This window comes from Pleurodeles waltl, chromosome 12, assembly GCF_031143425.1.
Source record: "Pleurodeles waltl isolate 20211129_DDA chromosome 12, aPleWal1.hap1.20221129, whole genome shotgun sequence".
NCBI classification, from domain to species: Eukaryota; Metazoa; Chordata; class Amphibia; order Caudata; family Salamandridae; genus Pleurodeles; species Pleurodeles waltl.
Genome location: NC_090451.1, coordinates 553915966 through 555041654, shown reverse-complemented (window position 1 = coordinate 555041654; position 1125689 = coordinate 553915966). Strand labels below are relative to the sequence as shown.

The window sequence follows — 1125689 nt, the reverse complement described above, 5'->3', positions numbered from 1 at the left end:
CAACAGCCCCCAGTCTTTCAGTACTTTCAGCACTTGCATTATTACAGGGTGGCTGTGCCTCAGAGGTCAAGGTAGAGTCAAAGATCACTCTCACTTTTAGGCTCATATGAATACATCAGGACTTTACCTAAACTGTGTTGTTTTCCACAGTTCCAGATTGTTGGGCATCCGTCTACTCAACAGTGCAAGCAGCCTTGAATGCCCAACCATGAAAGGAGAGTCCTAATGTAGTCTTCTGTTTCAAGAGCCACCAATGCTGTGGAAAAAAAATAAAGTTTTTGCTTCGTAAAGTGCCCCAATACCCATTACATTAAAATAAGGGGCTTCAAGTTATTGGACTTTGAGGTTCATTGACACAGTATTCCAGATTTTTTGCCCCCAGGTCATATGTGCTGAGATGAAACAATTATTGGCAAAGACATGATGTCTGGCTTGCATTTTCAGTTCTAAACCTGACCTATTGGTTTTGCCAGTTCTTGTTAAAATTTGACACTGTGATTGGCTAAGACAGGAAAGCAAGAGTCATGATTGAAGAAGTGAGTTTATTTTTCGCACCATGATAAATGGAACCTAATGTATAACTGATGATGTTAGATGAAGAATCTGTTTTCAGAGCAAAGCACGAGGTAGGAAAGGACCCCATTATGATTATCTGCGCAAGACATTATTAACTGCTACAAATGTGCCTCTTGCCCCATTATACTAGTTTATTGCTTGCAACCCACAGCCTGTTATATTCAGCAAGCGAGCAACGAAAATATTTAACACCCCAACAGGGTGAAAGGATTGGTAAGTCTCACCTACTGTGTTTCAATAAATCATACATTACCAAAATGTAAATGAGACAGGTAGGACCCTTGGAATCATGCCAGTTTGTTGGAACATTTCAAAAACACACACACACTTCTTTGAAAGGAGCACAAACAGTACAGTCACATTCAAAAGACCGACAGCCTCGCTTCTCAGTGGCGGGTGGTAAACTTTGAAGTTGGTGTGGTGAAAGGACCTGCCTCGGTCCTGAGCAAAGTGAGCAAACTCCAGATCGGAGAGTTGTCCTTGCGGGATATGTATTTTAAAAAATTAGACCGAATATGTTAAGAAGCCTGCCATTTTCCCTGGTCACCCACAGATCATAATCGTGCGCTGAAATATCACAGAGACACCCTGCTCAAGGAGCGCTTCGTGTCTCTTCTGGGTTATGAAGTACTACATAAATGTTACACTATAATTAGCAGTTTGGGAGAAAGGTGGAGTAACTTACGCAAGATGACTGGCAAAACGCTAGTGCAGCTGTTCTCCTCGGCACTAAATGTTCTGGTCACTGAGCTCTGACCTTTAACACTTAATAACAATTTTTACCTTTAATGCAGGTCGGAAACTCTTCCACTGACCTGCCACACGGGATCTTTTCCACAGTGTCAAGACAACTGATAACGACGCTGCTGAGGCACCCTTTCTCCCTAAACAAATTATGGGGAGATGTTTGAATGAATCAAACATGTATGATAAAGTAGCATCTCTCAGCTTTACATGTACTGGATAAGAGTACGTTTTTCTGTAAAAGTCAGCCATTTACTGGCGCATGAAGACCCTGGACAGTATTTCTGACAAGGTTACCCGCTGCCATTCTGCCTTCTGCAGGCTCTCAGGCAGTGTGGATGCCATCAGCGTGTTCAAGTCGGTCATGCTTTTCCTCCTACTGGTGGTATTGTGCTGACATGGGTCACCCTAACCTGTCCTCTCAGGATGCTCTTGACATCTGCAAAGGCAGGCTGGGAGTTTGCAGTGTCCCCGTAAGACAAGAGAAACAGCTGTGTGGACAGACTCTTTCTGTGGCAGGTTTAGGGCAGTTTTATTACCTTTGGTGAAAGGCTCCGAGCCTAGGTGTCATCATGTGACACCAGGCACATTGTCGTTGTAGGTGGTTGGCTACCTCGTCACTCATTTAGTTAGACACCACAGGGGTGGAAGCAGAGGGAGCTACGCCGGTAGCCACAGTTCTAAGGGGACCACTATGGAGCAGCAGGAGTGGCAGCAGTGGGACTAGAAAAAGTGACAGCGATGCTAGCAGCTCTGCTGTTAGGGGGCAGCACTGGTGATACTCCTGCTGTTGGTAGCTGGAGCCCAGTACAAATGTTGCAAGGGAGAAGAAGCCCTCATAATCATATTATATCAATGATTCACATGTAAATGCAGATGCTGATTAGTATGTGCCAGGGGTGGCTCCTTCGATATGGTGAAGGAGCGTCGCCTTCCTGGCCAAGAGCCAGGAGATGAAAAGTAAAATGATAGTTGCACTATCGTTTTGTTTTTCATCTGCTGGCTCAGCCAGCAGTACAGGGAAGGGTGGGGCTTGGCCGCAGGAGGTGGGTGGGGGGAGGAGGAGAGTTTGAACCTGAGTGTGCATGTGTGTTTGGCTGGCCGTCTGAGGCCGGCCAAACACACCAACGCACTGGCTGTGTATACAGCCGGGCTGGAGAAGCTGCACAGACCCCAGAGCTGTGTCTGAGTGGTGGTCCAAGCTGCTCAGACCAATCCTGACACTGTTTTCTTGCTAGGTTTTGCATGAAAGCAGCACCAAGATTGCTGGGGAGCCTCTGCTGGTGTCCCAGAAAATGCTGGGACACCACATGGAGGGAAGAGGAGCTGAGGCGGCAGGAGACGGAGGCGGCGGTAAGGTATGTTCTTTTTAAAAATGTTATTATTTTTTTAGAACTATTTCCCCCTCTCCATCTCTGTCCCCTCCCCCTCCTCTTGAGATTTGCTGCTGCCGCCACTGGTATTTGCACACGTATGTACATCCTCCTCATCCCAGGCCACATGGGTTCCTCGGAAATGACCCCGCTTCACTACAGGTTTTACTAGGAACAGAAATGCATCCTGAAAAACTCACTGCATCACTGCACATTCTTACCACCTGCTCAAAGCTGGTGGCATATGTGCACAGTAAAGTGAGCAGCACATCCGTGAACAGCCAGATAATTATTGAACCATCTTATTTCCCCTAATACTGGGTCCAGAAAATTGTAATAGCTTGTTACTGAGAAAGTGGGGATACCAGCTCTTCTCAGTAACTCCACTGTCAGTACCCCCCCCCCCCCTTCCTCCCCCCCCCCTTCAGTTGCCACCATCTCCTAATGGTGACCTTAACACCTATCAAGTTAGATGAGCAGGAAATCCTGCTACTCGTTCATTTTCCAGAGAAACACACGAAAATTCAATATAGGTGCGCAAAGCATTGCATAACCTGCACCCAAATAAACGTTCATGTGTATCATTTCCCCGTTCAACTCAATTTTCAGTATTTTCCCAAATCACTTATGTTGTCTAATACTATTTATTGTTTGCTGCTCTATTTCTGACATAGTCAGAGTGAGTTCTCTATTCTTCTTCTGTAAGACGGAGTCATTCTTTTGTAGAATCCACTGTCATTTATACTGGGCTGTACTGCAGTAAAAATGGGAAAAAGATGAGGAAAAAGTGCGTTCAGGCTTCACACTGTTCCCTTATATGTTCAAAAAGTCCAGAAACAGTGGAGAAAGCTCTGTTTAAAAAAGTGTAGGACTGAAGCAAAAGTTAGGGATAAAATTAGATAAAAATGTGGTTTATTTTCCTGCTTATCGCACCTCACCCCCAACCCTCCATTTATCGCTTCCTCCTTTTGTGGCAGGATATGTGGGGGAAGCAATTTAAAAGCTGCCAGGATTGAGTTGGTGTTTCTCAGAGATTGTGCTTTTATAAATTGTGTTTTATGTATAGAGAAGCATTTTTTTTAAAGTAAACTTGAAACAGTAAACCACTATAAAAGTTTAGACCATCCAAGCTGTTAGACCTGGTGTCATTGGCATAGTCTCCTCAGTCTTTTTTTTGCCTCTTCCTCCTACGTTTTGACTGTATGCTGGATTTTATTTTTGCTGGTTTTGGGACTCTGGGCACTTTACCACTGCTGACCAATGCTTAAGTGCTCCCTGTGTAAATTGCATGTGTAAATGGCTTTTCCATGATTGGCATATTTGATTTACTAGTAAGTCCCTAGTAAAGTGCACTAGAGGTGCTCAGTGCCTGTAAATCAAATGCTACTAGTGGACCTGCAGCACTGATTGTGCCACCCACATGAGTAGCCCTGTTCACATGGCTCAGACCTGCCACTACAGTGTCTGTGTGTGCAGTTTTAAACTGCCAATTCGACCTGGCAAGTTTACCCACTTGCCAGGCCCAAACCTTCCCTTTTCATACATCTAAGGCACCCCTAAGGTAGGCCATAGGTAGCCCCATGGGCTGGGTGCAGTGTATGTTAAAGGTAGGACATTTGCTGGTATGTTTTTACATGGCCTAACAGTGAAATACTGCCAAATTCGGTTTTCACTGTTGCAAGGCCTATCTCTCTCATAGGTTAACATGGGGGCTGCCTTTAAATACCTTTTAAGTGATGTTTCCCTTTGGGAGCTGATGAAGATTTGGAGTTTGGGGTCTCGGAACTCACAATTTAAAAATACAACCTTTGGGAAAGTTGTTTTTTAAATTGTCGGTTTGAAAATGCCACTTTTAGAATGTGGGCATTTTCTTGCTCAAACCATTCTGTGACTCTGCCTGCTTGTGTATTCCCTGCCTGGGTCAAACTGACAGTTGTGCTGTTTGTGAATCTCCACTAGACAGTGACACAAAGGGAGCTGGGGTGTGGCCTGCATATCCTGATGGGCCATCTGGGCCAGAGTAGAGGGAGGAGTGGGCACTTACACCTGAAAGGGCCGTGCCTGCCCTCACACAATGCAGTCTCCAATCCCCTGGTGTGTGCCTGGGGCCAGGCCTGGGCAAGGCAAGATCTTGTAAACAGCAGAGACTTTCCTTTGAAGTTTGACAACTTCAAAGGCAGAAAGGGGTATAAGTAGTGGACCCCAAACCCCAGATTTTCATATTACTTCTGGAACCAAGAGGAACCTCTGCTAAGGAGAAGAGCTGGAGGAGGAGTACTGTCTCTTTGCCTGTGACTGTGCTTTGCTGGGTTGGCCTGCAGTTGCTGCTTCTGCCTGAAAGAGGACAAAGATTGGACTTTGTGGTATATTCCTGCCTGGGACAAACTGACAGTTGTGCTGTTTGTGAATCTCCACTAGACAGTGACACAAAGGGAGCTGGGGTGTAGCCTGCATATCCTGATGGGCCATCTGGGCTACAGTAGAGGGAGGAGTGGTCACTTACACCTGAAAGGGCTGTGCCTGCCCTCACACAATGCAGTCTCCAATCCCCTGGTGTGTGCCTGGGGCCAGGCCTGGGCAAGGCAAGATCTTGTAAACAGCAGAGACTTTCCTTTGAAGTTGGACAACTTCAAAGGCAGAAAGGGGTATAAGTAGTGGACCCAAAACCCCAGATTTTCATATTACTTCTGGAACCAAGAGGAACCTCTGCTAAGGAGAAGAGCTGGAGGAGGAGTACTGTCCTTTTGCCCGTGACTGTGCTTTGCTGGGTTGGCCTGCAGTTGCTGCTTCTGCCTGAAAGAGGACAAAGATTGCACTTTGTGGTATATTCCTGCTTGTGAAGTGTCTCCAAGGGCTTGACTGAGCTTGCCTCCTGTTTTGAAGTCTCAGGGCCATCAAAGACTTCCTCTGCCAGCACCTTGAATCTCTGCTGAGACTCCTACCCTGCCAAGTTGTGCCCTATCCCGTCCCTGGGGCCTTGAAAGGTGAAGCTGGTAGAACCAAGGTGGAAATCCATGCACAGGAGCCGTGCGAGGAAAAGGTTTGACGCACTACCTGCAATACAGCTGTAAAAATGACGTGCCTTGCGGCTGAAATCGATGCACCACCTTCATCGTGGCTGGGAAATCGACGCATCACCTGCATCACGGCTAGAGAAACTACACACACTTGCTTACGGCTGCTAAAATCGACCAAACCCCACGCAGCGCGGGTTCTTGTCCTCTTGCACCCGGATTTCACACGCATCATCACTGGGCGTCAAAATTAACGTGAAACTGTGTGGATCCGAAGTGCCCCGTCCGGAAATCGACACATCGCTCTCTTGCGGGAGAGAAAAACGACGCATCGCCTACCTGATCGGAGAAGAAACGATGCACGGCCTCACTTGGGAGTAAGGAATCGATGCATCGCTGACTTTTCCGACACACGCTCGCCCTTGCGGCTTTATTTTTTACGCAAACCAGGGACTTAGTGTAACAACAACGTTTCAGTTTTTTTCTATGGAGTAAGGTGGTCATTACAACCCTGGCGGACGGTGTTAAAGGTGCGGTAATACCGCAAACAGGCCGGCGGACAAAAAAAGGGAATTATGACCGTGGCGGAAACCGCCAACAAAGACAGCCACTTTAACACTCTGCCCGCCACAGCGGTACAGACAAGCAGCGCGGCGGTCACCACCAACAGACAGGTGGAAGACAATGGCTGCCATCAGTGCTGAGGCCAGAGATTGCAGGGTTCGATGATGGGCAGCCTGACCAGAATGAATGCCCTCCAGGAATGCATTAGTGTGTTGCAACTGCCTTTCTACACCCTGTATGTCATTCACAATGGTAGACTGCCCAACAGTGAGTGACCTGAGGAGGTCAATGGCCTCCTCACTGAGGGCAGCAGGGGTGACAGGGGCAGGGCCTGAGGTGCCTGGGGCAAAGGTGATGCCCACCCTCCAGGGTGAGCGGGCACGGGCGAAGGCTGAGGGGCTGCAGGGAGGGCGGTGCTGGTAGGGGAGGTGGCCACCACAAGGGAGCTCCCATCGGCAGACGAGTCCGTGTCGCTGGTTGGTGATCCGGTGACCGACGTGTAGCTCCCCTCGCCCTCCGTCCCACTGGTGCATTCTAAGTCCGTGGTGTGGCCCTACATGGCCATGTGGGATGCAGCTCTCTCGTAGCCCGGTGCCACTGTACCTCCGCCTGATGATGCTGATGCACAAAAGAACAGGGAGAGCAGAAAAAGGGGTAGGGGACCGCAGAAGAAAGACAGGTTGAGTGCATGGCTTACCGCTACAGTTGGCGGACAATACAGACACAGCAGCCCCCTGCACTACGCCGTGCTCTTGGCCTCTACAGAAGCAAATCCTGGGATCTGGCCTACACGCCTATGGTGGACATCTGCACACATGGATGCCACAGGGGCATCTATACCTGTACTTGGCCCACTACTGAGGTGTGGTGGAGTGCCACATGCCCTGCATTACGGAGGGGCCCAGCCTAGGTACACCCACAGCCCTCCTCCCTCAGCCAGCCCCTCAACTGCGCGCCAAGTACCTACAATGAGGTTGTACTCACCCCCTTGTGTCTGCTGTGATGCCCTCAAGCGCCCATCCAACTCAGGGTAGGCCACCGCCAGGATCCAGAACATCAGGGGGGTCATGGTGCGACGGGCACCCCTCCCACATTGGGAGGCCATCCCCAGCTGAGCTTCCGCCGTGTTCTTGCTCCAGCGGCGAATGTCCTCCCACCTTTTCCGGCAGTGGGTGCCCCGTCTCTGGTGGACCCCCAGGGTCCGGACGTCCTTGGCGATGGCACGCCATATGTCCTTCTTCTGGTGGGCGCTGACCTACATGACATGCACAAGGGAAGAAGAGAAGTCATTACCAACTGCACCGTCGATGTGAGTGTCCCGCCTCCCTACCTTAGCCATGTGGCACATGCATTCACATGCATTCATGTTCCCTGAACTCTGCCCCCTTCCCTCTTACAACCAGCCCTCTCCACCCAGGCCTAGCCCATACAACGTGCTCCCTGTGTACTTACCTGTTGGTCTGGAGGACCGTAGAGTAGCCTGTACTGGGGGAGGACCCCGTCTACTAATTTCTCCAACTCCTGAGCAGTGAAGGCAGGGGCCCTTTCCCCAGACGCAGCAGCCATCGTCGCTTCCAGACCGAGGTCACAGCAGCACTTTCAGTGTAGGTCCTCTCCTGTCGAAGATCAGGTATCGAGTGATTGAACAGATAGAAAATGGCGGTGACGTCCGCGGCGGTGAGTATCATCAACGCCGGCGCACTTCTTCATTGGCTCCTGGGACCCATAGGGTCCAATGTTAACCAATGCAGCATTACGCCGCGGTCTACGACCGCCTACCGCGACGGTGTGCAACGCCAGCGCAGTTACCTCACAATCCCATTGTCCAAGTTTAACATAACATGTGTATTTGTAAAGCGCACGTTCACCCGCAGGCATCTTGGCGCTGAATAACAGATGTTTATTGTTACCCAACTCAATGGTACTCATTTTATCGACCTCAGAATTTTGGATGAAAGGCTGAGTGAACCTGCCGGGATTTGAACCTGTGACCATGAGGTCGAACACAGGCCCCTATAGTGGACGCATTAGTCCACTAAGCCACCAGACCCGGCTGAAGTTTAGAGTCAGGCAGCTGCCATTTCAGGGGCCCACATGGCTTCATTTACTTCTGCGTCTCACATAGCTAGGCCTACACTCAACACACATACAGGAAGGGTTTTGTGTTTGGTGTTGTGTTCTGTGTATCTGTGGGTACATACCTGGAAAATAGTTGACTCTGTGGTCGATGTTGTCCTTCCTAGAAACCGTCAGCTGGGACAATTGAGAAGATGGCGGAATCCTCCGGTGTACCGACCGCTGGTGGACCTGTTGACAATGGAGGAGCGACGTTTAATCGTCACCTACAGGTTTGACCGTGCCACTATCCAGGAACTATGTACCCAGTTTGGAGCCAGACCTGATGTCACCAATCCACCATCCCACTGGAATCCCCCCTGACGTGCAAGTGCCATTTCCTTGCAAGTGGGTCTTTTCAGACAACAGTGGCCATGGCATCAGGGATGTCCCAGCCTATGTTTTCCAACGTGTTGTCCAGAGTGTTGGCTGCCCTGCTGAAACACGTAAGGAGATACATCATTTTCCCAGAGGTGGGAGATTTGGCTACAGTGAAAGGTAACTTCTATGCCCTTGGACATATCCCCAACATCATAGGTGCTATGGATGGCACCCATGTAGCTCTGGTCCCCCCCCCCCCCCCCACAGGAGTGAACAGGTGTACAGGAACCGGAGAGTTATCATTCTATGAATGTACAGATGTTATGTTTGGCAGACCAGTACATCTCTCAGGTAAATGCTATGTTTCCTGGCTCAGTGCATGACGCCTACATCCTGCGGAATAGCAGCATCCCGTATATGATGGGTCAACTCCAGAGGCACCATGTGTGGCTATTAGGGGACTCTGGTTACCCCAACCTGTCATGGCTATTGACCCCAGTGAGGAATCCCAGGACCAGGGCAGAGGAATGCTACAATGAGGCCCATGGGCGGACTAGGAGGGTGATCGAATGCACCTTCGGCCTCCTGAAGGCCAGGTTCAGGTGCCTCCATATGACAGGTGGTTCCCTATTCTACTCACCGAAGAAGGTGTGCCAGATCATCATCGCCTGCTCGATGCTTCACAATCTTGCTTTGCGATGCCAGGTGCCTTTTCTGCAGGAGGATGGTCCAGATGACGGTGTTGTGGCAGCTGTGGAGCCTGTGGACAGTGATGAGGAGGAAGCTGAGGAGGAAGACATCGACAAGAGGGAGTCAGTCATACAGCAATATTTCCAGTGACACACAGGTGAGAACATTTTCATTTTTACCATTACATTCACTGTCACACATCTTCCTCTATCCTGTGTGTAATTTCATAGCATTATTTGGTAACTGAGTTGTACCTTTCCATTCCGGTTTCACAGGTGTGGTTACCAACGTGTGTCATCTGCTTGCATCCTTCAAGGACTTGTGATGTGTGACATAGGTATGTTGGCTTTAATACATTTTACCAAATCACAGACTGACTCCAGATTGTTTTGTGCTTCAAGGGTGTTTATTTAAGTGCTAAAAAATGGAGGGGGGTTGTAATATGGTGATGGGGGACGGTGGAGGAATGTCCATGGCAGAGTCCAGTCCATTGGTCACACAGGTGCACTGCCCATATGGGCAAAGGAAGTGGAGCTGGGGCAGTTAAAGTATGGACAGGGTAACAAAGTGGGACAGTGGGAGGACAATCAGGGTGGTCTCATTTCCTGGCGGGGGTCTTGCCATCTTGCTCTGTCCTGTTCCTGGATCTCAGGGACCACTTGCGTAGTGGTTGTCCGTCTGCAGGGGGTGGGGTGCTGGTGTGGTGGTCCTGTGGCGGGGCGTCCTGTCCACTAGCGCCGGTGGAGGTGGTGGGCAGTTCATCGTCCAGGCTAGTGTCAGGGGCCCCTTGGAGTGCCACGGTGTCCCTCAAGGTCTGCTGTATGTCCTTCAGCACCCCTACGATGGTGCCCAGGGCGGAGCGGTTGGTCCTGAGCTCCTCCCTGAACCCCAAATACTGCCCCTCCTGCAGGCGCTGGGTCTCCTGAAACTTGTCCAGGACCATCGCCATCGTCTCCTGGGAGTGGTGGTATGCTCCCATGATGGAGGATAGGGCCTCGTGGAGAGTGGGTTCCCTTGGCCTGTCCGCCCCCTGTCGCACAGCAGCCCTCCCAGTTCCCCTGTGTTCCTGTGCCTCCGTCCCCTGGACCGTGTGCCCACTACCACTGCCCCCAGGTCCCTGTTTTTGTTGGGGTGGTGGGTTATCCGGGGTTCCCTGTAGTGGTGGACACACCGCTGATTGATCTGTCCTGGGTACGGAGGTATGGGCCCGCTGGCTGGGTGCTGTGCTGGTGTTACCAGAGGGTGGAAGGTCAGTGTTGGGCTGTGCCTGTGCAAGGGGAACCGACTGTCCTGAGGCACACGTTGGGCCGGGCTGGTCATCAGGATCCAGTAGGGCAGAGCTGCTATCGTCACTGTGGGCCTCTTCTGTGGGTGGAGTGGAGTTGTCTGGACCCTCCGGTGTGGTGACGGTACTTTGTGATCCTGCAGGGGCATAAGAGCATGATTATTGCATGTGTGTGTGTCATGGTGTGCAATGGGTGGCTTACCGTGTACACCAGTGCAAGCATTCCTGTGTGGGGGCTTGTGTGATGATGGTTGGGGGGGGTTCTGGGTATGTGCAGTGAGCATGCTTTAGTGAGGGGTGACCATGCTTAGTTGTGTCATGGAGGGCTTGGTGTTGAGATGGGTGGTTTGTGTTATTGGTACATTAGTGAGGAGTTGGAGTGATAGGGGAGGGGGTGAGGGTGGGGGTGTGTGTGATAACATGCAGATAGGGTGGGGTATATGATAGTTAAGATTTGACTTACCAGTGTCCATTCCTCCACCGACTCCTCTGAGGCCCTCTGGATGCATGATGGTCAAGACTTGCTCCTCCCATGTTGTTAGTTGTGGGGGAGGAGGTGGGGGTCTGCCGCCAGTCCGCTGAACCGCGATGTTGTGCCTGGAGACCGCTGAACGCACCTTCCCCCGTAGGTCGTTCCACCTCTTCCTGATGTCCTCCCGATTTCTTGGATGCTGTCCCACAGCGTTGACCCTGACCACTATTCTGCGCCATAGCTCCATCTTCCTGGCTATGGATGTGTGCTGCACCTGTGAGCCAAATAGCTGTGGCTCTACCCGTAGGATTTCCTCCACCATGACCCGGAGCTCCTCCTCGGAAAACCGGGGGTGTCTTTGGCGTGACATGGGGTGGTGTGGGTGATGTGTGGGGCGGTGTCAGTGTTGATGTGTGTGGTGATGTGTAGTGGTGTTTTGTGCGTGGATGTTGTGTGGGTGATGGTGTTGTGTGCCTCTGTGTGGTGGGATTGTCTATTCTGTGCTCTCTCTCTGGCCTTTGTCAATCAGTTTTGGTCGTAGGGGTTTGTGGGTGATGTGGGTGTGTGTTTTATATTGTGTTGGGTGTGTGGGAGTGGTGTTTGTATGTGTATCAGGTGTGTGTATTTCGATTTGTCCAATGTGGCGGTGTTTTGGAGATGTGTGTGTATTTTGAGCGCGGTTGAAAGACCGCCGCGTGGATTCGACGTAATAGCATGGGCGTGTTTCTGATGGCGTGGAGGTTTTGTTTTCGCCAGTTTAACACTGACCTTTGGTGTGGAGTACTTCTGTGGGTGTCTGAATTTCGGCGGATTCCGAGATGTGTGTCATAATAGCTGTGGCGGAGTTCCAATTTATAACTAGACTTTTTTGCCACATAAATTGGCCAAACCTGCCTTATAATTTGGTATTTTCCTGCCCCATAATTTCAGTGGCTCTGTGTACAACTACAGCACTTCCATTTACCTTCTTCCTCAGTGACCGCAATGTATCCTGTCCTCGGACGTGGCAAGATGACAGCCTGCCCTTCATATGGCAACACTTCAATAGCTGTGGCACATATAACAACATCACAGTAGCTGTGCCATATACAGCAACATCACAGCAGCTGCACTCACATGTGGCAACATCATAGTAGCTGTGCCACATATGGCAAAATTGCAGTAGCTGTGCCACATACAGCAACATCTCAGCTGTACCACATACAGCAACATTGCAGCAGTGTGCCACATATGTTAACATCACAGTATCTGTGTTACATACGGCAACCCTTACAGTAGCTATGCCACATACAGCAGCCTTATAGTAACTGTGCTACTTATAGCAACATCATAGTAGCTGTGCCACATACGGCAACTTCATCGTAGCAGAGTCACATACTGCAACATCACAGCTGTGCCACATACAGCAAAATCACACTAGTTGTACCACATAAAGCAACATCACACTAGTTGTGCCACACACAGCAACATCACACAAGTTGTGCCACATACAGCAACATCCCAGTAGCTGTGCCACATATAGCAACATTGCAGTAGCTGTGTTACATACAGCAACATCTTAGTAGCTGTGCCACATACAGCAACATTGCAGCAGCTGTGCCATATATGGCAACTTCACAGTGTCAGTGCTCATATGCGCCAACTTTACGACAGCTTTCCCATCTGTGAATCTCACATTAACGCGCCCTTGCATCATGTAGGAGAGAGGGCTTATTCAAAACGTCCCTGCAAACAAGATCTCTTATGAATACAGTCCCTACTAATAAACGATCGGGGTGAGGGGCTGGGGGCACTCTGGCACATGCAGCTGTTGGCCTTAATGCCAGTATTTATCCTATACTTTTGACAATATGACCCAGCGTTACTATGTAAAGCAATAAATTGTGTGCTTAATCAGAGCACCTTTTGAACTCACTTCATTTGTTGTGAGTTTGTATTATTTGGTGATTATTAACATATCTTTAACTCCTTTAAAGTGAGCAGACACTACAGAGGATGAGTCATCATGTATGTGACACGAAAATAGAATAAAATTACTTTTACTAACATTGGACCTTTGCTAAATTTATACAGTGCACTCGCAAGGACAAAAATAAACATTCTGGAAAGGCGCAAGCCCTTTCGAGAAGGAAATATTTCAGAGCAAATGTATGGTTTGAAATTTAGGCCTTTTTTGGGGGCATCGGTGACAGACTGGCAAAGGATTTTTTTTGTATCTTTTGTGGCCAAAGGGCCTTTGTGCACCGTCTGCTTCTGCTTCAGTTTAGTTAAGAAATGTGCCAGCCCTATGCGAGATTGAAAAAGCCAAGAGTAGTCTGCATTTTATGTATGATTCTGCTCACAGAAGTAATATATGCAACCGTTCTGAAAGCAAGTGCAGCTTGTATTTTTGCTTCAGCGCTAGCCAAACATTTGGTTTGATATATTTTCAGGCATCAGAGAGTTTTGGGCTGCAATCCTTAAAGTAATTAAAGATTTTTTTCCAGAACTTCAAAGTGCGTTTTACTCGTAGACTGTATCAAACATATAGAAACTAAAGAAATGGTGAAACAAAAGGAGGAGTTATTGGAGCTTTCTGAGGCCGGAAAGGGTGACTCACCTAGAAGACATGCAGCCATGGAGCGCGACGTGAAGGGGAGATGGAGTTCGTGCTTCAAACTGCCATGGCCGCGTGAATCGAAGGGGAGACACAAAAGCAAAAGTAGTGCGCCCTCACGAAATCATGTGGGTGATCGTCTAATAAGCCACATAATAGGGTCAGTCTGCAAGGTGGTAACAAACCAGCCTCAAGGCGGAACAAACATAAGGCATTTACCAACATCATCAAGGGATTTTTGAATGACAAGCCCAAGAACGAATGAAGATGATGGGCCTGGTTAAAGCCCACAGAGAGATAACAACACATCAGAAAGCAACGCTTGCACGCTGCTATGCTCAACAAAAAAAAAGCTTACCAAAGCCAATAAAGACACTAGGCTCAGGTAGCAAAGCTAAACGTCAGGGACAAGCTCAAAATATATTTTTCCAAAGGTAAGAAAGAGTCTTTTATGCACATTGAAAAACATAAAAAAGAAAAAAACATATATTAATGATGCACACTTGTGCTTTGTTTAACCAGCGCTGAATATGGAACTTATCCGCAACATCATTGAATTTTTGTAAATCACCAGAAAAACACATCTTTTTGTGATTTTCACTTAAGGGGACAATTGCAGAAAAAAGAACGCAAATGTAGCCAAGTATAAGTAAGGCCCGTAGATGTTTGTTTTCCATCTCTACACTGTAGGCAGGGGTACTACTGCCAAGAGGCCACTGTCATTGGTAATGCATTGACCGAGTTTTGGCTTTTGCCTGCACAACTTTGCATTCTAGGACTTGTAGGAGTGCCTTCAACATAACAAGTAAGATTAAAAAATCCCAGCATGTAAAGGTTTTCAGCAACAAATATATTATTGCCCCTGTGCATGTGTGTCTGTGTGGTTAGAAAAAGCACACTTGAGAAGAGGGTGTGAGAGAATAGTGTGTGTGAAACGGAAGGTACAAAGCCTGGGAAAGACAAAAGAAAAGTGCTTGAATTAGTTAATGAGAAAAAGAGTGAATTGAAGATGGTTTATGTGTGTGAAAAAAGGTACACTATAGTATTCATAGTGATGTGTGTAAGAAAAGCTACACTATAATATCTGATAGAGACTTCTAATTGCAGATTCCTTACCTTAGAATTTACCCAGGCGCCAGACTGGATCCACAGATTTTTCTTTGAGCAGTACCCCTGTGTTCCGTTAGGTGGCGTCAGTCGACTTTGCGACCATCGTTCGCATCATGGTTGCTGTGATGACGTCGCAGTCGTATATAGGTGCCACCCCGGCGCGCTAACGTCAGTTCTTTTCTTTCTGTTCCACCCTACGCACAGATCCAGAGGAGAGATACCCCAGTAATTTTTTTACTAAATGCAATACTTTTGTTCAATCGTTTTTGACAAGTTTTGGATGCATTGAGGGATGTCCTGTAAGACCCGGTTTCAAGCCCTGGGACTCCTGTGACCGAATGATGTCGGTGATGGATAGGCACCTCGTGTGCTTCTGGTGTCTAGAGCACAACCATGACCCGAAGTCATGTTCCAAGTGTCGGGCCATGCACCCGAAGGCTTTGAGGGAGTGGTCCGTAAAGCTCATGGCGGCCCAGCACTCGAAATCTGCGTTGTTCCCAGTCTCATTTGAGAGGAAGGTCAGGAGACCAGTCGCCAGTCATCACCAGTCTTCATTGTCCAAGTCATTCGGACATTCGGGTTACAAGAAGAAGAAGTTGAAGAAGGCCAAACGCTCAGACGACGCGACATGGGAAGAGCGTCGACGCTCTAGGCCTCTGTCTTTGGAGCCTCTGTCTGGGTCCGCTCCGCGCCTCCCTGACTTTCCAGGAATCTGTGCCACCCCTACACAACTCAAGGAATTTTGAGCCCATGGGCCTGATATTTGGGCAGACTGACCCACCCTCGGCACCAGGGGAGTCGGTGAGTGTCCCCTCGGGTTCCAAGTCAACGGCTTCAGCCCCAACTCCGGAGGGCACCTCCGGATTCATTTCCGGATCCGGCCTAACGCCAGTCATCCCAACACGAACTTCCCCGATGTCGAGTCAGACGTCGATGCTCCCGACGTCGGCTGAGCCCACAATCAACGTCAATCCTATACTAATACCCGATGACCCGGAGCCAGAACGGCATCAATCAATGCTGATTCCATTTTCCATGAGCTCTCCTGGGCCCAGGGTTGATCCTGACCCCTGTTATGTGTATGGATATGGGGATAGGGTAGAGGGGTCGCTGGACCCTTTAGAATTCCAGCTTGATGCTGACATGGACTGGGTTCAGGCTTTGGGTGATGCCAGCAGGTTGGACACCCCCCCTGATGCTGACATGCTTTCTCCCCCTATCGTGGCTACGGAGAAGGGAGTGTCATACTCAATGGTGGTGAGACGGCCTGCTTAGGTTTTGGACCTAGAGCTTCCTTTTGTGGAGGTCAAGACTAACCTTCTGACCGAGGTGCTTCAGCCTGGGGCCTCCAACTCAGAACCCCTCCTTTAATGAAGCCCTTGCCGATGTCCTTCTGGTTACTTGGTCCAGACCCAGCACATGGCTCCTGTGAACAGGTTGGTTGCCCGCTGCCATCAGCCTGTACCAACAGACTCAAAATTCCTGACCCAACACCCTATGCCTGAGAGCCTTGTCATCCAGGCTTCGTCATCTCTGGCCTATTCCCTACCTCTCCGCTGGGCAGGGAATCAAAAAGACAGGACAATTTGGGGAAGACAATGTTTTCTTCCGCCAGTTTAGTGATGCGGTCCGTGAACACCGAAAGCCTTTTGGGCTGATGCTCCAATACTCTGGGATACGGTCGTGCAAGTGCTGCCTCGAGTTCCAGAGGAGACCCGGGTCATTCTCTCCCAAGCTGTAATGGACGGGAGAGACGCAGCCAACTTCATGATTTGTTGTGGATTGGATACAACTCACTAGGCAGATCAGTTGCATCAACGGTGGCCTTGAGGCACCACACCTGGTTGAGGACGTCTGACTTTTCAGGGGATGTCCAACAATCCTTGATGGGCATGCCCTTTGATGGCACATGTCTCTTCGGAGACAAGGCACCCTCAGCACTCAAGCACTTTAGGGATTCCAGGGCTATGGCTCGGTCCCGTCTCCCCTCCCCCCCACAGTCCGCCTTACGCTGCTTTTGAGGCTATGGAAGGGGCACCCAACCATGTTCCTTTCCACTTGGCCACCAACCCGCGTATGCTGTACAGCCCCTGTGCAGCCACGGAGCTTGGAATCAGGGAGCCAGTGGGCCGCCCAGTCCACCTCGCCCTCTCCTCTGCCTCGAAACCTTCCTAGTCCATCAAAACATCCAGAACCAATTGGCGGCAACATTCGCCATCACCTACCCCACTGGGAAACTACTACCATGGACTACCTCCCCGTCGAGACATCTCCTCCAGCCATGCCCTCCTCATACGATCATCTTTCGGAGGATCATTGGGCACTTCTCCGTGAGGAGGTCAAGGCTCTCTTGGCCAAGGGAGCCATAGAGAGGGTCCCAGTGCCAGAATTAGGTTGTGGTTGTCATTCCCGCTACTTTCTGGTGCCCAAAAAGGACAAGGGTCTTCGCCCTCTCCTTGATCTCCGGTCCCCCAATCTCTTCCTCAAGAAGGAGACATTCAGAATGCTAACCCTAGCTCAGGTCTTTTCTGCCCTGGACCCTGGTGAGTGGATGGTAGCACTGGACTTGCAGGACACCTATTTTCACATTCCCATCCTGCCGGCCCACAGACGTTACTTGCGATTTCTTGTAGGTCACCAGCAGTTTCAGGTCACCGTGCTCTCCTTTGGCCTTACCAGCATCCCTCAGGTGATCACGAAAGTGATAGTAGTGATTGCAGCTCATCTGCGAAGGGTAGGGGTTCCAGTCTTCCCCTACCTCAATGACTGGCAGTTTCACTAGTGGGGAGAGCCTTGGTTAGATCTGGTCACCTCAGCAGAGAACACTCAATGTCAGCTGTTTTGCGCGTTTGAGTTTCCAAGGCAGCACGTTCTCGTCCACGCTTTTCATCACAAATGGAACTCAGGCCTCCTGTACACCTTCCCACCAATACCACTTCTGCACAGAGTTCTGAAGAAGATCAGACAAGACGGGCCCAAGTAATCCTGGTGGCTCTGGACTGGGCATGAAGAGTCTGGTGTCCCGAGCTATTGAGCATGGCCATCGATCCTCCGATCAGACTGCCCCTTCGGGAGGATCCTCTGTCGCAACAACAGGGAATGGTCATTCACCTGAACCTATCAAGTCTCCGCCTCCTTGTATGGAGATTGAGCGGCGGCAGTTGACGGCTTCCGACATTCTGCCCGAAGTCTGTGATGTTATCTTGGCAGCCAGATGTCCCTCCACCAAAATGATATATACGCCTGTCATTGGAAGAAATTTGTGGCATGGTATATCAACAAGTCTGTTGATCTCTCTCTGCACCTCTCTCAGAGATTCTTCTTTTTATTCTTTCTCTTGCCCATCAGGGCTATGCTCAGGGCACCCTGAAGGGCTATTTGTCTGCCATCTCTGCCTTTTTTTAAGGCTACCGACCAACCTTCTCTGTTCAAATCTCCCTTTGCTGGGAGGTTTCTCAAAGGACTCACACATGTTTCCTCCTGTCCTGTTCATTATGCCCCAGTGGGATTTCAACTTGGTCCTCACATAACTCATGTGTGTGCCTTTCCAGCTGCTCCACAACTGTCATCTACGGCTCTTGACCCTTAAAACTGCCTTCTTGATTGCCATCACCTCTTCTCGTAGAGTGAGTGAGCTTCAGGCTCTTTCTCCGAAGCCACCATTCCTAGCTGTCATCCTGACAAGGTTGTGCTTCGTACCAGGGCTTGCTTCCTTCCCAAAGCTGTGACACCTTTTCACTTAAGCCAATCTTATCACCTTGCCTACTTTTTACACACACCCATATCCCTCTCATGAGGAGGAAAGATTCCACCACCTGGCTGCAAAAATAGCGTTGGTGTTCTACCTAAATCGTACCAAAGATTCCTGGGTGGACAATCAACTCTTGGTGGGTTATGTGGGTGCGAAGAAAGAAAGGGCGGTGCAGAAAAGGACCATCTCGCAATGGGTAGTCCTCTGCATCAAAATGTGCTATGCTTTGGCGAAAAAGCAACCCCCTGAGGGTTTGCACGCTCATTCTACCAGAGCAACTGCTACCCTACTGCATTAGCCCCTGGAGTTCCAGTCCTGGATATCTGCCAGGTGGCAACATGGGCATCTTTGCACACATTTACCAAGCATTACTGCTTGGACAGTCAGGTCCGCAGAGATGGCTTCTTTGGCTGTTCAGTCCTGCAGGACTTTTTGGTATGATCTTAATTTGCAGCCCCCCACCAGGGAGGGTATTGCTCGGGTATCTATTCTAAGGTAAGGAATCTGCAACTAGAAGTCTCTATCAGATGTCAGAGTTACTTACCTCCGGTAACAATATATCTGGTAGAGACATATTCTAGTTGCAGATTCCTTATAGACCCAGCAATTCTCCCTGCACTGCGAACTGATTTCTAGGGACAGGAGCGTCCCTTTAAGGTCCCTAGTTTTGGTGCACCATTTTCAGTGTTCTTCATGGCTCCGCACTGCTGGCGTGGAAAGTCGTGAAACTAAACTGATGTCAGCGCGCTGGGGTGACGCCTATATACGACTGCGATGTCGTCATGGCGACCACAACGCCAACGACGCCCTCTGAGTCGACCGGCGCGCAGGGGAACTGCTCGAAGAAAAATCTCCGAATCCAGTCTGATGCTTGGGCGAAATTCTAAGGTAAGGAATCTTCAACTAGAATATGTTTCTACCAGATATATTGTTACCGAAGTTAAGTAACTTGTACATTAATAGTGATGGTGATCAGTTGCGCTGGAATGCTTATTGCTTACTTTATTTCAACCTCCGTGACCCCAGTTAACAAAGACAATGTCACAACAGGGTCAGATGCATTCTACAAGGAATCTACTATCTGGTAAGTCTTTCTTGGTTCTTTAAATCCACAACCTATCCTCTGAACCGTTCCAGTGAGTGAAGAGGATCAGTAGATGCAGCTTGTGATTTCTTGGTTTCTTAGTGTTAGACCTAACATTCTTAGCATGTTATTCCCCCAAACTTTTTGCCTTCACTCTCTTCTAAACTCTTCTGTTGGCATTAGATCTCTGTTCACCTTTCCCCTGCTAACCAGTGCTAAAATGCTTGTGCTCTCTCCTTAAAACATGATAATTTTGGCCCACACCTAATTGGAACATTTAATTTACTTGTCAACCCCTAGTAAATGATATTGCCTGTATCAAGGGCCTGTAAATTAAATGCTACTAGTGGGCAGCAGCCCTCATTGTGCCACCCACTAAAGTAGCACTATAAAACATGCCTCAGGCCTGCCACTGCAGAGTATAGTGCAGATTTAAATTGCCATTGCGACCTAGTAAAATAAATGTTTTGCCAGGCCTAAAACGTTCTTTTTAATATTTATAAGTCATCCCAGTGTAGGCGCTAAAGGCTCCTAGGGCAGGGTGCATAGTTTTTAAAAAGTAGGACGTGTGCTTAAGTCTTACTAATTCTTGTTGGGTACCGGAGTAGCGTGCTACTCATCGAAAAGCGCTTCGACGCCTCGTCAGGGGTAGTAAGCGCTATATAAATACAATTACAATTACAATTACATTTCCTTGAAAGCAAAAAAATCCTAAATTCGTTTTCACTGTTGTAAGGCCTATCTCTCCCTTAGACTAACACTGGGCTACTTTATTACACCTAATAAGTGCTAACTTCACTTCAGCTTGGGACTGAATAAAGACATGCTGTTTTCACTGTAATTAATTGCAATTTGAAGTTCTCTCTAATGGTAAAGTTGAATTTTAAGTTTTTATTTTGAAAATGCCACTTTTAGAAAGTTGGCATTTTCCTACTCAGACCAACAGTGCCTTTCTATCAGTGTCCTTGGTCGCTTGCCTGTAAATGTCTCTCCTGTTGTGGGTTGTTTATTGCTTCCAGACATGGAGACAAGAGGCCTAGGTGTGAGAGGAGAGAGTCTTCCTGACAGGATGGCTGGAGAGAGTTGTGCCCTGCTATATTTACTCTTCAAAGGGCCCTACTTGCAGCACACACAAAGGAATATGACACCAGGCCTGCCCTTATCTTTGTCACAGTAGACAGTTTGGAGCCAGGATCCGGGGAAGAAATAAAGAGAATCAGTTTTAGGTGTAAGTCAGGGAATTCCCCCACACAAAGATTTGCACCAGGTATAAAAATGGGACCTTCAGAACCTCTCAGCAGAATACTCGTGGACCTGTGGAAGATTTAGAAGAAGGACTGCCCTGCTCTCTGAGGAAGAGTGAGTGCCATGCTGACTTAAGAAGGACATTTGGGCCTGTTTGTCTTGAACTCAGGCTTTCCAGAGTGACTCAAGGGTCAGTTGGCCTGACCTCATGTTTGAGTCCTGATCCCCAAAATGTGGCCCCAGGTCCTGGACCCATGCAAACATGAGTGAGAACTCTTCCTGAGGAAAATGTGATGATATAGAAGTTTTGGACTCCTTCTGCCCACAAAGTGACCGCTTTACAACAAGAATTGATGACCCATGACAACCGCCAGTGCAAAGCTCCAGTGGGACCTGCTCTTAATGCTGAAAGTGACCATCTGCAACAGTTAAAGGCCGATGACATGAGTATGTTTAAATAGATTCCGCTTCAGTAAATTTTGGTTTCTCCAATGAACCCAGTTTTTGATCGCTTACAAAGGAATATACGCATAATTGATGTATGGGAACTAGATTGATTCTGGTTTGGTTAATCTTAACAACATCTTAGGGGTGCTTCTGACACTATCTCTTGGTCCTGATGATGACACATTGGTAGTTTATTTATTGTTGGGGTTGAAACGTCGACAAAATTAAATGTGAACTGTTCGCAAATTCTTAGTTGAGGATTTGTGGCACTCAAGTGATGGATGTCGTACATGAAATCACAAATTCTTTGACAGCCACATGTTGATGAATATATTTGCAGATAACACTGGTGCACTTTAAGTTCACTTATTCACGCAGACTGCGCCATCACTTAGTAGAAGCACCTGATTTTTATAGATTTTTATAGAATTTTTGTGATTTTTAATGTATATTGCTTTACCTTGCAAATCAAGGAATTTCATTTTCATAATAAAAGAAAAATTATCTAAGTAAAGTCAGTCAACAAAACCTTACCTTCTGGGAGGGCGTACTATTGTCGTGGAAGTCGAGGCTTACACTTCCTCCTCACTGACCAATTATCATTTTTTTTTTATACATCTTCAACAGCCAGCAACGCAAGACCTGCACTACATGTCGATAGTCCTCCACAATCACCAATGTGAAGCTCCAGCAACGACCGGCTCTTCGCACCACAGAAACAACCATCCACGAGATTTGACCTCCTCCTCACGCTGACAGCCTCCTCCTAGTAACCCTGCCAACGCGAACAGCACTCTTCGTGCCGGACTTCAGAAGTTGTCTTTTCATTGAGACTAACCTGGTCCCTGTATTCGACCTGTTGTCCATCATAGTAGAACTTAACTTGTGGAATTCGCTGATCTAGCATGAGCGATAACCACTTGCTGTTTTGTGCTTCTTGGGGCTATTTTCACCTAAAACTCTAAAACCCCATATCTCTGGTTCTACTAATTGGATCTTTGACATTTTAGAGTCATATTATTTATTAAACAATACTCTATTTTTCCTAAGTTGGTTTGGGATTTTTCTTGTGTTGTGTTGTCACTTTATTGCTGTCAGAGTGCTGCATAAATACTTTCCTCATTGCCTTTAAGTTAAGTCTGACTGCTTTTGTGCGAAACAACCTGGGGGTTAAGCATACGTTTATTTAGTGCCTTTCGTAGTTCACCATGGCAAGGATTGTGTTTATTATTTGAGTGAGGCTTCCATCCCTCTCAACTAATAATCCAATTTCTTAAACTCCACATCAGTGAATGCCTAACCACCAACAAGACTATTGAGGGAAGTCAGAAGGACACAAAAGGTATCATTCATATAGCACTTACTACCATTCTTGCTGCCATGTGTAGAATGCTATACTGTGTAGGGTGTGTGGTTGGGAGAATGTTGTCTAAGTGTTGAGCCTTTATGGGAAGTGTTTCAATGTTGTGTGATGACCCCCAAGGTGCGCTTATTGGAATTCAGCTCTTAGTGTGGTGAGTGATAAGAGTTTGAGGGATAGATACATGATTTATGTTTTGAGATATGCTCGCAGCATCTGCAGGTCCCTTTTTGATATTTACATTTTTATAACAGAGACTCCAACCATGTTTTTTGTTTTGGCTGCTTTATTAGAGTCGACCATGCTGCTATCTTATGAAACTACACAGGTATGAGGAGGACAAAAGTGAGTATCAAGGATCTGACCGGATGAATTATGATAAAGTCATGGTAGGGAGATAAGTGAAGGCTAGTTTGGGCAGCTAGTGGGACTTGCGGTGTCAGACTAAGGGCCATATTTATGACCCCATTTGCATCACTCTTGCACCATGCAATGTGGTGCAACAGCGAACCAAACCTTAAGTCAGGTTTTTGAAGCCAAGCAAAGCCACTTTGCATGGCTTTGAATTTCTTAAAAAAGCTGGAGTACTGTAACGCTGTGCAAATAGCTGCATAGTATTACTCTGTGCCAGGGAGGTGTGCCATGGGTGTTGACTGGGTGTTCTCACGCAACTCCCATGCTTTTCGATGCACTTCCAGATTTACCAAACCTGGGAATGCACTAAAAAGATGCACCTCCCTTGGTGAGGCATAGCAAGGAGAAATATGTTCATTTTTACCTCATTCTGCAGCATTCATAAAAAGAGGAAAAAGCCCCTCAGGGGCACCTTCCTGTACAAAACAATCCTGCCTACAACACAGGTACCCTTGCACCATGGTGCAAGCGTGCCTGTGTTGGCGCTAGGCTACCAGAATGGCACCAACGCAAGGGAAAAAGACAATATTGCGCCATATTGGATAAATACATCACATTCCTGCCCTTTCCCTGACACGCAGTGCAGCACAGCAAGGTGACTTGCTGCACTTCATGACCTAGCCATAAGTACGGCCCTAGGAGTCTTGTGTTGGGCAACATAGTTTGACAGGTTTTTCTATAGCATGCCTACTTTATAGTCTGCCTGTCAAGGTACTGTAGTATGGTTAGTTGCTGTGGTCTGGGATAGACTCTGGCCCATAGGGCCATTCTGAAATCGTTCCTTCTCATGTCTGTCTGTGATAAAAAGAGACTTGTGTTTGCCCCACTAGGACCTTGAAAATGAGGTTCCATGTGTGTACAAACTAATGATGATGTGTGGGCCACTGCTACTGCTCTGCATTGTAGGTGCTGACTGTGACTCATAAATACACATGCACTGCTGGGTCTGACTGGGCAACACTTGTGTCACACCTGGGGAGGGATGGCAGAGAACAGACCATTGGGGGACTACATCCTGCATGCCATGAGGACCTGGGGGAAGATGTAGCACATGCCAGGAGGGAGTCCGATGCTACATTGTCTCAAGGTGCTACATGTATAAGTTGGAGGTTGTCAAACGGGGACCTGACAATGGATACCAAGAACCACTTAGCCATCGCAAATGACAGGAGTCATGGAAGCACCCAGGGTAAAGTGGGTGGGCCTAATGATATGGGAATCATATGTAGGTACTTGCCACTATTTACAACACTACTACCATGTGGGGTGATGCCTGACCCATATCTTTCAATAACAAATCAACATGTAGCATTATTGAATATGTTGCGCATAATCCATGTATTGTAGGCATGTGAGAATGAATGTATGATCTGGGTAGCATCACTGTGTGGCACTAATCCGTGTACCAGGACCCAAAAGTGGCTAATCAGAGAAGGCATATACAAATGCAATGTGGTGAGCCAGAGTCACATGACCTGTGACACTTTGCAGACAAACAACTCTGAGAGTGATAAAATGAGGGAATGTCAGTGATTGTCATCTACCCAGTAGGACAGCGTCCATCCCCTCAGAGTAGGCTCACAGTCTTGTGAGAACCTTGCAGAGATACTGCCATCTGTAACGGAAATTCTGTGGAAATTTTGCATCAATACACATGCCTAACAGGTGTTCTACACATCACAGTTGACCTGAAAGTGCTACATCTGAAACCATGACCTTTCAACCTGATTACTCATGTTAACATCTAACAAAGATCACCATTAACATTCCTCTGTCTCATTGCAGAGGATGAACCCATACCTCCTGGCCAGCTGACTGTCCTGGACTTTACCATTGATGTGGATGATAAGCTGCAAACCATTAATCTGGACACCTTCCAGCAAATCCTGGGTACGATCCAGACACCATCTCTGGTCGCGGGGAGGCTTGACAGTGTTGCGGGGTCTCCAGATGATCGACCCAACATGCAAAAGGCACCAGGTGCCAGCCCACCCAGGGCCCTGGGCTCCAAAGACCTACAACTAACATTTCAACAGACTATGGTAGGAATCCAGCTGGAGCTGGCGATCAGGTGTGGGCGGGGGTGAAGACCATGACCGACGCCCTAGAGGCAGTCCATAGGTGCTTCAGTCCAAATAAGGACAACTCCTCCGCCATAGAAGGCACCTACTCTCCTCTTCGTGGCCTCTAGAAGTCTCTGGCTGACATCAATGGTGTCATGATGCAGAAGCATGAGCAAATGCCCTGCCAAAGTGGCACTAGCTTGGTTGTCAACTAGCTGGAGGCAATCAAAAACATCTTGGAGTCCATGGAGCGGAGGTAGGAGTCCCTGATTGCCATCATGGATGCCTACCACTGTGACGTCGCTACTGTGTTTAAAAACCAGCAGATCCTCATTGCTACTGTGCTGCCTTATGTGCTGCCACAGATGAAAGCTACCGTGGACATGGGATCCACATCTTCAGCTCCTGATGTGTGTGTGCCTCCCTCTACTTAGACATCTACAACACCCCAGTCACAGGAGGCACTGCATACATCAGGAAGATGTGGATTGTACATCTTTCAACCGAAAAAGTGCCTATTAGCATTTCTCTGTGGCGCATAACCACTTTCTCCTTTGCCCCATGCTTAAGAACATGCCAGTGTCAAATCAACTGGCACTGTTCTCAATTTGACTCCCCCTCTGTTGACCTTTCGCATTTGTGAACTGTTATTGTGGCAAATCTACCCTAATGGCAGCTTGTTCCTCCTCCACATGTCGTACAAAGGGTAACTTGGAAAATGAACATCAACGTGATATGTTAATCGTATCTTCAAGCATCACGTTACACTTTCCATATCCCAAATATATCTCAAAGGTCAAAGTGATCATACATCTATCTAATATCTATCCTCTCCAATATTACTATGTAAGTACCAACACTATGCAAATGTTGTATAATATAAATGCACTGTCTTGAAACACCTAGGCATGACCATGTCAGCTGTGAGTATGCTTAGGAACAATGCTGTTTTGTGAACATGGTATGGTACACACTTCATGTTGAAATGATAATCACTGTCCTTTCTGCATCCTGCAATGCCATTGGTTCCACTGGCATTAGCCAAGGTAAGAAGAGCAAGATCTGAAAATTATATGTATTGTGTCACAAGATTGGGTGCCTGATATGGTATCACATGTAAGACTGGAGGTGGATAGCTCACTCATATCACACACAGATGTATTAAACAACTCCAGTATGAACTGTAAGTACATGGTGGGCAGTGCCCTGACGTTTTACATGCTCCCAGTGTAACTGCATGTGTCCCACTACGCAGCCTATTGCCTGCATATATGTGCCAGATATTCATATCACCTTGCTGCACACAAGCACTCAGCACAACGATTTGGTGGGTGTGTGCATGCATGCCGTACATCTCATCTGCACAGGGATGTTGGGATGTCAATGGCTAATACATTCCAAAGTATGATCCTGTTTGAGGCACATTTTGGAGACTCTCATGGCCAGCACTAGCTGAAGATGGTTTTGGTATGGGCTTGTCATATGACTATGGTGTACAGACATTCTTCTGGTCCAACACACATTGACATATCTATGAAGATGACAGGGAATAGTGATGTTGATCTATCCAACATAGAGTATGGAGCATCACACAACATGAGTGGGCACTTCAAATGCATTACCAAGTGTGGAATGTTGACATCTGTCCTGCTAAACTTCGAGGCTTGATTCACAAGGCCCTCAGTCTTGGAAGAACATCACTTTCCGTGAGGGTCATGGTGCACACACAGCAGGAACACATTTGGCAAATTACATGATGCCCCCCTGCATGGCTTGTTGTAACCCTGTAATTAAGGCACATAGGCCCTCATTATGATATTAGCAGTAGAAAATGCCTACTGCTGCGAAGACACCTACCAAAAGACTATCACCGCAGCTACCAACCGTCTGCCGTATTATGACTACAGCCGGATTTCCGCCACAAGGATGGCGGAAATCCGGCTGTGGCCATGCTGATGGATGTTGGTAAGGTGGCGCTGCTGCCACTAGCAGCGCCACACCAGTAGATCACTGCCAGCCGTATTATGACCCATAATACAGTCCTGGGGTATGCTGCTGGCGTACGCTGCTGGTGGCAGCATCGCCGGTCCCGTTTCCTGTCGGAGGACCCCTTGAACACAGGTAAGTGGGTGCTCTGACAGGGGAGGGGGGTGTTGTGTGTGTGTGTGAATGTTTGTGCCTGTGTGTATGCGGTTGTGTGTTGAATGTGTGTGCATGTATGGAGGTGTGAGTGCATGTATGTTGTGTTCTGTGAATGCGTGTCTGCGTGTATGTATGAAAGTGTGTGCGGATGTGTGTGTGAATGGATGTATGCATGCATGGTTGAATGTGGGAATGGGTGTGTCAATGCGTGTGTGCATGTGTGAAAGGGGCTTGAATGTAGGGGTGGGTTGGAGAGGAAGGGGGGGAGACCTCTATCAGTGACAGGGAAGGGATTCCCTGTCACTGATAGTGCCTACCGCCATGGTCATTGTGGCGGTAAGGGAGCCACGGAAACCATGGGGGTAGGCGGGGTCATTATCCCGCAGGTGGTATACTGATGGCCCCCGGGCTGGAGATTGACATCTCCAGCCCGGAGGCCGTTACCGCCGTGGCGGTCGGTGGGCTACATTGGCTTTAGCCAAACTGCCAACTTCATAATATGGTGGAAAGTACCACCGGCCTGTTGGCAGTATTTTGCACCATATTACCTCCGACCGCCAGGGTCATAATGAGGGCTATAGTCTTACTGTCATTACCATGTTGTGAATCCCCCCCACTTGTGTGGGTTAGCCATACACATCAGACAGATTGCACTGTGAGCAACAACAGCATATCTGTGCATTTGAAATGCATTTTTTAGATGTACCATCCCCTGCAATGTTCACCAATGAATGCACTACCACAAATGTTCACAGATTCTGGCACTGTGGTCATTGCTCTTTTGTCATACCAGTAAACATGTGACCCCGTCCCCCTCCCCCAGTGATAGCAATCATATCCTCATTGACATTGGCCAGAGGCAACTACACAAAACATAACCTCCACCTTCCTGTCCAGATTTGTATGTAACATATGGATTTTGAACTGGAATAGATGCACATTGAACATGGCATTGCACAAAGCAGCCAACATCACATTCAATTCTTGAACTACAAAATATGCATTCAGGATGACACTCACTGGTAGCATCTGGTTCACTGAAGCTCTCAACCTCTCTAGTGGTTTAAGGCTTGGGTCCACCTACAAGACATAGCATGAGACATTGCACTGCGATTGTAGAACACATACACTGTTGCCAAATATTGCACATTACACATGAATTGCAATTGGCTATGTAATCCTCCTGGTTGCAACAACTAAAATGGCTCATTTGACATGCCTCAATAATACACATTGGTAAGGTAGGCTGACATGTACACACATATGATATAATCAATCAATCAGGAATTTGTAAAGCGCACTACTCATCCGTGAGGGTCTCCAGGCGCTGAGGAGGGGGGGAGAAGGGAGGTGGGAAATGCTGCTGCTGCTCGAACAGCCAGGTCTTGAGAAGATTCCTCAAGGTAAGGAGGTCTTTGGTCTTGCGCTGGTGGGTGGGAAAAGTGATCCACGTTTTGGCGGCAAGGTGCGAGAATGATCTACCACTGGTTTTAGTTCTGTGGACGGGTGGGACCGCTGCGAGGGCGAGGTCGGCGGAGCGGAGATGCTGGATCGGGGTGTAGAAAGAGAGCCGTCTGTTGAGGTGTTCTGGTCCGGTGTTGTGCAGTGCTTTGTGAGCGTGGGTGAGGAGTTTGAAGGTGATTCTCTTGTTGACTGGGAGCCAGTGCAGGTTTCTCAGGTGGTCTGTGATGTGGCAGTGGCGGGGGATGTCCAGGATGAGGTGTGCAGAGGCATTCTGGATGCATTGCAGCCTCTTCTGTAGTTTGGCCGTGGTTCCTGCGTAGAGGGCATTGCTGTAGTCCAGTTTGCTTCTTATGAGGGCTGGGGTGACTGTTCTGGTTTCGGTGGGGATCCATTTGTAGATCTTTCGGCGCATGCGCAGGGTGTTGAAGCAGGAGGAGCAGATGGCGTTGACTTGCGGGGTCATGGATAATGCAGAGTCCAAGATGAATCCTAGGTTGCGTGCATGGTCGGTGGGAGTTAGAGCGGCTCCGAGAGTAGCAGGCCACCAAGAGTCATCCCATGCGGAGGGGGTGGAGACAAAGATGAGGACTTCCGTCTTGTAGGAATTGAGTTTGAGGCAGCAGCTTTTCATCCATTCGGCAATGGCCTTCATTCCTTCATGGAGGTTGGTCTTGGCGGAGTTCTTGGTGATGGAGAGGATCAGCTGGGTGTCGTCGGCGTATGAGATGATATTGAGGTTGTGGAATCGGGTGATGTTAGCGAGCGGGGTCATGTAGATGTTGAAGAGGGTTGGGCTGAGGGACGAACCCTGGGGTACGCCGCAGATGATTTTGGTGGCCTCCGAGCGGAATGGGGGGAGGCGGACTCTCTCGGTTCTGCCGGTGAGAAAGGAGGTGACCCAGTTCAGGGCTCTGTCGTGGATTCCTGCATTGCTGAGGTGTGAACGTAGGGTGTGGTGGCAGACGATGTTGAACGCGGCCGAGAGGTCCAGGAGGATGAGGGCTGTGGTTTTGTTGTTGTCCAATATGGTTCTGATGTCGTCAGTGGTGGCGATGAGTGTGGTTTCAGTACTGTGGTTGCTGCAGAATGCGGATTGGGAAGGGTCCAGGGTGCAGTTCTAGAGGAAGCGGGTTAGTTGTCTGTTGACAGCCTTCTCAATTACTTTTGCCGGGATGGTGAGCAGGGAGATAAGCCGGAAGTTCTTGAGGTCATTTGGGTCCACCTTGGGTTTTTTGAGGAGGGCGTTGATCTCAGCGTGTTTCCAGCTCTCCAGCATGGTGGCGGACTCGAAGGAGCTGTTGATGATGTTCCGTAGGTGGGGGTGCGATGACGGGGCTTGCTTTGTTGAGGATCTGATGAGGGCAGGGGTCAGATGGAGAGACAGAGTAGATGGTGTTCATGATTTCGATGGTGTTGTTGTCATTGACGGGGGTCCAGGAGAGCAGGAGGTTGGTTGGAGGTGAATCTGTGTTGTTGGTGGTTGTCGGGGGGTCTGGGTGGTGATGATGTCATGGATGTCTGCAATCTTGTAATGGAAGTAGGAGGCTAGGGAGTTGCAGAGGTCTTGGGATGGCAGGATGTCATTGTCGTTGGCGTTGGAGCTGGGGTTGGAGAGTTCCTTCACACCGTTGAAGAGCTCCTTGTGGCTGTGTGCATTGTTGTTGATTTGGTTTTTGAAAGTGGTTCTCTTGGCGGCTCAGATGAGTTGGTGGTGTCTGCGGATGGCATTTTTGAAGGCTCTTTGGTTGTCCAGATTCTGATCTTGGCGCCACCTTCTTTTGAGTCTTCGGCAGATTTGCTTAGATTCGTGGAGGTCTGCGGTAAACCAGAAGGCCTTTCTGTTGGTGCGTCTGTTGGAGGGATTCTTGATTGGGGCGAGACTATTGGCACAGGTGTCAACCCATTGCCTGAAGTTGCGGGCCGCTGCGTCAGTGTCGGTGGTGTCGATGGGTGGGGTCCGGGAGAGGGTTGTGATAAGTTTGTCTTCGGTGACCTTGTTCCAACTGCAGTGAGGGATCCGTTGTGGATGGTGGTGTGTTGTCGGTTTCTTGAAGGAGAAGTGGATGCAGCGGTGATCTGTCCAGTGGAGTTCAGTGGTGTGGCTGAAGGAGACGTGATTGCTGGCGGAGAAAATAGGGTCGAGTGTGTGTCCTGCGGAGTGGGTCGGTGTCGTGACAAGCTGTTTGAGGCCGAGGTTGTCGAGCAGGGTGGCGGTGTTGTTGTAGTTGGTGTTCTCAAGGTGGAAGTTTAAGTCCCCGAGGAGTATGTAGTCAGTGGATGCGAGAGCATGCATGCTGATGATGTTGGTGATGTAGTCGCTGAACTGCTGTCGGGGACCAAGGGGCCTGTAGACGAGGGTCCCTCGGAGGGTGGTGTGTGGGTCAGTGTGGGTCTGGAAGTACAGGTGTTCAGCAGTGCTGAAGGGTGTCTTCGGTGCTGGTCGTGATCCTGAGGGTGCTCTTGTGGATGATGGTGATGTCTCCTCCTGGTTTGTTGAAGCGGTCCCTGCGGGTGATCTTGTAGCCGTCCGGGATGGCTATGGCGATGTCAGGTGCTGAGGAGGGGTTTATCCAGGTCTCGGTCAGGAAGGTCACGTCTGGGGAGGCTGAGTCGAGTAGATTCCATAGCTCTACTGCGTGCTTGTCGACGGAGCGGGTGTTGAGGAGGATACATCTGAGATGGTTGTGTCCTGCCTTGGTGGGTGGGTCATTGGCGTGGAGGCTGGTGAAGGTGCAGTTCGGGCAGGAGAAGGGTCTGCGGGTGGTCTGCGGGGAGGCTTGAAGGCAGGGGGGAGAGCGGCCGGTGTTGAGGGTGTGGAGGATCGCGTCGTCGTAGTGAAGACGTGCGTGGCGGTGGTGAGAGCCATAGGTTCTGCCGCTGGGCACGGACGGGCGCAGTAGGGCTTGCCTTTGGCGCGGCTGCCATTAAGTAGGGAGGTGGGGGGGGAGAGGACAGCTGGGAGGTGGAAGCGGGGGGGCGAAACACTGCGCGAAAAAGGGGGTGGTCTGCGAAAAAGGGGACGGACCCGCGGGGGCAGCAGGAGTGCAGTGCGATAGAGAGGAGGGGGGCAGGGCCGCAGGGACAGCAGCCGGGGGAGAAAGAGGGTGGGGAGCGAAAGTGAGAGAGAGCGGAGTGAGAAAAACGAGGAAGAGTGTAGTGCGAAGCAAAAGGAGCACAAAGGGACAGAAGTGAAGCAAAACAGAGAGCAAAGCAGAGAAAAGGAGGAGAGAGGCATAAGGTAGCGTAGTAGGAAAGCAGAGCTCTCCCACTGGACACCAGGGATGAGGCGCAGGCAGAAGCATGCGGTGAAGGAGGGCCTAGAACTCCTGATGGGTCAGGAGTTCAGAGGAGCCAGGGAAAGGGCTGTACTTACAAGGTGGAGCCACAGGAGGCAGAGCAGTGCACAATGCATACTTCTGGTGGGCACATTGTCGAACCACTTGAAATGACTCACTACCACAATATTTCACAAGGGTAGCAGACTTTTATGGCTTCCTGCACCTACATTACTCACAGACCACACTCAGCCAGGTATAGCAATTCCTGTGCCTTACTCTTTTCTTCACATGTACATGACTGCGCAATATACGTCACAAATTAGCCATCCTTTTTCCTTCATTTAACAGATATCAGTATCGGTCAGTGCTGCATAGTCAAGAGATTGACTATTGACCATACATGTCCTGTGCCTCCCCAAAGCTCAGTTTTGGAATTCGGACACAAGCATGTGTGAGATATGTTCAGATGTATGACATTCCGCATGTCAGATCTATGTCAGAGTTACATACATCAGGCCTCCATTCACATGAGAAAGGAACAACTGGAGTGTCACAAAATAGGACAGCTTCTGAAAAATCCCATACCCACATAACCTAGGGCAGCACAGGCTAGCAGAAGTCCTTGCGCCAGTCCATGAAATGGAAAGGAGCATGCTTCCTCAGTTAGCGGCCAGCACATCTGTGAACATGTACACCGTAGTACTCAAAGAGAAAATGTTCACCAGGTATGATGGGGCCACAGGTCAATGAGGCATAAGTCACTGTGTGGCATTCTTTGTTTTTGAGAAAAATGTGTTGTGGAGGCATGGCATTTGTGTGCTGACATATATGACCCACTGACACGATGGGCCTCATTTACGAGGCCCTAGCGGCACACTGTGCCACCAGAGCGTCATATTTTTTACGCTCCATGTATCTTGCTGTGGGTGTTGCCACGCAACATCTACGGAATCTGACGCATTCCCAGATTTACAAGGCTGGGAATGCATCAGATTCCTACACCACCTCAGGGGTGGTGTCAACGTGGCACAATGGGAAGAAATTACATTATTTCTCCCCATTTTTTCCTCTTTCTATGTGTGCTCCATTCTACACCACACATAGAAAGAGGAAAATGCCATTAATGTTTGTTTATGTGCAGGAAGGTGTCCCTTCCTGCACATAACCAGTCCTCTCTGCAATGCAGGCACCCTTGCACGATGGCGCAAGGGTGCAAGCGTTGGCGCTAGACAGTAATGTGTGCCCCAGCGCAGGGGAAAAGTACAGGAATGCGCCTTATCTTTAACATACAGCGCATTCTTGGCCTTTTGTTTTGACGCAGGGCGGCTGTTAGAAATTGGGTCTTTGGTTGGCAGTCAGGTTGCCCCTTGTTCAAGCAAGGACGCTCACTCTAGTCAGGGCAAAGGAGAAACACATCCGGTTAACCCCCGCTCAACCCCTTGGTAGCTTGGCACGAGCAGAAAGGCTTAACCCAGAGACAATATGTAAAGTATTTGTACCAACACACACAGTAGTACAGTGAAAACACTAAAAAATGACTCAACACCAGGTTAGAAAAAAAGCCAATATTTATCTGAACAAAACAAGACCAAAACGACAAACATACACAGGCAAAGTTTTGAATTTTTAAAGATTAAACTTCAATATATTGCTTAGAACCACAAATGCTTCGATTAGGTGATATCACGGCATCGTGACGGAGTTGTTCCCTACAGTTCGATGCCAATAGCGCTGGTCATGGAGTCACACGGACCCCCAGGTAAAGCACCTTGTGGAAATGAGGAAACAAGCCGGTGCACGGAGTCAGGCATCTCTGGATCCGAGACGGCGTCTGTTCCGGTGCTGTAGAGCGAAGGAGAGGAGGCATCACACAGAGGCATGGGATCCTTGCTGCGGAGCAGTGGAGGTGAGGCAGCGGTGGTGCAAAGCGCTGGGTCCGTGGACTTCCGACAGGGTCGATATCCGACAGTCACGGCATGGTGTGGTGAAGTCAGGTGTCATGGATGTTAGTGACACTGCACTTCGGGACTCACGGACTTCGGTGGGGCTGCTGCAGCGTCGGGCCTGCCGGGATCATCACACTCCAGCGAGGACCTTCAGGTGCAGGTGGTATCACGGGATCTGGCAGTGGCGTCATTCCGGGGTCTTCCAAAGTCAGTGCACTTGTTTTTTCTTGGTTTTCCACCAGCTTCTCCTTTTAAGGGCCCAGGGACTGGATTAGCCACCACTTGGTAGGGCAGGAGTCTCAGCTGAGAGTCCAGGTCCTGGCAGAGGAAGTCTTTGATGGCCCTTTAGACTTCAGAACAGGGGCAAGCTCAGTCCAAGCCCTTGGAGTATCTTCTCAATCAGGAATATACCACAAAGTCCAGTCTTTGTCCCCTTTCACAGGCAGAAGCAGCAACTGCAGAATAGCCCACAAAGCACAGTCACTGGCAGGGGTAGAACTTCTCCTCAGCTCTTCAGCTCTTCTCCTTGGAAGAGGATCCTCTTGGTTCCAGAAGCACATCTTGAAAAAATCTAAAGTCTGGGGTTTGGGGTCCAATACTTTTACCCCTTTCTGCCTTTGAAGTTGCCCAACGTCAAAGAAAAGTCTCTATTGTTTACAGGATCCTGCCTTTCCCAGGCCAGGCCCCAGACACACACCAGGGAGTTGGAAACTGCATTGTGTGAAGGCAGACACAGCCCATTCAGGTGTAAGTGACAACTCCTCCCACCACTCTAGCCCATATGGCTCATCCGGATATGCAGGCTACACCCCAGCTTCCTTTGTGTCACTGTCTAGAGGAGATTCACAAACATCCCAACTGTTGGTCTGGCCCAGACAGGGAATCCACAAACAGGCAGAGTCACAGAACTGTTAAAGCAAGAAAATGCCTACTTTCTAAAAGTGGCATTTTCAAACTAACAATCTGAAAAACCACTCCATTAAAAGATGTATTTTTAAATTGTGAGTTCAGAGACCCACGCTCCATATCTCTATCTGCTTTCAAAGGGAAACTGCACTTTAAAAATATTTAAAGGCAGCCCCCATGTTAACTTATGAGAGGAATATGCCTTGCAACAGTGAAAAACTAATTTAGCAGTATTTTACTTTTAGGAGATGTAAAACACATCAGCAGATGTCCCACCTTTAACATACACTGCACCCTGCCCATGGGGCTACCTAGGGCCTACCTTAGGGGTGCCTTACTTGTATAAAAAGGGAAGGTTTAAGCCTGGCAAGTAGGTACACACGTCAAGTCGAATTGGCAGTGCAATACTGCACACACAGACACTGCAGTGGCAGGTCTGTGACATGTTTACAGGGCTACTCATGTGGGTGGCACAATCAGTGCTGCAGGCCCACTAGTACCATTTGATTTACAGGCTCTAGGCACCTCTAGTGCACTTTACTAGGGACTTACTAGTAAATCAAATATGACAATCAGGGATGAACCAATCACCAATTCAATTTACACAGAGAGCTTATGCATTTTAGCACTGGTTAACAGTGGTAAAGTGTCCAGAGTCCTAAAGCCGAGAAAAACTGGTCAGAAAAAGTAGGAGGAAGGAGGCAAAATGTTTGGGAGTGACCCTGCAAAAAGGGCCAGGTCAAACAGCGGTGCAGCAAAAAGGCTTGCAGCACTGCCCTGCACCAAAATGTATTAATGAGGCCCTATGGGCACAAAACATCTATGGACAAATGAGATCCCAAAAAATTATCACAAACCATGTGTACTTGCCAACAGTTTCACATACTTCAATTCCGAGGTAGTCGACGATGTCACGTTACTGGTTTATTAAATCTGCCCAAGGATCCTTTAGGGTTGTCTGTTTTACCTCGATCAGCCTCTGCATATGGAAGCGGACCTTCTCCCACTGTAGCTTCCGTGCCTCGGTTTTTTAACCCTGGATGACTCTGCATCTCATGGCCACCATATTGGGAAGGTAGTGGGTTACCAACCACAGGAACCCACCAAAGTCATCGGCATGCATTGTCTTCACCCTTCCCTTCCCTAATATGACCATCCCTAAACACACTCTACACAACCCGAAACCTTAAAAAGCCCAAACTACCCCTAACAACAATAATACCTCAAAGATGTACACCAGACAAAACACAGTACAGTATAAAATACAAAGGACAATGTAGACTTTAGGGACACTACAGGGACAGCAGACAGCACAACAAACTCCAACACCACCACTCCTCTCTCCACCCGCACCACAACACAACCTATCCCAAGCACAGACAAATATACTGTGAGTTAAAGAGAAACTGAAAGTAACTTCACAGTTCCTGGTTTGCAGCATGGCTGATCCATTACATCACTTCCTGGGCGGAAGCATCACATTTTAAGCAGATGCTTAAATTTATTTGACACTTCCAGCCAATGGGTGAACTTCACACAAGGCCTGTCAAAGCACCATGCGCTAATTCAGATGCGTCAAATGTGATGCATCGTATTTAGCTGATGCGATGGCTGAAAAAAAATGCATTGGTCTCATGCATCCTTTTTTTTATGCAATGTTACAAATGTGTGTTTTTTTAAGTACAGTGTGATGTGCAATGCATGTAAACAGTTACAGTTTCTGCTGTGTTGCCTTCGAATAGTTGTGGTTACATGCTTCCTGTCGTGGCATGTGTGCAATGTGTGTGTTGACAGAGTACATATGTGAGAGTACATGCATTACTAGGATCATACTCAAGGAGTGACTGGCATTGTGTGTTTCAACCACTCTATACCGTAAGTGGCATGCAGGTGACAAACTAGATCCCTACATTTGCTATGTATGTGTGGTGGCAATAATGACTATGTTGATATGTGCATACCAACGATTACCATGGATACTTCAGAAACACACACCATGACATGTTGTACCACACAAGCAACAGCTGATAGGGCTTGTGTTTTGGAGCATATGTGTTGCGCATTCACATTGTAATAGCTCCTCCTTACCCACAGGCTTACTCTCAAAATTGTGGATCACAAAGTCAGTTTGTCCAGCCACAACTAGTCAAGTGGAGTCCAATCACATATATGGTTGCCATTGACACCCATCACAGTATGTTTATATTTATATAAAGTATGATTACTTGGATTTGGGTGTATGAGTATGCATTCAGACACAACGTTCACCGGCAGATTTACAGCCACATCAAAACAACATATTTTGCGATGCATCAGTGCCTGGCACTTTGAGTAGATGAACCTTGTTTTTTGTGATTTGCAATGGACAGTTGTTTCATACTCAGAATCCTGGTGTTGTGTCTTCACATTTGCACTAAGACTTTACTCATGAGAGTGAAGCTATTGTTTGTATTCAAGTGCAACACACAAACATAGGCCCATATTTATACGTTTTTTAGTGCCGCATTTGTGTAATTTTTCGAAGCAAAAACGGCGCAAACTTACAAAATATAATTGTATTTTGTAAGTTTACACCACTTTTGCGTCAAAAAATGACGCAAATGCAGCGCTAAAAAAGTATAAATATGGGCCATAGTAGCCTATATCACTGCTGTTTCCATTGGCATTGTGGCCTAGTGGGCCAAATATGGGCACATTGTTACTAGGTAGACACTCTAGCACTGACGAAGTTTATTATTTCGCATTTGTATGTACAATATGAAATCTCCTAATGGATATCATATGTGGTTGCAGATTTGCATGTTGCATAGGGAGACTGTAGGGGTTGGATTGTGTTTCCATGTATATACTATGTCAATCACTTCTAAGTCATCATACTATGATTGAACTCTACTATCCTCCACAAGTATGAGGCCATACAAATGGCTAACTATACAAGAGACACACACACAGTAATTGCACACTATATACGTTAGTACACCATGTTCATTGTGTTTGGCAATGGAGGACCACTTAGTACAGGTTGTTGCCATGCGTACTAATTTAGATGTACAAGATGTACAGTGATGATTGTCACACATGGCTACACATGTTTTCTGTGTGGTAATTAGTAGCAGATGTGATGTGGGTGTTCAGATGTTTGCTGTGACTATGAAGTTGACTTGCTTACACACTGGTAGTGTTTAAATGTTTTTTTCACATAGGTACACCAAATCATTTAATCAGAATTTTGTGACATTCTAAAAGTCATTCAAGCATTTGTGACAAAACATTGTAGTATATGGTTCCTCCGCCGTGTTGTTGCTACTGATGGGACATTTCGTGTTTGTTCCTCATCTACCTTATCCTTATCGTCTGGTACTTCCTGAACCTCATTGTCATTGGGCCATGGGACATTTGTCCGTACACAATGGTTATGCAAAATGCAGCACACTAGTATAATTTTGCAAACCATTGGTGGCGAGTAGTGTAATTGCCCCCCCAGACATATCCTGGCACCTGAAGCAGTACTTGAGGACTCTGAAAGCCTTCCCTACAATGGACAGTGTCCTGCTTAGGGCATGATGAACGCACACTGGGCTTCCATATGGGGGTGTTTGTGAGGATTCCTCACCCAGAGCTGAATACAATATCCTTTGTCAGCTGCACAGAAAGTAGGAGTGAAATGAGTAAATAGTCATGACAGATGATGGCCCAACATTCACATACTTTCTATGTGTCTTGATTGACTCATACATTTTGCTAACAGTATGAGACGTGCTATGACATTGTTTTGCATACAGGCCAGTTGATTTCAGATTTGACTGACTTTGTACTACACATACAGTTTTACTGTCCTCTGTGATACACGTACTATTTGTCATACATGTGAGTGTGAATGCTATGAATGTGGTGATTTGTCACCAGTAAGAAGGATCCGTTTGCCATTGATGAGTCAAATTTCTCACACTGATCTTTTATGTTGATTAATGACTACTATTTTCATACTAAAGCGTCATGTTTGGCCCCAAGCCATCATTATATTTTGGCTCAAGTAACAGGATTATAGAGATGGCGCCACTTTTCATACAAATGCATCACATTTGTACCTAAAGCATCATGTTGACAACTAAATTTGTCGGATTTTATCATGTTTGGACACATATTTGTCTGATATGTGTGTTTTGAATATGACATAATTGTTCAACGGGCGGTGCACACATTACACACAAAACATTTCAAAGATCAGTGCGTTGTGTTTGGCACGTTGAGGATGATGTTGTCGTTCAAACCTAATTGACAACTGTTTTGGTCTACGTATATTTTCAAAGATGTGGGTGAGTTGTTTTCTGGAACTCTGACAGAAACACAAGGACGAATGATGGTTTTGATTATTCATTATGATGTGAAAGCATTGTCACATATGCTTTAGTGAAACATTCACATATGGGAATTAAGTGAAAAAACTTTGGACAATGTGTGTGTATCTGTGCGTGCCTGCAGCAGAGTTGTGGATGTCTCTATTCTCAGCTGCCTCTTCCTCCTCCATGGGGTCTTCCCGTGGTTGATCCCACCCTCCCAGGGGACATTCATGCACATACAGATATTTTACAGTATGGCACACACCACAATCATTTTGCAGTCCAGGGCAGGAGGGGGAAGCAATCTATCCCAGAAACATCCAAGCAGTGGAACCTGGACTTGAGCAGGTCAAATGTCCACTCCACCACATTACATGTCCTTATATCTACCTGGTTATATGCTTTCTCTGGCTCTGTTACCCACTGCTGTATCAGCTGAAATTTTAAAAAGAGACAGTGTGAATGTTTAGGATGACTGCATTGGGTACATTCCTGCCCATGTGTGTTATGTGTGGTGGTATTGTCATGCACTTCTCCAAGATGTGATCACAGGATATGTCACTCATATCAATGTACTGATGTTTATAGAGGACTCCTCCATCAACCTGTGTGATGTCAAATGCAGTGCAGGAGCATTTACCTCTGTTAGACTTGGCATCATTAGCATGGTCTCCCCTAACTTTTTGCCTCTACTTCCCAGGTTGCTTCTGTGTGCTGGACCCTGTTTTTGCTGCTTTGTTTGCTCTGGACACTTTACCACTGCTAAAGTGTAAGTGTTCCCAGTATAAATTATATGGGTACATTGGCTTATCCATGATTGGCATTTTTGATTTACTAGTAAGACCCTAGTAAAGTGCACTAGAGGTGTCCAGGGCCTGTAAATCAAATGCTACTGGTGGGCCTGAAGCACTGGTTGTGCCACCCGCATTAGTAGTCCTGTAAACATGGGTCAGACCTGCCACTGCAGTGTCTGTGAGTACAGTTTTAAAATGGCAATTTGAATTGGCAAGTGTACCCACTTGCCAGGCCTAAACCTTCCCTTTTTATACATGTAAGGCACCCCTAAGGTAGGCCCTAGGTAGCCCCAATGTGCAGGGTGCAGTGTATGTTAAAACCTTGCGGCTGATAAACGACGCGCCGATGGCCTCGCGGCAAACATTGATGCTCCATCTGCATCGCGGATGGGAGATCGACGCAACGCAGCTGGAAAAATGAGGAGCAACACCCACAGCGGCTACTGTTAATGACGCATGCCCCCACGCAGCACGGTTTCTTGACACTATGCAACCGGATTTCAACGCAACATCACTTGGCGCGGAAAATCCACGCAAAGCCTGCCCAGACCTGAGGTGCCCATCCGGGATTGACCATCGCTCTCTTGCGGGAGAGAAGAAACAACGCATGCCGACCCGACCGGAGAAGGAATGGCGCACGGTGTCACTTGTGAGTGAGAAATCGATGCAGCGCTGGCCTTTTTCGATGCACACTCACCTGTGCCGCTTTATTTTGATGCAACACAGGTACGTTTGTGCTGTAACAGCGCTCTCACTGTTTTCTAAGGATTAAGACACTATGGCCCATATTTATACTTTTTGACGCACACCAGCGTTGGCGCTGATTTGCGTCAAAAATATTACGGCCGGCTAACGCCAATCCTATACGCTATGCGGGCGCCTTATTTAAGGAATTACGTTAGCTGGCGCTGCGGACCGGTCAGAGTAAAAAAAATGACTCCAACCTGGCAGTGCCGGCGTAGGGGAAAATGGGGGTTGTTCGTCAAAAAATGGTGCAAGTCAGGTTAGAGGCAAAAATCATGCCTCAAACCGGACTTGCGCCATTTTATGTGGCACAAAACCCACAGGAGTCATGCCCCCTTGCCCAATGGCCATGCCCAGGGGACTTCTGTCCCCTGGGCATGGTCATTGGAACAGTGGCATGTAGGGGGGCCCAAATTAGGCCCCCCTATGCCACTTTAAAAAATACAAAAAATACTTACTTCAACTTACCTGCACTTACCTGGGATGGGTCCCCCCATCCATGGGTGTCCTCCAGGGGTGGGCGAGGGTGGCAGGGGGTGTCCCTGGGGCATGGAAGGGCACCTGTGGGCTGCTTCCATGGTCAGAGACCATGTAAGTGAGCACACAGGTCCCTTAACACCTGCCCTGACCCAGGAGTTAAAACATGACTCTAAACGGGTTTAGAGTAATTTTTTAAGGCCCTCCTCCTCCCGTGCGCCATTTTCACCCAGATGGATAAATATGGCTCATGTGTCTTTGTGTCATTTTTTGGACGGGAACGCCTACCTTGCATCTCATTAGCGCAAGTTAGTTTCCCGCATCCAAAAAATGACTCTAACTCTATAGTTTTGGCGCCAGACGGGTCTAGCACCAAAGTATAAATATGGAGTTAAGTTTGCGCTGGATTTGCGCCAAAAAAATGGCGCAAATCTGGCACAAACAGAGTATAAATATACCCCTTAGTGGGTTATTATGACCCTGGCGGTTGGCGGCAATATGGAGGAAAGTACTGCCAACAGGCTGACGGTACTTTCCTTCATATTATGACATTGGCAGTTAGGCTGAAGCCAAACCGCCAATGTACCACACCGACCGCCACGGCGGTAACGGCTATCGGGCTGGAGACACCAATCTCCAGTCCGGCGGCCGTCACTTGCCCGCCTGCGGGATTATGACACCGCCTACTGCCATGGTTTTCGTGGCTTCTTTACCGCCACGAAAACCATGGCGGTAGGCACTATCAGTGACAGGGAATCTCTTCTGTGTCACTGATAGGGGTCTCCCCCACCCCTTCCCCCTCCACAGGTTCCCCCACCCCCATTCCTTTCCAGACCCCCTTTAATCACACCTTTCCCTTCAAACATGCATACACACACCCATTCCCACATTCATCCACGCATGCATACATCCATTCACACACACCTACATACATACACGCATTCATGCTACTCAACATACATGCACTCACACCCCCAAACATGCACACACATCCAACACGTAACACACACCTGCATACATGCATGCACAGACATACACACACATCCCCACACACACAACACCCCCAGCCCCCTCCCCCCTCACCTGTCAGAGCACCCACTTACCTGTGTCCAGGGGGTCCTCCGGCAGGAGACGGGACGGGCCGCAGTTGCCAGCAGCAACGTCCGCCAGCAGAACACTGCCAGGCCGTATTAATTGTCATACCTTACTGCCATCCACTGCCATGTCCACAGCCAGATTTCTGCCATCCTTCTGGCGGAAATTCGGCTGTGGTAATAATTTGGCGGATGGCTGGTAACCGCAGTGACGGTCTTTTGGCGGCCGTCGCCAGGTCGGTAAGCGTTTTTTACCACCAATGTTATGTTATAACGAAGTCCTTATTCTTTGTAAAATTCATAACTTGGCTTGTGTATGTCGGACTTTTATCATTTTGGTCTTGTTTTGTTTAGATAAATATTTCCTGTTTTTCTAAACCTTTGTTGTGTCATTTTGTAGTGTTTTTCACTGGATTACTGTGTGTGTTGGTACAAATATTTTATACCTTGCTTCTGAAGTTAAGCCTATCTGCTCATGCCAAGCTACCAAGGGGGTGAGCGGGAACGCAGACGCTGGGGTAGGTGCTGTTCGAAGAGCCGGCTGTCACACAAATTCGCTGTGAACCGGGCAACAGGCCTGCGTGATCCCATGAAGCCCTTTTTCTAATGGAGATGGGTGACTGATAGGAAAGGAAAGCCAGTCCGGTTGACCTCCAGTAAGTGACTGATGACGTTCTGACTGTGAGCGCTAGATCGTAGGAGCTTAAATTTGTTTTACCTTTGTTTTCAATTGGAGAATTCCAATGATTAAGTAGGTCCTGAAGTAGCGTCAGGGGATCCTGTTGGACCATAAGAGACGCGAAACATGTCGACCGCATATTGACCATACATTGAGGGATTTCGGATAATCACTGTCTTCCTCTATCCTGATTGTTGTGTGAGTGTCTGAGCATTATCTCTTGTGTCACTCCGCTGTTACTTTTTTAATCTTGGCCATTTCCCAACAGCAAGTAATACATTATTTAGTGAAGGTCTTGAGCCAATTTTACTTTTTCTTCTTGTTTCTCCGTCCTCTTTCTTGGAACCATACTTGGTTCCGCGGCATCATCGTTAACAAAAAAGATCTCCGGCAAAGAGCCCCCCTTCGGGGGGGTGCCTGTCAGGCATTGCAGCGCCGGCCTGACGAGGAGCTGTCCGATGATGAAGCATGACACCAAATGCGGTGTGTGAGGACTCTTGCTCCTGACTATCAGGACTCCTTTTCCTTTTCTTTCTTTTTCCTCCCGTTAGCTTTGGAACAGTGTATTATATTTTATTATCAGGTGAGCGGGGGTTAACTGAAGGTGATTCTCCTTTACCCTGACTAGACTGAGGGTCCTTGCTTGGATAGAGGGTGACCTGACTGCCAACCAAAGACCCCATTTCTAACATTGGTGGCAGCGGTGGGATTGGATTTGTACTTGACATACAGTAATTAAGTGTATACTACTGTTTTCGCTACAGACCATTACATGACCACATGCTACTTGTCTTTGTGATTTTTGCTTTTTTCTCTTTTTTGGATTTTCCCTACTTCCATTTTGTGGTAGTCCTTTATTGGCTTTTGAACTTCATTTGGGAACTCGTTTTTCTGGCTTTGGAACTTGGCACTTTTAGGCCCATATTTATACTTTTTTAGCACCGCATTTGCGCCGCTCTGGCGCAAAAGCGGCGCAAACTTACAAAATACAATTGTACTTTGTAAGTTTGCTCCGCTTTTGCGTAAAAAAATGACGCAAATGCAGTGCTAAAAAAGTATAAATATGGGCTTTAATTCTTCATCATGTCTCAATCTGGAGATCCATCAGCTGGAGCTGCTTTTGATTTAGGGAAACTGAAGGGTTATACAGTTACCCAGTTAAGGCACTTCTCCAAAAACCTTGCTTGTCCCATTAATAGCTCCACCAGGAAGGAGGAGCTGCAGAGGCACTGAGGGCCTGGGTAATAGCCAAGGAAGCTGAGGGGCACACAGAGGGGGAGGAGGAGGTTGAGGAAGAGGAAGAGCAATCCATATACAATGGTGTAGTGGGTGGGCCTGTTATGTTCAGGCAGAAGGTCTCCAGGGCAGGTGGCAGTGTGTCATCCAAGGGTCTGACTCCTGAGAGTTGCAGGACAGACAGGCAGAGAGGGCTCACCAGTTGGAGTTGGAGGAAATGAGGATAACCATAGGAGAGAAAAAGTTATTGTTGGCTCATGAGCGCAGCATGAGGGAGTTGGATCAGAGGGCCAGTCTATTAGGGATGGTGGCAGCACTAACAGTGCAGCTTGAGAGGAGGGTGCACATTCCTAAGGACCTTGTGAAGGATTACAGAAGGGAGGATAACATACTGTTGTGGTTCAAGTGGTATGAGTCTGCTCTCCATATGAATCTGGTCCCTGAAGCTCATTGGGGGCGGGTCTGTGGAAGCACTTCGAGGTAGAGGGGAGGGATACTCTGACATCCTTAGGGGATCCCCAGGGGCTCACCTACCCTATCATGAAGGACGCCCTGATCAAAAGGTATGGTCTCACCCCTGATCAGTATAAGGACAAGTTTAGGTCCTATAAGAAGAAGGAATCCCAAACATGGTTGGAATGTGTTGATTCTTTTTGCAGGTCACTGGATCATTGGGTGACGGGCACTAAGGTAACAACGTATGAGAAGCTTTACAATTTGATTGCTTGGGAGCACTTATATTGTTTATGTTTTCCAGAGCTGCATCAGCACCTAATTGACGGCAAGCTGACTGACCCCAGGAAGCTTGCGCAGGAAGCGGACCATTGGTAGAGCACCAGGGTCCAAAAGAGGTCTGGGGGAGACCATGCCAAGGGTGGGCAGGGTACCCATCAGAAGGAGTGGGGGGTAAGGTGTAGTGTTATTTGAGTATTGACCACTGTTGTCGTGTCACACCACTTTACACCTGGTTTAGCTGCCTAATGTCACTTCAGTGGTCACTGGTTATAGACTCAATTTTGTATTCAGCCTAGACTACATTTTGTGTTCAGCTTAGCTTCACCGCCACGTTAAAGTATTTTTCCGTGCAAACATGTTATGCAATGTGTTTTTCTACTTCTATGTATTTTTCTTGTCACCGAAGATCTAGGACTGGTACACGATATATAGGAGGTGAGCAGTCAGTATGATAAGCTAGTGTTTATCATAGGCAAGAGAACAGTTTGACTTTGGGAGGACTGCCTTAGGAAGGTGGCCAGCTCCCGACGCATTCCTTTTAAGGTTTACCTAAACTAGCCAGCATTTTTGAATATTTCTATTTGAGAGGGGGGGAGTCTTCGAAGAAGGCTATTTCTGTTGTTGTTTAAGCTATAAAAAGGTGGCCCTGCTCAGTAACGAAGAATTCCGAGACCTTGGTCAGGATTGGACGTCAAATGCCTGACATTATTCCTGTGAGGGTGAGGATCTCTTTCTCGCAGTTGAACGGGGTCATCTTCTTGCTGGCATGAGAAAGATGAAGCATCTGGCAGGCCCTACGGGTATTAATTTTTTTAAATTATTTGCTTTGCATTGCACATGAATATATATCTCAATATAAGTGTTTGTATCCTTGCATGTACATTTTTGCTGTTAATAGATTGAAGATTCTTTATACATGGGCTTAAGTTGTTGTTGCACATTTTGTAAGTACACTTTTTACTATTCAAACCTTCCTTCACGAACCTTGCAACAGCTATAATAAATGTCTTATTCAGATTAAGAAGTACATTCCAGAGAATCTTTTCGACTCCTTTTAGTGTCTATATCTTGGCTCAGTCAGAAGTAAAGAAAAACATTTTGGCATGAGTCGGCAAGGGAAGGGTTTCTAGGTCAAAAGTGTACATTTAAAAGTGAAAATTTGTTTGGCAAGAAGACTAAAGCATCTGCTTCTAAAAACGTGTGTGAAAAGAATGTTTTTGAAATTCCTGGATAGTGCTGTGCGCCTTATGATGAGTTAGCTAGTGAATTTTCACATTCAGCTGGTTTGTCAGAAAGCTGGGAAGAATGTTTGAATGAAGCGGAACCAGTTGATGTTCTGTCCTACTTAAGGAAAGTACTGGCTGAAGGGAATGATCCTTCAGTTCTTGGCAGACGAGGGTGGATACTTTTCTCTGCCTACAGAAAAATGCATGATAAATATAAACAGTTAGAAAAGGTAAATGAGCAGCAGGAAACAGCTTGAGGATTCAAAGAATAGTGTTACTATGTTGTCTTGCCATAATAAATGATTACAAGATAAGGCAGACACATATCAAGCCATTGCAGAACAACCTGCAATCAAAATAGCTTAACACAGATAATCGTAAACGTAGAGGAAGGATAAATCAGAAACAGTTTCATTTAGTCATTGCTAATGCTGGTTTGGATTGGTGCCCAGATTAGTCTTGGACGGATAGTGTTTGGACAGGCAGTGAGTTGTCAAACTCTAGTGGAGAGGAGAGTGAAAAAGGTGGGGGACAGGGGAACCTACATGAACACAGTGTGGTGCGTGCGCAACCTACTTTTAGACGAAAACTGCAACACTCACCACAAGATCCAGCAGGAGTTGCATTATATGCTTTAGAACATTACACTCATCAAGAAGTAAATGACATTATGGATCGTTTTAAACAGAGTACTTGCTTGGGTTGTGAGGTTGTTTGAAACTGGTGGTACTGGTGTTATGTTAGATATTGGGGACTCCCGCAAGTTCTGTACTTTAAGTTCTGATCCAGTAATGCAGGAACAGTTCAGGGGTTTTGAAGGAAACCAGCAGACTACTTTGTTACAACTAGTGGTTGATGGATGTAATTTGAAATACCCCACTGATGCAAAGTGGCCTCCTAATGAGAAACCATGGTATACATTACGTGATGCAATGCAGAGAATTAAGGAAGAGGCAATGAAATCTGCTATTTTCCTGGGCACTGGACACCAATTGTTAGAAGGACAGCTTGCTCTGCCAGTCAGAAACAAAATAATTTTCCTTGCTCCACCTGCCTATATGCAAGTTATTATGGCTTTATTAATCAACCCGACAGGGCTGGCTTTGAAAGATGTACTAGAAGCCATCAGAGAGTTAGGTGAATAAGGAATTTGGGATAAACCTGAGAGATCTTCAAGGTCTGAGGGTCACAAAGATAACAACCGAGTGTCCAGAAAAGACATGTTCGCAGCACTACTAAAAGATGGTGTCCAAAAAGAACATATTGATGGGATAGATACCAAAGGCTTGTGGGAATTGTACTGTAAAAGGGGCTTAGATTGAAAGGAAGGCAGCAGAAAGATAAGAAAGCAAGATAACAAGAGTGGAACGCAGAGTCAGTCACAGACATCCATCAAGGAAAGGAAAGGGAGAAAAATATTTCCTCACAAGAGAATGAGGAAAACCTGGACAGTGACTGGTTAACTTCTGAGAACAGAGACGGGGGCGAGCCTGCTCGCAAATATGAAATTATATATCCAGATCTCACTTGGGCAAAAGTTGACAGGTTTAAATCAGACTAGGAAACTGGCCAAGCTCCGGTACAACGTTGGGCTCGTCGAGATAACAGACCACGGCCCTCATTCTGACCTTGGTGGGCGGCGGAGGCCGCCCGCCAAAGTCCCGCCGTCAGGTTACCGTTCCGCGGTCGAAAGACCGCAGCGGTAATTCTGACTTTCCCGCTGGGCTGGCGGGCGGTCGCCTTCAGGCCGCCCGCCAGCCCAGCGGGAAAGAGGCTTCCACGATGAAGCCGGCTCGGAATCGAGCCGGCGGAGTGGAAGCTGTGCGACGGGTGCAGTTGCACCCGTCACGTATTTCACTGTCTGCGCAGCAGACAGTGAAATACATGTAGGGGCCCTCTTACGGGGGCCCCTGCAATGCCCATGCCAGTGGCATGGGCACTGCAGGGGCCCCCAGGGGCCCCGCGACCCCCCCTACCGCCATCCGGATCCCGGCGGTCGGACCGCCGGGATCTGGATGGCGGTAGGGGGGGTCGGAATCCCCTCGGCGGCGCAGCAAGCTGCGCCGCCTTGGAGGATTCAATGGGGCGGCGGTACACTGGCGGGAGCCCGCCAGTGGTGCCGGTCCGACCGCGGCTTTACCGCCGCGGTCGGAATCCCCATTGGAGCACCGCCGGCCTGTCGGCGGTGCTCCCGCGGTCCTCCGCCCTGGCGGTCTTTGACCGCCAGGGTCAGAATGACCGCCATAATGTTGTGTGAAACAGGTGTTGGAGTACAGATTCCCCCAGAGCATTATGGATTGATTGCTCACAGATCTGGGTTGGCCCTTAAAGGTATTCAGGTTTTAGGGTTAGTGACTGATGCCAAGGAGAAATCAAAGTTATTCTGTTAAATAGTGGAGAAGTTGACTTATTCATTCAAATTGGAGACAAACTTGCCCAACTTGTCATAATTCCACTGTGAGGAGGATTGGTAATGAAGGGGACTGCCCCATCCCTTCTTACTATATGTGGGGAGGGAGGCTTCGGTTCCACTGATAAAAACCCTTGTGCTAAAGTGTGGGTTGAATCCAAAAATGGCCCTCCAGAACCCGCAGAAATTATAGCAAAGGGCCTCAATAATGTTCTGTTGATCATGAAACCAGGACAGGAAAAATGGGAACATATTCCAGCTGATAAATGTTATTTGCGAGAATGATCATACTTGTTTCTTTTACAGGTCATACTACAGTTTGTTTTTGCAGCAAGTGTTCTGTGTGGTCTCCTTTTGGCCATGTGTGTGTGGGGTCGGGAGGGACCCAACACCCCCAATCTCAGCTTGATTGATCGACCACGTCGTGCAACACCTTTACTTTATCTGAATAACAACATTTGGATTCATTTGGCACAGACCGTGCTCAACAGATCTGACTTTTGCATGTGCGCCATGCAAAGCACTGTGGATGTTTTCTCAACATGTTTGATCGCCATACCAATGCCAACAAGCATTTTGTTAGAAATTTTGAATGCTACTAACTGTGACAAAGATGTGCAAGAGCATGATGTTGAAACCCACTTCAGTCCCTATGAGTATTGCAGGGACTGTCAGGAGACAACCAATGAAAAGTAGGACAATCTCACTCATATAATCACCTACAGCATTACTCCCGGTGACGTGTGTTACTACATGTCCTGTAATTCTCGTGACATTGGAAAATGCATTCAATTACGCTTAGAAAAGAAAACATCAACGTCTCAAAACCTACAGTGGGAACACAGAGTTTTGTGCTTTTACCGAACGGACAGACATTGCAAAAATATGTCGAATCATATGGTTTGTCGTCATCTAGTGACTGCCGCCAGTCACATTAAACATGTCAAGTTGCCAGTTGGCTGACTGTTTTCGTGTGGAAACCTGACTTTCACCTACATTCCAGAAAACATAATGGGCGGGCCGTGTACTTTTACACGCCTGTGACTCATGATGTTTCCATCTAACTCAATACAAACTCGCTATCCCAGAGATATTATGCAACTATATGAAAATTGTGATTTGGATATTCAACTATTATCCCAATCAGAGTATCTAAGCTTAAGTCTTTACATTGTTGGCGTGCCTGGTTTAACTGTATATAACACCGGGCTAATAAATAAGTTAGTGTGTTTAATAGTTAAAAATATTAACCATGCTTATTTTGCTTTATCTGAATTTTTAATAGATGTGCATGGTACAGGAAAGCTGCATTACAAAACAGAGCTGCTATTGACTATATTTTGCTAAAACATAATCATGGCTGTTCCGAATTTGAAGACATGTGTTGTTTTAATCTTTTTGACCACTCTAAATCTATCCAGGCCCACATTGATACCCTACATACATTAGTGAAAGGGGTAAAGCAGGATATAGATCAGGGAGTGTGGGACTGGTTATTTCAATGGCTACCTGATTTTAGATAATTACACAGTTTTTGGTGGAATTTTTGTAGCATTAGTTCTTATTATATCATTATGTTGCTGTGTACAGTGTATTCCTAATTTGCTTGCAATGTTTAGACCGAAAAAAGTTGACTTTAAACCTATAGGCTACACGACACACTGGTCAAAGGGTGGAATGTAGTGTTATTTGAGTATTGACCACTGATGTCGTGTCACACCGCTTTACACCTGGTTTAACTGCCTATTGTCACTTTAGTGGTCACTGGTTATAGACTCCATTTTGTATTCAGCCTAGACTCCATTTTGTGTTCAGCTTAGCTTCACCGCCATGTTAAAGTATTTTTCCGTGCAAACATGCCATGCAATGTGTTTTTCTACTTCTACGTGTTTTTCTTCTCACTGAAGAGCTAGGACTGGTACAAGATATGTAGGAGGTGAGCAGTCAGTATAATAAGCTAGTTTTGATCATAGGCGAGAGAACGGTTTGACTTTGGGAGGACTGCCTTGGGAAGGTGGCCAACTCCCGAACCATTCCTTTCAAGTTTTACCTAAACTACCCTTCATTTTTTAATATTTCCATTTGAGACAGGGTCTTCTAGAAGGCTCTTTCCATTGTTGTTTAAGATATAAAAAGGTGGCCCTGCTCAGTAACAATGAATTCCGAGACCTCGGTCAGGATTGGACGTCAAATGCCTGACCTGAGGGTGAGGATCTCTTTCTTGCAGTTGAGCAGGGTCATCTTCTTGCTGGCATGAGAAAGATGAAGCATCTGGAAAGCCCTATGGTGATGAATTTTTATTAATTATTTGCTTTGCATTGCATATGGATATATATCTCAATATAAGTGTTTGTATGCTTGCATGTATATATTTGCTGTTGATAGATTGAAGATTCCTTATACATGGTCTTACGTTGTGGTTGCACATTTTGAAAGTACACTTTTTACTATTCAAATCTTCCATCGGGAACCTTGCAAACAGCTATAATAAATGTCTTATTCAGAATAAGAAGTGTATTCCAGAGAATCTTTTCGACTCCTTTCAGTGTGTATATCTTGGCTCAGTCAGAAGTAAAGCAAAACATAAGGATAAACAGGGGGAGTTCTCTAAAGGGCCCCAGCCTAGTTCTCAGGGTAAAGAATCCCAGCCCCCAGTAGAAAAGAAACCATGGGTCTCTACAGGGAAACCTGCAGAGAAGGGTCCCCACAAGTGCTTTGCATGTCATCAGGATGGGCACATGAGGGGGAACCCCAAATGTCCCAAGAGGACACCCGCGCACACTGGTGCACAGTCACAAGGTTTGGCCAGTGTAGCGCTTGGGGAGGAGTTGGTTCCAGGTGGGTGGGAGACAGCTGAGATGACCCTTGTTTCACTAGGGGACAGTGAGATGGTCCAGAGGACCCTCGTGTCTGATAACACTAAGAAATATAGGAGGTGGGTGACCATCAGTGGACAGAGGGTAGAGGCACTGAGAGACACAGGAGCCAGTGTGACTACAGTGAGGAGTCACCTGGTGTCTGAAGAGCAGATAGATCCCTGTGTACTTCACCAAGTAGTTGCAGTGGACAACTCAAAGCGCCTGTGCAGAGTGGTGCAGGTTCCCTTTGAATGAGGGGGTCTCAGGTTCCTTGAAGGTAGCTGTGAGTACAACCATGCCTGTAGATTGTTTGCTTGGCGATGACCTGGAGGATTCCTCTTGGCAGGAGGTGGAACGCAGGTCACACTTGGAAATGTTAAGTCTGCCTGGGTGGGCCTGTGTGCTTACCCAATCTATGGCAGCCCGTCAGGGTGATCAGGAGACCCTTGAGCCTGAAAGAGTGGACCGGGTGTCTGCCACAAGGAGAAAGGGCAAGGGGTGCTGGAAACCTGCCCCAGAAGTTCCCATAGTCCAGGAGGAGGCTTGTCCAGAGGGGGAGGCCCTGAAGCCTACAGAAGGAACAGGTGGCTGAACTGGGTGAGGTCCCTGAGCTGTCACAGTGGCAGCAGGAAGGGAGGTCCACCAGGGAAGCATTCTGTGAGGCACAGAAGACATGCCCTATTCTGGATGGTTTGCGGCAGCAGGCTGCAGACCAGACATCTGGCAAGGAGCCTGGATCACATTTGACTTGATTTACTGTGAGGATGGCCTCCTATATAGCGAGCCTAAGGTTACTGAGTCTGAGTGAGCCCGTGTACTGGTGGTACCCCAGCGCTTCAGAGCCTTCCTACTGGGTCTGTCTGATGATGTGCCTTTAGCTTGATATTTGGGGCAGGACACGACCTTTGAACAGCTTATGCCCACTTTTACTGGCCCCTAATGCTCAGGCACTTGGATACTCATTGTAAGTCTTGCCCAACTTGTCAGGCAAGTGGCAAGAGTGGGGGAAATGCAAGGCCCCCCTGCAACCTTTCCCTGTGGTTAGTACCCCCTTTGAAAGGGTTGGTATTTAAATTGTAGGGCCTCTGGATCCCAAGACAGCCATGGGCAACAGGTTTATCCTGGTTTTGGTGGACCTTGCCACCCAGTACTCAGAAGCCATTCCTTTGAGATCGATCACTGCCGCTGTGGTGGGCCGTGGATTTATAGGGGGGTTTTACCTGCAAGGGGTTCCCCAAGGAGGTGGTATCCAATAGGGGTTCTAACTTCATATCAACTTATATGAAGTCTCTGTGGAAGGTTTGTAGGGTAACCTACAAGTTCACCACACCTTTCCACCCCCAAAGCAATGGTCTGATTGAGAGATTCAACCGCACCTTGAAGGGCATGATAATGGCCTGTCAGAGCCCTTGAGGCGGAAGTGGGACGTCCTCTTGCCATGCCTTCTGTTCGCTTACAGGCAGGTACCTCAAAAAGGGCTTGGCTTTAGTCCTTTTGAGCTGTTGTATGGCCACCCTGTGAGGGGACCTTTGAGTCTGATAAAGGAGGCTTTGGAGAAAGCCCCTAGTAAACCCCCTCAGGATGTATTCCGTTACATGCTGGCTCTGAGAAACCAAACTGCCCGCTTCAGAGCTCTCGCACAAGAGAACCTGGAAGCAAGCCAGGAAGACATGAAACCCTGGTATGACCAGAATGTCACTCTGGTTGAGATTCAACCTGGTCAGAATGTATGGGTGATGGTAACAGTGAAGCCTAGAGCGCTCCAGGACAAGTCGACTGGGCCATTTGAGATGGTGGAGCGCAATGGTTAAGTCACCTACCTGATGGACTTGCTGACTCCCAGGAACCCCTTGAGGGTCCTGTATGTGAACCTGCTCAAGCCACACTTTGAGCGGACTGAATTGTCCATGCTCCTAGCAACAGATAATAGGGTGGAGGAATAGAGTGAGCCTCTTCCTGACCTTCTGTCTGCTAGAGAAAAGGATGGGTATGTGGAGGGAGTGAACCTCTTCCCCCTCCCTGACCACAGAGCAGTAGAGTGACTGTTGCCAGGTGTTGGGTCAGTTTTCCACTCTGTTACCCCTGATCCCAGGGGTCACACACTTGAATACACACAGTGTGGACACTGGGGACAGTCCTCCTGTTAAACACAAAGTTTACAGAGTGACTGACGGGGTGAGGGCTAACATTAAAGATGAAGTTTCTAAAATGTTAGCATTGGGGGTTATTGAGTTTTTCAGCAGCCCTTGGGCCAGCTCTGTGGTTTTGGTCCCAAAGCCTGCTGCTCCTGGTGCCACTCCAGAACTCCAGTTCTATGTGGATTACCGGGGACTCAATGCAGGTACCAAGACTGACACATACCCCATCTGCCAAGCTGATGAGCTCATTGACTGGTTGGAGCTGCCAAGTACCTAAGTACGTTTGATCTTACCTCTGGGTACTGGCAGATCGCCCTGACTGAGGGGGCTAAGGAGAGGTATGCATTCTCCACACCAGATGGGCACTACCAGTTTAGGGTGATGCCCTTTGGGATGCCACCTTTCAGAGGTTGGTCAACCAAGTGTTGGCTGGCCTGGATGTTTTCAGTGCCGCCTACCTGGATGATATTGCTGTCTTTAGTTCTACATAGGAGGAACCCTTTCAACTCCTCTGTAAAGTGTTGGAGGCCTTGCAGAAGTCAGGCATCACTGTTAAGGCAAACACGTGCCAAACAGGGCAGGGTTCTGCGGTGTACTTGGGACAACAGGTGGGGAGTGGCCAGGTGGCACCCCTACAGCCAAAAATTGAAACTATTCTGGCTTGGGAGCCCCCAAGATCCAGACTGAGGTGAGAGCCTTTTTAGGTCTCACTGGATACTATAGGAGGTTTGTCAAGGGTATGGCACCATTGTTGCTCCCTTGACTGAGTTAACTTCCAAAAAGCAGCCCAGAAATGTGATCTGGACTGAGGTGGTCATTATGACATTGGCGGTCAGGTGACGCTGGCAGTGGTGGTAGTACTGCCGCCAGGCTGGCAGTAATGACTGTTAAATTATGACCATGGCGGCGATCCCTCCCAGAGACAGCCAATGCACCACCCTAACCGCCAGTGCGGTACGACCACAGAACATGGCAGTAGCAATCTACAGGAAGGCGGAAGACAAGGATCCACCCACCATATAATGACATAGCACACCCCCCAGGATTTCCGGAGCTGTAGCAATGCCACCAAAAGCCTGGCAGAAACATATCATATAAAAGGAGACACTCACCTCCAGCGACACAGGGAAGTCCACGTCCTGTGGAACCAGAACCATGGAACCAGAACTGGAAGTCTTCCTGATGCTGTACCACGACATGGCTGTCCAGGAGCACCAACGCCGACGAAGATGACGACAGTGAGTACAGCCAGCTAGCACACAAGGGAGGCAGGGGAGAGTGACACACACACACACACGCACAACACACACCACACACCTACAACTATCTGCAGAGTAAATCAACAGCAACAGAACCCAGGAGCAAAGAAAGCTAAGACACATACCTCAGTTCCAACCACTGTAATCCTGTTGGATGAAGAGCTCAAATCCAAATAAATCAAATATACATATTTACAGGCCAGTCCAAAGTCTGAAATGAAAAAGCCCACAGGGCAACGTCCAAGGCCCAACTTGACTCCTGACAACATCGGGCCTCCACTGTGCAGGGGCATCATGTCGGAAATAGGCAGGCACCTCAGGGGTTGGGGGGGCTTCTTTTTTGGAGGGGGGTCCTTGGGCTTGGGTTTGGGAGGGGCGGGTCTTTACCCTTACGTTTTGGGGGCGGAGGAGTGGGCTTGGGGCGGGGGGCCGGAGTGCCACTCTTGTGCCCCTTAGTGGCAACTGAAGTTTTAGGGGGAGGAACAGGGCTCGATTTGGTGCTGGAGGTACTGGGCTGGGGGGGTGGGACTTTTCTCTTATGAGCAAGATGGGGGGAGGGTGAGGGAAGAGGTCAAAGCGGGAAAGGAAAAGCTTCTTAGGACCAATGGGGCAGGCTGTAGGAGGAGGTATGGGAGTGGAGGAAGAGGGAGTGGTTGTAGGATGAGGAGGTGTGCTGGACTTCGGTGCAGGTGCATGGACAGTGTGCCTGTGTGAGCTGGCTAGCTGTTGAGGGTCTGAATGGGACCGTTTGTGTGTCTTTGGAGGGGGGGCAGACAGGGTGCGGGAGATCAAACAGAACATGTGGATGGATGTGGTGGTGTCCGCAAGTGACATGGTTGTGCTGCATGAGGTGGTGGTGGTGACTGTGCATGCGGTATGTAGGGTGCATGTATGGGGGTATGCTGTTGTGGTGACTGTGGGTAAGGCTATGCAGGTGGCAGGATCTGGGACTTTTGATGCTGTGCATGCAGGTGTGAGTGCTGACGTGACTGTGAGGGAGGAGAGGTGGGGAGACAGTGGAGGCAGTGGCTGATGTTGTGTGTGCATCTGTGTGTTGGCTGTGTGTGTGCATGTGGACTGAAGTATGCTGCCTGTGTGTGTCTGTGCGAGTCTTGTCTGTTGTTTTGGGTGCATGCTTGTCAGAATGTGTGCGCGGGATGGGCTTGGGGAGAGGAGACTGGGACTGGGAAGAGGTAGTTGGAGGGGGGACGGAAGAAACGGGGACACTGGCTGCTGTCAGAGAGGAGGCCAGAGCCTGAAACGATCTCTGTAGGGCCGCCAAGCCACCGTGAATGCCCTCCGGGAAGGCATTGCATTGCTGCATCTGGGATGCCCGCCCCTGGATGGCATTCACTATGGGTGACTGCCCTACAGAGATGGATTTCAGGAGGTCAATAGCCTTACTGAGGGCAGCAGCGCTGACTGGGGCAGGGCCTGAGGTGCCTGGGGTGAAGGAGATGCCCACCCTCCTGGGTGCACGGGCACGGGCAACTGGGTGGGGGGCTACTGGGTGGGCGGTGCTGGTACGGGGGTGGCAGAAGATCTTGTAGCTCAGGTGGTCCCAGAGGGGACCGCCAGCACCAGGGAGCTCTCATTGGAGGAGAAATCAGAGTCCATTGTATCAGCTCCTGTCCACCCCAGTAGTGCGCACCTCACCCTCTGGTCCCCTCGGCGTCCGTGGACTCTGCCTCCTGGGCCCCGTGGGCTGCAGCTCCCTCAATCACCAGTGCCCCTGGTCCTTTGCCAGATGATGCTAATGCAAACATGGATAGGATGACAAAAGGAGAGAGGGTGGAAGAAAGAAAGAGAGCACAGGGTCAGTTACAGCACCAACAGCACAGAAGGCATACACATCACTATCACTCACTGGGACTAAGAATGGGCAGTATGGACCACACTGGCATGCCATTAGCTAGGTAATACAGCAGGTGTGACCCAAACACTGTCATCTGCACACCTACTGGGACCAACTAAGCCCTGTCTGCCATGGAAAGCCAGCTACCTAGCAATTAAAAATATGCATAACACCCAAAATAGCTAAGCTGGACCGCGCAGCAATGTCTAAACTGGTATATTGGGGCATCCACTGACTAGAACCCTGCACCCAAATTCCATGCCAGGCAGCAAATGGTGAATGTCACACACACTGAACTCACCCCCCTTGTGGCTGCTGTGCTGCCCTCAAGCACCCATCTAGCTCTGGTTAGGCCACCGCCAGTATGCGGGCCATTAGGGGGGTCAGGTTCTGACAGGCACCCCTCCCTCATTGGTAGCCCATCCCCATCTGGGCCCAGCATCACGGGTCCTCCCACCGTTTCCTGTAGGGTCTGCATGTCATCGGTGATGGCACACCCCAACCCCTTCTTCTGATGGGCGCTGACCTGCAGAGGAAACACAGACAGAGGGACACCATGAACCATACAATCCAGCCTGTCACACATATGGGCTACATACTGCATTTGCCCCTCAGCAAGAACACACGACCCATATCTCTTCATTCACACTGCCTGCAGCCATACCCCCCAAATGGCACACTGCCAGCACACACACATCTCTACATGCAGCAATGTCTCATGCAATGCACACATGATGTATTCACCTGTTGGTCTGGAGGCCCCTACAACTGCCCATACAGGGGTAGGATCCCATCCACGAGCCTCTCCAACTCCTCCGACGTAAAGACTGGGGCCCTTTCCCCTGTAGCGCGGGCCATGGCAGGTACCAGACACAGGTCACAGCAGCACACGCAGTGGAGATGTAGTCCAGTGGAAAGTCAGGAATCAAGTGAAGTAGTAGCAAGAAAATGGCGGTCACATCTGGGGCAGTAAACACCGTCACCGCCGGCGTTGATCATCATTGGTTCCTGTACTCCATAGAGCCCCATGTTAACCAGTGAGGAATTGCATGGCGGTGCAGACTGCCTTCAGCCATGATGCCTAACGCCGGCGGAGTTAGGTCACTTCGACCTGTTCCTGCATACAGGACAGGCGGTTGCCATTTCCTACTGCTAATACACATGCATTGATTTAAAAGTGCGTCATTGGTATCGACTGTACACACCTAGACAATTCTAGTGTCCAGCATACATACATGCTCTGTGTACTCTGATGTTGTGTGTCCATAATTCCTGTTATCACTCCCTTCTTACTTTTGGGTCACTTAGGTACCAACCACTGCGGAGGAATAGGAGGAGGAGGCAAGCACCCATGCATAGACCCCTTGTGGACTTGGCTACACTGGAGGACAGGCACATCATACTCACCTATCATCTGGACAGGGCCACAATCACAGAGCTGTGTGCACGATTGGAGCCTGATCTGCTACCTGCTATCCATTGTACCACAGTAATACCCCCTCTTGTGCAGGTACTATCAGTGCTCCATTTCCTGGCAACAGGCTCTTTCCAGGTGACAGTGGGCTTGGCGGCAGGAATGTCACAGCCAATGTTCTCTATTGTGCTTGCAAGGGTTTTGGCTGCCTTGCTTATGTGCAGCTATATCACATTCCCCCAGGTTGATGATTTTCCCACTGTGAAGGCTGGATTCTATGCAATGTAACACATACTACATGTGATTGGGGCCATTGACAGCACCCATATTGCCTTAGTCCTCCGCAGGGCTAATGAACAGGTGTACAGGAGTAGGAAGAGTTTTCGCTCACTCAATGTCCAGATGGTGTGCCTTGCTGACCAGTACATCTCCCACATCACTGCCAAGTATCCTGGGTCGGTGCATGATGTCTTTGTCCTGAGGAATAGCAACGTCCCACAGCTGATGGCATGACTACAGAGGCACAGGGTGTGGCTAATAGGTGAGCCCCAGTCCCCACCCAACATATGTCAGTATATGCCTACAGAAGTCTTACGCCATGCCATTGTGCGAGGCTAATGTATGTCCCTTACTTCTTCCAGGTGACTCTGGGTACTCAAACCTGTCCTGGCTCTTGAACCCTGTTAGGAATCTGAGAAAAGGGTCTGAGAATAGGTACAATGATGCTCATGGGCGTACCAGGAGGATTATTGAACAGACCTTTGGCCTCCTAAAGGCCAGGTTCAGGTGCCTCCATCTGACAGGTGGATCCCTATGCTGCTCCCCTGAGAAGGTCTGCAAGATTGTTGTTGTGTGCTGCATGCTGCATAATTTGGTCCTCAGACGCCATGTGCTCTATCTGCAGGAGGAGGGGGGTGACACTGCACCTGTGGCAGCAGTGGACACTGAGGACAGTGAAGAGAGGACGGGGAGGAGGATGTGGACAACTAGGACACATACCATACAGCAGTACTTCAAATGACACTCAGGTAAGACTGTTGAACTATACATTTCTCCATTTAAGTGTTGTGCTGTGTGGCTGTAGCATAATGCTAGTCACTACCTTTGTATCCCAACTGACTGTCACCTATGCCTTCCTTTATTGCAGATGTTGGTGTGGTTACAACAGTGTAATGCTGTGATGTGTTCAGACTGCTGAGACACACATGTAGGATGGATCAACACATTACAGGACATTTGCACAGGATCATGCAGTTTCAACACATTGTACAATTCCTTCAGATAAAGCACTATTACTCAAGTTGTGTCTAAGGGTGTTTATTAATAAATTAGGTATACAATGCAAAGTGCAATAGAGTGGGCTGATGGTTGGGAAAAGTCCAGTGTAGTGGCCCAGTCTGTTTCTAGCACAGATCCAGTGTCCAAGGGGCCATGGGAAGAGGAGCAATGGCAGTTCAAAGTGGACATGGTGATGCAGTGGAACACAAGGGAGACATTCTGGAGGGGCTCATTTCCTGGTGGTGGTCTTGGTAACTGCCTCTGGTGTCTGTCTGGGTGGCAGGGAATGTTTGCAGGGTGGTTCTCCTTCTGCAAGGGGAGGGATGCTGGTGGCCTGTGGGTCCTATGGCAGGGCCTCCTGTCCACTAGCTGCAGTAGATGTGGAGGGCTGGTCAGTGCACTGGCTAGTGGTAGGGGCCTGCTGGTGTGCTGTGTACTCCCGCATCGTGTTGGCCATGTCACCCAGTACCCCTGCAATGGAGGCCATGGTGGTATGCAAGGTCTGCAATTGTTGCATGACCTCCTGGTGGTGTTCCTCCTGCAGCCGGTGGTTCTCCTGCATGATGTTGAACACCTGACCCATCCTGTCCTGGGATTATTGGTATACCCCAGGACATTTGTGAGTGCCTCCATGTGCTTGTCCTACCCCTGGTGCACAGCTGTCCTCTGACTGTCCCCGACCACCTGTGCCTGTGTCCCCTGAAGGGTGTGCCCACTGCCACTGACACCAGGACCCTCATTGTCTTGCCTGTATGGTGTGGACCCTAGTCCCTGTATAGGTGGGTACACTTCTGATTGACATATCTTGGAGACAGAGGTCTGGGGCTGCTGTGGTGTTAGATTCTGGGGGGGGGGATCTGTGGTGGACTGGCTGTGGGATTGGGTAGCTGACTGACCAGTGGTCCCTGATGGGCCAGGGAGTTCATCCAGATCCACACCTCCTGAGTTGCTGTAATCACTGGGGGCATCTTCTGGTGGGGTACTGGGTAGCTGTGGCACTTCCTCAACACTGGCATTGTCTGTGACATATTTCGCATTCCTAGCGTTCCCAATGACAAAGTTGTTGTCCTCCCACCTTTTGTAGTGCGTGGTCATGGATTGCGGGATTGTTAGTTCTACATGCTGTGTATACATTGGTGGTGGGTGTGCCTGCAGAGCTGGAAGGAATGTGCATGAAGTGGGTATGGCATGCAGGGCTTGGCATTTAGCTTTGGTAATTGGGGTGGTGCACTGTGTGAGACAGAGTGGGGAGAAGGGATCAAGATGGCATGCAGGTATGGGGGTGATAGGTTGTAAATGGTGACTCACCAGTGTCCAGTCCTCCGGCTCTCCAGTGAGTCCCTTAGGATGCAGTATTGCCAAGACTTGCTCCTCCCAAGCTGTCAGCTGTGGGGGAGGAGGTGGGGGTCCAACACCAATCCTCCTGATGGCGAGCTGGTGCCTTGCCGCCATGGAACGTACATTCCCCCATAGGTCCTTCCACGTTTTCCTTATGTAGCCCTTGGTGCATGGATGTTGTCCCACGGTGTCCACGATTCTCCGCCATAGCTCCATCTTCCTGGCAATGGAGGTCTGCTGTACCTGTGCTCCAAACAGCTGTAGCTCTACCCTGACTATTTCCTCCACCAAGACCCGAAACTCCTCGTCAGTGAACCGGGGGTGCCTTAGTGGGGACATGGGTGTTGTGTGGTGTGTTTGTTGTGCAGAGTGTGATGTGGTGGGGTGTGTGGTGCGTGACAGATGAATGGTTAGTTGGGGTATGTGTGTGCAGTTCTCTCTGGTATTGGCGTGGCAAGATGTAGCGTTCTTCACATGTTTCAAAAGGTGTGGGGGGTGTTTTAGGTGTTTTATAGTGCTGTTGGTGAGTGTGTGTGGTGTGTATATTTGTGTCAGGTGTGGGTTTTTGGCTCTGGCCAATGTTGGCTTGTTTTGTTTTTGGGTGGCCATATCCCCCGTGGCGGTGTGCACCACCAATGGTTTACCGCAGTTGACTGTCCGCTTTGGTGATTTGTGGGTCATTATTTGGAGGACGTTGTTTTGGTGGCGTAACGGTATGGGTGGTAGTTCTGACAGTTTATCACGTTCAGTGAGTCTGGCGGATTTGTGGTTGTGGCTGGTTTCTGTCAGATTTTGTGTGTATGTCTCATAATCTGGCGGACAGATGTTTGCCTCCGCTGCAGTATTCAGTATTTACCGCCAATGTCATAATGAGGTCCTGAGTCCTGCCAGGCAGCGTTTGATGCCCTGAAGGCTGCCATGTGCACAGCACCTGTGCTGAAGGCACCTGCATATTCCAAGGAATTTGTTGTGCAAACAGACGCATCAGAGCATGGTAGTGGAGCAGTACTCACAGCTTAAAGAAGAGGGCCAATGTCAACCTGTAGCCTTCATTAGCAGAAGGTTACTTAACAGGGAACATGGTGGAGTGCAATTGAGCGTGAAGCTTTTGCTGTGGTCTAGGCACTGAAGAAGCTAAGACACTACTTGTTTGGGACTCACTTTCTGGGTTCAGACAGACCACAGGCCCCTCAGATGGTTAATGCAGATGAGGGGTGAGAATCCCAAATTGTTGAGGTGGTCCATCTCCCTACAGGGAATGGACTTTACGGTGGAACACCACCCTGGCACTGACCACGCCAATGCTGATGGTCTGTCCAGATTCTTATGCCTTAGTGATGAGAACTCCCATGAGGTTGGGTAGTTGCTCCCCACTTTCAGCTCGGGGGAACACGTGTTAGACTTGGCATCATTGGCATGGTCTCCCCTAACTTTTTGCCTCTACTTCTCAGGTTGCTTCTGTGTGCTGGACCCTGTTTTTGCTCTTTTGTTTGCTCTGGACACTTTACCACTGCTGACCAGTGCTAAAGTGTAAGTGTTCCCTGCATAAATTATATGTGTACATTGACTTATCCATGCTTGGCATATTTGATTTACTAGTAAGTCCCTAGTTAACTACACTAGAGGTGCCCAGGGCCTGTAAATCAAATGCTATTAGTGGGCCTGCAGCCCTGGTTGTGCCACCTACATTAGTAGCCCTGTAAACATGGGTCAGACCTGCCACTGCAGTGTTTGTGAGTGCAGTTTTAAACTGCCAATTCAACTTGGCAAGTGTACCCACTTGCCAGGCCCAAACCTTTCCTTTTTATACATGTAAGGCACCCCTAAGGTAGGCGCTAGGTAGGCAATGGGCAGGGTGCAGTGTATGTTAAAGGTGGGACATGTACTTATGTGTTTTGCATGTCCTGAGAATAAAATACTGACAACTTCGGTTTTCACTGTTGTAAGGCCTGTCTCTCTCATAGGTTAACATGGGGGCCGCCTTTAAGTAGTATTTAAGCGCAGATTCCCTTTGGGAGCAGCTAGAAATCTGGAGTGTGGGGTCTCTGAGCTCACAATTTAAAAATACTACTTTTAGTGAAGTTGTTTTTTAGATTGTGTGTTTGAAAATGCCACTTTTAGAAAGTAGTAATTTTCTTACTTAAACCAGTCTGTGACTCTTCTTGTTTGTGGAATCCATGTCTGGGTCAGTTTGACAGTTTTCACCTCTCGTCTAGACAGTGACACAAAGGGAGCCGGGGTGTAGCCTGCATATCCTAATGGGCCATCTGGGCTGAGGGGTGGAGTGGTCGCATACACCTGAAAGGGCTGTGCCTGCCCTCACACAATGCAGTCTCCAACCCCCTGGTGTGTGTCTGGGGCCTGGCCTGGGCAAGGCAGGATCTTTACAACAACAAAGACTTCTCTTTGAAGTAGGCCTACTTCAAAGGCAGAAAGGGGTTTAAGAAGAGCACCCAAAACCCATGAAAATCAGATTACTTCTGGAACGAAGAGGAACCTCTGCCGAAGAGAAGAGCTGAAGAATCTGGAGGAAGAGTACTGCCCCTTTGCCTGTGACTGTGCTTTGCTGGGTTGGCCTGCATTAGCTGATTCTACCTGAGAGAGGACGACGACTGACTTTTGTGTGACTTCCCACTGGTGAAGAATCTCCAAGGGCTTGAACTGAGCTTGCCTTCTGTTGTTGAAGCCTCAGGGACTTCTCTCTGCCAGCTCTTGGGCTTTCTGCTGAGAGTCCTGCCTGCCAAGAGGTACCCTAGCCTGTCTCCGGGCCCTTGACAGGTGCAGCTGGTGGAAAAGGACAGAAATCCCAGCAAAGACCGCCATGCAGGGAAGCTTTCAACGCACCACTTGCCATGCGGCTATAAATGATGCGCCGCCGGCCTTGCGGCAAAGATCGACACTCCACCTGCATCGCGGCTGGGAGATCAACGCAACATGGCTAGAGAAACAGTGCGCAACACCCGCAGTGGCTGCTGTTAACAACACAAGACCCCACCGAGCGTGGATTTCAATGCAACATCGCTTTGCACAGAAAATCAACACAAAGCCTGCCCGGACCCAAGGTGCCCATCCGGGATCAACACATCGCTCTCTTGTGGGAGAGCAGAAAGACGCACGGCGACCTGACCAGAGGAGGAACAACACACAGTCTCTCTTGCGAGTGAGAAATTGACGCACGGCTGACCTTTTTCGATGCACACTTGCCCGTGCGGCTTTATTTTGATGCTATCCAGGTACTTTTGTGCAATAACAGCGTTCTCACTGTTTTCTAAGGATTAAGATAGTCATTATGCCAATGGTGGTGACTGTTAAAGTGACGGTAACACTGACAACAGGCTGGCGGTAATTGCCGCCAAATTATGATCATGGTGGTGATAACTCCCATAGACAGCCAATGTGTTTAAGTAAGCCTCAGCAAGGCCTACTAGTGCAAGGGGTTCACCTTTCTCTGCACAAAGTCCTCAGACCATGTAGGAAGAAGTTGGCACAGAAACTGGAATAAAAGACAAAAGTTTATTAACCTCATGAGGTGGTACTACAGTTCAAACAGCACCCTAGGGTAATGTCTGAAGTAGCACACTGAACTGAGAGAGCATGGTCCTTTTATACCCACACAGGGGCTAAAAGGAGATGGTACAATTATGGAAACAAGACTTGTATACATGTAAGGTCATGTGGAAAATGCACAGTCGACAGGTAGGAGGAGCTAACAGTTTCCAAGGACTAACAGCTGCAGACCTTACTGAGCATGTGCGAAAGTAAGAGATGCTAAATATAACTTGTCACTAGGCAGATTTCAAGAGCAGTTAACAGAAAGGTAGGACAGAGCACATGGCAGCATGTAGCAGAGAAAATGGCTGCCATGAATACAAAATGGATTCCGCAAAATGTTCACAATAGTTAATAAATACAAGATGTCTTCTGCTAATGCTTAATCTAATCACTGCTAAATTACAACAGACGACCCTTTCAGCATTAGCTGAAGACATTCGTCTTTCTGGGATAATCTAAATATTCATCCTGTATATTTATGCTCATCATTTCAGCTATTTCCTTATCTAACATATGTTGTGCCTTCATTTCTGTAATATTTCTTTTGGTAGGCATACAAGCAGTAATACACATGGAGCAGAACATTGGACCACACTGAATACAGATACAGCATGTAAAAAATATTGCAATTATTACACACAGGATAGTCAGTAGTTTCCAGCCCCAGGCGGAAACAAGAGCCCAAAACCATCCAGAAAAAGTCCAAGTACCAGTCTCTGTATGGATTTCTGCAGCAATTTTATGCAATTTAGATATTGCATCATATACTGAAGGTGAGTGATCTGGGATAAAAACACAACAACTACTACCGATGATTCGACATGCACCACCTCGATCAGCTAATATCACATCTAGTACCATACGATTTTGGAGTGCTACAATCCTCGCAACTTGGAGCTCCTCAGTAATATTCCCAAGTGCCAGAGCTGCCCGATTGGTAACAGCTTCCACAACCCTAGTCAATTGTCTCACTTTCCTACTGTTTAACGCAACACCTACAAAGGGGAACAATCCTAAATTAAAATCAACATATTGTTGCAGGCTAGTATCCGTTTGGTCTACCTCATTTGTACTTATTTCCCTTTTATATCTATTGTTAATGATGTCATTGAACAGTTTTAAATCTCAGTGATATGATGCAGGAGCCAAAAACACAGGGGGTAATAGAAAAGATACATAACACACACCTGACCACCCAACAGGTAGTTGGTAATATCCATAGTTACCACAAACAAAATATGTATTATGTGAAGCTGTAAAACTACTATTATTTACACTCTCAATAGTTAAAATCAAGGTACAATCGCTTATCCCTACTGGAATTCGTCCAATGCTTCATACACATAAATCTGCTTTAGTTTTTGTAACAGAAATCACAAATTGTTCTTTCTTGTCAGAGTCTCGTATATTTGTGAAGACATATGGGGGTCATTCTGACCCTGGCGGTAAATACCGCCAGGGCGGAGGTTGGCGGTAGCACCGCCAACAGGCTGGCGGTGCTCCGCCGGGCATTCTGACCGCGGCGGTACAGCCGCGGCCAGAAGCGGAAAGCCGGCGGTGTACCGCCGACTTTCCGCTGCCCATGGGAATCCGCCATGGGGATTCTGACACCCCATACCGCCATCCTGTTCCTGGCGGTTCGCCCGCCAGGAACAGGATGGCGGTATGGGGTGTCGTGGGGCCCCCGTAAGAGGGCCCCACAAAGAATTTCAGTGTCTGCTTTGCAGACACTGAAATTCGCGATGGGTGCAACTGCACCCGTCGCACCTTCCCACTCCGCCGGCTCCATTCTGAGCCGGCTTCCTCGTGGGAAGGGTGTTTCCCGCTGGGCTGGCGGGCGGACTTTCGGCGGTCGCCCGCCAGCCCAGTGGGAAACCCAGAATGACCGCCGCGGTCTTTTGACCGCCGCGGTCTTTTGACCGCGGTACGGTCTTCTGGCGGTTTCCGCTTGGCGGCCGGCTACCGCCGCCCGCCAAGCTTAGAATCAGGGCCATGGTATTGAAACATTGTCCGGTTGATACTCTTCCGATTCCCATTTAGTTCCTTTAGCTTGGGGATACCCATCTTTGTCTTGGTAGCACACTTTATTAAGGCGAAAAAGAAGTCCGCCCTCTGTACGTTTTCCAGATGCAAACAAAAGCATGTACCAAGCTTGACAAGAACCATTGTGTGAAAAAGGAAGAGGAATGAAAGGTGTTCCGCCTTTCTTTTGATGCGCAGGTATCATTCCACATACCCAACAGTTAGTAGTATTTGTAGCATTATGAGTATGATGCAACATCTGAATGAAAGTATTATTGAAGTACGATTGACAGTGCTTCTGCTCCTGATAGGGAAGCGTAAAGTAATAGTGATCCTCTGGTACTGGAGTAGTGGCAACAAAAAACTCACGAGCAGGAGACTTCTTTTCAATAAACCAGGTGATTGTTGCTGTAACCACCAAAACAACAACAAACCCCATAATACTAATGATCAATTTGTTATTCATTTTAGCAACAGTGATAATCGACCCTTTCAGAAATGAATTAAAAACAATCGTTGGAGCTCTTATCCCTGGGCAGCCGCTGATTTCTTCACCACGGGCCAAGATGGGTGTCACTACTCTAATGCACGGCTGATCCACCCCCTTGCCACATTGGCTCTCCGTTTCACTAACCCAGGGCGGTAGCGCAACCAGTCTTTTCAAAACAATTTTCAGATTCTTTCCTTGCTCTCAAATTATATTGCGACACTCCAGAAGTCGTATGGTCCAGGAAGACCTCTGCAGATTCGTCAGGTGATATAGCACGGCCTTTCTCCGTAGTCAAAATCTCTCGATGATCGGTCAGCACAGCAGGTTCCACCAAGGTAGGTAGCACTCTCTTGCAGTGAGTACTATGGACCCAATTCTTTCGGTTCGTCACTCGAACTGCTGTCCTTGTCGCAAGGAGCACCTGTTCTGGGCCTCGCCACCTTGGTTCCAAGCTGCTTGATCTTTCAAAAGACTTAATCATCACCTGGTCACCAGGTCGGAGTTCATGGCCTTCACCTCTAGATCTGTCAGGAAGTGCTTCTCGAACCTGTTGATGAATAGAAACCAAATTGTCGGTTAACTGTGCCAAATAATCATTCATCAGGACACAAGGTACATCATATACAGATTTTGGTTTAGGAACTCCCCAAATATTCATTGGTCTCCCAAATACTACTTCATAGGGGAAAATTGAAACAAATTGGCCACAGCACACAGAATATATTGTCCAATCATGTGGTGAAGATAAGGGATCCCTGGTGGTACGTTGAAGGTTATGAAGAAGTATGAGGTAAAGAGAAAATCTTGAGTCTTGTTATTAGATGGTGTCTTTAATTGTGGAAATTAGAAATCATGATGTCATCAAAGATATACAGGCTGTATATCTTTGAAGCTAATGCAACATCCTCTTTAACAAGACAAACTCTTTCCATCACAGGATGATTATCATTTAAAATAACACGCACCCCTTCAGGAGAGCATCGTATTGTAGCCCTGAAATACTTGAGCATATCAAGACCCACAATATTGTCTGGTGTATTTGGAGAAAGCAAAAATGGATATGGAGCAGTAAATTTATCAACATGGAATGCAAGTGGTTGTGACAATGGGCTAGAGGAAGGTGTTCCATCGAAACCTATCGATGTAATGGTTAAGCCAGACAGGGGAGCCCTTGGAATCAATTGTTTAGACAAGGCGCTACGAGTAGCTCCTGTATCAACCAGAAACTGATCAGTAAGACCCAAAACATGTGCTGTAACATAGGGACACCTCTGATCTACTGGAACTTCAACTGATTCCTTACCCCATCCTAGGCAATCCTATGCATAAGCAGAATCTTGGAAATCAGGCTGCACATGATCAGACATCTGGTATTGGTTCCGTCTATCAAAAGTGTTAAACCCATCCTGCCCTCGTGTATTAGCATCAACCCTAGCATGATCATTTGTGCTTCTTCTAGGTCCTGAATATCCTGAGCGATTTCTCATTTGTCCCCGACCACATGAACACTGCTGAACACGTAGTGCTGGACAATCGGCAGCCCAGTGCCCAAATTTCTTACAATACGCACACTGATCATCAGACAAATTCGAACGAGTGTAAGAAGAACCATAAGATCCACGTCCACCTCTATCACTACCTCTAAAAGGCGGACCATAAGCTTGAGCCAACATAACCTTCGTCTTTAATTCTTTAATCTTTTTCTCCTCGCTACCTTTTGCTTCTAATTCCTGTCATTCATAATACTGAGCCATAGTCAAAAGAGAAACCGGAGTAGAGGTAGTCCATGAACTTTCACTAGCTTTTAGATGACTAGCTATTCCTGGTAACAGATTTGCAACATATTTATCGACAAACAAATGTCTGCCCGTATCATCTGACAATGACTGACCGCTAAAATCATGAAATGCTTCTTCAAAGCGTGTAAAGAAATCAGAGACCGATTCATCTGCCTTTTGTTTACAAGACGCTAAAACAGTCCAATCTATCTTTTTAGGGGGAATAATCGTTTTCAACTTAACTAATATGGCTGCAGGAAGATCTAGAATCAACTGATATGGCTTTTTCGCAGGTTCCCTATCCCCGTCCATCTGTTCTATTTCTTTCCATGATGCCCCAAAAACTGTACGATCATCAATTTTACGAACAGTTCTCCACATATCTGGCGGTAATATCAATCCGAAAAATAAATCAATGTCAGTCAAAGTCATAGTACAAGAACTAATTGCTCCCTCAACTTCCTCATAAAAGGCGGCTGGATTTTTCCGCGGGTCAGGTAATGCTGTTTTAAGTGCCATTACATCTGCCCTATTCCAAGGAGTATACACCCAATTATAAATAAAATAACCCTTAGCATCAACAGAAGTTTTATCATCATTTGTACCCAATCCTTTAGGAGGAACATACAAAGGCGCGGCCTCCCGCATTGGTTTCGCGTGAACTATCATAGTCTTATCTGTTTCAAAGATGGAAGCTTGCGCCCCTTCGGTCTGAGATGCTCGTGCAACTGCGTCCACAGCCCTTTCCTCTTCTTTCAAACGGACTGCCACAATACGTAATTTCATTAAACGCCTGATTGCATCAGCCACCTGGGAGAAAACAAAAAGACCATCACGCATTTGCTTATGATCAGCTGCTACATCATCGGGCTCTAACTCATCAGAATATTTCCGATATAGTTCAATAACTTCTGAGCCAAATGCCTCAGTAAAATATAGCTGCTCCTTTTCCGTCCACCCTTTCATGTTGTCTAAAAGTTCAGAAGCAGAAACAACGCTACGAATTGTTTTACGAGCAATAGATCTAAGCTCAGACGCACGGTCAGCAGGCAGCATAGAGCGACTGTCCCGCATCTTCTGTTGCTCCGAACTGGAGACTTTAGGTAACTCATGAGGGGCAGAAGGGACGACATACGGAGGTGGAGGGCGATCTAGTAAGAATAAATCATCATGTGGTTTATTAAGGATAGGATAGAGAGGTTGCCTAACAGTGTATTGGCCAGTTACCTGTAGCTTACGTTCTTTCTCTTCTAGCTCCTTTAAGTCATTTATTTCTTTCTTTCTCATTTCCAATGCTTTCACATATACATTCTTCCGCTGCTCTTTCTCAAGCAAGGCTTGCTCACGCTTCACTCGTCCACGCGCTTCTTTCTCCCACATTCGTACAGTCAAACATATCTTGCCTAGACTTTAGCTTACACATACATTGTTCCACATACTCAATCTTTCGCAAATCAAATGACCCATGCATAGGCCAACGTAACTCAGGATCCGCGCGGGTGTATTTATTCCATAATGTGCTGTACATTATAGAAGAAAGACCATGTTTAACATACATATCTCTATTTGGCGTCCCCTCTGGGGGTGCCGGTTGCGATTCTTCCAATCTCAAATTGGTGCCATTACAAAAGCAACACATCCTACGAAGTGCGCTAAAAACAGGCATGCCAAAAATAGTGCAGAATATGCAATATTATAATCAAAGTAGCACTTAAGGTGCCGTTCAAATCAAAATTAAATTGGAGAAAATTTTCCTCATTACCTGCCTATATAAATTGCAATTTATATATCAAATCCAAAGAATACAAATTGACTAGTCACCCAAATCACGAGAGCCACAGTAAGTAGTGCTAAACTACATTACCAAACACAGGCATCAAAACCCACAGCAAGTGCCGTAAAACGGCTCTTACCAATCACAGGGTGTCCAGGTTCCAACTGCCAAGTTCTAAAATCGACCAAATGGTCACTGCATGACGAATGAACAAAAAGGATCTCAGTCGAGGACCGGCGCCACCTGGATGGTCAAATCAGAAAGAAGGGAAAAACGCCGTGGTTGCCAAGACTCGGGTCTCCTCAGGCATTGATCGTCCGCAGCGAGATTCCAATCCTTCGTCGCGACCAATCCGTTGGGCATCCGAGTCGCCGATGAGTCCCTGTTCGGGTGCCAATTTGTTGAAGTAAGCCTCAGCAAGGCCTACTAGTGCAAGGGGTTCACCTTTCTCTGCACAAAGTCCTCAGACCATGTAGGAAGAAGTTGGCACAGAAACTGGAATAAAAGACAAAAGTTTATTAACCTCATGAGGTGGTACTACAGTTCAAACAGCACCCTAGGGTAATGTCTGAAGTAGCACACTGAACTGAGAGAGCATGGTCCTTTTATACCCACACAGGGGCTAAAAGGAGATGGTACAGTTATGGAAACAAGACTTGTATACATGTAAGGTCATGTGGAAAATGCACAGTCGACAGGTAGGAGGAGCTAACAGTTTCCAAGGACTAACAGTTGCAGACCTTACTGAGCATGTGCGAAAGTAAGAGATGCTAAATATAACTTGTCACTAGGCAGATTTCAAGAGCAGTTAACAGAAAGGTAGGACAGAGCACATGGTGAGCACATGGCAGCATGTAGCAGAGAAAATGGCTGCCATGAATACAAAATTGATTCCGCAAAATGTTCACAATAGTTAATAAATACAAGATGTCTTCTGCTAATGCTTAATCTAATCACTGCTAAATTACAACAAATGTACCACACCAACCGCCAGGGTATTAACACTACTGACCATGGCGGCAGCCATTAACAGCCAACCGGAAGACAAGATACCGCTCACAATATTATTGTAGGAGGCTGGCCTGGTTTGTAGTGGGTACCTTGGGTACTTACACCTTATACCAGGTCCAGTTATCCCTTTTTAGTGAAATGTAGCAGTGTTCTAGCAGCTTAGGCTGATAGAGGTAGCTATAGCAGAGCAGCTTAGTCTGAACTAGGAGACATGCAAAGCTCATGCAATACCACTTATAGTTACACAATACTTATACACAAATAAAGACAATACTCAGTGTTACCAAAAATAAAGGTATTTATTTGGGTGACACAGTACCAAAAATATCTTAGAGACAATACTCCTTCTGGAGGTAAGTATTATACACAATATATACACTAGACACAAAAATTAGACAAGTAAATCGTCATAGAACAATGCAAACAATAGGAAATGCTATGGAATACAATGGGAGAAAATAGGTCTAGGGCCGCAACACAAACCATATACTAAGAAAGTGGAAAGCGAATCACAAATTCCCCCCTAGACAAGTGTAGTGTGTGCAGAATCGCTGGGAAAGTAAGAATACGGTAACAGTAAGTAAATTACCTCACCCAGAGCCCAGAAAGCAGGAGTAAAGTACTGCAAGTTTCCTTAGGACACACTACACCTCGTGAATGGGATTTTGCAGAAACCAACCAAGTCTGCAAAGAACAACTGCTGGATTCCTGGGCCTGAAGACCTGCAAAGGAAGAGGACCAAGTCCAGAAGTCGAAAGAAGTTCCAGGAAGGACAGGAGCCCCTTCCAATCCAAAAGAGGGTGCAAAGAAGAGTCCCCGGTTAGTCAAAAAATGCAGGAATGCACCCTAGGAAGATGCCACTGGGATTCTGCATGATGCAAAGGATGTCCCACGACGTGACGATTGTTGCAGACTTGATTTCGTGTTGGAAGTCGCCAACAAGCCTTGGCTACGACAAAAGTGTGTTTTGCATCAAAATGGCGCTGGATGGACCCAGGAAGGACCTGGGGGACTCAACTCTGTGTGAGGAGGAAGAGGGGTCTCTCAGCACTTTACAGAGTGCTCAGGATGCCAGCCAGCACCCCCAGGAGTCCCAGGACACAGGGACAAAGGAGGTGTAAAACACAGTTGATGCAGCACAACAAAGGAAGGTCCCACACCGCCGGAGAACAACTCAGCGAGTTGTGTCGCAGGATGGAATGCAAGGGACCTGGGTCAGGCTGCGCATGAAGGAATTTTGCAAACAGTGCACAGAGGCCTCAGGAGGTGAAGAAGACGCAGTACACAGGGGTACTGGCCCTCTCTGGGAAGGCAAGGTCTGACCTCCTCCAAATTGCGTCAGCAGGACCTCAGGACAGTTTATGTCGATGACGTCCACCCTCTGTGTCCTTAGGAGCATGCTCGTTGCTGTGAGAGGAGTCCAAGGGTACTGGTCATTGTCTTGGAAGGTGCCTGTGTTATGTTGTCATGGTGCTAGTTCGCTTCGGAATGGAATGTGTGCGAGTGAGCTGGAATGCGTGCGGGTGAGCGGGGTGGAATCGAGGGAGTTGGCAGTTGGATGTGACTGGGAAACAAGGAAGGAGACGCTCTTGTTCAATGGAAATAAATCTTAGGAATTACTTCAAACAATGTGTCAGTCCCGTTACTGCAGCCTGCTTGAGCAGGGCAGTGACTCCGTCAACCCACAGGAGATTTCTTCGGTCCTTCTGGTGCAGTATGAAGACAGGGAGTCCCCAGAGTGTACACACCATGGAAACTGTTGCAGTTGCTGACTTGGAGCTGAGGTTGCAGAAGAAAAGTATCCCTTGTGGATACTTCGTTGCTGTTACAGCAGTTCCTGGAGCAGGCTGCGGTTGATCCGAGGTCAGGGGATGATGAAGTAGTTGCAGAGGATTCCTGAAGGAAACTTGCAAGCAGAATCTGAAGAGAACCCACAGGAGAGCCCCTAAATAGCCCTGAGAGGGGGTTTGGCTACCTTATCAGGTATGGGCCTATCAGGGGGGGTCTCTGATGTCACCTGTTGGCACTGGCCACTCAGAGGCCTCCAGAGTGCCCCCACACCTTGCAAAGCAAGATGGCTGAAGTCTGGGACACACTGGAGGAGCTCTGGGCACCACCCCTAGGGTGGTGATGGACAGGGGAGCGCCAGAGCAGGGGACAAGGGGTCCCTGAACCATTGTAGACTGGCTTATGCAAGGAGGGCACCATCTGTGCCCTTCAAAGCGTTTCCAGAGGCTGGGGGAGGTTACCCCTCCCCAGCCTGTTACACCTACTTCTAAAGGGAGAGGGTGCGACACCCTGCTCTCAGAGGAAATGCTTTGTTCTGCCTTCCTGGGACTGGGCTGCCCAGACACCAGGAGGGCAGAACCCAGTCTGTGAGGTGGCAGCAGCTGTAGCTGCAGTGCAAGCCTCAGAGAGCTGGTTTGGCAGTACTGGGGGTCCATGTTGGAGCCCCCAGGATGCATGGAATTGGCTCCCCAATACCAGATTTGGAATGGGGGGATTATTCCATGATGTTAGACATGTTACATGGCCATATTCGGAGTTACCATTGTGAAGCTACATATAGGTATTGACCTAGATGTAGTGCACACGTGTAATGGCATCCCCGCACTCACAAAGTCCGGGGAAATGGCCCTGAACTATGTGGAGGCACCTTTGCTAGTGCAAGGGTGCCCTCACACTTAGTAACTTTGCACCTAACCTTCAGCAAGTGAAGGTTAGACATATAGGTGATTTACAAGTTACTAAAGTGCAGTACAAATGGCTGTGAAATAACGTGTGCGTTATTTCACGCAGGCTGCAATTGCAGGCCTGTGGAATGGTTTGTCTGAGCTCGCTATGGGTGGCAAAAGAAATGCTGCAGCCCATATGGATCTCCTGGAATCCCAATGCCCTGGGTATACTAGGAACTTATAAGGGGGGTCCAGTGTGCCAATTGAAATTGGTAAATGAAGTCACTAGCCTATAGTGACAAATCTAAAAGCAGAGAGAGCATAAGCACTGAGGTTCTGATTAGCAGAGCCTCAGTGACACAGTCAAGCACTATATAGACACACACATTAGGCCATAAACTATGAGCACTGGGGTCCTGACCAGCAGGATCCCAGTGAGACAGGCAAAAACATACAGACATACAGGTAAAAATGGGGGTAACATGCCAAGGAAGATGGTACTTTCCTACATACCTTCTTTCAGAGCTCCAATTTATTGCAACAATGACAAGGATTTGCCTTCTTGAAGTTGACTACAACATTCCAGTACTAAGGTCAATCGGGACACCTCAACCTCTACCTTGCATCGCAGGAGCTCCCTGTTGATACACTCCTTCAATGGGACCACATTCCCTACAAAAGGCTGAATCTGACCACTTCTCTGAGCAGCTTTCATCTGGGCAATCATCTGTGTCTCTTTCAGTTTCTTCTGTGTCATCTTGATTTCATTACTGCAATATTTTGCATACCTCAAAATCTCACCAACTGATTTATCCTGACAAATCAAGGGCCGTATTTATACTCCGTTTGCGCCGAATTTGCGTCGTTTTTTTAGACGCAAATTCGACGCTAAACTAACGCCAACTAACGCCATATTTATACTATGGCGTTAGAGGCGTATAGCGCCAAAGTTCCCGGAATGTGTGTCATTTTTTAGCGTGAACCCCTTCCTTGCGTTAATGATATGCAAGGGAGGCGTTCCCGTCTAAAAAATGACTCCCAGGCCTTTACGTGGTATTTATACTCCCGGGCAAAAGAGACGCCCGGGAGTGGGCGTGGCTAAAAACGGCGCATTTGCGCCGCTTTTTAACGCCTGGGTCAGGCATGGCGTTAAGGGACAAGTGGGCTCAAAATGAGCCCAGAGTGCCCTCCCCTGCCCCCAGGGACCCCCCCTGCCACCCTTGCCCACCCCAGGAGGACACCCAAGGCTGGAGGGACCCACCCCAGGGACATTCAGGTAAGTATTTTTTTATTTTTTTTTTATAATTTTTTTTGGCATAGGGGGGCCTGATTTGTGCCCCCCTACATGCCACTATGCCCAATGACCATGCCCAGGGGACAGAAGTCCCCTGGGCATGGCCATTGGGCAAGGGGGCATGACTCCTATCTTTACAATGATAGGAGTCATGTTGATGGGGGATGGGCGTCGTTAAAAAATGGCGCAAGTCGGGTTAAGACGATTTTTTTGCCTCAACCTGACTTGCCCCATTTTAAGACGCCCTAACGTCATTTTTGCCCAACGCCGGCGCTGCCTGGTCTACGTGGTTTTTTTCCACGCACACCAGGCAGCGCCGGTCTGCTTGCGCCGGCTAACGCCATTCCATAAATACGGCGCCCGCATGGCGCTTCAGAATGGCGTTAGACGGCGCAAAATTTTTTTACGCTAAACTGCGTTAGCGCAGTTTAGCGTCAAAAAGTATAAATATGGGCCCAAATGCTGCTGGATCATCATGCTAATTTCAGGTCTCGATACTCTCACAAATCTTAACACAAAATGTCCCATATCCTTGAGCTCAAGCATCTCCATTCAACTTTAACCCCTTCGGTGCCGGGCCTTTTCCCCCTCCTGTGCCGAGCCTTTTTTTGGCTATTTGGGGCAGTTTACGCTTAGACCCTCATAACTTTTTGTTCACATAAGCTACCCACGCCAAATTTGCGTCCTTTTTTCCAAAATCCTAGGGATTCTAGAGCTACCCAGACTTTGTGGGTTCCCCAGAAGGAGGCCAGGATATTAGCCAAAATACAGTGAAAATTTCGTTTTTTTTAAAAAATGGGAAAAAGGGGCTGCAGAAGAAGGCTTGTGTTTTTTCCCTGAAAATGGCATCAACAAAGGGTTTGCGGTGTTAAAATCACCAGCTTCCCAGCTTTCAGGAACAGGCAGACTTGAATCAGAAAACCCAATTTTTCAACCCAATTTTGGCATTTTACTGGGACATAACCCATTTTTATGATTTTGTGTGCTTTCAGCCTTCTTCCAGTCAGTGACAGAAATGGGCCTAAAACCAATGCTGGATCCCAGAAACCGAAACATTTCTGAAAAGTAGACAAAATTCTGAATTCAGCAAGGGGTAATTTGTGTAGATCCTACAAGGGTTTCCTACAGAAAATAACAACTGATAAAAAAAAATATTGAAATTGAGGTGAAAAAAACTGCAATTTTTCTCTCCGTTTTACTCTGTAACTTTTTCCTGCAATGTCAGATTTTTTAAAACAATATACCGTTACGTCTGCTGGACTCTTCTGGTTGTGGGGATATGTGGGACTTGTAGGTTCATCAAGAACTCTAGGTACCCAGAGCCAATAAATGAGCTTCACCCTGCAGTGGGTTTTCATTCTATACCGGGTATACAGCAATTCATTTGCTGAAATATAAAGAGTAAAAAGAGTAAAAAATAGCTATCAAGAAAACCTTTGTATTTCTAAAATGGGCACAAGATAAGGTGTTGAGGAGCTGTGGTTATTTGCACATCTCTGAATTCCGGGGTGCCCATACTAGCATGTGAATTACAGGGAATTTCTCAAATAGACGTCTTTTTTACACAATCTCTTATATTTGGAGGGAAAAAATGTAGAGAAAGACAGGGGGCAATAACACTTGTTTTGCTATTCTATGTTCCCCCAAGTCTCCCGATAAAAATGGTACCTCACTTGTGTGGGTAGGCCTAGCCCCCGCGATAGGAAATGCCCCAAATCACAACGTGGACACATCCCATTTTTCCACAGAAAACAGGTGTTTTTTTTGCAAAGTGCCTACCTGTAGATTTTGGCCTCTAGCTCAGACGGCACCTAGCGAAAACTACCAAACCTGTGTATTTTGTGAAAACTAGAGACCTAGGGGAATCCAAGATGGGGTGACTTGTGGGGCTCTGACCAGGTTCTGTTACCCAGAATCCTTTGCAAACCTCAAAATTTGGCTAAAAAAACACATTTTCCTCACATTTCGGTGACAGAAAGTTCTGGAATCTGAGAGGAGCCACAAATTTCCTTCCACCCAGCGTTCTCCCAAGTCTCCCGATAAAAATGATACCTCACTTGTGTGGGTAGGCCTAGCGCCCGTGACAGGAAATGCCCCAAAGCACAACGTGGACACATCCCATTTTTTGACAGAAAACAGGTGTTTTTTGCAAAGTGCCTACCTGTAGATTTTGGCCTCTAGCTCAGCCGGCACCTAGGGACACCTACCAAACCTGTGCATTTTTGAAAATTAGAGACCTAGGGGTATCCAAGATGGGGTGACTTGTGGGGCTCTGAACAGGTTCTGTTACCCAGAATCCTTTGCAAACCTCAAAATTTGGCTAAAAAAACTAATTTTCCTCACATTTCGGTGACAGAAAGTTCTGGAATCTGAGAGGAGACACAAATTTCCTTCTACCCAGCGTTCCCCCAAGTCTCCCGGTAAAAATGATACCTCACTTGTGTGGGTGGACCAGGTGCCTGCAACAGAATAAGGCCCAAAACTTGTAGAGATAGAGGGGATAGCACAGCGAGTTGATAATGACATATTCTTCTTTTATACATCTTTAGGCTGACTCTGCTTTGGGGACCAACACAAGTGACGTGTCATTTTACTTGGGAGACTGAGGGGAACTCTGGGAGTAGGAATTTTGTGCTGGAGCAGTGATCGTACAAACGAAAGTCAGGAAAATATGCTTTTTTAAGCAAATTTTGAGGTTTGCAGAGGAGTCTGGGTAAGAAAATGTTGGGGATCCATGCAAGACACACCTCCCTGGACTCCTTGGGGTGTCTAGTTTTAAAAAATGTCTGGGTTTGGTAGGTTTCCCTAGATGAAGGCCGCACCCAGGACCAAAAACATAGGTGCCCCCTCCCCCCCAAACACAGGTAGTTTTGTAATATATCATTTTGATGTGTCCACATACATCTGTGATGTGCCAAACACTACAATTGTTAAAAGAAATGCACTTAGGTTATGTGAAGAAGACCCCTCACCCACCAACCAAGTTGGTGGCATGCTTCATCATCGGGGTCCCACCCGAGGCACCTAGCGTGCCATAGGTGTGCTGCGACGTCTGATTACAGCGGAGCAGGTTTTGTCATTTTTACCATACATACTGGTTGGATTTGGCACGAGTGTGAGTGATGGTTCAGTGGATCAAATTTTATTAACAAGAGATTTCACAAAAATGAAATGCACTGTTAATAACTGAAAGGCAAAAAACTGAACTAATGACTCACAGCTCGTGAGCTGTAAAGCCGCGACAAGGCACCAACCGCTTTACAGTCCATTCACACACCTTTCATACATGACACACACAAGACCATTCACACCGCCAGCCACGGGCCCAGCACATTACAGTACTCACATCGACAGACAGCACCACTCAAGGGCCCATCACTTACATACGCCCAAATGCCTGATACAACAATCACACCAGCTGATGGCAGTGTGTGGGCTGGTGTTTGGCTGGCAGTGTGTTGCAGCAGCCAACAGCAAGTCAATATGTACACTATGTACACCCTCAGCCAAGCCCCACTCCACACAGAATGGCATCACTTGTTTTGTTTTTTTAACAAAGAAACCCCTAACTAATTAGAAATCATTACAAAACTACAAACACAAAAGCTCTAACTAAGTACATGACAGAAATGCTAACCATGAAACTGAACACATGAAAATACAAAACAGATATGAGTTTACACTCATGGTTGTTCCCAGTAATTCTTCTGGGTGTGGTAATTCTTAAAACAACCACCCACACACAGCCCAGGCTTTCAAGGACAATCTGGGCGGTACATTCGAGTCTCCCTCTGGATACCTCTTCGAAAGCACACTCTACATTTCTTAGCTGGAAAGTCTTTTTTGGGTGTGGGAGGAATGTGCTCAGCAAAGTGGCAATCTTTCAATCTAGCCACATCCTCCACCACTGCTTCTCTAGGAACTCTGGCCTGTTCAACCACAATAAGGCTCTCTATCACTGACTCCTGAAATTTCACAAATGTCATCTTTGACTCTGGAGACCTATCCTTAAACACAATAAAAGCATTAAAAGTTGCTAAGTGGAAGAGGTGAATTGCTAACTTCTTATACCAAATGTAAGACTTACGAATAGCAGTATAAGGTTCCAACCTCTGATAAACTCTATCTACACCTCCCATGTGCTTAATATAATCTAAAATGCACACAGGTTTGCACACTTCAGCAACCTGGCCCCAAACAGTCACGGGGAAGTACTCTCATCATGGATGGTACTTAGCATGTAGACATCCCTCCTGTTTGAAAACTTCAAAGCTAGCAGCTCATCATTCCACAAGGCACTGCACTGTCCCCTCTCAAGTTGTTTACAGACAAGCTCCCTTGGATAGCCTTTCCGGTTACAACGAATTGTGCCACAAGCAACAGTGTCCTCTCTAAACAATTCCTTGAACAACTGCACTCCAGTGTAAAAGTTATCCGCATTCAAATGGTGACCTTTGTTGAACAGTCGTCTACCAAGTTCCCACACAATTTTCTCAGTAACTCCAAAAGTGGGAGGACAACCAGGGGGGTCAATACTGGAATCCCTACCTGGGTAGACACGGAAATTATACACATATCCTGTACTACTTTCAGACAGCATATACAATTTAATTCCACATCGTGCCCTCTTGCTAGGAATGTACTGCCTAAAAACCAAACGACCCTTGAAGAGGACCAAAGACTCGTCCACAGCTATTTCTTTGCCTGGAACATAGACCTCTGAAAACCGATCTACAAAATGATCAAGGACAGGCCTAATCTTAAAAAGACGGTCAGAATCAGGGTGATCTCATGGCAAGGCTAATGCATTGTCAATAAAATGCAGCATCCTAAGAAGAAGCAAATACTGATTACGACTCATTGTTGCAGGAAATATAGCTGTTACCATCAAGGGACTAGTAGACCAATAAGAAGCCAGTGACGACTTCCTTATCAACCCCATCAAAAGAGTCAAACCTAAAAACCTTTTCATCTCCTCCAAATTTGTGGGAATCCACTGGGCAGCTATAGAGTGCGGCCTAAGTCTAGCAGCGTTGTCCCTCAAATACTGCTCCGCATACAAATTAGTCTGCTCAACAATCTCTTCCAAAACACATCATCCACAAATAACTCAAAGAAATTGACAGGCAAAAAGTTCTCAGTATTGACTCTACACCCCGGGAGACCAGTAAAGGCAGGCAACTCTGGCTGCTCCATGTTTGGGGCAACCCAGAGTTCAGGTCTTCTAACGGGAAACCTTTCAGCCCCAGGTTGCTGCACTAATGGCACATCAGTGTCCTCCTCTGAAACAGGCCCTTCATCTGCACTGAGTGTGGCTTCCTCATCAGAAGATTCCTCTCCGGCAGAAACTTCACTGCCAGAATCCCTCACTTCCTCCTCTGCCTCAGATGCAGAGTCCGTCTCATAATCATGATCAGACAATGACTCAAAAAAAGCATACCAACCACCTGCTGAGCGGTCATACTGCGGCTAGCCATGATCTTTCCTACTAAAATTAACTGGACAAATGCACCACCAACAACCAGCACTGTGTAAGATAAGTAATAAAGTGTAGCTTTATTAGTAAGAGTTATAAACTCAAAAACTATACCGCTCACTTGCCTGAAAAAGCTTGAATCACCTGCAACTACTCTGCACAGACACAGCAATCACCAATGATATCCCACTAAAAAGAAAGAAAGAAAAGCAAATTAGAAATAAGACAACACAAATTTCATTGTGCACAAATCTAAGGACAATTTCACACAAACCTGCATTTAGTACACCACCTACAAACATGTCATTCATGCATGGCAACAATACTCCTTTGGAGTAAATTGTTTTTACTTACCTAAAACATGCAACTATGCAAACCGCAGGTCAACCACCGCCAAAACCGTAAGGAGCCACAGCAAAGAAAGCAAAAGCTTTGAACTAGAACAAAAAGGAGGAAACAAATTATCACAAATGCAAATACTTAGTCAGTTGACAAACATCCCACCATCAAGCATTTAGAAATTGGTGTCTAAGTGGATTCTGCCATAGGGGTAGATGGGCCTACTAAACAATAGGCCTATCTGCCCCAAGGAGGGCAGAAAATACCTTTAGTAGTGTGTCCCCAAGGGCCCACCCCCAAACAAAAAACAAACCACACACACACACTATCCCTGGTGCCTACGTGGCTTCTGCCCCCCTTGGGGGCAGATGGGCCTAAAAGAAATAGGCCGATCTGCCCCCAAGGGGGGCAGAAATGGCCAACAGTTCAATGTCCCCTTTGGGGGGGGACACCCCCACATAAATAAACATATTTAAAAAACAAAAACTGGAGTTCTAGTGGTTTCTGCCCCCCTTGGGGGCAGGTCAGCCTAAAAATAATAGGCTGAACTGTCCCTAAAGGGGGCAGAAATGGCCTTGGTACACGTGCCCCCAAAGGGGGGGTGACCCTTGCCCAAGGGGCCGCCCCCCCCACTAACACACACACACTATACCTGGTGTCTAAGAGGCTTCTGCCCCCCTTTGGGGCAGATGGGCCTAAAATAAATAGGCTCATCTGCCCACAAGGGGGCCAGAAATGGCCAACAGTTCAATGCCCCACTTGGGGGGGGGTGCTCCTTGCCTAAGGGGACGCCCCCCCCCCCCCACATAAATAAACATATAAAAAAAATCCCTGGCGTTCTAGTGGTTTCATCTGTCCCCAAGGGGGGCAGAAATGGCCTTGGTACATCTGCCCCCAAAGGGGGGGGACCCTTGCCCAAGGGGTTGCCCCCCCTCCACTATCACACACACACACACTATCCCTGGTGTCTAAGTGGGATCAGCCTAAAAATAATAGGTCTTCCCCTTCCATCCCTGCCTTGGGGGGGTGGGGGGGCTCTGTGCCGAGGACGTAATGGTTACGTCCTCTGCACAGGAGCACTGTGCCGCGGGACGTAACCATTACGTCCGCGGGACAGAAGGGGATAATGTTTGAACCACTGCAACAATCTCTCAAAGTAAGCACAAATCGACTCTTTGGGCTCCTGAATTGTTCTGTCAGTCTTGACCCAATTAATATCTTTGGGTGACACCTTTGATTTCAGAAATGTCATTACCTGCTGATACTTTTTCATTACCAATGGCGACGGCCTTTTGTCACTGACTATTTTATATTCTGCCCAAAATTCACCATGTCCAACAAAGGCCCAAATTTAAGAAAAGGGGTGCTGCATTATATGCAGCTCCACTTTTCTTGCGCCCCTTAGCGACCTCCTAACGCCACCATGTGTGCGCCATATTAAACATACGGTGCACCATTGCGCAGTTTAGGGACAATAACTTCATAATTTTTGACACTATTGCAGTACGATGTTGGATTAGCACCAAAAATGTTAGTGCTAATCCTGCAAGATACATAGGGGCCCATTAAGAATAATGGTGTGCCCCTGTTTAACACCTGCTCTGTGCAGGCCTTAGAAATAGCCTCTAAAAATGGCGCAGTTGAATCTCATAGATTACACTGTGCCATTTTTGCGGTCCCCCTAATGGGGGAATGCCCCCCTTGCATACATTATGCCTGGCAAAGGCATAATGTGGCGCAAGGGGTTCCAAAGTGGTACAATGCATCCATTGCACCTCTGTAAATCTGAAACGTCGAATTTGACCTTGTTGAGCCACATTAGCATCATAATAAATTATGCTAATGTGGCGCAAGAAGATGCTAGGCCTTTTAAAATATGGGCCAAAGTATTTAAATCAACCCACAGAACTTGTGAAATGTTCACAAATCATTTAACCTGCTTATACCATTTTACCGGCTTTTCTCTCAATTCTGGAAAGTCATTAGTGAATGATGCAAGATCACTCCTAATCCAAGGCACATGGGGATAACCTCCACTGGGCACTTCTCTCAGCTGAAAATTTGAAGTACTAGCTTATCCTTCTATAGGAGAGGGTAGTTTCCCTGTCTGTCTCTTTGGTTCTTTCTTTCTCACTTATCTGCTTTCCCATTTATCTAGCTCATTCCATTTCCGAACATTTTGTATTATCTTTTTTTTTATCTGTATCTTCATTCCCGAAGTTCTCATACAGGCAATATCTTCCTCACTGAAACATATGTGGTAGCTGTGTTGCAAACCTTTGGTCTGATTCAGATCCACCTCATATTTTGAGCTAACTCTGATAGTCTATCATAAACTTGTCCTGCACACCTGGTAACATCCTTGCACATGAAAACACATTCTTTTTCTTGATAAAAGTCTAAACAAGCCAATTCAAGATTCCTTCTAATCATCTGATCTAATTCCAATTTCAATTTAGCCACAGCCACCAAATGTGTTCTCACTGGTGACAGAATCACTCCCTGATTCAACTCAGAGCTTCTGCTGTCACTCAAAGGAGCATTAAAAGCTTTTACCCACTCATCTATTCCCTTTGTGCTAAGACTATGTTGCACTAGAGGGTCATCAGGAACATTCCCTTCCCTATGGGTGTTTCTAGTAGCATTTAAAGATGGTTCCCATACAGGTGTATCAGTACTTGACATCCTCTGAGGTGCTCCTGTGGAACAACATTTTGTCTGATTCAAAGTTGAATCAGCACTTGCAGCACACAGAGAACTTGTGCTTGTTGGGATCAGAGGAGCAAATTCCCTTGTATCAGAACTTATAGCAGTATTACCTGAGGCACTTACTGCATTAGAGACAGCTACATTATAAGTTGTTTTTCCTGGTGAATCAGGCGTGTACATAGGAACTACAAGACCAATAGTAACCGGGACAGCAAGGGCATCTGGAGAGTTAATGACTTTAGAGTTAATTGGGGCACAAATTCCTAAACTATTTCCCATCGAATTATAATTCACGCTCACTGAGGCAACCCCTACTGAATCAGAATTTATGTTTACTGGTGCAGTACCTACTCTAAAGGTTTCACCAACACTGGCACTATTTCCTACATCCACTCAGGTCTCACTCTTTGGTGGTGGACGTTCTGACAGCAACACGTCAAAAAGACTCTCACCAGAATCACTATCGTTAATCTCACTCATATTGTCTGACTCCTTCGGTTTTCCCTCTTTCCTTTTCTTTTCCTCCTCCCTCTCAAATGCTTCACTCGTCAAAGCTGGATACAATCTAACTCCTTCTATCGTCAATTCTCACCTTCTTTCATTCATCATCCCATTTAGTGTCCACATAAGTAGGCACTGCCCTTTGGGCTCTTCCCTCATAATTTTCTTTTTCTCTAGCATTAGCTGCATATGCCCAAGCATTGAGTGCATCAAACTGTGCAGTTCTTGGAGGCAGTTTTAACTCGTACAATATTTTCCACAAGTTTTCAATGATTCTCAAATTAAATGTGCCATATTGTTGAAATCTCAAAGAGCCTTCTTTCTCTGTGATTTTGTGCCATTGACCTAGCCAAATGCATGTATGAAGCCTTACATTTATCATCATACAATACTGGGATGTCTTCAGGTGGTGCCTCCTCTGTAGTAGGTATAGTCACATCTCCTCTAATTTGATCTTGTATGACTTTAAATCACTTAATTTTCAATCAAAATATCTATATTCACAGATACAGTTTTGTTCCGTACCACGAAACTCTTTACCTACAGTTCTCGTTTAAAAACAAAAACCAATAAAAGCACGCCACCTTGTGACATAGACAGCCAATACCAGCAGGGCACCACACCAACCAACCAACCAACCAATACCAGTGTGGTACTCTGTGATGTCAATTTCAATCCCTGCACGGGCTCACACTCCTCTACAATCTTCACACACAGACTCTTCTCAACATCAAACATGCATAACAAAGCACAATGCATATAACCTTTGTTCACTAAAGAATTAACAGTAATCAATCATGCAAGAATCAAAGAAACCAGGCAATCAAATGAAACCTTGACCTGCGGGGTATCACTCTGATTGGTACAGATTCTCCCTGCACATTAAGATCCACTATACCAACCACACCTCACACTTTCACAAAGATAAATGTCCCTATGTCAACTGTGAACATCTCATGAAAAGCACCAACAAACTTAGCAGACAATTACAATCTAGCGTCTTCTTCATTTTTTAATACCATCCTTAGGTCATGTGGGACCCGATAAAAACTTCAACTTCTTCATACTAAGCACCACACACACAACGTTAAAAACATCTCCACAGGTGGCTTCGGGCGTCAAGATGGCGGTCGCACTCTGAGAGTGCTCTGGACCCCTCCGTCATCCGCCCGAAGTTAATGCGGTCTACCGAGCTGAGGGCGCTGTACCAACTATCCCTGCGGGCCCGCTGATCCTTGGAAAGCCTGTCGTGGTGAGCGGTGGGGAAAAGTAGATACCGTGCACACGCCGCGGCTCGATCGGCCTAAACATCAAAATGGTGGCCAGAGCCGGGCTGCCTCGGCGGAGCTGATACTGAGCCGGCGGCCCCTCCTGGCGCGACCGCCTTGGACCGGGGATGCCACGAGGGTCCTGGGAGGAGCCGGGGCCGCACTCCGGGGCACGGGCCCCCGTGGACTGAGGGAGCGGCGTGGCCTTGGCGCAGAGAGGGAGGCTCCTGGCGGGCTGCGCCGCCTCTGCACGCCTACCCGGAGGCGACGGCCGCGGAGAGCCGCGGCGACCCGCCACCTTGGAGAGAAGACCCTGGATCGACCCGGGGCAGTGAAGCGGCTGTGGGGAGGACGCTCACCTGCGGCCGCCCCCCAGACGCCCCGATCGAGTTGAGTGGCACGCCAGGGATACACGGTGAGTCGGAAGCTGCGCCGAGGATCGGGCGCAGCGTGTTGGAAGGAACGGCGCGCCCAGGAGAGAGGAGAGGGGAAGAGAGGGGAAAGGAAAGAAAAGAAAAAAAAGAGACCCCCCCTAAAATTGAAAAGAGAGCCTGGTGGATCAGGCTGCCCCTTCGAGCCCCCGACCTGGTGGGGCCAACCGCAGATTACAACAGCGGCTTGGAGCCGGCCGCGATCCGGACTGGTGGAGGGGGGTTCCCCCAGGCTGCCGTCTAAACGTGAAGTCGCAGCACAGACAGTGCGCATCTGCCGACCCCAGCTGTGGAGACCAACGACCTGGCCGGGTGAGACTGGACCTGCCACAGAGCCATCGGGCCCCAGGGGTGAGGAGAGCTGGATCCTAAAACAGAGTGCCTTCCTCCTTCTCTCCCCCTCCCCCTGCACTGAGGGTGTGACGAAGGGACTGTCGGGAGGGGGCCGGCGGGCTGAGCCCCCCGCATGGAGCCGGTGCCCGGGTCGTCCCCCTGGAGCCCAGGGGAGCATGGATGGAGCCGGAGGGAGCTCCTGACTTCGCGGCTCCCTGGCTTTCTTGAACTGGGGGCACCTGACGATTATTGCGCCCCACATAAAGAACCGAGATCACACGGGCGCCCCCCTTGGAACCGCGGTAGTGGAGAGTGCTCTGGGGGCCGAGGCTCGGACTGAAGTACCGCAGGAAGCAACATAACCGACCCCCGTCCCCTGTGCCACGATGGGGAGGGACAAGGCAAGCAAACAACCTCCAGCCTCCCAGCAAAAGATTGACCAGTTCACGACGCCGACGGGCCTGCGGTGAGAAGGGGACGCGGCTAATGGGGGCCCGGCGCCGGACGGAGTGAGTGCCATCCTCCAAGCAATTCAATCATTGCAGTCAGCCGTAAAGACCAAAATCGGAGAAGTACGAGAGGACATAGGCCTTATTAGGCAAGACCTCAGAAACGCAGTGAACCGAATCACCGAGGTGGAAACCTGGGTCTCCCAGACTGAAGACGATCTAGCCGACCTTAGAACCAAAGTGGCCCAGCTGCAGACTCAAACCAGCGAGTTACACCGCCGCGCGGAAGACACAGAAAACCGATCAAGACGCAACAACCTGCGCTTCATCGGATTCCCGGAGGGCATAGAGGAAGACAAGGCCTCCGAATTTCTGGAGAGGTGTATTAAGACCTGGATGCCAGATCAAGCCCTCTCACCCTGGTTCGTGGTTGAATGTGCCCACAGGGCCCTTGCTCCGCGGCCCCCTCCGGGTGGCCCAAAACGCCCAATGATTGCACGCTTCTTTAATTTCAAAGATCGAGACAATATCCTTAAGGAAGCTAGACGCTCTGAAGATCTTCAACGGGAGAATCATAAAATCCTAATCTTCCCAGACTATACCCGTGAAGTTCAGACCTGTCGCCGGTCATATGAGCATGTCAAACAAAAACTTAGAGCAATGCAACTTTCATACATGCTCCTCTTTCCCGCACGGCTCAAGGTTCTTATGGCCGGAAAAGCATACTTTTTTTAAACACCTGAGGAGGTGTGGGACTGGCTGACCGAGGAGGGCTTCGGAGCTCGGAGAGGACCCCTGAGACCAGCGGGGGAGACTTCCCTTGTCGGACCCCCCCCTTTGGGGGGACCCCAGAGGAGCCGGAGGCGTACCAGAACCCGAAAGGGGAGGCAAAAAGACCCAGACATTCCTTCGAACAGTGAGGCGGCCCGAGACTCTGGTTCACAGACGTAGAGAGTCCCTACCGAACCCTTGGGGTCTCTGGTCTCAGGTCTCGGCTAGAGCGACAGATAACAACCGCCTGAGCCAGTCTCTGGTGCTCGGCTGATATGAGGCGTATGGCCCCCATCGATGTGTGTGGGGGGGATCCGGGCCGCCCGGCTCGCACCCGCGGGCCCTGGAGGGAACATTGTTGGTGACGTCATGCCTCTTTAATGCATGCCACCTAAGGCTTGACTTATGACCGTTAATTACAAATGATCCGACTAAAAGGAGGGGTCCACCACTCCACCCCAATGACAGTCTTTCTGGTTGGGTATTTGGGCGACAGATGCTTCCGGTGTGGGAGTATGGGGAGGGGGGCGGTTGGGGGGAGAAGTGTTTGAAACCGGTTTAGATAGTAATGTGTTGGTTAGCCTTTTTTGTTGCCTTAATATTTCACTGTTATGTTTGAAACGGTCGTCCCTAGGTCCACAGACAGACACTCAGCACTGTATAACACCCACGCAACCCACGCCTGGCCCTCACTAACCCAGATCATCTCTTGGAACGTAAACGGCCTGTTAGATAAGATCAAGAGATCCGAGGTATTCAACACTCTCCGCAGATACTCCCCCTCAGTGGTCCTATTAAAAGAAACCCACCTCCTCTGGTCTAGGTGCCCCATGCTTGCATGAGGAGGATAACACAGAGCTTGTCACGCAGGCTTCTCCAGAGGCTCTAGAGGGGTGGCCATTCTACTCCATCGCTCACTACCTATGGTGATTACAGCCACGCAATCCGACCCACAGGGCAGATTTGTAGTAGTCACGGGGATTCTCTAAGGGTCACCGATAAACCTTGTATGTGCCTACGCCCCCCCGGCGGGACTTTATGCCTTCCTACTCTCGCTCCGCCAGGTAGCAGCAGGACTCCCCCAGGGAGCCACCCTGTTGGGAGGAGACTTTAACGCCGTTCTCGACCCCAGCCTAGATGTGTCCGGCGATGTTACCGCTAGTAGATCCAACCGGGCTTCGAATCTTAGCAACTGGGATGGGAGCCTTGGCATATGTGAGGTGTGGAGAACCTGGCACCCCAGGGAACGTCAATACACACACACATCGGCTGCCCACCTGATGCAATACAGAATAGATCTCGTGTTCATGCCTGCTTTAGACATCTCCATCGTCACGGGTGCGGAGATACTGCCTCGGGGGGTCTCGAACCACGCACCAGTACGTGTCCGGCTGGGCGGAGCTGACCCCGCCAGACGCCCGGTGTGGCGCCTGAATGCATGGTACCTACAAGACAACGATTACACCCACGAGGTTAGGAACCATCTCACTCAATATTTTGAACTGAACCTGGGATCGGTCCGATCTCCAGGCACAATATGGGCCGCCTGTAAGGTCACTCTCAGAGGACATGCCAAATATCTTCTTCGTTCCCGTGAACGCGACCAGAACTCTCAAGTGTCCGAGTTGGAGGCCAGGGCCTTAAGACTGGAGCGCCAACAAGTGACCTCAGCGTCGGCCTCTATCCTGAGGCAGCTTACTATGGTTAGAGACAAAATTAACAACTTAGGGGGTCATTACAACATTGCTGTAACCGCCGTGCGGCAGCCAATGCGGCCGCACTCCCGGAGTGCCCATTTGGACATCCCCGCTGGGCCGGCGGGCGGAAACCAAGTTTCCGCCCGCCGGCCCAGCGGGAATGTGGGCCGCAACATGGAGCCGGCTCCAAATGGAGCCGCCGGTGTTGCGGCCGTGTGACGGGTGCAGTTGCACCCGTCGCGCTTTTCACTGTCTGCACAGCAGACAGTGAAAAGCCGCATGGGGCCCTGCCAGTGGCATGGGCAGTGCAGGGGCCCCACGACTCCCCGTACCGCCAGCCTTTTCCTTGCAGTTCAGACCGGCAGAAAAAGGCTGGCGGTCAGGGACTCGTAATCACCTGGGTAGCGCTGCGGTCAAAATACGCCGGGAGGCACCACCAGCCTATTGGCGGTGCTCCCGTCGTTTTGGCCCTGGCGTTGTAATACCGCCAGGGTCATAATGACCACCTTAGTGCTAGAATCAGCAAAACATATTTGGAGGGCCTCAGCAGCCCAAGTATATGGATGGGGGGACAAAAATGGGAAACTTCTGCACTGGTTGGCCACCCGCCCTCTAGCTAACAGGGTTATACCTGAGATTTTGGAGGACTCGGGTTCTCTTTCCAAAACACCTACTGAAATCGCGCAAAGTTTTGCTTCCTACTACACTCGCCTATATGCAAAGCACCCCGGACCCACCATTGAGAGAGAGTCCCCCCTTTTAAACGATATTACTCTTTCTAGGGTTTCCCTGACGACAAGGAACAGGATAGATGAGGCCATTAGCCTCGCGGAAATCACCAATGCGATTTCCAGCCTGGCATCGGGCAAGACCCCAGGCCCAGATGGATTCCCGGCTGAATTATACAGCAAATGCAGCGATATTCTGGGTCCCCACCTGTTTAGTATGTACGAGGAAGCTGAGAGACAGGGCCGTTTCCCCACTGAGATCGACCAAGCCACAATTGTAGTGATCCCCAAGACCCAACCCTGTCGCGACATTGCTCGGCATACCGGCCCATCTCACTTCTAAATACCGAGATCAAAGTGCTGTCCTTGATCCTTGCCTCCAGATTGAAGGAGGTAATGCCCACGCTGGTACATCCCGACCAGTGTGGCTTCATGCCCACCCGTAGTACTAGGCACTGCATTAGATGGTTACATCTGGCCCTGGCACACCACAAGACCCTGTCACATACCCCCTTGGTGTTACTCCTGCTTGACTTTGAAAAAACCTTTGATACGGTAGATTGGTCCTACCTCGAACACGTTCTGCAAAGAAACGGACTCGGGCCCAAATTCCGAGGCCTGGTGAGACTCCTGTACTCTAATCCGACGGCCCGGGTCCAGGTGAACGGGGTGGTCTCTGACCCGTTCCCCATTGGCCGTGGAACCGGGCAGGGATGCCCGCTATCCCCTCTGCTCTTTGCGCTAATAATAGAGCCCTTGGCGATACTGTTGCGAGAGGACCCTCTGATTGAGGGTTGGTCCTGGCCCGCCTGCTCAGAGGACCGTGTGGCGCTATACGTAGACGATGTCCTTTTATACATTTCCAACCCGGCCAAAAGTGGCCCTTGCGTTTTACAAATTCTGGGCCTCTTCGGGGAGCCTCAGGGCTGACTCTAAATCCCAACAAGTCCCTGTTGGTCCCCCTACATCGCTCCCGAGACTGTGTGGACTGGCAACGAAACATCCCAGTGCGAAGAAACAGTTTTAAATACTTGGGAATACATGTCTCACTTCTCCCTGAGTTGACATGGGAACTTAACATTACACCACTAACTAGAAGAATCAAGAATGACCTCCAGCGCTGGAGGACCCTCCCCCTTAACCTGCTCGGCAGAATAGCGCTCGATAAGATGATGATCCTCCCTAGGCTCCTTTATCTATTGCAAAACTTTCCGCACCCCATCCCCAAGAAATGGTTCAGGGAGATGGATTTGTAGGCGCGCCAATTCATATGGAGCGGTACCCGTCCGCGACTGGCGCTCAAAACCTGCCAGAGAGATGTCTACGACGGGGGATTGGGCATGTCCAATATCCAATACTACCACCTCGCGATGCACCTGCTCGTGATTAATGATTGGGTGGGGGGCGGGTGGACAGATCCGGCATACCGACTGGAACTCCAAACGATGGGATACCCACGGATCTTTGACGCCCTCTACGGGGGCCCGATCTCCCGGGATGTCACAGACATGACTAAAGTGATTTTACTGGGATGGTGGGCAGCCCAGAGGTTGTCGAGGTGGTGGGGGCGCCTTACCCAGCAGACCCCGCTGTGGCACGGGAAGCACTTAGCAGAGGTGGCGCGTCTGGAGGGATTTCAGAATTGGGATAACATAGGTATTTCCACACTGGGCGACGTCTGGGGAGGGTCACACCTGCGGTCCTTTGAGGACCTCCAGAAACTCATTTCATTAAACAAGACACAATTCCACAGGTATCTCCAACTCCGTCACGCCCTACTAGTGCATGTCCAGGTAGGGGATATCATACTCGAATATAGCCCCATGGAGGCAAAGGCATTGATGGGGAGCCTGGGTAGGGGAGGTGTTTCCCAGATATACCGCACCCTGATCACCGGCACCGCTGGTCCCCTGGGGGGGCTCCGCCAGAGATGGGAGGGATGGGTGGGTCCTATGGAAGAGATGGACTGGGATGAAGCACTGATGGTCCCACGCACCCTAACAATGGCCACTCGCTTCCGATTAATACAGACCTACTACCTCCACACAGCCTACCTCACACCCACCAAATTACACAGAGCGGGCCTCCGACCCACAGCTGAGTGCCCCCGTTGCATGAACCCCGTAGCCGATTTCTTCCACATGGTATGGACCTGCCCAGTCATGGTGACCTACTGGGAGGCGGTCTTGCAAGAAGTCTCTGGAGTTTTACAGGAAGACATAGGGAGGGCGCCACTGCCCCTTCTACTGGGGATCATGGGAGACACTGGGTTAAGAAGATCGGATCGAATTTTCCTTGGGGTGGCATGCCTGGTGGCTAAGAGGGACATAATGGCGGACTGGAAGGCCAAGGGTGCCCCAGCACTGACTAAATAGAGGCGGGGCGGACTGGTGCGCGCAACGTGGAAAAACTCGTATATGAGGCTAGAGGATGCCCGAACAAATATAATAAGGTATGGGGGAAGTGGGAGGCCGCAGCATGCACCTAGGTGGCGTATAACCTTCATTCATAATGTGTTGCCTGGGACAATGGGTTCAACCGCTGTTAGATGCCCGTTGGCATCTTGTTAAATGTATGTATCATTGTTTTATCTCTTTGCAAAATCAATAAAAAGTCTTTATAAAAAAAAAATCTCCACAAAATACTATGTAATATGTGCATAACACCGCAAGCTAAGCGTAAGCCACTGCAACGTGTGACCCTAATAATACTCACTCGTCTCCTGTTACAACTCTACCGAATCTCCTGAACTCTGACGATCTTCCAAATTGGGTCATGGGCACTAGGGACTGGGCTCTAAAGACTAACTAATCTAGAGTGGAAGGGTCTAGCTCTTCTTACTTCACGACCAAACCACCCTCACTCTGCTACCAGCTGATGCAGCTGGGGCCCTTGGTCTTACCTTTCTTCTTCTGATGGATCTTTTCAGGATGCTTGGGTGGTAAAGGAGAGTTAATTCAATTTCACCAGTGCCCCTTCCTGCACAAAAACAATACTGCCTACAGCGCAGACACCCATGCATAATGGCAAGGCAGGCTTTTGGGCGATGCGGTGTTTAGCAATAACTTCCGAAAATTGCGATTTAAAAGCATCTGCTGAAAAGTTCCCTGTGCGTTTAACCTTCAAGAAACAATTAAAATGACAAGATACCTCTTGTGATTAATGTTCCTGCTAGAGAGAGAGAGATGGGAGTTTTGCCCAGTGGCAGCTTTGACTCAACATAAAGTAGCACAGACGGTTAATATGCCTGCTGCAAAAAACAGAACTATGGGGCATATTTAAGAAAAGTGGCACTCACACAAGTGCCACTTTTCTTGCACCTTGTGGCGCCCCCCTAACGCCACCATGGGTGCGTCATTTTTAAAATACGATGCACCATAGCGATAGTTAGGGGTCTAGCATCAGAATTTTTTACACTAGTCTGGCGTTTTGCAGGATTAGCGTAAAAAATGTTGACGCTAATCTTGCAAAGCACGCAGAGGCCTATTGTAACCAATGCAAGCCTCCTTTTACTGGCTGCTCTGAGCAGTCGTTAAAAGTGCCGGAAAAAAATGATGCAAAAAAATCTGACAGATTTGTTTGCATCATTTTATGGCCCACCTAACGGGGGATGCCCCCTTTGCATACATTATGCCTGGCGCAGGCATAATGTAGCGCAAAGGGTTACAAAGTGGCACCGTGCATGCATTGCGCCTCTTTGTAAATATGGCGCAACATTTTTGGCCTGCTAATGGCACATTAGTGTAAAAAAAAAATTACACTAGTGTGGCGTAAGAATGTCACTAGGGGCTCTTAAATATGCCCCGATGACCGTGCTTAATTTGTGCTTGTTTCTGGTGCGGAGCACCGTCACTTATTTTTGAGGGACGGCGCTTATTTTTCTGCCTCAAGCATTTACTGCGAGAAAAAGACACATATGAGAAAAACAGAGGAACCGAAAAAGGAAAAAGCGCCACAATGGGGAAAAAGCAGAAATCCGCAAGAGTGAGCTGAAGGGTCAGGGACTGCCTGTAAATAGACTGAAGAGGCCCGAGTTGGCTTCAGGAGTACGCTGCCTATGTAGTCTGTGTTCACACATTTAACTGCAGTAGCAGCCGCATGTTTAAGATGAGGGCTTTGGGCACCGGCACCTTTTTATTTATAAATTAAGCACTGCCCTATGGGACATATTTGAAAAAAAATGGCGCTGCACACAGTGCTGCACCACTTTTCTTGTGCCCCCTAGCGCCACCCCCTAACGTTACCATGTGTGCGTCATATTTAAAATACGGCGCACCATGGCAGTAGTTAGGGGACTAACGTCAGAATTTTTTATGCTAGTCCTGCGCTTTGCAGGATTAGCATCAAAAATGTTGACTCTAATCCTGCAAAGCACCCAGAGGCCCATTGTAAACAATGGAAGCCTCCTTTTAATGCCTGTTCTGAGCAGGTGTTAAAAATGCAGGAAACAAATGCTGCAAAGAAATCTGTCAGATCTCTTTGCACCATTTTTTTGCCTCCCCTTCCCCCTACCCCCATGGGGGGATGCCCCCTTTGCATACATTATGCTTGTTAGTCAGGACCCCAGTGCTTATGGTTTGTGGCCTGCTTGTCAGTGTGTTTCACTGTTTTCTAAATTGTCACTGGAGTCCTGCCAATCAGGACCCCAGTGCTCATGCTCTCTCTGGTTCCAAATTTGTCCCTACATACTAGTAACCCGGTATTTCACTCCAAATTGGCATACTGCTCCTCCCTTATAAATCCTGGTATATGGTACCTAGGTACCCAGGGTATTGGGGTTCCAGGGAATCCCAATGGGCTGCAGCATTACTTTTGCCTCCCAAGGGGGCCCGTGCAAAGGCTTCTAAAGGACTGCCATTGCAGCCTATGTAAAATAGTGCATGCACTATTTCATAGCCATTTACACAGCACCAGGTCACTTATAAGTCACCTATATGTCAGGCCTTCAGACCCCGAAGGCTGGGTGCAAAGTACCTGTGTGTGAGGGCACCCCTGCACTAGCAGAGGTGTCCCCACGTCGTCCATGCACCGTGTCTTGCAGTTGCCAAGGCGTGTGTGCAGCCTTCTAAGAAGTTTTTTGTGCACAGCACAGCTTAGGTCCCAACACTCCATCCTGCGACGCACAGCTCCCTGAGTAGTTCTCAGGCGGCATAGGATCCCTATGTGTCGTGCTACATGGGTCTCCATTTGCACCTTCTTTGTCCATGTGCTGTGGGACTCCTGTGCACGCTGTCTATTCTTCTGAGGACTCTCTGAGTTGCTCAAAGCCCCCTCTGCCTCCCTCTTTTGGGTAGAGGCCACCAGGTCCCTCATGGTCCCAGGCAGCGCCATTTTCCACTAACTGCAAGCTTTGCGTGTGCCAAGGCTTGTTGGCGGAATCCAGTGCCGCAAACCAGACTGTATTCATCCATCCGGCCTGGGACATGTTCTGCACTAAGCAGGAACCCCTATCTATCTTCTTTGGTGCATTGTCAACACCAGAGCAGTACGCGCTCTATTGGCGACAAAAATGCAAAAACCCAGCACTCTCAAAACAAAGTAATTTATGCATTGTGCTGATATGTTGTGGTTTAACCTTTTGCATTGCAGAGTTCAATCCTGAAAACTTATTTTTAATATGCTTACAAATACTGTTCCTTTGCAATGTATTGCTGCAGGTTTTCAGGTTTCCAGGGCCTTCCAGAGACTTTCCCTGCAACGTGCCTGGCCGTGGTTCTGGGCTGGGCCAAGACTCTATAAAAGAGAGCCAGCCCAACTCCCAGTGCTCACTATTCAGAGGTCCCGGTGCAGAGCAGCAGCTTCTTCCTGAGCTCCTGTTCTGGCGGCCTATTTGGATTTTCCAGTCTTCTGCCCTCCATCCTTCAGTGGTGATTATTGTTCCAGGCGGTAAGAAGGTGGTTGGACTGACCCGACACCGTTATTGAGAATTTTCATATTCTTGGTTTAATTCTTAAATGAGTAAAAGATTACTTGCGCGCTACCATTTCTTGACATTTATGTGGTAGTTTACAAATAGACAAGACGCGCGATTGGTTTCATAAAGGTTTGACTTTGTTATTCATTGCGTGCTACCATTTCTTGACATTGGCATGGTGGCTTAAGAATCAGCAAGACGCGCAATTCATTTTATGGTGTTTAAACATTGTTGTCCATTGGGCGCTACTATTTCTTGACATTTACATGATGTTTTACTAATTGACAAGACACGCAACTCGTTTCATGAGGATTTAACTTTGTTGTTCTTTGCGCCCTACCATTTCTTGACATTTACAAGGTGGCTTAAGAATTAGCAAAAGAAGTGTGATTCGTTTCATTGTACTTTGATCTTGTTATTTATTGTGAGCTGTTATTTCTTGACATTTACATCGTGTTTTACGAATCGGCAAGACGCGCGATTCGATTAATGATGATTTGACCTTGATATTCATTGCGTGTTACCATTTCTTGGGATTTTACATGGTGACACTCGAATCGGCAAGACGCACGATTCTCTCCTCGAGTTTATTTCATGTTGTTTATTGTATGCCACTATTCTAAGATATTTATTATGTAATATTCGAGTTGACAAGTTATGTGATTTGTTTCTTGAATCCATATTGTGTTATTCATGGGGCACAATCCTTTTATGGTGTTTACTATATATATATATATATCTGCAATATGCGCAATTTGTGTTGAAACATTTTAAGAGTACACAGAAGGCCAGAGTTTCTAGATTCAATATTGTATGGTCCTAGTATACATTCTCAAAACAGGATTTATATGACTGGTTAAAAATTTAGTCAGAATGTTTTTCTGATTCTCATGTAAAGGAAAGTACTTGGATAAGAAAGTTTTCATTTAATTCATCTTGATTCCCCTGCAGGTATCCGGCCATCTTGAAACTTAATCATTTTAAACTTAACTCTTAGATTGTTCATGTTTTCAGAGTGACTAGGCTTAGAATCATAGTCTAGTATTGATTTCAGGAGATATAATTTTCATATTGTGTGTTCTAACCTTTTTCTTACTACAGGTCTCCTTCCCAGCTGTTCCCTTCCTAATACCCTCTTCCCCTCTTGAACTCTCTCAGTCTCTATGATTTATCTATCAGAGTCTTGGAGCTGTTTAGTGGTGGACGTGTTGGGAACGTGCACAGACCCCGAGGATCTGGTGACTCTGACATGCATTACTGACTTTGCCTTCTCACCGGTGGTTCTTCTTTTGTGTACGAGCTATCAAAACCTTTACAAAGAGGTTGACACCTGTGTGCCCGTCTAGAGCATAGAGACTTACACTTGAATAAAAACAGGTCTCAGAGTGACAGCAGCAGCATTATCACTATGCTGATATGGAATATTACCTATGTGAGGATGGTGTCAGAACACGCATATTCACTCACTCACTCACCTATACATTAATTTAAGTGCCTAGTATGAAGTCTTAAGCCCCCGGTCTAGAGACCTCTCCATAAACCAAATCCGACGGCCACTGCAATTATGCGATTGTGCGGCCTCTGCAATTTTCGCATTAATTTGGACTTGCCGCATTTGCCACATAATCCATCATCTGCCGCATTATCTGCAGATTTTAACAACAAAAATTGTTTCTAGCTCAAATAGTTCAAGTAAACATGCAGCAACACGTGTTGCAGCACAGTGGAAGGACCTTTCCAATGTTTGACTGTCCACCTTTATGCATTTTATTGCTATATTTAGGTATTAAGCTGGTACAAATGAGGTACAATAAATGCTCAGACAGTATTATCAAGTCTAAACATGACTAAATAATAAAGTAATACTGATTCAAAATGTACTGCATAATGCTGCAAAATTTGCATTTTCTTGCTGCACAATTCACTCAACCGTGTCATATAATTTCACACTCCCCTGTTGCATATTTCCAGTGGCCCTGGCTATATGTCACTCATGCCTTAACCGTGCATTTTTAATGAGCTGCGAAAGGTTGCATAAGTCTGCAAATGCTGGATCTATTCTAAGGAAATGGAAGATGCACGTGTTGCTTTCTGTGATAGAGGGAAGCTTGCTCTGCTATCGCCATACTGTCCCTTTTCTGCGAGGACCTAAGCTTGCACTGCTGCTGCCCGATTTGTACCTGCTTGTGCTGATGCTACTCTAGCTGTACCTCTCCTCTGAAGGAGGGAAGCATGCACTGTTTTTGCACAAGATGTACCTGTTCTGTAAAGAACAGTGTTTCACTTCTGTTTTCCAATCTTATAAAACACAAAGGATAATTTGAATGCACTTGCATAACATGCCCAGGCTAGTCAAAAGCTTTTGTAGGATCCAGGACAAAACTAGCTGTGGGACCCTGACCCAGGGAACATGGTTTCAATGACAGCTTCCCAGCTTGAGTAAACTATGTGACCCTGGGAAATTATGTTTCCTTCCTCCTTCTTTTCAGTGAGCATCACATTTGGGAGCAACCTGAAATAATTTAGTTCATGGTATGCACTGTATGAAAGCGTCTCTTGTATTTTACTATACCATAATGTTGTTCTGCCCATGACAACATTAAAGGAGTTATATAAAAGGAATAAGAGAACCCACTTGCCTCTAGGGTCACTAATAACATTTTCATCAAAGAAATAATGTGAGATCCATCCATGATCTGAATTGCACAATGTCTAATCAGGGAAAACCTGGTTTCATCCCTAGCTTCCAGGCTTGCCCAGACAACATGACCCTAGCAATTACTTTTCTCCACTGTGCCTCCTTTTCCTTGACCACCACACTTGACAGCACCTTGAAATAGGTAAGGATGCAAACTGTACAACAACCTCTTGTGTATTGTTTAATAGACCAAAATGTTGCTCCATCTGTAAAAATAAAAAGCTTATATAGGAGGAAACGACTACCGACTTGCCTCTTGAATCATTAATAAAATTGTCACAGCAGAAAGGGTGTGGTTTGCTAATTTTAATAAAAACCACCCAGAACAATGATGGATCTAATGTGCTAAAGTAAAACAATCTAAAATACACTTTCATGTAAAAGTTCATACCTCAGCTATCAATAAAGTGGCAGTCAACAACATTTGCAGGAGAATGGTAGGTTAAGACTGAGCCAAGAGCTTTCTCCCTAAGCCTCCACAGCACTGCTTTTCCACAGAGAATGCAACGTAGATGGGGCTGCAGTGAATAATGGGACCCGATGGTCACCGCCTCACTACTATTGCCCTGTTAGTGCTTGCAGTGAGGCAGGAGATGCTTTGGTGTTGGGTGATTAGTTTGCTAATAGCCTATTGCAACGACTGTTCCTCCCCCTTCTGAGGCTGGTGAACAGGCGCTATCAAGCAGGGATTGTCTTGCAGTATTTGATGTGAGATACCTTTATTGCTGGGGAAGACACCAGAGCTAAAGTGGCAATATTCAAGCAGCAAAACGTGTTGATGGATAAGAGAAGTAGGGCCAGGTGCTCGGCCCTCCTGTTTTTAATCATGGTGAGGATCCTCAAGTAAACATTTTAGCTCACCTAAATACAATTTTAATATAGGTCTGATATCTTAACGAGAGTATTTAAAATGTCAACACGAGTGACATAACTTCACCTAAACTAGGGAACCCATAACTGGGAAACTGTACAACCAATGGACATCAGTACTCTTGAATGCTTGCCAGTGCAAGCAATGAAACCCACCAATGAAACATACCACACTGGGTAGGTGAGCATACATTATCCTATAGGAATATATATATATATAGTAATTCTATAACAGATTTGGCAGTTTCTTACAGGAGTTTGTATTTCCTTTATGTTTATGTCTGTTTACGAAAATTATACAACTGTCCTTTAACTCCTCCCTCTCCCTATATTGTGTGTTAGCTACTTGTGTTGCACGTGTCCTATATGTATGAGAGAATGTGTGATGCTCTTTATGCTGCTGCCACCTGCCCTTTACTTATTATTTATGTTAGGGGAGGGTGAGCAGTGGCTGTCCATGTTGTACCTTCATTGTATTATGAAGCTTAGTTCAAAGTTTCCAGTCTGCATAGGAAAAAACAATCCACATTGCCAAAGCTTGTTGTAATGTATGATGTGAACGAAACAGTGAACCCTAACAAAATAAGTGAGCAGAGTTTGCTTTGGCTTTTACGTATGAAACAAACAGTTTATGAAATGGAGGAGGCAACTTTGTAAAATGAGCAGAGAAGTGGCTGTTACACATAACACTTCCAGACAATTTTGGAATTTTAGCCAACAGCCCATTGCATTCTGTGGTTTTGATCCCCTAATAAAACTGTTAAAAGCAAAACTACAAGCTCAACAATGCTACATGCTGTTGGTTGAAAAAATAGACGATGGTATCCTAACTTGTAGTCCCAAAGCGCAGAGTTGTGCAATGTAAAATAAGCTTTAGTTCCTTGCTTTCTGCCTTTTTTCTATAGTCAGCCATTGGTTAAACAGCCCAGTGAGTGAGAGAGGAGAGTTAGCCTTTTAGATGCAAATGTATCTCCTGCTAATGAGTTAACATTAACCCTCCTTGGAAAACCAGCTGTCCAAAAGGACATGTTTACCACTACAACTCGAGCATCAGCAGGCTAGATGTGTCTAGAATACAAAGAAAAGAAAAATAATGACTTTTCAGTCCATCTTCTCCAGTCCATCCTTAAAGGTTTGTTTCATTTAGGTGGTGCGCTTACACCACTATTATAAGGCAACTTGTCTAAAACAAGTCCAGGACAGGTGCTGCCCCACGAGGGCCGCCAGTGGAGCAGCACCTGGGATCTGGACCAGCCCCAATTATAAATGTTGATTTTGTACTCCAAGTAATTTGCTGACACCGGAACCTATTCTGCATTGCCCTCTCTGTGGGGAGATTTTTCAAGAATTTGCCACGTTGCAAAAAATTTTGCTGGAAAGTTCCCCTCTTTGAACTGCGGTCTACTAGATTGCTTCAAATGGCTAATCCATGGATTGTGCTTGGGCATTACATTTTTTTATGCCAACCTAGATTTACAAAGATTGTCAGACTTAGCTTTGTGTCAAAATATAACGCCTCCTTGAGACCGTTTCAGTCAGAAAATGTTTTAATAACTCCTAACATTTCAAGCACTGTTTGAGTAATGACCATACAGCACACATCCAGTGTGCAAAATGTTAAAAACATCGTTGAAGCATAGAATTGTGTACTGGAAGAGCCCCCTTCCAGTAAAAAAAAGGCCATGCTTGAGAGCACACACACACGCACAAAAAAACTGTGTACTATGTTATGTTGATTGTATGACATTACCACACAAGCCTTTAACACGTATGCTTTTAAAAAGAAGCCTTTTGAGTGTGTGGTTAAGATGGCCAACAAGTGAGATGCGCTTTCAGGCCCCTCCGTGCCTACTCTTGATCCTTCCCACATCGAAGGCTGCATATCGGCGTAATCCGGCCCGATCTATGAGCTCCGACTGGTTGAAGATGGGAGGCACCGGGAACTGTGTGTGTGAGGCAAAGCGCGGCTTGTGATGGGAAGGTGGAAATGGAGCCTGGAACCTGCCATGGCTCACACCAAGACCCTATCTCATCACTTCGCAGCAGCACTGCAGCAGCCGAACTGAGGCCCCCTCAAATGGATGTCTTGTGGAGGTGGTGAGTTCTAAGTGCTCCTGCAGCTCGTGACCGGTCCGGCAAGCCCGTACCCATCTGCCGCCTGCCCCCGAGGGCCTTAAACTAGCTGGAGGAATGAACCACCGTCATGTACATGCTGAGCTTACCCCTTGCTGCGGCCAGATCGGGACCTGAGCTGGCCGTTGTGGATGGCCCCTGCCCGGGTCCCTGCAATTACCAGCGGCCGGCATTGGCTTAGATTGAATAAGTGTCAGCCTTCCCGGGATGGAGGCCCATGGGAGGTTCCCGTGGATTGCAACCCAGAGATCTGCAGGCCACTGCACCAGTTTACCACCGACTGCCCTGGGGGGCCCACGTGGGAGCACTGGACTGACATGAGGATCTAAGCGGTCCCTCTCTGAGCTGGCCTTTCCCTTTTACATTGTGGCCCTGTTAAATTGAGCTTCCTGGGCCTGGGGCCTGCTCCATAGGCATCTCATCTGAACTCGGAGGCAAGGGCCTGAACTCTTTGCCAGTCCTCCCCCACCTCATCAAACTCTCAAGGGCCCTGAAGGACTGATCCTGAAGCCAAGGTCACGCATTCAATCCCACCATGCTGCTATATGCCTACCTGTGGAAGGATGGGCTAGGACCAGGCCTTATCCACCACGCCTAACCAAGATTCTACCGTCTGGACCCTCTGTTGGCAACTCTTCCTAGCTGTGCACCTTGACTACCCCCAGAGAACGGCCTACATTAAAAAACAGGGGTGGCACGGGACACAACGAGTCACTTCAAGGTAGCTTTTCACAATGGTGCGGTGCCAAACCCCCATGCCATAGCGACCTGCAGACCCCACAAACCGATGGCTCCACATGTAGCTAATCAGCCACTGAACACCCCACTGGCCATACCAGGCCTGCCTTGTCAGAACAAGCCCTCTGGGACTGAGAGTGCTGGTGGGCCTTCCCCTCCCCATCAATGGCAGGTGCCTCATTGACAACAGAAACAATGGCCTACAGGAGGGGGAAGAAAGAGTGCACAATAGGATAGACGCACCAGTCACCCAGCCCTTTCTGGAGGCCCTCTTCACTACATTCCGGAATGACCTCCAGACCCTCAAAAAAGACCTCTCAAATGCCCTCAAGGAAGTCCACAGAGACCTACATAGCTTAGGTGACAGAGTCTCCTCAATGGAAGACCACAAAATGAGCTGCGATGAAGAGATTGAGCAGATGCAGCAGGAAATCATTTGACTTAGGGACCAACAGCTTAACCTGCTGCCCCATGCTGAAGATTTTGGAAAATCGCTCACGACGGAGCAATACATGTATCAAAGGTGTACCTTTCATGGCCGAGGTAACTGATATGGCCCAGTTAGTCACAGAGCTGTTCTGCTTGATTCTGGATGTGTCATCAGAATTGGATATTAAGCTTGACAGAGCACACAGAGAAGATCCTAGGAGACCGGACACTGCGACTCCTGCGGACATACTGGTGTGTGTCCACTTTTTTCGCCTAAAGGAACGTATCCTCCCGACAGCTCGAGACCGACACTCAATACAGTTCAATGACCAATGCTATATCAAGATCTAGCTGCCTGTACACTCCAGAAGCACAGGGCATTCCGCCCTGTCACTGCCCACCTTAGAAATGAGGCATATCTTACTCCTGGGGATATCCCTGCCAACTGGTCTTCCACCTGCATGGCAAACTCCACCAACTTCGTTCCTTTAAAGGGACCTGGCAGCTAATGGCATCGACAAAACCCCATCTGAAACATCTCAGACCACTCCACGAGGTCGAGGAGCCTGTAGATTCCAACAACAGAGAGGTGCTGGGTCCCGATCAGTGGGGCTCCGTCCTGAGACCATGGCTAAAGAAAGACAGGTTATAATAGAGAAGCTCTCTGGAGACTCAGCGGGTGCATACATGATATGATCCTGGCCGAGACATTCCAGCTCTGTTTATTCAGGTGGGTGGATTGGGTTGAGGGTGGAGGGACAGGGTCTTCGGGCTGCTAAACACTCCTCAACACATCTTTCCCGTTGAGTCCCAGACCCTGGACACTGACTTTATTGGACAATGTTTCATTGGTTATTAAATTTGTTTTTACTTTTTCTTAGTTTATGTTGGCAGTCTTATTTTACCATCACCATGAGCTTGCCTCTTACCATGAATCGTGCCATGCCCTACATATGATGACACATCCACTATGTCATAGTAACACTATGATGAGCTCCTCGTCCCAGCTCTATGCAACACAACTTACCACTACTCACCCTTAGCGTGAAGGGTCTTAATAAACCTGTTAAGCACCGAGCCATACTTTCCTACCTTGAACACTCTGAGGCACACATCTGTCTACTCCAAGAAACACACTTATTGGTCAGTGACTGTCATAGAATGCGTTCTAAGACCTTTCCACACCAATTCTTCTCCTCCAGCTCCTCCAAAACTGCAGGAGTAGCACTTTTGGTGTCCAGTTCCTTCCGAGGCAAGATAGGCCCAAAACAGGCCGACATTAAAGGTAGATTACTAGCTCATTCTGTATACCTGGGCAATTACACTTTTACATTAGGAACTATATACACTCCAAATGAGGGACAGGAACCCTTCTTGCGTTGAGCAGTAACTGAGGTCATGGCTACACAAGATCCTCTGATCCTCCTGTGGGGTGACCTAAATCTGGACTTTAACAACGACCTTGACAGATCTGCCTGGCGCCAAGGCCACACCGTGACTTTCTCTTGAGAGCGTGCGCTCTGGCTAAGGGGACATCTGGCGCACCCTACACTGCGAACGTGCGCCTACACATTTTCCTCCCATTGCCATAAAACATATGCCCTCATAGATTACTCCCTAGGCCCCCCAGACATCCGATCCAAGGTCGCGACCTCTGAATCTGACCCTCGCTCACTGTTGGACCATGCAGGGTGGGATTGATCTTCATAGAGTGGAGTACACTGTGATTCAGCACTCCATCTATGTTGTCAGCAAGTCTCTTGGCAAACAGACTTTGGGTGCAGAGGTAGGCTACGGGTTTTTGGGCTGTATTAGCCAAGGACAGCTCAGAGCATATTTTCGCTATTTCTATAAGGAGCTATACGCTGAGCAGGACTTACCTAAAGACAATTCAGGTCTCTATATCCTGGATGCCCACACCCAGAAACTGATACCAACACAGGCCTCCAGTTTAGATTGCCCCATTTGGGTGGAGGAGTTGATCTCTATCATTGTCAAGCAGAAGTTACTTAAATTGCCTAGCCCCGACTGATTCCCTGTGCTCTTTTAGAAGACTTTCTGATTGACCTTAGCTACCCTCCTCACGTGGCTATTTAACTCTATCGAGGACCCAGCCTCAATCCCATCCTCAGTATTAAAGGCCTTCATTGTTGTCATCTTGAAACCAGGAAAAGATAAGTGCCACTGCCCTTTGTACCAGCCGATATCCCTTTTAAATGTCAACATCAAACTATTAACTGGTATTATGGCGACCCTCTTAGGCCCCCTTCTGCCAAACCTCATCTCCATGGACCAGGAAGGCTTTGTCCTGCATCGCCAATGCAGTGACAATACAAAGCGGATCCTACATTTAATTGACAAGGCCTAATTCTCCAACAGAGATCGAATGCTTTTGGCCGTGGACACCGAAAAGGCATTCGATCTGGTCCATTGGCCGTACCTAGCAGCTACACTTAAACACTTTGGATGAGGCAAGCGCTTCTTTTCATGGGTTATTAGCAACTATGGCCATCCAGCCGCAACTGTTAGAGTGAATGGGCAGACGTCAGCCCCCTTACCTGTTCGCATGAGGGACGCACCAGGGGTGTCCCCTCTCACCCATGCTTTTTGCATTGTACATGGAGCCCTTGGCCCAGAGAATTCAAGACAGCCTAAGGATTAAACGGATCCCTTTTGGCAGGGAAGAGCACACCATTAGTATGTACACTAATGATGTCCTGATGGCTCCAGAGGAGTCTTCCACCTTGCTCCTGGCCATTTTGAATGAGCTCAAGACCTTCGACCTGACGCAGGGATTCCAAGTAATTGTTCACAAATCCTGAACTCTTAATCATTCTCTCACACAGTCGCTATACAACTGTCGCAATCATGCAGTTATCCAATACAGTCTCCTTCTATTCACTACCTGGGTTTACAACTGGCTTCTACAGCTAAGGCGACCGCCCTTCTCAATTATAAGGCGTTTCACCCACAGATTAAAACTGACCTAGCCAAGTGGATACCATTTTGCCTCTCTTGGCAAGGTCGACTGGCTGCCCTGAATATGTCAATCTTTCCTAGAATCTTATTCCTTTTTCAGATTTTGAGAGTTGCACCCCCGCTGGTACTATTCGGGCCCTACAACGCGACCTAAACTGCTTTGTATGGGCTGATGGCTGCCCCACATTAGGAGGGAGCTGAGTAACAGGCCCCAGGGGAGGGTGGCCTGGCATCCAAAATCTATTGCGCTATTACCAGGCAACACAACTTTGGTTGTATATTTGAATGGTCTCAGAAGGAATCAGAAAAACACTGGCTGTTTATGGATAGAGCAGTGGCAGGGCAGCACCTTTGAAAAGTCCCCTTTTTGTATAAGAAGATTCGCCCGAGAAGCCTTTACCTTTCTCCCATTACCAGAGCTTCTCTAGAGGTCTGGGACTGAGTAAGCGAGCGAAGAGGCTTTACCCCATTCCCCTACCCATTGACAGTGATAGTCGGTAATGAGGATTTCACCTCGGGCTTTCTCCCAACAGCATTCCATCATTGCCAACAAGCGGACTGCTGGTCCATTGGCCACTCATTTGATGAGGAGGAACTGCTCCCCATTGAACAACTCCGATCTGACTATGCGCCCCCTAAAACTGAGAGATTGCACTACCTCCAAATTAGACACTGGGTGATGCAGCTTTGCTGTTTGACCTGCAGCACACTGCTCCCTCGCCACTTTTGAAAAATTGCTGATCACCAAGATGTCTGATAGATGCCTAATCACTGAACTCTATAGCCTCTTGCACCCGCCTCCCCACAGGTCAAATCGACCAGCCAGCCACACTGGGAACTGGAGCTTGGCTGCTCATTGACCCAGAAGGAGTGGAGAGAAATATGCTACAGTGCGTGACACAGCCCACAACACGGCCAGTATTGAAACAGCTACAACGAGTGCTGGTGCGGCTGTGGTTCTCCAGGCACCTAACTACACCTATTATGGGAATGCCCGAAACCTACCTCATACTGGACACAATTGTTAGATGTTATAGATAAGCACCTTGACGCCCAGCTTGCTTGGTTTCCTGCCTACACTATTGTGGTACCGCCCAACACCCTCACCTTTCCGTTCAAATCCTGTAGGGGTGACATATTGGGTTGGCTTTGGGAGCAGTCCTACAGATCATCTTGACACATTAGTGTACAGGACAGGTTCCTACCTACCAGGGTTGGCTTCATCAGCTTTGGTACATATTAGGGATGGAAAGGTTGACCCATACCCTATCAGTACAAGGTGCCTCATATTCTGACCTCTTGCGTCCTTTTATTGCCTTACTATCCTCTGAAGTTCGTGAACTAACTTGCCCCAGATACCTCCTCCTTCCGTGGTTAATGGAGCCTTCTGGCGATTCCAACCACAAGAGCACCTATTAGGATGACACATCACTATATACAAGACCACTTTATTCTCTACATTCTCTAGTACTGAAGTTCCCGGGGGGGTGGGAGAGTTTAGGGATTGTTATGTCTATTCATATTTGTACTGTGAATGATATGAGGTCACAGTAGCGCACTGTTTTCTTTGTTGTGAAACCCAATAAAGAGATTCAAACCATAAAACACAGCCTTTACCATGAAGGCCTTTACTATGCAGATGCCATTACCACAAATGCTAAATATATATATAAGGTACGTAAAACACTTATATATAATTGTTAGACCTGGCAGCCTTAGGGTGGTCATCCCCAACTTCGTGCCAGCCTCCCTCCATTTTTCTGACACTGTTTTTGCTGGTTTTAGGGCTCTGCGTACTTTACCATTGCTGACCAGTGCTAAAGTGCATGTGCTCTCTCCCCTAAACAAGGTAACATTGAATTTTACCCAATTGGCATATTTAATTTACTTGTAAGTCCCCAGTAAAGTGCACTATGTGTGCATAGGGCCTGTAAATTAAATGCTACTTGTAGGCCTGCAGCACTGGTTGTGCCACCCACATAAGTAGCCTCTTAACCATGTCTCTGGCCTGCCACTGTATGGCCTGTGTGTGCAGTTTCACTGTCACTTCGACTTGGCATTTAAAAACGAAATGCCAAGCCCTAAACTCCCCTTTTTCTACATATGTCATCCCTAAGGTAGGCCCTAGGTAACCCATAGGGCAGGGGGCTGTGAACGTAAAAGGCAGGACATGCATTTATGTGTTTTACATGTCCTGGTAGTGGAAAACTTACAAATTCATTTTCCACTACTGTGAGGCCTGCTCCTTTCATACACCAGCATTAGAACTGCCCTTATATACTTTTAAGTGGTAGATTCTGATCTGAAAAGAGTAGCCCTGTCATGTTTAGTATGCCAGAATGGTAATAGAAAATACTGCTTACTGGTGAAGTTGGATTTATTGTTATTATTATAGAAATACCACTTTAGAAAGTGGGCATTTCTCTGCATCACTGCCATCTCTCCCTTACAGTCTGTCTCCATTCCAGGTCTGGTCTGTGCTGGTTGACAGCTCCCCTTGTGCATTCCACCCAGATATCCATAAACACAGGACGCTCAGTCACATCTACATTCATCTGCATACTGAATGGGTCTCCCTGGGTAGGAAGGGTGAAGGGGCCCTCCCTTACACTTCAAAGGCCAGTGGCCCGCCCTTACACAAAGGACTGATAACCACCCCCACACAGGGATCCTGGCAGACAGGGCTGGGTTTGAAAGGAGAATTTGTGCACTTCAAAACCACTCTTTGAAGTTTCCCCCATTTCAAAGGCATTTTGGGTTACATATACTGGGTCTCTGACCCCACCATATCAGACACTTCTGGACCTACACCTGGACTTTGTCAGAGGAATTGCCTGGCTGCCCAAAGGACTCACCTGGACTGCTTTTCTGAGGAAAGCCATCCTGCTTATTGCCCTGCTGGCCCCTGACTCCTGGAAGGACTCTGCCTTCCCCACAAATGCTCTCCAAGGGCTTAGAGTGAGCTTGCCTAAGGGCCACAAACACCTCCCCAAAGAGAAGAAAATCATTGGAAAATCAACGCAATTCCTGCAGAAATCTAGGCAGCTCCTTCCTCGCAGCTGATAAATCATGACATTGCCTACCAGATGGATGAAGTGCCTGCTACTTCTTACCAGCACATCAAGGATTTTCAATGCATCGTTCCTGGGCGTCAAAATATCCCTGCATCGCAATGAGAACCCAAGGCTGGCGCTCCTGGAAATCGATGCATCCCCTTGCAGGGTGGAATGAAATGACGCATCACCTGTGCTGCACAGGAAAATCTGACACAGCACCTTATTTTTTCAGCGCATCTCTTCGGAACCAAGGCTGCGCTCCTGGAGATCGATGCATTACCTTGTAGCGTGGAAAGAAACAAAGCATCGTCTGTGCCATGCTGGAAAATCTGACACACCTTATTTTTGGACACATTTCCTCCACTGCGACCCCACGTGTCGTTATTTTTGATGCATCCCAGGTACTGTGTGTTAAAAGGCTACAGCCACTGATTCTTAAGGATTGAAACTCAGGTGAACCTTTAAAAAGTGATATTGACTTGTGCATATTGGATTTTTGTCGTTTTGATCTTATTTTATTCAGATAAATATTATCTATTTTCTTCAACTAGGATGGAGTATTTTTTGTAGTGTTTTCACTGTGTTACTGTATGAGTTATTGCAAAAATACTTTACACATTGACTTCTGAGCTAAGCCTGCCTGATCTGTGCCAACCTACCAGAGGGTGCGCACAGGAGAATTTGGATAGTGTTGTGACTTACCCTGACTAGGATTGTGGTCCTTACTTGGACAAGGGTGTATACCTCTGCCAACTAGAGACCCAATTTCTAACAATATTTATTACCCATATTACCTACTGGTGGTCACCAGTAGGTAGTTATAGTTAGAACTAAGGCCCATGTTTATGGAAGGTTAGCGTTGCCTTAGCGCCACTTATTTTGACACTAAAGCGGTGCTAATTTAGGGCCAGATGTAGCAAAGGGTTTTTCCCATTCTGTGTCAATGGGAAAATGTGTTCGTACATATGGCCCTTAACTCCATATTTATATTTTGATGCTAGACCCGTCTAGCACCAAAAGTTTGGAGTTAGCACCATTTTTAGGAAGCGCCAACCCACCTTGCGTTAATGAGGTGCAAGGTAGGCGTTCCCTTCCTAAAAATGACACTAACCTTGCAGCGCCATATCTAACACCCAATGGTGAAACAACGCGCAAGTGGGAGGTGGACCTAAATAATGGCGCTAGGCCCGCTTTGCGCCATTATTTAATGCCTGGTCAGATCAGGCATTAATGTGCAGTTAGGCTCATTTCCATGGTGAAACACCATGGAATGGGCACAAAGATGCCTACCCCAACCCCCAGCATCACCACCACCCACACCAAAGGAACACTGCAGGGGAAGGGGTCCATCCCAGATAAGTTGGAGGTAAATATATATGTATGTGTGTGGTGTGCCATTGGGGGCCCCTTAAATGGGGCCTCCTGCCTGACACTGGGTATGTAGGGCTTGCCTAGGGGATACTGTTCCCCTGTGGTGGCCATTGGGTTAGTGATAATGACTCCTGTCTATACTTAGACAGGAGTCATTATTTGGCTGCTTGTGCATCAAAAAATGACTTTACGCTGACTAGTGGCAGATATTTTGCAGCTAATCAGCCTAGTGTCATTTGTGACCCTCTGGTGCCATTTCCCTTAGCGCCATCCCTCACCAGATAGTGTCTTTTTTTGAGACGCTAGCCATTCCTAAGTGCAATTGTGGTTCATTTTATAAATATGGCACACAGATGTCATTAGGGAATGGTGTTAACTTGCGTTAAGAAAAATGACGAACAACTGTGTTAGTGCAGTTGTGCGCCATTTTTCATAAATACTGTGTAGTATGTAATTCTTGTTTCTATTTTATGTTTCTATTTTTCTTTTCTATTACTTGTATTTTTACTCTAATATTGTGGTACATTACTCAAGTGTATAATCTGTTTCCCCTCAGGCGCTCTCTCTGTGGTGTGATCTGGAATGCTCCAAGATTCTGGAGCAGTCAGTTGGAGCACAGAGCTGTGTGCAGGTGTGGATGGAGTTTCTCTTCTTCAAGATTCATCTAATAAATTGGATATTTTCCAGTCCTGTTACTGCAGTGTTCTTCATTCCTTGATCAGCAACACTACATTTTTGGTGACGACTTTTGGACCTCGGACCCTGTTGGTCTACTTTGGAAACTTCAACACACCATTGTTCTTTATTGGAGGTACTGTTATTTGGCCTTTTTTAACCTTCCTGGAGCTTAGCACGAATTGTGTTTGACTCGTTTTTACAGTCTTTTACATTTTGTGTTATTGTGATCTATTTTTTTTCTTTTCTTTTCTTGTATACTCATTTGCCCGCGAGTGACTGCTACCTTTTGTTTTCTTAACAGTTGGCTGCATCGCACGGTAACTAGGAGACAGCGTCTGCTGCCTGGAACCGATCGCTCAAGGGTGTGTTTTTTTTCACTCCGCAGCATCACTGAGTATCCAGGAGACGGCCTTTCCTCCTCCGTAAACACACGCTCTCCCTGGCGCGCTCAGTATCCAGGACACGGCGTCTCTCCTGCAGGGAGGGTATTTGCGTAAACACATGCTCTCTTGGAACACCATAAATTCCGTCCCATGTATTTCCGTTCTGCAACATTTGGATAAGAAGCGCTTCAACGTGTATTTGTGCTGTTTATTTCATACACGTTATGGAAGAGTTCGTATGCCTCTCATCGTATTGATTAATGCAATGAGGAAAATATTGTGGGCTTCTACGAGAAAATTGTGACTTCGGCTGTGGATCCCCCTTTTTTTTTGCCATTCTTGGCAATAGTTACCAAAATGTTTTTTTTGGACAGCATGTAACACAAACTTTTTTTCTCCTTCTCTTGTCTATGTGTGTTTTTATAAGTATAAATACATGTACTTCTATTTCTTGTTTAGAAACAGTTCTTCTTTAGGAGTTTTCTTTACAAAAAAATAAATAAGATAAAACATTCTAGACATTACAACTTTTTTAGTGAACCATGCAAAACATTTAGCCACCTTAGTTTTTCTTGCCTGTACCTGGAGATCCTCCTATTCCATGGCACAAATGTAGAAAAGTTTTCTTAACGTACATTCGAGTGTGTGGCAGCAATTTATCTGCAGACAGAAAAGCTTCTGTACTTCAACATTATTTGGGAGCAGATGGTCATGAGGTTTTGGAAAGTCTACCTACCATCAGTTTCTCCGATGGCGCTGAAGGAGACTCTTCCTTGAATGAATTTGATATAATATTGCTCAAGTTGGATAGACATTATTTACCTAAGATTTCCATCATACTTCAACGATTTTATTTTGGCAAATGTAAACAAAATGACACAGAAACAGTTGAGGACTTTGTTACGAATTTATGTAAATTAGCAGCACAGTGCAATTTTGGTGAAAATGTGGATGAACGCATTCACGATCAGTATATGCTGGAGTGTAAGACTGACAAAATTAGGGAAGCTCTATGGTCAAAGGGTGACCCTACTTTACATGAAGTGTTGATGATTGCTAAACAAATTGAACACTCTGAGTCTTGTATTGAAAATGTAAGCAAATCTAAGGGTACTGTGAACATAGTCCAGTCTTAGATACCAAAATCAAAAACAAAGCAAGTGTCAGCATCAAGTCTAAACTGTTGTGTTTTAGGTGTGGTTCACCATCACACTTAGCTAACAGCAAAGAGTGTCCTGCCCTCAATGTTTCTTGTAACAAGTGTGGAAAGAGGGGTTATTTTGCAAAATGTTGTAAATCCGTGGGTAGGGCGAAAATGAGAGTGAATGAAACTGAGTGTGATGTTGATGTTGAGCATGATTTCATTTTGCACATTGTTAATGATGTGAACTGTACTGTATATCGAGCATTCGATGTGATTACCGTTCGGATATGGTGGAACTGAATGGCATCAATATCCATATGATGATGGACTCGGGTGCGAAGTTAACTTTGATATCTCAAGTTGATTATGAAAGGAACTTCCAAGGGAAAGTAACTCTTCAGGATCCTGACGTTACACCATACAGCTATGGTGGAAAACCTATTGAATTAAAAGGGTATTTTGATGGTACTATAGCATTTAAACGTAACAGAATTGTTGGTAAAGTATATGTTCCTGTTGTGGGTGACACTATACTGGGCTGGCCGCATCAAAAGTTGTTAGGAATTATTTTGAATCCCAATTCAGTGCCACAGGTTCAAGTACAGAAGATTAGTAATTTTGGTGAGAAATTAATGTGCGAATTTGCAGAGGTGTTCAACAATAAAGTGGGCTGTATTAAGGGGTACAAACATCACATTGTATTGAAAGAGAATGCCATACCCATTTCTTGTAAAGTTAGGAGCATTCTGTTTGGTTTACAGGATAAAGTAAGAGTAGAACTTCAGAAGTTGCAATCACAAGGTATTTGTCGAGAAAGTAGAAGCTGCTCAATGGGTTGCTCCTATTGTTGTAACTACTAAGAGATCAGGGGACATCAGATTGAAATCTCAACAAAGAAGTAAAAGTGCATATGTTTTCTTTACCTAATATAACTGAGATGGACAGTTTCCTAGGCAAAGCTAAGTACTTTAGCACTTTGGACTTAAGCTCCGCTTACCATCAGTTGCAATTATGTGAAAATCGAAATTGCTTACTTCATTCATTACACCCTTTGGTGTCTACAAATTCAATAGGATGCCATTTGGCCTTTGTTCTGCAGCATCTGTTTTTCAAAGGATTATGAATAACATTCTGGGTGGCATTGAGGGTGTTAAGTTTTTTCAGGATGATGTTCTCATATACACAGACACCCTAGAACAACACAATGAACGAGTCCAGCCATTTTTACAGATATTTCAGGCAAAAGGTATTACCTTAAGAGTTGATAAATGCACGTTTTTCAGGCCAGAAACTACGTACCTGGGTCACACCATATCTAGTGATGGTGTTAAACCTAAACGTGATTTGGTGAAAGCCATAGTGAATATGTCTTCTCCTGATAAAAAAGAGGATGTTCAAGTTTTTTTGGGAATGGCAGAATTCTATGCTAGATTTGTGCCTAACTTTGCGAAGAGATCTTATTCCATTAGAAACTTGCTTAGAAAAGGGACTGATTTTGTTTGGTCTCTTGAGTGTAAAAAAGAGTTTGAGGATTTGAAACAAGCTTTGACGTCAGCTCAGTCCCTCAGCAGCTTCCAACCTGGTGTACCTTGTTGTATTACTACTGATGCATCAGACAAAGGTTTGGGTTGCATCCTACAGCAAGTGCATAACGGTAAAGTCAATGTGATTGCGTTTGCCTCACGTGGCTTACGTGGACCAGAATTTAATTATTCCACGATTGAAAAGGAAGTGCTGGCTATATTTTGGGCTGTCAGGAAATTTAAGCAGTTTCTTTGGGGAATGTGCTTTGAAGTGCAAACTGACCATAAACCCTTACGAGAGGTGCTTGAAAAAAAAGGATTAGACAACATTTCTTCTTGTATATGTAAGTGGGTTGTTGGTCTTCAAGACTTTCATTTTGTTGTTAAGTATGTGCCTGGTTGTGAGAACAGAACGGCTGATTGTTTGTCCAGGATGAGGACGAAGGACCTTGATAAGGATGAAGGTGAAGTGTCCTGGTGGATGGATGAAGATGTTAAAGTTTGCAGCATTACTGATGGCTGTATCTCGGAAAGTGAGTGGTTACAGGAGTTAAGCAATGACGATGAGTTACAGGAGGTCAAAGACTTGTTGAATTCAGGGTAGTGTTTGAGGAACTGTAATGGAGTCAATTTACAGTTTAAGAAAGTTTGGCATGAACTGTCTGTACAGAATGGATTGGTGTTAAGAGTTTGCAGATTAATACCCCCTTGTATTTTACGTGACTGTCTTATTGGTCTTGCACATTCTGGTCATAATGGAATTTGCAAAACAAAAGAAAGAATGAGAAGTGCGTAATGGTTGCCAGGTATGGATTTGGCTTTAGAGAGGAAAGTCAGAGACTGTGTAGAGTGTAAACTGGCTGATAAATCTTTGAAGCTTAGGACGCAACCCATGGTGTTGAAGGAAATTCCGAAAGAGGTATGGGATGAAGTGTTGATTGACATTTTGGGACCTATATTTTGTGGGGCTGTCTCCAAGTATGTAATAGTGGTTATGGATGTTTTATCGCGATGGCCTGAGATTTTGGTTACTTCTGAAATTACTTCCGTGACTGTTGTGAATTTTCTGTCAGATGTGTTTTGACAAGAGGGCAATCTAAAGTATCTCTTGACAGATAATGGAGTTCAATTTACATCTAAGTTGATGAATGAGTTTTTGCTGTCTAGAGTAATTACTCATAAGAAATGTGCTTTGTATCAACCAGAAACCAATGGTATGGTTGAATGTTTTAACAGAACTTTAAAAGAAACTATCCAATTAGCAAAACAGATGGGAGTGAATTAGGAATGGTTGATTGTCTAAAGTAGAGGAGTACAGGTTTACCCCACATTCAAGTACTAGTCAATCCCCATTTGTTATAGAAATGACTTCCTCACACCAAAATGTATCCACCATGGGTTAAGGAATATGTCAAGGAGCAGTTTGATTATGAGAAACTGAAGAATAGTGCACTAGAAAAGGAGCTGAATGTGCAGAACAAGAGGAAACAGGCTTATGATTTTCGCAAGTCTGCTAAAAATACATTTGTGGGGTAGGTGATACAGTCAAGATCAAATTGTCGGGTAAAACTGCAAGTGGTCAATCACATTATAGTAAAGTTTTCAAAGTTATTAAGGTGTTCAAGGGAGCCGTTAAAGTTGATGACGGTCGTATTTGGAATTTGAACAGAATTGTCAAAATTTCATGAATGGTTTGAACTTTATTACGTCTGTTTTTTTTTGTTTTGCTTTGTTTTGTTATTTTGAGGGGGAAGATAGTGTAGTATGTAATCCTTGTTTCTATTTTATGTTTCTATTTCTCTTTTCAGTTACTTGTATTTTTGCTCTAATGTTGTGATACATTACTCAAGTGGTTTAATCTGTTTCCCCTCCTGCGCTCTCTCTGTGGTGTGATCTGGAATGCTCCAAGATTCTGGAGCAGTCAGTTGGAGCAGAGAGCCGTGTGCAGGTGTGGATGGAGTTTCTCTTCTTCAAGATTCATCTAATAAATTGGGTATTTTCCATTCCTGTTGCTCCAGTGTTCTTCATTCCTGGATAAGCAACACTACATACAGGCCCTAGTTTCCATAGACAGAGGGTTTTTTGGCAATAGCTTTTGCTCCGCTTGAGATATCTACTTGAAATTTTCAAAACTTCTACTTTGATCAGTTCATCTGCTCTCTTGGACGTTTCAGGGTGATCTGTCAAGTGGGGGCTAAGGCAAAGAGGGGGGGCCCAAAACACGTTTTCCCCATGCATTTTCCCATAGGGATTTTGAGCACGACTACAGCCCGGACCGCTGGACGGAATTGCACCAAATTTGGCAGAAAGCGGTCTCTTGGTCCAGAAAGCACACTTTTTGTGATTTGGTGTGAATCCGTTCAGTGGCTTTAGAGATATTATATGGCTAAAAATATAGATATCTAGGGATGTGGTTCCTCCGTGGATCCACATGTCCCCGTGCTGATATCTGATTGGCTGCCAACACTTCAACAAGGAAGTGTAGGCAGCCATTTTCGGACTTGGCCGTTTTTACCAGAATATGGTGCATCTCTGTGTTTTATCATGCACAGGCGATAAATCAGCTGCCTAGCGCCAACGCAGCCATCCTTGCACCATGATGCAAGGGTGGGGGGTGATTCTTTATGTGCAGGACGGGACACCTTCCTGCACAAAAACAATCATTAATGGTGATTTGTTCCTTCTATGTGTGCTCCAGAATGCAGTGCACATAGAAAGAGCAAAAAACAAGGAGAAATAAAAGTATTTCTCCTCGTTGCGCCTCCCTAATGCCACGCCTGTGGAGGCATTAGTTTTTGGCTCTGCCTCCTGTTTACATTTCCTTGTAAATCTGGGGCAGTGTCAAAAAGCAATGGGTATTGTGTGAGTATGCCCACAGCAACACCCATTGCACACCCCTGTGCCGCAGAAAACTGCTTCGGGGCAGTCCATATTTACAAGGTTGATTTAAGCCACAAAAATTGGCTTCATGTCTCCTTGTAAAGATAGAGCAGGGCACAGCGCCACCGTGGCATCGCTAAAAGTGATGCTCCGGTGATGCAAGGGGCTTGTAAATGAACCCCTGAGTGTTTGAGATTGGGGAACACCTTGCATTATAAAAAACGTACTAGAGATCCAACACCAGACATTATGGAAGAGATCTAGTTTCTAGTGAATCGGGCTCTAGACAATGACTGGATAACTGAGAAGGAGGCTTCCTTCCTTATTGAAAAAGAGCCTAAGAAACCTTATTTTTACATATTATCTAAGGTGCACAAGAACATACACCCCCCACAAGGATGCCGGATAGTATCAGGAATAGGCTCAGCACTGGAACCCTTGTCAAAATGTGTTGATTTCTTCCTGACACCATTAGTGAACCAAATGCCAGCCTATCTAAAAGACACCAAAGACATACTAAACAAGCTGAAAAATACAAATTTGAGTGTGGTAAAAAAGTTCTACTAACTCTAGATATAGAATATCTGTACACAAATATACCTCAAGTGACTATACTTGAGGTGATTGAGCAGCTCCTGACACCCCAACAGGAAAATAAAATTACACCAGCAGAGTTCATATCAGACTGCGCCCACATGGTTCTAATGAGAAATGTGTTTGAGTACGAAGGGGATTTATTTTTTACAAACGCATGGTATGGCCAATGAGTAGTACCTGTGGTCAAAGCCTAGCCTACTTGTACATACATCAAATCAAATCGTGTTTATAAAGCACAAAGCTACTCACCCATAAGGGTCTCAAGCCGCTGGGGGGTTTGTCCTCTGAGCTTCAGTTCAAGAGACAGGTTTTGAGGTCCTTCCTGAACTGATGCAGCGATGGTGACTGCCTGAGGTGCAGATGCAAGGTGTTCCAGGTCTTTGCCCAGAGGGATGTGAAGGATATTCCACTAGCTGAAGACTTCCATATGCGGGGTTTGGTGGCCAGTGCTTGTTGAGCGGAGCAGAGAGATCTGGTGGGGGAGTAGAAGTTGATGCAGTGGTTGAGGTAGGCGGGTCCTAGGTGGTGGAGGGCCTTGTATGTGTTTATGAGGAGTTTGAAGTTAATCTTTTTCTGGATAGAAAGCCAGTGGAGGTTTCTTATGTGACTGGAGATGTGTTTGTGGCGGGGAATGTCCAGGATGAGTCTGGTAGAGGCATTTTGGATATGTTGCTGTTTCTTCAGGGTCTTCTGTGTAGAGGACTTTGCCATAGTAGAGTCCGCTGGTAACCAGGGTATGGGTCATGGTTCTGCAGCAGTCCTTTGTGATCCATTTATAGATCTTCCAGAGCAGTCGGAGGGTGTGAAAACAGGAGGATGTGACTGAGTTGACTTGGCGGGTCATGGTGAGCAATGAGTCCAGGATGAAGCCGAGATTCCGTGCATGGTCTGTAGGGGTGGGGGAGTGCCGAGGGTTGATGGCCACCAGGAGTCATTCCAGGCTGATATGAAGGGTCCCACGATGAGGATCTCGGTCTTGTCAGAGTTTAGCTTGAGGCAGCTCTCTTTCATCCAGGCGCCGACGGCTTCCATCCCATTGCGGAAATTCTTCCTGGCAGTTGTGGGGTTTTCAGTCAGAGGGATGATCAGCTAGGTGTCATCAGCGTAGGAGACTATGTTCAGTCTGCTAGCGCGCCTTGTCCTTAGTAAGTAAACTTACAAGGGGATGTGTATAGGTCGATGAACCTTTTGGATCGCATAGGGTATCCTAGTCAAGTATTGTGAGTAAGAAAACATTCACACTAATTAATTTATAAATCAACACATAATACCGAAGACCAATCTGAAAGAAAATACCATTACTCATAAGAAGTTAGTTTGTTTTATTCCCTATTAGTTACAACTCTAATCAAAAACCTTTATTCAGCGGAACCATAATTACCAAACTTTGTTAGCAACACAAGCAATGAATTATCAGAATTTTATTAATATGCAACCAACATTAATCAAGCATAGCCATTCATGAACATTGAATAATTCAGCAATATGAGTCAGTCAGTCTTTGTCCAAGTCACCTTTAGTCACCCGCGTCAGCCTACCTGTCTCAAATTAGCATTGGCATGTGGGTCCTCATGTGAAAACAATTTAGTCAAAAATCAATAATTTGGAAAAATCTAACTAAAAGAGAAAAACATTTTTAACACAGCGCAGTTGGTACCTAGAAGTAAAGCACATGTTAGTTGTGTTATGCCTACTTATCCAAGATAGATCAGCAGCAAGTCAGTCTTCGTCTCCAGATTATCAGTCATCAGTTAGGCTCAGGCTCACAAGGAGCAAGCCCAAATTTCAGCACTTCGGGCAGCGTCTCCTGACGGCATCAACATTCGCCTCTCCGTTCTGATTTTTCCTCTCATGTCATGACTTTTTATTAGGGTCTCTCAGTCCGTCCCACAATTTGCCCTTTGGTCAACCTTATCAGGGGTTATGACTCTAACCTATAATTTTTGTTTACCACTTGTCTACGTTATTTTGAGAATCAAGTTCCATTAACATGATTGGTCCTTTAGTCGATGAGGACATCATCCGGATCTTCAGGTAACAAAATTGTTGCCCCCAGCTCTTAGTCTGTAGCTCCATTGTTCAAGTCCTTGGAAAGTACATTTAGCCTACTCTACACATAATTGTATCAATTTGTTCTGATCGTCTCCTGTCCGCTGGTGAGTTTGCAGATTTTTCTAGCAGTGTTCAATGGTGAACTCTGTACTGTTCAAGGTCCTTTTCTCCAGTTCCAGTCTGCGGCAGCTCATTGCGTCTCCATGTTTAAGCAGGCAAGGCCCAGCGCTGACTATGCCTCTGGATAGCTAATTTAAGAATATGTAACTCCATAATTATAAATCTGTATCCTTCATTATAGCATATTATTACAAAATATTAAGCATTTCACATTATTTTAATACTGTTAACACAGATGGTGACCACTCCCCGTGGGCACATTTTGCACAATACATGTTATTTTCAATTACTGTTAATCAAATGTCAAATTTTCTCATTAGTCAATACACGCAACTCATTAGCATATTCTCATATTAGCATATCTGCTGCAACAAGTCCGTAGTTGCTGACGATGGATGCGAGTGGGGCCATGTAGATGTTGGAGAGTGAGGGGCTCAGGGAGGAGCCCTGTGGTTAACCTCAGCTGATCGCCGTTTGATCTGACAGGTAAGGTGGGAGTCTGGCTCTCTGGGTTCTGCCAGACCGGAAGGAACGTATCCATTGTAGGGCCTTTCCACGGACGCCGGCGGCGTGGATAAATATCTTTGAAACCCAGTTTATCTATTCTGATGTAAACCCGTTCATGAACCAGATGAGATCGTGGAAAAGATACCTTGATGACATCCTAGTGATCTGGAAAGGTACTAGAGAGGAAGCAACTGAGTTTAATACCTGGCTTAATAGCCTTGACCCCTTCTTAAGATTCACAATGAACATGATTGATATAGAAATCCCATTTCTGGATTTAAGAATATACCATGAAGGTGGAGCCCTAAAAACCGAGATTTACTATAAACCTACTGACAAGAACAGCCTTTTGCGCTTTGACAGCTCCCCACCCCCATCCATGAGAGAAAGTCTGCCAATAGGACAGTTCCTAAGGCTCAGACTGAACTGTACAGAGGTGGCAAAGTATCAAGAACATGCAAGGAAACTCACTGTCAACCTTGGAGAGAAAAACTACCTGAAAAGAACAATTGAAAAGGCAAGAAAACGAGCAAGGAATAATGATAGAGGTGCCCTGCTGGGGACATCGAAGAAACCGTGGGAACCAAGACTGATATGCGTAACTACCTTTTGCCCTAATTCCAACGCATTCACTAAACTGATAAAAAAACACAGGCATTCTGAATTCAAACAATCTGAGAACAGAACAACTGTTATTTTGTTCTAAGAGAAGTCAGAACCTTCAGGACACCCTTGTACATACACACCCCAAGAAGACAATTACCAAAACCCAAATGACAGTCCGGAATACCCCAACCCTGAGAGGACGCCAACCATGTGGTGGATTGGGGTTTGCCAATTTACAAAGAAATGTAAATCACTGGACCTGGGACTTACCAATACCTGGGTACTAAAACATTTGACAAACAGTAATTCGAGCAATGTCATCTCTATGCTGAAGTGCCAATGCAATCTCCCATACATTGCAATGAGAATGAGGAAAGTACAAATATGTATAACGGAACATAGGCGTACAATAAGATGTAAGAGGGACAACAAGACTTACGAAACACTACATAGAACAAGAACACACACCAGGTGACAAAGAATGGTTTGTGATAGAAAGATTAGAACACAGACATACCAATATGAATAAGGCACTTTTTAAATATGAACAACGCTGGGTGGTTTGTCTTCAGACGGATAAACAGGTATTCAATGACAATATCCATTGGGGGTCTCTGGGCAGTTAATCTTGGCTGCCACTATTATGACCTTTCACAATATGGTTTAAGTCAGTATTTAGGAAGGAGACACTGCAGGGCTCTGCGTGCCGTCCTCCCATAAATGGGATAATTTATTTGGAAACAGTGGGTAGCATTTAAAAGTATAATTTAGAAACATGGTTTAAGTCATTATTCGGAAAGGAGACACTGTAGGGATCTGTGTTTCATCCTCCCATAATATGGGATCATTGTTTGCGAAACACCGAGTAGCAGTTAACAGTATGATGTTTAAACATTGAGACTGCAGCAAGCAGATTCCCTAGGGAGCCCATCTCACTATATTGTAGGAAAGTACCATCTTTCTTGGCATGTTACCCCCATCTTTACCTGTATGTCAGTATGTTTTTGCCTGCCTCACTGGGATAATGCTGGTCAGGACCCCAGTGCTTATAGTTTGTGGCCTAATGTATGTGTTGTGAATAGTGCTTAACTGTGTCTCTGAGGCTCTGCTAATCAGAACCTCAGTGCCCATGCTCTCTCTGCTTTTAAATATGTCACTATAGGCTAGTGACTTCATTTACCAATTTCAATTGGCACACTGGACCCCCCTTATAAGTCCCTTGTATATGGTACCTAGGTACCCAGGGCATTGGGGTTCCAGGAGATCCCTATGGGCTGCGCATTTATTTTGCCACCCATAAGGAGCTCAGACAAACCTTTCCACAGGCCTGCCATTGCAGCCTGCGTGAAATAATGCACACACTATTTCACAGCCATTTTCACTGCACTTAAGTAACTTATAAGTCACCTATACTTCTAACCTTCATTTACTGAAGGATAAGTGTAAAGTTACTAAGTGTGAGGGCACCCTTGCACTAGCAAAGGTACCCCCACATAGTTCAGGGCCAATTCCCGGAACTTTGTGAGTGCAGGGACGCCATTACATGCATGCACTACATATAGGTCAATACCTATATGTAGCTTCACAATGGTAACTCCAAATATGGCCATGTAAGGTGTCTAAGATCATTGAATTTTCCCCCCATTCCAGATCTGGTATTTGGGAGCCAATTCCATGCATCCTGGGGGCTCCATCATGGCCCCCTGTACTGCCAAACCAGCTCTTTCAGGATTCCAATGCAGCTATAGCTGCTGCCACCTCACAGACAGGGTTCTGCCCTCCTGGGGTCTGAACAGCTCAGTCCCAGGAAGGCAGAACAAAGCATTTCCTTTGTGAACAGGGTGTTACACCCTCTCCCTTTGGAAATAGATGTTACAGGCTCGGGAGCAGTAGCCTCCGCCAGCCTCAGGAAATGCTTTGAAGGGCACAGATGGTGCCCTCCTTGCATAAGCCAGTCTACACCGGGTCAGGGACCCACAGTCCCTGCTCTGGCGCGAAACCTGACAAAGGAAAGGGGGAGTGACCACTCCCCTGTCCATCACCACCCTAGGGGTGGTGCCCAGAGTTCCTCCAGTGTGTCCCAAACTTCAGCCATCTTGTTTTCCAAGGTGTGGGGACACTCTGGAGGCCTATGAGTGGCCAGTGCCAGCAGGTGATGTCAGAGACCCCTCCTGATAGATCCATACCTGATAAGGTAGCCAATCCCCCCCACTCAGGGCTATTTAGGGTCTCTCCTGTGGGTTTCTCTTCAGATTCTACTTGCAGGTTTCCAGCAGGAATCCTGTGCAACTACTACTTCCTCCTCTGACCTCGAATCGATAGCGGACTGCTCCAGGAACCGCTGTAACAGCAACAAAGTATCCAGAAGGGCTACTTTTCCTCTGCAACTTCAGCTCCAGCCAGCAACTGCAACAGTTTCCATGGTGTGCATGCTCTGGGGGCTCCCTGTCTTCACCCTGCACCAGAAGGACCGAAGAAATCTCCAGTGGAGTGACAGTCACTTCCCTGCTCAAGCAGGCACCTTCTAAATTGATGACCGGTTCTCTTGGGCTCCTCCACTGGTGTCGAGCGTGCTCCTTGGAACACAGGTGGTAAACCCCTTCGACACAGACTGTCCTGAGGTCCTGCTGTCCCAATTTGGAGGAGGTAAGACCTTGCCTTCCCCGAGAGCGACAGTACCCCTGTGCTCTATGTCTTCTTCACCTCCTGATGCCTCTCTGCACTCTTTGCAAAATTCTTTGTGCACAGCCTGGCCCAGGTCCCCAGCACACTATCCTGTGACGCTCAACTCACTGAGTTGTTCTCCGGTGGCGTGGGACCTTCCTTTGTAGTGCTGCACCAACCATATTTTGCACCTCCTCTGTCCCCGTGTCCTGGGACTCCCGTGGGTGCTATCTTGTGTTGTGAGGGGTCTCTAAAGTGCTGAGAGCCCCCTCTTCCTCCTCACACCAGGTTGAGGCCCCCAGGTCCCTCCTCGTTCCAGATAGCGACATTTTGACGCGAAATGCAACTTTGCTGGAACCAAGGCTTGTGGGAGGAATCCAGTGCCAAAACTTGCCTGCATCCACCTTCTCTCCGTGGGACATCCAGTACATCATGCAGGAACCCGCTGACATCTTCCTTGGGTGCATTTATGCTTTCTTCATCCAACAGGGAACTCTTCTTTTGCACCCTCTTCACGACTTATGGACTTGGGCCCATATTTATACTTTTTGACGCTAAACTGCGCTAACGCAGTTTAGCGTCAAAAAATTTAGCGCCGTCTAACGCCATTCTGAAGCGCCATGCGGGCGCCGTATTTATGGAATGGCGTTAGCCGGCGCAAGCAGACCGGCGCTGCCTGGTGTGCGTGGAAAAAAATCACGTAGACCAGGCAGCGCCGGCGTTGGGAAAAAATGACGTTAGGGCGTCTTAAAATGGGGCAAGACAGGTTGAGGCAAAAAAATCGCCTCAACCCGATTTGCGCCATTATTTTACGACGCCCAGACGCCATTTCATGACTCCTGTCTTAGTAAAGACAGGAGTCATGCCCCCTTGCCCAATGGCCATGCCCAGGGGACTTGTGTCCCCTGGGCATGGTCATTGGGCATAGTGGCATGTAGGGGGGCACAAATAAGGCCCCCCTATGCCACCCAAAAAAAATAAAAAAATATAAAAAATTATACTTACCTGAACTTACCTGAATGTCCCTGGGGTGGGTCCCTCCATCCTTGGGTGTCCTCCTGGGGTGGGCAGGGGTGGCAGGGGGGGTCCCTGGGGGCAGGGGAGGGCACCTGTGGGCTCATTTTGAGCCCACAGGCCCCTTAACGCCTACCCTGACCCAGGCGTTAAATAGTGGCGCAAATGCGGGGTTTTTTGACCCGCCAACTCCCGGGCGTGATTTTTGCCCGGGAGTATAAATACGACGCATTTGCGTCGCCGTCATTTTTTTAGACGGGAACGCCTTCCTTGCATCTCATTAACGCAAGGAAGGCGTTCACGCAAAAAAATGACGCTATTTGCCAATACTTTGGCGCTAGACGCGTCTAACGCCAAAGTATAAATATGGCGTTAGTTTTGCGCCGAATTTGCGTTGAAAAAAACGACGCTAATTCGGCGCAAACGGAGTATAAATACGGGCCTTGGTCTCCTTCCTTTGCAGGTCTTCTGGTCCAGGAATCCACCATTTGTTGTGGGCAGTCTTGCTTGGTTCTTGCAATAACTCTAATCACGACCTGTAGTGTGTCCTAAGGAAACTTGCAGTACATTACACCTGCTTTTCTGGGCTCTGGAGTGGGGTAATTTACTTACCTTTACTGTATTCTTACTCTCCCAGCGATCCTCTACACACTACACTTGTCTAGGAGGGAATTTGTGATTCGCATTTCACTTTCTTAGCATATGGTTTGTGTTGACCCTAGACCTATTTTCTCCCATTGCATTTTATAGCATTTCTATTGTTTGCACTAACCTATGTCTATTTACTTACCTTATTTTGGTGTCTAGTGTATATATTGTGTATAATTCTTACCTCCAGAAGGAGTATTGCCTCTAAGATATTTTTGGCCTTGTGTCACCCAAATAAACTACCTTTATTTTTGGTAACAGTGAGTATTGTCTTTACTCATGTATAAGTACTGTGTAACTATAAGTGGTATTGCAGGAGCTTTGCATGTCTCCTAGTTCAGCCTAAGCTGTTCTGCTATAGCTACCTCTATCAGCCTAAGCTGCTAGAGCACTACTACATTTCACTAATAAGGGATCACTGGACCTGGTGTAAGGTGTAATACCCAAGGTGTCGCGTAGGCTCTCATTAGTCTAATAAGACTACTGGATTTCAAGTGGCAGACTGGCCTGCAGTGTGGGAGACTGAGTCAACCCACTGCCGGTGACACCTGTGGCTCTAATTTGGGTTTTGCCCTGGCTAACTAGCAGTGCCTCATCCCTACCCAAGGGCAGGGATGATTGGGCAGCCTAGCACATGACATAAATGGTTTCTCAGGGAAGCCGTGGTCGCTCAGGTCTCATCCGTTTCTCTTAGTCACAATAGTCTCATATACATAATGACAAACAGGGGCAGTATATTTTTCAATAAGATATTAATGAAGCAACTGCATCTTAGATAACAAAGTGTGAGCTGCAATAATCAGGACGACACAACATAAGATTAAAAATGTGACTAGGAGAGTAAAGCATAGAAATAACGCTACTATGTTGTCATTAGAAACAATTGACTAATCCCTACCCAGGCTATTATAGAGCACAGCGTGTTAAGCTATAATTCTGCCCTTAAGTTTCCACTGGGAAGACATCATCCCCCATTCCTGAGGACAGGCCTGAAGTCTGCATTAGCAGCTGTAGCGAAGCCTTCAGCAATCAGCATACAGTCGTGGTTCTCTGGCTGGAATCTTCCTCTAACGTGTAAGGGACAGGAAAGTGTTTTTATAATAAAACAGCTGATGTTATGAGAAACTGTCCCTACATAAGGATGTGTGTTTTCTAAGAATGTCAGAGACTAACCTTATACCACGTTCATCGAAAACCTATCTTACTGCATCCTTGGAAGAAGCACAGATTGAACAAGAATGTCTTGTTTGAGTGCTGGCCAAGGCAAAAACAGTGATAAATAGAAAATAAAACAAGACCGTAAAAGTGGCTATTATAACAATAATATAGCAAAGCCAAATAAAATATATATAGGTTAAAGTGCACAGTAGCAGGCCTAGTATGCTCAATAACGTGCATGAAGCTATAACTAAAATGGCTACACAACACCCTCCCCTTGTCGATTGACGGTGGTTCAAACCCTGAATATACATTAAAGATACTTAAAAAACCTAAGATATATATGTGAAAATGTCAATGATGACAAGTTAAAAGGACACATGAGCATATAAAATGACAATTTAAAACTGTTAACATGTGGCATAAAAAAGTCCAAATTTCAAGATTCAAAGTTACTTTTAGAATTCCCAATCAATGCTGGGACAATGGAGGACAGGAAATCTTCAACTTCGGCAGGTGTTAAAGTTGGAAAGTCATCGCCGAGAAGGACCAAGGAGCATTCTTGTTCCATAGCCTGAGCCTCAGCCAAGGCGGCATTCCATGGTGTTCCCAATGATTAGTGAAGAGCCACATCCTCCAGGAAGGGCAACTCATAAGTAGCTTCCCGTAGCAAACGCACCCTCAACGCGCATGTCTGGTAATTAACCCTCAGCGAGAACATCAACAGATCAGAGTCCAATGAAAGCAAGCGCTGCGTAGAAACTTCCAGTGCATGTTCAAAAGTGCACCAGAGGCACCGAAACACAGGCTGCACACAATGTAAAACCGGTCTGAATGATAGAGACCAGTCACACTCCAGTTGTGTTGCTCCAAAATACTGCATATTCATTCACGACACAGCTGCGCTGATGAGTCCGCTTTCATTCCTCCTTGTTGCGGCAGGACAGCCATTGCGCATGAGAAATAGCAACAGCAAAACGCCAGCTATTATAGCCAAAGTTATTGGAAATCCCCTGAAAATACTGGAGAAAATTGAGTGAATGGCTGATGGTATTTAAACCAAATATGGAGGAGAAGGTTTGAATGAAACCAGAACCAACAGCCTTAAGGAAATTCACGATTCCAGTAGTACTGGACGAGTTAAATATCCATCCCACGAGTTCACCAAAGTGTCTTGGAAAGTTGGTACTTAAAAGGGACTGTATCTCTGCTGATGAGCTTGCCACCTGAAGTGCGTAGGTCTTGCGTGCAGATGTAAGAGCCATATGTTTTTGAAACAATAAAGCCTTGAGTCTGCTCAACTTGTCAAAATTCACATTAGAAGTAGCAATATGAGGCCAAGTGTCTGCTACCTCTTTTATTTTAGTGCGAGGAAAAAGTACGTTCCCGCAGCATGTAACAATCTTAGAGATCGAAACAACACAAACTATTCCGGCTCGCATCCCACAACAGTCTTCACCATTGAGGACATAGCTGCCATTTGAAAAGCACCTGGAACGTAGGTCTAATCAAGGGGACTGGAACTCCCTTCAGATAACAAGCCAAGTTTGCTGCAGACGCGTTACACGCCCCATGCAAGGACAGCTGTTTACAAACCATCGAATGGCTAACAGAAGTCTCGAATTCACTACCGCTAATAAAGACCTCTTTCATGCCACTGAGACATTTGTACGAGAAGGGTAGCTCCCATACCTCATGGATGTAACTATCTCCCAGCCTTTCATATCTGCCTACCAAAATGTGTTTTAAACAGAAGGTGAATTGTAGTGTGGAAATAGGCAGATTAACGACCCCATTTATTAACCACTCAGCGGATGGTATTTCAGCCACAGTAAAAGGCAACTTTTGTAATTTTTCGATGTTTAGCATGACATAAGTTGCTTCTTTCTTAGCCATTAGTTGTTGTTGTCTCATTAAATTAAAAGAAGAAAATATTTCCCTTGCGCTGACATGTTGCCAGGGAACGTGACCCGCCTTCAGTGTTTGAAGCTTCCAACCCAACTGCATAATGGACCTTAGCTAACTCTGTCCATGATGTAAGGAAGACATATCTATTTGTGTAATGTCTATTGCAGAAGAAACAATGTTTTTTAAAGTGTATATTCGGTCAGACAGGGTATTAATCCCATTATCTACAACAACTAATGCCTTTTTAAAATTTTCATGGTCTATTTGCCTTAACTGGCCAGCAGCTTCTTCTTGTGAAAGCTTCCAAATTTCATTATATACTTCATATAAGAAGCGTTTTCTGTGTTGTTTTCTGGGTCCTAACAGGAAGTCCTATAAGTCGGTGTTATTAGACAGGAGACTGAGGTGTTCTCTAACCGCATCTAGTGAGGAAGTCTTTAACCATTGCTGGCATAGTTTCCCTACATTGTATACCCGCATGTTTGGACGATATATAGCGAGGGTCCGGCCTACTAGTTCTAAAACACCCTGAGGAGTTAATAAAACGTTTGTGATACCCATTGGTATCTATTGGCCACAATAACCACCCACCAGGACGTGTCAGTGAAACAATAAATGTGCCATTCTGGACCCATTCATCGAGCTGATATTCAGTTGCATTTATATATTTTTGCCATTTATAAAATTTAGCAGGGGCAGGTACACTGGGCGTGTTCAATTCCTTAATCTTTGCTAAGGCTAAGCAACTTGTTTGTTGTACAGTTTGATTTAAAAATATAATTTGAACAGGTATCAGGCATGCTCTAAATAAAGCTTCCTTCCCCCGTATTTGCCAATGTCTTGTTCCCCACACACTTTTTAAATCAATCGACTTTATTCAATATTCATAGCCTTCTATAGTCAACCAGGAAACAAAGGATTCAAAATATATACATTTTGTATTTATCAATGATATGTGTATGTTTTTTGTAGGTGGCAATTTTAAATAGTATGACTCAGCATTCTTAACATAATTCCCAGAAAAATATGTAAACATTTCAGCATACCTTATAGAACTCTCTTGGAGTTGGACAATGTTCCCATTGTGTATAATTCAAAACAGTCTTTGGGCTACTTGCTCTGTGTATGAAATGGTGCCCATAATAATTATAGCAAAACATATCACCATAATTCTCTTTAGATTGATAAACATCTTCGTTTTCAAATACAGTATAATACTGCAATTCAGTCATCATAGAATCAACTGTTTTCACATTCCAATCATCAGAAACAATTCCAGGTATTATTATATTGTTCATTGAAAGTTTAAACACACACGATATTTGAATGACCTCCGTAGGGCCGTATATATCGAAAATTACTTTATCCCAAACAATCCGATCAGGTATTGGAATAGCGGAAATGTTCACAAAGGACAAGTCTCTACAGACCTTCTGAGAAGAATAATGTGGTTTTAGGACCTCATCCACCAGTTCAACTGTTGATTTTTCAGGAAGAAAATGACCATGTATTAATAAAAAGAAAGTGATGACAAACCCAATTCAAAGCAGGAAGGCTAGTACAGTCAAAGATAGCCACAGATAGTTCCTTGGCAGAATGAAGTAAGTCACTTTAAGCCAGTTTATCAGCTTACGTGTTTTTGACAGTTATGGTGTTGAAGAGGCAAATGAGTCTGAGACGTCATTATTAATGTCGCCAAAATATCCAGAAGCAGTTCATGCAAAAACTGGAGTCGTGTTGATTGGTGGAGGTGGTGTTTCCTGTGGTGGCACCGAATAAATAGCACCATTCATCTGTGTCGAAGTTGTATCAAATCGATCAATTATTTCTGTATTGTTTGTCGTTAGTGGAACCAATGCAAGATCGTTTTCCACCCTCATCAAACTCGGAGAGGTATCAGTGTTGCTGCTTACAACTTGTAGAGGAACTTCTTGACCAGTAGTGAGAGGGACTCAGGAACTAATGGCTATTCCTTTTGGTCGCAGTGCAGGATCGGCCGCATGGTGTAGTTTGACATTGTCGATGGAGACAAAGCGATTTTCTTTGGCACCTGCAAACAGTGGTAGAATGACAGTTCTGGTACCGTGTATTACCAAGACTGGGACTGGTGCACAATAAGAAGAAACAAATTCCTTTTTCATAGCAACCTTTTCACGCACTAGATCCCCCACTCTAGGAATCCAGACGGTAGGCGTTACAGGTACATCCTTAAATCCTGTGGAGGCAGCACTGGCAGAAGAGTTGTCTTCACTGAACTGTTGTAATCCCTGTAAAATAGTGACACGTTCATTTGTGTCAAAAGGTGTTTCTGCCGCCTCCACGCCATCAAGATCTGGAACATACATTTGAGTTCTGAACAGGCACTCATATGAAGTACGACCCCCCAGGGACCTTCTAGGCAGATTAAGTGCTCTCTGAACTCCATACAGGAGATTAAGCCAACTACGACCCATACCTATGACTCTGGCTGTAATGGATTGCTTTAAATTATGGTTTAATCGCTGACCCCCAACTAAGCCATCGCGTCCCTGAATGCGCTTGAGGCGAAAGAAGGGCCCTGGTCCGAGTGGAAAGCCGCAACTGCATATGTACCGATAAAGACTCACAAATTTTTAATAACAGTCCGAGTGTCAGCCAAGCGTTGTGGCCACACCCATAGAAATCTGGAGCAAAAGTATGCACTGTCCGGTGTTAGGGGACCACAATGGTCTGAGTACACACATTGTAAAGGTTTGTTGGAAATTAGGAGAGGTGTCTGAGGTGGACTTTTAGCAGTGGAAACTTAAATTTGTTGGCAGATGTCACAACAAAGGACATACTGCTTGGCCTCTTTATATAGGCCTGGCCACCAAAAGCGGGCTTGTAACAATGATATTGTAGCCGCCACACCAGCATGGGCCGATGCCGCCCCCTCATGTGCTGCTTTAATCAACTCTGGTCTTATATCTTTATTGGGAATTTCTCGCACCCCTACCCCTGGTATCTTTACTTAAGCGTTTAGGCAGCCTCCCATTCGGTAGGCATATTTAGCAGGAAATGCTTTTGGATAGGGCGTACCATCAGCCATAGCATTCACAGCAGCCCATATGTCTGCGTCTGGTTTCACTCCTGAGCAGGTTACTGCAGCACCAGTGGCCATAGCAACTGCTGACTTTTCCGCTTCATCAGCCAATGTATTCCCAGCCACGTGTATTCCAACGCGTTGGTGTCCAAGTGTATGCACAACATGGACATTTGGTAGCGTTTCCTTCAGATCTGCTACTTTCCCCCACAGAAGTCTGTGTTTGATGGTGTTGCCTTTAGAATCTCTGAACCCATTCTGGCACCAGTAATGCAGGTATTCATTGAAGGACTGGACACAATAGTATGAATCACAAGCAATCAGTGTAAACTGTGCAGGATCTGTATGCACCAGTGCCATCACCAGAGCTTTCAGCTCTGCTAGTTGTGCTATGCAATCCCCTAGGGTTTGTGTAAATATATGTAGGGGACATAATGTATTGTCCTCCATATAGCCGCTTACGACTGCACAAGCAGCAGAGTATTGATGCTTTGTGCCAATTGCAGGTTGTGCAGAGCCATCAGTATACATGACTCTATGATATTGTTCAATAGGCAATGTATTTGCTAGAACCGGGTATTCCAGTTCGTACTACAAAAATTCTTGAGTTTGTAACTTTGGGTCAAAAATGTAATCTACATCAGTGGCTGTCAAAGACGTGGCCCATTGTATCCAACGTGGATGTAATGCTTTTGCATTAGGGATGCTGGCTTTTGTGACAGCCTCTAGGGCTGGGATTGTAGAAACGACAATGATGCATTTGCCCTGGGCTAGAGGTTTTTCTTTAATGACAGCCATCTGAACAGCAGTGAGAATCTTCTCAGTGGGAGCAAAGCGTTTTTCTGCTGCTGAGTACCAATGTTATTTGTATGCAATCGGGATGGTCTCACCCTCATTAAATGTCACATAGGTGAAACCAATGGCACCAGCAATTACTCTGATGACCAAATGTGTTTTGTTGTCCTTTGTGTGTAGATGTTGTGCTGCAAGCATGTCGGTCTGCAGCTCTCTGAGAATGCTTGTATGTTCGATTGTCCAAAATTTGCTTGAAAAGTCTGGACGTATTAAATCGTATAATGGTTTTATACGTGTTGCATAGTCTGGAATGTAAGTTCTGCCCAAATTTAGGAAACCCTATAGAGATTGGAGTTTTTTAATTGTAGTTGGAGGTTGCAATTGTGTGCATTTTTCTAAGACTTGTGGCGGTAGGCTCTTTCCTTTACTTGATACCTCATATCCAAAAACAGGACGCTGAGGAAGGCTATGTTTGGTTTTTTGAAGTTGAATTTGTAACCAAATTCAGCAAATCACGCAACAATGCAGGCTACCCGTCTTAAAAGTTGCAGTAATTCATCATCCGTGAGATAGATATCATCTACATAGGACAATGCTTCAGGGTCAGTGTTGTGCAAAATTGGCGTCACACGAGCCCTGGGCTGTTCTTGTACACCTGGGGTAAACAACATAATTTTTTCTGAGAGTCTAGTGCACTGAAACTTGTTAAGTCTCTACTCTCAGGTGCTATATTCTGGCAGAAGAAGCACTGGAAATACCCAATGTTGTTTTGCATTTTTTGCGCACTATTGCCCATAGTTATACTTTTTGACGCAAACCAGCGCCGGCGATGGTTTGGGTAAAATTTTTTACTGCCGGCTAATGCCATTCCTGCGCACCATGCGGGCGCCTTATTTAAGGAATGACATTAGCCGGCGCTGCGGACTGGTCTGAGTAAAAAAAAAAAATGACTCAAACCAGGCAGCGCCGTCGTAGGGGAAAATGGGGGTTGTGCTTCAAAAAATGGTGCAAGTCAGGTTTGAGGTAAAAATCATGCCTCAAACCGGACTTTTGTTTTGCACACAACCCCCATTGAAATGACTCCTGTCTTAGCAAAGACAGGAGTCATGCCCCCTTGCCCAGTGGCTATGCCCAGGGGACTTCTGTCCCCTGGGCATGGCCATTGGGCGCAGTGGCATGTAAGGGGGGGCCAAATTAGGCCCCACTATGCCACTATAAAAAAATCAAAAACAAATACTTACCTCAACTTACCTGTACTTACCTGGGATTGGTCCCCCTATCCATGGGTGTCCTCCAGGGGGGGGCGAGGGTGGCAGGGGTGTCCCTGGTGGCAGGGAAGGGCACCTCTGGACTCCTTGCATGGTCAGAGACCATGGAAGTGAGCCCACAGGTCCCTTAACACCTGCCCTGACCAAGGCGTTAAAAAACGGCGCACATCAGGCTGTTGCGACGTTTTTTAAGGCGCGTCCCCTCCTGTGCGTCAAAATGACGCAGGAGTATAAATAAGGCGCACAGGCCTTAAAGTCATTTTTTGGACGGGAACGCCTACCTTGCATGTCATTAACGCAAGGCAGTTTCCCGCATCCAAAAAATGACGCACACAGAGGAATTTTGACGTCCACGGGCGTCAAAGTTTAAATATGTTGCAAGGTTTGCGCCGAATGTGCATCAAACTTTTTGACACACATTTGGCGCAAACAGAGTATAAATATGCCCCTATGTTGTAAATCAGTGGTGTGCTATGTGAGTTTGGTGTAGCATATGTGCGTGTATGACTATTTAAGTGTCTATAGTATAAGACTATTCTGTATGAATGGTCCGGTTTAGCTACTGGTAATAAAGGATTATCCATTGGGGAGACACAGGGTTCAATTACACCCTGGGACTCTAGTTGTGTGAGTATTTCTCTCACGGGTGCTTTTGCATCATGTTTTATTGGATATTGAGGTTGAGGTTGAGGTTGGGGTTGATTTTTAATAGGTATTACATGGTAGGGGGATTCTTTATCCCATCCTACATGGTTACGATATAACGCGGGTGCCTGAGCCAATGCCCAATCGATGGCGTAGGATTCAGCGACTTCCTCCGGAACAAGGGGCGAGAAAGGAAGTTTAATAACATCTTCCCCATATGGGCAGGTATGGACAAAATCTGGTGGCCAGTCTTCTTCGGCCAATAAAACATCATATATATTTTCCATGCAATCCCAAAAGATTGTGTCTATTGTGCGTTCAATGTCTCCTTCTAATTGCAGCGTTACTTTATACACCCTATCAGGTGTCGAGACACGCATTTCCGCAGTTTCTACTTGTAGAAAGTCATCAGTTGCTTTCACCTCCAGATGCTCTAGAAGACTCCGGCAAACTATTGTGACCTCTGCCGCGCTGTCTAACAGCGCCAGTGCCCACTTCCTGTTCTTCAAGAGGACCCTCTTCTTGAGTGGCATGTCGAACTGCAACTGCTGCCACCTTTTTCTTTTTAAATTGGGGTTTTTGTTGGGGAGGTTTCTCTTCCTTTTTAACAGAAACCTCCGATGAGCGTTGTGATTCCTGTCTCGGTCTCATGTACTCTGTTCTTCGTTCTAATCGCCCACCTCTCTCACTGCGTTTTTCCGATGAGTCCTGAAAGGAACGAGATTGCCGTGTATCAGTATATCGATATCTATCTTGCGTTTTTATATTATCTCTATTTTGGAGATTATATCTATTCTGTGGGGTCTCCGTACACGGAGATTCTCCCATGTCTTTTTTAGGCGTTTGTTGTTTTTTATCCCATCGTTTCTTGTTACCCTCAGGAGCTTGCTTAGAAAAATCCTTATTTGATTTTCCCTGAAACTGTGGTTTAGTTGGTCTGGCCCCTAAACTATCTCGACCAATACTAGAATAGGTCTCTGCGATGATCTTTGGCAGCCCACATTCTTGATCCTGTTGAGGAACATCCCGGAGCCGCATGCACACTGCTAGCGCGACTGCTTCCCCTTTAAGGTTACTTAAAATGATTGAGGATACCGTGGCAAAATTGCCCATTAATTGCATCCCCAAATCTAGGGCCTGGGCAGCCCCGTATTCATCTTGAATTTGTTTCAACACTTCCGGCAAGTCGGCAAGTGTCCGTGTGCGGTGGTGTAGAGCGTGGCAAATACATTGCCCCATGTATTAAAGTTATCTACTGTGGGACCATCCCAAATGGCAAGCACATCGTTAAAAGTGTATGTTTATCCAGAGGTCCCGTATGGAGAAATACCACTTCCAGTGCATTTTTTTTTGAGCTAGCCAAAATGGAGTTTCCTCTTGTTTGGCGGGTACTTTACCCATGATCGAATGTACAGTTGCAGGATTAATACCTGGCGTCACTGCACGTGGTTGCACTGGAGCAGCACATGCTGGGTTTGTATTCAATGTTTGCATTACAAACTACTAATTGTCTGTATATTGGCATCAGCTCAATATATAAGTGACGGACTTCAGCTATTGCTGAATTTGCTACTTCAGGGTGAGGTGTATAAGTGGCCAATAAAGGCCAGGTAGGACGATCGTTACTTAGAGGAGCTAGCCTAACTGGTAAAATCGTGTGGGGTAAGGCGCCATCAAGCCAATTATTATGTACTTGATAAGATAAAGGTATTTCTAAATATGCATATGCTTTGTATTGTCTAAGTACATTTGCAAGTGTATAGTGATGAAATGTGTTTGTGTTCCCATCAACTGCTGAAAATGTGACCCAAGAATAGAAAAGTTCTGTTCTATAAGCTGAATCTGCATCAACAACAAATGTGACTGGACCTCCTGGGCCATTAGGCCATTCGCCAATAGATGTGCAATAAGGGGAAGTCTCATATTAACTGCAATTGCTACCTGTTGCAGATTCGCCATAGTAGATGGTAAATTTGTTTCGAGAAGGCACACCAAAAGGGAATTTTTCCTTTTAAAGTTCAAGCTTGAAAAACCTCCAGCATCAGATATGTGTTCCCTATTTAGCTGAGGAGGAAATCCTCAATACCATGGATGTCTCCATATATAGTACTGAGGTGTCATTGTAGATAACGAGACAGAGATACTCAGGAGGACCCGAAAATTAGAGTCTGACCAAACATTGGCGGCGCCATGTCGCGTAGGCTCTCATTATTCTAATGAGATTACTGTATTTCGAGTGGCAGAATCACCTGCGGTGAGGGAGACTGAGTCCAACCCACAGCCAGTGACACCTGTCGCTCTAATCTGGGTTTTGCCCCGGCTAACTAGCAGTGCCTCATCTCTACCCAGGGGCAGGGATAATTGGGCAGCCGAGCGCATGACATAAATGGTTTCTCAGGGAAGCTGTGGTCGCTCAGGTCTCATCTGTTTCTCTCAGTTACATTAGTTTCAAATACATAATGACAAACAGAGGCAGTATATGTTTCAATAAGATTTTAATGAAGCGACTGCATCTTAGATAAAGCGTGAGCTTCAATAACCAGGACGACACAACATATTAAGATTAAAATTGTGACTAGAAGAGTAAAGCATAGAAATAACGCTACCATGTTGTCACTAGAATCAATAGACTAATTCCTACCTAGGCTAAAATAGAGTAGGGCGTGTTAAACTCTAATTCTGCCATTCAGGTTCCTGTGGGAAGACATCATCCCCCATACCAGAGCAAAGGCCTGAAGTCTGCATTAGCAGCTGTAGCGACGCCTTCAGCAATCAGCATACAGTCGTGGTTCTCTGGCTGGAATCTCCCTCTAAAGTGTAAGGGACAGGGAAGTGTTTTTATAATAAAACAGCTGATTTTCTGAGAAAATGTCCCTACGTAAGGATGTGTGTTTTCTATGAATGTTAGAGACTAAACTTATACTACGTTCACCGGCAGCCTATCTTGCTGCAGCCGTGGAAGAAGGACAGCATGAGCAAGAATGTCTAGTTTGAGAACAGAGTGCTGGCTTAGGCAAAAACATTGATAAATAGAAAATAAAACTAGACCGTAAAAGTGGCTATTATAACAATAATATAGCAAAGCTGAATAAAATATATCTAGGTTAAAGTGCACAGTAGCAGGCCTAATATGCTAAATAAGGTGCATGAAGCTATAACTAAAATGGATACACAACAAAGGTAACCACTACAAACCAGGCCAGCCTCCTACATCTATCCAATCGTTTGGAGTGTGAAGGGTACATCGTGAAGGGGTACTATATTCCCTATGCAGCCTGGCGCCTGGGAGGCGCACTGATTGGATGTGTTTGCGTCATCAGATACTGCCCCGCTGCTACAGCATGTTTCATCGAAACCGGGATCCGCTCGCAGCGAAGGGCGCGCTCCAGCATGTCTCTCCCTACACTACAACCAATTAGAAAAGACCCACAGGTCATACACTGGTGGAGCATTCACCAGGCACTGAATGCAACTAAGCTAATTCACAGGTGTATCTGTTTACACATTGTACGAGGATAAGCGCCCCTGGCCTTTATAAATGCCCCGATAGTACAGTCAATCATTCTACCAGACGGCAGTTCCACTGGGAGGAGTAGGATCAACAGAGGTGCTTCTCTTTGAGAAAGTAATTAAATGGGAGAAAGGTCATTTTCTGACGCATAGTGCTTCGGCTCAGGGAATTTAGGCCCATATTTATACTTTTCGACGCTAAACTGCGCTAACGCAGTTTAGCGTCAAAAAGTTTTGCGCCGTCTAACGCCATTCTGAAGCGCCAAGCGGGCGCCGTATTTATGGAATGGCGTTAGACGGCGCAATCAGACCGGCGCTGCCTGGTTTGCGTGGGAAAAAACCACGTAGACCAGACAGCGCCGGCGTAGGGGGAAAATGGCGCATGGGCGTCTTAAAATGGGGCAAGTCAGGTTACGTCGAAAAAATCGTCTTAACCCGACTTGCGCCATTTTTTAACGACGCCCATCCCCCATCAACATGACTCCTATCATTGTAAAGATAGGAGTCATGCCCCCTTGCCCAATGGCCATGCCCAGGGGACTTCTGTCCCCTGGGCATGGTCATTGGGCATAGTGGCATGTAGGGGGGCACAAATAAGGCCCCCCTATGCCACCAAAAAAAAATATAAAAAATAAAAAATTATACTTACCTGAACTTACCTGAATGTCCCTGGGGTGGGTCCCTCCATCCTTGGGGGTCCTCCTGGGGTGGGCAAGGGTGGCAGGGGGGGTCCCTGGGGGCATGGGAGGGCACCTGTGGGCTCATTTTGAGCCCACAGGCCCCTTAACGCCTGCCCTGAGCAGGCGTTAAAAAGTGGCGCAAATGCGCCGTTTTTAGCCACGCCAACTCCCGGGCGTCTCTTTTGGCCGGGAGTATAAATACCACGTAAAGTCCTGGGAGTCATTTTTTAGACGGGAACGCCTCCCTTGCATATCATTAACGCAAGGAAGGGGTTCACGCTAAAAAATGACGCACATTCCGGGAACTTTGGCGCTATTCGCCTCTAACGCCATAGTATAAATATGGCGTTAGTTGGCGTTAGTTTTGCGTCGAAATTGCGTCAAAAAAAACGACGCAATTTCGGCGCAAACGGAGTATAAATATGGCCCTTAATAAGCAAAATTTAAGGCATATTAGTGGGTCTCTGTAGCACCACCTGTAATCTGGTCCTTGGATGGAGGATCTACGTGGTGTATTGACTACTAAACGTTACGTATTCCCCACTGTGTAACTACAGGAGACGCCCACCCAGAACAAACCATGAGGCAAAGCGTCCTTTAATCCTAGGTAACTCCTAACCACTAACATAACAACATAAAGAATGTGCATGTATGTCCCTTTCACGTGTGTCTATGTCACATTTCCTCCCATGCACTATATGATTGTATGTGTTTCATCATGTGTGGGTTTATATGTGTATAAATTTATATATATATATATATATATCTGTGTGTGTGTCTTCAGTTGTTTTTAACAAAACTTATAAGCATAATCATATGATCCACGCAAGTCAGGGTTTGTGCAATACGCTAAACATGTAATTCCCCCTCAAAAGTTTTTTTTTTTCCAGCTTTTGTTTCCCACCACCAGGTACTACCACCACAATTTTTATAGGAAGAGAGATAGGTTCCCTCTTCACAACTTTTTCATTCCCTTCCTTAAATTAAGATTAGGGTTATACACACTGGCCCTCATGAACGCCCGAGACCTTAATAGGCTGCCATAAGGGCAGAAACATGTCAGCACTTCAGAGATAATATCCATTGACGTCCTCTGAGAAATACTCTTAATATGTTTTTAGGTATACCTAGGGTACCACAGTAAAAAAGGACACTTTGTGGTTTACCCTAAGGGATTTTTCATAGCGCTAACTGAATCTGAGTACATTATCCAAGAAAAATAATATTTAAGAACTCCCTCAAGATAGCCCAACTTGAGGTCTAGTCCGCCCTGGTAGTATTATCTTACCAGGGTGGGACCAGCTGGCCCTTGATGAAGCTTGTTGCATTACATGAGTGAGCCCACCTCATCCAAATCTCTGTGATTGCCAGTATCTTAAGTAGGAAGTTGAACAGCAGGGGGACAGGATCTCTGGTGAATCATTTGTAGAACACAGATCTCCGGGTGCTTGTAAATAGGTCACCACACCATCTCATGTTTTAAGCTTCTGTTCTGGCCATGATGCTTATTTCACAAAAATTAAACCTCAGCAGGAAGCACTTACAAATATAAATGTAGCAGATGACACAGTTGAAGCTCTGCTTCTGAAAAAGACAAATGATCCTAACTCCTGGGCTTGGTGAAGGCAAAGCAAGTGAGCCTACTCGGCAATTCCATATTGAAAAACAATCTGAAATCCTTTGTGGAGGTGAATGCATCTTTTGTCTATTGGAGCACAGTCAGACACTCCTAAACCCACATAAACACTCTCACACCCAGACAGACACTCTCTCAGCCACTCTCACACCCAGAGACCTACTCTCACACCTATTCTTACACCCAGAGAGACAGGCCCTGCGGCCAACCCAACCATGCATGGCCATAGGCCATACGCATCCGTGGTTGGATTAACATATAGTAATGAAAACTACTTTACTTTTAAAAAAAGCATAGAAATTCACTAAACAATATTAAAGATTACAGGGACGTTATAGTTAGGAAATAAAGCTAAAAAACCCTTAGAAATTAACCAAAGGTTAAAGGGGTGTTATAGTTAGGTTCTGAATTTACTCGCCCAAAACCGGAGAAATTCTGCAGTTATAGTTAGAGTTATTTCAAGTACATATAACTTGTCGCCTTGGGTAACTATAGCTTGCGCCGTCGACATGCACTGCTAATTACCCCAGATATTACAGCACTCATAACAACTTTTATAATGTCAATAAAAATATCAATGAAGCATTAGACGTCAAATTATTGAAGAAAAAACTGTGCATGGTGGGGTTGCGAGTAATAGTTACCTTAGGCTGTGAGTTATAGTTTCTAGAAATAATTCTAACTATAACTGTTGAGTTTCTCCGGTTTTGTGCATGTATAATCTGAACCTAACTATAACGTCCCTGTAACCTTTGATTTAGTGAATTTCTAAGGCATTTTTAATTCTATTTCCTAACTATAAAGCCGCTGTAACCTTAGTTTTTTTCAGTAAATAGCTAGTTTTTTTAAAAATATTAATTAAAATGCCCATCGCAATGCTCATTGGGGGGGTTGGACGCAGGGCCTGGTCTGGCATTGTGCTGCCCCCACTCCGTCTTGCCACTCCTGTTCCACCTCATCCTTGCCATCCATTGTCCAAGTACATGCCCCTGCTCCCTCATTACAGCCCTGTGTGGCCAATGTTCTGTGACTGTCCTTCCCACCTGCCCTAAACAGTTAGCTTGCTGCCCCATCCACCTCCTCCCTACTCTCTGTTGCTCGAGTCCATGGACCAGTGCCCTCCACTCTGCCCTGCATGGTCCGATGTGCTGCCACTGACCTTCTTTTAGCTTGATGTTTCTGCTGCCCTGGGTTGCCAAGTTCTATGCCCCATCATTGCCCTTCTGCTTAGCCTCTGTGCTTAGCTTACTGCCCCTACCCTCCCTCCCCCTGCCCTCTGATGTCTGTGTGCTTGCCCCTTCTCCCTTCTTTTTTCCCCCCATGGGCCTGACACTGCCCCTCCTATCTACTCTGAATGTTCTGTTGAGCTGCCACTGCTTCTCCCACCTACCTAGCATGGTCAGGAGACTACTGCCTGTCCCTGCCACCTCCACCCTGCCTGTCCGAGTTCCATGCCCATATCCACTCCTTCCTGCCCTCCAGGGTCCTTTGTACTCTCACTTCTGTCTGCCCTCTATGCTCTGCTGTGCTGTAGCTGCTCCTCCTGTCTACCCTGCATGGTTTGTTGTGGAGTCACTTCCACTCCCCTCTCTTGTTGATGTCCAGCCCACACCCATCAATTCTGTCCTCCGTGGTCCTTTGTGCACGTCCCTGCCCCGCCCTATTGCCCACCATGGACGTTGTGCTAAAAACTAGCCCTCCACCTTGCTATGCATGGTCGTCTGTGTGTATGCCATTATAGCCTTACAGTTGCCCTCTATGGTGTGTTGTGCTTCCATGCCCATCCTGCCTGCCCTACATAGCTTGTTGCTCCAGCTCTGCCCCTTGCTTTTACAACTAACGCGGACGTCCAGAACAATACAACGTACGACTATTCTTGATGGTGAGTTTATTTGTTATTAGACTCCTGATCCGGCTCCATCCATTTCAACCGCCTCCTTTCTTTCCCAGCCACGTTCTCCCCTGGAATCCCCGTTACCGGGATACCGCCGGGTTCTATTTTATCTTAAAGCCCTATTACCAACTACACTAGAATACAACACATCCCTAATTCTATATAACAAATGAGCAAAGTCTATACTATAAAACATAACAAAAAAAAATCTAAGAACAAAGGGCCAGATGTAGCAAAGGTTTTTACCCATTCTGTGTCTATGGGAAAAAGTGTTCGTACATATGGCCCAAAGTAACTATGTTAATAATACTCATGAATTTCAGGCGTACACCTTTCTATAAATTAACATCCGTACTAACAAAACTCTAATAACACACATAGTCTTACCGTACTAACATCCGTAAAACTCTAATAACACACATAGGCGGTCATTCCTACCCTGGCGGTCCGAGACCGCCAGGGTAGGGTACCGCGGATGCACCGCCAACAGGCTGGCGGTGCATCCAGGGCAATTCTGACCGCGGTGGTACAGCCGTGGTCAGAAACGGGAAACTGGCGGTGTCCCGCCAGTTTCCCTCTGCCCTAGGGAATCCTGCCATGGGGATTCCGACCCCAAGAGGCTGGCGGTAACGGGTGTTGTGGGGCCCCCTAACAGGGCCCCACTTAGATTTTCAGTGTCTGCCAAGCAGACACTGAAAATCGCGACGGGTGCTACTGCACCCGTCGCACGCCTTCAACTCCGCCGGCTCCAGTCGGAGCCGGCTTCCTCGTTGAAGGCGCTTTCCCGCTGGGCTGGCAGGCGGCCTTCTGGTGGTCGCCCGCCAGCCCAGCGTGAAAGCCAGAATCACCGCGGCGGTCTTTTGACCGCGCAGCGGTGTTCTGGCGGGGGTACTTTGGCGGGCGGCCTCCGCCGCCCGCCAAAGTAGGAATCACCCCCATAGTCTTTCAACATCCATGACTTTTCCTTATTCTATCACTGGACCTTTTTATAATACTATTTTCAAACCGTACATCATTCATTTCCTTTGTCCTGAGCCACTCATTATTTTCCACCTCCGTACACTTCACAATCTTCCTCACATTCCACCAGTTACCATCCGACAACTTAACACAGTTTCCCTTGACCTCAATCACGCATTTAGGTTCTGACAATTTAGATTCTCCCTTCCTTACCATGTTGCCCATACTAGCTCTTACCCACATGCCCCTTTCATACACCTCCTGTTTTCTGTTAATCTTATTGTTGTGTCTTGACACATACTGCTGCTGATACTTCTTCACCCTTTGGCAGATCTCCTCAGAATCAACTACAGCTTTCCTATGCTTTACCACCCATGCTGGCCCCGCCACCGTACATGGTACTCTTCCTCTTAGTAACAAAAACGGCGTTTCACCAGTTACACTGTGTGGTGTCGTCCTGTAATTCCACAACATATCTCTAATTTGAGCTTTCCAAGAAGAGTTACTACACATAGCCAACTGGATGTTTTCCCCCAACACACGATTGAATCGTTCAACCATACCGTTTCCCCTGGGATGGTACACCTGAGTTCTGTAATGTTTAATCTCCCATCTCTTGAGAAAATTCTCAAACTCACCAGAAGTAAATTGTGGCCCATTGTCACTGACTATTTCTCCAGGACAACCTTCTCTTCTGAAGATTTCCTCACAGAATGTTATCACATTACACGTTTTCACCTCTCTCATAAACGCCACTTCCGGCCATTTAGAATAATAATCAATCATAACAATTGCAAACCTGTCCGACCATCCCAAACTTTCAAAAGGACCACATATATTAATGGCAACCTTCTCCCAAGCTCTCTCCGGTAATTCGCTTGATTTAATGGTAGATTCTGACAGCACATGTGATTTGTCGCTGCATGCACATGCCACACAATCTCTTACATACCTCTCAACTTGTTTGTCCATTCCTGGCCACCAATAGTCTGCCCAAACTTTTCTCTTCATGGCAGATACACCCCCGTGTCCTTCATGCATCAATCTCAACACTCTTTCTCTTAAGCTATCTGGTACAATCAATTTGTCCCCCCTCCTCAGTATACCATTAATCACTGACAGTTCCTCCCACACATTCTTATATTCAGCCAAATCGATATCCAACTGTCTTTCTTTATCTCTGGTAATTGTTCCACAATCTTATTTAACACTAAGGCGGTCATTCTGACCGCGGCGGGCGGCGGTCGCCGCCCGCCATGCGGTCACCGCTGAATGACCGCACCGCGGTCAAAAGACCGCGGCGGCCATTCTGGCTTTCCCGCTGGGCCAGCGGGCGACCGCCAAAAGCCCGCCTGCCGGCCCAGCAGGAAAGACCCAGCAACGATGAAGCCGGCTCCAAATGGAGCCGGCGGAGTTGCTGGGGTGCGACGGGTGCAGTGGCACCCGTCGTGATTTTCAGTGTCTGCAAAGCAGACACTGAAAATCATTATGGGGCCCCCAGGGGCCCCACGACACCCGTCCCCGCCATCCTGTTCCTGGGGTAAAAACCGCCAGGAACGGGATGGCGGGAAGGGGGTCGGAATCCCCATGGCGGCGCTGCAAGCAGCGCCGCCATGGAGGATTCCCTGGGCCAGGGGAAAACCGGCGGGAAACCACCGGTTCCCCTTTTCTGACCGCGGCTTTACCGCTGCGGTCAGAATGGCCCAGGAAGCACCGCCAGCCTGTTGGCGGTGCTTCCGCGGTCCCCGGCCCTGGCGGTCATGGACCGCCAGGGTCGGAATGACCCCCTAAGTCTTCTTGTATGGCAGCTTCCCACTCCTCTTTATCTATGGCTCCCCCATATCTGATATATCTGCCACCACCCATTCATCTTCTTCAAACTTTTCTCCATCATCTATTGGAAATCTAGACATACAGTCTGCATTTATATTCCTTATACCCGGTACATATTCCATCTTGAACGTGTATTCTTGTAGACTATATAACCATTTCGCAATTCTTGGTGTTGCCCTGCTAGCCCCCTTTGTAGTGAAAATGTCTATCAACGGCTTATGATCGGTCCGTAATTCAAATTCTGTACCCCACACATATGTTCGAAAATGTTGCACACTCCACCAGCATGCTAAAGCCTCCTTTTCGATTGTAGAATACGTTGTTTCAGCACCCTTCAACGTACGTGAGGCAAAAGCTACCACTCTTTCCTTGCCTTCATGTCTCTGCAACAAAGCTGCCCCCAAACCATAATTACTTGCATCCGCCACAATTATGGTTTGATCATCAGGGTCATATGGTTTCAATGTTATTGCTTTCACTATCGCCTTCTTGATCAAATCAAATGCTTACTGACATTCCTTGGACCGCACAAAATGATATCCTTTTTTCATTAGGTCTCTCAGTACATGCACTTTGTCCGCAAAACGATCAACAAATTTTGTGTAATATTCAGCTAATCCCAGGAATGACCTCAATTGTTCCTTGTTTTGAGGGGATGGAGCCTCCGATATGGCATCTATCAATTTAAGTTTTGGTTTTACACCATCCTGGTTCAACGTGTGCCCTCAGTACTCCAACTCTCCCACACAGAACTTACATTTCTTCCTACTAATGGTAAGTCCTGCTTCTTCCAACTTCTTCAGTGCGTCTAACAATACTTTATCATGCTCTTGCTCATCTTCTCCCCAGATCAAGACATCATCCTGAAAAACCAAAGAGTTATTTACGTTGCCCAGAATCTTTTGCATTATCCTCTGGAACACTGCAGAGGCAGATGCCAGTCCAAAAGGCATTCTAATACATCGAAACGCCCCTTCTGTCATGATGAATGAAGTTAAATGCCAAGACTCTTCTGACAACCGCACTTGATGATAGGCGTTTGACAAATCCAAAGTCGTGAAACACCTTCCCTTCCGAACACTCGGCAACATTTTGTTTATCCTTGGCAAGGGGTAGCGATCCACTAATATATTATCATTTAAGTCTCTTAAATCGATATACATTCTAATCCTTCCATCAGGTTTCTTCGCTATGACCACTGGACTCAACCATTCAGATATTTCTATTGGCTCGATCACACCTTCTCCACATAACCCTTGAAGTTCATCCTTCATACTACTTCTTAGTGCCAATGGTACCATCCGTGCCTTGTGTATCTTAGGTACTGCCTCTTTCTTTAAAATGATTTGATGTTCAAAACCCCTGAAGCAACCCAATTTCTTGCCAAACAATTTGGGAAACCTCTGCACCCATTTCTCTTCCCCACCTTCTTCCGTTAGCAACACTTGTTCCGGATGATTGGGATCCAGTATAATTCCCAAAGCTCGTTGTTCCTTCCATCCAAGCAGCGATCTTCCTTGTTGCACCACATATATCTTCCCCTTAGTTCTCCTGTTCTTAAATGCAAGTTCTGCCTCAAAATAGACCAAAATTGGAAGTTTACCACCACAATATCCTTCCGGCACCACGTCTGTTGGACTAAGTTTGTTTTCTTTCAAGTTTTCCCAAACTCGTTCATCTATTAATGTGAATGGTGAGCATGAATCTGCCCACATATGTGATTGCTTCCCATTTATTTCGACGATGCACTTAGGTGGATTGTACTCCTCCTTCTTCATACCCTGTTGGATACACACCATTGCATCTTCTTCTTCCATGGTCATGAATTCCAATTCTTCCTCACTCGTACTATTGTCTCTTATTTTACTGACTATTCCACTTCCCTTTACTGCATTTACAGATTTCTTGAATTTACTGTCACCTATCATCCTACACACCCTTGCAAAATGTCCAACCTTTTTACACTTAAAACACTTGGTATTGACAGCTGGACAACTCTTTGCCTCCGCCAGATGCTTGTTGCTGCCACACCTATAACATTCCTTTTTCTTTCCAAAACCTTCTTCATATTTATTCACATTCTTCCTGACGAACTTCATTTCGCTCACAGCATTCTGCTCCTTACTTCCAGAATCTGTACCATTTAATTCTTTCACATACTGCTGTGTACTCTCCACATGTCTAGCGACCTCAACCGTCTTTTCCAACGTAGGATTTTTTAAACCAAGCAATTTTTCTTGTATCTTCATATCCCTCAGTCTATTTATTAATTGATCACGAATAATTTCATCATTCAGATCCTTGAATTTACAACTTGTAGCTAATCTTCATAAGTTGCTCACATACTGATCTATCGTCTCTCCTTGTTTCTGAGTACATGAGAAAAATCTATGCCTCTCCACCACAATATTCATTTTTTTTCCATAGTTCTCTTCCAATGCCTTCATGGCATTTTCATATACCTCTTCCTCTTGATCAGAATCTTCTCCTTGTACTCCTTGCAAGGGTAAAGTCTTAAAAACGTTTTTTCCCTCCACACCAAGACATTGTTTCAAAATTGCCAATTGTCTCTTCTCTACATACATTTCCCCTCCAATGGCATCCACGTAAGTAATAAACGCATCTTTCCAATCTTCCCAAACCATGCATGGTTCACCTGGATGTTGTAGAAATACTGGTGGTGGGTTTATCAACTGTGATACCATTTTATTATGCACAGGTTAAGTTTGTTCTTCTTTTATTTTATTTTATGATATATGTGTTTTTTTGCTTTTTTTTCCTCTATGATGTACAATATACTGTGTGCATCATGGTGCATTCACATCATCATACACGATGTTCTCTACACTGATGCACATTGATATTCCACTTTGAATGTATAATAATGTTCTCCTTCGTTCTATGAAACGCGCGTGAGCGATGCCTTGCACATACTCGTGTTTATTTTCCTGTCCGCGTCGCGTTGCTAGGCAACCCTATTGCCTATACTATGCTCAGCATGCTAGTTGTCATGCGCGCAACTGCCGTTCCCGCACCCGCCGAAGGTTAAACACTAAAATAGTGTTTAATTGTATTTCCGCTGTCTCCTAGATGTCCTTCGCATCGCCGCCTGCTATCCTTACCGAGGTCAGGGGTCGGGTCGGTTAACCTTCCTACAACTGTTTTGACTTCTGTTCGTCGCTGGGTTCGTCGTTGTCGTCCGCACCAACTCGTCACCACTTTTACAACTAACGCCGACGTCCAGAATAATACAACGTACGACTATTCTTGATGGTGAGTTTATTTGTTATTAGACCCCTGATCTGGCTCTGTCCATTTCAACCGCCTCCGTCCTTTCCCAGCCACGTTCTCCCCTGGAATCCCCGTTACCGGGATACCGCTGGGTTCTATCTTTTCTTAAAGCCCTATTACCAACTACACTAAAATACAACACTTGCCTCCTGCCTTCTGTTTTCCATGTGCAGGCCCCAATCCCCTCCCTTCTTCCTGCCTTCTCTGGTCCATTATCATGCCTCTGCCCCCTCTCTCCTGCCCTTCATGGTCCGTTATGCTGCAACTGTCCTACCTGTCTGTCCGTTATGGTCCGCTTCCTGCCCTTGCCTCTTCCCCTCAGCTCTCTGTTGTCCATGTGCATGGCCATCTCCCCTCCCTATTGCTTTCCATAGTCCGTTGTGCTGCACTGTCATCCCACTTGCCCTGTGTGGTGTGTTGTGCTGCTGCAACCCCTGACACCTGTCCTGTAAGGACAGTTTGGTGCCCCTGCCCATCTGCCTCCTGCCCTCTGTTATCTGAGTCCATGTCCCTACCCCATTCCTCCGGCCCTCAGGGGTCCAATGTACCATACTTGCCAACATTTTGAACTTGGTCAGAGGGAATTTTTGGGGAAAAAAATGGGGAATTGATTTTTCCCTTTGACTTACAATGAAAAAGAGGAGATTTTAGGCAGAAGACAGATAAAATAAAGCCCTTTTTGGCTTTAAAACATTGGGAGTCTCCTGCCTGAATCAGATCTGTGGGCTTGTATGGTTGTACTGCCAATACCTCTTCCTTCTGCCCTCAATGGTCTGGTACATTGCTGCATCCTCTTATGCCTGTCCTGCATGGTTGGATTGTTGCCCCTGCCCCCCTTTCCTGTGCCCTCCATGGCCCATTGTGCTGCCACTGCCCTTCCCGTCTGCCCAGCGTAGTCAACTTATTGCCTGTTGTAGGAGGCTGTCCTGGCTTGTAGTGGGTACCAGAGGTACTTACACCTTGTGCCAGGTCCAGTTATCCCCTATTAGTGTAGAAGAGGTGTTTCTAGCAGCTTAGGCTGATAGAAGGTAGCTATGGCAAAGCAGCTTAGGCTGAACTAGGAGACATGTAAAGCTCCTACTATACCACTGATGTCATATGCACAATATCATAAGAAAACACAATACACTGAAGTACTAAAAATAAAGGTGCTTTATTTTTATGACAATATGCCAAAAGTATCTCAGTGAGTACCCTCAGTATGAGGATAAGATATATACACAAGTTATATGTACACAAACCAAAATTATGCAGGTAATAGCAAGAAAAGTAATGCAAGCAGTGTAAAGTTACAATAGATTGCAATAGGAGCACATAGGTATAGGGGCAACACACACCATATACTCCAAAAGTGGAATGCGAACCACGAATGGACCCCAAACCTGTGAGAGCTTGTATAGGGTCTCTGGGACTGTAAGAAAACAGTGAGGGTTAGAAAAATAGCCCACCCCAAGACCCTGAAAGGTAGGTGTAAAGTGCACCTTCTACCCCCAGAGAGCACAGAAGTCATGATAGGGGGATTCTGCAGGAAGAATAAACACCAGCAATGCAACAACAGTGGATTTCCAGACCTGAGTACCTGTAAGACAAGGGGACCAAGTCCAATAGTCGCGACAGTGTCGAGAGTGGGCAGGAGCCCAGGAAATGCCAGCTGAGGGTGCAAGGAAGATGCCACCTGTTGGAAGAAGCTTGGAGTTCTGCAAGAAAGAAGAGGACTAGGAACTTCCTCTTTGGAGGATGGATGTCCCACGTCGTGAAGAAGCTTGCAGAGGTATTCCCACGCAGAAAGACCGCAAACAAGCCTTGCTAGCTGCAAGGGTTGCGATTAGGGATTTTGGATGCTGCTGTGGCCCAGGAGGGACCAGGATGTCGCCACTTGAATGAGGAGACAGAGGGGGCGCCCAGCAAGTCAGGGAGCCCTCACAGAAGCAGGCAGCACCCATAGAAGTACCGGAACAGGCACTTAGAAGAAAAGTGAACCGGAGTCCACCCTAAGTCACAAAACGGAGTCCCACGACGCCGGAGGACAACTCAGAAGGTTGTGCACTGCAGGTTAGAGTGTCAGGGACCCAGGCTTGGCTGTGCATGAAGGAAATCATGGAAGAGTGCACAGGAGCCGGAGCAGCTGCAAATCATGCGGTACCCAGCAATGCAGTCTAGCGTGGGGAGGCAAGGACTTACCTCCACCAAACTTGGACTGAAGAGTCAATGGACTGTGGGAGTGACTTGGACAGAGTTGCTAATTCCAGGGACCATGCTCGTTGTGCTGAGAGGAGACCCAGAGGACCGGTGATGCAGTCTTTTTTTGCCTGCGGTTGCAGGGGGAAGATCCTGTCGACCCACGGGAGATTTCTTCAGAGCTCCTGGTGCAGAAAGGAGGCAGGCTACCCCCAGAGCATGCACCACCTGGAAACAGTCGAGAAAGCCGGCAGCATGAAGCGATACAAGGTTGCTAGTAGTCGTCTTGCTACTTTGTTGCGGTTTTGCAGGCGTCCTGAGCAGTCAGCGGTCGATCCTTTGGCAGAAGGTGAAGAGGGAGATGCAGAGGAACTCTGGTGAGCTCTTGCATTCGTTATCTGAAGAATTCCCCAAAGCAGAGACCCTAAATAGCCAGAAAAGGAGGTTTGGCTACCTAGGAAGGAGGATTGGCTACCAAGAGAGGTAAGAGCCTTTCAGAAGGAGCCTCTGACGTCACCTGCTGGCACTGGCCACTCAGAGCAGTCCAGTGTGCCACAGACACCTCTGTTTCCAAGATGGCAGAGGTCTGGGACACACTGGAGGAGCTCTGGGCACCTCCCCGGGGAGGTGCAGGTCAGGGGAGTGGTCACTCCCCTTTCCTTTGTCCAGTTTCGCGCCAGAGCAGGGCTGGGGGATCCCTAAACCGGTGTAGACTGGCTTATGCAGAGATGGGAAGCATCTTTGCCCATCAAAGCATTTCCAGAGGCTGGGGGAGGCTACTCCTCCCCAGCCATTCACACCTATTTCCAAAGGGAGAGGGTGTTACACCCTCTCTCAGAGGACATCCTTTGTTCTGCCTTCCTGGGCCAGGGCTGCCTGGACCGCAGGAGGGCAGAAACCTGTCTGAGGGGTTGGCAGCAGCAGCAGCAGCTGTAGTGGAGACCCCGGAAAGGCAGTTTGGCAGTACCCGGGTTCTGTGCTAGAGACCCGGGGGATCATGGAATTGTCACCCCAATGCCAGAAATGGCATAGGGGTGACAATTCCATGATCTTAGACATGTTACATGGGCATGTTCCTGGTAGTGACCTATGTACAGTGCACGCGTGTAATGGTGTCCCCCCACTCCCAAAGTCCGGGGAATTTGCCCTGAACGATGTAGGGGTGCCTTGGCTAGTGCCAGGGTGCCCACACACTAAGTAACTTTGCACCCAAACTTCACCAGGTGAAGGTTAGACATATAGGTGACTTATCTTAAGTGCAGTGGTAAATGGCTGTGAAATAACGTGGACGTTATTTCACTCAGTCTGCACTGGCAGGCCTGTGTAAGAATTGTCAGAGCCCCCTATGGGTGGCAAAAGAAAGGCTGCAGCCCATAGGGATCTCCTGGAACCCCAATACCCTGGGTACCTCAGTACCATATACTAGGGAATTATTTTGGTGTACCAGTATGCCAATGTGAATTGGTAAATTTAGTCACTAGCCTGTTAGTGACATATTTGGAAAGCAGAGAGAGCATAACCACTGAGGTTCTGGTTAGCAGAGCCTCAGTGAGATAGTTAGACATCACACAGGGAACACATAAAGGGCACATACTTATGAGCACTGGGGCCCTGCCTGGCAGGGTCCCAGTGACACATAGACTAAAACAACATATATACAGTGAAATATGGGGGTAACATGGCAGGCAAGTTGGTACTTTCCTACACCTGTGCACCCTCCTCCCTGCCCTCAATTATCCAAGTCCCTGCCCATGACATATGCCTCCGCACAGTATTCTAATGAACAACTAGATTGCTAACATTCTATATTTATTACAAAAGTGTGGCATGCCTGCCGTCTTTTTGATGTAATCAAAACTGTAATACCTAAAGCATTTCCTTTAGAAATTATAACAAGAATTGCAATGCGATGGTTTTGCGTTTGCTCGCGTTAGAGCTATTAGCGTTGTAAATTCCTAACTGAACTTTTCTTGCCACATAAATTGAAAATGAAAATACAACAATTGACATAAGCGAGCCAATTTAAAGCCCATCAGCCGCCATGAGCGCAAAGGAGAGACACAAAAGAAAAAAGAAGTGTGCTTGCAGTCAAACGTATTAGCAAATGTGCAGTTATCCATGGCACAGGGTCATTGGCCAAGGCGGTAAAAAATTGCCCCAAGGAGGGACAAACGTAAAGCTTTTACCAATGATAACAAAGGATTTTCGAAAGGCAAGCCCATGAACGAGTGATAGTGATGGACGTGCGGTGGGCATGGTTAAAAGCTAGATAGATTACAACAGGCCAGAGTTCTTGCGTGCTCTACCTAAAAATGAGAAGGTCTTATTCCCATAGAATTCTGACTTCTCAAAGAGCAGCAAAGCACTTTTAAATTATTTGCTATATTGATTTTTTTTTATCCAGTTGATCACTTGGGGGAGAGAAAGTGGCGTTACGGCCAGAGCTGCAGACTTTGCAACTGGGGAGCCAGGTTTGAGTTGCAGCATCAGTTTGACATCCTCTGATTCTGGGCAAATCACTTAACCTCCCCATGCCTAAAGCCCAAAAAGAATGTGTCCTTATGAAATGTAACTGATGCTCATGTAGATGACTCCAGTACCTTCGGGTCAAGTCTACGCTGTATAAAACTGCAAAAAACGTGTTTTGCACACTTCTGTCATTGGGCTATACTTGGGCTACATTTGGGTGACCTTTGTGGTACATTTGGGCTCTTTTTTCTCTGGTGGCTGTCTTGGGAGGTGTGTTTGTTATAAAGCTCCCTAATCTCATTTACTGCAGTATCCTCAGTAGAAAATGCTTTCAGATTTCCACTTCAATTCCATCAAGATGGTGGTCAGATGTGCCACAGTGTTGGCATGAATGCACTCTAGTTGCTCATTGGAAAACTGTAGTAAACTGCTGATCACCAGGGAGCTAAACGGCAGTCTGCGGCTGGTGTTCAAAGTGCATGTTTCAGTCTACATGTCAGAATGTTTTAATAAAATAGAAGCAGAAGATATTTGAGAACTCACTTTAAACATGTCCTAATTTTTCTTTCTATAGCACTAACCATCATTTCTATGACAAAAGAAAACCCTTCATTTTGTACCTTTCTAAATTAAGGCCCATATTTATGGAAAGTTAGCGTTGCATTAGCGTCATTTATTTTGACGTTAAAGCGGTGCTAACTTCACTCCATATTTATATTTTGACGCTAGACCTGTCTAGCATCAAAATATTGGAGTTCGCGCCATTTCTAGGATGCGCCAACCCACCTTGCGTCAATAAGATGCAAGGTAGGCGTTCCCTTCCTAGAAATGACACTAGCCCCCCCAGTGCCATATTTAAAACCCGATGCAGAAACGACGCGCAACTAGGAGGCGACCTAAATAATGTTGATAATCCCGATTAGCGTCACTATTTAATGCTTGGTCAGACCAGGTGTTAAAGTGCAGGTAGGCCCATTTCCATGGGAAAACACCAAGGAATGGGCACATAGATGCCCACTCCAACCCCCAGCCTCACCACCACCAACACCACAGAGACTCTACAGGAGGAGGGAGACCATCCCAGGTAAGTTGCAGGTAAATGTATGTGTGTGGTGTGCCACTGGGGGCCCCTTACATGGGGCCCCTGCCTGGCACTGGGTATGTTGGGCTTGCCTTGGGGACACTGGTCCCAGTGGTGGGCATTGGGGCAGTAATATTGACTCCTGTCTATACTTAGACAGGAGTCATTTTTTGGCTGCTTGTGCGTCAAACAATTACGCTAGGCTGACTAGCGGCAGAATTTTTTTCACTAATCAGCCTACTGTCATTTTTGACCCACTAGCGCCATTTCTCCTAACGCCGTCCCTCACCTGCCAACGTCTTTTTCTGAGTCGCTAGTGTTAGCGCGTCTGTCCTTATTTGATCTTTTATTCGAGGTAAGAGGTTTGATGGACCTTTTGACTGCGCTTGGAGTGATTCCACCATAAATCTCAAATACAAATTTCACCAACATCATCAATAAACACCATCAAATACCTTTGGAGTCAGAAATCCTAACACACCATGACCCATTTGGTCATGAATAACCACACCTTTATGTAAAGTTAGAATGTTTATTTTCCGTTATTAACAATGCTAATGTCACATAAATTAATCTCAAAACCAACTGGTAGACATACAAGAACAACACTGGTTGACGAAATCTTCTAAAAAATCTCAATTTATCTAGTGCTTTGATTACTAAACATTCGAGTATCACAATGCAAATCAAAAGTAAGAACAATTGTGTAATGGATATAGCATACATCTAGGCTCAGCAACTAAACAACTTAAATCCTTTGTTAATAGCAATTTGTTACCATCTAAGGGCATCAGCAACGGACCATGAAAGGGAATGGTTCAGAAACAGGGACTCTAGGCTATCCGAACCATAAAGAATCAATATGTAAGGGATAAGCATTCAGCATTTAGGTTTGGCAATAAGATTTAAGATATGAATAAATCATTAGGAGCTGTTCAGCTCCTCAGACAGAATAGACTGATCTTCTAAGTAGGAAATCAAAGTAGGAAAAAAAGCAAACTTCTCTCTGTTTAGTCGGGCTAAATCAAAATCACCTAAAGAACTTCCCACGTTGCCATTGGTCAGAAAATCATATGTTTACAATTAGTCCAATAAGGATAAAACTTAAAATCTAAGATATAACTAAACTGTCTTTCACATGTTGATGATTGGCTCCCCTACTCCTGTTCCCATCGTAAGGCTTGTCAGGTAACATTTTTGTATGCATCCGTACCCCAGTCAGCTCCTGGGAACACTGCTGTCTCACGCATCAAACTATACAATGTAACAATTACTAATACAGGATATTCCAGCAGGCAGTTCTCATGAGAAAGTTAAGGACATCTGCTAACGTTTGGTCAACGCAGTGAAAATAATACATGAATTGATTTCTCTAGACATACATTCCCACGATTTTATTAAACAGTGCAGCTTAATGTGCGGCTGTGCAAAACTAGACCCAAACCTCGCTAACTTGAGGCCTATAATTAGTGAAGCAGATACATAATGCAAAATTATTAATATAACACATTGCTACAATAACCTAAACATAAGCACTTCAATTAATATTAGCATGCATTTATTATTGACACTTCGTACTTTAGTGGCGGCCACTCAAATGGGCACATTTGTCCGTGTTGCACATTATTTTCTATGTTAGTCAATTGCTATGCAGATCTGTAATCCAAAATACATGAAAATCATTAGTAATGAATTTAACGTTCACTCTAGTGATTCCTTAGCACCATCGTGGGTTATTTCTTAAATATGGTGCACAGATGGTGTTAGGAAATACCGTTAGCTCATGTAGTAGTGCGCTGTTTTTCATAAATATTTGATTCAATCAAGATGGCTTCAGGTGTGCCACACTTCCGTCATAAATAAGGCTGTTAGCACTCTAATTGTTCTTTAGATCACTCTGGAAGGCTGCAGTAGAACACAGGGAATCAACTGACAGGCTACTCCTATTGGAAGTACAACAGCAAGATATTTGAGAACTAACTTAAAACGTATCCTCATTTTTCTTTCTACAGCACTAACCATAATTTCTATGACAAATTAACTCCCTCATTTTATTCCTTTCTAAATTAAGTTGCATATTTAAGAGTCCCCAGAGCCATTCTAATGCCAGATTAGTGTACTTTTTTACGCTTATGTGGCGTTAGAAGGCCAAAAACATTGCACTATATTTACAAAGTGGCGCAATACATGCATTGCACCACTTTGTAACCCTTTGCGCTACATTATGCCTGTGCCAGGCATAATATATGTAAAGAGGGCGTTCCCCTCGCTAAAGGGGCCAAAAAATGGCACAAAGAAATCTAAAAGATTTCCTTGTGTCATCTTTTTCTGCACTTTTAACGCCTGCTCAGAGCAGGCATCAAAAAGGAGGCTTCCATTGCTTACGATGGGCCTCTGGGTGCTTTGCAGGATTAGCGGCAGAATGTTTGACGCTAATCCTGCAAAGCGCCAAACTAGCTGCAATAATTCTGATGCTAGTCCCCTAACTACCGCCATGGTGCACAGTATTTTAAATAAGGCGCACACCTGGTGGCTTTAGGGGGGCGCTAAGGGATGCAAGAAAAGTGGTGCTGCACATAGTGCAGCACCACTTTTCTTAAATATGCAGCTAAATGTTTTACGTTTTACCAGTTTGATTCAATCAAGATGGCTTCAGGTGTGCCACATTTGTCATAAGTAGGACTGTTAGCACTCTACTTGTTCTTTAGAACACTCTGGGAGTCTGCAGTAGAACACAAGGGAATCAACTGACAGCCTGCAACTGTTGGAAGTACATGTTTTACAGTGAATGTCAGACTTCATTCTCGTATGGCTGAGAAAGATCGTGTGAATTTACAGAAAATATACTCTCATTTTAGCTTGTGGAGCCCTTCCATAACCTATATGGGAAAACCTTGAGAACAAAGTTTTCTCTCAAACATGATTCATGAAATACCAACAGAAGTCTTTTTCACAGGGTGAAATCACCTTAGCAACAGATGATTTATATTGTAACTAAAATCTGTTATCACCTTTTATACGTTCATCCATTTTGTGACCCTCAGAACCTGCCATTGACTACAATGCAGTCTAATGGGTGCTTTCATGTGCATTGGTCCCAAGACGACTGCCACCACTTTCTGGTTGAAGTGCTAACAGCCAATCAGATTTCACTGTGAAATATGTGCTTAGGCTCTGCCCAGATACCTATATTTATTTTTCCTTCAATTTCTCAAAAATTACTGAACAAATTTACACCAAATCACAAAAGTTCACTTTCTGGACCAAGAGCTAGCTGTCTGCCAACTTTGGTGTGATTCCGTGCAGCAGTTCTGGTTGTAGAGATGTTCAAAATCCCTATTGGAATTAACGTGGGAAACACACTTTTTTGATCCCCCCCTTTTTCTCAGCATCGCTTGACGAATCACCCCACAACTTACCATGCACAATCCTGCTCTCTTCTTGTGCACTTGTGGGTGCCTAGCACCAACGCAGACACCCTTGTGCAATGGCACATCGCAGCCAGGACTGTTTGTGCAGGAAAGCACACCTTCCTGCACAAAAGCAATTGTTAGAGGTATTTTACCTCTCTCTACTATTTTGACGCATTCTCAGGTTTAGAAGTCTTGTTAAATCTGGAAATGTGCCAAAATACATGGGTGGATGTGTGGGAACAGCCATGCTCTACCCATGGAACACCTTCCTTGGTGCAGAGTAATGCAAAGCAATGCCTTGGCAGCCTTGCATTACTCCAGATGTACCAGGCATGCAGGGCCAAGCAATGAGCCCTTGTGTGGCTTCGTAAATCTGACTTAAGGAGTTCATGCTTATGCGTCACATTGTGTGGCGCAACACAACCATATGATAAATCTGATTCAAAATTGAAGATTAGTTATAGTTAGGAAAACATAATTTATTATTTCTATACAAAGCCATCTTAATCCTCGCAAACATTAGAAATTCTAAAGTTATAGTTATAACTTTACAGTTATAACTTAACGTTATAATATACTTCCACCGTAAAATTAAAATAAGTAGCCCACCTCCATGCTCAGTTGTGAACTCTCTAGCCAGACTAATTATAATCCTCCCATCATCTTTCCTTTATCAAATGGTGGCAAAGTTATTAATGAGCAAAAATCTGAGAAAGGTCTGTACCTGGGAATCCTAACTATAAATAGAGACGGGTTCCTGTCACTCTGTCATATGTGTGTATGTGTTATTTTCAAATACATTTTACATTGTTTTTTTCTCTTTTTCGAGGCAACCTTTACCAATCTATACCACTATCCACCACTAAAATCTAAAATTACTCTTTACCACCACGCACACCTAAACACTAACATTACCCTTACTATCACTCAGTCCTAAACCCTAAAATTACTCCTATTATCCTATAAAACTTCCCACCAGTAAACCCTATTATGACCACCTCTCCCATTGCCCAATTCTAAACCCTAAAATTACCCTTACCGCCCTGTACTACGTCCCACACTTAAACCCTAAAATTACTCTTACCTCCCATTACTATTGCCCACCTCAAACCACAAAATTACGCTTCCACCCTAGTCCATTACCCACCCTAAGCCTTAAAATTACCTTTACCACCCTTTACCCCTACCCACCCATCCTAAACAATAAAAAATACTCTTGCCATCCTTTACCGCATCCCACTCCTAAACCCTAAAATTACCCATACCACCCAATACCACTACCCAAGCCTAAAAATACCCTTACCATCCTTTACCTCTACTAGTCCAACAACCCTAAAATTACCCTTAATGCACGAGGGGCATGGCTAAGCGGCCTCCAAAGGACCTGACAATTCAGCTGGGTGATAACGGCTGATAAAGGCTAAATTACCCAGACCCTGTGAGGGGAGACCCCTCGTCCGCAATGAACAACAGAGCAGTCAGCGAGAGCCGCTTTGATATGGGAGGTGAGGGCACAGCACCGAATATGGCAGCAGTAGCCTGAAACAGCCAGCAGGCCACAGACTGCATGTTGCAAGTAGACAGCGGGGCCCGGACATCGTACCTGCAGATGCCGTGAGTGGTGCTGGGGGCTTGCAGAGGTGATCCACAGGGCCTGGCGTAACCTATGTGCCCCCCAGCAACTATGAGGTGCGTTGCAGCTGCAAGTACCGGTGAGAGTTGACTGGGGGAGCGGACTCGGGTCAATGTCCGGCGTGCGGAGCCCGGACTGCACTAAAGTGCGGGTCTGGGCACCGCTGAGAGGCCTGCACCTCTGCTATTAGAAATGTGGGGCCCTGGGGAATGCGCTGGAGTGGAGGACATGGGCACCACTAAGAGGCCTGCACCCCTCCTACTGAAAGACTGGGGGTGTGAAACGCGGGGCACTGCAGAAACATGGAGAGATGTAGATGAAATACAGCAGCCCTGAGGCACTGCAGTGAAAAGTTGGCCCTGTGAGGTGACTCTGGGGCCTAACCCAGTGCTGGCATGACAAGTGGTTTGGCCTGAAGGAGCGCGGAGCCATGTAGCCGAGGACCGCAGGAACTGTAGTGCACTGCATGCCTCTGTGAAGAAAGATGCACTGCGCGCCCAAGCCCCAAGGGTCTTTGTTGTCATACAGGCTGTGACACCCTCACAACTGGAGTATGGAACAGCAGAAGCCCCCCCTCCCCCCACAGACAGGGACAGAGTCTGAGAGGCTCCTGACTCAGGGGTCACATACCCATACCACCCTACACCACTACCCAACCGTATAATTACCCTTACCACCCTTTACATCTACTCACCCCAGACCCCTAAAATTATTTACACTCGAAGAGCATGGCTAGCCGGCCAAGATGGCAGATGCTTGTGAGTGCGCTGCTCCTCAATGGCCCGGCAAAGATCCTGACAATTCAGCCGCCCAAGGGCGCCATCGGTCCTGGGTGAGAATAGCTAAATCATCTGGATGCTGCGAGGGGAGACGCCTCAGGTGGCAATAAACAGCAGAGTGGTCCACGAGCGTCACTCTGGTATGGAAGATGAGGGCATGGCACCCAAAATGGCAACGACGACTTGAAACAAAGAGCAGGCCGCATGTTGCAAGCAGACAGCGGGGTCCGGTCATCGTACCAGTGATGCTGGGGGCTAGTGGACGGAGGCCTTTGCCACGATGGGCAAATCCCTGAGATGGAGAGCTGAGCAGGGTGCTTAGAACCCATTTGGCCATTCGTCACCTGTGGGTGGTCCGGTGTCTCCCTTCTTCCCTGCAGTGCTGCAGCTATTGGTAAGTTAAAAACCAGAGTGCCAGGATTACTGACTGCCCAGAACTGAACACACTCTGTGCACCGAGAAGACTGCGGAAGAGCCAGAATCTGTCACATCCTCTACACCTGTAACTAAACAAGATGTTGGAGGCCATTGCGGACACCCTCCAAAGTGACATCGGCAAAATATCTTCATAGTAGGGGTTGCTGCGCGTGGACCACAATAAACTTACTGACAGGATGAAGTGAGTGGAAGCTCACATTGCAGGTGGCACAACGGGCTGACGTGGTGCGCATACATGAACACCTCGCTGAAGACAGAGGGGCACAACCCGTAACATAATATATGTATTGGGGGCCGGACCAAAGGCAGGGAGGAAGGGGATATGGTGTCCTACCTGGAACATTGGCTGAAGACTGAGGTGGCTCGACACAGTTGACCCCTTTCTTTGTCCTGGAATGAGCGCACTGAGTGCTGGCGCTCACACCTTCAGCCGGATTGCCAGCCTAGGCCAGTTGTGGCCAAACTACTGCATTACAAAGGACCAGGATGTACTGCTACAGCAGATGCGAGCGGGGAGCCCTCTCCATGTGAAGAGCAGTATGATGTCCCTTTTCCCAGATTTCACTGCAGTGGTACAGGCCAAGAGAGCTTCATTCCTAGAAATGAAAAGGGCTGTGTGTTAGGAGGGACTGCAATACTCGCTGTTATTTCCGGCACTGCTTAAAATTCTCTTGGATGGTGCTTCCCACTTCTGCACCGAGCCAGCAGAGGCTTGGGACTGTCTGAAGGCCTATAGAAAGGAGGGCCGCCCCTCGGCAGACCAGCCTGTGGATACTGCAAATACATGCGGGCCCAGGAAACACACCTGCCGTGCCTCCCATAGAGGGGTGCTCAAAAATCCACCAGGTCCTAGATGGACAGAGGGACAGTGCTGCAGCACTCCTGGTGGCGGTAGAGACTAACATGCAAAAATCCACTGACTGCCAGCAGTGAATCACTGGAACAACGTTCAGTACTCTCAGACGCTGATGAATCGATACAGGAAGACCGCAGCTTCCTGAAAGTCACGCCACGGACTTCCGAGGACCTCCTATGAGTTAGGAGGCATGTCAATCAAAATGCCCTTTTGGACAGGTGTTAGACCTGGCATCCTGAGGTTGGTATTACCCTAGACTTTTTGCCTTTACCTCCTGTTTTGTTTCTGTATCTTTTTGTTGGCCTTAGGACTCTGAGCACTTCATCACTGCTAATCAGCACTAAAGTGCATGTGCTTCTCCCCTAAGACATGGTAACCTTGGTGTATCCATAATTGGAATATCTTATTTACCTTTAAGTCCCTTGTAGAGTGGTATGCCCCATACCCAGGGCCTGTAAATTAAATGCTACTAGTGGGCCTGCAGCACTGATTGTGCCACCTACTTAAGTAGCCCTGTAAAATGTCTCATGTCTGCCACTGCAGAACCTGTGTGCGCAGTCTCATTGCCACCCGACTTGGCATCTAAAACCTCTTGCTTAGCGCATAACTCACCTATGCTTACATATAAGACACCCTAAGCTAGGCCCTAGGTAGCCCATAGGGCAGGGTGCCATGCAAGCAAAAGGTAGGACATGCACTCACCTTTTAAGTAACCTGGGCCACATACCTTGCACCATAAATAATGGGATTCCAAACGGGAGCTGAATGCCCAGATATACCCATGTGGCAGATGAACACAGGAGACCTCACTGATGCCCCCTGGAGGGATCTCTGCTGATGGCCATTGCTGGTTATTTTGAACTCAATCGCGGCGCAGTGTCTAATTGTATATTCCAGTGGGAAGCCTTCAAGGTGATAATCAGGGGGCACTGTCTGAGCTGGTTGGTGGGCCTGGACACCGCAGGGTGGGCCCGGACACCGCAGAAAATTAAAAGTGCTATTAAGGAAATGGCCACAGGCAAAATGAAGGGTGCTGAAGGACTGCTTGCAGAGTTTTACACTACTTACTCAGAGATGCTAGCTCCTAAGCTGGCAGCAGTGTATAAACCGGGACCTTGTCGGCCTCGACTAGGGTGGTCCTGGTTGTCCCACTTCCCAAGTCCAAAACTCCAGATGCTACACCTGTGGCATTCTGCTCCCTTCCTATGCTACATTTTAGAGTACTTAGCAGGGCATTGGCATCCAGGTTGCTTCAGCACATGCAGGTGCTAATTCACCCAGATCAGAATGGGTTTATACCTGTGCAAAATACCTCTCTTTAACTTAGAGCGGCTGTATCACATCCTGTACCACCCACACCTACAATCTACCCCTGGTGCCATGATCATGTTGGTGTACCTTGAGTAAGTGTTTGACACGGTCAGGTGCGATTTCCTTGAAGAGGTCATGCTCCAAATGGGTCTTGAAGGTACTTGGATTCAATGGGTGCGGCTGCTACATTCCAGACCGGCTGCCAGAGTGTGAACGGGCACCACAGTCTCACAGAAATAAGATTTCCACTGCAGAATGCACAAGAGATGCCGTGGCAACCAAGACATTGGCGGAACGACTCTGGCTGGAGGGTATGGGGAAGGCTGTCACGGTGGAGGACAGCAAACTTATAATCTTATTGTACACCAACAACCTCCTACTCTACCTGGCAAACTGGGCCTTGAACAGTGGCACATAGTACAGCTTCATAAGGAGTTTGGCATCCTTTCAGGTCTACAGATCAACCGGGCTAAAACATGCGTATTCCTGGTTATGCATGATCTCCCACGGCTATCGGCCATTCTGTCAGGGCTTGTCTGAGCTCCTACAGAGTGCCTCGTCCACTCTCAAAAGCCCGCCAAAGATGGCGGGCTTGGAGCCCAAGACTTTGAACTCGATTTCATAGCGGTGCAGCTCTAGTGGATCACCCAGAAGAGCTTGGCCCCATTGGCCTGGAGCCTAACCAGGAGACCTAGCTGGTCAAACTTCTCCAGCCAGCCGTGCGGATTCTGTGTTCATGGCCCCTGCTGGCTGTCTCACTCAACTCCTGGTACAGATGTGTCCGATGTACTGGGGGCACTGCTTTACCCCCCTGCACTGCCGCTTGTAGACTTCCCACATGGTGATCCTTTGTCCTGCTTCATGGCAGTGCAGATGACAGAGTGGACTGAAGTCAGGTTGGTGATGGCAGGGGACTGTTTTCACATGTGAGTGCTGCTATCCCTGAAAGAGATGGAGACACAGAATGCCCTACCTTCCAGCCAGTTCCTTATGTATGAAGTCCTGGCAAGGGCATTCATGGACTTATGAAACAGAGGTGAGGAACACCCGACAAACCTGGTACTCCAGTTGCTGGTGACGCTGGTGTTGGCTCACCACCTGGTGACTTGGCTGTACAGGGTACTGAATGAGATCGTTTGACATCCCCTGGGCGCGCTCAAAGGAAAATTGGAAGCGGTGGTGGGCAAGGTATTCCCAGATCAGGCATGGAATTGAATATTAGAGTACCCCCATAATGTGTCTCGAAATACATGTCTGAAATACATTCAGTTTACCTACTACACGTATGACATATCTGACGCCACACAGAATCAGAACCATTTATGGTGGGGAACCCCAGGGATGTCCTCAGTGTGTGGTTCTTGATGCTGATTTTTGCATATGATGTGGGGCTGCCTCTGCTTGCAGGCTCATTGGAGGGAAGTTCTGAGCCTGCTGAAAAAAGCACCCAACCGCAGTCTGGCATGGAGTGTAGAAGTGGGCCCATTTCAGCCCCAGCCCTGAAAGGTAGGCACCAGGTTTCTGGATCTAGATCTTACTCTGGCTAAAAGGAGTTTAGGAATGGCCTCGAAGTCTAGAGTGGGCCATGAGATGGGGTGTGGGTAAAAGACGCGACCAAGTGGGACGGGCGGTGGAGAATGCTACTGATAGAATAGGCCAGAGGGGTGCGCAGGCACCCCATAGCAGGGATGTGGGCAAAGATGATGGAGGCATGGGAGAACCCTACAGATGAGGAGGAGCAAGGTATTGGAGAACACAGCACACACTGGGTGAGTCTTGAGTCTTAAAACACAGAATCTGTCACTTCAAATATCACCAAAAATGCTAGCGGGTAACTGCCCAGGAGGTCTTGGCCAAAAGCATGATTGAAACTTGTGCAGAATAGACACATAAAACCCATACAAGGTAAAAAAAAAAGCTGTTTATATTAAAGGCTCTCTTTGTTTCTGTGTAAATAAAGTGTGTGTGTTGTATCTGTGTATCTGTGTGTATGTGTGTCTTTTTATGGTTGCAGGTGATGACACTAGGAAAAGCCGGAGTAACTTAAAGTGTGATATTAATTGGGAGGATGTGAATAAAAGTAAGATGGCCACTGAAAAGCATTAAGAAACTGTGGCCCAGATTTATTGATCTTTCACGGAATACAACACAGATAACAACATGGATATATTGCTGCTCTGTGCTGCATGAAAGGAAAGGAGCAGGACTCAGACCTCTGAACAGTAACAATGGTGGGGAGGTTTGGGGTGGGGAGTTCCTATGAGTCCACAACAGAGTAGCCTGCTCAATCCAAGAGAGGATCACCAGCCAGCATACCCTTCAGTACCCAACGGACTAGTGGGCACCAAGGTGGACCTTCCAGTGGACTCGGTTGCACTCTGATGTTTGACAACCTCTAGAGAGACTCGCAAGTCACAATCATATATAGAGCCCTGTGCCAGAAGTAGCTTGGCCCTCTGTCCCTGGAGCTTTAGACATGCAGTCTACTGCATTGGAGTTTGTGGACTTGTGATTCTGTCCATTAAAATACCAAGGAAGATTGCAGAGGTTAACTGAAAACTGACCACACTAGCTCTGCTTTGTCATGTTCAATGTCCGTGAAGAGAGATACAAGTGTATTATGTTAAACAAATTAGCCATTTTAACTGAAGTTGCAAATCTGTGCCCGGGACATGGCCTGAAGCCACATATCATCTCCTAGCTAGCTCACTTGTGGTGGGAGGCGGGGGTGGGGCTGAGGAGGGTTGAAACACAACACCAGGGTCATCAATCATGATTCCTGCAGAATAGTGCCAGGTGGTGACAGCAACCTCTCTAGGCTAGAAACTACCTTCCAGTGAGCAGTAATAGAAGCTGTTGGGGGCAGTAAACTACCAAGAGCAGTAACTTGGAATCATGGTCCATTGTAAAGCATTCAAACAGACTTCCTGAAGAACCAGTCTAGCCTAGATGTTCCTTTTAGTTAGTGTATTCCAGGCACCCATACCTGAATGGGAGTTGCCAAAGTTTGACCTACAGCAGCTAAACTTTGTGGACTCCCCAATTCCATAATCTTCAAAGGAAAGCCTGTTGCACAAGGTAGTTGGTCATGCAAGCATCTTGTTGATCTGTAAGAAGCTTGTGTATACAGAGCAAGGAGTCATACCCAACATTCATGTGACAAATAGAACTATATTCAAAGTGAGGCTTCGACAACATGTACAAGTGGGTGTAAAAAAAGTGCTGAGGCAAACAGAAAACTGCAGCAGACATGCAGGTATCTCACTGTCCCTGCACCTAATATATTGTGTTAAGCTGCATGAAAAATTGCAAGTTGAGAATAGTAATAAATTATTGAACTCTGAAAACAGAACCATCCCAAACTGATATGCTAAAGATTGAGTTGATGTTGCCTTCAATAGCCTTGATTGAAGCTGCTGTTTTTTGTGATTTGAGGAGCACATAATACTAATTGACAGTGGGGAATATGGCCAAACAAAATGCCATTCAGCTTTCCGTTGGTCTCCAAAAAGTTTAGGAAGATGCCCCAAGGTGTTTCAGAACCAAAAGTGACATTCCTGGGATTCATGACATGAACCTTGTCAAAGTTCTACTATATCTCTAGTACATCATTTTCTTTGGAAGCACAAAGGAGGAATACAAGCAAGGCCTCTGAGCGATTTGGACACAGATGGACTCAAGTCTTTGCTTAGGCATTCAGGTTTCTGACCCACAGGCTGCACACTGCACTCGAAATGGCCTTCATAGATTCTAACCAGTTCTTCCTGCTTCTGGCTGATCTCAGGCTGTGGTCCATGCTGTACAAGTGAGTGGTAGAAGACTCCATGCTGAGGCATGTACTAGTCACAGGGTGGCTTTGTCGAGAAGTGTCCAGCCTACAAGCTTAACTTTCCTTTCCCCTAAGTGGCCCATCACCTAGAAGGTAAATGATGGCCTCCATTGTGAGGACTAAAACAAACTCTCTCACGCACAAGGTATCACCAGTCAAGTAGGATGTAAACGTTGATGTAAGCTTGCTGCCTTATCCACACAGATACCTTTGAACCCTAATAGAGACCTGGGAAGGTGAGTATTGATACCAACACTATGGCCCTCATTACGTGTGTGGCGGTCTCAAGACTGCCACACTCACGATGACGATCAGACCTCTGCAGACAGGGCGGTCCGACTGCCCCATTTTGATTGTGGCAGAGCTGCCACGGTCAAACCACTGCACCGCTAGCCCGCAGCCAGTCTGCAGCCAGCCTGCAGCCTGGAGGTCCCAGCGGTTGTAATAGGCCAGGGCAGCGCTACAAGCAGCGCTGCCCTGGGGATTACGAATCCACACCAGCCACCCTTTCCATGGCGATAAACACCGCCATGAGAGAGCTGTCGGAATGAGGGCGTCGGGGGCCCCCATGCACAGCCCCATTGCGCAATTCACTGCCCGAATTACGTACAGTGAAATGCGCGACAGGTGCTATCGCACCCGACGCACCACAACATTGCCGCCGGCTCAATTATGAGCCGTCGTCAATGTTGTGGTGAGTGTTCCGCTGGGCCAGCAGGCGAAAATGCAGAATACGCCTAAATGGTAGGCAAAAGACCTGCAGGACTGGCGGTCTTTTGCCTGCAGCAGCTTCGGCGGGGCTAGAAAAGGACCACTGAAGTCGTAATGAGGCCCTATGTTGTGACACCTATGCCCCAGCGAGCCAGAGCTGTGCTTGTTTGGAATTGTTAGCCGCAGGAGTAAAGGCATTTTGTACAGCTATGGGAAATGAGGCCTATGCATATAGCAGCCAATTAAGTGACCACAGTAGATGCCCTAGTCTTATTTCTGACACCCATCCATCACCATACTGTAATGTTTGCAATATGAGCCTAACACGTTGACCCCACTTAACTAGTGAAGACACCTGCTGTGCCCAACTGACCAATCCCAGCATTTTATCTGATCTTGCAATGAAAGATTCTGTTCCTGGAGATCCACAAACCACCTTTGCCCTCATTCCAAGGCCTGATGCTGCTCCAGACATTCTGAGAGATGGTGCTCAGGTCTTCACATAGCAAAAATGGACAGGACTTTCAAATTAAGCATCATCAGGGCACCCAATTCTATGGATTGAGACTGGCTAGACTTCATGTTATTGGCACACAACCGCAAGAGATTCATAAATTCCCTAGTCACCTTGGATCACTCTGTCAGATATGCTCTAACAATGCCCAGAAAGACCAGAATATATCTGCTGCGTCCAAGGCCAGCTGAGAGAAATTCCTTTATAACTACAGTGGCCAGCCATACTCCATTGCAGCCATGGATGTAACTATGAAACAAAGCCGGATCTGAAAGTGGTCAAGAAGATGAGTCACCTAAATTATCCATGGGTTGATACTTATGTGGAACACTTAACCAGGACACAACTATACATGATGACACTGACTTTAAGGTCTACCAGAGATTCATATTCAACCACTTTGGAGCATACAACTGCATAAATAATGATTCCACTGTGTCCCCTCCCTGCTATCTCTTGTTTCCAGGGAACATCAAAGTACCTGTGCACATCTGCATCAGTATCATTTGAAATGCCAGTTGAGAGAACTATCTTTGACAAAAAACCTTTGAGTTAGCCTCTGATGCTGCTTCCAGGGAAGCATAGCAGAACAAAGTCCACAGTGACATGTACACTACAATAGAGGATTGATGGGTTTCCAACCCCTATATAATGGTCCTAAAGTTGTACGTCATTCAGGTGCACAAGCTTTGCAGGCAGAATTGATGGAGGAGTGGCAAGATTCTTCATCATGTTTATCTCTTTCCTTTGGGAAATCTGTGAACCCTAAGTCACAACCTTACCAATAGGGCCAATGTTCAATCACAATAAACCAAGGGCACCAAGTTTCTTGATGAGACACAGAGCCCCAAATTGGACCTGTTTCTGAATATATTGCAATCTTACTATGTTCTATATTGGTGAGACAGCACCACCATCAACTCAATCTTCAGTATCTTAAGTGGTGGAACAAAGTCCTAGTAATCAAAAGCCATTGTTGCCCCAGAAATGGAAGACAAGAGACTAGTAGTGTGCTTCATGAGATGCTAGGGTCTATTCCTGCCTCGGAGATGCAAGGGCTTGGCATGCTGACAACAGAACCCTCAGCTCTTAGCAGGTAGAGATCCTTACTCATAACACACCTGGGGGCATATTACAGTGAGTACCTCAGCAGCATGGCCCCATGCAAATGAGGATATTCACTTTGCCTCTGCGATCGCGCTGTGTTATTGATGGGGGCACAGAGGCAAACATGTCTTTAGGAGGTGCACTGAAAGTGCACCACAAAGAGGTGGCTAAAGCCCCCTCTGGAGGGGAGAAAGGGTGGTCCCCTGCAGACATCCCCTTTTAGGCGGGTGAAGTTACTCATTGCACCCTCCTGCAAGGGGATCTCTCTCATCTCTTGAAAGTGCAGGCAGCAGGACCCCTGCATGGTGAAACATGGAGTGGCTTTGAACCAGCTGCTCCGTATTTCACATGAATGCGCTGCCCCCAGGGCAGCATGAGTTCCTGGCTGCCCTGGGGTCAGTGCATTCTTGATAATATGGAGCACTTTCCCTGTTTGCGCATGGCTCACCTATTTAAAGGTGTGCTGTGGCGCCAACAGGGAAAGTGTGCCGTACATCTAATACAGCCCAAGGTGATCTATAGATGTCTCTTTGGAAGCAGCACACATGATAGTTACAGTAGTGGAGGAAGTTACCATTTGTCCAGCAGGCTAGAGTAGGAAATTTATATGTAGAGATTTTAGAGATGCTCCCCCGTCTAGATTTGTACAACTATTAGTAATATTTCATGATATTATTAAACATGCTTGCTTTTATAAGCGGACTGTTATTCCACCACTTCATGCTTGAGGGTAAGGATGATTTTGATGAGAGTGAAAGTGCATAGGACTTACAAGGCCTATAACTTTTCTGTGTTATTTTCTTAGTGGTAGGCAGCACCCAGTCTTTGTATCTCCATTTTCTTGCACTTTTCCCAACAGCTCAGCTAGTTGACATCTGCACTCTGGAGAAACAGCAGTTTGCCATCTGCCTGGAGAGTACGACCAGCTTACTTTTTACAATGACAAAGCACTTCTGTCTAGACGAGGTCTGTCATTCCAAATCCTTCACCATTTCATCCTATATGCTCTGGAAAAATGCAATAACCTTTGGAACTGAAAACTGAGCAGCTGCTTTAAGTATTTTTTGTCAGAAATGAACATAGACAGTTGTCAAAGTATTTTACAATACAGAAATGATAATGCAAAACTGTTTGTAGAACATGTATATGTGTAAACATAAACGGATATATCCCTTTAAAAGTGGGAATAATATAACTAAATAGCTGGACAAGTTGGGAAGGGAGAGTGCAAAACAGGGCCAGCATTAGCGCTGGTGGAGCCCTGTGCGATAATGTTTCTTGGCGCCCCCAATGACCACCTCTGTCACGGATTCCCTTACTACCACCCTTTAACAGTGCCCCTCAAGTCTCCTTAACCACTCTTTCTCGTGCATTTAATTAGTTCTATAGAGCCACTCATACCAGTGTAGGTCGTCAGATCACTTTATATCACAGGCACATTACACAGAGACAATCAATCATATGTATGTAAATCAGCGTATAGGAAATGTTGCATAAGGACTACAAGGTGTAGGAGTTGCAGGTCATTCATACTGGTAGGCTGTATAGTTTGAGTGCTTGGTCTGGTGAAGCACAAACTCTGAATTTAAAATGTAACACAATGGTTGGGGGTTCTCTCTAATAAGAATAATTGCTTTCTACCCAAATGAACCATTTTTGCAACATTGGGATAATGAAAGACTCGGGGAAAAATCATAACGCTCTAATCTATACCTTGATCTTTGATGGCAGTTCATCGCTCTCTGTTGTATATTATTATTTTAACATATACATTTTAAGTAACAAAATGACCTCTGACAAAAGCAGGAACCCAATGACCTGTTTGAATTATATGCACTTTGTGATCTGCATAGTACACTTTCTTTTCCATAGGCATATTAACCCTCTCATCTACCCTAAAACTTCCACAGAGAAAACTCCAATCTCTCTCCAGAAAGAACATTAATCACCAGAGTTATCTTGACATATTTATTGTTGCCTAAAAGTTGCTGGAGACATGGAATGCCACAGTAGGTTGTATGACACAGCCACGCATGCCGGAACCACACATGCCTTAACAACGCAGTCGTAACCACGATTGCGTCTTTTCCACACATGCCTTTACCATGCATGCCTTCACAACGAATGTAGTTGTAAAATCATGCTTAGTAAAGGCATATGTGGAAACGGCATGTGTGGTTGTGTCATACAACTACCCTCTTAACCTAAAAAAGTACCCCAACCCCTCTACCCGCCCTGAGGCCCAAAACGACCCACACCCCTTATAAGTAAACTATTAAGACACCCCCCCCCCAACCTGCCCTGAGCCATAAAACCTTCCCCCACCCCTAGTAACTAAACAATCCCGACCACCCAACCAAACCTGACCCCTAAAAAAAAAGAAAAAATACCCCACCCCTGCCCCTAAAAACTAAACTACCCTGACACCCCCCACTTGCCCTGAGCTCTAAAACCTTCCCCCACCCCTAATAACTAAACTACCCTGACCCCCGACCCAAAAAACCCTAAAAAACTGCCCCACCCCACCCCGAAAAAATAAACTACCCCGAAAAGCTCTGAAAAAAAACTACTTCAACCCCCCCACCTGCATCCTTAAAAAATGAACTACCCCGACAACCCCACCCACCCTAAGCATTAAGGGCCAGATGTAGCAAAAAAGCAAATTGCGACTTGCAATTTGCGAGTCCGTGCGACTCGCAAATTGCAAGTCGCAATTTGCTATGCAGAAAGGTGTCTCAGACACCTTCTGCAACTTGCAATGGGGTCGCAAAGACCCATCTCATTAATATTAATGAGGTGGGTCGCAGTTTGCGACCCCATTGCGAGTATGGGCACTCACGGGATGGTGGCCTGCTGGAGACAGCAGACCACCATGTCTGTGTCTGCTTTTTAATAAAGCAGTTTTTTTTCTATCTGCTGCCCGTTTTCCTTAAAGGAAAACGAGCTGCACTTAGAAAAAAAAATGAAACCTTTTGTTTCGGTATTTTTCAGAGCAGGCAGTGGTCCATAGGACCACTACCTGCTCTGAAAAATTATTTTTGTTTCCATTCTCAAAGGGGAAGGGGTCCCAGGGGGACCCCTTCCCATTTGCGACTGGGTTACCATCCACTTTAGTCCGCTGTATTACTATTCCATTATGGACAATGGAGATTGTAATACGGCGGAAGGGGTATCCGTTGTGTTTGTGATGAAGTGACCGGTCCACCAAATTCTAAATAAGTCCCAGTGGCTCTCTGCAACATATTTTCAGTTCAGCCTTTCTCCCACAACCAAAAATGTTGCAGAATTGTGCACAAGAATGTAAATATTAATAAGAGATAACAGGAAAAATTAAATTGTAAGGATACATTAAAGAAAAGTTAAAAGGAAGGGCTGTTGCTTTAAAGAATTTTCAGGGATATAGAAGAAGCTTGCACACAGACTAAGCACCACCTTCAGTGCTTAATTTGTGCTTATTGTTTCCGGAGCTGAGCACCGGCACTTATTTCTGAGGGCCGGGGCTTAGTTTCGTGTCTCAAGCGTTTACTGTGACCAAAAGACACATGGGAAAGACGGAGGAAGAGAAAAAAGAAGCGTCTGAAAGGGGAAAAGCAGGAAGCTGCAAGAGTGAGCTGAAGAGGCAGAGAGTGGCTGTTAATGGATTGAAGAGGACCGAGATGGCTTCAAGATTACGCTGCCTCAGTATTATGTGCTCGCACTTTTAATTGAAGCAGCCGCGTGTTTAAGAGGAGAGCTTTTAGCACCGGCTCCTTTTTATTTACAAATTAAGCATTGAGCACCTTCAGACTTTATGAACAGCTGGTATTAAGGATTCCAGTCTGTGATTTTCTACTGAGACCAGTTCAAATAGTTGGCCTGGTGAACGCACCTGCCTGTTTCAAGCTAACAGTTGTACATACAAGGGAATAGTCAGAAAAATAAAATACCCTGCACTTTCAACCCTGCTCTAAGTGGCACTGAGTAAGTGAGTAAAGCTAGTCAGCTAAGCACTCATTTGGGTGATTCTCTACGCAAATCCTGGAAACAGTACGGCCAAATCGTGCCTTTAGCACCTGTATTCTTAGTGAATTTCCTTATCCTTCCACCTATTCTTCCTTCTCTTTGTCCTTCCTTCTCTTCAGCTATCAGTCCTTCTCTCTGTTCATTCATCCTTTCATCAACCATTCATCCTCCAGCCATCTCACATCATCTTTCTTTCTCACCATTCACCCCTCCACAAATGAGTTCTTACATCTCCATCGATCCATCCTTACTTCTTTCTATTCATCTTTACCTCCCTCCATAAGTCATCATCCTTACTTCTATCCAACCATCATCCTTACTTCAGTCCATCCATCGTTCCATTATTCAGTCCTTCTTTCCATCGTTCCATTTAACCAGCCAGCTCTCATCCACCAATCCATTCCTTCATCTACTCCCTATCCACCAATCCATCATCCAATTCTCCATCCACCCATCAGTCTCTTCATTCATCCCTCCTTTCCTTCTTCCTTTCATTGTTTTTTTTTTAAACACCGCATAGCTCTGCTGGGGTCTCCCAGAAAGTCAGAGTAAATATAACATTTATATGTTATATGTTGACATACTCCTCTGTTGAACCCAACCCCTTACTCATGCTGCTAAGCCGGGGATTAAGCATCTAAGTGCATAGAAGCACGTGGACTCATTAGACTGAAAAGCCCATCTTTGTCTCGCTCATGTTTGAATCATGTGACAGGAAGACATGAATAAAGCAGTCTGATACATTCAGGGCTGGCCTAAGGGCTTGCGGTGCCTGGTACACCAGTCTTTTTTGGTTCCCGTCCCCATTACCCTCTTTCCATAGATTCTCTCACTACCACCCTCCAGCAGGGCTCCTCATCTCTCCATAGTCCCTCTCACATATATTTCATTTGTTTTTGTTTTTAGCACTACGCATACCAGTATAGGGTGTCAGAAACAATGAAACATACGTGTATAAGTCAGTCTATAGGAAATGTTACATAAGATAGGACTATAAGGTGTAGGAATCACATGTCATCCATACTAGTAGGATGTATATTTTAAGAGTGTTTGGTCTAGAGGAGCACAAACTAAGGCCTGAATTTAAGAAAAGCGGTGCTGCATTCAATGTAGCGCCACTTTTCTTGCACCCCTTAGCGTCCCCTATCGCGACAATGTGTGCGCCGTATTCAATATACTCCGCACTGTGGCGCAGGGTATGGGCAATAGCATCAACATTTTTGACACTATTGATGTAATGTGCAGGATTAGCACCAAAATGTTGGCGGTAATCCTGTAGAGTACAGAGGGGCCCATTGAAAACAATGGTATGCCCCCTTTTGACGCCTGCTCTGTGACATGTTTGTGAGGGGGTATTCCCCTCCGCCAAACTCTGAGTCAGGCCCTTGATCTTGGAGGGCTTGTTTAGTGGCAACAATTCCACGTTGTCCTTCATGGGCCACTTCAATTTTCTGTTGTCACAGACTCTCTGGAAGGACAGTTCTCTAACCTCTCAGGACAATTCCTGCTTGTGTCACGGCAGCTCATCTTTGACATGTTAATACTTCTGGTATTCACTGTCAATAGTATGAGGATGAGTATGTTGGTTCCATTACAGATGTGTAATAATGTCTATCAGTTTTAACATGTCACTGTCTTGGCTCATGGCAGTGACAATTTGTTCTAATGAAATAGATGCTGGTGTGTTTGATTTCACAATGAAAGTTATTTAGGCCTCAGCTGTTTTTAATGGGGTACCTTGACACTGTATAGGTACTTCTGAGAAGAAGTCGGCAGGGTTTTGGTCTCTTCCTGGATGATGCGCAATTGTGTAGTTGTACTTTTGTAATTGTAGACCTCAACGTTCAATGCGTAGAGGCATCACAGCTTTTGGATGGCTAAAGATGGTCAGCAATGCTTCATGATCTGTCACAAGTGTAGGAGGCTGGCTCAGATAATGGTGTACACCTATGGTGTGGCACCTTATACTGAGTCCGGGCAACCTTTAGTGATAGTGAATAGGTGCCTAGATAGCAGAAGCTCTCTAGGGGTAACTGAGGCAAGCAGCTAAAGCTTCTCCACGAGGAATGTAAAGCACTTGCAGTACCATGGTAGTCAGACAGTAACTCATTCAGTAACTCAAGAAAGAACCACACGTTGCAAAAATAAAGGATATTTTATTACAGCACTACTACTAGACTAGCATTGGTATATCTCTTTGGAGATATCTATTTACAATATATACACAAACTAACCAGCAGAAATAGCATAGCCATATACAGGGTCCTTTGAGAGGGCCAAACCATATACTAGAAAAGTGTAATGTGAAATAGTGATGCCAACCAAGGTAAGTGTGGTCGTTAGCTGGGGGTATATATTAACACCAAAAGTAAGTACAGTAAATGTCCCTAGCAACCGGGTAGAAGGTAGACAGTAGTGGTTGGAATTTGTGGAATTCAGGACCCTTCCCAGTGGACCCCAAAGGAAACTAGCAGACAAGAGGATGGATGGAGAGTGGTGCCACCCCAGGATACCCAGGAGACGGAGTACCTACACCAGGGAACCCGGATGCAGAGGAGAGAAAGGACTCTCTCTGAAGTCAGTGGATGCCTTGGATTGTCCAGCTGCTGTCACTGCCCGAGGAAACCAGCAGACAAGAGGATGGATGGAGAGTGCTGACACCCCAGGATACCCAGGAGACAGAGTACCTACACCAGGAACCCGGATGCAGAGGAGAGAAGGGACTCTCTCTGAAGTCAGTGGATGCCTTAGATTGTCCAGCTGCTGTCACTGCCCTTGGGCCAGGCCAGTGGAACACAGGGACAGATTACGGACATGGAGAACCTGCAAAGGAAGGGGACAGAGTCCAGCACTCTTGGAGGTGCCTAGGTGATGCAGGTGGCAATTCCTACCCTCCTGAAGGTGAAGTTCCTGCAAGTTGGGGGAAGGAGAAGTCCAGTTGCGGGGTCTAGGAGCTGCAGAAGATCTCAGGAGTTGCCTATGAGCTGTCCCTCAATGGTTGCCGGATTGCAGGAGGGTCAGTGACCAGCCAGGTCACCAACAATCACTGGCAAATGCAAACAAGAGCTGCAGAACTGTTTGCAAAATGTTGGGGACCAGCAGGGTCAAGGAGACTGTACTCAGGAGGGGGAGTCAGGACTGTCCCTCAGCACACAAGAAGGCCAGCTGAATTTGATGGGGCCCTTACGAGTGACCCACAGGTGAAGGGCACATGGAGTCACAAGGAGGCCTTACCAGCACAATAAAAAGAAGGCCCAGAGTGCTGGAGACCGGGGATTCATGGTGCCTGAGAATCTCCTGGAGGAAGAGTCAACAAGCCTTGGCAAGCGCAACAGCCATGGTGCACAGGAGTTCCAGTCCAGTGGCAGGAGCAGGGTCCCACAGTCTCCCAAGTTGGTTAGATGACAAGCATGACCCAGAGGTGGCCACAGACACACCACCTGTGTTGCAGAGTCATTGAATGTCTGTGGGACAGTTGACTCCACCAGCTGGTTGACGTTGTCTTGAGGTGCCTGTGGTTGCAGGGGAGTGATTCCTTCACTCCAAGGGAGATTCCTTTGTGCTTCCTGGTGCAAACAGAGTCATTTGTGACTCTGGAGGATGCACAGCCTTGGAAGTTGCAGAATTATTGCAGGATCCAGAGAAACAATGTTGCAATGGGAGCCTTCCCACCAGAAGCAGACCTGTTTGATTGCAACACAGACTAGCAGCGGTTCCAGAGGCCATGAGCAGAAGATGTCTTGCAGAGAGTTCCTTGGAGAGTCTTGCTTGGCAAATCTAAGGACCCACCCATGAGGAGCCCTTAAGTAACCCTAAAAGGAGGTTGGTCACTCTCTGAAGTCAGGGGGTCAGAAATGTCATCTACCTGGCACACCTTATTTCCAAGATGGAGGAACCAAGCTGCCACCTGGCAGAGCTTTGTGCACCTCTCTAGGGGAGCACCTGGACAGGGGGGGGGTCACTCGCCTGTCATTTGTGTGGTTTCATGCCAGAGCAAAAACCGGGGGTTCCTGGACTGGTGCAAACAGGATTATGCAAGGAGGGCACCTAATGTGCCCTTCAAAGCAGTCTGGTGGCACTCAGAGGCCACCCCACCCCAGCCCTTAAACACCTAATACACAGCGGGAGGTAGTCACACCTCTCTCTTGCAGGTAATCCTTTGTTCTGCTACTCCGGCCTGAGCCTGGCTCACCAGCAGGAGGGCAGAACAGTGTCTGGGGTCAGCAGAAGCGTGGACTGGCAGCTAGATCCCGTAAGGCTGCACAGGAAGACTAGGGGGGGTCCTTGGACCCCCCCTAGTCTTCCTGCTGAAGGTTGCTGAAGGTTAGGTGCAAAGTTACTAAGATACTTGGGCCCTGATTTATACTTTTTGGTGCAAAACTGCACTAACGCAGTTTTGCACCAAGAAGTTTAGCACCGGCTTGCACCATTTCTGTGCACCAGCCGGGCATCATATTTATGGAATGGTGCAAGCCGGTGCAAAGGGTAGGCTAGCGTCAAAAAAATTTACATTAGTCGGGTGGGGCTGGCGGTATGGAAGAATGGTTTTGCACCAAAAAATGACTTTAGGCAGTTTAGAGTTAAAAAAATGACTCTAACCAGAATAGCGTCATTTTATGGCACTAAACCCATCATGCCACATGGCTCCTTCCTTAGAAATACCTAAGCTGCTAGATGACTACTACACTCTACTAATAAGGGATAACTGGACCTGGTATAAGGTGTAAGTACCTGTGACGGGCTGGAACCTGTTCGCCCGCACTCAGACTTTGCTTGTGCTGACACTGCCACTGGTGGGCCCCGGCAGCCCAGTTTACCTTCCCGTGATTGGCTGGACGCTTTGGAGTGGCAGGATGTCAGAAAGTCAAAATCACGGCGTTCGGATTTTGTGAGGAAGGAGTTGAAGGCGAGAGAGGACCCGTGGACCATTTCCCAAAGGAGGAGTGTGGAGGAAAGAGGACGGACGCCGAAAGCAGAGGACAGAGCCAAAGTAATAACCGGAGGCAGTTGAAGCATTCGTATCCTGGAAGAGACGGCTGGAGATGAGCATCGGATGCCCCGAAGCCCAGCAACCGGGAGGACGAGCCGCTGCATCCCGCCACGCTTCTGGAGAAGCGTGGCAGTACAGGTGAGTGGGACCACGACCCTGAAACCGAGTGAAAGAGTGGAGAGAGAGAGAGAGAGAGAGAGAGAGAGAGACAAATAAGGGTTACAAGCACAACACAAGAGAGGGGAAGGTGGGGGAAAGGATCGGGATCGAAGGGGAGGGGGAGGGTCAGAAAACTTACCACTGAACACTGTAGAACACAATAGTAGTATAGGTCACCGAAGACACCGTGCACAGGATAACGAGCACTATAGAAGGGATAAAAACACAGAAAGCATATATGATTAACCATAAGAATCACTCGGAGAACTAGTACCTTGAAAAGAATAGTGGGGTAAGACAGAAACAAAAGAAAGACTGACAGTAAGTGCAAATAGACAAAAGTGCCTAGTCCACTTACCGCTCCTGTTCTCTTCTTTCCACATGTGCCTCCCGGGGAACACCCTACGGAAAAGGAACAGAAGAGAGGAGAGTGAAGACCAGACCACGGAAAACCCCACCACCCTATACCCAGCAGTTAAAGACAAATAAATACGTACCTGCACTTGTTCGCATCTATTACTCAAAATAAAACTTCTTTGTTGTCACAACTGGAACTCTGTCGGAGTGTTTCATCCCCTACCATCCGGTCACAAGTGGTGTCAGAAGTGGGATTATAAGGACAAACCGCCACAATGGAAGAGAAGGCGACAATGGCCGATGTTATTGCCCAGCTGGCTGAGGGGCAACGGCACCTCCAATTGATATGGGAGCAACAAATGAAAGAAGCCAAAGAAGAAAGAGAGGCGTTGCAGACTGCACTAATAAATACGTACCTGCACTTGTTCACATCTATTACTCAAAATAAAACTTCTTTGTTGTCACAACTGGAACTCTGTCGGAGTGTTTCATCCTCTACCATTCGGTCACAGTACCATTGGTATCCACTACAAACCAGGCCAGCCTCCTACATCATGCCAGCCATGTGCAGACCTGGATGTTGTTCTCTTTCAATTGCCTTGTTCGCTCGAGGCATATCCACACAGATGTGGAAAGCTCCTTCCCTTTCCTTTTCGAGCACTACCACTATGGGAGAAACCCATGGCTTCAGACCAGGTGAATGCTCAATGATATACTTAAGTAATGATTTGAGTTACTTTTCAGCAGCTTCATGTAAATGGAATGCAATTCTTCTTTGTCTTTGAGCAAAAGGACGGGCATCATCATTGACATGGTGTTGTACTTTCATAGTTTTAAGTTTTCCTAACCCATGAAGTAACGAATGGAACTGACTTACTATTTTGTGATGAGCACTTATGTTGTACTTCACTGGGATCAGTTCCATATCAGCAACTGTGCTGAAGCAGAGTAAACAGGCTGTTGACACTGTACCTTGAAGTACGTGGATGGGCGCTTGCACTTTTGTTTTCTTGTGTTTTATAGTCACTACAAATTAATCTTTACTTTTCAAGGATGTCGATGCAACACGTGTCTACTTTGGTTTTCAAATGTGTCAGTCGTGGCAATAGAGATAGTTTGTTAGATTTCTCCTAAGGCATAATATTTATCGAGGCACCGATGTTGATGATGAAAGGTATGGGACACCTGTTTCTTTTTAGTCTAATCTTCGGATAGTGTTTGACTGACTTTGGTGTTTTTGTGTCGACTTTGCTTTGACTTGACTGGTATTTTTTTTCACATGTGGCCAGTCCCACATGTGCGCATTTTTCTGAGGTAAACATTGACATGGCACATGGCATCATCTTCTTCAGTTTCACTTAATAAGGATACTGGCAAACATTCAAAAGATGATCTACTTCGTTTGGTGTCGATTTGTCTCAATTGATGTTGTCGCATGGCCTTGTGGGCGCATGTCGAGCGTTGCTTCTGGAACGTTCGTTGAGCCAGTTTGTCTTCTCGCCGTGACGGATTTACTTTTTCCTTCACCTTGCAAACCATTACAAAATGTTTCTCTTTACTACAGTTGTTGCAAATCTGTCCAATGGCAGGACATTTTCCTTTGTTTGGAAACGACAACCCACATCTGAAACAGAACTTATTTTTCCATGGAGACATCACCTTGTGTCCTTCAGCTTTGTGTTTCTGCTTTTTTTCATATTCATGACTGACTCACTTTGGGCACCTCCGGCCTCCATGTCAGCAGATTGTTGATCAGCACAGTTTTCAGCTCTGGCAGCCATGAGAAGTCGCTCAAGACTAAGGCCCAGATTTCAGAAGGCCTAGCGCCTCCTTGCGCAACATTAATGTCATTTTTTATGACACTAATGTGGCTCAATGAGGCCAGATTTGCCATGCCAGTTTACAAAGTGCACAGAGCAGGCGTTAAAAGGGGGCACTACTTTATTCTTAATGGGTCCCTAAGTACCTTGCAGGATTAGCTCCAAACTTTTTGTCTCTAATACTGCAGTGTACTACAATAGCGTCAAAATTGATGATGCTATTATCCCTAACGTGTACCATGATGTGCTGTATGTTTAAAACAACGCACATATGGTGGTGTTAGGGGGGCTCTAAGGAGCTCAAGAAAAGTGGCACTGCATTATATGCAGCACCACTTTTCCTAAATTTGGGTCTAAGAGTTTCTCTCAGCATTCATTGTCTGAATGAATCTGACAGGCATCTGTCAATAACTCTGAGACGTATAGCTTCTTTGCCATTAAATTCATCGAATCTGCAGTGTTTTATGAACGTATCCAGTCTCAACAAATTCACCTATGGTTTCACCAACTCTTTGTCATTCTTGACTGAACATCTTTTGTAATCTACATTCGGCATTGGATTGAACTTGAGATTCAAGGCTTTGTTTATTTGACAGTATGTAACTTCATCAACTTGCAGCATTTTCCTTATGACTTCTTTTACACCATCACCAACAAGATTCTTGAGGTATTTGATAATTTTTTTGTTGTCTGTTTCTTCAAGCGCATATATGAAATCATCAAATGTCTCTAACCAAGTAGTCCATCTATCGCTAATATTTTGCTTTTTGGACTGGAGCTCTTTGACTCCATCAGCCGTTCAACAGGATCTGTTCCATTCATACCATCCGCCAGGCCCTGTGACGTGCTAGCCTCGGGGTCATCGTTTACACCTGTGGGAAATGTGACCTCTTGCTTGGTCTCCATTGGAAGAACTGCCTTCTTCTGGGCCTCTCGCCACTTCTGGTATGGATGGTGTATTGCTACATGCACTACGTGCAAGTGCACTACATGCAAGGTGAACAGTGGTGCAGGGTAAGAACAATGAAATATACTATGGACCATTGGCCTCTGCTTCCATTCTACATTGGTTCACAACTCCATTTTGTCGAGTCTGGTTCTGTGCGTAAAGCACTGTTCTGTGTTTTTCCACAAGCTTCGGCAAGCTGCAGGGTGGGGTGTTTTTCTGCTCAACTTCGCTCCATCTGCCTGATACGAAGGGCGCTATTTACATTCCACGAGCTATCAGTTAGGACAACAGGGTGATGTGCCTGTACTCAAGGAGGAATGCAAGCTTCACCATGGAGCCCTCTTCTGGGAACTTGGCCCGTTCCGAGGAGATGTCTCGAAGGGTGAACAAGGTACAGCCGATTGCACAATTTGTAAAGGAAGGGGTCTTTTTCTAGAAAAGACTCCTGGGCGTTAGTAACCTTTACGTGGTCTTTATAGACCTAAGAGCCGCATTTGACCTGATCCCCAGGAATCTGCTCTGGTCAACATTATTAAACATGGGAGTGCCATTTGGCCTCCTGAAACTCATAGCCCAGTTGCACCAAAATACCTTTGCCCAAATCAGGTGTGGACAAGGGGGCGAGCTGACTGACCCTGTAGCTATCAAAAAAGGAGTTAGACAAGGTTGTGTTTTGGCACCTACTCTTTTTCTGCTCTACATTAATAATTGCATCCACTACCTAGAGAACTGCATAAATGATTCTCCAAAACTAGGTGGGAAAAAAATCCCCTGCCTGCTTTATGCAGATGATACGATCCTACTATCAAAATCGCCAATGGGAATTCAACACCTAATTAACCAGTTCTGTGCTTACTGTAGTGATTATGGTTTAGATGTAAACATTAAGAAAACTAAATTTATGATATTCACTACCTCTAAAAAACGACGGCGTACTAATATTGAGATGAATTCGACCCCATTGGAGAAAGTTGAAGAGTTTGATTATTTGGGTTTCAGATTATCTACATCGGGCAAATGGAAGGCAGCCATTGACAAGGGGGCTCTGATCATAAGCCAAAGAGGTGGGGCCTTAGTCCGCAGATCTAGAAAGGCACCGAGCCCCCCTCTGAACATTCTTGCGGAGATTTATAATGTTCAAATCAGAGCAGCAGCCCTATATGGAGCGGAACTTTGGGGGTCCCATAAAAACCTGGACATTCTGCAAACTAAGGAAAATATCTTCCTTAGGCAGGTGTCCAGGCTAGGTACGGGCACTCCAATGACCCCTTTAAGGCTTGACCTTGGTTTAAATGGCATTAAAACTATAGCGGCCTTAAGACCCCTTTCCTACTGGATTCGTCTATGGAAATCTGCTGAACTAGAACCATATAGGCTGGCTATAAGAGAGCTGATAGCCGCCCCTAAGGCATTGGAGAGAATCCCTTGGCTGAAAGAGATGAAAATTGCCTGGGACAAAATGGGTCTTCCCCATTATTGGAATCACCCGGATCAAATCCCTGACAAGGCTAGGAGATTTGTTACGAACAGATACTGGGAGAAAGTTAACGAAGATTCCCTGCACCAAAAGAGGGCGGGTAGGTTAACTATGGATTTTCTCCAAATTAAGCATGAACCCTGGGCTGAGATTTTCCTGAACCTCCCTATCCCTCCGTATGCCCGTGCTCTATACCTGCAGTTAAGATATGGCACATTGCCTACCAATGGTTTCACGGCCCATTAGCCATCTAACATCGCTACAAATGATAGGTGTATCTTCTGTCAACTTTGCAAAGAAACATCAGAGCATGTATTATTCTTCTGCCCTTTGTACAAGACACCAAGAAAGAGGTGGATTATTCCCCTCTGTAAAAACATGTCATTTCAGGACAGAGTAACAGCCATTAGAATTTGTACGCATGATTCTTCTCCCAGGGTTGCCATTCCAGTTACCAAATATTTATCGGAGGCCTGGTACATCCGTCGCAAGTTCATTGCACCCAAAGGCTCCTGAGCCATTTCTATACTTGTTTTCAGAAGGATTTTAATCTTCTTTTTTTATCCTTTTTGTATTGTTTTTAGTTGGAAATTTCCATTATGAATGTGTTGCCTTCCCTATGACTACCAAGACTGCACAAGCCCATATAGCCTTCTCATATAGTTATCCTGTTGTTTTCCTAGATTGGTACTCTGATAATGTCGTCTTTTAGTCCAATCAGACTATCTTCTGTCTTTTTTGTCTTTTGGTTGTGCATACTGGTCCTCCAGACAAAAAGTCTTATATTTCAGTTTTTAGCTCTGTCCCCTTTTTTACTATATTTATTCATGTTTTATTTTATTGTATTTATATATTTGATGAAATGCTTTGTTTTGTTGTTCTTATTGTTACACTGTTTTGACGTCTATTGGTTTTACATTGCTACCATGTTTTTATTACATCCTTTTTTAAGTATGATTGTTATTATTATTTTAAATGGACTAGATTTCTAGACCGAATGAACTTAATAAATAAAAAATACTATAAAGGTCAGAAGCCTGGATGGACTGGTTTAGGAACTCTCTTCTGGGTTGGACACAACGCCAGGAGGACTGACTGTCCCAAAGGAGACTACCTGTGCCAGACGATTTGGGTTCCCCGGCTCTGTGTGCGGCGGAGGGATGCAGAATCTCTTTTCGGTGAAGCCTTTATAAGCATTGAAGCATATTGTGTGTGCGTGTGTAATATGCACTTTTTCTTGCAGTTATTTTCGTGTTATTCTTCATGATATCACAGAATGTTTATATTCTCACAGTTATTCTCATGTTATTTTTCATGATATATTAGTTTGGTCAGTTTTGCTATATGAGAACTTGCCCCATAAATAAACCTGATTATTCTACCTACTAAGGTGTGCAAGAGTGATTGTTTCACATCGTGCTCTAAACTATCCTGAAGTGCATAGTTCTGTTATTCTGAAGGGTGAAGCAACACAGACGGCTCTGTAAGCAGTATCCCCGGGCAATTTTCTTGGGGCCAATTTCAGCAGCAGTACAGTGACTCTCTTTATTCGGTTCTGGTAAGCAGATGATCTTTCCTTATAGCTGAATTGCTGCGTTTTCTTTTGCACTTTTGGCACCTGGTTGATCTCTGCCTCACACAGTTGCTGATTGCAGCGTTATTGTGTAATCTGCTGTCGCTTTCAATCAATCAATCAGTCATTTGTAGAACGTGCTACTCACCCGCTAGGGTCTCAAGGCGCTGGGGGGGGCGGGGGAGGTGCTATTGTTCGAACAGCAAGGTCTTGAGGCATTTCCTGAAGGTCAGCAGGTCCTGGGTCTGTCATAGGTGGACAGGGAGGGAGTTCCAGGTCTTGGCGGCGAGGTGGGAGAACGGTCTGCCACCGGCTGTAGTTCGGTGGATGCGAGGAACGGTGGTGAGAGCGAGGTTGGCGGAGCGGAGTTGACGGTTGGGAGTGCAGAGGGTGAGTATTTCGTTGAGGTAGGCAGGGCCGGCATTGTGGAGTACTTTGTGAGCGTGGGTGAGGAGCTTGAAGGTGATCCTCTTGTTGACGGGGAGCCAGTGTAGATCTCTCAGGTGGGCTCAGATGTGGTTGCGGCGTGGGATGTCGAGGATGAGGCGTGCGGAGACGTTCTGTATACGTTGCAGTTTTTTCTGGAGCTTGGCCATAGTTCCAGCGTAGAGAGCGTTGTCGTAGTCCAGTGTGCTGCTGACGAGGGCCTGGGTGACCGTCCTTCTGGTTTCGGTGGGGAGCCACCTGAAGATCTTGCGGAGCATGCGGAGGGTGTTGAAGCAGGAACATGAGACGATGTTGACTTGCTGGGTCATGGTGACCGATGAGTCTAGGATGAATCCTAAATTGTGTGCGTGGTTGGTGGGCATCGGTGCGGTTCCTAGGGTGGCCGGCCACCAGGAGTCGTCCCATGCGGAGAGGTTGGAGACGAGGATGAGGATCTCTGTCTTGTCTAGTTCAGTTTCAGGCGGCTGCTCTCCATCCAGTTCCCGATGGCCTTTATTCCGTCGTGGAGGTTGGTTTTGGCGGTGGCGGGGTCCTTGGTGAGTGAGAGGATCAGCTGGGTGTCATTGGCGTAGGAGATGATGTTGAAGTTGTGGGATCGCACGATGTTGGCGAGCGGTGCCATGTAAATGTTAAAAAGGGTTGGGTGAGTGAGGATCCTTGAGGAACGCCGCAGATGATCTTGGTGGCTTCAGAAAGGAAGGGAGGGAGGCGGACTCTTTAGGTTCTGCCGGAGAGGAAGGATGTGATCCAGTCCAGGGCTTCGTGGCAGATCCCTGCGATGTGGAGGCGTGTGCGAAGGGAGTGGTGGCAGACGGTGTTGAAGGCAGCCGAGAGGTCTAGGAGGATAAGGGCCGCAGTTTCGCCTTTGTCGAGCATGGTCCTGATGTCATCGGTTTCGCCGATGAGGGCAGTCTCGGTACTGTGGTTGCTACGGAAGCCAGATTGAGAAGTGTCCAGCGTGTTGTTGTCTTCAAGGAAGCGGGTCAGTTGGCCGTTGCCGATCTTCTTGATGACCTTCGCCGGGAAGGGGAGGAGGGAGATGGGCCGTAGTTCTTGAGATCTCTTGGGTCTGCTTTGGGTTTCTTTAGCAGGGCGTTGACTTCGGCATGCTTCCAGCTTTCCGGGAAGGTGGCGGTCTCGAAGTAGCTGTTGACGATCATACGGAGTTGGGGGATGATGATCGAGCTTGCTTTGTTGAAGACATGGTGGGGGCAGGGGTCGGAGGGTGAGCTGGAGTGGATCGTGCTCATGGTTTTGATGGTATCCTCGTCGTTGATGTTGGCCCAGGAGACCAAGAGGTTTGTGGTGCCAGTGGGGGTCGAGGTGTTGAAGCTGTTGTGGATGTACGTGATCTGGCGGTGAAAGAAGGTGGAGAGGGAGTCGCAGAGGTCTTGCGAAGGTGGGGTGTCGTAGGAGCAGGACTTGGGGTTGGCGAGTTCCTTAATGATGTTGAAGAACTCTTTGCTGTCGTGAGCGTTGTTGTTGATGCGTTCCTTGTAGAAGGATCTCTTGGTGGTACGGATGAGCTGGTGGTGCTTGCGGATGGCGATCTTGAGGGCGGTGTGGTTGCTCTCGGTTTGTTCGTGGTGCCACTTCTTCTCGATTTTGCGGCACTCCCGCTTGGAGGCCTGAAGGACGGCAGTGAACCAGATGGCCACAGTGCGGTGCGGCTCTTGAAGGGTTTCCTGATCAGGGCCAGGGTGTTGGCGCAGTCGTCTATCCATTGTCTGAGGTTGAGGGCGGCTGTGTTGGGGTCGGTGGTGATGGGTAGTGGGGCTTGGACAAGGGTGGAGATCAGTTGGTCTTCAGTGATCTTGCTCTAGCTGCGGCAGGGGATCTGTTGTGGGTGGTGGTGCGTGGCGGGTTTCTGGAAGGTGAAGTGGACGCAAAGGTGGTCAGTCCACTGGAGTTCGTGGTGTGGCTGAAGGTGACATGGCTGTTGGTGGAGAAAACGGGGTTGAGCGTGTGGCCGGCAGAGTGGGTGGGCATCGTGACAAGTTGTTTGAGACCGAGGTAGGCGAGGTTGTCGAGCAGGGAGGTGGAGTTGCTGTCATTGGGGTTCTTGAGGTGAAAGTTCAGGTCACCGAGGAGGATGTAGTCTGTAGAGGCAAGGGCATGGGTGCTGATTATGTTGGCGATGGAGTCACTGAACTGTAGCCGGGGGCCGGGGGCCGGGGAGGTCTGTAGACGAGAGTTCCTCTGAGGGTGGTGTTGGCGTTGATGTGAATCTGGAAATGTAAGTGTTCAGCGGCGTCAAGGGAGTCCTCAGTGTTGGTCGAGATTCTGATGGTGTTCTTGTGGATTATGGCGATCCCTCCTGCCGGTCTGTTGGTGCAGTCTCTGCGGGTGATCTTATAGCTTTCCGGGATGGCAATGGCGATGTCGGGTTCCAAGGAAGGGTTTATTCAGGTTTCGGTTAGGAAGGCTACATCCAGGGCTTTCAAAACCTGGTTGTATCCACCTTCAGCAGTAGTGCTCTGTATACTGTATAACTGTATACTGCGTAGTAGTGCAGAACCTTTCTGTATGGCCTAGCTAGTAGTTTCATGATCAACAATGTGTAGACTTCTCAGTGAAGCTTTCTTTATCTTCATACCCTTCATACCGGCTGGAGTTGCACATTACTCTACATACCCCATATGTCAATTCAATACTTCGATGAAGGCACATGTGGCACGCACTCCAGTCTCCAGTCTCTCTCAAACAGGAACACTGTCACCAAGTTATCCTGACATTTTTATTTTTGCCTGAAAACTGCTGGACAAACAAGAACTCTGAAGCAGGTGCTTTTAAGCACATGGTTTATTTCTAAACACAGTTGTGCACAGTAGTGCAAAGGTGTGTCATGCCTAGAATAAGTTTTGTGCTGGAAGAGTATCCTTTCAGTGCAAAATACTACACCTAGGAAATCTTTAAAAGCTTTCTGCCTTTGGATGTGTCCTGTACAGTGCAGCACACATGCAAAGTCGGAAAGGTTTGAAGAAAGCATTTCTCCAAGGTAATGCTAAACTCAAAGAGGTGTTATTTTTTTGCCACAAAACTTTCTATTGTTGATAGTGGTTAGGGCTTTGCATCAAAACCCATTGCTGGTTGCATGGGATTGCCCATGTAACACCCCTACCCCCTTCAACCTCCTCCACGCAAAGTAATGTAGAGCGCATTACTTTCAAACAATCTTCCACTGCAAAACACTTTTTGCTATGGAAAGTAAGTTTATGTTTATTTTGCGCCTGTTTCTTTAAAGTATTTTTAAGTAGGACAAATATAATATGACTTTTAAATGTTATTACACTGAGCAACATGTCTTTAAATTAGTGTTTAGGAACAGAATTACAAATGGTTTCATATTGAATATGCATGCGTCATATTTCTATAGCTTTGCTTTTAAATTATGTTCTTGGTCCCGGGTTCCATTTACCTTTAAATTGCGCACTGGCTGCTTTCACCTGGTTTAACATTTATCTTTAGAAATAAACTATTTGAACAATGGAAGACAGCTATCAAAACGAAAATATCCATTTTGTGGCTGAGAGCAAACAGATGAAATGAGCATTTGCAATGTAATAGGTCTTGCATTTGCAGGAGTTAGAGCTATTGGCATTGTAAATTTCAATGTCCCTTATTACAACCCTGGCGGTTGGTGATAAAGTGGCGGTAATACCGCCAACAGTCTGGTGGTAACTACTTATTTTGCTTATTTTTAAGAAGGGGAATATGGCTGATTCACAGTGTCACCGGCCAATCTCCCTCTTAGACATTTCTGTTAAGATCTTAGGCCAAATGGTATTAAACAAATTGGAAACCTGGGCCATGGAGACCAATTGTTTATCAAAGGTACAGTTTGGGTTTCGGCCGGGGTTGGGCACAATTGAACCGACTCTCAACCTGACTCTGATAGTACAAAAATACACCATGGCTAAGAAGGGCTGGGTCCATCTAGCCTTCGTGGACCTGTCCTGTGCCTTTGACACAGTTGACATATCCAAATTGTGGACTATTATGTCAGACATGGGCGTGGAAAGAGACCTAGGCCCTCATTACAACCCTGGCAGTCGGTGATAAAGTGGCAGTAATATTGCCAACAGGCTGGCGGTAAATACCGCCAAATTATGACCATAGCGGAAAGATCTCTGAAAGACAGCCAAAGTACCACACTGACCGCCAGGGCGGAAACAACAGTCACCATGGCAGTAGCTGCCTACAGCCAGGCGGAAGTCAAAGTTCCGCCCAACATATTATGACAACACAGTCCGCCACCTTTTCCGGGGTGGTACCAATGCCATCAAAAGCCTGGCGCAAAAACACATTACAGAAGTGAAAGGACTTTCCATTGGAGACACAGGGAAGAACCACGCCACCATGGAACCAGAACTGCAAATATTTCCGATGATATTCTACGTTATGCTCCACCACGAACACCAATGCCGGCGAAGACAACGATGGTGAGTACAGCCGCCTAGCACTCAAGGGTGGGGGGGAAATAAAACGAGATTGACACACACACGCACAACACACACAAAATACACACATAACATACACACAACCAGCTGCAAAGAAAACAATTAATCCCCGTAAATCAGCTGAATAATGCAAGGACAACAGGAATTTACTAAAGTGATTTTAATAAGATCAACACAATATTAATAATAATTTTGCCAATGCAACAGATATTTACAAATGTACAAAAAAGGGACACTTCCCAGTCCTCAGTTCACGTGGGCCACATGGCCACAGGGCAAAGTCCAAGGCCCCACTCGTTACCTGCATCAATACGGAGAGAACACTGCAGGGGCATCAGCTGGCAAATAGGAAGGCACCTCAGGGAGAGGGAGGGGCACCTCAGCCGGATGCAAAAACAAGACCACAGGTTCTGAAAGGGGCAACATGCCCTGTGCTTTGTCCTGGGGAGTGCAAAGCCACAGTCTCTCGAGTGGGTGTCTTCCCCACTGGTTTTGGAGGGGGCAACATGCCCTGTGCTTGGTCCTGGGGAGTGCAAGGCCACAGCCTCTGGAATGGGTGTCTTCTCCACTGGCTCTGGAGGGGGCAACAGGCCCTGTGCTTGGTCCTGTGGAGTGCAAGGCCACAGTCTCGCGAGTGGGTGTCTTCCCCACTGGTTCTAGAGGGGGCAACAAGCCCTGTGCTTGGTCCTGGGGAGTGCAAGGCCACAGTCTCTCGAGTGGGTGTCTTCCCCACTGGTTCTGGAGGGGGCAACATGCCCTGTGCTTGGTCCTGGGGAGTGCAAGGCCACAATCTCCGGAGTGGGTGTCTTCCCCACTGGTTCTGGAGGGGACAGGCCGCACAGCATCTCATGGAGGCTGGATCTCAATGCGTCTACCGGCGGTGACGGCTGCACTTTGGTGGTGGTGGTAGTGGGAGGCTCCGGCTCAGCCCCTGCACCCTGTGATGGCTGCACTGTGGTGGTGGTGGTAGTAGTATGAGGCTCCTCATCCCCTGCACCCTGCGATGGCTGCACTGTGGTGGTGGTAGTGGGAGGCTCCTGCTCAGGCCCTGCACCCTGCGATGGCTGCACTGTGGTAGTAGTGGTGGTGGTAGTAGTGTGAAACTCCTGTTCAGCCCCTGCACCCTACGATGGCTGCACTGTGTTGATAGTGAGGGGCTCCTGCTCAGCCCCTGCACTCACACTGATGGCTGCCCAACAACCGTTGGTGGTGGGCACTCTGCGACAGCTTCTAGTGCAGGCTCCTTCCCCTTCTTGCTTGATGATAAAGGCTCCTTCCCCTTTCTGCTGGCTGATGCAGGCTCCTTCCCTTTCTTGCTTGCTGGTGCAGGCTACTTCCCCTTCTTGCATGCTGGTGCAGGCTCCTTCCCCTTTCTGCTGGCTAATGCAGGCTCCTTCCCCTTTCTGCTGGTGCAGGATCCTTCCCCTGAGGTGCTTGGCTGGGTTCTTGATACCCTAACTATACGTGCAGGAGGTGGGAGGGGTAGGGAAGAGGTCAATGATGGAAAGCAAAAGCTTTTTGGGAACATTGGGCCGGGAAGAGGGAGAAGTAATGGGAGTGGAGGATGAGGGAGTGGTTGTTGGAGGTGTTTGTCTGCTGGATTTGGTGCAGGTGCATGGGTTGTATGCTATTGTGAGGTGGATGGCTGTTGGGTGTCTGAGTGCTTGTGTTTGTGTACCTTAGGAGGGGGGGATACAGACAGTGGGAGAGGACACAGGGGACGTGTGCATGGATGTTGTGGAGGTGTCTGCCAATGAGGTGTGTATTCTGCTTAGTGTGATGATGATGCAGGTAGTGGATGATGATGTAGTGCATGCAGGTGTGAGTGTGGACGTAACTGGGTGGGAGGTGGAGGAGGAGGAATCAAATCAAATCATTAACATTTATAAAGCGCGCTACTCACCCGTGCGGGTCTCAAGGCGCTAGGGGGGAAAGGGGGGGTTATCGCTGCTCGAACAGCCAAGTCTTTAGGAGTCTCCGGAAAGCGGAGTGGTCCTGGGTGGTCCTGAGGCTGGTGGGGAGGGAGTTCCAGGTCTTGGCCGCCAGGAAGGAGAAAGATCTCCCACCCGCCGTGGAGCGGCGGGTGCGAGGGACGGCAGCAAGTGCGAGGCCAGCGGAGCGGAGGGGGCGGGTGGGGACGTAGAAGCTGAGGCGTCTGTTGAGGTATTCCGGTCCCTTGTTGTGGAGGGCTTTGTGTGCGTGGGTGAGAAGACGGAAGGTGATCCTTTTGCTGACTGGGAGCCAATGCAGGTGTCTCAGGTGTGCGGAGATGTGGCTGTTGCGGGGTACGTCGAGGATGAGGCGGGCCGAGGCATTTTGGATGCGTTGCAGGCGGTTTTGGAGTTTGGCGGTGGTCCCGGCGTAGAGGGTGTTGCCGTAGTCCAGGCGACTCGTGACAAGGGCGTGGGTCACGGTTTTTCTGGTGTCAGCGGGGATCCAGCGGAAGATCTTGCGGAGCATGCGGAGAGTGAGGAAGCAGGCGGAGGACACGGCGTTGACTTGCTTGGTCATGGTGAGAAGAGGGTCCAAGATGAAGCCGAGGTTGCGGGCGTGGTCTGCGGGGGTCGGTGCGGTGCCGAGGGCCGTGGGCCACCAGGAGTCGTCCCAGGCGGACGGGGTGTTGCCGAGGATGAGGACTTCCGTTTTTTCAGAGTTCAGCTTTAGGCGGCTGAGCCTCATCCAATCTGCGACGTCCTTCATACCCTCTTGTAGGTTGGTCTTGGCGCTGGCGGGGTCCTTGGTGAGGGAGAGTACAAGTTGGGTGTCGTCGGCGTAGGAGGTGATGATGATGTCGTGCTTGCGTACGATGTCGGCGAGGGGGCTCATGTAGACATTGAAGAGTGTCGGGCTGAGCGATGAGCCTTGAGGTACGCCGCAGATGATCTTGGTGGGTTATGAGCGAAACGGAGGGAGGTAAACTCTTTGGGAGCGGTTAGCGAGGAAGGAGGCGATCCAGTCCAGGGCCTGGCCTTGGATCCCGGTGGAGCGTAGGCGGGTGATTAGGGTGCGGTGACAGACGGTGTCAAAGGCAGCCGAGAGGTCGAGGAGAATGAGGGCGACTGTTTCACCGTTGTCCATCAGGGTTCTGATGTCGTCTGTGACTGAGATGAGGGCGGTTTCCGTGCTGTGGTTGGTTCGGAATCCGGTTTGTGAAGGGTCGAGCAGGTTGTTGTCTTCCAGGAAGGTGGTCAGCTGTTTGTTGACGGTCTTTTCTATTACCTTGGCTGGGAAAGGTAGAAGAGAGATGGGGCGGAAGTTTTTCAGGTCGCTTGGGTCAGCCGTAGGTTTCTTTAGTAGGGCGTTGACTTCAGCGTGCTTCCAGCATTCGGGGAAGGTAGCAGAAGAAAAAGAAGAGTTGATGACGGTCTGGAGGTGCGGGGCGATGATGTCGTCGGCTTTGTTAAAGATGAAGTGCGGGCAGGGGTCCGAAGGGGCGCCGGAGTGGATAGAGTTCATGATGGATTTGGTTTCTTCCGTGTTGATGTGGGTCCAGTTGTTGAGGGTGATGTCCGGGGAAGCGGGTTCAGTGGTGTATGGTTGGGTCTGGTGTCCGAAGCTGTCGTGGAGGTCGCTGATCTTGCGATGGAAGAAAGTGGCGAGGGATTCGCACAAATCCTGTGAGGGCGTGACGGCGTTGGCGCTGGCGCTGGGGTTGGAGAACTCTTTGACGATGCTGAAGAGTTCTCTGCTGTTGTGGCTGTTTTTGTCTAGTCTGTCGGTGAAAAAGTTCCTTTTGGCAGTGCGGATCAGGTGGTGGTGTTCGCGTGTAGCGTTCTTGAGGGCGGTCATGTTGTCAGCGGTGTGGTCCTTGCGCCAGGCCTTCTCAAGGGCACGACAAGTTTTCTTTGATTCTTTGAGGGTGTCAGAGAACCAGAGAGGTTTTTTGGTGTTGGTCTGTCGATGCGTGCGTTTGAGGGGAGCAAGGTTGTCAGCGCAGTTGGAGATCCAGTTTGTGAGGTTGAGAGCTGCGTCATTGGGGTCGGTGGTGAGGGTGGGTTGGTTGGCGGCGAGAGCGGAGAAGAGTTGCTCTTCAGGGATCTTGTTCCACTGTCGACGAGGGATGGGTTGAGTGCGGAGGTGGGAGGTCTCGCGTCGGAATGTGAAGTGGACGCAGCTGTGGTCGGTCCAGTGTAGGGCAGAGGTGTGGCTGAAGAAGACGTGTTTGCTGGCGGAGAAGATAGGGTCGAGCGTGTGTCCGGCGATGTGGGTGGCGGTGTTCACCAGTTGTTTGAGGCCGAGGTTGGCGAGGTTGTCGAGCAGGGTGGTGGTGTTGGGGTCGTTGTTTTGTTCCAGATGGAAGTTGAGGTCGCCTAGGAGGATGTAGTCCGGTGAGGCGAGGGCGTGCGGGGAGATGAAGTCGGCGATGGCGTCGCTGAAAGAGGCGCGAGGTCCGGGAGGACGGTAGACGAGGGATCCTCTGAGGGTGGTCCTTGGGTCGGTGCGAATCTGAAAATGCAGGTGTTCAGCGGCGAGGGGGGGGTCTTCGGTGGAGGTGGTGACGCTGATGGAGTCTTTGAAGATGATGGCGACACCTCCTCCTACTTGGTTGGTGCGGTCTTTTCTGGAGATCTTGTAGCCTTCGGGGATGGCGGTAGCGATGTCTGGAGCAGAGGAGGCGTTCATCCATGTCTCCGTGATGAAGGCGACGTCCGGGGCTGTGGAGTCCAGGAGGTCCCAAAGTTCAACGGCGTGCTTGTGGACGGAACGAGCGTTGACCAGGATGCACTTGAGGTGGTTGATGGCGCGTGGGCTTGTGGTCGTGGTAGTTGCGTGGTGGAAGATGCGTTTGCAGGAGTTGCAGGCGAAGGGTCCATGGGTGCGTTTGGGGTGAGCTAGGAAGCAGGTTTTGGAGCGCCCTGGGTTGAGGGCGTGGAGGGTGGTGGGGTCGTAGCGGATCAGCGGGGCTTGGGGGAGCTGGGGACCAGGGGTCGTGGCGCTGGGCGCGGGCCAGGTGCGGACGGGCGCAGACGGGCTTGCCTCTGGCGCGCCTCCGGCGCGCCAGCGGCGTGCCCGCTGCGCGCGCCCGCTGCGCAGTCGCGCAGCGCCCGCCATAAGAGGTAGGAGGGGGGGGGAGGGGTCAGCTGGGGGCGAATGGGAGCTGGGGGGCGGGGGCGTGCAGGAGGTCGCGGCGGGAAAGCGCGAGGGAGGGGGGGGACAGGTAGAGTGAGAGGAGCTGGGGGAGGGGGTTTAGGGTGGAGGAGGGTGAGTGTTAGGAGGTTTGGAGATTAGGGAGAGAGATAGGAGTAGGGTTGTGAAGATAGGGGAGGGGGGGTTGTAGAGGTGGGTGAGGGAGAGAGGTAGAGTGAGAGGATAGGGAGATAGGTAGTAGAGGGGGTGGCGGGAGGGGGGGAGAGATAGAGAAATAGATAGAGAAAATAGATAGAGAAGTCGATAGATAGGGAAATAGATAGATAGACAGATAGGTAGGTAGGAGGAGGTGGAGAGTGGGGGAGTTAGATAGTGAGATAGGGAGCTAGAGAGATAGGAAGATAGGAGGAGTGAGGGAGGTAGATATCGAACGGGTTAGCTAGGGGTGAGAGAGGGGGAGGCGAGTGAGGGAGGGGGATGAGGAAGGAGCAGGAGGGCAGGCTCGGGGGAAGAAGACGGAGGAGGTAGAAGAGCCGAAGACAGGAGAACAGAGGACAGAAGAACAGAAGACAGAAGAACAGAAGACCGGAAGAGCAGAAGACAGAAGAACAGAAGAACAGAAGACAGAAGCACAGAAGATCGGAAGAGCAGAAGAACAGAGAAGAACACAGAAGAACAGAGAAGAACACAGAAGAACACAGAAGAACACAGAAGAAACGAGAAGAAGAACACAGAAGACCGGAAGAACACAGAAGAACAGAAGGGAAGAACAGAAGAACAGAAGAGAAGAACAGAAGAACACAGAAGAAGATTGCAGAGGGGGAGCGAGGAGGAAGAGACAGAGAGGAGGAAAAGAAGCAGGAGCAGGAGAGAAGGTGAGTGGCGCAGGGCAGGGCGAGGGGCTGGGAGGAGGGGGGTACTTACAGTTAGGTGGGTCTCAGGAACACAGGAACTCGGGAACTTGGAGGAGCTGCAGCGGCAGGGGGAGCGACCTACCCTTGGGTCAAGGGTCGCTACCACTGTCGCGCAGCGGCCGCCATAAGAGGTAGGAGGGGGGGGGAGGGGTCAGCTGGGGGCGAATGGGAGCTGGGGGGCGGGGCGTGCAGGAGGTCGCGGCGGGAAAGCGCGAGGGAGGGGGGGGACAGGTAGAGTGAGAGGAGCTGGGGGAGGGGGTTTAGGGTGGAGGAGGGTGAGTGTTAGGAGGTTTGGAGATTAGGGAGAGAGATAGGAGTAGGGTTGTGAAGATAGGGGAGGGGGGGTTGTAGAGGTGGGTGAGGGAGAGAGGTAGAGTGAGAGGATAGGAAGATAGGTAGTAGAGGGGGTGGCGGGAGGGGGGAGAGATAGAGAAATAGATAGAGAAGTCGATAGATAGGGAAATAGATAGATAGACAGATAGGTAGGTAGGAGGAGGTGGAGAGTGGGGGAGTTAGATAGTGAGATAGGGAGCTAGAGAGATAGGAAGATAGGAGGAGTGAGGGAGGTAGATAGCGAACGGGTTAGCTAGGGGTGAGAGAGGGGGAGGCGAGTGAGGGAGGGGGATGAGGAAGGAGCAGGAGGGCAGGCTCGGGGGAAGAAGACGGAGGAGGTAGAAGAGCCGAAGACAGGAGAACAGAGGACAGAAGAACAGAAGACAGAAGAACAGAAGACCGGAAGAGCAGAAGACAGAAGAACAGAAGAACAGAAGACAGAAGCACAGAAGATCGGAAGAGCAGAAGAACAGAGAAGAACACAGAAGAACAGAGAAGAACACAGAAGAACACAGAAGAACACAGAAGAAACGAGAAGAAGAACACAGAAGACCGGAAGAACACAGAAGAACAGAAGGGAAGAACAGAAGAACAGAAGAGAAGAACAGAAGAACACAGAAGAAGATTGCAGAGGGGGAGCGAGGAGGAAGAGACAGAGAGGAGGAAAAGAAGCAGGAGCAGGAGAGAAGGTGAGTGGCGCAGGGCAGGGCGAGGGGCTGGGAGGAGGGGGGTACTTACAGTTAGGTGGGTCTCAGGAACACAGGAACTCGGGAACTTGGAGGAGCTGCAGCGGCAGGGGGAGCGACCTACCCTTGGGGGAGACAGTGGAAATAGTGGATGTTGTTGTGTCTGCAACTGAATGGTGTTTGTGTGAGTGCCTGTGGGATGAAGTGTGGTGCTTGTGTTTGCCTGTGACACTCTTTGGTGTTGTCCTGTGTGCATGCTCGTCAGGGTGTGTGCTTGGGATGAGTTGGGGTTGAGGAGAATGGGACTGGGAAGTGGAAGTTGGAGGGGGGACAGTAGAAACAGGGACAATGGCTGCCATCAGAGAGGAGGCCAGAGAGCCTGGATCGATCTCTGTTGGGCCGCAATCCAGTGTGAATGCCCTCCAGGAATGCATTAGATTGTTGCATCTGGGTTGCAAGCCCCTGGATGGCATTCACATTGGTTGACTGCCCTACAGAGATGGGTCTCAGGAGGTCAATAGCCTCCTCACTCAGGGCAGCAGGGCTCACTGGGACAGGGCCTGAGGTGCCTGGGGCGAAGGAGATGCCAACCCTCCTGGGTGAGTGGGCACGGGCAACTCGCTTAGTGGCTGCTGGGAGGACGGTGCTGGTACTTGGGTGGCGGCTGTACCTGAAGCTGGGGTGATCACAGAGGTGTCTGCCCCACCAGGGAGCTCCCATTTGAGCAGGTATCAGAGTCTGTATTGTCCCCTCCAGTCTCCGCCGTGGTGCTCCCCTCGCCCTTCGTCCCACTGGTGCCCTCTCCATCGGTAGACTCTGCCTCCAGGGTCCTGTGGGATGCAGCTCCCTCCGTCGCCGGTGCCTTGGCTCCTCCGCCAGATGATGTTAATGCACATAAGGACAGGATGACAAAACAAGAAAGGGGGGGAGAGACAAAGGATACACTGGGTCAATGACTGCACCAACACCACCGTTGGTGTACACGCCACCCTCACACACAGGGAACAAGCCTACGCACTAAGCATTGCACTATCAGTGATATTGCTAGCCACCAAGGCATGAGGAGGGGCACACACCGCCAACTGCAGCTCACCTGGGGCCCATGCAGCCCTGGCTAGCAGTGGATGCTAACAAGCTAGATAGGCATTATTTCCCCTTCAGACCCCTAGCTACCAAAGGACCTACGCTGCTATGTCTGGCCTGGCCTAGGGGCACCCAAGGACACACAACCATCACCCGGATACCACCCCACCAGGCGTAAGTTGTAATGATAGCCACTGTACTCACCCCCTTGTGGCTGCTGTGTTGCCTTCACGTGCCCATCCAGCTCTGGATAGGCCACCGCCAGTATGCGGGCCATCAGGGGGGTCAGGGTTCGACAGCATCCCTTCCTCGTTGGGAGGCCACCCCCAGCTGGGCCTCTGCGGTCTTCCATGCCCAGTGTCTCAGGTCCTCCCACCGTTTGCAACAGTGGGTGCTCCATCTGCCATAGACCCCCAGGGTCCGCATGTCCTTGGCGATGGCATGCCCTATACCCTTATTTTGATGGGTGCTGACATGCAGAGGCAATGCAGACAGGAGAACACTATTAGACAAACAGTCCAACCAGTTACACATATGGCCCACCATGCCCGTTTACAGCACTATTGGCACCACAGCCAGGAGGAGATCCCTCCCCCCTTGCACGATGCCTTCACACACACCTCCATACATGCATGCCACATGCATTGTGCCCACAGTGTACTCACCTGTTGGTCTGGAGGCCCATACAGCAGTCCGTTTTGGGGTAGCACCCAATCCACCAATCTCTCCATCTCCTCCGAAGTGAAGGCTGGGGCCCTTTCCCCGGTCATACGGGCCATGGTAGGTTCCAGACACAGGTCACAGCAGCACATGCAGTGTAGGTCCTCTCCTATGGAAGGTCAGGTAACAAGTGAGAAATCGGATAGAAAATGGCGGTCACGTCCGCGGCGGTGCATGCCGTCACCGCTGGCGTAGATCACCATTGGCCAGTGTACCCCATAGGGCCCAATTTTAACCCATGAGGATTTTCACGGAGGTTAACGAACGCCACCCGCCACAGCGCACAACTTCAGCGGAATTACCTCACTTCCACCTGTCCCTCGACACAGGACAGGCGGACACTATTTCATGGGGGGCAGCCCTATGGAATAATGCTGCATCACAGGAGAAATAGGCACGTACTGGACAAATCACACTGACCCATTACATGTTTGCAAAATGCAAACTACTGTTGTGGCTTCATTATTCAGTTTGTGACAGGCTCCTCACTCTTTTGTCCCATAGATTCCTACCACTGTGGATGAATGGGAGATGGAGCCATACCCCGTGTACAGACCCCTGGTGGACTTACCTACACTGGAGGACAGGCACATAATAATCACCTGTCAACATCAGGGCAGTGCGCGCTCTACGGGTGACTGGAATGCAAAAACCCAGCACTTATGAGATAACGTAATTCATGCATTATGCTGATATGCTGTTGTTTGACCTTTTGCATTGCAGAGTTTAATCCTGAAGACTTATATTCAAGGTGCTTATAAATACTGTTCATTTGCAATGTATTGCTGCAGGCTTTCAGAGTGTGTCAGGGTGTAGTCCCTTTCCAGGGCCTTCTAGAAGCTTTCTCTGCAGCATGACTGGGTGTGGTTTGTGGGCTGGGCCAGACTCTATATAAGGGAGCCAGCCCAGCTCCACGTGCTCACTATTCAGAGGCCCTGGTGCAGAGCAGCAGCAACTTCCTGAGCTCCTGTTCCGGAGGCCTAATTTGATCTTCCAGGCCTTGCCATTCCTTGTATTGGTGATCCTTGATCAGGGCGGTGAGACAGAGGTCGGTCTGGGCCCCCAATCCCGTTTTGGAAGGCATTCGAGTTCTTGGGCCTAATTTTCATGTTGAGAGAATTCACCTTGTGCGTGTGAATGTGCTCTTGATATTTTCTGACATTTACACGGTGGCATTCGTATCAGGAAGACGCGCGATTCATTTCTCGTGTTTAACTCTTGATATTCGTTGTGCGCTACCATTTCTTGGCAGTTACATGGTGGCATTAGAATCAGCAAGACGCCAAATTCATTTCTCATGTTTAACTCTTGATATTCATTGTGCGCTACCATTTCTTGGCAGTTACATGGTGGCATTCAAATCGGCAAGACGTATGATTCATTTTCTCGTGTTTATCCCTTGATATTCATTGTGCGCTACTATTTCATGGCAGTTACATGGTGGCATTCGAATCGGTAAGACGCGCAATTCATTTCTCGTGTTTAACTCTTGATATTCATTGTGCGCTACCATTTCTTGGCAGTTACATGGTGGCATTCGAATCGGCAAGATGCGTGATTCATTTCTCGTGTTTAACTCTTGATATTCATTGTGCGCTACCATTTCTTGGCAGTTACATGGTGGTATTCGAATCGGCAAGATGCGCGATTCATTTCTCGTGTTTAACTCTTGATACTCATTGTGCGCAACCATTTCTTGGCATTTACATAATTTTGTTGAAATCAGCAATGTGGCAATTCATGTTTCTGCATTTAAAACTAAGAGTTAAAATTCTAGATGTTACATTATATGTGCATAATAAGTCCCTTAATACAACTCCTATTGTGTTCCAGAAAACGTTCAGATTATTTTCTTGTCCTCATGCAAAAAGACCATGTTTGATTTTGAAAACATAATTCTAGAGGGTTCTTATGTTCCTAGTCAATGTGTAAGTTTTCATTAAGAGATTAATTTGAGAAGTTGTATTAATCATTCTTGATTCCTTCCCAGGTAACCAGACGTTTTGAGGCCTAGTTATTTAGTCCATGCTTACGATGTCCATGGTTATAGCATGACCATGCTTAGAATCATTGTCTAGTAAAGATTAATGTGTTATTATCTTGATATTGTGTGTGTTTAAGCTTGTGTTTACTACAGGTCTCCTTCCCAGATGTTCCCATCCTAATCCCCTTTTCCCCCGCTTGGACTCTCTCAGCCTCTGTGATTATTCTATCATAGTCTAGGAGCTCTCTGGTGGTGGACATGTTGGGAACGTGCGCAGACCCCGAGGATCTGGTCTCCCTGACATCACCTATATACTGGACAGGGCCACAATCAAAGATCTGTGTGCCCAATTGGAACCTGACCTGGCATCTGCTATCCGTCACCCCACTGGGATCCCCCCTCTTGTGCAAGTGCTATCAGTACTTCATTTCCTGGCAACTGGTTCTTTCCAAGTGACAGTGGGTTTGGCAGCAGGAATGTCACAGCCAATGTTCTCAATAGTGCTGACAAGAGTATTGTCTGCCCTGATAAAACACATGTGCAGCTACATTGCATTCCCACAAGCTGAGGATTTGGCCACTGTGAAGGCCGAGTTTTATGCAATGAGACATATCCCCAATATAACTGGGGCGATTGATGATACACATATTGCATTTGTACCCACCTGCCAGAATGAACAGGTGTTCAGGAATCGTAAGAGTTTCCACTCCATGAATGTGCAGATGGTGTGCTCGGACCAGTACATCTCCCACGTCAATGCTAAGTATCCTGGGTCGGTGCATGATGCCTTTGTCCTGAGGAAAAGCAGCATCCCAAATGTGATGGCCCAACTACAGAGGCACAGGGTGTGGCTAATAGTTGAGCCCTGGTTCACACCCAGTATATGTTGGTATATGGGTATGGTGTGGGCCATATAGGATAGTGTGTGGCTAAATGTTGTCCCTCAATAATTGCAGGTGACTCTGGTTACCCAAACCTATCATGGCTGCTGACCTCTGTGAGGAATGCCAGGACAAGGGCAGAAGAACGTTATAATGAGGCACCTGGGCGAACTAGAAGGATAATTGAGAGAACCTTTGGCCTCCTGAAGGTCAGGTTTTGGTGCCTCCATCTAACAGGTGGATCCCTGTGCTATTCACCCAAGAAGGTCTGCCAGATAGTAGTGGCTTGCTGCATGTTGCACAACCTTGCCCTCAGACACCATGTACCTTTTCTGCAGAAGGAGGAGACTGGAGATGCCCCTGTGGCAGCAGTTGACCCTGTGGACAGTGAGGATGAGGAGGCAGAGGATGAGGATGAGGACAACAGAACATCTGTGATCCGTCAGTACCAATGACACACAGGTAAGAAAGTGTAACTTTACATTTCAACAACTTCGGTTGTATTCTGTGTGGCACTGGAATGCTGGTAATTCCCAATTCAATGCCCACTTGCTGTTCCCTCTGGCTATTCGTTTTGCAGATGTTGGTGTAATGACAAATACTCCTGGTGTGATCACTACAGCCAGCTACAGGTCATTAATCTATGCTCATTCTATGTACAGTTCATTTGCAATGGTTGTACCTGTTTCAAACAATACATATTTGATATACATGACACACTCAAAATTGATTTTTTTCAAAGAGCTTTTATGGAAGTACTAACATATAGGGGGAAAGTGCAATGGAATGGGGTGATGATGGAGGAAAGTCCAGGGTATTGTTCCAGTCTCTTTGTAGCACAGGTGCATTGTCCAAGGGGACATAGGAAGGGGAGCGATGGCAGTTCAAGGTAGACAGGGTGCCTGTGTGGGACACAAGGGGGACAATCAGGGGAGTCTCATTTCCTGGCGGGGGTCTTGGCAAGTGTTTCTGGCTTCTTTCTAGATCACAGGGAACGTTTGCGGGGTGGTTCACCTTATGCACGGGGAGGGGTGCTAGTGGCCTATGAGTCCTGTGGTGGGGCCTTCTGGCCACTAGCGGCAGCGGAAGTGGAAGGCTGTTCAGATGACTGGCCAGTGGCAGGGGCCCGCTGGTGTGAGACTGCCTCCCTCATAATGTTGCCCATGTCTGCCAGCACCCCTGCTATGGAGATCAGGGTGTTGTTGATGGTCCGCAAGTCCTCCCTGATCCCCTGGTACTGTCCCTCCTGCAGCCGCCTTTTATCCTGCACGTTATCCAGGATCTGGCCCTTCGTGTCCTGGGAATGTTGGTAGGCTCCCAGGATATCTGAGAGTGCCTCCTGGAGAGTTGGTTCCCTGGGCCTGTCCTCCCCCTGGTGCACAACAGTCCTCCCAGTGTCCCTGGTGGCCTGTGCCTCTGTCACCTGAACCGTGTGCCCATTGCCACTGACTCCAGGTCCCTGATTGTCTTCGGTATGAGGTGTGGCCTGGGGTCCCTGTACAGGTGGACACACTGCTGATTGACGTGTCCTGGGGACAGAGGTGTGGGTACACTGGGTGGGTGCTGTGGTGGTGGTTCCTGATGGGGGAGGCTCTGTGGTGGTCTGTGACCGGGCTTGGGAAGCCGGCTGTCCAGTGGTCCCTGATGGGCCAGGGAGATCGTCCAGATCTTGAAGACCAGAGTTACTGTCATCACTGTAGGACTCTTCTGTTGGGGGACTGGATAGTGCTGGCACCTCCTCTCCGGTGACATTGGCTGGGGTACCTGTGGGGATGTAAATGATGTGTTATGGTTAATGTGTATGACATATTGTACATCCCTGGGGTCCCCTCTATGGTTGGTGTTGCCCTGCCAGCTTTTACTTGTGTATGTTAGTGTATGGTGGGATTGTTAGTTCTCTGTGCTATGCATGCTTTAGTGAAGAGTGTCCATGCAGGGCTGTGAGGGGTGTCCATGCGTTGGTACAGCATGCAGGGCTTGGCATTGGGATTAGTGAGATGAGTTGGTGGAGTGTGTTGGATGTAGTGAAATGATGGGAGTAAGGGTGAGGGTATGTGATGGCATGCAGGTAGGGCGGTGATAATAGTAGCGAGTTGACTTACCAGAGTCCAGTTCTCCTATGACTCCGGCCAGGCCCTCAGGATGCAGTATTGCCAAGACTTGCTCCTCCCATGCTGTGAGTTGTGGGGGAAGAGGTAGGGGTCCACCGCCAGTACTTTGGAATAGCGAGCTAGAGTCTTGCTGCTATGGAATGTACCTTCCCCCGTAGGTCGTTCCACCTCTTCCTGATTTCGTCCCTTGTTCTGGGGTGCTGTCCCACGGCATTGACCCTGTCCACGATTCTCCCCCATAGCTCCATCTTCCTAGCTGTAGATATTTGCTGCACCTGTGCTCCAAATAGCTGTGGCTCTATCCTGACAATCTCCTCCACCATGACCCTTCATACCTCCTCTGTGAAATGGGGGTGTCTTTGTGGTGCCATGGGTGTTATGTGAGGTGTGTTGGTGAGGGGGTTTGGGGTAATGTTTTGGGGTGTGTGATGTGGAGTGTGTGAGTGGTGTATGGGTGTGAGTGGTGTGTGGCCCTAGTTGGCTAGGTGGTCTTGGTGTCAGTCTTGTGCCAATGACTTGTAATTGTAAAGGGTTGTGGGTAATGTGGGTGTGTGTTTTATAGTGGTGTGGGAGTGTGGGTGTGGTGTGTGCATGAGTGTCAGGTGTGTGTTGTTTGAATTGTCCAATGTGGTGTTGTTTTGTCTGTTAGTGTCCATTGTAAGCGCTGTGGTATGTACCGCCAATGATTTACCGCTATTAAATGTCCGCCGTGGTGATTTTTGGGTCATAATGTGGTGGGTGTTGTTCTATAGGCGTAACGGTGTGGGTTTTGAGACCGCCATTTTATCACTGACCTTTGGTCTGGCATATTTGTGTATGTGGCTGTATTCTATCGGATTGGTGTGTGTGTATCATAATATGGTGAACGGATATCCGCCGCCGCTGTGGTAAGTTGGCAGTCGTCAGCGTAGCGGTAAGCAGGATTTAACACCATTGTCATAATGAGGGCCAATGTCTTTTATCTATGTGTTTTGGTTTGGAGTGTAGTGGATGTATTGTGTGGAGTGGAAATATGTAGGTTGTAATGGAATTTTTAGTTGTTGGAACTGTGTGATGTGGAGTGTATTTGTGTAGTGACATTATGTGGCATGGTGAATAGATAGGAGTGAGAGCTGCATCAAATAGACAGGAAGGAAGATAGAGGGATAGGTAGTTTGTTTAGGAAGTGGTGAATGAACTTGAGACAGAAGAGCAGAAAGAGTGTGTTTAGCCAGAGCTACTGGATTTGCCAATGTCTTTAAGCTATGTTGTAGAGCATTGTGGCTGCATTTTCAAAATATACGTAAAGCTGATATTTGAGTGATAAATCACTTGGCACTAGGGAGACTTTTTACAGATGGTGTTATCTTTGTACCAGAGGCATTGTAGCTGTGGCTGTTGTGTGCTACACACTGAGTCATTCCATATTGACAAAGCCTTTAATAAATTACTGCTGGCAAACATGCCTGTTGCACTGTGGTGATCAGTGTTGATAGTAACCTGGCATATTATGACCACTAATGTAATCTCGTCTGATACAGTCACTATTACAACACTAATAACATGAATAGCTCTTGAAGGGTGGTTTACTAAAGTCCAGGATTTCAGAGAGATTATTGTGGCTTGTAGGGACGTTTCTTGTTTTTCAGCCATTTCCAGGCAAGTTAGCCTTTCTGGGGTTTATTGGAGTTGTATTCGTAAAGACACCCCTGAATACTGGCTCCTACCTCTGATCCCCAAACGTATTGTGCTGATGTGTTACGGTGACCAGATGTGGAATGCCACAAACCGGGACATTTTTCAAAAATAGAAGAAGGACTCAATTCATTATCATCCGAGGAGCATAGAATGACAGTGATCATCAGTACAGAAACACAAACGAGGCATTAAGGGAATACATGAAAAGTCAGTTTTTAACCCCAGGATCATACATGTTATTTAAATAGATTTGTAATTAGATCTGCTAACTAGTACTCTTTGTAGCACTTGAAAACATGCTTGCACTGTTTGCATTCGACACTCACTGAAAACCTGTACCTGACCCAAAATTGTTCAAATCTGCTGGGACAGCTGGTGAAAGTCTGGGACCGTATCGGCAAATCCAGGGCGCCTGGTCGTCCTATGATGTGAATTCCTTTCTGTTCTTATGAGTCTACCGCTTTGAAATACAATGTTATACTTTTATAAAGCTACTGAATGGTAAATATTCTGAAATGTATTTCGGAGTGCCTTTGTCCTTTTGTCTTTTCTACTTGAACGAAATAGCAGTTAGTTTGGTCAGTACTCTTACTGAAGCCACGAGAAGCGCTTATTTCTTGCATTGTGAGAAGAGACAACTCCCCTTTATTTTGGTAAGAAAATAGTGTGTAGCCAAAAAACAAAGATAAGGAAGAACACATGTACTTGCTGCATGGAGTAACAAACACAAGAAAGGAAAGCCTATGGGAGCTAAGCAATTAAATGTTTGCATGTGAGAGTGACAACGAAAACAGAGCAGTAAACAATACGTCTCACAGCGCATGTGCTGTCCAGGCAAGACCTAAAAATGGCATACACGCATTGATAAGCTAAAACATATCCTTTTGATGAATAATGTATGAATAAACTTGAAGCAGAGGTTGTACTGCTAAGTGGAGCAATGACAATAGCAGATGAATTCAAAAGAAGTTAAGATGGCTCCTATATTTTTAAAAGTGAAGTAGACATTCTGATACTGCGTGCAGTATGGCAGATTTAGGCGAGGCCACATGACCATTTTAGAATAACAATGTCTTCTGTCTCTTCCTAAAATAGTCATTAGATTCAATGTGTCTGATGTTCTGTGGACAACCTGCAAACAGTGGGTACGGTCCACTGCCATGCCTTCGTAAATGTACATTATAGAGGCATTGTATTTGACCCTGTATATGGCACACACTACAAACTAAATGGTGTACTGTAGTAGCATACATTTATATGACATAAAGTATTCCTTTTATTGACCTAGAAAATAAAAAAAGTTCCTTTTTCTGGGTTCCAGGTGTACGTGATACAGAAAGAGAAACATGCAGTAGCACTCATATCACTCACCTCCTGTGCTTCGAAATGCAATGTCCTGATGTGCACAAATAGCTTGGGCCCCACTAGACTCTGGTTCTGATGGCTGTTCCTAGCCTGTAAATAGGCTCTGTGATTCTCTTGTCAGTCGTCCCTAAGATGTATCTCTGCATTGTGCCAACAGCAGAGTGGCCTCAGGCAGACTTGTAGAGTGCCCCGCTCAGTGGAGAAGCAGCCTGTACAAGTCTACAGTACTGAAGGCTCTATTAGCCATGCTCCATTCTTGTGTCCCATACAAAGGAAAGCATCACTTCCTTTTGTCCCAGTTGTGGTCTGGCTGGTAGTAGCTGCTACCAGTCGAAGGGAGCCATCGCGTCCTGACCCTGCAGCCTGTTATTGGAAATAGAGATACATTCTGTGTGCCACTTTACATGGGTATGAAGTATTTTTCTTTCTTTTGCTCAATATGTATGCACGTGAGTAAGGTTCTCTTATCTATGAGTGTAATTACATTAAAAATTGATGCTTAGACATGCAAGATAGAAAGTGATTATTTGTGGAAATTAGTAAGTGTCAATCACTGCCTATTTCAGGGTTCCTAATTATATCAAACTTAGATGCACATGAACTGAACCTTCCTTTAAAGCAGGCAAGGCTTGAAATGCAAGCTATGCTGGTTAGGAGCAGATTGTGGATGCCTAACCTCCCGAGATATTTCTCTGTGACTGGAACATGTGACCCGAAGGTTGCATAAGAGTCTCAGTAGCAAACACACCGAGGTATCTTTCATGGATAACAAAATGTGACCTGCAGTTTATACGGTTTGCACTGAACCAGGCAAGTTAACCCTCGTAGCTATTTTACGCTATTAAAACCTGTGACCAGAAATTACACACAGATCTTTGAAGAAAGTTTAACTGCCAGAGTGTTATAATTACGTTATTTTTACCTAAACGTGCTGGGTACATACCACCATCTACAGCAGGTGCCCTAACATTCTAAAGTATCGAGGCCGGACTGGAAATTCAAACGGAGTGAGAGAGAGAGTGAGAGATGTAAGGATAAAGAGAGACATTGAAGTGTGGGATAGAGTAGATGTGGTGTCAACACTTTCACCAGGGTTGCTTTTGATTACTAGTCCAGCCCTGATCCAGAGGAGCTCTGCAGTGCTGAGGGCGGCAAGTGATGGGTACATTCACTCTCACATTGCCTGTATCGAGAGGTAAAGCTCTGATTTTACATCACCTGCATGAAGCATATGGAATTTCCCCCAAGACAGACAAGAGATAAATCTTTGACAATTTGTCGCTCAGAGCTTAGAGGTGTTCATGTCAGCCCTTCTCATCTCTGAGTTACTAATATACACAAATGTCTTGGAATGCAGAAAAGTAGTCAGGAAAATGTAAGACGTTCTCACACCTAGCGCCGGTAGCCACAAAGTGATCACTCATTTCAGCTTCTCTTTGAAGTATGTGCAATTTTCTCTCAGGGGCATTCTTCCACGAGGCTCCACACACACACAGCTCCTTTGCAAGAATCTCGAGTAAAGTTCAAAGTTGCTAGTGAACCCGATGCTCACCCTCCCTCCCAGAACTGTGCAGTGTAATTCAGGCAGAAAGTATGGATTAGGGGTCTGTTTGTGTATGTACGTGTGGTATGTGTATGTCTGTTTTGCTAGTTTTTGCTGCTGCTCGACTGTCTTTAACATGCGGTCATACATACGTGTGCTCTATGTGCTTTTGTGTATGTGTTGTGCGTGTGTGCATGTGTGTGTTTGATTGAGCTGCTGCCTCAACACTAATGAGGGAGTAGCAGGCAGAGGGAGAAGGATGGTGAACGAAATGGTTGCTCAATTAAGTCAGGAACAGTGGAGGGGCAGTAATTAAGTTAACTCAATCAGTGCTTCCTCCCTGCTCCACAGACAGACTGGAAATGACATCAGGCCTGAAGTGAACCAATTACAAGTCTGTGAAGAAGAGTGCCAGGCAAGCCAACAAATGGTGAGCGACAGGCGGGCTCCAAGCCCTTTTCTAACTACAACAGTTGTGTCTCGCAAGCGAAACGCATGTGCTAGCGCATGCTATCGCAGACTCGACCCTTAAAATGTAGAAAGTGAAGGAAAGATCGTAAAATATGCCAGAAAGAGAAAAATAACTTTTTCTTACCAACTCGTAATACATTTATACTTCTTTTCAACATGAGCTTTTACATTCTTCTGTCTTTCAGGCATTGAATGAACTAGCAGCGAAGCATTCCAACTTTAAGGTGTTACAGCTGGGTAGGTGTTGCACGCTCCCCAGTGTTCTCTGTTATCACATTACTGGAACTGTCTGCAGAGGAAAGCAGAAAGAGTTATTCCTTTCTGAAGAAAAATATCCCTTGTCTTGAAAGTATTTTCTAATTCCTGTGTGGGTCTGCCTACTCTCATCTTGAGACTGTATGCAAAGGTACATTTATTGTCTCTGTAATCCTTAATGTATAAACTCTAAAAGCAATTTTATTTCTTGACCTAGATATAAAAAACTCAATAATATTGGTGCCAGTAAACTTGCAAGTACTTTTTGTCAGGTTTGCGTTACGTTTTTGATGCAGACCCTACGCAGACTGTTGGGTTGGTATTCTCTGTCGAGTGCAAATCATGATTTACGCTACATTGTGACTGTGTGTCCGACCTCTTTAGTCTTAAGGCCACAGCATGATGAAGGCCTAATTTACACTGCACCACTGGAGCGTAATTTTTTTAAATGTTCCGTGGCATAGTGTACCATCCCATATTTATAAGGCCACGCAAAGACACCTTGAGTGGCTTTTCTTGACCTTGTAAATATGGACCCCTTCCACACATAACACTGTGTGAAAGCGGCGTTCCATGGGTGTTGCTTGGGGTGTTCCACGCAACACCCATGGAAACTGAAGGAATCTGATGCATTCCCAGATTTGCAAGTCTGAAAATCCGTCAGGTTCTACACCACCTCAGGGGTGGCGTAAGAGTGACGCGAAGGAGAGCAATATCTTAAATTTTTTCCCCATTTCTTTCCTCTATGTGTGCTGCATCCTGCAGCATACATAGAAAGAGAACAACACCTCTTGTGAGGTTTATATGGAGGAAAGTGTCCCTTCTTGGACACAATCACCCCACAACGCAGGCACTCTTGCACCATGGGGCAAGGGTGCCTGCATTGGCGCATATCATCAATTTGTGGACCAGCGCAAGGGGAAAGGACAGAAATGCACTGTATCTTGTAGATACGCCGCATTTCTGCCCTTTCCCAGTGGAGCAGGCCGACGCCCTACGGCACATGAGGCCCTTAGTCATCAAACAATAGATTAAAATTATCCACTTCCTCCTAGGGATTTTATAGGCTAGAAAACAATTGATGCAAAATTGCTTCAACTAATGTGTTGCCCACAGGATAAGCACTAGACTGGTGATCAAGATTCTGTCATCTTGAAGAGATGCCATTTACTAAGAAAGTGCCAAATCTGAATTTCACATAAAGTTGCCTTGCCGTTAGGAGGTCGATATAATCAAAGTAACTTCCATAAAATCGGGTACATTTAATAGTTAGAAAAGCAACGGATAGCCCAAAATCGGGAATTGGTCAGCTCTTTCTCTGTCATGTATTTACAATCTGTTTCTTTTAATGGATCTCTGGTTATTAAATCAGATTCCATCCTATTTCTCCACTGTTTGTTGTAACCAAGTAATGTGAGCATTGAACGTACACTTCTGATCCAGGGGATTTTACTTTGCCTGTCAAGGGAGGTGATCTCTTCCAACTCTATGCGGTACAGCTGTAGTTCGTGTGTCTACCACAACCTTTGTTATTATAACAGGGGTCTCAGATTAGCCTTTGTGGGCAGTGTCCCCATCCCCATATCTAAAAACAGCAGAATGAGTGGTGTGATCTGAGGGAGATTGATCAAAGAGCGCAATAATTTGTTAAAAGGTATGGTCAGATCACCTAGCTACAATGAGCACTACAATTCAGCTTCCTATAGTGCGCTACCCAGAGCTTTGACATTATAAATATGGAGGATGAGTACACTGTTCTGGATGGATCTATGTTGTGTTTTTGTGATTAGATCTTACACTTTTCTGGAATATCTCACTTAGGGAAGTGAATAGGGTTGTGTGCATATTAATCAAGCCGTAAGAGCTCTTGCTGTTAATTGTTAAAGCTGTAAATTGATCAGTGGCTACAGAAAATGTCCTTTGGATTTTATCTGGGCTTCTGGATGTCGCTCTACTTGTGCCCATTTTTAGTTAGTTTGTTGTTTAAAGCTCGTAATGCCTTAGTGAGTACCTGCCTAAACTGTGTCAACCCCAGTGATGTCAATCATGGAGAGGCGTTATGGCAGCTATCCCATCTTCCTACTACCTCCATGTTGATTACATCTCTCAACAACCACAGATCTAGCACTATATAATCAATTCTGCTTGAACAGCTATCCTTTTTAAAGATTTGGTAGCCGTCAGTACCCAGGGGAGTTTGGCCATTGCATTGAATTTGGCATGGCAAGCCCTAAGCTCATATGTCAATGTTAGTGCAGTTATTTTAAGAGCCCGGGGGAGAGGGGGTACACCTTTTGTTTTTCCTTCTCTGTAATAGATCTTTAATTGATGCCTAACGGTTCAAAGGTGCTAGTAATGCCACTTTCAACTATCATATGTCCTTGATCCTGATTCATATCTCTATGGTTTTCAAATAGCTTTCATGTATTGGATTCACCTCTCCCGTGGGCAGAGTGATTGTATATGTTATAAATCCTACATTTGTGCTCCCCCCCTGTGGGATTACAGCTGCTCCTAGGATATCCCAGGAGTTAATATCTGATGTATTTATTTTGCAGTTTAGTGTGGTTTTTATCCATAGTAATAGGCCTCCATATGGACGGACTAAACTTTTGGTTTGTGCCGGGACGCAAAAGCTGGTGTACCTAGATCTAATTATCAGTGAGATATCCCATGTCTCTTGAAAGATACAGATGTAATACTGATCTTTATATGTGCCCTATTCTGATACTGCTATTTTAGATTTCATTCCTGTAAGATTCCACAAAAAATTGTTTAGGGTTTTGGGCTGTGCTTCTCTCTGAGTTCTTGAAGGGCTCAAAGGCCTCCTTAGGTCAGGATCAATTGAATTCAATTAATTTTTGTATTAAATTGGGGCAGATACTTACTATAAATTGGTCTTCAATGCTGGATCGAATAATGATGCCTAAATGTGCTCCAGCCAGTCAGTCAACCAGTGCTAAGGCTGAGTTGTGTGTTAGTTTAGAACTTATGTGTACCCTTGGTGTGATATTGTGATGAATCTTACATGTGGGACCTAATGGACAGGTTGTACGTACTCCAGACTAATGAGGACACTAGACAGTTCCCCTCTCTTGATCCTGAGCTCAATATAATTAAATGGGCCTGCATTTGGGATCAGCTGAGGGTAGCATCTAGCTCACACAACATCTGAGCGTATCACTGAGTACCTCTTTCAAACTGAGCGTATCACGAGAATGCATTTGTTAATCAGAGCTTTTGCATCTTCTCTGCTCTTTTCAGAGTTTTTGAATATGTTAACCATAAATAGAGAGCAGAGTTCACAACTATTGCCATTCTTTTGGCTTTCTCCTTGAGCCCTGTCTGAGCTTATGTGTGTGTTGGAAATGGCTCTTTTTGTGTGGTATTTTCATTGTTTTACTGTTTGTAGGTTTGACCAGATACTTGATACACTGTCTCTAGGTTAAGCCTTACTATTCTGTGCCAAGCTACCAAAGGGTGAGCAAAGGTTAATTTAGGGTTTGCCTGACACTTACGCTGACTAGGATTTTGTTTGCTGCTTGACCAGGGCTCATACCCGACTGAACCAGGATCCCAATTTCTAACAGTATGCCTTTTGAATGTCCCTCCCCTCGTGTTCTCTTTGGGATGTTTTGGGATTGACAATGATCTTGTTCTGAGGACTGGATCTCTAATATCCTCCATCAGATGCTGCAAAGCCAGCATTCTCGTTTGCTGCGTAGGAGCCTTCATATTTGTTCTTGGTGCTGGACTTGTGTGACATGTGTGAGGTTCTGAATGTGGTTGCCATACTGTAGGAAAGTACCATCTTGCCTGGCATGTTACCCCCTTTTTTCACTGTATATATGTTGTTTTAGTTGTATGTGTCACTGGGACCCTGCCAGCCAGGGCCCCATTGCTCATAAGTGTGCCTGACTGTGTTACCTGTGTTATGACTAACTGTCTCACTGAGGCTCTGCTATCCAGAACCTCAGTGGTTATGCTCTCTCATTTCTTTCAAATTGTCACTAACAGGCTAGTGACCAATTTTACCAATTTACATTGGCTTACTGGAACACCCTTATAATTCCCTAGTATATGGTACTATGGTACCCAGGGTATTGGGGTTCCAGAAGATCCCTATGGGCTGCAGCATTTCTTTTGCCACCCATAGGGAGCTCTGACAATTCTTACACAGGCCTGCCACTGCAGCCTGAGTGAAATAACGTCCACGTTATTTCACAGCCATTTACCACTGCACTTAAGTAACTTATAAGTCACCTATATGTCTAACCTTTACCTGGTAAAGGTTAGGTACAAAGTTACTTAGTGTGAGGGCACCCTGGCACTAGCCAAGGTGCCCCCACATTGTTCAGGGCCAATTCCCCGGACTTTGTGAGTGCGGGGACACCATTACACGCGTGCACTACACATAGGTCACTACCTATGTGTAGCTTCACAATGGTAACTCCGAATATGGCCATGTAACATGTCTATGATCATGGAATTGCCCCCTCTATGCCATCCTGGCATAGTTGGAACAATCCCATGATCCCAGTGGTCTGTAGCACAGACCCTGGTACTGCCAAACTGCCTTTTCAGGGGTTTCACTGCAGCTGCTGCTGCCAACCCCTCAGACAGGTTTCTGCCCTCCTGGGGTCCAGCCGGGCCTGGCCCAGGATGGCAGAACAAAGGACTTCCTCTGAGAGAGGGTGTTACACCCTCTCCCTTTGGAAAATGGTGTGAAGGCAGGGGAGGAGTAGCCTCCCCCAGCCTCTGGAAATGCTTTCATGGGCACAGATGGTGCCCATTTCTGCATAAGCCAGTCTACACTGGTTCAGGGACCCCTTAGCCCTGCTCTGGCGCGAAACTGGACAAAGGAAAGGGGAGTGACCACTCCCCTGACCTGCACCTCCCCTGGGAGGTGTCCAGAGCTCCTCCAGTGTGCTCCAGACCTCTGCCATCTTGGAAACAGAGGTGCTGCTGGCACACTGGACTGCTCTGAGTGGCCAGGGCCAGCAAGTGACGTCAGAGACTCCTTCTGATAGGCTCCTTCAGGTGTTGCTAGCCTATCCTCTCTCCTAAGTAGCCAAACCCTCTTTTCTGGCTATTTAGGGTCTCTGCTTTGGGGAATTCCTTAGATAACGAATGCAAGAGCTCAGCAGAGTTCCTCTGCATCTCTCTCTTCACCTTCTGCCAAGGTATCGACTGCTGACCGCGCTGGAAGCCTGCAAAACTGCAACAAAGTAGCAAAGACGACTACTGCAACTCTGTAACGCTGATCCTGCCACCTTCTCGACTGTTTTCCTGGTGGTGCATGCTGTGGGGGTAGTCTGCCTCCTCTCTGCACTAGAAGCTCCGAAGAAATCTCCAGTGGGTCGACGGAATCTGCCCCCTGCTACCGCAGGCACCAAAGAACTGCATCACCGGTCCCCTGGGTCTCCTCTCAGCACGACGAGCGAGGTCCCTTGAATCCAGCAACTGTGTCCAAGTGACTCCCACAGTCCAGTGACTCTTCAGTCCAAGTTTGGTGGAGGTAAGTCCTTACCGCCCCACGCCAGACTGCATTGCTGGGAACTGCGACTTTTGCAGCTACTCCGGCCTCTATGCACTTCCGGCAGAAATCCTTTGTGCACAGCCAAGCCTGGGTCCACGGCACTCTAACCTGCATTGCACGACTTTCTAAGTTGGTCTCCGGCAACGTGGGACTCCTTTGTGCAACTTCGGGTGAGCACCGTTTCACTCTTCTTTGTAGTGCCTGTTCCGGCACTTCTGCAGGTGCTGCTTGCTTCTGAGAGGGCTCCTTGTCTTGCTCGACGCGCCCTTTGTCCCGAGACGCAATTGGCGACATCCTGGTCCCTCCTGGGCCACAGCAGCATCCGAAAACTCTAACCGCACGATTTGCAGCTAGCAAGGCTTGTTGGCGGTCTTTCGCAGGGAAAACACTTTTGCACGACTCTCCACGGCGTGGGGGATCCATCCTCCTAAGGGGAAGTCTCTAGCCCTTGTCGTTCCTGCATAATCCTCAGCTTCTACTGTCCAGTAGCAGCTTTGTTGCACCCACAGCTGCCATTTCCTGGGCATCTGCCCATCTCCGACTTGCTTGTAACTTTTGGACTTGGTCCCCTTGTTCCACAGGTACCCTCGACTGGAAATCCATCCTTGTTGCATTGCTGGTTTGTGTCTTTCCTGCAGAATTCCCCTATCACGACTTCTATGTCCTTTGGGGAACTTTAGTGCACTTTGCACTCACTTTTCAGGGTCTTGGGGTGGGCTATTTTTCTAACACTCACTATTTTCTAATAGTCCCAGCGACCCTCTACAAGGTCACATAGGTTTGGGGTCCATTCGTGGTTCGCATTCCACTTTTGGAGTATATGGTTTGTGTTGCCCCTATCCCTAGGTGTCCCCATTGCATCCTATTGTAACTATACATTGTTTGCACTGTTTTCTAAGACTATACTGCATATTTTTGGTATTGTGTACATATATCTTGTGTATATTTGCTATCCTCATACTGAGGGTACACTCTGAGATACTTTGGCATATTGTCATAAAAATAAAGTACCTTTATTTTTAGTATATCTGTGTATTGTGTTTTCTTATGATATTGTGCAAGTGACACTAGTGGTACTGTAGGAGCTTCACTCATCTCCTAGTTCAGCCTAAGCTGCTCTGCTAAGCTACCATTATCTATCAGCCTATGCTGCTAGACACCCTATACACTAATAAGGGATAACTGGGCCTGGTGCAAGGTGTAAGTACCCCTTGGTACTCACTATAAGCCAGTCCATCCTCCTACATTGGTTGTGCAGCGGTGGGATAAGTGCTTTGAAACTACTTACCACTCTTGTCATTGTACTTTTCATAAGAGAAAAATATACAAAACAAGTTCAGTGTGTGTACACATAGCTAAAAAGTTTTGCATTTCCTCTTTTCACTCTTTTCTAAGTGCTGAAAAGTACTTCCAAACTTTCTAAAAGTTCTTAAAAAGTTTAAAAAGTTTTTTTCTGTCTTTCCAAAAGTTCTGAAAAACTTTTTCTTCACTTTTTCTGTCACTTAAGCTCTTCTAAAATGTCTGGCACAGGCCAAAATGTTGATCTGTCCAAACTTGCATATGATCACCTTAGCTGGAAAGGAGCAAGGAGTCTCTGCATAGAAAGAGGTTTGAGTGTAGGGAAGAATCCTTCTTTGGAATTATTGCTTAACATGATTAAAGAACAAGATAAGGCCAGAAGGGCCCCATCTGTTGAAAAAGTAGCTAATGGTTCCCAATCTGATCCAGGGACTCCCCTAGGAAAAGATTCAGGAAAGAAACTTCCTAGCCTGCCCATTACTAGACAGCCTAGCATAGATGGTACTGATGTAGAGTCACACCACATAGAAAGTGTTGTCTCACATCATAGCAAGAGTATTCCTTCTCACCACAGTAGAAGTGATGTTTCTGTTAACCAAGCTGTTATGGTGCCTTCTGTAAGGGACAGGTCTCCTTCTGTCCATTCTCACCACACTTCTGTTTCAAGGCATGTCCCTCCCACCAACCCTGATGACAGAATGTTAGAAAGGGAGCTCAATAGATTGAGAGTGGAACAAACCAGACTGAAGCTCAAGAAGCAACAGCTGGATTTGGATAGACAGACCTTAGAAGTAGAGAAGGAAAGACAGAAGTTGGGTTTAGAAACCCATGGTGGCAGCAGAAGTATTCCCCATAGTCATCCTGCAAAAGAGCATGATTCCAGGAATCTGCACAAGATAGTTCCCCCTTATAAGGAGGGGGATGACATTAACAAGTGGTTTGCTGCACTTGAGAGGGCCTTTGCTGTACAGGATGTCCCTCAAAGGCAGTGGGCTGCTATCCTATGGCTATAATTTAGTGGAAAAGGTAGGGATAGGCTCCTTACTGTGAAAGAAAATGAAGCCAATGATTACAAAGTTCTTAAGAATTCACTCCTGGATGGTTATGGCTTAACCACTGAACAATACAGGATAAAGTTCAGAGAGACCAAAAAGGAGTCTTCACAAGACTGGGTTGATTTCATTGACCATTCAGTGAAGGCCTTGGAGGGGTGGTTACATGGCAGTAAAGTTACTGATTATGACAGCCTGTATAACTTGATCCTGAGAGAGCATATTCTTAATAATTGTGTGTCTGATTTGTTGCACCAGTACTTGGTGGACTCTGATCTGACCTCTCCCCAAGAATTGGGAAAGAAGGCAGACAAATGGGTCAGAACAAGGGTGAACAGAAAAGTTCATACAGGGGGTGACAAAGATGGCAATAAGAAGAAGGATGGTAAGTCTTCTGACAAGGGTGGGGACACATCTAAAAATGAGTCTTCATCAGGCCCACAAAAACACTCTGGTGGGGGTGGTGGGTCCAAATCCTCTTCAAATCAAAACAAATAAAAGAAACCATGGTGCTATTTATGTAAAATAAAAGGCCATTGGACAACAGATCCCAGTTGTCCAAAGAAAAGCACCAAGCCTCCACCCACTACAACCCCTACTGCTACACCTAGTGTCCCTACTAATAGCAGTGGTGGTGGGAGCAAACCTACTAATAGCCAATCCAAGGGAGTAGCTGGGCTCACCTTTGGTAACTTAGTTGGGGTTGGTCTGATTAGGGAGACCACAGAGGCTGTGTTAGTCTCTGAGGGGGCTATTGATTTAGCCACCTTGGTTGCTTGTCCCCTTAACATGGATAAGTACAAGCAACTACCCCTAATAAATGATGTTGAGGTTCAGGCCTACAGGGACACAGGTGCCAGTGTCACAATGGTGATAGAGAAACTGGTCCACCCTGAACAACACCTACCTGGTCACCAGTACCAAGTAACCGATGCTCACAACAACACCCTTAGCCACCCCATGGCTGTTGTAAATCTCAACTGAGGGGGGGGGGTTACTGGCCCAAAGAAAGTTGTGGTTGCCTCAGATTTACCTGTAGACTGTCTATTAGGAAATGATTTAGAGACATCAGCTTGGGCAGAAGTGGAGTTGGAGGCTCATGCAGCAATGCTGGGCATTCCAGGGCATATTTTTGCTTTGACCAGGGCTCAGGCCAAAAAGCAAAAAGGACAGGGAAACTTGGATCCTGGAACAATGGACCAAGTGCTCCCTAAAGCTAGGGCTAGTAGAAGTAAAGCACTACCTAATATCCCTCCCTCTACAGTGGATTCTACTTCTGAGGAAGAAGAATTTCCACCCTGTGCAGAACCTACACCAGAGGAGCTGGAAGCAGACACTGCTGAGCTTTTGGGTGAAGGGGGGCCTGCCAGGGAGGAGCTGAGTGTGGCACAGCAGACCTGTCCCACACTAGAGGGTCTAAGACAGCAAGCTGTCAAACAAGCAAATGGGGATGTCAGTGACTCTCACAGAGTTTACTGGGAGGACAACCTCTTGTACACTGAAGCAAGGGATCCAAAACCTGGAGCTGCCAGGAGATTGGTGATTCCTCAGGAGTACAGAAAGTTACTCCTAACTCTTGCTCACAACATTCCCCTTGCTGGACATTTGGGGCAAATGAAAACTTGGGACAGGCTTGTTCCCTTGTTCCATTGGCCTAGAATGTCTGAGGACACAAAAGATTTTTGTAAGTCCTGTGAAACCTGTCAAGCCAGTGGTAAGACAGGTGGCACTCCAAAGGCACCCCTTATTCCACTGCCTGTGGTTGGGGTTCCCTTTGAAAGGGTAGGGGTTGACATAGTTGGCCCCCTTGACCCTCCTACTGCTTCAGGCAATAGGTTTATCTTGGTGGTAGTGGACCATGCCACCAGATATCCTGAAGCAATTCCTCTAAGGACCACTACAGCTCCTGCAGTGGCAAAGGCCCTCCTGGGAATCTTTTCCAGGGTGGGCTTCCCAAAAGAGGTAGTTTCAGACAGAGGAAGCAATTTCATGTCTGCTTACTTGAATGCCATGTGGAAGGAGTGTGGGGTGACATACAAGTTCACCACACCCTATCATCCACAAACAAATGGATTGTTGGAGAGATTTAACAAAACTCTCAAAGGCATGATTATGGGTCTCCCTGAAAAACTCTGCAGGAGATGGGATATCCTGTTACCATGCCTCCTTTTTGCTTACAGGGAGGTACCCCAGAAAGGAGTGGGCTTCCGCCCCTTTGAACTCCTCTTTGGACACCCTGTTAGGGGTCCACTAACACTTGTCAAGGAGGGTTGGGAACAACCTTTAAAAGCTCCAAAGCAAGATATTGTGGATTATGTACTTGGCCTCAGATCAAGGATGGCTGAATACATGAAAAAGGCCAGTAAAAACCTTCAGGCCAGCCAAGAGCTCCAGAAGCAATGGCATGACCAGAAGGCTGTTTTGGTTCAGTACCAACCAGGGCAGAAAGTGTGGGTCTTGGAGCCTGTGGCCCCAAGAGCACTCCAAGATAAATGGAGTGGACCCCACACAATTGTTGAAAAGAAGGATGAAGTCACCTATTTAGTTGACTTAGGCACTGCCACGAGTCCCCTTAGGGTGCTCCATGTCAACCGCCTGAAACCCTACTATGGCAGGGCTGATCTCACCCTGCTCATGGCAACTGATGAGGGACAGGAAGAAGACAGTGGTCCTCTACCTGATCTCTTCTCTTCCACAGAACAAGATGCTCTGGTGGAAGGTGTTGTACTGGCAGATTGTCTGACTGCTGAGCAGAAAGACCACTGCATAAATCTCCTGGGTCAGTTTTCTGAACTCTTCTCTACTGTGCCAGGTACCACTTCTTGGTGTGAGCACACTATAGATACTGCAGACAGCTTGCCTGTCAAAAGTAAGATCTATAGGCAGCCTGACCATGTCAGAGACTGCATAAAGCAAGAGGTGCAGAAAATGTTAGAACTGGGAGTGGTTGAGCACTCTGAAAGTCCATGGGCCTCTCCTGTGGTACTTGTACCAAAACCTCATTCCAAGGATGGAAAGAAGGAAATGCGGTTTTGTGTAGACTACAGAGGTCTCAACCAGGTAACCAAAACTGATGCTCACCCTATACCCAGGGCAGATGAGCTCATAGATACACTGGCATCTGCCAAGTATCTAAGCACTTTTGATTTGACTGCAGGGTATTGGCAGATCAAATTATCAGAAGATGCTAAAGCTAAAACTGCATTTTCAACCATTGGAGGCCATTACCAATTCACAGTAATGCCTTTTGGATTGAAAAATGCACCTGCCACTTTTCAAAGGTTGGTGAATACAGTCCTGCAAGGGCTGGAAGCTTTCAGTGCAGTACATTTGGACGATATAGCTGTCTTTAGCTCCAGCTGGGATGATCACCTGGTCCACCTATGGAAAGTTTTGGAGGCCCTGCAAAAGGCAGGCCTCACTATCAAGGCTGCAAAGTGCCAGATAGGGCAGGGGAAGGTGGTTTATCTGGGACACCTGGTTGGTGGAGAACAGATTGCACCACTTCAGGGAAAAATCCAAACAATTATTGATTGGGTTCCCCCTACTACTCAGACTCAGGTGAGAGCCTTTTTAGGCCTCACTGGGTACTACAGGAGGTTCATTAAGAACTATGGCTCCATTGCAGCCCCTCTTAATGACCTCACATCCAAGAAAATGCCTAAAAAGGTATTATGGACAGCAAACTGTCAGAAAGCTTTTGAGGAGCTGAAGCAGGCCATGTGCTCTGCACCTGTCCTGAAAAGCCCTTGTTACTCTAAAACATTCTATGTCCAAACTGATGCATCTGAATTAGGAGTAGGGGCAGTCCTATCACAACTTAATTCTGAGGGCCAGGATCAACCTGTTGCTTTTATTAGTAGGAGGTTGACCCCTAGAGAAAAGTGTTGGTCTGCCATTGAGAGGGAGGCCTTTCCTGTGGTCTGGGCACTGAAGAAGTTGAGGCCATACCTGTTTGGCACTCACTTCATTGTTCAGACAGACCACAAACCTCTACTTTGGCTAAAACAAATGAAAGGTGAAAATCCTAAATTGTTGAGGTGGTCCATATCCCTACAGGGAATGGACTATACAGTGGAACATAGACCTGGGAGTACCCACTCCAATGCAGATGGACTCTCCAGATATTTCCACTTAGACAATGAAGACCCATCAGGGAATGACTAGTCTTATTGTCCTTCGTTTGGGGGGGGGGGGGTTGTGTAGGAAAGTACCATCTTGCCTGGGATGTTACCCCCATTTTCCACTGTATATATGTTGTTTTAGTTGTATGTGTCACTGGGACCCTGCCAGCCAGGACCCCAGTGCTCATAAGTGTGCCTGACTGTGTTACCTGTGTTATGACTAACTGTCTCACTGAGGCTCTGCTATCCAGAACCTCAGTGGTTATGCTCTCTCATTTCTTTCAAATTGTCACTAACAGGCTAGTGACCAATTTTACCAATTTACATTGGCTTACTGGAACACCCTTATAATTCCCTAGTATATGGTACTAAGGTACCCAGGGTATTGGGGTTCCAGGAGATCCCTATGGGCTGCAGCATTTCTTTTGCCACCCATAGGGAGCTCTGACAATTCTTACACAGGCCTGCCACTGCAGCCTGAGTGAAATAACGTCCAACGTTATTTCACAGCCATTTACCACTGCACTTAAGTAACTTATAAGTCACCTATATGTCTAACCTTTACCTGGTAAAGGTTAGGTGCAAAGTTACTTAGTGTGAGGGCACCCTGGCACTAGCCAAGGTGCCCCCACATTGTTCAGGGCCAATTCCCCGGACTTTGTGAGTGCGGGGACACCATTACACGCGTGCACTACACATAGGTCACTACCTATGTGTAGCTTCACAATGGTAACTCCGAATATGGCCATGTAACATGTCTATGATCATGGAATTGCCCCCTCTATGCCATCCTGGCATAGTTGGCACAATCCCATGATCCCAGTGGTCTGTAGCACAGACCCTGGTACTGCCAGACTGCCTTTTCAGGGGTTTCACTGCAGCTGCTGCTGCTGCCAACCCCTCAGACAGGTTTCTGCCCTCCTGGGGTCCAGCCACGCCTGGCCCAGGATGGCAGAACAAAGGACTTCCTCTGAGAGAGGGTGTTACACCCTCTCCCTTTGGAAAATGGTGTGAAGGCAGGGGAGGAGTAGCCTCCCCCAGCCTCTGGAAATGCTTTCATGGGCACAGATGGTGCCCATTTCTGCATAAGCCAGTCTACACCGGTTCAGGGACCCCTTAGCCCTGCTCTGGCGCGAAACTGGACATAGGAAAGGGGAGTGACCACTCCCCTGACCTGCACCTCCCCTGGGAGGTGTCCAGAGCTACTCCAGTGTGCTCCAGACCTCTGCCATCTTGGAAACAGAGGTGCTGCTGGCACACTGGACTGCTCTGAGTGGCCAGGGCCAGCAGATGACGTCAGAGACTCCTTCTGATAGGCTCCTTCAGGTGTTGCTAGCCTATCCTCTCTCCTAAGTAGTCAAACCCTCTTTTCTGGCTATTTAGGGTCTCTGCTTTGGGGAATTCCTTAGATAACGAATGCAAGAGCTCAGCAGAGTTCCTCTGCATCTCTCTCTTCACCTTCTGCCAAGGTATCGACTGCTGACTGCGCTGGAAGCCTGCAAAACTGCAACAAAGTAGCAAAGACGACTACTGCAACTCTGTAACGCTGATCCTGCCGCCTTCTCGACTGTTTTCCTGGTGGTGCATGCTGTGGGGGTAGTCTGCCTCCTCTCTGCACTAGAAGCTCCGAAGAAATCTCCCGTGGGTCGACGGAATCTTCCCCCTGCTACCGCAGGCACCAAAGAACTGCATCACCGGTCCCCTGGGTCTCCTCTCAGCACGACGAGCGAGGTCCCTTGAATCCAGCAACTTGTCCAAGTGACTCCCACAGTCCAGTGACTCTTCAGTCCAAGTTTGGTGGAGGTAAGTCCTTGCCTCCCTACGCCAGACTGCATTGCTGGGAACTGCGACTTTTGCAGCTACTCCGGCCTCTGTGCCCTTCCGGCAAAAATCCTTTGTGCACAGCCAAGCCTGGGTCCACTGCACTCTAACCTGCATTGCATGACTTTCTAAGTTGTTCTCCGGCGACGTGGGACTACTTTGTTCAACTTCGGGTGAGCACCGTTTCACTCTTCTTCGTAGTGCCTCTTCTGGCACTTCTGCGGGTGCTGCCTGCTTCTGAGAGGGATCCTTGTCTTGCTCGACGCCCCCTCTGTCCCCAGACGCAATTGGCGACATCCTGGTCCCTCCTGGGCCACAGCAGCATCCGAAAACCCTAACTGCACAATTTGCAGCTAGCAAGGCTTGTTGGCGGTCTTTCGGCAGGAAAATACTTCTGCACGACTCTACACGGCATGGGGGATCCATCCTCTAAAGGGGAAGTCTCTAGCCCTTGTCGTTCCTGCAGAATCCTCAGCTTCTACTGTCCAGTAGCAGCTTCTTTGCACCCACAGCTGGCATTTCCTGGGCATCTGCCCATCTCCGACTTGCTTGTGACTTTTGGACTTGGTCCCCTTGTTCCACAGGTACCCTCGACTGGAAATCCATCATTGTTGCATTGCTGGTTTGTGTCTTTCCTGCAGAATTCCCCTATCACGACTTCTATGTCCTTTGGGGAACTTTAGTGCACTTTGCATTCACTTTTCAGGGTCTTGGGGTGGGCTATTTTTCTAACCCTCACTATTTTCTAATAGTCCCAGCGAGCCTCTACAAGGTCACATAGGTTTGGGGTCCATTCGTGGTTCGCATTCCACTTTTGGAGTATATGGTTTGTGTTGCCCCTATCCCTATGTGTCCCCATTGCATCCTATTGTAACTATACATTGTTTGCACTGTTTTCTAAGACTATACTGCATATGTTTGGTATTGTGTACATATATCTTGTATATATTTGCTATCCTCATACTGAGGGTACACTCTGAGATACTTTGGCATATTGTCATAAAAATAAAGTACCTTTATTTTGAGTATATCTGTGTATTGTGTTTTCTTATGATATTGTGCAAGTGACACTAGTGGTACTATAGGAGCTTCACTCGTCTCCTAGTTCAGCCTAAGCTGCTCTGCTAAGCTACCATTATCTATCAGCCTATGCTGCTAGACACCCTATACACTAATAAGGGATAACTGGGCCTGGTGCAAGGTGTAAGTACCCCTTGGTAATCACTATAAGCCAGTCCAGCCTCCTACATTGGTTGTGCAGCGGTGGGATAAGTGCTTTGAGACTACTTACCACTCTTGTCATTGTACTTTTCATAAGAGAAAAATATACAAAACAAGTTCAGTGTGTGTACACATAGCTAAAAAGTTTTGCATTTCCTCTTTTCACTCTTTTCTAAGTGCTGAAAAGTACTTCCAAACTTTCTAAAAGTTCTTAAAAAGTTTAAAAAGTTTTTTTCTGTCTTTCCGAAAGTTCTGAAAAACTTTTTCTTCACTTTTTCTGTCACTTAAACTCTTCTAAAATGTCTGGCACAGGCCAAAATGTTGATCTGTCCAAACTTGCATATGATCACCTTGGCTGGAAAGGAGCAAGGAGTCTCTGCATAGAAAGAGGTTTGAGTGTAGGGAAGAATCCTTCTTTGGAATTATTGCTTAACATGATTAAAGAACAGGATAAGGCCAGAAGGGCCCCATCTGTTGAAAAAGTAGCTAATGGTTCCAAACTGATCCAGGGACTCCCCTAGGAAAAGATTCAGGAAAGAAACTTCCTAGCCTGCCCATTACTAGACAGCCTAGCATAGATGGTACTGATGTAGAGTCACACCACACAGAAAGTGTGGTCTCACATCATAGCAAGAGTATTCCTTCTCACCACAGTAGAAGTGATGTTTCTGTTAACCAAGCTGTTAGGGTGCCTTCTGTAAGGGACAGGTCTCCAAGTTCAGAGAGACCAAAAAGGAGTCTTCACAAGACTGGGTTGATTTCATTGACCATTCGGTGAAGGCCTTGGAGGGGTGGTTACATGGCAGTAAAGTTACTGATTATGACAGCCTGTATAACTTGATCCTGAGAGAGCATATTCTTAATAATTGTGTGTCTGATTTGTTGCACCAGCACTTGGTGGACTCTGATCTGACCTCTCCCCAAGAATTGGGAAAGAAGGCAGACAAATGGGTCAGAACAAGGGTGAACAGAAAAGCTCATACAGGGGGTGACAAAGATGGCAATAAGAAGAAGGATGGTAAGTCTTCTGACAAGGGTGGGGACAAATCTAAAAATGAGTCTTCATCAGGCCCACAAAAACACTCTGGTGGGGGTGGTGGGTCCAAATCCTCTTCAAATCAAAAACAAAGAAAAGAAACCATGGTGCTATTTATGTAAAATAAAAGGCCATTGGAGAACAGATCCCAGTTGTCCAAAGAAAAGCACCAAGCCTCCTACCACTACAACCCCTACTGCTACACCTAGTGTCCCTACTAATAGCAGTGGTGGTGGGAGCAAACCTACTAATAGCCAATCTAAGGGAGTAGATGGGCTCGCCTTTGGTAACTTAGTTGGGGTTGGTCTGATTAGGGAGACCACAGAGGCTGTGTTAGTCTCTGAGGGGGCTATTGATTTAGCCACCTTGGTTGCGTGTCCCCTTAACATGGATAAGTACAAGCAACTACCCCTAATAAATGGTGTTGAGGTTCAGGCCTACAGGGACACAGGTGCCAGTGTCACAATGGTGATAGAGAAACTGGTCCACCCTGAACAACACCTACTTGGTCACCAGTACCAATTAACCGATGCTCACAACAACACCCTTAGCCACCCCATGGCTGTTGTAAATCTCAACTGGGGGGGGGGGTTACTGGCCCAAAGAAAGTTGTGGTTGCCTCAGATTTACCTGTAGACTGTCTATTAGGAAATGATTTAGAGACATCAGCTTGGGCAGAAGTGGAGTTGGAGGCTCATGCAGCAATGCTGGGCATTCCAGGGCATATTTTTGCTTTGACCAGGACTCAGGCCAAAAAGCAAAAAGGACAGGGAAACTTGGATCCTGGAACAATGGACCAAGTGCTCCCTAAAGCTAGGGCTAGTAGAAGTAAAGCACTACCTACTATCCCTCCCTCTACAGTGGATTCTACTTCTGAGGAAGAAGAATTTCCACCCTGTGCAGAACCTACACCAGAGGAGCTGGAAGCAGACACTGCTGAGCTTTTGGGTGAAGGGGGGCCTGCTAGGGAGGAGCTGAGTGTGGCACAGCAGACCTGTCCCAAACTAGAGGGTCTAAGACAGCAAGCTGTCAAACAAGCAAATGGGGATGTCAGTGACTCTCACAGAGTTTACTGGGAGGACAACCTCTTGTACACTGAAGCAAGGGATCCAAAACCTGGAGCTGCCAGGAGATTGGTGATTCCTCAGGAGTACAGAAAGTTCCTCCTAACTCTTGCTCACGACATTCCCCTTGCTGGACATTTGGGGCAAATGAAAACTTGGGACAGGCTTGTTCCCTTGTTCCATTGGCCTAGAATGTCTGAGGACACAAAAGATTTTTGTAAGTCCTGTGAAACCTGTCAAGCCTGTGGTAAGACAGGTGGCACTCCAAAGGCACCCCTTATTCCACTGCCTGTGGTTGGGGTTCCCTTTGAAAGAGTAGGGGTTGACATAGTTGGCCCCCTTGACCCTCCTACTGCTTCAGGCAATAGGTTTATCTTGGTGGTAGTGGACCATGCCACCAGATATCCTGAAACAATTCCTCTAAGGACCACTACAGCTCCTGCAGTGGCAAAGGCCCTCCTGGGAATCTTTTCCAGGGTGGGCTTCCCAAAAGAGGTAGTTTCAGACAGAGGAAGCAATTTCATGTCTGCTTACTTGAAGGCCATGTGGAAGGAGTGTGGGGTGACATACAAGTTCACCACACCCTATCATCCACAAACAAATGGACTGGTGGAGAGATTTAACAAAACTCTCAAAGGCATGATTATGGCTCTCCCTGAAAAACTCCGCAGGAGATGGGATATCCTGTTACCATGCCTCCTTTTTACCTACAGGGAGGTACCCCAGAAAGGAGTGGGCTTCAGCCCCTTTGAACTCCTCTTTGGGCACCCTGTTAGGGGTCCACTAACACTTGTCAAGGAGGGTTGGGAACAACCTTTAAAAGCTCCAAAGCAAGATATTGTGGATTATGTACTTGGCCTCAGATCAAGGATGGCTGAATACATGAAAAAGGCCAGTAAAAACCTTCAGGCCAGCCAAGAGCTCCAGAAGCAATGGCATGACCAGAAAGCTGTTTTGGTTCAGTACCAACCAGGGCAGAAAGTGTGGGTCTTGGAGCCTGTGGCCCCAAGAGCACTCCAAGATAAATGGAGTGGACCCCACACAATTGTTGAAAAGAAGGGTGAAGTCACCTATTTAGTTGACTTAGGCACTGCCAGGAGTCCCCTTAGGGTGCTCCATGTCAACCGCCTGAAACCCTACTATGACAGGGCTGATCTCACCCTGCTCATGGCAACTGATGAGGGACAGGAAGAAGACAGTGGTCCTCTACCTGATCTCTTCTCTTCCACAGAACAAGATGCTCTGGTGGAAGGTGTTGTACTGGCAGATTGTCTGACTGCTGAGCAGAAAGACCACTGCATAAATCTCCTGGGTCAGTTTTCTGAACTCTTCTCTACTGTGCCAGGTACCACTTCTTGGTGTGAGGTGTCAGAACCACGATAGCACGTGGGCGCAGTTGTGCTAATGTAATAGAGAAACCACGTACTATATGTGGCACGAGACATTTATTTAATAAATCAGGTCATTGGTGGTATCATTATGCTCAAACAGGGAAAAAGCATTGAACATCACCATCATGGAAGAATCCAGAATATAGAGAGAAAACTCTAAATACCAGACTTCCCTTTAATTCAATTATGTTTGGGCGTGGCCAGGCTATAAATACCTGCCACACCCGTTCATCCGACGCTTTCTATTCCGAGCGTCTAATGCACATCATTCTGGTGAGCAGCTGACAGAGTTCTGTGAAATGCGAGCGGCCGGCTTGCAGCGGTGAGGAATTTCAGTTCAGATTTCTGAACCTAATTACCAGAGATTCGTTTTGTTTGTTTAGCGAGCGGACGGCTCGCAGAGGTAAGGAATTTCCTTTTAGGCTTCCAGAATAACAGCTGATATAATCTTCAGAGTTCTGTTTGTTTATTTAGCGAGCGGTCGGCTCGCGGTGGAGAATAGTTTGCTTTAACACAATTGCACTTTTGAAATTCCGTGTTTAGTCCTGGTTTTAAAACAGAAATGCTGCGCGACTGAGTTTTTGCAACAGTGTGTCATTAGAAGATCGATCTCTCTGGGAAATCTAAGGCAGCCAACATTCTCTGTGGGGGATTTCTTTTGAAAGAAAAGCTAAAGGCTATAATTGTTTTTCCTTTTTAAAAAAAAGGTTCAAAGTATTCTAAAAGGTGTTGGTTTTCATTGTGCCATGTTTTAAAGGTGACATCGTGTTTTTGTTTAAGAGGAAGACAAAGACTGGTCTGCTAAAGGAAAAAGATTAATATTTGTGTAGTTGAGAATAATTGAGGAATTCTTGGTGCTGAGTTTCAAGTCTTGACAAGAACTTATTTTGGAGGAAATAATCCCGCTAAATGTTTACATGTTTAATTCTTGGTACAAGGTGTGCTGCTGATTTTATTTCTAAAAACAAATACTCTCTTAGGAATTAGCGAGATCTTTGTCAGTTAGTAGAATTTTCTAGTTAATGTCAATTTGTATATTTTAAATTAACCCATTCCTTTTCAGATCTCCCTCCTTGCTGTACCTCCCCGATTAACCCTTCCCCCGGCTGGGCCACTCGAAAGTTCAGCGCTATTACAGCATCTGACTTTGGTGTTGCCTGGAAGTGGGACCCTGTTCAGCATCGTGCAGATCCCGAGAATTTGGACCCCCCTGACAGAATAGAAAGCCCACGAGTTTTCTTTTCTCTTGATCTGCAAGATTGCTGAAGAGATGGCTAATTTAGATTCAATAATGCAGGCATTAACACAATTACAGAAAGAGTTGCTGGAATCTCGGAATGACACTGCAGCTTTAGTTAATAAAGTCACTCAATTACAGGCTAAGATAGATGGTCCTGGGGGGACCCCTTTACCACGGTTACCTCCAGCTCCCACCAATGTATCTGTGAATGTCCCGACGCAAATACCGTTGGCTGCTCCTGAAAGATTTTCTGGGGATGTTAACAAGGTTCAAATATTCCTTACTCAAGTGGAGTTACATTTCACTTGTCGTCCAGCTGCGTTCCCAGATCCACAGTCTAGGATTGCCTTTTTGATCTCTTACTTGTCAGGAGATGCAGCTAATTGGGCAGTTCCCCTGGTACGACAGGATAGTCCTCTATTGTACAATTGGCGTCGATTTGTGGACGAATTTGAAAAGGTGTTCGATCGACGGGCAGTTACTATGTCTGCTGATAAGGAGCTATTGGAACTAAAACAAGGAAACAAGGATCTTATTTCCTATCTCTCACAATTTAATCATTTGGTAGTTAAAACAGCTTGGCCCGAAAAAAAGAGAGCTGCACTTTATTATCAAGGTCTTAAGGAAGAATTAAAGGATGTGCTTGCCCAAATCGATCCTCAACCTAAAACATGTACAGATTTAATCAATCTAACTTTAAGACTTGATCATAGACTTTCTGAAAGAAAGGGAGATAGAAAAAGACCAGATCGCAGTACTTGGCGTCAAGACAAATATCGTCCTGTTACTTCCTCTATTTCCTCAGATGTTACTAATGAACCAATGGAAATTGGAACATTAAAACAACCTTTAACGAAAGAAGAAAAAGAACAAAGATGACGTCGAGGTTTGTGTTTATATTGTGGAAAGAAGGGACATTTCGTAAGAGATTGTTTGGCAAAACCTAAAAACAAAATCGATTCCTTTGCTAACATCAAGAGTCAAGTTGCCTCCATAGAAAATATTAAGGAAAACTAAGAAACCCAAGAGATGGAGAAGGGAATCCCTTGGGTATTCTCACAGTCCCTTCTGTACATTCTCGTTCAAGTCAACAGAATAAACATTTCCGTATTTCAATACAGCTTTTGATAAAGGATAAATGGCAAGAAACTTTTGCATTGATAGACTCAGGAGCTACTGGAAATGTTGTGGACCCCCAAACTGCAAATCGTTTACTTCTTGCATGTCAAAGGAAAAAAATACCTGAAAGTGTACAAGCTGTGGATGGCAGTGAACTCGCTGGGGGTCCAATCACTACTCATACCTCTCCAATTCAAATGAGATGTTGCAATTCTAATGGTAAGCACCATTTTGAACAAATACAGTTCGATGTCATCAAAGCTCCACAATATGGTTTTATTTTAGGTATGCCTTGGCTAACGTTACATAACCCTCTTATAGATTGGAAGAAAAACACTATGACATTCTTATCATCTCTCTGTTCAAGAGTTTGTATTTCTACTCAACCTTGTATTCAACAAATTGCTACTGCAGCAGAAAAAAGTATTGAATTACCATCTCGATATGCCACATTCGCAGATGTTTTCAGTGAACAAGCAGCCAGTTCGTTACCACCCCATCGACCGTATGATTGCCAAATTGATTTGTTGCCAGGATCTGCAATCCCAAATTGTAGAATTTATGCTCTTTCCGAAAAAGAAAATCAACATTTACGGGAATACCTTGATCAATGTTTAGCAAATAATTTAATCCGACCCTCACGTTCTCCAGCAGCTTCTCCTCTATTCTTCGTTCCCAAAGCCAATGGAGATTTAAGACCGTGCATCGATTATAGAGCTTTGAACAAGATTACTATCAAAAATAAATATCCTTTGCCTCTAATTCCCGTGTTATTGGATCAAGTCAAAGAAGCTGTCATATATACGAAACTTGACCTTCGAGGGGCTTATCATTTGGTCCGCATACGAGAAGGAGATGAATGGAAGACAGCATTCAAAACTCGCTATGGCTTATTTGAATATCAAGTTATGCCCTTTGGCCTTTGCAATGCTCCTGCTGCATTTCAATATTTTCTTAATGATGTTTTAAGAGAATATCTAGATTTATTTGTCATTGTTTACATAGACGACATTCTAATCTACTCCAGTGCAAAAGAAGACCATGAAGAACATGTGCGGAAGGTACTACAAATTTTGCGAAAACATCATCTCTACTGTAAACTTAGCAAATGTGAGTTTCATACGGAAGAAGTAGAATTTTTGGGTGTTACCTTAACACCTAAAGGTATGCAAATGACCGATCGAAAGATTCAAGCTGTTCGAGATTGGCCCACACCTAAGTCTGTCCGAGATGTTCAATGTTTTCTGGGGTTTGCCAATTTTTATCGGCGTTTTATTGACCATTTTTCCCAGAAAGTGGCTCCCATTACAAGATTACTTCGCAAAAATATCTCCTTTCATTGGTCATCACAAACGGAAGAAGCATTCCAGATGTTAAAACAAGCTTTTACCACGGCCCCTATTCTAGCTCATCCACGAAGTTCAGATCCGTTTATAGTGGAAGCAGATGCTTCTGACGTAGCCATTGGAGCCATTCTTTCACAAAGGCATCCTAATACAGGACAGTTACATCCTGTAGCCTACATGTCTAAAAAACTTAACCCTGCAGAACAAAACTATACTATTGCAGAAAAAGAACTATTGGCAATACGTGCAGCATTCAAAGAATGGAGACACTATCTTTCTGGAACAATCCATCGAATCACAGTCTATACCGATCATCGGAATTTACAATTCATGAGTTCAGCTCGAGTACTGACCCCTAGACAATTACGGTGGATGTTATTTTTTGCTGAATTCGACTTTATTGTTACCTTCAGACCAGGTAGTGATAATAGAAAAGCGGATGCTTTAACTAGACAAGATTCAACTCTAGTACATGAGAAACCTCAACCAATGTCAATCATTAATCCCTCTAAGGTTATATGCTTAATAGCTGCTGATGAATTTCTGGATTCTGTTCGTGCACATTTCAACAGTACGGAATGGTCAATCTGGTTGGGAAAAGGCACTGATTATTCAATACGACAAGGTTTACCATTCTATAAGTCAACCATTTATTTACCCACAAAGGAGTTACAAGACACAGCTTTTCAATGGTTGCATACTCATCCAGTAGCAGGCCATCCAGGACCCCAAAAAACGCTTGAACTTCTGAAAAGATATTTTTGGTGGCCCACTTTGATTAAAGATGTCAAACAAATGATAGAATCATGTGATATTTGTGCCCGTTGTAAAAGTTCTCATGTGAAACCTAAGGGATTATTAATACCTTTGCCAACTCCTAATGCGCCATGGGAACATATTTCAATGGACTTTATTACAGGTCTCCCCGAAGTCAACCAGGTAAACACAATATTAGTAGTTATAGACAGTTTAACTAAATATGCACATTTTATTGCGTGCAAAGGACTTCCCACATCAAGTATCCTGGTTAATCTTACTCTACAAAATATTGTGCGGCTCCATGGTCTCCCAAAGGTTATTCTATCTGACAGAGGCTCGCAGTTTTCAGCTCATTTCTGGTAGAAATGGTGTCAGGCTTTACATATTGATTCCAATATATCTACAAGTTATCATCCACAAACTGACGGCCAAACTGAAAGGTTAAATCAAACATTAAAACAATATCTGCGATGTTACGCAGAAGAAGATTCCTCTTCGTGGCCTTCGCTTCTGTGGCTTGCAGAATTAGCATATAATAATTCTTATCATTCTTCAACAACAAAAAACTCCATTCTATGGTCTTTATGGTCAACATCCTCGTATTCTACCAGTTGATTTTCCTAGTTCTATTGACATAATGCCGGCAGTACAAGGAATGTTATCCCAGTTAAAAAAGATTCATTTACAACTTCAACAAAATCTTCAACAAGCCAAAGTAAAATAGAAACAACAATATGACAAGAGACATCAACCTGGTCCTGAATACAAGATAAAAGATATGGTCTGGTTATCTACAAAGAATTTACCTTTTAAAGACAAGAATGCATTTCATCCAAAATTCATTGGGCCATACGAAATTCTTCAACGTGTTAACCCAGTAACATACAAACTAAAATTACCCCCATCCTTGCGAATTCATCCTGTGTTTCACACCTCCTTGCTTAAACCTGCCACTACCAAGCAAAAAACACATCCACCTCCACTTCTTGTTCAAGATCAGTGGGAATATGAGGTACAAACCATTAGAGATTCTAGATTTCGGGGTAATTCCTTGTGGTATTTGATATCCTGGAGAGGATATGGTTCTGAAGAGGACTCTTGGGAACCTGCTTCAAATATTCATGCTCCACGACTAATACGGCAATTTCATCTCCGTTACCCCAATAAACCAGGTCCTCGCCCACGTTCGGGGGGGGGGTGTACTGTCAGAACCACGATAGCACGTGGGCGCAGTTGTGCTAATGTAATAGAGAAACCACGTACTATATGTGGCATGAGACATTTATTTAATAAATCAGGTCATTGGTGGTATCATTATGCTCAAACAGGGAAAAAGCATTGAACATCACCATCATGGAAGAATCCAGAATATAGAGAGAAAACTCTAAATCCCAGACTTCCCTTTAATTCAATTATGTTTGGGCGTGGCCAGGCTATAAATACCTGCCACACCCGTTCATCCGACGCTTTCTATTCCGAGCGTCTAATGCACATCATTCTGGTGAGCAGCTGACAGAGTTCGGTGAAATGCGAGCGGCCGGCTCGCAGCGGTGAGGAATTTCAGTTCAGATTTCTGAACCTAATTACCAGAGATTCGTTTTGTTTGTTTAGCGAGCGGACGGCTCGCAGCGGTAAGGAATTTCCTTTTAGGCTTCCAGAATAACAGCGGATAAAATCTTCAGAGTTCTGTTTGTTTATTTAGCGAGCGTTCGGCTCGCGGTGGAGAATAGTTTCCTTTAACACAATTGCACTTTTGAAATTCGGTGTTTAGTCCTTGTTTTAAAACAGAAATGCTGCGCGACTGAGTTTTTGCAACAGTGTGTCATTAGAAGATCGATCTCTCTGGGAAATCTAAGGCAGCCAGCATTCTCTGTGGGGGATTTCTTTTGAAAGAAAAGCTAAAGGCTATAATTGTTTTTCCTTTTTAAAAAAAAGGTTCAAAGTATTCTAAAAGGTGTTGGTTTTCATTGTGCCATGTTTTAAAGGTGACATCGTGTTTTTGTTTAAGAGGAAGACAAAGACTGGTCTGCTAAAGGAAAAAGATTAATATTTGTGTAGTTGAGAATAATTGAGGAATTCTTGGTGCTGAGTTTCAAGTCTTGACAAGAACTTATTTTGGAGGAAATAATCCCGCTAAATGTTTACATGTTTAATTCTTGGTACAAGGTGTGCTGCTGATTTTATTTCTAAAAAACAAATACTCTCTTAGGAATTAGCGAGATCTTTGTCAGTTAGTAGAATTTTCTAGTTAATGTCAATTTGTATATTTTAAATTAACCCATTCCTTTTCAGATCTCCCTCCTTGCTGTACCTTCCCGATTAACCCTTCCCCTGGCTGGGCCACTCGAAAGTTCAGCGCTATTACAGAATCTGACTTTGGTGTTGCCTGGAAGTGGGACCCTGTTCAGCATTGTGCAGATCCCGAGAATTTGGACCCCCCTGACAGAGCACACTATAGATACTGGAGACAGCTTGCCTGTCAAAAGTAAGATCTATAGGCAGCCTGACCATGTCAGAGACTGCATAAAGCAAGAGGTGCAGAAAATGTTAGAACTGGGAGTGGTTGAGCACTCTGAAAGTCCATGGGCCTCTCCTGTGGTACTTGTACCAAAACCTCATTCCAAGGATGGAAAGAAGGAAATGCGGTTTTGTGTAGACTACAGAGGTCTCAACCAGGTAACCAAAACTGATGCTCACCCTATACCCAGGGCAGATGAGCTCATAGATACACTGGCATCTGCCAAGTATCTAAGCACTTTTGATTTGACTGCAGGGTATTGGCAGATCAAATTATCAGAAGATGCTAAAGCTAAAACTGCATTTTCAACCATTGGAGGCCATTACCAATTCACAGTAATGCCTTTTGGATTGAAAAATGCACCTGCCACTTTTCAAAGGTTGGTGAATACAGTCCTGCAAGGGCTGGAAGCTTTCAGTGCAGCATATTTGGACGATATAGCTGTCTTTAGCTCCAGCTGGGATGATCACCTGGTCCACCTATGGAAAGTTTTGGAGGCCCTGCAAAAGGCAGGCCTCACTATCAAGGCTTCAAAGTGCCAGATAGGGCAGGGGAAGGTGGTTTATCTGGGACACCTGGTTGGTGGAGAACAGATTGCACCACTTCAGTGAAAAATCCAAACAATTATTGATTGGGTTCCCCCTACTACTCAGACTCAGGTGAGAGCCTTTTTAGGCCTCACTGGGTACTACAGGAGGCTCATTAAGAACTATGGCTCCATTGCAGCCCCTCTTAATGACCTCACATCCAAGAAAATGCCTAAAAAGGTATTATGGACAGCAAACTGTCAGAAAGCTTTTGAGGAGCTGAAGCAGGCCATGTGCTCTGCACCTGTCCTGAAAAGCCCTTGTTACTCTAAAAAATTCTATGTCCAAACTGATGCATCTGAATTAGGAGTAGGGGCAGTCCTATCACAACTTAATTCTGAGGGCCAGGATCAACCTGTTGCTTTTATTAGTAGGAGGTTGACCCCTAGAGAAAAGCGTTGGTCTGCCATTGAGAGAGAGGCCTTTGCTGTGGTCTGGGCACTGAAGAAGTTGAGGCCATACCTGTTTGGCACTCACTTCATTGTTCAGACAGACCACAAACCTCTACTTTGGCTAAAACAAATGAAAGGTGAAAATCCTAAATTGTTGAGGTGTCCATATCCCTACAGGGAATGGACTATACAGTGGAACATAGACCTGGGAGTACCCACTCCAATGCAGATGAACTCTCCAGATATTTCCACTTAGACAATGAAGACCAATCAGGGAATGACTAGTCTTATTGTCCTTCGTTTGGGGGGGGGGGGGTTGTGTAGAAAAGTACCATCTTGTCTGAGATGTTACCCCCATTTTTCACTGTATATATGTTGTTTTAGTTGTATGTGTCACTGGGACCCTGCCAGCCAGGACCCCAGTGCTCATAAGTGTGCCTGACTGTGTTACCTGTGTTATGACTAACTGTCTCACTGAGGCTCTGCTATCCAGAACCTCAGTGGTTATGCTCTCTCATTTCTTTCAAATTGTCACTAACAGGCTAGTGACCAATTTTACCAATTTACATTGGCTTACTGGAATACCCTTATAATTCCCTAGTATATGGTACTAAGGTACCCAGGGTATTGGGGTTCCAGGAGATCCCTATGGGCTGCAGCATTTCTTTTGCCACCCATAGGGAGCTCTGACAATTCTTACACAGGCCTGCCACTGCAGCCTGAGTGAAATAACGTCCACGTTATTTCACAGCCATTTACCACTGCACTTAAGTAACTTATAAGTCACCTATATGTCTAACCTTTACCTGGTAAAGGTTAGGTGCAAAGTTACTTAGTGTGAGGGCACCCTGGCACTAGCCAAGGTGCCCCCACATTGTTCAGGGCCAATTCCCCGGACTTTGTGAGTGCGGGGACACCGTTACACGCGTGCACTACACATAGGTCACTACCTATGTGTAGCTTCACAATGGTAACTCCGAATGAGGCCATGTAACATGTCTATGATCATGGAATTGCCCCATCTATGCCATCCTGGCATAGTTGGCACAATCCCATGATCCCAGTGGTCTGTAGCACAGACCCTGGTACTGCCAAACTGCCTTTTCAGGGGTTTCACTGCAGCTGCTGCTGCTGCCAACCCCTCAGACAGGTTTCTGCCCTCCTGGGGTCCAGCCACGGCTGGCCCAGGATGGCAGAACAAAGGACTTCCTCTGAGAGAGGGTGTTACACCCTCTCCCTTTGGAAAATGGTGTGAAGGCAGGGGAGGAGTAGCCTCCCCCAGCCTCTGGAAATGCTTTCATGGGCACAGATGGTGCCCATTTCTGCATAAGCCAGTCTACACTGGTTCAGGGACCCCTTAGTCCTGCTCTGGCGCGAAACTGGACAAAGGAAAGGGGAGTGACCACTCCCCTGACCTGCACCTCCCCTGGGAGGTGTCCAGAGCTCCTCCAGTGTGCTCCAGACCTCTGCCATCTTGGAAACAGAGGTGCTGCTGGCACACTGGACTGCTCTGAGTGGCCAGGGCCAGCAGATGATGTCAGAGACTCCTTCTGATAGGCTCCTTCAGGTGTTGCTAGCCTATCCTCTCTCCTAAGTAGCCAAACCCTCTTTTCTGGCTATTTAGGGTCTCTGCTTTGGGGAATTCCTTAGATAACGAATGCAAGAGCTCAGCAGAGTTCCTCTGCATCTCTCTCTTCACCTTCTGCCAAGGTATCGACTGCTGACCGCGCTGGAAGCCTGCAAAACTGCAACAAAGTAGCAAAGACGACTACTGCAACTCTGTAACGCTGATCCTGCCGCCTTCTCGACTGTTTTCCTGGTGGTGCATGCTGTGGGGGTAGTCTGCCTCCTCTCTGCACTAGAAGCTCCGAAGAAATCTCCTGTGGGTCGACGGAATCTTCCCCCTGCTACCGCAGGCACCAAAGAACGGCATCACCGGTCCCCTGGGTCTCCTCTCAGCACGACGAGCGAGGTCCCTTGAATCCAGCAACTGTGTCCAAGTGACTCCCACAGTCCAGTGACTCTTCAGTCCAAGTTTGGTGGAGGTAAGTCCTTGCCTCCCCACGCCAGACTGCATTGCTGGGAACTGCGACTTTTGCAGCTACTCCGGCCTCTGTGCCCTTCCGGCGGAAATGCTTTGTGCACAGCCAAGCCTGGGTCCACGGCACTCTAACCTGCATTGCACGACTTTCTAAGTTGGTCTCCGGCGACGTGGGACTACTTTGTTCAACTTCGGGTGAGCACCGTTTCACTCTTCTTTGTAGTGCCTCTTCTGGCACTTCTGCGGGTACTGCCTGCTTCTGAGAGGGATCTTTGTCTTGCTCGACGCCCCCTCTGTCCCCAGACGCAATTGGCGACATCCTGGTCCCTCCTGGGCCACAGCAGCATCCGAAAATCCTAACCGCACGATTTGCAGCTAGCAAGGCTTGTTGGCGGTCTTTCGGCGGGAAAACACTTCTGCATGACTCTCCACGGCGTGGGGGATCCATCCTCCAAAGGGGAAGTCTCTAGCCCTTGTCGTTCCTGCAGAATCCTCAGGTTCTACTGTCCAGTAGCAGCTTTGTTGCACCCACAGCTGGCATTTCCTGGGCATCTGCCCATCTCCGACTTGCTTGTGACTTTTGGACTTGGTCCCCTTGTTCCACAGGTACCCTCGACTGGAAATCCATTGCTGTTGCATTGCTGGTTTATGTCTTTCCTGCAGAATTCCCCTATCACGACTTCTATGTCCTTTGGGGAACTTTAGTGCACTTTGCACTCACTTTTCAGGGTCTTGGGGTGGGCTATTTTTCTAACCCTCACTATTTTCTAATAGTCCCAGCGACCCTCTACAAGGTCACATAGGTTTGGGGTCCATTCGTGGTTCGCATTCCACTTTTGGAGTATATGGTTTGTGTTGCCCCTATCCCTATGTGTCCCCATTGCATCCTATTGTAACTATACATTGTTTGCACTGTTTTCTAAGACTATACTGCATATTTTTGGTATTGTGTACATATATCTTGTGTATATTTGCTATCCTCATACTGAGGGTACACTCTGAGATACTTTGGCATATTGTCATAAAAATAAAGTACCTTTATTTTTAGTATATCTGTGTATTGTGTTTTCTTATGGTATTGTGCAAGTGACACTAGTGGTACTGTAGGAGCTTCACTCGTCTCCTAGTTCAGCCTAAGCTGCTCTGCTAAGCTACCATTATCTATCAGCCTATGCTGCTAGACACCCTATACACTAATAAGGGATAACTGGGCCGGTTGCAAGGTGTAAGTACCCCTTGGTACTCACTATAAGCCAGTCCAGCCTCCTACACATATCCTCCCTCCCTGCATGGTCTATGTGGGCATAAGTCAGCTCTTGATATTGAAGGCTCTATAGCATAAGTTGAACCTGCAGTAGATACAGGGAAATTATTAGATTCACTAGCTCATTAACCTTGTTTGAGAAGGAGGCCACAATCACTTTTAGGTCAGTGGCGTTCTGCTTCAGACATAGCTGAGCCGAATTAGGTACAATTGACTTGGTTGTGTCAGTCTCAGTCACTTTGCTGAAATTGCTTCGCTTGGCGCTAATATCTTTGTCTCCTCCCACCTCTCCTTGTCCTGCTGTAAAGGAGCAGACCTGCTGCTGCATAGATTTATAGGCCCAAGTGGAATTCCTTCAGGCATAGCAGGAGGATGAGGTGTTTTACTAGCAGATGAACTTATTTGTGTTACATTTATGTTGTTATTGGGAGGCACAACATTTACATTTGCTCCAGTGATGATTGCTGTCTTTTTCCTAAATATACATGGTAAACTGGGAGATGGTTTAGGCAGTCTAGCGTCAGGTGCCTTACCTCTATATACCATTGTTTCTACATCCTCTATAAGTGTGTCAATCTCATTTATAGTACAATTTGTCCCTGAGTTTCGTACAGCTCTTTTTTTACTTCCTCTGACCTTGTAAAAATTCACTTGGCTTTCATTCCCCATTTATAGTGGTCACAAACAACCTACAAAGGCGAGAAATAGGGAAGGGACAAAGGGGTAAATTAATAATTGGGCTAAGTTAATCAGCCAGTGAGAGAATAAGTTGAGTCTTATGGCTAATATTTGTACTACTCACAGAGACTCCACCTTGTTGGGTGGCATATTGGAATAAAAAGTCTTATCACCAAACAACAATGCCCACTGTCCTATGTCCCAAAAGACAGGTCCAAGACGGGTGGACTAGCACAGTCTTTTCTGGACAAAGATGGGCAAAGACAGGCCCTCCTTTGGCCCAGGCTCTGCGAGGGAGGAGCATGCGTGTTCTGCACTGCGGGTGATCCGGTGGTGCTATTTAGCATTTTCTGCAGGGTGGCCCACCTCCTTCTCTCTCCTGCCTCTGGGATTTTCTGGGGCCTCTAGACCCCTGCCTCTGTATTGTTGTGTCTGGTGCTGCAACAGATGCAGTGGTGCTGTGTAGTGCTTGGTGCAGGATGGCCCTGCTTCCTCCCCCTCTCCAGTCTCTGGGGTTTTCTGGGGTCTGTAGTACCCTGCCTCCATCCCGTTGTGCCCTGCGCTGCAGGAGATCTGGAGGCACTATGTTGCACTTGGTGCAGGATAGCCCTGCCTCCACCCTGCCCTCTCCTGGCTCTGGGGGTCTCTAGGGCCTGTGGTCTCCTGCTTTAATTTCATTGTGTTCCGCATGCAGGAGATCCAGTGGCGCTGTTTAGCGCTTTGTGCAGGATAGCCCAACTCCTGCTCTCCCTCTCTACTTGTTTTAGGGGTGTGAGAAATTGATTTGCTGGTTGAGGAGAGTGAGAGCTGTTTTCGAGCAAGATCCACAATCCCCATCAGAGTGAACCACAAAGGTCACTAAATTAACCTGTGCTTAACCCTCTGGTATTTTGGCATAAAAGCAATTGGGCATAACTTAAAGACAATGTGTAAAATATTTTTGCGGCACACAAACAGTAATTGAGAGAAAACACAACACAAGAAAATTCCCACACCAATTTAGAAAAGTACAGTAAATGTCAATAAATTATTTGACACCAAAACAACAAAAAACCTAATCAGTAGAACCGGAGATATGCAATTTTGAACACTTAGATACAAATAGTGCTTAAAAAGCACAAAACGCAAACTGTGGTTATCTGGTCGCACTGGACTAAGCCAAAGTCACAAGTTCAGGCTGACCATGAAGGAGCACAGGCCGGATACAGTTACCATGTTAGGTCTGCTGAAAATTGAAATGGTATGTCATTTATGTGGTTCGTTGTTCTGTGCAGCAGCACTTTTGAGGTGTGATCCTAGGTTCTGCAGAGTCCAGGAGGTGTTGTGCTGCATTGGTTCCAACTAGAAGCTACAATACGAGGTCCACTTTGAGATGTGGTGCATTGGTTACAATGATGAGCGGCGAGAGCTGTGATGCGAGTTCCTGCATCATGTTGCGTTGCGCTTCATCGTTTCTGATGGGGATCACAGCTTGCTGGCAGACCACCTTTAGTCCCGCTTTCAAGGGTCCAGGATTGTGGAAGCACCACATGGGGGTGATGACTCACAGTTGGCAGAGTTCAGGTGAAGGGTTCAAGGATGCAGTAGTTTCTTGTGTCCCTATAGCCTCAGAACAGGAGGCCAGCCACCTTGCTCTTTGAGTCGTTCTGGTGGCCTTGGATTCAAGACGCAGATCCAGTCCTTCTTCCTCAGGCAGCAGAGCAGCAGAGCAGTACTTCCTGCAACAGAACAGCAGGGCACCAGAGCAGCTGGGTAGTACTTCTTGCAGCAGAGCAGCAGGACAGCAGAACAGTTCTTCTGAGTCCTTCATAGATCCAAAAGTGATGTCAATGGTGGTTCTGGGGGCCAAATATTAATACCTGGTGTACCCATTGCAGTTGGAGAAGCTTCTGGAGTTTCCTCCTACTGGGTTGTCTGGAATTTCCTGCATCCTTGCCCTAGTTCCACTCTGCGGGCGCAATAGGCTACTGTGTAGTCTTTTGTGTGAGAGTTCAGCCAGTACCTTTGGACTGCAAGTGCGATAAGTGACAGCCATGAACCCCATCAAGTCTTGAATGGCCCATCCTGCCAACACTGTGGTGCCGTGTGAGAGGAATACACAAAGGCAAGCTACCAACAACAAAAAAGTCTGCAGGCACCAAATGATTAGGACAAATAAATGCCAACTTTCTAAAAGCTGCATTTTCAGAATTGTGACTTAAAATCAGATTTTACCCTTAAAGACGATTTTAAATTAAAAATTTATAAGACACCAAACTTGACTTTCCTACCTGCTCCAAATCAAAAGTTATTAGATGTAACCCAATATAATCTTATGGGAGAGGTTGGCCTTACATTAGTGAAAAACACATTTGTGAGTTTTCACTACCAGGACATGGCAGGCCTGAAACATGTTTTAAGGGACTGCTGAAGTGGGTGACACAATATGTGTTCTGGTAAAAGAGGGCTGGGAGTAAGTTTCTGAGAGTGCCCCCCAGGATGTGGTCAGCTACATGCTGGTCATCCGCAACCAGACTGCTCACTTCAGGAAGCTCACCCAAGGGAACTTGAAAGCCAGCTAGGAGGACATGAAATGCTGGTTTGACCAGCTTGCCACTTTGGTGTAGTTTCAGCCTGGCCAAAAAGTTTGGGTCATGGAGCCCTTGGAGCCTCTTGCTCTGCAAGACCACTGTTCTGGGCTCTATGAGGTTAAGGAGCGGAAGAACGACATCATCTACTTGACGAACCTAAAAACTCCTCAAGGGTTCTATATGTGAACCGCCTTAAGCCCCACTATGAGAGGTTTGAAGTGACTATTGTCTTGGTGACTGATGATGGAGTAGAAGAGGAGAGTGAACCTCTCCCTGACCTCCTGTCTACCAAGGAGCAGGATGGGTCAGTGGAGTGTGTCAACCTCTCTCCTACTCTAACCCTCGACCAACAGAAGGTCTGCCTTCAGTTACTGGAGCAGTTCGCCTCACTGTTCTCCCTTACCCCAGGGCTCACTACATGGTGCACCCATGACATAGACACTGCAGACAGTCAACCGGTAAAGAACAACATTTCAAGGTTGTCTGATAAGGTGAGGACTAACATCAAGGAAGAGGTCTCCAAGATGTTAGCACTGGGGGTTATTGAGCACTCAAGCAGCCCTTGGTCCAGCCCAGTGGGGCTGGTGCCCAATGCTGTCCCAGCAGGTGCCACACCTGAACTCCGGTTCTATGTGGACTGCCAAGGGCTCAGTGCAGTCACCAGGACAGATGCACACCCCATCCCAAGAGCTGATGAGCTCATAGATCGGCTTGGGGCTGCCACGTTCCTCAGCACGTTTGACCTAACGTCTGGGTACTGGCAGATTACCTTGATCGATGGGGCAAAAGAGAGGTCCGCATTCTGTACCACCTTCCAGAGGTTGGTAAATCATGTCCTAGCTGGACTGGAGAGCTTCCGTGACGCCTACTTGGATGACATTGCACTCTTCAGTTCCATCTGGGAGGACCACCTGGGCCACCTACGGGAACTGCTTCAGGCTTTGTAGAGGTTAGGCCTGACTATCAAGGCCAGTAAGTGCCAGATAGGGCAGTGTTCTGTGGTCTGCTTGGGACACAAAGTAGAGGGTGGCAAGGCGCGTCCCTGGCAAACCAAGATTGACACCGTTCTGGCTTGGACACCTCCCAAGACCCAGATGGAGGTGAGGGCCTTTCTAGGCCTCACCGGATACTACAGGAGATTTGTCAAGGGGTATGGCACCATTGTTGCCCCTTGACCCAGCTGCGGTCCAAGAAGCAGCCCCATCTGGTGATCTGGACAGACGCCTGTCAAAAAGCCTTCGACACCCTCAAGGAATCCATGTGCACGGCACCTGTGCTGAGGGCCCCAGACTTCTCAAAAGAGTTCATTGTCCAGATGGATGCCTCAGAGCATGGCATAGAGGCCATGCTTTCACAGCTAAATGAAGATGGCCTAGCCAAGCCTGTAGCCTTCATCAGCAGGAGACTACTTCCCAGGGAACAAAGGTGGAGTGCAATTGATAGCAAAGCTTTCCCTGTGGTCTGGGCATTGAAGAAGTTGAGGCCATACCTGTTTGGACTCACGTCCTTGTTCAGACAGACCACAGACCCATCAGATGCTTAATGGAAATGAGGGGTGAAAACACCAAACTATTGAGGTGGTCCATCTCCCACAGGGAATGGAATTTATGGTGGAACACTGCCCTGGAACTGACCACACCAATGCTGATCGTCTCTCCAAGTTCTTCCTTCCTAGTGAAGAGAACTCCCAAGGGTTTGGGTAGCTCTCCCCACTTTCAGCTGGGACAGACACATGTTGGACCTGGCATCATTGTTGTGGCCTCCTCTAACTTTTTGCTGCCTGACTCTTTTTTTATCTATTTTTGCTGGCCTTTAGGTATCTGGGCACTTTACAACTGCTGACCAATGCTAAAGTGTGGGTGCTTTGTCATGGTAACATTGGCTTCTCCCATTTGGTATATTTAATTTACTTGTAAGTCCCTAGTAAAGCATGCTATATGTGCCCAGGGCCTACAAGTTTAAGAGCTTCTAGTAGGACTGCAGCACTGATTGTGCCACCCACATGAGTAGCCTTGTAAACATGTCTCAGACCTGCCACTGCAGTGTCTGTGTGTGCAGTTTTAAAGTGACATTTCGACCTGGCAAGTGCACCCCCTCGCAAAGCCCAAACCTTCCCTTTTAATACATGTAAGTCATCCCTAAGGTAGGCCTTAGTTGATCCCAAGGGCAGGCTGAAGTGCACATAAAAGGTTGGACATGTACGTTTTCACTTTAACATGTCCAAATGGTGAAAAAACTGGTGAACACGCCTCTCGCTATTGCAAGGCCTATCCCTCCCATAGAATAGCATTGTGGTTGACTTAAAACATCTTTTGAGAGTAACGTCCGAATGGGACATGATAGAAATAAGCAATTTGGTGTCCTTGGACTCAAACTTTAAAATCACAACGTATGGTGAAGTTACATTTTAAATTGTAAGTCTGAAATTGCCACTTTTAGAGAGTTGGCAATATTTTACTTTAACCATTCTGTGCCTCTGCTCTTTCCCTGTCTACATGTCTGGGAGAGATGCCAGCTGGGCATTGTGCATTCCCACAAGACAAGCACACAGAAAGGGAGATTGGGTATGGCGTTAGCATATTGATGGCCCATCCCTAGGCTAACGGGTCTTCCTGGATTAAGTGGAAGGGGGGAGCTGACATTTGCCTCCTGATAGGGCTGTGCCTGTCCTCACACAAAGGGCTGCATACCCCTTGCATAGTGCCTGGAGCAAGGGTGTCAAGAAAGGGACCCTGGGTACTTTAAAGGAACGTCAAGAAGTTTCCCTAACCTTTTAGAACCTGGTACCAATGTATAAAAGCTGGACCTTAAACCCCACCAGGTTAGTTCACTTTAGGGTCCTAGGGAGACTCTGTTGCTAAGAGGAGCTAGACTGCCAGGAGGGACTGCCTCTGGACTAGTTGCTGGGCTGGCCTGCTACACACTGTCTACTGTGTTGCCAGGAGGGACTTCCACTCAGCTTCGTCTTTGCTCTGTTGGCCTGCTGCACTGGTGCCTGTCAGGAGGGACTGCCACTAAACTGCTGTTTTGCTGTGCTGGCTTGCTTGCACTCTGACAGTGTACCAGGAGGGACTGCCCTGGGGATTTGCACCATGTGTGTTGGTTTGCTGTCCTTCTCTCCTCCAGGACTGAAGCTGAGCTGACTCTATGAAAGCGCCTTAGTGCTGCTTAAAGAAACCACCCGCGCACCCAGCGACCCATCTGCCTCAATTTGTCACAATGCTGCAGCGCTATACAAAATAAATCACCCCTCACGCAGGGACTGCTGCCTCTCAGGCTGTTGGGTGCCATCTAAGCCAGAGGACACCACCCCAGCCCTTTCCTCTGCTGGGGGATGTAGGAGGCTGGCCTGGTCTGTAGTGGGTACCTAAGGTACTTACACCTTATACAAGGTCCAGTTATCCCTTATTAGTGAAATGTAGTCAGTGCCTAGCAGCTTAGGCTATCTAGTGGTAGCTGTAGCAGAGCAGCCAAGGGTGAACTAGGAGACATGCAAAGCTCTTGCAATAACGCTGTAGTCACACAGTACTTACGCACAAGAAAATACAATACTCAGTGTTATCAAAAATAAGGGTACTTTATTTTAGTGACACAAGGCCAAAAATATCTTAGGGGCTATACTTCCTTAGGAGGTAAGTAATATATATAAAATATACACTAGTAACCAAAGTCAGGTAAGTAAACTATCATAAAATAGTGCAATTAGTGAAACTCACCATCGGCTAGAATGGGCCTAGGGGCATCACAAACCATATACTAATATAGTGGAATGTGAAATTCGGTTTCCCACCTTGGCAAGAGTACTGTGTAGAGGGGCGCTGGGAGTGTAAGAAAAGAGCAAAGGTAAGTAAAGTACCCCACCCCAGAGCCCAGGAAAGCAGGAGTATGGTGCAGCAAGTTTCCTCAGAACACCCTAGAAGTTGTGGTAAAGGATTATGCAAAAACCAAGCAAGACTGAAAGACACCAACAATGGATTTCTGGACCTGAAGACCTGTGGAGAGGGACCAAGTCCTGCTAACCCAGATGAAGTGCAAAAGTGGATTCTCTGGTTGGAGGAAAAAGTCAGAAATCCACCAAAGAAGACAGCTGCGGGTTCCTGCTTAGTGCAAGAGATGTCCCACGTCTAGTCGTTGGATGCAGGCTGGTTTTCGTCATTGGATTCCGCCAACAAGCCTTGGCTCACGCAAATGTTGTGGTTGGCGGGAAAAGACACTACCTGGGCCAAGGAGGGACCTGGGGGACTCAACTCAGAATGAGGAGACAGAGGGGGCTCTCAGCACTTTAGAGAGCCCTGAGAAGATCAGGCAGCACCCACAGGAATCCCAGGATACGGGGACAAAGGAGTTGCAGAACGCAGAACTACACAAAGGGATTCCACGCCGCTGTAGAACAACTCAGGGAGCTGAGTGTCGCAGGATAGAGTGCTTGGGAACCTGGGCTACGCTTTGCACAAAGGATTTCTGGAAGAAGCGCACAGAAGCCCTAGGAGCTGCAAAACACGTGGTGCACAGGGGCTCAGAGAGGCAATCCCTTACCGCCACCAAATTTGGAAAGCTGGACTTTTGGACAGTCAGGATCACTTCGGTCCACCACCTGTGTTCCAGGGATCATGCTCGTTGACAGGAGAGGAGTACCGGTTGTCGCTGCAGAGAGGTGCCTGCTGAAGCAGGGAAGTAACTCCGTCACTCGACAGGAGATTCCTTCGGTCAGAAGCTGGAGTTACAGAGTTGCAGCAGGCTTCTTGGATACTTTGTTGCAGTTGTAGAGTTCTGGAGCAGTTCTGCGGTTGATCCAACGGTAGAAGGTGAAGCAGAGGTTGCAGAGGAGTCCTGCTGGAATCTTGCAAAACCGAAAATGAGGAAACACCCACAGGAGAGACCCTAAATAGCCCTCAGAGGGAGATTGGTCACCTAACCAGGTATGGACCTATTAGGAGGGGTCTCTGACGTCACCTGCTGACGCTCCCAGAGTTCCCGGACCATCCCGAAAACAAGATGGCAGAACCCAGGGACACTCTGGAGGAGCTCTGGGCACCACCCCTGGGGTGGTGATGGACAGGGGAGTGGTAACTCCCCTTTCCTTTGTCCAGTTTCATGCCAGAGCAGGGACTGGGGGTCCCTGAACCGGTGTAGACTGGATTATGCAAGGAGGGCACCCTCTGTGCCCTTCAAAGCACTTTGAGAGGCTCTGGGAGGAAACCCCTCCTATACCTGAAACACCTATTTCCAAAGGGAGAGGGTGTAACACCCCTCTCCTAAAGGAAAATGCATTGTTCTGCCTTCCTGGGATTGAGCTGCTCAAGCCCCAGGAGGGCAACGCCTGTCTGTGAGGTGGCAGAAGCTGGGGCTGCAGTGAAAACCTCAGAAGGCTGCTATGACAGTACTAGGGGTCCGTGGTGGAGCCCCCAGGGTGCATGGAATTGGCCCCCCGATCCCTGAATCAGATTGGTGGTACAATTTTTTAATCCTAGACACCTCACATGCCCATAGTTACCATTGTGAAGCTGTATATATTTATTGACCTATATGTAGTGAACACTTATAATGGCATCCCCGCACTCACGAAGTCTGTGAAATTGGTCCTGAACAACGTGGGGGCACCTCTGCTAGTGCAGGGGTGCCCTCACACACAGTAACTTTGCACCTAGCCTTCAGGAACTGAAGGATAGACATATAGGTGATTAATAAGTTACCTGGTGCAGTGAAAATGGCTGTGAAATAGTGGTTGCACTATTTCACTCAGGCTGCCACGGCAGTCCTGAAGAAGTGTTTGTATGAGCTCCTTCTGGGTGGTTAAAGAAATGCTGCAGCCCTAAGGCTCTCCTGGAACCCCAGTGCCCTGGGTACCTATGTACCATATACTAGGGACTTATAAGGGGGGGCCAGTGTGCCAATTTGGAGTGGACTACTGAGAACCACTATGTAAGTACAAATTTGGAATCAGAGAGAGCATAAGCACTGGAGTTCTGGTTAGCAGGACTCCAGTGACACAGTCAAGCATACTGACAAAACAGTAAAACATACTGACATGTAGGCCACAAACTATGAGCACTGGTATCGTAGCTAGCAGGATCCCAGTGAGACAGTAAAAATACACTGACAAACACAGAAAAACAGGCCAAAAATGGGGCTAACCATGCTAGGAAGAATCATACTTTCTCACATGGAAGCCAACGGAGGACCCACAGCCACGGCATAATCTTAATGACGCTGAGGCTCCTGTCTCCCAAGAACATCCCCCAACCTTCAGGACAGCCACAGGACTCACCAGATTCCCGCCAAACAGGCGGCTGCACCATGATTCCCTCAGGTGGGGGAGTACTTTGGATTGGGGGCAGTCACCGGGTGCCTCAGCAACTAGGAATCTCCCCTTTGTAGCTGGAAGCATAAAGACCCCAAGAGAGGCGCACTCAACATTTACACTCAACTCTGCACACGTTGTTGTGCCATTTTCCCACTAGTGGGAGCGCCCTCAGTTTCTCCCACAACTGCTAGTACCCCAGAGAGGACACACAAAAGAAACCACATGTTCCTCACCCCAAACTGCCTAATTTGGACACCCCAAAACTGTAAGCACCTCGCCAACACCCTCGGGGGGAACTCACATTAATCTTTCATGCAACTTAATTTTTGATAGGACTGTTGATTAACTGACTGAATTTCTTTACTGGGTCTAAATTATCAGATAAGTGTTCTTTATTTTCCTAAACTGGTGAATAAGCATTGTACAAGTACTTTACAGATTGCCTTCTGAGTTAAGCCTGCCTGCTCTGTGCCAAACTACCACGGGGTGCGCACAAGTTAATTTAGACTGTGTATCTGACTTACCCTGACTAGGATTGTGGTCCCTACTTGAACAGGGAACATACCCTGCCAACTAGAGACCCCAATTTCTAACACATGCCAACTAGTAGTATTTAATTTACATTCCCTGGCTATATGGTATATGTGAGAAAGTAGCCTCTTTCTATCCTTGTTGCCCCCACTTTTGGCCTGTTTGTGAGTATGTGTCAGGGTGTTTTCACTGTCTCACTGGGATCCTGCTAGCCAGGGCCCAGTGATCATAGTGAAAACCCTATGTTGTCAGTATGTTTGTTATGTGTCACTGGGACCCTGCTAGCCAGGACCCCATAAGTTTGTGGCCTATATGTATGTGTTCCCTGTGTGGTGCCTAACTGTCTCACTGAGGCTCTGCTGACCAGAACCTCAGTGGTTATGCTCTCTCTGCTTTCCAAATTTGTCACTAACAGGCTAGTGACTAAATTTACAAATTCACATTGGCATACTGGTACACCCATATAATTCCCTAGTATATGGTACTGAGGTACCCAGGGTATTGGGGTTCCAGGAGATCCCTATGGGCTGCAGCATTTCTTTTGCCACCCATAGGGAGCGCTGACAATTCTTACACAGGCCTGCCAGTGCAGCCTGAGTGAAATAACGTCCACGTTATTTCACAGCCATTTACCACTGCACTTAAGTAACTTATAAGTCACCTATATGTCTAACCTTCACCTGGTGAAGGTTGGGTGAAAAGTTACTTAGTGTGTGGGCACCCTGGCACTAGCCAAGGTGCCCCCACATCGTTCAGGGCAAATTCCCCGGACTTTGTGAGTGGGGGGACACCATTTCACGCATGCACTATACATAGGTCACTACCTATGTATAGCGTCACAATGGTAACTCCGAACATGGCCATGTAACGTGTCTAAGATCATGGAATTGTCACCCCAATGCCCTTTGGAAATAGGTGTGAATGCTGGGGAGGAGTAGCCTCCCCTAGCCTCTGGAAATGCTTTGATGGGCACAGATGGTGCCCATCTTTGCATAAGCCAGTCTACACCGGTTCAGGGATCCCCCAGCCCTGCTCTGGCGCGAAACTGGACAATGGAAAGGGGAATGACCACTCTCCTGACCTGCACCTCCCAGGGGAGGTGCCCAGAGCTCCTCCAGTGTGTCCCAGACCTCTGCCATCTTGGAAACAGAGGTGTTTGTGGCACACTGGACTGCTCTGAGTGGCCAGTGCCAGCAGGTGACGTCAGAGGCTCCTTATGATAGGCTCTTACCTCTCTTGGTAGCCAATCCTCCTTCCTAGGTAGCCAAACCAACTTTTCTTGCTATTTAGGGTCTCTGCTTTGGGGATCGCACCAGATACCAAATGCAAGAGCTCATCAGAGTTCCTCTGCATCTCCCTCTTCACCTTCTGCCAAAGGATCGACCGCTGACTGCTCAGGATGCCTGCAAAACCGCAACAAAGTAGCAAAGACCACTACTGCAACCTTGTATCGCTTCATCCTGCTGGCTTTCTCGCCTGTTTCTTGGTGGTGCATGCTCTGGGGGTAGCATGCCTCCTTCTTGCACCAGGAGCTCTGAAGAAATCTCCCGTGGGTCGACAGAATCTTCCCCCTGCAACCACAGGCAACAAAAGACTGCGTTACTGGTCCCCTGGTTCCCCTCTCAGCACGACGAGCGTGGTCCCTGGAACTCAGCAACTCTGTCCAAGTGACTCCCACAGTCCAGTGACTCTTCAGTCCAAGTTTGGTGGAGGTAAGTCCTTGCCTCCCCACGCTAGACTGCATTGCTTGGTACTGCGTGATTTGCAGCTGCTCCGGCTCCTGTGCACTCTTCCAGGATTTCCTTCGTGCACAGCCAAGCCTGTGTCCCCAACACTCTAACCTGCAGTGCACAACCTTCTGAGTTGTCCTCCGGCGTCGTGGGACTCCCTTTTCTGACTTCGGGTGGACTCCGGTTCACTCCTCTTCTAAGTGCCTGTTCTGGTACTTCTGCGGGTGCTGCCTGCTTCTGTGAGGGCTCCCTGACTTGCTGGGCACCCCTTCTGTCTCCTCATCCAAGTGGCGACATCCTGGTCCCTCCTGGGCCACAGCAGCATCCAAAAACCCTAACGCGATCCTTGCAGCTAGCAAGGCTTGTTTGCAGTCTTTCGGCATGGAAACACCTCTGCAAGCTTCTTCACGACGTGGGACATCTATCCTCCAAAGGGGAAGTTCCTAGTCCTCTTCGTTCTTGCAGAACACAAAGCTTCTTCCATCCGGTGGCAGCTTCCTTGCACCCTCAGCTGGCATTTCCTGGGCATCTGCCCACTCTCGACACTGTTGCGACTCTTGGACTTGGTCCCCTTGTCTTACAGGTACTCAGGTCTGGAAATCCACTGTTGTTGCATTGCTGGTGTTGGTCTTCCTTGCAGAATCCCCCTATCACGACTTCTGTGCTCTCTGGGGGTTGTAGGTGCACTTTACACCTACCTTACAGGGTCTTGGGGTGGGCTATTTTTCTAACCCTCACTGTTTTCTTACAGTCCCAGCGACCCTCTACAAGCTCACATAGGTTTGGGGTCCATTCGTGGTTCTCATTCCACTTTTGAAGTATATGGTTTGTGTTGCCCCTATACCTATGTGCTCCTATTGCAATCTACTGTAACTTTACACTGCTTGCATTACTTCCTTTTGCTATTACTGCATATTTTTGGTATTGTGTACATATATCTTGTGTATATTTGGCATCCTCATACTGAGGGTACTCACTAAGATACTTTTGGCATATTGTCATAAAAATAAAGGGACATATTTATACTCTGTTTGCGTCGACTGTGCGTCAAAATTTTTGACACACAATCGGCGCAAACCCTGCCCCATATTTATACTTCGACACCCGACCCCGCGGGCGTCAAAATTCCACCATGTGCGTCATTTTTTGGAAGGGGGAACCAGCCTTGCGTTAATCATATGCAAGGTAGGCGTTCCCTTCCAAAAAATGACGTTAAGGCCTGTGCCCCTTATTTATACTCTGGCGTCATTTTGACGCGCAGGAGGGGGTGGGCCTTAAAAAACGACGCACAGCCTGATGTGCGCTGTTTTTTAACGCCTGGGTCAGGGCAGGCGTTAAGGGAACTGTGGGCTCGGAAGGAGGCCAGAGGTGCCCTCCCCTGCCCCCAGGGACACCCCCTGCCACCCTTGCCCACCCCAGGAGGACACCCAAGGATGGAGGGACCCATCCCAGGGAAGTAAAGGTAAGTTCGGGTAAGTCTTTTTTTCAGATTTTTTTTGTGGCTTAGGGGGGCCTGATTTGGGCCCCCCTACATGCCACTATGCCCAATGACCATGCCCAGGGGACGTAAGTCCCCTGGGCATGGCCATTGGGCAAGGGGGCATGACTCCTGTCTTTGCTAAGACAGGAGTCATGTCAATGGAGGTTGGGCGTCAAAAAAATGGCGCAAATCCGGTTTGAGGCCTGATTTTTGCCTCAGACCTGACTTGCACCATTTTTTGACGCACAACCCCCATTTCCCCATACGCCGGCGCTGCCTGGTGTGAGTCATTTTTTTTAACGCACACCAGTCCGCAGCGCCGGCTAACGTCATTCCATTAATAAGGCGCCCGCATGGCGCGTTGGAATGGCGTTAGCCGGCGGTAAACTTTTTGACGCACTACTGCATTGGTGCAGTTGTGCGTCAAAAAGTATAAATATGGGCCAAAGTACCTTTATTTTTAGTATATCTGTGTATTGTGCTTTCTTATGATATTGTGCATATGACACCAGTGGTATAGTAGGAGCTTTGCATGTCTCCTAGTTCAGCCTAAGCTGCTCTGCTATAGCTACCTTCTATCAGCCTAAGCTGCTAGAAACACCTCTTCTACACTAATAAGGGATAACTGGACCTGGTACAGAGAGTAAGTACCCCTTGGTACCCACTACAAGCCAGGCCAGCCTCCTACAGTATATTACTGTACAAGCGGCTTATGAGAAAATTAACTATGCCAGTCAGGTATAAGCCACTTTTACCATTTTTAAGTGAGTGAGCACAAGCACTGGTTAGTAGTGGTAAATGCACAGAGACCTAAGACCACGAAAAGAAATTCAGCAAAAAATAGGAGGGGTGTACCCAGCCTTCAGGGTTGGAAGACCTGATATATAGCTGACTTATAAGTGATATGGTGTTGTGAAAATGGCTGTGAAATAGTGCATGCACTATTTCACTCACGTTGCAATGGCAGTCCTGTAGAAGCCTTTGCAGAGGCTCCCTATGGGTGGCAAAAGAAATGCTGCAGCCCATAGGGATCTCCTGGAACCCCTGTGTTCTGGGTCTAGGTACCATATACTAGGGACTTATAAGGGGGGATCAGTATGCCAATTTGGAGTGAAATACTGAGTCACTAGTGTGTAGTGACAAATTTAGAAACAGATAGAGCATGAGCACTGGAGTTCTGATCAGCAGGACTCCAGTGACAATTTAGAAAACACTGAAACACACTGACGAGCAGGCCGTAAACCACAAGCACTGGGGTTCTGACTAGCAGGATCCCAGTGACACAGTCAAAAACACAATGACATCAGGCAGAAATTAGGGGTAACATGCCAAAAAGAGGGTCCTTTCCTACAGTGACCGATACGAAGAGTCTGATGGTGGCAGTTTATAAACCTTATCTTGAGACCTGTACTTCCTGTTTAAAAGTAAGTCGATATCTGGGAGCGTAAAATCCTTAACCAATATACTGGATAATTCCCCTTGAAGAGGACTGTCATGAGGCTTGCTGTTGACTTGCTCTCTACACTGGGGTTTACTATTGACGTATCTGGGATTAAACACAATGGTGAGGATGGCTTGTGGTAAAGAATAAAATCTGCACTTGGTGAGCAAGGTACTGCTGACTGGGATGGACTCACATGCAACACTGCTTTTATCTTATCTTCCTCCCCAGACATTACTGTTGGTAGAACCACAGCTGAGCTTAGCACACTAAAGTATTTGAGAAGAGTGGGCCAGTTTTGCCCTGAACTGGGGTTCATATTTTTGTTTAGTTCTTGGGCCGTCTTCTCTTTTCCCCAGAAAGAGAAGAGTTGAGTCTTGCCTTTTAATACAATGCCAGATGGGGCTCTTTTTTGCAGTGGATTGGATATCATTTTAGTGCACGCCCTCCCCATCATCAGGTGTTCAGATCTCAATTTCCTTGCTGTCATTATAGTCTTACTCCACCAGAACACAGATACCATATTATAGTCACACTTCTTGAAGATCAGCGTACAAGTAGCCACCTAAATCACTTTAGCGCAACGCCCCAGACACTACTTAAACTGAGGAACAGCCAACACAGTTGTGCATTGAGTATATGACAATGCACAACACAGCTCCAACATTGGCAGCACTGTGCTGCTACATTTTGACTTTTCAGGAATGCACCATGTGTGACATGTTACTAGGCAACCCTTTGTTGTCCCCTTCGCCGGCGCCTAGTATACAGCCGTGCACCAAGACTACCAAACTTGCACCAGGGCACTTGGCTAGCTGCCCTGTGGAGGTGGATGTATCTATGCAGGAAGGGACATCATCCTATTCATAAACATTTTTGATTCACAATTGACTCTTTCTGTGTGTGCAGCAGTATGCGGCATGCATAGGTGGCACATTCATCTGAGGTCAAATCACAGTCTATTTCCTTAGTGCAACCTGCAAACAGCACCCCTGTAGTGGTGTTTGATGTTGGTACTGCCTCAGGTTTTAGGTGACACCTACATCTGTTTCAGCATCATAATGCTATGTATCTTGTAGTGACAGACCTGCAGCTACACACATTGCAAGCTCCTTCCACACTAGGGGGCATATTTATACTCCGTTTGCGCCGAATGTGCGTCACAAATTTTGACGCACAATCAGCGCAAACGTTGCCCCATATTTAAACACTGACGCCCGAGCCGGCGCAAGGGAAAATTCCGCTATGTGCGTCAGTTTCTGGATGCGGCAACCCGCCCTGCGTTAATGACATGCAGGGTAGGCGTTCCCGTCCAAAAAACGATGCACACAGCCGTGCGTCGTATTTATGCTTCCGGGCAAAAATGACTCCCGGCCGGTAGGCGGAGCAAAAAAATTACGCAAAGCACGAATAGCATCAAAATTTAACGCCTGGGTCAGGGCAGGCGTTAAAATGGGGCAAACACACCTGTATTTAATCAGAACACACAGAACAAACAACAGAGCAGCAGAGCAGCAGAGCAGCAACAGAGAGACATGGAGGTGATTTTCATTCAGCGTGCACGTAGACGCAGAGCCCTGCAGCAACAACAGCAGCTACAACAACAACAGTAGGGACCCCAAAGGCAGCGCAGAAGGCAGGAGAGGATATTCCGCCCCAGAACAACCGTGCATGACCTCAGGGAACGGGACATCATCCAGAGGTACCGGTTGAACTGGCAGGCCATTCAGCAGCTGCTGAGAAATATTGAACAGCAGTTGGCCCCCACTTTAGTGACACCCCGCACTATTCCAACAGAAACAAAGCTGCTTGCCGTACTTCACCTGCTGGCAAGTGGCTCGTTTCAGCGCCATCAGTGGCTTCCCGCACGTCCTTGGTGCAATCGACTGCACACACGTACGCCTTGTGCCGTACGCCTTGTGCCACCTGCTGCGAGTGAACCTCTACCGCATTGGTGAACCTCACCAATGATTGATCAGCAACATTGTGGCTAAACATCCTGGGAGTGTACATGACGCATTCATCTTCCGTCACAGCACCATCAACCAACACTTCCAGGATGGACGGTATGGCAATGGACTACTTGTTGGTAAGTACACAAACCAAACTTATATACACACTGCACAGCAACCCTCTAGGACAAACAACACATACACCACAATAGCAACACCTAGCCAGGAACACACTAAGGTACTCACATCACTAGCGATGTTTCAGAAGTCACCATTGAACCTGTCACACATTTGAATTTACTCTACAGCTTAATGTGAAGACCTTAATGAGTGTGGTTGCCTAAATGTCACCTTGCAAATTGTAAGTCTCACAATAACCTGTACACTAATACATTGCATAAGTTTTAAGGTATGGGATGTCCTGGGTACTTTCACATGAACGTGTTAACTACACTTTCATGTTTCAACTCTGCATGGAACTATCATCTCACCCCCAGTGAAGACACACGGACACCTGTATGACAAGTCACAATGCTAGGGAGGGCACACTGTACAGAAAAAACAAATACATACTGCTGACAAACGGTTAGCCAACAAACACTTGCTCAGCCAAGGAAAAAAACTCAATGCAAAAGTTTTCACCAAAAACTATAGGTTGTCACATTAGTACACAAAAGAGTCACAAACAACTCAAGACAACTGCTGCTATCAAAGATCTGTACAACAGTGCCTCCTACATCTAATTGATCCCATTCTGTGTTTTTCTTTCAGCTGATCAGGGGTATGGCATCCAGCCTTGGATAATGACACCATTTGTGAACCCAAATACTGCTGCAGAGCGGGCATACAATGACGCCCACAAGAGGACACGCAGCATTGTTGAGCGGACCTTTGGGATCCTAAAGTCAAGGTTCCGCTGCCTTGACATAACTGGCGGTAGCCTACTCTATTCCCCAGAGATGGTCTGTAAGATCATACTCAGTTGTGCCATATTGCACAATATTTGTGTAAAAAGGAACATTCCCCTCCTTGAAACGGACCCAGACATGCCTGAGGATGACGAAAAGGAGGATGCTGGCCTGCAACAGGAGGGGGAACAACCTAACACGGCAGCAGGAGTGCGTAGGCGCCAACAGCTTGTCAATAATTCTTTTTCATAATTTCTTATAACAACACTTATTGCACAATTGTAAATAAACACAGATAACAAACACCACATCATGCTTTGGCCTATGCATTTCTGACCACCTTTAGTTTGAAATTGCTGAAGAAGAATGTCGTCTCATTGAGCAAGAATGCTATAACAATCATCACACCAAAAAAAAACATCACAAATGTATGCACAGAGGGTAGGATGTTACATGATACATTACCATCCACAGGGGCCAACAGGAGTACAAATGTGGCAATGACACATGCCTGATCCAGACACCTGAGACAGTCTCTCACCCAGCCCAAAAATGTAGATCATTTGAAAGTCTCATCACACGTGTTCAGAGACAGGGTGGGACCATCCATGTGTACGTGACCATGTCCTCAATGGCTTCTCTCAAGTGTTTGATATGAGCAATACCCAATTGGAACAACATTAGCTGCCACTAACTCATGAGGAGACCTTGAAGTTACAGTGAGAACATACACCCAGACAGGTGATAGTGGATCCACATTCCCACACACATATAAACATATGTCATCCAATCAACCAAATATTTGAAAGCAGCCCATCACAGTAGTGTCCCAGTTTGAACCTAGCAGGAAGAATGTAACATGCCACTAAACCAGGTAATGCAGAAAGGGCCACAGACATCAACAAAATATTTGTCATCAGCACATGAGGAACGCTGAGATTTTGCAAACATAGTCATTGGAAAATGGTATGCCAGATTGCTCCAAATCATCAATAGTGCAAACGTCAAATGGGCTAATGAGATGAATGAATGGTTAACAGTGATTCATACCATATGGCCTTACATTAGCCTGCTGCTGCAGGTTTTGCATAACAGAATAAATAAAAGCCATGGATACATTAGCTAATCTGGATGGGCAAACCCTAGGGTGCTGGGGGCCTAAGTCCACCTCTACCGCCCCCCAAATATACAAGAATCATGTACTTGTGAACTAAACACATGCATAAGGCACATGTGTGGGCTACATGTCAAAAGTAAAAAAAAAATCAGAAACACAAATTCATAATAGGACATGGTTAGCCCCATAAAAACTGTAAGTGACTATTGCACTCCCTGTTTGGACTGTAGATAAAAGCATTACCATCATAATTGTGGACACATTTTTGACAAGGAATAAATCATGGTATCCCATCCATCATTTCAAAATAGCCATCAGCAATTACCCAAAATATGTGTACAAATATGGTTAATACATTATTTAACGTATCATAAATATTACAGTGTGAATGCCTTCTATACATACAATAACGGACATGTGTCATAGCTAACCACAAATGTGTATCACATAACACCGTTTGGCCATGACAAATCTCCTTCCCCAAGTTTAAAAAATGAAGACATAATTTAAAAATTGCTCAAATTTCCACGCATACAGCATGGGCGTCATAATTCTTCCACGTACAGGAGTGCACAGAATGCAGAGTCAAATATAAATTTTCATAAATGTTTCTCATATTTAGCCATGAAATTATAATTTTCATTTCATATTTTTTGACTCTGCATTCTGTGCACTCCTGTACGTGGAAAAAATATGACGCCCATGCTGTATGCGGGATAAATTTGACGTAACATGAACAATATGTTGGACATGTCATGTACCTTATTAATTTATTAATTTTCATATAATTTTTTGACTCTGCATTCTGTGCACTCCTGTACGTAGAAATAATATGACGCCCATGCTGTATGCGTGGTAAATTTGACGCAACATGAACAATATGTTGGACATGTCATGTACCTTATTAATTTATTAATTTTCATATCATATTTTTTGACTCTACATTCTGTGTACTCCTGTACGTGGAAAAAATATGACGCCCATGCTGTATGCGTGGTAAATTTGACGCAACATGAACAATATGTTGGACATGTCATGTACCTTATTAATTTATTAATTTTCATATCATATTTTTTGACTCTGCATTCTGTGCACTCCTGTACGTGGAAAAAATATGACGCCCATGCTGTATGCGTGGTAAATTTTACGCAACATGGACAATATGGTGGACATGTCATGTACCTTATTAATTTATTAATTTTCATATCATATTTTTTGACTCTGCATTCTGTGCACTCCTGTACGTGGAAAAAATATGACGCCCATGCTGTATGCGTGGTAAATTTGACGCAACATGGACAATATGTTGGACATGTCATGTACCTTATTAATTTATTAATTTTCATATCATATTTTTTGACTCTGCATTATGTGCAATGTTATGCGTCCCAAAAAAATGACGCACATTGTGTATGCGTGAAAATATGACGCATAACAGGAACATAAAAACGGCGGCCATTTTATGCAGGAAGTGATGTAATAGGATATCCTGTTTACTAAATCTGTACTGGGAGTTAACTTTCACTTTCACTTTGCAGTCTCAGATTTATCTAGACTGTGTGGTTGTGTGAAAGGTGTTGTCCTGTGTTTAACTGCTTTTGTGTCCTGTGTACCTTGTATTTTGTCTTTTTGTGATCCTAGTCTTGTTGCCTAATATTGTCTCAGTCTGTTTAGTCTAGTTTTGTCCAATCCTGTTTTTGTTTGTATTGTCTGTGGGAGTCTGTTCTGGGTAGTATAACTTTGGGGTTAGTTGGGCTATTTTTCTTATTTTTCTTTTTCCTTCACTACTCTACCTTTCCCCATTTCCCACTTTTACTTGTTTATTTAGTTTTGCTCATTTTATTCTATTAATATGTCAGGTAGGCCTCGCCTTTCCAGGATGGGTGAGGATGAATTGGGGGGATTCATTTGGCTAGTTTGCCATTTCCTCCCACTCATGCTGGAGGCTGGGGGCCGTGTGATACAGGGGTATCACACGGAGGCACAGAAAGTCCGGTGGGGGAAGGTGCGCCATCACCTGGTCCGGGTGTATGGGAGCATGCGGAATGACCATCAATTAAAGCACCGCTGGGCAGATCTGATATCCAGGAAACAGGACCTGCTGGACCACCTGGGAATCAGGATTGGTGGCCATGTTGGTGAGTACAAATCAATTACATGTGAATAATAGAAATCTGTGTGGGGACATGTGATGATTGTTACCCAATCTGCTAGATAAGTAGCTGACTGTGTGTAATGCTAGGGAAACCTAGGCCCATATTTATACATTTCTATCCCCGATTTTGCGCCACATTTTCACGCAAAAACGGCGCCAACTTACGAAATAGAATTGTATTTTGCTAGTTTGCGCCGTCTCTGCATCAAAAAATGATGCAAATGCGGCGCTACAAAAGTATAAATATGGGCCCTAATTTGTATTTGTTGCACAATGTGTAGGAAGACCAATGCTAGTAGTCAGATGGCTCATGTTTTCAACACATACCAGATGCCTGTAGCTGTATGTAATGTAGTGTTGCATTTGTGTCAGACAAGCGACACGTTAATGCCTCTATTTGAACTCTACAGGTCATATTGGCCACTGAGTAAGTAATGTAGAAACAACATACCTACATATGTTGACGCCATAGCTAGACAGAAAATTGGAAACCCATGATGATGCTATAAATGTGTGTTGCCTTCACGTCACATGAAGTTAGATATGTTGTCCACACATATGTCACATGTGTGTCTGGTTGCTGTGTGTTGAACATGTCCACCTAGCCTGTTTGATTGTGAGGGGTCATGCAGTCCTCAAGTAACCAGCTTTTGGATGTCTCTCTGGGATGCACATGCTGAGATGTATGGAAGACATTATTGTTTGGGCATATGTAGTGCTTTCCTCTTATCTAGTTTCTAAGCACTAACATAACACAACAGAAATGCACTTCTGAGGTCAAAGAAGACTTTTATTGTTGTTAATTCTTCCCCAACCACAATATTTATGAATGACGAATTAGTAGCTTTCAAGTCCGCGTTAATCAAACAAAATATATCAGTTTGCAATATACACAGCAGGTTATATTTATAAGATATTGAATGCAAAGCAAAACAAATACTTCACCGTGTGGGAACTATCTACAGCTTCATCTTTCTAAGGTCTGCAAGCTGATGACCCCTGTCAGCCGCGAGAAAGAGAGATTCATCTACCCACACGGGATTGCTGGCAGCTGGCGCCAAGCTCCAGCACGAGGTCCGGCAGAATAGAATCTGACCCTCTGCAGCCTGTTACATTCGTTACAAAGGTGTGCCCCCTCCTCTCAGACCTGGGAAACTGAGCAAGCCCTCTGGAGACTGGCCAGGTCTCCAAGACTACTCCTGTTCCCAAGCTCAAGCGAAGAAAAAACAACACCCATGTACTCTCTCTTATCATGTCTAGTCTACTGTGAGAAAAACATCTTGGTTCTCTGGTGCAAAAACACAGCTTGGAAAAATACAGCTTGGATTCTCAACTGCAATGTCTAACTCCACGTTAAAGGCAATAGGCAGCTAACCTAAATATCAAATGCAATGTCATGTTAAAGGCAATAGGCAGCTAACCTAAATATCAAATGCAATGTCTAGTGTCATGTCAAAGCCAATAAGCATCTAAGCTGAATACAAAATGCAATGTCTTATATCATGTCAAAGCCCATAGGCAGCTGAGCTGAATACAAAATGCAATGTATAATATCATGTCAAAGCCAATAGGCAGCTGAGCTGAATACAAATGCAATGTATAATATCATGTCAAAGCCAATAGGCAGCGGAGCTGAATACAAAATGTAATGTATAATATCATGTCAAAGCCAATAGGCAGTTAAGCTGAATACAAAATGTAATGTATAATATCATGTCAAAGCCAATAGGCAGAATATCTAATAGCATGTCAAAGTCAATAGGCAGCTAAACTGAATACATCATGTCAAAGTCAATAGGCATGCAATGTCAAAGCCAATAGGCGGCTAGACTGGATACAGCATGTCAAAGCCAATAGGTAGAATACAGAATGTAATGGCTAATGCAATGTCAAAGCCCATAGGCGGCTCAACTGAATACAGAAAGTAATGGCTAATGCCATGTCAAAGCCAATAGGCAGAATACAGAATGTAATGACTAATGCAATGTCAAAGCCCATAGGCGGCTAAACTGAACAAAACATACAATGTGCTACTGGTGAACATTGAGCAACTAATATGCGCAGTGGTGAAACACAAAGTCATTGGTCAAAACAAAACTTATCAAATGGCAGTACAGCATACTAATGGAGGGGTATCTTTGACAACACCTGACTGTCCTGGCCACTGCATGTGTGTAGTAGGGTGTGTAACTGTAGCAGGAGACTCATCCAATGTTAATGTTGGATAAAAATTCATCCATGCAGTATGAGCATGTGGGAAAGTGTATCATTACCATGTCATATTCACACAGTGTCATAGTAACTGCAATTATTTGTCAGTGCACCGAGTCTGAGTATATTCTTCCTTTCATGCTTTACAGGTGGACCAGCACCGTACACCGATGGAGAGGTGGCACATTTTGAGGACCCCGATACCTACAGTGAGTGTGGCCTGAGTGCTATTTTAATTGCTTGCCAGTGATGCATGATGGACTACTGTGTGTTCAACAGAATTCATGCTTTGATGCGCTGGCCGTTCATTGGCATTGTTGCTTTAGTGGGATATCAAATAGCACTTCTGTTTCTGTAAACTAATACTTAGCCATCTCTCAGATTTAGGGGCTGTAGGTCATTCCAGTTGGGCCGCAATGCGGAATGGGATGAGTCATGTGGAATACACTGGTTAATGTAAGACTTGCTCTGGGACTTGGCATGAACTGAGTCTGCATATCAGACTGACATTCTCCCATATAGCTTTGGCAAATGGCTTTGATGAAATGTGTATCTTCCTAGTTGAGGATGCACTGTGTACACTGTAGGTTGGATCTTCCGGGGGCATGTACTTCCACAAGGTGAACTAGAAGTGTGTGTGACTAGAGTGCAATGGCCTAGGTGTTCTGTCGACTCATGAGAATGGGTGTTCTTGCTCCTCTGTGTGTGTTGTAAAACATGCCTCACTGATAGCATGTGATGTTGGCCTAAGTCATAGCATTTTGACATGTGTGGACCTTGGATGTGACAATGTTTGGCTGACTCCAACGTGTTGCTAGCCCTTCATAGGTGTTGTGTGTGAAGGCACATACTTGTTGAACTTTCTATACACTCCTGGGTGTGCATTGAACATGGGATTGTTGGTTGTTCTTCCCACACCACCCTCAAAGACTGCCATGTTAATGTGAAACAGGGTACCTAGGACTGTAGCAACCAGTACGTTACACGTACTTATGACCTTTTTCGACTTGATTTTGAACCTAGGGCCAGATGTAGCAAATTGTTTTCAAGTTGCAAATGGCATAAATTGCTCTTTGTGAGTTGCAAACGTCTGTTTGCTATGCAGAAATGTATTTTGTGATTCTGAACATACTTGCAAAATGCATTTCCAACTCGCAAATAGGAAGGGGTTTTCCCGTCCTATTTGCGACTCGCAGTGGTATGCAATTCCATTTGCAACCGAGTACGTGGTCGCAAAGGGAGTCGCAGTTACCATCCACTTGAAGTGGATGGTAACCCACTTGCTAACTGGAAGGGGTCCCCATAGGAACCCTTCCCCTTTGTGAGTGGACCTAAATTTTTTTTACAAAACAGCCAGTGGTCCAAGGGACCACTACCTGCCCTGAAATAATCCAAGATTGAAGATTTTGTTTGTTTTTCTAAGTGCAGCTCGTTTTCCTTTCAGGTAAATGGCCTACACTTGGGAAAAAATAACCAGCTTTATTTAAAAGCAGTCACGGCCATGAAGGTCTGCTGTTCCCAGCAGGCCTCCATCCCCGTGAGTGCCCATAGTCACTAAGGGGGCGCAACTTGGGACCCACCTCATTGATGTTAATGAGGTGGGTCTTAGCGACCCCATAGCGACTCGCAGACGGTGTCGGAGACACCGTTCTGCATAGCAAATTGCAAGTCGTAATTTTCCATCTTCCTACATCTGGCCCCTAGTGTACACATTTGGTTATGGCCCATGGGTTCAATATTAGCACACAACAAATTACAAATGGCATTGAGTGAGGATTGTGATAGTTATCACATAGAGTGACATATGTAGTGAAGTCAGTATGCGGAAGAGGTGCAGCCATAATGTCAGATGCCTTAGGTATAATTTGGATGAGTAGTTTAGGGTGATGTCATCCATCATGTAGAGACATGGATATGCTAGGTGTGATATGCCCTTATGTATGCAGGCTTCACATGTACTTCCTCTGAGCCTTTCAGTGAACTATGTTGTGACAATTGCTGCAACCAATACATTTCTAGTAATGTACAAATAACCCATTGTGCTATTCCACCCAATGCAATTCCAAAGGTAAATATTTGCCTTTTCTCTTCACAGCTGCAAACATGAGTGCCGCAGATCGACACCATTTTGAGAGGCGTGCCATGAGATACAGGCACATCCTGCAGGTGCAGTGTGGGTACCGGAGGATGGCCCGCAAATATCATTCGGATTGGGCCTCCGGGGCGTGGTGGGCCACACCACAGGCTCCGCCTACATTGCCAACAACAGCCACCAACACCACATCCACCAGGTCTCACCAAGTGGCCCCAGCAACGTCGGGAACAATAGACCCTGGCTCTTCCTCCAGACCTGGACCCAGCCGTGTTGTAATACCAGGACAGTCCAGTGGGCAGCCAACTCCTGGCACAACCTTAACCTCGGCCGGCACACAAACAACATCAGCCCCTCCTGTGGACCCAGCCGCATTCCTGGCATTAAGTAGAAAATTGGACAAGCTTGTCAATAAGGTGGACAACCTGAGCCAGGATGTGGCCTATATTAAAAAAAGGGTCAGCTCCATCAGGCGGACCCTACGGAGGGCGAACCTGTAGGACTTTTGCCCTGTTGAACTTTTACCCCTCCCCTCTCTCCTCTTTCCTATTTTCTACTGATAGTTGGGTTTTGGGGATTAGTATTAGGTTAGTATAGGTAATTAGCTTAGTTTGTGTTAGGGAAGAGGGTGGGGGGTCCTTATTCTTTCTATCTTTATTTTTTGTGTGGGTGGGTGGCAATGTTGGGATTCCTGTTTGAAAAAAATAAATATATATATATATAAAAAATATACACAAAATTACAAAAAAATATATGTTTGTTTAGGATAGTATAGTATGTGTGTAGGTTAGTAAGTGTTGTCCTGCATGTGTCCTGTCTCATAATGGTGGGTGGGGGGTTGATGTTTAGATCGTTTCGTTACATGTGTAGAGTAAGTTTAGCTTAGGTTAGTTAGGGACAGTTGTGGGTTAGTAGTAGTCAGGTTAGATTAGTGTAGGTTTACCTTTCCCTTAGTTGCCTCTTGTGTTACTCAATAGAAATAAATATATAGTTAACCCTTTACATGATGCGTTTGGTGCTACTTTATCATGGCCTTGACATCAGTGTAGCTGAATGTTTTAGTATGACATTTGTGTCCTATGCTCGCCATCCCCAGGAAATTGAGGTTTAACATGCCAGCTACCCGTGTGCTAACTTGGTAAGTATCCACCATTTGGGAGAACCACCATTGGTAGTTTGCATTGATCACCAAGGTTTTGTGTTGGTATGTATCCTACTTCACAAAGAGTGCTTCCAGACTTGTTATTGTGGGTAAATTGATAGGTCAGACTGCAGTGTGAAGTTCAGGGAGATCTTTGTAGATGAGGAATTGTTCACACTCTTGTCTTGTTGCTTTCATTGCTGACCTACATCCTGTGTGTACTAATTCTGCATGACTTTCCTTCATGGAAGTATACTCCGAAAGGGTGATTTTACATTTTGCAGCATAATTTCTTGTTTTAGTATAGCATGGTGCCTACATTTCTCAGCCACCATTAGTTGTCTAGAATAGCTATAGATGGTGCATCATTCTGTCCAACACAGCATGATTGTGTGTGGTTAGTCCCTTCATCAGTTATTTTCCTCAGTATGGTAAGGCTATGATGCAATCCTGGCCACTGCACAGATGTTTCAGAATACATGATATCAGGACAGTAGTATTGACAATCTACATGGTTGCCACACAGGCACTTTGGAGTTAGGTACTGCACAGTTGAAGTGTGAAATAACACAGAGACATAATAGGTGTGCAAGTGCTATTTATTTATAGGTGCTGTAGTGCAAAATGTCCATTCACCATGTTTGCTGGGTCCGTTCTGGTGCATTCTTACATGGTGATCCTACAGAAGGGGTGTGGATGATGCTCCTGACATGCTGGGGTGATGTCACAGACAGTGCAGAGGGACAGGAATTGGCAAATAGTAGGAGAGAGACATTCACTGGCAATGGGGACAAGTCATACAGTGGATTGCAGAACAGTCATTGAGTGTAGTTGTAGTGAGACTGGCATTTGACAAAACGTAGGACCTTGGTCAAAGTAGGCCATGGTGCAGGGACTAGTGCTTCCGGGTACTCTTCCGTGAGAATGTTATCTGTTCCATGTCTTCTTCTTCTGATGTGTGTGTTGCCTGGTTTGTCCTTGTTGTTGTTGGTTGTGAAGGGGCAACACACACCTCAGTGTTAGAAGACATGGAGGCAGACATCCTGGGGGCTGCTCCCTGTGGAGTTATTAAGGGCAGTACTGCAGCAAGGAGGGCCTGCTGGTTTTTGAGAATGGCAGCCACATCACGATGGTAGGCAGCCAGGTCGGCCCTGAGGGGTTCTATGTTGCATTCGTGCACACGTTGACAGGATTGCAGTTGTAGGTGTTGTGTCAACTGGATGACAGCTGTGCTGATTTCCTTCTGTGTTTTGGCAAGTTCCTGCAAGAGACATGTTAGGGCTTGCATAGCAGCTGCCTGATCAGCAGAAGACATCATGCACGAACGCACCCCCTCAAGGCTGGCTGCCATAGTTTGCATCCCCACCCGCACCTGCTTGGCCAGCTCCGCTGTACCCCAACGACGGTTCTTTCGAAGCTGGTGCCTGTGTCGTCAGAGTCCTCAGCTGTGTTGGAGCTGGCAGGTCTTACAATTGGGGTGGCGGGTGGTTCCACTGTGGTGGCTGCTTCTTCTGTGCTCCTCCTTGTGACTGAAGGTGGGGTTTGGAGGCTTTCAAGGACCATTTGGATGGTCTCCTGTGGAATGTTTATGGGCTCGTCATCCATGTCATCAGGGAAATCAGGGACAGGCATATTGGCAGGAGATCAATGTGCCTCTGCAATGAAACAGGGTACAATTAGTGTGTCTGTGTTGTGACAATTTTGCACTAAGATACAAGCCTTTGGATGCCTTAACTTTGTGCTCTGTTTTTGTCTTGGTATCTGCTGTCCTTCATATGGGCATTGTTGTAGGCCTATGGCCCACCTGTGTGTCACATGTATGATATAGAGCTATCAGACTTGTCTGCCTAATCGCCTCTAGGTGTTGCTTTGTAAAAATTTAGGAATAGGCATGTTTTTGTCCTACTCCTCCCTCCGTGTTTAAATATTCTTATGGAGGGACATTTTGTTGGGTGGGCTCTCATTATCCTACATGAGATTACTGGCTTTCTAGGCAGCAGGATAGCTAATGGTGTGGGGGACTAAGCCTGACACACTTGTAATTAACTCTGTCACCCTGATTCTTTCTTTTTGCTCTGGCTAACTAGCAGTGCCTCTGGTCTCCCACAGCAAAGGAATGATTAGACATCCGAGCGCATGACATCTTTGGAACTTCTCAGGGAAGTCGTGGTCACTCAGATCCTACACAATTCTCTCTTTTCCAGTATGATCTCATACACAAATGACAAAGACAGTATTTGTTTAATATGATGATTTCATTGTACAACTGACTTGTAGATATTTAGGTGTGAGCCACAATAACCAAACAAAACACACTGTTAGAATTGAAATAGTCAGCAGGAGAGTAAAACATTAGTACAAAGCTATCATGGTGCCTAACTGTTTCTACTATCCCTCTGCTTGTTCTATTTATAGCACAGCATGTTAAGCTTCGAGCTTGCCTGTCTGAATCACTGGGGAGACATCATCCCTCATATCAGAGCAATGGCCTGTGATCTGGTTCTGCATCTGCAGCAAGGTAGGCAGCGTCTAGTTGTGGTTCTCTGTTTGGAAACTCCCTCTTGCGTGTCTTGGGACAAGGAAGTGATTTTATAAGTAATATGTCATCGTGATGACAAAGTGTCCCTACGCAGGAATGCCAAATCTTAACCCCTACCACGTCTATCGGCAATGTACCAGACTGTATCCTTGACTGGGGCACAGAGTGAATATGTTCTGGCAAACTCCAGTGCTGAAGTAGGCAAAACAGTGTGATTTGACTAATAAACAACACCGTAGGACTGGCTATTTGCTAAATTAACTGATAGGAAGCCTAATAAAAAGCATTTAGTGCAAAGTGCTCTGAGGCTCTTAGATGTGAGCAAATGCGTTAAAGTACATTCAGGCAAGGTGCACAAAGGCCTAAAGCCTGAAGCTAATGCGCAAAGTATACGTTACACTTACAACACTACACTTTGACTGACTGTGGGTGTTGTGAATGCCCTGCCAGCACACTTGCCTCTCAGGAACTGCCCCAAACACTTTTTATTCACATTGCCCGAAATGTACATGTGACGTGGCATATCCTATGCATGTCAATGTTAGGATGTGGTATGGATGTAAACATTGTTGATGTTTGAAGATGATGTTGGGTCATGTGTGTTTAATTGGATTGGCCTGTTTATCGTATGAAGGTTCTATTTGGTTGTCAGACTGTGCAGGTGTGTTTCAGTGACCAGTTGCCTGTGTCCCCTCCTCAATGTTGTTGTCTGAGCAGTATGACATTAGTGATGTTGCCTTGTTAGCCAGGCACGTGAGAGACCCTGACGTATGCAGCATGTGTGTGTCCTTAGTGCTGTGTGGCTCATATTGCTGTTTACTTTGGCTTATGTATGTGTCAAGTATGGACATTCGGCATTTGAGTGTACTGGTGCCTTTGTCTTATTTCTATGAATAGTTGCAGATGTCATCCTCACCCCCTAATTTAGGTATGCATGTTCCATGGGGAGGTTCCTGCCATTTGGTACTATAGCTGCACAGAGATGAGAGGTGTTATTGTCAACTGTTGTGGCAGTTACATTGCAGTTGTTGTTTTGGCTACTGCATTACTGATAGGGACTGTCAGGTGCTAGCCGGCGCCTACAGGGCCGATCGGGAGATTGTAGTCATTAGGGACTACACCTCCCATGAAGCCCAGCGCGGTAGAGATCCCGTAAGAGTCAGCACACCCCGGAAAGGGTGTGCGTTATTCTGTGCTAATGAGACAGGTCGGAGCCTCAACGAGGTCGGAGCGGACGGCGTTCCCAAGGGGGAAATCATCGGCGGCCGGAAAAGAGGAATGAGATTCATCAGGGCCCCCTCCTGGAAACTGACATTTTACCGGCAGAAGGAGTTCCTAGCTGCTCCTCCGTTCAAGATCCAAGTACTAAGGAGGTGGTAAGCGGCAAGCTGTGCTACTTGCCGGAGGCTATCGCCTTTCTTTATTTCTGCATTCCTTATGGCCAGGTTGTGAGTGACTGTCATATACTGGAGCACTTTACCTTTTGATATACCATAATAAAGGAACGGCGATCTTATGAGACATAATCTTTTGGCTTTTTTTTGGCGGCAATTCAGAATGAGATTTACTGTTTGCAGGATTCCAAACAGCCGGGACAAATGATTCTTGTCAATATTCAATGAGATATGAACGAGTTACTTCTTCAAATATACGTGACATTAACAAAAGGCTCAGTGTGTTAGCTGAATCATAGGAAGAAGTGCAAAATAGATTTTCTTCACCTTATTCTTTCTCCTCATGTTTGTTTCTTTATACGTACTGTAGTATTGTTTAGGAGGAGGGGCGGTGAGACCCTTAAGTGATTGTTAGTGGCCGTAGTTGGCTTGGGGCATCCATTGGTGATACTGATGGAACATAGTCAGGCTTTGGACTAGTTCTGCCCTTATGAGTTATGGGCAGGCCAGGTCGTTTTGGTTTTAGTGAGACCTTATGAGAATAGACAGACAATGTGATAATTAACACTGTGTATTTTTCTTTACAGTTATCCCGTCCCTGCTGATCCTTCCCCTTCCTTCCCTCGCCTGATTACTCCAATGCACTGTGGTTTTTTATCGGTGACTTGGTGGTGTCAGGAGGTGGACCTTGTTTGCATCACACCGAGTCTGAGGAGTACCTACACCGTGACAGAATAACGCACCCACGAATAATACTCCTCCTGCTCGGTGTAATGCAAAGATGGCATCTATGGATGATGTATTACAGGCGTTAGTGGTAGTGCAGCAAGAGTTGGCAAATTCTAGGGTGGAGGCAGCGGCCCTAAGGGACAAGGTAGAAAGGCTTACTAGGAATCCCTTCGATGCCTCAGCATCTACACCGCAGGTAACCGTGAACGTCTCCCCTCCAATCCCTTTGGCCAGTCCGGAACGGTTTTCAGGGGACCCCAGGAAAGTTCAGGCTTTTTTAACGCAGTTGTCTCTTCAATTCTCTTGTAGACCGGCGTCTTTTCCCTCTAACCTTTCCAGGGTAATGTTCGCTATTTCTTATCTCTCGGGAGATGCAGCTAACTGGGCAGTGCCGTTAGTTAGAAACAATGACCCCTTATTATCGGATTGGAATGCCTTTCGGTCGGCCTTTGAGAAGGTGTTTGATCACAGAACAACCACCTTTAGTGCTGATAGAGAATTGCTGGAGCTGAGACAGGGGAGGTCTGACCTGGTTACTTATCTTACGACCTTCAATAGACTGGTGGCGGAATCAGAGTGGCCAGAGGAGAAGAGAATGTCTCTCTATTATCAAGGATTAAGAGACGACATGAAGGATATCCTAGCCCAAATAGATCCACAGCCTTCCACGTGTACTGAACTTGTGAATCTTACCTTGAGATTGAATCATCGGCTAGCAGAGAGAAGAGGAGAGCGTAGAGCGGGTGATAGGCGGCCGGGCATTCCAGAAAGGGAGGGGCGACCAGTTCCTAATTCCCATGATTTATGCGGGGAACCTATGGAAGTGGGAGCCGTTAGGGCACCTCTGTCAAGGGCCGAAAAAGAGAGTAGGAGGGTACAGGGGCTGTGCATGTATTGCGGCAGGAAGGGTCATTATGTGAGAGAGTGTCCCCAAAAACCAAGAAAAAGGTTCTCCTACTCCCCCACTCAAAAGGCCGCGGTGACGTCAGGGAAGATATCAGAGAAAGAGGATTTGCCCTTTATAGAACCCCTATCGGGGTTCCGGTTGACTTCTTTAACCCTCTTGCCACAAGAAGAAAAGGCGTCACACCTTTTGTTATCCGTAGAGCTGGTGTCCCAAGATCGAACCCATCCTGTGTGGGCAATGATAGACTCAGGAGCCACGGGAAATTTCATAGATGAAGGGGTGGTTAAGAGACTGGGACTTCCGAGAATTCCAAGAAAGAACCCCGAAATAGTGTTGGCAGTTGACGGTACACCACTGAAGTCTGGACCCCTTACTGAACAAACTGAGGATGTGGGGTTGGTTTTCAATGGAGTATCTCCGGCACGCAGAGAAATGATCAGGCTAGATATAATAGAGGCTCCTCAGTATGAAATAATTTTGGGAATGCCCTGGCTAAGAAAAAGCAATCCTGTTATCGATTGGCAAACCAAGACGGTTAGTTTTCAGTCCTTGAGGAGTGAGAAAGTCTGTTTCTTATATGATAACCCCCCCGCGTTAGCGTTGGCTCAAGGGTTACAGTTGGCCACAGTGGTGGAGAAAGCTGTGATATTGCCCTCTGTTTACGCCAAGTTCAAGGATTTGTTCGACGAAGGTCAGGCGGAGACATTGCCACCCCATCGTATATACGATTGCAAGATAGATCTGATTCCGGGAGCACTCCTTCCTTCTTGTAGGGTATATGCTCTATCAGACCCAGAAACCAAACATTTGCGAAGATATCTGGACCGCTTCCTGGAAATCGGGTTCATTAGACCATATTGTTCTCCGGCAGCTTCTCCACTCTTTTTCATAGCTAAAGCGAATAAAGAGTTGAGAACCTGCATCGATTATCGAATGCTGAACAAGAACACGATAAGGAATAGATACCCTCTTCCCCTCATTCCTGTGTTATTGGAACAGGTGAAAGAGGCAACTATCTATACAAGGTTGGATCTGAAGGGGGCTTACCATCTGGTCAGAATCCGTGAAGGGGATGAGTGGAAGACGGCGTTCAAGACCCGTTATGGCCTGTTTGAATACTTGGTAATGCCGTTCGGGTTTTGTAACGCCCCGGCGGCTTTCCAGTACTTTCTGAACGATGTTCTCAAAGAATACGTAGACCACTTTGTGATTGTTTATATAGATGACATATTGGTGTATTCTACCTCCCTAGAGCGGCACATGGAACATGTTTCCCTAGTACTCCAAGCATTGCAACAGCACCATCTTTATTGCAAACTGAGCAAATGCGAGTTCCATGTACAGAAGGTTGAGTTCTTGGGGGTGGATTTAAGCCCGGAAGGGTTCTGCATGTCGACAAGAAAAATACAGGCGGTTCAAGAGTGGCCAGTGCCCACTAGTGTGAGAGACGTGCAATGCTTCCTGGGGTTTTCCAATTACTACAGAAGATTCATCTGTCATTTTTCCCACATTGTGTCACCTATAACAAGGTTGCTAAGAAAGGGTGTGTCTTTTGTTTGGTCAGAGGAGGCAGAGGAGGCCTTCTGCTTCTTAAAACAGGCCTTCTGCTCAGCGCCTATACTTCAGCATCCACAGCCAGAAGTACCTTTTATAGTCGAAGCAGATGCCTCGGATATAGCCATTGGGGCTGTGTTATCCCAAAGAAACAAGACCTCGGGACAGCTTCATCCGGTTGCGTTTTTATCTAAGAAGCTATCTGCTGCGGAACTCAACTATACGGTGGCAGAAAAAGAACTACTAGCCATCAAAAAGGCATTTCAGGAATGGAGACACTATCTCTGGGGGGCCCAACACCCGGTCACGGTATATACTGATCACCGAAACTTGCAGTATATGAAGGAGGCTAGACAGCTTACCCAGCGGCAAATGAGGTGGATGCTGTTCTTTTCAGAATATGAGTTTGTAGTAACCTTCCGTCCTGGGGTCGACAATCGCAAGGCAGATTCACTGTCTAGACAAAGGGACGCGAGGAACATCGCTTCAAGACCTGATGAAGCAATCATCCAACCGGAAAAAGTGCTTTGTGCCCTTCATATCTCTCACTTCCTAGAAAAGGTCTCTAAGCATAAGTCTGCTGCTCAGTGGAAGGAGTGGGCCGAAGTAAGTCAGGACCGTACCCTTAAGCATGGAATACCGTTGCAAGGTAATCGTTTGTATTTACCAACACATGAACTTCGAATGCAAGCCTTCAATTGGTGTCATGATGCGGTAACAGCTGGTCATCCGGGGTACACCAAAACTGCGCAAATAGTTCAACGACATTTCAGGTGGAAAGGTTGGGCTAAGGACGTTGCGACATGGGTGGCTCGCTGTGAGATATGTGCTCGATCCAAGGGAGAAAACGCGAAGAGCCAGGGCAAGCTGATGCCTTTGCCCACTCCGGAAAAACCATGGCAAACCATCAGCGTGGATTTTGTGGTAGGATTGCCAATGGATCAGGGGTACAATGCTATCATGGTGGTAATCGATAGTCTTACCAAGATGGGTCACCTTCTCCCTTGTAGAAACCTACCTACAGCAAGTCAGACCGCCCATCTAATTCTGTCTCAAGTGGTGCGGTTACATGGTTTACCAAGAACCATTATTTCAGACAGAGGCCCCCAGTTCATTGCTAAGTTTTGGTGCATGTGGTGCAAGGTTCTGCGCATTGAATCCGCCCTATCCACCAGTTTCCACCCACAAACCGATGGCCAGACGGAGCGCCTCAACCAAACCCTGAAGAAATATCTGAGGTGCTATGCAAAGGACGCCCAGGAATCGTGGGTGTCATTGCTATGGCTGGCCGAACTATCGTACAACAATGCTTGGCATAGCTCGATAAGGGAGTCTCCTTTTCGTGCTAACACAGGGTTCCACGCGGAGATGTTGCCCATAATCATACCTCGGGATGTCACGGATCAACCTACTGTCCATGCTATGGTTAAGAACCTACAATCCATGCAAAAAAAAATACGACTTAATTTGGATAAAGCCAAGGAACAGTATAAGAAATGGGGTGATGTACATCGGCGTGAGGGGCCGGTGTATCAGCCAGGGGATCGAGTGTGGCTTTCCACCAAGTATATACGCTTTAAGATGCGTAGCATCTTTCATCCTCGTTACATTGGTCCTTATGAGGTGGTACGCAAGATAAACCCTGTGGCTTACCGTCTCAACTTACCTGCTTCCTTAAGAATCCATCCGGTGTTTCATTGCAGCCTTTTGAAGCCAGCTCTGTCAGCGACCCGGCGGGCGGTGCCTCCGGTGGTTAGAGACGGGCAGTTGGAGTATGAGGTGCGCAAAGTGTTGGATTCCAAACTACGGGGGGGTAAGTTATGGTACTTGGTTTCGTGGAAGGGGTATGAGGCCGAGGAGGATTCATGGGAGCCGGAAGGCAATGTCCATGCCCCTAGGGCGGTGCAACGGTTTCATGTTTGTCATCCCACTAAACCTGGCCCTAGGAGGCGCTTTGGAGGTGGGCGTACTGTCAGGTGCTAGCCGGCGCCTACAGGGCCGATCGGGAGATTGTAGTCATTAGGGACTACACCTCCCATGAAGCCCAGCGCGGTAGAGATCGCGTAAGAGTCAGCACACCCCGGAAAGGGTGTGCGTTATTCTGTGCTAATGAGACAGGTCGGAGCCTCAACGAGGTCGGAGCGGACGGCGTTCCCAAGGGGGAAATCATCGGCGGCCGGAAAAGAGGAATGAGATTCATCAGGGCCCCCTCCTGGAAACTGACATTTTACCGGCAGAAGGAGTTCCTAGCTGCTCTTCCGTTCAAGATCCAAGTACTAAGGAGGTGGTAAGCGGCAAGCTGTGCTACTTGCCGGAGGCTATCGCCTTTCTTTATTTCTGCATTCCTTATGGCCAGGTTGTGAGTGACTGTCATATACTGGAGCACTTTACCTTTTGATATACCATAATAAAGGAACGGCGATCTTATGAGACATAATCTTTTGGCTTTTTTTTGGCGGCAATTCAGAATGAGATTTACTATTTGCAGGATTCCAAACAGCCGGGACAAATGATTCTTGTCAATATTCAATGAGATATGAACGAGTTACTTCTTCAAATATACGTGACATTAACAAAAGGCTCAGTGTGTTAGCTGAATCATAGGAAGAAGTGCAAAATAGATTTTCTTCACCTTATTCTTTCTCCTCATGTTTGTTTCTTTATACGTACTGTAGTATTGTTTAGGAGGAGGGGCGGTGAGACCCTTAAGTGATTGTTAGTGGCCGTAGTTGGCTTGGGGCATCCATTGGTGATACTGATGGAACATAGTCAGGCTTTGGACTAGTTCTGCCCTTATGAGTTATGGGCAGGCCAGGTCGTTTTGGTTTTAGTGAGACCTTATGAGAATAGACAGACAATGTGATAATTAACACTGTGTATTTTTCTTTACAGTTATCCCGTCCCTGCTGATCCTTCCCCTTCCTTCCCTCGCCTGATTACTCCAATGCACTGTGGTTTTTTATCGGTGACTTGGTGGTGTCAGGAGGTGGACCTTGTTTGCATCACACCGAGTCTGAGGAGTACCTACACCGTGACAGGGACCTAGTTGATGTAGGATAGATTTTGCAAGACAAGTGCCTGGATGTGAGTTTGACGTAGTGGCCTTCACACCTGTCGCTGCTTTCCCTTGGCTCTATTGTTGTACTTACAGGATGGCCCCATGGGACTGTTGTTGGTGCTGTATTTTGTCGTGCCCCAGATTCAGTCTGTGCTGGGCATGCCCCCCTGCCGTGCCCCTTTAACCATGCCACTTCATATATGTGCTGACTTACATGCATTGTGTAGTAGGTATCCCCCCCCTGCTTACAGTCCCCATTATTGCATTTTAATTCCCCATGCGACTTACCCTGCATGTGCGTTGTGTCGTGGTAGTCTGCGCTGTCCTGTCCTTGAATCCCTGTGACGATCTCCTCAGGGATGACGGCTGCGACCATCTCCTCCATGTGGTCCAGGGCCTCCTGGTGTGCTGGACTCCCCCCTCCAGTCTGCATTGCTGCCTTCCTGTTCCTGGCCATTTTTTCTTTTGTCCTACGTTTGCAGTCATGCCAGCGTTTCTTACACTCGGTGACTGTCTGGCGTTCTTCAGCCACACTGTTGATCTTGTCCACAATTTGTTTCCATATGGCCTCTCTCCTACTGATAGGCAATTTAGAGGTGATGAACAATTGGTGCTGGTGTTCCGTCATCTCTTTCACCAGGATTTCCTGCTCCTCTGCACTGAAGCGACACTTTCTTTTTTTTCTGAAAATGTCCTGGTTCCGGTATGGATCCTCCTGGCTGGTTCCTGGTCTGCTGTCATCTTCCTGGGGTCTGTAGTGGCATCTGAGATCCATTTTGGCTCTCCTCTGCTGAAAGGGCAGTTTTCGCGGGTAAATTTGACGCAATAGCGTAAAAAAAAACAACGCTTTCCGGGTTGCGATGTCGTAAATCGACCCACAGTGAATTGCGTCGCGTTAACGTTGGTTTCCTTTACGACGTGACGCCGCTGTGTGCATCACGAAATAATGACTCCCACCTGTTGGTTGCGCCGCCGCGCGGCAAAGTATAAATTTGACACCCGCACGGTGCTTCGAAATGGCGTTAGCCGGCGCTAATTTTTTTGACGCAAAACTGCGTTAGCGCAGTTTTGCGTCAAAAAGTATAAATATGGCCCTAAGTGCTGCGTGGGAGAGGGGCCGATTTCCAATGTGGCTTCAATTCATAAAAGAGTGGTCATCTGCAAACTTGTACATACAGTGCATGCCATGACAATGGTACTGGGGGCTCTTACATAGACCCCTTAGTGATCGTGAAAGGCAGCTGATGTTTGTGCCAGCACTGAAGACGGATTCCTGGACCTGAAGACCTATAAAGGAAAGGGACCAAGTCCAAGAGTCATGAAAGTGTCCGGGGGGGCAGGAGCCCACTAAACCCCGGATGAAGGTGCAAAATGGATGCCTCTGGGTGGAAGAAGCTGAAGATTCTGCAACAATGGAAGGTGTCAGGAACTTTTCCTTTACACAGAAGATGTCCCACGGTGTGCTGGAAGATGCAGAGTTGTTTATTTGGATAAAGACCGCAAACACGCCTTGCTAGCTGCAAAGGTCGCAGTTGAAGAAAAAGGGTGCTGCCCAGGCCCAGGGAGGACCAGGAGGTCGCCACTTGGAAGAGGAGACAAAGGGGGCCCTCTGCAACAAAGAGAGCCCATGCACAAGACGGCAGCACCCGCAGAAGTACTTGAACACAGGTTCAACAAAACTGAGCACAGCGGTTGTCTCAACACTACAAAGGAGGGTCCCACGAAGCCGGTGGTCAACTCAGCGAGTTGAGAAATGCAAGATGGAGTGCTGGGGACCTGGGCTAGGCTGTGCATGAAGGATTCCTTGCAAAGGTGCACAGAAGCCCTAGCAGCTGCAGTTCACGCAGTACACAGGATTACTGTCTGGCGGGGGAGGCAAGGACTTGCCTCCTCCAAATTTGGGAAGATGGACCACTGGACTGTTGGGGTCATTTTTGATCAACCACCTGTGTTCCAGGGACCACGCTCGTCATGATGAGAGGGGACCCAGAGGACCGGTGAAGCTGAAGTTTGGTGCCTGCGTTAGCAGGGGGAAGACTCAGTCAACCCACAAAAGATTTCTTCTTGGCTTCCAGTGTAGGGTGAAGGCAGACAGCCCCCAGAGCATGCACCACCAGGAAACAGTCAAGAAAGCCGGCAGGGTTAGGCGCTACAATGTCACTGGTAGTCTTCTTGCTACTTTGTTGCAGTTTTGCAGGCATCCTGAAGCAGTCAGCGGTCGATCCTTGGCAGAAGTCGAAGAGGAAGATGCAGACGAACTCTGGTAAATTCTTGCACGTCATTACCTGAGGAAAAGCCCATAGGAGGGACCCTACATAGCCCTCAGAGGAGGATTGGCCACCTAGTCAGGTAAGCACCTATCAGGAGGGGTCTCTGACGTCACCTGCTGGCACTGGCCACTCAGAGGCCTCCATTGTACCCTCACACCTCTGGATTCAAGAAGTCTGGGACACACTGGAGGAGCTCTGAGCACCACCCCTGGGGTGGTGATGGATAGGGGAGTGGTCCCTCCCCTTTCCTTTGTCCAGTTTCACGCCAGAGCAGGGACTGGCTTATGCAATGAGGGCACCATCTGTGCCCTTCAAAGCATTTCCAGAGGCTGGGGGAGGCTACCCCTCCCCAGCCTGTTACACCTATTTCCAAAGGGAGAGGGTGTAACGTCCTCCTCCCAAAGGAAATGCTTTGTTCTGCCTTCTTGGGACTGAGCTGCTCAGACCCCAGGAAGGCAGAACCCTGTCTGTGAGGTGGCAGCAGCTGTAGCTGCAGTGCAAGCCTCAGACAGCTGGTTTGGCAGTACTGGGGTTCCATAGTGGAGCCCCTAGGATGCATGGAATTGGTTCCCCAATACCAGATTTGAAATGGGGGGACAATTCCATGGTCTTAGACAACTTACATGGCCATATTCGGAGTTACCATTGTGAAGCTGCACATAGGTATTGACCTATATTTAGTGCACGCGTGTAATGGCATCCCCGCACTCACAAAGTCCCAGGAAATGGCCCTGAACTATGTGGGGGCACCTTTGCTAGTGCAAGGGTGCCCTCACAATTAGTAACTTTGCACCTAACCTTCAGCAAGTGCAGGTTTGACATATAGGTGACTTATAAGTTACTTAAGTGCAGTGAAAATGGCTGTGAAATAGTGTGTGCACTATTTCACGCAGGCTGCAGTGGCAGTCCTGTGAAAGGGTTTGTCTGCGCTCCTTATGGGTAGGAAAAAAAATGCTGCAGCCCATAAGGTTCTCCTGTAACCCCAATGCCCGAGTACCTACGTATCATATACTAGGGACTGGTTAGCAGAGCCTCAGTGACACAGTCAAGTACTACTGACAACACACACATTAGTCCAAAAACCATGAGCACTGGGGTCCTGGCTAGCAGGATCCCAGTGAGACAGGCAAAACACACTGACTTATAGGTTTTTATCTATGAGCACTGGGGTCCTGACTAGCAGGATCCCAGTGACACAGTAGAAACACACTGACACACACTCACAAACTGGCTAAAAGTGGGGGTAGCCTTGCTAGAAAGAGTCTACTTTCTCAAACTCTCCCATTCACATAATGCAGAACAGTGAACTCCCAAAGCCCGGGATTTGATATTTAATGGTGTGATGTGTACCACCTAATACAAGTAGAGGCTGCAAAAATTAGGTATATAATGGTGCTTTGGTGCCTTTTGCCCTTAAATCAGTACCAAAAGATTTGACATGCTGTACATTAACTGTAGAAAAAAACAATGGTGTGACAATTTCTGAGTGTGACTAACATTGCACGATTGATAATTGTGACCTGAGATCGCTAATTAACAAGGCACTTGTAATAGAGACCACAAAAAAACAGAGCCGCTACCAATTGTGAACCTAGGAACCCACCAATTAAGGAAATGGCTGCCTACATCTGGGATATTGATTGATGCAGCATTTATCCTGTTTGCATTATGACCCTAAATACCCTTTCTGTACCACTGGAATTGTGTATCACAGAGAGCTAATAGTCTCACAACCTGGTAAGAAGTTGATTAGGTCTTTGTTACAAAAAGAGAGGGGTATGGATCTGGTTGATATCACAGAAGGTAGCTATGATGTAGCTAATGTCAGAAAGACAGCTTATGATGTAACTACCTAACAAGTGTGAAGTTTGTGATGTAATTACAGAAAGAAAATAGTGTTACTGCATCACAAATTTAAGATATTAGGGACCAGACCAGTGCCCATTCCCCATATTAGAAATCAGAAGACTGTGGAGGTATACTGAGGCTTATTTGTGTGTACAGTGTGAAAGGGATACTGAATGTTGTCTGCAAACTGAAAAAGACAATGGATGTCTGCTGGACTGGGAAGGAAAGACGATCCCTTGGTGAAAGACCACAATGCTATCAACATCAGTGACACCTTAAGAAACTGATGTGGATTACAGTCCACTATGTGAAATTTCACTAACTAAATCCTGTTCTAATATGAGAGCTGACAATGATTGCTTTACTTCAAGTGAAGGTGAGCAGTGAGTTATTTCGTCCATGTGTGTGCTGAAGTGGTTGATCTGCAGGGCAAAAAGCAGAACAGCGAACCTTGGCTGGCAAGAAATGCCATTTGATAGCTATACCAGTTGAGAGATTGCAGCCTCCATCACTCTGTTCAAGGCGGAACATTTTTAAAGAGATTCTGGCTTTCTTGTTGCTCCAAAGGAAGTCTGCAGAGATTTTGTCAATGGAGGTTAAGAATTGGAAAGGCAGACTGGCAAGAAACTAGAACAAAATATTTTTACTGGGGTAATCATCATCTTCAAGGTTTCAAATCTAGCCTACCAGGAGATATGTTTGGAGGACCAGGAAGTCAATAAAGGGCACATTTAGGGCCAGATTTAAGAACATTGTCACCTCCTAGCACCCCCTAACCCCACCATGTGTGCCCTGTATCTAAGATACGGCACACCATGGCAGTAATTAGGGAACTAGCGTCATCATTTTTTACGTGAAAAATGTTGATTCTAATCCTGCAAAGCTGATTGAGGCCCATTGTAAACAATGGTGTGCCTCCTTTTAATGCCTAATCTGAGCAAGCATTAAAAGTGCCTTAAAAAATAGACAAAGAAATCTCCTAGATTAAGTGAGATTTATGAAGCCACATAAGGCCCTGCATGGCTTCATAACAATTGACAATGATTTATTAAAGTTAGCTCAACTACGCCTTTATTTTAACATTAGAATTATTTTTCTGTGCTCTGCATGTTTCTTCTTTTGCAGGTGCACATTTCTTAATTTCTTAGAGAAAGGGGTATTGTGTATTGGAGATAGAGAGGCCTGAGAAGATAAATATGGCAAGAACGGGATGATTTAAAGAGCAGAAGAAGACTCCTATTCATTGCATATCTCTTACGAAGGTGCTCAAGGTTAACATGCTCATTCGAGCTCTGTGGGATGGGAAAGAGAAAGAGTTGGAGTCTTTGGATGACTTGACCAGAGATCTGAAAGCTCCTGAACTTTCGACTGTAAGATAGTGTTCATAGTGTTAGAATTATGGCAGAATCCTTTGAACCTTGAGAGGTACAGACCTCTCCACTTTCCCTTGCCTTCTGAGTGCATAGCTTTAGGCTAACACCGATTTCCCTTTTTAGAAGACTTCTACTGGAGTCTTCATGATGCTGGCACTTACCTTGCTTCATTCCCGAATCCTTTAATACTTTACTCTATACTTTCCCAATTTAGCTTAGAATCTGAATTAGATGGCCCTAGCAATCTGAATTCCTTTAAGGAATTTAAATTCTTGTTTCTTAGTTTCTGTATTGCAGTGACTGTACTTTTTGTATGATTTGCTATTGAGACTGAATTTATTCCAGAGTTTCAGCTTGCCAATTCTGATTTTATACTTTTATAATTTGATTCTAATATTCATCTATATTGGATTGATTACTAATTTGAAATAAACCTACTAAACTTTCCATAGTGACTCCTGGTCCTCATTGTGTGGCCAAATGGGCTTCACAAAATTTTACATTGTATATTTGTTGTTAACTTTATTACCTCCCAGTCAACTGCAAGGTCCACCGGATGAAGATAACTTTCTACATCTCTGCGCGCTCCTGCAAGAGAATGCTCATTTCCACCAATGTGGAGGTGCACAGCAAATGAGTGAGGGTGTCAGTGAAAGAATTTTCCTGTTCTATGCCGCTGTTTTAATATTGTACACATTAAAAGTTAGAAAGGTCGGGAGGCGCGTGAGCTGCCAGTCAAGATGGCCGCCTGATATCGGAGCTCCACGCATCGTCGGATGCATTTTCTCCGCCGGAGTCGCTTTTTCTTCAATTTTAATGGCGCTTTGCTCATATTAGCTGTTGGATATCTTGGTGAGCATTTTTAACGTTTTAAATTCCCGCCTAGCTTCTTTTCTTGACTTTTAAAATATGTTTTTACATTTCTCCTCCTGAAAGCAGCCATCTTTAATAATTATTGCTCACCAATACGATGTACTTAATTGTTTGTTCTTTGAATCTTTGATGGCTTCGCTTGCAGTTTTTGCGCAAGCCATGTCATTTATTTTTGCTGTCTCATCAACATATATTTGGAGTTTCTGTGTCACTTGTTTCCTTATTGAAGGCTTTTATTGTTATATGGGCAAACTAAAGAAAATAAAATCTCAGTCACATCAGTTCTCCTCACCTGACAAACTTTCGCAGTTTTTACAATTGAATACTTCTGCTGCAGCATCTTCTTCTTCCACGTCAAAGATGTCTTCCTCATTTTCTTCTTCGCCTAAAGTCTCTCAGAATATTTCTACAACTACTCATAAGAGGGTCAAACAAGACCCACCTTCACCAGTAAAATCTCCCTCGCCGATCTCTTTTGAACTTGTGCTTGACGAAATACGTGCATTGCGTCCTTTTATCGAAGAAAGTAATTCTCGGATGCAAAATCTCGATACTAAGTGGTCTCAAATGGAAGTGAGAGTCTCTGTTTTGGAGCAAAGAGTCAGTGACATGCAAGATGAAACACATAAAATTACTAGTTTGGAGAAGGAAGTGGCAACTTTGAAGACACTTGTAGAGGATTTGGAAAACAGAAACAGACACAATAATCTTCGCCTTTATGGATTACCGGAGGGTCTTGAAGGGAGTGACCCAATTTAATATTTTGCTTCATTGTTTACAAAGTTAGTGGATCTATTATCTTCTACAGTATTGAACATCCAAAGGGCACACCGCATTGGTCATCGTCCTCCGCATTCCTCCATATCTAAACAAAGAGGCGTGATTATTTTTTTTCTTGAATTTACCAATCTAATGTCAGAGTCACCAGATCCTCGAGGTCTGTGCACGTTCCCAACACTTCCACCACAAGACAGCTCCAATACTCTGATTAGAATTATTACAGAGTCTGAGAGAGTCCAAGTGGGGAAAAGGGGATTAGGAAGGGAACAGCTAGGAAGGAGACCTGTAGGAAGCAAAAGATTAAAACACACAATATCAAGATTATATCATATGAATCAATACTAGATTATAACTCTAAGCATTGTCGTTCTGAAATCATAGACAACCTATGAATGTACTTAAAACTACTAGGCTTCAATATTACTGGATACCTGAGAGGAAAAGCAAGGAATGGTTAAATGCAATGTTCAGATTCAAACCATTATCTTTTGCATGAGGATCAAGGAAAGAAAAAATCATTAGTATATACACTCTACATCACATCTAGAACTCTATCATTTTGTTCTCTCAAAAAACTGTAGGTAACATGAATTGTGCACATTGGATACTTTCACAAAGATTGTAAAAACCATAGAATGATGGTGCACCATGAATAACATAAGTTAGACTTGAGAAATAAATCACGCGTCTTACTGGCTAGAAAACAACCCCGTAAAATGTCATGAAGAGGTAGCACATTATGAACACCGTGTTATTAAACACAAGAAAAGGATCGCGGTTCCTGCCGATTCAAATGTCACCATGAAAATGCCAGAAAAAGACAGCACACAATGAATAATATGAATTACACATGAGAATGAAATTGCGCGTCTCGCTGATTTGAATACCACCATGTAACTGCCAAGAAATGGTAGCGCACAGTGACCTGCATGAATTACACACGGGAAATGAATCACGCGTCTCACTGATTCGAATGCCACCATGCAAATGCCATGAAATGGTAGCGCACAATGAACTGCATGAATTACACACGGGAAATGAATCCCGCGTCTCGCCGATTCGAATACCACCATGCAAATGCCAAGAAATGGTAGCGTGCAATGAACTGCATGAATTACTCACAGGAAATTAATCGCGCGTCTCGTCGATTCGAATACCACCATGCAAATGTCAAGAAATGGTAGCGCACAATGAACTGCATGAATTACACACGGGAAATGAATCGCGCATCTCGCCGATTCGAATGCCACCATGCAAATGCCAAGAAATGGTAGCGTGCAATGAACTGCATGAATTACACACGAGAAATGAATCACGCGTCTTGCCGATTCGAAGGCCACCATGTAAATGCCAAAAATTGGTAGAGCACAATGAATATCAAGGGTTAAAACATGAGGAAGAGAATCGCGCGTCTTGCCGATTCGAATGTCACCATATGAATCCCTGGAAATGGTAACGCACAATGAATAACATGAATTTAACACGGGTAAAGAATCACGCGTTTAGCCGATTTGAATGTAAGCATGTGAATGCCCAATAAACATCAAGCACACTTTCACACACACAAGAATCAAAAGATTTTATCAAGATAATTAGGCCCAAGAACTCGAACTCCTATCGAGTACGGGGTCGGGGGCCCAGCCCGACCTCCGTCTTACCGCCCTGATCAAGAATCACCAAGCACAATGACAGGGCGAGGTCTGGAAGATCCAAGTAGGCATCCGGAACAGGAGCTCAGGAAGTTGCTGCTGCACTGCACCGGGACCTCTGAATAGTGAGCATGTGGAGCTGGGCTGGCTCCCTTTTATAGAGTCTGTGCCCAGCCCACAAACCACACCCAGGCATGCTGCAGGGAAAGCTTCTAGAAGGCCCTGGAAAAGGACCACACCCTGACACACTCTGAAAGCCTGCAGCAATACATTGCAAATGAACAGTATTTAAATGCATGCTGAACATAAGTCTTCAGGATGAAACTCTGCAATGCAAAAGGTTAAACCACATTATATCAGCACAATGCATGAATTATGTTAGCTTGAAATTCTTAGGTTTTTGCATTCTGGTCGCCCGTAGAGCACAAACTGCCCTGATGTTGACATCTATTGAGAGTTCTTAATGCTGCTAAAGCCAAAAAACAAATCTCTTGGCAAGGAAGTAAAATCTTCATCTCACAGGATGTTGTCCAAAGCTACAGCAAACAGAAGGAAATAATTTTTGAATCTTTGTCTACCACAGCTTTGTGACTTGGGAGCTCGTTTTGGATTATTCCATCCATGTTTGTTCGAAGTGACATATCAAAATAAGACCACTTCATATACCTCTCCTGCAGCTCTTTGCGATTTTCTAAGACTACACTCTACAAACCCTATGGAAACGGCTAGTCCATCTACACGTTGACAATATGTGTTTCTTAATCTATTATGCCCTTGTTCATTACTATTACGATACAGTTGATGGTCCTTCATATGCAGTCTATACATTATTATATTATATTGATGTGACTATAGGTCTTTTTGTTAATGTACTGTTTTCTGTCCACAGGTTCCTGGTGTTCTATAAATCTTTTTTCTTGCTCGTATCATTTGTCCGTTGATGCATTCCATTTCCTTGCTGTGCCGTCTTCAGTCTGTGCTGTCACCACCCCTCTCCCATTGTCCATTCATCTCAGGTATGTTTTTGCAGTAGTCTTTATTTGACATGCACTGTCTCTTCTTTTTTTCTTGAATATTTCTCATCTTTTTTCTTGTTGTTTCCCCTTTACTCTTCTCTCTCTTTGTTTTTCTTGTTTTTCTATCCCCTACATGTATTTTCAATTATTTATGGTACAAGACCTTTCGTGAATATGTATGGTTATGTGATGCAAAAATTCAGAGTTATTTCTTGGAATGTCAAAGGACATATTAACCCAATGAAAAGGCAGAGAATTCAATCCCATTTAGCTAAATATAATCCAGACTTGGCTCTTTTACAAGAAACCCATTTGGGGGTTGGGTGGGCAAAGTTTTTACTTCTCCTACATCAACAAAGAAAAATGGTGTAATTGTGCTCTGCCATAAAAAAATATCAGTTAATGTTATTTCGCAAGACTCAAATTCGATGGTGGATGGCTCTTTGTGAAGCTAAATACTGATGGGATTATAATGACTATTGGTAATATTTATGGTCCTAATCACTCAGATTATCTTTTTTGGCCTAATGTTACTAAACAATGTTTGCATTATAATGATGATTTTTTTCTTCTTGGAGGGGATTGCAATCAAATTATTGATCCTTTTATAGATAGGCAATCTGAAATTAAATTTTCTCCTCATAAAATGCATAAACAATTTAAGGCATTTCTCTCACAATGTAATTTAATTGATTCATGGAGAACCTGTAATCCTGATAGTAGGGATTTCTTGTTATATTCTCCACCACGTGGCTCCTTATCTAGACTTGACCATATTTTTGTTTCAAAATCACTATCCCAAAATCTAAATAATTCCTCCATTGAACCTATGGTAATATCTGATCATGCTCCAGTCATCACAGATTTAGATTTTCTCCTGGTGCATCCCAAATCCAATAGGTGTTTATTTAATAATTCTTTGTTGCTTGAGTCTAAATTTTCCACATCCTTTGTTGCCTTTGTAGAGGAATTTTTCCGATTTAATGATGACTCTTATGTTTCCCCACAATTGCTATGGGATTAGTTTAAGACTGCGGCTCGCGGACATATAATACATTTTGTCTCTAATAAAAAGAAAACTTTTAATGCACATCATCAAACTCTACTTCTCAAAATTAAACGGGTAGAACATCAATATTATTCTTCCTCTTCTAATTTTAAACTACAAGAATTTATTCAAGCAAAATTGCAATTTAACAAAATCTCGATGGATATTGCCTCCTCTTTTCTTCTACGTAGTAGCGCCTGCTATTATGGAGGTCGAAATAGATCGGGGAAACTTCTGGCTAATTATTTAAAAGTACGAAAGCAACGCCACACAGTGAAGTCTATAATTACAGATACTGGTGAGTCCCTTTTTAAAGATGATGATATCTTAGCTGAACTTGTCAGTTATTACCAGACAGTTTATACTCCTGAGTCAGTCCTGACCTCCTTACAGATTGATGATTATTTGAAGAAAATTCCAAACCCTAATAAGACACTAGTTGATGTTTCTTCACTTGAAGTACATATTTCTTCGTCAGAAATTTGTAAAGACCTTCAGTCTCTAAAAAAAGGTAAAACTCCTGGTCCGGATGGATTTACAGTGGAATTTTTTTGAAAATTTTCTGACATTTTACTTCCCAAACTTTTACAGCTTTTTCAATTCTTCATGGGTTCTGGCTGTACAGGGGGAACATTTCAAGAAGCTTCGATTTGTTTAATTCCAAAGAAAGGTAAGGATCATACTTTCTGTAAAAAATATAGGCCAATTTCTCTGCTTAATACAGATTATAAAATCTTTGCTAAATTGTTAGCCTTATGTCTTGATCTCCTCTAACCTGTGCTGATAGGTGAGGAAAAAACTGGTTTTGTCAAAGGTAGACTTGCTTCTGACAACTCTAGAACATTCTTCAATTTACTCAGCAAAGCTCCCGCTCTTTCGTACTCCTTAGCAGCAATTTCCATAGATGCTGAGAAAGCGTTTGATCGGTTAAACTGGTCTTTTCTATTAAAAACTTTAGCCTGGCATGGTGTAGGGTCCTTATTTAATTTCATTTATCTCTTTGCTTCATCAATCCCCAATGGCATCGATATTGGTGAATGGGAAATTGTCCAGATACTTTGTATTAAGTCGAGGTGTTCCTCAAGGGTGTCCACTCTCTCCACTCCTATTTATTCTAGCTCTAGAGCCCTTTCTATCCCGTATTAGAAATAACATTAAAATTGAGGGTTTCCAATATGGTGAGAAACACTTAAAATTAACGGCATATGCAGATGATATTCTTTAATATACCTCAAACCCTGAACTTTCGATTCCATCTCTACTTTGGGAGATTGAAGACTTTTCTTTGATTTCAGGTTAAAACTGAAATCCTTCCTCTAACAAAATTTTGTTTTAGATCATCGTTCGATATTACTGGCTTTCAATGGAATTCTTCCAAGATTAAATATTTAGGTATTTGGTTCACCTCTTCCACTAAAAAGTCCATTGAATTAAATATCTCTGATGCTTTAGAGAAGGTTGATAGATCCCTTTTGTTATGGAATCCCTTATTTTTATCTTGGTTGGGCCGTCTTGACTCTATCAAAATGATGATTTCTCCTAACATTTTATATATCCTATCCATGATTCCAATTCCTCTGCCTTTTAATCAACTGGACTTCAGATTGTCTAAATTCCTTTGGAACAATAAGGAATCTAGAATTTCCCTTAGTCACCTTTGTCATTCTAAACACGAGGGGGGAGCCAATTTTCCTGATTTCAGACTGTATCACAAATCCTTTTGTTTGCGTCAAGCTTCTAGATGGATCTCCTTGTCAAGCTCTATGTTTACTCCCTTATGGTTGGATATTGAATGTTTATTTCTTCTACCTTTTTCTTCTCGTGAGGTGGTATCCTTTTCTTATAATATTTCACTTATCTCCTCTCCGCTTCTTAAACATACTTGTGCTCTTGGTGTTCTCACTAATTATCTCCAACCATCACTTATTCCTCTTTTCTGGATTCCCCTATGTGGCATATTCGTCTCATCATTATCAATAACAAGCGTTTGGAATGCAATGGGTCTCACATTTGAAAGAGCAGGAGCTATTGGCGTTGTAAATTTCAATGTCTTTTACCCATGTGTTTTGGTTTGGACTGGGTGTGTGTGGAGTGGAAATATGTGGGTTGGATTGGAATTATTAGTTGTGGAACTGAGTGGGGTGGAACTGTGTGGTGTGGAGTGGATTTGTTTAGCGGAATTAATTGGCATGATGGATAGATAGGGGTCAGAGCTGCACATAATAGACAGGAAAACAGAGAGGGAAAGGTAGTTTGAACTTTGAACTTTTTGATGCGAGGGAAGAAACATGGAAATGTAAGAGCATGAAAACAGTCTCTTGCTTTTGTTCCTTCCAGAGAGAGGCATTTGCTCACATTCTCTGCGTTCGCCTGGCGTTTATAACTGAAAGTCAACATGTTTGTCCTGACAGAAGAAAAATAACAAGCTCAAATCCATGCACTCTTCATAACTTGGAAAACACTTATACAGAGGGTCAAGTTCAAAACTTCCCCAATTTGCACATACAGACCACTTCTTAAACTTTATAATGCACTAATGGGTGCCACTTCTGTCCCAGATCGACCCGGAGAGTCCCTGTCACTGGCAAAAAATGACAGCAGCTATATAAACACATACGGTCAGCCTGCGCTCAGGGGAAGTAATTTGTTCCACAAGATCTGAGAACCACTGCATATTCAAACTGCCAGTGAGTGGTCAATCCGTGTTGCAATGATGGCGATTTTGCAACCTGGATTACAAAGTGCAGCATCTTTGTTGAGAGTTGAGATGTATTCTTCCAGGTATTTATGATACTGTTACAGCCATGTTGAACCATGCGCTGCATATTATCATGTAACTGGCATGCAAGACTATGGCCCTCATTCTGACCTTGGCGGTCTTTTCGCGAGACCGCCGAGTTACCGCCGCGGTGAAGACTGCCGACCGCGGCGGTATGCCGCTGTGCGCATTCCGACCGCTGGGAGCGTTCCGCCGGGAAACCGCCAGCAGCCACACTGGAGGTCGGCGGAAAAGTGGAGACTGGTCAACCTCCACCGCCACGCCAGCAGAACACCGCCCACAGAATTACGACCCACATATCTGTGTGGCGGTCTTCTGTTGGCGGTGTTCTGTTGGCGGTCACCTCCCCATGGCTCCCGTCGCCTCCCGGAGGACCAACGCACAAGGTAAGTTGACCGTCCGTGAGGGGAGGGGGAGGGGGGGTGTTGTGTGATGTGGGCGTGCATGGGGGTGTGCGTGTGAGTGTGTAGAGGGGGTGTGTGAGTGCGTGTATGCGGGCGGGGGATGCTGCTGTGTCTATGGGTAATGTGTGCTGTTCGGCAGGTGCGCATGTCTGCATGTATGTGTGCGGGTATGTGTCCCCGTTGTGTATGTGTGTGTAGGGGGTGTGTATATGTGCATGTTGGGGGTGTGTGCATGTCGGGGTGCATGTATGTGCATGTCGGGGTGGGGGTGGGGAGGGGGTTCGTACCACCTCTGGGGGGTGGCAGGGGGGTGGAGGGTGTGGGGGGAGGACTCGGGTGGGTAGTGGGGGTTGGGGGAGACCCCTATCAGTGCCAGGGAAGGAATTCCCTGGCCCCGATAGTGCCTACCGCCATGGTTCGCATGGCGGTTCCCGACCGCCAGAAACCGCGGCGGTAGGCAGGGTCATGATACCGTTGGCGGTCTTGGAACGACCGCCGGGCTGGAGTGCGCAAACTCCAGCCCGGCGGTCATGACCGCCGTGGCGGTCGGAGTGGGGAAGTGGTGGTCGATCGCGGCGGTGACCGCCGCGGTCAGAATGCCATATTTCTGACCGCCGGTCTGTTCGCGGTCCGACCGCCGCCTCTCCGCCGACCGCCAAGGTCAGAATGAGGGCCTATGTGCTTTTGCGCTGCGAAACTCTTTCGGCCTGTTTATAAGTGTAAAGGATTTTATTACAAAATCTCTGCACCGGCTCAATATCAAGTGATTCTGCCAAATCACTTAGGGGGTCATTCTGACCTCGGCGGTAAAAGGCGCTTACCGCCGGTCAGAAGACCGCCATAACACCGCCGCGGTCGCGGTAAACCGCCACGGTCATTCTGACCCGCTACGTGAAAACCTCCAAAAACCCGACATCCACAAAAGTCCGCCACACCAAAGGTCAGCGAAAAAATGGCGATGACCAAACCTCCACCGTCACGCCAACAGAAATACGCCCATGCCATTCCGACCCACGAATCCACGCGGCGGTCTTTCAACCGCGGTATTCCATTGGCGGTACACACCGCCACGGTCAAAATACACACACCCTTACAAAACACAACCACATAGGACAATTTGAAATACACACACCTGATACACATACAAACAACACTCCCACACACCCAATTAACTATAAAACACACACCCACATCACCCACAAACCCCTACGACCAAAATTGTGAATCAAGGACAGAGAGAGACAGCACTGCTTAGAGTAGACCATCACACAGAGGCAAATCACAACATCACCCACACAATTACCATGCACAAAACACCATACACCACCACACACACCACACTCTACAACACATACAACATCCCTCACCTCATCCACACCACCCCATGGCACCCCAAAGACACCCGAGGTTCTCTGACGCAGAATTCAGGGTCATGGTGGAGGAAATAGTTTGTGTAGAGCCCCAGCTCTTCGGGGCACAGGTGCAGCACACCAGCATTGCCAGGAAGATGGAGCTATGGCAAAGGATAGTGGACAGGGTCAACGCGGTGGGACAGCATCCATGCAATCGGGATGAAATCAGGAAGCGCTGGAACGACCTACGGGGGAAGGTGCATTCCATGGTATCAAGGCACAACATCGTGGTGCAGAAGACTGGCGGCGGACCCCCACCTACTCCCCCAGAATTTACAGCATGGGAGGAGGAAGTCTTGCACATCCTGCATCCTGACGGCCTCGCAGGAGTATCTGGAGGAATGGACTCTGGTAAGTCAAATCTTAACTACTACTTCCCACCCCCACCCCACCTGCATGCCAGCACATACCCCCACCCTCACCCCCACCCCCATCACACCAACTCCTTGCAAATGGCTCACCATCACAACCCACCCATCCCAACACGAAGCCCTGCATGCGACCACAAAGCATGGACACCCATCACCAAAGCATGCCCACTGCACACACCCATCACCCCCACAAGCCACCGTCACAAAAGCCCCCACAAGGGAATGCCAGCACTGGGGTACACGGCCACCCACCCATTACACGAAATGCCACACACAGACGCTATAACCATACCCTTATACCCCTGCAGGACCCGAACGCCACCACACCGCCACGGAGGGTACAGAGATGTCCATCCCACCCCCAGAAGAGGCCCCCAGCGATGACAGCAGCTCTGTCTCCCTGGACCCAGATGACCAGCCCGGCCCATCGGGGACCTCGGGACAGTCGGTTCCCCACACACAGCCACAGGCTACAGCAGACCTAACCCCCTCTGGGAACACCAGCACAGCTCCCACCCAGCAGGCCCATGCCTCTGTCTCTAGGACACGTCAATCAGCGGTGTGTCCGCCACTACAGGGCACCCAGGTTGACCCACCACCCCAACAACCACAGGGACCTGGGGGCAGTGGTAGTGGGCACACCGTCCAGGGGACAGAGGCCCAGGGAAACAGGGGAACTGGGAGGGCTGCTGTGCGACAGGGGGGGGACAGGCCCAGGGAACCCACTCTCCAAGAGGCCCTCTCCTCCATCATGGGAGCATACCACCACTCCCAGGAGACGATGGCGACGGTACTGGCCAGGTTCCAGGAGATCCAGGCACAGCAGAAGGAACGGTACATGGGGTTCAGAGAGGAACTGAGGAACATTGGTTCCGCAATGGGGACCATCGTCCTGACCCTTAACCAGATAGTCACCACATTGCGGGACCATGTGGCACCCCAAAGGGCCCCAGTCACTAGCCAGGACCAGGAACAGCCTACCACATCCGCCGGCGCTAGTGGACAGGAGGCCCCCACACAACGACAGGCCACCAGAACCCCACCTCCTGCTGAAGAACAACCACCCCGCAGCGGAACCTGAGATCTCACAAGAAGACAGAGTAGGATGCCAAGACCCCCGCCAGCATAAGATACCCCCTGATGTCATCCCACTGTCCCACATTGTCACCCTGTCCAACCTTAAACTGCCCCTGCTCCATACTTCCACAGGCATATGGACAATGCACCTGTCAGACCGAGAACTGGACCCTGCCATGGACATTACTCCACCCCCACCCATCACCATTTTACAATCATGTACCTATATCTAGCACTGGAAATAAATCACTAATTGCACTTAAAATAACAGGAATCTGCTTGTATTTTTCACAAATGTTGTACACAAAACTGTGCAATTATGTTCAGTTACATGGTGATGACAACATACCAGTGTCAATAAGCTTTAGTCCATGGGCAAACAAAGCAGTAGTCACGCAGTCGGTCATACAGCTCTGAAAAGGGAAGGGAAAGTCACAATTCAGTTAAAAGGAACTAGGGGGAAACACAGACAGTAGAGACGCAGGAGGCCTTAAGTAAATGTGAAATGGCGAGGTTGATTTTTGCCTGTGTGCTACTGAAAATATTGTTGTATGACTGTATCCCTGTTGTCCGTGTCGTCCCCGTCGTCTTCCTCCTCTTCACTCTCCACAGGCTCCACAGCTGCTACAACACCACCATCTGGACCATCCTCCTGCACAAAAGGCACCTGGCGTCGCAAAGCAAGATTGTGAAGCATACAGTAGGCCACGATGATATGGCACACCTTCTTTGGTGAGTACATTAGGGATCCACCTGTCATAAGCAGGCACATAAACCTGGCTTTCAGGAGGCCGAAGGTCCTTTCTATGATCCTCCTAGTTCGCCCATGGGCCTCATTGTACCGTTCCTCTGCCCTGGTCCGGGGATTCCTCACTGGGGTCAATAGCCAGGAGAGGTTGGGGTAACCAGAGTCACCCAATAACCACACACGGTGTCTCTGTAGCTGTTCCATCATATAAGGGATGCTGCTATTTCGCATAACATACGCGTCATGCACTGACCCAGGGAACTTGGCATTTACATGGGAGATGTACTGGTCAGCCAAACAGACCACCTGGACATTCATAGAATGATAACTTTTTCTGTTTCTGTACACCTGCTCACTTTCTTTGGGTGGAACCAAAGCCACATGGGTCCCATCAATGGCACCAATGATGTTGGGGATATGGCCAAGGGCATAGAAATCACCCTTCACTGTAGCCAAATCATCCTCCTCAGGGAAAACAATGTAGGTCCGCATGTATTTCATCAGGGCAGACAACACTCTGGACAAAACCTTAGAAAACATAGGCTGAGACATCCCTGATGACATGGCCACTGTTGTCTGAAAAGACCCACTGGCTAAAAAATGGAGTACTGATAGAACCTGCACCAGAGGGGGAATCCCTGTGGGTTGGCGGATGGGGGACATCAGGTCTGGCTCCAGCTGGGCACACAGTTCATGTATAGTGGCTCGGTCAAGTCTGTATCTAAGTATAATATGTCGTTCTTCCATTGTCGACAGGTCCACCAGCGGTCGGTACACGGGAGGATTCATCCTTCTCCTCGCAAGTCCCAGCGGACGGTGCCTAGGAAGGACAACATGGAGCAGAAAGTCAAGCAAACCACAGGTTCGTTCACACAGCTTGCACAGTAAAATAATCGCAATGCATTGAAAGGCTTGTATGAGTGGCAATGCACGGCCTAGGCCTGTGTGACGCAGTTGAAATGATGCCATGTGGGCCCTGGAAATGGCAGCTGCCTGACCTGTGAAGTGTGACAGTGGGATGTGAGGTCAATGCGCTGGCGTGGCACAACGTGGCGGTAGGCGGTCGAAGACCGCGGTGCGAAGCCGCATTGGTTAACATTGAACCCTATGGGTTTCAGGAGCCAATCACGATGTGCGCCGGTGGTCGCGGTACGCACCGCCGCGGTACGCACCGCCGCGGGCGTGACCGCCATTTTCTATCTGATTAATCACTCGAGACCTGATCATCCACAGGAGAGGACCTATACTGCAAGTGCTGCTGTGACCTCGGTCTGGGAGATACTATGGCTGCTGCGACTGGGGAAAGGACCTCTGCCTTTACATCTGAGGAATTGGAGAAACTTGTTGATGGGGTCCTCCCCCAGTATGCGCTACTCTACGGTCCTCCAGACCAACAGGTTAGTACACAGGGTGCACGTTGAATGGGCTATGCCTGTGTTGAGTGGGGTGGATGTAAGGTGGTGGGAAGGGGAGCGAATGAGGAGTGCAACACACGACAGATGATAACATGTGCCACATGGCAAGGTTGGGGAGGGGGGGCCACTGACATCGACCATGCAGAAAAGTGATGATATTTCCTTTCCCACCCTGTACATGTCACATAGGTCAGCGCCCATCAGAAGATCGACATTTGGCGTGCCATCGCCAAGGACGTCCGGGCCCTGGGGGTCCACAACAGATGAGGCACCCACTGCCGAAAGAGGTGGGAGGACATCCGCCGCGGGACCAGAAAGACCGCCGAGTCTCTGCTGGGGATGGCCTCCCAACGTAAGAGGGGTGCCAGCCGCCAATTGACCCCCCTGATGTCCCGGATCCTGGCGGTGGCCTACCCCGATTTGGATGGGCGTGTGAGGACATCACAGCAGACACAAGGGGGTGAGTATCAGCACATTCTGCTATCTTTGCCCGCAGTGGAGGTGTCTGGGTTGGGGAGGAGGGCTGTGGGTAACTCTAGGCCAGGGCGCTTTCTGTAGGCTAGTCCCCTCCGTTAGGCATGGCCCTGTGCCCCCGCCCCCCACCTCTGTAGGGTGCCAAGTACAGCTATCCATGGTCCTGCATCACCCATGTGTGCATTTGTCGTCCATAGACCTGTAGGCCTAGTCACAAGAACTGAGTAGTGTACCCCGATTGCGCGGCGTAGTGCAGGGGGCTTCTGTGTCTGTCCTCTCCGACAACGGTGTTGCCAATGCATGCACTCAACCTGTCTTCATTTCTCCCCCCCACCCATTTTCTTTTTCTTCCTGTGCATGTGTGCATTAGCATCATCAGGCGGAGGAGAATTGGCATCGGCGCACGAGGGAGCTGCATCTCACATGGCCCCGGAGGGCCATGCAACAGACTCCAAGTACACCAGTGAGACGGAGGGCGAGGGGAGCTCCACAACGGGGACCCGTGCAGACGTCAGCGACACCGACACGTCCTTGGAAGGGAGCTCCCTTGCGGTGGCGGCAACATCCGTGCCCACCGCCACAACAGGTACAGCCGCCACCCAGTGCACCAGCCCCGCCCTCCCAGCAGCCCCTCAGCCTTCGCTCCGTGCCCGCTCACCCAGGAAGGTGGGCATCTCCTTCGCCCCAGGCACCTTAGGCCCTGCCCCAGTTACCCCTGCTACCCTCAGTGAGGAGGTCATTGACCTCCTCCAGACCATCATTGTTGGGCAGTCTACCCCTTTGAATGCCATCCAGGGTGTAGAAAGGGAGGTGCATCGGAGCAATGCATACCTGGAGGGCATTCATTCGGGTCAGGCTGCCCATCAGCGATCGTTCAACGCTCTGGCCTCAGCACTGACGGCAGCCATTGTCCCTGTCTCCAGCCTCCCTCTTCTAACTGCCTCCACCCAGTCCCAGTTTCCTGTTCCTCAGCCTATCCCATCCACACCATCAGACCAGCCTGCACACACCTCAACACCCAAGGGCAGCTCATCCAGACATAAGCACCACAGATCCCACAAGCATTCACCCAAGCAACATCCAGATGCAGACATGGCAACAGTCACTACCACCTCTGTGTCCCCCTCCTCCTTGTCTCCCTCCTCCCTCCCTGTGACGTCTCCACTCACACCTGCATGCACACCACCATCAGCCAGTACTTCCATCACCAGCACATCCTCCAGTACAGTCCGCACACGTGCAGTCACCACCCCCACTGCCATTTACACGTCCCCTGTGTCCTTTCCCAGTGTGTCTGTCACCCCCTCTTCCAAACCACACAAACGCAGGCAGCCACCCACCCAACAGCCATCCACCTCACAACAGCCTCCGTCACAGGCACCTGCCCCCAAAGACAGCACACTTGACTCTCCTACAACCACATCCTCTTCCTCCACTCCCATACCCACTGCACCTACCCTTCCCATTGCTCCTAAAAAACTTTTCCTCTCCAAAATTAACCTCTTTGCATCACCTGACCCACCCCCTCCATCTGGTAAGAGTCCAAAGAGCACCTCAGCCACCACCAGCCCTGCATCTAGTATGACCATAGTGCAGGGCTATTGGAGTCCACCAGCTCCTAGGGCAGGAACATCGGCCAGCAGCAAGGGGACAGCCAGCCCACCCCCTGGGAAGAGGAAAAAAAAAAATAAGGGCCGGCGCGAGAAGCCTGAGACGGCTGCCACCAAGAACAGTAGCCTTGCCCCGTCACCTGCCACATCCTCAAAGGGAGGCAAGGGCCATAGAGCTTCAGCAAAGGAGGGCAAGGGCAGCAGGGCGGAGAAGTCATGCAGCAGGCGAGCGGACCAGGAGGGCCCCACCAGTACCATACCGGGTGTGACGGACGACACCCACGGGCCCAAGACTCCATCACAGGAGGGCCCCGCAACTGCAAGGTCGGAGGGCGACTAATCGGGGAGTCTTGGCCAGGTCTGGCTCCCTTGAAAGACAGGACAAGCACCGCTGAACAGGGCCCCGCCAAGACAGGCACCGCTGAACAGGGCCCCGCTGTGAAAATCACCGCTGAACAGGGCCCCGCCAAGACAGGCACCGCTGAACAGGGCCCCGCCGTCTCAAGCACCGCTCCGCTGGGCCCTTCCTGTCAAGCACCGCTCCGCTGGGCCCTTCCTGTCTAGCACCGCTCCGCTGGGCCCCGCCGTCTCAAGCACCGCTCCGCTGGGCCCTTCCTGTCAAGCACCGCTCCGCTGGGCCCTTCCTGTCAAGCACCGCTCCGCTGGGCCCTTCCTGTCAAGCACCACTCCGCTGGGCCCCACCGTCTCAAGCACTGCTCCGCTGGGCCCTTCCTGTCAAGCACCGCTCCGCTGGGCCCTTCCTGTCAAGCACCGCTCCGCTCGGCCCTTCCTGTCAAGCACCGCTCCGCTGGGCCCTTCCTGTCAAGCACCGCTCCGCTGGGCCCTTCCTGTCAAGCACCGCTCCGCTGGGCCCCGCCGTCTCAAGCACCGCTGGCCCATTGACAGTGCCGGTTCTGTGTCGAACAGGTGTTCACGACGCACTCTGGGCACCATGCCTCCTCCAATACCAGTGGAGTCGGTTATCCATCTGATGGACTGTGGCTCTGCACTCCCCAGGATGTAGCAGTGGGCAAGCCACCCACTGTAGAGACTTGAGAGACTGTGGCTTTGCACTCCCCAGGATGGCACAGTGGGCAACCCTCCCACTGTAGAGACTTGAGAGACTGTGGTTTTGCACTCCCCAGGATGGTACAGTGGGCATGGAGGCCCCTCGTGGATCTGGCGTCGTGGACTCATGTGGCTGAGGTGCCCCCCCTTCCCTTCCCCCTGAGGTGCCTGTTGTTTTATCATCTGATGCCCCTGCAGTGTTCTCTCCAATGGTATCCGGTCTCCTGTGTGGGCTTTGCCCATGTGTTTGTACACATTGGCCCACGGACTATGGAAATTTAACTAACTGTGCAGGACTTATTGCCTATGTTTATAATTTTCACTATGTTCATTCTTTATTTTGTATATTTCATATTGCATATTTACCATGACTTCATTGAACCTATTTTATACATAAATTTGAATGATCATTTTAATTATGTCTTTGCATTCTTCTGGGGGGTTTGGGGGTGTCACTCTGACTTGTTGCTCTGCATTGGTGTGTAGATAGTTGGGGGGGGTTGGGGGGTGGGGGGGTGGGTGTGTCGCGTATGTGTGTGGCCGTAACCTTTCCTCCTCCCCCCTCCCCTGTGTCGTAGGTGCAGTACTCACCGTTGTCGTCTGCGCCGGCGTTCGTACTCGTGGTAGATGAGCAGGTAGACAATAGCTGGTAGGATGTTTAATTTGGGTTCCATGCTGTCCTCCGTCCTCGTGGAGTGTGTAGAGGTGAGCGTTTTCCCGTTCGTAGTCTGTTTCCGCCGTGTTTTTATCGGTGGGGCTCCCGCCCCGGAAAAGGAGGCGGATTGGTGAGTTGTGATAGGGTGGGCGGTACATTGTCTGCTGCCTGCCTGTTGGCGGTGACCGCCGCGCTGTTTGTCTGTCCCGCCGTGGCAGTCGGAGTGTTAAAGTGGCGGGCTGTGTTGGCGGTTCCCGCCAGGGTCAGAATTCAATTTTTTTGACCGCCTGCCTGTTGGCGGGTTGGCCGCCGCTTTATCACCGACCGCCAGGGTTGGAATCACCCCCTTAGTCTCCACCTGCCTGTAAACAATGCGTGTGACCATGTGCATTATATCTGGTGCACTGATAAAGCGCTTCGAGACCTTCAGGTCGAGTTTGCTCTATATTTTGTACAATTTTGTAGTAGTTTAAAAGGGGGAGTTTCATGATACTATTTGTGTTTCTTTTGTTAAAGAGAGAGCCTCACGCGTTTCAGCAATTTCAGCAATTTCTGTGGCGCAAAAATGTGTTAGGTCATCGGATGATATTTAATGACTATCCTGTATCAGGGTGAGGATATGTTGTGCCTAATATCTGATAACCCCCGTTAATGTAATTAATGTTATCAACTCCTGTGTGCACATGGGCGAATGCCGTGCAATTACCGGATTACGATGAACATCGCAACCGAAGAAAACTGCATCGTTTTGCTGTGCACAATGCAATTGGACTGCTTATCTGGCACTGTATGACTGCACCGCATAAGGTTTGGCTCTGCCTAATGAGACATGTGATCACTGGGTATTCTGATATCGATTGAATCACTAACTTTGCTACATAACAATGACCTCTTTTCTAGCGCACATCAGACAGTTTGTCTTTTGATATAACCATTCACTATTGGGGTTCGGCTCCTTTACGTATTTGACTTATTTTATGCATTGATACTTGCACAATGGTTGAAGGGTGGAGTCCGGGAAGGTATCCCCCAGATATTACATGCAACTCATACTGAACCTTCTCTGCTGCCACCCATGGTGATACTGTGCAACCCTCGTGCAGCGGAATCCTAAGCAATGGTTTGATTCTTAGTTTGTGACGTGGTTTTAGGTATATTGATAATGTATACAGACGTACAACCAGAGAGCATGATTAGGCAAAGGCAAGTGATTAATCTGAAACTCATGTAATGCGGGCTATGCCCGGCGGCTAACTTCATGCTGTATGGGAATTGGAATCAAAATAAAACCAGCAGTATTTAGAAAGAGGATGTTATGCAACATCCAGAGCTGCCGACTTTGGAACTAGGGAGACGGGTTCGAGTCTCTGCGTTGGTTTTTCGGTGCCTAAAAAATAAACAATTTAAATACATTCCAATTGTTAACAAATAGTGACAAAACTGAAACAAAATGGCAAATGCAAAGGAACTCCCATAGAGTGAACGCATAGAGGAAGTAAAGCGACAATTTGAAAGCAGGGCAAGACAAGCATTTGGAATGCAATAGTCTTGTGTTTGCTCGAGTTAGAGCTCTTAGCGTTGTAAATTACTGACTAGACTTTTCTTGCCACACAGACTGAAAATAACAAGAGGAAGAGAGCTGCTGTTGGTTTATATTTACAGAGGGAGCCGGTGCGGAGGAGGGGCTAATTATACACCCACAGGGTAAGACAAACAGGCCAATACTGAAAGAAAAAGTCCCCTTCAGAAGAGATAAACAGGACATAGCGTAATTATACAGTAGTTTGGGCTGTTCCCAAAGAGAAAAAGGCATGACAAAGAGGCAGAGCTGACCACTAGCAAGCAATGATTTTTGAATGACAGTGGAACCAACAAATGACATCACTGGAACCCCAGTATAAGTATACTTAAAAAGTATACAACACTTCAAACGCTACGCTCGACCTAAAAAAACCTTTATTTTGGAAATCCGAGAGACAAAGAAATATAGCATGGGTCAAAGATTTATTTTCCAATGATACACCACTTTCTTTTTCACAATTCCAAATTCTATTTTATGGTCCCAATTAATTTATGCCTAAATATTCTTTTTATTAATATTATTCTTGATGTACTTTTTTCCTTGCCTTTCCTTCCTTCTTCTTCGGAATTACCCTTTTCTTTGTCCTGCTTTCTTACCTCATTTCCTAAGGCATCAAATATTTATAAACTTTTTCATTCTCCTGTTTTGACACGGCCTAAATCTAAAATTGAATCTCAATCGGAATTGGATTTGGGATGTACCTGGACTGTTCCTTTCTGGAATAAGATATGGCATAGATCTTATAGAATATCTAGATCAGCTTCTACCGCACAGTCACTTTTCTTTCATTACCACAGGCTTTATTTTACCTGTCTACTATAGTTAAATTTTCTGTATCCTCAACTTCAAATTGTTGGTCCTGCGATAGCCCAAGGGAGACCTTATACATATCCTCTTTGAATGTCCTCCCACTGTCTCTTTCTAGAGAAAAGTTTGGCGTCAGCTTACCTCCATTTTTCATTTGCGATCCCAATTATCTCCCTCAGTGCTTTTTCTAGGTAGCTTCTCTGCTAACATTGTTTCAGATAATGATCACTTAAAGCTGTTGGATCTCATGTTAGCTTTAGCCTTTCAGCAAATTACTCTTAATTAGATAAATGCATCCAACATTTCCTATATGGCTTGGTGGTATAATGTTTGCCACTACCATAGAATAGATATTGCTTTTACCTCTTTATGCTGCCCCTCCATAAATAGAGATCTGCATTGGTTACCTTTGACTGATTATTTTAATGCTGTTGCTTGCAATTTTACTAATTGTACATTATCTGAGAATTTTAAGCCACCATGAATTGTTTGTTTTCTCTGTTCTTGATTGAATTTAATTTTAGCTCAACTTTATGCTTTACTGAATATCACTGTTTTTAGCTTTTTAATACCCATTGTATCTTTCTTATCTTCATTGGTCTTGTTCCGTTTTTATTGTTTTCCCCCATTTTACAATTTAAAATGTTAAACAGGTTTTACAATTCCTTTCAAAATTATATCGTTATTATTGTGACAGATATCTTGTGTTGTTATTATGAGACCCATATGTATTTTGATTTTAATAAAGCTGATTTACCTTAAAAAAAAAAAGTCAGAAAGGTCAGAAGGCCATTTTACAAAACGTTTGTAATAGGGAAAAACTGTAGGAAATTAATTTTACATTTTATTCTGGTCAAACTAATACACAACAATAATCAATAAAGACAAAGAAAACTTTGAAATACCCGCTGAGAGAACCGCATTAGTGCCTGGAAGACAGTCAAATAGTCTCTCTTTTTGTGCTTCTGGTTTTGAAGATGTCATTGACTTTGATGCTGTTTTTCTGACTCTTGGCGTCAGACGTTTGAGATTTACAGCCAGCTGGCAGAAGCAACTGTTTAATATTCAGGGCATGGGCCAAATTCAATTCAGTTTGTTTGAGCTGGACACTAGCATTCAGGAGCATTTATTACTCTGGCTGGGATGCAGAACTTTGATCTCACTGCAGCTACCATTGGGTACCTCACTCAAAGACCTTTTAAAATCCAAGCTCTTGCACAGGGTGGTACTTGAAGAAAACTAGGGAGACAAAGCAGCGATTGAGCCTGGCTATCCTACTGAGCAGGTACAGAAACAACCAGAAACTTAATTTCGAAAATGTTAAAGCCTTGGTGCTAAATGTATTATTATTTGATGCAGCACAATTTGCTGTGCTATGTCTAATGGAAAGGGCAGAAATATGCCATATTTACCTAGATATGGCACATTCCTGCTTTCTCACAGCACTGGCGCACTTAGTGCTGCCTAGTGCTAATGCAGGCACCCTTGCACCTTAGTGCAAAGGTGCATGTGTTGCAGGCAGGATTGTTTATTTGAAGGAAGGGACACTATCCTGCACAAAAACGATTCTTTAAGGCATTTCCTCTTTCTAAGTGTGCTCGAGAGTTAAGGCACCCTTAGAAAAGGAAAAAAGTGAGGATAATAAAGATATTTCTCCTCATTGTGCCTCTATCGAGAAGCAGGGGTGTTGCTTGGTCAGTAAGATTGGATGGGTGGGCAAGCTTTATATTTTCCAACAGTCATGCTGGCATATCATGCTAAAACATATTATATGAGGGGCACTCATGAGAGTGACTTAAGGGGCAGTGGAAAGGGAGAGGAGGATGATTGTTAGGGGTACTTAAAACTCATCACTTTGTAAAATAACCAACATGGGTCAAGACCTTCATAACGGAGATGAGGGAGAATGTGTATGTCTGTGCTTTTGTCTATGTTTGTATATACAAAATCCCAGTTGAAATTAACAGACAACTCATTATACCTGACTGAAAGCATCTGTACCCAACAATACATTTCTTAGAGGGGTGTAACACCCCAAACACTCCTCCTGGGGCTACTCCCCTGTCGAGAAGATGTACAATTTTGATACATACCCAGATTTACTTGTGTTGATGAATTTGGCAATGCACCAAAATGCATGGGTGGATGAATGGGGACACCTACGGTCCACCCATGTAATGCCCACCCAGGGCAGAGTAAGGCAAGGCAGTAACTTGTGCTGTCTTGCGGTACTCTAGATTTACCAAGCCACGCAGTGCCCAAGCAATGTGGCTTCACGTGGCTTGGTAAATCTGGCTTAAGGACTGCGTTGCTCTTGTATCACCCTATGCAAGGATAACACAATCCTTTGATAAATCTGGGCCTTATTGTGCTATACATGCGCAACATAAAGCTCAGCAAACTGTAATCACATGAATTCTGAGGTAATTCGATGATGGTCGAAGTTTTGTATGTCTCTAGTTGGAAGTAGTTCGACTCCTATATCTACTTTCCCACATTTGCATGTAATAAAACACGTTTCTGTTACATGTCATAAAACAGGCAGATTCAGGAATAAACCACATTGATCCACGTCTAGTTTAACTATATATAATTTCATATATTGTATGCGATTACATTTGAGGAAATGTAACTGCTAATGGATTAGTGGAAAATGTTAAATCTGGTCTATCGAACCACAAAAATATGTAGTCCTAGAATGACAGAGCAGTATCCCATTGGTGGAGTGTGGTTGTTCCTACGCATCCACCCATGGATAGTGATGCATTTCGAGATTTACCTGGAGTGTTAGACCAGGGAATGTATAAAAATGTTACACCTTCCCAGGGGAGGCACAACAAAAAGAAATATCTTTATTTCTCCTCATTTTTCCTCTTTCTATGTGTGCTGCATTCTGCAGAACACGGAGAAAGAGAAAAAAAGCTCAGAGAATTATTTTTGTACATGAGGGTGTCCCTTCCTTCTCAAAAACAATTCTGCCTGCAGTGCAGGGACATTTTCACCATGACGCAGGGGTACCTTCGTTGGCGCTAGGCAGTCAAAAGTATCCAAGTGCAAGAAGAGTACTGGAATGTGCCATATAATGTTAAATATGGCACATTCCTTCCCTCTCTATTTCATGCAACACAGCAAGGTGTCTTGCTGCGTTGCTTGACATATTGATAAATCTTACCCTTTGTGTTGAGAGAAGAAAGTATAATGCATTGGCAAGCTAACCCTGCAAACCAAATATATTCAAATAATTCAAATCTTCTAAAGCTGCAAAAAAACTTTCTCTGATGCATGCCCTCTGTCTGACACTCACCTGCACTAAGAATCTTCTCCAATTCTCCCAAGGACTAAAATCTCATCTGTTTAAAACCCGCTAGAATGAATTCCGTAGCTCAGTAGCTAAAGGAAAGAGTTTGCTATGGTGGCCGCCCTTTAAGTAACTCCCTTCCATGTAGATGGCACTGCACTTTAATGTGTACAAACTTTCACTTATCTGGTGGGTCCATTTCGATAACATGAGTTCTTGGAAGCACTTAGGCCCATAATGATACTTTTTGATGCAAATCTGCATTAGCTATTGCATCAGCTAGCGCAATTCTGGGACGACAGCCGGGTGCCATATTTCAGGAATGGTGCAAATTGGTGCTAAGGCCCGGTTAGTGTCAAAATACATGACGCTAACCAGGTAGGAGAGACGTAAGGATAAATGGACGTTGTACTTGAAAGAATGGCGCTAGTCAGCTTATAGTCAAAAAAATGACTCTAACCTAACTAGCGTCATTTTTTTGACGCACAACCCTCATGGACATGACTCTTGTCTTAGTAAAGACAGGAGTCATACCACCCAGCCCAATGGCCATGCCCAGGGGAATTATGTCCCCTGGGCATGGCCATTGGGCACAGTGCCATGTAGGGGGGCCCAAGTTAGCCCCCCCCCCCCCCCACGGCACTTTAAAAAAAAAAAATACTTACCTGGACTTACTTGGGATGGGTCCTCCCCCCTTAGGTGTCCTCCAGGTGTGATTGCGGGTGGGTGATGGTGTCCCTGGGGGCAGGGAAGGGCACCTGTGGGCTGTTTCCATGGTCTCTGACCATGGAATATGGCCCACAGGTCCCCTAACACCTACCCTGACCCAGGTGTTAATTAATGGGACTAAGCAGGCTTAACGCCATTATTTAAAGCCCTCCTCCTCCCGTGCGTGATTTTTGCACGGGAGGATAAATAAGGCGCTAGGGCCTATGGGTCATTTTTTTCCCGGGAATGCCTACCTTGCATCTCATTGACGCATGGTAGGTTTTCACTGTTAAAAAATGTCGCTAACTCCATAACTTTGCAGCTAGACGGGTGATGCTAATTTGACGCAAACAGAGTATAAATATTGGCCTTAATGAGTGTATGGGCAAAGCAATGTGAACAGACTGTAGCCTCACTGTTCAAATTTCCTGCTAAAATTGGATCTTTGCCACCTGATGCTATTTTCAAAACATAAAAAGCTAGATCCATATCTGTCGCCACTTGTGCAGAGGTATACGGGTTTACAGATTACTCACAACTCCAGGTCAGGGAAAATTAATTTTTTGCGTTGGCTGCTATCACTTCCCAATATGTCCCAACTCTAATAAGTCATGAGGAATTAAGGCTCCAGGGGCTTTGCATAGGTTTGAATGGCCTTATAACTATGGAGTCAGGCAAGGCAGCTCATGTCGCTGCGTTGCCTTACTCTGAGAGAAGCGTTCCACAGGTGTTACAGTGGGTGTTCCCACGCAACATCCATGGAATTTGATGCTGCCACAGATTTACAAAATCATGTAAACCTGGAGAAGCAACAAAACCTTACTCCTCCCAAGGTGAGGTGTAACAAGGAGAAATATTTGTGTTTCTCCTCGTTTTTTCCTCTTTCCATGTGTGCTGCATTTAGCAGCACACATAGAAAGGGGAAAAGACCTCTCGGACTGTTTTTGTGCAGGAAGGGGGCCCTTCCTGCACAAAAAACATTCTGCATGCAATGGAGGCAACCCTGCACCATGGTGCAAGGGGCCTGCATTGGTGTTTGGCTGCCAAAGTGGCACCAGCGCAGAGGGAGAGGACATGAATGCCCCATATTGCTTAAATACGATGCATTCCCGTCTTTTTCATTTTGGCGTATGGCAGCGTAGCAAGATGGCTTGCTGTGCTTCCCTATGCCAAATCCCCATAAAGATGCTCCCCAATATTTAGGAGACATTATAAGGTTAGCACCAACCATGTTACGGTTTTCAGTCTGGTCTAGGCCTGAAGCTGCCCTTAGCCAAATGGTGATCACTGACGGTTTAAAAATGTCAAGAGCCCACGGTGCATGTAAAATATCTGAGGGCTAGTGGTAGAATGGATTTATACGAAAACCGGAAGAGCATCAGCCGATCTATCAAATCCTCAGTGAAAAATGAAATAATGAATCTAGTAACTGGGAAAAGAAAAGAAATGGAATTGAAGAAGTCAATTGAAGCATATCTTCCGTTGTGCACAACTTCCTGCATGGAATCATACCTAGCCATGTGCCACATCACCAGAGGTTCTATCTGATTAGATTCAGAATATATATGGTTCACTATCTGGTATCTTATTCTTCAGACGTCTGCACCAATAGAGAATTGATAACTCGCCCACACGACTCAATAGCTCCCCAGTCGCAGCTGCATCTGTTGTTTATTTGTACATTATATAAGGACTCGAGATCACATATCCTAAGACCCTTGCTGAGGGATCTCAATATTAGAATGTGTAAAGTGACATTCATGCACCTCAAGTTGCTCCAAACTGATGTGGTCTGCTACCCAATCTACAGATGTATTTCTGTCGCAGTCAAACAGCAAAGATTAGTTTGAAAATAGAGGCGTGCAGCCCTATTTTGTTAATATTTATGTTATGTTTTAGTATTGTTGCACTTAGTTACTTTATGAAATATGATGTAAGCAAGGCCCTTGTACAAGTTTCATATTTCTTTAGAGTAAAATAAGGGATCATGCACGGATTAAATTTGGAATATGCTGATTTTAATGTACAGATTGGTGAAGTGTATGTTATATCTGTGCCTTTACGGTTTCTTTTTAAACCGCATAAGTATTGAAACTAGGAGGCATGTTTACAATGCCCCTGTGCCACAATAATGCCACTGGAACGTCACTTTTCTGATTCTCTGGAGGTGTAGTGTGCCCGCACATTTTTGTGTCAAGCTACATTGTTAGGCTTTTCATTGTAAATATTTGCCCCATTCACGCATAACTCTGCTTGAAAGGGGCGTTCCGTGGGTGTTGCTGTGGGTGTCCCCACACAGCACCCATGGAATCTGGCGCATTGCCAGATTTACAATGTTTCTAAACTGGGAAGTCGCCAGATTCTTACACCATCCTAGAAGGGGTGTAAGCGGTTTGAAAAAAGGAAAAATACCTTTATTTTTCCTTGTTGTTTGCTCTTTCTATGTGTGCTGCATTCTGCAGCACACATAGAAGGAGGAAAACGTCATTAATAATTGTTTATGTGTAGGAAGGAATCCCTTCCTGCACATAAACAATCACCCCTGCAACAATCATCCCTGCAACGCAGGCTCCCTTGCACCTGCAGAATGCAGCACACATGGAAAGAAGAAAAAACGGGTAGAAATGTTATTTCTCCCCTTTGCACCACTTTAAGGCCACCCCTGAAGTGGCGTAGGAATCTGATGCTTTTCCAGCCTTGTTAATCTGGGAATGCATCAGATTCCATCAGGTTCCATGGGTGCTGCGTGGGAACACCCCAAGCAACCCCCAAGGAAAACCCTTTTCACACAGAGTTTTCTGTAAAGGGGGCCATATTTACAAGGCCATGAAAAGCCATGCAAGGTGGCTTTGCGTGGCCTTGTAAACATGGGCCAAAACACTGCGCCACCGGAGCATAAAAAAAAAGTATGTTCCGGTGGTGCAGTGGGCCGCTAGTGCTTTGTAAATGAGGCCCTGATTGTTTTGAAAAATGAACTTAGAAACATTTATTCCTTCCCCCTTCCTGACAACTATGCCAATAGCGAACTAAAAGGCAAGTCAATTGTCATGTGCGCCCTCTGGGTGGCCTTGAATTTTATTCAGTTCGCATCCTGACTGCATTTATTTGTATTAATGGAGAAAAAGGAGGCAAAGGATCACACAATTTGGACAAGTGGGTAAGCCAGCATTGATTCCAGGTTTTCTTATTTCACAGTGTTTAATTCGGCCACTAATGGTTATTTCTAGCTCACTCTCATTTTACCTCAAAAGCTAATGCTTTATCTTTAAATCTTGATGTATGAGCTTAGAGCATGGGTGGCAGACAGAGGCTATATGAAGGATCGGCTTGTATGGATCTCAAGGGTCCAAGAGAACCTCGACATGAGCCATAGACAGGATCTTGACCCAAGCCTTTAGTGGCTCCTCCACCTCCATGACATAATGGCAATTAAGGGTACAGAGGCATAGAAAGGATATGATTTGACTATTAAGAAACAATTTGATAAAGCTGGAGCACCAACACAACAGTGTAGGATTCCTTGTTTCAAGATTCATACCTTTTTCACTATACCATGTTTCACTGAGTGCACTGTTAGGCCCATATTTATACTCGGTTTGCGCTGAATTAGCGTCTTTTTTTACGCTAATACAGCGCAAACCTAACTCCATATTTATACTTTGGCGCTAGACACATCTAGCGCCAAAGTTATGGAGTTTACGTCATTTTCTGGACATGAAAACCTACCTTGTTTCAATTAGATGAAAGGTAGGTGTTCCCATCCAGAAAATGACGATATGGCCTTAGCGCCATATGTATCCCCATGCTAAAATCTAGCATGGGGGGATGGGGGCCTTAAATAATGGCGCTAAGCTTTCTTAGTGACATTATTTACCGCCTGGGTCAGGGCAGGCGTTAGAGGTCCTGTGGGCCTTTTTCCATGGTCCGAGACCATGGAAAGAGCCCACAGGTGCCCTTCCCTGGCCCCAGGGGCAGCCCCACCCACACCAGAGGGACACCACAGGATGGGGGACCTATCCCAGGTCAGTCCCGGTAAATATATATTTTTTTCTCAACCGCTAGGGGGCCCTGACTTGGGATCCCCTGCATGGCGCTGGCCCCAATGGCCATGCCCAGGGGACATTTGTCCACTGGGCATGGCCATAGGGGTATTGGGCATGGCTCCTGTCTTTACTAAGACAGAAGCCATGTCCATGGGGGTTGTGTGCCAAGAAATGGCGTTACACTGCGTAGAGGCATTTTCTTGTCTCTAAACAGTGTAGCACCATTATTTGGCGCACAAGCTCTGGTTTTCCCTACGCCTCCCCCACACGGTTAGCGTCCTTTACAAGGGCGCTAACAGGGCATTAGCGCCGGCTAGCGCCATTCCATAAATATGGCTCCTGGCCGGCGTCCAGGAATGGCGCTAGACAGTGTTAACACAGTTTTGGGTGTTAAAGTATAAATATGCGCTTTAGTCCAGGTGCTCTCTCCCCATGGGTAATTCCAAATGATTTTTGAGTAACAGTCTTGTTTGCTTATAACATACTTACTACCAGTGTTTAGTTTGGTTTACAGTTTTACTATTGCTTTAAAAATGGAGCAGAGAAATAGGTTGAGAAAGTGATTGTCCTAGAGCGCACAATTTATCACAAACGGTTGGCAGAGAATAATAAAAAACATGCCTCTAGGTTCCATAGTTTCCATCTTGCTTTTTACACAACAGCCGGGGTCTGAGTGGTTCTGATGGTGACACTCAGGGACAACTGTCACCATAGAAATACCTCTGTGCTGTGGAACCTACGCAGACTTTAAGTACAGAGGGGCATAATTGGTGCAGGGCAGCACCACAAGTCTTCTTGCTGTGCTGCCTACACAAATTTGAAAGGGCAGAAATGCACCATATTTACAAGATATGGTGCATTTCTGTCTTTCCCCTCTGTGTTGGCGCACTAATTGCTGCCTAGCGCTAAACAGGTACCCTAGCAACAAAGTGCAAGGGTGTCTGCATTGTTGGCGGATTGTTTTTGTGGTAGAAGGGGCATCCTGAGAGGGATTTTCCTCTATTCTGCAGCACACATAGAGAAAACAACGAGGAGAAATAAAGATATTTCGCAAGTGCTGATGCGTCATTTCCACACTTGTTTACAAGTTATACTTAGCTGATTGTTTCCAGCAAATTAGACCTCTCATAGTTTAACAAACTGGTAGAAGATTGGAGCTTTATGCCGCTATTGTCTGAAGTCTTCTTTCTAAGGGCCTGATTTATGAAAACTTAACCCTGCCTTTGCTTCATAATTATATTTTCTAAGTTTGCAAAATGACGCAAAGGCGGCGCTGACTTTTCATAAATCAGGCCCTAGATGCAAACTGTTTTCTGACCCATGCACATCACGAAAAATAAAAAGAATAATAACTTTAAAGAGACAATTAGAGCTACTCTATAGTTATGGTTGGGGCCTCATTTCCTTAAAAATAACTATGTGAAATGGTAAATTTTTTCTAAATGTTTTTTCATCTATCCAAGATCAGTATTGGAAAGTTTTAGTGGGTGAAAGGAGGAGGGGGACATATTGGTTAGTTCCAAAATGTGTATTTACCATTGAAAGTTCTGTAGTAATTTGTGTTCAATTAAACAACAAAAACTACTGGACACATTTAAACCAAACACAGCAAGAAGGATGGGCTCAGTCAACTTAAAATCTTTTTGTGGTCTGTAATCCGTAAAAAGGGTTTGAGCTATTGAGAAAAAGAATATTAGTAAGATATTGTGTCAGTTTATTTTGTAAACTGTTCCGCAATCTAAAATTAGCATCAAAAACAGAATCTGTGTAAGTGAGATGTTTTTCTTCTCTTGTCAGACATGTTGCATTTCCAAAACCAATAGTCCGGGTTTAGGAATGTTTAACTATATTTGATTTTCTTGAGAGTTACAATCTGACCAAGTGACTCATAACAACAAAAATAAATAAAAGAGAGGCTCTAGTAGGGGAAAGTTGCTTGGGTCTCCTACCTGGTCTGGGGGCCAGGACACCAAGCTAATTATCTTCCTCTCCCTCCTACGCTGACGGCACCCAGCTGATTCTCTCCATCCCAGACGAACCCACAGCTGTCAAGACCAACTTCCACAACTGGATGAAGGCAGTCGTCACCTGAATGAAAGACAGCTACCTCAAGCTTAACTCAGACAAGACTGAAGTCCTCATCCTGGCCTCCACCCCCCCTGCCTGGGATGACTACTGGTGGCCCACAGTGCTCGGAAACCCCTCCCCCATACCCATGGACCATGCACAAAACCTCAGCATCATCCTGGAACCTCGCTCTCAATGAACCGCCAAATCAGCGCCATTTTGTCCTCCTATTTCCACACACTCCACCTGCTTTGTAAGATCTTCAAGTGAATCCCCACCGAGTCCAGAAAAACGGTCACCCATGTTCTCGTCAGCAGCAGACTCGACTACAGCAATGCACTCTATGCTGGCACAACCCAGAAACTCCTAAAGAAACTGCAGAACATCCAGAACGCCTCCACCTGACTCATACTGAACATCCCACGCCACAGTCACATCACCGGCCACCTGAGAGACCTTCACTGACTACCTATCAACAAAAGAATTACCTTCAAGTTCCTCACGTACATCCATAAAGCCCTCCACAATGCCGAACCTGCATACCTCAACCATCACGTCTCCTTCTACACTCCCACCAGACATCTCCATTCCTCCCAACTGGCCCTGTCCACCATCCCACAGATCCGCAAGACCACAGCTAGAGGAAGATCCTTATCCTAACTCGTGAAGATCTGGAACTCCCTTCCTCTGCACCTCAGGCAATCACCATCGCTGCTGCAATTAAGGAAGGACCTCAAGACCTGGCTTTTCACTTAAACCTCAGATCCACCCCCACCCCCACCCCCACTCAGTGCCTTGAGACCCTTAGGGGTGAGTAGTCACGCTTTATAAGAATCCTAATTGATTGATTTAGATAGACTCAAAACTCCCTATTAAATATTTTTAAAATCTGGGTTGCTTACTTACCTCGGTGTGGCTTGCACTGGATTCGGGAGGGTGAGGGTTTATCAACATTTCCTGGCCTTGCTCAAAGGTTGGGGAGTGCAATGCATATGGTACGAACCCTCACCACCCTATTAGATCCATGTCTTTGATCATAGATCAGAGAGCAATGTGTGTTGAATATCTCCCTGGAAAATGTGGCTCCTCTCAGCTGCCAAGGTCTTCTTTCACTGCTATTTGTGACAATGAAGGAGGCGGAATGGTGCATCTGACAGCTACCATGGCCTTTCAAACACACCAGGAGGGCAGAATGGCGGTCTGATAACTTGGTTCTCATGCACTAGCACTATTTTCAGCTGAAGGACTGGGCCAGTCGACAGGTACCCTGATCTTCTACAGTTAGACAGGATTTAAAAAAAACTTTTATGTAACTACCCTTCCCCATGGATCAAAAATAACATCTGTTATCTAAAAAGTGGAAATACATGCTTGTTTCTTGTTTTCTGCAGGAATTTGTGTATGTTGAAGGAGGTAATGCTGCTTTTCAAATATAGGGGGTTATTCTAACTTTGGAGGAGGTGTTAATCCGTCCCAAAAGTGACGGAAAAGTGACGGATTTACCACCAGCCGTATTACGAGTCCATTATATCCTATGGAACTCGTAATACGGCTGGTGGTATATCCGTCACTTTACCGTCACTTTTGGGACGGATTAACACTCCTCCAAAGTTAGAATAACCCCCATAGTTTGGCCCAGCTTCATTAAGGATTGCATTACCCTTGCGTCACACAAGCTGATGCAAGGCACATGCACTTAAGTCAGATATACTAAGCCACACAGAGTCACCTTGTGTGCCTTAGTTAATCTGGAGTAACTCAAGACAGCAAAAGTTTCTGCCTTGCTTTACTCTGCGTTGGGAAGGCATTCCATGAGTAGAACATCGGTGTTCCCATGGATCCAATATAGAACAGGAGCCCCCTGAAACTAACTTACAAGTCCTGGTGAAAGGGGGAAGAAAACATATAACATAACACAATACTCCCGCTAGACCATACAATATTTACACTTGGATTTAATCCTAATGATTATTATTACTAGGCCTGAACATCCCTCTAGATGAATCACAACAACCAATACATAAAAAATATATAATTTTTATTTCATGTACATACTGCTCATTCTTCTCATGTGTTCTGGCACCCACTCTTTTTTTGCTATATATCAATAATTGCATCCACTACTTAGAGAACTGTATAAATGATTCACCTAAATTGGTTGGGAAAAAAATCCCGTGTCTGCTATATGCAGATGACACAATTTTGATATCTAAATCGCCAATGGGAATCCAAAACCTGATCAACCAATTCTGTGTTTTTTGTAGTGACTATGGTCTGGACGTAAACATTAAGAAAACAAAACATATGATATATAGTACCTCCAAGAAACGCTCGCGCGTTAGCATAGAAATGAACTCGATTCCATTGGAGAAAGTAGAAGAGTTCGACTACTTGGGTTTCAGACTATCGACCACAGGCAAATGGATGGCAGCCATTGACAAAGGGGCTCTCATTATAAGCCAGAGAGGTGGGGCCCTTGTCCGTAGATCGAGAAAGGCTCCGAGTCCCCCCTTGAACATACTTGCAGAGATCTACAATGTCCAAATCAGAGCAGCGGCCCTCTATGGAGCGGAACTTTGGGGGTCCCACAAAAAACTCGATACTCTGCAAACCAAGGAAAACCATTTCCTCAGACAGATTGCCCGGCTAGGTATGGGCTCACCAATGACCCCTCTAAGGCTAGACCTAGGTCTAAACAGTATCAAAACCACAGCAGCCCTAAGGCCTCTCTCCTATTGGATTCGCTTATGGAAATCTGTTGAACTCGAACCATATAGGCTGGCTATAAGAGAGCTCATAGCCACCCCCCAGGCACTGGAGAAAATCCCATGGCTGAAGGAAATGAAATCTGCCTGGGTCAAAATAGGTTTTCCTTCCTACTGGAAATATCCGGATCAAATCCCCGATAACGTAAAGAAACTTGTCACAAAAAGATATTGGGAGAAAGTTAATGAAGACTCCTTGCACCAAAAAGGGGCGGGCAGGCTAACAATGGAATTTCTCCAACTCAAGCACGAGCCCTGGCCTGAGAACTTCTTGAACCTTCCCATGCCTCCGTACGCCCGTGCTTTATATCTCCAACTAAGATATGGTACACTGCCTATTAATGGTTTTAAGGCTCACTGGTCATCTAACATCGCCTCAAATGATAGATGTATCTCTTGCTAAAATTGTAAAGAAACAATAGAGCACATACTATTTTTCTGCCCTCTGTATAAAAGTCCCAGAGGGAGGTGGATCATTCCCCTCTGCAAAAATATGTCATTACATGATAGAGCAAACGCCACCAGAATCTGTACATACGACTCATCCTCCGTGGTAGCTATTACAGTTACCAGATTTTTAGCGGAGGCCTGGTACATCCGGCGTAGGCTTATTGTTTCAAAGGGCATGTGAGCCATCCTGACATTAGTCGACAGAAGGAGTCTCAACTGTTATTTTTTGCCTCTATATGAGGATTGACGAGGGCCAGGTCTTACGGGAAAACAATTGCACACATTGGTATGTTAGACAGAATTTTATATCCTAGCTTTTATCTTTTTATCCTTAACATTTTAGCCATGTCTTATTTATTGTACTTTTTATCTACAATCAAATACTTAGTCTTGTTGATCTTATTGTTATACTGTCCTGATTATTACTGTTTATATATTGTTATCTTGTTTTTTTAACAAATATTATTTTATCATGTACGATTGTTATCTTTGTTACTCAAAATGGCCTAGATCTCTAGACCGAATGAACTCAAATAAAAACAAAAAATACTGCTCATTCTATTCTATTTAAAAAACAATGGGCCATATTTATACTCTGTTGCGCCGTATTTGTGTCATTTGTTTTACGCAAATCTGATGCAAACCTAACTCCATATTTATACCTTGGCGTTAGACCCATCTAGTGCCAAACATATGGAGTTAGCGTCATTTTTTTTACAGTGAAAACCTACCTTGCATCAATAAGATGCAATGTAGGCATTTGAGGGCAAAAAATGACTCAAAGGCCCTATCGCCTTATTTATCCTTCCGTGCAAAAATGGCGCACAGGAGGAAGGCGGACCTAAATATTGGCGCTAAGCCTGCTTAGCACCATTATTTAACGCCTGGGTCAGGGCAGGCATTAGGGGACCTGTGGGCTCATTTCCATGGTGGAACTCAATGGAGTGAGTTCACAGGTGCCCTCCCCAGGCCACAGGGACACCCACACCAGAGGGACAGCAAAGGATGGGGGACCCCATCCTAGGTAAGTAGAGGTAGTTACTAATGATTATTATTTTATGTGACATGGGTGCCTAGTTTGGGCACCCCTACATGGCACCGTGCCCAGTGGCCATGCCCAGTGGAGATAAGTCCTCTGTCCTGGCCATTGGGCTGGGGGACATGACTCCTGTCTTTAATAAGACAGGAGTCTCCTGTCTTTAATAAGACAGGAGTCTTGTCCATGGGGGTGCTTAAAAAAAATGATGCTAGCCAGGTTAGAGTCATCTTTCTACTCTAACCTGACTAGTGCCATTCTTTGACGCACAACCTCTTGTTTTCCCTACCCCCCTACCCGGTTAGCGCCATTTATTTTGACACCAATCGGGCCTTACCGCCAGCTAGCGTCATTCCTTAAATATGACGCCCAGCTGGCATCCAGGAATGGCACTAGTCGGGGTATACTTTTTGACTCAAACCTGCGCTAACGCAGGCTCGCATCAAAATGTATAAATCAGGGCCAATGTTTTCTTTTCAGCTTAATTGCATATATTCATGTTCACAACAATAGTACATATATATAATCTCAGAAACCTATATAATGGTTCAGCAATCTTATCTTTACACAGAAACCTCATTAAACACACACAAAAATAATTGTTCCCCTTCCACACCACAAAAACTCACTTTATATCCAATCCACTCACACACTCCCACATACATACCCATTGACTTTCATTTACTCATTTTAATCTCCAGTCACATATAGCATGCACATTCCAAAGAACACAACGAAAGGTAATCCCCAGTGTTCTGCTGTTGGTCTGTGTTTTGTGTAAAGGTAAGATTGTTGAAACATAATATATATTTCTGAGATGTATATATATGTATTATTGTTGTGAACATGAATATATGCAATTAAGCTGAATATTGACATAAAAAAGATAACAGTGGGACAGGTTTAAGAGCCTGTACTGCCTCCTTGCACCACATTAGCAACCTTTTTAAAACTTTAATGTGGCCCAACGCAGCCAAAATCACTGCACCAAATTTACAAAGTGACGCAATAAGGCTACACTTTGTAACCCATTGCGCTACATTATGCCTGCGCCATGCAGTATGTATGCATAGGGGGCATTCCCCCATTAGAGGGGCTGAAAAATGGCTCAAAGCAATCTGAGAGATTTCTTTGCATCATTTTTTTCGGCACTATTAATGTCTGCTGAGGCGTTAAAAGGAGCCACACCGTTGTTCACAATGGGCCTCAATGGGCTTTGCAGGATTAGCATCAAACTTTTTGACACTTGTTATGCCTGGCATCCTTGGGGTAGTTTCCTCTGTGTTTTTGCCTCAGCTTCCTGTGTTTTTGGCTGTGCTGGACGTTATTTTTGCTGGTTTTGGTACTCTGGGCACTTTACCACTGCTGACCAGTGCTAAAGTGCAATTGCTCCCTGTGTAAACTGTATGTGTAATTGGCTTTTCCATGATTGGTATATCTGATTTAATAGTAAGTCCCTAGTCAAGTGCACTATAGGTGTCCAGGGCCTGTAAATCAGCCGCATGAGTAGCCCTGCAAACATGGCTCAGACCTGCCACTGCAGTGTCTGTGTGTGCAGTTTTGAACTGCCAATTCGACCTGGTATGTGTACCCACTTGCCAAGCCCAAACCCTCCCTTTTTGTACATGTAAGGCACCCCTAAGGTAGGCCCTAGGCAGCTCCATGGGCAGGGTGCAGTGTAAGTTAAAAGTAGGACATGTACTGGTGTGTTTTGCATTTCTTGACGGTGAAATACTGGCAAATTCTTTTTTCACTGTTGTAAAACCCATCTCTCTCATAGGAAAACACGGGCTGCCTTTAAGTAACTTTTAAGTGCAGTTTACCTTTGGGGGCAGATAGATTAGTAGAGTTTGGTTCTCTTAACACACAATTTTAAAAATTACATATTTTGGCAAAGTTGGGTTTAAGATTGTCAGTTTGAAAATGCTACTTTTAGAAAGTGGCAATTTTCTTGCTTAACCGTTCTGTGCAGCTGCCTGCTTGTGTGTTCCATGTCTGGGTCAGACTGACAGTTGGGCTGTTTGAATCTCCACTAGACAGTGACACATAGGGAGCTTGGGTGTAGCATGCATATCCGGATGAATTTCCTGGGCCACAGTGGGGAGGAAGGAGCTGACACTTACACCTGTACGGGCTGTGCCCACCCTCGCACAGTGCATTCTCCAAGCTCCTGGTGTGTGCCAGGGGTCAGGCCTGGCAAGGCAGGATCTTGTCAATAACAGTGACTTTCCTTTGAAGTTTGCCTACTTCAAAGGCAAAAAGGGTTATAAGTGTGGATCCAAAACCCCAGATTTGTAGATTATTTCTGGACTCAAGAAGAGTCTCTGCCAAGGAAAAAAGCTGAAGAGCTGGAGGAGGAGTACTGCCCCTTTACCTGTGAGTGTGCTTTGCTGGGTTGGCCTGTAGTGGCTGCCTCTGCCTGAAAGAGGACAAAGCCTGGACTTTGTGATATATTCCTACTTGTGAAGTGTCTCCAAAGTCTTGGATTGAGCTTGCCCCCTGTTTTGGAATCTCAGGGCCATCAAAGACTTCCTCTGCCCTCAATTGGACTCTTGCTGAGACTCCTACCCTGCCAAGTGGTGCCCACTCCAGTCCCTGGGACCTTGAAAGGTGTAGCTGGTGGAACTAAGACTGAAATTCCACGCACAGGAGCCATGCAAGGAAAAATTAGATGCACCACCTGCAACCCGGCTGTAAAAACGACGCACCACCTGCATCGTGGCTGAGAAATCAATGCACAACCGGCATCGTGGCTGGGAAATTGACTCATCACCTGCATCGCGGCTGGAGAAACAACGCAACATCTGCTTGCGGATGCTGAAAACGACAAAAGCCACACGAAGCGTGGTTCCTTTCGCATGCACCGTCGCTAGGTGTCAAAATCAACATGAACCTGTCTGGACCTGAGGTTGCCCATCCGGAAATCGACGCATCGCTCTCTTGAGGGAGAGAAAAACAATGCATCGCCTACCTGACCGGAGAAGAAATGACGCACGGCCTCACTTGAGAGTAAGAAATCGACACATCACTGACTTTTCTGCTGCACGCTCACTCTTGCAGCTTTTTTTTTTACACAAACCAGGTACTTTGTGTAACATCAACGGATCCATTGTTTTCTATCTAGTAAGTCTCTTTTTAACTTAAAAATTCATAACCTTGCTTGTGTATGTTGGATTTTTGTCATTTTGGTCTTATATTTCTTTTGCACGCATTTTTCACACAGATTTCATATAGCTAAAAAGAGTAATTAATTATTTCAAATGGACTTCTTCAGTAATGTCGATGGTTATGTGATGTTGTCAGTCATCTCACAAATGATACAATTTACAAAGTATTCAGTGACATTAAGTGAGGACAAAAGCAATGGACAGGGATAAGTTGTGTGAGTGCATGCCACAGTATAGCTAGCAAATTACAGTGTTTTTCAGATTTTGGATCATAAAAATGATGTCCCTTCAACTGAATTTTTTAAGGTAGTAATAGTAACAACATTAATAATAATATTTATTATCATCAGCACAATGTTTGGTTAACTGATGGTTTTCTTGTGTTTGCACAGAATGGAGCCATTTCAACACCTTACAGGATTTTGTATACTTTATGTCAGCCTCCTGAGATCTATTTCAGGTAGGAACCAGTACATCTCTGATTCTTCTTGCAGATCATGAGAGATCATTATACCATTTTCCAAGCGGAACATGAACAGAAGCCAAAATCAGTCCCTGGGATAAAGTATTCCTGAGCAACATCACAAAAGATATTAGTTATATATAGTACAATTTGTGGCTTGTGAGCAGTTTGAGCATGATTACTAATCAATCCCTATCTGTTCTGTCTGTAAAATGCTGATAAAAAATGTGGTTAATCAATGTTGCTAATTTTTCTGACATAGAAGACCCTTGGAAAGATAAAAATAGAATTGGCTTACTGGGGATTGCCCGTTACATTTACAACTTGATGCTGGCAGACATCACAGAATTCCCTTTTGTTCTCTGCTCCTTTTTATGGGGTTATCTCCAAATGCTTTACCTTCCTCCTCCTCCTCCTCCTGGCGGTAGGAAAGCACCCTTTTTGGCATGGTTAGCCCCCACTTTTTGCCTGGTATCTGATGCCATTTTGACTGAAAGTGCATCGGGTTCCTGCTAACCAGGTCTTTTGTGTCAGATCTCTTTCCCCTTAAACTGCACAGTTGTTTCCCACAATTGTCAAAACCTTTAGCACCCTCTGTAAGTCCCTAGTAAATGGAACCCCTGGAACCTAGCGCCTGGGGTACAAAAGAGGGCCCCTAAGGACTGCAGCATGAATTATGTCACCCTAAGGGATACCTCACCAAGCACACGGCAGGCTGCCATTGCATTCTGTGTGTCTTGGTGCAGACAAATACGAAAACCCAACATGGCACACAGCCTGTGTGCCACGTCCCCTAACACGGCATGTTATATATGTAAGTCACCCCTCTAGCAGGCCTTACAGACCTAAGGCAGGGTGCATTATGTAACATGTGAGGGCATATCTGCACAAGCAGATATGCCCCTGCTATGTCTTTGTCGATTCTCAGACCTAGTAAGTGACCAGGGAAGCCATTTTAAAACATGTGCTGGACTCTGGTCACTAGGAGTTCCCGAGCTACATGATGACTTCATTGAAGGTAGCGATGTTTGGTATCAAACATCTCGTATTGATGAACCCACACTGATACCAGTATTGGATTCACCAATACATGCACCCAGAGGGCACCTTAGAGGTGCCCCCTGAAAAACTACCAACTGCTAGTGTGTTAAGTGACTGGTCCTAACCAGTTCAGCCACCGTAGCCATGTTTCTGACCCACTAAGGTGAGAGCCAGCGCTCTTGGGGTCAAGAGACAAAATCCTGCCTGGGATGGGGGTGTTGACACCTCTTCTAGGCAGGATAGACTTTCCAGGGTGGGAAGTTTCAAAGGCCTAGCCGCCTTCATAATACGTCACAGGTCTCTCCAAATGGCAGAGATGCCCAACCCTCCTGTCCTGACCCCACGTTTGGCAGCAAGACAGGTCAGAAAATAAGGCAGCTTAGGAGGTGTACCGACTTCATGCCAGTCCCACCCCTAAGGTGGACGAGCTGAAGTGGACACCACTTTTTAAATTCCTCTTGGTTTGGAAGGAATTAGGCCACAAGGGTCAGGGTTTTGCCCACTTCCCAAAAGAAGTGGTCATAGAAAGAGTGTAGTCACCCTAAAGGTGGTCAACCCATTGGCTGCACCTGGCACCCCCTGTAACACCCCTAAATTGAGTATTTACGTGACACCCATGAACCAAAGAACTCAGACCCTTATGACCCAAGGAAAAAAGGACATAGAAGAGAGGCACCTGCTGAAAAGGAGAAGTAGAAGCAGCTGACCTGGTACCAACACTGCTAGCCTGTCTGCACTCCTCGATGGACTCTGCATCAGAAGACTCCTCATCCTGCATTCGAACCTCCAGAAACCTGGAAGTACTGCCTGCCTTTGAAAAAGACTCAAGTCTCCCATGAGCAACAGACCTGCTCTCCAATAAGCTCTAAGGAAAGGACTCTGCAGCATCCGGAACCGCAAAGACCCGACACCTGAAGTCACCACTGCACCCGTTGTCATCGAACCGGAGTGGGGGTGGACCTCCAGTGCCAGCAGGGTCCCCCAGCTGTCCAGAGTCTGAGTCCATCATGGTTTCACTCCTCCTGGACTTCCTGAAGTGGCCTGCAGCTTCTACATGCAGGCCCCCTCTCCCGCAGCCTCTAAGGTAAGAGAACCCCAACACCTAAAGCAACACTTGCACCCATCGCCACCAGCCCGAGGTGAAGTGGACCCCTGGTGTCAATGATGTCACCCAGCTCTCGTGAGCTAGAGTCCATGGTGGTTTCACCCCTCTTAGACTCCACAAAGATGTCTACAGCCTCAGGCCACAGACCCCACCAACCGCGAGTGCTCCTGGGCAAGGATGCCAAAGACACCTCTGCATCCATCACTCCTGGGCCCTGGTAAAAAGAACCAAAGGTGCACCTATGGCCCGCGCACCACACTTTGCCATTTACCTGTTGGTTGTCCTCGACTGTCCCCCGCCCGGGCGTCTAGCCTAAATCCATGGGGACCAACCCCTATTGAAAAGCATTGGGCACTTGACGCTGTACTGCACCTCTGTACCTGGCAGCACCAGTACTGCCCAGAGTGACCTGTTGATGTGGTCCTGACCCTTGCCCAGTACTCACTTTAAGTCTACAAGACTGGTCCCGTGAGTCATTGTAAAGTGCTTGTTTGCTTAATATGTTTTCCTTCTATAGGCTAACATTGAAGAACTCCGAAGTTGCACTGTGTTGATTTTTGCAAGTGAAAAGTATTGATGCTTAAAAACATGCTTACCTTATAATGAGGTTCTTGGGTTTAAAGTACAAATAACACAATGTTATTTTTCTAAATTTATTCTTTGAGAGTGTGTCTCATTTATGGCCTCTATGAGTACAACAAATGTTTAGCACTACCCTCTGATAAGCCTAACTGCTCACCCACACTACCACAAAATAGAGCATTAGTCCCATCTACTTTTGCCTTTGCACACCAATTGGGGATCCATTGGAATCTCTGTACAGTGTACTTCTTTTTAGTACACCATACAGAAAGCCAGTTTCCTACATTGGTTGCACAGCGATGGAGTCTGCGACTTTGCATTTGCTAATACCACTTGGTCAATAAGTGATTACACAAGTAAATCCAAAAATTGCCTTTAGATAATTTGCATTTTGGAAATGGTTTTTATCTGCAAAACTCTTAAAGTAACTGTTAGGGCCTTGGGTAGGTCCCTGTAGCTCAACAGTTTAAATATCTTTAAAAAAATAACTTTTGTTACGACTGTAAAGTCTGTGTTAGGAGTTTTTGTCTAGCTCAAAAAGGTTCCCCCTTTAGAACAATAATGAGTAGCACAGAGGGTGTGGAAAAGGAGCTCGACCTTACCCCTTACATCCAGCTTACTCATAAGCAGTTAAGAGCCCTCTGCAAAAGGTACAAAATTAAAACAGTCTCAAACCCTACCACTTTAAAACTCCAGGAGCTGTTGGCAGAGCATGAGAAGGCCCATCCTAACGATGGGGTCACTGGCCCTAAGGAGCAGGGTAGATTGAGCCAGGAGGAGGAGCTGGACCCTCCAAAACTTGAAGGAGAGGAACCAGCACCCAACAGATAATCCCAGGTGCCTAGGACACCTCTGTCTAGCAAGGATGGCCCCTGTTCCTCAAGGTCCAGAGAAGAACTCTCTGAAGATGTGATTATTTTAGAGAGATTGGCTTGAAGAATTGCCCTGGAGGATGGGATACTGGCCATAGAAAGGGAAAGAACAGAAATTGGCTCAACACTCATGAATGGTGGCAACAACTTTATAACTAGGCATATCCCTAGTTATAAAGGGCACTCTGACCCTAAAATCCCTAAAGAGATTGTCCCCAAATATGAAGATGGTGATGATGTTTCCAGAGAGCTTAGCAAACAAAAATGGGGCTCTCTCCTTTGGGAAATGGTCTCAGGAAAGTGCTGGGATAGACTCCTGACACTGAATGAGGCAGATGCCAGGTTCTATGACCTCACAAAGGATATACTGATTGAGGGCTTTGGGTTTACTTCTGAAGGGTACAGAATCAAGTTCACGGAGACTAAAAAAAAACAGAGTCAGTCCTGGGTAGATTTTTGTAGGTTTTCCAGTAAAGACACTAGGTGACTGCTTAAAGGTAACAATGTGCATGATTATGAGGGGCTTTTCAAGTTATTGATTAAACAACTGTTGATTAATTGTGTCCAGGAAGAAGTTATATCAGTAGCTGGTAGACCATTTTCTCCTCAAGAGCTGGGGAAGAAGGCAGACCATTGGGTGAAGACAAGAGTGACAAACACAGCCACTGGTGGGGAGACCACAAAAAGGAGGCCAAAAAACCACCCTCACCCCCAAGGGAAAGAGGGTAACTATAACAAAGGTAAAAGCAAAAAGTCTTCTAAAGAGCCCCAAAAACCTTCACAGGAGGGTGGGCACAAGACTCCTCACAATCCAACGGTGAATGCAAAGGGAAACACTGGATTTCCAAAAAGGCTTGGTGTCACGACTGCAAGGCCCTTGGGCACCAAACTGGAAGCCCTGTTTGTCCCCACAAAAAGAATGCCTCTAGTGCACCTGCAGTAAATGCAGTGGTAAGTCTCCAGATGTGATTCCAGGTCGACCTTGACCATGTCAGTGAGCCCACTGAGGCAACTCTAGTTACAGAGGATAGGGTGCTGTAGCTGCCCTTGCTGTCTGGCCCAGTAACTTGGAGAGATACAGAGAATAGCCACATTTTATTGGGATTAGGGTTGAAGCACTGAGAGACACTGGTGCCAGTATCACCATGGTGACTGAGCAACAAGTATCCTCAGATCAATACTTGACTGGTGAGACATATACAGGCCTCAATGTTGATAATCAGGCTAAGGCACATCCCATGGCGATGGTATCGTTAGAATGGGGAGGGGTTACTGGCCAGAAGAAGGTGGTAATATCTCCTGTAATCGCTATACACTGTCTGTCTGCTAGGCAATGATCTGGAGTCCTCTGGGTTGAGATCAAAAGAAAGACCAATGCAGCTATGTTGGGTACACCTGAATGGGTATGCATCGAAACCAGAGCACAAAGCAAAGCCCAGAGTGAAAAAGTAGAGTTGGAGTCTGGAATATGGCCCAACCTACCAAGAGAAAGGGCAAGAAGTCTGGGAAACCAGCTTCCAAACAGATGCCAGATTGGGTCTCCTCACCTCAGGGAGGAATCCTACCAGCCCCAGAAGGAACTGAGCCCCAGGAGCTTGGGCCATACACAGCAGAGATCTCGGGGACCAGGGGGACCCTCTAGGGAGGATCTGTGCCAGGGGCAGAGGACCTGTCCCACTCTTGAAGGCCTGAGACAGCAAGCTGCTGATCAGGAAAAGTAAGATGTCAGTAACTCCCACATAACCTATTGGGAGGAGGGACTCCTTTTAACTAGGCCAGAGACCCCCATTTCTGGTGCCACTAAGAGAGTGGTAGTGCCTCAGCAGTTTAGAGAGTTTCTTCTCACTTTGGCCCATGATATCCCCCTAGCTGGGCATCTAGGCCAGGCTAAAAAATGGAGTAGGTTGGTGGACCACTTCTACTGGCCAGGTATGTCCCCGAAGGTGATGGAGATTTGTAGCTCCTGTGCCACCTGTCAAGCCGGTGGTAAGACAGCTTAATTACACTTCCGGTATCTGGGGTTCCCTTTGAAATGGTATGATTTGACATTGTTGGTCCACTTGACCCACCAACTGCATCAGGAAACAGATTCATATTGGATGCAGTGGATAATGCAAGCAGGTATCCTAAAGCAATTCCCCTGAGGACTATTGCTGCCCCTGCAGTAGCTAGGGCCCTCATTGGTGTTTTTACCAGAGTGGGCTTTCCAAAGGAGATTGTGTCAGACAGAGGTACGAACTTCATGTCTGGCTACCTGAAACACATGTGGGCTCAATGTGGTGTGACCTGTACGTTCACTACCCTCTATCACCCACAAACCAATGGCCTTGTTGAGAGATTCAACAAGACAGTGGTGAACTCCCTGAAAAGGAGATGGGATGTCTTACTTCCATGCCTGCTTTTAGCTTACAGGGAAGTGCCACAGAAAGGTGTAGACTTTCCCCCTTTGAACTTCTGTTTGGTCATCCTGTATGGGAACCACTTTGTCTTGAGACGAAGGGATGGGAGAGACCTCTCAGGGAACCCAAACAGAATATTGTGGACTACGTACTTGGCCTTCACTCCAGAATGGCTGAGTACATGGAGAAAGCATCTAAAAACCTTGAGGCCAGCCAGGAGCTCCAGAAGCTATGCTATGACACTATGGGGCAGATTTATGGCACCCCTTAGAATCCCCTACCGCAACAATGGGTGAGTCACGTTTAAAATACGGCGCACCATGGCGCAGGGTAGGGGGCAATAGCGACATTTTTTGTGACGCTATTGATGTACTCTACAGTAGTGCCAAAATGTTGGCGCCACTCCTGCAGCGTACATAGGGGCACATTCTAAAGAATGGAAACCCCCTTTTAACGCCTGCGCTTGAGCTGGCGTTCAAAGTGCCGTAAAAAATGGCTCAAGGAAATCTCATAGATTTCCTTGCGCCATTTTTTCAGCTCCCCTAACGGGGGAACCCCCCCTTTGCATACATTATGTCTGGCGCAGGCATAATGTAGAAAGAACAGTTGATGGACAGAATGTAGAACAAATCAAACATTTACCCCCAGTCACAGATCTGGGTTTAATCCATCAGTGTTTTTGCTCACCATGCCATTCCAGTTTGGAACCAGTCATATGCAAATCAGTCTTGACCCTGTTCCCCATGGGAACAGTCCAGCCCAAACTGCCAGACCAGGACCTCCCTGGACCAGAAACAAGCATCCTGGAACCGGTTTCAGGCATAATGTAGTGCAAAGGCTTCCAGAGTGGCGCAATGCATGCATTGCGCCACTATGTAAATACGGCGCAGGGATTTCGGCCTCGTTGGGCCACATTAACATTAAAAATAATGACATTAATGTTGCACAAGGTGGCGCTAGGGCATTATAAATATGCCCCTATGAACAAAAGGCTGCACTGGAGGAGTGCCAGGGCAGAAGGTGTGGGTTTTGGGGCTTGTGGTTCCTTTGGCCCCCCCAAGGCAAGTGGACTAGACCATACCCTATCCTAGAGAGAAAAGGGGAAGTCATGTAGCTGGTGGAGCTTGGCTCTTACAGGACCCCCAAAAGGGTGATCCATGTCAATCACCTTAAACCCTATCACAACAGAGCTGAGATGACCATGCTCATGCTCACTGATGAGGGACAGGAAGCTCAGAGTAAACCTCTCCCTGATCTCCTCTCCACCAAACCAAAAGATGATTCAGTGGAAGGAGTGGTCTTTTCAGACACCCTGACTGACCAAAAGCAGGCTGACTGTATGCAAATCTTGCAGGAATATGCAGAGATTTTCTGTTTGACCCCTGGTCAGACTACCTTGTGTACACATGGTGTGGACACTGGGGACAGTTTGCCTGTCAAAAATAAAATCTACAAACAGACTGATGATGTCAAAGAGAGCATCAAAGCTGAAGTCAGCAAGATGCTGGAATTGGGAGTCATTGAGCACTCTGAGGGCCCCTGGGCCAGCCCAGTTGTTTTAGACCCCAAGCCTCATTCCCAGCATGGAAAGAAAGAAATGAGGTTTTGTATGGAGTATTCACGGGCCTCAATTCTGTGACCAAAATAGATGCTCACTTAATTCCTAGGGCTGATTGACAGGCTAAGGGCAGCCAAATATCTCAGTCCTTTTGATTGCACATCAGGGTACTGGTAGATAGATCTGGCCCATGGAGCAAAGGAGAAATCAGCATTCTCCACTCCTGATGGGCATTATCAGCTTACTGTTATGCCCTTTGAATTGAAAAATGAACATGCCACCTTCCAAAGGTTGGTAATGAAAGTCCTTGCTGGGTTTGAAACTTTAGTGCAATATATATTCATGATACTGCTGTCTTTAGCTCTACCTGGCAGAATCACCTGATCCACCTTGGAAAGGTCATTGAGTGCAGGCCTCATTATCAAGGCAAGCAAGTGCCAGATAAGGCAGAGCCAGGTTGTATGCTTGGGTTACCTTGTGGGTAGAGGCCAAGTTCAACCACTAAAACCCAACATCCAGACAATTCTGGACCTGACAGTTCCAACAACCTAGGCCCAAGTCAGGGCATTCCTTGGCTTGACTTGGTACTACAGGAGGTTTGTGAAAGGATATGGTGCCATTGTGACACCTCTCACAGAACTGATCCCCAAAAAGATGCCCAAAAGGATAAACTGGACAGTGAGCTGTCAAAAGGCCTTTGACCCCCTGAAAGAAGCAATGTGCTCGGCACCTGCTCTAAAGCTCCAGATTACACTAATCAGTTCATAGTGCAAACAGATGCCTCTGAACATGGTATAGGAGCAGACCTATCCAAAACCAATGATGATGACCATGACCAGCCTGTTGCTTCCATTAGCAGGAGGCTACTCCCTAGAGAGTAGCATTGGAGTGCCATTGAGAGGGAAGCCTTTGCTGTAGTTTGGCCCCTGGAAGTTGAGGCCATACCTGTTTAGCCCTCACTTCTTAGTTCAAACTGACCAAAAGCCTCTCAGATGGCTAATGCAGATGAAAGCTGAAAACCCTAAATTGCTAAGGTGGTCCCTATCCAAACAGGGAATGGACATTTAAGTGGAACATGGACCTAGGACTGACCATGCTGATGCAGATGGCCTTTCCAGGTTCTTCAATTTAGAAGATTGAAACTCTCTTGGGAAAGGTTAGTTTCATCATCTTTCATTTGTTGGCTGTTATGTAGGAAAGCACCCTTTTTGGCATGGTTAGCCCCCACTTTTTGCCTGGTATCTGATGTAATTTCAACTGAAAGTGCACTGGGTTCCTGCTAACCAGTTCCCCAGAGCCAGATCTCTTTCCCCTAAAACTACACAGTTGTTTTCCCCAATTAACAAAACCTTTAGCACCCTCTGTAAGTCCCTAGTAAATGGAATCCCTAGTACCTAGGGCCTGAGGTACCAAAAAGGGTCCCTAAGGGCTGCAGCACGAATTGCGCCACCCTAAGGGATCCCTCACCAAGCACCTGGGAGGCAGCTATTGCAGGCTTCTTGTGTTGGTGCACAAACCGAATGAAAACACAACATGGCACACAGCCTGTGTGCCACGTCCCCTAAGACTGAAAGTAATATATGTAAGTCACCCACCTAGCAGGCCTTACAGCTCTAGGACAGGATGCATTATATTACACATGAGGGTATATCTGCACAAGCAGAAATGACCCTGATATGTCTTTGTCGATTCTCAGACAAAGTAAGGCCCAGATTTATACTTTTTGTAACCAAAACTGTGTTTGCGCAGTTTTGCATCAAAAAGTATGACGCTGGCTTGCGCTATTCCTGGATGCTAGCCGGGTGCCAAATTTATGGAATGGCACAATCCGGCACAAAGGGTGGGCTAAGGTCATGGAAAATTATGTTAGCCGGGTAGGGGTGGCGGTATGGGAGAATGGTGTTTTGCACCAAAAAATGACATTATGCTGGTTAGAGTAAAAAAAGATGACTCTAACCAGCATAGCGTCCTTTCTTGACGCAAAACCATCCATAACACATGACCCCTGTCTTATAAAAGACAGGAGTCATGCCCACCACCCTAATGGCCAGCATAGGGGACGAGGGTCCCCTGGGCATGGCCATTGCACTCTGCGCATTGTAGGGTGGCCCTTTTCGGGGGCCCCAGTGGCATTTTAAAATGTTATTGAAAATACTTACCTCTACTTACCTGGGATGGTGTCCCCCATCCTGTGGTGCCCCTCTGGTGTGGGTGTTCCTGGGCCTTGGGGAGGGCACCTGTGGGCTCTTTCCATGGTGTTCTACCATGGAAATGGGTCCACAGGTCCCCTAATGCCTGCCCAGACCCAGGCGTTAAATAATGGCACTAAGCAGGCTTAGCACCATTATTTAGGCCTGCCTCCCTCCCATGCACCATTTTTGCACGGGAGGATAAATAAGGCCTAGGGTCTTAGAGTCATTTTTTGGATGGTAACATCCACCTTACATCTCATTGATGCAAGGTGGTTTCACGCATCCCAAAAATTTCTTTAACTCAAATATTTTGGCGCTAGACTAGTCTAGCGTCAAAATATAAATATGGCGTTGAGTATGCGCCGAATTAGCGTTAAAAAATGACACTAATTCAGTGCAAACAGTATAAATCTGGGCCTAAGTGACCAGGAACAACATGTTGGACACTAGTCACTATGAGTTCCCCAGATATAAGATAGCCTCATTGAAAAGAGGGATGTTTATTATCAAACATCTCGCATTAGTGAACCCACACTGATGCCAGTGTTGGATTCACCTATACATACACCCAGAGGGCACTTTAGAGGTGCCCCTTGAAAAGCAACCAACTGCTAGTGTGTTAACCGACAAGTCCTTACCAGTGCAGCCACCTTAGCCTTGTTTCTGACCCCCTAAGGTGGGAGCCAGCACACTTGAGGTCCAGAGACAAAAGCCTGCACTGAGCGGCTGAGTTGAAACCTCCTCCAGGCAGGATGGACATGCCATGTCGGGAAGCTTCAAAGGTGTAGGTGCCTTTGTAATGCGACCAAGGTCTCTCCAGATGGCAGTGATGACTGTTCACTATAATTTTTAAAAAATGTATGTGGATTTTGTTATTAAATATATATATATATATATCTATAAGACAAAATACTTTTTAGCCAAAAAAAGACCTGTCATGCCCAATATACTACAATTTTGTTCTTGCCAGTTTACCATCCAGACCTTAACTTCTCAGTACAGGGAAGAGATGTGGCACTCTTTCTCATGAATCCCAACTTGACACAAGACGAAAAGGCCCAGCAGACTTTGTGATAAGTCTAGGAGGCTGGCCTGGTTTATAGTGGGTACCTATGGTACTTACACCTTATACCAGGTCCAGTTATCCCTTATTAGTGAAATGTAGGCAGTGTCTAGAAGCCAGGCTGTCTAGAGGTAGCTGTAGCTGAGCTGCCAAGGCTTATCTAGGAGACATGCAAAGCTACCACTGTAGTCACACAGTACTCACACACATGAAAGAAAACACTCAGGCCCAGATTTATACTCTGTTTGCGCCAAATTTGCGTTTTTTTTTTTTTAATGCAAGTTCGGCGCAAACCTAATTCCATATTTATATTTTGGCGCTAGACCTGTCTAGTGCCAAAGTTTTGGAGTAAGCATCATTTTTTGTTGCGGGAAACTACCTTGCATCAATGAGATGCAAGGTAGGCGTTCCCGTACAAAAAATGATGATATGGCCTTAGTGCCATATTCATCCCTCTGTGCTAAAATCATGCACAGGGGAAAGGAGGCCTTAAATAATGGCGCTACGGTTGCTTAGCGCAAATTATTTAAAGCCTGGGTCAGGGCAGGCATTAGGGGATCTATGGGCCTATTTCCATGGTCAGAGACCATAGAATGGGCCCACAGGTGCCCTTCCCTAGCCCCAGGGACACCCCCACCCACACCAGAGATGACACCAGAGGATGGGAGGACCCCATCCCAGGTAAGTAAGGTAAATATAGGTGAGTATTTTCAATCTTTTTAAAAAGTGCCATAGGGGGCCCTAACTTGGGTCCCCCTACATGGCACTGGGCCCAGTGGCCATGCCCAGGGGACTTATGTCCCCTGGGCATGGCCATTGGGGTGGTGGGCATGACTCCTATCTTTACTAAGATAGGTGTCATGTCCGTGGGGGTTGTACGTTACAAAATGACCCTAGTCTGGTTAGAGCCATTTTTATGCCTCTAACCAGACTAGTGTCATCCTTTGATGCACAACCTCTTGTTCCCCCTACCCCTCCCCCACCCGGCTAGCGTTCTTTGTTATGACTCTAGCCGCGCCTTACCCCTGGCTACCATCATTCCATAAACATGACGCCCACCGGCATCTTGGAATGGCACTTGCCGGCAGTAAACTTTTTCACGCAAAACTGCATTAGCGCAGTTTTGCGTGAAAAAGTTGAAATCTGGGCCTCTGTGTTACAAAAATAAAGGTACTTTATTTTGGTGACACAAATGCCAAAAATACCATAGAGACTATACTCCCTAAGGAGGTAAGTAATACACAAATTATATACCCTAGTATGCAGATATAGGCATAAAAACAGTTAGAAAACAGTGCAATTAGTGAAAATCACAATAGTTAGAAATGAGCCTGGGGGAACACAAACCATATACTAAGAAAATAGAATGCGAATGTCGGTTTTCCACCTAGGCAGGTGGGGTGTGTAGAGGGTCACTGGGAATACTAGAAAACCCCAAAGGTAAGTACTAGAACCCACCCCAGTGCCCAGGAAAGCAGGAGTAAAACACAATAACTTTCCAGGAACACACATAGAAACGAGAAAGAAGATTATGCAAGAACCAGAGGAGACTGCTAAGACACCAACAGTGGATTCTTGGACCTGAGGACCTGTGGAAGAAGGGGACCAATTCCAGGAAGCACAGAAGGGTCCAGGGAGAACAGGAGCCCCTGCTAACCCGGATGAATTTGCAAAAGAAGAAACACCAGTGAAAAACAGTCAGTATTGTGCCCAGGAAGACAGAGTCGAGTTCCTGGTTGGTGTAAGTGATGTCCCACGCCGGATGGAGGATTGCAGTCTAGTTTGCGTCGCTGGAGTCTGCCAACAAGCCGTGGCACCTGCAAAGCTCACGGTAGCGGGAAATGGCACTGCCCGTGTCCAGGAAAGACCAGGTGGACTCTACTCAGGAGGGGGAGTTAGAGGGGGCTCTCAGCAACTCAGAGAGTCCACAGAAGACTAGGCAGAGCTCACAGGAATCCCACAGCATGGGGACAAAGGAGGTGCAAAAGGAGGCCCATGCAGCACTACGACAAAGGCTCTCACGCTGCTGGAGAACCACTCAGGAGGATGTGCGTTGCAGGTTAGAGTGCTGGGGGCTGGAGCTGCAAGATGCACGAAGAACTTTGTGGAAGGATGCCAACAAGCCTTGCCAGCTGTAAAACACGCGGTGCACAGGGTACTGTCTTTCGTGGGGAGGCAAGCTCCTACCTTCACCAAAGTTGGACCATAGGACGTCAGGACCGTTGGGACCACTTCAGTACACCACCCATGATGCAGGATCCACGCAGCTCAGCACGGCAGGGGATCCACGCAGCCGGTCGTCATTGCAGTAGGTGCCTGCTGAAGCAGGGAAGTGACTCTTTCACCCCAAGGGAGATTCCTTCGCTCTTCTGGTGCAGGCTGAAGACGGGCTGTCCTCAGAGGATGCACGACCGGGAAACAGTTGCAGTTGCTGGCAGGAGCTGAAGATTCAATGTTGCAGAAGGCGTCTTGCTTCTTTGTTGCAGTTTGTAGAGTTCATGGAGGGTCCAGATGCTATTTCCTCTGTGAGAAGTTGAAGTGGAGGATGCAGAGGATTCCTGCTGGAGTCTTGCAATCTGAATGTAAAGAACCACCCAAAGGAGAAACCCTAAATAGCTCTGAAGGGGGACTGGTCACCTAACCAGGTAAGCACCTATCAGGGGAGGGTTCTGACATCACCTGCTGGCACTGGCCACTCAGATACTCCCAGAGTTCCCTGCTAAGTTGGAATCCAAGGTGGCAAAAACCAGGGACCCTCTGGAGGAGCTCTGAGCACCACCCCCGGGGTGGGGATGGACAGGGGAGTGATCACTCCTCTTTCCTTTGTCCAGTTTCACACCAGAGCAGGGACCGGGGGTCCCTGAACCAGGGTAGACTGGATTATGCAAGTAGGGCACCAAATGTCCCCTTCAGTGCATTTCCAATGGCTTGGGATGGCTATCCCTCCCAAACCTGTAACACCTATTTCCAAAGGGAGAGGGTGTAGCACCCCCCTCCCAAAGGAAATCCTTTGTTTTGCCTTTCTGAGCTTGAGTTATACAAGCAACAGGAGGGCACAACCCTGTCTGTGAGGTGGCAGCAGCTGGGGCTGCCTGGAAAACCTCAGAAGGCTGAAATGGCAGTACTGGGGGTCCTCTAAGGAGCCCCCAGAGTGCTAGGAATCATACAACCAATGCTTGCAAAAGCATGGGGGTATGATTCCTACATGTTTGATACCAAACATGCCTATGGTTGGAGTTACCATTATGTAGTTGGACATAGGTAGTGACCTATATCCAGTACAGGTGTAAAATGGCATCCCTGCACTCACGAAGCCTAGGAAAAGGGTCCTTGAGGTCGTGGGGGCACCTCTGCTAGTGCAGGGGTGCCCTCACACACAGGTATTTTGCACCCTGCCCTCAGGGCTGGAGGGCCTACTATGGGGGTGACTTATAAGTGACCTGGTGCAGTGTAAATGGCAGTGAAAGGGTGCATGCACCCTTTCACGCAGGCTGCAATGGCAGTCCTGCAGAAGCCGTTGCATGGGCTCCCTATAGGGGGCAAAAGATATGCTGCAGCCCATAGGGATCCCCTGGTACCTAAGTACCATATACTAGGGACTTATAAGGGTGCACCAGTATGCCAATTGTGGGTGAAATAATGTGTTAACAGTATCCAACAACCAAATTTAAGGGAGAGAGGATAACTACTGGGGTCATTATTAGCAGGATCACAGTAGACACAGTCAAACACACTGACAAACAGGCCAAAAGTGGGGGTAACCAAGCTAGAAATAGGCTACTTCCCTACAATAAGCTACTCTTATAGCATCCAATTTAGGGCCCCATTACAAGGTTCCCTTTAAGTCCAATGAGGCTGTTAGCAGGAGATACTTGCATTATCATAATTACAAGATTCACTGTTAATCTGGTAGAACATACAGGTGAAATATGAGGGAAAATGGGAATTATCAGGGGAATTGGAACCAGCGTTACTAATTCTCCTTGTAAGGGAACAGGGAACATCAGGGTGCCACTTGTAATTACTTTTTACTCCAAGCTCCTCTTCCCAACTGCTCATCCCCATTAGTTATGCTCCTGTTATTTGTAACTATGGGCAGTGTTGTAACAAAGGCCACCGCAGTCCATGCAGTGGGGGGAGGGGGGGAGCTCCAGGGGGCCCCCTCAGCACAGAACCCTGGCCTGAGAGCTACTGAATAAGTTTGTTTGAGGTCCCCTAAAGGAGGCTGGCCTGGTTTGTAGTGGGTAACTTGGGTACTTACACCTTAAAGCAGGTCTGTTTAGCCCTTATTAGTGAAATAGTAGTGTTCTAGCAGCTTAGGAAGCTATAGCAGAGCAGCTTAGGCTGAACTAGAAGACATGCAAAGCTCATGCAATACCACTTATAGTTACACAGTACTTATACACAACTAAAGACAATACTCAGTGTTACCAAAAATAAAGGTATTTATTTGGGTGACACAAGGCCAAAAGTATCTTAGAGACAATACTCCTATTGGAGGTAAGTATTATACACAATATATACACTAGACACCAAAATAAGGTGATTAATTAGACATAGTATAGTGCAAACAATAGGAAATGCTGTGGTATGCAATGGGAGAAAATAGGTCTAGGGGCAACACAAACCATATACTAAGAAAGTGGAATGCAAATCACAAATTCCCCCTAGACAAGTGTAGTGTGTGCAGAATAGCTGGGAGATTAAGAATTCAGTAAAGGTAAATTACCCCACCCCAGATCCCAGAAAAGCAGGAGTAAAGTACTGCAAGTTTACCTAGGACACACTACACCTCGTGATATGGATTATTGCAGTAACCATCCAAGTCTGCAAACAACAACTGCTGGATTCCTGGACCTGAAGACCTGCAAAAGAAGGGGACCAAGTCCAGAAGTCGAAAGAAGTTCCAGGAAGGACAGGAGCCCCTGCCAACCCAGAAGAGGGTGCAAAAGAAGAGTCCCTGGTTGGACAAAGACTGCAGGAATGTACCCTAGGAAGATGGCAGCGGATTGCTGCATATTGCAAAGGATGTCCCACGACGTGAAGATGGATAGAGACTTGATTTTGTGTTGGATGTCGCCAACAAGCCTTGGTTGCAACATAGTTGCGTTTTGCGTCCAAATGGCGCTGGCTGGACTCAGGAGGGACCTGGAGGCCTCAACTCTGTGTGAGGAGGAAGAGGGGGCTCTCAGCACTTACAGAGCCCTCAGGACGCCAGGCAGCACCTACGGGAGGCCCAGGACACAGGGACAAAGGAGGTGTAAAATGCAGTTGGTGCAGCACTACAAAGAAGGGTCCAACGCCGCCGGAGGTCAACTCAGTGAGTTGAGGGTCACAGGATAGAGTGCTGGGGACCTGGGCCAGGCTGTGCATGAACGAATTTTGCAAATAGTGCAAAGAGGCCTCACAAGGTGAAGAAGATGCGGTGGCCAGGGGTACTGTCGCTCTCAGGGAAGGCAAGGTCTTACCTCCTCCAAATTGGGACACCAGGACCTCAGAACAGTCTGTGTCGATGGGGTCCACCCTCTGTGTTTCTAGGAGCACGCTCGTCACTATGAGAGGAGTCCAGGAGTACCGGTCGTCGACTTAGAAGGTGCCTGCGTGAGCAGGGGAGTGACTCCATCACCCCACTGGAGATTTCTTCAGTCCTTCTGGTGCAGGATGAAGACACAGAGTCCTCAGAGCGTGCACACTGTGGAAACTGTTGAGGTTGCTGGCTGGAGCTGAAGTTGCAGAAGAAAAGTATTTCTTGTGGATACTTTGTTGCTGTTACAGTCGTTCCTGGAGGAGACTGGGGTTGATCCAAGGTCAGAGGATGAAGTAGTAGTTGCAGACGATTCCTGCTGGAAACTTTCAAGTAGAATCTGAAGAGAACCCACAGGAGAGACCCTAAATAGCCCTGAGAGGGATATTGCCTACCTTATCAGGTAAGGACCTATCAGGAGGGGTCCCTGACATCACCTGCTGGCACTGGCCACTCAGAGCCCTCCAGAGTGCCCCCACACCTTGCAAAGCAAGATGGCTAAAGTCTGGGACACACTGGAGGAACTCTGGGCACCATCCCTCGGGTGGTGGACAGGGGAGTGGTCACTCCCCTTTCCTTTGTCCAGTTTCATGCCAGAGCAGGGGACAAGGGGTCCCTAAACCGGTGTAGATTGGTTTATTCAAGGAGGGCAACATCTGTGTCCTTCAAAGCATTTCCAGAGGCTGGGGGAGGCTACCCCTCCCCAGCCTGTAACACCTATTTCCAAAGGGAGAGGGTGTAACACCCTGCTCTCAGAGGAAATGCTTTTTCCTGCCTTCCTGGGACTGAGCTGCTCAGACCCCAGGAGGGCAGAACCCTGTCTGTGAGGTGGCAGGATCTGTAGCTGCAGTGCAAGCCTCAGAGAGCTGGTTTGGCAGTACTGGGGATCCATAGTGGAGCCCCCAGGATGTATGGAATTGGCTCTCCAATGCCAGATTGGTAATGGAGGGACAATTCCATGATCTTAGACACCTTACATGGCCATATTCGGAGTTACCATTGTGAAGCTACATATAGGTATTGACCTATATGTAGTGCACGCATGTAATGGTGTCCCCGCACTCACAAAGTCCCGGGAAATGGCCTTAAAATATGTGGGGAACCTTTACTAGTGCAAGGGTGCCCTCACACTTAGTAACTTTGCACCTAACCTTCAGCAAGTGAAGGTTAGACATATAGGTGCCTTATAAGTTACTTAACTGCAGTGAAAATGGCTGTGAAATAGTTTGTGCACTATTTCATGCAGGCTGCAATGGCAGGCCTGTGGAAGGTATTGTCTGAGCTCCTTATGGGTGGCAAATGAAATGCTGCAGCCCATAAGGATCTCCTGGAACCCCAATGCCCTGGGTACCTACGTACCATATACTAGGGACTTATAAGGGGGTCCAGTGTGCCAATTGAATTGGTAAATGAAGTCACTAGCCTACAGTGACACATTTTAAAGCAGAGAGAGTATAAGCACTGAGGTTTTTATTAGCAGAGCCTCAGTGACAGAGGCAAGCATTATACAGACACACACATTAGACCATAAACTATGAGCACTGGGGTCCTGACCAGCAGGATCCAAGTGAGACAGCCAAAAACATACTGACATACAGGTAAATATGCCAAGGAAGATGGTACTTTCCTACATACCCTCCATGTACTTTGAAGGGGGGACCCTAATGTTTCGCTACACCACTCTGGGGGTGGATATAATGGCTAAATAACAGGGTCCTTAAATGGAATTTCTACATATCATCAAAACAGTGACTTATCAAACAGCATTTTTCTTGTTACAAAATCTGAGGTCACTCGCAGTTAAAATAAATGTTTAACAAGGGCAAATGTTTGCTTTTAAAGTGGAACTCAGACCTTCAGAAAGGCAAACAAAACACTACTAGTAAAAGCAGTTTTTCAACCGATTCATTTTAGAATTTTAAGCCATGCAATTTTATTAACTCATAAAAAGACAAACTCTGCGTTCATTTTCACAGGCATGACACAATCTCAGACCAGAATGGATCACAATAAACAGAATAGTTAAAGGTACATTCGTTGGCACACAAGCATGAAGAGTGGATGTTGTATAGACTAAGTGATGGGGCATATTTATACTCCATTTGTGCAGAATTTGCGTCATTTGTTTTGACACAAATTCGGCGTAAAACTAACTCCATATTTATATTTTGCCGTTAGACCCGTCTAACGTCAAAATATTGGAATTTGCACCATTTTTTAGATGCGTGAACCTACCTTGCATCAATGAGATGCAAGGTAGGCGTTCCCATCTAAAAAATGGTGCTGTCCCCATAGCCCCATATTTATCCCTTGTGCTAAAATGACGCACAGGTGTGAGGAGGGGCTTTTTTTGCTTTGCACCATTATTTAATGCCTGGGTCAGACCAGGTGTTAGGGGACCTGTAGACCCATTTCCATTGTCAAACACCATGGAATGGGTCCACAGGTGCCCTCCCCAAGCACTAGGAAGACCCCCACCCCCACCAGAGGGACACCGGAGGATGGGGGATCCCAGGTAATTAGGGTAAGTATTCTTTTTTTAAAAATTAAAGTGCCATCAGGGGCCCGACTTGGGGCCCTCTGCATGGCACAGGGTGCAACGGCCGTTCCCAGGGGACAAGTTCTCCTGGGCTGGCCATTGGGGTGGTGGGCATGACTCCTGTCTTTTCTACTACAGGAGTCATGTTTTTGGTTGTTGTGCACCAGGAAATGTCTAGTCTAGGCATTTTTTATGCCTCAAACCAGGCTAGCGTAATTTCCTGGTACACAACCCCCGCCTTCCCTAACGCCACCCCCAACAGGCTAGCATCTTCTTCTAAAACGCTAGCCCAAGTTTAGTATTGGCTTGCCCCATTCCATAAATACGCCGCCTGGCTGGCGCTGTGGAATGGCGCAAGCCAGCGCTATACTTTTTGCAGGAAAACTGCATTCGCGCAAGAGTCAATGGACATATTGTCTTGGGCACCACTGTTCGATACTGCTGCATGCAGGAGTCTAGGTCCCTGATGGGCCAGATGATTGAAGTGCTTTGACCTCTAAATCACGACCATGGGCACTGTAGATGAGGTGTGCAAGATTGATCTCCTGATCATGGTGCAAGACTTAGCACGCATTGTCAAATCCAGACAGTGACATGTATGTAAGTCTCAAGGTCAGTCTTTTGAAATGTTTTCAACCCAAGAAAAATGTGAATTATGAGCAACAGTTGCTCCATTGCATGAGGCAAGCATCTGAGAAAAGGCACAGCTTTGATTTGTTGTCAGTGTAGAGATATTTGAAAAGGTATTCCCAGTGGCATGCCCGACTATGCCAAGTATTGACAAAGGAAAGATCGGCTGACATGCTACTGTCTTACTTTAAAAAGTTTGAATATGTCTGGGGTCCTCTTGTGAATTTTTTGTCCATTGGCCTCCCACTCACGGCTTGCCCCGGGTGCTTCATTTTTCCCTAACTATAACTCCATACACAATCGCTGACAGGTCTATGTTGACTTGAGGCCTTCACGGGGGAACGGATGGAATAGGCACAAAGATACCCACCCCAAGGCCCAGCAACACCACCACCCACACCACAGGAACACTACAAGAGAGGGGACCCCATCCCAGGTAAGTTTAGGTGAGTATATTTTATATTTTTTTTAAGTGCCATTGGTCTGACACTGGGTATTTTAGGCTTGCCCAGGGTACACTGGTCCCCTGGGGTGGGCATTAGGGTGGTGGGCATGACTTCTGTCTAAACTTAGACAGGAGCAATTTTTTGGCTGCTTGTGCATCAGTAAATGACGCTAGGCTGACTAGAGGCAAAACTTTTCCCGCTAACCAGCCTAACGTCATTTCTGACTCACTAGCCCCATTCCCCCTTACACCATACCCCCCCAGTGTATTTTTTTTTTACGCTAGCCATTCCTTAGCACCATTGTGCGTCATTACATAAATATGGTGCACGGATGACTTTAAGAAATGGCGTTAGTTAGCGTTAAGAAAAATGACGCATAACTGCGTTAAAACAGTTGTGTGCGTTTTTTCATCAATATGCCCCATTGTGTTAAAACAAGTTGACACCACCATGTATACTGTTATTGAAAGTAGACTGTTAAGTGAAACGGAAAGCAAGGCACTTGGGGGCATATTTACAAGCTCCATAGTGCCACTGGAGTGTCACTATTTGTGACGCTCCGGTGGCGCTGTGCATTGCACATATTTACAAGGTGGTGCTAAGCCACTTTTCTGTGACTTAACACTGCCTTGTGAATATGCCCCCATGATGCAGGTTTCTGTGGCAGAGGGGCGTGCAATGGGTGTTGCTGTGCGCGTTCCACCACAACACCCATTGCCTTTGACGCTCACCCAGATTTACAAGAATCTTAAAATCTGTGGCAGTGCCAAAAACGAATGCCACCCCAGGGTTGGTGTTAGCATGGGGCAACAAGGAGAAATGCTTTAATTTCGCCTTGTTTTTGCTTTTCCTGTGTGCTGAAGAGCAAACCCCCCATGAATGACATTTGGTACTTCCATGTGTGCTTCATTATGCAGCACACATAGAAGTGCCAAATCCTCTAAATTTAGTGCCAGCGAAGGGGGAAACCGAGGGGTGCGCTGTATTCTTGTAAATATGGTGCATCCCTTCATTTCAAAACAGGCGCAGCGCTGCTGATTAAGGTGCAGCACCACGCTACACCAGTTTGTTGTAAAACTGGCCCTATGTTTTATTGTCTGTATCCCTGGCTTCCCCAGTCTTAACAAGACACACAGTTATTGATATAGGCTCATGTGCATTTGTAACTATTTGTAACCGTTCAGTTGTCATGTAGGATACTACCTGCCCAGCACTTACACAATGAACATGAGGAGCAAGATTTCTTAAGCCCTTGTGGTGTCCTTGCCTCACACAAGGCGACGCAAGGAAACACAGGGCTATGCAAGGGCTTAAGTGAGATTTACTAAGCCATGCAAAGCCACCTTGCATGGCTTAGTGTGGCTTAGTACGCAAGGTAGTGCAAATTGTGTTTTTGTGTTTGGAAGGTGTTCCAAGGGTGTGGCATGGTCTTCAATGCCATGGTGCAAGAGTGCCTGAGTTACAGCTATTTAGGAAAGTACACTCTTTTTGGCATGTTACCACCAATTTCTGCCTGATGTCTGTGTGTTTTTGACTGTGTCACTGAGATCCTGCTAGTCAGGACCAATGTTTCCTCTAACTCGTTTCATCTGTGTGGGAAAGTGTAACATCTCTGTGCACTGCAACCAAGGCTATGTGCACCAGGAAATGATCATACTCACAAGAGTTATCTGGGGTTCCACTTTAGGCCAAACAGCATGTACTCATGTTTCTTTATTAGCATTTGTTACGCTAAACAGGTTTATAAATCCACATTGTGGGATACTTCTTTTGTGATACAGCTTTTCCCTGGCATTTATGCTGCAAAAGAGGTAGAGCTATGCAAGCCTGGAAAGTCATAGGGAGGGTTTAGCCAGATACGATCCTTTAGAATATCCTGCATGAAACAATACAGCAAGGGGCATGCAAGAAATATGTCCAAGGCTCTTTCAAATTAAAAATGGTTATTTTGTTAATAGTTGCATTTCAGTTTATTTGTGGTACAATAGATGACAGCACAACAAATTGAGAAAGCAGTGTTTGAAACAATAGGAATTTAGCAGCAGACTGCCACAACCCTAAAACATAACATCTGATTTTTCATTACTCTGAATATGCAGCATCAGGTTGTAACCCCAAGGACCATTCTTCAAAATCACACCAGGTTCCTGAGACAATAGAGTATGTGGTGTACAACAAATTTACTTTTCCACCATCAGTATCTAGAAGGAGTGTTTCAACTTGTCTCCCTGACCCTATGTGCATATGCACTGGACTTGAGGTGGACTGTGTAGGAGGCTGGCCTGGTTTGTAGTGGGTACCTTGGGTACTTACACCTTATACCAGGCCCAGTTATCCCTTTTTAGTGAAATAGTAGTGTTCTAGCAACTTAGGCTGATAGAGGCATCTATAGCAGAGCAGTTTAGGCTGACCTAGGAGACATGCAAAGCTCATGCAATACCACTTATTGTTACACAGTACTTATACACAAGTAAAGACAATACTCAGTGTTACCAAAAATTAAGGTATTTATTTGGGTGACACAGTACCAAAAATATCTTAGAGACAATACTCCTTCTGGAGGTAAGTATTATACACAATATATACACTAGACATCAAAATTAGACAAGTAAATAGTCATAGAACAATGCAAACAATAGGACATGCTATAGAATGCAATGGGAGAAAATAGGTCTAGGGGCAACACAAACCATATACTAAGAAAGTGGAATGCGAATCACAAATTCCCCCCTAGACAAGTGTAGTGTGTGCAGAATCACTGGGAGAGTAAGTAAATTACCCCACCCCAGAGCCCGGAAAAGCAGGAGTAAAGTACTGCAAGTTTCCTTAGGACACGCTACACCTCGTGATTGGAATTTTGCAGCAACCAACCAAGTCTGCAAACAACAACTGCTGGATTCCTAGACCTGAAGACCTGCAAAGGAAGGGGACCAAGGGGGTCATTCTGACCCTGGCGGTCATGGACCGCCAGGGCCAACGACTGCGGAAGCACCGCCAACAGGCTGGCGTTGCTTCAGGGGCCATTCTGACCGCGGCGGTAAAGCCGCGGTCAGAAAAGGGAAACCGGCGGTTTCCCGACGGTTTTCCCCTGGCCCAGGGAATCTTCCACGGCGGCGCTGCAAGCAGCGCCGCCATGGGGATTCCGACCCCCTTCCCGCCATCCTGTTTCTGGCGGATTTCACCGCCAGAAACAGGATGGCGGGAACGGGTGTCGTGGGGCCCCTGGCATGGGCACTGCAGGGGCCCCCTAACAGGGCCCCATTAAGATTTTCAGTATCTGCAAAGCAACTGCACCCGTCGCACACCAGCAACTCCGCCGGCTCCATTCGGAGCCGGCTTCATCGTTGCTGGGGCTTTCCCGCTGGGCTGGCGGGCGGTCTTTTGTCGGTCGCCCGCCAGCCCAGCGGGAAAGTCAGAATGACCGCGGCACGGTCTTCTGGCGGTTCCCGCCAGGCGGGCGGCTTCCGCCGCCCGCGGGGGTCAGAATGACCCCCCCAAGTCTAGAAGTCGAAAGAAGTTCCAGGAAGGACAGGAGCCCGTGCAAAACTAGAAGAGGGTGCAAAAGAAGAGTCCCCGGTTCATCGAAGACTGCAGGAATTTACCCTAGGAAGATGCCAGCGGGTTCCTGAATGATGCAAAGGATGTACCACGACGTAAAAATGGTTGCAGATGTGATTTCGTGTTAGAAGTCACCAACAAACCTTGGTTAAGACAAAAGTGCGTTTTGCGTCAAAATGGTGCTGAATGGACCAAGGAGGGACCTGGGGGCCTCACCTCTGTGTGAGGAAGAAGAGGGGCTCTCTGCACTTTAGAGAGCCCTCAAGATGCCAGCCAGCACCCCGGGGAGTCCCAGAACATGGGGTCAAAGGAGGTGCAAAATGTAGTTGATGCAGCACAATAAAGGAAGGTCCCACGCCGCCGGAGAACAACTCAGCGAGTTGAGCATTACAGGATGGAGTGCTGGGGACCTGGGCCAGACTGCATGAAGGAATTTTGCAAAGAGTGCACAGAGGCCTCAGGAGGTGAAGAAGACGCAGTACACAGGGGTACCATCGCTCTCTGGGAAGGCAAGGTCTTACCTCCTCCAAATTGCGTCAGGACCGTCTATTTCAACTGAGTCTACCCTCTGTGTCCTTAGGAGCATGCTCATTGCTTTGGGTGGAGTCCAAGGGTACTGGTCGTCGCCCTGGAAGGTGCCTGCTTGAGCAGGGGAGTGACTCTGTCACCCCACGGGAGATTTCTTTGGTCCTTCTGGTGCAGGATGAAGACAGGGAGTCTCCAGAGCGTGCACACCATGGAAACTGTTGAGGTTGCAGTAGAAATGTATCCTTTGTGGATACTTTGTTGCAGTTACAGCGGTTCCTGGAGCAGGCTGCGGTTGATCCGAGGGCAGAGGATGAAGTAGTAGTTGCAGAGGATTCCTGAAGGAAACTAGCAAGCAGAATATGAAGAGAACCCACAGGAGAGACCCTAAATAGCCCTAAGAGGGGGATTGGCTACCTTATCAGGTATGGACCTATTCGGGGGGGGTCTCTGACGTCACCTACTGGCACTGACCACTCAGAGCCCTCCAGAGTGCCCCCACACCTTGCAAAGCAAGATGGCTGAAGTCTGGGACACACTGGAGGAGCTCTGGGCACCACCCCTGGGGTGGTGATGGACAGGGGAGTGGTCACTCCCCTTTCCTTTGTCCAGTTTTGTGCCAGAGAAGGGGACAAGGGGTCCCTGAACTGGTGTAGACTGGTTTATACAAGGAGGACCCGATCTGTGCCCTTCAAACATTTCCAGAGACTGGGGGAGGCTGCTCCTCCTCAGCCTGTAACACCTATTTCCAAAGGAAGAGAGTGTAATACCCTGCTCTCAGAGGAAATGCTTTGTTCTGCCTTCCTGGGACTGGGCTGCCCAGACCCCAGGAGGGCAGAACACTGCCTGTGAGGTGGCAGCAGCTGTAGCTGCAGTGCAAGCCCCAGAGAGCTGGTTTGGCAGTACTGGGGGTGGCATGGTGGAGCCCCCAGGATGCATAGAATTGGCTCCCCAATACCAGACTTGGAATTGGGGGGACAATTCCATGATCTTAGACATGTTACATGACCATAGTCGGAGTTGCCATTGTGAAGCTACATATAGGTATTGACCTATATGTACTGCACGTGTGTAATGGTGTCCCACACTCACAAATTCCGGGGAAATGGCCCTGAACTATGTGGGGGCACCTTTGCTAGTGCAAGGGTGCCCTCACACTTAGTAACTTTGCACCTAACCTTCAGCAAGTGAAGGTTAGACATATAGGTGACTTATAAGTTACTTAAGTGCAGTGAAAATGGCTGTGAAATAACATGTGCGTTATTTCACGCAGGCTGCAATGGCAGGCCTGTGCAAGGGTTTATCTGAGCTCCCTATGGGTGGCAAAAGAAATGCTGAACCCATATGGATCTCCTGGAACCCCAATGCCCTGGCTACTTGGGTTCCATATACTAGGGACTTATAAGGGGTGTCCAGTGTGCCAATTGAAATTGGTAAATTAAGTCACTATCCTACAGTTCCAAATTTAAAAGCAGAGAGAGCATAAGCACTGAGGTTCTGATTAGCAGAGCCTCAGTGACACAGTCAAGCACGATACTGACACACACATTAGGCCATAGCCTATGAGCACTGGGGTCCTGACCAGTAGGATCCAAGTGAGACAGGCAAAACATATAGGTAAAAATGGGGGTAATATGCCAAGGAAGATGGTACTTTCCTACAGACTGAAACTGGTGAGGAATCTCTAAAAGGGGCCTGGCAAAAGAAGTTTAACTAAGCATCCGTTACAAGAGGTTATGGCTGGAAACATGTGAACCAGAATCCTGGGCTTTACCCTGCAGCAAACTTAACCAGCAATTGGGTGCCTTTGGGATTTTTCTGTTACTACATCCAGGCATAATACAACATTGGACCTGCTCCTAAAACAAGCCAGACCTATTGGCTTTGCCTAAGCATTTTAGCTGTATCACACAAATGAGTAACAATTATTTTATTATGATACTGTGAACTGATAATGTCTGCCCCTCACACCAGTGTTCTCTGCAGTCCTTCACGCTGTTAGACACTTACATCATTTTCTCCCTCTGCTTTCTGAAATCCTCAATATGCATATCTCACATGTCATCTCTTTCCTCTTGTACACCATTTTTTCACTCTTCGCTGAACATACTTCATTTAACCTCCTCTACTTCAACATCCCCCCCCCACACACACACCACTCACCCACTTAACTGCTGAAAGTGCTGCATTTTGTTTCTTTTTGGTGGTCATATTTGGGAAGTTGTGTTACTCTGCCACCCATTTTCCACAGTTAGTTAGCATAGATATAACCATCACTCTCTATAGTTTGCAGAGAGGCCAACATTAGAGGTAGGACTCACTGACAGGCGTGGTGAGAAACTGGCACTGCATCCTGCCTTAACTACATAGCTCTCAATCACATCCCATCATAATCACACATCCATGGTGTGCCGGGCCGATCCTCTGAGATCCGGCCCAGCAGTACCTTGGGGGCATCATCAGGCCTAGAGTTGGTGAGGTGGCGACTGCAGCCAAAGGAGGGGTTTTTAAACCCACCTCGTTCTTCACCAGGAAGTGGACGTTTCCCGGCAGTGACAGCACCAGTGGACGGACCTCATGAAGGAGCGGAGCAGAGGAGAAGACGCCGGAACCAGGGAAAAACCGAAGGCTGCAGCACCGGCGCTGGTTTGCGTCAAAAAGTATAAATATGGGCCTAAATCTCAGAAAGGTAGAGCAAAAGCAACTTTATCAAAAGTATCCTACTAAACCCATCACAACTTCACAGGAACTTCCGAATGCCATTATGTCCATTGCCGGACACTCCCGGCAGGCACCTAGAGAAGACCCAACCCTGAAGAATGCCTGGCAGATAGCCTTATCACCGATACTCATTCTGTAGGTCTGACTTTCCAGCTTACTAATGATTTATTGTATAGGGTCTGTCCCAGCTCCACTAACCGTGACCCTCATTTGGTGATTCCTCAGGATTATCGAGAACAAGTGCTCCACTTGGCTCATGGTGATAATGGTGAAGGACTTCTAGGTCGGGAGAAAACCAAGGAGTCTATAACAAAAAGATTCTATTGGCCAGGTGTATACGGCGATATTAGAAAGCATTGTCAGGCCTGTCCCAAATGCCAATTGATAAACCTCTCCACCAATCCCACAGTTCCCCTCCATCCTCTTCCCACAATAGAAGTCTCCTTCACAAGAGTAGGCATGGACTTGGTGGGTCCCTTAATTCCATCCGTAAAGGGACACCAATACCGCTTAGTCCTAGTGGATTACGCTATCTGGTATCCAGAGGCCATTCCATTAGCCAGTATGACCACAAAGACTATAGCACAAGCTATGATGGAGTTTATTCTAGAGTAGGGTTCCCCAAAGAGATCCTTACGGACTCCATTTATGTCCCGACTGATGTCCAAAGTGTATCAAGCACTAGGGGTAAAACAAATCAGGACATCAGTCTGTCATCCCCAAACTGATGGTCTTGTGGAGCGCTACAATAAAACTATCAAAAACATCCTGCGCAAAATCATTAATGACTCAGGGAAAATAAATTACCTCTAGTTCTATACGCCCTCGGAACCCATGTACAGTCATCCACAGGACACAGACCCTTTGAGCTTCTTTTTAGTAGGCAACCCCACACATTATTAGACATGTTAGCGGAACAATGGGAGGAGACTGAGGAAGAAATCAAAGAGTTTTTAACTTGCACTAAGGACCTAAAAGAAAACGTACACACCGTATGGGAAGAAGCTCATAAGTGTTTGAAAGAAGCCAAGAAAAACAAAAAGCCTATTATGATTCTCACAGCAGACATCGAACAGTAGCAGTAGGTCAAAAAGTGTTAGTGCTGTTACCCACAACAGAGAACAAACTACTCGCCCATTGGCAAGGGCCTTATACTGTCCTTAAACAAGTTAATCCAGTAACCTACAGAATTGAAATCCCAACCGGGTCAGGTAAAGAGCAAATATACCACATCAACCTCTTAAAGATATTGTATGATACAGATAAACCTCTCAGTAATAGGTATATTTCAACCGGGGTGAAGGCGACATACCTTTATATTCCACAGAGACGAAAGAGAATAAAGAGATACTTATGCCCCAGTGATTTTCTCTTTCCCTGACAGCGCACCCAATTATACGAAATAGTGAGGGCTAACTTCGATGTATTTTCAAAGATTCTAGGTAGAACCCACCTAATACAACATCATATCCGAACAATAGGCGATAGAGTTTCCTGACAACGGCTGTACAGGATACCGGAAGCCAGACGGAAAATGGTAGAACAAGAAGTGAGAGAAATGTTACAGGCCGGAGTTATTGAACCTTCTTCCAGTCCTTGGTGCTCCGCCATAGTGTTAATCCTGAAACCAGACGGGACCATCAGATTTTGTATTGACTTTAGACATGTGAATGCCCCTTCCCACTTTGACACCTCTCCAAGGCCTAGAATTGATGATTTACTGGAGCGGTTAGGGAAAGCCAAATGTATGACCACCCTAGACTTAACTAAAGGTATTTGACAGATTCCTCTGAAAGAGGAAGACAAAGAAAAAACTGAATTTGCCACCCCCTCAGGATCCTACCAGTTTACTGTCCTTCCCTTTGGTTTGCATGGGGCACCGGCTACCTTTCCATGACTAATCGATATGGTGCTGCGTCCCTTTCAGGACTATGCAGCTGCTTACTTAGATGACATTGTTATCTATAGTACGACCTCGGATGATCATACCTCACATATAACCACTGTTTTACATGCCCTAAGAGAAGCAGGCTTCACTGCAAACCCCGAAAAGTGTAAAATAGGACACAATAATATTAATTACCTAGGGTATGTGATAGGACATGGAATTGTGAAACCCCAAATAGAAAATGTACACGCCATCACACAAATACTTCTTCTGCGCTGGAAAAAAGATGTCAGGGCTTTTTTAGGGATGGTAGGATATTACAGACGATTCATTCCCCATTTTTCAGAGATAGCAGCCCCGCTCACTGACCTACTGGGGAAAAACAAGCCCAATCAAATCACCCATCTTACAGATATTGAACAGAACAGATTCGAGCAACTGAAACGTCTCCTGACAACGGAACCTGTACTATGTTGCCCTGATTTTCAGAAACCCTTTCAGGTCCAAACAAATGCCTCCGATCAAGGGTTAGGAGCAGTTCTGTTGCAAAAGGATGAGAAAGGATTCTATCATCCCATAGTATACCTGAGTAGAAATCTTTTACCCCGTGAGAAACAGTATCAGGCCCTTGAGAAGGAATGTCTTGCGATCAAATGGGCTATTGAATCCTTCCGATATTACTTATCGGGCTGTCCATTTACATTACTCACCAATCACGCTCCCTTAACATGGTTGGCACGCCATAAGGATACCTACGCACGTGTACTCCGGTGGTTTTTATCACTCCAGTCGTTCTCCTTCCAAGTACAGCATTCGCCAGGCTCCCTTCCATCCAATGCAGATTACCTATCCAGATATCCATCTAGCAAGTGGCTCCAACAGCCACTGTCCAGGATGAGTGAATGTGCCGAACCGACCATCGGAGATCTGGCCCAGCAGTACCCCAGGGGCATCATCGGGCCCGGAGTGGGTGACCCAGATGGAAACCTCACACCAGCCAATGAGGTGACGACTGCAGCCAAAGGAGGGTTTTTTAAACCCACCTCGTTCTTCACCAGGAAGTGGACGGATCCCGGCAGGGGCGGCATCGGTGGGCGGACCTCACAAAGGAGCGGAGCAGAGGAGAAGATGCTGGAACCAGGCAAAACCCGAAGGCAGCAGCCTGACAACCTTCCTGACGCCCTGGTGGACGAGCAGGAGGCAGCGAGGCAAACAGACCTGCCACGCTCTTGTGAGAGCATGGCCTCGTCAGGTACGGTCCTGTAACAGGATGCGGAGGAACACAATCGGGAATGGTAGGAGGAGGGAAACCGACTACTTGTAGACTGTTTTTTTTTTTTAATTTGTTGTTTTGTTTTGTTTTGTTTCTTTTGCTGGGTGAAATGGAGTAAACACCCTAGCTGTACGGTATCCCGTGTACGGATAGGAGAATCATGTTGAGGATTTATTTATTTTGTTTGTTCTTGCTTCTGTTTTTTTGATTTTGATGCATACTTGCTAAGGGGTACCAGGGGAATAGAAAACCAATAACCCTGTAACACACAGTTTCTACTCAGTAAGACACATGGATGTGACTCAGTTCACAATATGCTGTGTACAAGAGTCACATATATTGCATTTAAAACTGTAAATACACAAAATGTGTAAAACCTCATCCTATAAGGTAATGCACAATGGAATTATACCTGAAGCATTCATGCATCAAAGCGTATTTGATTTAAAATGGGGAGTTAGTGGAGTGACTGTTGATGTAAGAATGTGTGTGGTGTATATTTTCAAAACACTTGGATTTATTACAGTATGTACTGTACAGTGATTATTATGAGTGCAACATTTATAAATGCAAACTGTGGATGTAAATAAAACAAACAGAAAACTTTATGTTAGGTTGAAGGGAAGCCAGAAGAGGTAGGAAAACATTTCCTACCTGCTCAGGCAGGGGTGCTGCAGTTACACGTAATGTTATTGTTATCTGTGCAAGGTCCAGAGCAAATTCACTTTTCAGTCCAAAAATACAATCCTCTATCATTGTTAGCAGCAGCACGTAGTTCAGGTTTATGCATATTGTGAAAAGATCAGGTAATAGGAAGTAGCTTAGCAATACCATGATCTTTGGAGCAAGGTAGGAGAGTGGCCCCTTTAACTGTTGTTGGGATAGGAAAATATGGAAGTTTACATTGATTAATGGTCTCTAGTGCCACTGCACCTGCTGCACCAGTGTGTAGCTACTCCCCTGGTTATAACGACAGCTCATGCACACTACATAGACACAGTGAGCTGGTGCCCCTAAAAGAAAATGCTACATTTAGTCTCTCATTACGACCCTGGCGGACAGCGTTATTTTGAAGAAAGGTACTGCCAACAGGCCGGCGGGACCGTTCCCCAAAATATGACATTGGCGGTTTGGCTCAAGCCAAACCACCAATGTACCACCCCGTCCGCCAGGGCGGTAACAGCCGCCGGGCTGGAGACTTTGGTCTCTAGCCAGGTGGCCGTCACAATCCCACCCTTGGAATTATGACCCCACCTACCGCCATGGTTTTCGTGGCAATCTTACCGCCACAAAAACCATGGTGGTAGGCACTATCAGTGCCAGGGAATTCCTTCCATGGCAATGATAGGGGTCTCCCCCGCTCCCCTCTCCCTCTCCAGAGTCCTTACCCACCCTACCCCTGCCCCTCCCGACCCCTCTATCAGATACACACATACACGCACATACAAACACACCCATACTCACATGCATACACACATTGACCCACGCATGCATACATACATACACTCTCACATCCAAACTCAGAAACATACATCCAAGCACACTCGCAAGACACAACACAACATGCACGTACACACACACACACACTTATGCACACATGCATTACACCCGCATGCACGCATTCACTCACAGTCACACACACCCACACACATGCACAGAACACCCCCTCTCCTGTCGGAGACCCCAACTTACCTGCTTGCAGGGGGTCCTCCGGCAGGAGATGGGACGAGGTGCTGCTGCCAGCAGCAGTGTCCACCAGCAAAACACAACCAGGCCATATCATGAAACATGATATGGTAGGCGGTGTTTTGGTGGTGTGGCGTTGCTGCTGGCAGCAGCGCCACCTTACTGCCGTCCGCCGACATGACCGTCGACAGAATTCCACCAGCCTTCTGGCAGAATTCGGGCTACGGTCATAATGGCATGGACGGTCGGTAGCCACGGCGACGGTATGTTGGCGGCCGTCGCTGTGGCGGTAGGCGGCATTTGCCGCCAATCTTGTAATGAGGGCCTTAGTGTTCGGCAGATGCATAGCTTCCATTTATGCAGCAGATGCAGCAACACCAGGGTCCAGGGTTAGAGGTTTCAGCTTGCTAGCCCGCCTGTGCACTGATGCACAAAGAATGATCAGGCTGATCTTTATTCACAAGTGGAATGGCTGGGACAAGAACAGCAGAAGCCCTCCCTGCAGGAGCATCAGCTGTCACTTTAAGCAAAACATTATTACAAGGCCTTAGAGTCATGCCCCTGGATGCCAGCAATGACAATTAGTCCAAAATACATTATTCAGAGACACCACTGCTGCCTGTATGTCCCTGTAGCCGCTCTCATATCACCGAAACTAATGCAGCAAGTGATGTGCATAGAAGCCAGTTGCCGCACACCTTGTGACCCTCTGCAGGCCCCTGCACTTCTCTTCCACAGTGAAATTCTCCTCCACACTAGATTGCATCACTTCTCTCCGTGGTTCTCCAACACACAAGTGACCTTTGTTTTCTTGCCCCTCGCATTTGTGAAAGCAGCCGAAAACTGTATTTTGCAAGATTTGTGAAATGTGCGCGCTTTCCAATCTAGATTGTGCGCTCTGGAAAGTTAAGGTGCGCGGGCGCTCACAAGCGCACCTTAAAGGAAACACTGGTCAGCACCTCAGTGCTTTTGGTTTATGGCTGGCTTGACAGTGTGTTTCACTGTTTTCTAAACTGTCACTGGAGTCCTGCTAATCAGAACTCCAGTGCTCGTTGTCTCCCTCTTTCTAAATTTGTCACTTCAGTCCAGTGACTCCATATTTCACTCCAAATTAGCACATTGGACCCCCATTATAAGTCCCTAGTATATGGTACATAGGTACCCAGGGAATTGGGGTTCCTGGGAATCCTCAAGGGCTGCTGCAGACTTCTGCTGCTGCAGACTTCTTCAGGACTGCCATTGAGGCCTGTGTGAAAGAGTGCATGCACTATTTCACTACCATTTATACTGCACCAGGTCACTTATAAGTCACCTATATGTCTAACCTTCAGACCCTGAAGGCTAAGTGCATAGTACTTGTGCGTGAGGGCACCCCTGCACTAGCAGAGGTGCACCCACATCATCCAGGCCCATTTTCCCTGACTTTGTGAGTGTGGCACGCCTTTATAGGTGTGCACTACATATAGGTCAATACATATATGTAGCTTCACAATGGTAACTCCGAATATGGTGTCTAACAACTGGGAATTGTACCCCAAAACTGATTCCAGTATTGGTTGCACAATCCCATGCACTCCACCATGGCCCCCAGTACTGCCATACCAGCCTTCTGAGGTTTTCACTGCAGCCCCAGCTGCTGCCACCTCACAGACAGGCTTCTGCCCTCCTGGGGCTTGAGCAGCTCAATCCCAGGAAGGTAGAACAATGCATTTCTTTTAGGAGAGGGGTGTTGCACCCTCTCCCTTTGGGAATAGGTGTTACAGGCATTGGAGGGGGATTCTCCCAGAGCCTCTAGAACTGCTTTGAAAGGCACAGATGGTGCCCTCCTTGCATAATCCAGTCTACACCGGTTCAGGGACCCCCAGTCCCTACTCTGGTGTGAAACTGGACAAAGGAAAGGGGAGTGACCACTCCCCTGTTCATCACCACCCCAGGGATGGTGCCTAGAGCTCCTCCAGAGTGTCCCTGGGTTCTACCATCTTATTTTCAGGATGGTCAGGGAACTCTGGGAGCATCTGAGTGGCCAGTGCCAGCATGTGACGTCAGAGATCCCTTCTGATAGGTGCTTACCTGGTTAGATCACCAACCCCTTCTCAGGGCTATTTAGGGTCTCTCCTCTGGGTGTTTCTTCAGATTAGGATTACAAGACTATAGCAGGAATCCTCTGCATCCTTTACTTCATCTTCCAATGACGGATCAATCGCTGACTGCTCCAGGACCTCTGAGCACTTGTCCACCTTCCAAATAGCAATAGATGAGTTTCTTGTGGGTGACTGTGCATCAAAAATCCCCTGGCTCAACTATATTAGAGACATGTGTAAAATCCTTAAAATGGAGGAGGTGTGGATAGATCCTCATAACTTGACTAAGGAAGTAAAAGAGCGTATAAACAGGTGTTATTGGGAGAATATTCTGGTGCAAATCTGGTCTAAAAATCAAGGCAGCCGGACCCTACAGTTTTTGGACCACAATTGTAGCCCTAACTTCGAGCCCTACATGTACAATGTAAATCCTACCTACACCAAAACTCTCTTCATTAAGTTCAGACTAGGGATCCTTCCGCTCAAGACATTTACTGCGAGATGGAGAGTGGAGGATCGTAATCTGACTTCCTGCCATCATTGTCAAGAGATACCAGAGTCACTCGCACACTTTATGTTTTTTTGCCCTAGATATCTGGCCCCTAGGAAGCAGTGGATTGTTCCGTTATGCAGGTCAATGGGGATAAGGGAATGTAACACATCATTACGCCTTTTGACAACTGATACAACTGACAAGATAGTTTTTTCAGTTGCGAGATACTTGCAAAGTGCATGGGCTATAAGAACTAGAGAATTGTTATAATTGTGTATTTTAACAAGTAGATTTTAGACCTGAATTATTTAATGTAGCAGCTGATAATCGATTGGAGTTAGGATTAACCGCCCATTATATTTTTATATCTCAATATTTAATATTCTGTAATTTTAAGATTTTAAGATCAATGTCTTGTTTGAGCTGCTTTAATAAGTAGGTGATTTTATAATTTATTCAGGGTTTTCTTAATGTATAATGTGGTGCTTCTCGTTTATCTCCTTTTACAATTGATTCACTGTATAACTATGATATGGTGTTCTATTGCATACTTTTATGGCGTATAGCCGAAATAAAGTTATTGATTGACTGCTCCAGGAACTCTACAAAACTGCAACAAAGAAGCAAAGGCGACTTCTGCAACATTGTAACTTCAGCTCCTGCCAGCAACTGCAACAGTTTCCAGGATGTGCATCCTCCATGGGCAGCCTGTCTTCAACCTGCACCAGAAGAACCGAAGGAATCTCCCATGGAGTGACAGAGTCACTTATCTGCTTCAGCAGGCACCTCTCTGCAATGACGACCAGTGGCTTGGACAGGCACGGATCCAGCAACACAGGTGGTCGACTAAAGTGACTCCAACGCCCAGCTGTCCAACTTTGGTGGAGGTAAGAGCTTGTCTCCCTAGCAAGACTTCACCCCTGTGCACCACTTGACCTCCAGTTGCTAAGGCTTGTGTGTGACCTTCCAAGAAGTTCTTCATGCACAGCATAGCTTAGGCCCCCAGCACTCCATCCTGTGACGCACAGCTTCCTGAGTGGTTTTCTGGCGGCGTGGGAATCCTTTGTGTTGTGCTGCGTGGTCCTCCATTTGCACCTCCTTTGTCCCCTTTCTGTGGGAATCCTGTGCACGCTGCCTGGTCTTCTGAGGACTCTCAGTGTTGCTGAGAACCCTGTTTGTCTCCCTATCCTGGGTAGCAGTCACCAAGTCCCTCCTGGTCCCGGGCAGCGCCATTTTCTGCTAACCGTGAGCTTTTCGTTTGCCAAGACTTATTGGCGAAATCCATTGTCGCAAACCAGACTGCATTCATCCATCTGGCGTGGGACATCTTCTGCACCAACCAGGAACCCACATCTATCTTCTTTGGTGCAATACTGATTTTGTCTTCTCAACAGTGGTTCCACTTTTGCACCTTCATCTGGGTTAGTAGGGGTTCCTGTTCTGTCCCCTTCTTCCACAGGTCTTCAGGTCCAGGAATCCATCATTGGGGTCTTGCATTCTCTTCTGGTTCTTGCATTATCTTCTATCACGACTTCTAGTGTATTTTAAGAAACTTGCTGTGTTTTACTCATGCTTTCCTGGGCTCTGGAGTGGGGTATTGTACTTACCTTTGGTGTTTTCTTACACTCCCAGCGCCCCTCTACACACTACACTTGCCTAGGTGGGAAACCGACTTTCGCATTCCACTATTTTAGTATATGGTTTGTGTTCCCCCTAGGCCCATTGCAACCTATTGTGATTTTCACTATCTATTTGCATTGTTTTCCTACTGTGTACTTACCTGTTTCTGGTTACTAGTGTATATATTTTGTAATTTCCTTACCTCCTACGGGAGTATAGTCTCCAAAGTATTTTTGTACTTGTGTCACTAAAATAAAGTACCTTTATTTTTGGTAACACTGAGTATTGTCTTTCATGTGTGTAAGTACTGTGTGACTACAGTGGTATTGCAAGAGCTTTGCATGTCTCCTAGTTCAGCCTTGGCTGCTCTGCCTATAGCTACCTCTAGAAAGCCTAGCATCTAGACACTGACTACATTTCACTAATAAGGGATAACTGGACCTGGTATACGGTGTAAGTACCTTGGGTATCCACTACAAACCAGGCCAGCCTCCTACAAGGTAAGATTGTTTTGTACAGAAAGGGACACCTTCCAGCTCAAACACAATACTCTGAGGCATTGTCCTCTTTCTACATGTGGTGCAGAATGCAGTACCCATAGAAAAAGAAAATGAAGAGGAGAAATAAACACATTTCTCCTTGTTACATCTCTGTAGGGCTGGAGTACCATTTTGAGGCATTTCCAGGTTTTCTTGCCTTAGTAAATCTGGGAATGCACCAAGCTGCATTGGCAGATGCGTGGAAACTCCCACACTCCACTCATGGAACGCCTTCACAGTGCACAGTAATGCAAGGCAGCAACTTGAGCTGCTATTCGTTACTCCAGATTTACTAAGTCATGCAGAGCCACATAAGGTGGCTTTGTGTTGCTTTGTAAATCTGACTTGAGGGCCTGTGTTGCTTTGCGTCACCTTGCATGATGTTATGGTGATACAAGCCATAAGGAAATCTGGGAACTGGTGTCTCGTTGGCCCTGCTGCCAGTGAGGGCAAGCAGCCAGAAGCTTTAAAAATATAGGGCCAGATTTACATTTTTTCACGCAAAACTGCATTAGCGCAGTTTTGCGTGAAAAACTATAGCGCCGGCTAGCGCCATTCCAAGACGCCGGCCGCGTGGTATATTTATGGAATGGTGCTAGCCGGCGCTAATGCCCTGTTAGCGTCCTTGGAAAGGACGCTAACAGGGTGGGGGAGGTGTACGGAAAACCAGGGCTTGTGCGCCGAATTATGGTGCTACACTGTTTAGAGGCAGAAAAATTGCCTCTAAGCAGTGTGGGCCATTTTCTGGTGCACAACCCCCATGGACATGGCTCCTATCTTAGTAAAGACAAGAGCCATGCCCACCACCCCAATGGCCATGCAGGTGGCCCCAAGTCAGGGCCCATGAATGGGGTAATAGAAAAAATATATATGTATACTTACTGTGATTTACCTGGGTTGGGTCCCCCATCCTGTGGTGTCCCTCTGGTGTGGGTGGGGGTGTCCCTGGGGCCAGAGAGGGCACCTGTCGGCACTTTCCATGGTCTCTGGCCATGGAAATATGCCTACAGAGCCCCTAATGCCTGCCCGTACCCAGGCGTTAAATAATGGTGCTAAGCAAGCTTAGCGCCAAAATTTAAGGCCCCCATCCCTCCATGCTGGATTTTAGCAGGGAGGGGTAAATATGGCGCAAAGCCATATAGTCCTTATCTGCATGGGAAGGCCTAACTTGAATCTCATTGACACAATGTAGGTTTTCACGTCCAGAAAACGACGTTAACTCCATAACTTTGGCGCTAGACGTATCTAGCGCTAAAGTATAAATATGGAATTAGGTTTGAGCTGAATTAGCGTTAAAAAAATGATGCTAATTCAGCGCAAACCGAGTATAAATATGGGCCATAGTTGTTCCCAGGGAACGTGAAAAGAAGCCGGTGCAAGCATTTGAAAATAAAATCAAGCATTTGCAAGTCAATGGGTCTCGCATTTGCTTGAGTTAGAGCTACTGGCAATATAAATTGCTAACTGGATTTTTCTTGCTACATAAATTGAAGATGATGTGTAAAACATTTGACATTAGTGAGCCGATTCAAAGTGCTACAGCCGCCATGAGCATAAGCGCGAAGGAGAGACAAAAAAGGAAAAAGAAGTTTGCTTTCAGTGAAACCTATTGGCAATCACGTAATTATCCATGTAACAAGGTTGATGGCCAAGGCGTTAACAAAACTGACCGAAGGAGGGACAAAAATAAAGCATTTACCAATGAAAAGCAAGCCCAGGAATGAGTGATAATGATTTGCGTGCAGTGGGCATGATTAAAGGCCAGATACATACCAACACGTCAGAAAAGCAGCACTTGTGCAATGCTATGCTCGACCTAAAAATAGTTAGCCTTGTCTGCAATGAGGAGAAGTCATGGATAGCCTAACAAGCATTAGCAAAACCATTAGGTCTGCCTTTAATGTGCTAACACATTGAAACAACATTTGTGCAAAACTGTATTTGTATATGCCAGCTGACTGAAGTCAGTACTTCTGGCTTTGAGAAAGCTTTTTTTATGTGAAAACATAAATGAGGAAGAACAATGTATACCAGAGTGATGGAGAAAACAATGGTAAAGTACACATAGAAAAATCAACTGGAAATAAACACACAAGAAAAGTCAGTAGGAAAGTTGTCAGGGGAAAGAACAAAGTGGAAGGCACTGGGGAAAAACAAAACATATATGAAGAATCTCAACAGGGAAGATACAGGCAGGGAACAAAAACTGTGGACAGGGCACAGTGCGGTTGGCTGCAAGGTACAGATATTCTTTCATGATAGGTCACAAAACACTTCTTTCAATGCTTGCCTGCAAGGTTTGTCATTTTTAGGTCGAGCATAGCAGTGCGCAACCTCTGCTTTCTGACGTGTTGTAATTCATTTTCATTCAACCACACCCACCCTCACGCCCATCACTTTCATTTGTACTTGGGATTGCTTTGCAAAAATCCCTTGATATAATTGGTGGGTGCTTTAGTTTGACCCTTCTTGGGGCAGTTTTGTCACCGCTTTGCAGACTGACCCTGTCACTTGAATACAGTAGTTGCACCTTTGCTGATATGCTTTAGTGTGGCGAACTACTTTTTAGTTCGAGCGTTAGCGTTCAACATGTTGTATATTTTTAAGGATACTTATACTGTGGGTTCAAGTGATTTCATTTGTTGGTTCCAGTGTCCTTTAAAAATGCTTGCTTGCTAGTGGTCAGTTCTGCCTCTTTGTCCTGCCTTTTTCTCTTTGGGAGCAGCACAAAGTACTGTAGAATTACGCTATGTCCTGTTTATCTCTTCTGTAAGGGACTTTTTTTTTTTAGTATTTGCCTGTTTGTCTTATACTGTGGGTGTGTGTCCCTCCTCCCCACCACCTCCCTCTGTAAACATAAACCAACAGCAGAGAGGGGCTTTTCCAGGGCCACTCGCCCTCGCTCTCTTTCTCTTGTTATTTTCAGTCTGTGAGGCAAGAAAAGTTCAGTCAGTAATTTACAACGCTAAGAGCTCTAACTCGAGGAAACACAAGATCATTGCATTCCAAATGCTTGTTATTTTAACAGTAAATATATGGGAGAGCTGATGCCGAGACCCTACCCACGCCCTCTGCTATTGGCATAGTGTTTGGTCAAATACACACAGCTTTCACATTTTTTTAATTTACAATAAATACACAGAGAGAGACGATTCCTAGATCTCGCCAAGCCCTCTGCAGACCGCATAATAAGGCTTGTCAGTGCTTCAAATGAGGCTCAGGAACAGCATACGGTGACGCCCTCTGTCTAGATGCCCCAGCTCTTGGACAGTTTCTCTGTGTGCGTATTTTGTTTCTATTGCTCCTCCAACCCACCCTGCTCAATCTAGCTTGCACCATTCTGATTTCCTGCTTTTAAAACCTTTATCTTGAACCTCCACCCGCTCTGTCGCGGCTTCATCTCACCCTGCACCCTCCACCCTTGTGTGTTTCCCCACCCCCCAACCAGTCCTTGCCGGCTGTTGGAAAACTGCAATGTGTACAAGCTTCATAACCAGTTTAATTAAAATTACGATACTATCAGCGTAACTATTGGTTAAATACACACAACTTTAATGTTGTTTTTTAAATTTACAACAAATAAATGGGGAAAGCCAATGCCGAGACCCCACCCACGCCCTCCACAGATGGCATAAGGCTTGTCAGTGCTTCAAATGAGGCTCGGGAACAACATAACATGACACCCTCTGTCCAGATGCCCCAGCTCCTGAACATAGAGTGCTACATAAGTTGCATTATTGCTTTGAGAGAGGTTACCCAAGTTTAATTTTTTTAAATTCCTGTATGCAGTGACTAGTTTCTCTTTTTTTTTAGTGTGTGGACGTTTCGTTTCCCTTTCTCCCCCAACCCACTCTGCTCAATCTAGCTCGCTAGCACCATTCCATATCCCTGCCTTCAAAAACCCCGGCTTCATCTTGTTCCCCCACCTGCCCTACTGCCCTCATGTGTGTTCCCACCCCACCAACCAGTCTATGCTGGCTGTTGGAAAACTGCAAAGTGTACTAGGTGGCTTGACAATTGGCCAGCCCTGGCTCCACACCGAGAAGGAAGGTGTGCTGAATAAACACACGGCCCTAAGTAATAAATTCCATTTTCTTATCAGACGCTGCCCAAGTCTGTTAGTGTGGCCATAAAGGAAACAAATTTAATTTACAGGCAAATGTGCCCTAATTTACAGCAATGTCCACTCCCTGCTCAGGGGAAACGGGGATGAATCAAGCCTAATTGCAAATCAGGTATAGTTGTATTTAAATTTATCAAGATCTGAGCCTTATTTCAATACTCTCGTACTTCAATGAACATATCTTCCTAGCTCGTCTCAGGCCTGCAAACACTGCTCCTGCAGAGGTCATCTTTAGTGTTCACTGGCATGGTCCTCTAGTGCCAAGCTCTTGGTGACTGGGAGACTTTGTATATGCGACCATCAGACCAAAAGGGTACAAAAACACCCTTGCAGAGACAACATAGAATCTGTACGACTGTTAGTAAGGGCTGTTTTTGTTCTCTTTATGGCAATTTTAGATTTTGCATTTATGATGAAATTGGAGTAAAAATCGGTACACTTTGTTATAATATTGGTGATTTGGGTATTCTTGGTCCGATTTCAGGTGTCCAAAATATGACATTGGTTGTTGTCAGGAACAAAACCTATCTCGACGTTCCATTGCAGGCAATAATCCACATGAATTTTTTTTATTTGCATTCAATGTCCTTGTGTGAATCCTTTCATGTGATAATGTTTCTTATTTTTTTTAATACAAATTACCACTAAACAACATTGATGTTTCTCCATCTTTTGTTTGCCTCTAGCCTTCCTTCGAATCCTCAAATATTTGACACCCTTTTGCAGACTGTGCTTTTTCCATCAACGTTATTAATGTTGTCCTCTGTACCAATCTTCCATCTGTGTTTAATAGTGTATCTTTGTGGGGCACAGCGGTGCTGATAAAGGTGCTACTTTTGTGCTGATCATAACTGTACACAGTATTACGAAACTGTATCTTTCAGTATATGAGTCATGGGCATTAAGCTCAGACAGAGCAACCGTATTTATGTTTTGCTTAAAACAAAGGGGGAAACAAAGAGAAGTAAAAGACAACAATGACCCACAACGCCATCCACTCTCTAGTGCCTCACATCAATAACTCTTAGCCATACTTAGGGGCATATTTATACTCTGTTTGTGCCGGATTTGCGCCATTTTTTTTGCGCAAATCCGGCACAAACTTAACTCCATATTTATAGTTTGCCATTAGACCCGTCTAGCGCCAAAAATATGGAGTTAGAGTCATTTTTTGGATGCGGGAAACTACCTTGCGCTAATGAGATGCAAGGTAGGAGTTCCTGTCCAAAAAATGACTCAAACACCCGTGCACCATATTTATCCATCTGGCTGAAAATGGTGCACGGGAGGGGGAGGGCCTTAAAAAATGACTCTAAACCTGTTAAGTTTGGTCTCTGACCATGGAAGCAGCCCACAGGTGCCCTTTCCTGCCCCAGGGACACCACCTGCCTCCCTCGCCCACCCCTGGAGGACACCCATGGATGGAGGGACCCATCCCAGGTAAGTACAGGTAAGGTTAGGTAAGTATATATATTTTTTTTAAAGTGGCATAGGGGGGCCTAATTTGGGCCCCCCTATATGCCACTGTGCCCAATGACCATGCCCAGGGGACAGAAGTCCCCTGGGCATGGCCATTGGGCAAGGGGCATGACTCCTGTCTTTGCTAGGACAGGTGTCATTTCAATGGGGGTTGTGCGTCATAAAATGGCGCAAGTCCGGTTTGAGGCATAATTTTTTGCCTCAAACCTGACTTGCACCATTTTTTTACGCACAACCCCCATTTTCCCCTACGCCGGCGCTGCCTGGTTTGAGTCTTTTTTTTTTACTGTGACCAGTCCGCAGCGCTGGCTAATGTCATTCCTTAAATAAGGCGCCCGCATGGAGCAGAGGAATGGCGTTAGCTGGCGGTAATATTTTTGGCGCAAATCATTGCGTCAAAAAGTATAAATATGGGCCTTAATTCTCTGTAACGCAGTGACACTCGTACCAAATAATATACAAAATAAATAAATAATGGCAATATTTACCTTTTTGCAGCATGTAGAGGGAAAGGGTTAATGGAAGTGATTTACCTATACACAGGGCCACTGGAATTATGTGGCAGAGAGGACCAAATTATATGGCATGGTTGACCAATTTATGTGGCTAGAAAAGTTCACTTATGCATTTACAACGCCAATAGCTCTAACGCAAGCAAATGCGAGACCTATTGCATTGCAAATGCTTGTTTATTTTGTCTATATATATATATATATATATATATATATATATATATATATATATATACACACACCCCGATGATAACAAATTTAACGTGAAATTCACGGCTCTTACATGTACATTCTTTTATGTTTCTCCATTTTTTGTATGCCATACCTTCTCACATCGCTCAAAGAGAACGGAGTTGTTAGTAAATATTCAAAGCTTCACTAAATAAATAGGAGAATTTTTTTTAATTAACCTTTTCGCTGCCAGGCCTTTTCCCCTCAGGTGCCGAGCCTGTTTTATGTCTATTTGGGGCAGTTTGCACTTAAGCACCCAGAACTTTTTGTCCACATAAGCTACCCACGCAAAATTTGCTAACTTTTTTTATCCTTGGGATTCTAGAGGTACCCAGAGTTTGTGAGTTCCCACAGAGGAGACCAAGAAATTAGCCAAAATACATTGAAAATTTCGTTTTTAAAAAATAAAATGGGAAAAAAGGTTTGCAGAAGAAAGCTTGTGTTTTTCCCCCTGAAAATGGCATCAACAAAGGGTTTGCAGTGCAAAAATCAGCATCTTCCCAGCTTTCAGAAACAGGCAGACTTGAATCAGAAAACCACATTTTTCAACACAATTTTGGAATTTTACCGGGACATTTTCACTATTTTTTTTAGCTTTCTGCCTCTTTCCAGTTAGTGACAGGAATGGGTGTGAAACCAATGCTGGATCCCAGACAGCTAAACATAACAGCTCAAATTAAAAAATATTGAAATTGAGGTGAAAAAAATAGTTATTTTTGTTTACGTTTTCTTCTATAACTTTTTCCAGCTAGGGAAGATTTTTGAAAGCAATATACCATTACGTCTGCTAGACTTGATAACGCGTCCAGCCCTTATAAATTACCTGTACCTGGACACGTTGGAGGTCGGTGAATCTTTTAACCAAGTCGGGCTCTCCTCATCCTAGAATAGTCGGGTCACTCAGATCAATAATCAATAACTATTGCAATCGGTAATCAATACTCAATTAATAGATCATTATAGCACATCAGAAATCAATAACAGTTGGTATTTTGGCGCACCATAACCTTTCAGTCATGAATAATCACACCAGTTTATTAAAAGTTAGTGAATTTATTTCCCTATATTAACAAAGCTAACACGATGTATATAAGTCTCAAAACCAAATGATATATGTAGATGAACATTGCTAGCTGTCCATAGCGGCGGAAGAAACGCAATCTACGCAAAATCTGAATAATGATACACTCAGTTATGGCAATGCAAATCACTAATATGACTAACTGTATTTGACTAATTTCATACATTGGTCAGAATGACAAGATTTCAAATTAACAGGGTGCATCGAATGAATACCTCAACTAACCTCTAATTAGCATCAGCATGTGGGATTTCATGCAAAACGAATTTAGTCAACACAAATTTGGAAACTTCTAACTTGGGCCCTCTCAAAATAGCAGTTGGTACCTAAAAGGAAAAACACAATGCATAACACAATGCATAATACATTTATCCTTTCATATTTACCAAATACAAACAGCATTCAAGAAAAGACTTCGTCCCTCAGGTACCGGTTCGATCAGCATGGGGCAGATTTCAAAGGGGCAAAATTAAGGGCAAGCTTCCTTGCAGCGGCAAGAAGAATGGGGCAAAGTTACTTCATGGGCAAGACGGGGCAAATCAAAGTTAAAGTCTCTAGGGTGAGAATTCTTAAAGTCTCTTTCTCTGGAATTGAGAAAAGGGCATCAGGGTGTCGTCCAAAATGGAGTCTGGCATCTGGCTTCAAATTGGCATCAAGGAAAATGGCTGACTTCTCTTTGTCCAGTGGGTCTAAGTAAGAAACATTCCAAATTCTGCAGGGTCTTCCATTGGAGGGTTCATAGGTTGGCTTCAAATTGTCCAATGAAATTTGTCCTTTACTAGCACTCATTTATGCATACACTGTCCTTGGAGCCTTGGAACACAAATTGTAACATGGTTTGCCAATTATTTTACTATCTGTACCCTCATTGTCCGCACCTGCAGACTGACCTTGTATCAAAGGGGATGAAACCGGCCTAGTACGAAACCTTGGAGATAAGTGTATTAGTCATCTCTGCTGGAAAAATACAACTTCAAGCAAGAATATATGATTCATTAGTTCAAGGAAAAAGCCACGCAGTTAAAATTTGAGACCAGGCAACTAGGCCAAAGCCTCTACTAAATTTAAGCTAAGCAAAACAGTTTCATATAAGAAATCATGGCATACATTTGCAATTATGACAGATTACTACAATTTTCAATACTTCATGATTAATAAAGCTCGTTTACAATGATGGCGAACTACCCCGAGGGCACAATTTCCCTCGTACATTATTTTCTTTACTAAAATCACACTACATTATATGCTTTTGATTACATGATATGTATGAATATATGTTGGACCCTCTTTTTCTGCATCATCAGACTCTTCTGGTTGCGGGGATATATAGGGCTTGTGAGTTCATCAAGAATCCTAGGTACCCAGAGCCAATAAAGGAGCTGCACATTGCAGTGGGTTTTCACTGTGTACCGGGTTTACAGCAATTCATTTGGTGAAAACTAACTAAAGAGTGAAAAATAGGTATCAAGAAAACCTTTGTATTTCCAAAATGGGCACAAGATAAAGTGATGAGAAGCAGTGGTTATTTGTACATCTCTGAATTCCAGGGTCCCCATAATAGCGTGTGAACTACAGGGCATTTCTCAAATAGATGTCTTTTTTTACACACTGTCTACATTTGGAAGGAAAAAATTTAGAGAAAGACAGGGGGCAATAACACTTGTTCTTCTATTCTGTGTTCCCCCAAGACTCCGAATACAAATGGTAATGGGGTGGGAGGAGGCCTAATGCCCACAACAGGAAACGCAACATGGACACATCACATTTTCCCAAAGAAAACTGATCTGTTTTTTGCAAAGTGCCTAGCTGTGGATTTTGGCTTCTAGCTCAGCTGGAACCCAGGAAAACCTAGCAAACCTATACATTTTTGAAACTTCGACATCAAGGGGAATTCAGAATGGGGTGACTTATGGGGCTTCCACCAGGTTCTGTTACCCAAAATCCTTTGCAAACCTCAAAATTTGACAAAACAAAACACTTTTTCCTCACATTTCGGTGATGGAAAGTTCTGGAATCTGAGGGGAGCCACAAACGTCCTTCTACCCAGCGTTCCCCCAAGTCTCCCTTTAGAAATAGTACGTCACTTGTGTGGGTAGGCCTAGTGCAACAACAGGAAATTCCCCAAAAAAGAAAACGGACATGTTTTCTGGAAAGTGCCTAGCTGTGGTTTATGGTGTCTAGCTGAGCCAGCACCTATGGAAACCTACCAAACCTGTGCATTTTTGAAAACTAGAAACCAAGGGGAATCCAGGATGGGGTTACTTGTGGGGCTCTCACCAGGTTATATTACCCAGAATCCTTTGCTAACCTTTTCCTCGCATTTCGGTGCTGCAAAGTTCTGAAATCTGAGGGGAGCCACCAAATTCCTTCTACCTTGCATTCCCTCACATTTCCAGATAACAATAGTACCTCACTTGTGTGGGTAGGCCTAGTGCCCGTGACAGGAAATGCCCCAAAACACAACATGGACATATATAACATTTTCCCAAGGAAAACTGACCTGTTTTTAGCAAAGTGCCTAGCTATGGACTTTGGCTTCTAGCTCAGCAGGCACATAGAGAAACCTAGCAAACCTATAAATTTTTTAAAACTAGACATCTAGGGGAATGGGCGTGACCTTTGGGGCTCTCACTAGGTTCCATTACCCAGAATCCTTTGCAAACCTCAAAATTTGGCAAACAAAAACACTTTTTCCTCACATTTCAGTGATGGAAAGTTCTGGAATCTGAGGGGAGCCACAAACTTCCTTCCACCCAGCACTTTCCCAATTCTCCAGATAAAAATGGTACCTCACTTGTGTGGGTAGGCCTAGTGCCCGAGACAAGAAATGCACCAAAACACAACTTGGAACCATCACATTTTCAGAAAAGAAAACTGACCTGTTTTTTGCAAAGTGCCTATCTGTGGATTTTGGCCTCTAGCTCAGCCAACACCTAGGGAAACCTAGAAAACCTATACATTTTTTAAAATTAGGCATCTAGAGTAACTCAGAATGGGGTGACTTGTGGGGCTCTCACCAGGGTCTGTCACCCAGAAACCTTTGTAAACCCCAAAATTTGGCAAAAAAAAAAAATTTCCTCACATTTCGGTGATGAAAAGTTCTGGAACATGAGGGGAGCCACAAACTACCTTCTACCCAGCATTCCCCCAGGTCTCCCGATAATAATGGTACCTCACTTGTGTGGGTGGGCCTAGTGCCCGTGGCAGGAAATGCCCCAAAACACAATGTGGACACATCACATTTTCCCAAGGAAACTGACCTGTTTTTTGCAAAGTGCCTATCTGTGGATTTTGGCTTCTAGCTCAGCCGGCACCTAGGGAAACCTAGCAAACCTATACATTTTCGAAAACTAGACATCTAGGAAAATGTAGCTTTTCCTAGTAAATTAGGAAGGAAAGTCTTAATTTTATTAAAGACATGGCGGCGAGTATTATGCATTCTTTTCTTACTTTATTAGAATAGCAGCAGTGAAGAACTACAGCTCCCAATAGGCTCAGCAACAGACTAGCCAAGGGGAGCAAAGAAATAGGCATGTACTGAACCAATAGAGAGCCAGCAAGGACCCTAGAGTACACCCTTGACTGCAAGCAGCCCCCCTTTTCTTGAGTGAGCAGGTCGAACAGAGTCATGAAACAAAGGAAAAATTGATCCAATAATTGCCAAAGGGAGGATGAAAGATAGAAAGTCTTGACAACAGGAAACAATCCAAGCGTAACTCGGAGGAGAACAAAAGTCTTCAGGGAAAAGTATTTGATGATTCTGTGGTCCAGAACAGGAAGGAGATGACGGAGAAAGTCTGGAATCATCTTGATGAAGGAGGCAATGCTGGAGTCGCTGGGAGGGAGAGAAAGATACAAATTAGTACAAGTAGCAGTGGGATAATACTCGCCTCCATGTCTTTAATAAAATTAAGACTTTCCTTCATAATTTACTAGGAAAATCTTCATTTTATGTCAAGACTGGAGGCTCCTATTATACAAATTTAAAGCTTATCAATCACCAAAGAAGTTGCAGTTTTAACAGGTCTACAATAAAAAGTTCTAAAAACATTATCATTAGACCAATCGGCCGACCTGAGAATGTCCTCTAAACTGGAACCTATTGAAAAGGCTTTAGAAGCCATGGCTCCCCTGGAAGAATGGGTCCCAAAGGTGGAAATATCTAGGCCCGCTAAGGACATAACCCATTTGACCCAACAGGCTAACGTGGCCGAAGAGACTGGTTTATGAGGCTTACGAAAGGAAATGAGAATTAGATGGAGAGAGGACATTCTGAGGTTGACAGTTCTTTTTTCATATTCCTTTAAACAGAGACCCACACAGAGTTTTGGTTTGTCAGGGAAAAAGGGATAGAAGACCGAATGCAGGTTGGTTTTTGTGCATTTAGAAATGTGAAATAAAACTTCTGTAGGTATAAATTGGCAAGAAGAAACATCTAAGGATTTAACATCGGACACACGTTTAATGGAGATTAGACACAACAACATGGTTAGCTTGGCTGAAAGCATTTTCAGAGAAAGATCTGGATTGTCTGGCCATGCAAGGAACAAATTTAAGACAAGAGATACGTCCCATAAGTCAGAGTATTTGGAAGCAGGAGGCTTAGACAGTTTTACTCCCTTCAGAAGGCGGCAGATTAAAGGATGTTCTCCGACAGGTTTGCCGTTAATATGTTGATAATGCATGGAGATAGCTGATCTATAGAGATTTATAGTTCTGTAAGACTTACCCGAACTGGTTTGGGCAGCTAAGAAGTTAATGATTAAGTTTAAATCCGTTGAAAAGGGATTGATACATTTTCCCACACACCAGCCTGTCCAAAGAGACCAGGCTGATCTATAGGCTTTCTTTGTGCCGGGAGCCCATGCGTTACTAATAAGTTCTGAAGCCTCTGCCGAAATAAGAGTGGTTTGTTGGGCCATCCAGAGTCCCTCCAAGCTGAAAGTGTTAACGAATTGCTGAGAATTAGGTTTTGGGGAGATCCGGATGGATCTAGGAGGAGAGACAGGAAATCTGGGAGAAGGAGAGGAAAGTTCGTCGATAATTCGAGAAGAGGAGGGAACCAAACCTGGGACTGCCAGAAGGGAACTATGATGACCAAAGAGGCTTTCTGACGTCTAACTTGTGCTAAAACTGTTGATTAAGATGAACTGAGGAAAAGCATAGTTGAACGATTGGGACCAATCCTGAAGAAATGCATCTGTTGAAATTGCCAGTGGATCTGGGCGCCAACTGAAGAAAAGCGGAAGTTGGGAATTGAGTCGAGAGGCAAAGAGATCTACGCGGAAAGGACCCCATTTGTTCAGGAGCTTTTGGAAAACAGACGGATGAAGTTTCCAATCGCTGGAATCCTTGAGATAACGGGAGAGCCAATCCGCTATAGAATTCTGGGAACCTGGTACATACTCTGCAAGAATAGAAAATTTGTGGGATAGGCGGAACTCCCAAAGTATTTTCGGTAGAAGGGCCAAAGGCTTCGATCTGATTCCCCCAAGGTGATTTATGTACTGTACTGCCGATACGTTGTCCATGCGAAGAAGGATAGAACAGTGAGCTTTGTTTTTTGTAAAACTTTGGATCGCAAAGAAGCCTGCAAGCATCTCTAAACAGTTTATGTGCAATTTGGACTCCTCTGTGGACCATATACCGCCAGTCGATATTGGTCCACAGCGGGCGCCCCAGCCCGTGAGGCTTGCATCTGATTCTAACACAAGATCGGGCGCAGAGGGGAAGATAGTTCTGTCATTCCAGGCATCTAAATGGGATATCCACCATTGAATTTCTAGCCGAGATTCTGCATCTAGTGTTATGAGGTCGGAAAAGACGAGACCCCTGCGAAGGTATAGGATTTTTAGACATTGTAGGGGGCGGTAGTGTAGAGGACCTGGAAAAATGGCCTGGATCGAGGAAGAGAGAAGACCTACCACTCTTGCTAGAGATATGAGTGGGATTAGGTCTTTTTAGAGCGTTAGTAGAGGCTCTTTTTTGATCAAAGAAACCTTTGAGGGAGGAAGATGGAGAGTATCTGAGGCGGAATCTATTTGAAAACCTAAAAATTCTATTTGTTGAGAAGGGACCACCATGGACTTTTCTGGGTTGATAAGAAAACCGAGATCTATGAGAAGAGAACTTTTAAGATGTAGATGAGAGCGAAGAGATGGCACATCTTGATGCATGATGAGGATATCGTCCAGATGAATTATGAGTCTGATACCTAGAGATCTGAGGTGAGCTACTACCGGTTTCAATAATTTTATGAAACATCAGGGGGCTGAAAAAAGTCCGACGGGAAGGGAGGAAAACTGATACGTTTTTGAGAGTCATTGAAATTGTAAAAATGAGATGGATGAATAAGAATAGTCAAGCAGGCATCTTGAAGATCTAATCTTACTAGCCAGTCGTTTTGAAGTAAAATGTCCCTGAGATGGGCTATAGTTTCCATTTTGAAATGGCAATATATTACGAATTGGTTGAATGATTTGAGATTGATTACTGGTCTTAGTTTTTTGTTTTTCTTGTGTACAAGAAAAAGGGAGCTCATGAATCCCGAGGGATCGGGAATGGAAGGTTGGATAGCGTTTTTTCTAAGATAGACTGGACTTCTGTGGTAATGAGGGAAGACATTAGATGAGAACATTTTGGAGGAGGAGGGAAGGATTGAAAAGGAGGGGAATATAGTTTGATTAGATAACCCTGGACCGTATCTAGAACCCAAGGATCTGAGGTAATTAAGCGCCATTTTGGGATGAAATATTTTAAATGTCCTCCCACAGGAAGGCCATAACACAGGCTTACCTTGGGAATTATTGGACCTGGAGTAACGCTGTCCGCGATTTCGGAAACCTCTGGACCTCTGGGGATAGAATTGAGGTTTGTATTCCTGGTTGTAATTAGAGTTAAAGGAGCCTCTTGTGCCTGGGTTTCGGTAGGTGCAGCAGGTAAAGCAGCTCCTGCCTCTACCGGCCCGTGCAAAAACACCCTGGTTGAACACCTTCTTCAAAGATTGTGGTGCTTTGTCAATCAAGGAGAAAGTCGTAACATAGCGACTGAGGTCCTTAATGAAGGAATCCCCAAAAAGCTTTCAGTCGGCCTGAATGCCGGGATCAAGGAAAGCAAGGTTAGCCAGTTTTGGATCCAGTTTCAGGAGTAAACCTTTTCTCCTCTTGTGAATAATATCCGAATTTCCTAAAAGGCAGAAAGCTCTTTGGATCCAAAGAGAAAGATCTGAAGGGTTAATAGATGAGTGATCCAGTCTGCTTGCCTCAGCCAGGGCGAAAATGTGGGCAAGAGGGCCCACCACGTCAAGGAGTTTGTCCTGACAAGTTGTCCAGGCTTTGTCAGCCCCTTTACGGGGATCCTTGCCAAACTTTGTGAAGAAAGTTATTAGCGATTGATCTTTGGAGGGGGTAGATGTAATGTTGGATGATAAGGTAGGTCTTGGACACTCAGATTTTAGTTTTGCACAGGTTTGTTTGTCCAGAGGGAGGCGTAGACGGGATGAAATGTATTTACCCACATGAGCAGAAGGAAGCCATTCGGTGGAATTAGGGTGATGGATTAGAGTGGGGTCAAACATAGGGACTCCATCGGAATCTACAATGACAGAAGAAACATCAGCAAGAGATAGTTTAAGATGTTTAGCAGGAGGAGAGGAAAAACTGTCATCAGGAATATCAGAATGATATAAGTCATCCATGTCATCATCATCTGTGTCCAATATGTTAGTAATAACAATCTTTTTTGGCGCATCATCAGTGTTTTTTTATTTAAATTTACATTTAGCATGAAGAGAAGAAGACGTGTTGAGATTTTTAGCGGTATTCCCCTCCTTAGCAGGAGCCCTGGGAGGAACCAAGTCCTAGTCCTCAATCTGTTGTGAGGAAACCTCACTAGTCAACTCAGTGCCTTTAGGAATTCTCTTTAGAGACTGTTCACGTTCTCTGCTTTCCCCCGCAGAATGGGCCAGAGAATTGGACACCATGTGTTTGACAGTATTCTCAATGTTTTTTGACATTTTGTTGTAAGCTTGTAAAGCTTGTTTAACAGAGGACTGAATAAAAATATTCAAGTCTTGTTTAAATACTTCCTTATCCTCATTTATTTCAGGCATGACAGGAGAACTGTCTGAATCCATGCAGACCCAAGAAACTGGAGGAATGGGCAGGAAACAGTTAATAAAAAAACAAGCACTCCAAACAACGAACCAGCAAGGTAAAACACTCCCCTCAGGGGTGGAGATAGGAAGGCAACAGCCAGTGAGGAGCAGTAGGCAGAGGAAGGCTGCACCCCCTAGGGTAGATGTCAACCGCAGGCTTGCTAATGCGGTTGGAATCAGAAGTATGTGTGTGTCTGAGGAACACACTTGTAGAAACGAGGTTCCCACCGGGGAAACGAAGCGCTGGGCCAGCGGAGGGAACAAGCATGAGAGATGTGCTCAATACTGAAGCAGCAATAGCATTGAGGAAAAGAAGCGTGAGATGGTTGAAAAACAACAGTTCAGAAATGAACGAGCGTGAGACGCCGAACAACAATAAACAAACGGGGGGGATGTGAGGGGTTGTAACAGGTGTCGAAGGGAACCGAAAGGAACCTGGAACACAAAAGTAATTAACACAATACAGAAAAATACCAATCTAACCATATAATAACAATTACAGAATTGAAGAGAATGAAATAAGAGTACTTATCTTGACTGCGAGCAGCAAAAAAAGAGGGCTGCTTGCAGTCAAGGGTGTACTCTATGGTCCTTGCTGGCTCTCTATTGGTTCAGTACGTGCCTACTTTTTTGCTCCCATTGGCTAGTCTGTTGCTCAGCCTATTGGGAGCCGTAGTTCTTCACTGCTGCTATTCCAATAAAGTAAGAAAAGAATGCATAATAGTAGCCTCCGGTCTTGACATAAAATTCAGAATGGGGTACTTGTGGGACTCTCACCAGGTTCTATTACCCAGAATCCTTTGCAAACCTCACAATTTGGCAAAAAAACACTTTTTCCTCACATTTTGGTGATGAAAAGTTCTGGAATTTGAGGGAAGCCACAAACTTCCTTGAACCCAGCATTTCCCCAAGTCTCCCGATTAAAGTGGTACCTCTCTTGTGTGGGTAGGCTTAGTGTCCGCGACAGGAAATGCCCCAAAATACAATGTGGACTAATCACATTTTACCAAGGAAAACTGACCTGTTCTCTGCAAAGTGCCTAGCGGTGGATTTTTGCTTCTTGCTCATCCGGCACCTAGTAAAACCTAGCAAACATATACATTTTTGAAAACTAGACACCTAGGGGAATTCAGAATGGGTAGACTTGTGGGGCTCTCACCAGGTTCTGTTACCCAGAATCCTTTCCTCAACCTCAAAATTTGGCAAACAAAACCACTTTTCTTCACATTTCGGTGATGGAAAGTTCTGGAATCTTAGGGAAGCCACACACTTCCTTCCACCCAGGGTTCCCCCAAGTCTCCCGATAAAAATGGTATCTCACTTGTGTGGGTAGGTCTAGTGCCCGCGACAGGAAATGCCTCAAAACACAACATGGACACATCACATTTTCCCAAAACTGACTTGTTTTTTGGAAAGTGCCTAGCTGTGGCTTTTGGCATCTAACTGAGCTGGCACCTAGGGAGACCTAGCAAACCTGTGCATTTTTGAAAACTAGACACCTAGGGGAATCCAGGATGGTCTGACTAGTGGGGCTCTCACCAGGTCCTATTACCCAAAATCCTTTGCTAACCTCAAAATGTGGCAATAAAAAACACCTTTTCCTCACATTTCGGTGCTGCCAAGTTCTGAAATCTGAGGGGAGCCACAAACTTCCTTCTACCCAGCATTCCTCCATATCTCCTGATAGAAATGGCACCTCACTTGTGTGGGTAGGCCAAGTGCCCGCAACAGGAAATGCCTCAATACACAACGTGGACATATCACATTTTCTCAAGGAAAACTGATCTGTTTTTTGCAATGTGTCTGGCTGTGGATTTTGGCTTCTAGCTCAGCCGGCACCGAGGGAAACCTAGGAAACCTATACATTTCTGAAAACTAGAGACCTACAGGAATTCAGAAAGGGGTGAATGGTGGGGCTCTCACCAGGTTTTGTTACCCAGAACCCTTTGCAAACCTCAACATTTGGCAAAAAAACATACTTTTTCCTCCCATTTTGGTGATGGAAAGTTCTGGAATCTGAGGGGAGCCACAAACTTCCTTCCACCCAGCATTCCCCCGAATCTCCCAATAAAAATGGGCCATCACCTGTGTGGGTAGGCCTAGTGCCCGTGACAGGAAATGCCCCAAAACACAATGTGGACACGTCAGATTTTCCCAAAGAAAACTGACATGTTCATTGGAAAGTGCCTATCTGTGGATTTTGGCGTCCAGCTAAGCCGGCACCTACGGAAATCTTCCAAACCTGTACATTTTAGAAAACTAGACACCAAGGGGAATCCAGGATGGAGTGACTTGTGTGGCTGTCACCAGGTTCTATTTCCCAGAATCCTTTGCTAACCTCCAAATTTGGCAAAAAACACCTTTTCCTCACATTTCGGTGCTGCAAAGTTATGGAATCTGAGGAAACCCACAAACTTCCTTCTACCTAGCATTCCTCCATATCTCCCAATAAAAATGGTACCTCATTTGTTTGGGTAGGCCTAGTGCCTGTGACAGGAAATGCCCCAAAACACAACGTGGACACATCACATTTTCCCAAACAAAACTGACATGTTGAAAAGTGCCAAGCTGTGGATTTTGGCATCTAGCTGAGCTGGCACCTACGTAAACCTAACAAACCTGTACATGTTAGAAAAGTAGATGTGAGAAAGTAGCCTCTTTCTAGCATGGTTACCCCCACTTTTGGCATGTTTGTGAGTGTGTGTCATTGTGTTTTTATTGTGTCACCGGAATCCTGCTAGCCAGGACCCCAGTGCTCATAGATAAAAACCTCTATGTCACTATGTTTTGCCTGTCTCACTGGGATCCTGCTAGCCAGGACCCCTGGGCTCATAGTTTGTGGCCTAATGTATGTGTTGTCAGTAGTGCTTGACTTTGTCACGGAGGCTCTGCTAACCAGAACCTCAGTGCTTATACTCTCTCTGCTTTTAAATTTGTCACTGTAGGCTAGTGACTTCATTTACCAATTTCAATTGGCACACTGGATCCCCCTTATAAGTCCCTAGTTTATGGTACCTAGGTACTCAGGGCATTGGGGTTCCAGGAAATCCATATGGGCTACAGCATTTCTTTTGCCACCCATAAGGAGCTCAGACAAACCCTTCCACAGGCCTGCCATTGCAGCCTGTTTGAAATAGTGCACACACTATTTCACAGCCATTTTCACTGCACTTAAGTAATCTATAAGTCACCTATATGTCTAACCTTCACTTGCTGAAGGTTAGGTGCAAAGTTACTAAGTGTGAGGGCACCCTTGATCTAGCAAAGGTGCCCCCACATAGTTCAGGGCCATTTCCCGGGACTTTGTGAGTGTGAGGACACCATTACACGCTTGCACTACATATAGGTCAATACCTACATGTAGCTTCACAATGGTAACTCCGAATATGGCCATGTAACATGTCTAAGATCATGTAATTGTCCCCCCATTCCAAATCTGGTACTGGGGAGCCAATTCCATACATTCTGGGGGCTCCACCATGGACCCCCAGTACTGCCAAACCAGCTCTCTGAGGCTTGCACTGCAGCTACAGCTGCTGCCACCTGACAGACAGGGTTCTGCCCTCAGCCCAGTCCCAGGAAGGCAGAACAAAGCATTTCCTCTGAGAGCAGGGTGTTACACCCTCTCCCTTTGGTAATAAGTGTTACAGGCTGGGGAGGCGTAGCCTCCCCTAGCCTCTGGAAATGCTTTGAAGGGCACATATGGTACCCTCCTTGCATAAACCAGTCTACACCGGTTCAGGGACCCCTTGTCCACTGTCCTGGCACGAAACTGGACAAAGGAAAGGGGAGTGACCACTCCCCTGTCCATCACCACCCTAGGGGTGGTGCCCAGAGCTCCTCCAGTGTGTCCCAGACTTCAGCCATCTTGCTTTGCAAGGTGTAGGGGCCCTCTTGAGGGCTCTGAGTGGCCAGTGCCAGCAGGTGACATCAGAGACCCCTCCTGATAGGTGCATACCTGATAAGGTAGCCAATCCCCCTCTCAGGGCTATTCAGGGTCTCTCCTGTGGGTTCTCTTCAGATTCTGCTTGCAAGTTTCCTTCAGGAATCATCTGAAACTACTACTTCATCCTCTGACCTCGGATCAACTGCAGCCTGCTCCAGGAACCGCTGTAACTGCAACAAAGTATCCACAAGGGATACTTTTCTTCTGCAACCTCAGCTCCAAGTCAGCAACTACAACAGTTTCCACGGTGTGCACGCTCTGGGGACTCGCTGTCTTCATCCTGCACCAGAAGGACCAAAGAAATCTCCTGTGGAGTGACGTAGTCACTCCCCTGCTCAAGCAGGCACTTTCCAAGATGACGACCAGTACCCTTGAACTCCTCTCACAGTGACGAGCATGCTCCTAAGGACACAGAGGGTGGACTCCAACGACATAGACTGTCCTGAGGTCCTGCTGATGCAATTTGGAGGCGGTAAGACCTTGCCTTCCCAGAGAGCGACGGTACCCCTATGTACTGCATCTTCTTCACCTCCTGAGGACTCTGTGCACTCTTTGCAAAATTCGTTTGTGCACAGCCTTGCCCAGGTCCCCAGCACTCCATCCTGTGACGTTCAACTCGCTGAGTTGTTCTCCGGCGACATGGGACCTTCCTTTGTTGTGCTGCATTTAACTGAGTTTTGCACCTCCTTTGTCCCCGTGTCCTGGGACTCCTGAGGGTACTGGCTGGCATCCTGAGGGCTCTCTAGAGTGCTGAGAGCCCTCTTGTCCTCCTCACATGGAGTTGAGGCCCCCAGGTCCCTCCTGGATCCATCCAGCGCCATTTTGACGCAAAACACACTTTTGTCGTATCCAAGGCTTGTTGGTGACTTCCAACATGAAATCACATCTTCAACCATCTTCACGTTGAGGGACATCCTTTGCATCATGCAGGAACCCACTGGCATCTTCCTAGGGTACATTCCTGCAGACTTTAACTAACCGGTTTGCACCCTCTTCTGGGTTGGCTGGGGCTCCTGTCCTTCCTGGAACTTCTTTCAACTTCTGGACGTGGTCCCCTTCCTTTGCAGGTCTTCAGGTCCAGGAATCCAGCAGTTGTTGTTTGCAGACTGGGTTGGTTGCTGCAAAATCCCAATCATGAGGTGTAGTGTGTCCTAAGGAAACTTGCGTTACTTTACACCGGCTTTTCTGGGCTCTGGGGTGGGGTAATTTACTTACCTTTACTGTATTCTTACCCTCCCAGCGATTCTGCACACACTACACTTGTCTAGGGGGTAATTCGTGATTCGTATTCCACTTTCTTAGTATATGGTTTGTGTTGCCCCTAGACCTATTTTCTCCCATTGCATTCTATAGCATTTCCTATTGTTCATTGTTCAATGACTATTTACTGGTCTAATTTTGGTGTCTAGTGTAGATATTGTGTATAATACTTACCTCCAGAAGGAGTATTGTCTCTAAGATATTTTTGGTGCTGTGTCACCAAAATAAATATGTTTATTTTTGGTAACATTGAGTATTGCCTTTACTTGTGTATAAGTACTGTTTAACTATAAGTGGTATTGCAGGAGCTTTACGTGATTCCTAGTTCAGCCTAAGCTGCTCTGCTATAGCTACCTCTTTCAGCCTAAGCTGCTAGAACACTACTACATTTCACTAATAAGGGATAACTGGACCTGGTATAAGGTGTAAGTACCCAAGGTACCCACTACAAACCAGGCCAGCCTCCTACATTAGACACCTAGTGGAATCCAGGATGGGGTGACTTGTGGGGCTCTCACCAGGTTCTATTACCCAGAATCCTTTGCTAACCTCAAAATGTGGCAAAAAAACACTTTTTCCTACATTTCGGTGCTGCAAAGTTCTGGAATCTGAGGGGAGCCACAAACTTCCTTTCACCCAGCATCCCCTCAAGCCTCCAGATAAAAAATGGTACCTCACTTGCGTGGGTAGGCCTAGTGTCCACGACAAGAAATGGCCAAAAATACAACGTGGACCCATCACATTTTCCCAAAGAAAACTGACCTGTTTTTTGTTAAGTGCCTACCTGTGGATTTTGGCCTCTACCTTAGCCAGCACCTAGGGAAACCTAGCAAACCTGTACATTTTTTTAAACTACATATCATGGGGAATTCAGAATGGGGTGACTTGTGAGGCTCTCACCAAGTTCTATTACCCAGAATCCTTTGCAAACCTCAAAATGTTGCAAAAAACACTTTTTTCTCACATTTCAGTGATGGAAAGTTCTGGAATCTGAGGGGAGCCACAAACATCCTTCTACCAGCGTTCCTCCAGGACTCACGATAAAACCGGTACCTCACTTGTGTGGCAAGGCCTAGTGCCCATGACAGGAAATGCCCCAAAACACAACCTGGACATATCACATTTTCCCAAGGAAAACTGACCTGTTTTTAGCGAAGTGCCCAGCAGTGGATTTTGGATTCTAGCTCAGCTGGCACCTAGGGAAACCTAGCAAACCTATACATTTATGAAAACTAGACATCTAGGGAGATTCAGAATTGGGTGACTTGTGGGGCTCTCACCAGGTTCTATTACCCAGAATCCTTTGCAAACCTCTCAATTTGGCCAGAAAAACACTTTTTCCTCACATTTTGGTGATGGAACGTTCTAGAATCTGAGGGAAGCCACAAACTTCCACCTACCTACTGTTCCCTCAAGTCTCCCAATAAAAATGGTACCTTACGTGTGGGTAGACCCTGTGCTCGCCTTAGGAAATGCCCCAAAACACAACATAGACACATCTAAATGATCTATTACAAAAGTACCTGTTTTTGCACAGGGGGCAACTGCGTTTTTGGTCCCGGGTGCGGCAGTCATCTAAGGAAACCTACCAAACCCAGAAATTTTTGAAAACTAGACACCCAGGGAGGTGTGGCTTGTGTGGATCCCCCAACATTTTCTTACCCAGACTACTCTGCAAACCTCAAATATAGCTCAACAAATCACAGTTTCCACACTTTTCTTTGTTGGATCACCATGCTGGTACAAATTTCCTACCACCCAATGTTCCCCTCGGTCTACCTATAAAAATGATACCTCACTTGTGTAGGTGGCCCAGGTGCCTGCAACAGAAAAAGGCCAAGAACGTGTAAAGATTGAGGGGATAGCACAGCGATTTGATAGGGAGATTTTTTTAAATACATTTTTAGGCTACTTTGGGGACCCACACAAGTGAGGTATCATTTTACCTGGGAGACTGAGGGGAACGCTGGGTGGTAGGAAATTTGTGCTGGTGTGGTGATCCTACAAAGAAACGTGAGGAAAATATGCTTTTAAGCAAATTTTGAGGTCTTCAGGGAGTATGGATAAGAAAATGTTTGGGATCCACGCAAGCCACACCTCCCTGGACTCTACCGGGTGTCTAGTTTTCAAAAATGTCTGGGTTTGGTAGGTTTCCCTAGATGACCGCCGCACCCGGGATCAAAAACACAGGTGCCCGCCCTGCAGAAACAGGTAGTTTTGCAATAGATCACTTTGATGTGTCAATGTTCTTCTGTGATGTTCCAAACACTAAAATTGTGAAAAAAAACGCACTTAGGGCCAGATTTATGGAAAAGTGGTGCAGCGCTGCGCCACTTTAGAAACGCAGAGATGCACCGTATTTAAGTGAATACGGCGCGCCCCTGTGTTGTCCCCTGCGCTTGCACTAAATTCAACTGCCAGAGCCAATGCACCATCATGCAAGGATGTCTGCATTGAGGGGTGTGATTTTTTATGTGCGGGAAGGTGTCCCATCCTGAAAATAAACAATCACTAATGATGCTTTGGCACTTTTGTGTGTGCTGCACAATGCAAAAGTGCCAAAGAGTCATTTTCAAATGATTGTTTATGTGCAGGAAGGGACACCTTCCTGCACAAAAACAATCACTTTTGGCATTTTGCTCCTTCTATGCATGCTGCAGAATGCAGCACGCATAGGAAACGCAAAAATCGAGGAGGAATAAAAGTATTCCCCCTTGTTGCGCCCTACAAATGCCACCCCTGGGGGTGGCGTTAGATTTTGCCGCTGCCTCAGGTTTAGGAAATTACATAAATCTGAGGCAGCGTCAAAATGCAATGGGTGTAGCTGTGGCACGCCCACAGCAACACCTATTGCACGCCCCTTCCACGCACAGTGCTGCGTGGGAAGGGGCCGTATTTACAAGGTGACGTTAAGCCACGAAAGGTGGCGTAACGCCACCTTGTAAATACGGCACAGTGCTTAACACCACAGGAGTGTCCTAAAAAGTGACACACCTGTGGCGCTGGGGTCCTATAAATACGCCCCTTAGTGTAGAAGGCTGGCCTGATTTGTAGTGGTATTCACACCTTATACCAGGTCCAGTTATCTCTTATTAGTGAAATGTAGGCAGTGTCTAGCAGCTTAGGCTGTCTAGATGTTGCTATAGCTGAGAGCAGCCAAGGCTGAACTAGGAGACATGCAAAGCTCTCGCAATACCACTATAGTCACATAGTACTTATACACAATAAAAGAAAATACTCAGTGTTACCAAAAATAAAGGTACTTTATTTTAGTGACAAAGGCCAAAAATATCTTAGAGGCAATGCTCCTTCTGGAGGTAAGTATTATACACAAGATATGCAATAGCAACCAAAATCAGGTAAGTAAATAGTCATAGAATAGGGCAAACAGTGAAAAATATAATAGATCGCAATAGGCCTAGGGGCAACACAAACCATATACTAAAATAGTGGAATGCGAATGTCAAATTTCCCCCTAGGTAAGTGTAGTGTGTAGAGGGATGCTGGGAGTGTAAGAGAACGCCAAAGGTAAGTAAAGTACCCCACCCCAGAACCCAGGAAAGCAGGAGTAAAGTACAGCAAGTTCCCTCAGAACACAATACAAGTCGTGATGAAGAAATATGCAAGAACCAGCAAGACTGCAAGCAGCCAACAATGGATTCCTGGACCTGAAGACCTTTGGAGAGAGAATATCAAATCCAGAAGTCAAAGAAGAGTCCAGGAAGAACAGGAGCCCCTGCCCACCTGGAAGAAGGTGCAAAAGTGGATTCTCCAGTTGGAAGAAAAGTACAGAAATGCACCAAAGAAGATAGCTGCGGGTTCCTGCTTGGTGTAAGAGATGTCTCACGTTGAGCTGTTGGATGCAGGTTGTTTGCGTCGCTGGATTCCGCCAACAAGCCTTAGTTCATGCAAGTAGGAGTTTTGCATCAAAGAGGAGCTGCTCAGACCCAGGAGGGACATGGGGTCTCAACTCGGATTGAGGAGACAGAGGGGGCTTTCAGCATTTCAGAGAGCCCTCAGAAGACCAGGCAGCACCCATGAGAGTCCCAGGACACTGGGACAAAGGAGTTGCAAAGTGTGGTCTTTGCAGCACTACACAGGAGGATCCCACGCAGCCGGAGAACAACTCAGAGAGCTGTGTGTCACAGGATGGAGTGCTGGGGACCTGGGCTATGCCGTGCACGAAGAACTTTTGGGAGAAGTGCACAGAAGCCCAAGGGGCTGCAGAAGATACAGTGCACGGGGTACTGTCGCTGCACGGGGAGGCAAGCTCTTACCTCCACCAAATTTGGACAGATGGACCTTTGGACAGCCAGGGTCACTTCGGTCCACCACCTGTGTTCCAGGGATCACACTTGTCAACAGGGGAGGCGTCTCAGAGAACCGGTCATCATTGCAGAGAGGTACCTGCTGAAGCAGGGAAGTGACTCTGTCACTCCACATGAGATTCCTTTGGTTCTTCTGGTGCAGGGTGAAGACAGGCAGTCGCCAGAGCGTGCACACCTTGGAAACTGTTGCAGTTGCTAGCTGGAGCTGAAGTTGCAGGTCACAGGAGCCTTCCTGGATACTTTGTTGCAGTTACAGCGGTTCCTGGAGCAGTCTGTGGTTGATCCGATGGTCAGAAGCTGAAGCAGAGGATTCAGAGGAGTCCTGGAGGAATCTTGCAAACCGAATCTGAGGAAACACCCAGAGGTGAGACCCTAAATAGCCCTGAGAGGGGGATTGGCTACCTACCCAGGTATCCACCTATCAGGAGGGGACTCTGATGCCACCTGCTGGTACTGGCCACTCAGATGCTCCCAGAGGGCCCCCATACCTTGGAATCCAAGATGCCTAATGCCAGGGACACTCTGAAGGAGCTCTGGGCACCACCCCTTAGTGTAATGGACAAGGGAGTGGTCACTCCGCTTTTCTTTGTCCATTTTCGCACCAGAGCAGGGACTGGAGGGTCTCTGAACTGGTGTAGACTGGATTATGCAAGGAGGGCCCTTCAAAGCATTTACAGAGGCTCTGGGAGGATACCCCTCCCAGCCTTTAACACCTATTTCCAATGGGAGAGAGTGTAACACTCCTCTTCTAAAAGAAATGCATTGTTCTGCCTTCCTGGGATTGAGCTGCTCAATCCCCAGGATGGCAAAAACCTGTCTGTGAGGTGGCAGCAGCTGGGGCTGCAGTGGAAACCTCAGAGAGCTGGTGTGGCAGTACTGGGGGTCCATGGTGGAGCCCCCAGGGTGCATGAAATTAGCCCTCCAATACCAGATTTGGTTTGTGGGTTCAGTTTCACAATCTTAGACACCTCATATGGCCATATTCAGAGTTACCATTGTGAACTTTCATATATGTATTGACATATATGTAGTGCACGCTTATAATGATGTCCTGCACTCACGAAGTCTGGGGAATTGGTCCTGGACAATGTGGGGGCACCTTTGCTAGTGCAAGGGTGCCCTCACACACAGTAACCTTTTACCTAGACTTCAGTAACTGAAGGTTAGACATATAGGTGACTTATAAGGTACCCGGTGCAGTGAAAATGGCTGTGAAATAGTGTGTGCACTATTTCACTCAGGCTGCAGTGCCAGTCCTGAAGGAGTGTTTGTATGAGCTCCGTATGGGTGGAAAAGGAAATGCTGCAGCTCATAAGGATCTCTTGGAACCCCAATGCCCCGTGTACCTAGGTACCATATACTAGGGTCTTATAAGGGGGGTCCAGTGTGCCAATTAGAATTGGTGTATGGAGTCACTAAACTATAAGGACAAATTTGGTAAACAGAGAGAGCATAAGCACTGGAGTTCTGGTTAGCAGAACTCCAGTGACACAGTCAAGCCTACTGACAACACACATAGGCCACAAACTATGAGCACTGGGGTCCTGACTAGCAGGATCCCAGTGAGACAGTAAAAACACAGTGAAAAACACTGACAAACAGGCCAAAAATGGGGGTAACCATGCTAGAAAGAGGATACTTTCTCACAACCAGTATGCCAATTTTGGGTGAAATACTGGATTACCAGTATGCAGTGACAAAATTTAGAGGAGATAGAGCATAATCACTGGGTCGTGGTCAGCCGGATCCCATTGAATACAGTCAAACAAACTGACATCAGGCAGAAAATGGGGGTACCCATGGCAAAAAGAGGGTACTTTTCTACACTTAGGTTATGTTAAAAAGACCCATCACCCACCAATTTATTTGGTGGCATGCTTCATCATCGGGGTCCCACCCGAGAAACCTAGCATGCCATTGGTGTGCTACGATGCCTGATTACAGCAGAGCAGGGTTTTTTCATTTTTACCACGCATAATGGTTGGATTTGGCACAAGGGTGAGTGATGGTTCAGTAGATCAAATGTTATTAACAAGAGATTTCACAAAAATGAAATGCACTGTTAATAACTGAAAGGCCAAAAAACTGAACCAATGACTCACAGCTCGTGAGCTGTAAAGCCGCGAGAAGGCAGCAACCGCTTTACAGTCCATTCACACGCCTTTCATGCATAACATGCACAAGACCATTCACGCCTCCAGCCGCAGGCCCAGCACATTTCAACACTCATTAACAGACAGCGCCATTCAAGGGCCCATCACTTTCATACGCCAACATGCCTGATACAGCAATCACACCAGCTGATGGGAGTCTGTTGGCTGGGGTTTGGCTAGAACTGTGTTGTAGTGGCCAACAGCAAGTCACTATTTATATCGCCAGCCAAACGCCACTCCATGCACACCGCCAGTCAAGCTCCACTCCATGCACATCGCCAGCCAAGCGCCACTCCACGCACACCGCCAGCCAAGCGCAACTCCACGCACACCGCCAGCCAAGCTCCACTTCCCGCACACCACCAGCCAAGTGCCACTCCATGCACACCTCCATTACTTTTCTTTAAACAACAAAAAAAACACTAACTAATTATAAATAAGTACAAAACTACAAACACAAAAGGTCTAACTAAATACATGACAATAATGCCAACCATGAAACTGAACATATGAAAATATAAAACAGGTGTTAGAAATGGGGTTTCTGGTTGGCTGGGGTATGTACCTAAGCTAGGCAGAACCCACCCACTCTACTCAGGGCAAGGGAACTATATGTCTAAGATAACCCCCGCTCACCCCGTGGTAGCTTAGCACGAGCAGTCAGCCCTATTCCAGCGGCAATGTGGAAAGCATTTGCACAACACACACAACACAAGTGACGCACTATCCCCACCACAAAGGAAACACAGCACCAAGTTATATGAAAACATACTTTATTGTACACAACACAATTATTAGACCAAACACAACATATCAGTAATATCCTGCTACCTTAGCAGTTGTCAGAGCGTTACACATTAGTTACTCTGTAAAACTAGCAGTAGTCACATATAACACACAGGTTACTTAGTATTCTGCAACATAAGCAGTAGTGAGGAATCAAGTTACTACACAAATGCACTTGTCATAGAAATATCATAAACGCCCATACTAGGAACATTATAAAACTTATGGCAAGTCAGGATTTTTTTTTAGCATATCATGGCCATAAAAAGAACATCTGCATACATATATGAAACATCATAAACATAGGTAGGCAACATATCAATCTATCAAAAAGGGGCCACTGGCGCTCCACTGCGCAAAACGGGAGCCCTCCGGTGATTTGGGGGAAGAGAGGGCGCCACGCACCCCCTCTGGATTTATGACAGGCCCCTCCTGGGGCACGCAATCTGTGGGGGCCCCCTGGGCCTCCACTGGCCCTTTCACAAGGGGGGACCACAACAATGCCCCCAAAGAACAATACTGGGGTCCGGTGGCACGGGGAACCTCCGATGAGGCTTCCATCCCACCCGCCCTTGAGCTGCAACACGATAAGGAGGGAGGGGGCCCCAGCGAGCCTCGGTCCTCCTCCAATGCGGCCATGCAGGTCTTGATCCCCCAGAAAAAGGGTGGTGCTCCTCCGGGAGCGAGTACTGAGCCCGCCGGGGCTCCCAGATTGCTCGGCTGCTCCTCAGGCCAAAAGGAGCACTCGGACGGCGGGGACAACCTTACCGGTTCCCCACTGGTCAGGGGTGCCACACCCTGGCTGTCCTGCCCGACCGGCAGGCGAACTCAACTTCTCCCTGGGCTGTGGTGGTTAAACACCCAAAGGAGGTGTCTGTTGGTGCCCCAGGAGCACTGGCCTTATCGCTTGTCACCCCCGGGCACTATCAGGAACACGCTGGTTCCTATTTCCACTGAGTTGTGCCCCGGGGGTCCGGGAAAGTAGCGTGTCCTTGCGCACAGTGTAACCAGCCCGCCCGGGCTTCGCCGTGATTCTTAGCGTCAGGAAAGTGCTTCAAAAGTGCTACAAAAATAACTCCACATCCCTCACTAGGCGCTAGGGGCCTAAAGAAAAGCACTCTCCAGGCTCTACACAATTGAAAAAAAAGCGCTCCTCATGCGCTTGAAACAGGTGGTTACAGGAGTCAGGGGCCACAGCACCCTGCCCCTGGGGGACAAAGAGTCCAAGAAGAAGGAGCACAGAGGGTAGGGCCCAGCAGCAGGCCAGGGCCAGGGGGATGCAGGCAGATGGCAGTCTCTCCTAGTGACTAGCAGGTCACAGGGCAGCACAACAGCAGCAATCCATGGTGGTTCCTTGTGAGTTCCTCCAGCAGTCTGTATCCAGTTCCAGGTAAGTTCCAAAATGTCTCCAAATTGTGGGGAAACCCCCCTGTACTTATACTCAGTCTTTACAGTGTGTTACAAAGGAAGAGGAGAGGAGGTTCCAACCAGTTACAACTGGTTCTGGCAGTGCAGGCTCCAAACATCAGTTGGGGGTAAACAACCCTATTGTGTGAGTCCAGGGCACAGCCTTTACAAATGTAGGTGTACCCTGCCTCTCCCTTCCCTCAGCCCAGGAAGACTATTCAGCATGCAGATTCACCTCTGTGACACCTCCACCCTTCCTATGTACAGGCTGTCTGGAAAGTATGCACAAAGCCCAACTGTCACTCTGCCCAGATGTGGATTGGAGTCAAGCTGAAAAACACCAGAGTCATAAGCACAGAGAAATGCTCACTTTCTATAAGTGGCATTTCTGTAATAGTAATAAAAGGTGCACCTACACCAGTAAGCAGCATTCAGAGAAATCAATTAGTTCACTTGAAACAGGAACTGTCTCTTCATTATCTGAAAATTCTATGATATTGTTTGAAAGGACAGGACTATCCCCACTTTCTGAAAATTCTGGTCTGTGTGTCATTTGAACAGCACTATCTGCAAGTTTGTCCACAGCAGGGCAGGAACCACTCTCATCACTAGATTCAGATTCTTCAACACTGTTGCACAACTTGCCCTTAATCTCCAGTAAAGTCATATCTTGGTTTCTTAAGGTGCAGCTATTGGCGTCTGCATCAGAACTCACTTCTTCCTTTGGATTTATTTGTTTAGATAGAGTGGCTGAGACACTTCCTTCTGAAGACTCTGATTCATCCTTTGAATCAAGAGGTGGCAAGGATGGCAAAGGCACATATCACAGATATGATAATAGTTGAACATTGACGGATCAGCAAGCCACGCAATGTAGTACTGAATTTGCAATCTTTGATTTTCTTTAACTAAGGTCTTTTTTAGAGGTCTTCAGAGAATGTATAGGTTTAGAAAGGGGTGTCTTAACATGATAGGAAAACATTTTAGGTCTGTGCATGCCTTTACTGACTGGGGAGCTTGACATTTTTGGGTTGTGCATTCTGTCACGGTTTCGGTCGGGTCTGATCAGGACTCTGGTTGGGACACCCCTTGAGGTCACCAAATATCCTAAAGAGGTAGTATACTGGGGAAGAAGAGCAGCTAAAGGCATACACGGAAAGGACAGCTATGAACAGGCACGGGAAAGTAAAAGCAGAGCAACCCTGGCGTGAACAAACAGGAAACAGATTACTAATGGACAAACACGCTGGGGTTGTACACAGAGTAAGTCGCAGAACCTCCCACAGTGACAGGGAATGTCAATGCCTCTGTGCAGTTTGCTCTTACAGATAGTCACCCTGCCAGCCCCATAGAAAGGAGGCAGCAGAAGTGATTCTGTCTCTGGACCCTAGAGCACAGAGAAGGAAAGTACTTACATACACAAGACACGCTCTTGTGGGTCCAGCTGGAAACACAGTGGCGATTCCTGAGAAAACAGCAATAGCACACTGTCACTGTTAGGCACGAAAGACAACGTATAACACTGGACAAGGATGGGGGCTGGAATTGCCTCCTGGAAACCAGGAGCTAACCCCAGAACAAAGGAGGACACTTATACAATGGTGAAGACTGATAGAACACTTACCAGACACAAATAACCAAGAAGAAACAGAAACAGAAGGGAACAAACTAAGAGGCAAGAACTAGGAACAGGCTCAGGCTGAAGCAAAGGCGGGACTAGGACTTACAAACAGGGTGCAAACTTCTGGCTGGGACAAACAGAAACAGGACTGGGAAACTGAGAGCAGGCTCTGGCTGGAACAGGCAAGGACAGGGCTGGAATACAGGGAGTAGGAAATGAGCAGTAAACAGGACTGGGAAACAGGGAGAAGGTTCAGGCTGAAACAAGGCAGGAGCCGGGCAGAGAAACAGGGAGCAGGCTCTGGAAGAAACAAACAGGTACAAGGCTAAGAGATAGGGAGCAGACTCTGGCTGGAACAATCAGGAGCATGGCAGAGAAACAGGAAACAGGATCAAGCTGGAACAGAACAGGAACAAAACTGGAACACCATCCCACAAACGGTCTGTAACACAAAGGAATCGAACTCCAATGCACGACGGGGAGCTTGAGGAAATGGCTGCTTATAAGCAGTTCCAAGCTGGGCTGCACAGGAGAGGTCTCAGGTGTGTGTAGTTTCAGACACTTGCAAGTCCTGGAGGAGAGGATCCGGTGAAAAGGAGCAACTGGACTTCCCCCATAGAAAACAATGGGAAACAGAATCCGGACTTTCCTTACTACCAGGCTGTGCATTATGGGATTTGCAGTCCCAGGAAGCAAATGTAGTACTACACAAGTGTACCATGGAGCAAGAAGAGATACAAACATGAGTCAGCATGAGACTCTAGATAAGTGTTTAAGGTGATTCCCAGGCTTCCGACAGTCCCCTTACAGCACCCCCTAGAAATGGGATGACAGAGTCGTAACAGCTTCCTGGACTTCGTCCCCTTCCTCCACAGGTCTTCAGGTCCAGGAATCCATCGTTGGTGTCTTGCGGTCTCTTCTGGTTCTTGCATTATCTTCTATCACGACTTCTAGTGTGTTTTAGGAAACGTGCTGTGTTTTACTCCTGCTTTCCTGGGCTCTGGGGTGGGGTCTATTACTTACCTTTGGTGTTTTCTCCCAGCGCCCCTCTACACGCTACACTTGTCTAGGTGGGAAACCGACTTTCGCATTCCACTGTTTTAGTATATGATTTGTGTTCCCCCTAGGCCCATTGCAACCTATTGTGATTTCTGACTATTTACTTATCTGTTTTTATGTATATATTGTGTATTTTATTTACCTCCTCAGAGATTATAGGGGCATATTTATACTCTGTTTTATACTCTGTTTGCGCCGGATTTGCGTCTTTTTTTTACGCAAATCCGACGCAAAACTAACTCCATATTTATACTTTGGCGTTAGACGCGTCGAGCGTCAAAGTTCATGGAGTTTGCGTCATTTTTTTGCGTGGACACCTTCCTTGCTTTAATGATATGCAAGGGAGGCGTTCCCTACTAAAAAATTACTCCGAGGCATGTGCGTCGTATTTATACTCCCGGGCAAAAATGACGCCCGGGAGTGGGTGGGTCAAAAAAATGACGTCTACCCTCGTTAGCGTCATTTTTTAACGCCTGCTCAGGGCAGGCGTTAAGGGACCTGTGGGCTCGGAAGGAGCCCAGAGGTGCCCTCCCATGCCCCCAGGGACACCCCCTGCCACCCTTGCCCACCCCAGGAGGACACCCAAGGATGGAGGGACCCATCCCAGGAAACTTAAGGTAAGTTCAGGTAGGTATATATTTTTTTTTTTTGGGTGGCATAGGGGGGCCTGATTTGTGCCCCCCTACATGCCACTATGCCCAATGACCGTGCCCAGGGGACATAGGTCCCCTGGGCATGGCCATTGGGCAAGGGGGCATGACTCCTCTCTTTGCTAAGACAGGAGTCATTTTAATGGGGGTTGGGAGTGAAAAAAAATGACGCAAATCGGGTTGAGGTGAAAAATTTGCCTCAGCCTGACTTGCCCCATTTTTTGACGCCCAAACTCCATTTTCCCATTCTAACGCCGGCTAACGTCATTGAATAAATACGGCGCCCGCATGGCACTTCAGAATGGCGTTAGCCGGCGTTAAATTTTTTGACGCACAACTGCGTTGGCGCAGTTGTGCGTCAAAAAGTATAAATATGGGCCATAGTCTCCAAAATATTTTTTTCATTGTGTCACTAAAATAAAGTACCTTTATTTTTTTAACACTGAGTATTGTCTTTCATGTGTGTGAGTACTGTGTAACTACAGTGGTATTGCAAGAGATTTGCATGTCACCTAGTTCAGCCTTGGCTGCTCAACTACAGCTACCTCTAGACAGCCTAAGCTGCGAGACACTGACTACATTTCTCTAATAAGGGATAACTGGACCTAGTATTGGTACCCACTACAAACCAGGCCAGCCTCCTACACTCACACACAGGTACTCTGAACCCTGCTCTCAGGGATGGAGGGCCTGCTATAGGGGTGACTTATAAGTGACCTGGTGCAGTGTAGATGGCAGTGAAAGGCTGCATGCACCTTTTCACGCAGGCTGCAATGGCAGTGCTGCAGAAACCCTTGCATGGGCTCCCTTTGGGTGGCAAAAGAAATGCTGCAGCCCATAGGGATCACCTGGAACCTCAATGGCCTGGGTACCTAGGTACCATACTAGGGACTTATAAGGGGGCACCAGTATGCCAATTATACTTGAAATACTGGGTTACCAGTATGCAGTGACAACATTTAGGGAGAAAGTGCATAATCACTGGGCTCCTGGTTAGTAGGATCCCAGTGAACACAGTCAGGCAAGCTGGCATCAGGCAGAAAATAGGGGTAATCATGGCAAAAAGAGGCTACTTTCCTACACCCCCCCACCAAACGAGGGAAAATAAGGCTAAGCTTGCCCGAATGAGTCTTCATTGTTTAAGTGGACATATCTGGAGAGTCCATCTGCATTGGAGTGGTTACCCCCAAGGTCTATGTTCCTCTGCAAAAGTCCATAACCTGTAGGGAAATGGACCACCTCAACAATTTAGGGTTTTCTCCTTTCATTTGCTTTAGCCATAATAGAGGTTTGTGGTATGTCTGAACAATGATGTGAGCCTCAAAGAGGTATGGTCTCAACTTCTTCAAGGCCCAGACCACAGCAAAGGATATCTCTCTCTATGGCTGACCGGCGTTTTTCTCTAGGGGCCATCCTTCTGCTTATACCTGGCCCTCTGTATTGAGTTGTGATAAAACTGTCCCAACCCCTACCTCTGAAGCATCAGTCTGAACTATGAACTTCTTGGAGTAGTTTGGGCTTTTTAAGAGAGGTGCAGTGCATATGGACTACTTTAGCTCCTCAAAAGCTTTCTGACAGCTAGCTGTCCATAATAACTTTTGAGGCATTTTCATTGAGGTGAGGCCATTAAGAGGGACAACAATGGCGCCATAGTTCCTAATGAACCTCCTGTAATACCCAGCAAGACCGAGAAAGGCTCTGACCTGTATCTGTGTTGTAGGAGGATCCCAGTCTAAAGTAGTCTGGATCTTCCCCTGTAGTGGTTCAATCTGTTCTCCACCTAACAGGTGTCCCAGATAAACTACCTTCCCCTGCCCTATCTGGTACTTTGAGGCCTTGATAGTGAGGCTTCCCTTTTGCAGAGCCTCCAAAACGTTCGAAAGGTGGACCAGGTGGTCATCCCAGGTGGAGCTAAGGACAGCAATATCATCAAGATATGCTGCACTGAAAGATTCTAGACCTTGGAGGACTGTGTTCACCAACCTCTGAAAAGTGGCAGGTGCATTCTTCAAATCAAAGCTCATAATTGTAAACTGATAATGCCCTCCAATGGTTGAGAAAACTGTCTTTGGTTTAGCATCTTCTGATGGTTTGATCTGCCAATACCCTGCAGTCAAATAAAAAGTGCTTAGATACTTGGCAGATGCCAATGTACCTATTGGCTCATCTGCCCTGGGTATAGGGTGAGCATCAGTCTTTGTGACTGTGTTCAGCCCTCTGTAATCTACAGAAAACCTCATCTCCCTTTTGTCATTCTGAGAGTGATATTTGGGTACAAGTACCACTAGGCTGGAACAGGGGCTATCAGAGTGCTCAATCACTCCTAAGTCAAGGATTTTCTGAACCTCAGATTTAATGCAATCTCTGACATGGTCAGGCTGCCTATACATCTTACTCTTGACAGGTAAACTGTCTCCTGTATCAATGGTGTGCTCACACCATGTAGTCTGAACAGGCATCAGAGAAAAGAGTTCAGAAAACTGACCTAAGAGGTTCCTGAAGTCCTCCTTCTGAGACTCAGTAAGGCAGTCTGCTATGACAACTCCATCCACTGAGCCATCAGCTGCAGTGTTGGAGAAGAGATCAGGGAGAGTGTCACTCTCTTCTTCCTCTTCCTCATCAGTGGCCATGAGCAGGGTTAAATCAGCCCTGTCATAGTAGGGCTTCAGGCGGTTCACATGAAGTACTCTATGAGGACTTCTAGAGGTGGCTAGGTCAACTAAATAAGTGACCTCACTGTTCTTCTTTACTATGATGTGTGGTCCACTCCATTTATCTTGGGGTGCTCTAGGTGCCACAGGCACCACAACCCACACCTTCTATCCTGGTTGGTACACTGTCAGGGCAGCCTTCTGGTCATCCCATTGCTTTCACAATTCTTGGCTTGCCTAAAGGTTCTTAGTGCCCTTTTTCATGTACTCAGCCATTCTTGATCTTGTGGCCAAGCAAATAATTCACTATTTCTTCTTTAGGGGGCTTCAAGGGTTGCTCCCACCCCTCGTTCACAAGAGCTAATGGACCCCTAACAGGGTGACCAAAGAGGAGTTAAAAGGGGCTGTAGCCCACTCCCTTCTGTGGTACCTCCCTGTAAGCAAAAAAGAGGCACGGTAACAGGACATCCCATCTCCTCCTGAGTTTTTCAGAGAGTCCCAAAATCATGCCATTGAGTGTTTCATTAAAACGCTCAACCAACCCATTTGTCTGGGGATGGTAAGGTGTGGTGAACTTTAACTTACCCCACACTCTTTCCATATTGCTCTTAGGTATGCAGACAGGAAGTTGCTACCTCTGTCTGACACCATCTCTTTTGGAATACCCACCTTGGAAAAGATTCCCAGGATGGCTTTGGCCACTGCTGGAGCTGTAGTGGTCCTCAGAGGTATAGCTTCTGAGTGTCTAGTGGCATGGTCCACCACCACTAAAATGAATCTATCACCGGAAGCTGTGGAAGGATCAAGGGGGCCAACAATGTCAACCTTATCCTTTCAAAGGGCACCCCAACCACTGTCAGTGGGATCAAGGGAGCCTTTGCGATGCCACCCGTCTTGCCACTGGCTTGACAAGTGACATAGGAGTGACAAAACTCCTTTGTGTCCTCTGACATGTGAGGCCAGTGAAAGTAAGGGACCAGTCTGTCCCAGGTCTTACTTTGACTCAGATGTCCAGCAATGGGAATATCATGTGCAAAAGTCAACAAAAACTCTCTGTATTGCAGAGGAATGACCAATCTCCTGGTGGCACGAGGCTTGGGTTCCCTTGCTTCTGAATACAGGAGGTTGTTTTCCCAGTACACCCTGTGGGTGCCACTGACATCCCCTGCCTCTTCTTTGACAGCTTGCTGTCTCAAACCCTCAAGTGTGGGACGGGTCTGCTGTGCCATACTTAACTCCTCCCTGGCAGACCCCCCTGCACCTAAAAGCTCAGCTGTGTCAACTTGCAGGTGTAGGTTCTGTCCAGGGAGTTGTTTGCTCCTCCTCAAAAGGGGGAATCATCAGTGGAGGGAGGGATAGTGGATAACTTTTTACCCTTACCTTTTCTACCCCTACTGTTGGGAAGCTCTTGGTCCATTGTTCCAGGATCCAAGTTTCCCTGTCCTCTTTGCTTCTTGGCCTGAGCTCTGGTTAAAGCAAATATGTGCCATGAATGCCCAGCATGGCAGCATGGGCCTCCAACTCCACTTCGGCCCAAGCTGAAGTCTCCAAGTCGTTCCCTAGTATACATTCTAAAGGTAGGTCTGTGGATACCACAACATTTTTAGGATCAGGAACTCCACCCCCCCAGTTGAGATCAACCACAGCCATGAGGTGGCTTTCAGTGTTTTCACTTGGTACCGTTAACCAAGTAGGTGTTGCTCCGGGACCAACAATTTCTCAGTCACCATTGTGACACTGGCACCTGTGTCCCTATAGGCCTCAACCTGAACACCATTTAGTAGGGGTTGTTGCTTGTACTTATCCATATTAAGGGGACAAGCAAGAAGGGTGGCAAGGTCAATGCCACCATCAGAGACTAAAACAGCCTCAGTGGGTTCCCTAACTAAACCAACCCCCACTACACTTCCCAGAGTGAGCCCTGCTACACCCTTGGATTGACCATTGGTAGTGCTATTTTTCCAACCACAACTGCTATTGCTAGGGGCACTAGTTGAAGCAGTGGGGGTTGTGGGGGTGGGAGGATTTGTGCTTTTCTTTGGTCAAGCACTATCTCCTGCCCAATGGCCTTCGTTCCTACAGATATAACACCAAGGCTTTTTATTCTGATGGTGTGAGGAGGATTTAGACCTACCCCCAGAAGAATTTTGTGGGCCTGATGAAGACTCTTTGTTTTTATCTTTGTCCTCACCCTTGTCATGAGACTTACCATCCTTCTTCTTGTCACCCCCTGTATGAGCTTATCTGCTCACTTTTGTTCTGACCTATTTGTCTGCCTTCTTTCCCAATTCGTGGGGAGAGGTCAGATCTCAGTCTACCAAGTACTGGTGCAACAAGTCAGACACAGTTATACAAAATATGCTCTCTCAAAATAAGATTATATAAGCCCTCATAATCAGACACTTTGCTTCCATGTACCCAGCCTTCTAAAGCTTTAACAGAATAGTCCAGAAAGTCAACTCAATCTTGTGAGGCCTCTTTCTGGTCTCCCTGAACTTTATCCTATATTGTTCAGTGGTCAGACCAAACCCATCTAAGCGTGCAGTCTTAAGAACACTGTAGTTGTCAGAGTCTTCTTCTCTGAAACTGAGAAGTCTATCCCTCCCCTTGTCAGAAAAGGACAACCACAGAATAGCAGCACACTGCCTTTGAGGGACCCTTTGAATTTTGCAAGTCCTCTCAAATGCAGCAAACCACTTGTAAATGTCATCCCCCACCCTGTATGGGGGAACAATTTTGTGCAAGTTTCTGGAATCAATGGTGTCCTCCCTGACTCCATAACTCCTGAAACTGCTGCTGCTGCCACCATGGTGTACTAACCCAAGGCCTCCCTATCTAGGGCCCTATCTAGGGCTAGCTGTTGCTGCTGGAGAACAGCCTGGTCTCCTCCAGTCTCATTTTACTGAGCTCCCTCTCTATGGAGTCATCTCCTGGAGTTGTGCCATGGGATCCCTCAGACACTGAGGTGATATGGGCATGTGCAGAGGTAGGTCTTTTCCTAGCTTTTGTGACCCCTAGTGACTTGACCTCTGGGTGAGAAGGGAGCCCTACCTGAGTGACAACCCCTTCCACTACCAGCTACACTAATGGGTCTGCTAGGTGTAAGAGCTGTGGAAAACCCCTCCCCTGAACCTAAATGATGATTATCTGGTTCTAAGGGGTCAGCATCTCCCTGTAGCTCCTCCTCCTCCTAGCTACCTGCATGCTCCTGGTCATCTTGGAGAAGGAGACTCAACAGGAAATTCTTGTTGGTGCTCTTCCCCACATCTAGTTTTCTGTCATGCCGTAATAGGGAGTACCCATGACCTCAGAGCTAGGCCCAGCAGTAGACATGATGTGTGTAAGTGTAGTGTGAGGAATACCTAACCTACCTAACCTCTGGTGTCTTGGAAAGGAAAGTAAGAGACTAGACCCTTATACTAGGTATATATGTCTAGCTCTAGTTATAGAATACTCTTTCCGGTGGAAAACACCAAGTGACAGAGCGATAAGGCAATTGCAAGTACTCATCCTACTGTTGCACCACCAATGTAGGAGGCTGGCCTGGTTTGTAGTGGGTACCTAAGGTACTTCCACCTTATACCAGGTCCAGTTATCCCTTAATAGTGAAATGTAGGCAGTGTCTAGAAGCCTGGCTCTCTAGGGGTAGCTGTAGCTGAGCAGCCATGGCTTATCTAGGAGACATGCAAAGGTCATGCAATACCACTGTAGTCACACAGTACTCACACATATGAAGGAAAATACTCAGTGTTACAAAAATAAAGGTACTTTGTTTTGGTGACACAAATGTCAAAAATACCATAGAAACTATACTCCCTTAGGAGGTAAGTACTACACAAATTATATACACTATTAAGCAGAAATACCTGTAAAAACAGTTAGAAAACAGTGCAAATAGTGAAAATCACAATTGTTAGAGATGGGCCTTTGGGAACACAAACCATATACTAAGAAAGTGGGATGCAAATGTTGGTTTCCCACTTAGGCACGTGTAGTGTATAGAGGGGCGCTGGGAGTATTAGAAAGCACCAAAGGTAAGTAATAGAACCCACCCCACAGCCCAGGAAAGTAGGAGTAAATCACAGTAACTTTCCCAGAACACACAAGAACATGAGAAAGAAGATAATGCAAGAACCAGGAGAGACTGCAAGATATCAGCTGTGGATTCAGGACCTGTAGACCTGTGGAAGAAGGGGACCAAGTCCAAGAAGAACAGAAGAGTCCAGGGAGAACCGGAGCCCCTACTAACCCAGATGACGGATCAAAAGAAGAACCACCTGTGAAGAACAACAGTCAGTACTGCTACCAAGAAGATGGATGTGGGTTCCTGGTTGGTGCAGATGATGTCCCATGCCGGATGAATGACTGCAGTCTGGTTTGCATCGCTGAATTTCCGCCAACAAGCCTTGGCTCACGAAAAGCTCGCAGTTAGCGGGAAATGGTGCTGCCAGACACCAGGAGAGACCTGGTGGACTCTACCCAGGAGGGGGTTTCATAGGGGACTCTCAGCAACTCAGACACCCCTCAGAAGACCAGGCAGCATGCACAGGAGTCCCACAGCACAGGGACAAAGAAGGTGCAAAAGGAGGTCCATGAAGCACTACATGCAACTCATCAGGAGAGGGGACCCACACAGCAGGTCATTGATGCAGAGAGGTGCCTGCTGAAGCAGGGGAGTGACTCCTTCACTCTAAGGGAGATTACTTTGTTCTTCTGTGCAGGCTGAAGACAGGCTGTTCTCTGAGGATGCACGACCGGGAAACAGTTGCAGTTGCTGGCAGGGGCTGAAGATTCAATGTTGCAGAAGTTGTCTTTGCTTCTTTGTTGCAGAGTTTCTTGAAGGTCCAGATCCAGTTTCTTCGGTGAGAAGGTGAAGTAAAGGATGCAGAGGATTCCTGCTGGAGTCTTACAATTTGATTCTGAAGAACCACCTAAGAAAGAGACCCTAAATAGCCCTGAAGGTGGGATTGGTCAGCTACACAAGTAGGTACCTATTAGGGGAGGGCTCTGATGTCACCTGCTTGCACTTGCCACGAGGAGTGCTTCTTCACCCCATAAAGCACCTGAGGGGCGCTTTTCTGTGCTTACATGTGGCCTGCTGAATCATTTTCAAGCGCCCTGAAAGCGCTTCCCTTGTGGTGCTGTGCACCGGGGGAAGCGCATTCTTTAATCCCCAAAATCACCGCAGTGACCCAGGCATTATAAATTCCTACAGTGCGAGTGACGCACTGTTCCTCGGACCCCCGGGGCACACTCCTTTGAGAAAGAGGAGCGAGCGTGCTCCTACCGTGTCCCCGGGGCGAGGCACGCTCTGAGGAGCACCCCCGGGGCACCAGCCTACCTCTACTTTGGGCCGAATCACCGCTGCGGCCTGGGAGCTGCAGGAGACACTCGCGCCCCAGATCAGATGAAGGGGAGTGCCCAGTTACAGCCCCAGGAGGGAGGAAGACCTCGTTAGAGGTCTCTTCCGGATCCCAGGGCCACCCAGAGAGCAGGACACGGGGAGGTGAGGACCCCTTTCCCCCCCGGTCAGTGCAGCAGAATGTCACAGTGCCCTTTCCTCTGGATCTGCACGCTGCTGAACAAAAAGGCCCACCTCCCGGCGTCACCAACTCAGAAGACTATTATAGCACAGAGTTATGATGAAGCCAAGCGGGGGAAGGGAATTAGGTTAGGGAACTGCAGGGAGAGAGATCTGAAAAGAAACAGTTAGAACGAATATGCATACATTCATTCATAACAGTATAACTCACCAATAGACTCTTGAATAAAGGCCTCTCCGTGATATCAGATTGAGACCTTTTGTGATTTGGGCATAACCCCTTCTTTGAATCATGGAACAAGAACAAACTGCAACCTCTAAACCTAGAGATGGCAAGAGCTTTGGACTATGGGCATACTCTAAATATATATCATGTAACAATTATGCATTCATAAGATAAACGTTTGATCTAAGCCTAGAAATTCTCAAAGACTTAAATATGTATCTCACACATTATGTTTCCCAAAAAACAATGAAACTATAATTTGCTTATCTCTGAAACGTTTTCACATTTACTACCTAGGCCTGAAAGTTTACTCATTGAACTTGAATCGTTTTGTTCTTTGGGCATAAGCGCCTTGCTTGTTGTTCATGAATCGCTTTGATCATCATACATGAAGCTCCTTTTTCATTATGCCACAGAGCGCTTTTACTTGCTTTCTCTGAAGCGCTATGCTCGTTATGCCAAGAGGCGCTTTACTCATGTGGCCTGAAGCGTTTTGATACTTGTGCCCAGATCGCTTTACTCATGTAGTCTGAAACGCTTTGATTGTCGTACCAAGGGCGCTTTACTCTTATACCTTGAAGCGCTTTGCTGGTTGTGCTAAGGGGGCGCTTTTACTCATGAGGACTAAAGCGTTTTGATCCTCGTGCCAAGACCACTTTACTCATGTGGCCTGAAACGCTTTGATTGTCGTGTCAAGGGCGCTTTACTCATGTGGACTGAAACGCTATGATTGTCGTGTCAAGGGCACTTTACTCATGTGGACTGAAATGCTTTGATTGTCATGCCAAAGGAGCTTTACTCATGTGAACTGAAACGCTTTGATTATCATGCCAAGGGCGCTTTACTCATGTGAACTGAAACGATTTGATTGTCGTGCCAAGGGCGCTTTACTCATGTGGACTAAAACGCTTTGATTATCGTGCCAAGGGCGCTTTACATGTGTGACCTGAAGCGCTTTGCTCGTTGTGTTAAGGGGCGTTTTACTACTGTGATCTAAAGCGCTTTGATTGTCACGCCAAGGCCGCTTTACTCTTAGAACTGGAAACGCTTTCCTCGTTGTGCTAAGGGGTGCTGTACTTTTGGAAGTAACCACTTCCTTCAAGATTGGGCTCATCAAGACCTTACCACTATGAGTACGATCTACTCGTATCTGAATTCACCATGGAAACAAGGATACTCCGACTTGTTGGCAATCTGCCATGCAGGAAATCTGCTCTTCTTCAGAGGAACCCCCACAAGGTCTGGTTGCATCGAAGTCTTCAAAATAGTGAGCAAGGTGCTTGGGTGTGGCTGGGCTTTATAGGCCTTCCACACTCCAAGATGGCCGCTGCCTCTAACAACCTGGGAATTGTAGTCCCTTGATAGAGTAGCACTGATAAGTGCATCTTTACCACCAATGTCCTAACCCTGCAGCTACATGAGCTTTACCACAGGGCAGGCAATGCTGAGGACCCCTTTAAGAACAGGAAGGGATGACAAGTGGAGCGCTTGAAGCGCCGCAAATATGTACAGCGGAGTTTCGGGCGGCACCTGGACCGCGCACAGCCTTATTCCTGACACAGGAGCGGGAAGCTCCAGTGATTTGTTTTTTGCTCACGGTGGAGGGCGGGCAGGGTGGAAGCCTCGTCAGAGGCTCCCCGAACCACCAAGCCCCCAAGTGCTGTGTACTTTGTCCCCCCTCTGGAGGGGGCCCTCTGAAAGGGTACCTCTGAAATCGCATGTCCAAGGAGGGGCCCGACTTACAAACCCAAGGGGGTGCGTATCGCCCTCTTCCCCCAGGATCAACACACAGCCCCCATTGCGCAGGGAGCACCGGGGCCCCCCCTTTTTGACCACATCGCGGCACTAGAGGTGCCTTTGCCGCATCAAATCAGGTTCTTCTAAAGAACATATAACTTCAAATGTACCTGATATGGACATGATGGATTATTATGTTAGTCTGTGTCTTTTGTGCGCCATATAAGTGCTGATGTGCATTCTAGGGGCCGTACATGTGGATATGTGTTGATGACTTGCCATAGACCCCCTAATGTTCCTTTTATGGATATATATGATGTGGTTATGACAAGCACAATTATTTCTTTACTGCGATTCCTGACTACTGCTTATGTTGCAGAATCCTGAGTACTTACATTTTCTAATGTGACTACTGCTTATTCTTGTAGAGTATTAGTAAGTTGTGTAACGTTCTGACAACTGCTAAGGTAGCAGGGTATTTCTGACATGTAATGTTTGGTCTAATTATGTTTTGTGCAATAAAATTTATTTTTACATAGCTCAGTGTTGTGTTTACTTTGTGGTGTACTTATTGCGTAACATGTGTTGTGCAAACGCTTTATACATTGCCTCCGGGTTAGGCCTGACTGCTCGTGCCAAGCTACAAAGTGGGTGAGCAGGGGTTATCTTGGATGTGTAACTCCCTTGCCCTGACTAGAGTGGGTGGGTTCTGCCTGGCTTAGGTGCATACCCTAGCCAACCAGAAACCCCATTTCTAACAACCCCCATCAAAAATGTCAAACCCAAGAACTTTTTCATCTCTTCCAAATTTGTGGGAATCCATTGGGTAGCTTTAGACTGTGACATAAGTCTGGCAGCGTTGTCCCTCAAATACTGCTCCACATACAAATTAGTCTGCTCAACAATCTCTTCTAAAAATACATAATTCATAAACAACTAAAAGAAATTGACAGGCAAAAAGTTTTCTGTATTCACTCTGCACCCCGGGAAACTAGTAAAGGCAGGCAACTCTGGCTGCTCCATGTTTGGGGCAACCCAGAGTTTAGGTCTTCCAATGGGAAACCGTTCAGCCCCAGGCTGCTGCACTATTGGCACTTCAGTTTCCTCTTCTAAAACAGGTTCTTCATCTGCACTGAGTGGCTTCCTCATCAGAAGATTCCTTTCGGACAGAAGATTCACTGCCAGAATCTTGCACTAGCTCCTCTGCCTCAGATGCAGTCAATCTCATAATCATGGTCAGAACACAACACAAAAACCATACCAACAACCTGCTGAGCGGTCATCCTGTGGCTTGCCATGATCGTTCCTACGTAAAGTAACTTGACAAATGCACCACCAAAACCAGCACTGTGTAAGATAAGAAATAAACAAAGGCCCTCATTTTGACCCTGGCAGTTAATGTAGTGGTATCACCGTCAACAGGCTGGCGGTGTATACCGCCACATTATGAGAGTGGTGAGTTGGCCGCAGCCAACCCGCCACATCACCACTGATACCGCCATGGCAGTATGAACCGCCGGGCCGGAGATGTGCAACTTCGACCCGGCGGTCCATACATGACCGCCAGCGGTATAATTAGCCGGCCTACCGCCATGGTTTTCGCGGCAGTACGACTGCCACAAAAACCATGGCAGTAGGGCTACCGGTGGCAGGGAATTCCTTCCCTGTCACCGGTAGAAGCCTCCCCCACCCCCAGAAATCACCTGAACCCCCCCACCCCCTGCCCTCCACCCCTGCCCCCCTTAGAATCACAGAGCCCCCAAACCCCAACCCTCCACCCACCGCCCTCCTAGAATCACAGAGCCCCTCAACCCCTCACCTCCTGCCCCCTCCCCGTAATCATGCACACGCACACTGACATGCACCACACATGCACCCATGCAACACCACTTCCATATACACATTCACTCACACATACTCACATGCACATACACTGACATGCAGACACGCACTCACTGTAACATTCATACATGCATTCACACACATGCATACCACCACGCATACACCACAACACTCACAGATGCATACACACACACATGCAGACACCACACTCTCACACACAATACCCCCCACCCTCACACCCCCTCCCCTGACGGACACCTAACTTACCTTGTCTGGCGAGGAGATCGTCCAGCAAGGAACGGTAAGGGGCGCTGTTAACTGCCAGCAGCGCTCCGCCAGCAGGACACCGCCATGCCATCTGTTTGGTCAAAATATGGCTGGCGGCGTCCTACGGTGGTATCACTGCCCAGGCGCCTCGTCTGCAGGCATGGTTACTGCCAGAGTTCCACCCTAATTGTGCTGGAAATCCGACAGTATCCATATTATCGCAGGTGGTCTTCTGCCGCCCATGGCTTTGGCAGTCTCGGTTTGAGACCGCCAAAGTCATAATGAGGGCCAAAGTGTGGTTTATCACAAAGAGTTATAAACACAAAAACTATACCACTCACTTGCCTGAAAAAGCTAGACTCGCCAGCAGCTACTCTGCATAGACACAGTAATCATTAATGATATCCTACTAAAAAAAATTTAAAAAAAAGAATATTAGACATAAGACAACAGAAATATCATTGTGCACAAATCTAAGGACAATTTCACGTACAATCCAGCATTTAGTACACCACTTACAAAAATGTCATTCATGCATGGCAACAATACTCGTTTGGAGTAAATTGTTTTTACTTACCTAAAACATGCAACTACGCAAACCGCAGGTCAACCACTGCCAAAATCGCAAGGAGTCACAGCAAAGGAAGCAAAAGCTTTGAACTAGAACAGAAAGGAGAAATAAACCGTTATAATCACAAATGTAAATACTTTGCCAGTTGACAAACACCCCGCCACCAAATATTTAGAAATTTCCCCTTGTGTCTAGAGGTTTCTGCCCCCAAGGGAGGCAGAAATGGCCAACAGTCAAGTGCCCACTTTAGGGGGCAAGCCTTGCCCAAGAGGCAGCCCCCACCCAAAAAAACAAAACTAACAAAAATCCCTGGTGTCTTCGTGACTTCTGCCCCGCTGGGGGCAGACGGGCCTAAAAAAAATAGGCCAATCGGTCCCCAAGAGGGGCAGAAATGGCCATTAGTAATGTGTCCCCATGGGGAACGACCCTTGCCCAAGGGGCCGCCTCCGCAAACAAAAAACACACACATGATCCCTGGTGCCTAAGTGGCTTCTGCCGCCATTGGGGGCAGATCGGCCTAAAAATAATAAGCCAGTCTGCCTCCAAGGGGGGCAGAAATGGCCAACAGTTCTTCGCCACCTATGGGGGGGGGCAACACCACAGACAACAAAAACAAAGGAAAAAATTCACTGGTGGACATGTGGCTTCTGGGCCTAAAACTAATAGGACGATGTGCCCCCAAGGGGGGCAGAAACGGCGATAAACAATATGCCCCCACAAGGGGAGCGACCCTTGCCCAAGGGGCCGCTCACCCACCATGCAATAGACACAAACACAAAATCCCTGGTGTCTAGTAGGCATTCCTGCTGACCGATCGCGATACCTCTTTCAAAAGAACCCCCGGCCGGAGGAGAAATTCACCTCCTTCTGCTGAGATGCGCTGGAAGCAAATGGCACCCTCTGATGATGGCAGCGCGCAATCGTGCGCTGATCTTATTAGATAGGGGTGCGGGGTTGGAAGGGGAAGTGTTTCCCCTTCTACCCCTGGCCTGGGGGGGGAGGAGGCCCATGGGAGGAGAGCTAGCACTCCTCCATGCCAGGAGCACTGTGCCGCATGATGTAACCATTATGTCCCCGGCACAGAAGGGGTTAATGGTACCTGAGATGTGTGATTGGGCCAGGGTCTCTGTCTCGCATCTCCATTTCAGAAAGGTGGGCTTTGTCTCCATATACTAGTGCAGGTACATTAGGGGCATGGCGAGGGTTATAAGGCCCTGGTTTATACTTTTTGACACTAAATTGCACTAACACACAGAGTAAAAGAGTATACCGCCAGCTAACACCATTCCAAGACACCGGCCGGGCGTCTTATTTATGTAATTGCGCAATCCATTGCAAACGGTGGGCTAAAGTCATGGTGAATGACGTTAGCCGGGTGGGGTGGCGGTATGGGAGAAGGGGGTTTTGCACCAAAAAAGGACATTAGGCTGATTAGAGTAAAAAAAAGATGACTCTAACTAGCCTGGTGTCATTTCTTGATGCTAAACCTACCATACCACATGACTCCTGTCTTATAAAGGACAGAAGTCATGCCCACCACCCCATTGGCCAGCACAGGGAACAAGGGCCCCCTTGGCATGGTCATTGCACCCAGTGCTATGTATGGGGGCCCATTTCAGGGCCCCCAATGGCACTTTTAAAAAAAAGTAGTTTTCCGCAGGCAAAAAATGATTTTAACTCCAATATATGACGCTAGACGGGTCAAAATATAAATATGTAGTTAAGTTCGTGCACAAATAGCGTAAAAAATAATGACGCTATTTCAGTGCAGATAGAGGATAAGTATGCCCCTAAATCCTTTCCTCACTGTGCACTGAGTGATTTGGATTTCCAGCTGATCTGTTGTTTTACTGCTCCAGAGCAACTTTTATTGCTGTTTGGGGGTCCATCCTGCTGTGCCTGCTACCAGGTCCGGCCTTTGCTCCAGTAGCGTGCTGGGTGGATAAAAAAGTGCCACCCTCGCTAAAGCTGGTAAATAAAATGAGGCAAAAGGCCCTTTTCACAGGTCAGTTCTTTGGCTGGTTACATCAAAGCAGAGACTTGCCTCACAACACAAGGACATATTTACAAAATTTGGGCTCAGGAAAGCACAGCAGGCCTTTTTGCTGCACTGCCCTGCATCAAATGAAAAGGGCGGGAATACGCCATATCTATAAAATACAGCGCATTCCTGTCCTCTTCCATTTCTCTGGTGCACAATTGGCAGCCATGTGCCAACACAGGCACCCTTGCACCATAGCGCAAGGGTGTCTGCATTGTAGGAATGATTGTTTTTGTGCAGGAAGGGACACCTTCCTGCACGAAAACAATCAATGGAGGTGTTATCCTCCCTCTATGTGTGCTGCAGAATGCTTCCATGAGGAAAGTGAAAGTGGAAGATAATATTGCCATGGACAGCAGATAAAACACAGAGGAAGATGAGGTGCCCACTCATCCTATCACACAGAGGCTTCAGGCAAGAGCAGAGACATACATCTATTTACCTGAGGCTGCATCAGTTACCCAAAACGTTTGCTGCCAGGCGACGGGACACCAAAGAGCGAGAGTACATTTTGTACCAGACCCTCTTCAAAGCTATTTTAGGATATAGTGAATAGTACATTGCACAAGTGCTGCACTTTAAGGTTCAGCACTTGTTTCGTGAGCACCCTAACAGAGTGCTGCAGCATCACATACACTTTGAAAATTGTAGAATAACTGGAGCGTGCCACTTCTGCCCCCAGTATCCATGTTTTATTGTTTCCCATGCTTCAGGGTGGTGGCCTGAGCTGCTGGGCTGCTGCATATTTTCATCAGTGCTTGTTATGTTAAGGTAAGGCAAACCCTCCAACAGCTGACAGGAGTGCGCTACAAGCACTCTTTCAGTTGAAGCACACAATGTTTGCACAATCAAAAACTCGAAATGTAAAATGCACTCAGGAGTCCATTATAGGGTAAGGCTTGCACTTGAGTGAAAACATGCTTTACAAAATGCTTTTGTTTCTTGTGCTGCATTCTAAAAAAAAATACTTTGGTGCATATTTACAAGCGTATAGCGCCACTGAGGCGTCACTTTTTGTGATGATCCGGTGGCGCTGTGCAATGTGCTGTATTTACAAGGTGGCGTTAAGCCACTTTTTTTGGCTTAACTCTACCTTGTAAATACAACCCCTTCACATGCATCACTTTGTGTGGAAGGGGTGTGTAATGGGTGTTGCTGTGGGTGTTCCACAGAAACACCCATTGCGTTTTGACACTGTCCCATATTTATGAAATTTCATAAACCTGAGTCAGTGAGAAAATCTAACGCCACCCCAGAGGTGGCGTTAGCATAGCGCAACAAGGACAAATGCATTAATTTCTCCTCATTTTTTGCTTTTTCTATGTGTGCTGCAGAATGCAGACCACATAGTGCAGAATGCAGCACACATAGAAAGAGCAAATCACCATTAAAGATTGTTTTTGTGCAGGAAGGTGGCCCTTCCTGCACAAAAACAGTCTCCCCCCAACGCAGCCATCCTTGCACCACGGCACAAGGATGGCTGCGTTGGCGCTCGGCAGCTAATATAGCGCAGGGGGAAACACAGTGATGTGCCGTATTCTAGTATTCACTCTCTTGAACTCTGCCCCTCAAGCCTAGAACAAACTTAGGCTATGTACTCTTTTACAGGAAGCATGAAATGCACCTTTTCAAACCACCTATATGCAGTCCATATTCTCTGACCCTGTTTGACACAAAGTAGCCCTTCTTCTTGACCCCAAAAATCCTGCTTGGTCACACCATTAGTAAGTACCCTTCAACGCAGTCACCTATTCGTTGCCAGAAAATAGTTGAATATTAATTTTTATAGACGTACTTTTTCACAGAAATGTGCACTATGTACTTTGATTGTGTTCCTATTCACTCTGCAAACAAGCATTTGCAAAGCCAGTAGGTCTCACCTAAAAATGTTTAGGCATGCAGTGTAGATGTTTTGCATTTTGGGTATAACTAATTTAAACAAGCACTGGCATAGCCAATAGGTCACACCTTTGAGATTAGTGTCTCTGCCTTTGTCTTTTGACATGCTGTACAGCTTGGAGATTGCCAACTTTGACAATCATTTGTATCCATGATGTATAGCAGTGTGGCTGCTGTGCAGCATAGCTAAAAATAATTATACAAAAGTGACTATGATGCCTCCAGTGCTAATGCACTTAAAAAAGTGCATTAGCCTTCCTACATCATACCACTTTTTTAAAGTACTTTTAGGCACACTGCAAATCATCTGCACTGCTGTGTAGCATGGCTACATAACATTGCCAATAGCTCCCACAGGTGAGACCTATTGGCTTTGCCAATTCTTCTTAGGAGGTTCTTCACTGTCAAAGTTAGCTAATTTATGTCTCCTCTGAGTTGTTAGTGGCCTTTCTTGTGTGATTATATTTGTGTCTAGATGGTCCCATCAGATCTGAGGAGATCATCACATAAGTGTTTGTTGCACACAATTCTCAAAGCCATAGGCACACTGTAGTGTTGCATTCACAGAGCTTTTTTCCCAGGAAAATATCTTTGAACAACTTTGTTAAGGTGAGGGTACTTCCATTACAAATGATATTCTGAAAGATGTGATTCTGTCCCTGAAGCATCTTTAAAAATAAGTGTTGAAAATGGCCCTTTTTTCAGGGTTATCCCCAAACTTGTAGCCTCTGACCTCCTATTTTTGACTGTGTGCTGCATTTCAGTTTTGCTGTCTTTAGGACTCTGGGCACTTTACCTCCGCTAACCAGTGCTAAAGTGCAAGTGCTCTCTGGCTAAATGGTATTGCTGATTGGTCTATCCATGATTGGCATATCTGATTTACTAGTAAGTCCCTAGTACAGTGTACTGTGTGTGACCACAGCCTGTAAATCAAATGCTACTTAGTCGGCCTGCAGCACTGATTGTGCCACCCACAGGAGTAGCCCTGTAAATATGTCTCAGACCTGCCACTGCAGTGTCTGTGTGTGCAGTTTTGAAGAGGCAGGTCGACCTGGCAAGTGCACCCAGTTGCCAGGCCCAAACCTTCCCTTTTACTACACATACGTCACCCCTAAGGTAGGCCCAAGGCAGTCCCACGGGCAGGGGCAGTGTATAAAAACGAAAGGAGATGTACTGGTGTGTGTTACATGTCCTGATAGTGAAATACTGCTAAATGTGGGTTTTACTTTTGCAAGGACTATCTCTCCCATAGGGTAACATGGGTATTGCCTTGAAATATATTTTAAGTGTAATTCCTCATTGGGAGCAGATTTAGATGTGGAGTTTGGGGTCTCTGAACTCACAATTTAAAAATACATCTTTTGGTGATGTGGGTTTATAAGTTTGAAAATGCCACTTTTAGAAAGTAGGCATTGTCTTGCTTAACCATTCTGTGCCTCTGCCTGTCTGTGGAATACACATCTGGGTCAGGATGACAGTTGGGCTGTTTGTGAATTCACTCTAGACAGTCACACAACATGAGCTGAGGTTTGCCTTGCATATCCTGATGGGTCTTCCCGAGCTACGGTGGTGGAAGGAGCTGACATGTGCAACTAAATAGGGCTGTGCCTGTCCTTACACAAAGCAGTCTCCAACCCCCTGGAGTGTATCTTGGGCCAGGGCGAGAAAGGCAGGGTCTTGTGCACTACAAATACATTTTTTGTTAAGTTTTCCTGCTTCAAAGTTAGAACTGGATATAAGTACTGGACCTCTGACCCCGTAAAGTTAGAACACTTCTGGACTGAAGACATTCTCCCAGGAAGAAGAACTGGATGCCATAGGAGGGACTGTCACTCTGACTGTTGATTTGCTTTTGACGCATCCCAGGCACTTTGTGCTAAAAAGATACAACCAATGATTCTTATGGATTAAGACTCATTGAAGCCTTTAAAAAGTGATATCTTTACTTGTGTAAGTTGGATGTTTGTCATTTTGGTCTTGTTTTATTCCGAAAAATATTGGCTTTTTACTAAACTGGTGTGGAGTGCTTTTGTTGTGTTTTCACTGTGTTACTGTGTGTGTGTGTGTGTGTGTGTGTGTACAAATACTTTACACATTGCCTCTGAGATAAGCATGATTGTCCGTGCCAAGTTACCAAAGGGGGTGAGCAGGGGTTATCTTTACTGTGTGGCTCCCTTACCCTGATTTGAGTGAGGGTCCCTACTTGGACAGGGTGCAAACCACTGGCAATTAGAGACCGCATTTCTAACAAAAAAGTGTGTGAATCATCTGATGCAAAGCACTATTTGTAATAGTGTTCAAGCCGCAAGCCTAAAACCCATCTGGGCTGACTCTGCTTTTAGTTCATACAACATTGTTAATAGTACTGCTTGTTAGTTATAGTAAAACCCATTGTTACAGAAGAAACCTAATTTTATGGTGTTTGAGGAATCAATAGTTAATAAATAGCCAATGCCAAACAACTTTAAGTTGGAACAATTGCCTTTTACTCTGGATTTGGAAATTTACAAACTACTGAATATTATGAAATGGGCCTCTCCTAAGAGTAGTTGTTCCATCACTCAAGTGATTGTAATGTACATTAGAAGGCAGGACCACAGCCGCATTGCCATGGAACGCTTCACAAGGGCCATTGGTCTGTGGCAGATAAATTGCTGTACGCGAGTGTCACACAATGATCTTTATCCCCTAGTTCGCATTATGCTATCACAGCTGAAGTAAGTGCCATTTTAAAAGATACTTACAAGGAAAGAAACAGAGGCTGAATAGGGGTGCACAGCGAGGCATAACCCCTGAGACCTGCATGGTTAATACCACAGCTCTGCTGGATCCTCAAGTGGACATCACTTTATCTCTCCCTCTCTTTCAAATACACAGTAAGTGTGCATATTTGCGCTTTAGCAACTCTTGTTGGTTGCATAACGTTGCTAACCTTGATGCTTCTGGATCATTCATTCCAGGTGATATTAGCAAGTCTCTTGCCACACACATACTCCCCATATGGATCACCATGGTCAACTTCTCTCTTACACAGGACCTATTTACAGAATTACTAAAAACGGGCCAAGTCTCTCTTGAAAAAACAACTTCTCGATCCAGAGAACATGAACAATTACTACCCAGTCTCCACACTCCCATTTTTAGGCAAAGAAATTGAAAGTTGCTTACTGTCCCAACTCGCTTCACACATTTGAACAAACAAATTCCTAGACACTCTCCATTCAGGTTCCCACCAGGGCCACAGTACAGAATCTGCAATCCTCCAACTAGTCGATTACTCCCTTAGAAGCCTCAACTATGGTAATTCCTGGTCCTCCTTGAATTATCCGCTGATTTGGCACTGTCAACTATCTAGACCTCCTTCACACTCTAGAACATACATGGAATGTGGAAGCACAGTCCTTAACTGGTTGTCTTCATACCTAACCAATTGTTTCCAAATTGTGAAAATGGGTAACAGTTTCTCAACACCAGTCAGCGTACATCAAGTGGTCCCTCTAGGCTCAATCCTCTCCCCAACCCCCTTTAACCTCTACCTAGAATCTCTATGTGTGATTCTCAGAAACTGTGACTCTCATCCTCCTCTATGCCGAAAACACTCAAATACACATGAATATCTCATCCCCAGAAGACATTGCCCTGCTTTCAAACAAGCTCTTAAAAAATCAAAACTAAATGTCCAACCACCATTTAAAACTCAACCCAACTAAAAGGGAATTTCTCTTGATTTGTCCTCTGAAAGCAAAATCTCCAGTACAAGAATGCACGGCTAACCGTCCGGCCCTGGATAGCTGCTCGGCCAAATCACCTGGTATCATCCTTGGCAATCATCTCAGTCCTCGCAGCCCATTACAGCCCTGGCCAAAAATGCACAACACCAGCTTAGGTAGCTTTGGGGCATCAGAAAATTGATCCTGGAACAAGACTTCAAAACAGTGGTCCAATCAGTCGTTCTCTCCAGACTAGATTATGGAATTGCCCTTCTCTCAGGCACTCCCAAAATTCACCTAGGCTCACTGAGAACAACACTACATGCAGCAGCACACTGCATTTTAAGTATCTAGAAATGTGACCACATTTCCTATGCCATCCTAACCCTCCAATTATTTCCCATTAAAGAGCGGGCCCAATTCAAAACTGCCTGCCTAACATGTGGGGTATTGTACTCCTCATCACCCTCCTAGCTAAGTGTGAAACGGAAAACCTCTAGAGCAAATAGGTGTTCCAGAAATGTCCAATCCCTGTTCCTGGAACTCCCTGGATTCATTTGAAAAGAATATATGAGCCAGACATTCTCTGGTAGTGCCACAAGAATCTGGAACTCTCTGCCTCCCACCTTCTGCCAAACCCCTTCACTGGTCACCTTCAAAAAGGACCTTAAGCACCTCCTATTTGACAGACACCTTGGTTAATCATCCTTGACAATACATAAGTGCTCTCTCTACCAGGATCTGAACTACTTATGTTGTGTGACCCTCACCATCTTAATCAATGCTTTACTGTGTAAACCTTTGACAAACTGCTGTAATTGTCTCATGTGGTAACTCCTGCATCAATGTAAACCGTCTACCGATGTAAAAGCCTGAATTTAATTACTGTAATTGGAGTTTGATGTAATCCATGTATCCTGCTACTGTTGTAAAGCTCTCTGATGCTTTCGAGCCATGTCCGCACTGTATAAAATTGCAAAAATAAATAAATACATCCTTACTGAGTTTAGATTAAATGAATGGAACTGTTACTTAGCTTGTGCCCTTCCTATGGGCCATCTAAATTAACATGATTTTATTTCCTAATTAAAATTGTTTCACTACATAAACAAGTGAGTGCTGCCAATGTATTCATAGAAAGAGCAGCAACCTCTCCCAAGCAATAGACCATGTGTATTTTACTCAGATAAGATCTATGAAATCCACCCAGCATTTTCAAAAATAAAGATCAAGCCCATTTTGTTGTGAAGGACACTGGTTATTATTATGTTGGGTGAAAGCAAATAGTGTTGGCATGTGGCTGCCTTCGGCACTCTGAATGTGCTCTCACATTCTCACAGTTATTATATATTACTCCCACAAGTGAACAGAGGTCAATATTTTTAATGTCTCTGAAAAATCCTATTAAAATTTTAAAGCGGTGAATCATCCATGAGCCTGGCAATCTGACTCCTTAATTAGGGGCATATTTATACTCTGTTTGTTCCGAATTTGCATCATTTTTTACGCACATTTGTCTCAAACTTAACTCTATATTTATAATTTGATGCTAGCCACGTCTAGTGTCAAAATATTGAAGTTAGCACCATTTCTTCGATGCGTAAACCTACCTTGCATCAATGAGATGCAAGGTAGGTGTTCCCATCTAAAAAATGGTGCTATCCTCATAACCCCATATTTATCCCCGTGCTAAAATGACGCACAGGTGGGAGGAGGAGCTAAATAATGGTGCAAAGCTTGCTTTGCACCATTATTTAACGCCTGGGTCAGACCAGGCGTTAGGGGACCTGTGGACCCATTTCCATGGTTAAACAACATGGAATGAGTCCACAGGAGCCCCCCAAGCCCCAGGAACACCCCCACCCACACCAGAGGGACACCAGAGGATGGGGGACCCCATCCCAGGTAAGTAGGGTAAGTATTGGTAAGTATTCTTTTTTTTTTAGAGTGTTATCGGGGCCCTAACTTGGGCCCCCCTGCATGGCACAGGGTGCAGTGGCCATGCCCAGGGGACAAATGTCCCCTGTGCTGGCCATTGGGGTAATGGGCATGACTCCTGTCTTTCCTAAGACAGGAGTCATGTTTTTGGTAGTTGTGTGCCAGGAAATGGCGCTAGTCTGGTTAGAGGCATTTTTTTGCCTCTAACTAGGCTAGCGTCATTTTCTGACGCACAAGCCCCTCCTTCCAGGAGGCCACCTCCACCCGGCTAGCATCTTTCTTGAAGACGCTAGCAGAAGTTTAGCACCGGCTTGTGCCATTCAATAAATATGGCGCCCGGCTGGCATTGTTAAATGACGTAAGCCGGTGCTAAACTTTTTGCTGCAAAACTGCGTTAGCGCACTTTTGCGGCAAAAAGTATAAATCTGGGCCCTAGTGTCATAAACTCGGCGCTTCCTCTAATAATCGATAAAAACTTAATTTTATATTCCAGTAGCACTTTACGTATGAGAGAAGGGAAAATGATACGTTGTAGCGCTTGAGTATGTTAGCCAACACAAGTCATGCCAAATCCAAAACTCTTCAGTGGAACGCAGCCCCAAAGGGCAGCACTAAAGAAGAGATCTTATTTCTGTTCTTCAGTCCAGCTTTAAAACAAGCATGGACGGTGGAGGGGAACAGGCAACAACAGAATAAGCTAACAACTCAGGAGAATCGATGATGGGAGAAGAACTAAATAACAAGCATTTGCAATACAATAGGGCTCGCATTTGTGAGAGTTAGAGCTATTGGTATTGTAAATTATAATGTTTTTTACCTATGTGTTTTGTAGTTAATGGATGTATGTGGTGTGTAGTGGAATTATGTGTGTTGTATTGGAATCATTAGTTGTTAATTTTGTGGTGTGGAATTGTGTGTAGTATAGTGTATTTGTGTAGTTAAATTAAGTGGTATGGTGAATAGGACTGTTGAGAGCTGTAGAGAATAGACAAAAGGGAAGAATGGGTGATATAGATAGTTTGTACAGGTAGTGGTTATTGACAATGAGACAGAGGAGCAGAAATAGTGTTTGAGAAAGAGAGAAAGAATGGGGAGAGCAGGATATAGATGCTTCAGGAGGGAGCTTTTGTGTCTGCAGAAGACACTCTAAGAAAAATAGGAGAGTGTGTGTTTGAGGGACGGAAACTTTGCAAAGGGACAGGAAAGAAACTACGAGAAGATCTGAAGTAAACCATATGAGTGAGGCTGGGATAGTGAGTGAGAGAGCACGATAGATGGGTGAGAGAGAGATAGAAGGAGAAGTGGAAGGGGCTTATGGAAGGGGGGATGGGAGAGGTGGACCAGAGCGCAGCGTGAGGAGGTAGCATATCTATCTATCTATCTCTATCTATCTATCTATCTATCTATCTATCTATCTATCTATCTATCTATCTATCTATCTATCTATCTATCTGTCTATCTATCTATCTATCTAGCTGTCTGTCTTTATATCTATCTGTCTGTCTATATATCAGTCTGTCAGTCTATATATCCATTAATTTATCTCTTTGCAAATCTATTTATCTACACAACACTATCTACACAACGCTATCTATCAATACAACATTCTACATCTATTGGTCTTTGCAAGCCTCTCTATTTGTAATAATGATTTGGAAAAATATGACATGCAAAAACATTACAGATAAATATTTAGCAAAGGCAAAAGGCTGGTGGCCTGCACCAGACATATTAGCTTTTTTTAAGTAGCCAAGACCTTTTGATTTTCCTCCCACACAGCATTTCCACACTTGTCCTGATGAAAATGGTGCCTTGCCTCTGTGGGTGGGCCCAGCACCTGCAATAGGAAAGATCCCAAAACATAAGATGGACAGATCCATTTTTTTCCACTCAAACTGACACTTTTTTGTAACGCGAGTAGCAGTGATTTTGGGCCTAGGCTTTGCTGCCGTGCAGAGCAACCTACCAAAACCAGACATTTCAGAAAACTAGACACTTGGGGGAGTCAGGGGTGGTGTGACAATGTTTTTCTACTCGGAAGCCCTTGGAAACCTCAAACTTCGACTGAAAACATATTTCCTCAGTTTTTTGTGAGGGGAAGTCTCTGAATCTGCTGAGATCCACAAATTTCCTACCATCCAGCATTTCCACACATCGCCCCAAAAAAACGCTACTACCCTTGTATGGGTGAGCCTTTGGCCCACGATAAGAAAGGCCCCAAAACACAACATGGACAATGCAAATGTTTCCACTCAAAACAAGCACTTTTTTTTTGCAATGTGGGTAGCTATGGATTTTGGGCCACGCCTCCGAGCAAAACGTACTGAACCCAGATTTTTTTGCAAACTAGACACCTGCTTGAATCCCACAACGTTTCCTTACCTGCAATGCCCTATATACCTCAACCCTTGCCTAAAATCTAAATTCTTCCATGTACATCTGTGTCAGAAACTTCTAAGTCTGCAGACAAAGAAACAAAATTCCTATCAACCATCGTTCCCCAACTTAACTTGATAAAATTGCTACTGCACTTGTGTGGCTGGGCTTAGTGCCCTCAACAAGAACGGATCAAACCAGTGACAATGGGAGTCCTTCGCGAGCTGGAGACTTTTTGATTTTAATAAAATTATTTATTTACATATAGGGGTTTCAGCCAACCCTCTTCATCTATTGGTCTGTTGTTGTGTCATTCACACTTTTCCTCAGTCCCATACAGCACACAGCATGGGGCAGAGAATTAGCACACTTCAGCCATTGTCTAACTTTGATGTGAGTGACGGCCTTGAGCTCCTTCACAAGGAGCAAATCGATTCATAAAGTAGTTTCTTTTTACAGAAACTGCTCTAGCAATATGTGTTTTTGAGACAAAAAAACATTTTGTTTGCTTCTTTTCAGTGGGGCCCAGCAGCTTCTACAACAATATTTTATAAAAAAAAACTATTTCACAATAAAACAAGCATTGAAAAATCAAAAGGCTGACAGCCAAAGCAGACCGATTGGTTTTTACCAATGCTTGTTTGTAGATGTTGTTTAATTGAGGTGTGAGGGGTCAGATCGCCACAGTGGTGGGAAATACAAGGGGACCTATCACTGTTATTTTCTATGTGCGCTACTTATTGTTCTTATTGTTCATTGTGTACACTTAAGCTGTGTTTTATTCTTTATTTGCTAACCCCGTCACTCTGCCATGATTACTACACAGGAACCAGTGATGCCATTGCATCGAACAGCCTAATGTGTGCCTCTGTTGGTCAAGACATCACGTTGGGGTGTTTTCTCTTCCCCCCGATCAATGCTGAAGACGTGCAGGTGACATGGACCCAGGGAGCGGACGAGGAATCCATTGTGCACTTCTATCGCAATGGCACAGAGGATGTGGAGAAGCAGGCGTCGCAGTTCAGGGGGAGGACCAGGATGATCCGGAAGGACATTACCAGTGGAAAAGTAGCTCTGACAATACGCAATATCACGCTTTCCGATGCAGGACAGTACTTCTGCTCCTTCTCGTCTAACACTATTCCACTCAGAACCTCAGTCAGATTGGAGGTGACTGTGACAGGTTAGTGAATGTATTGCATAACATGTTTTTTCACGTCTCAATAACAGACAACGTCACATATGTATAAATTACACCTATACACCTTTGTATTTGTTTTTCTGTAGTTCTTTTTCTTTGCAGTGACCTTTTCCAATTGCAAACCATTAAATCAGGTTTTGCAGTAACATTTCACCATGAGACCACCAAGTTTTCAATGCAGAGTTCTAGGATTCTTTTGGCTGGTCACCAGTAGTGAACAGTACTTTGTTGGGCTGTCTCAGGATATTTCTATGCCATAGCTGAGGTAAATGTATATGCAACAACTCCGCCCGCCTTCTTTGCACACATAAAACATCTTCTGCTTCCTCATCAATTTTTGCTAAACCTCACATAGAGTCAGGGGACCAACTTATGAATTTCCCTGAGGTACTGTGGTCTAAGGCATGACCTTTGTCATCTGCGACATCACATTAAGTGGTAACAACGGCAGTTATGCGGCACTAAGTAAGCCACTGGACAGGTAGTGAGTGATCCACTGGAAAGATAACAAAAAAGGATTTCTAAATCCTTAGGGCAAAAAACAAAGGGGCATATTTAAGAAAAGTGTTGCTGCACTGTGGCACAGGGTAGGAGGCAATAGCGTAATTTTTAATGATAATATTGATGTACTCTGCAGGAGTGGTGTCAACATTTTGGCACTACTCCTGCAGAGTACATGGGAGCCCATTGTAAACAGTGGTGTGACCCCTTTTAACGCCTGCTCTGAGCAGGCATAAAAAGTGCAGAAGAAAGTGAAGCAAGGAAATTTGTTATATTTCCTGGCGCTATTTTTTTGGCCCCTCCCAATGGGGAAACCTATGTATACATTATGCCTGGCGCAGGCATAATGTAGCGCAAAGGGTTACAAAGTGCGCAATGCATACATTGCTCAACTTTGTAAATATGGCGTGGGGATTTTGATCATCTAACGAAACATTAGCGTAAAAAAAAGTATGCTATGTGTTGGTATATGGCGCTAGGGGATGTTAAATATGCTCCGAAGTCCCTACAGCACTGTATATATTTTAACTAATTAAAAATTGCTGAAAAAATGTATCTCAATTTGCATTAACAAACAACCTATTAGCCTAATTCATGTGCTCATGTAAGAGGGCAACACTTTAGAAACTCAGGATGAAGAGAACGTGAATGTTGATCTTGCTCACTTTTAAGTGTATCAGTTGTTCATTGCAATGATATATCAACATTTCCTGTTTGCCTGTTATGCTTTCCAGCACATCTGATAGTGCAACCAGGCTATCAGGAAAAAGACTTTGGGCCTCATTTACAAGCCCCTAGCGGCACACTGTGCCACCAGAGTGTAATTTTTTTTACGCTCCAATGACGTAGTGTGCCAGCCCATATTTACAAGACCAAGCAAAGCCACCTTTCGTGGTTTTCAATGGGCTTGTAACATGGCTCCCTTTCATGTATTACTCTGCGTGAAAGGTGGGGGGTTCAATGGGTGTTGCCGTGGGTGTTCTCAGCAACACCCATAGAATTTGACATATTTCCAGATTTCCCAGGTTGGGAATGCGTCAGATTCCTATGCCACCTCAGGGGTTGTGTTAATGTAGCGCAACAGGAAGACATAACATTATTTCTACCCGTTTTTTCCTCTTTCTATGTGTGCTACATTCTGCTGCACACATAGAAAGAGGAGAACACCATTAATGATTTTTTATGTGCAGGAAGGTGTGCCTTCCTGCACATAGACAATCATCCCTGCAATGCAGACACCCTTGCACCACGGTGCAAGGGTGCCTGTGTTGGCGCTAGGCTGCCAATAGTGCACCAGACTCCCTTCAAATATGTTTCCTAATAAAATGCTACTTGACTCATTTGAGGCAGCCAAGAACATCCACATTTGCCAAGTGATGAATGTCATGCTTGATATTTTCAGCCAGTCCTGGCTGTTTATTCACAAGCCTTTTGCTTTCTGGGGCATGCCGTTTTACTGTTCCCACTGTGAGATTGGCTCACAAACCTAAGCCTGTTAAAGTGTTCTTGGCTAAAAAGCCAAGACTGACTGATGGTGTCACATATGATAAGAGCCCACTTGGCAACTATCAACGTCACCATATGCACAGTTCTGGATATAATAGTGCAGGTAGTTCCAGAATACCAATGATATGTTTGCAGACGGAATCCTAGAAAAGTGAGAACATTCTGGGAAAATTGTAGACTTTCCTCAGCAAGGCCCAGATTTATACTAGCTTTGTGCTGAATTAGTGTCATTTTTTTTAATGCTAATTCAGCGCAAACCTAACTCCATATTTATACTTTGGCGCTATACAAGTCTAGCGCCAAAGTTATGGAGTTAAAGGCATTTTTTGCTGGCGGGAAACTACCTTGCGTCAATGAGATGCAAGGTATGCGTTCCCGTGCATAAAATGATTCTAAGGCCCAGGCGCCCTATTTAGCCTCCTGTGCAAAAATGGTGCACAGGAGGGAGGCGGGCCTAAAGAATGGCACTAAGCTTGCTTAGCTCCATTATTTAACGCCTGGATCAGGGCAGGCGTTAGGGGACCTGTGGGCCAATTTCCATGGTGGACCATCATGGAATGAGCCCAAAGGTGCCCTACCCAGGCTCCAGGGACACCCCCACCCACACCAGAGGGACAGCGGAGGATGGGGGACCCCATACCAGGTAAGTCTAGGTAAGCAGAGGTAAGTATTTAGCATTATTTTTTAAATGCCACTGTGGGCCCTGAAATGGGCCCCCCTTCATGGCACTGGGTGCAATAGCCATGCCCAGAGCCCTTGTCCCCTGTGCTTGCCATTGGGGTGGTGTGCATGACTCCTGTTTTTTATAAGACAGGTGTCATGTGGTGGTAGGGTTTTCATCAATAAATGACCCTGGGCTGGTTAGAGTCATCATTTTTTACTCTAACCAACCTAACGTCATTTTTTGGTGCAAAACCCCTTCTCCCATACCGCCACCCCCACCCCCACCCGGTAAACAACATTTTCCTTGACATTATCCCACCCTTTGCGCCGGAATGCGCCATTCCATAAATAAGATGCCCGGCAGGCATCTTGGAATGGTGCTAGCCGGCGGTAAACGTTTTCACCCAAAACTGCGTTATCGCACTATTGCGGGTAAAAGTATAAATATGGGTCCAAGTATTGACAGATTATGAGACCTCTTTTAAGCCATTAGAAGACAAAAAATGTTCACAAATTAGCCCAATACTCTACAAATTAATTAGTGTCAATCCAGTCTTCTGACAGTACCTAATAAGTATACTTTTATTTGGTAACTTAAGAACAATGCCCTAAACATAACTACAGTAATTATGATTTGTACGTATAACATTAACAAACATACATTTAAGCGGTGTATGAACTCTCTACAATGAGTAGTATGACACCCTACTTTGTATATGAATGGTTTAATAAGAGCACATGAAAGTCTCTAATAACACTTAAAGAACAGCCATACCTCTAATTTTATGTTAAGGTCAAGGTATAGGAGAAAATTCAACACATCCTTCCGGTATTATGAACCACTATCAAAAAACAAAAGCAGTAAGTCACAAAAAAGCTAACATTAAAACAATTCAACCTGTGCTGACAACTTTATTTCTTGGACATGTTCCTGTGTTATTGGCACATGCTTGCCGGTAGCCTGTAATGCCCTCATTCTTCGAGCATATTATTTCAAACAGAACATTGAATTTCCCCAACACACTCCTCATAAGTGTTATACCTATCAGCCTTAGGGTGGTCCTCCCCCAAACCTTTTGCCTTCAACCCTCCTGTTTTTTCTCAAATTGTTTTTGTTGGCCTTATGCCTCTGTACACTTTACCACTACTAACAAGTGCTAAAGTGCTTGAGTTCACTACCTAAAACATACACAATTGACTTACACCTGATTGCCACATTTAATTTACTTATAAGTCCCTAGTAAAGTGTTATACCGCATACCCAGGCTTGGTAAATTAAATGCTACAAATGGGCCTGCAGCACTTATTGTGACACTCTCTTAAGTATTCCCTTTGAACATATCTCGCACCTGCCATTGCAGCCTATTAGCAGTTTTAAACTGCCAAATCGACATCTTAAAATACACCCCCTTGCTGAGCCTTAAACACTTTTTTTCTTATATACAAGTCACACTTAAGTTAGGCCCTAAACAACTTACAGCGCAGGGTTCATTATAATTAAAAAGTTGGGCATGTAATTTAAGTTTTACATGTCCTGTTGGTGAAAAACTCCCAAATTCCTTTTGCACTACTGTGAGGCCTACCTCTTCCATAGGATAACCTAGGGTTACATTGTTAAATTTAAGTGCTAACTTGTGATTTTATGCAGGTAGGAAAGTCATGTTTGGTATCTGAGAAACTGTAATTTAAAATCTTCTTTAGTAGTAAAGTTGGATTTTAAGTCATAATTTTGAAAATTCCACTTTTAATAATTTAAATCCCATATGCATGTATAGAAAATTACACGTGTCTCCTTAAGCACTACTTCAAGTACTGTGAGTTATTCTTAACCAATATTAATCAATTTTATTGTAGTTTCATTCCATCCATCTTAATACCCCAAAAGTTCCAGTTTTCACGAGTCATTCATTTTTTAAATGTTTTATTTTCATAGTGTGACCAACTTCCAGGTGTGTAACCACCTAATTTCTTAATTTCCATCATTAACAGATGGCTTTAAAATCCCTTGCTCCATTGATCTCCAGTGCATTTGAGACCTAGGAGGCCTTCCGTCAGGGGGAAAGTATACTAAAATCAGAAGAAAACAATAACTATGTTAAATGTGTTTAATATAAAAGAAGTGTTGTAGTAGTATCGTTAATTGCACCTCCTCAAAGTGTCCATTAGTATACAGAATCAAGCAGGTCAATGTGCACATACAAAATATGGATGGTGCTGAATGGTAAGCTATGCCCTACTACCCTAAGGCATATCCGTGAACCTAGTGAGATACACTGTAATGACATAAAACAGAAAAACCACAGCGCTCAATATGAGTCCTATATGTTCGTCAAATTGCAAAAAAGGAGTTCATAGAGATTCAGACCAGGTCCACTTTCATTTATTAGCAGATGAAAACCATATTCTTCACTCAATATTCAAAAACCTTCGACAGCCAACACGTGTTTCGTCACACCTCTTGAGGCTGAAAAGTACTGAGTAGTATATTGAATACAAAATAGTAAATAACCAAAGAATAGGACATTATCAGGGAAAGACCTCATCACTGCGTTCCGCGATGTAAATTGAAGCATAATTTAGCAAAGAATCACAAAGGTAACACGGAGTACTCTAAAGGCAAGATTTAACAAAAAATGACGTGTGTGGCCCTGCACTGAATTTGGGAGCGTCAATCACCGTCATTTTCAAAATGCAGGGATGCGTTGTATTTAAAAGAATACGGCACACCCCTGTGTTTCCCCCTGCGTTGGTGAGGTATTTACTGCCATGCGCCAAAGCAGTAACCCTTGCAGCATTGAGCAAGGATGGCTGCGTTGAGGGGGAGATTGTTTTGTGCTGGAAGGAACGCCTTCCTGCACAAAAACAATGTTAAATGGTGATTTGCTCTTGCAGCACACATAGAAAGACCAAAAAATGACAAGAAATGACAAGAAATTAAGGCATCCAGTGTTAGGGAACCAACATTTGATTCCAGAAATCTGCACAAAGTTGTTCCCCCTTACAAGGATGGGGATGACATATGCAAGTGGTTTGCTGCACTTGAGAGGGCCTGTAAAGTTCAGAGGGTCCCTCATGTTCAGTGGGCTGCTATCCTGCTATTCTGTGGCTATCTTTCACTGGCAAGGGGAGAGACAGACTCCTTATTGTCAGGGAGGATGATGCAGATAATTACCATATACTCAAAAGTGCACTCGTAGATGGTCTGGGCTTAACCACTGAACAATACAGGATAGAATTCAGAGAGACCAGAAAGAAGCCATCACAGGATTGGACAGATTTTGTAGACTGTTCAGTGAAGGCCCTAGAAGGTTGGTTAAATGGCAGTAAGGTGACTGACTATGAAAGCCTATACAACTTAATTCTGAGAGAGTATATATTGAACAATTGTGTGTCTGATGTGTTGCATCAGTATCTTGTGGACTCAGATCTGACCTCTCCCTAAGAACTGGGAAAGAAGGCAGAAGACAAATGGGTCAGAACAAGGGTGAGCAGAAAAACCCATACAGGGGGTGACAAAGACAGCAAGAAGAAGGATGGCAAGTCTCATGACAAGGGTGGGGACAACGATAAAAAGTCTTCATCAGGCCCACAAAAATCCTCTGTTGGTGGTGGGTTCAAATCCTCTTTACACAATCAGAAAAAGTAATGGTGTTATCTCTGTAAAGCCAAAGGTCGTTGGGCAAGTGACCCTACTTGTCCAAAAAGAAACACCAAACCTCCCACCACCACAACCCCCACTACTTCCACTAGTGCCTCTAATAATAGCAGTGGTGGTGGGAAAAACACTACAAATAGCCAGTCAAAGGGTGTAGTTGGCTCACTTTTAGTAATGTAGTGGGGGTTGGTCTAGTTAGGGAGACCACTGGGGCTGTTTTAGTCTCTGCTGGTGGCATTGACCTTGCCACCTTAGTTGCTTGTCCCCTTAATATGGCTAAGTACAGGCAACTACCCCTAATAAATGGTGTTCAGGTTGAGGCCTAAAGGGACACAGGTGTCAGTGTAGTGTCACTATTGTGATGGAGAAACTGGTAGCCCTTGAGCAACACCTACTTGGTCATCAATACCAAGTGACAGACGCCCATAACAACACTGTTAGCCACCCCATGGCTGTTGTGAATCTCAACTGGGGGGGGGGGTACTCGTCGAAAGAAAGTTGTGGTATCCACTGACTTACCTGTAGAGTGTCTCTTAGGAAAATATTTGGAAACTTCCGCTTGGGCTGAAGTGGAGTTGGAGGCCCATTCAGCAATGCTGGGCATTCCAGGGCACATATTTGCTCTTACCAGGGCTTACGCCAAGAAGCATAGAGGACAGGGAAAGTTGGATCCTGGTACAATGGACCAATTGCTCCCAAAAACTAGGGGTAGAAAGGGCAAACCCTTGTCTACAATCCCTCCCTCTCCAGATGATTCCCCTTTTGATGAGGAGGAGTCTTCTCCCTGTGCAGAACCTATACCAGAGGAGCTTGAAGCTGACACAGCTGAGCTTTTGGGTGCAGGGGTGCCTGACAGGGAGGAACTGAGTGTGGCACAGCAGACCTGTCCCACACTAGAGGGTCTAGAATAATCTCCTCTATACTCAAGCAAGGGATCCTAAACCTGGTGCCACCAGGAGACTGGTCATCCCCCTCTAGTATGGGGAATTCCTCCCATCTCTAGCTCATGACATTCCCTTGGCTGGACATTTGGGGCAAAGTAAAACATTTTCACTGGCGTCATATGTCAGAGGACACAAAAGAGTTTTGTCGCCCCTTTGTCACCTGCCAAGCCAGTAGCAAGACTGGTGGCACCCCAAAGGCCCTCTTAATCCTACTGCCAGTGGCTGGGGTGCCCTTTGAGAGGGTGGGGGTAGATATTGTTGGCCCCCTTGACCCTCCAAAAGCTTCTGGCAATAGGTTCATCCTTGCAGTAGTGAACCATGCCACAAGGTATCCAGAAGCTATCCCCTTATGGACCACTACAGCACCTGCAGTGGCAAAGGCCCTCCTGGGAATATTTTACAGGGTGGGTTTCCCTAAAGAAGTTGTATCAGACAGAGGTAGTAACTTCATGTCTGCATACCTCAAGGCAATGTGGAAGGAGTGTGGTGTAATATACAAATTCAGCACCCCTTATCATCCACAACCACATGGATTGGTTGAGAGGTTTAATAAAACTCTCAAAGGCATGACCATGGGACTCACTGAGAAACTCAGAACGAGATGGGATGTCCTCTTGCCATGCCTAATTTTCGCCTACAGGGAGGTACCCCAAAAAGGAGTGGGCGACAGCTCCTTTGAGCTCCTCTTTGGTCACCCTGTTAGGGGTCCCGTTGCTCTTGTGAAGGAGGGTTGGGAGTAACCATTAAAGCCCCCGAGACAAGGTATTGTGGACTATGTACTTGGCCTAAGATCTAGAATGGCTGAGTACATGAAAAAGACCACTAAAAACCTTTAGGCCAGCCAAGAGCTCCAAAAGCAATGGCATGACCAGAAGGCTGTCCTGACAGAGTACTAACCAGGACAGAAGTTGTGGGTATTGGAGCCTGTGGCCCCAAGAGCACTCCAAGACAAATGGAGTGGACCCCATCTCATTATGGAGAAGAAAGGTGAGGTCACCTATCTGGTGGACCTGGGCATTGCCAGAAGCCCCTTTAGGGGGCTTTGTGTCAATCGTCTCAAACCTTATTATGATAGGGTTGACTTAGCCCTGCTGATGGCCACAGATGAGGGGCAGGAAGACGAGAGTGACCCTCTTTCTGACCTTTTCTCCAACACTGAAGCTGATGGCTTAGTGGAAGGAGTGTTGATTTCAGACTGCCTCACTGCTGAGCAGAGGGAGGACTGCAAAAATCTCATAGGACAATTTTCTGACCTTTTTTCCCTCATACCTGGTACAACTACCTGGTGTGAACATTTAATTGATACTGGAGACAGTTTACCTGCCAAGAGTAAAATATTCAGGCAGCCTGACCATGTAAGAGATTGCATTAACAATGAGGTCCTGCAAATGTTAGATCTAGGAGTTATTTAGCCCTCTGATAGCCCCTGGGCCAGACCAGTTGTGCTTGTCCCCAAACCACATAGCAAAGAAGGAAAGAGAGAAATGCAGTTTTGTGTGGACTATAGGGTTCTTAATACTGTAACCAAAACTGATGCTCACCATATACCCAGGGAGGGTGCTGCTGTGGCACGCCCACTGCAACACCTGTTGCACACACCTTCCACACAAAGTGGTGTATGTGAAGGGGCCGTATATACAAGCTGGCTTTAAGCCACAAAAAGTGGCTTTACGCCACCTTGTAAATACGGTGCAGTGCATAGCGCCACCGGAGCATCACTAAAAGTAACAGTCCGGTGGCGCTAGGGGGCTCTTAAATATGCCCCTTAGAGAACTAAAGTAATAGATATGGCAACATACAGCAATAGAAAGGAGACCAGCAAAAAATGCTAAAAGATGCAGGGGCAGATAAATACAACATAAAGACAACATCTACAGAATAGAAATTGCACCAAGTGTGTGATATATTCTAAGAGTATGGAAGAATATGTAAAAATCCCGTAAAGAAATGGCTGAAAATCATACCAACTTAGTCTAGTCAGGCTAAGTCTGTCAGTGGATAATGTTGTGGAGTGGTTCAAAGCAGGGAAAGCTGAAAAGCAGTACAGTCATTTAAGCTACATGATAACAAAACATTAAACCAACAGTTTGTACATGCGACGAGAAAAAGAGACTGATCACATACCTGTGCTGGTATACTGAAGTCTCCCAATGTCATCATTTAAAAGGAAGGTAACCAAGGATACTACACAAAGATGTGAATGAGGCCAAATCTTCAACTAATGGACCTAGTGGGCCATTATTTGAAAGAAGCTGTCATGCCAAGACTACAATTTGATAATGGGACTAAATGCAATGCTACACTCCCAACTCAGAAAATAACTGTCAAGCAGAGTCCGAGTAGGTAGTTCAAGGAATAATCCCAATGTGTGTGAATCAGGTGTAAATCAGGGCACAGTATGCGCCCATTTAGAGGTCAATTTAGATCTTGGATTGTGGTGTTTTCTTCTTTCCCTGAGGTTGTCTCATTCTTTTGTTATGTACTATTTTGAATCCAGTATACTACTCAGTACATTGCAGTCTTGAAAAAGTCACAAGGTGGGATGAAACACATGTTGACTGTTGATGGTTTTTGAATATTGAATGAATAATATGGTTTTTGATAGTAAATTTCTTGTATGAGGTCCAATTCAGCAAATAATTCCAAACATAAGTTTAGGATTAACACATAACAAATTCAATACTCAAAATCTTTGCTTTGCATCAATATGTATTTTATCCCACAACCTACAGTATGTGTCCATGAGGGTCGCCTGGTGTTGAAACAGCCCTATGAATAGAAGCTCATTTTTATATCCATATCAACATAATAATCAATTATGAAGCATTCTAAAATGACTATACTCATTAAACATTGAGTTAGCACCCCCGTCCATCCTTCACAAGTACCAGACTAACTTAGAGATGGAAACCCAGGCAGAAGAACATGGTGATATGAGAACAGCCTCTCAACTAATGGCTAAAACAATATCAACCCCAGTGGTAAATCTGCACATACACGCAGGCAAGTGGTGAATCCTCCCTTTACTACAATAGTCAAGGTAACCCCAGTGTTTCACCTAATTTCACTTACTTCAGCAAGTAGGCTTCAAGCTATCTTCTCAAACTCCTTGCTAGGAGATTCTGCTGCTTAACAGCTCCCTTCTTTTGAGAGCGAAACAGGGCTTTCCTCATGTGTCTGATGTATCAAAAAAGGTTGTCCATATTTGAATGGAGTGTGTTAGAAATTGGGAGTCTAGTTGGCAGTGGTACACACCCTAAATCAACCCATGCTCACCCTCTGGTAGCTTGGCACAAAGCACTCAGGTTTAACTTAAGAGGTAATGTGTAAAGTTTTTGTACAACACTTTAATTAAAGTAACAGAGTGAAAACACCACGGAAAGATTCCACACTGTTTATAATAATAGAGAATATTTATCTGAGTAAACCAAGACCAAAACAACAAAAAGCTAATAAGTAGAACTCAAGGTATGAATTCTTTAAGAATAAACTGCAATATAGTGCTTAGAAATCAATAGGGCTAAAAGGTTACTTGAGGTCACGCTAGACCCAGATAAATCCAAAGTTCAGGCTGACCGTGATGGAGGGCAGGCTGGCTACCGGACCCACGCAGGGCTCGCTGAAAAGTACCTTGGATGGAGGGCTGCGTTGACATTGAGGAGGCGATGCAGCAGCTATGTGTCTGTTCTGATCCACGCATTCTAGGGGATGTGTCGTCGCTGAGTTGTGCAGCCATCGAAGCGGAGACCTCGAAGTGCAGTGATAGGAAAGTAGCCTCTTCTTTCTAGCTTGGTTACCCCCACTTTTGGCCTGTTTGTCAGTGTTTGACTGTGTTCACTGGGATCCTGCTAACCAGGACCCTAGTGATTATGCTCTCTCCTTTAAACTTGGTTGCTGGAATCACTTTCATCCCACAATTGGCATACTGGTGCCCCCTTGAAAGCCCCTAGTATATGGTATATAGGTACCCAGGGCATTGGGGTTCCAGGTGATCCCTATGGGCTGCAGCAGTTATTCTGCCATCCATAGGGAGCCCGTGCAAAGGGTTCTGCAGGCCTACCATTGCAGTCTGCGTGAACAGGGTGCATGCACCCGTTTTCACTATAGGTCACCGCACTAGGTCATATAAGTCTCCCCTATGGTAGGCCCTCTTAGCCCAGATGCCAGGGTGCCTGTACCTGTGCGTGAGGGCACCCCTGCACTAGCAGAGCTGCCACCACAAACTCCAGACCCACTTTCCTGGACTGTGTGAGTGCGGGATGCCATTTTACTCATGTAATGGACATAGGTCACTACCTATGTCCAGCTACATAATGGGAACTCCGAACATAGGCATGTTTGGTATCAAACATGTTGGAATCATACCCCAATACTTCTGCAAGTATTAGTTGCATGATTGATTCCATGTACTCTGGGGGCTCCTTAGAGGACCCACAGCATTGCTTCCACAGCCTTCTGAGGTTTTCCAGGCAGCCCCAGCTGCTACCACCACTCAGACAGGTTTCTGCACTCCTGTTGCTTGAGCAGCTCAGGCCCAGGAAGGCAGAACAGAGGATTTCCTTTGGAAGAGGGGTGTTATACCCTCTCCCTTTGGAAATAGGTGTTACATGGCTTGGGAGGGGTAGCCTCCACAAGCCACTGGTATGCTTTGAAGAGCACATTTGGTGCCCTCCGTGCATAAACCAGTCTACACCGGTTCAGGGCCCTCCAGTCCCTGCTCTGGCGCGAAACTGGACAATGGAAAAGGGAGTGACCACTCCCCTGTCGATCACCACACGAGGAGTGGTGCCCAGAGCTCCTCCAGTGTGTCCCTGGGTTCTGCTATCTTGTATCTTAAGGTTGGCAGGGAACTCTGTGAGCATCTGAGTGGCCAGGCTAGGCAGGTGACATCAGAGCCCCCTCCGGATAGGTAGTCACCCAGCTAGGTGACCAATCCCCCTTTCAGGGCTATTTAGGGTCTCTCTTTTGGGTGGTTTCTCAGTGACCGGCAGGAAGTAAAAGACACCATATTGGATTGGGAACATAGCATAGAAATCCATAGTAAAAGTCACCATGTTAAGTAAGGTTCCAAAGGCATGTAGGGAGAAGGAAGGCATGCTGGGAAGGAGAAAGGATCATGGACATGAAAGAAAGGCATAAATACAGGAAGAAATGAGGAAGGCAGAAAAGAAGAAAGAAAAAAGAAGCAGAAGGTAAGTGGGGGAAATGGAGAGTGGAGGGAGGCAAAACCTAGCAGGGGCGCGTTGTGCCTTTTTTATGCTCCTGCCCCCACTGGACTCTGCTGTGTTTTCTGCACTTGGACCCCTCTTTCCATAGGTCTTCCTCTTCAGAAATCCACCATTGGTTTCTTGCAGTCATCTCTAGGTTTTGCAATTCTCTTCTTTTCTTCTAAAGTGGGTGTTCTGGGGAAATTCTAGTAAATTACTCCACCTTTCCTGGTTGCTGGGGGGTGTTGTGGTACTCACCTTTGTGCTTTCCTGGTACCCCCAGCGACTCTCTACACACTCTACTTACCTGGGTGGATGTGACACTCTTGCATTACATTTGTTTAGTATATGGTTTGTGCGCCCCCTTGGTCCACTATTCTCTATTGTGTTTTACACTATTTGCACTGTTTTCTAACTATTCTTATGCCTATTTCTGACAACTAGTATATATGTTTTTGTGTATTACTTACCTCCTAAGGGAGTTTTGCCACTATGGTAATTTAGGTGTTTTGTTACCATAATATAGTACCTATATTTTTGTAACCCTGAGTGTATTCTTTCGTGTGTAGGTGCTGTGTGACTACAGTGGTATTGCATGAGCTTTGCATGTCTCCTAGATAAGCCTTGGCTGCTTACCCACAGCTACCTCTAGATACTGCCTACATTTCACTAATAGGGGATACCTTGACCTGGTTTAAGGTGTAAGAACCTTAGGTGCCTACACACACCAGGCCAGCTTCCTACAGAGTTGCTGAACCCCTTGTGATAACGACGTTGCTTAGTCATCAAGCTGTGCAGCGAAGCAGATGCACTGGAGCCGGTGCTGATGCGTCAGTCCTGAGCTGCGCAGTCAGAGATGAGGAGACATCAGGGGCTGCAGCGATGCACCTGCGTTAAGGGAGGATGCAGTAGTTCTAATCGGCGCAACAGTGTTGAAGCATTAGTTTTTGCAGGAAAACAGCTGCGGAGTCTCCTTTCAAGGTCCAGGACTGGATTGGCACCTCTTGGCAGGACAGAACTCACATTTAGCAGAGTCCACTTGGTTCTGGGGATGCAGGTCCAGTCCTTCTCACTCCCAGGATAGGAGGGCAGCAGGGAGCAGGGCAGGCACAGCAAAGCAGGAGTTCAGCAAAGTCCAGCAGAGTTCCAGCAGAGTTGCAGTTCTTTCAGCAGCACAGCACTCCTTCATCCTGGCAGATTATCCTCAGATGGTAGGATCAGATGTTCAGTTCTTATATCTAGTGGTGCCTTTGAAGTGGGGGAGACTTCAAAAGGGAGCTTTGAAGTGCACACAGGTCCTTCCTTTCCTTTCCTTTCTCCAGACATACTACGGGGTGTTACATATAAGTAGTAGTGGATAAGTGAACACTGGAAACAGAGCGTAAGATACCAGTTTCGATATTTATTGCCTACCCTGAAACAGAGCAAAAGGTGTCTGACACGTAGATGCATGAGGAGTATGTCTATATACATAGATCTTTTTCAGCACCTCCTCCTTCCAATTCAATTGATTGTTTTTAGCAAAGGAGATGGTTTCTTTGAGGACTCGATTGAAACGTTCTACCATACCATTACATTCAGGATGGTACAGGGCACATGGTGTATGTTTAATTTCACATCCATTCAAAAAATCATTCATTACCCCAGAAACTAACTGCACCCTGTTATCCGTGAGGAGAGTAGAGGGAATGCCTTCTTTGATTATCAAATCCTTAATGAATGATATCACTTTGCTCGTCTCCATGCTCCTAGTAAAACATACCTCAGGCCACCTCGAAAACATGTCAATAGCCACAATCACATATTCAGCCATGCTACTACCATGAATGGGTCCTAAAATGTCTAAAGCAATGTCATGGACCTTTCGGTGCATCCCTAGTCACCATGGGTTGAACTTTAGGTTTCAAAGCTTTCTCACTCACAGCACACAGTAGGCAATCTCTCACCACCCTCTCAGCCTGAATATCCATACCCGGCCACCAATAGGAGGAACGCAACCTCTCTTTAGTCTTTGAAATGCCCATGTGACTGTCGTGAGCTTGATTTATCAAGTGACCTCTCACCTTTGAGGGAGGAACCAATCTTGTACCCCTCAATAGCAGATCATCAACACACACTAGTTCGTTCCTTATATTCCAAAATTCACTACTTCCACCACTACCCTGATTTTTCGTCTTCCAACCATCTCATAACAACTTGATGACATCTTGCAACACAACATCTTTCAAGGTCTCTTCGTGCCATTTGGCCTCTGGGATTATTTCAAAATTAGCCTCACACACACGATCAAAACATTCCACATCATCATCCAAATTCTCATCTTCTTGGTTCTTAGCTTCTGCTTGGACTAATCTTGATAAGACATCAGCGGACAGATTGTAAGAGCCAGGAACATATTCTACAACAAAATTATACTCCTGTAGTCCAACAATCCATTTAGTGATCCTACTAGACACCGCATCAATCCACTTGGAATAAAAGATTTCACATAATGGCTTGGTATCAGATCTCACGACAAATGGGCCTCCCCATAAAAATTTCTTCAATTTCTTAATGGCCCAAAAGACAGCGACAGCCTCCCTCTCAATTACGGAATACTTGGTCTCAGCATCTTTAAGGCTGCTAGAAATGAACGTAAAGGTGCTTTCAGGATTCAAACCTCCTTGTTGTAGGACAGTTCCTAAACCTTTACCATTGGCATCAGTAGTCAAAATAGAACGTACGTTTGGATTAAAATTCTTGAGGGCGGGTGCCATTGCAAGAGACTCTTTGAGATCACAAAATTCCCTTTCACATTCATCATTCCAAGTATAATCAGCCCCTCTCTTTAACAAACTCCTCATATTAAAACAAGAACTGGCAAAATTCCTGACAAACTTACTGTAAAATTCAGCCATGCCAAGAAATCACATCAATTCTTCTTTCAAAGTAGGAGAAGATAGGCAACGATTGGCATCAACCTGCTCTCTCTTGGGCAATACTCCTTCACCAGAAATGGTGTGCCCTAAATAATCAATGGTATTTACACCAAACTTGCACTTCTCAGCTTTTATGGTCCAACCACATTCCGTTATTCTCCCTAGAACCTCTTTAAGTCTTGCCACATGTTCCTCAGTATCTCTGCCATATACCAGTATGTCGTCCTGGTACACACACACACACCAAACATCCCTTTAAATACACGTTCCATCAATCCAAAAATATAGAGGCAGTAGAAATTAGACCAAAGGGTAACCGTACAAATCTAAAAGTACCATACGGAGTAATAAAAGCTGTATAGTTCCTACACAACTCATCTAATTCAACTTGGTGGTAAGCCGAAGTGAGGTCAATTGTAGAAAAAACTCTTGAGACCATGGACAGCAATTCAGAAATATTGGGAAGGGGATACCTGTCAACCACGACACACTTGTTGAGCTTGCGAAGATCCACACAAAGTCTAATCTTGCCATTGGCTTTTCTTGCATTAACAATGGGAGCCAACCACTCCGTGCCTTCCACTTCTTCGATTACCCCTTGGTCTTTTAATTTCGCTAGCTCAGCTTGAAGGTCATCCCTTACGCAGAATGGTACATTCCGAACCTTACTGCGGAAGGGAATGGAACCAGGAATCAACTTAATCTTGTGGGAATATCCTCGCATACAACCTATTTTGTCACTGAAGAGGTCTCTAAAGTCACGATGAAGAGCAGTCACCAAATCTGAGTTTGTTTCATTTCTCACTTCTCCAACACAAAGCTGCTCTTTGAGAATTATAGGAGAAGAATTGTTAGGGTCAAGCATGACCCCCAAATCCTTTTGATGCCACCAACTAATTATGCTGTCCCCCTTTTATGAAACATAGATCTTGCCCGAAGCATAACGTTGACCATACTCAAGCAAGCCTAGAAAGTAGCCACGCAGCTCTATCGGTTCTCCACCATATGCGCATGGTCTGATATCAGGTTTAGATAATTGGATCTTCCCTCTTAGATGTTCCTGAAAAAACTTGTTAGATACTATTGTGATTTTGGCCCCAGAATCAAAGAGCACCAAGGTTTTTGCCCCTTCCACCAAAACATAATCTAAAGGGCCCTTGATGCTGCAGTCAGATACTTGCAAAACAATCTGACCACACTGGTAATCATCAACATCTTGAGTCTCACCATGTGATTATCAATGGAGTTTACTGTCTGTTTAGACTTCCGTTGCTTACACACTGCAGAGGAATGGCCCTTCTTCTTGCAGTATGAACAGGAACTGTTAATAGCTGGACACACCTTATCGTTAGCAAAATGCCTGTCTTTACCACACCTAAAACATCTTTTCTTTTTGGTGATACTCTGAGTAGGACTTTTAAGCTTACCGTCCCTCACAACAGACACCTCCTTAGAATCATGTTTCTTCATAACTTCAATGCTCTTCAAGGAGTGTTCGATTCTTTTTGCAAGGACAATCACCTCATCTAGATGGGGATCATCCGACAACCATAACTCATCACGTACTTTATAAATTTTACAACCTAGCATAAATTGATCACAAATTAGTTCATCAAGAGATGTACCAAACTTGCACTTCTCAGCTTTTATGGTCAAACCACATTCCGTTATTCTCCCTAGAACCTCTTTAAGTCTCGCCGTATGTTCCTCAGTATCACTGCCATATACCAGTATGTCGTCGTGGTACAAACACACCACACATCCCTTTCAATACACGTTCCATCAATCTTTGAAACATAGATGCAGCAGAAATTGCATGAGGAAGCCAAGCCTCTCAAATCAGTAACATAGTTTTCAACAGTTTCTCCTTCAAATTGTAGTCTTCTACCGAAATAGCACTTCTCTAAAATAGTGCTGACCTTCGATAAATAATGCAAATCCAGTTTCCTAATACAAATTTCATACTTATTTAGACTGATGGCTTCACTATCAGGAATGTCAGGGAGATGGTTAAAAACCTCTTGACCCTCCGTACCTAGAAAGTGAAGTAATAAGGCAGTCCTCCTTTCAGTACTAAGTGAAGTCTCACAAACTCTAGCATACCTCTCGAACACTTTCTTCCACTTGTCCCAATTGACTGTCAATTGGGACAAGTGGAAGAAAGTGATGTTTGGTGTGTGTGTGTGTACCAGGACGACATACTGGTATATGGCAGAGATACTGAGGAACATGTGGCAAGACTTAAAGAGGTTCTAGGGAGAATAACGGAATGTGGTTGGACCATAAAAGCTGAGAAGTGCAAGTTTGGTGTAAATACCATTGATTATTTAGGGCACACCATTTCTGGTGAAGGAGTATTGCCCAAGAGAGAGCAGGTTGATGCCAATCGTTGCCTATCTTCTCCTACTTTGAAAGAAGAATTGATGTGATTTCTTGGCATGGCTGAATTTTACAGTAAGTTTGTCAGGAATTTTGCCAGTTCTTGTTTTAATATGAGGAGTTTGTTAAAGAGAGGGGCTGATTATACTTGGAATGATGAATGTGAAAGGGAATTTTGTGATCTCAAAGAGTCTCTTGCAATGGCACCCGCCCTCAAGAATTTTAATCCAAACGTACGTTCTATTTTGACTACTGATGCCAATGGTAAAGGTTTAGGAACTGTCCTACAACAAGGAGGTTTGAATCCTGGGGGATCACCCGGAGTGGAGAGAAAGAAAGGAGGAGCAGCAACATTCTGCATTATTAGGAGAGAAAAGAGAAGAAGAAAAACAATGAAATGTAATGTCTCAAGTCTGCAATTGGAAAACCTTGCAGCAGTAATATAACGTCTCCAAAAGAAGTATGTTAGTGTGCCTGTCGCAGTGGAAAATTGCGTGCCTGTCGCAGTAGAACAAAATCAAAAGGCTCATGTAAGAGATGAAATGGGAAACTACTGCTGGAATTCCTCCACAAGTCGAAGAAAAAAAAAACTCACTAGAAGATTCAGCGTTGGATCCCAGGTTGATTGAATGTTGAAACAAAGACATGTGTAGGAAATGTTGATAAACAGTAGTGTTTCAGTTTCCTTTGTATTTTGGATGCAGGACGCTTAGTTTGCCCTGGACTAGATGCTCAGGGGAAGAGGAGCTTGCTGGAGTCAGAGCTTTTGACGGCGTGAAGGTTGCCTCGGAAACCAGCTCTCGAGCCGCGTGGAGGTTGCCCTGGAAACTAGACGCTCAGGTGAAGAGGAGTGCGCTAGAGTCAGAGCGCGTGACGGCGTGGAGGTTGCCTCGGAAACCGGCTATCTAGCCGCATGGATGTTGTCCTGGAAACCGGGAGCTCGAGGAGCGCGCTGAAGTCCAAGCGCGTGACGGCATGAAGGTTGCCCTGCGTGTTGAAAAAAAAGTCTATGAGGCCTGAAGGTTGCCCTGGAAACCGGGAGCTCGAGTGAGGAGCTGATGCTTGAGCAGAAAACGCAGTAACGGCCATGAAAGTATGAATTAAACAAATAAAGAAAATTTTACTCTGAAGTATGACTTGAGCAAGAGCAAATCACAGTTACAGTCTAATAGAAGACAGCACGTCTGTTTCTGCCGAGGTTACCGGTCACAGGGTCAGGATGCTTCCCGACAGACGCGCAGGAAAGTCCCTCATCGCCAGTGTTACATGTAAGTAGTAGTGGATAAGTGAACACTGGAAGCAGAGCGTAAGATACCAGTTTCGATATTTATTGTGAAGAAGACAATTTCGTCAGAAGAGAAAGCATCCCGACCTCCATCTCTCACAGCAACCGCCTCCTCCTAACATTCCACTCCCATCATCGAACCCCCTCATTGAACATTCTTGGCACACGCACAGCCATTCTAAGCACGTAGATATAACAGGGGGTTATGCAGCTCTTTGTCTGTGAACAGGCACAGCCCTATTGGGTTGCAGATGTCAGCTCCTCCCTCCTGTCTAGCTCAGGGAGGTCCATCAGCCTGGTGATGGGCCATCAGGATGTAAATGACACACTTCAGCTCCCTTTGTGTGTGTCTGCTTAGATGGAGTGCACAAAGCCCAGCTGTCACCCAGCCCAGACTTGTATTTGAGGAGGTAGCAGGCACACACTGCTTAAGAGCAGAAACATGGCAACTTTCTAAAAGTGTTTTTTTTAAGTTCTAATCATAAATCCAACTTTACCATGAAAGAGGATTTATTATTACAAGTTCATAGGTACCAAACATGACAGTCCTACTCCTTCTCAATTAGGAATTACACCTAATAAAGTTATTGAGTAATCCCCAACGCTATCCTATGAGAGGAGTAGGCCTCATAGTACTGACAAAATGAATTTGGGAGTTTTTCACTACTAAGACATGTAAAACTAAGACGCAGATTCCTGCCTTTTACTTATACTTCACCCTGCTATATGGGCTACATAGGGCCTGCCTTAGGGATGTTTTATGTGTAATAAAAGGGGAGTTTATGGCTTGGCAAGAGGCTTTAAGTGCCAAGTCAACATGGCAGTAAAACTGCACACAAAGGCTCTGCAGTGATAGACCTGAGACATGTTTAAAGGGCTACTTACATGGGTGGCACAATCTGTGCTGCAGGCCCATTGGTAGCATTTAATTTACGGGCCATGGACACATTTGGTGCATTGTAGTAGGGACTTACAGGTAAAGTAAATATGTAAATTGTAGACACACCAATGCTGCCATGTTTCAGGGGAGTGCGCACATGCACTTTAGCACTAGTTAGAAGTGGTAGAGTGCACAGAGTCAAGAGGCCAAAATCAAAAACCAGATCAGCAGAAATGAGCCAACATAGGCAAAAGGTTTGGGGGAAGACTACCTGAAGGCTGTCAGAGTGTTTGGGGAGAAACACATTTACCAGCATTTTAGTGTCCTCTGTACTCGCCCAACAAATAGGCTTCAAGGTATCTCCTCAAACTCCCCTGTTCAAATACAAAGTTCCTGTTAGGAGACCTCATTTCTTATCTGCTCCATGTTTGAAGACAGAAACAGGTATTGCCTCATGTGAATGATGTATCAAAAATGACATGAATGTTTTGTGAATGTTCAAGGCAAATAGTGGTGGGTTGCTGAAAACTTGGTTCAGCTCTGGTTCATTACTCAAAAGAGGGTCATTTTTCATTATGATCCATTTAATTTTGTAGCTGCTGATTGACTATTTCGAAACAAACATACATCATTTGGATGTATTGGTTCATGGCTTTTTACTTTCTAGTAGAGCTTTGTGGTGCTTAGAAAATGTTCTATCTTCTGCTTCTCTGTGTATGATTAGGATAACACCTTTTAACAATTTTGTCAATAATCTGTTTGTAGTGTTGATTAAAGGCATCATTGCCTGAACATATTCTTTTCAATCTCAATAATTGAGAGTATGTTAGATGATTTAGCAAGGAGAGCTGATGAAAGGTTTGACAATGTAACAAATTATTCAGACTCCTTGACATGTACTTCAGTCTGAATTTTATCATCATGCATTGTAACTAATACATAAAAATATGATATTTTATTTGAATCTATCTCATATGTGAACTGCAACATAGTTTCCACCTGGTTGAAGGACTGTATGGCTTCCTTGAGTGTATCCCTGGATATTTGCAATATAAAAAATATGTCATCAGTGTATCTTAAAAATAAAGATAAAATATGATCTTGCTCAAATTTAATCATGGAGATATTCGCATAGCTTGAGGCAGCATAATTTCCCATGCTGATCAGTTGTTGATAACAATTGTTGCTTCACTTGAAATAACTGTGGTATGAAGTAAATTGCATTAACTCTAGCAAAACAGTTTGAGATCGTAATCATAATCCATCTGTAACAAAGCATATTCAATAGCCTGTAAACCCAAATTATGGGGAATGGACGTTTATAGGGACTTCACAACAATTGTACAACTGACCCTGAATATTTTCTACAGTTAATTTCTCTAAATGGTTAAAAAACAAGTCTTGTATAAATGTGGAACTTCTTTGCACAGACGATTGTAGATAATGACCAATGAAGTTGCCAATATTCTCATGAATAGACCCTTGTGTAGATACAGTTGGCCTGAATAGTGGTCTCAAAGGATGTTTATGTGTCTAGGTAACTGGTATAAAGTGGGAACAGTAGGATTATCTATCTATCTGTCACCATGATTATCTCTAAATAGGTAAGCATCTTCATCATCATAGACAGTATAATATTGCAATTCTGTCAGCATAGAATCTACTGTCTTCACATCCCAATCATCAGAAACAATGCCTGGTATAACGATATCATTCATTGATAACTTGAGAACATACGGCATTTGAATCAATTCAGTGGGACCATATATATCAAACATCACTTTATCCCACACAATCCCATCCAGAATCGGTATCGCAGAAATGTTCCCATAGGACAAGTCTCTTCGAACCATATGAGACGAAAAATGTGGTTTCAACACCGTCTCCACGTGCTCAATGTCAGATCGTTCAGGAAGAAAATGACCATGTATTACCAAAAAAAAGGTAACCACAAATCCCAACCACAAAAAAGAGTCATTATAGTCATAATAAGCCACAGATAGTTCCAAGGAAAAACAAAATATGTCTGTTTAAGCCAACACAGCAGCTTACGTGGACCCCGGGCTGAAGACAAAGAGGATGTGGAGTCTGACACGGTATCATCAGTGTCGTTGAAGCAGCCAGAGGCAGTTCTTGCAAAAGGTGCAACCGTAAACAAAGGAGCAGATGGTGGCTCTCGCCTTGGCACGCTATAAACCACATTTTCAGTAGTGTCAGTAGAACGTACAGCAATCTGATCAAAACATTCCAAATTATTCGCCGTCTGTGGAACAATCGCAAGATCAGCTTCCACCCTCCCCAAGCTCGGAGAGGAAATAGCATCGGTGCAAATCACCTGCAGCGGGACTTCTTCCCCAGTGGTGAGAGGGATTCCGGAACTACTGGGTGTCCCTCTTGGTCTGCTGTGCAGAATCGGCCACATGTTGTAACTTGACATTATCAATGGAAACTAAGCGATTTCCTTTGGCCCCTTGCAGCGGTGGTAAAATTACAGTTCTCGTGCCGCTAATCCCTAACGCAGGGACAGGCACCCGATAAGAAGGTCTTTCCGGGATAGCACGTCAGGGTAGGCTCCCCTGCAGATTGCCGTCATCTACAAATAGTGACTGCTTTCGGCATGCTACTTCCCAAGGGGCCCCCCATGTACCAAGGGATGGGCGACCATTAAAGGTTTCTGACAATTAGTGAACTTCAATGTAAGTGACTATATGATTTGTTTGACATTTTTGCAAACTTTTGGTAATATAGACAGGAGAAGTCTTAGTATGTATTGGTCCTGAAGAAGCGTCATAGGATCTTGTTAGACCACTGCACGCGAAACATGTTGACCATGTCCTAGGAGCCTGACGATAATCTCCTTAAGCTCCAGCACCATGCAGAAAGTGGTTGAGCATTATTCCTCATTTCACACTTTCTCTTTGTTTTTAATCATGGTCCCGGTCTTATTCCACTGATTAATTAAATTGACTCACTCCTATTAAAGACTGGGAACCATTTTTAGTTTTCACTCTCCTGCCAGGATTAGCGCCTGACCGCGACACCAGGTCTTGTAGTGTCCCCTACCACGGCTGCTACTTAAAAGATCTCCGGCAAAGAGCCCCCTTACCGGGAGCCCGTCAGACATTGCAGCGCCGGTCTGACGAGGAGCTACCCTATGATGAAGCATGACATCTTCTCGGATGTGTGAGGGCTCTTGCTCCTGAACTTTAATGTTCCCCTAGTGATTATATCTTTCCATTTGGAACAGTGTACACCTTTTTTGTATACCCGATAAGAAGGACCAAATTCTTTCTTTACTGCAACCTTTTCACGCACAAGATCCCCAATCCTGGGAATCCAACCAGTAGGCGTTACTGGCTCATCCTTAATTCCTGTGGAGGCAGCACTTGCAGAAGAGTTATCTTCACGGAATTGTTGTAAATCCTGCAAAACAGTGACATGATCATTTATGTCAAAGGGTGTATCTGCCGTCTCCACACCAGGACCATCTAGATCAGGAACATACATTCATGTTCCAAACAGGCACTCATATGAAGTACGACCCCCCAGGGACCTTCTAGGCAAGTTGTTAAGTGCTCTCTGTACTCCATACAGGTGGGCTAGCCAACTACGACCCGTACCCATAACTCTGGCCGTTAAGTATTGCTTTAAATCACAATTTAAACGCTCCACGACAGAATTTCCCTCGGGATGAAATGGAGACGAGAACTGGAGTTGGACCCCCAACTAAGCCATGGTGTCCCTGAATGCCTTAGAGGCAAAAGCAGGGCCCTCTTCCGAATGAAAAGCCGCAACTGTAAATGTATCGACAAAGATGCGCAAATCTTTAATAACAGTCCGAGCGTCAGCCGAGCGCTGTGGCCAGACCCACACAAATCTGGAGCACGAATCTACAGCAACCAATATATATTTGTATGCACTATCTGGCGTCAGTGGACCACAATGATCCAAGTACACACACTGTAAAGGTTTATTTTAAATTAGAAGGGGCGTCTGCTGCGGGCGTCTAGCCGTCGAAGCTTTAATTTGTTGACAAACGTCACAACAAAGGACATACTGCTTTGTCTCTTTATAGAGACCAGGCCACCAGTAACGAGCCTGGAAGAGTGAAATCGTGGCAGCCACACCAGCATGTGCAGATGCCGCCCCCTCATGTGCTGCAGATATTAATCGAGGTCTCTCAACTTTATTGGGCATTTCACGTACACCAACGCCTGGAATTTTAACTGCAGCGTTTAGCATACTACCCATGCAGTAACTATATTTAGAAGGGAATCCTTTAGGAAATGACGTGCCAGCAGCCGTAGCTTTTATGGCAGCCGAAATCTCTGTGTCTGGTTTGGAGTCACTGTGGCCCAGTGGCAACTGCCACTGCTGATTTCGCGACTTCATCAGCCAAAGAATTTCCAGCGACATGTATTCCAACGCGCTGGTGTCCAAGTGTATGTACAACATGGACTTTAGGAAGCGTTTCCTTCAGATTCGCAACCTTTCCCCACAGCAATTTGTTTTTAATGGTGTTGCCTTTGGAATCTCTGAACCCATTCAACCTCCAGTAGTGCAAATATTCATTGAAAGACTGAACACAGTAGTAGGAGTCACAGACCAGCAAGGTAAGTAGCGCTGGATCCGCGTGTTCTAAGGCTAACAATAGAGCCTTGAGCTCAGCCAACTGTGCCGTACAATCTCCCAAGGTTTGCGTATAAGTATGTCGGAGACAGAACATTTCCCCCTCCATAGTGCCGCTCACCACCGCACATGCAGCAGAATACTGTTGTTTAGTCCCAACCGCTGGCTGCGCAGAGCCATCTGTATACATGACCACCTGATACTGGTCAATAGGCAACGTGCCAGCGGGAACTGGGTATTCCATTTCATATTGAAGAAATTCTTGAGTCTGCAGTTTAGGGTCAAATATGTAATCTACATCAGTGGCTGTCAAAGACGTAGCGCATTGTATCCATCGCAGGTGTAAAGCTTTCGAATTAGGAGCACTCGCTTTCGTAACAGCCTCTAAGGCTGGAATTGGGGAAACGACAATGATGCGTTGGCCCTGGGCAAGAGGTCTTTCTTTAATCACAGCCATCTGTACAGCAGTGAGTATTTTCTCAGTTTGTGCAAATCGTTGTTCTGCAGCAGAATACAAGTGTGACTTGTATGCTATCGTGACTGTCTCACCCTCATTAAAGGTGACATATGTAAACCCAACGGCACCAGGTATTACCCTGATGACCAGATGCGTTTTATTGTCCCGAGTGTGTAAATGTTTAACAGCTAAGAGATCAGTTTGTAGATCTCGAAGAATATGTGTATGCTCAATTGTCCAAAATCTACTCGAAAAATTTGGCAGAATCAACTTGTATAAGGGTTTTATACGTGTCGCATCATCAGGAATGTAAGTTCTGCCAAAATTCAGAAACTCCAATAACGACTGGAGCTTCCAAACCGTATTAGGAGGCTGCAATTGAGCAAATGTCTCCAAAAAATGTGGCACTAAGCTCTTGCCCTCATTAGACAACTCATATCCCAGGAAAATGACGCTGAGGAAGGCAAGCTTCGATTTCTTAAAATTAAACTTATAGCCAATTTCAGAAAACCCCACAACAATGCGTGATACACGCCTTAGATGTTGCAGAATCTCATTGTCTGTCAAATATATGTCATCAACATATGATAACGCTTCAGGGTCCAACTCGTGCAGAATTTCAGTTACATGAGCCGAAAATAGTCCTGGGCAATTCTTATACCCCTGAGGCAGACGACAAAACTTTTTTTGAGAGCCAAACGCACTGAAACTGGTATAGTCCCGACTTTCGGGAGCTATATTTTGGCAGAAGAATCCATTAGAGATATCTAATGTTGTTTTATATTTTTTACGCACAATATTATTCATAAGCGCTGCGCTGTGTGAATTCTGTATTGCATATGTGTGTGTATGTCCATTTAAATGTCTGTAATCCATCTCTATCCTATATGAATGGTCCGGTTTAGCAACTGGAAATAAGGGATTATTCATCGGCGAGACACAGGGTTCAATTACTCCCTGGTACTCCAACTGTGTAAGAATTTTCCGTACTGATGCCCTTGCCTCAAATTTTATAGGATACTGCGGCTGCGGCTGAGGTTTGCCCTTTATCGGAATTACATGATAAGGTGATAGTCTATCCCACCCCACATGATTTCCATATAGGGCGGGGGCCTGTGTCAGAGCCCATGATTTACTATAGGACTCCGCTAGTTCTCCCGGAACAAGTGGTGGGAATGAAGGTGTAATAACCTCCTCCCCAAATGGACAGTCGCGAACAAAGTCAGGTGGCCAATCTTGTTCGGCCAGCAGAATGTCATACGATTTTACCACATGGTCCCAAAAGATGGCGTGTACAATGCGGTCAATGTCCCCTTCTAATTGCAAAGTTACTTTATATACTCTATTGGGATCAGAGACTCGCATATCTGCCGTTTCGACTTGTATGAAGTCATCAGTTGCTTTCACCTCCAGATGCTCTAGAAGACTCAGGCGAACTATTGTGACCTCTGCCGCGCTGTCTAACAGTGCCAACGCCCATGTCTTGTTCTTCAAGAGAACTCTCTTCTTGAGCGGCATGTCTAACTGAGACTGCCGCCACTTTCTTCTTTTTAAATTGTTGCTTTAGTTGAAGCGGTTTCTCTTCCTGTTTAACAGAAACCTCCGTAGAGCGTTGTGATTACTGTCTCGGTTTCACGTACTCAGTTCTCCGCTCTGACCGCCCACCTCTCTCACTTCTCTTGTCTGAGGAGTCCTGAAAGGAACGAGATTGGCGTGTATCAGTATATTGATATCTATCAGGTGTTTTCTAATTATCCCTATTCCTGAGATTATACCTATTCTGCGGGGTCTCTGGCTGCGGAGACTGCCCCCCATCTTTCTTAGGTGTCTGTTGTTTTTTCTCCCAGCGCTTTTTAGTACCCTCAGGTTGCTGTTGTTTAGCATTATCCTTACTATTTTTACCCTGTAATTGGGGTTTTTGCGGTCTAGCCCCAAGGCTATCACGACCGATACTGGAATATGTTTCTGCTATTATTCTCGGCAGTTCCCGCTCCTGATTAAGTTGCGGAACGTCTCTAAGACGCATATGCACAGCCAGCGCCACTGCCTCTCCCTTGAGATTACTCAAAATAATAGAAGAAACCGCAGCAAAATTGCCCATCAGCTGCATCCCTAAATCTAAGGCTGGGGCAGCCCCATTTTCATCTTGAATTTGTTTAAGCACTTCCGGTAGATTAGCCAATGTCGGTGTATCGTGTGCAGTAGTGTAGAGCGCGGCAAACACCGTGCCCCATGTATTACAATGGTCCACAGTAGGAACCATTCCATACGGCAAACACATTGTCAATATTCTATGTTTATCCTGAGGTCCCGTATGGGGAAATACTGCTTCCAGCGTATAATATTTTTGCGCCAGCCAAAATGGAGTCTCCTCTCGTTTAGCCGGTACCTTACCCATAACTGAGTGTACAGTGGCCGGATTGATACCCGGAACCACTGCCTGTGGGTGCGCCGGAGCAGCACGCGCTGCATTAGTATTTAATGTCTGCATTATAAACTGAACCAGTCTTCTGTATGTTGTAGCTAAGTCTATATATAAACGACGAACGTCAGCCACTGCCAAGTTAGCAACCGCAGGATATGGTGTGTATGTAGCCAATAAAGGCCAGGTCGGACCATCATTACTCAGTGGACCTAACCGAACTTGTGCTACTGTGTGTGGGAGGGCGCCATCAAGCCAATTATGGTGTTCTTGATAAGATATAGGTATCTCTAAGTATGCATAAGCCCTGTACTGTCCAGGGACATTCGCAACAGTGTAATCGTGAAAAGTGTTTGTACCCCCATCAACTGCTGGAAATACGACCCAAGAATAAAAAAATTCTGTTCTATAGGCTGCATGGGTGTCCACCACAAAAGTGACCGGACCCCCTGGTTCGTCAAACCATGTGCTATCAGATGTCCCGTGAGCGGTTGGCGCATATTAAGCGCTGTGTTCACTACTTGAGGATTCGCCATTATACAAATAGCACTAGGGCAGAGAAGGCACACCAATATCGGGGTTTTCCTTTCAAAGTTCAAGCTTGAACAACTGACCACTAAGTAATAGGATGCACCTATCCCGTGGCGGCCGAAATCCTCAGCCCCACGGACGTCTCCGCTTACGGAACCGAGGAGTCAATATATATATGAGACCGAGAGAGTCAGCCGGACCCAAAAATTAGAGCCAGACCAATTGTTGGCAGCGCCCTGTCTTAGTGATAATGCCATTGCCAGTGGCTTGAGTGAGTATGATTTTCAATACCTTAAGAAATTAATTAGTGGGGTCAGCATCCATACTTTTGTAGGTTTCCAAATCTTCCACACATTCTTGTACATTCCAATGATAAAATTCATAGTCCATCAGAACCAGTGCTCCCCCTCTGTCCGCTTTTTGGATGACAATATTGTCATCAGATGCTAGTTGTTATACAATATTCAATTCTTTGTTTGTCATATTTTTATGAGTTTTCTTCAAATTCAATTTTAGGTCTTTTAGTTGATGATTCAGAATAGTCTCAAAGGAGTCAATCAGTTTATGACTGATCACTGGTAAGTAGTTGCCTTTGAATTTGTTCATAGATTCAACTCCTTTTCTATGTTCTACCAAATTAGAAAAAAAAGTGTTGCAACCACAATGTTCTCATGAATTTAAACATTACATTGTTATTAGCAATTCCAATTCATTGGTTTGGTAGGTAGGCACAAAAGAAGTTCCCTTTTGCAACACTTTGAGTTCAAATGTTGTGAGTATTCATTTGGAAATGTTGATAATCAATCTTTTAACTGGCTTCTGGTCACCACCCCTAACTTTGGTTGTGTGCCTATTGCATTTCGTTGGCTGTTTGCAGCAGGGCTAGTCAATAAAAAAGAAGGTCCAGATGTCTCAGTTACAGGTTGTATAGATGTCTGACTCAAGATTGTCTGAATTTGTTGATGGTTTCTATTTATCTGGACAATCGTCCTTTTTTCTGTACTTTGAATAGGTTCCTCATCTGATGTTGATAAATCACTGTTTGTACTCTGTGTTGTCTATCTAATTTGTCTTTTACGTGTGTACACCTCTACCCAATTATAGACTTCTCCCATTTTATAATCAATGGTGTCCCTCTTGAATTTGGGGATTTGTAGATTTTCCTTTCATTAATTTCACGGGCTTATTTATCCAATTGTGTATTGATATTTTTAAGTATAATATGTCATTCATCCTTCTCTGTTACGTGTTCTATTTCACATTTTGGTTCTGCTATATCTTTATAATGTTCTTACACTACAAACCAGGCCAGCTTTATACATTGGTGGTGCAGCGGTGGGATAAGTACTTGCAATTGTTTTACCACATTCTTACTGGTGCTTTTCACATGAAATGCTCGCTCCATGACTTAGAGCATACATAGTACATACCTAGAAGTAATTTTCTAACTTTCTAAAAAGTTATTTAAACTTTGCAAACGTTTTTACAAAGTTCTGAAAAGTTTTCTTCTTTTTTCTAAAAAGTTAGCTCTGTTATTCTATTAACTTTTAACTCACTTCCCCAAACTTTTTCTCTTCCAATATGTCTTCTGTAGAAGCTACCCCTAGGGTTGTGAAAACAACATATGAAAATCTTAACTTTAAAAGTTTGAGGGGTCTCTGTATTGAAAGAAGTTTGGGGATTGGGAAGAACTCCAATAAGGATTTCCTCTTAAATCTTCTCCTCCAAGATGGCCAGGGACTTAGCATTGGCCCAGATCAGACAGGGGAAGAGGTAGAGGATGATTCCAACCAGGAGGGCTCAGAGGAGCAACAGAAAAATCCTGGGGAGGGTACTTCCACAGATTTATCTGTAAGCAAGACCCTTAGTATAACTGGTAGTGGGAAGGGTTCACACACAAGTCAGGCTCCCTTCACCCCTAGAGGCCAGGTCACTAGAGTGGCCCCTGTTAGAGATAGATCTACCGCTGCACATTCACATGTTACCTCTGTTTCAGAGGCATCCCACACATCTAACCCTGAGGACCAGTCCCTAGATAGGGAACTCAGAAAGATGAGTTTAGAGGAGGCCAGACTAAGGCTAATGCAGCATCAGTTGGCCTTAGACATGGAAACCCTGGTTGTGGAAAAGTAAAGGCAGGTGTTTGGGTTAGTTCCCCATGGTGGCAGCATCAGTTTTAGAAATTCAAATGTTAGGGAACCTTCATTTAACTCTAGAAATCTGCACAAAGTTGTCCTTCCGTACAAGGATGGTGATGACATCTACAAGTGGTTTGCTGCACTTGAGAAGGCCTGTAAAGTTCAGAGGGTCCCTCATGTACAGTGGGCTGCTATTCTCTGTTTATCCTTCTCTGGTAAGGGGAGAGACAGACTCCTTCTTGTCAGAGAGGATGATGCAGATAACTATCAAATTCTTAAAGGTGCACTCTTGGATGGTCTGGGCTTAACCACTGAACAGTACAGACTTAAGTTCGGAGAGACCAGAAAGGAGTCATCACAGGACTTGACAGACTTTGTAGACTGTTCTATGAAGGCCCTAGAAGGTTGGTTAAATGGAAATAAGGTGGCTGATTACGAAAGCCTATATAAGTTGATTCTGAGAGAGCATATCTTGAAAATTTGTGTGTCTACCTTGTTGCATCGGTGTCTTGTGGACTCAGATCTGAACTCTTGGGATTGGGAAAGAAGGCAGACAAATGGGTCAGAACAAAGGTGAACAGAAACGTTTGTACAGGAGGTGACAAGGATGGCAAGAAGAAGGATGGTAAGTCACATGACAAGGGTGGGGAAAAAGATAAAGAATCATCAGAGTCTTCATCAGGCCCACAAAAATCCTCTGGGGTGGTGGGTCCAAATACTCTTCTCACAAAGATAAGAAACCTTGGTGTTATATGTTTAAAGCCAAAGGCCATTGGGCAACTAACCCTCATTGTCCAAAAAGAAACACCGAACCTCCCACCACCACAACCCCAACTGCAACCACTAATGCCCCTAGTAATAGCAGTGGTGGTAGGAAGAGCACTACTAATAGCCAATCAATGGGTGTAGCTGGGCTCACCATTGGTAATGTAGTTTGAGTTGGTCCAGTTAGGGAGATCACTGAGATTGTTTTAGTCTCTGATGGTGGCTTTGACCTAGCCACTTTAGTTGCTTATCCCCTTATAAGTACACACAGCTACCCCTGATTAATGGTGTTTAGTTTGAGGCCTACAGAGACACAGGTGCCAGTGTCACCATGGCGATGGACAAACTGGTGGCCCCTGAGCAGCACCTACTTGGTCACCAGTACCAAGTGACAGACGCCCATAGCAACACTGTTAGCCACCCCGTGGCTGTTGTGAATCTCAACTGGGGGGTGGGGGGGGGGGGAGGTTACTGCTCCAAAGAAAGTTGTAGTAGCCACTGATTTACCTGTAGAATGTCTGCTAGGCAATGATTTGGAGACTTCCGCTTGGGTTGAAGTGGAGTTGGAGGCCCATGCAACAATGCTGGGCATTCCTGGGCATATCTTTGCTCTTACTAGGGCTCAGGCCAAGAAGCAAAGAGGATAGGGAAACTTGGATCCTGGAATAATGGACCAAGTACTCCCAAAAACTAGGGGTAAGAAGGGCAAACCCTTGTCCACTATCCGTCCCTCCACAGATGATTCCCCTTTTGAGGAAGAGGAATTCTCTCCCTGTGCAGAACCTATACCAGAGGCGCTGGGCGCTGATACAGCTGAGTTTTTGGGTGCAGGGGGGCCTGCCAGGGAAGACCTGAGTGTAGCACAGCAAACCTGTCCCACATTGGAGGGTCTCAGCCAGCAAGCTGTCAAGCAGGAAAATGGTGATGTCACTGACACCCACAGAGTTTATTGGGAGAATAATCTCCTTTATACTGAAGCAAGGGACCCTAAACCTGGTGCCACCAGGAGATTGGTCATCCCCTTTCAGTACAGGGAATTCCTCCTAACTCTGGCTCCTGACATCCGTTTAGCTGGGAATTTAGGCCAGAGTAAAACATGGGACAGACTTATTCCACATTTTCACTGGCCCTATATGTCAGAAGACCCAAAGGAGTTTTGTCGCTCCTGTGTCACCTGCCAAGCCAGTGGCAAAACTGGTGGCACCCCAAAGGCCCCCTTGATCCCACTGCCAGTGGTTGGGGTGCCCTTTGAAAGGGTAGGGATTGATATTGTTGGCCCCTTGACCCTCAAACAGCTTCTAGCTATAGATTCATCCTTGTGGTGGTGGACAATGCTACAAGTTATCCAGACGCTATCCCCTTAAGGACCACTGTAACTCCTGCAGTGGCAAGAGCCCTCCTGGGAATCTTTTCCAGGGTGGGTTTCCATAAGGAAGTGTTATCAGACAGGTGTAGTAACTTCATGTCTGCATACCTAAAAGCATTGTGGAAGGAGTGTGGTGTTTCCTACAAGTTCACCACCCCTTATCATCCCCAAACTAATGGACAGGTTGAGAGGTTTAGTAAAACTCTCAAAGGCATGATTATGGGACTCTCTGAAAAACTCAGAAGGAGATGGGATGTCCTATTACCATGCCTCGTTTTCGCCTACAGGGAGGTACCCCAAAAAGGAGTGGGCTACAGCCCCATTGAACTCCTATTTGGTCACCCTGTTAGGGGTCCCCTTGCTCTTGTTAAGGAGGGTTGGAAACAACCTTTAAAAGCTCCAAAAAAAGACATTATGGACTATGTACTTGGCCTGAGAAGTAGAATGGCTGAGTACATGAAAAAGGCCAGCAAAAACCTTCAGGCCAGCCAAGAGCTCCAAAAGCAATGGCATGACCAGAAGGCAGTCCTGTACCACCGAGGACAGAAGGTGTGGGTATTGGAGCCTGTGGCCCCAAGAGCACTTCAGGACAAATGGAGTGGACCTCATCTAATTGTAGAAAAGAAAGGTGAGGACACCTACCTGGTGGACCTGGGCACTGCCAGAAGCCCCCTTAGGGTGCTTCATGTCAATCGCCTAAAGCCTTACTATGACAGGGTTGACTTAACCCTGCTCATGGCTACAGATGAGGGACAGGAAGAAGAGAGTGACCCTTTCCCTAATTTCTTCTCGAACACTGAGGCTGATGGCTTAGTGGAAGGAGTGGTTTTGGCAGACTGCCTTACTGCAGAGCAGAAGGAAGACTGTAAAAATCTCCTTGATCAGTTTTCTGAACTCTTCTCACTCACACCTTGTACAAATACTTGGTGTGAACATACAATTGACACTGGAGACAGTTTACCTATCAAAAGTACAATTTACAGGCAAAATGACCATGTCAGAGATTGCATAAAATAAGAAGTTCAGAAGATGTTAGACCTTGGAGTTATTGAGCCTTCTGATAGACCCTGTGCTAGCCCAGTGGTGCTTGTCCCCAAACCGCATAGCAAAGAAGGAAATAGAGAAATGCGGTTCTGTGTGGACTATAGGGGTCTCAATACAGTAACCAAAACTGATGCTCACCCTATACACAGGGCAGATGAGCTAATAGATACACTGGCATCTGCCAAGTATCTAAGCACTTTTGATTTGACTGCAGGGTATTGGCAGATCAAAATGTCAGAAGATGCTAAAGCAAAAATTGCATTTTTTACCATAGGAGGGCATTATCACTTCACAGTTATGCCCTTTGGTTTGAAAAATGCACCTGCCACTTTTCAGAGGCTGGTGAATACAGTCCTCCAAGGTTTGGAAGCTTTCAGTGCAGCATATTTGGATGATATTGCTGTATTTAGCTCCACCTGGGATGATCACCTGTTCCACCTCTGGAACGTTATGGAGGCCCTGCAAAAGGCATGCCTAACTATCAAGGCTTCAAAGTGCCAGATAGGGCAGGGGAAAGTGGTTTATCTGGGCCACCTGGTGGGTGGAGAACAGACTGCACCATTAAAGGGGAAGATTCAGACCATTATGGACTGGGCTCCCCCTATTACTCAGACCCAGGTCTTAGGTCTCACTGGGTATTACAGGAGGTTCATTAAGAACTGTGGCTCCATTGCAGCACCTCTTAATGACCTCACCAGCAATAAAATGCCTAAAAAGGTATTGTGAACAGCTAGCTGTCAAAAAGCTTTTGAGGAGATTAAGCAGGCAATGTGCTCTGCACCTGTCTTGAAGAGCCCAAACTACTCCAAAACATTCATTGTTCAAACAGATGCATCTGAATTAGGGGTAGGGGCTGTACTATCACAACTGAACTCAGAGGGCCAGGATCTACCTGTTGCTTTTAATAGCCGGACGTTGACCCCTAGAGAAAAACGTAGTCTGCCATAGAGAGGGAGGCCTTTAATGTGATCTGGGCACTGAAGAAGCTGAGACCCTACTTGTTTGGGACTCACTTCAATGTTCAGACAGACCACAAACCTCTATTATGTCTTAAACAAATGAAACGTGAAAACCCTAAATTGTTGAGGTGGTCCATTTCCCTACAGGGGATGGACTATACAGTGGAACATAGACCTGGGAGTACCCACTCCAAAGCAGATAGATTCTCCAGATATTTCTACTTACACAATGAAAACTCATCTGGGCAAGCTTAGCCTAATTGTCCCTCGTTTGGGGGGAAGGTTGTGTAGGAAAGTACCATCTTCCTTGGCATGTTACCCCCATTTTTTACCTACATGTCAGTATCTTTTTGCCTGTCTCACTGGGATCCTGCTGGTCAAGACCCCAAAGCTCATAGTCTATGGCCTAATGTGTGTGTCTGTATAGTGCTTGACTGTGTCACTGAGGCTCTGCTAATCAGAACCTCAGTGCTTATGCTCTCTCTGCTTTTAAACCTGTCACTGCAGGCTAGTGACTTCATTTATCAATTTCAATTGACACACTGGACCCCCTTTATAAGTCCCTAGTATATGGTACCTAGGTCCCCAGGGCATTGGGGTTCCTGGAGATCCTTATGGGCAGCAGCATTTCTTTTGCCACCCATAAGGAGCACAGTGTAGGAGGCTGGCCTGGCTTATAGTGGGTACCTGATGGTACGTACATCTTGTGCCAGGTCCAGTTATCCCTTATTAGTAGATTATTGGTGTTCTAGAAGCTTAGGCTGATAGAGGTAGCTATAGCAGAGCAGCTTAGGCTGAACTAGGAGACATGCAAAGCTCCTACTATACCACTTCTATCATATAGTACTATATCATAAGAATCACAATACTCAGAGTTACTAAAAATAAAGGTACTTTATAGTGACAATGTGTCAGAAATATCTCAGAGGATATACTCCCTTAGGAGGTAAGTAAAATACACAAAATATACACACAAACCAAAATCAGGTAAGTAAACAGAAAAGTAGTGCAAACACTGTAGAATACAATAGGATGCAATAAGCCTAGAGGCAACACAAACCATATACTAAGAAAGTAGAATGCGAACCACTTAGGGACCCCAGGCCTAGTGTAGTGTGTAGAGGGTCACTGGGAGTGTAAGAAAACACTATGGGTGTCCAAGATACCCCACCCCAAGACCCTGAAAAGTAGGAGTAAAGTTACCCTACTTTCCCAGAAACACACTAAAGTCGTGATAGGAGATTCTGCAAAGACCTCAACAGACTGCAAAGCACTGAAGACGGATTCCTGGACCTGAGGACCTGCAAAGGAAGGGGACCAGGTCCAAGAGTCACGAAAGTGTCCGGGGGGGCAGGAGCCCACTAAACCCCGGATGAAGGTGCAAAATGGCTGCCTCTTGGTGGAAGAAGCTGAAGATTCTGCAACAACGGAAGATGCCAGGAACTTCATCTTTGCACAGAAGATGTCCCACGGCGTGCTGCAGGATACAGAGTTGTTTCCATGCTGAAAGACCGAAAACAAGCCTTGCTAGCTGCAAAGGTCGCAGTTGAAGAAAGTGGGTGCTGCCTGGGCCCAGGAAGTACCAGGAGGATGCAGAGTTGTTTCCACGCTGAAAGACCGCAAACAAGCCTTGCTATCCGCAAAGGTCGCAGTTGAAGAAAGTGGGTGCTGCCTGGGCCGAGGAAGTACCAGAGGGGGTGCTCAGCAACTCAGAAAAACTATGCAGAAGCAGGCAGCACCCACAGAAGTACTTGAACATGGGTTAAAGAAAACTGAGCACAGCGGCCGTCTCAACACTACAAAAGAGGTTCCACGAAGCTGGCGGTCAACTCAGCGAGTTGAGCAATGCAGGACGGAGTGCTGGGGACCTGGGCTGTGCATGAAGGATTCCTTGCAAAAGTGCACAGAAGCCCTAACAGCTGCAGTTCACGCAGTACACAGGATTACTGTCTGGCGTGGGGAGGCAAGGACTTACCTCCACCAAATTTGGACAGATGGACCACTGGACTGTCGGGGTCACTTGGATCCAGCTCCTGTGTTCCAGGGACCACGCTCGTCACGATGAGAGGGGACCCAGAGGACCGGTGAAGCAGAAGTTTGGTGCCTGCTTTAGCAGGGGGAAGATTCCGTCGACCCACGGGAGATTTATTTTTGGCTTCCAGTGCAGGGTGAAGGCAGACTGCCCCCAGAGCATGCACCACCAGAAAACAGTTGAGAAAGCTGGCAGGATTAGGCGCTACAATGTCGCTGGTAGTCTTCTTGCTACTTTGTTGCAGTTTTGCAGGCATCCTGGAGCAGTCAGCAGTCGATCCTGGCAGAAGTCAAAGAGGGAGATGCAGAGGAACTCTGGTGAGCTCTTGCATTGTATTCGTTATCTGAAGAGAAGCCCACAGGAGAGACCCTAAATAGCCCTCAGAGGAGGATTGGCCACCTCGTCAGGTATGCACCTATCAGGAGGGGTCTCTGACGTCACCTACTGGCACTGGCCACTCAGAGGCCTCCATTGTGCCCTCGCACCTCTGGATTCAAGATGGCAGAGGTCTGGGACACACTGGAGGAGCTCTGGGCACCACCCCATTGGTGGCGATGGACAGGGGAGTGGTCACTCCCCTTTCCTTTGCCCAGTTTCACTCCAGAGCAGGGGACAAGGGGTCCCTGAACTGGTGTAGACTGGCTTATGCAAGGAGGGCACCATCTGTGCCCTTCAAAGCATTTCCAGAGGCTGGGTTAGGCTACCCCTCCCCAGCCTGTTACACCTATTTCCAAAGGGAAAGGGTGTAACACCCTGCTCCCAAAGGAAATGCTTTGTTCTGCCTTCCTGGGACTGAGCTTCTCAGACCTCGGGAGGGCAGAACCCTGTCTGTGAGGTGGCAGCAGCTGTAGCTGCAGTGCAAGCCTCAGAGAGCTGGTTTAGCAGTACTCGGGGTCCATAGTGGAGCCCACAGGATGCATGGAATTGGCTCCCCAATACCAGATTTGGAATGGGGGGACAATTCCATGATCTTAGACACCTTGCATGGCCATATTCGGAGTTACTATTGTGAAGCTACATTTAGGTATTGACCTATATGTAGTGCACACGTGTAATGGCATCCCTGCACTCACACAGTCCCGGGAAATGGCCCTGAACTATGTGGGGACACCTTTGCTAGGGCAAGGTTGCCCTCACACTTAGGGGGTCATTACAACCCTGGCGGACGGTGTTAAAGCGGCGGTAAGACCGCCAACAGGCTGGCGGTCTTTTTTTTAGTATTATGACCATGGCGGTTACCGCCATGGTCATCCGCTGCTTCCCTGTTCCGCCCGCCAGGGCGGAGACGACCGCTGGGCTGGAGACCTGGGTCTCCAGCCCGGCGGCCGTGACAATACCACCGCCGGTATTGTGACCCGGCTTACCGCCATGGATTTCCAGCGGTAGGAACCGCCATGAAATCCATGGCGGTAAGCACTATCAGTGGCAGGGAATTCCTTCCCTGGCACTGGTAGGGGTCTCCCCCAACCCCCCACCCCCACCCCGACTCCCTCCCCTACACCCCCCACCACCCCTGCCACCCCCCAAAGGTGGCAGGGCCCTCCTCCCCACCCCGACCCCCGACATTACCTTACACATACACACCCGACACGCATGCAGGCACCACCAAAACACATACACACACACACACCGACATACATGCCAACATCCACACACACACTCAGACAGGTACACCTACATTCACACATTCACGCACACATCCATACAGACATACATACAGACAGACACGCACACATTTCCGAAACATGCAACACCCCCGCAAGCATACACGCACTCACACACTCCCCTACATACACAGACGCACACCCCCATGCACCCACACAACACACAACTTCCCCCCCACCCCCTCCCCTAACGGACGATCGACTTACCTGTTCTGTCGATCCGCCGGGAGGGGATGGGAGCCATGGGGGCAGCTCCGCCAACACCACACCGCCAACAGAACACCGCCGCGCAGAATCACAGGATGTGATTAGCTCGACGGTGTTCTGTTGGCGTGGCGGTGGAGCAACCTCCACTTCCCCACCGCCCGCAAGTATGGCTGTTGGCGGCTCTCCGTCGGAAAAACGACGGAGGGCAGCCAACGGTCATAATACGCCGAACGGCAAACCGCCACTACTGGCGGTCTTCCACACTGAGGTCCCTCGGCGGTCTTCTTAAAAGACCGCCGAGGTTGTAATGACCACCTTAGTAACTTTGCACCTCACCTTCAGCAAGTGAAGATTAGAGCTATAGGTGACTTATAAGTTATTTAAGTGCAGTGAAAATGGCTGTTAAATAACGTGTGCGTTATTTCACGCAGGCTACAATGGTAGGCCTGTGGAAGGGTTTGTCTGAGTGTAGGAAGGTAGCTTCTTTCTAGCCTTGGTACCCTCTCTTTTGGCCTGTTTGTGAGTATATGTCAGGGTGTTTTTACTGTCTCACTGGGATCCTGCTAGCCAGGACCCCAGTGCTTATAGTGGAAACCCTATTTGTCAGTGTGTTTTATATGTCTCAATGGGACCCTGCTAGCCAGGACCCCAGTGCTCATAGTTGTAGCCTGAATGTGTGTTCCCTGTGTAGTGCCTAACTGTGTACCTGAGGCTCTGCTAATCAGAACCTCAGTGCTTATGCTCTCTCTGCCTTTAAAATTGTCACTGCAGGCTAGTGACCATTTTAACCAATTCTATTTGGCACACTGGAACACCCTTATAATACTCTAGTATATGGAACCTAGGTACCCAGGGTATTGGGGTTCCATGAGATCCCGATGGGCTGCAGCATTTCTTTTGCCACCCATAGGGAGTTCAGACAATTTGTACACAGGACTGGCACTGCAGCCTTAGTGAAATAACATCCACGTTATTTCACAGCCATTTTACACTGCACTTAGGTAACTTATAATTCACCTATATGTCTAACCCTCACTTGGTGAAGGTTAGGTGCAAAGTTACTAAGTGTGAGGCCACCTGGGAATAGCTAAGGTGCCCCGACATAGTTCAGGGCAATTTACCCAGACTTTGTGAGTGCGGGGACACCATTACACGCCTGCACTACACATAGGTCAATACCTATATGTAGCTTCACAATTGTAACTCCGCACATGGCCATGTAACATGTCTAAGATCATGCATTTGCCCCCGTGCCAAATCTGGTGCCAATCCCATGCATACCCGGGGCTCCAGCATGGACCACGGGTACTGCCAAACCAGCTCTCTGGGGTTTTCACTGCAGCTACCGCTGCTGCCAACCCACAGACAGGCTTCTGCCCTCCTGGGGTCTGGGCAGCCCAGTCCCAGGAAGGCAGAACAAATAATTTCCTCTGAGAGAGTTTCCTATTGTTTACACTATTCTATGTCTAATTACTTACCTTACTTTGGTGTCTAGTGTATATATTGTGCATAATACTTACCTCCAGAAGGAGTATTGCCTTTAAGATATTTTTGGTACTGTGTCACCCAAATAAACTACCTTTATTTTTGGTATCACTGAGTATTGTCTTTACTTGTGTATAAGTACTGTGTAACTATAAGTGGTATTGCATGAGCTTTGCATGTCTCCTAGTTCCGCCTAAGCTGCTCTGGTATAGCTACCTCTATCAGCCTAAGGTGCTAGAACACTGCTACTTTACTAATAAGGGATAACTGGACCTGGTATAAGGTGTAAGTACCCAAGGTACCCACTACAAACCAGGCCAGCCTCCTACACTTGGTAAATACACTGTGAGACTTTTTTGCAAAGAACACAAACGCTTACTACTTATAAATGGGATGGGTGAGGCATATGAAGCCAACACACTGTGCCACTCATCCACATATATGTTGCTATGTAAAGTTGACAACACCATTACATAATGTGAATACCTCACTGCTCACACCAAAGATAATCAACAGTACATAAATCTTGATGATTGTACCAATACTAGCCAGAAACTCAAGGCCATATTTCTCATGGAGTTGCATTTTACTTGTGCTACACAATGATGCACAAGGGCAACCCAATACCTTGAATGACAGAAAGCAAAACATGCAGGGCACCTTTCTTTGCACTGTGCATACTGATAAATGTTAACTAATGCAACACAGGCCGAAATAGCAGACTTATGTTACTCTACTCCAGAGAGTCCTCACATATGTTGAGTGTGAGTGCATCCACTAATTACATCATTTGCACATACAATTTTGCATAAGTGGCAGACCAGGGAACATGTAACAATTCTTTACTTCTCTGGGGAGGGGATGGGAGATGTATGAACAAACATCCTTGTTGTCATTTATCTTCTAAGTGAGCTGCATGTTGTGCCACACTTAGCAAGTAGTAAACACCAATGCTGATGGATTTTGTCCAGGCAGTTGTGACTTCCTGCACATGTATCAACCAGCCAAGAAGACAGACCGCCTTGCAAAATGGTGAAAGGGGGGCTGTGTTAGTACTAGCCGACAGTTAGGCCCTCATTACAACCCTGACAGTCGGTGTTAAAGCGGCGGTAATACCGACAACAGGCCGGCAGTAAAAAAAATGGAATTGTGACCACAGCGGAAACTGACAGCACATACAGCCACTTTAACACTCTGGCTGCCACAGCGGTAGCAAAAAACACTGCGGCGGTAACTGCCAACAGCCAGGCGGAAGACAATGTACCGCCCACCCCATTACAACATGCCCATCCGCCAACTTTTCTGGGGCAGTACCAACTCCATCAAAAGCCCGGGGGAAAAAGTACTTGGAAGGGAAACCACTCACCTCTCGACACTCAAGGAACAACCAGGACGCCATGAAGCCTGAGCTGCACGTTCTTCCCATGGTGGTGTATCTTTTCATATATCAGGAGTACCAACGCCGGTGACGACGACCACAGTGAGTACTGCACCTAGTAGACAGGGGAGAGAGAGGAAAAAGAGAGTGACACACGCATGCAACACGCAACACCCCCATCCCCACCTTCACCCACAACACCATACACACAAACACATGCAACAACATTACATATACACCCTGTAACCCTCTGGAATAACGCAAGGACAAAAGGAATGGAGTCAAATAAGTGTATTATTAGAAATTAAGAGAAATACGTCATAAGTAAATGATCAGTGTGTACAATATATACAATATATACAAAATGAGGGACAATGTCCAGACACATAGGCCAAGCCCACACTTGACTCCTGCCTCAAAATGGAGAGAACACTGCAGGGGCTTCAGGTCGAGAACACACAAGCACCTAAGGGGGACAGGGAAGGGGGGGCACCTCAGCCGGAAGATGGTACTACACCACTGCTCCTGGAGAGGGCTCCATGCCCACTGCCTGGTCCTGGGAAGTGCAAGGCCACAGTCTCTCAAGTCTCTCAAGTGGGTGGTTTTCCCACTGCTTGGTCCTGAGTAGGGCAAAGCCACAGTCTCTCATGTCCCTCAAGTGGGTGGTTTGCCCACTGCTTGGTCCTGGGGAATGCAAAGCCACAGTTTCTCAAGTGGGTGGTTTGCCCACTGCCTTCTCCTGGGGAGTGCAAAGCCACAGTCTCTCAAGTGGGTGGTTTGCCCACTGCTTGGTCCTGGGGAGTGCAAGGCCACAGTCTCTCAAGTGGCTGGTTTGCCCACTGCTTGGTCCTGGGGAGTGAAAGACCACAGTCTCTCTAGTGGGTGGCTTCTTCCACTGGTTCTGGAGGGGGCTTTGTGCCCAGTGTGCTTCATCCTGCCAAGGATAGGGTGAGTGGATGCCTTTCTCCACTGGTTCTGGAGCGGGGTTTGTGCCTAGTGATGCAGCAATTGGGGGGTGCCAGGTCACAGTCCCTCACCTGGGTGTCAGAGCCACGAGATTTGCAGTGACCAGGATGCATAATAGTCCATGAAGGGAGGGCTACAGTCCATCCACTGGTGGCTATGGCTGCACAGTGGTGGCAGTGCCGGTGCTGGTGGGGGTGCTGCCAGTGGTGGGGGGAGGATCCAGCCCTTCTCCTGCAGCCTCAGACACCTGCCCACTGGGGCTGCTGCTGCTGGCAGTGGTGCTACAGTCAGCGGTGCTTGTGGCTGTGCTTGCGGCGGTGCATGTGGCGGTGCTGGCCACGGCGCAGGTGCCGGTGCTGTCGGTTGTGGTGCTAGCCACCAGGCCTTCACCTGCAGGCTCAGACGGCTGAAGTGCCTTGGCTGGTGTTTTGTGCCCCTTCCTGCCCTTAGCAGATGGTGGTATCACCTTGGGTCTGGCTGCTGGAGTCTTTGAGGTGGCCTTGCCGGGGGGTTGTGGCTCCTTCCCCTTGCTGGATGCTTTCCCCTTCTTCACCTTGCCAGGTTGCGGAATGTTCTTGGCCTTGGCAGGGGTTGGTGGCACACTGGCTGGACTGACGGGTACCCCTTTTGACCCTCTGACAGATGCAGATACCACAGCGGACATGGACTTGGTGGCTGAAGTGCTGGGCTGGGTTTTGGCCACCCTGGCCAAGGTGAAGGACAGGGGGAGGGGGTAGGAAAGAGGTCAAAGGTGGCTAGGAAAAGCTTCTTAGGGACATTGTGGCGGGAAGAGGGTTAAGGTTTGGGAGTGGAGGAAGAGGGAGTGCTTGTAGGAGGTGTCAGTCTGCTGTGTTTGGGTGCATGTTCATGAGCTGGATGGTGTTGTGAGGTGGATGGCTGTTGGCTGGGTGTGTGCCTGCGTTTGTGTACTTTGGGAGGAGGGGGTCACAGACACAGTGGGAGAGGACACAGGGGATGTGTGCATGGATGTGGGGGTGATGACTGCCAGTGAGGGATGTGTAGTGATGGGCGTACTGGTGATGGAGTTAGTGGATGAGGATGTAATGCATGCAGGTGTGAGTGGAGACACTACTGGGAGGGAGGTGGAAAAAGAGGAGGAGGGGGACACAGTGGAGGCAGTGGATGTTGGTGTGTCTGCATGGGGATGGTGCTTGTGTGAGTGCCTGTGAGATGAAGTGTGGTGCTTGTGTTTGCCTGAGCCACTTCTGTGTGTTGATCTGAAGGTGTGCTTGGAATAGGCTGGGGTTGAGGGGATTGGGACTGTGTAAAGGAAGTTGCAGGGGGAAGGCTAGAGACAGGGACAATGGCTGCCATCAGTGGGAGGCCAGAGCCTGAAATGCTCTCTGTTGGGCCGCTACACCAGAGTGAATGCCCTCCAAGTATGCATTTGTTTGTTGCAAATGCCTCTCGACACCCTGGATGGCATTCAGAATGGTTGACTGCCCAACAGTGAGGGATTTCAGGAGGTCAATAGCCTCCTCACTGAGCGCAGCAGGACTGACTGGGGCAGGGCCTGAGGTGCCTGGGGCGAAGGAGATACCCACCCTCCTGGGTGAGCAGGCACAGGAAACACACTGAGGGGCTGCTGGGAGGGCAGTGCTGGTATGGGGGTGGCGGATGTACGTGTTGTTGGGGTGGGCACAGAGGTGTCCGCCACCACCAGGGAGCTTCCATCGGAGGAGGAGCCGCTTTCTGTAGTGTCCCCTCCTGTCTCTGTTGTGGTGCTCCCCTCGCCCTCCGTCCCACTGGTGCCCTCACTGTCGGTGGATTCGGCCTCCAGGCCCATGTGGGATGCAGCTCCCTCAATCGCTGGTGCCTCTGCCCCTCCGCCAGATGATGCTAATGCACACAAGGACAGGGTGACAAAACAAGAAGGGGGGGAAGACACAGAGGATACACTTGGTCAATGCCAGAAACAACACTACCGTTGGCATACACTACACACAGGGAGCAGCCCTATGCACTAGGCCATGCACTACCAGTTACAATGGTAGTCACCAGCCCATGGGGTACAATGCCTAACGCCATTAGCTGCACACCTGAAACCCACAGGACCCTGCCCAGTAGTAGATGGCCACTAACACTATTGGGGTTGGAGTGCATCAGAGCCTGCCCAACATGGGACCTACCCTGCCATGTACGCCCTGGCCTAGGGGCACCCACATCCCCCACCCATGTAAAACTTAAACAGGCGCAAAGTCATGAATCTGAATCTGTACTCACCCCCCTGTGGCTGCTGTGATGCCTTCAAGTGCCCATCCAACTCCAGATAGGCCACTGCCAGGATGCAGAACATCAGGGGGGTCAGGGTACGACAGGCACCCCTTCCTCGTTGGGAGGCCAGCCCCAGCTGGGCCTCCGCCATCTTCCTTGCCCAGCGGCGCAGGTCCTCCCATCGTTTGCGGCAGTGGGTGCTCTGCCTGTCAAAGAACCCCAGGGTCCGCACCTCCTTGGTGTTGCCATGCCAAATACCCCTTTTCTGATGGGCGCTGACCTGCAGAGAAAGATACATAGAAAAAAGGGATTAGTAATACCATCCGGACTGTTACACTCTAGTCCCACAATATCAATCCCATCCTCTTACGCACAGACATTGACCACCAGACATGCAGCACTCTAACCAGGGCTCCTCAGCTCCCCCTACACGAGGCATACACACACAGCACTCCATACATTCATGGCCCACACATCATGCTCACAGTGTACTCACCTGTTTGCCTGCAGGACCACAGAGTGAAGTATACTGGTGTAGGACACCATCCACCAGTCTCTCCAACTCCTCCGAAGTGAAGACGGGGGCCCTTTCCCCAGACACTCGATCCATTGTCGCTTCCAGACACAAGTCACAGCAGCACTTGCAGTATAGGTCCTCTCCTGTTGAAGGTCTGGTAGCAAGTGATTGAACAGTTAGAAAATGGCGGTCACGTCCGCGGCGGTGCGTACCATCACTGCTGGTGTACATCGCCCTTGGCTCCTGGAACCCATAGCGCTCAATGATAACCAATCCGAAGTTGCGCACAACGCCAGTGGAATTACCTCATTTCCACTTGTCTTTCCTCAGAGGTCAGGCAGCCACCATTTCAGGGGGGCACAGGCCATGGCGCCCAACTGCGTCACAGCAGACATTGGCACATCAACTGATTTTCAAATTCACATACTGTTTCTGTAAAGGAAGAAATGCTTTTTTATTGCAACATATGTGTGAATATGACTCTCTGCTCAACGTTTTCCACCCTAGAGTTCAACCGCTCAGGATAAATAGAAGATGGAGACATCCCCCCATGTACAGACCCCTTGTGGACCTGGCGACAATGGAGGACATGCACATTATCCTTACCTATAGACATGATCGGGCCACAATCCAAGAACTGTGTGCCCAATTGGAGCCAGACCTGATTTCTGCTATACGCCAGCCCACAGGTATCCCTCCCTCTAGTGCAGGTCCTGTCAGTAGTCCATTTTCAGGCAAGTGGTTCCTTCCAAACAACAGTGGCCATGGCATCAGGGATGTCTCAGCTAATGTTCTCCAACGTGTTGACCAGAGTGTTGTGTGCCCTGCTGAAACACATGCGCAGCTACATCGTATTCCCCCAGGTGGAGGATTTGGCCACAGTGAAAGCTGACTTTCATGCCCTGGGACATATCCCCAACATCATTGGTGCCACTGATGGTATACATGTAGAATTTGTCCCCCCCCACCGGAGGAATGAAGAAGTGTTCAGGAAAAGAAAGAGCTATCACTCTCTGAATGTGCTGGTGGTGTGTTTGGTGGGCCAGTACATCTCCCATGTGAATGCCAAGTATGCTGCCTCTGTGCAGGACACTTTATCTTGAGGAATAGCAGCATCCCATATGTGATGGCTCAACTCCAGAGGCACCGGGTGTGGCTAATAGGTGAGCCCAAGGTCCCCAACCAGTATATGTTGGTGTATGGGTATGGGGTTGTTCCTAAGGGTGTGTGTGTGGTTAACAGGTATCCCTCGATATTTGCAGGTGGCTCTGGTTACCCCAACCTCTCATGGCTACTGACCCCAGTGAGGAATGCCAGGACAGGGCAGAGGAACGTTACAATGAGGCACATGGGTGAACAAGGAGGATAATTGAGAGAACCTTCGGCCTCCTGAAGACCAGGTTCAGGTGCCTCCATCTGACTGGTGGATCCCTTTACTACTCACCCAAGAAGGTGTGCGAGATCATCGTTGCATGCTGCATGTTGCACAACCTGGCCTTGAGACGCCAGGTGCCTTTTCTGCAGGAGGATGAGCCTGGAGATGGTCTTGTGGCAGCGGCGGAGCCTGTGGACAGTGAGGAAGTAGAGGCAGAGGATGAAGATGTGAACAACAGGAGGTCTCTCATTCAGCAATACTTCCAGTGACACACAAGTAAGACACTGTAACTTCACTTTACATTGCAGTTTTCTGTTGGACATTGGACATGGAGCATGATTTCCCTATGTCTATGGCCACTTACTGTACCCTTTGGCACCTCTAGTTTCAGATCTCTGTGCCCCATTCTGGCTCCTGGTGTGTTTACTGCTGCCCACTACAGGTTATACCAAAGTATATATAACTGTACATGTGAATTGCAAAGTTTACAGATTGTTGAACTAATATATATTTCAATCAATTGACAGACTCCAGACTTGTATTTGTTCCAAGGGTGTTTATTTAAGTGCTAAGAGGTTGAGGGGGATGAGCAATGGGCTGGGATCATGGTGGAGGAATGTACAGTTAAGGGTCAAGTCTGTTTGTATCACAGGTGCATTGTCCAATGGGGCATAGGAAGGGGAGCAATGGCAGTTCAAGGTGGACAGGTTGACAGAGTGGGAAAGAAGGGTGACAATCAGGAGAGTCTTATTTCCTGGCGGGTGTCTTGTTCTGTGGCTTCTGCCTGGATCACAGAGACCGTTTGCAGGGTGGTTCTCCTTCTGCAGGGGGTGGGGTGCTGGTGGCCTGTTGGTCCAGTGGCGGGCCTTCTGTCCCCTAAACCGTGTGCCCACTGCCACTGTTCCCAGGTCCCTGATTGTCTTGGGTTTGTGGGGTTGCCTGGGGTCCCTGTAGTGGTGGACACACTGCTGATTGACGTGTCCTTGGGACAGTGATATGGGCCCGCTGGGTGGGTGCTGTGGTGGTGTTTCCTGAGGGGGGAGGCTCTGTGGTGGTTTGGGACTGTGGCAGTGTAACCAACTGTCCAGAGGTCCCTGATGGGCCGGGTTGGTCATCGTGGTCCAGGTGTGCAGAGCTGCTGTCATCACTGTAGGCCTCTTCCGTGGGGGGACTGGATGTTGGTGGCACCTCCTCTCCGGTGACTTTGAGTGGGGGACCTGTGGGGGAGTAAATGCAGTGTTATTCTATCTGCGTGTGCCATCTTGTGCATGGGTGTGTTTCCAGGTATGGTTGTGATAGCCCTGTCAGCTTTGCCTTGTGTGCGTGGTGATTTTGTGGGCTAGGTGATTCTCTCTAATGGGCATGCTTTAGTGATGGGTGTCCATGCAGGTCTGTGATGGATGTCCATGCATTGGTGTTGCATGCAGGGCTTGGTTTTGGGATGGGTGGGGTGTGATAGTGGGGTATATGTGAGGTGGGGGAGTGATAGGGGTGAGGGTAGGGGTAGGAGTTTGTGAGGGAATGCAGGTAGGGTGGGGGATATAGTAGTAAAGATTTGACTTGCCAGAGTCCAGTCTTCCTGCTACTCCTGCAAGGCCCCCAGGATGCATGATCGCCAAGACTTGCTCCACCCATGTTTTTAGTTGTGGGGGAGGAGGTGGGGGTCCACCGCCAGTCCTGTGTACGGCTACTTGGTGTCTTGCAACCACAGAACGCATCTTCCCCATTAGGTCGTTCCACCTCTTCCTGATGTCATCCGTTGTTCTGGGGTGCTGTCCCATGGCGTTGACCCTGTCCACGACTCGCCACCATAGCTCCATCTTCCTTGCAATGGACGTCTGCTGCACCTGTGATCCGAATAGCTGTGGCTCTACCCGGATGATTTCCTCCATCATGACCCTTAGCACCTCCTCTGCAAACCTGTGGTGTCTTTCGGGTGCCATGGATGTGGTGTGAGTGGTGTGTGTGAGGATGTGTGGGGTGATGGGTTGTGGTGTGCGCTGTGAGGTGCGTGGATGATGTATGTGTTATGGTATTCTGTGGCTCAGATTGAGTGGGTGCTCCTGGCTTGTCTCTCTCTCTTGCTCTCTGGTCGCAATCTTTTTTTTTGTTGAAAGGGATGTGGATAATGTGGGTGTGTGTTTTATAGTGGTGTGTGTATGTGTGTCAGGTGTGTGTAATTTGAATTGTCCAATGTGGTGTAGTTTTGTTAGTGTGTGTTTATTTTGAGCGCGGCGGTGTGTACCGCCAATGGTTTACTGCGGTTGAAAGACCGCTGCGGTGATTCGTGGGTCCTGATACTGTGGGCGTTTTCCTGTTGGCATAACAGTGTGAGTTTTGCTACTGCCAGTTTATCACTGACCTTTGGTGTGGCGGACTTGTGTGGGTGTCTGTATAGTGGCAGATTTCTCTGTGTGGGTCATAATACCTGTAGCGGTATACCGCTGCGGTCACAGTATGTTGGCGCCGTCAGCACGGCGGTAGGCGGCATTTACCACCAAGGTTGTAATGAGGGTCTTAGTGTCCGTGCACAGCCAGGGAGCAGCAATCTGTTGTCAAATGTAAAATCCTACACTTATCTGTCCTCTACTTCCACACAGGACCCTACAGTAAGTAGAATACCTATATTGTGCTATGTGTCAAATCAAATACTGAACCTCACTTACAGTGTTTAAACTATGGAAATGGTTCACATAACTCAAATGTGTGGAAGCCCTATAGTTGGCCAGAGGACTCTGACAATGTAACACATCCCTACAATGTGCTCATCACAAGTTGAAGATTATGTACTTACCTGACACACTAGTGCCAACTCATGACAAATACATATTATCCAACTAGAGAACAAATAATTATTTATTCAAATACAAGTCCTAAAATGTAAAAACACTAACCATCACCAACTTACACTAACATTAAAACTTGCCTATACTACCCACTCTAAAATGTAAACTATCTTAACCCATATATCAAATGAAAATCATCAACCCCACACTCCTTAATACACATAGCTCAGTACAATACAAACATCAACTACATCCTAACCATATAATAACTACACATAGAGTCCTGAACAAATATACATTTGTTGTTATATTTTTGTTCTAAATTATTTAATGTTTTAATTTGGTTACACAAAACATCAACACCCAACCCACTTAAAATCTACCATAGTAAAAACATACTAAAAAACTACTACATAACAACTACTAACTTATCTAAAACTAACCTAAACTATTCCTAATAACCATGCCCCCTACACTAAGGGGCCTATTTATGAGCCGTTTATGTGATTCATGCAGCCACGCAAGTCCTCTGTGTATTGTCCTGAGGGGCTCCATAAATCTGGAGCAAGGCAACACAGAGCAATATGCTGCATTGACATACTCTGCCCTGGGAAAGCTTTCCATGGGCATTGCATGAGTGTTCCCACACAACTCCCATGGTTTTAGAAGCATTCCGAGATTTACCAGAACTGGTAGAACAAGTACTGCACCAAAAAGGTACACCTTCTTAGATGAAGCGTACTGAGGTATAGGAGGCTGGCCTGGTTTGTAGTGGGTATGTAAGGTATTTACACTTTATGCCAGGTCCAGTTATCCCTTATTAGTGAAATATAGGCAGTGTCTAGCAGCTTAGGCTGTCTAGAGGTAGCTGTAGCAGAGCAGCCAAGACTGAACTAGGAGACATGCAATGCTCCTGCAATACCACTATACTTACACAGTACTTATACACAATAAAAGACAATACTCAGTGTTACCAATAATAAACGTACTTTATTTTAGTGACACAAGGCCAAAAATATCTTAGAGACAATACTCCTTCTGGAGGTACGTATTATACACCAGTAACCAAAATCAGGTAAGTAAACAGTCATAGGATACTGCAAACAGTAGAAAATACAATAGATTGCAATGGGCCTAGGAGCAACACAAACCATATACTAAAATAGTGGAAAGTAAATGTTGAATTGCCCCCTAGGCAAGTGTAGTGTGTAGAGGGGTGTTGGAAGTGTAGGAAAACACCAAAGGTAAGTAAAGTACCCCACCCCAGACCCTAGGAAAGCAGGAGTAACGTACAGCAAGTTTCATCAGCACACACTATAAGTCGTGATGAAGAATTATGCATGAACCAAGCAAGGCTGCAAGCAACAAATGATGGATTCCTGGACCTGATGACCTGTGGAGAGAGGAGACCAAGTCCAGAAGTCGAATAAAAGTCCAGGAAGAACAGAAGCCCCTGCCCACCTGGAAGAAGGTGCAAAAGTGGATTCTATGGTTGGAAGAAAAGAACAGAAATGCACCAAAGAAGATAGCGGCGGGTTCTTGCTTGGTGCAAGAGATGTCACACATCGAGTTGATGGATGCAGGTTGTTTGCGTCACTGGATTCCGCAAAAAAGTCTTGCTTCAAGCAAATGTGCGGTTTGCGTCAAAGGGGAGCTGCCTGGATCCAGAAGGGACCTGGGGGTCTCAACTCGGACTGAGGAGGCAGAGCGGGCTCTTAGCACTTCAGAGAGCCCTCAGAAGACCAGGCAGCAGACACAGGAGTCCTAGAACACAGGGACAAAGGAGATGCAAAGTGCGGTCATTGCAGCACTACACTGGAGGATCCCACACCGCCGGAGACCAACTCAGGGAGCTGTGCATCACAGGATGGAGTGCTGGGGACCTGGGCTACACTGTGTACGAAGAACTTTTGGAAGAAATGCACAGAAACCCACGGAGCTTCAGAAGACGTAGTGTACAGGGGAACTGTCTCAGCACGGGGAGGCAAGCTCTTAGCTCCACCAAATTTGGACAGCTGGACCTTTGGACAGTCTGGGCCACTTCAGTCCACCACCTGTATTCCAGGGATCACGGTCATTGCCAGAAGAGGAGTCCCAGAGTACCGGTTGTCATCGCAGAGAGGTGCCAGAGAGGTGCCTGCTGAAGCAGGGAAGTGACTCCATCACTCCACAGGAGATTCCTTTGGTTCTTCTGGTGCAGGGTGAAGATAGGCAGTCCTCAGAGCATGCACACCTTGGAAACTGTTGCAATTGCTGGCAGGAGCTGAAGTTGCAGGTCACAGGAGTCATCCTGGATACTTTGGTGCAGTTACAGCGGTTACTGGAGCAGTCTGCGGTTGAACCGACGGTCAGAAGCTGGAGCAGAGGAGTCCTGGAGGAACCTTGCCAACTAAATCTGCAGAAACACCCAGAGGAGAGACCCTAAATAGCCCTGAGAGGGGGATTGGCTACCTACCCAGGTATGCACCTATCAGGAGGGGTCTCTGACGTCACCTACTGGCACTGGCCACTCAGAGGTCTCCAGAAGGTCCCCACACCTTGGAATCCAAGATGGCGCATGCCAGGGACACTCTGGAGGAGCTCTGGGCACCACCCCTGGGGTGGTGATGGACAGGGAAGTGGTCCCTCCCCTTTCCTTTGTTGAGTTTCGCGCCAGAGCAGGGACTGGGGATCCCCGAACCGGTGTAGACTAGATTATCCATAGAGGGCACCGCTTGTGCCCTTCAAAGCATTTCCAGAGGCTCTGGGAGGATACCCCTCCCATGCCTTTAACACCTATTTCCAATGGGAGAGGGTGTAACACCCATTTCCTAAAGGAAATGCATTGTTCTGCCTTTCTGGGATTGAGCTGCTCAATCCCCAGGAGGGCAGAAACCTCTCTGTGAGGTGGCAGCATCTGGGGCTGCAGTGGAAACCTCAGAGAGCTGGTTTGGCAGTACTGGGGGTCCATGGTGGAGCCCCCTGGGTACATGGGATTTGACCCTCAATACCAGATTTGGATTGGGGGGTCAATTCCATGTATGTAGTGCACGCTTATAATGGTGTCCCCGCACTCACGAAGTCCGGGGAATTGGCCCTGGACAAATGCTGCAGCACATAAGGATCTCCTGGAACCCCAATGCCCTGGGTACCTAGGCACCATATACTAGGGACTTATAAGGGGGGTCCAGTGTGCCAATCAGAATTGGAATGTGCAGTCACTAAACTGTAGTGACAAATTTGGTAAGTAGAGAGAGCATAAGAACTGGAGGTCTAGTTAGTAGAACTTCAGTGACAAAGTCAAGCATACTGACAACACATATAGGCCACAAACTATGAGCACTGGGGTCCTGGCTAGCAAGATCCCAGTGAGCAGGCAAAACAGACTGACAATCAGACAGAAATTGGGGGTAACATGCCAAGAAAGATGGTACTTTCCTACACGAGGAGAAATATATGTCCGTGTTACTTCCTCTTTCTATGTGTGCTCATTCTGCAGCACATACAGAAAGAGAAATATGCCTCTCAGGATTGTTTTTGTGCAGGAATGTACCCCTTCCTGCACAAAAACAATCCTGCTTGAAACACAGACAACCTTGTACCATGGTGCAAGAGTGCCTGTTTTGGTGCTAGGCTGCCCAATGGGCAGCATTGCAGGGGGGAAGGCAGAACTGTGCTGTATTGCCTTAAATATGGGGCATTTCTGCCCTTTCGCTGTCACACAGTGCAGCAAGCTGACTTGCCGCACTGCACTTTGTGGCATTCTGGTAGCTTGTGTGGCTCTGCATGTCCTAAGTGATCTTGAGTTACGTAAGGCAGGCCACATTGCTGAAGTGCCGTACTCTGCAGAAGGTAGCCATTACATACATGTAGGGTAGGTATCTCACTGCATCAACACTCTTATTTTGATGCTTTCCCATATTTAGCATCAGTGATGTACCCGGAAACGTGTCATGGTGCACCAAGTCTGCAGGTGAACCTAAACCGGGAGAAACAATAAGATTTCAAGTTTCTGTTACCTCATTCTCTCTCTGCTGCAATCTGCAGCACTCAAATAAATACCAAAAAGCTTCTCAGGAGTGTGTTTATGCAGGCAGCTGTCCTTACCTGCCCAAAACCTATTTTGCCTACAATGAAGCCCCCCCCCCTTACACCAGGCTGCAAGGGTGCCTATGTTGGTGGTAGGCAGGACAAAATGTGCCACCAGTAGAAAAGGAAGGGTTTGTGCTGTATCATGGTATCACTGTGCATTCATGCCATTTCCCTTTCATGCATTGCAGCAATGTGGCTTGCCACGTTGCACTGCATGACAGCTTGACATAAATGCCACATGGGTTAGACACTGGCCATGAGGCTGGCATTGAAATGCCAGTATATGTTAAATCTAGAGCATATGTCCTGCTGGCAATACTTAGGCCAGTGACTATGGGGGTTATTACAACTTTGGAGGAGGTGTTCATCCGTCCCAAAAGTGACGGTAAAATGACGGATATACCACCAGCCGTATTACGAGTCCATTATATCCTATGGAACTCGTAATACGGCTGGTGGTATATCCGTCACTTTACTGTCACTTTTGGGACGGATTAACACCTCCTCCAAAGTTGTAATAACCCCCTATGTGTACATGCAGTGAGGCCTACTTGGGCTGCATAAGTATTACAACAATGCTATGATTACTGGTATGGGTTGTTCCAGACTACAACCGAGGATGGAATGTGACTGGCACATTTCCAGCATCTATCTGTTATGCAGTGATTGTAAAGTGATGGCTAACCTGGTAACACTGTAATGGATGTTTATGCAAAGTGTAGTTAGGCATGACACACAGGTACTGTCACAGGTATATTATCCTCATATTTCAATGGTGTACTGCATAAAACACAATTGTGTGGGTAAGATTTGCTATGGTTACCTTGCCCATGCCTTGCACAGCTACTGAATTGTTATTTAATTCTAGGCTCATTACCTTTTTAGACCAATTGGCTGTGCTTCTACTCAAGCAGGATTTACTCAGGACCATCCTGCCAGTCTCATAGGCTACTCACAGAGACTCCATTGAGTATTCCGTTTTCTGTGGACTATAGGTATTATATTCATCAGCAATTATTTTATTTTTTACCTTTTTCACATGCACCCTACACACTTTGACTCATTTATTCCTTTCTCTTTCACAGCCTTTTTAGAGCTGATGCCCAATATTATAAGGCTCTGAAATCCGCTGCTTATTTTTTTACTGGAATTATTCTCTCAGGTAGTAATTCCTACTTCTCTGGTTGTACCCCAAGGGGTCCACCCACTCTTGCATGGGACCAATGTATGCCTGGTCTTAGACACATAAAGCACCCCCCTCCTGCCTGGACGGATGAGGTTTTTTACCCATCACCACTAAACGGCAACTAACTTTCTAGCTTCTTTCTTCTGTTCTTCTTCCATCCCATTTCCCCTTTTCCTTTTCAGTTTATGTTTGCTTACAGGTACGTAAACAGTCTCTCAATCATGCTATTTCCAATGTCCTGATGATGAGCCTATGATCTTGTATGGATCGAAATGTTGGTGACTCTTGTACTCTGACCCTATTGTAATGTAGACTAAAATGCACACAAGGGCAGTGGTACTAATGAATTGTGACTGGACCTATGTAGTTAATTTTGTCACATACAAACGCTTGAGTCTTTTTAAATCAGAATTGACTGGTCTTTCGTTTGTTATTTTTCTCACCCATTTGTTTGATATTGGTGCAAAATAAATGATTTATAAATGTCCAATGGGCAATATATGTGGGTATCATTGTATCCCAATTGTATTTTTATGCGTACATATTTTTGATGAGGGACCCTTGTTCTTTTATAAATACTATGTACCCCTGGTCCCTCAATATCCATGGGTTTCCGTTGTTATTTATAAACACAGATTGGCACTTTGGCACTTTGGCATTTTAGTATGCTTTGGTCCTGGCCCTTTGAGCATCCCTGCAGTGCTCTGCAAAGCATGGTAAATCTGTATTGTATCAAGTGTGGGCAAATGTAGTCTTCACATCAATCAGTCCTGGAAAGGGGGTACATATGTGCTGTTTTGTGGATCCCCATTCATGCACAAATGTATTCTTTACAAATGTAATTTTGACATCTACACCCAATACTAGAGCCCTGATGTATACTTTTTGGTTTAAAACTGCACCGGCTTGCACCATTTCCGTGCACCAGCCGGGCACTATATTTATGAATGGTGCAAGCTGGTGTAAAGGGTAGGCTAGCTTAAAAAAAATGACGTTAGTCAGGTGGGTCTGGTGGTATGGAAGAAGGGGGTTTTGCACCAAAGAATGACGTTAGGCAGGTGGGTCTGGCGGTATGGAAGAAGGGGGTTTTGCACCAAAAAATGAAGTTAGGCAGGTTAGAGTAAAAAAAAAAGACTCTACCCTGCCTAGAGTCATTTTCTGACGCAAAACCATCCATACCACATGAATCCTGTTTTAGAAAAGACATGAGTCATGCCCACCACCCCAATGGCCAGCACATGGGATCAGGATCCCCTGGGCATGGCCGTTGCACCCAGTGCCATGTAGGAGGGCCCCTCTAAAAAGAAAATACTTACCTATACTTACTCATACCTGACTGGGATGGGCTCTCCCATCCTCCGCTGTCCCTCTGGTGTGGGTAGGGGTGTCCCTGGGGCCTGGGGAGGGCACCCGTGGGCTTATTCCATGGTTTTCCACCATGGAAATAGGCCCACAGGTCCCCTAACGCCTGCCCTGACCCAGGCATTAAAAAATGGTGCAAAGCAAGCTTTGCACAATTTTTTTACCCCTCTTTCCCCCTGTGCATCATTTTTGCATGGGAGGATAAATAAGGAGCTAGGGCCTTAGAGTCATTTTTTCACGGGAACGCTTACTTTGCATCTCATTGATGGAAAGTAGGTTTCCACGTCCAAAAAATGACTTTAAATCCATTAATTTGGCGCTAGACAGGTCTAGCGCCAAAGTATAAATATGGAGTTAGTTTTGCATCAAATTTGCATTAAAAAAATGATGCAAATTCAGTGCAAAACAAGTATAAATCTGCCCTTAAGGGGCAGATTTATACTTTTTGCCGCAAACCTGCGTTAGCGCAGGTTTGCGGCAAAAAGTATAGCGCCAGCTAGCTCAATTTCTATGCGCCGGCCGGGTGCCATATTTATGGAATGGCACTAGCCAGCTCTAAGGTCCTGTTAGTGTCCTTTGAAAGGACGCAAACAGGGCCTGGGAGAAGTAGGGGGGAATGGGGCTTGTGTGCCAAATTATGGCGCTACACTGTTTAGAGGCAAAAAGAATTTGCCTCTAAGCAGTGTAGCACCATTTTCTGGCGCACAAGCCCCATGGACATGGCTCCTGTCTTCGTAAAGACAGGAGCCATGCCCACCACCCCAATGGCCATGCCCAGGGGATAAATGTCCCCTGGGCATGGCCATTGGGGTCCGGGCCGTCCGGGGATCCCCAAGTCAGGGCCCGAGCGGCATTAGACCACAAAATAAAAATATTGATCCGGACTTACCTGTGGATGGGTCCTCCATCTGTGGGTGACCTCCTGGTGCAGGTAGGGGTAGGTGGAAGTGTCCTTGGGGACAGGGAAGGGCACCTGTGGGCAATTTCCATGATCTCAGACCATGGAAATCTGCCTATAGGCCCCTTACGCCTGCCCAGACCCAGGCGTTAAATAATGGCACTGAGCAGGCTTAGCTCCATTATTTAAGGCCCTCCTCCTCCCTTGTGTGATTTTTGCACTGGAGGATGATGAAGGCGCTAGGGTCTTAGAGGCATTTGTTGCCTGGGAACGCCTACCTACCTTGCATGTCATTGACGCAAGGTAGGTTCCGCAGGCAAACATTTTTGTTAACTCCAATATTTTGGCACTAGACATGTCTAGCGCCAAAATATAAATATGGAGTTAAGATTGTGCCAGATTTGCATTAAAAGAATGACGCAAATCCGGCAAAAACAGAGTATAATTATGATCCTAAGTCTGAGTAATTGATTTATTAAGACACTCTCCAGATATCAAATAAAAACACATAACTATATGAAAATAAGCATTTAACTCAAATGAAGTAAAACGTGTATACACAAGAAGAATCATAGCAGTTAAACAATCACAGACAGGGATGTGCAATGCATCAGTTGTGAATATATATATATATATATATATATATATATATATATATATATATATATATATATATATATAATCAAAAGTTAAAATGCATCACCATTAGGGGTAAATCTGTCATCCTAGACAGCACGGCTGGACAACCCTCTGACGGCCAAGGCAGGAGACCCCACATGGGATCAAAATTCTCCCAGGAAGCGCATCCGCTCTACAGGTGAGTTCCTGTCTTAGAGCCAAGTTCCCCTATCTTTTATACCTTAAACAAGCTAGGAGAATGTTTTAGAACACCCTCCCCTCTGTTACGAAATCAAGCGCTGGCTGTACTTGGTCTGTGTCGAAAACAAGCAGAAGAACTATCCGGGCCCCAGTGCGCATTCCAGAGACAGAGCTGTACCTTTCTCTGATGAAAGAATTCCCAGCCTTGTACTCTCTTATCATGTCCGCATCCCCCATAATATGTTCCTACATGGTATGACCCTGTTCTGGAGAGAAAATCAAAAACACATTCTGTGTGGAAAACAAGCTTGGTGTGGAAAAACTCTGCACTGCTGCTGTGACTCCAGCTGAATCTGAGCACAAAATGGAGTCAATGGTCAAGCTTGAGCCAATGGATAAATGCAAATAGCATTACACTCCACCCTTTGACCAGTGACCCTCATAACATACTGGTCTGAAAGTAACCCTTTTTCTAAACATAGTCATTAAGGCACTCATTACAACCCTGGTGGTTGGTGTAAAGGTGGTGGTAATACCACCAACAGGCTGGCGGTAATTACAGCCAAATTATGACCATGGCGGATAGATCTCAGACAAACAGACACTTTACCACACTGACCACCAGGGCAGAAACAACAGGCACCACGGCGGTAGCCTCCTATAGCCACCATATTGTGACCCTGGAAACCGCCACCTTTTCCAGGGCGGTACCAACGACATCAAAAGCCTGGTGGAAACTGAGTTCAGAAGGGAAAGGACTCACCATTGGAGACACAGGGAACAACCACGCCGTCATGGAGCCCGAGCTGCATGTCTTCCCCATGCTCTTCTACGTGCTGCTCCACCACGAACACCAACAACGGCGAAGACGACGACAGTGAGTACAGCCGCCTAGCACATAAGGGAGTGGGGGAGGAAAAAGAAAGTGACACACACACGCACAACACACACCTGACATACAAACACCATACACACAACCAGATGTACAAGAAAACAAGTTAATCCCCCTAAATCGGCTGAATAATGCAAGGACAAAATGAATTTACTAAAGTGAGTGTAATAATATCTACACAGTATAAAAATAACTTAGCCAATGTTACAGATATTTACAACTGTACAGATCAAGGGACACTGCCCAGTCCTCAGTTTGCGTGGCCCACATGGCCACAGGCCAAAGTCCAAGGCCCCACTTGTCACCTGCATCAACACAGAGAGAACACTGCAGGGGCATCAGTTGGGGAATAGGCAGGCACTTCAGGAGGATGGGGGGGCACCTCAACCGGGAGATGGAACAAGACCACTGGTTCTGGAGGGGCAACATGCCATGTGCTTGGTCCTGGTGAGTGCAAGGCCACAGTCTCTGGAGTGGGTGTCTTCCCCAATGGTTCTGGAGGGGGCAACATGCCATGAGCTTGGTCCTGGGGAGAGATGGGCCACAGTCTCTCGAGTGGGTGTCTTGCCCACTGGTTCTGGAGGGGGCAACATGCCCTGTGCTTGGTCCTGGGGAATGCAAGGCCACAGTCTTTCGAGTTTGTGACTTGCCCACATGCTCTGGAGGGGGCAACATGCCCTGTGCTTGGTCCTAGGGAGTGAAAGGCCACAGTCTCTCAAGTGGGTGACTTGTCCACTGGTTCTGGAGGGGGCATCGTGCCCTGTGCTCTTTATCCTTGGAAGTGCAAGGTCACAGTCTCTCAGGTGGGTGTCATACCCACTGGATTAGCAGGAGGCAGGCCGCACAGAAGCCCATGGCAGGACTACATACCATCTGCTGGCGATGATGGCTGCTCAGTGGTGGTGCTGCAGCTGCTGGTGGATGAAAGCTCCAGCCCATCCCCTTCAACCTTGGATGGCTGCCCACTGATGGTGGTGGTGGTGGTGCTGCTGCTGCTGCTGCTGTTGGGGGGAGGCTCCAGCCCATCTCCTGCAGCCTTGGATGGCTGCTCACTGGTAGTGGTGGTGCTGCTGCTGGCGGAGGGAGGCTCCAGCCCATCCCCTGCAGTCTCGGATGGCTGCACAGCCATGGTTGGTGGTGGGGGCTCCGTCAGAGTTCCTGCCCCAGGCCCCTTGCCCTTCCTGCCTGCTGGTGCTGGCTCCTTGGTCTTCCTGGCAGCAGCTGGGGCAGGCTCCTTGGTCTTCCTGGCAGCAGTTGGGGCAGGCTCCTTGGTCTTCCGGGCAGCAGCTAGGGCAGGCTCCTTACTCTCGAGGCTACCTGCTGCAGGCTCCATCACCCTCAGGACATATGCCCTGCATCCTTTCCCACCACAAGTGGGTGTGGTGACTACTGGGCTCTGTAGGAAAGTACCATCTTTCTTGTTACCTCCATGTTTTACCTCTATGTCATTATGTTTTTGCCTGTTTCACTGGGATCCTGCTGGACCCCAGGACCCCAATGCTCATAGTTTATGGCCTAACGTGTGTGTCTGAATAGTGCTTGACTGTGTCACTGAGGCTCTGCTAATCAGAACCTCAGTGCTTATGCTCTCTCTGCTTTTAAATGTGTCACCAGAGGCTAGTGACTTCATTTACCAATTTCAATTTGCACACTGGACCTCCCTTATAAGTCCCTAGTATATGGTACCTAGGTACCCAGGGCATTGAGGTTCCAGGAGATCCTTACGGCTGCAGCAATTCTTTTGTCACCCATAAGGAGCTCAGACAAACCCTTTCACAGGACTGCCACTGCAGCCTGCCTGAAATAAAGCACGTTATTTCACAGCCATTTTCACTGCACTTAAGTAACTTGTAAGTCACCTATATGTCTAACCTTCACTTGCTGAAGGTTAGGTGCAAAGTGTGACTTAGGATCTCCTGGAACCCCAATGCCCTGGGTGCCTAGGTACCATATACTAGGGACTTATAAGTGGGGTCCAGAGTGCCAATTGGAATTGGAGTATGAAGTCACTAAACTATAGTGACTAATTTGGAAGCAAAGAGAGCATAAGCACTGAAGTTCTGTTTAGCAGAACTTCAATGACACAGTTAAGCACTACTGACAACACACACATTAGGCCACAAACTATGAGCACTGGGCTAGCAGGATCCCAGTGAGACAGGCAAAACACAATGACAAACAGGGTTTTAACTATGGGTACTGGGGTCGTGGCTAGCAGGATCCCAGTGAGACAGTAAAAACACCCTGACACTCACTCACAAACAGGCCAAAAGTGGGGGTAACGATGCTAGAAAGAGGCTACTTTCTCACAACTAGCAAGCATAAAGTGCTTTGGGGAAAGGTGGCGGAACTCAAAGATAGGCTGCTACGGGCTCATGTAATCCATACACTGAGTCACCAATGTGTTGGAATACATGTTATGGGAAATTCACCGGCTGATGAAGCAGCCAAATCTGTAGTTATCAGTCAGTCAGAAAAAGCTTTATTTGGCTACTAAAAGCCATAAAAGCACATAATTAGCAAATGTCCAAACATAAAATTACAATATTGTTACATTACATTATCACACTGAAAAAGATAAAACTAGATAAATATACAGTTAAAAAAAGTCATTTAAAAAAGAAAGATGCAAGATAGCATAAAAATAATATTTCATCTGGACAAACTCTTCCTAATCCTATGAGCCCCTGTCAAAAAACGTGCTACATGAAAACAAATAATAGGGCATATTAACATTTGCAAGTACCGCAGTGCTGGCCTAACTTGCTCAAATGGTTGCTCCCTAAATAAAGGCAGAATGTATTGACACCGTAACACTCTGTGGGCCAGATTTAAGAAAGTGGTGCTACATTACATGTAGTGCCACTTTTCTTGCGGCCACTTGCACCCCCCTATAGCAACCACGTGTGTTCCATATTTAATATATGGTGCACTATGGCATAGATCAGGGGCAATAGCGTCAACATTTTTGATGATATTGTAGTACTTCTCAGTATTAGCGCCAAACATTTTGGCGCTAATCCTGAAAAGTACATAGAGGCCCATTATAAATAATTTTGTGCCTCCTTTTAATTCCTGCTCTGTGCAGGCGTTAAAAATGCTGCTAAAAGCAATGTAATCTCAGATTCCACTGTGTCATGTTTGCGGGCTGCCTAATGGGGAACGCCCACTTACATACATAATGCCTGGCGCAGGTATAATGTGGCAGAAGGGGTTACAAAGTGGCACAATGCATGCATTGGTCCACTTTGTAAAGCTGGTGTGGTGAATTTGGCCTCATTGAGCCACAATAGCATAAAAAAGTGATGCCAATGTGGCGCAAGGAGCCACTAGGTCCTCTTAAATCGGGGCCCATGATGCTCACAAAAGAAAAATAAATGCAAAGTGTCTTGTGGGGAGAAACAATTGCACAAACAGGAACTTCTTTCTTCCACCTTATGTTTCCGCACAGGGACCACCAGTGATCACTGTAAAAGATTAAGGCCCAGATTTATGGTCAAGTGGTGCAGTGCTGTGCTTCGTCAAAAATAGCAGCGCCGTGCTGCGCCACTTTAGAAACACAGAGGTGCGCAGTATTTAGAGGAATATGGCACACCCCTACGTTTTCCCCTACACTAGCACTAAATTAAGCTGCCTGCGCCAGGGCAGGCATCCGTGCACCATCGTGCAAGGATGTCTGCTTTGTGGGGTTTGATTGTTTATGTGCGGGAAGGTGTCCATTCCCACACATAAACAATAATTTCTGACATTTTGCTCTTTCTATGCATGCAGCAGAATGCAGCACACATAGAAAAAGCAAAAAACATGGAGGAATAAAAGTATTCCTCCTTGTTGCGTGTTGCTAATGCCACTCTCGGGTGGCGTTAGATTTTGTCGCTGCCTCAGGTTTACTATTTCTCGTAAATCTGAGGCAGCGTCAAAACGCAATGGGTGTTGCAGTGGCACACCCACAGCAACACCCATTGCACGCCCCTCCCACGCAAAGGGCTGCATGTGAAGGGTCCGTATTTACAAGGTGGCGTTAAGCCACAAAAAGTGGCTTAATGCCACCTTGTAAAGACGCCACAGGGCATAGCGCCACCAAAGCCTCACGTGAAGTGACGCTCTGGTGGCGCTAGGGGCTCATGAATATGCCCCTAAATCTAAATCTCATCAGCAAGGATCGATTTTGAGTTATCAAATAGGGCTCCATCAGGGGACCAGTTTTCAATAAGAAATATGATACAACTGTAGGTTTACTAAGTTCATATGCCTCCCTTTCAGAACCCAATATACAGTCAAGGTGCCCTCTTTGTAATGCCATGCGGATGCTCAAAGAAATTTGGATGACCCGGATTTACACTTAACATCCTTAAAAAATGTAATCTATGGGATGTGTTGCGCCCAGTCTAAAGTCAGGCAATCTGATGATGATTACCCTTTTAAGGACTAATACCAGATTACACCATATCCTGATCCATCTGAGCAAACGTGCAAGAACTAATTGATTGCAAATATACCACAACCCCAACTCTTCATGTATAACATAAGGGGGTACTGACTGTGGAATGGCCAACAATTTTCTTAAGAATTTAGGCCCTGATTTAAGAAAAGTGGTGCTGCACTGTGGGAAACTGGCACTTGGTTGCAGTACCCCCCTACACTTTTTGCCTGGTTTCTGGATGCAGCTTGGACTGGAATACACTGTGATCCTGCTCACCAGGATTTCAGTGACAGTGCTCTTTCCCTACAAATTGCAAAGGTGGTAGGATACACCTTTAGCTACTTCTATAAGTCCCTAGTAAAAGGTACTTAGGTATCAAGGGCATGGGATACTACGGGTAGGTCCTGGATGCAGCTGCACTGATTGTGCCATCCTCTAGGACCATGCATTCAGATGCACCCAGCACTGCCATTGCAGGCTGGGTGTCCTGGTGCAAACCTAAGACACAAACTCAACATGGCACACTGCCTGTGTGCCCTGTCCACCATACGCGGCATGCATTATGGATAAGACACCCCTCTTGCAGGTCTTACAGCCCTAAGGTTGGGTGCACCATATTATATGTGAGGGCATAGGTCCATGAGCAATATGCCCCCACTGTGTCCTTGCCAAACCTGGGACATAGTGAGTGAACAGAGCAGCCATTTTAATACATGTGCGTGACACTGGACAACATGAGTTTCCCAGCTATATGATGGCTACTCAAACAATTGAGAATGATAAATCCAAACTGGTGCCAGTATTGGATTTATGACTAAATGTGCACAGGGGTCCTGCAAAAGCTAACTACACTGACATGGTTGCTGACTGGTCCTATCCAGCCTACCACCTCCAGACACCCAATCTACAAACTTTGGGGGAGAGAGCCTTCTCTCTGGTTTGTAGAGCAATGCCCTTCCTGAGTGGAGGTGCTAACACCCCCTCCCTCAGGGATGTGCACTGCCCTGGAGGAAAACTTCAAAGTGCTTACCGCCTTTGAAACTCGACTCAAGACCTGCTCCTAGCAGCAGATGGTTACCCCTTTTGCAAATCCCCACTTTTGGGGGGAGCAAAGGTGGGAAACTACACATATAGTAGGGGGAGTGGCCTGACATTCACCATCCCTAAGGTGTTGCCTACGAAGTGGGCACTCCATTTAATTTTCCTCCATCTTAGATGAAAGGAAAATAGCCAATCAGGGAATGGGAAGTGACCATTCCCACATGAAGTAGTCACTATAGTGGGTGTAGCCACCCAAAGGTAGGTGTCCCTTTGGACACTGTCAGGTTCCCCCTAAAACACCCACTAAATCCAGTATTTAGTGGGCATCCCTAGACCAGGTAATGAGATTTGACAGACAAAAGAAGATCAACACAAAGAAAATCCAAGGCACGAGAACAGTGGACCTGCAGCACAAGTAAAAAGGTGCCAAACCCTGCCAGCTGCACCCAGGACTTGACAAACGCCACTGAGGAGACGCTGGAGACTGGAAAAAATCTAAGGAACCCCAGAGGACCTCCAGACTTTGAAAATCGCCCAAGAACTCCCTCCAGAGTGGAGGTATCACTCTGCAACAAGAAGAAACTAGCAAACCAGTGAGGATAACTTCACCGACCAGCCATTAACTCCTGAACTGGAAGTTGTAGCTGGACCTGACAACACACCAATGACCGTGAGGACAATCTCTGCAAATGTGCCAATTGTGGTGTCATTGTGCCCTCCAGTGGTCAAACCGTAGCAATACCCTTGGTATTGGTCAGCTGACATCGGACACCAGGAAAACCACCAGCCTGCCCGGGGCTGAAAAAGGACCAGGAGGAAGCCCCAGTAGAGGGACTTCCGGAGCATCCCAGACCTCCCACAAGAGTTCCCCCATTGTCCTGCAAATGGCCCTTGAACCGACTTACCTCCAGCTCCAACTGGCATCTTTGGGAACAGCTCCTGGCTCACCGATTTTCTCTGCACCCGGCCGTCCTGTGCCCTGCAATGATGAACCTGTTGTGCCCTAAGGGTCCCACACCGCTTGCAACCTCGACACTCCAAGGGGACCCCAAAGAACCACCTCTAAACTTAACTGCGCAGTCCTTTGCCAAGTGGTACCTCGTAGTGACCCTGCACCAGCTCCAGAGACTTTTCATTGCTGCTCCCGCTGGGATGGGGAGCCACACGATATTCTCCAGCTGGCACAGTGTGCTCACCGACGACCTTGACCAACCTGCAAAAGAAGAACTTGGGAAACCAACTGCACAATTTTATATGTATTTTTAAAGGTGACTTTCCATTGACTCCTATGGTGCATAATTACGCACAAAAAGACTATTTTTATTAAACTTTTAACATCTAAATCTCGAAAAGTACTTAACCAATTTTGATAATCTTGGTCTTAAAAATTACATACAAATCTGAAGAATTTTAATAAATTGGTTTTGAGTTATTCCTTCAAATGTGTGAGCTGCATGATTGATACTGTGAATACAACAAATGCTTTGAACTTCTCCAAGATTTCCCTAACTGCTCAACCAAGCTACCTTAAAAATTAGAGCATTAGGTGATTTAGTTTTTACCCCTGTAAGCCAACGTGTGGTTGCCTCGACCCCCTGTACAGTGTGCCTAGCTTTGCACACTACATAGAGGGCCAGCCTTCTATAGGCACCCAGTGCAGCGCCACCTTTCTTGCGCCCCTTAGCTCCCCCCTAACCATGTGTGTGCCATATATAAATAGGGCGCATGATTGTGGTAGTTTGGGGAACTAGCGTCAAACTTTTTGACTCTAGTTCGGTCCTTTGCAGGATTAGTGTGAAAAATGTTTACGCTAATCCTGCAACGACTTTTCAGGTCCATTGAAAACAATGCAATGCCTGATTTTAACACCTGCTCTGAGCATGTGTTAAAAGTGCCAAACAAAATAGTGCTAAGAAATCTTGTAGATTTCTTTGTGCCACTTTTTGGCCCTCCTAATGGGAGAAGGCCCTCTTTGCATACATTATGCCTGGCCCAGGCATAAAGTTGTGCAAAGGGTTACAAAGTGGCGCAATGTATGCATTGCAGCACTTTGTAAATTTGGCGCAGTGATTGTAGCCTCGTTGGGCCACATTAGAATGAAAAAAATACCGCTAATGTGGCACAAGGAGGTGCTAGGGGCTCATAAATCATCCCCATGTTTTCTACCGTCTGAGTAACCCTCATATCCTCAAAGCCCCATATATCACAACCATAGGTCGCCATTGGTATACATTTGCCGTGGTAAACTTTAATAAGTGCCTGCATCGGGTTAGCCCCCAACCTTTTAGCAAAATCGATAGTTGCAACTGCAGCACTCGAAAATAAATTCCTTTTTATTTTAATTTGGGAGCTCCACTAGCCTTTCTCAGCAAAAAGGTACCCCAAGTATGAAAAGGACAGGAACCTAATCAATTCTTTGCCCCCACTCCTAAGGATTTTTTCTGAGATTTTCTAATGTAATCCACGGTGTGTGAGTTAAGGTAGTTAGGCCCATATTTATACTTTTTTGGTGCGCATTTGCGTCATTTGTGCAAACTTCAAAAATGCGGCGCTAAAAAAAGTATAAATATGGGCCTCAAATCGAGGACACGGATGAAGGCCACAAACATATAAACCAACTGTTGCAAGCCTATTGCAGTCCTAGAAATTAGCACTGCGTCATCTGCATAAAGAAGGACAGGAATTAACTGTGAGCCAGCCCTCTGGATATCTTTACAGACTGCACATAGTTCAGAACGCAGGTTACTGATGTATAAAATAAATGAAAAGGGGACCAAAATACAGCCCTGCCTGACCTCTCTATGAAGGCTCACAGACTCTGACAGATCCTGCATGGTCCTACCTTATTGAGGCAGCAAGCTCCAAATGTAGATCACACAAGAAATAAACTATGAGCCTTCTTATGAGTTTGGCGGACGATCTTGGCCGTCTGACAAACTCCCGACGGGGAAGTTGCTCCCATAGTGGCTGCCTTCCCGCCGGGCCCACTATGAAATTCCTGATAGGTCGGAGGGAAGAAACCAGAGTTTTCACCCACTGGCATAGCGGGAAATGCCCTACAGCATTGTCACCAGCTCGTAATCGAGCCAGCGGCAATGCTGTAGGATGCAGGGTGCACCTGCAAAGCAGACAGTGAACATTGCGACTGTGCTGGCCAGGGTGGCCCCTGCACTGCCTATACCAAGTGCATGGGCAGTGCAGGGTCCCCCCTGAGACACCCTGCACCCATTCTCTTCCAGCCTTTTCATGGTGGTGTTACTGCCATGAAAACGCTAGTGGATTAGGACTGGCAAGACTGCCAGACCGCCAAGATGACTAATCTTGGTGGTCCTGGCGGTCCGACTGCGGCACTACCGCCACGGTCATAATGTTGCGTTCACCCCATTTGGCAGTGGTCCGTACGCCACCACGAGTCTGCCGATCAAGAGACCGCCAGACTCGTAATGAGGGCCTATATTTTGATCCACCCCAAGGTAAATGAACATCCTTCACAATTTTGCTCTATTCAAACGATCAAACACAGAGGTGAGATCCATAAATGCCATAGGCAAAGAGCCCTTCTTTGTCACTGTACATATTTACTGATAATCAATTGTAGGTTCAAACATTGAGCCAAAGTACTTTTACCAGGCCTGAACCTATATTAAAATCCAGAAATCACATTATTTTGCTCAGACCACTCACCTAACCTAGATAAAATAACTTTCCCTATGACCTTCATGGTCACGTCTATAAGGGAAATAGCTCAATAGCATTTTGGGTCTGATCTTGACCTCTTTTTAAATACTGCTACAATAATATCACTCACACACACAGCACCTTAATGTAGTGTTCAGATAACCAGCAGGTCAGTGGATATTGTACTTGCAGGCCCGGGGCCCAAACCCCACTCCACCTTTCAACAAACCTCAACCACCCCACCCCCTCACAGACTGGAGTTGAGGGAAACCTTTCCCCTCCTCGGACCCTAGGCCGGTCCCAGCTGGAGACACACTTACTCAGGGTTCCCGGGAAAAAGGTGGGAGGATAGATAACGGGCAGCAGTCGACAAATAGAGGTTTGGCCACCCCTCAAGAAATCAATCAAAGGTCACCCCACTGTGCCACCAGGCACTTGCCTAGTTCTGTGAGGCATAAGGGGGGGGTAACTATCTCTTGGAACCTGCTTCCAATTGCTATCGGAAGCATTCTGTAGCCCACTCACTTACTCTCACCACCCAGACCCGTTACATCAATACAAACTGGTAACAAGAAGTTGTCAGGGCCAGGTGAGGAAATGTCAGTTGGTCCGCTGCACTGAGGGTACCAAAAGGAGCAATCGATGAGTGAGAGATGAAGCAGGGAAGCCTCTCGGAAGGAGGAGGGGCCCCGTAGGATACACGTTGAACAGAGTCACATCCAGGCAATCTGGGCGCTCCAGAACACAAATTCGCTCCCACACGCCTCCCTTGAAATAAGGCACAACGTTGAGTGCACAATGACTTGAGTTGCACCAGACAGTTCCGGTCACACCAACGAAGAGTTACCAATTCTGTACCTCCCTGGAAATGAGGTGCAAGTCTAGTGCAAAATGACTTGAGTCACACCAGACAACTTAAGTCACACAAACAAAGAGTTACCAATTCCGTACCTCCCTGGAAATTAGGCTAAAGTCTGGTGCGCGTTTACTTGAGTCGCACTGGACAACTCCACTCACACAAAAGAAGAGTTACCAATTATGTTCCTCCCTGGAAGTAAGGCACAAGCCTGTTGTATGATGACTTGAGTCACACCAGACAATTCCAGTCACACACAGGCACAAGTTAAAAGGTGTCACACAAGGTAGAATGTGGCACTGCTACGGATACGCCCCCACCTCTGAGAGTTGAATCCTGTGAATCGGACACCACATGCAATGAGCATGCAGTTGTCATGTCGCACAAGAGAAATTCGGCATGATCAGTGAAGTGGGCGACATTTGGTCCCGCAACCAGTGAACCCACCCACCACCAAGAAGCTTATGAGTGCCAAGGTCCCACAATGCAGTGCCACACTCCTCTACTGCGAGCAGTACCTTTAGGGCTCTGCACCAGGCAAACCAGTCTCCAAGCACAATACTTGGTTCGACGCTCACACCGCTGTTACCAGGTAGGATCCGGCAGATGATGTGGGCACTGCTCTCCAGGTGTCACAGGTTTAAGGTGTAGGTCCCTTGCGTTAGGTCTTTGATGTCCCTGAGATCTCCACCAGAGAACAGGGCAAGCCTATGTTAACACGTCCCTTTATGTCAATTTTATACACATTAGGACTCGTTTTAGGCCAGTGAATCTTGTGACCCAGTGGTGATACACTGTAGTACGAGATAGCTGATCAATATGTCAAGCAATATATCAATAATGCCATCAATATTCACCACTATAATACACTTTACCTTGGTTATAGACATTAATCAAATTTTCGACGCAACCATGACCTTTCAGCCATGAATAACCACACCTATTGATAGAATTTTATTAATTTTATTCCCTATTGATTACAATCTACATGCAGAAAAGTCAATCTCAATATCAAGAAGCATAAGAGTATAGTCACAATATGGTAACTGTGATAAGATTTCATTAATGCAAGAATCACAAACATAAGAACATAGCACAGCGTAAACATAGATCAGAATACAAATAATATCACGTAAGTCTCAGTTCAGCATAGTGCAACGTCAGTCATTTGTCTATAATCGTCAGTCAAGGTGATTACCTATCCTAACCACCAATTAGCATCGGCATGTTGGGCTTCATGCAAAATAATTTAGAACATCACCAGAGTGACAGAGTTTCTGGATAAAATCAATAGCATTCCCTACCTAGTTCTAACGTCCCTTCTGTGACAATGAGTTTTTATCCCTTTTTCGTAATACCTTCCCCCAAAATTCTATTGGATATCCACTATACCCTACTATCTTTAACCTATCAAATTATACATTAGGTAATCCCAATTGTCACCCCACGATAATTTATAACACTTTGATTGGTCTTCATAATTGACGTCTTCGGAGGTGGCACATCCGGGGGGTTTTCATCACCGCTTGGCACGTTTCTCGGGTCATGAGTTCCTTTGTCCATGGTCAAATGTCCTTGTACATTCTTTCATCTACTTTTGTTTCAAAATTTGTATAAAACTCATACTAAGGCAGCTAGCATGCGGATGAGAACGGAATAGAGTTTGTTACATAAAACGAAGGAAAAGAACAAATGCAGGGTCATGGCACTTTGCGAGTCAGAACACTGAAAAACAGAAAAATATGCTTTAATATGAGAGCTAGACAGCCAAATCTTCAACTCACGCTAACTTAAGGTCTAAGGGATTTTTCAATACAATGCAATATCATAAATGTTAATATAAATCATAGCATGAACAGTTTTACTTAATATTATTAGCTCACGTATATAATTGTGACCACATACGTTATAGTCGAATTTTCAGATGCATATTTAAGCATTACTCTAATTATTGTTGTTTTCTATGCAGCATTATTAACTATTGATATAAGCATTTCACGTCTAGTATATGTAATAATTAAGCTACGCTCTCTCACCTACAAGCCCTTGGCGAGCACACTTCGGGGTGCCACACAGCAGCAGGCAGTGAATCTGGGCCAGCGACTATTAAGGGTGCACAGTCCCTTCCAAGGGCCATAATTACTCCTTAGGCACAACAGATTTATCTGGCAGTGTGCACCATGCAGTCTAGTATCACAGGTCCTGAGTCCCCACAAGCGTATTTCTACTTCCTGCTTTGTGGCACCAGCAATTATACTGCAGTGTACCTTAGAAGTTGGGGGAGGTTCAGAGGGTGCCCCTTTGAACCAAAGATTTTCCGTCCTCTCTGTCATGGGGCTGTGGAATGCAGATCTTAATCTTTATTGGGGTCATGATCTGGCTTCGAGAGGGCAAGTGTCAAAAACCTCTCCCTCCAATTTATTGAGCCAGGCCCTCAAATGGCAGAAGTCTGCGTTGCATGCCCAAGGTTTATAGCTGTCACTGGGGAATACACAGATGTGCTTCCCCAGCCTCCAATGTGGGCTAGAGTTTAATTAAATGGCACACAAACCGTTTTAGAGCATAGAAATGCCCACTTTCTAGAAGTGGAATTTCTAAATTAATAGTGACAAACCACCTTTACAATGCAATGATAGGAAACATTATGCAGCTAGGAGCAATGGTAATTTCCCCCTTGTTAACCCGTGTGCAGAGCGGCTGTCATAGGTACTGAAAACACACATTGGTATTCTTCACTTCCTGGGCATGCGTGCCCTTGCGCACAAACAAGGCTGCAATTACAGGCCGGACACATGTTTAAGAACACCATAGTTGCAAATGCGCACAAACAGGCTTGCTGTGACAGGCTGGGCTCATGTTTAAGAACATCATAGGTGCAGGTGTGCACACACAGCCCTGCTATGACAGGCTCGACTCATGTTTAAGAACACCATAGGTGCAGGTGCGCACACACTGGCCTGCTATGATAGGCTGAACTCGTGTTTAAGAATACCATAGGTGCATGTGCACACACTGGCCAGCACCACTTCCTAACCTAGGGAGAAAAGTTGTGCACACTTTCACACTGTACTTACAGTGGGTACATGCCCAGGGCCCTAAGGCCACTGGATAGAGAATCAGCAAAACCTATGGGAAGAACCAATCCCCTAGGTAGGGAAATCCCACTTGGGGGTTCTTCACTAGCAGGGCATGGGACACCCATGTGTACCTGCCCAGCCTTTCATTTACCACCAGCTTCACCATGCAGGGAAAGCTCTAGGGGTAGCGAAGGGCCCACTCACAATTGACTATGGAGTTAGAAGTGTCAACGTGAGCACAAGCGCAATTGCGCCTTCACAGGCCTGCATTGCCAGGCCGGATACACGCTTGATGGCCTATTCCGGTGGGTGGTCCCACTAGTAGCCAGGGCCGCACCTGCTACGAGTATGTGGTGTACCTTTTAACAGAGCACTCCTGGGTACAGCTCCTGAACCAATCATGTAAGCACCCCCTTCTTGGCATGTGTTGGAAGGGCATGCACACTTCCATACTGCAGTAAAGTGGAAAAGTGCCCACAGTCCTAAGGCCACATAACAAGAGTCAGCAAAAAAAACATGAGGAAAAAGCAAAAAGTTTCAGGAAAATCCCCCCATGTTCCAACATGATGTAAATAAGCATTGTCAAAGCAAACAAAGTTGCTGTGCTGCATGACGTCAAATCAAAGGGAGCGAGCAGAACAGCATTATACCTGCTAAGATATGACACAGTCTTCCTCTCCTCCTGCACTTTAGGCTGCCATATGCCAATGTACATGGTGCAAAGGTGTGTGTTCTATCAGGCGTCGGTTTTGTACTGGAAGAGATCCTTTACTGTGCAAAATTCTATGCTTACATATCTTTTAAAACTGTTCCCACTTTGTACTGTACTGTACAGTGAATCACACCTGCAAACTTGGAAAAGTGTGGAGACTTTTAAAACTTGCTTCAAAGTTAAACCATCCTTGAGGAGGTGTAATGTTTTGTTGCAAATCGCTGTCTACAAATGTTAGTAGCGAAGGATTTGTATCAAAAGCCATGGGTTGTGGTTTGGGATGCTCGTGTACCACCCCCTGTACCACGCTCCCCTGAAACACAAACTAGCGCATATTGCTGCTTTGGGTTGCTCTCGTTTAGGCAGCTTTCCAATGCAAACAATGATTTGTTTTGACAAATAAATACCAACAAAACACTTTGCACTGTGTTTGCTAACCTTTTGTATCATAAACCCGGCACAAAGTGTTAGTAAATTTCATGTTTGGAATTGCTAAAGAAAGAATCACAAGTTGTGATTTAGAATCAGTTCTAAATTGTGAGCGACCTTCTAGTTCAGTTCTTGGAGGGGTTCGGTGTCTTCTACATCAAAGATGAGCTGCTATGGTTTATTCACTGCATTAGTGGTTTGGTACAAGGTATGTGAGTGACGTGGACTAACCTCCTTTCCCTCACTTATGATAAACCCTACTGGAGAACCTGGTTTTCACCCCTGCATTAGGAATAGTCTGGAGCCATAGAGTGAATGGGGAGGGTCAGGTTGAGGACAGATAGGTGAATTGTTCAACTGTTCTTTCAACAGCCTGAAACGCTAAGGCCCAGATTTATACTTGCTTTGCGCCGAATTTGAGAGATATTTTTACGCAAATTCAGCACAAACCTAGCTCCAGATTTATACTTTGGCCCTAAACCCGTCTAGTGCCAAAGTTTTGGAGTTAAAGTCATTTTTTGCTTGACGATATGGTCGTAACGCCATATTTATCCCCCTGTGCTAAAATCACGCACGGGGAAGGGGGCCTTGGATAATCGTGCTCTACTTGCTTAGCGCCATTATTTAATGCCTGGGTCAGGGCAGGCGTTAGGGGACCTGTGGGCCTATTTCCATGGTCAGAGACCATGGAATAGGCGAACAGGTGCCCTTCCCTAGCACCAGGGACACCCCCACCCACACCAGAGGAACACCACAGGATGGGAGGACCCCATCCAATGTAAGTAAGGTAAGAACAGGTAGGCATTTCTTTTTTTTTTAAGTGCCATGGGGGGGCCTAACTTGGCCCCCCCTACATGGCACTGGGCCCAGTGGCCATGCCCAGGGAACATATGTCCCCTGCGCATGGCCATTGAGGTGGTGGGCATGACTCCTGTCTTTACTAAGACTGGAGTCATGTCCATGGGGGGTTTACGTCAAAAATCGACGCTAGTCTGGGTAGAGGCATTTTTATGCCTCTGACCATACTAGCATCGTCCTTTGACGCACAACCTCTTGTTCCCCATACGCCTTCCCCACCCGGCTAGTGTCCTTTTTCATTACACTAGCTGGGCCTTACTGCCGCTATCGTCATTCCATTAATATGACGTCCGTCCAGCGTCTTCTAATGGCGCTAGCCGACAGTATACGTTTTCAAGTTTTGTGTGAAAAAGTATAAATCTGTGCCTAAGGGTCTGATTTATGAAAAGTTAGTGCCACCTTTGCATCTTTTTTGATGCAAAAGCCACGTAAACATACAAAATATAATTATATTTGGTAAGTTTGCGCCACTTTTGTGTCAAAAAATGACATAAAGGCGGCATTAACTTTTCATAAATCAGGCTCAGATTTCGAAAGACTGTGACCAAACACTTGCTATACGCATGGCCATTTTGGATCCCATGCCCTATCATTAAATCTTCAGCTTGCTGGCCGCTGACTATATTCGAGCAATGGATCATCATAAAAGATATGGATAAACATATGAAGAATCAAGCTTTGCCACACACTGAGTGAACATGCAGAACATAGGAAACAGGAAGTAGAGATTGATTGAGCACTCTCCAATGCCAAGAGGAGGGAAACCCATATTAGGACGAACACCACAGCCCGATCTGCTATGGCAAGAGAGGCAATGGTTATTACTACAAACTGTTGTCATGTGCCAGTAAAACTGAATTAGTAGGACCTGTAGGGATCAGATAGAGGCTGGAGGAGCTGTGGGCATGGGGACAAATACATTTATGTTGGCTGTGCCCAAAGCTTGAGGCATATTGGCAGGAGTACTCAACAAGATCTGTGACATTTTGTGTAACACAATCCTAGGATGGCAGACATACATCATTTTTTCATTGCCCATACACAAACGGTTCAATCGCACTCGTGCAGGGTCGAGCAAATGGTGTTAGTGCTTTGTGCCACAAAGCAGGTCATTGTCTTGTTATAAGGGAAAGGACCCCAACATTTAAGGACTGGCTACACAGAATTTGGGATTTCCTAGGAATAGAGAAAAGGTGTTATGCCATATCTGGAAGGGTGCTGGACTACGAAGTGAACTTGATGCCTTTCCTGGAACACGTTGGCTAAGAATCTGTGGAAGTTAAATGTCCAATGTACTTTAGAGTATTTAGGATAACACCTGCAGTGGGGCCTGAGGGAATGGAGAAGTAACCAGTAACCAGGAGAAGGTGTTCAACCAGATGGAATTACCTGCACAAGATAACTTGTGCTGTTTTTTATTGGTGGAACAGGGCCCTCAGAACTGGGTTTGGGAAGAGGGGGAAAGGTTTGGTTTGTACATTGTTGAGGTGACTGCTTTGCTATCGACCTAATGTATGCAAATGTTTGTGCAAAATGGAAAGTTCAATAAAAACATCTGAACCATAAAATAGGTTTATAAAAGCAGAAATGCCTTTTTTTGGAGTTGATGAAGCATGACATGTATGCTGTCATTGTCTTAGTTTTTTTCTTGTGCACTAGTTTACCTTTGCCAGTCACTAATGGGCTGCATAGAACCCAAAGCTTGGTCGTCTTGTTTAATTATTTTGTCCTATACTCAAATGTGAATTGTACTGGTGGTGTGGGTCCCAGTGTCTTAATTTTCAGAACCCTTCTTAAGCCCTGATTTTGAGTTAGGCACAGTGGTTATTACAGGGTAAGTAGTTCATGACTTCAAACAATCCTCTGATCACAAGTTAAGAAACACACAGGTTTTATGGCATCATGTGACATTTACCACATGTGAAAAATAGTATATGTGATAAATAAAACACTGAATTACAAGTATGAAAGGTAATTAAATACCAGTGGAAAATACCACCTCAAAATAGTTCTAGTCAAAAGTAGGTGGTAAAAGTTCCTGAAAGTGGCAATGAAGGCAACATTGTAAAACAAAAAATCAAGACCAACACATTAATGCAAACAAAAACGGGTCATTTATTCTTTGAGCTGAAAAAAATAAAATCTCACAAACACCTTCACACAAGGCCAGACCAATATAAACAGCCATAGACAGGTGGAGCTCTCGCAGGTTGATTGCAGCAGCTCACAAGTCCATTCTGTTGGCCGCCACCATGGCTGCAGCTTTGCTAGGAAATATATCATGCTGTCCAGATCTATGTTCTGCTACAACAAACCATGCAGCATGAGGATGGAAACCAGACCACCATTCAGTTACCTTGTAGGAAGGTGGCTTATTATATAGTGAGGCTGCGTAGACTTCATCATGCAATACTATCACAAACACCAAAGATGTTCCTTGGATTCACACTAATAAATCGTTAGCACAGTCCTGGTAGAGTGTCAAAGAGCATTCAGACTTTACTAGAGGACCATGTATTAAGTATTTCAGAGAACCAGCATGGACGATAAGTAATTGACACAACTCAAAAGAAATCTGACACCAATTTACAAAAATGAAGCAGATTTTATATAAATATGGACACCAAAATAAACTTGATCAGATACATGTAGCGGGAGTTAGGGATTTTAGAAGGAAAAATAAATCACAGCAATTCAGTAGTGCATGCATTTTTCATTGTTGTCAATGGGAAAAAGTGATACTGACAATTGGTCACTATCAGGTCGAGTTGCATGGAGTGCACGAAGGATAATGGTGGTGTGGGTCCCAGGACCAAGCCACAACAGTCAATTTTACCTGGTCTGTGAGCCCGGGAGCAGAGTTCTCCTGGCTGTTCCTGGTGCTGAACGGGAGCCATGGGAAATATGATTTTACCACTTTCACAGTGCTGCGAGGATTAGGATGCAAAAACTCAACAATGGGGCCACTGCTGATTTCAGATGAAGATTGAATGGAGTTTCCTCTAGGCGCAGCGTCGAGTGTAGGAGTCAGTTGCAGGACTCCTGACCAACAGGCCTAAGTAGCGGTAAGCACAGCGTGAATTTAATTTGTGGTCTAGGGAAACATGGTAGCGAGTTGAAACTTCATTGAGGCCCCATGCACTACACCATCTGGATTTGGGCGATCCCTCGGAGAGCCAGATTACCAGTAATTCTTTGATTTTGGAGCATTGTTTACCTGAAGTTGTCAGGGGACTAGTGCTGCCAGTCCAAGGGAGCCTGAGGGCACTTCAGGCTTCCACAGGGACACCCTGTCCCTGTGACAACACTCCTGGAACTGCTGGATTGAGATTTGTTCTAGGCTAAATCCCTGCCAGGTGAAAGCTGATGAGCAACTAACCTATACCCTGGTAGTTCTCATTGTCTCAGTGGGAAAACATGAAAAGGCCATGTGCACTGGCATGGTCAGTCCCTGGTCTGTATTCCATTGTGAAGTCCATACCCTGTAGGTGAATGGACCACATCAACAGTTTGTGGTTCTCCCTTCCCATCTGCATCAGCCATCTGAGAGGCCTGTGATCGGTGTGAACTTTAAAGTGAGTCCCAAACAAGTAGGGTCTCAGCTTCTTCAGAGACCAACCCACATCAAAGGCTTTCCTCTCAATGGCACTTCAATGCTGCTCTCTAGGGAGGGGTTGCCTGCTGATATAGGCAACTGGTTGATCCTGGCCCTCATCATTAGTTTGTTACAACACTGCCACAATCCCATGTTCAGAAGCATCTGTTTGGACAATGTACTCTTTTCTATGGTCAGGTGCCTTCAGGATCAGTGCCGAGTGCATAGCCTTTTTCAGGGTGTCAAAGGCCTTTTGGTATCCTGTGGTCCAGATGACCTTCTTAGGCCATTTCCTGGAGGTAAGTTCAGTTAGAGGGGGCCCGTGGTCCTAAAGCCCTTCACAGACTTCCAGTAGTACCCAGTTAAGCCAAGGAAGGCCCTGACTTGAGTCTGGGGTTTTGTGAGCTTCACACTCCAGAATGGTCTTGATCGTGGTTTGTAGAGGTTGAACTTGGCCTCCACCTTCAAGGTGGCCCAAGTACACAACAGAACTCTCCCCTATCTGGCACTTACTGGCCTTGATAGTTAGGCCTACCTGCTGCAGGGCCTGTAACACTTCCTACAGAGGGACCAGGCAATCCTCCCAGGTGGAACTAAAGAGAGCATTATCATCTAGATATGCTGCACCAAAGTTGTACAGGCCTGAGAGAGCTCGATTCACCAACCTTTGTAAGGTGGCAGGTGCATTTGCTAGTCCCAATGGCATTACTTTAAATTAGAAGTTGGCCTCTGGGGTTGAAAATGCCAACCTCTTCTTTGCTCTCTTGGTGAGTCCAATGTGCCAGTACCATAATTTTAAATCAAAAGTACTCTATAATTTGGATTTGGCAGCACCCATCTTGTTAATCAATTCATCTTCTCTTGGGATGGAGTATGCATCAGTTTTAGTGACTTAATTTTAACCCCCTGCAATGCACACAGAACCTCATTTCAGGTTGCCCACCTTTGGAATGAGGCTTGGGGACCAGCACAACTGAGCTTGCCCAGGGACTGTTCAATGACCCCTAGCTCTATCATCTACTGACCTCAGTCTTAATGCAAGCTTTGACTTGGTCTGACAATCTATAGATTTTGTTTTTGACAGGGAGGCTGTTACCAGTGTCCTCATCACGGGTACACCATATTGTCTGACCAGGGATAAATAAGAAGAGTTCTGCAAACTTGACTGCAGTCAGATTGCTGTTTAACAGTCAGAGTGTCAGACAAAACAACACTCTCTACTGACCCATCCTGTGGATTGTTTCAGAGTAAGTCAGGGAGGGGCTCACTTTCCTCAGCTTCAATAGTGACAAAGAGCATGGTCATGTCAGCTGTGTCCTGGTGGAGTTTTAGACGGTTGATAGGGAGAGCTCTATGAGGGCTCCTAAGGGTGCCTAAATCTACCAACTAGTTGACTTCCCCTTTCTTCTCCAAGATTGGATAGGGCCCAGTCCACTTGTGCAGGAGGGCCCTTGAAGCCACAGGCTGCAACACCCCACCAACCATACTTAAGAAGTGCTAACATATGACCCTAACAGTGCTTGACAAGCCCCTGGCAGGCCTCTAGTTGATTATTTTCCTTCCCAGGGCAGAGTAAAGCAAGGCAGCAATTTGTGCTGTATTGCGTTACTCCACATTTATGAAGCCACACAAGCCCACTTTAAGTGGGCCTTGCTTGGCTTTATAAATATGCCTTGAAAGTTGCAACACACATACAACACTCTGCATGATGCAAGTCCGATGTAACTGGGGCCATAAATATGCCTCCTAGTGCTTTGACCTAACAGTCCACAAAATCCACCCATGTCTGGTTTTGACCTTTATGGGTGTCCTTAAACTTCAGTCTGTCCTCTTCTGTGGTGAGTCCAAACCCTATATCAGGGTTTACTTTGTACGCTTATATGGCTCTGCCACATCATCATCAAGGGTCAGAATCTGTCTCTGTCCTTCACTGAGAACAACTCCCACAAGAGGAAGTCCCAGTACTGGTGACCTATAATTCTCATTTACAGGCCTTTTCAAAGGCCACAAACCATTGCTTGATGTCATCATCATCACTAAACTTGGGGAAAATGCCTTTGGGAATATTAGGGTCAAAAGATTCATCTTTCTCCCTGGCTGTATTGCTCCCACCATCTGTGAGCTTCAAGCCCATCTTGACCCTTATTTCTTCAAGGGCCAGTCTCCTTTCATCAAGTTCAAGTCTTCTCTTCTCTACTGAGAGTTGGTCAAACTATCCTCAAGGCTTCCTACAACCTTACCAGTAGGAGTCTGCTAGAGTGACTTCTATTACTTCCCACTGGTGAAGGGGGTCTGGAAAAGCATGAAGAGTTTTGGTCTTTACCTTCTTCCCTATCATCTTCGTTTTGACTAGGACATCATCCTCACCCTCTGTGGCAAACACCAAAATGAACTTGATCAGATACATATAACTGGAGTTTTGAATTTTAGAAGGAAAAATAAATCACAGGAATTCAATACTACAGAACTTTCAATGGGAAAAGGTGATAGTGACGGTCACTTACAGGTCGAGTTGCGAGGAACCCTCGGAGGATAAAAGTGGTGCAGGTCTCAGGACCAAGCCACAACAGTCAGTTCAATTTTACCTGGCCCGTTAGGCCTGGGTGCAGAGTTCTCTTGGCTATTTGTGGTGCTGAACGGAGCCATTGAGAAAGCTGTTTTCACCACTTTCAAAGTGCTGCGGGGAACAAGATGCAAAAACTCAACAACTGGGCTGCTGCTGATGTCGATGCAGGTCGGGTGGAGTTACCTCTAGGTGCAGCATTGAGTGTGGAGGTCAGTTGGCAGACTGGTGAACAACAAGCCTTAGCAGAGGTAAGCACAGCATGAATTAATTTGATGTTCAAAGGTCCAGGGAAACACAGAAGCGGCCTACATCTTCATGGAGGGCCAGACTACAGTTCCCACAATGCAGTACACCCTCTGGATTTGGCCAATCCCTCAGAGGGCCCAATGGCCAGTGATTCTTTAGTTGTGGAGCGTTGTTCTACCTGCAGTTTGCAGGAGACTAGTGCTACTGGTCCATGGGAATTTGAGGGTGCTTCCGGTATGTAGAAAAGTGCCCCTACAGGCAGAGGTCCCTCTTCCTGGGGGAACTGAGATATAGCGTAGGACGAGTGTCAATTCAGCGGTTCCAGGAGGGTTCCCACAAATACAGAGTATCCCTCTTTTGGTTTGTGTTGACCTGTTGTCATGGATGCTGGTCCCTTCTTTGTCCTCTTCAATGCAAGTTGAGTCAGAACTGAGGTTCTGGTGTCAGAGGGGTCCCTTAAATCTTAGATTTAGGAGTGTTATGGGTGTGGGTGCAAGTGGCAAAGGGTCTATGAGCCCCAGTGGCTAATTTGTCCCTGAGGTGACCACTTCCGGTGGGGTAGGTCAGCTTTTACACTTAGAATATACTATTTCCAACATATGTCCAGATACCAGAAGCCTTCCTTAGCTGTACCAGCCAGGCAGCCCACCTTAGAGGTGTGGCTAGCCTTCTGGGGATGTACAGCTCCTGCATATCTCATTTCCTGCCTGTCGAGGTGCAAATGTGCCTGGGGCAGGGGGTGGGCTGTTTCATTCTTTGGGACTCAGCCCTGATGCATATATGAAAGGGGATGTAACCTTTGAAGTTTACCGCCTTGACGCGCCACTTCACTAGCCACCCTGGGAGGGAGGAGGTGTGACCTCCTTCCTGCCCAGGCCTTTGATCCTGACTTCTTGGAGTGTTCACACTGTCTGGCAGGAGGTCAGAATCCTGTCTTGGCAGCAACAAGTGCAGGTGCCAGCCAGAGCACAAGAAAGCTGGGGCAACCAGGTGGGCAACCTCTAATGCAGCCACCTGGGTGCATGCCGCATCGCCCTTGGTACAAGAATCATGTCAGGGGTGAGGAGGCATGTTGTTTGATACTAAACACAACATTTCAAAGTGGTACCATCATGGAGATAGCCTCCCCGAGTTTGCCCGGGTGCCAGCCATGTCATCCTATGGACTGCCTATCACTTACAGTGTCCTTTAATGATAAAGGCCACTATAGGGATATAAGCTTGCACTTATATGTCCTCATCCTTGTATGCCCTCATCCTTAACATAATGCTCCATGCCTCCTGGGCTGAGGAGCCCCTCCTTAGAGGTGCCCGACATACATTAAAGATAGAGTTGTGGCATTGCCACACATGGTGAGGACAAAGTAAAGTTGGAGCAGTTTTCACTGCTCCTGTAGTATGCAATGGGAGGCCTGCTGTCAGTAGTTTACCTGGATCATTCTCGGTTGCACAAACAGTGCTTCGGGCCCTAGTGACCCCTTTACCACCAATTCTCTGGGCACCGGAGGTACCATATACTATTGATTTATAAGGGGGGTAAAGTCCTTGCTAATTAGGATTACCAAGTCACACATATCAGTTTTAGGGAGCGAGCACTGGTACTGAGGCCTGGCTATCAGGCCACACTTCCCTTTCAAAGTCATACACACCAGCATTGGAGCAAAAATTGCACTTTCCTACATGCCTGAAATAGTGCAGAAATGCAGTTTTAGAGCCAGGAATGACAGTGTAAGGCTGGAATCCATAAGCATGAGTCGGCTTGAGATCATGAGGATGCACAGGCTCAATATGGGCGGCACCATACAAAACATATTTTCATCATTACTAATACCCTCAATCTGTGGGTGGCTTTTCTCAGTCAACCATTAGCGAAATATTCTGCTAAGTGAAGAATGCCTTGCTGTTTGATGTGAATCTGTGTATATATACGAGCTGGTGTGCTATGTACCCTCAACAGACCACAATCTCATAATCCTGACGAGAAGCAACATTATTCATATTGTGTTAACACATCACTGTTAGAAATTGAGGGCCTTTTTGGCACAGGGCAGCGCCGCCAGGCATCTTGTTGCACTGCCCTCCGTCAAAAAGGAAGGGCAGGAATGCTCCATATTAATGACATATGGTGTATTCCTTTCCTTTCTACCTGCACACAAATTGGTGCCTAGGCACTTTTGCACAATGGTGCAAGGGTGTCTGCATTGTTGGCATGATTGTTTTTGTGCAGGAAGGGACACCTTCCTGCATAAAAACAATCAATGGAGGCGTTTTCCTCTTTCTATAAGTGCTGCAGAATGCAGCACACATAGAAAGAGGAAAAGATGAGAATAAATAAAGTTATTTCTCCTCTTTAGTTTTGATGTATTCCCAGGTTTACAGATTCTTGTAAATCGGGAAATGTGTTAAAACCTAATGGTGCTATGTGGGAAAACTCACTGCAATGCCCAAAGAACACATCCTTGATGTAGAGTAAGGCAACGCGGAGCATTGCACTGCCTTGCCTTACTCCATATCGATGAGGCCATGTAAAGCCATGCAGGGTGGCTTTGCATCGCTTCATGGATATGATTGAGAGGCCTATGCCGCTGATGCATCATAAAAAGTGACGCTCTGGCAGCGTAGTCCTCTTGTAAATGAGGCCCTGGGTCTCTAGGTGGCAGAGGTATGTACCTTGTCCAAGTAGCGGCCACAATCCTAATCAGGGTAAGTCACAACACACCCTAAAGTATCCTGTGTCCACTCTCTGATACCTTGGCACAAAGCAGTAAAGCTTAACTTAAGATGCAATATGTACAGTATTTATGCAACACACAAGCAGTAACACAGTGAAAACACTACACCACTACACACTAGGTTAGAAGACTTCAATGTAGTTTTATGAACAAAACAATACCAAAATGACAAACATCCAAAAGGTACAAGTCGAGATATGAATTTACAAAGAATAAATGAAACTGGTTACAAGCAGAAAGCGTCAACCAGGCTATATGGTCACGCCAGACCGGACCAAAGGCAAAAGTTGAGGCCGATTGCGATGGAGCACTGGCCGGCTGCGTCACCCACACAGGACCCGCTGACCAAAAGTACCTTGGTCCTTGAGATGCATCATTACCAATTGTTGAAAAGATGTTGATGCGTAGCTTCTGGGTCCACACTGAAGAAAGCAGTGAAGCGATGCGTCATCGTCGATCCAGAGGATGAAGGCGATGCATCGATCCCGGGCCACACAGAGCCAACAATGCATTGCACAGTCTGCAATGTGGTTCTCCAATTCTCGCAGTAGCGGGGCACTGTTATCGATGTCAATGCGGTCTCCTCACGGCAGTGGTGATCTGGTAGTGTTGCGTTGACAGGATTGTTGGAAGTCTTTTGTATCTCTGAGACTTCAGAAAAGAGGAGGCAAGACAGCACGTCCATGGAGTCACTCTTGGTTCAAGTGATGCAGGTCCAGACCTTCTCACCCAGGCCGGGTAACAGCAGGCAGCAGGGCAGCTTGGCAAGGCAAGAATCCAGCAAGGCAGGGATCCAGCAGAGTAGCAGTCCTTTAAGCAGCACCGCAGGCCTTTTTTTCACAGGTTCAGAAGTGTACTGAAGTTCTGGTATCATGGGTCCAGTACTTATTGCCAGTTGTGCCTTTGAATTTGGGGAGACTTCAAACAAAGCTTTGAAGTGCTCCTGGATCCACTCTATCTGCCCTGGCTCCAGACTCACTGCAGGGGGGTAATCAGCCATTTGTGCGTGTGCAGGCACAGCCTATTCAAGTGTAAGTGTGAGGCGGGGCTCAGCCCTTCCCTCCTACTCTCCAATGAGATGCATGCAGTCACACCCTGGTTCCCTTTGTGTGTGGCTGTCTGGAGAGAGCACAAAAAAGCCCAGCTGTCACCCAGCACAAACTGACCACAGACACACAGAAGGTGCATGATGGCTAAAGCAAGTAAATGCTAACTTTCTAAAAGTGGCATTTGCTAAACTACAATTTAAAATCCAACTTCACCATAAGGTGTGATTTTAAATTGTGAGTCGAGTGACACCACACTCGACAAACATCTCTTCCAGATTGTGAATTCCACTTAAAAAGTGATATTGTAATCCCAGTGATAGCGTATGACAGAGGTAGGCCTTATAGTAGTGAAAAAATACTTTGGCAGTTTTTTACTACCAGGACATGTAAAACCTAAAAGTACATTTCCTACCGTTTAAATACATTGCACCTTACACTCTGGGGTGCTGAGGACCTACCATAGGGGTGACATACATATAAAAGGGAAGGTTTAAGCATGGCAAGAGATGTATTTTGCCAGGTAGAGGTGGCAGGGTAAACTGCACATACAGACTCTGCAATGGCAGGCCTGAGTCATGGCTAGAGGGCTTCTTAAGTGGATGGCACAATTTGGGCTACGGGCACACCAGTAGCATTTAATTTACTGGCCCTTGGCACTTGTAGTGCACTTTACTAGGGACTTATAAGTAAATTAAAAATGGCAATTAGGGTTAAGCCAATGTTACGATGTTTAGGAAAGAAAGCACAAGAACTTTAGGATTGGACAGTAGTGGTAAAGTTCACAGAATCCTAAAACCAGCAAAAAGGAAGTGAGATAAATGGAGGGGGGGTAGGCCGAAGGTTGGGGGAAGACCATCCCAAGGCTGTCAGGTCTAGCAATCACCCTTATAGTAGTGGGCAGACAAATCATCCCTTCATCATTAAGATTACAATGTATTATAATTGTCGTAGTCCAATATCAATCAATATCAGAAGTGCCATTAGAGTTGTTAGCCCCTATGATTTCACATAATTTGATCAATGTGAATATATGTAACAAATTACATCAGTCACTTTTCACAAACATGATGCTTCTCAGCCAAGGCAATTTTTTACCAACCATATGTCTCTTACCTTGGATTCCTCTAACCTCAAGACTTTCTTTCATGTCTTTCTCATCGGACATGTTGAGGATGGTCATCATTTTTTCTTCCCACAGCTTGAGGTAGAGCTGAGGTGGATAACTGCCACCAGTTGCTATGCCTTAGTGCTTGTGCTAAGCAATTCACTTAAGTACCTAGAATTTCAAGGTTTGGAAACAGTTTTTAATGTTTTCAACATCATGCAGATATGTTAATTCAAAATTCATTATGCCCGTTATCTTCATCCACAGGTATGTTTTTGTTTGTTTTTGGTGGCTTCTTCAGTATGAGATGGCACATTAGATGGCTATAGAGTCTTACCACCTCCTTCTGCTCAGGATCTGTAAACTTGTTCTTCCTGTCCCTGCCTGGGTTCATGATTGAAGAGTGTGGCAGGTTTCTGCTTGTGATAACTGAGTGCTCAGGTGAGGGGCGCAGGCTTCCAGAGCTCACGCCTATCAGTCTGCTGTTGAAGAAAGAAAGAGGTCTAAAAGAGATAAGGCCTGGGAAGAGCTGGCCCTGGCCTCAACATTTAGGGATAATGTGAGGTTTTGGGTAATCATAAATCAGCCTTAGTTTTGTAAGGACGACATGCCCAAATTAGAAGCTATAATTCCGGAAGCCAAGTGGGTGACACACTTCAAGGTTATTTTTCAACCAACTGAAAATAGCTGGCTCTTTTATGGGGCCCCTTTTTGTTTTTCTCAACCAGAGTCAGCCCCAGTACCCCTGAATTTCCCCATTGAAATTAGTGAGGTACTTTTTGCACTTGGAAAATCTACTTCTGGTAAAGCCCCAGGTCCGGACAGGGTCCCTGTTGATATTTTTAAATCAAACATAGATGTATGGGCTCCAGTTGTGATAAATTTTTAAGAAGTGCTGTGTTGGGGAAAATCCCTGAGTCATGGAAAACAGCTATCCTTGTCCCTATTTTTAAAAAGGGAGATAAATTGTGCCAGGTCTGTTATAGGCCAAAATCTTTAATAGACTTCACAGCAAAGATCCTGGGAAGGGTCATCCTTGCCCAACTTGAGACATGGGCCAAAGAGAACAAGATTTTAACTCCTGTTCAGTTTGGTTTTAGGCCGGGTATAGGGACTGTTGAGCAAATACTAAATCTAAGTTTTGTTACTAGTAAATATGTAAAAGCCAAGGGTGGTGCCAGCCATATGGCATTTATTGACCTGTCAAGTGCCTTTGACTTGGTTAATAGGAATAAATTATGGAAGATCATGCAGACAATGGGGGTGGATTCATACTTGCTTATTTTATTGAGACGTTTGCATCACAATCTCAAAGTATCGGTCTGATACGGCCTATGAGAGGTGTCAGAAAGGGATGAGCTTTAGCACCTTTTCCGTTCTTAATTTATATTAATGGTATTACAGCTCATTTATCCCGAGCACGTGTGGACGTCCCAAAGGTGGGGGATCATTCCATGCCAATACTTTTGTATGCGGATGTTGCGGTTCTGATAGCTCGCACACCTATTGCACTCAGAAGCTATTAGATCTCTTTATTGAATATATGGAAAGCCTGGACTTAAAAGTAAATCATTCAAAATCATATACCATGACCTGCAGGCCATTACGCACAAAAATTATGCACTTTAGAACGGGGGGTTCCATTTTAAAATGTACAAAGGATTTTAGTTATTTAGGTATCGTTTTTAGCTCTTCCCTAGAATGGAAATCACACATCTTTGCGAAAGTACAACAATTGGAAAGAAATGTGGAGGGCATTTTTCATTTTTCTAGGTAATTAGGCCGCAAACTTCTGGCAGAGATCATCACCTTGTATAAAGCTAAATGCATTGCTGCAGCTATTTATGGGGCAGGAGTTTGAGGTTACCAAAATTCAGGTAATCTCTAATGTACTGAGAATGCCTTTACCCATAGGTTGCTTGCAGTCCCAAAAAATGCAGCAAATTGTATATGCCACGAAGGAGGAGAGCCTCCCTTATATAACTGATCAAATAAACATTTTGCCACTCTTATTGTGGATTAAGTGTTGGCAAAACCCAGAAGCAGAAATAGTCAGAGCCTGTATGCTAGATTGTCTAGCTCTAGATAATGTGAACAAGATTGATGTATGTAAAATCTGCCCTTCAGAATTTAGGTTTCAATTGATATGTTTAACTCCCCCACATGTCTTCCAAGGAACGTTGAGTGTGAAGGCTAGGTATGCTATCCACTGTGGGGAGGAGAGGCATCCTGGACTTGAAATTGGTGGACCTTTATTTGCAGATTGTTATGGTTAAAGCCTGGAACCATATTTGAGATGGATACCCAAATCACCGGCTTCTTTTAACATATTTTAGATTTAATTTGATCCATTTTAAAAGTAGCTTTCCCATCACAATGTTTTTGGCTGCGGGACTTACCCCATGGTTACTGTGATCATGTCACTAAACAAAGCACTTGTCACTTTATTTTATTCTGTCGCCTCTAAGTAGATCCAAGAAGGACTTTTCTGACTCCACTGTTGCATCAAAGGGGCTTAGACAATACTGTCCTGCAATGGAATTGTTACAGAAATTAACTACGATTAATTTATACCATGCTGTGTTACATTTTATTAAGAGTGCAATTCGAATTAGAGACTGATATGAGCTTGTAAATTTAACTTGAGATTTTAATGTGAAAGAGATGTAACTCCCTCCTTTCTGGAATTTAATTGACAGCGATCTTATATGTTTTATTGTCCTTTGGTGTTATTTATATGACCTTTTTTATGTTTGTGAGTTGTACCACCTTGCTTTTTTACGCCGAAAAGGCTTATTGCCGAAATGAAGTTGATTGACTGACTGACTGAGTACTATCAGAGGATGGCAATGGATTCTGGTTGCCTTGTTTCAGGCTGCCTTATCCACTCAAAATGAATGCCTGCTTATTCCCACACAGGAAGAAGTTGTTAGTGTGTTTTCAGGGGTGCCCTAAGGTCCATTTTCTTGTTGATCTGGCTGTTTATTTTCTCTAGGGATTAATTTCCTCACTCCATGAACCTCCAGTGACTGAAAATCAGCACTTCTTGAAGTTTTGTGCATGTGCTATTTATTGGGTGCAGTATTTACTATATGCGCTAAATAACACACATTTGGGCCCATGTTTATGAAAAATGGTGCACAACTGCGCTAACGCTGTTTTGCGTGATTTTTTCTCAATGCGAGCGAACGCCATTCCTTTAAGCCGTCCATGCGCCATATTTATGTAATGACGCACGATGTGTTAAGGAATGGCTAGTGTCACAAAAAAAGATGCTAGCCCGGGGGGATGGCTTTAGGGTGAATGGCGCTAGTGGGTGAGAAACACGTTAGGCTGGTTAGCGGCAACATTTCCGCCACTAATCAGAGTAGCGTCATTGTTTGACACACAAGTAGTCCAAAGATTACTTCTGTCTAAGTATAGACAGGAGTCATGTCCACAACCCCATGCCCACCACAGGGGACCAGTGTCCCCTGGGCAAGCCCAACATACCCAGTGCCAGTAAGGGGCCCTCAATGGCATCACACACACATACACAAACACATACCTGCAACTTTCCTAGGATGGGCTCCCTCCTCCTGTAGTGTCCCTGTGGTGTGGGTGGTGTTGCTGGGGCTTGTGGTGGGCATCTTTATGCCACTTCCATGGTGTTCCACAATGGAAATGGGCCTACCTGCACTCTAATGCCTGGTCTGACCCATTAAATAATGGCACTACGCGGGCTTACCGCCATTATTGACGTCCGCCTCCGCCTTGTGCGTTGTTTCAGCTTTGGGAGGTAAATATGTCTCTAGGGGGTTAGCGTTGTGTTTAGGACAGGAATGCCTACCTTGCATCTCATTGGTGCATGGTGGGTTGGCGTTTCCTAAAAATGGCGCTAACTCGAACATTTTGACGCTAGATGGGTCTAGCGTCAAAATATAAATATGGAGTTAGGTTAGTGCTGGTTTAGCGCCAAAATAAATGGCGCTAAGGCGACGCTAACCATCTATAAATATGGGCCTTGGTATTTAAAAAAAAGGTGCTAAATTACAATTCTGTGGTACACAGTAAAAATTCATAAACAGTGTTTTTTAACACGTGCTATTTGACGAACCCTGTGGAATTGGTAGTTAAGCCTATGTGCAAGTTTGGTGGGTTTTACCACAAAACTTGTAATCACACCTTAGGGCCTGATTACGAGTGGGTCATTGTTTTCTGACCCCGGTGTAAACCCATGTTTAGATGTATTTAAAGCATACAACTATTATTTGATAGTTTAAAGACCTCAACCTTCATCAAATTTTGGCAGGTCAAACCAGCCAAAATGTAACCGGGGAAAAGTATACAGTATGTACCATATCATGCACATTTTGTTGCATTAAACATCAAAATCCGCATGTTTTAGTACACAAACCCATAATAGGTGCTATTAATTTGAACCCGATAAATAACATACCCCGTAGTATTAACAGTTGTGATAAATAGCACATTTACTCATAATTGGGACCTTAGTGTTAAGCCTCATGCTATATTTCACAAATCAAGACAAAATTGATTTCCTTTAACTTGAGAAGGTGGATCAGGGAGACTGTCTACCAAAAGAATAATCAGTAGTGTTGTACATCGGGAGCAGGTTTGTTACTGACACATATGTAAATGATGTCCAGTGACCATTAATGTGCACTAAACTACTTTTTGTGTATGGCAAAGCAAGATGTCATTGTACTCCCATGGAAGACATTTTGCCTATAGTTGTATTTGCATGCTCACTCCTCTGTAATTTGTCCACAGCTAAACAGTCTGAAATTATATTTTTTTGATTTCCTCAGGAAGATCAGCCTGTGATCTCGAACAGGAACTAGGTAAATATATGCAAATTCTGTTTTATTTTATTGATTTGTACGAGATATACAGATGTAAGAATGAATGACAAAAAGTAAAAATATAGAAATGAAAGAAAGAAATCTACCTGATTAAAAAGACATTGACACTAAGGAGAGTAAAAGATTAGATCCAAGACAACAAAATGTAGGAGGCTGGCCTGCTTTGTAGTGGGTACGTAAGGTACTTACACCTTATACCACGTCCAGTTATCCCTTATTAGTGAAATGTAGGCAGTGTTTCAGCAGCTTAGGCTGTCTAAGCGTAGTTGTAGCAGAGCAGCCAAGGCTGAACTAAGAGACATGCAAAGCTCCTGCAATACCACTATAGTTACACAGACAATACTCAGTGTTACCAAAAATAAAGGTACTTTATTATAGTGACACAAGGCCAAAAATATCTTAGAGGCAATACTCCTTCTGGAGGCAAGTATTATACACAATATATACACTAGTAACCAAAATCAGGTAAGTAAACAGTCATACAATTGTGCAAACAGTAGAAAATACAATAGATTGCAATAGCCTCGGGCAACACAAACCATATACTAAAATAGTGGAATGCAAATGTCGAATTTCCCCCCAGGCAAGTGTAATGTGTAAAGGGGCACTGGGAGTGTAGGAAAACACCAAAGGTAAGTAAAGTACCCCACCCAGAGCCGAGGAAAGCAGGATTAAAGTACAGCAAGTGTCCTCAAGATCCACTACAAGTCATGATAAAGGATTAGGCAAGAACCAAGCGAGCCTGCAAGCAACAAATTATGGATTCCTAGAGCTGAAGACCTGTGGAGAGAGGAGATCAATCCCAGAAGTCAAAGAAGAGTCCAGGAAGAACAGGAGCCCTTGCCAACCTGGAAGAAGGTGCAAAAGTGGTTTCTTTGGTTAGAAGAAAAGTACAGAATGCACCAAAGCAGATAGCTGCAGGTTCCTGCTTGATGCAAGAGATGTCCCACGTCAAGTTGTTGGATGCAGGCTGTTTGCGTCGCTGGATTCCACCAACAAGCCTTGGTTTAAGCAAGCATGCGGTTTGCGTCAAAGAGGAGCTGCCTGGACCCAGGAGGGACCTGGGGGTCTCAACTCAGACTGAGGAGACAGAGGGGGCTCTCAGCACTTTAGAGAGCCCTCAAAAGACCAGGCAGCAGCCACGGGAGTCAAAGAAGATGGAAAGTGCGGTCATTGCAGCACTACACTGGAGGGCCCCACACACTGGAGAACAACGCAGAGAGCTGTGTGTGACAGGATGGAATGCTGGAGAACTGGGCTATGCTGTGCACAAATAACTTTTGGAAGAAGTGCACAGAAGCCCAAGAAGCTGCAGAAGACGACTTGCACAGGGGTACTGTCACAGCATGAGGAGGCAAGCTCTTACCTCCACCAAATTTGGACAGCTGGACCTTAGGACAGTCGGGGTCACTTCGTCCACCACTTGTGTTCCAGGGAGTATGCTTATCGCCAGGAGAGGAGTCCCAGAGTACCAGTTGTCATTGCAGAAGGGTGCCTGTTAAAGCAGGTAAGTGACTCTGTCACTCCACAGGAGATTCCTTCAGTTCTTCTGGTGCAGGGTGAAGACAGGCAGTCCTCAGAGCATGCACACCTTGGAAATTGTTGCAAATGCTGGCTGGAGCTGAAGTTGCAGGTCACAGGAGTCGTCCTGACAAATTTGTTGCAGTTACAGCAGTTCCTGGAGCAGTCTGAGGTTGATCCGAAGGTCAGAAGCTGAAGCAGAGAATGCAGAGGACTCCTGGAGGAATCTTGCAAACCGAATCTGAGGAAACACCCAGAGGAGAGATGCTTAATAGCCCAGTGAGGGGGATTTGCTACCTACCTAGGTATGCACCTATCAGGAGGGGTCTCTGACGTCACCTACTGGCACTGGCCACTCAGAGGTCTCCAGAGGGTCCCCACACCTTTGAATCCAAGATGACTAATGCCAGGGAATCTCTGGAGGAGCTCTGGGCACCACCCCTGGGGCGGTGATGGACAGGGGAGTGGTCACTCTCCTTTCCTTTGTCCAGTTTCATGCCAGAGCAGGGAATGGGGGTCCCTGAACCGGTGTAGACTGGATTATGCAAGGAGGGCAACGTTTGTGCCCTTCAAAGCATTTCCAAAGGCTCTGGGAGCATACCCCTCCCATGCCTGTAACACCTATTTCCAATGGGAGAGGGTGTAACACCCCTTTCCTAAAGGAAATGCATTGTTCTGCCTTCCTGGGATTGAGATGCACAATTCCCAGGAGGGCAGAAACCTGTCTGTGAGGTGGCAGAAGCTGGGGCTGCAGTGGAAACCTCAGAGAGCTGGTATGGCAGTACTGGGGGTCCATGGTGGAGCCTCCACAGTGCATGGGATTGCCCCCCCAATACCAGATTTGGATTGGGGGGTCAATTTCATGGTTTTAGACACCTCACATGGCCATATTCAGAGTTACCATTGGGAAGCTACATATATGTCTTGACATATTTGTAGTGCATGCTTATAATGGTATCCCCGCACTCACGAAGTCCGGGGAATTGGCCCTGGACAACGTGGGGGCACCTTTGCTTGTGCAAGGATGCCCTCATGCACAGTAACTTTGCACCTAGCCTTCAGTAAATGAAGGTTAGACATATAGGTGATTTATAAGTTACTTAGTGCAGCGGAAAATGGCTGTGAAATATTGTGTGCACTATTTCACTCAGACTGCTGTGGCAGTCCTGAAGAAAGGTTTGTATGAGCTCCTTATGGGTGGCAAAAGAAATGCTGCATCCCATAAGGATCTCCTGGAACCCCAATTCCCTGGGTACCTAGATACCATATACTAGGGACTTATAAGGGGGTCCAGTGTGCCAATCAGAATTGGAATCTGGAGTCACTAAACTGTAGTGACAAATTTGGTAAGTAGAGAGAGCATAATCACTGGAGTTCTGATTAGCAGAACTTCAGAGACACAGTCAATCATACTGACAACACATATAGGCCACAAACTATGAGCACTGTAGTCCTGGCTAGCAGGATCCCAGTGAGAAAGGCAAAACACACTGACAAACAAGCAGAAATGGGCGGTAATATGCCAAGAAAGATGGTACTTTCCTACACAAAAGCAAACATATCCATAAATAAATAAGAAAAAGCTTGACAGTTGCAGCCATATAATCTTCTGGCATAGTAGCCCAACGAGCCACTTTGTGGAAAAAGCACATTCTTAATTTACAAGCCTATATCATTTTATTCCCATTTATTTTACTGTTAGGTGACAGTTTATCAGAGCAGAATCGGCAATCAATGACCTTCCCTTACCAACTGTGCCAATAACTTATGTGTCTGATATTTTTCTTCATTTGCATGCCTCTACAACATCAAAAATTGTGCTGGGCTTTAGCTCTCTTTTTTGTTTTTGTTTATGATGCTGTCACCTGTACAAATTGCAGGAGAGAGGTTCTGAATATTTTGGCTGATCCACAGTGTAGTCTACCTGAGCTTTTCATTAAATTTGACTAATGATGATGTATGCAGTCATGTTTTAAATATGTTTACGGTTTGGCTTGACTGGGCATCTGACAACAGACAATTATATGAGCATCACCTGAGAGGGGCTTTGGCTCCAACCACATGTTGGAAGCCAGTTGTTCATCTTTTGATTGGGCAGAAATTGTGTGCTTCCACAAATAAAGTGCTTGTCCCCCAAACAGCTGGGATCATTTTGTTTATCCACCTTCTTGAGCTTAAACTTTCAGGAACACACACCAGACCTTGTAAAGCTATTAAATGGTCTTAGATAAATAAATATTTAATGGTGCTTTCTCAGCACCAACAAAGATAGTAGTGAGCATTCAATAACTAACACAGGTATTTAGGCCTGGCATGACAGTACAACTGTCACCTGACCTTATGACCTGCACCAATATTATTTCTACAGTTCTTTGCTTCCACACGAATACATATCAATTCCCATGCTATCTATGTGTAATACTTAACATTACCATACACTAACATACAGAATAGTTCAGTGGGACTCTTTTGTTATCTAGTCAAAATAACTCTCTCATAATATTTTACTCCATGTATTTTCTAAAACAGGTATAATATGTCACATATAAACAAAATTAGTGTAGACGGCGCAGTGCTCAAAGGTGAAATATTTCAAACGATACATATATGCAGGCAGGACGTATCAAAATGTACAAATCAACAATGCAATCTACATTCAATGATTACTGTTTTCAATTGATTGAATGTCAGACAATCCCTATTAAAATGTCAACGTTTCGACCCGATAAATAAGTTACTTACCTTCGGTAACGCTTTTTCTGGAGGATACATTAACTACCTGTGGATTCCTCACCTAAAGAATTCTCCCCTCGTGCCAGCTTCGATGGAAAATTCTTCTAGCTCTGCACGTCAACGATGATGTCACAATAGCCCGACTCCACGCGATGCCGTATGACGTCTTTTAGGCAATAAGAAGCCCTCGTCGACATGCAGACGTCAATTATCACCATTTTTTACGTGCCTTAGAGACGAACAGGTGAAAATTTGACCTTGAAGAGAACAAAATCACATCCAAAGAAGTGAAAACGCAACATTAATTACACTAAAAATAATAAGAAATTAAATATGTCAGTCAAAATCAATCATGAGTACTTGAATTATCAAGACCAGAGAAAGAAATACATATATACATGCTATAACTATATACATGAATCAGGCATATATATATATATATATATATATATATATATATATATATATATATACATATATACAAGACAATTGGTGCTCACCCAAGGATTTTGTGGAACAACCATTCAGGCAACGGGGAGGCTCCAGATGACAAAAATGGCATGAAGGGCGTCAACTTGTAAGGAGCCGGAGCACCCAAATTAAAAGCTAAAGGGCCCGACAGACCCACATGCCCTCCAGCAGGCGCCATGGTGGAAAAGATATTGAACATGGCATTTACAAATGCCGCAGGATCCGTACCTGCCGCTGGGAAAGCTGGGTATGTTTGTGGTGTCGGCGCCGGCGCCGGCATAGAAGCCGAAGATGGGCCAGGAAACTCCTGCTCCGGAGAAGCCGCCGGTTCTTGAAGAGGCTCGACTTCAAACACTGACAAAGGTGAAGCCGGAGTCGTAGGAGGCGGAGGAATGACGGTCGGGCTAATCTCCCACGTCGGACGGCGCCGAGTTGATGGAGATGCAGATCTGGACCTGGACCGACCTCTACTCGATCGGCGCCGAGAGTCGTGATGGCGCCGAGAGTCTCCATGACGACGATGAGTCCTCGAAGATTTCAAAGAGGACTCTCTCCGATGCCGCCTTTCCTTCCTCTTCTTGGAACGGGCCAGAAACAATTTAGCTTCTCTTTCCTTAAGCGCCTTAGGGTTCATGTACTGGCAGGAACCGCATGACTCGACCTCATGGTCGGAACTAAGGCACCATATACAATTTTCATGGGGGTCAGTGACCGACATCCGACCCCCACACTGGTTACAAGGCTTAAAGCCAGATTTTCTTGGCTGCGACATTGTAACTACAGATGCGTAACTGTAGCTCCCTGTTAGCCTTGAAGAAAAACCGTTATTCGAAGGCACGGAAAAAAGGGAACTGACGTCTGCACGTCGACGAGGGCTTCTTATTGCCTAGATGACGTCATACGGCGTCGCGTGGAGTCGGGCTATTGTGACGTCATCGTTGACGTGCAGAGCTAGAAGAAATTTCCGTCGAAGCTGGCGCGAGGGGAGAATTCTTTAGGTGAGGAATCCACAGGTAGGTGTATCCATCAGAAACACAACTTACTCAGGACTCTTCAGGACACAAGTGTACCATATGGCACAACACCTATTGAGACAGAATATAGAGAGAGTCTTTTTAATACAAGCATCAGACAAATCTACCCTAATGAACCAATACTTAATAAGCAAAGACCTACCTCCAAGCAGTGTGCATCATACAAGTGCTGGAGTGGTCAGTTAGTTGGCTTCTAAATCCCATAAGGACTCGGAAACCAAGGTATTTCTTATCAATATCATCAAACCATGGTGGAGGCTTGTGAGCAACACCATTTGCAGCTATTCCCTTAGTAATGTAGTTCCGGGCTGTACAATGTTATAGCTACTAGCCCTGAGCAGCCACCCTGTCACTGAATCAAATCTATATAAGTGGTGGGCAATATATACACAAATAATCTCCCCAAGTGATGTAAAGAAGGAGGGTGAATAAACCGATATTTTAAACACTAACTACTGAGCATAAGAGTTAGGTCTGTATTTTTATGCCCATTACCATACAACATTCCTTTAAAGGCAGTCCTATTGACATTGCCAACGCTTGCCTCATTTTATAATGAAATCATCACTGAGGGTAAATATATTAATTCATCCAACCTGTCTTAATCTTTTAATATAATACTAGGAACCTTTCTTCTGCCTCCTGCTTAATGAGCAGTGGACAACATTGTGCTCATATAGGACTTGATTCACAAAGGTAATTTACGTTTGTTTTGGAATTCACCCACTCCGATTTAACAGTAAGTTTACAACTGCAGAGACTCCGCAGCCAAGATGGAGAACTCCACTTATAAAAAGATACGACATGCCTATTATTTATGCGCAAAGTTCTCCGTCAAGAAACGCCCTCTTTAATGTCTCCTTAGCGTAAAAAATGACACTAGGGAGGCTCACGTTGGTGCTAGTAGCTTGTACATATGCATCAATATTCGGTGATGGAACTAATCTGTGCCTCTGGATCATCCAAGTGAATTTATCTTGTTACATGGCAGTACACCTTTGTGCCCAATGCCACTAAAGTGTCGAGCACAGTAAAGGAAGAAGATTTTTTGCTTTATTAAACAACAGCACACTCCATACAAATGTATGCGGGAACCAAAGACAAACATTTTCTATATACAACGGCTTTAGAAAACATTAGTTCAACAGTCCCTTGAGATACCACCTCAGTTTAGAGGTCACTAAGGGCCAGATGTAGCAAAGGGTTTTACCCATTCTGTGTCTATGGGAAAAAGTGTTCGTACATATGGCCCTAAGTTATCAATGGTTTGCGACCTAATTTGCAGTCACAAATCATTGATACACTCCACTGAAGATCTCAAAGAGAAAAGGAGCACCCTATTTGTGCCCCTTCCATGAGGGCTCATAATAGATTGCAATTGCCCCCTTATACATCGTGAAGACTTAAAAGGGCTTTGTTAAGTTTTTTAAGGCCTGACCGCAAAACACCTTTATACTTGCAGAGGCAATTCTTCCAAAGATAGAGACTGTGGAGATAACAAAATGAGAATTTCATGTACCTTCTCACCTCCAGTTGGTGATCCTAGCAAAAAATGGTAAATGGTCAGAAACATCAAACTGTATGGGAAACACAGTTGCAGTCAAATACAGAATGAGCTTAGACATGTAACATCATCAATCCCCAGTAGAAGTGAAAAGTGCAATGGGGTGAATTTGCAGAGGGAGTGAAATATCAATCATATAGGGCTCATATTGCTTCCAGTCAAAATATGTATTAGAGTTTCGGTGAAGGTCAAATTACAAGAAGATTTCAGTGCCAACCCTACCAAGTCATAAAGTGATATTACAAGGAGATGCTTGATATCTTGAACCAATTAGATCTCACCACTATGAAACCAAAAACAATAAGCTAATCTCTAACTGGTTCAATGATGATGTCAATAAAATGCAGAATAAAGGAAAAACTCATAAAGGGAGATAAAGAATATTTACCTCTGTTGAACTCCTTGATCTGAAGATGGCTGGGAAATGTTATAAATTGAGCTCTTTCCTGAAATCAAAAGTTGCACGTTCTCAAACTTACACCTTACTGTGTTGTGTGAAAGGGAAAGGGCAGGATGAGCCATATTTACCATTATATGGCACATTGCTGTGCTTTCCTACAGCTGGAGCACTTTTGGCTGTTTAGTACCAATGCAGACACCCTTGCTTGATGAACTACTCACCCTTGATCTACTTGTCAAAGAGATGGGCAAGAATATCAGGTTTAATCTAAAACGTCTATGTAGCCTTGAGCAAAACATTACCTTAAACTGTATTTCCAGGCTGTCGTAATTTCACATATAGACTATTCAAACATGCTGCTGAACTGACTGCTTAATTTTAGCTCAGCTTCCCTCAAACCAGTCCTCCTTTCAACAGCATGTCTGCAATGCAAAACGATCTCAGCTGCCTAGGCCCTGTTTCCCTACCATTTAACCTCGGACTAGACATCTACCCAGGCTAGGTCCTTTTGGACCCAGCCTTGTGCCACGAGGCCCCCACATTGCTACCTCCTGCAACCTCCTTTCTCCTCTATCTCTCTCACTCACTCTCCTCTCATTCTTTTTCTTGTACCTGTGCTCCATGCTATACGGCCAACCTTCAGGGCCTCTTTCTCTTTTTTGCCTCACTTTTTTTGCCTCTTTTTGTGCCTTTGATCCTCTTTCTCACACTCTTTTCACACTCTCTGCTCTCCATTTCTTGATTTTTCATACTCAAGTGCCTTCCACCTTTCTCTCAACTCTTTGGCCTTTCCGCTCTCTTTGTTTTTTAGTGCCTCTCTTCTTGCCTCCAAAGTGCTTTTTAGCCTTCTGCACCTTTTCTTCTTCTCCATCTTCCTCCAGTCTTGTGCCTCTCTATAGGCCTTTCCCCCCTTGTGCACCTTTATTTCATTTTCTGCTTTCAGCCTTTGTTTCCTTTTGTGACCCTTCTCTCCTCCTGTCTCACACTGCTTGTCCCTTCAGGCCCCCTTAGTTTCTCCCTTCCGCCTTTCCCACTCCTTACCTGCTTACTGTGTCTTTATCTACCCCTTCTAGGTCTGCCCACTGCCCCTGCGATCCTTCCCCTTCCCAAGACCTACTTGGCGGCAGGCGCACTGGTGCACTTAAGGTATGCAAAAGGCAAGCCCCTCTGTCCCCATCCGCCCCTGGACTGTGCCTAGCACCAAAACCCCTACTTCAATCAGACCCCACCGCTTCACAGCAGCTACCTTCCGCTCACTAGACCATGGACACCAAAACAACTGTTGCTGCCGCAGCGCACCACACAGCACGGAAGAATAGTTCTCCTGCTTCCACTGCCACTTCACTTTCAGCTACACACCCACTCATGCACCATACCCTCCTACACCCTCACCACCACAAAACACACTACACCAGAATCCCAGCAAACACTCACCTGCATGTTCCTTAACACACACTCGCTCAGCAAACACACAATCGAAATCTGGGATCTCCTCAGCAATAGCATGCAAAACCTCCTCTTCCTCACGGAAACCTGGCTAAACCCAGCGTCATCTCCCAACATGGCCATGGGCGTTCTGGCAGGCTACAAAATTGAACTGCCAAGACCATCTTCATAAATTGGAAGAAGGACTGGCAATTACGTACAAAGACAACATCAAATGTTCCACAACCACAGACTTACACACCCCTTCATGGAACACACCACAAGCCAAAGCACACACCAGCATCAATCTGCCCAGCTTGGTCTGAAACAACATAACAGAAGCTAACTGGTGTAACACCCTTGAAATGGACCAACCCAGCACCACTGTTATACCTGACAGCTTCAGGTTGGTCTTCCTTCCAACATTTTGCCTGTGTGTCTCACATTTTTGCTGATTTCTTTTTCTTGGCCTTAGGACTCTGAGCACTTTAGCACTGCTGACCATTGCTAAAGTGCATGTGTTCTCTATCCTAAATGTGGTTTGATTGATCCACAATTGCATATTTAATTTACTTATAAAAGTAAAGTGCACTACATGTGCCAGGGCCTGTAAATGAAATGCTACTAATGGAACTAAAGCACTGCTTGTGCCACCCACTCAAGTAGCCCTTAAACATGTCTCAAGCCTGCCACTGCAGATCCTGTGTGGGATGTTTACACTGTCTTGTTGGCTTGGCATTTAAAACCTCTTGCCAAGCCTTAAACTCCCCTTTTATTACACATGTCACCGCTAAGGTAGGCCCTGTGTAGCTCATAGGGCAGGGTGCTATGCACCTAAAAGGTAGGACATGCACCTTTAAGTTTTACCTGCCCTGGTATTGAAAAACTCCCAAATTCGTTTTTCACTCTTCTGAGGCCTACCCCTCTCATAAGTTAACTTTGGGGATTCCTTATTACATTTAAAAAACTGTAATTGCTTATTGAGAAAGAGTAGATTTATAATGTTTATTATCTATGGAACTGTAATAACAAACCCTCTTTAATGAAGAAGTCAGATTTAGGGCCTGATTACAACTTTGGAGGAGGGTGTTAATCCATCCCAAATGTGACAGATATACCACCCGCTGTATTACAAGTCCATTATATCCTATGGAACTCGTAATACGGTGGGTAAGATATCTGTCATACTTGGAACAGATTAACACCCTCCTCCAAAGTTGTAATCAGGCCCTTAGTGTTACAAAGTTGGCATTTTCCTGCCCTTAACCCTGTGTGCCTGCAGCCTGTCTCCAATGCACATCTGGGCTGGGTGACAGCTGACCTTTGTGCATTCCCTCTAGACAGCCACACACAAAGAGAGCTTAGGTGTGACTGATTGTCCATCAACATTCTGATGGGCTATCCTAAGTAGGATGGAAGGGAGGAGCTGACACTTAAACCTGAATGGACAGTGTCCTGTTCCAACACAAAGGCCTGCATACCCCCAGTAGTGAATCTGGAACCAGGGCAGGAAGAAAGGGCCTCTGTGCACCTTAAAGACCCTTCTTTGGAGCCGCCCCTACTTCAAAGGCACAAATGGGTATAAATATTGGACTTCTGACCCTACCAACTCAGAGCACTGCTGGACTCGTGAAGAACCCTGCCAGGAAAGAAGGACTGTTGTGCTGCTACAAGGAATGACACTCCATACTGTTACTCTGGAAGAACTGCTTTTCTACTGTGCTGCCCTGCTGCCTACTGCCCTCTGCCCTGCTGAGGAAGGACTAGACCCATCTCACTTGAAACCAGAGTGACTCCAAGGGCTTGCTGGCTGGCCTCCTATCTTCTGAAGTCTCAGGGACATAAAATACTTCCAACTCATCACCTACAGCACTTGGACTTTGCAAGTTTTGCCCTGTCAAGTGGTGTTAATCCAGTCTTGGGCCCTTGGAAGTAGGTATAAAGTACTGGAACTGCCAGAACAAGCTCACTGGAAATGACAATGAGCAATTGAAAACCACGCAAATCCTCACCACACAGCTGCCAGCCTCTCCGAACTCGGCGCAGAGCGACGCAAATCCTCGCATCACAGCTGCCAGACCATCAGAACCAGCACAAAGTGATGCCAAGCCCTGCAAAGCCTTGTTGCACATCCCACCAAAAATAATGCAATACCAAGCTGAGCAAAGCCTTGCCACACAGCTTCTCAGAATCAACGATGAACAATGCAGAAGCCTCCCAAAGCCTCACCGCACAGAGCACGCACTAGTCCCAAGTGTGTCCTTGTAGCTGGCCCGTACTCCATTGCAGTCAGCCCGAATTTGTGACCTGGTCCCAGTCCGGAGCGGCCAGATAACCACAGTTGGTGCTTTGCACTTCTTAGAGCTATTTTTACTTAAAACATTTGAAAATCAACATCTCAAATTCTACTCTTTGGATTTTTGTCATTTTGGTCTTGTTTTATTTATTGACCTAAGCTCTGTTTTTCTAACCTGGCTTGAATTATTTTGGCATGGTGTTTTCACTGCTTTACTGTTTGAAGTATTGCACAAATACGTTACACATTGCTTCTTAAGTTAAGCCTGCCTGCTCTGAGCCAAGCTACAAGAGGGTGAACCCAGGTTAATTTATGGTGTGTATCTGACTTACCCGGCCTAGGATTGTGGCTTCTGCTTGGATTGGGTGCATAACTCTGCGAACCAGAAACCCAGTTTCTAACAACCACTAACAACCTAGAGAAGGACATCACCAACCTTAACTAATAGATCAAGACATGTGCAAACTCACTTGCACCCATCAGACATCACAGACAATGCAGAACTAACAAGCAAGCTAACTTCTACACAGACGACTTCCGGGAATCCAAACACTGGAAACAGCTGAAAAGAAAATGGAGATCCAACCATGAAGCAGCTGCAAGAACCACCTACAATGCTGCACTCAGGAACTACCACCATCTCCTGAGAGACACCATGAGAAGAGCATAAACAGAATATATTGAGACAAGCTCCAACAGCTGCAAAAACATCTTCGCTATTGTGCTACTATTAAGGAGATAACCACCCTAGAGGCCACAGTCAACTCCATTAAACCCTTCACAGGAACTTTGTGACAACCTATTCAAATTCTTTCTCAGCAAAATCAAAAAGATCTACAGCAGCTTTGAGCAACCACTCAACCCTAGGGACCTCATTGTCAACCTGCGCACCGCCAAACAATACAGTCCCCTATCCAACTGGAAAACATATACTGAGGAAGATACCAGAGCAATCAAGAAAACAATCCACTCAGGGGCCCCTTTGGACCCTTGTCTCCATCTCATCTAGAACATGGGAGGACCACAGAGCAGAAAATTTCTCACACACATCATCAGCTCCTCCATCAAATCAACCAACTTCCCCAAAGACTAGAAACACACAGCAGTCAACGCAAAAAAACATTGGCCGAGCCCAGTGGTCTGAGCAACTTCCAAACCACCTCCCTGCTCCCATTCCAAAGAAATAAAGAAGGCAATCATCAACCAACTCACCAATCACCTTGAATTCCACAACCTTATTGACCATACCCAATCATATTTTCAAAGCAACTACAGCACAGAAACAGCACTCATAAGAACCATGGACCAAATCTGCATAATAATGGACTGTGGAAAAACTGCCTCCCTCATCCTACATGACCTCTCTGTAGCTTTTGAAACAGTATCACACTTCACCCTCATCAGAAGACTGCACGACAAAGGAATCCAAGGACTGGCCCTAAACTGGATATACTCCTTTCTCACAGGAAGAACACAGAGAGTCAGACGATTGCCTTATGCATCGGAACCCAACATCCTGATCTGTGGAGGTCTCCAGGGTTCATCACTCTGCCCAACCCTGTTCAACATTTACATGACCCCACTTGCAGACATCAGCAGAACACATGTCATTTCCATCACTTTCTATGCCGATGACACTCAACTCATCTTATCTAATAGCCTGAACAGTCCATCACCACCAGAACCACCTTCACCAACTGCATGATCAACATAGCAGAGAAATGAAAGCCAATTGCTTGAACCTTAACTCCAACAAGAAGAAAGTACTGATCTTTGGAAACAGGAACTCCATCTGGGACTCAATCTGGTGGCCTTCAGAGTTCGAACCCACACCCAAACCAACCAGCCACGCTAGAACCCTGGTAATTATCCTCGACGACAGACTTAACATGACAGCTCAGGCCTTTTAGGCATATCCTTTAGGTCACATGCAGAGAAAGTGTTGCAGACACATATTATGGTATGCTACAGTCATGCATTAGATGCAAGTGCTTACATCTCTCATCATTAGTTTAGGCTTTTAGTGATCTACCAGTCACTTCATAATACCACCCTAAAATCTGTTGGGCTCCTCTTTCAAAATAGATCTCTAAGCTAGGGATCATCTGACTGTCTGATCTGGCTGTCCATTCAAAGCATGTTCCAATGCAGCGACCATTTTAGTGTGAAACTGTATGGTCCACTGAAACCATGTGCTAACATAATGACCATCTTGGTATTTGGTGGCATGATTATACAAAGGTATTTTACCAATAACCTCTCTTATGTGGTCCAACCTGGTCATACAAAGAAAGCTAAAATACATTGGAAGCTTCAGCTTTTGAGTGACCTGTTCTTAGAAAGCATCTTTAGGTAAAGTGACCAGCTGAGTGGGAGACAAGCACGTTCAGCCAATGTATACCCACATAGCAACCTTAGTTTGTGACTGGCCCGCCCCACTAGATGGTACCTAGATAGAGTGAACATTGAGCGCCTGAGTGCTTGTGTGCCCTGTCTACCAGAACTTCTTCACATTGACCAACCTTTCTGCCCAAAGCTGAGTCACTGACAATGAAAACTCTAGTATGAACAAAGAAAGACAACATTATAAAGTAATCAACCTGTCCATCCTAATCATGCTCAAGTACCACTATCAATCCGTTGTTTCAACAGCGATTAAAAAAGTGTGAGCCAATATATACTTTCTAATCATGTTCAGAAACACCGGTAGCCCTGTTTGATACACAGCAATGTCCACCAGTGAATGATCAGCTCATGCGTCCAAATCATAGCCAGATTTAGTGACCACCCACGTTGGTGCATGCCAACTTGAAAAGGTAAACTTACATGGTTATGTACGTTTACAATTCTTTGTTACTCACAAATGTATTATGTATTTTACTAGTTTTATCTTTATTACTGTGGAGTCTCTGCACATAAAAAATAGGACAGCTGTTAGAAATTGGGTCTCTAGTTGGAAGAAGTATGTACACTGTCCAAGTAGGGACCACAATCCTATTAAGGGTAAGTCACAACACAATCTAAATTATCCTGTGATCAGCCTTGGATAGCTCGGCACAGAGCAGGCAGGCTTATCTTAGAAGGCAATGTGTAAAGTATTTGTGCAATAATAGTAACATTGGGAAACCACCACAAAAAAATTCCACACCAGGTTAGAAAAATAGATTATGATTTTATAAATAAAATAAGACCAGAACGATAGAAATCCAATGTGTAGAAGTCGAAATTTTAAATTTTAAAGAATAATAAAATAGTTCTTAAAATCAAATAGTGCTTTTAGAGGTTACTTTAGGTCAAGCTGAACTGCGGCAAAGTCAAAGTTTGGGCTGACTGGGATGGAGAGCAGGCCAGCTATAGGACCCATGCAGGCCCTGGGGAACAAAGTGTCTTTCCTGGTTGCAACAGCGAGATGCGTGGTGAGATGCGTGAATCGGGCCCTTTCAGGGATCGCGATGGATAAATCTGTCCCACGGAGTGATGGCAATGCATTGATTCTGCAACCACTGGAGCCAAGATGCGTTGGATCCGAAGTGTGTAGGCAATGCAGCGGTTCTGAGAGCAATGCGCCAATTCTACTCCCGCAGCTGGATTGATGCGCCAGATCTGCCACATGCAGACAGGAGATGCGTCGATTTCCATGATGCAAGTCTCTTGTTCCATTTCCAGTGAACCAGGCACAGGAGCAGAGATAGAGAAGTTGATGTCCCTGAGTCTCACACAACAGGAGGCAAGTCAACAAGCCCTTTCAAATAACTTGTGGTACAAGGTAGAGTCCAACTCTCCCTCAGCAGGGTAAGAGAGCAGCAGGCAGCAGGGCAGTACGCAAGAAAAGCAGTACTTCAGGTCAGCACTCCACCAGAGTAACAGTCCTTTTTGCAACACAGCAGTTCTTCTGACAGTCCAGTTGTAGGTCAAGAAGTGTCTGAGTTAGTGGGGTAATAGACCCAGTACTTATACCCAGTTGTGCCTTTGAAGTAGGGGGGTAGAAGTATGCATTGAATTGTGTCATATAGTGCATGGAGGGCAGTGTGTTGGGGGGGTTACTGACAAACCAAAGAAATAGCCAAGAAACTACAGCAAGGATATAACCAACAAATGAAAATATGACAATAGTATATGTGGTACGATATCTTGAAGTAAAGCTGTGTATGAAAGTCAAAATGTTACAATATTATACGAGAAGAGAAACTGTGCAAGAGCAGGAGAGTGCAAGAGCAGGAAAGTACCAAGGCAGGGGCAGTGTGGACACTGATTCTCACACTTGTTTGCTTCACTGTGGAGAAGCAGAAAAATGCAAAAGACAGAAATCTCACACCTCACTGACAGAAAAAGCGTATAGCTGTCACTGAGGAACTCAAGGGAGCCATCCATCCACTGATGCAGATCGAAGGCAGAAAGGAGAAGCAAGGTGTTGTGTACAGTGTCCGGAATGGTCACCAAGCCTAGGACCACATTCTCTTAATCAAATGTACAAGCTGAATTAAATAAACACAGACAAATGTCAAATTTCATAGGCAGCTTTATACATAAATTCATGGGGCCATGTGTTTACAAATAACGTCTGATAAGCGGAACATTTGCCTGAACGTTTATGCATGAAATATGAAAACATCATCCAATATGACACATAAAAAGGTGATTTCTTCAGCACTAAAGGCAAATACATGGTGTGATGCTGATCAGAAGATGCATGGAGTTACATAAACATAAAGGGGGTGATTCTGATATTGGCGGGCGGCGGGAACCGCCAGAAGACCGTACTGCGATCGAAAGACCGCGGCGGTCATTCTGGGTTTCCCACTGGGCTGGCGGGCGACCGCCAAAAGGCCGCCCGCCAGCCCAGTGGGAAACAGCCTTCCCACGAGGACGCCGGCTCAGAATTGAGCCGGCGGAGTGGGAAGGTGCGACAGGTGCAGTGGCACCCGTCGCGTATTTCAGTGTCTGCATTGCAGACACTGAAATACTTTGTGGGGCCCTCTTACGGGGGCCACTGCAGTGCCCATGAATGGCGGTAGGGGGTGTCAGAATCCCCATGCCATGGAGGATTCTCAAGGGCAGCGGTACACCGCCGACTTTCCGTTTCTGGCCGCGGCTGAACCGCCGCGGTCAGAATGCCCAGCGGTGCACCGCCAGCCTGTTGGCGGTGCTACCGCCGACCTCCGCCATGGCGGTAATTACCGCCAGGGTCAGAATGACCCCCAAAGTATCTAAACAATCACAGTAAAACAACATTTCATGACCACTGTGTGATACAAGATGACTACAAGCGTGACCTTCACATTACTCAAATGGTTGGGACTTTTCAAGGCGTCAACAAAACAATTTATTCACAAACCCTGTTCAGACCTATGTGAACACCGAGATGCCAGTCTGTTGCTTGGCAAATGAAGCAATGCATGTCATCCGAGGTGTCTCTTTTAAGCAAGCCGTGCATTACAAGGTATTGGTCTGGGTACACACTTTACAGGTCTTTGTCATCATTGGATATCACAAATCATGAACAAGAAAATATGGATTCCACATAAAATAAAACATACTTCTACAGGGGAGACTTTAAAGAAGAATATTTGAAGTGCACAGAGGCCCGTTCTTTCTATCACTGGCTCCAGACTATCAGTAGGGGTAATCAGCCCTTTGTGTGGGGACAGGCACTCCCCAGTTAGATATACATATCACCCCCCTCCCTCTTCCTGCCCAGGAAAAATACAGATGAGTACTCAGACACACCGAATCTTCCTGTGTTTGTGGTTGTCTAAAGGTAATGCACAGTGTGTAGCTGTCACCCACCCCAGATATGTATTGGAGACTAGCTGCAAGGTACACAGAGCAGTATGAGCGGAGGAATGCCCACTTTCTAAAAGTGGCATTTCTAAAATAGTGATGTTAAATTCAACTTTGCCATTAAAGAGGAGGATGCATCATTACCATTCCAAAGATATGAAACAATACGCAGCCACTCCATTCTGATGAGGAATTAATGCTTAAAAGTGTATTAAGGAAATCCCAACGAAAGTTAGCCTATAAGAGGGGTAGGTCTCACAGTAGTGAAAAATAACTTTGGGAGTTTTTCACTAGCAGGGCATGTAAATCTTACATGTGCTTATCCTACCTTTTAGTTACTCAGCACCCTTCCCTATGGGCTACCTAGGGCCTCCCTCACTGGTGACTTATATGTGATAAAAGGAAAGTTTAGGGCTTGGCAAGGGTGTTTAAATGCCAAGTCAAAGTTGCAGCAAACTGCACACACAGACCCTACAATGGCAGGCCCGAGACATGGTTAATGGACTACTTATGTGGGTGGGACAATTAGTGCTGAAGTCCTACTAGTAGCATTTAATTTAGAGGCCCTGGGCACATGTATTGCACTTTACTAAGGACGTATAAGTAAATTCAATATGCTAATTGGGTATGAGCCAATATTACCATGTCTTAAGGAGAGAGCACAAGCACTGTAGCAGTGGTTAGTAGTGACAAAGTGCGCAGAGTCCTAAATCCAGCAAAAACAAGGTCAGAAAAAGAGGAGGAGGAAGGCAAAACTGTTGGAGTGACCATTAAGAAAGGGCTATTTTCCATCAATAATAATAGATTTGTATGTCTGGAGGCTCGGCAGGGGTAAAGATACTACTAGAAAAATAACTTTGTGAATAGCCAACATTCATAATATTATATAAAGGTATAAGTTTATGAATGTGAATCAGTTACTGAGTGTAGTTATTACTCAAACTGCAGGTATGGCAGCGCATGGTATGATAATTATAGTGTGCTGTTTTATTACAGTATTACAATGTTTTCCCTGTGAAACTAGAAATAATCGCAGGAATCAACATTTGTGCAGCAATGCACTCATCTTGTGTTGAAAAATCTGCACATGAGCCTCTTTTATTTGCTTGTGAGGTGTTAAGTTCAAACATATAATACGGAATTTCTCTGAGTTAATGCATGAAGTTTAGACAGAAAAAGTCAGAAACAGTGAGAAGCAATCTCTGCTCACTGTTTCTGATTTGTTCTTTTTAATGTTCCTGCATTAACTCAGTGTAATTCTGAGTAATGAAGCAGATTTAACATTCTTTCATACAATGAAACAAGGTGGCTTACTGCGCTGCATTGCATGAAAAGGAGAGGGCAGAAATGCTCCATATGTACAAGTATATGGAGAATTTCTGCCTTTTCTTTGGGCTTGTGCACCGTGTGCTGCCTAGTGCCAATGCAGGCACCCTTACACTAAAGCGCAATGGTGTCTGTATTAGAGGAAGGATAGTTTTTGTGCAGAAGGTACTCCTTCCTGCACAAAAACAATCCTTACAGCTATATTCCTCTTTGTATGTTGCAGAATGCAGCATATGTGGAAATAGAAATTATCTAGAAGAAATCTGTCGGGAAGGTGCACCAGTTTGACGCAAACCCAGTTTTACAAGTTTTTGTAAATCTGAGTTTGCTTCAAAATTCATGAGTGGATGCATGAGAACGCCAATGCTCCACCCATGTAATGCCGATCCAACGCAAAGTAATGCACGCTAGTACTATATAGTGGCTTTGCATAGCTTAGTAAATCCCAGTTAAGGATCTCTGTTGCCTTCGGATGACTTGCGTCACACAATGACAAAGTCCTTAGTAAATCTGACCCAAAAGTTCTACTCTCTCCCTTTAGACATCTAAAAAAATGAACAAACATTTCACTCAAGGAAGCACAGAAAGAAGAAATGTCATCATAGAACATGTCATAAATGATGTAATATGTGAGGTCATAAGCAGTGCATGGCGGGGGCGCAAGGTATAGGTAGCTTTGTTAACTAACAGTAATAAACGTTACTTACTTACCTTCACTGTGAATTTCTGTGTTTTATTTTGTACAAAACGTAAATGTTGGTACTGAATTATTTACCTAACTATAACAGTACTTCAACCTTTGTTTTTTTAGTGAATGTCAAATGTTTTTTTTTTTTTGGTTAAACACAAAACAGATCTTTTTATCACACCTAACTATAACCTTTGGTTTTTTTCTGTGAATTTCTAGCCTTTTTTTTTACGTACACAAATATTTAATTAGCATACATACAGCCAAACTCCCACTGCACAAGGCCTTTAAAATTGGTTGTAGGGCCTGCAGCAAACAAGAGCAACTCTATTGTGCGCACTGCCTTTAGCCGTGTACAGCAGGGGGATTGGCAACAGGACTCCATCCCAGAGGGCGGTGTTTTTTTGTTTTTGTTTTAACTGTCCAAGGGAATGGGGTACCCTATGCCTAATAAGGCTTCGGGAGTGGGGCTACGTGGTCCCCCTCCCCTGTAAAAAAAAAAAAACACAGCCCTGGAGGATGGGGTCCCCAGGGCCCTTTAAATGCAATTTTTTTAATTGTGAGGTGAGCCACGTGCCTCCCCCCATTCCCCAAGCCTTATTAGGTCCTGGGGAACCCATCCCTCAGGGTCGCTACTTAATTGAAAGGGGAGGGACGCCCTCGCCATTCACTGCTAACTACCCCATAGATTACATCTGTCATGACATCTCCTATGGCATCAATAAAATTGCAACTGTAACATTTGCACAAAGATTATTGAGAAAATTGCATGGCAGGGCACACGTTCTAATTACCTTAGGGTAAAAATTATTGTTACTTGAAATAACTCTAACTGTACCTGCTGAATTTCTATTAATGAATTAAATGGATTTATAAAACACAAACAGCTGATCCAATAAGGAGCATCCCGGCGCTAGGTAAAGAGCAAACGCAAAATGAAAGCAACCAACACAAAGAAATAAAAAGACATCCCATAAACTAGGGTTCTCAGAAGAGATGGAGTAAATTAAAATCAGATTCCCATAAAGAGATGAGTTTTTAAAAGGCTCTTGAATTGAGTCTAGAGGTTCGTCCCCTAATATAGTCCGGTAGGAGGTTACAAAGTTTAGGGGCCAGGGAGGAAAAGGAACTTCCACCTGCTCTAGACCTTCAGATTTTGGTGATGCAAAGCAGGTTGCTATTGGCTGAACGTAGGGCTCTGCACAGCAGATATTGTTTAATTCTGTCACTGATATACACAGGCCCTCTCTGACTGACAGCCCAAAACATTAATGTCAGAGTTTCGAATTCTATTCTTTGCATAATGGGGAGCCAGTGTAGGTTTTTTAGACCAGAGAGGATGGATTGCCTCTTGGGAACGTTCAACAAAAATCTAACTGCTGAATTCTGAAATCTGTGTAACAATGATTGAGGAGAGCCCAAGAGCAGAAAGTTGGCATAGTCAAGTCTCGAGATAATTAGGGCATAAATGATGGTTTTCCCAGTATAGTCTGGCAGAAAAAAATTAAGGCCCACATTTATACTTTTTGGCACAAAACTGCACTAACACAGGTTTGCGCCAAAAAGCATAACGGCAGCTAGCGCCATTCCTAGAAACCAGCTGGGCGCCATATTTAAGGAATGGTACTAGCCGGTGCTAAGGCCCTGTTAGCGTCATTGGAAAGGACACTAACAAGGCCTGAGAGGCGTAGGGGGAACCGGAGCTTGTGTGCCAAATTATGGCGCTACACTGTTTAGAGGCAAAAAAATTGCCTCTAGGCAGTGTAGCGCCATTTTCTGGTGCACAAGCCCCATGGACATGTCTCCTGTCTTAGTAAAGACAGGAGCCATGCCCACACCCCAATGGCCATGCCAGGGGGCGAATGTCCCCTGGGCATGGCCATTGGGGCCAGTGCCATGCAGGGGGCCCCAAGTCAGGGACCCTGAGCGGCGTTGGACAAAAAGAAAATGCTCACCTGGAATTACCTTCGTATGGGTCCCCCATACTTAGGTGGCCTCCTGGTGTGGGTAGGGGTAGGTGGGCGTGTCCCTGGGGACAGGGAAGGGCACCTGTGGGCAATTTCCATGGTCTCTGACCATGGAAATCTGCCTACAGGTCCCCTTGCGCCTGCCCATAACCAGGTGTTTAATAATGGCGCTAAGCAGGCTTAGCGCCATTATTTAAGACCCTCCTCCTCCTGTGCGTGATTTTTGCACAGGAGGATAAATAAGGCGCTAGGGCCTTCGAGGCATTTCTTGCCCAGGAACGCCTACCTTGCATCTCATTGACACAAGATAGTATTCCGTAGGCAAAAAATAACGTTAACTCCAATATTTTGGCGCTAGACATGTCTAGTAGCAAAATATAAATATGGAGGTAACTTTGCTCCGGATTTGTGTTAAAAAAATGACGCAAATCTGGCGCAAACAGAGTATAAATATCCCACTAAGAGTTTTCCTTAAAGTCTTCAGAAGAGAAAAACAGGCACCAGCAGTAGTATTGACAAACAGGCTGAAAGAAAGGGCATTGTCAAGCTTGACTCCTAAATTTTTGGCTGTAGTGGTAGGGGCTGGAGGAGGTCACATTTCCAGGTGCCAGTGGGGGTCAAATCCGATAAGAAGGGATTCCAAAAATCAATATCTTGTATTTATCGGAGTTTAAGCAGACAGCCATCATTCATTCAGTTAGCAACTGCTGATAGCCAGCCCTAGAAATCAGCAGCCACTGAAGCATCAAGATGTTTAAAGGCAAACATTAATTGGGTGTAATCAGCATAGGACCTACATTAAAACCACACTTTAGTGAGTTGCAGCAAAGGTGTGCCATGTAAATATTAAAGAGACAGGGGCTCAAGTCCAAGCCCTATGGAACCCCACATATGACCTCATGACATTCAGCTGTGAAGGGAGAAATAGAAAGCACTTGCTTGGGGTTTAAGAGAAAGGAATTAATCCATTTCCACATGGTTCCAACAATACCAACTTTTTCAAGTCTTTACAGGAGAATGGAATAGGTCACTGTGTCGAAGGCCACCAATAGGTCTTACCATAGGTTATAGGTCTAACACAATTACTATGGTGTTAATACCCCAGTCAAGGCCATAGAAAAAGCATTTTTTGACTAGCCTATATCTTTGGCGCTGTTAGACGAATCTTCACGAAAATTTCCAAAAATAATATGCTGGTGATTCTTGTTGCGCATGTAATGTTTCTGGGTGATCTGTCAAGCGGGCGAGAAAAAGGGGTGTGTCAAATAGTTTTGTTTCCCTTGTTCATTTCCCATTGACTCTTTAGACACGCCTGCAGCCTGAGCCACTGGACAGAATTACACTAAATTTGGCAGAAAGGTAGCTTTTGATCCACAGAAGGCTCTTTTTGTTATTTGGTGTAAATCCGTTCAGTAGTTACGAGAAATTAAGGGACATCCAAACTTGTATATCTAGTGTCACCAATGTTCATGAATATTCACAAATATTTGCGAATACGCTCATAAATAGAAGCGCTGTAATTGGCTTTCCACAACTTGAACGGAAAGCTGCAGCCAAAGTTTTATGGTCCTGGGACACGGTCCCCAGGCCTGAAAAATCTAATGAAAAGTAGCATAAGGGGTCAGGGTGGAGGTAAAGGGATGTAATATAGGGGTGTTTGAGGGTCCAATTATGAGTTTAAAATCATTTTTCTTCACCATGCACAATATTCACCAATATTCTTGAATATTCGTGAGTAAGCAAAAACAATTTGGAGAAAAACTTTCACAGGCTCATTCATACACTAATTCATTCACTCATACATGCACTCAGAGACTCATGCATCCACTCACACACCCACTCAGGCATTCATGCACCCACTCAGACCCACTCATAGACTCACACACCCACTTTCAGAGTCACTCACTCACGCACCCACTTACAGATCCACTGACAGAGACAAGCTATGTGGCCAATCCCCGCTGTTCATAGCCAAAGGCATTTTTTGTATAATTTGTGAGGTGAAAATGTAACACAGTCTCCCACGCTTGTTTATATGATAGCTCTCAGGTGGGTCAGGTCCTGGGGCATAATTAAATATATGTTTTGGGGAGGGGGTGAATGCAGCCCCTTTGCGATGGGTGATATGGGCACTGGGGACCGCAACTTTCCCGGGGCCTGACCATTATGCAAATAAGAGAAGTGGGCCACGCGGTCCCCCTCCTTAGGCCATTTAAGGCCTCAGGTCTGCCACCTCCCCAGGGCTTAGCCATCTAATAAGAGGGGAGGTCACGCGGACCCCCCCCTCCTTATTCCCTATTGGTCCCAGGAGTCGCCACCTCCCTAGGGCCACAGTGGATGTAAAAGTGGGAGAGGGACGTGTGGACCCCCTTTCGGGTCATATTCAGTGTAGGAAAGTACCCTCTTCTGGCATGGTTAGCCCCACTTTGTGCCTGTTGTCAGTATGTTTTGACTGTGTTCACAGGGATCCTGCTAACCAGGACCCCAGTGACTGTGCTCTCTCCCTTTAAACTTGGTTGCTTGGACCAGAAACACCCCACATTTGCCATACTGGTGCCTTCTTATAAGTCCCTAGTATATGGTACCCAGGGCATTGGGGCACCAGGGGTTCCCCATGGGCTGCAGCGTGTGTTATGCCACCCATGGGGAGCCCATGCAAAGTGTATCTTTAGGCCTGCCATTGCAGCCTGCGTGAAGTGGTGCATGCACCCTTTTCACTACAGGACAATGCATCAGGTCACTGTAAGTCACCCCTATGGTCGGCCCTCCTAGCCCAGAGGGCAGGGTGCAGGTACCTGTGTATGATGGCACCCCTGCATGAGCAGAGGTGCCCCCATGAACTCCAGCTCCATTTTCCTGGACTTAGTGAGTGCGGGGACGCCATTTTACGTGTGTACTTGACATAAGTCACTGCCTATGTCCAGCTACATAAAGGTAACTCCGAACATAGGCATGTTTGGTATCAAACATGTCAGAATCATACCCCAATACTGTTGCAAGTATTGGTTGTATGATTCCATGCACTCTGGGGGCTCCTTAGAGGACCCCCAGCATTGCTCCTACCAGCCTTCTGGGGTTTTCCGGGGAGCCCACGCTGCTGCCACCCCTCAAACAGGTTTCTGCCCTTCTGCTGCTTGACCAGCTCAAGCCCAGGAAGGTGAGAACAACGGATTTCCTTTGGGAGAGGGGGTAACACCCCCTCTCTTTGGAAATAGGTGTTACATTGCTTGAGAGGGGTAGACTCCCCTAGCCACTGGTATGCTTTGAAGGGCACACTTGGTGCCCTCCTTGCATAAACCAGTCTGCATTAGTTCAGGGACCTCCAGTCCCTGCTCTGGCGTGAAACTGGATAATGGAAAGGGGAGTGACCACTCCCCTGTCCATCACCACCCCATGGGGGGTGCCCAGAGCTCTTACAGAGGGTCCCTTGATTGTGCCATATTGAATTCAAGGTGGGCAGAGACCTCTGGGAGCATCTGAGTGGCCACGTCAGGCAGGTGATGTCACAGCCCACTCCTGATAGGTGGTCATCTGGCTAGGTGACTAATCCCCCTTCCAGGGATATTTAGGGTCTCCCTGTTGGGTGGGTCCTCAACTTCTGGCCACTGGAACTGCAACTGGACTCCACAGGAACCTACAGTCTGCAGCTCCAGCAATGACTTTGCCCTAGAACATTGTTTCTCCAGCTCCTTCCAGCAACTGCAACATTTCCCCGGCTGTGCATCCTCTGGGGACAGCAAGTCTTCAGTCTGCACCAAGAAGGAATCTCCCTTGGAGTGAAGGAGTCACTCCCTTGCATCCACAGGCACCAGCTGCAATGAAGACCGGCTGTGTGGATCCTTTCTCCTGCAACTCTGCATGGATCCTGCAACACAGGTGGTGGTGCTGAGTGGTTGCCTTGGTCCCCTTTACCAGCTGTCCGACTTTGGAGGTGGTGAGTCTTTGCCTCTCCTTGCAGGATGGTACCTCTGTGCACCACGACTCTTGCAGCTACCAAGGCTTGTTGACTCTTCTTCCAAGTGACCTTAAGGCTCCATGTAGCCCCGGCCTCCAGCACTCTTCCCTGCAACGCGTGCTCTCCTGCCTGCTGCTACAGCGACGTGGGACTCCTTCCCAAGAGTAGTGGGTAAGCCTCACTGCGTCTCCTGTGCCTGCTGCCTGTGAGCTGCCTGTGGGAGCTGCATCCACAACTTCTTCCTCTTCTGACTGCTGTGGGATGCCTGGGACTCCCCTCCTTGGGTTGAGTCCTGTTGGACCTTCCTGGTCCCCAACAACTCTGCACACCTTCTTCTGCAACCTTTGTCTTTGCCAAAGCTTATTGGTGTTTTTTCCACATCACTGATGGACTGCAACTCTTCTTCCGACGTGGGACATCAACTGCATCACTTCTGGAACTCTTCCTCTGCTCCTGTACTGCATAGACGACTCCTGGTCTGCACAGTCAACCTGGTCCTGCATCTCCAAAAGGGTGGGTAGTGGCTCCTGCCCCAACCGGACACTCCAACTGGAACTGGACTTGGTCCCCTTCATTTGCAGGTCCTCTTCTGTCTGGATCCATTTTCAGTTTCCTGCAGTCTTGTTTGGGTCTTGCAAAGTCCTTGTCCAAAGTTTCTCTGTGGTTTGGGGAAAAAACAGGTACTTACCTCTTCTCTCCTGGTCACAGGGGGTCACTGTGGTACTTACCTTTTGGGGTTCCTAGTTCCACCAGCTCCCCTCTACTGATTCCACTTATCTGGGTGGGGTTCTAGAATGCGCACTCCATTTTTTTAGTATATGGTTTGGGCTTCCCCTAGGGTCACTTATGTCTATTGCTATTGCACAGTTTTCTATTGCTTTTTATGCTCTTTCCTGAAAACTAAGGTGTATATGATAGTGTATTTACTCACCTGCTAACAGAGTATTGCCTATATAGCATTTTAGTATTTGGGTCACTAAAATAAAGTACCTTTATTTTTGTAACACTGTGTGGTTCTTTCATGTGTGTAAGTGCTGTGTGACTACAAGTGGTATTGCACAAGCTTTGCATGTCTCTTAGATAAGCCTTGGCTGCTCATCTACAGCTACCTCTAGAGAACCTGGCTTCTAGACACTGCCTACACTTCACTAATATGGGATACCTGGACTTGGTATAAGGTGATAATACCATAGGTACTCCCAACACACCAGGCCAGCTTTCCTACATTTTGCCTCCGGGCCCCCACAGGATATGGCCAAATTTTAAGTGGAAGGGGGCCACACTGACCCCCGCCCGGGCTGTTTTTAGCCCTAGGGCCCACCACTTCCTCAGGGCTGGCCCTAACTAAACAAAGGAGAGGGGTCTCGCAGGCCCCCTCTTAGAGCCATTAATGGCTCTGGGACCATCCCCCCAAGGGCCAGCTCCCTATGCCCCGAGGTGCCCACCCTCAGAACACAGTAGTTTGTTGTCATTTGGCAGGAGGTATGACAGCTCCTGCAAAGTGAGCTCAAACTGCAAGTCCGCTCCCACTCGCTGGTAGAGGACTTTTCAATGGAAATGAGAAGAAAGGATTGCTCCTGCACGCAGGAAGCAGCTGTGTTGCTCTACCTTAAACTAAGAGGACACAATGCCAACAAATGCAGCACTCTTAATCTTAGTAATGAATTTATTAAGGCACTTCCCAGATATTAAATGAATGCACACAAAAATATGAACATAAGCATTTAACTTGAATGCAGTAAAACACGTGTAGATGCCAAAATACTCACAGCAGTTAAACAATGATAGACAGAAAATGTGCAATTCATCAACAATGAATATATGCTGTGAATATATATTTATATATTTATATATATATATATATATCTGCATAGCCAAGCTAGGTAATCAAGAATTAAAAAGCATCACTATGAGGGTTGAATTCTTCATCCTTGCCAGCAACAAGCCAAGGAACCCTCGACGGCTGAGGCAGGAGGTCCCCCCAACATGGGATTTTGTTCCCTGAACTGTGCGTCCACATTCAGGCGAGCTCCTTCTACCCTAGTGCCAACTTTCCCCACCTTTTATATCTTAAACAAATCCAAGAGGAAGATTCTGGCAACCTCTCCCTCCCTTTGGTTATTAAATTCAAGTGCTGGCTGTACTCATTCAGCATCGAAAACATGCAAAGGAACTGGCCCTGCCTCAATGTGCATTCCAGAGTCAGAGGAGCTGTACTTTTCCTTGACTAAAACATTCCCAAGCTTAGACTCTCTTATAACGTCTATCCTCCACATCCCCCATGTTATGTTACTGCACAGTGTGACCCGGTGAGAAAAGCGCAAACGCGTTCTATGTGGAAAACAAGCTTGGTGTGGATAAACCCTGCGCCACCGCTGTGACGGCAACTGAAGCTGAGCACAAAAATGGAGTCAGTGGTCAAAATGGAGTCGGTGCTACATTACACTCCACCCTTTGACCAATGACTCTCATAGCATGCTGTCCTAAAAGTAACCCTTTTTGGTCTAAGCATAGTAATTAGGTTAGGTATGCATTGTATACAGCAACATAGCATTATTATAATACAAATTACTATGAATATTCCACCTAAAATGAACCTAAATTGACCTAAATCAGGAAGCCAGCTAAATAACTAATCCCACCACCCCTTGTTTACAAATAATACTAGAGCACACCAGTACAGTCCACAATGCTTGTATGAGTGATGAAGTATACATAGAAGTCCAATGCGTGTTTTCGTGGTTAGTTGAGATTTATTCTTCTCAAGAAAACAGTACATTCCAAAATACAGCTGACACGTGTTTCGGCATCTAGACTTTTAAGGCTGCGAAGGACAAGTATTTGAAGAAAAGAGTACAGTAAGAACGTAACACACAGTAACAGTGAAGTCTCACTGTGAATTACCAAGTGTTAAGTGAAGAAAGAAGATCTTTCTGGTGAGAAAGCTGACATTCCTGTTAGATGTGAGGAACGGCAGACAGCTTAAGTACAGAGTGAAAACCATACAACGATTTCTCTATAAGACAAGGAATCTCCCCAGAAAATTATACACGCACATTGGATGTGCGAACTCTATAGCGTAAACCACCATTTTTGTATATTATGGGCCTGATTCTAACTTTGGAGGACGGTGTTAAACCGTCCCAAAAGTGGCGGATATACCACCTACCGTATTACGAGTTCCATAGGATATAATGGACTCGTAACACGGTAGGTGGTATATCCGCCACTTTTGGGACGGTTTAACACCGTCCTCCAAAGTTAGAATCAGGCCCTATATGTATTTTATGCTGTTCTGCACTCTTTGATCTACTATTGGGGTACTGATATGTGTTCATAACAGAGGAGCAAACCATTTTATGTGCGATCACAACCTAAACATGGCAACCTTCGACGATAACAGGGATACTGAGGAATTATTTCAGAATAGCCCCCAGCCTTTCTTTACAAATACTAATAGTAACAATAAAGAAGGTTTAAAAATGAAATTTGTCAAATTGGAATGCCTGAAGAAACAGGAACTGTCTAGGTGGTGGGACTACACCATCTTGCAGTAATATATTGAGAACAAACAAATACCTAGTGGTTTCCGAGTTATTCTGTTCCCCTCTTTTGAGGATTTAGGTTCAGAGCTCCTCAAGGAATGCTAAGAAGCTCCTTGTCACATCCTCATTTGGGATGATGGACATCCTCATTAGGAATGCCAAGAACAAAAGAGAGCAACTTTTACAGGACATATCAGTCTTAGAAAAAGAGATTAGGGACATCAACCTCCCAGAAGCAACAGAAAAGAACTTTAGAATACTTAAGGACATACTTCAAAAGCATCAACAATATATAAAAGACAAAAAACTACGTAAACTGAGAAGGGATGACAACAATTACAGAAGTGGCAGAGTGTTTACATATGCCCGTAAATTTGATAACATAAGAACAGAAAAACATGAGGGGGATGTTTAAAAAATCAAGTGCTGATAAACCCCCAATTGCCTCTACTAGTGATACAGAATGTTCTGGTATTTCCAGCATAACAAGTGGGGACTCTAATGGGTCCTCAAGACAACAGATTGACACAACCTGCTACAAATCTCCTTTTTTATTAGAACTAAAGAGATTTTGCAAAGGACAGAAGCAACCCCGCAAGAGAGAGGAACCATCCACAAAAAGATCAGAAGAGGGAAAATAATGAGCCGCAGACCTAGAGAAAGTACGGGAGGGTGTCACCATGAGATCGACTTCTCGCAATCAGAAGTATTAGGAAGCAACCCACAGGGCCAGAGGGTATACAGAATTAAATTTCAATTGTGAATTTATCCAATCTTGAACGTAGTAAACAACAAATACAAATTTTAAGTAAAGGATTGGGCTTTGTTCCAACGTCACTTCCAAATTTTACTTACTGTACATGTAAACTTATACAAATTTATACACAAATGCAAACTGTTTAAATTCTTTCAGAGTAAAACTACACCAACTAATCCAGCTACATCCAAACACACTATGCCTAGCAACATGGCCATAAGAGACATAAAAGACATACAAATCCTACTTTCTATAGAACATACCTCTGCTCTGTCACCCTCACTGTCTGACATTCTAACCGACCTTGACATTGATTCTGATATTGGGACGGACAGTGGACTTAAAACATCCTCAAAATTCACATGCTTTCTACCTACTGACAATGTTATTGACATATTCCAGCAAAGAGTGACATCAGATCTGTATCACCTAGAAGATCTGTACCTCACAGGACAGAAAACCATATCTTGGAACATTAGCAAGGAAGAAAAAGAGGCATTACATTCCCTTTCAACAGCACAAGACATTATCATCAAAGAAGCCGACATAGGAAGCAATATAGTTTTAATGAACAAGCAGGACTATCTGGATGCTATAGACAGACAACTTACTGTTATTTCTGCATATCAGAAACTCTCACACAACCCTCTAAAGGAAATCAACATTTCCGTACATCAGAAACTCAGCTTCTGGAGAGATAGATGTCTCATCACTGATATGGAAAAACGCTACATGTACAACCCCACACCTACATTACCATGTATCTACATACTTCCCAAAATACACAAAACTGGTTCCTTTCCACCAGGCAGACCCATCATCTCAGAGATAGGATCCCCTACAGAGAGATTATCTGAATACACTGACATTTTCGTACAACCATTTGTCAGTAACCTACCCTCACACAAACAATTTATTATGTAAAATCAATGATTTTGAATAGACAGAGGGACACTTCCTAGTGACTTTGGATGTTGCCTCACTGTATGCCAGTTTCCCCAGGTTGGAAGGCATGGTTGCCATACAGCATTTAGAGGACACACGAGACGCCACACTATTGGAACACTCGAACATGCTGATAGATTTTATCGAAACTGTTTTAGACAACATTTTCACACACAACAGTACGTGATACTGTCAAACACAGGGAGTAGCCATGGGGGCAAAATTCTCGCCATCCTTTGCAAATCTATACATGGGCTATTTTTAAAAAGTGCACCTTTGGCAAAAGTGCCCTCCTGAACTCACAAAACATGTCCTGTACTGGGGGAGATACATAGATGATATATTGATGTTTTGGTCTGGTGACTCAGAACTTCTGGGTCTCTTTTTCCAACATCTGAATGCCAATATTTTTAACATCAAGTTCTCCAGCGAACATAGCACAACACAAGTCAATTTTTTAGACATCACCTTATATACGAAGAAGAACAGAATTTGCTCCAAACTATACAGGAAACCCACTGCATGCAATGCCATACTACATGCAAGAAGTTCCCATCCCCTTTCACAAATTAGAGCTATCCCTTTTGGAGAAGCCATCAGGATTAGACAAAACTGCAGTGAGGACAACGAATTCCACAATGAACTAAATCAGACGAAGCAACGTTTCACACAAAGGGGCTACCCCCAAAACGTTATATGTAAGGCCAGCCACAGGATCAATAAGATAAAACGGTAAAGCGTGCTGACCACTTCCAAAAGAGAGAAAACATATAGCAAACTATCTTTAACCACCCTCATAGTGTTCTAAATCTACAGATCTACAAAATTATGCAAAAACATTGGTCTTTTCTACTAGCTGACAACACTCTCAAAAAGGGCCTCACCCATAAACCCAGCGTCACTTACAGCAGAGGCCATACACTACGGGACTCTTTGTGTCATAGTTTCCTACCACCTAATACTACTGATACATGGTTACCCAAACCACCTAACGGCTCCTACAAATGTGGGTACTGCAGTATTTGTTGTTACATAAAAGGCAAGATGGTCAGTTTCCAGTACAACACCAAGACTCCACACAAGATTCATAAGTTCATCAACTGCAACACCAAATATGTCTGATATGTGTGTGTAGCCGTATCTATGTTGGGAGTACCATCAGACCATTAAAAGAGAGAATGCAAGAACATATAAGAGCCATTCGCACTAACAACACCAAATACCCATTTGCCACACATTGTAACATGGCCCATGGGCGACAAGAAAGCTTAGGCATCACTGCACATGGTCTAGACACATTAGGTACACTACCACGGGGTGGCAACAACACCCTGATCCTAAGATGTATGGAAAGTAATTGGATCATTAAACTAAGGGCAGTAGAAGAGGGTCTTAACATGGAAAAAGATTTACATGTGTTTCTTTGATTAATGTAAAATTTCTGACTGTTCTTCATCTCTTGTGTTCAACCATAGGAACTTTGTGGAATCTGATCTCTCTAATACACACTAACCACATGGAAACAAAGGAAATGATTCCCTTATGTTAGATTTGTTGGAACTCTGTGATATTATGCTTTTTATATACAGTATATGTTGATTTTGTTTTGTCATCTTTCTTGTAATCAAGTCATCGTATTGACGTGTAGTGAATCCTACTTTGTTTTAATGGGATAACAGGAGTTAGCTTAGGTTTCGCTTGCAGACTTGTGCCCCCATCACCTAGTGGCTTTTAACCTACTTATCTTGCTCTGTCTTAGACCATTTATTTAATGACATTTTTTTAAATGACTGCCGTGTTTATAGTTGGCCTCTTTTGTTTAGAGTTATGTTATCAGTGTCACCTCGCTAAGGCGTCAACTCATACAACAAAGACAAACAAACTATATGGTCTCACATTAGAAATTACTGTCCCAAGCATGAGGCGTTATCTATTGTTTTGGAACAACCTACTTCAGGGGTCCAAGTAGATCTGTATAAATACATCACACTTTAGACAGATAATCAGAGAGATTCCGACCAGATACCATCGCCGCTATCGATGCTGTACGTCCCCTTGACGCTGACCCGGACTTTGTGTTCTGCCAAAGTCTGAGCTCAAGACCTCATTCAAGGTAGCCAGGGTTGGGAGCTCCTTCCAGGAACATGGCATTGGCAGATTAGGTTTAACATACCCAGCTCTCCTCTAGGTAGAAAGTTAGACCTATTATGATAGAGTACACGGACATATGACACGCTTCATGTCTTCCTATGCCATTACAAGATGGTGGGGGTCTTCATAATCATGACCCTCGTCTTTACAATTTTATCTCTTGTACTGTTCATTATCCTAATCATTGCAGCCAATATGATTTACTGCGTTATGTTGAATAAAAACTATTGAAACATTACTGCATTTTTGTTATTGCCTGTGTTTGGTTGAGATATAATATATCTGTGAGAAAGGGGTAATCTCTGTTTAACCACGACATTCCCTGAGATGTCATACTTCTGAGACCATGCTTAAAGCCTGCCACAAATCACCTTCGACTGTTCGGGTTGTTGGTGAGGTACTGCTAGTGAGCCGGAAGGGTTGGGGTTACAGTGGCGATTTGTTGGAGGACAGGCATAGTTACCTAAAAACATAAGTACTGTCATTCCCAAACCAGCAGTCTTGCCCAGGGCAAGAGTCTAATCTACGACATGGCGCCACTAACAATGGTGTTTAGGCACTAATTTACAGATACCCCGACTATCAATATCTCACAAACGACAGGTACCCTAACTACCGTTATACGGAGACGTCCGTGGTCTTTTGGGAAAATCCTCCTCAGCTGAATAGGTAACACCTAATTAAGCTGTAGGTTGTTCAAGCTCGAATTGATAAAAGGACTTAATACTCCCCACTTGGTGTTCCATCTCTTTACCGATTTATTCAATATAGCTAACGCCATAGACATTCCTGCGAATGCTAGACAGGCATTAACTTTACATCTAGTAGCGCTTGGCTTAAGAGATGATGGCGGGGATGTCACTTTCATAGTAGAAGCTAATGAAGCTTACCAAACAGAAGCATTCTATGCCTGGGTCACCTTTCCTGAAGAAGACGCCAGGTCAGCTACCTTTCACACATATGGAATTGCTAATGTACCTCAACGGTACCAAGCATACCAGCATCACGAAATACCGCTCACATATCAGGAGCATCAGAACTGGTTTGAAGGCGCCCTCCCACATGTAATATAGCGAGTAAGATTAGGTCCTTTGAGTAACGACAGACCAACATGGCCTATGTTTGCAACATACACAACGCACCCAGACATACAGAACATGCCAGTAGCAGATCTGCGAAACTTATACAATGAGATTGTAACATTATACAGAAGGCTGGTTCAGTTCGTAATGCGGACTTTGATCACAAAGCCAGGTGCACCTGCTGGATACCAATTGGCTACTGGGATTAACCCACAAACAGTACATACTATTATGTGTAAGGCACCCACAGATAGGGAGAAAATACCTTATTGGATAGCCCAGAAAACAAATCAGCCATATGGGACCACAGGAAAAACATATAATTCTAACAATGTGCTTGCCCTTTGGGATGGTCCCCTCTGTGGATGACTGTGCCACATGGAGCACAGTCTTCGCTGCAATATACACTACCACACATAGTACCCCGACACTTGCCAATTTACCGGATGTGTTAAAACAAATTCAGAATGAGCATGGGGCAGCCCCTGCGCTAGATTTGGGGATGAAACTGATGCATAACTTTGACTCAGTATCCTCGATAATACTTAGTAATATTAAAAGGGAGGCAGTAGCACTGGCTATACGCCAGCATCTCCGAGAAACTCCCCAATCGGAACAAGAGAAACAGCTACCAAAAATTATTTCCTATACCTATACTAGTATAGCACGGGATGGATTGGGAGCCAAGCCAAAAAAATTGGAAGTACACAGTACCATCCCTAAGGAAGGTACTAAACAGATGCAAGAAGGTTCGAAAAAGCGCTGGGAGAAGCCTAAACAATTTAAAGAAATACAGAATAAGAGAGCAGATTCTCCACATCCAGAGAACTCCGAAAGGAGATATACTCTCGGAAATAGGGAGAATATTAGAACACCTGATAGATATACTGATTCTCGTTCCTTTCAAGACGTTCCGGATAGGCTTAGCGAGAGAGGGGGCCACCCTGACCGACATCTGGACTACGTGAAACAAAAGAAAGACTCACCACAGTCCACAGTAAAAAAAGAAGAACAGACTTCGCAACAAAAGCCACAGTTTAAAAAGAAAAAGGTAGCAGCATTATCGCTTAAAAATGCCAATACACTTGAGAACTTTGCTGAAGAACAATATGTGGGCAGTGACACCGCTAGACAGCACGGAAGAGGTCACGATATGTCACCAGAGTCTGAAAGAACATCTGGATGCGACCACAACTAGTGATTTTGTTGCAGTTGAAACAGCGGACGGGTGTGTACTCCCACCGGATAAACTTTATGACCTAAAGATCCAGATTGAGGAGGATGTAGAACGCACCATAGGTGTGATCTTTTGGGACAAACTTAATTGTGACATCCTATTAGCCGAAAGAGACTGGCCGCCTGAACACGTCTGTAAGCTCCCACATGGGGAAAATTTCATTTTGCCTTGTTTCTCCAATCTTGTTCCAGCGGCTAAAAAGGAAGCGTACGCTGTCAGTTGGGCTCTAGCACATGCACCTTTATTATACCGCAATCATGTAGGTTGGGACAGGGATTCTCTGTGTCATGGAATACCTATTAAGTCCTCACCCCAGCCTCAGCCACAATATCCAGTTAAACACGAGGTGAAAGGTCCAGTGAGGGAAATCCTCACTCAGCTGGAATATCAGGGGGTAATTGAGCCCTATGCCTCTGCAATGAATAACACATTATTCCCAGTTGCGAAGCCAGATCATTCCTATAGAATAGTCTTAGATTACAGACATTTAAACAGCCACACTCGTACATATGCTATACAAAACTCACATAGCACAGCACTAATAAATAACATAGGGCCAGATGTACGAAAGGATTTTACCCATTCTGTGTCTATGGGAAAAATCTTTCGTACATATGGCCCATAGTGTGGAAAAAATATAAAACCACATTGGATATATCCATCGGGTTTCTCTGTCAGAATTTAGCGGAAGAAAGTAGGGGCCTGAGTGCATTCTCATTTGGCTCATAAAAACGCTTTTGACGATTACCCCAGGGCTATAAGAACAGCCCAGGACTGTTCTCAGCCCGAGTAATGTCGATATTACATGACGTTGATCCTGAGGCGTTATCCTATGTGGATGACATTCACCTCACAGACGACGACCAGAACATTCATCTTGTAAGGGTCGATCGCATAATTTTGGGGTTTGCAAAAGTCGGTTATAAATTCAATTTTTAGAAAAGTAAGATCGCCTTTCTCAGTGTACTGTTTCTGGGATATGAGCTATCAAATGAAGGAAAGAGATTGGTCCCACACTTCCTAGAAAAATTTGCACAACTGCCACTGAATATGCTAAGGAAACTACAGTCACTGCTTGGATTCGTTAATTTTGGCAGGACGTACATTCCCAACTATGCACAACTTAATAAGCCACTATATGACTTAATACACCCAGATTTTTCTAGCAGACACTGGACAATTGAACATACATGCATCCTTATGGATTTGCAACAGGATATGCTAGAAGCTAAGCACTTACACACTCGCGACAACAAGAAAAATGTGGTCATCAGAATAATTGCTGGTGCCCTTCGGTTCACATATGTCACCTTTAATGAGAATGACACGGTACCCATAGCATATAAATCTCATCTATACTCGAATGTAGAGCAACACTTTGTGCCCATAGAAAAAATTCTAACTGCAGTTCAGATAGCTGTCATAAAAGAGAGACCACTTGCGCAGGGGAAACGCATCATTGTAGTTACCCCGGTGCCGGCATTAGAGGCCGTCACCAAAGCAAGCGTTCCTAACGCCAAAGCATTACATCCACGCTGGATTCAGTGGGCAACTTCTCTGACAGCTACTGATGTGGATTATATTTTTGATCCAAAACTTCAGACACAAGACTTTCTCCAATATGAACAAGAGTGCCCCGCTCCTCTACATCTTTAGCCTTTCGACAACTATGATACTGGGGGTCATTTTGACCTCGGCGGTCTTTTTCCAAGACCGCGGAGGGACCGCAGTGCGGAAGACCGCCAGTAGTGGCGGTTTGCAGCTCGGCCTATTATGACCGTTGGCAGCTCTCCGTCCTTTTACGGACGGAGAGCCATGAACAGCCATACTGGCGGGCGGCGGGGAAGTGGAGGTTGCTCCACCTCCACCGCCACGCCAACAGAACCCCGCCCAGTGAATCACATCCTGTGATTCGGCGTGGCGGTGTTCTGTTGGCAGTGTGGTGTCGGCGGAGCAGCCCACATGGCTCCCGTCCCCTCCCAGAGGATCGTCAGACCAGGTAAGTCGATCGTCTGTGAGGGGAGGGGGGTGGGGGGTGTTGTGTGTTTTGTGCATGCATGGGGGTGTGCGTGTGTGTATGTAGAGGGGCGGTGTGAGTGCGTGTATGCTTGCGGGGGTGTTGTGTGTTTGGGAATGAGTGCGTGTATGTCTGTAGGTATGTCTGTATGGATGTGTGCGTGTATGTTTGAATGTGGATGTGCGTGTCTGACTGTGTGTGTGGATGTTTGCATGTATGTCGGTGTGTGTGCGTGTATGTGTGTTGGTGGTGCCTGCGTGCGTGTCGTGTGTGTATGAGTGATGTTATGTTGGGGGTCGGGGTGGGGAGGGGGGTCATGCCACCTTTGGGGGGTGAGAGGGGGGTGGGGGGTAGGGGAGGGAGTCGGGGTGGGGGTGGGGGAGACCCCTATCAGTGCCAGGGAAGAAATTCCCTGGCACTGATAGTGCTTACCGCCATGGATTTCATGGCGGGTCAAAATACCGCCGGCGGGATAGTGACCGCCGCCAGGCTGGAGACCCTGGTCTCCACCCCGGCGGGCGGAACGGAGAACCGGCGGATGACCATGGCGGTAACCGCCATGGTCATAATACAAAAAAAAAGCCCGCCAGCCTGTTGGCGGTCTTACCGCCGCTTCTCCGCCTTCCGCCAGGGTCATAATGACTCCCACTGTTATTTATACTGATGGTTCAGCCCAACCGGCTGTAGGTACCAAACATCAATACTCAGCTGCTTGCACAGCCGTGAGTGGAGTGATGAAGGATGGAATTTTCCACCTTCACAATACCTATACGCAGCCCTAGGAGACTGCACAGCTCAGTTGGCTGAACTTAAAGCCTTGATTTTAGCACTAGAAAAGACTGAGACAGGAAGACTGACTATGATAGTCTGTGATTCATATTATTGCGTTCAGTCCTACAATGATTATCTTTCTCATTGGAAACTGAACGGGTTCAGAGATTCTAAAGGGAACACCATAAAACACAGAATACTGTTGGGGAGGGTGGCTGATCCTAAGGAGAATCTACTGTGTGTCCATGTAGTGAATACATTGGGCCACCAACATGTAGGAGTACAAGTTATTGGTAATACTTTGGCTGATGAAGCAGCCAAATCTGCAGTGGCTATGGCTTCTGTGGCTGCAGTGACTCGTTCCCATACGAGATTGGATAATTAAATTTTGACTGCCGTAAAAGCTTCGGCTGAGGACAAGTCTCTCCCGAAAGGGTACCCTACAAACTATTCTTACCATATCAGTGCACAGAATGTTTCATACGCAACAATTCCTGGGGTTGGAGATTTTCGTGATCCCCAACAAAGACCAGAGTTTAGATCTAGTGAAAGCAGCACAAGGGTGTCGCCTCTGCTCATGCTGGTGTTTCGGCCAAGATAACACTCTTACAGAAACGCTTCTGGTGGCCTGGTCTATGCAGATGGACAAAACAATACGTTCTCTGTTGTGACATCTGCCAGCAAATTAAGGGCTCCAACATCGAATGCCCACCACAGACATCCCTCTTAGTGTCCAACAGGCCACTACAATGTGTGTACCTGGACCATTGCGATCCACTTCAACATGATGGTGCATAAAAATATATCTTAGTCGCTGTAGATTCTTGTTCTAGATTCCTGTGGGTATGGCCGCAGCGGTCGGCTGACGCTTGGACTGTTATAAAAGACTTGCTGATCTTTATCGGTACATATGCAGTTGCAGCATTCCATTCGGACCAGGGCCCTGCATTTGCCTTTAAGGCATTCAGGGACACCATGGGGACAATGGGTATTGAACTCCATTACTCCTCACCATACCATCCAGAGGGAAATTTGGTCATGGAGAGGCGAAATAGTGATCTAAAGCAGTCCTTAACAGCTAGAGTATTAGGTTCCGGCCGCAGCTGGCTTCATCACCTATATGGGGTCCAGAGAGCACTGAATAATCTGCCAAGACGGTCCTTGGGGGGACGAACTCCCTATGAGGTTCTCTTTGGGATATCTATGTATGTCCCAGATCTTGATGGTTCTGGTGTGGTGGCAGCAGAAACACCTTTTGACATAATGAACGTCTCACTGTCTTGCAGGAGCTTCAACAATTTCAAGATGAAAAATCATCTACCAGTGCTGCCACCTTAGGAATAAGGGATATTCCAACAACTTCTACTGGCTGGATTGCTAAAATAGGGGATCTGGTTTGTGAAAAGATTGCTGTGAGGAAAGAATTCGGTCCATCCTACAGAGCCCTAGTCTCAGTCCTGGGAATACAAGGAACAAAAACAGTAATATTACCACCGTTGCCAGGTTCCAGAGGAAACAGATTTGTTCCGATTGACAATGTCAAATTACACCATGTGGCCGATTCTGCACAGTAGACCCAGAGGTTCATTGGGTGGTTCCCGATCCCCTCTCACTACCCAACAGGACATTCCTCTTCAGAAAAGAGTAACAAATGATACTTTGGATTATGTTATGATGGCCAATAGTGCTATGAGTCCCTCCTCGACCATGGGGAGGGCGGAAAATGAGCTACTACTGGTGCCAGTCAACAATTCTGCGACAACTTCTAGCCAAGAGTTGGCTGTATTGTACACCATTACAACGCAGACTGATGGCACAATTTACCACGAGCCCCCACGAGAAGTCAACACATCTACAAGTACTGAACTTGCTCCTGTTTTCGCAGAGACTGGCTCTGGCTACTTTGTCGACACTGATGACATTTTTTTTAACACATCGACGTATACGATTGAAAATGATTCAAAGACGCGCAAGCTCTATCAATGGCTTAAAAATAACTACTTGAAATATCGATGGAACTATTTTTGGTTCTGCTTGACATTCATTACTTTATTTTTTTGGATTGGATTTGTAACAGTTTTTTTCTTGCTTATAAATGGTCATTACATCCCTGAACGCGCAATTATAAAACCAATTGATGAAGTTTTGACCCCACACCATTCCTCACACAAGGTCCGCAGAGACGTATCCCCGGTGAACATTTCAGCTGTACCCATTTCTGATGGGATTGTATGGGACAAGGTCCCATTTGAAATATACGAGCCTTCTGAAGTCATTCAAATTCCATATGTATTCGAAAGTTCAATGACAGATGTAATTACACCCAGTGTTGTTTCTGATGATTGGGATGTCCAGACAGTTGATGATATGTTAACTGAAATGAAAGACTATTCGATATTTGAAAGTGATGATGTACATGTAAATACAATGAATTATGGGGAAATGTTCTGCTACAACAATTGGGGACATTACTACCTGTACCATGCAACTAGACACAAACCTGTTCTTAATTATACACAATGGGAACATTGTTCAACACCACCGGTGGGGAGTCCTAAAAGTTATTTGGACAAATTCACTTACTTTACTGGGCATAATACAAGAAATTCAGAGTCATATTTTTTTAAACTGCCTCGTTCAAAAATTAGAAATGTTTTGCTAACTAATACAAAACTGATATATTCAGATGCCTTAGTTTCACGTCTCACCATTGAAGGTTACGATCACTGGAAGAACATTGTTGAGTTAAAGAGTGTATTGGGGACACAGGATTGGCAAATACAGGGTAGGGAGGCCTTGTTTTGGGCATGCCTGATTCCTGAACAAATTATTTTTTTGAATGACACTGTACAACAGACGTCCTGCATTGGGTTATCAAAAATAAAAGAAATGAACACACCCAGGGGCATATTTATACTCCGTTTGCGCCGAATTTGCGTCGTTTTTTTTGACGCAAATTTGGCGCAAAACTAACGCCATATTTATACTTTGGCGTTAGACGCGTCTAGCGCCAAAGTATGAGGAATGAGCGTCATTTTTTGGCGTGAACGCCTTCCTTGCGTTAATGAGATGCAAGGTAGGCGTTCCCGTCTAGAAAAATGACTGCGACGCAAATGCGTCGTATTTATACTCCCGGGCAAAAATCACGCCCGGGAGTGGGCGGGGCAAAAAACCCCGCATTTGCGCCTCTTTTTAACGCCTGGGTCAGGGCAGGCGTTAAGGGACCTGTGGGCTCAAAATGAGCCCACAGCTGCCCTCCCATGCCCCCAGGGACCCCCCTGCCACCCTTGCCCACCCCAGGAGGACACCCAAGGATGGAGGGACCCATTCCAGGGACATTCAGGTAAGTTCAGGTAAGTATATATATATATTTTTTTTATATTTTTTTTTGGCATGGGGGGCCTGATTTGTGCCCCCCTACATGCCACAATGCCCAATGACCATGCCCAGGGGACATAAGTCCCCTGGGCGTGGCCATTGGGCAAGGGGGCATGACTCCTGTCTTTACTAAGACAGGAGTCATGTAAATGGCGTCTGGGCGTCGTTAAAAATGGCGCAAATCGGGTGGAGGCGATTTTTTGGCGTCAACCTGACTTGCACCATTTTAAGACGCCCTAACGCCATTTTCCCCAACGCCGGCGCTGCCTGGTGTACATGTTTTTTTTCCACGCACACCAGGCAGCGCTGGTCTGTTAGCGCCGGCTAACGCCATTCAATAAATACGGCGCCCGCATGGCGCTTCAGAATGGCGTTAGCCGGCGCAAAACTTTTTGACGCTAAACTGCGTTAGCGCAGTTTAGCGTCAAAAAGTATAAATACGGGCCCCAGTATCTCCACACCGGCTAAATTTAATGGTTGGCAATTCTTTTTGAATAACACCGAAGAAGAGCTAGATGCAAAGGCTGGTACCTATAATTCTCCACTTTCTCGTCCCAACGGGTGGTTGGTTTGGCCAATAGACACCAACGGATGTCAGGGTTGTTTTTTAAATTCCTGAAGGGGTACTAAGATTAGCCGGTCGGATCCTCGCTTTATCTCGGGTCAACACACGGGGATAGTGACTACGTACAGTGTGGGTAAACTGTGTCAACAATGGGTACAGTCTAAACACGTTAGCCGCAGTGAAAGAACACTTGAACACACTTACTGAGAATAAAGACTGGCAGGACTTCCTGTTAGGTCCTAGGAAAGAGCGCTCAAAAAGATTTGTATATGCAATGTATAATGAGATATAGAAACTTTCTCAGCTAGAAGCCGCTGCTCGCTTAAGGCAGATAGATAAGGAAAATTTAGAAAGAACTTTGGCGGTTGTTGATAACGGCATGAACACCCTGTCCAACAGAATTTATTTGCTAACGAATATAGTGTCATCTACGATTGATATTGTTCAGTCAGACATGTCCCGTGTATACCATGGACAAAGTCAGCTGTGTTCGATCATGCAGCTTGGTTGGACGTTACAAACATTGAAAAATTGCCGTGTTCCATGGCGGTAAATTAACGGTAGTGAACAGTTCGCTGCTTTTAATTTCTCTGAGAAACAACAGACAATGGCTAAAAGGGAAGTGAGTTTTACCATTCTTCATATAGAAAAGTTGGAAAAATTGCCTTTCACGATAGCAGAGAGTCCTTCGACTGTCTGGCTTATACATGTCATTATTAATCTGCCCATATCCACCTTTAATTTTTCACAGTGCTTGAAACATCTTGCCGTGGGCAGATATGAGCGTTTGGGAGATAGCTATATTAGGGAAGAGTGGGAGTTGCCTTTTGATTACAAATGTCTGAAGGACGAAACAGAAGTCTTTCTTAGTGGAAGCGACTGTGAAACTACTGTTAGTCATTCTATGATCTGCAAGCAGGTGTCCCTTCACGGCCACTGGAATGCGGGGGTCATGAACTTGGCCTGTTTTCTTAAGCATTTCATGTACTTACCAATGGTAGTTACGTGGTGCTGAGCGATCAAAGCTGTTGCGGTATGCAACCGGGCATTGCCTATACAATTTCGGTCTCGAAGGTCATTACGTGTTGTGGACATGTTTTATTTCCCCCCACACAAGAGATAAAAGTATCAGAAATGTGGCCTTGCACTGATACCATTAATGTAAATTATGGCAAGCTGAGTAGGCTAAAGGCACTACAGTTTCAGAAACAGGTCGCGTTGACATCCGCTAGAGAGACGTATGCGCCCCAGATTGCGAGATCATCAGCCAAGATACAATCCCTATTAAATACCAACTTCCCCAAGCACTTTGGTGAGCTGGTATCCAGAATATTTAATGCTTCAAGCACTACTGGGATTGTACACTTCTTTAAGGCTGTTGGGTCTGGATTTGTATCCATCTTTCAGGCTATCTTCGGGGTCATCCCATCACCCATCCATTCCCTGTTTTTGAGAGTGTTTGGTGGCTTTCCTATAATTTTGGCATTATTTGGCGGAATACTGCTGCTATTTTTTCAGATTCGCAGTGGTTATCTCTTTACAGCTACACGGAGCAATAGAGCAACTGCCACCAGCGCAACTGTGCCGTGAATGCATGGTTCAGATCTTCGATGTTCCCTTGCTGGAGGAACTAGAGTGGAATTGGTCATTGTCATTTCAACCCCTCCTCTGGTGCGTGCAGCCGGTCTTTCGCTGCATTTGGTGCTTCTCTGAACATTTGCCAACAGTGTGTCTTGCTGTCTTGCCAGTCTCTCCTGTGGACCCAGATCTACTGATGTCTCCGATGAGGGTTCATACACAGCCGTGCCACATGAGACTGAGGCTGATCCGCGAGGCCACTTATGATCATTCAGAGTTGGTTCTACCATCTATGGACAAGGGCGCGGACGCAGGTGGACCCACGCTTGAGACTTTTGCTCCGTGAATCCATCCACCGAAGTGATCGATCTCACATCAGACAATTTGGCTTCATTTTTTGTTGACTTTTGGCAAGGTGACTTCGGAGCTGGTCTTCAAGATCATGATTATAGTCCACGCCACATTGATCTACTTTGGCTTGCTGAGCTTGTCATGGTTGACTTTAAGGCCCTCATTATGAACACAGCGGGTTGTCCCGCCATGCCGGCATTGGCGACTGAAATCGCCAGCCGGCATGGCGGTACAAACCGCCGCATAATGAACCTTTTGAGGGCTGCCATCAGCAGCCCTCACTCACCGCCAGGCTTCCGCCGCCAGGCAGCCTGGCGGTGAGTGGAAACACTATCCGACAGGGTAGCTGCGCTACCCTTCGGATAATGTTTCCATATCCACCAGCCTTTTTCTGGTGGGTTCACCCGCCAGGGAAAGGCTGCTGGAGGGGGTGCCAAGGGGCACCCCTGGGGGGCTGCTGCACTGCCCATGCACTTTGCATGGGCAGTGCAGGGACCCCGGTGCAGTGCCCAGTCGCACAGGTCACTGCCCGATTTTTGGGCAGTGATCTGCGCGACGGGTGCAGCTGCACCCGCCGCACAGAGGCAATGTCCTGGCCTGGCCTTTCTGTGAGCCGGTGGGCGAAAACAATGTTTCTGCCCGCCGGCCCACAGAAAGGTTCTTTATTTGGCCGGCGGGGTTCTGGGGTCGCTGGCGGTCAGTGTTTTGACCACCAGCATGAACACGGCGGTTGTTACCGCCGTGTTCATAATGACCCCATAAGTCTCTATAGTATGTTTTAAACGTTCTATTTTTAACTATGTTTTTAACGTTGGGTTTTATGCTTTGCTTTTAGTTTAGTACTCACAGAAAATTTAGCAGGAAAGGGACAAATTCAATAATTATTGCACGGAACCAATACTGACTCTTGGTTCGAAGGGGTAAAGCTATTTTCCCTTATTTATTTCATTTAATAATACACAACAGCATCAGTGTCAGAGGAAGACTGCCTATCTATAAACTGATGACACTTAGGTGGACATATATACACTTATACATACACATTTACATTAATACCAGGCATGTGGAACAAATAATACATACAATGTCTAAAAAACATGTGCCCTACTCCAACGCTTTATAGGATAGTCACACAAAAAAACAATAAATATAGTGATCAACAATTACATGGTGGCCAAGGATCTTGCACCCAGCTGTATACTGCCTTAGATTCTTTGTAAAAGGTAGTAAGTAGTACTATATAAATTTTGGAAATCAATTAATTATTTGCCCAGACTCCTTGAACCCATTAGAAATATGTCGACGCGTTTCGACCTAACACCTCAAGGCCTCATCAGGACTGTCAGAGAACACTGGCACCACTATAAAAATTGAAAAAACACATTAGAAACAACCTCATAAAATCAACCTTTCCACCAGCTAACACCAAATGTGACAAGTATCAGTACCAGAATACCTTTACTAGACCCCTGTTCGTAATTCTATATTACTCTTAGCCACCAACTCTCATACCTTAGTTGTAACTCTAAAATATATGGCGTTCCCAAATTGCATGCAACTAAAAGGTATACACCCAGGTGGCTCAAGTTGTCAGGTATGCAAACTAAAACATGCAACCCAAGTGAAAAACCCTGATTATAATTCGTACCTTTCCATCTGATTAAAGAAAGTATCCGAGCTAGATTACTCAGTTCCCTAAGGTATGAGAGTTGGTTGATTTTATGAGGTTGTTTCTAATGTGTTTTTTCAATTTTTATAGTGGTGCCAGTGTTCTCCGACAGTCCTGATGAGGCCTTGAGGTGTTAGGCCGAAACGCGTCGACATATTTCTAATGGGTTCAAGGAGTCTGGGCAAATAATTAATTGATTTCCAAAATTTATATAGCACTACTTACTACCTTTTACAAAGAATCTAAGGCAGTATACAGCTGGGCGCAAGATCCTTGGCCACCATGTAATTGTTGATCTTGATCACTATACTTATTGTGTTTTTTTGTGACTATCCTATAAAGCGTTGGAGTAGGGCACATGTTTTTTAGACATTGTGGGGGTCATTCTGACCCCGGCCGGCTGCAGAAGCCGCCGGCCTGGCGGGGACCGCCAGAATACCGCTGCGCGGTCAAAAGACCGCCGCGGGTATTCAGGGTTTCCCGCTGGGCTGGCTGGCGACCGCCAGAAGGCCGCCCGCCAGCCCAGCAGGAAACACCCTTCCATGAGGATGCCGGCTCCGAATGGAGCCGGCGGAGTGGAAGGGGTGCGACACCCGTCGCGTTTTTTAGTGTCTGCATGGCAGACACTGAAAATCTTTGTGGGGCCCTGTTACGGGGGCCCCTGCAGTGCCCATGCCATTGGCATGGGCACTGCAGCGGCCCCCAGGGGCCCCACGACACCCCATACCGCCATTCTGTTTCCGGCGGCCAAAACCGCCAGGAACAGGATGGCGGTCGGAATCCCCATGGCGGCGCAGCAAGCTGCGCCGCCATGGAGGATTCCCCAGGGCAGCGGGAAACCGGCGGTATACCGCCGGTTTTCCGTTTCTGACCGCGGCTGTACCGCCGCGGTCAGAATGCCCATGGGAGCACCGCCAGCCTGTTGGCGGTGCTCCCGCGGTCGTTGGCCCTGCCGGATTTTACCGCCAGGGTCAGAATGACCCCCTGTATGTATTATTTGTTCCACATGTCTGGTATTAATGTAAATGTGTATGTATAAGTGTATATATGTCCACCTAAGTGTCATCAGTTTATAGATAGGCAGTCTTCCTCTGACTCTGATGCTGTTGTGTATTATTAAATGAAATAAATAAGGGAAAATAGCTTTACCCCTTCGAACCAAGAGTCAATATTGGTTCCGTGCAATAATTATTGAATTTGTCCCTTTCCTGCTAAATTTTCTGTGAGTATTGTTAAGTTGGTATCCTAAGCAGGCGAGGGTTATAGGATACTCCCCCCTTTTTCGGTCAGAGGTTTGCTTTTAGTTTAGAGCAGCTTTTTTAACACTTTGGATTACCGCACCTTCTGTGGCGGCCAGTACTGGTGGAATACTTGTTACGGCAATGGGGAGGGTGTAGTGAATCCTGGTATGTTTTAATGGGCTAATGGGAGTTAGCTAAGCTATCGCTTGCAGTCTCGTGCCCCCGTCACCTAGTGACTTTTAACCTTCTTAGCTTGCTCTGTCTTAGACCATTTATTTAATTAAATCTTTTTAAATGATTGCCGTGTTTATAGTTAGCCTCTTTTGTTTAGAGTTATGTTATCAGTATCATCTCGCTAAGGCGTCAACTCATACAACAAAGACAAACAAACTATATGAAATTACAAAACAAACTATTAGAGATTACCGTCCCAAGCATGAGGCGTTATCTATTGTTTTGGAACAACCAATGTCAGGGGTCCAAGTAGATCTGTATAAATACATCACACTTTAGACAGATAATCAGAGGGATTCCAGCCAGATACCATCGCAGCTATCGATGCTGTACGTCACCTTCACGCTGACCCGAACTTCGTGTTCTGCCAAAGTCTGAGCTCAAGACCTCATTCAAGGTAGCCAGGGTTGGGAGCTCCTTCCCGGAACATGGCATTGTCAGATTAGGTTTAACATACCTAGCTCTCCTCTAGGTAGAAGGTTAGGCCTATTATGATAGAGTACATGGACATATGACACGCTTCATGTCTTCCTATGCTATTACAAGATGGTGGGGGTCTTCATAATCATGACCCTCGTCTTTACAATTTTATCTCTTGTACTGTTCATTACCCTAATCATTGCAGCCAATTGGATTTACTGCGTTATGTTGAAAAAAAACTATTGAAACATTACTGCATCTTTGTTATTGCCTGTGTTTAGTTGAGATATAATATATCTGTGAGAAAGGGGTAATCTCTGTTTAACCACAACATTCCCTGAGATGTCATACTTCTGAGTCCATGCGTAAAGGCTGCCACAAATCACTTTCGACTGTTCGGGTTGTTGGTGAGGTACTGCTAGTGAGCCTTCACGGCATGGCTGGATACCTATGGAGATTCCAGGGACATTGGCTCCAACCTTTGATACAGCATATGATAATGAAGACAATGGCAACAATGCCTTTAAGGCACGGCGTGCTGTATAGGGTATTCTTAACTTTTCTTACTCTGCCCTCCATATACTTGTGCCATCCTCTATTATTGTGCATTGTTTGGGGGTAATGTATCACGAGCAGAAAACAATCGCGTACAACAAGACTTTTTGATGACCCAGCAACAATGCCCTCACGAATGGCTGGATACATATGGAAATTCTAGGAACTTATGCTCAATTGTACGTTACGGTTTACGACACTGACAACAAGATGGGTTTATTGATATCTTTAGGCAATAACGCCTATACTGACACATTTTGTCACATATAGGAATCTAGCTAATTTTGGCTGATACTTTCCACCTATTTGGCAAGAATGCCCTTACAGCATGGTTTGTCTCTAATGGTATTCCCAATATCTCTTACTTACACTCGCCTATTTTTCAGTAGTTCATTTACCTTATAAAGGTTATGCCCTACAATGCCACAATACTGTTTTGACACTTTCGTTGGTTTCCTTTACCTACTAATTAGAGTTTTGTTAGGCTTATCATGGCCATCTCCTACAGATACCTGTGGTGATTAACGGCAGGGAATTCGTAGAAAATACAGATTTTTCAAGATTTCATAGCTGTCTCCTATATTCCAATTGGGGGATTATGTACTTCCAAACGCGTAACGGAAACTATTGGCAGGAAATTTTAGTATGTCTTTTTTGTCACCTGTCGAGAGTGTTCCTCACACATGGTATCATGGTGGCACTATAGTGGTGAATATTCATATTGCATGGGTCCCATCACATGTATACTTAACGAAACAACGACACCAGGCATGTGCTCTGCATGCATACGATCTCTGGTTTTCAGTCTGTACTTAAGCTGTCCGCCATCCCTCACATCTAACAGGAATATCGGCTTTCTCACTAGAAAGATCTTCTTTACTCACCTAACACTTGGTAATTCACAATGAGATTTCCCTGTTACTGTGTGTTACCTTCTTACTGTATTCTTTTCTTAAAATACTTGTTCTTCGCAGCCTTGAAAAAGTCTAGATGATGAAACATGTGTCAGCTGCATTTTGGAATGTACTGTTTTCTTGAGAAGAATACATCTCAACTAACCATGAAAACGCACATTGGACTTTGATGCATACTTCATCACTCATACAAACATTGTGGACTGTACTGGTGTGCCCTGGTATTATTTGACAATTATTCTAGTCCTGACTGGCCTTCCAGTCAGCACAGTTTACACCCTTGGTGGTTGGGTGTTTAACCAGTCTGACACCCACCCTACAACGTTTTCTCTATAAACCCCTTGTTTACATCTTGCTTCACCCCCTTCACCAACTCATGCAAGGCTTTAATGTGGGTTTGGATGGATTTAGAATGTTCTGACAGGTTAAAGCAGCACATACCATCACATTCTGAGCAACCATGGCCGTGCTTCAACAGTAAATAGTCAATGGCTACCCTATTTTACAATGTAGCTTTACTATTTCCTTCGTATGTCTGGTAATACCTCTGCTAAAGAGATAGAGGTGTGATTGATGTGCTTGATCATCAAACATACTAATTTGTTAATAACTCAAGGATTATAAACAGCTAATCCTGGAGCTCCTACTATAGAAATACTTAGGCTCACATATTCTGACTTAGATAATAACAGAATTTCAGAGTCAGAGTCTTCGCTTAGTTGAACTGCTTCCGTTGTGTGTTGAGTATGTAATCAGAGTGAAATGGAGACATCATAAGTCCTAACCCCGTAAAAGCACACGGTCCTCCAGTTATATTGGCAGGAATGTATGTATAGGTGGTGTTTCCACAGGAAAACAACCACCCCACCGGTAACTTTACATGTTTGATGTAACTAGCGGCAGTCACTATGGCCCTCATTACTACCTTGGCGGGCGGCTGAGGCCGCCCGCCAAGGTTGAACTGCCGGGCGGCCGCCATAGCAACCACACTCCGCAGGGTCTATTTTGTGATCCCCGCTGGCCCAGCAGGGATCTCGGCCACAACGCGGTAGCCGGCTCCAAATGGAGCCGGCGATGTTGCGGCTCTGCGACGGGTGCAGTTGCACCCGTCGCGCTTTTCACTGTCTGTCATGCAGACAGTGAAAAGCTGCATGGGGCCGTGGCAGGGGGCCCCTGCACTGCCCATGCCAGTGGCTTGGGAAGTGCAGGGGCTCCCAGGGGCTGCCAGGGGCCCCGCAACTCCCCTTTCCGCCAGCCTTTTCATGGCGGTTCAAACCGCCATGAAAAGGCTGGCGGGAGGGGGACTCGTAATCCCCTGGGCAGCGCTGCAAGCAGCGCTGCCCTGGGGGATTTAAACAACCGGGACTAAAGTGGCAGGAAACCGCCGGGACTAAAGTGACGGGAAACTGCTGGTCCTGGCAGTGCGACCGCATCGCTTCCGCCGCGGTCGTAATTCCCCTGGAAGCACCGCAGCCAGCGTTGTAATGACCCCCTATGTTCTTAAAGGACATGTTGTCCCCGCAAAATGGGTTTTTTTTCCCTGAACCATATGTCCATGTTAATGCGAGCTCCTTCTACCTCAGTGCCAAGTTTTCCCACCTCATATACCCGAAACAAACTCAAGAGGAAGATTCTGGCAACCTCCCCTTCCCTACAGTTATGCAATGCAAGCGCTGGCTGTACTAGGTCTGCATCGAAAACATGCAAAGGAACGAGCCCTGCCCAGATGTTCATTTCAGAGACAGAGGAGCTGTTCTTTTCCTTGATGAAAACATTCCCAGACTCTCTTATCATGTCTACCTTCCACATCCCCCATTTTATGTTCCTGCACGGTGGGACCCTGTTATGGTGAGAAAAGTGCAAACACGTTCTATGAGGAAAACAAGCTTGGTGTTGAAAAACCCAGCGCCACCGCTGTGACGACACCTGAAGCTAAGCATAAAAACTGAGTCAGTGGTCAAAATGGAGTCTGTGGTCAGAAACAGATAGCATTACAGCAGCGTTTCTTGCTGCTCCCTGCGTGCAAGAACAATGGAACCGCGGGTGAATTGAGTCTCCCCCCACGGTCTAGATCCAATCTGGCACTGATGCTTTTGCATCAGTGCTGGGCTGGAGTGCATTCTCTTCTGTGGTGACTGTGAAAAGTGGGATATTTTCAGTGCTTTCCTGGTGAGAGCAGAGTCCATCCCTTTAATTAGTTTGAGTATGTGAATGGGCAAAACTAACTTGAAGCTATAGCAGTTTGGCCCCACCCCCATAGATTAGTGCTATGCATCGATCTTCCCGCCTTTTTCCAACTTGATGGACAGAATACCGTAAAGCCCCCGACTGTTCTTGATGCAGAGGAACATGAGCACATCTCCAAAAAACAAACAAGCACATATTTCATATAACTAAGAGAAGTGCCCTTGTTTGGTGGAGGTTAAACTCCTTGAAGTCTTGCCATCTTCTGCATATGAGAATTCATATTAGCACATATTTTTGTAGGAAGATACAAGAGGAAAGGTCACATTGCCAAAATTACACCAGACATGATCACTGAAGGCATTACCCTGTGGACCTTTACACAGTGGTAGAGTATAAAGTGCACTTTGCATTTATCCAATGAGGTAGAACTTACTAATTAGCCAGTTAGGTAGACATTTTGCGCAAAACTGTGGATTCTTCCTGGATAAATAAGCAGGCTGAGGATCCATTATGGCACCGATATCATTTGACAAAAATTCAATTCAATCTCAACGGGAAGCACTTATAAATACAAACTCTGTAGTTATGATTCAGCGACACTTTTTACAAAACTTGAAAATCTGTCAATTCAGTCAGCTAAGTTTAGGTATGGAATTATTTGTGATGATCCTTCAATTGGAAAACAAAGATAAATAAGGGATGAAAAGGTGTATCATTTCCCATTTAGCTCCCATATGACATTTTGCTGAAAGATAGAGCAGAAACCGTTGAACAGATTTACACCAAACGTACCATGAACATAAAACGTTACTTATAGAGTGCACTTTTATTGATTTGGTGTAAATCCATCTAGCTGTTTTTGAGATATTTGTGTTTAAAAAGGTTCCAGGTAGGACTTAAACAGCAATTTTGTATATATTCATTCAAACTTGTGAGTCATGACTCACAAATCCTGTCCATCACATTTCAAATCTTATCAAAATGTGATTGGCTGGATTGGAGTTGAAATATTTTTTTTCTGTCTTCTTAAAACTTGCAAATCAGCACTGAGTCATTACTAATAAAATGGGTAAAAATAATATGAAGAATGGCACCTCCTATTTTAATGTTTTAACATGTCCACTGAGACCCCCACAGACTTGAGTGTTGTTGTGTTCCACAATGAGTAAGGACTTCCAGGGAGGGCCAAAGCCCCTTGAGCAACAACCAAGTTATGCTGTGATCTGCATTTTTTTCCAGCTCCCTTGTCGAGTCCGTGGCCTAGTAGCAACATGTGAGTGACGCTCCACTCAGCATTTTTAGGATCGAGCGCGCAAAGCGCTCTGTCCCTGATGTAATCTTTCTCTGGGCTTTTAACCACGCCCATCGGTTTGGTTAGTTGGTGGGCTTGTTTTTTTTTAATTTGCTTGATTTTATTAGTGAAAGGCATGCACGTCATGCCTTTTCTTGTGTTTAGCACTTTTCAAGCGCACCGGTAAAGTACTGAAAACATACGAGGCTCCATGTTTTCCGTATGGTTTCTGGACTACTGTCACGGTTTCGGGCGGGTCTGATTAGGACTCTGGTTGGGACACCCCTTGAGGTCACCGAATATCCTAGAGAGGTAGTGTGCTGGGGCAGAAGAGCAGCTAAAGGCATACACGGAAAGGACAGCTATGGACAGGCACAGGAAACAGGAAAGTAAAAGCAGAGCAACCCTTGTGTGAACAAACAGGAAACAGATTACCAGTGGACAAACACGCTGGGGTTGTACACAGAGTAAGGCGCAGAACCTCCCACAGTGACAGGGAATCTCAATGCCTCTGTGCAGTTTGCTCTTACAGATAGTCACCCTGCCAGTCCCATAGAAAGGAGGCAGCAGAAGTGATTCTGTCTCTGGACCCTAGAGCACAAACAAGGATAGTACTTACATACACAGGACACGCTCTTGTGGGTCCAGCTGGAAACACAGTGGCGATTCCTGAGAAAACAGCAATAGCACACTGTCACTGTTAGGCACGAAATACAACGTATAACACTGGACAAGGATGGGGGCTGGAATTGCCTCCTGGAAACCAGGAGCCAACCCCAGTACACAGGAGGACATGTATACACTGGTGAAGACTGATAGAACACTTACCAGACACAAAGAACCAAGAAGAAACAGAAACAGAAGGGAACAAACAAAGAGGCAGAGGCAAGAACTAGGAACAGGCTCAGGCTGAAGCAAAGGCGGGTCTAGGACTTGAAAACAGGGTGCAAACTTCTGGCTGGGACAGACAGAGACAGGACTGGGAAACTGAGAACAGGCTCTGGCTGGAACAAGCAAGGACAGGACTGGAATACAGGGAGTAGGAAATGAGCAGTAAACAGGACTGGGAAACAGAGAGAAGGTTCAGGCTGAAACAAGGCAGGAGCAGGGCAGAGAAACAGGGAGCAGGCTTTGGAAGAAACAAACAGGTACAAGGCTAAGAAGTAGGGAGCAGACTCTGGCTGGAACAATCAGGAGCAGGGCAGAGAAACAGGAAACAGGATCAGGCTGGAACAGAACAGGAACAAAACTGGAACACCATCCGACAAGGGGTCTGTAACACAAAGGAATTGAAGTCCGATGCACGACGGGGAGCTTGAGGGAATGGCTGCTTATAAGCAGTTCCAAGCTGGGCTGCACAGGAGAGGTTTCAGGTGTGTGTGGTTTCGGACACTTGCAAGTCCTGGAGGAGAGGATCCAGTGAAAAGGAGCAACTGGACTTCTCCCATAGAAGGCAATGGGAAACAGAATCCGGGTTTTCCTGACTACCAAGCTGTGCATTATGGGATTTGCAGTCCCAAGAAGCAAATGTAGTCCTACACAAGTGTACCATGGAGAAAAGAGAAACAAACAGGAGTCAGCAAGGGACTCTAGATAGGTGTTCAAGGTGATTCTCAGGCTTCTGACAGTCCCCTTACAGCGCCCCCTGGAAATGGGACGACCGAGTCGTAACAGTATACCCCCTCCCACCAGTCTGCTCAAGAAGAGAAGGCGATCCTTTGGCTGAAAAAAGTTGAAGAGGAAAAGCCACAACAAGAAAATCCAACACCAACCTTGGTTGATAAGTTTACAGTCCTGCCATAGGTGAAACTTCCAATGAGCAAAGCATGTATTAATACCCATATGGGCTCCGATGTCTTTCCTCTTTATTGTTCGAGTGATACGGGAGGAGTGCATGGAGTTGGTTTCTGGTGAAGTGGATTCAGGAGCAAGGAGATCTGGAATTGCATCATGGGCGGTATTCTTTAGGACTTTAGTTTCCTGTTCAGTACTGTCTTCTTTGGAGGACATAATTGGCGTATTAGTAAGGTCTGTAACTCCTTCCGACAAGCAGGATATGTCTGTTTCTGCAGCAGTATTTGCATTGATTGTGGTCTGAGGCTTGCAAAGCATAGAAACTTGGGAGACATGGGTAACTGGTGTTCTCAAGGTGAACATGAAAAATTCAGAATTTTCTTTAGTTTTGGATGACTTCGGAGTATCAATCACAGGATCAACAAGAGTTTTTAAGTCTTTAGAAACTGGATTAACATCTGAAAATGTAGAAGTTCCACAAACTAATTCTTTAGGGTGATCTTCAGACAAGACTGGGATTTCTTCATTGCAAGTGATCTGTGGTGTGTTCGTGGTATCAGAAATGGTTTCTTTGCAAGGCGTTTCTCCTACAGGTAGTTGATGTTCAACTCTGTTAACACTGAAAGGTTGTTCTTTGGAAAGAAATGGAACCGGAGTCTCTTCAGAAATCGCCTCTACATTGGTATCTACATTTTCAGCTCTTGCCTTTGAATTGATGATGGTTTCTTGCAATAAAACACTAAGAACAGTACTTATCATCAGATCTTCGAATACAAGATTCAAATTCAAGTCTTTAGTTTTAGTGGGAAATATTACATCTTTCAGCACTTGAGCTTCGGTTTCAGATTGTTGTTTTTCAGGAGTCTTTAGTTTCAGGGACACAGCAGGTGACGTTGGTGTGGCTGATTTTACATCAAGATCAGATACCGGTAGCTCAGAGATCTGTTCTTCACTAATTGTGGAGCTGGAAACAGGATACACATTGGCAGGGATCAGCAGGTCAGGATCAGTGGTTGAGGCTGCAACTGTGTCCAGTTCTAGGAGAAGTCTCTCATTTCTTACGACAGGCTGTTTAGTTTCAGATTGCTGGCTTTCTTCCTTTTCTGAAATCTCCATGGTTTGCTTTGACACAGAAGAGATTTTTAAACTTTCTGAGAAGTCCATTACAATCTTAGTAACTGTGGGTATTTCTTCACGGTCAGAAAAATCCATTAATTCACTTGAAACAGGAACTGTCTCTTCATTATCTGAAAATTCTATGATATTGTTTGAAAGAGTAGGAGTATCCCCACAATCTGAAAATTCTGGTGTATGCGCCATTTGAACAGCACTATCTGCAGGTTTATTCACGGCAAGGCAGGAACCACTGTCTTCACTAGATTCAGATTCTTCAACACTGTTGCACAACTTGCCATTAATCTCCAGTAAAGTCATATCTTGGTTTCTTAAGGTGCAGCTATTGGAGTCTGCATCAGAACTCGCTTCTTCCTTTGGCTTTATTTGTTCTGATAGAGGGACTGGGACACTTCCTTGTGAAGACTCTGATCCATCCTTTGAATCAAGAGGTGTAAAATCTCTCAGAGATGTCAGAGATTCAGTCAACTGTACAGGAATTTTCTCTGGAAAACTACAAGCTGAGAGAGAGTCTGAAGAAGAGGCTGATATATTTATAACTGGAGCAGTCTCTTGACATTCATTCATAGCAGGGAAAATCTGCTTTATAGCAGTCTTTGGAGAGGCACATGAGGTAGCATACTGTTCTTTAAGCGAAAGCTGGTGATCATTTTCTTTTTTCAGGTTTTCAAATTGCCCTGCAGTAGTTTCCATCAGCTGCTCTGTTACTTCTTCTACCTTACAGATAAACAGAATGTCTGGTTCTGCCAACAGTGAAATATGCATTGATGAAAAGAGCCCATGTGCAAGATTTCTTGTGTATGTTACAACATATTCATCATAGAAGTCTGATATCTGCCTTTTAATCTGCCAAAACTGCTCTTTTAGTGTGTGTATGTCCATATTGTTATCAAACCCACTCAGAATAGAAAAGAGTTTAGCAGAGCTTTTAGGGATTGAGACTGGTATATTATCATCCAGTTTGGGAAGAGCACAAGCTTTTTGAATTGAACTAAGGAATCCCACAGTCTTTACTGATCCCTTTGATACAGGTTCTATCCTGCTCACTTGAAAGCACTGAGGGACTGGTAGATCTTTACACGAGTCAGCACAACACTTCGGAATTGAGACTGATGTACTGTCATCCAATTTGGGAGGAGCACAAGCCATTTGAGTTGAACTAAGGAATCCCACAGTTTTTACTGATCCCTTAGATACAGGGTCTAGCCTGCTGACTTGAAAGCTCTGAGGGACTGAAAGGTCTTTATAAGAGTCAGCACTGCACTTTGAATTCTGAGAAACTGGCCTAGATGGGTTAAAGCACTCAACAGAAAACAAGGGAATCCCTAGTGTGGCTTCTTGAACAGTGTCAGGGTTCTTTGTTTTGACAGAGTCCTGGAAGTGAATTTGGGATGCACTAGCATGAGGTGAGGATTTAACCATCTTTTCTTGAGAGTAAATGTCTTGTGCAGAGGTAGCAAAAGCACTTCCACGGTTACGAACATTCTTACTGGCTTCAGCTAATAGATATTGCAAAAACTCATTACGTCCTTGTAATTCTTCTACAGACAGGGACTGGGGGTCATAGCCACAAATAACATAATAGTCTATCATTGAAAGATTAGCAAGCCACTCAGTATAGTACTGAACTTGCAAGTTATGGTTTTCTTTAACAAGTCTATCCTTTAAACTAAGGTCTTTTTTAGAGGATTTCAGAGAATGTATAGGCTTAGAAAGGGGTGTCTTAACATGATAGGAAAGCCCTTTAGGTTTGTGTGTGCCTTTACTGCCAGGGGAGCTTGAAATGTTTGGTTCGTGCATTCTGTCACGGTTTCGGGCGGGTCTGATTAGGACTCTGGTTGGGACACCCCTTGAGGTCACCGAATATCCTAGAGAGGTAGTGTGCTGGGGCAGAAGAGCAGCTAAAGGCATACACGGAAAGGACAGCTATGGACAGGCACAGGAAACAGGAAAGTAAAAGCAGAGCAACCCTTGTGTGAACAAACAGGAAACAGATTACCAGTGGACAAACACGCTGGGGTTGTACACAGAGTAAGGCGCAGAACCTCCCACAGTGACAGGGAATCTCAATGCCTCTGTGCAGTTTGCTCTTACAGATAGTCACCCTGCCAGCCCCATAGAAAGGAGGCAGCAGAAGTGATTCTGTCTCTGGACCCTAGAGCACAAACAAGGATAGTACTTACATACACAGGACACGCTCTTGTGGGTCCAGCTGGAAACACAGTGGCGATTCCTGAGAAAACAGCAATAGCACACTGTCACTGTTAGGCACGAAATACAACGTATAACACTGGACAAGGATGGGGGCTGGAATTGCCTCCTGGAAACCAGGAGCCAACCCCAGTACACAGGAGGACACGTATACACTGGTGAAGACTGATAGAACACTTACCAGACACAAAGAACCAAGAAGAAACAGAAACAGAAGGGAAAAAACAAAGAGGCAGAGGCAAGAACTAGGAACAGGCTCAGGCTGAAGCAAAGGCGGGTCTAGGACTTGAAAACAGGGTGCAAACTTCTGGCTGGGACAGACAGAGACAGGACTGGGAAACTGAGAACAGGCTCTGGCTGGAACAAGCAAGGACAGGACTGGAATACAGGGAGTAGGAAATGAGCAGTAAACAGGACTGGGAAACAGAGAGAAGGTTCAGGCTGAAACAAGGCAGGAGCAGGGCAGAGAAACAGGGAGCAGGCTTTGGAAGAAACAAACAGGTACAAGGCTAAGAAGTAGGGAGCAGACTCTGGCTGGAACAATCAGGAGCAGGGCAGAGAAACAGGAAACAGGATCAGGCTGGAACAGAACAGGAACAAAACTGGAACACCATCCGACAAGGGGTCTGTAACACAAAGGAATTGAAGTCCGATGCACGACGGGGAGCTTGAGGGAATGGCTGCTTATAAGCAGTTCCAAGCTGGGCTGCACAGGAGAGGTTTCAGGTGTGTGTGGTTTCGGACACTTGCAAGTCCTGGAGGAGAGGATCCAGTGAAAAGGAGCAACTGGACTTCTCCCATAGAAGGCAATGGGAAACAGAATCCGGGTTTTCCTGACTACCAAGCTGTGCATTATGGGATTTGCAGTCCCAAGAAGCAAATGTAGTCCTACACAAGTGTACCATGGAGAAAAGAGAAACAAACAGGAGTCAGCAAGGGACTCTAGATAGGTGTTCAAGGTGATTCCCAGGCTTCTGACAGTCCCCTTACAGCGCCCCCTGGAAATGGGACGACCGAGTCGTAACAACTACTTCTTCTTTTTACTCGTAAGCAGCATGATCTCGCTGGGCAGTAATCGTGCGCTTTGCATGACATTGACCCTGTTACATGGTTATTTGCATTTTTGCTGGTTACATGGATAATTGCACTTTTGCCGATACCTTTGACTGTGAGTGAACTTCTGTTTCCTTTTGTGTGTCTGCTTCACTCTCATGGCAGCCGTCGGCTTGCTTATATGAAACTATTTTACTTTTTAAACATAAACTAGACTGCAATTATCCATCTGGCGTGGGACTTCATCTGTATCAACCAGGAACCCGCATTCGTCTTCTTGGGTGCAGTACTGACTGTTGTTCTTCACCGGTGGTTCTTCTTTTGCACCTTCATCTGGGTTAGCAGGGGTTCCTGCTCTCCCTGGACTCTTCTGTGCTTCTTGGACTTGGTTCCCTTCTTCCACAGGTCTTCAGGTTCAGGAATCCACTGTTGGTGTCTTGCAGTCTCTTCTGGTTCTTGCATAATCTTTTTTCTTGTGTTCTTGTGTGTTCTAGGAAAGTTAATGTGATTTACCCCCACTTTCCTGGGCTCTGGGGTGGGTTCAATTACTTACCTTTGGTGTTTTCTAATAATCCCAGCACCCCTCTACACACCACACTTGCTTAGATGGGAAAGCAACTTTCGCATTCCACTTTCTTAGTATATGGTTTGTGTTCCCCCAGGCCCATTTCTAACTATTCTGATTTTCACTATTTGCACTGTTTTCTACCTGTTTTTACAGCTATTTCTGCATACTAGTGTATATAATTTGTGTATTACCTACCTCCTAAGGGAGTATAGTCTCTATGGTATTTTTGGTGTTTGTGCCACCAAAATAAAGTACCTTTATTTTTGTAACACTGAGTCTTTTCTTTCATGTGTGTGAGTAATGTGTGACTACAGTGATTTTGCATGAGCTTTACATGTCTCCTAGATAAACCTTGGCTGCTCAGCTACAGCTACCCATAGAGAGCCTGGCTTCTAGGCACTGCCTATATTTCACTAATAAGGGATAACTGGACCTGGTATAAGGTGTAAGTACCTTAGGTACCCACTATAAACCAGGCCAGCCTCCTACATTGGTGGTGCAGCAGTGGGATAAGTACTTGCAATTGCCTTATCACTCTGTTACCGGTGCTTTCCACAGGAAAGAATACTCTATATGTAGAGCTATACACATATATCTAGTACAGGGTTATAGTCTCTTATTTTCCTTTCCAAGAGACTAAAGGTTAGGTTTCCCCTACAATACACTAACACACACACATCATGTCTACTGCTGGGCCAACCTCTGAGGTCATGGGCACACCCTATGAGGGCATGACTTTCAAAGAATTGAAGGGGCTTTGCACAGACAGAAAACTAGATGTGGGGAATAACCCCAACAAGAATTTCCTGTTGAGCCTCCTTCTCCAGGATGACCAGAAGCATGCTGGCAGCCAGTTGGAGGAGGAGATAGAGGGAAATTCTGACCCCTTAGAATCAGGAAATCATCCTTCAGGTTCGGGTAGGGCTCTTCCAAAGATCTTACACCTAGTAGAGCCAGTAGTGTAGCTGCTAATGGGAGGGGTAGTCACTGAGCTAGGGCTCCCTTCACACCAAGAGGTCAAGTCACTAGGGGTCACAAACGTTGGGGAAAAATCTACCTCTGCACATTCCCATACCACCTCACTGTCTGAGGGATCCCATGGTACAACTCCAGGTGATGACTCCATAGATAGGGAGCTCAGGAAACTGAGACTAGAGGAGGCCAGGCTGGGGCTGCAGCAGCAACAGCTAGCCCTAGATAGGGAGGCCTTGCCCGCGGAAAGGGAAAGGCACGGGTTGGGGTTAGTACTCCATGGGGGCAGCAGCAGCAGTTTCAGTAATTATAGGGTCAGGGAAGACACAATTGATTCCAGAAACGTGCACAAAATTGTTCCCCCATACAAGGTGTGGATGGCATTTACAAGTGGTTTGCTGCACTTGAGAGAGCCTGCAAAGTTAAGAGGGTCCCCCAAAGGCAGTGGGCTGCTATTTTGTGGTTGTCCTTTGCTGACAAGGGGAGGGATAGACTTCTCTCTGTCAGAGAAGAAGACTCAGACAACTACAGTATTCTTAAGTCTGCACTCTTAGATGGGTTTGGTCTAACCACTAACCAATACAGGATAAAGTTCAGGGAGACCAGAAAAGAATCCCCACAAGATTGGGTTGACATTGTGGACTATTCTGTTAAGGCTTTAGAGGGTTGGTCACATGGCAGCAAAGTGTCTGGCTATGAGGGCTTATACAATCTTCTTTTGAGAAAGTATATTTTGAATAACTATGTGTCTGACTTGTTGCACTCTGATCTGACATCTCCCTAAGAATTGGGAAAGAAGGCAGACAAATGGGTCAGAACAAGAGAGAGTAGAAATACTCATACAGGGAGTGACAAGGACAAGAAGAAGGATGGTAAGTCTCATGACAAGGGTCAGGACAAAGATAAAAACAAAGTCTTCATCAGGCCCACAAAAATCTTCTTGGGGTGGGACTAAATCCTCTTCACACCATCAGAATAAAAAGCCTTGGTGCTATATCTGTTGGAATAAAGGTCATTGGGCAGGAGATAGTGCTTGCCCAAAGAAAAGCATCAAGCCTCCCACCACCACAACCCCTACTGCTTCAACTAGTGCCCCTAGCAAGAGCAGTGGTGGTGGGAAAAATAACGCTACCAATAGTCAATCCAAGGGTGTAGCAGGGCTCACTCTGGGAAGTGTAGTGGGGGGTGGTTTAGTTAGGGAAACCACTGAGGCTGTTTTAGTCTCTGATGGCGGCATTGACCTTGCCACCCTTGTTGCTTGTCCCCTTAATATGGATAAGTACAAACAACAACCCCTAATAAATGGTGTTCAGGTTGAGGCCTACAGGCCCACAGGTGCCAGTGTCACAATGGTGACTGAACACCTGGTGGCCCCTGAGCAATACCTACATAGTCATCAGTGCCAAGTGACTGATGCCCATAACAACACTGTAAGCCACCCCATGGCTGTTATTGATTTCAACTTAGGGGGGAGTTACTGGACCTAAGAATGTTGTGATATCCACAGACCTACCTGTAGAATGTCTACTAGGGAACGACTTGGAGACTCCAGCTTGGGCTGAAGTGTAGTTGGAGCCCATACTGCCATGCTAGGCATTCCTGAGCACATCTTTGCTTTAACCAGGGCTCAGGCCAAGAAGCAAAGAGGACAGGGAAACTTGGATCCTGGAACAATGGACCAAGAGTTTCCCAAAATAAGGGGTAAAAAGGCTAAGAAATGTTCCACTATCCCCCTCCACTGATGATTCCCCCTTTGAGGAGGACTCAACTCCCTGGACAAAACCTACACCTGAGGAGCTGCAAGCTGACATAGCTGAATTTTTTGGTGCAGGGGGGCCTGCCAGGGAGGAGTTACGTGTGACACAGCAGACCTGTCCCACACATGAGGGTTTAAGACAGCAAGCTGTCAAAGAAGAGGCAGGGGATGTCAGTGGTACCCACAGGGTGTACTGGGAAAACAACCTCCTGTATTCAGAAGCAAGGGAACCCAAGCCTGGTGCCACCAGACAACTGGTCACCCCTCTGCAATACAGAGAGTTTTTATTGACCTTAGCATATGACATTCCTCTTGCTGGACATCTCTGGCAAAGTAAGACCTGGGACAGACTGGTCCCTCACTTTCACTGGCCTCATATGTCAGAAGACACAAATGAGTTCTGTTGCTCCTGTGTCAAATGAGTGGCAAGACTGGTGGCACCCCAAAGGCCCCCTTGATCCTACTGCCAGTGGTTGGGGTGCCCTTTGAAGGGGTAGGGGTTAACATTGTTGGCTCCCTTGAACCTCCTACAATTTCTGGTAATAGATTAATTTTAGTGGTGGTGGACCATGCCACTAGATATCCAGAAACTATACCTCTGAGGACCACTACAGAACTGTTATTCTTGTGATTACTGTTTTTGTATTTTCTGCTTTTTGCGCCTGTTTCCACCGGATTTTTGTGCCCCCTTGCCCCACAGCACCTCGGCTCCACTAAGCTGTTTCCTTTTCCCCGCCGCTTCGTCCCTGCGGCCCGCCCCCCCTCGAGCCCCCATTCGCTCCCACCTCCCGCCTCCCAGCTGCTCCTCCCTCCCACCTCCCCCTCGTAATGGCGGTCGATGCTCGCTACGGTGAGTGACCTTTGACCTGCTTGGCCAGTGGCCACTCCCCACGTGCACAGCGCCCCCAGCTGTCCTCGTGTCTCCCCACCCCGCCCTCGCTGCTCCCAGCTGATCCCCGGGGTCTAGTGGTAAGCGTAGTGACTGTAATACTATTATTCTTGTGATTACTGTTTTGTAGCACTGTTATACTTGTGATTACTGTTTTTGTATTTTCTGCTTTTCGCGCCTGTTTCAGATGGATTTTTGTGCCCCCTTGCCCCCCAGCGCCTAGACTCCCCTAAGCCATCTCCTTTTCCCCGCCGCTGCGTCACTGCGGCCCGCCCCCCTTGAGCCCCCATTCGCTCCCGCCTCCCACCTCCCGGCTGCTCCTCCCTCTCACCTCCCCCTCTTAATGGCGGTCGCTGCGCGCCCGCGCAGCAGGCGGGCGCAGTGGGCACGCCGCTGGCGCCCCGGAGGCACACCAGAGGCAAGCCTGTCTGCGCCTGTCCGCGCCTGGACCGTGTCCAGCGCTACCCCCCCTGGTCCGCAGGACCCCTGCACCTCCAGACGCCACTACACGGCCCGCGACCTCAACGCCCTCAATCCCGACTGCATCTCAGCATGCTTCCAGTCCTCACGAGAAACACCAACGGACCCTTCTCCTGCCGCATCTGCAACTTCACCTGCAACAGAACAAATAAACCTCCAAAGACGGAACAAACCACCTCCACTGCATACTCCTCAACACCCGCTCCGCACACAAGCACGCCATCGAGCTCTGGGATTTGTTCGACACCACCGCCCCAGACATAGCCTTCCTGACCGAAACCTGGTGGAACGACTCTTCGGCACCCGACATCGCCATAGCCATCCCGGACTGCTATAAGATCACCCGCAGGGATCGCGCTAACGGAATCGGAGGAGGAATAGCCATTGCCCACAAAACCACCCTCAAAGTCTACACCCACACGGACGACACCCTCAAGACCGCCGAACACCTGCACTTCCGAATCCACACCGACCCCAACACCACCCTCAGAGGAACACCCCCCAGACCACGGGCACCTTTCAGCGACTCCATCGCCGACCTCACCAGCACCCACGCACTCACTTCCACGGACTACATCCTCCTCGGGGACCTAAATTTCCACCTTGAGAACAACAACAATGCCAACTCCTCCTCTTTGATCGACAACCTCGCCAAACTCGGCCTCAGACAACTCGTCACCACACCCACCCACATCGCCGGCCACACGCTTGATCCCATCTTCTCCTCAAGCGCCCACGTCACCTTCAACTACACCTCCGAACTCCACTGGGCTGGCCACCACTGTATCCACTTCGCCTTCAAGAAACATACCGAGCACCACCGCACCCTACAACCACCCCGTCGCTGTTGGAGCAAAGCTACTGAAGACCAACTAACCAACACCCTCGTCCAGAACCCTCCTTCCAACCCCACCGACCCAGACACCGCCGCCCACAACCTCAGACAGTGGATCAACAACTGCGCCAACACCCTCGCGCCACTCAAGAAACCCACCGACAACCAAGCAAGGAAAAAAGCCACCCGGTTCACCGACGAGCTCCAAACCTCCAAGCGCGACTGCCGGAAACTTTTAAAAAATGGCTCCTCGAACGCACACCTGACAGCCTTGCAGCTCACAAAGACGCCACCTGCAGGCATCACCAACTCATCAAACTAGCCAAAAGATCGCACTTCAAAGCCCGCCTGGATAACAACGCACACGACAGCAAAGAGCTCTTCAGCATCGTGAAAGAACTCACCAACCCCAGCTCCAAGGTCAACGACAACCCTCCTTCTCAAGAACTCTGCGACGCGCTGGCCACCTTTTTCCACCTGAAGATCACCGGCATCCACGACAGTTTCAACACCACGACCACGCCAGATCCTACACCCGAAAATACCACTGCACCAACCGCCTGACCTCCTGGACCAACATCAACGACACAGAGACACGTAAGATCATGAACTCCATCCACTCAGGATCTCCGTCAGACCCATGCCCACACCACGTGTGCAACAACGCCGACGCTACCATCGCCCCCCAACTACGGAAGGTCATCAACATCTCCTTCGAAACAGCGACGTTCCCGGACAGTTGGAAGCACGCCGAAATCCGCGCCCTCCTCAAGAAGCCCAAGGCAGACCCCAAGGACCTCAAGAATTTCCGACCCATCTCTCTTCTCCCGTTCCCGGCGAAGGTCATCGAGAAAATCATCAACACGCAACTAACCCTTCACCTCTACAACGACATCCTGGACCCCTCCCAGTCTGGCTTCAGACGAAACCACAGTACTGAAACCACCCTCCTCGCTGCCACAGACGACATCAGACGTCAAATGGACAACAGCGAAACATCAGCCCTCTTCCTCCTGGACCTGTCCGCCGCCTTTGACACGGTCTGCCACCGCACCCTGAAAACGCGCCTCCACGAAACCGGAATACAAGAAAAAGCCCTCGACTGGATCACCTCCTTCCTCTCCGGCAGAACCCAGAGAGTCTGCCTCCCTCCCTTCCGATCCGAAGCCACCAACATCATCTGTGGTGTCCCCCAGGGCTCATCCCTCAGCCCGACGCTGTTCAACATGGCCCCCCTCGCACAAGTGGCCCGCCAACACGACTTCAACATCATCTCTTATGCTGACAACACCCAGCTCATCCTCTCCCTCACCAAGAACCCACGCACCGCCAAAACCAACCTCCAGGAGGGAATGAAGGCCATCGCCGAATGGATGAGAAGCAGCCGTCTGAAACTGAACTCGGACAAGACGGAGATCCTCATCCTCAGACCCACCCCCTCCGCCTGGGACGACTCCTGGTGGCCTAACTCCCTGGGAACCCCACCAACACCGACCGACCACGCATGCAACCTGGGCTTCGTCCTTGAATCCTCCCTCTCCATGTCCAAACAGGTCAACGCAGTCTCCTCCTCCTGCTACAACACCCTCGGCATACTCCGTAGAATCTACAAGTGGATCCCGACAGAAACAAGAAGAACAGTAACACAGGCCCTCGTCAGCAGCAGGCTAGACTACGGCAACGCACTCTACACAGGTATCCCAGCAAAAAACCTACAATGCCTCCAACGCATCCAAAACGCCTCCGCCCGACACATCCTCAACGTACCCCGCTGCAGCCACATCTCCCACCTCTCTGAGAGACCTTCACTGGCACCCTGTAGACAAGAGGATCACATTCACGCTCACAAGGCACTCCACAACACCGGACCAGCCTACCTGAACAACAGACTCAGCTTCTACACCCCCACCCATCAGCTCCGCTCCGCAGACCTCGCCTTCGCCGTCGTTCCCCGCATCCAATGAAAGACCTCTGGCGGCAGATCCTTCTCCTACCTCGCCACCAAGACCTGGAACACCCTCCCAACCAACCTACGGCAGACCCAAGACCTACTCACCTTCAGAAGACTCCTCAAAACCTGGCTCTTCGATCAGTAGCAGCAGCACCCTCCCCCCTCAGCGCCTTGAAACCCTCACGGTTATGTAGAGCGCTTTATAAATCCTATGACTGATTGATTGACTACAGCTCCTGCAGTGGCCAAAGCCCTCCTGGGAATCTTTTCCTGGGGGGGTTTCCAAAAGAGGTGGTGTCAGACAGAGGTAGCTACTTCATGTCTGCATACCTAAAAGCCATGTGGAAAGAGTGTAGGATAACTTAAAAGTCCACCACACCTTACCATCCCCAGACAAATGGGTTGGTTGAGCGATTTAACAAAACCCTCAAAGGCATGATTATGGGATTCTCTGAAAAACTCAGGAGGAGATGGGATGTCCTGTTATCATGCCTCCTTTTTGCCTACAGGGACGTATCCCAGAAAGGAGTGGGCAAAAGCCCCTTTGAAGTCCTCTTTGGTCACACTGTTAGGGGGCCATTAGCCAAGGCCTCTTAGAGTTCTTCATGTGAACCACCTGAAGCCCTACCAGGACAGGGCTGACTTAACCCTGTTCATGGACACTGATGAGGGACAGGAAGAAGAGAGTGACCCTCTCCCTGATCCCTTCTCCAACACTGCAGCTGATGGCTCAGTGGATGGAGTTGCCCTTGCAGACGGCCTTACCGAATCTCAGAAGGAGGACTGCAGGAACCTCTGAGGTCAGTTTTCTGAACTCTTTTCTCTGACACTTGGCAGGACTACATTGTGTGAGCACACCATTGATACTGGAGACAGATTACCTGTCAAAAGTAAGATTTATAGGCAGCCTGACCATGTCAGAGATTGCATTAAAGATTCAGAAAATGCTTGACTTAGGAGTGATTGAGCACTCTGACAGTCCCTGGGCTAGCCCAGTGGTGCTTGTACCCAAACCTCTCTCTCAGAATGGGAAAAGGGAGATGAGGTTCTGTAGAGATTACAGAGGGCTCAACACAGTCACCAAGACTGATGCTCACCCTATACCCAGGGCAGATGAGCTGATAGATACATTGGCATCTGCCAAGTATCTAGGCACTTTTGATTTGACTGCAGGGTATTGGCAGATCACACTATCAGAAGATGCTAAACCTAAGACAGCTTTCTCAACCATTGGAGGGCATTATCAGTTTACTGTTATACCCTTTGGTTTGAGAAATGCACCTGCCACTTTCCAGAGGTGGGTGAACACAGTTCTCCAAGGTCTGGAAGCTTTCAGTGCAGCTTATCCTGATTATATTGTTGTCTTTAGCTCCACCTGGGATGACCACCTGGTCCACCTTTCAAAGGTTTTGGAGGCCCTGCAAAGGGCAGACCTCACTATCAAGGCTTCAAAGTGCCAGACAGGGCAGGTGAAGGTGGTTTATCTGGGACACCTGGTAGGTGGAGGACAGATTGAACCACTACAGGGGAAGATCCAGACAATTTTAGACTGGGCTCCCCCTACAACACAGACCCAGGTCAGAGCCTTTCTTGGTCTTACTGGGTATTACAGGAGATTCATTAAGAACTATGGCTCCACTGTTGCCCCTCTTAATGACCTCGCCTCAAAGAAGATGCCTAAAAGGTATTATGGACAGCTAGCTGCCAGAAAGCTTTTGAGGAGCTAAAGCAGGCCATGTGCACTGCACCTCTCTTAAAAAGCCCAAACTACTCCCAGAAGTTCATAGTTCAGACTTATGCTTCTGAGGTAGGGGTTGGCGCAGTTTTATCACAACTAAATACAGAGGGCCAGGATCAACCTGTAGCTTTTATCAGCAGGGGGTTGACCACTAGAGAAAAGCGTTGGTCAGCCATAGACAGGGAGGCCTTTGCTGTGGTCTGGGCCTTGAAGAAGTTGAGACCATACCTCTTTGGGACTCACTTCATTGTTCAGACAGACCACAAACCTTTCTTATGGCTAAAGCAAATGAAAGGAGAAAACCCTAAATTGTCGAGGTGGCCCATTTCCCTACAGGGGATGGACATTATAGTGGAACATAGACCTCGGGGTAACCACTCCAATGCAGATGGACTCTCCAGATATTTCCACTTAGACAATGAAGACTCATCTGGGCAGGGTTACCTTTATTGTCCTTCGTTTGGGGTGGTTGTGTAGGAAAGTACCCTCTTTTTGCCATGATTACCCCCATTTTCTGCCTGATGTCAGTGTGCTTGACTGTGTTCACTGGGATCCTGCTAACCAGGACCCCAGTGATTATGCTCTCTCTCCTCTAAAGTTTGTCACTGTATATGGTAACCCAGTATTTCACCCAAAATTGGCATACTGGTGTCCCCGTAAAAGTCTCTAGTATATGGTACCTAGCTAACCAGGACATTGGGGTTCCAGGGGATCCCTATGGGCTGCAGCATTGCTTTTGCCACCCAAAGGGAGCAGATGCAAAGGCTTCTACAGGACTGCCATTGCAGCCTGTGTGAAAAGGTGCATGCACCCTTTCACTGCCAATCACACTGCGCCAGGTCACTTATAAGTCACCCCTATAGCAGGCCCTCCAGCCCTGAGGGCAGGGTGCAGAGTACCTGTGTGTGAGGGTACACCTGCACTAGCAGAGGTGCCCCCCGACCTCCAGGACCATTTTCCCGGACTTCATGAGTGCTGGGATGCCATTTTATCCATGTACTGGACAATGGGCACTGCCTATGTCCAGCTACATAATGGTAACTCCGAACATAGGCATGTTTGGTATCAAACAAGTTGGATTCATACCCCAAGCCTTTTGCAAGCATTGGTTGCATGATTCCATGCACTCTGGGGGCTCCTTAGAGGACCCCCCAGCTGCTGCCACCTCTCAGACACTTTCTGCCCTCCTGTTGCTTGAGCAGCTCAAGCTCAGGAAGGCAAAACAAAGGATTTCCTTTGGGAGAGGGGCGTTACACCCTCTCCCTTTGGAAATAGGTGTTACAGGCTTGGGAGGGGTAGCCTCCCCAAGCCACTGGAAATGCTTTGAAGGGCACAGACGGTGCGCTTCTTGCATAATCTAGTCTACACTGGTTCAAGGACCCCCAGTCCCTGCTCTGGCTCGAAACTTGACAAAGGAGAGGGGAGTGACCACTCCCCTGTCCATCACCACCCCATGGGTGGTGTTCAGAGCTCCTCCAGAGGGTCCCTGGATGGATTTACCATCTTGGATTCCAAGTTGGCGGGGAACTCTGGGAGCATCTGAGTGGCCAGTGCCAGCAGGTGACGTCAGAGCCCTCCCCTGATAGGTGCTTACCTGTTTAGCTGGCCAATCCCCCTTTCAGGGCTATTTAGGGTCTCTCTCTTGGGTGGTTCTTCAGATTCGGATTGCAAGACTCCAGCAGGAATCCTCTGCATCCTTTACTTCACCTTCTCACCAAATAAACTGCATCTGGACCCTCCAGGAACTTTACAACCTGCAACAAAGAAGCAAAGACAACTTCTGCAACATTGTATCTTCAGCTCCTGCCAGCAACTACAACTGTTTCCCGGTCGTGCATTCTCAGAGGACAGCCTGTCTTCAGTCTGCACCAGAAGAACAAAGGAATCTCCCTTGGAGTGAAGGAGTCACTCCCCTGCTTCAGCAGGCACCTCTCTGCAACAACGACCGGCGGCACGGGTCCCCTCTCCTGATGAGCTGCATGGATCTTGCCTCACAGGTGGTGAACTGAAGTGGTCCTGGCAGTCCTGACGTTCTACTGTCCAACTTTGGTGGAGGTAAGAGCTTGCCTCCCCAAGCAAGACAGTACCCCCATGCACCGCATGTTTTGTAGTTGCCATGGCTTGTTGGCATCCTTCCACAAGGTTCCTCATGCACCGTGCAGCTCTGGCCCCTAGCACTCTATCCTGCAACGCACAGCTTCCTGCATGGTTCTCCGGCAGTGTGGAACCCATTGTTGTAGTGCTGCATGAGCCTCCTTTTGCACCTTCTTTGTCCCCGTGCTGCGGGACTCCTGTGCATGCTGCCTGGTCTTCTAAGGGCTTTATCAGTTGCTGAGAACCCCCGCGGACTCCATTCCTGGGTAGTGTCCACCAGGTCGCTCCTGGTCCCGGCAGCGTCATTTTCCACTAACTGCGAGCTTTGTGTGTGCCAAGGCTTGTTTGCGGAATCCAGCAATGCAAACTGGACTGCAATCATTCATCCGGAGTGGGACATCATCTGCACCAACCAGGAATCCGCATCCATCTTCTTTGGTGTAGTACTGACTGTTGTTCTTCACTGGTGGTTCCTCTTTTGCACCTTCATCTGGGTTAGCAGGGGCTCCTGTTCTCCCTGGACTCTTCTGTGCTTCTTGGACTTGGTTCCCTTCTTCCACCGGTCTTCAGGTCCAGGAATCCACTGTTGGTGTCTTGCAGTCTCTTCTGGTTCTTTCATAATCTTCTTTCTCGTGCTCTTGTGTGCAATAGGAAAGTTACTGTGATTTACTCCTACTCTCCTGGGCTCTGGGGTGGGTTCCATTACTTACCTTTGGTGTTTTCTAATACTCCTAGCACCCCCCTGCGCATTACACTGGCCTAGGTGGGAAACTGACTTTCGCATTCCACTTTCATAATATATGGTTTGTGTTCCGCCTAGGCCCATTTCTAACTATTGTGATTATCAATATTTGCACTGTTTTATGACTGTTTTTACAGCTATTTCTGCATACTAGTGTATATAATTTGTGGGGTACTTACCTCTTAAGGGAGTATAGTCTCTATGGTATTTTTGGTATTTGTGTCACTAAAATAAAGTACCTATATTTTTGTAACATTGAGTATTTTCTTTCATGTGTGTGAGTACTGTGTGACTTCAGTGATATTGCATGAGCTTTGCATGTCTCCTAGGTAAGCCTTGGCTGTTCAGCTACAGCTACCCCTAGAGAAACTGGCTTTAAGACACGACCTACATTTCACTAATAAGGGATAACTGGACCTGGTAGAAGGTGTAAGTACCTTAGGTACTCACTACAAATCAAGCCAGCCTCCTACAAAGAGAGAGAGAGGGAGAGCAAGAGGAGAGTAGAAGAAAGTGAGGTACGCACTTAATAGAGGTGTTGAAAAGCAAAGATAAATAGTAGGTCCCATGATGAAGTATAGCATTGTGATTTATCAATATCTATGGATGTCTGTTTTTTCCAGGTAGAAATATATACTATTCCACAGTGATCTATATAAGGTAGTATTAAAATTGTCATTATGTTACAATATTATCAGCATTTCTAACGTAGCAAACCCCAGCCCAAAGCGCATAATACAATACATTATTGAAATTTTTCCACCCTGAAAGGATAGTTTTGATGCCTATTGTGAGCAGCAGATCAGGAAGGCAGTAGTTCCATCTGTTAAGTGTAAGCTTAGGTATAATTGCTGAAGAACCAAGAGTGACAATTATGTGATTGATACTAAGAGTAGTGTTGGATATTTCATTTATGGTGTGCTCTATATGTTTCCAATAAAAACGGGTATGTTTGCAATAAAAGATAATTGTCTTTATCAGGCGCGGCTCCTCCGCTAGGGTGGAGGAGCGTTGCCCCCCTGCCAGCAGCAGCAGCTACAAACCTTTTACTAAAAAACAATAATAAACTATGTTTATTATCGTTTTTTAGTAAAAGTGGAGGCGTCACGGGCTGTGACAAGCACTGAGGGGGAGTGCAGAGCACTCCCCCTCAGTGTGCACAAATGTTTGGCTGGCCAAACACACATGCACAGTAGGCTCTCTCTAGTCCGGCCCTTTGCAGCCGGGATTGAGAGAGCAGGTACAGGCTCCCAGTCTGCATGGGAGCACCCTGGCTGGATGCTACCAGCCAATCCTAATGCTGCTCTGAGCAGCCTCAGGATTGGCCGCAGGGCAGGCTGGGAGCCTGTGCCTGCAGTAGAGGAGTGGTGTGGTGGTGAAGGCCGTGGCGCCGGCGACAATACAGGTAAGTGTGCAGTGCCCCATCGCGCAGGTCACTGCCCGATTTACAGGCAGTGATCTGCGTGACGGGTGCAGCTGCACCCGCCACACAGAGGCATTGACGGCGGCTCCATGTGGAGCCACCGGCAATGTTCCGGCCAGGCATTCTGCTGGGCCGGCGGGCAGAGAGAATGTTGCCGCCCATCAGCCCAGCAGAATGTTTATTATACGGCCGGCGGGGTCCCAGGGGGCTGGCGGTCAGTAGAATGACTGCCAGCCTGAACACGGCTGTGAAAACTGCTGTGTTCATAGTGAGGGCCTTAGTCCTATTTCTATGTCAATGGCTGTCCCGATGTTTGTTCTGAACATCTGGTCACCCTATCCGGGGCTTCAAAAAGCAGGTGCACTCGCCCGTTGTGCCCCTGGGGCACTAATTGTAATACGGCTTAGGTGTTCTAGATCACTCAAGGATTCATTACAACGCCAACGAAGGGCTGAATCAAACAAGCCCAGCTTGTGTAGTCTCATAAGAGTCCAAATGTTTGTTCTCAAAATCACAAGACCATTGCCACTCCAGAAGGCTCATTCTCTGCCACGCAGAGAAAATGTACTCACATGAGAAAGTTTGAGAAAATCGTTTTAAATACATATTGTAACTCACAAACATGTCTTTACACTTGTAAAGGAGGCTGTTTGCATGTTTAAATTCAACTTATACTCGCAACTTCTGTGACGAACGTGCTTGTTTGAAAGGAAATGTATTTATTTATTAATTTTGTTATTAAAGTTTACAGAGTCGTAATGTCTCACTGCATTCGAACTGTGAACTACACATGCATCAGTATTCAAACCTCACTGTGTGTTTTTTCATGTAAGAGCAAGCCGGTTTAAGTTGTCCCTGCTTCTTCATTTCAGATATGTTCCTTTTCTGTGATGTAGAACTGCGCTGTCTGCATGCCTGTGTCTTAAGGTGTAAGTGCTGCAAGTATTAGCAAGCTCTATAACAACTGCTAATTTTTCATTCTCCAGGCACAGTTATTAAAGAAAGAGGTAAGGAAAAACATTTTGTGAAGCACAGATATATGAATAAATAACACAGGTCAGTGTGAGAGTGACCTTGGCATGTGACACCTACAGTGAGTGCATTGTTAATGCAGGAAATATAGATGCATAGATAATAAGAGTAGGAGAGTACAACTATCAATCAATCAAAAAAAATTATAGAGCGCGCTACTCACCCGTGAGGGACTCAAGGCGCTTGGGGGGGGTGGGGGCATGGGGGGGCAGGGAGGGTCACTGTTCGAACAACCATGTCTTGAGGTTCTTTCTGAAGACCAGGAGGTCTTTGGTTTTGCGGAGGTTGGTGGGGAGGGAGTTCCAGGTTTTGGGGGTGAGGTAGGAGAAGAACCTGCCTCCTGTGATGGTGCGTTGGATGTGGGGGACTGTGGCTAGTGCGAGGTCGGCTGATCGGAGGTTACGTGTGGGAGTGTGGAAGTTCACTCTGTCGTTGAGGTAGGTTGGGCCGGTGTTGTGGAGGGATTTGTGTGCGTGGATGAGGATCTTGAATGTGATTCTCTTGTCTATGGGGAGCCAGTGAAGGGATTTGAGGTGTGGTGAGATTCGTTCGTGGCGGGGGAGGCCAAGGACGAGGCGTGCGGCTGTGTTCTGGATTCTCTGGAGTTTGCGTTTGAGTTTGAGTGTGGTGCCGGCGTAGAGGGCATTACCGTAGTCTAGTCTGCTGCTGATGAGTGCATGGGTGACTGTCTTCCTGGTCTCTGGGGGAATCCATTTGAAAGATTTTTTTAGAGTGCGGAGTGTGTGGAAGCAGGAGGTTAGAGCATTGATTTGCTGTGTCATGGAGAGGGAGGGGTCCAAGATGATGCTGAAGTTGCGTGCGTGGTTTGCGGGGGTGGGTGCGGGGCCTAGGGCGGTGGGCCACCAGGAGTCATCCCATATGGTTTTGTTGGGGCCGAAGATGATGATCACGGTTTTGTTGGGTTTTGTTGGAGTTAAGCTTGAGGTGGTTAGTTGTCATCCAGTTGGTGGTGTCGAGGAGAGCAGCTTGCAGGTTGGTTTTGGCGGTGGTGGGGTTACAGGTGAGGGAGAGGATGAGTTGGGTGTCATCTGCGTAGGAGAGGATAGTGATTCCGTGTGATCGGAGGATGTTGGCTAGGGGGATCATGTAAATGTTGAAGAGTGTGGGGCTGAGGGAGGACCCTTGGGGGACTCCGCAGATGATCTTGGTAGCGGTGGATTGGAAAGGTGGAAGGTGGACTCTCTGGGTCCGGTCGTTGGGGAAGGAGGTGAGCCAGTCTAGGGCTTTGTGGCGAATTCCTATGTTGTGGAGGCGTGTGTGGTGGCAGACAGTGTCAAAGGCTGCGGAGAGGTCTAGGAGGATGAGTGCGATGGTCTCGCCTTTGTCGACTTTGGTCCTGATGTCGTCAGTGCATGCGATGAGGGCGGTTTCCGTGCTGTGGTTCTTGCGGAACCTGGATTGTGAGGGGTCAAGAGTGTTGTTTTCTTCGAGGAAGTGTGATAGGCAGGCTTTAACTAGTTTCTCGGCAACCTTTGCGGGGAAAGGGAGGAGCGAGATGGGGCAATAGTTGGAGAGGGTCTCCGGGTCGGCTTTGTTTTTTTTAGGAGAGCAGTGATTTCCGCGTGCTTCCAGGGGTCTGGGTAGGTGGCGGAGTCGAAAAAAGAGTTGATTATGTCGCGGAGTATGGGGGCGATGGTTGGGCTGGCTTTGTTGTAGATGCGATGTGTGCAGGGGATGGAGGGGGATCTGGAGTGGATGGAGTTCATGTTTTTTTTGGTTTCTTCGTGTGTGGTGGGGGCCCAGGTGGTGAGTGTGGTGGGGGGTCATTAGTGGGGATTGAGTTGGGTGAGTGAGGGGTGTGTGTGGTGGGTGTGGGTGATATGAAGCTGTTGTGGCTGTCCAGGATTTTGTGGTGGAAGTGGTTGGAGAGGGCGTCACATAGGGGCTGTGTGAGTGAGGGGTCTATGCTGCTGGCTTTGGGTTTGGCTAGTTCATTAATGATGGTGAAGAGTTCTTTGCTGTTTTCAGAGTTGTTGTCAAGGCGTGTCTTGTAGTGATCTCTTTTGGCGGTGCGTATGAGTTGGTGATGGGTGCAAATGGTGGCTTTGAGGGTGGAGAAGTTGGTTGTAGAGGGTTCTTGTCGCCATATTTTCTCCGCTTGGCGCCATTTGCGCTTGGAGTCCAGGGGTGAACCATGGGGCGTTCTTGATGTTGCGGGTGGCGATGTGTTTTTTGAGGGGAGCTAGTGTGTCTGCGCAGGTAGTGATCCATTTCAAGAGGTTGCGTGCTCCTGCGTTGGGGTCGTTGGTGTGGGGGGGTTGTGAGCCTGTTGGGAGTTCAGGCGTTCTGTGGGGATCTTGTCCCACATGCGGTAGGGTGTGGTGTGTTTATGGTGGTGTGTGGGGGTTTGGTGAAGGAGAAGGGGGCGCAGTGGTGGTCAGTCCAGAGGAGTTCGGTGGTGTGGGTGTAGGCTATGTGTTGGCTTGAGGTGAAAATTGCATCGAGCGTGTGTCATGCTGAGTGGGTGGGTGCGTAGACCAGTTGTTTGAGTCTGAGGTTGGTGAGGTTGTCTATGAGGGAGGTAGAGTTGTGGTCTTGTAGGTTCTCCAAGTGAAAGTTGAAATCACCGAGGAGGATGTAGTCTGTGCAGGTGAGGGCGTGCAGGCTGATGGTGTCGGCGATGGTGTCGCAGAAGGTGGGGCGTGGTCCTGGTGGTCTGTAGATTAGTGTACCTCTGAGGGTGGAGTTGTTGTTAATGTGGATTAGGAAGTGCATGTGTTCTGTGTTGTCGATAGTGTCTTGGGAGCTGGTGGTGACTTTGATGGTGTCCCTCTGTAGGATGGCGATGCCACCACCTGGCCTGTTGAGGCGGTTTTTGCGTTGGAGTTTGTATCCCTTGGGGGTGGCGATGGCTATGTCGGGTTCCGAGGAGGGGTTGGTCCAGGTTTCCGTGAGGAAGGCGATGTCAGGTGAATGTGATGTGATGAGGTCCCAGAGTTCTATGGCATGTTTGTGAAGGGAACGGGTGTTGAGGAGCAGGCAGTTGAGGTGGTTGTGGTGGGTGGTGGGTGGTGTTGGTGTGGTGCATGAGGGTGTTGTTGCGGTGTGTGTTCTGGTTGTGGGATGGTGTGCTGCGGGGTTGGTTGCTGGGGGTGGGGGCAGAGCAGGTGTGTTGCGTTGGGGGTGTTGTGTGTGTTGTCGGGGGGTCGCTATGGTTGGTGTGGGGTGTGAGGGATGAGGAGCAGGAGAAATGACAGGTGAGGCAAGTGAAGGGGCCATGAGTGTGTGTGGGGCTGGAAAGGGTGCAGGTGGGGCGGGGGTCTGGATTGAGTGAGTGGAGGGTGAGGGGGAGTAGGTTTGTCTGAGAGGGCCAGGGGGACTGGCGCTGGGCGTGGTCTTGGTGCGGACGGGCGCAGACAGGCTTGCCTTTGGTGCGCCAGCGGTGCGCCGCGGCTGCCATAAATGGGGGGGAGGGAGGGAGTGGCAGCTGGGAGGAGGGAGAGCTGGACGAATGTGAAGGCTGGGGGGTGGGTCCGAAGGGGACGCAGCGGCAGGGGAATTAGGAAAGAGAAAAGGAACGGACGGTGGGGAGGAGGGGGGAGGCAGGAGGGGCCGAAAGGGACGCAGCAGCAGTGGAATTTGGAAAGAGAAAAGGAACAGACGGTGAGGAGGAGGGGGGGGCAGGAGGGGCCACAGGGGACGCAGCAGCAGGGGAATTTGGAAAGAGAAAAGGAACGGACGGTGAGGAGGAGGGGGGAGGTGGGAGGGGCCGCAGGGGACACAGCGGCAGGAGAATTTGGAAAGAGAAAAGGAACGGACGGTGAGGAGGAGGGGGGAGGCGGGAGGGGCCGCAGGGGATGCAGCGGCAGGGGAATTTGGAAAGAGAAAAGGAACGGACGGTGAAGAGGAGGGGGGAGGCGGGAGGGGCTGCAGGGAACGCAGCGGCAGGGGAATTTGGAAAGAGAAAAGGAACGGACGGTGAGGAGGAGGGGGGAGGCGGGAGGGGCCGCAGGGGCCGCAGGGGACGCAGCGGCTGGGGAATTAGGAAAGAGAAAAGGAACGGATGGTGAGGGGGAGGTGGGAGGGGCCGCAGGGGATGCAGCGGCTGGGGAATTTGGAAAGAGAAAAGGAACGGACAGTAAGGAGGAGGGGAGAGGCGGGAGGTGCCGCATGGGACGCAGGGGACGCAGCGGCTGGGGAATTTGGAAAGAGAAAGGAACGGACGGTGAGGAGGTGGCGCTGGGCTAGACCCATAAGTCAGCCTAATTCCTTAACTGCTGTAATATCTATTGAGATTCAGCTTAGTCTCCAGCTCTGCCTTTTCTCTTACACCCTTATTAATTATTTTTTGCTATTTCATGAATATTTAAATATGATACTGACTTTGCCCCAACCTCTTCTGATGGACCGTGGTTGAAGGCATTTGCCGCCTTCTCTGCTGTGACATTCCTTATACTTATTCTGAGTATCAGATTCTCCTCTCTGTCCACTGGCATGTCTCTTCTCATGTCCCTCTATTCCACAACGGGATAAATGCCTGGGAGAAACAACATGCCACTGTCCATGTCTTTCCATTCCCTAAAGGGAACGATTAATTTTAAATTACCCATGTTTCTTAAAGGAACCGGTGTTGCGAAAAAAAATTAAAAAACATAAAGGTTTCCTGATTGGGGAGAAAACAAGCATTTGCAATGCAATCGATCTCGCATTTGCTCCAGTTAGAGGAATTGGCGTTGTAAATTCCTAATTGGACTTTTCTTGCCACGTAAATTTAAAATTAAAACTTGACAAAAGCGAGCCGAATCAAAGCACCATGGCTGCCATGAACGAGGTAGAGAGGCACAATATAAAAAAGAACTTCGCTTGCAGTCAAACATATTGGTAATCGGGCAATTATCCATGTAACTGGGTCAGTCTGCAAGGCGGTAACAAAACCTCCCCGAGGATGGACAAATGTAAAGCATTGACCAATTATAGCAAAGTATTTTTGAAAGGCAAGCCGATGAACAAGTGAAAGTGATGGGCATGAGGTGGGAGTGGTTAAAAGCCCACAATATTAAACAACAAGTCAAAGCACTAGCGTGCTTGACCTTAAAATGGAGAGAGCCCTCAGTGGTCCCACAAAGCTGCTGACACAGTTCACAAAGGGGAAAGGGCTTCCACTTCCATTGAGGTTTGTTGATATCAATGGTTTGCAACTACAATTACTTCGCAAAATGAACACAGCATACTGAATCCCAACGAAGAAGGAACGCCAATTTCACCCTCCTTCCTAATTGCCATTCGGTATTATTTTCTGAGTTGGAAATCCATTTCTGACTTGCAAAATTGGTTTAGTACTTTGTACAAAAAATGTTGTGTTTGCAAATCCCGTGTTTTTTCAAATGTGATGGTTTGCAACGGCAAAACTATTTTGTACACCTGGTGCCCAGGTGGGGACTACGGGGTATATTTATAATGCCCTAGTGCCACCTTGAGCCACATTAATGTCATTATTTTTTACGTTAATGTGGCCCAACCTTGCCAAAATCCCTGTGCCGTATTTATAGAGTGGTGCATGAAAATGGGTCCACAGGTCCCCTAATGCCTGGTCTGACCCAGGCGTTAAATAATGGTGCAAAGCAAGCTTTGCACCATTAGTTAGCCCCTCGTCCCACCTGTACATCATTTTAGCATAGGGGGATAAATATAGGGCTATGGGGTTAGCACCATTTTTCATATGGGAATGCCTACCTAGCATCACATTGACACATGGTAGGTTCACACATCTAAAAAATGGTGCAAACGTGTCTGACGCCAAAATATAAATATGGAATTCGTTTTGCAGCAAATGTGCATAAAACAAAATGATGCAAATATGGTGCAAATGGAGTTTAAACATGTCTCAGAATTGTTTTTCTCTCTTTGATGACTGTCCTCCATGCAGTGCAGTAGTCTGGTGAGAGGAGAACAGGGTGGCATGGTGGTCTGTCTGTTCCAGAGGCACTGGTCCCTGCAGTGGATTGGGGTGATGCAAACACCATGAGTTCAAGTGTGTTGGAATTGGTGGATTTTGTGACACGCTGTTTGATGCCCAGAGTACTGAGGAGTGTATTGAGGGAGTCCTACATTGTCTTGTCTCTGGAGTAATCTGTTAGGTTAAGACTGGATAGCGGCAGATGTGAACTGACAAGCATGAGTTTAGTAGTTTGTGGTGTTGGTGAAGTGTGTGTGCTAGTGAGCAGTATCTGGATGTGGTTGTTGGTATTTGATGCACGTGTAAGTGTCTTTATATAGGGTGCTGCAGTTTGTGTGTCGTTCTTGCTATCGATGATGTTTTAACTAACGTCCTGGGGGTCTGGCACTAGGCCCTTCCTGCCTAAAAAGTCTCAAACTGGTGATGCACTTTACTAAAGACACACCGGATATGGGAGCCCTGACAATCTTCCAATAATGAAGAGGGTGACTGGTGGCCACAGGGTTGCGTGTGGGACTCACTAATGCACATTGACAGTGCTTGTGCTCTTTCACTTGATCATTGGTCAGCTTTCCCTATATCTGAATTGTTTTATGATTTATAAAGTCTGGTGTTAGCGTTTTCTGCAAGCAAGCATTTTCTGCTTGATAAAACATTTATATATCTGCTTGCCATGTTCGAAAAGCAGCGAAACCTTTGTGCCATATTGACGGAATCTCCAATAGTTCCAGTGAGTATTCTGTCGGATTCCGTTAAACAATGAGCATATGTTTTTGATTGAGCCATTCTTTGTTGGCTCTGGATTTGCCACTGCGCTATAGTCTAGCGTAAATTCCAAGTAAATTCCACGGGATGGTTACTGTCGAATTGTTATTATTCTTTAAAGTGTTAGTCGACAATAACGTGCTACAGTAATAGGACTACTGCAAACTGAGGAATTAACAAGAAGCCACTGAAGGTGATGCAGGCCTCCATCATACTATCATTGAAGTTTCGAGGGCTATGATTGTAAAGGATGTACCACCGATTAGGGAAGGACAAGAAACCCACTGTACAGGATACATAACTCCATCGCCAAAGGAAGAGAAGACAACTAAAGAGGATGTAGGAGCCAATTAGGGAGTAAGAGGACACCATTGTAGTGGATGCAGGAGGCTATCAGGGTCAATCAGGGTTCACTGCAAAGAACTCAGGAACCTTCGGAGAACAGCAAGAGACCACTGTAGAGAAAGCAAGAATGAAATGAATATGCTTTTGCAGACGGGCAAAGAAAAAAGGGGGCAATAAGGAAAATAAGGGAAAGAAACAGCATCCTGCTGACACTAAGGCCAAAATAAAATAGATCATGGATAAAAGTTATGGAATTGTGAAGTTAAAGATAATTAGCAAAGATAGTGTAAAGTGAAATGAAATACATGTGACTAGGACAAGATTCTAAAAGCCATGTTTCCACCCTAACTGGACGTAGGTGAGCAAATGCATTGCTTCACTGATTTAAATGTATACTTTGTATTCACAAAATGAATTTTACACTCAAAGTGATTTAACTCATATAGTACACGCATGGGTGTTCACAGAAATCTTTTCCGGGGGTGGGCATCCCGGAGTCATTTTTGGTGGGGCCCGTGGCCGTACTAGTGCAGGCACTGTAACACTACCGCGGCCGTAGTGTTACACTGCGGTGTGAGCATGCACACCAGACTGTACCTAAATCCGGGGGGAGCAAGCGGAACCTGAGTAACAGCAAGATTTATAATCACTTGTCTCTCCAAAAGCCTCCTTTGTTCTGAGAAGGAATCACTTAGAAGCAATGTAAATTCAAGCATTAAATACCTGAATATTTACATTTACACATCATAGCCATATGTCGGAGATATAGTGGAAGTAGTGCGGCACCAAGTGCAGCGCCACCTTCCCTGCGTCACTTATCACCCCCCTACTGCCACCATGTGTGTAACACCAGGGAATGGGTCCACAGGTGTCCTCTTCAAGCCCCAAGAACCCCCCCACCCACACCAGTGGGACACCGGAGGATGGGGGACCCCATCCCAGGTAAGTAGGGTAAGTATAGGTAAGTCTTTTTTTTAAATTAAAGTGCCATTGGGGGCCCAACTTGGAGTCCCCTGCATGGCACAGGGTGCAATGGCCATGCCCAGGGGAAACTGGTCCCCTGTGCTTGCTACTGGGGGGGTGGGCATGACTCCTGTCTTTTCTAAGACAGGAGTCATGTGGTAAGGATGGTTTTGCGTCAGAAAATGACGCTAGGTGGGTTAGATGCATTTTTTTTGCCTCTAACCAGCCTAACGTCATTTTTTGGTGCAAAACCCCCTTCTCCCATATTGCCACCCCCACCTGGCTAACATATATATATTTTTTTTTTACTCTAGCCCACACTTTGCACCGGCTTGTGCTATTCCATAAATATGGCACCTTGCTGGCACTCAGGAATGGCGCAAGCCGGTGCTATGCGGTTTTGCATCAAAAGTATAAATATGCCCCTCTGTTCTTTCAAAGGCTACTTCACGAATGCCCTCCAAGAAGATCTTATTATCCTGTCAAAATCTAACCAGAGCACATTAGCTGTTAACACACTGCTCAATATCTCCAACTCAACACTGACATATCATGTAGTGCACATTGTCCTACTGAACCCACTATCTTCCAATCCTAAAACATCAGCACCCAGGTACACCAAAGAACTATTTGGCAACAGTGGCTCCATAGTAAGACAGGTAACCAAACAGAGACTGAACAAAGTCTGTGGCAACCTCACTCAATTTAGGGCAGTCCACGTCAAATACACTGCCCTCATCGTCTCAAACACAGCTGTGTTCCAAAGAACTTCCATCAATGATGTGACTAACAGAAGTAAAACACTCTTTTAGGAAGTCAAGTAATAAATCAATCCCAGTCCCCCATCACTCAGGCACTCAGCAAGTGGAAGTCTTTAATTGACTTATTCACTGACTTATCAGCAATATCAAACTCCACAACAACAACACAATTTCATCATCATCTGCCCCATCATGAACATACCCTTTATATGAAAAAACATTGTAAACAGAAGATTAACTAGAAAAGTAATCCGTAGAACTACCAATCCAGCTTCAGGCTAAATGCACCACTGAGACAGCCACGCTTCAAATAGTCAACGAGTCCTTCTATACCAAAAGCAGAAATTAACCTTTTTGGGACAGGAATGCCCTCTGCAAGGTGTAAAGTTGTTTCCCCCTGCCCTGAATGCGTGACTGCATGTATCTAGTTTATCAGGTTTTGATTTTGCCCCTATCCTCACTCTAATCTTTTGTGTGCATAGAGGCCTAGCCGTGACCACTGACATGAGTGATGTCCTGGACCTGTCCTCAATCTGGGTGAGGCACAGCAGGCATGTCCTCATTTTAACAACTGACTACTCTCCGTGTCATGGGTTTAGCACATAGAACAAAGGTGGCATCATACTATGTTTTGTAAATCCATAGTTGTGATCACATCTTTACATCTGTGTCACATGACTACTGGCCTACTCTGTATATTTCCACTTCTATGTGCTGACCTTGATCCTAGTATTAATATCCCATATGCATGTTGTGTGTTTTTGTGTATGTCGCCTGTTTGGTAGAGGCAGTGTGTATGAGTGAATCAGAATCATGAAAGCCTGTGGGATCCATTTTGAATGCCTCTGGCTTGGCCTTGTGCCCAAGATGGGGGTGTAGTCGATTTCCCAGAAGGCAGAAGCATATTGCTGACATTCCTGAAGCTGGAGATAATGAAGCGACCTAAACACTGAAGGGGTGAGGGAGGCGAAATGCAATTAAGCCTTTAGCTGAGACGAGTGGCTGATTAGCCATCCTGTAGCACTGCCATGTAGCAGACAGTGGGGATGAAGAGTGGGACTGTAGTCTCTGTTCAAGCTGAAAGGGAGCCCTTAGATGAGACCAGCCTTTTGTCTTTCTCATGATCATTCTCCAGTGTGGCTGATAACAGCCAGGTGCAGAAAGTTCACACCACTATATGCCTCTTTTGTGGCTGCTCCAGGTTGGAGACTACCCTGCTTTGATGAGCATCATTCTACACAAAGGCTGTGTCTGGAGAACAGCCTGGAGAAGACACTTGAAAGAAGAACCATTCTAATTTGGTTCTAAAAGTGCAGACAGTGGATTCACAGCTCGTCTACTTTGACTCTGTAAAAGTGTGACCCTACCTACTTGCTGTTCCAGTTCCAAGTTCTTTATGACTAAGGGAGGGAGTGCTTTGCAGACTAATCAGAGGGCTGCAGTGCCACCAGGGCTGGTGTCTGCTTTACAGGTAGCTATTCAAGGGTGAGGTGCAGTCTTGCCTTGCTGGAAGAAGCTATTCTTCTGACAAGAGGTGCCTCGAAGCTACCAGCCTGCTAAGAGATGGAAGGAGCCTGCCGTCTCTGTAGAAGATGCACTGACCATGCAGAGCAAGACACAGGGGGAACTAGACCCATATTTATACTTTTTGATGCAAAACTCCGCAAACGCAGTTTTGCGTGAAAAAATATAGCACCGGCTTGCATCATTCCAGAGCGCCAGCCGGGCACCAAATTTATGGAACCCTGCAAACTGGTGCAAAGGGTGGGCTAGCGCCTGGGAAAATGACGTTAGCTGGGTGGGTGTGGTGGTATGGGGAGAGGGGGTTTTGCACCAAAAAATGACACTAGGCTGGTTAGAGGCAAACAAAATGCCTTTAAGCAGCCTAGTGTAATTTCCTGATGCAAAACTATCCATACCACATGACTCCTGTCTTATAAAAGACAGGAGTCATGCCCCCCACAACATTGGCAGCACAGGGGACAAGGGTGCCCTGGGCATGGCCATTGCACCCAGTGCCATGTAGGGGGCCCATTTCAGGGCCCCCAATGGCAATTAAAATGTGTTTTTAAAATACTTACCTCTACTTACCCACTTACCTGGGATGGGGTTCCCCCATCCTCTGGTGTCTCTCTGGTGTGGGTGGGGTGTTCCTGGGGCTTGGGGTGGGCACCTGTGGGCTCTTGCCATGGTGTCTGACCATGGAAATGGGACCACAGGTCCCCTAATGCCTGCCCTGACCCAGGAGTTAAATAATGTCGCTAAGCAGGCTTAGCACCATTATTTGGGCCTGCCTCTCCTCAAGTCATTTTTTGGATGGGAACGCCTACCTTGCATCTCATTGACTCAAGGTGGTTTCACGCATCCATAAAATTACTTTAACTCCAATATTTTGACAATAGACGGGTCTAGCATCAAAATATAAACATGGAGTTAAGATTGTGCTGAATTTGCAGTAAAAAATTATGCAAATGTGGCACACAAATAGAATAAATATGCCCCCTAGTGCTGGTGGGGTCTGCCAGAAGAAGGAATTTTGAGGAGCTCAATCTGTGTTCCACAGGTGCTGGTAGGCATTAGACGCTCCTGGTTGCAGTTCCAATTGGGAAAAGTGGAATCATGGTTGCCCAGTATGGCTTCACTAAGTACTTCAACCACAGATGGGCCTGTGCCGCTGTGTCCAAAAGAAGTACAATGTGGCTTACCCATGCAGCTGTGACCCAAAGAAGTGAGAATGTGGATCATTCATTCATGCTTTGACCTAACAAAATGCAATGGCAGCTCATCCCATGTCACTGTGACCTAGAGACTAGCTTGGATGCCTTGCACCACTCCAACATAACTTAGTGCTCTGTAGTGCGGTCTGACTGAAAACCTAGCACCCAGAAGGAGGTACGAGTGTCCAAACATTGACTGGATATGCACCGTGGTGTGGATTGAGAGACTATTTTTTAGCTGTGTGTACCTCGAGCATACAAAATGCGGTCAATCTGCAACTCAGTCTTTATTCATGCTACCATGAAATACCTACTATAGAGGGAGAACCTCCAAGATCAGAGAAGGCAGGGACACTGGTGGAGAGAAACAGGATAGCAGATTGAGACACAGTTTGTAGAGTCACTGTAGGCCAGACCCAGGGACATCATGGACAAATGACCTCTGCCCCCCTGGATAAGTTGCTGTAAAACCTGCTCACCCTGTGCACCCCCCGAAAAGTGTGTGACATTTGGCAAGTGGTGTGAAATCCTGCAAAATGTAGTTTCAACTTTCAATAATAGAGCAATAACTTCAAATTGTACACATTAAGACTTCCACATTAATATGACAGATACAAGGTTATCCCTTAGGTCATTTGAGGGATCTGAGTTTGAATAGAGAGTTGAGGGCTCCCAGGAATGACTGTGGGGTCCTTGTGAGCTACATTAGCGACCATTTAGAGAAAATGAAGAGGATTGTAGGAAAGTAGCCTCTTTCTAGCATGGTTACCCCCACTTTCTGCCTGTTTGTGAGTGTGTGTCAGTGTGTTTTTACTGTGTCACTGGGACCCCAGTGCTCATAGATAAAAACCTATATGTCAGTGTGTTTTGCCTGTCTCACTGGGATCCTGCTAGCCAGGACCCCGTGCTCATAGTTTGTGGCCTAATATGTATGCCTGTGTAGTGCCTAACTGTGTCACTGAGGCTCTGCTAACCAGATCCTCAGTGCTTATGCTGTCTCTGCTTTTAAATGTGTCACTGTAGGCCAGTGACTTAATTTACCAATTTCATTTGGCATACTGGACCCCCTTATAAGTCCCTAGTATATGGTACCTAGGTAGCCAGGGCTTAGGGGTTCCAGGAGATCCATATAGACTGCAGCATTTCCTTTGCCACCCATAGGGAGCTCAGACAAACCCTTACACAGGACTTCCATTGCAGCCTGCATGAAATAGTGCACACACTATTTCACAACCATTTTCACTGCACTTAAGTAACTTATAAGTCACCTATAGGTTTAACCTTCACTTGCTGAAGGTTAGGTGCAAAGTTACTAAGTGTGAGGGCACCCTTGCACTAGCAAAGGTGCCCCCACATAGTTCAGGGCCATTTCCCCGGACTTTGTGAGTGCGGGGACACCATTACACGCATGCACTACATATAGGTCAATACCTATATGTAGCTTCACAATGGTAACTCCGAATATGGCCATGTAACATGTCATGGAATTGTTCCCCCATTCCAAATCGGGTATTGGGGAGCCAATTCCATGCATCCTAGGTGCTTCACCATGGATCCCCAGTACTGCCAAACCAGCTCTCTGAGGCTTCCACTGCAGCTACAGCTGCTGCCACGTCACAGACAGGGTTCTGCCCCCCTGGGGTCTGGGCAGCCCAGTCCCAGAAAGGCTGAACAAAGCATTTCCTCTGAGAGCAGGGTGTTACACCTTCTCCCTTTGGAAATAGGTGTTACATGCTGGGGAGGGGTGGCCTCCCCCAGCCTCTGGAAATGCTTTGAAGGGCACAGATGGTGCCCTCCTTGCATAAACCAGTCTACACCGGTTCAGGGACCCCTTCTCCCCTGCTCTGGCAGGAAACTGGAAAAGAGAAAAGGGGAGTGACCACTCCCCTGTCCATCACCACCCCAGTGGTGGTGCCCAGAGCTCCTCCAGTGTGTACCAGTCTTCAGCCATCTTGCTTTGCAAGGTGTGGGGGCACTCTGGAGGGCTCTGAGTGGCCAGTGCCAGCAGGTGACGTCAGAGACCCCGTCCATACCTGATAAGGTAGCCAATCCCCTTCTCAGGGCTATTTAGGGTCTCTCCTGTGGGTGCTCTTCAGATTCTGCTTGCAAGTTTCCTTCAGGAATCCTCTGCAACAACTTCAGACTCTTCTGACCTTGGAACAACTGCAGCCTGCTCCAAGAAACGATGTAACTGCAACAAAGTGTTTACAAGAGGCACTTTTCTTCAGCAACCTCAGCTCCAATTCAGCAACTGCAACAGTTTCCATGGTGTGCATGCTCTAGGGACTCCCTGTCTTCAACTTGCACCAGAAGAACCGAAGAAATCTCCAGTGGAGTGACGGAGTCACTACCCTGCTCCAAGCAGGCACCTTCCAAGGCAATGACCGGTACCCTGGGACTCCTCTCACAGCGACGAGCTTGCTCTTGAGGACACAGTGGCCCGTATTTATACTTTTTTTGCGGCGCATTTGCGTCATTTTTTGACGCAAAAACGGCGCAAACTTGCAAAATGACATTGTATTTTGTAGGTTTGCGCCGTTTTGCGTCAAAAAGCGGCGCAAATGCGGCGCTAAAAAAAGTATAAATACGGGTCAGAGTGTGGACATCTTCGACATAGACTGTCCTGAGGTCCTGCTGATGAAGTTTGGAGGAGGTAAGACCTTGCCTTCCCTGAGAACGACGGTACCCCTGTGTATTGTGTCTTCTTTGCCTCCTGAGGCCTCTGTGCCCTCTTTGCAAAATTCCTTTGTGCACAGCCTGGCCCAGGTCACCAGCACTCCACCCTGTGAAGCTCAACTAGTGAGTTGTTCTCCGGCAGCGTGGGACCTTCTTTTGTCGTGCTGTATCAACTGCATTTTGCACCTCCTTTGAACCCAGATCCTGCGGCTTCTGGAGGTGCTGGCTGGTATCCTGAGGGCTCTTTAAAGTGCTGAGAGCCCCCTCTCCCTCCTCACACAGAGTTGAGGCCTCCAGGTCCCTCCTGAGTCCATCCAGTGCCATTTTGATGCAAAATGCACTTTTGTTGTAGCCAAGGCTTGTTGGTGCCTTCCAACACGAAATCTCATCTGCAACAATCTTCACGCCGTGGGACATCTTTTACATCACACAGGAACCCACTGCCATCTTCCTAGGGTGCATTTCTGCAGTCGTCAACTAACCTGGGACTCTTCGTTTGCACCCTCTTCTGTGTTGGCAGGGGCTCCTGTCCTTCCTGGAACTTCTTTCGACTTCTGGACTTGGTCCCCTTCCTTTGCATGTCTTCAGGTCCAATAATCCAGCAGTTGTTCTTTGCAGACTTGGTTGGCTGCTGCAAAATCCCAAAAATGAGGTGTAGTGTGTCCTAAGGTAACTTGCAGCACTTTACACCTGCTTTTCTGGGCTCTGGGGTGGGGTAATTTACTTATCTTTACTGTATTATTAATCTCCCATCGATTCTGCACACACTTCACTTGTCTAGGAGGGAATTCGTAATTCACATTCCACTTTTTTAGTATATGGTTTGTGTTGCCCCTAGACCTATTTTCTCCCATTGCATTCTATAGAATTTCCTACTGTTTGCATTGTTCTATGACTATTTACTTGTCTAATTTTGGTGTCTAGTGTATATATTGTGTATAATACTTACCTCCAGAAGGAGTATTGTCTCTAAGATATTTTTGGGTACTTTGTCACCCAAATAAATACCTTTATTTTTGGTAACACTGAGTATTGTCTTTACTTGTGTATAAGTACTGTGTAATGTCTCCTAGTTCAGCCTGAGCTGCTCTGCTTTAGCTACCTTTATCAGCCTAAGTTGCTAGAACAGTACTACTTCACTAATAAGGGATAACTGAACCTGGTATAAGGTGTAAGTACTCAAGGTACCCACTATAAACCAGGCCAGCCTCCTACAAGGAGGGAAGAAAATTTGATGGAATCGCAGAGGGGTACCATGACAGAAACCCATAAAGGGAATGTTTTGTTTCAGGCTCTCAAAGTCCATTATCACAGGTTTGCCTCAGGTACACCCCTTGTCTATCCCCAAGTTTGCTTTCCAATGTTTACCCAGAGCAATCATGGTCATTGATTTCTAGGGGATCATGGTCACTGGCTCTTGGAGTTAATCCCCTCGGAGGGTTAAGTCTAGTGGAGACCCTGAACATGAGGTTGGCTCTCCAGAAAGCCAAGGCTGAGGAAGAATGAGAAGGCCAGCGAGTTTGAGGGGATGAGGCTAAGAGTAGCTTGCCAGGAACAAGATGGAAGGAGGAAGGAGAGACAGGAAGAATGACACCATGAGGGGAGAAAAGGGAAGTGGGAAAGGTGGGAAAGGAAAAAGAGAGAGAGGGGATAGCTTTCAAGAAAAAGAAGCTCAGGGTGGCAGCAGAGACAACTGCACTGGGAAAAGTGATTCCTCTCCCAACTCTACTGGAGTACCTGTCATGGCTCCAAAATAGCTTGTACACATGTAGGTGGAGGTACAAGAAATTTTGAAACAGTTTGTAAACAACTGAGATTGCTAGTAGAGCTCAGGCTTAAATATTGTGTCTAAGGCAGCCCACTGTATTAAATCACTTGTTCACAGAAAGTATATCAGTCATGGGAAGAATGCCAGTAGCTGATCAAATTAATTATGAGCGAATTGAGGAAGTTCTAATCAGATGGGTTGGGCTGAAGCCAGCTCAGTACCTTTAGAGGTTTAGAGAAAGAAAGAAAGCACAAGAGCAGATGCTGTAGCCTGGATTCATGACATGATTGGGATGAGTGGGTGAGATGAAGGCCAAGGAATTTCATGCCCTTAACCAGTTGATGGTGGCAGAGAGACTTAAGGGGGAGTGTTCTATCCCACCTAGGCAATACCTGTCAGGTCTTACAGAGAAGGATCCAGAGAAACCTTCAGTGCTGGCTAACAAGTAGTTCATAACCAGAGGGCACTTAAGAAGGTTCCAAGAGAAAACTCTAAATAGGGTACAGTATTTTTAGGAGGCTGGCCTGGCTTTTAGTGGGTACCAAGTGGTACTTACACTCTGTACCAGGTCCAGTTATCCCTTATTAGTGTAGAAGAGGTGTTTCTAGCAGCTTAGGCTGATAGAAGGTAGCTATAGCAGAGCAGCTTAGGCTGAACTAGGAGACATGCAAAGCTCCTACTATACCACTGGTGTCATATGCACAATATCATAAGAAAACACAATACACAGATATACTAAAAATAAAGGTACTTTATTTTTATGAAAATATGCCAAAAGTATCTCAGTAAGTACCCTCAGTATGAGGAAGCCAAATATACACAAGACTTATGTACACAATACCAAAAATATGCAGTAATAGCAAAAGGAAATAATGCAAACAATGTAAAGTTACAGTAGATTGCAATAGGAGCACATAGGTATAGGGGCAACACAAACCATATACTCCAAAAGTGGAATGCGAACCACGAATGGACCCCAAACCTATGTGAGCTTGTAGAGGGTCACTGGGACTGTAAGAAAACAGTGAGGGTTAGAAAAATAGCCCACCCCAAGACCCTGAAAAGTAGGTGTAAAGTGCACCTATATTCCCCAGAGAGCACAGAAGTCATGATAGGGGAATTCTGCAAGGAAGACCAACATCAGCAAAGCAACCAAAGTCGCGACAATGTCGAGAGTGGGCAGATGGCCAGGAAATGCCAGCTGAGGGTGCAAAGAAGCTGCCACCGGATGGTAGAAGCTGTGGATCCTGCAAGAACGAAGAGGGCTAGAAACTTCCCCTTTGGAGGATGGATGTCCCACGTCGTGAAGAAGCTTGCAGAGGTGTTCCCACGTAGAAAGACCGCAAACAAGCCTTGCTAGCTGCAAGGGTCACGGTTAGGGTTTTTGGATGTTGCTGTGGCCCAGGAGGGACCAGGATGTGGCCACTTGGATGAGGAGACAGAGGGGGCGCCCAGCGAGTCAGGGAGCCCTCACAGAAGCAGGCAGCACCCGCAGAAGTACCGGAACAGGCACTTGGAAGAGGAGTGAACCGGAGTCCACCCGAAGGCACAAAAGGGACAACTCAGAAGGTTGTGCACTGCAGGTTAGAGTGTCGGGGACCCAGGCTTGGCTGTGCACAAAGGAAATCCTGGAAGAGTGCACAGGAGCCGGAGCAGCTGCAAATCACGCGGTACCCAGCAATGCAGTCTAACGTGGGGAGGCAAGGACTTACCTCCACCAAACTTGGACTGAAGAGTCACTGGACTGTGGGAGTCACTTGGACAGAGTTGCTGAGTTCCAGGGACCACGCTCGTCGTGCTGAGAGGGGACCCAGAGGACAGGTGATGCAGTCTTTTGTTGCCTGCGGTTGCAAGGGGAAGATTCCGTCGTCCCATGGGAGATTTCTTCAGAGCTTCTGGTGCAGAAAGGAGGCAGGCTACCCCAAGAGCATGCACCACTAGGAAACAGTCGAGAAGGCGGCAGGATAAGCGATACAAGGTTGCAGTAGTCATCTTTGCTACTTTGTTGCGGTTTTGCAGGCGTCCTGAGCAGTCAGCGGTCGATCCTTTGGCAGAAGGTGAAGAGAGAGATGCAGAGGAACTCTGATGAGCTCTTGCATTTGTTATCTAAAGAATTCCCCAAATCACAGACCCTAAATAGCCAGAAAAGGTTTGGCTACCTAGGAAGGAGGATAGGCTAGCAACACAGGTAAGAGCCTATCAGAAGGAGTCTCTGACGTCACCTGCTGGCCCTGGCCACTCAGAGCAGTCCAGTGTGCCAGCAGCACCTTTGTTTCCAAGATGGCAGAGGTCTGGAGCACACTGGAGGAGCTCTGGGCACCTTCCCTGGGAGGTGCAGGTCAGGAGAGTGGTCACTCCCATTTCCTTTGTCCAGTTTCGCGCCAGAGCAGGGCTGGGAGCTCCCTGAACCGGTGTAGACTGGCTTATGCAGAGATGGGCACCATCTGTGCCCATCAAAGCATTTCCAGAGGCTGGGGGAGGCTACTCCTCCCAGCCCTGACACCTTTTTCCAAAGGGAGAGGGTGTAACACCCTCTCTCTGAGGAAGTCCTTTGTTCTGCCTTCCTGGGCCAAGCCTGGCTGGACCCCAGGAGGGCAGAAACCTGTCTGAGGGGTTGGCAGCAGCAGCAGCTGCAGTGAAACCCCGGGAAAGGTAGTTTGGCAGTACCCGGGTCTGTGCTAGAGACTCGGGGGATCATGGAATTGTCTCCCCAATGCCAGAATGGCATTGGGGTGACAATTCCATTATCTTAGACATGTTACATGGCCATATTCGGAGATACCATTGTGACGCTATACATAGGTAGTGACCTATGTATGGTGCACGCGTGAAATGGTGTCCCCGCACTCACAAAGTCCGGGGAATTTGCCCTGAACAATGTGGGGGCACCTTGGCTAGTACCAGGGTACCCACATACTAGGTAACTTAGCACCCAACCTTTACCAGGTAAAGGTTAGCCATATAGGTGACTTATAAGTTACTTAAGTGCAGTGGTAAATGGCTGTGAAATAACGTGGACGTTATTTCACTCAGGCTGCAGTGGCAGGCCTGTGTAAGAATTGTCAGAGCTCCCTATGGGTGGCAAAAGAAATGCTGCAGCCCATAGGGATCTCCTGGAACCCCAATACCCTGGGTACCTTAGTACCATATACTAGGGAATTATAAGGGTGTTCCAGTATGTCAATGTGAATTGGTGAAATCGGTCACTAGCCTGTTAGTGACAATTTAGAAAGCAGAGAGAGCATAACCACTGAGGTTCTGGTTAGCAGAGCCTCAGTGAGACAGTTAGTCATCACACAGGGAAAACATACAGGGCACACTTATGAGCACTGGGGCCCTGGCTGGCAGGGTCCCAGTGACACATACACTAAAACAACATATATACAGTGAAATATGGGGGTAACATGCCAGGCAAGATGGTACTTTCCTACAGTATTCCATGTCAGGAACAATGGAAGGAGAATTAAGGACTGGAGCGTTCATCTAAGTACAGAGTAATTACTTCTTTTAGGTGTCACAAAGAGTGGCATTATAAGAGATGCTGTCATGTGAAAGGCCCTTTATAAGTTGCACCTGTGAAAGCGAGTATATTGACTGTCAGCGAAGGGACCCAAGAGGACCCTGTTGCACTCGAGCTAATGGCAATGGGCCTTTGTAAAAGGCACCGAGGTGTCTCAAAGCAAATTCACCCAATCACTATAGAGTTTGTGTCTGAAGTGAGTATCAATAGGAGGAAGGTTACAGCCCTAAGAGATTCAAGAGCGTACAGGTATAGAGTTGAGAAGAAATACCTCAAACCGAAGGAGAATCTCCCTGGTGTCAATGGCACTGGTTTGGTTGACGAGGAGGGGAAAGGAGGTACCTGATTGACCAAGTTGAGGAAGAAATGACTGGCACGTCAGCCATGGTTAATGTAGGGGTGAGATAGAGGCAAAGTGCTGAACGTCTCTTGGGCAATGATTTGATTGTACTGGTTTAGTACCAGGAACAGAAGCTTGCACAGCTGTGTTGATGAGAATGTAGACTGCACATTGTAGGAGGCTGGACTGGCTTGTAGTGAGTACCAAGGGGTACTTGCACCTTGCACCAGGCCCAGTTATCCCTTATTAGTGTATAGGGTGTCTAGCAGCTTAGGCTGATAGATAATGGTAGCTTAGCAGAGCAGCTTAGGCTGAACTAGGAGACGTGTGAAGCTACTACAGTACCACTTAGTGTCATATGCACAATATCATAAGAAAACACAATACACAGTTATACTAAAAATAAAGGTACTTTATTTTTATGACAATATGCCAAAGTATCTTAGAGTGCACCCTCAGTGAGAGGATAGGAAATATACACAAGATATATATACACAATAGCAAAAATATGCAGTATAGTCTTAGAAAACAGTGCAAACAATGTATAGTTACAATAGGATGCAATGGGGAAACATAGGGATAGGGGCAACACAAACCATATACTCCAAAAGTGGAATGCGAACCACGAATGGACCCCAAACCTATGTGACCTTGTAGAGGGTCGCTGGGACTATTAGAAAATAGTGAGAGTTAGAAAAATAACCCTCCCCAAGACCCTGAAAAGTGAGTGCAAAGTGCACTAAAGTTCCCCTAAGGACAAAGTAGTCGTGTTAGAGGAATAATGCAGGAAAGACACAAACCAGCAATGCAACAACTGTGGATTTCCAATCTAGGGTACCTGTGGAACAAGGGGACCAAGTCCAAAAGTCACAAGCAAGTCGGAGATGGGCAGATGCCCAGGAAATGCCAGCTGCGGGTGCAAAGAAGCTTCGACTGGACAGAAGAAGCTGAGGTTTCTGCAAGAACGAAAAGGGCTAGAGACTTCCCCTTTGGTGGACGGATCCCTCTCGCCTTGGAGAGTCGTGCAGACGTGTTTTCCCGCCGAAAGGACGCCAACAAGCCTTGCTAGTCGCAAATCGTGCGTTTGGCGTTTTTGGACGCTGCTGGGGCCCAGGAGGGACCAGGAGGTCGCAAATTGGACCTGAAGAGAGAGGGGACGTCGAGCAAGACAAAGAGCCCTCACTGAAGCAGGTAGCACCCGGAGAAGTGCCAGAAACAGGCACTACGAGGATGCGTGAAACGGTGCTCGCCGAAGTTGCACAAAGGAGTCCCACGTCGCCGGAGACCAACTTAGAAAGTCGTGCAATGCAGGTTAGAGTGCCGTGGACCCAGGCTTGGCTGTGCACAAAGGATTTCCGCCGGAAGTGCACAGGGGCCGGAGTAGCTGCAAAGTCGCGGTTCCCAGCAATGCAGCCCAGCGAGGTGAGGCAAGGACTTACCTCCACCAAACTTGGACTGAAGAGTCACTGGACTGTGGGGGTCACTTGGACAGAGTTGCTGGATTCGAGGGACCTCGCTCGTCGTGCTGAGAGGAGACCCAAGGGACCGGTAATGCAGCTTTTTGGTGCCTGCGGTTGCAGGGGGAAGATTCCGTCGACCCACGGGAGATTTCTTCGGAGCTTCTGGTGCAGAGAGGAGGCAGACTACCCCCACAGCATGCACAAGCAGGAAAACAGTCGAGAAGGCGGCAGGATCAGCGTTACAGAGTTGCAGTAGTCGTCTTTGCTACTATGTTGCAGGTTTGCAGGCTTCCAGCGCGGTCAGCAGTCGATTCCTTATCAGAAGGTGAAGAGAGAGATGCAGAGGAACTCGGCTGAGCTCATGCATTCGTTATCTAAAGTTTCCCCAGAGACAGAGACCCTAAATAGCCAGAAAAGAGGGTTTGGCTACCTAGGAGAGAGGATAGGCTAGCAACACCTGAAGGAGCCTATCACAAGGAGTCTCTGACGTCACCTGGTGGCACTGGCCACTCAGAGCAGTCCAGTGTGCCAGCAGCACCTCTGTTTCCAAGATGGCAGAGGTCTGGAGCACACTGGAGGAGCTCTGGACACCTCCCAGGGGAGGTGCAGGTCAGGGGAGTGGTCACTCCCCTTTCCTTTGTCCAGTTTCGCGCCAGAGCAGGGGCTAAGGGGTCCCTGAACCGGTGTAGACTGGCTTATGCAGAATTGGGCACATCTGTGCCCAAGAAAGCATTTCCAGAGGCTGGGGGAGGCTACTCCTCCCCTGCCTTCACACCATTTTCCAAAGGGAGAGGGTGTCACACCCTCTCTCAGAGGAAGTTCTTTGTTCTGCCATCCTGGGCCAGGCCTGGCTGGACCCCAGGAGGGCAGATGCCTGTCTGAGGGGTTGGCAGCAGCAGCAGCTGCAGTGAAACCCCAGGAAGGGCAGTTTGGCAGTACCAGGGTCTGTGCTACAGACCACTGGGATCATGGGATTGTGCCAACTATGCCAGGATGGCATAGAGGGGGCAATTCCATGATCATAGACATGTTACATGGCCATATTCGGAGTTACCATGGTGAAGCTACATATAGGTAGTGACCTATATGTAGTGCACGCGTGTAATGGTGTCCCCGCACTCACAAAGTTCAGGGAATTGGCTCTGAACAATGTGGGGGCACCTTGGCTAGTGCCAGGGTGCCCTCACACTAAGTAACTTTGCACCTAACCTTTACCAGGTAAAGGTTAGACATATAGGTGACTTATAAGTTACTTAAGTGCAGTGTAAAATGGCTGTGAAATAACGTGGACGTTATTTCACTCAGGCTGCAGTGGCAGGCCTGTGTAAGGATTGTCAGAGCTCCCTATGGGTGGCAAAAGAAATGCTGCAGCCCATAGGGATCTCCTGGAACCCCAATACCCTGGGTACCTCAGTACCATATACTAGGGAATTATAAGGGTGTTCCAGTAAGCCAATGTAAATTGGTAAAAATGGTCACTAGCCTGTTAGTGACAATTTGGAAAGAAATGAGAGAGCATAACCACTGAGGTTCTGATTAGCAGAGCCTCAGTGAGACAGTTACTCACTACACAGGTAACACATTCAGGCACACTTATGAGCACTGGGGCCCTGGGTTACCAGGGTCCCAGTGACACATACAACTAAAACAACATATATACAGTGAAAAATGGGGGTAACATGCCAGGCAAGATGGTACTTTCCTACACACATCAGTCTCAAGAAGAGACTGGAACCATTCCAGATTTTCCTAGAATAGAACAGGATAGTAAGCAAATCAGTGCAGACACTTATAAAACACCGGCCTTGGCATTCATTGCCCCTGCTCCAGACAGAGAGGTGGATGAGAAACCCGAAGCAGACCAGGTGTTGGAGTCTGGGTCACTGCTAGACATGCAGTGTTTGTTAGCTGCTGGAGGACCTACCAAGGAGGAATTTCATCAGGCACAATTTGAATTCCCTACACTTGTGGAAATATGGAAGGAAACCCAGGAATAGGTCAGCTGGGGAGCCATTGCAAGGCATTATGTTGGCTGGGATAATGGACTGCTTTATAGTAAACCTGTGAATTCTGAGCAAGTACTAGCAAGAGGCTAGTAGTTCCACTAGTGCACAGGAATTTCTTGTTGTCTCCGGCCCACAGAATGTCCTTAGCAGATCACTTGGACATTAGAAAGATCCAGGATAGGTCGGACCTTCTGTTCCATTGGCTAGGGATGCGCAAATGTGCAGAAATACAGAGAAATTCTGTAGAACCTGTCCCACTTGCCAACAGAGGGGTAACTAAGGAGGTAGATCAAGGCAACGTTAGTGCCTCTGCCCGTTTTAGGTGTTCCATTTGAGCAGGTGGGAAAATACATTGTTGGTAAATTTGAACAAGTTTTTCTTGGTTGTTGTGTATCATGCTACCAGGGGCCAGATGTAGCAAAGGTTTTTACCCATTCTGTGTCTATGGGAAAAAGTGTTTGTACATATGGCCCCAGGTACCTTGAAGGAGTACAACTACAAAAAGTTTGCGATTTCCAAACTGGTAATCAATTTTAATTTTATCTCCACTTATATGAGAGAGATATGGGAGCAAGACAGTTTGACATACCTCTTCTCGTCTGCATCCCATTAACAAACCAATGGGTTTGTGGAGCAGTTTAAAAGTGATCTTCTCCTTTCATGCCTCTTATTCACTTACCAGGAGATTCTGCAGAAGAGTGTGGATTTCAGTTCCTTTGAACATCAAAGAAGGGGGGATGGAACTTCTGAGTCACTTTGAAAGGATATGATGGACAGTGTGATTACCCTAACATGGATGAATATGCAATACTGAAGGCATTCTATCACCAGAAAGCAATGCTAACTGAGTACTAGGAGGATCAGGAGGTGTTGTCCTAGAGCTTTGGAGGATAAGTGGTGTGTGCCATTCAAGGTAGTGCATAAGGTTTCTGATATGAACTAAGTGGACACAGGTTCCATTAGAGAACCCAAGAGGGTGTTCCCTGGGAACTACAATAAGCCTTACTGCAGGAGAGATTACACAGTGAACATCATGGCTATGGCACTGGAAGCTGCGAAACTGCATGAATCTCTTCCTGACTTACATCTTAATGACATGGTCTACAGAAGGATGGGTCTATAGAAGGGTTAAAACCTGCCATTGAGTTTGGCAGAAGAGCTTATGTGCCTGTCAAAAGCAAGGCTTATCACGTATCTGACCAAGTCCAGTACTGCGTTCATTCTCAAGTGGCCAAGATTTTGAAATTGGAAGTAAATGAGAGATCCCATAGTCCTCCCAGCACAGTGGTGTTGATGCACAAGCAAGGATCAACAGTTTTGAGATGGTGAAAATCAGGCTGTCTGCAGGGGTGATGGTATGCCCCGACCTCCTAGAACACCTCTCGGCACTTCCTGGTGGACACAGAAACCCCAGCAGGTGTCCCAAAAGGAAAGGGGGAGTGGGAGAGAAAGAGACAAAACACTACCACGTCTTGCCGGTCCAGCCAGACACCCTGTATCTTCGGGGGGGCAGGTCGTTGTTGACAGAGTGATAGTAGAGTTATTGCACTCAACTTTCTTGAAACTGAATCTCTCTTTCTGATATGGGCACGGGAGTGGTAGAAGAACACCTGGATGCTCCAGCACTTTTCTTGGATAATAATAACTGTTGGCACAATTACTAACATTGCATTACCAAAAACCCAAACTGAGTACCATAACAATAAGTACTGCGACACTAGGGCTGCCTTCACAGAGATTCACTGTTGCACACTACAATTAGAACTGTGGTTGCAATTATCATGCACAAGAAAGACAAACAAGGGCATTAATTATATCACATATACCTTTCCTGTATGCATAGAGTTAAACTAAAAGGAACAAAAACAATCCAAGAAATACAAATGTCTACTCTAGGTTTAAGCAGTTAGGGTGGCACAGTTTGGTTTGGTTTCACTGTGTGTGTGTGAAAAACCCTTCAAAAAGCAAATTCCTCAAACCTGAAACCTGAAACACAGGCATGAATGACAAAATTTAAATCCAAGTTTTATGCTATTAGAGAATGAAAAGTAACGTAAATGCTCTTTTAAAATTGCACTGTCACTTTTTGTAGTACTTGAGCTCAAGCAGATTTCCTGAAGCACATTTAGGCAAATAACTACAATAATAATGTAGAATGTTCAGAAATGCATTTGTCTCTTCAAGATAAGCACTCTGCCAAAATACGAGGTCTGAAATACACTGGCTCTTGTAGGAAAGCGCAGCCTTCAAAGAACAAACTCCCTGGAGAATACTAGTCACTTAGCTGCAGTCTTTTCTGGAGTGCTGGAAGAATGCCTGGTGTCAGCTGGTACAGGAACAAAGAAAAGAATTGCCTCAAAAGTCCTGAATACGAGGATGACAGCAGGGGCTGGACTGCCAAGTCAGATGCTGAGATCAGGAAGCAAAACAAAGCCAAGCAGGGAGGCGTGCTTCACTCAGCTATTTATAGCCAATCAGGAAAGCAGTTGAGTTTCCACATATGGAGGAGTCACCACACCCAATTAAAAGCACATGTCTACACCTGCTCACATTAGCAAACAAGCATTGGCAAAACAAGGATTGACAAAACCAATTGTTTAACACAGCACATTATGTTTACTTAGAAACATGAAGGTTTAACCAAGAACAGAGATATGATTTAACCCGAATCCCTGGGGATACTGATAGATAACGCAGGAGGGACCTTGGGGATTCCTGCCGAACAGACCTGCACTTTTGTGTTGAGTAACAGCCTTCAACGAAACACTAAGATAGAGGCTCAATTGAAATCCCATAGATTATGAGCTGGTGGATTAGCTGGGTGCTGCAAAGTACAAAAATACTTTTGACCTGACCACTGGCTATTGGCATATTGCTTTAGCACCTAATGCCAAGCAGAATGCTGCATTTTCTACTCCAAAGGGGTTACTCCATTTTAAGGTAATGCCCTTTGGGCTGAAAAAGGCCCCTGCCACTTTCCAGCCCCTGATGAACTATGTTCTATCAGGGCTAGAAGAGTTCTGTTTGGTGTATCTGAGGAACATTTCAGAGTCTTAGCCTTTCTATGGCTCAAAGGTTAGTTACTAGACTAACTATGAGACCATAGTGGCCCCTTTGACAGGTTTAACATCCAAGAAGCAGTTTAAGGTGATGATTTGGACTGAGGAGTGTCAAAAAGCTTCTTAGGCCTTGACGAGAGCTCTGTGCAATGCGCATGCCCAAAAGATACCTGACTACAGCCTTCCCTTCTGGGTACTGATGGATTCTTCAAAAAGGGATTTGGAGTAGTACTTGCTCAACTCAATGACAAGTGCATATATCGTAGCATTCAGTGCCCTTTATTTGTTAAAGTCTACTACCCAAGAGCTTCACTGAGTGGCCAATGATTTGACATAGTGTGGTCTTTAAAGGGGTTTTGACCATATTTGTTTGTGACCAGGTATGCGGTACAAACAGATCACAAAACAATCAAGTGGATAAAGGCAATAAAAGGTGAGAATCCCAAGATGCCTAAATAGACATAACAAGGCCTAGATTTCACAGTGGAGCACAGAGCTGAAATGACCTGTATGAAGCAGATGGACTTTCCCACTGGTTTTGCCAGCATGATAACCAGGCTCCTCCAGTGGTGAGAATAGCAATTTGGTTTTCATATCTGGGAAGAGTCTTTTGGGAGGGGAATTGCACCTGCACAGTGCATTGTCATGCCCACCTGACTGTACTGTTCCAGTGCATGTATCTGATGTCCTGCTGTTTCAGTTTTATCACCTCACACTATTCTAGTGTGTGCGCAGGGGCCTACGCCTATCCATTGACGTGAGTGAGGATCTAGCCTGTCCTGCACCTGGAGGGTGCACTATATGTGCCCTCCTTTCACTGATGATGGACTACTGTCCTTGTCATGGATTTAGCAGTTAAAGTGGCTGTGGCAACATAGCATTTTGATGTATCCATAGTTGTGATCAGACCTTTTTATCGGTGCCACTGTAGTGGGTGTTTCTGGCCTACTTGTGTAAAGTTTCACTTCTATGTGCTAACCCAGATACTAATACTAACATCTCAAGTGCATGCTGTGCTTGTTTGTGTATGTGGCCTCTCTAAGGTACATGTATTTTCTCATGAGAGAACTAGCATCATAGAGACCTGTAGGATCCATTTTAATGTCCCTGTCCAGTTCTTGTGCACAGAACAGAGATGATGTTGTTTTGCCAGATAGTGGAAGTGTAGTACTGACATTCCTGGGGCTAGAGGGAGGAGACCTAGACACTAGGGGGCATATTTATGAGGCCCTAGCACCACCAGAGCGTCACTTTTCGTGACACTCTGGGGGTGCTATGACCTGCACCGTATTTACAGGGTGTCGTTAAGCAACTTTTTGTGGCTTAACGCCACCTTGCAAATACGACCCCTTCTCATGCAGCCCTTTGCATGGAAGGGGCATGCAATGAGTGTTGCTGTGGGCGTGCCACAGCAACACCCATTGCGTTTTGATGCCGCCTCAGATTTGCGAGTTTTCATAAGTCTGAGGCAGCGCCAAAATCTAACACCACACCAGGGGTGGTATTAGCAGGACGCAACGAGGAAGAATACTTTTAGTCCTCCTAGTTTTTTGCTTTTTCTATGTCTGCTGGATTCTGCAGCATGCATAGAAAGAGCAAAATGCCAGACATGATTGTTTATGTGCAGGAAGGTGTCCCTTCCTGCACATAAGCAATCATTTGAAAATGACGCTTTGGCACTTCTGTGTGTTCTGCATTTTGCAGCACACACAGAAGTGTCAAATCACCATTAGTGATTGTTTATCTGCAGGAAGGGACACCTTCCAGCACATAAACAATCAAACCTCTTAATGCAGACATCCTTGCATGATGCATTGGTGCTGGCAGCTAAATTTAGCGCCAGCTAAACACGGGTTCAATTAAATACGGCACACCCCTGCGTTGTGAAAATGACAGAGCACAGCACTGCCCGTTTTGGCCAGGAGTTTAGAAGGTTGTGGGGTGAAGGGTGAGACTGTAGTATGTGTTGATCAGAGTGAGAAGGATCCTTCTGGTGTGGCCGCCCTTTTCTCCCTTTCCTGATCACTGTTCAGAATGTGCATGTGAACTGGTGGCTTTCTGAAGCTCTACAGTTCTCCGAATAAACCTGTGTTCCTTCAGCATATTCTGTGTTGTAGGAGGCTGGCCGGGTTTGTAGTGGGTACCTAAGGTACTTACACCTTATACCAGGTCCAGTTATCCCTCATTAGTGAAATGTAGACAGTGTCTAGAAGTCAGGCTCTCTAGGGGTAGAGTGGATGAGCAGCCAAGGCCTAACTAGGAGACATGCAAAGCTCATGCAATACCACTGCAGTCACACAGTACTCACACACATGAAATAAAATACTCAGTGTTACAAAAATAAAGGTACTTTATTTTGGTGACACAAATGCCAAAAATACCATAGAGGCTATACTCCCTTAGGGGGTAAGTAATACACAATTTACATACACTAATATGCAGAAATAGCTGTAAAAACAGTTATAAAACAGAGCAAATAGTGAAAATCACAATAGTTAGAAATGGGCCTAGGGGGAACACAAACCATATACTAAGAAAGTGGAATGCGAAAATCGGTTACCCACCTAGGCCAGTATAGTGTGATGAGGGGTGCTGGGAGTGTTAGAAAACACCAAAGGTAAGTAATAAAACCCACCCAGAGCCCAGGAAAGCAGGAGTAAATCACAGTAACTTTCCTAGAACACACAAGAAAGAAGATATTGCAAGAACCAGAAGAGACTGCAAGACACCAACAATAGATTCCTGGACCTGAGACCTGTGGAAGAAGGGGACCAAGTCCAAGAAGCACAGAAGAGTGCAGGGAGAACAGGAGCCCCTGCTAACCCAGATGAAAGTGCAAAAGAAGAACCACCTTTGAAGAACAACAGTCAGTACTGCACCCAAGAAGACAGATGCAGGTTCCTAGTTGGTGCAGAAGATGTCCCACGCTGGATGGAGGATTGCAGTCTGGTTTGCGTCACTGGATTCAACCAACAAGCCTTGACACACGCAAAGCTCACGGTTAGTGGAAAATGGCGCTGCCCGGGACGAGGAGGGACCTGGTGAACTCTAGCCAGGCAGGGGAGTCAGAGGGGGCTCTCAGCAAATCAGAGAGCTCTCAGAAGACAAGGCAGCTCACACAGGAGTCCCATAGCAAGGGGACAAAGAAGGTGCAAAAGGAGGCCCATGCAGCACTACAACAAAGGGTCCCTTCACCGCCGGAGAACCATGCAGGAAGCTGTGCACCGCAGGATAGAATGCTGGGGGCCAGAGCTGCACGGTGTACGAAGAACTTCGTGTAAGGATGCCAACAAGCCTTGGCAACTGCAAAACATGTGGTGCACGGGGGTACTGTATTGCGCTGAAAGGCAAGTTCTTACCTCCACCAAAGTTGGCCAGTTGGATGTCAGGACCGTCGGGACCACTTCAGTCCACCACCTGTGATACTGGATCCATGCAACTAATCAGGAGAGGAGACCCACACCACTGGTCGTCACTGCAGAGCAGTGCCTGCTGAAGCAGGGTAGTGACTCCTTCACTCCAAGGGCGACTTCTTTGTTCTTCTAGTGTAGGCTGAAGAAAGGCTGTCTTCTGAGGATGCACGACCTGGAAACAGTTGCAGTTCATGGCAGGAGCTGAAGATACAATGTTACAGAAGTCATCTCTGCTTCTTTGTTGCAGTTTGTAGAGTTCCTGTAGAGTCCAGATGCAGTTTCTTCGGTGAGAAAGTGAAGTAAAGGATGCAGAGAATTCCTGCTGGAGTCTTGCAACCCGAATCTGAAGAACGACCCACAAGAGAGATTCTATAATAGCCCTGAAAGGGGGATCGGTCAGCTAAACAGGTAAGCACCTATCAGGGGAGGGCTCTGGCGTCACATACTGGCACTGGCCACTCAGATGCTCCCAAAGTGCCCTGCCAACTTGGAATCCAAGATGGCAAAACCCAGGGACCCTCTGGAGGAGCTCTAAGCACCACCCCTGGGGAGGTGAAGGACAGGGGAGTGGTCACTCCCCTTTCCTTTGTCCTGTTTTGGGCCAGAGCAGGGACTGGGGGTCCCTGAACCAGTGTAGGCTGGATTATGCAAGGAGAGCACTATCTGTGCCCTTCAAAGCATTTCCAGAGGCTTGGGGAGGCTACCCCTCCCAGGCCTGTAACACCTATTTACAAAGGAAGAGGGTGTAACACCTCTCTCCCAAAGGGAATCCTTTGTTCTGCCTTTGTGGCTTTGAGCTGCTCAAGCACCAGGAGGGCAAAAACCAGTCTGAGAGGTGGCAGCAGCTGGGGCTGCCTGGAAAACCTCAGAAGGCTGGAATGCCAATACTGGGGGTATTCTAAGGAGCCCACAGAGTGCATGGAATCATACAACCAATGCTTGCAAAAGCACTGATGTATGATTCCAACATGTTTGATACCAAACATGCCTATGTTCAGAGTTATCATTATGTAGCTGGACATAGGTAGTGACCTATGTCCAGTGCACGTGTAAAATGGCATCCCCCGCACTCACAACGTCTGGGAAAATGATCCTGGAGGTCGTTAGGGCACCTCTGCTAGTGCGGGGTTGCTCTCACACACAGGTACTCTGCACCCTGCCCTCAGGCCTGAAGGGCCTGCTATAGGGGTGACTTATAGGTGACCTGGTGCAGTGTAAATGGCAGTGAAAGGGTGCCTGCACCTTTTAACGCAGGCTGCAATGGCAGTCCAGTAGAATCCTTTGCATGGGCTCCCTATGGGTGGCAATAGAAATGCTGCAGCTCATAAGGATCCTCTGGAACCCCAATGCCCCGGGTTCCTAGGTACCATATAATAGGGACTTATAAGGGGGCACCAGTATGCCAATTGTGGGCGGAATACTGGATTACCAGTATGCAAGAACCATAATATAAGAGAGGGAGCATAACTACTGGGGTCCTGATTAGCAGGGTCCCAGTAGACACAGTCAAACACACCGACAAACAGGCCAAAAGTGGGGGTAACCATGCTAGAAAGAGGACACTTTCCTACAGTGCTTCACTGACGGGGATCACTAGATAAGAACTTTAGTGATGAGTATATCAAGCCGCCTGCAGCCCAGGTGATTCTAAGCTTGGAGCATTTGTGGGCTGAATATGGCCCTCTGCATTTGCTGTTTGGTGAAGAATACTGGACTTCAGGTTTGATGGGCATTTGTTTAAAGCAATGCAGGAAAGTTTTCAAAGTTTGAGAGACCCCACTTTGAGACATTCAGCGGAGATCATCCAAGCCATTGCTGTAACAAAAGCTCAATCCCTACTCTTTTACCAACATGCAGGGAGTTGTTGGGTTTGTTGATGAAGTCCGCCTGCGTCATCTACAATGGAACGCTCAGTACATCCAGGTAGGCAGGTCATACACTTTAAATATTTCAGTTACATTAACTGTTTCGTCAGGCCAAGATTAGTGTCCATTTTTGAGGGAAGACTGCATCCAGCAGAGCTCTGTTTCTAGAATGCAGTTCTACTTAGCTACACTGGTTTGTAGATCCTCCATGAAAGTAGTAAAACATTGAACACTGTTCCGATCAAGAGACTCATTACTTAGGACTAAACTTGGCCATTCACATTTCTTGCACCTATGAATATTGAGTGGTCACACAGTCATAAAGGGGCTTCACCACTGTGTGGTTATCTGTGTAGGGGTCATAAGTCAGTGTAACTTCTCTTGGGCTGATTTGAGTTGGTCCAGGAGAAAGGAGTATGGACCACATACTTCAGTTATGAAGATAACTAGAGAATGGGGAAGGGGGTGCTGGAACTGCTCTTGCAGAGGAATTGTAGCTACTTCAAAGGGGCTGATGGGGTGCCGTACCCACTCACAGAGACTGGAAAAGAGTTTACATTTTGCAGAGTATGGCACTGACCCTGGTCAGTTCTTTACAATGCCAGCCACCATCTTGCCAATGTTTACACATGTGGAGACCAATGGACTCCAGCATTCACTCAGCCAAGTATTCTCACAGGTCTCATACACAGCCATAACTCTACAAACACAAACATGCATGCACCCTCCATATGTGTCACAGACAAGATGGGGCAAAGGGCCACGCTAAGGGAGGCTGGAATTAGTTTACACAAAGTAAGTCTGGTGACAGTTTCTCAAGTGAAACACAGATTTACAAAAGGGTTTGCCTCCTTATTATGATGATTCTGCCACCCCCACCATTCTCTCCTAGCCCTGGACGAGGGGCAGTGGCTACTGCCTAAAAGAGTTGTGCACTTTGAGTACCCACTTTGACATAACAGCCTAACTTTGATGTCTCCTGTCATTTTGTTGAGGAACCCTCAGTAGGCTTGCATGATTGTGGAGTTCAAATAAGGAAAACACGGTTACTCGAAAAATAAATCCAAGGGAAGGGGTGCAGAGCTCTCCAGATCCAAGCACAGGGTTTTTAATACCCAATATACCGTTCAAATACACCCCCAATTAAGCCAATTCAAGTACTCTGCTTTGGAAGAATAGTACAACTGATTGCGGATCATTACTTTTTTCGTAAAGTGTGACGTTAATGTTTACTGTTTGAGAAGATGAGATATAAGTGAAGCAAAATTAATCAAGTTTCATGTTAATGTCTCCTTTTATACTTCATTCTTCAGATGCTCTCATTAAAGAGAGAGGTAAGTGAAATAATTTTTAGCTAATGTCAAGGTGTGAACATACAAATATTCCATTGTGGGCTAATTGTTATGTTTTTGTTGTCTTTGGCAGATTACCTACAGAGATTCAAAGGTTAGTGTGATATTGTTTAGCCCACTAAAGGGAACCTGTGGTCAAGAGAGACAGAGTTGAGTATTAATCAACACGAGATAACCGTGTAATAAGCACAACAGTCATTCTCATACGAGAGTGTTGAGGTAAACAGTGAGTCTGTGCTTTATGTAAACTTGTAGATAAGTAGATATGAAAATGCAGTTGTTTTCCACGAGGCATGTGACTCATATCAAAGAAAATGAGAGAAAAGACCAGCAGTCTGTAGTGTCACTTGGAAACATGAGGTGGAAACCCCCCACTTGATGACATTTGCACATCTATAGTTTTGGGAATGGCATTGATTGAATCCATGTAGTTCCCGTGGAGGCGGGACAAATTAGAGGCATTGAATCACCGTCTGTACAGAAGCTATTAAAGTTTTATTTTAAATGATTTTTTGTTTTGACAGATTTTCAGCCAATGGATTCAGGTAAGACCGAGTTATTTCTAAATTTAAAAGCAGAGGAAATGTTCTTCACTTTCTTTCTCTCCTGAACAAATGTCCTCTTTCCAGACGCAGTGGGGCAGAGATGTTAGCAACTGAGAAAATACTTGATCTTGGTGCAATTCAACAAATTACAGTTTTTTAGCTGAACAATAGTGTTGGACCTGGCTTTTTGACAGGGACATCCCCAAACTTTTTTGCCTCCTTCCTCCTATTTTTTCTGACCTGCTGTTGTTGGCTTGTGACCTCTGAGCACTTTACCACTGCTAACCAGTGCTAAAGTGCATATGCTCTCTGTGTAAATTGTACTATTGATTGGTTTATCCATGATTGACTATTTAATTTACCTGTAAGTCCCTAGTAGAGTGCACTACATGTGCCTAGGGCATGTAGATTAAATGCTACTAGTGGGCCTGCAGCACTGGTTGTGCCACCCACCTCAGTAGCCCCTTAACCTTGTCTCAGGCCTGCCATTGCAAGGCCTGTGTGTGCAGTTTCACTGCCACTTCGACTTGGCATTTAAAAGTACTTGCCAAGCCTAGAACTCCCCTTTTTCTACATATAAGTCATCCCTAAGGTGTGCCCTAGGTAACCCCTAGAGCAGGGTGCTGTGTAGGTAAAAGGCAGGACATGTACCTGTGTAGTTATATGTCCTGGTAGTGTAAAACTCCTAAATTCGTTTTTACACTACTGTGAGGCCTGCTCCCTTCATAGGCTAACATTGGGGCTGCCCTCATACACTGTTGAAGTGGCAGCTGCTGATCTGAAAGGAGCAGGAAGGTCATATTTAGTATGGCCAGAATGGTAATATAAAATCCTGCTGACTGGTGAAGTCGGATTTAATATTACTATTCTAGAGATGCCACTTTTAGAAAGTGAGCATTTCTTTGCACTAAAAACTTGTTGTGCCCTTCAATCCACGTCTGGCTAGGTTTAGTTGACAGCTCCTTGTGCATTCACTCAGACACACCCCAAACACAGGGTACTCAGCCTCACTTGCATACATCTGCATTTTGAATGGGTCTTCCTGGGCTGGGAGGGTGGAGGGCCTGCCCTCACACAAAGGACTGCCACACCCCCTACTGGGACTCTGGCAGACAGGATTGAGCTGAAAGGGAACTTGGTGCATTTCTTAGAGACTCTTTGAAATCACCCCCACTTCAAAGGCACAACTTAGTATAAAACAGGGCCTCTGCCCTACCTCATCAGACACTTGCTGGAGAAGAAACCTGAACCAGAAACTACATCCTGCCAAGAAGAACTGCCTGGCTGCTCAAAGGACTCACCTGTCTGCTTTCTCCAAAGGACTGCTGTCTTGCTGTTGCCCTGCTGCCTTGCTGAACTCTTGTCTGGCTGTGAAAGTGCTCTCCAAGGGCTTGGATAGAGCTTGCCTCCTGTTCCTTGAAGTCTCAGGACCAAAAAGACTTCTTCCTTTCCCGTGGACGCTCCGTGCGCCGAAAATTTCGACGCACAGCTTGTTTCGCGGCGAGAAAAACGCCGCACACCGACGCTGATCAACGCGACGCCCTCGGGACGATCGAGACTTCGACGCACAACCTCGCAAGGACAAAGCCGCCCGACTTCCAAGGAGAAATCGACGCGACGCCTACCGTGAGTGCGAAACTTTGATGCACGGCCTCGCAAGGACAACGCCGCCCGACTTCCAAGGAGAAATCGACGCGACGCCTGCCGTGAGACCAAAATTTCGACGCACGGCCTCGCAAGGACAACGCCGCCCGACTTCCAAGGAGAAATCGACGCGACGCCTACCGTGAGATCGAAACTTCGACGCGCAGCCCCGCAGAACGACGCGCAGCCGGAAAATAAGCAGGAGAATCCACGCACAGACCCGGGACATCTGGTAATCCCCGCGATCCACAAAAAGAGACTGTCTGCGCGCCGGAAAACGACGCCCGACTTCCCCGCGTGGAAAAGAACGACGCAAGTCTGTGTGTGCTGAGGAGAAATCGACGCACACACCCCTTTTTCCACGCATCTCTTCTCCTGTGGCCCTCTGAGGAGATTTCCCACCAGAAACCAGGTACTCTGTGCTTGAAAGACACTTGATTGCTTTTTAAAAGACTTAAAGACACTTAATATCACTTTTCAGTGATATCTTTACAAATTCGTATTGCAACTTTGATCGTTTTGACCTACAAGTACCCAGATAAATATTCTATATTTTTCTAAACACTGTGTGGTGTATTTTTGTGGTGTTATACTATGGTGTTGTATGATTTATTGCACAAATGCTTTACACATTGCCTTCTAAGTTAAGCCTGACTGCTCGTGCCAAGCTACCGGAGGGTGAGCACAGGCTGATTTTGGATTGTGTGTGACTTACCCTGACTAGAGTGAGGGTTCTTGCTTGGACAGAGGGCAACCTAACTGCCAACCAAAAACCCCATTTCTAACATTGGTGGCAGCGGTGGGATAGGACTTGTGTTTGTGCAGTGACATACAGTAGCTAAGTATTTCACTACCTACCCACAGTTGAAGGTCAACTTGATTTTTTATCTCTTTTTTGACTTTTGGTCTCTGATGTCCTCCTGGATATACTATTGATATTTTGGACTTTGGATTTTGGTTTTTGCTGGTAAGATCCTATCAGAATGGGATCGCTTACCTACTTATTCTTTTTGCCTACTGACCACCTCACTAAGGCTGACCTAAGGAAGCTTTGCAGAAAATGTGGCCTTCCTGTAGCAAAGAGATCTACTAAAGCAGAGATGCTACGTGCCTACATAGTCTGGGAGGAAGACAGATGGGCAGAGAGAGAGGCAGCAAGAAACCAAATGACTAAGTACCCCTCAGAGGAGGAGGAGGACGACTCAGATGAGGAAAGAGACCCAGTGAAAAAAGAATGGCTCATGGCTCAAGCACGGTGGATGGAAGAGCTAGATGAGTTTATTGAAAGGGCTGAGGCAGCAAGTCTCTTAGCCCTGGAAGAAGAAAAGATTGCAGCTCAAGAGCTGAGCTGTAAAGAGCTGAAACTGGAGGCCGGAAGGGCTGAGTCCAGTTCAGATGGTGGCAGCAAAAATCTTGCATCTAGTACTGCTGAAGAAGGGCACAAGCCCAGAGATGTGGTACCCAACTTGAAGAAGAGAGTTGACACACCCCAGGCGGTTCAAGGGTATGAGGTAGTTCCCGTTATGCACAGGGTCCCTGAGAAGGATTGGGGAACTGGCACAGGGAGTCATATTCCTACTGGGGGGAGGGACACTTTACTGACTCTAGCAGAGAGTGACAGAGAAAAGGGTTCCCCCCTGGTGGACGTCCTGGATATAGAGTGTAGAGACATCCCAGAAGAGTTTGGGTTGAGTGTCAGGGACAGACAGATACTGTCTCACCAGTCTCAGGAGGGTGAAGTAGAGTGCTTTTCCAAGGTTGAGTTACTAGGTGGTTGGGTGAAGGGTACTGTGGTTAATACATATGAAGGGCAGAGTGATGTAATTGCTGGAGAGCATATATCTGGTCCTTATTTTCCAGAGCTACGCCAACACCAGGTGGAGTGTGAGTTCTCTGACCCCAGGGAACTTACAGTGGAGGCAGACTTTTGGGTGAGTACCAGAGAGTCTGAAGAGGCATTTGGGGGTGCTCCTGAAGGGAGTGGTCTAGGTGGTTCCCGACCAAGTGAGGTGGGAAAGGATTGTAGTGTCCCAGGTAGGTCTCAGAGCCTAACCTGTACCGTAGGGCCACCTTTTGAGGGAAGCCCCGCAGTGGCAGAAGAACTTGGGGGGATGACTGTAGACAGCATCCCAACAGTTCTGGTGTCCGGCAGTACCACTCCTAGTGAGGGGGTGCAGAAGTCCAGACATAGGGTTGAGAGGGGGTGGCAGACCCCAGTGGAGGATCTTGAAAGTCAGGGGTCAGCTCTGAGAGCAGAGCCCCCCAGGAATGACCCAGGTGAGACCGTTTCTGGTTTGGGGGAAACCCAGACTCTGCCGGATGGGCAGAGGTCGGGAGACCTGCGCCAACCAGACTCTTGTGTGGCCCTTGGGGATGGCGTGTCCCTTGTGGGGGGTGAGAGTGCCCCCCAGGAAGTCCTGGCATGCCAGGCAAGGATTCAACCTCAGGGTGGTGACTCTGGGTTGGATAACCGGGTTCAGAGGTTAAACTTTGACCTGGTGGGGGGTAGATGTGCCCCCCAGAAAGTCCTGGAATGCCAGGCAATGGCTCAACCTCAGGGTGGTGACTCTGGGTTGGCTTACCAGGTGAAGAGGTCAAACTCTGACCTGGTGGGGGGTAGGTGTGCCCCCCAGAAAGTCCTGGCGTGCCAGGCAGTTGTCCAACCTCAGGGTGTCGACTCTGGGTTGGATGGCCAGGTTCAGAGGTTAAACTCTGACCTGGTGGGAGGTAGGTGTGCCTCCCAGAAAGTCCTGGGGTGCCAGGCAATTGCCCAACCTCAGGGTGGTGACTCTGGGTTGGCTAACCCGGTTCAGAGGTCAAACTCTGACCTGGTGGGGGGTAGGTGTGCCCCCCAGAAAGTCCTGGTATACCAGGCAATGGTTCAACCTCAGGGTGGTGACCCTGGGTTGGAGAACCAGGCTCAGAGGTTAAACTCTGACCTGGTGGGAGGTAGGTGTGCCTCCCTGGAAGTCCTGGCCTGCCAGGCAATGGTTCAACCTCAGGGTGGTGACTCTGGGTTGGATATCCAGGTTCAGAGGCTAACCTCTGACCTGGTGGGGGGTAGGTGTGCCCCCCAGAAAGCCCTGGTGTACCAGGCAGTTGTCCAACCTCAGGATGGTGACCCTAGGTTGGAGAACCAGGTTCAGAGGTTAAACTCTGACCTGGTGGAGGGTCAGTGTGCCCTCCAGGAAGTCCTGGCGTGCCAGGCGATTGTTCTACTTCAGGGTGGTAACTCTGAGTTGAATGGCCCAGTTCAGAGGTTAAACTCTGACCTGGTGGAGGGTCAGTGTGCCCTCCAGAAAGTCCTGGCGTGCCAGGCAATTGTTCAACCTCAGAGTGCTGACTCTGGGTTGGATACCCAGGTTCAGAGGTTAAACTCTGACCTGGTGGGAGGTAGGTGTGCCTCCCAAGAAGCCCTGCTGTGCCAGGCAATTGTCCAACCTCAGGGTGTTGACTCTGGGTTGGATGACCAGGTTCAGAGGTTAAACTCTGACCTGGTGGGGGGTAGGTGTGCCCCCCAGAAAGTCCTGGCGTGCCAGGCAATTGCCCAACCTCAGGGTGGTGACCCTGGGTTGGGGAACCAGGCTCAGGGGTTAAACTCTGACCTGGTGGGAGGTAGGTGTGCCTCCCAGAAAGTCCTGGTGCGCCAGGCAACTGTTCAACTTCAGGGTGGTGACTCTGAGTTGAATGGTCAGGTGCAGAGGTTAAACTCTGACCTAGTGGAGGGTCAGTGTGCCCTCCAGAAAGTCCTGGTGTGCCAGGCAATTGTTCAACTTCAGGGTGGTGACTCTGAGTTGAATGGTCAGGTGCAGAGGTTAAACTCTGACCTGGTGGAGGGTCAGTGTGCCCTCCAGGAAGTCCTGGCGTGCCAGGCAATTGTTCAACTTCAGGGTGGTGGCTCTGAGTTGAATGGGCAGGTGCAGAGGTTAAACTCTGACCTGGTGGGGGGTAGGCGTGCCCCCCAGGAAGTCCTGGTTTGCCAGGCGGTGATCCAGTCTGAGGGTACAGACCCTGGGCTGGAAGACCAGGTTCAGGGTGTCCCCCTGGACCTGGAGGGAGGGGCTACTGATAACAGTGCCCCTACCATGTTGTCTTCTGAGGAGGCCACTCCTAGTTGGAGGGTGCTGGACCCCAGAAGGGAGGGCAGGGGGAGGGAAGCCTCACCCCGGGCCCTAGTCCCACCTGAAGGTACAGACCCCAGGTTGGAGGGCCAGTGGCAGGTTAACAGCCCTGCACTGGTGGAGGAATGGTACAGGGCGACTTCTGTAAGCCCCCTGGCCATGTTGGACTCTGGGGGTACCGCTCCAGGAAGGAGGGTACAAAGCCCCAGAGGGGAGGACCAGGTTCAGGCTGTCATCCCTGACCTGGTGGAAGGGAGAGTGGTTAAAGGGTGCCCAGCACCTGGGGCTACCGCCCCCCACTCTCCACAGCCACAGTGGTTGGAGAGCTTTGAGAGGCCTGGGGCCTGGCTCTCATCCCTGGCAGCTGTCAGTAATCACTGTGGCTTGCTGTCCGGGTGGACAGAGTTATCCCTGGGGAGGGGACAAGTGTCACACCCCAGGGGTAGAGTGGGCAACACCACTATGTTGGTCATGGGGGTACTATCCGGCTCCTGGGATACATCTGTGAGCAAAGTAAGGTTAGGTGCTGCACAGATGGGATCCGCAGGAAAGGAGAAAGGTTCCCCATGGATGGGCTTAGTGGGCCCTGAGAGTATGGACAGAGGGATCCAATTGGAGTCAGGAAGGCGAAGAACTGGAGCATGCCCCTGCTGTTGTGGGCCTGGGTCCTTGTTCTGTCGCCTCAAACAGGGAAGTACATCAGGATAGTGATTGTTCTCCCCTGGCTTTAGGCTGGTGGGGGGTCATGTTGGACCTGGCTTTTTGACAGGGACATCCCCAAACTTTTTTGCCTCCTTCCTCCTATTTTTTCTGACCTGCTGTTGTTGGCTTGTGACCTCTGAGCACTTTACCACTGCTAACCAGTGCTAAAGTGCATATGCTCTCTGTGTAAATTGTACTATTGATTGGTTTATCCATGATTGACTATTTAATTTACCTGTAAGTCCCTAGTAGAGTGCACTACATGTGCCTAGGGCATGTAGATTAAATGCTACTAGTGGGCCTGCAGCACTGGTTGTGCCACCCACCTCAGTAGCCCCTTAACCTTGTCTCAGGCCTGCCATTGCAAGGCCTGTGTGTGCAGTTTCACTGCCACTTCGACTTGGCATTTAAAAGTACTTGCCAAGCCTAGAACTCCCCTTTTTCTACATATAAGTCATCCCTAAGGTGTGCCCTAGGTAACCCCTAGAGCAGGGTGCTGTGTAGGTAAAAGGCAGGACATGTACCTGTGTAGTTATATGTCCTGGTAGTGTAAAACTCCTAAATTCGTTTTTACACTACTGTGAGGCCTGCTCCCTTCATAGGCTAACATTGGGGCTGCCCTCATACACTGTTGAAGTGGCAGCTGCTGATCTGAAAGGAGCAGGAAGGTCATATTTAGTATGGCCAGAATGGTAATATAAAATCCTGCTGACTGGTGAAGTCGGATTTAATATTACTATTCTAGAGATGCCACTTTTAGAAAGTGAGCATTTCTTTGCACTAAAAACTTGTTGTGCCCTTCAATCCACGTCTGGCTAGGTTTAGTTGACAGCTCCTTGTGCATTCACTCAGACACACCCCAAACACAGGGTACTCAGCCTCACTTGCATACATCTGCATTTTGAATGGGTCTTCCTGGGCTGGGAGGGTGGAGGGCCTGCCCTCACACAAAGGACTGCCACACCCCCTACTGGGACTCTGGCAGACAGGATTGAGCTGAAAGGGAACTTGGTGCATTTCTTAGAGACTCTTTGAAATCACCCCCACTTCAAAGGCACAACTTAGTATAAAACAGGGCCTCTGCCCTACCTCATCAGACACTTGCTGGAGAAGAAACCTGAACCAGAAACTACATCCTGCCAAGAAGAACTGCCTGGCTGCTCAAAGGACTCACCTGTCTGCTTTCTCCAAAGGACTGCTGTCTTGCTGTTGCCCTGCTGCCTTGCTGAACTCTTGTCTGGCTGTGAAAGTGCTCTCCAAGGGCTTGGATAGAGCTTGCCTCCTGTTCCTTGAAGTCTCAGGACCAAAAAGACTTCTTCCTTTCCCGTGGACGCTCCGTGCGCCGAAAATTTCGACGCACAGCTTGTTTCGCGGCGAGAAAAACGCCGCACACCGACGCTGATCAACGCGACGCCCTCGGGACGATCGAGACTTCGACGCACAACCTCGCAAGGACAAAGCCGCCCGACTTCCAAGGAGAAATCGACGCGACGCCTACCGTGAGTGCGAAACTTTGACGCACGGCCTCGCAAGGACAACGCCGCCCGACTTCCAAGGAGAAATCGACGCGACGCCTGCCGTGAGACCAAAATTTCGACGCACGGCCTCGCAAGGACAACGCCGCCCGACTTCCAAGGAGAAATCGACGCGACGCCTACCGTGAGATCGAAACTTCGACGCGCAGCCCCGCAGAACGACGCGCAGCCGGAAAATAAGCAGGAGAATCCACGCACAGACCCGGGACATCTGGTAATCCCCGCGATCCACAAAAAGAGACTGTCTGCGCGCCGGAAAACGACGCCCGACTTCCCCGCGTGGAAAAGAACGACGCAAGTCTGTGTGTGCTGAGGAGAAATCGACGCACACACCCCTTTTTCCACGCATCTCTTCTCCTGTGGCCCTCTGAGGAGATTTCCCACCAGAAACCAGGTACTCTGTGCTTGAAAGACACTTGATTGCTTTTTAAAAGACTTAAAGACACTTAATATCACTTTTCAGTGATATCTTTACAAATTCGTATTGCAACTTTGATCGTTTTGACCTACAAGTACCCAGATAAATATTCTATATTTTTCTAAACACTGTGTGGTGTATTTTTGTGGTGTTATACTATGGTGTTGTATGATTTATTGCACAAATGCTTTACACATTGCCTTCTAAGTTAAGCCTGACTGCTCGTGCCAAGCTACCGGAGGGTGAGCACAGGCTGATTTTGGATTGTGTGTGACTTACCCTGACTAGAGTGAGGGTTCTTGCTTGGACAGAGGGCAACCTAACTGCCAACCAAAAACCCCATTTCTAACAAATAGCTTTATATTTGTAGGAATATTAACAGAAACATACAAATTATTATTAAATATTATTATTATGAATTACACTTATAGAGCACTACTTTCAACTAAAAGGTATCTTGGCGCTTATCGGAAAACCCTTCTCAGAGACTTATAAGAACTACTAAAGGAGTTATCTTTTAAACACATCCCTTTTCCTATTTCCTAAGACCCAGCTGACTATATAGGAAAGAGCAAGGTTTTCAAATCCTTCCTGAATTGGAGGAGACTCTTACTGGCTCCCAATGGGGCAGGCATCTTATTCCACAACTGGGCAACCCTTACTGAGAAAGCCCCACCTCCTTGCCTTGCTTTCCGGAATGCATACTAGATTGGCTGAGGAGGAACGTAGATTTCTTATTGGGATACAGGCCCTTGTTTTAACATTGGTGGTAAATACCGCTGCGGTGACGGTCGCAAACATACCGCCAACGCGGCTACCATCCATGAGCCATATTATGAGCACTGCCTGACGTCCACCACAATAAGGGCGGAAATCTGGAAGTGTTCAAAGTGGTGGAAGTAGTAACCTGGCACTGCTACCACCAGCACCGTCACGCCAGTTGAATGGCGCCAGCCATATTATGACCAGTAATAAGGCCTGGTGGTGTTCTGCTGGTGGGGCACTGCTGGCGGTAGCAGCGCCCCTTCCCATTCCCTGCCAAACTATCTCCTCGCCAGACAAGATAAGTCGGGTGTCCGACAGGGGAGGGGGGCGTTGGGTGGTAGTCTGAGTGTGTGCATGAAAATGTGAGTGTGTGCGTGAATGCGTCTGTGAATGTTGGGTTGTATGCGTGGTTGTATGCATGTGTATGAATGCGTGTATGCCAGTGTAAGTGAATGGGTGTATGCGTGTTGCGTGTGGGTGTCTGTGTGCGTGTATGCAGGGAGGGGACGTATGGGATGAGGGGCGCTGTGACTGTAGTGGGGTGGGGGAGGGGGGTGATGTGTGCGTGTGTGGCCGTGGGGATCAGTTGTGTGGTGTGTGCGTGAGTGAGTGGATCAGAGGGGGTTGGGGGGTGAGTGAGTGGATTGGAGGGGGTGGGGGGTGAGTTTGGATGAAGGGGGGTGAAGGGGCTTCAGGTGAGTGTTGGAGGGGTGGGAGATCCCCCTACCAGTGACAGGGAAGGAATTCCCTGTCACCGGTAGGGCTTACTGCCATGGTTTTCGTGGCATTGCTAACGCCACTAAAACTATGGTGGTAGGCCAGCTCATAATGCCATGGGCGGTACTATGTCAGTGGCTGAGCTGGAGATAGACATCTCTGGTCCGGTGGCTCATACTGCCATGGCGGTATGTTTGGAGAAGTGGCGGCATGGTTGCAGCCAACCCGCCAATCTCATAATGTGGCAGTATGTACCGCCAGCATGTTGGCCGTAATACCCCCACATTACCCTGGTGGTCAGAAGACCGCCATGGACATAATGAGAGGCTTAGTGTTTACATTTTCTCTGTAACAATCTCAGTCCTTTTCCCTTTATTGCCTTAAACACAATACACATTGATTTAAAAATAATCCTTTCTTAATTCCTTAAGAATGCTTGAAGAGAAGGCATTTCTAGGTTGATCTAATGAACGTTTTGCTACTGCTGATTACACACTGTAAAGCCTTTATATTAAATAATCTGGGGCTCCAAGTAGCAGTGCATTGCAATAATCAATTCTACTAAGAACTGTACTTTGCACCACTAACTTTCTTGCTGGTTGTGAAAGTAGTGGTACAATTTTCCATAAATTCCAAAGAAGTCCAAAGCAGGTAGCTGCTATCTTGTTGTCATGAATCTCCATTGAGAGGTTATCATCAAAGTATGCTCTCAAATTACAAACTGAATTTGAGATTTCCAGATTACCCATAGAAAACCAAGGCCAGAAATTATTTTGGAGTGTGGGAGGATTTTTTGAAGGTGAGCATCACAGAAACTTAATTGTTCACTGTTGAATTTTAACAAGTTAGTTTTCAAACAATTTGCTACCTCCCATAGGCAATTAAGAAAAGCATCTAATAACGCTGCCTATCGCTATCCAGCAAAAGGATCATTTGTGTATCGTCATCATAGTTCACAAAACTAATGCCATACGACTGAATACTTTTCAACAGTGGACCTTGATAAATGTTAAAAGAATAGGGCTCAGGGCAGAGCCCTGAGGATCCCCAATCTACTTTTTTTAAATTCTGATCAGTACGGGGATAGTGAGACTGCCCGAGTTCTGTCTGAGAGATAGGATTCTATCTATTGTAATAGCATCCCATCTACACTTATATTTGATGGCTAACAGTGTCAAACATGGTCGATAAGTCAAGCAATGTCAAAACTGCTGTTTGACCCCTGTCAACCATAATCTGCAGCTCATCCATGGCCCGGATCAATTCTGTCTCCACACCATGCACAGGTCAAAAACTTGTTTGTTCTTTTTCTAGGAGGTTAATGTCTTCTACATACTTTGAAAGTTCTTGACTGACATATCTTTCAATTATTTTCACCGCTCAGGGGAGTTGCAATATTGGGCGAATGTTACTAAGCACTTTTGGATCTGCTGTTGCTTTTTTCAATAACAGGGTTATTAATGCTTTCTTGGAGCTCTGCCTATGGTTGGAGACTGATTGCAGACTTTTATCAGATCCAAGTATAGTTTATCTGCCCATTTCTTCAAGTTTTTGGGAGGCACTGGTTTTAATATTCACCCCTAAGAGACAGACATTGCTAAGGTTCTAAAGACCTCTTCTTTCATTGATTTCATCTTTTCTCATTTAGAAGCATCTTGGTTTACCATCTCTCCTGCAATATTCCTAACTTTTTGAGTTTGAACTCTACTAGGTGAGTCTGCATTTATTTCAGCAATGATTAACTCAATCTTATTCTTAAAAAAGTCAGATAAGTCACCACAACAATGTCACACTTGATGTTAGGAAGTTCATATTTGTATGGTTCAGGGATGCTGTAATGTTAGACCCGGAATTCTCAGTGTAGCCTTTCCTATCTTTGCTTCCTGTATTCTTGACTGTGTGCTGGACTTCATTTTTGCTGGTTTTGGTACTCTGGGCGCTTTACCACTGCAGAAGAGTACTAAAGTGCAAGTGCTTTCTGTGTAAACTGTATCAGTGATTGGCTTTTCCTTGATTAGCATATTTGGTTAACTAGTAAATCCCTAGTCAAGTGCACTAGAGGTGCCCATGGCCTGCAAACCAAAGCTGAGATGACCCTTGTCTCACTAGCGGACAGTGAGATGGTCCAGAGGACCCTCGTGCCTGAGAACACTAAGAAGTACAGGCAATGGGTGACCATCAATGGACAGAGGGTGGAGGCTCTGAGAGACACAAGAGCCAGTGTGACTACTGTGAGGTGTCACCTGTTGTCTGAAGAGCAGGTAGTTCACCATGTCCTTTAACAAGTAGTTGCAGTGGACAACTCGGAGTGCCTGTGTAAAGTGGTGCAGGTTCCCTTTGAGTGGGGGGGGTCTCAGGTTCCTTGAGGGTAGCTGTGAGTTCAATCATGCCTGTTGATTGTCTGCTAGGCAAATTCCCCTTAGAGTGAGGTGGAACGCTGGTCACACTTGGAGACGTTGGGTCTGCCTGGGTGAACATGTGTGACCATCCTGTCAGTGGCAGCCCATCAGTGTGATCAGGAGGCCCTGGAGCCTGAAAGAGTGGCTGAGGTGCCTGCCAGAAAAAGGAAGGTCAAGGGGTGTGGGAAACGTGCCCCAGAAGTTCCCGTGGTCCAGGAGGAGGCTGAACCTCAGGGGGACGCCCCAGAGCCTACCAGGGAACAAGTGGCTGAACTGGGGGAGGCGCCCAAACTGACCTATTGGCAGCAGGGGGATGCCACCAGGGAATAATTCTGTGAGGCAGAGAAGACATTCCCTACTCTGGAGGGTCTGCGGCAGCAGGCTGCAGACCAGGCATCTGGAGAGGAGTCTGGATCACACTGGATCTATTAGGAGGATGGCCCCTGGTATAGTGAGCCTAAGGTTGCTGAGCCTGGGGCAGCCTGTGTGCTGGTGGTACCCCAGTGTTTCAGAGCCTTCCTACTGGGTTTGGCTCATGATGTGCATTTGGCAGGACATTTGGGGCAGGATAAAACTTTTGAAAGTATTGGCACCTACTTTTACTGGCCCCAAATGCGCAGGCACTTGGATGCATATTGCATGTTTTGCCAAACTTGTCAAGCAAGTGGCAAGAGTGGGAAGAAATATAAGGCTCCCCTCCAACCTTTCCCTGTGGTCAGTACACCCTTTGAGCGGGTGGAGATTGACATTGTGGGGCCTCTGGTTCCCAAGACAGCCATGGGCAACAGGTTTATTCTGGTCTTTGTAGACCATGCCACCTAGTACCCAGAAGCCATCACCCTGAGGCTGATGATAGCCCCTGTGGTGGGCCAGGCATTGCTGGGGATTTTTACCCACATTGGAATTCCCCAAGGAGCAGGTATCTGACAGGGGTACCAACTTCATATCTACTCATATGAAGTCATTGTGGAAGACGTGTGGGGTGACCTACAAGTTCACCACTCCTTACGCTACCCAAGGAATTGGGCTGGTTGAGAGGTTCAACCGGACCATGAAGGGCATAATTATGGGTCTGTCAGAACCCATGAGGCATTAGTGGGACGTGCTCTTGCCATACCTTCTGTTTTCTTACAGAAATGTACCAAAGAAGGGACTTAAAGTTTTAGCCCCTTTGAACTGTTGTATGGCCCCCTGTGAGGGGACCTCTGAGTCTGGTGAAGGAGGGTTTGGAGAAAACCTCCAATAAGCCCCCCAGGATGTGTTTAGTTACATGCTAGCCTTTAGAAACCAGACCGCCCGCTTCAGGGGACTCGCTCAGGAGAACCTAGAAGCGAGCCAGGAGGACATGAAATGCTTGTATGATCGGAATGCCACTCTGGTTGTGTTTCCGCCTGGCCAGAAAGTGTGGATCAAGGTCCCAGAGGAGCCTTGTGCTCTGCAGGACAAGTGGACTAGGCCTTTTGATGTGGTGGAGCGAAAGAGTGATGTCAGCTATCTGGTGAACTTTCAGGCTCCTAAGAACCCTTTGAGGGTCCTGTATGTGAACCGCCTCAAACCTCACTTTAAAGAGATCGAACTAACAATGCTCTTGGCAACAGATGAAGGTGTAGAACAGGAGAGTGAGCTCCTCTCTGCCAAATAGAAAGATGGGTCTGTGGAGAGTGTGAACCTTTCCCCCACACTGACCCCAGACCAACAGAGGGAATGTCACCAGTTGTTGGGACAGTTTGCCTCCTTATTTTCCTTGATCCCAGGGGTCACTCATCTGTGTTCACATGATGTGGACATTGGGGAGAGTCCACCTGTAAAACACAAGATTTACAGGGTGACTGTCAAGGTCAGGGCTAGTGTCAAGGATGAGATTTCTGAGATCATGGTGTTAGGGGTTCTTGAGTTCTCCAGCAGTCCTTGGGCCATCCCAGTGGTCTTGGTTCCAAAGGCTGCTGCCCCCAGTGCAACCCCATAACTCAGGTTCTGTGTGGACTACCGTGGCCTCAACACAGTCACGAAGACTGATGTGCACCCCATCCCCAGAGCTGATGAGCTCATAGATCGGTTGGGAGTTGCAAAGTTTCTCAGCATGTTTTACTTAACGTCTGGGTACTGCCAGATTGCCTTAAATGATGAGGCAAATGAGAGGTCAGCATTTTCCACCCCAGATGGGCATTAACAGTTCAGGGTTATGCCCTTTGGGATGCAAAATGCCTCTGCCACCTTTCAGAAGTTGGCCAACCAGGTTTTGGTCGGTTGGAGGATTTCAGTGCAGCCTTCCTGGATGATCTTGCAATGTTCTGCTCCAGCTGGGAGGAACCCCTTACAGCACCTCTGCAAAGTGTAGAAGGCTCTGAAGAAGATGGGCCTCACTAATAAGACTAGTAAATGCAAAATAGGGCAGGGATCCGTTGTTTACCTGGGACACCAGGTAGGGAGTGTCCAGGTGGCACCCCTGCAACCAAAATTGATGCCGTTCTGGTTTGGGAGCCTCCCAAGACCCATACAGAGGTGAGAGCCTTTCTAGGTCTCACCAGGTACTATAGGAGGGTTGTCAAGGGGTATGACACTATAGTTGCCACCTTGACTGAGTTGACCTCTAAAAAGCAGCCCAAAAAGTGATCTGTACTGAGGCTTGGCAGACCTCATTTGAGCCCTTAAGGCAGCCATGTGCACGGCACCCATGCTGAAGGGACCTGACTTCTTCAAGAGATTTGTTGTGCAGACTGACGCTTCAGAGCATGGCGTGGTAGCAATTCTTGCACAGCTAAACAAAGAGGGCCTAGACCAGCCTGTAGCCTTCATTAGTAGGAGGTTACTTTCATGGGAATGGAGGTGGAGTGCAAATGAGCAAGAAGCTTTTGCTGTGGTCTGGACACTGGTCTAAAAAAAAGACGCTAGCTGGTGACGAATGGCATTAGGGGAAATGGCGCTAGTGGGTCAAAAATTATGTTAGGCTGATTAGCGGCAAAATATCTGCCACTTGTCAGCCTAGGGTAATTTTTAGACGCACAAGCAGCCAAAAAATGACTCCTGTCTAAGTATAGACAGAAGTCATTACCACTACCCCAATGCCCACCACAGGGGACCAGTGTCCCCAGGTTAAGTCCAACATACCCAGGACCAGCCAGACACATACACCTACACTTATCTGAGATAGGCTCCCTCCTGAAGTGTCCCTGTGGTGTGGGTGGTGGTGATGCTGGGAGTTGGGGTGGGCATCTCTGTCCCCATTCCATGGTGCTTCCCTATAGAAATGGGCCTACCAGCACATTAACGCCTGGTCTGACCAGGCATTAAACTATGACGCTAATTGGGCTTAGCACCATTATTTAGGCCCGCCTCCTAGTTGTATGTCGTTTCTGCGTCTGGTGTTAAATATGACGCTGGGGGACTAGCGTCATTTTTAGGAAGGGAACGCCTACCTTCCATCTTATTGACGCAAGGTGGGTTGGCGCTTCCTAGAAATGGCGGCAACTCCAATATTTTGATGCTAGACGGGTTTAATGTCAAAATATCAATATGGAATTAGTTTAGAGCCGCTTTAGCACCAAAATAAATTATGCTAACTGTACATAAATATAGGTCTTCGTGCACTCCACACTTCCTCCTCCCTCAACACTCCCATGGCCCAGCCCTGCCCCTCCCTCATTTTATGTTTCAGCTGCTGGCTCAACCAGTGGGGCGACGCTCCTTTTCCATTGCAAAGGACCATTGCATACGCAGTTAAGGTTAGAATTGTTCCTAATTAGCATGGCACAAATTCTCAGTGGTGCTACAACAATTTTTGCAGTGGTTGTGTTGACCAGTAAGGTCACCTTGAAAATGGGGAGGAGGGTGATATGTCACAGCCTGTATTTGGAAATACCAAAAATGCTGTCAGAAGAAACACATCTGAAGGGGCCCTTAATTTTTCGCTGTCCGTATAAGCTCTTTCAAAGTTTATGAGGGTCTACAGGACCCCAGGCACCCCCCAGTTCAAGAGCCACTACATATGTTAGACCAATAATTTATTAATTACTGCCTTCGTCTTTCAAATGCTGGTGCTGCTGAAGTCCTCACATTGGCTAGAATCACAATCTGAAAAACCAAACGTACCAGTGGGTTAAAAATGTTAACCAGTTGGATATTAAAGAATTGTGGAAAGAACCAGTCTCAACTATTCAATTTCAAAATGTAATAAAAAAAAAAAATGAGAACCCTTTCCTGGACGATCTGGAGAGATTTAGTAAATTAAAACAGACTCATTTTACAATAAAGACGTGGGGCTTCACAGCCACGATTATGCTTGACTGAGCATGACTAAACAAATCCTTTTCTTGAAATTTGTGATGCCGAAGTTGAGCCTATTCCACAATTGATTTGTTCTTGTCCACTTGCTTTTGTAAAGCGTTAAAAAGTCCAGCATAATATTAGACATCATAAATAAATGCGTTGTTTTTACAATCAGTATGTCTATGCTGTGGAAACGTGACGCCGATAGTTTTACATAAGGTTATTTATGCAGTTTTATATATCATCCACTTGACTCAATTAAATTAGAGGGCCTTACAACAGAACCTGTTGCAGTTGTCTATTTTTATATGATTATGAATCGTTTCATTGTAGTATTTAATAATAAAATTCAAGAGTTTTGATTCAGGGGAATTTAAAAGGCGTACAGATTTTCAGAGAATTTGCAAGTTTACTACATGTAGGAGGCTGGCCCGGTTTGTAGTGGGTACCTAAGGTATTTACACCTAATACCATGTCCAGTTATCCCTTATTAGTGAAATGTAGGCAGTGTCTAGAAGCCAGGCTGTCTAGAGGTAGCTGTAGGCAGAGTAGCCAAGGCTAAACTAGGAGACATGCATTGCTATTGCAATACCACTGTAGTCACACAGTACGCACACACAAGACAGGCAATACTCAGTGTTACCAAAAATAAAGGTACTTTATTTTAGTGACACAAGGCCAAATATATCTTAGAGGCTATACTCTCTTAGGAGGTAAGTATTATACATAAAATATACACGAGTAACCAAAATCACTTAAGTAAACAGTCAAAAAATAGTGCAAATAGTGAAAATCACCATAGGTTACAATGGGCCTAGGGTGAACAAAAACCATATACTAAAATAGTGGAATGCAAATGTTGGTTTCCCACCTAGGCAAGTGCAGTGTGTAGAGGGACGCTGGGAGTGTAAGAAAACACCAAAGGTAAGTAAAATACCCCAACCCAGAGCCCAGGAAAATAGGAGTAAAGTACAGCAAGTTTCCTCAGAACAAACTAGAAGTTGTGGTAAAGAATTATGCAAAAACCCAGCAAGACTGCAAGACACCAACAATGGATTCCTGGACCTAAAGACCCATTGAGGGAGGGGACCAAGTCCAAGAACAGCTGAAGAGTCCAGGAAGAACAGGAGCCCCTGCTAACCCGGATGAAGGTGCAAAAGTGGAACCTTAAGTTGGAAGAAAAAGTCAGAGATGCACCAAAGAAAACAGCTGCGGGTTCCTGCTTCGGTGCAAGAGATATCCTACATCGAAGAGATGAATTCAGGCTGGTTTTCATCATCGGATTCCACCGACAAGCCTTGGCCCATGCAAGAAATGCATTTGGTGGGAAATGGTGCTACCTGGACCCAGGAGGGACCTGGGGGTCTCAACTCGGACTGAGGAGACCGAGGGGGCTCTCAGCACTTCAGAGAACCCTCAGGAGACCAGGCAGCACCCCCGGGAGTCCCAGAACATGGTGACAAAAGAGTTGCAAATCGCGGTCGTCGCAGCACTACACAAAGGGAGCGTCGCTGGATAGAGTGCGGGGGACCTGGGCTAGGCTGTGCACGAAGGATTCCTTGGAGAAGTTCACAGAAGTCCTAGAAGCTGCAAAACATGCGGTGCACAGAGGGTACTGTCTGGCACGGGGAGGCAAGCTCTTACCTCCACCAAATTTGGACAGTTGGACCTTTGGACAGTCAGGGTCACTTCAGTCCACCACCTGTGTTCCAGGATCCACACTCGTCATCAGGAGAGGGGACTCAGAGTACCGGTCGTCGGTGCAGAGAGGTGCCTGCTGAGGCAGGGAAGTGACTCCGTCACTCCACAGGAGATTCCTTCGGTCTTGCTGGCACTGGCAACTCAGATGCTCCCAGAGATTCCTGACCATCTTCAAAACAAGATGGCAGAACCCAGGGATACTCTGGAGGAGCTCTGGGCACCACCCCTAGGGTGGTGATGGACATGGGAGTGGTCACTCCCCTATCCTTTGTCCTTTTTCACGCCAGAGCAGGGACTGGGGGTCCCTGAACTGGGGTAGACTCGATTATGCAAGGAGGGCACCATCTGTGCCCTTCAAATAATTTCCAGAGGCTCTGGGAGGATACCCCCCCATGCCTGTAACACCTTTTTCCAAAGGGAGAGGGTGTAACACCCTTGTCCCAAAGGAAATTCTTTGTTCTGCCTTCCTGGGATTGGGCTGGCCAGCCCCAGGAGGGCAGAGGCCTTTCTGTGAGGTGGCAGCAGCTGGGCTGCAGTGAAAACCTCCAAGAGCTGGTTTGGCAGTCCTGGGGGTCCATGGTGGAGCCCCCAGGGTGCAAATACTAGAATCGGATTGGGGGTACAATTTCCAGTTCTTAGACACCTCACATAGCCATATTCAGAGTTACCATTGTGAAGCTACATGTATGTTTTGACCTATATGTAGTGTATGCTTATAATGGTGTCCCCGCATTCACGAAGTCCGGGAAAATGGGCCTGGACGACATGGGAGCACCTCTGCTAGTGCAGGAGAGCCTTCACACACAGGTACTATGCACCTAGCCTTCAGGGTCTGAAGGTTAGATATATAGGTGACTTATAAATGACCTGGTGTAGTGAAAATGGCTGTGAAATAGTGCTTACACTACTTCACTCAGGCTGCAATTGCAGTCCTGAAGAAGTGTTTGTATGAGTTCCTTATGGGTGGCAAAAGAAATGCTGCAGCCCATAAGGATCTCCTGGAACCCCAATGCCCTGGGTACCTAGGTACCATATACTATGGACTTATAAAGGGGGTCCAGTATGCCAATTTGGAGTGGAATACTCGGTTACCAGTATGTAAGTACACATTTGGAATCAGAGAGAGCATAAGCACTGGAGTTCTGGTTGGCAGGACTCCAGTAACATACCCAAGCATACTGACAAAACAGTAAAACATACTGACATGTAGGCCACAAACTATAAGCACTGGGGTCCTGACTAGCAGGATCCAAGGGAGACAGTAAAAACACACTGAAAATAGGCCACAAAATGGGGGTAACCATGCTAGAAAGAGGCTACTTTCTCACACTACAGAGGTACTTGGCTAATTGTTTACAATTTCTATAACTTTAGGACAGCTCATGCATATGGTAAAGCAATACTCTAACAATATTTGAAATAGATTTTTCTATCTTTTCATGTGGTAAATGACAAGGTCCCCTGTTTTTTATAATGTGATGATTTTAATTAATCTAAAATAGGCGAAACTGAAATGAAATAGAAAAAAATAGGCTAAGGGGCAGACATGTCATAGCAAATTTGATATATTTGTACCATTCTGTCAGGCACATGTGTGCTATTGACTTGGAACTGTAAACAAAGCCATATCTAGAGGACCAAGACCCAAAGATTTCCAAGGATAGTCAATAACTCACAATATTTCCCACTAGGGTGGCATTGACTTTAAAACCCCTCATATAATTTCAAACTAAAGTGCCTTTCTGCATCAATGGTCTAAAAATGCGTTTGGTAATATCAGCTCAAAACAATGCAAAGCCTGTTCTTTTTGTGCGCTTACATTCATGTTTACTATTCTATATTTTGCCACTGTAACTAATGATCTGTATTCTTCGACTTGACTATCAGCCTTCTTGACTGTTATTACATTATGCCCTTCGGTATTTGAAAGTTAAATCCTTGGGCCCAGATAAATGCTTTTTGACACAAAACTGCACTAACGCAGTTTTGCAGCAAAAAGTTTAGTGCTGGCTTTCGTCATTTAACAAAGCCAGCTGGGCGCCGTATTTACTGAATGGCACAAGCTGGCCCTAAACTTGGGCTAGTGTCTGCAAGAAAGATGCTAGCCGGGTGGGGTCGGCGGTAGGGAAGGAGGGGGATGTGCATCAGAAAATGACGCTAGCCTGGTTAGAGGCAAAAAAAATGCCTCTAACTAGACCAGCACCATTTCCTGGCAAACAACCACCCAAAATATGACTCCTGTCTTAGGAAAGACAGGAGTCTTGCCCACCACTCCAATGGCCAGCACAGGGGACAAGTGTTCCCTGGGCATGGCCATTGCACCCTGTGCCATGCAGGGGACACCAAGTTAGGGCCCCCGATTGCACTTAAAAAAAATATATATATATATATACTTACCCTACTTACCTGGGATGGGGTCCCCCATCCTCTGGTGTCCCTCTGGCGTGGGTGGGGGTGTTCCAGGGGATTGGGGAAGGCACCTGTGGACCCATTCCATGGTGTTTAACCATGGAAATGAGTCCACAGGTCCCTAACATCTGGTCTGACCCAGGCATTAACTAATGGGGCAAAGCAAGCTTTGCACCATTATTTAGTCCCTCCTCCCACCCATGCGTCATTTTAGCACAAAGGGATGAACATGGGGCTATGGGGATAGCACAATTTTTTAGATGGAAATGCCTACCTTGCATCTCATTGACACAATGTAGGTTCACGCATCCACAAAATGGTGCTAACTCCAATATTTTGACGCTAGACATGTCAGCATCAAAATGTAAATATGGAATTAAGTTTGCGCCAAATTTGCGTAAAAAAATAAAAAAAAACAAATAAATTGGTGCAGAGAATAAATATGCCCCTTGATGCGCCAGGGAATTAGGCCCTGATTGGAAAACCACAGTGGAGGTTTGAAAGTCAGGACACAAACAGAAATACGAGGGACACAAACAGCAGTGAGGAATTACCCAAGGCCCTCTTAAAAGAGTGGAAATGTTCTGCAAGAGCTGCAGAAAATCTTTTAAAATATATAACAACTCTGACATAATCGTACACAATATATCTGTCTCATTTACTGGAATGAGTGTGTAATTTATAGTTTTAATTTTTTTGTATGCGTTTTTAGAATTATATTTTCTATTTATTTCCAGAGTGGAGATGGGCCCGCAGTTTTGCAGGTAATACTTCATAATTATAAATATGTTAAGCTCTGAATGCAGAACTTTCTAAAATGGGCGTCTTTTCTCAGTGTTATTTCCTGATATATAAATATATTTTAAAAAACAAGGTGCAAGGGTGCATGCGTTTGCGCTAGGCAGCAGTTTGTGCACAAGTACAGGCAGAGAGGACGAATGCACAACAAACTCCTGCCCTCTCCCTTTAACACAGTGCAGCAAGGTGGCTTGCTGCATTTCGCTGCATCAATATTTGATAAATATACCCCTTACTCTTTTGAGTAAGTTTTACTACTTTTTGGCATGCACAAACTGCACTTTTGTAGTAACTTACACTTTCGTAGGGAAGTGTGTTGCAATACCAGTGGTTAACCATGTGTAGTGCGAATGTGGTACAGAAGTGTAAGTTACTACAAAAGTGCAGTTTGTGAATATCGTAAAATAGTAAACTTATGAAAAAGTGTAAACTTACTCAAAAGCATAAGTTACCTTTGTGAATCAGAACCTATTGGTGCAGATCTGCTTCTAGTGAAAGAGCAGAATGATGTACCTGTCAGGGAAATTAGCCAACAGCTGAAATGCACTGACCCCTTACCCATGCTTTATGATGTAGAGAGCAGAGGAAAAATGTGAATGACAAAACAATGGACCACCAAATGGAGAGAGCTGGCGAAAACCATAGAAGAAAGGGTGCGAGTTACAGTTACTTGCAATAACTAACTATAACTGCTGAATTTCTACGGTTTTGTATGAGTAAATTCAGAACCTAACCATAATGTCCATGTAAACTTTGTTTTCTTCAATGAATTTCTATGTTTTTGTTAGCATAAAGTAATTTTAATTACTATACGTTAATCCAACCACCCGGCAGGGGTTGGCCGCTAGGCCTGTAGCCAGGCTCTCATAACCACCCAGCCCTGCGCATAGCCTTCGGCCGTGCACTGTGTGGACTGGCCACAGGCCTGTCTCTGTCAGAGGATCTAAGAGTGGGTGCGTGAGTGGGTCTGAAAGTGGGTCTGTGAGTCTATGAGTGGGTCTGAGTGGATGCATGAGTGTTTGAGTGGGTGTATGAGTGACACATGAGTCTCTGTATGTATGAGTGAATGAATTAGAATGTGAATGAGTAGATGAATATATTTTTTAAACATTTTTTTGCATATTCTCAAATATTTTTGAATATTCTTGAATATTGGAGAATATCCTTGAATATTCGAGGATATTCGCAAATATCACGCATGGTGAAGAAAAATCATTTAAAACCCTAAATTTGACCCTAAAACACCCCCATATCACACCACTGGGGTCAGGGTACCTCCACCCTGCCCCTTTATACCAATTATCATTTGTATTTTCAGCCCCAGAGAGCCTCTCCCATAACATAAAATGGCGGCTGCAACTTTCTAGTCAGGTTGTGGCCAGCCAATTACAGGGCTTCTATTAGCGCGCGCATTTGCAAAAATTCACGATTTGTCCGCAGCCCTAGATAAAGAAATGTGAATTGTCCTAAATTTCTCCTAAACTACAGAAACGATTTACGCCAAATAACCAAAAGCACAATCTGCATACCGAAAGCTATCTTTCGGCCAAATTTGGTGTAATTCCGTCCAGTGGTTTGGGCTGTAGTTGTGTTCAAAGGTTTTACAGAAATTAACATGGGAAACGGAAACTTCTTTGACCCCTCCCCTTTTTCTCAGCCCCTGCTTGACAGATCACCCTGAAACTTTCCAGGAGAAACAAGAATCGCCAGGGCACTTTTTTTGGTAAATTTCGTGACGATTCGTCAAAAGGTGCCAAAGACATAGGCAAGTCAAAAACGCTTTTTCTATGGAAACATGGTCCTAACTATAACTACCTACTAGCAACTCCCAGTAGGTAATATATATATATATATAAGGAAAATGTCACTTACTCAGTGTACGTCTGTTCGTGGCATGTTCCGCTGCAGATTCACATGCTGTGCATATACTTCTGCCATCTAGTGTTGGGCTTGGAGTGTTACAAGTTGTTTTTCTTCGAAGAAGTGTTTTCGAGTCACGGGATCGAGTTATTCCTCTTCTTCGGTTCCATTGCGCATGGGCATCGACTCCATGTTAGATTGTTTTCCCGCAGAGGGTAAGGTAGGAGTGATAGAGTATAAAGAAAAGAGATGTCCATGCTAATGGAATGTTAAATATATATATAGCTACGTATGTACAAATGTTGTTAACTTAAACGACTACAGGCTGCCGGGGAGGGTGGAGGATGCATGTGAATCTGCAGCGGAACATGCCACGAACAGATGCACACTGGGTAAGTGACATTTTCCATTCGATGGCATGTGTAGCTGCAGATACACATGCTGTGCATAGTCTACAAAGCAGTTTGCCCTCCCATAAAAGCGGTGGTTAGCCTTTAGGAGTTGAAGTTGTTTGAAATAATGTTTTGAGTACAGCTTGACCTACTGTGGCTAGCTGTGTTGCTAAAACATTTACACAATAGTGTTTAGTAAATGTATGTGGTGTTGACCAAGTAGCTGCTTTGCATATTTCAGCCATTGGTATGTTTCCCAAAAAAGCCATTGTAGCACCTTTTTTCCTTGTGGAATGTGCTTTAGGAGTAACTAAGAATTGTCTTTTGACTTTAACGTAGCGTGTTTGGGTGCATTTTACTATGCATCTTGCTAATCCTTGTTTTGAAATGGGGTTACCAGTATGAGGTTTTTGAAAGGCTACAAACAGCTGTTTAGATTTCCTGAATGGTTTAGTTCTATACACATAGTACATTAGTGCTCTTTTAATGTCTAATTCTGCAGCAGAATCTGGCTGTTGGAAGAAGACTGGTAGTTCCACCGTTTGATTAATATGAAAAGGTGATACCACTTTTGGTAGAAATTTAGGGTTAGTTCGTAGTACAGATTTATGTTTGTGTACTTGTATGAACGGTTCTTCAATAGTGAAAGCTTGAATTTCACTGACTCTTCGTAATGATGTAATTGCGACTAGGAAGGCAACCTTCCATGTTAAGAATTGCATTTGACATGAGTGCATAGGTTCAAATGGTGGGCCCATAAGTCTTGTAAGCACTATTTTTAAATTCCAAGAAGGAACTGGAGGTGTTCTGGGTGGAATGATGCGTTTTAAGCCTTCCATGAAGGCTTTGATAACAGGAACTTTAAATAAAGAGCTGTGCTGTACATTTTGCAAATATTCTGAAATTGCAGTAAGATGTATGTTTATGGAAGAGAATGTTAAATCTGATTTTTGTAAATGAAGTAAATAGCATACAATATCTTATATTGATGCTGTAAGAGGGGCAATATACTAATCTGAAAGATTAGTAATATACAACTCTTTTTCATTTGTTAGCATAGCACTGTCTAGTAGTGGGTTTTCTTGCTTGCTTAATCACTTCCATACATTCTGATGGTAGTTGTAAATACCCAAATTCTATGACCTCAGGAGCCAAATCACCAGATTGAGTGTGTTGGGATTTGGGATTTGATCTGCCCTTTGTTTTGTGTCAACAGGTCTGGTCTGTTTGGGAGCTTGGAGTGTGGTACTACTGACAGGTCTAACTATGTTGTGTACCACGGTTGACGTGCCCACATTGGTGCAATGAGTATCATATTGAGTGTGTTTTGGGGCCATTTGTTGACTAGAAATGGAATGAGTGGGAGAGGGGGAAATCGGTAAGCAAATATCCCTGAGCAATTGATCCATAGAGCATTGCCTTTGGATAGGGGATGTGGCTTTCTGGATGCAAAGTTTTGGCACTTTGCGTTTTCGCTTGTGGTGAACAGATCTATGTTTGGTGTTCCCCATTGTTGAAAGTATTTTTGAAGTACCTGAGGGTGAATCTCCCACTCGTGTGTTTGTTGATGATTTCTGCTGAGAACATCTGCCAATTGGTTGTGTATCCCTGGAATGTATTGTGCTACCAAGTGAATTTGGTTGTGTATTGCCCATTTCCAAATTGTTTGAGCTAGGAGGGAGAGTTGGAACAAATGTGTCCCTCCCTGCTTGTTTAGGTAATACATGGTGGTCATGTTGTCTGTTTTGGTCAGGACATTCTTCTGAGTGAGAAGAGGCTGAAAAGCTTTGAGTGCTAGGAAGACAGCTAACAACTCTAAGTGATTTATGTGTAGCTGTTTGTGTTGGGCATCCCATTGTCCTTGGATGTTGTGATTGTTGAGGTGAGCTCCCCAGCCAATCATTGATGCATCTGTTGTAATTATGGTCTGAGGCACAGGGTCTTGAAATGGCCGCCCTTTGTTTAGATTTATGGAATTCCACCACTGAAGGGACATGTATGTTTGGCAGTCTATCAACACTAGATCTTGAAGTTGACCCTGTGCCTGTGACCATTGTTGTGCAAGGCATTGTTAGAAAGGTCGCATGTTTAGTCTTGCATGTGGAACAATTGCAATACATGATGCCATCATTCCTAGCATTTTCATGACAAACCTGACTGTGTACTGTTGACCTGTCTGTATCTGTGCAATTATATTTTGGAGCGCTTGTATTCTCTGCATATTTGGACTTGCTAGCGCTTTTTGAGTATTTAGTATTGCCCCTAAATACTGTTGTATTTGCGTAGGTTGTATTTGCGACTTTTGGTAATTTATTGAGAACCCTAGTGTATGCAGGTTTGTATTACGTAATGCGCATGGTTTTGACACTGCGTATGACTGTTTGATTTTATCAGCTAATCGTCTAGATATGGAAAGACATGTATATGTTGTCTTCTTAGGTAGGCTGCGACAACCGCTAGGCACTTTGTGAATACCCTTTGAGCTGTTGTTATTCCAAAGGGTAACACTTTGAACTGATAGTGCTTTCCTTCAATGACAAACCTGAGATATTATCTATGTGCCGGATGGATGAGTATATGAAAATACGCATCCTTGAGGTCTAATGTTGCCATGAAATTGTGTTTTTGAAGTAGTGGGATAACATCCTGGAGAGTTACCATGTGAAAGTGTTCTGACAGGATGTAAAGATTGAGGGTCCTGAGATCTAATATTGGCCTTAGGATGCCATCCTTTTTGGGAATCAGGAAATACAGTGAGTAAACTCCCGTCCCTACTTGATTTTGTGGCATGCTTTCTATTGCACTATATAGAAGCAGTTTGAGTAATAGAGATTTGACTTCTTCCTGTAACAGACTGATTTGTTCTGTGGATAGTTTGTGTGGTTTTGGTGGTTTATTTCAATTCTAGGCAATAACCATTGCGGATAATTGATAATACCCAATTGTCTGTGGTAATGTTTTGCCAATTGGTGTGGAACTTTTGCAGTCTCCCTCCCACAGGGGAGGTGTGGAGTGGAAGGGAATGAAACAAGTCACTGTTTACTGTGTTGTGAGGCTTGTTAGGTGTTTGATATTTCACTCTACCTCTGGGGTACTGGCCTCTATATGTGCTCTTAAAACCACCTCGTTGGTAGGCCAGTTTTGTCACGACTCACGTGCTGCTTGCGCCTGGAATCTGCAGATCTAGTGGCGTGGATCTTGAGTGTTCGGCTTTGGCCCAAAAAGGGGCGACTCTTTCTGGTAGCCACGGTGCTGTAGGCAATGGAAACACCAAGAACAGACCGTGACCTTCAGAAAATAGCGCCAGAGGGAAAAAAAACCTTCCAAAAAAGGGGAAAAAACCTCCAACAGAAAGATTCCTGAAAACAAGAACAGAAGAACAGGAATCAAAAAGAACTGAAGGCAAATAACACAGAATTGGCGAATTCCAGAACCAAAAGGCTAGGAAATCAGGAGCGAAGACACCATCTGAACAGAGAGTGTTGCAGCGCAAAGAAAAGAAGAAAACACCTCCCTTAAATACCAAAGAACAGGAAGTGACCCACAGGAAAAAAAAGGACACCATCTTAGATAGGGAAAAGTAGATAGAACAGAATGGAGTAGAAACCATAGAGAATAGGGAAGGAGGAATGCTGGGAAGAAAAAGGTAACCTGGGAAGGGGGAAAAGACATAAAGGAAAGTGCAATAAACAGACCCAAGAAAAAGAAAGAAGAAAGAAGAAAGAAGAAGGAGCAAAAACAGGTAAGAGGGGTCAGGAGACCCCAACAAAACGGAGAGAGAGAGCAGAGCGAGGCCCCATGTAAGTTCTGGGGCCTCGCAGGGTGCAGGAAAGGCTCGGGGCGCGCCGCGTCTTAGGAACGCGATGCGCGGCCCGAGCCGAACGCTCGGCTCGCGCCGCGCCGCGCGGTGCGGCACGACAGTAGGCCCCCCTCCCGAAGGCCCTGGTTTGAGAGGAAATAAACAGTGAAAGCGCTGAATCAGAAGAGGTGCATGAACAGAAGATGCATCTTCCCAAGAACATTCACTGAGAGGATAACGCTTCCAATGAATCAGATACTGCAGACGTTTGTGAAAAAGACGAGAGTCACAAATTTCCTGAACCTCATATTCAGGAACATCATCCACTAAGACAGGAGGAGGACAGGAAAACTGACGAGAATAAGGATCCGGCACATAAGGTTTGAGCTGGGAGACATGAAAGACTGGATGAATTTTCCACCTGTGAGGCAAGTGAAGACGGACAGTGACAGGATTAATCAACTGGAGAATACGGAAAGGCCCGTAGTAGCGAGGTGTGAACTTGTTCTGAGAAAGACGTGAGGGTAAGAATTTAGAAGAAAGCCAAACTTTATCTTGTGGATGGTAGTCCGGAGTGGTCCTACGTGTCTTGTCTGCTACTTTCTTCATATATCTTTTGGTGTGTAATAGATTGGATCGAATTAGTCTATGGATTTGTAGAAGGCGTTTGGAAAAGTAAGTGATAGCGGGCAGGGGAGAGGAAGACCGAGAAGAAGTAGGGAAAGAGGTAGGATGAAAGCCATAAGAACAGAAAAAAGGAGTGGTCTTGGAGGCACTATGGACAGAATTGTTGTAGGAGAATTCAGCAATAGGGAGATAAGTATTCCAGTTGCTTTGGGTAGAATTGCAAAAACAACGAAGGTATTGCTCTAATCCTTGATTCAGGCGCTCGGTCTGTCCATTGGTCTGAGGATGGAAGCCCGATGACAGGGCTCTATTGATATTAAGTGTTTTACAAAAATATCTCCAAAACCGGGAAATGTACTGAGGTCCTCTATCAGATACAATGGTATGTGGAAGTCCATGAAGACGGAAGATATGGTCGATGAATATCTGGCTTAGTTCTTGGGATGCAGGTAGCTTTTTCAGGGCAGTGAAGTGAGCCATTTTAGTAAAGGAATCCACAGTGACCATGATTACCCGGTTTCCTGCTGAAGGTGGTAGCGTACACATAAAATCAGTAGAGATGGTGTGCCATGGAGTTGGCGGAACAGGCAAAGGCTGGAGTAATCCTGCAGGTCTGGTTTGGGGAATCTTGACTTGAGCGCATGTGGGACAAGCCTGAACGTATGTTTCAATAACCAGTTTCCAGGTAGGCCACCAGAAAAATTGTGAAAGAAGTTCTTGTGTGGCCTTGATGCCTCTATGACCAGCAACCGGTGAATCATGACACATTTGTAATGCTTTTTCTCTAACTCTGTTAGTAGGGAGGAATAACAGGTCTTGATAATAATAGTATCCTTGTCTTTTATGTAATAGAGGCCTTAATTTCTCTACTTCGTGATCAGATAGATTGGAGTATTCCAGTTGTACCTCCTCCAGAAAAGACTGAGCTACCCCAATGATCTTATTAGGTTCCAGTAGATGTTGAGATGGGGCAGGAGTACAATCTGGATAACGACGAGACAGAGCATCAGCCAGAATGTTTTGGGAGCCAGGAACATAAGTAATGTAGAAATCATACTGGCTGAAGAAGAAGGCCCAACAAGCTTGACGACTATTCTGGCATACGAAATTTCGTAAACATTGTAAGTTACGGTGGTCTGTTCTCACTTCAAAAGGCTCCTTGGAACCCATCAGAAACTGTCTCCATTCTATGCACGCTGTTTTCAGAGCCAATAATTCTCTTTCCAGTACTGAGTAATGTTGTTCTGCAATAGAGAGTATATGAGACAAATAGAAAACAGGATGTTCAAGACCATAGTCCTCTTGTTGTTGAAGTAGGACAGCTCCAATGGCTTTTTCAGAAGCATCGGTAACGACAATAAATTGTTTGTTGGTATCTGGATGTCTTAAGATGGGAGCTTGAGTGAATGCCTTCTTTAAATCTTGAAAGGCTGTTTCGGCCGCTTTAGTCCAGACAAACCCTTTAGTTAAATTTTCCTTCTTTAAAGTGTGAGTTATATGGCTAGTTTGTTTTGCAAAGTCTAAGATGAATTGCCGATAGAAGTTCGCTAATCCTAGAAAACATTGTGTTTCTTTAATAGAAGATGGAGAAGGCCAATCTAGAATAGCTTGTACCTTTTCTTGATCCATAGCTACGCCGGTGGGACTTAAATGATAACCCAGATATTTGACTTCCGTCTTGTCAAACTCACACTTTTCTGGTTTGCAAAATAGTTGATGTGCCCGGAGTCTTTGAAGGACTTGTTTCACATGGGAAGAATGGAGTTCGGGATTTCTAGAATAAATAAGAATATCATCTAGGTAGATTACAACTGTCTGGTTCAGAAGATCAGAAAACACTGAGTCCATAAACCTCTGGAAGATTGCGGGGGCATTAGTGAGACCAAAAGGCATTACCTTATAGTCAAAGTGACCAAATGGAGTCCTAAAGGCTGTTTTCCACTCGTCTCTTTCTTTAATGCGTAAAAGGTGGTAGGCTCCCCGTAGATCTAGTTTGGTAAACCGTTGAGCTCCTCTGACTGCCTCTAGAATATCCCTGATGAGAGGCAAAGGATAACGATCTTTAATAGTTATCTTATTCAGGCCTCGAAAATCCAGGCAAGGGCGAAGATCCTTTGTCTTCTTGGGTACGAAAAAGAGAGGAGCCCCGGCCAGAGAAGACGATGGAACAATAAGACCACTTTGTATATTTTCTTCCAAATACTCCTTTAGTACTTCCTTTTCAGGTTCCGTGAGGGAATACATCCTTCCAAAAGGAACGATAGTGCCAGGTTCCAAGGGAATAGCACAATCGTAATCTCGATGTGGAGGTAACACAGGTCTGGAGGGTTTTTGGAATACATCTTGAAACTCCAAATAGTGTTCAGGGACTCCTTGGACTGTATTAATGGTCGAACCGGTAGTACCTTCCGTGATTATTGATCTCTTAGGTGACCAATACTTGTCAGAAGCAAAACAGTGCTCGTGACAAAACTGTGAAGACAAGGAGACCGTCCGGGTTGCCCAGTTCACATATGGATTATGTCTGATGAACCACGGAATTCCAAGAATGATGGTATGGTTGGGGGATGTTATGAGATCAAAGGAGATGTGTTCTTGATGGTTACCGATCTGTAAACTCAGCATCAGGGTAGTTGTATCAACTGGACCCGAGGATATCAAGGATCCGTCCACTGTGTGTACTTGTTCGGGAATTTCCTTAGGTTGTGTAGGAACTTGTTGAGTAGTGGCCCACTTCTTATCCATATAAATACCACTAGCTCCACAATCTAGTAGTGGCATAGTCTTTTCTTGACGGCCGTCAGGAAATTGTAACATGACTGGTACTATAAACAAGGATGTGGTATTGTCATTAAAGGAACTGATGGAAGGTATAGCTGATAATCCCGTCCCCTCCCTTCTTACAGAGAACGGGAAGTGGCGTTTCCCGATGGCCTTGATGGACATACTGGACAGGTACGAAGCATGTGGCCGGCAGAACCGCAGTACAGACACAACCCTTTCTTTCGTCTGTCTTCCCGCTCACTAGCGGAGAGAGGGCCTTGAGTAGTATCCACCTGCATGGGTTCTCCTTCGATGTCTCTAGCAGGGGGGCGAGGTTCCTCAGAACGATGTGGATAAACTCGTGAAGTGCTTGGTTGGAAAGACCCTCTACTCCTTCTCTTCTCCGATCTCCGTTCCTGAAGGCGATACTCGATGGAAAGGGCTTGATCCATCAGACCACGAAGATCTTCCACTCTGGTGGAATGTACTAGTTCATCTTTTATTTCTTCTTTTGAGTCCTCTACGAAACAAAGTCACCAAAGTACGTTCCACCCAGGTGGTCTCTGCCGCTAGCTGACGAAAGCGTGTTATGTATTGAAGGACATCTTGTGAGCCTTGATGAATGTCGCATAAGGCTTCTTCCGCTGAGGCCTCCAATCCCGGACGACTAAACATTTGCTTGAAGCGATTCACGAAGGCGGGATAGTCCGACAATACCTGATCGTTCGATGATACCATCGGGGTTGCCCAGGCCAAGGCAGGACCGGATAAGGCACTGATGAGATAACCCACTTTTGTTCTGTCATGGGAGAATTGGGTGGGTCGGAAGGCGAAGTACACTGTTAATGAATCAAGGAACTCACGCAGTTTGGTTGGTTCACCAGAAAAACGATGGGTAGAGGCGGAGAGCGTCGGAACATCACCACTACGGGAAGCCAAAGCCTGTCGTAACGCAGCATTCTCACTGCGTAGTTGTTGTAATTCTTGAGCTTGTTGCTGAATCGTCGTCAGGAGAGATTGATCCGGATCTGCAGCAGCCACCACTGTGTCATCCATGGTGTTTGAAGACGTCGGGATGGTTTGGCGCTGCAATCTGTCACAACTCACGTGCTGCTTGTGCCTGGAATCTGCAGATCTAGTGGCGTGGATCTTGAGTGTTCGGCTTTGGCCCAAAAAGGGGCGACTCTTTCTGGTAGCCACGGTGCTGTAGGCAATGGAAACACCAAGAACAGACCGTGACCTTCAGAAAATAGCGCCAGAGGGAAAAAACCCCTTCCAAAAAAGGGGAAAAAACCTCCAACAGAAAGATTCCTGAAAACAAGAACAGAAGAACAGGAATCAAAAAGAACTGAAGGCAAATAATACAGAATTGGCGAATTCCAGAACCAAAAGGCTAGGAAATCAGGAGCGAAGACACCATCTGAACAGAGAGTGTTGCAGCGCAAAGAAAAGAAGAAAACACCTCCCTTAAATACCAAAGAACAGGAAGTGACCCACAGGAAGAAAAAGGACACCATCTTAGATAGGGAAAAGTAGATAGAACAGAATGGAGTAGAAACCATAGAGAATAGGGAAGGAGGAATGCTGGGAAGAAAAAGGTAACCTGGGAAGGGGGAAAAGACATAAAGGAAAGTGCAATAAACAGACCCAAGAAAAAGAAAGAAGAAAGAAGAAAGAAGAAGGAGCAAAAACAGGTAAGAGGGGTCAGGAGACCCCAACAAAACGGAGATAGAGAGCAGAGCGAGGCCCCATGTAAGTTCTGGGGCCTCGCAGGGTGCAGGAAAGGCTCGGGGCGCGCCGCGTCTTTGGAACGCGATGCGCGGCCCGAGCCGAACGCCCGGCTTGTGCCGAACACTCGGCTCGCGCCGCGCGGTGCGGCGCGACAAGTTTTGGCTGCGATGTGGATGCCTCTGCAGTTTGAGCCCTAAATCCACCTCTAAACTGAGGTTTTCAAAAGGATCCCCTGTACCGTGTGGTGTATAGAGCACCCATCGCTTTTGCAGTGTCTGAATCCTTACGCAATTTTTCAATTGTAATGTCGACCTCTGGGCCGAAAAGATGTTTTTTGTTGAACGGCATATTCAACACCGCTTGTTGGATTTCGGGTTTGAACCCGGAGGACCTGAGCCATGCATGCCTCCTGATTGTTACAGGAGTGTTGACGCTCCTGGCAGCTGTGTCTGCTGAGTCTAGGGCACACCTAATTTTGTTATTGGTGATGGCTTGCCCTTCCTCCACTATCTGCTATGCCCTCTTTTGGTGTTCCTTGGGAGATGCTGAATTATATCTTTTATCTCATCCCAATGGGCCCTGTTGTATCTAGCCAACAACGCCTGTGAGTTGGCTATTCTCCATTGGTTAGCTGCCTGGTATCGAAAAAGATGGCGTTGTGGATGGTCTCGGCTCCGAAAGGAATTTCTGAAATTTCGACACGGAAGAGCGGTGTTTGCTCGAGTCAGAGATGGAGCTTTTGGTCGACTCCCATGGCTTCGGAGGAGTGGCCTTTTTCGGTGCCGAACCGGGGGTTTGGTCACTGGGTGTCTTCTTTTGGGTCGAGCCATGGCCTTCCGGCAGTGGCGTCCCCAAGGCCTTATATTTTGGTTTAGATGGTACAGGGGTACAGGGGGAGGCGTACTCACGTGCTGTCCTGCAGTGACCGGTCTGTCTTCCTCGGATTCCTGGACGGAGTCGGATTCTCGAACGGAGACTACGGTCTGCATGATCTCTTCCTCTTCGACGTCGAGATGTTCGGAGCTTTTTGACGCCATCTCGATCCTTCGTGCTGTTCTGTCCCGAGGTGTCTTTTTTTATCGGAAGGATCGTCAGGCCTCGCAATTTTCTTCCCGATGATCTGGGGAGAGGCAAAGGTTACAGACGAGGTGGTGGTCTGTAGAAGGGAATTTGGCGTGGCACTGAGGACAGAATCGGAATGGAGTCCGATCCATGAGGCTTCCACGCAGCCAGCCCAACGAGGCCCGAGTTGAACACATGCGCCCCGAAGGGCGAGTAGAGATGTCTGTTCCGACGGTACCAAAGTGTCAATAGAAGATGTAACACGATCGATACAATACCATCGAAAAATTAAGTGCTTTCAAAGTTTTCCGAATCTAACTATCAGAGCGAAAGGAAACACGTCCAAATCCGATGGCGGAAATAAAACAATTTAAGATGGAGTCAATGCCCATGCGCAAGGGAGCCGAAGAGGAGGAGTCACTTGATCCCGTGACTTGAAAACACTTCTTCGAAGAAAAACAACTTGTAACACTCCGAGCCCAACACTAGATGGCAGAAGTATATTCACAGCATGTGTATCTGCAGCTACACATGCCATCGTATAGATATACATATATAAAAATCTAAAATATTCACTGCACTCCAGGAGGTTTATGAAGACTCCATTTTATTGTTTCCAGCAACCACCAACGCGTTTCGACTTCTAACAAGTCTTGCTCATGGCTAGAGAGTCCTTTTTCCCTTTTGCCTTAAATAGTATTGATGTTAGTGCCCATTATGTGGCATCATGGATCTTATAGTTAATGTGTTTAAATGCTCAAAAATAAACATTAAAAATAACAAACATTTCTATGTGTCAATTATTAATTACATAACTAACACCTAACATATGTTCCTAATCAACTATTAACATATATTTAAATGCACAGATGCCGTTTTCTTATAGGACTCAACATACATATAATTGTAACTAATGTGATATTAATATTTGCTAACATGTTATTCAAATGGTATGCCAATTTTTCAATTTCTATTAGCTAAGTGCTGATTAAAGAGAGACGACAAGTTGAACCATGAAGTAAAACACGTCTTGGAAAGTAGATTGTGATAGACGTGATAACGCTTAGGACGCTAAGCGCATTGGAATTGTGATTCTTTCATAGAAACTGCATTAATGGGAGGAAGCCCGGTACAACTACAATTTCAGCGAACAAACAAACAACGATCGAACGGTGTTTGAAGAGCACGGGGCCCATATGAAACACCGCGCAAACGGAGTCAGAGGGCACCAGATGACGTGGATTTGTTTCAAGTAAGAATTGCCCAATAAACAGCTTCCTAATTGTAAGAATCACTAAAAAGAAGTATTATTTCAACCAACACTGCTCCTCATGTGAATCAATCAATCAATCAAAGATTTATAAAGCGCGCTATGTACCCGTTAGGGTTTCGAGGCGCTGGGGGGGGGGGTGCTGCTATCATTCGAAGAGCCATGTCTTGAGGAGTTTCCTGAAGGTGAGGAGGTCCTGGGTCTGGCGTAGTGAGGTGGGGAGAGAGTTCCAGGTCTTGGCGGCGAGGTAGGAGAAGGATCTGCCGCCAGAGGTCTTGCGCTGGATTCGGGGGACGATGGCGAGGGCAAGGTTGGCAGAGCGTAGTTGACGTGAGGGAATGTAGAAGTTGAGTCTGGAGTTCAAGTAGGTGGGTCCGGTGTTGTGCAGTGCCTTGTGTGCGTGGGTGAGGAGTTTAAAGGTGATCCTCTTGTCCACGGGGAGCCAGTGGAGGTTCTTCAGGTGGGGGGAGATGTGGCATCGGCGGGGTACGTCGAGGATAAGGCGGGCGGATGCGTTCTGGATGCGTTGGAGTCGTTTGATGTCTTTCGTTGGGATGCTTGTGTAGAGTGCGTTGCCGTAGTCGAGTTTGCTACTGACGAGGGCTTGGGTCACCGTCTTTCTAGTTCCTGTTGGGATCCACTTGAAGATCCTGCAGAGCATGCAGAGGGTGTTGAAACAGGAAGAGGAGACAGCGTTGACCTGTTTGGACATGGTGAGAGCGGAGTCGAGGATGAAGCCTAGGTTTCATGCGTGGCTGGCTGGGGTGGGTGGGGGGCCTAGGGCGGTGGGCCACCAAGAGTCGTTCCAGGCCGAGGGGGTGCGCCCGAGGATGAGGACTTCCGTCTTGTCGGAGTTGAGTTTCAGGCGGCTGTTGCTCATCCACTCGGAGATGGATTTCAGTCCCTCGTGGAGGTTGGTTTTGGCGGTGAGAGGATCTTTGGTCAGGAAGAGGACGAGCTGGGTGTCGTCGGCGTAGGAGATGATGCTGAGGTTGTGTTGGCGGGCCAGTTGTGCGAGGGGGGCCATGTAGACGTTGAACAGCGTTGGGCTGAGTGAGGAGCCCTGGGGGACGCCGCAGATGAGGTTGGTGGCATTGGAGCGGAAGGGTGAGAGTCGGACTCTCTGAGTTCTGCCGGAGAGAAAGGATGAGATCCAATTGAGGGCTTTGTCTTGGATGCCGGCTTCGTGGAGGCGGTTTAGTAGGGTGCAGTGGCAAACTGTATCGAAAGCGGCTGATAGGTCGAAGAGGATCAGGGCTGAGGTTTCGCCGTTGTCCATTTGTTGTCTGATGTCATCTGTGGCGGCGAGGAGTGCAGTCTCAGTGCTGTGGTTTCGTCTGAAACCAGATTGAGAGGGGTCTAGGATGGATTTGTCTTCTAGGAAGTGGGCGAGTTGTGCGTTGACGATCTTCTCGATGACTTTCACTGGGAAAGGGAGGAGGGAGATCGGTCGGACGTTTTTGAGATCGTTGAGGTCAGCCTTAGGTTTCTTGAGGAGGGGTTGGATTTCTGCGTGTTTCCAGCTGTCCAGGAAGGTAGCGGTGTGGAAGGAGAGGTTGATGATCTTGCGGAGTTTGGGGGCGATGGTGGCGTCGGCTTTGTTGAATACGTGATGAGTGCAGGGGTCGGTGGGAGATCCTGAGTGAATGGAGTTCATGGTCTTTTGGGTTTCGCCGTCGTCTACTTGAGTCCAGGTGGTGATGCGGTAGGCGTGGGAGGAGTTGTTGGGGGTGGGGTCCGGCAGAGGTGAGGTGTTGAAGCTGTCGTGGATGGCTGCGATTTTCTGGTAGAAGAAGGTGGAGAGATCGTCGCAGAGTTCCTGGGAGGGAGGGACGCCGTTGGCGTTGGGGTTGGAGAGTTCCTTCACGATGCAGAAGAGTTCTTTGCAGTCGTGAGCGTTGTTGTTGAGGCGTTCTGTGAAATGGGAGCGTTTGGCGAGTCGGATACGTTGATGGTGTTTACGGTTGGCTTCCTTGAGGGTGGCAAGGTTGTCGGGTGTGCGCTCGAGGATCCATTTTTTCTTGGAATGGAATAGAATGGAATGGAATAAACTAAAGTATTGATGCAGCCATAAATATTAATAAGACCTGGAGGAATATTGACAAACACATATAATTGTAAAAGGAATGTGCAGCAAGTTTGTGAGCTTAAGTGGCAAAATGTATGACTTATAATGGAAACACATGTAGCAAGACGAGACTGATGAACACAGCAAAGTAACACATATACAGTCATTGTTTTTTCAGTTAGAAAAACTATATCGTAAAGAAATAACAAAGAGTTGGGAAATCATAACATTACAAAAATATGTTGAAGTGGGAAGAGTACCAAGAGGACTTTGAATTTTTACGTTACCAAATCATCCAGATATCAGGCCTGAGCTTTTATTACAATGGGGTGAAAACAACATGACCTGCTCACGTTACATGATGTTAATCTTAATCAAATATGCCAAGATCAATGTGGAAGCAATTACAAACTCAGCAAAAGAGATTGAGGAACAATTAACTACATTGCATAACAAGGATGATGTAATGAAATATAGAAATCGAATGGAAGAAAAGTTAGAAAAACATGAAACTGAAGTAATTGCGCATAACAGAGGACATTTTTACGAGATGAAAATTACTATAAAAATGGCACAATATTGACATTTGCTAAACAATTTTGTGGAATTAAACAACAGTTTTTTATCAGGATCTGGAGCTACTACTCCTATGATGACAGAAATTATCAGTGAATGAGATGTGGAATCTAGTGAAAACGAAGATAACAGTGATATGAGAACTACAGCCACATTATTGGAGGAAATGCAAATCATGTATCAAGACCAACAGACATCAAAAGGCAGGGACCGAGACGCGGTTGTGGCAGAGGCCAGCCAAAATACCAACAACCAGGCATAGAAAGGCTGGGAGAGGAAGTAGAAAAAATAAATTATCCTCTCCGCAGCAAACAAAAGAGATAATTCTTGAAGACAATATTGAAGAAAACCTGATAGTTGATCTATCAGTTTATGAGTTAAAAAATGAGGAAAATAAAGTTCTAAATAAGGGTTTGTCATCCTGCCCAGATTATCACTTTAATAAGGTAGAAACTAAAATTGACACATACAAATTCATCAGAAAATTAAACTTGGTCAAACATTTTGCAAAACACCCTATCAAAGAAAAAACCACCATAACACCAAATGTAGATATAGGACTTATAATTGACCAGATACAAGATTTGCAGGTGTGTTATGATTTAATGATGAATTTGGAAGATGAAGACGTTTCTCCAGTGGAAACATTGGATCAACTAGGTATCTCGACTAATGATCATGCTTATAGCTATTTTAGATCAAAATCTACATTTTGTCCAATGCTAAATCCGGGAAATAAAATTGATGCATTTTATGATGTAGTCATGGCGGATTTAGAAACTTTGAAGTATGTCAGTCATCAGAGTAAAGAAAACATAAGTGTGAATGAAAGAAACCAACTTAAGACCAGTTACATGATTATTATAAAACCAGCTGACAAGGGAGGAAACATGGTAATTTAAAACCATGAAGATTATATGAAAGAAGCACTGTGACAATTAAGTGATGTTTAGAACTATCAGAAAATACAGAAGAATCCTACTAATTAGATATTACATAGGTTCAATACTAAATTAAAATATTGGCATCAATATTGGCATCAAGAATTATTGATTAATTAAGAAGAATTTATTTTTTACAACAAGCATATCCTATCATGCCTACAATTTATTTTCTGCCTAAAATCCATAAAACATTGAATAATCCTCCAGGGAGACCAAGTGTCTCAGCATGTGGCTCAATATTTGAGAATATTGCAAATTAGGTGGATTTTTATCTAGCCCCAATGGTAATATCACTTAGCTCTTACATCAAAGACACTAGAGACTTTTTAAGAATCACATCAGATATAGTATGGCATTGTAATTATCATCTTGTAACTATAGATGTAGTTTCTTTGTACACGTCCATTGAAAACGATATTGACCTTTGGGCTTTGGCGTATTTCCTGCGACAAAGAAACATCAAAGAAACTAAACATTCAATGATGCTTTTGGAAATGGTTGAATTATGCCTACTCAACAATGTATTCTTGTTTAATTACCAAATATATAAACAACTACATGGAACGGCCATGGGAATTTCTCTATCTCCAAATTATGCATATTTAACCATGGATTGGTGGGCAAGAGAAGTAGCCTGGCAAGACACACATCAGGAAGATTTAAACAAGATCATCTTGTGGCTTTGATATATAAACAATTTATTTTTGATGAATTTAATACATATTTTTGTAAATTGAGTCAAAATTATTGTGGGCTACAATTCACATATGACATTAATGCTACAGAAATTACTTTCTTGGACATTAAAGTGTATGTGGAAAATAATCAACTGAACACCACCAGGTATAGGAAAAAACCTGCTACAAACAGTATTTTACATGGCACTAGCTTTCATCCTAAATCTTTACTTAAAAGCATTCCTTATGAAGAATTCTTGCAAACGAGAAGAAATTGCTCGGATGAGAAAGAAATGGAAAAGCAATTTCAAAATGTTAAGCAACGATTTCTCCAAAGAAAATATCATAAATCACATATTGAATTAGGAATGCAAAAAGCACATGTCAAGAATCGTCAACAATTGCTGATTGATGAATTACAAACAATTGTAGAAAAGGAGAATGAAGCACCACGTTTGATACTAACTTATAGCAAAGAAAGTAAAAAGAATGAGAATATTTTTTTAAAACATTGGAGAATTTTTAAAAGTGATCATGATATAGCATCTATGATTGGTGTTAAACCACAAGTTATGTATAGAAAATCTCGCTCCATTAAACACATGTTGGTGAGAAGCCACTTTTCAATACAACCAAAGAAAAGTTGGATGCATGAAAACTCAACAGGTTTCTTTAAATGCAATAAATGCAAAGCATGTTTAATTGCCCATAATGTTAAAATCTTCAAGGACTACAAAGGCAAAGATGTTATTATTTCACAGAGAATGACATGCAACAGTCAGTTTGTTGTTTATCTCATTGAATGTGAATGTGGGCTGCAATTTATAGGCAGCACGATTTGCCCATTAAAGAAAATAATTTTGTAACATATAAGGGCTAAACAACACAAAGACCATAGCAATGCAATAGCGAAACATCACAATGAGAATCATACATCTGACTGGAAAAGCTTGAAGTTTTTTGGGTTGGCTCAAATGAATCAAAATGAACATGGATGAAACAGAACTCTCAAATACGACAGCTGGAGAGCAAATACATCATCCAACTATGGACTATGGTCCCATTTGGGTTAAACATGGACGAGGAGCTTCATGTGCACATATAATTGTTAAACAAATCATAGGTACTAAAAAAATGCTAATATTTGGAATGCCCATATTGAAATGACCATATCTAACTGCGGATAAAAGTCAACATTTCATAAAAATGAAAATTTGGAAACAAAATATTGAAAAAATATATGGTAACCAATTGCTGTAATATAATTACATATAGCACTTAGCTGATAGAAATTGAAAAATCGGCATACCATTTGAATAACGTGTTAGCAAATATTAATATCACATTAGTTACTATTATATGTATGTTGTGTCCTATAGGAAAACATCATCTGTGCATTTAAATATATGTTAATCGTTGATTAGGAACATATTTTAGGTGTTAGTTATGTCATTAATAATTGCCACATAGAAATGTTTGTTATTTTTAATGTTTTTTTTAGCATTTAAACACATTAACTATAAGATCCATAATGCCACATAATGGGCACTATGGATCGATACTATTTAAGGCAAAAGGGAAAACAGACTCACTAGCCGTGAGACAGACTTGTTAGAAGTCAAAATGCGTGGGTGGTTGCTGGAAACAATAAAATGGAGTCTTCATAAACCTCCAGGAGTGCGGTGAATATTTTTTATTTTAAAATAAACCAAGGCTGTCTCCTTCGTCACTGGCACCGGCAGTGGAGTGCACACTACAAACAATGCTTTTGGACTGCTTTGGAGTGAAAAAAAAAAAAAATATATATATATATATATATATATATAAAACACCTGTGGCGGTCGCTACTGCATAGTTATAGTTAGGACCTATTTTCTTTAGAAAAAGCATTTTTTGACTTGTATATATCTTTGCCGGTGGTTCATGAATCTTCATGAAATTTTGCAAAAAAATACAAAGCTCACTTCAGCTGCTGTCTTGAAAGCTTCAGGGTGATCCATTGAGTGGGGTCCCAAAATGTATTTTCCCCATGCATTTTTCTATGGGATTTTGAACACGACTACAGCCTGAACCGCTGGACGGAATTATACCAAATTTGGCAGGAAGATAGCTCTTGGTCCAGCAGGAGACCTTTTTGTTATTTGGTACAAATCTGTTCAGTAGTTTGTGAGATATTAAAGAAAAATCAATTTTGTTTATATAGGGGTGCGAAAGCTGTGCGAACCCTTGCAATCTCATCCTAAGATCTGACTGGCTGCCAACACTTCAACCAGAAAGAGTTGGCAGCCATCTTGGGACTCAGCTTCAGCCCAGTCCCAGAAAAAATATCAAAAATAAGAAAAGTGGTCAGTGTAGGGACACCCTGACCCCTTAGCTCTGGTGTTGGGGTCTCAGAAGGACCCTTCTTAGGGAAAAAAGCACTTTTTAAAAAATAAATGTTTGCTGCGAATTCCCAACGGGGTTGTAAATCCTTGGCACAATAAATAAAAAAAACAATACAAATGCCATCTTCCGCGCTTGTTTTACTAAAGCCCCCAGGTGGGCCAAGGCCCAGTGGCATATAAAGAAGAAAGTGGGGGGTGCACAAGGCCCCTCTCCTTGGCTTGTTTATGCCCTAGGGACGACCACCTCCCTTGGGCTTATGTACAAATATATGTGGGGGCATGCAGCCCCCTGTAGCCCTGGGGACTGCCACCTCCTTTGGTCAAATTATTACGTTAACGCTGGCGGTCTGCACGGTCCCCGCAGTCCTAAGGACCTCCACATCCCCAGTGCAATTCATTTATTAATTTCACATTAAGGGCCCCCCTCCTGCAGCCCCGAGGACCAGAACCTCCCTGGGGCTAACAAATATTGGAGGGCCCCCATTGTGGAGCCAGTAATTGCCCTGGGATCTCCCCCCCCCCTCTGGCCGGCTCCCGCTGTGACCTGAGGAGCTGTTTGCCCAGACCTGGCCATAACTTTGACAGCTCCCGTCAAGTCAGCACAAACACTCCAGTTCCAGCAAGCATGAGCTGTAAACAGCTCTCACTTGCTTGAAGTGGAGGTTTCCTCTTTTTCCCTGCCCGCAGAGATGCAGGCAGGTAAACAGAGGAAACAATTGCTCTCACAGACAGGGAGCTGCATGTTTAGCAGCTCCCTGTCTGTGACAGCAATGCCGATTCCCACAGCAGGCGGTGAGCCGGCTTGGACCTCGGGGCACTGAGGCTCCCCCTGTGGTCCCATTGCACATTGGGTGCCCTGCAGGGCAACCAGGACAGATGGCTAGGCCCTCGTGGATGGGGACAGAAGGCCCCCCTTACAAAAAATATATATATATATATATTTTAAAGGCCAGAGTCCAGGGGATGGGTACCAGGGGCCAAAATCGGCCAGGGGAGGGGGGCTGCGTGCCCCCCCATGGAATTATAGTGGGCCCCGGGGATGGTGTCCCTGGAGCCGAAATCGTCCAGGAGAGGGGGGCCGCGCTGCCCCCCTCCCCCACAATGGACATTTACCCAACGAGGTAGCACTTACTAACCAGTAGAAAATCCTCCAGTTGGATAGATAAATGAGCAAGTGAGTTTACATTCTGGCCATGATGCTCATTTCACAGAAATTAAACCTCAACAGGAAGCACTTACAAAAATAAACGTAGCAGGTGCCCCAGCTGAAGCTCCACTCCTGGGTTTGGTGAAGGCAAAGCAAGTGTGTTTACTCCGTGATTCCATATTAAAAAACAATCTGATATCCTTTGTCCAAGTGAATGCATCTTTTATCTTCTGGAGCTTAATCGGGCACTCTCACACCCAGACAGACACTCTCACACCCAGAAACACCCCCTCACACCTATTCTCACACCAACAGAGAAAGGGCCTGCGGCAAACTCCTGCTGCGCATAGCAAAAGGCGTGGGGTTGGGTGTTTAGTGGGGTTGGCAGCAGAGACTGGCCGTGCGCAGCAGTGGTTGAATTAACATGAAAGTTACTTTACGTTTAAAAAAACATAAAAATTCACCTTAGGTCATAACTTATAGTTACCTAAAATAAATGTAACTGTAACTGCTGAATTTCTCTGGTTTTGTGCGAGTAAATTCAGAACTTAACTATAACGTCTCTGTAGCCTTTGGTTTTTTAAGTGAATTTCTAAGTTTAAAAAAATATATTTCATAACTTACGTTCCTGTAACCTTTGTATTTTCAGTGCAATTATGTAGAATTAGATATATTGGGAGCTCTGTGTTTGAGTGATACAAGCTACATTCTTTTGTGCAATTAATTACTATTTAAGATGGCCGGAACTTAGTGTGGTCAACACCCTCACAAACCAGTAAATGAGTGTATTTTTAACATTATGTTTAAATTAAAATGAATCTGAATAATCTGGCAAATGATAATGACAATTTTCCTTCTAAGAAATAGGAGACTGGGTGGAAATTAATGTTGTGGCGCAGAGACTTCTTTGGCCCTCATTACGGGTGTCGGAATTGCACCCAGAGCAATAACTCCAGGTGGAATTACACCACCAGTAATTCTGAGTTGACCTTTGTCTACGGGGTCTTGAATTTCCAAGTCTGTAAATTCTGCATTCACTTATCCTAGACCCATAGACAACAGCGGTTTCACCCGGAGAAAATCTGCACCTAGTGAAATACTGCAGGGGCAGGGCTTGCTGGCAGAAGCACAACTAGGCACCTGTTCAATCCCTTCAACACCACAGGAGGAAGAAGATGATGCACCACGTGATAAGGGTAAGGGGCCAGAACCCCCTATCCCCACCAATTCTCCAAGGGAAGTACAGCCTGAGTCATTGATATAGTTCGGGCTGAGGCCACTCTCAGTACCTTCACCCGAGGCAATACAGTCTCCCCACAAGACTGCACCAATACTGCCCTCACCGTGGAACCCCTGTCCCACCTCACACTAAGACCCTCTCTCTGCCACTTTCTGCCTACACTTGAGCAGGCAGAAAATGCCATTGGCTTTCTACCTGGAACCAAGAATATCAACAGGAGAAGGATCCCGGTATTAAAGGGTATTTGCAGTTATTCCCCATTTCAGGAAGAGGTGATCTGTCACGTGTGAGGGCTCATGAACGAAAAAGTGTGCATGGAATGTTCTCGAATAGAGTATCAACCAGGGTCAGTTGTTCTAGAGCTTCTAAAGGATGTTGTTTTCCTTATCTAAATAAATGCAATTTTGGAAGCAACCATGTAAGCATTAGGATTCCTACTGTTTGTAGTGAAACAAGAACAGATAAAAGGATAACTGATTGCAGACTCTGGGCACTGACTGTCCAAATTTGACTCCTGACCATTGTTGCTTCCTGGTTCTGACTTCTAACTCTCAATTCTTGACCATTGAGTATTGGGTACCAAGATCACCAACTTTAGATTGGTAAATTAGATCCTTGAGCCCCAATTTCTGAACATTAGCAAAGTATGACGTGGCACAGGTAATACTGTTCCCACTGTGGAAATGACCCTGTCCACCGTTTGACCGTATATAAGACCTCATTACGAGTGGGCTGTTAAGTCGGACAGGCTGCATTTCCCTTTGGTAGATGTCAACTGCTGCAAACTGCCAAAGTCTCCAGGTGTAATATCGGGGGAAAATATGACGAACTCGGTATGGTAAATCGTGCATGTTATTTCCCAAAAGCTTGAATTCTCTGTTATTTCCCTTCTCTTGTAATTGTCAGAACCCAAAATAACAATGCCAGGGCAGTGCAATAACTGTGATTATTATGGGGCACTCTTAACTAAGGCCATTGTGTGGTCATGTTCAAATTGTTACAAATCCTAATGTTTCAATTTACTTTTGTGGCAAAATCAGAAAGGCTTACAGGGTAAGTCAAATGCAAAAAGCTGTGTTCAAATACTTTCTATAATGTAAGCATGATCAGTGGGTGATGTCCCAGATATGCATTCTGCTACATTTCATGTAAATTCACCATTTCCTCTTTGGACCCAGAAAGATCAAAATATGTTATAAAACACAATATATATTGTTCTTTGAAAGCGGCTCTGATTAATAGGAAATTTGTCTCTCTAATATGTTTGTTTCAAAGTGTGGTTTTGGCAGTGTGTTATCTGATGTTTCACCATTTCTGTGATGCTTTCTAATCCTTAGCTTATATAACCATGGATCCTGATACTGTTAATCCGCGGCTTGCCCTGTCTGAGAATGGAAGAAGTGTGATATTGCTTGAAGACTCTGAACAGGATCTGCCCGACACTCCTGCAAGATACAACAGATCACCTTGTGTCCTCGGGCGAGAGAGGCTCACCTCTGGGAGGCATTACTGGGAGGTGGAGGTGGGGACTGTATGGTGGGAACTTGGGGTTTGTGATGAATCTGTGAATAGAAAGGGGAGGTCTGCACCCTCGCCTGAAAGAGGGTGCTGGGCAGTAGGTCTGTTAAATGGCAAAGACTACCATGCGTTCACTTCACGCAGCACTCATCTCACGCCAAAGGCTCCTCCAAAAGCAATAGGTGTTTTCTTGGACTATGATGCAGAAAGGGTCACATTTTATGATGTGAAGGAGAAATCTCAGTTCTTCAGTTTTCCATCTGCTCACTTCCCCCACATCCTACTTCCATATTTCTGCACTTACGACAGTGGGAAGCATCTGCTCCTCCGCCCGCTGACTGCCCAGGACTAAAAGAAATCCATCTGTCAGAAAGAGGTATCACCTTTCATAATTTGCTCTTCTTGCTTTCACTTTTATAGAATTTCTGAATATAGTCACAGACCACCTCCTGCTTCTTAGCCCAATGGCACGATGGAAACAAAATAATGACTAAAGAGGTGTCAGTCATGTTAATGCCCCGGGCCAGATGCCACTAAGATGTTTTCATATTATAATTATTGACTATGAAAATGATGTCAATACCAAGGGCCTCATTGTGAGGCTGGCGGTCTTAAGTCTGCCAGCCTCGCAATGGCAGTTGGTCTGCCACAGTCAGGGTGGTCTGACCGCCCCATTATGACCGTTTCAAACCGCCGACACCACCAGGCTGCATTGCTGCCCTGGTGATTATGAGTCCCCATCCGCAAGCCTTTCCATGACTGTAAACACCGCCATGGAAAGGTTGGCGGAATGGGGGTGCTGGGGGGCCCCGGCAACGCCCATGCACTTGGCATGGGCAGTGCAGGGGCCCCCATTCACAGCCCCATCACGCATTTCACTGCCCGAATTATGAGCAGTGAAATGCGCGACTGGTGCTGCTGCACCCAACGCACCATAACATTGACGCATTTCAGCCGGCGTCAATGTTGTGGTGAGTGTGCCGCTGGACCAGTGGGCGAAAATGCTGTTTTCGCCCACTGGCCCAGCAGAACACTCCTAATATGGTGGGCAAAAGACCTCCATTACTGGCGGTCTTTTGCCTGCAGTGGTTTTGGAGGTCCTGAAAAAGGACCGGCGAAGTCATAATGAGGCCTTTGTGTTATGCCTATTTCAAGAATGCAATAGGAAATGCTTGATGTATTTCACCAAAACTTTTGTTACAGTCATCCGGTTACTTGGGGGAGGAAGCATTTCTGATTTGATAATAAATTCTGGTGTTCATACATTCTCTGTATCTTTTCATTTTTTTAAAGTTCATACAAATGCTTATTATTTGTGTAAACACTCAGGTTCTTTTCAAAGATGGATTTGTGGCTGTGGTATTTCTGTAGCCCAAGCCTAGTCAAACGCAGTGGAGCACTGTACATGGTCAAAGGCAAAGATAAAGGCACCAAATGACTGAAGAGGTAGCTAGGGTCTAGGAGCGGAAGTGGAATTTTACTGCATAGTGGTGTATTGATCTTTAAAGAGGTGTTTCTTCAGCTGTTTCCTAAATGGTGTAGGGTTGCGGTAGCTCGGAAGGATTAGGGGACATTATACCAGGATATGGGTACAGAGATGGAAAGGTTCTGCATTTTTGCCTTGTTTTTTTAACACTTTTTTTCAGGAAACAACCTGAACAACTAAGTTTGAATTACTACTTGCTTTAACAACGAATCTTGAAGAACTACTGGGTATTAACAACGAAGTTTTGAACAACTACTGGTTTACCAACTATTTTACCTTAACAACTAATGCCAGAACAACAAATTTTAAGGTAAGTGAATTATTTTTTGATTAATTTTAAGGTGAGTTTTATGTTTTGTTTTTTATTTGTTTAGGGTTTAATTGTTATATGTTTAATTTTTTAAAGTATATTGTGTGGATTAAGTAATGGATTCTATGGGTTGTGGGTGTTATGGGTGGGGTATTGTATTAATACTTAGGTATTATTTTAAGTACTTTTGTTTTTTTATATGTTGTAATTTATGTTGTGGGTTTAGGGGCGGGATATATGGGATGTAGGGGTTATGGGTGGGGAAGTGTATTAATACTCAGGTATTAGTTTAAGTACTTGTGTTTTTTATATGGTGTAATTTATGTTGTGGGTTTAGGGGTGGGATATATGCTATGTAGGGGTTATGGGTGGGTCAGTGTATTAATACTCAGGTATTAATTTGAGTAGTTGTGTTTTTTTATATGTTGTAATTTATGTTGTGGGTTTAGGGGCGGAATATATGGGATGTAGGGGTTATGGGTGGGGAAGTGAATTAATAGTCAGGTATTAATTTAAGTACTTGTGTTTTTTTATATGTTGTAATTTATGTTGTAGGTTTAGGGGTGGGATATATGGGATGTAGGTGTTATGGGTGGGGAAGTGTATTAATACTCAGGTATTAATTTAAGTACTTGTGTTTTTTATATGGTGTAATTTATGTTGTGGGTTTAGGGGTGGGATATATGGTATGTAGGGGTTATGGGTGGGTCAGTGTATTAATACTCAGGTATTAATTTGAGTAGTTGTGTTTTTTTATATGTTGTAATTTATGTTGTGGGTTTAGGGGCGGGATATATGGGATGTAGGGGTTATGGGTGGGGAAGTGTATTAATACTCAGGTATTAATTTAAGTACTTGTCTTTTTTTATATGTTGAAATTTATGTTGTGCGTTTAGGGGCGGGATATGTGGGATGTAGGGGTTATGGGTGGGGAAGTGTATTAATACTCAGGTATTAATTTAAGTACTTGTGTTTTTTTATATGTTGTCATTTATTTTGTGGGTTTAGGTGCGGGATATATGGGATGTTGGGGTTATGGGTGGGGAAGTGTATTAATACTCGGGTATTATTTTAAGTACTTGTGTTTTTTTATATGTTGTAATTTATGTTGTGGGTTTAGGGGCGGGATATATGGGATGTAGGGGTTATGGGTGGGGCTGTGTATTAATACTTAGGTATTATTTTAAGTAATTGTGTTTTTTTATATGTTGTAATTTATGTTGTAGGTTTAGGGGCGGGATATATGGGATGTAGGGGTTATGGGTGGGGAAGTGTGTTAATACTCAGGTATTAATTTAAGTACTTGTGTTTTTTATATGTTGTAATTTATGTTGTGGGTTTAGGGCGGAATATATGGGATGTAGGGGTTCTGGGCGGGGAAGTGTATTAATACTCAGTTATTAATTTAAGTTATTGTATTTTATTAAAATTTGGTATTTATGTTGTGGGTTTAGGGCTGGGATATATGGGATCTAGGAGTTATGGGTGGGAAGTATATTAGTAGTCTGGTATTATTTATTGTATTTGGTTAATTGTTTATTTTTTTTATTGAAAGTATATTTAGAATTAGAGGTGGGATATAGGGGATGTAGGGTTTATGGTTGGGGTTTTGTTTTTACGATTAGTTTTTTTTTTCTATTTTTGAGTTTTAAAAAAATGTATTTTACTTATTTTTTGGGGGATGCAATTTGGTTTATTGGTGGTTTATGATTTTGAAATGTATTGATAGTTTATAATTTTTTATTATGGGTGAATTATTTTTTTGTGTTATATTTTTAGGTTTTGTATTTTTCTTTTGTTGTTATTGAAGGTGTAAAAATAATTTTGTTTAAAAATAGTTATGTTTAAGAATTTATATTTGATTTTTTACTAGTATAGTAGTTGGTATAGTAGATTTAGGAATATAATAATGTTATATTTTTTTATTTTAAATATTTATTAGATTTTGATTTTTTTTGTGATTTTTAAAATTTGTTAAAAGTTTGTATATTTTTTATTTTGATTTTTTTTGTTGATGTGATGTAATTAATATTATTAATATTTTTTATTATTTTTTTGGATGTATAATTTAATATATAAATTAATTTGTTTTAATATTATTTCTAAAAGTTAATGAATTAAATAATTATTTGTAGATTATTATTATAATTTTTTTAATTTTTTTTAGGTGATAGAAATTTTTGTATGTGCAATAATGTTTTTGTCATGCAAATTTAATTTTAAAAAAATAAAAATACCATTAATTTTTTAAAAATATTTTTTATTTTGAACATAATCAAGTTTAAAAAATGCAAAAAAAAATGTTTAATTATAATTTTATATTTACAGATTTATAGAAATGTGTTCTTTATTTATTTATATTTCTTTATCTATTTTCTGTGGTATTTTCTTATTTTCCCTATTGTAGTCTATGAGTGAAATAGTCAGTTTTCTATTTTTAGTGCTCTTCCATGTTTACGTTGTTTGACATCTTCTGTATTCAGTCGGAGGAGCGTCGCAGTCAAGATAGGACGGAAGCGGAGACCTCGTTCAGGTAAATTGGATTATAATTTTTTTTACAGTATGTAGTAGGCTATTTTTATTACGGAAATAGTTGTCGGAGGTAGTTATAAGGTAGGTAGTAGATTTTCGGTGTTTGTTATGTTTCTTCTGTTTAATTATTTGTTTTCGTATATTTTTGTATACGATAGTGGTTTCGTAAAAGTAAACAAATTTGTTTAGCAGTGTTATATCTTACAAATGATTATACTGCTTTTGTAGTAGTTGGAAAGAATTGTATTTTTTTTTTTAAATTTAGTTTTGGGATTTTTGAGCGAGCCAGTTGTTCGGTTTATGAAAAAAAAAATTAGTTCATTGTAATAGGTTTTGTGATTAATTTTTCGTTTGTGTTAGTAGTATCCTTTATATCGTTTTCATGTCTTTTTCTTGATAGTTGATGTTTTAATTAATGATGTGGATTTGGTTAGTATGTGATTAATTTTTTTACTTTTTTTTGGTAAAAAAAAGTATATTTGGTATTTTATGTTTTTTAGATATTTTTCGAATTTCTGGTTTGGTTAAGTATTATATTTTATTTCTTTGATTGTATAGTATAGAGAGTTGTCCCCTTCTGGTCGTTTTTTGGGTTCTTGGAGTCTGTAAGAAATAAGAGACAGTGTATTATTTAGTTTATTCTTTTGTTTCATTAATTATTTCGTTTTTTTTATTTAGAAGTAATTTTTTTAGTAGGTTTGAAATTTGGTGAATAATATTTGGTTTTTGGTTAAATTTATTAGGTGAATTAATTCCTTTTTTTAAATTAATTTGTAGTTTTAATATTTAATATATATTTTTTAATTATATTATGGTATTCGTTATTTAACACATTTTTTAATGCAATTGTTTGTGGTTTAGTGAAATTGTTTTTGTATAATGGTAATGGTTTACCTTTGATGGTGAAGGTGTGGTGTTAATCTTTTTGGTCAGATCCTTGATATTTATGCCTGTAACAAAATAGTTGAAAGGTACATTAATTATATATTATTTTAGCTGTGGTATAGGTTAGTAAATTTCTTTATATTTATTTATGGATATTTTACCTTGTTATCTCAGTAGATGGCGGTGTTGGATAAATTATATTTTAATTCTTTTCTGTAGTGATATGCTCTTCTTCTCTGTAAGTTGTTCGGTGTAGTAATGAGTAGAAAATGGAGGTCGTTGGTATTTATATGTGTTTTTGTAAGTATTGTTTTATTTGTAAATTGAATGTGTTTTGGATGTGTTTTTTTATTGTGAATTCGTTTGTGATGTTAGATATATATAACTGTGGAGTGTATTTGTTTTGTAGTTTGTATTTTTTTTAATGTTCGTTCTCATTTGTTCAGTAGAGGAAGTACTTCCTGGGTCATGTAGAAAGTGTAGTAGGACTATCATTTTTTATAGTTTTTTTTTTTTGTGTTGTGTTTGTTTTATAATTATTTAAATATTATTTATTTTGATTTAAAACGGTGTTTATATGTTTTGGATTTTTGTGATGTTTTATTTTTTGTATGTAGGAAATATATTGTTATTTTCGATTTCGTTTTTTTTTTTACGTAGTATTGTAGTCCTTTTAATAATTTATTTATTAATCGTTACTGTTTAGTTGTGATATAAATTATTAATATTTTTCGTTGTTTGGGGTTCGTTTTCAATATATTAGGTGTTTAGGCGTTTTCGGTGTTGGGTAGTGTTTGTTTGGGTATTCGTTGATTGGCTAGTCATTTGTTTGGGTAGTAGTTATTTTAGGATTCGCTGTTTAAGTATTCGTTGTTTGGGTAGTAGTTTGTTTGGGTATTAGTTATTTGGGGAGTCGTTATTTAGGTAATAATTTTTTTAGGTAGTCGTTGTTTAAGTAGTAGTTATTTGGGGAGTCGTTGTTTAGGTAGTCGTGGTTTACATAGTAGTCGTTTAGTGGAATGTTCGTGATTTAGTGGTTTTCATAGTCGTTAAATAGGTGTTAGTTGTTCAGGAATAATTTAGTTAATGTTTTTTTTCGTTGTTTAGACTTCGTTGTAAAATAATTCATTTTATTGTTTTTTTCGGTGTTGGGAAGTCGTTGTTTAAGTAGTAGTTGTTTAGATAGTAGTGGTTTAGTGTCATATTCCTTTTTTTCCCCTCGAGTCTGGTGGAGTTCTGCAATTGTGCTTATCAGCCACTTAGGGACTGGTGAATATCTTGACAACTTTATAAATGATGCAGAAGTTTTGAAGATAGGGCAATACAGCAAAGGGAACCACTGCACTTCCATCAAGATACAGGGTAATGTGGTTATATATCCTGAGGCCAAGGGTGTGATATTCTGCATGTAGAATGCCCTTAATAGTGGGCAAAGTAGAATTTGGGATTACTTGGAGCAGGGCCTGGCACCAACGCAGATGCAAGACTACGAAGGTTTGAATACAAATTCTGAAGCTTTATGAGATGAGTGTTTTAATTTTACTTAGTAGAGAGAACTGGTACTAGACTGTTTCTGTTTATTTAGCATTGTGATCCTTGGGTTGAGGTTTTACCCAGGGTGAATCCAAATTACTTTGCACTGGACTAGCTGTTGCTAGCTGTTTTTCACTAACAAGAGGAATTGGTAGGGTTGAGCTTCAGGTATCCAGGTATGGAAGCAGGCAGTGTTTGAGGTGTTGGATATCTGGAGCAGTGGAGACTTTCAAGAAGAACCGTGATTCGTCAGCATACTGGTAAATTGTGGATGCTGTTTTCAGTGAGTAAAGCACTGAAGGGTCATTATCAGCATACATAATTTGCAGATGTAAATGTATGAGTTATTATAGCTTTTTAATGGAGGAACAGTATGAAAGATTGAACGCAGATCTTGCTAATAGTGGAAGAACCCTGTTATATGTATTTTGAAAGATTTTCTTAAAATTTTGTATGGAAGCTTTTCATTCAAATATTTAAACTTACTGTACAGAGACAGAACTCTCCCCTTCTCCTGAGATGACACAAAAAGTAGAGATCCTGTGGTGCTCTTATACTTATGATTGCAGTAGGAGCATTTTTTGCTCTGCTGGTCACATATTGCTGACATTAACTTATAGTCATTGTAGGAGGCTGGCCTGCTTTGTAGTGGATACTTTGGATACCTACACCTTATACCAGGTCCAGTTATCCCTTATTAGTGAAGTAGTAGTGTTCTAGCAGCTTAGGCTGATAGAGGTAGCTATAGCAGAGCAGCTTAGGCTGAACTAGGAGACATGCAAAGCTCATGCAATACCACTATAGTCATACATATAGTTATACAGTACGTACACACAAGTAAAGACAATACTCAGTGTTACCAAAAATAAAGGTATTTATTTGGTAACACAGTACCAAAAAATATCTTAGAGACAATACTCCTTCTGGAGGTAAGTATTATACACAATATATACACTAGACACCAAAATTAGACAAGTAAGTAGTCATAGAACAGTGCAAGCAATAGGAAATACTATAGAAGGCAATGGGAGAAAATAGGTCTAGGGGCAACAGAAACCATATAGAAAGTGGAATGTGAATCACAAATTCCCCCCTAGACAAGTGTAGTGTGTGAAGAATCGCTGGGAGAGTAAGAATACAGTAAAGGTAAGTAAATGACCCCACCCCAGAGCCCAGAAAAGCAGGAGTAAAGCACTGCAAGTTTCTTTAGGACACACTACACCTCGTGATATGGAGTATTGCAATAACCAACCAAGTCTGCAAACAACAACTGCTGGATTCCTGGACCTGAAGACCTGCAAAAGAAGGGAACCAAGTCCAGAAGAGAAAAGAAATTCCAGGAAGGACTGGAGCCCCTGCCAACCCAGAAGAGGGTGCAAAAGAAGAGACCCCGGTTAGTCGAAGACTGCAGGAATGCACCCTAGGAAGATGCCAGCGGGTTCCTGCATGATGCTAAAGATGTCCCACAACATGAAGATGGATGCAGATGTGATTTCGTATTGGAAGTCGCCAACAAGCCTTGCTTACGACAAATATGCGTTTTGTGTCAAAATGGCTCTGGCTGGACTCAGGAGGACCTGGGGTCCTCAACTCTGTGTGAGGAGGAAGAGGGGGCTTTCAGCACTTTAGACAGCCCTCACAATGCCAGACAGCACCCCCAGAAGCAGCAGGATCCGGGTTCAAAGGAAGTGCAAAACACAGTTGATGCAGCATCACAAAAGAAGGTCCCACGCCGCCGGAGAACAACTCAGCGAGTTGAGTGTTGCAGGATGGAGTGCTGGGGACCTGCACCAGGCTGTGCACAAAGGAATTTTGCAAATAGTGCACAGAGGCCTCAGGAGGTGAAGAAGATGCAGTACACAGGGGTACCGTTGATCTCAGGGAAGGCAATGTCTTACCTCCTACAAATTGTGTCAGCAGGACCTCAGGACAGTCTATGTCGACATGCTCGTCGCCGTGAGAGGAGTCCAAAGGTACCGGTCGTCATCTTGGAAGGTGCTTGCTTGAGCAGAGGAGTGACTCTGTCACCCCACGGGAGATTTCTTCGGTCCTTCTGGTGCAGGGTGAAGACAGGGAGTCCCCAGAGTGTACACACCGTGGAAACTGTTGCAGTTGCTGGCTGGAGCTGAAGTTGCAGAGGTAAATTATCCCTTGTGGATACTTTGTTGCTTTTACAGCGGTTCCTGGAGCAGGCTGCGGTTGATCCTTGGTCAGGGGATGAAGTAGTATTTGCAGAGGATTCCTGAAGGAAACTTGCAAGCAGAATCTGAAGAGATACCACAGGAGAGAACCTAAGTAGCCCTCAGAGGGGGATTGGCTACCTTATCTGGTAAGGACCTATCAGGAGGGGTCTCTGACATCATCTGCTGGCACTGGCCACTCAGAGCCCTCCAGAGTGCCCCCACAACTTGCAAAGCAAGATGGCTGAAAACTGGGACACACTGGAGGAGCTCTGGCACCACCCCTAAGGTGGTGATGGACAGGGGAGCGGTCACTCCCCTTTCCTTTGCCCAGTTTCGCACCAGAGCAGGGGACAAGGGGTCCATGAACCGGTGTAGACTGGCTTATGCAAGGAGGGCACCATCTGTGCCCTTCAAAGCATTTCCCGAGGCTGGGGAGGCTATCCCTCCCCAGCCTGTAACACTTATTTACAATGGGAGAGGGTGTAACATCCTGCTCTCAGAGGAAATGCTTTGTTCTGCCTTCCTGGGACTGAGCGGCTCGGACCCCAGGAGGGAAGAACCCTGCCTGTGAGGTAGCAGCAGCTGTAGTGCAAGCCTCAGAGAGCTGGTTTGGCAGTACTGGGGGTCCATGGTGGAGCCCCAAGGATGCATGGAATTGGCTCCCCAATACCAGATTTTGAATGGGGGGACAATTCCATGATCTTAGACATGTTACATGGCCATATTCGGAGTTACCATTGTGAAGGTACCAATAGGTATTGACCTATATGAAGTGCACATGTGTAATGGTGTCCCCGCACTCACAAGGTTCCGGGAAATGGGCCTAAACTATGAGGGGGCACCTTTGCTAGTGCAAGGGTGTCCTCTCACTTAGTAACTTTGCACCAAAGCTTCAGCAAGTGAAGGTTAGACGTAGAGGTGACTTATAAGTTACTTAAGTGCAGTGAAAATGGCTGTGAAATAACGTGTGCGTTATTCCATGCAGGCTGCAATGGCAGGCCTCGGCAAGGGTTTGTCTGAGCTCCCTATGGGTGGCAAAAGAAATGCTGCAGCCATATGGATCTCCTGGAACCCCAATGCCCTGGGTACCTAGGTACCATATACCAGGGACTTATAAGGGGGTGTCCAGTGTGCCACTTGAAATTGGTAAAGGAAGTCACTAGCCTACTGACAAATTTAAAAGCAGAGAGAGCATAAGCACTGAGGTTCTGATTAGCAGAGCATCCGTGACACAGTCAAGCACTATACAGACACACATATTAGGCCATACACTGTGAGCCCTGGGGTCCTGACCAGCAGGATCCCATGAGACATGCAAAAACATACTGACATACAGGTAAAAATGGGGGCAACATGCCAAGGAAGATGGTACTTTCCTACAGTTATGTATTTTCTATCACATTAATGCTCCTCACTAGATATATTGTCAGTGGTGAAGCCACTCTCCCTTCATCAATCCCAAAACAGTGGTCGTAGACAAGGTTATGATCTGATAGCACACAACTGGATCCCTAAGCACTCTTTACCAAATCGACAAAGCAGGTGAAAAAAATGGATTTTGTTTGCATTTGAGGTAAAGGGGCACTGATAACATGAAGCCTCTTGGACTAATAGTTGACGCCAAACTCCCAGCATGCATAATTTAGATATGGTCCACATTAGTGTCCATGGGAGTCTCCATAAAGGACCCCCAAAACCGCTTGGTCCACAAAAGCCCAATTTTCATCCATCTCCGTAGTCAAGTCAGAAGAGCTTCTAGTCTCAGAGACTGGACAATATGTCAGTAGATTTAGGCACACTTAGATCCCATTGCTTTCAGCGCGATTAGCAATCTTTTGGGGACTTTCACTTAAAGACCTATCCTTCTAAAATGTAGCCTTGCTTTTTGGATGCTTTCCAGGGCCACTCTAGGGAATCTTCATTTATACTTAAAAGGAAAGTGAAGGAAAAAAATCTGTCTGATGCGCTGACTGTGTCATAGCACTTTTTAAAATTTACGTTTAGCCATGCTGTACAGCAGCTGTGCTGCCATACAACATAGCTAAACAAAACATTGACAAAGTCAGTAGTTCTCGCATTGGTGAGACCCATTGGATTTGCCAATGCTTGTTATGCTTTATTCTTTTTATGTGGGTTGGTTTCTTAGAGATAGATATACAATTAGCACTAGGCTGCAAAGTAGGCTGTTAGAATGTTGCACGTTGGTTCTAAAGGAATTAAGCCATATTGGTAGGGTTTTCAAATTACAGTGCATTATTCAGTTTATATCACAGGGCTCGAAAAATCATAAAAATGTTACTAGACCTGCAGGTTGAGTAACTTAAATAATCTACTCGACCTTACTGTAATGTACTTGACCCGTAAACAGGTCTCAAATACTGTGAACATAGGCAAAATATTTACAGAGTCGCCTTTTTCTAAATTCTCACACATGATTGCACCTTCAAATATGTGAGCTCAGTATTTCTGCGGTACAAAAAACCCTCTTTTGTTTGATTAGGTAGACTAAAGTTTGCTGCATGCACCACAGGAATCTACCTCACATACCCATGAGGTCAAGACCACATAACCTAGGACTTCTTTTAGTTTACTAACAACATTGCCATCAGGGCAGGAGTTTTTCTCAGTTTCTTTAAACACTCAATTTTAATAAATATATTACTAAACCACGATGTAGTAACATATTGTCATCTACACACTGTAACTTTCCAAGAAATGTCCAAAAACCTCTCCACTAACTTGCAGCTTTACTGATAAAACTATATAATGTATATGTATATGTATTTCACCCTATTAAAATATTTTTTCATCACAAAGAAATATAAACAAGCATTTGCAATGCAATAGGTCTTGCATTTGCTTGAGTTAGAGCTATTGACATAGTAAATTCATAACTGGACTTTTCTTGCCACATAAATTGGTCAATCCTGCCTCATAATTTTGTCTCTTCCTGCCATATAATTCCAGTGGCCCAACATTTAACTAAAGCATTTCCATTTACCTTCTTCCTCTATCTTAAAACATATACAATTACCATATAAACTTTTATCAGAAATAAACTTTTGGCATTAGAGTGTAATGCTCAAAACACCATCACAATAATATCATTTGGGACGGATTGGAGGGTGAAAGGAAAGAGGGAGTCAGGAGTAAAGATGGAGAGGACACGTGGCGTAATAACGGTGTCATGGGCCCTGAAGTAAGAAAGGAAAATGGTTGACTGGAACTTCAGAAGGAAAATACAGCAGTAATTATATCTGAGTGAGGTCTGTAGGTCTCTGGGCCCTGGTGCCACTGCACCTGTTCCTCCATTGATAACTAGGCCTCAGGAGGGATAGCGGATGGGGCAGAAAAAGAGAAGCAAAAGAAATACCACAGCCAAAAGAAAGAAAGAGAAGGGGTCACAAAGAAATAAAAGAAAGAAGGGAAATCAACTAGGAGAGGAAATAGAGCAAATGTGTGACACAAAAGAAACTAGTTATGGTCAAGCCCATAATCATACACACCAGTTGACAGTTTGGCTGGTCCCTATAAAGGGACATGCACTGCCAACCACACTCAAAAGGCGCAGCATTTCACAGAAGTGTCAGGGTGCTGGAACCTCTCTCAAGACTCAAGGTAACCCCCACCATCCTCCGACTAGCACTAACCTAAACACTCATCTCACCCCTAAGAACACCCTTAACAAAAGGACGAGCAACCCTTTCAACAAACTCATAACTGGACATTTCTTGCCACATGAATTGGTCAACCCTGCCTCATAATTTTGTCTTTTCCTGCCATTTAATTCCAGTGGCCCTGCATATAACTAAAGCACTTCCATTTACCTTCTTCCTCCATCCAGTAGCATCTGACTAAAACTGCACATCTTGGTAATCGGAATTGTAAATAAAACAATGTGAGGGACATTGTTTTGTCAACAGTAAAAGTCATCCATCTTTACAGCATTCCCTGTCCAACAAGATTACAGCGCTTCATAACCTCAAGTGATGGAAAAACGAAACTATTGCAATTGACCAGGTTTAGTGCATGATCAGAATACTGATGCATGTCCTCCGCTGAGTTTTTTTCCTGTATTAGAATGCCATCAATGTGGTGTTTAAGTCATGTGTTTCCAGGTGATCTATATAAATCTAGACCTGATATATGGGCTCCCTACCTCAATTTTATCTGCAATACTATTGCAGCAGGCGCTCCAGTTCCATCTACTTGGAAAGGGGCAGAAATTGTACCGATCTTCAAAAAAGGAAATCCAAACATTCCGGCTAACTACCGTCCAATTAGTCTCCTCGATAACTTCCAAAAAATTTATGCTAAACATCTTCTGTCCCACCTTGAGGAATGGATTAGTGAGTCTAAAGTCCTTTCTGATTTACAAGCGGGCTTCAGACCCGCTGTGAGCACAGTTGACCAAGCTCTAAGATTTATGTCAATAAAATGGAAGAATGTTGACCTGGGGGGGGGCAACCTTTACGTGGTCTTTATAGACCTAAGAGCTGCATTTGACCTGATCCCCAGGAATCTGCTGTGGTCAACATTATTAAACATGGGAGTGCCATTTGGCCTCCTGAAACTCATAGCCCAGTTGCACCAAAATACCTTTGCCCAAATCAGGTGTGGTCAAGGGGGCGAGCTGACCGACCCTGTAGCTATCAAAAAAGGAGTTAGACAAGGTTGTGTTCTGGCACCTACTCTTTTTCTGCTCTACATCAATAATTGCATCCACTACCTAGAGAACTGCATAAATGATTCTCCAAAACTAGGTGGGAAAAAAATCCCCTGCCTGCTTTATGCAGATGATACGATCCTACTATCAAAATCACCAATGGGAATTCAACACCTAATTAACCAGTTCTGTGCTTACTGTAGTGATTATGGTTTAGATGTAAATATTAAGAAAACTAAATTTATGATATTCACTACCTCTAAAAAACGACTGCGTACTAATATTGAGATGAATTCGACCCCATTGGAGAAAGTTGAAGAGTTTGATTATTTGGGTTTCAGACTATCTACATCGGGTAAATGGAAGGCAGCTATTGACAAGGGGGCTCTGATCATAAGCCAAAGAGGTGGGGCCTTAGTCCGCAGATCTAGAAAGGCACCGAGCCCCCCTCTGAACATTCTTGCGGAGATTTATAATGTTCAAATCAGAGCAGCAGCCCTATATGGAGCGGAACTTTGGGGGTCCCACAAAAACCTGGACATTCTGCAAACTAAGGAAAATATCTTCCTTAGGCAGGTGTCCAGGCTAGGTACGGGTACACCAATGACCCCTTTAAGGCTTGACCTTGGTCTAAATGGCATTAAAACTATAGCGGCCTTAAGACCCCTTTCCTACTGGATTCGTCTATGGAAATCTGCTGAACTAGAACCATATAGGCTGGCTGTAAGAGAGTTGATAGCCGCCCCTAAGGCACTGGAGAGAATCCCTTGGCTGAAAGAGATGAAAACTGCCTGGGACAAAATGGGTCTTCCCCATTATTGGAATCACCCGGATCAAATCCCTGATAAGGCTAGGAGATTTGTTACGAACAGATATTGGGAGAAAGTTAACGAAGATTCCCTGCACCAAAAGAGGGCGGGTAGGTTAACTATGGATTTTCTCCAAATTAAGCATGAACCCTGGGCTGAGATTTTCCTGAACCTCCCTATCCCTCCGTATGCCCGTGCTCTATACCTGCAGTTAAGATATGGCACATTGCCTACCAATGGTTTTACGGCCCATTGGCCATCTAACATCGCTACAAATGATAGGTGTACCTTCTGTCAACTTTGCAAAGAAACATCAGAGCATGTATTATTCTTCTGCCCTTTGTACAAGACACCAAGAAAGAGGTGGATTATTCCCCTCTGTAAAAACATGTCATTTCAGGACAGAGTAACAGCCATTAGAATCTGTACGTATGATTCTTCTCCCAGGGTTGCCATTCCAGTTACCAAATATTTATCGGAGGCTTGGTACATCCGTCGCAAGTTCATAGCATCCAAAGGCTCCTGAGCCATTTCTATATTTGTTTTCAGAAGGATTTTAATCTTCTTTTTTTATCCTTTTTGTATTGTTTTTAGTTGGAAATTTCCATTATGAATTTGTTGCTTTCCCTATGACTACCAAGACTGCACAAGCCCATATAGCCTTCTCATATAGTTATCCTGTTGTTTTCTTTGATTGGTACTCTGATTATGTCGTCTTTTAGTCCAATCAGACTATCTTTTGTCTTTTTTGTCTTTTGGTTGTGCATACTGGTCCTCCAGACAAAAAAGTCTTATACTTCAGTTTTTAGCCCTGTCCCCTTTTTTACTATATTTATTCAAGTTTTATTTTATTGTATTTATATATTTGATGAAATGCTTTGTTTTGTTATTCTTTTTGTTACACTGTTTTGATGTCTATTGGTTTTACATTGTTACCATGTTTTTATTACATCCCTTTTTAAGTATGATTGTTATTATTATTTTAAATGGTCTAGATTTCTAGACCGAATGAACTTAATAAATAAAAGTCATGTGGGTCAGTTCTCACAACCAGGTGACATAATGATGACGCCAAATCAATTGCACAATATTTTTGTAGGGGTGTAAACAAAAACAACAGAAAAACACATAACCCATTGTGTGATAAATATGTTGTTCAATAAAAGGCAAATATATCTTGGGAAGGTGGCACCGCAATATAATTACTAACTAAAACGGTTGTGTAAGCTGTAGATCTGGGTCTACTCTTGTTCTTAAGATCACCAACTTATTTTGAGGAGCTGTGTTTTTTTTTGTTGCAATAGGAAGAACAGCCGTTTCAAAGGTGCGACGAATTAATCGTTATGTCCTGTAAGTTTTATTCTTTTTGGTAGTCAAAAATGTGAAACGGGGCTGCAGAGAAACAAGAAAGCGGCTCATATTTTCTTTCAGTTAGACAAACCTATTTTTACAGCATCTACAAAAAAATGCAGGCACGTACCCGGCCCATCTTCCAAGGGCTAGCTATCACATAGGCCACATTGTCTTCTCCTGCTGTATATGGACTATGAGCTTGCCACCACAAAAAAAAAATTGCATTTTAAAATGTTCACTCCTCGTCACAAAACATCGTTACTTCACATAGCTAGTTTTCAACGCTACAGTTGAATGCATAATTGGTATGATTCTTGACATTGCGAAAGACCGGTCTAAACCTTCATCGAAACTTTGTGGGAGCGATAGTGCGATTAGTGAACGGGTAGATAAGTGCAGTCTGCAGTTTTCTTTAACTAAATTACTAAGGGCCTGATTACAACTTTGGAGGACGGTGTTAATCTGTCCCAAATGTGACGGATATACCACCTACCGTATTACGAGTTCCATAGGATATAATGGACTTGTAATACGGTAGGTGGTATATCCGTCACATTTGGGACGGATTAACACCGTCCTCCAAAGTTGTAATCAGGCCCTAAGTTTTTAAAAGATGAAAGTGGCTAAAGTTCTCGACTGAGGGAAATGGTGAGTAGAAAAAAAACAGAAACATGCTTTCCGACTGGAAAATACGTAATCACTGCATATCCAAGAAATATGAGATAAAGGGCACGACTAAAACAAGTTCAACTCTCCCTCCGCCCCCAATTCCAAAAACACAAGAATTAGTTGATATGGTATGAAAACTAACGCTGTGCCGAAAGTGTCATATTAAGGTCCAAGGCCTTTCTGTGATGTTTTATTGAGCGTAAACAACTAAAACCCTCCCTAACGCTGGACACGATGCTATAAGTCCATCCTCAGGTATCACTGCGATGTTCCGGCTCCTCAGGAGGGAGGGGCAAATGGGGCAGATATCCTGTGGGCCCATCGGTAAACTCCACTCACTGCTCCCTCCTTCTCGCCCCCTTCACCCACCCAACACCCCGCCCCCACCCCCCACATTTCGTCCCCCCCTCATCCCCACCTCTATGCGGGAGGGGCCCTTACCTGTAATAGAAAAGCAGTCCAGTGGGCTTCCATGGCGCGGCGATGTAGTTATAAAAAAAACAAAAATCACCCGCCAGAATGTACCGGAGCCTACAACTAAGCACCCAACATGGCAGCACCACAACTTCCGGTAACATCTGCGGGCCGAGCCTCTGCAACAACAGGGATGCGCAGCCTGAGAGGGCACAATGTTTCCTTCCTTAAGAGACAACTCTGGATTACACAGTGGCTGTGTAGTCAACGGAAGCAAGTGCTTTTTTCCAGCAAAACAAATCACAACTGGTCACCTCGGTGCGCCAAATGGAATGGAACACCCTGCGGTGGCGATGGTCCAGCCCATGAAGGAGGGGAAGGGGGAGAATAAGAGAAGATGGCCACTGCTCGTCCAGTTACAATGAACGGAATTACCTCATGAGCCAAATAAACATCTCCTGAATCCACGACTCTACGATGTGAGGATAAAACTTTAATTTCAAACTAAAAATGGCTTGAGATTCAACTTCACGAAGGATCTGGTCATTTTCCCGCTCGGTTACAGTTAGAAATTAATTTTACATGTCCCCAATCTCATCAGTACATAATGGGGAAGCGATTGCGATAATAACAGAGGCGAAAGTTTATACTTGCTCTCTACACATTCAAAAATTACGCTTCCAAGCTCTGTCCTCCCCTTTGGCTGCGAGGGATTAACAAACAAGCAGTTGGAATGAAATAGTCTCATGTTTGCTCGAGTTAGAGCTCTTAGCGTTGTAAATTACTGACTGGACTTTTCTTGCCACACAGACTAAAAATAACAAGAGGAAGAGGAAGATAGCGAGAGCGACCTGGCCCTGGAAAAGCCCCCCACTGCTGTTGGTTTATGTTTACAGAGGGAGCAGTTGGGGAGGAGGGGCTCATTATACACCCACAGTGTAAGACAAACAGGCCAATACTGAAAGAAAAAGTCCCCTTCAGAAGAGATAAACAGGACATAGCGTAATTATACAGTAATTTGGGGGTGCTCCCAAAGAGAAAAAGGCAGGACAAAGAGGCAGAACTGACCACTAGCAAGCAAGGATTTTTGAATGGCAGTGGAACCACCAAATGAAATTACTGGAACCCACAGTATAAGTATACTTAAAAAGTATACAACACGTTGAACGCTACGCTCGACCTAAAAAGGGCTTTCACAACTACTGAAATATATTTTGAAATGTTTGCACAGTTGACTTAGTCATTTAAATGTTGTGTGTTAGGAAAAACCTGACACCCTATATCCTTTTATTTTGCATTCTAAGCAGCAGGTCACACAGTTCACCTTACATTGTCCTGGAACTCTGCACTCAGAAGGAAAATTGTAAGTAAAATTGACTTTTGACCTCTGTCTGTGAACACAAAGCAAATGTGGCATAAGAACAAGATTTAAAGGCATCTTTTATTGCCCCTCCACTTTTCAACTGAACAGAACACCTGTTCAGTGTCAACTTGCCAGAAGGGACCAGTAAGTATTAAAAATAGCTCGACCTGATCAACTAAGACTCGCCAATGCGCGTGGTCGAGTGGATTTTTCAAGCCCTGTATCAATAGGAGATTTGCTGTTGGAAATGTGGAAATGTTTTGATATTGCAGCACTGTTTGTACCCTTAAATTCATCTGACTTTTGCCAAGCTGCATCTGGACCATCATTTGCATCGCACTGTTCATAATCTCAGCATCTGCACACACTTTTGCAGGAGCACCATCAACACTAGATTCTGCCTGGACCAACTGGAAAGCCAGAGTTTATGCTGTTTGGTAACACAAACACAAAAAGCAATCTGAAGAGGCAGAAAAATTAGAGATTAATATCTCTCCAGAATTGGTTTCAAGTGGACAGTGTAATAGTTGTGTGTGGAGTCCCACAGTACACGCCTAGCACCATGCTTGTGCTGCAGATCCATCTTCTAGTGCAAATCTCTCTTGATATGAGAAACAACAGTGAGTGAAGCGAGGAAGAGTACTAGTGTATACCTGTGGTTTCAGAGACATACTAATGCAGAATGTAAATTTTCCTACCATTCATAACGGAAAGTTTAAAATCTATTATGGACACAGAGGTGAGGATTATGCTCAACGTTCCATCCGTTATCTCCAGCAGGCTTTAACATGGATATGACAACCTACCTTTCGCATCAACCCACAGGAAAGAAACAACAAACTTTGAACCAATCAAAGTCTCTTTAGTCCATTATAACAAGACACTCCTCCTGGCTCCTTCTCTTTCGTTCCTGTGACATGCCGCACTCCTTGTAGGTTTCATATTCTCCTTTATTATTGTTCTAACCTGAAATACAAAACACATACAGAGATAGGTATCCTGAAACCCAGAAAAAAATCAGATTAACAATATGAAATAGATCATAAGAGTCACATTTTCAACATGATAATTTGCCAGTAGAAAAAAACCAAACTAAGAAACAGCGACAACTCTCACTTCAGTACTCAACAAACCGAACATTTGATACGTATACCTTACCATGAACCCTGCTTATAGACGTAAACCATTATGAACTGGGTATATTCACAGAAGTGTGGGCATTATTCCCAGGAACTATGGGTGGGAATAATCCTCGGCCTCTGTGTCCTTAATGGAATTGGAACTTTCTGTTACAAATGCTAGGAAATTTTATGTTCTATGGCAGGACCGGAAGTGAGGATTATGCTGGTTCAAAGCTTGTCAACCCACAAAGACGCCATATCCAAGACCAGTTTAAGGTAAAACTGTTTGAACATAGAGTCTGGAGACCAATCAGCTGCACTAAGAATATCTTGCAAGCGAGCACCCACATCGAATGCTTTGGAGGCCATGGCACCTCTAACCGAATGTATGCCAAATTGTGACCCATCAATGCCAGCTTCTTGCATGATCCCTCGGATCCAACTCGCAATTGTTAGCAAAGACACTGCTCTGAAAGGTTTCTTAAGGAATAGCAACAATTGTTTTTCCCCTGGAGGCCTAAACTCCTCCGTCATGTTCTCACAGACCTTCAAGCATTTCCCCATACACAACTTAGGTGACTTATCAAAGTCAGATAAGAAATCACCAATGAATTGGATTTTGTCCAACAGAAACTATGAAATATCACACCCTCTGGGGTTAACAAACATCCTGTCAGCTCAACAGTCCGCACATCCGACACTCTGAGACAGGAAATAAGACATAAAAGCATAGCCAATGTACCAGAGATCTGTTTACAAGAGAGAAAACCATTTTGTGGCCAGGATTTAAAGAGTCACAACACCTGGTTAACATCCCATAAAGCAGAATATCCTGGTTCTGATGGCAAGTAGAGACAGACAGCTCTCATCAATTTAAAGACCAAAGGATGTCCTCCGACCTGACAGCCCTGAATTGGGATGTGACCTGCCTAGATAGCCAACCTGCAAGTTTTCACTGGCCTATAGGCTAGTCCTTTCAAAGCCAGGGACGCTATAAAATTCAAGATCTGGACAATGTCGGACCACAAGGATCACAATCTTTTTGTACACACCAATGAACCCATCTCGACCACACCAATTTATATAGTTTCGTGGTACTGTCTGCCCTTGCTGTGGCACACATCCTTTCAGCCTCTCCATCTTTCCCTGTAATCCTCCATGCCATGAGTGTTAGTCATCCTTCAAGGACTAATGGGTGAGGATTTCCTAGAGCACGGGTGTCAAACACAAGGCCCGCGGGCCGAATCCGGCCTGCCAGACCTCGTCATGTGGCCCGTGTAGCCGCCGCCGGCCGCCAGCCTTCACCTTTTATTCTCGTTTTTTTTTTTGACACAAGAAAGCTGCCTCTTCAGCGCATGCGCGGCAGCCTACAAGCCAGAGAACGTCTGCCCTCTAGCGCCGCCGGCCATTCTACACAGGAAACCTCCACTTTACATGCATTCAGGAAACCTCCACTTGTTTTTATATTGAGCGCATGCCATCCTGTGATGTGACAGATCCAACGGCTGCCTGAACCCTTCTCTCCTGTACTGTAAGTACATATGATGTATGTGGGGGGGGGGGGGGGGGGGCTGATTATTATTCTGCTTAAAAGTCTGAGCGGTAAACTTTGGATATACTGACCACTTCCGTGTCACTTTACAGTGGTATAGGGACCATAAACTACAATCAAATAACCCAAAAATGTCCAAGAAAAGAAAAGTTGATGCAGAGTGAAGGCAATTTCAGGAGAGGTGGGAAAGTGAATACATGTTTGTGATTAATGGAGACAAGCCGGTATGTCTTATTTGCTATGAGGCAGTGGCAGTGATGAAGGAATACAATTTACGCCGGCACTTTGAGACCAAACATGGAGCCAAATTTGCTAACCTTAGCCACCAGGAAAAGCAACAAAAAGTCCAAGAATTAAAAGGTAGCCTGCATTCTCAACTGAATATTTTTGCAAAAATGACAGCAAAAAATGATGCAGCAGTGAAAGCCAGCTATCTTGTGGCTGAAGAAATTGCGCGAGCTTCAAAGTGCTTTTCAGAAGGTGCATTTGTAAAGCAGTGTATGCTGAAGGTATGTGAACAGGTGTGCCCTGAGCAGAGACAGGCTTTTAACAATGTCAGCTTGTCAAGACACACCATCACAGACCGAGTCAGGGACCTAGCCTGTAATCTTAAAACAAAGTTGGCTGAAGAGGCATGCAGTTATCTGGCATTTTCATTAGCTGTTGATGAAAGCACTGACAATACTGATACAGCTCATCTTGCTATTTTTGTAAGAGGTGTGAAGGAAGACTTGTCTGTCAGTGAGGAGCTCTTGGATGTGGTCGCCATGTATGGGACAACAACTGGGAGGGACATCTTCAATGCAGTGGAGGAATCCATAAATAAAATGAAATTACCTTGGGAAAAGTTGGTGGGACTTACTACTGATGGCGCTCCAGCAATTTGTGGAGAGAGAAATGGCTTGGTTGGACTGTTAAAAGAGAAAATGAAAAAAAGTAATTGCCACACGCCGCTGATAACTTATCACTGCATTATCCACCAAGAAGCTCTGTGTGGCAAGGTTCTGCAACTGGATAACATAATGTCCACAGTCACGAAAACAGTGAATTTTCTGCGTGCACGGGGTCTGAATCATCGTCAGTTCCAACAATTTTTGAAGGAGGTGGGCATGGAACATACAGATCTGCCATACCATACAGAAGTAAGGTGGCTGAGTAGGAGCACCGTTATCAAGAGATTTTTTGAGCTTTTGGAAGAAATTACTCTTTTTATGCAAAGTAAAGGGAAGCCCTTGTCAGAACTGTCAGATCCAAACTGGCTGTGCGATTTTGCCATGTTGTGTGACATAACAGAGCATCTCGCCCAACTGAATCTGAGGCTGCAGGGCCGCAAACAAGTCATAACCTCAATGTATGAGGCAATAACAGCTTTCCAGGAGAAACTGCGCCTATGGAAGTCACAGCTTGAAAAAGACAGTCTTGCCCACTTTCCTATCTGCCAGAGCATCTCAACCTCATTCCCAGGTACTTTTTCATGTGCTTGATTGGGTACCAAAGTGAATCGGCTGATTGATGAATTCAATCGACGCTTTTCTGACTTTAAAGAACAAAACTTAACCTTTACCAGCTTGGCCAATCCCTTCAACATCGATGTTGACAGTGCACCACATCACCTTCAAATGGAATTAATAGAACTTCAGTGTAACAGCAGCCTGAAAGCGAAGTTCCAGGATGCCACAGTCGACGACTTTTACCGTCTCCTCCCCCCTGCTTTGATGCCACAGCTCCGACTTCAAGCTGCATGTGTTCTGTCCATGTTTGGGAGCACCTATCTATGTGAACAGATGTTTTCAGTCATGAATCTGAACAAGACCAAGCTCAGATCACGCATCACTGATGATAACCTCCATGCTGTTTTGCGGATTGCTACAGCAAAAGACCTAACGCCAGACATCGATGGAATGACCTCAGGAAAACGATGTCAGCCATCTAGTCAGAAAAGTTTAAAAAAAGTTAATGCCTTGTGTTTGCCATATGTGTAATAAACAGTGTTTGGCAATATTTGTATGTTTAAAAAAAAATTACTGTCTGTTACCAAAAATCATTTTTCAATAAATTGTACAATAATTGTACATTTGAATATCTACTTGCCATTATTCTGACTATGTTTCTGCTTTCAGAGCTAGTTATTACTTACATTATTGCAAAAAACAGTAATAATTGAATGCAGTGACAATAATTTATGATAATAAAGAGTGGACACATAGTCCTACAGATACAACCGGCCCTTTGAGGGTGACCAAACTGCTGATGCGGCCCCCGATGAATTTGAGTTTGACACCCCTGTGAGAGGATCCCTAAGGAGATCTGGAGCATGGGGGAGACAGATAAGAAAATCCTAAGAAAGTTCCAGAAGAACTGGAAACCAAACTTGCAACTGCCAATAGGGCGTGATGAGGACTAAGGGGGTCATTCTAACCCTGGCGGTCCAAGACTGCCAGGGCTAAAATGACGGGGGCACCGCCAACAGGCTGGCGGTGCCCCGCTGGGCATTCTGACCCCGGTGGTTCGGCCGCGGTCAGAAGTGGAAAACCGGCAGTCTCCCGCCGGTTTTCCGCTGCCCAAATGAATCCTCCATGGCGGCGCAGCAAGCTGCGCCGCCATGGAGGATTCTGACACCCCATACCGCCATCCTGTTCCTGGCGGTTCTCCCGCCAGGAACAGGATGGCGGTATGGGGTGTCGCGGGGCCCCTGGGGGCCCCTTCAGTGCCCATGCCAATGGCATGGGCACTGCAGGGGCCCCCGTAAGAGGGCCCCAAAAAGAATTTCAGTGTCTGCTTTGCAGACACTGAAATTCGCGACGGGTGCAACTGCACCCGTCGCACCTTCCCACTCCGCCGGCTCAATTCTGAGCCGGCGTCCTCGTGGGAAGGTAGTTTTACACTGGGCTGGCGGGCGGCCTTTTGGCGGTCGGCCGCCAGCCCAGTGTAAAACACAGAATAGCCGCAGCGGTCTTCCGACCGCGGTGCGGTATTCTGGAGGGGGGAAGTCTGGCGGGCGGCCTCCGCCGCCCGCCAGACTTAGAATTACCCCCTAAATGTGTTTGCTGATACCTTACCTAAGTGGACAATCTCATGATCATTTTAAAGGAAGGGAAGGAATGCCACTCTCCCCTGATCGATTCTGTAAAAAGGCATCCATTGCAGTCGCCAGCGGATCTAGCTTCCAATTGAAGAAGCAATATACCTGGTGATCTAGGCATGGGGCAAAACTATCCACTGTGAAAGGACCACTGATTGCTGATCTGTTGGAAGACATGTGGGTCCAGCTGCAACAGGCTCATGTCTCTTGAGCACCGGTCTGCTACCTCGTTGGAGACCCCAGGAAGGTACTCCACAATGACGGATATTTTGCGGGATAGGCAAAACATCCAGAACTCATTGGCCAAGTCCGCCACAAGTTTCGATCCGGGGCTTCCCAGGTGATTAATATATCTGACTGCCGACATACTGTCCATCTTTAGGAGGACACAGCAATTTACTTTTCCCCTGGTCCAACATCGGACTGCAAAAGAATCTGCCATTAATTTCAGGAAATTAATGTGGAGCTGCTGTTCTGCCTCGGACCATTTTCCTCCATTAAAGGAGGCCATACAACAAGGACTAAATGTGTTTGCTGATGCCTTACCTAAGTGGACAATCTCATGATCATTTTAAAGGAAGGGAAGGCATGCCACTCTCCCCTGATCAATTCTGTAAAAAGGCATCCATTGCAGTCGCCAGCGGATCTGGCTTCCAGTTGAAGAAGCAATATACCTGGTGATCTAGGCATGGGGCAAAACGATCCACTGTGAAAGGACCACTGATTGCTGATCTGTTGGAAGACTTGTGGGTCCAGCTGCAACAGGCTCTTGTCTTTTGAGCACTGGTCTGCTACCTTGTTGGAGACTCCAGGAAGGTACTCTGCAATGACTGATATTTTGCAGGATAGGCAAAACATCCAGAACTCATTGGCCAAGTCCGCCACAAGTTTCGATCCGGGGCTTCCCAGATGATTAATATATCTGACCGCCGACATACTGTCCATCTTTAGGAGGACACAGCAATTCACTTTTTCCCTGGTCCAACATCGGACTGCAAAAAGAATCTGCCATTAATTTCAGGAAATTAATGTGGAGCTGCTGTTCTGCCTCGGACCATTTTCCTCCATTAAAGGAGTCCGTACAACATGACCCCTATCCTGATTTGCTGATATGATGATATCCTGATCGGAACTGAAAATGGGTCTGCCATTCCACATTTCCATATGGGTGAGCCACCACTGCATCTCTTCCCAAACCTCCTCCATCAGAGGAACATGCTCTGAATATTGAAGGCCCATGCGGAGGTGAAAGGTTTTGAGTCTCTGAAGGGCCCTGTTGTGTAGAGCACCTGGGAAAATAACCTGAATGGAGGACTATACGAGTCCTACCACCGAGCCACCCGGTGCAGAGACATTGATGGACAAGACACGTACGCTTTAACTCTCTTCGGATTTTTGGCATTTTCCACAAGGGGAGGCACAGGGTACACTCTGTGGAATTGATAACGAAACCCAAGAAGGTTGCCTGTTTGGATGGGGTCAAAAGGGACTTTTGCTCATTCATGACAAACCTCAAGCTTTCCAGTAAATGGACTGTTGTCTGCAACTGCTCCTGCAGCTTGACAGGGCACTGGTTTATTAGAAGATCGCCCAAGTAAATAAGAAAGCGGAAGCCCTGAGCTTGGAGGGCTTCCACTGCTGACTTGAGCACTTGGAAAAGCACCACTGCGCTGACAAGAGGCCAAAAGGCAAAGTCTGGAACTCCAATAGTTGACCGCACCACAGGAACTTCAGAAACCTGAAATGAGACGCAAAGATGAGAACCGTTAAATACGCATCTTTGAGGTCAAGGCGAACTATCCAGTCTTCTGGTTGTAACAGGTTGCCCAGGAAATGGATGCCATCTTGAAATGGTGATAAACTAGCCACCCATTAAACTTCCAGAGGTAGATCACTGGGTGATGACTCCCATCTTGTTTCTCTTCCACAAAAATATTGCTTATGAAACCCCTTGGGTGGAGAGAAGACAGGATGATAGCTCCTTCAGGTAACAAGTCCCCCACATCTTTTGGTCTACTAGGGTGCCCTAGAGCTCAAAGCTGTACTAGGGAGCTGTAAAACTCGATGTGGAACCTTTGAACAGTCGGTAGGACTCAAGAGTCTGAGGTTAACCTTTCCCTATTGTCTCAGGATGAGGCTTCATTCTCAAGATTATGGGTCAATATATTTTTTTAAATAAAAGACACTATACTCCACACACCTTGCTATGTCAGGGATAGCATGGATATTATTAATCAGGTGGAACATCTGCCCTTTGACTCTAATAATTGCATTTTGTGAACTATGGACACTGAGTTCCTCTACACCAATATTCCCCAACAGGAAGGTATAGAGGTAATTTGGAAGACCCTTGAGTTGAGACCTTGTCCACTTATGGGACCTACTGACTTTATTCTCTGCCTAACCCACAATTTGATAGTCAATTTTTCCAACAGATCAAGGGGACATCTTTAGGGACCTTCTTTGCTCCAACTTTTGCTATTTGTTTGAGACAATATTCTGATTTAGAAACACTATATAGATTATATTTTTCTGATTTTGCAGGGTTCTGACACAGAACTAACTGATTTCCATACATGGCTTAACATGGCGTGCAGAGGCCTCAAGTTCACTTTAACAACAGGCAGAACTGAAACTGCATTCCTGGATCTAATGATAAAAAGTTCTGATGGGGAACTCAATACATTACTTTTCCAGAAGCCTACAGAATGAAATACACTGCTTTCAAGCTCAAGTTATCATCTTAGCGCCCTCAGGGATTCTTCATTTTACTCACAGTTTCTTCATATCTGAAGGAACTGCTCCTGTAAATCGGATTTCTTTAAGGAGGCCAGTATTTTGTCCTCCAAATTTTTTGCTAGAGGATATACTCATGGATTGGTTAAGACATCATTGAAAAGAGCTTGGTGCTGCCACAGAGGGATTCTTTTGACACCCAGAGATAAGAGGAGCAATGATAGACTTGCTTGTGGTACAACTTTATCTCCCATTTCAAGTCTTTTGGAAAAAAGTATTCTCGAGCACTGAGGGGTACTTAATTCAGGTGATCTTATGCATTTCACAAGAGAAACAGCTTAAAAGACCATCTAGTGAGAGCTTGGATTCCTACAGCAGAGTCTGGACATAAACTCAACGACTTATGGGGGCTTGCACCATTATATGGACACTTCAAATGTGGAAACTGTAGTGTGTGTGTTCACTACAGAGTCCAAAGAATTTGTATATGATGATCTGAAGGTCCCTTCGAAACAATTCTCGAACTGTAACACTCAGAATGTTGTGAATGTCATTATGGGGGTCATTCTGACCCTGGCGGCCGGTGACCGCCAGTGTCACCGACCACGGGAGCACCGCCGACAGGCTGGCGGTGCTCCCTCGAGCATTCTGACCGCGGCGGTTCAGCCGCGGTCAGAAGCGGAAAGTCGGCGGTCTCCCGCCGACTTTCCGCAGCTCGGGGGAATCCTCCATGGCGGCGGAGCGCGCTCCGCCGCCATGAGGATTCAGACACCCCCTACCGCCATCCTGTTCATGGCGGGAAACCCACCATGAACAGGATGGCGGTAGGGGGTGCCGCGGGGCCCCTGGGGGCCCCTGCAGTGCCCATGCCAATGGCATGGGCACTGCAGGGGCCCCCGTAAGAGGGCCCCGCAAAGTATTTCAGTGTCTGCTATGCAGACACTGAAATACGCGACGGGTGCCACTGCACCTGTCGCACCTTCCCACTACGCCGGCTCAATTCTGAGCCGCCGTCCTCGTGGGAAGGTTGATTTGCCCTGGGCTGGCGGGTGGCCTTTTGGCGGCCGCCCGCCAGCCCAGGGCAAATCTCAGAATCACCGCAGCGGTCTTTCGACCGCGGTGCGGTGTTCTGACGGGGTTACTTTGGCGGGCGGCCTCCGCCGCCCGCCAAAGTAAGAATGAGCCCCTATATGTCTTTGTAAACAAATCTATATAGGCCAGATGAAACAAAAGGTTCGAATACACATCTGTCAGCACAGAAGTTGGCTACATTGTCAAGTGCTCAGCGCTCTCCTGTCAAGCATATCACAGAATATGGACATACTTCAGAAGACATTTGGTAGCAAGTTGTGTGCGTGATTAGACCACCACCAAGGGACGCTGACATTGTAAGCATATTGAATAAGTAAGACTTGAAATAGATCATACTCACCAACAGTCTACACACAGGTCTTAGTTGCATGGAAGACTAGACTTCACTGGTATAAGTGCATGGCTAATCATTGTTGTTACCAGAGACTCTTTGCCTGCTGGATTGTTATGGCATTGCCTGATGTGATTCTTTGTGACATACTATCAGTGGTCACATTATTATGGGCTCCTGTTCATTTTGGCATGATGCAATACTTCAATTTTGCTCACGATGAGGTGTTCTCGTGCTGGACTCTCGTGATTCTCAATGGAATACTTTCTATATGTGTAATAAGTTAATTATTACGAGGCGGATACTTAACACCATGGGGCATATTTATACTCCGTCTGCACCGATTGTGCATCAACAATTTTGACGCACAATCAGCGCAAACGTTGCCCCGTACTTAAACTTTGATGCCCGCGGACGACAAAAGTCCGCCGTGTGCGTAATTTTTTGGATGCGGCAACCCGCCTTGCATTAATTATATGCAAGGTAGGCGTTCCCGTCCAAAAAATGGCTTAAACGGCCGTGCGTCGTATTTATGCTTTCGGGAAAAAATGACGCACGGCCGGGAGGCAGAGCCAGAAAATGACGCACAGCCCGATTTGCGTCAAAAATTACCGCCTGGATCAGGGCAGGCGTTAAAATGGGGCAAACACACCTGTATTTAATCAGAACACACAGAACAAACAGCAGAGCAGCAGCGCAGCAACAGGGAGCCATGGAGGTGATTCTAATCCAGTGTGCACGCAGACGCAGAGCCCAGCAGCAACAACAGCAGCTACAACAACACCAGCAGGGACCCCAAAGGCAGCGCAGAAGGCAGGAGAGGATATTCCGCCCAAGAACAACCCTTCAGGGCCTCAGGGAACACAACATCATACAGAAGTACCAGTTGAACTGGCAGGCCATTCAGCAGCTTCTGCGAAACATTGAACAGCAGTTGGCCCCCACTTTGGTGACACCCTGCACCATCCCAACAGAAATAAAGCTGCTTGCCGTGCTTCACATGCTGGCAAGTGGCTCTTTCCAAACAACTGGTGCCCTGGTTGGCGGAATATCACAACCACCATTCTCCGCCTTTTTGCCCAAAGTACTGGATGCCATCAATGGACTGACACCCCGCCACATCTGCTTCCCTAACACACTGCAGGAGCAGCAGGAAACAAAACAGGGGTTCTACGCAATCAGTGGCTTCCCACACGTCCTAGGTGCAATCGACTGCACACATGTACGCCTTGTGCCACCTGCTGCAACTGAACACCTCTACCGCAACAGGAAGCACACACATTCCATCAACGTGCAGGCCATAGTCGATCACCAGGAGTTGATCACCAATATCGTGGCTAAATATCCTGGGAGTGTACATGACTCATACATCTTCCGTCACTGCACCATCAATGAACACTTCCAGGATGGACGGTAAGGCAATGAACTACTTGTTGATAAGTACAAAAACCTACTTATATACACACTGCACAGCAACCCGCTAGGACACAAAACACATACACCACAACAGCAACATGTCAACAGGAACACACTGAGGTCCTGGCATCACTAGCCATGTTTCTTAAGTCACCATTGAACCTGTCACACATTGGAAATTACTGTACAGCCTAATGTTAAGACGTCAATGAGTGTGGTTGCCTAAATGTCACCTTGCAAATTGTAAGTGTCCCAATGACCTTTACATTAATACATTGTATGAGTTTCAAGGTATGGGATGTCCAGGGTACTTTGATATGAACGTGTTAACAACACTTTCAATTTTAACTGTGCATGGAACTATCATCTCACCCCCAGTGAAGACACACGGACACCTGTATCACAAGTCACAATGCTAGGGAGGGCAAACTGTACTGGAAATCCCAAAACATACTCCTGACAAACGGTTAGCAGGCAAACACTCGTTCAGCCAAGGACACAATACAATGCAGATGGTACAGCCTACAAGCATAGGATGTCACATTAGTACACAAAAGAGTCACAGACAACACAAGACAACTACTGCCATTAAAGGTCTTTTCAATACTGCCAGCTACATCAACATGATCCCATTAATTTTCACTTGCAGCTGATCAGGGGTATGGCATCCAGCCATGGATTATGACACCATTTGGCAACCCAAGTACAGCTGCAGAGCGTGCATACAACGAGGCCCATAGGAGGACACACAGCATTGTCGAGCGGACCTTCGGCATCCTCAAGTCAAGGTTCCGCTGCCTCGACATCACTGGTGGTAGCCTCCTATATTCCCCCGAGATGGTCCGTAGGATCATTCTCACATGTGCAATATTGCACAACATTTGTATCAGAAGAAACATTCCCCTCCTGGAACCAGAGCCACACATGCCTGAAGAGGAGGAAGAGGAGGATGCTGGCCTGCAACAGGAGGGGGAACTACAGAACACAGCTGCTGGTATACACAGGCGGCAACAGATTGTAAATAATTTCTTCTGAATATGATCACCTTCACCACTTTAGTGAACTAATTTAAATAAACACCTATTCTAATCACCATATCATGGTCTGGCTATTCCTTTTTGCACACCTTCATCTCTACTTATCAGAATAAGAGTGTTGCCGCATGGAGCATTGCTGAGATACTGAGTAGGACACGGAACATCCCAGAGCTAATGTGATGCCTAACATACAATGGTCACATACACACACACTCTTAATGACATATATCATGTACATATCTCCTTTGAAGGCCAATAGCAGAGGACCACAACTATTTCACACAAACATGTTGAAAGCAAGGTCCAACGCAGCATATGGCACACAACTATGACACCATCACTCAATAATGGGAAAACAAGCCTCATACATGAGGCAGTCAATGTGCTTTGGCATCACTAACGGGAATGTCTGACAAGACCCTTGACAGCAGTTAGTCCAACTGCATCCAATATTTGCAAGGATTATCTGTGACTAGAGTTCCATAGAAGCAGAACATAGACAGCAGAAGTGCTACACATATGACATGCATTGCGCACATGACATTCCATGCACATGTCAGCCCATTTCCTAACTCCTGACACACCCATGCACCTTGTCACAACCCACCTGTTGGAAGAGGTCCCTGGAATACTAAGATGTGTACCCTGATAATACCTCCTCTACACACACAAGCCAATATTATCAAACCAGTGTGCTACACCCTTTTCTATGGTATGCCATTGTCATAGAACATCTGACTGCAAGAACGTCAGGTCAATTTATACACTGTCTTCTAGTTTCAAAGCCCTGTTAGCACATGTATATTGCTTCCCCTTGTCAAAATGTCTGTTGGCCCTTAGAATGCAAGTCTCACCTACAGGACTGGTGAGAAACAGATGCAGCCCACACCTGTGATCACCTCCATGCACACCACCCATTTAAAAAAGCACTGCCCCTGATCAGCATAGGAGTCGCCATTATGTCAAATACACCGTCAACCATTGATACTAATTAAGCCGTGTAACACAGCCCTTGGGTTCATTTGTCACCTTCAAAAACACAGGACGTACACAGTTTGACATGTCAACTGTCTAGTTTGTCCTCCAAACAGTCTCAGTCAGACCACTGATTATGTAACTTGTCCAGTAGCTGGCTCCTGAATCACCTTGCATTCTGTCAGCCTGACTGGCAACTGTCTGTGCATCACACTAAAGTATCCCTGTGTCTACATATGTACCACACATGCGTAAGAAAACCTCCCATTCATCAGGGGGCATTGGGCATGGGCTTCTTCCATGCATACCCAAATACATTGTATAGCATCATCTGCCTTTTAACTGTACCATTTGAGATACATCCTCTTGGAAATGCAAAAATCATGGCCCATCCCTTGTCTGGGTTGCATATATGCATGAATGACAAAGTGTGACAGTGTCCCAGGGTCATAGGCAGGGATTGGGTACGGGGCTTTCAGCACAACCAGCAACCTCTGATAATGTCCAATTAATAATACACAAATGTCAGAACCATGACAGTTCACACACAGCATCACAGTGCGCACAACATAGTCATGGGCCGTGTGCGGTGAATAGCTGCGTGAATAAACAGCACAGAGGCTATGATGTTTCCAGATGCAGTGGGAAGTGCAGAGGCCAACCTGTGTACAAATGTTGTAATGACACCTGCCGTAACATGACAATTGAGACATTATCTCACTCAGCACACCAAGGTTGCCCTGTTGACTGTCTCATTACACGTCTTTAGTGACAGGGTGGGACCATCCACATGTTGGTTCACATATCCACATCTACTTTACTCACATTGATCAACCAAGGATACTCAGTAGTTACAGGAATAGCTGCCACTGACTCATGATGAGTCCTGGTCCGAACTGTCACAAATTACACCCCAAACAATCTACAGGATCATCATTGGACCACAGACATGAACAAGACACCTATGTGCAATTGATCACTGGAAATATGTGGACACGTGCTGTCTTGTATGCTGGTCCACTACAGCCACTTGATAGTTGGGGCTTACTTCTATGGCCTCAACTGTGGTGTCATCATACATATGAGATTGAACCTTGTCTGTCTGTGCAAACAACATGGTACCCACTTCCTCAATGCATGTGTATGACTCACTGTGGGATTCATCAACTAGTGCCTAGGAAGCTCTTACCAATACTCTAGGACATAGGATGTAGAAAATGTGGACCATTGACATGAACATGCGTTTGCCATCCATCTGGTGCATGCTATGTCACATGTGGTGTCTACGTGACCCTAAAACTTGGAAGTATACTTTACGGGTGTTGTTACATGTATGACTAACACATGCCCTTGCTCATTCCAAATTTGACTTGCATCTTAGGATTGGGCACATGGACATCACATTCATACAACCATATGTACAATAATGCTTCATGTGATATACACACACACACTTGGTCAACCAACACATTAGTTGTCAAAGCACACACTTTGAGCCAAAGGCATTTAGGTATTGTACATATGTGCGTCACATTGCTATCCTCTCCTTATAACAAACATGCACAATTTGTGCCACACATATATGTAGGCCACACTTATGACCATCTATGACGTCAGCCAACTGTAAACATACTGTGAAGGGTGTAGTGGATGATGTTCCGCTGCAGTATGATGTCACACATGTGAACATACACCATCAACACCATACTGTCTTCAATTAGCCAATCTCTGATGTGTTCCAAATGTAAAATAACCAAAAAAGAAGCATAAATGCCCCAAACCAGTTAATGCACTGTAATTTTGATGTCCCTAGCGGTGTGAGTCATTTTTGTTTACCAAAACTGTATTTGCGTAATTTTTTTTTGCCGCACAGGAGTGAAATTTAGCCCGCATCCAGATATTTGTACAGTCCATGTATCATTATGTGGATGCGGGTTAATATTCACATCTGAGCGTCAAACAAAATGACGCAAATACAGTTTTGTGCAACAAAAAATTACGCATAATGCGAAAAAGGCGGGACTTTTCATACAGGAAGTGATGTAATAGGATATCCTGTTTACAGATCATGTACAGTGGGTGTACTTTCACTTTCACTTTGCAGTCTATGATCCTTCTAGACTGTGTGGCTGTGTAGAGAGTGTTGTCCAGAGATTTTGTGCTGTATTTGTCCTGTGTGCTATCTGTAAAGTCCTTTTGTGAAATAAATATTGTTTGTGTATACTGCAGTACTGTGTTTTGTCTACATTTGTCCATTTACCTTGTGTATTTCTTGTTTGTGGGAGTCTGTTGTGGGTAGTGTTAGTTTGGGGATAGTTGGGCTCTTTTAGTGTTTAGGTTTACTTTTTTTTCTGTCTTTTTACCCCTACTTTCACCCATTTCCCCTTTCTATTTCTTTTACCCCTATTCCTTATCTTCAACTATAAGTATGTCTGGCAGGCCACGTCTTGGCAGGATGGGGGAAGAGGAGTTGGGGGGCTTCATCTGGCTGGTGACACATTTCTTGCCGCTCATGATCCAGGCGATCTCATACAGGGGTACTCGACAGAGGCGTGCAGAATCCGGTGGGGAAAGGTGCTGCATCACCTGCAGCGTGTGTATGCCAGCCAGAGGAGTGATCACCACCTGAAGCACCGGTGAGCTGACCTCATCAACTGAGAGCAGGATCTCTTGGACCAACTGGGAATCATGATTGGTGGCACTGTTGGTGAGTACGACAATTGTTAATGTGCACGATTAAATTCTCTGTAGTGACATCAGGGGATTAGTGCAATGTCTGCCAGCTAACTTGATGACTGTGTGTAATGCTGGGGAAATATAAGGGGATCATTGATGCACTATGGCAAGGATCACAATTGCTAACTGTCAGGTAGCACGTGTTCAGCAAACTTACAGGTAACTTTACCATGAAGGAAATTGGTGCGGCCTTTTTGTCAGCACAGCTAACAAAATAGGAGCCAATCATGTCTATATAGGGTATTATTGACAGAGAAGTACAGATGTACCAACATTTAGGCCAACTATGTTGACGCAATTGCTAGACGGACTTTAGAATCACTACATGATGCTGAAAATGAGTGCTGCCTTCACGTCAATTGATAATAGCAAAGTGGCTCAAACATTGGTCTCATGTTAGCCTGGTGAGTGTGGAAGGAAAGCGTTCACAGAAGTACTATGAATGTGTGGGATTATTTGGTTTCTTGATCTTTTTGGATACATGTCAGTTCAGGATTTTAAAACATCATGAAAAGGTGTAAGGTGCCCTCAGCTAACATCTTAAGATGTTTGTTGGAATTAGTTGAGCCACAATCCAAATATGGATGACAGTCCAAGTGTATGCACATGGCTTCACATCTCCATGGTTGGTGCAAATCACCATAGCTGGGCCACATCAATTGACTATACTGTAACAACAGGATGGCTTACAGGAGTCCCTTCCCCTCCCTCTGTACATTGGGCCTATGTGCAATAAATGTGTCATGGCCACAAGGCATGTTTGACTGGTAATGCAGTCCTCAAGTAACCAGGTGTTGGATGTTTCTCTTGGATGCACATGATGAGACGATTACACTCCATATTTTTTAGTGCTCACCAATTATGGGGCAAGTTTGAAACCACATGATAGTTAGGGCCAATGTATGTGTGCAGATATGTGTGTAACTGTCACAGGAGACCCATGCTATGTACAAGTTGGCCATGAAATATCAGATGCAGTACCATCATGTCTGAATGGCTGCCATGTCCTTATTCAGCCTACACATTGTAAATGATTATGAAATTGTTGCACTGTGCACAGATTTTGAGCACATTTCTTCCTTCCATACCTTACAGGTGGACCGGCACCTTACACTGTGGGAGAGGTGGCGACATTTGAGGACCCTGACCACTCCAGTAAGTGTTGATATGTCTGTTATGTGTTGTGTTTGCTGGTTATGGACTTGTGTGAGTTGGACGCATAGCAAGGTGTGATGCGTTGGGCACGTTTTTCACTTGTTCCATGAGTGGGAATGCAGTTCTCACATGTTTTGAGTTTGCCAATGCGTATCCAATGGTGTCAGGACATCCCTGTAGGCCCCACTGTGAGTACAGGGGATAGTCATGTGTCTGACACTTGTATCACCAAGAGTCGCAATGGAAGTCAGCCCCTATTTAGTCAGCCTGTCAGACCCACATTCTCTAAGATTGGTGGAGCTAATAGCTTCCCAATAGGCATCTGCTTCACTATTTACCTACGTAGGTTTGAAACAATAGGTAGAACCTCCTAGCAGCATGTACTTCCACATGTAGTGCATCAAGTCTGTGGAACCTGAGTGTAATGGCCGAGGTGTGCATGCAATTTATGATCATGGGTGTGATCATGGGTGTTCTAGCAACTCTGTGTCTGATGTAAGTCAGGCCTCACTGGAAGTATATGTTGTGTACTAAGTTCTGCATTTCCTGACATGTCTGACCCTATGAGTGCTCTAGGGTTTGCTGACTCCAAATTGTAGATAGACCTTACCTGTGGTGTGTCTGTAGAGACAAACATGTGTGGAGTTGCCTATACACTCCTCGGTGTACATGTTGTTGGCAAATTATAGTTGTGTATCCACCGCCCCCCCTCAAACACGGCCAGGGGTTTGTGAATGGGGTACCTAGTATTGATGCTACCAGTATGTTACACATACCTGTGAATAAGTGACGGTTTGGTTGCATACTAGTATACACACTCAGGTTGGGCACTTGGTACCATACTGGAAAGTCCAGTTACAACTTGTAGACCATGTGGCTTTAGTTTTGCTTTCTGTAAACTGACATTTGTAGCCCAGCTCTTGGTGGAGGATATGCAGCATGATTCTTAGATGTTAACTGTCAGAACTCAGATTGCAAGTCAAAGCCAGTTGTTACCCATCCTGTGGGTTATGGATGTGCTTTGTGTGATGTCACCTTTGTTGTCTGGCCTGCCATATACTTCCTCAGGGACATTCAATGCTCTGTATCGTGATATGAGCTGTTAGAAGTACAGTAGATGTAATGTCTGATTAACTTGCTGTGCCGTTTCACACAATGCAGTTACTAATGTAGCATATCTGCATTTGTCTTCACAGCAGCTAACATGACTCCAGACCAGGTCTGTGAATTTCAGCGTCGGGCCATGCGATACCAGCACATCCTGCTGGTGGAGTCGGGGTTCCGGAGGATGGCCCGGCGATATCGCCATGAACGTGCCTCCGGGGCATGGCGAGCCTTCCCACAGGGTGGGCCTACTTTGTCCACCACAGCCACCACAGAAACAACCACCAATCAGAGCCAGGTGGCCCCACCCACAGCTGCCACTGTTGATCCAACATCTGCTGGACTTCCTGGCCCCAGCATTGCCACCGGTGCAGGACAGCCCAAACAGACCTCCTCCACCGGTACCCAGACTGCCACTGCTCCAGCTGTTGACCCTGCAGCCTTCAATAGACTTGAACATAAGATGGACAAAGTGCTGCGCAAGCTGAGCCACCTGAGCCGGGACGTGCAGCACATTAAACGGCGGGTCAAGGATATAAAGCGGACCCTCCGGAAAGCCAACCTCTAGACAGTTGATTTGATGGACATGATACACTCCCCTCCCTCCTCTTTCCTTGTTCTTATAGTTAGTGGGCTTAGGGGGCTTAGTGTTAGGTTAGTATAGGCTGTTAGTTTAGTGTTAGTGTTAGTGGGTGGGGGGTCCTGCTTGTTTCCTTTTTGAATTATTACATGTGTGGGTGGGGGGCTATGTTGGGGTTCTTGTGTGTAAAAAAAAAAGAAAAAACATTTAAAATATATATTTGTTTAGGATAGTATAGTATGTGTTTAGGTTAGTATGTGTTGTCCTCAATGTGTCCCGTCTCATAAGGGGGGTGGGGGGTAGATGTTTAGAACGTTTCGTTACATGTGATTAGTAAGTGTAGCTTAGGTTAGTTAGGGACAGTTGTGGGTAATGAGTAGTCAGTGTAGATTAGGGTAGGTAAGATTTTTCCTTCAGTTTCCTCATCTATGGTTAGCTTTTAATAAATATTTGGTTACCCCTTAATAGTATGTGTTGAATGGTACTTGATCGTGGGTTTGGATTCAGTGTACATCAATTTTGTACTATAACAACTGTGTCCTATGCTACAAACAAATCCCAACTGAGCTGTACGATTGGCAGCTAGCCCAGAGCTACCTTGCAAAGTGTCTACCCTTTGTTGCAACCACCAATCACAGTTAATATGGTTCCCAATGTGTTTCTGTTGATAAGTGTGTTTTGAAAGTCACTAACAGTGCTTCCAGACTTGATATTGGGGAAACAGTTTTAGGTCTGACTGCAGTGTGATGGTCATGCACACCCTTATAAGATTAGTTCTCATTTCCATTCTTGTATTCTTGTCTTCATGACCCTCATACATAATTTGTGACACAGTTCAGCATGATTACCTATTTGTATGTTAACTCAGACACCTTCATTTGTGCAGTTTTTTTTTGTATTTACTTAGATTAGTGTGGCATGTGTATTGTGTTATTTTTGCATGTTGACAACATTTAGCGGGCACTATTTCATGACTTAGTTATCCCCTGAGGAAGCATTCTTCTGTCCAACACAGCATGGTGGTTTATAGTTTCTCACTTCATCAGAATATTCCCTCAGGATGGGCAGAGTATGATGCAATCATGGTCACTGTGTAGATTTCTCTAACTACATAATATCTGGACAGTTGTATTGACAAGCTACGTAATTTGACAGTAGGCACATTTCAGTTATCTACTGCACAGTTGATATGTCACATTAACCAGAGACAGATTTGTTGTGTAAGTGCTATTTATTGAAAAGTGCTGTAGTGCTATATGTACATTGTCCATGATTGTGAGTCCGTTATAGTGATATCTTCCATTGTGATCCAACACAAGGGTTTACCAAAATGCTTTTGTCATGCTGGGGTTGCTGTTTCAGACAGTGCAGAGAGACAGACTTAGCCAATGAGTAGGAGAGAGAAAATCACTGGGCTGGGTGACAAGATATACAGTGGTTATCAGAACAGTGCTTGAGTACAGTTGTTGTAAGACTGCCATGTTTCAAAACGCAGGACTTTGGTAATAGTTGGCCATGTGGCAGGGACTAGTGCTTCCGGGGTACTTTTCCTTGTGAATGTGATCTGTTCCATGTCTTCTTCTTCTGATGTGTGTGTTGCCTGCTTTGTCCTTGTTGCTGTTGGTTGTGAAGGGGCAACACACACCTCAGTGTTAGAAGACGTGGAGTCAGACATCCTGGTCGCTGCTCCCTGTGAAGGTCTTAAGGGCAGTACTGCTGCAAGGAGGGCCTGCTGGTTCTTGAGAATAGCAGCCACATCACGATGGTAGGCAGCCAGGTCGGCCCTGAGGGGTTCAATGTTGCATTCGTGCACGCGTTGACAGGATTGCTGTTGTAGGTGTTGGGTCAACTGTATTACAGCTGTGCTGATTTCCTTCTGGGTTTTCTGCAGTTCCTGCAAGATAGATGTTAGGGCTTGCATAGCTGCTGCCTGATCTGCAAATGACATCATGCACGAACGCACCCCCTCAAGGCTGGCTGCCATATTTTGCATCCCCACCCGCATCCTTTGCCAGCTCCCGCTGTACTCCAACTACAGTTCTCTCAAAGCTGGTGCCAGTGTTGTCTGAGTCCTCAGCTGTATTGGAGCTGGCAGGTCTTATAATTGGGGTGGTGGGTGGTTCCTCTGCGATGGCTGCTTGTTCTGTGCTCCTCCTTGTGACAGAAGGTGGGGTCTGGAGGGTTTCAAGGACCTTTTGGATAGTCTCCTGTTGAATTCTTATCGGCTCGTCATCCATGTCATCAGGGAAATCTGGGACAGGCATATCGGCAGGAGATCCATCTTCCTCTGCAATGAAACAGGGTACAATTAGTGTGTCTGTGTTGTGGCAATTTTGATGTGACATGCCTGCCTTTTGATGAATTCACTTTGTGATCTTGTTTTGTGTTAATATCTGCAGTCCTTCAGATGGGCATTGTTTCAGGCCTATGGCCCACCTGTGTGTCACATGTATGTTATTGAGTTATTAGACTTGTCAGCCTCATCGCCTCTAGGTGTTGATTTTAGCCAAATAGAGAATTGCCACCTTCTTTCCCTTTTCGACCCTCCGTGTACATCCATTCTCATGGTGAGACCTTTCACTGGCTGTGGGTGTTCTGATGGCCCTGGCAGCACACTTAACAATCTGGACCTGCCCCAATCCCTGATCGTTCACATCGACTTAAATGTAATTGACATGTGGCATATCCTATGCATGGCAATGTTATGATCCGATATGGATGTTGACATTGTTAATGGGTCCTGCTGATGTTGGGTAATGTGTGTTACATTGGATTGCCCTGATAGTCGTATCAGTGTCCTATTTCCTCCTCTGACTGTGCAGGTGTATTTCAGTGACCAGTTACATGTGTCCCCTCCTCTATGCTGTTGTGTGAGCAGTATGACATTTGGGATGTTGCCTTGTTACCCAGGACCAGGATGGACCCTGACATATGCAGTATGGGTGTGTCCTTAGTGCTGTGTCGCTCCTATTGTTGTTTACTTTGGCTGATGTTTGTGACAACTATGGGCATTGACATTTGAGTGTACTGGGGCCTTTGTCTTGTTTCTTGGGATTGTTGCAGATGTCATCCTAACCCCTCTAATTTAGGTGTGTATGATCCATGGGGAGGTTACTGCCATTGGCTACTTGAGCTGCACACAGATCAGAGGTGGTAGTGGCAACTGTTGTCGCAGTTACATTGCAGTTGTCGGTTTGGCTAGAGGATTGCTAATAGGGCCCTAGTTAATGTAGGAGGTATGTTGGCTGACGAGTGCCAGGATGTAAGTTTGACGTAGTGGCCTTCCCTCCTGTCGTGGCTTTCCCTTTGCTCCATCGTTGGCATGAGAGCATGCCCCCATGGGACTGTTGTTGGTGTAGTGTAATGGTGTGCCCCAGCTTCTGTCTGTGCAGGCCATGCCCCAATGCCATGCCCCTTTACCCATGCCACTCCATGTATATGTTGACTTCCATGCATTTTGTGGTCAGTACCCCCCCCGCTTGCAGTTAACATTTGTGCATTTTAATTCCCCATGCAACTTACCCTGCATGTGCATTGTCTCCTGGTAGTCTGCGCTGTCCTGTCCTTGAATCCCTGTGACGATCTCCTCAGGGATGACGGCTGCGACCATCTCCTCCATGTGATCCAGGGCCTCCTGATGTGCTGGACTCCCCCCTCCAGTCTGCAGTGCTGCCTTCCTGTTCCTTGCCATCTTTTCCTTGGTCCTGCGTTTGCAGTCATGCCAGCGTTTCTTGCACTCAATGACTGTTCTGCGTACTTCAGCCACACTGTTAATCTTGTCGACAATTTGTTGCCATATTGCCTCTCTCCTACTGATTGGCAACTTTGATGTGACAAACAGTTGGTGCTGGTGTTCCGTCACCTCTTTAACCAGAATTTCCTGCTTCTCTGCACTAAAGCAACACTTTCTTTTCTTCTTAAAAGTGTCCTGGTTCTTGTGTGGGTCCTCCTGGCTGGTTCCTGGTCTGCTGTCATCTTCCTGGGGTCTGTAGTGCCGTCTGGGATCCATTTTGGCTCTCCTCTGGTGAAATGGCTGTGTTCACTGTGCTTTTTGACGCTATTGCGTGAAAAAAATGGCGCATATCCGATTTGCGGTGTCGTAAATAGACCCACAGTCATTTCCGCCGCGTTAATGTCGTTTTCCTTTACGACTTGACGCCGCGGTGTGCGTCAAAAATAATGACTCCCACCTGTTGTTTGCGCCGCCGTGCGTCAAAGTATAAATATGACGCCCGCACGGCGCACCATAATGGCGTTAGCCGGCGGTAATATTTTTGACGCAAAAGTGCGCCGGTGCAGTTTTGTGTCAAAAAGTATAAATATGGGCCCATGTTTCTTCTATGGCCTAATTGTTCTATTGCTATCTTGATGTGTACATGCCCTTTTACTGTGTAGTTCTCGGGGGCACATCATATATTTAATTGCTTTAATTTTCCCTTTATTTGCTTTACTGTATAGTTCTCCGTAGCACATCAGATGTTAATTTGTTTAAATATTCATTCATTCCTTTTCTACCATGCGGAGGGTTGCATGCACCTCCCCTTCCTCTAACTTTGTCACACAAGTACACTTAATTGGATGGGTTGCTTACTCTTACCCATCTAATTGTTTCACCTTTACAGCATCCATTTTAGGACATCCTCATTCCTCACTCCTCATCCCTACTTCTCATCCATCATCCCTACTTCTCATCCATCATCCCTACTTGTCTTCCATCATCCCTACTTCTCATTCATCATATATTATCCCTACTTCTCATCCATCATCCCTACTTCTGATCCCTGCGTCTCATCCCTGCTTCTTACCCATCATCCCTACTTCTCATCCATCATCCCTGCTTCTCTTCCATCATCCCTATTTCTCTTCCATCATCCCTACTTCTCATCCATCATATATCATCCCTACTTCTCGTCCATCACTCCTACTTCTCATCCATTATCCCTGCTTCTCTTCCATCATCCCTACTTCTCATCCATCATCCCTGCTTCTCATCCATCATCCCTACTCCTCATCCCTCATCCCTGTTTCTCATCCATCATACATCATCCCTACTTCTCACTTCTCATCCATCATCCCTACTTCTCATCCATCATACCTACCTCTCATCCATCATACATCACCCCTACTTCTCATCCATCATCCCTGCTTCTCATCCATCATCCCTACTTCTCCTCCATCATCCCTACTCCTCATCCCTGTTTCTCATCCCTACTTCTCTTCCATCATCCCTACTTCTCATCCCTCATCCCTGCTTCTCATCCATCATCCCTACTCCTCATCCCTCATCCCTGCTTCTCATCCATCATACATCATCCCTACTTCTCACTTCTTATACATCATCCCTACTTCTCATCCATCATACCTACTTCTCATCCATCATACATCATCCCTACTTCTCATCCATCATCCCTACTTCTCATCCATCATCCCTGCTTCTCTTCCATCATCCCTACTCCTCATCCCTGCTTCTCATCCCTACTTCTCTTCCATCATCCCTACTTCTCATCCCTCATCCCTGCTTCTCATCCCTACTTCTCATCCATCATTCCTACTTCTCATGCCTCAGCCATCATCCCTGCTCCTCATCCCTACTCCTCATTCCTCATCCCTCAGTCATACCAACACATTTTCAGTTTTGTGAAACACACCTTCACACTGATTGGTTAGGAACAGCCAATCAGAGTTATGAGAGAGAGCTGCATTCTTACAGCTCTGCTGGTTTGGGAAATACAAGGAGCCCACAGCTAGGACCATAAATCAGCTCTTGGAGAAAGGGTTATACAGTTCATCTACAGTTCATCCAAAATCTTTCTGGTTTCAGAAAAGAAAAAAAACAGCTCTCAGAGATAAAAGCAGCCTCAGATGTAAACATGTTATTTGTTACAAATAAAAATCAGGCTCAGATTTAAACATTTTATTTGTTACATATAAACATGAAACCAGAAAAGGTTTGGATGAACAGGATTGCACTGTCACCAGAGTTGATTTTAAACATTTTGTTTCTACATATGAAACTGAAACCAGAAAGGTTTTTGGTTGAACTGTAGATGACCTATATAACCCTTTCACCAAGAGCTGATTTATGGCCCAGGCTGTGCACTCCTTGTATTTCCCAAACCAGCAGAGCTTTCTGCAGAGGCCTGTGTAAACAGAAAAACATTGAGTTAAATAAAATGAAATATTGCACAGCCTTGAATTCACTGGAAACAAACACACAGTTGCATTTCCTCTCCTCTCTCTTCACCCACCATGTGCAATGAGGAGGCTGTTTTTCATTGCAATAGAATGCAGCTCTTTCTCATAACTCTGATTGGCTGTTCCCAACCAATCAGTGTGAAGGTGTGTTTCACAAAACTGAAATTGTGTTGGTATGACTGAGGGATGAGGAATGAGGAGTAGGGATGATGGATGAGGAGTAGGGATGATGGCTGAGGCATGAGAAGTAGGAATGATGGAAGATGGATGAGAAGTAGGGATGATGGAAGAGAAGTAGGGATGAGAAGCAGGGATTAGGAGTAGGGATAATGGATGAGAAGCAGGGATGATGGATGAGAAGTAGGGATGATGTATGATGGATGAGAAGTAGGGATGATGGATGAGAAGTGAGAAGTAGGGATGATGTAGGATGGATGAGAAGCAGGGATGATGGATAAGAAGTAGGGATGATATATGATGGATGAGAATTAGGGATGATGGATGAGAAGTAGGGATGATGGATGAGAAGCAGGGATGAGACGCAAGGATGAGAAGTAAGGATGATGGAAGAGAAGTAGGGATGATGGATGAGAAGTAGGGATGATGGAAGAGAAGCAGGGATGATGGAGGAGAAGTAGGGATGATGGATGAGAAGCAGGGATGAGAAGCAGGGATGATGGAAGAGAAGTAGGGATGATGGATGAGAAGTAGGGATGATGGAAGAGAAGAAGGGATGATGGATGAGAAGTAGGGATTATGGATGAGAAGCAGGGATGATATATATATGTGATTGTAACCATATGGCACAATTTTGCCACATACATTAGCTTGAGTCACTATGATTTAGACGCAATGTTGTCTTTTGGATTGCAATGAGCATGGTTACACTGGCTAACCTGAGGATCTTCATTTATTAATTTATGTTGTTCTATTTGTTTTGTGGCTCCCACTTTGTATTTCTACAAAATAAACATAAGTGATTGGATATTGGAGAAAAACTAGAGGTCTGACTGTATTCCTCTTTATAATTTAGTGTCTGTGAGAAAGTAGCCTCTTTCTAGCATAGTCACCCCCATTTTTAGTCTGTTTGTGAGTGTTTGTCAGTATGTCTGTACTGTCTCACTGGGATCCTGCAAGCCAGGCCCTAGTGCTCATAGTTAAAACCCCATTTGTCAGTTTGTTTTGCCTGTCTCACTGGGATCCTGCTAGCCAGGAGCCCAGTGCACATAGTTTGTGGCCTAATATTTGTGTTGTCAGTAGTGCTTAACTGTCTTACTGAAGTTCTGCTAACCAGAACATCAGTGCTTATGCTCTCTCTGCTTCCAAATTAGTCACTATAGTTTAGTGAGTTCATTTTCCAATTGGCACACTAGACCCCCCATTATAAGTCCCTAGTATATGGTACCTAGGTACCCAGGGCATTGGGATTCCAGGAGATCCTTATGGGCTGCAGCATTTCTTTTGCCACCCATAAGGAGCTCAGACAACCCTTTCTTCAGGACTGCCACTGCAGCCTGTGTGAAACAGTGCACACACTATTTCACAGCCATTTTCACTGCACTTAAGTAACTTATAAGTCCCCTCTATGTCTAACCTTCATTTACTAAAGGTTAGGTGCAAAGTTACTAAGTGTGAGGGCACCCTTGCACTAGCAAAGGTGCCCCACATTGTTCAGGGCTAATTCCCCGGACTTTGTGAGTGTGGGGATACCATTACACGTCCAGCCAGCAACTGCAACAGTTTCCAGGTTGTGCACGCTCTGAGGACTGCCTGTCTTCACTCTGCACCAGAAGGACCAAAGGATTCTCCCGTGGAGGGATGGAGTCACCTCCCTGCTTCAGCAGGCACCTCTGTGCAGCGACGACCGGTACTCTGGGTTCGCTCTCCTGATGACAAGTCTGGATCCTGGAACACAGGTGGTGGACTAAACTGACCCTGACTGTCCAAAGGTCCAGCTGTTCAAATTTGGTGGAGGGGAGAGCTTGCCTCTCTGTGCCAGACAGTACCCCTGTGTACCAAGTGTTTTGCAGCTCCTAGGGCTTCTGTGCGCGTCTCCAAAATATCCTTCGTGTACAACATAGCCCAGGTCCCCAGCACTCTATCCTATGATGCTCAGCTCCATGAGTTGTTCCCCGGCAGCGTCGGATCCCTTTGTGTAGTGCTGAAAAGGCCGCCATTTGCAACTCCTTTGTCCCTGTGGTGTGGGACTCCTGTGCATGCTGCCTGGTCTTCTGAGGGCTCTCTGAGTTGCTGAGAGCCCCCTCTGTCTCCCACTTCTGAGTAGAGTCGACCTGGTCCTTCCTGGGCCTGGGCAGCACCATTTTTCACGAAATGCAACTTTTGCATTTACCAAGGCTTGTTGGTGGAATCCCGCAAGGCAAACCAGACTGCATTCATCCACCCGGTGTGGGACATCTTCTGCACCAACCAGAAACCCGTATCTGTCTTCTTTGGTGCAATACTGACTTTGTCTTCTCACTGGTGGTTCCTCTTTTGCACCTTTATACGAATTAGCAGGGGCTCCTGTTCTCCCTTGACTCTTCAGTGCTTCTTGGACTTGGTCCCCTTCTTCCACACGTCTTCAGGTCCAGAAATCCATCATTGGTGTCTTGCAGTCTCTTCTGGTTCTTGCATTATCTTCTATCACGGCTTCTAGTGTGTTTTAGGAAACTTGCTGTACTTTTTTCCTGCTTTCCTGGGCTCTAGGGTGGTTTATTTTACTTATCTTTGGTGTTTTCTTACAGTCCTAGCCCCTATACACACTACACTTGCCTAGGTGGAAAACCAACAGTCACATTCCACTATTTTAGAATATGGTTTGTGTTGCCCCTAGGCCCATTGCAAACTATTGTGATTTTCACTGTTTGCACTATTTTATGACTGTTTACTTACCTGATTATGGTTACCAGTGTATATTTTGTGTATAATACTTATCTCATAAGGGAGTATAGGCTCTAAGATATTTTTGGCATTGTGTCACTAAAATAAAGTACCTTTATTTTTGGTAACGCCGAGTATTGTCTTTTATTGTGTATAAGAACTGTGTACCTACAGTGGTATTGCAGGAGCTTTGCATGTCTCCTAGTTCAGCCAAAGCTGCTCTGCTACAGCTACCCTTAGACAGCCTAAGCTACTAGAACACTGACTACATTTCACTAATAAGGGATACCCGGACCTGGTATAAGGTGTAAGTACCTTAGGTACCCACTACAAACCATGCCAGCCTCCTACAATATTCTTCAGGCAAAGTGTAGGTTATAGATAATAGAAGACAGAGTGGAGATATTCTGCTAGTAATACATGCTTTAATTGCAGACGCACTGGCACTAACACAGTCTTTCTTCGCTAATAGTTTGATGCCTAGTGGATGCTCTGATCCACCTCTCGTGAAGGCCTTTCAATTGCCACTTAAAAACAAAGTCGTCAAGCACCTGCTTCAGTGGCACAATTATGATGTTAGTCAAACCCTGAACTACATTTTTCTAAAGACAGCAACACCATTGAAGCTCATCATTCAGTAGGGGACCAACAGAATTGTCTAGTTTCCATATGTTAATACAGCAACACAAGTGAAGAACTTTTACCTCATGAAGACCTCCAGAGAACTATTAGTTGTGGGAATCTTTTGGAAAACATCAGCACAGTCTTAAGATGGCTCAATCCTTTCAAAAAGGTGTGAAGAAATGTTCCCAAGGCAGAAGTACTTTCGCAATGTTGCTTTTCCCTTTTCACTTTCCCTCTGTCACTCTTTTTAGAGAAGTAGGCATCATTTTCTGTGCTAAAGTTTGATGAAAGATAACAACAAGGTGGTATCATGTGTTGCTCTGTACTGAGGTTGATCTTGGGTGTGGCAGACATCTTACTTTTTTCCTAGATTCTCTGAGACTGTCTAAGCATGTGAAAGAATGCCTGGGCAGTTAAATCAATTGCATGCTCGACTACACTGCTGATGTGCCACACACCAGAGATTTTTTACCTGAAGTAGCATTTCCCATGGCAACTTCCATGGGTAAGCTATGTACCTGACTTACATACACCATCATGCAACTGCCTAGAGATACTGTTGACACATAAGGCCTAGGGCAGTCTGTTTAAACAATAGATCCTTGGCTAAGCCTTACAATCCAATCTCTAAATGTTATGGTGGCTAGATGTTTGACTTATAAATCTCAACGGGATCATGGTTAAAAGAAACTCCTTCCACAACTTCTTTCTTATAATACAGCTCAACTACAAGATTGTGGATGTCAAAAGGCTAAGTAAATATGGTACTGATGAAGCAATGATTCACCTCAACAGTTTATCTGTGAAATCCATTCCATTCAGTGGAATTATTATTGCAGAGTTTTGGGGTTTTACTGTTTTTCCCAACTGCGTTCCAACTTTCTAGGCTATATTGACTTACTGCCTTCTCGTACTGCCTCCATTTATGATTTGGAATTTGTCAGTTCTATCAACAGGCTATGGGGGCCTCTGCATTGTTTTTCATTAAGAATTTTAATATTTGGGTGGATGCACCATCTTCTCCTGCAACTAATAATCTTCTACCATCATGTGCCACCTTGGACCTTAATCAACTACCGAACAATCCAGAGTGCCATGCCAACCTCACACTGCCTGTGGCATAGGTTAGTCACCCCTCTAGCAGACCTTACACGGCTAAGGCAGGGTGCACTATACCACAGGTGAGGGCATATGTGCATGAGCACTATGCCCCTACAGTGTCTATGCAAAACCTTAGACATTGTAAGTGCAGGTTAGCCATAAGAGTATATGGTCTGGGAGTCTGTCAAACACGAACTCCACAGCACCACAATGGCTACACTGAAAACTGGGAAGTTTGGTATCAAACTTCTCAGCACAATAAATGCACACTGATGCCAGTGTGCACTTTGTTGTAAAAATACACCCAGAGGGCATCTTAGAGATTCCCCCTGAAAACATACCCGACTTCCAGTGTGGGCTGACTAGTTTTTGCCAGCCTGCCACACACCAGACATGTTGCTGGCCACATGGGGAGAGTGCCTTTGTCACTCTGTGGCCAGGAACAAAGCCTGTACTGGGTGGAGGTGCTTCTCACCTCCCCCTGCAGGAACTGTAACACCTGACGGTGAGCCTCAAAGGCTCACCCCCTTTGTTACAGCGCCACAGGGCATCTCAGCTATTGGAGATGCCCGCGCCTCCGGCCACTGCCCCCACTTTTGGCGTCAAGGCTGGAGGAGATAATGAGAAAAACAAGGAGGAGTCACCCCCTAGTCTGGACAGCCCCTAAGGTGTCCTGAGCTGAGGTGACTCTTACTTTTAGAAATCCTCCATCTTGTAGAAGGAGGATTCCCCCAATAGGATTAGGGATGTGCCCCCCTCCCCACAGGGAGGAGGCACAAAGAGGGTGTAGCCACCCTCAGGGCCAGTAGCCATTGGCTACTGCCCTCCCAGACCTAAACACACCCCTAAATTGAGTATGTAGGGGCTCCCAGAACCTAAGAAGATAGATTCCTGCAACCTAAAGAAGAAGGGCTGCTGACCTGAAGCCCTGCAGTGAAGACGGAGATGACAACTGATTTGTCCCCAGCCCCACCGGCCTGTCTCCCTACTTCGACGAAAACTGCAACAGCGATGCATCCAACAGGGACCAGCAACCTCTGAAGCATCAGAGGACTGCCCTGCATCCAAAGGACCAAGAAGCTCCTGAGAACAGCGGCCCTGTTCAACAAACTGCAACTTTCTGCAACTTTAAAGACTTCACGTTTCCCGCCTGAAGCGTGAGACTTTCCCCTCTGCACCCGACGCCCCCGGCTCGACCTGCGGAAAACTAATGCTACAGGGAGGACTCCCCGACGACTGCGAGCCCGTGAGTAGCCAGAGTTGACCCCCCCTGAGCCCCCAAAGCGACGCCTGCAGAGGAAATCCAGAAGCTCCCCCTGACCGCAGCCCCCAGGACCTGAAGGAACCGAACTCCAGTGCAGGAGTGACTCCCAGGCGACCCTCTGCCTAGCCCAGGTGGTGGCTACCCCGAGGAGCCCCCCTGTGCCTGCCTGCATCGTTAAAGAGACCCCCGGGTCTCCCCATTGATTCCTATTAGAAACCCGACGCCTGTTTAAACTCTGCACCTGGCCGCCCCTGTGCCGCTGAGGGTGTACTTTCTGTGCCAGCTTGTGTCCCCCCCGGAGCCCTACAAAACCCCCCTGGTCTGCCCTCCGAAGACGCGGGTACTTATCTGCTGGCAGACTGGAACCGGGGCACCCCTATTTCCATTGAAGCCTATGTGTTTTGGGCACCACTTTGACCTCTGCACCTGTCTGGCCCTGAGCTGCTGGTGTGGTAACTTTGGGGTTGCCTTGAACCCCCAAACCCTGTAAGTGTTTTACTTACCGGTGAACTTAACATTTACTTACCTCTCCAGGAACTGTTGATTTTTGCACTGTGTCCACTTTTGAAATAGCTTATTGCCATTTTTTCAAAACTGTACATGCTATTGTGATTATTCAAAGTTCCTAGAATACCTGAGTGAAATACCTTTCATTTAAAGTATTGTTTGTAAATCTTGAACCTGTGGTTCTTAAAATAAACTAAGAAAATATATTTTTCTATATAAAAACCTATTGGCCTGGAATTTGTCTTTGAGTGTGTGTTCCTCATTTATTGCCTGTGTGTGTACAACAAATGCTTAACACTACCGTCTGATAAGCCTACTGCTCGACCACACTACCACAAAATAGAGCATTAGAATTATCTCTTTTTGCCACTATCTTACCTCTAAGGGGAACCCCTGGACTCTGTGCACACTATTCCTTACTTTGAAATAGTATATACAGAGCCAACTTCCTACATTTGCCAGGGTGGTAATGGCCGCTGGGCTGGGGACTTCAGTCTCCAGCCAGGCGGCCGTCACAATCCCACCCTTGGGATTATGACCCCGCCTACCGCCATGGTGTTTGTGGCAATTGTACCGCCACGAAAACCAGGGCGGTAGGCACTATCAGTGCCAGGGAATTCCTTCCCGACACTGATAGGGGTCTCCCCACCCCCCTCTCCCTCCGCACATTTACACACCCACAAACGTCTACCCACATCCACCCACGCATGCACACATACATACACACAAACCGCAACACACACCAACATACATTGTCGCACACACACATTCAAAACACACAACATACACGTACACTCACATTCAGTCATTCACGCACACTCACACCTGCATAGAAAAACAGACACACACATCCCCCCCACCCCCACACACAACACCCCCACACATGCACACACCACCCCTCCCTCCTGTCAGAGAAACTGACTTACCTGTTTGCAGGGGGTCCTCTGGCAGGAGACGGGATGCGGTGCTGCTGCCAACAGCAGCGTCCGCCAGCAAAACACTGCCAGGCCCTGTCATGGCTCATGATACGGTCAGCAGTGTTTTGCTGGTGTGGCGCTGCTGCTCTCAGCAGCACTACCTTACCGCCGTCTGCCGCCATGACCGTCGACGGTATTCCGACAGCCTTCTGGTGAAATTCCGTCTAGGGTCATACCGCCAAAATTGTAATGAGGGCCATAATGTCCTTATTTGCAGATAACATTATTTTACTTAAAGGGCCCAAAAATAATGTTCTCCCTTGTTGGACCTGGCCCTCTCTGCAGGGTTACCCCCAAATATTATGCTTTTCACCTCCTATTTTTTTGCTGAATTCATTTTTGTTGGCCATCTGACTTAGTGAACTTTATCACTGCTATCCAGTGCTAAAGTTATTGTGCTCTCTCCTTAAAGCATGGTTTATTTGGCTTAAACCCAACTGAGATATTTTATTTAATTGCAAGTCCCTTGCAGAGCGCTATACCATATGCCTGGGGACTGTAAATTAAATGCTACCAGGGGAACTGCAGCACTTGTTGTGCAACCCACTTAAGTAGCACTTCAAAACATGTCCCAGGCCTGCTATTGCAGCCTGAATGCAGTTTTAAACTGCCATGTCGACTTGGCACTTGAACCACCTCGCCAAGCCGTAACCTCCCCCCCCCATCCTTTTATAACATTTAGGTCATCCTTAAGAAGGGCCCTAAGTAGCCCATAGGGCAAGGAGCTTAATTAAAAGGTTGATATGTACTTTTGAGTTTCAGATGTCCTGGTAGCAAAAATACTCCCAAATTTATTTTTCACTACTGTGAGACCTACTCCTCTCGTAGGATAACATTGGGTATTCTTTATTACATTTAATAAGCTGTAATTCCTTATTGAGAGGAGGTATTTATTACCCATCATATTTAGTACCCATAGAATTGGTATGATAAACCCTCTTTAATGGTGAAGTTGGATTTTACACTACAATTTTTAAAAAATGCCACTTTTAGGAAGATAATGAACATCAAAAAATACCCCCTACATCATAAATGTAAAATATTTATGGAGGCTGCATAACTATAACGCACCTCTCACCATCATTATTTCATAAGGAAGTGCTTTTACTGTAACTTTTTTAAGAAGCTATATCTTCGCTCTATTGTAGTCCTAATACTCCCGTACTGATCTAAACATGACTCAAAACACACACTGAGACAGCTTTATTGTCGTGGATTTTTTTATGATGTGATGTGGAGGCGGCATGAAGGCCCACGCGTCACGCCTCTAGACCACTCTGCGAACGACGCCCCAGCTTCTCCGGAAGCACCGACCAGACTGAGGACACAGCCGAGTGGATGCAAGGTGAGGAGCAAAAGGAATGGGAAGCAGGGGGGGGGGGACTCCGATCCTCACCCGTAGAAAAAGCAGAAGGATGTTGGAAGCGGCGAGGGGCTGCTCTGTGTGTGTCTCTCCGTCTGCCCGTGTCCCCCTCCCCTCCCCCTCCCCGAACACAATGTTACGCAATGCAAGGAGCATCAATATTCTTTCAAGCAATATCTTTAAATGCATTTGTATGTACTGTAATATTAGATTAAGCATTCCTGTGTTTGTTTGAGTAACTTTCCTTCCCACAGTGGAAGGGAAAATTGTATTATTATTGAATAACATAATAATTACCTTAAAAACACAGGTTATATGGACATTATAGTTAGATGCTATTTTCCACAGTGAAAGGAAATTGTTGATTATCATGAATCCCTGTGTGTAAAGTATTATTTGTACTTGTTCATAATAACTATATAATATATAATAAGATGTGCAATTACATATAATATATGACATTTATATGTGACAAATTAATATGATGCATATAATAATTCATAATGATATAATAACGTAATGATTAAGAAAAATAAAATGTATGTAAAAGACCCAAATAATCCTAAGGCGTCAGACTGGATCTGGAAAAATTTCCACAATAGCAACTCTGTGCGTTTGAGGACGTCATGCAACTCCGTAGTTATGATGTTGGCTCAGTCAATATAGTCCCTCCCCGGATGCGCTGAAATCAGCTTCTTTTCTGTGCAGCTACGTGAATCTGGAGAAGGAGTTCCTCTGGCCATTTTTTTCACAGCATTTTTTCGTGACATTGGAACAGTGTATATGCCTACTGGCTTAAAGTCCTGTGTGCTATGTGCTCAGCAGATGTCGTCACGGACCCCCACTCTGCATGTGGTGCCTTGGCACCTACCACAATGCTGATGACTGGAATACCTGTCGACAACTGAAGCCTAAGCCATTATGAGAGCGGTGGATTAAGCTCCTGGTAAAACTTATTCTGTCCTGTGGTGTATGAATGTGATGGGTCCTTGTCTGGTGGCAGTAAATTTTTGTGAGTGCAGTAATTTGTTGGATTTCTGTGTGGGAAAGTCCAGGGATCTGCAGGCAGCCACAATGTTCCTACCACCTAGCGTTCCTCTAAGGCTCCAAAGAAGAACGTTTCCTCAACTGTTTGGGTGTGCAAGTGACCATGACAGGGGAAGGCCCAAAATGTAACGATGGGAGATCAAAATTACCTATCACAAAACCAGCTGGTTTTGTAAGATGTTCACCTGTGTCTTTGGTCCTGGGCTCTGTCGCCATATAGGGGAAGCTACCAAACCTGGAAATTCCTGAAAAATAGACACCCGGGTAGTCCACGGAGATGTGGCGTCTGTGGATCCCACAAACTTAGCTTACCCACAATACCCAGCAAAGGTGAAACGTTCATTAAAAAACTATTTTTCCTTCCTTTTCCTTTATGTAAACTACAAGAATGTGCAGGGATCTATAAAAACCCTACCACCCTTTCTTTCTCCACTTGCCCTGATAAAAAAAACAACCCCTCTTGTTTTCCTGTGTCTAGTCTCTGCATTACGAATGGCTCATTCCAGGTTCAACAGCAGCTCTCATGCAAGGACTACCATTGACCCTTGTGTGATCTATTCCTGTCATGGGCACTAAGCCCAGGCACACGTATGGGATAACGCTTTTATCGGTGCATCTTAGGGAACGCTAGGCGGTAAGATGTTTACCGATCCATGCATATTTCTGTAGTTTAATTCACAGTAATTGCAAGGAATAAGTGCTTTTATTCAGTGTTATAACTTTGCATGGTATTCTGTGTTGAAATATTTTGTGGAAACCATGCAAGCCACACCTTCGTGCACTCCCCTGGGTGTCTATTTTTTAGAACTGACTGGGTTTTGTGGGTGTCCATAAATGGTTCCAGATCCCAGGCTTAATTAGTACACTCACCTCAGTTGTCCTTATCGCTACAGTACCTTTTGTGGCCTTACCTGTGGCAGGCACTTGGCCTACCGACACAAGCGAGGTACCATTGACTTTGGGACATTTTGGGTAGAAATAAGTTTGTGGCTGCCTTCACATTTCAGAACTTTGCATCACTGAAATGTGATAAAAATATGCTTTTGCAGACAAATTTTGAGGTTTGCAAAGGATTCTTCACTTCAATATATTCCATTCCACTATATTCCTCTCTCTTCTCCACTCTAACCTGCACTATGCTCCTGCCAAGAGACAGTCCATTTGCATCACTTGACGCTTGTTGTTGGTTGTGTATTGGCTTGTGTGTGTGTTCCTTTCTTACACTTCACCTTTTAGTCTGCAAATCTTTATTCTCCTGCTGCTTCTGCATTGACTTAATAGTGTTGTATTCATGTTCTGACGTTTAGTCCTTTTGAAGTCAAGTGTAGCAGTGTGCAAGTCCTGCTTTTCTGACGTGTTGTCATCTATTTGGGCTTTTAGCCATGCCCATCACTATTGCTCGTTCATTTTATCATCAATGGTAAACGCTTTACGATTGTCCCTCCTTGTGGCGGGTTCGTTACCGCCTTGGACATTGACCTTGTATTACTTTTCATTTCCAATTTATATGGCAAGAAAAGTACGGTTAGGAGTTCACAATGCTAATAGCTCTAACTCGAGAAAATGTGAGACCAATTGCATGGAAATGTGTAGGAAGTTGGCTCTGAATATACTATTTCAAAGTAAGGGATAGTGTGCACAGAGTACAAGGGTTCCCCTTACATGTTGATAGTGGAAATAATAGATAATACTAGTGCTCTATTTGTGGTAGTGTGGTCGAGCAGTTGGCTTATCAGAGGGTAGTGTTAAGCATTTGTTGTACAAACACAGGCAATAAATGAGAACACACACTCAAAGACAACTCCAGGCCAATAGGTTTTTATATAGAAAAATATTATTTACTTAATTTATTTTAGAACCACAAGATTCAGAATTCAAGTAAATACATAAATTGTAAGGTACTTGGCGTAGGTAAATATGGAACTGTGAAGTAAAGCAGTAATGTACACAGTTTTGGCAAAAATGGCAAATAGCTATTTTAAAAGTGGACACTGCAAAAATCAACACTTCCTGGGGGAGGTAAGTAAAGTTAGTTTAGCAGGTAAGTAAAGCACTTACAAGTTCAGTCTCCGGGGCATAGCCAGCCCACCATTGGGGGTTCAAGTCAACCCCAAACACCCAGCACCAGCAACACAGGGCCGGTCAGGTACAGAGGTCAAAGTAAGGCCCAAATAACATAGGCGCCCATGGAGACTAGGGGTGCTCCGGTTCCAGTCTGCTAGCAGGTAAGTACCTGCTTCCTCGGGGAGCAGATCAGGGGGGTTTTGTAGAGCATTGCGGGGGGTCACAAACAGGCACACAAAATACACCCTTAGCGGCACAGGGGCGGCCCGGTGCAGTGTGCAAAGTAGGTGTTGGGTTTTGCGATGAAAGCAATGGATGGACCTGGGGGTCACTCTGGCGATGCAGGCAGGGCACAGGTGGGGCTTCTCGGGCCAGCCACTAACTGGGCAAAGATGAGGGCCGCATGCTGGTCACTCCTGCATGGGTAGTTGGTTCCTGTCAGGCCTGGGGTCTGCGGGTGCAGTGCTTCTTCCACGCGCTGTGTTCTTTGTTACTGGGCAGTCACGGTCAGGGTGATCCTCTGGATTCTCTCTGCAGGCGTCGCCGTAGGGGTGCAGGGAGGTCGTCTCACCTGGGGGTCCTCGCTGCAGTGTTGGTTTCTCTGGACATGAGCCGAGGGCTGGAGTCCCTTTAAAGATAGTTTCTTCTTGGATGTTCCGACAGAGCTGCTGTCCTTGGAGTTTCTTGGTCCTTTGGGTTGCAAGGCAGTCCTCTGAGTCGGCAAAGATCGTTGGTCCCGCTGGAGGCGTAGCAGGTTCTTTGAGTCTGGAGACAGGCCGGTACGGCTGGGGCCAAGTCAGTTGTTGTCCCCGTCTTTTCTGCGGGGCTTTCAGGTCAGCAGCCCTTCTTCTTCTTTAGGTTGTCAGGAAATCTGTTTTCCTGGGTTCAGGGTCGCCCTAAATACTAAATTTAGGGGGGTGTTTTAGGGTGAGAGGGTAGTAGCCAATGGCTACTGTCCCTGAGGGTGGCTACACCCTCCTTGTGCCTCCTCCCTTTTGGGGGGGCACATCCCTAATCCTGTTAGGGGAAATCCTCCAAAGCAAGATGGAGGATTTTCTAAGGAAGGGGTCACCTCAGCTCAGGACATCTCAGGGGCTGTCCTGGCTGAGGGTGACTCCTCCTTGTTTTTCTCATTAACTCAGCCAAACTGGCCGCCAAAGTGGGGGCTGTGTCCGGGGGGTGGGCATCTCTACTAGCTGGAGTGCCCTGAGGCACTGTAACAGGAAGCCTGAGCCTTTGAGGCTCAATGCTAGGTGTTACAGTTCCTGCAGGGGGAGGTATGAAGCACCTCCACCCAGTGCAGGCTTTGTTTCTGTCCTCAGAGAGCACAAAGGCTCTCACCCCAGGAGGTCAGAAACTCGTCCCTCAGTGGCAGGCTGGCACAGACCAGTCAGTCCTGCACTGAAGGACTTGGTAAAATACAGGGGGTATCTCTAAGATGCCCTCTGTATGCATTTTGTAAGGAATCCAGCACTGGCATCAGTGTGGGTTGATTATTCTGAGAAGTTTGATACCAAACTTCCCAGTATTCAGTGTAGCCATTATGAAACTGCGGTGTTCGTTTTGACAAACCCCCAGACCATATACTTAGTATGGCCACACTGTAGTTACAATGTCTAAGAATGGACTTAGACACTGTAGGGGCATATTGCTCATGCAGTTATGCCCTCACCTGTGTGCACCCTGCCTTAGGGCTTTAAGGCCTGCTAGAGGGGTGACTTACCTATGCTACAGGCAGTATTTGGTTTGCATGGCATCCTGAGGGGGGGGATGCCATGTCGACTTTGCCTTTTTCTCCCCACCAACACACACAGGGGGTCATTCCGACCTCGGCGGTAAAAGTCGCTTACTGCCGGCCAGAAGGCCGCCATAACACCGTCGCGCCTGCGGGAAACCGCCACGGTCATTCTGACCCGCAACTGGCAAACCGCCAAAAACCCGACATACACAAAAGTCCGCCACACCAAAGGTCAGCGGGAAACTGGCGATGACCAAACCTCCACCGTCACGCCAACAGAAATACGCCCATGCCATTCCGACCCGCAAATCCCCTCAGCGGTCTTTCAACCGCGGTATTCCATTGGCGGTACACACCGTGGCGCTCAAAATACACACACCTTTACAAAACACTACCACATTGGATAATTCAAAATACACACACCTGAGACACATACACACACCACTCCCACACACCCAATTAACTATAAAACACACACCCACATCACCCACAAACCCCTACGACCACAATTGCGAGTGAAGGAGAGAGAGAGAGAGAGCACAGCATAGAGTACACCATCACACAGAGGCAAATCACAACATCACCCACACAATTTCCACGCACAAAACACCAAACACCACCACACTCACCACACTCTACAACACATACACCACCCCTCACCTCATCCACACCACCCCATGGCACCCCAAAGACACCCCAGGTTCTCTGACGCAGAACTCAGGGTCATGGTGGAGGAAATAGTTTGTGTAGAGCCCCAGCTCTTCGGTGCACAGGTGCAGCACACCACCATTGCCAGGAAGATGGAGCTATGGAGCAGAATAGTGGACAGGGTCAACGCTGTGGGACATCATCCACGCAATCGGGACGACATCAGGAAGCGGTGGAACGACCTACGGGGGAAGGTGCGTTCCATGGTATCAAGGCACAACATCGCGGTACAGCGGACTGGCGGCGGACCCCCACCTACTTCCCCAGAATTCACAGCGTGGGAGGAGGAAGTCTTGCATATCCTGCATCCTGAGGGCCTCGCAGGAGTAGGCGGAGGAATGGACTCTGGTAAGTCAAATCTCCACTACTTCATTCCCCCCACCCCACCTGCATGCCAAATCATACCCCCACCCCCATCACACCAACTCCTTGCAAATGGCTCACCATCACATCCCACCCATCCCAAAACCTAGCCCTGCGTGCGTCCCCAAAGCATGGACACCCATCCCCAAAGCATGCCCACTGCACACACCCATCACCCCCACAAGCCACCGTCACAAAAGCCCCCACAAGGGAATGCCAGCACTGGGGGACACGGCCACCCACCCATTACACGAAATGCCACACACAGAAGCAATAACCATACTCTTATACCCCTGCAGGACCCGAACGCCACCACACCGCCCAGGAGGGTCCAGAGATGTTCATCCCACCCCCAGAAGAGGCCCCCAGTGATGACAGCAGCTCTGTCTCCCTGGACCCTGATGACCAGCCCGGCCCATCGGGGACCTCGGGACAGTCGGTTCCCCACAGACAGCCACAGGCTTCACCAGACCTAACCCCCTCTGGGAACACCAGCACAGCTCCCACCCAGTGGGCCCATGCCTCTGTCTCCAGGACACGTCAATCAGCGGTGTGTCCACCACTACAGGGCACCCAGGTTGACCCACCACCCCAACAACAACAGGGACCTGGGGGCAGTGGTAGTGGGCACACCGTCCAGGGGACAGAGGCCCAGGGAAACAGGGGAACTGGGAGGGCTGCTGTGCGACAGGGGGGGACAGGCCCAGGGAACCGACTCTCCAAGAGGCCCTCTCCTCCATCATGGGAGCATACCACCACTCCCAGGAGACGATGGCTACGGTACTGGCCAGGTTCCAGGAGATCCAGGTCATGCAGGAGCAACAGTACATGGGGTTCAGAGAGGAACTGAGGAACATTAGTTCCGCAATGGGGACCATCGTCGTGGCCCTAACCCAGATAGTCACCACATTGCGGGACCATGTGGCACCACAAAGGGCCCCTGTCACTAGCCTGGACCAGGAACAGCCTACCACCTCCGCCAGCGCTAGTGGACAGGAGGCCCCCACACAACGACGGGCCACAAGAACCCCACCTCCTGCAGAAGAAGAACCACCCCGCAAGCGGAACCTGAGATCTCACAAGAAGACAGAGTAGGATTGCAAGGCCCCCGCCAGCAAACGATACCCCCTGATGTCATCCCACTGTCCCACATTGTCACCCTGTCCAACCTTGAACTGCCCCTGCTCCATCCTTCCACAGGCATATGGACAATGCACCTGTGCGACTGAGAACTGGACTCTGCCATGGACATTACTCCACCATCACCCATCCCCGTTTGACAATCATGTTCCTTAAATTTAGCACTTGAATTAAATCACTTCTTGCACTAAAAAAATCTGGAGTCTGCTTGTATTTTGAACAAATGTATGAGACATAACAGTGCCAAAATGTTCAGTTACATTGTGATGACAACATACCACTGTCACACAGCTGTACTCCATGGGCAAACAAAGCAGAGGTCACGCAGTGGGGCCCACAGCTCTGAAAACGGAAGGGAAAGTCACAACTCAGTTAACAGGAACTGGGGGGGAACTCAGACAGTAGAGAGGCAGAAGACTTTAAGTAAATGTAAAATGGCGTGGTTGATTCGTACCTGCGTGCTACTGAAAATACTGTTGTATCACTGTGTCCCTGTTGTCTGTGTCGTCCCCGTCGTCTTCCTCCTCTTCACTCTCCACAGGCTCCACAGCTGCTACAACACCACCATCTGGACCATCCTCCTGCAGGAAAGGCACCTGGCGTCGCAAAGCCAGGTTGTGAAGCATACAGCAGGCCACGATGATATGGCACATCTTCTTTGGTGAGTACATTAGGGATCCACCTGTCATATGCAGACACCTAAACTTGGCCTTCAGGAGGCCGAAGGTTCTTTCTATAACCCTCCTAGTTCGCCCATGGGCCTCATTGTAGCGTTCCTCTGCCCTTGTCCTGGGATTCCTCACTGGGGTAAGTAGCCACGACAGGTTGGGGTAACCAGAGTCACCTATTAGCCACACACGGTGTCTCTGTAGCTGTTCCATCACATAAGGGATGCTGCTATTTCGCATGATGTACGCGTCATGCACTGACCCTGGGAACTTGGCATTTACATGGGAGATGTACTGGTCAGCCAAACAGACCACCTGGACATTCATTGAATGATAACTTTTTCTGTTCCTGTACACCTGCTGACTTCCACTGGGGGGAACCAAAGCCACATGGGTCCCATCAATTGCACCAATGATGTTGGGGATATGTCCAAGGGCATAGAAATCACCCTTCACTGTAGCCAAATCGCCCACCTCAGGGAAAACAATGTAGCTCCGCATGTATTTCATCAGGGCAGACAACACTCTGGATAAAACCTTAGAAAACATAGGCTGAGACATCCCTGATGATATGGCCACTGTTGTTTGGAATGAGCCACTTGCCAAAAAATGGAGTACTGACAGAACCTGCACCAGACGGGGAATCCCTGTGGGTTGGCGAATGGGGGACATCAGGTCTGGCTCCAGCTGGGCACACAGTTCCTGTATAGTGGCTCGGTCAAGTCTGTATGTAAGTATGACATGTCGTTCTTCCATTGTCGACAGGTCCACCAGCGGTCTGTACACGGGAGGATTCCTCCATCTCCTCGCAAGTCCCAGCGGACGGTGCCTAGGAAGGACAACATGGAGCACAGAGTCAAGCAACCCACAGGTACGTAACCACAGCTTGCACAAAACACGATTCGCTATGCATTGAATGGCTTGTATGAGTGGCAATGCAAGGCCTAGGCCTGTGTGACGCAGTAGAAATTAAGCCATGTGGGCCCTTGAAATGGCGGCTGCCTGACCTGTGAAGTGTGACAATGGGATGTGAGGTCAATGCGCTGGCGTGGCACACCGTGGCGGTAGGCGGTCGAAGACCGCGGCGCTAAGCAGCATTGGTTAACATTGAACCCTATGGGTCTCAGGAGCCAATGACGATGGGCGCCGGCGGGCGCGGTACGCACCGCCGCGGGCGTGACCGCCATTTTCTAACTGCTTAATCACTCGAGACCTGATCATCCACAGGAGAGGACCTATACTGCAAGTGCTGCTGTGACCTCGGTCTGGGAGATACAATGGCTGCTGCGACTGGGGAAAGGGCCCCTGCCTTCACATCTGAGGAATTGTGGATGGGGTCCTCCCCCAGTATGCGCTACTCTACGGCCCTCCAGACCAACAGGTAAGTACACAGGGAGCACGTAGTATGGGCTATGCCTGTGTTGAGTGGGGTGGGTGTAAGATGGTGGGGAGGGGTGCGAATGGGGAGTGCAACGCACGACAGATGAGAGCATGTGCCACATGGCAAGGTTGGGGAGGGGGGGCCACTCACATCGACCATGCAGGAAAGTGATGATATTTCTTGTTCCATCCTGTCCATGTCACATAGGTCAGCGCCCATCAGAAGATCGACATTTGGCGTGCCATCGCCAAGGACGTCCGGGCCCTGGGGGTCCACAACAGACGGGGCACCCACTGCCGCAAGAGGTGGGAGGACATCCGCCGCGGGAGCAGAAAGACCGCCGAGGCTCTGCTGGGGATGGCCTCCCAACCTAGGAGGGGTGCCACACGGCAATTGACCCCCCTGATGTCCCGGATCCTGGCGGTGGCCTACCCCGATTTGGATGGGCGCGTGAGGACATCACAGCAGACACAAGGGGGTGAGTATCAGCACATTCTGCTATATTAGCGCACAGTGGAGGTGTCTGGGTGGGGGAGGAGGGCTGTGGCTATCTCTAGGCCAGGGCGGTTTCTGTAGGCTAGGCCCCTCCGTTAGGCATGGCCCTGTGCCCCCAACCCCCACCTCTGTAGGGTGCTAAGTACAGATATCCATGGTTGGGCCTCACCTATGTGTGCATTTGTCGTCCATTGACTTGTAGGCCAAGTCACAATAATTGAGTAGTGTACCCCGAGTGTGCGGCGTAGTGCAGGGGGCTTCTGTGTCTGTCCTCTCCGCCAACGGTGCCGCCAATGCATGCACTCAACATGTCTTTCTTTCTTCTCCCCCCCCTTTTTTTGGTTTTCCTGTTCATCTGTGCATTAGCATCATCAGGCGGAGGAGAAGTGGCATCGGCGCACGAAGGAGCTGCATCTCACATGGCCCCGGAGGGCCATGCAACCGACTCAGAGTACACCAGTGAGACGGAGGGCGAGGGGGGCTCCACAACGGGGACCCATGGAGACGTCAGCGACACCGACACGTCCTCGGAAGGGAGCTCCCTTGTGGTGGCGGCACCACCCGTGCCCACCACAACAACAGGTACAGCCGCCACCCAGCGCACCAGCCCCGCCCTCCCAGTAGCCCCTCAGCGTTCGCCCCGTGCCCGCTCGGCCAGGAAGCCGGGCATCTCCTTCGCCCCTGGCATCTCAGGTCCTGTCCCAGTTACCCCTGCTGCCCTCAGTGCGGAGATCATTGACCTCCTCCAGACGCTCATTGTTGGGCAGTCTACCCTTTTGAATGCCATCCAGGGGGTAGAAAGGGAGGTGCATCGGAGCAATGCATACCTGGAGGGCATTCATTCGGGTCAGGCTGCCCATCAGTGATCGTTCAACGCTCTGGCCTCAGCACTGACGGCAGCAATTGTCCCTGTGTCTAGCCTCCCCCCTCCAACTTCCTCAACCCAGTCCCACTCCCCTGTTCCTCTGCCTATCCCAGACACACCTACAGACCAGCCTGCACACACCTCAACACCCAAGGGCAGCTCATCCAGACATAAGCACCACAGATCACACAAGCATTCACCCAAGCAACATCCACATGCAGACATGCCAACAGCCACTGCCTCCTCTGTGTCCCCCTCCTCCTTGTCTCCCTCCTCCCTCCCTGTGACGTCTCCACTCACACCTGCATGCACACCACCATCAGCCAGTACGTCCATCACCACCACACCCACAAGAACAGTCCGCACACGTGCAGTCACCACCCCCACTGCCATTTACACGTCCCCTGTGTCCTCTCCCACTGTGTCTGTCACCCCCTCTTCCAAACCACACAAACGCAGGCAGTCACCCACCCAACAGCCATCCACCTCACGACAGCCTCCAGCACAAGCACCTGCACGCAAAGACAGCACACTTGACTCTCCTACAACCACATCCTCTCCCTCCACTCCCATACCCACTGCACCTACCCTTCCCATTGCTCCTAAAAAGTTGTTCCTCTCCAAAATTAACCTCTTTGCATCACCTGACCCACCCCCTCCATCTCGTAAGAGTCCAAACAGCACCTCAGCCACCACAAGCCCTGCACCTACTAGGACCATCGTTCAGGGCTATTGGAGTCCACCAGCTCCTTGGGCAGGAACATCGGCCAGCAGCAAGGGGACAGCCAGCCCACCCCCTGGGAAAAAAAACAAGAAAGGGAAGGGCCGGCGCGACAGGCCTGAGACGGCTGCCCCCAAGGACACCACCCTTGCACCGTCACCTGGCCCATCCACAAAGGGAGGCAAGGGCCCAAGAGATTCCGCCAAGGGGGGCAAGGGCAGCAGGGCGGACAAGTCCGGCAGCAGGCGAGCTGCCCAGGAGGGCCCCACCAGCCCCATTTGGGGTGTGACGGAGGACACCCAGGGGCCCAGGAGTCCTGCACAGGAGGGCCCCGCAAGCGATAGGTCGGATGGCGACTGAGCGGGAATGATTGCCCAGATCTGGTTCCCTAGGAACACAAGACAAGCACTGCTGAACAGGGCCCCGCCAAGAGAAGCACCGCTGAACAGGGCCCCGCCGTGAGAAGCACCGCTGAACAGGGCCCCGCCGTGAGAAGCACCGCTGAACAGGGCCCCGCCAAGAGAAGCACCGCTGAACAGGGCCCCGCCGTGAGAAGCACCGCTGAACAGGGCCCGCCGTGAGAAGCACCGCTGAACAGGGCCCCGCCGTGAGAAGCACCGCTGAACAGGGCCCCGCCGTGAGAAGCACCGCTGAACAGGGCCCCGCCGTGAGAAGCACCGCTGAACAGGGCCCTGCAAAGAGAAGCACCGCTGAACAGGGCCCCGCCGTCTCTGCACCGCTCCGCTGGGCCCTTCCTGTCAAGCACCGCTCCGCTGGGCCCTTCATCTCAAGCACCGCTCCGCTGGGCCCTTCCTGTCAAGCACCGCTCCGCTGGGCCCTTCATCTCAAGCACCGCTCCGCTGGGCCCCGCCATCTCTGCACCGCTCCGCTGGGCCCTTCATCTCAAGCACCGCTCCGCTGGGACCTTCCTGTCAAGCACCGCTCCGCTGGGCCCTTCATCTCAAGCACCGCTCCGCTGGGCCCTTCCTCTCAAGCACCGCTCCGCTGGGCCCTTCCTCTCAAGCACCGCTCCGCTGGGCCCTTCATCTCAAGCACCGCTCCGCTGGGCCCCGCCGTCTCTGCACCGCTCCGCTGGGCCCTTCCTGTCAAGCACTGCTCCGCTGGGCCCTTCATCTCAAGCACCGCTCCGCTGGGCCCCACCGTCTCTGCACCGCTCTGCTGGGCCCTTCATCTCAAGCACCGCTCCGCTGGGACCTTCCTGTCAAGCACCGCTCCGCTGGGCCCTTCATCTCAAGCACCGCTCCGCTGGGCACTTCCTCTCAAGCACCGCTCCGCTGGGCCCTTCATCTCAAGCACTGGTCCACTGGGTCCCGCCGTCTCTGCACCGCTCCGCTGGGCCCTTCATCTCAAGCACCGCTCCGCTGGGACCTTCCTGTCAAGCACCGCTCCGCTGGGCCCTTCATCTCAAGCACCGCTCCGCTGGGCCCTTCCTCTCAAGCACCGCTCCGCTGGGCCCTTCCTCTCAAGCACCGCTCTGCTGGGCCCTTCATCTCAAGCACCGCTCCGCTGGGCCCTTCATCTCAAGCACCGCTCCGCTGGGCCCCGCCGTCTCTGCACCGCTCTGCTGGGCCCTTCCTATCAAGCACCGCTCCGCTGGGCCCTTCATCTCAAGCACCGCTCCGCTGGGCCCTTCATCTCAAGCACCGCTGGCCCATTGGCAGGGCCGCAGGGCTTCACGAAGCACTCTGGCCACCCACTGTAGAGACTTGAGAGACTGTGGCTTTGCACTCCCCAGGATGGTACAGTGGGCAAACCACCCACTGTAGAGACTTGAGAGACTGTGGCTTTGCACTCCCCAGGATGGTACAGTGGGCATGGAGGCCCCTCGTGGATCTGGCGTCGTGGACTCATGTGGCTGAGGGGCCCCCCCTTCCCTTCCCCCTGAGGTGCCTGTGATTTTATTATCTGATGCCCCAGCAGTGTTCTCTCCAATGGAATCGGGTCTCGTGTGTGGGCTTTGCCCATGTGTTAATGCACATTGGCCCACGAACAATGGCATGTACCCAATATGTGCCAGACTTTTGGACTATGTATACATTGTTCATTTTGTGATTTATTTATTTTAAATATCTCATATTTCACTTCAGTTCAAATATGCTTTAATATACTTCTATTTTAATGATCATTTTATTGTGTCTTTGAATTATTCCAGGGGGTTTGGGGGGTGTACATCTGAGTTGTTGCTCTGCTTTGGTGTGTGGGGATTTGGGGGGGGGTGGGTGTGTCGCGTATGTGTGTGCCCGTTACCTTTTCTCCTCCCCCCTCCCCTGTGTCGTAGGTGCAGTACTCACCGTTGTCTCCTGCGGCGGCGTTCGTGCTCCTGGTAGAGGAGCAGGTAGACAATCGCTGGTAGGATGTTTAATTCGGGTTCCATGCTGTCCAGATTGCTCGTGGAGTGTATAAAGGTGAGCGTTTTCCCGTTCGTGGTCTGTTTCCGCCGTGTTTTTATCGCCGGGGCTCCCGCCCCGGAAAATGTGGCGGATTGGTGGGTCGTGATAGGGTGGGCGGTACATTGTCTGCCGCCTGTCTGTTGGCGGTGACCGCCGCGCTGTTTGTTTGCCCCGCCGTGGCGGTCGGAGTGTTAAAGTGGCGGGATGTGTTGGCGGTTCCCGCCAGGGTCAGAATTCCATTTTTTTTACCGCCTGCCTGTTGGCGGGTTGGCCGCCGCTTTAACACCGACCGCCAGGGTCAGAATGACCCCCACAATCCGCAATGTCAGTGTGCATGTGTTAGGTAAGGGGTCCCTTAGGGTGGTACAACACATGCTGGAGCCCTTAGGGACCTTCCCTGGTCACAGGGCCCTTGGTACCACTGGCACCTTTTACAAGGGACTTATTTATGTGCCAGGGGTGTGCCAATTGGGGAACAATGGTACATTTTTAATGAAAGAACACTGGTGCTGGGGCCTGGTTAGCAGGATCCCAGCACACTCTCAAGTCAAGTCAGTATCAATATCAGGGAAATAGTGTGTGTGTGGGGGGGGTAACTGCAACAAGGATCCATTTTCCTACAAAATGCTTCTTTGTACATGGTGTAATCCTTTATTTCTATGGCTGAAATATCAATATTTTCAATGTTGTCATAATTCCACCCTTATGTATGATCTGTGTGTTTCAGGATGGCTGTTCTCCACTAAATGCAACTCCAGGCCACACAGTGCCACTACACTGTACTGAAGGCAACACTATTCCACACCTCACTTCACACCACAAATTATAATTCCATTCTATGCCAGTACGCTCTAAGTTACACAATGTCTCTACCTGCAAACCCAGGCCACACAATGGTACACCTCTCCATACCAATCCACACAATACCAACTCCACCAGCACCAAGCCACTACACTATACACCACCAGTTTTCACATTTTTTAATGTGAGGCCACTCCCTCCCCCAGTGGGGGAATAATAATTGTGGCCCCCTCTGAATTTTTCACAAATATTCAGTTTCATTGGCTATTTGTAAATCTATCTCAACTGTTTCATTGTAGATAACTAATGTTAATGTTTTAAAACATGCATTCAAACACATGATGCCAATCATACTATTCTGGTCTGGCAGACATAACAAATGTGTAAAAGTATCCACAGTATGATTATTAGAAGTGGGGGTGGGTGCGGGCTTTTGAAGAGTATTTGTAGTCCCTTCCCTTTTGGCACACACTCCAAAGTTTGGATATAAATGACAAAACTTGTTAGTGATGGCCCATTAGAGACCGGTTTGCTGCTGCTCATTTTTGTCAGCGTAATACAGCCCTGTTTTCACCATAATGCTTGTCTTTGCCAGAGCCAGGCTGCCCAAGATGATATTACTCACTTACAGCAGGACTTTTGCTTTATTAAGAATGGTAAGTATTGGAGGACCTGTAACTCTTTTCTGATGTGGCCTAGAGAAAGTGGTGGAGTGGCCTGCCCTAATATCCTCAAGTACTATTGGGCCGCCAACTTACAATACATCTCTGAGTGGTTGGTCTAAGAGAGTAAGAAACACTGGTTCCATATGGATCAGTCTGACGGACTCTCTGGGTTCTAGTAAGGCTACACAAGAACGCTCGACTGAGAAGCACCTATATAGCTACCCTCATATGGACTGGACTCAACATATAAGACAGATTGGGATTCAGTAAGGGGGGACTACTAGCCAAGGACTGTGGGAAATGACCAACAAGAAAGGGGGGGCAAGATTAGCCAGCCAACTGGGACTGTGGAAAAGGGGTTTGTGTATAACAGTTAGGTGTAGGGTCACAAACAGGTACTCACAGGAGAGTTAATCATAAGTTTTTTTAATACTGAGTATCAGACAGGCCACTCAAGGATATAGCAGGGAAGTCTGAATCATTACACAGAATAGGCAGTGGCTACTATAGGGGTGGGCGGCTTGCTGTAAGGTCACAGTAATACAAACTGAAGTATGACGTAGTGTCTGGCATATAGGCAAGGTGATTTCTGTTATTGTTGGGCTTGCAAATCCTGTTAGGCCAACCACACCATCAGTCGGCCAGGGTTGTCCCCTAATGAGTGGATTCAGGATGGAGTATGGGAGAGGGTGGACAGGAGTGAGGTTTCGTTGATTTCAGTCTACCCATGGCATGTTCCTGCTCAGTCCAGCTAACAGGTTTATTGTTCACTGTATGTGGGATGACGCCAGCCATTGCTCATGGTGTAAGTGTCCAAGTGTCAGTTGTGGCATTGGAGCCAGCATCCCTCTTACCCCCTGGGTGCCGTGCTCGCCCCTGTATGGTATGCAGTGTTAGGCCTGCTGAATCGATGACATGTTGTACCACTTGCTTGGTCCCTGCTGCAATTTTCAGTCTTCTGGTTCTGTATATAGTTGTTCAAAATGATATATAGGCCCTCATTCTGACCTTGGCGGGCGGCAGAGGCCGCCCGCCAAAGTCCCGCCGTCAGGTTACCGTTCCGCGGTCGAAAGACCGCGGCGGTAATTCTGACTTTCCCGCTGGGCTGGCGGGCGGTCGCCTTCAGACCGCCAGCCAGCCCAGCGGGAAAGAGGCTTCCACGATGAAGCCGGCTCGGAATCGAGCCGGCGGAGTGGAAGCTGTGCGACGGGTGCAGTTGCACCCGTCGCGTATTTCACTGTCTGCGCAGCAGACAGTGAAATACATGTAGGGGCCCTCTTACGGGGGCCCCTGCAATGCCCATGCCAGTGGCATGGGCACTGCAGGGGCCCCCAGGGGCCCCGCGCCCCCCCCTACCGCCATCCGGATCTCGGCGGTCCGACCGCCGGGATCTGGATGGCGGTAGGGGGGGTCGGAATCCCCGCGGCGGTGCAGCAAGCTGCGCCGCCGCGGAGGATTCAATGGGGCCGCGGTACACTGGCGGGACCCCGCCAGTGGTGCCGGTCCGACCGCGGCTTTACCGCCGCGGTCGGAATCCCCATTGGAGCACCGCCGGCCTGTCGGCGGTGCTCCCGCGGTCCTCCGCCCTGGCGGTCAAAGACCGCCAGGGTCAGAATGACCACCATAGTGTGCACAGAGTACAGATGTTCCCCTGGGACTTAACAGATGCTAAAGAATACAATACTAATGATCTCTTTCGTGGTAGTGTGGTCAGGCTTATCAGAGGGTAATGCAGAGCATTTGTTGTACACACACGGGCAATAAATGAGGCACACAATCAATGACAAACTCCAGGCCAATTGTTTTTATGTAGCATTTTATTTAGCAAAAATATATAAAAAAGGATCTTCTTTCAGGTAAGTACATTAGCAAGTAGGTATCTAGCATATGTATCAACACCACTTGGTTTAGAGTTGGCAAAGAAAACAGTTTACAGACAAATAACACTTTTCACTGTAAAAAGTAAACCCTTACATTTTTAAACAGTCCTAGGGTGAGAAAAGTGTTAGTGTAGTTTTGTGGTAAGTACTTGATTTACAGTTACAGTCACAGGGGGTTAGTATGTCCACAGGTCAAGGTTCAGGTTGACTCCAAACTTTCACCACCAGCAACACAGGGACGGATGGGTGCAGAAGTCAAAGTTGGTGTTTGATTTATAATGGGATCCTAAGGAGACGCAGTGGGGGGTCACTCGGAAATAGATCTGCCATCAGGTAACTCCCTGTGATTTCAGAGGGAAGATCTGGGGGGAGGAGGGGGGGGGTTAACCAGGTTAGCACCAAACACACACCATCAGTGGCACAGGGTCAGCCAGATGCACGGTGCAAACAAAGTGCTACTAATACTTTTAAATAAAAAGATGCTCTAGGCTAGGTCAAGGGGGTTGGTTCCGGGAAGCCACAGGCTGGACAAGGAATAGTGCTGCCTGCTGGACGTTGCTGTACCGGTGGTTGGATTCCCTAAGGTCAGGGCGGTGTGGGTGCAGTGGTACCTTTGGGCGCTGGGGCTCCTCACCTCTCAGTCAATGGCCTGCATGGGTCCTTCCACCAATATATGCCCCCACAGGGGCCTGTAAGGGTTGTGTGACCACCACCCACCACTTCCCCCCCCCCTCCCCCCCTCCTCCCCTCCCACTCCCACTCAGGGGTCAGGTGCTGAGCCAGGAGACACAGCAGGCCTGCACTGCTAGTCTATCAGGGGGAGGCAGTCTTCAAACTGCTTACATGCCAAAATGGCACCATGGCTCTAGATTTTCCCACCTCTGGTAACAGTACAGCCCCAGTCAACTGACCACTCTCCATGGATCATTGTGATGCGTGTGGGCGCGGTCACTCCCTAGAAGTCAATATGCCTGCTCTTTACCTCCTTGTAGGAAGACGGGCCTATTTCTGTTAGGCCCATCACCCGCTAGTTGGGCTGAAACAGCTAGGCACAGCAGGTGTGGGCCCAACCAAAATGAGGCAATTTGCACCCCAAAGAAGCTACTCAATAAGTGCAACTTAAAACAAACGGTGAGCCTGGATATGCACACACAGGGCATCTTAAGAGATGCCCCCTCTATTCTGAAGCGGACCAGTGCCAAAGGCGTTGAAAGCCGGAGGCAGAATTACAATATTGACAGAGCAGACTCTGACAGACCTGCCCATAACAAAATCGGAAGATATGGAGAAGTGCTGGATGGATGAGGTCTGCCCTCAACCTGACAGAAGTCACAGATTGGTGTGTATGTGTCCGCACGCGGTCACGCCCTAGAAGTCAGTATGCCTACACCCACCTCCTGTAGAAAGACGGGCCTATTTCTGTTAAGCCCATCTCCCGCTAGTGGGGCCGAAACAGCTAGGCAAGAGGCATAGTGGCAGGTGGGCATCATCATGAAAGAAGTCACAGATTACTTAGAACATGATGTTCCATGGATCTAGAAATGTTGTGGTGTCTCTTTAGACAAAGCCACTAGCTAGAGTTCGACCTGTTCATTTTGCATACTTTAGACTTTCATGATTGTTTGTGAGTACTGTACATTGGTATTTAGCTTGTATTTCATTGTCAAAATGTTGCTTGTTTTAAAACTTTGGCATTTACCCAAATAAAAAAAATGATTATGCTTTGCAAATGTGACACTCATTTGCGCTGTTCCATCTTCGTAATACCATGAATATGATTAACCATCATTAATGAATGGATTGCTTGAATTACCAAAACTATGGAGAATTAAAGGACCTGTCTAGTAGCAGCAGCAAGCCTGTTACAGAATTATAATATTGAGAGAGAAGTCATTTGTAAAATTTTGGAAGGTAATTGTTAGAAATGGGGTCTCTAGTTGGCAGTCGGTTTGAAACCTGTCCAAGTAGGGACCCTCACTCTAGTCAGGATAAGGGAGATACCCGCTCAGATAACCCCTGCTCACCTCTTTGGTAGCTTGGCACGAGCAGTGAGGCTTATCTCAGAAGCAATGTGTAAAGCATTTGCACATAACACACAGTAACACAGTGAAAACACTACAAAAGGACACCACAACAGTTTTAGAAAAATAGCCAATATTTATATATTCAAAACAAGACCAAATACGATAAAAATCAAACATACAGTAATAAAAATATGAATTCTGCAAGATTTACTCAAAAATACCGTTCCTTGAAGTCAATAGCTCCACCTGGGGCTATCACGGCATCGTGAGCAACAAAACCAACAGTTCAGACCAGCCGCGGCTTAGCGGGCCAGCTATGGTGTTGGGAAGACCTACAAACAGTACCTCGGATTTGTAGGGCGTTGTGATCCTCGCAGTGAGCTCCAGAGAGCGGCGTCCCGGTGTCGGTTCCAGAGTTGGTGCAGGAGTCCTCGGGCCCTTGAAGTCACACTCGTTGCGGATCGAACTCCAGGCTGATGAAGTCAGGGGCGCCGGTGTTCATGGCGTTGGGGCTGCGGTGCGAAGCAGGACGATGCGACATGCGGTACCCTCAGGTCACAGTGCAGGCAGCGGCTCGGTGACTGCGTCTAGTGGCGTCGGTGAGACTAGGGCTGCGGTGTGAAGCAGGGCGGTGCAACATGCGGTGTCCACAGGTCACAGTGCAGGCAGCGTCGTTGTTGTTGCAGAAGCGCTGTCGTCGGGAGGCCCAAGCCAGCGGTGCGGGACGGGACGGTGCTTTGTGACCCTCACGAGGGGTGTCTACAGTGCAGGCAGGGATGCCTGTTGACGACGCTAGAGTCGATGATACTGGCATTGGTGGACCGGGGCTGCGGTGCGGTATGGTGCTTCAGGCTTCTCACGAGTGGTGTCCACAGGCCACGGTGCTGGCAGCGGCGCAGATGTCAGCAGGAGCGTCATCGGGGAGGCCCAGGCTGCACTGGGAGTAGGCGATGCCAGAGTGTGGGGCCCACAGGTCACGTGCGAGCAGCGGCTCGGTGAAGTAGTCTGGACGGTGTCGGTGAGACCAGGGTCGCAGTGCAAAGCGAGGCAATCCGACTCAGTGCAGCGTCGGCAGGTTGCGGTGTGGCCAGCGGCTTCGTTGACAGCGGTGCAGTGGTTTTTCTTCTTGTACAGAACAGAGTTCCCAGTGCTGCAGGTCAAGAAAACTGAAGTCTTTGGTGTGCCTGAGACTTCCAACAGGAGGCAATCTCTACTCCAAGCCCTTGGAGAACTTTCCCAAGCAGGAGACACAGTAAAGTTCACCCTTTGCACTCTTTTCAGGCAGAAGCTGCACCTGCAGGCCAGTCCAGCAAAGGGACAGTACTCCTCCAGCTCTTCTCCTTGGCAGAGGTTCCTCTTGATTCCAGAAAGATTCTAAAAGTCTGGTGTTGTGGGTCTTCTTCTTATGCCCTGTTCTGCATTTGAAGTTGGCAAACTTCAAAGCAAAGTCTCAAGTGTTTTCAAGATCATTGTCCAGGTCAGGCCCCGGACGCACACCAGGGGTTTGGAGACTGCATTGAGTGAGGGCAGGCACAGTCCTTTCAGGTGTGAACGACCACTCCTCCCTCCCCTCTAGCTCAGATGGCTCATCAGGATATGAAGGCTACACCCCTCCCCCCTTTTGTGTCAATGTCTAGAGAGGTGCAAAACAGCCCAACTGTCAAACTGACCCAGACAGACAATCAACAAACAGGCAGAGTCACAGAATGGTTAATGCAAGAAAATGCCTACTTTCTAAAAGTGGTATTTTCAAACAGACAATTTAAAAAACAACTTCACTAAAAGATGTATTTTTAAATTGTGAGTTCAGAGACCCTAAACTCCAAATTTTTATCTGCTCCCAAAGAGAATCTGAGCTTTAATAATATTTAAAGGCAGCCCCCATGTTAACCTACGAGAGAGATAGGCCTCGCACAGTGAAAACCGAATATGGCAGTATTTCACTGTTACGACTTATAAAACACACTAGTATATGCCTTACCTTAAACATACACTGCACCCTGCCCCTGGGGCTACCTAGGGCCTACCTAAGGGGTGGGTACATTTGCCAAGTCGAATTGGCAGTTTAAAACTGCACATGCAGACACTGTAGTGGCCGGTCTGAGCCATGTTTACAGGGCTACTAATGTGGGTGGCACAACCAGTGCTGCAGGCCCACTAGTAGCATTTGATTTACAGGCCATGGGCACCTCTAGTGCTCCTTACTAGGGACTTAACAGTAAGTCAATTATGCCAATCAAGGATAGACCAATCAACTGTACAATTTACAGAGAGAGCATGTGCACTTTAGTACTGTTTTAGCAGTGGTAAAGTGCCCAGAGTCATAAAGCCAACAAAAACTGGTCAGAAAAATTAGGAGGAAAGAGGCAAAAAGACTGGGGATGACCCTGCAAAAAAAGGCTAGGTGCAACAGTAATCCAGAGGGAGCAGCAAATATATTTAAAATTAAGAAGTATTCCACATAACCCATCAGACTGACAGTTCATAACAGTCTATTGTCGATGTTCATGCCCACATTTTCTTCTTGTGATGAAAGACTTCAGTTCTTTCATGCTCACTCCTGTTTAGGACAGGCAGTGAAGAGAAAAGACACCTCGTAACTCTTCGATTCACAATGAATGTGACATTCAAGTGTAGAGCAACAAATTTAGTCTAATAGCAATGTCACATAATATTCTCCAATACAGTCCTCAAACGCCTGATAACAGCAAAATACTTTTACCATAGCAAAGTCCCAGTTGTGTTCTCCATCACCTTTGTCATCATGAGAACAGAAGCTTCCTGCTGTGAGCTGAGGTGATAATCATTGCTTGCCACCATGTATTTACTAGAAAGCTAGGACATTGTACATTCTATTTCAGGACCACAGTTTTTTTTTTCGTTTTTTTTCTGTTTTTCTGTTTTAATTTCAACTTTAATTTATTAAATTTAACCTTAATCTGACATCATCAATCTTTTCTAGGAGGGATAAATTATATGTACCTTTCCTTGACCACTGTCTTTGGTTATTTCTTGGGATAATGTGTTGCATGTTTTTGTTTAAGCATATGTATATTGACTTATTTCTTTTTTTTTTTAAATGTCTACTTTAGCTTCATTAATGCTCTGTCATCTGGGGGGAGCATCCTGGGATTAGGATTTCCATATCGCTTGTTGTGTGTTTATATATTGACATCACTATATAGTCATTTCAATTCCTTCTGTTCTGCATAGTCACAAAATTCTCTAATATTTCATCCCATTCATCAGCCAAGGGGTAATTTCTCATTCCTTTACTTTCCTCTCTTTTAAGAGCTGTACTTTCTGCTTTTCCCCAGTCTAGCATCTCTGCACACCACTGTGTCACCTGGGGAGGCGCTGCGGCTTTCCAGCACTTGGTAAATAAGCGTTTTGCTAGTATGGGTGCTAGGTTTGTTAGCTGCGGGAGTGCCTTTCCTTTCTTTGGACGTGGGAGCAAACCCAACAAGCAGGCCTACACCGTCTGGTATATAGGTGCGCCTGCTACTTTCTCTCAAACAGTTTTTACACTATTCCAATACTGAGCGATGGCTGGGCAACTCCAGAGCATATGTAGTAAGTCTGCCTCTACATTACCACATCTGGGGCAGCCTGGTGATGCTTCGGGATATAGCAAGTGTCTCTTGTGTGGCGTGAGATATGCCCTGTGCAATATAGCATACTGTATAAATTTAAATCTTGTATTACGTGGTATTTGACTAGGGTATTTCAGTATTGCCTCCCAGTCATCCTCTGAAAATTCTTTGCCAATATCGGTCTCCCATTTAGTCCGCAGCTGGGCTAGAGGCATTGATAAATAAGTCCTCAACCCACGGTACAGCCATTTTATTAAATGTCTACCATGTCCTACTGTGTAAACAGCGTTTACCAGTCCATGTGTAGGGGGTTCTTTATTGTCTCTGGCCCAGTGTTTTTTAATATAATGCAGTATGGTAGCATGTAGAAGAAATCGATGATGTCAGGTTGTGTTCATGCGTGAAGTCCGTGTGTATTAATAAATGCTGATTTTGAGTAATGACCCACCCAACCGTGTCCACGCCCTCCTGTGACCACTTCTGTAGCTGTCGCTGGATCAGTATACCTGTGTTTACTGGTAGTCCCAAAAGTGGAATATTGGGGGAGTACGGGATTGTTTTAGTTGTATATTTGAGCGCTGTTTTCCAGTATTGCAAAGCTACTCGTAATAAGAGTGGTAGTTGCCTCGGGGCTTGGAAGCTAGGATATAACAGGGAATGTATGCTACCTTTATCTAACATTTCTTGGGTGTATTCAGGACCACAGTTGAATATTAGGATAGCTGCAGATTTTTAACCTTAGAATCAACAGGCAAGCATGAGCATTCACTGTGGTTGATGGAAGGGGAGAATAACAGTCCCTACTCACCTGGCCTGACTGGCAGTAGTAATTGATAAATGTGTGCAGGGATTCCACTGTTGCTGCCTGGCAGAGATCCAGTTACAGAACTGTGTATGCTAACGTAGGGATTGCAGCTTTAGATCTGTGAATATGAGCCACGAAGCAGTCACTGTTCTCCAAAAAACTTCAACATGTTACTATGGTAGCAGTGCTTATTTAACTGAACAATTACTGCACCTACCTGTAATATACTTGATGATCACACTTGTTAAATGTTGTGATTTTAGGCAAATATTTTACATAGCCTTTGTTTTCGTCATTACCACTTTTGAGTGCACGTTAAAACATTAGAAGTTCAGTATTTCTTCTACACAAATATTTTGTTGGATGTTGTAGGAAGCTGGCTCTGTGTATACTATGTCAAAGGTTCCCCTTAGAGGTTGATAGTGGCAAAATTAGATAATGCTAATGCTCTATTTTGTGTTAGGGTGGTGGAGCAGTAGGCTTACCAGACTTAACTCCAGGCCAATAGGTTTTTATATAGAAAAATACTATTTTCTTAATTTATTTCAGAACTACAAGATTCAGAATTTAGTTAAGTACATAAATTGTAAGGTACATCACACAGGTAAATATGGAACTTTGAATTAAAACAGTAATGTACACAGTTTTGGCAAAAAAAACTGGCAAATAGCTATATTAAAAGTGGACACTGCAAAAATCAACAGTTCCTGGGAAGGTAAGTATGAGTTAGTTTAGCAGGAAAGTAAAGCACTTATAAGTTCAGTCTCCGGGGCATAGGCAGCCCAACCTTGGGGGTTCAAGTCAACCTCAAACACCCAGCACCACTAACACAGGGCCGGTCAGGTGCAGAGGTCAAAGTAGGGCCCAAATAGCATAGGTGCCTATGGAGAACAAGGGTGCTCCGGTTCCAGTCTGCTATCAGGTAAGTACCTGTGTCCTCGGAGAGCAGACCAGGGGGGTTTTGTAGAGCACTGGGGGGGTCACAAACAGGCACACAAAATACACCCTCATCGGTACAGGGGCGGCCGGGTGCAGTGTGCAAAGTAGGTGTTGGGCTGTAGAGAGGAATTAATGGAGGGACCCGGGGGTCACTCTGGCGATGCAGGCAGGGCACAGGGGGGCTTCTCGGGCCAGCCACCGACTGGGCATGGATGAAGGCTACCTGCTGGTCACTCCTACACCAGTAGTTGGTTTCTCTCGGGCCTGGGGGCTGCGAGTGCAGTGCTTCTTCCAGGCGTCGGGTTCCTTTGTTACCGGGCAGTTGCGGTCAGGGGGAGCCTCTGGATCCTCCCTGCAGGCGTCGCTGTGGGGGTGCAGGGAGGTTGACTCAGGGTGCCTGGGGGTCCTCTCTGCAGTGTTGGTTCTTCTGGACACGAGCCGGGGGTGTCAGCTGCTGAGTGTTGGGGACTCACACTTCTGGAGTGAGGCTGGAGTCCCTTTAAAGATGGTTTCTTTGTTGTTGTTTGGACAGAGCCGCTGTCCACTGGAGTTTCTTGGTCTTTTGGGTGCAGGTCAGTCCTCTGAGTCCTCAGAGGTCGTTGTCCCGCTGGATGCATCGCTGTGCAGGTTCTTTGAGTCTGGAGAAAGGTCGGTAGGGCTGGGGCCCAGTCAGTTGTCGTCTCCGTCGTCTCTGCAGGGCTTTCAGGTCAGCAGTCCTTTTTGTTTCAGGTTGCAGGAATCTGATTTCCTGGGTTCAGGTTCACCCCTAAATACTTAATTTAGGGTGTGTGTTTAGGTCTGGGGGCCAGTAGCCAATGGCTACTGTCCTTGAGGGTGGCTTCGCCCACTTTGTGCCTCCACCTTGTGGAGAGGGGAGCACATCCCTAATCCTATTGGGAGGAATCCCCCAAAACAAGATGGAGGATTTACTAAGGTAGGGGTCCTATTTCCTTAGGATGTAGTGTGCACAGAGTCCAGGTGTTCCCCTGAGGCTTAACAGAGGCTAAAGTAGATAATACTAAAGCTCTCTTTTGTGATGGTGTGGTCGAGCAGTTAGACTTACCAGAGGATAGTGCAAAGCATTTGTTGTACACACACACAGACAATAGAAGAAGCACAAACTCAATGACTTAACACCAAACCAATAGGTTTTTATATAGAAATATATCTTTTGTTAATTTAGATAGGCAAACATGCGGTCTGGAGTTAAGTCATTGAGTGTGTGCTTCTTCTACTGTCTGTGTGTGTACAACAAATGCTTTGTACTACCCTCTGATAAGCCTAACTTCTCAACCACCCTACCATAAAATTGAGCATTATTATTATCTACTTTATCCGCTGTTAAGCCTCCGGCAAACCCCTGGACTCTGTGCAGACTATGGCCCTCTTTATGAGTGTGTCGGTTTTCAGGCAAGACGGCCATGCAAAATGGCGCCACCATACCGCCAGTGGTGATGGTATAGCGACTGCTGGATCACGAGTCACAAAACATAAACCGCTCAAAAAGAAACACAAAACCAACATCGCCAGACCAACCCATGGCAAAAGAGTGACTGATCAACCGTCGGCCCCGCCACACCAACACCATTCTGACTGTCATATTTAGAGCCAAACTCCAGCACAGAGGTACATGCACCGCCGAAAGCAGCCCACACCACATTGGCCAGTTGAAAAAGCCCACACATTAAATTTATACAAACACCACGCACACCTGCACACACCACCATATAACAAACATCCTCACACACCCACAATCCCCAGCGACAAATACAAGCAGACACACTTGACATGAAGCTCACCCCAAACACAACAAAGACAATCACACTGCACACATTGTACAAATTTCCACCACAGCCCACCAGCATGCACAGCCAAACACCCCCACATCCCCACACACCCCGCACTGCACCCAACATGCACACCATATACCCACCCCACAACATGTCAAGCCAGAAGCACCCACGGTTCACCAACAATGAGTTGCAGGTCATGGTGGACGAGAGCATCACAGTAGAACCACAGCTCATGGGAGTCCAGGTACAGCAAACATCGATATTCAGGAAAACAGAGTTATGGCAGAGGATCATCGACAGGGTCAACACAGTCTGCACCTACCCACGCACAAGGGAGGACATCAGGAAGAGGGAACGACCTCAGGGGGAAGGTCTGTGCCATAGCGTCCAGACATCAGATAGCCATCAACATGACTAGCAGTGGGCCCCCCACCTCCTCACATTGACATCCAGGGACACACTGCCATGCATGCCTCCCCACCACCTACTACCCTCCAACCTACTACATCCCCCCACTGTACCTGTCCCAAACAACCCTTGCCCCTCCTCTGCATGCCATACCACCTTACTCCCACCATCCCCACTCACTCCAAATGCATGGATTACAACCACAATGTGGAGAACCACAGCTCACACATCCCACACAGCAACACACCACAGACCCACTGCACAGTGGAACATCTACATGGGCAACCATACCACAGGCCACATCAACTGGCTGCCACAACCTCGTCCCAACACATGGCAATGACAGCCACGCCAACCATTATCCAAAACCCCCCCAGGCCACATGGAAACCATGCCACAAACCCCTACACCAAATCAATGTCTGCAGTGCAGAAGTTGCCATTGCCATCACTGGGAAGCAAGGCGAGCAACTGCATGCATCACAACATAGACATAACTACAGTTGCACAACTAATCTCTACTGTTTCCATCAACAGGTACCTCTGCCACTGCCACCCTGCAGAGGATGCCAGGCCCAGACAGCCCTCTCCTGGATAAAAGCCCCACTCTATGTCTGGATGGGGATGACTTGCCTGGGCAATCTGGGGCCACTGGACAGTCCACCATCAGCAGACCCCGCCATGACACACCGCACGCCCCCACCCATGTGGCAACAACAGCACACCCAGCACCTGAACCCAAAACCTGTACCCCAGGGACCTCACAATCAGAGGTGTGCCCATAATACAGGAGCCAAAGTCAAGGGAACACACCCCAGACAATGAAGGCCTGGCTGCTACTGAGACACAGGGTGCCAGGAATAGAGGAGGGAAACTGTGGTCCAAGGCTCGGGGTAGCCACAACAACTGTCTGCCCTTGAGGCCCTCAACCAAGTCCTGGGTATATAGCAGCAGACCCAGGAAAAAGTTGCCCAGATCCTTGCTGCCGTACAGGAGACACAGAGGCTGCAGGGGGAATACCATCAGAAGGCCATGCAACAGTGGCAGGCCCACAATGCCACCATTGTCACGACAGCAGGGGTGATCAAAGACCTGACCACCATCATGCGTGAGTCCACCACCCACCAGCAGGCCCCTTCCACTGGTCACATCCCTTCAGAGCCCTCTATGTCACCGGCAACCCGTGGTATGGAGGCCTCGCCACAGGAGTCCAGCACCCCTATCCCTGTAGCTGAGGAACCCCCACGCAAGCATGGACATTCAAGTACACATCCTGCCGGACATTATGCTAAGACCACGACCACCGCCAGGAAGTGACCCTCTCCTGAACATTCTTGTGTGTGACTGAGACACCCTGTCCACTGTCCACTCTCTTGTCTCCATTTTCCGATGACCAGCATACTGGACCTGGACTACCACACGGAGATCATTAGTACGATAAAGAAGGAACGCCAACACTCTTTTTGGGTACAGACGGTGGAGTCTCTCCTCCTCATGGAAAGGATGTGGGGGTGCATAAAAAGTAGGCAGGGTGATGGACTGGCCTACATGGAAGACATAACCACCTTGGGAAGGAAGCCATAGTGCGCAACACCACTTTTTCACGGTGCACAAACAAGAATGGAGGTTTGGACGAAAGGGCCTGAAGCTCACTCAACCTGCAAGCAGAAGTGATGGCAACAAGAAAGACAGTCTTGAAAGTGACAATTGTGCATCGGCTAAAAGGGAGTACACATTAAATAAGTAAGGACAAGATTGAGGTCCCACTGAGACATGATAAATGGAGTGGGAGGAAATCAATGGGCGAGACCTTTTAGGAATCTACTCACAATAGGAGATTTAAAGAGTGACAGCTGATCAGGTAACTGAAGAAAGGCCGAAATGGCAGATAAATACCCTTAAGGGTGCCCAAAGCAGAGCCCTGCTGGGCCAAAGAAAGAATGAACAAAAGAACCTTGGATAGAGGGACAGAGAGGGGATCAACAGATTTGTTGGTGCACAATGCCACAAATTTATGCCAACGACCGGCGTATACCATTTTGGTGGAGGGACGTCTGGCTGCCAAGACAACATTGCAGACTTAGGGCTGAAGATCAAAAGTCGTCAACTGTCGCCGCTCAATCTCCACGCATGAAGGCGGAGATTGGACAGGTTCGGGTAGAGAACCGTCCCCTGCTGCTGAGACAGAAGTTCCACCCGAAGAGGCAGTCTGAGCGGAGGATCGATGGCCATACTCAATAGCTCGGGATACCATACTCTCCGTGCCCAGTCCAGAGCAACCAAGATGACTTGGGCCCGGTCGTTCCTGATCTTCTTGAGAACTCTGGGCAGAAGTGGTATAGGTGGAAAGGTGGAAAGGAGGCCAGAGTTCCATTCGGGACAAAAAGCGTCTCCGAGCGAGTGACGCCTTGGAAACTCCAAGGTGCAAAACAGCTGACATTGCGCGTTCTCTGTGGAGGAAAACAGATCTAGCCAAGGCTCTCCCCACTGCTGAAAGAGATCTTGTGCCACCTCTGGATGGAGATGCCATTCGTGATCGGCTGTGCATTGACGGCTGAGTTTGTCCGCTCTGGCGTTGAGAGAACCCTCCATATGTTGAATCACCAGGATAATGCCTTGATGTTCCAGCCATGTCCAGAGGCGTAGTGCCTCCTGACAATGGGTCCAGGACCCTACTCCGCCCTGTTTGTTGCAGTACCAAATGGTGGTAGTATTGTCCGTGACCACCTGCACTACCTTCCCTTTGAGAGAGGGAAGAAATGCTTTCTACGCAAGCCTGATCGCCTGGAGCTCCAGAAGAATGACTTGGAGCCCAGACTCCGCTGGAGACCGGAGGCCGCCCCAACCCAGGAGCGAAGCATCTGTCACTATAGATAGATCTGGTTGGGGAAGAGAAAGGGATCTGCCACGGACCCAATGCGGATTCGAAAGCTACCACTGCAGGTCTTTCGGAGTCCCCTCCGAGATCTGGACCATGTTGGAGATATTCCCCTGATGCTACGCCCACTGGAACTTGAAGTCCCACTGCAGAGCCTGCATATGCCATCTGGCATGTGTCACTAGCAGGATGCAGGAGGCCATGAGGCCCAGCAGCCTCAGAGTCGGTCTCACCGAAAAGATAGAGGCTGAAAGATCCGAATCATAGCCTGAATATCTTGGACTCGCTTTTTGGGATGATAAGCCCAAACTGCACTGTGTCCAGAACAGCTCAGATGAAAGGGAGCGTCTGAGAGGGAGTCAGGTGTGACTTCGGCACGTTGATAGTGAACCCCAGTGTATGCAGGATGGTCACGTAGTCTGAAGGCGGGAGATGACTTTCTGGGGCAAGTCCGCCCTCAACAGTCAGTCGTCGAGGTAGGCAAAGACTGAGACCCCTAACCTGCGCAGATGAGCTGCAACCACCGCTATCACTTTTGTGAACACCTCAGGGGCACTGTTAAAGCCGAAGGGGAGCATGGTAAACTGATAGTGCTTGTGACCTACCGTGAATCATAGGTAACGTCTGTGGGCAGGCAGGATGGAGATGTGGAAATAAGCGTCCTGCAAGTTCATTGCTACCATCCGGTCTCCTAGGTCTAAGGCAGACAGAACCTGAGCCAGGGTGAGCATTTTGAATTTCTCCTTCTTGAGGAAGTAGTTGAGGTCTAGTATAGGACGTAAGCCCTTGTCCTTTTTCGGCACCAGAAAGTAGCAGGAATAACAACCACAACCTACTTCTGGCACAGGGACCTTCTCTATAGCTGCCTTGGCCAAGAGAGCTGCGACTTCCTGGCAGAGAAGTGCCAAATGATCCTCCAGAAGTTGGCTGAGTGATGGAGGCATGGCCGGTGGGGCAGATTCGAAAGGGAGGGAATAGCCCTTTAGAACTATCAGCAAAACCCACGTCCGTAGTTATGGATTCCCAGTGTGACAGGTGATGGCGAATCTTGACACCAACTGGATCGGAGTGAGGGGATGGACTAGGAGGGTTTGGAGGCTGCAGTGGGGGCGGAGGTAGACTGGGCAGACCTCTGGTTCCCTGTCCCACGCCCACGTGGGTGTCTGCGTCCCTGGCCACGCAGCGGCTGAACAGCATGGGTGGCACAGTGGCCGGGTGGGGGACGCAACAGGGAGCTCCTTCCCTGGCCACAAAGGGGGCGAAAAGCGTACTGCAGGGGGCGAGGGGCAGTGGAAACACCAAGGGACTGAGCCGTAGCCTGGGAATCCTTGAATCTCTCCAAGGCCGAGTCCGCTTTGTTTCCAAAGAGACAGGAGCCATCAAAGGGCATGTCCATGAGAGACTCATTAGGGTCGGGGACCCCTCAATCCTTTCTCGAATTCGTACCCATAGGAAAAAGGGTCCAAATTGACCTGTGGTGAGTAGGCCCCAAAGACCGGGACCTACGCGGAGTCAAGCGCCAGGCCGCCATGAGCTTGAGAGAATGCTCCCTCAAGGCCTTCGGGTGCATGGCCCAGCACTCGGAGCACAACTTCGGGTTGTGGCCGCGCTCCAGGCACCACAAACAAACCCGAAGCAGATCCGTCACCGACATCATGCGGTGACAGACTTCGCACAGCTTGAATCCGGTCTTTGGGGACATCCTCAACACACCTAAAAATTCACACAAAACTCAACAAAAGGTTTGAAATCGTTCAAAAAGAGACCAGGGTAGCTCTCTCTGGATCAGAGCGTGGCACGGAAAGAAAGCTGGAGAACCTCGGGCAGCTCCCGGTTCCAGCAGGAGGAGCGTTGGAACTTCTCTTGGCACAGGACCACCTGGAGGGGCCACTTGGAAAAGGAGCTGGTTTGCAGATTTAAAGATGGTGCCTTGGGGTCCACTTGGGCTGTTGAGGTCGCAAGAGGCTGGGGGCCTGGGGCACACAGCAGATCCTGCAATGCAGGGCCGGGGTGGCCAGGTGCAGAGCGGGTTGGAGATCCCGGAGCTGTGCGCAACGGAGTCCTTTGGAGCTGGAGGGGAGTGTCTTTGAGGACTGCTTACAGGACAACCGGGCACTCTGGTCAGAGGTCCACGGTGTTCCTGAAATTCCTCCGCTGGGGCTTCCTCCTGATCCTTTTTCAGCTCTGGGGGAGCTTGTTTTCTGTTCGTCTGATGTCAGCTGACCAGAACCCAGGGTATTGGTGTAACTCGACCACTGGAGGGTGCAGTGTCACCAAACTATGCACACTTGTAGGTCACGTCCAGGCAGACGGCGGTGTGTCATCGGGTTCGGCTGCAACTTCTGGCTGCGGAGCTATCAGCCGTTCGGTGAAGTGACCCTCACCAGTTTGTTGGTTCTTGGTTGGTTTTTGAGTGGTGCCTCCACTCAGAAGGGTGATCTGGGGTGATTCTTGAAGCCTCAATGCCCCTTGGGTTTCTTGGGGTCAGTGCAGTGTCCATCTCCTCAGTGGCGATTTACGGGTCCTGGGTGCAGCAGGCAGGGTTTGGCGCCTTTTCTTGTACAGCAGGTCCACACTTCTCTTCCTTTGGATCTTCTTTGATGCTGGTCTTCTTTGTCTCTTCCAGTCTGTTTTCTTGGTCCAGGCAGGGGAGCCTACTAACTACTGAATTTGGTGGGTGTTTTAGGGGGAACCTGGTAGTGTCCAATTTGATGCTTACCCTTGGTGGCTACACCCACTACACTAACTACTTCCTGTGGGAAGGGTCACTTCCCTAGACCCAATTGGCTATTTTCCTGTCATCCAACATGGAGGAAAATGAAATGAAGAGTCCACTTCACCTGCAAGCCCCTAGGGGTGGTGCATGCTTAGTGAGGCTACTCCTCCTACCCTTTGTGTGGTTTTCCCCCACCTTTGCTCCCTCCCAATGTGAGGGTTTGCAAGCTGGTGGCCATCTGCTACTAGCAGCAGGTCTGGGGATCAAGTTTCAAGGGCGGTAGCCTTTTGAAGCTCACTGCCTGGTCAGTGCACATTCCTGAGGGAGGGAGTGTAGCTCCTCCATCCAGGAAGAGCATTGTTTTACAAACCAGAGACTGGGCTCTCCCCCAGCTTTGTATATTGACTGTCTGAATGTGTTATGCTTGGTGGAACGAGTCAGCAACCATGCCAGGATAGTTAGTTTTTTCAGGGGGTACCTCTAAAGTGAGCCCTGGGTACATTTTTAAATAAATCCAGTACCGGTACCAGTTTGGATTTATCATTCTGAGTGGTTTGATGCCAAACAACCTAGGGTTCAGAGTAGCCATTATGTAGCTAGGAAACGTATATTCACCAGTGCCCAGCACATATATTAAAATGGCTGCTCTTTTCACTCACTATGTCCCAGGTTTTGCAAGGACACAGTGGGGGCATTATGCTCATGCAATTATGTCCTCACATATAGTATGGTGCACCCTGCCTTAGGGCTGGAAGGCCTGCTAGCGGGGTGACTTACCCATAACATATGCAGTGTATGGTGGAAAGGGCACACAGGAAGTATGCCATGTCGAATTTGTATTTTAGGTTTGCACCAGGACACTCAGCCTGATTTTGAGGGTGGCACAATCTGTGCTGCTGTCCTCAGGGGCTTATCCATAGTACCCCATGACCTGGGTCCCTAAGTACCTTTTACTAGGGACTTGTAGTGATAGCTAAAGGTGTATCCAATTAGTTTTACAATGTTTTAGGGAAAGAACACTGGCACTGGGAACCTAGTTAGCAGAATCCCAGTGCACTCCAGTCCAAGTTGCATTCAGAAACCAGGCAAAAAGTGTGTGTGTGTGTGGGGGGAGGGGTGGGGGGGCTGCAACAAGGTGCCAGTTTCTCACAACTGTCAAATCAGCTCCGCCCTGGAGTTAGCTCCATCCCTATCATCCTCCTCTTCATTGCACCCCATATCCCCTTCATGAGCCAACAATAGGATGTGACGCCTCAGGGCCTTAATGTGCAACATGCAGCAGGCCACAATGAGCTGGCACACCTTCTGTGGGTTGTAGAGCAGGGCACTGTAGGAAAGTACCATCTTTCCTGGCATGTCACCCCCATTTGTTACATGTATGTCAGTTTGTTTTTGCCCGTTTCACTGGGATCCTGCTAGCCAGGACCCCAGTTCTCATAGTTGTGGCCTGAATGTACCTGTGTATTGACTAACTGTGTCACTGAGGCTCTGCTAATCAGAACCTCAGTGCATATTCTCTGCCTGCCTTTAAATTTGTCACTATAGGCTAGTGACAACTTTTACCAATTTCAATTGGCACACTGGAACACCCTTTTAATTCCCTAGTATATAGTACCTAGGTACCCAGGGTATTGGGGTTCCAGGGAATCCCTATGGGCTGCAGCATTTCTTTTGCCACCTATCGGAAGCTCAGACAAACCTTTACACAGGACTGCCACTGCAGCCTGAGTGAAATAATGCACATGTTATTTCACAGCCATTTTCACTGCACGTAATAAGTCACCTATATGTCTAACCTTCACTTGCTGAAGGTTAGGTGCAAAGTTACTAAGTGTGAGGGCACCCTTGCACTAGCAAAGGTGCCCCCACATAGTTCAGGGCCATTTCTCTAGACTTTGTGAGTTTGGGGACACCATTACACTTGTGCACTACATATAGGTCAATACCTATATGTAGCTTCACAATGGTAACTCTGAATATGGCCCTGTAACATGTCTACGATCATTGAATCGTCCCCCCATGCCAAATCTGGTATTGGGTGCCAATTCCATGCATCCCCGGGGCTCCACTATGGACCCCGGGTACTGCCAAACCAGCTCTCTGGGGTTTTCTCTGCAGCTACTGCTGCTGCCACCCCACAGACAGGGTTCTGCCCTCCTGGTGTCTGGGCAGCCCAGTCCCAGGAAGGAAGAACAAAGAATTTACTCTGAGAGAGGGTGTTACACCCTGTCCCTTTGGAAATAGGTGTTAAAGGCTGGGGAGGGGTAGCCTCTCCCAGCCTCTGGAAATGCCTTGAAGGGCACAGATGGTGCCCTCCTTGCACAAGCCACTCTATACCGGTTTAGGGAACCCCCAGTCCCTGCTCTGGCGCGAAACTGGACATAGGAAAGGGGAGTGACCACTCCCCTGTCCATCACCACCCCAGGGGTGGTGCCCTGAGCTCCTCCAGTGTGTCCCAGACCTCTGCTATCTTGGATCCAGAGGTGTGAGGGCACTCTGGAGGCCTCTGAGTTGCCAGTGCCAGCAGGTGACGTCAGAGACCCCTCCTGATAGGTGCTTACCTGACTAGATGGCCAATCCTCCTCTGAGGGCTATTTAGGGTCTCTTCAGTGGGCTTTTCCTTAGATAACAACTTGCAAGAATTCACCAGAGTTCCTCTGCACCTCTCTCTTTGACTTCTGCCAAGGATCGACCTCTGACTGCTCCAGGACGCCTGCAAAACTGCAACAAAGTAGCAAGAAGACTACCAGCGACATTGTAGCGCCTAATCCTGGTGGCTTTCTCAACTGTTTCCTGGTGGTGCATGCTTTGGAGGCTACCTGCCTTCATCCTGCACTGGAAGCCATGAAGAAATCTCCTCTGGGTCGACGGAATCTTCCCCCTGCTTCAGCAGGCACCAAATTTAAGCGTCACCGGTACTCTGGGACCCCTTTCGTCCTGACGAGCGTGGCCCCTGGAACACAGGTGGTGGACCCAAGTGACCCAGACTGTCCAGTGGTCCAACTGTACAAATTTGGAGGCGGTAAGTCCTTGCCTCCCCACTCCAGACAGTAATCCTGTGCACTGCATGAACTGCAGCTACAAGGGCTTCTGTGTACATTTACACGAAATCCTGCATGCAAAGCCAATCCTAGGTCCCCAGCACTCTGTCCTGCGACGCTCAGCCCTCTGAGTTGATCTCCGGTGTCGTGGGAGCCTCTTTTGCAGTGTTGAAAAGACTGCCGTGTTCAGATTTCTTGAACCAGTGTTCAAGGACTTCTGCGGGTGCTACCTTCTTGTGCGTGGGACCTCTACGTTGCTGAGGGCCCCCTCTGTCTCCTCTCCCAAGTGGCGACAACCTGGTCCTGGGCAGCACCCTTTTTCTTCAACCGGGACTCTTGCAGCTAGCAAGGCTTGTTTGCGGTATTTTGCCAAGGAAACAACTCTGCATCCTCCAGCACTCAGTGGGACATCTTCTGCACAAAGAAGAAGTTCCTAGCACCTTTCGTTGTTGCAGAATCTTCAGCTTCTTCCACCCGGAGGCAGCCATTTTGCACCTTCATCCAGGGTTTAGTGGGCTCCTGCCCCCCCAGACACTTTTGCGACTCTTGGACTTGGTCCCCTTCCTTTGCAGGTCCTCAGGTGCAGGAATCCGTCTTTAGTGCTTTGCAGTCTGTTGTGGTCTTTGCAAAATCCTTTATCACGACTTTAGTGTGTTTCTGGGGAAATAGTAGTACTTTACTCCTACTTTCCAGGGTCTTGGGGTGGGGTATTTTGGACACCCTTAGTGTTTTCTTACACTCCCAGCGACCCTCTACACACTACAATAGCCTAGGGGTCCATTCGTGGTTTGCATTCCACTTTCTTAGTATATGGTTTGTGTTGTCCCTAGGACTATTGCTTCCTATTGTATTCTACAGTGTTTGGACTACTTTCTGACTGTTTTACTTACCTGATTTTGGTTGTGTGTATATTTTGTGTATTTTACTCACCTCCTAAGGGAGTATATTCTCAGAGCTATTTTTGGCACATTGTCACTAAAATAAAGTACCTTTATTTTTAGTAACTATGAGTATTGTCTTTCTTATGATATAGTACCTATATGATATAAGTGGTATGGTAGGAGCTTTGCATGTCTCCTAGTTCAGCCTTGGCTGCTCTGCTATATCTACCTCTATCGGCCTAAGCTGCTAGAACACTACTGATCTACTAATAAAGGATAACTGGAGCTGGCACAAGGTGTAAGTACCATTGGTACCCACTATAAGCCAGCCTCCTACAGGCAACCCCGAAGATATACAGACACTGGAATCTGGCCTTCAGCAGGCCGAAGCATCTCTTAATGACCCATCTTGTATGACCATGGGCCTCATTGTAACGGTCAGCTGCATCTGTAGTTGGATGCCTCACAGGTGCACGAATTGCAATTCGTGTCCCATGGCACCTACGGACCTGCCTGTGTTCCTGACTGTGGGTGGTCCTTTTTATATTGTTCGTTTCCACAAGGCTTTTGGTGGCAGTGGATCTGCCCAGGAAATCCTGGCAGTGTGCAACATCATTATGTGGTCCTGGGATACTGCCTGACCGCTGGCCTGGAGATGCCTGCTGCCAGCCGCGTGACTACTCCGCTGTGGTGGGCGAAACATTAACTTGGCTGTGTTCTGCAGGTGCCTTCCCAGTTCTTGTAATATGGCGGTCTTCACCACCGGGGTCACAGCTGTGTGACCGCCAACTCCACCACAGAGGTTCGCTGACCGCCATACTTATAATGAGGGCGTATATCTCATTTTGATATAGTATATACAGAGCCAGCTTCCTACTGCAGGTTCTTTGAAGTTGGAGACAGGCCGGTAGGACTGGGGCCAAGTCAGTTGTCGCCTTCCTCCTTCTCTGCTGGGGGTTCAGCCTAGCACTCATTCTTTCTTTCTTGTCAGGTCACCAGGAATCTGGTGAGCTGGGTTCAGGGAAGCCCTTAAATCCTGGATTTAGGAGCGTTGCAGGAGTCAGAGGGCAGTAACCAATGGCTACTGTCCCAGAGGGTTGCTGCACCCTTCTTGCGTGCACTCCCTTTGAGGAGGGGGACACAAACCTAACCCCGTTGGTCCCGGTCCTTCAAACCAAGATGGAGGATTCTGCAGAAAGGGGGGGTCACTTCCGCTTTGGACACCTTGGGGATAGTCCTGGATGGAGGGGTCATTCCTCCCTGCTTTCCGTAATATTCACGCCGAACTTACAGCCAAAAGTGGGGCTTTGTCCACGGGGTGGGCAACTCCTCTAGCTGGAGTGCCCTAGGTCACTGTAACAACAGGCTTGAGCCTTTGAGGCTCACCGCCAGGTGTGAATCACCTCCACACAGGAAAGGCTGTATTTCTGGCCACTGAGAGTACAATGCTCTCACCCCATGTGGTCAGAAATTGTCTGGAAGTGGCAGGCTGGCACAGACTGGTCATCCCTGCACTAGAAGTTTGACTTACATACAGGGGGTATCTCTAAGATGCCCTCTGTGTGCATTTTTCAATAAATCCCACACTGGCATTAGTGTGGATTTATTGTGCTGAGAAGTTTGGTACCATACTTCCCAGTATTCAGTGAAGCCATTATGGATCTGTGGAGTTCGTAATAACAAACTCCCAGACCGTATACTTAACATGGCCACACTGCACTTACAATGTCTAAGAATGGACTTAGATACTTTAGGGGCATATTGCTCATGTAGCTATGGCCTCACCTGTGGTATGGTCCACCCTGCCTTAGGGCTGCAAGGCCTGCTAGAGGCAGGGTGGGGGAGGGGACTTACCTATGCCACAGGCAGTGTTTTGTGGAGAGGGCACCCTGAGAGGGGTCCCATGTCGACTTTTCCTTTTTCTCCCCAACAGCACACACACAAGCTGCAAAGGCAGTGTGCATGTGCTTGGTGAGGGGTTCCCCAGGGTGGGATAATACATGCTGCAGCCCATGGGGAGCTTCACTGGCCACAGGGCACTTGGTATGAAAGGTAATTTTTGCAAGGGACTTAACTGTGTGCCACGGGTGTGCCAATTGTGGAAACAAAGGTACAGATGTTTGGAAAGAATACTGGTGCTGGGGGCTTGTTACAGGATTACAGCGTACTTTCAATCAAAGTTGGCATCAATATCTGGCAAAAACTTGAGGGTTACCAAGCCAACAAGGGCACTTTCCTACAATCGGCAACTAGAATATGTAACTACCAGATAAACCATTACTGAAGGTAAGTAACTTGTTCATCTTCTAGTCGCAGATTTGTTACCTTAGAATAGATACCCAAGCAATGCCCTCCTCGGTGGTGGGCTGCGAAATAAGATCACAAAAGGAAGTTCTGCAGGACAAAACGACCAATGTAGCCTTCTGTGAACCTGACTGTCCAGGCAGTAGTGTTTAGTAAATATACACGGGATGCCCATGGTGCTGCTTGACAGATGTTCAGGAAGGAACTCCCTGTGTTAACACTGTGGACGCAGCAGTTGCTCTGGTGGAATGAGCCCGAAAGGGAGTTGCTTCTTTGCCAAAGCATAGCACATTTTGATGCTAAGAAGCACCCATCATGAGATGGTATGCTTTTGCACCACCTTCCCTTTATTCACACCTACATATCCAATGTTGAGTTGATTGTCCACCCGGAAACCCTTAGTAAGATCGAGGTAGAACACCAATGCTCTTTTTGGATCCAGGCAGTGTAGTCTCTCTCCCCTTCATGCGAAGGATGTGGAGGTGGGTAAAAAGTAGTAACCACCTTAGGAATGAGTGAGGCATTAGTACGTACCACCACCTTGTAAGAGTGCACGGCCAAGAATGGAGGCTTTGAAGAAAGAGCCTAAAGCTCAATCAGTCACCAAGGACAAGTGATACCAGCAAGAAATACAGTATTAAGTGTAAGGAGCCATAGAGGGCAATTATGCAACAGCTCAAAAGGAGCACACATCAATAAGGTAAGAAGCAGATTGAGATCCCACTCTGGCATAATGAACAGAGTGGGAGGGAATAAATGGGTGAGACCTTTCAGGAATCTAACAATAGGAGGTAATTACATTGCAGTGGTGTTAGCTGTAAACACCTGCACTACTTTCCCGTTGAGAGAGGGAAGGAATGCTTTCAATGCAAGCCTGATCACCCATAGCTCTAAGAGGTTGATGTGGAGCCTGGACTCTGCAGGAGACGAGAAGAGCCTCTGATCTCCGCCTCTCCCATGTGGCTGCCCCATCCCAGGAGTGACGCGTCTGTCACTACTAACAGATGTGGTTAAGGAAGGGAGAGGGATCTGCCGTTGACCCAATCCTGATTCAAAAGCCAATAAGACCAGAACTAGAACCAGAACCAGAGTGAGCATTGTGAACTTCTTTTTGAGGAAGAGATTGAGAGCCCAAAGATCTAGGATAGGACGTAAGCCCTTGTTCTTTTTGGGCACAAGAAAGTTGCAGGAATAACAACCACAACCTACTGTTGGCGCAGGGACCCTCTCTCTGGTTCTCTTGGCCAACAGCGCTGGGACTTCCTCACGGAGAAGTACCAGATGATCCTCTGATAGGCAGCTGTACGATGAAAACATGGCCAGAGGTGCAGTCTCAAAGAGGAGGGAGTAGCCCCTTCGAACAATCTGCAAAACCCACCTGTCTGTAGTGATGGATTCCTAGAGGGGCAGGTGATGGTGAATCCTGCCACCAACTGGTCTGGAGTGGGGGTGACAGACTAGGAAAGTTTGGAGGATGCAGCAAGGTCAGGGGTGTACTGGGCAGACCTCTGGTTCCCTGTCCCACAAGCCTCTTTGATTCTGCGTCCCGAGCCACACAGTAGCTGAACTGCTTGGGTGGCACAGTGGATGGAAAAAGGACGCAACAGGGAAGCCCTCCCACAGCCACGAAAGGGGCAAAAGGCAGACTGTTGCAGACAAGGGGCAGTGGAAAGGCCGATGGACAGAGCCATAGCCCAGGATTCCTTGAACCTCTCAAGCGCTGAATCCACCTGGTCTCCAAAGAGACGGTGCCATCAAAGGGCATGCCCATAAGGGTCTGCTGGACATCCCCTGAGAAACCAGATGTTCTCAACCAGGTGTGGTGCCTCAAGGCTACCGTTGACGAAACCGATCTACCCAGAGAGTCGGTCGTGTCCAGCCCACATTGAATAGTGAACTTCGCCTCCCATCAGCAACTGCTTGTGAGAGGATAGTCAAGGCCTTCTCTGATACCTGCAGCAAGACTGGGAGATGCAAGTGTATCTTTAAGCTCATCTGCTCTGGGGGTTGGATGGGCATGTGTTTTTGTCACAGTGTTGAACAGAATAGTCAATACAGAACCTAATTTCTCTTTTCCCATTTTGAGAGTGAGGTTTTGGGATTAACACCACTGGGCTAGCCCAGGGGCTGTCAAAATTTTCAATGACTCCTAGGTCCACATCTTTTGCACTTCTGCTTTGATGCAGTCTCTAACATGGTCAGGTTGCCTATAGATTTTACTTTTTAAGGGCAAACTGTCCCTTATATTAAGGGTGTGTTCACATCATGTGGTATGACCAGGTGTTACAGAGAACAGTTCTGAGAACTGTCCTTGGAGGTTCCTACAATATACTCTCTGTGACTCAAAGACAGTCAGCAAGGACTACGCCATCAACTGAGCTATCAGCTGCACTTTTGGAGAAGAGGTCATGGAGATAGGGTCACTGTCTTCCTCCTGTCCCTCATAAGTGACCATGAGCAGGGTCATATCAGCCCTGTCATAGTAGAGCTTTAGGCGGTTCACATAAGGCACTCTGAAGGGGCTTCTGGGAGCGCCTAGGTCTACCAGATAGGTGACCTCACCCTTCTTTTCCGGGAAAGAAAATAACTGATGTCACCATGCTGAGGAAGTGCCTATATCAGACTCCTGACGTCATCGTGGCAACCACAGTGCCCGCGGACTCGCAAGACACCACCTAACACGCAACAGGCAAGGCTACTCGGAGAAAAATCTCCGCAGCCAGTCTGACGCCTGGGGGAAAATTGTAAGATAAGGAATCTGCAACCATAAGTCTCTATCAGATATAAAGGTACTTTATTTTAGTGACAATTACTAAAAACACTAGAGGCAACCCTCCTATAGGAGGGAAGTAACACACTAAGGTGGTCATTACAACCCTGGCGGACGGTGTTAAAGCTGCGGTAAGACCGCCAACAGGCCGGCGGTAAAAAATTTGCAATTATGACCGTGGCGGAAACCGCCAACAAAGACAGCCACTTTAACACTACGAATGCCACGGCGGTACAAACAAACAGCACGGCGGTCACCACCAACAGACAGGCGGGAGACAATGTACCGCCCACACTATTATGACAGGCCAATCCGCCACCTTTTCCGGGGCGGATTCACTGCGGATAAAAACACGGCGGAAACAGGCATTTCGAAGGGAAAACGCTCACCTCTACACACTCCACAAGGAAGGAGGGCACCATGGAGCCGGATCTCCATATTCTTCCTGTGATAGTCTTCCTGCTCCTGTACCAGGAGCACCAACGCCGGCGGCGAAGACCACAGTGAGTACTGCACCTACGACATAGGGGAGGGGGGAGGCAAAAAACAGGGACACACACATGCAACCCAACCCCCACCCCCACCCTCACCCACTACAACACACACACCAATGCCTACCCAAACATTACAGTAACACCCCCAACCCTCCCGGAAGAATGCAAAGACAAAAGGAAATTAGTGTAACCATTGTATAATATCAAAATAGAGTAAGCAAAAATATACATATATACACTATTAACAAAATATACACCACGAATAGTAGTCCAGGTAATACACCAATCATAGTCCGTGGACCACTGGGCCCAAAATGCATGGGCGAGGCCCACACAAGATACCCGAAAATGACGGAGAGAACACTGCAGGGGCATCAGATAGAAATACAACAGGCACCTCAGGGGGAAGGGAAGGGGGGGCACCTCAGCCGGATGAGTGCACGATGCCAGATCCACGAGGGGGCTCCATGCCCATTGATGTATCCTGGGGAGTGCAAAGCCACAGTCTCTCAAGTCTCTACAGTGGGTGGTTTGGCCACTGTACCATCCTGGGGAGTGCAAAGCCACAGTCTCTCAAGTTTCTTAAGTGGGTGGTTTGGCCACTGTACCATCCTGGGGAGTGCAAAGCCACAGTCTCTCAAGTCTCTCCAGTGGGTGGTTTGCCCACTGCTTTATCCTGGGGAGTGCAAAGCCACAGTCTCTCAAGTCTCTCCAGTGGGTGGTTTGCCCACAGCTTTATCCTGGGGAGTGCAAAGCCACAGTCTCTCAAGTCTCTCCAGTGGGTGGTTTGCCCACTGCTGCATCCTGGGGAGTGCAAAGCCACAGTCTCTCAAGTCTCTCCAGTGGGTGGTTTGCCCACTGTACCATCCTGGGGAGTGCAAAGCCACAGTCTCTCAAGTCTCTACAGTGGGTGGTTTGCCCACATCTATATCCTGGGGAGTGCAAAGCCACAGTCTCTCAAGTCTCTCCAGTGGGTGGTTTGCCCACTGCTTTATCCTGGGGAGTGCAAAGCCACAGTCTCTCAAGTCTCTACAGTGGGTGGGGTGCCCACTGTTCAATCCTGGGGAGTGCAAAACCACAGTCTCTCAAGTGGATGCATGTCTCCACTGGTTCTGGAGGGGGACTGGTGCCCAGAGTGCTTCATCCTGTGCAGGACAGATGGAGTGGATGCATGTCTCCACTGGTTCTGGAGGGGGACTGGTGCCCAGAGTGCATCACTCATCCCGTGACGGTCCCTGTTGCGTCACTGCCCCTGCCGCTCATGGGCTAGCGGTGCTTGAGCTGGCGGTCCTTGCCCCGTTCAGCGGTGCTTGCCCTGTTCAGCTGTGCTTGACTTGGCGGTCCTTGCCCTGTTCAGCGGTCCTTGCCCTGTTCAGCGGTGCTTGAGTTGGCGGTCCATGCCCTGTTCAGCGGTGCTTGCCCTGTTCAGCTGTGCTTGAGTTGGCGGTCCATGCCCTGTTCAACGGTGCTTGAGTTGGCGGTCCTTGCCCTGTTCAACGGTGCTTGCCCTGTTCAGCGGTGCTTGCGTTGGTGGTCCTTGCCCTGTTCAGCAGTGCTTCCCTGTTCAGCTGTGCTTGCCCTGTTCAGCGGTGCTTGAGTTGGCGGTCCTTGCCCTGTTCGGCGGTCCTTGCCCTGATCGGCGGTGATTGATTTGGTGGTCATTCATTGCCCAGCTGGGCTGGGGCTGGCGGTCCTTCATTGCCCAGCTGGGCTGGGGCTGGCGGTCCTTCATTGCCCAGCTGGGCTATGGCTGGCGGGGTCCTCCTGGGCAGCTGGGCTGTGGCTGGCGGGGCCCTCCTGGGCAGATGGGCTGTGGCTGGCGGGGCTCTCCTGGACAGCTGGGCTGTGGCTGGCGGGGTCCTCCTGGACAGCTGGGCTGTGGCTGGCGGGGCCCTCCTGGGCAGCTGGGCTGTGGTTGGCGGGGTCCTCCTGGACAGCGACGAGGGGACTGGCGGTGGCCTCCTGGCCAGCGGGGATGATGGCGGTCTTCTCCGCTGTGCTGCTCCTCCCAGACTTTGCGGCTTTCTTCTGCCCCTTCCCCACCTTGGGAGTAGTCACAGCTGAGTCCACACTCCCCAAGGGACCCCTGTGAGCGGCTTGGCTGGCTGGAGTCTTCCCCCCTCCCACCGGCACTGCCCAACTTCTGGTGCTTCACAGGGGGGGGGGACTGGCTGTGCTCTGGCTCCGTGATACACTGGCTGGCCTGGTGGCCGGAGCACTCAACATACATGTGACAACAGGCACCACTGGTCCCGGTGATTTTGTGGCTGAGGTGCTAGTACAGGACCTATGAGTTGGAGGGGGGTGGTGGGAAATAGGTTAAGGGTGGACATGAAAAGTTGTTTGGAGACACTGGGACGGGTAGCTGGAGGGGGTTTGGGAGTGGAGGAAGAGGTGGTGTGAGAAAGTAGCCTCTTTCTAGCCTTGTTACCCCCACTTTTGGCCTGTTTGTGAGTATATGTCAGGGTGTTTTCACTGTCTCACTGGGATCCTGCTAGCCAGGGCCCAGTGCTCATAGTGAAAACCCTATGTTTTCAGTATGTTTGTTTTGTGTCACTGGAACCCGGCTAGCCAGGACCCCAGTGCTCATACGTTTGTGGCCTATATGTATGTGTTCCCTGTGTGATGCCTAACTGTCTCACTGAGGCTCTGCTAACCAGAACCTCAGTGGTTATGCTCTCTCTTTACAAATTGTCACTAACAGGCTAGTGACCAATTTCACCAAGTCACATTGGCATACTGGAACACCCTTATAATTCTCTAGTACACGGGTGTCAAACACAAGGCCCGCAGGCCGAATCCGTCCCGCCAGACCTCGTCATGTGGCCCGTGTAGCCGCCACGGCCGCCAGCCTTCACCTTTTATTCTCGCGTTTTTTTTTTTTTTACACAAGAAAGCCGTCTCTTCAGCGCATGCGCGGCAGCCTACAAGCCAGAGAACGTCTGCCCTCTAGCGGCGCCGGCCGTTCTACACAGGAAACCTCCACTTTACATGCATTCAGGAAACCTCCACTTGTTTTTATATTGAGCGCATGCCATGCCATCCTGTGATGTGACAGATCCAACGGCTGCCTGAACCCTTCTCTCCTGTACTGTAAGTACATATGATGTATGTGGGGGGAGGGGGGGTGTGCTTATTATTCTGCTTAAAAGTCTGAGCGGTAAACTTTGGATATACTGACCACTTCCGTGTCACTTTACAGTGGTATAGGGACCATAAACTACAATCAAATAACCCAAAAATGTCCAAGAAAAGAAAAGTTGATGCAGAGGGAAGGCAATTTCAGGAGAGATGGGAAAGTGAATACATGTTTGTGATTAATGGAGACAAGCCGGTATGTCTTATTTGCTATGAGGCAGTGGCAGTGATGAAGGAATACAATTTACGCCGGCACTTTGAGACCAAACATGGAGCCAAATTTGCTAACCTTAGCCACCAGGAAAAGCAACAAAAAGTCCAAGAATTAAAAGGTAGCCTGCATTCTCAACTGAATATTTTTGCAAAAGTGACAGCAAAAAATGATGCAGCAGTGAAAGCCAGCTATCTTGTGGCTGAAGAAATTGCGCGCGCTTCAAAGTGCTTTTCAGAAGGTACATTTGTAAAGCAGTGTATGCTGAAGGTATGTGAACAGGTGTGCCCTGAGCAGAGACAGCCTTTTAACAATGTCAGCTTGTCAAGAAACACCATCACAGACCGAGTCAGGGACCTAGCCTGTAATCTTAAAACAAACTTGGCTGAAGAGGCATGCAGTTATCTGGCATTTTCATTAGCTGTTGATGAAAGCACTGACAATACTGATTCAGCTCATCTAGCTATTTTTGTAAGAGGTGTGAAGGAAGACTTGTCTGTCAGTGAGGAGCTCTTGGATGTGGTCGCCATGTATGGGACAACAACTGGGAGGGACATCTTCAATGCAGTGGAGGAATCCATAAATAAAATGAAATTACCTTGGGAAAAGTTGGTGGGACTTACTACTGATGGCGCTCCAGCAATGTGTGGAGAGAGAAATGGCTTGGTAGGACTGTTAAAAGAGAAAATGAAAAAAAGTAATTGCCACACGCCACTTATAACTTATCACTGCATTATCCACCAAGAAGCTCTGTGTGGCAAGGTTCTGCAACTGGATAACATAATGTCCACAGTCACGAAAACAGTGAATTTTCTGCGTGCTGAATCATCGTCAGTTCCAACAATTTTTGAAGGAGGTGGGCATGGAACATACAGATGTGCCATACCATACAGAAGTAAGGTGGCTGAGTAGGAGCACCGTTCTCAAGAGATTTTTTGAGCTTTTGGAAGAAATTACTCTTTTTATGCAAAGTAAAGGGAAGCCCTTGTCAGAACTGTCAGATCCAAACTGGCTGTGCGATTTTGCCATGTTGTGTGACATAACAGAGCATCTCGCCCAACTGAATCTGAGGCTGCAGGGCCGCAAACAAGTCATAACCTCAATGTATGAGGCAATAACAGCTTTCCAGGAGAAACTGCGCCTATGGAAGTCACAGCTTGAAAAAGACAGTCTTGCCCACTTTCCTATCTGCCAGAGCATCTCAACCTCATTCCCAGGTACTTTTTCATGTGCTCGATTGGGTACCAAAGTGAATCGGCTGATTGATGAATTCAATCGACGCTTTTCTGACTTTAAAGAACAAAACTTAACCTTTACCAGCTTTGCCAATCCCTTCAACATCGATGTTGACAGTGCACCACATCACCTTCAAATGGAATTAATAGAACTTCAGTGTAACAGCAGCCTGAAAGCGAAGTTCCAGGATGCGTCAGTCGACGACTTTTACCGTCTCCTCCCCCCTGCTTTGATGCCACAGCTCCGACTTCAAGCTGCACGTGTTCTGTCCATGTTTGGGAGCACCTATCTATGTGAACAGATGTTTTCAGTCATGAATCTGAACAAGACCAAGCTCAGATCACGCATCACTGATGATAACCTCCATGCTGTTTTGCGGATTGCTACAGCACAAGACCTAACGCCAGACATCGATGGACTGACCTCAGGAAAACGATGTCAGCCATCTAGTCAGAAAAGTTTAAAAAAAGTTAATGCCTTGTGTTTGCCATATGTGTAATAAACAGTGTTTGGCAATATTTGTATGTTTAAAAAAAAAATTACTGTCTGTTATCAAAAATCATTTTTCAATAAATTGTACAATAATTGTACATTTGAATATCTACTTGCCATTATTCTGACTATGTTTCTGCTTTCAGAGCTAGTTATTACTTACATTATTACAAAAAACAGTAATAATTGAATGCAGTGACAATAATTTATGATAATAAAGAGTGGACACATAGTCCTACAGATACAACCGGCCCTTTGAGGGTGACCAAACTGCTGATGCGGCCCCCGATGAATTTGAGTTTCACACCCCTGCTCTAGTATATGGTACTGAGGTACCCAGGGTATTGGGTCTAACCTTTACCTGGTGAAGGTTGGGTGCTAAGTTACTTAGTGTGTGGGCACCCTGGTACTAGCCAAGGTGCCCCCACATCGTTCAGGGCAAATTCCTGGACTTTGTGAGTGCGGGGACACCATTTCACTCGTGCACTATACATAGGTCACTACCTATGTATAGCGTCACAATGGTAACTCCGAACATGGCCATGTAACATGTCTAAGATCATGGAATTGTCACCCCAATGCCATTCTGGCATTGGGGAGACAATTCTATGATCCCCTGAGTCTCTAGCACAGACCAGAGTACTGCCAAACTACCTTTCCCGGGGTTTCACTGCAGCTGCTGCTGCTGCCAACCCCTCAGACAGGTTTCTGCCCTCCTGGGGTCCAGCCAGGCTTGGCCCAGGAGAGCAGAACAAAGGACTTCCTCCTTTGGAAAAAGGTGTCAGGGCTGGGGAGGAGTAGCCTCCCCCAGCCTCTGGAAATGCTTTGATGGGCACAGATGGTGCCCATCGCTGCATAAGCCAGTCTACACCGGTTCAGGGATCCCCCAGCCCTGCTCTGGCACGAAACTGGACAAAGGAAAGGGGAGTGACCACTCCCCTGACCTGCACCTCCAGGGGAGGTGCCCAGAGCTCCTCCAGTGTGCTCCAGACCTCTGCCATCTTGGAAACAGAGGTGTTGCTGGCACACTGGGCTGCTCTGAGTGGCCAGTGCCAGCAGGTGACATCAGGGACTCCTTCTGATAGGCTCTTACCTGTGTTGCTAGCCTATCCTCCTTCCTAGGTAGCCAAACCTCCTTTTCTGGCTATTTAGGGTCTCTGCTTTGGGGAATTCTTTAGATAACGAATGCAAGAGCTCATCAGAGTTCCTCTGCATCTCTCTCTTCACCTTCTGCCAAAGGATCGACTGCTGACTGCTCAGGACGCCTGCAAAACCGCAACAAAGTAGCAAAGACGACTACTGCAACCTTGTATCGCTGATCCTGCCGCTTTCTCGCCTGTTTCCTGGTGGTGCATGCTCTGGGAGTAGCCTGCCTCCTTTCTGCACCAGGAGCTCTGAAGAAATCTCCCGTGGGTCGACTGAATTTTCCCCCTGCAACCGAAGGCAACAAAAGACTGCATCACCGATCCTCTGGGTCCCCTCTCAGCACGACAAGCGTGGTCCCTGGAACTCAGCAACTCTGTCCAAGTGACTCCCACAGTCCAGTGACTCTTCAGTCCAAGTTTGGTGGAGGTAAGTCCTTGCCTCCCCACACTAGACTGCATTGCTGGGTACCGCATGATTTGCAGCTGCTCCGGCTCCTGTGCACTCTTTAAGGATTTCCTTTGTGCACAGCCAAGCCTGGGTCCCCAACACTCTAACCTGCAGTGCACAACCTCCCGAGTTGTCCTCCGGCGTCGTGGGACTCCCTTTTGTGTCTTCGGGTGAGCTCCGGTTCACTCCTCTTCCAAGTGCCTGTTCCGGTACTTCTGCGGGTGCTGCCTGCCTCTGTGAGGGCTCCCTGACTTGCTGGGCACCCCCTCTGTCTCCTCATCCAAGTGGCAACTCCTGGGCCACAGCAGCATCCAAAAACCCTAACCGCGACCCTTGCAGCTAGCAAGGCTTGTTTGCGGTCTTTCTGCGTGGGAACACCTCTGCAAGCTTCTTCACGACGTGGGACATCCATCCTCCAAAGGGGACGTTTCTAGTCCTCTTCGTTCTTGCAGAATCCACAGCTTCTACCATCCGGTGGCAGCTTCTTTGCACCCTCAGCTGGCATTTCCTGGGCATCTGCCCATTCTCGACTTTGTCGCGACTCTTGGACTTGGTCCCCTTGTTCCACAGGTACTCTCATCCAGAAATCCACTTTGGTTGCATTGCTGGTGTTGGTCTTCCTTGCAGAATTCTTCTATCACGACTTCTGTGCTCTCTGGGGAATATAGGTACACTTTACACCTACTTTTCAGGGTCTTGGGGTGGGCTATTTTTCTAACCCTTACTGTTTTCTTACAGTCCCAGCGACCCTCTACAAGCTCTCATAGGTTTGGGGTCCATTCGTGGTTCGCATTCCACTTTTGGAGTATATGGTTTGTGTTGCCCCTATACCTATGTGCTCCTATTGCAATCTACTGTAACTTTACATTGCTTGCATTACTTCCTTTTGCTATTACTGCATATTTTTGGTATTGTGTACATATATCTTGTGTATATTTGGCATCCTCATACTGAGGGTACTCACTGAGATACTTTTGGCATATTGTCATAAAAATAAAGTACCTTTATTTTTAGTATATCTGTGTATTGTGTTTTCTTATGATATTGTGCATATGACACCAGTGGTATAGTAGGAGCTTTGCATGTCTCCTGGTTCAGCCTAAGCGGCTCTGCTATAGCTACCTTCTATCAGCCTAAGCTGCTAGAAACACCTTTTCTCCACTAATAAGGGATAACTGGACCTGGTGCAGAGTGTAAGTACCCCTTGGTACCCACTACAAACCAGGCCAGCCTCCTACAGGTGGTGGTTGTAGGAGGTGTAACTTTTGTGGATTTGGGTGCAGGTGCATGCGCTGGAGGCTGTCGTGAGGTGGATGGCTGTTGGGTGGGTGTGTGGCTGCGTTTGTGTATCTTCGGAGGGGGCGTCACAGACACACTGGGAGAGGACACAGGGGACGTGTGAATGGTAGTGGGGGTGCTGAGTGCACGTGAGCGGGGTGTGGTGGTGGGTGTGCTGGTCCGGGACGTAGTGGCTGTAGTGGTAGTGCATGCAGGTGTGAGTGTAGACGAGACTGGGAGGGAGGAGGGAGACGACGACGAGGGGGACACAGTGGAGGCAGTGGATGTTGGTGTGTCTGTATGTGTGTGATGCTTGCGTGAGTGCCTGTGGGATGTGTGGTGCTTATGTTTGCCTGAGCTTCCCTTGTGTTGTGAGGTGTGTGCAGGCTGGTCCGATGGTGTGCTTGGGATAGGCAGAGGTACAGGGGATTGGGTCTGGGTGGAGGAAGTTGGAGGGGGGAGGCTAGACACAGGGACAATGGCTGCCATCAGTGCTGAGGCCAGAGTTTGAACGGTTCGATGAAGGGCAGCCTGACCAGAATGAATGCCCTCCAGGAATGCATTTGTGTGTTGCAACTCCCTTTCTACACCCTGGATGGCATTCAAAATGGTAGACTGCCCAACAGTGAGGGACCTGAGGAGGTCAATGGCCTTCTCACTGAGGGCAGCAGAGGTGACAGGAGCAGGGCCTGAGGTGCCTGGGGCGAAGGAGATGCCCACCCTCCTGGGTGAGCGGGCACGGGGCGAAGGCTGAGGGGCTGCTGGGAGGGCAGTGCTGGTAGGGGGGGTGGTGGCTGTACTTGTTGAAGTGGGGGGCACAGATGTTGCCGTCACCACAAGGGAGCTCCCATCGGAGGACGAGTCCGTGTCGCTGGTTGCAGATCCTGTGACCGCTGTGGTGCTCCCCTCGCCCTCCGTCCCACTGGTGTATTCCGAGTCCGTAGTGTGGGCCTCCATGCCCATGTGGGATGCAGCTCCCTCGTGCTCCGGTGCCACTGCTCCTCCTCCTAATGATGCTAATGCACACAAGAACAGGGAGACCGCAAAAAAATGGGGGGGAACAGAAGAAAGACAGGTTGAGTGCATGGCTTACCGCTACCGTTGGCGGACAAGACAGACACAGCAGCCCCCTGCACTACGTCGCGCTGTTGGGCTCTACAGTGCAATTCCTGGGAAATGTCCTACAAGGCTATGGACGACATCTGCACACATAAATGACACAGGGGCATGAATAGCTGTACTTGGCACTCTACAGAGGTGGGGTGGGGGGGCCACAGGGCCATGCTTTACGAAGGGGCCTAGCCTACGGAACTCGCCCTGGCCTAGGGAAACCCACAGCCCTCCTCCACCACTCAGACACCTCCACTGTGCGCAGTCAGCTGAATGAGAGTGTACTCACCCCCTTGTGTCTGCTGTGATGCCCTCAAGCGCCCATCCAACTGAGGGTAGGCCACCGCCAGGATCCGGAACATCAGGGGGGTCATGGTTCGACAGGCACCCCTCGCACGTTGGGAGGCCATCCCCAGCTGAGCCTCCGCCGTCTTCTTGCTCCAACGGCGAATGTCCTCCCATCTCTTCCGGCAGTGGGTGCTCAGTCTGTGGTGGATCCCCAGGGCCCGGACGTCCTTGGCGATGGCACGCCAAATATCCTTCTTCTGGTGGGCGCTGACCTACATGAAATGTACAGGGGAAGAAGAGAAGTCATTACCAACTGCACCGTCAAAGTGAGTGGCCCCCATCCCTACCCTTGCCATGTGGCACATGCACCCACCGTCTTTCATGCACGAAGGACTCTGCCCCCTTCCTTCTTACAACCAGCCCTCTCCACACAGGCATAGCCGATACAACATGCTTCCTGTGTACTTACCTGTTGGTCTGGAGGACCGTAGAGTAGCGTGTACTGGGGGAGGACCCCGTCGACGAGCTTCTCCAACTCCTCCGATGTGAAGGCAGGGGCCCTTCCCCAGACGCACGACCCATTGTCTCTTCCAGACCGAGGTCACAGCAGCACTTGCAGTGTAGGTCCTCTCCTGTCGAAGATCAGGTATCGAGTGATTCAACAGATAGAAAATGGCAGTCACGTCCGCGGCGGTGCGTACCATCACCGCCGGCGTACATCGTCATTGGCTCCTGGGCCCCATAGGGTCCAATGTTAACCAATGCAGCATTGTGCCACGGTCTTCGACCGCCTACAGCAACGGTGTACAACGCCAGCGCAGTTACCTCACATCCCATGGTCCCGCTTTAGAGGTCAGGCAGCCGCCATTTCAGGGGCCCACATGGCCTAGTTACCAACTGCGTCACACATACCTAGGCCTACTCTTAACACACATACAGGCCAGATTTTGTGTATGAATCGTGTTCTGTGTAGACTGTGGGTACATACCTCTGAGTTGTTTGACCCTGTGCTTGCTGTTGTCCTTCATAGGCACCGTCCGCTGGGACATGTGAGGAGATGGCGGAATCCTCCGGTGTACCGACCGCTGGTGGACCTGTCGACAATGGAGGAAAGAAATGTGATCATCACCTACAGGTTTGACTGTGCCACAATCCAGGAACTGTGTACCCAGCTGGAGCCAGACAGGATGTCAGGAATCCGCCATCCCACACGAATCCCCCCTCAAGTGCAGGTGCTGTCAGTGCTCCATTTCCTTGCAAGTGGGTCTTTTCAAACAACTGTGGCCATGGCATCAGGGATGTCCCAGCCTATGTTTTCCAACGTATTGTCCAGAGTGTTGTCTGCCCTGCTGAAACACATGCGCAGCTATATCGTTTTCCCTCAGGTGGAGGACTTGCCTACAGTGAAAGGTGACTTCTATGCCCTTGGACATATCCCCAACATCATAGGTGCCATTGATGGGACCCATGTGGCTTTGGTCCCGCCCCCACAGGAGTGAACAGGTGTACAGGAACCGGAAGAGTTATCATTCGATGAATGTACAGATGGTATGTTTGGCCGACCAGTACATCTCCCATGTGAATGCCATGTTCCCTGGCTCAGTGCATGACGCCTACATCATGCGGAATAGCAGCATCCCTTATGTGATGGGTCAACTACAGGGGCACCGGGTGTGGTTATTAGGTGGCTATGGTTACCCCAACCGGTCATGGCTACTGACCCCAGTGAGGAATCCCAGGACCAGGGCAGAGGAACGCTACAATGAGGCCCATGGGCAGACTAGGAGGGTGATCAAACGCACCTTCGGCCTCCTGAAGGCCAGGTTTAGGTGCCTCCATATGACACTCACCAAAGAAGGTGTGCCAAATCATCGTGGCCTGCTGTATGCTTCATAACTTGGCTTTGCGACGAGAGGTGCCTTTTCTGCAGAAGGATAGTCCAGATGGCGATGTTGTGGCAGCTGTGGAGCCTGTGGACAGTGATGAGGAGGAAGCAGAGGAAGAAGACATTGACAACAGGGACTCAGTCATCCAGCAATATTTCCAGTGAAACACAGGTGAGAATACATTCCTGCCTACTAAAAGTACTTTTACACTTCTACCTCTATCCTGTCTGTCGATTTCACCCAGTGCATGGTCACTGAGTTGTCACTTTCCCTAAAGGTTTCACAGGTGTGGGTCCCAATGTGTCTCATCTGCTTAGATTCCTCATGGACTAGAGCTGTGTGACATAGGTATGTTGACATTACTATTTCCTGGAAATGTTGTCACTGTCATTGCAAATATACTATTTCAAAATCACAGACAGACTCCAGATCTTTTGGTGCTTTAGGTGTGTTTATTTACATACAAAATATTGGAGGGGGAAGTTAAATGGTGAGGGGTGATGGCGGAGGAGTGTCCATGGCAGAGTCCAGTCTATTTGTCTCACAGGTGCATTGCCCATATTGGCACAGGAAGTGGAGCTGGGGCAGTTCCAATATGGACAGGGTGACAAGGTGGGACAGTGGGTTGACAATCAGGGTGGTCTCATTTTTTGGCGGGGGTCTTGGCATCGTGCTCTGTCTTGTTCCTGGATCTCAGGGACCGCTTGCGGGGTGGTTCTCCATCTGCAGGGGGTGGGGTGCTGGTGTGGTGGTCCTGTGGCGGTGCCTCCTGTCCACTAGCGCCGGCGGAGGTGGTGGGCAGTTCATCGTCCATGCTAGTGTCAGGGGCCCCTTGTAGTGCCACAGTGTCCCTCCTGGTGTTGAGTATTTGCTTCAGCACCCCTACTATGGTGCCCAGGGCGGAGCTGATGGTTCTGAGTTCCTCCCTGAAGCCCAAACACAGTTCCTCCTGCATGCGCTGGGTCTCCTGAAACTTGGCCAGGACAGTTGCCATCGTCTCCTGGGAGTGATGGTATGCTCCCATGATGGAGAAGAGGGCCGCGTGGAGAGTGGGTTCCCTTGGCCTGTCCGCCCCGTCACACAGCAGCCCTCCCAGTTCCCCTGTGTTCCTGGGCCTCCGTCCCCTGGACTGTGTGCCCACTACCATTGCCCCCAGGTCCCTGTTGTTGTTGGGGTGGTGGGTTATCCTGGGTTCCCTGTAGTGGTGGATACACAGCTGATTGACATGTCCTGGGTACAGAGGTATGGGCCCGCTGGGTGGGTGCTGTGCTGGTGTTACCAGAGGGGGGGTAGGTCTGTGGTGGCCTGTGCCTGTGTGTGTGTGTGTGAGGGGAACCGACTGTCCCGAGGCCCACAATGGTCCGGGCTGGTCATCTAGATCCAGTTGGACAGAGCTGCTGTCATCACTGTGGGCCTCTTCTGTGGGTGGGGTGGAGATGTCTGGACCCTCCTGTCTGGTGACGTTGGGTAGTGGTACTGCAGGGGTGTAAAAGCACGATTATTGCATCTGTGTGTGTCATGGTGTGCAATGGGTGGGTGACCGTGTACCCCAGTGCTTGCATTCCTGTGTGAGGGCTTGTGTGATGCTGGTTTAGGGGGGTGTATGGGTATGTGCAGTGGGCATGCTTTAGTGATGGTCGTCCATGCGTTGGTGTTGCATGCAGGGCTTGGTGTTGGGATGTGTGGTTTGTGATATTGGTACATTTGTGAGGAGTTGGAGTGATAGGGGTGGGGGCGAGGGTGGGGGTATGTGATAGCATTCAGGTAGGGTGGGGGATATGGTAGTTAAAGGTTTGACTTACCGGAGTCCATTCCTCCACTGACTCCTGCGAGGCCCTCAGGATGCAGAATCGCCAAGACCTGCTCCTCCTATGTTGTTAGTTGTGGGTGAGGAGGTGGGTGTCCGCTGCCAGTCCGCTGAACCGCCTGGTGGTATCTTGAGACCACGGAACACACCTTCTCCTGTAGGTCGTTTCACCTCTTCCTGATGTCATCCCGATTTCTTGGGTGTTGTCCCACTGCGTTGACCCTGTCAACTATTCTTCTCCATAGCTCCATCTTCTTTGCAATTGAGGTGTGCTGCACCTGTGCTCCAAATAGCTGTGGCTCTACCCGGACGATTTCCTCCACCATGACCCTGAGCCCCTCCTCCGAAAACCTGGGGTGTCTTTGCCGTGCCATGGGGTGGTGTAGGTGATGTGGGGGGTAGAGGGGGTGGTGATAAGTGCGGTGATATGTAGTGGTGTGTAGTATTTTGTGCGTGGAAGTTGTGTGGGTGATGGTGTTGAGTGCCTGTGGCTGCTAAGTTTGTGGATGGGGGTGTCTCTCTCTGGCCTTCTCTCTGTAATAGTGGTGGTAGGGGTTTGTAGGTGATCTGGGTGTGTGTTTTATATTGTAATGGGTGTGTGGGAGTGGTGTGTGTATGTGTATCAGGTGTATGTATTTCGATTTGTCCAATGTGGCGGTGTTTTGTATCTGTATGTGTATTTTGAGCGTGGCGGTGTGTACCGCCAATGGAATACTGGGGTTGAAAGACCGCCGCGTGGATTTGTGGGTCGTGATAATGTGGGCGCATTTCTGTTGGCGTGACGGTGGAGGATTTGTTTTCGCCTGTTTATCACTGACCTTTGGTGTGGCGGACTTGTGTGGGTGTCTGAATTTTGTCGGATTTCGAAATGTGGGTCATAATAGCTGTGGCGGAATTCCGCGGCTGCGGCGGTGTGTTGGCGGTCTTCTGCGCCGCCGTAAGTGGCTTTTACCGCCAATGTTGTAATGACCCCCTAAATATGTTCTTGAGTAATCAGAGATAAGCATAAAAAGCATTAGAAAACAGTGCAAATAACAAAAGACAATAGTGAGTCTAAGGGGAGCCTAAACCATATTCTAAAAAAAAAAAAATGGATTGCACATGCGGGACCCCCACCTAGGTAAGTAGTGTATATAGAGGGGATCTGGGTGAACCAGGAAACACAAAAACCAGTGTGTCGCCTCCCCCCACCACATACCACCCGAGAGCATCGAAACAACGTTTATCCTTCGACTACTTCTTCTTGTGACCCAAATGCCCCCCATTTTTCTGCCTGTCAGTGTTTTTAACTGTGTTCACTGGGATTCTGCTAACCAGAACCCCAGTGATTATGCTCTCTCCTTTAAAATATGGTTACTGGAACCTTTTTCACCCCACATTTGGCATACCGGTGTCCCCATATAAGTCCCTGGTATATGGTACCCAGGGCATTGGGGTACCAGGGGATCCCTATGGGCTGCAGCATGTATTATGCCAGCCATAGCCGGCCCATGCAAAGTGTTCTGCAGGCCTGCAATTGCAGCCTGCATGAAAGGGTGCATCCACTCTTGCACTACCAGGTCACTGCACCAGGTCACTGTAAGTCACCCCTATGCCCAGAGGGAAGGCTGCAAGTACCTGTGTGTGAGAGCACCCTTGTAAGAGCAGAGGTGCCACAATGAACTCCAGCCCCATTTTCATGGGCTTCGTGAGTGCTGGAACGCCTTTTTGTGTGTGTACTGGGCATAGGTCACTACCTATGTCCAGCTACATAATGGTAACTCCAAACCTAGGCATGTTTGGCATCAAACATGTCAGATTCATACCTCAATACTGTTGCCAGTATTGAAGCATGATTCCATGCACTCTAGGGGCTCCTTAGGGGACCCCTAACATTGCTCCTACCAGCCTTTTGGGGTTTTCCAGGCAGCCCAAGCTTCTGCCACCCCTCAGACAGGTTTCTGCTCTTCTGCTGCTTGAGCAACTCAAGCCCAGGAAGGCAGAACAAAGGATTTCCTTTGGGAAAGGGATGTTACACCCTCTCCCTTTGGAAATAGGTTTTACAGGCTTGGGAGGGGTAGCCTCCCCAAGCCACTGGTATGCTTTGAAGGGCACATTTGGTGCCCTCCGTGCATAAACCAGCCTAGAACGGTTCAGGGACCCTACAGTCACTGCTGTGGCGCAGAACTGGACAATGGAAAGGTGAGTGACCACTCCCCTGCCCATCACCACCCCAGGGTGTTGCTCAGAGCTCCTCCAGAGGGTCCCTGGTTCTGCCATCTTGAATCCAAGGTTGAAAGGGAACTCTGGGAGCATCTGAGTAGCCTGGCCATGCAGGAGTCGTCAGAGACTCCCGGTAGGTGCTTACCTTGCTAGGTGACCAATCCCCCTTTCATGGCTATTAAGGGTCTTTCTCGAGTGGGCCCTCACATTCAGCTTGCAAGATTCCTCTACTTCGACTTCTGGCCTCCTGAACTGCGAATGGACCCTTTAGGACCCGATAATCTGCCGCCAAGAAAAATACATTTTCTGCAACATTGTTTCCTGGGCCCCTGCCAGCAATTGCAACATGTACACCAGATGTGCATCCACTGAGGGTGGCGTGTCTTCAGTCTGCACTAGAAGAAAGAAGGAATCTCTCTGGGAGTTTAGAGTCACTCACCTGCATCTGCAGGAACCAACCGCAATGATGACTGGCTGCGTGGATCTCCTCTCATCCTGAGCTGCATGGATCCTGCATCATGGGTGGTGGTCTGGAGTGGTCCCCTTGGTACTCTCTACCAGCTGTTCAACTTGAATGGAGGTAAGCCCTTGCCTTCCCAAGCAGGACAGTACCCCCATGCAACGCTTCTCTTGTAGCTGCCAAGGCTTTTTGGCAACTCCTCCAGGGGAACCTAAGGCTACGTGCAGCTCCAGCCCCCAGCATTCCTTCCTGAGACACACAGCACTCTGCGCGGTTCTCCTGCTGCATGGGAACCCCTTCTATAGTGCTGGGTGGGCTCCTTCTTTGACTCCTGTGTCCCCTTCCTGTGGGTCTCCTGTGGGTGCTGCCTCCGCGTCGGTGGGGAGATGGAGTGGTTGTCAGATGTGTAGGTAGGGATGTCTTGGGTGCAGGTGCGTGGATTGCTTGTGGGTGTGGGGTGTCTGTTGGGTGGGTGAGTGAGTGCGGGCGTTTAGGTGTTTGGGAGGAGGTGCTGGGAGATGCTGTGGTGGATGGGTGACTTTTGGGATGGTGTCTGCAGGTGTGGTACCTGTGCTGCATGTGGGGACGTCAGTGGTTCTTGTCGCGCCGCTGCACACGGCACAAGCCAAACATTCGGCTCCGGCCGCGGCATGAGGCATGAAGACGCGCCGCGTCCCCAGCCTGCTGTGCACATTACGAGGCCCCAAATTGGGCATGGGGCCTCTTTCCTTCCTAGCACGACGCGCGTACATGCAGGTCTGACCTCCCCCACTCACCTGTTCTTCTTCTCTTCTTTTTCTCTCTTTTCATTGTGCCTTCCTTTATGTTTTTTCCTTTTCCCATGTTACCCCTCTCTTTCCAGCATGCCTTAGTTCCCTACTCTCTATGGCTCCTAGTCCATTGTGATCTATGGTGTTCTTGTACTTCCTGTTGGTCGCTTCCTGTTTTTTGGTATTTAAGGGCTGTGATTCTTTCTCTCCTTCCGCTGCAACACTTTCTGTTTGGATGGTGTCTTCGCTCCTGCTTCCTCGTATTCGTTACTGGTTTACGTCTGTTCCAGTGTTTTTCCTGTACTTTTGCTTTTTTATTTACCTATTCAATTTGCTCCTGTTTCAGGAACCTTTCCTTTTTAGAGGTTTTTTTCCCCTTTCAGGGTTTTTTTCCCACTGGTACTACTTCTGAAGGGCACGGCCTGCTCTTGGTGTTTCCATTGCCTGCAGCACCGTGGCTACCAGAAAGAGTCGCCCCAACCTGGGCCAAGGCCGAACATTCAGGAACAAGATCCTTGCCACTCGTTCTGCGGACTCCAGGTTAAAGCAGCACGTAAGTTGTGACAGATTGCAGCGCCAAATACTCCTGATGTCGTCTAACACCATGGATGATATAGTGGTGGCTGCTGCAGATCCTGATCAATCTCTTCTGGCAACCATTCAGCAATAGGCTCAGGAACTGCAACAATTACGCAATGAGAATGCTGCTTTACGTCAGGCTTTGGCTTTCCGCAGTGCAGATGTTCCGGCCGTCTCTACCTCAACTCCTCGTTTCTCCGGAGAACCAACTAAACTGCTGTAGGAGGCTGGACTGGCTTGTAGTGAGTACCAAGGGGTACTTGCACCTTGCACCAGGCCCAGTTATCCCTTATTAGTGTATAGGGTGTCTAGCAGCTCAAGCTGATAGATAATGGTAGCTTAGCAGAGCAGCTTAGGCTGAACTAGGAGACGTGTGAAGCTACTACAGTACCACTTAGTGTCATATGCACAATATCATAAGAAAACACAATACACAGTTATACTAAAAATAAATGTACTTTATTTTTCTGACAATATGCCAAAGTATCTTAGAGTGTACCCTCAGTGAGAGGATAGGAAATATACACAAGATATATATACACAATAGCAAAAATATGCAGTATAGTCTTAGAAAACAGTGCAAACAATGTATAGTTACAATAGGATGCAATGGGGAAACCTAGGGATAGGGGCAACACAAACCATATACTCCAAAAGTGGAATGCGAACCACGAATGGACCCCAAACCTATGTGACCTTGTAGAGGGTCGCTGGGACTATTAGAAAATAGTGAGAGTTAGAAAAATAACCCTCCCCAAGACCCTGAAAAGTGAGTGCAAAGTGCACTAAAGTTCCCCTAAGGACAAAGAAGTCGTGTTAGAGGAATAATGCAGGAAAGACACAAACCAGCAATGCAACAACTGTGGATTTCCAATCTAGGGTACCTGTGGAACAAGGGGACCAAGTCCAAAAGTCACAAGCAAGTCGGAGATGGGCAGATGCCCAGGAAATGCCAGCTACGGGTGCAAAGAAGCTTCGACTGGACAGAAGAAGCTGAGGTTTCTGCAGGAACGAAAAGGGCTAGAGACTTCCCCTTTGGTGGACGGATCCCTCTCACCGTGGAGAGTCGTGCAGAAGTGTTTTCCCGCCGAAAGGACGCTAACAAGCCTTGCTAGCTGCAAATCGTGCGGTTAGCGTTTTTGGACGCTGCTGGGGCCCAGGAGGGACCAGGAGGTCGCAAATTGGACCTGAAGAGAGAGGGGACGTCGAGCAAGACAAAGAGCCCTCACTGAAGCAGGTAGCACCCGGAGAAGTGCCAGAAACAGGCACTACGAGGATGCGTGAAATGGTGCTCGCCGAAGTTGCACAAAGGAGTCCCACGTCGCCGGAGACCAACTTAGAAAGTCGTGCAATGCAGGTTAGAGTGCCGTGGACCCAGGCTTGGCTGTGCACAAAGGATTTCCGCCGGAAGTGCACAGGGGCCGGAGTAGCTGCAAAGTCGCGGTTCCCAGCAATGCAGCCCAGCGAGGTGAGGCAAGGACTTACCTCCAACAAACTTGGGCTGAAGAGTCACTGGACTGTGGGGGTCACTTGGACAGAGTCGCTGGATTCGAGGGACCTCGCTCGTCGTGCTGAGAGGAGACCCAAGGGACCGGTAATGCAGCTTTTTGGTGCCTGCGGTTGCAGGGGGAAGATTCCGTCGACCCACAGGAGATTTCTTCGGAGCTTCTGGTGCAGAGAGGAGGCAGACTACCCCCACAGCATGCACAAGCAGGAAATCAGTCGAGAAGGCGGCAGGATCAGCGTTACAGAGTTGCAGTAGTCGTCTTTGCTACTATGTTGCAGGTTTGCAGGCTTCCAGCGCGGTCAGCAGTCGATTCCTTATCAGAAGGTGAAGAGGGAGATGCAGAGGAACTCGGATGAGCTCTTGCATTCGTTATCTAAAGTTTCCCCAGAGACAGAGACCCTAAATAGCCAGAAAAGAGGGTTTGGCTACTTAGGAGAGAGGATAGGCTACTAACACCTGAAGGAGCCTATCAGAAGGAGTCTCTGACGTCACCTGGTGGCACTGGCCACTCAGAGCAGTCCAGTGTGCCAGCAGCACCTCTGTTTCCAAGATGGCAGAGGTCTGGAGCACACTGGAGGAGCTCTGGACACCTCCCAGGGGAGGTGCAGGTCAGGGGAGTGGTCACTCCCCTTTCCTTTGTCCAGTTTCGCGCCAGAGCAGGGCTAAGGGGTCCCCTGAACCGGTGTAGACTGGCTTATGCCGAATTGGGCACCTCTGTGCCCAACAAAGCATTTCCAGAGGCTGGGGGAGGCTACTCCTCCCCTGCCTTCACACCATTTTCCAAAGGGAGAGGGTGTCACACCCTCTCTCAGAGGAAGTTCTTTGTTCTGCCATCCTGGGCCAGGCCTGGCTGGACCCCAGGAGGGCAGATGCCTGTCTGAGGGGTTGGCAGCAGCAGCAGCTGCAGTGAAACCCCAGGAAGGGCAGTTTGGCAGTACCAGGGTCTGTGCTACAGACCACTGGGATCATGGGATTGTGCCAACTATGCCAGGATGGCATAGAGGGGGCAATTCCATGATCATAGACATGTTACATGGCCATATTCGGAGTTACCATTGTGAAGCTACATATAGGTAGTGACCTATATGTAGTGCACGCGTGTAATGGTGTCCCCGCACTCACAAGTTCAGGGAATTGGCTCTGAACAATGTGGGGGCACCTTGGCTAGTGCCAGGGTGCCCTCACACTAAGTAACTTTGCACCTAACCTTTACCAGGTAAAGGTTAGACATATAGGTGACTTATAAGTTACTTAAGTGCAGTGTAAAAATGGCTGTGAAATAACGTGGACGTTATTTCACTCAGGCTGCAGTGGCAGGCCTGTGTAAGAATTGTCAGAGCTCCCTATGGGTGGCAAAAGAAATGCTGCAGCCCATAGGGATCTCCTGGAACCCCAATACCCTGGGTACCTCAGTACCATATACTAGGGAATTATAAGGGTGTTCCAGTAAGCCAATGTAAATTGGTAAAAATGGTCACTAGCCTGTTAGTGACAATTTGAAAGAAATGAGAGAGCATAACCACTGAGGTTCTGGTTAGCAGAGCCTCAGTGAGACAGTTAGGCACCACACAGGGAACACATACATGCACACCTATGAGCACTGGGGCCCTATGTGACAGGGTCCCAGTGACACATACATATAGGCCACAACCTTATGAGCACTGGGGCCCTGACTAGCAGGGTCCCAGTGACACATAACAAACATACTCAAAACATAGTGTTTTCACTATGAGCACTGGGGCCTAGCCATCAGGATCCCAGTGAGACAGTGAAAACAGTGACAAACATCCTGACATACACTCACAAACAGGCCAAAAGTGGGGGTAACAAGGCTAGAAAGAGGCTACTTTCTCACACAACCCCCCCCCCCAAACGAAGGACAATAAGGCTAACCTTGGCCAGTTGAGACTTTATTGTCTAAGTGGTGATAAGTAGAGAGTAGCTCTGCAATAGACTGGTTACTCCCTTTATCATCCACTATATGGTTACTTCCCTGTGGGGATGTAAACCACCCTGTTTGAAGTTTTTTAGCTAAGCAACAATGTGAAGATGTATTTTCAGAGTTTCTATCAGTAAGTTTTAGTTTAGAGCAGTGGGAATTGTCCACTGAACCTATTTGTAGTGATGGAAATGCCAGACAGGGATGCTGTCTCAGAAAAGCCATAGCTGGGCAAAAACTTTGTCCATATGGCTGGAAGAGAGAACAGGGATGCTGTTTCTCTTGGGTTGGAGCAGGGCAGGGATGCTGTCCTATCAGCTCCACACTAGGGCAGGGATGCTGTCCTAAGTGTTGTGAGGCAGTGCAGAGTTTCTGCACTAAAGTTTCTCTGGGAGGGTTGGAGGGATGCTCCATGTTAACTAAAATGGTGCTCTTTTTCTCACCAATGTTAGTTATCCCACAGGGAGGTACTTCCACCTCAGGGAGTACAGTTTTGCCAACTGATGATTCCCTTGGAACAGGTGCCACCCCAGGAGATGTTTCTCCCACCACAGGAATGGTATCCTGAATGGTAGGGTGGTTAGGGGATACTGTGATACCCTTTTTACCTGTTGATGGAGAGGGTTCCTGAGTTTTCAGGCCTTCTCTCCTTTGCTTTTTCATTTCAGTAGAAATGAGAGGGAACAATTCCTCAGGGATGCCCAGCATGGCTGCATGAGCATAAAACTCTACATCAGCCCAACCTGAGGCCTCTAGGTCATTACCTAAGAGACAGTCTACAGGTAAGCTAGGTGATACCACCACCTGCTTAGGGCCAGTAACTCCACCCCAACTAAACTGAATTATAGCTAAGGGAAGAAACTTAGTGGAGTTATGGACATCAATAATCTTATACTGTTGTCCAATGATGTGTTGATCAGGGTGCACTAGGTTTTCAGTCACCAAAGTGAAACTGGCACCTGTGTCCCTGTAGGCCAAGGCCTCAACACCATTTATTGAAACTGTCTGCCTGTACTTATCCATTGTAAGGGGACAAGCAGCCAGTGTGGCAAGGCCAATGCCACTAGGTGTGACAGAAACTGTCTTGGGACTGACTACCCCAGTTTCTACTATGGACCCAAAAGTGAACCCAACTACACCCTTTGCTTGACTGTTGCCAGCAGTCCCACCACTAGTACCACTACTGCTAGGGGCACTAGAGCTTGATGTATTAGTGGTGGTAGGCTCAGGGGGTTTACCTGGACAGGACTTATCCCCTGGCCTATGGCCTCTGTTTTTACACACAAAGCACCAAGGCTTTTTAATGTGTGCAGGTTGGGAAGAAGAGGAAGAATTTGTTTTATCCCCACCCCCTGAAGAGTGTTTAAGATTTGAAGTGGGATCTTTGGTTTTACCCTTATCCCCATGCTTATCTTGAGATTTTTCACCATCTTTCTTCTTATTGCCATCTTTGTCACCCCCTGTATGAACTTTTCTGTTCACCCTTGTTCTGACCCATTTGTCTGCCTTCTTTCCCAATTCTTGGGGAGAGGTCAGATCAGAGTCTACCAGGTACTGGTGCAACAAATCAGACACACAATTATTAAGTATATGCTCTCTCAGGATTGTGTTATACAGGCTTTCATAATCAGTAACTTTACTGCCATGTAACCACCCCTCCAAGGCCTTCACTGAATGGTCAATGAAATCAACCCAGTCTTGTGAAGACTCCTTTTTGGTCTCTCTGAACTTTATCCTGTACTGTTCAGTGGTTAAGCCATAACCATCCAGGAGTGCATTCTTAAGAACTTGGAAATTATTAGCATCATTTTCTTTCACAGTAAGGAGCCTATCCCTACCTTTTCCACTAAATGATAGCCATAGGATAGCAGCCCACTGCCTTTGAGGGACATCCTGTACAACACAGTCCCTCTCAAGTGCAGCAAACCACTTGTTAATGTCATCCCCCTCCTTATAAGGGGGAACTATCTTGTGCAGATTCCTGGAATCATGCTCTTTTGCAGGATGACTATGGGGAATACTGCTGCTGCCACCATGGGTATCTAAACCCAACTTCTGTCTTTCCTTCTCTAATTCAAAAGACTGTCTATCCAAATCCAGCTGTTGCTTTTTAAGCTTCAGTCTGGTTTGTTCCACCCTCAACTTATTGAGTTCCCTCTCTAACATTCTGTCATCAGGGTTGGTGGGAGGGACATTTCTAGAAACAGAGCTATGATGGGAATGAACAGAAGGAGACCTGTCCCTTACAGAAGCCACCCTAACAGCTTGGTTTACAGAAACATTACTACCAGTATGGTGAGAATAAATGCTTTTGCTATGATGTGAGACAACACTATTTATATGGTGTGGCTCATCATCATTACCATCTATGCTAGACTGTCTAGTAATGGGCAGGCTAGGACGTTTCTTTCCTGAATCTTTTCCTGGGGGAGTCCCTGAATCAGATTGAGAACTATTAGGTACTTTTTCAACAGATGGGGCACCTATGGCCTTATCCTGTTCTCTAAGCATGTTAAGTAACAGTTCCAAGGAAGGATTCTTCCCTACACTCAAACCTCTCTCTATACAGAGACTCCTTGCTCTTTTCCAGCTAAGGTTGTCATATGCAAGTTTGGACAGATCAACACTTTGGCCTGTGCCAGACATTTTTAGAGAGAGTTAAAGTGATAGAAAAAGAGAAAAAAGTTTTCAGAACTTTTTGGAAAGACAGAAAAAAACTTTTTAAACTTTTAAGAACTTTTTGAAAGTTTAGAGGTACTTTTCAGCACGTAGAAAAGAGTGAAAAGAGGAAATGCAAAACTTTTTGGCTATGTGTATATACACTGACCTTGTTTTGTATATTTTTCTCTTATGAAAAGTACAATGACAAGAGTGGTAAGTAGTCTCAAGCACTTATCCCACCACTGCACAACCAATGTAGGAGGCTGGACTGGTTTGTAGTGAGTACCAAGGGGTACTTGCACCTTGCACCAGGCCCAGTTATCCCTTATTAGTGTACAGGGTGTCTAGCAGCTCAGGCTGATAGATAATGGTAGCTTAGCAGAGCAGCTTAGGCTGAACTAGGAGACGTGTGAAGCTACTACAGTACCACTTAGTGTCATATGCACAATATCATAAGAAAACACAATACACAGTTATACTAAAAATAAAGGTACTTTATTTTTATGACAATATGCCAAAGTATCTTAGAGTGTACCCTCAGTGAGAGGATAGGAAATATACACAAGATATATATACACAATAGCAAAAATATGCAGTATAGTCTTAGAAAACAGTGCAAACAATGTATAGTTACAATAGGATGCAATGGGGAAACCTAGGGATAGGGGCAACACAAACCATATACTCCAAAAGTGGAATGCGAACCACGAATGGACCCCAAACCTATGTGACCTTGTAGAGGGTCGCTGGGACTATTAGAAAATAGTGAGAGTTAGAAAAATAACCCTCCCCAAGACCCTGAAAAGTGAGTGCAAAGTGCACTAAAGTTCCCCTAAGGACAAAGAAGTCGTGTTAGAGGAATAATGCAGGAAAGACACAAACCAGCAATGCAACAACTGTGGATTTCCAATCTAGGGTACCTGTGGAACAAGGGGACCAAGTCCAAAAGTCACAAGCAAGTCGGAGATGGGCAGATGCCCAGGAAATGCCAGCTGCGGGTGCAAAGAAGCTTCGACTGGACAGAAGAAGCTGAGGTTTCTGCAGGAACGAAAAGGGCTAGAGACTTCCCCTTTGGTGGACGGATCCCTCTCGCCGTGGAGAGTCGTGCAGAAGTGTTTTCCCGCCGAAAGGACGCTCACAAGCCTTGCTAGCTGCAAATCGTGCGGTTAGCGTTTTTGGACGCTGCTGGGGCCCAGGAGGGACCAGGAGGTCGCAAATTGGACCTGAAGAGAGAGGGGACGTCGAGCAAGACAAAGAGCCCTCACTGAAGCAGGTAGCACCCGGAGAAGTGCCAGAAACAGGCACTACGAGGATGCGTGAAACAGTGCTCGCCGAAGTTGCACAAAGGAGTCCCACGTCGCCGGAGACCAACTTAGAAAGTCGTGCAATGCAGGTTAGAGTGCCGTGGACCCAGGCTTGGCTGTGCACAAAGGATTTCCGCCGGAAGTGCACAGGGGCCGGAGTAGCTGCAAAGTCGCGGTTCCCAGCAATGCAGCCCAGCGAGGTGAGGCAAGGACTTACCTCCAACAAACTTGGGCTGAAGAGTCACTGGACTGTGGGGGTCACTTGGACAGAGTCGCTGGATTCGAGGGACCTCGCTCGTCGTGCTGAGAGGAGACCCAAGGGACCGGTAATGCAGCTTTTTGGTGCCTGCGGTTGCAGGGGGAAGATTCCGTCGACCCACGGGAGATTTCTTCGGAGCTTCTGGTGCAGAGAGGAGGCAGACTACCCCCACAGCATGCACAAGCAGGAAATCAGTCGAGAAGGCGGCAGGATCAGCGTTACAGAGTTGCAGTAGTCGTCTTTGCTACTATGTTGCAGGTTTGCAGGCTTCCAGCGCGGTCAGCAGTCGATTCCTTATCAGAAGGTGAAGAGGGAGATGCAGAGGAACTCGGATGAGCTCTTGCATTCGTTATCTAAAGTTTCCCCAGAGACAGAGACCCTAAATAGCCAGAAAAGAGGGTTTGGCTACTTAGGAGAGAGGATAGGCTACTAACACCTGAAGGAGCCTATCAGAAGGAGTCTCTGACGTCACCTGGTGGCACTGGCCACTCAGAGCAGTCCAGTGTGCCAGCAGCACCTCTGTTTCCAAGATGGCAGAGGTCTGGAGCACACTGGAGGAGCTCTGGACACCTCCCAGGGGAGGTGCAGGTCAGGGGAGTGGTCACTCCCCTTTCCTTTGTCCAGTTTTGCGCCAGAGCAGGGCTAAGGGGTCCCCTGAACCGGTGTAGACTGGCTTATGCAGAATTGGGCACCTCTGTGCCCAACAAAGCATTTCCAGAGGCTGGGGGAGGCTACTCCTCCCCTGCCTTCACACCATTTTCCAAAGGGAGAGGGTGTCACACCCTCTCTCAGAGGAAGTTCTTTGTTCTGCCATCCTGGGCCAGGCCTGGCTGGACCCCAGGAGGGCAGATGCCTGTCTGAGGGGTTGGCAGCAGCAGCAGCTGCAGTGAAACCCCAGGAAGGGCAGTTTGGCAGTACCAGGGTCTGTGCTACAGACCACTGGGATCATGGGATTGTGCCAACTATGCCAGGATGGCATAGAGGGGGCAATTCCATGATCATAGACATGTTACATGGCCATATTCGGAGTTACCATTGTGAAGCTACATATAGGTAGTGACCTATATGTAGTGCACGCGTGTAATGGTGTCCCCGCACTCACAAAGTTCAGGGAATTGGCTCTGAACAATGTGGGGGCACCTTGGCTAGTGCCAGGGTGTCCTCACACTAAGTAACTTTGCACCTAACCTTTACCAGGTAAAGGTTAGACATATAGGTGACTTATAAGTTACTTAAGTGCAGTGTAAAAATGGCTGTGAAATAACGTGGACGTTATTTCACTCAGGCTGCAGTGGCAGGCCTGTGTAAGAATTGTCAGAGCTCCCTATGGGTGGCAAAAGAAATGCTGCAGCCCATAGGGATCTCCTGGAACCCCAATACCCTGGGTACCTCAGTACCATATACTAGGGAATTATAAGGTAAATTGGTAAAAATGGTCACTAGCCTGTTAGTGACAATTTGAAAGAAATGAGAGAGCATAACCACTGAGGTTCTGGTTAGCAGAGCCTCAGTGAGACAGTTAGGCACCACACAGGGAACACATACATGCACACCTATGAGCACTGGGGCCCTGTGTGACAGGGTCCCAGTGACACATACATATAGGCCACAACCTTATGAGCACTGGGGCCCTGACTAGCAGGGTCCCAGTGACACATAACAAACATACTGAAAACATAGGCGGTCATTCTGACCGCCAGGGCGGAGGACCGCGGGAGCACCGCCGACAGGCCGGCGGTGCTCCAATGGGGATTCCGACCGCGGCGGTAAAGCCGCGGTCGGACCGGCAACACTGGCGGTCTCCCGCCAGTGTCCCGCCGCCCCAATGAATCCTCCAAGGCGGCGCAGCTTGCTGCGCCACCGAGGGGATTCCGACCCCCCCTACCGCCATCCAGATCCCGGCGGTCCGACCGCCGGGAACCGGATGGCAGTAGGGGGGGTCGCGGGGCCCCTGGGGGCCCCTGCAGTGCCCATGCCACTGGCATGGGCACTGCAGGGGCCCCCGTAAGAGGGCCCCTACAAGTATTTCACTGTCTGCTGCGCAGACAGTGAAATACGCGACAGGTGCAACTGCACCCGTCGCACAGCTTTCACTCCGCCGGCTCGATTCCGAGCCGGCTTCATCGTGGAAGCCTCTTTCCCGCTGGGCTGGCGGGCGGCCTGAAGGCGGCCGCCCGCCAGCCCAGCGGGAATGTCAGAATTACCGCCGCGGTCTTTCGACCGCGGAACGGTAACCTGACGGCGGGACTTTGGCGGGCGGCCTCCGCCGCCCGCCAAGGTCAGAATGAGGGCCATAGTGTTTTCACTATGAGCACTGGGGCCTAGCCATCAGGATCCCAGTGAGACAGTGAAAACAGTGACAAACATCCTGACATACACTCACAAACAGGCCAAAAGTGGGGGTAACAAGGCTAGAAAGAGGCTACTTTCTCACAACTGCGAGAGTTCCTCGATGCATTAACTGTGTATTTTGCTTTCCGACCCACCCAATTCTCCCACGACAAGACAAAGGTGGGTTATCTTACCAGTGCGCTATCCGGTTCTGCCTTGGCAACTCTGATGGTATCATCCAATGACCCAGTACTGTCTGACTATCCAGCCTTCGTGAATCGGTTCAAACAGATGTTTAGTCGTCCAAGATTGGAGGCCTCTGCTGAAGAAGCATTATGTGACATCCAACAAGGCTCTCAAAATGTCCTCCAATATATTACCAGCTTTCGACAGCTTGCGGCCGAGACAACCTGGATAAACGAACTCTGGTGACTTTATTCCGTAGAGGACTTAAAGAGGAGATCAAGGATGAGTTAGTACATTCCACCTGAGTTGAAGATCTTTGTGGTCTGATGGATCTAGCTCTTTCCATTGAATACCATCTCCAAGAACGACATATGGAGAAGAGAAAAAGTAGAGGATCTTCCCAGCCAAGTACTTCACGTGTCTTTTTGCATCGTCCTGAGGAACCTCGTCCTCCCATCAGAGACACAGAGGGTGAACCTATGCAGGTGGATACTACTTGAGGCCCACTTTCCGTCAGTGAGCGGGAAGAAAGAGGCAAGAAAGGATTGTGCCTGTATTGTGGTGCTGCCGGTCACATGCTTCGTACCTGCCCCGTTCGTCCTCTAAGGCCATCGGGAAACGCCACTTCCCGTCCGCTGTAAGAAAGGAGGGGACGGGATCATCTGCTATACCTTCCATCAGTTCATTCAAGGACAATGCCACAACTTTGTTTATGCTACCTGTGACGTTACAGTTACCTGACGGTTGTGAAGAAAGAACAATGGCCTTTCTTGATTGTGGTGCTAGTGACATATATATGGATAAGACGTAGGCCCCAACATAACAAATACCAACACGACCCAAAGAAGTCCCGGAACAAGTTCACACAGTGGATGGGTCCTTAATATCCTCTGGTCCAGTCGATAATACCACCCTGACACTTAGTTTACAATTTGGGAACCACCAAGAACACATCTCATTTGACCTGATATCATCTCCCAATCATACTATCATTTTAGGAATTCCGTGGTTCATAAGACATAACCCTTATGCAAATTGGGAAATCCGGACTATTTCCTTGTCCTCGCAGTTTTGTCATGAAAATTGCTTTGCTTCAGACACATACTGATCGCCCAAGAGGTTGATGCCTACTGAAATTACTACTGGATGTTATATCAATACAGTCCAAGGAGTCCCCGATCACTATCTAGAATTTCAAGATCTATTCCAAAAACCATCCAGACCTGTGTTACCCCCACATCGAGATTACGACTATGCTATTCCCTTGGAACCTGGGGCGATCGTTCTCTTTGGGAGAATGTATTCACTCACGGAACCCGAAAGGGAGGTTCTCAAAGAGTATCTGCAAGAAAACTTGCATACCGGTCTTATTGTACCATCATCCTCTCCGGCGGGGGCTCCTCTCTTTTTTGTACCCAAGAAGACGAAGGATCTTGGTCCCCGTCTGGATTTTCGTGGTCTAAATAAGATCACTATAAAAGACCGTTATCCTTTGCCCCTCATCAAGGATATTTTAGAGGCAGTCAGAGGGGCTCAATGATTTACAAAACTAGATCTTCGTGGAGCCCACCACCTTTTGCGCATCAAAGAAGGAGACGAGTGGAAGACTGCCTTCCGAACCCCATTTGGTCATTATGAGTACAGAGTTATGCCTTTTGGTCTCACTAATGCCCCCTAAATTTTCCAAAGATTTATGGACTCAGTGTTTTCTGATCTTGTGAACCATACGGTCGTCATCTACTTAGACGATATCCTTATTTACTCTAGACGTCCTGAACTTCATTCTACTCACGTGAAACAAGTCCTCCAAAGACTCAGGGTACATCAACTGTCCTGTAAACCAGAAAAATGTGAGTTTGACAAGACCGAAGTCAAATATTTGGGATATCACCTTAGTCCCACTGGAATAGCAATGGACCCGGAAAAGGTACAAGCCATCCTAGACTGGCCTTCCCCTTCCTCTATTAAGGAAACGCAATGTTTTCTAAGACTGGCTAATTTTATAGACAGTTTATTTTTGACTTTGCTGAACAAACCAGCCACATAACTCAAACATTAAAGAAGGAGAATTTAAATAAAGGCTTTGTCTGGACCAGGGCGGCTGAAACAGCTTTTCAGAGTCTAAAAAAGGCCTTCACTCAAGCACTGATATTGAGACACCCAGATACCAATAAAAAATGTATTGTTGTTACTGATGCTTCCGAAAGAGCCATCGGAGCTGCCTTACTCCAACAACAAGAAGATGACGGTCTTGAACATCCTGTTTTCTATTTGTCCCATGTACTCTCTGCATCAGAACAACATTACTCAGTATTAGAAAGGGAGTTATTAGCCCTGAAAACAGCCTGTCTAGAGTGGAGACAGTTCCTTATGGGTTCCAAAGAGCCCTTCGAGGTGAGAACAGACCATCGTAACCTACAATGTTTACGTAATTTTCTTTGCCAGAACAGTCGTCAGGCTCATTGGGCCTTTTTTTTCCAGTAAGTATGACTTTTATGTCATCTATATTCCTGGATCCCAAAACATACTGGCCGATGCTCCGTCTTGCCGTTATCCAGATTGTACTCCTACCCCATCACAATATCTACTTGAGCCCAGTAAAATCATTGGTGTAGCTCAATCTTTCCTGGATGAGGTACAACTGGAAGATTCCAACCTGTCTGATCAAGAGTTAAAGAACCTAAATCCCCTAATACGTAAACAGAAGGGGTATTATTATTATAAGAACCTGTTGTTCCTTCCTACTAACGGAGTAAGAGAAAAGACGCTACAAATGTGCCATGATTCTCCTGTTGCTGGTCATAGAGGCGTCAAGGCCACGGAGGAATTGCTCTTGCGGTCCTTCTGGTGGCCTACCTGGAAATTGGATGTCGAAGGATACGTTCAGGCTTGTCCCATATGTGCCCAAGTAAAAATACCCCGTACCAGACCTGCAGGATTACTACAACCATTACAAATTCCACCAGCTCCCTGGCACACCATTTCTACTGATTTCATGTGTTCACTACCTCCATCAGCAGGAAACCGGGTTATCATGGTCACAATAGATTCCTTTACAAAGATGGCTCACATCACTGCCCTGAAAAAATTACCTACCTCTCAAGAACTAAGTCTGATATTTATCCATCACATTTTTTGTCTCCATGGACTCCCACACAGCATTGTATCAGACAGGGGACCTCAGTACATCTCCCGGTTTTGGAAACATTTCTGTAAGATACCGAATATCAATATAGCACTATCATCTGGTTTCCATCCCCAAACCAATGGACAGACCGAGCGTCTCAACCAAGGAGTAGAGCAGTACCTTTGCTGCTTTTGTAATTCTACCCAGAGCAACTGGAACACTTACCTTCCTATCACTGAATTCTCTTACAATAACACTGTCCATAGTGCCTCCAAGGTCACCCCCTTTTTATGTTCTTATAGCTATCATCCTACCTCTTTTCCTAATACTCCTCAGTCTACCTCGTCTCTTCCTGCTGTCCCTTAATTTTCCAGACGACTTTTACAGATCCATAGATTGATTCGATCTAACTTGCTGAACACTAAGAGATACATGAAGAGAATAGCAGATAAGAAGCGCAGGGATGATCCAGTATATCACCTCCAGGATAAAGTCTGGCTTTCTTCAAAATGTTTGCCTTTGTGACTTTCTCAGAATAAGCTCACACCTCGTTACTATGGTACTTTCTGTATTCTTCAGTGGATGAATCCTGTCACTGTCCGTCTTCACTTGCCTCGTACCTGGAAGATTCATCCGGTCTTTCATGTTTCCCAGCTCAAACCCAATGTACCTGATCCTTACTCTCGACAGTTTCCTTGTCCTCCTCCTTTGTTAGTGAATGATGTACCAGAATATGAGGTACAGGAAATTTGGGACTCTTGTATCTTTCACAAACGTCTTCAGTATCTGACTCATTGGAAGGTTTATCCTCTCAGTGAATGCTGTTGGGAAGATGCATCTTCTGTTCACGCCCCTCTTCTGATTCGTCATTTTCACCGCTTGTTTCCGCACAAACCTGGGCCTTCGGGGGGGGGGACCTACTGTCGCGCCGCCGCGCGCGGCATAGCCAAACATTCGGCTCGGGCCGCGGCACGAGGCATCAAGACGCGCCGCATACCAGGCCTGCTGTGCACATTACAAGGCCCCAAATTGGGCATGGGGCCTCGTTCTTTCCTAGCGCGACGCGCTTACATGCAGGTCTGACCTCCCCCACTCACCTGTTCTTCTTCTCTTCTTCTTTTTCTGTCTTTTCATTGTGCCTTCCTTTATGTTTTTTCCTTTTCCCATATTACCCCTCTCTTTCCAGCATGCCCTAGTTCCCTACTCTCTATGGCTCCTAGTCCATTGTGATCTATGTGTTTTTCCCTATCTAAGATGGTGTTCTTGTACTTCCTGTTGGTCGCTTCCTGTTTTTTGGTATTTAAGGGCTGTGATTCTTTCTCTCCTTCCGCTGCAACACTTTCTGTTTGGATGGTGTCTTCGCTCCTGCTTCCTCGTATTCGTTACTGGTTTACGTCTGTTCCAGTGTTTTTCCTGTACTTTTGCTTTTTTATTTACCTATTCAATTTGCTCCTGTTTCAGGAACCTTTCCTTTTTAGAGTTTTTTTTCCCCTTTCAGGGTTTTTTTCCCACTGGCACTACTTCTGAAGGGCACGGCCTGCTCTTGGTGTTTCCATTGCCGGCAGCACCGTGGCTACCAGAAAGAGTCGCCCCCTACCTGGGCCAAGGCCGAACATTCAGGAACAAGATCCTCACCACTCATTCTGCGGACTCCAGGTTAAAGCAGCACTTAAGTCGTGACAGGTTCTGGTGGGTGCGGATGTGGTGACTTGGGTGGATGTCTGCTATTGTGCTGACCGAGTAGGATGGGACTGGTGGCTGGAACCGTGCATGATGGTGTGTCTAGTGTAGTGTTTGTAAGGGAGGTGGTGGCAGAGGAGTCACTGCAGGGAATGGATGTTGGTGTGTCTGCATGTGGGTGTTGCTTGTGTGCATGCCGGTGGTGGATCTTGTGGTGCTTGTGTTTGTCTGACCTACCCTTGTCTGTTGGGCTGGATGCATGCCTGTGTGTACGTGTGATTTGGATGGGTATGGGGAGAGGGGTCTGGGATTGGGAAGAGGTAGTTGGAGGGTCCGCACATGCTTGGCGATGGCACACCAGATCCCCTTCCTCTGATGGGCATTGACCTGCATGAGTGACACAGACAGAAAGTTATGTAGACAGACACAATACCAACAGCAGTGGACTATAAACAGCCTTAACAGCCTTAAGTCAGACTTAACAAACGCCCACACATACCCATCCTCATGGATCACATGCCTAAACACCATGCTGCCTGCATGTATGTACTCCCTGACCGGAACACATACACCATTCACACCCCTTCCAACAGCTTCTCCAGTTCTTCTTGCATAAAGGTTGGAGCCCCACCACCTGCAAGACTTGACATGATGGCTCCCAGAGACAGTACACAGCAGCTCAGCTCATGGAGGTCTTGCTTGCAAGAATGTCAGGAGTCAAATGATAAAGGCTGCAGAAAAAGGCAGTCACGGCCGCCGCATTCAGGACCGCCACCATTGGCCTCAGTTGCAAATGCCTACCACCATGACGACAGACGCCGGCAGACATAGGTCACGTCTATCTGTCCAATGCTGCAGGACGGGTAGCTGCCATTTTATGCTCATATCATGCTTTGAAAGTAAGTGTGCCATACACTTTTTTCATATCAATGCGGAGTAGGCCAATGTTGTGGCATTATGGTTTGGCTTATACATGTGACGTGCATGACTCAGTGGCCTTATATTGCTGGTTGTCATTTGATGTGCATGTCCAGATACACGTTGGCTCAGAGGCAGTGTAACTGTATACGTAATTAGCATGACTACATGCATGCTCAGTGCAGGACAGCTCAGTGTACCACATATGGAACCCGACACAAGATGTATGTCAGCAACTATTGATCAGCGGTAGCAAGGGTGGAGTCCATGCTGCTTCAGCATGCCCGATATAGTATGTGTCAGCAGTGTGCGCCGTGTCTACAGTGTTAAGTGTGTGCAATAATGATATGTTCTGCTAACATGTGTGGTGTGCATATCACACTGTACATTGTCTCATCTCTATCCTAGCTACCATGTCATGGGGATATTGAAACATGCACCAGTGTACCGTCCATATTTCATCCCACATTTGGCACACTGGTACCCCTATGTAAGTCCCTAGTATATGGTACCTAGGGCACTGGGGTACCAGGGGATCCCTACGGGCTGCAGAATGTATTATGTCATCCATAGGGAGCCCATGCAAAATGTACCTGATGGCTGTCATTGCAATCTGAGTGAAAAGGTACAGGTACCTTTTCACTACAGGTCACTACACCAGGTCATTGTAAGTCATCCTTATGCTAAATTCTCTCAGCCCAGAGGGCAGGATGCAGGTATTTGTGAGTTAGGGCACCCCTGCATGAGCAGAGATGCCGCCACGAACTCCAGCCCCATTTTCCTGGACTTCGTGAGTGCGGAAACACCATTTTACATGTGTACTGTACATAGGCCACTAACTATGTCCAGCTACATAATAGTAACTCCATACCTGGGCATGTTTGGTATCAAACATGTTGGAATCATACCCCAATACATTTGCAAGCACTGGTTGTATGATTCCATGCACTCTGGGGGCTCCTTAAAGGACCCTAAGCATTGCTCCTACCAGCCTTCTAGGGTTTTCCAGGCAGCCCTAGCTGCTGCCACCCCTCGGATAGTTTTCTGCCCTCCTGCTGCTTGAAAAACCTCAAGCCCAGGAAGGCACAACAAAGGATTTCCTTTAGGAGAGGGACATTACACCCGCTCTGTGGAAAGAGGTGTTACAGGCTTGGGAGGGGTAGACACCCCAAGGCACTGGCATGCTTTGAAGGGCACATTTGCTGCCCCCAGTGCATAAGTCAGTCTACACCGGTTCAGGGACCCTGAGGCTCTTCTCTGGCGTAAAACTGGACAATGGAAAGGGGAGTGACCACTCCCCTCTCCATCACCAACACAGGGGTGTTGCTCAGAGCTTCTCCAGAGGATCCTTGTGTTCTGCCATCTTGAATCCAAGGTTGGCAGGGAACTCTGGGAGCATCCGAGTGGCCAGGCCAAGCAGGTGATGTCAGAGCCCCCTCCTGACCAGGTGACCAGTTCACTTTTTAGGGCTATATAGGGTCTCTCTATGGGGTGGGTCCTCAGATTCGGCTTGCAAGATTCCAGCAGGATTCCTCTGCAACCTCCACTTCGACTTCTCACCAAGGAAACTGCATCTGGACCTCCAGGAACTGACAAATCTGCATCCACAACGAAGACTCTGCCTGCAACATTGTTTCCACGGCTCCTTCCAGACTCTTCAAAATTTCCCTGGACAGGTCGAATTAGTGCCAGGGGAGTGGTAGTTACTCACTAGAGTCCAGTCTTCTGGGTATTCCAGTCAGGCCCTCAAGATGTCCCAGACTTTCTCCTCCCATGATATGAGCTCTGGGGGAGGAGGTGGGGGTCACACTGACAGTCTTATGCAGGCTATCTGGTGTTTTGAAGCCATGTAACGCACCTTCCCCTTAAGGTCGTTCCACCTCTTCCTGATGTCCTCCCTTGTTGTGGATAGCTGCCCAGTGACTTGCCATGTTGACTATTCTCTGCCATAACTACATTTTGCTGGCTACGGAGCTTTGCTGTACCTGTGCTCCTAAGAGTTGTGGCCCTACCCTGATGATTTCATCGACCATGACCCTGAACTCATCGTTTCTGAAGTGTGGGTCCCAAGAAAGTAAAAGATAACCATAACCAAACCCTAAAGTGTGGTCCAAAGCCCATTTGTGCCAAAGTATGAATCACGAAGGGCCAGTGTAGGAAAATGGCTCCCTGTTGCAGTCATCCCCCCCCCCAACTTTGTGCCTGATATTGATGCTGACTTGATTGAGAAGTGTGCTGGGACCCTACTAACCAGGCCCCAGCACCAGTGTTTTTTCACTATAAATGTACCATTGTTTCCACAATTGGCACACCCCTAGCACACAGATAAGTCCCTTGTAAAAGGTATCAGTGGTACCAAGGGCCCTGTGACCAGGGTAGGTCCCTAAGGGCTGCAGCATGTGTTGTGCCACCCAAAGGGACCCCTCACCTAACACATTCACACTGCCATTGTAGATTATGTGTGTTGGTGGGGATTAAAAGGCAAAGTCGTCATGGCATCCCCCTCAGGATGCCATGCACACAAATTACTGCCTGTGGCATAGGTAAGTCACCCCTCTAGCAGGCCTTACAGCCCTAGGGCAGGGTGCACTATACCACAGGTGAGGGCATATGTGCATGAGCACTATGCCCCTACAGTGTCGAAGCAAAACCTTAGACATTGTAAGTGCAGGGTAGCCATAAAGAGTATATGGTCTGGGAGTTTGTAAACGAACTCCACAGCTCCATAATGGCTACACTGAATACTGTGAAGTTTGGTATCAAACTTCTCAGAATAATGAACTCATACTGATGCCAGTGTGGGAATTATTACAAAATGCACACAGAGGGCATTTTAGAAGATTCCCCCTGTAATTTTACCCAATCCTTTAGTGCAGGACTGACTGGCCTGTGCCAGCCTGCCACTGAGACGAGTTTCTGACCACCTGGGTGAGAGCCTTTGTGCTCTCTCAGGCTGGAAACAAAGCCTGCACTGGGTGGAGGTGCTTAACACCTTCCCCCTGCAAGAACTGTAACACCTAACAGTGAGCCTCAAAGGCTCAGGCTTCATGTTACAATGCCCCAGGGCACTCCAGCTAGTGGAGATGCCCGCCCCCTGGACACAGCCCCAACTTTTTGTGGCAAGTCCAGAGGAGATAATGAGAAAAACAAGGAGGAGCTGCCCACCAGTCAGGACAGTCCCTGAGGTGCCCTGAGCTGAGGTGACTCCTGCCTTTAGAAATCCTCCATCTTGAGATTGGAGGATTCCCCTAATAGGATTAAGGAGTGTGGAGTACCTTGCATTTTATGTATTTACTTCAAATCTTGAATCTTATAGTTCTAAAATAAATTAAGAAAATATATTTTGCTATATAAAAACTATTTGCCTGGAGTTAAGTCTTTGGGTGTGTGTTCTTCATTTATTTCCTGTGTGTGTACAACAAATGCTTAACACTACCCTCTGATAATCCTACTGCTCGACCACACTACCACAAAATAGAGCATTAGAAATATCTAATTTTGCCACTATCTTACCTCTAAGGAGAACCCTTGGACTCTACACACTATCTCTTACTTTGAGATAGTAAATACAGAGCCAACTTCCTACAGCCAGTGAATGGCATCAAAATCTTTCTCAGCGTCGAGAGACACCTGTAGGTGGGTATTCTATCTATGGATAACTGTCATCAGCCAGTTTTGGAGCCTGCACAGGTTTTCCCCTGGTACAGCATTTCGGCATGAAGCCTGAGTGATCATTGTGTATCAGCAAGGTGATCACTCCAAGGAGTCTGGTGCCTACAATGTTGGCGAGGACTTGTGTCTCTCCATTTATCAGGGAAATCGGTCGGTAAGAGCCTCAAGAGGACAGGAGGTTGCCTTACTTAAGCATGGCCACAATTGTGGCCTTTTGAAGGTCCGGCGGAAGTATCCCCTCCTCCCGCACCCTAGAGTAAAGCTGGAGCAAGAAAATATTACCTACCTCTCAAGAACTAAGTCTGATATTTATCCATCACATTTTTTGTCTCCATGGACTCCCACACAGCATTGTATCAGACAGGGGACCTCAGTACATCTCCCGGTTTTGGAAACATTTCTGTAAGATACCGAATATCAATATAGCACTATCATCTGGTTTCCATCCCCAAACCAATGGACAGACCGAGCGTCTCAACCAAGGAGTAGAGCAGTACCTTTGCTGCTTTTGTAATTCTACCCAGAGCAACTGGAACACTTACCTTCCTATCACTGAATTCTCTTACAATAACACTGTCCATAGTGCCTCCAAGGTCACCCCCTTTTTATGTTCTTATAGCTATCATCCTACCTCTTTTCCTAATACTCCTCAGTCTACCTCGTCTCTTCCTGCTGTCCCTTAATTTTCCAGACGACTTTTACAGATCCATAGATTGATTCGATCTAACTTGCTGAACACTAAGAGATACATGAAGAGAATAGCAGATAAGAAGCGCAGGGATGATCCAGTATATCACCTCCAGGATAAAGTCTGGCTTTCTTCAAAATGTTTGCCTTTGTGACTTTCTCAGAATAAGCTCACACCTCGTTACTATGGTACTTTCTGTATTCTTCAGTGGATGAATCCTGTCACTGTCCGTCTTCACTTGCCTCGTACCTGGAAGATTCATCCGGTCTTTCATGTTTCCCAGCTCAAACCCAATGTACCTGATCCTTACTCTCGACAGTTTCCTTGTCCTCCTCCTTTGTGAGTGAATGATGTACCAGAATATGAGGTACAGGAAATTTGGGACTCTCGTATCTTTCACAAACGTCTTCAGTATCTGACTCATTGGAAGGTTTATCCTCTCAGTGAATGCTGTTGGGAAGATGCATCTTCTGTTCACGCCCCTCTTCTGATTCGTCATTTTCACCGCTTGTTTCCGCACAAACCTGGGCCTTCGGGGGGGGGACCTACTGTCGCGCCGCCGCGCGCGTCATAGCCAAACATTCGGCTCGGGCCGCGGCACGAGGCATCAAGACGCGCCGCATACCAGGCCTGCTGTGCACATTACAAGGCCCCAAATTGGGCATGGGGCCTCGTTCTTTCCTAGCGCGACGCGCTTACATGCAGGTCTGACCTCCCCCACTCACCTGTTCTTCTTCTCTTCTTCTTTTTCTGTCTTTTCATTGTGCCTTCCTTTATGTTTTTTCCTTTTCCCATATTACCCCTCTCTTTCCAGCATGCCCTAGTTCCCTACTCTCTATGGCTCCTAGTCCATTGTGATCTATGTGTTTTTCCCTATCTAAGATGGTGTTCTTGTACTTCCTGTTGGTCGCTTCCTGTTTTTTGGTATTTAAGGGCTGTGATTCTTTCTCTCCTTCCGCTGCAACACTTTCTGTTTGGATGGTGTCTTCGCTCCTGCTTCCTCGTATTCGTTACTGGTTTACGTCTGTTCCAGTGTTTTTCCTGTACTTTTGCTTTTTTATTTACCTATTCAATTTGCTCCTGTTTCAGGAACCTTTCCTTTTTAGAGGTTTTTTTCCCCTTTCAGGGTTTTTTTCCCACTGGCACTACTTCTGAAGGGCACGGCCTGCTCTTGGTGTTTCCATTGCCGGCAGCACCGTGGCTACCAGAAAGAGTCGCCCCCTACCTGGGCCAAGGCCGAACATTCAGGAACAAGATCCTCACCACTCATTCTGCGGACTCCAGGTTAAAGCAGCACTTAAGTCGTGACAGGTTCTGGTGGGTGCGGATGTGGTGACTTGGGTGGATGTCTGCTATTGTGCTGACCGAGTAGGATGGGACTGGTGGCTGGAACCGTGCATGATGGTGTGTCTAGTGTAGTGTTTGTAAGGGAGGTGGTGGCAGAGGAGTCACTGCAGGGAATGGATGTTGGTGTGTCTGCATGTGGGTGTTGCTTGTGTGCATGCCGGTGGTGGATCTTGTGGTGCTTGTGTTTGTCTGACCTACCCTTGTCTGTTGGGCTGGATGCATGCCTGTGTGTACGTGTGATTTGGATGGGTATGGGGAGAGGGGTCTGGGATTGGGAAGAGGTAGTTGGAGGGTCCGCACATGCTTGGCGATGGCACACCAGATCCCCTTCCTCTGATGGGCATTGACCTGCATGAGTGACACAGACAGAAAGTTATGTAGACAGACACAATACCAACAGCAGTGGACTATAAACAGCCTTAACAGCCTTAAGTCAGACTTAACAAACGCCCACACATACCCATCCTCATGGATCACATGCCTAAACACCATGCCGCCTGCATGTATGTACTCCCTGACCGGAACACATACACCATTCACACCCCTTCCAACAGCTTCTCCAGTTCTTCTTGCATAAAGGTTGGAGCCCCACCACCTGCAAGACTTGACATGATGGCTCCCAGAGACAGTACACAGCAGCTCAGCTCATGGAGGTCTTGCTTGCAAGAATGTCAGGAGTCAAATGATAAAGGCTGCAGAAAAAGGCAGTCACGGCCGCCGCATTCAGGACCGCCACCATTGGCCTCAGTTGCAAATGCCTACCACCATGACGACAGACGCCGGCAGACATAGGTCACGTCTATCTGTCCAATGCTGCAGGACGGGTAGCTGCCATTTTATGCTCATATCATGCTTTGAAAGTAAGTGTGCCATACACTTTTTTCATATCAATGCGGAGTAGGCCAATGTTGTGGCATTATGGTTTGGCTTATACATGTGACGTGCATGACTCAGTGGCCTTATATTGCTGGTTGTCATTTGATGTGCATGTCCAGATACACGTTGGCTCAGAGGCAGTGTAACTGTATACGTAATTAGCATGACTACATGCATGCTCAGTGCAGGACAGCTCAGTGTACCACATATGGAACCCGACACAAGATGTATGTCAGCAACTATTGATCAGCGGTAGCAAGGGTGGAGTCCATGCTGCTTCAGCATGCCCGATATAGTATGTGTCAGCAGTGTGCGCCGTGTCTACAGTGTTAAGTGTGTGCAATAATGATATGTTCTGCTAACATGTGTGGTGTGCATATCACACTGTACATTGTCTCATCTCTATCCTAGCTACCATGTCATGGGGATATTGAAACATGCACCAGTGTACCGTCCATATTTCATCCCACATTTGGCACACTGGTACCCCTATGTAAGTCCCTAGTATATGGTACCTAGGGCACTGGGGTACCAGGGGATCCCTACGGGCTGCAGAATGTATTATGTCATCCATAGGGAGCCCATGCAAAATGTACCTGATGGCTGTCATTGCAATCTGAGTGAAAAGGTACAGGTACCTTTTCACTACAGGTCACTACACCAGGTCATTGTAAGTCATCCTTATGCTAAATTCTCTCAGCCCAGAGGGCAGGATGCAGGTATTTGTGAGTTAGGGCACCCCTGCATGAGCAGAGATGCCGCCACGAACTCCAGCCCCATTTTCCTGGACTTCGTGAGTGCGGAAACACCATTTTACATGTGTACTGTACATAGGCCACTAACTATGTCCAGCTACATAATAGTAACTCCATACCTGGGCATGTTTGGTATCAAACATGTTGGAATCATACCCCAATACATTTGCAAGCACTGGTTGTATGATTCCATGCACTCTGGGGGCTCCTTAAAGGACCCTAAGCATTGCTCCTACCAGCCTTCTAGGGTTTTCCAGGCAGCCCTAGCTGCTGCCACCCCTCGGATAGTTTTCTGCCCTCCTGCTGCTTGAAAAACCTCAAGCCCAGGAAGGCACAACAAAGGATTTCCTTTAGGAGAGGGACATTACACCCGCTCTGTGGAAAGAGGTGTTACAGGCTTGGGAGGGGTAGACACCCCAAGGCACTGGCATGCTTTGAAGGGCACATTTGCTGCCCCCAGTGCATAAGTCAGCCTACACCGGTTCAGGGACCCTGAGGCTCTTCTCTGGCGTAAAACTGGACAATGGAAAGGGGAGTGACCACTCCCCTCTCCATCACCAACACAGGGGTGTTGCTCAGAGCTTCTCCAGAGGATCCTTGTGTTCTGCCATCTTGAATCCAAGGTTGGCAGGGAACTCTGGGAGCATCCGAGTGGCCAGGCCAAGCAGGTGATGTCAGAGCCCCCTCCTGACCAGGTGACCAGTTCACTTTTTAGGGCTATATAGGGTCTCTCTATGGGGTGGGTCCTCAGATTCGGCTTGCAAGATTCCAGCAGGATTCCTCTGCAACCTCCACTTCGACTTCTCACCAAGGAAACTGCATCTGGACCTCCAGGAACTGACAAATCTGCATCCACAACGAAGACTCTGCCTGCAACATTGTTTCCACGGCTCCTTCCAGACTCTTCAAAATTTCCCTGGACAGGTCGAATTAGTGCCAGGGGAGTGGTAGTTACTCACTAGAGTCCAGTCTTCTGGGTATTCCAGTCAGGCCCTCAAGATGTCCCAGACTTTCTCCTCCCATGATATGAGCTCTGGGGGAGGAGGTGGGGGTCACACTGACAGTCTTATGCAGGCTATCTGGTGTTTTGAAGCCATGTAACGCACCTTCCCCTTAAGGTCGTTCCACCTCTTCCTGATGTCCTCCCTTGTTGTGGATAGCTGCCCAGTGACTTGCCATGTTGACTATTCTCTGCCATAACTACATTTTGCTGGCTACGGAGCTTTGCTGTACCTGTGCTCCTAAGAGTTGTGGCCCTACCCTGATGATTTCATCGACCATGACCCTGAACTCATCGTTTCTGAAGTGTGGGTCCCAAGAAAGTAAAAGATAACCATAACCAAACCCTAAAGTGTGGTCCAAAGCCCATTTGTGCCAAAGTATGAATCACGAAGGGCCAGTGTAGGAAAATGGCTCCCTGTTGCAGTCATCCCCCCCCCCAACTTTGTGCCTGATATTGATGCTGACTTGATTGAGAAGTGTGCTGGGACCCTACTAACCAGGCCCCAGCACCAGTGTTTTTTCACTATAAATGTACCATTGTTTCCACAATTGGCACACCCCTAGCACACAGATAAGTCCCTTGTAAAAGGTATCAGTGGTACCAAGGGCCCTGTGACCAGGGTAGGTCCCTAAGGGCTGCAGCATGTGTTGTGCCACCCAAAGGGACCCCTCACCTAACACATTCACACTGCCATTGCAGATTATGTGTGTTGGTGGGGATTAAAAGGCAAAGTCGTCATGGCATCCCCCTCAGGATGCCATGCACACAAATTACTGCCTGTGGCATAGGTAAGTCACCCCTCTAGCAGGCCTTACAGCCCTAGGGCAGGGTGCACTATACCACAGGTGAGGGCATATGTGCCAGAGCACTATGCCCCTACAGTGTCGAAGCAAAACCTTAGACATTGTAAGTGCAGGGTAGCCATAAAGAGTATATGGTCTGGGAGTTTGTAAACGAACTCCACAGCTCCATAATGGCTACACTGAATACTGTGAAGTTTGGTATCAAACTTCTCAGAATAATGAACTCATACTGATGCCAGTGTGGGAATTATTACAAAATGCACACAGAGGGCATTTTAGAAGATTCCCCCTGTAATTTTACCCAATCCTTTAGTGCAGGACTGACTGGCCTGCGCCAGCCTGCCACTGAGACGAGTTTCTGACCACCTGGGTGAGAGCCTTTGTGCTCTCTCAGGCTGGAAACAAAGCCTGCACTGGGTGGAGGTGCTTAACACCTTCCCCCTGCAAGAACTGTAACACCTAACAGTGAGCCTCAAAGGCTCAGGCTTCATGTTACAATGCCCCAGGGCACTCCAGCTAGTGGAGATGCCCGCCCCCTGGACACAGCCCCAACTTTTTGTGGCAAGTCCAGAGGAGATAATGAGAAAAACAAGGAGGAGCTGCCCACCAGTCAGGACAGTCCCTGAGGTGCCCTGAGCTGAGGTGACTCCTGCCTTTAGAAATCCTCCATCTTGAGATTGGAGGATTCCCCTAATAGGATTAAGGAGTGTGGAGTACCTTGCATTTTATGTATTTACTTCAAATCTTGAATCTTATAGTTCTAAAATAAATTAAGAAAATATATTTTGCTATATAAAAACTATTTGCCTGGAGTTAAGTCTTTGGGTGTGTGTTCTTCATTTATTTCCTGTGTGTGTACAACAAATGCTTAACACTACCCTCTGATAATCCTACTGCTCGACCACACTACCACAAAATAGAGCATTAGAAATATCTAATTTTGCCACTATCTTACCTCTAAGGAGAACCCTTGGACTCTACACACTATCTCTTACTTTGAGATAGTAAATACAGAGCCAACTTCCTACAGCCAGTGAATGGCATCAAAATCTTTCTCAGCGTCGAGAGACACCTGTAGGTGGGTATTCTATCTATGGATAACTGTCATCAGCCAGTTTTGGAGCCTGCACAGGTTTTCCCCTGGTACAGCATTTCGGCATGAAGCCTGAGTGATCATTGTGTATCAGCAAGGTGATCACTCCAAGGAGTCTGGTGCCTACAATGTTGGCGAGGACTTGTGTCTCTCCATTTATCAGGGAAATCGGTCGGTAAGAGCCTCAAGAGGACAGGAGGTTGCCTTACTTAAGCATGGCCACAATTGTGGCCTTTTGAAGGTCCGGCGGAAGTATCCCCTCCTCCCGCACCCTAGAGTAAAGCTGGAGCAAGAAAATCTACCTGTTTCTTAAAAGATTCAGCGAGGAGGCCATTCAGTTCTGGAGTTTTCCCGAATCGGAGGCGAATTATAGCACTCTGGACTTCGGTTAAGGTAATTTCTGCATCCAGTAAGTCGCAGCTCTCTGCTGAAAGACCTGGGAACACGACCTCTGCAAGATAATCTTTGCTCTGAGTAGCATCTGCTAATGGACGAGTCTCATAGAGGGCTGCAAAGTAAGAGGCAAACGCTGTTGTGAATGCCTTGTCAATGGTGTGCAGGGAGGCCTCCCCACCTCCGATTTATTGAATCCATCAAGTCTCTAGCTCTCAGTGGTTCAACCAAGCCAACAGTGTCCCAGCCTTGTCCCCGGCCTCGTAGAGGTGATGCCGGGTGGCTAGCATTTGGACACGGACTGCGTTGGTAGCCTATTTGCAGTATTCCTGGCATAGGGCTTGTAGTTGGTGAGTCAGTAGTGGGTCGGTTGAAGTGGTGTGTCTAGCTTCTAATGTTAGGAGTCTGTCTTTTATGGCTTCCACTACTTGGGTAGCTTTCTTCTTGTTAACTGCAACAATGTTATGAAGTCTATCTCGCACCGTTGCCTTGTATACTTCCCACAGCATGGCAGGGGATGTCACTGAGCCTACACTGGTAATGAAATGCAGCTCAGTTTCAATATGTACCGCATGAATCGAGGATTTGATGGTGAGTTCCCAAGCATTGAGTCTCCACACCTGGGAAGTGTCCCAAGGTTTTGCATGAACGTCACTCATAGGGGAGAGTGGTCAGAGAGTCCCTTTGCCAAATATTCTGCCCTGACTATCGTGGCTACCTCCCCGGCTGGTGCTAGGATGTAGTCAAGTATGGAGTAAACATTGTGTGCTCCAGGATAGTAAGAAGAGGTGAGACTAGGGGGTGGAGACATCTCCATAGGTCTGTGAGGCCCAGTGTCTCTGCAAAATAGGCCAGGGGTGTGTTCTTGGGCTGGCGCACTGACGCACACGTTCGATGTCGGGAGTTCATCTTGTTATTGAAAATCATCTCCCACTATATGTAGCGCCAATTGCGTTTAAAGTAGATTATTGGTGAGGTTAATTAGTGTATACGCTTGAAGTCGGGGATGAGGGGTGGGCATAATGACTAATCAGGGTCACTGTTGTCCTGCCCATGTTCCCTGAGCTGCTGCATAGGTTCCGAACGGATCCAGCTAGAGTTGCTCCACTGGGAATAGTAGGGACTTCCTAATTAATATTGCCATATCTTGGTCAGAAAATTAAGGTGTCCAGAGCTGAGGTGACTCCCCCCCTGCAGAATCCTCCATCTTGATTTGGAGGACAGGGACCAATAAGGTTAGGTTTGTGCCCCCCTCCCCAAAGGGAGTGGGCACAGGAAGGGTATAGCCACCCTCAGGGACAGTAGACACTGGCTACTGCCCCCTGACTCTGAATCTTGTATTTAAGGGCTTCCCTGAACCCAGGTCATCAGATTCCTGTCGACCTGACAAGAAGAAGAAGGACTACTTAGCTGAAACCTCAGCAGAGAAGGAAAGAAGACGACAACTGACTTGTCCCCAGCCCTAATGGCCTGTCTCCTGCTTCAAACAACCTGCAGAACAAGAGTGACACATCCAAAGGGACCAGCGATCTCTGCCAAGCTCCAGAGGACCGCCCTGCACCCAAAAGGACCAGGAACTCCCATAGACAACAGCTCTGTCTAAAAGAAGGAGAGAAGAAACTGCTTCTAAGGACTCCAACTTCACACTAAATGCGTGTGTCCTAACCACTCTGCACCCGACGCCTATGGTCTGTGTCCAGGTGGCCCAACTACTCAGAGAGGATTCCCGGGTGACTCCCAAGCAAGTGCTCATCCTCGGTTGACCTCGCCACAATGACACCTGCAGAGGGAATCCAGAGGACCCCCTGACCGCGAAAGCCCCGGACGAAGATATCCGACACCAATAGAACCACTGCACCCGCAACCGCCAGGCCTTGGAGACTCCGACCCCTGGGGCAGCATCGTCCAGCAGGCGGCCCTCCTCCCTGTCCAGCCAGTGGGTTGCCCGAGAAGACTCCTGGATCTCACATGCAGCCTCTGAGTGACCCCCGGGGTCCCCTCAGAGTTACATTGAAGAACCGATGCCCTGTTTGCACCCTGCCGCTGAGGCTCTGTGTTTGGTGCCTACTTGGGACCCCACCAGTGCTCTTCTAAACCCCCCAGGTCTGCCCTCCGAAACCACTGGTACTTACCTGCCAGCAGATAAAGTTCAGAGTGCCCCCTGTCTCCATAGGAACCCACGTTATGTTGGCTCCTCTTTGACCTCTGCACCCGACCGGCTCAGTGTTGCTGGTGGTGGGTGTTTGGGGTTAACTTGAACCCCTAACAGTAGACTACCTAAAACCCAGACAGGAACTGTAAGTTGTGTGCTGACCTGCAAAACTGTATTATCTTTTCTTCCCCCAGGAACTGTTGAAAATTGCAGTGGCCACTTTTAAAATAGCTTTTTGCCATTTTAAACATAATGGTATACATTGTTGATTCTATTCAAAGTTCTGGTGATATATATGCAACGTACCGTTTATGTACTTACCTGCAAACTGAAGCTTGTGGAGTGCATGAAGTGGATTAGATTGGAGTGGTTTGGTTGAAATGGGTTATATTGGGTTGGGGTGAATTTGATAGGAGTGTAATGGACTGAGTGGAGTGGACTAGACTGGAGTTGGGTAGTCTAAACTGGATTGGGGTAGAGTAGACTGAATGGGCCTCAAGTGGACTGAGGCGAAGTTGATTGAGGTGAAGCAGATTTGATCAGATTGTTTTTGGATTGGAGTGGGGCAGGTTATTTTGCATTGGAGTGGGGGAGGTTATTTTGCATGGTCGCTGAGCTAATTCTGTTTCACACTCAAAGGAATATCAAAAACATTATATTCGTGCATGCAGAAAACGTTTCTACTTTATTAACTGGGGCGTTCAAGGGTAGACAAATTGCTAAAGTCACAACTTGGCCATATTTCATAGCAACCTCAATGCTGGGTTGGGTATGCACTGTTGCACTTACTAGAGGCTCCAATGTGTTGATGTCCTTTATTTTGTTGCCACTCAGATTAAAATGTGTGAGACATGCCCTCCGCTCTACCAAGACTTCTGTACTCCTGGAGATCCTGTTATCACATAGTTCCAAATAGTAAATAAAAATACAACACACTGTAACAGCCTTGCTATCACAGGAGCCCACTTACTTTTAACACCAGTACATTTGTAGCGGTATGATATGCATATTTCATAAATAAAGTTGCAGGTATTTTTAAATTGACAATTAGGATAACCAAACTGAAGAAAAATGGATCCCTGTTGCAGTTACCCCCCATTTTTTGCCTGATATTGATGCTGACTTGGCTGAGAAGTGTGCCAAGACCCTGCTAACCAGACCCCAGCACCAGTGTTCTTTCACTAAAAATTTACCATTGTTTCCACAATTGGCACACCCCTGGCACACAGATAAGTCCCTTGTAAAAGGTACCAGTGGTACCAAGGGCCCTGTGACAAGGGAAGGTCCCTAAGGGCTTCAGCATATGTTGTGCCACCCTAAGGGACCCCTCACCTAACACATGCACACTGCCATTGCAGTTTGTGTGTGTTGGTGGGGAGAAAAAGACAAAGTCAACATGGCATCCCCCTCAGGATGCCATGCACACAAAATGCTGCCTGTGGCATAGGTAAGTCACCCCTCTAGCAGGCCTTACAGTCCTAAAGCGGGGTGCACTATACCACAGGTGAGGGCATAGCTGCATGAGCAATATACCCCTACAGTGTCTAAGTCTAATCTTAGACATTGTAAGTACAGTATGGCCATATTAAGTATATGGTCTGGGAGTTTGTCAAAAACGAACTCCACAGCTCCATAATGGCTACACTGAATACTGGGAAGTTTGGTATCAAACTTCTCGGAATAATCAACCCACACTGATGCCAGTTTTGTATTTATCACAAAATGCACACAGGAGGCATCTTAGAAGATGTCCCCTGTAATTTACCCAATCCTTCAGTGCAGGACTGACTGGCCAGTGCCAGCCTGCTACTAAGACGAGTTTCTGCCCCCCTGGGGTGAGAGCCTTTGTGCTCTCTGAGGACAGAAATAAAGCCTGCTCTGGGTGGAGGTGCTTCACACCTCCCCCCTGCAGGAACTGTAACACCTAGCAGTGAGCCACAAAGGCTCAGGATAGTGGAGATGCCCGCCCCCTAGACACAGCCCCCACTTTTGGCGCAAGTCCAGAGGAGATAATGAGAAAAACAAGGAGGAGTCACCCACCAGTCAGGACAGTCCCTAAGGTGCTCTGAGCTGAGGTGACCCCTGCCTTTAGAAATCCTCCATCTTGGTTTAGGAGGATTCCCCCAATAGGAATAGGGATGTGCCCCCCTCCCCTCAGGGAGGACGCACAAAGAGGGTGTAGCCACCCTCAAGGACAGTAGCCATTGGCTATTGCCCCCCAGACCTAAACACACCCCTAAATTTAGTATTTAAGGGTGACCCTGAACCCAGGAAATCAGATTCCTGCAACCCGAAGAAACAAGGACTGCTGACCTACAAGCCTGCAGAGAAGGAGGAAGACGACAACTGCTTTGGCCCCAGCCCTACCGGCCTGTCTCCAAATTCGAAAACCTGCAACCAGTGATGCATCCGACAGGGACCAGCGACCACTGAAGCCTCAGATGACTGCCCTGGACTAAATGACCAAGAAACTCCAGTGAATAGCAGCCCTGTTCAAAACCAGCTACTTCTTTGCAACAAAGAGGCAACTTTCCAAGACTGCACGTTTCCCGCCGGAAGCGTGGGATTCTCACTCTGCACCCAACGCCCCCGGCTCGAGATTCAGAGAACCAACACCTCAGGGAGGACTCCCTGGCGACTGCAAGCACGTGAGTAACCAGAGACGATCCCCCTGAGCCACCACAGCGACGCCTGTAAAGAGAATACAGAGGCTCCCCCTGACCGCGACTGCCTGTAACAAGGACCCGACGCCTGGAACCAACACTGCAACCCGCAGCCCCCAGGAACTGAAGGAACCGAACCTCAGCGCAGGAGTGACCTCCAGACGACCCTCTGCCTAGCCCAGGTGGTGGCTGTCCCGAGAAGCCCCCCCTTTGCCTGCCTGCACCGCTAGCGTGACCCCCGGGTCCCTCTATTGTTTTCTACCTGAAACCTGACGCCTGCTTTGCACACTGCACCCGGCCGTCCCTGTGCCACTGAGGGTGTGTTTTGTGTGCCTACTTGTGTCCCCTCCAGTGCTCTACAAACTCCCCCCCCCCGGTGTGCCCCCGAGGACGCAGGTACTTACCTGGAACCGGAGCACCCCTGTTCTCCATAGGCTCCTGTGTGTTTTGGGCACCTCTTTGACCTCTGCACCTGACCGGCCCTGGGCTGCTGGTGTGGTAACTTTGGGGTTGCCTTGAACTCCCAACGGTGGGCTGCCTATGCCCCAGAACTGAGACTTGTAAATGTTTCACTTACCTCCTAATCTAACCTTTACTTACCTCTCCAAGGAACTGTTGATTTTTGCAGTGTCCACTTTGAAAATAGCTTATTGCCATTTTTACAAAGACTGTATATGATATTGCTTTTATTCAAAGTTCCTAAAGTATCTAAGTGAAGTACTTTGCATTTAAAGTGTTTACTGCAAATCTTGAACATGTGGCTCTTAAAATAAACTAAGAAAATATATTTTTCTATACAAAAACCTATTGGCCTGGAGTAAGTCTTTGAGTGTGTGTTCCTCATTTATTGCCTGTGTGTGTACACAAATGCTGAACACTACCCTCTGATAAGCCTACTGCTCGACCACACTACCACAAAATAGAGCATTAGAGTTATCTACTTTTGCCACTATCTTACCTCTAAGGGGAACCTTTGGACTCTGTGCACACTATTTCTTACTTTGAAATAGTATATACAGAGCCAACTTCCTACACCAACATTACTACAAACATTATGAAGGTTACATTGCAGGGCATACATGCCATCACAAGTGCTGAAACCTAATGTCTATTGTATCCCTGTACTTACCTTTTGCAGCTTGGGGAGATTGTTTATCATGCTAAGGAACTCCAAGTTTTTAAATTCTGATGTGAACCCTGTGATCCATTAGTGATCTGAGCAACAGTTGTCCAGCTCCAGCTGTTTCACCTATGGGAGAGAGAGAGAAAGAATGAATGACCTGAATGTCCCAACCTTTACTCACGCGGGTAGCTGGTTAAATGAAATGCTAGCTAGCTGTGCTCTGGTAGTCCAGTGAGAGAACTTGCTGGGGGCAGACCGCACACCTGGGTCTAACATTAACTGCCATGAGCAATAGCGTAAAGTAATATGGAATTGATGGACACGGTAAACAACCGGACATCTCAGGTGAGGTGCAAATGATTAAAGCAGTCCCTGTGAGCTGAGAGTGGGGTAAACAGGATTTGGCATTCGGTTTCCAAACCTTGTGGTATGCTTAATATTGTATGTAGACTGAATTCACCCACAAACAAAAATGAGCCTGTTGTGGCTCTGAGAAATTCAGTCAGATCGACTTAAGCAGCTCACAACTCTTTAAAAAAAAAAAAAAAAAGTTTAGGTGTGCCTCATCCAAGTATGTCAGTGTGGCTGGAAAACTGCCTGACTAGTGAATACTGTCCGGGCAATTCATACAGCAACAAAATGGGAATGTCTGTACAACATCAATAGTGTATTTGAAACAACCACAAAGTACACTTATCCATGGACACTTGAAAGGTGTTTTACTATGTAAAATGGTGATATCTTTATCGATTGATAGAACAAGCCCAAATTATGTAGGCAAAGCTCAGTTGATCTAGTGGAACAATACTGCCAGATTGTGTTTGTTTTCTGTCATATGTCTTTGTAGTCAAGAAGCAACAGACAAGGATGTCTACTGTCTACGTTGCTTTTTCTGGAACATGAAAAAAATTAACAGAGAAGATTAAACAGTCTCTGTGTAGGATGGTATTGACATTATGACAAATGATGCTGCACCATGATACATGTTAGAAATTGGATTCCTGGTTGGCTGAGGTATGCACCCAGGCCAGGCAGGAACCACCACTCTACTCAAGGTAAGCTAAGAACACACTAAAATGGTAAACTGTGCTCAACCCTCTGGCAGCCTGGCACACAGCATTCATGCTTTTCTAAAGAAAACATTTGTAATGTATTTCTGCAACACACTAAAAAAACGACTCCACACAGGTTTATAAAAATAGGTATTTTACACATATTAGGCCAAAACAAGAAAATTACAATATATCTTTTTTCAATATATGAGCATTTTTAAATATGAGGAAAAACATTGTTACAAAACACCTTAGCTCCTCACAGATTATTTACAGTAATGTTCAAAGCTGTGAGTGCTGGGACGAGCACTAAATGAATAAGGCAAGAAAAAGCTATCTTTCTAAAAGTGGCATTTTCAAAAGTGTAATTTAAAATTCATCTTTAAGATTATCAAGTACTAGGCTCCAGGTGCTAGCAGGGGTGGCGGAGGGACAAGGAGCCCGAGGGAGCAGCGCCACCCTGAGCCACTCACACCAGAGATCGCGCCTCCCTCCCAGTCCTAGGCTCCAGGCACTAGCAGGGGTAAGTGGAGGGATGGACAATGAGCCAGAGAGAGCAGCGCCACCCTGGGCCACCCACACCAGAGCCCTAATCTCCAGGCGCTAGCAGGGGTGAGCGGAGGGATGGACAAGGAGCCCGAGAGAGCAGCGCCACCCTGGGCCTCTCACACCAGAGCTCGGGCCTCCCTCCCAGCCCTAGGCTCCAGGCGCTAGCAGGGGTAGGCAGAGGGACAAGGAGCCCGAAAGAGCTGCGCCACCCTGGGCCACTCACACCAGAGATCGCGCCTCCCCCCCAGCCTTAGGCTCCAGGCGGTAGCAGGGGTAGGCAGAGGGACAAGGAGACCGAGAGAGCTGCGCCACCCTGGGCCACTCACACCAGAGTACGCGCCTCCCTCCCAGCCCTAGGCTTCAGTCGCTAGCAGGGGTAGGTGGAGGGACAGGAGCCCGAGAGAGCTGTGCCACCCTGGGCCACTCACACCAGAGCTCGCGCCTCCCTCCCAGCCCTAGGCTCCAGGCGCTAGCAGGGGTAGGCGGAGGGACAAGGAGCCCGAGAGAGCTGAGCCACCCTGGGCCACTCACACCAGAGCTCGCACCTCCCCCCAAGGCCTAGGCTCCAGGCACTAGCAGGAGTAGGCGGAGGGACAAGGAGCACGAGAGAGCAGCACCACCCTGGGCCACTCACACCAGAGCTGGCGCCTCCCTTCCAGCCCTAGGCTCCAGGCACAAGCAGGGGTAGGTGGAGGGATGGACAAAGAGCCCAAGAGAGCAGCACCACCCTGGGCCACTCACACCAGAGCTCGCGCCTCCCTCCCAGCCCTAGGCTCCAGGTGCTAGCAGGGGTAGGCGGAGAGACAAAGAGCATGAGAGAGCTGCGCCACCCTGGGCCATTCACACCAGAGCTCGCACCTCCCTCCCAGCCATAGGCTCCAGGTGCTAGCAGGGGTAGGCAGAGGGACAAAGAGCCCGAGAGAGCTGTGCCACCCTGGGCCACTCACACCAGAGCTCGCACCTCCCTTCCAGCCCTAGGCTCAAGGCACAAGGAGGGGTATGCGGAGGAATGGACAAAGAGTCCGAGAGAGCAGCTCCACCCTGGGCCACTTACACCAGAGCTCGCGCCTCCCTTCCAGCCCTAGGCTCCAGGCGCTAGCAGGGGTAGGCGGAGGGACAAGGGACCCGAGGGAGCAGCACCACCCTGAGCCACTCACACCAGAGATCGCGCCTCCCTCGCAGCCCTAGGCTCCAGGCGCTAGCAGGGGTAAGCGGAGGGATGGACAAGGAGCCCAAGAGAGCAGTGCCACCCTGAGCCACTCACACCAGAGATCGCGCCTCCCTCCCAGCCCTAATCTCCAGGCGCTAGCAGGGGTGAGCGGAGGGATGGACAAGGAGCCCGAGAGAGCAGCGCCACCCTGGGCCTCTCACACCAGAGCTCGGGCCTCCCTCCCAGCCCTAGGCTCCAGGCGCTAGCAGGGGTAGGCGGAGGGACAAGGAGCCCGAGAGAGCTGCGCCACACTGGGCCACTCACACCAGAGCTGGCGCCTCCCTTCCAGACCTAGGCTCCAGGTACAAGCAGGGGTAGCGGAGGGACAAGGAGCCCAAAAGAGCTGCGCCACCCTGGGCCACTCACACCAGAGCTAGCGCCTCCCTCCACGTCCTAGTCTCCAGGCAGTAGCAGGGGTAGGCGGAGGGACAAGGAGCCCAAGAAAGCAGCCCCACCCTGGGCCACTCACACCAAAGATCGTGCATCCCTCCCAGTCCTAGACTCCAGGCGCTAGCAGGGGTAAGCGGAGGGATGGACAAGGAGCCCGAGAGAGCAGCGCCACCCTGGGCCACTCACACCAGAGCTTGTGCCTCCCTCCCAGCCCTAGGCTCCAGGCGCTAGCAGGGGTAGGCGGAGGGACAAGCAGCCCCAAAGAGCTGCGCCACCCACACCAGAGATCGCGCCTCCCTCCCAGCCCTAGGCTCCAGGTGCTAGCAGGGGTAGTCGGAGGGACAAGGAGCCCGAGAGAGCTGCGCCACCCTGGGCCACTCACAACAGAGCATGCACCTCCCTCCCAGCCCTAGGCTCCAGGCGCTAGCAGGGGTAGGCGGAGGGACAAGGAGCCCAAGAGAGCTGTGCCACCCTGGGCCACTCACACCAGAGCACCCGCCTCCCTCCCAGCCCTAGGCTCCAGGCGCTAGCAGGGGTAGGCGGAGGGACGAGGAGCCCGAGAGAGCTGCGCCACCCTGGGCCACTCACACCGAGCTCGCGCCTCCCCCCAATGCCTAGGCTCCAGGCGCTAGCAGGGGTAGCGGAGGAACAAGGAGTCAGAGAGAGCTGCACCACCCTGGGCCACTCACAACAAAGCACGCGCCTCCCTCCCAGCCCTAGGCTCCAGGCGCTAGCAGGGGTAGGCGGAGGGACAAGGAGCCCAAGAGAGCTGTGCCACCCTGGGCCACTCACACCAGAGCACGCGCCTCCCTCCCAGCCCTAGGCTCCAGGCGCTAGCAGGGGTAGGAGGAGGGACAAGGAGCCCAAGAGAGCTGTTCCACCCTGGGCCACTCACACCAGAGCACCCGCCTCCCTCCCAGCCCTAGGCTCAACGCTAGCAGGGGTAGGCGGAGGGACGAGGAGCCCGAGAGAGCTGCGCCTCCCTGGGCCACTCACACCAGAGCTCGCGCCTCCCCCCAATGCCTAGGCTCCAGGCGCTAGCAGGGGTAGCGGAGGAACAAGGAGTCCGAGAGAGCTGCACCAAACTGGGCCACTCACACCAGAGCTCTCACCTCTCTCCAAAGCCCAAGGCTCCAGGGCCAGTAGGGGTAGTCGGAGGGACAAGGAGCCCGAGAGAGCAGCGCCACCCTGGGCCACTCACACCAGAGATTGCGCCTCCCTCCCAGCCCTAAGCTCCAGGCGCTAGCAGGGGTGAGCGGAGGGATGGACAAGGAGCCCGAGAGAGCAGCGCCACCCTGGGCCTCTCACACCAGAGCTCGGGCCTCCCTCCCAGCCCTAGGCTCCAGGCGCTAGCAGGGGTAGGCGGAGGGACAAGGAGCCCGAGAGAGCTGCGCCACACTGGGCCACTCACACCAGAGCTGGCGCCTCCCTTCCAGACCTAGGCTCCAGGCACAAGCAGGGGTAGCGGAGGGACAAGGAGCCCAAAAGAGCTGCGCCACCCTGGGCCACTCACACCAGAGCTCGCGCCTCCCTCCACGTCCTAGTCTCCAGGCAGTAGCAGGGGTAGGCGGAGGGACAAGGAGCCCAAGAAAGCAGCACCACCCTGGGCCACTCACACCAAAGATCGTGCATCCCTCCCAGTCCTAGACGCCAGGCGCTAGCAGGGGTAAGCGGAGGGATGGACAAGGAGCCCGAGAGAGCAGCGCCACCCTGGGCCACTCACACCAGAGCTTGTGCCTCCCTCCCAGCCCTAGACTCCAGGCGCTAGCAGGGGTAGGCGGAGGGACAAGCAGCCCCAAAGAGCTGCGCCACCCACACCAGAGATCGTGCCTCCCTCCCAGCCCTAGGCTCCAGGTGCTAGCAGGGGTAGGCGGAGGGACAAGGAGCCCGAGAGAGCTGCGCTACCCTGGGCCACTCACAACAGAGCACGCGCCTCCCTCCCAGCCCTAGGCTCCAGGCGCTAGCAGGGGTAGGCGGAGGGACAAGGAGCCCAAGAGAGCTGTGCCACCCTGGGCCACTCACACCAGAGCACCCGCCTCCCTCCCAGCCCTAGGCTCCAGGCACTAGCAGGGGTAGGCGGAGGGACGAGGAGCCCGAGAGAGCTGCGCCACCCTGGTCCACTCACACCAGAGCTCGCGCCTCCCCCCAATGCCTAGGCTCCAGGCGCTAGCAGGGGTAGCGGAGGAACAAGGAGTCAGAGAGAGCTGCACCACCCTGGGCCACTCACAACAGAGCACGCGCCTCCCTCCCAGCCCTAGGCTCCAGGCGCTAGCAGGGGTAGGCGGAGGGACAAGGAGCCCAAGAGAGCTGTGCCACCCTGGGCCACTCACACCAGAGCATGCGCCTCCCTCCCAGCCCTAGGCTCCAGGCGCTAGCAGGGGTAGGAGGAGGGACAAGGAGCCCAAGAGAGCTGTTCCACCCTGGGCCACTCACACCAGAGCACCCACCTCCCTCCCAGCCCTAGGCTCAACGCTAGCAGGGGTAGGGGGAGGGACAAGGAGCCCGAGAGAGCAGCGCCACCTTGGGCCACTCACACCAGAGCTGGCGCCTCCCTTCCAGCCCTAGGCTCCAGGTGCTAGCAGGGGTAGCGGAGGGACAAGGAGTCCGAGAGAGCTCACCACCCTGGGCCACTCACACCAGAGATCGCGCCTCCCTCCCAGCCCTAGGCTCCAGGCGCTAGCAGGGGTAGACGGAGGGACAAGGAGCCCAAAAGAGCTGTGCCACCCTGGGCCACTCACACCAGAGTTCTCACCTCTCTCCCATACCTAGGCTCCAGGCACAAGCAGGGGTATGCAGAGGGATGGACAAAGAGCCCAAGAGAGCAGCGCCACCCTTGGCCACTCACACCAGAGCTCGCACCTCCCTCCCAACCCTAGGCTCCAGGCGCTAGCAGGGATAGGCGGAGGGACAAGGAGCCCGAGAGAGCTGCACCACACTGGGCCACTCACACCAGAGCTGGCGCCTCCCTTCCAGCCCTAGGCTCCAGGCACAAGCAGGGGTAGCGGAGGGACAAGGAGCCCAAAAGAGCTGCGCCACCCTGGGCCACTAACACCAGAGCTCGTGCCTCCTTCCAAGTCCTAGTCTCCAGGCACTAGCAGGGGTAGGCGGAGGGACAAGGAGTCCAAGAGAGCAGCGCCACCCTGGGCCACTCACACCAAAGATCGTGCATCCCTCCCAGTCCTAGACTCCAGGCGCTAGCAGGGGTAAGCGGAGGGATGGACCAGGAGCCCGAGAGAGCAGCGCCACCCTGGGCCACTCACACCAGAGCTCGTGCCTCCCTCCCAGCCCTAGGCTCCAGGCGCTAGCAGGGGTAGGCGGAGGGACAAGCAGCCCCAAAGAGCTGCGCCACCCACACCAGAGATCGCACCTCCCTCCCAGCCCTGGGCTCCAGGCGCTAGCAGGGGTAGGCGGAGGGACAAGGAGCCCAAGAGAGCTGCGCCACCCTGGACCACTCACAACAGAGCACGCGCCTCCCTCCCAGCTCTAGGCTCCAGGCGCTAGCAGGGGTAGGAGGAGGGACAAGGAGCCCAAGACAGCTGTGCCACCCTGGGCCACTCACACCAGAGCACCCGCCTCCCTCCCAGCCCTAGGCTCCAGGCGCTAGCAGGGGTAGGCGGAGGGACGAGGAGCCCGAGAGAGCTGCGCCACCCTGGGCCACTCACACCAGAGCTTGCGCCTCCCCCCAAGGCCTAGGCTCCAGGCGCTAGCAGGGGTAGCGGAGGAACAAGGAGTCCGAGAGAGCTGCACCACCCTGGGCCACTCACACCAGAGATTGCGCCTCCCTCCCAGCCCTAGGCTCCAGGCGCTAGCAGGGGTAGGCGGAGGGACAAGGAGCCCGAAAGAGCTGCGCCACCCTGGGCCACTCACACCAGAGCTCTCACCTCTCTCCCAGCCCTAGGCTCCAGGCGCCAGTAGGGGTAGTCGGAGGGACAAGGAGCCCGAGAGAGCAGCGCCACCCTGGGCCACTCACACCAGAGCTGGCGCCTCCCTTCCAGCCCTAGGCTCCAGGCACAAGCAGGGGTATGCAGAGGGATGGACAAAGAGCCCAAGAGAGCAGCGCCACCCTTGGCCACTCACACCAGAGCTCGCACCTCCCTCCCAACCCTAGGCTCCAGGCGCTAGCAGGGGTAGGCGGAGGGACAAGGAGCCCGAGAAAGCAGCGCCACCCTGGGCCACTCACACCAGAGCTGGCGCCTCCCTTCCAGCTCTAGGCTCCAGGCGCTAGCAGGGGTAGCGGAGGGATAAGGAGTCCGAGAGAGCTCACCACCCTGGGCCACTCACACCAGAGATCGCGCCTCCCTCCCAGCCCTAGGCTCCAGGCGCTAGCAGGGGTAGACGGAGGGACAAGGAGCCCAAAAGAGCTGTGCCACCCTGGGCCACTCACACTAGAGTTCTCACCTCTCTCCCAAACCTAGGCTCCAGGCGCTAGCAGGGGTAGTCGGAGGGACAAGGAGCCTGAGAGAGCAGCGCCACCCTGGGCCACTCACACCAGAGCTTGCGCCTCCCCCCAAGGCCTAGGCTCCAGGCGCTAGCAGGGGTAGCGGAGGAACAAGGAGTCCGAGAGCGCTGCACCACCCTGGGCCACTCACACCAGAGATCGCGCCTCCCTCCCAGCCCTAGGCTCCAGGCGCTAGCAGGGGTAGGCGGAGGGACAAGGAGCCCGAAAGAGCTGCGCCACCCTGGGCCACTCACACCAGAGCTCCCACCTCTCTCCCAGCCCTAGGCTCCAAGCGCCAGTAGGGGTAGTCGGAGGGACAAGGAGCCCGAGAGAGCAGCGCCACCCTGGGCCACTCACACCAGAGCTGGCGCCTCCCTTCCAGCCCTAGGCTCCAGGCACAAGGAGGGGTATGCAGAGGGATGGACAAAGAGCCCAAGAGAGCAGCGCCATCCTTGGCCACTCACACCAGAGCTCGCACCTCCCTCCCAACCCTAGGCTCCAGGCGCTAGCAGGGGTAGGCGGAGGGACAAGGAGCCTGAGAGAGCAGCGCCACCCTGGGCCGCTCACACCAGAGCTCACGCCTCCCTCCAAGTCCTAGGCTCCAGGCGCTAGCAGGGGTAGGCGGAGGGAAAAGGAGCCCGAGAGAGCTGCGCCACCCTGGGCCACTCACACCAGAGCTCGCACCTCCCACCCAGCCCTAGGCTCCAAGCGCTAGCAGGGGTTGGTGGAGGGACAAGGAGCCCGGGAGAGCAGCACCACCCTGGGCCACTCACACCAGAGCCCGTGCCTCCCTTCCAGCCCTAGGCTCCAGGCGCTAGCAGAGGTAGGCTGAGGGACAAAGAACCCGAGGGAGCAGCACCACCCTGAGCCACTCATACCAGAGATCGCGCCTACCTCCCAGCCCTAGGCTCCAGGCGCTAGCAGGGGTAAACGAAGATCTGGACAAGGAGCCTGAGAGACCAGCGCCACCCTGAGCCACTCACACCAGAGATTGCGCCTCCCTCCCAGCCCTAGGCTCCAGGCACTTGCAGGGGTAAGCGGAGGGATGGACAAGTAGCCAGAGAGAGCAGCGCCACACTGGGCCACTCACACCAGAGCTGGTGCCTCCCTTCCAGCCTTAGGCTCCAGGCACAAGCAGGGGTAGCGGAGGGACAAGGAGCCCGAAAGAGCTGCACCACCCTGGGCCACTCACAACAGAGATCGCACCTCCCTCCCAGCCCTAGGTTCCAGGTGCTAGCAGGGGTAGGCAAAGGGATAAGGAGCCCAAGAGAGCAGCGCCACCCTGGGCCACTCACACCAGAGCTCGCGCCTCCCTCCAAGTCTTAGTCTCCAGGCACTAGCAGGGGTAGGCGGAGGGACAAGGAGCCCAAGAGAGCAGCGCCACCCTGAGCCACTCACACCAGAGCTCGCGCCTCCCTTCCAGCCCTAGGCTCCAAGCGCTAGCAGGGGTAGGCGGAGGGACAAGGAGCCCGAGGGAGCAGAGCCACCGTGAGCCACTCACACCAGAGTACGCGCCTCCCTCCCAGCCCCAGGGTCCAGGCGCTAGGAGGGGTAAACGGAGGGATGGACAAGGGGCCCGAGAGAGCTGGGCCACTCACACCAGAGATCGCACCTCCCTCCCAGCCCTAGGCTCCAGGCGCTAGCAGGGGTAGCGGAGGGACAAAGAGCCCGAGAGAGCTGCGCCACCCTGGGCCACTCACACCAGAGCTCGCGCCTGCCTCCGAGGCCAAGGGTAGCCGCAACGTGCTGACCAACCTGTGGTCCTCGGAGGCCTCTACCCCACTGGGTGTGTGACCGGTGGAGCTGCCGCACCAGCCCCTGTGAGCATTCGTCTGGGAGATCCGGGCACCTCGCTGCCTTCGTGTTGGTGACTGCAACCTGTGCTTCTGCCGAGAAGATCGGCGACAGTCCCTTCTGGGCGAGGCTTTAGACAGCTGCGCAGCGGAGGGGGGAAGTCGGGCCAAGCAGGGACCGAAGTGCCCACCGGGCCAGAGATTTAGCAAGCCCGCGGGTCACAGGACAAAAGGAGAAGCCGCCCGACCACCCCACCCTCCCTGAAGGCCCCCCATGCACAAGACCATCGCTTCACCAGCACAGGAGGGATAGCGCGCTGCAGTTCTCACCGTCTACTCCCGCTCACTCCCCTAGCTCCAGCAACAGCCTGGGGCGGGGGGAAAGGAGAAGCAGGGTGACCACCCCACCTGCCCCGAAGGCACAAGATCATTGCAGCGCGGATGCTGCACGAGCACCAGCGGGATAGCGCACCGCAGCTCTCACCGTCTGATCCTGCCTGCACTTGCACCCCTTGCTCCCGCAACAGCCTGGTGTGGGGGGACTCTCAAATACACATTGCACATGCGCCGTAAACACAAGTGGTGGGCGACAGTTGGTGTTAGTAATACATCATAGTGCGCGTGCGTACAATAGTACGCATGCGCAAAACCCACAGGCGGACTGCCACGGACGGGATCCTGACACATACGAAACACCACATCTAATCAGCTGACACCGACCACCAAGTTGAAACTAAAGCGCCCGTAATTCCTTACATCGGATGAGTTTGCAAACATTGGCAAACCTGAAGGGAGTGTTAAACAGGGCCAATTTGGCTGGCCAAACAAGTGGTGATGAGACCAAAATGTCTAGAGACACAACAGTATCAGTATCTGCACCACTTATTGCAGACTCTTCTAGTCCAGGGCCAGCACCCACAAATCCAAATGGGTCTCCTGATGCACCCCCGTTAGTGAACCCTCGCCTCAAGGCCTCGGTATTAAACAATACACTCTATTGGGAAAACATCAAGGTAGACCTGCACCGCAAGCAGAGGCCCAAGTAAAGACTTTTAGTGTACAGGCGATAATGCACGAAGGAGGTGAGAAAGTCGAGGGGGGGGGTCACACAAACTTCCGCTGTACCAGGGGCACCATCATTGGCACCAGTAAAAACCAAGATTGGTGATGGACCTTCCCAGACAGCTCAGCAAAGTCCGCAGGAGAACGAGCTGGAACAAAGGCTCACCCTACTTGTAAAAAGCACTTTAGATACCAATTTAGCTGAAATCAGAGACATGAGATCACCATGATTCAAGAGAGATTATCAATAAATAGAGGGTACCCTATCATTGATCCCGGAAAGACTGAAGGAAGCTGAAAATCATGTCTCAGCACTAGAGGATGATGTTCGCAACATGCAGCAGGAAGTCTCGCAACTAGAGAAAAGCAAAAATGACCTACAAAGTAAATTACAGAACTTTGAAAACTATAATAGAAGTTCAAACCTTCGAATAGTGGGTGTTGCGGAGGGGAGGGAAGGGAAGGCCCACAACTAAGAGAATAGGCAAACTCGCTTTTGAAACAAGCTATAGGAGAGCTGGCTGGAGATTTGACTATCACAAGGGCGCACAGAGTCCCTGCTCATCGAATTTCAGGGGCAAAGTATCCACATACGATCTTGCTGAATTTTGCAATTGCAATGAAGACGTTTTCAACTCCCAAGGTTCCCCACTTCAGAATTTGTTTGGACATGTAAGCCGCTTCGGCACGGAACCGTAGAGACTTTGTCAAAATCGTTGACGCTTTTAAAGCCAATGGGGCACAAGCAACCATAGCACAGCAAGCAAAACTCAAGGTCTTAGCTAAGGGTCAATTTTTTCTGTTTAATGATGTAAGCAATGCACAGGTGCTGCTTCAGGAGTTAATAAAAAAGGCAGAATGATAGTCTGAGGTTCTGTACAGTTCCCTTCTGTGTAGGGGAAACTTTTCCATGCAAGAGTGATAGGATGAGGCACAGAGTGGGTGTTGGGGGTGGCTGTGTTTTTTTGTTTTCTTTGTGTGGGGTAAGGTTGCGAACCTCAAGATGCACTCAGGTGTTTTATAAGTGCTGAAGAGTGCAATTGGATGGCACTCAAGGGATCGTTGGGTCTAAGGAAGGAACTGTGGGAAATTCCTCACTGGCAGGGGTGGGGCATGGTATGGAATAGGGTGAGGGTAGGGGTGAGGGCAGGGGGGTGGGAAATTCACAGCAGGATGAAAAATGTGACAGTTCTTTACTACTATTTTACTATCTGAAATATTTAATGAGTGTGGGAGGTCTGATGGCCTCAGTGTATAAATCTCGCATAATGAGAAGGGAGGTGGTCTTAGCCCAGATATTCAAATCGCTAAGGCACAAGCTGTCGATGTATGGATCACGATCCATTGGCCGGACATTGTGCTTCTGCAAGAAACACATTTTAAGGATAAGAACAACATCGCTAATAAAATGTTTGGGCGATGGGCGCAGTATGGTTGTATGTCCAGCTCGAATGTGGCACAAAGGGAGGTGGCACTGTATTTAAATCAGCATTTTCCCAAGCAGGATACATTTTCCCAGACCGATGAGAAGGGGAGATGGTTGGTAGTAAGCGACCAGCTGGCTAAAACTAGGCTCACATTTGCCTCTTTTTATGCACCTATTGCGGATGACCCGGCACCACTGTTAGAATTATGTCAGATTCTGCTTGATATTCCAGGTTTAGTAATTTTAGTTGGGGGGGGGGGGGGACGACTTTAACTTTCACCTGGACCCTGGGCGGGTTTCTTCATCAGATAAGTGCAAGTAAAACATACCATGCACTGCCGACTGTTTAGCACAGTATACAAGAATACTTCATCTCACTGACTTATGGCGAGAGACGCATCCAGAAGTCCGTGAATTTACGTGCCATTCAGCCAAATATAACTCGGCAGCTAGATTGGATTACTTCCTATGGTCACGAAATTAGCAATTATAAAACTATGACCATATCCAAAATGGGTTTTCAGATAATGTTTTAGTGAAAATGGAGGTTTCAGGTATTATAGTAGAAAAGGCAAGTGCTAGATGGTCAATTAGTAGAGTCACTTTGGAAAAGGAAGAGTGGTGTTCAGATGTTTCCTCTGAAATGACCAATTATTTCTAAATTAATAATAACTCAGCACGGGTGGAGAAAGTTTGGGAAGCCTTTAAAGCTACTATATGCAGCATAATTACTACTAAAGAAATTGCGCAGCGTAGTAAGCTAGCAGAGCGGAGGACAGAACTCGGAGCTTCATTGTATACTGCGAATGTAAACTTTTCGCGGGAGAGAAGCTTTACTAGCAGAGATGCCTTGAGGCAGGGTAGGTACACTATGCAAGATTATTATTACACATTAGGTCATACTGCAAACACCGTGTATCTCCAACAGGTCTATGAGGAAAGCGAATTTGCGGGCAAATTTCTTACTCACCAGGCACGAGGACGCTGATTGAATAATAGCATTACATCCCTCTGGGACAGTGAAAAGCATAGTCCTATTACAGAACCTACCGAGATACACACTCCTTTCTAAAACATTACACTAAGGTTTACAAATAACAGCAGCAGGTTGATGAGGCGCAATTAAGATCCTCTCTTGGCAAACTTTCAATTCCTAAAGTACAAACAGTTCAGGTCGATGCAATGATTACTAAATTCACATTAGAGGAAGTTGAAGAGGCCATGAAATCGTTGACAAATGGGAAAAGCAACCAATGAAGATGGCCTCCCGGCTGAATTTTATGAGAAATTTATGACGGTTTTAAACTCAGAAATTTTAAAGATGGCTAATCACATCCTGGAGGTGGGAGGGCTCCTGCTGTCGTTTCAAACTGCAGTATTTCTGAGCTTCCTAAAGTAAGGCAAGGATAAGGATAACCTTAACTCCTATAGACCTGTAAGTTTGTTAAACATAGATTACAAAATCTTTGCAAAACTACTGGCTAATCGCATTCGCAAGGTGATGTGCTCTCTAGTTAATCCGATCAATGTGGCTTTGTGCCAGTGTAGGAAGGTAGCCTCTTTCTAGCCTTGTTACCCCCCTTTTGGCCTGTTTGTGAGTATATGTCAGGGTGTTTTTACTGTCTCACTGGAATCCTGCAAGTCAGGGCCCAGTGCTCATAGTGAAAAACCTATGTTGTCAGTATGTTTGTTATGTGTCACTGGGATCCTGCTAGCCAGGACCCCAGTGCTCATAGGTTTGTGGCCTATATATGTTCCCTGTGTGGTGCCTAACTGTATCACTGAGGCTCTGCGAACCAGAACCTCAGTGTTTATGCTTTCTCTTTGCTTTAAAATTGTCACTGCAGGCTAGTGACTAATTTTACCAATTCTCATTGGCACACTGGAACACCCTTATAGTTCCCTTGTATATGGTACCTAGGTACCCAGGATATTAGGGTTCCAGGAGATCTCTATGGGCTGCAGCATTTCTTTTGCCACCCATAGGGAGCTCAGACAATTCTTACACAGGACTGCCACTGCAGCCTGAGTGAAATAATTTCCACATTATTTCACAGCCATTTTTCACTGCACATAAGTAACTTATAAGTCACCTATATGTCTAACCCTCACTTGGTGAAGGTTAGGTGCCAAGTTACTTAGTGTGTGGGCACCCTGGTGTTAGCCAAGGTGCCCCCACATTGTTCAGGGCAAATTCCCTGAACTTTGTGAGTGCGGGGACACCATTACATGCGTGCCCTACACATAGGTCACTACCTATGTGTAGCGTCACAATGGTAACTCCGAACATGGCCATGTAACATGTCTAAGATCATGGAATTGTCTCCCCAATACCATTCTGGTATTGGGGGGGACAATTCCATGGTCCCCCAGGTCTCTAGCACAGAACCAGGGTACTGCCAAACTGCCTTTCCGGGGTTTCCACTGCAGCTGCTGCCAACCCCTCAGACACGTTTCTGCCCCCCTGGGGTCTGGGCAGCCCAGGCCCAGGAAGGCAGAATAAAGGATTTCCTCTGAGAGAGGGTGTTACACCCTCTCCCTTTGGAAATAGGTGTGAATGGCTGGGGAGGAGTAGCCTCCCCCAGCCTCTGTAAATGCTTTGATGGGCACAGATGGTGCCCATCTCTGCATTAGCCAGTCTACACTGGTTCAGGGATTCCCCAGCCCTGCTCTGGCGCAAAACTGGACAAAGGAAAGGGGAGTGACCACTCCCCTGACCAGTACCTCCCAGGGGAGGTGCCCAGAGCTCCTCCAGTGTGTCCCAGACCTCTGCCATCTTGGATTCAGAGGTGTTGGGGCACAATGGACTGCTCTGAGTGGCCAGTGCCAGCAGGTGACGTCAGAGACCCCTCCTGATAGGTGCTTACCTCTTTCAGTAGTCAAGCCTCCTTTCTTAGTAGCCAAACCTCCTTTTCTGGCTATTTAGGGTCTCTCCCCTGGGCTATTCCTCAGATAACGAATGCAAGAGCTCACCAGAGTTCCTTTGCACTTCCCTCTTCGACTTCTGCCAAGGATCGACCGCTGACTGCTCCAGGACACCTGCAAAACCGCAACAAAGTAGCAAGAAGACTACCAGCAACATTGTAGCGCCTCATCCTGGTGGTGCATGCTCGGAGGGCTGTCTGCCTTCACCCTGCACTAGAAGCCAAGAAGAAATCTCCCGTGGGTCGACGGAATCTTCCCCCTGCCAACGCAGGCACCAAACTTCTGCTTTACCGGTCCTCTGGGTCCCCTCTCATCCTGCCAAGCGTGGTCCCTGGAACACAGGAGCTGGGTCCAAGTGTCTCCCACAGTCCAGTGGCCCTTCTGTCCAAATTTGGTGGAGGTAAGTCCTTGTCTCCCCACGCCAGACAACAAACCTGTGTACTGCGTGATTTGCAGCTGCTCCGGCTTCTGGGCACTTCTCCAAGGATTCCTTTGTGCACAGCCTAGCCTGGGTCCCCAGCACTCCGTCCTGCATTGCCCAACTCGCTGAGTTGGACTGCGATGTCGTGGGACCCTCCTTTTGTGACTCTGAGTTCACATATCTTCTAAGTGCCTGCTCTGGTACTTCTGTGGGTGCTGCCTGCTTCTGCAGGGGCTCTCTGAGTTGCTGAGCGCCCCCGTCTCCTCCTTCAAGGGGTGACATCCTGGTCCTTAGCAGCACCCAAAAACCTTAACCGCAACTCCTGCAGCTAGCAAGGCTTTTTTGCAGTATTTCTGCCTGGAAACACTTCTGCAACATCCAGCATGCCGTGGGACATCTTCCATCCAAAGGAAAAGTTCCTAGCCCTTTTCGTTGTTGCAGAATCTTCGGCTTCTTCCACCCAGAGGCAGCCCTTTTGCACCTTCATCCGAGGTTTAGTGGGCATCTGCCCCCCGGACACTTTTGTGACTCTTGTACTTAGTCCCCTTCCTTTACAGGTCCTCAGGTCCAGGAATCAGTCTTCAGTGTTTTGCTGGTGCTTGTGGTTCTTGCAGAATCCCCTATCACGACTATTGTGTCTTTCTAGGGTAGTAGGGTAACTTTACACCTACTTTTCAGGGTCTTGGGGTGGGGTATTTTGGACACCCTTACTGTTTTCTCACAGTCCCAGCGACACTCTACAATCTCCCATAGGTCTGGGGTCCATTCGTGATTCGCATTCCACTTTTGAAGTATATGGTTTGTGTTGCCCCTAGACCTATGTCTACCTATTGTGATCCTACATTGTTTGCACTACTTTTCTTACTGTTACTTACCTGTTTTGGGGTTGTGTACATATAACTTGAGTATATTACTTACCTCCTAAGTGAGGGTATTCTCTGAGATACTTTTGGCATATTGTCACTAAAATAAAGTACCTTTATTTTTTGTAACTGAGTATTGTGTTTTCTTATGATATTGTGCTATATGATAGAAGTGGTATAGTAGGAGCTTTGCATGCCTCCTAGTTCAGCCTAAGCTGCTTTGCCATAGCTACCTTCTATCAGCCTAAGCTGCTAGAAACACCTCTATTCTACTAATAAGGGATAACTGGACCTGGCATAGGGTGTAAGTACCACAAGGTACCCACTATAAACCATGCCAGCCTCCTACAGCCAGGGCTGCAATTGTTTAGTAATACAAACTTTTTAAATTAAGCCCTTGATTGCTTCTCACACAATAAAATACCAGCTAAGGTGATGTTTTTAGATGCTGAGAAGGCTTTCAATTTGGTCTGCTGGGAAAGTCTGTTTCTTATTCCCAGGGAATTTGGCCTCCCTTTGAGGTTCATACATATGGCAGTGTGCCTATATGATGGTTCAAGGGCTCAAATATTCATAAACTCCCATAATATTAGTACATGCCAGGTGATCAGGGGTATGCGACAGGGCTGCCCCCTGTCGCCTTTATGGTTTGCTCTATCATCGAGCCATTAGCAATAGCCATTTGCACTAACCCAGTGGTGGCAGCGTCAATCAGTGGTATGGCTAATATCAAAATCTATGCGGACAATATAGCGTTGTTTTTAAAACAGGTATAGAAATCCAGGGGTAGGTTTTTGGGATTTTTCAGTTACATCAGGAGCTCAGAGGCTATAAAATAAAGCAAAAATAGAGATGCTACTATGTAACTTCACAGCGGATACATTACTCGATGAGCTCTGCAAAATAATCAATGCTAGATCAAAAGAATACTTAGGGGTATATGTTTCTGATAATGTCAACAATTTGTATACATTAAATTATGTTCCGCTAATATCTAAAGTTAAGAATTTGTTTAGTAAATGGGTAAGCATGCCCTTGTCAATTATGGGTCGCTCTGCCTTGGTACGAATGTTTATTGTCCCCCTATGTAAAAAAAATTCGCCGCTCTCCCCAGGGCATTACAGATGAAGTTTTTTAAGGAGCTAGAGGGGATGTTCACGTCATTTTTATGGGCTAGTAAAGTTTCCAGGTTATCAACAGATACATTATGCCGTCCAGTAAAAGAGGGGGGCCTCGGTCTCCCAGATTTAAAGGAATATTATTTTTCAAATTTTGCACATATCACATACAGATGCAATGCCTCTATGCCTACAAACTGAAGGGATAATTTTTTTCTGGATTTGATTCTGCCAGAGTACAGGGTTTTTGATTTTCTTAGACTCACCAGATCTCCCAGAAAAGTTGGAGTATAAGATCTTATAATAGCTGCTTAAACGTAAGGCACAGATGTTAAAGCATTATTGCATACTAGTGATTAACGGTGCAACCAATTTGACAGACATGCATAGGAGAGACAAACCTTCTTGCTAAAAATATTGCCCCAAAATGGGCAAGCAATGGGTACCACACAATTGAAGATTTTCTATATGTTGAGTCATGGAAAGCATGGGAGGAAGTGGAACCTGGTAGTAGGTATTCTATGACACTATACATTGGTCATTTATTCAAATATGTCACTATTTAAATGAAATTGACCCAAAACATAGTTTTGATAGTTTAGATATGGTGGAAGAACTGCTGGAAACGAGAACTTGCAGGTCCATCAGCTTCTGGGCAGCCCTCTTTAGACAGCAGAAGGCTAGTATACTGTATGCTAAGGTCCAGGACAAATGGTTGGCCAAAGAGAACACATTATTAACAACTGCAGATTGGAATAAAATTAATGAGTTTAATGTTTCGATGTTGAAGGGGGCAAATCTAAGGCGTATGCAAATCTATACCAAATGGTTATTGTATAGGACACCAGCATCTCTCCACAAGATTTATCCACTAATTCCAAACAGGTATTTTTGTTGTCAAATGGATGAAGCAGGGAGCTAGCCCCATGTTATATGGAGTTGCTTCTAAAATAAAGGGATTTTAGGAAGACACTGACAAGTATTGCTTTGATGTAGTAGGGTTGCAGAATGAGTTAGATGGACAAGTAGCCGTACTTGGATATTCAGCTGAAATCACCGCCAGCCCTATGCAAAAAAAAAAAAAAAAAGATTTTTACTATTGCACTGATTGCCAGGTCACTAATTCTTCAAAATTGGTGCTCAGAAACAGTGCCGACAATCCAGCAATGCTTAACTAAAATTGGGAAAATTAAAGAATTTGAAAAAAAATATGTGTTATGTTCAGGATCTTATGATACATTTTCAATGCTCTGGGAGGGGATTACATGAGGATAGAGAGGACACATTGGGGGTAATTACGAGTTTGTAGGTCTCATGACAGCCATGTTGGGGGTGGCAGGCCGAACACCAACAGGCTGGCGGATAAGACCGCCAAATTATGACCACGGGGGTATTTGCAAAAAAAAAAACACAAATGACGAACTGAATGTGGAAACTATCAAACATTCACCCCCATTCACAGATCTGGGTTTAATCCATCAATTGTTTTGCTCACCATGCCACCCCAGTTTGGAACCAGCCATAGGCAAATCAGTCTTGACCCTGTTCCGACATTGTTTGCTACCTCCTTTTGGGGTTGTGATCTCGTGTTTATACGAGACGTCTCGCGGTCTTTTGACCGAGAGTCAGAGCGAGATGCCTGACTTTAAAATGGAGAGTTCTCCATTTAACAATCTTTAGTTTGGCGTCCACAATTCGCGCACAGAGGAGATTTGCTAATCACAAGGTATGTCCTTAAAAAATATATATATATTTTTTTAAAAAGGGATCTCAGTTTCTGCTGATAGGAACTCAGTTTCCTTTATGTGTATGAAATGTCTTGAAAGTGTAGTGAAAGCAAGTAGAGGACATATTTCGACAGGAGGCAAAATTGTAGTTGTAGCAAACCATGTAGTTCCAAATATGTAAAGTAAACAGCCCAAATTAGTTTTTGTGTTATGACATTAGGAAACATTAGCACTGTTGTAATCTGGAGAAGTGGGAGGCAGTTTTTTTTCTGATGGAGTGGTTTATCCTTTAGCATTATGGCTAATTACTTTAGTTGTGAAACAATGGGGCTCCTAAGTTTTTGAGGGAAGTGATTTGTTTAAATTGTGCATACTTACCAATTGAAAAGAATGTGGAATAATAGATAGTCTGTTAAAAGAATATCAGCAATTAGTTTCCTTGGATAACTCTTGTTTTTTGCTGTTTCTCCTCTTCTCTCTATAGACGGAAGGGCTATGATGTATGAAAGTTATGTGAAGGATGCACTGAGATATCCATTATCATAGAGACTATCTCGGTAGGTGAAGTAGAAAGTTACTGCGCTTATTGACCGAAGATTGTGTTTCCACATCTTCTCTTTCATCTAGGATTTGTTTGTTGAACTTATGGATAGGTAAGTCTTGACATTTGGTTGTGTCTTCGCATAAGGAGTCGTTTGTGAACTGACGTTAGAATTAGAAAGTTGAGTTCTTCTCTCATTGTGGCTTGGGAACTTATTTACATCTGCGCCTGGTATTTACTTCTAGTGTAGTGAATGTTGGTATTGGGTATTTTATATTCACGGGTGGTTTGTATGTTTGTATTTTTTAAATTCAATTTTATTGTTTTTTGTTTTGTTTCAATCTTTTTATAATTTTTCTATTTGCATTCTTCTATTATTTTTATTATTCTCTATTTTTTATCTTTGGTTTTGGTCCCGATTAGGTGGTAGTCACTGGTGGTTCACTGTATCTCAAGAATTTGGATCAAACTAACTATCTTTGTTGCATTTTGTTTGTATTAGGATGTATATCAATGGGAAGGACAATAGAATTGACAAAATCTGCGGCATTCTATATTGTTAAGTACTAAAAAGGAACTGCCCTGATGAAGGCGGCCTCATAAATTAGAAGGTCACCGCCGAAACGCGCGTAGTCTTGGTTCCTACTTTTGTTTGGATGGATGTTTTATGGTGCCAAAACTTTATTTTTTTTTATTTTTTATTATTAAGTAAGATGGAGACATAATTATGATTCAAACAATAGGATGATATCATTGTGTGCATTATTACAGCTCCAAAAAGAGAATTTGTATATATTTAATTTGCATTTAAATGTATTTATGAAATGAAATTTAGAGTTATATATTTGTCAATTGTTATGGTTTTATTATTTTCACTGTCTTGTCTTGTGTGGCACTTTGTTTTTGTCAATAAATGTCTTTATCTGTGCATGTATCTATAGAGTATCTAGATTGGTATTTGTCTACTTCCCTGGGCAATATTTGTATATTTGTACAATTTAGATATTTGTGTTTGTTTTTGCTGTACATACATATGTAATAAATATCACTTTTTGAATTTATGTTATTATTTTACTGTTTTTTACATTATTTTGGATAGTATTGACTATTGGTTGTAGCTAATTTTCCTTTTCCTTGTACTCAAGTATTTCTCCCTGGATGGGCTACTCATCATACCAGGGACCCTCAATAGTTCATTTCCCTGTTCCCCATGGGAACAGATCAGCCCCAGCTGCCAGGCCAGGTCCTCCCTGGACCGGAAAGAAGCATCCTAGGACTGGTTTCAGGGTATCAACCTTCATTAGCCAGGCTAGCTTGAATCCAGTGGCACAGTGAGCCCGGGACCCACATCTGGGCATACCCAGCACACTTATGGCAACAAAAGCAAAAAAACACAAATGATGAACGGAATGCGGAACCAATCAAACATTCACCCCAGCCACAGATCTGGGTTTAATCAATCAATTCTTTTGCTCACCATGCCACCCCAGTTTGGACCCAGCCATATGCAAATCAGTCTTGACCCTGTTCCCCATGGGAACAGTCCAGCCTGAACTGTCAGGCCAGGTCCTCCCTGGACCGGAAACAAGCATCCTAGGACTGGTTTCAGGGTATTACCCTTCATCAGCCAGGTTAGCTTGAATCCAGTGGCACAGTGAGCCTGGGCATACCCGGCACACATATGGTGACAAAAGCAAAAAAACAAAACACAAGGGGGTATTCGCAACAGAATACAGCCAAATCACTGCCGGCACCATCAGTGCGGTCAGGCCGCCACAAGCGGCGGTAGGCTCCTTCAGGCCGGCGGAGACCATATTTCCGCTGGACAGATTACAAGTCTGCACACCGCCAAGGCTTCTGCCACGGTTGCACCACCATGGAAGCTCTGGCAGAAACCAACTCTAAAAAAAGGAGACAACCACCTTCAGAACACATACCTCTCTGGAGCCGCCATGGAACCTGAACTACATGTCTTCCCGCTGCTCCTGCTTGTACGACTCCGGAACCAGCAACGACGACAACAACAACCGTGAGTACACACACACTTACCTGTCACTGTCGCATAATGTCAAGGTATCAATGCACACACAATATACACATCCTGAACAGGTGGCGATAGCAACACACACACACTCTCACACTGACACGCATATTCACACACAGCCATATACATACACGCACAGACATAGTACACACACCACGGGCAACACACACTTGCATAACACACACCAACCCACAGACACACAGCACTGGTACAGTCAAACACAACACACAACACGACCAAATCACACAACTACACCATGTAGGAGGCTAGCCTGGTTTGTAGTGGGTACCTTGGGTACCCACACCTTATACCGGGTCCAGTTATCCCTTATTAGTGAAATGTAGTAGTGTTCTAGCAGCTTAGGCTGATAGAGGTAGCTATAGCAGAGCAGCTTAGGCTGGACTAGGAGTCATGCAAAGCTCATGCAATACCACTTATAGTTACACAGTACTTCTACACAAGTAAAGACAATACTCAGTGTTACCAAAAATAAAGGTATTTATTTGGGTGACAGTATCAAAAATATCTTAGAGACAATACTCCTTCTGGAGGTAAGTGTTATACACTAGACACCAATATTAAACAAGTAAATAGTCATAGAACAATGCAAACAACAGGAAATGCTATAGATTGAAATGGGGGAAAACAAGTCTAGGGACAACACAAACCATATACTAAGAAAGTGGAATGTGAATCACGAATTCCCCCTCCAAGAAGTTGGCTCTGTATATACTATCTCAAAGTAAGAGATAGTGTGCAGAGTCCAAGGGTTCCCCATAGAGGTAAGATAGTGGCAAAATTAGACAATTCTAATGCTCTATTTTGTGGTAGTGTGGTTGAGCAGTAGGCTTATCAGAGGGTAGTGTTAAGCATTTGTTGTACACACACAGGCAATAAATGAGGAACACACACAAAGACTTAACTCCAGGCCAATAGTTTTTATATAGAAAAATATATTTTCTTAATTTATTTTAGAACCACAAGGTTCAAGATTTGAAGTATATACATAAAATGCAAGGTACTCCACACAGGTAAGTTAGGAACTTTGAATTAGAGCAGTAACATACAGTTTTAGATAAAATGACAATAAGCTATTTTAAAAGTGGAAACAGTGCAAAAATCAACAGTTCCTGGGGGAGGTAAATAATGGTTAGTTTTTCAGGTAAGTAAGGCACTTACAAGTTCAAGTTCCTCTGCATAGGCAGCCCACCGTTGGGGGTTCAAGGCAACCCCAAAGTCACCGCACCAGCAGCACAGGGTCGGTCAGGTGCAGAGGTCAAAGGAGGGCCCAAAACACATAGGTGCCTATGAAGAACAGGATTGCTCTGATTCCAGTCTGCCAGCAGGTAAGTACCTGCGTCCTCGGAGGGCAGACCAGGGGGATTTTGTATAGCACGGGGGGACACAAGTAGGCACACAAAACCTACTCTCAGCGGCACAGGGGAGGCCGGGTGCAGTGTGCAAAGAAGGCGTCAGGTTTGTAATAGAAATCAATGGAGGGAACAGGGGTCAATCTAGTGGTGCAGGCAGGGCACAGGGGGGCTTCTTGGGCCAGCCACCAACTGGGCTAGGCAGAAGGTCGCCTGATGGTCACTCCTGCACTGAAGTTAGTCTCCTTCTGGTCCCTGGGGGCTGCAGGTGCAGTGCTTGGTCCAAACATCGCGTTCCTTGTTACAGGCAGTCGCGGTCAGGCGGAGCCTCTGGATTCTCTCTGCATGCGTTGCTGTAGGGGTCCAGAGGGGTCATCTCGGGTTACTCATGAGGTTGCAGCCGTCTGGGAGTCCTCCCTGTAGTGTTGGTTCTCTGGAGCTTGAGCCGGGGGCGTCGGGTGAAGTCTCACGCTTCGGGCGGGAGGAGTGAGTTCTTTAAAAGTTGCATCATTGTTGCAAAAATGTTGCTGTGGGTTAACAGTGCCGCTGTTCTCAGGAGTTTCTTGGTCCTTCGGGTTTCAGGGCAGTCCTCAGAGGCTTCAGAGGTCGCTTGTGCCTGTCGGATGCATCGCTGTGCAGTTTTTCTTGAGTCTGGAGACAGGCCGGTAGTGTCTGGGACCAAAGCAGTTGTCGTCTCCGTCGTCTCTGCAGGGCTTTCAGGTCAGCAGTTCTTCTTCTTTGTGTAGGTTGCAGGGATCTGATTTCCTGGGTTCAGTGTCACCCCTAAATACTAAATTTAGGAGAGTGTTTAGGTCTGGGGGGCAGTAGCCTATGGCTACTATCCTGGACGGTGGCTATACCCTCTTTGTGTCTCCTCCCTGAGGGGAGGTGGACACATCCCTATTCCTATTTGGGGAATCCTCCAAAACCAAGATGTAGGATTTCTAAAGGCAGGGGTCACCTCAGCTCAGGGCACCTTAGGGGCTGTCCTGACTGGTATGCGGCGACTCCTTGTTTTTCTAACTATCTCCTCCAGCCTTGCCGCCAAAAGTGGGGGCAGGGGCCAGAGGGACGAGCATCTCCACTAGCTTGGATGCCTTGGGGTGCTGTAACAAAAGACATAAGCCTTTGAGGATCACCGCCAGGTGTTACAGTTCCTGCAGGGGGAGGTGAAAAGTACCGCCACCCAGTACAGGTTTTGTTCCTGTCCTCAGAGAACACAAATACTCTCACCCCAGGGGGGCAGAAACTCGTCTCAGTGGCAGGCTGGCACTGACCAGTCAGTCCTGTACTGAAAGATGGGGTAAATTACAAATTACAGGGGCATTTAATAAGATGCCCTCTGTGTGCATTTTGTAATAAATCCAACACTGGCATCAGTGTGGGTTTATTATTCTGAGAAGTTTGATACCAAACGTCCCAGTATTCAGTGTAGCCATTATGGAGCTGTGGAGTTCGTTTTGACAAACTCCCAGTCCATATACTTAATATGGCCACACTGTATTTACAATGTCTAAGTATAGACTTAGACACTGTAGGGGCATATTGCTCATGCAGCTATGCCCTAACCTGTGGTATATTGCACCCTGCCTTAGGGCTGTAAGGCCTGCTAGAGGGATGACTTACCTATGCCACAGGCAGTATTTTGTGGGCATGCCTTTTTCTGCCCACCAACACACACAATCTGTAATGATAGTGTGCATTTTCTAGGTGAGGGGTCCCTTAGAGTGGCACAATACATGCTGCAGCCCTTAGGGCCCTTCCCTGGTCACAGGGCCCTTGGTACAATGGTACCTTTTACAAGAGACTTATCTGTATGCCAGTGGTGTGCCAATTGTGGAAACAATGGTACATTTTTAGTGAAAGAACACTGGTGCCGGGGCCTTGTTAGCAGGGTCCCAGACCACTTCTCAGTCAAGTCAGCATCAATATCAGGCAAAAAGTAGGGGGTAACTGCAAAAGGCAGCCATTTTCCTACACCCCCCTAGACAAGTGTAGTGTGTGCAGAATCGCTGGGAGAGTAAGAATACAGTAAAGGTAAGTAAATTCCTCCACCCCAGAGCCCAGAAAAGCATGAATAAAGTACTGCAAGTTTCCTTAGGACACACTACACCTTGTGATTGGGATTATGCAGTAACCAACCAAGTCTGCAAACAACAACTGCTGGACTCCTCATCCTGAAGACCTGCAAAAGAAGGCGACCAAGTCCAGAAGTCGATAGAAGTTCCAGGAAGGACAGGAGCCCCTGCCAACCCAGAAGAGGGTGCAAAAGAAGAGTCCCTGGTTTGTCGAACACTGCAGGAACGCACCCAAGGAAGATGCCAGCGGGTTCCTACGTGATGCAAAGGTCGTACCACGAGGTATGGTGGATATGCTGCCTCTGGGTGTGTCTGTGGTTTTGGTGTCTGCGGATGTGGTGAATGGGGTGATGTCTGCGGGTCTGCTATTGTGCTGACTGTGGGTAGGATTGGAGTTGTGGCTCGGTGAATGTTGCTGTGCAGTCTGAAGGTGTGTCCGTTGTGTTTGTGAAGGTGGGGTGGGGGAGTTCGTTCAGGCGGTTGGTGTTGGTATGTCCGGAGGTGGGTGTTTGTGTGCATGTAGGTGGTGGGTCTTGTGGTGCTTGTGTTTGTCAGTGGTACCCTTGGATGCTGAGGTGAATGCATGCTTGTCTGGGATGGGGAAGAGGGGTGTGGGACTGGGAAGAGGAAGGTGGAGGGGGGATGGAAGACAAAAGGTGGCTGGCTGCCGTCAGTGCAGAGGCCAGTGCCTTAAAGGATCTCTGTAGGCCGGCCAGTGCACCATGAATGCTCTCCAGGAACCCATTGCTCTTTTGGACTTGAGTTGCTAATCCATGGTTGGCATTCACGATGGTCGACTGACTCATAGAGATCGGCCTCAGGAGGTCAATAGCCTCCTCAGTGAGGGCAGTAGGACAGACAGGGGCAGAGGCAGAGGTGCCTGCGGCAAAGGAGACGCCCACCCTCCTGGGTGAGCTGGCATGGACAACTAGGTGGGGAGCTACAGGGAGGGCGGTGGTAATAAGGGGGCTGGTGGACAAAGATGGTGCTGGGGTGGTCCCAGAACGGTCCGCCACCGCCAGGGAGTGTCTACCGGGGGAGGATTCAGAAGATTTTAAAGCAGAAGATTCGGTCTCCCCTGTGGCACTCCACTAGCCCTCTAGGCCACTGGGTCCCTCGCTGTCGGTGGTTGCAGCACTCCGGGTCCCGTAGCCAGCAGCATCCCCATTCGCCTGTGCCCTGTCTCCTTCGCTTGCCGATGCTGATGCACACAAATATAGAGAGAGGAAGGGAGACACAGAGAGGTTTAACATATTCCTCACATTCACACATGTAAACATGCACAACTGTAGGTAAACATCTTCTGGCTAGGCTATCTCTGTTGGCAATATACATTTCCTACATCATGCAACAACATGTTACTGCTATCCACCCCATTATGGCATCCCTCACACCCACACCCGAATCTTCTGTACATATATGCCAATATGGATAAATTAACTCATGTAGCCACAACAAGTGGGACTCCCATCCAGGTGACATCTGATGTGTAGAATACATGTCTGGAGAACAGGCATGTCATTACTGTTACACAATCACAGAGGAATATCAGCATACACTAACCACAGATACAGCACATTACTTCATACAAGCATGTGCAGCTACCATGGCCTACATAGCACAAAATACATCCACAGTCAATCAATGAGTGCAGCGTCACAACAAATAACCTTCAGGCAGTCACAAAATACATCACAGGGCACATACAGTTCCACCCGACATGCAGTTACAGTTGCACGACTTGACAATACGAGTAAACCAACATCACTCACACCATTGTTGACATGTGATTACCTGTACGTAAGTCCAGACAACACAAGTCACACGGAAATGACATGTACACATGATGCACACATGGACCTACATGACTGCCTGAGCACTGACAATATATCCCCCTACTTCAAAAGGCTCCTTTAGAAATAGTGGTACAACTAAACAATTTCACCTTGATCTCATAAGTCATTCAACACCTAATCCTGTCCAAAGTGCCCACATCAGCTAGAGTAATGGTAGTAGTGATTGTCCCACTTCATAAGATGTGCCCCCAAGTAACCATTGAGAGATGATGTAGGCAGCAACTAACCAATGTTGCACTGTAATTGGTAGGGCATTGGCACACATAGCATTGACATTAAATGTTGTCAAAGGCTAGCTCTACGTAGGCACTTACCAGATGTAGAACAAAGCCACTGGGTTAAAGGTAAAATGCCCACATGTCAACCTCATGGAAATGCATGATGAGTCCAAATATACCATATCAGACACCCAAATTAGAATCTCCTTCCGTTGCTACCTTCACATACCCTATAGAATTAAGACGAACGGACAATGGGGATACAACTACAAACTCAGATGTACTGTCCTATACCGGCCATATTTGTGGTTTAAATGAGATTGCTGCCTCACATGGAGTCTATACCTGTACCAGTACCAGATTTTAATAGTCCCTGTAACAATAAAAGTGAGTCACCCAGTTCCAAATACAGGTGATTAACACAGATGGGAGTGGACAGACACCTTAGAGCCACTAATGCTCACATGCTGATGGATAGACCGGGTTATACTCAATGGGTAGGGTGATACACCAGCTCACATCCATAGAAATGGCAGGATGGAGTCACACATGTGGCATTGACATTTGAGCACCTCCACATGCGGTCAAAGAGATGTGTTGATACAGATAATCTAAAAGTAGACATAGCAAGCCATGATGCCACATCTACATCTAATATTCAGGCAAGGTGAGAACTACCGATTTCCACTTGTCTACATACATGAAGCACCTACTACATTGTCACAGAAGCTACAGTGAGACAGCAAACACCATACAGCCAGAGCCAAGTACCAGGATACAGTCAGTAATTACCCCCTTGTGGCTGCTGTGCTGCCCTCAAATGCCCATCCACCATAGGGTAGGCCACCGCCAAAATGAGGGCCATTATGGGGGTCAGGGTCCAATGGGCACCCCTCCCTTGTTGGGAGGACATCCCCAGCAGGGCTGTCGAGCTCTTCCGGGCCCAGCGTCTCAGGTCCTCCCACCGCTTATGACAACGAGTGTTCCGCTGGCTGTGGACCCCTAGGGTCTGGCCTTGTTTGGCAATGGCACGCCAGATCCCTATCTTCTGATGGGGGTTCACCTGCATGGATGACACGGACAAAGGGAGAAAGTCATGTACATATACACCATACCAACAGGAGTGGTCACTACACATCTGTCACAGCAAGTGTCCACACATACCCATCCTCTCTGCTCATACGCCTTCACTATGTGCCATCTGCATGCATCTACTCCCCGACCAATACACATGTCCGATTCAATGTCACACGCAACACCTATCACACATGGCTGGGGCATTGGACTCGCCTGCTCCTATGGTTCCTCATATAACTGTCCATACAGGGGTAGGGCCTCCAACACCTGTTTCTCCAGCTCTTCCGAGGTGAAGCATGGGCCCTATCGCCTGCAGGACGTGGCATGAGGCAGTACATAGCAGCTTACGTAGTAGAGGTCTTGCTAGCAACAGTGTCAGGAGTCAAGTGAACAAGGCTGCAGAAAATGGTGGTCACGGCTGCAGTGTACAGGACCCTAACCACCAGCGGTCATCACCAATGACCCCAGTCCACCAAAGGCAGCAGTGTTAACCAATGACAAGTTGCACGGCGGTTGCTACCACCTACCGCCATGATGACTTACGTCTGGGGACTTAGGTCACTTCCAACTGTCCATTACAGTAGGTCAGGCGCCGGCCATTTTGTACAAATGCAATCGATGGATGTGCTAAAGTGCGTCAGACACTTACTCGCCCAAATATCTTGACCTAATCATGTGTTGGGGCTGTATATATGTTGGTAGCTCTGTTAAGCTACTCGGATGTACATAGGTGACGGCTGTGTATAGGTAGATTCCAAAAAATATGTGTGATCAGGGCAGGACTGCTCAGTCACCCACACATGCTCAATTACATATGTACTATCTGACTTATGTTAGCCAATGTGCAGCAATAAGTGTAATGTGGATATGCATGGTCTGTATTGTATATGTAAGTTGTGCTACGCATCCCCCACAGATGTTATGTGTGATCTAATACACCATGCACTGCTGACGTGTGCTTACTGCATGATACATTGTATGTTCTTCCTCTCAACAGATATCCTGCCATGATTTGAGTGAGGCAACCACCAGTGTACCGTTCACTAGAAGACCTGACATCCATGGAGGACAGGCATGTCATCCAGGCATGTCGTCTGATTCGTCAGACCATCATGGATCTATGTAGACAGTAGGAGCCAGATCTGATGCCAGCCATTTGCAATCCCTATTGTATACCTCCCATAGTAAACGTCTTGTCAGTGCTACACTACCTGGCCACAAGGTCATTTCAGAATACTGTTGCCTTACCAGCAGGGATGTCTGAGCCCATTTTCAGTTTGGTGTTGAAGGATGTACTGTGTGCTTTGTTGAAACACCTGGACAGCTACATCATGTTCCCCCAAAGAGCGGATTTGGCCTATATGAAGGCAGACTTTTATGAGATGGGACACATTCCTCATGTGGTAGGGGCCATTGATGGCACACGTAGGATGGCACACGTAGCCCTGATCCCTCCCAATGCCAAAGAACAGGTGTAAAGAAACAGGAAGAACTACCACTCCATCTACATGCAGGTGGTGTGTCTGGCAGACCAGTACATCTCACAAGTGACAGCTAAGTTTCCTGGATCAGTGCATGACTCCTACATATTGCAGAAGAAGCAATGTCTCACACATGATGGCACGAATACACACAGAGAGGGCCTGGCTGCTTGGTAAGTATGCAATTTTATGTGTTTCAATGGTATGTCACCTGTCATCCCAATCTGGCCAGTCGCTGAATCTCTTATTTCAATTGTCCTACCATTGAGTTCACAGGTTACTCTGGCTATCCAAACCTGCCTTGACTGTTGACACCAGTGAGGTACCCAGTGACTAGAAATACTGATATGGCAAGTGATGAAGAGCCAGAGGAAGAAGGAACAGCTGACTCTAGGACAGAGCTCATCAATCAGAATTTCCAGTGACATACAGGTAAGTTGGGTGGGCCTTTTCAAGTCTTGAATGTGCACATTCAGAAGTGAATTGCTGACATTACACTTCCTTACTTCAATCATCAGTGGGGGTATAATGAGGTCCAATGCCTATGTATGACTAGTGGAAGGTGTACAGTAATAGTTGTTTGCCTCTAACATGTGTTGTTATAACAGATTCCAACATTCACTTCTCTAATGGACTTACCAGTATTGAGCTGTTTCCTGCATTCTCTTATTCTCATTTCTTTCCACCCACTGGATGTGTAATTTATTCTGTGGCTCTGCTCCCTATGGCATGAAGAATTCATTGTCAGCAGCCAATGGTAATTGATTACAGACATGAGAGGTGTACATGACAAATAGCTGGTAACATGGATTGTGTGAAGAGCTTGTGACTGGCGATGTGTTGGTCCAATCTGGGTGCCCCGGAGGTATTCTACAAAGGGCACGACATCTATGACCTGCATACTTGCTTTGCATGGCACCATGCCTTCCATCCTGGTGGTACTGTCTGTAATGCTCTAATTGCAGATCAGTATGCGAACCATGCCCTGGTGTTGCTCTTGATTTCAACCTCCCTCTCTGACATCTGTCCAGTGACATCACTAATGTCATGTGTGTCCTGCTGATGGAGCCTCTGTCTGATGGCCATTACGCTGCCAGTTCAAATCAGAGGGGGCATTACCAGAGCACAGTTGGGAAGCATTTTATTTGTTGTTGTATCATTAAAGAAACATATACAGTAGCTGTGTCCAAATGCGATTCACTGTGCCTTTAAGATTTGTAACAGTCAAAAGAATTGTGAACAAAATAACAAAAAGGTAATGAGTGATGACATGGTATATGGATTAATCAGAGTAGCTGTTACAACTGTTGGTTACACAGGTCCTGTGTCCTTGTACCATGGGAAAATGGAGTTCTGTCTCAGAACAGTCAACAGGGTGTCTCAGTGACATACAAAGGTGACAAATTAGGAGAGGTTCATTTCCTGGCAGTGGGTTTTGTCTTGGCATCTGCTCCAGCCAGATATCTGGATGGACGTCCATGTTTGCAGGGGGGTTCTTCAGCTAGAGGGAGGTGCGTCTGAGGCATGTGGTTCCCCTGGCAGGGCCTCCATTCCACTAGCTGCCAATGATGTAAATGGGGCTGATGTAATGTTGCTAGTGGAAGGGGCCCACTGGTGGCTTCAGAAACCATACAGGGTGGTGTTGATGTCTCTCAGCACCCCAGCAATGGAGCACATGGTGGCATTGTGTGCCTGCCACTGCTGCAGGACCTCCTGGTGGTATTCCCTCTGCAGCCTTTGATTTTCCCCCAACATGGCAATAATCTGACCCATCCTATCCTGGGAAGTTTGGTATGCTCCTAGGACTTGGGAGATGGTTTCCTGGTCAGTGGAGTCCCTTGGGGGCCCCATCCTCTGGCCCACAGCATCCCACCCATGCACCTTGACCCCAGGTGCCTGTGCACCTGGCACAGTGTACTCACTCCCAGTGTTAGCAGGACCATTGTTGTGGTGTGAAGGTCAGACTCAGGTCCCTGTACTGTGGGGCACACAATAGTTTGAACGGCCCTTGGGACACAGACTTAGGGGCAAATGGTTGGCTGTGATTTTGATGCAACAGGGTTGGGGGGATTGATGTGGGAAGGGGGAGTCGTAGACTGACCAGGTGTCCCAGATGGGTCAGGCAGGTTGTCACTGTCCAGACATCCAGGCGTGTTGTCCTCACTGGGGCCTCCATCCTGAGGAGGGCTGGCAGAGTCTGGTATTCTCTCCATGGTGGCATTGGTAGGGTTACCTGTGGATGGAGTGAGACACAGAGTTCAGTTTAGAAAGTGTGTTTGGTTGCCTCTTTATCAGATGCATACAGTGGCTTAACATTTTTCCCTGCAATGACAATGACAGATGCTGCACAGCATACCTTGGTGGTACATACAAGCCTGTGACATGAGTTCTATACTCCATGTTGGGAGCGGTCATTCAGGTCTGGTACATATAGCACTGCAGATGGGTTCTGGTTCTGTCTAATACTTCACATGACTGTTTCAGCTCTGTTACCTAGTGAATAGTCAGGCTTGCTAAATGTCACGCAATATGCCAGCACACTGCACCATGGTGTCCCAGTGGGAGCACAGTATGTGAGTTGCACCTCTTCCTGATGTTCTCCCTTGCGTGTAGATGGTTGCCTACTGATTTGACCCTGTCGACTATTTTTTGCCACAACTCCATTTTCCTGGCAATTTATGCTTGCTGGACCTGTGCTCCAAACAAGTGTGGCTCTACCCTGAGAATTTCATCCACCATGACCCTCAACTCGACGTCAGTGCTTTTGTAGGGCTCTGGTTGTGTTGACGGTGGGGGGGTGGGGGTGGGGGGGGGGGGGGGTATTGTGGACCCCCGGTGGTCCCCTGACCACAGGTTGGGAACCACTATTCTAGAACTCCACAGCACATGAAAGCATGTAACCAATACTACAATATACACATGGCATCACAATTTACATTATGTGCACACATTCGTACGTTTTCAATGTCGCGGCCACTCACCTGAAAGGCAGGGTTTCTGCAGGGGCGATGAAAATCCCCCGACCTCCTAAAACACCTCAACACTACCAGAGGGACAAACGCGTCTCTGCAGGTGTCCCAAAAGGGAGGGGGTGTAGAGGAAAGAGAGAGAGAGAGAAAAGACACTTATGTCTTGCTACCTGGTCCAGCTGGGCACCTGTCCTTCGAGAGTGCAAAGAGTCAGCTTCTTGCAAATGAGTATATCTACTATGAATAAGAGGGACACAAGTGAGACCACCTTAGCATATTATATCATCAATCACCATATATTTCTGCTAGGAGCCATTACTCATCTCTTTTCTGATGTTGAGGGTATAATCACACTTGGGTTACTGTCCATTAGTTGTCACAATAAACAATATTGTGCATAAAACACACTTGGGTTATTGTCCATTAGTTGTCATAAACAACAGGATTGTACATTTGGCACAACCGAAATCATTATAAAATGTGCAAAAAAATAATAACTGGGTTTTCTTTCACTGTGCTCCCAGTACACAACAGTGCCCATTCAGTTTCCCCAATTCACAGCATTGTGCACACACAATGAAAATTATAATGAAGATACAAAGAAACAATACTGAGGTCAATATCACCGCTCTCGGGTACACAACAGTTCGCAATCACTCACGGTCCTGGGAATGCAAAATGTCAAATGCACATAAGAGTGTCTTGTCACAGTGTTAAATAGGCAAGGAAAGGATGCGCACAAGTGTGGCACAGATCAGACCACACCAGATTTTAAAGGTAAGTCTACTGCACAGTGCAGGACTTAGGCGTAACCTGAGTAGGAGTATACATTCTCCGGAGGGGGGTGGGGGGGCAATTACGTGCTCCTCCGATGCCAGTGAAGTCCTCAAAGCTAGGAGCAGGTCTGCCAATGAAGATCTGACGTATGCAAAAAAGTCACAACTCAAGTAGGAGACCAGAAAGTCAAGCAGGCGTTGGCTGGGGTGCAGCTTTTCCAAAGGAGCTGATCAGATCAGTCTCTTCCTTACTATCCTAACCTGCACGTGCACATGTGGCTGTGTCAGTCAACAAACAATTACAAGTCCTTGTCATATAATTTATTTGACTTTATGTGGGTGTGCAATCCCTCAAACCATGCTTCAAAATACGCTGATTGGGAACGAAAGCCTGCATCCCATTAAGCAAGGAGTAAAGCGTCGGGAGCAGCTTCACATGCCATACAGAAAACGCACCACACCATGGGCCTAACTTGACAGCACGAGTTCCCTTTTTAACATGCTGTAAGATTTTTTCAAATCTGTTCTACAAAGTATAGTGTGTGGAGATGGGTCTCTGGTGTATCCTAGAAACCAGGCTGCACCATCCACACCATGAAGAACCCATTAATGATTCCCAGCAACAGGTGACCTTCTTTTACAAGGTATTCAGCCCTGGGGAAGGCCTTCATTAAGAATTATAGGCCCACCCAGAAGATCGAAATGCTTGCTTTAGGTTATCAGCACAACTTTGACTCTCAACCGTGCCCTTGTAATGGTCGTTCTGGCCACTCTATGTTGCATTTTCTTTTCTTTTGTTGTTATTGTGTAAGATTCACTAAACAATTCTTGGTCCCCTTATTGAAGGCCAGAAATCAGAGAGTGTAAGCACAGATACTGTAAAGTGCTTTTGTGTCAGTTAATTTTTGTGTGGTGCAGTTTATTTGAGGGGCACTATGCATTCTGACTAACCACACTGTCTCCAGGACTGTTTTTATAGTACTTTTAGTATTATGGTTGAACATGTTTTTTCTGCTCGATAATAGTTTTATTGCATGGCACTGCTGAGAATTATATATTGGTCTGTGCCACGGACTGCACTTTATGGGATATAGTTAGTCTGCACTTTGGTGCCAGGTGCTGCTAGTTGCACGCGCCCGTTAATGCACCAGCACATTCTCAATAATTATTTTCACTTTGATGTTTTTATCTGACATGAGATTTTATGCTGAATTGAACATGCACTGTTTTTGGGTTAAAATGTGATTTTAGCGTACGCTTGTACTTTTTCATCTGCATGGCCGGCTGAATAAAGTTTTATTAATCTGACTCTATCCCTGTTGACACTTATGTTGATACTTAATTTGTTGACATCTAAATGTTGGACACTTATGGTTGTGAGCTGCAATGTCATGTGTATATTGCAGTACTGTTTACATGTTTTAATGTGCTGTAAGTTTCTAGAAATAGTTCTTGTGGATATATCAAAAAGTCCACAACCAAAAAAAACTTTTGGTGCATCTTTTGAATCACGTTTGGATCAGTAGGGAGTATTAAGAGTACGATAGAGGGAAGATATTGCTTTTTTTTTTTAAAGTGACAGTAAAAGCAATGTCCTATGAAATAATGATGGTGAAAGGTGCGGTATAGTTATGTGGCCTCCATAAATAATATACATTTATGGTGTAGGAGATACTTTTTGACGTTGATTGATTTAAGGATCAGTCCCCATTTCAAGAGACACTTTTAGAAAGTTGCCATTTTCCTGCCCTTAGCCCTTTGTTTCAGCAGCCGGTCTTGGGTCACATGAATGGGTATAGCTGGCAGATTTTGTGAATTCCTCCCACACAGTCACACTGACAAGGTGGGGTGGAGCTCAACACATCCCCTGTGAACCTGAATAGGCTGTGTCCTGTCTCCTCACAATAAACTTAACAGCCCCGTATTGGCACTGCAGCTAGCTTGGAGACATGGCAGGGGAGTCAGGACATTTCTAGAACTTCCAAGAACCTTTCCAGAAGCTTCTCCCACCAGGCTATAAAAATAGGACCTTCAGAATCACTCTTTATTTTACTAATGAACCTGCAGAAGAACTCTCAGAGGACTGCCTGCTGCTGTGTGCACTGCATGACTCATGTTGTACCTGGAAGAACTGTTTGCTTCCTGTCCCTGGACCTTGCCTTAAACCGTTAGAGTCCAGCCCAGCTGTTGAGCCCTGCATCTTCACCTGCACCCAGGACTTCCAGAAGTGACTTCTAGGACTAGTTTGCTGGCCTCCTGTTCAGAGCCAAAGGGACATAACAGGCTCCCACCATCTTGAACCTGCACCTGGACCGAACCTGAGAGTCCTGAACCACCAAGAAATGTGTCCCACCAACCTGGACCCTTGGTTGTGGTCCAAAGGTGCCCAGATGGCCAAATTCCAAAACTAAACACCTACACAAAATTGAACCAAAAAGTGCACAGAAAACCAGGGGGAGACCAGGACCAACCTGCCCAACTATCTGCCCGAGGTGCATCACCGGTCGGATTTACTTTGTGGCTTCTCCCGCCACATTCTTCTCTGCAGCAGCAAATTATTTTTAGCTGTTTTTCGCCAAAGGAGGTTCCGACCTTGTGGAATTGCTTTCGGCTACAGCCCTATGATTCATCCCGCTGAGGATTTTCGACTTCCATTTCAGGGACTAAGTCCAAAGGTAAATAGCTTAATCGCAGCTTCACTCCACAGCCATCAGGTGATGACACTTCCTCCTCGGGACACTCCTGCAGCCTTACCTCTCAAAACATCTTCCTTCTCAGACATTTTTCTTTAATAAATTTTCTGAGTCCGAAGGAAAGCGTAACCAGGCCCAATCCACTTCTTGTAGCTAAACTGCGCTCCATTGCAGTCAGCCTTAACTTTCAACTTTGACCCAGTCTCATGCAAGTAGATGTCTGTGGTTGATACTTTGATCTTTTGGGTGCTATTTTAAACCTTAAACTTTTAAAAATCATAACTTCAGTTCTACTGGTTGAATTTTTGTTGTTTTTGTGTGAAATAATGTATTTACATTTACTCTATTTTTCTAAATTGGTTTGGGATTTTTCTTGTGTTGCGTTTTCACTTTATTGCTGTTTGTGTGCTGCATAAATACTTTACACATTGCCTCTAAATTAAGCCTGACTGATTTCAGTGCAAAGCTACTCAGGATTAAGCACAGGTTAGTTTAGTGTCTTACTGTGGTTCACCCTGCAAGGATTTGTGGCTGTTGCTTGACTATGGCTCATACCCCAGTCAACCAACAACCCAATTTCTCACACCCCTTATGTTAGATCAGGGGTCTCAAACAGGTACCTCATCAGTATCCAGTAAGTAGCTCCCAAAAGTGCACGACAGCATAGTATGTAATTCAGAGGGTCTAGCTACAATGAATGATGGAGCACTACACATATCTGGACCCTTATAGTGGTAGCTAGCCTTACGAGTAGCACTGCCACATGCTTACACACAAACACACACTGGGACAAACCTCAGATCTTGAAACATGACCACCTGTTTCCACTCTCAGTTTTTCCAAGTACATGGAGATTTGTCACTTTACAAGGCCCACTCTATCAGTCATATAACATATGTAAAAAAGATAAGATGTTCCTGGAGTGTTTTACCCACAATGAAAATTACTTATTTGATTTACAAAAAAAGGCGTATTTTGATAAAGTGATATGCTGATGTTTGACAAAATTGTAAATCCAAAACAATTTTAAAGCTGCACTTCAAATGCTAATTCTTGGTTTCCAAGAAATTTGTAGCTATTTGTATTTTTGTGCCATTGCCCACTAGTTTCTATGCTTGTTACTGTTTTAGTAATGTGGAAGCAGGGTACATTGATAAAAGATTTACCGGACATTGTCATTAGTATACCTTTCTTATGCGCTGGGTAGCAAGTGTTCTATCATACAACATTTTAAATATTGTATTCAGAATAACAAAACCACAGCATCATGAACTAACTCCACATATATTTATTTACCTTCAAGGTGGATCTAGATTTTAAAATTATCTATCTCTTCAAGGTATGTAGAAATGGTGTTATGAACAGTAAATCTATACTTGCCTATTTATAACTATCTTCATGATACTATATAATGAGTAGTAAGAAAACAAAATTTTGGCTGACAGTAATTTGTCACTCAACATTGTGACATAAATGTGGTTTGTCACTATTGTGGTTGTATCTCATGTGGTCATTAAAGCAACAATGATCATAGTAATAAGTAGCTCAGGACTATTTTCACTAATCAGAAGTAGTCTTCTCATAGAAAGGGTTGAAGAACCCTGTGCTCAATATTATAGAGGAAGATGAAACCATGTTTGGATTCTGTGTGAACTGAACTAAATCAATGCTTTACAACATCCCAGATGCAACTGAGAGCAACCTTGCAAAACTATCAATCTTCATCAGCTTGAAACATTTCAAATATTTGGGTATCTATATCAGTTATGACTTTAATGAAGTGGATGACATTCATGTAATATGTGCGCTCAACAGACAAGAGAAATACATAAAGTTTTGTCTATCATTTACAAGGCCAGTGATGGGCAGGACTGCAATATTCAAAATGACTATAGTACCAAATTCTTTAACATTTGTTAGGGTATGCCCATGATGATACCCAACACTACATGAATGAGTAGATGAACTGGTATTAAAATAAGGTGAGATTGGGTGAAATTGACAGCTATGATCACAGGAGGCATGACCTTCCCCACATTATTACTTGACCAGTCACCTTAAATATCTGGTGCCATGGCTCTCCAAACCCAAATATTTAAACTACTAATAGACTCATCCACACTATATTTAAGTATAATGTTTACCTCTACTACTAAATTCCCAGACATTGGAGAGAATGGTTCATGTTAATACAGTGGTCAATGTGTTTAACAACTACTTGGCTGAGACACTCTTGCCACCATATTTCCCATCACTGTGCCTGTGTGAGACTGAGGGATCTGGAATTCCTATAGCCAGACATACAGGTCAAGTAAAAAACAAATATGTGTACATGTCTGCAAAGTTTTAACAATATGAGGCTGTGTATAATTCTCCCAGAATGCTCTCTGATTAGATGCAAATATTTGCAGAAGCTTGAAAGCAAGATTGATGATCCTCTGCATTCAAAATAAAATGTTCACAAAAAAATGTAACTTAGAAAAAAATGTTTTGCTAAACTACTGTGAAATTCTAGATACCATTTCTTTGAAGTATCATTTAGTAAAATGTGTTCATGTATGCTAGTATTGCCAAAATATCTTCATAATGGAAAGTCAGTGTAATCCGTTTCAATAACATTAATGGGAAAATGAAAACAAACAAGAATTGGCAAAGCTAATAGGTCCAGCATTGGTGATCAGTCTTAATTTTTTCCAATGTGTTTCTTGTTTTGGCATGGTTTTTGTAAAACTGTATTGTTGTGGGAGCTACTGGGCCCTCACTATTGAAACAAACATTGGCAAAAAGCAAAAATATTTTGTTTAAGTATCTCCTTGCCAGGGAGTCATCAAGAGCCTAAACATACATGCCAATGCAATGGAAGGAAACAAAGACTCAAATTATTTCACATGCACTCTAGAGAAACTATGACTTGAAGGCCCATTTTTGACTTTGTTCAACCCTCCTATTTAAGAGATGTGCGTGCACTGTGAGAATGCAAGATGTGCCTGTGTGTATAAGTAATTACATCAATAATGATTTAAAATAGCAGCTGCTAATTTAGTTTTTTCTTTAGTTCTTTTATTCTGTTTAATCAAGTGTATATAGGTGCAGAGCACTTTGCTAGAGAGGAAACGAAACGTGAAGAAGCGGCATCACAGACATTAATAAAGAGTGTTACAGAGTTCTACATTGTGAAAGAACTATATAGGTCTAATTTCCATAATGATGCAAGACAGGTGACGAGTTCACTGGAAAACAGAGTGCATGCTGACCAAGGTCTCAAGAGGAAAACCTGTGTTTGCAAGCTCAGAAGAATTTATGATCACAGCACCCAAGCACATATTCTTTGTTCTTGGTAAATTGAAAATGTGACTGAAAGAATGTGAGCAAGAGGGTTAGTAAAGGGCACACAGAATCTGATAAGTCGTCTTGAGAGCAGAGCAATAAAACAAACGTGCCCACACATGCATACAAAATAAGCAAATAAATGGATTGATAGGCACTGTTAGAATTACAATGAATAATGTGTAAAGGAAAGGTTAGGAGTGTGAGGAAACAGGTGATGTGATTTTCTTGTAACAAATAGTTTCTTGTTGAGCAACCTATTATTTGACATTTTGTTTAAAAACATTGTTCATGTTAGTATATAAGGGGGTGCCTGTGAGCAGCCATTTGAGACCAGCTGTGTACCCGTGTGGAGACAGCTACTCTCCCTGCGGCAACAGTAAACCTGCTTTTGCCTTGCCAAGAGGAGTCCTGTGTTAATTTATTTCAGTTTCCCTATAACAGTTGGCGAGCCAGATAGGCGTCTCATTTATCTTGAACTGACTGCTGCTAACGGAATACCGCCTACCTCCGCTGCATAGATTATTGTGCATCTTTGATGAGGTAAACAGACATCGTGTGGTCTAAAGTTCTGCCTATTCACCGGGATGGATAGGATCGGGAGTTGCCATCTTTAAGTGAGGACAATGCAGACTCTCTTCCATGTTTTGCATATTATGTGGCTTGTCTCTTTGGGAACCGTAAACATAGATATAATGTAAATAAGGTAAATAAGGTTATCACATGCAAGATTGTGTAAAAGCTAAGGCACTGCGCAGTTGGTAGAGTGTTTATCCCAATGAAAACTGGAAGTGGTCAATGTGGGTGATTTGAAGTTGGGAGTCCAATATGTGTTCCAATATTTTAACATAGAGGGACAGGTGAAAGGCTGATGTCACTAACCTACGATCTGAACACTCGAATCACTGTCCTGGACTTTATGTCCATAAGTCATTTCATGGTCTGTGAGACACATGGTTTGAGGTCATCCTCTCTTGCTGCCAACTTAATTTACAGTTTAGAGTCAAAAAAATTGTGATTAATATTTAGGAGTAGTTGAAGTGTTTATATTTTTTTAAAATATGTTGATGAATGCGCATGTGTGCATGTAGACAAAAATGTGGTCACAGAGTGATGTTATTGTGTAATATTGTTGTAACGTATAATGTTTAATATATGACTAAAAAGACAGCTTGACAGATTTTTTTTTTATTTGCGAGGACTAGTGTCAAAATATTAAGCAGACAGATGAAAGATTGGATTATAAAAGCTGCTAGGAGTATGGGGACTATGGAGGCTCACTTAGAAAACATGCAAAAGACCTTTCCAGGTGATTAGAAAAGGATACAAAACAAATTATAAGGAATGGTTTAAGGCCACTCAGAAACATACATATCCCTGGCCAAAAGAAGGGACATTTGATGGTAAAATATTAAAAAACATGGTTACACATCTCAAGAGTAAATATGCAGGAGTTAAATTACAGAAGCGAGAAGACACCTTAGCCTTATGGTGAGTCTTTTGTGAAAAGTCTAAGGACTCCTCAGATGCCGACACATCTAATACCCAGTCTACTCCCCCACCTCCATATGACTCTACAAATATTTCACTAAAGATACTTGGTATTTATCCATTGGAGGAGCTACAGAAAGCCGCAGAGATATTTGAGAATACTGAGACAGACCTCTTCACAATCTCTGAAGGGATCCCCGAGTGTTGCCCCACAGATTTCTGAACCAAAATGTATGTGTGCTCCCAGACAACAAGTAAGGCTGTGTGAGACTCAGTTTTCAGGACAATTAGAAGCACAGTTCACACTACATTTAGACCCAGCCTCTCCCCCAAGAGGATAGAGGTGAAGAGCAGGGTCCAGGAGACAGTGACCATAAGTCGCTTGTTTCATCAGCAGCATCGTATGTGTTACAGATAAGAGATATAATAGGAAGGGTAGTTAAGGAGTGGATGTCTGCTCCGCAAAGGAGAGACGTACAAGATGCTAGATGGAATGACTAAGTAGACAAGACTGTTAGTAGCGCTATGGCCAGTATTCCAAGAAAGAGATGAGGATTTTAGAAGGACAGGGGAATAATCTACCACCTTGCAGAAGGAAACTCAGAGCAACAGAGCTTGGGCAGTTGCAATTTCACGGAAAACATGGACAACAAGCTATTTGAAAACGGACAATACATGACAGACTTATGCAGCAGATGAGTGTTCAATCAGTTCTACTGATCTCACCCCAGTGAGCTAGCTGCCAAAGGGGAAAATAGTTAGTACAGTATTATACCCTGTGTGGATAATTTAGCAGGATGGACTGAAGGTTTAGCTCCGCAGTTGAGTCCAAGGCCTCGGGAAAGGTCTTTTGAACCACGTAACACAGCAAATGCTGAGGACTGCATTCTTTATGGTGAGGGAGATCTAGATTGGGGCTATCCCCATATGCACAAATGTTTTGTATCCTGCTAGGCCGTACATCAGGCCCATCATCAATCAATGCAGCCCAATAAGGACCCGGCTAATTTTCTCAGTAGGATGAAAGAAAAATGGATGGAAAAAGTGGATCAGGTTTGGGAAGTAACGGGGAAATACTGTATTGTTTTATAAAGTGGTGAAGAAGGACTTACCCTTTGATGTGCAGGATAATCTCAATATAGTGGCATTCAAGGTCAAACTATGGACAGAGATACAGGCACACATAATACGTTTTTGCAAGAACAGGAAAAAGAGAGAAACAAGCAGGAGGTGACAGAGAAGGCAGCAGCCAAGTTGGTGCAGCAGAGGTTGCCAACAAAGAGAGCAATGGAAGGGGCTGTAGTAGCAGTCACCACTCAGATGACTAATCTCTCTGGGATCGGTCCTGAGGACCGCCCAACAACAGTACCCACAAAAGCAGGATTGTGTAAGGGCACAAGGAAATGGCAGAGGAGGATGAGGAGGTATAGGAAAGGGCAGGACAGGTCACCAAAGGATTAATCTAAAATGTCATTATTGTTGTAGATATGGAAATTTCATTAAAGATTGCAGGACTAACAGATGGGATTAACAAAATGGAAGGACAGAGGTTTACAGCCAGTCAGGCAATACAGTAGTGCAGCCATAGTCAAACCCGCAAATTGCCTATGTACCTCAAACGGCACCACAAAATGTGCAGCAACAAGTAATTCCTCAAGTACGCCCAATGGCAACCCCGCCTGAAAAAGGGCAGGGTGGTGTGACTGTAACGGGAGGAAACCCCTTCCAAACAAATTATGTGGGAGGATATACACAATGACGGTGCTCACTGAGTAGTTCTATGTGTTCAGTATTGTCAGTGATGCACAGGCAAGATGAGGAACCCAATGTGATGGTAGCTATCAATAAAAAAAATATATATGAATTCCTCATAGACACAGGAGCAACCCGATCTTGTGTTAGAGAAGGAGACCATTCAATGTCTAATAGCTTGATGATCACACAAGGATTCTATGAGGTGGTAATGGGGGTTCCGTTTAGTAAACAAGAGGAAATGGAAATAGGAGGGAGGTACATTGACGGCTGTTTACTATTCTCTCCAGCTGCCCAGCTAATTGATTAGGGGTAGATCTTATGGCTAACTTAAGCATGACAATTCATCTTTAGACGGATGGTATTCTTATGCTTTGCTCAATTTCTGGAGTTCCCCCTTCCAGGATTATGGCTGTAACAGTAGATGCTCCTACTGGAGATCGAATTAGTGCTCAACCCACTGATCTAGAGGTATAGGAAAGTACCCTCTTTCTTGGCATGGTCACCCCCATTTTCTGCCTGTTGTCAGTGTGTTTGACTGTGTTCACTGGGATCCTTCTAACCAGGACCCCAGTGGTTATGCTCTCTCCCTTCTAACCTGGTTTTTACACCCCACATTTGGCACCCTAGTGCCCCCTTGTAAGTCCCTAGTATATGGTACCAGGGGATCCCCATGGGCTGTAGCATGTATTATGCCACCCATGGAGAACTCATAAAAACCTTTCTACAGGCCTGCCATTGCAGCCTGCGTGAAAGGGTGCATGCACCCTTTTCACTACAGGTCACTGCACTCGGTCACTGTAAGTCACGCCTATGGTGGGCCCTCTTTGCCCAGAGCGCAGAGTGCAAGAACATGTGTGTCAGGGCACTTCTGCACTAGTAGAGGTGACCCCACGAACTCCAGCTCCTTTTTCCTGGACTTCGTGAGTGAGGGGGGTGCCATTTTTAATGTGTTTTTGCACAGAGGGCACCAAATCTGCCCTTCAAAGCATGCCAGTGGCTTTGGGAGGCTACCCCCCACCCAGTCACACCGGTTTCCAAAAGGAGAGGGTGATACCTCCCTCTCCCAAAGGAAATCTTTTGTTATGCCTTCCTGGTCTTGCTCAGGTCAAGCAGGAGGAGGACAGAAACCTGTCTGAATGGTAGCAGCAGCTTGGGCTACCCAGAAAACCCTGAAAGACTGGTAGTAGCAATGCTGGGTGTCCCCTTAGGAGCCCGAGAGTGCATGGAATCATACTTCCAATACTTTCAACAGTATTGGGGTATGATTCCGACATGTTTGATACCAAACATGCCCAGGTTTGGAGTTACCATTATGTAGCTGGACATAGGTAGTACCTATGTCCAGTAAACACGTAAAATGACGTCCCAGCACTCACAAAGTCCAGGAAAATGGATCTGGAGTTTGTGGGGCTATCTCTGCTAGTGCAGGGGGTGCCCTCACACTCAGGTACCTGCACCTTCTCCTCTGAGCTGAGGGCCTACCATAGGGGTGACTTACAGTGACCTGGTGCAGTGACCTGTAGTGAAAATGGGTGCATGCACTCGTTTCATGCAGACTGCGATGGCAGGCCTGCAGAGCCCTTTGCATGGGCTCCCTATGGCCAACAGAATACCTGCTACAGCCCATAGGGATCCCCTGGAACCCCAGTGCCCTGGGTACCTAGGTACCATATACTAGAGACTTACATGGGCAGACCAGTATGCCAATTGTTTTAAGATAAAGGTACAGTTTATAGGAGAAAGCATAACTACTGGGGTCCTGGTTAGCAGGATCCCAGCAGACACTCCAACATAATGACAACAGACAGAAAATGGGGGGTAACCATGCCAAGAAAGGGGGTACTTTCCTACACATACTGTTAAGGACAATATTGAAAGTAAGAACGCCCACAATAGGTAGAGCCTTTGATTCTGTTAGGGAAGCAGATCTTTTCCAAGTACCATACACAATATGGACTAAGTGTCCCCATGGTGTAGGCCTTATTCGTACTTTTACTCTATTCAGAATCACATTAAAGGGAGGTGCTATCCTACTTAGGGTGAGAAAGTATCCCCTTTCTCAAGAACCAGAAGAGGGCATTGCCCCTGCTACACCGGCATTGTTAGAGCAAAGAGTAATTTACCCTGAGCTTCTCATTGTAACTCCCTAATTTATCCGGTCAAGAATACTAAGGCTAACACTTGGTGTATGGTTCAAGACCTGCATCCACTGAACGATGTAGTGGTACCAGAATTTCCAGCTGTTCCTGACCATTCCATTATTTTAACAAATATTCCTTGGGGTGGTAAATTTTTCTCTGTCATAGGTCTCAAGAATGCTTTCTTCAGCATCCCTCTCCATCCGGCCAGCCATTGTTTGACAGCATTCTCCTATTGCCTGGGTCAGTATTTGTACTAGTTTGCCTCGAGGGTATTGTGAATCACCTAGCATTTTTTAACAGGCTGGTGAAAAGCGATCTGTCAAACTTTCAATGTGACAGTACGTTGCGGTAGCATGTTGATGACCTATTAATTTGCAGTCCTACAGAACAACAGTGTAGGTAAAATACTATGGGCCAGATTTAAGAAAAGTGGCGCCCCCTCTACCGCCACCATTTGTGCGCCATATTTAAAATATGCACAGGGTAGGGGGCAATAGCGCCAGATTTTCTGACGCTATTGATGTACTGTTCAGGGTTAGCGCCAACAGTGCACAGGGGCCCAATGAAAACAATGGCATGCCCCCTTTTAACCCCTTCGCTGCCAGGCCTTTTCCCCTCCTGTGCCAAGCCTTTTTTTGGCTATTTGGGGCAGTTCGCGTTTAGGTCCTCATAACTTTTTGTTCACATAAGCTACCCACACCAAATTTGCGTCCTTTTTTTTTCAACATCCTAAGGATTCTAGAGGTACCCAGACTTTGTGGGTTCCACCGAAGGAAACCAAGAAATTAGCCAAAATACAGCAAAAATGTTGTTTTTTTCAAGAAAATTGGAAAAAAGGGCTGCAGTAAAAGGCTTGTGGTTTTTCCCCTGAAAATGGCATTAACAAAGGGTTTGCAGTGGTAAAATCACCATCTTCCCAGCTTTCAGGAACAGGCAGACTTGAATTAGAAAGCCCAATTTTTCAACACAATTTTGACATTTTACTGGGACATACCCCATTTTTCTATTTTTTGTGCTTTCAGCCTCCTTCCAGTTAGTGACAGAAATGGGTGAGAAACCAATGCTGGATCCCAGAAAGCTAAACATTTCTGAAATGTAAACAAAATTATGAATTCAGCAAGGGGTCATTTGTGTAGATCCTACAACTGTTTACTACAGAAAATAGCAGCTGAAATAAAAGAATATTGAAATTGAGGTGAAAAAGAAACAGACATTTTTCTCAACATTTTACTCTGACGATTTCCTGCCATGTAAGATTTTTTAAAGTAATATACCGTTACGTCAGCTGGACTCTTCTGGTTGCGGGGATATATAGGGCTTGTAGGTTCATCAAGAACCCTAGGTACCCAGAGCCAAAAATTTAGCTGCACCTTGGAATGGGTTTTCATTCTATACTGGGTATACAGTGTGAGAAAGTAGCCTCTTTCTAGCCTTGTTACCCCCACTTTTGGCCTGTTTGTGAGTGTATGTCAGGGTGTTTTCACTGTCTCACTGGGATCCTGCCAGCCAGGGCCCAGTGCTCATAGTGAAAACCCTATGTTTTCAGTATGTTTGTTATGTGTCACTGGGACCCTGCTAGCCAGGACCCCAGTGCTCATAAGTTTGTGGCCTATATGTATGTGTTCCCTGTGTGGTGCCTAACTGTCTCACTGAGGCTCTGCTAACCAGAACCTCAGTGGTTATGCTCTCTCATTTCTTTCCAAATTGTCACTAACAGGCTAGTGACCAATTTTACCAATTTACATTGGCTTACTGGAACACCCTTATAATTCCCTAGTATATGGTACTGAGGTACCCAGGGTATTGGGTTTCCAGGAGATCCCTATGGGCTGCAGCATTTCTTTTGCCACCCATAGGGAGCTCTGACAATTCTTACACAGGCCTGCCACTGCAGCCTGAGTGAAATAACGTCCACGTTATTTCACAGCCATTTTACACTGCACTTAAGTAACTTATAAGTCACCTATATGTCTAACCTTTACCTGGTAAAGGTTAGGTGCAAAGTTACTTAGTGTGAGGGCACCCTGGCACTAGCCAAGGTGCCCCCACATTGTTCAGGGCCAATTCCCCGGACTTTGTGAGTGCGGGGACACCATTACACGCGTGCACTACATATAGGTCACTACCTATATGTAGCTTCACAATGGTAACTCCGAATATGGCCATGTAACATGTCTATGATCATGGAATTGCCCCCTTTATGCCATCCTGGCATAGTTGGCACAATCCCATGATCCCAGTGGTCTGTAGCACAGACCCTGGTACTGCCAAACTGCCCTTCCTGGGGTTTCACTGCAGCTGCTGCTGCTGCCAACCCCTCAGACAGGCATCTGCCCTCCTGGGTTTCAGCCAGGCCTGGCCCAGGATGGCAGAACAAAGGACTTCCTCTCAGAGAGGGTGTTACACCCTCTCCCTTTGGAAAATGGTGTGAAGGCAGGGGAGGAGTAGCCTCCCCCAGCCTCTGGAAATGCTTTCTTGGGCACAGTTGTGCCCAATTCTGCATAAGCCAGTCTACACCGGTTCAGGGGACCCCTTAGCCCTGCTCTGGCGCGAAACTGGACAAAGGAAAGGGGAGTGACCACTCCCCTGACCTGTACCTCCCCTGGGAGGTGCCCAGAGCTCCTCTAGTGTGCTCCAGACCTCTGCCATCTTGGAAACAGAGGTGCTGCTGGCACACTGGACTACTCTGAGTGGCCAGTGCCACCAGGTGACGTCAGAGACTCCTTCTGATAGGCTCCTTCTGGTGTTAGTAGCCTATCCTCTCTCCTAGGTAGCCAACCCCTCTTTTCTGGCTATTTAGGGTCTCTGTGGAAACTTTAGATAACGAATGCAAGAGCTCATCCGAGTTCCTCTGCATCTCTCTCTTCACCTTCTGCCAAGGAATCGACTGCTGACCGCGCTGGAAGCCTGCAAAACTGCAACATAGTAGCAAAGACGACTACTGCAACTCTGTAACGCTGATCCTGCCGCCTTCTCTACTGTTTTCCTGGTGGTGCATGCTGTGGGGGTAGTCTGCCTCCGCTCTGCACTAGAAGCTCCGAAGAAATCTCCCGTGGGTCGACGGAATCTTCCCCCTGCAACCGCAGGCACCAAAAAGCTGCATTACCGGTCCCTTGGGTCTCCTCTCAGCACGACGAGCGAGGTCCCTCGAATCCAGCAACTCTGTCCAAGTGGCCCCCACAGTCCAGTGACTCTTCAGTCCAAGTTTGGTGGAGGTAAGTCCTTGCCTCACCTCGCTAGACTGCATTGCTGGGAACTGCGACTTTTGCAGCTACTCCGGCCTCCGTGCACTTCCGGCGGAAATCCTTTGTGCACAGTCCAGCCTGGGTCCACGGCACTCTAACCTGCATTGCACGACCTCCTAAGTTGTTCTCCGGCGACGTGGGACTTCTTTGTGCGACTTCGGGTGAGCACCGTTTCACGCATCCTCGTAGTGCCTGTTTCTGGCACTTCTCCGGGTGCTACCTGCTGCTAAGAGGGCTCCTTGTCTTGCTCGACGTCCCCTCTACCTCCTGGTCCAATTTGCGACCTCCTGGTCCCTCCTGGGCCACAGCAGCGTCCAAAAACGCTAACCGCACGATTTGCAGCTAGCAAGGCTTGTTGGCGTTCTTTCGGCGGGAAAACACTTCTGCACGACTCTCCCCGGCGAGAGGGATCCGTCCACCAAAGGGGAAGTCTCTAGCCCTTTTCGTTCCTGCAGAAACCTCAGCTTCTTCTGTCCAGTAGAAGCTTCTTTGCACCCACAGCTGGCATTTCCTGGGCATATGCCCATCTCCGACTTGCTTGTGACTTTTGGACTTGGTCCCCTTGTTCCACAGGTACCCTAGATTGGAAATCCATCGTTGTTGCATTGTTGGTTTGTGTCTTTCCTGCATTATTCCTCTAACACAACTTCTTTGTCCTTAGGGGAACTTTAGTGCACTTTGCACTCACTTTTCAGGGTCTTGGGGAGGGTTATTTTTCTAACTCTCACTATTTTCTAATAGTCCCAGCGACCCTCTACAAGGTCACATAGGTTTGGGGTCCATTCGTGGTTCGCATTCCACTTTTGGAGTATATGGTTTGTGTTGCCCCTATCCCTATGTGTCCCCATTGCATCCTTTTGTAACTATACATTGTTTGCACTGTTTTCTAAGACTATACTGCATATTTTTGCTATTGTGTATATATATCTTGTGTATATTTCCTATCCTCTCACTGAGGGTACACTCTAAGATACTTTGGCATATTGTCATAAAAATAAAGTACCTTTATTTTTAGTATAACTGTGTATTGCGTTTTCTTACGATATTGTGCATATGACACTAGGTGGTACTGTAGTAGCTTCACACGTCTCCTAGTTCAGCCTAAGCTGCTCTGCTAAGCTACCATTATCTATCAGCCTAAGCTGCTAGACACCCTATACACTAATAAGGGATAACTGGGCCTGGTGCAAGGTGTAAGTACCCCTTGGTACTCACTACAAGCCAGTCCAGCCTCCTACATACAGCAATTAATTTGCTGAAATATAAAAAATGAAAAATAGTTATCAAGAAAACCTTTGTATTTCCAAAATGGGCACAAGATAAGGTGTTGAGAAGCAGTGGTTATTTACACATCTTTGAATTCCGGGGTGCCCATACTAGCATGTGAATTACAGGGCATTTCTCAAATAGACTTTTTTTTTTTTTAACACACTGTCTTACATATGAAGGAAAGAATGTAGAGAAAGTTAAGGGGCAGTAACACTTGTTTTGCTATTCTGTGTTCCCCCATGTCTGCCGATAAAAATGGTACCTCACTTGCGTGGGTAGGCTTAGCGCCCGCGACAGGAACTGCCCCAAAACACAACACAGACTCATCACATTTTCACAAAGAAAACAGAGCTGTTTTTTGCAAAGCACCTAGCTGTGGATTTTGGCCTCTAGCTCAGCCGGCACCTAGGGAAACCTAGTTTTGAAAACTAGACACCTAGGGGAATCCAAGATGGGGTGACTTGTGGTGCTCTGACCAGGTTCTGTTACCCAGAATCCTTTGCAAACCTCAAAATTTGGCCAAAAAAAAACTATTTTACCTCTCATTTCGGTGAAAGAAAGATCTGTAATCAGAGAGGAGCCACAAATTTCCTTCCACCTAGCGTTCCCCAAAGTCTCCCGATATAAATGTGGGGGTAGGCCTAGCGCCTGTGACAGGAAAAGCCCCAAAACACAACGTGGACACATCACATTTTCACAAAGAAAACAGAGCTGTTTTTTGCAAAGTGCCCAGCTGTGGATTTTGGCCTCTAGCTCAGCCGGCACCTAGGGAAACCTAGCATACCTGCGCAGTTTTGAAAACTAGACACCTAGCGGAATCCAAGATGGGGTGACTTGTGGGGCTCTGACCAGATTCTGTTACCCAGAATCCTTTGCAAACCTCAAAATTTGGCCCAAAAAAAAAACTTTTACCGCTCATTTTGGTGACAGAAAGTTCTGTAATCAGAGGAGCCACAAATTTCTCTCCACCCAGCGTTCCACCAAGCCTCCCAATAAAAATGGTACCTCACATCTGTGGGTAGGCACAGCACCCGCGACAGGAAAAGCCCCAAAACACTTTCTGGACACATCAAAATTATGAAATACGAAACTACCTGTTTTTGCAGGGGGGCACCTGGGTTTTTGGTCCTGGGCTCAGCAGCCTTCTAGGGAAACCTACCAAGCCCAGACATTTCTGGAAACTAGACACCCGAGGGAGTCCAGTGAGGTGTGTCTTGCGTGGACCTCCCAATGTTTTCTTACCCAGAATCCTCAACAAACCTCAAATTTAGCTAAAAAAAAAAAAAAAATCCCACATTTCTGTGTGGGATCATCACACTGGGACACATTTCATACCACCCAATGTTCCCTTCAGTCTCCCGGTAAAAATGATATCTCATTTGTGTAGGTGGGCAAAGTGCTTGTGAAAGGGAAGAGCCAAAAACATGTCGATATTGAGGGGGAACCAAAGGGGGTCCAAAAGGGCAGTTTGCAAAAAAAACATTTTAGGCTGACAAGTGCAGCTGAATTTTTATCTGTATAGATGAGACAATGCTGGGTGGTAGGACTTTTCTGGATTCCTGCAGATTCCGGAAGGTTCCATCACAAAAACGTGGGGAAAATGTGAGATTTCCAGCAAAGATGGAGGTTTGCTGGGCATTGTGGGTACACAAATGATGCGGGTACATGTGAAATACACCACCCTGGAATCACCCAGATGTTTAGTTTTCAGATGTGTCTAGGTCTTGTGGATTTTTCTACATGGCAGCGTCCCAAAGTCCATAGAGTGCAGCCCTCACCATTCCAAGTGGGACGATTTTGAAAGTTAGCCAAGCTCTCATGGCCCAAATGTAAAACTAAAACCCAAAATAATCAAATGTCTTATTGCTTGCTGTAGGATAAGATGTTTTAGAGTGCGGGGGAGAGCTGAAGGACTGTTACCCCCTTCAGTTGGGGTGGAGGCGTAACCAGGCCTATACTAGTTGGTAGCCACCACCCCAATGGTTTTTGTTTTTTTTAATTCTCTTGTATCTAGTAGACTTTCTGCCCCCCCCTGGTGTGTGGATCAGGGGTAATTGCCCCATCTGCCCACTGGTGGGCAGAGCAACTTTGGCCCCATTTATTTGGGGTGGGGATATGGCCACACCCCCACCCTCTTATTTAAAAAAAACAAAAAACTTCCCTGTCCTCTGGTGGGCTTTCTTCCCCCCCCTTGGGGGCAGATGGGCCTTCCAAAAATAGGCCCATCTGCCCCCAAGGGGGGCAGATATGGCCAACAGTAATGTGCCCCCATGGGGAGCTACCCTTACCCAAGGGCCTGCCCCCCTAAAGAAAACACGCGCATACACACACACCAATCCCTGGTGTCTAAGTGGTTTCTGCCCCCATGGGGGCAGATTGGCCTAACAAAAAAATGGCCGATCTGCCCCCATGGGGGCAGAAATGATCTAAATACAATTTGCCCCCCAGGGTAGCGATCCTTGACTAAGGGGTCGCTCCCCACCTCTAAAAAAACAAACAAAAAAAACCCATTTTTTTTTATCCCTGGCGCCTAGGGGTTTCTGACACACCTGGGGGCAAAAAATGCCTCAAATAAATTCCCCCCCCCCTCCCAGCTGGCCTAAATATAATTTGCCTCCTAGGGAGTGACCCTTGCCTAAGGGGTCGCTCGCCAACTAAAAAACAAAAGAAACACACACACACACACACACAAAAAAAAAAATCCCTGGCGCATAGTGGATTCTGCCCCCCCCAGGGGCAGAAAAGGCCTTGAAAAATATTGCCCCCCCCCCCCCCCCCCCGGGGAATGACCCTCGCCCAAGGGGGTCGCTCCCCTTATGCCAATTTCAAATAATAAATAAATCCCTGGTGTCTAGTGGGCATTTCAAAAGCCGGATTGCTTTACAATCCGGCTTTTGAAATGCTCTGAGAGACTTGAAAGGGAAGGAAATTCCTTTCCTTCCCTTTGAAGCCTCTCAGGGCCCCCATCATGTGATCGGAAGAGAAATGCAAAGCGCGATGGATAAGTGGCCTCTAATGAGGTCAGCGCGCATTTGCGCGCTGATGTCATCAGACGTCACTGGGGAGGTCAGGGGTGGAAGGGGAAGGGCTTCCCCTTCCATCCCTGCCTTTGGGGGGGTGGGGGGAGGGAAGCCCACAGCGCTCCCTCTGAGCTCAGTGGCCAGGACGTAATGGTTACGTCCTCGGCACATGAGCACTGTGCCGCAGGACGTAACCATTACGTCCGCGGCAAAGAAGGGGCTAACGCCTCTTAGATTTCTTTGCAACATTGTTTCAGCCCCCGAATCGGGGAACACCCCCTTTGCATACATTATGCCTGGCACACGCATAATGTAGCACAAAGGTTTGGAAAGTGGCGGAATGCACCTGGTTACCCATGTGGGGCTAGCTACTCTCCCTGCCACAACAGTAAACCGGCTTTGGTTTTGCCAAGAAGAGTCCTGTTTTCATTCATTTAAATTCCTCTAGAAAAGCTTCACATCACACACAGAGATGCAATAAATCTTACAAGTGCGTAAATCAACGTACAAGAAATGTTACTTAGGAAAATTAGGGTTATAAGTTGTAGGAATCACATATTGTCCATTCTTGTAGACTTTATATGTTAACAGTAAACAGTCAGGAGAAGCACAAAGTAAGGCTATAAAAAGTAACAGTGTTTGGGGACGTCTTTACTAACACAACTTAATTGGTACTTTATGAGTCATAACTATGATAGGAGAAAACACTGAACCCTCACAGAAATGCATTAGCCACCAGGGTTATCTTACCACAATCATAATCCTCTCAAAATTGCTTGACACTCAAAGATCTATGCAGCAGGTGTCTTAACTCTGTAAGATATTTAAGGCCTCTATGACCAATTAAGTAACAAGGAACAGATTCAATGTCACATTTGTCCTTGTTGCCAGTTTCTTTGCAGCAGGTATTTTACTTAATAAATGTATACATTGACTGACATACTTTGTTTTTCAAGCTCCGCCTCTCGTATCTCCACCACCTTAACTTTGGCATGCCTTAGCCTTAAATTGATGGTTTCCTGGAGTAAATGTTTCCCAGTTCCCACATAGGATTGGGCAGTGTGCAACATACAAGCATAATTGGTTGATGTGCCTTCCTGATAGGATATCGGAATAAGGAATTTATGAGAACGATGTAAAGGCCACAATAGTAGTTCACCCCACTAACACATTGAAACCTCTGGTCCAACTCTACGCACTCCGCCCCAGTTCTGAATTGCTGATGCGTTTTTCTTTCTCATCGTTATACGTACACACTTTATGGATGTCCCTCAAGGGACACAGTTGCCACTTTGGAACTTGGGGACCAGGATCGAGTTTCTGCGTCGCTCACACAGCCTGTGATTCTGGGCCAATCTCTTAGAGAACTTAGACAACTTGGGGTCTAGAAACAAAGCAGGAGAGTGCAAAATAAGCTAGTGTCACAAGAACGGAACATCAAGTGACCGTAAATGCTAACAGTAGAACTGCCATCCCATAACCTGCACAGCGACGCACATCAGTCACCGGCACGGACAAGTCTCCAGGAACACGGGAAGCCTCCAAATGGGCACGCCAGGCTACACAAGAACAGAATGCCAATGGTGAGTCGCCGGCCTTGCGCAGGGTTTTCATTCGTGAGCAGGCAGACCGCAACAGCTTCCGCGACCTGATCCAAAGATCACTCAAGCTGTGCTTCCGAAACCTAGGCTCCGGCAGCTGAGTCTAAGCAGGGCGACCCAACCGGGTAGAGGGCAGGTGATCACGAGACCATCTCATCAACCACTGCTTCGCCAAAAAAAGGAAGGCTTCCGTTAACTGTAGCCAGCCAACGTCACCGTCACCTCGGGAATAGGTAGGGTGGATTCCACAGCACACAATTTACGATGCACTAGGATTGGCGGATGTTGGCTCAAATACTCCACTTCTACGTCATTTTACACATCGTGGTCCCACCCATTCCCAGCTGGCTCCTAGAATGTACTAAGTCATGGGATTGGTTGTTTAGCGACCCGGAAGTGGTAAAATTACGGACACGTGATATCTGTAGCAAGATGAGCGCGGGACAACAGACATTGAACTGAGTTCATGGATGTTTTTTTGTAAGTAGTTTAGAAATGTTTTTTTTTCTTTTGGAATTTAGTCATACTAAGCGGTTGGATTTTTCAGCAAGGCGTGTCAGCTCACCCAATTAAAGAGCGAAATTCCTGATTTTAAAGCAAAAAAAGGTTTATTTTAAATTTTCTTCACTAACGATTGCTCTCATTTTCGTTCAAGCGTATGTGGGAAATATGTTTTCCAAAAAATTCCTCTTTCCCGCTTCCAAATGTGGGCATGTACATAGCGGTGTGAGGCATTAAGTGCTTTCATACAATAGCACCACCGTTGTTGCGTGTGTAGTTTAGGTCAGGGGTGTACCAATGTTCAAAAAGGAAGATTCTTTCGCATCGTAGTAGTTGCACTATGAACAGCAGTCTCGTATCTCACACACGAAAAGTCTCACATTGGGCACTGAACTAAATATTTAATAATAATCACTTACAGACTGGCTATTATACCAATATTACTTCAACTCCTCACGGAGCAGTCTTGCCTCCGGCAGCACTCCTAGACACAAACTGTCTCATACAACTGGCAAAGTTCTCACCCTTTTACAGTCTTTGAGTAAGACACTATTGACGGCATTCACACATTGTTTACTATAAAAACACTCAAACCCGAGTGGAGAAGTGTGGCACAATGGTTAGAGCGGCAGACCTGCAGAGATCTTGGCCGGACCAGGGTTCAGTTCCCGTCCAATTCCCGCCTCCGCGGTCTTGGGCTCAATTCTGTTGGACCAGATAATTCTCACCTGGTGCCTAATCTAATTAATGGGTCCCACTCTGTAACTCTGGGCAATAGCTTGCTTAATCTCCACAATGCCCGTCCCTGACAGCGCTTGGATGCCTGGCTTTACCCTGGGGTTGCCCAGGAGTGGGTGCCTCACAGGGAAAAGCCAGGAGGGGTTTGAAGGTCTGCGTACAGTGCCTTGAGACCCTAACGGGTGAGTAGTGCGCTATACAAGTACGAAGTTTACGTTTATTCACACCTGACAAAGTAGTAGCCATCGTAGAGGGTCACTCTGGCGATGCAGGCAGGGCACGGGGGCTTCTCGGGCCAGCCGCCAACTGGGCTAGGATGAGGGCCGCATGCTGGTCACACTGGTAGGTGGTTCCTCTCGGTCCTGGGGGCTGCAGGTGTAGTGCTTGTTCCAGGCATCGGGTTCCTTTGTTACCAGGCAGTCGTGGTCAGGGGAAGCCTCTGGATCCTCTATGCAGGCTTTGCCGGGGTGGTGCTGGGAGGTCAACTCAGGGTGTCCACGTCGTTGGAGTCGCCTGGGAGTCCTCTCTGCAGTGTTGGTTTCTCTAAACTTGAGCCATGGGTGTCGGGTGCAGAGTGTGAATACTCACACTTCTGGCGGGAAGTGAGAGTCTCTTTAAAGTTGCTTCTTTGTTGCAGTTTTGTTGCTGGTTCTGGACAGAGCCGCTGTCCTCAGGAGGTTCTTGGTCCTTTAGGTGCAGGTCACTCCTCTGAGTCCTCGGAGGCTGCTGGTCCCACTGTGCAGGTTCTTTGAGTCTGGAGTCAGGCCGGTAGGGCTGGGGCCAAGTCAGTTGTCGTCTCTGCGGGGCTTTCAGGTCAGCATTCCTCCTTGTTGTAGGAATCTGATTTCCTGGGTTCAGGGTCGCCCCTAAATACTAAATTTAGGGGTGTGTTAAGGTCTGGGGGGCAGTAGCCAATGGCTACTGTCCTTGAGGGTGGCTACACCATCCTTGTGCCTCCTCCCTGTGGGGAGGGGGCACATCCCTATTCCTTTTGGGGGAATCCTCCAAAACCAAGATGGAGGACTTCGTAAGGCAGGGGTCACCTCAGCTCAGGACACCTTAGGGGCAGTCCTGACTGGTAGGTGACTCCTTGTTTTTCTCAGTATCTCCTCCGGACTTGCCGCCAAAAATGGGGGCTGTGTCCAGAGGGGTGGGCATCTCCACTAGCTGGGATGCCCTGGGGCGTTGTAACAACAGGCATGAGACCCTGAGGCTCACCGCCAGGTGTTACAGTTCCTGCAGGGGGAGGTGAGAAGCACCTCCACCTAGTGCAGGCTTTGTTCCTGGCCACAGAGTGACAAAGGCACTCACCCCATGTGGCCAGAAACTCGTCTGGTTGTGGCAGGCTGGCAGAAACTGGTCAGCCTAACACTAGGAGTCGGACTGGTATACAGGGGGCATCTCTAAGATGCCCTCTGTGTGCAATTTTCAGTAAATCCCACACTGGCATCAGTGTGGATTTATTGTGCTGAGAAGTTTAATACCAAACTTCCCAGATTTCAGTGTAGCCATTATGGAACTGTGGAGTTCGTATTTGACAGATTCCCAGACCATATACTCTTTATGGCTACCCTGCACTTACAATGTATAAGGTTTGGCTTAGACACTGTAGGGGCATAGTGCTCATGCACATATGCCCTCACCTGTGGTATAGTGCACCCTGCCGTAGGGCTGTAAGGCCTGCTGGAGGGGTGACTTACCTATGCCACAAGCAGTGGGATGTGGGCATGGCACCCTGAGGGGTGTGCCATGTCGACTTAGTCATTTTCTCCCCACCAGCACACACAAGCTTTGAGGCAGTGTGCAAGGGCTGAGTGAGGGGTCCCCAGGGTGGAATAATACATGCTGCAGCCCTTAGAGACCTTCCCTGGCCACGGGGCCCTTGGTACCAGGGGTACCATTTACAAGGGACTTATCTGTGTGCCAGGGCTGTGCCAATTGTGGGAACAAAGGTACATTTTAGGGAAAGAACACTGGTGCTGGGGCCTGGTTAGCAGGATCCCAGCACACTTCCAATCTTAACTGGCGTCAACAAAAGGCAAAAAGTTAGGGGGCAACCATGCCAAGGAAGGCATTTCCCTACAGATGCATTCTCATATTTACAATATATTGTAAACCCAAGAATGCACCAAAAAGTTATGCCTCGCCAGGTGAGACGTAACAAGGAGAAATAAGTTCATTTCTCCTCATTTTTTTCTCTTTCTTTTTATGCTACATTCTGAAGCACACATAAAAGAGGAAAAAAGCTCTCAGGATTGTTTTTGTGAAGGAAGGTGCCCCTTCCTACACAAAAACAACCATGCATGCTGCGCAGGCACCCTTGCACCATGGTGCAAGGGTACGTGCGTTGGTGCTAGGCTGCCAAAAGGGTGGCAGTGCAGGGAGGAAAGGCAGGAATATGCCATATTGGAAAAATAAAGCATATTCCTGCCCTTTCCCTGTGAGGCAGGTCATTCATGTGGTGTACACATTTTTGTTTAACTTGAATAGAGATTGCTGATGTCCTGTCAACACATGTTTACACTGCATGACCATATACACCAGTAATTTGGTTGGCTGTCAAGCATAGCTGTAGCTTTCAAACATGAAGCCTTTTTGATCCTTTTACTGACCATATTTTCCAGCAGTACAAAACTTGGGTATGCCTATAGGTAGGTTGAGTGCTCACTGCTATAGGGCTGACCCTACACCTCAAAAGGCCAAAACAAGATTAAAACTGTTCTGTCAGAGGAGACAGGGTATGTATTGTGGGCTGCTTGACAAAATCTCTTAGAGCGGAAAGAACATTGATTTGTATATGGTTAGTCCTTGTATTTAGTGACACAGTGAGGCAAAGTAATGGACAGAAATGCAACGTCATGAGGTCGGCTGTGGTAGGCCCTTTAGTAGACTCTTGGAAAGAAGCGATCATCGTCCCGATTTTTTAAGAAGGGAGATAGGGCAGACCCTCTGTGCTACCGCCCAATCTCTTTGCTGGATAGTTCAGTCAAAATTTTGGGCCGGGTAATTCTAAATAAGCTAGAAGAATGGGCGACTGATACTCACTCCCTCTCAGAGGTACAATTTGGCTTTCGCCCAGGGGTGGGCACAGTCGAACAAACCCTTAATTTGACACTCATAGTCCAGAAATATACTAAAGCCAAAAGGGGCTGTATACACTTAGCATTTATGGACCTCTCCTGCGCCTTTGATACAGTCAGCAGGGAGAAATTATGGAAGGAAATGCTGGATATGGGCGTGGATGAACACATAGTTATATTACTCAGTAAACTTCATGCCTGCACAGAGGCTCGGGTCCGTTACTCTCGGGAGGGACGTCTGACAGAGAAATTCCCCTCACAAAAAGGGGTCAGACAGGGTTGTGTTCTTGCCCCTTTTCTCTTTCTCTTATATATAAATGGGCTGGAGAAATTTCTTTGCGATCTAGGAAAAGACTCCGCAGTTATTAATAACTCCCCAATCCCTGTACTTTTATATGCAGATGATGCAGTTTTAATTTCAAGGACAGCAAATGGCCTCCAGATTTTACTGAATGCTTTTAAGGAACCTTGGCCTTAAAGTTAATAGAACCAAGTCATTTGTCATGAAGTGTGGTCCTAAGTTAGCAAAAACGAAAACATTTACTTTAAATGGGCATGAGATACTTAAGGTCCCACATTTTACGTATCTGGGGGTCCCTATTGATGTAGATTTTAACTGGAAGTTTTTAGTTAACACACGCTCAATACAATTCCAAAAAACCATTGAAGCTGTTTTTAGATTTGCTAGAAGACTACGACATAAGCCTGTTAAGGAAATTATGACTGTCTACACTTCTAAATGCCTTTCCGTCGTGATATTTGGAGCTGGGGTCTGGGGGCATGCAGACTGCACAGGGCTCCAGATTATAGAAAACAAATTTTTAAGAAGGCTACTATCAGTCCCCCAATCTACACCAATAAAGTTCTGTCACAAAGAAGTAGGTCTAAGATACATATCCATCTATATAAAACTTCAACCTCTCATATTGTGGATAAAAATCTGGACTAAGCCTGAAACGCTTCTATGTAGAAAGGTGATACAGGACTCCCTTCTTCTGTCACGATTTCTAGATATACCCTGGCTTAGATATGTTTACCTTTCTCTCCTATCATTAGGACTAGGAGATTTTTTCCTTAAACCAGATACCTTAACAAGACAGGACATCAAGAAGGTCAAAGACATATTCTGGCAGACAAATCAGGATATGGACCCAGCCTCTTGCTTAATGAGCCAACGGACAAGATTAGAGACACAACAACTTCAACCGAAACTGTACTTGACCATCATTAATCATGAGCAACAAAGGTTTTTACTCACAAGACTACGTCTAAATACCCTACATTATCTGGTAGCATTCCCAGTTGCTGGAACCTGGTTTAAGATCCTCCCTCCCTGTTGCTGCGATGGAAAGACAACTCAATGTACATTACATTTTATGCTTTTTTGCACTTTATACACTACTCCAAGAAAAAGGTTTCTACGTCCGTTATTTCAATCTAACAGTATCAGAACTAGCCAACTTGCTTACTTGCTTTCTCCCACTTACATGATTTGGGAACTATGGACATAATCCAGGCTGTGCTAAATTTTATACATGCTGCTTTTGGTGCTCGGAAAATGTATTAACAGTGTTTTTAGAAATTTTTTATGACTGGAAATTCTGTATGTTTTTTATTTATTTTATGTCTTTTATGGTCTTTTTGCACCGAATAAAGTAAATTAAAGAAAAAGACAGAAATGCAACCCAGGAGAATTACAGCTGGCTGAAATTAATTCAAGCTATTTGCTCATTATGTTTTTTTTTTCTTTTCTCAGTGAGTATATATGTGGCCTTGGCTGTAGCCCTACCTTTATTGCCGTTTGTAGCTGCTGTCTCTGTTCTTAGGGTAGAAGTTGCCACTGCCTATGTGTGTTTGTAATTGTGTTGGCCCTTTCATGGTGGCAAGCTGTGTTCACTGCGGAGTCCCTGCCGCTATTGCTGTCCTTCTTCATTCTGTGATTTTCTTTTCTCCCTGTTGTGTAACAGCGGTGGGTACTGTTGTGACTGTGTTGAATTTTGTCACTGTTATTGTTGCAGTGTTGGCAGCATTTTTAGTTGATGTGGTGGTTGTTGCTCTGTTCCCTAATATGGTGACATTTGTGTTCTATGCTGCCATTGTACCCCTGGCCACCATTGTTTTGCCTGCTGAACTTGCAACAGAAACTGCTTTTTTGGTGTTGGTTGATGTTGCTGCTGCAGTCCCTATTATTGTTGTCCTTGCAGTAGTTGCTCATAGGTCATTGCTGTTGTCCCTCCTTTGCTAGCAACTGTTGTTGCTGTTCTCGTCCCCGCCATAATGGCAGCCAAGGTTGCCTCTGTTGACAGCTATTGTTGCTCATGTGGTTCCTGCTATGGTGGTAGATGTGGTTGCTGCTGAAGTCCTGGTGTCGATGTGGGCTAGCATCACAAGGAGCTCCAGTAGCAGCTTTTGTGTCAGGAAAGGTCCATAGTGTGAACACAGAGCGAGAGACTAAGTTTTAGTATCTCTGTGTAAAAAAACAAACAAAAAAACATGTAAAATGTAAACCTGCTTAAATCCGCATTAAAGGATTTTGTCTGTTGCACAAGTTCTAGCAGTAAAGCTGTCTCTAGCCAGAACTGCATGCATTGAGGATAGATAACAACCACCTAAAAAAAAAAAGATGGGCGGTAATGTCTCAGGATAGTGTACATGCAAAAGGTCTCTGTCCCAGAAGACAAAGGAAACACATACCACAGATACAACTAAAAGTAAAATGATCACAAGACAATAAATGGCAAAGATATATAAAAAATGCTTGTATGGTATTTTGCTGCCTAACCATTGTGGCCCATGAGCGAACACTGCTCTAGACTTAAGCAGTCTATATTGTGGGGCCAGTATTGTATTAATTTACTCAACTTGTGTACTTTTTTTTTTTTTTTTTTTTTACAAAATATTTCTTTTTGTCAAACTGTTACTTTACTTTTTTACGAGAACTGGATCGCTTCTGGCTATTCCAGTTACCAACTTGGTTAGATGGTAGACCAAGGCATACATTTGGTATGGGCAAAACCCTGCTTTTTTAAAGAGAAACTGATATATTGCATTTAACAATGTCTCTTAGGAGCTCAAAGTCATTTTAAGAACACATGGCTTTAAAGTTGTAGCAGAAATCAGGCCTTAGTTTTTTCATGGCTCACATAACGAAAATGGCTGTGGCAGTTCTTCTTTTCAAATAGTAACATAGTTTCCTTTCAGATGCCCAGGATGGGAGGCAGGGAATCTGTATCTGCATGTAAAGCAGCACTAGTGTTAGCCACAGTTTTTCATCTTCAAAATGTGTTTCAGATGTTTACTTTGGAGCCACTGTTTAAAACGCAGGTTGAGCTTTAAACTCACTTGTATTGTTTTACAGCACACTCCCGAACATTAAAACCTTTACATTATTAAATCATGTATACATAAATTGTATGTCGATGTCAAATCTGTACACATAAATTCATTAATTTATTATGATTCTCTTGTATTGTGCCTGCAAAATCTGTAAAAAAAAAAAAAAAAAAGAGCTTGGAGCCCTTCCATTAATTACCTTTTCTTTCTATTGTTTGGCTCCCACATCACTCTTGTTTCTTGCTTCCTATTGGTCAGCTGCTTCTTCTGTCATCCATCTTCCTCCTGGGCTTCAGGGTTTTCATCCATGGCGTGGAGCATGGACCAAGTACTTTTTGTAATGCTATCTGGAGTAGAGAGATAATGAAAACCGTAGGTACCTGTACCAGTTGTGGCCATTGATTCACAAGGTTTTCAATAATAGTATCGCATTCCTTCTGTGGGATGTTAGTATACAAGGAGGCAATATCCAAAGTAACTAACCACTTGGTTTTATTATCAAATGTCATCACTTCAATCAAATTCACCATATAGGTGCTATTTCTCACAAAACTTTACTGTTCGGGGCCATATCCCTCATTAAAGCAAATATGATATGCACCTGATGGTTTGAGGATGGACCCGTAACCAGATAACCTGGAGGATTCTTGTCATCCTTATGAATCTTTGGCAGAGTGTATAAAATTGGAGTTCTAGGATTCTCTTTGTTGAGATATAAAACCTCTTTTTCCGAGATGTATCCCTGTTCTTTACCTATAGAGAGGTCAATTTAAGAATCTCTGCTCTAACATCCTCTAAAGGGTTAGCTGAAAGTTTAAAGTAATGTTTAACATCAGAAATCTGTCTACAATCCTCCATATTGTGAGTCTCAAAATCCTGAAGGACAATACCACCATCCTTATCGGCTGGTTTTGTAAGCAACAACTAATCATATTTTAGTTTGTTCAAAGCATCTCTCTCATTAATTGAGATGTTGTATGGAACAAATTCTTTGGAGGACTTCAAAGTGTCCAACCCTTTCAAAACCAATCTTTCAAAGGTGAGAACCTCAGTGGGCATCATAGATTTGGAAGGGGGAAAAGTGGATAAAAGTCTAAGTCCAGTCACTGAATCCGAAACCGGATCAGGTCTCCCTGCAAAAAACACTTTGAGCCCTATTTTACTACAAAATTGCAACAACTCTGTCCTCTCAGTGATAACAAAGGATAGTCCTTTACTGAGCAGACTCATTTCCGCAGAGGACACCATCTGTCTAGACAAATTGAAGATTGGTATTGATAAGGCACCTTTGCAACTATTTATGGACGTTGTCACGATTCCTGAGAGCCCCATCTGTAAAATTTCCTCCTCGGCTAACGTTCTTTTGGGGACTGTTGCCATTGCATACACTTCGTTCTGCCTCTGCCCCTTTGACCCCCTGACCAAAAAAGGTTGGCCTGGGTGTGTTGGAACGTGACTAGGTCCCTCTCAGGGATCTGAATTGTCTGAGCCTGCTGCTGAATTTGAAAATGTAACAGATTGATTTTTATTATATCTTCCCCAAGTGTATTGCCTGTCCTGAGTAGGGAAGGAAGAAAAATATTCTTCACGTAGATATGGAAAAGCTTTCTCTTTTGAATAGATAGAACTGTTTTGAATATGTTGATGTAGCCCATGTTCTTGCGTTGTGGGGCTGCCCTTGTTCAATTGTGCACACTTTTATCACTGCTATTTACCTTCGTTGTGCAACAATTTTTGAGACCCGGCCTCACAGCAGCATTTTAATTTGGTTTTTGAAGAGTGGCTTCTGTGAAAGGTAGGGGTGATGATGAGCTCCCCCTGGAAGCACATAAATACAGATCATGTTTCTCTGGGGGTCATTGCCGACTCTCTCTCGCCCTTTTCATTTGCACTGAATTTATATATATATATATATATATATGTATGTGTGTGTGTGTGTGTGTGTGTGTGTGTAAGTGTAATATATATAATTTTCCCTGTTCTTGCCATCATGAAAACTTTACGTTTCTACTTTCTGACTGCTCCAGCCAACCGGTATGCAAATAAATAAGCATTGAATGGCAACTCTAACACTGGGGGTTGGCCTGGAGTGCAGTATAATCGCTCATCTAAGCAGCTTCAGACCTCGCCTTAAGACCAGTGCTCAGTACCAACTTCCCAACACCGACAGGGAAGGAAACTCAGCACTGCTGGCAGTGGTGCAGCATCGCCATAAAACAAAAGAATTGTGTTTTTAAAAAACACCCTTTTTTGGAAGTACTTTTTAGGATCGAACGCAAAGCGCTCTGTCCTTGGTGTAATCTCTCTATGGGCTTGTAACCACGCCCATGTCACTCCCATCAGCTTGGTTTGTGGGCTTCCCTTTTCAAATTCGCTTGATTTCATTAGTGAAGGGCATGCATACATCTTGCCTTTTCCGGCGTTTAGCCCTCCTTGAGCGCACCGACCAACTACTGAAAACATACAAGGCTCCATTATTCTGTATGTTTTCTGGACTACTTTTTCTCTTTATTTTGCAGCGCAATCTCACTGGACAGTAGTCGAGCGCCTTGCATGACATCAACCCTTTTACATGGCTAATTGCACTTTTGCTGTTACATTTCACTGCAAGCGAACTTCTCTTTCCTTTTGTGTGTCTGCTTTGTGCTGACGGTGGCCATTGACTCGCTTATGTGAAACTTTTACTTTTCAGTTTATGTAGCAAGAAAAATCCGGTTAGTCTTGTGAAACTGTTTTAATTTTCATGTTCAATTTATGTGGCAAGAAAATTCAGGTTAGGAGTTTACAATGCGAATAGCTCTAACTTGAGCAAATGCGAGATCCATTGCATTGCAAATGCTTGTTTAAAAGGGTTGCGGTTGTGAAGGATGTCCCTTTTAATGCTCTTTCCTTCTCGCTGCAGAGCCTTTAGTGTCCGGAGCGCCATGTGCTGCAAGCTTGTGTGAAGAAGTGATAGGAAACAGAAGGCTCAAACTACAGTTGATTATCATTTAAACTAGCCCTTGTGTTTTTATTTTCATTCCCCTATAACTGCTGTAAATCCTAGAGCTTGTAATCCCTATTGGTGTTCCGAACTATAGAAGAAAACATGAAAGAAGCACGTTTTATGAGCTGCTTGGACCCAAAATGGCCGCTGCTCCCCTTGGGCCTGGCATGTTTTTAAAAGCGTAAAGGGAGCTTTCTTTTCCCGTGCTTTTGCTGTGTCAGCAAACAATACAGACAGAAGTCATGCACCAGATTCCTTTGTGTTTCCTATTGCTTGTCTGTGACTCTGCTCCTTCCAGGGCCATGACTGCCCTGCTTTCCCCTCCATGTCCTACATTGCTAGGTGCCTTGACGCTGTCAGATTAATGGAAAAGGAGAGGTCTGTAGACAGCGACCGTGCACTTCCTGCAGGGATTTAATCCTGTAAAGTGGAGTGAGCAGGTATGAGGAAAGTGTGGATGCCGTCAGCACACTGCACATACCCTGGAATTAACGGATCCTTACTCTAAAACCTATTCGTAGATGGCTACATTAGGATTTGGGGAACGTGCAACAGGCCTTCGTCTCTGCAGTGCCCACAGGGATGCCAAACACTGGCAGTAGGCTCAAACTTCACTGCTATTGAAAATAAGTGTTTTTTTATTTTTATTTAAATGTTTGTGGGGAGGCGGTATAGCACGTATATTGTTAGGCAGATACTTTTTTAGAGATGAGAATTTTAAGACCTCCTTGTCATTGTTTTACAGTGGGCCCTCGCAATGTGCTATTATACTTCTGAACATAGGGGAACTGCTGCAGTGATTTTGTATCCAGAACAGCAAGTCTTTTGAGCTAAAAACTAGCAAATTATTCAACAGTACATGGATGCTGCTGGAGCAGCGAATTCGAGAAATCCATTTTCTAGCTCGCATCAGGAGGGAACCCCTTTTCTCGCAGTGCCAGTTCACAAATTACCCCTTTTTTTTATAGAAGCCAGTTTTCAGGTGTTGGAGTTTTTGAACATTTACTGAACTACTTTATAGAGAATGTAACAGTTGACCGCATTTGTTATTGAGCTGGCTGTTGCTGGCCAATGGTGATTTCACTTAATATCATATATAAGCAGATGTTCTCTTTTCTTGAATTCACTTGACATACACCTCCTCCCGTTGTCTTTCTCACTCTCTTCCCACTGCATTTAGATATATTGCACAGCAGCTCAGGGTGCTGTGTAACATGTTTCAAAGTGCACACAAAAAAGCAATCTGATGCTGTCTACGTTGGGTGTCTCAAAGCACTTTTTTTTTGTTTTTGCTTTACTTTAAGCCGTGTTGCTCAGCAGTTCGGATTTGCCAATGCTCGTTTCCCATGTTGCCTGGGACTGCCCGGGAATAAGTACATTTTGGGAGCAAGTGATCTGATCTGCAGTTAACAGGATTGTACAATCTCTGTTTAAACCCAGTCAATTAGCAGTACTTTTTAACTACTTAAATTCCAGATGACAAAAACCTGCCTCTTTATTTGGCACTAATGTTTCTCAAAAAGGCAGAAGGTTGCTATAGATGAAGCATTCGTCATCCAGCGATTGGGCGTGGATGATGGATCTTACAATGCATAAAAAATGACGCAGTTTTCTAGAAATTGGGCAGAATGAAAACAGTTTCCAAAAGATGTAGGCTTATCAAGGTTTGTGGAAAGAAATGAAACATGGAATGCAAAATCTCTGAAGTAGGTGGTTGGGTACAGTGTGGTGGTTGGGTACAGTGTGGTGTATATACTGGACTTTCAAGGAATGAGACTGGAACCTCAATCTTTGTTAATGATGTGTTGCGAGTGAAGTAATGTATTGTTGCCCTCCTTTACTTATGCTAATGATATAGTTTACTGTTAAGATATCCTGAATCAATAAATATTAGAATGATGAAGAACAAGAATCACAAGTAAATTTCCCATTTTTCATCGTGGCATCTTCATTATTAGCCTTATAAGTACGAACACAGTAGTAAATCCATCCTTACTGTAAAGATTCACAAGAAAAATCAGGACGGTAAACAACTGCAAGTAGGGATAAGTTAGCCAAATAGATTCGTCAAAGCAACATGGCTCACTTTGGTGTCAGCCCTGAAGTCCAAATACAAACTTTAGTGGCTGGTCATAGCTTTGAAAGAAATGGACACATTTCTTGATAAAGCTGCGATGGTCGCTTTATCAATTACCAAATAAAGTCTGGGTAGCTTTCTGGTAACAACGTTTTTTGCACAGCAGAATTCTCTGGAAATGGATTGCTTAAATGTGGGCAGGACTGATCAAATGAGACCATTTTTGACCAACACTTGTTTTGATGTAATTTTGTTTTTTACCTCCCTAGTTTTATCTAAATTTAAAACAAATCCCTTTTAAACCACGTGTGGCATGTGCACTGAACATTCTGCAGGAGAGGTCAGGTTTAAAAAAAAAAAAAAAATACATTAAAAATACAGTCAAAATGTAACCCACCAAAATGTAGTTCACAAATTATAGGACTATGTGACAGATGTCACGTAGCTGCTTGGTTTACTTGACAACACTTCTGTATTCCGATTGCTACAGGTTGGTGAGGAGGTATTGTAATGAAATGTGATATATGTTGTGTTTCCCCAGAAATGGCGCAGGAGGAAATGGAAGTGGATCTTAGTCCAGTATATAATTCGGTTCGTTTGGATATTCCAAGAACATACTCTGGCCACATTGACTCAGCATCTCACTTGCCATCATCCTATTTGGATCCTCCTTTACCCATACAATTGAGCCAACATGCACACCCCATCTTGCTCGAGGGTACAAGGGAGAACGAGACCATTGATGATGATGATGTAATTGTGATGGATCCTGTCCAGGTACAAGTTCAGCCTCCAGATGTGCGACTTTTGGCTGCAGCAGTACGGCAGATTGGGGAGAGGCGTATCCTAAGGGTGCGACAGCAAGCTTCAGAGAGAAGGAATGGCCAACAGCAAAGGACCACCAGATCGAGTAGGCCTTTGGACAGGTAAGTGATGCACAATGGTGTAATTTCTTTTGAATACTTGAGTCATTTTTCTGTTGTTTTTTTAGTTGATATTGATACTTTACATCTTCTCTAGCTGTGTATTGTAACCTTTCAAAATGTTCAAATTTTAGTGCCTAAATGAAATATTCTCCGTTCTGTTCTGGCAGATCTATTTTCTTGGATTTCTTAAGAGACTAATGTATTTAGTGAGAAGGTCACTTTTTTTGTACTTGAGCATTTGATTTTTTTATCTGTGGGACAAATGTTTTTAATGCTGTGTCCCCCTTTGTGTAGAAAGTGACCCGCTATCGGAAATAGGAGAAAGGGGGACATAGAGGGATTATTTGGAACCTTGCCGCCGCTCCTTGGTTCCTAGACACCTGCTTCCTGCCACGATATTAGTAGTTACTTATGGCCCATTACAGAGTGGCTCACTGCTACCTATTTTTTTCCTCACTAAAACATAGCACTGTTTTTTCACCGTGATGTTTCTCTTAGCTAGTGCTTGCCATTGCCTGGTGCCCTCCCTGAGAAAATTTCAGGCCCCTGAAGGTAGACTTGAATCCACCCCCCCCCCCTTCCAGCAAGTTTGAAGACCTTGGATCTAGGTATATGTTCAGAAGTATTTTTCCCCCATTTGGTCATTTGAATGTGAGAACCAATCTCTGAATTCTAGGACTCATGGTTTTCACGTTCAGCAAACCCCCTTAAAAGGCACAGTCAATATCAAAAATAAATGTGATTGTCTATGCAAAATGTACAAACAAAAAAACCCTAGGTGTGGCTTGACTATTACGTGTGGTGTGTTAAATGTTTGCATATTATTATATTAATTGTTTTCTCTGCAAGCATGTTTGTCGCTAGAGATGGTTCTTGTCTGCATAAGAGCAACCTCTGTTCTTGGAGCACACGCTCCAATTAAAATTTTAAAGACTAAAATAAACACTGGTTCTAGAGAGCAGTCCTTTGGTAATAGCTGGGTGAATCTGGTGTGGTTGATTAGGTAGGCCACCTGATCTGGCCAGTAATGGCCCAACCCCTTTTTGGGATATCTTACTCGATAGGCCATACTGGGTTGATCCTTGGTGTCTCTTCAATTTATATGTCATTAAATGAGGGCAAAGAAAGAAAACCAGACATCAGATGCATGTTGAGCACAGACGCCGGTTGGGCTGGGGCTGTTGATTGTACCGTTCCATTCTGTGCTGTCTGTTTTGAAGGCTGCTGCATCTGAGGAGGAAGCTCATTTTTAATTTGATTTGGATTCTGTCTAAATGATCATGTCCATTGTCCAAGGTGCCTGCAATAATGGCAAGAGGTTCTCTTTTTCGAGATGTTACTTTTGCATTAATTCCATTTGAGTTACAAAACCTTTACTTCTACGCTGACAAACAACATTCAACACACTGTTTCCCTGCATGTTCAGATTTCCACCATCAGCAAATCCAGAGTCCATCACCTAATTCTCAACACCTCTCTGAAAATATTTATTCTGCGCACTCATTAGTTTCTCCTTTAACTTCCTCTGCTTTGCCTCAAGGCAATCACTGCAGTACTACTTATATTATAGTGTTTCGTCAGTACTCTTAGTATGCCAACACATCACAGTCTGCTGTATATGAGAACTAAGCTCCAGATTCAAACCCATCACAAACACAGATATGAATCTGCTATTGCCTTATTTTGTTGGATATTCGACTTCACTGAGCTTCCTATAAATTGATATAAGTCTCTCATATGAAGCATGCACTGGGTGTTTTAGCTCCTGATTAGCCCTCATGATTTTCAACCATTTCTCCTCTTTCTCTGTAACTTTCTGTTTCAAATGTGCAATCTCTTCCTTGTACTTTTCCATAATAGCAGCAGCTGGACCATTATGAGGAGGCAATCTGAGGCTTTTCTGTTGGCCATGTTATACCCACTTTGGACTCCGCCCACAAATCTTTAGGGACAATAATTTCAAGCAATGTATTAAAATCTACCAAATTGTCACTTATCTCTCCACCTCTGTATATCATCTATCTGTATCGTCTCTAAGCTCAAGAAAGTTTATTGTAAATGCAAGCAGATCAGATCTCTGGCAGGGAACATGCACAGAGTCTCCAGCATGCACTTCTTTGATCATTTCATACACAGGTGATTTTTATTTTTTGGGGGGAACGGTTTTCCCCTTCCATAACCGAAACTTCAGATTTCTCAATGCAGCCACCCACTTTTGTTCAGTCTGATTCTACATAAAACCATCTAAAGTGAGCACTATCAATCACTCTCAGTGCGGTTTAGCAAAGGTACTCCATCTGCATCACAACCTACAGCGACAACCGGTCAGTCACAGTTTTGTCCATGTGATGATCAACCAGTTGTAGTGTGGTTCGCTATGACTCCCTACTGGAGACACAGTAGAACAACAAAAGTGTTGCTCAACAAAACAATTTCTTGTCTGCTCAACAAATACAAGGGGAAGAAAAAGAGTACGATACCTTTATGTACTATCAATCACTGTAAGGTAAGTTTCGACCAACAGCATCTCCCCCTTTCTCTACTGCCTTTACCGCTGAGCACCAGTGAATAGACTGACTCCAATCTAGGTTAGAATGCCTACAACTGAACCCTCAGTAATCATTTAGAAAGGTTCTTATCTTGGTGTGTGTGGGGTGCCTCACAATACACCACCTACTTTGCAGACAAGCCCAACAAAATTATTCTATGTCAAGGTTTTTGATTTCAACAAAAGTTACACACAAAACTTGTACACTTCAAAAATACATTAAAATCAGTTATCAAACCCTTTAATGTCCAGCAAATCAAAATCTCAAAACCAAAGAGCTCACACAGTATAATTCATTACGCACAAAAATCTGCAGACATCAAAATCTCAAACTACGGGTGCCACAATGCACCTCAGTCGACACCACAATCTATCAAACACATTTGCCCTGTTAATACTTTCTTTTGCTCAGGAACAGCTTAGGGACACTGGATCACTGTAAATAGTCCCAGAGCTGAAGCGGGCCAGCGGTGTACACGTGATTCTCAGGTCCTCCAGAGATGAAGCCTACCTTTTGTTAGCGCACTGTGAACTTCCACGCCTGCAGTCTTTCTGTGGGCCCCCTCTACCGCACTCGCCTTGGTGACGGTAAACCTGATGGTCTAAACCACCTCTGCACCCAGACGCTCTAGACCTAGGAGAACAGGACCACTGGTGTCCCTATGTCCCCACGCATTGCAAGAACTTAACCCCCTCAGTGGTTAATCCGGACTGGACTCTCAGTCCACCCATTCAGCACCTTTGTGACCGGTCCCCATAGACTTAAATAGGGCACCCAACGCTGAACTGAACCACTGCAGCTGGCTGTCTCAGTGCTGCCCGAGGTGACGTTGGTATGGCCCTGCCCCGTACTCAACTTAAGTCCAGAACGTTGATCCTGTAAGTTGCTGTGAAGTACCTGGTTGCCGTGGATGTTTTCTCTCCCATATAGTAACTTTTCAGCTACGGAAAAATGCACAGTGGTGACTTTTGGAAACTCTAAAATTCATATCTCAAAGTATTCACCTGATTCTGATGGTCTTGGTATCTAAATATATAAAAAAGTATGTGTTATTTTTATAGATTAGTGTCTAATTTCTTTATTGAGTATGTCTCACTGCCTATGTGGGTGCCTTACGTACTTAGCACTACCCTCTGAAATGCCTAACTGGACTCTTTGCATGGTGCATCTCTTTTTGGTACACCATATAAAGTGCCAGCTTCCTACAACACCCAAATGTGTCCCCACATTTGCTTTCCATTACACATTGCTCCCTGCCCCTTTCAGTTTTAAGAGTACCAGTGCCTCAGGCGCCATTCCTTTGAATGGGTTAACAGGTCTCAAAAAGTAATAAAAATGTTACTAGACCTGCAGGGCGAGTAACTTAAATAATCTACTCCACCTAACTGTAATGTACTTGACCCGTAAACAGGTCTCAAATTGTGTGATCCTAGGCAAATAGGTTAGAGTCGCCTTTTTCTTCATTCTCACATATGTTTGCACCTTCAAATATATGAGCTGAGCATTTCTGCAGTACAAAAAAACTGTTTTGTTTAAGTAAACTAAAGTTTGCTGCATGCGTCACAAGAATCTAGCCCACATACATACCCTTGACGTCTAGCCCACATAAGCTAGGACTTCTTTTAGTTTACTAACAACATTGCCATCAGGGCAGGAGTGTTTCTCAGTTTGTTTAATCACTCAATTTTAATAAATATATTACTAAACCATGACGTGGTAACATATTGTCATCTAAACACAGTAACTTTCCAAGAAATGTCCAAAAACCTCTACTCTAACTTGCAGCCTTACTGATAAACATATATAGTGTATTAACAATCTTTGCAAATTGGGTTTCATAACTACTGAAATATATTTTGAAATGTTTGCACAGTTGACTTAGTCATTTAAATGTTGTGTGTTAGGGAAAACCTGACACCCTATATCCTTTTATTTTACATTCTAAGCAGCAGGTCACAAGGTTCACCTCACAAAGTCCTGGAACTCTGCAGCCAGAAGGCAAATTAATTGTAAGAAAAAATTACATTTGGCCTCTGTCTATGAACACAAAGCAAATGTGACAAAAGAACAAGAATTAAAGGCATCTTTTATTGCCCCTCCACTTTTCAACTGAATAGAATACCTGTTCGTTGTTAACTCGCCAGAAGGGGCGAGTAAGTCCTAAAAAAATAAATAAATAAAAACTCTACCTGACCAATGCGAGTGGCCGAGTAGATCTTTCGAGCCCTTCGGTTAAGTTCCTGTGAACTTGACTCTAAAGCTATAGTTCACTGGTCCCAGTACTCACTGTCATCACAGAGTCCTACTACCATACATGTGCCCCCCACACCAGTCTAATTTTAGGAACTGAAATCACAACTTTCAAAACAGTGAAAACACTAAGGGCCTCATGTACGAACATTGGGAATTGCGATTTTCTAATTGCGATTCCAAGTAAATCACAATTACGAAATCTCAGTTCCGAAAGTAAGAAACTCCATTAAGTTTCTTTTGCGATTCACAGTGGGTCGCAAATGGACCTACCTCATTAATATTGAGGTAGGTTGCAATTTGCGAACTACTGGGAATTGCAAAAATCACAGGGATGGTGGCCTGCCTGTGTCAGCAGACCACCATGTCTGTGACTGCTTTTTAATAAGGCAATATTTTAAAAACTTTCAGTTTCATTTTTTAGGAGTAGTCAGTGGTCTATGGGACCAGTTCCTGCTCTTAATTTTTTTTTCACATGCATTTAGAAATTGGAAGGGGTCCCTTCCCCTTTGCAGATGGGTTAACATCAATTTGAAATTGGTGCTAACTGCGACTGTTTTGTGACCGCATTCACAGTCACAAAACAATTATACATACCATTCAAAACACTCCCCTTTGTAATACTAAATCACAAAACCCAAATTGTAATTCGTTAACAAGTTACTGAATCACAATTTGGGCTTTGTACATTCCAACAAGGGATGTGGCTGTAAGCTCTTTAATATTCAGTTAACTAAATAATTGTGATAGCTTTCTTGTTTGGCCTCTGCTATTACTCATTTGCACCCCTCGACAAGGCCTTGAACTTTACTACCCAAAAGCCATCCACTTGATCTAGACATAACCCCACTTTAGCATACCTCAACCAAGACAGTTGGGTCACCTTTAAGAACTGTGTATTATACAAGTTACTGACACATTTTCAAAGCAGTGAATGCTCTAGGTTCAGGCAATGGCATAGCCATACTACCATGATTCCCGCTTACTAGAAACCTCCAATTAGACAACCTCACACATCGAATCACAAATAAACCACCTTGTGCAGCATTAAATGTCCAATCTTTCCATCTTCCAGGCCCTTTGCATTGAATATCCTTGAGACGTGAGACCTGTGCTAGCCCTTCCCTTCAGGAGTTCAAAACAGACCTGAAAAGCTACCTTTTAGTTAGCAAATAATAACTATTCCCTTTCTTTAGTATTTATGTATACTTCATGCCTGCGTGGTCTGTTAGTGTCTTTGTGATCGCTGTGGTGATATGCCTTTGTCAATAAGTCTTTCAACCGGTGCAATTAAAACCATACAACAGCTATTACTTGTCTAAAAATATGTTAGCCAACCCACCATCATTGATCTATGTAACTGCTGCTGTGTAAAACCTTGTATATGAATTATACTGTTATCACATAAAATAGGTAAATCACTGTGTATTGAGAATCTATATACACTCCTTTTGGTGTGTGTGTTTTTTTTTTTTTTTGTCATCCTTTTATTAATTTGAAAAAAGTTGCCAAGTCATCCACATATTTTACTTCGTTAGGACATAAATTTAATTGACAGTTTGTACTTTGGTCACAATATGAAAGCTTATCTCTTAATTGTTTCCTGAGGCCTTAACAGGGGAGCTGCAAACATTCATGTAGCAGTCATCAAGCTGTGAGATGGTGGTGACTGACCTCTATTAATGTAATCCATGCTTTACATTACTTTGCTTTCTGCAATCAAATTGGCTCTTTGCCATTAGTATGTGTCCTTGCCTTAGTATGTTTTCTTGTTTTGAAGGTCCCAGGCACCACTGGACTCTTATTTCCAACTTAACCGGCCCAGGGAGGCCCATGTGGTGCCACCTGCAGAGACTGTGCCTATCCTGGTGGAAGTGCCACTCCCAGAGGATGACGATGGCAGCAGCTCGGATGCTACAGTGGAACTGTCAGATGAGGAAGAAGATGATGGTGATGTCCATGGTGCAGAGGGTGAAGTGGAGCAGGAAGCCTCAACAGCCGTGCCTAATGTGGGAGGTAGTTACCAGATTGGCCTCACCATTAGTCTGTAGTGATGATATATTCATAATGCTTCTGTAGCACTTGCGTTCAAAACGAAAAGAGGAGGATTATAGACATCTGTTGCCCTATTCATAATGCTTTTCAAATTTAATTTTATTTGAAAACCTATTATGTTGTGCGATTAATCCTGTTTAGGCTCGTCCTGCAGATATGGAAGTTTAACATTAAGAGCAAAAGAATTGTAACTAAAAACAGACTGGTTGCCGAGTATGTGTCAATTCGGCTGAATGACCATCTCCTTCTTGTACATCAGTGAAAGGGTTAACCATATGCTATTGAAAGTAGAATACAATTGTGGTGGTTCTGTAAGTACATTGAAAGCAAGTGACTGGTTCTTAGTTGCACAGAAAAGGGTTAAAACTATGAAACTTAATATTTGAGAGTACAAGCAACATTTCAGACTATTTCTTCTGATAATACTTTTAAAGGGTTTGGTGTTTTACATACTGAATTTACTTTGAGAGTCCATCCAATGAAGAACATACGAAAGGACTCCCAGGATCTAAGCAACATTCTGAGAACCTTGGTGCCAAAAATACATGAAGACCATCGAAGTTGGCTAGTTATTGGGAAGTGCACTGGTACCAGGAGCTAGAATGTCCTCTTACTGCCACTGGTCTTACAGATGGGCTTTTGAGCAAGAATGTGGAGCTCCACAGGTCCATTGTGATAAGCAGATAGTCCAGCATGTCTAGTTATGAGAATGGAAAGGGGGGGGGGGATTGTGAGTATCACTGTGTGTGATTGATTGATCTTGAAAAGGAGTGAAGTTTTTCAATTTTGAAATGAGAATAATTTTTTCTCAAAAAACAGTTGTGGTCTGAATAGGAACAATTAAAACCACTTTATAGCTGAAATTAGACACCATCCACACTCTAGATGTTTTGCTACTTCCTTGATAGTGTGGACCGTACGTGATCTTACTGCTCTAGATAGTATGCAAGATTCCTTTTCAGTGTAGATAACAGTTCTTCTGTGTTTTTGCTGCTTAATCTTTTTTTTCAGTGCTTCAGGAGAATCCAACTGCATCATCATGTTTAGATGAAAATGTGGCATTTGTATGGTCCTCATTTTGCAAGAGTTCACATTTTCCCCCTTTCATTTTCTGTGGGTGACCTGCATTAGGATTAGTATTTTGATCATGTAATCTTTTATATAGGATGGCAATTTTTAGGTTATCGTTTTCATAAGATTCCTGTGGTAGAGCTGATGATGATGAGAATTCTCACTACGGTGGGAGTCTTAGCATAAAGTGAATCTGGAAGTGCTGTATTATGTGGAGCAATTCTCTAAGGTCTGGACATGTGCAACAAGAGTCTAAAGTAGGTTGTTCTAGTATGGTCATGTTGAAGTTCTTGTTTAGCTACCTGTTTCTGTACGTTTCTATTAGATACCCAGTGTTGTTCCTTTTTAATAGCAGTAGTGGAGGTGCAGCCTGATGTATCCCAAGCTTCATCTTCCTCCTCTGCTCATCCTGACACCAGCAGCCCACCTCTCAATGTCCAACATAAACAGGTAAAGTCTACATTTCAGAGTGTTATCTGTCATTTTCTTGTGCCTTCTGTTACAATTGTGTCAGAAAATTGGTTTGTAAGATATCTTTGTAGATGTACATGATGTGTACACTCCTGCCTTCTAGTGTTGGGCCTGTACAAGAACGGCTTGTTTTTATCAAACATTGTTTTGGCTTCAAGCAAGACTGAAATCATTTGTCATCCCTATATCATCTTGAATCCAGCAATTCTTTCTGAAACAGACACCACCTCAGAATACTTTTTATTGGCACTGATCAGGAATATGTAATCCTGTTTTCCAGTAAAATAAGAAATTGGAGAATACTTGACATTTGGCACAGAGGAAATGATTTGAGATTTCAGCACTGGCTGTAACTAGAGAATGCTTTCTTTCTGAACTGCCCAAACCTATTCAGCTCGTTTGAGGTTGAATTGACATGTCAAAAGGAGGATCATAGACTGGAGTTGACAAGAAATAAAAAAGCACACCATTGAAGTTGATGGCGCAATGGGGCACGTTGTTTTGGCCACAATGCAATTAAAGCAAAAATAACATTTAAAGACATTTGCTTTCCAGCACCTGGATTTCCTAAGAAAGAAAATACATCATACCTGTATTTGAATCGCCTGTTTTTGATTCACCTTGACTGACATTTATCACTGAGAATGGAAGAGTGTACTACGTATACCTGCCGTCAGTCCACAGCCCAGTGAGCCAGTCTCTGCCTATCCTGATCTAGATGAAAATAAGCGTTATGTTGTGGACCAAGACACAGACTACTGGGATGTGGATAAGGGTGCGTGAGACAACTCCCTAATAGACTTTCCTCATGAAGATCTGAATCCATTACCCATCAGATCATCTTTTCCTGGTAAAACCTCTGTATGAGTTGCATAAAGAGTGACCTACCATCATGATGTGGAAACACAAGTGGAAGAGATTGATTGCTTTGTCATTTACATTCTCAGCACAATTAGAGAATACATTTTGCAGAGAAAAGTAAATGGCCAAGCCTGTCACTCCATAGTTGAATGAAAGAATATAATTGCTCCTTAGCACTCAATTTAATGGGAAGAGTAAGAATCTAGCCTTATACACCAAGTGGTCATTAATAAATCCCTGCAGCACCTGAGAGATTGTCTCCTAATGAGGAAAAAAAAAAACATGTCAATGAGGTGAAGATTTATTTTTTTGTGGTATCACTAGCGTGTCTTCCAGCTATAAATCCTATCTGATCGGGGTTATTAATGTTTTGATATATTGCCTCCTGGACATCACAATTTTAGTGAGGATTATCTAAATTTATTAACGAAATACCCTGTAAGATGCACAGTTCTAAGGCAGTGTAAATGGTTTTAGGAGCTCAGTAATTTTAGATTCCACATTACGGGCATTACCTTTTTCTCTTCAGCTGTTTCTTAGTATCCTTTTAGTCAAACGGTAAATAGCTGTCCAATAAAAGTTTTGTTTCATTAATTCTGGGCATGATTAAAAAATGTTTTATGATCGCTGGGTATGGTGTATGGGGTGGTTATATGAAGTGGAAACAAGTTAAGAAATTTTAGGTCTGCTGAAAACTGTGTTCCTTACCCAGTAATGTAGGTCACATGGAAGACTTGTAGAGTGTAGGAAGAAAACCTGACTTTTGTAGTGGTAAAATTGAGAAGGGAATATGAAAAATCTCATTAAAGGTGGTACTTCCGAAGATTTCATAATCTTGCAAAAATGTAGGGATTGATGCTCCGCTCTTTACTGTTAAGAGCTTGAAAGTATTGTTATTGACGTATTGTGGTTTGGGTGGTGGCAGAAATTTCTATCATATGTTTACAAACTCTAGAGTTTAAATGATTTAGAATCCTTAACACTGAAAGTATTGAACGTGCTTTTTCAAAAGCCACTTTACAGAATGTTCAGAGATAAGATGGAGGCTTGCAAGCTCCGCTGTGTGTTACTTTAATGGAGCCCCCCTACTCCCCCCCCTTATAAGTCCCTATTAAATGGTACCTAGGTACCCAGGGCATTGGTGTCCCAGGAGATCCTTATGGGCTGCAGCATTTCTTTTGCCACCCATAAGGAGCTCAGACAAACCCTTGCACAAGCCTGCATGAAATAGTGCACACACTATTTCACAGCCGTTTTCACTGCACTTAAGTAACTTATAAGTCACCTATATGTCTAACCTTCACTTGCTGAAGGTTAGGTGCAAAGTTACTAAATGTAAGTAAACCACCTACGGGGTTCAAGTTTGGGTCCAAGGTAGCCCACAGTTGGGGGTTCAGAGCAACCCCAAAGTTACCACACCAGCAGCTCAGGGCCGGTCCGGTGCAGAGATCAAAGTGGTGCCCAAAACGCATAGGCTTCAATGGAGAAGGGGGTGCCCCGGTTCCAGTCTGCCAGCAGGTAGGTACCTGCGTCTTCAGAGGGCAGACCAGGGGGGTTTTATAGGGCACCGGGGGGGGACACAAGTTCACACAGAAAGTACACCCTCAGCGGCACTGGGGCGGCCGGGTGCAGTGTGCAAACAAGCGTCGGGTTTTCAATAGAAATCAATGGGAGACCAAGGGGTCTCTTCAGCGATGCAGACAAGGGGTGGGGGGGCTCCTCGGGGTAGCCACCACCTGTGCAAGGGAGAGGGCCACCTGGGGGTCGCTCCTGCACTGGAGGTCGGATCCTTCAGGTCCTGGGGGCTGCGGATGCAGGCAGTCGCGGTCAGGGGGAGCCTCGGGATTCTCCCTGCAGGCGTCACTGTGGGGGCTCAGGGGGGTCAACTCTGGCTACTCGCAGTCGCCGGGGAGTCCTCCCTGAAGTGATTGTTCTCCACAAGTCGAGCCGGGGGCGTCGGGTGCAGAGTCTCACGCTTCCAGCGGGAAACGCATGTTGTTTCAAAGTTGCTTCTTTGTTGCAAAGTTGCAGTCTTTGGTGAACAGAGCCGCTGTCCTCAAGAGTTCTTGGTTCTTCCAGATGCAGGGCAGTCCTCTGAGGCTTCAGAGGTCGCTGGTCCCTGTGGAAAGCATCGCTGGAGCAGTGTCTTTAGAAGTGGGGAGACATTTTTATTTATAAAAATAGCAAGCATTAGAGAAAAGTTTTTCAGGTAAGTATGTTTTTAAAAAGGAGTTTTTTTCACTTTACGAAGTGGACACGGTGCAGTTCTGAGTTCTGCATTGTCCTCCTATGGGAGGAAAAAAGTTCTGCAAACTGTTTTTAGCAGTGACTTACAGGGCCATTCTTCTGGAGTTAAGGTAAGCAAAGGGCAGGGTACAAGGCAGCACCAACAGGTCACTTCAGGAGGCACTGAGGCGTCCGGGTGCAGGGGTTCTGTTCAGCTTTGGGTGCCTAATGCATTTTAATGGAGATCAGTCACCGCAAAAGGAGGTTGCTGGCTCTGGCTAGGTTGCCGGTCGTGCTGAACCAGCAAGTGGGCTTAGACCTTGCAATACTCGGAGGACAGGGTGCATACACCTTTGGTCCTGGTCTCCAAGGTCTAGGGGCGACAGATGCAGGGATGTCCTTAGGTGTTGTCTTTTTCCTTTCCGGAGCAGTCTAGGTTGAGGGGACCTGCATGAGAAGGTGGCAGATAATGTTGGGAAGTCCAGGAGGGTTGAAACCATAATAAACACAATCTCTGGAAGGCTGAGGAATCTTGTTGGCACGGGTGGCCCACTTCAACTCTTTCAGGAGGCGACGGGTGCAGTGGTGGCTTCGGTTGTCTGGTTTTGGCGGTTTCAGAGGCCTCTGTCTTCTTTTGGAGATTCTTTAGAACAGGTCTGCTGTTCACAGGAAGTCCTGAGTCTTTTTCGAAGGCTGGCAGTCCTCCCAGGTTTCTTGAGTCAACAGTTGCAGGACAAGTCTACTTTGGTGCAGTTTTTGCTGAGGGATGTAGACAGGCTGGCGGGGCTGGTACCGGGTCAGCCGCTGCTTCTCTCCTCTTCTGCATTTGCGGCACTTTGGTGTCATCAGGATCTGCTTCTCTGGTGCCAGGGGCTCCCCTAAACACTGAATTTAAGGGTGTTAGTGGCCTGTATGGTAGTAGCCAATGGGCTACTGCCCCTTGGGGTCAATACATCCTCTATATGATCACTTTCTGTGGTAAGTGGGCATAACCCTGTCCCAGAATTCCTAAATATGCCAACACCAAGAGGGCTACTTCTGAAAAATCGTGCCCACCATGCAGTAGCCAACCTTAGTGGTAGTATTAGCCTGGGAATGGAACGCCTACCTGACTAGCTAATTTTCCAGCCTGTCCAGATGCCAAATGGGCTCTGGACATAGGGTGTAGCTTACAGGGAAGCCAGATTTGCATTTCAAAGACAGCAGCCCTTTGAGGCTTGCCGCCTTAAGAAGGCTGATCAGCAAGTCATCCTGTGGGAGGGGGTATTGCACCCTTTTTCCAGACAGACTTTTGTTCTGGACCTCCTGAGAGCAGAGGGCTTTCACCCTAGGGCTCCAGAACTGTGTCTCGGGTGGCAGGCTGGCAGAAACCAGTCAGCGAGCAAACCAGATGCTGGTAGGGTTTCTGAGGTGGACCTTTAAGGTGCCCTCTGGGTGCATGTATTGGTAAATCCAACACTGACATTAGCGTGGGTTTACCAATGCGAGATGATTGATACCAGACATCCCTATCTTCATCGAAGCCATCATGTAGCTGGGGAACTTGTATTGACCAGTGTCCAGCACATGTATTTAAAATGGCTTCCCTTCAGACTTACTATGTCTGAGAATCGACAGACATTACAGGGCGTATCTGCTCGTGCAGATATGCCCTCACATGTAACATAATACACCCAGCCTTGGAGCAGTTTTGGGTGCTAGAGGGGGGACACACACACACACACACGCACACACACGCCTACACACACCTACACACACGCACACCTACACACACACCCCTATACACACACCTACCTACACGCACACCTTCACGCACACCTACACACACACCTTCACACACTTACACACCTACCTACACGCACACCTTCACACACAGCTACCTACACGCACACCTACACGCACACCTACCTACACGCACACCTACCTACACGCACACCTACCTACACGCACACCTACCTACACGCACACCTACCTACACGCACACCTACCTACACACACACCTACACACCTACCTACACGCACACCTTCACGCACACCTTCACGCACACCTACACACACGCACACCTTCACACACACCTACACGCACACCTTCACACACACCTACACACCTACCTTCACGCACACCTTCACGCACACCTTCACGCACACCTTCACGCACACCTACCTACACGCACACCTACCTACACGCACACCTACCTATACGCACACCTACCTATACGCACACCTACCTACACGCACACCTACCTACACGCACACCTGCCTACACGCACACCTACCTACACGCACACCTACCTACACGCACACCTACCTACACGCACGCCTACCTACACACCTACACACGCCTACCTACACACCTACACACGCCTACCTACACGCCTACCTACACGCCTACCTACACGCCTACCTACACGCCTACCTACACGCACACCTACACGCACACCTACACGCACACCTACACGCACACCTACACGCACACCTACACACCTACCTACACGCACACACACACCTTTACACACCTACCTACACGCACACATTCACACACACCTACACGCACACCTTCACACACACCTACACGCACACCTACACGCACACCTTCACACACACCTACACGCACACCTACCTACACGCACACCTTCACACACACCTACCTACACGCACACCTTCACACACACCTACCTACACGCACACCTTCACACACACCTACCTACACGCACACCTTCACACACACCTACCTACACGCACACCTTCACACACACCTACCTACACGCACACCTTCACACACACACCTACACACCTACCTACACGCACACCTTCACACACACCTACACACCTACCTACACGCACACCTTCACACACACCTACACGCACACCTTCACACACACCTACACGCACACCTACACGCACACCTACCTTCACACACACCTACACGCACACCTACCTACACGCACACCTTCACACACACCTACCTACATGCACACCTTCACACACACCTACCTACACGCACACCTTCACACACACCTACCTACACGCACACCTTCACACACACCTACACACCTACCTACACGCACACCTTCACACACACCTACACACCTACCTACACGCACACCTTCACACACACCTACACACCTACCTACACGCACACCTTCACACACACCTACACACCTACCTTCACGCACACCTTCACACACACCTACACGCACACCTACACGCACACCTACACGCACACCTACACGCACACCTACACTCACACCTACACGCACACCTACACTCACACCTACACGCACACCTACACGCACACCTACACACACAACTACACACCTACCCACACACACACACGCACCTTCACACACAACTACACACCTACCTACATACACAACTACAGACCTACCTACACACACACAGACACCTACAGACACCTACACACACACACACACACACACACCCTGAAACCCTACCCTCTAACCATGTGCTGGATAACCAGTTTTAACTACCCTGCCTCCAAAAGACAGGATTCTGATCCCCAGCTGTGAGAGCCTTTGCTCTTGGGCAGACAGGAACAAAGTCTGCTCTGGCATGTGCTTTCACTCACCCCTCCCAACAGGATGATCTGAAAATCTGCATTCCAAGGTAGGGGGCTTCAAAGAAGCCCACTGACCTTGGTATGCAGATCTGGCCTCCCTCAAAAGGGAGATGCCAACCTCCCTGTCCCAGAGACCATTTGGCACCTGGTCAGGCGGGAAATGTAGTGTTCAGAGGGGTGTTTCCAACCCCTCGGGTCAGTCCTACCCCTAAGGTGAGCTGCCTGAGGTGGACTCAGCATTTAGAAATCTTGGTGGTGTTAGGGACTCTGGGACAGGGTTATGCCTACTTACTACAGGAAGTGGTCATATAGGGGGCATAGTGACCCCAGGGGTAAGTAGCACATTGGCTACTACCCTGCACACACCTTAATTCATTATTTAGGAGAGCCCGAACGAAGAAGGTGACCTCACGTCCTTAAGCATCGTGAGAGCTGAACCCCCTTTCTGGTTCAGCCTCACTGGCCTCCCACTCCAAATCTGCAGTCTTTTTAACCAGACCGATCCCCATTGATTAACACTGGACACTGAAAAGCACCTCTGCACCCAGCTCCCCCAGTGCCGCCTGAGGTGACCTGTTGGTAGTGCCTTGGACCTTGCCCCATACTTACCTTAAGTCCAGGAGATTGGTGCTGTAAGTCGCTGTACTATACCTGGATGCAGTGCGTGTTCTTCCTTCATAGGATAACATTGCCACATCTGAATAATGCACTAAGTGTTGAATTTTAAAACCTGAAAGTATTTCTTTTGCAAAATGTACTTAGCTAATTGTATTGATTCTGGTGCCTAAATATAAATAAAGATGTATGGTATTTTTATAAATTGGTGTGGATCTCCCTTTTGAGTCGTGTGCATCAATTATTGACTCTGTGTGTTTGCAAATGTCGAACACTCCTCTCTGATAAGCCTGAGGTTGATCGATCACACTACCCCCTATTAGAGCACCTTGGGCTATATGGCCACCTGAGAATGTGCACCAAAAAAGCTGCACAGTAACCATTTATTTTCTAGGTGCCTACAAAAAAAGGCAAGATATTGACAATAGTTTGTATGTTGCCTATTGTTTCAGTTGCTGTACACTGTTCTTTGTATTTTAATGCCATATGCTCCTAATGTTTATAATTTGACTCCTCCAGTCGTTTTATGTTTGTGTTACTTAGACCCTTGCATGTTGTGTCTACAGGTATCGAGGTATCTGAGTTCTGAATTCCCAATTTGATGTTACGAAATTAAATGTATCCAGCGTAACGTTCATCAGAATCTGCATATTTTAAAAACTGCTTCGGCTCAGCTCATGGTTTTTATGAGCTGGCCTTTACCTGCCTAAGCTACCTCTTATATAACCTCTGAGTCTGAACAGTAGACAAAAAGAAATTAACCTCCAAGTGTAAATACAAAGCTGTCTCTTTTGTTTTGCCACTGGAATCTACCCATGCTGCCTTTCTTGGAAGTGCCATGCTCCTGGAAAGCGGTCACTTGTAAAACCACCAGAATGAAATATCTGCTTGATTCACTTGTTCTCTAATATATGTTTACTAGTCAGAGGCCAGTCTGGTTTCAGGCCACTCGCCTGCAATCACTTACTGATCTCTAGTAATAGCTATAAATATTCACATTTTTGTAGTTTTTCAGTATTGGTGACCAATACAATTGAACTGTTCTAGACCAACAAATGGCCACTAAAAGGCAATAAGTGGTATTATATTTCATTTTATGTTAGTTGTGCGTATTGTATATCTAAAAGTAGTTAATCAAAAGGTGTGTGTATGTGGTTGTCTGTGATAGCTATTGATGAAAGATCAGGTTTCTCACCCTCGTTCTTTCATGAACGTTTGATAAAATGTTTAAAGATGCAATGGATGGAAAACACACTTTCCTATAAAATTACTGCATTTATGACCATATAAAGATGGGGGTTCTTTCCAACCACAGTGGCATAAGAGCTATTTTACTGGACAGGCACTGGATTAGTTAACTGGATGCATGGTCTCGGTTTGTTCTAATGTGCATCCTCATTGGGTGCATCCAGCACAGACATGCATCTAGGTACATTAAAAAAAATGCAGTCTGCAGTCCTTGCAAAAACTCCATGGAGGGAGTGCAAAAGTGAAACACTGCCCATTGGTTCATACCATTGCTCACTACTTCACTGAAGGGAAGCCCTGCCTACCTTTTGGAAGACGGCTTCCTCCAGCGGGGAACACTGGGGAGATACACTAATTACGACCACCATATGTTCCTTACAGTGCGTCTTGCCAAGGACGTTGTTGCCCGCAACTTTATTATGGCATGAATGTGCAGGCATAGGCATTCCCTAATTGTAAGTTGGGGGTATCTCTATACACAAGAAACAATGCCTCTTCACAGACTTGAACTCTGCACCCATGTCCTGTGTATTACAGAACGGGGTGCACAGCTATCTCCACCCTATATTGTCAAAAGTGCCACATGGGTATGCATAGCAAAAACTAACCTCTTCCAGGCTCTTCAGATGTTTTTGAACGATCTTGATTTGCGTAACAAAACTTTGAGTCTCCTGAAGAAAGCTGTGGAAGAGGGGGTGATTAGACTGTTGGAGATGAGAAGAGGGCAGTGTTGTGAGGAAAACTGTTATTCCACCATCTAGAACGTGGGCTTGGAGGGTTTGATTGGTCATGGTTAGTTTAGTAAACCATGACTGCATGTGTTTGATGCTGTGAACATAGGAATGTTATTTTGAGAGCAATTTGAATAGATTGATTAGTATTATCTGTCATGGGGCTTTACCACCCGTGGTCCATAAAACCTGTGTTTTTTTTTTTTTTTAGACCTTTTTTCCAGGGTTGGTATGATTGTTAACCTCCTGCCACCCAACTGTGGTGACTTAAATGTATGCTCGACAATATTAATACAGCTGCTATTTCTAATGTAAAAAAAGGCTGGTGGCCAAGTATGGTTGACTTGATGTACGCAAGTCCCGGAGCCAGTGCCCTGAGTGTATTGCTTCAGGGCTGCAGCATGGTGTCTTGTGAAGATAGTGGGGACTTGCTGTGAAGATAGTGGTGACTTGCTATGAAGGAGTCATGTAGTGACACTTGAATGATGTTGTGGGTAACATGAGGTATCTCTTGCTGTTTGCCTTCTGTTTTTTAATTCAGTCATGTATGAGGTGCCTTTCTATTACATTTTTCAATTCTTTCCTTTATCATTTAGCGGACTCCTCTGAAGCGGGTGGACCCCATCCCTACTGTACCCTCAGTTGCAGATGAAGATGAAGGGGATACCTGTGCCATTTGCTTTGAGAGCTGGACAAATGCAGGGCAGCACCGCCTCTCAGCCCTACGATGTGGGCACCTTTTTGGCTTCACTTGTATTGACAGGTGGTTACGGGGACAGGCAGGAAAGTGTCCACAGGTAAGCAGGGACATCTTGCATCTTGAACCTTATAAAATGCTTTTTCCCCTTTTTGTCTTCTGTTTCTTTAACCCCTTTCTTTCCTTTTTACCTCACTTCACCTTTTACATCACTTCACTCTGTTCCCATCCTCCCTCGACTTACTCCTCCCCTGTTTCATGTATGTCATTCTGTTATTTTATTCCTTTGTTTTAATTCAGCTAGTGACTTTGCATTTTTTACTGGTAAAATGGAAATCTGATTGTTGATTTTGAACAAGAAATCTTGCAGACAATATTGCTTTTCTCTTTGTGACTACAGTGGGCATAAGACATCTGTTAGCATCTAATTTAAAATCCTATTCTTGTACATTGACTGAAGTTCCCATGTCAAAATGAATGCAGTAACACAAACATACATAGGGAATGTCAAAATCCTGTTGTTGTTCAGTGATAACATTTTCCAAGGAAAGTGTAAGCTGAAAGTGATCTGCAGCATACTTTTCAAATCCCAAGGCTGTCTTCCCATTAGAAACATTTAGACCCTATGATGGTATCCTTCCCAGAGGCTGCTTTCAAGTCTTATGTTACTGAATCAAAACTATATCCAGTTTCTAATGTTTTCCCCAAGTGTTTAGGGTTTGTAGAGCCTATGCATTTTGTCGCTGTCCATTGCATTGCGATGTCACTGGTTGCCTGTGGAGCTTATAATTAAATTCTGCATCCCTGGATTGTCACTGATAGTCAAACGTAGAAACTTCCTTCTTACTGGAAGGATTATTTTTCAGGGCCGGAACCTATTTTTCTGCCTCAAGCATTTACTGTGAGCAAAAGTCACATATGGGAAAAATGGAGGAAGAGAAAAACATAAAAGTATCACAATGGGAGAAAGCTGCAAAAGTGAGCTGATGTGGAAAGGAGTGGCTTTAAATGGATTGAAGGGGCCCGAGATGGCTTCAGTATTACCCTGCATCAATATTCCATGTCCGCACATTTAATTGCAGCAGCTGTGTGTTTAAGAGGAGGCCTTTGGGCACCGGTACAAATTAAACACCCTGGAAGGGGCCCTGGAACACTTCTTTCGCATAAATATAGTCTCTCAGTGGTTTATGGATCAAATCTGTTTATTGGAATTTTAACAAGCAAAATGATACAAAGCTCTGTAGTAATCCTCCAACCATTTCATTAGCGACATGCCCCAAAGGTCCCATAACGTGCATTTAGAATTATTCAGCAGTATCATCACTCACGCTGGAGAAGAGCTTCCTTCCCAGCCTACCGCGGCTCATATTGGCCTCGGGGCAGGCAGGGAGTAACTGTCTGGATCTCACAGAGCAACAACACAAAGAGTAACATAAAAATAACCGTACTTCCTTGCATGCATTCTTCACCCCTCTATTACCCCACCCCTTCACAGCTCCTTTCACAGTATTGTCCCCGCCCCTCTCGTGGCCCCTTAGATCAAGTAATTCTTCTAAACCTCTCGGGTCAGCCCCAGAACTCTTAGATATGCTGGGCACGTCAGCTCAGTAAACTCTGTAGATAAAATCGGGAAGAATGGCCTCCGCAGCGTACAAATGTCACCCACTCTCTGTTTGGAAGCCAAAGTAAGCTTCTCCATCCCCAGAATGAACCACAACTTCTGAAACCAAGACCCATACGTCAGCAACCTGTCTGAGCCCCATAGGGCAAGAATCGTCTGCAAGGCAGCATTGAGAGCCAAAGCCATCTGTTGCCCCCTCAACGAACGAAGGGGGAAAGTGAGAGGATTGGGTAAGCCCAGCAATACATACGATGGGAATCTAGGAATCTCTGTCTGAAACACCTTATCAATGTCGTCTAAGACACCCTTCCAATATCTCTGTAGCTTGGGGCAGTGCCAAAGGAGATGTACCGGTGTGCTCGTGTTACCGCACCCCCTCCAACAAAGGCCGGACTTAGCGGGGTCCCATGCATTTATCCTTGCTGGAGTTTAGTACTAATAGGAAGCTACCTTATATGCTGTGTCTGTACCTGCAGCACTATAGGCCGTATGATGCGTTCTATAGTATATATTGTCCCACTCCTCCTCGGTGAACTCCCTCCCCAGCTCTTTCTCCCGTCTCTGCTGTCCCTTAGATTTCGGCGGGCGCTCCCCACCCTGCAGGAATCGATAAAGCTCTGATATCACCTGCTTATCATCCTTCTTTGTGAATATCCACCTCTCAAACAGGGTAAGCGGCCTATCTATCAAAGCCCTATTCGCCGGCATGAGGGCCCAATGTCGCACTTGATAATACCACAATCTATCTGCTTCGGTCAATCGATACGTCTCCCGCATCTGATCAAAAGGAATCACCCCATTCTCATCGAAAATGCTCCCCACCCTCTTGCAGTCCCCAACATACCAACTGCGAAAACTCTCTACATGTAGACCGGGCGCAAAGACAGGGTTCTCACCAATCGGTGACGTAGGGGATGGAAACGTTGTCAACCCCTGCCGTTATGCCACTGCATCCCATTCACAAAACGTCGCTCCCGTGAGCGGGGAGGAGTAGAGCCCACGCGCCCTGTGCCGGCGTCGGAGCCAGGGCTCTTTCCAGATATGAGAACCTGCCACCACCTGATCCATAAAACACCAATGATTCTGGGAGAGCGGCCTACTCCACTCCAAAAGAAAGCGCAGCTGGGCAGCCTGGAAATACCGCAGAAGACAGGGAACAGCCAAACCCCCCTCCTCTCTGGGGCAATAAAGAGCATTCCTCGGGAGCCGCGCCGGTCGTCCATCCCAAATAAATTTCAGAACCGCAGACTGGAGGGTCACTATCGTTCGAGCCGGAGGAGTCCGAGGAAGCGCCTGAGCGATCTACCAGTTTTATCTCTTAAATGCAGAAGGCGCTTCGTATTGTCACATCATTGCCGGTGGGGTATAAAGCCTGCCTGATCCAGATCTATAAGGCCCGGCATGTAGGGATTGAGGCGATGAGCCAGAATACCAGTAAAAAACTTAGCATCTATATTTAGAAGCGAAATGGGCCTGTACGAAGCACACTCTTCTGGGTCTTTCTCGGGCTTGTGAATGACCGTGATGGTAGCCTCCAGCATGCTAGGCGCAAGGACCCCGGACACCCGAAAGGAGTTAAAGAGCTGCGTCAACTCCGGACAGAAAGTTTTATTAAAAAAAAAAGTGCAGTGAAGCCATCCGGGCCAGGGGATTTCCTGCCCTTTAGACGTGATATCGCAGAAATAACCTCTTCCACCCTTATAGGCTGGCCCAAGGAGGACACCTCACGCTCCCCAAGTGGAGTAATTGTGCTATCCGCGAGGAAAGCGTCAGGATCCAAGTCGCACTGCGCGTCCGTGGCGTACAGTTCCCTATAATACTCAGCAAAAATCTCTGCCATTTAGAGGGGGAGCGTACCATCTTTATCGTCATAGTAGAGCACTGCGCTCTCAGCCGGTGCGCAAGGAGCCTTCCACATCTGTTGCTCCCAATATAGTATTTGTGTTTAAGCCGCACTATCGCATATTCTGCCCTATCCCAGTCTAGCCGTTCCAACTGCTGGCGCGCTCTCTCCAGCTCCCCCCACACTTTAGGCGCACCAGTATATTTATGAGAGCGTTCTAAGGCCGCCACTTTTTGCTCAAACACTGCTCTCTGTTCCTTCCTTGCTTTATTATCTTTAGCCGCGAGCGACATTACTTCCCCTCAGACTACTGCTTTTAGAACCTCCCACAATGTCTCAAAACTAGTACTCCCATCGTCATTAAAGCTAAGATAGTCCACTATCATGCGCCTCAGCGTCTCCTCAGCTGCTCTACTCTGCAATATAGTATCTCTAAAGTGCCAACTCGGACTCAATCAATCAAATTATACTTTATTTCGGCTAAAAGCCATAAAAGTAAACAATAAAACATCATATCATAGTTGAGCAGTATGCCAGTTACAAATGGAAATCAGCAGCAATTACCACATTATACATTAAGACCCTAGATAAATAATAAAATCGCTTTTTATAAAACCAATGTAAAACAGACATTCTAAAAATCTTTTGTCTTAGGGTGTTAAATTTGTAGTGCGATGACCACTATATCTTGGCTCTGGTCAATTTACAACTTGCTTCTTAAGATAAATAGATGAGTAGAATCTAAAACCAATTTGTTAAAGCACACAATTATAACAATTCTCTATTTCTTATTGCCCATGCACTTTGCAGGTATCTTGCGACAGAAAAAACTATTTTGTCATTTGCGTCAGTTATGAAGAGACGTAAGGCTGTGATCCATTCCCTTATCCCCATTAACCTACATAACTGGGCAATCCACTTCTTCCTGGGCACCAGATATCTAGGGCAAAAGAACATATAGTGCGCAAGTGACTCTTTTGTTTTTTAGCAATAATGACAAAATATTGAGTTACAGTCCTCCACGCTCCATTGTGCAGTGAATGTCTTAAGCGGGAGGATCCCTAATCTAAACTTAATAAAAAAGTGTTTTGGTATAGGGAGGGTTTATGTTATCCATATAGGCCTCAAATTTGGGACTGCATTTATGATCCAGGAACTGTAGCGTCAGCCTACCTTGGCTTTTCGTCCAAATTTGCACCAGGATGTTCTCCCAATAACACCTATTGATACGCTCTTTTGCTTCCTTGGTCAGGTTATATGGAGCACTCCACACCTCCTCCATTTTAAGGAGTTTACACGTGTCTCTAATGTGTCTAAGCCAAGGGATCTTTAATACGCAGTCACCTACAAGAAACTCCTTTAATGCTATGTGTAGGATAGACAGGTGCTCAGAAGTCCAAAGACGCACCCAAAACATAAGTGGTCTTAGCGCAATTTTGTAGTGGATTTCATTTAAGGCTAGGTCGAGTCTAAGCGGAGTAAGAGGGGTACTCGTCGGCAGTCGCAGAAAGTTCCGTAAAAAACGGTTTTCTGCCATAGTCAAAAACCTGGAATTAGTATGGCCCCAGAGCTCAGCACCATAGGTTGAGGCTGCAACTGCTGCGGCTTTATAAACAGTAATAGCAGGTGATATCTCCCCTTGCGAGGTATTTGCAATATTCCTCCCTATCACTGAAGACCTTTGCCTCAAGGCTGTCAGACTCTTCCCAATCGGCGCCGACCATTTTTGGTCATCGCTTAGCCTGATCCCCAGATAATCAAATTGGCTGACTCTCTCCACTGGTTGGCCTGCTATGGTCATTTTCCCCCTAAACGGTTTATGTGGGTTAAAAGCCATGAACTTTGATTTTGTTGGATTTATTTCAAGCCTTCTGTTCTAACAAAATTTATAAAAAGCATCCAATTCATTTTGCAAGCCCATAGGTGTTCTTGAAATTAGTAGAAGAAGAAGAAGAAGCTTTATTCGGTATAAAAAAATTCATCCATTACAACAGATAATCACCAAAACATTATAAAAATACTAATAAGAACCATGCATAATAAAAGCACCCATCATAAAAACATATAAATATATATATATATATATATATATATACATATACAATATATAAAAATAAAGAACAAGAAGATTAAAACCTCATTCATAAAAACTAGAAAAAGTAAGTAAAATCATTCTAAAAATTCTACATTTTTGCGCCAAGTAGTAGCTCCCTTCAGGAATGATCCCAGGCCCTTCCATACCAGTACATCTGAGGCCATTTGTAGCCACATGAAAGCAGTACGGTATTGCACAAAACCCTTGGGCCTAAGGAGCGGTATTAGAAATCGGGTTCTAAATGGTGCATAAAAGACACAGAACAGTGTAAAATGGCTCAAGGTCTGAAGGGACACCCCATCACAGGGGCAAGGTCTAATACATTTCTCCCCATACTGACCTAGGGGGAAGCACAAATTACTTCTAATGATCCCCAAGCGAAATCGAGTTATGAGAGACCTTTTCCTCACATCCTTGATTTCTAAGAGATATCGCTCGGGACCACCCACATCTTTAGCATAGTAAATTCCCTGATCGATTATTTTCCTTAGAGCCTCCCCCTCCCTCTTAGTCTCCTGGATTCTCTGAAAATTATCTTTAACCCATTTCTTATCGTAGCTAGTCAGGTCCTCGGGATAATCAAACAATTCAGGCCACCCCAGGTCATGTGCCATCTTCCTTATGTGCGACAGCCAGGGAATATGCTTTACATTGTCGCAGGCCAAACAATCCCTTAGGATATCCCTATTAAGAGTGGCATGTTCATTACTCCAAACTGAGATCCATAACAGAAGGGGAGCCAGCTGGGTAGTGTCCTGTACATACTCAAGGTCCAGTTCCAGGTGAAGGCAAAATCCAGGAATATTTTGTCCAACACCCAGAAGCCTTCTACAAAAATTATTTTCTTCCACCATAAGGGCTCGGGTATCCCTAAACCCCCAAAGTGCCGACTGTAGGAAGTTGGCTCTGTATGTGCTATTTCAAAGTAAGGAATAGCATGCACAGAGTCCAAGGGTTCCCCTTAGAGGTAAAATAGTGGTAAAAAGAGATAATACTAATGCTCTATTTTGTGGTAGTGTGGTCGAGCAGTAGGCTTATCCAAGGAGTAGTGTTAAGCATTTGTTGTACATACACATAGACAATAAATGAGGTACACACACTCAGAGACAAATCCAGCCAATAGGTTTTTATATAGAAAAATATATTTTCTTAGTTTATTTTAAGAACCACAGGTTCAAATTCTACATGTAATATCTCATTCGAAAGGTATTGCAGGTAAGTACTTTAGGAACTTCAAATCATAAAAATTGCATGTATACTTTTCAAGTTATTGACAAATAGCTGTTTTAAAAGTGGACACTTAGTGCAATTTTCACAGTTCCTAGGGGAGGTAAGTATTTGTTAGTTTTACCAGGTAAGTAAGACACTTACAGGGTTCAGTTCTTGGTCCAAGGTAGCCCACCGTTGGGGGTTCAGAGCAACCCCAAAGTCACCACACCAGCAGCTCAGGGCCGGTCAGGTGCAGAGTTCAAAGTGGTGCCCAAAACACATAGGCTAGAATGGAGAGAAGGGGGTGCCCCGGTTCCGGTCTGCTTGCAGGTAAGTACCCGCGTCTTCGGAGGGCAGACCAGGGGGGTTTTGTAGGGCACCGGGGGGGACACAAGTCCACACAGAAATTTCACCCTCAGCGGCGCGGGGGCGGCCGGGTGCAGTGTAGAAACAAGCGTCGGGTTCGCAATGTTAGTCTATGAGAGATCTCGGGATCTCTTCAGCGCTGCAGGCAGGCAAGGGGGGGGTTCCTCGGGGAAACCTCCACTTGGGTAAGGGAGAGGGACTCCTGGGGGTCACTACTCCAGTGAAAGTCCGGTCCTTCAGGTCCTGGGGGCTGCGGGTGCAGGGTCTCTCCCAGGCGTCGGGACTTTAGGTTCAAAGAGTCGCGGTCAGGGGAAGCCTCGGGATTCCCTCTGCAGGCGGCGCTGTGGGGGTTCAGGGGGGACAGGTTTTGGTACTCACAGTATCAGAGTAGTCCTGGGGTCCCTCCTGAGGTGTTGGATCGCCACCAGCCGAGTCGGGGTCGCCGGGTGCAGTATTGCAAGTCTCACGCTTCTTGCGGGGAGCTTGCAGGGTTCTTTAAAGCTGCTGGAAACAAAGTTGCAGCTTTTCTTGGAGCAGGTCCGCTGTCCTCGGGAGTTTCTTGTCTTTTCGAAGCAGGGGCAGTCCTCAGAGGATGTCGAGGTCGCTGGTCCCTTTGGAAGGCGTCGCTGGAGCAGGATCTTTGGAAGGCAGGAGACAGGCCGGTGAGTTTCTGGAGCCAAGGCAGTTGTCGTCTTCTGGTCTTCCGCTGCAGGGGTTTTTCAGCTGGGCAGTCCTTCTTCTTGTAGTTGCAGGAATCTAATTTTCTAGGGTTCAGGGTAGCCCTTAAATACTAAATTTAAGGGCGTGTTTAGGTCTGGGGGGTTAGTAGCCAATGGCTACTAGCCCTGAGGGTGGGTACACCCTCCTTGTGCCTCCTCCCAAGGGGAGGGGGTCACAATCCTAACCCTATTGGGGGAATCCTCCATCTGCAAGATGGAGGATTTCTAAAAGTTAGAGTCACCTCAGCTCAGGACACCTTAGGGGCTGTCCTGACTGGCCAGTGACTCCTCCTTGTTATTCTCATTATTTTCTCCGGCCTTGCCGCCAAAAGTGGGGCCTGGCCGGAGGGGGCGGGCAACTCCACTAGCTGGAGTGTCCTGCTGGGTTGGCACAAAGGAGGTGAGCCTTTGAGGCTCACCGCCAGGTGTGACAATTCCTGCCTGGGAGAGGTGTTAGCATCTCCACCCAGTGCAGGCTTTGTTACTGGCCTCAGAGTGACAAAGGCACTCTCCCCATGGGGCCAGCAACATGTCTCGGTTTGTGGCAGGCTGCTAGAACTAGTCAGCCTACACAGATAGTCGGTTAAGTTTCAGGGGGCACCTCTAAGGTGCCCTCTGTGGTGTATTTTACAATAAAATGTACACTGGCATCAGTGTGCATTTATTGTGCTGAGAAGTTTGATACCAAACTTCCCAGTTTTCAGTGTAGCCATTATGGTGCTGTGGAGTTCGTGTTTGACAGACTCCCAGACCATATACTCTTATGGCTACCCTGCACTTACAATGTCTAAGGTTTTGTTTAGACACTGTAGGGGTACCATGCTCATGCACTGGTACCCTCACCTATGGTATAGTGCACCCTGCCTTAGGGCTGTAAGGCCTGCTAGAGGGGTGTCTTACCTATACTGCATAGGCAGTGAGAGGCTGGCATGGCACCCTGAGGGGAGTGCCATGTCGACTTACTCGTTTTGTCCTCACTAGCACACACAAGCTGGCAAGCGGTGTGTCTGTGCTGAGTGAGAGGTCTCCAGGGTGGCATAAGACATGCTGCATCCCTTAGAGACCTTCCTTGGCATCAGGGCCCTTGGTACTAGAAGTACCAGTTACAAGGGACTTATCTGGATGCCAGGGTCTGCCAATTGTGGATACAAAAGTACAGGTTAGGGAAAGAACACTGGTGCTGGGGCCTGGTTAGCAGGCCTCAGCACACTTTCAATTGTAAACATAGCATCAGCAAAGGCAAAAAGTCAGGGGGCAACCATGCCAAGGAGGCATTTCCTTACACCGACCCATACAGGACAGGTAGGCATTTTCGCCTATAGATTTCAAGCAGGGGTTTGATAGGTTTGCTACCTACCCTAACCGCAAAGTCAAAGGTTGCACCTACTGTTGCATGAAAAAGCGCAATCCTTCTAGCAATACAGGGTTTCCAAGATCCTTTCTCATAAAAAATTACCCCTAAGTATGGGAACTCATGGACTCTGCTAATGACTTGATCCTCCACCCTTAGCTCCCCCACCCTACTCATAGGTTTACCACAAACCATAAAGTGCGACTTCTTTAAATTGACCTCCAGTCCCAAAGCTGACATAAAAATAACATAAGCTCTAACTAATTCTCGGAGACCATTCATCGTGCGGGCCATGAGGACCGCGTCATCCGCATACGTCAGCACAGGGATATCAATACCTTTCACCTTCGGGACATCCCTGCAGTTGTCCATCAGAAAATCGGACAGTCCATTTGTGTATAGAAGGAACAAGGTAGGGGCCAAAACACACCCCTGGCGCACACCCCTTGAAAGCTTAAATGCCTCCGAGCATTCCCCATTTGGGCCCACCCTCACATGTGCGACTGTCCCTGAATGGAGATATCGGAGAAGCTCTACAATATTAGGGTCCAACCCTGACTGAATTAGCCTCTCCCATAATAAAGACCGGTTCACTTTATCAAAAGCACAGCTAAGGTCCAAAAAAACAAGATAAAGGGTGCCTTTCCTGGCCTGCGTGTATTTGTTGATTATCATCAGTAAATTAAGACATTGTTCTTGCATGCCGAGGCCTTCCCTGAAGCCATACTGTTCCCGACTTAAAATATCATTTCCTATCATCCAAGCCTCCAGACGGCCTAGGATAATCCGTTCCAGAATCTTCACAGAGGAATCCAGGAGTGAAATAGGGCGATAAGACTTAGGATCATTACGATCACCCTTTTTAAACACTGCAACTATGCATGCCAGTCTCCAAGAGGCAGGAATACCCACAGTAACGGCTGCATTGAGGACATTTAGGAGAACGGGTGCCCATAACTGAGGGTTCGCTTTATACAAGTCCATCGGGATCGAGTCCGGGCCCGGAGCTTTATTATGCGCGCAACTCTGTATCGCATCCATAACCTCCTGTAGTGAGAATCTGATTTCTAGGTTAGGAGCCACATCATACACACTCTCCTGCATATTTCTTAGGGGGTACCCTCAAATATACTACAGAAATGAGTTACCCAGGCCTCCGGGGCTATATTATATCCAAGGCCTTCAGAGGTTTCGGTTTCAAAGGAACCTCTATTCACCACCTTCCAAAACAGGCCAGGGTCCTTCAAGGCTGTAGCACGCTCTAACTCTTCCCAGGCTTTATCTTTATATTTTAGCTTACTATCCCTCAGGGTCCTTTTATACCTTATTCTGGCTTCTTTTACGAGAACCCAGTCTCTGGGGTGAGTCTTGGTAGCTATCTTTAAATTTGCCCTTGCATCATAGCAGGCTTTGTCGTACCAGCCACATTTACGTTTATTAGGGTGGCTACCTACTAAAAAGAGGCAGTCTCTGACTGCTGCATTTACTGCTGTTATCGCATCTATAACAGTTGTGGGATTTGGCGCTTCTGTCAGGAGTATTTCCATAAATAGATGTAAGTTATCCCCCACAACCCTTCGTACAACTTTTTGGGGGTCTACTTGCTTCCACTCAAGCCGCCTACCCTGGTCCTTTGTCACCACTGTTACAGGCCTGCCTCATCCTAGAAAGCGTAGGGCCCCAGGGAGTTTAAAGGACAATATAAGGGGATTATGATCGCTAAAGCACTCGCCTAACACTTTACCCCCAATCACCAGGTCCCTCATGGGGGGGGATACAAAAATATAGTCGATGGTGGATCCAGACCCTCTGCCGACATAGGTTGGAAGTTGGTGAGTGCCTACTGCTTCAATGTCATAGAAATTCAAGAGGCCCATCTCCCAGAGTTCCTTTAGTAGATCTCTGCCTCTAGAGTCCTGCGGACCCTGCGCTGAAAAGTCCTCGCAGTCACGGATGAAGGGATTAACCACACTACTGGACCGGCCCAACTTGGCATTAAAGTCCCCAGAGATGATGGCACGAAATTCCAATCCCACCTTCTCCATTCTATATTTCATAATCTTAAGGACGGAGAACAGGGCCCCAATTTGGCACCCCACATCCCATACAGCATTATAAAAGTTGACCAATAGTATATTAAAATGACTGGAGAAGAGTACCCATACCAGCAATATACCTTGATGGTTACAGTTAATTTGGAAAGCACCCACTATCTTAGAGAGGCGAATTAGAGTAACCAGGCCACCTTTCGAGCGACCACCAAGAGACTGTACAGCTGGAATTGCAAATCTGTCATACCCATCCCACACAGCCAGCCCCGCCGACCAAGTTTCCTGAAGCATGATAACATCATATTTAGCCACACACCCAACCCATGCTTGATCAGATAACTTAGCGTCATAGCCCGCAATATTCCATGAGATAAGATTACACTGTGGGGGCACCTCTTCTTGTATAGCCAGCGCCTTGGCGCATTGTCAGTCCACCCCTTCCAGGGATAGGTTGCTATTGGTTCTTTTACTATTTGCCTGCAGTCTGAATTGACCCAGGGGTAGATTCCTACCAGAGCCAAAAGAGACCCCAGTACACACTCGCATGTGATCATAAAAATAGCCCAAGGGCACCATACCCATAGAACCTGCATTAGGGACAGGAGAGCGATGGCTAGAAAGAAGCCTTTTAGTCAGGGCGGGATATCTGACATTTATAATAATACAGTCGTCCTTCCCTACCTTATTTTTAGGACCGACCCACCCAATTCTTCTAGCAAACAGGATATCCTTAAAGTGCTTACATGAAAAATCACTATTTTTGCTCAGCCAATGGCCAACCTTATTTATGAGTTGGTTTGTAGACTCAGTAGCCCCAGAAACAAGAGCAGGCACATTCGTCAGCACTACTACATAAGGGGCACACGCAGGGGGGAGGTCCAAACAGGCCAAGGAAGGCTTGGCCGTTAGCGGGTTCATATTGTCATTTACAGACAGCAGTTGGCCATCCCCCCCAGCTGCCACAGAATCCGTATCAGGCTGCCTACTGCAGCTAAACATATTAACTGTCCTCTCTGTCCTCAACAAAGCGGTTGGTGCAGTCGGAGCAGTTTCAGCACAGGGATCTTGACCCTCAGTATTTACAGGATTCACCAATAGATAAGTTGATTTTTCCATGGGCCCCAAGGGTCCTGTGGCTACCTCTGGGAGGATCAACTCCTTACTGGCGCAGGGTTGCCTCGTCGAGGCCACACATCTACCTACACCCTGACTTCCTTGCGCAAAAATCAGGGATACTGTTTTTTCTATGGCAGATAGTTTTGCCACCACGGGAGACAGAAGCTCCTGAATAATCTCCAGAAATTTAGTCAATATATTAGTTGTATCGTACCCCAAGTACTGACCAGGTGCAAAATCACTTCTCGCATCCTTCGGGCGCTCCAGGAGAGGTGTTTTGGTCTTTGGTATCAGTTTTTTTAAGGCTTTTAAGGCTTTTTTTTTCCTCGGGGGAGGGCTACAATTTTCCACAGGGCAGGCCGAGGGAGAGGACAGTAAAAGTCTTTTACTTCTTCTGGAGGGGCCATGGCCCCCAGGATCCTCTGTTAACTCTATTGGCTCAACCTGGAGAGGCTCAGCGTCGACCATACCAGCACCTTACCATTATCTGTAGGGGCCTGGTGCCAATCTTCCAATTCCATGGATAGCCTCCTCTCTGCCAAATCAATTTCTTTTGTAACAACCCCAACGGCTCTTGCAAGAAAGGAGTCTAATGTAGTGGCGCCATAACCCTGTCTGCTGCTGCCTCCCCCCCCCCCCCCCCCCCTCCCCCCCGAGGCCCAGATAGGGCTCCTTTTTTCCTGCCCATATCAACAGTAATGAGAACAATGCAGCAGCGTGGCAACAAACAAAATAATACTAATTAGGCTTTTAAGAGCCCTCTAAGAGCAAAAAGAGACTCCAGATTGTGCACCGGGAATTATAAATACGTTTGAGCAGACACTCCTTACTGTAAATGAAAGAGGGGTGGCCCAGCCCAGCCTCTTTCGGGCGAAGACGGGCCCGCGCGAGCGCAGAGTCCAGTTAAAGGGCTCCTGCCCCCTTGGTAACAGGTGACACTTTCCCAGTGCGCGGCCCGCGGGAGCGCCGAGTCCAGTTAAAGGGCTCCTGCCCACTTGGTAACAGGTGACGCTTTCCCAGTGCGCGGCCCGCATAGTAGAGTATCGTCAGCGAACGTTAAAATGGGGACAGGGGTTCCAGCGAGCTTTGGGGCATCGTGATTACAATATAATAATTGGTCTGCCGCACCATTAATATAAAGATTAAACAATATTGGGGCCAGAACGCACCCCTGCCTATCCCCCCTGTTAACAGGTATTGCTTCTGTTAAGTCGCCACTTTGAGACCAACGTACTTGAGCGTACGTTCCCTCATGAAGATACCTAATCAATCTTAGTAGTTCTCCATCAAGTTGATAGCTCTCCAAGACATTCCACAATAGATCACGGGGGACCATGTCAAAAGCAGCTTTTAGATCAATGAAAGCTACATACAGGTGGCTCTTATTCAACAACAGATATTTCCAACAAAGGAGATTGACCCTGAATACCTGATCTATTGTACTCATTCCTTTCCTAAATCCTGCCTGGAAGTCGGAAAGAATGTGAAAATCCTCTGTCCATGCCTGCAATCTATTCAATACCTGCTTGCTAAATATTTTTTGAGTGACATCGAGTAGGCTAATCGGCCTATAGTTAGTAGGTTCTTCTCTTGCCCCTTTCTTGTGAATAGGGACTATGATTGCTCATTGCCACGTGGGGGGGGGAAGTCCTCCCCCCACCCCCTCAATATCTCATTGCTGAGCGCATTTAAGTACAGGGACCAAATTGTCGGTCGAGACAGGTATAAATCACCTGGGATGCCATCCAGCCCAGGGGCCTTCCCTTTGCGCACTGATTGTAGGGCCAAAGTTGCTTCTTTTAGGGAAAAGGAAGCCAGAGCAAATTTGGGTGATATAGCTCTCCCAACAGGTAGTGTATTAACAACAAGATCATTAGATTTAAGTAAAGGGATGGTAATACTATTAATTTGAGGTTTTCCATATACTTTACTAAAATGTGTCACCCAAGTTTCTGGCCGGATTACGGGATAAGTCTCCCCATCTTTAGAGCTACCTTTGTCGTAGTTTGAAATCCTTCTCGTGGAGTGCATCTACCAGCCCATTCCAATATTTGGCTTCCCACTCTTTTTTTGCATTTTTGAGTGCAACTTTGTACGCAACCCTGGATTCTCTTATCTCTAAATGGCTCCCTGCCTTTAGTGCGCCCAATAACTGTATTTTGGCCTGGCGACAGGAGTTAGAGAACCAGCTTACAGTTCTAATTCCAATCGCTGTCCGCCTCCTTGCTACCTGGAAGTGTGGTTTTAGCCGGTGGGTCAAAATACTATGCAGACTGATCAAATCCACCAATGTGATGTTTGTATGCTTCAATGGGGAAAGCGTTGTTGCAACTATTCTATATATGGATAGCTGGACGTTTGGATCATCTTCTACCCGTTCCCATTTTACACTTTTAAGATCATTCGTCATAGCTAGGACATTGCCCTTAACCCATGTTGTCAGTGTTTTACAGCTGAATGAGATTGTAGAAAAGACGGTGCTCAGGGCTTGGTGATCACTATCATTTAGAGGGAGGACAACCATGTCAATGAGAGGTTTCCAGAGGACATTGTCTACTAAGGCGTAGTCAAGATGGCTAGTGTATAGTCCTCCTATAAGTGGGCGAGGCTGGACTGTCTGATCTGGTGTTTCCATTTACTATTCTTAGTCCCCTTGTTATTAGGTCGTCTAATATATTTAATGCTCCCCCTTCTCTTTTATCCGTGGCTCGAACCTGCCCAGATCTATCCCAAGGCTCTGCAAACTGGATTTCTTTTTGCTGATTTACATCTCTCGAATTCAGTTGCATATTGAAATCTCCTGCGATGATTAGGCCCTGCCCTCCCGGTAGACAGTTAAGAAAATCTGCTAACATGCTCATCAATGCAATCTGCGTCCTTTGAATGCCAGGTCTAACTTATATGTTTGCAATTACTATGCTAACAGGTCCCCTGGCAGTACTAAGTTCCACCTCAACGGCTAATAGATCTCTTGTGGGAGTTATTAGCGCCTTCACCTTTGGGAACAGATCGTGTTTTATCCAAATTATCAAACCCCCTGACGCCCTACCAGATGGTGAGGGAAGCGCGGTCTTCTGAAAGGCCCAGTAACCTTCCCTGTTAGTCACTGTTGACACCCATGTCTCCTGGAGTAAAATGATATGGTGTTGGTCTATAAAACTACACCAGTCAGGGTTATCTGATTTCTGAAGCAACCCTGCCACATTCCAAGATAAAAACCTGATCTGAGGATTAAGACCATTCCCCGTATCTGGTGGGATCTCTCTGTTCTCATTTAAACAAGGCATTACTCCATAGTCCAGCTCCTCTAGTGGATCAATACAATGTGCTCCTAGTTCCGCTCCCCGGGTGTACAGTGTCTGGTTACTTGGCTTAGAGGGTTCTAGGTTGGATATGCCATCTTTCTCATCCTCCAACATATGGGCCTCACGTCAGTATATGGCTGAAGTTGGGCTCCTCTTTTGATGCCTTCTAGGTGTGTTTGTGTGCAGGGCCGTTGAGATGTTATATCTCTCTTGGGGAGACAGATTTGCCAATGGTTGAGGGATTTTTTGAGCAAGTGACATTTGTGAAAAAGTACCAGGTCTCACTCTTGAATCCAGTGCCAAGAGACCCTTTACTAGGCTCTGGCTACTCAGTTTAAGGACTATGATGTCTGTTGTTAAACCTACTCTTGTATGTCTGTGAGCGGTGACTGTCGTCCCTTATGATGGAGCTACACTTCTTCATCCCCCTTATCCAATGGATTACTTTATTTGTTGGGGAATCCCTCTGCTCCTTTTGGCCATTGCTTAGCTTGGGTACATTTATCATGTATATTTCGTAGTTACTATATCTAGTCTGGCTTGGGGGGACATTTCTCAATGGGCCTATAGTCCTTTTTGTCTAAAAGATCATTGCTATGCACCTCATAGCTAGGCCCTCTATTACACATTGTGTCATACTTATTAGCAACGCCCACAGTCGGAGGTACACCTTTGCCCCCCTGAAAGTTCTGCTTTACCACTTCGGTCCTTTTGTCCCTACACATTCCTGTCATAGATGTTCCAACTGGATGGGTTTGCTTAGGGAGGGGGTTAGGGTCAGATTTGGTTGATGAATTCCTTATGTCCCCGATTGCAGCAGATATGTCGTCCAGTTTCTTATGCATCATGAGGCTAAAGGACATGAGGTATTCTTTTAAGCTCAGGATTTCAGTTCTTATCTGTACTAGCTGTGGCTCGGCGGGTTCATCCCTCTGCCTGGCTGAGGTAGTTGATGACTCCTCTACCTCCCTGTATCTGCTCCTCTCTAATTCAGGTGGCGTCAATAGGGCGAGTGGCGCAAGACGGTTGTTACAGTTTATAAGTGGGGACACACCACCCTGGTAGCTAGGCTGGCTCTGTTTAGGACTCGCTATTAGGTTGTTTGAATTTCCTGACCTGGTAGGTTCTGTATTAGGTCCTTGTAATGCAGGCAGCTGTGGGTCTCTGCTCACAGGGACAAAGAAAGTTTTTATGTCATTGGTAGTAACAGTCACGCCTTTCTTGTGAGATTTTGCAGGCTTGGTGGCTAAGAGGCTTTCCACTTCCAATGAGCTCGTCAATTTGAGTCAGAGTGCAATTTTCGGCGGCATGTCGAGGAACTTTCTTTGCCCCTCCCTGGTCAGTGGAATTACCACTGGCTTTCCTCTTCCCCATCCTTGTAAGTTATTTAAGTATCCTCTGTTTAATTGTCACGCAAATAGGAAAATGAAAGAGAGGAGGAATATAAGCGCTGCAGCAGTATGTGGGAACTTGACCTAGCCTAGTCACAATGATTAAATACTGGTGTTTGTTTATTCCCCTAAATACTGACGGTTGAGTCCAATCACAAGGTGGTATATAAAACAACCAAAACAAACACCAAACAGTACCTCTAGGCAGACACGTGCCTGTGTGCCACCTAATCCTGCAGTCTTTGGGAGGATGTCGGGGGGGGGGGGGGGGGCCTGCCCTGCCTCTTCCTGGCGATGACGGGCGAAGGACGGGCCCGCCCTTGGCCCGGGCTTCGCTCGGGTGCCGCCCACGCGCGGAAACGCGATTGTAGAATTTAAAGGGCTCCTGCCCTAGTCAAGTGCCTCCAGGCAAAAACGTGCTTCCCGCGAGCGGGAGCGCGATTGTAGAATTTAAAGGGCTCCTGCCCTAGTCAAGTGCTGCTGCCGCCGCCTCCAAGCAAAAACGCGCTTCCCGCGAGCGGGAGCACGATTTTAGAATTTAAAGGGCTCCTGCCCTAGTCCAGTGCCGCTGGCGCCGCCTCCAGGCAGAAACGCGCTTCCCCGCACTATTGCATATTCTGCCCTATCCCAGTCTAGCCGTTCCAACTGCTGGCGCGCTCTCTCCAGCTCCCCCAACACTCTAGGTGCACCAGTATATTTATGAGAGCGTTCTAAGGCCGCCACTTTTTGCTCAAGCACTGCTCTCTGTTCCTTCCTTGCTTTATTATCTTTAGCCGCGAGTGACATTACTTCCCCTCAGACTACTGCTTTTAGAGCCTCCCACAATGTCTCAAAACTAGTACTCCCATCGTCATTAAAGCTAAGATAGTCCACTATCATGCGCCTCAGCATCTCCTCAGCTGCTCTACTCTGCAATATAGTATCTCTAAAGCGCCAACTCGGACTCCCCACGCGCCCCATATCAAGACTGGCCTCCAGAGTAATAGGTGCATGATCCGTTAGGGCCCGGGGCTCAATTGTGGTCTCACTAATCCGAGAGGTGAACTCCGCAGAGGCGAGAAAAAAATCAATACATGTATACATCTTAGAGGCCGCAGAATAGAATGAATAGTCCCTAAGCGTAGGGTGTGCTCTCCTCCAAACATCCTCCAGACCACAATCAGCCAGGCTCTGGCTCCCCGCCACAGACAGTGCCCCAGTCTGCCCATATCAATGCCCAGACCTATCCAACTCATTGTCCATTACCAGGTTAAAATCTCCCCCCACTAAAATAGCCCTGTCCAGGGGTATTGAGCATTGGGGAAATGGCCTGCCTCAGAAAGGTTTCCTGTTGCACGTTAGGAACATATCATGTAGCAATAGTAAAGAAAAACGCCCCCACCCGCACCCTGAGAGCCATGATCCTACCTCATGTATCCTGGCTACCACCTCCCCAGGGAAGGCCCTCGACAGGAGTATCGCCACCCCAGCATGTTTCGTAGGAGCTGAGGACCAAAACTGCTTGGGGAACCACTTTGAACGCATTATATATGTATCCTTGGACAATAAGTGTGTCTCCTGCAGAAGGCAGACATTGCTTCCTGACCTCTCAAGACCAGACAAGATCGCCAGTCTCTTAGCTGGACTGTTAAGTCCCGGACATTCAAGCTTAAACACTTAAAGGACATGCGGTGTTAAACCAGCTATGCTCTGAGGGCGGGAACCACTACAAAGGGGCATGGACCAGAACCAACACTGGGGCGGGGTCCCACGCACAGGGATAACAAGCAAGATCAACATCCATATGAATTCCAGAGGAAGCACACCAACACACAACCATAGCGCACAACAGGTGCTCTCAGCAAAGAAGTCCTCTGACGCACATCTCCAAAGGGGTAAAGTCTTGTCGGGGCAGTAGATCCACCAGAGTTCGTCGCATGGGATCCAGCGACTCCACCACCCAAGCCCCTCTCATATGGTCCTAAGACCCAAGCTAAAACTAACACGACCCCAGATCACTGCAGCAGCACCCAAGTGCCTATTGCTTAGGTAATGGTCCCAGCAGCCAGGCTGCTCAGTACTGATTGTCTTTCCAACGCCTGCTGTGTCGTTGTGGGCCGCTGTTGTTTTCTCTTCCTCTCCTTCCGCCGGGACTGCAGGCGCCCCCTCCAGCTGCCTCCAAACGTGCATCAGGATCTCATTCGGTCTCCTCCAAGTGCAGGATCCTCCTCGCCTCTAGCACCGATTTCACCTGATGCCGCTGGTCCTCCCACCGAAACATAAGGCGGAAGGGGTGACCCCAAGAATAAGATGCAGAGTGGGCCCGCAAATCCTCTGTGATGGGTTTAAAGTCTCTCCGCCTTTGCAAAGTCCGCAGCGAGAGGTCCTGAAACAGCTGCAGCGCGTGCCCACGAAACTGTACCTGAGAGAGGTTACGGGTTCTCTGCAGAATGTTTTCTTTAAGCCCATAGTTATGGACACACGCTAAGATATCAGCTGGACGACCCCCGCCTTCCCCGGGGCGGCCCACACTGTGAACTCGGTCCAGCAAAATCTCCCTTAAATCATCAGGGCCCAGGATAGAGCGGAAAACGCTGTGACAAACTCTCCAATATCCTCCCTCTCCGCTCCAGTCGGGACTCCCCTAATGCGTATGTTATGCCGCCGCAACAGATTGTCCAAGTCCTCCACTGTGATCTGTAGAAGATCCTGCTGCTCACAAAGACGTATTATCTCCTGCTGCATATGTTCGACCTCCTCCCCCCGAGCGATCTCGCCATCCTCTACATTCGCCACTCGATCACTTAGTACGCAGCTCCTTCATCCCTTTGGAAATGTCCCTCTGAAGTTCTTGGAGATCTCTCCTGAGTGAATCAAACAAGGAGGCGAGAAATCCTTTCATTACCGGGGCCTCGCCATCATCTTCCACCTCTCCACGATCAACAAAGCCCCTCGTCGCCACCAATCCCTCAACCGGCCCACTCTTTGCCGGGTGGGATCTGGTCCGCATGTCCCTCACTGACTGGTCCATCTTGGATTTAGAGGGCATCATGATACTTCCACTCCTGCACCAGCTTACTGTTGGCCCCGGTCTCAGGCCTCATCCACCTCCCCGTAGGCCTATTCGAGCGGCAAGCACGTCTCATTCACCTGTGATCTCCTCTGACTATTCGCCACCAACCAGGGCAGCAAAAGCGAAATCTTCTCACGCCTTTACACTCCAATCGGGGCCGTGATCCCTCGCTGCAGTGCACCTCGTCCAAGAAACGTCCCAACCCAACCCAGCCACATGTGCCACGCCCTCGTCCCGGGCAAATCCACCACGGGCCGATCGCACTGCCGACCGGGAGCCCCACTCCTCTGTGCAGGGCAGCCCCCCCCCCCCCCCCCCCGGGAGCCCAGAGGCAGACCGGCAAATCTTCCCCGCCGCCCCTACTTCACATCAGGGTTCCTCCACCGGTCCTGGGCCCAGAAATGGCTGCTCTGGGCTCCGGAGGCAGAATCCACCAGGAGTGCCCCGGGACACGGCCCTCAGGCTCCACCACTCTCCTTCCCCATCACCTGGTCCACGGCAGGCACCTCCGTTGGCCCCGCCAGGCCGCCCACGGCACCCTCGTCCACCGGGTCGCGCCACGCAGCCGTCACCACTGCGTTCCTCGCCCATCAACAGCGAGCACGGGCCAGGGCCGAAAGGCCTGATGCTGCAGGCTCCTCACGTCTGTGGCCGATCTCCGGTTCCCCTCCCTGGGATGCCCGCAGTCTCCTGCTACCCCCCGCTGAACAGGGGGGGGCCCAGAGGACAGCGATCTGGGGTCGCAATTCTTTATTGAGGCCCAGGCGGCGGAGCTCGCGAATACGCTTCCGCTCACACCGCCATCTTGGCCACGCCCTCTCTCTTAGTGGTTTAGAAGCGCAAGCAGTCATTATCCAAATGCAGAAATCCATATCATGAAATGCTCTAATTAATCAGTTTTTTTTTCTATCCCTCAATAATGTAACATTACCCTGTAAAATAACACTGCATCGTGGAGATAATTGTTTAATGCAATTGAAGCTCCTATTTGGAAGAGAAAAAACATGAAGGAAAAACAACCTGTTTTACAAAAGGTACACAAGAGTGAAAAATATGCACCTTAAAGTTGCCAGCAGATAATGCCTCCTTCTCATCATCTATTTAAATGTCAACATATGATCCAATTTCAACGCGATTGTCAGCAAAACTTAGTTCAATACATGTAACTTGAATGTACCCCCTGAAACCTATCAGTCCTCTAGTGTGCTTGTTGACTGGTACAGTCCAGCCTCCCACCATAGACAGGTTTTTGACCCCCTACAGGTGAGAGCCTATGCTCTTGGAGGCCAGAAACTATGCCTGCTCTGGAGAATGGTGTTCTCAGCTCCTCCAGCAGGATGGCTAGTGATTTAGCATACCAAGGCCAAGGACCTCAAAGTCCCTGCTGCATTTGGTGTGCGACCCCAGCATACCCCAGTCCTACAGTCTGTCACCCCCTTGCCCGAGACCTATTTGGCACCAGGACAAGTGGGAAATTAGCTAAGGTAGGAGGCGTGGACTACACCCAGGTCAGACACCCTTAAGTGGAGCTACCTGATGTACCCCATGCTGGGAAAAGTCTGCCATATTGGTAGAATTAGAAACTCTGGGACAGGGTTATGCCGAATTCCCACAGGAAATTGTCATATATGGACATAGTGGCCCCAAGGTTAAGTAGTCCTCTGGCTAGTACCCTTGTCTTCGCCCCTAACACCCCCAAGCCTAATATTTAGGGGAGCCCTTGGCACAAGGAAAACAAATTCTACAGACCTAAGAAGAAGGACACTGAAGAGCTGCGAAAAGCAAGAACTGAGGAGCAGCAACTGAATGGGCCCCTACCCTGCTGGCCTGCCTGCTGTCCTTGGCTTCACTCTGGAAGAACAGTCCTGTAAGTCGTTTCCAAGTACCTGTGTGCAGTATATACTTCTTTCCCATAGGATAACATTACTGCATTAAAGTCAATGCAAGTGTATTTGCTGTGTACTTCAAAACTGCTAACTTAAAGTACTTACCCAATAATTAAGTTTTTGATGTTTTTAAAGAAAAAAAACATAAAATGTGTCATTTTTAGGTTGAGCGTTAGCTTTTGACCTGGTGTATACTTAAATATACTTATAATGTGGGAGGAAGCAATTTAATTAGTTGGTTGGAGTGTCCTTTAAAGAATCTTACTCGCTAGTGGTCAGTTCTGCCTTTTTCCTCCCTCCTTTTTCTCTTTCAGGGCAGTGACCTACTACTGTATTGTTCTTCTTTGGTTTCTTTATCTGTTGCTGTGACAGACTATTTTAGTTATTTCTTTGGTGCTCCATGTTCATTGCGCCGGGTAGCTGCCTGCGTTTTATTGCAGCATTCCGTTCCTTCCACCTCCTCCCATGTTGCTTACAGTTGTTTTGGCTTTATTCCAGTGATGTCCTTATTTACCTCTGGCTGCTAAAATAAGCGTAATTTCCCAGTCATTTAGCTCACTGCTCACAAAAGCCACAATATGCCCTTGCTTTGCATAGCAGAGAGTCTCTCCCTCTCTCCAGGGCCCTCCCTGCCAGCACTTACGACATCATGCACAGGGCATTGCTTAGCTCCTTTATGGGGCCATAAATCTTCTCAGGCCGCTCTGCTAGCTTCATTAGAGCTTTGTTGAAATGGGAGGCAAAAATGCTTGTCTATTCTGTCCTTGTGTTTTAACACCAGTTTGCCATCTGCGATCTATGAGCCTGTCGAGTTCTGCTAAGGTAAACATTTCAAGATCTTCATTTCATGACCATTTTATTCATGTCCTGGTTTCACTGAAAACTGTCACGTTTTCCTTTTGATTTTGTGCATTTCATCCTAGTGTTCCACAGTAATACCCCTCCCTGATCGTCTAAATGTGTACATTGTTGCATCACAGATGTAATTGCCAATTTTTGTAATTACCTGTTGTAGGAAGTTGGCTCTGTATGCACTATTTCAAAGTAAGGAATAGTATGCACCGAGTCCAAGGGTTCCCCTTAGAGGTAAGATAGTGGCAAAAAGAGATAATACTAATGCTCTATTTTGTGGTAGTGTGGTCGAGCAGTAGGCTTATCAAAGGAGTAGTGTTAAGCATTTGTTGTACACACACAAGCAATAAATGAGGAACACACACTCAGAGACAATTCCAGGCCAATAGGTTTTTGTATAGAAAAATATATTTTCTTAGTTTATTTTAAGAACCACAGGTTCAAATTTTACATGTAATACTTTAAATGAAAGGTATTGCAGGTAGGTACTTTAGGAACTTTGAATAATCACAATAGCATATATACTTTTCACATAAATCACATATAGCTATTTTAAAACTAGACACAGTGCAATTTTCACAGTTCCTAGGGGGAGTAAGAGTTTGTTAGTTCTTGCAGGTAAGTAAACCACCTACGGGGTTCAAGTTTGGGTCCAAGGTAGCCCACGGTTGGGGGTTCAGAGCAACCACAAAGTTACCACACCAGCAGCTCAGGGCCGGTCAGGTGCAGAGGTCAAAGTGGTGCTCAAAACGCATAGGCTTCAATGGAGAAGGGGGTGCCCCGGTTCCAGTCTGCCAGCAGGTAGGTACCCGCGTCTTCGGAGGGCAGACCAGGGGGGTTTTGTAGGGCACCGGGGGGGGGGGACACAAGTCAGCACAGAAAGTACACCCTCAGCAGCACGGGGCGGCCGGGTGCAGTGTGCAAACACGCGTCGGGTTTGTCGTTGAAATCAATGGGAGACCAAGGGGTCTCTTCAGCGATGCAGGCAAGGGGGGGGGCTCCTCGGGGTAGCCACCACCTGGGCAAGGGAGAGGGCCTCCTGGGGGTCACTCCTGCACTGGAGTTCGGATCCTTCAGGTCCTGGGGGCTGCGGGTGCAGAGTCTTTTCCAGGCATCGGGATCTGAGGAACAGGCAGTCGCCTTCAGGGGGAGCCTCGAGATTCCATCTGCAGGCGTCGCTGTGGGGGCTCAGGGGGGGCAACTCTGGCTACTCACGGTCTCGCAGTCGCCAGGGAGTCCTCCCTGAAGTGTTGTTTCTCCACAAGTCGAGCCGGGGGCGTCGGGTGCAGAGTAGCAAGTCTCATGCTTCCGGCGGGAAACGCAGTTGTTTTAAAGTTGCTCCTTTGAAACAAAGTTGCAGTCTTGGGTGAACAGAGCCGCTGTCCTCTGGAGTTTCTTGGTCCTTCTAGAGCAGGGCAGTCCACTGAGGATTCAGAGGTCGCTGGTCCCTGGGGAGAGCGTAGCTGGAGCAGTGTCTTTAGAAGTGGGGAGGCAGGCCGGTAGAGCTGGGGCCAAAGCAGTTGGTGTCTCCGTCTTCTCTGCAGGGTTTTTAAGCTTAGCAGTCCTCTTCTTCTTAGGTTGCAGGAATCTGAGTTCCTAGGTTCTGGGGAGCCCTTAAATACTAAATTTAAGGGCGTGTTTAGGTCTGGGGGGTTAGTAGCCAATGGCTACTAGCCCTGAGGGTGGGTACACCCTCTTTGTGCCTCCTCCCAAGGGGAGGGGGTCACATTCCTATCCCTATTGGGGAAATCATCCATCCGCAAGATGGAGGATTTCTAAAAGTCAGTCACCTCAGCTCAGGACACCTTAGGGGCTGTCCTGACTGGCCAGTGACTCTTCCTTGTTTTTCTCATTATCTCTCCTGGACTTGCCGCCAAAAGTGGGGGCTGTGTCCAGGGGGCGGGCATCTCCACTAGCTGGAGTGCCCTGGGGCATTGTAACACGAAGCCGGAGACTTTGAGGCTCACTGCTAGGTGTTACAGTTCCTGCAGGGGGAGGTGTGAAGCACCTCCACCCAGAGCAGGCTTTTGTTTCTGTCCTCAGAGAGCACAAAGGCCCTCACCACATGGGGTCAGAAACTCGTCTCAGCAGCAGGCTGGCACAGACCAGTCAGTCCTGCACTGAACAATTGGATAAAATACAGGGGGCATCTCTAAGATGCCCTCTGTGTGCATTTTTTGATAAATCCAACACTGGCATCAGTGTGGGGTTATTATTCTGAGAAGTTTGATACCAAACTTCCCAGTATTCAGTGTAGCCATTATGGAGCTGTGGAGTTTGTTTTTGACAGACTCCCAGACCATATATTCTTATGGCTACCCTGCACTTCCAATGTCTAAGGTTTTGTTTAGACACTGTAGGGGCATAGTACTCATGCACCTATGCCCTCACCTGTGGTATAGTGCACCCTGCCTTAGGGCTGTAGGGCCTGCTAGAGGGGTGACTTACCTATGCCACAGACAGTGTGAGGTTGGCATGGCACCCTGAGGGGAGTTCCATGTCGACTTAGTCGTTTTCTCCCCACCAGTACACACAAGCTGGCAAGCAGTGTGTCTGTGCTGAATGAGGGGTCCCTAGGGTGGCATAAGACATGCTGCAGCCCTTAGAGACCTTCCCTGGCATCAGGGCCCTTGGTACCAGGGGTACCAGTTACAAGGGACTTACCTGGGTGCCAGAGTTGTGTCAATTGTGGAGACAATGGTACATTTTAGGTGAAAGAACACTGGTGCTGGGGCCTGGTTAGCAGGGTCCCAGCACACTTCTCAATCAAGTCAGCATCACTATCAGGCAAAAAGTGGGGGGTAACTGCAACAGGGAGCCATTTCTTTACACCTGTTTTTTTCTGTCACGATTAAAGCGCTTATAAAAAGAAACAGTGTCATCTTTTAGAGTATTAATGCTTCTGTATGTGACCTGGTTACTGTTGAGATGAATCACTGATGCTAAAGAGATTACAATATTAAAATATGTATATTTGTTATTTTTGTTGAATCAATTCCACATTCTCAGATATACCAAAGCGACTATTTAACTGAATTGTTAATGATGCTAAGACTTGTTAATTGCATTGTAATGGCAATACACATTTCAGCTGCAGAACTTAATGAAATGGTACACGGCTCTAACCCAGATAGAGGTGGACAGAATATAAGAACTCTCACATTTATACAAATAGATACTCATTAATAAGGAAGACAGTGCAATTAGCTTGACTATAATTTTGTGAGGTAGCATCTTCTATAGCATTTCCATGCATCGTAAATACTTTGCACGTTGCCTTTGTTATGTCTGATAGGCACATATTAACTACTGGAAAACTTTGCTACATAAATGCATGCACATGGGGCTGTGGCAGTGTGCAATCTGTTGTAAATTAATCACTACTAATTAAATGATTAAAAAAAAAAATACATTGCACTGATACAAGCAATCAAACGTAATAATTGACATAAAACCGTTTATTGGCAAAACCTGCCAAAAACTAGAATTTCAGTGTAATACGGAACTACAGCTGAAGTTGATTTTTCTTTTTTTCTTTTTTCTTTTTTTTTCTTTTCCTTAGATATACAAAGAGCCACCACATCTTAGTTAGTGTCATTGGCTTTAACACAATGCACACAAATCATGCACACACCACATCCGTTCTAAATTGCAAATTCTTGACAGGGCACTTGTCACCCAGTTTTTTCAATATTCTTGGCAGCCCTAGTAAGGGAAACACGCCCTCATATAAGACGCTAAAATTCCATGAAGAGGCCTTATTACGTTCAAGTTCTTTCTTGCTAATGCATGTCATCATAGGCCTTAAAATGCCAACGCCTGATGAGGATGTTGCCCATATTCATATCTGTGGCACACATTTCCAACTCTGGGCTTTTCAGTTGCAAAATCTTTGGTATCAGGTGTGTTATTAGTACAGTACAATTAAACACCCCCTGAATCAACTTCCAGAATACTTATGGCTGGTTGTCAGATGAAAGCACAGGGCTGGAAACGTAGTGCCTTGACAAACATATAGCTACGTGGTAATCACCAACTCACTCAAATGTTGCTGCATAAACTCCCATAAATCAAGATTATAATTTTTTTAGCTCGAGCGCGCTAGCGCTCTGATGTGTTGTACACGCCCATCATTATCACTCATTGATGGGATTGCCTTTCAAAAATCCTTTGTTATCATTGGTAAATGCTTTACGTTTGTCCCTCCTTGGGGCAGTTTTGTTATCGCCTTGGCCTTCGACCCTGTTACGTGGATAATTGCACATTTGCCAATACGTTTGTCTGCGAGCAAACTTCTTTGTCCTTTTGTGTCTCTCCTTCGCTCTCATACTCATGGTGGCCCTGGCACTTTAAATTGACTTGCTTATGTCAACTGTTTTACTTTTCATTTTCAATTTATGTGGCAAGAAAAGTCCATTTAGGAATTGACAACGCTCATAGCAATAACTCGAGCAAACCCGAGATCTGTTGCATTGCAAATGCTTGTTCTAAATTAATGAGCATCTCCTTATTGAGTGCGCTTGTATCATTTATTGAATGTGTGTATGCAGCAAATTTCTAACACTCCCCTTTGATTAGACTAAGCAGCTTGACCACAATACCACGAATAGAGCACTTATAATTTTTAAAGAAAGCCCTGCCCACTACTAAGGGGATACCTAGACTCTTTAGACAACGTACCTCTTTTTGATATACTGTATAAAGAGCCAGCTTCCTACAGCTACCTTTACTCCTTGCCCAATGAAGCACACACGAGAAATAGTAAACATTATTTTGCAAGGCTTTCTTTAGAGCTAAACTAATGTAAAACACCTGTAGAAATATTATAGCTGATATCGAAATAAATATAGTAGTTATGAATGACCAAATAGTAAATATTTTTAACACAGATAAAATAGCAAGTCAAAATAATTTTCTTCTTAGTAAAACTTTGCTAATAATACCTAGCACTGAAAGAAAGATTTGCCATCAGGAGGTGTGCACATCATAAGGCAGTCTAGTACCCAACTACAAGCAACTGGGAATGGCCTGTAAGAAGTGTAACATTTCTGAGAAGCCAGAGTGTGAAATGTACTCAGCTTTTAGCCGTGGCAGTAGATACGTTCCCATGGAGCTAAAGTTTCCTCTTCCAGAAAAGGGCTGAAAATAAACTGCTTTTATACTTGTTCACAAGTACATTGTGTTAAAAATAACATTGTCATGTGTGATGCAACACGATAAAGCTCATTAGAACTATTTCACCATGTTACACTTAGGGGGTTATTACAACTTTGGAGGAGGTGTTAATCCGTCCCAAATGTGACGGCTACACCACCAGCCGTATTACGAGTTCCATAGGATATAATGGACTCGTAATACGGCTGGTGGTATATCCGTCACTTTTGGGACGGATTAACACTTCCTCCAAAGTTGTAATAACCCCCTTAGTCTCCTTCCCTCACTGTGTTAGAACTCTCTTAAACATACAAATACATGAATAAAGAACTAAAAGTACTCTATCAAAACTTACTATTACTAGTGCATAATATGCTTTAAATTCATTATAATTGCAAAGAAATAGGCAACACACATGTAAGAAACAACATATTAGGCCATTAAATAATGATGGACAGATGCAAATATGATGGACATAATCAGTGTTACACACTTAATCAATACGTTGTTTACTTCATCTCAAAGGAAATGTGAATGTTAGAAATGGGGTTCCTGGTTGGTTAGGGTAGAAACCTAAGCCAGGCAGTAACCACCACTCTAGACAGTGCAAGGGAGCTGCACACCTGAGATGACCCCGCTCACCTCCTTCATAGCTTTGGCCAGAGCAGTCAGGCGTATCCCAGAGGCAAATGTAAAGCATTTGCACAACGCTCACAACCCAGTGACACAATAAATACACCACAAAAGAAACTTCACAACAAGCTATATAAAAATAAATTGTATTGCACAGATATAGACTGTAGACCAAAACGTCAGAAATCAGTATTATTCTGCTAAGTAAGCAGTTGTCAGATCATCCGCTCAAGTGCAAATAAAATAAACTTTACCGTATTGCACGTGTCATAGACAAAACAACCGCCCATTGCCTGTAGTGCAAATCCTGAAATATGTATGTCACCCCATCAAGGCCAAGATGGCACATAACGTAATCAGGTCATGAACAATGTAACATACAAAATTAAGGCAGAAATATCTTGGTGAAATTCAACAGTTACAGGAATCAACAAGCCACCTTCTACATAAAGGCTCCTGCGCATCTGTACTTCTTCTATACGATGGGGGTAAACACACACCCTGTCCAATTCAGGTACTCCCCTGTGTAGGAAGCTGGCCTGGTGTGTGGTGAGCACCTATGGTGTTAACACCCTGTACCAGGTACAGATATCCCCTGTTTGTGAGGTGTAGTCAGTGTCTAGGAAGCCAGGCTCTCTAGAGGTAGCTGTGGATGAGCTGCCAAGACTTATCTAGGACACATGCAAAGCTTATGCAATACTACTGTAGTCACACAGCATTTAAACGCATGAAAGAACCACGCAGAGTCACAAGTGATGCAGTCAATGTCCCACATCAGAAGAAGAGTTGCAGTCCATCAGTAGTATGGAAAAACCACCAACAACCCTTGGTAAAGGCAAGAGTTAAGGAAGAACATTTGCAGAGCTCCTGGAGACCAGGAATGTCGAAGGGGACTCAGCCCAAGGAGGGGAGACCCAGGCGACCCTCAGCAGTGAGGAGAGCCAGAAGTCAAGGATGCAGCCCCCGCAGGCAGCAGTCACAGGAGTCGCAGTGAAACCCACTCAGCACACCTGGACATGAGTCCCAAGTCGCTGGCGCAGCAGGCAGGAGACTGCTTTGCAGGTAAGAGTGCTGGAGGCCGGGACTACATGTAGCCTGAAGATCTCTCGGAAGAAGAGCCAACAAGCCTTGGTAGATGCAAGAGTCGCAGTGCACAGGGGTACCGTCCTGCAAGGAGAGGCAAAGACTCACCACCTCCCAAGTTGGATACCTGGTAGAGGGGACCACTCCAGACCACCACTTGTGTTGCAGGATCTACGCAGAGTTGTAGGAGAGAGGATCCACGCAGCCGGTCGTCGATGCAGTTGGTGCCTGCAGATGCAGGGGAGTGACTCCTTCACTCCAAGCGAGATTCCTTCTAGCTTTGAGGTGCATACTGAAGACTTGCTAATCTCAATCTCAGAGGATGCACAGCTGGGGAAATGTTGCTGGAAGGAGCTGGAGAAACAATGTTGCAGAGCGAAGTCGTAGCTGGAGCTGCATGTTGCAACTGGTCTTCCCAGGAACCTACAGTTTCAGTGGCCAAAAGTTGAAGTGAACGTTGCAGAGGAGTCCTGCTGGAATCTTGCATGTCGCATCTGAGGCCCACCCAAGAGAGAGACCCTATATAGCCCTAAAAGGGGGATTGGTCACCTAGCTGTGTGACCACCTATCAGGAGGAGGCTGTGACATCACCTACCTGACACGGCCATTCACATGTTCCCAGAGGATTTTGCCCACCTTGGATTCAAGATGGCAGAATCAAGTGGCCACGTGGAGCAGCTTTGTGCACCACCCCTGGGTGGTAACTCCCCTGTCCAGTTTCGTGCCATAGCAGGGACTGGAGGTCCCTGAACCTGTGCAAACTGGTTTATGCAGGGAGGGCACCATATGTGCCCTTCAAAGCATACCAGTGGCTTGGGGAGGCTACCCCTCCCAAGCCATGTAACACCTATTTCCAAAGGGAGAGGGTGTTGCCCCCCTTTCCCAAAGGAAATCCTTTGTTCTGCCTTCCTGGGATTGAGCTGTTCAAGCAGGAGGAGGGCAGAAACATTTCTTTAGGATGGCAGCATCGGGGGCTGCCCGGGAAAACCTTGCAAGCTGGTAGGAGCAAAGCTGGGGGTCCTCTAAAGAGCTCCCAGAGTGCATGGAATCATACAACGAATTTTGGCAGCAGTAGTGGGGTATGATTCTGACATGTTTGATACCAAACATGTCTAGGTTTGGAGTTACCATTATGTAGCTGGACCAACTAGTAACCTATGTCCAGTACATGGGTAAAATGGCTTCCCTGCAAAGCCCTCTTTGGGTTCCCCTCCCCGTGAGGAATTTCCCAAAGGGTGCTGCCTGTGCCGATGGGGAGACTTTGCCAGGTTCTCCACGCAGGCGAGAACCTCCGTAGTTCCTCCGGGCATCCTCACTCACACCGTACGGTAAGCTGCCTTTCTCTGTGTGGAGTCCCCAACTTTGAGGAGTGGCTGCTCTACGTTGTCCGGCTGCCGCTCCCCTCTCAGATTGAATACAGCCCTTCTCTTTCTCAGCGGGCGAGGTTGCCCACAAAGATAGCTGCTACCGCCCTGCCACTACACAAGGCACAGTTTGGGCTGCGGTGGTGAATCCAGAGAGGAGTGCTGTGCCAATTTGCATCTCCACTCGCCTCCGACAAGGCTGCCTCCTGAGAGCGGCCTCCTGTTGGTGGGATGGCTGCTCTCCCTTAGTGTTTCAGGGAAATCCGTACCACTTTTCCTTCTGGGCGGCAAGGCTTCCCAATAATGAGAACCCGGGCCCGGTGGTGAACTGCCTCCCAAATGGATGTCTGCTTGTACCCCGGGGCACTGGGGAGCGCGTGCTTCATCAGTGCTCCCTCGGACACTACAATAACGCAATCTATAATCTTCTTCTCCCCGGCCTCTGCACAGAAGGGGGGCACTTCCTTAGTTAAGCCGAGCACTCTCCACACACGGTCTCCCAGGCAACAGTGCTCACGACTTGCTGGGAGCCCTGCAGGAGGACTCTGGAGCCCTTTCTCAACACTGCTAAAGCACTACACTCTGCGCTAAAAAGAATAAAGCGGGGGGGGCACACCACCCAGCCGCTGGAGAAACTGGGGAACGCAAGACCGGGGGCAAGCCATAGGCCAGTACATCAGGATCCTTGCAGAGTGAGAGGCAGTCATTCCTGTGGCTCTGCAGGCCACAGGTCAGCACATCACAAGTCAGTCCGGTGGCGGTTCCTGGTCCGTGCAATGTCTGAAAACATGGGGAACAACCTTTGTACTTCTACTCAGTTTCTCTTTGATCTCAGGGGGCACTTCAAAGGAACTTCAGAAGTGTACAGCACCCCCATTCAACCAGAGCCCTCGGCCTAGACATCAATACTGGGTGAACAAACCCTTTTGATTGAGGGTAGGACACAGCCTATACAAATGTAAGTGCCCACTTTCTAAAAGTGGCGTTTCCACAATGGTAATAAAAAAAATCCACCTACACCAATAAGCAGGATTTCTTACTACCATTCCAAATATGGCGGCACTACACCTCATAGGTCAGAAAAAAACACTACTGACATATACAAGGGCATTCCTAATGCAAACCTATGAGAAGGACAGCAGTGAGAAACCAAATAGGCTGTTTGTCACTACCAGGATATGCCACACAATAAAGGCACATGTCCTACCTCTTAACTGCACAGCACCCTACCCATAGGACTACCTAGGGCCTACCTTAGGGGTGACCTACATGTAGTAAAAGAGAAGTTCCTGGCAAGTAAATTTAGATGCCAAACCAATGTGGCAGGCCTGAGCCAGGTTTCAAAGGCTACTGCTGTGGGTGGCACAGGCCTCAGGCCCACTAGTAGCAATTTAATTGACAGGTCCTGGTATAAGGGACACCACTGGACAAGGTACTAATAGGTAAATTAAATGTGCTAATCGGGTGTAAGCCAGTAGTACCAAGTTTAGAAGGGAGAGCACATGCACTTCAGCACTGGTCAGCAGTGATAAATTGCACAGAGTCCTAAAGCCAATAAAAAGAGGTCAGAAAAACCGGAGGAGGAAGGCAAAAAGTTTGGTGATGTCCCTGCAAACGGGGCCAGGTCCAACAGTAGATGTCTAGTTGGTCTTTGGGATCTTTACAGTCTTTATGTTATCATGCTGCGTCTTAATTGTTGCTTAGTTTAATGAAAATCTGATCAGAAAAAAGTGTTCTAATGTCATGACATGACTGGTATGCATGTTGAGGAAATATGCTTACAGGTGAGTTACTTTTTTGTTATGCAGTTCTGTATGTCCATTATTGAGCTGCACACACAGGGATCTTTCTGCATCATCTCTGCTGTGAAGAGTGTGCAAAGATGAGACTTTATTGTCTGTGTTTATCTCTTCCAGTGCAACAAGAAAGCAAAACGTTCAGACATCGTTGTGTTGTATGCCCGAACACTAAAGGCTGTGGACACCAGCGAGCAGGAACGTATGAAAAGGTACAACAGCAACCTTATGATTCCTTTATATATAAGCCTTGGTGTTTTGGCTGAAATTTAGTTTAACACAGTTAAAATGTTGGTGGTGCTTCAACAAAGAGTGAAAGTGCAACACAGTCCTGACAAATTAAGGCAAACAGACTTTTATTAGCTGGTGATTTTTCTGTCCCAGGGACTTCAGGGGTGACAAGCCTGAATCTAGGAGTATGAGTTGGAGATGGTATCAAACACCTTTGAAATAGGTAGTACAATTGTATAAGACCTTTCAGGCATTACAGTCCAGCATTTACATCAGTAGTTTGTATTGTGCAAGACTCCTAAGAGTCTGAATAAATATTTTGTCAAGTAGAGAGTTTTGTTGTAACAGGCTACCTTTGACCGTAGATAATCAATCTGCTTGGTTGATGACTGGGAATTTTAAAGTCCTGTCTGGTCAGTATACCAAAGTAATAAACAGCCTTATGTTATGTAACATCAATGAACAAAGGAAGTGCCTAAAACAGTCCACTGGTAATCAGCCCACCAAAGGAAGCTTGCAATGCTTTTCAGTCTTTAACATATTTGTTGCCAACCTTCAAATCAGCAGTCAACCATCAGCATAAACTTTGTAGTATTATCACAGTTTCATAACCTGACGTACTGTCTGGTGGAGGTTTTTTTTTGGCACCTGATAGTGAGGAGGATATTGCTAAACTGGTGCCACTCAGGGGCAGGACAGCCAAAATGGACTCCTGCCTCAACAAAACACTACAGAGAAACTCCATGCTCACCATAAACCATACACTCAACAAGTAGAGTGCACAAGCATTCTGCACACTGGTCCCCTGCAACTTATACAGAGCACCTTACTGTAATTCAAGTTAACTAAGTTTCTGTCAAAAGGTGGGAACTATAGGTTGCTGCTCATAAGTAAATTGAAAGAGAGCTTAGTATAAGAGATTCCATTGGGGGCTTGCCACTCAGAAGAGGTCGAAATGGCAAATGCCTGAAAGCGAAAAACGAAGTTGCCACAGCTAGGTACTAATTTTCCTAACAGCTAGTTTAATGCTCATTTGTCTAAGAAACGGGTTGCTAGGATTACAGTCTGGTGCAGAGAACAGTGTTTTTCCAATGCTGTGAAATGCCTTATTTAATAAATGTTTACAAGCTTCACATACTGTACCATGAACAACACCAAACAATAACTCGGACTCAAAAGTTGATCTGCCAATCATACCATTTCATAATGCTACAATTCTGTCACTCTTAATTTTCCTTCTAGTATGGCATGCACTGTGGTTCTGGAGTAATAATGTGTTCCATAAGTTGGTTCTCTCCTGCATGTCATTCAGCATAATACTTAATGTCTCACATATCCTAGACTCCCAATTCCAGTCTTTTGTCTGCCCACTTATCTAAAACAGATAAAATAGAAATCCCTTTGTCCATTGACCCATCTCCCCCCACAATGTTGTATATACTTCTTTAGTTTGAGCTAGAGGGGCTTCAATTTCTAACAAGAGAAATGATCATTGATGTCCTACAAAGACCTATAACTGTCTTCTCTGGCTTCTACACCTGCATTCTGCCTACACCATTTGTTGATGAGTAGCTCCAACAAGTGGCACCTATTTTGGGCAGACCATGCAAAAGACTGGGGACTTTGTGGGCATCTTAATGTGATCATCCTTTATTTATGGTTCACACTTAAAACTTGGGCATAAGAAGAATTGGAATGTACTCTTAGAATGTTGGAATCTTAAGTACTTCAGTTATAGGACCCTACCCTCCACCCTCTCTACTTTAATCTACCTGTAATATAGTCTATAATCGTGGTCTCAGAATAGAGGACTTGGAACGAATTGCTAGGCCTCATGCTCTTCAGTAGTCCTACAAAAGAACTTCCATTTATCTGATTAAATGAACCAAATAGCTGAGAATGCAGAAGTCAATATGGTGATTAATTCTCACTGTATTCGTTGCCTTACTGAAGTATTCTTTTCATTATCGAACAGCTTGCTTTTTCTATTCGTGTTGTTTTTCTGTATGTATGAAACATTTGGAAGTAGGCTTACATTGTGTCTTGTAAACCTCAGGGTACTGGAGGAGCATTGGCATCTTCAATTTGTGATGTGTATGGACACTAAACAGATCCCTGCTTCTTTTGATGATGAAATTGTGTTACAGACTTGGTGTGCACGATGGCAATACCAGACTTGTAGTGGGTGTTAAAGATAATAACTGAAGTGTATGCATTAGCCAAGCTGTGTTGGTTTCCTGGCATGACACAATGGGTTGAGCTAACTTTGAGACGTCATTGCTACATGCACACATGTACTTTTGTTATTTGGACTGCATTCCTACATTCTTGCATCTGCCCAGTTTCTCATTCATCTCTAAAAGATTTGAGAAATGAGGGTTGTCTGCTTATTTTCTTGTATTTTACAGTACTTTAGAACAGGAGCAAACTCTTAGACGGAAAGCAGAGTTGGAATCCGCTCAGTGTCGTCTACAGGTACAGGTCCTCACAGATGAATGTGGTAGACTACGAAAACAAGTACAGGTAGGCTCCCTTGTTCCTTTGAACTATTTTGCTACATAGGGATTTTGGGCTCTCTGTAAGAATGATACAATAAAGAGAATATTTCTGATGCTTTATGTAATATTGTTAAAATGGATCTCCATCTTGGGAAATTTATCCTGTGATTCATAAATATCGATCACTTCCTAAAATTGGTGAGCTCCTAGAAATGCTAATTTTATAAATGAATTGAAAAACCAAACTGTTTGTTTTTGTTTTTAAATTTTGTGTTGGTTTAATCTAACTAAAATAAATGTTAATTGATTACAATGCATTGCCTTTCTAAAGAAATGTAGCCCCCCCCTTATTTTTTAAAGTGGAAATCTTACTGCTTACTGGACAAATGCACCCTATATGGATACAATGTTTGAAACAGTGTCCTAGTCCTAGATTGTGCAATCCTCCAACAATAGGTAATCTTGTCATTCAATTATTGGTTCACTTTTTATGTTATATTTTGGCCTTAAATATTACAGTTTCTTCCTGTTCTACCATCTTGGTAGCAATATTTTTGAATTTCATGTGATGCCTTCGGTTAATTTTTTGTGACACTAGAGTACATACATCAAACCTGATGAATCTAATATTTTTGTCTGACTTACTGGCTTACTGCTGTGAGTCTTCATTAAATCTGTATACTCAGTTGTGTGGGGGGCGTGGCTTGTACAAAGAGGAAGATGGCCACGTAGTTCTGCCCCGAATGAATCATTGCTACACTTTAGCACCATAACATTTCGGCAACTCTGATGTCGATCGAATGAATGGGTGTGATTAGGGGTTGAGTTGGTGAGTAATCCTGATTGTATATATTACCAAGCCTTCAAACTTGTGCCCTTTGCCTCTGATCAGAAGTAGTTTCATATTCTCAAGAGCCATATCACACTATAAGCTCTGGTCATAATGGCAGACAAAAAAATTTGTCTGCCATTTGATACCCCCATCCACCAAAATCTGGTCTCGCCCATCAAAGGCAGAATGGAAAGCATCAAAACCATGGACATGATTTAAAAAAAAAAAAAACCTTGAGGCAATTCACGATTTACCCAAAGCTACCAAGACTGACTTGATGCGGAATTAAATATCCACAATTAGATCTGACATGAAAGCAATCCGCAGCAAAATTACTGAAGCTGCAGACAGAATCGGCACCCTCGAGGACTCCCAAACCATTGTTAAAGATATTGCATCATTAAAATCCACAACAGTATTTCTCTAAAGAGAAGTTTCCGAGTTGGAGGACCAGAACCGGAGAGGGAACCTCCATATATTTGGATTACCTGAAGAGTCGGCTGGTTTCTGTTCTAGCTTTCTGGAACCATGGCTTCCCAAGGTTACTGGCATCCAGTTTGCTTAAGATCTGGAGTGGAAAATGGCTCCCCTGCTATGATTTGATGAACACTATTGTGACATTATCAATGCTACCACATAACATGAAAGGCATTCAAGCAGCCCTTAAAGTAATCTCCCTAAACCTGATGGGCTTGAACCACCCTGTGAAAAGAAAGAAGATTCTAGACTACTCTTGTAAGCTTCATGGGGATATCATCCTTCTGCAAGGATGCAAACTCAACCAAAATATGGCCCCTTCCCTTTGCCATGATGGTTTCTCTCATGTTGCATGTTAACCAGCAATCAGCAAAAAAGTGGGGTAGTGGGTCCATGCTCAATGTGGACGAAAACATTTCTTATTCGAATTCTTGTGACCTGACTCCTGCCCCATATGCCCTCTTTGATTCATATAGATCAAGCTGGTTTTATTCCTGAGTGTAATACAGCTCTTAATATTCGGAGACTCCTCTCACTCCTGAACGATTATTATTTTGGATAAGAGGTTGGCTGCTGTCATGGCAATTGATTGCGGGAAGACCTTTGATAATGTGAGTTGGGAATTCTTGTATCAAGTAATGGCTCTATTGGGGTTGGGTCCTGGGTTCATTAGCTGGATTAGGCTTCTCTTTGTGGGTTCCACAGCGCGGGTTCGCACTGGCAGAACTGTATCTGAACTGAGAACTAGGCAAGGGTGTCAAATCTACCCTTTTTTTTGCCATCGCAATGGAGCCAATGGCCAGCTGTGTTGGCTCGGGGAGATTTTGCCATGGTTTGAAAGTCCGTGGGCAATCCCATTATGTGGGATTATATGCTCACAATATGCAACTTTTTCTGTGGGATGTCAGAGTGGATTTACTTGGATCAATCGACTTATTGGAGCGCTTTGGTGTAGTCTCAGGCCTGCATATTAATTAGCAGAAATCCCATTTGTTCCCACACTGTGGAGATTCCACCCCTCCTCTGAACCAGCACAGACTCGCCTGGAGCCCTGCATATCTCAAGTTTTAGGTGTTAAGATATTCCATAACCAGCAAGATCTACTTGATGGTAATGTTGGGGCAAGTATGTGAGCTCTTTGAACTAGTATAACTTTTTGTACAATATTGCCTTTTTCCGTGGCTGGCAGAATAGCAGTGGTTAAGATGGTGGTGCTTCTGAAATTGCTTTATTTCTTCATCTCGCTGCCGTAACTGGTGCCTCGTCGGCTGTTCTGGGCCCTTTAATCCCTACTTTTAGAACTGATCTGGGGGTGGCACTAACAAGATTGCAGGACCCTGTGGCGGAGGGAGGACTGGCGGCACTTGATCTAGAGCCTTTTCACTTGGCGTCCCAATTGCAGTGATTAAACCAGTGGGTTTACTGCAGAATGATTCTAGAAGAAAAGGGTATAATTGGCTTGCCGCTTGACTTGGAGGACTTATTGCGGGTCCTCTTGGTTCTCTTACGACATTTACCTGCGGTCTCTCGGGAGCTCCTAGTAATACAGCAGTGCTGGCAACTTTATCTACAGCAGATTCATGTTCAGGTGCCTTATTCACCTGATTTGCCACTAAAGTGGTTGAAAATAGTGGCTCACACAGGAGAGTTGGGGTGGGGGGGGGGGGGGGATTTAGAGGGTTGGGCTGATTATGGGGTTAATTGTGTAAGGGGTTTGTACCAGGATGGAGTATTGCTCTTGTTTGAAGACTTTGCTGAAGATTTCATTATACCAGGAGTGCAATTCCTCTTGCACAGCGCAGTGGTTGCCACGATTAGCAATCACTGGGGAGTGGAGGTTCTGAGCCTGTAACACACCAGGTGTGTCAGTTACAACATCGGGTCGTGTAAAAACGGTCACGTATCTATATCTTGCTATTCGTGCTGGAGTCCCTACTTCCCTCACTGATCTGAAAGAGAAATGGGAGACCGATCTAGAGCTTCAGATTACTGATATGGACTGGGAGAGGATCGTAGCAGATAGACTTGTTGTTTCTCGTGATGCCAGGTTCAGATTAATTCATTTTTATTTTCTGTACAGAGCTTACCTTGCGCATGGCAGGATCAATAGGTTTTATGCTACTGCCGCTGGCGAAATGTCCAAGATGTGGGGAGTTATGGGCAGAAATGTTTCATATGGTATGGTCCTGCCCATTCTTGGCGGAGTTCTGGGAAGCGATAATGAAATGTGTACACCATGCATACTTGACGGATACCCTCGCCCCAAAAAGATAAAAACCACTACTAGATATATTGACTTAACATTGATTCTGGCAAAACTAGAATTGGCAATGCATTGGAAGCCTATGTGAGGCCCTTGAATGATTAAATGGTGAGACTAACTGGTTAAATAGTCTGGTCGTGAGATTGCTGTGTTATTTCGAGAGCTGAAAAGAGGGCAGGGAACAATTGAAATGGCTAGAGCATGGGATCTCCTTGTGGATTGCTTGTTGGCCCGAAGGATAACATGGACACATCGAATAGCTTCATGATTTCTCAGGAGGATCTGGATGGTGGTAATAACTGACCTTCCATGGATCATCTTGGGTGGGATGTGGGACTGCTGTGGTGAACTTTGAAGATTTTGACCACTGTGGCGCACTACATATGATAGCTTGGCAAGGGGTAACTGTAGGTGGGGTTGTTTACTAGTTAGAAGCTGTAGTGGACTCATGAAATTATTGAATATGTTTTGCACTCAAACTGTGCTTGCTTACTTGTCATTTCTAACCTATTTATATGTATTTGCTTGCTTGTCTTTTTTTAATCTATTTACTGTGCACTGTTGTAGTGCAGTATTTATTATTTGTAATGTATCCTGGCATCTATTGCTCTGTTTTGAATTGAAAACTGTAAAATTTTGTTTAAATCACAATGGCGTCACCAGGCCTCGAAAAATCATAAAAATATTACTAGACCGGCAGGTCGAGTAGCTTCAATAATCTACTCGACCTAACTGTAATGTACTTGACCCAGAAACGGGTCTCAAATTGTGTGATCCTAGGCAAATATTGTATTTTACAGTCCCATTTTTCTTCATTCTCACATATGAGTGCACCTTTAAATATGTGAGTTCAGCATTTCAAAATCCTCTTGTTTGATTAAATACACTAAACTTTTGCTCCATGTATAATAAATCTAGCCCACATATAGGGTATGCATGATCCATGCATGACTTGCCTCTTAGTTTACCAATATCTTTGCCATCAGGGCAGGAGTGTTTCTCAGTTTGTTTAAACTCTCACTTTTAATAAATATATTGGTTAAGCATGATATGGCAGCGCACTGTTGTTTACAGACAGTACATTTCCAAGAAATGCCCAAAAATCTTACCACTAACCAAGTAAAGTGTTCTGACTTTTTTACAAAAGTACAAAAATGGTCTTTCACAGCTTCTGAAATATATTTGGAAATGTTTGTGAAGTTGACATAGTTATATAAATGTTGTGTGTTAGGAAAAACCTGACACCAAAAGCCTTTCATTTCACATAGGTCAGGCAGTTCACCTTACAAAATCCTGGAACTCTGCAGTCACCAGGAAAAGTATCTGCATTGCAAGAAAACAAACTGACTTTTTACCTCTGTTCCTGAACACAGAGCAAATGTGACAAGAATAGGATTTAAAGGCATCTTAATTGCTAATTGAGTGTTCTGACTGAACAGAACACCTGTTCTTTGTCCACTTGCCACAAAGGGCAAGTAGGATCTAAAAATAGCTAGACCTCATAAAAAAAACTTGCCATAGGGAGTGGTTGAGTAGATTTTTCAAACCCTGCTTCACTAGAAATAGGGATGTTTGGTATCAAACATCTTGTATCAATAAACCCTCACTGATGCCAGTAATGGATATATTAATAAATGCACGCAGAGGACACCTTAGAGGTGCTCCCTGAAAAACCTACCACTACCTTGTGTTGGCTGAATAGTTCTAACTGGCGTGCCACCAACAAGCAGGTTTCTGACCCCCCAAGGATGAGGGCCTTTGCTCTCGGGCAGAAAGGAGCAAAAGCCTGCTCTTATAGTGTTGTAAACACACCCCTCCCAACAGGATGACCTGCAGATCTGCATTCTAAGGCCGGGGGCTTCAAAGCCCACCGCCCTTGATATGCAGATCTGGTGTCACTCAAAGGGAAGGATGCAACCCCTCCCCTACCCCAAGGCCCATTTGGCACCTGTACAGGTGGGTAAATTAGTAGTGAGGGGTGGGGCTGACCTGAGAGGTGGGCAAGCCTCTCTAAGGTAAGCTGTCTGATTTTGAGACAACTTTAGTAAAGTCTGCCATTGTGATGGCAGAAATATGAACTCTGGGAGAGGGTTATGCACCCTCCTTACAATGAGTGGTCCTATAGGGATTGTAGTGAACCCAGGGGTAAGTAGCCCATTGGCTACTACCCTACACTCCACTAAACGCCCCTAAATTCACATATTTAGGTGAGCCCGTGGCACCAGGAAATCAGATTCCTCTTACTTGAAGGACACTCCAGTGATGCAAAAGTGATAACTGAACACCGGTGACAGACTGTGTCAACCCTGCCTGCCAACGTGGACAATTGTGCCAAAGCCGCCTCACCCTCCAGCTGCTGAAACTTCCAAAAGGCTGAGAAGACTGCCAGCCTTCACCCCAGCACCCGGAACCTCCAGTGAAGTTGCTCCCCTGCATCCTTGCGGGCACCAAAGAACTGCTGAAGAGGACTCCAAAACTGCGGTCGGACAGCACCACAAGACCAACCCCCACCCCCAAGACCGAGTTAAAGTGAGCCAACGGTGCCAACCTGGTCCTCAGCCTCTCCAGAGACAGTCCATCGTGGGTTTGCCCACTACGACAGTCACTGTGACGTCTGCAGTGGTTTTGCAGGCCCCCTTAACCGCGACTACCTCTGGTGATGGCAATCCTGATGGTCCTCTGCACCCGGACAACCTCGACGAGGCGAAGCGGACCACTTGTATCTCTGTATCCCCCGCAGGCTTGTTTTTGTTCACCTGATCTGGTCCCCCTTTTTGTGTGGGCCCCCTCCCCGTGATGAGCACCCAGTGGTTTAAGAACCCTCTGCACCTGGTTGCCCTGGGCCGAGGCGAAAGAGTCCACTAAGGGCTCCTATGCCCGAGCTACCTTAGCAGAAACCTGCCTTCTTTTGGTGTTTCATAGTCTTATCACACATTCATATTCCACCTGTTTGATTAACTCTCTCCTCCATGACCCCCGACCCCACCCCCTTTATGGTTTTCCAGTTCCTGGCATTCTCCCTCTTCACGAGGACAACAGCCAAATACCGGAATTTGCTTGTAGCCTTTGTTCCCATGGTATGTGGGAACCTATGCAAAAGACAGTGCGCTAGTGTGCATGGGACTTCCCTCTCAGTAGTTTCAGCTAGCGTTCCAGTAATTGCCTCCCAATAGTTAGCCAGTTCTCAGACCCGTCGGTGTTAGGTATATGTCTCCTCTCAACCTCCTATACAAACAAGTGACTGTCCTGAAGGTTCCTGAGGCAGTCACCACATATTGGCAGCACGCTGCCTGTGGTGGTTCTGCCATGCCCGTCTTCCATTGTTTATGAATGGCTGTTGTTACTGCTCCATGTAAGAGGAAGTGGCCTGGGGGAAGGTCATACCTCAGGAGGTAATTCCTCAAAGGGGAGGAACATATCTGCCTGAAAGAGGGCCCCAATTGTCACCGCCACCCACTCAGTTGGGCCACGTGAGTCTTTCATGCAAGAGTTCTGCAGGAATCTCACTGGGATATCCGGGGAATGAGCTACCTGCATCCACGCCTTCTGCAGGCTTCTAATCCAGCATTGGTGCAGAACTTGAAATTCCATAGTGTCATGAACACCAGGACTTTAAAGCCTAACAATCACTGTAACCAACCAGTGAACACTCAAGATAAAAGGGGGGCACCTCTCTCCCTGTGGCAAGTCTTCTGCACGCCACCCACTATGTGAGCCATAGCATCTGTGTCAGCAAGTAGTAAGATTCAGAATCAGGAACAGCTAGTCTTCTCTCAATTGCTGGTCTCTGGAGTATAGCTAAGGCCACTCTCCTGCAGCCTGAGCCCCAAAGGAAGCTCATGATAATCTTATCTGTCCTGAAAGAATGACCCGGTGTGGGAAAGCTCCCCTTTTTGGCATGGTTAGCCCCCTACTTATTGGTGGTATCTGATGTAATTTCGGCTGAAAGTGCACTGGGTTCCTGCTAACCAGGTCCCTAGTGCCAGATCTTTCTCCTAAAACTGCAAAGTTGTTGCCCCAATTGGCACAACCTTTAGCACCCTCTGTAAGTCCCTAGTAAATGGTACCCCTTGTACCTAGGGCCTGGGGTACTAAGGAGGGTCCCTAAGCACTGCAACACTAATTGTTCCACCCTAAGAGACCTCTCACCAAGCACCTGACAGGCTGCCATTGCAGGCTGCGTGTCTTGGTGCAGATAAGAGTGAAAATACGACATAAAACACAGCCTGTATGCCATGTCCCCTAATACTGTATATGATATATGTAAGTCACCCCTCTGGCAGGCTTTACAGCCCTAAGGCATCCCTGTTCTGGCTTTGCCGATTCTCAGACCGATTCTCCTTGTTTTTCTCATTATCTCCCCTGGACTTGCTGCCAACAGTGGGGGCTGTGTCCAGGGGGCGGGCATCTCCACTAGCTGGAGTGCCCTGGGGCATTGTAACACGAAGCCTGAGCCTTTGAGCCTCACTGCTAGGTGTTACAGTTCCTGCAGGGGGGAGGTGTGAAGCACCTCCACCCAGAGCAGGCTTTTGTTTCTGTCCTCAGAGAGCACAAAGGCCCTCACCACATGGGGTCAGAAACTCGTCTCTCAGCAGCAGGCTGGCACAGACCAGTCAGTCCTGCACTGAACAATTGGGTAAAATACAGGGGGAATCTCTAAGATCCCCTCTGTGCGCATTTTTTAATAAATCCAACACTGGCACCAGTGTGGGTTTATTATTCTGAGAAGTTTGATACCAAACTTTCCAGTATTCAGTGTAGCCATTATGGAGCTGTGGAGTTAGTTTTTGACAGACTCCCAGACCATATACTCTTATGGCTACCCTGCACTTACAATGTCTAAGGTTTTGCTTAGACACTGTAGGGGCATAGTGCTCATGCACCTATGCCCTCACCTGTGGTATAGTGCACCCTGCCTTAGGGCTGTAAGGCCTGCTAGAGGGGTGACTTACCTATGCCACAGGCAGTGTGAGGTTGGCAGGGCACCCTGAGGGGAGTGCCATGTCGACTTAGCCATTTTCTCCCCACCAGCACACACAAGCTGGCAAGCAGTGTGTCTGTGCTGAGTGAGGGGTCCCTAGGGTGGCATAAGACATGCTGCAGCCCTTAGAGACCTTCCCTGGCATCAGGGCCCTTGGTACCAGGGGAACCAGTTACAAGGGACTTGCCTGGGTGCCAGGGTTGTGCCAATTGTGCAGACAATGGTACATTTTAGGTGAAAGAACACTGGTGCTGGGGCCTGGTTAGCAGGGTCCCAGCACACTTCTCAGTCAAGTCAGCATCAGTATCAAGCAAAAAGTGGGGGGTAACTGCAACAGGGAGCCATTTCCTCACATACGGCATCAGCTGTTAACCAAGAGTATGTAAAAACAACAAGTGATGGACGGAATGCTGAACATTGTCAAACACTCACCCCCAGTCATAGATCTGGGTTTAATCCATCGTTCTTTTGCTCACCATGCCACCCCAGTTTGGACCCAGCCATATGCAAATCAGTCTTGACCCTCTTCCTCATGGGAACAGTCCAGACCGAACTGCCAAGCCAGGTCCTCACTGGACCGGAAACAAGCATCCTGGGACCGGTTTCGGGGTTTCACCCCTCATCAGCCAGGCTAGCTTGAATCCAGTGGCATGGGAAGCACGGGACCCACGTCTGGGCATACCCTTCCCACTTAGGGTGACAAAGCAAAAACAACAAGTGCTAGATCTACTGTGAAGTTTTCATCTGAAACAATTCATGTCCAGGACATCTTTACTGCATAGAGTGCTTAGGACATGGACTGAGACTAAAAAGAAGCTGATGTCAAAGTTTCATCAGATTCACAAAAATACAAGACGGGATGCTTCTTTTCCCCACTTATATCTGTTTAACTCTGTCATCTGGGGCAACATAATCAAATGCAAGTTTACCAGGGTGAAGTTACGTAAGAAGGAGAAAGTTGGAAATAATCACATTTTATATTGTTTTATGCAGGTGGTATCCTGATATATATTTGACATATATCTTGACAAGATCAGGTGTAAACTGGACATCATACCAAACTGTTATAATTCAGTCCTCTATCCCCTTTCATGGTCCAAAGTGTGTGAGCATAGTGCACTCCCTTTAGAGTTTGTGGCCAGTTCTTTTAAGTATTTAGATGTCCAAATTCATTACTAAAAAGAGACCATATTTACAGACGGTGTACTTTACCTGATCTACAAAATGGTGTGGTATCCTTTTGATTTCCTTCCTGATATTCTTAGTGGGACAAATTGCATTTGCTAATGTAATTAAGTTACCAAGAGTGTTAAGTATTTTACAATGTATGCCTTTAGAAATATGTGCATCTGGCTTTAGATGGTTTTGTGTGCTGCTGTTGCACCTACTTAATAGGAGTGCTGCATGATGCATTATTCACTCTTAGATTATCTTTGGAGCTTGGTATGTATGTCTGTGCCAGATATTGGTGCCTGCTACACTGCTCAGCAGTAACGCTATATAGCTTCTTAGTAGGGCTTACCTTTCTGAGGAAAATGGTGGTACCTATTGGTAATGCAGTTTTGCTGAGTGTGCTTCAGGCCAATCTCCGAACTATATTTTTGGGGCTCCCAGCAGCCGAATCCTTTTGAAGTTGCATATGCAGCTCCTTTATTAACCTCTTCGCCGCCAGGCCTTTTCCCCCTCAGGTGCCAGGCCTTTTTTTGGCTATTTGAGGCAGGGCGCGCTTAGGTACTCATAACTTTTTGTCCACATAAGTTACCCACGCCAAATTTGCGTCCTTTTTCCAACGTCCTAGGGATTCTAGAAGTACCCAGACTTTGTGGGTTCCCCTGAAGGAGACCAAGAAATTAGCCACAATACAGTGAAATGTTTTTGTTTTTGTTTTTTGTTTTTTGTTTTTTTTTAAATGGGAATAAGGGCTGCAGAAGAAGGCTTGTGGTTTTTTCCCTGAAATTGGCATTAACAAAGAGTTTGCAGTGCAAAAAATCACCAGCTTTCAGGAACAGGCAGACTTGAATCAGAAAACCCAATTTTTAAACACAATTTTGGCATTTTACTGGGACATACCCCATTTTTACGATGTTTTTTTTTTGTGCTTTCAGCCTCATTCCAGTCAGTGACAGAAATGGGTGTGAAACCAATGCTGGATCCCAGAAACCTAAACATTTCTGAAAAATAGACAAAATTCTGAATTCAGCAATGGGTAATTAGTGTAGATCCTATAAGGGTTTCCTACAGAAAACAACCACTAAAATAAAACAGATTGAAATTGAGGTGAAAAAAACAGCCATTTTTCTCTATGTTTTACTCTAACTTTTTCCTGCAATGTCAGATTTTTGAGACATTTCATTAGGTAGCTCTAGTTAAGTCTGCTGGACTCTTCTGGTTGCGGGGATATATAGGGCTTGTAGATTCATCAAGAACCCAAGGTACCCAGAGCCAATAAATGAGCTGCACCTTGCAGTGGGTTTTCATTCTATACCGGGTATACAGCAATTAATTTGCTGAAATATAAAGAGTGAAAAATAGGTATCAAGAAAACCTTTGTATTTCCAAAATGGGCACCAGATAACGTGTTGAGGAGCAGTGGTTATTTGCACATCTCTGAATCCTGGGGTGCCCATACTAGAATTTGAATTACAGGGCATTTCTCAAATAGACGTCTTTTTTACACACTGTCTTGTATTTGGAAGGAAAACATGTAGAGGAAGACTAGGGCAATAACACTTGTTTTGCTATTCTGTGTTCCCCCAAGTCTCCTGATAAAAATGGTACCTCACTTGTGTGGGTAGGCCTAGCGCCCATGACAGAAAATGCCCCAAAACACAACGTGGACACATCACATTTTCCCAAAGAAATCAGAGGTGTTTTTTGCAAAGTGCCTACCTGTGGATTTTGGCCACTAGCTCAGCCAGCACCTATGGAAACCTACCAAACCTGTGCATTTTTGAAAACTAGAGACCTAGGGGAATGCAAGATGAGATGACTTGTGGGGCTCTCACCAGATTCTGTTACCCAGAATCCTTTGCAAACCTCAATTTGGCTAAAAAACACTTTTTTCCTCATATTTCGGTGACACAAAGTTCTGGAATCAGAGAGGTGCCACAAATTTCCTTCCACCCAGCGCCCCTCCTCCCTCCCCCCCCCCCCCCAAGTCTCCCGATAAAAATGGTATGGGTAGGCTTGTGCTCTCAACAGGAAATGCCCCAAAACACTATCTGGACACATCAAAATTATCAAATAGAAAACTACCTGTTTTTGCGGGGGAACCTACGTTTTTTTGGTCCTGGGCTTAGCAGCCATCTATGGAAACCTACCAAACCCAGACATTTCTGAAAACTAGACACCCAAGGGAGTCCAAGGAGGTGTGATTTGCATGAATCCCCCAATGTTTTCTTACCCAGAATCCTCAGCAAACCTCAAATATAGCTACAAAATCACATTTTTCCCACATTTCTGTGTGTGATCACCGCACTGGGACACATTTCCTACCACCTAACGTTCCCCTCAGTCTCCCGGTAAAAATGATACATCACTTGTTTAGGTGGGACAAGTGTTTGTGACAGAGAATATCCAAAAGCACGTCGAAATTGAGGGGGAACCAAAGTGGGTCCAAATGGGCAGTTTTAAAAAAACAAAAAGAATTTTTAGGCTGAGAGGTGCAGCAGAAACTTTATCGGTATAGATGAGACAATGCTGGGTGGTAGGAATTTTGCGGATTCCTGCAGATTCTGGAAGGTTCCATCCCAAAAATGTGGCAAAAATGTGTGCTTTCTAGCAAAGTTGCAGGTTTGCTGGGCATTGTGGGTAAGGAAATGGTGCGGGGTGCGTAGGAAGCACACCACGCTGGAATCAACTAGATGTTTAGTTTTCAGATGTGTCTAGGTCTTGTGGATTTTTCTACTTGGCAGCGTCCCAAAGTAAAAAAGAAGAAAAAGAAAAAGAAAAGAAAGTGCAGCCCTCACCATTCCAAGTGGGACGTTTTTGAGAGTTACCAAGCTCTCATGGCCCGAATGTAAAACAAAAACCAAAAATAATCAAATTTTGTGGATCGGGAGTAATTGCCCAATCTGCCCACTGGTGGGCAGAACAACTTTGACCCCATTTATTTGGGGTGGGGGGTATGGCCATACCCCCCTGTAGTGTGGTTAGTTTTACGTATACTTTGCGCATTAGCTTCAGGCTTTAGGCCTTTGTGCACTTTGCCCTGAATGTATTTTATTCATTTGCTGACAGCTTAGAACCTCTGTGCACTTTGCTCTAAATGCTTTTTATTAGGCTTCGTACTGTTATTTTTCAAATAGCCAGTTCTACGGTGTTGTTTTTTATTCATATCACACTGTTTTGCCTACTTCAGCACTGGAGTTCTTCATAACATATTCACTCTGTGCTTCAGTCAAGGATACAGTCTGGTACATTGCCGATAGACGTGGTAGGAGTTTAGATTTGGCATTCCTGCGTAGGGACATTTTGTGATCACGATGACATGTTAGTTATAAAATCACTTCCTTGTCCCAATACATGCAAGAGGGAGATTCCGACCAGAGACCCACAGCTAGACGCTGACTGCCTCGTTGCAGATGCTGAACCAGATCACAGGCCTTTGCTCAGGTATGAGGGCGTATGTCTCCCCGGTGATTCGGAAAGGCAAGCTAGAAGCTTAACATGCTGTGCTCTAAATAGAACAAGCAGAGGGAGAGTAGAAACTGTTAGGAAATATGATAGCTTTGTTCTTATGTTTTACTCTCCTGGTGACTATTTCAATCCTACTGTGTTGTATTGTTCTGGTTATTGCGACTCACGCCTTATTATCTAAAATACAGTTGTTTTATTAAAACATTATATAAAACCTATACGGTCTTTGTCATTTGTATATGAGACCATATTGTAAATGAGAGAGTTGGTTTGGATCTGAGTGACCACGACTTCCCTGAGAAGTTCCAAAGATGTCATGCGCTCGGCTGCCTAATCATTTCTTCCCCGTGGGGGAAATGAGGCACTGCTAGTTAGCCGGAGCAAAAACCGGATTTAGGGTGACAGAGTTCCTTACACGTGGGTCAGACTCAGTCCCCCACACCGTTATCGATCCTGCTGCCTAGAAATCCAGTAGTCTCATTTAGGATAATGAGAGCCCACGCGACATGGCGCCGCCAACGATTGGTCTGGCTCTAATGTTTAGGTCCGACTGACTCGCTCGGTCTCGTATATATTTTGACTCCTCGGTTCCGTACGCGGAGACGTCCGTGGGACTGAGGGTTTCCACCACCACGGGATAGGTACGTCCTATTGCTTAGTGGTTGGTTGTTCAAGCTTGAACTTTGAAAGGAAAAACCCCGATATTGATGTGCCTTCTCTGACCTAGAGATATATATTTTTTTTTAGCAAATGGCGAATCCTAATGTAGTGAATATAGCAATCAGTATGCGTCACCCGCTCACAGGACATCTGATAGCACATGGACTAACAGTCCAGGGGGGTCCAGTCACTTTTGTGGTGGATGCCCATGCTGCCTATAGGACAGAACTTTTTTATTCTTGGGTCGCATTTCCAGCAGTTGATGGGGGTACAAATACTTTTCACGAATACACTGTTGCGAATGCCCCTGTACAATACAGGGCTTACGCTTATTTAGAGATACCTCTATCTTATCAAGAACACCATAATTGGCTTGATGGCGCCCTCCCACATACAGTAGCACAAGTGAGGTTAGGTCCGTTGAGTAATGATGGTCCGACCTGGCCTTTATTGGCTACTTACACACCATATCCTGCGGTTGCAAATTTGGCAGTGGCTGATGTGCGTCGTTTATATATAGACTTAGCTACAACATACAGAAGACTGGTTCAGTTTGTGATGCAGACATTAAATACTAATGCAGCGCGTGCTGCTCCGGCGCACCCACAAGCAGTGGTTCCGGGAATCAATCCGGCCACTGTACACTCAGTTATGGGCAAGGTACCGGCTAAACGGGAGGAAACTCCATTTTGGCTGGCGCAAAAAATTAATACGCTGGAAGCAGTATTTCCCCATACGGGACCTCAGGATAAACATAGAATTTTGACGATGTGTTTGCCGTATGGGATGGTTCCTCCGGTGGACCTTTGTAATACCTGGGGCACGGTGTTTGCCGCGCTCTATACTACAGCACACGGTACACCGACTTTAGCTAATTTACCGGAAGTGCTTAAACAAATTCAAGATGAATATGGGGCTGCCCCTGCCTTAGATTTGGGCATGCAGTTAATGGGCAATTTTGCCGCAGTTTCTTCTATTATTTTGAGTAATCTCAAGGGAGAGGCAGTAGCACTAGCCGTGCGAATGCGTCTTCGGGATGTTCCGCAGATTGATCAAGAGCGGGAACTTCTGAGAATAATAGCTGAGACATATTCAAGTATTGGTCGCGATAGCCTAGGGGCTAGACCGCAGAAACCCCAATTGCAGGGTAAAAATAATAAAGATCATGCTAAACAATAGCAACCTGAGGGTACAAAAAAGCGCTGGGAAAAGAAACAGCAAACACCTAAAAAAGATGAGGGACAGTCTCCGCAACCGGAGACCCCGCAGAATAGGTATAATCTCAGAAATAGGGATAATTTGAAGACGCCTGATAGATATCAATATACTGATACACACCAATCTCGTTCCTTTCAGGACTCCTCAGAGAAGAGAAGTGAGAGAGGTGGGCGGTCAGAGCGGAGGACGGAGTACGTGAAACCGAGACAGGATTCACAACGCTCAGCGGAGGTTTCTGTTAAACAAGAAGAGAAACCGCTGCAACAAAAACAGCAGTTTAAAAAGAAAAAAGTGGCAGCTGTCTCAGTTAGACATGCCGCTCAAGAAGAGTTCTCTTGACGAACAAGACATGGGCGTTAGCACTGTTGACAGCGCAGCAGAGGTCACAATAGTTCGCCGGAGTCTTCTAGAGCATCTGGAGGCGAAAGCAACTGATGACTTCATACAAGTCGAAACGGCGGACATGCGAGTCTCTGATCCTGATAGAGTATATCAAGTGACTCTACGGTTAGAAGGGGACATTGACCGCATTGTACACGCCATCTTTTGGGACCATGTGGTAAAATCATGTGATGTTCTGTTGGCCGAACAGGATTGGCCACCTGACTTTGTTCGCGACTGTCCGGTTGGGGAGGAAGTTATTGTACCTTCCTTCTCACCACTTGTTCCGAGAGAGCTAGCGGAGTCCTATGGTAAAACATGGGCTCTAGCACAGGCTCCCGCCCTCTATAGAAATAATGTGGGGTGGGATAGACAATCACCTTATCATGTAATTCCAATAAAGGGCACACCTCAGCCACAGCCGCAGTATCCTATTAAATTTGAGGCAAGGGCATCGGTTCGGAAAATTCTTACGCAATTGGAGTACTAGGGTGTAATTGAGCCCTGTGTCTCGCCGATGAATAATCCCTTATTTCCGGTTGCTAAACCGGACCATTCATATAGGATAGTGGTGGATTATAGACATTTGAATAGTCACACACTCACATATGCAATACAGAATTCACATAGCGCAGCGCTTATGAACAATATAGTGCGTAAAAAATACAAAACAACGTTGGATATCTCGAATGGATTTTTCTGCCAAAATATAGCGCCCGAAAGTGGGGACTATACCAGTTTCAGTGCGTTTGGCTCTCAGAATTTTTTTTGTCGTTTGCCTCGAGTGAGGGCAAGAGCCTAGCACCACATTTTTTGGAGAAATGTGCTTTATTGCAGCCTCCTAATACGGTTCGGAAGCTCCAGTCATTGTTGGGGTTTCTGAATTTTGGCAGAACTTACATTCCTGACTATGCTACGCGTATAAAACCCTTATACGAACTGATTCGCCCAAATTTTTCGAGTAGATTTTGGACGATTGAGCATACACACATTCTGCGAGAGTTACAGACTGATCTCTTAGCAGTTAAACACTTACACACACGGGACAATAAGACACATTTAGTCATCAGGGTAATACCTGGGGCTGTTGGGTTTACGTATGTCACCTTTAATGAGGGTGAGACAGTCCCGATTGCATACAAGTCCCACTTGTATTCTGCTGCAGAACAACGATTTGCACAGACTGAGAAAATACTCCCTGCAGTACAGATGGCTGTAATTAAAGAAAGACCGCTTGCCCAGGGCCAACGCTTCATTGTCGTTTCCCCGATTCCGGCCTTAGAGGCTGTTACAAAAGCGAGTGTTCCTAATTCGAAAGCTTTACACCCGCGATGGATACAATGGGCTACGTCTTTGACAGCCACTGATGTAGATTACATATTTGACCCTACACTGCAGACTCAAGAATTTCTTCAATATGAAATAGAATACCCAGTTCCTGCTGGCACATTGCCTATTGACCAATATCAAGTGGTCATGTATACCGATGGCTCTGCGCAACCAGCGGTTGGGACTAAACAACAGTATTCTGCTGCATGTGCGGTGGTGAGCGGCACCATGGAGGGGGAAGTGTTCTGTCAACAGATTAAAGCATCGTCGGCTAGACGCCCGCAGCAGACGCCCCTTCTGATTTCAAACAAACCGTTACAGTGTGTGTACTTGGACCATTGTGGTCCGCTGACACCAGATAGTGCATACAAATATATATTGGTTGCTGTAAATTCGTGCTCCAGATTTGGTGGGTATGGCCTCAACGCTCGGCTGACGCTCGGACTGTTATTAAAGATTTGCGCATCTTTGTCGATACATTTGCAGTTGCGGCTTTTCATTCGGACCAGGGCCCTGCTTTCGCCTTTAAGGCATTCAGGGACACCAAGGCTTCGTCGAACTCCAATTCTCGTCTCCATTTCATCCCGAGGGAAATTCTGTCGTGGAGCGTTTAAATCGTGATTTAAAGCAATCCTTAACGGCCAGGGTTATAGGTATGGGTCGTAGTTGGCTAACCCACCTATATGGAGTACAGAGAGCACTTAATAACTTGCCTAGACGGTCACTGGGGGGTCGTACTTCATATGAGTGCCTGTTTGGATCACAAATGTATGTTCCTGATCTGGATGGTCCTGGTGTCGAGGCGGCAGTTACGCCCTTTGACATAAATTATCGTGTCACTGTTTTGCAGGATTTACAACAATTCCGTGAAGATAACTCTTCTGCAAGTGCTGCCTCCTCAGGAATTAAGGATGAGCCAGTAACACCTACTGGTTGGATTCCCAGGATCGGGGATCTCGTGCGTGAAAAGGTCGCAGTAAAGAAAGAATTTGGTCCTTCTTATCGAGTACCTGTCCCTGTGTTAGGGGTGAGCGGCACGAGAACTGTGATTTTACAGCCGCTGCAAGGGGCCAAAGGAAATCGCTTTGTTTCTATTGATAATGTCAAGTTACAACATGTGGCCGATTCTGCACAGCAGACCAAGAGGGACACCCAGTAGTTCCGGCATCCCTCTCACTACTGGGGAAGAAGTCCAGCTGCAGGTGATTTACACCGACGCTGTTTCCTCTCCGAGCTTGGGGAGGGTGGAAGATGATCTTGTGATTGTTCCACAGACAGCTATTAATATGGAATCTTTTGATCAAGTTGCTGTACGTTCTACTGATGTTTCTGAACATGCGGTTTATAGCGTGCCTCGGAGAGAGCCTCCATCTGCTTCCTTGTTCACAATTGCACCTTTTGCAAGAACTGCCTGTGGCTGCTTCAACGACGCTGATGAAGCAGTGTCCAGCTCCTCGTCCTCGATGTCTTCTGTCCGAGGTCCACGTAAGCTGCTGAGTTGGCTTAAACGCACATATTTTGTTTTTCCTTGGAACTATTTATGGCTGTAATGACTCCTTTTTTTTTTATGGTTGGGATTTGTAGTTACTTTTTTTCTAGTGATACATGGTCATTTTCTTACTGATCGATCTGACATTGAGCACGTGGAGACTGTGTTGAGACCACATTTTTCGTCTCATATGGTTCGAAGAGACTTGTCCAATGTGAACATTTCTGCAATACCGATTCCGGATGGGATTGTATGGGATAAAGTAATGTTTGATATATATGGTCCCACTGAATTGATTCAAATACCGTATGTCCTCAAGTTATCGATGAATGATATTGTTATACCAGGCATTGTTTCTGATGATTGGGATGTGAAGACAGTAGATTCTATGCTAACAGATTTGCAATATTATACTGTCTATGACGATGAAGATGCTTACCAATTTAGAGATAATCATGGTGACATGTTTTGCTACAACTATTATGGACACCACTTTATTCATAAAGCTAGTAGTCCTAAGTCCATATTTAATTATGTGCAATGGGAACATTGCTCGACTCCTCCACAAGGGAGTTCAAAAACGTATTATGATAAATTTGCATATTTTTCTGGGCATGATCAGCGGAATGCTAAGTCTTACTATTTTAAAGTTGCACTGTATTCTAATTAGCAAATTTTATTGACCGATACTAAATTACTATATTCAAATTTGTTTGTATCTAAACTTTCGGTCGAGGGATATGAATACTGGTTAAAGACTGTTGACTTGAAAAGTGTTTGGGGTACGAAAAATTGGCAGATGCAAGGCAGGGATACATTATTTAGAGCATGTCTTATCCCTGTGCAAATGATTTTCCTCAATGACACGGTACAACAGACTAGCTGTTTGGGCTTGGCGACGATTAGAGAGTTGACTTTGCCTAGTATACCTGTCCCTTCCAAATTAAACAACTGGCAGCACTATGTGAATGCTACTTTTAATGAATTTGCTCATTGGGTCCAGAATGGTACGCTTAACACTTCATCGTTACATCCGGGCGGGTGGTTATTATGGCCTGTAGACACTAATCAGTGTCATCAACGTTTTGTCACCTCTTCAGGGGGGTTCAGGACTAGTAGGGCAGACCCTCGTTACATTTCACCAGAACATGCTGATATTATAACTACGTACAGCGTGGGTAAGCTTTGTCAACAATGGTTGAAGTCATCCACGCTGGATGCGGTTAAGTCACATCTCAAGTTACTGTCTAGTGGAACTGATTTACAAGATTTTTTGTCAGGTCCCAAGGTACCACGGAAGAAAAGGTTTTTATATGAAGTTTATAATGAGATTTGGAAACTTTCACAACAGGAGGCTGCAGCCCGGTTGAGGCAGATTGATCAAGAAAATCTACTGCAGACTTTGTCTGTTGTTGATAATGGCATGCATACCCTTTCTGACCGTGTTTACACGATTGACAGCATTGTTTCCTCTGCTATTGACATTATTAAATCAGACATGTCTTCTTTATTTCATGGGCAGAGTCAGACACGGTCCATCATGCAGCTGGGTTGGACTCTTCAGACCTTGAAGGCGGGTCGCGTTCCATGGCAGCACATTCGTGCCAGAGAGATCTTTATCTCCTTTAATTTGACTCGTCAACAACAGTTGATGGCTAAAAAGGAAGCGACATATGTTATGTTGAATATTGAGAAATTGGAGAAACTGCCTTTCACGGTGGCTGAGATTCCGTCAGCTGAGTGGTTGATTCATGGGGTTATAAATTTGCCTATTTCCACTCTGCAATTTACTTCTTGTTTGAAGCACATTCCGGTGGGTAGATATGAACTATTGGGAGACAGTTACATACACGAGGTGTGGGAGCTTCCCTTTCAATACAGATGTGTTAATGGTTTGAGGGAGGTTTTTCTTAGCGGTAGCGAATGCGAAGCTTCTGTCAGCCATTCCATGGTTTGTAAACAGCTGTCCTTGCACGGAGCGTGTAACGCTTCGATTTCTAACTTAGCTTGTTATTTGAAGGGTGTTCCAGTCCCAGTTATTAAAAACACTTTCCAGGTGCTTTCTAACGGCAGTTACGTTGTTCTTAACAGCGAACGCTGCTGTGGCATGCGTGCCGGAATAGTTTACGTTGTCATTGTCAACAAGGCCGTTACGTGCTGCGGGAATGTGTTGTTTCCCCCCATTCAAATTAGGGAGGTAGCGGACATCTGGCCTCATATTGCTACTTCCAAGGTTGATTTCGACAAGTTGAGTAGGCTGAAAGCTTTATTGTTTCAAAGGTATGTGGCCCTTACATCTGCTAGCGAGACCTACGCACTTCAGGTGGCAAGGTCATCAGCGGAGATACAGTCCCTTTTGAATACTAACTTTCCAAGTCACTTCGGTGAACTTGTGGGATGTATATTTAATGCATCCAGCACTGCTGGTATTGCTCATTTTTTTCAAAGCCGTTGGTGTTGGTTTCGCTCATACCTTCTCTTCCATATTCGGTTTGATACCTTCGGCTATACACTCTATTTTCGGAAGCATTTTGGGGGGTTTCCCGATTACTTTGGCTTTGTTGGCTGGAGTCTTGCTATTGTTGCTATTTTTTCGCAATGGCTGTCCCGCCACTACGAGATCCTATATTGCTGCTCCCGTCAGCGCAGCTGTGTCGTGAACGCATGATGCAGCATTTTGGAGCTACACTCCTGGGCCATTTGGAGTGTGACTGGTCTCTGTCATTCAGACCGGTTTTGGATTGTGTGCAACCCGTATTTCGGTGCCTTTGGTGCTCGTTTGAACATGCACTGGCTTTCTGTCTCTCACTGCAGCGCCCTCCAGTGGTCGATCCTGATCTGTTGATGTTCCCGATTAGGGCTAATTCCCAGACTTGTGCACTACGGTTGCGTTTGCTTCGTGAGGCGGTTTATGAGATTCCCTTCCTGGAGGAAGATGGTATTGTCTCTTTCATTGGCCCTGCACGGGGTGCCGCCCTGAATGGTTTTGGGGCTTTGGAACACACCTGCTCCATGGTGCTTTGTGGCGTGGATCTTCCGATATTAACATATATCGAAGTGGAGGAGCTCCTCCGTTCTATTGCTTCTGTCTGACAAATTGGATTTTTTTTTTTTTTGGCAAATTTGACACTATATTGAATTTGGCTTTATCGTCACATGTTTCCTAAATTTATGACTTTGTTGTCTTCTTACCTTGTCGAAATATATTGCTTATATTTGGGGCTTGTTTTTATGTTATTGGAACCACTTGCTACCGACAAGGGGAGGGTGTAGTGTGGTTAGTTTTACGTATACTTTGCGCATTAGCTTCAGGCTTTAGGCCTTTGTGCACTTTGCCCTGAATGTATTTTATTCATTTGCTGACAGCTTAGAGCCTCTGTGCACTTTGCTCTAAATGCTTTTTATTAGGCTTCGTACTGTTATTTTTCAAATAGCCAGTTCTACGGTGTTGTTTTTTTATTCATATCACACTGTTTTGCCTACTTCAGCACTGGAGTTCTTCATAACATATTCACTCTGTGCTTCAGTCAAGGATACAGTCTGGTACATTGCTGACAGACGTGGTAGGAGTTTAGATTTGGCATTCCTGCGTAGGGACATTTTGTGATCACGATGACATGTTAGTTATAAAATCACTTCCTTGTCCCAATACATGCAAGAGAGAGATTCCAACCAGAGACCCACAGCTAGACGCTGACTGCCTCGTTGCAGATGCTGAACCAGATCACAGGCCTTTGCTCAGGTATGAGGGCGTATGTCTCCCCGGTGATTCGGAAAGGCAAGCTAGAAGCTTAACATGCTGTGCTCTAAATAGAACAAGCAGAGGGAGAGTAGAAACTGTTAGGAAATATGATAGCTTTGTTCTTATGTTTTACTCTCCTGGTGACTATTTCAATCCTACTGTGTTGTATTGTTCTGGTTATTGCGGCTCACGCCTTATTATCTAAAATACAGTTGTTTTATTAAAACATTATATAAAACCTATACTGTCTTTGTCATTTGTATATGAGACCATATTGTAAATGAGAGAGTTGATTTGGATCTGAGTGACCACGACTTCCCTGAGAAGTTCCAAAGATGTCATGCGCTCGGCTGCCTAATCATTTCTTCCCCGTGGGAGAAATGAGGCACTGCTAGTTAGCCAGAGCAAAAACCGGATTTAGGGTGACAGAGTTCCTTACACGTGGGTCAGACTCAGTCCCCCACACCGTTATCGATCCTGCTGCCTAGAAATCCAGTAGTCTCATTTAGGAAAATGAGAGCCCACGCGACGGTAAGCCCATTCAGTTTGGGTGGGGGCATAACCAGGCCCATACTGATTGGTAACTACCACCCCACTATTTTTTTTAATTCCCTGGCATCTAGTAGACTTTCTGTTCCCCCCCCCCCCCCCGGGGTGTGGATCGGGAGTAATTTGGCCCCATTTATTTGGGGTGGGGGGTATGGCCATACCCCCCAACCTCTTATTTTGAAAACAAATCTTCCCTGGTCTCTGGTGGTCTTTCTGCCCCCCTTGGGGGCAGGTGGGCCTTCCAAAAATAGGCCATTCTGCCCCCAAGGGGGGCAGCTATGGCCAACAATAATGTGCCCCCATGGGGAGTGAACCTTGCCCAAGGGGCTGCCCCCCAGACAAAACACACACACACCAATCCATGGTGTCTAGAGGTTTCGGGCAGATTGGCCTAACAAAAATATGCTGATCTGCCCCCCGGGGCAGGGGGAGGGGGCAGAAATGGCCTAAATACAATTTGCCCCCCAGGGGAGCGACCTTGTCTAAGGGGTCGCTCCCCATACATAAAAACATAAAGTAAATAAAAAAATATATATATTCCTGGTGTCTAGAGGTTTCTGTCCCCCCTGGGGAGTGGCCCTTGCTCCCCTTATGCGTTGGTATAAAAAAAAAAATCCCTGGTGTCTTGTGGTTTTTAATCTCCTCCCCCCCCCCCTTTTGCCTAAGGGGTCGCTTGTCTCTGTATGTAGCATCCTGTGAGATACTTTCTTCCCTATGTACCGGAGGTCTGATATGGACCTGAACCTCATTTACTGGGACTCTTGATCTGCATTAAGTGGATAACAGCAGAGAACATGCTGCGATTATATGCCTTCTTGATCCTGTACAGCACTCCGCTGCCTTTTGGCTAGGTCGTTAGGTTGTGCTTTTGTAACAACATAAACATGCATACGTACATAATAACGATGAGAGGGGAAAGAAGTTGGGTTGAACATTTTAGATAAAGTGTGAGATGTGCTTGAATTTCTTAGTTACTTACTTGAAGTATATGACCATTGACTGATTATTTTCGTTGGCCGTGTGCAGTGCAGATATATCTTCTGTGGACCATCGCTCCTAGATTTCCCATTAACCCAATACCGTTTTCTGTGTTTCTGTGCAATATTCTGTTGTCCCTGACTTGTGGTCAGTTCATTCTTGTAAACACAACATTGAAACCTGGTCACGGAACTGGATGCTTAGTTCCATCCCATTCTTCTCTTATCTAAGTATACGCTACTTATCTCACTTGTTAGGTTTTGTGTATTTTTCCTTTTTTTTTCAATTTGGTATTTCATATACTCCACTTTAAGCGTGTTGTGACTTGCTGTATCTTGCTGCTGCCTGCCTATGCTCAAATCCTGATTGGTGGCATTGGTTGTGGCCTCTCATCTAAGCTGCAAATTGGTGCTTTTGCTCCTGCTCTCCACTCACCTATTTGATAGTTTGTGGATTGGTCTTACCCTACTTTGCATACTCATACCTGTTGTTGACAAGATATGTCCATGGGGATTGTTTGTTGCTTCTTTTGGCGTTTTACTGTTAGTTGATACATGCCTTGTCATGTTCGCTCATGCATTCGCTTAATGATTTACCTTGGCTTTCTTTAACGCCTGATTATGGGTTGATTTGCTCCAGTGTTTCACAGTCCTAGATTTTGAGTGGAGGCTGTGCCCTCTGTCCATCGCCTTACCTATTAATACTGATGATCATCTTTACCACTTTTTTTTTCCCTGATTGGGTTTGGTAGTTTTACCACCACCATCTTTGGTGCTTTCCGCTTTCCTTTCCTGATGTAAGTTGCTAGTTTTTCTTCTGCCTTTAGCCCTGCTTAGAGGTATCTTAATTTTTGGCTCTGATGTGTAACTGCTTTCAACTCTTAACGTTAATTGACAGTCCTTCTCACTCCTCTTTTTAATGACTTTTATTGTCCTTCCCCCTAAATGATGTTTTAGCTTTTCAGTCTGTTTCTATTACTTACCTGGCTTTTGTGAATGGTTAACATTTAGATTGTTTAAAAAAGTATATTCCCTGACATGAGAATGGTTCTGAAAAACTGAGAAAACTCCTGACCTCTAAAACGGGGCATTTTCTTTTTTTAAAGGAACTTCGAACGTTGATGGCCCAACATAGCTCCAGCTCCAGCCAACAACCCAGCAGCTCCCGTGTTGGTGTTTTCAACTCCTTGTCATCGTCGCAGACGCAGAGTCAGCACAAATACAATTTTGAGAAGGCTATCCTCATTTCACAGACTGGTAACTGCCGTGTCATGTCATACTCGGACCGTCTAAGCTGCCTTGCCGTGTCTCAGCCGTCACCTCAGGCCACACTTATGCCTGGTATGTCAACTGGGATATCTCAATGAAAGACATGGATTTTTACTATGGGAGGGGAAATTAGTATGGGATTAAAAATGTGTACCTTGAATCAGTTTTTGATTAACGTACCATGTATAATCCTACTACGAAACAGTTGTTCCCAAACATCGCATTGCTTATTTTTTTTATTATTTTTTTTTGTTGCTTTTTCTTAACAAAAATTAAGAGCATGAAATCTGTGTTTATTGGCTGACTATTTTGTATTGATATACAGCATAACCTGGTTAGGCGCAGATTTCATGAACCATCATGACAGGCTATCCAGGATCAACACATAAACATGTTGTTTTCTACGTTGAGATTGTGTTTATATTTCCAGTAAAAAGATGGTCACTGATAACATATGGAGTAGAGCTCACATTAGTTTTCATTTTTAGCAACCACAGGTCATGTGAAGATAGCTTCCCTTTAATCCTATTTCTTTGTCTGTTTTGATATGGTAGATATTAAGTTACCTGATATGGACAATCAGTAAAAAATAAAAAAAAACTCAATCTGCTTAGGTGTGCTAGGATTTAATTTTCAAAAGCTCTATGACCATTATGGGGCATTTGACCAGTAAAGTATTTTGGGAAATCAATGCTCTGACCATGTCATTTGCTGACAAGGATAGCACAGGTGCTGACAGGGCTGGAGGATAATCTCCAAAGATAACCCTAAAGATACATACCAGAAAAAGGCAAGCAGCCTCCTTCTCCAATTTGTACCTCCTCCTTCTTTTTTGTTTTTTTTGTTTTTTAAACAGATCAAAAGCCCACATGATTTATCAAAGCACATGGAAGAGGCCTGCTTTTATAGTGTGTGAAATGATCCTAGCAAAATTAGTACCAATGCCTGGGGTCAAGGCTGGATGATTCCCCTGTCAAAAATGGAGTAGCCTCTAACATTGAAGCAGAGTATGCCCAGGAACATTAGAATTTTAATAGGACATTATAATGCAGTGAGATCTGGCTAAACTACCTGTGAAGGAAGTGAGAACCAACAATGATAAAAGGTTGTAGAACGTCTGTAGATCAGCACCCCACTAGTTGGAGATGGTGGTGTATTTCAATGGAAATCTGTCACTGCGGAAAGAGGCTGCAAGCTACACTCTCTGGCCACAAGGCCAGTCAGGCTGAACCAACAGTGGGGCTCAGGCCTCACGATGCTGGGGCACAGATAGGCATCTTTGGTCTGCTTCTCCAGGGCTCAGGGACGACGGGTGCAGAAGTGTCTTTAGCTGTCAGGTTTTTCTTACCAGAGCTGTCGCGGTAGAAGGGGGCTGCATGCAGAGGCTACAGGTGGTGTTGGGAGTCCAGGAGGGGTGAAAACACAATGGATTCTGACTCTGGAGGCCTGAGTAACTTTGTTGGCACTGGTGGTCAACTTCAACTCAGGTCAGGGACGATGCAGTGGTGACTTTAGGTGTCAGATTTTGGCAGTTACGGAGGCTTCAGAGTCCCTTCTTTGGAGTTTGCTGGAGAACAGGTCCTCTGTTCACTGGAGGTCTTGAGTCTTTTTCGAAGGCTGTCAGTCCACCTGGGTTTCTGGAGTCACAGCTGCAGGAGAAAAGAAGCAGTTGACCTGGTACCAAACCTTCCAGCCTGCCTGTATCCCTTGTCAAATTCTGCACCAATGGCGATTCGTCATAAACACACTAGCCCGAAATAGAGCACTTTGGGATTGCATAGCAAGCCCTGTCCCTTCACTGAGGAACCCCTGGACCCGTCACACGGTATTGACTTACCACATAAAGGGTCAGTTTCCTACATTGGTTGTGCAACTTTTGGGATACAAGACTTGACATCAAATGTACTGCTTGGTTGATAAGTGATTCCAAAGAGGAATCCAAAAAATGTATTTAAGTTTTTTCCACTTTTTAATTTTTTTTTCTAAATTGTTTTAAATAACTGTAGGGCCTTGGTTAAGCAAACCTCTTTAGAACTAAAAATAGTAAAGTACGTTAGGCCCTTTAGAAAAGTACTTAGCAATTGTTTTGTAAGTCCTTTAAAAGGTCCCAAATACTTTAAACACCATGTTTGAGCAAGGGCCTTTCCAGGAACTAAACCAGGCACCCTATTAGCATCTTCAGGTACCCCAACTTAAGGAGCTCTCTAAAGCATGGAAACTTGCCACAAGGCCTCAACCCAAAAGAAATCATCTTTAGCAATTGGTGGCGGAGAATAAGACTTTCTCAAGTAGAACCCCCCACACCCTCCACTGGGGAAGTGGAGGAAAATGCAGAGGTAGAGGAAGTCGAAGATGACACCAGCTCTGCCCCCTCAGTCAATACCTCCACTAAGAACACTTCTAGTAGTGTCTCAGAAGAGTTAGATGCAGATCTTCAGAAGTTAACCAAGAGGATAGCCTTGAAGGCACCTGCAGTAAATGCAGTGGACAGTCTCCAGATGGGATTCCAGGTGGGTCCTGACCATGTCAATGAGCACACTGAGGCAACTCTAGTTTTAGAGGGTGGGGTGGATGTAGCTGCCCTGGCTGTCTGCCCCAGTAATCTGGAGAGATACAGACAACAACCACATATGAATGGGGTTAGAGTTGAAGCCCTGAGACATTGGTGCCAGTGCCACCATGGTGACTGAGCTACTGGTGTCTTCAGACCAATGCTTGACTGGTGAGACATATACCATCCTCAATGCTGATAGTCAGGCTAAGTTGCATCCCATGGCGATGGCATCCTTAAAATGGGGGTACAGGAGGTGGGTGGGGGGGGTTTACCGGCCAAAAGAAGGTGGTGATATCTCCTGCATTTCCTTTACAGTGTCTGCTAGGTGATTATGTGGAGTCCTCAGCACTGGCTGAGGTCAAAAGAAAGAGCCATACAGCTATGCTGGGTATACTTGAATGGGTGTGTGAAAATACAAGAGCACAGTGCAAAGCTCAGGGTGAAAAAGTAGATTTGGAGTCTGGAATCATGGCCCAACCTACCAAGAGAAAGGGAAAGAAGTCGGGGAAACCAGCTTCTAAGCAGATACCAGATCAGGTCCCCTCTCCTCGGGGAGAAGACCTGTCAGCCCAGCGGGAACTGAGCCTCATGTCTGGCTTACTGAAACACATGTGGGCTGCATGTGGTGTGACCTAGAAGTTCACTACCCCATATCACCAACAAACCAATGGCCTTATTGAGAAATTCAACAAGACATTGAAAGATATGATTAGTGGACTCCCTGAAAAACTCAGGAGGAGATGGGATGTCTTACTTCCATGCCTGCTTTTTGCTTACAGGTGAAGTGCCACAGAAGGGAGTAGGGTTCTCCCCTTTTGAACTTCTGTTTGCGCATCCTGTAGGGGGACACCTGTCTTGTGAAGGAGGGCTGGGAGAGACCGAGAATCTAAAGAAGATATTGTTGACTATGTGCTTGGCCTTAGTTCTCGAATGGCTGAGTACAAAAAAAAAATGCATATTAAAAACCCCGAAGCCAGCCAAGAGCTCCAGCAGCTCTGATATGACCAAAAGGCTGCACTAGTGAAGATTCAAACAGGGCATAAGGTGTAGGTTTTGGAGAATGTGGCTTCTAGCGCCCTCCAGGACAAATGGAGTGAACCCTACCCTATCCTAGATAGAAAATGGTAAGACATCTACCTGATGGACTTTGACATGGATAATTCTTTTAGGGTTCCTGCAAGAGTCAATCTCCTAAAACCCTATAATGACCGCTGAGGTGACCATGGTCACTGTTTGGAGACAGGAAGCTGAGAGTGAACCTCTCCCTGATCTCCTCACCAGCAACCCCAAAGATGGCTCAGTTGAAGCAGTAGTCCTTCCATACACCCTCACTGACCAACAGCAGACTCACTGCAGACATGTGTTGCATCAGTATGCTGAGTAGTTCTTTTTGACCCCTGGTGGACACTGGGGACAGCTTATCCATAAACAATCTTCAGATAATCTGATCATGTCAAAAAGCATCAAATGTGAAGTAAGCAAGCTGCTGGCATTTGGAGTCATTGGGCACTCTGAAAGCCCCTGGCCAACCCAAATGTCTTAGTCTCCATGCCCCATTCCCAGGGTTGGAAGCGAGAAATTAGGTTGCATGTGGACTCCAGGGGCCTCAGTGCTGTGAACAAAGCAGATGCACACCCAAATCCTAGGGCTGATGAACTAATTGACAGGTTAGGGGCAGCCAAATATCTCAGTACTTTTGATCTCCAATCAATGTAATGGCATTGAGGTCTGACCCCAGGAGCAAAAGAGAAACCAGCGTTCTCCACTCCAGATGGGCATTATCAGTTTACTGTTATGCCTTTTGGATCAAAGAATGCCCCTGCCACCTTCCAGAGGTTTGTGAACAGAGTCCTGGCTAGATTGGGCTACTTTAGTGCAGCATACCTTGATGATATTGCTTTCTTCAACTCCACCTGGGAGGGATCACCTGATCCACCTGGGATTAGACCCAAGAGGCTCTGAAAAGTGCAATTCTCAATATCAAGGTAAGCAAATGCCAGATAGGGCAGGGTCAGGTTGTATGCTTGGGGGTCACCTTGTAGGTGGAGGCCAAGTTCAACCACTAAAATCCAAGATCTGCCAATTTTAGACTGGGTAACTCAAACCACCCAGACCCAAATCAGGGCATTCCTTGGTTTCACTGGGTACTGCAGGAGGTTCGTGGAAGGTTATGACACCATTGTGGCACTTCTCACAGAACATGACGTCCAAAAAGATGCCTAAGAAAGTGAACTAGACAGTGAATTGTCAAAAGGCCTTTGACGCTCTGAAGGAAGCAATGTGCTCGCACCTGTTCAAAAAGCTCCAGATTACACCAACAGTTCATAGTGCAGACAGATACCTCTGAACATGGGATAGGGGCAGTCCTATCCCAAATCAATGATGATGGCCATGACCGACCTGTTGCTTTCATTAGCAGAAGGTTACTCCTCAGAGAGCAGTGTTAGAGTACCATGGAGAGGGAAACCTTTGCTGTGGTTTAGCCGAAGAAGGTGAGGCCATACTTGTTTGGCTCTCACTTCTGTGTTCAAAATGACCACAGGCCATTCAGATGGCTAATGCAAATGAAAGGTTAAAATCGCAAACTGTTAAGGTGGTCCATCTCCCTACAGGGAATGGACTTCATAGTGGAACACCGACCTGGGACTGACTATGCCAGCGCAGATGACCTTTCCATGTTCTTCTACTTAGAAGATGAAGACTCTCTTGGGAAAAGTTAGTTTCATCCTCTTTTGTTTGGGAGGACATCATGTTTTTCATAGTGCCTCTTTTTGAATGGTTACGCCCCACTTTTTGCCTGGTAGGTGATATGATTTTGTCTAAAGTGAGCTGCGTTCCTGCTAACCAGCTGTTTACCAAAACTACATAGTTGTTTCCACAGTTGGCAAAACATTTAGCACCCTCTGTAAGTCACTAGTAAATGGTACCTCTGGTACCTTGGACCTGGGGTACTAAAGAGGGTCCCTAAGGGCTGCAGCGTGAATTGTGCCACCCTACAAGACTCCTCACCAAGCACATGACAGGCTGCCTTTGTAGGGTATGTGTTTTGGTGCACACAAAAGTGAAAACACGATATGGCACACAGCCTGTGTGCCATGTTCCTTAACACTGCAAGCAGTGTGCGTTATATTACACGTGAGTGCATATCTGCACAAGCAGATATTCCCCTGCTATGTCTTTTGTCAATTCACAGACGTAGTAAGTTACCAGGGAAGCCATTTTAAATGTATGTGCTGGACACTGGTAAAGAAGAGTTCCCCATCTACATGATGGCTTCATTGAAGATAGGGATTTTTAGTATCCACATCTGGTTGGTGAACCAATGCCAGTGTTGGATTTATCAATACTTGCACCCAGAGGGTTCCTTAGAGGTGCCCCCTGAACCATACCAGCCTCTGGTGTTCTCACAGTCTAGGTACTACTCGCCTGCCAACCGAGAGACTGTTCTGGACACCTAGGGTGACAGCCTTCTCCTCTCAGGAGGCCCAGAATAAAAGCTTGTCTGGCAAGAGGGTGTAAAACCCCTTCAGACAGGATGACGTGGGGGTAGTGTTATGCCCACTTCCCACAGAAAGTGGTCATATAAGGGGGCGCAGTTACACCAAAGGTCAGTAGCCCATTGGCTACTACCCTACACACCACTAACACCCCTAAATTCAGTATTTATTGGAGCCTCTGGCACCAGAGAGGCCGATCCTAATTACCTAAGAAGACAAGGGGCACAGAAGAGCTGCGACAACAGAAGAGAACAAAAGAAGCAGCTGACCTGGCACCAACTGCGCCGGCCTGTCTGCATCCCTTGTTGAAATTTGCACCAAAGTCAGTTCCGGCTGCAGCTGTCACTCCAGAAACCCAGGAGGACTGCCTGTCTTCAAAAAAAGACTCAAGATCTCCCATGAATAGCAGACCTGTTTTCCAACAAACTCCAAAAGAGGAGACTCTGAAGCCTCTGGAAGCACCAAAACCTGACACCTGAAATCACCCCAGCACCTGCTGTCTCTGACCCGATTTGAAGTGGACCATTGGTGCCAACAAGGTTCCTGAGCCCTCCAGAGTCCGAGTCCATTGTGGATTCACCCCTCCTGGACTCCCAGAGGAAGACTGCAGCCTCTTCACGCAAACCCCTCTACCTCAACCGCTCCGGTCAGAAAACCCCAACATTGAGGAACACACACTGCACCAGTCACCCCTGACCGTGGAGAAGAGGTACCAAAGGAGTTGTCTGATCTGTGCCAGAGCATCGTCTGGCCTGAGCCTCGCTGTTGGTTCAGCCAGACTGTACTCCTGGTCAGAGCCTTCAGCCTCTTTTCACAGTGACCGATCCCTACAGGAACTCATTGGGCACCCGATGCTGTTTTGCACTCTGCACTCGGCCGCCCCAGTACCGATGAGGGTCTACTGTGGGTGTTGCCTGGGACCTTGCCCACTACTCACCTTAATTCCTGGAGATTGGTCTTGTAAGTCGCTGTTCTCTCTCCGTTTTCTGAACTTGTTTTCCTCCCATAGGATAACATTGCAGAACTCAGAAATTGCACTGCGTCCATTTTTTAAAGTGACTTGCATTCCTGCTTAAAAACGTACTTCCCTGAACAATTTGTTTCTGATGCCTAATTATATATAAAGATGCTGTGCATACTTCTTAATATACTTCTTATAGCTTAAAGCAATTTCATTTGTTGATTTCAGTGTCCTTTTAAAAATTCTTGCTCACTAGTGGTCAGTTCTGCCTTTTTCTCCCTCCTTTTTCTGTTTCAGAGCAGTAACCAACTCCTGTATTATTCCACGTTGGTTTCTTTATCTGTTGCGGTCACAGACTACTTTTGTTATTTCTTTGTTGCTCCCTTTTCACTGTGGATGTTTTAGGCTGGTAACTGCCTGTATGATATTGCAGCATTCCATTCCTCCCACCTTCTCCCATGACCCTGACATTTATATTTATTTTGGCTTTATCCCAGTAGTGTCCTCGTTTACCTCTGGCTCCTAAAATAAGCTAATTTTACAAAAGAAACATCCGGTGTCTAAACATTTAGCTCACAAAAGCCACAATATGCCCTTTCTGTAGAATATATCTAAACCTAGAAGCAATGATGTGAAACTTGCAGAAACTCATCTGCATTCTCCCTCTCCAGGCCTCAGCAACATCTGCACACAGGGCATTGCTTATCTCCTTTATTGGGGCCATAAATATTCTCAGGCTGCTCTGCTACTGTTAACATCATTAGAGATTTGTTGGTGTGCGAGTCAAAAATGCTCGAAATAATTTTAATTCTGTTAACATAAAAAGAAAATTACTTTTCCAGCCTTATTTTCCAATTTCTGTTCAGACGTTTACACAACTCAAGGTAGTGCAGTCATCTTCTCATCTCTCCTCAAGGGCTTGTGATTTCTGATGTTAGTAGCTGCCCGAGACCACCAAAACATAGCAGCAAAAGACAAAATTATGAGGCAGGGTTGAGCAATTTGTATGGCAAAAAAAGTCCAGTTCTGAATTTACAATGCCAATAGCTCTAACTCAAGAAAATGCAGGGCCTATTGTATTGCAAATGCTTGTTATAAATTGGTGTGAATCTCCTTCTCATTTATTAACTATTGTTTGTATTTGTAGATGTCTTGCACTCCACTGTTTTAAGCCTAATGCTGCTCTACCACACTACCCCCAAATAGAGCACTTTGGGATTGCATAGCAAGCCCTGTCCACTCACTGGGGAACCCGTGGACCCTTTATACGGTATTGACATACCACATAAAGGGCCAGCTTCCTACAGAGATTCAACCTAATATCTAGGTTCTCATCTGTCCGCTTTTGGAATTTAATGTATTTGTTAAATGGGAGAGCACTGAGGCAATAGGTAAGTAGTTGTATTTTCTACCTTTCCAACTGTGTACTTCAATGTACTCTTTTTTTATTTGGGGGTGGGGGGGGCAAAGACTTATTTTTTGGATGAACATCTTGGTGCTTTTATTCTATATTTTTATATAATTGAGCAGTGCTATTTATGGTAGTGGATTTTAGAGGCTTATTCCATTTTCTCTTTGCCTCTTTCTGTTTATCCAAGGCTGTGGGATCAAGAAGATTAGTGCAGCCAACATGAAGAGTAGCCAGTACGTACCAATCCACTCTAAGCAGATCCGTGGGCTGGCATTCAGCAACCAAACAGACGGCTTGCTTCTCTCTGCTGCTCTGGACAATACAGTCAAACTGACCAGGTAAATGTGTTTAATATAATCACCATGCATGGAGCTGTTCTTCATCGTTGATTTCAAATTGGCAAGCAGCCCCTTCCCATCTCCCTTGTGCAGATCTCTTATAACACACCATTTTAGGTTCCTGTTAGGACTCCTTGAGCCCTCAGTATGCTGCATTTTCAACTTATTCTGCCACACCAATGAAAAACAAGCACTGGCATTGCCAATAGATCTGACTTATAAATGAAAATGCCTTTCAGTCATTGGTAGGTGTAGACACTCAAAAAACTATTATACATGTAGTATCACTCATTAATCCATTTATCTACCCAGTAAGTCATTCTTACATTCACCCACTTAAACAGTCCATAGTCAAATATACACATACTCAAGCACAGCAACATATACAAGATAAATTAAAAGAATACAAGTAGAGAAAAGGGAACCTGCTGCTGCATAAACATTTTGGGTACCTGTTTACAGTAATAAGTAAAATTAAACATATTAGTGGGTGGTCATCTTGCAAGGATTTTGTACATAGTGTATGACTGTGTTGTAGTTCCAGCATGACAGAAACATTTAGAACCAAAGTGTTGATCCTCTTGGGATGGTAAAACAATGATTGATACGCTATGGCCAGCACCATTCTATGAGGGTCGCCTGATTTTGACACAGTTTGTCGTGCAGAGTGTGGCTCACTGCAGATTAAATGAACAGCAAGCAAACAATTATTTACTGCAATGTGAGGAACTGTAACATGCTAAAAAAATGACAATATAAAGAAGAGAAGTAAAGGGCTAAAAGGGGACTCTTTAAAAGTAGAGAATGTAAAACAAAATAATTTCCCACCCTTCTAGGCATTTGCAGTACCCTCATTTTCAGCCAAGTGCAGACTAGTGTTCAGACAAATAGCATCACTCACAGAGCAGAAGAGAGCCAGTGGCTGAAGTGGGTTGACCAATTATCCCATGCTGCCATGAATGGAAGCAGTGTGTAAATGGCACTCCTACAGGCATTCAGTAACAGTAGAGGACTGAAAGCCCCCTCTATGTATGTGTGTGGGGATATATATTTATACACATGTATGTATTTATTTCAGTGAATGTGGTTGATAACAAGATCCTAGCAGAAACCTAAGTCTATCTAGCAAGAGTTATAACAGTGCAAATCTTCTACCCCTTCGTGTTGTCAAATGGGTTAATTGGCACCTAAACCCTTGCCTATAAAGGTAATGAGTTTTGATGTATCATGATGCATGTCTGTTGGCTTTAACACAGTGCATGGCCCACCAATAAAGCCCTGTTGGCTTTAACTTGTGTTTTTTGTTTTTTTTAAATAAATAAACAAAACCTACAGCCTTTGTTGTGAGTTTTCATAATATAACAGATCAGCCCTATGGCTTCTGAAGTGACTTTAGCCAAATTACCCAATCGACTTATAGCCTGCCTTTATCATTGTCTTTATCATAACTAACTCAGACCTGCTGTATTGAGCACTAAGGCAATTATTTAGGTATACTGTAATGAAGCTTCAAACTTGTTCAAAAGTGCAGTTGTCATAATAACGTATACTCCTTCCTATGAGGGTCTATTGTAGTGCAAATCTTCTGCCGTCACGATATGTTTGAGTGGGTCACCAACAGTCAAACCCTTGCCTGCTACGTTAAGCTGAGATTTCATTTTGTAACAAATTGTGGTAACAATCAATTATTAAAGGCATTTGAACTTTAGCAAACTCTTTTCACTATAAATAAGCCAGACCTGCTGCCTTTGTCATAATGTTTCATAATAAACCATCAGACTTGTATGGTATTGGAAATAACTTTCCAGTGAAATAACACAACTGTAGCCTTAAACACTGACTTCTCTCCATAGACCACTTCTGATCGGGAGAGTTGCAAGTTTTAGCAATCCTCATTGAAGGATTAGCCCCCAGCTATTCAAAGGAGAACTACTACATTAAGGTCCTTCCTTTGTGTCGATTGCTGATCTGCGTGGCGCACATTCGGCGTTTGTGGTGAGGAGGGAGAGCAGCCTGCCCTTGGCTCACGCTTCCGCTCCAGAGGCTCGGGATTCCACCCCAGCTGTATGGGCAAGCTCAGATACAGCGTGTCTGCATTGGTGGCCGCCTGGAAGGGCTGGTGAGGCGGACGGAGGCAGACGGGCTCTCGAGGGGCTCGAATCTACCCCTTACTGGCATCAGCTGTTAGAAGGGGCGGACAGACTGAGGCGGTCGAAAGTGGTTAGACTCCTGAGCTCCGGGCGGGTCCCGCGGTGCTTGTGGAACGGTCGGAGGTGGCGGACCAGTGGCGGTGAAACAGCTGTGTAAAGCGGAGTCAGGTCATGGAAATGCCCACGGAGGAGCAGGCAAAAAAGGTACAACACCATCAGTCAGCCTCGCAGTCCCTAGCAGCTGGGCACTGAGTAGCTGCATGGTTCTGGAAGTTTTTTCAAAACCTTTTTACTTCAATTGCTAGTGGTCTATGCTTGTGGCGACCCTATCTGGGCAATATTAATTGACAAAACCCCTGTGCTGCCACCTCCACTCCTGCTACTTGTAACTATGGCCAATCCTTGCAGGTGCAGCACGAGCAGCTAATGCTCTGACAATCACTGACATTCTGCGTTTGTCATCTAGGAATTGGTATTGACATTTAAAAGCCCTAGATCCAACTGTAGTCCTCTCCTGAAGAAAATCTGAGTTGCTCCTGCTCCTTGTTTCTTGTTCTCTGCCAAATCCTTGCTGATCGCCACACTGCCACACCATCTACCTTATAGCTGCACTGCTACACTGCCATACTGCGAATGCGGTAGGGTAGTGTAGGCAAGGTCAGGCGAGTCCAGGCCACCACAGAAGCGTCCCAGCCAGGTCTGGGTGCGGCTTGTGGAGGTGAATCTGTCCCACTTGCCATACTATGAACTAAGTCAAAAGCCATCAAAACATCAAACTAAAAACGAATACAAACCCTCATAAACTACCAAGTGCCCAAGGGTCACTCAGATCTATAGCAGTTTTGCCATTGGGGCCAGCAGGATCCAGAAATAGATTCAAGGAATTCTGCGTGTGTTTGTGCCCCTCAACAGCCGAGGTGGGGTGGCACGTTCACAAATCCAAGGGTTCTCTGGAAGTCCCGGAGGAAGACCCAGCTGGCCTCAGTGGGACCCCTTGGCCTGACACAGCAGGCCTGCCTAGACCCCTAGCAGCCCTAACAGGAGCCAGCAGTAAATTTGGGCAGCACTTGAGGAGGACCACACGTGCCCCTCAAACCCCGAGGTGTGGCAGCACGTTTATCAGACAAGAAAGAAGCAAGAAGGAAAAACTAAAGGAAAACTTTATAGACGGTGAAGATGAAATCAGGGAAAGAAAGGGCTTTTTAGCCGCAAGCCAGGAGAAGCAAGAAGCTCTATAAACCCTCCTCTTCGCCTTCAACACCAAAATGGGAAGCAAAAATGAAGTCCGAACATCAATCCTTGATTTCCCCTATAACCCTTTTCTTTCAAAGGTTTAAAAAATCAGCGAACTTCCCCCACAAAACTGACTTCTTGAAGGACCCTGTGGATGGGTTTTTTTTTTTTTTTTTTTTCTTTACCTAACTGCTCTGTGATTCTACCTTATGCAATTTCCCCTATAAAAAGTGAAAGCAGCTTGCTATATGAGCAAGGTGATAAAAGTGGGCTCAAGGAGGAGGGGCTGACTGAAAAATCTACCCTTGGTAATAATAAAAAATCAACGGACGATAATCCTAAAGAAACTGTCTGGAGTTCAATCATTGACCTAGAATTACTGACCCTTCGGTCATCATGGCATCCCCGGTTACTTCCAACTTTCCATCTCTGGAAAGTCTAACTGACTTTCCGCAATTAGGTATCCAACCTCCTTTTAAGGTAAATGCAATCATTAAAGGAGTAAAGGACTCCACTTTAAGTCAAGCTGCCTCGAGACCACAAGAGGCTGGCAAAGTGTGGAAGGGAATCACCCTCTGGAAACTACTCACATCTCTGAGGATTTCAGTAATCCAGACTCAACAAAATGAAATCCTTCTCGCCTAAAAGTGGATGCGAGTTCCTCCACACACACCTCTAACAGGCCTTTCCTCCAAGATATGGGTTACAATCCACAAGAAGAGCAAGCTGCAATCTCAGGAACTCAACTGGATACCTCTGCCTTTAAAAATAGATCCCCAAATGCTTCTACCATATCAAAAGGAAAAAAAAAAATGAATCCGAAATAAAGGAGGAAAAAAATGAGACTATATTGCCTTCACAAAATACTCGCAACCAACTGGATCAAAACGCTGTATGAGAGATCTTTTTTAAAACCTCACAACTAACGCTGGATGCCCTGTGTAATCAGTCCTCTAAAATGTATGTCCAGGTGGGCTTACTGAACGCTATAGCTAAATCAGTATCAGGGATTGATCAGAAATTGGCAAACTTAATCTGATAAAGCGAGCTCAGAACTTTGCAGAAATTACAATAACAGATTGTACTTGTGAGCCCATAATCAACAAGTTGGCCAAACTCCCAGAAGCGCTAAATTCAATGATAACAAACCTCAAAGAAAACTACATATAAAAAGAGAGGGTGAAATTGCAGCCGAAGAATTCCCCCTGCACTGGGAGGAGGCTGGTTACAACAAAAATATGGGCAAAGAGCAAATTGCTGCCCTGAGGAATTGACTGACAAGGAAATAGACTCCCTTGAAGAACCGGGATGCGGTCTGGAAGGAGCACCTAGGGAAAATGTACGCTCATTAAAATCTCCTAAGACAGAGAAAATGTCAGTTTGAGACTCAAATAAGTATACTTCCTCCCCCCTCTCCCAAATCAGCGGGGCAGCTGCTATGCTTAGAAAAGCCACCTACAAAAAGACGAAAGAAAAAAGAACGAAAAGCAAGGGACAAAATAGGTGGTGCCTTCATGGGCCCTCCTGCGATAAAGTCGGGCCCCTCTTCAAATATGGACTTAAGAAATGGTATGTGTAGGAAGTTGGCTCTGTATGTACTATTTCAAAGTAAGGAATAGTATGCACAGAGTCCAAGGGTTCCCCTTAGAGGTAAGATAGTGGCAAAAAGAGATAATACTAATGCTCTATTTTGTGGTAGTGTGGTCGAGTAGTAGGCTTATCAAAGGAGTAGTGTTAAGCATTTGTTGTACACACACAGGCAATAAATGAGGAACACACACTCCGAGGCAGTTCCAGGCCAATAGGTTTTTGTATAGAAAAATATCTTTTCTTAGTTTATTTTAAGAACCACAGGTTCAAGATTTACAAGTAATACTTCAAATGAAAGGTATTTCAGGTAGGTACTTTAGGAACTTTGAATTAGCAAAATAGCCTATACAGTTTTCACATAAATGACATATAGCTATTTTAAAACTAGACACAGTGCAATTTTCAACAGTTCCTGGGGGAGGTAAGTGTTTGTTAGTTTTTGCAGGTAAGTAAACCACCTACAGGGTTCAAGTTTGGGTCCAAGGTAGCCCACCGTTGGGGGTTCAGAGCAACCCCAAAGTTACCACACCAGCAGCTCAGGGCCGGTCAGGTGCAGAGGTCAAAGTGGTGCCCAAAACGCATAGGCTTCAATGGAGAAGGGGTGCCCCGGTTCCAGTCTGCCAGCAGGTAAGTACCCGCGTCTTCGGAGGGCAGACCAGGGGGGTTTTGTAGGGCACCGGGGGGGGACACAAGTCCACACAGAAAGTACACCCTCAGCAGCACGGGGGCGGCCGGGTGCAGTGTGCAAACAAGCATCTGGTTTTCAATAGAAAGCAATGGAAGACCATGGGGTCTCTTCAGCGATGCGGGGGGAGGGGTTCCTCGGGGTAGCCACCACCTGGGCAAGGGAGAGGGCCACCTGGGGGTCGCTCCTGCACTGGAGGTCGGATCCTTCAGGTCCTGGGGGCTGCGGGTGCAGTGTCCCTACCAGGCGTCTGGTTCTTAGAAGCAGGCTGTTGCGGTCAGGGGGAGCCTCGGTATTCCCTCTGCAGGCGTCGCTGTGGGGGCTCAAGGGGGGGGGGGGGGGGGGGCGGCAACTCTGGCTACTCATGGTCTCGCAGTCGCCGGGGAGTCCTCCCTGAAGTGTTTGTTCTCCACAAGTCGAGCCGGGGGTGTCGGGTGCAGAGTGCCAAGTCTCACGCTTCCGGCGGGAAACACGAGTTGTTTCAAAGTTGCTTCTTTGTTGTAAAGTTGCAGTCTTTGGTGAACAGAGCCGCTGTCCTCAGGAGTTCTTGGTCCTTCTAGATGCAGGGCAGTCCTCTGAGGCTTCAGAAGTCGCTAGTCCCTGTGGAAAGCATCGCTGGAGCAGTGTCTTTAGAAGGGGGGAGACAGGCCGGTAGAGCTGGGGCCAAAGCAGTTGGTGTCTCCGTCTTCTCTGCAGGGTTTTTCAGCTTAGCAGTCCTCTTCTTCTTAGGTTGCAGGAATCTAGTTTCCTAGGTTCTGGGGAACCCCTAAATACTGAATTTAGGGGTGTGTTTAGGTCTGGGGGGTTAGTAGCCAATGGCTACTAGCCCTGAGGGGGGCTACACCCTCTTTGTGCCTCCTCCCTGAGGGGAAGGGGGCACATCCCTAATCCTATTGGGGGAATCTTCCATCTGCAAGATGGAGGATTTCAAAAAGTCAGAGTCACCTCAGCTCAGGACACCTTAGGGGCTTTTCTGACTGGCCAGTGACTCCTCCTTGTTTTTCTCATTATCTCTCCTGGACTTGCCGCCAAAAGTGGGGGCTGTGTCCAGGGGGCGGGCATCTCCACTAGCTGTAGTGCCCTGGGGCATTGTAACACAAAGCCTGAGACTTTGAGGCTCACTGCTAGGTGTTACAGTTCCTGTAGGGGGGAGGTGTGAAGAATCTCCACCCAGAACAGTCTTTTGTTTCTGTCCCCAGAGAGCACAAAGGCCCTCGCCACATGGGGTCACAAACTCGTCTCTCAGCAGCAGGCTGGCACAGACCAGTCAGTCCTGCATTGAACAATTGGGTAAAATACAAGGGGCATCTCTAAGATGCACCCTGTGTGCATTTTTTATTAAATCCAACACTGGCATCAGTGTGGGTTTATTATTCTGAGAAGTTTGATACCAAACTTCCCAGTATTCAGTGTAGCCATTATGGAGCTGTGGAGTTTGTTTTTGACAGACTCCCAGACCATATACTCTTATGGCTACCCTGCACTTACAATGTCTAAGGTTTTGCTTAGACACTAGGGGCATAGTGCTCATGCACCTATGCCCTCACCTGTGGTATAGTGCACCCTGCCTTAGGGCTGTAAGGCCTGCTAGACGGGTGACTTACCTATGCCACAGGCAGTGTGAGGTTGGCATGGCACCCTGAGGGGAGTGCCATGTCGACTTACTAATTTTCTCCCCACCAGCACACACAAGCTGGCAAGCAGTGTGTCTGTGCTGAGTAAGGGGTCCCTAGGGTGGCATAAGACATGCTGCAGCCCTTAGAGACCTTCCCTGGCATCAGGGCCCTTGGTACCAGGGGTACCAGTTACAAGGGACTTACCTGGGTGCCCGGGTTGTGCCAATTGTTGAGACAATGGTACATTTTAGGTGAAAGGACACTGGTGCTGGGCCTGGTTAGCAGGGTCCCAGCACACTTCTCAGTCAAGTCAGCATCAGTATCAGGCAAAAAGTGGGGGGTAACTGCAACAGGAAGCCATTTCTTTGCAGTATGTCAACGTCCTATGACCCCACGAGAAACAAAAAGAGTATCTCAACGGCAAATAAACTGTTTCCACTATTCAACACTGAAACGAGGGGCCCTATTCTCCCAAACCATAGGGGCAAAACGAACCATACTCCAATGAGGAGATTATAAAAAGCAAGGACCGAGTTTTGCCAATTTCAAATGATATAGGCCAAACAAAGCTGGAATCGCAGAACATCAAATTACATCAATGGGAGGGGAAAACTGAATCAAGTCTTAGTCCTGTAACTAATAGGAGGTCATTTGATGAAGCGGGCATAACAATTACAGTTGCCAATCTTGAATATGCTGAGCATCAAGGGCTCAAACTGGGGCCCAAACGGCTCAGCATCAGCTAAAAAAAGGAAGAATGTTCAGACCACTCTCAGAAGGAGAGTCCCTAAATAAATCAGTTGCGAGGCAAAAGGTTGCATATTCAGGATGGTCAGATAGAGACTCTCCATTACGAATACAGGTAACAGAACACCAAAGGACAGCCCAAATGGAAGAACAGGAGGACTCTACAAGAAGTCCCAATTATGCTCCATCTACAGACTGCAAACAATTAATATAGAACCACAATATTAATCTAGTGGACTATATGATATTTTAAATCAAGGAAATATATTAAAACTGTTACAAGCTATTCCAGCATTAAAAGTCCACTGATAATGTTTCTATAGAGTTTTTACTGGTGGTCAAAAATAATGAAGGAAGATTCAACGAATCAACCCTGGTAACTTGAAAGACATCACATGTGGTTAAAAGAGTTGTTAAAAAAAAAAAACTCTCCTTCCTAAAATGGGGAATTAAATTCAGTATACCCAAACAGACAGGTTATCCTGACCCTCTAGAGGATCAAATCAATATGCCTAACCAAACCAAATCAAGAGTTAAATAGACCTTTTTCAGTTCTTAGATCTGCAATTGGAAAAAATTATGATCACCCCTTAGGGCACAAAACATCTAACACACACCCTTTATCGCAGCTAGATTTAGGTTGGATGTCTGAAATAATCCGTTTAGAAAAACGTCAGTGACTTCTGTACAGCCGGGCACACAATGGGCTGGTAACTCCACATGATAACCCCCTCCAAGTTTGCTCTTGGAATATAAATGGGGTTAGATCAAATACCCAACAAAAGGTCTGGCAAGCTTATAAAAAAAAAATCAAATATTTTCCTGCAGGAGACCTGGGCCACCAACCCTTTCACAATTGACTGATTTATGGGCTTTTTCTCCCCAACAATTAGGGAGAAAAGGTTTGGCCGCCCAAAGGGGGGGATTAGCAATCTTTATTTCAGCAGGATTAGATATATCCTGCACACGATTATATGAGGAAAACGAAGAATTTCTGCTAGTGAAGCTAGACGGATGGAATAAAGAACACTCCAGCCCGCTCTTGCTAATAAATGTTTATATCCATCCAGATGCCCGATCTAAGAAACATAGATCCTCCAAACTGATAGAGACCATATTAACTGCCCATCAGGATTTAGGATCCCTAGAGTTTTTAATAGCTGGGGACCTCAACCTGAAACTACTAAATCCCTTTGAAAGGGATGCCCAAACCATCTTAAAAGATCAACTATGGGCAGTACCACAGCAGTCCCTGGGGGGACTAGAGCGAGGTAAACCTGGCACAACAGCACTTTCTTTAGTAAAAGATCTTGAGGCCCTTGGGCTCAGACTCCTAAATGGGAGGTATCCACAAGATACTCCGCCGGCAACCACCTGCTATGTCACTGGAACTCAAGTGACAATTGATTATACTGTGGCCTCCTTATTTTTACTTATGCTAATTAATAAGTTTCACGTCGTAAAATCAGATAAGAGTGGCCATGGTCAACAATGCCTGGAGATTGGATGTGGCCTTCCCATGTTTAACCCTGCACCAACTGCATCAAGGGATTTAACTACAACGAACTACAAAACTCAGATGGACTGAAAAATCAATGGAAACCATTGGAGAACGGTCAGTGGCGATAATTGACCAATGTTATAACGATACAACTGGGGACTCAATAACCATCTGGTTGACATTCCTGGACAGATTTGCAGTTGGTCTCCTTACAGATAGATCACAAAAGAATTATCAAAACCAGGGGCGTGGGAAAACAAACAAGAATATAAAAATTTCAGTACACATGATCAAATTAAGACAAGGGAACAGACAATTAAGATTATATAAGATAAATACAACTGACTGTATTAAGGCTGACTTAAAAAATATAAACGATACATATCGGAAACAAATACGGGAATATAAACAACAGGAAAATCATGACTTTTGGGCAAAGGCTTTATTTTTAAGCAAAAAAATCAAATGCACAGGGATTTTGGAAAATGGTGAATGACCTGAACAAAGCTCCAGTGACCATGACCAGTTCTAATATTTCGGAATCCGTAAGGTCTGATTATCTAATTCACCACTTTGGCAAAAAAGAGAGAGCCAACAAAAACCCAGAAGAGATAACAAATGAGTCAAGCCCAGAAGGAGTTATATTAAAGCCCCTTACTTTCCAAAAGGAATCTGCAAAACTAACATTCACAACGTCTGAAGTTGTGAACTTAATACAGAACAGCAGGAGGGATCCAAATGGGATCCCAAATGCATTGTTCAAAATTAACCCTGTCTTTTGGGGTGAAAAACTGGTCTCGACTTACAACCGCTGCACAGAACTAGGAAGTATTCCAAAATCTTGGAGGGGGGCTATAATTCACCCAATATTTAAAGGAGGTAGTAAATCTCACCCCGAGAATTATCGATTGATTACCTTAATGGATGTAGAGGCCAAATATTATGCAAGGCTATTACTGGAGCATCTTCGCAGGTGGGCAACCGAAAACGGCATTATTCCCCCTAATCAGACAGACTTTGCAAAGGACCCCGGAACGGCCACAAACATTCTAACTCTCTCCATTGTCATTGACAACAAAAAAATCAACCTCTGTATCTGTGCTTTGTAGACTTCAAATCAGCTTTTGATTTGGTACAGCAATCTCTTCTGTGGGAGAAACTAGCCTCCTGGGGAATACTGGAGAATCTGCTAAAAGCTTTCCAGCAGTTATACACAGATACATGGATCAGAGTTAAGATAGGGGATGGATCCTTCCTTTCAAGAGAAATTGAGACAAAACAAGGTCGGAAACAGGGTTTCGTGCTGGCGCCTTATCTTTTTAATCTCTTTCAATCAGACCTGACCGTGAGGCTAAATAAGGTGAATGCGCACTACCCAAAGCTTGGTGAAATGCTTATTTCTAATTTGCTATACGCTGACGATGTAGTACTTCCGCGTCAAACCAAAGTAGGACTACGTTGACTCATCGTCAAGTTATATGAGTATGCTGAGCAGAATGGAATGGAAATTAATCAGAAAAAAACAAAGTGATGGAACTCAGTAAAACAATCTCTAGAGTTTAAAAAAATAAAATGGTACATACAAGGGGGAGTTTTGGAACAAGTAAATCAGTATAGATACCTGGGTGTACTATTTGATGAACAGGGTTCTTTTCTCCTTCAGAAGCAGGATCTATATAGAAAAGAAAATGTTCTACTGCTTGATTTTCGCACTTAAAAAAAAATAGCTTAATGACCCTAGCTACCGTCCCTTGCTTCAAGTCGTTTCAGCTAAACCAAATTCGTTTTTAGGTTATGGTAGTGAAGCCCTGCGTGGGCATGATGCCACCATTCTAAATGGAATCACTGGAAAAGTATTTAGGTCCCTATTCCAGTCACCAGGGCATACCTCCCAAGCACAAATTAGGCTGGAGTTTGGATACTTAAACCAGTGCATAGCTAGGCAATCCAGCTACATCAAAACCTGGAAACATTTACAGTTAACCAAAGAAAATCAGCTTTGCCAAGCACTCTGGAAGGAGATCAGTTCAAATCCTAAAGCAAAATCTAGACAGTACTTAGATCAGGCATTAGAAGACTTGGAATTATTGGATTCTTATCTCTCCTACTATGCTTTAAAAGAAATCTTAAACCGAACAGTGAAGAAAAGATTCTTAACTATGGATAAGAGCTTATTAGCTACCAGATCGCACTCCTGGATGGTAATAAATGAGTACAAACTCCTGAAATACCAGCCATATCTGGAGGCTGGGTGGTCAAAAGCGGACAAGAATCTTTTAATTTAACATCGATTTTGCATTATTCCTGGTGGGGCCCATCTATCTTCATTGGAATGCTCTGCAACAGTTCTTCAGTGTAGGCTGTGCGGCGTGGACTGGAAGCTATAACTCACCTGATCTGTATTTGTAACGACCTACGAAATGAGCGTAAGATTCTATTGAAGGCAGCGTTCAATCAAAGGGGAATACGGTCCTGAAGACAAGCGGTGATCGCCTGATCTAAACCTTCTGACTTCGCTTTGAACGCCAAATTTACAAAGTTTTTACGTCTGATATCCCAAAAATTATTATAAGTTCATAATTAGTATAAATATAATATAGGTACCTGCTGGCTTATAGGGCTCCGAACAGTATTTACGAAAATATTTTTAGCTCTCACTTTTAGATAAATCATTAGAACTTAATTTGTCACAGTATTTTATAGTAAACCCCATGGGGGTACGTTAATAACATACTCACCTCTAAACAGGAGGTTATCATCAGCAAAAAACTTTCAACAACATTATCTTTTTATGTAATATAGACACTAGGAAAGTCACGGTTAGATATGTTGGACTACATGTAAACACCTAAGAAATTTTTTCGACCAGAATGGGAAGTTTTTTAAAATCTGTTTTTAAACTGTATGGGAGGGGATATATTTAAAAAAAAAAGTATGATGCATTGGTTTTTATTAACTACACATTTAAATAAACTTGACTTCACCATAGTCAACTTGGGCCCATTCAACGTAGTGTTAAGTTTTCCAACGAGGCAACCATCAAGCATACAGTCATAAAATAACGTACGCAAAATGACTGTTGGCAGAGCAGAATGTTTTCTCTCCTAAGAGACCCTAACAATATTTATCACAATGTAAATCTTTTATACCCATGGTTTGTCAGAGAGTATAACCAGAGGATATTGAAAGCACCAAAACCCTTGCTTACTGTGGTAATCTCTAAAATTCCATGTAACAAACTACCTCAGTGCAGTCTTTATTACAGAGCAGTAACAATCCGCCCTTAAATGCCTATTGACTTTATCATAAACTTTTCACAATAACTACATTATCATTTTTTTTTTTTTAATAACAAGCAGATCAGTCTCAAATCCTTGATCATTGGCTTGCCCCCATAACCAATTCACTCCTGCTTTATTGATCAGAAGCTTCTCCACAAAGGCAAAAAGTGCAATACAACCACTCCTTTTCTTTTCAGTGGAAGTCCACAAACAGTGCCTGATCAAATGCTGCATTTAATTAAATGAACATGTGAAAGGAGCCTAAGCCCCTTTTTCAGTAGTGTATCTGTTGATCCCATAAGGTCTATTAACAATTGGTGTGTTAACACCAACCTAATAATCCAGAGCCTAAGTATTGTATTGCCTTGTAGCGTTTGTATAACTATTTATAAATTACAGTGAGACCCCTGGGTGCTTTTGGCTAGCCATTTAAATGATGAGGGTTTTGTGTTTTAGAGTGGAAAGTATTGGTGGAAAGTATTCTATATGGAAAGTATTTTGACCTAAATGAGGTTTGGAAGTGTGATTCAGTTATGCTGTGGCAAGTTTGATCTGCGCTAAAGCATGAAGTGAAGAGATGTGGAAATGGCAGAAAATATTTTCCATATAATTTCCATAATAACTTTACCATGATTATGTTCTTCAGCTGACTCTGTAGGCTAATTTGAAAACATGCTAAGAGTCTTTAGTGGTGTAGCCAGGGAGTTGTTAGATGTGTCTGAGGCTTTATGGACTAGCCGTAGGCAGTGATGGCATGATCATTCTAAAACCAAAGAGTAGACATGAGTGGTTTTGCCAAGTCCATCCAGACTAGCCGAAGAGGCTACCCAAGGAAATATATACACCACCATAAAAGGCACTGTTGGTTCCATTCTGAAGCTTTGATGGCTCAACTTAGAAGAACCCATAGAGAACACAGCAGTGAGTCTATGGGGTCCTCTCTACGCAGAAACAGGAATGGTGCCACTCACAGCAGTGAATGTAGCTAGGGAACCAAAGTGAGTAGGTGTCACTCAACAATTCAGTGGAAGGAATGTAATTATATTCTAGAAGATGGGTGAGCGGAAGGAAAAGTACATGGAGGAAATAAATGTTGTAATTAGTAGAGGTTCTGGCCGTGGGTACTATTTGGCTATCACAAGTACACCTCAGAAAATACCATTGTAAGGCATAATAATTTTACCTTGATATCTTCAAGAGATTTAATGTGGCTTGGGGGTAAGAGGCTCACATTTTGTAGATGTGAAGCCAATCACTCGGCATAACTGACTTCCTTTGGGGATATGGATTGCTTGGGCTAGTGGTAATGGGCTTCCCAGTTGTAGGAAAGTGGATTGTTATGTGGTGTGGTTGTGAAACCTTACCATCTGATAATGTCACAATCTCAATCAGTTCCATTTAGGTTTCTTTAATAATATCATTGGTTCAGTCCTGTTTAGCTGTGACACAGAGCAATCAGGCTTAATCAAAAGAAGTGTAAACCATTTAGAAATATGAAAACAAGTAAGAAAGAAATATGGCACAATAAAAATGAAGCACCGATTTATAAATATAGAGTATTTTTTTTTTTTGAGCTCAAAATAGACACCAAAATAACAAATCTATCAAGGTAAACCAGAAATACTTTTTCAAAGTTTAAGTAAATTCTTTTTGTGAAAATGCTATAAATCTTTGTAACCAGTTTAACAGCTAGTAGCCAACTGGCTGGATCACCTACTTGTCTTCACTTGGACGGGTGTTAACGGGTTGGGGACAGTCATCTGGATCACTCGGGCCCAAGGAGACAGTTACCTGTCATTTCCAGCACTCTTAGGGTCCTTAGGTTCTTTTTCTCATTTAACAGAGTTCAGCTTAGAAGTAGTTCTGTTGCTCAGGATGCTGGATATATGCAGTCAGTTTTTCTGGGACTAACTTGGCATGCACAAGCATCATGGGTTGCCTCTAACCTCAGTTCTTGGTCTCCAATGGTGAATGAGGGGAGTCCAGTGGAGGTCCTGTTGCCACTGGTCTCCTGGTACTAACTGTCTTTAGTAGTTGCTTGTATGTAAGTTTATTATTCTTGCACGTTGACCAGAGTCCACTTCGACTTCGGCCGTATGGGTCCCACAGGCTTGAGGGTTCATAGAGTAGGTCAGGGCTCCATTTCCCAGCAGCAGGAAGACATTCCTGGCCAGCTTGAATCTCAGGAAAACATGCTTCTTCCAGATTTCCTGTCCCTGATGCTGAGCAGAGAGCTAGCCAACTAGCCCTTGGAGTCACGTCCTCAGTCATAACACCCGTGAACCTGGTTTCCTCGGTCAGGGTTTAGCTCGTGCAGTCCTCTTTGCCCGTCCCTCGAGTTTAGCAGATGTAGTCCAGTGTTCGGTGCAGCCCCTTTGCTGAGTCTAGGTAGCAGCAGGGCAGTCCTGTTATCTTCTTTCCAGTCCCAAAGTGATATGTGGTCTGAGGTGCCACCTTTATGCCATCTTCTCGTTCCGGAAGGAGAGGGTTCACAAGCCAATAGGACAGTAGTTCCCAGAAGGCAACCCTTCCCACTTTACATAATTTCCTAGCGGTTTGGCCACCAAACAATCCTGGGCTTTACCTCTCGAACAAGTCCAAGTTGATGCAAGCCTTCTTCCTCTGTGAGGAGCACACCCCAGCATCATGAGCCACTCCTGAAAAACTACTTCTGCTTGTCTTTGTTCCCTGTTCCTGGGAATGCTTCTCAATTATTTGTAGGGGAGCAGCATGTTGTCTCTGGTGACAACTGTTGCGGATAAACAGTAAAGAATTTCAGAGGTTTGGGCAACAAAGCATTGACTTTTTAAAGTCACCTTCCTGTTAAAAATTACCTAAATATAATCTCAGCGATGAGTCATGTTTAATGTAACAATTATATACCTTCCAGTAATATCTTTGGTGGTTCCAAATGAAAGCTAGTGCTTAGGTGTAGGAGGCTGGCCTGGTTTGTAGTGGTTACCTAAGGTACTTACACCAGGTCCAGTTATTCCTTATTAGTAAAATGTAGGCAGTGTTCTAGCAACTTAGGTTGTCTAGAGGTAGCTGTAGCAGAGCAGCCAAGGCTGAACTAGGAGACATACAAAGCTCCTGCAATACCACTGAGGTCACACAGTACTTATACACAATAAAAGACAATACTCCTTTATTTTAGTGACCCAAGGCCAAAAATATCTTAGAGGCAATACTCCTTTTGGAGGTAAGTATGATACATAATATATACACTAGTAACCAAAATCAGGTAAGTACACAGTAAGAAAATAGTGCAAACAGTGAAAAACACAGTAGATTGCAATAGGCCTAGGGGCAATACAAACCATATAATAAAATAGTGGAATGTGAATAACCCATTCCCCCGTAGGCAAGTGTAGTGTGTAGAGGGGAGCTGGGAGTGTAGGAAAACACCACGGGTATATAAAATACCCCACCCCACAGCCCAGGAAAACAGGAGTAAAGTACAGCACACACTACAAGTTGTGATGAAGAATTATGCAAGAACCAAGCAAGACTGCAAGCAACCAACAATGGATTCCTGGACCTGAAGACCCGTGGAGAGAGGAGACCAAGTCCAGAAGTCGAAGAAGAGCCCAGGAAGAACAGGAGTGCCTGCCAACCTGGAAGAAGGTGCAAAAGTGGATTCTCCAGTTGGAAGAAAAGTACAGAAATGCACCAAAGAAGATAGCTGCGGGTTCTTGCTTAGTGCAGGAGATGTCCCACGTCAAGTTGTTGGATGCAGGTTGTTTGCGTAGCTGGATTCCGCCAACAAGCCTTGGTTCACGCAAGAACGTGTTTTGCATCAAAGAGGAGCTTCCTGGGCCCAGGAGGGACCTGGGGGGGTCTCAAATCGGACTGAGTATACAGAGGGGACTCTCAGCACTTCAGAGAGCCCTCAGAAGACCAGGCATCACCCACGGGATCCCCAGGACATGGGGACAAAGGAGATGCAGCACTATACAGAGGGATCCCGTGCTGCCGGAGAACAGCTCCGGAAGTTGAGTGTTACAGGATAGTGTGCTGGGGACCTGGGCTACTCTGTGCACAAAGGACCTTTTGGAAGAAGTGCACAGAAGACCAAGGAGCTGCAGAAGACGTGGTGCACAGGGGTACTGTCCCAGCACGGGAAGGCAAGCTCTTACCTCCACCAAATTTGGACAGCTGGACCTTTGAACAGTCTGGCTCACTTCAGTCCACCACCTCTGTTCCAGGGATTACGCTCGTCGACAGGAGAGGATTCCCAGAGTACCGGTTGTCGTCGCAGAAAGGTGCTTGCTGAAGCAGGGAAGTAACTCCATCACTCCACTAGAGATTCTTTTGGTTCTTCTGAGAGCATGCACACCTTGGAAACGGTTGCAATTGCTGACTGGAGCTGAAGTTGCAGGTCACAGTAGCCTTCCTGGATACTTTGTTGCAGTGACAGCGGTTCCTGGAGCAGTCTGCGTTTGATTCGACGGTCAGAAGCTGAAGCAGAGGAGTCCTGGAGAAGTCTTGGAAACCGAATCTGAGGAAACACCCAGAGGAGAGACCCTAAATAGCCCTGAGAGGGGGATTGGCTACCTACCCAGGTATGCACCTATCAGGACGGGTCTCTGACTGACGTCACCTGCTGGCACTGGCACTCGGTTTCTCCCAGAGGGTCCCCACACCTTGGAATCCAAGATGTCTAACACCAGGGACACTGCAGGAGATCTAGGCACCACCCCTGGGGTGGTGATGAACAGGCGAGTGGTCACTCCCCTTTCCTTTGTCCAGTTTCGTGCCAGAGCAGGGACCCTGAACTGATGTAGACTGGATTATGCAAGGAGGGCACCGTTTGTGCCCTTAAAAGCATTTCCAGAGGCTCTGGGAGGCTACCCCTCCCATGCTAGTAACACCTATTTCCAGCGGGAGAGGGTGTAACACCCCTCTCCTAAAGGAAATGTATTGTTCTGCCTTCCTGGGTATGAGCTGCTCAATCCCCAGGATGGCAGAAACCTGTCTGTGAGGTGGCAGCAGCCAGGGCTGCAGTGGATACCTTAGAGCTGGTTTGGCAGTACTGGGGGTCCATGGTGGAGCCCCCAGGGTGCATGGAATTCGCCCCCAATACCAGATTTGGATTGGGAGTTCAATTTCACAATCTTATACACCTCACCTAACATTTTGAAGCTACATATATGTATTGACATTTATGTAGTGCACGCTTATAATGGTGTCCCCGCACTCATGAAGTCAGGGAAATTGGTCCTGGACAACGTGGGGGCACCTTTGCTAGTGCAAGGGTGCCCTCACACACAGTAACTTTGCACCTCGCCTTCAGGAACTGAAGGTTAGACATATAGGTGACTTATAAGTTACCTAGTGGAGTGAAAATGGCTTTGAAGTAATGTGTGCACTATTTCACTCAGGCTGCAGTGGCAGTCCTGAAGAAAGGTTTGTATGACCTCCTTATGGGTGGCAAGAGAAATGCTGCAGTTCACAAGGATCTCCTGGAACCCCAATGCCCTGGGTACCTAGGTACCATATACTAGGGACCTATAAGGGGGGACCAGTATGCCAATTTGGAGTGAAATACTGAGTCACCAGTATGTAGTGACAACTTTGGAAACGGAGCATGAACACTGGGGTCCTGATTAGCAGGACTCCAGTGACAATTTAGAAAACAGTGAAACACACTGACAAGCAGGCCATAAACCATAAGCACGGACATCAGGCAGAAATTGGGGGTAACCTGCCAAAAAGAGGGTACTTTCCTACAACAGTGCATTTTTCAGATGCTGTTATATCATCACAGGGAGGGAGAACAAGCACTGCATACAGGTATAGTACAGTCACTTACGAGACCAATCTCCTGGACTTAGGGCAAGTATAGGGCCAAGTTCAAGGCCACACCAGCAGGTCACCTCAGGCAACACTGGGGTGGCTGAGTGCAGGGATGCAGTTCAGCGTAGGGTGCCCCGTATAAGTCTACAGGGATCAGTCCGGTTACAGAATTTCTGCAGGGATGGACTGGAAGATCAGTCCAGGGGGAAGCCTCCCCAAGCCACTGGTTTGCATTGAAGCGCACATTTGATGCCCTCCCTGCATAAACCAGTCTGCACTGGTTCAAGGATCCCCAGTCCCTGCTCTGGCACGAAACTGGACAATGGAAAGGGGAGAGAGCACTCCCCTGTCCATCCCCACCCCAGGGGTGGTGCCCAGAGCTCCTCCAGAGGGTCTCTGGGTTCTGACATCTTGTTTCTAAGGTTGGCAGGGTACTCGGGGAGCATCTGAGTGGCCAGGCCAGGCAGGTTACATAAGAGCCCCCTCCTGATAGATGCTTACCTGATTAGGTGACCAATCCCCCACTCAGGGCTATTTAAGGTCTCTCTCTTGGGTGGGTCCTCAGATTTGGCTTGCAAGACTCCAGCAGGATTTCTCTGCAACCTCCACTTTGACTTCTGGCCACTGGAACCGCGACTGGATCCTCCAGGAACTGACAACGCTGCTACAGCGAAGAAGACTTTGTTTCCACGTCTTCTACCAGCTTTGGAACATTTCCTTGGCCGTGCATCCTCGGAAGACTGCAACTCTTCAGCCTTCACTCGCCTGCAACCGCAGGCACCCTCAACAAGCAATGACTGGCTACGTGGATCTCCCCTCATCTTGAGCTGCATGGATCCTGCATCACAGTTGGTGGTCCAGAGTAGTCCTCTTGGTCCTCTATGCCAGCTATCCAACTTTGGTGGAGGTAAGCCTTTGCCTTCCCATGCAGAACAGTACCCCCGTGCACTGCGTCTCTTGCAGCAGCCAAGGCTTGTTATCATGTCCTCCTAGGGATCTTCAGGCGACGAGTAGCTCCAGGCCCCAGCACTCCATCTTGCAAAGCCCAGCCTCCTGCGTGGTTCTTCAGCGGCGTGGGATCCTCTTTTGTAGTGCTGCGTAGGTTTCTTCTGCGACTCCCGTGTCCCTGTATTGTGGGACTCCTGTGGATGCTACCTCTGCTCCTGTGGACTCACTGTGACGCTGAGGGTCCCCTGTGACTCCACCCTCCTGGGCTGAGTCCTCCTGGCCTTGCTGGTCCCTGGCAGCACCACTTTTCCACTGACCGCGAGTTTGCCTTTGCCAAGGCTTGTTGGTGGAATTCCTGTCCTGACACCCGTCTGCAGTCTTCCCTCCAGCATGGGACAACATCTGCATCCATCAGGAACTCTTCTCCAACTCCAGGGCTGCAGTGCTGACCTGATCTTCATCACTGTTGACCAACTCCTACACTGCAGCTGGGTGGGTAGTAGCTCCTACTCTTCCTGGACTCCACTGTGACTCTTGGACTTGATCCCCTTTCTCCACAGGTCTTCCTTCTTCAGGAATCCACTGTTGGTATTCTTGCAGTCTTGTCTGGGTGTCTTCTTTTCTTCTTTTTGGGTGGTTTGGGGAAAATCCAATGGTTTACTCCTGCATTTCTGGTTGCTGGGGGGTACTGTTACCTCTCTGGTTTTCTAGTACTCCCAGCTCCCCTCCACACATTTTACTTACCTAAGTGGGGGTACCTTATTCGCATTCCAATTATTTAGTATATGGTTTGTGCTCCCCATAGGTCACAATTGGTTATTGCTATTTGCACTGTTTTCTAGCCGTTTCTATGCCAGTTCCTGATTACTAGTGTATATATCTTGTGTATTACTTACCTCTTAAGGGAGTATTGTCTCTATAGTATTTTTGGTGCTGTTACCATAATAAAGTACCTTTATTTTTGTAACACTGAGTGTTTTCTTTTATGTGTGTAAGTGCTGTGTGACTAAAGTGGTACTGCATTAGCTTTGCATGTCTCCTAGATAAGCCCTGGCTGCTCATCCACAGCTGCCTCTAGAGAGCCTGGCTTCTAGGCACTGCCTACACTTTAATAAGAGGGGATACCTGGACCTGGTATAAGGTGCAAGTACCTTAGGTACCCACCACACACCAGGCCAGCTTTCTACAGTGCCTTACACGCCTAGTGCTACCCTGTGATTTGCCTAACTGCTCAACCACACTACCCCGAAAGAGGGCATTTAGGATGCCATTTGTGCCTCTGTGATAAATCTGGGGATTGCATGGCCTGTTTGTACAGTGTACTTCATTTTGCTCCACTGTATAAAGACCCAGGTTCCTACAGAGACTCTTCTACTGCATTCTCAGGGCCTCAGGTGGTCCAAAATCCAGTGTTCCCTACTGTTGACTTGCTGGTCTTTTATCAGACTGCTCTCATTGGTGTTAGCTAATATAACTTTTGGGCCACTGTTGCTGCAACACGTCACTACTGCACTATTTATCCCCTAAACTCTCATACCACTGATGGTGGCACAACGCAGAAAGGATTGACTAGGCAATTCTCCTGTATTCTGGGCAGGGGCACTGAGGATATTTTGGCAAATCATTATGTGCTGTAATAATGAGGAATGAAACATGGATAATTTAAAAGCTAGCTATATGTAGGGTGTAGGAAGCTGGCCCTGTATGTGGTAAATAAGCACTGTGTAAAAGGTCAAGTGGTTCCCCAGTGAGTAGACATGGCTTGCTACGCATTCCTAAAGTGCTTTATTTAGGGACAGTGTGATCGAGCATCCTTCGGCTTAATACAGAGGATTGCAAGACCTCTACAAATACACACAACAGTCAATAAATGAGAGACACGACTCAAAAAGGAGATCCACCCCAATTTATTTTTAAAAAGCTAGTATTTATATGTTTATACATCAGAGAAAAATGGTTCAGGGTAAGTATATGTTCGATGGCATATGTTGCTGCAGATACACATGTTTCGCACAGTCCGCTGCCTGGTGTTGGGCTCGGAGTATTACAAGTTGTTTTTCTTCGAAGAAGTCTTTTTTGGTCACGGGACCGAAGGACTCCTCCCTCTTCGGCTCCATTGCGCATGGGCGTCGACTCCATCCTAGATTGTTTTTTTCCGCTGTCGGGTTCGGACGTATTCCTTTTCGCTCCGTGTTTCGGTTCGGAAAGTTAGTCAGAATCTCGGAAGAAAGCGTCGGTATTGTTCCGTTCGGTATCGGGATAGTTAGGTACATCGACACCGATCATCGGAAGACTTTGGGGTAGCTTTGATTCCCCCATCGGGGCCTGGTCGGCCCGACCGCGTGCGACATCGAAGCCGATGGAACGGACCCCGTTTCGTTTCTGCCCAAAATGTCACAGTAAGTATCCTTATACAGATCAGCACTTGGTCTGTAACTTGTGCTTGTCCCCCGAGCACAAGGAGGATACCTGTGAGGCCTGTCGAGCCTTCCGATCCAGAAAAACACTCCGGGACCGAAGAGCCAGGCGTCTACAAATGGCGTCCACGCCAACAAAACAACGTTTCGACGACGAAGAGGAAACATTCTCGGTTCCGGAATCAGAATCCGGAGACTCCGACGTCGAACAACAGCAACAAACAGTGAGTAAGACGTCGAAAATTAAAACCATCGAGAAGACAAAAGCCCAGGGGACGCCACTGCCAACAGGCCATGGCTCGACCCATAAAACCGGCGACCCGTCGAAGGCGCCGAAAAAGGGCACGCCCATAGCGAAGACACCCGACTCCGGTCGAGGGACCGCCATGGAGCAACCTCGGAGCCGAGATAGCGGCTCCGAGAGGCAAAAACAAGATGCCGGCACCGAAAAACATCGGCACCGAGACACACTGCCGAAAGCCACAAAAATTCTGTCGCTGCCGAAGCCGAAAAAAGATTCTCTCTCGGCGCCGAAAAGTTCCACACCTTCATCCTACACAGAGGAACAAGGAATAAGTGGCCAGATGCACAGATTTGGACAAGAGCTCCAAAGTGTAGAATCAGACTACACACAAAAGAGACTGTACATCCAGTAAGACACAGGGAAGATATCAACCCTTCCCCCAATAATGAGGAAAAGAAGGATCGGACTTCTCAAGGATGACGCACAACCACAAGCCAAAGTGGTTAAAAAAGTCACGCCTCCGCCCTCTCCACCACAACAGGCATCGCCGGCACAAACACCGCCACAAATGCACTCACCAGCGCAAACTACCATAAGTCAAGATAATCAGGATCAAGACGCTTGGGACCTATATGACACCCCAGTGCCGGACAATGATCCCGATTCATACCCCACAAAGCCGTCACCGCCAGAGGACAGTACCTCATACTCGCAACTGGTGGCTAGGGCTGCAGAATTCCACAATGTCCAACTGCATTCCGATCCTATAGAGGATGATTTTTTATTTAACACCCTCTCGGCTACACATAGCCAATATCAACGTCTCCCAATGCTACCAGGGATGTTACGGCACGCAAAACAAATTTTTGAAGAGCCCGTAAAATCAAGAGCCATCACCCCAAGGGTGGATAAGAAATACAAACCACCACCCACAGACCCAGTGTTTATTACTTCGCAGTTACCACCTGACTCCGTAGTAGTAGGGGCAGCTCGCAAGAGAGCAAATTCCCATACATCTGGCGACGCCCCACCTCCGGACAAAGAAAGCAGAAAATTTGATGCGGCAGGAAAAAGAGTAGCATCACAGGCAGCCAACCAGTGGCGCATCGCAAATTCTCAAGCGCTGCTGGCCAGATATGACCGCGCACACTGGGATGAGATGCAACTTCTCGTAGACCATCTTCCCCAGGAATACCAAAAAAGGGCGCAGCAAATAGTTGAAGAGGGACAAACGATCTCAAACAATCAAATCCGCTCTTCACTGGACGCAGCCGATACTGCAGCGAGAACAGTCAACACTGCTGTCACCATAAGGAGACACGCTTGGCTCCGCACTTCAGGCTTCAAACCTGAAATCCAGCAGGCTGTCCTTAATATGCCCTTCAATGAGAAACAACTTTTTGGCCCTGAGGTGGACACAGCCATTGAAAAACTTAAAAAGGACACAGACACGGCCAAAGCCATGGGCGCACTCTACTCCCCGCAGAGCAGAGGCTCTTTTAGAAAAACTCCATTTAGAGGGGGGTTTCGTGGCCAACCCACAGACACCACCAGCCAACAAACAAGAACCACACCATATCTGGGTTCATTCCAAAGGGGAGGTTTCAGGGGATATAGAGGGGGTCAATTCCCAAGGAGTAGGGGAAGATTCCAGACTCCAAAAACACCTCCACCTAAACAGTGACTTTCAAGTCACAGAACCCCTTCACTCAACACCAGTGGGGGGAAGACTAAGCCAATTCTACCAATCTTGGCAGCAGATTACAACAGACAATTGGGTATTAGCAATAATCCAACATGGCTATTGCATAGAATTCCACAAATTCCCACCAAACATCCCTCCAAAAACACGCAAAATGTCACCACAACATTTAGAACTTTTAGGACTAGAAGTTCAAGCACTACTGCAAAAGGATGCAATAGAGTTAGTACCAGTACAACAAAAAAGCACAGGAGTTTACTCCCTGTACTTTCTAATTCCAAAAAAAGACAAAACATTAAGACCAATATTAGATCTCAGGACACTAAATACCTACATCATATCGGACCACTTTCACATGGTCACACTACAAGACATCATTCCACTGCTCAAACAGCAAGATTACATGACCACATTAGACCTAAAAGATGCGTACTTTCATATACCGATACACCCTTCTCACAGAAAGTACCTAAGGTTCGTATTCAAAGGAATACATTACCAATTCAAAGTGTTGCCATTCGGAATAACAACTGCACCAAGAGTGTTCACAAAATGTCTAGCAGTAGTAGCAGCACATATCAGGAGACAACAGATACATGTGTTTCCTTACCTGGACGATTGGCTAATCAAGACCAACACAGTAAAAAAGTGCACAAACGACACCACATATGTCATACAAACCCTTCACAAACTGGGTTTCTCCATCAACTATACAAAATCACACCTCGAACCGTGTCAGACACAACAATATCTAGGAGCAACCATCAACACATCAAAGGGAATTGCCACTCCAAGTCCACAAAGAGTGCAAGCATTCCACAAGGTAATAAGTGCTATGTTTCCAAACCAAAAGATACAAGCAAAATTTGTGCTAAAACTTCTAGGCATGATGTCATCATGCATAGCTATTGTCCCAAACGCAAGACTACACATGCGACCCTTACAACAGTGCCTAGCATCACAATGGTCACAGGCACAGGGTCAACTTCAAGATCTGGTGTTGGTAGACCGCCAAACATACCTCTCGCTTCTATGGTGGAACAGCAACAATTTAAACAAAGGGCGGACATTTCAGGACCCAGTGCCTCAATACGTTATAACAACAGATGCTTCCATGACAGGGTGGGGAGCACACCTCAATCACCACAGCATTCAAGGACAATGGGATGTACACCAAACAAAATTTCATATCAATTACCTAGAACTGTTAGCAGTATTTCTAGCGTTAAAAGCCTTTCAACCCATAATAACACACAAATACATTCTTGTCAAAACAGACAACATGACAACAATGTATTATTTAAACAAACAAGGAGGAACACACTCAACACAATTGTGCCTCCTAACACAAAAAATATGGCAGTGGGCGATTCACAACAACATTCGCCTAATAGCACAATTTATTTCAGGGATCCAAAACCAACTAGCAGACAACCTTTCGCGAGACCACCAACAAGTCCACGAATGGGAAATTCACCCCCAAGTTCTGAACAAGTACTTTCAAATTTGGGGAACACCCCAGATAGATTTGTTCGTAACAAAAGAAAACGCAAAATGCCAAAACTTCGCATCCAGGTACCCACACCGCGAATCACAAGGCAATGCTCTATGGATGAGTTGGTCAGGGATATTTGCATACGCTTTTCCCCCTCTCCCTCTCCTTCCATATCTAGTAAACAAGTTGAGTCAAAACCAACTCAAACTCATACTGATAGCACCCACATGGGCAAGACAACCTTGGTATACAACTCTACTAGACCTTTCACTAGTACCGCATGTCAAACTACCCAACAGACCAGATCTGTTAACACAACACAAACAACAGATCAGGCATCCAAACCCAGCATCATTGAATCTGGCAATTTGGCTCCTGAAATCCTAGAATTCGGACACTTAGACCTCACACAAGAATGCATGGAGGTCATAAAACAAGCTAGAAAAGCTTCCACTAGACACTGCTATGCATCTAAGTGGAAAAGATTTGTTTGCTACTGCCATACCAATCAAATCCAACCATTGCATGCCTCTACAAAGGACATAGTGGGATACTTACTACATTTGCAAAAAGCAAATCTCGCTTTTTCATCTATAAAAATACACCTCGCAGCAATATCTGCTTACCTACAAACTACTCATTCATCGTCTCTATTTAGAATACCAGTTATTAAAGCATTCATGGAAGGGCTAAAAAGAATTATACCACCAAGAACACCACCAGTTCCTTCATGGAACCTTAACATCGTCTTAACAAGACTCATGGGTCCACCTTTCGAACCCATGCATTCCTGTGAAATGCAATATCTAACCTGGAAAGTCGCATTTCTCATTGCAATCACATCCCTCAGAAGAGTAAGTGAAATACAGGCATTTACCATACAAGAACCATTTATTCAAATACACAAAAATAAAATAGTTCTAAGAACAAATCCAAAATTTCTACCAAAAGTAATCTCACCATTCCATTTAAATCAAACAGTAGAATTGCCAGTGTTCTTCCCACAACCAGATTCCGTGGCTGAAAGGGCACTACATACATTAGACATCAAAAGAGCACTAATGTACTACATTGACAGAACAAAGCTAATCAGGAAAACAAAACAACTGTTCATAGCTTTTCAAAAACCACACATAGGAAATCCAATCTCTAAACAAGGCATTGCTAGATGGATAGTCAGATGTATTCAAACATGCTATCTTAAAGCCAAAAGAGAATTGCCTATTACACCAAAGGCACACTCAACCAGAAAGAAAGGTGCTACAATGGCCTTTCTAGGAAACATTCCTATGAGCGAAATATGTAAGGCTGCAACCTGGTCTACGCCTCATACATTTACTAAACACTACTGTGTAGACGTACTAAATGCACAACAAGCTACAGTGGGCCAAGCTGTACTAAGAACATTATTCCAAACTACTTCAACTCCTACAGGCTAAACCACCGCTTTTAGGGGAGGTAAATGCTTTATAGTCTATGCGAAACATGTGTATCTGCAGCAACATATGCCATCGAACTGAAAATGTCACTTACCCAGTGTACATCTGTTCGTGGCATTAGTCGCTGCAGATTCACATGTGCCCTCCCGCCTCCCCGGGAAGCCTGTAGCCGTTTAGAAGTAGATCTTAAATCTTAAACATTTGTAAATAATTATTATAAACTTTTTATGTACATACGTATTCACTCCATTGCATGGGCACTATTTATACCAAACAACTCCATCCTCACCCTCTGCGGGGAAAACAATCTAAGATGGAGTCGACGCCCATGCGCAATGGAGCCGAAGAGGGAGGAGTCCTTCGGTCCCGTGACCAAAAAAGACTTCTTCGAAGAAAAACAACTTGTAATACTCCGAGCCCAACACCAGGCAGCGGACTGTGCGAAACATGTGAATCTGCAGCGACTAATGCCACGAACAGATGTACACTGGGTAAGTGACATTTTCATTTTAAATAGGAATTGTGTTCACTTTAAAAAGTGGGCACAGTGCAATTTCTTAGTTCTGCAATGTTATCCTATGGGAGGGAAAACAAGTTCTGGAAACAAAGTTAATCGAATTAAAAGACCGATCTCCAGGCTTTAAGGTGAGTCGTGGGCTAGGTCCAAGGGAGCACCAGTAGTACTCCACCAGCTACACCGTGACGGCCGGGTTCAGATTGCAAAATATCGTCTGGTGCCCAATGCTTTTTCAATAGAGATCGGTCACTGCGGAAAGAGGCTGCAGGCTATAGGCTCTGGCCAGAAGGCCAGTCGGACTGAATCAACAGCAGGGCTTGGGCCTCACAATGCTCGGCACAGGTAGGCACCTTTGGTCCTCTTCTCTACGGCTCAGGGGCGACAGGTGCAGAGGTGTCATTAGGTGTCAGGTTTTCCTCACCAGAGCAGTTGCGGTAGAGTGGGAGCTGCTTGCAGAGGCTGCTGGCGTCATCGAGGAGCCCAGGAGGGTTGAAACCACGATGGACTCTGACTCTAGAGGCCTGAGGAACCTTGTAGGCACCAGTGGTCCATTTCAACTTGGGTCAGAGATGGTGGGTGCAGTGATGACTTCAGGTGTCTGGTTTTGGTGGTTCCGGAGGCTTCAGAGTCCCTTCTTTGGAGTTTGCTGGAGAACAGGTTTGCTGTTCACGGGAGGTCTTGAGTCTTTATTGAAGGCAGGAAGTCCTCTTGGCTTTCTGGAGTCACAGCTGAAGGACAAGTCGACTTTTGTGCAGATTTCATCGAGGGATGCAGACAGGCTCCAGGGTTGGTACCAGGTCAGCTGCTCCTTTTCTCCTCTTCTGCTCTTGGTGGCTCTCCAGTGTCCTTGGCCTTCTGTCAAGGTCTGCTACTATGGTGACAGGGGCTCACCTAAATATTGAATTTAGGGGTGTTAGGGATGTGCTACTGACCCTTGGGGATTCTAATCCTCCTATATTACCACTTCCTTTGGGAAGTGGGCATAACCCTGTCCCAGAATTCCTAGGGATTCCATCACAAAGATGGCTACCTCTGAAATTGCATTTCCACCTCTCAGTAGCCTACATTAGGGGTGGTACTAGCCTGGGTGGCACACCTACTGACTAGATAATTTTGCTGCCTGTCCAGGGTCCACATGGGCTCTGGACAGGTATGGGTGGCTTTCTTACCCGTGAAGGGAGCCAAATTTGCATTTCAAAGATGGCATCCCTTTGAGGCTTTGTGCCTTAGGGAGGCTAATTAGCATGTCATCCTATGGGATGGGGTGTTACACCCTCTTCCTGGACAGGCTTTTGTTCTTGGCCTCCTGAGGGCAGATGGCTTCCACTCTAGGGGGGCAGAACTGTGTCTCGTGTGGCAGGCTGGCAGAAACCAGTCAGCAAGCACACTAGAGGCTTGTAGGGTTTCAGGGGGCATCTCTAAGGTTCCCTCTGGGTGCATGTATTGGTAAATCCATTACTGTCATCAGTGTGGGTTCACCAATACAGTATGTAATAACAAACAACTCTATCTTCAGTGAAGCCATCATGTAGCTGGGGGAGCTCGTATTGACCAGTGTCCAGCACATGCATTTGAAATGTCTTAACTGGCCACTTACTATGTCTGAGAATTGACAAAGACAGCAGGGGCATAGCTGCTCTTCTAGATACGGCTTCACATGTAATATAATGCTCCTTGCAATAGGGCTTTAAGGCCTGCTGTAGGGGTGGCTTACATATATTGCATGCAGTGTTAGGGGACTTGACAAACAAGCACCCAGCACTAACATCCTTAGTCAACCTGTGAGAAAGTCTACTTCATCATTCTCATAATAGGAGCTTACCATCTCAGCATTAGTGAAAAGCTAAGCAGTGTCATCGTAAGTTGACTTTTAACTGGCCGGGTTTCACATTAAGGCTGGTACACCCAAGTCCAAAAGCTCTTTGATTTACAACCATTAGATGTCTTTTCTTCTATGTCTACTCACTGACTTCTGGAAGGAGCAAGATTCTGCTCTTTGCATATAGTACTACTTGTCCTATTGAAATCATCTTTTTCGTTTTGGGTTTGTTTCACTCAGGATATTGTACTGTTTATAATCATTCATTTCAGCGTCAAATGGACTGGATGCCATAAAGGGTATTCTGTAAGCAGCCTTCACCTTTTAGTGACCATTTTAATTCAGAGGGGTCAAATGGTCTACAAAGAAGCCTTGCACAGTTTCGGGCAAGACAACTTGAAAAGTAAAAGCCAAAAACCACAAGATGCATATCCAAGTCTCTTCCCCTTGCCTTTTACAGCATTTTTGTCTTGCATTAAGGAATAAGCTAGGCACCAGGGGCTCCATGTTGAAATAGGGACATGCTGTGTACATGACTTCAAATTATTCCAGAGCCATAAAGGCTAGAACAAAGTATAGCTCACCAAGGCTTGTCCTATATTAAGTGTTTTTGGAATCTAGGACAGTGATTTACGGATCAAGTACAGTGAGAAATATGGTTATTTCATCTAATCACTTTGAAACCTACCCAGATAAAACACAGTAAGGAAAGATACTGGAATCTCAGTATGGCAGACAGAAAATATCTGAAGATCTTTGAACTCTGAGTTAAACATTTGTTCCCTGTCAAAGGTTCATGCAGGACATAGGGCCAACATACCTACCTTTTACTACTGATGTTGTTTGGCATTACCTTAATTCTGAACCAAAAACTGAGCAATAAGTAAAGCTCTTTAGCACTTGACCGTTAAAGTAGCTAAGTCGATGTTGTGGGGTTAGAGATTTGGAACTCCATAATGATCAATATATCAATTTGCAACCAGCACTTTTACTTATTACAAAAGCTCTTTTATTACTTGTGACGCACAGCAATACAATGTACCTAGTCACCTGAGGGCCCTGAAGTTTGTATGCCAACTTCTTAACTAATAATTAAGGAGACTTCAGAGACAGCTTAGGCTACTCCTCTAGTACACGTATTAAGGCAAAGCAGACACATAGCCAGTAGGAAGCAGCAGATCTACGAGGCCTTTTGTTTTTACATTATGCTTGCACAGTACATTTCTGTCCTCCATGTTGTTGGTCTGGTGCAGCCTTAGGCCTACAGTTGTTGGCTAGCATTGGAGGCAGTGCTGATGAGTGGTATGTATCTTCCCACAGAGTGGAGATTGCCTAGAGTTTGTCCCTACCTAACTGTCTAACACAGTCTGAACTGAATGCATGTGGTCACGTCCGCATGGGAAGTGCCAGTACACTTTGCGTGGAAGCTGTGCTTCAGTGACACCGTTTATGACCCTGTTGATTGCTTCTCTGTTGGTTTTTCTGTGGGCTCAGACGTAAGCCACAGCACAAACCTAGGAGTCAAACCCTTATTATTGCAGCAATGTTGAGTTTTTGATTTCTAGGCTCTCAGGTTCTTGCCAGAAAAGTCTGCGAAGCAGGCAGTCTATTAAGTGCCCAGCAGTTCTATAACCTGCAAGAATGTTGAGTCTGTAGGAGAGTTCATCTGTGTTTCAATGCCATTGCCCATATTTGTTTATGGGTAGAATTTCTCAGTGCCCTTAATGTGAAGCGACTGCATTAGTTACTGGATCTCAATACACAGCCTTAGTTACTGGTTCTCAATACACAGCCTCTCTTGAGTGTGCTCAAATGTTCAAAGTAAACCTCTAAAATGTAATGAAATAAGGCATGTGTCATGTGGCATTCACACGGAAAAATTTAGCTCCAGGACTTTGCACATGTAATCTGAATGTCTTGTTCTTATACTCCATCTGCATGAGTTTTTCATTTTTCTGCAGCATTTCCTCCTGCAGGAGCCCAAGTTGCCTAATATATAAACCATGAACCACGGGTCTGACTCAAAGTCTTAAGTCAACTGACTTCTCACTTTTTCATGCTGTTAAGCTGACTGGTTTTTTATTCCTCCTTATGCAGCTTATTGACAAATACTGTGGTACAGACTTATAATGCTGGCCGACCGGTTTGGAGCTGCTGCTGGTGCGAGGACGATACAAACTACATCTATGCAGGTCTGATCAATGGCTCTGTGCTTGTATATGACCTGAGGGACACCAGTTCGTCTGTGCGTGAATTAGTGCCTCAAGGATCCAGGTACGATACGTTTATGATAAAGGACAATAATTTAAATAGGTTAATTTATTTTGTTTTGTTTTCATTTCTGATGTTGCCTCTAATCATTAAAGATTCCTTTAGCAGAGGTCAATTACCAGCTTCTGTAATCAAGATAGAATTAAAATGTATTTACAAATTAAGCACTTAAGCAACAGCGGTCGACAGCACGGAATCACAGCACGGAATCAGCGCGCCGGAGCGCGGGGCACAGAGCGGAGCAACCCAGCAGCCCAGCGCTCCTCCCCCCCCCCCTAGCACGGGGGTCCGCGGCTCACCTGACAACCGAGACCTGACACCCGAGCCGCCAGTGCCCCACTGCACACAGAGGGCTACGTCCCCTTCCCCCCCCCTCTGCAGACCCCCACGGAAGCGGCCCAATCGCGGGTGCGGCTTGCGGAGGGGCTTAGGGGCCACAAACAAACATCAGACACCATATATTCAAAAGTTCTGGTGGCAAGAGAGGAGGGCCCCTCCGAGGACGACGCCAGGCTTCGGGCCATCGGGTACTGGCCCTCTGCTCCAGGAGCTGCCCACGACGTGACCCCCAGAAGGAGGCAAGTATGCGGTGAGCAACAGAGGCCAAAGGGGCTAAGGGGCTAGGGGGGGTCAAGGAGGGCAACAGGGAGGGGGGTAGCCGCACCAGGGTCTGGCACTGGTTCCCCGCCAGGGCGCGCAGCACCCCTCACCCCGACACACCCCCGGTACTCCTACCAGGCAGCCCTTGCCTCACCCCTCCTCCCCTTGCCCTGCTCCCCCTCCCGTCCCCGGCACCTTCCCCAGGGTAGCCAGGCCCAGGAGCGGAGCGGAAGAGACCATCGCGGTCCACCAAGGACTGGCACGGTCCAGCAACTCTGTACTCTCTGCACCTCCCAAGGACCCAGGCCCTCAAAAGCTCCTAACTCCCCCGGGGGTGATCGCACACTCAGAACTTAAAACGTCCATTAAAGTTTCTTTTTGAAGGACGGCACCCTTAACTGCCTCTAAACAACAAAAAGGCACAAAAAACTCAACAAGGCCCTTCTCCCGCACCCCAACAGCCCGCCCAAAATCACCCCGCTGTAAAGGCAGCAAAACCTACCGACCATGAGATCAGGCAAAGCACGAGGCAGTATTACAAACCGTCCAGCAAAACAAGGAAAGAGAAAAAGGAAAGGAGACCTGGCTCCGGATGAAGCAACCCCAAAAAGGAGAGCAAGCAGCGAACAGGATCTCCCCCTCCCCCTCCCATGCAGGAGGCAAAATCTAACAAAGGGCACACGCGGGTGAGGCGAACAAAATTCCAGCATGGAAGAAACGTTCTAGAGAGAACCCGGCTTTTGGAAGAAGGCGACCCTGCAGGAGGGGGCTCCAGAGTCCGTAGTCTCTCACAAACATCCCAAGATAACTGACTATTTCACTACTACTTGTACCAACACCACCAGAAAAAGGATCGACTCCCTGGGTCCATCCCAAACAAGTTTTGGGGAAATAACCTCACCAGTCCAAGACTGGCAACAGCAAGGAAGCAGCGAAAAGAAACTCAGAATGAATTCACCCCCTCGCCTCCCCTTATCGCCAACAGTAGTGATCAGGAAAAATCACCCCACGAAACTAGACGCATCACGTATAGTCCAGGACAAAGCGGTACCACCAACTCCTACACCAGCATCTGTCTTCAATCCTAGGCAAGACATAACTCTATGTAATAACTCCCTAGACGCCATTAAGTACCAATGGACATATAGTCCAGCGAAACTACCCATCCTGGACTCAGAACTGGTAGCAATCGCAGAACATTTAGAACAAGAATCTCAGGAAGGTGGTCCATTCTGTCAAAGTCCAAAACTTCACTCATTCCCAACGTACAATGGCGAAAAAGAAGAACAGGACCTCTGGGGTATAGAACAGGTATTCATAAACGGACCAGCAAAAGCAGAAACAGTGACAGCCGCACAGAAAGCCCCCCTTAAAACAACATTAAACAAAGTACTATCAAGTGATAACCAAGAGCCCGACTCAAAATCCCAAGCCCCAGGGGCAGTCAGATCAGAAGAAATGTGGGCTGCAATCCTAAATTCAATGCAAGCAACGGTCATGGCGCTGCAATTTCATTCAAATAAAATGGACATTCAAGTTGACCTGCTAAACACCCTGGCAGTATTTGTCTCCGGGATCGACAGTAAGCTGGAAAAATTAAACGCACTTATAACAAGGGCGCAAGTCAATCACTCTAATGACTTTACAATCTGCTCCTGTAAAGAGGTAGTAGAAAAGATATCCCAACTGCCGCAAATCTTAGAGGGAATACTTCAAGAAATCCGCTCCACCAAGAAGGATGAATATACATGTACTAAACCGCTCGCCACCATTCTGAAATCCACCCCGAGGGAGCAGAAACAAAAAGAGCAGCAGCCCCTTCCCTCCCTGGCGCCCGCTCCATCAATTTTAAGTGAGGAGAGAATTTTGGCTGACAGCCATCAACTAGCAAGTGCTCGCATGGAATCCATGGTGAATCATCCTCCGCTACAGTCCATCAATAAGCCCGGGAATCCTGAGTCTACCTCAACCCGGACCCTCTCAAAAAGAGAACGAAAGCGGGCAAGGAAGGGAAGGAAGTCCGCCCAACTTTACCAACTCAACTCGTCAAAGGATCCACCTAAAGACCAGGCGACGTCAAATGGAGAGCACAATAGAGACATTATTACTCACATAAGTACAAACTCTAACTCAATAGTAGATGGGATAACATTCCCCGCCTCAGCAGACACTACCCACTTAACAAAGTCCCCCCTGAGACCACCTGAAACAATTGGCACTACAACGAATGTAAGACCTAGCCCCACAAGGGGTCAGCAGAGCACAAAATTAAAACCAATTGCGCCTGCGCTGCCCCCCCCAACTAACACTGGTCAATGTGGACAGCAAGACTGCAATTAGTCAGAGAGAAGATGACTATAAGGTTCAAGACCGGCACATAGAGCAAAATCAGTCACTTATAACAGACACGAATACCCTCCAGTTACTCTGGATTCCAGAATTCACCTCCAGGTCCTCCACAGATGTTCTTAATCGATCTTCTATCTTAAGAATCATAAAAGCCTTACCGGATCTTCAGTTTGTGGCCTCGGAGGACCTCACAGCTATAAAATTTATTCAAGCAAGAGGCAACCAACACACAGATCCAACACTCACCATCCTCTCGGCTCCAGATATCCCAAAGAGGATCATGAAAAGAAAGGACGTTTTGAAAGCCTGGGGCATTGAGGTAACCATCTACAGAGGAGACCGCTATCCAACTCCGTTACTAGCCCCACAATACCTGGGAACCTCCAAAGGCGCATGGTCGGTTCTGAAAGGAGTACATCAGGCCAGCAGACCCATCGAAGAAAGGTGCATTGAGGAGAACCCACCTACACACCCGCTGACAGTCCAAGTATGGAGAGAAGAAGGGAGGGAAAGAGTGGTTTTGGGTCAACAAAAGTACCCAGAAAGGGAACGGGTAGCGACGGTTTTTCCTCCAAGACCGATGGGCAACAATTGAATTGGTAAGGATCAACCCGCACACTGGATTTTATCCATCTGCTCCTGGAACATCGGTGGCCTTCGGTCAAAACTGGAGGATCCCGCAGTAATACATTTTTTCAGCACCTTCGACATCTTACTCATTCAGGAATCCTGGGCAATGGAATCAATACCGATAATCGGATTCATGGAATATAACCCAGCAACGAAAACAAATAGGCCCGGTAGGCCAAAAGGAGGCCTTGCCATCTACATTAGTACCAACCTTTTAGTAAAAATCTCTGAGCGTAAGGAGGAAAACCAACCTTTCCAATTTCTCCAGCTAAACGATTGGGGGAAAAACACACAAGAGCCTTTGATTCTGGTCAACACATACATCAATCCTAAAAATAAAAAAATCGAAGCAAATACATTTTTAACTCATCTATTAAGGATAAAAGGTACAGTAAAATCAGCATTCTGGTTAATATTGGGCGATTTCAATCTCGGCTTATTCCACATCCCCAGTGAGGATCACACCCAAACAGTGCCAAGAATGCCTAGCCAAACCCTCCCCAAAAAACTCAGGAAAGACAAAATAGGGGAGAGTTTCATACGCACCTGTGAATTAGTAGGCCTCTTTGCACTAAACGGACGGAAGTGCCCCGATATCCCACCGGCATGGACAAGATTCTCCGGGAAATCAGTCTCCTATCTAGACTACACCTTAGTGTCCCCTGTTCTATATAAGTTAGTAAACACCTTCACCATCATAGACCGCACGCAAAGCGACCATAAGCCACAGGTATTGGGGATCTGTGCATCACCGCAAAAACCGGAGAAAGTGGCAGCCATAAACGGGACACTAGGCACCGAAAATCTAAAGCGACACAAATGGTCCTCAGACACCATCAAAACCCAGGCAGAAGAGGCCCTACGAAAGCTAGAATCAAATACCACAAGTGGGGCAAAGCTGACAACAGTCTGGGAGAACTTTACCCTAGATCTCACTAAAAAAGATTCCTTACGTAACACAAGAAAGGGAGCGCAATTGAATCATCGCCAAAGTTCACTTTTACCGTTGCCAGTGCGCAAAAGGAAAGCAGCTGTAGGGAAATTACTAAGGTCACTACGTAAATGCCCAGATAATGTATCAATACTGACTGCCCTGAGAGAGCAAAGGAAATTGTACAAAAGGGATCTATAGACCTTTAAAAAAGGCCAACAGGAGGTCCTGTGGGCCAAACTACATTTTGCAACTAAAACATCTGATTCCAAAAGATTTTGGAAAATCATCAATACAATAGACAATGGCGCAAAAGCAGGCAATAACGCAAACATAACAGAGGAAGTATGGGTATCCCATTTAAAGTCCCATCTAAAAGAACGGATCATCGAAGAAGGCCCTCAAATTCAGTCGCACATGATTAGCTGGGATCCCAACATCCCGGAACCTTTGAAATTTACGGCACCAGAATTACTAAAAATCATTGGAAAGCCACGAATGGACTGCGCCCCCGGCCCCAATGGCCTACCGCAAGCACTATTTAAACAAGAAACGGAAAGATGGGCCAATTTCCTGGCAGCAATGTTTAATGACGTGATCACAACAGGCAACAGCCCGGCATCCTGGAAAGGCTCAGTAATCCACCCCATATATAAGGGTGGGTGCGTGCTCTCCCCAAGCAACTACAGACTAATCACTCTTTTAGACGTTGACCTAAAGTACTTTTCCTGCTGTGTGCTAAAACATCTAGAAGCCTGGATCACAGATAACAGTATTCTACCCTTCAATCAAACCGGGTTCACCAAGCACCAAGGAACATTAACAAATCTTATGGGGCTAGGCTTGATCATAAACAGAGCAAAAGCAAAGGGGACTCCAACCTATTTATATTTTGTTGACTTTAAAGCTGCTTTTGACTGTCTCCCGCGGCAAATTGTGGGCCAAACTACTACAGTGGGGGCTGCCACATTCTATTTTAAATGCCATCAAAATGATATACTCCGATACTTGGGTGAAGGTTAAACTTGGGGATGGCTCTCACCTATCCAGGGCAGTCAAAACAACAGTGGGGGTGAAGCAAGGCTGTGTATTGGCCCCAACACTCTTTAACCTGTACATAGCAGACCTCCCCACCAAGTTAAATGGTCACTCATCTCACTCTCCCTCACTGGGCGGTCAACAAGTATCCAACCTACTATATGCAGATGACCTACTACTAATTAGTAATACCAGAATAGGAATGCAGAAATTGTTAAAGGCATTAGAAGAATACTCAGGCTCCAATGATTTAGAAATTAATCATAAAAAATCTAAAATGATTACCTTAAACCGCAGGCCATCCACCCAAGGTAATTGGCATATGAATGGGAAAACCCTAGAGGAAGTAACATCATACAGATACCTAGGATGGGTGGTGGATGCTAGAGGTAATTACACGGCACAAAAAGAAGCAATAAAAAACAAGACGCAGGCCCTTACTTACGACTTTTGTAAGCTAGCAAACTCAATCTGTGGTCATGCTCTGAACTCATTAACAGCTGTAACGAGAGCAAAGCTTCTTCCAACTATCACCTATGGGACCGAAATAATGAGGGGGATGGAAGTAGGTCTTCTGGAAAAGCTTCTGATAAAAACCTATAAACGCGTTTTTCGGCTACCTGGGCATGCATCGCCAGCCCAGGTCAGACTGGAATTCATGCTGGTCAAACAGTCGTTAGCCCGTCCGGCGGCATACATTAAATGCTGCTACAAATTGAGCCGCGCTTCAAAGGGGTCTTTAGCCAATCTAGTCTGGCAGGAAATTATCCTAGAAAGAGGGAACTTCAACTACATAAAATTACTATAAGAAAGTAAGAGTCTTCTGAAATTAGATGAGGTATGGAACAGGTCCTTACCCATCCCCATTTTCAATAAAGTGAGTAAATTACAGAGCCGGCTAGAAGATAAGATCTCATTGTCCAAAAGGGAACATAGTTGGTTGATCCTTAACTCCTACAAAACATTTAAAGAATCACCACTTATGGCTGGCCCGTACTCACGGAAAATCAAGTAATCCTTTCTCAGACTTAGGCTGGGTGATGTCCCTACTTTAGACCTCATGCCAAAATGGAAGAAAGAGCGGCAAGCAGACTCCCAGGAGTGCCGTCTGCCATCTAGCAGATGAAAACTTGATGCACGTGGTCTGCATTTGTCCAGCCCTGGCGGCCGAAAGGAGACTCTTGCTGAAAAAAGAATTTAACGGCTTAAGAATTAGATCCTGCAGACAAGCACTAATTGCAGCCTTTAACCCTCAAAATACAATATTGAACATTAGGCTGGTTCAATTTTTGGAAATTTTTACTCATAAAACCTCGACCTCTCGAAATGACCAGATAGAGGGAGGGCGGAAACGATAGCGAAATCCCTATAACCTGCTTTGAACATCCTAAAGAAGGGAAGGCTCCTATGTAGTCCACAGAGTTGCTTAGCTCGTGTCGTAATAAAGTCCGGCTTCAACAATCAGACGTAAGTAGGGGTAGATAAAACTGATGGAAGGCCTCCCCACTTTGTACTATTTTTACCAATGCCTCATTTGTCTGCCACTGTTTTCGTTAAATATTTCGGGGGAACGATATCTCATATAGCTTTTCATTTTAAACATAGGATTTTATCCGGCGTTGTATTCATTTTACATACAAAAATATTGTTCTGTTGTCTCATTATTAATACTTATAGCACCAGTATGTTCCTTTCTTAAAATCTGTATATAGAAGAAAAACTCACTAACCACTTCACCTTAAGCTAAAGAACTGTAATTGCCATTTTGCACTAAAAGTGTTCTGTTAAATGTTTATGTGGAAGGAAAGTTTTATGGTTTTAATTAACTAATAAACTTGTGTTTTACTAAAGATAGAATTAAAAGGCCCGACGCTTGATGTGCCCCTGAGAATGCTGCCTGCTGCAGTGTCTTGCAAAGCCACTGTTTGTCTTTTATGCTTTTTTTCATATTCACCCTGTTTATTTTCTCTGAGTATCTAGTATCTTGATCTCTGCACTGGCTACAGTCTATCTGATATGTTCAGCTGCATTAGCTTGACTTATAGGCTGGACCTTAGTATTTACTAAATGTATGTAACTGTCCTGTGGGTGGGTGGGTGTTGTGTGTGTGTGTGTGTGCGGGGGTATATATTATGGTGGTCTCCACTAGGTAGTTACAGTTAGGATAATTTTTCCACAGAAAGTGTTTTTTGACTTGCCTATATCTTTGGCACTGTTTGACGAATCTTCACTATTTTTTTTTTCAAAGTGTTGCAGTGATTCTTGTTGCACACAAAGTTTTAGAATGTTCTATCAAGCGGGGGCTGAGATAAGGAGGGTGGGGGGATGAAAAAAGTTGCGTTTCCCATGTTGTAGGAAGCTGGCCTGGTGTGTGATGGGTACCTAAGGTACATAAATCTTATACCACGTCTGGGGATCTCCTATAAGTAAAGTGTAGGCAATGTCTAGAAGCCAGGCTCTCTAGAGACAGCTGTGGATGAGCAGCCAAGGCTTATCTAGGAGACATGCAAAGCTCATGCAGTACCACTGTAGTCACAGAGCACTTACACACATGAAAGAAAACACTGTGTTACAAAAATAAGGGTACTTTATTAAGTTAACGCAGCACCAAAAATACTATAGAGACAATAATCCCATAGGAGGCAAGTAATACACAAGATATATACACTAGTAGTCAGAAATATGCATAAGAGCAGTTAGAAAACAGTGTAAAACAGTGTAAACCACAATAGAGAATAGTGACGCTAAGGGGAGCACAAACCATATACTAAAAAAATGGAATGTAAGAGTTGGACCCCCGCCTAGGTAAGTAGAATGTGTAGAGGGGAGCAGGGGATCCTAGGAAGGCACAAAGGTAATTACCACAACATCCCCCAGCGACCAGGAAAGCAGGAGTAAATCACTAGAATTTCCCCAAAACATCCACTTAGAAGAACAGAAGAGAATTGCATAACCCAGAGGCGACTGCAAGAAACAAACGGTGGATTCCTGAAGAGGAAGACATGTGGAAAGAGGAGACCAAGTTCAGATGTCACAGCAGAGTTCAGTGGGGGCAGGAGCCCATACCCACGAAGCTGAGAATGCAGAAGTTGATCAGTGAGGAAGGAAACTCAGCACTGCAGCTCTGGAGTCTGAGTCTAGTTCCGGGAGGATGTAGGTTATGTCCCACACCGAAAGGAAAATTGCAGTCGGGTTTGCGTGCTCGGATTTCACCAACAAGCCTTGGCACAGGCAAAACTTGTGGTTGGTGGAAAGTAGTGCTGCCGGGGACCAGCAAGACCCAGGAGGACTCAACTCAGGAGGAGGAGTCAAAGGAGGCCCTCAGCGTCGCAGAGAGCCCACAGAAGCCTAGGCAGCACTCGCAGGAGACCCACAGGACGGGGAAACAGAAGGTGCAAATGGAGTCAAGCAGCACTACGAAAAGGAGTCCTACACCGCAGGAGAGCCACTCCGGGAGCTGTACGTTGCAGGAAGGAGTGCCGGGGGCTGGAGCTACATAATGCCTGAAGATCCCTTGGAGGACGTGCCAACAAGCCTTGGCAGCTGCAAAAGACGCAGTGCATGGGGGTACTGTGCTGCGTGGGAAGGCAAGGGCTTATCTCAACTCGTTTGACAGCTGGTAGTTGGGACCGATGGGACCTCTTCTGACCACCACCTGTGATGCAGGATCCACGCAGCTCAGCAGGAGCGGGAATCCATGCAGCCTGTTGTCGTTGCTGTTGGTGCCTGCAGATGCAGGTGAGGGACTCCTTCACTCCAAGGAAGATTCCTTCTTCTTTCCTGTGCAGATTGAAGACGGGCTGTCCTCAGAGGATGCACAACTGTGGAAATGTTGCAGAAGCTGGAAGGAGCCATGGAAACAATGTTGCAGACGAAGTCTTCATCTTTGTTGCAGATTGTCGAGTCCTGGAGAGTCCAGGTGCAGTTTCTTTGGTCAGAAGTCAAAGTGGAGGTTGCAGAGGAATCCTGCTGGAATCTTGCAAGCCGCATCTGAGGAACCACCTAAAGGAGAGACCCTAAATAGCCCTGAAAAGGGGGCTTGGTCAGCTAGCTGGGTGACCACCTGTCAGGAGGGGCTCTGATGACACCTGCCTGATCTGGCCACTCAAATGCTCCCTGAGTTCCTTGCTAACCTTGGATTCAAGACTGCAAAACCCAGGGACCCTCTGGAGGAGCTCTGGGCACCACCCCTGGGGTGGTGATGAACAGTGGAGTGGTCACTCCCCTTTCTATTGTCCAGTTTTGCACCAGAGCAGGGAATAGAGGTCCCTGAACCGGTGTGGACTGGTTTATTCACAGAGGGCGCCAAAAGACTACCCCTCCCAAGCCATGGGAGAGGGTGCAACACCCCTCTCCCAAAGGAAATGCTTTGTTCTACCTTCCTGGGCTTGAGCTGCTCCAGCAACAGGAGGGCAGAAACATGTCTGTGAGGTGGCATCAGCTTGGGCTGCCTGGAAAACCTCAAAAAGCTTCAGGAGCAATGCTGGGGGCCCTCTAAGGAGCCCCAAGAGTGCATGGAATCCTACAACCAATACTTGCTAAAGTATTGGGGTATGATTCCAACATGTTTGATACCAAGGTTCGGAGTTACCATTATGTAGCTGGACATAGGTAGTGACCTATATCCAGTACATGCGTAAAATGGCGTCCCTGCTCTCACAAATTCCAGGAAAAGGGGTCTGGAGTTTGTGGGGGTATCTCTGCTAATGCAGGGGTGCCCTCACATACAGGTACATGCACCCTGCCCTCAGGGCTTATAGGGCCTACCATAGGAGTGACTTATAGTGACCTTGTGCAGTGACTGATAGTGAAAATGGGTGCATGCACCCGGTTCACGCAGACTGCAATGGCAAGCCTGCAAAACCTTTTGCATGGGCTCCCTATGGGTGGCAGAATGACTGCTGCAGCCCATTGAGATCCCCTAGAACTCCATTGCCCTGGGTACCAAATACTACGGGCTTGCATGGGGGCACCAGTATGCCAATTGTGGGATGAAAAAGGTTGCAGCAACCACGTTTAAAGGAGAGAGCATAATCACTGGGGGTCCTGATAAGCAGGATCCCAGTGAACACAGTCAAATGCACTGACAGGCCAAAAGTGGGGGGTAACTAAGCTAGAAAGAGGCTACTTTCCTACCCTTGTTAATTCCCATAGGAGCTTTAGACTCGTCTACAGCCCAAACTGCTGGACGTAATTATACCACTTTTGGCAGAATGCTAGCTTTTGGCACGCAGATCACGCCTTGGCTTATTTGGTATCAATCGGTTCATTAGTTTTGGAGATATTAAAGGGAAAATAAATTTGTATATCTCTGGCCGCAATGACTTCATGAATGTGTTGCAAAAATGCACAAATTTACATGAATAACCATGCGAAAAGAAATATTGCATTTGGCTGACTGCAATCTGAGTAGAAAGTTGCGGCCACCATTTGTTTTCACAGGACACAGCTCCAGGGGTTGAAAATACAAACTGAAAGTGGCATAAGGGGTCAGGGTGAAGGAAGGGGTGTGATAAAGGTGTGTTTTAGGGGCAAATTATAAATTTGACATTTTTGTCACCATGTGGGGTATTTGCGAAAGTTCATAAATGTTCACAAATATGAAAACATTTGAAAGAAAAGACACAAACTCATTCATACACTAACTCATTCACTCAGAGACTCATGCACCCACTCATTCTCCCACTCAGGCACTCATGCACTCATGCACCCACTCTGACCCTCACGCACCCACTCACAGATTCTCTGACAGAGACCTGCCCTGTGGCCAGCCTGCACTGCGCACAGCATGGCACAGGCTTGGATGGTTATAAGTGCTTGGCTGCAGGCCAGGCCTTGCGACCAACCCTTGTTGCCCATACCAAAGGCCATGCACAGTGGGGGTTAGAATAACATATAGTAATTAAAATTACTTTGTAAAAAAAAAAAACATAGAAAATCAAAGGTTACAGGGACATTATAGTTAGGTTCTGAATTTACTCGTACAAAACCATAGAAATTTAGCAGTTATAGTTAGATTTCTTTCAAGTAACTATAACTCCCGCCCTAAGATAACTATACCTCGCGCCTTCGCCATGCACAGCAAATTACTCCACATGTTATATTATTGATGAGATCTTGTATGGCATCTTTGATATTTTCACTGCAAAATTTGCAATAAGATTATTGATAAGAAAACTCTGCATAGCATGGGCGCGAATTATAGTTACCTTACAGCAGGAGTTATAGAACTCTAACTAACTCCTGAATTTGTATGGTTACTCCAGTATTGGAACTTTCATAGATTCACATGCTTGAGTCATTCCCCGTCGTCGAGATGGGAGCCCCTGGTATATTTAATTAAGTAGTATTAACATGGGTTTAAACCTAGAGGCCCTTAGGCCTCTCAGTTTAGCATTCTATCAGTCATTTTAAGAAAAAGGACCAAACTTCAGGGTCCACCAATTAGGTGACACCACCCTCTAGAACCTTCCTGAGAGAACCTCCAATACCTCAGATTTTCTACTGCACTCGTTCTAGGGGGTGTCCTCAGAGGTCTGCTCTATTCTGCACATCTTTTGGCATAACTTCAAGGTTAAACTCTTCAAAACTTATTCTTCATCAGGGCTTGCTTATATTGCCTTTACCCAGACCACTCTGCCAAGGACTGCAAGGTATGTCGCACCTTCTCTTCTAGGACCTTGAAGGATAGAGAGGGCAGATTATTAATATGGCTGCAGAAACTAAAATCTAGAGACAACCAAGTCTCTGATTCAGACAACGATGATTCTGCCTCATCCTGCAGAAAGTAATCTAAGAGACCTAGCTCTCATTCAAGATCTTCCTCAGAGCAGCGAAGAAAGGCCTACAAAGAGACCGCCCCAGGGTCTTACAAAGGCCGCAGTCCTTCCTCATCTATTCACAAATTCTCCACAGAAGGGGAAAGAGGACATGTCAGCAGATGTGGAAGGCCTAGAAAATAATCATCTGTGCCTCCATCTAAGTCCGCTGAACCATTTAAAAGGCCTTCCTCTGCTCCTACAGTTGAAAGGACATTGGACAAAACTATACCGTAAACTACATACTCCTTGACAACGGCAGCAGTGAGTGCCATTCCACCGTCGACAGTGGTTTCTAGGTTAACACCGTTGATGGCTCCTCCGACATCGTCCACGACGAGTCTGCCACCATCAACGAGGACAACGTCGATGATGTCATTGTCGACAAAGACCTACATGTCGTAATCGTCTGACAGTAACCACGGTCTCTTCATCATCGACGACCCCGTCAACAGTAGCTTCCACCTCAAAGCCGTCGACAGTCAAGATTTCCATGCAGACAACATCCACTGCTCTGACTACACTGGCGACTAAGGCGTCTGACACCGTTGATGAGGGGGAAAATCTGCAGAAGTCAGGAAACAGCAAGAATTACTCCGGAGCATACTTCTATTCTAGTAAGATAACCCCTCTAATTCCAGTATATCTTTTGGAGGGTGACGACAACTCGTATGAAGGGGGTCCATTTGGTACAACATATCACAGTTGAAAGTAAAGTATCAGGATGACGATGAGGACTACAGCTGAACTTAAGATCCACAGTAATATGCAAGTGATCAATCATATCAGGAAGATTTGTATATGCCACGCTCATCGCTCTGAGGTCAGATAATAATGCTAGCAGACTACAGTAGGTGCTTTCAGTCTACAGAACATGTGCAACCTCAACCTCCTTCATCGCCTGTTTCAAGGGTAGCCACCCCAATTCAGAGGCCAACCACTCTACCGCTGTTGAATGTGGCCACACTGGATATGACCCTACCACATGAGACTGACATATGAGAGGGAGAACAAGAGGAAGGTGAGCCCCTAAACATCCAGTCGGAGTGGGATGGGTATATTCTCTTCCAGGGGATCCTCATCAATAGTCATAAACATTGAATATTCCCGCCCTTGTGCGGGGACCCCAGAGCATATATAAAATACACACATATAAAGTATGAAATATGCCCGAAAAATATATATATATAGCATTTTTAGTAGACACATTTTCATACTAAACTCATATATATATATATATATATATATATATATATATATATATATATATATATATATATATATAATGTGTAAATCAGCAGTGCAGACTATAATAATAAACAGGCTAAAATTCTTTATTTCTATGGAGTTTTTTTTTTTTTTTTTCTTTTTTTTTAAACCATCCTTTTCAAAATTACAATAAGAGAAAAAATATTTACCAAAGCCCCATAACTGGGCCTAGGGAAATAAGCAGTAGTAATATCAGAGAAAAAGAAGAAAAAACTACATTGAAAAACAATGGAGCATTCTTAGCCAATAGGCTGCATGCAGGTTAACACAGGAGAGCCATAAAAATTCTGGCACCGTGCCTTTAAGACCCAGAGCACCTCCAGTATCCCACCATGCCTCAGGGGTGAAGGAGAGGTAACAGTTGGTTCACAATTAGGTCAGTTCTTTTTTCCGGCTTCTTCTGAGAGGATCCTGGAGCATTGAGCTCTCAGTTTTTCTGAGTTTTTCTCATAAAAATACTTCAAAACACCGTTTGTTCTACTTTTACTCGACATCTAACACCTTTGTCTTAATCTAGAAGTTTTTTCCTGACTGAAAAATGCCTTCCCTTTTTGTGAAGTGCCCTTCCTGTGGGAAGAAGGCCCAGTCAGATCCACACTCTGCATTGTGTGCTTGCCTCAGAGTCACTGCCCCGACACTTGCAGAGACTGCAAGAACATGTCAAAAAGAACTCTGAAGGACAGGGAGAAGATCAGGCTTCATGGTCTTCATGAGAGGCAGAAAACATCGTCCTCTTGGCTTCCCAGGCAGCCAACAAGCCATTCTCAGGAGAGACAGGCTAGATCGAAGTCAGCAGGTAGGAAGATACCTGTTTGTTCCCCGTCAACGTCATCACTGCCACCATCACACCATCATAGATCACCGGCGACCCGACCGACGTTGAAGGATACGATGTCGAGAGAACATGGCCACCGCAGGGTCAGATCTCCGTCGACGGCAACCCACCGATCGACGTCGAACCATCACTGGCGTGCCCATTCGCCACCGAAGGCCTCGCACCCCTCGACGTCAAGGAAGACGATGTCGAAATCGCCTCAGCGGCGAGAACGAGGACATCCGCCGTTGGCGGTCCACCACTCGACGACGAGGCACACAACGGCGAGCAGGTCGTGGTCAAGGGATCGCCGGTCACCGTCGAGACACTCGGTGGCGAGACCAGAGCAACCTGCGGCACTCCCTTCGTTGTTGCAGCTGTCAACGTCGACACAGGTTTTACCTGTCTTCAGGGAGCAGAGCATCGGATACCGCCGGCGGATCAGACCACTCCAACATCTCCGGCGGTCTCCATAAGAAGTGGTTCATCTCGGTCGAGAGCTGCTTCGTCTGGGCATGTCTCGCCCATCAACTTGTCACCAAGGTGGTTGGAGAGCCTTAATAGACCTACTGCCTCCCCAGACTCGCAGTATTCGAGGATGTACTCTCCTTCTGCCTCTCTCCCGAGAACACCATCGCCAACAGCGCGGGCAGGACCAGTCGACCGTGAGGCCTCGGCGCTCTGCTACAGCATCTCGGAGCAGGTCACGTTCCCAGAGACGATCTAGGTCACGGTCACGCCATCACAGAAGGTCTCCCTCTTGGTCATCGTCGGGGTCCTCTGTCAGACAATACGCCCCCACCTGAACGGATTCTCCACCAGCTAGAGTTTCCCCGGTGGACGACATCACAACCTTTACGAAGTGCTTCTCAGGGGAGCACAGAAACTAAACATAGAGGTTCCGGAACCTTCAACCTCCTCATCCGTCATCTTTGAAACCCTGCAACATAGGGCGGTTTCAACAAAGCTGCTGCCGCTCGTGCCTGGTTACAACCAACCATGGACACCTTTTTAGCACCAGCCACCCTCAAATCAGCTCCTGCTAGGATCTTGAAGAAATATAAAGCACCTGAACAAGATCCTTTGTTTCTCAGGACGGATCCGCCGCCGGACTCAGTCATATTGGCCGCAGCCTGGAAAACGCACTCAGTAGCATCATCCTCCACGGTTCCACCTGATAAGGAGAGTAGACATCTAGACTCTCTGGGGAGGAAAATGTGCGGCACGGCGGCTTCCATGATGGTCTCCAGCGCTTCTGCACTCCTCGGCAGATATGACCGTTCACTCTGGGACTCTCGGAACAGGTTTGCAGACACATTTTCTAGGGAGGACAGGCAGGATTTCCAGGAGATCCTTCAAGAGGGATGTCTGGTCTCCAATCAGGTCATCAGCGCAGCAGCAGATGGGGCAGACTTAGCTGCACATGGGTACGCACATGGGGATTGTGCAAGAAGGTCTTCCTGGTTGAGACTGACAGGATTGAAGCAGGAAGCGCAACAGCGTATCCTAAATCTTCCGTTCAACGGGAACTCGCTTTTTGGTACCCATACAGACGAGGAGATGTCGCGCATGAAGACGGAAGTGGATACCATGAGAGCAGTAGGCCTGGAGAGAAAAAAGGACTTCAGACGAAGGTATAGGCCTTACGACAGGCGCCCTTTTCAGCAGAGGGTTCAAACCCCTCATTGGTCCCAGAGGCCACAGCAGAGGCAAGGACGCCCACTTTTCCAATCTTGTAAGGCCACGAGGGACCGAGGGTCAAGTAGACCACAGCAGTCCACACCCAAAACTCCAGCAAAACAATGAGGACTCGCTTCCCTTAACACTGTGCACCACTCCGGTGGGGGGGAAGTATCACAGAGTTCATTCACGAGTGGCGTGGTAGAACAAAAGACAAATGGGTGCTCAACATTGTCAAGAATGGGTACTCTCTTCTTTTCCGATAACCTCGTCCTCACTTGCCACCAACCAAATGCAATCCGTCTCACATGAGCCTATTGCGCAAAGAGGCTCACGCCCTTTTACGGAAAAAAGCAATAGAAAAAGTTCCAGTCGCGCACAGAGGGAAGGGGGTATACTCCCGTTATTTTCTGATAGCGAAAAAAGGTTGAGAGGGAGTTTTCAGACCGATTCTGGACTTACGACTTCTGAACAAGTACATAAAAAAGCAAAAGTTCAGGATGCTGGCTCTTCACCAGATTTTCCCTCAGCTACATCGGGGAGACTGGATGTGCTCCATCGACCTGCAAGACGTGTATTTTCACATCCCGATCATTCCCAAGCATCGGAAATTCCTACGCTTCCGGATAGCCTCCCAGCACTATCAGTTCAAGGTGCTACCATTCGGCCTGAAATCTGCCCCTCGCGTTTTCTCAAAATGCGTAGCAACGGTAGCAGCACATCTAAGGAAACAAAAAATCTTCATTTACCCATACCTAGACGACTGGCTACTGAAAGCCTCCTCTCCGGAGCAGGCGAGAAGCCATCGGGACATTGTGCTCAGTGTTTTCAGGTCTCTAGGTCTACAAGTCAACTGCCAGAAGTCCACCTTGACTCCAACGCAAAATCTACATTACCTGGGAGCAATACTGGATACAAAGCTCGAAAGAGTGTATCCTTCGGAGGAACGATTGTTATCAATAAAGAGAAAGTGTCAAGACCTGCTAAAGTCCGACGAACCTACGGCCCGTCAGGTGACATCTCTACTGGGCTCCATGGCTTCGTGCATTTTCATTGTCCCGAATGCCAGGCTACATATGAAGCCTCTTCAAGAGGCGCTAGAAAACAACTGGAACCAGAGCACAGGCTGCTGGGAGGACAGAGTGCGGCTTCCGATAAGAGCGCTACAGTCGTTGCAATGGTGGATGCACAGACCTCACCTGTCAGTGGGAGCTCCATTTCACCAGGTAATCCCTTCCAACACTCTGGTAATGGACGCATCTCTTCAGGGATGAAGGGGCTCATATAGGTTCCCTTCAAGCTCAGGGCCTGTGGTCTGACAACGAAAGAGAGTACCACATCAACCTGCTGGATCTCAGAGCAGTCCATCTGGCTCTCAAGTCTTTTGCTCCATCGATTCAGGGGAAATCTCTACTAGTACAAACGGACAATACGACCACAATGTATTATTTGAACAGACAAGGGGGAACGAGATCCCTGCCCCTATCTCGGGAGTCTCAGACCATCTGGCATTGGCTCCTAGCGAGAGGAATGTCGCTTACAGCAGTTCACCTACCAGGTCAACAAAATGTGGAGGCGGACTTCCTGAGCAGACACCTCGAGGACGCCCACGATTGGGTCCTTCACGACAAAGTCGTCGAAGACATCTTCGCTCAATGGGGTCGGCCTCAATTGGATCTCTTCGCAGACAAGGTAAACAGGAAATGCCTAGACTTCGCGTCCAGGTTCTACCGTCCGGGATCTCGAGGGAATGCCCTGTTGATCGACTGGTCAGGGATATTTCTCTACGCCTTTCCACCGATCCCCCTCATACCTGCGGTGATCAACAAACTTTACAGATCCAGCACCAGAATGATTCTCATAGCTCCGCAATGGCCTCATCAGTTCTGGTACACAGATCTCCTCAACCTATCGGAACAACCTCACAGGAGGCTGCCGTGCAGACTGGATCTCCTTTACAGGTTGGGAGGCAGGATACTTCACCCCAACCTACCCTCTCTGAGCTTGACGGCATGGCTCCTGAATTCCTGCAATATGGGCACCTTTGGCTCTCGCAGGGGTGCATGAACATCTTGAAGGAGTCCAGACGACCTTCCACGCGGCGTTCTTACGCGTTCAAGTGAAAGTGGTTCTACATATGGTGTCGTCAGCAAGGTCAGAATCCTATACTGGCTCAGGAGGAGGTCATACTGTCTTACCTACTCCATTTGGCAAAATCGGGTCTGCAGGTATCATCTATTAAGGTACATTTATCTGCCATTACAGCCTATCGTAAGTCATCTTCTCAGGAATCCTTTTTTACAAGACCAGTAGTCAAGGATTTCTTAGAAGGTTTGAAAAAAGTGTTTTCACCCATTCGGAAACCCTCCCCTCCATGGGAGCTGAACATAGTGCTATCAAAACTTATGGGCCCTCCTTTTGAACCTATACACAAAGCCTCTTTGCAACACCTTACGTGGAAGACGGCTTTTTTGGTAGCCATTACTTCCGCAAGGAGGGTCAGTGAGATTCAGGCTTTGTCCTCCAGAGAACCGTACACAGTCTTCCACGAGAATAGAGTGGTTCTACGATCTCATCCATCATTCCCACCGAAGGTGGTGTCAGAATTTCACATCAATCAGACTATTTCTCTACCAACTTTTTTCCCCAATCCGAAGACTCCGGCGGAGAAAGCTTTGCACTCCCTAGGTTTGAAAAGAGTGCTAAAATTTTACTTGGATAAAACCAAGCTAATTAGACATTCCAACCACTTGTTTGTAAATTATGGTCATTTGAGAACAGGAGAGGCAGCATCAAAACGAACCATATCTAGATGGATAGTTTCATGTTTTGTTAATGCTTATCAATTGGCTAACAAACAACTACTTGCTAGACCTAAGGCGCATTCGACAAGAGGAAAGGCGGCTACTGCTGCCCTCCTTAATTATGTTCCAATCTCTGAAATTTGTAAGGCTGCAACATGGAAGTCTGTACATACATTTACTAGACATTACTTTTTGGACTCAGATGCAAGAGCAGACGCCCAAGTTGGGCAAGCTTCTCTGAGAATTTTTTTTCCATGATACATATCTATTCCTGCACTTCTATTAGACAGTCCACAGAGTTAAGGGATGGGCTTGCTAATCTATTCAATGTTTATGACTATTGATGAGGATCCCCTGGAAGAGAAGGATAAGTTACTTACCTGTAAATCCTAGTTCTCTTCCAGGGGTATCCTCATCAAGGTGATGAACAACCCACCCTCCTCCCCGGATGCACGTCTCCTAGAAGTGCAGGACAGACTATCTTTCGAATCTGCTACACAGCTTATCACCGTAAAAAAGAACTGACCTAACTGTGAACCAACTGTCACCTCTCCTTCACCCCTGAGGCATGGTGGGATACTGGAGGTGCTCAGGGTCTTAAAGGCACAGTGCCAGAATTTTTATGGTTCTCCTGTGTTAACCTGCATGCAGCCTATTGGCTAAGAATGCTCCATTGTTTTTCAATGTAGTTTTTTCTTCTTTTTCTCTGATGTTACTACTGCTTATTTCCCTAGGCCCAGTTATGGGGCTTTGGTAAATATTTTTTCTCTTATTGTAATTTTGAAAAGGACTGTTTTAAAAAAAAAAAAAAAAAAAAAATACCTCCATAGAAATAAAGCATTTTAGCCTGTTTATGATTATAGTCTGCATTGCTGTTTTACACATGTATATATGAGTTTAGTATGAAAATGTGTCTACTAAAAATGCTATATATATATTTTTCGTGCATATTTCATACTTTATATGTGTGTATTTTATATATGCTCCGGGGTCCCCGCACAAGGGCTGGAATATTCAATATTTAGGACTTCGATGAGGATACCCCTGGAAGAGAACTAGGATTTACAGGTAAGTAACTTATCCTTATTCCAGCTCCTCTTTCTCCTTCACATCCAAAAGTAGATTCACCTCCAGATGCCATCAGAGGATTCCATTATCTTATGGAAAGAGCAGCTAAGTGTTTTGCACTTTCAATGCCATCCAAGCAAATGGTTGTTTTCTATATGATTTTAAAGAACCATTTCAGAAGTCAGTGCGCGCCATGCAACTGGTCAGTTACATAGGGGAGGAGGGTTAGAAGGTTTTGCAAAACCCTGCTACATACACAGCAGTACTTCCACGCTTGGATAAGAAGTACAAAGGACCGGAAGATGCCCCAGCATGCTTGACTGGTCACCCCAATCCAGATTCGGTGGTATCACAAGCAGCCCAGAGAAGATCCAAAAATCCCTCTGCTCCAATTTCTGCACCTCCTGACAAAGACGGCAGACGATTAGACAACATTGGTAAAAGATTTTCATCAATGTCTAGTCTCCCTGGCAGTGTTAGCCAGATATGATAGGCAATTATGGGCTGACATCGCCCCATATCTTAATCAGTTGCAGTAGGACATTAAATCGGAGGCTAGAAAGACATTGCATGAGGGAGAATGCACATCAACAGAGATAATAGATTGTGCGATGGAGATAGCCACTTCTGCGTTTCGTCAGCTTGCAGATGTGGCTGTCCTCCGAGGACAAGGTTGGCTGAAGGCCACATCGTTCCGTCCGGAAGTGCAGAGTAAGATACTAGATCTTCCTTTTGTTGGTTTAGTGCTGTTTGGCAAGCAAGTCGATTTAAAACCGACACGAACACAGCAAAATCTTTGGGTACACTCCAGTTTCAGAATCCGTCCTTTCGAGCTACGAGAGGGCGTGGAATGCCTTCATATAGGGGAGGCCACCAGCAATTCAGATATCTGTTGTTTGCTTCCTCCTCTCAGCAATTTCGTCAACATTACACCCACAGACAGCCGCCACAAGCGGCACACAGTAGGTCTGACACCAGGGAACGGTCAGCTCGTCCAACTAAAGACTCTGCTCGTAGAGCATGATGTGTCCATGGCTCCGGCTACCCCCAACCATATGCCCCCAATTCTAGGCGGAAAAATAGCTTTGTTTTGCCAGCAGTGGCAAACCATAACATTGGACAGGTTGGTTTTACAGTTGATTAAGTGTGGAGATACACTAGAATTTGTCCAAATGCCTCCTCACAGAAATTCCCCAGAGTATCCAGAACAACTCAATAGAGAGATCAACAAAATGCTCCTCAAGTGCGCAATAGAAAGGGTGCCTCCATCACAGCAAGGAAAAGGTTTTTACTCCAGATTCTTCCTCATTTGCAAAAAGTGGAAAGACGGGAGACTGATCCTCTATCTCAGAGAATTAAACACCTACTTGAGAAACGTTCCGCATGATCACCCTGCAGGTCGACCTTCTTCGGTTGAACCATTGAGACTTTGTCTAACCTAGACCTAAAGGATTTGTTATTTCCACATCCCAATTCACCTAGCCCACAGACAGTACCTGAGATTCATGGAAGCACTAAGCCATTTTCAATATTGAGTCCTTCCATTCGGTCTAAAATCAGCTCTTGGAATATTCACAAAGTGCCTAGCTCCTATTGCAGCCTTTCTCAGGAGAAGAAAACATCAAGTATTCCCATACTGAGACGACTGGCTGATAAAAGCAGACACCTATTCGGCAGCACACAGGTCAACAAGAAAGTGCATTGCTTTACTCAGCAGCTTAGGCCTGACTATCAACTGGGAGAAATCCAAACCTCAACCATCCCACACGATCACTTTCCTAGGGGCAAACCTGGACACTCAATCCACCATAGCCTGTCCCACTGTAGAAAGACAACAGAAACTGCTATCTCTGGCAAAGTCAATACAAACAAAAGAATATATTTCAGTATGCCTTCAAAAGTCCTTATTGGGGATGATGCCTTCATGCATACCTCTGGTTCCTCTCTGCAGACTCAAAATGCGCCCCCTGCAAGAGCAGATCAATCTGCAATGGCTCCAGGTTTAAGGAATCTTCGAAGATCAGATAAAAATTACTCCAGCAATCACCAAGGCTCTGGTGTGGCGGTCTCAGGAACATCATCTTTCTATTTGTCTAACTTTTCTTCATCGCCCAGTCCCGTGGGCAATCCCCACAGATGCCTCTCGGGAGGGTTGTGGAGCGGTTTTACAAGACCTACAGATAAGTGGCAAATTGCCGCCAGAGTTGCAAACAATGCACATCAATCTGCTAGAGCTGAAAGCAGTCTGCCTAGCTTAACAGGCTTTCCTACCAAAGATTGCCGATTCAGACAACACCAGTACAATGCATTACCTCAACAAACAGGGAAGCATACGATCTCTTCCTCTCTCCAGGGAAGCTCAGGAGATTTGGAACTGGGCTGTGCAGCATGGCATACTCCTCACAGCAGTTCACCTTCCAGGCACCCAGAACAGGATAGCAGACTCGCTCAGCAGGCAAAAAATGGCACGAATGGGAACTAGACCAGTCCACGGTCAACCACATTTTTTTCTCAGTGGGGATCATCCAACCTCGACCTCTGCGCCAGCTGGTCAAACACCAAATGCCAATACTACGCAAGCTGGCATCACCAGAGGGGATCACGGGGGAATATGTGTTCCATAGCATGGTCAGAAATCTTTGCATACGCGTTTCCATCAATGCCCTTGATCAGTAGGTTATAGTTACATTAGAGCATGAGTTATAGTTACTTGAAATAACTCTAACAGCTGAATTTCTACAGTTTTGCACTTTTTGTTGTGTAAATTCTGATCCTTACTATAGCTTCACTTTAATCTTAGGGTTTTTTGTGTGTGTGTGTGTGTGTGTATACATATATATGAGCAATGTAGTGAATTATGGGCTTGTCCATCCGATTTTTATTTTGTGTATTGTGCCATCTGATTTGTATTTATTGATTGCAAAATAGCTAAGTCCTATCACAACTAATTTTACTGTGCAGTCAACCTACACTGAAGACCAGTTGTCAATTAAGATTCATGTGGGCCTGCACTTCTTCTATAGTTCTGAGATACTCTTCCTGTAGTTGGCTAGAGTGCATTCTTTTGATCTGCACCTTTCTGTCTGGAAGTGTTATAGTATGTAACTTGAAAGTTCTCTGTTCTCTACTTCAAAAGGATCTCAAAGCAGAAGATGGGCATTAGGGTTGGCACATTTGTCAAGCAGGGGCACATCCTTTAAGAGTATAGTCTAAATAAGATTTACTGGTGCTTGTTCCCTTTGAAATGTTGTGGGAACAGGTTAGAGTGGTCAAAGGGCATTTGGAGATTACGCTTTAAATTGTTTCTGTTGGTCTTTTACCCCTAATGTCCTGCAACCTTTACTGAGCACTATATATATTTATATATGTTCGATGGCATCTGTAGCTGCAGATACACATGCTGTGCATATCCCGCCATCTAGTGTTGGGCTCGGAGTGTTACAAGTTGTTTTTCTTCGAAGAAGTCTTTTCGAGTCACGAGATCGAGGGACTCCTCCCCTTTCGGCTCCATTGCGCATGGGCGTCGACTTCATCTTAGATTGTTTTCTTTCCGCCATCGGGTTCGGACGTGTTCCTCTTCGCTCCGTGTTTCGGTTCGGAAAGTTAGTTAAATCTTGGAAAATTCGACGGTACTGTTTGCATTCGGTATCGGGTTAGTTATAGCAGATCGACAGCGAATAAAAGAAGAGCTCCGGTAGCCCTTTGGGGCTTCTATCCCCCGGCGGGGCCTGGTCGGCCCGACCGCGTGCGTCTTCAAGGCTCATGGAATGGACCCCATTCCGCTTCTGCCCTGAATGCCACAATAAGTATCCTTACACAGATCAGCATTTGGTCTGTAATTTGTGTTTGTTCCCCAAACACAAAGAGAATACTTGTGAGGCCTGTCGGGCATTTCGGTCGAAGAAGACGCTAGGGGACCGGAGAGCTTGAAGGCTTCAAATGGCATTGACGCCGTCAGGACACCACGACATCGAAGAAGAGGAGACTTCCTCCATTGCTGACTCGGACGAGGCCGAAAGTGAGCAGCCGGCGAAAACCGTGAGTAAACCTGCCCCGGCCAAAACTCACGCCAACATAATGAAGGCCCAGGGGAAGCCACCGCCGGCAGGCCATGGCTTAACCCGTAAACTCAGTGACCAACCATCGGCACCGAAAAAGGGCACACACGTGTCTGACATCCGACTCCGGTCCAGATACCGGCACAGAGTATACTCTGCACCGAGATACTGGCTCCGACCAAACTCGACACCGAGATACCGGCTCCGACCAAAGTCGGCACCAAGAGATCGGCACCCCGAAACCGAAAAAGGTGTCTTCGGAGCCGAAAAAGACTGTGGAAAAAGTTTTGGTGCCGAAACACCCAGCATCGGAGCCGAAACAAAGTTCTTATTCTGAAGAACAAGGCCTTTCAGCACAACTACAAGGCCATAAATTTGGACAAGAATTAGAGATGGGGGAGCCAGACTATATACAAAGAAGGCTCCATATTAAAAAAGATACAGGGAAAATAAGAACTCTTCCCCCTATTAAAATGAAAAGGAAACTTGCTTTCCAAGACACAGAGAAACAGCCAAAAGCAAAGGTGGCGAAAGAAAAAACTCCACCACGTTTTTCGCCGCAACCGTCACCAATTGCAACACACCCTGTGATGCAATCTCCAACGCACACAGGGATGACCCAGGTTGACCCAGATGCATGGGATCTATATGATGCACCAGTATCTGACAATAGTCCAGACTGCTGCCTGGCAAGACCGTCACCACCTGAAGACAGTACTGCTTAAATGCAGGTGGTGGCCAGAGCAGCTACTTTTCACAATGTAGCACTGCATGCTGAACCTACTGAGGATGACTTTTTATTTAAATACTTTGTTGTCAACATACAGCCAGTACCAGAGTCTGCCGATGTTACCAGGGATGTTAAAACATGCAAAACAAGTGTTTCAAGACCCCGTCAAATGCAGAGCCATTACACCTAGGGTGGAAAAAAAGTACAAGCCTCCCCCTACGGACCCTGTGTACATCACGCAACAACTAACACCTGACTCAGTGGTAGTAGACGCACCACGCAAAAGGGCAAACTCACAGACTTCTGGGGATGCACCACCACCTGACAAAAAGTCGAAAGTTTGATGCAGCGGGGAAAAGAGTTGCAGCACAGGCAGCCAATCAATGGTGCATTGCCAATTCACAGGCTTTATTGGCAAGATATGACAGGGCTCATTGGGATGAAATGCAGCACTTTATTGAACATCTTCCCAAGGAGTTCCAAAAGCGTGCACAGCAAGTGGTGGAGGAGGGCCGAAGTATCTCCAACAACCAGATACGATCGGCAATGGACGCAGCGGACACAGCCGCCAGAACTGTGAACACAGCGGTCACTATTCGGAGACATGCATGGCTCCGCACCTCCGGATTTAAGCCAGAGATCCAACAGGCTGTGCTTAATATGCCTTTTAATGGACAACAGTTGTTTGGGCCGGAGGTGGATACAGCTATAGAGAAGCTAAAGAAGGACACTGACACGGCCAAAGCCATGGGCGCGCTCTACTCACCACAGAGCAGAGGCACATTTAGGAAGCCACACTTTAGAGGGGGGTTTCGAGCCCAAAGCACAGAACCCTCAACCTCACAAGCCAGACCCACATACCAGGGCCAGTATCAAAGAGGAGGCTTTTGGGGACAATTTAGAGGTGGACAGTTCCCTAAAACCAGAGGGAAATTCCAAAGCCCAAAGACCCCACAAACTAAACAGTGACTTCAATGTCACAAATTCCCAACACATAACACCAGTGGGGGGGGGGGGGGGGGAGACTCACAGATTATTACAAAAATTGGGAAGAAATAACTACAGACTCGTGGGTCCTAGCCATTATCCAACATGGTTATTGCATAGAATTCCTACAATTACCACCAAATGTGCCTCCAAGAATACACAACATGTCCAAACAGCACTTGGATCTATTACAACTAGAATTCAAGTGTTGTTACAAAAAGAGGCAATAGAACTGGTACCCAACCATCAGAAAGGAACAGGTGTTTATTCCCTGTATTTTCTAATACCCAAAAAGGACAAAACTCTGAGACCCATCTTAGATCTCAGAACACTAAATCTTTACATCAAATCAGATCACTTTCACATGGTAACACTTCAAGACGTGATCCCCTTGCTCAAACAACAAGACTACATGTCAACATTAGATCTCAAGGGTGCGTACTTCCATATACCCATACATACTTCACATAGGAAATACTTAAGGTTTGTAATCCAAGGAGTACATTACCAATTCAAAGTGTTACCATTCGGGATAACAACAGCACCAAGGGTATTTACAAAACGCCTTGCAGTAGTAGCCGCACATATCAGGAGACAGCACATACACGTATTCCCGTATCTAGATGATTGGTTAATAAAAACCAACACTCAGAATCAGTGTCTTCAACACACAAAATACGTCATAGAAACCCTTCACAAACTAGGGTTCTCAATAAACTACCTAAAATCACACTTACAACTGTGTCAAATACAACAATACTTAGGAGCGACAATCAACACAAAAAAAGGGATTGCCATTCCAAGTCCACAAAGGGTACAAGCATTCCAAAACGTAATACAAAGCATGCACCCAAACCAACAATATCAAGTAAAATTAGTGATGAAACTTCTAGGCATGATGTCTTCATGCATAGCCATTGTCCCAAACGCAAGATTACACATGCGGCCCTTACAACAGTGCCTAGCGACACAATGGACACAAGCACAGGGTCAACTTCAGGATCTAGTGTTGATAGACCGCCAAACACACACCTTGCTTCAATGGTGGAATCCTATAAATTTAAACCAAGGGCGGCCCTTCCAAGACCCATTGCCTCAATACGTGATCACAACAGATGCTTCCATGGTAGGGTGGGGAGCACACCTCAACCAACACAGCATCCAGGGACAATGGGACACTCAGCAAAAACAACTTCATATAAATCAACTAGAACTACTAGCAGTGTTTCTAGCATTAAAAGCATTGCAACCACTAATAGCCCACAAACCCATTCTTGTCAAAACAGACAACATGACAACAATGTATTGCCTAAACAAACAGGGAGGGACACACTCATCACAGTTGTCTCTTAGCACAAAGGATTTAGCATTGGGCGATTCACAATCACATTCGCCTAATAGTGCAATACATACCAGGTATTCAGAACCAGTTAGCCTACAATCTCAGTCGGGATCACCAACAGATCCACGAATGGGAAATTCATCCCCAGATACTACAAACCTACTTCCAAAATTGGGGAACACCAAAAACAGACCTATTCGCCACAAAAGAAAACGCAAAATGCCAAAACTTCGCATCCAGGTACCCACAGCATCACTCCAAGGGCAATGCGCTATGGATGAGTTGGTCAGGGATATTTGCTTACGCTTTTCCCCCTCTCCCACTCCTTCCGTATCTAGTAAACAAATTGAGTCAAAACAAACTCAAACTAATACTAATAGCACCAACTTGGGCACGACAACCTTGGTACACAACACTACTAGACCTGTCAGTAGTGCCTCATATCAAACTACCAAACAGACCAGATCTGTTAACTCAACACAAACAACAGATCAGACACCCGAATCCAGCATCGCTCAATCTAGCAATCTGGCTCCTGAAGTCTTAGAATTCGGGCATCTAGACCTTACACAAGAATGTATGGAGGTCATCAAACAGGCTAGAAAGCCTACTACAAGACATTGCTACGCAAATAAATGGAAACAATTTGTTTATTACTGTCATAATAATCAAATTCAACCATTACACGCGTCTGCGAAAAACATTGTAAGCTACTTACTACACTTACAAAAGTCTAAGTTAGCTTTTTTATCCATTAAAATACATCTCACAGCAATTTCTGCCTATCTGCAAATTACTCATTCAACTTCCCTATTTAGAATCCCAGTCATAAAAGCATTTATGGAGGGTCTAAAAAGGATCATTCCACCAAGAACACCACCAGTTCCTTTGTGGAACCTCAATATTGTATTAACATGACTCATGGGTCCACCATTTGAACCCATGCACTCTTGTGAGATGCAATACTTAACCTGGAAAGTAGCCTTCCTAATAGCTATCACATCTCTCAGAAGAGTAAGTGAAATACAAGCCTTTACCATACAGGAACCCTTTATACAAATACACAAACACAAAGTGGTTCTACGCACAAATCCCACATTTTTGCCAAAAGTTATATCACCGTTCCACTTAAATTAAACAGTGGAACTCCCAGTGTTCTTTCCAGAACCAGACTCTGTAGCTGAAAGAGCATTACATACATTAGACATAAAAAGAGCACTAATGTATTACATTGATAGAACCAAACAAATTCGCAAAACAAAACAGTTGTTTGTAGCTTTCCAAAAACCTCATGCAGGGAATCCAGTATCCAAAAAAGGCATTGCCAGATGGATAGTTAAGTGTATTCAAACCTGTTATGTTAAAGCAAAGAGAGAACTCCCTATTACACCAAAGGCACACTCCACTAGAAAGAAAGGTGCCGCCATGGCCTTTCTAGGAAATATACCAATGACTGAAATCTGTAAAGCAGCCACATGGTCCACGCCTCATACATTCACTAAACATTACTGTGTGGATGTGTTAACAACACAACAAGCCACAGTAGGACAGGCAGTATTACGAACATTATTTCAAACAACTTCAACTCCTACAGGCTAAACCATCGCTTTTGGGGAGATAACTGCTTACTAGTCTATGCACAGCATGTGCATCTGCAGCTACACATGCCATCGAACGGAAAATGTCACTTACCCAGTGTACATCTGTTCGTGGCATGTTCCGCTGCAGATTCACATACACTCTCCCACCTCCCCGGTAGCCTGTTTGTTTTAAGTTAACAACATATATATATATATATATATATATATATATATATATATATATATATATATATATATATATATATATATATATATATATATATATATATATATATATATATATCCAAGAAAGAAGTGACTCAAACAGATGATCTCATTAAAGAATAAAAAAAAAAAATATATTGAAACGTAGGAGAAATATATTTTTGTTCTTTAATGAGATCATCTGTTTGAGTCACTTCTTTCTTGGATATTACATTTTCTTGTGGCTCTTTGTATCCTTTGGGATCCAGATTTTTGCCCTGGCTGGCTGTTGTTTTTCTTGTGATCCTGCATCTTCCAGTATATATATATATATATATATATATATATATATATATTCTTAATACTCTATCACTGATACCTTACCCTCTGCGGGAAAACAATCTAACATGGAGTCTATGCCCATGCGCGATGGAACCGAAGAGGGTGAGTCCTATGACTCGAAAACATTTCTTCGAAGAAAAACAACTTGTAACACTCCGAGCCCAACACTAGATGGCAGAAGTATATGCACAGCATGTGATTCTGCAGCGGAACATGCCAGGAGGCTGGATGGGATGAAGACTGAGCACAATATAATAAACAATAAATCTTTGTCCAGCCAGTGGTTTATCTTCATAAAGAAAGAACTTCATTTACATGCATCTAACTAATGCACAAAAAAAAATCAGAATGGGAAATAATGCAATTTGTTGTAGATATTTTCTAATAATCCAGCCCTGACTACTGGCATTGGCACAGTGATTTTATAGCCATTACCTTTTGCTTGTGGGTTTCGACAGTGTGTTCTAACAATAATGGTCCCGGGGGAAAAGGGTAAGTCATTTCTTAATGTCAATTCATTCATGGGCAGTACATTTCACGAATAACCCGCTTTCATCTCTGTCAAATGTTCCTCGGAGATGACTATTTAAACCTAGAGCAGCTGATCTGATCTGAACACAGGCACACTGCTGCTCATGGCTGTTACTCCTCTGTTCCCTAGAAGCCTTTACTCTTCTCTCCTTCTATGCTCTGATGTAAGCTTGCCAAGCCGAGAAGCGGAATAATTGTGGTAATGGCAGGGAAGCTTCCTTTCTGGTAGTGTAGTGCTGAACTAGATACATGCACACTTTAGCCTCTTCTGCTTGGCATACACACAGCTTTGACAATCTCCAGCTCTTCCTCCTGCCCTGTCACCAAAACAATAGGGAACAAACTCCTCCCGATCTCAGGGGGGGAAGGGGCGGGGAAGCAATAGGTTTAACCAGTGCCTGTGCACACAATGCCAATGGATGGAGGGAGTAAAGAACAAGACTATTCTTTCCTTCCTACTACAATCCTTTTACTGCACCACTGCAAGCGCACACTGCCTAGTGAGAGGATAGTATTCACACTAAAATTCCTTGTCAACATTGTCAAGTGAAATTAGGACTAGACATTATTGGGATCTAGTGGGTAGGAAAATAATGTAAGGTCTCCAGACAAACTGATCTTATCACTTATTGCAGTGGGCGGGCTTTCCCAAGCATGTTATTATACTTCGGGAACATTTAAGTACAATATGATCCATGAAGCACCACTGCTTCTCATTCATGTGGCTTCAATCTTCTAGGACACTGCAGTACTTTAAAGTATCAGGTTGCTTCTGGAATTCTCAGCCTGGTCTGCTGTGTGTGTAAGACTGTTTTCTTTTGTAGTAAAGACTCTCACAATTAGTATGAAGACTGCTGGATTTGGGGGGCAGCACCTCCGGACGCAGGAGACTGAGTCTGATCTTGCGCCATGTGACAACTGTTGGCCTAACCATACCGGCCATCTAGCAGCACCTCACCAGTACCCAAAATTAAACGGCTATTTATGGCAGTTCCTTAGAATGTCATCTGGATTACTCAGTGAAATAGTTGTGGAACAAATCTTACCCCTTTCTCCCAGTCACATATGTCTCACACATACAAAGGCAATACAGAAGCCAGACTAGGTTCAATAAGCTTTGATTCATCTGCAAGCTATGTAAAAAGGCATGTATTTTGATTGAGGATAATGAATGAAAGCAAGGCAGTGACAAGTAGAGTGAAACGTAGGAAAAGTCCCACCCTACTGTCGCAACAATGGTTCTAAAATCCCTACTTGCACTACTAATATTTTCTACAAGATCATGGTAGTGTAAGCATTAATCTGCACATTGGAGCCCCATACCTGTGATTGTAGGCAAAGAGGTCTGTTGGTCTACTGCCAATTCTCCCACATGGAGAGAGAGACTGCGTCAGGTCTCAGCAGAAACTGGCAGAGGCTACGTAGAGTATACAATGGCAACTGGTTGGAATTCCTCATCATTTAGGGGGCAGTGAAGTGTTTTATAATAAAACATCTGGTGTTCTGAGAAAACTGCCCTAACATGACCACACGTATATTTCTGTGTATAAGAGTTTGGGACAGGATGATCGCTTTGTACTGGCAGTAATTCGTAACTTATCACATAGATCCATGGATAGAGCACACAAGGAAAATGCCCTGCAAAGAAAAGAATAACAGAAGTATGTGTAAAAGGACAAGCTAATAAAATAATAGACATCTTCTGCTACAAGAATGCTTCTGCTAAAATAGAAAAATGTGTGCCTCTGAGTGAAAAGGCACAAGCTGCAGACCTAAGCTAAAATAACATGCCTGTGTAATAGCTAAGGTAACTTCACAACACTGTAAAGCATTTTTGAGTCTTAACAAGTCAAGATTGCGAACGGCTAAGACGTGGCTCACGCTCCTCTGCCCACCAGATACTATAGTGAGACCTGGACTAAGACTTTAGTGCCAGAAAGCGTGGGAGAGACACTGAGAGGCACCCTGTACTGCGGTGAAGGCTTTGGGACCAGGGCTGGGCGAGCTGTGAGGCATTTGTGAGGGATCTAACACCCCCCCCCCCGCGGTTACCAGAGCCCTGTTAATGCACCACAAGAAAACAACTTAGGAGGCACGAAACCACCATCCATACAGAGTAGTAGAACATAATACGGGTCGCCCCGACATTCCATAGCACCGTCAAGCGAGGGCCGGGACTACATGCACATTAGTACACAGGAGAGATACGACTTGCAACATAAAGTAGACCCCAGGTCCTTCACGGAGGGTGGTTCCTGGTTGGTTGGGTAGGCACTTCAGCAAGGCAGTGGCCACCACTGTAGTCAGGGCAAAGGAGCCACACACCAAAGATAACCCCTGCTCACCCGCTTGGTAGCTTGCAGTGAGGCTTATCCCAGAAGCAATGTGTAAAGCATTTGCACAACACACACAACACTAGTGACACAATAAACAGACCACAAAGAAAACTCCACAACAATTTATATAAAAATAGACTGTATTGCACAAAACATCAGTAGTCCAAAGACGACATGTCAGTAAATACCCTGCTACACAAGCAGTTGTCAGATTATCGCATTGTTACTAGCATTATGCAAAAATAAGCAGCTGTCAGAGTAAATGTATATAGCCTGAAACATTCGGAAATGGCAGATCATCCTTATCACCAAAACATTTCCAAATGGCATATGTCATAAACACACCAGTGTCATAAAACATCACTCACCCCCCGCTCCCCCCCACACGTCTCCACTGTGAGTCCTGAGATTTGCAGACCCCCCCCCCCCCTACCCGATATGGTAAGCACAATCTATGGCATGAATTAGGTTATCAAAACAGTGCAGGAACAGTGAGGGCTAAATCCTGATGCAAAATACGCACCCAGCTGGATCTCCCATACCACTTTATACACAAGGATCACAGCGCACCCCTGCTTCCTATTACAGAGAAGACGATAATAAGGTTACAGAGCCTCCTGCGCCCGGTTTATGATCAGGGTGGTGAATTGGACAAAAAGGGCTTGGCAGGCACTGGACCTCCGTTGAGGTTTTCCTCCCCATCCTGCAAGTCGTATCAGAAAGGGTCCCAAAGAGATGCCCCTTCTGTGGTGGGGCACGCACATTGTCGCAGTACCTCGGAGCAACCTCTCTGGGTTCTCCCTGTGGAGTTCCACTCGTCTAGCAGCTGCCCGTATCCCAGAGGACGATGCTGCTGACTCTTGCAGCCACTCAACAGACCACCATCCACGGCGCTGTGTTCTGAGCCCTTCTGGCTCCTGGGCCCGGTCCTGGACCACGAGGGGTCACTTTTCAGGGGCAGCAAAACACTCGCACGACAGCTGCCCGCAAGAGAGTGGTGCAGCTGCCTCTGTCACAGGAGTTACCTGCACTGTGCCGGGGAGCAGTCTTCTTCTGGCTTGAGCAGAGAGACTCACTGGCAGAAGGAGGTGACTGCGGCCAATTCCAGGTCCTCGGGCCCGTAGAGGAGTCGGAGACCATGCTCTTCTCTTTCCAGGCAGTGAAGTCTCCTGGGGCGCAACGGTGAGAGCACCAAAGCAGGTGCCTGCTTATGCCAGCAGCAGACCACAAATAAAGTGCTTTTCACACGCTGTTTCAAGTGGCCACCAAGCGAACTTCATGTGCTTTACGAATAGCAAGAACACTATACTCATGCCCATAAAAAGAAAAAACGGCGTCCGAGAAATAGAAATGCAGGGGGGAAAGGGGGCACTCCACCCAGTTCCTGTAGACAGCTGTGGGGAGCACCATGCTGCAAGGCCCAGGCAAGCAGGCCAGCACAAAGGTCCTGATGTAGCAGTGTCAGTCGCTATACTGACCTAGCAGGTCACAGGTCAGTCCAACAGCAGAGCAGTCCCAAGGTGGTTCCTGGCGGGTCCCTCCAGCAACATCTAGTGTCCAGTCCATCAGTGTCTCCAAACATGGGCAACAACCCCTATACTTAAACTCCTTTTGCCCAGCTTCTAGAAGTGGGGACAAGGTTCCAACCAGTTCTAACCAGTTCCAGAAATACCCCTTTTCCTCCACACTGTCTCCAGACATCTGTAGGGAGTAGACAAGCCTTTTGTGTCCGGGCAGGACACAGCTTATACAGATGTGTGCCCTGCCTCTACCTCTCCCAGCCCAGGAAGACCACTCAGTATGCAGATGTACTCCTATTACACCTCCATCCTCCCTGTGTAATGGCAGTCTAGAAAGCACAAAGCCCAGCTGTCACCCTTCCCCAGACATGGATTGGAGTCAAGCTGCAAAAGCATCAGTTATAAGCACAGAGAAATGCCTACTTTCTAAAAGTGGTATTTCTACCATAGTAATAATAAATCCACCTACACCAATAAAAAGGATTGCTCACTACCATTCCAAACATATTAAACATGCCCACGCTATTCCCCATAGATCAGAAGATACCTCTTTGACATATGTCCGGGCATTTCCAGTGCAATCCTATGAGAGGAGCAGCACTCACACTAGTGAGAAACTAAATAGGCTGTTTGTCACTACTAGGACTGTAGTACATATAGACATATGTCCTACCTTTTACATTCACAGCACCCTGCCCATGGGGCAATCTAGGGCCTACTTTAGGTGCGAAATAGGAGTAGTAAAAAGGGAGTTTAGGCCTTGGCAAGTATATTGACTTGCCAAGTCAGTGTGGCAGTAAACTGCGCATGCAGGCACTGCAGTAGCAGGCCTGAGACAAGCTTGAAAGTCTTCTCCTGTGGGTGGTGCAGTCTGCGCTGCAGGCCCACTAGTAGCACACAGTACTCGGCAAAATGGCTTCCCCGCATTTACGAAGTCCAGTGTAATGGAGCTGGAGTTCGTAGAGGCTCATGCAGGGGCACCCTCACACACAGGGACATGCACTCTGCCCTCTAGGCTAGGAGGGCCTAGCACAGGGGTGACTTACAGAGACTGGTACAGTGACCTGTAGTGAAAGGGTGCATGCAACTTTTCACGCAGGCTGTGATGGCAGGCTTGCAGACACATTTTGGGCTCCGTGGGTGGCATAATACCTGCTGCAGTCCATGGGGAAACCCTGGTGCCCCAATGCCCTGGGTACCCTAAGTACCATAGACTAGGGACTTATATAGGGGCACCAGTATGCCAATTGTGGGATGTGGAAAGTCCCAAGTAACTAAATTTAAAGGGAGAGCGCATACTTATAGCAGGCAAAACGTGGGGTAACCATACCAAAAAAATTATCTTCCTACAGTTACCTAAACTTGGGGTCACTACCCTCCCTAGATGACCCCTTCTTGTGGAAAGAGGGCATCACCCTGTCCAGAGTTCCTAAATTCCACCACACACAAGGCTATAGAATTCCTGAAGTTGTGTTCATTTCAGTTTGGCCACCCTAGGGGTGTGTCCAGTTTGGAAATGCAACACCCCCCCCCCCTTTCACACACACACATAGCTATCTTTCCTGCCTGTCTAGGTGCCAGAAGGGCCCTGAGGCGGGGGGGGGGGCACCCAGGAAGGCCAGTTCTGCTTACCAAAGGGGGTGGGCTTTGAAGCTGCCTCCCTTGGAATGCAGTTTTTCAGGTCATCCTGTTTGGAGGGGTGTAAACACCTCTCCCAGAGCAGACTTTGTCTTCTGACCTCCGGAGTGTAAAGGCTCTCACACTTGGGAGTATAATTCTCCTGTGTTTAGTGGTGGACTGGTTAGAACTAGTCAGTGAGATCAAGAGCAGTTGGTAGGTTTTCAAGGGGCACCTCGAAGATGCCCTCCAGGTGCATGTGTTAATAAACCCTCACTGATTCCAATAATGGATTTATTAATACGGGATGTTAGATACCAGACATCCCAATTTTCAGTGAAGCCATTATGTAGATGGAGAACCTGTATTGACCGGTGTCCAGCACTTCATTTAAAATAGCTTCACTGCACACTTGCTATGTCTAAGAATCTACAAAGACGTAGCAGGGGAATATCTGCCTTTGCAGCTATGTCCACACGTAATATAGTGCACCCTGCTTTAGGGCTGTAAGTAAGTATACCAGGATCTCAGATCTTTACTGGACATAAAATGAGGAGTGGACAAGAAGCCTGCTGAACCGAGGAGCACAACAGACTTTGCGCCCAGCCTGCCTGCTGCACTTGACCCTTGAGGAGCAACTGACTTCTCCTGCCGCTGCAACATCCATGAAACCGGGGAGAGCTTCGCAAATCGCCAAAAATAACTCCCTTGCAGCAGAGGAGCTGCTTTCCTGCATCTGTAGGCAATGCAATAAAGAACTTTGAGGACAGGGACTGCCAAAAACCCGACACCGGACATCACCACTGCACCTGAGCTGCCTAGCCCGAGCTGAAGTGAGCCAGTGGTGTCAACGTGGTTCCCAGGCCCTCCAGGGACGAAGCCCACCTTGCGTTCACCCACTGTGGACTTCTCAACGGTGTCTGCAGATGGTTTCTGCAGAACCCCTCTGAACTTCGACCGCCTCCTGTGACAGAGACCCAACGGACCACTGCACCTCTGCACTCGGATGCCCTGGACAGAGGAGAAGAGGAATACTAGTGTCCCTGCATCCCCCAGCCTCATGAGACCTGAGCCAACTTATTGGTTTAGTCGGACTCGACCCCCAGGAAAACACCTGCAGCTTTTTACTGTGCCCCCCCTCCACCGAGACTGCCCTTGGTGATGGTAAACCTGACGTTCCAAACCACTTCTGCACACGGGCGCCCCGGACCGAGGAGAGCAGGACCACTGGTGTCCCCTTGTCACCGAGCATCGCAAGACTTGAACCTACTTGGTGATTCGCCGGGATTGGACTCAGTCTTCCCCTGCAGCAACTTTGTGACCGGACCGATCCCCATAGTTACACGGGGCACCTGATGCTGAATTGCACCTGGCCGCCCCAGTGCCTTCCGAGGTGACCTGTTGCTGAGGCCTTGGATCTTGCCCTCTACTTATTTAAGTCCAGGAGATTGGTTCAGTAAGTCGCTGTACTATACCTGTATGCAGTGCTTGTTCTTCCTTCGTAGGATTACATTGCCATATCTGAAAAATCCACTAAGTGTCAACTTTTAAATCTAAAAATTCCTATCTCTAAAAGTACTTACCTGATTCTGGTGATCTTGGTATCTACATTTATATAAAACTATGTGTTCATTTTATAAATTGGTGGCAGTTTTCTTTGTGTGTGTCTCACTTACTGCTTAGGTGTGTTCCCTACATGCTTAGCACTACCCTCTGATATGTCTGACTGCTCATCCACACTACCATAAGAGTATTTGGGATGTCATTTTGTGCCTCTATGATAAATTTGGGGCTTGCCTGGACTCTTCGCAAAGTGTACCTCCTTTTGGTCTACTATGTAAAGAGCCAGCTTCCTATAAAAACATTTATAGGTCCTGACAACAAGCTAGTCTATCCTTGCTCATGCAGTGCAGATTTTGAATCTTGCCATGACCTCTGATTTAAAGTAGTCCCCAAGTAACAGAAGCGTGTCAATCCAATCAGATACCTTTTCTGCTTTCAGAGTGATTTATATTGGCCTTTCAAGAGCATGTGTCTCATTGTCTACAATGTGCAGAAAGCTTTTGGATTATCCCCAGCATTTCTTGATGTTATATTGCCTGATTTTTCATGATATGCCGTCGGACGTATGAAGGGGATCCAACCTTGCTGCCAGGATGTGTGTAAAATATTTTACGTCCAGATAAATGAATTAAATTGGTCTGTCTGATGTGCAAGATGATGATGGATCTTTCTCCTTTTTCTAAATAGGGGAATATAAAAGCCCCCCTCTAATGTTCATGATTGTGACTTGTCAAAAAAATAATTCAAAAGCTTGTATGCCTAAAGGATAATACACCATTATTTATTGATTTATGTTCATAGCATGTGTTGCTGAAGATGCACATGATCTGTGTACTCCTGCCAACTAGTGTTGGGATTGGGTGTTGGTCACTTGTTTTTCTTTGAAGAAGTCTTTTAAGTCACAAGGTAAATTGACTTCTCCCTTAGATGGCAACGTGCATGGTCTTCTATACCATGTTGGATTATTCTTTTTTTTCACCATCATGTTCGGCTGTGTTCCTATGGGGCTACGTGTTTGGTGCTTATAGTGCTTTCCTTTAGGCCCACTTGATTCCTCTTAGACTCTGGTAGCATGGGAAGACATCACTCACGACAAACATTCTGTTCTTTGGCAAAGCAGTGTTTATCAGGCACCAACCTTCTTTGATGCCCCCACAATCAATGTCTCAGGGTCTCATCGAGACTTGTGCCCCACGCCTTGAGTTTGGTTGACGAGAATGTTACGGGAGTAATGGAAACAATGCCTATCCAGTGCTGTTCCCAGTTCCACTCCAAATATCTGTGGACCTATCACCATCAGGTCTTCAATCTCTGGTACATGCAAGGCTTGCCTCACCATCTGGCCCAAAAAGACATTTCAGTACTGATGCAAGCTGAGGTGGGCCCATCGGAGAATGCCTTGACAGGAGCCAAGGAAACCCCTGATATCTTCGAGGAGCATAGCATGGAAGCAGAATACAAAGAATCCAGACTCTCCACAAGACAGCTCATCCAGTTGTCTCTGATCCCAGAAGCAGTCTTTTCTTCTGGACCTGAGGAGGAAGAGGAGCAGGACACATGTAAAGGTACTAACGGTGATTGCCATGGTCTCCAAAGCACAGCTCAAGTCAGCTCAATGGCCTTGACCAGAGACTGTGCATCCCCATTTGGAGGTCGGACGCCCAGCCTAGTATTTAAAAAACAGCCAGGCCATCACTGCCTTCGGGCTATGGTCCGCACCAACTGAAGACTTAAGACCTTTAATGCTCTTTTCTTCAGGCACTGAACCAACCTTTCTTTTGAGCCCAAGGGACTGCATATACCCCCAACTAAAATGACCTACGGTGCTGGCGCCAAAACCCCCATCAGCACCAAACCCGTTCCCGTTGTCCAAATTGGTGTTGACTCAGAGGCCCCACTCGGCACCATAAACAACCTCAACGACTGGCTCCTGAGCAACATGTCCTCCAACGACTGCAGGAAGATTTTGATGTGTTGGAAAGTGCCACTTTTTGACATGGTTAAACATCCCCTCCCACCTCCCTCTCTTTTCGCCTGGTTTCTGTGTGATTTCGACTGAAAGTGTACTGGGTTCCAGCTACTCAGGTCCCCAGTGTCAGATCTTTACCTAAACTGTAAAATTGCTTCCCAAATTGGTAATTCCTTCATCACTCTGCCAGTCACTAATAAATAGTACCACTGGTACCTATGGCCTGAGGTGCTAAAGAGGGTCCCCAAGTACTGCAGCATGAATTATGCCACACTAAGGGACCACTCAACAAGCGTGTGACAGGCTGCAATTGCAGGCTGCGTGTCTCGGTGCAGACAAAATTGAAAACACGACAAGGCACACAGCCTGTGTGCCATGTCCTTGAACACAGCATGCAATATATGTAAGACACCCCTACAGCAGGCCTTACATCCCTATGGCAGGGTGATTTTTATTACATATGAGGTCATCTGAAAGAGCAGATATGCCCCTGATATGTCTTTGTCAATTCTCAAACATAGCAAGTGGCCAGAAGCCATTTTAAATGTATGTGCTGGACACTGGTCAATATGAGTTCCCCAGCTACATGATGGCTTCCCTGAAGATAGGGTTGTTTGGTATCAAACACCTCAAATTGATAAGCCCACACTGATTCCATTGATGGATTTATCAATACCTGCACCCAGTGGTCATCTTAGAGGAGCCCCCTGAAATCCTGACAGCCTCTGGCTCCCTAGTGTGAGAGGCTTACAAAAGCCTGTCCGGAAAGGGGCTGTAACACCTCTTCCCATAGGATGACCTGCTGATTAGCCTTCCTAAGGCGGCAAGCCTCAAAGGGCTGCTGCCTTTGATATGCAAATCTGGCTCCCGCACAGGAGAGGAAGCTGACTCCTCGTCCAGAGACAATTTGGTACCTGGACAGGTGGAAATATTGCTTAGTCAGATAGGTGGGCCACCTCCAGGCTAGTACCACCCCTAAGGTGGGCTACTGTGAGGTGGACACGTAATTTCTGAGGTAGCCATCTTTGTGACAGCATAACTAGGAATTCTAGGACAGGGTTATGCTCACTTCCCCCAGGAAGTGGTCATATAGGGGCGTAGTGACCCCAAGGGTCAGTAAACCATTGGCTTCTACCCTACAGGCACCTCACGTCCCTAAATTAAGTATTTAGAGGAGCTTCTTGCACTGGAGATGCAGATCCTGATGATCTAAGAAGACCAAGGACACAGAAGAGCCGGGAAAGCAAAAGAGCAGAAAAGAAGCAGCTGACCTGGTACCAACCCTTCTGGCCTGTCTGCATCCCTCCTCGAAATCTGCACCAAAGTTGATTCATTCTGCATCTGACTCCTGAAACCCAGGAGGACTGCCTGCCTTCAATAAAGACTCAAGACCTTATGTGAACAACGGACCTGTTCTCCAGCAAACTCCAAAAGAAGGGACTCTGAAGCCTCTAGAACCACCAAAACCAGACACCTGAAGTCACCACTAGTGCCAAAAAAGTTCTCCAGCCCTCCAGAGTCCACGCCCATCGTGTTGTTACCCATCCTGGACTCCCTGATGACACCTGCAGCCTCTGCATGCAGCCCCCTCGACCACTCCGGCAAAGACAAAACGACACTTAAGGACACCTCTGCACCCGTCTCCCTTGAGCCATAGAGAAGAGGACCAAAGGCGCCTACCTGTACTTGAGCATCGTGAGGCCTGGGCCCCACTGGTGGTTCAGTCCGACTGGCCTCGTAGCCAGAGCCTGCAGCCTCTTTTTTGAATTGATTAATCTCCATTGAAACATATTGGGCACCAGACACTGATTGCAGAGCTCAGAAATTGCAGTGTGTCCACTTTTGAAAGTGAAAAGAATTTATATTTAAAAACTTACTTACCTGAGCGATTTTTCTCTGATGCCTAAACATATATAAAGATACTTAATATTTTTATAAATTGGTATGGATCTCCTTTTTGATTTGTGTGTTAGGGAGAGAGCTGGCCACCAGTGGTTTAGCCATAATTGTTCCACAGCCTTAAAAGCCCTAAAAGCAGACACAAACTCCACTCCACGTAACAATATTGATATCAAAGCTTCAGGGCTAAACTAGAAACAAGCACTCCAGCAAAGAAAACATGATATCAGAAGGAGTGCTTGGGAGGACTTAACTGAAGCAGCACTGCTGAAAGAACCCAGATTATTTTGGGAAATAATTAACCACCCTTTTTTTCTTCGATGGTTAATCTGTAGAGGTGAACTGCCATATTTCTGCACAAGAATGGGTCAATTATTTTTCCTCTGTTTTTAGTCCAGATAATAGGGAGGGCACTTATGGTACAACAAACAGGGTAAATCTCTGTCCTGTGGAGGACGTTTGGATAGCTGACCTCATAGACTAACCCTCAGTAACTGAAGCCATTATAAGTGCTACAAACGAAAAGGCCCCTGGGCCTAATGAGGTCCTAAGTGATCTGTTAAAAACAAATAGAATTTTGGGCCCCCTTGGTTACTAATGTGTTGAGGGCGTCAGTGAAGAGAGGTCTGATGACCTCATAGAGAGAATCCATAATAGTTCCCAATTATAAAAAGGGCGATCTGAACGTTCCCGCATGCTATCAACCAATCTCTCTGATCGACTCAACAGCAAACAGTTTTAGCCTTGTTATCTTGGGCAAATTAGAATCCTGGCAGAGGTCAACTGTTTTTTTTTTTTTTTTTTATTTATTTTTTTTTTTTTTATTAAAGTCCTGTTCAATATGGTTTTTGCCTGGGTTTAGGGATAGTAGAGGAGGCCTTAAATCTCACACCTACCCGGGACAAATATGTCAAAGCCAGGAGAGGGGTTTTGCACATGGCTTTTATGGACCTCTCCTTTGCCTTTTACCTCGTGGATAGGGAAATGCTATGGGAGTTCATGACACAGGCTGGTATCTAATCAGGTGCCTACATTGGGACTCCTCTACTGGAGTGAGTTACTCCCAAACTGGTGAATCTACACCACCAATAACGGTGGCCAGGGGAGTTAGGCAGGGCTGTATAATTTCTCTCTTCCTTTTTCTAATTTATATAAATTCCCTGCAAACAGCCTTAAGAACATGTAGTGAAGATGTCCCTAGAATCGGCACCCAGGCTGTTCCGGTTTGCTGTATGCAGACGCAGTTCTGTTAGCGTGCACAGCTAAAGGACTGAAGTGCCTTAAATGGTTTTAATGATTTTATGTCTGGTCTCAAACTAAAGGTGAACCAAAGTCTTTTATTATGTCATACGGCCCTAAAAGTGCTAAATGTAAACTTTTTTTATGGAAGGGAGACCTATTGCTAAAGTATCTACCTTTAATTATTTAGGTATTTTATTGGAAGCAAATGGGCGTTGGGATAGGTTTTTGACTTATAGGGCACAAGAAAATGAGGCACCTGGCAATGCCTTATTCATTTTTGCATAAAGGCTGGGTCAAAAACCTGTATGTGAGATGGTACCGCTTTATAGAAGCAAATGTATAGCAGTGGCCACTTAAGGAGCAGGTGTCTGGGGTTATGCTGCTACAGGTAAACTCCAGACTTTAGAGTTATTATTTTTTTTTTTTTTTGTATAGGGCCCTGGCTATCCCTAGAGCTACTGCGCCTTTCATTGTACAAATGGAGTTAGGACTGAATTTTATAGAGGACCCAATTACCCTGGCACCACTCCTCAAAGCAGGTGCTTGCAGATTGTGTAAGCCTGGAAAATATGTCCATTAACCTATGGCTGTCTCACATAAAAAACACCTTCAATAGCCTGGGTTGTAAACAACTGTTTGACAGCCGTGACAGTCTTGGCTCCAAATCCAAAAGGTTGCTCAGTCAGCCTCGTGAGTCTTACAGAGAGGAGTCTAGACTTGTGAGTATCCTGGATAGGCTGTCAGTTACCAGGTGTATATATAAGCCAACATTTACAACTGTGGGCATGAAACCATATCTAACCTGGATAACCAAACCTCAGCACAGATAATATATTACCAGTCCAAGACTAAACATGGGACATTTTTTGAAGTGGCTTTCCCCAACGTAGGTTCTTGGCACACTTCCCTCCAGTGTTGGCGTTGTGACGCTGTTACTGCCCAATAAACTCCACACTTTGATCTTTTGCACACTACATGATTCTCTCCAGACATGCTTCTTGCACCCATTTCTCTTAACAAGACACTTCGCTTCTTATAAAGACAGACTAAATTACTTGCAGTCCCTCTCTTCTATTGAACTATGTGCTGCTTGTTTAATGTCATTGTTGCTGATATTAATCTGAGAACGTATTCACTTTAATTGATATTGGTTGGTATTTGTTGACATTTTAAATTGCCTAAATGTTTTGCCTCCTGTGATTTTTATCTTTTAATTGGATGGTTTTTAGCTATGACTTACTAAATGTTTTAAAATATCTTTGACACTTACATGTATTTTGGACTTTATTGTGCTTTTATGGTCAAATCTATTGGCCGAAAAAAGATCCTCGACTGATTGAGTTGTGTGTCTCATTTATTGACTGTTGTGTGTATTCGTGGATGTCTTGCACTCCTCTGTGTTAAGCCTAAGGCTACTCTACCACACTACCTCCGAATATAGAGCACTTAGGGATTTCATAGGAAGCCCTGTCCACACATTGGGGAACCCCTAGACCCTTTAGAAGGTATTGACTTACAATGTAAAGGGCCAGCTTCCTACAGGATGCACAACACACACCTGTTCACACACCCTAAAAAATGCAAGATCACTACACAACCTCCGTTGAAGCAGACAGCCTGCCATAGAGGACAAAACTCCTCTTTGAGGAGGAAATTGGTTTGGAGCCTCCCATACTTCCTAAACTCAAGAGGTGCAAAACAGTGGCACAAACCCTCTCCATCACAGTTGTCTTCCTGCAGAAGTCCAAAAAATCTTGTGCTTTACATGACGAGAACATAAAGTTTGAAAAACTTATTGGTGATGATTTATGGTTTATTCTTCACAAGAAATGATGATTCCAATATATGATTTAAAGCAGACACGTGTTTAGTCTTCAAGACTTTCTTAAGGCCTGATGAGAAGATATGCCTCCATATGTAAAGCATACTTATCCTCAATTTAATTTTGTAGATTGAAAGAAATCGTGGAATGGACTGTAATGTACCTTCTACTGATAACAGTAGTTCAGAAATCTCCAGCCAAGATGAGCCTTGTTGCTTGTAATAGTGAAAAGTAAAGAGCATGGCAGTTATACTACCAAATTACAAACTCGTCTAGCCTTACTTGGAAATTTTCCAGTCTGACAAATGACACCCTTGGTGGTTGGGTGTGCACACCAGGACTGCACCTAGTGGACATTGTGCATGTTTGAATATTAGCTTCCCCGAAGATATTGTTTCTGTGTTTGGGATGTGGAACCAGAGAGCATAACCATCATTATTTTGTAAATTTAACACTGTGCCTATTGTTTGGATGACCTGTGAGATGGTTATAATGCTGATTTCCCCCCCAGGCGAAAAGACCCTAATCTGTATCAAGCTAGGTCATCTTCCACTAATTAATGGTGCACTACTACTTACCACAAGGTCATAAAAAGGCAATCCAGCTACACTAAAGTGGATGTGCATGTTCTCCAGGATAATAGCTTCCTGGTAAAATGCTGTCCAACCCAGTGCACAATACAATTCCTCATTATGCTTAAGGGAGTTTTTAAGACCGCCATAGACACCTTTACGGACCCCGTGAAAGCTAGAGTACAGGTTGATTAAACAAATAAAATAAAGAAACTCTCTCCCAACGACCCACCCTACATTCATAATCAAATACCCCCTGACTCCCTGGTGGTCCTCACTGCACACAAAAACCCAGACCTCGGACGATGCTTACCCTCCAGGTTACACGCTGGAAGATTGCCAAATCTGTGGGTTTCCTCTCGCGGTATGATAAAATGAACTGGAATGAAATGCAGAAACTGCTCAAACATCTCTGAGGAAAGTAGGCATAAGGGTAAATGGCTGGTGGCAGTGAAAAAAATAACATTTCCAATGCAACCTTTCGCTGTGCCCTGGATTCTGCTGACCCCACAGCTTGTGAAATCAATACCAGTATCCTGGTCAAACGCCATGTATGGTTCCATTTCTGTTTGTAAACCAAAAGTCTACCAGCATTTGTTCACCTGTTCTTCGCTGACGAACATACACTTCGGTTCACAGGTTGACCAAATGCTGGAGTAACTAAAGAAAGACTCCAGCACATCCAAGGTTATGGGTACTCTCCAAACATCAAAGGGGGTCTTTTTAGATGCAGCAGTATAGGGAAGGCACTAAGACCACCTCCCCAGACACCCTTTCTTTGTATCAATGATGGCAGCAGACCTTCCACCCGTAGTCTCCTTGGGGATACTTCAGTGGGCCGTACATAAGTAACAACAAAAGAAGCAGGGACATGGGTGGCTCTGCAAAAGGATCTTCTCCTGCCCCATACGGTCTGTCTCTCCCTTCTCTTCAGCACCTGCCGTAGGAAAGCCTCAGAATATCCTCCTCCGCTGGCAGAAAATTATACCAGACAAGTAAATGTTAGGTATAGTTCAGCACAGCTGTTGTCTAGAACTTCCCCCAATACCACCCATGTTTTTACAATACAGACAACTTCTCAGCAGGGAAAATCTATGTGTTAGTGGAAGCATCCAAACCACTCCTTTAAAAGGGCACCACCGAGCCAGTGCCCGTCCATCAGCGGGGCAAAGGTGTTTATTCATTTAGTTTACTTAGTCCCAAAAATGACAGCTCTCTCAGACCTCTCAACAGATGTGTTCACTCTGAACATTTCTACATGGTGACTCTGCAGGATGTCATATGTCTACTACAGCAGGGTGACTGAATAATGGCATTGGACCTCAAGGACCCCTACTTCCATATCCACATTCACAGCGCCCACTGACAGTACCTGCAGTTCGTGGTCAGTGGCTAGCATTAGGAGTTCAATGTACTCCCTTTCAGTGTCACCACTGTCCCAAGGATCTTCACCAAGTGTCTGTGAGTGGTGGCTGCTCACTTTAAGAAGCGGGCATATGTTTTCACCTATCTCGACGATTGACTGATCAAGAGTTTTTTTTTTCTTTCTTTCTTTTATCTCATCACCATCCCCAATTGCTTAGCTTTGTGTTGCTGCCTTGTGCTTGTTTTGCTGCAAAAACATTTTACATTTAAGTATCCCTGTGCATAGTCATCCCCTACATTTGGCAAACACACATGAATTTAAGCAGGACAACTGCTCTTAAAACACTAACTATTCTGGTTTTCCATCTGTGGTTCTGGGACTTCATTCTTTTTTATACATTTTTCAAAGGCATTTGTCCTCCTTTTTCTGGATATTTGAAAAATTATTTTGGGATGCCATTTTTAGTTGATTATTGCACCCTGAGCCCACTATTTTTCCTCTATTTCTTTGAGTAAACCTTTTTCCTTGAGATAAATATTTTTAGTGGTTAGCAATATTTTAGGGTGTTCTATGTTCAGGGCTTCTACTATTGATATACTCATTTGAGAGGCTGGTGCCTGGTCTTTCATGGAAGTATATCAAGTTTAGTGGCCAGTAGTGTAACTGTTCATAACTTTGTATTTCCTCGATTGGCATGTTGGTGAGTTTGTTTTGCTGAAGAAGGTGGTGCTTTTATGATGTAGGCAGAGCACAAATGAGAATTTAAATTTGCTGTCAAGCTGGAGAATTAATGTTTTTGTGTGGCCTTTGCAGGTGTCCAGTTGTGTCGCTGTCTTACCTGCCACGCATGGCCTCTGCTGCTTTTCCTTGTGGTGGAGTCTTGGCTGGTACACTTGAAGGCGCTTGCTTCTGGGAGCAGAATAATGCTCAGTATAGACCTCACCTACTTCCACTGGAAGCTGGAGGGTGTACTGATATCCAGACTGAAAGCAGCACCCGACACTGCCTTGTGACCTACAGGCCAGGTGAGTCTGCCACTTTTTGCAATTAATGATGCAATTATAAGATGCTGATACACAGGTCAGAAAAGTCACTGACTCACTGTGAATTGACTCTTTCATGCCCTTATATATGAATCATGAACGGTTGTCCCCATAGTGGCTTATAATCTTCCAGCTTTTTTGTCCTCCAAGATAGAGTAAAACACCTTTTTAGAGTTATGCCACCTGTTGTCTGTTGTTGATGTGCCTTCACTAGGTGAGCACTCAATCCTACCTCAGAGGCTCTGGCGTAGTAGTCCATATCCTCCAGCCAATCTCTAGGAGCCTCCTCGGGACATAGGATTATTCTTATAAACCTCCATTACTACTTCTGCTAGGTATGTCTGAATTTGGTTTTCTGCTTTCAACTAAGGAGCCCAAAAAAATAGCATGCACTGTGGTGGCCTTGGCTTGTTCATTTAGTTAGGAACTCATTTTAGCAGCATACAGATGGCATTATTGTCTTGTCATCATCAGGCTGTTCAAATGTTAAGAATCTATATAAAATTACTTCAACAATTTTTACTTTTTTGACTGTATGAATTTTATATCTGCAATACTAAGTGAAGCATACTTTTGATCCTGTTTTTTTAAGTACTTATATCATTAACTCCATTATTTTGTTTTGAAGTCTTTTCCCTGCCAGGAGAAATTCAAACTTCTGTTGCTTGTACAGGTCCCTTTGGCTCTGGAACTGTAAGACTGGATGTTGTCCCTCAACTTGCAGGACAATTGTTTTCACCAATCATGCAGTCACACTTGTTTCACCCAGTACCAGTTTGCAGTCCCCTCATTTAGGCTGAAAGCAGTGGTGTGAGTCTTTAATAAAATTGCGGCAGTGCATTTTTTTGCAGGACAGGAATATCAGTATTCCCCATAACTGGACTATTGGCTGCTGATGGTGGTATTGCTGTACTTGGTGTCAGACCACCCAAGTGCCACAATACCCTTTTGCTTTGATTTGGGGCTTTCACATAAACCTGCTCAAGTCACACCTGAAACTGTCACATCTCTTTCTTCTTCGAGGTGGGGTTGGACACAACTTCTCATGGTTTTCTTGCTTTTCCAAAGTACTTGGGACAGTTAGGCTAGCATCCTGATAACTCAGGGCATGGAGATTTTCATTCTGGCCTAACAGTCTTCCACATGTTGGATCGCAAGGCTTCCTGAATCTTGTTGGTCACTCATGCAAATGAGGCTCACTGTCTAGCAGTTTCCAGATTTCCCTGGAGCCATGGATTATCTTCAGTAGTGTTCAGTGTCTCAGAATCTCATTGGTGGTAGAACCTTCTACTGTGCACTAGCAGTGGCCCCGGTGGTGACTCATCCCTCCGCTCTAGGATTGGGATGCATATCTGGAGAATTGGAGATCAGTGGACTCTGGTCTCCAGCAGAGCAGAGTTGTTCTTGGGATCCCTTCATGGTCGGTCAATTTTGGTCCTCACAGACAACACAAATGAGATTGTTGTATGTTATCATTTTCACGTGATGACCCCAGTCGAAGTCATCTTTCCAACCATGAGTGTCTTTTCTCTCCAGAGGTGGTTCAGTCCATATTTGCCCTCTGGAGCACTCATCCAGTTGAGCTCTCTTCCATGTCAGAGTGGACTGCTTGCTGTTCTGCACCATCCATTTTCTTTAGCAGGGCGCTTCAGGGGATGTGTTTTGTCCAAACTGTGACATACCCCTACATTGTGCATTTTCACGCACCCATGAATCTCTCTGATTCTGAGGACATTATGTCAAGACTAACCACATGTAATTTTGATTACACGGACTGGACATGGAGGGTAACATACACGGATCTGTCTATTCTGATAGAGGCTTCTAGCCGTGGACTCCTTTCCTTAGAATATTCCCCAGGAATCAGACTAGATTGAGAAAATCTTGAGTAGTGCCCCTGTGCTCCAGTAGGTGTCATCAGATGGCTCGTCCTAGGCATCAAATGTGACGTGAATGGTGCTATATAGGCATCATCCCAGCACGCTGGCATCTGTTGTTTTCTTTTTGTGTCAACAACACAAACCCGTAAGAGCTATTACCGTCATTTTTTGACCACTGTTTCGACATTTTTGTCTATCTTTTGAGTATTCTGCTCACAGTGTGCTAGGGATATTCACAAACAAGCTGTGGGTTTTAAACCCTGTGGGGTATCCCAGAGGCAGTTGTCTTCAGTGGACCCATATCTGCTTTGTCTGTGGTGCCTGGAGCTGGTGTGACCGGTAGATGCCCCACCATGGATCCAAAGGCGATTCATCAGTGGGACACTAAGCTCCCTAGACATCAGAAGAATACACATGGCTACAGGTTCCGGTTGCATGGAAGGTCCCAGTCCTGCTCTCGGTGTTGCTGTCGTCCGTCATCATTGTGATTGAAGTCATAGTTGGTCAAGTCCTGCAAGCAAAAACAATCTAAAAAGCCAAAGCACTCTTCGATCTCTCAATGCTGGTCCAAGTCATTGGACGAGGCGTGGGACTGTCGCCACAAGTCAAAGCCCTGCTCCTGCACTCCATCCACTGAGCCTGATCCTAGGTCTGCTGCGCCTTAACCAAAATTTCCTGGACCCGTGATGACAAGGAGTTTTATGAGGCTATGCACCTCCTATTTGTGCATGCAGGCGCCTCTGGAGCGCCTTCGGGCCCCACAGGTCTGGAAGGAGCCTCAACTGGACTACCGCTGATGGTTTCGCTCTCTGCACCATTTAGGTCCTCTGTATCCGTACCATATATGGACTCACTGGTCGCGAACCCACAGATCCGATCCCATGGCCCTGTTCCAAGTGTTAATGACACTTCGCAGCAGCACTGAGCCCGTATTCCTTTCTGACACGGAGCTGGACTGGCACTGTTCAGCACTACCTTTACCCTAATGATGGTCTAGATCGGAGACAGTCCCCCTTTTCTTTGACAGGCCCTGTGGGGATCTTTATGGGTACCGTGATCCTCATAAAGATTTTGGCTTGGGTGGGTGGTTGTGAGGATCCTTACGGCTACCTTGACCCTATGAAGACCCTTTTGCCCAATTGGATGAGGACAACTGGTATTACGAACTGGTGGATGCCTGTAGCCTGGATACCTCACCAGACACTAGCATGGCCTCTCCTCCTAGTGTGACTACAGAGGAAGGGGTTTCTTTTGCTGTTTGGTGAGGAGGACGGCTGAAGTCTTTGACCTCCAGCTACCCTCCTTGGAGGACACAACCAATATCTTGACAGAAGTGCTTCAGCTGGAGTGATCCCACATGTAACCCCTATTACCTTTCAATAAAGCCCATTCTGATATCCTGCTCAGGCCTGGACTGAGCCCTGCACAGGCACCTCTCCCATGCGTAGGATGATTGCATATCCCCACTGCCCAGTTCCTGGGGATCCTGCTTTTCTCGCCCAGCAACCCACCCCTGAGAGCCTGGTGTTGCAGGCCTTAACAACCAGAGAGGAACCCAAAACATTCACTACCAATCCACCAGATAAGTAATCCAAGAGGTTGGATACCCTTGGGAAGAGGATTTTCTCTTCCACCAGCGCTACACCATATATCTCTTGGGCCAATATAGCCACATTGTATGACACTGTGTTGCAAAGGTGCGGTCTATGGTCTTGGTGAAGGTCAAAGCCATCCTTAACCAGGCTATCACCGATGGCAGGGCCACAGCAAGTTGGCCGCCATGCCTGGCTGAGGTCATATGGCTCTTCGGGGATGTCAAGGCATCCCTTATGGACGTGCCCTTCGACTGTACTTGCCTGTTCAGCCAAAAAGCCAATTTAGTACTTCAAGGAAAGAAGGGTTATCGCCCTGTTGTCGGGGTTCACAACGGCCTCAAATAAACATCAGTCTTCTTTTGCCTCCTTCCTTGGCTACCAGCTGTGTCCTTTCTAGCAGAGCCATCACGGCCAACAGGCTTCCCAGCCTTTTAAAGGGCACGGGTGCAGCTCCCTCAAGTGTTGTGGGAACCAAGGCCAGAATGCTGCCCAGTCAGCCAACCAAGCCACCCTCCCACCAACACCCCTGCCCCCCTCCCACTCCCTGCCCTGCCAACACAGCCCCACTCCTAACTCAACTGACCGAAGACCACCTCTCTTTGTTGTGCCTGAAAGTGTAGGCTCTTTCGGCCAGAGGAGCCATTGAGAAGGTGCTGGCATCAGATGTAGGTTGTGGGAGCTATTCCCTCTACTTTCTGGTGCCACAGAAGTACAAAGCCCTCTACCCTGTCTTAGAGATGTGCCCTCTCAATTCCTTCCTCAGTATTGAGAAATTCAAAATGCTAATGCTTGCTCGGTCCTTTATGCGTCATAGCCTTGAGACTGGTTAGTAGCCTTGGGCCTCTAGGATGCCTATTTTCATATCACTACAAGTCCATTGGCGTTATCACCGCTTCCCAGTCAGACAAGAGCATTTTCAGTTCATTTTGTTGTTTTTGGTATCACCAATGCCCCTTTTGAGTGGCTGCTGTACGTCTGTGAAGGTTGGGAGTTCCAGTCTTTAGTTCCCTCCAGAACCAGTCATCAAGGTAGATAGATTGTGGCCCTTGTGGTTCATTGGGCCCCGAAGGCAGACAGATGGAGGCAGAAGTGCACTGAAAATCTGCAGCATGGGCTCTTTGAAGGCCTCGATCTGCTGCGTTGCCAGCGACGGCCTAGGAACCTGCCAGCGTAACGGAGTCAGTTGAGGATTCAGCTCTGCAACTAGGCACCCAGAGGGGAAAATGACTGACAATGTGATGCGCTTATGCCTTCTTGGATATGCGGTGGCGGGATGGAGTAGATTCCCTCTTTGCTTTATGTTGCTTGCTTGGTGCTGTTTTTTTTATTTATTTTTTACTGTGACTTAAAACCTCTTATAAGAATGTCCGAGAGTGCGCGACAAGGTTCCTCTCAGCAACTTGAAGCAGGAGGAGGGCTTGCACAAAGGCTGCGACTTCTTGTCATTATGTAAAACGTGCAATTCACTTCTTAATCCTGGATCACCGTCATGTGCATGTTGGCACCCCTTATCACAACTTGGAGTTGTCCTGACCCCAAACACGAGAGGTGCGCCTTGTGCAGATCTATGACTGTTAGGAATTGGGTTGTTGGTTGACTGTGTGCAAGTCCTGGTCAAGCAGCAGCCATAATCCTAGTCAGGGTAAGGCACACTCAAACCCTAAATTAACCTGTGCTCACCCTCTGGTTGCTTGGCACAGAGCACTCCGACTTAACTTAGAGGCAGTGTAAAGTACTTGTGCAACATTTAAAACAGTAAAACAATGAAAAAAATAACACACAAAAAGATTCCATTGCAGGTTAGAAGAAGTGATCTGAAATTAATAAATAAAAAAGACCACAAAGTACAAAAATCCAATTGGTAGAACTGGAGATATTAAATTTTAAAGTTTTAAGTAAAAATAGCGCTAAGAAGAAAAAGGCGCTATTGGGGAAATCTAGTCAAAAGTTCAGGCCGACCATGATTGAGAATGGGCTGACTGCAGGGATCCAGACAGGCCCACTAAACCAAAGTATCTTGAATCCTGGATGGCCCATCAAGTCACACCAAAGCTCCCACTGTATGTGGTTGTCTAGCGAGAATACACAAAACCCAACTGTCACCCAAACAAGGGTTCAGAGACAGGAAGCAGGCACCAAATGGCTAAAGTAAGAAAATGCCAACTTGCTAAAAGAGGCATTTTTAAAAAAGCAGTTTAAAATCTGACTTCACCATAAGTTGTGATTTTTACATTGTAATTCAAGAGACCCCAAACTCGAAAGTTTATCTCTTCTGGATTGTAAATTTACTTAAGATGTAATAAGGCAATGTCAATTATATATTATGGGAGAGAAAGGCCTTGCAGTAGTGAAAAATGACTTGGGGTGTATTTCACTGCCAGGACATGTACAACTTAAAAGTACATATACTGCCTTTCAAATGCATTGCATCCTACCCACTGGGTTTTCCAAGGCCTACCTTAGGGGTGACTTATATGAATAAAACAAGAAGGTTTGGGCCTGGCAATAGGGTTACTTTGCCAGATCGACACAAAACTGTAAAACTGCACACTCAGGCTTTGTAGTGGCAGGCCTGAGACCTGGATAAGTGTAGGAAGCTGGCTCTTTATATTGTATGTCAAAATGAGTTATACTGTGCAAATACTGCAGAGGTTCCCTTAATAGTGGATAGGGGCGTGATCTAGCATTCCCAAGCTGCTCTATTAGGGAGTAGTGTGGTCGAGCAGCTTTAGCCTTATTAGAGAGAAGTGTTAGACATCTGCAAATATACACACACAGTCAGTAGATGATGAACACAGCTCAATAAGGAGATCCGTACCAATTTATAAAACAATAACACATATCTTTATATATATATTTAGGGCCCTGAATCAATATGATCAGGTAAGTACGTTTTGCAAGAGAAAAACCTTCAGGGTTTAAAAGTCGACCCAGAGCATTTTTCAGAGGTGGCAATGTTCTCTTATGGAGGAAAAACAAATACTACATAAAGGTATAGTACAGCCAATCTCGTGGACTTAAGGTCCAAGGCAGCACAAACAGGTCACCTCAGGTGGCACTAGGGTGGCCGTATGCAGAGGTGCTTTTCAGCATCTAGTGCCCAATGGTATCCTATGGGGGGAAAACACGTACTGCATTCGGGCACTTCACAGCAATGGGGCCAATCTCCTGGACTTAAGGTAAGTATAGGGCAAGGTCTAAGGCAGCACCAATAGGTCAACTCGGGCAATTAGTTGCAGAGGTGCTTTACATCATCAGGTGGCCAACGTTAGTGAAAGGGATTGGTCCGGTTACATACAGACTGCAGGTTTGGACTGGGAAGCCAGTCGGGCTGAACCAGCAAGTGGGCTCAGCTCTCATGATGCCTGGGGACGTGTGGACACCTTAGCTCCTCTTCGCCAGGGGTAATGGGTGCAGAGGTGTCTTAAGGCATCAGATTTTGTTATCAGATAGAACTAACGGTCGAGGGTTCCTGCAATCGGAGGCTGCAGGCGGCATTGGTGAGTCCATAGTGGGCAAGTCCAAGGTGACCTTTTGTCCCTGGAGGGCCAGGGGACCACGCTGGTACCTTTTGACTTATTTCAGTTCGTGCTAGGCAGAACAGGTGTAGTGGTGCTGTCCAGCAGCATCACTTAGTGCAGTTCTTGAAACTGCAACGTTATCCTATGAAGGAACAATAAACACAGCAAATGGGTAGAGTAGAGTGACTTACGAACCAATCGCCTGGACTTAAGGTGAATATTGGGCAAGTGTCAGGATCACACCAGGCGGCACCTACGGGGGCCGGATCCAGAGGTGTAGAGCAGTGTCTGGTTCCCAGTCCTAGTCAGTGGAGATCAGTCCAGTTCAAAAGAGTCTGCAGTTTAGGACTAGATGTCCTGTTTGTGTGAGCCATTGAGTGGGCTCAGGTCTTGCAACGTTGGGGAACAGAGGGACACCAGTGGTCCTCATCTCCCGGGTCCAGGGCGGCCGTGTGCAGAGGATTCCTGGACTATTGGTGTCTTTCGTCAGTGGCGGTTGTGGTGGAGGGGGGCCCACAGAAACAGGCTGTAGCCGTGGACTGAGGGACCAGTCCACGGTTGAACCAGCAGGTGGGCTCGAGTCTCACAAGCCTAGGGGACGCAGAGACACCAGTGGTCCGCTTTTCCTCGGTCTGGGTGCAGCGGTGCAGTGGAACGTCCGGGTTGTCACTGGAGGCGTTCGCAGTTGAGGGGTACCTGCGCAAAGATACTGTAAGCGTCTGAGAAAAGGTCGCAGTGGGGAACCCACAATGGACTTGGTCTCTGGAGAGCCTCGGGACCAAGTTGCCACTGTTGGCCCACTTCAACACGGGTTAGGAAGTAAAACAAAATAATCTGACAAAGACTCATGGCTGTAAATAAAGTAAAAAGGCTACATTATCCTGAAACTAAATAATTTTTATTACAAAGATCTAGATCTGTTGCAGATGGAAGTTGTATGGAGGGTGAAATGTTACCATCAAATGGAGAGATTGAATAAGTGGATAGAAGTAAATCTGAAGAAATTATGAACACAGTATCCATTCACTGCATTAAAAAAAAAGTTATGGGGGATACTATTGAACTGTATTAAATGAAACAAGTGAAAAGAGCTCCAATGAGTGTGTGAGTGAAAGGTTTAGAGGTTGGCTGTTTTCTACAACTATTTCCAGCCAGAGTAGGCGAGTGGTATGATGCCTGCCCAGTGCAGATACTAGCAGCTTGAGTACACGTCAACCAGATTATATTTAGAGGATCTTTTATTTCATCAAAGTAGTCCATATAAATTCTGTCAATTGAAAGTGATTTGTCTGGACTCTCATCGACTGTGAACCACATACTTAAGACAGGTTTTAATCTACACAGTCTATCTCCGAAAGACTTTGTTGACAAAATTCATGGGAGGGATAGGAAGTTGGAGTATAATTTGATAAATTTGATCGCATGCCAACGTGGGACCAACTACTATTATCTTTGTCATGGTGAATTGAAATTTATGTTGCGAAATTAAGGTGCACTTACTTGGTTTGTGACCCTTGGTTGTGCAGAATATGCGTGGGATGAATTACTTTACTTTTTTGAGAGAAACAGACTAACATTAAGGACATCAGTTTGAAGACACCTGGAGAACTTTGCTCTTTGGATCCTACAAATGTTTATAAGTAGTTTAACCACAGATTTCAAGCCATGCTGTCCTTAATCTGTATCAAAATAAAATCCACCCCTTGGAGAAGTTACTGATTTCTTTTGACGTAAATAGTGCCAACCAAGAGGTGGTGCTCATATTCATATGCTGTTAAGGATACAAGATGCACCAAAATTTGGACCACACACAGATCAGTCTGTACTTTCTTTCATAGAACAGTATGGATCCTGTGCCATTATAAAAAAAACAGTGATGAAAAAGGACTGAAACAGTAAGTTCTGTAATTTCAAACGCATAGATGTGGGAAATACTGCTGGCGGAAATACAGATTAGAAATAAAGAAACATTTTACACAGTCGCTTTGGATTTCCAAGACCTATAATTACTAAAGGAAGAGCAAACTGTTTTTTGCCAGCATTGAGACATACTTATTCGAAAATCACTGAAAAAAACATATTAAGGGCTACAATCCTTTCATCCTCAATATGTGGAATGCCAACATGGATATTCAATTTGTGGCAGGCAACTTCATAGCTGTTGCTCAGTGAAGACGGAGATGAAGTATGTGGGAAGTGATTTCTGCTGAAAAGTCTAACCAAGTGTAAGGAAATGCCTCCTTGGCATGGTTACCCCCTGACTTTTTGCCTTTGCTGATGCCAAGTTATGATTTGAAAGTGTGCTGGGACCCTGCTAAACAGGCCCCAGCACCAGTGTTCTTTCCCTAAAATGTACCTTTGTCTCCACAATTGGCACAACCCTGGCATCCAGGTAAGTCCCCTGTAACTGGTACCAAGGGCCCTGATGCCAGGGAAGGTCTCTAAGGGCCATAAGAGTATATGGTCTGGGAGTCTGTCATACACGAACTCCACAGCACCATAATGGCTACACTGAAAACTGGGAAGTTTGGTATCAAACTTCTCAGCACAATAAATGCACACTGATGCCAGTGTACATTTTATTGTGAAAAACACCCAGAGGGCATTCTCTGAAAACGTACCCGACTTCCAGTGTGGGCTGACTAGTTTTTGCCAGCCTGCCACACACTAGACATTTTGCTGGGGAGAGTGCATTTTTCACTCTGTGGCCAGGAACAAAGCCTGTACTGGGTGGAGGTGCTTCTCACCTCCCCCTGCAGGAACTTTAACAACTGGCGGTGAGCCTCAAAGGCTCACCCCCTTTGTTACAGCGCCACAGGGCATCCCAGCTAGTGGAGATGCCCGTCACTCCGGCAAGGCTGTAGGGGATAATGAGAAAAACAAGGAGTCGCCGCTCCCCAGTCAGGACAGCCCCTAAGGTGTCCTGAGCTGAGGTGACTCTTACTTTTAGAAGTCCTCCATCTTGCAGATGGAGGATTCCCCCAATAGGATTAGGGATGTGCCCCCTACCCACAGGGAGGAGGCACAAAGAGGGTGTAGCCAGACCTAAACACACCCCTAAATTGAGTATTTAGGGGCTCCCAGAACCGAGGAAGAGAGATTCCTGCAACCTAAAAAAGGAGGACTGCTGACCTGAAGCCCTGCAGTGAAGACGGAGACAACTGATTTGGCCCTAGCCCCACCGGCCTGTCTCCCTACTTCGAAGAAAACTGCAACAGCAACGCTTTCAACAGGGTCCAGCGACCTCTGAAGCCTCAGAGGACTACCCTGCATCTAAAGGACCAAGAAGCTCCCGAGAACAGAGGCCCTGTTCAAGAAACTGCAACTTTTTGAAACAAAGAAGCAACTTTTAAAGACAACAAGTTTCCCGCCGGAAGCGTGAGACTTTCCACTCTGCACCCGAAGCCCCCGGCTCGACCTGCGGAAAACTAACACTACAGGGAGGACTCCCCGGCGACTGCGAGCCCGTGAGTAGCCAGAGTTGAGCCCCCACAGAGATGCCTGCAGAAGAAATCCAGAGGCTCCCCTGACCGCGACTGCCTGCTTCAAGGAACCCGACGCCTGGAAACCACACTGCACCCGCAGCCCCCAGGACCTGAAGGAACCGAACTCCAGTGCAGGAGCGACCCTCTGCCTAGCCCAGGTGGTGGCTACCCCGAGGAGCCCCCCCTGTGCCTGCCTGCATCGTTGAAGACACCCCCGGGTCTCCCCATTGATTCCTATTGAAAACCTGACGCCTGTTGGCACTCTGCACCAGGCCGCCCCTGTGCTGCTGAGGGTGTACTTTTTGTACCTGCTTGTGCTTTTGCAGCAAGAATCTTTCTGGATTTGCATGCTGTGCATTATTCTGCCATCTAATGGTTTGGTTTAGAATTGTCTCTTTTTTCTTTTTGTGTGTCGTAAACCACCATTTGGTGTTTGGTCCGTCCCCTGCGGGTCAGACGGTGCCCGGAAGTTCCTGTGGGTAGTAGCCATCTTCAATTTGTTTCTTTCTGCCGTTGGATCTGGAAGCAAAAGGAGGAGCTCTAAAGTTTTTTTTCGATCATGTCGAAAAAATCAAGAGGAACCAAGGTTTTATTTCTGAGAATAGGTAGCCGATCGCGGGAAGCAAACAGCGACCAAGAAAATGAAAGGGCATTCCCTGACTGGGGAAGCCGACAGCATCCAGATGTGGAAGGAGAATGAAGCAAGGTAGGGGTCATGGAAAACACCACATTTAAATTCTGCCCAAACTGCCACCACAAATTTGCAAGCGCAACCCGCAAGAAATCTGCAACCTCTGCCTGCTGAAAAACCACAGAGTCAAGGGCTGCGAGGCTTGCGCTGCTTTTGTACCCAAAATTCTTAAGGCACATGGAAGGCAGAGAAAGCAACACCATGCCGCGATGCGGGGCCAGAAACATCAGGAGTCGCTAAGGGAACTAGGCCTATCCAGCGACAAAGAACAGGCCGGAGGAGCAGAGTCGACCCATGGGGTGTCAGACATCGAACTTCTCGAAGGGAATGGCGAGAAGAAACGACAGCCGAAGACAAAGGTCTTCGAAAGAAAACCCGAAAAATTTAAAAAGACCACCAAAATCCCCAGAAGAGATAATCCCCAATTAAAAGTATCACAAGGAAGCCTCGTCATCCAAAAAGGCGATGATAGAAGGCCAGCCACAAACAAGAGAGCCCCATGGATCCCAGACCAGGGATACCGAAGAAGGTGAATGAGTCCTTGCAGGAGATCAGCAAAGGCAACGAGGGCACTGCAATATAGAGACCGCTTCAGAAGGTGACCTAACACCATCAGAAGACCCTAGGGAAGGGGGGAACCTTTGTGTCAGGACAACAGCAGCAACAACAAATTGCGGATTAGACTGGGTAGTGGTTAAACCAATTCCCCCCCCCTTGCCACCCGGCTCACACCCGTGAGTACTCAGCAAATTGGCCTACAGAGTGGGTACCAGCAATGGCAACACCCCACAAACGGCCAAGTGACTCAAAAAATAGCCCCAAACGCACACACAACACTTGTGACGGCAGCAGAATAGCACTGTACCCGCAACAATGCGAAGAAATTACTACAGACAATTGGGTTCTAAATGTGGTACGCCCACGGCTACTTTACCAAACCCTCTAAAAAAGAAAAAACAGGCAAAACCCCCACCAGGGAAAGAAACCCCATTGCCATCGGAGGAAGAACAAGCAATGCCAGAAAAACGACCATAGACCATACAAGACGTCAAAAAGGCATCAGAGGTGGAGAAGAAAAGGCATCAACTACAGGCTGAAATGGCAGCGCGCCTGCAGCGAGAAAGAGTTCGAGGCACTGAAACAATTTCAAATTCCACCAAAACCCTTGACGATCACAGAGGTTGAGGAGAAGGAAACGGCACTCGTAACACCAGCAACTCCATAGCCTCAGGAAGAGGAGGAGTTCTCGGACCCCGAAGGGGAGGAAGCAACAGGGAGTTTCAAGGATGACCTCGAAACAGAGAGCCCAGAAGAGGAGGTCGACAACTATTCCTTGAAGTCTTCGCCCCCTGACGACATCACATGCTACAACAGTCTAGTGAAGAGGGCAGCAGATACATGGAATACCCTTAGAAGAAGGGAAGGGGCGAGTCCTGCTTCCTATTAGAAACCCTTATGTCATCAAGCAAAGGAAACCTTTATCTCCCCATGTTACCCAACATTCTGAACCAGTGCAGGGAGGCCTTCAAAGAACCTGCTGCAACTAAGGGGGTGACACCAAGGGTGGAAAGAAAATACAAACCCACCCCTGTAGTGAATTCTAGTTTGTTTTAATGGGATAACAGGAGTTAGCTTAGCTTTCGCTTGCAGACTCGTGCCCCCGTCACCTAGTGACTTTTAACCTACTTGGCTTGCTCGGTCTTAGACCATTTATTTAATTAAATCTTTTAAAATGGCTGCTGTGTTTATAGTTGGCCTCTTTTGTTTAGAGTTATGTTATCAGTGTCACCTCGCTAAGGCGTCAACTCATACAACAAAGACAAACAAACTATATGGGCTCATATTAGAAATTACCGTCCCAAGCATGAGGCGTTATCTATTTTTTTGAAACAACCTACGTCATGGGTCCAAGTAGATCTTTATAAGTACATCACACTTTAGACAGATAATCAGGAATTCTGACCATATACCATCACCGCTATCGATGGTGTATGTCGCCTTGACGCTGATCCAGACTTCGTGTTCTGCCGAAGTCTGAGCTCGAGACCTCATTCAAGGTAACCAGGGTTGGGGGCTCCTTCCAGGGACATGGCATTGGCAGATTAGGTTTAACATACCCATCTCTCAGCTAGGTAGAAGGTTAGGCCTATTATCATAGGGTACACAGACATATGACACGCTTCATGTCTTTCTATGCTATTACAAGATGGTGGGGGTCTTCATAATCATGACCCTCGTCTTTACAATTTTATCCCTTGTACTGTTCATTATCCTAATCATTGCAGCCAATATGATTTACTGCGTTATGTTGAATAAAAACTATTGAAACATTACTGCATCTTTGTTATTGCCTGTGTTTGGTTGAAATATATCTGTGAGAAAGAGGTAATCTCAGTTTAACCATGACAGTCCCTGACATGTCATACTTCTGAGTCCATGCGTAAAGGCTGCCACAAATCACCTTCAACTGTTCGGGCTGTTGGTGAGGTACTGCTAGTGAGCCGGAAGGGTTCGGGCTACAGTGGCTATTTGTTGTAGGACAGGCATAGTCACCTACAAACATAAGTACTGTCATCCCCAAACCAGCAGTCTTGCCCAGGGCAAGAGTCCAATCTACGATATGGAGCCACCAACGATGGTGTTTAGGCACTAATTTACAGATACTCCAACTATCACTGTCTCACAGACGACAGGTACCCTAAGTACCATTACACGGAGATGTCCGTGGTCTTTGGGAAAATCCTCCTCAGCTGAATAGGGAACACCTAATTAAGCTTTAGGTTGTTCGACCTCCAACTGATGAAAGGACTTAATACTCCCCACTTGGTGTTCCATCTCTTTACCGATTTATTCAATATGGCTAACGCCATAGACATTCCTAAGAACGCTAGACAGGCATTAACTTTAAATCTAGTAGAGCATGGCTTAAGAGACTATGGTGGGGACGTCACTTTCATAGTAGAAGCTAATGAAGCTTACCAAACAAACATTGTATGCCTGGGTCACCATTCCTAAAGAAGACGCCAGGTCAGCTACCTTTCACACATATAGAGTTGCTAATGTACCTCAACGGTACCAAGCATACCAGTATCATGAAATACCGCTCACCTATCAGGAGCATCAGAACTGGTTTGAAGGCACCCTCCCACATGTGATACAGAGAGTTAAATTAGGTCCTTTGAGTAACGACGGACCAACATAGCCTATGTTCGCAACATACACACCGCACCCAGACATACAGAACATGCGAGTAGCAGATCTGCAAAACTTATAAAATAAGATTGCAACATTATACAGAAGACTGGTTCAGTTCGTAATGCGGACTTTGAACACAACGCCAGCGCACCTGCTGGATAACAATTGGCTACTGGGATTAACCCACAAACAGTACAAACTATTATGGGTAAGGTACCCACAGATATGGAGAAGATACCTTATTGGATAGCCCAGAAAACAAATCGGCTGGATGCTGTGTTTCCCCATACAGGACCACAGGAGAAACATAGAATTCTAACAATGCTTGCTCTTTGGGATGGTTCCCTTTGGGGCACAGTTTTCGCTGCAATATACACTACCACACATGGTACCCCAACACTTGCCAATTTACTGGAAGTGTTAAAACAAATTCAGAATGAGCATGGGGCAGCCCCTGCGCTAGATTTGGGGATGAAATTGATGTGTAACTTTGACGCAGTATCCTCAATAATGTTTAGTAATATTAAAGGGGAAGCAGTAGCACTGGCGATACGCCAGCGTCTCAGAGATACTCCACATTTGGAACAAGAGAGACAGCTACCAAACATTATTTCCGACACCTATACTAGTATAGGACGGGATGGTTTGGGAGCCAAGCTGAAGAAATTGGATGTACAGAGTACCACCCCTAAGGAAGGTACTAAATAGACGGAAGAAGGTTCGAAAAAGTGCTGGGAGAAGCCTAAACAATTTAAAGAAAGGCAGAATAAGAGAGCAGATTCTTCACATCCAGAGAACTCCGGAAGGAGATATACTGTCAAAAATAGGGAGAATATTAGAACACCTGATAGATATACTGATTCACGTCCCTCTCGTTCCTTTCAGGACGCTCCGGATAGGTGTAGCGAGAGATGGGGCCATCCGGACCGACGTCCGGAGTACGTGAAACAAAAGACTCCCCACAGTCTACAGTAAAAAAAGAACAGACTTCGCAACAAAAGCCACAGTTTAAAAAGAAAAAGTTAGCAGCACTATCGCTTAAAAATGCCAATGCACTTGAGAACTTTGCTAGAAGAACAAGACGTGGGCAGTGACACTGCTAGACAGCGCAGCAGACGTCACGATATGTCGCCAGAGTCTGATAGAACATCTGGATGCGACAGCAACTAGCGATTTTGTTGCAGTTGAAAAGGCGGGCGAGCATGTACTCCCACCAGATAGACTTTATGACCTAAAGATCCAGATTGAGGGAGATGTAGAACGCACCATTGGTGTGATCTTTTGGGACAAACTTAATTGTGGCATCCTATTAGCCGAAAGAGACTGGCCGCCTGAACACGTCCATAAGCTCCCACATGGGGAAAATGTAATTTTGCCTTGTTTCTCCAATCTTGTTCCAGTGGCTAAACAGGAAGCATACGCTGTAAGTTGGGCTCTAGCACAGGCACATGCATTATACTGCAATCATGTAGGTTGGGACAGGGATTCTCTGTCATGTAATACCTATTAGGTCCGCACCCCAGCCTCAGCCACAATATCCAGTTAAACACAAAACAAAATGTCCAGTGAGGGAGATCCTCACTCAGCTGGAACATCAGGGGTAATGGAGCCCTGTGCATCTGCAATGAATAACCCATTATTCCCAGTTGCGAAGCCAGATCATTCCTATAGAATAGTCCTAGATTACAGACATTTAAACAGCCACACTCATACATATCCTATACAAAACTCACATAGCACAGCACTAATAAATAACATAGTGCGAAAAAAATATAAAACAACGTTGGATATATCCAACGGGTTTCTCTGTCAGAATTTAGCAGAAGAGTGCATTCTCATTTGGCTCACAAAAACGCTTTTGCTGGTTACCCCAGGGCTATAAGAACAGCCGAGTAACGTCGATAGTACATGACGTTGATCCCGAGGTGTTATCCTATGTGGATGACATCTACCTCACAGATGACGACCTGAACATTCATCTTGTAAGGGTCGATCGCATAATTTTGGGGTTTGCAAAAGTCTGTTATAAATTAAATTTTAAGAAAAGTAAGATTGCCTTTCTCAGTGTACTGTTTCTGGGATATAAGCTGTCAAACGAAGGAAAGAGCTTGGCCCCACACTTCCTGGAAAAATATGCACAACTGCACCCACCGAAAACGCTAAGGAAACTACAGTCACTGCTTGGTTTCTTTAATTTTGGCAGAACGTACATTCCCGATTATGCACAACGCATTAAGCCGCTATATGACTTAATACGCCCAGATTTTTCTAGCAGACACTGGACAATTGAACATACACACTTCCTTAGGGATTTGGAACAGGATATGCTAGAAGCTAAGCACTTACACACTCGTGACAACAAGGAAAATGTGGTCATCGGAATAATTGCTGATGCCCTTGGGTTCACATGTGTCACCTTCAATGAGGATGACACTGTGCCACTAGCATATAAATCTCATCTATACTCGAATGCAGAGCAACGCTTTGCTTCCATAGAGAAAATTCGAACTGCAGTTCAGATAGCTGTAATAAAAGAGAGACCACTTGCGCAGGGGAAACGGATCATTGTCGTTACCCTGGTGCCGGCACTAGAGGCCGTCACCAAAGCAAGCGTTCCTAACGCCAAAGCATTACATCCATGTTGGATTCAGTGGGCGACTTCTCTGACCGCTACTGATGTGGATTATATTTTTGATCCAAAACTTCAGACACAAGAATTTCTCCAATACGAACAAGAGTGCCCGCTCCTTTACATCTTTTGCCTTTAGACAACTATGATACTGACATTTATACTGATGGTTCATCCCAACCGGCTGTAGGTACTAAACATCAATACTCAGCCTTGAGTGGAGTGATATAGGATGGAATTTTCCACCCTCACAATACCTATACGCAAACCCTAGGAGACTGCACAGCTCAGTTGGCTGAACTTAAGGCCTTGTTTTTGCGCTAGAAAAGACTGAGACAGGAAGACTGACTTTGATAGTCTGTGATTCATATTATTGCGTTCAGTCCTACGATGATTATCTTACTCATTGGAAACTGAACGGGTTCAGAGATTCTAAAGGGAACACCATAAAACACAGAATACTGTGAGCAAAGATGGCTGATCTTAAGGAGAAGCTACCACGTGTCCATGTAGTACATACATTAGGCCACAAACGTGTAGGAGTACACATTATCTGTAATACTTTGGCTGATGAAGCAGCCAAATCTGCAGTGGCTATGGCTTCTGTGGCTGCAGTGACTCGTTCCCATACAAGATTAGATAATGAAATTTGGACTGCCGTAAAAGCTTCGGCTGAGGGCAAGTCTCTCCCGAAAGGGTACCCTACAAACTATTCTTACCATATCAGTGCACAGAATGTGGCCTACGCGACAATTTCCTGGGGTTGGAGATTGCATGATCCCCAACGTAGACCAGAGGTTAGATCTAATGAAAGCAGCGCATGAGGGTGTCGCCTCTGCTCGTGCTGGTGTTTCGGCCACGATAATACTCTTACAGAAACGCTTCTGGTGGCCTGGTCTATGCAGACAGACAAAACAATACGTTCTCTGTTGTGACATCTGCCAGAAAATTAAGGGCTCCAACATCAAACGCCCACCACAGGTATCCCTCTTAGTGTCCAACAGGCCACTACAATGTGTGTACCTGGACCATTGCGGTCCACTTCAACCTGATCGTGTGTACAAATATATCTTGGTCGCTGTAGATTCTTGTTCTAGATTCCTGTGGGTATGGCCGCAGCGGTCGGCTGACGCTCGGACTGTTATAAAAGACTTGCAGATCTTTATCGTTACGTATGCAGTTGCAGCATTCCATTTGGACCAGGGCCCTGCATTTGCCTCTAAGGTATTCAGGGCCACCATGGGGACGATGGGTATTGAACTCCGTTACTCCTCACCATACGGTCCCGAGATAAATTTGGTCGTGGAGAGGCGGAATCGTGATCTAAAGCAGTCCTTAACAGCTAGAGTATTCGGTTCTGGCTGCAGCTGGCTACATCACCTATATGGGGTCCAGAGGGCACTGAATAATCTGCCAAGACTGTCCTTGGGGGGACGAACTCCCTATGAGGTTTACTTTGGGATATCTATGTATGTCCCAGATCTTGATGGTTCTGGTATGGTGGCAGCAGAAACACCTTTTGACATAAATGAACGTCTCACTGTCTTGCAGGAGCTTCAACAATTTCAAGATGAAAAATCATCCACCAGTGCTGCCAACTTAGGAATAAGGGATATTCCAACAACTTCCACTGTCTGGATTCCTAAAATAGGGGATCTGGTACGTGAAAAGATTGCTGTGAAGAAAGAATTCGGTCCAACCTACAGAGCACCAGTCTGTCTTGGGAATACAAGGAACAAGAACAGTAATATTGCCACCGTTGCCAGGTTCCTGAGGAAACAGATTTGTTTCGATTGACAATGTCAAATTACACCATGTGGCCGATCCTGTACAATAGACCCAGAGGTCCCTTTGGGTGGTTCCTGATACCCTCTCACTACCCAGCAGGACATGCCTCTTCAGAATAGAGTAACAAATGATACTCCGGACTATGTTATAATGGCCAATAATGCTATTAGTCCCTCCTCGACCACGGGGGAGGGTGGAAAATTAGCTACTACTGGTTCCAGTCAACAATTCTGCGACAACTTCTAGCCAAGAGTTGGCTGTATTATACACCAATACAACGCAGACTGATGGCACAATTTACCACGAGCCACCGCGAGAAATAGACACATCTACAAGTACTGAACTTGCTCCTGTTTTTGCAGAGACTGGCTCTGGCTACTTTGTTGACATTGACTTTTCTTCAGACTCATCGACTCCTACGATTGATAATGATTCAAGGATGTGCAAGCTTTATCAATGGCTTAAAAAGAACTACTTGATATATCCATGGAACTATGTTTGGTTCTGTTTGACATTCATTTCTTTATTTTTTTGGGATTGGATTTGTGACTGTGTTTTTCTTGCTTATAAATGGTGATTACATCCCTGAACGCGTGACTATAACACCAATTGATGAAGTTTTGACTCCACACCATTCCTCACACAAGGTCTGCAGAGACTTATCCCCAGTGAACATTTCAGCAGTACCCATTTCTGATGGGATTGTATGGGACAAAGTTCCATTTGAAATATACGGGCCTACTGAGGTCATTTAAATTCCATATGTATTCAAAATTTCAATGACAAATGTAATTACACCCAGTGTAGTTTCTGATGATTGGGATGTCCAAACAGTTGATAATATGTTAACTGGAATGAAGGACTGTTCGAGATTTGAAAGTGATGATGTACATGTAAATACAATGAATTATGGGAAAATGTTCTGCTACAATTGGGGACATTACGACCTGCACTGTGCAACTAGACGCATACCTGTTGTATGAAGTTGGCTCTGTATATACTATCTCAAAGTGAGAGATAGTGTGCACAGAGTCCAAGGGTTCCCCTTATGGCAAAATTGGATAATTCGAATGCTCTGTTTTGTGGTAATGTGGTCGAGCAGTAGGCTTACCAGAGGGTAGTGTTAAGCATCTGTTGTACACACACAGGCAATAAATGAGGAACACACACTCCGACTTAACTCCAGGACAATAGTTTTTATATAGAAAAATATATTTTCTTAATTTATTTTTAGAACCACACGTTCAAGATTTGAAGTAAATACATAAAATGCAATGTACTCCACACAGGTAAGTTAGGAACTTTGAATGAGGGCAATACCATATACAGTTTTTGTTAAAATTTCAATAAGCTATTTTAAAAGTAGACCGTGCAAAAATCAACAGTTCTTGGGGGAGGTAAGTATTGGTTAGATTGTGAGGTAAGTAAGACACAAGTCTCAGTTCCTGGGCATAGGCAGCCAACCGTTGGGGGTTCAGGGCCACCCCAAAGTTACCACACTAGCAGCTCAGGGGCGGTCAGGTGCAGAGGTCAAAGTGGTGCCCAAAACACATAGGCACCTATGAGAACAGGGGTGCTCTGGTTCCGGTCTGCCAGCAGGTAAGTACCCGCGTCCTCGGGGGGGCAGACCAGGGGGGTTTTGTAGAGCACTGAGGGGGGGCAGGGGGGTACACAAATAGCCACACAAAACACGCCGGGAGTCCTCCCTGTGGTGTTTGTTTCTGGATCTCGAGCCGGGGGCGTCAGGTGCAGAGTGTGAAGCCTCACGCTTCCGGCGGGAAGAGTGAAGTCTTTAAAGTTGTAGAAAAGTTGCAAGTTTGTTGCAGGTTGTTAAGCAGAGCCGCTGCTCACTGGAGTTTCTTGGTCCTGGGGGTCAGGGCAGTCCTCTGAGGCTTCAGAGGTCGCTGGTCCCTGTTGGATGCATCTCTGGTTGCAGGTTTTCGACTCAGGAGACAGGCCGGTAGGGCTGGGGCCAAAGGAGTTGTCATCTTCCTTCGTCTCTGCAGGCTTGTACGTCAGCAGTCCTCCTTCTTTAGTTCAGGTTGCAGGAATCTGATTTCCTGGGTTCTTGAGTGTGCCTAAATACTATATTTAGGGGGGGTGTTTAGGTCTGTAAGGGCAGTACCCAATGGCTACTGTCCTGGAGGGTGGCTATACCCCCTTTGTGCCTCCTCCCTTAGGGGAGAGGGACACATCCCTAATGCTATTGGGGGAATCCTCCAAACTTAAGATCGAGGATTTCTAAAGGCAGGGGTCACCTCAGCTCAGGACACATTAGGGGCTGTCCTGACTGGTGGGTGACTCCTCCTTGTTTTTCCCATTATCTCCTCCAGCCTTGCCACCAAAAGTGGGGGCAGTGGCCAGAGGGGCAGGCATCTCCACTAGCTGCAATGCCCTGGTGCACTGTAACAAAGGGGGTGAGCCTTTGAGGCTCACCGTCAGGTGTTACAGTTCCTGCGGGGAGATGTGAGAAGCACCTCCACCCAGTACAGGCTTTGTTCCTGGCCACAGAGTGACAAAGGCACTCTTCCCCCTGTGGCCAGCAAATCGTCTTGTTTGCCCTCTGTGTGCTTTTTACAATAAATTGCACATTGGAAGTGTGCATTTATTGTGCTGAGAAGTTTGATAACAAACTTCCCAGATTTCAGTGTAGGCATTATGGAACTGTGGAGTTCATGTTTGACAAACTCCCAGACCATATACCCTTATGGCTACCCTGCACTTACAGTGCCTAAGGTTTTGCATAGACACTGTAGGGGAATAGTGCTCATGCACATATTCCCTCACCTGTGGTATAGTGCACCCTCCCTTAGGGCTGTGAGGCCTGCTAGAGGGGTGACTTACCTGTGCCACAGGCAGGTTGAGGTTGGCATGGTACTTTGTGGGGAATGCCATGTCGACTTAGTCTTTTTCTCCCCACCATCACACACAAGCTGTGAGGCAGTGTGCATGTGCTGAGTGAGGGGGTCCCCAGGGTGGCATAAGACATGATGCAGCCCTTAGAGACCTTCCCTAGCATCAGGGCGCTTGGTACCAGGGTTACCAGTTACAAGGGACTTACCTGAGTGCCAGGGTTGTGCCAATCGTGGAACAAAGGTACAGTTTAGGGAAAGAACACTGGTGCTGGGGCCTGGTTACCAGGGTCCGTCCCAGCACACTTTCAATCAAAACTTGGCATAAGCAAAGGCAAAAAGTCAGGGGGTAACCATGCCAAGGAGGCATTTCCTTACACCTGTTCTTAATTGCACACAATGGGAACATTCTTCAACACCACCGGTGGGGAGTCCTAAATGTTATTTGGACAAATTCACTTACTTTACTGGGTATGACACAAGAAGTGCCGAGTCATATTTCTTTAAACTGCCTCGTTCAAAAATTAGGAACATTTTGCTAACTAATACAAAACTGATATATTCAGATGCCTTTGTTTCCCGTCTCACCATTGAAGGTTACGATCACTGGAAGGACAATATTGAGTTAGATTGTATGGGAGACACAGGATTGGCAAATACAGGGTAGAGAGGCCTTGTTTAGGGCATGCCTGATTCCTGAACAAATGATTTTTTTAATGACAGTGTACAACAGACGTCCCTGACTTGGGTTAGCAAAAATAAAAGAAATGAACACGCCCAGTATCCCCACACCAGCTAAATTTAATGGTTGGCAATTCTTTTTGAATAACACCGAGGAAGAGCTAGATGCAAAGATTCAGGCTGGTACCTATAATTCTTCACTTTCTCGTCCCGGCGGGTGGTTGGTTTGGCCAATAGACACCAATGGATGTCAGGCTCGTTTTTTTTAATTCCTCAGGGGGTTTTAAGATTAGCCGCCTGGATCCTCGCTTTATCTCGTGTAAACACACTGGGATAGTGACTGCATGCAGTGTGGGTAAACTGTGTCAGCAATGGGTACAGTCTAATACGTTAGCCGTAGTGGAAGAACACTTGAACACACTTTCTGAGAATATAGACTGGCAGGACTTCCTGTTAGGTCCTAGGAAAGAGAGCTGAAAAAGATTTGTATATGCCATCTATAATGAGATATGGAAACTTTCTCAGATAGAAGCCCCTGCTCGCTTAAGGCAGATAGATAAGGAAAATTTAGAAAGAACTTTGTCGGTTGTCGATAACGGCATGAACACCCTGTCCAACAGAATTTATTTGCTAATGAATATAGGTGGTCATTACAACCCTGGCAGACGGTGTTAAATCGGCGGGAAGACCGCCAACCGGCCGGCGGTAAATAAAATTGGAATTACGACCGTGGCGGAAACTGCCAACAAAGACAGCCACTTTAACACTCCGACCGCCACAGCGGTACAAACAAACAGCGCAACGGTCACCGCCAACAGACAAACGGAAGATAAAGTACTGCCCACAGTATCACAACCTACCAATCCGCCACCTTTTCCGGGGCGGATTCACCGCGGACAAAAACATGGCGTAAACAGGACTTCGAAGGGAAAACCCTCACCTCTACACACTCCACGAGGAATCCGGACACCATGGAACCAGAGCTGCACATCCTGCCAGCCATTATCTTCCTGCTCCTCTACCAGGAGCACGAACGCCGGTGGCGAAGACAACGGTGAGTACTGCACCTACAACACATGGGAGGGGAGGGAAAAAACAGGGACACACACACGCAACACCCCCACCCACTACAACACACACACCAATACAGCATGATACATTACAGTTAACCCCCCCCCCCCCCCCCTCGGAAGAATGCAAAGACAAAATCAAATGAGTGTAACCATTGTAATATATTACAATCAAGTACGCAAAAATATATATATATATATATATATATATATATATATATACACACACTATAAACAAAATATACACCAAGCTTAGTAGTCCAGGTAGTGCTCCAATGACGTCCGTGGAACACAGGGCCATCACGGTATGGGTGAGGCCCACACAAGATCCCCGACCATGACGGAGAGAACACTGCAGGGGCATCAGAGAGCAAGAAAACAGGCACCTCAGGGGGGTTAACGGGGGCACCTCAGCCGGTTGAGTGCACAACGCCAAATCCACGAGGGAGCCACATGCCCACTGTGCAATCCTGGGGAGTGCAAAGCCACAGTCTCTCAAGTGGATAACAATCTCCACTGGTTCTGGAGGGGGCTTTGTGCCCAGAGTGCTTCATCCTGCTAAGGACAGAGGTAGTGGATGACAGCCTCCACTGGTTCTGGAGGGGGCCTTGTGCCCAGAGTGCTTTATCCTGCCAAGGACAGAGGTAGTGGATGGATCTCTCCACTGGTTCTGGAGGGGGCCTGGTGCCCAGAGTGCTTCATCCTGCCAAGGACTGAGGTAGTGGATGCCTGTCTCCACTGGTTCTGGAGGAGGCTTTGTGCCCAGAGTGCTTCATCCTGCTCGTGACGGACTCAGTAGCGGCAGTGCCGTTGGCGCTCATGGGCTGTGCCCTGTTCAGCGGTGCTTGAGGCGGCGGTGCCCTGTACAGCGGTGCTTGAGGCGGCAGGTTCCTCTGCAATGATTCATCTGCTGACGGTCCTCTCTAGCCCAGCGGGGCTTGTGCTGGCGGTCCTCTCTAGCTCAGCGGGGTTTGTGCTGGCGGTTCTCTCTAGCTCAGCGGGGTTTGTGCTGGCGGTCCTCTCTAGCTCAGCGGGGTTTGTGCTGGCGGTCCTCTCTAGCCCTGCGGGGCTTGTGCTGGCGGTCCTCTCTAGCCCAGCGGGGCTTGTGCTGGCGGTCCTCTCTAGCCCAGCGGGGCTTGTGGTGGCGGTCCTCTCTAGCCCAGCGGGGCTTGTGGTGGCGGTCCTCTCTAGCCCAGTGGGGCTTGTGGTGGCGGTCCTCTCTAGCCCAGTGGGGCTTGTGGTGGCGGTCCTCTCTAGCCCAGCGGGGCTTGTGGTGGCGGTCCTCTCTAGCCCAGCGGGGCTTGTGGTGGCGGTCCTCTCTAGCCCAGCGGTGCTTGTGGTGGCAGTCCTCTCTAGCCCAGCGGGGCTTGTGCTGGCGGTGGCCTCCTGGGCAGCGGGGATGATGGCGGTGGCCTCCAGGGCAGCAGGGCACGTGCTGGCGGTGGCCTCCTGGGCAGCGGGGATGATGGCGGTGGCCTCCAGGGCAGCAGGGACCGTGCTGGCGGTGGCCTCCTGCGCAGCGGGGATGAGGGCGGTGGCCTCCAGAGCAGCAGGGCAGGTGCTGGCGGTGGCCTCTTGGGCAGCGGGGATGATGGCAGTGGCCTCCTGGGCAGCTGGGATGATGGCGGTCTTCTCCGCTGTGCTGCTCTTCCCAGACTTGCTGGGTTTCTTGTGGCCCTTCCCCACCTTGGAAGGTGTTGCAGCTGACTCCACACTTCCACTGGGACCCTGTGGAGCCGCTTTGGTGGCTGGAGTCTTCCCCCTCTCCCACCGGGCACTGGCCAACTTCTGATGCTTGACAGGTGGGGGACTGTCCGTACTGTGGCTCCGTGTCACACTGGCTGCCCTGGTGGCCGGTGCACTCCATATTCCGGTGACTACAGGCACCACTGGTCCCGGAGATGTTGTGGCTGAGGTGCTAGTTCGGGACCTAGGAGACGGACGGGGTGGTGGAGGTGTGGGAAAGAGGTCAAGGTTGGACAGGAACCGTTTTTTGGAGACACTGGGATGGGTAGCTGGAGGGGGTTTGGGAGTGGAGGAAGAGGTTGTGGTTGTAGGAGGTGTTCGTTTGGTGACTTTGGGTGAAGGTGCATGCCCTGGAGGCTGTCGTGAGGTGGATGGCTGTTGGGTGGGTGTGTGCCTGCGTTTGTGTATCTTGGGAGGTGGCGTCACAGACACACTGGGAGAGGACACAGGGGACGAGTGAATGGTAGTGGGGGTGGTGACTGCACGTGAGTGGGGTGTGGTGGTGTGTGTGCTGGTGATGGCAGTAGAGGCTGTAGATGTAGTGCATGCAGGAGTGAGTGTAGACGAGACTGGGAGGGAGGAGGGAGACGAGGAGGAGGGGGACACAGTGGAGGCAGTGGACGTTGGTGTGTCTGCATGTGTGTGATGCTTGCGTGAGTGCCTGTGGGATGTGTGGTGCTTATGTTTGCCTGAGCTTCCCTTGTGTGTTGACGTGTGTGCATGCTGGTCTGAAGGTGTGCTTTGGATAGGCTGGGGTACAGGGGATTGGGTCTGGGTGGAGGAAGTTGGAGGGGGGAGGCTAGAGACGGAGACAATGGCTGCCATCAGTGCTGAGGCCAGAGTCTGAAAAGCTCACTGAAGGGCTGCCTGACCAGAATGAATGCCCTCCAGGAATGCATTGGTTTGTTGCAACTACCTTTCTACACCCTGGATGGCATTCAAAATGGTAGACTGCCCAACAGTGAGGGACCTGAGGAGGTCAATGGCCTCCTCACTGAGGGCAGCAGGGGTGACTGGGGCAGGGCCTGAGGTGCCTGGGGCGAAGGTGATGCCCACCCTCCTGGGTGAGCGGGCACGGGGCAAAGGCTGAGGAGCTGATGGGAGGGCGGTGCTGGTAGGGGGGGGGGTGGCGGCTGCACCTGTAGAAGCGGGGGGCACAGATGGTGCCACCACCACAAGGGAGCTCCCATCAGAGGACGAGTCCGTGTCACTGGTGTCGGCTCCTGTCCCCGCCGCGGAGCTTCCCTCGCCCTCCGTCCCACTGGTGAACTCAGAGTCCGTTGTCTCGCCCTCCAGGGCCATGTGGGATGCAGCTCCCTCCTTCTCCGGTGCCACTGCTCCTCTGCCTGATGATGCTAATGCACACAAGAACAGGGAGACCACAAAAAGGGGGTGGGGGACAACAGAAGAAAGACATGTTGAGTGCATGCATTACCGCTACCGGACACGACAGACACAGAAGCCCCCGCACTACGCCGCCCTCTTGGGCTCCACTGTTCAATCCCTGGGACATGGCCTACAAGGCTATGGACGACATCTGCACACAAGGATGACACAGGGGCATTACTAGGTGTACTTGGCACTCTACAGAGGTGGGGTGGGGTGCCACACGGCCTGCCTTTCAGAGGGACCTTGCCTACTAAACTCGCCCCGGCCTAGGGAAACCAACAGCCCACCTCCCCCACCCAGATACCTCCACTGCGCGCAAAATCAGCAGGCTGAGTGTACTCACCCCCTTGTGGCTGCTGTGATGCCCTCAAGTGCCCATCCAACTCCGGGTACGCCACCGCCAGGATCCTGAACATCAGGGGGGTCATGGTGCGATGGGCACCCCTCCCACGTTGGGAGGCCATCCCCAGCTGAGCCTCCGCTGTCTTCTTGCTCCAGCGGCGAATGTCCCATCTTTTCCGGCAGTGGGTGCTCCGTCTGTGGTAGACCCCCAGGGTCCGGACGTCCTTGGCGATGGCACGCTAAATATCTTTTTTCTGGTGGGCGCTGGCCTACATGATTTGTACAGGGGGAAGAGAAATTTAATTACCAACTGCACCGTCAGTCATTGGCCCCCGTCCCTACCCTTGCCATGTGGCACATGCATTCATCGTCGTTTCATGCACCCCACTCTACACAGGCATAGCCCATACAGCATGCTCCCAGTGTACTTACCTGTTTGTCTGGAGTACCGTAGAGTAGCGTGTACTGGGGGAGGACCCCATCCATGAGTTTCTCCAACGCCTCTGATGTGAAGGCAGGGGCCTGTTCCCCAGACACTCGAGCCATTGTCTCTTCCAGACCTAGGTCACAGCAGCAGTTGCAGTGTAGGTCCTCTCCTGTCGAAGATCAGGTATCGAGTGATTGAACAGATAGAAAATGGCGGTCACGTCCGCGGCGGTGCGTACCGTCACCGCCGGCGTACATAGTCATTAGCTCCTGGGACCCATAGGGTCCAATGTTAACCAATGCAGCATTGCGCCGCAGGCTTCGACCGCCTACCGCGACAGTGTACAACGCCAGCACAGTTACCTCACATCCCATTGTCCCAGTTTATAGGTCAGGCAGTCACCATTTCAGGGGCCCACATGGCTTAATTTTTAACTGCGTCACACATACCTAGGCCTAGCCTCAACACACATACAGGCCACTTTTCGGATTATGATTCGTGTTCTGTGTAAGCTGTGGGTACGTACCTCTGAGTTGGTTGACTCTGTTGTCCTTCATAGGCACCGTCCGCTGGGACATGAGGAGATGGCGGGAGACATGTGATCATCACCTACAGGCTTGACCGTGCCGCAATCCAGGAACTGTGTACCCAACTGGAGCCAGACCTGATGTCAGCTATCCGCCATCCCACAGGAATCTCCCCTCAAGTGCAGGTGCTGTCAGTACTCCATTTCCTAGCAAGTGGGTCATTTCAAACAACAGTGGCCATAGCATCAGGGATGTTCCAGCCTATGTTTTCCAACGTGTTGTCCAGAGTGTTGTCTCTCTGCGGAGCTACATCGTTTTCCCTCAGGTGGAGGATTTGCCTACCGTAAAAGGTGATTTCTATGCCCTGGGACATATCCCCAACAGTTTGAGGATGGACAGGGTGACAAAGTGGGACAAAAGGATGACAATCAGGGTGGTCTGATTTCTTGGCGGGGGTCTTGGCATCGTTCTCTGTCTTTGTCTTGGATCTCAGGGACGGTTTGCGGGGTGGTTCTCCCTCTGCAGGGGGTGGGGTGCTGGTGTTGTGGTCCTGTGGTGGGGCGTCCTGTTCACTAGCGCCAGCGGAGGTGGTGGGCAGTTCATCCTCCATGCCAGTGACAGGGGCCCCTTGTTGTGCCACAGTGTCCCTCCTGGTGTTGAGTACTTCCTCCAGCACCCCTACAATGGTGCCCAGGGTGGAATTGATGGTTCTGAGTTCCTCCCTGAAGCCCAAATACTGTGCCTCCTGCAGCCGCTGGGTCTCCTGAAACTTGGCCAGCGCCGTTGCCATCGTCTCCTGGGAGTGGTGGTAGGCTCCCATGATGGAGGAATGGGCCTCGTGGAGAGTGGGTTCCCTTGGCCTGTCCTCCCCCTGTCGCACAGCAGCCCTCCCAGTTCCCCTGTGTTCCTGTGCCTCCGTCACCTGGACTGTGTGCCCACTACCACTGCCCCCAGGTCCCTATTGTTGTTGGGGTGGTGAGTTAGCCTGGGTTCCCTGTAGTGGTGGACACACTGCTGATTGACGTGTCCTGGGGACAGAGGTATGGGCCCGCTGGGTGGGTGCTGTGCTGGTGTTTCCAGAGGGAGGAAGGTCTGTAGTGACCTGTGACTGTGTGAGGGGAACCGACTGCCCAGAGGTCCCCGATGGGCCGGGCTGGTCATCTAGATCCAGTTGGAAAGAGCTGCTGTGATCACTGTGGGCCTCTTCTGTTGGTGGTGTGGACATGTGTGGACCCTCCTGTCCGGTGACGTCGGGTAGGGGTCCTGCAGGGGTATAAAGGATGTTTTACATCTGTGTGTGCCATGGTGTGCAATGGGTGGGTGACCATGTACCCCAGTGCTTGCATTCTTGTGTGGGACCTTGTGTGATGGTGGTTTATGGGGTGTATGGGTGTGTGCAGTGGCCATGCTTTGGTGATGGGTGTCCATGCTTTAGTGTTGCATGCAGGGCTTGGTGTTGGGATGGGTGGTTTGTGATATTGGGACATTTGTGAGGAGTTGGAGTGATGGGGGTGAGGGTGGGGGTATGTGATGGCATGCAGGTAGGGTGGGGGGGATGTAATAGTTATGATTTGACTTACCAGAGTCCATTCCTCCATCTACTCCTGCAAGGCCCTCCGGATGCAGAATCGCCAAGACCTGCTCCTCCCATGTTGTTAGTTGAGGGGGAGGAGGTGGGGGTTCGCCGCCAGTCCGCTGAACCGCAAGGTGGTGTCTTGAGACCACGGAACGCACCTTCCCCCGTAGGTCGTTCCACCTCTTCCTGATGTCATCCCTATTTCTTGGGTGCTGTCCCACTGCATTGACCCTGTCCACTATTCTTCGCCAAAGCGCCATCTTCCTAGCTATGGAGGTGTGCTGCACTTGTGCTCCGAATAGCTGTGGCTGTACCAGGACGATTTCCTCCACCATGTCCCTGAGCTCCTCCTCAGAGAACCTGGGGTGTCTTTGTCGTGCCATGGGGTGGTGTGGGTGATGTGTGGGATGGTGTGTGTGGTGATAGGTGTTCTGATATGTAGTGGTGTGTTGTGTGAGGTGCGTGGACGTTCTGTTGGTGATGGTATTTTGTGCCTGTGGATGCTTGGTAGTTGTTTGTGGTGTCTCTCTCTGGCCTTCTTTCGGAATTTTCGGTAGTAGGGGTTTGTGGGTGATGTGGGTGTGTTTTATGTTGTATTGGGTGTGTGGGAGTGGTATGTGTATGAGGTGTGTGTTTTTGGACTTGTCCAATGTGGCTGTGTTTTGTAAGAGTGTGTGTATTTTGAGTGCGGCGGTGTGTACCGCCAATGGAATACCGCGGTTGAAAGACCGCCGCGTGAATTCGTGGGTTGTGATAGTGTGGGCGTATTTCTGTTGCCGTGACGGTGGAGGTTTTGTTTTCGCCAGTTTATCACTGACCTTTGGTGTGGCGGACTTGTGTGGGTGTCTGGATTTTGGTGGATTCCAAGCTGTGGGTCGTAATAGCTGTGGCGGCTTTCCGCAGATGTGGCGGTGTGATGGCGGTCTTCTGCACGGCGGTAAGCGGCTTTTACCACCAATGTTGTAATGACCCCCATAGTGTCATCTACGATTGATATTGTTCAGTCAGACATGTCCCGTTTGTACCACGGACAAAGTCAGTTGCGTTCGATCATGCAGCTTGGTTGAACGTTACAAACATTGAAAAATGGCCGTGTTCCATGGCGGTACATTAACGGTAGTGAACTGTTTGCTGCTTTTAATTTCTCTGAGAAACAACAGACAATGGCTAAAAGGGAAGCGAGTTTCACCATGCTTCATATAGAAAAGTTGGAAAAATTGCCTTTCACGATAGCAGAGAGTCCTTCGACTGTCTGGCTTATACATGGCATTATTAATCTACCCATATCCACCTTTTGTTTTTCACAGTGCTTGAAACATCTTTCCGTGGACAGGTATGAGCGTTTGGGTGATAGCTATATTAGGGAAGAGTGGGAGTTGCCTTTTGATTACAAATGTCTGAAAGACGAAACTGAAGTCTTTCTTAGTGGAAGAGACTGTGAAACTTCTGTTAGTCATTCTACGATCTGCAAGCAGGTGTCTCTTCACGGCCACTGCAATGCAGGGGTCGCAAACTTGGCCTGTTTTTTTAAGGGTACTTCCGTCTCTCTTTGATTTGACCAGCATTTCATGTACTTACCAATGGTAGTTATGTGGTGCAGAGCGATCAAAGCTGTTGCGGTATGCGACCGGGCATTTTCCTACAAAATGTCGGTCTCGAAGGTTGTTACGTGTTGTGGACATGTTTTATTTCCCCCCGCACAAGAGATAAAAGTATCAGAAATGTGGCCTCACATGATACCATTAATGTAAATTATGACAAGCTGAGTAGGCTAAAGGTGCTACTGTTTCAAAAACAGGTCGCATTGACATCCACAAGAGAGACGTATGTGCTCCAGATTGTGAGATCATCAGCAGAGATACAATCCCTATTAAATACCAACTTCCCCATGCACTTTGGTGAGCTGGTATCCAGAATATTTAATGCTTCAAGCACTACTGGGGTTGGCCACTTCTTTAAGGCTGTCGGGTCTGGATTTGTATCCATCTTCCAGGCTACCTTTGGAGTCATCCCATCGGCCATCCATTCCCTCTTTTCGAGCATGTTTGGTGGCTTTCCTATAATTTTGGCATTATTTGGCGGAATACTGCTGATATTGTTTTCTGATTCGCAGTGGTTGTCTCTTTACAGCTACACGGAGCAATAGAGCAACTGCCACCAGTGCAACTGTGCCGTGAATGCATGGTTCAGATCTTCGATGTTCCCTTGCTGGAGGAACTAGAGTGGAATTGGTCATTGTCATTTCGACCACTCCTCTGGTGCGTGCACCCGGTCTTTTGCTGCATTTGGTGCTTCTTTAAACATTTGCCAACAGTGTGTCTTGCCGTCTTGCCAGTGCCTCCTGTGGACCCAGAACTGCTGATGTCCCCGATGAGGGTTCATACTCGGTTGTGCCCCATGAGACTGAGGCTGATCCGCGAGGCCACTTATGATCATTCAGTTGGTTCTACCATTAATGGACAATGACGCAGGTGGACCCGCGCTTAAGACTATTGCGCACTTTTGCTCTGTGAATCCATCCGCCCAAGTGATCGATCTCACATCAGACGATTTGGCTTCATTTTTTGATGATTTCTTGCAAGGTAACTTCGGAGCTGGTCTTCAAGATCATGAGTATAGTTCCACGCCATAAAGATCTACTTTGGCCTGCTGTGCTTGTTATGGTTGACTTTAAGTCTCTATAGTATGTTTTAAACGTTCGATTTGTAACTGTTTTTAACGTCTGGTTTTATGCTTTGCTTTTAGTTTAGAGCAGCTTTTTTAACTCTGTGGATTGCTGCACCTTCGGTGGCTGCTAGTACTGGCGGCATATTTGTTACGGCAATGGGGAGGGTGTAGTGAATCCTAGTTTGTTTTAATGGGATTTCAGGAGTTAGCTTAGCTTTCGCTTGCAGACTCGTACCCCCGTCACCTAGTGACTTTTAATATACTTGGCTTGCTCTGTCTTAGACCATTTATTTAATTCAATCTTTTAAAATGGCTGCCGTGTTTATAGTTGGCCTCTTTTGTTTAGAGTTATGTTATCAGTGTCACCTCGCTAAGGCGTCAACTCATACAACAAAGACAAACAAACTATATGGGCTCACATTAGAAATTACCGTCCCAAGCATGAGGCGTTATCTTTTGTTTTGAAACAACCTATGTCAGGGGTCCAAGTAGATCTGTATAAGTACATCACATTTAGACAGATAATCAGAGGAATTCCGACCAGATACCATCGCCGCTATCGATGCTGTATGTCTCCTTCACGCTGACCCGGACTTCGTGTTCTGCCGAAGTCTGAGCTCGAGACCTCATTCAAGGTAACCAGGGTTGGGGGCTCCTTCCAGGGACATGGCATTGGCAGATTAGGTTTAACATACCCAGCTCTCCTCTAGGTAGAAGGTTAGGCCTATTATGATAGGGTACACGGACATATAACACGCTTCATGTCTTCCTATGCTTTTACAAGATGGTAGGGATCTACGTAATCATGACCCTCGTCTTTACAATTTTATTCCTTGTACTGTTCATTATCCTAATCATTGCAGCCAATATAATTTACTGCGTTATGTTGAATAAAAACTATTGAAACATTACTGCATCTTTGTTATTGCCTGTGTTTGGTTGACATATATATCTGTGAGAAAGGGGTAATCTCCGTTTAACCACAACATTCCTTGCGATGTCATATTTCTGAGTTCATGCGTAAAGGCTGCCACAAATCACCTTCGACTGTTCGGGTTGTTGGTGAGGTACTGCTAGTGAGCCGGAAAGGTTGGGGCTACAGTGGCGATTTGTTGTAGGACAGGGATCGTCACCTACAAACATAAGTACTGTCATCCTCGAACCAGCAATCTTGCCCAGGGCAGGAGTCCGATCTACGACACCCCAAGGGTCCCCATATACATCCAAGGGAACACAGTGGCGGACTCTATCATTGTCACAACAGCAAGGAGGAGCAGTGCACACACACCTCTACAGGCCCCCCTCCTGAAAGAGAATGCAAGAGGTTGTACATGGTGGGGAGAAAGATGGAGAGGGAAGCAGCAATGCAGTGGCGTATAGCAAACTCAAACGCCCTTCTCAATAGATATGGCCATTAACAGTGGGGCGAAATTGAGGATCTAATGAAAAAACTTGTGGAAGGGAACAATAAAAGGACAAAGGCTATTATCTAGGAAGGCAGATCCACCACCAATGCCTCCAAGAAGGGCACGTCCCCAATGTGGAGCCTAAACACAGTGCTGTCACAACTGATGACAAACCCATTGAACCCATGCATAAAGCTGAACTCCAATTTACCATGTTGAAAACTTCCTTTCTGATAGCGATCACACTGCTACGAAGAGAGTGAGATTCAAGAGCTAACAATACAAGAACCATACATACAAATCCACAAGGGCAAGGTAGTTGTCAGAACAAATCCCCAATTCCTACCTAAAGTGGTGAGCAAATTCCACGTCAACCAGACCATCCAGTTGCCAGTATTCTTTAAGAACCCACAAACAGAATTGGAAAGAAAATTGCATACCCTGGATGTAAGGAGAGCACTGATATACTACCAGGAGGAGACCAAGCAGTTCCTTAAAGGGAACTAACTGTTTGTTTCACATGCCAGATCCAGCACTGATTCCCCGTCACAAAGGAGACTATCGCACATTGGATAGTGGGGACATTGCAGCATGCTACGCATCGGCTGGCAAGCACCTACCCCATTGACCAAAAGCACCCTCGGACACTCAACGAGGAAAAAGGGCACAACACTAGCATTCATGGCAAATGTGCCCATAGACCCTATCTGCGCAGCAGCAACATGGGCATCCCCACACACATTCACAAAACATTGTGTGGACATTCACATGAATAAAGAAGTCCAAGTAGGACAGAAGGTACTCTACAGCACCTGTTTTCAAGCTGCTCATTTAATCCCAACCAACCCAAATAAAGGGGAAACCGCTACACAGTCTAATGCACAGCATGAGAGTCCAGAAAGGATTCATGCTGCAGAACAAAATGGTTACTTACCAGTAGGAGTAGTTTTGCAGCCTGAAGAGTTTTCTAGATTCACATGTAACCCACTCACCTCCCCAGAAATGAGAACAGGACAAACGGGTGCGGAGGAGGTCTTATGCACATAAAAGCAAAAAAAACACGAAGGGAGAAAGGAAAAAGATAAAAAAGGACACAACAAAAAAAAAATCTGAAGATGGCTACTAAGCAGAGGAACTTCTGGGGCACCTTCTGACGTCATGGGGACGGACCAAACACCAAATGGTGGTCGACGACACACAAAAAGAAAAAAAAAAAAAGACAGAAAATTCCGGACCCAGCCACTAGATGGCAGAATAATGCACAACATGTGAATCCAGAAAACTCTTCAGGCTGCAAAACTACTCCTATTGGTAAGTAACCATTTTCTTCCGTTTGAAGATGCTTTCACACAGAATAATTGGATCTTATGGGTGCTGTGATCAGTTAAGCTCAGCTAATTTATATTCAAAGTCAAGAGGATTTGTTTGGATAAATCTAGGTCTGGCATGCACACGAGTGTTGAAGTCTTTTCCAGAAATTCAGTACTTTGCAGAATTTGACCCAGAAAGTACAGATATTTTCAAAACAATTGTTGGACACTTAATAACCTAAAAGGAGCCTACATCTTGAAAATGTTTGTTTTTAGAAACATTTGATATAGAAACAATGTAACTGAAAATGTAGATGAAGGTAAATTTGTAGTACTTGGTTGTGATGGTTGTTTGGTACGACACACTGAAGGCACTCTAATTAACCACAGAAGACCTACTGCTGAAAAAAGAGTTTTTCTATTTGGTAATTATATAGCTGTTTAAGCCTTGGTGTTCTGAATCAGAATTACTCAGAGTTTGTATGCTACAAAGACTCTTTCAATGCTGCAAAGAATATCATTGAGTGTTCACTATTTCTTACGTATTAAAAAATGTTAAGGGATGAGATTGAATAGGAAGAAACAATTGCTGCTGAGATAGCTAAGAGTTCACAAAGCAGCCAAAGTTGAGGTCCTCTAAGTGAAGGCCCTCTTGGGCAGCCTGTCATCGAGAATTAAGTAGAGAGTGCAACACAACAAGCAAGACAGGAAAGTGTTGATTTGGAACAGTTAGTTGGGCAACTAAATGACGAGCAAAAACATATATGTATGTAGGTAAAAGAGAGAGTTGAGCATGGATTCCTCCTTGACAAGAGTGCATGCACATCATTTAAGCCTATACTGTTGTGTGTTGGGGGTCAAGCTGGCACCGGTAAAAGCTGTTTAATACATGTTCTCACTGACTTCCTACAGAAGTCTACATTGTGTAATTTGTCATGTGTAGTAACAGCACCCACTGGATTAGCTGCACACAGTAGTAAAGGAATTACTTTACTTCGTCGTCTTGTGCTGCCTGTGGAACAAGGCATTCTGGAGTACCAGAAGTTATCCAGTGAAGCATGTCATGAAGTCTCAATAGTGTTAAAAAAGCTCAAACTTTAAATCGTTGAAGAGTTGCGCATGGTCTCAAACTTAATGCTTGCCTTTGTACACTTGAGAATGCAACAGATACTAAGGACAGACTAGAATGTGTTATTTGGAGGAAAACCCTTGATTGTGTTCGGCAATCAACTACAACTTATACCTGTCAAAGGACAGTGTGTTCACAACACCTCTCCATGAAGAAAGTCAGAATTCTTTGGGAAGTATTGGAAATGTGAACATTTGGCTAAACTTCCAATACAAAGAACTACTTAAGAATATGCGACGAGCATTTGATGTTAAATATGCAAATATTCTCGAGGATATTAGCGTAGGTGTTCTCTCTAAGGAGGGGAAGCGTCTCCTAGAAAGTAGTCTTCTTAGCTGCTACCTACAAACAAGACAGCAGCAGAGCTAATGTTCGCTTTTGTGCAAGAAGAAAAACCCATTATGTGCCTAATGCCTACACTAGAGGAGAAGAATTGCTAAAATTGGAGAAAGAAGACATTTTGCAACTTACAACACTAGATAAAGTGGAACACCAGGGTGTGACAGTATTCCTTAATGAAAAGCTGCAAGCAAAACTAATTTATTGGAAAAACCTGTTTCCAGAACTGTGGGATTAGAGGAATGTTTTGTTTGCAAGAACTGTAGAGTAATTTTGCATCAAAATTTAAATGTTAAGGAAGTATTTCTTAATGGTACTATGGGTAAAGTGATTGATTTCAATTGCTTTACTGATAAGAATGAATTGGAATACCTAGCAATAAAATTTGATTAGGTTGACGTAAAGCAGATTACAAGATCCATTGTACGTTTTTTATTTGGAAAGACTTATTTGTTCGACTGAAACAGTTTCTCCCATATGCTGTGACTATTAATAAATCTCAAGGTTTAAGTGTAGATGCAGCCTTTATTAATATTGGTAGTAGAGTGTTAAAGGGAGGTATTGTAGGAAGCTGGCCTGGTGTGTGGTGAGTACCTGAGATATTATCACCTTATAACCAGTCCAGGTATCCCCTATTAGTGAGGTGTATTCAGTGTCTAGGAAGCCTGGCTCTCTAGAGGTAGCTGTGGATGAGCAGCCAAGACTTATCTAGGAGACATGCAGAGATTATGCAATACCACTGTAGTCACACAGCACTCACGCACTTCAAAGAAAATACTCAGGGTTACAAAAATAAAGGTACTTTATTTTAGTGAGACAAATACTAAAACACAATATGGGTACTATCCCAACTGGAGGTAAGTAAAGCACACTAGTAACAGTAAGGAAATATCATAGAAATCAATAGAAACAATGAAAGCAGTAGACAATACTGACGGCTGGGGGGAACAAACTGTAGGAAAGTACCCTCTTTCTGGCATGGTTACCCCCCACTTTTTGCCTGTTATATGTTTTGAGTGTGTTCACTGGGGTCCTGCTAACCAGGACCCAAGTGACTATGCTCTCTCCCTTTAAATGTGGTTTCTTGGACCACATACACCCCACATTTGGCACCCTGGTTACCCCTTGTAAGTCCCTAGTATATGGTATGCAGTTATCCAGGGCATTGGGGTACCAGGGGTCCCACCCATGTGCTGCAGCATGTATTATGCCACCCATGGGAAGCCCATGCAAAGAATATCTGCAGGTCTACCATTGCAGCTTGCGTGAAAACGCGCATGCACCCTTTTCATTACAGGTCACTGCACTAGGTCACTGTAAGTCACCCCTATGGTAGGACCTCCTAGCCCAGAGGGCAGGGATTGGTACCAAACATGCCCAGGTTTCAGAGTTACTATTACGTAGCTGGACATAGGTAGTGACCTATGTCCAGTACCTGCGTAAAAAGGGGTCCTCACACTCAAAGTCCAGGAAAATGGTCCTGAGTTTGTGGGGGCACCTCTGTTTATGCAGGGGTGCCCTCACACACAAGTACCTGCACCCTGCCCCCCTGTACTAGGAGGGCCTACCATAGGGGTGACTTACAGTAACCTGGTGCAGTGACCTGAAGTGAAAAAGTGCATGCACCTTTTAACACAGGCTGCGATGGCAGGCCTTCAAACACATTTTACATGGGTGGCATAATACATGCTGCAGCCCATGGGGAACCCCTGGTGCTCCTATGCCCTGGGTACCATATACTAGGGACTTAAATGGGGGCACCAGTATGCCGAATGTGGGGTGTGTGAAGTCCCAGTAATTAATTTTAGAGGGAGAGAACACAGTCACCGAGGTCCCGGTTAGCAGGATTCCAGTGAACACAGTCAAAACCTACTGACAGCCAAAAAGTTGGGGGTAACCATGCCAAAAAGAGGGTACTTTCCTACAGGTATGTCATATGTGGCTGTATCTCGAGTTTGTATCGTGTTGAATTTGAAGACAGCAAAGTAAATGCCTATCCAAGTTGTGTGAAAGAATTCAACCGATTAAAAAAGTGTTTATGCTCCTCATTTAGGACAGTATCTAGTTTATGAAAAACATACCATCTGTCCAAAGCGAAAACTTTCACATGATTGTAGTCATGTTGTTGACAAGAAGATAAAGAAAAGGAAAAAAATGCTAATCAAAGAGATTGTTGGTTACCAGTTGTCAAACCCCTTTGGTGTCAACTGCTATGCTAAAGTTGTTCTAAATGTCCTCTTTACACTACCTCATGTTGTTATTGCAATTAAACAGAAGACAGTCTGTTCTGCACTGTTTGCTTCGCTGCAACGTCTGCATAGTGACAGAACTGAAACACATTTTATGTCACACATTCAAGGCCTTGTTGATGTATGTATTGCATCTGTGCAGTTTACACAAAACATTCTAGAAGAGGCACAAGAGTTTTTAATGGTGATGTTAACAGTTTTAGAAAGAGAGGAAGTACCTATTGAAGAGCTATTTGGACTAACTCATGGAACCATGAGTGAAGATTGCTCATTCATGTCAAGGACAGAAATGGATTCTTAGCGATATGTTTGTTTATCACTACCGGTTTGCAAAACTGACTTTTGACAGATTGTTAAAGCAAACTACACAAAACAGTACATACCCACGTTGTCAATTAGATCGTATGTCAACATTATGTAAATGAAGAAGTGGCAAATAGGTTATTTTAATGCTACAACGATGCAGAACTGATGGCAGTAAATTGGAAACAGATTACAAACTTTCAGGCAGGACAAATATCTATAGTTCTGGAAAAAAACATATAATACTGTGGCTAGCATATTTTTTGAAGGAATTACTGTTACATCTGGTCACTACACTGTCTATGTAAAACATAAAGCTCAAGGGACAGAATGTAATTATTCCATCCGCAAATTCAAACAAAGGCTACCTTTTAAATTGCCAAATTCTTATCTTTTGTTTTTGGAACCAAAGTTTTAAGAAGGATTACAATTATAAAAGTAGAATACTGTAGTTGATGCATTATCAATATTTATTACATCATATGGCTTACCAGAGGTGATGTCTATATAAGGCTTTCCATATGCAGTTGTGCAGTTAATGCTACAAAAATTAAGAGATGACAATAAATTGGAATCAGTTTACAAACTAAAAAACAGGACAAATCTCTTTTTGGGAAAAACGTTCCACTGTGGCTGTCATATTTCATGAAGGAGTTACTGTAGCATATGGACACTACGGTCTTTTTAAAAAGTGGATGGACACAATGTAATGATAACAACTGCAAACTCAAAGATTGCCTTAACCCTTTCGCTGCCAGGACTTTTCCCCCTCAGGTACCAGGCCTTTTTTTGGCTATTTGGGGCAGGGCGAGCTGAGGCCCTCATAACTTTGTGTCCACATAAGCTACCCACGCCAATTTTGCGTCCTTTTTTTCCAAGATCTAGGGATTTTTTTTTTTAAATGGGGGAAAAAGGGCTGCAGAAGAAGGGTTGTGGTTTTTTCTTTGAAATTGGCATCAACAAACTGTCTGCAGTGCTAAATTCACCAGCTTCCCAGCTTTCAGGAACAGGCAGACTTGAATCAGAAAACCCAATTATTCAACACAATTTTTGCATTTTTCTGGGACATAGCCATTTTAAAGATTTTTGTGTGTGCTTTCAGCCTCCTTCCAGTCAGTGGCAGAAATGGGTGTGAAACCAATGCTGAATCCCAGAAACCTAAACATTTCTGAAAAGTAGTCTGAATTCAGCAATGGGTAATTTGTGTAGATCCTACAAGGGTTTCCTACAGAAAATAACAACTGAAATAAAAAAATATTGAAATTGAAGTGAAAAAAATACATTTTTCTCTACGTTTTACTCTAACTTTTTTCTGCAATGTCAGATTTTTGAAAGGGATATACCATTATGTCTGCTGGACTCTTCTGGTTACGGGGATATATAGGGCTTGTAGGTTCATCAAGAACCCTAGGTACCCAGAGCCAATAAATGAGCTGCACCTTGCAGTGGGTTTTCATTCTATACCGGGTATACAGAAATTAATTTGCTGAAATATAAAGAGTGAAAAATAGGTATCAAGAAAACTTTGTATTTCCAAAATGGGCACAAGATAAGGTGTTGAGGAGCAGTGGTTATTTGCACATCTCTGAATCGTCGGGTGCCCATACTAGCATGTGAATTACAGGGCATTTCTCAAATAGATATCTTTTTTTTTACACACTCTTATATTTGGAAGGAAAAAATATGGAGAAAGACAAGGGGAAATAACACTTGTTTTGCTATTCTATGTTCCCCCAAGTCTCCCGATAAAAATGGTACCTCACTTGTGTGGGTAGGCCTAGGGACCACAACAGGAAATGCCCCAAAACACAACGTGGACACATCACATTTTCCCAAAGAAAACAGAGGTGTTTTTCGCAAAGTGCCTACCTGCCTCAGCCGGCACCTAGGGAAACCTACCAAACCTGTGCATTTCTGAAAACTAGAGACCTATGGGAATCCAAGATGGGGTGACTCGTGGGGCTCTCACCATGTTCTGTTACCCAGAATCCTTTGCAAACCTCAAAATTTGGCTAAACAAACACTTTTTCCTCACATTTCGGTGACAAAGTTCTGGAATCTGAGAGGAGCCACAAAGTTCCTTCCACCCAGCGTTCCCCCAAGTCTCCTGATATAAATGGTACCTCACTTGTGTGGGTAGGCCTTGTGCTTGCAACAGGAAATGCCCCAAAACACTATCTGGACACATCAAAATTAGCAGATAGAAAACTACCTGTTTTTGCAAGGGGGGGGAGGGGGGCACCTGCGTTTTTGGTCCTGGGCTCAGCAGCCATCTAGGGAAACCTACCAAACCCAGAAATTTCTGAAAACTAGACACCAGAGGGAGTCAAGGGAGGTGTGACTTGCGTGGATCCCTCAAAGTTTTCTTACCCAGAATCCTCAGCAAACCTCAAATTGAGCTAAAAAATCAAATTTTCTCACATTTCTGTGTGGGATCACCGCACAGGGACAAATTTCCTACCACCCATCGTTCCCTTCAGTCTCCCGGTCAAAATTATACCTCACTTGTGTAGGTGGGCCAAGTGTTTGTGACAGAGAAGAACCATAAACACGTCAAAATTGAGGGGGAACCAAAGTGGGTCCAAAAGGGCAGTTTGGGGAAAAACATTTTAAGGCTGACAAGTGCAGCAGAAATTTTTTCGGTATAGATGCGACAATGCTTGGTGGTAGGAATGTTGTGGATTCCTGCAGATTCCGGAAGATTCCATCACAAAAATGTGGGAAAAATTTGTGCTTTCCAGCAAAGTTGCAGGTTTGCAGGGCATTGTGGGTAAGGAAATGGTGTGGGTGCATGTGATGCACACCACCCTGGAATCAACTAGATGTTTGGTTTTCAGATGTGTCTAGGTCTTGTGGATTTTTCTACATGGCAGCATCCCAAAGTAAAAACAAAACAAAAAGTGCAGCCCTCACCATTCCAAGTGGGACGATTTTGAGAGTTACCAAGCTCTCATGGCCCAAATGTAAAACAAAATTAATCAAATGTCTGCTTGCTTGCCATGGAAAAAGGTGTTTTAGTGTGCTGGGGAGAGCTGAAAGACTGTTAGCCCCTTCAATTTGGGTGGGGGCATAACCAGGCCCATACTGGTTGGTACGGGTGGGGGCATAACCAGGCCCATACTGGTTGGTAACCACCACCCCACTATTTTCTTTTCTTTTTTTTTTATTCCCTGGCATCTAGTAGACTTTCTGTTCCCCCGGGGTGTGGATCGGGGGTAATTGCCCAATCTGCCCAACTTTGGCCCCATTTATTTGGGGTGGGGGTAGGGCCATACTCCCAGCCTCTTATTTTGGAAAAAAAAAAATCTTCCCTTGTCTCTGGTGGGCTTTCTGCCCCCCCCACCCCCTGGGGGCAGATGGGCCTTCAAAAAATAGGCCATTCTGCCCCCAAGGGGGGCAGGTATGGCCAACAGTAATGTGCCCCCATGGGGAGCGACCCTTGCCCAAGGGGCTGCTTCCCTTATGCGCAAGTATGAAAAAAATCATAATAATCCCTGGTGTCCTGTGGTTTCTCTCCCGCCCCCCCCATCCCCCCGGGTTGGGGGGCGGGGGCCGAAATGGCCTAATAATAATATGCCCTCCCCACCACCCGGAAGCGACCCTTGTCCAATTGATCGCTCCCCAAACATAATTTTTTTTTAAAAAATTATCCCTGGTGTCTAGTGGATTTCTGCCCACCCGGGGGCAGATGGGCCTAATGATATTAGCCCGAAATAATTTGCCCAGGGGGCCACTCCCCTTATTTCAAATAGCAAAACAAAAAAAATTACCTGGTGTCTAGGGCAGCAGAAATGCTCAGAGACATGAAAGGAGAGGAAAGCCTTTCCTCTCCTTTCATGCCTCTCTGCCCCCTCCACGTGATTGGAGGAGAAATGCTTTGACATTTCTCCTTCGATCGGCTCTGGATGCTCAGCTTTCAGCGCCAGGGGGAAGGCCTCTGAGGTCAGCGTGCAAAAGTGCGATGATGTCATCAGACACCATGGGGGGGGGGGGGGGCAGGGGTGGAAGGGGAAGCGATTCCCCTTCCATCTCTGCCCAGGGGAAGGGGTGCTCGGCCATCTGGGGGCCCATAGCAGGACGAGCTGGCGAGACCAGCTCGTCCGGGGCACCCTAGGGGGTTAAAAGCTATTAAATTATTTTATTTTATTGCTCAAAACAAAGTTCTAAGGGGGATTACAATTGTAAAAGTGAAGTAGTGTAGTAGTAGTTGATCCATTATTGCTGTTCATGACCTCATATGGCCTACCAGGGGTGATTTCTTAATAAGGCATTCCATAGCCTAGTGTTTTATATATCTATTAGTAGAATTCTGTCTGTTCTAATTATGAATGGCTTACTTTTAGCATGTTTTTTTTTGTAATATTAGTTCAGAAAGTATAGGTAAAACAATAGTTTAAAAAAATTGTAGTGAGTGCAATCCATAGTATCGCTTATTTACAGTGAAGTACTGTGCAGTTCTATTTTTTTTCTACAATCTATATGGTTGTTTTCCCCCACTGTTCAAGGATTATTCTTTATACAGTACATCCTTTATGGTGTATAAGTATAGAACCTGAGAATAGTTAAAAAAAAAAAAAAAAAAAATAAAAAAAAAAAAATGAAATGCCTTCATTTAATGTACAACAGCATTGCAGCATAACAAATGTGTAGTGTGTTTATAATATGAACTTTTGTAGTACAAAAATTCAAATTTTGTTGTGTAAATTTATAAAATGTAAAATTAGGCTAATTTTTTCTTTTTGCTTTTTATACAGATCAGGGGGACAATCTGTTAGAGTAATGTACTTCACTAATTAGCTCTTTCAGTTTTGTTCTAGAACATTACATTCTTAAAGTACACATACTGATACAGCCAGTAACGCATTCAGCCACGTATTGATACAGGGTGTGAAAAGCCCAGGTGCGTACTGATACAGCTTCTTCATCACCCGGGCATACAATCATACACCTACTGACACACCCAGGCACACACCACTACAGTCTGGCACACATCACTGCAGTCTGGCACACACCAGTGCAGTAGGACACACCCATGCACACACTGACTCAACCAGGCACCCATTCATACAAGCATCGACGCACCCTGCCATACACTCTTACACTCAGTGACACACCCAGACACACACACGACCAACTAAACACTAATGCAGCTACTAATACACCCAGGCACACTCCAGTACATGCACTGACACACACCTATACAGGCACACACTGAAACATCCTACGACTTCCTTAGGAACACACTGATCGAGACACTGACACACCCAGCCAAACACTAATGCAGCCACTGACACACCCAGGCACACACCAATACAGACACTGTCACACTCCGATACACCCACTGACACACCCGGCCAGGCACTAATGCAATCACTGACACACCCAGGCACAGACTCATACACCTACTGACAGCCAGGCACACATCAATACGGACACATCTAGGCACAAATTTACACAGTCTGTGACAAATCTAGGCACACACTAATAGAGACACAGTCGCACATCGATACAGGCACTGACATGCCCATACATCCACTGACACTCCAAGGCACACGCAATTCACACACTGACGTACACTGCCAGACACTAATGCAGCCACTGGCACACCCAGGCATGCACTCATTCACCCACTGGCACACCCAGGCACACACTCATACACCCACTGGCACACCCAGGCACACACTCATACACCCACTGGCACACCCAGGCACACACTCATACACCCACTGGCACACCCAGGCACACTGATACAACCACTGATATACCCAGACACACACCAGTACAAAGACTGATACACCCAGGCACACACAGATACAACCTATGACACACCCAGGCACACACAGATATAGACACTGACACACCTAGGTACGCACTAATACAGGCACTCACACACTCACACCCAGCCAAACAATGATAAATCCACCGACAGACCTACCACAGACCCAGACTTACAGAAGCACTCATACATTCATTTCCATTTAAGTATTACAGATTACATTGCAAAATGTTTGCAACCGTCTTATTTAGCACTTTACAAGTTCATTTTCCTTGGTGAATATGAAAGTAGTCACATGTACTATTCTAATTTCATTTATGTGGGGTGTATTACATATGCACATACAAACAATCACAAATACTTAGAATAATGTACAGAAACATAAAACATGTAGTTAGCTTTTTCTTTGACCAGATGGAATGGTTTTAAAAAGAAACTTTTCTAGAATTGATTGTCTAACAGTTTATTATTTTGTTTAAATTTTTTTTGGAACAAAAAGTAAATGTATAGTTAAAGGGATAAGGACAGGGAATTGCAAGTAAGCAACTGCCTTCAGTGTTGAGAAAATATTAAGTTGTAACTCAAACCCAAAAAAAGAAACAATCCTTCACTGCATCCAGGCATGCACCTACAGAAGACATCTTTATAGCGATGGGCATGTGGCATTTGCCACGGTGAAGAACCATCTCACTTAATCCTTGTCAGACAGCTGGAATAGTAATCACTGTAACTGAGGATGGTTGTCCCAAGGGTGCTGTAGAGGTTGATACCTGCTGCACCTGCTTTCTTCCACATCATCTGGCTATAGACCAATTAATGAATGGTTTTCGAGTATTTCCATGTGTAACTGGTGCAATGGGAAGAATTGATTACAGTCCCCCGCCCCCCCCCTCCCCCCCCAGCCAGAATAATTGTTTGCAGCAAATATTGCACTGCACATCCTTCTTTTCCTTTTAAGGTATGCTTAAATCCTTCCAGACATCACATTCATTTTTTGGAGGTGTTGTATTTTCCTTCTTATACACGCAGGCTCTGGATATCCTTCCTGCACGGAAGATGAAGCTGCAGCCATTTTAACTTTTTTTCTACAAAAGTGGACATAAAGCAGAGCACCACTGGTTCTCTAGCCTCTCTCTACAGAGCTGAAAGGAGAACTAACTGATTTAGCGTGTGGTTTTACGTGTACATGGGTGGGGTCCTGATGTACTCAATGAAGAGGCAAGGTTTGGGTGTGTGTAAGGAAATGCCTCCTTGGCATGGTTGCCCCCTGACTTTTTGCCTTTGCTGATGCTATGTTTACAATTGAAAGTGTGCTGAGGCCTGCTAACCAGGCCCCAGCACCAGTGTTCTTTCCCTAACCTGTACTTTTGTATCCACAATTGGCAGACCCTGGCATCCAGATAAGTCCCTTGTAACTGGTACTTCTAGTACCAAGGGCCCTGATGCCAAGGAAGGTCTCTAAGGGCTGCAGCATGTCTTATGCCACCCTGGAGACCTCTCACTCAGCACAGACACACTGCTTGCCAGCTTGTGTGTGCTAGTGAGGACAAAACGAGTAAGTCGACATGGCACTCCCCTCAGGGTGCCATGCCAGCCTCTCACTGCCTATGCAGTATAGGTAAGACACCCCTCTAGCAGGCCTTACAGCCCTAAGGCAGGGTGCACTATACCATAGGTGAGGGTACCAGTGCATGAGCACTGTACCCCTACAGTGTCTAAGCAAAACCTTAGACATTGTAAGTGCAGGGTAGCCATAAGAGTATATGGTCTGGGAGTCTGTCGAACACGAACTCCACAGCACCATAATGGCTACACTGAAAACTGGGAAGTTTGGTATCAAACTTCTCAGCACAATAAATGCACACTGATGCCAGTGTACATTTTATTGCAAAATACACCTCAGAGGGCACCTTAGAGGTGCCCCCTGAAACTTAACCGACTGTCTGTGTAGGCTGACTAGTTCCAGCAGCCTGCCACACTAGAGACATGTTGCTGGCCCCATGGGGAGAGTGCCTTTGTCACTCTGAGGCCAGTAACAAAGCCTGCACTGGGTGGAGATGCTAACACCTCCCCCAGGCAGGAGCTGTAACACCTGGCGGTGAGCCTCAAAGGCTCACCCCTTTGTCACAGCCCAGCAGGGCACTCCAGCTTAGTGGAGTTGCCCGCCCCCTCCGGCCACGGCCCCCACTTTTGGCGGCAAGGCTGGAGGGAACAAAGAAAGCAACAAGGAGGAGTCACTGGCCAGTCAGGACAGCCCCTAAGGTGTCCTGAGCTGAGGTGACTCTAACTTTTAGAAATCCTCCATCTTGCAGATGGAGGATTCCCCCAATAGGGTTAGGATTGTGACCCCCTCCCCTTGGGAGGAGGCACAAAGAGGGTGTACCCACCCTCAGGGCTAGTAGCCATTGGCTACTAACCCCCCAGACCTAAACACGCCCTTAAATTTAGTATTTAAGGGCTACCCTGAACCCTAGAAAATTAGATTCCTGCAACAACAAGAAGAAGGACTGCCCAGCTGAAAACCCCTGCAGAGGAAGACCAGAAGACAACAACTGCCTTGGCTCCAGAAACTCACCGGCCTGTCTCCTGCCTTCCAAAGAACTCTGCTCCAGCGACGCCTTCCAAAGGGACCAGCGACCTCTGACTCCTCTGAGGACTGCCCTGCTTCGACGACGATAAGAAACTCCCGAGGACAGCGGACCTGCTCCAAAAAGACTGCAACTTTGTTTCAAGGAGCAGCTTTAAAGACCCCTGCAACTCCCCGCAAGAAGCGTGAGACTTGCAACACTGCACCCGGCGACCCCGACTCGGCTGGTGGAGAACCAACACCTCAGGGAGGACCCCCGGACTACTCTACGACTGTGAGTACCAAAACCTGTCCCCCCCTGAGCCCCCACAGCGCCGCCTGCAGAGGGAATCCCGAGGCTTCCCCTGACCGCGACTCTCTGAAACCTAAGTCCCGACGCCTGGAAAAGACCCTGCACCCGCAGCCCCCAGGACCTGAAGGACCGGACTTTCACTGCAGAAGTGACCCCCAGGAGCCCCTGTCCCTTGTCCAAGTGGAGGTTTCCCCGAGGAAGCCCCCCCTTGCCTGCCTGCAGCGCTAAAGAGATCCCTTGATCTCTCATTGACTAACATTGCGAACCCGACGCTTGTTTCTACACTGCACCCGGCCGCCCCCGCGCTGCTGAGGGTGAAATTTCTGTGTGGGCTTGTGTCCCCCCCGGTGCCCTACAAAACCCCCCTGGTCTGCCCTCCGAAGACGCGGGTACTTACCTGCAAGCAGACCGGAACCGGGGCACCCCCTTCTCTCCATTCTAGCCTATGCGTTTTGGGCACCACTTTGAACTCTGCACCTGACCGGCCCTGAGCTGCTGGTGTGATAACTTTGGGGTTGCTCTGAACCCCCAACGGTGGGCTACCTTGGACCAAGAACTGAACCCTGTAAGTGTCTTACTTACCTGGTAAAACTAACAAAAACTTACCTCCCCCAGGAACTGTGAAAATTGCAGTGTCCACTTTTAAAGTAGCTATTTGTGAATAACTTGAAAAGTATACATGCAATTGAAATGATTCAAAGTTCCTAATGTACTTACCTGCAATACCTTTCAAACAAGATATTACATGTCAAATTTGAACCTGTGGTTCTTAAAATAAACTAAGAAAAGATATTTTTCTATAACAAAACCTATTGGCTGGATTTGTCTCTGAGTGTGTGTACCTCATTTATTGTCTATGTGTATGTACAACAAATGCTTAACACTACTCCTTGGATAAGCCTACTGCTCGACCACACTACCACAAAATAGAGCATTAGTATTATCTATTTTTACCACTATTTTACCTCTAAGGGGAACCCTTGGACTCTGTGCATGCTATTCCTTACTTTGAAATAGCACATACAGAGCCAACTTCCTACAGTGTGTCATTGAGCGAATTCGCAGATCCAGTCCGTAGATTTGCAGATTTGCGAAACTCGTAAAAATAAGTAACTTACTATCTTGAACAGCAGATATAGGGTGCCATATATATAAATATAAATGCTTACACTGATGTAATTAATGCAAATATAGGGAGGTATACATTTAAAATATTTTTTTACAATTTGACAAATCCAAATTTGCAGATTGGTTCTGATCACGTGATTAGAATTAGAAACCATGGAGTACTTGTAGTCCCGTCTTTGTTTTCGGACCCTCAGAGGATTAAAAAAATATTTAGAAAATAAAAAATTAAACTTGTTCTATTTTATATACAAAAACATATATTTTATATTAAATGCATTTGTGATTTTTACCTGCCTTGGAATGCGACTCCAACTCCCATCATTCTTAGCGGCGGTGGAGGCCCCTCGAACCAGCTGAGCGCCCGGAGGCGCTTCATTTGGGACTCTCTTGCCCGAGGTGCAGGACATGCTGTCTTGTACCTGGGGTGGAGTGGGACACCAACTCCCATCATCCCTAGCGGCAGAGGAGACTGCCCGAACTAGCTCAGCACCTGGAGGCGTTATATTTTGGACGCTCTTGCCCAGCGGTGCAGGGTGGCTGCCTTGAACCTGGGGTGGAGTGGGACTCCAACTTCCCATCATCCCTAGCGATGGTGGCTGCTTGAACCAGCTGAGCACCTGGAGGCACTATATTTGGGATGCTCTTGCCCTGCGGCGTGGGATGCGTGCCCAGGCGCAGGCCGTGGCCGAACAAGGCTGAGTTGGGCCCTCCCTTTTGGTTTTGCCATGCAGCAGCGACTCAGAACTCCTGGGCTGGTTTTGAGCTCCTGGAAGCAGTGAATCCACCCGGTTTACTTTGATCTTAACTGCAGCCTCCCTTGTGCTATGTTTTGCTGTTTACCTTCATCTTTTGCTGTCTGTTTCTGTTCTGATCTGGCCGTGGCCATTTAGATACTTTTCTGTCAGACTGTCCATGGGTAAGAGAAAGGCACCATTAAATGGGGAGAATAGAAGAAAGTTACCTGTTAAATCTTGCTCAAGCCTCTTGAATTATATCACTTGTGCAATGGGGGCACTGGAAAAGCAAATTTCTAATGTAGAAGGATCTCTTTCGGGGTGTCAGGGAGGGGTGACGGACAATCCCTCAGACCCAGGTGCCTTCCAGCGCCCTAATTCTCATGGTTGTTTAACAACCACGGTTCATACATCTTTGAACGGCTGTGTATAAGATGTATCAGACTATACAACTACGTATGATTCTGATAGGCAACCTCCCCCTAAGCGTCCAAGGAATCCTGTGGCTTGTTTCCCTTCTGTTAACCATGAGTCTGAGTTAGCCACGCAGTCACAGGCTGTCTTGAGCCCAGCTACAGTAAAGTCAGGACTAAGAAGGCACCTGCAAAATCCCTTAGCGAGGTTTCTCCAGATATTAACTCAGTGATTTTGGCGTTACAATCCTTGGATTCTACTGTAAGATCTGAAATGAGGGCTTTGCTTACGAGAATGGATGAGGTAGAGAGATCGGTTTCTGCGTTTCTGGAAAATTTCAAAGGGGAGGACTGACTTATCCAACCCTCTGTAGCTCGTGACATAGATATTACAGCAGGAAGACATTTTTTACCCCAGCCAGGAGACAAACGCCCAGAGGAGGTCAATAATTCTGGATCCATTACAATAATTCCCCGAAATGCCATCAGTGCAACACAAGGCGATATTAGAACTTTGGAGAGCAATATGATTCTACATAGGGGAAACAAGTATACAGGCAATGGAATTTCTTGCCCCACAGCTCCTCCTGCCTTAGTGAATGGTCACCCGACAAGTAAGATCGCATTGTCTCCATGTCCCCACCTTACAATCTAGCAGTCCGGAATCTTGGGACTCACTAAGAAATAAGTCTCTGCATTGGGTAAGGAAACATACAAGCTTAAGTGTTGTTTTCAGATTTCAAGATGGTCAGAAGAGTTAAATGGTTGGGATAAGGGAGGAAAAATATGGAGGGGGACTGTGTTTTTGTTTTTTAAATCCCCACGTCTGGTTGAAACGGTTTTATCGTTAAACGTCCCTAGATTATTGGATAACCATATTATGGCACTTCCCCTAGGTTTCTTTCATCAGCCCTTTATGCTGTGGGGATTCTCAGGGGTGAAGAATATTCCGAATTCAAGTTTTACACGGTCCTATGTTTACAATCACCACAATGAATCGATTCAGCTGTTTGGCTCCTACTGACAGTGTTGACTGACTGTATTTTAACTTGGTCTCGGGATTCCAGGAGTCTGTCAGATCTGTCTCGAGTCCTTTTACAGGGGCCGTATGCAATTTGCATATAAACTTTCAATTATGTAGCACAGAATCTGTCCCATCACTCAAAATGGGAACATCTAATTCCTCAGTTAGCTGGAATGCCCTCAAAATTTGTAAAGGTTCCAGGAGGTTTAAGATCGCTTTTGGGAACATAGCTGGCATAAAAAGCAAACTACATATTACTGAACTGTTGGAGAGTACCCCCTTTCTGGCATAGTTACCCCCACTTTTTGCCTGTTGTCTGTGTGTTTTACTGTGTTCACTAGGATCCCAGTGACTGCTCTCTCCCTTTAAATTTGGTTGCTTGGACCCCACACCCCACATTTGGCATACTGGTACCCCCTTGTAAGTCCCTACTATATGGCACCCAGGACATTGGGGCACCAGGGGCTGCAGCATGTATTATGCCACCCATGGGGAGCCCTGGCAAAGTGTATCTGCAGGCCTGCCATTGCAGCCTTCATGAAAGGGTGCATGCACCCTTTTCACGATAGGACAATGCATCAGGTCACTGTAAGTCACCCCTATGGTAGGCCCAGAGGGCAGGGTGCAGGTACCTGTGTGTGAGGGCACCCCTGCATGAGCAGAGGTGCCCCCACGAACTCCATCTCCAGTTTCATGAACTTCGTGAGTTTGGAGATGCCATTTTACGCGTGTACTGAACATATAGGTCACTACCTATGTCCAGCTACATAATGCTAACTCCAAACCTAGGCATGTTTGGTATCAAACATGTCGGAATTTTGTACCCCAATACTGTTGTCAGTATTGCAAGTATTATACCGTGCACGCTGGGGGCTCCTTAGAGGACCCCCAGCATTCGTCCTACCAGCCTTCTGGGGTTTTCTGGGCAGCCCAAGCTGCTGCCACTCCTCAGACAGGTTTCTGCCCTCCTGCTGCTTGATCAGCTCAAGCCCAGGAAGGCAGAACAAAGGATTTTCTTTGGGTGTGGGGGGTAATATCCTTGCCCATTGGAAATAGGTGTTGCATGGCTTGAGAGGGGTAGCCTCCACAAGCCACTGGTATGCTTTGAAGGGCACATTTAATGCCCTCCTTGCATAAACCAGTCTGCACTGGGCTCAGGGATTTTGAGTCCCTGCTGTGGTGCAAAACTGGACAATGGAAAGGGGAGTGGCCACTCCCCTGTCCACCACCGCATCCGGGGTGGTGCCCAGAGCTCCTCCAGAGGCTCCCTTGATTCTGCCATCTTGAATCCAAGGTGGGCAGAGGCCTCTGGAAGCATGTGAGTGGCCAGGCCAGGCAGGTGACGTCAGAGCCCCCTCCTGATAGGTGGTCACCTTGCTAGGTGACCAATCTCCCTTTCTGGGCTATTTAGGGTCTCACTCTTGGGTGGGTCCTCAGATTCGGCTTACAAGATTTCAGCAGGACTCCTCTGCAACCTCTACTTCAACTTCTGGCACTGGAACTGCAGCTGAACCCTCCAGGAACCGTTAGTCTGCATCCACGATGAAGTCTTTGCTTGCAACATTGTTTCCATGGCTTCTTCCAGCTTCTGCAACATTTCTGCGGCTGTGCATCCTCTGAAGACGCAAGTCTTCAGTCTGCACAAGAAGGAAGAAGGAATCTCCCTTGGAGTGAAGAAGTCACTCCTGTATCTGCAGGCAGCAACGACAACCGGCTGCGTGGATCTCCATTCATCCTGAGCTGCGTGGATCCTGCATCATGAGGCGGTCTGGAGTAGTCCTCTTGAACCTCTCTGACCTCTCTGCCAGCTGTCCATCTTTGGTAGAGGTAAGCCCTTGCCTTCCCAGGCAGAACAGTACCCAGTGCACTGCATCTCTTGCAGCTACCAAGGCTTGTTAGCATCTCTTCCAAGGGATCTTTAGGCTCCATGTAGCCCCAGCCCTCAGCACTTTTCTCTGCAACGCTCTGCGTGCTTCTCCTGCGGCGTGGGACCCTTCTCCAGTTGTGCTGCGTGAGCTCCTCTGCGACTCCTGGTTCCCTGTCCAGTGGATCTCCCGTGGAGGCTTCCTTTTCTTCTGTGGACACCCTGCCTTGTGGAGGGTCCCCCCAGTCACCCCCCTCCCCCTTCAGGGCAGCATTGCTGATCGACTTCGTCCTACTGTCAACCAACTCCTGCAACCACAGACTGGTGGGTAGTGGCTCCTGCCACTACTGGACAGTCTTGCGACTTCTGGACTTGGTCCCCTTCTTCCACAGCTCTTCCTCTTCAGGAATCCATTGCTGGTTTCTTGCAGTCTTGTCTTGGTGTTGCATTATCTTCTTTTTAGTTCTTTTGGGTGGTTTGGGGAAAATCCAGTAACTTACTCCTTTCTTTCTGGTCTCTGGGGGGCACTGTGATACTTACCTTTGGGGTTTCCTAGTTCCCCCAGCTGCCCTCTACACATTACACTTACCTAGGTGGGAGTCCTGCATTCGCATTCCATTTTTTCAGTATATGGTTTGGGCTTCCCCTAATGTCACTAATGTCTGTTGCTATTGGACTGTTTTCTACTGCTTTTTATGCCTATTTATGATTACACAGTACATATCTAGCGTGTTAATTATCTCCTTTTGGAGGGTTTCCTCTCCATTACTTTTTGGTAATTGTATCACTAAAATAAAGTACCTTTATTTTTGTAAAACTGAGTGTTTTCTTTCATGTTTGTAAGTGCTGTGTTGACTACAGTGGTTTTGCATGAGCTTTGCATGTCTTCTAGATAAGTCTTGGCTGCTCATCCACAGCTACCTCTTGAGAGCCTGGCTTCTAGACACTGCCTACACTACACTAATAAGGGATACCTGGACCTGGTATAAGGTGTAAGTACCTTAGGTGTGGAGTGAAGTGGCCATAAAGAGCTTAGACTGTCACAGAGCATTACCCCACACACACATCAGCAGGGGATATGTGTTAGTGCAGGGCCTAGCATAATGTTAAATAGTACACCCGGTTTAAAAACAGGATCATAGTTCAGATGACATGTTATAAATAGTATCACTCTTTAGTAGTACAGCTTGAGTATTAATTTAACTTTTGCAGTAGGTTAATATGTCTTTAATTCTCAAACATTTACGAAACACACTCACTGGATGATGTCATCAGTGATGTAATTGGAGATGTCATTAGTGATATCGCTGACTATGTCATGAGTGATGTAATGTGTGAGGTCATAAGCAGTACATGGCGGGGGCTAAGTTATAGTTAGCTGTGGTACCTAGAACTGCTGAATTTCTATGATTTTGTATGGGTAAAACATCAACCTAACTAACACTCCTGGAACCTTTGTTTTTTTTTCAGTGTGTGTGTGTGTGTATATATATGTATATATAACGGCTGAGGGACTGTGATTGAACTGTTTCTTTGACTCTGGCGGCTCAGTACATTTAGTGCTGAGGAAACGTACATGGGTGTTGTCACCTTTGCATAATAAGATATACACTTTAATTGTGCTGAATTTCCTGAAGTGTAAATATTTTTACTTTGAATATTGTGCTTGTTGACTCCCTGTCTCCTCCCTTCTGTTGGCCATTTCATCACACTGGCATATGGTGATGTTGCACTGCTTCTTGAAAGTATGTCTAGTTGTATGAGTATACAGCAAGTTGTTGGGTAAAATCCATGTTACACTGCTATTACTTTGGGCATTTCTGTCCAGTGAGAAATTAAATTATAAAGTGATGTAAGTATCTAGACAACAAAAACGGGGATTACAGATCTAAGCTGCTATAAGCTGTTGACATCTACCACTAGAAGTGCAAAAGGCTATTATGGTTGTCAGTGACTGGAGCCAGATCAGGATACCTATATTGCTTAAACGTACCATTGTGATGTTGGGCAACTCTTTAACGCAGTGTCTTGTTCCTCAGTTGGATAACTTTGCAGACATTCAGACACCTTTAAAGTGACCGTAATAAGCCCTACATAAAATAACTAAATTTGTACTGATTCCAGATTTCCCCTTGCATCTGCTAGGCAATCCCTCCCTTGTTTGTTAGTATGCATTACTGATTGTTCTTACTGAGTATCATTGTCACCAACGGCTATTAATGTCTGCACAATCATATTTCTCTCGCTTTATTTCTTGTCTTTTTGCAGGCAAGTCTCACTCATCTGTCCGTTGTGTTATGATGGAGCTGACCACTAGCCGTTTGGTGGGTTCAGATGAGGATGTGACGTGTTCCTGTTACCCAGTGCAGACTTTCACTGCTGGACCTACCTGCAAACTTCTCACAAAGAATGCAATTTTTGAGAGCCCCAGCAAGGACGGCAGCATCCTGGTATGTGCAGGAGATGAAGCTACTAATTCTGCCATGGTAAGATCTAAATGTAGACACCCCTCTTTCGGAAGTCAAACTTTTAGGCTGTTTGTTCACTGCTTAACTTTAGACTATTAACTAAGCGATCAGTTGTCAGAAACAGCTGGTGTCATGAAATTACAATGGCATACAGCAGACTGTCCTCCACGATCTACTTCACCATTCCAGAAGGATAATGGATTCAGTCACTTATTCCTCACACAGAACATGTGCAGTTTGTGTAGCAGCAAAGAAAGCCTAGCTCGCAAACCCATAACTAGTAGAGCACATGTAATAACACTATATACTTCCTCACAAACATACATCAGCATCCCATGAGCAGGAGGAGTGCTAGTACCTCTCATGTGCAGAGGAGGCACAACACTAATGGCAGCAGTAAACTATTTCTTGCAGATAGAATTTGTGCTGCAACAACAGTGCAATCTTCAGAGTGTGGGTGTGCGTATGTTTCAATGACTGGCATGAGGGATTGATGTGGGAGTGGAGTTGGAGAAGTGAGGTTAGGAGATATCAACAGTGTGGGAATGATAGAAGGCTGAGTAAACAAAAAAGTGTGAGACCTGGGGGTAAAGAAATAGGGGCTTATGGGACCAAACAGAGGTATACTTGGAAATGTGTGATGTAAGTCAAAGGAGACTGTATAAAGAGAATTGAAAACTAGAAACAGTAGGGTGAGGTAAATATACAGATGAAAAGAAAAGGGTCAGGATTGAGGAGCCAAGCAAGCAAACATCAAAAAGAGGAGCAGTAAGAAAACAAAGATATCACTTGAAAGCGTGTGGATCAGTGACTGAATCACTAAGGGGAATGGAAGAAGTGATGGATGATGGGAGAGGACATAGTGAGCTTTAATCCATATTCGGTCAATTATAACTCTGGGTTCAGGAGTTTAAACCAGTGAGTCCTTCCCATGATTCTGTATAACCATGGGTCAAGCCACTGTGAGGTGCCTGCAGGAGCTCAGGTGTTCTTACAGCATTCTTTACAATATTAAGACACCATTTGTACATTATTGGGGACATTGTATGTGGGTTTCAGTTAATGAGGCACTTGGGGAGAAAGCAGGGGTAAGGGCTTCGTGAGGCATTGGCCTGTAAAAAAAAAAAAAACACATATGAAAAGGCATATTGTAATAAAGATTTTCAAAAACTCACCAAACTAATGATTAAATAGTTTTGTAGTAAATTGTGTAATATGCACATGAATTTTTCTAAAACACCCAATTATTTCAAATTTTCTGTTTGTTTTCTCAAGTAATTTTCTTAGTGCTAGGCTTTTCCCATCAAACTCCACTATCATACCCCACAGAATTATTTGTCTCTTTTCACTAGGCAAGGAAAAAGCAATTGGGACAAAAGAGCCCATCAAAGTAAGGAAATATGCAAGCGTTGACCTAAAGGGCAAAATCAGTGTGCCAATATAGAGAGACTAATGGGTGAAGTAAAGTAGCATTGTACAGAAAAAGTCACAAAAAAGGTAAAATGCAGACAAGGGAGAGTTAAAGCCAAACAGACTTTTGTTCCAAGGATGCTTTACCCTTAGTACTCAAATACAGTTACCTGCTTGGACTTGGTTATGAGAGGTACTGTTTCCTGCAGATTCCTCGCCTTAACAATATTCCTCCAGAGGTTTCACTGGCAGTAGATCGCTAGGTGGCACCATGCGCCTTCAGCTACAACACCTCAGTCAAACAGGACCATAATGGTATAGAATTAGTGCCCCCCGTAGCAGTGACCCAGGTCCTGTTTTCCCATCTCATAGCAGTCTAAAGCACCCTCTCTGCTTCCTCTTTTTTGGACAGTTTCTAAATCAAATGTCTCCTCTGAAGGTCTTGAGGTTTAAAGCTGGTCATAAGTACCGCAAACAGATGTCTCTAAAAGATCTACACAACCTCCTTGTGTACTATCTAGACTCCGACCAAGACTCAACAGCCTGTGACTTGTGTTCCCTGATGCACCCAAAGGCCTTCAGGGAGCAGGAGGCAAAACTGTTTGCTAAAGCCAGCAGGGACACATTAAAGCTCCCTCCCCCTCCAGGTAAGACACATGACTCTGAACAAGAGGTCTTCCAACAAAAAAACACAAATGTGCCATAGGAAGGGGAAATCTTTCTCTGACGAAAAGCTTCCTTGACCGTTTGGCAATACAGTTCTGTTCCCTGAAGGTAGGCTCTTTTTTGTCTTCGGTGCAGATTCAGATGCAGAACATAAACCAGCCGGAAATTCATGTCCCTCTGCCAACCCTATGCAGGTCGAAGTCTTCCATCTGGCATTGTTGATCTCTTTAGGACAGCTCCAGTACTATGAGGTCTCTCCTCACAGGTGTTTCTGCTCATTGAGGTTGGCAAAATCAGTTGCTCTGACATCTGCAGGGTCAACATCTCCACAAGCTCCAGTCGTAGCACATAGAAAAGCCTAGACCACGTCACCATCTCTTGTTGGTCCTGATGATGAACTTGTAGCTGTTATAGGCGCCACTCTTTAAATATGCTAAAATAGTCCATGTGGCTAAAGAGATGGTCAGGACTTGCATTAATGAGCAACCTCTTCTTAGTATCCAGAGATTTGCCCAAATGAAGGAAGAGTTCTGATCCAATTCTGAAACCATAACCATCCCTGTTGAGTATTTGCTGTATTGTTATGGATCAGTGGTTCTTAACCTGTGGTCCGACTACGCCTGGGGGTCCGCAAAGCCAACTTAATAAGTGTATATAATTAAGAAGCAAAATGTACAGTTGAAAATGAAAACAGTCTGTAAATGTGAGGTAATTTGAAAGTGGAGTATAAAAAAATAAGTTAGTATCCTCGGGTGGATTAGTGGGAGCATTGGAAGTGTATCAACAGAATGCAATGTGGATCTTGAGTAGTCTCAGTTGAGTTTAGAAGAAATTCAACCTTCCTATGAAAGTTTAGATTTTTTTTTAAGTTGTTTTCAAATTAAATACAATTGTTAATCATTTGTTTATTTGTTGGTGTTTTTTTCGAAATTGTTTTGTGGTTCCAATGATAGAAAATACGTAGGGCAGCTTCTGGTAATGACTCAGTAGAGGGTCCTCGGGTTCCAATAATGATTGTGTGGGTCAACAGAAAAAGTTTAAGAACCACTGACCTTAATGGTGATTTAGAGGCTGTCAGTTTGCCTCCTCCTTCTTAGTGATGTTTACCTTGACTTAGAAAATCCAGTGCTCTGGATAACTCACCCGAAGAGGTAACTCTTATTCTTTTGGCCCTCCCTGACTCACATTAGGCTGCAGAAGCTCTAGAACTGAACTTATACTTCTGAGAAGCCAAATCTCACATTCTGGCAGACATTTTGCAACCTTTGTCTTCGACTACAAAACTCCTGCTTCCATTTAATAAGGCAGTGCTGGAATGCCTGTAAGAAGTCCTTCTCAGCAGAGCAGCCCACAGCAACTTGCAGATGTTTTAAGCATGCCTCCATGTGATTGGAATGTCTTTTTTCACACCCATAGCTAGAGGACCAGATTTCTTCTTTAATCTGAACCCAAATGCCCTCCCTGTGGCACCTCCAGAAAGATCCCAAATGACTGACCTGCATTGGCTAGAAAGTTTTCATTTCAAGTAGTCTCAACGTGTAAGGCCATTTACACGTTTGCTGGATTGCTGTGTCTGTGCTTTGTGGGAATTTGACTAAACTGGCAATTGTAATCCTAACTAACCTATGAAGAAACCCTTTTCCCATTTGATAGGTGACAGCTTGGATGCTTTAAAGCACACCCTGAAATGTGCCTTCTATTCTCATCATGCCTGAATGCATTCCAGTAGCTTTTCAAGAGTCTGAGTCCTCTCTGGAACCCTTCAAGAAAGCATAGGTATGACACACTTGATGGGTCAGGCCTCACCAGCAAGGCAGTTCAATCAGAAGGTTCTGGGGCTTTCTTCGGTTCAACAGTCGTGGCAAAAGTAACCATCTCAACCTGTCCAGACACCTCTGTCAATGTACCACTTTTATTGTGGGATCTTGATGTGCCTTCTATGTAGCGATGCAAATGTTAAAACAATTATAATGTAATTTTTTTTACATTTTTGTGCCAGCTTTAGAGCTTTCTCCTGTTTAATCTCTACTTCTGACCCTCCCAGCTCATCCCCCTTGGCTTCATAGGGAATGTGCTTCACTGTACTAACATTTGGTGTAGGTCCCCATCCAGGCAAGGGTCTGCAAGGCCTCCTTCCTGAAAGTAGAAATTATTACAGAAGTATGTTCAGTCACTGATATTCCACTTAACAGGCCCTAAAGGGTTTCTCTATCCCCTTCTGGCTGAATGTTGTCTGACATGGCAGCTGGAGAGCAGGGCCAGCAAATCATCTGAATGGGTTTGCTCCCAGACAGAAATCTATATGCATTTTGGAATTCTTTCGATCAGAGAACATATGGCTGGGCCGGTTGATCAGGCTGTTGGTACTGTCTGGGTCAAAACCAGAAGTCCAGAGCAAAATAAATTTAGTACATTGCCGCAGTCTGAAGTGTTCTTTGGAGTCCCATCTTTGTGTGGTCCAACAAAATAGGGTCACCTCCTCTTACCCACACCCCCCCCATCCTCTGCCCGGTCCTTGTGGAGAGAAGGGGTACCTTCGCTGATCAATTAACAGGAAACATATGACCTTATTCAGAATGCAAAGCAAATCTAAGATGTAAAGTTAAAATAACAGGGCATGAACACATCTCTACGTTACCATATCTGATCACCATTATTGAAAACACTCCTCGTTGCTAAATTCTTGCAGGTGTATCAAAACTGAGCAGCTCGTTCGGTTAAAGCAGGCTAATAGCTTTTCTCAACAGTGGACCTCTCACATCTAATCAAAAACATGAAGTCCACAAAATCCCAGTGTTTTGGCACAGCTGTTTTCACCAGATGCTTACTTCCAGAGGATGAAGGGAGACTACATTGTGCGTTGTGGATGTTTGCTTTCAGATGTCGTTTAGAATGCAGGTATTCTTTTTATAGTTTGTGTCCTGTCTACAAGATGAGTAACAGCCTACAAGCAACATTCTTCCTAGTAGAGAAATAGGCCATTTTTGTGTAGGGCAATTAGTATTGATCTTTTCCAAATCTGGTATAAGTGTTGCTTGATAATTTGTCTTTATTCAGTAACCTAAAAATGTCTTGCATTGAAGAAACATGTTCTCAATATTTTCTTAAGTTAAAAAAAACAAAAAAATGCACTAATCGTAATCCACATCATTGTGTCTAAGCCGTCTGAACTACTTTACACAATTGGTCTTGCTTAAAAGCTGTAGATGATTGCATATTCTCAAGCAGGGCCACTGGTGACTCATTACTAAATATCATCTTTCCTTGTGCTAGGTGGTATTCCAGGGATATCACAAGATCATTCGTCCGTAAAAACAAAGAGAAAGATTTTGTAACCCAATGTTTTTCAGAGGTTCCTGGGAACGTTTGACCTCTTCCCAGCTCTACCCTATTGACGGTAATATAACATTTTGAAGGCCAGCCTATTATATGGTACCCAGGGCATTCGGGTACCAGGGGATCCCCATGGGTTGCAGCACTTATTCTGCCACCCATAGGGAGCCCACGCAAAAGGTTCTGCAGGCCCGCCATTGTAGTCTGCGTGAAACTGGTGCATGCACCTGCTTTCACTACAGGTCATTAAAAGTCACCCCTATGGTAGGCCCTCTTAGCCCAGAGGGCAAGATGCAGGTACCTGGGTGTGGGGTCACCCGTGCACTAGCAGTGGTGCCCCCACAAACCCCAGTTCCATTTTCCTGGACTGTGTGAGTGTGGGGAAGCCATTTCACGAGTGTACTGGACATAGGTTACTACCTATGTCCATCTACATAAAGGTAACTCCGAACCTGGGCATGTTTGGTATCAAACATGTCAGAATCATACTCCAATACTGTTGCAGGTATTGGAAGTATGATTCCATGCACTCTGGGGGCTCCTTAGAGGACCCCCAGCATTGCTACCACCAGTCTTGCAGGGTTTTCCAGGGAGCCCAAGCTGCTGCCACTCCACAGACAGGTTTCTGCCCTCCTGCTGCTTGTTCTAATCAAGCCCAGGAAGGCAGAACAAAGGATTTCCTGTGGAGAGGGAGGCAACACCCTCTCCCTTTGGAAACAGGTGTGACTGGCTTGGGAGAGGTAGCCCTTTGGAGGGCACATTTGGTGCCCTTCGTGCATAAACCAGTCCACACCAGGTAAGGGACCCCAGTCCCTGCTCTGGTGCGAAACTGGACAATGGAAAGGGGAGTGACCACTTCCCTGTCCATCACCACCCCAGGGTTGGTGCTCAGAACTCCTCCAGAGGGTCCATGGGTTCTGCTATCTTGTTTCCAAGGGTGGCAGGGAAACTCTGGGAGCATCTGAGTGGCCAGGCAGGTGACATCAGAGCCCACTCCTGATAGGTGCTTAGCTGGCTAGGTGACAAGTCCCCCTTTCAGGCCTATTTAGGGTCTCTCTCTTGGGTGGGTCCTCAGGTTGGGCTTGCAAGATTCCAGCAGGATTCCTCTGCAAACTGGGCCCTCCAGGACCCGACAATCTGCCTCCAAGAAGAACTTTTCTGCAACATTGTTTGCGGGGCTCCTGCCAGCAACTGTAACTTTTCCAGCAGCTGTGCATCCACTGAGGGTGCCGCGTCTTCAGTGTGCACAAGAAGAAAGAAGGAATCTTCCTTGGAGTGAAGGAGTCACTCATCTGCAGGCACCTGCTGCAATGACTACCGGCTGCGTGGATCACCTCTCATCTTGAGCTGATCCTGCATCAAGGGTGGTGGTCCGGAGTAGTCCTCTTGGTCCTCTCTGCCAGCTGTCGAACTTTGGTGGAGGTAAGCCTTGCCTTCCCACGCAGGAAAGCACCCCCATGCACAGCGTCTCTTGCAGCTGCCAAGGCTTGTTTGCATCTCCTCCAAGGGATCTTCAGGCGACTTGTAGCTCCAGCCCCCTGCACTCCTTCCTGTGATGCACAGCCCTCTGGTGGTTCTCCTGTGGCATGGGATCCCTTTCCGCAGTTCTACGTGAGCTCCTTCTGCGTCTTCTGTGTCCCCATCCTGTGGGAGCTGCCTCTGCTCCTGTGGGCTCTCTGTCGCTGAGGGCCCCCTCTGACTCCCCTTCCTGGGTTGAGCCCCCTGGGCCTTGCTGGTCCCCGGCAGTCCCACTTTTCCACTAACTTCGAATTTGCCTTTGCAAAGGCTTGTTTGTGGAATTCCTGCACCAACACCAATCTGCAATCTTCACTCCAGCGTGGGACATCTTCTGCATTCATCAGGAACCCTCCTTTGGCTCCAGGACTGCAGTGTGGTGCTGACCTGATCTTCATCACGGTCGACCAACTCCTGCAAATGCTGCTGGGTGGGTAGTAGCTCCTGCTCCTCCTGGACGCCACTGTGACTCTTGGACTTGTTTCCCTCTCTCCACAGGTCTTCCTCAAGGAATCCACCACTGGTTTCTTTAAGTCTTGTCTGAGTGTCTTCTTTTCTTCTTTACCTTCCTTTTGAGTGGTTTGGGGAAACTTTAGTGATTTACTCCTGCTTTCCTGGTCACTGGGGGATACTGTATTACTCTGTAAGTTTTCCCTGCTCCCCGTACTCCCAGCTCCCCCCTACACATTCCACTTAACTAGGTGGGGCTCCTATGTTCGCTTTCCATTTGTTTAGTATATGGTTTGGGTTCCCCCTAAGGTTACTATTGGTTATTTACATTTGCACTTTTGTCTAACCTTTTCTATGCCTATTGCTGTTTACTAGTGTATATAATAATTAGTGTATTACTTACCTCCTATTGGAGGGGTACCCATCTAGTATTTTGTGGTATTGTGTGACCAAAAATAAAGTACCTTTATTTTTGTACAACTGAGTGTTTTCTTCCGTGTGTGTAAGTGCTATGTGACTACAGTGGTTTTGCATGAGCTTTGCATGTTTCCTAGATAAGCCTTGGCTGTTCATCCACAGCTACCTCCAGAGAGCCTGGCTTCTAGACAGTGCCTACACTTCACTAAGAGGGGATACCTGGACCTGGTATAAGGTGTAAGTACCTTAGGTACCCACCACACACCTGGCCAGCTTCCTACATTGGTGCTGCAGTGGTGGGACTTGCAATTGCCTCACCACTCTGTCACTTGGTACTTTCCACAGGAAAGACCACCTACTAGCTAGGGGTTACACTATGCCTACTAACAGGGAAATAGTCTCTTGGGTTTGGGTAAGAGAAGGGTTTAGTCATAGCCCCTACTCCACACTTCTTTTTGGGGACTTAGAGTAGTTAGGTATCCTACACCACTCTAGGTAGCTGACATGTCTTCAGCAGAGCACACAATTCAGGTCATAGCGTCTTCCTATGAGGAAATGACCTTCAAAAAGCTTGGGGAGTTGTGTGCAGAATGGAAGCTGAAGGCTGGGAGGAATCCCAACAAGACTCTACTTCTGAGGCTGCTCCTCCACGATAACCAAGAACATGGTGGTAGCCAGGAGGAGGCAGATGAAGTAGACTCTGACCACCCCAGTGCTAGAAAAAGAGAATTTAGCCACTGAGGTGGGTCAGGAAATAGCCAGGGAGGATCAGGCAAAGCCTAGGTGCACCCACAGTCCTGCTAGGAGCACTGTCAGTAGTGTAAAGGAGGGCCATAACAGTAGGTCCAACTTTGTCCCTGGACGGCTGGTTCAGAGGGTGCCCCAGAATAGGAATAGATCCTTCTCTGCCCACTCTCACATATCCTCAGAATCCGAGGGGACCCACAGCACAACTCCAGGGGACGATTCTCTAGACAGGGAACTCAGGCAACTGAGACTGGAGGAGGCCAAGCTGAGGCTGCAGCAGCAACAGCTAGCCCTAGACAGGGAGGCCTTGGCAATGGAGAGAGAGAGAAGCAGGGGTTGGGGTTAGCACCCCCATGGTGGCAGCAGCAACTTTGGTTTCAGGGAGCCTAGGGTCAGGGAGGACACTTTTGATTCCAATCAATCAAAAAAATGTGTAGAGCGCGCTACTCACCCGTCAGGGCTCAAGGCGCTCCAGAAACCTAAGTAAAGTTATTCCCCCCCTACAGGGTGGGGGATGACGCCCACAAGTGGGTCTCTGCTCTGGAGAGGGCCTGTAAAGTACCAAGGGTCCCCCAGAGACAGTGGGCTTTTATCATTTGGCTCTCCTTCTCTGACAAGACAGTTCCTTACTGTCAGAGAGGAAAATTCTGATAATTACACTTTGTTGAAGTCCGCTCTTTTGGATTGGTTTGGTCTTACCACTGAACAATACAGGATAACGTTCAGGGAGACCAGGAAAGAATCCTCCCAGGATTGGGTTGATTTTGTGGAGTGCTCTGTTAAGGCTTTGGAAGGCTGGTTACATGGTAGCAAGGTCAATGATTGAGGGCTTATACAATCCTATTTTGAGAGAGCATATACTTAACAATTGTGTGTCTGATTTATTGCATCAGTACTTGGTAGATTCAGATCTGACCTCTCCCCAAGAATTGGGAAAGAAGGCAGACAGATGGGTCAGAACAAAGATGAGCAGAAAAGCTCACAGAGGGGGTGACAAAGACAAGAAAAAGGAAGCAGGTAAGTCTCAGGACAAGGATGGGGACAAAGACAAAAGTAAAGATTCTTCATCAGGCCCACAAAATTCCTCTGGGGTTGGGTCCAAAACCCCCTCCTCCTCCTCTTCCCATAACAAGAAGCCTAGATGCTATGTTTGCAAAATCAAATGCCATAGGCCAGGAGACAGCTCCTGCCCTAAGAAAAGCACTAAGCCACCCACCACTGCAACCCCCACCTCTACCACTAGTGCCCCAAGTAACAGCAGTAGTGGTGGGTCAGGTAACAATAGCCAATCCAAGGGTGTAGCTGGGCTCACTTTAGGAAGTGTGGTGGGGGCTGGCTTAGTTAGGGAGACTACTGAGGCTGTTTTAGTCTCAGATGGGGGCATTGATCTTGCCACCTTTGCTGCCTGTCCCCTTAATATGGGTAAGTACAGGCAGCTGCCCTTATTAAATGGTGTTCAGGCAGAATCCTACGGGGACACAGGTGCCAGTGTCACTATGGTGACTGAAAAACTGGTATCCCCTGAGCAAGCCCTACTTGCTCATCAGTACCAAGTGACTGATGCCAACAACAATATTGTGTGCCACCCCATGGCAGTTGTTGATTCCAGATGGGGGGGGGGGGGGTTACTGGTCCTACGAAAGTTGGTGTCCACAGACCTACCTGTAGAGTGTCTACTAGGGAACGACTTGGAGACTTCAGTTTGAGGTGAATTAGAGTTGAAGGCCCATACAGCGATGTGTGGCTTCCCAGGGCATACTTCTGCTTTGACTAGGGCACACTTCTGCTTTGACTAGGGCACAGCCAAAAAACAAAAAGAAAAGAGAAATGTGGAGCCTCACATAATGGCCCAAGAGGCTCCTAAAGCCAAGGTTAGAAAGGGCAAAAAGTTGCCCTTAACCCACCTTCCAGTGAGGATTCCCACTTTGAGGAGGAGGAATGCATTCCCTTGGCAGAACCTGCACCTGAAGAATTAAAAGCTGACACAGCTGAACTTGGAAGGTGCAGGGCGGCATGCTAGGGAGGAATTCAGTATGGCTCAGAAAACCTGTCCCACACCAAAGGGGTTAAGAAAGCAAGCTGTCCTTCGGGAAGCAGGGGGTGTCAGTGGCATCTAGAGGGTTTATTGGAAAGACAACCTCTTCTACTCAGAGCCAGAGGAACCCAAACCTGGTGCCACAAGGAGGTTGGTAGTACCTCTGCAGTATAGAGAATTGTCGGTAACCCTTGCCCATGACATACCCCTGGCAGGGTCACCTGGGGCAAAGCAAAACTTGGGACAGACTTGTCCTCCACTTGCACTGGCCCCATATGTCTCAACATACAAAGGAGTTTTGTCGCTCCTATGTCACCTGTCAAGCCAGGGGCAAGACAGGTGGCACTCCAAAGGCCCCCTTAATCCCACTTCCAGTGTTTGGGGTTCCCTTTCTGAGGGTTGGGGTGGATATTGTTGGCCCCCTAGACCTGCCCACTGCCTGTGGAAACAGATTAAAACTGGTGGTGGTGGACTATGCCATAAGGTTTCCAGAGGCTATACCTCTAAGGACCACTACAGCTCCTGCAGTAGCAAAAGCCCTTATGGGAGTTTTCTCCAGAGTGTGCTTCTCAAAAGAGATGGTATAAGACAGAAGTACAAATTTTATGTCTGCATACATTAAGGCCCTGTGGAAGGATTGTGGTGTAACTTAAAAGTTCACCACACCTTACCACCCCCCAACCAATGGTTTGGTAGAGAGGTTTAATGAAACTCTCAAGGGCATGATCGTGAGACTCTCTGAAAAACTCAGAAGGAGATGGGATGTCCCACCTCCATGCCTCCTTTTTTCCTACAGGGATGTTCCTCAGAAGGGAGTGGACTACAGCCCCTTTGAACTTCAGTTTGGACACCCTGGTAGGGGCCCACTAACTCTTGTAAGAGAGGGCTGGGAACAACCTCTCAAGCCCCCTAAAAAGACATTGTGGATTATCTTCTTGGTCTCAGATCCAGAATGACCGAGTACATGAAAAAGGTCACCAAAAACCTTCAGGCCAGCCCAGAACTGCAGAAGCAATGGCATGACCAGAAGGCTGTCCTAACTGTATACCAGCCAGGGCAGAAAGTGTGGGTCCTGGAGACTCTGGCTTCCAGGGCATTCCAAGACCAGTGGAGTGGAGAAAAAGGGTGAGGTCACCTATTTGGTTGACCTAGATACTCCCAGAAGCCCCCTCAGGGTGCTTCATGTGAACTGCCTTAAGCCCAACTATGACGGACTGATATGATCCTTCTCATGGCCACTGATGAGGGACAGGAAGAGAGTGACCCTCTCCCTGACCTGTTCTCCAACACTGCAGCTGATGTCTCTGTCAATGGGTTGTCCTAGCAGATTGCCTTCCTGAATCTCAAAGAAGACTTCAGGAACCTCCTAGGACAGTTCTCCAAACTGTTTTCTCGGACATCTGGTCAGTCAACGTGGCGTGAACACACCATTGACACAGGGGACAGTTTGCCTATCAAAAGTAAAATTTACAGGCAGCCCTGACTATGTTAGAGACTGCATCAAAGCAGAGGTGCAAACAATGCTGGACCTAGGAGTTATTGAGCACTCTGACAGCCCCTGGGCTAGCCCAGTGGTGCTGGTTACAAAACCTCACTCCTGCAATGGGAAAAGGGAGATGAGGTTCTGTGTTGATTACAGAGGGCTCAACACTGTCACAAAACTGATGCTCATCCTATCCCTAGGGCAGATGAGCTCATAGATAAACTGGAATCTGCCAAGTATTTTAGCACATTTGAACTGACCGCAGGCTATTGGCAGATCAAGATATCAGATGATGCTAAAGCAAAAATCGCATTTTCAACCATTGGAGGGCATCATCACTTCACAGTGATGTCCTTAGGTTTCAAAAATGCACCTGCCACTTTTTAGAGGCTGGTGAATTCAGTCCTCCAAGGTTTGGAAGCCTATAGTGCAGCTAATCTAGATTATATAGCTGTTTTTAGCTCCACCTGGGATGACACCCCTGGTCCACCTCTGGAATGTATTGGAGGCCCTGCAAAAAGCAGGCCTCACTATCAAGGCCTCTAAGTGCCAGATAGGGCAGGGGAAGGTTGTGTATCTGGGCCACTTGGTAGGTGGAGGCCAGATTCAACCACTACAGGGCAAAATCCAAACTATTTTGGATTGGACTCCCCCCTACTACACAGACCCAGGTGAGAGCCTTCTTGGGCCTCACTGGGTACTACAGGAGGTTCGTGAAGAATTATGGCTCCATTGTAGCCGCTCTTCATGACCTCACCTCAAAAAGAATGTCAAAGAAAGTTTTTGTAGACAGCTAGCTGACAAAAAGCTTTTGAGGACCTCAAACAGGCAATGTGCTTTGCACGTGTGTTTAAAAGCCTTGACTACTCCAAGAAAGTTATAGTTCAGACTGATGCTCGAAAGGTAGGGCTTGGGTCAGTTCTTTCATAAGCAGAAGGTTGACCCCCAGACAGAGGCTTTGGTCAGCTATAGAAAGGGAGGACTTTGCTGTGGTCTGGGCCTTGAAGAAGCTGAGGCCATACCTGTTTGGCACTCACTTCATTGTTCAGACAGACCACAAACCCCTTCTATGGCTCAAACAGATGAAAGGAGAAAACCTCAAATTGTTAAGGTGGTCCATATCCCTACAGGGAATTGACTATACAGGGGAACATAGACCTAGGAGTAACCACTCCAGTGCAGATGGACGCTCCAGATATTTCCACTCAGACAACGAAGACTCATCTGGGCAAGGTTAGCCTTCTTGTCCTTCTTTATGTGAGGGGGTTCTGGGTGGGGGAGGGTGGTTTGGAAAGTGCCCACTTTCTTGGAATGGTTACCCCCATTTTCTGCCTGTTGTCAGTGTGTTTGACTGTGTCCACTGGGATCCTGGTAACCAGGACCCCAGTGGTTATGCTCACTCCTGTAAACTTTGGTAACTATCTTTTTCTTCCCACATTTGCATTACTGGTCCCCCATGTAAGTCCCTAGTATATGGTACCTGGGGCATTGGGGTACCAGGAGATTCCTATGTGCTGCAGTAGTTATTCTGCCACCCATAGGGAGCCCATGTGAAAGGTTCTGCAGGCCTGTCATTGCAGTCTGTGTGAAGCGGGTGCATGCACCCATTTTCACTACAGGTCACTGCACCAGGTCATTATAATTCATCTCCATGGTAAGCCTTCTCAGCCCAGAGGGCAGGGTGCAGGTACCTGTGTGTGAGGGCACCCCTGCACTAGCAGAGGTGCCCTCACAAACTCCAGTTCCATTTTCCTGGACTTAGGTCCAGCTACATAATGGTAACACTGAACCTGGGCATGTTTGCCACCAAACATGTCGGAATTATACCCCAACACTGTTGCAAGTATTGGAAGTACGATTCCATGCATTCTAGGTGTTCCTTAGAGGACCCCCAGCATTGCTACCACCAGTCTTGTAGGGTTTTCCAGGCAGCACAAGCTGCTGCCACCCCACAGAAAGGTTTCTTCCCTCCTGCTGCTTGATCTAATCTAAGCAAGCCCAGGAAGGCAGAACGAAGGATTTCCTTGGGAGAGCGAGGCAACACCCTCTCCCTTTAGAAATAGTCGTTACGTGGCTTGGGAGGGGTAGCCTCCCCATGCCACTGGTATGCTTTGAAGGGCACATTTGGTGCCCTCCTTGCATAAACCAGTCTGCACCAGTTCAGGGACATCCAGTCCTTGCTCTGGCATGAAACTGGACAATGGAAAGGGGAGTAATCACTCCCTTGTCCATCACCTCCCCAGGGGTAATGCCCAGAGCTCCTCCATGTGGCCACTTGATTCTGCCATCTTGACTCTAAGGTGGGCAGAGACCTCTGGGAGCATCTGAGTAGCCAGGTCAGGCAGGCGACGTCACAGCCCCCTCCTGATAAGTGGTCACCTTGCTAGGTGACCAGTCTCCCCCTTGGGGGGGGTCCTTGGATTCGACATGCAAGATTTCACCAGGATTTCTCTGCATTGTTTACTTTGACTTCTGGCCACTGGAACCGAAACAGGATTTCACAGGAACCTACAATCTGCAGCTCAAGTGACGACTTTGCTCTGCAACATTGTTTCTCTGGCTTCTTCCAGGAACTGCCACATTTCCCATGCTGTGCATCCTCTGAGTGTGACAAGTCTTCAGTCTGCACGAGAATGAAGAAGGAATCTCCCTTGGAGCAACAGTCACTTCCCTGGCACCAACAGCAACGACGTCCGGCTACGAGGATCTCCTCTGATCTCCTCTGATCCTGAGCTGCATGGATCCTGCATCATGGGTGATGGTCTGTAGTGATCCCCTTGGCCCTCTCTGCCAGCTAACCAACTTTGGTGGAGTTAAGCCCTTGCCTTCCCACGCAGGATAGTACCCCTGTGCACTTCATCTCTTGAGTCCTCCTTGACCTGACTGGACTCCGGCAGCACCACTTTTCTTCTACCACGACTCTTGCCTTGACCAAGGCTTGTTGGTGGCTTTTCCATACCACAGACAGACAGACTGCAATCTTCCATCTGGCGTGGGACGTCGACTGCATCCTCCAGAAACTCTTCACCGACTCCAGGGCTGCATTGCTGACCGTCTTCGACCTTCAGTCGACCAACTCCTGCAAACACAGATGGGTGGGTAGTGGCTCCTGCCACCAGCGGACACTTCTGGACTTGGTCCCCTTCTTTTTTAGGACTTCCTCTTCAGGAATACACCACTGTTTTTTTGCAGTCTTGTTTAGGTGTTGTATTATCATCTTTTCAGTGCTTTCTGGTGGTTTGGGGAAAATCCAGTAACTTACTCCTTTTTCCTGGGCACTGTGGTACTTACCTCTGAGGTTTCCTAGTTCCTCCAGCTCCTCTCTACAGATTCCACTTACCTGAGTGGGGTTCTGACTTTTGCATTCCAATTTTTCAGTATATGGTTTGGTCTCCCCTAGGATCTCTATTGTTAACTGTTATTTCACTGTTTTCATTTGCTTTCTATGCCCATTCATGATTCCTAAGGTGTATATAATAGTGTGTTTACTCAACTGCTAGTACAGTATTGCCTATACAGTATTTTAGTATTTGAGTCACTAAAATAAAATACCTTTATTTTTGTAACACTGTGTGGTTCTTTCATGTGTTTTAGTGCTGTGTGACGACAGTGGTATTGCATGAGCTTTGCATGTCTCCTAGATAATCTTTGGCTGCTCATCCACAGCTACCTCTAGAGGGCCTGGCTTCTAGACACTGCCTACAGTACACTAACAGGGGATACCTGGACCTGGTATAAGGTGTAAGTACCTTAGGTACCCACCACACACCAGGCCAGCTTACTACATGCAGGTACTGCCAGAGGTCCCATAGGAGGCCCGGTCCATTCTCCCTCAAGCTGCTGCTCAAGGGAGAGATACAGCTAAGTTCACAATTCGATGTGGACTCGATGCGACGAACTCAGTGCCAAGATTGGTTGCATTGACAGTGGCCCTGAGGCACCACGCTTGGTTGAGGACATCTGGCTTTTCCATGGATGTACAAGCTGTGCTTATAGACATGCCATTCAATGGCACCCACCTCTTTGGAGACACAGCAGACTCCGCGTTCGAGCGCTTTAAGGAGTCCGAAGCTATGGCTTGGTCCTTGGGCCTCGCAGCTGCCCTTCGCCCTCCTCGGTCTGCTTTTCGCCCTTTTTGGGGCTACAGAAGGGGGCAGCCAACCACATCCCTTTCTCTTCACCGACTCCAGGGCTGCATTGCTGACCGTCTTCGACCTTCAGTCGACCAACTCCTGCAAACACAGATGGGTGGGTAGTGGCTCCTGCCACCAGCGGACACTTCTGGACTTGGTCCCCTTCTTTTTTAGGACTTCCTCTTCAGGAATACACCACTGTTTTTTTGCAGTCTTGTTTAGGTGTTGTATTATCATCTTTTCAGTGCTTTCTGGTGGTTTGGGGAAAATCCAGTAACTTACTCCTTTTTCCTGGGCACTGTGGTACTTACCTCTGAGGTTTCCTAGTTCCTCCAGCTCCTCTCTACAGATTCCACTTACCTGAGTGGGGTTCTGACTTTTGCATTCCAATTTTTCAGTATATGGTTTGGTCTCCCCTAGGATCTCTATTGTTAACTGTTATTTCACTGTTTTCATTTGCTTTCTATGCCCATTCATGATTCCTAAGGTGTATATAATAGTGTGTTTACTCAACTGCTAGTACAGTATTGCCTATACAGTATTTTAGTATTTGAGTCACTAAAATAAAATACCTTTATTTTTGTAACACTGTGTGGTTCTTTCATGTGTTTAAGTGCTGTGTGACGACAGTGGTATTGCATGAGCTTTGCATGTCTCCTAGATAATCCTTGGCTGCTCATCCACAGCTACCTCTAGAGGGCCTGGCTTCTAGACACTGCCTACAGTACACTAACAGGGGATACCTGGACCTGGTATAAGGTGTAAGTACCTTAGGTACCCACCACACACCAGGCCAGCTTACTACATGCAGGTACTGCCAGAGGTCCCATAGGAGGCCCGGTCCATTCTCCCTCAAGCTGCTGCTCAAGGGAGAGATACAGCTAAGTTCACAATTCGATGTGGACTCGATGCGACGAACTCAGTGCCAAGATTGGTTGCATTGACAGTGGCCCTGAGGCACCACGCTTGGTTGAGGACATCTGGCTTTTCCATGGATGTACAAGCTGTGCTTATAGACATGCCATTCAATGGCACCCACCTCTTTGGAGACACAGCAGACTCCGCGTTCGAGCGCTTTAAGGAGTCCCAAGCTATGGCTTGGTCCTTGGGCCTCGCAGCTGCCCTTCGCCCTCCTCGGTCTGCTTTTCGCCCTTTTTGGGGCTACAGAAGGGGGCAGCCAACCACATCCCTTTCTCTCCAGCCACCATGCTGCACATGGTACCCAGCCTCTGTGTGGCCGGGGACGTAGGATCTAACGTCCTTGTGTATCAGGGGGCCAGTGGTCAGCCTAGTCCACCACCCCTCCCGCTGCAGCCTCCAAACCTTTAGTCTGACGCTTCTCCATCAGTCTGAGGCAGGATTCGTCACCTGCCCTGCTAGGAATCACTCATGTCAGACAGGTGGGTTTTTGCAAATAGTCCATAGGGGCTCCTCCTTCCCCTTCGAGACTTTGAGGATCAGCTGCCACTTCTTCTTGAGGAATGGTCTCATTCAGCATTGGAGAGAGCCTTGGTTAGATCTGTTTGCCTCTGCAGAGAACGTGCTATGTCAGCTGTTTTGTGTGTTGGAGTTTCCAAGGCGGCACTTGCTGGGCAACGCTTTTCGTCTCAACTGGAACTTAGGCCTCCTGTCTGCCAATACCCTTTCTGCCCGGAGTTCTCGAAGATCAAGAATGACCGGACCCAAGAAATTCTTGTGGCTTCAGACTGGGCTTGAATAGTCTGGTATACCAAGCTCTTGAGCATGGCGATCGATCCTCCAATCAGACCACCCCTTCTGGAGTATCTTCTGTTGCATCAGCAGGGGACGGTTCTTCACCCGAATTTGTCCAATCTCCCCCTTCTTGCATGGAAATTGAGTGGTGGCAGTTGACAACTTTTGGTCTTTTGCCCAAAGTCTGTAATGTTATCTTGGCAGCTAGGCATCCCTCCACCAAAACGGTTTATGCCTGCAGTCGGAACAAATTTGTGGTGTGGTGTACAGACAATGTGTTTACCCCTCTCTGCCCTTCTCTCTGAGGTCCTTTTGTTTCTTCTTTCTCTAGACCAGCAGGGCTCTGTTCTGGGCCTCAAGGGCTATTTGTCTGCCATCTTGGCTTTCCTGAGATTACCTGACCAACCCTCTTTGTTTAAATGTCCTATTGTTGGTAGATTTCTGAAGGGTCTTACCCACGTTTTCTCCTTCTCCGTTCATAATGCCCCAATGGGATTTGAACTTAGTTCTTACTTTTTTTGATGTGTGCTCCTTTTGAGCCACTTCATAACACTCTACTTCGGCTTCTTACTCTAAAGACAACCTTCCTGATTACCATTACTACTGCCTGCAGAGTGAGTGAGCTGCAAGCCCTTTCCTTGAAGCCATCTTTCATTTCCATCCACCCTGACAAGATGGTGCGCCGGACCAGGCCTCCTTTTTTTTTTTTTTACAAAAAGAGGTCACGTCCTTTCATGTAGGCCAATCCATCCCCTTGCCTACTTTTTATGCGCCCCCACATCCTTCTAAGGAAAAGGAAAAACTCCACCACCTGGACCTAAAATGAGTGTTGGGGTTCTATTTGATCGTGCTAACGAGTTCCAGGTGACTCTTTCTGGGTTATGTGGGTGCGAAGGAAGGTCAGGCAGTGCAGAAGAGAACAATCTCTAGATGGGTTGTTCTCTGCATTAAAATGTGCTAGGCATTGGTTAATAAGCAACCCCCAGAGGGTTTGCGTGCTCACTCCACCAGAGAAACAGCTGCAACCACTCTGTGTTAGCAGGCGGAGTTCCAGTCCTGGACATCTGGCAGGCAGCAACGTAGGCATCTTTGCACACGTCACCAAACACTACTGCTTGGACAGTCAGGTTCGATGGGACGGGTATTTTGCCTGTTCAGTTCTGCAGGACTTCCTAGTATGATCTTCGTTCACAGACCCACCTCTGGGGATAGTATTGCTTTGGTATCTATTCTAAGGTAAGGAATCTGCAACTAGAAGTCTCTATCAGATGAACATTTTACTTACCTTCGGTAACAAATTATCTGGTAGACATATTCTAGGTGCAGATTACTTACCTCCCTGCTCTGCGCACTGATCTCTAGGGATAGGGACTTCCCTTTTCAGGGCCCTAGTTCTGACACACCAGGGTCAGTGTTCTTCAGGGCTCCACACTTCTGGCGTGGAAAGTTGTGAAAAGAAACTGACGTCCGCACACCGATGTGGTGCCTATATATGACCTGTGATGACATATACAGTGACCACGATACCGACTGATGCAGAGAAGATAGACGCAACCTAATGGCGCTCAGAAGTACAGCTCGAGGGAAATTCTCCTGATCCAGACTGAAGCCTGGGTGAAGTTCTACAGTATGGAATCTGCATCTAGAACATGTCTCTGCCAGATAACTTGTTACTGAAGGTAAGTAACTTGTTCTTCAGGGGATATCTAGGCTTCCCTCATGGACATGCCTTTTGATGGCAATCGTCTCTTCAGAGACCAGGCAGACTCGTGGGCTACAGCTAATTCCTTGGGCCTCTCAGCTGCCCCATGTCATCCCCAGTCTTCTTTCACTGCTAATGGAAGGGGGTTTTAACCGCGCCAAACCCATCCTAGCCACCGGCCCATGCAACCTTCCCAGCCTCTACATGGACAGGGACGCGATAATTCACGATCCCGCGGGTCAAGTAGCCAGCAGTCTGCACTAACCACCACCCCCAAATCTTCCTAATCTTGTTCTTTTAGATCATGGGTGACCAGTTAGTTGCAGGATCCGCCTTCACCTCCACCACTGGCAATCTAGAACATCAGTCAGTTGGGTTCTGCAGATTGTCCAGAGAAACTACTCCCTCCGTTTCAATACTACCCCTCCCCCATACCTCCATCTTATGACTGGCTGACGGAGGATCATATGTCCTTGCTCCGCAAGGAAGGCAGGGCTCTCTTGGCCACAAGAGCCATAGAGACGGTTCCGGTGCCAAAAGTAGGCTATGGTTGCTACTCCTGCTACTTTCCAGTCCCCAAAAAAGACAAGGGTCTTCGTCCTGTCCTAGACCTCCAAACCCTCAACTTCTTCCTCAGAAAGGAGAAATTCAAGACATCTACATTGGCTCAGGTCTTGTCTGCCTTGGACCCAGGAAACTGAATGGTAGCATTAGACTTGCAGTACCCCTGTCTTCACCTCCCTGTCCTACCTGCCCACAGACATTACTTGCGGTTCACGGTAGGCCACAAGCACTTTCAGTTCACCGTGTTCTTCTTTGACCTTACCAGCACCCCTCGGGTGTTCACCAAGGTGATGGCGGTGGTTGCAGCTCATCTACGCAGATCTCAATGACTGGCTGCTGAAGGCGGGCTGGCCTCAGACTATCTTCCACATCCAGACTGCGGCAGACACCCTGCATTCCATTGGATTCACAATTAACATGCTGAAGTCACACCTGACTCCCTCTCAGACACTCCCTTTCATCTGAGCTGTTCTGGACACAGTGCAGTTTCAGCCTTATTCTCCAGATCGGAGATTTCAGGCTATTCTGGCTGATACTGATGTTCTAGCCTCTGTATTGGGTTTCGGTGAGACTGACTCCAGGGCTGCCGGGCCTCATGGCCACCTGCATCCTGCTAGTGACACATGCCAGATGGCATATGTGGGCTCTGCATGGGCCCTGAAGTTCTAGTGGATGCAGCATCAGCATATCTCCGACGCGGTCCAAATCTCAGAGGGAACTGCAAAGGACCTGCAGTGGTGGCTAACGAACCACCATTGGGTCAGAGGCAGATCCCTCTCCCTTCCCCAACTAGATCTGACAAATGTGTCACTCCTGGGATGGGCCAGAGGTGGGGATCAGAGGGCTTTGGTCTCCGGGGGAATCCAGGCTCCACATAAACATGCTGGAGCACCATGCGGTCTGACTGGCATTGAAAGCCTTTCTACTGTCCTTGAAGGGAAGGCTATTGCCAGTGTTCGCTGACAACACCACCACCAATTGGTAGTGCAACAAATAGGGCTGTGTGGGGTCGTGGACCCCCGTCATAGGCTCTGCACCTCTGGACATGGCTGGAACAGCATGGCATATCCCTAGTTGTTCAACATCTGGCAGGTTCCCTCAATGCCAGAGCGGACAAACTCATCAGTCAATGTCTAACGTATCACGAGTGGCATCTCCACCCGGAGGTGGTGCATGGACTTTTTCAGCAGTGGGAAGAGCCTTGGTTAGATCTGTTCACCTCTGCCTTGAACGTGCAATGTCAAACCTAAGACAGCATTCTTCACACCTAGGGGGCATTATCTTAGATGATATAGCTGTCTTCAGCTCCACCTGGGAGGATTACATGTCCACCTTAGCAATGTACTGACAACAAAGCAGGCCTCACTATCAAGGCATCAAAATGCCAAATAGGGCAGGATAAAGTGGTTTATTTGGGCCACCTGGTAGGTGGAGTCCAAATTCAGCCACTCCAGGGCAAAATCCAGACAATTTTGGATTGGGTTGCCCCTACCCCACAGACCAAAGTCAGAGCATTTTTAGGCCTGACTGGGTACTACAGGAGGTTCATTAAGGGATATGGCCCCATTGTTGCCCCCTTAAATGACCTCACATCCAAAAGGTTGCCAAATAAAGTTCTCTGGACAGCTAGCTGCCAGAAGGCCTTTGGTCTCAAACAGACCATATGCTATGCTCACATACTAAGAAGCCCTGATTACTCCAAACAATTCATTGTACAAACAGATGCCTCTGAGGTAGGTATAAGGGCAGTGCTTTCTCAACTGAATCAAGAGGGCCAAGATCAACCTGTGGCTTTTATAAGTAGAGGGTTGACCCCCAGAGAGAAGCGTTGGTCAGCCATTGAAAGGGAGGCCTTTGCTGTGGTCTGGTCCTTGAACAAGCAAGCTGATGCCATACCTGTTTGGCACTCAATTCGTTGTTCAAACAGACAACAAGCCCCTCCTATGGCTTAAACAAAAGAAAGGTGAAAATCCCAAATTGTTAAGGTGGTCCATTTCTTTACAGGGGATGGACTTTACAGTGGAACATAGACCTGAGAGTAGCCACTACAGTGCAGATGGACTCTCCAGATAGTTCCTCTTAAACAATAGAGAGTCAGCTGGGTAAGGTTAATCTTATTGTCCTTTGTTCGGGGGGAGTTATGTAGAAAAGTACCCTTTTTTGGAATGGTTACCCCCACTTTTTGCCTGCTATGATTGTGCTTAGTCTGTTTTCACTGGGATCCTGCTAACAAGGATCCCAGTGATTGTGCTGTCTCCTCGAAAGTCGTTGACCCTGGTACCTTTTTACACCTCACAATTGGCATACTGGTGTACCCCTGTAAGTCCCTAGTATATGGTACCCAGGGCATTGATACACCAGAGGATCCCCTTGGGCTGCAGCATGTATTATGCCAGCCATCCAGGTTTTCAGTTGCCAAGCCTTGTTGGTGGTCTTCCGGACTGCTGACTTCTCTGCAATTCGAAGACCGCTGTAGGACATCTTCTGCACTGACTCCAGGGACTCCACTGCAGCTCCTGGACTCCCCTTCTTCCTCCTTCGTCAGCACATAGTCACCCACAGAAGGGTGGGCAGTGGCTCCTGCCTCGTCTGGGGTGGGAAACAGGCACCTTGTTGCAGTACCCCCCCCTCCCCCCCCCCCCCCCCCTAGACACACACACACACACTCTCACACTCTTTGTGCCTGGTTTCTGAATGCAAATTGGACTGGAGTGCACTGAGATCCTGCTAACCAGGTTCCTAGTGCAGGGGTCTCACCATAAAACATTGTAAAAGTAATTGAATACACCTCTACCTACCACTGTAAGTCCCTAGTAAAAGTTACTTAGGTACACAGGGCATGGGGTACTATGGTAGGCCCCTGAGGGCAGCATCACTGATTGTGCCACCCTCTAGGGCCATGCATCCAGATGCACCCAGCCCTGCCATAGCAGGCTGAAGGTTCAGGTGCAGACCTAACACACAAACTCGACTTGGCACCCTACCTGTGTGCCCTGTCCACCATACACTGCATTTACAATGGGTGACACCCATCTAGCAGGCCTTCCAGCCCTAAGGCAGGCTGCACCATACTATATGTGAGGGCCTAATTGCATGAGCAATATGCCCCCACTGTGTCCTTGCCAAACCTGGGACATAATGAGTGAACACAGCAGCCATTTGACTGTATGTGCTGGACCCTGGTCAACACATGTTTCCCAGCTACATAATGGCTACTCTGAACCCTGGGTTGTTATGTATCAAACAACTCCGAAACATAAATCCAAACTGGTACCAATACTGGATTTATTATGAAATGTACCCAGGGGTCACCTCAGAGGTGCCCCCTGCAAAAGCTAACTATCCTGGCAAGGTTACTGACTGGTTCCAGCCAGCCTGGCACATCCAGACAGACAATCTACAAACTTGAGGGAGAGCCCTGTCTCTCTGGTTTGTAAAACAATAACCTTCCTGGGTGGAGGCGCTAACACCCCCTCCCTAGCAGCAGATGGCCTCCCCCTTTGCAAACCCCCACTTTTGGAGAGAGCAAAGGTGGGAAACCATACATAGGGTAGGACGAGTGGCCTCACCTAGCATGCACCACCCCTAAGGTGTTGCCTGCAAAGTGGACCCTCAAATTTAGTTATCTCCATCTTGCAATGGAGGAAAATAGCCAATCAGGTTTAGGAAAGTGACCCTTCCCACAGGAAGTGGTGACAGTCACTGGGTGTTGCTACCCAAGGGTAAGTGTCCTGTTGGACACTACCAGGTTCCTCCTAAAACGGCCACTAAATTCAGTATTTAGTGGGCTCCCCTAGACCAAGAAATCAGATTTGAAAGGACAAAGAAGACCAGCACCAAAGAAGATCCAAAGCAAGAGAACTGTGGACCTGCTGCACAATAAAAGGCGCCAAACCCTGCCTGCTGCACCCAGGGCCCGAAAATCGCCTGTTGCGGAGGAGCTGGACACTGGACTGACCCCAAGAAACCAAAGGGACCTCCAGGCTTCAAGAATCACCCCAGATCTCCCTTCTGAGTGGAGGCACCACTCAAAAAGCAAGCAAGAACTTACAAGCCAGTGAGTGCAACTTCACTGACCGCCATATATCCCTGCAACTGTAAGTCGTAGCCAGACCCGGCGACCGCCCGACATGACCTACAAGTTTGCCAAGTTTGTTGCCACTACGCCCTCCAGTGGCTGAGTTACACCAATACCCTGGGTACTGGTCAGCTGACATCGGACAGCCAGAAAACCAGCTCCCCCAGAGCTGAAAAAGGATCAGGAGGAAGCCCTAGTTGAGGGACTTCAGGAACACCCCAGACCTCCCACCAGAGTTGCCCTTGTTGTCATGTAAGCAGCCCTCAAGAGACTCACCTCCAGCTCCAAAGGACTCTGTTGCACACAGCTCCTGGATCTCCAACTCACCCTGCATCCAGCGGCCTTGCGCCATGCAACGAGGAACCAGCTGTGCTCCACGGGTCCCTAACCCTTTGCGACCTCGCCAGCCCAAGGGGACCCCAAGGCACCATCTTTAAATCTGCAAACCAGTTTCGTTTCCAAGTGGCCTTCCCAGGCAGCCCTGTGCCCCTATGCCTGTGCCAAAAGACTCTCCAACGCTGCTCCTGCTTGAACCGGGAGCAACCCGAGGCTCTCCAGCTGGCACAAGGTGCCCACCAACTGCTGCGACCATCCTGCAAAAGAAGACTGGTAACTCAACTGTATGATTTTTAAAGGTGACTGTGCATTTATTCTAATGGTGCGTAATTACGCACAGAAAGACTGACTGAACCATTGATCCCCTTTCTGCTTCCCTCTTTGATATTTTGTTTTTTTTATCCCTACCCTTACCCAGCAGGGCTCTGCTTTGGGCACTCTAATGGGTAATCTTTTTGCTCTGTCTGCCTTGTTGCGGCTGCCAGACCAACCCTCCTTACTTAAGTCCCCTATTGTAAATAGATTTCTGAAGGGTCTTGTACATGTTTCCCCCTTCTCCTTTTATTAGGTCTCAGTGGAACCTTAATTTGGTCCTCACATTATTGATGTGTGCTCCCTTCGGGCCTCTCCACAGTCGTCCCCTCCGGCTAGTCGGGATTAAAACAGCCTTCCTTGTGGCCATTACATGTGCCCGGAGGGTGAGCGAGCTGCAGACTTTATCTTCCAAGGCTCCATCATAGTTTATCTGGACAAACTGGTGCTTTGCGCTAGGGCCTCTTTACTGCCGAAAGTGGAAACACCATTTCATGTGGGCCAATTGTTCACCTTGCCCACCTTTTACACTCCTCCACACCCCTTTTAAGGAAGAGGAGTGACTCCATCTGGACCCAAAAAGAGCATTTTCATTGTATCTTGATTGAACAAAAGAGTTACGGGTGGACAACCAACTCTAAGTTTTGAAGGGGAGAAAACTCAGGCAGAGCAAAAACGGACCATCTGTCGATGGGTCATTCTCTGCATCAAGATCTGCTACGCATTGGCAAAAAAATAAAAATAAAACAGCCTCATGAAAGTTTACAGGATCGCTTCACCAGAGCTGATGCTGCGCCCACTGCATTAGTGTAGGAGGCTGGCCTGGTTTGTAGTGGGTACCTTGGGTACTTACACCTTATACCATGTCCAGTTATCCCTTATTAGTGAAATATAGTAGTGTTCTAGCACCTAAGGCTGATTGAGGTAGCTGTAGCAGAGCAGCTTAGGCTGAACTAGGAGACATGCAAAGCTCCTGCATAGTTACACAGTACTTATACACAAGTAAAGACAATACTCCGTGTTATCAAAAATAAGGGTAGTTTTATTTTAGTGACACAAGGCCAAAAATATCTTAGAGACAATACTCCTTCTGGAGGTAAGTATTATACACAATATATACACTAGAGGCCAAAATAAGGTAAGTAATTAGACATAGGATAGTGCAAACAATAGGAAATGCTATAGAATGCAATAAGAGAAAATAGGTCTAGAGGCAACACAAACCATATACTAAGAATGCGAATCACAAATTCCCCCCTAGACAAGTGTTGTGTGTAGAGAATCGCTGGGGGCGTAAAAATACCACAAAGGTGAGTAAAATACCTCATCCCAGGAAAGTCGCAGTGTACTGCATGTTTCCTTAGGACACACTACAAGTCGTGATTAGAGTTATTGCAAGAACCAAGCAAGACTCCAAATAACAAAGGGTGGATTCCTGGACCTGAAGACCTGTGAAGAGAGGAGACCAAGTCCAGATGTTGCAGAAGATTCCAGGAAGGACAGGAGCCCCTGCCAACCTTGAAGAAGGTGCAAAAGAGGAGTCTCCGGTTGGAAAAAGACTGCAGAAAAGCACCAAGGGAAGATGGCTGCTGGTTCCTGCGTGATGCAATGGATGTCCCACGTGGAGATGTTGGATGCAGGCGAGTTTCGGCACTGGATTCGTCCAACAAGCCTTGGTTCAAGCAATGTCGCCGATTGCGTCGAAGTGGCGCTGCCTGGACCCAGGAGGGACCTAGGGCCTCAACTCGGACTGAGGAGGCAAAGTGGGCTCCCAACACTGGAGGGAACCCACAGATGACCAGGCAGCACCGACGGAGGTCCCAGGACACGGGGACAAAGAAGGTGCAAATTATGGTTATTGCAGCACTACAAAAGAGGGTTGCACGCCGCCGGAGGACAACTCAGCGAGTTCAGCGTCGAAGGATAGTGCTGGGGACCTGGCTCAGGCTGTTCACGAAGGATTCTTTCAAATAGTGCACAGGGGTACTTTCACAAACGGGGAAGGCAAGCTCTCACCTCCTCCAAATTTGGACAGCAGGACCTTAGGACAGTGTGTGTCGAAGGGGTCCACCACCTGTGTTCCAAGGAGCACGCTCGTCGCCAGGATAGGAGTCTTAGAAGGTGCCTTCTGGAGCAGGGAAGTGACTCCGTCACTCCACTGGAGATTTCTTCGGTCCTTCTGGTGCAGGGTGAAGACAGGGAGTCCCCAGAGCATGCACACCGTGGAAACTGTTTGTTGCTGGCTTGAGTTGAAGTTACAGAGAAGTAGCCCTTCTGGATACTTTGTTGCTGTTACAGCGGTTCCTGGAGCAGCTTGCGGTCGATCCGAGGTAAGAGGATGAAGTAGTAGTTGCAGAGGATTCCTGATGGAAACCTGCAAGCAGAATCTGAAGAGAAACCCACAGGAGATACCCTAAATAGCCCTGGGAGGGGGATTGGCTACCTTATCAGGTATGGACCTATCAGGAGGGGTCTCTGATGTCATCTGCTGGCACTGGCCACTCAGAGGCCTCCAGAGTGTCCCCACACCTTGGAAAACAAGATGGCTAAAGTCTGGGACACACTGGAGGAGCTCTGGGCACCGCCTCTGGAGTGGTGATGGACAGGGGAGTGGTCACTCCCCTTTCCTTTGTCCAGTTTTGTGCCAGAGCAGGGACTGAGGGTCCCTTAACTGGTGTAGACTGGCTTATGCAAGGAGGGCACCATCTGTGCCCTTCAAAGCATTTCCAGAGGCTCTGGAAACCTACCCCTCCCAAGCCTGTAACACCTATTTAGGTACAGGGTGCAACACCCCCTCCCAAATGAAATGCTTTGTTCTGCCTTCCTGGGACTGAGCTGCTCAGACCCCAGGAGGGCAGAATCCTGTCTGTGAGGTGGCAGCAGCTGTTGCTACAGTGCAAGCCTCAGAGAGCTGGTTTGGCAGTACTGAGGGTCCAGGGTGGAACCCCCAGGATGCATGGAATTGGCTCCCCAATACCAGGTTTGGAATGGGGGGACAATGCCATGATCATAGACACCTTACATGGCCATAATCGGAGTTACCTTTGTGAAGCTACATATAAATATTGACCTATATGTAGTGCATGCGTGTAATGGCATCCCGCACTCAAAGTCCAGGGAATTGGCCCTGGACTGCCTAAGGGCACCTTTGCTAGTGCAAGGGTGCCCTCACACTTAGTAACTTTACACCTAGCCTTCAGTAAATGAAGATTAGATATATAGGTGACATAAGTTACTTAAGTGCAGTGAAAATGGCTGTGAAAAAGTGTGTGCACTATTTCACGCAGGCTGAAGTGGCAGTCCTGTGAAAGGGTTTGTCTGAGCTCCTTATGGGTGGCAAAAGAAATGCTGTAGCCCATAAGGATTTCCTGGAACCCCAATGCCCTGGGTACCTAGGTACCATATACTGAGGAATTATAAGGGGGGTCCAGTGTGCCAATGGAAATTGGTAAATGAAGTCACTAGCCTGTGATGACAAATTAAAAAGCAGAGAGAGCATAAGTACTGAGGTTCTAGTTAGCAGAGCCTCAGTGACCCAGTTAAGCACTACTGACAACACACACATTAGGCCATAAACTATGAGCATTGGGGTCCTGACCAGCAGGATCCCAGTGAGACAGGCAAAAACATACTGACATACAGGTAAAAATGGGGGTAACGTGCCAAGCAAGAGAGTACTTTCCTACAAATAGCGCATGGAGTCTGTCCTGGACATCTTCCAGGCAGCATTGTGGGTTTCTCTGCACACATTTTCCAAGCACTACTGCCTGAACAGTCAGGTCAACATGGACAGGTACTTTCCTGTTCGGGCCTGCAGGACTTCCTAGTTTACATTTTTCCACAGACTCCACACCGGGGATGGTATTGCTTGGGTATCTATTCAAAGATAAGGAATCTGCAGCTAGAAGTCTCTATCGCATAAACAAGTCAGTTACCTTGAGTGATGCCTTATCTGGTAGAGACCATATCTAGCTGCAGATTTCTTAACGATCCACCTTCCTCCCCACACTGTGAACAGATTTCTAGGGCCAGGGATGATCCCTTTATGGGCCCTAGTTTGGACTCACCAGTGTAAGTGATATTCATGGTGTGGAAAATTGTGAAAAGTAACTCACGTCAGTGTGCCAAGGGGGCACCTATATAGGTGAAGCACACGTCACATCCAGAGTGAAAGACACCTCAAGGAGCTGACTGACGCCACCTACCGGGGCACAGGGGTACTCAAGAAAAATCTTCTAAATCCAGTCTGATGCTTGGGGAGAATTTGAAGGTAAGGAATCTGCAGCTAGATATTGGCTCTACCAGATAAGACGTTACCAAAGGTCAGTAACTTGTTCGCCAGTTCTTTACTTACTTGCAACAGAAATTCAGATTGTACTTTCCAACAACAAATACTTGGTGAAACGTTTTGTGGAACATGCAGATTTATAATAAATGAGCTTCAGAAGTACCGCAGAAGGTAAGTGCCAGAGAACTGCGATGGTTGTGAAAAATAGCTTTACCAATTAGACAGTTTCCATATATAGACCATAGGCAATGTGTGCAAGACTAGCAGATGTCCATATTAAAAAGAGGAGATGGGCAGCTTGTAATAGAAATTTGTTTTACACAGAGAAGGGAATGTTTGGTGAATGGATTGATTACTGATCTGTATTGTTGTATGTCTTCCTTAGCTTTGGAATGCTGGAAGTGGTTCTCTGGTCCAGAAGCTGCAAACAGACCTGCCAGTCCTGGACATATGTCCATTCGAAGTGAACCAGACCAGTATGCTGGCCACACTGACTGAGAAAATGGTGAAGGTATACAAATGGGAATGAGGCAAGATGCAGGTGATGCATCCTGAACTGATTTGCTGATAACTTTGTATATATTTTAAAAAATAGACTGGAGCCGGCAACTTGTCCTGCGGGGCTACAGTGGGCTGGACCTTTAATCCATGAGTTGACATTTTTGTCAAAAATGTATCCGAAAGCTGCAGAATGAGCGCTGACTGGAATGTGCTACAATTTAATTTCTTCACCTCCTTTGCAAGCTTTGCTAATGTCTGCATCTCAGAATGGTGGTCCTTCTGCTGAGACCCACAAGGAGAAGCTGGCTTCTAGACCATGACCAGAGAGAGTGAATGCGACCTCCTTTTCTACAACGAAATAAGTGCTCACGCAATGCGAAAACACCTCTCTGGATCTTCAAACGCGAGCTGATGCTGGACTCCCTTTTGCCCGCTGAAAAATTCATGATTCCTTTTTTCTTCTCTGCACTAAAATGTTTCACTGTTGTCTAGCGAAGTATTCCATTACAGATTTCCAGAGGGAGGAACATGCCTTATTGTGAAATAAAAGGCAACTAAATTAAGGTGTTCGATTCTATGAGCTGTAGCGTGATTTTACCAATTTTCTTATAGAGCAGGCTCAGTTTGAGCATTTTATTAAAAAATGTTTAACATGGTCTCTTTAATGGAACTTGTGCTTACCACCCCCAATCCTAGCCCTGGGTTTAGCGGTCTAGTACAGTAGTACGTCTCAAGCACATATGTGTTGCTGTTTAACCCACAAATCCTTACTTGCAGATTACAATCCACCAGGCCAATGGAAAAAGCATTAGGTCCTTGATGAGTTATTTTAAGCTCACTAGCAGTTGACTTCAGAACATGCAAAGGTATTCCTGTGGGCATAGTAACCTGGCATAAATGTGTGCTTTGCAGTGTAGGGTGCAGTAACTTGAGGATCAGGCCATCATGTGGCACCTTCATCCAGTTATTTATTTATTTTCTTTTATAAACATCATGTTGTCTTCCAGGATTTATACTGTCCACTTTAATCATAATATTGTCTTTGTTATCCTAGCTTCCCATGTCTGTTTTTCTAAAAAGTCAGGACTTGCTGAAGGAGTCACAACCAGCATGCACACGGCCACTTATCAGCTGTGTATTATGTTAGAACATTTTATTTGTAACTGCTACTGAAGCATTGTCATTTCTATTCTCTACTCATTGGAAGGAATATTTCAAAGCTTGTGAGTGTTTAGCTCATGTGAATAATCCAACCAATGTGAAGTTATTTCAGCAGTGCTTTGAGATTACTTCATAGAAACACCTTTATTGTCAGCGCTGCACTTTTCTTTTTGGGGCATCTGCTTTTTAATCTTGTATTCATGCTCAATTGTAGAGCTAAATGGTATTGTAATATGTCCTCAAAGGATGGCTTCCTCTGTGTTCTTTCAGCCTAAATTGCCGCAGGGCACCTGGAAAGGTCAATACAATGGAATTCAGTTCTTAAGGCTCAGGAATGCCCTTATCAGTATGAACTGAAGTTAACAATCTCAAACGGGTAATGGACTAAAGATGCCCCTTAAACTGCTAGAGGGAATGTATCCATACCCTCAACAGCATCATGACACCTTGTGGCTTAAGACACAACGCCATGCCAAACCTCCTCCTCCTTCTGGTTTAAAAACCTATGCTTGGCAGCGCAAAGCAAAATAAAGCAGTGGGTCACCAACAGCTGTTTTCCTAATGTTCGATATTTATATGTTGTATATTTGTGTATCCTCTGTGATGCAATGAATAAAGAAATGATCATTTGAACTGTATTTTGGTATTTTCTTGGGGCTCTGCTTATTTGTTGTATACTGCTAATCATGAGCTTGATGTAGTAATCTTTGTTCTGATGGAAATGTCTCCTTGAAACTTCTACCCACAGATTTCTTCCCTCTTGAATATCTCAAAGTGTGATACTGGGTGCAGAAACGTTTCATAGCTTTCCTGTGCTGATAGGGGGTTGTAGAAGGCTGGCCTGGTTTGTAGTGGGTACCCTAGGTACTTACACCTTATACCAGGTCCAGTTATCCCTTATTAGTGAAATGTAGGCAGTGTTCTAGCAGCTTAGGCTGTCTAGAGGTAGCTGTAGCAGGGCAGCTTAGGCTGAACTAGGAGAAATGCAAAGCTCCTGCAATACCACTATAGTTACACAGTACTTACACACAATAAAAGACAATACTCAGTGTCACCAAAAATAAAGGTACTTTATTTTAGTGACACAAGGCCAAAAATATCTTAGAGACAATATTCCTTCTGGAGGTAAGTATTATACACAATATCTACACTAGAGACCAATATCCAGTAAGGAAATAGTCATATAATAGTGCAAACTGTAGAAAATACAATAGGATGCAATAGGCCTAGGGGCAACACAAACCATATACTAAGAAAGTGGAATGCGAATCACGAATTTCCCCCTAGGCAAGTGTAGTGTGCAGAGGGGGCGCTGGCAATGTAGGAAAACACCCAAAGTTAAGTAAAATACCCCACCCCAGAGCCCAGGAAAGTAGGAGTAAATTACTGCAAGTTTCCTCAGGAGACACTACAAGTCGTGATAAGAGTTATTGCAAGAACCAATCAAGACTGCAAAGAACAAATGGATTCCTGGACCTGAAGACCTGTGAAGAGAGTAGACCAAGTCCAGGAGTTGCAGAAGATTCCTTGAAGGACAGGAGCCTCTGCCAAACTACAAGATGGTGCAAAAGAAGATTCTCCGGTTGGAAGAAGGCTGCAGAAGAGCACCAAAGAAGATGGCTGCGGGTACCTGCGTGGTGCAGGAAATGTCCCACGTCGAGATGTTGGATGCAGGCTGTTTGCGTCGCTGGATTCGTCCAACAAGCCTTAGTTCACGCAAGGCCGCGGTTTGCGTCAAAATGGCGCTGCCTGGACCCAGGAGGGACCTGGGGGCCTCAGCTCGGGAGACCCCTCTACCTCCTCAGTCCAACACTGGAGACAGCCATCAGATGACCAGGCAGCACCCACGGGAGTCCCAGGACATGGGGACAAAGAGGATGCAAAAGGCATTGGTGCAGCACAACAAAAGAAGGCCCCACGCCGCCGGAGAACAACTCATCGAGATGTGCGCCGCAAGTGCTGGGGACCTGGGTTACACTGTGTACGAAGGATTCTTGGAAGAAGTACACAGAAGCCCAGGGAGCTGGTGATGACCCGGTGCACAGGGGTACTGTTGCAAACCGGAAAGGCAAGTTCTTTGGACAGCCGGACCTTAGGACAGTCTGGGTCGTGTTGATCCACCACCTGTGTTCCAGTGAGCACGCTCATCAGGAGAGGAGTCCCAGAGAACCGGTCGTCATCTTGGAAGGTGCCTGCAGGAGCAGGGACTCCGTCACTCCACGGGAGATTCCTTCGGTTCTTCTGGTGCAGGGTGAAGACAGGGAGTCCTCAGAGCGTGCATACCTTGGAACCTGTTGCAGTTGCTGGCTGGAGCTGAAGTTGCAGGGTCACAGTAGCCTTTCTGGATACTTTGTTGCAGTTACAGCTGTTCTTGGAGCAGTCTGCGGTTGATCCGGCGGTCAGAAGCAGAGGTTGCAGAGGATTCCTGGAGAAGTCTTGCAAGCTGAATCTGAAGAGAGACCCACAGGAGAGACCCCAAATAGCCCTAATAGGGGGATTGGCTACCTACCCAGGTATGCACCTATCAGGAGAGGCCTCTGACGTCGACTGCTGTCACTGGTCACTCAGCGGTCACAAGAGTGTCCCCACACTTTGGAAAACAAGATGGCTAACGCCAGGGACACACTGGAGGAACTCTGGGCACCACCCCTGGGGTTGTGATGGACAGGGTAGTGACCACTCCCCTTTCCTTTGTCCAGTTTCGCGCCAGAGCAGGGACTGGGGGTCCCTGAACTGGTGTAGACTTGCTTATGCAAGGAGGGCACCATCTGTGCCCTTCAAAGCATTCCCATAGGCTCTAGGAGGCTACCCCTCCCACGCCTGTAACACCTATTTCCAAAGGGAGAGGGTGTAACATCCTCCTCCCAAAGGAAATGCAGAACCCTGTCTGTGGGGTGGCAGCAGCTGTAGCAGCAATGCAACCCTCAGAGAGCTGGTTTGGCAGTACTGAGGGTCCATGGTGGAGCCCCCAGGATGCATGGGATTGGCCCTCCAAATACCATATTTAGAATGGGGGGACAATTCCATGATCTTAAACTCCTCACATGGCTATATTCGGCGTTACCATTGTGAAGCTACATATAGGTATTGACCTATATGTTAGTGCACGCGTGTAATGGTATTCCCGCACTCACGAAGTCTGGGGAATTGGCCCTGGACAACGTGGGGGCTCCTTTGCTAGTGCAAGTGTGCCCTCACACTTAATAACTTTACACCTAGCCTTCACTAAACGAAGGTTAGACATATAGGTGACTTATACGTTACTTAAGTGCAGTGAAAAAATGTCTGTGAAATAGTGTGCACTGTTTCACGCAGGCTGCAGTGGCAGGCCTGTGGAAGGGTATGTCTGAGCTCCTTATGGGTGGCAAAAGAAATGCTGCAGCCCATAAGGATCTCCTGGAACCCCAATGCCCTGGTTACCTAGGTACCATATACTATGGACTTATAAGGGGGGGGCAGTGTGCCACTTGAAATTGGAACATAAAGTCACTAAACTATAGTGACTAATTTGGAAGTGAAGAGAGCATAAGCACTGGAGTTCTGGTTATCAGAACTTCAGTGACGCAGTTAAGCACTACTGACAACACGCACATTAGGCCACAAACTATGAGCACTGGGGTCCTGGCTAGCAGGGCTCCAGTGAGACAGTAAAACACATTGACACACACTCACAAACAGGCCAAAAGTGGGGGTAACCATGCTAGAACGAGGCTACTTTCTCACAGGGGTGCTGGCTCCATCGCTGCATCGGAAATGGCACTATGGTGAGTGCAATGTAGCTATAGAGCACCCACCCGGCACAGAAATCAGTTAACTTTTTTCCACGCTTTTCAACTTGGATCCAGAGCTTCTCTCCTCAAAATTGTCATTTTTCCTCAGATAAATCTTTCTCTTAGAGAAATTAGCTACTTTAAGTACTAGGGAAGATGTCACTTCCCAAAAAGTTGGAGGTTCAAGCCTTGCCATGACTGCAGTGGGCAAATGTCAATTTTTGACTCTGTGAAGTTTAAATATAATGCTTGGAGCCGAGACGCAACAAGGTTATGTGAGATTTTGCGCCCCTATCTCCCCAAAGCCATAAAAGAGCATGAAGCCAAATTGCATATGGCTGTGATGAGCGTGGGTCTCTGACTGTAGCATTACAAATGTAGGTTACCCCCCTGCCCCACCACCCTGCATAACTCTCCTTGAAGTCAAAGCTGGCAGAAATTACTCCCCTAGAGGAACCTCCACCAGCACCATTTCTTGCGCCAGATCCCTTAACAATATGGCTCTTAAGCTGTCAGAGCTGTATCGGGTGCCACCCCTGGCCTACCAGAATCATGTTCTACATGATGGAGATGATAAAGCGTGATTCGATCTCCTAGTGTTCACCTGGGCCCCATGGGACCTTTTGGGGCCTCATTTGGATTCACACAGGTGGGTCATCCCATGGCACCATACATGCCCTTTGATTTTTCTCAAAACACCTCCAGCAGCATATCAAGCCATTCCGGCCCAGAGACCCTTGCTGGTTAATCTTCAAGTGATTTTTGGCTCCTCCAACCTTTGTACCACCTGCAGACCAGTTGGTGGCCAAATTTCAACCTATCCTTCACAGGTCGAGAAGAAAGGCCCAAAGGAAAGTAAAGGAAGAGGGGTATAGAAAGGAGCATCAAGACAAGTCATCCATACAGTATTGGCAGACAGTGCCTAATATCTTTCGCACGGATTTAGACTCCTTTAAGATGCAGGACATTAGACCCAATGGACAGTCAATAGCAGTGAGGCATCTAATTTACTTCCGCCTCCATCTTTGGGGTCCATAGACTATTTTGCGTTTCAAAATGTTTGCTGGGCACTGCTTGAAAAGGAGATGGAATGTCTCTCAGGACCAGAACCTCCAGAGGTGACTTCCTTTTATGCTTTAATAAATAAGACTGGTGATGTCTTGAAACCGTGCTCTGTTACCATAGAGACAGGACCTACTATTCTGACAGAGGTTTCTCAGTCTTCCTCGTTGTCCTTGGAAGCATTAGTCTCATGGGCCCAATCAAACTTAACTTAGAGAAACCCCAACTCCAGCAGGAAATCTATTGCCTGCTACCCTGACTGTTCAACCGTCACCAAAAAGCCTTGCTATGCAGGCTTTTTCTTGCACAAAGGGAAGTCCAGCCCCAAAAGATAGTAAAAAAAATGAAGGCTGTAGGAAAGAAAGCCCACTGCTCGCTCGATACTGCATGCTTGCTGAGACGCTTTACCCACACCCTGTGGAAATGGGGGAAATGGTGGCTCCTAATCTGCCAGACCACCACAAAGAATATTTTACAGAGGTAGTTAATGATGGGCAAGACTCAGCCAGACAAATAATCTGGGTCAGCCTGGACACAGCTGAATTAAGTCAGAACTGTGGGCTCCTCCCTGGCTTTTGTGAAGACAAACCTGACTACTGTCACCAAGCTTTTAGACATCTAGGCATGTTAATAGATATGCCATTTGATGACGCTCAGTTGTTTGGGGACGAATCCGATATTGCCCTTGAGGGATTTAAGGTGGTGTGAGACAGCCTGATATTTCAAGATTCAACTAGAGATTACTAACAGTTTTGGACATTTAGTGGCTTCTCAACAGCAGGACAAGATCCTCAATCAATACAGAAATAAATGTAAGGCCCATCACACCCACCAACCTTCCTCCTCCACTTCTGCACCAAGAAATCTGCATTAGCCTTCACTGAACGAGTCTGTACGGTCAGTGGAAGAATAGGTATCCTCCTTTAAAGAGCATCACATCTGAAGTGTGGATCCTTCAGATCGTGGAAAGGGGGCATGGACATAATCTTCCAGCAGATTCCTTCCCAGAACCCTCCCTCCCAGTCCCTTCCATCATCTATGTACACTGGCACATGAGAGCTCTTCAGTGGTTCCTCAATAGGCAGTGGTCTCCTGGTACAATGTGGGTGCTTTGACTTAGTGTTCGGTGGAGGGTAACATGTCCCTAGGAATGTCCTTCTACCCTCCATCAGCCGTGGCCACAGTGTTCATGGATACCTTCACTCTGGGTTGGGATGCCCCTCTAAAGTAAATGGATGTTAGAGGCTCTACTCCCCAGAAGACCAGGTTCCAGCTATCGATCCCCTCGAGCTAAGGGCAATATGGTTGGCACTCTAGGCCTTCCTTCCTTCTCTTCACGATCATTCCGACCAGATCTTGATGAACAACACGACTGATATGGTGGGGTCTAATCTGCTTTGTCAAGAGGCATTGTGAAACTGAGCATGGGCGCATCACCATGGGATTTGACTAGCTATCAACCATCTGGCTGGCTCTTTGAACATCAGGGCCAACAGCCTCAGTTTTCTTCATGTAGCCAATCAGTAGTGGCATCTTCATACAGAGGTGGTATAACACTCCATTTTGTGAGCCCAGCTTCTCTGCTCCCTGAACAGCCCAGAGAGCAAGGTCAAAGAAGGTGGTAAGATCAGACTTCCTGTGTATGCTTGTAATTTTTAGGTCGACCGTCCAAGCGCTTTTCGACCTGTTGTAAGTATTATGTGGGCTTTTAACCACACCCATCACTTTCATTTGTTCTTGGGGTTCGTGGGCAGGCATTTTTTTTCTTTTGTCTCTCTCCTTCGCGCACATGTCGGCCATGGCGCTTTGAAGTTTTATACAGCTCAAACCCGATCAGTTGTATTGGAGCAGTTTGCATGACTACCAGTTATGTCACATTGTTTGTTTTGTCTCTCCTTCGCGCTCCATGGTGGCCATGCCGCTTTGAAGTTTCATAGAGCGCAATCTTGTTTAGTTTAGACTTGCCTTTTAAAAGGCGTGTTTGTCTCTTACTGCTAAAATACCCAATAGGAAGACCTTGCTTTTCATTTTTTTTGTCAGCTATAGCAGTAAAAAAAACCTTAGGCAGATGTTTGCATGTTTTGGAAGCTAGGCTGGTGTGTGGGATTGTGGAAAGTGTTGCAGGGGACCTGCGGGATCTGCGAACATGCCCGTCAGGAAGCAAAGTATGCAGAGTGTGCAAGTTTGCTCTCATGTTGTGCATGTTTTGTGGGTATCACTGATTGCAGCAAGTGTGCATGGTTGCAGCTGCTTCATAACTTCTGATGTGCGCCCATGCATTCCTGTGGGCTGTGGCACCCACTTCCGGATTGGGAGTCTGGGCGCGCCTAGTTGGGATTCTTGGCATTGATCCCCACGGTGCCTGTTGCATGCTTAATTCCCCCACGTTTAATGTTTTTGATTAGACAAACTATTGTGCTGCCTAAGGATGAAGCTATCAAGCTGCCTGGACTGAGTTTTATAACACATCAATTCCCGGGACCTTTTGACGTTAATCTACTTGACTTCCATATGTACCTAGGGAGAAAATAGTGCTGCTGTTTTTCCTCAGTGACTGGCTTGACACAGCTCCTTGTTGGGTCCACGCACACTAGAAGTTGTTGAAGTAACAGCACAGCTGCGTGACTTGAGGGGGTGTGTTTGGGTTCCAACTAGGGAAATGCTCAGTCTTCACTTTTCAAAAGACTCTGGGCATTGCAGGGTTGTTGGCAGGAAAGTGGATGTACAGTTGTATGTTTCTATTGGTTTCCTCATCTGTTGCTGTGATTATTTGCTAGGACTAGTATGTCTTTTGGATTAAGGCCTAAGGGTTTGAGTTGTGATTGTTCAGTCTAGGGTCCTGATTGGCTACTAGGGCTTCCACTGCACTAAGGGTTTAGAGTTACATTTCTGATTGGCCGTCAGGGCTAGGGTTCTGATTGGCTACTAGGGCTTGTGTTTCCACTGGACTAAGGGCTTAGGGTTACAGTTCTCACTGGCTGTCAGGGCTAGGGTCCTGATTGGTTAGTAGGGCTAGGCTTCCTGTTGGACTTAAGGTTGTGATTGGTTAATAGGTCCAGTTCTCTCATTGGCTCTAGGGTTTAGGGGGATAGGATTTTGACTGGTTAGGGCTGGGGTTCCATTGGCCAATAGGGCTACTAAAGCCTAGGGTTCAGGGCGCCTCAGCCCGGGCGTGAAGGCTAAGGACAGAGAGGTCAAGGCCAGTTGCCTGTTTGAGACTGGTCGGGCCTAGGGCCAAAGATGCTGCCCAATTTCTCCTCTGCCAGTTACCACCTCAAGCCCTCCACACCCTCCAAAATCCAAACACAATGGCCCTCATTATGACATAGGTGGTCATCTGACCGATGCGAAGGCGGTAGTACCATCGCCAGGCTGGAGGTGAAGACTGACAAATTATGACCATGGCAGTGAACCCTCCCATAGACAGCCAATGTACCACCCGAACCGCCAGTACGGTCCATCCACTGACCACAGCAGTAGCCCTCTTCAGGCAGAAGACAACGACCCACCCACCATATAATGACATGGCAGACTGTCAGGATATCCAGGGCGGGACCACCGCCACCAAAAGCCTGGCAGAAACTCATCATATAAAAGGTGACACTCACCTCCAGGGACACAGAGGAGTCCACGGCCGCCATGGAACCCAAACTGGAAGTGCTGCTGATGCTGTACCATGCGATGGCAGTCCAGGAGCACCAATGCTGAGTAAGACGACAATGAGTACAGCTGCCTCGCTTGCAAGGGAGGGGAGAGTGACACACCCACATTCACAACACACCCACATTCACAACACACCCACATTCACAACACACCCACATTCACAACACACCCACATGCACAACACACACACACACACACACACACACACACACACACACACACACACACACACCCACCCCACCCACCCAGAAGAATCTGCAGAGAATCCCTACACCAACATAAGCCAGAAGTAAAGAAAGCCAGGACACATACTTTGGGTCCAACCTCTGTATTTCGCTGGACCAGCACCCATAACAACTGAGGCAACTATATACAAAAGGCCATTGACCAGTCCAATGTTAGCCATAAGCCACAGGGCAATGTCCAAGGCCCAACTTGACTTCTGACAGCCCACTCAACCCACTGGGCAGGGGCATCATTTGTAAATAGGCAGGCACCTCAGGGGGTGGGGGTTGCTTTTTGGGAGGGGGCTCCTTGAGTTTGGCAGTGGATGGGTATGTTTAGGGGGTGGAGGAATGGGCTTGGGTGGGGGGCTGGAGTGCCACTCTTGTGCCCCTTAGTGGCAGTTGAAGTCTTAGGAGGAGGAACAGGAGTCGAATGGGAGGTGGAGGTGCTGGGGGGATCTTCCTGTTCGGGGCAGGACAGGGGGGCGGGAAAGGAAAAGCTTCTTAAGACCAAGGGGTCGGGTATTGGGAGTGTAGGTAGAGGGAGCGGTTGTAGGAGGAGTAGGTGTGCTGGACCTGGATGCAGGTGCATGGACAGTGCATGTGTGAGGTAGATGGCTGTTGGGTGTCTGGTTGGGAGCGGTTATGTGTAATTGGAGGAGGGGCAGACAGGTTGGGAGAGGACAAACAGGACGTGTGCATGTATGTTGTGTCTGCAGGTGAGATGGGTGTGCTGCATGAGGTTGTGATGGTGGTGTCTGCGCATGTGGTGTGTGGGGTGCATGTCTGTTGTGGTGATTGTGGGCAAGGCTGTACAGGTGGCAGGATCTAGGACTGATGACAGTGAATGCAGGTATGAGTGTTGTGACTGTGAGGGAGGAGGAGGGGGAGACAGTGGAGGCAGTGGCTGTTGTCATATGTGTTTGTGTTTTTGCTGTGTGTGTGCTTTTGGACTAAGGTGTGGTGCCTGTTTGTGTCTGCGAGTCCTGTCTGTTGATTTGGGTGCTTGCTTGTCAGACTGTGTGCATGGGATAGGTTGGGGGAGAGGGTTTTAGGACTGGGAACAGGTAATTGGAGGGGAAATGGAAGAACCAGGGACACTGGCTGCTGTCAGAGGAGGCCAAAGCCTGAAATGATCTCTGTAGGCCAGCCAAGCCACCGTAAATGCCCTCCAGGAAGGCATTGCATTGCTGCATCTGGGATACCAGCCCCACAATGGCATTCACTATGGTCGACTGCCCTACCGAGATGGATCTCAGGAGGTCAATAGCCTCCTCACTGATGGCAGCAGGACTGACTGTAGCGGGCCTAAGGTGCCTGAGGTGAAGGGGAAAGCCACCCTCCTGTGTGAGCGGGTACTGGCAACAGGGTGAATCACAGCAACAACAGCACATATGCCATACACA

The 1125689-nt window shown here is 46.5% G+C and overlaps 2 protein-coding genes and 1 long non-coding RNA gene across 6 annotated transcripts; 2 read left to right on the top strand and 1 right to left on the bottom strand.

Moving 5' to 3' along the window:
* The first annotated feature begins 300137 nt into the window (after positions 1 to 300137).
* Positions 300138 to 654457, top strand: LOC138268196 (butyrophilin subfamily 1 member A1-like). Of its 3 annotated transcripts, XM_069217625.1 has the most exons (10): positions 300138 to 300288; positions 316930 to 316997; positions 411753 to 412109; positions 501427 to 501459; positions 574156 to 574176; positions 607090 to 607110; positions 607202 to 607222; positions 607653 to 607673; positions 629088 to 629114; positions 653026 to 654457. In XM_069217625.1, exons 2-10 carry the CDS (start codon positions 316931 to 316933, stop codon positions 653556 to 653558), a joined length of 1101 nt encoding a protein of 366 aa, XP_069073726.1. In that variant the 5' UTR covers positions 300138 to 300288; position 316930; the 3' UTR covers positions 653559 to 654457. The 3 variants fall into 3 exon arrangements, with proteins under 3 accessions (XP_069073726.1, XP_069073729.1, XP_069073728.1); XM_069217628.1 differs by lacking the exon at positions 501427 to 501459; XM_069217627.1 differs by lacking the exon at positions 574156 to 574176.
* On the bottom strand, positions 481222 to 850624 carry LOC138268197 (uncharacterized). Its single transcript, XR_011199952.1, has 6 exons — positions 849938 to 850624; positions 796366 to 796485; positions 672216 to 672375; positions 499015 to 499145; positions 496624 to 496786; positions 481222 to 481972 (listed from the first exon to the last, which is right to left on the bottom strand). It is a non-coding gene; the product is annotated as an uncharacterized lncRNA (long non-coding RNA).
* A 60-nt stretch (positions 850625 to 850684) lies between these two features.
* Positions 850685 to 1116202, top strand: RFWD3 (ring finger and WD repeat domain 3). 2 transcript variants are annotated; one of them, XM_069217624.1, is made up of 13 exons: positions 850685 to 850765; positions 863542 to 863926; positions 870506 to 870741; positions 872207 to 872301; positions 882180 to 882380; positions 915288 to 915379; positions 917807 to 917921; positions 942539 to 942773; positions 951312 to 951462; positions 982740 to 982916; positions 1029408 to 1029619; positions 1084521 to 1084738; positions 1114288 to 1116202. In XM_069217624.1, exons 2-13 carry the CDS (start codon positions 863544 to 863546, stop codon positions 1114429 to 1114431), a joined length of 2259 nt encoding a protein of 752 aa, XP_069073725.1. In that variant the 5' UTR covers positions 850685 to 850765; positions 863542 to 863543; the 3' UTR covers positions 1114432 to 1116202. The 2 variants fall into 2 exon arrangements, with proteins under 2 accessions (XP_069073725.1, XP_069073724.1); XM_069217623.1 differs by having other exon boundaries at positions 872204 to 872301.
* Positions 1116203 to 1125689: the final 9487 nt, after the last annotated feature.

Bases quoted from the DNA above. Each gene is read 5' to 3' on its own strand.
- LOC138268196 (XM_069217625.1), top strand. From the start codon at position 316,931: ATGGAGCCATTTCAACACCTTACAGGATTTTGTATACTTTATGTCAGC. The intron at 574,177-607,089 runs GTAAGGAAAAAC...TTCATTCTTCAG, and splicing joins CACAGTTATTAAAGAAAGAG to ATGCTCTCATTAAAGAGAGA. The intron at 607,674-629,087 runs GTAAGACCGAGT...ATTTATTTCCAG, and splicing joins TTTTCAGCCAATGGATTCAG to AGTGGAGATGGGCCCGCAGT.
- RFWD3 (XM_069217623.1), top strand. From the start codon at position 863,544: ATGGCGCAGGAGGAAATGGAAGTGGATCTTAGTCCAGTATATAATTCG. The intron at 915,380-917,806 runs GTACAACAGCAA...TGTATTTTACAG, and splicing joins GAGCAGGAACGTATGAAAAG to TACTTTAGAACAGGAGCAAA. The intron at 942,774-951,311 runs GTATGTCAACTG...TGTTTATCCAAG, and splicing joins TCAGGCCACACTTATGCCTG to GCTGTGGGATCAAGAAGATT.